Below are 1153433 nucleotides of genomic sequence, written 5' to 3' on the forward strand. Positions count from 1 at the left end.
GCTACATGAACTATTGACTGCTCTATGGCATCATTAAGAAGTGTGGGCAACAATACCAAACCCTTGACAGGTCAGAGAATTAGGAGTTGTAAGGCAAGAAGAGACAAATCAAACTTCACTGCTCAATTGGAATCATTAATTTGGATATTAGTGACTTGAACAATCAGTTACTTACATCGAAGTCTATGTACAATTTTATGAAAAATATATAATTTTAAATTAATTATACTTACTATATCTTAAAAAATCTAGAATTAAGCATTATTTTGTATCTGAAGTGCAATCCAAAATCATTAAAAATAAATAAGATACAAGTGAAAAACTACTATTCTAACTACAGTCCTTCAAACATGATGGTAGGAGAGCATGTTTGCTAATCTAACTCTAGTTTAACAAACAGTGGTGAAAGTGCATACATTAGAGGCATTCGATGTACTATTCTAACTCCAGTCTAACCATTGGAGAAAATTCAAACACTGGGCTGGGTCACATTTACTATTCTACCTCCAGTCCAATAAATATGGGAGACATTTTTTACATGAGGGGGGTGGTGCAGATTCACTATTCTAGCTCCAGTAAACAAACATTGGGTTGGGGAAAGTGCATACATTTGGCAAGGGTGACATTTATTTAAGTAACTGCAGTCCAACAAACACTGGGGAAAGTAAACCCAAATATATAATTATGCAATAGAAATCATTTCACATATGTAAATGAAACCTAATCCTTACTATATTAAAACTGTAACACAAGATTAAAATATTTTTTGTAAAATTAACAAATGTGTCACATTTGCACAATTGTCTGTTAAATAAATATAATATATAAATATTCCCTTTTCCAAATGCCAGGGAGCTGGCTGAAATTTGTCAGGCAGCACTTGTAGCAGAAAGCACTATCTTAACCAATAATGGATTATGGTTTTTTCCTGCAGGAATGAAAGGATTTGTCTGGATAAATGTGTCTCTCTGGATGTTAAGGAATTCATGGACCAGTACTAATGATGGAATTATAATATACTAAACCATATAAATAATTCAATAATAATGCAAATTATTTAGAACATTATACAACTGTCAATAAATAAAATACACTTTAACAGTAACAATACCTACCAAAACTCCAAAACAACCCACAATTGATGCAAATGATTGCTTAGAAAACATAGAAATTATTACAATTAGAGAACCATAATTTCCAAAAAAGCATAATGTGCATAAATCACCAATCAATTAATATAAATATATAACAATTTGAACACTAACCATCCAATCCCCCAGTTAAACCCACAACCGTAAACCAAAATATGTTAAGTAATTACAGATATAATGAAACCTGTTAACAAATAAATATTTACAAACATTAATATAATAATGAATTAATATTATTTAATGGATCATTTGAAAAAAATACACTATCCATCAAATCCCTCAATAAAAGCCACAGGACAAAATTTAAATTTAATAAAATGTACAAATTTACCAAACATGTAGAGAAATAAATGGCATATAAGAATAAAAATGAATCAATTAAAATGAATTAACATATAATAAAAAAGCACTGCACACTGAACCCCGCAATACAGTCAACAACCTAAAAAAAGAAATTAAACATTAGTATAATATTATGTAAAAATATTTTTTTAAACAATTTCACACCAACCTAAATAATAAAATAAAATATTACAGTACACTAAAAGTACATAAACAATTACAATATTTTAGTAAACTATATTTTAAAATGTGATGTTGTTGTATAAAAGTGAAAAAAGCTTTCCTTTAATATATTTGTTCACAATGTTTTTGTAGTCATAATATTTTGACCATTAGATTATGGCCCATGGTACTTTTGAGTTGATATTTAGGAGGATATCATTAAGTGGTTCGGTAGAAACAAAGACATATTTTGTCTGGGTCAGATTTCTTTTAAGAGACTACCTTGATATTAAATAAAGATATATCATTTACTCACATTCAAATCTATGTACATTTTAAGCAAATGTTTTAGGACGTATGGGAATAATTAAAGGCAAATATGTTTTCCATTAAGAACATAAGTGATAAACATCTACCTGGGCAATATGACGTTGTTTTCATGGCAATTCCTCTAGTATAAATTCATTGCTCTCCTTTGCAAATGGCATGTGCGGGGCAGGATCAGAAAAGGCATACTCTGAAATGATGAGGTCACTTGAAATTTTGAAAGCTAGTGTGAGCATCCTCTCTTTACGTATGTATCCAACTCAATTACCTTCCATGAGAAATGGTTCATTGCATGGATATTTTTTGCTTACCAAGAGGACTGCAAGGTGGGTGTTGTGAACGAGGAAGAGCAGGAACTAAGATGATCAGAATTACCATTCAGGTTTCTCTGATATCTTGACTTTACTCCTTTCCAAATTAAAGCACAACTAATTGTACAGATGAATAGTCTTGCGAATTATTGCAGCTATCATTTGAGGCTTCTCATTAGGTTGCAATGTCTGCTACGTGAATCAGAGAAAGTATTTGAAAATACAGAGATTCTTGGGATGAAAATCGATTTCTGTACTCATGCTGCTCAAGACATTAAAAAAATAACTAAACCTGGTAGCCAACACAATGGCTAACATTCCTAAAGACAGCCATTTATTGCTGGCTTACAAGTGCTTTTATCTTCACAGTGAGTCATATTTAAGATTGACAATTCAATGTGGTAAAGGAATTTTTTGTCCCCTGCCCAAGGTTTTTGAAGATATGCTTCTGTCTGCAATTCTCACCAAGAAAATTCAAACCAGCATCTCAGGATTTACCTGAGACAATATAGTGGAGCAAGATCCTCAGAAGTGGAACAAACTCGAGAAGGCTCCTCAATTTGAAATTAAATTGGAATGAAACCACATGAATTAAGACAACTCTGAAAATCAGTCTATTAACCTGAATAGAGCCAGGGCCCAATGTCACTGTAAGTACCCCACTTATATCACAAAAGTGGTAGGGAAAAGAAGCTCACTGGGTGTCAGCCACTCAAATGTGGGAAAGGAAGCAATTCCTTTTTGTTAAATAACCCTGACACACTCTAGTAGTGTCATGCTTCATCATCGGGTTCACCCTGACTCCTAAAGGTCAGGTTGGGCTCAACCATATTTCAGGGAGCACTTAGAAGAATATGGCCAGTTGGGTTTAAAGATAAAAACTTCTCCTGCGGTTCCTGGTATCCCTTTATTGGTGGAACCGTAGGGTTTAATGAAATTAGAAAAAGTATATGTGGGTCATCAGGAGGTGATGGTTCTATGACCCTAGTGCCAACATGTTTCAGTCCGTTAAAAATGGCCCATCCTGGTCCTGGACTTTCTTCAGGGCAAAAATAATAATGGTTAAATTAGTTTCAGAAATGTCCTATGTTTTAAGCTTGTAAAAAGCAAAAAGCTGCTCCTATAGGAGAAAAAGGGGAACAGATTACTTATCTCTTCTGTTGCGTGAGTGCGCAGAGAGCAACGCGGAACTGCCGGAGGGCGTTCCAGAGAGTTGCCTTCCAGTTCCGGGACACGAGCGGTGGGGGCAGCGGGGAGGAAACTGACAGACTGAGTTGCAGCAAGACGAGTGAGCAGAGCAAGGAGTTGAATATAATTCAAGCAGTGGGAATATTAAAAAGCGGGAATAAAGAGTGCAAAGAACACATCGCTTATATTAACACGCAAACTGTAATATCAGTAAAATCAGTATACCCCCGGCTAATGAATTCTGAGAAGGACACACCAATATTAATAATCGAGGGGGGAGTGCTTGTCTCTGCCTCTCAAGTCAATAGAGCTCAGGACTCTTCAGGAAACTTGGCAAAATCAGCGAAATCAGCAAAAAATAACAACATAAAAAGTATACCCAACACTGGGGGGGATAGATTGAAGAAAGCAGAGCCAGACGTGGTTGTAAGCTGCTTTAATAAAGAAGGCACTGGAAAGTGCGCGAGAGAGAATCATACCCCTGTACTGCTTAAAACGAAGGTGCATAATACGCGCTCTAGGAAAATAGAGAGAGACTCTGTTTTAAGTGATATAACAGAACTAGAGAAAGACAAAGACCTAGAAGGAGGAGGTAAATCCTCCTACTGCCTAAGGAATCACAAACTAGCATTGCAGTTTACACCTATAAAGAAAGGTGTGTCTCCACGAGCAACTAGACGTAAACGGAGAGTGTTACCCGAACTAGCAGAACTGGCAGAAAACGTTAAATTAAGACCTGCAAGTCTAAAGCCTCCCATAAACCAGAAAATTAGAGTTACTCCTTCCCTGCGCTCTTATTTTAAGGTTCAACAATCATTGCAAGCAAGAAGTAGTAATTCTTCTGTACAGAGAGAGCTCGCTGAACCTCTAATTAGCTCCGGAGAACTTTTAGAAAGAACACTTATTCATAAGAAGGCCTCAGGTAATGGTAATGTGAATGGTGGTAAGGAAGAGAGCTCAGAAAATATCAGAGGGGAAGGACTAACTACTCTGGTTAACGCAATTCCAGCAACCACACATTTAATGGAGGCAATGTCAGCACAACTCAAATCCACAGAGAGACCTACAGAACAAGATTCGCCAGTAACGGCAACGGCAACGGTGATAGAGCAAGAAGTAACGACAACTGAGAAAATTATGGAAGTATTTGCTGGGAAAATAATGGCTGCAATGAATGAAAAATTTTTGGTCTCTGAAGAAAATCAAAACAAGATACGTGAAGTATGCGAAGGATTAGACCAAAAATTAAATGTCTTGGGAGAGAGAGTTACTGCAGTAGAAGCAGCAGTGGAATCCCTTAGCAAAAAGGTCAGCATGGATCAAAAAGAAATTCTGAAAATAAAAGATAGCGAGAAAACAATTAAAGAGAAGCTGGAATCATTGGAAAACCAAGGGAGAAGAAACAATCTTAGGATTCTAAACATCCCGGAGAATATGGAAGGAGCGGATATAAAATCTTTTATTGTTTCACTTCTTGAGGAATTTTTCCCGTGGGCCAAAAGTTGTAACTTGACGGAAAATATTCAGAGGGTACATCGGGATCCGTTTAGGAAAAATAAAGAAAAGAAAAAACCAAGAAAAATTTTGGTCAACTTTATGTCATACACTCTCAAAGAAAAGATATTGAGTGAGGGCTTAAAAAACGGAACACTAAACAAAGATAATTGGTCATTCAAAATTCGCTCAGATATATGCAAAGCCACACAAGATAGACAGTGGGAGTTGGGACAATATATGCAGGAATTGAAAACATTGGGGGCAAATGTCCAGATGAAATTCCCAGCAGCATTAAGAATAATGTGGCAAAACAAAATGCATAATATCAGAGAGCCTCAAGACGTAGAAAATTTTATAAAACAGATAAAAGATAAAACTAACTGAATCTTAAGAGATATCCCTTAAAAAGAATTCGATTAAAGAAGGAAAGAAAATTTTTCAATATATATAAGTAAGAAAACTGGTGAGTTGGAGCTCGAATCGGATGGATAATTCCACCCAAAAGAAGAAGGGGGGCTTCCTCAGGGGGGGGGAAACGAATCTCACAGAAACACTATAATGTAAATAGAAAACACACGGGTGGGGAGCAAATTAGGGAAAAATTCAGAAAAAATAACCTCATAAATCAAATGGAGTCAAAAGGATGGCAAATAAAATATTACAAGAATGCCTTAACACAGCCCTCGCAGGAAAAAATCTTTAAGAAGAAATGAAGAAAGAAAAAATAATAAATATTTTATCATGGAACGTTAATGGCTTAAGAACCCCAAATAGAAGGAGGAAAATTATGGAATACATAAAAGAGACAGAAAGCGAGATTATTATACTTCAGGAAACCCACCTTGTTAGTATTGAATGGGAACAGATAATAAAAAGATTAAACTGGGCAGAAACGTGTATATATACTACCCAAGACTGTAATGTGAAGGGGGTAGCAATTATCCTAAAAAATCTTTGAAGGCAAAACTGATAAGTAAGAAAGTAGACAACAAAGGAAGATGGGCCATAGCAAAAATAAGAATAGGAGGATCCACATTAAATATAGCAGGATACTACGGCCCAAACACTGATGACCCTATACCCCTCCAAAACTTATACTCGGAGTTGTTACCAACATCTGATCCCATTATAATAGGAGGAGACTATAACATAATAATGAATCCAAAAAAGGATAGATCACCTCCAAATAAACATTTTAATCTACCTAAGATGAGGGAATGGCTAAGCATATATAGAAAAGATCTAGATCTGGAAGATATGTGGCCACAAAAAGGAGATAAGATATATCCTTTTACCTTTCACAATAAGAAATTAGGACACAAATCAAGGATAGATCTCTATCTTTTAAGCAGATCTTTACAGAGTAGGGTCATTAGTATAGAACACATCCCTGCTCACATATCTGACCACTCAGCGGTAAAATTAACCTTGCTTGTACCCAAAGATGCAACCCCCTCTAGATGGACAGTAGACCGTTCTTTACTACACAAACAACAGTATATCAACCAGCTAGAAACATCTACATTTCAATACTTTGAAGAAAACGCAACGGATATCTCAAAACAAGTAACCTGGGATGCTTATAAAGCGGTGATAAGGGGAAAATTGCTTAGTTTGGGAGCACATAAATTAAAAGTGAAGAAACTGGAAATTAATAAAATGGAACTGGATATCAGAAACTTGGAGTCACAATTAGAGAACGAAATTTCCCCGGAAAAAAAAGAAGAGTTGGAGATGAGACACCAAAGATTAAAAGAAAAGCTAGAAATTTTCTTAGAGAACATAGTGAGAGAAAAATGGGAAAACAGTAAACTAGCAGATTATGAATACGGGGAAGGGTGCGGAAAACTATTGGCATGGAAAACAAAATGTGAACAATCTAGGAATAATATACCATGCATCCAGATGTTAGAACAACCGCTAGAAACTTTTGAAGACGATATAATAAGACAAGAGTTTTCAAAATATTACTCCAGTATATATAAAGAAGATACAAATCCAACTAAAGAACAAATTGGAAAATACTTAGAAGATATCCTCCTTCCAAAACTAACAGAGGAAGAAAAGACAGAGCTAAATCAAAGAATTAAACCGGAGGAAGTTGAAGAAGTAATAAATAATTTAAAAAGAGGGAAAGCCGCTGGACCAGACGCCCTTCCAAATGAATTTTATATAATATTAAAAGATTATCTAGTTAACAAATTAACAGATCTAATGAACAGCATATATATAGATCATGAAAAGATTCCAGACTCTTGGAACGACGCGATAATCAGCATCATTTTAAAACCTGGGAAAAATCCAAAGATCTGTGAGTCATATAGACCAATATCATTACTTAACTGTGACTATAAAATTTTTACTTTAGTTATAGCAAAACGACTCGCCAAGGTCATGCCTGGATTGATTAATTCAGACCAGAAAGGTTTTATAAAAGGGCGGCAAATTCACGAAATTACCCATGAGCTGTTCGCGGCAATTGATATCGCCACTTCCAAAAAACTTCCTCTAACTATAATCACTTACGACGCGGCTAAGGCGTTTGATAGGGTAAATTGGGCCTTCCTAAATGAAGCAATAAGAAAATATGATCTAGGGGAGAACGTTGCAAATGCCATAAAAGAGGTATACAAGAACCCAAGAGCTAAAATAATAGTCAATGGCAACCTTACCAATAACATTAAAATACAACGTGGCACAAGGCAAGGGTGCCCACTGTCGCCGTTACTTTTTAACCTCTATATCGAACCATTGGCCGCCTTGATTAGAGATCACCCGCAGATTCTTCCTTTTAAATATCAAAATTGGTCCAAGAAAATAGCATTATATGCTGATGACTTAATGGTTTTCACAACCGATTATGAAAATACCTACCAAGCACTGGACAAGATGATGAGCGACTTTGGAAAAATTTCTGGCTACTTAACAAACAAAGAAAAAACTGAAACAATGAGTTGGAATTGCAATCCAATTTCGCCATATAGTAGGGATAAATTAAAATATCTAGGAGTCATTTTAGTTAAAGAATTGGACAAAGTCCCGCAGCTAAATTTAATGATAATCGCTAAAGAAATGAGAAGAATATTAAAAACATGGTCAAGCTTACCATTAACATTCCTGGGAAGATCCAACGTAATAAAAATGTCGATTATTCCAAAGTTTACATACCTTTTTAACACCATACCATTGGATTTTAAAAAAGAACCCATGAAGAAAATACAAGGCGAAATTACAAGTTTCATTTGGGCCTCCAAAGGAACGAGAATAGCCTGGAACAGACTAAGGAGGAAGAGAGAGCAAGGAGGGATAGCAAGTCCTGACTTATTTGAATATTACAGGTCCTTCCAATTTAAGAATTTTAGATCTTTACTAAGGAAGTATCAATATTACCCAAGTTTCCTGCAAAGTATGACGGAGAACACCGATTATTTCCTGTATAAATTTGGACACCCAAAATTTTTCAAAAAAATAAAACTAAAGATTTTACACAATGCCACTAGACTTTGGTTTCAAATAAGAAGTTTAGCAAATATACCGTATTATAGTATAAAAGCACCAATATGGGATTCTCCAGGTTTACCGGAATGCTTAAAAGATTCCCTAGCAGTACCACTCAAAACAGCAGGAATAATACTATGGGGACAGCTACTAAAAGGTAAAGAGATAATCCCTTGGAACTTACTATATGAACAAACGGATGGTAAGATATCGAAATTTAAATATTATCAGTTATCAAATTGGGCAAAGTCCCTAAAAGAAGAAAACATCGGAAATGAGACTACTGAAAATGAAATGATAAGAATTACACCAATCAGAAAAGAAATATCAAAGTGGTATTGGACATTAATTGAATCAGGGGAAGAAGATTTCTTAATACCGGAAAAAACTTGGAGAAAAGTTATACCAGATCAAGAGATAGATTTACAAAGGATATGGCAAGAATCTATGGGGAAATGCTGGTCCTGTATAAAATCAGCGCCACTAAGAAGAAATCACCTATTTACAGTACATCGAGCGTATTGGTCTCCAAAGAAGCTGTCTAAATTTAAAGGTTCCAGTATTAAGCTCTGTCCCAAGTGTGGAGAAGCAAGAGCGGATGACATCCATATGTTTCAAAAATGCCCCGTAATAACCAACTACTGGGAGGAGATTGGTAAGACCGTGAATAAGATTCTAAGAACCAACATAACTGTAAGTACTTCTCTTATCTTTTTTGGGATTCTTAGTGGTATAGATGCGGATAGCAACAAATTAAATAAAAAACAGGAAGATTTACTCTTTGTTTTAATGCTATTAGCCCGGAGAGAAATCTGTATTAATTGGGTTAAACCGATCACTCCAAATTACACAAATTGGTTAAACTACATCATTAAAATCAATAACCTTGATAGAAACAGGGGCCGTACGAAGAGAACAGATTTTTGGGAAATCTGGGAAAATCACTTCCAAAGTATTTAAATGTTTTTCTGGGTCATAAATAATAAATCCAATGATTAATGCGTAAAACCATAATACCAGGCAGAAATGATTTCTGCCGAGTAGTCTTTTTGGCTAGCTCCTCTCCATTAACCAATGGTAATATGGGAAACGATAAAGGGTAATTGGAGTAAAACTGATGGATCAAACAACAAAAGGGTATTCCTCCAACGTTTCTTTCAGAAAGTGACGGGACTGTGAAGGCAAACATTAACGAAAGAAAAGATCATCAGACTCCAGAAACCTCCTTATCAATTCAATCGCAAAATGAGGATAAAAACAACAAAAAAAAAAAAACAAAAAAAAAAAAAGCTTGTAAAAAGCAAAAAGCTGCTCCTATAGGAGAAAAAGGGGAACAGATTACTTATCTCTTCTGTTGCGTACTGTTTCACTCCGTCTGTAAGAGAAACATGTTAAGGAATTTGTATCTGCGCTTCATTTTCCCAACTGCTCTGCGCTTTTCTCACCCATGCTTGCCATTCGGGATGGGTGTGTAAGTGCAATTGGATTCCGAAGTTGTCGTGCATGTAAACGTGACTCATGGCACTTATTCAATAAAACATACACTCGTATGTGGTGGCGATGTCAATCGCATACTGCAGCTCAGCCCAAAAATGTGGTGTGATTACACACATCACTGTCTCAAAACCACCACAGGCCTCACCCACCACACCAAACCACTACTTCCATACTGCCCAATATTCTCACTTTCATTCATGCCACAATGATCATCTTACCCCGATTTGGAGGTTTAAACTCATCTCAAGAGACTACGGTGTTCTGGGGGGTAGCCTTGTAGTCAGACTCTAGAAGTCGAGTCCAAACTAGAGGGGGAGAGATAAAGGAAAAGGAAATCACACTCACAGCATTAGAAGTGGTGCATCGGTGGCCACGCGGCACAGCAAAATGGCCACCTAATTCAACAGCTCCATCAGCAGTGACTCCCGCACGTCTATCCGGCTTATTAATCCGACACCCAGGAGGAAGGAAACGTGTCGGAAGGTGGGTGAACAGTACCCAGCAACTACCGGACCCGAAGAACTCCTACAGCCAGAGTTACGAGTCCCGTTCACTTTGGGCCTGTGGCGGTGCCCGATCCGGGGTCTGGCATGCGGGAGGCAGCCGCGGGAGGGGCGGGGAGGTGCGGCAAATGCAGCTACGTACCATAGGGCCTGGCAGAGGTGCCTGGAGTGGACTTCCTTGGGACAGGTGGCATCTGTGATATCCACGACACGCCAGGAGGGCTGTCGAAGTGGAGGTTCCTGGGGAATCTGTGATATCCACGCCACGCCACGAGGGCCGTCGGAGTGGAGGTTCCTGCGCCACAAGTGGAGCCCAGCTGGTGCCGGGCCTGAAGCGGGGAGAGAGGAATCCGGCAAATGTGAGACGGTATGCAGGCCTGCAGGGTGTACTGGGAACAGCGGTAAGGAGAGGTAGGACGCTGGTGGTGGGGTTGGTGAGTTAGACAGGCCCCCCGCCTTCCTCTCTCGACTGGCCTTTGCCGCCATTGTCCATCCCACGGCTCCAGTGGAAAAAGCGACGGACTAACCCCCCAAGGTGCAGGCACCGAACTGCGAGTAAGAGAGCTCGGAACTGCTGAGAGGCCCGGAGGAGTGCTTTGGGGGGACGAGAACGCCATCGAGTGTCACAGATTCAATACCTTTTAGGGTTTGAGTCCTCAAATTTTGACTGCACAACCTTGGCTACACGTGTCCGCTCACGGAGGGAGGCGGCTTGTGGTAAATATTCTTTTTACCTTGACTGAATTTCATACGGAATCTAAAATAAAGTAAAATAGCTCAGAATAACAAGAGGCAGAATCCGTGGTATAAGAGATTTTCTGAATGGGCTTTATTCCAAAATGGCCGACTCGAGTGGCGGCCTTCAGGTTCCGTCACCACGAGGGTTCAGGAAGTGAAGTACAATACTTTATTGACAAGAAGTAACTTTTATAGGTCATACATTACAATGAAACGAATGCAAAAGGCGTAACAATTGATAAGATGAATGACATAGTGGTATGTAATCGAAACTAGGCGTAATAAGGAGCAGAAAGAAACATGATTGGCTCTGATTATCATGCATAGGTGGATCTATAAGATAATACTTAACATAGATGCGCGCGCAGCAGCATGACGTGTGATTGACGTGCAACTAGGGGGTGAAGGGGACTTGACATTTAGCTCTACATGTGGAGACGAGAAGTCTGGGGGGTCAAGTCAACCTAATCCCAAATCATATCTAACATCCTATGTTTAGAGAACTATGTTATCCACAAGAAAAGACTCTCGGACAGAATCTATTCTATACTGACTGTGTGTGCGTGTACAAGCGTCTAAGTGTCTATATGAGATGCGAGGGGCAGAAAACTTTCCATGGCAACAGGGCTATGAATTACTTGCAGGAGGACGGAAAGGCCGAGTCCTTTGCTTGTGAGTTAAAGGAAATGTTTACCTAAATCACTAGACAGGAATGCATCGGCTGAAGAGCAAAGTAGATAATTCGAAGGTGAAATACAGCTTCTTGGCAGGCAGGCAAAACTGGCCGAGGCAGGCACCGTTAGCTGCACAGGGAGTAGGACAAAGTTCATGGATACAGATGCGAGCTCAAGCTGAAGCTGTCAGAGACAGAGAGCAGGGAAGGCTTTGAGGACAGAATCGGGCCTACTTGCCTGAACTGTAAAAATGGAGTAACTTAGCCATATAAAGTCGGTGGCCTTTCATACTTAGGAATCGAATATCCAGCCCATTGATGGCGGATCTGACAGAGAACATGTTGACGGTGGACGCACATATGTTTGCGTTTTGGAAACTGGAACTGGAGGGAACATACATGTACTTGTGACATGCACATAGAACCGTTGGGGTCCAAGATAGGGGACATAACGAATCAGGAAAATCCACATTTCCACATTCCCTCCTTGTCCCCTACTTGCCCTTCAAGAGATATCAATCTTCATCATTCCATCGATTTGCTCATGGAGCATCATTTCTTCTTCCTTCTTCTTCCGGCATTCTGAACGAGAACTTTGATATGGAATGCATGATGTGGCACACAGACCACAAATCGCTGGTCCACATTGCAGGCATAAACAACAACTGAAGAGCATAAGAAGGCCAATACCTAGGAACGATAGAACTCTCCATCCCCAGGCTGATATTACACTCCAAAACCACCCGGACCACGTCCAAGTGCCTGGATTCTCGTGTATCTGGCTCACAATCTTATGAAGGCGCGTTATAGCTTTATATACAGATGGCGAATTTTCTGGTATGAATATGCAGCAGCTGGATCCGATGACCCTGCAAGCTCCGCCCCTATCGGCCAGGATGACGTCAAGGACAAGACGATTCTGGAGAACAACAATTCTCATCACTGATTGTTCCTCTGTCAGATTGCCTAGGGCGGCTATAGTCTCGTTTACTACAGCTTCAAGAGTCTTGGTTAGTCTGCGTATCAGCTTACTATTTGATATTGTACCTATATAGGGAAAGATGCCTTTATTGAAATCTACATACTTGTCCCATGCCGTCTCAGTATAATCGACAACTGGGAGATCTCTTCGCTCTCTATTGTGTACTAAATGAACATTCCGATAATAATCAGGTGGAGCTAGGAAAACAGGTGGCAGAAGGAATGCTATGTAACAGGTACCATCCCAATCTAGAGGCAGACGCATATATGCCGTCTGACCACATATAAAGTAAGAATGGCGAGAAGCTCTAAATGAAGATTTACCTTGATCACTATATTCTACTGTAGTAACGCATTGGCTATGGCCCATATGTATGGAACCAACTTTTCTTACACATAATTCACCCTTAACTGGAAATACTGACATAGTGGGCAGAATTAGTTCAACTTCGGATTTGACATTCAGAATCATAAGATTAGGTGTAAAATTACCTAATTTATACACTTCATTTTCTAGATCAGTTCCTGTTCTACTGGGGTGACCCTCCTTATTAGGATGACAGACTTTGAATAAAACTAGATTCAGATTTCCCCATATCCAATGTTGTTGATAAACTGCTGTGTCTGGGTCTATGGAATTTAGTAAACTAAACCATGCTCCACAGGAGCCATTGTGTGTGAACGGATGTGGAAAGAAAGGCAGAACTCCTTTGTTATTCTGATAGGGAGGGAGTCGGCCACACACCCAACAATTGGTGGCATTACTAGTCTGATGGGAATGATGTAACATACTAATGAAGGTGTTATTGCGCAGCGCAAGTCTATAAGATAATTCATGTGGCGGTAGGTCACTAAAAGAATGTTCAGCAGCAACATTATAAACATGTCTAGAAATAGGATGATATATGTGCAAAATCACACTCGTAATAATTATTAAAACACTCAATAAAAACAAAATTAATAATGTCCTCATACAGTAGCTACGCAGTGATTTACAATACGCCTGTCGTTTCAACATTTCTCGGGTATTTTCTCTACTCAGGTCCAAGGGATACATGTCGGAGACAATTCAACCGCTTCACCTTGGAGAGGACTTAAACAATCAAATTGCTCGACTGTTTGGGCCTAAGCTTTAATTTATAGCACTGAGAGTCATTCTGTTCAACAAAAGGAAGTTTTGAATCAGTCTGTGAGGGAGTGCAGGGCACAGTGTCTATATCCGAGGATAGTCCATGAAATTTCTTAATGTGGCTGGAATGTATCCAGCCCTTGCGGCCCTCAACTTTCACGGCTGTTCTTGTGGTCAGCAAGACTAGCTTCGGTGCTTTCCACCTGGGCTCCAACTGGGTCTTCCGATCAAAATTTCTTACAAACACCAGATCCCCCGGAGCAACGTCATGGGGTTTCACCTCAGTGTTGTCAGGAAAAGCTGCAGCTACCTGTGAACGACAAGATTGTAGTGCAGACATCAAGGAAGCCAAGTAATCTGTCAGCATATTACAATTAACATCAGTTATTTTACGTGGTATAGGCGTCCCCCACATATTTGGTGGCCTTCCGAAGATCACCTCATACGGGGATAGCCCTGTTCGAGAGTGTGCTACCATTCTTATGTAAAATAGTGCAACTGGTAATGCTACTATCCAGTCAACACCTTTCTCCTTACATATTTTAGACAATCTGATTTTCAAAATTTGATTATGTCGTTCCACGAGACCTGCTGCCTCGGGGTGTCGGACACAGTGGAATTTCCACTGATATCCCAACAAAAGTGAGACATGTTTCATTAATTCGGATGAGAAAGGCTGGCCGTTATCTGAATATACAACACGTGGTAAACCGTACCGCGGGAAGAATTCTCGAACTAACTGTTTGGCAGTAGTAGGGGCCGTGTAATCTGATACTGGGTACGCCTCAGTCCATCGGGAGAGAGCGCAGACAACTACCAGAACATATTTGAATCCTCGACATCGTTCCATCTGGATATAATCCATTTGGAGCACTTCAAAAGGATGATCAGGAGTCTGGAATCCACCCTGTTCTACGGGAACACTTTTTCCTGGGTTGAACTGACAACATATCATACAGGTACGGACTTTTTGTTTAGCTGCTGCTCGTAAATGTTTGTTGAACCAAATGTGTTGAATGCTATCTAGCATAGCTTTCTCTCCTAAATGCGCTGGGCTGTGAATTGTAGCTATAATGGCTTGGACCATAGAGTCAGGAAGAAACCATACAGATTTCTCCTTCGTCATCCATCCCTGATCTGTCTGGATCCCTCCTAGTTCAGTCCATTTCTTTAATTCTTCTGCAGTAGCATGTGTCTGTATGTCAATTACGTCAAGTGCGGGATCCTTAATTGTCATACACTGTGTTGGTGTCTGAACTATTGGCTTTGTCATGTCTAATGTGCGATTCTGAGCAGTCTGTTTAGCTGTTCTGTCAGCTAAATCATTGCCTTGAGAAATGATATCAGTAACCTTCGTGTGTGCTTTACATTTCATAATCGATATGGCAGTTGGTAGATGTATTGCGTCTAACAAGGCATGAATGAGGGTTCCGTGCTGAATGTGGGCACCATGGGAGGTTAAATAACCTCTCTCTCGCCACAGCACGCCGAAGTCGTGTACAACTCCGAATGCATAACGTGAGTCAGTGTATACATTAACTTTCTTATTTGTGGCTTGAATACAGGCTTGTGTTAGAGCAATAAGTTCTGCTGCTTGGGCTGACAAAGTATCTATACAATTTGTCTCAATAACTTCAGTGTCTGTTGTGACTGCATACGCGGCCACTAAGTCTCCTGTACTTGCTCTCATGCACGATCCATCTACATACAACGTCAGGTCTGGATCTAACAAGGGAACGTCTGTCAAGTCTTGTCTAGGTTTCGTCTTTATTTCAATAATTTCAACACAATCATGAGCTAGTGGGTCTGTTCCAATTACAGGTAATAGTGTAGCAGGATTCAATGTATTACACCGTCGGATCTCTATGTGTGGCTGAAACAATGTCAGTTCATAACCGGTAAGTCTTGCTATGGTCAAGTGTTGTGTTTGTGTTCGGTTCACAAGAACTTCTACTGCATGTGGTACTTGTACTGTCAATGGATGTCCTAACACTATGGCATCGCTTTGTCTGATTGCTAAAGCTGTTGCTGCCACTGATTTCAGGCACGCGGGCAAAGCCTGAGCTACGGGATCTAATGTACTGGAAAAATAAGCACATGGCTTGCGTGATCCTGCTTGATCCTGAGTGAGTACTGACAAAGCAGTACCTTCGCGTTCTGTAACAAAGAGTGTAAAATGTTTGCTATAACATGGTGTTGCTAAAACAGGTGCTTGGCATAAAGCTTCCTTTAGGCTTTCAAAAGCTTGTGTATGTTCCTGAGTCCAAGGGAGAACAGTCGATGTGGCTGCCTCCTGTGTGGTTAACTGAATGAGTGGTTTTGCTAGAAATGCGTACTGAGGGATCCACTGCCTACAATATGAAGTGAGGCCTATGAAAGCCCGCACCTCCTTTTGTGTCTGGGGTATTGACATGTTAGCAATTAACTGGATGCGATCTGGTGTAAGCTGCCTTCCCTCCTTGGACAGCGAGTGACCAAGATAAATAACTCGCTGGACACAGAATTGCAGCTTAGAAGGAGACACCTTGTGCCCCTTGTCGGCTAGAAAATGTAAAACTGTTAGAGAAGCCTTTTCACATTCAGGTTCGCTTCTCGCGGTGATCAGCAGATCATCGACATATTGAAGCAGTGCAGTGTTGACTGGCATGTGGATACTGTCAAGTTCTCGTTTCAGTGCTTGGCTGTAGATGCTGGGGCTTTCTGTGAATCCTTGGGGAGCGCGTGAGAATTTAAAGCTGCGCCCATTTAAACTGAATCCGAACAAATATTGGCTTTCCGGATCTATTGGGACGCTAAAAAAGGCATTCTTGAGATCAATTACAGTAAAGAATGTTGCTTCGGAATCAATTGCTGTCAATAATGATGATATATCGGGGACCACAGGAAATTGTGGCACAATGCACTTGTTTAGTTCACGCAAATCAATAACCAATCGGTATACTGGCGGAGCAGTAGGGTCAGTTCGTTTAAGAATCGGAATTATCGGCGAATTACATACATTGGAGTCTGTTTCTACAACTACTCCTTGGGCAATTAACTCATCAATGATTTTCAGCAAAGCCACTACAGCATCTTGCGGTAACTTGTATTGTCGCAATCGTGGTAATACCACTCCTGCCTTGAGTGTAACTCGGTATGGTGTAATGTTCATGCAACCAACATCAGTAGGGCCTTGTGCCCATAGATGTGCTGGTAAAGTCTGTAGTCGGGGATCCATGTCTCTAGACACATAGTGACCTTTAAAATCACGTAAAAACAACCTTATTCCTCCCGGAGAACAACATATTATGGCTCCTAGGGCTTTCAGAGTTTTAATTCCTAACAGATTTTCGGGGCATGATTTAGTAAGCAATAAATCTGTAGTTCGTGTCAAAGGTCCTATCGTAAGTGGAAGAGGCTGTGATACTTCATTAACAATAGGTTTTCCTGAAAAACCAAGGGAAACATTTTGAGAGCCTGAGAGGGGTGCCCCTGGAACTTCACTACGTTTTATAGTTGTTCGACTTGCCCCTGTATCGAGTAAGAATTTTCTATCTTGACCTAATAATTCACTATGTACATAAGGTCCTTCTTGATCTACAGGAATCTCGATAAGCGGTAAGTCAACTTCCCTCTCTAGGCTGGTTCATGCGTAACGCTGATACTCAGGATATTCATACTGTGCAGTCTGATACATTTGTCGTGTTGTGGTTTGTGTGGCAGTAACAGGCAACGGTGGTGCAGCTGGCACAAACTGTATTGGCTGTTGTGCGGCTGGCATGGCCTGGGAATGCGGCATAGTTCCTTGTTCATTCTGATCTTGTCTGAGTGGCCGTGATCTTTCTTGTGTTTTACCTATGGCGATATTATGTTTTAAAACTGGACAATCGTGTACGTAATGACCTGGCTTTTTGCAATAATTGCATGTCCCTTTTACCGGTCCTGCTGAATCGGAATGTGTCATACCCTTTTTATGTCCTTCAGCCGGTACTGTCTGAGACACTAGCATTTTCATTTTTGTATCTTTCATACGTCTTTGTTCGTGTTCTTGTTCATCTCTAATTCTATTGTGATGATACTGTAGCATTTGTAGCATTTGTGACGGAGTGTTACTTTGCCAGGTACTCTCGAATTTCAATATTCTATTCTTTACTGGAGGTAAAGCATTTTCTACTAATTTTGTCACAAATAAATGTGGATACGATTCACTACTTGTTTTTATACCACTATTTATTCCAAAACATTTTTCAAATCGGGCATAATAGTCACTTGTGTCTTCATCATGCTTTTGTTTACAGGCCGTGATTGCACCCCAATCTTCCTTCTTCGTAGTTAATAAACGTGGCAGTACTTGTACTAGTAAACCTGGTAATGCTTTGACTTTATCCCCGAGCCCTGAACCTGCAGCTCGGGCCTTTTCTTCCGTCTCTAATGCTGTCCAATCTATCTTTTGGTCTCCCACTTCCCACTCTTTTTCTTTCAGTTTTTCATAAATGCCAGCAGGTAAGAGCACCTTTAATATCGTCATAATATCAGGATAGGTATACTCTCCCATCAGCAACATGTCCTTAATTTCTCGATGGAAACCCGCTGGGTCTTTGTCATGACTTGGTACTACTTTCTTCATCTCTAACAATTCAATTTTTGATATGGGTGTGTATACAAATACACGGTGAAACTCATTGTCTTCGCCTTTTATTGGGTGCACTTCTCGTAAGGGATTTTGTCTATCCATATAATACGGCGTTCTTTCTCTGCGGGGCAGCGAGAAAGAATCCGGACTTACAAAAAGGACATACTGTTTACGTGACACTAATATTTCTTTAATTAACTTGTTACTAGAACCTTTCCATCTGTTCGTGAGTAGTTCCGTTAATATATCAGGTAAAGGACCAGGGTCAGCATGTTGGCTCTTATATAGTATAAGGAGTTGCTGAATCATATAGATTCCAGCTAAACGTTGTTCATCTGCACTAAGGTTAAAAAACGTGTGTGCTACGGTCTTATCACCGTATTTTCCAGGACTGTCAATCCAGTGAACGGCTGATCTGGCCAATTCTTGCTCATCCATGGAATCGAGGAGGTGGTAACCCCTTCGTTCTCGTAGTAGTTTATCTGCGGCTTGGAACAAATGTTCAGGAGACTTTAAATTTATTACAGGCGTCGGATACGTTCTGCTATTATTTGGACATTCTGAGTGTATGGGATCAGAAAAGCATCTAGTATTATCACAGGATCTTCCTCTGCCTACGTATGCTATGGTTTCTGACTGTCTTGTGGAATTCCCTGATTCGGATACTTCATCTTGCTCGAACTCGTCTGTTTCCAATCTTTCTTCGTGAATACGTTCTATTTCTCTACGGATTTTTCGGCACATGGCTATTATACAGTTTTTCTTATCGTGTCTCCCTTCTGATATATTCTGGCTCCATCTTGTAAGAATAAGCATTGTATTCGGGTCTACCCCCGGACGGTCTTGATTTCTGATCACACAGTTTATGAGGAAACGTAACAGTTCCCCCTGTATCTCTACTTTCTGGAATTCCATAGCTCTGTTAATACATTCTGGGTCTCGCCCTGTTTGGACAAAATGATATATGTTATCTAGATGCGTAGTCATTCCTGGTAACCTCGCTAAATACTCTGCGGCTCGTCTGATACGTAATGATGCCAGGACCATTTCGTCCTCTTTACCGACCACCGGGTCATATCTACAATCTATAAGGAGTTCCTTAAGCGTACGTTCACTTACGAATTTGGGTGTACGTGAATGCGCTGATTCTTGAAAAACAAGTTTATTTATTCTAGGTGGCGTAAAAGTATTGCTTGCACCTCCCGTGGCCCCTTCAGGGGCGTCGGGTGTGAATGGATTCGTCGAACGTGACACAGCAACTATAGGTGTCGATACCACTGTAGAATCGATTGCGGGGACAGATGCGGAAACAGATGTGCTTGCCGGAGCTCGTGTCGGGACTTGCTGTTGCACGGGGACAGATACCTGATCCTGACGTTGAACCCCTCCGCCAGACGGTCTATGTGGTGTGGGGTTAGCATACTCGGGAGCTGCGTCATCTAGATATGAGGAAAGAAAAACATCTTCTGCGGTTCTGGGATGCCCTTTTGGATGTACCTTAATTGGAAATAATGGGGGTGGCAAGTCTTTTGGCATCTCTGGAACAGCCTTAGGTAGTCCTTCGGCTAGGAGAGGATACATACCACTCATAAGAGCGTTTCTTTGTCTATCTACTTGTTCTGATTTCACTCGGATACCTTCCTCAATTAATATATTTTCTTGAACTTCCTTTGAACTCTCTTTACTCCTCTCTTCTTGTCTACGTGCTTTTTCTGTACGTCTATGAGATTCTTTACGCCATAACTCAACAGCGTCTTTCTGTGACTGTCTGACTTTTCTTTTCCATAACTCTTCCTCCACTTTCATGATGCACTCTGCATCCCAGGTTCCCGCTGCGGGCCACCTTTGACTTTCCGGCAATCCCTTGGTATAATCTACCCATAGATCAAGAAACAATATGGCATCTAAGCCATGCTTGTGATACATAAAATGCCCTGGAGTGTCCCTAGGAGGAATAGGAACTGCTTCTTCAAGCACCCCTTTTCTAGTAGTAATCTGTCTTAACTTCGAAAAGAGCGGCATATTGACAACTGATCTGATACTTAATCTTGAACACACTTAATACAAAAAAAAGCACAACAATGAACAATCATTCATACCACAATATGTAGGACATTTTTAACACATTAAACATTAAACATTAAACATTTTAACCTTTAAAAATGACCAACAATGATGACAGTCTGCATAACTAATCACCAAGCAGAATTCTTGACACTAACTAGATACTTCGGAATACTTGATATACTGCTAAACAGTACATATACACTGCTAAACAGTGCAGACCGGATTTGTGTACCCAAATCCGTCTTGACTGGCACAACCTATGTGCGCGTCAACACGCCTCCCCGGCGATGGTACTCACCGGGTAGCTCCTTGAAACGGAAGGCCTCAGAGAATGGACGGGACTCGATGACTGCGGATAGCGGACCCTCTGGACATCGGGATTTCGAAAACCTGGTGGGCCTCTGTATACCTCGGATCTTGCTCTCTCAGCTAGGCTCTGGTCGGGATACTTCGCACTTCTCACCGCCTCGTCTGGGTTGATCGCAGCCTCAGTCGCCCCCGCTTGACCGGAGGGAGCTTACAGGAAATCCTGCTGGTACGCGTTTATGGTCCGTCCAGCTGTGGCAGGAGACCGGGCCTGCAACGCACCGCCGGCGCGTGAGATGAGAAAGTGTCCCTGTTCGGGCACCATTATGTGGTAAATATTCTTTTTACCTTGACTGAATTTCATACGGAATCTAAAATAAAGTAAAATAGCTCAGAATAACAAGAGGCAGAATCCGTGGTATAAGAGATTTTCTGAATGGGCTTTATTCCAAAATGGCCGACTCGAGTGGCGGCCTTCAGGTTCCGTCACCACGAGGGTTCAGGAAGTGAAGTACAATACTTTATTGACAAGAAGTAACTTTTATAGGTCATACATTACAATGAAACGAATGCAAAAGGCGTAACAATTGATAAGATGAATGACATAGTGGTATGTAATCGAAACTAGGCGTAATAAGGAGCAGAAAGAAACATGATTGGCTCTGATTATCATGCATAGGTGGATCTATAAGATAATACTTAACATAGATGCGCGCGCAGCAGCATGACGTGTGATTGACGTGCAACTAGGGGGTGAAGGGGACTTGACATTTAGCTCTACATGTGGAGACGAGAAGTCTGGGGGGTCAAGTCAACCTAATCCCAAATCATATCTAACATCCTATGTTTAGAGAACTATGTTATCCACAAGAAAAGACTCTCGGACAGAATCTATTCTATACTGACTGTGTGTGCGTGTACAAGCGTCTAAGTGTCTATATGAGATGCGAGGGGCAGAAAACTTTCCATGGCAACAGGGCTATGAATTACTTGCAGGAGGACGGAAAGGCCGAGTCCTTTGCTTGTGAGTTAAAGGAAATGTTTACCTAAATCACTAGACAGGAATGCATCGGCTGAAGAGCAAAGTAGATAATTCGAAGGTGAAATACAGCTTCTTGGCAGGCAGGCAAAACTGGCCGAGGCAGGCACCGTTAGCTGCACAGGGAGTAGGACAAAGTTCATGGATACAGATGCGAGCTCAAGCTGAAGCTGTCAGAGACAGAGAGCAGGGAAGGCTTTGAGGACAGAATCGGGCCTACTTGCCTGAACTGTAAAAATGGAGTAACTTAGCCATATAAAGTCGGTGGCCTTTCATACTTAGGAATCGAATATCCAGCCCATTGATGGCGGATCTGACAGAGAACATGTTGACGGTGGACGCACATATGTTTGCGTTTTGGAAACTGGAACTGGAGGGAACATACATGTACTTGTGACATGCACATAGAACCGTTGGGGTCCAAGATAGGGGACATAACGAATCAGGAAAATCCACATTTCCACAGGCTCCATCCTCCCACAACCATCCACCAACTCAGAGGGTGCACATTTTGGGGCCTGAGTATCTCACCCTCTCCTTCCACTGATCCTCCGCCCCATGGTCCTAAAAGCTCGTAGTGGCCAGGGGCACGGAGAGGGCTCCACGTCAGGTGGCATATGGATGGAGTTAGTGAGAGCGAATGATCGATCCGCAGTGACCCGGGCAGAATGGGGAGCAAAATGGAGAAGCCCAAGACAGCGGGTGCAAAGGGCTCCAAGTCTGTGCAGTCAAACAAGCTCGACCGCTACACTTTCCTTAAGGACGCGATGCAGGAGCACCATGCCAGAGGCAAATCCATAGGTGATTCGGGAGGGGACAGCCAGGACCTGACATTGAAAGACGTCATAGAAGCCATAACTGGGGTCAAGACCTCCTTGGAGCATAAGATGGACTCTATATCGATAGAAGTAAATCTCATCTGAGCAGACCTCACCAAAATAAATGAGGAGGTCAAGCAAGTAGAAATCACTACAGCAAGCCTAGTCAACGATGTCGCACAGCTTCAAGGGGAGGTCCGTGACTTACAAACTTTTCGGAAATTTACTGAACACAAGCTGGACGATTATGAGGGGCGCCTTCGGCGTAACAACATACGCATACTTGGGGTGCCAGAAAAGGCAGAGGGACAAGCCTCAGACCTCTTTGTGGAAGACCTTATCATGCGCCATCTGCAACTCAAAGGTCTCAGCAAATTCTTTGTCATTGAAAGAGCGCACAGGGTCCAGGGACGGTGTCCAAAGCCGGGAGCCCCCCCACATCCGATGTTAGCGAGAGTGTTGAATTACCGAGACAGGGATGTGATCCTTTACAACGCCCGAACAGCGTCACCTCTTCAATACGATAACGCCGAAATCACCTTTTTTCCGGACTTCACGCAGCTGGTACAGAGACAGAGAAGAACCTTCCTGATGGTGAAAAAGAAACTCTGAGAGAGGGTTTAAATATGCAATGCTGTTCCCGGCGCGACTTCATGTTGAGGCTGAGGGACAAGCCTGGGTCTTCGAACAGCCGTAAGCGGCTTCCGAATGGCTTGAGAGCAGGACAGACCGAAACTATGACACTCGTGACAATATAGAAAAGTGGTGCATCATTGTTTTTTGCTCACGTACCGTGTCAGTATTATTACTCAATTCCAAGCCTACTCAAGCCTCATACTCACTACATCAAAGGTTCTGCCCCACTGCCACACCTACTTGGTCCGTGCCTCCAGGCATTTGCAAAGTCGAATCCCTTAGAACGGCTTTTATCATGCCAGTCAGTCAAAAGATACTTTATTCGGTTCATAACAAAAACCATAAAAGTATAGTACATAGTACATCGAAGTCAAGACCGCTATTAAAATATAAAAGAACAATTGTACGAATTTTTACAAACCATACAATACAATTACATATATATATAAAAGACAAACATTATAAATATCATTAAAAAGAACGATACAAACACATTAAACAAGAAGCAAAGCACTCGGTCATAATTCATAAATTTCCCACTATGTACACTATAGCCAATTAATCTTTTTCCTCAGTCTCATTGCTATTGCCAAAACATTTGCTATATTAACGATCTCCCAGGTATTACACAACTGCTGTAGGTACAAAAGAGCAGGTTTAACTTGTCTAAAGCCCTTATCTTTAATAAAAGGAAATATGAACTTTGTACGAATGGGGCACAAATGTTTACAAAAGAAAATAAAGTGCACAGTGTCTTTAATAGAGAATCTATCACAAGAACAAATCTCCGAATCCATCTCCTTCGTCCACCCTGGGCGTTCAGTAAGCAGAAGGTGGAATTTGTTCAATCTAAACTTAGTCAATGAGTAACGATGATTCATGTTGTTGACGATTCCCAAGTAGGGTTCTATGCCACTGGAGGTAATTAACAACTGGTGAGCCCTTACTGTTGGTTTACATAATTTCTTTTCTTCTCTTGCTAGATATACCAACTGCTTGCATGTATCTTTCACCCATTTCACATCCCCCTTTAGTAAATTATTTGGGTGATCAAACAATTCTGGACGACCCATTTCTATTGTTAGTTTTTTAACATAGTTCAACCAGGGGATGGTATTACCGTACTCAAGGGCTAAACAATCCCTGAGAATCTCATGATTCAGCTCTAATTCTGGGTTTAACCATATTGAGATCCATTTCAATTGCGGGGCTAAGGCTATGCGGTCTGCTAGATATTCTAACCCGCACTCTTGGTGAACAATGTATCCAGGTGTTGACTGGGGAACGGATAAGATAGATTTCAAGAACTTATCCTCTGCCACCTGCAACGTCTTTACATTTTTGAACCCCCACAGATCAGCTCCGTACATAGCTATTGAAGTGCATTTGGCATCATACGTTTTCAACACAGCCTGTAAAGGCTTCACCCCTAATTTACGGGCGAAGTCCAGGACAGCCAAGATAGACCTAGACCTAGCAAAGGCATTACGTTTGGCAACTAGTTGGGGCAACCAGGTGGACTTCTCGTCAAAAATAACCCCCAGATATGGAAATCTTGTAACCCTAGATAAAACATTCCCTTCACAGTGCATAGTCTTAAATCTTTTGGGCATGCTGCCCACGATCATTAGATGAGATTTGGAAAAAAAAAACACTTAAATCCAGCGCATTCGTAAAATTGACAAATAGGTTTAAGAGACATTGCAGCCCCACTGCTGTGCGTGCTATTAAAGCGGCATCGTCCGCATATAGTAATGCCGGAATGGAATACTTGCCAGCCCTTGGAATATCTTTGCACGCCTCCGTTAAAACAGCACCCAGGTCATTAGTACAGAGGGTAAAAAGTAGGGGGGCTAAAATACACCCCTGCCGAACCCCGTTAGTGATCCCAATCTTGCCCGTACAGTTACCTAAGCGGTCATATCTAACTGTGGCTGTAAGGTCCCTGTGTAAATCAGCGAGAAAATACACAATGTTTTTATCAATGCCAAGCTTAAGGAGCAATCCCCAAAGTTTGGACCTATTGACTCGGTCGAAGGCCGAGGAAAGGTCCATAAAGGCTAAATATAGCGTACCCCTTTTGGCAATGGTGTATTTTCCAATTAATAGCTGAAGGTTGAGGCTTTGATCTATAGTGCCTCGTCCCTTCCTAAACCCATATTGCAGGCATGAAAGGGTATCTGTATCCTCCAACCAAGCTGTTATTTTGCCTAGGACCACTCGACCTTGCACCTTCACCGCAGAATCAATAAGAGAGATAGGGCGATAACAACTGGGATTCTCTCTGTTGCCTTGCTTAAAAATGGGTACGATAACAGATTCAGACCAGGTTTTCAGAATACCTGCAGTACATACCCTGTTAAAAACATTTGTTAAAACTGTGGACCAGGTCTTGACATCTGTTATGTTATGTTATGTTATTTATTCTTTTGTATAGCGCAACGGTTACTCAAAAAGAGTGTCCCGGCGCTTTTTAGGTAAGGGAAACAGATTTCAAAATAACACAACACAGCTAAAAACAGGTTAAAAGATAAACAAAAAGAAAACAAACAACTGGGAGACCTATTGAGAAAACAGCCAGGTTTTGAGACCTCTTCTAAAATCAAGGAGAGTAAACGCCCCCCTCAAAGAGAGCGGTAGTGCGTTCCACATCTGTGGGGCCAACAGAATGAAAGAGCGGCCCCCCAGGCGAGCCCTCTTCACACGCGGAACAGCCGCCAAAAGTAGAGATTCTGACCGCAACGAGCGAGTCGGATGGTAGAAGGTCAGTCTCTTTTGAAGATGTTTAGCTCCCACCGCATGGAGCGCCTTGTAGGCCAGGGTCAAAGCCTTAAAGGCGATCCGTTTGCGGATGGGTAGCCAGTGCAACGCCACCAACAACCCAGAGGCGCTGACCCGTCTACTTAGGCCAAAAATGGCCCTGGCCGCCGCGTTCTGTACAACTTGAAGCCTTTGTAGCAGATACTCAGGCAGGCCCAGGTAAAGAATGTTGGCATAATCCAACCTGGAGCCTATCAGAGCCTGCACCGTCCGCCTCCTGTGCTCCTCGGATAAGAGAGGCAGAAACCTCCGCAGCATTTTTAACAGGCCAAAGCAAGTGCCGGTTACCCCCAAGATCTGGGCTTTCATCGTCAGCCCCTTGTCCATCTTAACCCCCAAGTTTTTAGCCATGGGAGAAGAGCCGGACGGAGGGAACATGTCGATGGGCCACCAGGCCTGCCAGCTAGGCTCCGTCTCGCACCCAAAGAAGAGTACCTCCGATTTGTCGGAATTGCACTTGAGGCTGTTCCGTTGGAACCATGCGAACACAGCCCCTAGGCAATTCTGGATACTCTCCCCGTCAAAGTCGGCCCCTCTCTCGCAAGAGAAGAGGAGCTGGGTGTCGTCGGCATACGACACGATCCGGGCACCAAATGACTCCGCCACCGCCGCCAAAGGGGTCATAAAGATGTTAAAAAGGGTCGGGCTCAAAATAGAGCCCTGAGGGACCCCGACTCCCAGAGGCGGCATTACGGCGGTGTCAGACGATGTCCAGATCGTTTGCCGGCGGCCGGCCAAAAAGGAAGAAAACCATTTGAGCACCGTCCCCCGCAGACCAATCTCAAAGAGTCTTGCGAGCAGGCCCTCGTGGGGGACGGTGTCAAAAGCCGCCGACAAGTCCAACAACACCAGCATGACTTTGCCCCCGGAATCCAACACCCCTTTAATGGTTTCAGAAACCTCAAGGAGCGCGGTCTCGGTGCTACGATGAGAACGGAAGCCCGACTGGGAGTCATGTAATAACTCATGAGACTCCAGAAAATTGGAGAGCACCGACTGAACGTGCTTCTCCAAAATTTTTACAAGGGCCGGCAGCAACGAGATTGGCCTATAATTGGCTGGGGCTTTCGGGTCAAGTCCCGGCTTTTTAAGCAGCGGGATGACCATTGCCTGCTTCCATACTGGCGGAACCTCTCCCAGACTCAACGACAGGTTGAGAAGAGGGTGCGCTAGCGGATTAACCACCTCCGCCAGTTTACCCAGGAGCTTAGCAGGGCAGGGGTCAAGCGGAGACCCAGATTTTAAGTTGCCCATAAGCGCTAAAGAAGCTGAGGCTGGCAGAGAAGGAAACTCAGCCAATAAGGCACCCTGCGCAACTGAAGGAGGCGAGGCCGCCTCGGGTAGCGGCAATATAACCAGTTCACTCGATAGAAAGGAGTCCTGGATAAGTTTGATCTTGCCAGTAAAAAAACATGCAAGATCCGCCGCCCAAGATTCTGCGGGCCCCTCTTCCGAAGCAGTAGTCCGAGGGGAGATGAATTCTCGAACAATGGTAAAGATCTCCTTACTGGAGTTCGAAGCTGCTTCGATTCTCCCCGCAAGATAGTCTTTCTTTTCGAGGCGGATGTCTCGGTGGTAAGCTTTCACCACCGCCATGTAGGCAGCCCTGTCCTTGCTGTCATAATGTGCCCGCCAGGCCCTTTCGGCTACCTTGCACTGCTGCCGCGTAGCCTTCAGAGCAGGGGTAAACCAAGGGGCCGAGACCCGCTTAGATGTCAAGCGGGGGGGCGGGACTGGGGCCAGGTCATTCAGCCTCTCCGTCAGCCATTCTTGCAGGGACTCCAAATCTCTCTCTAACTCCCCAGACAGAGAACAAGGGTGCTTCACAGCAGCCAGAGCCAGCATCTCAGGGGTCACCCTGCTGAATGCGCTAAAGGCTCGTCCCCGCTGCTGTGCGACAGGGTAAGGCGCCCTGGCGTTGCCGCTGATTACAAATTTGGCCAGCCAGTGATCCGACCACAAGACCGGGAGAATCTCTTTCACCACTAGAGGCGAGGTCGAGAAGACCTGGTCTAGAGTGTGCCCCTTGTCATGGGTCGGGCCCTGCAAATGCGGGGTAAGACCCAGCGGAGTCATAGCCTCCAAAAGCTTAATAGCGGCGGGGTCCGACGGATCATCCATCCGGATATTAAAGTCCCCCGCCACTAAGCAGTGTTCTGCTCTCAGTGCTAGGCCCACCAGCACTGAATCAAGATCAGCAAAAAACGTCCCAAGCGGACCAGGGGGGCGGTAGACTAACAGTCCCTTTACTGATTGATGCGGCGCTAGCACAATTGAAAAAGCCAGCGATTCCGAGCCGCGGATGTCCTCAGTGGGCAGGATAGTGCAAGGCGTGCCCTTCTTAACCATCAGTGCAACCCCGCCACCCCTGCCCTTAGATCTATCCTTCCTGAAGACATCAAAATCCGGCGGAATGGCCATAGCCACATCAGGATTAGAGGCTTCACCCCACCAGGTCTCCGTCAGCATTAGGCAAAGTGGCTTCTCTGTCTCGAGGAGCTCAAAGATGTGTTGCGCATGGCTGCGTGCAGATCTGGTGTTTAACAGCATGCAGGCATACTCTGCACCAGCACTGACAGTAGGAGGGGCTGATGACAGAAGCCGTGTCGGATGCCAGCCACAACCCGGACATCGCGACTTACCTCTGTAGCGGCCCGGGAAGACAGTACAACAGCAGCTCTCCCTATGGTTCAAGGAGCGCAGCTCCCTAGAAGAGTACCGCACCAAATGAGGGCCCGGATTACTCATCCTTGTTGAGCAGAGCCCCGCCCGCCGCATCTGATTTAAAGAGGTCTGCTGGAACGCCATCGGGACCCGGAGCCTTATTGCTCGTCATCTTCCTGATAGCGTCTGCCACCTCAATCTTAGTGACCGTCAAAGTATAGGGATCAAAAATAGGGGTGGCCATATTCACCTCCCCACAGTTTTCCCCTTCATAGACTGACTTAAAATGGGAGCACCACAACTGTTCCTGAATACCACAATCTAATTGGTCATTACAAGGGTCATGGAAAAAGGGTTTGTTTACGACAGCCCAGAATTTGGCGCTGTTCCTGAGCACATCCACGGAGGTTAATTCTTCCCAGGCATCCTCCCGAATCTCCCGCCTTCTGGTTTCCAGAGCTTTATTATAACTTTTCCTTAATAAGGCCACAGTAGCCCTATTCACTGGCTTACAATTCAGGGCGGCCTTCAGCTTTTTATTGGCTGACGAACAATTTCGGTCAAACCACCCCATCTCAGCAGGATCCTTAGCTTTCCCTGTACGTCTAAGGTCTGCTGAGACCTGGGTACAAATTATTGAATAAGCCTCTAAAACTTCCTCATTCCCTGCTTCCAAATTCAAACATGTGTCCAGCTCAGATCCTACCTTCCTTATTAAGTTGGTATGAAAGTCTCCCGGTATGACTCTACTCCATCTAATCCTACAGGCCTGATCTATTGGACGAATATCAGATTTGTCTGTTCTAATTTGAGCTATCACAGGCTTTATGATCAGGTCCGAAACACTGAGGGCCACTGGGTCATAGTCGGTGAAATGTGACCAAACCGGCAAATATCCATGAATCCTATCCCCCAGTGCTAAGCTAATAAAGATATAATCAATAACCGAGTGACTACCATTCCCTTTAAAGGTAGGTATCTCCTCATCCAGCGTGGATGGAAGCATCAGACCATTATCTGCCAAAATTATTTCAAGGAGATCTCCCTGTACAGAATGTTCAAAATGAGTCTCCCCTTGCTCTGCTGGACCTAATAGATCTAATGACAAACATTTATCCAGACAGCCATGGTTATTGAAGTCTCCCATAACTATAATAAAACATTGATTTTTATTGACCTCCTTGTAATCTGTCAAAAAAAGATTTAACATGGCCAGGTGATCCGTCGTGGTGACTCTGTCGTATGAATTATAAAAATTAATAATAAGGACATCTCCCACCCACTCAGAGAAATTTGTACTGCTAGGCAGTTTCGTGATCCCGTATCTAGTTGAATATGGGTACCGGGAATGGTAGCTGAAATTAGAGTAACCAGGCCACCCTTCGCCCTCCCCATATTAGATGGAACGGCCGTAATAGAATAACTCGAGTAACCATCCAAACTCAGGATATTCCCTGTATCCCAGGTTTCTTGTAGTCCTATAATATCACCCACACCAATAAATTCTCTCCATACTGGGTCATCTATTTTATTTTTGAGACCAGCAACATTCCAAGTTACCAGCTTTATGGATGTACCCCTAGACCCTTGATCACGCCCATCTACAAGGGGGGCGTTTCTTACCAGTGTAGCTGCACTGGGAACTCTAACCGGGGTGACAGGGATAATAGTATCTTCTTGGATCCCTAGTCACTCGTTTTCTCCCAGATTAGAAAAGGTATCAAATCTATTGAAGACTGGAACAGTGAATTCATAAGGACCTCTCCCTTTAAATAGATCACTACACACTGGCCTGATGTTATGTGGGGTATAAAAGAACCCCAAAGGGAGTATGTTTACATACTCTTTTTGAATTCTGACTGACCCAGCCTGCCTCAATATGTCATCAACCAGCCTGGGGGATCTAAAGCTTATGACGACACAGTCGCCTTCTAAGCTTTTCTTGATCTTGCCCACCCACGGCACCCTTCTAATCATCATGAAATTGTTATCCAAATGTTGTCCCAAAACTGTTTTGTTGGACAGGTAGTGGAGGGCCTTATTTTTTAGTGAGGTCCAATGTTCATTTTGGCCGCCCTCAATTTTGGGAACATTAGCAAGGATTATTGTATAAGGACATGCCTCTACTGGTAGATGTAATGACAATTCTCTCTTGGGGGGCTGTGTCGGGGGACTTAGTCTCCCCACTGGGCCCCGAGGAACCTGTTTCTCTCCCTGAGTGGCTCCAGTGACTTTTGGCACTAAAGATGGAATACTTAGTCCTAGGCCCTGGGAAGTCGCTAGGGGTACCGGTTGTTGGAGTGGGGTGATTATAGAATCCAACAAGTTATTAGCTGAGGCTGTAACTACACTTAGTGAGTGAGCTGCCGATGTACTTGGCCCCGTCTTTGAACCCTTAGTGTTAAGATGCTTTTCAATTACATTAAGTCGGTCCCCTATTCGTTCCAACTTAGCCATTAAGGGCAAAGTAAATGACCTAAGACGTGCATCCAAAATCTTAACAAAATCTGACATAATAATTCCCCCACTGCTGTTCTCAGTATCTAAATCAATACAATCATTTCTTCCCTCCCCCCTATCCTCATTGTCGAGGTTGGGGACATTAACTCCATTTCGATCCGACCCAGATGCGGAGTTGCTCTTTCTCGGCTGTTTTGCCTGTTGCCGACTACCATATGGGGTATTCTTAGCCTTCCTTTTCCCTGGGACGGTTTTACTACGATTGGTTATCATGTCTGGTCTAGCCCTCAACTGCCTGGTGCATATAGCCACGGGGAAAGGGGCTACACTAGTTACAGGTAGGGGGGCGGGAGAAATCGTAAGACTATCTGCTGCTACTGACCCCTTTGAAATCATGTAGGGGTGCGAGCAGTCCAATGGAGCATCAATGGGGGCAGGTTCCACTACAGTTAAGGACGGAGAAACTGTTTGCCTAATTGGATCCAAGGACAATCTCCGCTCAACTAATTCGATTTCCTTTGCAACTGCCATTTCTACCTGTTTCAGATAACCATCAAGAGTCCCCATACCCAATGCCCTCATACCTGTTTTGGTGTTCACTTTAGCCATACTAATGGGTTGATTGTTACTAGTTACACCTTCCCCCTCAGGGACAAAATCAGGTTCTGAATCACAAAATAAAATGTCCCGCACCACACTTACAGTTCGAATGACCGATATGTATCCACAAGTTGGAAAGGGATTGTCCCAGCCCAGCCTCTGAGGGCCTAAGAGGGCCCGCCCTTTGCCCAGGCTTAGACCGGCGCCGCCCGCGCGCGTCCCGCGACGCGGAGGGAGCCTGATTGTATTTAGCGCCTCCGGGCGCGTAAGAGGCTGTGTGTGGGGGCGGGAAACAAGCCGGGGATTCTGGGTGTTGTAGTCCTGCTCCCCCCACTCGGCGACCGCTAGATGTTCTGACAGCGGTGGCGGGGGGGAGCAGCAGCCCAGGCAACAAGCGCTCGCAGCGCGGGTCCAAGCGGCAGCCTGACGGTCCCAAAACGAGTCCCAGGTAAGGGCAAAGGCAGCTTCGAATTGACAGAAGCATCTTGAAAGCGTTTTTTGGGCGGTCAGTGAGCCTGACTCTGCCCCCCCCCGCACGTACCGTGATGTCGTCATTCAAGATTGTAACAAGGGGGACTACACACAGCCGCCTGCATCATGGGGATTGTGGATTCTTCCTCATCTGTGACTGTGTGTCCGCCCCATTGGCGGGGATGGTCGCACTCCAATTTGTGCATATCAAAGTGTTTTAAAATTACAAAATTAGGTTAGAACATATCATTGCAAGAATATTTTTGTAAAGCCCACACTGCTGGTACGTAAGGAGCCAATACCCCACTCAAAGAAAAGTTTGGGGATGTGCGGGCAGAGATCACCTATGTTGCATCATGGGGATTATAGTCTCACGCCCCAAGGTGTCTCACTACACATCCCACAGTTTTAGAAATGTTATTTGGGAAAGCAATTTTCTCTTACGTTCCATTAAGGGTCAGCAGAGCGTGTCCTATAGATGGAGCCCTTTCATGGTCACCAGTGTGCCCCTGTAACGGTCAAAAGGATGCCTGTAGCGTCTTAACTCTCTCCATATTACCCTAGTGCACCACCATTGGTGTCCTTGGGTATTTGCGGGCTCAGAATGTGTACTGATCATTTATCTGCAGGAACTGGTGTGCATGCACGTAGGAGGGCACATGTTGTGCCCCCTGTGTGCATCCACATGTGGAAGAGGCACAGAGTAAGAACCTCTATGAACCGCCAGTGGAGAGGAAACTCGTAATATGCCTGGTGGGACCACACCGGTTCCCCCAAACATATTGCAGCCTCCTGACTGCCGCAACATGCTGCAGCGGGGCTGTGGCAGTCCAACTGCCCGAATCGTAATGGGGTGGTCACGAGACCTCCACTGCCAGGCCACCATGAGTCTGGCGGTCCGTGGACCGTCAGACTCTTAATCGGGCCATAGGTCAGAATCCTCCTTGGAACCATGCCCTCTGATACACTTAAAAGAGGAGTCTCTGTAATCAAATCTGTCCTTTGTGATATACTTAACACTTCCATAAATACTGCAGTGATCCCAGATGCCTGGAAGCACACCTACGTCCATGAAGATCCTGGGTAGCATATTATCCAACAACTGTCAAAATATCTAGCGACTAATAACATCCTTCACCCTTCTCAGTTTGGTTTGGGGAAAGTGAATCTAAATTCATGGAACCATTGAAAATTGTGGAGGTAAAGCAGAATACGGTCACTCTTGAAAATGGACAAAGCTGGAGCATGAATAGGCTGTCAAGATCCTCTGAACCTGTTCAGAGTCCCTTTAAGTTCCTCGTGCTAATTCACCCTGTAACTTTGTTTTTCAGGAAAGATACTATGAGACTTATTGGTTTGTGGTTACTTCATTCTTCCATAATTCTAACCCCTGTTAAGTTGACTGTAAGATTACTTATCTTTCCCTTCTTCTTTTAGGGGGAAGATGTGTTATAATTACGTTCTTTTACTGTGTGTTCATTTCCCTCCTTTTTTCTATTACTCTTTCCTCCTCTTGGAACCTTCCTACCTTCTTTCCCTTCTCTTCCCCCCTTCTCCTTTCTGCTGTTGGTATTTCCCTACTGTTTGCCGGGAGGCTGCTTTAGAATGTTGGTGAGAGAACCCTTTCTAGGAGAGCAGCTACTGGATGTGTACTGTGGAGGTGGAATAAAGAAGATCTCACCTGTACTGGAGTCTTCATCTTTATTGTAACAGTTTCCATACCAGTCACAGTACAGAATCCATACTTTACAGTATCTGATTGCCTAAACGCTATCCTTGGCACTGGAAGCACAGCGGACCTTGTCCTCCTTGACTTGTCTGCAGCATTCGATGCCTACTCGTGCTCGAGACTGATCAATAGACATGAAGATATCAGAGTCACAGGTAAAGTCATGTCATGGATTGCCAGTTTTCTTTCTAGTAGAAACCAGGCCATTCGGCTCTCACCATTTTCTTCTAAACCATTGGCACTCCCTTACGGAGTTACACAGGGATCATATTTGAGCCATACACTCTTTAATATTTATATGATTTTTCTGGAAGGTCTAAGCAGCAGCTTCGGCTCACGAAGCCCTGTCATATGCAGATGATACCCCTAAGAAGCTCCGCAATTTTTTGTAAGGATGTAGCATCGTCTACTATCGGCCCATAGTAATTTATAACATTTAGATTTATCCCATTTAATCTAGCCTCGACCCACAACCAACGTCCCTCCGAATTTGGCCGAATTCCCACGGAAGACTGCGGAAAAAATATATAGCGACCCTCCTTTTGGCCAACCCGGCTGAAGCAAAAAAAACATGCGAAAAAAACCTAGGAACATACAGCTTGGGGTAGTTGGTTTTTAAGAGTGTCTCCTGAAAAAATACAACCTGAGGGGAGGAGGACACCAGCCACCTTATTAAGGCTCCATATTTAGATTTATTCAGTATCCCATTGACATTGATGGAAACAGTATCACAAATACTCTTCATAGCAACTCATATAAAATTACAGACTGCATACAACAACTATGAACATTTCCCATCCTGAGTTTCTTAAAAGGAAAAAATTATACACTAGTGTCCCTGCTTCTGCTCTTTTATCTGTTTTAATTTCCACCTCAATCCCCACCCCCACCCCACCCTCCGGGGAGGTGCCCCACCACGCTATCCACCTCCACCTCACCCCTGCTAACTTAGAGGGTGCCATGGAACTGCACCCATCATGACCCACCACCCCACCTCTCGGCAATGGATTACTACATGATATAGCTCAAGTTTTTTTGGAACATTATGCTCAGCTGGATTCTACAAATTTTGTGGTAGGCTCAGATCTTATCCGTAAATACTTTGATGAAGTTAATGTTCCGATTTTGTCTGACCCAATGGTAGATCAACTGGAACGTGAAATTATGGTGGTAGAAATTGTGGACACAATCAAATCAGTAGCGGGGGCGAAGGCCTGTGGAACGGATGGGTTTCCAATTGAATTTTGTAAAGTTTTTGTGAACGAGTTTACTCCCTTCTTGGCAAAACTATTTAATGCTGTTAGAATGGGTGGCAATGTTCCTCCGAGTTTTAAGGAGTCCATCATTGTTAGTTTTGTCAAGAAGGGAAAGAATCATAAGGATGTTAACTCTTACAGGCCGATTAGCTTGCTTAACACTGATTTTAAAATTCTTATGAAAATATGGGCCCAACGTTTTACTCCAATTGCGGTTACTAATACACCCGGACCAGGCTGGTTTTGTGGCAGGAAGGACAATGGCCTCAAATACTGGATTTTTAATTCAGGCTCTTGATTATGTCACTAGTAATAAAATTCCAACTTTAGTTACAATGGTCGATGCCGAGAAGGCATTTGACCTGGTCAACTGGAAGGCTCTCTTTTTTGGAATGCAAAGATTTGGCTTCCCGGCCCGGGTGATTGAAATGTTGAAAAATATTTACCAAGGTGCCCAAGCTCGAGTGGTGATTAACGCTAATACGGTAGGGGTAATTGATATAAATCGAGGCACCAGGCAAGGTTGTCCATTGTCCCCTATTTTGTTTACTTTTTTTATTGAGCCGCTCGCACTAAGAATTCGTGGCAATCCCGAAATTAAACCACCAATAGAAGGAATGGCGAAAATAAAATTATTCGCTGATGATATAATTTTGTATCTGCAACCAGATAAATTGAATCTTGATATAGCCCTGTCCGAATTTAGTAAATATGAAATGATAGGCGGATATAAAATTAATCAAAATAAAACCGAGGTTCTTGCCTTGAACGTGGACCATAATTTTCTACCATCTAATTTAAAATCACAAGCTCTAAAAATAGAACCTATTAGATATTTAGGTATTTATGTCTCTAGTCAATTTGAGCAACTATTTAATCTAAATTATTTAGCAATGCGAGATAAAATTAAGGGCTTGCTGGAGAGATGGATTTTTTTACCATTGACCTTGATTGGTCGTGTAGCACTTATTAAAATGTCGATTCTTCCTTTATTGGTTTTTCTTTTTATTAATGTACCGCTAAAAATCAATTCCCATTTTTTTTAAAGATATTGAGTCCATGATCAGAGTATTTGTATGGAATCGAAAAGCACCTAGGGTCAGGCTACCTATATTGCAGTTAGAAACAACCCAAGGGGGGCTGGCGTTACCAGATATTCGCACTTATTATTTGGCGGCGGTCCTCGATCTTTCAGCACGATCCTAATGGGTGGCCGGATAGTTTTTTTTATGACAGAATGATTCAGGAGTCGGGCTCGCAAGTTTCCATTTTTTTAAAAACAGCTAAACTACCCAAAAAGACCCGTTATAAGACTATTCGGGATTTTTCGGATAGACTGCAGTCCTTCTTTAAACAAGCTGGGTTTGGTGGATTTTATTATCTCAGTTTGGAGGAATCTAAGGCTCTAGGGCTCCAAATCCATTCCACTAAATGTAAAAGATGGAATGACTGTGGTCTAGGTGAACTGGGCTCCTTTTTTGCCGCAGGGAAACTTATTACTTGGCAGGAGGTCTTAGAGAGATCCGATAATCGTTTAGCAACCGTTTTTTTGGAATATCTACAGATATTGAACTTTATAAATAAATATAATATGTCAACATGTGGGACATTATCTGCACTGATTAACGCCGTATATAAAACTAAATTAAAAGGTGTGGGTAACTGGTATACTCTACTAAGAAAGGGCAAAGAGTCTCCTCTGGTCGAAGAAATTCTCAGTAAAATAACTCGTGAAACTAATTGCTCCTTCACGAGACAGGAGTGGGAACAAATCGCTCAGTTAGGAAGTAAGGCTCTTAGAGCAACCAATTTGAAAAGGGTGTCTTTTTTATCTCGCTGGCTGGCTTATTACACTCCGAAGGTTCTTAATAGACGCTTTTCGGAAGTGGATAATAAATGTTTTCGTTGCAAGCTTCAAAATGGGGGAGATTGGCTTCATATATTTTATACATGCCCGAAGCTTGAACTTTTTGGTGTGAGATTTTTGCAGCAATGAGCTTAGCAATTAGAAAAGAGCTCGAACCTGAAACTGAGGTGGCACTTTTTGGCTTGATGAGAAAAAGAATGCACTTGTCCAACGCCGAAGAGTCTTACGTGGCGATTTGCTTGTCAGTAGCCCGCTCCTTAATTCTCCAAAATTGGAGATCTGAGGATATACCATCATACTCGAAATGGGTGAATAAAATGCAAAGGATAAAAAGCTATGAAAAGGCCTATGCCAAAAGAGTTGGGGCAATAAAAAGGTTTACCAAAACTTGGAAATTATGGGAAAAAGATTTATCTATCTATGTCACATAGCACTTTAGTATTTGGGTTTTTATTATTGTTTTTAATTAGATACATTTTTAACATAGATATTTTTAGCACTTTAAAAATCTGTTAGCACTTTATTGAATTAGTGATTGTAGTAAGCACTAAGCACTTTTATTCTTTTGTCAGGCCTGAGGCCATGTGAAGTTGAGACTGCAGCGTTCTAGGTGGATTTCTTATAAAGCATATTGATTATGTATATAGGAATTAATGTTCTTGCTTATTTTGCACATTTTGCACTATTTGCACAACTGAAATTATATGTATAGATAATTAATGCCCTATGTATTGGGAGGCCAGGTTGAATAAGGTAATTATCATAGGATTCTGGTTAGCCTGCTTATTTTTTGCACATTTTGCACTATCTGCATTAATGAAATTATGGATATGTATATCTTTGTCTAAAGTTTGTTGTTTTACAATTATTTTGATCTACTGTTCATGGACTTTGTTTATTCTGTATACTGTGTACTGGCTTTGTTGTTTTCCTGCTCTGCTCAATAAAAAAAACATGTTTTTAAAGGAAAAAAAAGAGCCTTCAGAAAGGAATCCCCTGCTCTCCATCTAGACCGCTCAGCCCTACCATGCCTGGACTCCCATGGCTGCCATGATGCTGTCTCAGCTGTAGAGGTGGCAGCTCTTTTGTAGCTCTTGGATACACATTATGGAACGGGCTTCATTTTAGACTCCGCATCATTTCAAATCGTCTTCTCTTTCTGAAAAAAATGAAAACTCGCCTTTTTACTGCATGATAATCTTCCTGCCTGAGTATTTCATCTTTGAGGTCGGGTCTCCAGCGCCTAGAAGCCCTATTTCACGGGTATTAGTAGCACTTTATATGCATTTACTGTAGTATGTAAAGGGGCCACTCTTTAGCTTTATTCAAGTCTTGATCAGCAGTAGAAGTAGTTTGAAAGGCGGCGTTGTGGTCCCTCAATGGGAGCCTGCTGCCCCCAGGGCTTTCCTTTCAGCTTTCCACATAGTGCACACACTACTTATAGCCCCAAGTGGAGGGTATTCCTGTGCTCCATTACAGCACTCATAAAGCGCTGTCCCTTTGAGGAATATGGGGTCGTATTTTGTTCACTTGCATAGCTATTCCCCAGAAATGCCAGTTTCCATTTCTGCTTAAGATTTCAGGATTGTTCAGAGTTTGCCAAGATGGCACGGGCCTTAATTTGATGTTTGGATCAATAATGTCTCGCCACTGCTTGGCTTTATTTGTGCCAGTGCCCTGGGAGCTGATATCACAATTAGGAGTAAATAAAATCACTGGATGCATTACTCACATCATAAATGCGAACCATTTGCAAACTCACCTCTAAAAAAACACACTGTGCGGAACCGTCTGAGGGCGAAGGGTTGGGTCTGAGAAGGCAGCCTGTTTCCACCACATTTATTTTGGTTCCTCGTCTCTTTTCAAGGACCACACCTTGAATCTGAATCCCGCACTTCAGCCCTTTGGTCCAAGCAGTAGCTCTCATGGGCCAGCTCACGGCAAGCTTTCCGCACCGGCCTTTAATTCACCTGGAACAAACTGCGAAGAGATATTTTGGTAAACATACAGGGGCATATTCTCAAGCCCCTATCGCCACGGGAACGTCACTTTTTTACTGACGCTCCCGTGGCGATAGTGGCAGCGCCTAATTCTCAAGGCAGCGTTAACCCACTTAACGTGGCTTTAAGCCAGGTCAAGTCTTGAGAATAAGGCCCCTTTCACGCTAAATTTAGCGTGAAAGGGGCGTGCAGTGGGTGTTGCAGTGCGCACTCCACTGCAACACCCATTGTGATCGACGCTACCACCTATTATCAAGAGCAGCGATAATAGCTGTCAGCGCCAAACTTAAGACCAGAAAAATCCATGCCTTGAGCTGTACATGAACAAACCTTTTAAAAAATGCCATTTTGTAACTTTGATGTGTATTTTAGGATTGTTTATGTGCAGGAAGGGGCACCTTCCTGTACGTAAACAACCCTCCCCTGCTCACACACACCCTTGCACTCTGGTGCAAGGATGTCTGCGTTAGTGCTAAGTCAGGAATCATAGCACCATCGCAGGGGGAAACGCCAGGCTGCACCACATTCTTGAGAATAGGGTGCAGCCTTGCGTTTCCGAAGTGGCAGTGAGAGGCGTAAGGAAGCGTTTTGGGTTTGGGGGCAATGACCAGTGGGGGTTCAGTTGTCTTCTGCAGCAGCTATCGTTCTAATTCCAAAATGAAAACAAGACTGAAACATGGAATAGCTTACATGGGTCACATGCCCCTCCTAATGTTCGAGAAGGCCGACACTACGGTTCCCTTCTTGGGTGTTGCTTCCACTTTAGATACAGAATGTAATTATGAAGAATGCATAACTTTGAAAGCATGCTTTTCAAGTGTGTGTGCATGGTCGGTGTACTTGTGTGTGCGCAAGATCACCCATATATTAGGATTACGCAAACAGTGATCTCATGACATCCTTTTGAGTCTAGAACCACACGGTCGGCTCGGTTTTGTGCAGCACCAAATGTATTAAAGATGTGGGGGCATATTTACCATGTCTGGCGCATCTCTGCAAATCAGCATGGATGCGCCAGAACACTTGCGACAGGCAAAACCACCCGTGCGCCACCACTGATGCGCTACATTTACAATGCGGCGTGCCGTGGCGCATGGATGGGCAGATGCGTGTCGCATCCCCCGTCGTAAAGGCTGCGCATTGCTGGAGTCTCGTCGCAAGCGCGACGCAGCTCCAGCAAGGCTCGGGGGCGCCCTATGCCTAACATGCTGCGTCACTCCTTGCACCTGCTTTAAACAGGCGCAGGGTTTTGACACAGCATGGCCGTAAAAGTGACTCAGTGAAATCTTGTAGATTTCACTGCGTCACGTTTACGAGGCGTACCTGCGAGGGAACGCCCACATGAAACCTGACGCAGGTTTCATGTGGCGCAGGACTTTACAAAGTGACACATCTCCCTAGATGCGTCACGTTGTAAATAGGGCGCAACGTGGCACAAGGTTTATGCCGCCGGTGCGTCACAGAAGTGACGAAACGGCAGCGCAAATGAGACGCAAGGGGCTTCTAAATCTGCCCCGTGGTGCATCCATAGACAAGCGCTTCTCTGACTTCTTTTTGTAGGAATTCGAACAAACATTACTTGAACATGCGCTAATTAGAGGCAGTAAGCGGATATGATGGATAAATTGTTGTCCATTAAAGGTACACCATGAATGAGGGACGCACATTTTATTGGAATCCAGGGAATAAAGTAAATGGTCTAGAAGGAGGTGCGTTTCTGGTTGGCCCTGGAGGAAGCTGAAAAAGACACCTTCCCAGAGAGGGGGAATGGGGCAAACCCAGTTAAAGAATTCAACACAGCATTGGAACACAGCATGCTCCGCAGTAGAATCTGACATACAATTTAAGACATTGTTAGAGTTTGCAATGGACAGAAAAAACGGAGAGATCGAGTGGACGCAGCTTCTTCTTATATCTCTCAATGTAAACATTTTCAATTAGATTTAAAGGTGTTCCGAAGGCCCTGTGCATCTATACAGCAATGCACTATAATCTTATTGTAAGAAAGCCAGCTCTGTGGAAAGTGAGTCCTTTGTGGGTTAAATCAACTTATGTTCTTGCCGCAGAAGTGACGGAGAAGCAACTTGAACCATAGGCCTCAGATTGGTCACAAACACCATCATTTATTGTTGAGCTTTTCAAGTCTCCTGCACTGATTGTACAAACATAAGAGAGATCTGTGCTCCAGAATACTGCTGACCTTTTGTAAACTACCAATGACAAACACAAAACTCTAAGAAATATGTAAAACCTACCTTGGCTTTCTGCTCGAATCCTCGTTTCATTTCCATATAAAACGGATTTATTCCAAATGAAAGGCAAGAGAGGTGTTAGATTGTGGCAATTTTAATAGCATTCAAACAAAGTAAACTAATTTGCCCAGTGGAATAGGCTAAAGCTTTATTAGAGAATCCGATTGAAATGTGCTGCATGTGCCGGCCCCGGATTACAGAAGCTAAAATATTTCAATGTATTCCATATCCCCTGGTCTGGTTCCAGTAACGCAATTTCCGCAAGCATTAACTTTAAACTCACTGGTTTATGGAGGTGGGAACCTTTGCATTTTCATGACTCTGTGTTATTATCTGGCCTTTTTTCAAGGGGCATGCGTTGTCAAAGTTCATCGCTGCAGAGGCAATGATGGCCGGCTCACACCTGCGGAGCTCCATAAACCTATAAGCATGAAGTCTCAAAGCACGCAACGCTCAGTCTGAAGACCTGGGGCCTGATTAAGATCTCGGTGGACGGGTTACTCCCTCACAACGGTGATGGAAGCAACGCTCAGTCTGAAGACCTGGGGCCTGATTAAGATCTCGGTGGACGGGTTACTCCCTCACAACGGTGATGTAATGGGATTTATATTTGGGCGGATGGGACGGAGTAACCCATTGGCCGAGACGTAAATCAGGCCCAAGGAAGGGCTTGATATGCTTTAAGTGGTCATGGTCATAGGGAAGGGCTAAACCAGATGTTTGCTGCAGGTCTTGAGTCGTAGTCAAATGCTGTTCTGCAACCACTCGCCCCGAAAGTGCATTATGTTAGCCTCATTTCTCTTGCCCGACCATTCTTCGTGAAGTTCCTTGGTTGGACCTAGAGTTCAGTTTAGCCAATTATGGCACAGTATTTTCGATAACTTTCTCTTACCTTATTCGGTTTGAGGAGAACCGAGAGAGAATAGCCTTTGTTTCAATATCACAACGGACAATTACGTAGTGGTGCAAGCATTCTTACCTTCATGAAGCGGGCCGACTACATCGGGCAGTTTCGAGGCGAATACACATTTTAGCAACTTATAAAAGTGGGCGATAATTCATAGCGGGAACACATTCCTATAACGTGTCTGACACATAAATGTAAATTCATTCTTGGACCAGTCATCCTCAGGTAAAACGACCTTCATGATTTCGTCTTTTATGACTGCAACAAACATGTACAATGTAAGTGTCTCATGTGGTATAAGGAAGATGTGGTGAAACTTGATCTTTGTAGGAGAGTGAATATTATTGTTATATGTTATGTTAAAAGAACTTAATATAGAGCGAACGACTCACTCCTGAAGGAGTACCTCATCTCTTTCCCTGAATGAAGACAGGACAACTAATTAAAATAGCCATATCTTCAAAAGTTTTTTACATCTGCCAAAGTCAGTACAAGATCGAATGTAGAAAGGAAGTTTATTCCAATGATGGGGACTAGGTACATGAAAGGCCGGCTGCCATATCTTGAGGTACGGATACAGCTTTGCATTGTGGATACGCACATATCATAGATTTCCCCTTCGCATCTGATGCTTTAGTGAGGAGAACAATGCTAAGATGATTGTTCTGTGTGTTTGCCTTTGAAAGGACTTGTCTCTTCTTCTGCCTCACATATGTATGAGGCACCAGAGGGTTGGTGCTTGGTTCTTCTGTTTAGTCTTTATAAAGGGCCTTTAACTTCTGTTGACTCTTTATTTTGATTTCATGCACATTTTAACCCGGGAGATGCCTACATTTATGTTTCTGGCATCCACAGTTTATTGTGTTGCCCGTCTTTCCTCCTATCTCTCTGTCATTTCATTTCACTACTTAAATGTCTCCGCCTGCGCCCCTTTAAAACTGAAATACACACTTTCCCGAATCTGAATTATTTCTTCCTCATTCTTCTGTTTTACACTTTTTCTCATTATTCCTCTACTTCATCCAATCGCTTTTAACTCTGCCTTTTCATTTAAAAAACAAATGCATTTAAAGTTTTGCACGTGTTGATCTAGGTTGTATAATACTAGGGCAATGTGGCCCTTTCTCCCTTTTTGATGATAAACTTCTTATTCACTCGTTAGAGTTAGCTGCTCTTCCTGGTTTGTAGGTCTTGTCCGATACTGTACTTCTTCTCTGTATTTTTTCTTTCTTGGTTTTATTTACTCAGTGCGCATTATGCCATTCCTTTCACGTCTGCTCTGACCACCAGTTTCCAATTCATTTCAATGTCATTACTTCCTTATTAGTTTGAAGTACGCAACGCCTCTTGCATCGAAGTGTCTGCCTGGTTTAATTAGTCTGTATCAACTGGCTTGTTTGTAGGTTCTCTTCTGGCTTTAATAGTCTCCTTGAGCTGAGTTCTTTTGCACCCTCTAGGTTTAGGCCCTTTTAATGGCTTGGTTCAAGGGTTTTAACCTCCCATGCCTATGTTAAAAGTCTCAAAGGTCGTCTGCTTCTGCTGGCTTTTCCACCTTTAACAAATGTTTTTTTTTTCCTTTCTGCTTCTCTTCTCTCTTTTGTTCCTTAGTTTCGTGTCATAACATTAAATTGTTTTTTGGGTCGAGTCTAGGCAGCGCATGCGCTGCTCTGCGAGGCATGCTGTATTGGACTATGGACTTGAAGCCCCGCCTACTCTCCGACCATATTTGTCATTGCCATGTGTCCTTATAGTCCTTCATAGATGCTGGCTTCAGATTAGTTAATAGGCTTGTTAGTCCCTCCTCACTACCGTCTTGTCTTCATTTGTAACCTCCCATGAGGACTGGCCCTTTTACTTCTGCCGTTACATGGAACGTCTTATTTGGTCTGTAAGCACTATTTTCTTTAATTAGTTTCCCCTACTGCAGGCACGGCATGCTTTACTGGAACATTCAGCGCGCTGTGCGCTCATTCACAGGGCACTTTTACAAAAAAAAACATTTGTTTGTCAACTTGACAAACAAGGGTAAGTTACTTACCTGTAATCCTAGTTCTCTTCCAGGGGTATCCTCATCAAAGTCATAAGCACTGAATATTCCCGCCCATGTGCGGGGACCCCGGAAATAATAAAATTATATATGTAAAAAACATACATATATACAGCTCTGTATATGTATAAACATATATCATTTTTTCCAAGCAAATGCAGCTCCCATAAAAGGCTAGGCAATGTAAATATACACATCCAATAACACACATATATATATATATATAAAGGTATAACAATACACCTAAATCTCTTTTTTTTTTTTTTTTTTAATGAGGTAAACACTCATGAGAAAGCAAAAAATAAAGAGAACAAACTGTGGAAAAACACAGATGTACAACACATTGCCAGCCTGCAGGCTGCATTGCAATACAATACCATAGAGACTAAAAAGCCCTGTACAGGTAAAAACTGGCACCGTGCCTTTAAGGCAGCCCTGACTTCCATATCCCATCATGCCTCAGGGGTGACAGTTAGGTCAGTTGTTCTTTGCGGGACCGTAGTCCTAAACACAAAGATATATCCTTTCCATAATGAATAATACACCTCTTCTCATTTGCCTGGGGAGGTGGGTGGGTTGCTTATGACTTTGATGAGGATACCCCTGGAAGAGAACTAGGATTACAGGTAAGTAACTTACCCTTCTCTTCCAGGGGATCCTCATCAATAGTCATAAGCACTGAATAGAGTAGCAAGCTCCCCTTCCACCAGCAGGCAAATGAAACTAAGGTTGTATCACCCATGGAGAAAAAGAATCATGAAAATGATTATGTTTGGAACAGATTCCTCAAGGAGGCTTGTCCTACTTGAGTGTCTGCTCTGGTGTCCGAATCCAGACAATAATGCCTGGTAAAAGTGTGGACAGATCTCCAAGTGGCTGCCTTGCAGATCTCGGAGAGTGGGACATTATTGAGAAAAGCCGCGGTAGCCGCTTTTCCTCTTGTCGAATGCGCTTTAGGGCGCGCCCCCAATGGTTTCTGAGCCAGTTGGTAGGCCAAAGTAATACTAGAAACAATCCACCTAGCAATGGAACGTTTGGATGCAGCAAAGCCCATACGGACAATCCCATAGTTCACAAACAATTGGTCAGATTTCCTGATATTCTTAGTCCTATCTAGGTAGAATTTTAGGACCCTTCTGACATCTAGAGAATGCAACGCCCTCTCTGCCGGAGAGGAGGGGTTGGGAAAAAAGGTTGGTAAGGAGATGGCTTGGTTTACATGAAACTCCGATACCACCTTGGGTAGGAACGAAGGGTGAGTTCTCATCACCACCCTATTTAGATGAAAAACAGTGTAGGGTTCTTTAGAACAGAGGGCCTGTATCTCACTGACCCTCCGTGCTGAAGTGATGGCTATTAAAAATGCTGTCTTCCATGTGAGGTGCTGTAGGGTAGCCTTATGAATAGGCTCAAAAGGCGAACCCATGAGCTTCGACAGAACCAAGTTTAGCTCCCAGGAAGGAGAGGGAGGTCTAACAGGGGGATAGACTTTCTTGAGCCCTTGCAAGAAATCCTTCACTACCTGCACTTTAAAAAATGACTGCTGTGAAGGCGAACGCCTGTATGCTGTTATGGCTGCTAGGTGAACCTTTATGGATGAAAATTTCAACCCTGCCCTTGCTAAATGTAGAAGATAGGGCAAAATTACATCCTCCTGGCATTTAGTGGGATCATAATGATGCTGAGCACACCATATATAAAATCTTTTCCACTTACAGAAGTAGGAGTGTCTTGTCGAAGGCCTCCTGGCTTCCTTCAGTATGGACATACACTCTTGAGGGAGGTTCAGATGGCCATACTGGAGGACTTCAGGAGCCATGCTGTTAAGCTCAGCGAGGGAAGGCTGGGATGGTAAATCTTCCCCTGCATCTTGGATAACAAGTCCGGCCTGCACGGCAGCCGCTTGTGGGGGCGGATCGACATGTGTAGGAGATCCGTGTACCACCACTGCCTCGGCCAGTCCGGTGCTATGAGTATCATCTTGGCAGATGAATTCTGTAGCTTGGTCACCACCATGGGAATTAGTGGGAGAGGCGGAAAAGCGTACACAAATGTCATTGACCAATTGATCAAAAGGGCATTCCCTAGGGATCCTGGTCGATGGTATCTTGAGGCGAAGCCTCGGCATTTTGTGTTTTGCTCGTCCGCGAAGAGGTCCACTTGCGGGCGCCCCCATTCCCCGAAGATGTCTTCTAACACTTCGTCGTTGATTACCCAGTCCTCTGGCTCTTGAAAATGCCGACTGAGCAAGTCTGCTTGCACGTTGAGTTCTCCTGGTAGGTGCACCGCTTTCAATGAGATGTTCCTTGCTAGGATCCAGTGCCACAGGGACTGAGCTTCCAGCGAGAGCGTTCTGGATCGAGTACCCCCCTGCTTGTTCAGGTAGTACATTGTGGTGGTATTGTCCGTCTGTACTAGAATGGTACTCGTCGTTATCGCAAGTAGGAACGCTTTGAGGGCTAGGTGGACCGCCCTGAGCTCCAGCATGTTGATGTGGTACAACTGCTCGCTGCTGGACCACCGTCCTTGAGTTTGCAGAGTCCCAAAATGCGCACCCCATCCCTGAAGGGATGCGTCGGTGATTAAGGTCTGAGTTGGGGGCTCTTGATGGAAGGGAATCCCCACTTGCAGATTCCTTGGCTTCAGCCACCACTTGATTGACTGTTTGGCTGCAGAGGAGAGGCAAACCTTTTCTTCCCACAGGGAGTTCCTTTGATCCCATTTGTCCTCGAGATCTTGCTGGAGAGGACGCATCCTTAGCCTGGCATTGGGCACTAGGAAGATGCAGGATGCCATGGCCCCTAGCAGAGATGAGATTTGCCTTGCCGACGACAGATTGCTGGTCATAATCTGTCTGCCTTTTAGCATAATGGATGACTGTCTTTCCTCCGAAGGAAACACTTTTCCTACTACGGAGTCTATAGTTGCACCCAGGTAGTGGATCCTCTGCGTTGGTGAAAAATTGGACTTTTTGACATTCACTCTGAGACCCAACCTGCGACATAAGTTCAGGCATAGCGACAGCTGTGTCCGCACATTCTGTGGTGATGAGCCCTTTATTAGCCAGTCGTCTAGGTAGGGATAGACGAAGACTCCTGCGCGCCTCAGAGCAGCCGCTACTACTGCCACGCATTTTGTGAATACTCGAGGAGCTGACTTCAGGCCAAATGGGAGGACTTTGAACTGATAGTGAGCGTTGCCTACCACAAACCTGAGAAATTTTCGATGATTCCTTAGGATGGGAATATGGAAATATGCATCCTGAAGGTCCAGTGAACACATCCAATCGCCCATCCGGAGAAGAGGATATATTTGGTGGAGCGCCAGCATGCGAAATTTTTCCTTTCTTATGTGCTTGTTCAGTATCCGTAGGTCTAAAATGGGTCTGAACTCCGCCTTCACACTCCTCTTTTGGATGAGAAAATATCTGGAGTAAACTCCCTTTCCTCTCTGGTTTATGGGCACTTTCTCTATTGCAGATTTGAGTAGTAGCGTCGCTACCTCTTCTCTGAGCTGCTTTAGATGCTGGGATGACTTGACAGGAGGAATCGATGGGGGGTGACTTCTGAAACGAAGCGAGTACCCATGACGCAGTATATTGAGTACCCACTTGTCCTTTGTGATTGTCTGCCACTCTGGAAGATGATGCGCAACACTTCCTCCCACCGGAGCGGTGGACAGCATCGGAGGAAGCGGTTTCTCATTGCTTCCCCGGTGCTTTGTTTCCAGCATTAGACTGCCTGTTGTTACCTCGTCCCCTGGATGGCTTGCGGGACTGGTATTGCTGTTTCTTTTGACCTTGCTGGTCCTGGTTCTTTTGCCAATGAGGGGTTTGAACCCTCTGTTGGTAATTGCGCCTGTCATTTCCCTTGCGGCGTCGAAACTCTTTCCTCTTTTCAAGCCCGACTGCTTTCATGGTCTCCAGCTCTGCTTTCATACGGGCCATTTCCTCGTCTGCATGGGACCCAAAAAGAGAACTACCGGAGAAAGGCAGATTTAAAATTCTTGCCTGCGCTTCCGGTTTCAAGGCCGTCAATCTAAGCCAGGATGTTCTTCTGGCTGTGACTCCATGTGCATATTCATGCGCTGCCAGTGTTGCCCCATCCGCCGCTGCACTTATGATCTGGTTAGAAACCAGACTCCCCTCATGCAAAATCTCTTCAAAGTCCCGTCTGTCCTCTGATGGAACTTTTTCAATGAACCTCTGAAGAGAGTCCCATAGTGACCTATCATAGCGCCCCAGAAGCGCCGAGGCACTTGCCACCTTCAAGCTTGAGGATGCTGAGCCGCAAACTTTCCTCCCCCAGGAGTCTTGCGTTTTACTGTCCTTATCTGGTGGCACCGTTGAAGATCCAGCTACTGCATGCGTCTTTCTGGCAGCGGCGGTGATGACAGAGTCCGGTGGAGGATCTGTTTTAAGGAATAGCGGATCCTCCGGAGCTGGACGGTACTTTTTTAGAATTCTCGCCGGCGCCGTTTTGGTGGTTGCTGGCGTGAGAAAGATATCCATTACCGGTTGTAGCAAACCGGGGACTAATGGCAATAACGGGCGTGTCACTGTGCGTTCATGAAGAGTTTCAAAAATTATGGATGCGGTGGTCTCCTGAACCGGCATAGGGATATTTAATTTTGTAGCTCCTCTACACAACACTTCTTGAAATGTAGAAATATCATCTACCGGAGATACCCGAGAGGGTGGCGTCTCCGAGAGTGTCGGTGAATAATCCCTTTTGGATGATCTGGAAGAAGGGGAGGTAGAAGGGGTCCTACGGCGCCTTCTCTCTGATCTGGTCGACTCTCTTCTGAGGGAGGCAGACCTGGATCGCCTTCTTGGTGCTCGAGAGTGACTTCGGGATTCTCTTTCTCGAGATCTTGGTCTGATCGGTGTCGCTGGGAATACCACGCCCCTTATTCTTGTTAGCGATGCCTTTATTGCGTCTGGCACAGCAGGGTTCTGAGGCATCTCCCTTACGGGACTCTGAGGTACAGCATTGTCCTCCTCCTGCGAACTTTCTCTTGCAGGTACTGGAGATTGATGCACAAGCTCTGGTGATTCTGATCTTGAACCTGAGCCCTCTGATCCTGAAGGCGAGATAGATATGAGACGCGGTGACTCAGGAGTCGTATATATCAGTCTATGAGGAGATTTTCGCCTTGAGACTGGTCGAATCGTGAGGCGAATATGCGACACCTCCTGCGTACCCTCAACAGAGGGCTGCCTCGACGGTGATAGGCCTATCACCGGAGATCTTTGACTCGAATCTTCGAGGCTCCGAGCTTCTTGTCTCGACGTCGAGATTATCTTCGACGGAGGCTTCATGTACCTCACCAAAGCTTTGGAGACCTGTGAGGACGGAGGCACCTGCCTCGACGTCGACTCCGACGGAGGCACCTGCCTCGACGTCGACTCCGACGGAGGCACCTGCCTCGACGTCGACTCCGACGGAGGCCTCTGCCTCGACGTCGACTCCGACGGAGGCCTCTGCCTCGACGTCGACTCCGACGGAGGCTCCTGCCTCGACGTCGGCCCTGACGGAGGCGTCTGCCCCGACGTCACTCCTGACGGAGACTTTTGTCTCGACGTCGAATGCTCCGACGACGTCGAAAGCCTCTTCGCCGTCGAACGATGTTTCCTCGACGGCGATCTTGATCTTGACGGCGATCTTGGTCTCGACGTCGACTGTGGAGATCGCCTACGTACTTCTCGCGACGTCGAATGATGTCTCGCCGACCTCGACGTCGAACGATGTCTTTCTTTCGACGACGAACGATATCTCTGTGCAGACGTCGATCGATCTTCTCTTGACGTCGACAGATGCTTTTTCGACGTTGAACTGTGGCGCCGAGACCTCGACGCCGAGCTTTTAGATGCCGTCGACGTCGAACGCATCCGCTTCGACGCTGAATCTAAAGTCGACGACGATTTTCTCTTTGCAGCATGACTTCCCCTTGACTCCTCACCTCTCCGCGACGATCCCGCCGCTGGAGTCTTCGACGCCGAGCCCGACGTCGATGGGGAGCAAACAGGGACCAACTGCCTCGACGTCGACCGTTCTGCTAGGCCATACAGCCTAATCCTCTCCCTCTCCTTTAAAGTCCTTTTGGAAAGGTCTTCACAATGACGACATGTTGCTGGAGAGTGAGAGTCCGGCAGACAGATGATACACACCTCATGTGTGTCTGACGCAGCCTTCTTTTTTCCACAAGATGGGCATGGAACAAATAAAGAAGGCATTTTTCTGACAAAACGGCTGAAAAATCAGTCAGAAAAACACAGGATACTGACTTCCTCACAGAAGTTGTAAGAAGAAGTCCAAAAAAATCTTAAAGTTGTAATAATTCTTGACTAAAGAGTCAAAAAAGAAGAGAGCTGAATTCCAGGGTCCTGACTGAAGGAGCCGGAAAGAACAACTGACCTAACTGTCACCCCTGAGGCATGATGGGATATGGAAGTCAGGGCTGCCTTAAAGGCACGGTGCCAGTTTTTACCTGTACAGGGCTTTTTAGTCTCTATGGTATTGTATTGCAATGCAGCCTGCAGGCTGGCAATGTGTTGTACATCTGTGTTTTTCCACAGTTTGTTCTCTTTATTTTTTGCTTTCTCATGAGTGTTTACCTCATTAAAAAAAAAAAAAAAAAAAGAGATTTAGGTGTATTGTTATACCTTTATATATATATATATATGTGTGTTATTGGATGTGTATATTTACATTGCCTAGCCTTTTATGGGAGCTGCATTTGCTTGGAAAAAATGATATATGTTTATACATATACAGAGCTGTATATATGTATGTTTTTTACATATATAATTTTATTATTTCCGGGGTCCCCGCACATGGGCGGGAATATTCAGTGCTTATGACTATTGATGAGGATCCCCTGGAAGAGAAATGCCTTTTCTGGTAAAAGCGCCCCATACCCCGCTTCACTTTAATAGCGGCCGCAACCTTTCTTTAGACACTGCTCGTCTAAAGAAAGGGGCGTGGCCACTATTAACGAGAAAGAGTAGCATGGGGCGTTTGCAGACAACAAGCATTTGGAATGCAATAGGTCTCGCACTTTAGAAACTTTGACCTATTGCATTGTAAATGACAAAGCCTTATATTATTGCAGGTTCTTTAAACACACACATAAAAGTCATTGTCATTTACAATGCCAATAGCGCAGACCTATGCATTGCAAATGTTTGTTCTAATACTTGCACAGTTACATTTTTGTACTAGTGATTTGGATAAACACACTTCTTAAATATAAATTAATAGATATATTTAAAAAGTAATGAATCAATGGTGCAGGTTCCTAGCATAGGTAGTGGACAAAAAAAGTGGCTAGCACAAAAGACCATGGGTAGTCATAGAGAAACGAAAGTGCGGCAAACACAATGGTACATCTGAAGACTACACAAGGCTCTCACTTGTGCCAAGGATAGATTGGATGAGCAGCCCTTACTGAGGGGCAGGCTACATTAACAATATAAGCATCCTATTAACAGCAATGGTACCTGGAGCAATGGTTCTCGATGTCTCTACGCGGCTCCTCAGCATCACGGGCAGTTGTACCCATGGCGCCAATTGCATCCTTTGGGAACCAACAAACATTTGTAATATAACAAAATGTGCCAATATAGCACACTTGATGACACTTGACAACTACCATGGCAAACGTTTCAATTACATGGATACTCTTAGGTACACAAAGACCACTGGAGGATGAAGGGAACACTAAGCATATGCCCAATACCGGTTTCAATATATTTCTTATTGTTGAGATATTTTCTTTTCCTCTGGAAATAAGTCTTATTTCATAGCTGCTTCACAGTGTCAAAGTACTGCTACTTCATATTATACCCTGGCTCACTGCACCTCAGAGTAGACTAAATTTATCTGTATGTTTGGAGGAAAACATAACATATACATTAATAAAAACAGGGCGATACTATATAGGTTCAGTATGTATAGCGGGTGTTGAAAGAAGAGCGACTATTAAACGACAGATGTAAATAAATATATAAACAACGGAGCAGTGAAACATAATCCTTGCTAAAAGATCAGGTAAACTAACGACTTTTTCTATTGAAAAGATGCTTCAACAAAAAGTTTACCTTTTTGCAAATCCTCTTGCAATCATTTCCTTTCTGGTACTCTGGAAATCTCTGCTTATATAAAATGTCATTTTTAAGCATACGTTTCATCACAGTATGCAATACGGCTGTAGAAGACTCGAGCATCCATATGCTACCATATATTTTGTAGGCCTTGGCAGTAAATTCCGTTCCGCTCGCGGAATTTGGGTAATTTCGCTTTCAGCAGAGAACGCGGAATTATCAAAAATTCTGCAATCCGCAGTTTCGAGGAATTTTTTTGCTTGTTCGCGCTTTTAAAATGCGTGTTCGCAAACAGCGTTCGCGAACAGGAAAAAAGCATCGTGAATGGGCGGAACAAGCAATTCCGCGTGTTCGCTGAACTTTTGGGTGCTCGTGGAGATTTTTTACCGTTTTGCGGAGCTTTGCGTAGCACGACTACACAAATTTCACCCACCCCTAATATTTTGACTACCGGGCAGTGTTCACTACAATGATATTGTGTTTGGCGTGTGAGGCTGGTTAGTTGAAGTAGAACGTGTCAGGTTGATTTATTGGCAATGTAACTTATTTTAGAAGAGGTTTTCAGATTGTGTACTTCTCTCAGATATTGATTATCTTAGTTTTCCTTTGCCATGCCTCTATAAATCAAGGTTAATATATGATAGTCAAAGAAAAGAAATACAGAAATTGCTCGGCAAAATGTATCTTTCATTTGAATTTACCCCAGAGTTCGAGTCCAATTTCTCCAAAATCCAATTTACTTCTAAACTCTATGCATTTGATATAAAACAAAATACACCTTTGCTTCTTCGCATATGTTTAGTACTTGAAAAAGTCCCTATCCACTATGCACGTGACTGTCGCCTCTCTGGTGTACTGAACACTTTCCACGTCTCCAATGACTGCAATGAGGATGATGTACCTGGTGTGGCTCTCTAAGGTTTGTTATGGAGCCCTTTCAGTCTGCACTCTAGGCTGGTGTTGTAATACCTCAGTGGGATCTAGGGTTATTTTATAGCAAATATTCTTTGGACAGAGAAGGGGCAACAACATGTGCGTGTCCTGCTTGCCTAACACAAAATAGAGACATTCAATATGGGTGGGCATTATAGGCTTCAAAGGCAAAGACTGTGATGATTAAATCAAGAAAGGAAATCTCTGACTAGGAAGCAGATAGTCTGCAAAATAACTCTATAACCAAGATCAGTATTCGCATCATGTCCTATGTAGTCACCGTATGAGGACAAATGAAAACATTTCAGTCTATGTATGTAGTTTACCACTATCATTTCCAGTTTTCAGCAGGTACCTGTTTTGATAATCCCAGGGCAGAGGTGAAAATAAATACAGAAAATTAAAATCTTTCAGTCAAAAGTGTACAGTAATCATCAATAAAGCCAGGTCTCCCACTGACAACTACTCGGAGACGACTCGGAGAGCAGGTTAAGAGCTAACAAGTCAGGGATGCCAGTCGCTGCCAAATTACTAAAACCTACCAATTGTAATGCTTTCACACTGTTTATTTTTAATCCAATAGAAAAATAAATCTCATACATTTGAAATGGTACACAAAAAAACTGGGATCAAATTGTTCAGATTTCTGATAGCACCATTTTTACACATTATTCAATTCAACATTTGAAGGACTTTCTTAGAAAGCGACATCAGTATAAAAATACAGGTTTTCGGTCCTCTGTTAGCTGTCTGGATGCGATGAAGAGTCTACGTCTACAGTGCGGGTAAGGTTGTGCATGGTGGTGTGGAATCATTTTTAAGTGTGTTACAGATGTGATGGCAAGCTGAAAGGGTCGAGGAAGCAGGAGAGAGATCTCGCAGAAGCCCTGCTGTGAGCAATGAATCGCAATGAGCCCTTAAACGCTTAGAATTCGCCCTGTGCTGCTTTGATCATTGAACGACAAAATGGCATCCACAGAAAGAAGTACTTTGGACTGTTCGGAAAAGGAAGGAGCAGAAAAGAAAGGAGGACGAGTTGGGTAAAAGAAGTAATCATAAATAAAAGAGGAGTCGGCTGAAAGGTCTACAGGTCGGAGAGCAGAGAGTGGTCTTCAGTGCAGAAAGGCAGCCTTTTACAGTGCAGTGCTTGAAAAGGATGCTGCAGGGGACAAAGGCAGAGGGAAGGAGGAGGCAGCCAGGCGACCTGAAGCGGTATTGGATTGTGGTGCTGTTGCTGCAGTGCTGAAGGGACAGCTCCCAAGCGCAGAGATCTTGGCTCTAAACTAGTGTCCAATCTGTATGATAAACAGCAGGCAGTGTCTCAGAGCTCCCATTCAATCTCTGTGAGTAAATGAAGTATTGATTGAAAGTGACCCTGGAACAGAATGCATTAAAAAGACGTAGGAAAAGCTGCAAGAACCCAGGCAATTCGTATTCGCCAGCCTCCCCACAGCAAACAGCAGCTCTATAAATAGCTGTGTCTCAGCCTCGGCCCCTGCATCCTCGATTCACCCCCTCCCCATCCTAAACACTCGTCTCATTTGGGGCTGCCTAAGCTGAAGAAGGCCAGGGCCGCAGTGCACGCTCCCTGAGCTGACTTAGAGTTGCACATTACTATTCAATCCTGCACGGATTCTACTTTTCAGGTTGTTTATTTGCTTTGGAGAGAAGGAAATGATCAAATCCAGTGCCACCCATTTTTAAAGATCAACAGCAAGACTTTGGAGAGTGATAACTTGCATTGGTGTATTATGCCACTTTAAATTTAGATGCACAGATACGAAGCATACACGTCTAAGAGGAAACCTTGAGAGTCGCGAGCTCGCGAGCCTTTCCACCGGCCAGATCTGTATTTGAAGAGTTTCCACCGAGAAAGTCCTGAATACATCATACATGGTTCCAAAGGCCTGGGAACAGTTTTTATGGTAGAAGAAACGGGCTCGACGCCACGCTGGGACGTGGGGTCAGAAGAGGCAGCATGTGTTTGTTCTTAAGTAACAAGAGGCAAGTGCAGGGGATGAGCTCAGTTGCTGTAAGCAACATACAGAACAAGTGGGCATGCAACCTCAGCATCAAACTAGACAGCGAACTCTCCATGGAATACCAGGTGAATACTGTTGCCTCAGCGTGCTTCCACATGATCCGCATGCACCGAAAGATCTTCAGGTGGCTCCCCAACAGCACCAGAACAACTGTGATGCAGGCCCTCATCACCAGCTGACTCGACTACGACAATGCTCTCTATGTCGGCACAACCTCCAAACTCATGCAACGACTACAGACAATCAAGAACACAGGAGCTAGACTGATCCTCAGCATGCCCAAGAGGACACATCACCCAACACCTGGAAGACATCCACTGGTTCCCTGTCCAGAAAAGATGCCAGTTCAAGCTCTTGATCCATGCCTAGAAAGCCCACCACTACCTAGGGCGATAATACAAGAACAACCGCCTGACCTTCCACCAGCAACCTTCGCTCCGCACACCTTGCTCTCGCTGAGACTCCATGCATTCCCCACACCAGAGGATGCTCATTTTTTCACCTCACCGCCAAAGCCTAGAACACCCCCTCTTTCCACCTCCGCACCTCGCCCTCCCTGAATCTCTTCAGGAAGGAACTCCAGACCTGGCTCTTTGACTGAGACCGGCAGCACGGCGCCTGAATACCCCCTGGGGTGATAAATCATGCTCTACAAGTACTATTTGTTTGATTGATTGCGCTGGGAAATTTCAAGCAGGCAGGGATACTTGTATTGAAAGGAGTTGAATGTTAGAACTAGACCTCTAGAATCTTCAAGGTTAAATAATGTAACTCCTTTGAAATCCAGGCCCCACTGTGCTGTGAAGTCCTGTTTAGGGGCAAGAGATGAAAGCCTGATTGCAGTTTTGGATACAAAGGTGATTCAGTGCCATACAGATGGGCAGGGATACCCAAGCGGCTGAACATGTTTCTCAGTGGCCACATCCGCAGGTCAGCGGGCATGGACAACTGGCTCAGACCCTGAAGAACGGGCATGCACTTGAACATGGATTTGGGGTCACCAGCTTTGACTAGCTGGGAGCAGGGTCACAGAAGTGAAAATGGCAATGTGCGGACACATACAAGGAGATGCAGAAGTTGTGAGACTGCTCCTGTGACACCTATCAGACAGAAACTTGGAAGAGGTTTTTTGCCACGTATAATTATTCTCAATCAAAAAAGCAACTATTCTTCGGTGAAAAATGATAAATTGTTCAGGTTACTGAGGAAGCTTTTTAGTGGCAGTGTCAATCAGCATATGTTTGCGCTATGGCCAGCGCCTCCTTGGGATAAAAAAGTTGACCATGTTTACTCAGAGCGGTTGATGACATCAAATATAGATTGGATACAGCGTGTTGGGCACGAGCCTAAGCACTCGTTGTTAGTCAAACAGATGGCCTCGTTCTATACAATACATTCACAAGAATAGGGTGAAATCAGCCATGGGCTGTTGTCTCTTGTTAGGGGTGGAGGACTGAAGGGGATCTTTCCTCAGACTGCAACCAAAGGAAGACCCCTAGAATCACATTCGAAAGGGAATTTCTATTACCAAATGCGTGATAACTGACGACCTTCCCAACAGTGATGCAGCAAGAAGGCTAATTCACTTTCAGACAAAAGGACTTTTTGTAAGTCTCCCAAAACATTTGCAGAGTTCACCTGATGCTGAAAGTGAGTAAACTGTAGGAGTGGAAAGTATAGGACCACTCGAGCAGTGAACGTAATGGCGGATAATCAGAAACATAGCTCATCTGAAAGAACAAAATCATCCTTCACTGTGCAACAAGCTGGTATTTGCTACACAGACAGAGTATACAACCTGAGTATGCATGCTGTTACACAAAATCATCCTTCACTGTGCAACAAGCTGGTATTTGCTACACAGACAGAGTATACAACCTGAGTATGCATGCTGTTACACAAAATCATCCTTCACTGTGCAACAAGCTGGTATTTGCTACACAGACAGAGTATACAACCTGAGTATGCATGCTGTTACACAAAATCATCCTTCACGGTGCAACAAGCTGGTATTTGCTACAGAGACAGAGTATACAACCTGAGTATGCATGCTGTTACACAAAATCTCATGGGATGCCACTGAACATCTGTAAACCAGTTTGCAGAAAGTTCTCACCCTCAGACTCAGACTTTCAAACACTGCCCATTTCAACCTACTGAACTCAATGAAAAATAACACTGATGAGGCTGTGCTCCCACAGAAAGCACTGAGAGAGACACGACTCTTAATTTAAGAAAGTGGTGAAGGTAGCCTCACTGAAGCCAACTCCACTGAAGGCAGAACAACAATTCACACTCAGAAAAGAAATAGAGTTTCTAAACTACACCAGGTACTATATTAAAACCGTCAGTGTCACTCCCCATTTCACTGAAGAGATGGTAAAGACAAAAGCAGATTGAAGTTGGCCTTCAATACAATTTTAAGACACACCACAGAGGCCTTCATCATTTCATTATGTGGTCAGCTGCTAGGGAGAGGGTTGAGTTGGCCGGGGTGGTTTCTTCAGAGAGTCTAATCCAGGACACGGCAGAGGGACTCAAAGATAGCTTTAGAATGTTGCTACTTTAGTCCATTCTAATGGCACGAAAGTTCTCTGGCTAGGTAGAAATTGTAGATAATCGAACACATTTAATTCAAAGTTGTGATGTGAGTGCAAATTTATAAACATTTTCCGAGCTATTGCGCAACATTAGTCTATTTGTTAGGGGCACAAACAAATATTGAAGAGATGATTTTCCACGTCTTTGTGCCAAGCCATACCTGCAGTACGTCATAATACTGTCCTGTTAATGTGGGAGAAGCAAACAATGAGCTGCAACAGAACAAGAAGACGTATTTGGCTTTGCAAGAGAAAAATATATAGCTAAAGTGACAAGTTCAAAAGCAGTATCCGTGTCATCTTAGCTTCCGTCCAAATTATAGAAGTAAATTCACAAAAGTGTTGCGGTTGATCTTTAATACCGACACATATGTCCCCATGGCCTATTCCATTTAGTCCCTTCGATAAACCATTCGTTTGTAAACTAATGTGCCTGTAGTCAAGTTTTGCTTTGGTGAGATACAATAGCAGGACAACCATCTCATCTGAAGTTGAGACCTGAGATAACACTTTATTCTCCTGCATATCTAACGTTGCCTGGAGCACATTTTGGCATGGCTTTGTCTCAAAGCAGTCCCTGAGGGCCAACTGAACGCCTTAAAGTCTACACTCTTTGTCATGTTTCCCAAAAAGGCCACAGATCACATATTTCCCAGTCTAAATCCAGTGTACTTTCTGTTCCGTGCTCCCCGAAAGTGAGCTCATGACAACTTAAATGGTTGTGAATTGATTGAGTGCTAAACTCCAGATGAAATGTATGGGCTCCATGGCAGACATTTTGAATTTGGGAATTAAAAAAAGCAGGGGATCTCTTGAATCAGAAAAATTATATATTTGCAAGACTTGATATCTGACTTGGTCCTAATACACACCCTATGCCTTCTCTTCTTCTCCCCTTCCTTTTTTTGGCCCCAAAAACCTAACAATGGGGTGAGGGGTCCCAATATTTTCTTTTGTTCACTGCTGGCTGGGAGACAGCATGGTGAAGGAAATTTACATACATAGCAGTCATTGTTAATGTTTTATAAATGAACTGAGACTTGTGACATGCAAGGAAAAAATGAGACGGGAGACACGGGATGGTACATGATGAACTAAGCACATTTATAATGATAAAATGGGTAAATATAATAGCGGCAAATGCTAACCACTGGTTTTCACGAATTACACTATTTGTCAGAAACTTACACAGCTACACAGTATCGACGATAAATAGTCATTACCAGTAACACAGTTTTACTACAGCGTTGTTCTTTTCAGGTAAAACAAGCATATCATTCCCTTTTTAAAAAAATCATTCTGTAAATAACTAGAGCCCCGAAAACTGTAAATAAAAACAAATCCAATGTTTAAAAAAATAGAAAAAATGAAATCTACTCTCAAAAGTTTGGCAGGAATGGGTTATTAAAAATGAAAGGAGACTGGATTGGCAGGGTGGAGGGGGAGGAAAAGGCGAGTATTACGAAATACTTTCAAATCCTCAACGTCCCAAAAAGGAAATTGCACATTAAAAATCAATATGAAATGAGGAGTCCATATAGTTCAATGAACAAAGGGGAAAGTTCATGAAGACAGAGATCACAGTTCAGAAAGGACGAGAGTCAGACGTGGAGCATCACACGCAGTGTTCGTTAACTGGTTGCACAGCGAGGAGCAGAAGGGATGCCATTTTAGCCAGGTAAGATGAACGAACGGAATCAATGAGTTGAAGTTGAGATGGAAGTAAAATTCAGCTTTTGAAACTCAATTGCTCAGCCACATGTTCCAGAGGTAGGCAGATGTTTGAGTTCTGTCCATTGAGTTTAAGAGTGCATGCTCGGGATGGAGAGGTGCTTGGCTATGGATGTTCCTCTGAGCGGCCTGCCATGGGTAGCTCAGAGGGCGAACAGATGATGGGTCAATGGTTTGGAAGGGGCGACTGGCACTCAGGAGAGGTACGGATAGGGTGTCTCTTGCTGGGCACACGACCTGGGCTCAAACAGCCTGCATGAAAGTAGCCCGCCCCTACCTCTCAACACTGACCTGCCTCCTTTTGATTAGCATGCAGGAAATACTGATCAGTCTGGTGACACAGAACATGCAAACTACCGAGTATTAGAAACTGCACTTGGGCTGCTGGCGCCATGCTGCGGAGACTCCATCACAGAAAGATTCACAGTAAAAATCAACTACATTCACAATACGAATTGATTCTAATGTTGAACAAATTATACACAAACAAAAGCTCTCAAAAGGCAACATACTTATCAAGCAGTTGCAGAGAATGAAACATCAGCTATCAGTTAGTTGGCACTTCCACATGTTTTTGCTTACAAAATGTTTTTTTTTCCTTGACACATTGTAGACAGCGAGGATGCTAAATGGAGTAATGGCTGTACTACTGGCCAGTCGAGGGGATCAGTAGTGACTTTCAGTGCTTCAAAAATAAACGTACAACCCCGAGCCAGAGATGAGTATTCTGGGGTGAAAACTTTCAACTGGTGACAAATGGCTGGTGCTGGCCAGCATGCAGCATTAGATCCACTGGGTTCAGTCCAGATGGCAAACACGCTTTTTGTTGATGTGTAAACTTACCAATAGAATTTGTTTCCACAGTTCTAACCTTTTTAAAAATATTTTACAGTGCTCTTTGCAACTATATTGCTGTTTGACAGATGTATGTCTATAAATATGAATTTCAAGGGGAACCATACCTTTAAACTAAGCTGTCATCAAAGGTCACCCTGACTCAGTCGTGGTGATTTCAGGAGTAGAAGTGACGGTGCAGGTTATTTTCTGCCTCTTTTGTGTGTTCCTAAAGCTTTACTAGGTGCCTCTGTGACATAGGAGACGCACCAGATACACGCTCTTCTGTTCTAAGGCATGTGCTTTGTAAACATTAGCAGTGAAAGAATCAGCACACAGTATCAAGGCGAAAGCACTAGCCAGCATTTTGACAAGGAGCCACAGACAAAAATAAGACACTGAACATGGGCTGTGAGTTATACAGTACCATTCGAAGTGCCCACATGCCGCTGCAACGGTACGCAGTACCTGGTAATGCTCGGATATCACAGACACCATCTTTACATGGAAAACCACATTTCTTCTTGAAATATATTTCAGTGTACTCCTTCTAAGACCGTTGAGGACTCTGATACACATCCCAACCTAAACGTTCAGCCGCCACTGTTCTCTCAAAGACACCCAAGTCAAGAAGGAGAACAATGGCAACTGACTGACTGCATTACAGGGATCTGTGAGTTGTCTTGCTCTATTGTTTACAATAAAAAAGAAAACAAAACCTACAATTGTACAAAAAGGGACAACATGTATATGATAATTGGCAAGAGGTAGTAGCTCATTTTGCAAATCAAAAAGTGTAAACATATCCCAGAGGCCACCGAAGTTTACAGTACTTGGAGACAAGCATTAACATACAATGAATTAACAAAAATATTGATTATTGTCTACTGTACTATGATCACCGTTGGCCACTGTAAGATCCTGCATACATCATGATGGCTTAGTGACTCCAGTCAATGTTTTCAGCTTCGACTGACATATGTGGGAACATGGTGCAAAATCCTCATTGTCTGGAGAAAGATCCCGTAGGAATTTCAGGATAGATTCTTTATCTACCTCTGTTTATAAACATGTAAATAAGACTGCACCACAAAGTACTCCTGAAATCAGAAGGCTGATTGTGATACAGTAAAGAAAGTGCAGTCAATGATGGAATTGATGGGACACATTTTAGAGCTCGGTTTTGTTGCCACAATTTGGTCAAATAAACCCACTTTTGAGACCAATAGTGTAGTTTTACCTCTATTTCATGCAATTAATCTTGAATACTCCCAGGATGTACGGTATTAACGTGGGAAGATTCAAGACACTGAAACAAACACTTTAGGTGGTTTTAAACAAAGACCCTGTTATTCTCTGTCCTGTTAGTCTACATATATAAATATTCCCAGGCCTCACACCCTCGGGTACTTCTAAGACCGAAATATGACATCTTGTTCTGGCCTTTTTCCGCTCAGGAATGGGTGTTTTGATTGATATTATAATTGTTTAACTCAAACAGTTATCTACAATTAATACAATTTGACAACTACAATTTTATATTTTCACTATTTGTAAATGGAAAGCCGTAATGTCTGATCTCAGGTCCAAAGGACCCACACATTTTAAACAACTTTTGTAAGGTCTCAGCCCTTCTTAAGGCAGTATGGACTTCATACTGAAGAATTAGAAATAAAGAGACTAATTATTATTTTTAGGCATAAGTGGAGGTAAGTATTGCAAAGCCGGGAACTTTGTTTCTACGCAATAGATGCATTTTGGAAAACACTTAGCAAAATGTCATGGAAATTATTTTCAAAATAGTTGTAGGAGGAAAAAAATGCAAATTAACATTTGCAGGAGAATATTCTTCTAGGAAATATTTTTCTAAGGACCTTCGTCAGAGACGTGTATTAAGTGGAAAATGATGACTTTTGCCCACTTGCTCCTCAAGAATTTAAATTTGGTACACCCTACTGAAAACTTGCTAAAACTAGATCGGATTCAGGTTCTATATGAAAACAAGATGAAATATATTTCAGGAAGAAAGTAGTTGAAATCTCAAAGAAGGCTTTTGAAATTGATCTTCTGCCGCTTCTCTTGAACACAGAAATAGACTAAATCAATCTTGGTACCAAATTCCACCGTGGCAGCTGAAAGTCGCCAGACTAGGGCAGGTACTGACACTGGATGCGCACTTAATCTAGGGTGCAGGTCCACTTTAGTGTTATTGTTTCGTGTTATTTCCTACTTCGCTGTGCCCTATGCAGGAAGTAAGACTGAATAGACAGTGCTTTGGCCTCACTCCATTTTAGGTCACTGACCAGAACATACCCAAGGTAACAGCAGTTAGTGTCATCTCTAGAACTCATTCTGAGAATGACGCTCATCTTCTTCTCTACATTCAGTCAGTTTCAACTACAACAATGCTGGTAAAACGGCAGGCTTAAAATTCACACTAAAACACCTCTCAACAAGTATACAAGCAAAGTATAAGAGAATAAAACAGGTCAAGGGGAAAAAACCTTCCTATGGAACATCTTTTAAACCACATATTATTTACATATACACATTTTCAACGTTGTCACATTCGTTTGCATAATTATATATTAATAACAGAAAAAATAAAACCTTCACTTCTGCAAAGTACAGTACATCCTTCAAAAATGAGGGTAAGGAGGGAGAGGTGCTGGAAAGGATTTGGGACCTTGTAAATGGTGGGTGTTCAACCCACTTTCTGAGGATTGGCAGCGCGGACTCCTTGCTCATAGGTGATCCGTTGTGTGATTAAATACTGTGCGGCTTGCGTGGCAGCAGGGGAACCAGTGATGGTGACCTTCCGATTCCTCGTGCCTGGAACAAACTCCCCTTTCTTGGAGATTTGTATCCTTGCACCAGTCAACTCCTGGTACTCCACCAATGTCTTCCCACCTTTTCCAAGTATTGCCCCAACTAGATTCTCAGGCACTGCTATTTCAACGACATCCTTGGACCCGTCTGTCGATTTCTCACTCCCCAGAATGGCACTGGCTGTCAAGGGAGAAGCAGCTCCAAAATATCCATTTGTGGCAGCAGTAGCAGCAGCCAGGCTACCTAACGCAAATGTCCCCGCCGCACCCCCAGGGGTGCTGCCACCGGCTGAGGCTTCACTCGCATAGGTGGCTAACAGGTTGGCTGCTGCTGCTGCTGCTGGGTTGGCACTGGCAGCTGCTGCAGCCAAGGCCCCCGTTGCCGCTGCCTGACTGATTCCTAAACCTAGCGTGTTGAGGTTATAACCATAGCTGGCCAACGTGTTTAGTGCAGAGGTGATTGCCACCAGGTCATTGCCAGTGAAGCCGGAGAGAACTGCAGGGAAGGCTGCCACTCCTGCCAGGTTGGCATGTCCTAAGAGACCTGCGGCAGCAGCAGCAGAGGGTAGCACTTCAGCCGTGTTGGCATAGGGAGAGCCGGTTGGATTGGAGTTGGCCACGGGGCCTGTGACATTGGCGTAGCTTATGTTCAGACAGCTGCCACTCTGCGGGTCCTCCTGGATCTTCTGAATGATGAGTTCCACAGCTTTCCTGTTCTGCTCGGGCTCCCCACTCACAGTCACAACCCTTTCTTGCAAGTTGATCCCATCAGGTTTTTGCGAAAGCTGCACCCAGGCCCCGGACTGTTCCATTACAGCCTTCACTGTAGCACCTCCTTTCCCTATTATCAGACCTGCCGTGCTGTTGGGGACTATAATCTTTACCTGCAATGCAAAAAAAAACAAAAAACATACACAACATTAGTACTCATCCCTAGCGTATGCAACCGCAATACTAACAGCAGTATTAGTAAAGTGCAGGCATCGAGTTTGGACAACAGCTGTGACTGGCGGATGAGAGAGAAGAAGTCTTATGCAAACCATCCTGACAAAAGAGTAAATACAGCTGACCTCAAAATGCTCCTGGCATTCGCACATATTCAAAGATGCTGCTGCCCCTGCTGGCGGCTACCAGGAATGACATGGCTGGACTAGTGCATAGAGCTGCCATGGTAGTGGCATTATCAGCATGGCAGTGCATCCTACAAGATGCGACATTGGTTCTAAACATAACAACAGATGAGATCAGCATAGTCTTGTCGTATAAGAATGAATACCATACATAATATTGAATGTACGAGATACTTGTTATTGTTATTGATCCTTCTACATCATCAACAGTAACATCAAAGCACACCAGTAGTACCAGTGGCCCTAAGAAGAGTGTGAATATGCAACAGCAGTTGTGAAGTAACGAGTAAAGCGACACACGGGGGATCATTTCAGTGGTAGTCAGTGTATAACCAACAACATCCTTAGGATGCCTTGCAATTCTCTGAAGACAGAAAGAGCTCATATCAGAACAGACTTTTAGGCTCAGCAGTAGAGAAAGTCTACCATACTTTGGTACTAAAATTGTTAAAGTTTCAGTTCATTTATCGAATTCATCATTTCTTATTTCTTGGATTCAGGTGAATTTCAATCTCCCTGAACTTCCAAATAGTACATTAATGAGTTCCATATATTCTTTGATGTAGCTGTTGGATGAATGTTACAGAGTAAGATTACACTATACCAAGCCATGAAGGAATTCACGCTCTTCTTTGGGAGCCGATGGTTTGACCTCATAGCCAGCGCATTGCCACTCTTCACGTTGTAAATCCCAGTAAAACAGTCCCTGGGTCAAAGGTGACATCAGCTATATCTAGGACGTTTTCCAATTTATCCCAGAAGTCTCCCAACGCAACCTCATTGTGCGTCAAATAACAGTGGCTTTCCAAGGTGGTTAACTCCACTTCTATTGAGCCCAGTAATCTACAATGGACTGTAAAGACCCTAGCTTGTTTGGAAATGCATAGCTTCCCAATGTACACTTTCAAGTTGTACTGCACCACGCTTGCAGTGGGAACCAATCTGGCCCGGATAGCTTTACAAATGTCAGCCTTTCCACACACAATCAGCAAATACCTCAGAGTGAAGTTCCAAATGTGCGACCTTCGTTATTGAACCCTGCAGTGAGAGCCCCATCAGGGAGTGATCAGAGTCTCAGGTGACAGATCAGTACATATCCCTACACATAACGAGATGTAACCACCAACGTACCCATCAGTTTCCCTATCCAACAGGTAAAGTGTTAGTATGCTATTAAAATCCCCACCCTAGATACTATTGGAAAGTCAGAATTCTTCACATTTCCGAAGAATGTGATCATAAAAGCCAGAAGGATGCAGGTTTGGTATACACAACCTTTGTCACTATCCAACCTTCCCAGAATTGCAGCATTGGGATCAGTATAGGACATTAGTATCGTAATCCTCAAATATATATGTACCCATATCCCCACCCCAGAGAATGGAGTATATGGGGTGAACAACCGCAGGGTGCCCGCATTCAATTGTGAAGCTGTTCTGTGAGGGTGTATGGAAATGTGTCTATTCTATCAGCCTTACATTGGCCATAAGCAAGCACCTGTCTGAACATGCCACCATTATCAAGGCCTTCGGCATTTCAATAGGTGGGTTTCATGCGTGCGCTAGTTGTGCCAGCCATATGGGTGGCTGGCTTACTATCACTTTACTGAAACAAAACAACTCATTGCATGCCAGCTCAGCACCAACATATAAAACAAGATTCTCCAGCGCCCACTGAACAATGTAACTGCATAACCATTGTCCCCAACTACAACCTTACCGCCCAAAGGAACCCCTGTTATCAATGATTCTGCTCCTAATCAAACTAGGGCTATCACTTGCGTAATGAAAAGAAGTGATTTCCACACTGCGGAACCAGTATTGCCCAGTTTACCAGCGGCATTTACAGAATGTATCAAAAGCCAGTGGGATTCAACTCACTAAGAGCAAGCTCACATTGCCACTCAGAGAACAGAGGCATTAAGGTTTTAATAGTGTGTTCATTTCTGCACAACAGCAGGAAATATCAATTACAGACAAAAAAATCCCAACAATCTGTACGTTACATTTTGGCGCCACACTGGGGGAGCCGTGGCTGTGAGCAAGACCCTTCCAGGTACTCATTATCCCTCAATGTGGAGGTAGTGTTCCCGTCTCCAATATCTGTCCGGCCGGGGCTCTTCGTCTCGAATTGTCATGTATTTCTATGAAGCAAGTATTTAAAAAGGCTTTCTTAGCTTCCTGAGGAAGAAAAATAGTGCATTCCCGTTGTATTGAATTTTGACCTTAGAGAGGTGCTCAGGAATGGCCATCCAGCCTCCTGCACTGTTACTGTAAAGTCTGGACATAGTAGTAGATTTGGACCATTGTATTCCAAGCTTTCTCTTTCTCTAACAAGTCACAAGCCACACCCCGGTCCCAGTAGTTCAGTAACGTGGCAATAATACTTGTTGGACTTTGTCAGGAAGATGTTTCCCTTGTGGGCACTCAATACAGCGAATACTGCTGAGAATGTACCCTGTCCAAATACTTCTGTCAGAAACCTTCTACAAACATTTTGGTCTTCTCAGTCTGCAGCGTTTCAAAAACGTCAATAATCCTAATTATATTGTGGCAGGGTCATCAATTTTAGCCTCAATAATAGCCAATTCTCATTCCATTCTGATTAGCTTTTTGGCCTTTATTCCATCGTTCTCAACGTCAGAGATACTTCTTTTAGCCAGGTCCAGTCAATTAGCGTAGTTATCAACATGTTTTTTATTTAATCCAATTTCCTAGACACGCTATCAATTTTCTCATCATAAGTGACAAGGCTTAATTTCATCACCTTAAGCAGTAATGTGAGCTCCAAGTCCCCAGCCTATGCCATATTTGAGGTTGTCTCTGTTCTATCTCCAAGTGCAATTTTCTTATCAAAGCAGAGTTTACTCTGAGGGCCCTGTCACTGAGAGACCCAGCAGATATTGGCATGGCTCTCACCATTAATCACTACACTTCTGTCATCGCTACTTCTTGTGGAGCTCTGGTGGAACACAGTAAGTTTAGATAGGGGTGAAAACTATTAGGAAGAATTAAAATCAATGTTTCACTCCAGAGCGCCACAGGCAGGGCAGCAACAGTCCAACCAGTAACCACCATCTGTAAATGTTTACATGTGGACAGTGATATTGGAAGGCAAATTGCTCACAGACTCAAAAGCAGTACCTATTGCCGGGCGTCAGAAAAGCAGGTCCCCCGTCAAGGAGTGGGTCATTTAGAAGACAGGGCAGGCAGGGGGTACGACGATGCAGTGGCGGCTTCTCCACTAAGGCGGGGGAGCGTCGCCCACTGCTTTTTTGCAGTGGCACATAGGGAAATTAAATGATAATAACTCGTATTATCATTTTATTTTCGCCTACTTCAGGCCACTTTGCTTTAGGGTCGACAGCAGGGGAGGAGTGATAGCACCCTCCTAAAAAGTGCAGTGAATGCTTGGCCGGCCTTCTCGGAGCGCCCAAAACAGTCTTGCACACTTCGGCTGTTCTCCATGTAGGCTTACATGAAGAACATGCCCAGGCCTCCAGTCAGCGTCTGAGTGCCGAAACACGGCGCTCAGACCAATTAAATTGGTGCTAAGGAAGTGTTGTGATTAGCTGACCGGTCACCTGGGTGTGCTTCCGGTTAGGCCGCGTGAGGGAGGACTACGGAGGCGAGGAAGAGGCGAGAAGGTAAGTTTTTTTATTTTTTATTTCTGCTTCCCCCCCGTGTCCTCCCCCGCCCCTGTCCCCCTACTTCCCATGTATTGCCTGCCCCCGCCCCCCACCTCCGATCAGTGCCGGCCACCTCTGAGGAGGAGCCTGGGATAGCACAATGGCACAGCAAGGTTTCAGCAAGGAAGTTTTTTGTTTAACAGCGATGCAGGCTCTCATTGAGTGGTTGGATCTGCAGATCTTTGCCTGGGTGTCAGAACGTGTGGTAAGGAGTCAACTTGCTGCACAACTCTATGGCGCACCCACAATGCATGAGATACTTATAATGCAGATTGTCTTCACAGCACAGATGTGTTGTGTCCCCACAAAACTAAATTGGAGACTGGGAGTTCATGTTCCTGTTTTTCAGGCTGTGCATGAAGTTGAACATCCAGGAGCAGATTTATGAAAGGATTGCGCTGCCATTGTGCCACCAAGGCGACGCAAGGGGAATGAAAGCCTTAAGTTAGATTTACCATGCCACGCAGAGCCACCTGGCATGGTTCTGCGTGGCATAATAAATCTGGAGTAAATCAACACAGTGCAAGTCGCTGCCTTGCGTTAATCTGCCCTGGAAAGGCGTTCCCTGGGTGGAGGGTGGGTGTTTCCATGCATCCACCCATGGATTTTGGCACATCCCCAGATTTACTATCAGTAGAAAACCTGGGAATGTATCAAAAAGGTACGCCATCCCAGGAGAGGTGCAAAGAAGAGAAATCATTTTGGGGCATATTATCAAGGACGGCGTTAAAAATTATCGCCGGTTTAGCAGCAGAAAACTGCCGCTAAAGCGGCGATAATGGGCTTGATAATATGCCCTTGTGAATTCCCATAGAAGCCCATGTTCTGAACATGGGCTTCTATGGGAATTCTCCTGACCTGCTTCTGTGGTTGGTATTTAAAATCATAAAGAAAACAATTATCTTTCTTTGTCTCCATAGGTATGAGAAACCTCTTTGTTGCTCTCTCCACAAGGAGATGAAAGCCTCCGATATCCACAGGAGGAGAGTCCACGGGAGCTGGAGCTGACGGTGATGGGGTTTGAATTTGAAATTCGTCCCACTCCAAAAGAACAGACTGATCATCCACCTCTCCCTCTTCCCTGTCATCATCAGTTGTATTGGCATCATGGGACTGTCGAGATGGCACTGGAGAAGGTGGTCTAGGAGATCGTAAAGGAGTTACAGGAACCCTTGGCATGGGCGTGGATGGAAGAGACTCCGCTGATTCAGATGGAGGAAAACTGCGGTAATAGTCCTGCAACATATATTGCAAATTATTAATCAAGTCCACAGGCATTTGTGTTGTGGGAACTGTGACAGGAGCTGGAGCTTGAGGCTCCGTACAAGGTTCCTCCTCCTGGTCGTCATCTTGGTATTTTATAAACAATTCCGACGGACTCCTAGCAGTGCGGAATCTATCATCCTCTCCTGATTCCTCTTCTTCCTCCTCAGAATCTAATAATTGCTCAGGTAACTTCAATGGGGAAAGGGCTTCCAATGAGGAGCCACGACGTTGTAGTAAAGAAGCCGCCGTTGTAGGAAGGGCGGAGGAAGCAGTAGCCGATGTTGCAGACCAAACTTGTAAGTCCGTGCAGGAAGACAAAAGAGGCGTCGACGAGTGTGCTGTCGACGAGATCGTCGTCGATGGAGATGGCATCAGAAAAGTGAGTGTCGACGAAAACTGCCTCATCGACGAGAGGTTCGCCGTCGACGACGCAATCTTCGTCGACAAGGCAATTTTTGTCGACGATGAGTCAGTCTTCGTCGACGAGGCAGTCATCGACGACGAGGTAGGCTTCGACGACGAGGTGGCCGTCGACGCAGCAATCGTCAACGAGATCTTCTTAACCCTTACTGTCGATGGAGCGCTGACGAGAGATGAAATCTCCTTCGTCGACGAGATGGGTCGAACAGCAACGGAGGCCAGCGTCGACGGAGATGAAGCCGATGACATGATCATCTTGGGTCTCGGCGACGAGAAGGTAACCGTCGACGTAGAAGTAGCGTCGACACGACGCTGTCGACGACGGAGCTTTCTGCTGAGGTAAATGTTTGTCAGGAAGTCTTTTTGATGCCAGAGACTTTCCAGACTTTCTCGGGGGCGTAGCAGGCTTAGATTGTGAAGGTGGAGAAGCCTTTTTTGAAGAGGAAGTAGAAGGCAAGCTACAGCACTTAGCAGGCTGGACTTTTCTCAACACCTTAGCCCCAGGAGATGATAAGTCTTCCTCCGCCATCCTCTTTCTAGAGGACATAGATTAACCAGAGGCTACACTTTACACCTCAGATAAAGGGTTATCCTTGTCCTTGATCTTCTGTAGACACAGAAGTAGTCGCCCTTCTCTATCTCTGAGGGTATTCTGAGGAAAGGTCCTGCAGATCTTACAATCCCTCACCTCATGATCCGGATAGAGGCAGTAAATGCACTTCTTGTGGGGGTCTTCTGAAAATAGCCAGAGTCTCCCACAAGATTCAGAAGGCCTACAGAGAGACCTTTTAGAAGATGACATCTTGAAGATAATCAAGAAACCAGAAAAAACTGTGAAGTACTGAGCATAGCTCAGGGAGACTCCCTTCACACGACGTGCGGTAGAAAATCTGAGAGCCTGAGCCTCTGAGGAGAACATTCTGGTGGGTGCTGTTGCCTGATTGGCTGCAGTTTGGACTGTACATAATGACTTTGATAGTTATAAGTGTGGAAGGTTTTTCTTGTAGCTTAGGGCTACTTTACTTCCTGGTTTTATGTTACCAAGGTTTTTTGGTTACTTTATGCATAATTATTGCTTTTTTATGTACCGTGGGACTCCCACTCCGACGACGGGGAATGATTCAGGCATGTGAATCTATGAAAGACACCCTCAATACTGGAGAAGCATGCACTCGTTTCTACTCCCAGCTGATCACAGAAGCAGACTAAGGCCACAATCTGTGCTGCTTATGTTGCTTGCCTATGTGAGCATATTTATTTGTGGGAAACCCCAATCTTGGGAACAGATGTGTAAAACTTCCCTGTTTAGGACCATTCTATATTTTCCTCAAACATTTTGTCCAAAGCTCCAGCATCAACAGTTTGTACACCTGGAAGTGCTGAGATTGCCAGGTTCCGTGGCAGCGGCAGATGTTAAACGATCAAGTTTAGCTAACAAGAGCACCTATGTACAGGTGCCGTTGATTTGATAGGTGCTCTTGTGTGTCCTAGTCTCTCAAGCATGCATTTGTCACTACAGCTTTTTTTTTTTTTTTTTTTTTTTTACTGGGTTAATGACCTTCTTTTTTTTTTTTTTTTTTTTTTTTTTGTTTAACAAAGTTTTATTGAGATTAGAAAAATCAAATAAGACAAAGGTTGCGGCTGTGCGTACAACAGAAAGCAAGTAAGGAGCAACATTGTGACATTTCCGGTTCTTAGATAAACAATACCACATCATCAAAGCATCAGACAACAAGACCCCATCTACCAATCCATCATCAACATCTGTCCGACCTGAAACAGGGGGATCTCTGACCAAGGATCTATCCCTAGGGTACCAAAGCCACCTCCCTTCCCTGCTCATATCTCGGTCATGGGAAAACGTCGTGTAGTAAACATCACCTGACCCCAGGAGCCAAATATCCCTGTGTCCGCACCATCACATGACCACTCCATCTGCGTAACATTGGCGCAGCACGGCCTACCCTACTCCAGTGGGAGCTATTCCGGGATTCGCGGATGGCGGGGTTGAGCCAGGTAAGCCTGCAATATATGTTTTATAAGGGCCCCAGATGTCCCTAGGACGCGCCACCGTGGGGAGGAGACTAGAGTAGATCTCGCTATTCGTGCTACAGAAAGCCATGGCCGTAAGCCACGTCTTGGACGTGGGAGCCGTTTTACCCCCCCCAGTGTCTTGCAATCTCCCTCTTGGCAAGTAGAAGCCCCAGAGAGGCCAGTTTACGGACATTCTTAGGGAAATTAACGGTATAACCCAACAATGCGACCTCAGGAGTGGGAACCAGTGTAAGCCCTAGCATCTCTTCTAGGATCTTGTAAACCTGTGTCCAGAATGTCTGCAGTCTCGGACACGTCCAGGACATGTGTGCAAAATCGGCATGTGGTGCAGCGCATTTCCAGCATGTGTGCGGTCGCGCGGGATCAATGGAATGGAGTCTATCAGTGGTCATATACCAGCGGCGCAGGAATTTATAGTGTAGGAGTTTGTGACGACTGTTCAGTGATACCGTGTCGGTGACTTTGCAGCATGCCGTCCATTGTTCGTCCGTGATAGGCCTACCCAGGTCCGTCCCCCACTCCTCCCGCGCCCGATCGTCCGCACATGGGACCCGAGCTGCACACGCCTTATACAGCTTGGAAACAATATGTGCCCCCGTATCGTTGTCAATCAGGGTGGTGAGGCGTTCCAAGGAAGCCGGCTCCAGGGGAAATCCCTTAATTTCCGCTCGCGCGGCGCAATATAGCCGGCGAAGAACGAACCGGTCCATGAACGTAGCATCACTGAATCGCGCGTCCTCCGATACCGAGAAAATGTGCCCACCCGGGAATAAGTCCCCAATCCTGGTGAGGTTAAATTTCGTTAACGTTCGTTGCACCAGTGCCTCATCCGTGCCTGGTAATAACCCAGGGTTGGGTATCGGGAGGGAAGAGGAATACAGCAGAGGATGAGCTAAGTAGCGCAAGAGTCTGTTCCAAGCCCAACTGGTAGTAGATACCGTTTGAATGTCCATTGGGTCCCTGGGGACACCTTTGGGCAACACCGCCGACAAGCGACCTGGGAGGACAAAGTCCGCCTCTGGGCGAAGGAATGGGATCCGAGCGTCAGGGTGATACCAGGCATAGGCATGTGCACACTGAGCGACCAGGTAGTATAAATATAAATCAGGCACTCCAAGGCCTCCTCGATCCTGTGGGAGTGTGAGAGTCGTCCAGCGGATCCGGGGGTGCTTCCCGCCCCATACCAGTCTAATCAGGAGGGACCGCAGGGTGGAAAAGAAGGCCCGGGTAAGAGGAACAGGGATGTTATTGAAAAGATACAAAAATTTGGGGAGCACTATCATTTTGAGAATGGCTATCCTAGCTGACATAGAGAGCGGGAGCCGTAGCCACCCATCCACCTGAGTCTCCAGCCGCGCAATCGCGCGGCCATAGTTGAGGCGGATAATTTCGTCCGTGCTCAAATGTATTTGTATGCCCAAGTACCGTACCAAATCCGAGCACCATTCCAGAGGGAACTCACACGGCCATGGGGAGGTGCCGCTAGTCAACGGGAAGATGATGGACTTATGCCAGTTTATGCCCAGACCCGAGTGGCTACTGAAACGAAGGATCTCATGTATCAAGGGGGTGAGGTTGGCCTGCGGTTCCCTGACGTACAGGATTGTGTCATCGGCATAGAGAGAGGCAAGCAAGGGGCCCGTCCGAAACTGGAGACCCCTGTGAAGATGCCGCTCCTGGAAATGCCGGATCAGGGGGTCCATAGCCAAAATGAACAAGAGCGGTGAAAGCGGACAACCCTGCCATGTACCGCGCATGAGCGAGAATGGGCGAGATAGCGTGCCGTTGATACGCAAACGGGCCGTAGGGCGACTATAGAGGAGTCTAACAGTAGCTAGGAAGTTTGCAGGCATGCCCATGCGCTCCATGACGGAAAGAAAGAAAGGCCATTCTAAGGAGTCGAACGCTTTTTCGGTGTCTAGGAGGATCGCTGCAGCAGGTGTGGTCGGGTTAATTCTGTGCAGAACCGTGAAGAGCGTACGCAAATTCAGCGACGTCGAGCGACGGGGGACAAAGCCAGATTGTGCGGGCGATATAATGAATTCCATCAGTTGGGAAAGCCTGTTGGCAACTATTTTGGCCAAGATCTTATAGTCGGTGTTTAAGAGGGAGAGGGGCCTGTACGACCCACAGAACGACGGGTCCTTATTTGGTTTCGGGAGCAGCACGATGACTGCCTCACCAAGAGTAGATGGGAGGGAGCCGCGCTCCAAGGCCTCCGCATACACCTCTATTAGCTAAGGCGCCAGCAGATCAGAAAAGGCCTTGTAAAAGTCAGCGGAGAAGCCATCGAGGCCCGGGGCTGAAGAGCCCCGAAGCACTTTGATCGCCCCTCGCACTTCCGCCACCGTTATGGGTTCCGCCATGAACTCCTGCATGCCCCTATCCAGGAACACAAGAGCGATTTACGATAGATAGGCCGCATGAGCGGCCGCGGAGTCCCCCAACTTGGTGGTATATAGATCAGTGTAGTAGGCCAGGAATTCGTCCCGGATCTCAGCGGGCGTTGTGCGGAGCGCACCATCCGTGCCTCGCACCTCGGCGATCAGGGACTTGCTGTATGGTGGTCTCAGAGCTTGCGCTAGCGTGCGCCCTGGCCGATCCCCCTCTCCGTACCTACGCGCAACATGGTATTTCCCCAGATAGAGGATCTCCCTGTCCGCGGCTTCCCGGAAGTCGGACAACAGGCGTAAGCGCCTGGTAAACACCTCGTCAGATGGCGCCCGCTGTGCCTCAGTGTCTATCGCATCTAGCTGTGTCTCCAGTAGTGTTATTGTTGCGCGCAATACCTTCAGGACCCCCGCATGCTTAGCTATGCAAACCCCTCTAATATATGCCTTGAACCCTTCCCAGAGTACTGCCCACGAGTCCACCGAGCCAGTATTAATGGTGAAGTAGTCCTCTATCGCCTCGGAAACCTCATGCACAAAGAGGTCATCTAATAGCGCCCTCCCGGGGAAACGCCACTGCCGCTCAAAACCCTCAGGCCGAGGAACGTCTAAGCCCAGTAAGACCGGGGAATGGTCCGAGTACGTTCTCGAAAACGTCCTCAACGCGCGGAACCAACGGGACAGGCCCAGGGAGAGGAGCCAGTAGTCAATTCTGGTCCAAGTGTTGTGTTGCCCTGAAAAGTGTGTGTATTCAGTAGTGCTCGGATTGCGCCTGCGCCATATATCAGTCAGCGAGAACCGACGGCAAAGGTCCAGGAACGCGCGCCTTGCTCTAGGCTTAGAATCTGTGGCCCCAGAAGTGCTATCCAGCCCCACATCCAGCAACATATTTAAGTCGCCGCCAAGCAGGATGCCCGCCGGCGCCAGGGTTACCAGTTGGGCCGTAAGCGCATGGAAAAAGTCCGGGGAATCAGTGTTGGGAGCATACACACAGACAAGAGTGACCACATGACCCATCAAAACCCCCTTTACAATGCAGTAGCGTCCCTCCCTGTCTCCCAGAAACGTCTGGCACTGAAACGGGACTCTCCTATGAATCAGCACCGCGGTGCCTCTAGCGTAATTACTGAAATTGGCAAAATATCGGTGAGCGCCCCAGGAAGCTGCAAAGCGGGCGGGCACCGGAGCGTGCAGGTGAGTCTCTTGAAGAAAAGCAATGTCCACCTGGTGCCGATTTAAGTAGTGCAGTATCTGTTTGCATTTACTCCGGTTGTTGAGGCCCCGGACATTCCAAGTCATTAACGATAGATTGAGAGGAGCTTCATTCAGACCTATATGGGCCATTGATGCCAGTCAGCAGGTGATGGGAGCAAAAAAGCCGGGATGTCTCTGTGTATCAATAAAGTTCGTTCACACACAGCCATATCAGAAGGATCAAAATTGCTTACCCCTACCCCCCTCCCCCCACCCAGCCAAACCACGCAAACGTGAGGCAGTCCCAAACCTAGAAAAAAAGAACATAGCTCTAGACAGTAATACCAAGTGTAACCAAACAGTAAAAAGCAGAGCATCGCAACCAAAAAAGATCCCAATGGTTTCAACTAAAGGGGGGGTGACAACGATCCGCAATCAACCCAGCGCAACAGCACAAATATACTCCAAATGTTAATACGTCCCCAGATAGCCAAAGTCAAATAGTACAAAGGTAGGTTACGGGCACCGTCTCAGCCGACACCGGAGGTCAAAAACAGGTCCTGGCTGCCCGCAGACCCACTACCAGGGGGAGACCGTCCGCCCTCATCCCCCCCCCGGCGGGCCTCTGCGCGGTTTGTAGTTATGGCAGAAGTCCTGCACCTCAGTGGGATTGTTAAAGAGCCGAGCTCGGCCATCTATCTCGACCCGAAGCCGGGCCGGGTAGAGCATGCCATATTTGAGGCCCAGGTTCCGGAGCGCCGCCTTCACCCCCGCATACTTACGCCTGGCCTCCTGGACCATGGCGGTGAAGTCTGGGTAGAGTGAGAGTCTCGAGCCCTGACAGGTAATCTCACCCTTCTCTCTGGCAAGCCGCAAGGCAGTGTCGCGGTCTCGGAAGTTCATAATACGGGCAATAAGCGGGCGAGGCGGAAGCCCCGGGTTAGGTCTCGGCCTCAGGGAGCGGTGGGCACGCTCCACCACGAAGCCAGGAGTGAAGGATTCTCTCCCAAAGATGTCAGCCAACAGTTGTTCCACAAAAACATCAAGCCTGCCCGTGGCCGTGGATTCCGGAACCCCAATAATTCGCACGTTGTTGCGCCGACTGCGCGATTCCAAGTCCTCGTTTTTGCTGGCCACTTCCTTCAATATGCGCTCCAACCTTTCCACCCTTTTGGTCTCCTGCACCGATCTATCCTCCACTGCAGAGATCCGGGCCTCTGCCTCTCCTAAACGCTTGTCGTGGGCCTGGATTTTGGCCCCCATCGTCTCCAGAGTCTTATCTAGGGCATCAAAGCGACCATCCAGGGCCCTGAAGCCGGCACGCATGTCCTGTAGCCAGTCCAGGGATGGGGCACGGGCCGTCGAGCCGCCGGTCGCTCCACCAGCAGGGTCCGGCATGTCAAGGCGGCTCTCCGCGGGCTGCTCAGATAGTTTCTCGAACTGCAGCGTTTTCTGCTTCGGGTCTTTGCGACCCATGCCCCCAACCGCCAGACGGCCACCAGCCAGTCGTGTGTAGAGCAGGGGTGGCACAGGGACGATGGAGCGTCAGTCCAACGGCGCAGGCCAATCCTCAGCCAAGCTGCTCTGGACCACGGGCGTTGCTGTGCCCACCAGGTACCGGACAGATCTCGACCTCTCTGTGCAGCAGGCAAGGGCCAAAACTATGTGTAGCCAGCAGGGTCCCGATGGAACATCAAGTGCACCAGTGCGATGTATTCAGCAGCCGCGACTCGACGCTGCCGGAAGGGGCAAGGGAGGATCGCGCAAACCGGCCGCAGAGCACATGGCCAACCCAGAGAGGGCCCAAGGAACGAGGCAGAGACAACCCGGGTGCCAGGCCCAGCGCCGAGCCCCAACCACCCCCCCCACCGCTAGCAGGCCGTCACGCCACCCCTCCCAGGCTCCCTGACCGAATTAGCCCGGGGCCCCAGGGAGGAGACAACGAGCGAGGCTGCGCCCGGAGCGCAGGGCAAGAGCCGAGCGCCCGGTCGCCCTCCGGCCCGCAACGGCACAGGGAGAGAAGCAGGCCCCCGCCAGACAGCACCACAGTGCTCAATGCCCCCCCCTCTGAACCCCCCGGGTACCTGTCTCTCGGCCGGCCGCCTTCCACGCACTCGCGTCCCCAATCCCCGGATCAGCCCGCCATCTTAGGCCTCAGGGTGAGGTGGTCGTCGCCGGACGTCACAGTGGCTCGGGAGGTCCGTTCTGCATCCTGGCGCGCTCCGGGGCCGTAGAAGGATCAGCGGCGGTGTCGGGCGTCCCGCGCCCGCATCAGGAGGGCGAGGAAAGCAGGGTTTGCGCCGGGTCGATGGCGGAGCTTCAACGCCGTGCGGCCATCTTAGCTCGCGGCTTGGCCACGCCCCCTTTGTCACTACAGCTTGAGATGTACAGCTTGAGATGTTATGTTCTTCTGGACCAGAAAACTCACAAGCACATTCTTTGAGGAACACCACAATCGGAGTAATGAAGTCGACTGTGGCATCAGTTCCAGTTTGTCGTCTTCATTTCCAGTTATTTGAGGCCATGATTCTCCAGTCCTTGTCACAAGGGTTAGATATGTAGCCTCACTTTTGGAACTATGAAAATGGACGAAGCCACAGCACCCAGTGGAAAGGATCTGACATGCTTGAGATGATGACCAGACTGAGGAATTTGACACTTCTGATATATAGATAAAATCCTCTCCTCCGGAGAATACACTTTTTCTTTTTTTGCAAATGAGTGTGGTTCTTTGGTACCAGGGACTGTATGGATTAAATGTTTATCTGGAGCTACCGAACTCCTAGGAGAGAGGCTGCTCCTTGAAAAATCGTTCTGACCTTTCTGCTGAGGCAAGGGGAAAAAAGTGGGTAATTTGTGCAAGTGTTTGCTGGTGCTCGACACTGCCACCTCTTTCTAAACACCTGCACCTACTTATTCATCACATGGTGGCACTGTGTGTCAGTTTTTAGCAGAATTCCTCAGTTATTATTATTATTATTATTTATTTTTGTAGAGCGCATAGTCACCAAGCAGTATCCCAGCGCTAGGAACCCCAATTCAACAGTTCGGCGGACCCGGGGCAGAGCAAAGGAGGGGAGGGGAGAGGGGGGGGGGGAGGGAAGCAAAGGCTCCGAATAAAGGGAGGACTTAAGACCTTAGGGAAAGAGATGGGTCTTTAGCTGCTTCCTGAAGAGCAGATATTGTGATTCGAGTCTCAGGTAGCGGGGGAGCGAATTCCAGAGGCGTGCAGCTTGGACCGAGAAACGTCTTCCTCCTGATCGGGCTTTCTTGAATTTGGGAGTGTTGATGAGGTTTTCTGAGTCTGAACGGAGGGGTCTTGTAGTTTTATAGCGGGTGATGAATTTGCTAAGAATCGGGGGGCCTTGATTTTGTAGTGATTTATGGACTAGGCATAGGGCCTTGAATTTGACTCGCTCCCTTATGGGAAGCCAATGAAGAAGTTTGAGAGCAGGTTTAGCAGAGGTTCTGGCAGGGGTATTTGTGATAATCCGGGCAGCGGTGTTCTGGATTCTCTGAAGCTTGTTGAGGGTCGCTTCCGGAGCGCCCAGATAGATCACGTTACTGTAATCAAGCCTCGATACTATTAGGCCTTGGATTAACAGTTTTTGGGAGTTGAAGGGTAGGAGGGGCAGGACTTTCCTCAGAGATTTCAGGAGACCAAAGCAGGTCCCGGCAACCTTCTTTGCCTGTATAATAAATGAGAGGTCAGTATCAATCCACACGCCCAAACTTTTTACCTCTGTTTTTGGGTCAGGGGGGGGACCCAGACAAGCTGGCCAGATGTTCGGGGAGAGTGAGATTCCTTTTGGGCCAAGAAGAAGAACCTCAGTTTTCGTCCCATTTAGCTTTAGGGCTGACCTATTCATCCAGTGGTGGACCTGCGTGAGGCAGTTGTATAGGTCAGCTGAGTGTTGTCTAGGGTGGGACAGAGACACCACTAGTTGCGTGTCGTCAGCATAGCTGATAACGCGCACTCCGAATGGGGTGATAACCTCCTCCAATGTGGACATATAGATATTAAATAATGTAGGACTCAGAGAGGAGCCCTGAGGCACACCACATTGGAGGGGCATTTCGGAGGAGCGGGCGTTCTTCTCCCAGATCTGGTAGGTCCGTTGGGCCAAGAAGGATGAAAGCCAGGACAGGGCTGTGCCTTCCACACCAACTCTTTTGAGTCTATTGATGAGGAGTAGGTGGTTCACGGTGTCGAACGCCGCACTTAGGTCGAGGAGGATCACTGCCACTGATCCTCCTCCATCCAATAGCGCTCTGGCCTCCTCCACCGCTGCCAGGAGGGCGATGTCCGTGCCCTGCCCTGGTCGGAAGCCCGTCTGGGAACTTTTTAGCTTGTTGTTGGCCTCCAGAAACTGCGAGAGTTTCCTATTGATCAGTTTTTCAGCGATTTTGCTGACTCCTGGGAGTAAGGAAATGGGCCTGTAATTAGCCAGATTTTCAGGGTCGAGGGATGGTTTCTTCAATAGGGCTTTTACGACGGCCATCTTCCAACTCGGGGGTACAACTCCTTGTTGGAGTGAGGTGTTGATCAGATGAGTAAGAGGGGGGATGATTGTGGGGGCTACCTCCTTGAGGATTCGGAGTGGAGCAGGGTCCCTAGGGGATCCGCTCTTCATAGATTTAAGCGTGTTTCTTACTTCTTCTGTTGTGACTTGGCCCCACGAGGTGAGACAGGTAGGTAGTGTAGGGCAGGGGAGAACGTTATCTTCACACGGACTCGCAGGGGGAATTGAATCCAGAATTGTTTGGATTTTCTCGTGAAAGAAATTAGCCAGCAGTTGGCATTTCTCCTGATCGGCTTTAGGATCGGACGGGTATCCTGGTCTCTGTTCTGGGGTTTTTATAAGCTCTCTAAGGATGACATATGATTCCTTGCTAGAGCATCCCGCTTTCTCTATTCTCTCCTGGAAGAACGTGCTTTTAGTTTTCCGGATAGCGATTTTATAGGATAGAAGAGAAGAAGAGTAGATGTTTTTATTAATTACCGATTTGTCTCTTCTCCAGGAGCGTTCTGTTCTCTTGCACTCCTGGCGCAGAGCTTTAAGCTCTGGGGTGTACCATAGAGCAGAAGATAGTCTTTTAGGATGTTTGAGGGTCGCAGTTTTTGGGAGCAGAGTATCTAGGGATGAGGTGATCCACTCATTAAACTGCTTGTCCACCATGGTAGGGTCGGAGGAGAACTCGGGGATGGAGTCTGTAAGGGTGGCGGCCCATTCTTCAGGTGACAGTTTGCGCCATCGACGGTCAGTTACCTGAATTTTAGAGGTTCGGGGGTGCGAAGTGGGAGTTTCCCAGGCGAAAGGGACCAAAAAATGGTCCGTCCATGGGAGGGTCACGGGTGATTTGGTGGTGATGGTTGCTATATTAGTGAGGATGGGGTCCAGTAGGTGTCCCTTCTCATGGGTGGGCTCGTTGTTCACCAGCCGGATATTTAGTGATGTTAGGTCTTGCCGGAGGTCAGAGGCTAACCGATCCGAAGGATCCATGAAGTGGAAGTTTATATCGCCTAGCATCAGGAAATTGGAGGTGGACGAAGCTAGTTGTGATACCGATTCGATGACGGCATTAATAAAATTCCCAGGAGCACCTGGGGGGCGGTAGATCAACAACCCTGCCAAGGAATGAGCTGGGGAGGTTTGGATGGTGAATTCACAGCTCTCACAATCCTCAATGTAGGCGTTGGAGATTCTACAGGTAAATTGTTCCCTGAGAATTATGGCTACCCCCCCTCCTCTCCCTTTGGGTCTGTGTAAAGCTTGGGAGAGATAGCCTGTGGGAAGGGCCGTAACGATGTCCGAGTCGGTGCTATCTGATAGCCATGTTTCCGTTAAAAACAGTATGTCGAGATCCTGATCTTGAATTAATAAATTTAATTCGATTGCATGTTTAGGGAGGGAGCGGCAGTTAAGAAGTCCCATCTTCAATGCGGATTTTGTCGAGTTCAGGGGAGTCGAATTACAGCGCGAACAATTCGTGAATGTATTACCTTCAATATGCGTGTGGTAGCAGGCAAGGTTTTCTTTAGGTTGTAGGGCGCGTAGTGCATCTCCCGTATACATCACACGATCCTGAGGGCCACCAGGCAGAGTCACTGGGCCTGGGACCGTCTGGGCCCGGATGGGCCCAGACGGGCTTGCCTTTGGCGCGCCTTCGGCGCGCTGACGGCGCGCCCGCTGCGCCCGTCCGCTGCGCTCCCTGAACTGACACATAATTTATGGACGGAAGGCGAGTTGGTCGGAGGTGGGCGTGGCCACCCGGAGGGGGCGTGTCCTGGTCTCCTCGCTGCCGGTAATGGCGGCTTGCGCGTGGGTCCTGGGTGTACACAGCGATCAGATCAGCTGCTTGCCAGTGCCACGGGTGAGTGCAGGGGGAGGGGTGCAAAGTGATTTTTAAAAAGTACACAGATACAATAAATTTTAAAAATGTCAATCAGGTTGCATTAAGCGTCGCTCCCGGCTTCCGCCTCAGGAGAATTTAGGTTCAAGTGCAGCTCTCGCGATCAGAGCGCGCTTTTTAACTGTTTTGGTCGGAGGTGGGCGTGGCCACCCGGAGGGGGCGTGTCCTGGTCTCCTCGCTGCCGGTAATGGCGGCTTGCGCGTGGGTCCTGGGTGTACACAGCGATCAGATCAGCTGCTTGCCAGTGTCACGGGTGAGTGCAGGGGGAGGGGTGCAAAGTGATTTTTAAAAAGTACACAGATACAATAAATTTTAAAAATGTCAATCAGGTTGCATTAAGCGTCGCTCCCGGCTTCCGCCTCAGGAGAATTTAGGTTCCTCAGTGGCGATTTCTTATACTTTAAACACGCACATAGCTGTCACTGGCATTTGGCAGCGGTGGCAGGAGCTGGACCAGTGCCAGCTGCAGTGGACTTCCGTGAAAAACTTTGGGCCCTGGCACTTAATTTTTTACAGATGTAAGTACTGGGAGAATGATAATCTTTGGTCTCCTTAGATGCACTGCCACCATTGCCCCACACTCTCAGAAGGTTCGTGGTGTGCCCTGATTTGAGATCCAACAGTGGGACTAGTTTGCACTTCTTTGAAGCGCATGCCAGCAGAGGGCCCTGTGGAACACAGAAGGCGCTGCTTCCCTTGCTGTGAAAAGGTTACGTTTCCAGCTGCTTCAAGTCCCTTCACTTCTATTCTAATTATATTTTTGCGTTTTTAAAAGCCTTACTATTTGGAGGGAACAATAACGTGATTTATTCATAATTGATGTTCGATTGTAATTGGTTTCTTTTTAAATGAAAATAAAAAAAGGATTCGGTATGTGGCCCGTAGATAAACATATTCAAAAACGTAGTCTAAATGTTTTTTTCCAGAAGAGATTTTCTCTTTTTAAAAAGGATTCCATGACCCCAAACATAAGTAAAGCAATCACAGTGGATTCCGCGATGGATATCTCTACCCCAAGCACAGCCAGACACCTGCAGCATCTTCCTTCATACTGGAGACATGCTGAAGAATTGCAGCTTAAGGCAATGAAACAAGATGCTAAGTCGAGATGCAACTGTCAGGGGCCTATATCGGTTAAAAAAAAGAAATTATTTGATGTTAATATGGTCTGCTTCGTAGCCCTTTAATATCCCAACTTCACTGGCGCCTAACTACCTGGCTGTTTCATGGTAATTGCACAGCACGAAGGAGCTGACTGTTGTTTAGCAGTGGACTGCAGGCCAATTCAAAAGCTGTGATTATATCGTGCAGGAGCGGAACCCAAACAAGAGGTAAAATAACAGAAACACTTAATAGACTCTATAAATTATGAGGAGGGTACCTTTTCAAGGCACACGAGGTCTGTAGAGACATGTAGGTGTCTGTTCAGATTGCTGCTTCCCAGACTGCGCACTATCACTGAATGTGTAGGGACTCAGCTTTTACACCTCCATAGGGGTCAGGATACACGAGCGTGTGTACAACGTTCAGCTTTGCAGACATGTGCAAGGCCTTGAGTGAACTAAGTGATTAGGGGGCATATTTACTAGGGGATATCGCCATCAGAAAGCCACTTTTAGCGATGTTCTGGTGGCGATATTCCCTTATTTACAAAGCAGCCAGCGTTAAGCCGCTTAATGAGGCTTAGTCCTGCCTTGTAAATAAGACCCTTTTTCTCGATTCTCTTAGCATGAATGAGGCGTGCAATGGGTGTTGCAGTGGGCGTTCCACAGCAACACCCATTGCTTTTTGACGCTGCTCCATATTTACAAGGCTGGGACAGCACCAAAAACTAAGACCAGGGAATACCTGGTCTTAGACGGGTGACACAAGGAGAATCGCAGCGCAGGCACCCTCATGGCACAAGGGTGTCACGCTGGCCCTAGGCAGCTTGATTAGCTCCAGCGCTAGGGCAAAAACAGGGGTGCGCCGTATTTTTGTAAATATGGCACATCCCTGCGTTTTAAAAATGTTAGATCGCAGCGTTACCAATTTTGGCATAACACCAGCGTCCGGCATTTTGTTGTTACTATCCCCCAGGACATTTCCACAAATTTGTACAAGGACCTTAAGGGTAAAATAATCAACGCATCTTTGTAGACAAATTACTGCATCCACCACATTGCTACGACACCAAAAGAGAAGCCCAGGGGCATAGCAGTCATTGTTGCAGCAGGTGCAATGACACAGGGTTCAAGAGACCTAAGAGGACCATTGATCTCAGATAATTGTTGTTTTCCAGTGCCCAACAGCTGTCAAAGTGGACATTTTCCTTGCCTGCACCAGGGCCGATGGCATCCTTGCTATGTTACTGATGAAGCCCCACAAAAGACGAAGAATGCATTTTACCGGATCATTTAGAAACGTTTTTGTCGTCTTTACCAGCTGTATTCTATATTACACACTAAACTCGTAGAATTTCAATGTGTGACACAATAATCCTAATCTGACCCTCTTTGGAGTTAAAAACATCATAAAGAGATGATCTCCGCCAAAGATCTAGAAACTGACCTGGTGAAGTTGACTGCGCTGCTTGCGATGGTAAACACACTCATGACTCGGCTCTTATGCACGCGAGGACCAAGCAGTCCGAAGTGAACACTGATCATATTTTTGGTAGCACGATACAGAATGTTATGTGCAAGCACACACACGTTGTGCCAACAGAGAAAATGAGTTATGAAGAAATGAATTCTTTGGTCGCTGGTTCCCACCGAAATCATGCAGCAGAGATGGGTCGCCTTGTCTGTTGCCTAGCAACACCCACACTGCGGCAGATCTTTCAATCTATGTAATGGCCCTAGAAAAACACGGCTTTCAAGGTTTTATATAAGGACGTGAGCTGCCGAGCTGAGAAGGCCCTCTCGCATTCTTCAGCATGCAAATCTGGACAAATACATGTTCAGTGCCAGGCACGGCCCTGAAAAATCAGAATGCATTTCGGATGAACCGTGCACACAAAATTCATTTCTGAATTCCATGATCCTAACCTCAACACAAACTGTGTGAACCACTCTCAGGAACTTTCAGTTTGGTTGTCTAGACACTCACTTCCAATTGAAAGCATTCGGTGAACATATTTGTCTGCAGCCAAAGCTGCCTCCTACCTCCAAAACGATTCAACCCAAACTATAAATGTTCCACATACTTTCCATAAAGGAAACCACAGAACTAATCAAGGTTATCTCCATTCCAGGATCACCTGTGTCCTCCCAAAGATGTTTAAACCCATCCTCGGAGCATTGCCTGCAGCCATCCTGACCAGTGAGTTAAAACCATCTTAGCGAAGGCAATAAAGGCATTGTCAGCTGCAAAATGGCTAGGGCGACCATCCACTCGAATAAGCTAAAACATCCTACATGAAGCCAATCCTAAAGAAGCAACCAGATGATCAATATCAACCAACCATTCCTGCGGAAGGTCTCTGAAAAGGCAGCTTTCATGCAAATCTCTGATTTCCTCGAACACATAACCCCCTCTCAGACAGACAGACATTTTTCCTTCAATCAATCAATCATAGCATTTGTATAGCGCGCTACTCACCCGGAGGGTCTCAAGGCGCTGGGGGGAGGGGTCTGCTACTGCTCGAAGAGCCAGGTCTTGAGTTGCTTCCTGAAGGAAAGATGGTCCTGGGTCAGCCGAAGGTGGATGGGGAGGGAGTTCCACCTCTTGGCTGCTAGGTAGGAGAAGGATCTTCCTCCGGCGGTGGCTCTGCGGATGCGTGGTACGGCGGCGAGGGCGAGGCTGGTTGATCGTAGCTGGCGGGTGGGAGTGTAGAAGGTCAGGCGGTTGTTGAGGTATATGGGACCCAGGTCGTGGAGAGCTTTGTGTGCGTGGGTGAGGAGCCTGAACGTGATCCTCTTGCTGACGGGGAGCCAGTGCAGGTCTCTGAGGTGGCTGGGGATGTGGCTGTGTCGGGGGATGTCTAGGATGAGTCGTGCGGAGGCGTTCTGGATGCGTTGGAGTCGTTTCTGAAGTTTGGCTGTGGTTCTGGCGTAGAGGGTGTTCCCGTAGTCCAGTCGGCTGGTGACGAGTGCCTGGGTGACCGTCCTCCTGGTTTCGGTGGGGATCCATCGGAAGATCTTGCGGAGCATGCGCAGGGTGTTGAAGCACGATGATGAGACGGCGTTGACTTGTCTGGTCATCGAGAGGGAGGAGTCCAGGATGAAGCCTAGGTTGCGTGCGTGGTCCGTTGGTTCGGAAGTGGTGCCCAGGGCGGGGGGCCACCAGGAGTTGTCCCAGGCGGAGGGTGATGATCCCAGGATGAGGAATTCCGTCTTGTCTGAGTTCAGTTTCAGGCGGCTGTTCTTCATCCATTCGGCGACGTCTTTCATTCCTTCATGGGGGCTGGTTCTGGCGGTGGCGGGGTCGTTGGTGAGGGAGAGGATTAGTTGGGTGTCGTCAGCGTAGGAGATGATGTTGAGGTTGTGTTGGCGTGCGATGGCTGCGAGGGGGCTCATGTAGATGTTGAAGAGGGTGGGGCTGAGCGATGATCCTTGTGGTACGCCGCAGATGACTTCGGTGGCGTCGGATGTGAACGGGGGGAGGCGGACTCTCTGAGTTCTTCCGGCGAGGAACGAGATGATCCACTTCAGTGCCTTCTCTTGGATCCCGATGTTGCTGAGGCGCTGAACTAGGGTGCGGTGGCAGACAGTGTCGAACGCCGCTGAGAGGTCCAGGAGGATGAGGGCCACTGTTTCGCCGTTGTCAGTCAGGGATCTGATGTCATCGGTGGCTGCGATCAGTGCGGTCTCGGTGCTGTGGTTTGCTCGGAAACTGGACTGCGAGGGGTCGAGGGAACCGTTCTTCTCGAGGAAGGCGGCGAGCTGCCTGTTGATGGTCTTCTCGATGACTTTGGCAGGAAAGGGGAGGAGCGAGATGGGGCGGAAGTTCTTGAGGTCGGTGGGGTCGGCTGTTGGTTTCTTCAGGAGGGCGCTGAGCTTGGCGTGCTTTCAGCTCTCCGGGAAGGTGGCGGTGTTGAAGGAGGCGTTGATGATGTCCCGGAGTTGGGGTGCGATGATGGAGTCGGCCTTGTTGAAGACGTGGTGGGGGCAGGGGTCGGTTGGAGAACCGGAGTGGATGGTGTTCATCGTGCGGGTGGTGTCTTCGGTGCTGACCGGGGTCCAGGCGCAGAGGGTGGTGGTGGGGGGCGTTGGTTCGGTGGTTGGGTGCGTGGTTGGGGCGCCGAAGCTGTTGTGTATGTCGGCGATCTTGCGGTGGAAGAACGAGGCGAGAGAGTCGCAGAGGTCTTGTGACGGCGTGATGTCGTTTCCGGCGCCGGGGTTGGAGAGCTCTTTGACGATGCTGAAGAGTTCCTTGCTGTTGTGGGCGTTGTTGTTCAATCTTTCTTTGAATGCTGTCTTCTTGGTGGTGCGGATCAGCTGGTGGTGCTTGCGGGTGGCGTGTTTGAGGGCGGTCAAGTTGTCTGTGGTCTGGTCGTGTCGCCAGGCTTTCTCGAGGGTGCGGCAGTTCTTCTTGGAGTCCTTGAGTTCGTCGGTGAACCAGGGGACTTTCCTGCTGCCGGGTCTGCTGGGAGGATTCTTCAGTGGTGCGAGGTCGTCGGCGCAGGCGGTCAACCACTGTGTGAGGTTGCTGGCTGCTTCGTTGGGGTACGTTGTTCTGGCGGGAGGGTTCTGGCTGAGGGAGGAGGTGAGCTGCTCGGTGGTGATCTTGCTCCAGCTTCGACGAGGAACCTGTTGCGGGTGGTGGTGGGTCGTGGTTCTTCTGAAGCTGAAGTGGATGCAGCTGTGGTCTGTCCAATGGAGTTCGGTGGAGTGGCTGAAGGAGACGTGCTTGCTGGAGGAGAAGACGGGGTCAAGCGTGTGGCTGGCGTAGTGGGTGGGGGTGTCCACCAGTTGCTTGAGTCCGAGGTTGGCGAGGTTGTCCAGCAGAGTGGTGGTGTTGCGGTCCTTGTTGTTCTCCAGGTGGAAGTTGAGGTCCCCTAGGAGGATGTAGTCAGCGGAGGGGAGGGAGTGCGGGCTGATGAAGTCTGCGATGTCTTCGCTGTTTAGACGGAGGCGAGATGTGCTCACAGCTCCATAACTGACACACAGTTTGAACTTCCTAATCTCTTTGACCACTTTGAGACAGTAAAAAAGTGCTCTTTTCACATTTAAAGTGGAAAGAGAGGACATGGAGGAGATCAGAATCCAAGACGGCGTGGTCTATGATCTCTTGAGTTGGCCCCCATTGTTCACCGCTTATGAAGTTCATTCGACTCTGTGAGTCCCCCAGTGGACGCATGGACACACCTGCTGGAGCTGCAGTGTCTTTCCAGGCCAGTTCCCATGAACTCCAGGTGGCATAGCGAGGCTTCCACCAGGGCACAGCTGAGGCACAATTCAGTACAGACCCAGAAAACAATGATGTGCTCCTGCTGCGGTAGCGCCCCTGAGGAAGGGCGGCCGGAGAAGCCCTCAGACACAATACAGTTGATATTATTGTGGTGGGTTCTACTACTGCATATCTGCCCCAAGAATATTGTGGTACCACAATACTTAGGGCAGGACATTGAAGGACAAAATATCGAAAGGGAACTGCCAATGTTCCCTTTAATTAATGTTCTCTTTGTGCTGCTATAGAATGCTTGCGAGCGCGCATCGTCAAGTCTATTTCTACAATAGAGGCGAGTTATTATGGGGTTGATCATTGTGAGCAGGTCACATAGGATGGGGTGGGGGCGCGTGAGGGAATATAGAGGGATCAATCAATATTTGTTTTTTCAGTATGTCATCTGTAGCCTTAAATTCAGTAAACTCATCCCTCCTTGAATGAGTTTACAGCTGATAAGTAAGCTCACTGCAGTACGCTTATGCAGATATCCTGAAATCTATCACCTGTTACTTAGTTCTCTTCAGTCTGTTTTGAGAATGTGTCACATGACATAGAAATAAGCATGAAGAGCAAAGGAAGAGTGCCCAAAGGTCCTTGGCAGAAGCCAATGGCAATAACAGAAAGAGCCAGAGTGCACATTTTGAGGGCTCAAACTCCTGCCTCGTCAGATGTGCAGGACAGATTGTGGCCTGATTGCACCTCAGCCCCTACAGATGCCGAGAGGAATTCAGCCTAAAGCACACTTAGATACATAGATAAAGAGTGAGACAGAGAGCAACACTGAGCGGCGCTGCTCTCCGGTCCAACATCACCACCACCACTGCCATCCGTAGGCAATGTGAGCTTGCAACCTCATTGCATGGGAAAAGGGTTGGAGTGATAGTACAGGCTGAATGTGAGTGAGCCGTGGGAAAAGTGAATCCCACTGATTGACAACCTAGGATGGGCAATCCCTTAAGGGCGTTGGGTGTTCCTACTGGCATTCCAGCTGAAGCCCTAAAGAATAGCCTATCAGCAGAAAGGGCAGTTCTGAGCGATAGAGGAGTTGGTACATAAATATGTTTACTTATTTCGGAGGGGTGGCGCTCGAGAGATGGAGTGGGTGGCATAGTACTGCTAGTAGTGAGCATAATGGACTGGAAAGATAGGCTACTGCGACCTGCCATCGAGCAGAAGGAGCCAATAATGGACTCTCAAACACGCCAACTTTTCTAGACTTGCACCCGACACATTGGCGAGGCCGACGATGCTGCTTTGACTCAGGATGGAGATGGAGGCAGGGAGTGGGGGGTTCAGTGAGATTAAGGGTGAGTCATAAAAGGAAGAAGTTCATATTCACACAAGTCGACTCTGCAAGGGCCTTTTTTGGAGTCAGTGACGTCTGTCAAGGATCATTTGGTGAGAAAGATTTGCGGTCCTGGAAGAGACCCAAAGGAGGTGGGGCAATAAGGTTTTCTTGGGAGTACCAGGGGCAGGTACAATGTTTCTTACAGGTGTTCACTGTGTTGCAAAGTGCCCCTTTGGGTCTCTGCTTTCCTCCTGTCCGGTTAAACTATGAGCCTCAGAGTGTAGCACCTTAAGGTAGCTATTTAGGGACTGGCCTAATTTGAAAATGGTTTGTGTCTCTGCCTTGAAGGTGAAATGTCACTGCCGTCCCGTTCTGATGTAGAGGCTATTTTTGATTTTCTTAATAAAAAAACAGAGCTTATGAAAAAGGCAGAAGACATCTCTCCTTACGGGTGGAAGGATTAACAGAATGGGCAATGTGTGATCCAAAATCACCTGTGGAAGGAAGGAAGGATGGTTTGGGAAGTTAACCCTCTTAAAGGGTGTATAATGTTCATAATAAACAAAGGGTGTATTTATCTCACCCTCTTACCTGGCGTGTTTGGTACTAAATAGATAAGCGATGCTCTGAGACGGCTGGCGGAAGTCAGATTTATTGATAGGAGAGCACTCCAGGTCCTCTAAAAAGCCTTCATTTCTGAAACGGTCAAGAAGGGTGTTTGACAAGGGCATTTATTTTCTATAACATGTAGTAGCTACTTTGGTCTCCCCAGTAAACTTTCAAGCCAAATGTACACCGTTATGAAGGTATGGAAATATTTTATTTTCTTGGTATGTTTTCAGATAAACCTGCTTCTCCAGGCCCTAAATAGAGAGCGATCATTATCCATTGAACAGCGCAGGAAGTTCTGGCCATGGAACACTTTGCCTCTTTTGGAAAGTTTTATGACAGGAGCGTAGACGTCTGTACCGCAGGTGCTCAGGAGGAAAGCTGCAAGTGTTTAGATGTTACCAGTGGTGAAAGGTGATGAAGGCCTGTGTGGTAAACTCCCGCATGGCTTCCCTGGGAAAAGTACGCTTGAAAACTACCCCTGATGACCATAATCACTCCAGAGTTATCAGAATCAGCCTGATCCTAGATTGTCTGAGTTTGAAGATGGCTTTAGTAGGACAGAACCGAGGAAACACAGAGAAGGCACCCGTATAGTTCATGAAAATGGCATCCCCCGTGGGTGGGTGTTCTGCGCACCTGGAGGCCGCATCTCAGCAGTTCACATTTGCTGCTGTGACTGAAATGCCTACTTGTAGTGACCTGCCAATAGTCTTCTCATGGTGAGATTTGGGAAGAGGTAACGTTTCTGATGCTAGTCCACCAGTCCTCAACTCTGTGAAGCCAGAGCCCCGGACAACTGCAAGGAATCCTGTAAAGGATGTCATTTTTCCAGGCGGAAATGGGGTAAGAAAGAGAAAGACAGCAAGGTAGTCTGGTCTTCGGGAATGTACTAGCCCCAGTGCAGAGGGCTTCAAACTATGTGCTGGGATCCCCGCAGGAAGGGCTGGATTGCTCTACGGGGGCACCAAGCTCTGTCCAAGAAAAACATTTAGTATTCCCTGAAGGCACAGAGACAAACATCAATCTTAAAACAAGGCTGAGTTTTCGTGAAGAAAAACAGAGTGGGTGCGAGCTACTCGGTAAAGGGATATCAGCCATGGGCTTTTACATTCATCTCCATCTTAATAAAAGGTCTCATATTCGGGGATAGGGAGGGACTGGAGGGCTCCAAATACCCTCACCCCAACCTCTTATGAAGGATCGTAGTGTAGATCATTTTACCCTTTTAGTTCAAGTTGCCACCCCTATGTGGGCAATCATGTTTCTGATTGCATTTTAAAAGCGTTAATATAAAATAAGTCAATGTATAAATTCCTAAACAAGTTTGGAGTTGCCTATTTTAAAGAATAATTATGATAAAATATGTTTGTCGTTCTGGAAGACCTGAACAGGAGGGGGCAGCATTTAAAACGTTTGAAGACTATTGCTCTGGGAGTTAGCATAGGTACACAAGAAATACAGATTGGCACAGGATGCATTGCATAGGCTACAACCGAGCCTTGAATTATAAGACTAACATAGGAAAACATTCAATAATTGCTTTAAGTGATGAAATAGCATACATATCACTTAAGTAAATAGGAGCATTAATGACTCACTCAAGGAGTAGCGTTTGTCTTACCTCAGTGTTCAAACAAGCTGTGACTGGAACCGAGAAGTACCTGCATAAGCAACCGGATTCAGAGGAACATACACTAAACAAACATAAGCTTCTCAAGGGGCATTTAAAAGGATAAACTGATAAAAAGAAAATACAAAACCAGAAGAGGTAAAAAAAGAAAGGTGCAAGGGCGCGTGCAGTTTGCAATACTATGCAATTGAAGATGTTGAGAAGCATCAGTTCCTTCTTGGAGCCGCTACTTGTCTGGCCCAGGAAGGAAGTTCCCCTAGAAACTGGAGGGCTACAAGGTGGGGAGCCTGTGATTGGCTTGTGTGAACCCAGAAGTCCTTGATTCTCAGCCCCATTCTACACAGTCTTCAACCAAGGCATTGCCTTCTTGTCAATGATGTGTCTGTTCTTGAAGGTACAAGACCACTTCTTTGTGTGTCTTCACTGGTGACGTGTTTCCTCCATTCCTTAATTTTCACATATCCATTCCCCCACAGATGATGCTCCATTCATACTCGGAGGCAGTCCAGTTACATCTGTTTCACATTACCTAGAAAGGATCAGTCTACCACTTTGATATCCAGGCCCAGAGCAAGTATCCAGACTGCGTGTGCTTCCCTTGAAAGGTCCTAGATCTCGACCCCTCCTTGGTTGCTGTACGCAGACATCATGTTGTCAGTTGACACCGAGACTGTCCTTGCCTGCGTTTGAAGAAGGAGGCCCTTGAGGTCTAGATGTGTTGCATGGCAGTTGACCCTCAGCTCTAGCATGGCATTGACAGAGAGAGGCTCCTTCTCACTGCACTCTACTTCAACCGTGAGATACTTCATTTACCCTCACATCCTAGTACAGCCTGGTCTATTGTAGCCACCTGTCTAAGGAGCGCTTCTGGGGACAAATCCAATTCAGAATACTCTACTTTGGGCGCCACCAGGCAGGAGACTGAAGAGTCAATGTATTCACTGTTATCTTGTCTTCCCATTCCCCTCACATGTCAAAGCATTCTTGCAATGATCTCGTAAGGTGGAGAAGAGAACAAAGGAATGCAGGACACTAGGATCCAGGAAGGGCTCAGCATGAGGATGGGCCGGATTGCAAGGCAGTTACTGTCACTCACCTAGCAGTAATATGTTTCTTGCTCCAGGCTGTCTTAGCTTGGAGCGAATGTGCAACTCCCATCCCTATGATCAGCACTCGCATGTGCGTAGGAATGAAAGGCAGCTGCATTCCACTCAGTATGCGGTACTTTCAGAATAATATGGTTGCTGTGTGCACATCTTTCCAAAAGACCTGCTTTGATAGATCTATGTTTTATCTAGTAGAGCAATCTTGAAGCAGCTACATTTGAGATTTTGAGAAACAAGAATGCTCAATTATCCACAGGAAGGCAGCAGCTCATGTATGGAAGACCTGAGTGGGTCAGCCGCCTTTGAAACATCAAAACGCCGCTACTACTATTACCACAACGCTGATGATACTACTACTGCTACTACTTCTGCCACTATTACTACCACTGCTGATGCTGATATTACTACCGCTACCACTGCTGCTGCTGCTACTACTACTAGTAGTACCACTGCTGATGCTCTCACTACTTGCACCACTGATGCTGCTGCTACTACAGCTACCACTTTTACTACAACTGTTGATGCTAATAATACTATTATTACCACTAGTGCTACCTCTAATACTACCACTGCTGATGCTGATATTGCTATTATCACTAATGCTGCTGCTACTACTGCTAACCCTATTACAACCAGTGTTGATGTTGCTACTACCAGTACTACCACTGCTTCTACTTGTGCACTACTAATGCTACCACTGCTGATGCGGATATTACTACTATTACCACTACTGCTGCTGCTACCCCTATTACCACCAATGCTGCTATTTCTACTATTACCACTGCTGCTGCTACCACTTCTGATGCTTTTATACCACTGCTACTGCTCCCACTGCCGCTGCTACTACTAATACTACTGCAACCACTTCTGATGCTGCTACTACTAGTAACGCCACTGCTGATGCTGATATTACTACTATTACCACTGCTGATGCTGTTACTACTGCTACCACTATTACTACCACTGCTGATACTAATATTGCTACTAATACCACTGCTGATACCAGTATTACCACTGCTGATGCTGATATTTCTGCTATTACCACTGCTGATGCTGTTACTACTGCTACCACTATTACTACCACTGCTGATACTAATATTGCTACTAATACCACTGCTGCTACCAGTATTACCACTGCTGATGCTGATATTGCTGCTATTACCACTGCTGATGCTGTTACTACTGCTACCACTATTACTACCACTGCTGATACTAATATTGCTACTAATACCACTGCTGCTACCAGTATTACCACTGCTGATGCTGATATTTCTGCTATTACCACTACTGCTACTACTGCTACCCCTATTAATACCACCTTTGATGTTGTTACTACTACCACTGCTGATGCTGCTACTACTACCACTGTTGCTGCTACTATATTACCACTGCTACCATTGCAGCTGCTACTATTACTACTAGTACAACCACTGCTGATGCTGCTAATACCACTACTACCACTGCTGATGCTGATATTACTATTACCACTACTGCTTGCATTACTGCTACCACTATTATTACCACTGCTGGTATTACTGCTAATACAACTTCTGGTGCTACTACTGCTTCCACTATTACTACCACTGTTGAAGTTACTACTACAAGTACTACCACTGCTAATGCTGCTACTACTACCACTGTTGCCGCTGCTGCTACTACTACTATTACCACTACTACTACAACTGATGCTGCTACTACCAACACTACTACTACTACTGCTACCACCAATGCTGCTACTAGTACTACTACCACTGCTGATGCTGGTACTATTACTGCCACTGCCGCTACTACTACTACTACAATTGCAGCTGCTACCACTATTACTACCACTGCTGCTACTATCACTGCTGCTACTACCACTGCTACTACTATTGGGATCAGCCAGTGTTGAATAATCGGAGTATTCCATTTCTAAGAGGTCATGTTTCACCACATTCCTAGAGCTCTATAGTAAAAGAGCGCCTCGAACCCCAGCGAGATACCTCCAGGCACTTCAGAAACCTACACTGTACTCATCGCATTCCTAAAACAAAAGGCCTTGAGCAGACCATTTACTCTACTGTGGCTCAGCAGAAGAGGGCAGAAGGAAATGTGATTCCAACTAAGGATCCCAGGTATCACTGACTCTTCCCACTCCGTGTTCAACGCTGGATAACTGAACAACAGATACACAGGACGCTTCAAGCGAGCGAACAAACTGCATTATTAGCCCAACGCACCCTGCCGCTAATGAGCCTCACAGGAAGCAGCCAGTGCTCTGTCAGAGCCGCACATGACAGATGAATGGAAGGAGGCGGGGTCTTTCAAGGCTTTTTATTTGCTCACACTGGAAAATTGGGTTATTGTTACAACAGAGAGAGAGCAGTGTGCAGAGATCACAAATTCCAACCACCTTCTCTACACAAGAGGCAGGTCATATCACTGACCAGGCGCGCAAGGCCCATTGGGCTCAAAGGGCTTCAGATACCCCCCCCCCCTGTCGTGTGTGGCAGCCCGGGATGAGACAGCTTCCCGGGCACACACACCGCCGCACCCGAGTACTTCACAGGTCTTTAAAAGACCACTTGCTTGTTAATGAGGCTTTGTTGTTTTTTCACCCCTTCTTACAGCCCCTGCAGCTCCACTCTGCCTATTGCTTGAAGAAAACCCCCCCCCCCGAAATTTTTTCGTGGGCCTTTGTGCCATGTCACGACTGCTCACCTTAAGAAATCTGCTGCTCATGTTGAGGAGCTGTCGCTCAGGTAGAATGTCTACTCACGCGGCAGAAAGCAGCAGCGCCCTCTGGCACGGCACATAGTGCTGTTCGTGCTGATTTTACAGCATTGGACAAACTCACGGCGCTAAAAATAGTGCAAGCAGTGTGACTTAACAGACTCCACTGCTGGCAGAAGTCTGCGGGGAGCAGCTGAGTTTTTCAGGCACTTTGCAGAGTTCCGCTGAGTAAAACTCTGCGAACTCTGCCTAGGCCTAATCAGGATGGGATCAGAGGTACGGATAATTAAAATAACCTGGCAGGATGAGTCAGGGGCCTTGTGTTACTGTAATACAAATGAATGCCTTGTCTTTAATAGATAGGGTAATGTTAGAAATGGGGCTTCTGGTTGGCTAGGAAATGCATATAAGCGAGGCAGAACCCACCACTCTAGTAAGGGTAAGGGAGTTACGCACCCAAGATAACCTCTGGTAGCTTGGCAGAGCAGTCACGCTGATCCCAGAGGAAATGTGTAAAGCATTTGCACAACATACACACAAACTCCAGTGACACACTAGGCACAACACAAAAGAGACTCTACAAAAGGTTATATAAAAATATCATATATATTGTATATAAAACACATAGACCACAATCACATAAATTCCTTTTACAAACTAGGCAATTGTCATGACATCACATAGATCAAACAGCACTTTGCTGACCGGGCAATTGTCATATCACAAGTAGTGCGTAAAGTAAATGCACACGGCATGAAAATACCATCACTGTACATAATATGCAGATCCCAAAATGATATTAGTTATCCTGCCATTACAAGGCAAAAACGCCATATATTACAACAAATCAGGGCCTAGAATGCAGGTTAGGTCATACATAAGTCATGGCTGCTGGGCATACTTTGCCAGTCTTGGAAATGTGAGGAAACAACATACATCAACATCAGGGCATGGATATGAAGACCGAAATGAATGAAACCCCTCATCACCAACTGTGGTCAGCAAACACATGCAGTCTGTGGTGGGAAAAACACACAATCACCACCACACATAGGATGCAGCACACCTGCACTCCTACTACTGACACAAGGTAATTGGGGCTTCCATCGCAGGGTCTAGTAGCGCCTGCATGACTATTACCTCGGATTACAGTACTTCTGGGGATTCCTTCGAACCCAGGAATCGGGGCCTCCACTACTCTAAATGCAGACCAGTTCTCTTCAGCCTGGCTATGAGTGTGGAGGAGTGTGGCTCAATGGTTAGAGCGGCAGACCCTGAAGCAGAGTTCTGGCCAGGGACCAGGGTTCGATTCCCGCCTCGGCGGGGCTCAGGCTCAATTTCCTCGGACCTGTCTATTCTCGCCTCGGTGCCTATTCTGATCATGGGCCCCACGCTGCAACTCTTGGCAATAGCTTGCTTAGCCTCCACACCGGCCCCAACGCTAAGGATGCCTGGCTTCACCCTGGGGGTGCCCAGGAGTGGACACTTCACAGGGAAAGCCAGGAGGGGCTCCACAGCGGAATGAGTATCAGCGCCAGGAAACCGCAAAGGCGACACCGCAAGGTGTCCGTCTGGTGACAGTGCGCTCTATAAGTACCTTGGCATTTACATTTACATATGAGTCACCCAGGGAAGGCAGTACACACCTCAACCCCACTTGTGACTGTCTAGAGCGAATGCACAAAACAGGCCGCTGTCAGTCTAAACCAGACACTGATTGGAGTCAGGATGCAAAGCACAAAAGAGTCATAAGTTCCCACTTCTAAAATTGGCATTTCTAAAATAGTAATAAAAAATCCGCTCTCACCAATAAGCAGGATTTATCACCAACATACCAAACATGGCCACGCCACCCCTTTCATAACAGAAATTAACACTGAACACACATATCAGGGAATTCACAATGCAAACCTATGAGAGGAGCAGCCTCACAGCAGTGAGAAACCAAATAGGCAGTTTGTCACTACCAGGACATGCCGCACAACAAAGGCATTTGTCCTACCTTTCACCTACAGAGCACCCTGCCCACAGGGCTACCTAGGGCTTACATTAGGGGTTACCTATATGTAGTAAAAGGGGAGTTTTAGACTTGGCAAACACTTTAAGTGCCACATCACGGTGACCGCAAACTGCGCATCCAGAGGCTACTGCAGCAGGGGACTGAGACAGGTTTGAAAGGATATTTCTGTGGGTGGCACAAGGAGCACTGCAGGTCCACAAGTAGCATTTAATTTACAGGCCCTGGGTATATAGGATACCACTGTACAAGCAACTTACAGGTAAATTAAAAACGCCAAGCATGTGTAGACCAATCTTACCAAGTTTACAGGAGTGATCACATGCACTTTAGCACTGATCAGCAGTGGTAAAGTGCCCAGAGTCATAAAACCAATAAAAACAGGTAAGAAACAATACAGAAGGAAGGTAAAAAGTTATTGGATAATCCTTCAAAAAAGGCAGGTCCAACAGGTTGCCACCTTTCCCACAGACAAAAACTGGTCATCTGTTTACATTTTAACATTCTGCAAAATCCTCTGCAGACTTCCTATGTAGAGGTTTATATGAAATCACGTATCTTCGTTTTAATATGGCCTTCCTGACCCTGTTTATTTATTTATCAGTCACGGACCATTGAGGTAGCTATAGAAGGCATTTTAAAGTGTTTTCTTCTTACAATGACTATTTAAAGTATGTACTGATAGGGGGATTTTCTGAACTTTTGCACCAACAGAGACAATAAAATACTTTCATCAGATATTAAAGTGGCCAGATGGAAACCCTATTCATAACATATTCGTTGAAAGAGGAAACAATGCTCATGGAAATAAGACAATATTTCCATGATCACAGTTTGACCAAGTTGGAAAGTTAGTGTTCTAACTCAGGGATTTTAGTTTGAAATCTGATTTAGCTGATTTGTGCTTACATTTGAATTTATCAGGCATCAGACTGGATCCAGGAGATTTTTCTTCGAGCAATAACCCTGGCATCAGTCGGATCCGCGTGAAGTCGTTCACATCATTTGCGCTGTTGTGACATCCGTTGTGACATCTGTGTCACCTATATAAGCGCCACCTCGGTGCTCTGTCAGTTCCTTTCCATGACTTTCCACACCAGAAGCACAGAGCCATGAAGTACAATGACATTAGTGTGTTTTGAACGACAAGGGCCCTGAAAGGGAACAGCCCTGACTCTAAAAAACTGTCCGTCATGCGGGGAAAATGGGTGGGTCAGTAACTTATCCATCTGATAGAGACCTCTAGCGGCAGATTCCTTATCTTTCTATAGATATCCAAGCAATCCTATCCCCGGAGGAGGGACCATGAACAAGTTTACACCAGGAAGTCCTGCAGGACATATCAACCAAAAAGGCCATTCCAGCAGGCGTGACTGTCCAGGCAGTAGTGCTTGGTAAATGTGTGCAGAGATGCCCACGTTGCTGCCTGACGAATGTCGAGGACTGGAACTCTACGTTGCAATGTTATGGTAGTAGCCATAGGTGTGGTGGAATGAGCCTTAAACATTCAATTTTGATGCAGACGACAACCCATCGTGAGATAGTGCTCTCCTGCACCGCGAAACCTTTCTTTGATCAAACATAACCCACGAAGAGCTGGTCGTCCTCCTGGAACACTTTAGTGCGGTCAAGGTAGTACGAGAACGCTCTTTTTGGATCCAGACAGTGAAGTTGCTCTTTTTCTTTAGAGGGATGCGAAGTAGCATAGAAAGAGGTCAAGGTGACAGACTGCCCCACCTGGAATGATGTTACCGCTTTTGGTAAGAAAGAGGACCTGGTACGAAGCACCAACTTATCAGGGAAGATGGTCAGGTAAGGAAGCTTGGATGACAGAGCCTTGAGACCCTCACAGGTGAGTAGTTGCGCTTTACCAACCAATGATTGATTGGTTGACAGAGCCTGCAATTTGCTCATCCTCCTGACAGATGTACTTACCACTAAAAAGCCTGTTTTGATAGAAGGCAGCCAGAGGGGGCAATTGTGCAGAGGTTCAAATGGAGTGCACATTAGGAAGGTGAGAACCAAATTGAAAGGAGTAGGTGGGAACATTTGTACAAGTCCCTCAAGAAATCTATTTACAATGGGAGATTTGAATAAAGAGGGTTGTTCTGGTAGCCTCAGGAAGGCAGACAGAGTCGAAAGTTATCCTTTGAGAGTGCCCAGTGCAGTGCCATGCTGGGCAAGGGTCAAAATAAAAAGCAAAACGTGAGAAAGGGAAGCAGAAAGAGGTTCAATAGACCTTTCTGTACAATATTTTACAAATTTGTGCCACCGGCAGCCGTACACGGTCTTGGTAGGATACGCCTGGCCGTTAAAAACAGATTTCAGGAGGAAGGTTGAATGCTATCAAGTACCGCGGCTCAATCTCCATTCAAGAAGGCGTAGAGTTTACAGGTTTGGAGCCGTAAGAATTACTTTTGACTCAGGCGCTCCTTATCTTCTTGAGCACTCTGGCCAGGAGTGGTAGGCCTGAGCACTTGAGACAAAAAGAGTCTCAGAGTGAGTGCCACCTTGAAAACTCCAGCGCCCAAAACTGCTGACATTACGCATTCTCGGTGGAGGAGACCAGATCTGATCAAGGCTCTTTCTACTATTGACAGAGGCCTTGCACCACCTCTGGATGGAGAAGCCATTCGTGATCCGCTAGGCATCGATGACTGAGTTCGTCTGCCCGGGCGTTCAGAGAGCCTGCCAGGTGTTGAACCACCAGGGATATGCCCTGCTGTTCCAATCATGTCTAGAGACACAGGGCCTCCTGACAAAGGGTCCAAGACCACACCCCAAGTTGTTTGTTGCAGTACCACATGGTTGTGGTGTTGCCTGCGAACACATGACCCAGCTTTCCCTTGATTGATGGAAAAAGGCTTTCAATGGCAAACAAATTGCTTGGAAATCCAGCAAGTTGATGTGGAGTCCAGATTTCGATAGAGACCAGTGTTCTCTTGATCCCCACCTCTCCCAGATGACCATCCCATACCAGAAGTGATGCATCTATCACTACTGTGTGGTCTTGTTGGGCAAGGGAGGGGGTTCAGCCTCTGACATAATCATGGTCGGTTAGCTACCACTGCAGGTCCTGTGCAGTCATTTTCAAGATCTGGACCAAGTCGGAAAGATTCCCCTGATCCTGAGACCCACTGGAACTTCAAGTCCCACTGCATAGCCTGCATGCGCCTCTGGCGTGTGTCACTAGCAGGATGCAGGAGACCATGAGGCCCAGCAGCCCTAGAGTCATTTCACATAAATACAGGATAGAAGCTGAAACAACGGTATCACAGCCTGAATATCCTGGACTCACCACTCGGGAGAACAGGCACAAAACTGTCCAGAACAGCTCCGATGAAATGGAGCGTCTTAGAGGGAGTCAAGTGTGACCTCGGCATGTTGATAGTGAACCCCTGCAAATTCAGGTGGTTCGCTGTAGTCTGGAGGTGGGAGCCTTCAACAGCCAGTTGTCGAGATAGGGAAGACTGGCACCCCTGATCTGCGCAGATGATCTGCAACCGCCAGCATCACCTTGGTGAACACCCATGGGGCACTGGTGAGGCCGAAAGAGAGCACAGTAAACTGAAAGTGTGTGTGGCCTACCGTAGACCACAGGTAGCGCCAATAAGCAGGCAGGATAGGAATATGAAAATAAGCGTCCTGCAAGTCCAACGCTAACATGCAGTCTCCTGGATCCAGGGCAGACAAGAACATTAGTTAGAGTGAGCATCTTGGCCTTTGCCTTCTTGATGAAGTTCTTTGAGGGCATGCAGATCTAGGATAGAGCACAGGCCCTTTTCCTTCTTTGAGACCAGAAAGTAGCGGGAATACCGACCACAGCCCACTTCTGGCACCAGAACCCTCTTTATGGCTCCTTTGGTCAAGAGAGTCATGACTGCCTCCTGAAGCAAAGTCAGGTGATTCTCCGTCAGCTGGTTGTAAGCTGGAGGCATGGAGGGAGGTGTAATCTCAAAGGGGATGGAGTAGCCCCTTCGGACTATGTTGAGCACCCACCTGTCTGAGGTGATGTTCTGCCAGTGGTGGAGGTGATGGCTGATCCTGCCACCAACTGGCCGCCAATGATCTTGAAGGGATGGACTAGGAAGGCTTGGAGGTTGAGGTTGCAGGGGAGGTGATGGACTGGTCTTGGTCAAGATGAAGGCGCGGGCACCGTTCCGGGAGTCCCAAGTCTTTGTCCTTCCACTCGAAGTCTTCGAGATGATCAGGTAAGAAGCCTAAGAAACATAAGAAGTCAAAGAGTGCTGCGGCTTCTTCCCGTCTGTCAGCTGATGTGACGGCACTAGGACCCTGTCCGCTGGGGAAATGTGCTGCCAAGATGGAGCCAGGCGAAGAAAGGGGAGGAGCCTGGGGAGGAAGTGGGCAGATAGTAATTGGTATTGATAGAGTGATGACCTAGAGTTAGAGGCTCCGAGATGGAAGTAGAAATAAAGAAGTTTACACCCTATCCAGTGATTCGGGTCTTCTTTGATGCTGCACCTGAAGTGACACATAGCATGTTTCTGAAAGTGCAGTGATCCGCCTACATTTTCAAAACGCTGGTGAATTTTACAAACCAATGCGATAAAATTTAACTTATTTGCCAAAATTCGCAAAGTGAACACAACGAGAGGGGACACAAAAATCCCAGGTAGTTGTACTGTTGTGGGCCCTGGGCCCACATGCTACTAATAATGGACACAAACGCAGTGCAGTAGGTTACTGGAACTGGTCCAGGGCACGTTCAACCAGCCCCTTTTATTTGCAGGGTCACCTGACCAGTAAAGCCTGTGATGGGTAGGTGTGGGGTGGAGTACAAACAGGCAGAACACTAGAACGTGTCCAGCAGGACACTACAGTAGACAGAGAGATATTTCAGGACTATAACCAAATAAACCATTCCTTCTTGTATGTGCCCGACACTTTCCACAGGGCAATTTCTCCCAAAGCAACCAGCTAGGACCTGCCTACTTCCAAATGTACATCATGGAGGGAGTCTGTGTTAGTCATTCCCTGCTGAGCTACACAGCACAACGCTACTGGTCAGAGAAGAAAGGTGGGATTGGGAAATTAGGGCTCATCATTAGTGTGGTCACCTTGGACTCAGAAGGGAGGTAGTTGGACTCCCCTTGCTATACCAATTACACAGCAAAATAAAACACATTTAGTAAACCCCTGCTGGCACGAAAGCATTGCCAAACTGTGCAAGGAACTCTTAAGGTGTTTCTGATTGAGGTTTTGCATCCGTTTTCAAAGGGGCAGCCATAAGAGGTCTCTCCACTGCAACTCCCAAATGACAGTGCCAGACATGGAGACAAGCTTGACCGCGAGAGACAGACATCCACACGGAAGAAGCAAGGCACGGGGTGGAGCTGCAGCTAAGCGTAGGCAGTGGGGAAGAAGATGAGGTGCAGAGCGGGAGCTGGCATGGCAGAGAGGCAGCACAGCATGTGCAATCAAGATTTAGGAATTTACAGACTAAGTGAATCCCAGTGTCCTAGATCACCGACGGCTTCATAAGATCTGAGAAGGAGAAACCTTGCACTTAAACGACATACAGACACTTTTAGTGAGATCGGTTTCTCCCAAAAAGTATTATGAGAAATAATCTTGCAAAAGTTCTTCCATCAGTCAAATATTAAGTTTACCAACATGGTCCAGTTCGAGAGAGAAGTTTGAAATTTTGCCCATGCATATCCCAATGGTCCAAACATCTGATGACCTTCCATCCTGGTGCTATCCCCCTGTTTTGATAGACTAAACATAATCCTCATGTCTGTTGGAAATTAACACTAATCTGGCCCCAGACACCTAGTCTCTTTGAGCTGAGGCATGGTGTCCTTATAAGTTAACAGAAACTGGCCGCTCATACGTTAACATCAAGTTTAGCTTCTACGGGCTATGATTACCCCATTTCCTCTCTTGGTCAATGACTTCCTTAGAAAAATGAACATACCTCCTAGCTTTTTTCATCTTGTTATCCATGACACCCCATGTTAATTCTGTATAAGTATCTACCACGGTGAATCTTATTATGCATTACTTGTGTCTAAGCTATATTAAGACAATTCCAAACCTCTGCATTAAGTGACGTATCCAGTAAGGCCTAGTTTGGATATTCTCCCATTTGATTTTCAGACACTCTGTTAACCTTAAATTTGTATAAGAGTCCCCACTTGCTCTTTATCGTTTTTTGTTTTTTTACTCAGGCGTCACTGAGAGAAAAAAAAAAAAGATGAACTGCTATTTGGGGACTAGGATAGAAGAAAAGAGCTGAGGGCCAAATGTACGAAGCTATTTAGCAGACACACAACCTGCAATTCGCTAAATCACAGGATCTGCGTCTGCTACATGGCTTCTAAAAATGTACTAAACCCACTTAGCAAATAACTTTTTGGGTACATGTTACCGAATCACTGGATGGATTTAGGAGACCATAGGGAATAGCTATTTGGAAGGGGCATGTTTATGGTGTCCCTTCCACACAGTAATTCCTTATGGTAGGAATTAACGTTTTGTGACTGAATTCCGGTCACAAAACAGTAATACTTTACTACCTTCTCAGAGGATGGGGTAAGCCATTCACAAATTAGAAGGGGTCCGTTAATAAAAAATAATCATAGACTTTGGGGTCTGCTGTCTCCAGTAGGTCACCATCCCCGCGATGGCAGGCATTCCTAAGGGGTTGCAAATTGCGATATACCTCAATAATATCATTGCGATAGGTCAATTGGCGACACACTAGGAAACGATAATTTAAAAATAAAACTTACATACATTGAAAATAGCGATTAACAAATAGTGATTTAAAAAAAAATGCTATCTGGGAATCGCTATTCTAAGCATTCGTACATCTGGCCCTGAATTCCCAGCTCCACCACCTTTTTCGGTCAACAATGTTGAGGAACTATAAAATGGTGATTGCTTTAAGTGCCAAATTTACTCAGCCTATTTTTTCAACAAATTTTCTCTCTCTTCTTTAGAGATTAAATATACCATCATATTTAGCAGTTCCACTCCCCATACAGCAGTGTATTCTTAGCAAAAATATTGTCTGACAGAAATATTGTGCCCCAAAAACAGCTTACAAAATATGACTTCTTTGGGTATATACTTTCTATTATTAACTCCACAGGAGTGCTATTTGTGTATTCAATATTTTGGACACAATGTGCTTGCCAGAAGATAGTTTGATTATAATATTCTGGTACCATAACTCATACTATTCACTAACAATCAGTCTTTACAACACACCTCACTCCCAAACTGAAGTCATATCTCACAATATTACTCACCATGTTACACATTCATCCAATCCACCAAGTGCAACATCATACAGCACCGAGCATCACGACTCAGTCATCAATATGTTTACGTCACCATTCACTTTGTGTGTCCTTTGCCTCTTGAGAGTTGGCTCTGCAGTGCAGCCATTTCTATATGAGGTTTGTGGGACATAAGCGTGGAAGGAGCAGCTCTACTCTGCAGGAACTAGTTCCGGAAACATTTGCATTACCCACAGATTGTTTTGACTTGTGAGGGCGGAGCCAATTATGCTATGATTGAAAGTTCTGCTGTCTAGGGACAATGCTTGTTCGTCGGTGTATTTTGTAGATAATCTTTTGCCCAGGGTCTCAGACTGTCAGGTCTGTGTTGCCTCATTTACAGTATTCACCTGTGGCTGCATGTGTACCATGTGCACCATATTCGCACGCACAACATATGGACACATTCACCTATAATAGCTCTGGTGGTTTTGCCAGTGCATGCTCTTACAATGTTACAGATGCTGGTGGTGTGACATACAGTGAGTCCTACTATGGTACGATAACTTTACGACGCAAGAACTGTCTCAAGGAGGCGGTCTCACTCAGACATACAGTGAGTCCGGCAACCCAGGTAGTCTTCCAAATTTGGCGACAGGCCTTGCGGCGGATGGGGTGGTGGAACAGGCTGACACGGGAAACTCCCTTATGGAATAATGGCCACCTGACACAACGAGCTACCCTGTCAGGGTTTTGTGGATGGGATAACATTGTTATCTCCACCTTGGGGGACGTCATGCGGGGGCTGATTCTGAAGTCCTTTCAAGATCTACAAAAGAATTATCAGATGCCGATAATTACATTTTATAAATACCTCCAGTTTCGACACGCCCTCTCCCCTACTCTGGAGGGCTTGGAGTCACTGGCGGAGTTCAGCACGATAGAAGCGAAGGTATTTATGGGGGACCTTCAGGATCATACAATATCTAAGATATACCAGTCCCTGGTGACTCACAGCTCCCCCACACTGCAGAAGCTTAGAGGGGCCTGGGAGGGAGATGTTGGTCTACTTGATGAAGAGGACTGGACGGAGGCCCTGTCATCCCCGCGGGGGGCGGCCTTGGCGGTACGTCTGCGACTGGTCCAGTTTAAATATCTTCATTGGGTCTACTTCAGGCGGGTCCGGCTGTGGAGGGCGAGACTGGTAGCCTCCCCTATTTGTCTTAGATGCGAGCGGGAGGAGGGGACCCTGATGCACACGATTTGGCACTGTCTCTCCTTGTCACCGTTCTGGAGGGGGGTTGTGACCTGCCTCTCTGAAGTGTTGGGCTGGAACCGGCCCCAATTGCCGAAATTGGTGCTTTTACATGTCATGGATGGGATTGGGGGCAATATTTATAAACGCTATCTTATGTTGCTACCCTGGCGAAGAGAGACATTGCTAGAGCATGGAAGGCACCGGCTCCACCCTCAGTGTAAACATGGCAGAAGGGACTGGATTTCTGTAAGGGCTTGGAACTTCCTGTATTCACTGTAAGAGGGTGCCCGCAGAAGCATTTTAAAGTTTGGAAGCGGTGGGCAGACTATCGGGCCTTGCTGCTGGAGCCGGTCGCTGCACCAGGTCCCCTCCACCCAGCTTATTATTACCCTGCGGGGCAAGCTGTCGTTTCTTGCATTTAGGTTTACTGTAGAGAGCGGTTGTAGTGCAAAATTCACAACTAAGTTGTTTCTGGGAGGCGGTTAGTGCGACAGGGGGGAGGAGAGTTGTTGGGTGGGGGTTTTCATATAGTTTATTTCATCTGTTTTGCTCTTTATTTGTCCTTGATCTCATTATGGAAAAGTCAAAGTCATGATGCTTTATATTTATTGTGCAGACGTCTCTGGGTTACAGAGCCCTGCTCTATATGTCTCATTTGATGAATAAAATGTGTTTTGTTAAAAAACTGTCTCCAAGAAGCTGGCTCACTCAGACGTACGACTACTACTACAGTGGTATGATAACTCCACGTTTCTAGAACTGTCTCTGGGAGGCTGTCTCACTCAGATGTACAGCGAGTCCTACAGTGATATAACTCTACGATGCTAGAACTGTCTCAAGAAAGCTGGCTCACTCAGACGTATGACTACTACTACAGTGGTATGATAACTCCACGTTTCGAGAACTGTCTCCAGGAAGCTGGCTCATTCAGACGTACAGTGAGTCCTACAGTGGTATGATAACTCTACAATACTAGAACTGTCTCAAGTAGGCTGTCTCACTCAGATGTACAGCGAGTCCAACAATGGTATGATAACTCTACGCCACTAGAACTGTCTCCAGGAAGCTGGCTCACTCAGACATACGCCCGCCACTACAGTGGTATGATAACTCTACAATGCTAGAACTGTCTTCAGGAAGCTGGCTCATTCGGACGTACAGCGAGTCCTACAATGGTAAGATAACTCTATGATCCTAGAACTGTCTCCAGGAAGCTGGCTCACTCAGACGTACGATCACTACTACAGTGGTATGATCACTCCATGTTTCTAGAACTGTCTCCAGGAAGCTGGCTCATTCAGACGTACAGTGAGTCCTACAGTGGTATGATAACTCTACAATACTAGAACTGTCTCAAGGAGGCTGTCTCACTCAGACGTACAGCGAGTCCTACAATGGTATGATAACTCTACGACACTAAAACTGTCTCCAGGAAGCTGGCTCACTCAGATGTACGACCACTACTACAGTGGTATGATAACCCCACATTTCTAGAACTGTCTCTGGGAGGCTGTCTCACTAAGATGTAAAGCGAGTCCTACATTGGTATGATAACTCTACGATACTATAACTGTCTCAAGGAAGCTGGCTCACTCAGATGTACAGCAAGTCCTACTGTGGTATGATAACTCTACGATGCTAGAACTGTCTCAAGGAGGCTGTCTCATTCAGACGTATAGCGAATCCTACAGTGTTCTGATAACTCTACGTTACTAAAACTGTTTCCAGGAAGCTGGCTCATTCAGACTTACAGTGAGTCCTACAGTGGTATGATAACTCTACGATCCTAGAACTGTCTCCAGTAAGCTAGCTCACTCAGATGTACGACCACTAATACAGTGGTATGATAACTACATTACTAGAACTGTCTCCAGAAAGCTGGCTCCGTCAGACGTACAGCGAGTCCTACAGTGAGTGGTATGATAACTCTACGATGCTAGAACTGTCTCAAGGAGGCTGTCTCACTCAGATGTACAGCGTGTCCTACAGTGGTATGATAACTCTACGACACTAGAACTGTCTCTAGAAAGATGGCTCACTCAGATGTACAGTGAGTCCTACAGTGAATGGTATGATAACTCTACAATTCTAGAACTGTCTCAAGGAGGCTTTCTCACTCAGACGTACAGCGAGTCCTACAGTGGTATGATAACTCTACGTTACTAGAACTGTCTCTAGGAATCTGGCTCACTCAGACGTACACCGAGTCCTACACTGGTATAATAACTCTACGTTACTAGAACTGTCTCCAGGAATCTGGTTCACTCAGATGTACAGTGAGTCCTACAGTGGTATGATAACTCTACAATACTAGAACTGTCTCAAGGAGGCTGTCTCACCCAGATGTACAGCAAGTCCTACAGTGGTATGATAACTCTACGTTACTAGAACTGTCTCCAGGAATCTAGCTCACTCAGACGTACAGCGAGTCCTACAGTGGTATGATAACACTACATTACTAGAACTGTCTCCAGAGATCTGGCTCACTCAGACGTACAGCGAGTCATACAGTGGTACGATAACTCTATGTCACGCATTAGCAGCAAGGAACACCACTTCCAAAGAGCATTTGCTATATCTCTAGAAAAATACACTTTCCAGTTTTCCAAGATACGTTTGAGCTAAAGCAATGTAAAATAACTGCTGTTTTCACTGAAGAAAGCATTGAACTTCGACCAGCCTTTCTGTTCCCCACATTCAGAGCAGAAAGCACTGAAAGAAACCGATAGTGCCTCTGCCATCCCATAATTAGTAGCAAATAACTCCTGCTATATTTTGCTAATCAAGAAAAAAAAAATTCATTGACTGTTGACTGGATTTACTAAGTTAATATAAAGATCAATGGACCGTGATACTCAGCTGTTGACGAATGGGGGCTACTTGGCGTAGCAGAAAGTGAAATATCAGCCTGGGCACTCTAGATTTCCATTACCAACCAATGCACTACAGAAGCACCTACGCGAAAAAGAGGTTTGGAAATGCAAAATTAGCTGCTCCTTAGCATATCAGTAAAAACATTTACATTCACCATTATAGACCTGTACACACCATACTGTAGGTCTCTTTGGGTAGAATCGTCTCAACACCAGTAAAAAGGGAGAATTTACAAAGCACGTGTTAGACCTGGCCCTTTTGACAGGTTTACCCCCAAAACCTTTTGCCTTTTGCCTCCTATTTTTCTGACCCTGTTTTTGTTGGCTATAGGATTTTGGGTATTTTACCACTGCTGATCAGTGCTAAAGTGCATTTGCTCTCCGTATAAATTATGACAATGATTGGTTATCCATGATTGGCATATTTGATTTACTGGTAAGTCCCTAGTAAAGTGCACGGTGTGTGCCAGGGCCTTTAAATCAAATGCTACTAGTGGGCTTGCAGCACTGGTTATGCCACCCACAGGAGTAGCCCTGAAAATGGATCCCAGACCTATCACTGTAGTGTCTGTGCACGCAGTTACATACTGCCATGTTGTCCTGGCAAAGTGCACCTACTGGCCAGGCAAAAACCTTCCCTTTTTAGGTCTCGCTAGCGTAGGCTGCGCACATGCGCAGTCTCGCTGGCGAGATTTAACGTTTATAGGTATTTTCTGTAAGGGGCTTTAAGCCCCGCCCCTCTTTTCCATTGGCCTGCATCACCGTTTATGCTAAATGACGGCCAGCCATTGGAAAAGAGCTTGTTGTGATGTTTTTGCTCGGCTTTTTCTGCCGTCCCACTTGGACGGCCTCGCCTGCTTTCTTTCTGAAGTAAAAGGTTTCTTATCTTTATGGGGCCAAACACATGGCCCCATAAAGATAAGGAACCTTTTAGCAGGCGAGGCCACGGCAGAAAAAGCCGAATGAAAACGTCATGGCGAGCGCTTGTTGCTTCTGCGTGCCACTGGGATCCGAAGTTTGCCCCTGTCCGTAGATACTGGAGGCGCCGGTCCGAGAGCGCGCCAGCCACGACCTGCTCTACACTGCCCGTATCGCATCAATGTATGCACAGCTCCTAGATGTGAAGCTGGGCTCAAGGGGGAGGGGGACATGCCTTGCTGTGCGTGAACTCGGCAGCCGAGGTTCAAATCCGTGCGGCCCACTCTCCCGGAGCCGGAGTAGGCGCGCGAGCTTCCAGGAAGCCCTCGCAGAGCTGCTGCAGCCGGGTGTCGTGCGCTGCTGCCGCCGAAGCCTCAGACGAACCCAGTCCAGAAGGAAGCTGCAAACTAACCCATTCCGTAGACCGACGGTGTGTGGCTGTTAAAGAAAATGTGTCCTTAAAGGGGCACTGGCACCAGTCCTTAGTGTGGAGTCTGCCTGAAACATTTCATTACATAGTGAGTTGTAGTACTTTCACCTTAAAAGATTTACGTGACACTTGTTTTGACACGAAGCTTTCGTTGAATATAGTTTATTTAAGGTGTATTGCACTCACGCATGCGCACTTCGTTATTCCCACGCAGCAAAATGGTTTACAGCTGGCAGAGAAAGTGAGCAAGAAATGCTACGAGCTTTCGAAACTGCTCGGCTCTAATACGGCTGACGCGACTCGCTTATCAACCCAGTGCTGTAAAAAGGGATCTCGTGAATTGATCGTCAAGGTGAGATGCAGAAAGGGAGGCGGAGCCTGACACGCAAAATATATATATACACATCTTTACATGTCTGCCCTCCCAAAAAGAAATTAGCAAATAGGGCTCGTGTGATTGTAACTTGGTGCGGGTTAATTTAATTCGCACAAACCTACTGCATTTTCAAACACCTGAAAGTGTTCATGCACCAGCTACAGTGGCATGTACGTGGTTGTCTTGCAGGTTGCATTGGATAGTAATGTAACATAATTCTGGGATCTGTGTGCAGATTAGTCATTGGTTTCACCCATTATAAAATAGTTTTAACGGACCTGCTTTAAAGCACAGTGTCTAAAAGGCAAATTACAGACTTGGGCTTTATGTAAGTAGGTTCGCGACATGCTTCTTCTGGTGCTAAAAAAAAATCTGTGTATTACCTGCTGGTTATAAATGACTATTTTTGTAATGCAGGTTAGTGATTTTATGAAGCTGCATCAAGGAGCCGTATGTGCACTGTAAGACACATTGGGCCCATCCAGGTGTTTTATCAAACGTTCTTTATTCCAAGGTTGCCAAAAAATTTCCATAGGATAGTAATAAACACATACTAGAAGTGCTATATAATTTGAAATTAATGTAAGTACTAGTGAAGGCACATACATCAACCATTTTTACAGTGCATCCATATATCTCACATATAGAGCTTGGAAAAGTCCAACTCTGCCCTATAAATTAAAAAAAATAATTCTTAAGCACATGTGGAATGAGACAGTGTTTTTTTTCTTTTTCTTTCTCTTTTTCTACTGGCAATGGCATCAGTGTAATGGGTTCTCGCTAGCTCACAGCCAGGATGACCAGTCCTCGAAAAACAATACCAGACCTGCAGTTCTTGTGACTTGAATAATAATCTTCTCGAACTAACTTTCATGCGCTTGACCCAAGACGTCACAAATTTCTGAACCTAGGCAATTATTTTATTTCACCAAGTTGCCTATTTCTTAATTTTCATACGAGAACACCTTCAAATATGTGAGTTCAGCATGTGTGCTGTACAAAAACATGTTTGATTTGATAAACTAAACTTCTGCTCGATGTATATTGAAAATCTAGTCCACGTGTAATGCACACATGACCCCAGACTTGATTGAAATAGTCACAAACGTTTCCACTGACATGCAGTCTTATCGATAAAGTTGCAAAGCTTACAAACGATAATGTGTCGGCAAGTATTTATTAATTGCACATGACCAAATAAAGCATTATGATCTGTTTTAATCCTATTAAAATCTTTGTTTTCATCTTGCTCCAGAAGTACAAAAAGGGCTTTCCTAACTACTGAAATGTTTTGAAATATTTGTACAGTTTGTTTACAAGTAGTTTAATAGTTGTTAAGCACAATTATCAGCCACTTCACGTTACAATATCCTCTAACTTTGCAGTCGGAGAAAGAAAAGTAAACACCAGGTTTCAGGATAAAATAAGCAGCAATATGTAAGAATTACGAAGGTGACAGTTGACCTCTCCCTCCGCCCTCAGATCAACAAAGTGTCCTGATCTTCCATGTACAGACTCCACTGTCTATTGAAACATACTTTATTTATCTCTCCAAATCAAGTTTGTATAAACTACACAGGAGAATGAGCTATGCAGTTAGAAAAGTAAACTCCTCTCAAAAGGTCAAATTGTGCATCTCAAGCCAAAATTCAACTCCATTAACTTATGCTTCAGCAAAGTTTTTCTTTTAAGGCTCTATGCCACGTGCAGAAAGTATATTGCAACGCAGTGAAATCATGGCCACGGTTCAGTTGTTGCTCGTTTGGTAGAAATATGTTCTCCCCTCTTCCCCTCGGTCTCCTGAGTGTACCCAGAATCAAGAGAATAAGGCATAAGGGGGTGTTCTCTTAGCAGTTTAGGCCCCTAATTGTGAAACGATCTTCCTCCTCACATAATCACTATTACCCAAGCGGCTTTCTGGAGAGCCTTGAAATTCTTTTTGTTTTGCTAACTTTATAGATCCTTAAAAAGGCCTACAGCCTCAATCCGTGGTCTGTCCTCTCTCTAAGGGATCCTTCTAACTCCTACCAACTGTTTGAAATCTGAACATATCTCTTTCGCAATCTGCCCTTCTCCTTCCAGTTCAGCTCCATAGCATACATGTTTTCCCTCTGTGTCATCAGAGAGATTCTCCATCTTATTCAATCTGAAGATAGGATTGCCCAGACCATAGCAGTAACTCTCATGTGTCGATTTACTGCAGTGCCAACTGTAGGGGGTAGGAGCTGAAGTACTTATTAAGCTGCAGAGGGTAAACATTTTTCGCCACCTACCCCATCTGTGACTTAAAATGGCCGATCACATCACTGCAGCCCTGGGATTGCTTTACTGTTTGTCTATAGAACAAGAATTGACTTCAGAATCATGTGCCTTGTAAACAAAACATGTGCCTGGTAAACAAATAGCATTGCAGGGCACAACTCTAGGTTTGTGTCCATTGTTGCCTTATCAGATGTCTAAAATCAGCCTCTCAGCAGAGGCTTGCTCTGCTCCCATTGGCAAAGAAGCAGTTTAGAGGTATAGCTCTACATCTACTAGACTAATCCCACTGGGATTTTATTCTTCTTCATTCCCCAACTTCGTAGAATTTCGAAAATATATGAAGACTGAACTTTTTCTCAAGTTTCTCTATTTAAATGACCTTTTCCTCAGTTTACCTTTCATTCTCCATCCACGTTACTGGTGCCCAGGAGCACCCTTTGGTATTATAAAAACTGTTAAACCAACAACATAAAGTAATCTCTGCAAAATGCTTATTTTATCTGTTTCAGGGTTACGCAGTTCTAAGAATTTGCTTCTGCGTTCTGATGCAGAATATAGTTGTTTTAATTGTATCCTGTTAAATAGTGCAGGGTGGAGAGTAATCGGTGTAATATCCTCTAATTTGTTGTGAAATCAAGGAATCTGTGCGAAAACCTTTTATAATCACTTCTAGATTGAAGTACTTTGAGTATTCTACAATCCACTTCAGAGTACAGTTGTCAGATCAATCTTTTGCAATTCTAGGTATCTTTTTCAGTGATCTTTTTTTATAATGCATGGTAAAGTAATACAAATCCCCTTCTGTAAGTCTGTGACTGTTATCTTGCATTCAAAGTAATTATTTTATACTCCATTGTAAATAATTAATTAGAGTAAACAAATCAAATGAATATCCTTCTGCTTTCTCATTCCATGTAATCTAACTGGCTTTCTATAATCATTTGCAGGGAAAGTAATCAGAATATTTTGCTGTAAACTATCACAGGATAAAGTAGTAAGAAAACGTCCGAAATCCTGTACACGGGAAATGACGGTCTTCTGCTATTTAATTTGGTCGTTTTATCTAATACACGGTGAAGCCTAGTATTCTAATGCAAGGTGAAATAAACTGTCTTAATCGAATTAAGGCAAAAGTAAACTAAACTGTCTGTTTCTGTTGTCCATTACATGCTAAAGTAAAGAGCAATAATTCTATAATTGAGTGCACAGTAAAGCAGTCAAAGTAGTGTTTAGTAATCCGGTAATGCAGTGTCCCAACCTTTTGACTACTGAGGACCCCCACTGAATCACTACTGGAAGTCGGGACCCCCAAGCAATTTGTACAATTTAAATTTCAAACATTAAAAAAAAATTCGCAAAAAATACACCAAGTACACACCAAACAAATACTCCATTTCTAAAGCTTTTATTATTGTATATTGAAAAATTCTGAAGCCTAAATCCTCTTGGAAGCTTCACCAACCTCCACATTTTCGTGAACCAGCTATTCCTGTCTTTGTGGATTGCACCTTCGGGTCATGGACAGTTCACTTGGTCCTCTGCACCCTACAGCTCCTTCCATATGAGGGAGGACCACAGGGTATTAAGAGGTCATGGGCAGCTGGTGTTTATCAGGTGATACTTCCTCCCAATTGGGAATAGTGCGTGCTTGCACTTAGCTACCAAAGTCTGTCATCACTATTCAGGTCTGTGCATGGGGTGATTGAATGGGGCTTTAACAACAGATGACTGCTCTGCCTGCACCAGCATCAACATAGTAGCGCTTAAAGGCAGATGACCAGGTAGCAATGAAGCATGCCCCACAACTGTTAGTATACTCATTGGCAAATGTGCTGACTGGAGGAGCAGTCCCCTCCTAAGTGCCAGGGAGCCTGGGTGTCAGTCCGTACATCAATATGTGCCTGTGCAGCATTAGCTGTGGCAGAGAGTCTTAATACTAATCCCTGTGGAACTCCAGTAACCTTCCATCCAGAAAGAAACTTGGGGGCCGGTAGGTGGGTCTATCAGCCAACCATGGGTGGCTGGATTCATTCATTTAGGCCTGGCTGGGAAATAGCTTAGATGAGGGTAGACCTGACACTTTCCCAAGCAGACAGAACTATAGAAAGAGTTCTAGGACCCAATTGGCTACCATTGATGCGTGACCCTGCTGAGACTCCACCCCATGACAGTGGGTGCTCTCCATTTTGAGCCTTGTATCCATTTTTCAACCGATTGCTTATTATTCCTGAAAGTCTGTCTGTTGGATTGGAGTTTATATAGAGTCCTCTCACAGATGCTGTAGAAGTTTTTAACAGATCTTTCAGGGTGAAACACGGTCCCAGCCCCTCCTACTGTGGGCCAATGGCCTACCCTTGTGCAACAGCTAAAAGCTTAGAGTGCCTAGGGAGAAAAGGGGTTGGGACTGCTGTGGTTTTTAGGTCTCGCCTACGAAGCGCTCATGCGTTGCATAGGAGGGCCTTTAGCCATCACTCTGCTCTTTTTGAAGCACACACTCGTGCTTGTGGCGGCATCCACCTTGCGGGAGCGAGCAGCGGCGCGCATGTTAATTGGCTGTTGCTCGCTCCCGCAAGGTGGATGGTGCCACAAGCAAGAGTATGCTTCAAAACAGTCATTAAGCAGCGCGAGGCGCGCGCACTTGTGTGTTACTTTCCTATGGCCCGTTCTGCCATTTCCTGTTTGCTTTTGTCATTTTCTTTGTACCCTACTGCATTTTCTACAACCCCTCCCTTTCTCCACCCTGCCCATCCCTTTCTCCACCCCTCGCACCCGTTCTCTCTCCCACTCTCCCACTCTCTCGGTTTCTTTGCTCTGCCCCCTCTCTGCTCACCAGTCCTCCTTCCCTGGTTGATTTGGCCCTTTTCCTCTTAGGCTCTAAATTCCTCGCCACCTTTCTATACCCATCTGGCCGTACCGTCACCAAGTTCTGTTTTGCTTGTTTTGTTTTGTTTAGGCACTCTGAGAGAGTGCTTGTGTTTTCCAGCTCTCTCCTGAGTACTTTGCTGCCGAGCTCACTCGTGTTGCTCAATCGCTGTGTGCCACCCCAGGCCTCCTCTATTTTGCCCGTGTGCTTCTCCCCTGCCCCATGTTGCTTTATCTCTCTCATCCTTATTGCCCCTCTCTGTGTTGTTAACCCCCACCCACGCCTGGATTTTGCTTGCATCTCCTGACTTCCTGTTGCCTCCCCAGCCCTATGCCTTCCTCTCCATGTTGCTATCCCACAACTATGCTACCTTGTTTTTCTTTCCTTTACGCTCCAACTTGGATCGGCAAACAAAAAGAAAACAAGCATTTGCAATGCAATAGGTATCGCATTTACGCCAGGTTGAGCTATTGGCATTGTAAATGACAATGTCTTTAATCTTGCTTTGGTTTTTGAAAACATAAATAAAACGCAGTGTCATTTACAATGCCGATAGCTTAAACTTGTGTAAATGCGAGACCTGTTGCATTGCAAATGCTTGTTTTACATATAAGGCACCCCTATGGTAGGCCCAAGGTATCCCCCTGGGCAGGGTGCAGTGTATGTGAAAGGTAGGACATGTACTGGTGTGTGTAACATGTCCTGATAGTGAAAATACTGCCAATTTCGTTTTTCACTATTGAAAGGCTAGCTTGTCCCCATAGGACAGAATGGGGAATGCTTTGTAACATTTTCCAAGCATATATTCCCATAGGGATATGATGGAGAAATGGAGTTTGGTATCCCTGAACTCAGGATTTAATAACGCATCTTTTAGTAAAGATGGTTTTTAAATTGTGTGTTTGAAAATACCACTTTTAGAAAGTGGCTATTTTCTTATTCAACCATCCTGTGTGCCTCTGCCTGTTTGTGGATTGACTGTCTGGTTTCAGTGTGACAGAGGATTTGCATTCCCTGTAGACAGCCTCTGGGTGGTTGAGGTGTGCCTGGCCCTTTCTCGATGGCCCAACCCTGAGCTGAATAGACCTTGGCTGCATATAGAGTGGTGGGAGGAGATTGACTTTGCACCTGAATGGAGCCTGTCTCCCTTGCACAATGCTGTCTCACTTCCTGTGGTCATGCTGCACCAGTGAAGGCAGAACTTGTTTGAACTGGGCTTAGAGCCCCTTGCATAAAGAGAACAAATACATTTTGGGGTATAAGTATGTGACCTAAACACCCAGTAAATTAGACTACTTCTGGAATCAAGAGAAACCTTTGCCAAGGAGAAGAGCTGGAGAAACTGGAGAAGGAGTACTGCTCCTTTGCTGTGTGCTGTCTGGGGTTGGCGTGCAGTAGCTGTTTCTGCCAAGGAAAGGACAATGATTTTGCTGTGTGCTGTGTCCCCCCCTGCTTGAAGAAGGACTCTCCAATGGCCTGTGTGTGTGCTGGACTCCTGTTGTTGGAAGACTCAGGGACATCAAAGTCTTCCTTCTGGTGCGCCACTTCAATTTTGGAAATTCCTGGTGCTTCACATGTGGAAAGTTCCCTTGTGATCTTTACTTTTACAGAGCTTTGTGTGCTGTGCTCTTCCAGCACTCTGCGTGCTTTGCTTCTGCCCAAGCACCGTGTGTTCTGCCCCTCTTCTTTCTGTTTAGCATTGAGGAGCTTGTAGTCCCAGCCTGTGGAGAATACTGGTGAAGGGGCGCTGTTTGCATTGCAGTGAGTACGCGGCTACCCTTGCCGTGGGCTGAAAGGAGGAGGGACCTAAGGTGCAAGGAAGTGCTCTCCCCCTCCCTGGTAGCCAGTGTATGGTCTTTCGTTCACTTGCAGCCAGGGCGCTGCTTACATGGCCCTGGGCTGTGCAAGAATAAGGCGCAGGCATCGCAGGTCAAAGCGGCTTGCTTCAAGGCAGCAGGGCACTGAAGGCCGTGATCGGAGCTGTCGAGGGAGCCACCCATGCAGGAAGGAATGCTGATCTGGAGTCCCCCGCGTTACTGGGCAACACCGAAGTCCAGGTGGGTCAAACTGGCTGTAGCAGGAGACCCGTAAGACCGTGGTGAGCAACTGGGAGGCGGGGCCGAAGATAAAGTCCACACCTGCCCTTCCCAGCCGGAAAGATGAAGTCACAAGCAGGGACATCAGGGCTCAGACTGCAGGAAGGAGCTCCCGATGCAATCACTACTCCGTGAGGTAACTGGCAGCTGGTTCTCTGGCTAAGGGAGGTCTCTCCACCACGTGGGCAGTGTGGGAGCCTCCTCGCCCAGGGAGTGCTACCGTGGGGCATTTTCATAATTAGATCAGCACGGGGAGGGGAAGCGAGGTGCTGCCCTCTCCCCGGTCAACCATACGAGAGGTCTCCAACGAGTTTGGCTTATTAGTAGCTGAGCCGCGTGATCGCGGGAATTGTGGATCAGTGCATTATTGGGGGCACTGTCTGGCTGCACCAATGCGGGGAGGACCAGGTGAGGTCTCCCCGCCGACTTGGCTATACCTATGGGGCTGTGGTGATGCAAAGCCCAGTGTGTACCCTGTAATGAACATAGGGTGGCCTAAGGTGTTTTGGCCCATATGGATACAGCGATATTCCATGAGTAGGGTGCTGATGATGACCCATGGTTATTTATATGTTTTCATGTAATGGTGTACTGTATTTCATGCCCTAACGTTGTGCTTTACCTAGGGTCCCAAAGTGGTACTGGTCACCTGCATGTTACCTATGACACAAAAGGAAGCTATGGTCTATGCTATGTTTAGGCTCTTATAGCTGGAGCCCTCTATGAGAAGGTGTTTTTATGGCTTTCCCGGTGATGTGGAGCATAATGTTTTTACGAGGGTTCATGGCATGTGCAATGTACTAGTATTTACTATTGCACCAAATGTACGATGACAAATTTACTTATGACAGAGTGATTATGGTTTTATGATTGATGCATTCTTATGACCAATGCCTAGTGGCACAGTAATCAATGTAATTGTAGTCTTATGTGGCGTATGTACATCTTCATGACAAGCGCCTAGTGGCGCAGAGATTTATTATATGTGGTCTAAATGTGTTTTACATGCTACTCAGTGATTTAGGGTCTAATGTGGTTTTATGTGCAATACAAAGCATATTTTTTACCTTGTGTGGAGTTTCTTTTGTAGTGTGCCTAGTGTGTCACTGCTGTGTGAGTGTGTTGCGCAAACGCTTTACACATTGCCTCTGGGATAAGCCTGACTACTCTGCCAAGCTACCAAGGGGGAGAGCAGGAGTTGCCTTCAGCGTGTAACTCCCTTGCCCTGATGAGAGTGGTGGTTTCTGCCTGGCTGAGGCGCATGCCCTAGCCATCCAGACATCCCATTTCTAACAGCACGCCTCTCTAAACAAATCAGTACCATATAGAAAAAAGTGCCACCGGCAGGTAAACTTTAAAGCTGTGCTGCCTCAGAGCTCTGTGCTTGTAAAAAACACTTTACCAGTGGCACATTATTCCATGCACGTCACTACTTACAATAAGTACCCTGAGGAAACAGTCACACTAGAGCGAGAGTTGGAAGCAGAGGTTATGAATACTGGCAGACAGTTTCTAATATTATTCAGAGTTTTAGGATGCAAGACACAAACGCTGAATATATTGAGCAGTGCTGAAAGCAGCTATTGGATACACTCAAATATATGATTTGAATTAAACAAACAAGACTCGATTCAAAAGCTGAGCGGAAAAGTAAGTGTATGTAGTGACCTGAATAAGCAGAGCCTGGGAGAGCTGCTTGGCCATGCTGTCAGTCATTGTTACTGTAAATGTATTTAATGGGCCATCCACTTGCATTATCGGACAGGTAGCAGTTACACCACGAGGGAGTGGGTGATTGGCAAGGTCTTGTGTTTGCAGTGAGGACTATGTGGGAAGAGTTTCGGTATTGTGTGTGAGTGATGAGAGAGCTGCTCTTACCCTGCACTGAACAGTGTGATGGAGGAAGAAGAGAAATACATACAGGGCTTTAAGTGGGATGAAAAAAACGGGAGGGGGTGTGCCCATTGTAATTAAGGACGTGGCGTAAATCACGTAAGCTAAAAATCTGCGCTTAGCATGGTGTGCTGCCCGACTTGTATTTTGCTATTTCTGTCATTGCATCCAGATATATGATACAACAAGTAACATCATACTTACAAGTCAGGACCATTGGCTTTGTCAATGGTTGTTAGTTGCATAAGATAAATTAGCAGCAACTATGGCTTGTCTATAATATTGAAAAAGCTTCCATTTACAGCCCCAGTGACACAAATTGACAATGTTGCTGCTCCTTGATTTCAAAAAGAGAAGGGAAATCCAGAGGGGAAATGGACTCTCTTTAAAGGATTTCCCTTCCCCTAGAACCTCACCTGGCATGACGTCATGCCGTAACTTCTCCACTAGTGAGAAGTGAGCAGTGTGAACAGTGCACATCGATGTGCCTTCTGTCACTTCAGTCCGGAAAAAAATGAACCGCCTGAGTGGGGGTACAAAACAGACCCGTTTCGACGCCTCCTTTAAAAAACTGCCTGTGTGCAGCATCGTTGACACCCGGCCCACTTAAAGCCCTGCATATAGGGATGGTAGGAAACCTGTCATTGGTTGCTATGGGTTACTCTGAGGGTCCCTTGTGGGATTTCTAGGTCAGTCAGACCATCAACCCGCATCTAGTGCTGGATTCAGCCGTTAAGACAATGCTGTAGTGATGTAGGAATAAGGGACATACATAGATGGTACGCAGCCTGTCATTGGTTGCTGTGGGTTACTCTGAAGGTCCCGCGTGGGATTTCTGGGAGGTCATTCAAACCAGCAACCGGCATCTTGTGCTGGATTCAGCAGTTAAGCTAAATGCTGTTTATAAGGCTTTAAACAGACCATGGGCTGCCGAGATATTAGTGATACAGATCTGAAGAGAAACAACCCCGGTAGCCCTGGTTGCAGGCAGCCAGTGTAGATGTTTACTGGGACTCCAGGAAGGACACAGCCACGGCCTCACCTGCAGTCTGATACTTCAGAGATGAACCCACACTGCATGCACAACCTTATTTCGTTCATTACCTCTCACAGACACTATGAGGATTTCTGTGTGTTCTGCTGAGCTGCAGGGGGATTGGCGAGGAGGGCTCGCAGTAGCTACGTTTATCCCCTCCTTTCCCTTGAAGTTAGAGTATTTGGTACATTAGTGCCAAGGTGGGTCCCTCGTGTCCCTGCCCTTGCTAGGCTGTGGTTTCTGTACTAGAACCTGTTCCCATAAAAAAGCCGCAGTGCAGATACTCGTCGATGGACTCGAGCAGAATCTTAATCGCTGGCAGCCTCTGCAAAGCACTGCTATAGGCGCATGACTGCCTCCCCTGGGCCTGCTGAAACAACCACAGGCCGAGGAAAGAGAAAGAGACGGCTCCTCAAGGGTCCACAACAAAGTCCTAGAGCACATTTTGGTCCGCCTAGGTTTTCTGAAAAATGTCAAACCGCACCATTTAAGACAGCTCCTTACCTCCTCTGAAAACTGCGGCTGCCCTGGCGCCCGCAGGGTGCCCTAGAAGGGCGGGCCTCTTGTGCCAGCAAGGCACCAGCCCACCCCCCTTCTTCTAGGGGACCCCTCGGGGAGGAGTCCCCCCACTCTATCAGCCTGTCAGTTTGGATTGTGTACTCACCGCCAGCCACGCCGGGTCGTCAACATAGTGCCAATATCGGCAACAGTTGCCCCAAAACACATAAGTACATAAATAAAACACACGACACTGTATTGTAAGTGGTGAAATGTTGCTGCAGGTTTATTAGCATAACCAATATGCAAACATGGTGGGTTATCTTACGGGCGATCCCAGGGCAGGCCAGCCCCTATGCCGCCTGCCCGTCTGATAAGCCTAGAGTCACCATGGCAACGCCAAATGGTGGATACCAAATATTGGGAGGGGCCACCCCTCCCATCCGTGGACCACCAGTCCACTTGCTTTACACGCCCCCCGTGATGGGTGGGCGGAGCATACATGGCAGCCCCCGGTTGCTCAGACCCACAACCGCCTGTCGGCTAACGGGGCGCCGTCGTTCTTCCAGGGGACACGCTAAAACATCCCTGGGTATCCTGGCTTAGCACCCCGCGGTGCTGCTGCATGATGTACCCCTTGGTATGTGCAGACCCTGGATCGCCCTGTAACTCCTCCTGCAACACAAAGTAACATTTGTTAAAAGACCTAGCCCCCCCCTTTGTCCCTCCGGACGCCGGGTAAGCGGAGGGGCGGGCAAGGCGAACGAGCGGACAAGAGGGCGAGGAGGGGTCGGAGACAGAATATGTACCCCTGTCTCCTCCCCGCCCCTGCCGGAAGCAGCCATCTGCTGGGGTCTCCCCTGGAGTAGCCCAGGGACTCGACCTCCCACCCCTGTGCCTTCCTGTGGCACTAAGGCGGCCGCCCTCTAAGGGGGCGGGCCGCTACGCAACCCCCCCCCGGGCAGCCTTACATAGTGCCAATATCGGCAACAGTTGCCCCAAAACACATAAGTACATAAATAAAACACACAACACTGTATTGTAAGTGGAGAAATATTGCTGCAGGTTTATTAGCATAACCAATATGCAAACATGGTGGGTTATCTTACGGGCGATCCCAGGGCAGGCCAGCCCCTATGCCGCCTGCCCGTCTGATAAGCCTAGAGTCACCATGGCAACGCCAAATGGTGGATACCAAATATTGGGAGGGGCCACCCCTCCCATCCGTGGACCACCAGTCCACTTGCTTTACACGCCCCCCGTGATGGGTGGGCGGAGCATACATGGCAGCCCCCGGTTGCTCAGACCCACAACCGCCTGTCGGCTAACGCGGCGCCGTCGTTCTTCCAGGGGACACGCTAAAACATCCCTGGGTATCCTGGCTTAGCACCCCGCGGTGCTGCTGCATGATGTACCCCTTGGTATGTGCAGACCCTGGATCGCCCTGTAACTCCTCCACAGCCTTGGGAGTGGCCACCGTCACTACCAGGGCCCCCCACCAAGGTAGACCTATTTACTTACAACCTGCTGCAGCCAAAGCTTCCTCTAGGACCAATAGGCCCAGTCTATTCGCAACCCGCAGCTGCCAAGGCTTCGCCAAGGTCAAGTAAAATCCATGCCTAGAGTGGAGAGGTGCACCCCATCACCCTCCAGACACCCTGTTGATTTGGCGTGTAAAAGGCCATGCCTGATGAAGCCAAAGCCTCTTTGCTCAGTGAACTTGCGCATGGCGCTGTTGACACCTCAATGGCTTCCCCTGAGCGGGCTCCTTGCCAAGGTAGCCTATCACTTACAACCTGCTGCAGCCAAAGCTTCCCCTAAGTCCCATAGGAAAAGATCCACGCTCCAACTAGAGAGGTGTACCCCATCTCCCTCCCGGCACCCTGTGGATTTGGCGTGAATAAGGCCTTTCCTGATGAAGCCAAAACCAAATTTGCCTTTTAACATAAACATGCTGATAACCGGGCTTCCCCAGTTCCAGCCAAACCAGTCTTAGCCCATGCAGGACCGTAGGCCCGCATGCCCCCTCAGGACAGGTGCCCCCATCCATTCTAAACTCCAAATGGATTTATGACTGAATTAACCTGCCTAAGAGTAGGCGATGGTCCAAAGATACCTTTGCCTGGCTGAAGAACAAAACCTATTCAAGCCACTCCTGTCAGGAGGTGCCAGTGCGAGTGTAGTTAATAGATGACAAGCCCGCTCTACTTCCTCTTTCCCTGTCTGAGTCTAGCCCTAGTTGGAGTGAGCCCATCGCATTCCGTCAGTCACCACCAACTGTGAAGCCTTGCCCTCCTAAATTCTGCTAATATACCAGGGAGAGACAGGACAGAGTTACCTCAGAGGAGAGCCAACGTGTAAAATTCTTCTCTATTTTGAATACTGGGAAAGCCAAATGTTCTCCTGCTATTTAGAAGCGCAAAAGTGTTACCCCGGGGCTTCCCTTAACCATATGGACCATATCGCCCCTATTGGATGACCACTTCCACAACCTGGTACTAAGTGGTCCTACCCGGATCTGCACCTGAACCAGAGGTCGGACCCAAGCCCCTCTAAGTTCTGCTGCTCGACCTGCCTGTTAACATGAATCCCAGGGCAAACCACAGGCATCTAACCCATGTTTACCATGCCTGAGCTAAAACACCTCTGGGAGGCAAAACCCCAGCTAACCCCTATATGTATTCCGAATGTTCGCTGACAACTGCCAAGGGAAACGCGCATAACTGAAGCAACTGGCGCCATGCTCATCAAATCTCAATCCCCCCTATTCTGACTGCAAAATGTGCTCATGTGGTTGACCGGATGAGTGCTCCCTCCCATCCCTATGATTATGAAGCTGCAGCAGTAGATGCTAATGATGGGATAACGAGCACCGCTAAACAGACATGGAGTGATCCTGAGAAAGAAACGGTTGGACCACAACCACCACCATATCCCGCCTATAGTCAGTGAGGTTTACGTTGCCATCTGCAGTAGTGCAGCGACAATTTGCCGCCATCGAACCAGTGCAGTATCCTGTTCTGGGCATCCCCCACATTCTTCCACTGGGCATCTCTGCCTGATGTCAGTGACCTAGGTAAAATATCTCCCTGCCAGGCAGCCTGGCATTGAAAATTACATCACCTACACCGTGATAACCCTACCTGCCAAGCGATTTCGCTCAAATCTTGCCTGGCCTTCCTACCTTCCCAGATGATCCAGCAAGCTTTCCTGTACTCGGTCGATTGACCTGACCAAACCTCAAACCCACCAGTTTGGGCCACATAACCTGCCCCCAAGACTCTGCTGCACAACCAATGAGCAGGAATGACAGAAGGGAAGGGGCCCCCGGTAGTACTTAAAAGTTTCCTACTGCCTAACCAGCTGTGCCCCTTGGAAGGCTACCACAATCGCTTAGGATATGAGCTTCACTCAGCACAACCCTTTCATCCTGGACCTACCTCCAACTGATGTGTAGTAAAGCGCGCCGAACCTTAGGGGTCCGCACCCCATCTGACCAACATTGGTGGGACCACACCTGTCAATTCTTGTACTCGTCGTCCCAGTTAACCTGGCACGCCTGACGTGTGCCTAGGTACATGGTCCCCTTGCATGGCGGCCTGCCAGCGAGACAAATATCCAATACACGACGAGTACCACTCCCTGCCTTCGCTAGAATTCTGCCTAGCTGGATACGCGTAGGTGAGCAGGCATAAGAATCAGAACCCAACTATGCCTGAGCATAGGACCTAGAATTCAAACAGAGAGAAAAGTGTGGTGCACTGCCGCACAGCTTGGCCCCTCAACCACTTCCCAAACCTTGGAAGCAAGACTTTGCTGGATGCCCTCAGATCCTAGCCGTGCGCGCCTCACCCAGGGGGTTCCCTTACTAACGAAGCTTTCGTCCTACTGCTAGCCGGCTTAACGCTCAGTGTCCCAGGACATGAAATGCTACAGCCAACACATAATCTACGTTCTCCGACCGCCAACGAAGGATAATGTGTTCACCAAAAACCCTGAAAAGAACGTCACTGGCCCAGAGACAAGGCAAACAATGCTAGGGCCAATCATCCGCCTCCCTCCAAAACTTTCTGCTGGTTAATTGACCAAAACTGGCCGGTACCTTAAGTAGTAATTATCTTGTGCCGTTATCCAAAGTACCCGCACTTGCTGGTACTGCACGAGCACTCTGGTCAAGTGCGAATTGTGTTTCCTCAATATTCTGGGATAGTGTTTACAACATACAAAGACAGCCGCGGCTCACTGATATTACTGCAAATAATATTCTGTCACCTCCTTGGTGCATCACCTTGGCCTTCCATGACAGCACCGTCCCGTGAACTTCCCAAGCCCCATATAGGCCCCTCCTGCCTACTCACTGCTCCCTACAGCAGGACAGTTGTGTAACTCTAACCAGGACTCACCAAAGCGGCCCCCTCAGTTAGGTCCACACTTAGCTCCTGCTGTGCTGTAAACATAGAACATCACAACTACCCAGCTTTGCTCAGGCAATGCGTAAGGGGTCAGACCGGCCACTAGCACGCCACGCAGCTACTAGGTGTTCAGCTCACTGAGAAGCCTAGCTGATCGACAAACCTAGCGTTAATCGAACGCGCATTGAGAAATACATCTCAAGTTATACAAATGTAAATGTATGTGAACGTAAAGGAGTTGAAACGTAAAACATGAGCTCCAGTTACATGACATACAGGCACGTGTCATTGAATCCCTATATTTACTACAAAAGGCACTACCTATAACAAGCCCATCTATTGCTAATCAGTGCTTCTAATTGCATAAGGTGAGAAGCCACATTATAGCTCAGTTGCAGGCAACCGAGAGCTAGCCGCCCCCACTCCTTGCTCCTGCGCTCCACCCAGAGCCCCAGACCCCCAAATAAGAACAAGCCAAGGCCACCCAGCCTCAGTTACCAATGAACAAAACACTGCGGTCTCGGTTCCACTGCCTAACCCATAAATACTGAGCACATGTCATGCATCCCTATATTAAATACGGCCTTTCTGGACAAAATCACTTATAACAGCATCGCACCATCTCTGGAAGTAACAAGGTCCTCATAGTGAGGAGATCTTGCCCTCCCTGCTTGGCCTTGAACCCTGATTTGGAGGGACTAGTCGCACCAAATGCTGAGAACCTTGCCTCTGAGGCACGGTTGCTGGTTACTCTCAACCGGCCCCAACTGCTGAGCCACGTAAAAGACCTGCACTCTGTATAATATTAAAAGGTAATGAGCGGTGCATGGCAAAGCATTTCATAGAAACCCGCTTACTGCCACTGTTCCAGCGTAGCTGGAAGATTCACTTCCCTTGCACCATTACAATAAGTTAATAGTTGTTGTCTGTCTTCCCCCGGCTCAAGGTCCTTCGCTAGCAAAAATATATTGGTGAACGTGACCTGGCCTACGCACCTGCCGGACTGCTGGCGGAATCGCAGCGGCACTGGTGACCCGACCACAACTGCGCACATGAATTACATAACAATAACCTTGGCATCACTGAGCGTGCTGTGTGGCCCAAGGACCGACTATCTGGGTATCATCGGTTACGTTCATGTCCAAGTGAGTGCAGCACCGTGAAAGCCTAGCCCAGAAATGCGCCACTGGAGAGGCCCGGGGGTAAGAGATGACTCTGCTGATGGAACAAGCTATCAATGAAAATTATAAGCTGGGTGATCTATGGGAAGTGCATATCCTAGCAGGATAATCATGTTGTTCCAAATGTCTTAATTGTGCCCGTACAGTGGACAAGGCTTGTAAGTGAAGCACATGATGCACATCTAAAGTGTAACAAGACTGAAAGCACCCAAGATTAAGAAATAAGATAATAGGCCTGAAGGTATAGGAGCGCAGGCAAAGCACCTTAATTACATCACAAAAATCAGGTGCGAGGCGGTTCAGTTACTTGCCCACATAATCTCAGGATGCGGACTCGCCCGCGAGGCTCGAACCCTGGTTTCCCGCACGATAGTGGGCAAACAAACTGTCGCGCAGGCAACCCGAAGGTAATGGAGCGCATGGCAGGGCACCATAAAGAATAGCGCAACCAGGCACAGCAGAATAAAATAATGAACCAAATGAGTGTGCCATTGGATTATGTTGCGTGATATATATGACGCGAACACAACACGAAGGATTGGAGCGCTTTACAAGGAACCTAGTAGACATAATCCGTTCAGGTGCGAGAAGGAATTGCCCGCTGGAGTCGCAGGATGTGGACGCGACCTCGGGGCTTGAAATAAGCAGCTCTGGCCGCCGGACCATATCCTCTCCCACATGGATCTAATAAGGGCGTGACCCCGAGGCGCCTGCCGCAGAGCGCCAGAGCCCTCCCAAAGAAAATACCCGTGTCGCCCATGCTGTCTCGTGGGGCCCGACCCCCAGCAAGGATAGAAAGGAGGGACCCGTGAGGGCACCGTCAACTTGTCTGGCCCGGAGGGGGGAAGGCTGTTCCCTCTAGAAAGTGTTTGTGCTATGAAATTTGCACCTACATTAGGGCTTCCGGTGAGCAATGGAGTCGGGCGTGTAGCCCTGGAGCTCTGGCGGTGGCTCCCTTCCCTGGCCGGATAACCTGCCTACATGTGAGTTGAAGGGACTGCTCCCTGCCGCGATTCCCTCAGCGGAGGCTCGGACGCTCTACTACCTGCCTAAGTGATCGTGAGCGGCCCTGAGGTATCAGGCAGGCAGAACCACGCGTGGCCGGGGGTTGGCCCCGCCCCCCCAAGGCCCTGGTACCCGCTGAGGCTCTGACCCACCTCCTGCGCCAGCCGTCCCCGGGACGTTCTCGGTGATCCCTGAGTGCCGCCGACGGGGACGCATCAACGATCCTGGCCAACCCGATTTAAACCACACCGCCTGCTGAGCTGACGCGCGCAAAGTGCTGCAATTTGGCGCCGACATGCAACGCGGGGCCCAGGTCTGGCTCTGCCCCCTGTGCCTGCTTCGGCACTATGTATCCGGGCCGACGCAGAGACTGGGGTTGAGGCGAGAAATCAGCGCTCGCAGGTGAGGCGCTGCTCGGGGGGCTTCACGATGGGGGAGCTACTATACACATGAAACGTGCTGGGAGTGCCATCTGTAAACCTGGTGTCCCTACACAGCAGCACACAGGGTTCGCGCCGGGCCCCCACCGCTGAAAGTTTTAAAATTACTGAACAACGAGACAGGAGTGGCCCTCCGCTAGGCCGCATCTCGCCCCGGGAAAGACACAGCCATGGGGGCCCCAAGATATCAGTCACTGGCGATGGAACCTATAATCTTGAGTGTGTGAGTCTCAGACCTTAACCATTAGGCCACCGTGTCTCTCTTGCATGGGAGGCAACAGACACTCCCGTCCAAAGGCTCGTGACTTAGAAGGTCTGGATCTTAACCTGGAAACAATATATCAATTATTTCATCTTTTATATAGCGCGCACTCGACCCGGCGGTAATGGAGCCAGTCCACTCACGCTGAGCCTGAGCACCGTATATGGACGTAGACAGGGACCGGGAGATGAAGTGGTTAGCCCCGAATCACAAGCAGTGGGCGGGGCATCGAGGCTCGAACCCCGGATTCCAGCACCAAAGTCGGCGGTCTAGCCGACCGACCACATCCACTCCGTGGTGGCAGGACAGCGCGCGAAGGTAAGAGCCGGGCGCGCCCGGGGGGTGCGCCGCCCTGCATGTAGCCCCCAGCGCTGCCCATCCGGGAATCTCCCCTCGCACACACAGTGTGTCCCGCACTTTATATAACGCGACTCGACCCGAAAGCACCGGAGCGCTGCACGCGCACTGTATTTGCATACAAATACAGGTCCGAGATGAAGTGATTTGCCCAGAATCACAGACTGGGACGCGACCTCGAACCCTGGTTTCCTCACCAAAATCGGCAGCGCAGCCGACGGGCCACATCTCCTCCCGGAGCAGGCACACCAGTCGAGATCTGCCTGAACAGTATCAATAAAACACCCGCCCAGGAAAAACTTTGGCAGTGGAGGGATCGAACCCACACTTAAGTTATAAATTGCACGAAACAAAAGGATGCCTCTTTTGAAAACAGCAACCTGCAGACCTATTTACATCATACGCACTCCGAAATCTACTTGGCACACGTTCTTTGCAGCAGGCGCATTGACCCTCTGCACTAACTTCACCGAAGTCAAAAACCTCAACTATACAAAATGCTGATCTCTCCAAGGAAGAAAATTAATCACACGAGTTATCTTGAATTTATGTGAGGCCTGGTAATTGCCGCGGAGCATAACGCAGCATCAGGTGCTTCAAAAGCATAATAAACTACACTACATTACACCATCAGGTACAGGGAGACAGAGCGATATGGCAAAGGATCCCAGAATGTGGACGCGACCTCGAGGCTCGAACCCTGGTTGCCTGCACCAGGTCAGCAGCGCAGCCGAACGGACCCCCTCTCCTCCCCAGGTGGCGAGGTGGACGCCTGCTACTTGGCCACCGAGCCACAACCCAAAGCTGCCACCCAGGGCTGGGAAGGTGATGGGGGGGGGAACGCGCCCAGGGGTCCCGGAGCAGGAAATAGCAGACGGGATCGGCAGAGACAGAAACAGATTAATTGAACATGTATCCTTGTCCGTGAGCGCCCCCCAGTTTCAGGCCACAGTGACTCGTTGAAAGCGCGAACTCGACCCGAAGGTAATGGGCGCTTTCCATAGCACCGCGTTTACATTACACATTCCGGCACGGGGAGATATTTGGATGGCCTGCCGATGTCCGACCGATACTAACACACACACGCGCCCCTCCCCCGCAGCACCCGCAACCTCTCTGGCCAGCGACTTGGGCCTGGCTTTGTGCCCGCAACCCCACCCCGCCCATGGTATTCCGACCACAGGGCCCCGTCACCTGGTGCTGCCCAGGGACAGGGCCGAGGCGGGGAGGGGAGGCAGGCAAACTCACCGCGAGCGAGGGGCTCCGAGGCTGCTGAGCACACGACGACCGAGCTGCAAGGCGAACGAGCGGACAAGAGGGCGAGGAGGGGTCGGAGACAGAATATGTACCCCTGTCTCCTCCCCACCCCCGCCGGAAGCAGCCATCTGCTGGGGTCTCCCCTGGAGTAGCCCAGGGACTCGACCTCCCACCCCTGTGCCTTCCTGTGGCACTAAGGCGGCCGCCCTCTAAGGGGGCGGGCCGCTACGCAAACCCCCCCCGGGCAGCCTTACATTGCGGGCATTGAAGCAGCCATTGAGTCGAGGCCAGGGCTGCCCACGGGTCGGAGTGAGGCTCAATTGTCAGAGCGGTCGCGTTTGGCCCGGAGACCCGGGTTCGAGTTTCGGTTTAGGCGGGAGCATAGATCCGGGGTTATTTAGGGGTTCCCTCGCCCAGTTGAGTGCGGTGGCTGCGGCCTCCGTAAGGCGCCTGAGACGTTGTTTTTTTCTGACGCCACTTCCTCCCCAGGTCTCCTGCGCCGGTTTTTTGTAGTCCTGACATGGCGGGGAGTGAGGAGGCTGTACGGCGGGTGAAGCGGACACACTTGGAAGAAAGGGTGGTAAACGAACGTTCAGTTGGTGCCCCTGGAGGGGCAGAGGCATGCGGCTAATGGGAGGAGGATTGTACCAGTGGTGTCCACAGTGCTTTGTAAGGCCTCTCCGCACCGCATTGCACCCTTGCGGCTGTTGGCAGCGCTGGTGTGCAGGCGGCGAGTCCGGGGCCCTTTAGGATAACCTCTTTAGCCTTCCATGGGATGTCGTCCGTCCCCCCCCCCCTCCGTGGCCGCCACCCCCCAGATTTCACCGTGCGATCTCTTGCGTTGTTGGTCCTTCCTCCCCGTCTGATCGTGGCTCCAATCTCCCGGTTGGCCCGGCCCGGGAGTTGCGAGCCGGGCTGAGTATGTGCATTGGAGGCGGTGTCGGTTTTGCTCTCCGCTGCCCCCCCCCCTTTACTTGAATGGTGGGGCGTAGGGTGTAGCTCACTTGGCTGCAGCCCTAGAGACACTATGGGGGCCTTTGCCTGGGCCGACCAGCTTCATTAGGGTTGGCGGTCTGAGGGTTTTGAGGCAGTTGAGGTTCCCGGGCCTGTTGTGTGTGGATGTTGAGGCCGGCGGCTGAGGCCATCTGAGTGCTGCCTGTTTTTTATGGCCTGTTAGGGGCAAGTGGGCTGCAAGTTGCAGGAGGCAGCGGGCAGCTTCGCATTGCCCGATGGGCCAGGTAATGGACAGGCGCTGCAGGGGTGCATGCGCGAGCGCCTGCAGCACTTTGGCTGGTGCTAGATAGCCCATGTCGCTGGGCCACTCCCAGTGATTCCGTCGGACCAACAGGGAGTGCCTGCCTGAGCAAGGCTTTCTCCGACAATGCCAAGTGTGGTGTAGGAGGAGTGGCGGTCAGTGCTGCCGTGGGTGGGGGTACCTGCATCAGGGGGCCTCGACTTGACGACCGGGGTGGGCAGAGCGCGCATAGCCGTAGTTCTCATAGTGACCACACCGTCATCCGCTCCACTCAACACGCATGCACAGACGTCACCCATAGATTACACTGACACTTTAATTGTGGGTGAAGAACTGCTGCAGGTTTATTTCATACAACATAAGTATGACGATAAGTGGGTTATCTTACGGGCGATCCAGGGCAAGCAGCCCCTCGCTGCTCTGCGCGCCTGGCGAGTCAGCACGCACGGTGGGTCGATGCCCTGCAGTGCGGCACATATTTTCAGATCATCCTTTGGATCACGTGATCTGTCGCATACTCCCGCCCCTTTTGATGGGGGCGGAGCGTGTTGTGGCACACCCCCGGTTGGTCAGGCCCCCCAACCGCCCGAAGGACTAACGGGGCGCCGTCGCGGTCTTCGCAGAACCTCCTTTGGCTCCCGGACCTTGGCTCGGGCACCCTTACTGTGCCGGACAGGGGTACCCTTACTGTACCGCCTGTTGCAGAGGTACTCTTACTGTACCCTTCTGACTCCAGATTGCCCTGTAAATCCGCCTGCAACGCAAGAAAAAACGTTAAAACATTCCAATAGCGCGCTACCTCCGCTGCACAGGGTAAGCGGAAAGGGTGGGAACACGCGTGGCCAGGAGGAGCGGCGCAGGAAGCAGAGGAAGATCAGAGGGGGTGAGGCGCCTAAAAAGGTGGGTCTAGCCTCACCCACCCTAGTGGCACGCCTCCCCCGGACAATCCCATTGGGGGCCTCCCCTCCCCGAGGTGCGGCCTCACGCGAGGCGGAGCAAGGAGGGGGGGGGGGGAGGGGGGAGGCTCCGACGGGCAGCCACTAGAAGGCTGCCCTGCTGATGTCCCCCTGCGTGGGACGCGGGCAGCGGCATAGTGACCACACCGTCATCCGCTCCACTCAACACGCATGCACAGACGTCACCCATAGATTACACTGACACTTTCATTGTGGGTGAAGAACTGCTGCAGGTTTATTTCATACAACATAAGTATGACGATAAGTGGGTTATCTTACGGGCGATCCAGGGCAAGCAGCCCCTCGCTGCTCCGCCCGCCTGGCGAGCCAGCACGCACGGTGGGTCGATGCCCTGCAGTGCAGCACATATTTTCAGATCATCCTTTGAATCACGTGATCTGTCGCATACTCCCGCCCCTTTTGACGGGGGCAGAGCGTGTTGTGGCACACCCCCGGTTGGTCAGGCCCCCCAACCGCCCGAAGGACTAACGGGGCGCCGTCGCGGTCTTCGCAGAACCTCCTTTGGCTCCCGGACCTTGGCTCGGGCGCCCTTACTGTGCCGGACAGGGGTACCCTTACTGTACCGCCTGTCGCAGAGGTACCCTTACTGTACCCTTCTGCCTCCAGATCGCCCTGTAACTCCGCCACAGCTCTGGGGAGGCTTCCGTCACTGCCAGAGCCCCCCCTTTCCCTACCATGCTGCTACTGATGCCCAGCCCTGGCGAGCGCCTCTTGCACGTCCAGCAAGAACATGTCCATCCCTACCCTGGACAGGTGTACCCCATCTGGCTCATAGAACCCCTCCACCTTCTCTTGGATCAATGCATGTCTGATGAAGCCCATGCCCCTGCGCACCATGAATTTTTGCATGGACCTATTGACCCTTATGCGTGACCGATCTACTGCTGCCGGAGACCTGGCCCCCCTCCAAGTCTTGCGGGGGACGATCTCCGACCACCACAGTTCGCATGAACCCAGTGCCTGGCTGATGGCTGCCAGGTCCGCTTGCATGGACAGAAGCAGGGCCCTCCTTCCCCTGCAAACAAGGTCATTTCCCCCAAGGTGCAAGATGATGACCGACGGCTGTACCCCCCCAGCAGCCAAACGCTGTTCTATTGAGCCCCGTGCTTCACTCCATTTCATGCCCGGGGAGCCCAACCACACGAACTGTGTGTTAACGAAACTCTGCGGCCAATTCCTGTGCGCCGCCCAGTGTTCCAACCTTGTGATGTATGAGTGTCCCATCAACCATACCTGGTGGCCTGCCAATGAAACAATGAAGCAGCTTTTAGACAGGTGTATATTTATTTGCAACAACAAATTTTACTCGGGGTATACCCGCTGTAGAATACTCTTTACGGAACACTCGGATCTGTACATACGCTATTGAACTCTCCGCATGGGTAACTCAGAAATGTACATGCGGCATCAAGGACGTACATACCTCTTGAAACAATCGGAGTCCCAGCGCCCTACACCCTTCATGCCCTCTGGGCCCATACCGGCTTTGGCAGCAGAGGTGGCGGCGCCAATGCGGAAAGAGTGGAAGGAGAATCTGCGCCCACTCCCCGATAAACCCCCCTTGTCAAGGGCGGCACCCAGGATGCGATCAAACTGAAACCTGGTGAGGGGAGACCCATCCGCATGAACCAGGAAGGGGCCCGGGGCCGCTGGGCGTAAGGCCAGGTATTCTCTAACAGTGTGGACCGGGCAATACCTGTTGTCCCCCAGTGCTTGTAGGACTACTGTCTTTCCCTTCCCCGCCTGGTCTGTCTTGGATTTGCGAATGCGGAGTTCCAGTGATGCATTGAGACACACGTCTGCGATACCCAGCGCTGTGGCAGACAGGTCAACCTTGGATTTCGCCACCAGCTCGCTAACCCTAAAGACCCCGAAAAAGGCCAGGCAGAATGCCGTTGTAAAGAGCCTTGCTTCAAACAGGGAGTGGGTAACCAGCGGAACTGCGTCTACGAGGCGCTGCAGGTCAAGGAATTCAATGGGCGCCCTGGTGTCCGGTTGCCTAATCTCCTCCCTGGCCCAGCCCTTCAGGGCCGCCCTGATCTTGAAAGACCCCGTTGGGTCGGCCCCCCCATCCAGCTTGGCATCGTGGCGCACGGCTGCCAGGTGGCCACATGTCCATGAGTGGCTTTTGCCGTTCTCCTTGGCCCAGACCACGAATGTCTCTACCTGATCCTTGCTCCCCATGGCTAGACCACCCTGCGCCTCCACTACTGCTCTACATGTTGCTAACTGGGAGCCATACTTCTTCTGTGTCGCCGGCGCCAGGGACCTCTCCCCCATCTTCCTCAGTCGTGGCCAGGAGGAGCGGCGCAGGAAGCAGAGGAAGATCAGAGGGGGTGAGGGTCCTAAAAAGGGGGGTCTAGCCTCGCCCACCCTAGTGGCACGCCTCCCCCGGACAATCCCATTGGGGGCCTCCCCTCTCCGAGGTGCGGCCTCACGCGAGGCGCAGCAAGGGGGGGGGAGGCTCTGACGGGCGGCCACTAGAAGGCTGCCCTGCTGATGTCCCCCTGCGTGGGACGCGGGCAGCGGCATTCTCGATTGTCTAACCTATAGGCTAATCCTATGTAGCTGCTGCCACACTTGATTGCACTAGGATGCCGTGGAGGGCTGGGCCGCGGGCGACCTCTTCTGCAGCGCGCAAATTCTTTTTAACCGGCGGCGGTGTGCTGGTCACTTCCCCGGTCTCGTGGTCCGCTTCTTCGGTTGCGTTGAAGTCGTGCCCCGATCCCCCCCGGGGGGGCGGCCTCCGGTGCATTTGTGAAAGGGGTTGGGAAAAGGATGTGACGTAAGGGCGTAGAGCTGCAGATTTTGGCAATCACATTCTCAGGAAGTCATAGAGGGTGTGAGGTCTCACACTGTTGTGTGTCTGAAAGTGAATCAGCCCCCGGCCATCTCTGGGTTTTAATTTCTGTCCTATCTTTATGTTGGGATTTCAGATATGCTTTCATATTAGGGTTATGTCTTCACACAGTACAGGGTGGTTTACGTCTGCAGTGCATTGTAAGAGCTTCACGCCAGGAAGCACCTTGGGCGATGTTACATCTCTTTTAGCACTATGAACATCTGTGGGATGTGTTGCGCCATCTTGAGTAGTTACCAGGCGAGCTGCAGGCTTGGTCTTGGGCACCTTGAATGATAACAAGGTTAACATGAATGTAACAAGGAGTCGATCATTTTACCTGTTCTTTTCCCTAGCAATGATTAAATGCCCTGTTAAGCGAACATAATCCAGCCCTTCTGTGTGCTTACATTTTCTTTCAAAAGCATGATGCATATATTAAAGTATAACAGACTGTCTGAGTGGAAACACATCCTGTTGCATCTTGTCAAAGTTTACACGTTTGCTGCTGCAGAGAAACAAACTGCGTGGTATGTTGATGTTGTGTTCCATCTGGTACCGGTACATGGTTAGCATCAGAGTAAGACTCACCGACTTCAGTCTGATCTCCAGCCTTTTTTGTGTCTTTGAACTCTCCTGTTATTCAGGCAGGCGCCGGTGTGCGAATACAGAAATCGGGTGCTGACATTAGGTCTGTAGCCCTTTACAGTCTCGTGTAAACAGCTACGCGGCTGGTCCATGAGTCTCAGTTTCACTCATGTGTGAATAGGCACGCTTGTTCACTCCACTCTATCTCGTGTATGTGAGTTTGTGTACGCGCTCGTTTGCTGTATTGCATAGTTATGAGTCGAATATTATGTGGGGTTGGGACCAGGTTGGAAACCCTTTGATTCCTTGAAACAGAGGTCTTGATCGTTAAAACACAATTTGGTATTCACTCAACAGGTTTATCGAGGAGGTAAAGTGTTCCCAAATCTGTTTAGGAATTACAACTGTCTAGCTGCACTGTCCACCCGTGCACCTGCCCCAGATATGTCCTGCACATAGAGTCCTTTGCTGCATTGTTCTGTTGAGATTGATGTTCAGGGCAGTGCAGCAACTTTGTTATGGTGTCAGCGGCGTTAAGTGTAAGCTTTTCAATATTATACACACGCCACAGTGCTGCTTAGTTACCTTAGGCAACCAACAACCTGTGACAGAGCCAAGAACCCTGTCATGCTGCAGGCAGGACGTTCTGGCTTTATTGATGTCATGCTTTAGCATATACCTGGAATGCAAGGGCAGAAACAGCAACATACTAGTCAGGCGACACAGTTGCTATGCAAAGAATTTTGCTTGCACGGCTAGCCATACCCCTTTACCCTCGTAATGGAGGAGAGAAGGTTTTGTGGTTACTGCCTCCGAGGGTCTTTTGGATGTTAAGTTATCGTATCACAGCAAATGTTGATGGACGGCTGGGGAAACACAGACGTGCCTGATGTTGCCGGGGGGCACATTGATTGATTAACACCGTCTCTCTGTGGGCAATGCACTGCCTTCTTCAGGATGCGTGGGGGGCGCTGGCACGTTTAACATGACATTTTGAAGGTTTGAGGTCAGGAGTGCCCACCCGTGCACAACGAAACAATGAACAGGAGTACACCCGTTATCCCAGCAGAGACCGGGCAATAGTTATATCAAAACAACAACGTCTCAACTGGGTATCATTTAAAAGAACAAGTTTTTTAGTGATAAAAATCACAGAGGGAGGGGGGAAGGAAAAAAGGGGAGACCACAAGAAAATTAGAAAGGAAGTATATATTGTAGGTAGTTTTTACAGCACTACAGTACAATAAAAGTACAAATGACCAAAAACACACAAAGGTGAGCACTGGGCGTGCTAGTGATAGTGAACGGCGCAGTGACACAATGGGTGAAAAAACAGCGTGAACGGCGCAAATTAATATAATAACAAAGTGGTCAAAGAAGGAATAATTATATACAATTTGCTATGTACAAAAGAATCTTTTTCAATGACCACAGACAAGCAAAAGTTCTTTGCTGGGATCTGTCGACGGCGTTTCAACCTGGTTAATTTCAGGCCATCATCAGGACAATGGTCATAATTATAACGTGTGCTGGGCGTAGTGCAACTAAAGTCCAGGGAATCCTTAGGAAATGAAGGAAAAACTGATATAGATCGACATGTGATCAGGCATTAGGGCACAACATCCGGAGTATTGGTATTGGCCAGGCGTAATAAGGGTCCAGGGCTCGGAGATAGAGATTGAATCTTGTCAGTTGTTCACGCAAAGGATCCAAGAAATGACGGTCCAGAATACGGGGAATAAATCCAGGGAGGAGAGACGGAGGGACGAGTGAAGCGTCCGTGCCGGTGCACAACAGCACATACGGTAGTATTAGCAGCTGCCCTTGGTAGAAACTTATTTGGGGGCCCCTGTTTGGAACAGCGTTGAATGTGTTACAGTCCAGCTCTTCTATGCTTGGGAAAGCTACTGACAGTGCATGGACACACTCTTCCAATTTCTAAATAAGCTTGCATGAAATATACTGGGATGGTGGTGTGTTTTCAACACGGTAACACAGCAGCAGCTCACTATTATTACGGAAAATAATAGGTGACTCTACCACTTAGCATTTAGGAGGTTCTGTTTTGATCAAAAAGAAACCTTTTAGTGCTGTTGTAAGTGTGGAACACATGGCCAAGCAGCGAATAGTGAAGCTCTGCAGGTAGGCATACCGGGGTCGGTAATCGGAGCGCTGTGGGTCGGTAGTGCGACCGTTGATGTTAGTTTTGCTCCCACAGGTTGAGAGGAATAAAAAGAACCTAGTTCTTGGCGCCAATTTGATAAGGGACTATGTTCTTTGCAAGCACAGTTGGCTAACCGGTGGATGGCTAACAGATAATCAAGGGACCACTCATAAATGTGGGCAATTCCAAAGGTGGTCTAAGCATCCTTATGCAGCATAGGTTTAAAGAATTAAAGAAGGCTATTAAGGGATCATTTTCAACATGCTCTGTTACACCTAAAGGTTTCGATTGTCCAATGACTTCAGCTTTGCGAGTATAAACTCCTGTGGAGTTGCCTCGGTTCACTGGTCTTCATTTCATTAGCTTTCATGGCTTTTAAGTCACTTGGCATTCTGTTCATGATTATCGAGTTTCAGATAGAAGGGACAGGTGGTCTAGTATCGATTTCGTTTCTACAATGCCCCAGATAAACTGCCTATGGTTTCGTCTGGCCTTGGCTGGGTTTCACACACACTTCACCTGTTTTACAGGGGGGGTATGGTTGATTTCTGTTGTTGGGTGGTGTTGCTTAGTGTAATGGTCCCATTTGCGGTTGAGCGTGCTAATCTTTGAAGACGTTGTTCAGGGGTGGATCCTTCAGCGGTGCCTTGGTGAGTGACTTGCGCATGGAGCTGGGTTTGCGGTGCCTTTCCTTTGGAGTCGGGATGTTCGGTGTAAACCTCGGTGTCCTGTTTGGCGCCTGGGTGGCGTGCGCCGTGAGAAGTCTGTTTCGTATTATTGCATTGAGCGAAGATTTCGCTTCTTGGCCAACAAGGTCTTTTGGCCACCAGGAGTTATGCATGTGGTCCGTATCAATTTCTCATTGATGTATGTGCTACTGATGACAAAGGGTAAAATGGTTGTCGGTTTTGGCCGGGGCCTGGCAAGTATGGTTTCATCTTTTCTCCTAAAACTTGTGCATTATCGGCCTAGAACCCAAGTATACTTCACGGGGCTCTGCTCACACCAAAGTGGGCCAAGATCACACAAAGCACAGACGGAGAGTGCGGTGTCAGCCAGATATGGCGAATTATGAGAAATATGCCAGAGGTAGCATATGACATCACAGACTTGGGCAGTGATATGATCATGGTTCATCCTTTGTCCCAATATAGACAAAAGTTACGGACAGGCCCTGTTTTGCAAAGAATAGTTATTTTGTCTCCGCATGTGCCTCTTTCGCAGTACAATGAGGCCAATTTGTCTCCAACGCGGGGATTGTGCGCCACTATTCCGTTTCCAAAGGCCTCCCGCTTGCCGCTTTCAGCACCTAGATTATGTGCAGGTGACCTGTCTGGCTGTTGCGGAAGTTGATTAGTGTAATGGTCCCATTTGCGGTTGAGCTTGCTATTCATCGAATGGAGACATTTAATGAATGTTCAAGACGTAAGGTGACAGTCCCACTAGTTCAGAATGAAAGCATTGTCAATATGCTACGCAGGGAAGCCAGAATTGTGGCTTCGGTTATCTTATACAACTAACAAGCATTGTTAAAGCCAAGGGTACTGGCGTGTAGTAAGGTACTGGGGTTTGTAGTATATATCCGGAGGCAAGGTCAGAAGCCGCAAAATAACAGTCTGCCTTTGCCACCGGTTAAAAGCCCAATGGAGGGAAAGTATAATTTTACACTTACTCAATTAATTTCAACGCAAAGAGAGGCACTGCGAAATACTGGGACTGCATTGCGCATTTGGCTACAAGGGCCTTCATGAGGAACACCTGCGGGCACCATATAGAATCAGGTACCATGTACACTGGGTGGGCAGCCCCCTGCGGCTAAGGGCCGGTATCAGGTAACTTCAGTAAGACATATTCACCCGCGCGTTAACCAGGGCAGCAGGCGAGTGGTGGTAGTTGTCAGCTAACAAGTGTGCTGTGGCGCGGAAAAGTTTGGTAAACTCTGCGTAGTGCCAATCGGCAACAGGGTATTTTCGACCTTTTGGCGTCCCAAAATTCAGGAAAGGGCAGGTATTTGCACAGTACTTTCCCCCCTGGTTCCGCAGACTTGTCTGCCCCCCCGGGTTATCCTTCTGCGGACTAGAACCAGACAATAGATGGGGCATCTTTTGGGATTGGGGTCCCTAACTCATTGATAGTCGAGCACTGGGGTAGATGTACCATGTAAGGCAGGGTCACTACTGGGGTTGTCCCCAAGTTCTGGGGTCAAAGTGGGTTGGAGCATTAAGTCTTCCGTCCTGGGGTAGCATCCAGCAACCCCTCAATGCAAGTAAAGGCAGTTAGGATAGATAAGTATCAGCGAGGGGGTAACATACACTGGCTAGCAGCGTCATCGTGCCCCGGGGGCATGCGTGCTTTACAAATACACAAAGCTGCAACCAGAAGGGTGCCAAGTGGCATAACGAGTAAGATGTTTAAGAGGTGTGTCTCTGGTGTTACAGCTGGGTGGAGCCACTTAGAGGTACGCCCGGGGGATATTGGTGTGCTCCTTTAGATCCCCATGACCTAGGCGGTGTGTGGCATCTCCCACATCTAAGGTTAGGCACTAGATTACAGACAGTGCGCCCTGTATCGAATCAGCAGATTCTCTAAGCGGGTATGCCTAGGAGACGTCCCAGAGGGAGCTGAGCGGTCGAAATTCCTATAAAGAATAGGGGATGCAGGGCAAGCGCTGGGGTGCAGCCGTGCTCAATGTTCATATGCAGTTAGGGACATCCATGCGCGCTTGATTTAGCAAGTAAAGGGATGGTGCCAAGGTTAAGTATATCCTTCCTGCCCTAATAGCCTAGTTGACTAGCGGGGGTAGGAACGGTCCCCTAACAGGTGAGTGCTGTCCCAGAGATCAGAGACATATGTGTCCAGTCACACACGGTGCCAGAAGGGCGGCATCCAGTGTGATCAGCAAATAGGTGGGGCATCGTGAGCCAGGGTGTCTGAAACTGTCCCGCCCTGTGTGGGACGGGGCTGAGTCATGTGACGCAGTGGAACTTTGCGGCGTGAGGTGATTAGTGCTTGGCACAACTTCACAGGCATAGGGCGTTTGTTTCATCAGACACTAGCTGATCCAAGCTAACGTCTAGGGCTATTAGGATATAGATGGGGCATCGATAACCAGTAGAGATGTTCTTTCATCTAGATTTGCAGGAGGCTCTAGACAGTAGATCTAGCGGGCAAGACTATATCTATTTTGGTGGGGGGCTCTGGAGGCGACGGTGGCCACCTCCAGAGCTGTGGCGGAGTTACAGGGCGATCTGGAAGCAAATGGGTACCGAAGGGTACCTCTGTGCGGCACCATAGGGGGTGCCAGAGCCCAGGAGCCTCATGGGAGGTTCCCGTTAGTCCTTCGGGCGGTTATGGGCCTGAACAACCGGGGGCTTGCCTTGCTACGCTCCGCCCTGATAAGGGCGTGAGTAATAAGAGACCGTGATCCGGGAAGAGGATCTCCGAAGGGGCAGCACAGACGGGGTTCGCCCCAGAGCTGCTTGGCTCATCAGGCGGGTAGGCGGCCCAGTAGGATGCCTGCCCTTGGATCGCCCGTAAGATAACCCACCATATTGCATAACGGTGTATTTAATAAACCTGCAGCAGTTTCTTACCCAAACAAAAATGTGTGTGGTGTGTTTTATTTATGCGTAGAACATGCATGCTATTGTGGGGGTGGGGAGTGAAAAGAATATTGAGTTTCTATAGCGCAAACTCGACCTGAAGGTATCAGTGCGCTTTACATGAGCACCAGTTGCGTTATTCATTGTATGTTAGGCACGGGGGGGCATTAAGTGATTTGTCCAGAATCACAGGATGTTGAGCGTCCCTGCCCAGCTTCGAGGTCGACCGCACTCGCCATTAGGCTACTTCCTTTCTTCCTACTGTGAACCGCTGGTGGAATTAAGTTATAAACATTTGATTTACAGTCTGAATCTAGTCACCGACCACGGAATTCACAAAGAGTTTGGCACAAAGAAGAAGGACAAATGAGAGGGTGTCAACCTGCAGCATGGGATGAAGAAGCAAGTCCATGCCTCATCGGTGTTCCGAGTATACACCTGACACTGTCTGTGTAAATCTAAAAATTCCAGCATGTTCCGTCGGAGTTGACATTTAGTAGAGGGATAGGTAACACAGGGCCTGATCAACAGGTGCTTTAATTATAAGGTTTGCTGCTGTCAATATGCATGTAGGCAAACATGCCCCCTCTCGGGGGTCGTGGGGGGGGGGATTGGCCCAAGAATGAAAAACAAGGGAGAAGCTGTCTGACCACGATGCCTGCAGCACCAGTGAGGGCCAGCTGTTTATGAGGTTTCTTTGAGTCTCTCCCTCTGGATTTTATGTCAAATTTCAGTAGAACTGTGATCACTTTATTCTCTTTGTTACCCTCTTACTTAGCCACTCAAGCTGAACTCCCCCCTCTCTCTCCTTTACTCGTCAGTGTGGCACCTGGTGGACCCCTTAATCTCTCTCTCTTCTTTACTTATCAGTGTGGCTCCTGGTGCTCTGTCATGGACCCCTTGTTCTCTCGCTCTCTCCTTTACTCTTCAGTGTGGCTCCTGGTGCACTGTCATGGACCCTTTGTTCTCTCTCTCTCTCCGTTACTCATCAGTGTGGCTACTGGTGCTCTGTCATGAACCCCGTGCTCTCACGCTCTCTCCTTTGCTCATCAGTGTGGCTTCTGGTGGCCCTGTCATGGACCCACTGATCTCTCTCTCTCTCCTTTACTCACCATTGTGGCACCTGATGGCTCTGTCATGGACCCCTAGTTCTCTCGCTCTCTCCTTTACTCATCAGTGTGGCTCCTGTTGGCTCTGTCACAGACCCCTTGGTCTCTCGCTCTCTCTCTCCTTTACTCATCAGCGTGGCTCCTGGTGGTTCTGTCATGGACCCCATGCTCTCTCTCCTTTACTCATCAGTGTGGCTCCTGGTGCTCTGTCATGGACCCCTTGCTCTCTTGCTCTTTCTCCTTTACTCATCATTGTGGCTCCTGGTGGCTATGTCATGGACCCCCTGCTCTCTCACCTTTACACATCAGTGTGGCTCTTGGTGGTTCTGTCATGGTGGACCCCCTAATCGTTTTCTCTTCTATACTCACCAGTGTGGCTTCTGCTAACTCTGTCACGGACCCCTTGCTCTTTTGCTTTCTCTCATTTACTCATCAGTGTGGTTCCTGGTGGCTCTGTCATGGACCCCCTGATCTCTCTCTCTTTACTAAGCAGTGTGACTCCTGGTGCTCTGTTGTGGACCCCTTGTTCTGTCACACTCTCCTTTACTCACCAGTGTGTCTCTTGGTGGCTCTTTCACAGACCCCGTGCTCTCAAGCTCTCTCTCTCCTTTACTCAACAGTGTGGCTCCTGGTGGTTCTGTCATGGACCCCCTGCTCTCTCCTTTACACATCAGTGTGGCTCCTGGTGGCTCTGTCATGGACCCCCTGATCTCTCTCTCTTCTTTACTCATCAGTGTGGCTCCTGGTGTTCTGTCATGGATCCCTTGCTCTCTCGCTCTCTCTCCTTTACTCATCAGTGTGGCTCCTGGTGGTTCTGTCATGGACTCCCTGCAATCTCACCTTTACACATCAGTGTGGCTCCTGGTGGTTCTGTCATGGTGGACCCCCTAATCTCTTTCTCTTCTATGCTCATTAGTGTGGCTTCTGCTGGTTCTGACATGGACCCTTGCTCTCTCGCTCTCTCTCCTTTACTCATCAGTGTGGCTCCTGGTAACTCTGTCATGGACCCCCTGATCTCTCTCTCTCCTTTACTCATCGGAGCCGCGGCGAGGCAGTGTCCTGGTGAGGAGGTAACCTTGATATTTGTGTGACTATAGGTACCCCTTCCCTCCCGTTTTGAAGGCTCATGGGGCATTATCTGGGCGATATAAGAAACCCATTCAGCAATATACCTACTGGGGTATAGTATACTGTGCATGTAGATTAGGATTATACCTAAATACACAGTTATTTTGATTTGAGTGTAGAAGTAATCTCTTCTAAGTCCTGATGAGAAGCCTGGGAAGGGCTTCCAAACATGTTGACTCAGGAGACACTGCTCATTAAAGCATTGTATCTCCATCTCACTCCCAACTTTTAACGATACCAGCTCAAAGGAACATTAATATATATTTTTTCCATGGAGCCAGGTATTTTTAAATTTTTTCACCATTCACTCACTTCTGACCCTTCCACTCACACTCCTACACCACACATAGTATTGTTTTTCATAACCAGTGCTCCCACATAGTAGTAGGTGGCAGCACGCATCGTCCCGCAGCGGGGCGGGAAGACCCTGATGATGAAGCATGCCACCAAGGGTCCTTTGGGTGGGTGAGGGGTATTTAGACAAAGCTGTATGCTTTCCACCATTGTGGGAGACGCACGTAGTCTGGAGGAACACTTCTATACTTTCCCATAAGGGTGGATCTCTTTGTTTTTTTGACAATATAACTGAAGGAGGATGTATCCACCTCTTATGCTCTTTTGAGCATTACCTCTTCACTCCCTTCTTGTGTTACTTTGCTCTATCATGGACCCCTTGCTCTCTTGTTCTCTCTCCTTTAATCATCAGTGTGGCTCCTGGTGGCTCTGTTATGGGCCCCCTACACTCTCACCTTTACACATCTGTGTGGCTCCTGGTGGTTCTGTCATGGTGGACCCCCTAATCTCTTTCTCTTCTATGCTCAGTCCTCCTGGGTCCTGGGTGCATTTAAAAATACTGGCTGGAAGGCCCTGGAGGCCTGGAGCTCCGTCATATTTCATTGCTTTTATGCATTTACAGACCTGGGCCTGCGTGGCTAGAGGTTGAGTTTCCCCAAGCGTATTGTCTGCAGTCTCCCAGCCAGGAATGGCTCTAGGAACTAGAGACAGACTGTTGTATAGTGCTGTAACGTGTTGCAACCAGGATTCTTCTGGAACCGCATTCCTCCTGGTGCAGTTGGGAGATGTAGGTTTATTGATGTAGTTCTTGAAGGGGCCCAGGCTTTTTTCCTGCAACATTTGGTGTATTTTTAGCCATTCTTTTTGCTCAGAGTTTTTCTTTGTTTCCCAACTTAAGTTTTTGTATGTTTTGCATATATAAACAATGTTCATTGAGGAGTTTGCAGTGGAGTTTAGTTTGTGAGTGTGTGTTGTCAAACTCTGCCCTTCCACAATTTCCAGCCCCACAGTGATAAGAAGGGGTGCGAACTTCTTGTATAATTATGCTCGGCCAGTAGGAGAATGTAACTTTTGGCCCTCTGGCTCTTGCCATAGGAAGGCTGTAAGAAAGACAAGGGAATTTTATTTAAAATATATTGTACTGACCAGATGCACAGATGGTACAAAACCAGGCAGTGCGTCTGATTACTTACCAGCCTCGGCATACACACATCACCCCCCTCTTGAAGCAACTTCATTGACTGCCGGTTGCTCAGCGGTGTGCCTTTAAGATTGGATGTCTTATTTTTAAGTCACTCAACGGTAACAGCCCGAAATTCGTCAACAACATGATTAATAAATATGCTCCCACACGTAACCTTCGCTCAGCGCACAAAAATCTTCTTCTTATCCCCCCTTTTAGACTAAAGCGCACCGGAGGTGCCAGGTTTTCCACCTTGGCCCCCTACTTTTGGAATTCCCTCCCATCTGAAATCCATTTCTCCACCAATCTCCTCGGCTTCAGAAATCTCTTAAAAACCTGGCTCTTTCAACACGCTTTCTAAATTCTTTCTCAGGGACCTGGATTTCTACCTAACCAGTGCCATGAAACCTCCCCGTGCGCTCTACAAATTCCTATTGACATGACATGACTGTGAGGCCACCCAGCCCTAAATTTGGTAGACATCTGAAAGAGGAGAACGGGGTGCTTGACAGATGACCACACAAAGACAGGCCATTGGTGTGCCTACTTTCTTAAAACAGTACTATTTTAATAATACAAATATTATAATATTTATTTTTGTAAACTTCTCATCCCTGCACCTGATTTGCTTAATTTTTGTGTCACTGTAATTATTAAAGAGTTTTCTTTTTGACTCAATTGGTTTAGGAATTTTAGCATCTTTATATCTAATGTTATTTTGGTACTGCTGTTCATATAACACTTTGAGAGAAGTAGGTCCATATGTGCCAAGCTGCCAAGGATAAGTCAATGATTCCTCAAAGAAACATGCATTGGCTTTTAGGCAACAGAATGTTTAACTTTGTTGGCGCTCAGCCATCACTTACATCATTTCTCCTCTAATTGTCAATCACGTTTTCTACATTGAGTGAGTGAGGGGGTGGGGGATCATCTTATTCATTCCATTTTCATGTCCTTATATTTGAACCGGGAGCACTAATTATGGTATAGATATATGCTCCCAGTAGGACAAAGGCACTGAGAGCCTCTGTAGATGTGTGCAGATCTGTATCTGTGGCCATCTGTCACATCCTATGCAAGAAAAGATCATGGAAGGGGTTGTGGAGCAACACAGGTGGGCTCTGGGAGACATGAACTTGGTTACGAGTCCAACAGGAAAATAAACTGCTAAGTGGAGGGACGCAGCCACTAAATTACACCCAGAAGCAATCAATGCAGACAACACAATGGTTTAGGGGACCGAAGGACAGTGAGGCCAATCAAGGTGCACAGGATTATATGATACATTGTGCAATAAATCTCTTTTAGCAATAGCAGATCTTCATTCAGAAAATATGAGCGAAACACCACAAACAATGAAAGGATGGTGGATTGAGAAGAGAAGGTTGCAGGTAGGCAAGCAGAGAAGAAACGACTACAACTCCTTGAGGTGCGCAAGGTGTCATGTCCCGTGTTTAATTTGAGCAGATGGTTTCCTATGCCGGGCACCGGCACTTAATCGTCAACACCGGAACTCAACGTAAAGGAATCGGAGCTCATGTCACAAGCACCAGGTAAGGGCACATTCATTTTTGGTAGGTGCAAGGAGTTATTTGTCCAGAATCACAGGATGTTGAGCTGACGCCGAGACTCCAACCTGGTTCCCCAGCTCCAAAGTCGGCAGCTGCGGCCTAACGTCACATCCTCTCCCCACTTGTAGGGTTTCATGGTTAGTAGTCAGTTCTGTTATGGACTTCGCTAATTGGAGCAATGGGCTGGTGCAGGCTGCCTCCTGACGAGACAAACCTCCGCCACTCATGTTTTCACAAATTAACCACTGCATGTGCCGCTATAAAAAACCTCCATGAATAAATAAGTAATCAGAAGAAGTAGAACAACGGGCGAGGGTTTCCCTGCTTGATAGGTTCAGTAGAAATAAGTGAATGCCTACCAGGGCACGCAGGAACAAAGTGAGCCGTGAAGTGCTGGCTGATAGAGGGTGGGGTAAAAGGAAAAAAAGGATTTGTGACTCATCGGCTTGAGTGTGCGTGTCAAACCTAAAAGCGAGGATAATGTTGGCAAGTAGAATAATAAAAGGACCAAGGCCGAGGCCCATAAGTGCAGAACATGAAATGCGGCGAGGGGGCGACGTTTTAATATTACGAATGAACGGTTGTGCGTGGGATAACAGCACGGAGATGAGGCAGTCAGACGTGTCTTTTAATGATTCTTCTTCACATGCAGCACAAAATCAAACCTGTTCATCTTTCTCTGTATTTTGTGTATGACGGCACAATGCATGTTTCATCTGTGCAGACATCCCTGTGTCAAACACAATGCTACAGTATGTCACACAATATCAGCTTCCATCACACAGTCACCCAGTGAACAGCTGATACCCAATGGAGGCAGGGAAGGTGAGCTGGAAACCCCTTCACTGAGTGGATTTCCAGCTGGTCGTTGGAGACTATACGCATCCAATGTCCATTAGTGGTGTGAAAACACCCCAAGACTTTAGTTGCAGCCTCTGCATGCTTTTTTTTTTTTTTTAAGGGGTTTGGAGGTTGGTTGGGGCAGGCAGGCTGTTCTGGTCATGAAGCCCTGTCCCCTCCAAGAGTTTGCCCCTCTTCACATGTGAAATTCTTTTTTAAGTTAAAAGAAGAATCCAAACAAAATAAATAACAAATTTCCCGACATCCTTCTGCACAGTAAGTGACATCACTGGATTTCGTGTCATTCATCCGCACAGTAACTGTGTTTTCCATCATCCATCTGCACAGGAAGTGACATCGCTTGTTTCCCCCACAACTATCTTCACTTAGTAGAGGCTGCAGCACAGATGCACACAGTGGATGCATGCAGCGAATGCGCCACTGCCACACCAAAGGCAAGTCCGTCTACACCCCACCCATGCCCAACACAAGGACTATTGGTCCTCTTCCTGCCCACCTTCTCCCGTTACTACCCCACCATAACCCTCCGCTCCCTGGACCTCAGTTGCATCTCCCAGCACTGCAGCCGTGCCTCACGGCTCAACACTGAAGGTGCATTCTCCTGTGTTACCTGCCATTTCACATGCATTCTCCTGCACTCACCGCACTCCCCCACGCACCTCACTCACCCAACACCCTCAACACACATGACCACACACACCCGAACCCCACTACACCACACCCCTTCCTGTCCTGCAACCTCAATACTCACTCCCTCCCTAACCACATCATCGAATTTTGCGATCTGCTACCCATCCGCTTTCCAGACCTAGTCTTTATGACCAAAACCTGGGTGGCTCTTTTGTCTGCCCCTGCCATCACCACGACAATTCCTCCACCTGGATACAAGCTCGCAAGACAGAAGTAAGCAAACAACTTGGTGTGGAATGGCAATTGTATTTAAAGAATTCATCCAATGTTCCACTACCTCAGAAAACACCACTAGCAACATGCAACACTTGATCTTCAAACTCCTCATCACCAACAACACCCTGAGTGGCATCCTAGTCTGCCACCCTCCCGGACCACGTGCCAACTTTGGCAGTATCATTGTGGACTTCGTCGCTCCTCCTGATCCTTAACTCCAGCACCTTCATCCTCCGCAACGTCAACTGTCACCTGGTGTACCTCACCGATCACAACACTACCAACCCCCTCGAGGAGCTGTCCAACCACAGACCCACTCAGTGAAAAGAAGGCTCCACACATGCTGCCGGACACCTACTAAACCTCATCTTCACCAGCTTCAGCAACATCAGAGTAGTCAAACCCACACTAGACAAACAACTTGTTGTGGAATTGCCCTTATATTTAAAGAATTCATCCAATGTTCCACTACCTCAGAAAACACCACTAGCAACATGGAACACTTGACCTTCAAACTCCTCATCACCAACAACACCCTGAGTGGCATCCTAGTCTACCACCCTCCTGGACCACGTGCCAACTTTGGCAGCATCATTGTGGACTTCGTCGCTCCTCCTGATCCTTAACTCCAGCACCTTCATCCTCAGCAACGTCAACTGTCACCTGGTGTACCTCACCGATCACAACACTACCAACCCCCTCGAGGAGCTGTCCAACCACAGACCCACCCAGTGAAAAGAAGGTTTCACACATGCTGCCGGACACCTACTAAACCTCATCTTCACCAGCTTCAGCAACATCACAGTAGTCAAACCCACACTAGACAAACAACTTGTTGTGGAATTGCCCTTATATTTGAAGAATTCATCCAATGTTCCACTACCTCAGAAAACACCACTAGCAACATGGAACACTTGACCTTCAAACTCCTCATCACCTACGACAACACCCTGAGTGGCATCCTAGTCTACCACCCTCCCGGACGACTTGCCAACTTCGGCAGCATCATTGTGTACTTCGTCGCTCCTCCTGATCCTCAACTCCAACACCTTCATCCTCTCCTCAGCAACGTCAACTGTCACCTGGTGGACCTCACCGAACACATCAAAACCAACCTCCTCGACGAGCTGTCCAGCCACAGACTCACCCATCGAAAAGAAGGTCCCACACATGTCGCCGGACACCTACTAAACCTCATCTTCACCAGCTTCAGCAACATCATAGTAGTCAAGCCCACACTAATCACCCCATCCAACTACACCCTTTCATCTTAAGCATACCCATTCTACAACACCACAGAAGCACCATCACGATACTTCACAACAGGTTTGGAACAAGATCACAGAAGCATCCTGGTATTCCAAACTCCTGCACCACGGTCCTTAATACAATGACAACTTCCTTGCAGTCATCTCCAGCCTCAAAAGCCTGGATCGCCGCCTGTACAGATAACCTGGCTCCTCTCAAAGCCACAAGAACCAGACCGCAAGAGCAAGCTGGTACCCCAAAGAACTCATGTTCTTCCAACACCACTGCAAGCAACTAGAATGCAGATATAGACAAAATCAGAACAACACCGACAAGAGTACCTCCAAATTCACCCTCCATCTTTACAATCAGCAAATCAGAGCTACTAAAAGCTGCACGCTCACCAATCCAATCGCATCAAAAGTAGCACCAACAGCACCAAGGAAATCTTTGCCACAGTGAAAGGCTACACCTCTCTGGCAGCAAGCTCCACTGATGTAACCCTTTCTCAGGACCCCTGAACCCAGCTGTCCCTATTCTTCAACAATAAAATCAACAGCATCTACGAAAACGTCAAACCCTTCAGCCCTTGCAGCTCTCCTGTCCATCTCTACCAACAGCCAGAGGACAACCTTGATCACCTGGCCCTCATCATCACTCAAGAAACTTCAAAAACCATGCAGTCCATACACTCTGAAGTATCCTCTTCATCAAAGGGCAGGAACCCATCAGCACATCCCTAGCCCCAATCCTGAATGGCTCAATCATCATAGCCACCTACCAGGACACATTGGAAACATGTTCCAGTACACCTACTCCTCAAGAAACCCTCAGCAGATCCAAAGAAGCTACCCAGTTACCAGCTGATCTCCCAGGTTCCATACCTGGCAAAGCAATGGAAAACATGATAAACAAACGCCTAGCCACCAACCTCACTAACAACCACGTCCTCGACACAACACAATCATGGATTCAGGCCCAACCCCAGTACAGAGACAGCCCCATCATTGCCACTGACGACATACAGATGATCATGGACAGAGGTGATACCACATCCCACATCCTACTGGATAATTCGGCAGCCTTAATTACCATCTCCCACCCAATCCTTATTCAAAGACTGCACAAAGCCAGCATCCCAGGTTTTGCACTTTGCTGGATTTTTTTCTTTATTGACAGGCCACACCTAGTAGGTCAGCCTGACCCCCTTCATTTTGTGTGCTGGCAACCTCATCCGCAGAGTTCCACAAGGATCCTCACGCAATGCCAACATGACCCCACTTGCCAGAATAATCCGCACCCACAGAATCAGCATCATATCCTATGTTGACAGCGCCCAGCTCCTATTTTCCCTCTCCGACAAGACATCAAACACCCATACAACTTTCTACTCATGCATGGCCAAAGTCACCAGATGGATGAAAAGCAACTGTCTCAAGCTCAGCTCAGACAAGACTGAAGTAGTAATCTTAGACGAAGAAACCTGGTTCTGGGACTCCATCTGGTGGCTTGTTGAATTCAGACCCACGCCCTTACTACCAACCCACATAATGAACTTCGGAATAGTAATTGAGAACTAACTCACCATGACTGGCCAAGTGAACGCTGACTACGTCTCCTGCTTCCACACAGTTAAGATGTCCAAAAAGATCTTCAAATGGCTCCCACTAAACACTTTCAGAACCATCACCCAGGCCCTCATCACCAGCAAGCTGGACTATGGCAACACACTCTATGCTGAAATATACACTGAACTGAACAAAAGATTCCAGATTATAGAAAACCATGCGGCCAGGCCCTCCCTCAACCTCCCACACTGCACTCACATCACCCTGTACCTCAAAGAGCTCCCTGGCTCCCAATCCACAAACAAGCACTCTTCAGACTCCTCATGCACACATACAAAGCCTTACACAGCATTGGCCCCATGTACCTCAACAACCACATACTCTTTCACAAACCTACCAGACAGCTCCGCTGAGCCGGACTCGTACTCACACATAACCCTCAAGTATGCAGAGCCAGATCTGATGGTTGTGCCGTCTTCTACCTTGCTACTAAAGCCTTGAATGACCTACCGTTGCACATTAGAGCCTCCTCCTCAGTTCTTGAATTGCACAAGAAACTGAAGACCTGGCTCTTCACCCAGCCCTGACCCTGTTTCGGCCCGTACAGCTCCTGCTTTAGCACCAAAATACCTTCCCGGGTGAGTTGTGCACTAAACAAGTACACATAACATAACAAGATGTCACGTCTGTGACTGACTACTAGCATGTGCCGAGAAGCACCAGCGATGGCTTTACACAGATTCCAATCCTTTGATCTGGAACCATGAGAAACACAGACATAATAGGAAGCTATGGTAATTGGAAGGCCCTTCCTCTTTCTTTAGATCAAAATGTCTGCAGCCCTCCTAAAATTCAGAAAGAAGCCGAAGACATCTCTTTCCCAAAAAAAAATGACTCCATCTCCTCCTCACTGTACCTGCCTCACTATAAATGATCAGCATCATATACTTGGCCTCTTGGAGTTTGCAATTGCCTCCGAGCTAGGTTCACATTGTACCACTACCCACATACACTTAAAAACATTCAGGCTTTTTCAGATCACTACATATTGGCGTTCAGGGGAAAGTAACTCAATAAACCTTAACAAGCACTGGTAAAGATTTCCTCGCTCTGCTGTTGGAATCAACTTAGAAATGCCTCTTGGAAGTTTACTTGATTGCCTCTGTGGTGATTCCGCAGTTCTTTAGCACAGAGAGGTATCTGAACACCACAATAACTGGCAGAGGTCGTTGAGAGGGTGGTAAAGTGAATGCCACAAAGAATCAGCACTTTGAGGAGCTTGGTCCTAGCCAGAGGCAAATTGTGGGTTGCCAGCACCCGGGGCAAGGCAAGTGTCCTTACACTCTTATTTTAAAATGTTGCACCCCTATTAAAATATTGCACCTCTAAAAAAATGCCCCTAAGAATTTTGCGCTTTGGGCTTCCACCCCTGTGGCCCCCCCCCCCCATGCTACGATGCTGGTCCTAGAATCGTACCATTCGACGTCTCAAATCTGAAGTACCACAAAAACAACAGAAGAAATAGATCCGCAGAACAATAATATGAGACACTAACTGGTCATAATGAGTACTTATATTTCATTACTTTGAATTCTTTTGATATTAATGGTTCCAGGCTCAGTGCAAGATTGCTTGTGCTTTTTAGATATAGCTAGAGACAGGTTTAGAGGCTTGCTAGAGCTCATGTAATAACAAAAATAATTGAATTAAAAACACACTTTTGAGAGAGGCTTTGGCTTGGACCTTTCTTGATCATCTTCGTTATGATCCTTTAATTGGCATCAGTTGTGGTAACCCATTTGAAGTCGTTTCTTTGCTCATTACTGATGCAGACATTCTTAACACAGACCGATGGTCAAATACAGAAGGAAAGGGGTTTGCACGTGTAACCCGATGACAGATGTAGGTGAAAGGGGATTTATGTTGTGAAATCTCATATAAATACAAAAGGAGGGAGTTTTTATATTGTGATTTCCGTGACAAATACTGTTGGAGGATGTGTTACATTTTGTGGCACCAAGTGACTTTCTTAAACAGATTTCTACTTTAGGAGGTCTGGTTAAATTCAATATTAAACATTTGTAATGAAATGTTTTATGTGTTGTGTTCTGGCTGGAGAGTAACTCGTTACATGTGATTTTGTGCTGTGTGGAGTTGTGGTGGTGTGAATCTCTGCCACTAGCGGCTCGCACAGGTAAGAGCGAAGAGGCGGGGGGAGGGGCGGGGGCGTGGAAGTCAGCGATGCGGCGAGCCGAGCACAAGGTAAGTGGCTTTACTTATTTATTTAATATTACTTAACCCATCTGTCGGCTTCACCACCCCCACCCTGCCCAACCACTCTTACCTGTGCGAGTCGCCACTGATCTCTACCCTACACCATCTCCCTGAATAAAGTGGCCCCTGCTTGTTTGCTCTGCCCTTTTGTTGAGCAACTTCTTTATAGGCATTTGATTGGCCAGCCGTTGTTTTAGCCTACCAATGAAGTAGTTCCTCTGCTCTTAACTGTTAGACACATTATGAATGCAGGCATTGAACCAAATACAGTTGGCATGAGCTGTGCATGAAATAACTCTGTGTCAGAGTAGAACAATGTTTTATATTGTAAGCCGTTTGACAAATACAATTCAAAGAGGTTTTTCTTGTTGACCTCTCTGACAGATGCATAGGAATGGGGTTAAAACTATTTAACATTTAGAGACCTTCTTACACAGATTTCTAGTTTAGGAGGGTCTAGGCATGCATTTTTTAAATTTACATTTTTATGTTTAACATGCAGTTGTATAGGAATTAAAATAATTTTTAAGTAAAAGTACAGCCTGGGCATTTATTAAGTGTTATAATGAATGTTTGGAAGGTTCTGAGTTTTTAGCCACACCACATCTGCGAGCAAGCACTAGACTGCTGTATGGTGTGTCCCTGAGGATCTAGAACTGAAAGGATGTACTTGATGCTCTAATTGGGCCTAAAAAAACGAAACGGTGATCCCAGGACAAACAATCAATCAGTCAGGATTCATATAGAGCGCATCTAATCACACGTTAGGGTCTCAAGGTGCAAGGGAATGGGTTTTGCAGTTCAGTCAAAGAGCCAGTTCAGTTGATGAGCCAGGTCTTGAGGTCATTCCTGAATTGAGGCAGTGAGGGTGATTGCCTGAGATGTAGAGGAAGAGAGTTCCAGGTCTTTGTAGCGAGGTGGTAGAATGATCTTTCTCCGGCCGTGGTCTTGCGGATCTGTGGAATAGTAGCCAGGGCAAGGTTGGCGGAGTGGAGGTGTCCGCTGGGAGTGTAGAAGGAGAGGCAGTGGTTGAGTTATGCAGGTCTGATGCTGTGAAGGGCCTTGAAGGCATGCATGAGGAGCTTGAAGGTGATTCTTTCCTTGATAGGGAGCCAGTGGAGGTTTCTATGGTGATTGGTGATGTGCCTGCGGCGGGGGGTGTCCAGGATAAGTCTTGCAGCGGTGTTACGGATTCTCTGCAATTTTGTGATGGAGCTTCTGGGTGGTGCCGGCATAGAGTGCGTTGCCATAGTTGAGTTTGCCTCTGACAAGCTCCTGGGGGACCATTCTATTGGACACGGTGGGGATCCACTTAAAAATATTTCGAAGCAGGCGAAGCGTGTGGAAGCAGGAGGATAAGACAGAGTTGATTTGGCAGTTCATTGAGAGCGAGGATTCAAGGATGATGCTGAGGTTACATGCGTGGTTGGTGGATGTGGGGTGGGGGCTCGAAGCGCTGCCGGTCACCAGAAGTTTTCCATGGGGGAGTGGGTGGTTCCCAGGATGAGAACTTCGGTTTTGTCAGAATTGAGTTTGAGGCAGCTGTTCTTCACTAGAGGTAAAAGATTCTCCGGGGAACTACCCATCAAAACAATTTCTTACATTCCCACATTAACTGCAATTTTATTTGCCACTGCACCAGAAGAAACTAACCCTGTTTTTTCTGTCCCTCCCGACCATGGCACAGCAAGCACCAAAAGCTACAGTGCCAGTCACAGCTGAATAATCCGCAATAGCATGTCATGCTGCATGTGCCAGCAGAAGCAGGGTTAGTATAAAGCAGTATTACACGCTGCGGATTCCCGACTCCTAAAATGGTGACTGATTCTGAACACAATTTGTACTTTCGTTAGTGGAAGGTGGGAGACATGTTATTTCAAACTCCCAATATTTACCCACTATTCTTTACACAATGCATGTGCTAAGCATTATCATATATTGAAATATTAAAACAGTGAATGTTGACGTAACCATCCAAAGATACATCACAAGCCATATTAAGGTACAAATTGTCAAATACAGTCACTTGATCACTTATCCTAATTAAAAATTGAGAAAGAAAGAAGAAAAGCACTCCTTTATGAAAATTAAAGAGTCTGACCTTAGTTAAAAAGATGGCATAGCACAGCCTGTCCAACCGCTGCATCCTCGTGTTGTGCTGATTGCGGGCAGTAGTGTCTTGTAAACGTGTGGACATTCTTCCATGTCGCAGCACGGCATATCTTGTCTAATGTCACTCCCGAAAACAAGGCTGCAGATGCAGAGACTGTTCTAGAGGAGTGTGCTTTGGCCCTCATTTTCAGAGGTTTGTTAGCTTTTGCGTGGCAGAACTGTATCGCAGATGCGACCCATCTGGCGATCGTGGCTTGCGTTACTGCTGTTCCTTGCTTTCCTTGTCCGTAGGCTATTAGGAGTTGATCTGTTTTTCTTATTTCCTTTGTTTTGTGAAGATAAAACTTCAAGCATCTTTTGAAATCCAACATATGCGAAGTCCGTTCTGCTGGACTGGATGGGTTTGGGAAGAAAGATTGCAATATAACTGGTTCATTTAGGTGAAATTGTGCTGGTACCTTCGGAATGAACTTTGGATTTGTCCGAAGGGATACGTAATTCAGTGTGAGGTGTAGGAAAGGTTTTTTATTGCAAAGGCCTGTATTTCACTCTTCTTGCAGAAGTAAAAGTCTGCAAGAGGGATACCTTCCATGTGAGAAATTTAAGTTCGGCTTCATAAATCGGTTCAAACGGTTGTCTCATCAACTGCGCTAGGACCACATTGATTTTCCACTCTGGAGGAGGCCCCTGCACTGGAGGAAATGCATGGAAAAGTCCTCTCATGAATTGTTTTATGAGATTGGATGAGCAGAGAGGAGGAATCTGAAGAGATTTCCTATACCGGGAAATTGCAGCCAGGTGAACTTTTACTGAAGAAAAGATGAGACCTGATTTAGCTAATGAGAGGAGGTAAGGTAAAATCTGCTCAGCAGGGGCTTGCAGTGGATGAACGTTGTTTTCTCCGCACCAGCAACAGAATATTTATCATTTCAGACGATATGTTTTGATAGTGCTATCATCACGGGATTTAGCAAGTATTTCTCTACAGTTTTGCGGAATATTGAGCTCTTTAAATTCTAGGAATTCAGGAGCCATGCATGCAGGTGAAGAGAGCATGGATCCGGGTGAATCACTTGCCCCTGTTCCTCGATTACATTGTTGCTGATCGTTGTAGACTAATGGGTCTTGCTTGTGACAATAGGAGCAGCTCCGGGACCCAATATTGTCTGGGCCAACGTGGTGCTATCAAGATTAGGCGGCAACCTTCCGATTTCATTTTGATTAGTACCCTGGGAATTAATGGGATGGGGGGAAAGCATAGGCATATATCCCTGACCGCATTAAAAGGGCATTCCCCCTTGACCATGGTAGTGGGAACCTGCTGGCATAATACTGGCATTTGGCGTTCTCCTTCGTTGGAAAGAGGTCCAAAGCTGGTTTCCCCCATCTTTGTAAGACCTTGTCCAACTGTGATTGTTCTAGCGCCCACTCGTGGCAGCTGGACTGAGACCTGCTTAGCACGTCTGCTAGGGTATTGTGTAGACCCCTTACATGTTCGGCCTTCAGCGAGATTCCATGGAACGTTGTCTATTCCCATAATTCCTGCGCTTCCTGAGATAGCGTCACAGATTTTGTTCCTCCTTGTTTATTTATACAGTTCTTGCTGGTCGTATTGTCCGTACGACCAATACTGAGGAACCTGCTATTCTTGGAAGGAAAGCTTGGAGATATAGGAATATGGCTTTGAGATCCAATCTGTTGATCTGTTGTCTTTTCTGTACCGAAGACCATTTGCCCTGGATTTACAAATCCTGCAGATGACCTACCCATCCCTCCATGAAGACGTCTGTTGTAGAATGAAATCTGGGGTACTTCGCAGAAAGGTTAGACCTTGAACAAGATTTGTCGCTTGAGACCACCACTGTAGTGTTTCCACCATCCTTGTTGCCGCTGTTTCTGCAGTTCTTCCTGAAGAGGCCTCATCTTTAGTCTGGCTAGAGGTACTAGGTTTATTGCTGAAGAGCACGTTCCTAGGAGCGATTTGAACATTCGTACAGAAACTGACTTTCTTCTTGAAATGGCCTTTGCCAACTTTTGGAGACGCATCTGTCTCTCTTGAGACAAGAATGCTTTGCATTGAACGGTGTCCAAGGATGCTCCCAGAAACGATATTACTTGAGTTGGACGTAAATTAATTTTTCCCTGTTTAGAGTGAGTCCCAAAGCATTGAATAGACGGAGAAAAGCTGTCATCGTTTGATCGGCTTCCTGCGCTGTTGCCAATCGTCAAGGTATGGAAAGACTTCAAACCCCTGAGATCGCAAGGCCGCCGCTACTGGCGCCAGGCACTTCATGAAAATCTGTGGTGTTGATTTCAGACCAAATGGGAGCAATTTGAATTGATAGTGGGTACCAGCCACTGTGAACCGTAGATATTTCCGGTGTTTTGGGTGGATTGGGATATGAAAATATGCATCTTCCATGTCGAGCGAAGTCATGAAATCTCCTTTGTTTAAGCATCCCAGGATATCGGAGAGTGTTAGCATCCCGAATGTCTGTTTTTTGAGAAACTTGTTGAGTTTCCCGAGGTCCAGAATCGGTATCCATTCTCCTGACTTCTTTCTTATTAGGAAGAAACGAGAATAGAAACCTCTTCCTCTCGGAGCGAATCGTTCTTTTTATATTGCTTCCTTGAGGATCATGAGCAAGACTTATTTTCGCAATAAGTAAAGACGAGGGGGAGGGAGACCCCTGGCGGAGTAATAGGTGGCCTTTGAATAAATTCTAGAGTGTGACCCTTGGCGACTAGGTCCAACACCCAGCGGTCTGATGATATTTTGTGCAACCTCTGTGCATAAGCAGAGATTTTCGCACCCACAGGCAGGGAGGGAACTTGGGCTGGACCCTGACATACTCATTGTTTTCTGCCAGAGTCACAGCCCTGTTGGGGTGCTCGCTTGTGGCCTCCCTGGCGAGAGAAACCAGCTGTCGATGACTGGTGATACAATGGTGGGTTGTAAGATTGGCGATACTGAGATTGGTATTGTTGATATTGCTGAGCTCTCGGATATCCTCCCTTGTAGGTGGCTAATCCACGCCCTCTGGCACCCCTGAAAGGTAATCCGCAAACTAGGAGGTAGAGAAACGGTCAATTAAATGTTTAGCATTTGCTTAGCTGATTGAGGGAAGCACACATGCTCTGTAAAGACTGCCCTCACCCACAACAAGTTGTGGCATGCTTCATCATCGGGCTGCTACTAACGCCTCTGCGCAGACCAACGCTAGAGGCGGAGCAATAGGGAGGGGTAAACAATACAACAATGATACGAACAAACAAAAAGGCAGGATCCTTAAGTGCAGAAATAATAAATGTTAAAACTGACCCAGGGATATCACTATAATAATTTTATTCCTGGATTCCCTAGTCAGACTAAAAAGGTATATATAAAGAGACATATATACACCCAATGGATAGTGGTGGAATGAGTGTATTAAGGTGCTCACCACCCCTCCATCTGCATAGCGGTCAACATGTTTCTGCCGGTTCTAGATCAATTTTCCGGCATTCCTCAGGACAAGTCAGAACCCTATGCCTTTTTACAACCCCTCTTACTACCCACAGTTATGGGTTAATACTCCACCTGTGAGTTTGGAGTCTGTGATGTCTCTTACTCTTTCTCAATGGGAACTGAAAAGGCAAAAGACACAACAGTGACTCTTGTCGTCACAACAAAATACAGACAAACAATTTTTTATGATGTGTGCTCCCAGACCAACAAAATCAAATGCCAAACCCCCATTTGGTGTGACCCTACATTACTACATATGAGGTGCAAAATTCACCTTCATCAATCAGCGGGCAAGCACTGGCCCTCGTAATGGTATATCCTCGAGCACATAATTTGTGCTTCATATCCATTCATACAAATTCTCCACATATAAACAAAAAAGAGACGAACGCGCTACAACAAGTGAGAAGCCACTCCTCAAAGTGTCATGGTGCTGTTAAAAACATACTGGGTACTATTCCCCATTGCTTAATCAAGGACTTCCATTTTTAAATCACAAAGGGCCCAAGATGTTTCCTTCAGCCCAATTCTTACCAGAGTTTATTATGTAAGACACTGGAACTGGCATCGGAGTAGAGGGCGACCCTCTGTAGTCAAACACTGTGAGGGGAAACACATAAATGTACACCATCTTTACATTCACGTTCCACTATCACAAGCGCCCACAGAGATCTTAACCCTTAGTATACGAAGAGTTCCCAAGTGTAACCACTCAACAAAAGTTTTTAAAAACACCCGTAGCTACCAGTGTGGTCAAACGAGTGTATCTGCCCCCTTAGTGGAGAGAGAGGCGCATATATTTCCACCATGTAGGACTAGCAGGACTACTCCTTATGCTACGAGTTATCTTGTAAAATTACACTTTCGAGTATTAGGGTTACGTCCTCGGAAGAAGTGTAATATAAAAGAGCTCCCGTTAGTCCCTAGCTGCATCCCCCTTACTTCGTCAAGAGTGGTGCGCCACCAACATAATCCGTCTCTCCTGGTGCCGTGTAGTTTCCTCTCGTCACCATCCCCTTCGCCTTTTCTCTTTTGCTGTCATGTCACGTGATGCGTGCGTGCATGTGTCATAGCTCGCATCACGTATCCAGATTGAAGGGAGCCCAAAAAAGACTAGACCGCTAACCTTAATGTCCCGTAATGCGTGCGTGCATGTGTCATAGCTCGCATCACGTATCCAGAACAAAGGGAGCCCATAACACTAGACCGCTAACCTTCCTTATCTACCTTGGGACAGCGTCTATAGTCCACGATAGGAAATATACCATAAATGTAAATATCTCACATGGCGCGTGCATCAGACATTCCAGACTATGGTAGCTGGAAATTGCTTGCATCATACTATGTTTATAATGTATATATATATATATATATATATATATATATATATATATATATATATATATATATATATATACCAGGTCCGACGTGCACACCCTGTTAGTTATTCAATCTCCTTGTAAAAGACGTATAGATGAATCACTATTACTGGCCAAGTTCGTATTTAAACAAGGGAACGAAGGTTTTTTAACCCACTCCTGGACATTGTTGTTAGAATCTAGATTAATAGACTATTCTGACCCCATAGATCCCTTCATCATGTGGATAGAATCCCCAATGTCGGGTCATCTCCTGCCTAGGGCCGACCACGGTATATCGTCGTTGAGTCCTGATACATGACTCTTAGTACGATATATCCATTTCTGTTCACGTACAGAAAGGAAGTGTGAGGGGTCCCTCATTGATGGTTTCACAGTGGGTTTATCCAACACAGTCCAATGTATGTCCTGTATTGTATGTCCTTTTTCCAGAAAATGCAGCGTGAGGCGTGTATTCGTTTTGGAGCACCTTATGTTACTTCTATGCTCCATGATCCTCACCTTGACCTTCCTACACGTCATTCCTATGTAAATAAGATTACATGGACATTTGATCATGTAGATTACGTTTGACGAGCATAGAAGTAACATAAGGTGCTCCAAAACGAATACACGCCTCATGCTGCATTTTTTGGAAAAAGGACATACAATACAGGACATACATTGGACTGTGTTGGATAAACCCACTGTGAAACCATCAATGAGGGACCCCTCACACTTCCTTTTTGTACGTGAACAGAAATGGATATATCGTACTAAGAGTCATGTATCAGGACTCAACGACGATATACCGTGGTCGGCCCTAGGCAGGAGATGACCCGACATTGGGGATTCTATCCACATGATGAAGGGATCTATGGGGTCAGAATAGTCTATTAATCTAGATTCTAACAACAATGACCAGGAGTGGGTTAAAAAACCTTCGTTCCCTTGTTTAAATACGAACTTGGCCAGTAATAGTGATTCATCTATACGTCTTTTACAAGGAGATTGAATAACTAACAGGGTGTGCACGTCGGACCTGGTATATATATATATATATATATATATATATATATATATACATTATAAACATAGTATGATGCAAGCAATTTCCATCTACCATAGTCTGGAATGTCTGATGCACGCGCCATGTGAGATATTTACATTTATGGTATATTTCCTATCGTGGACTATAGACGCTGTCCCAAGGTAGATAAGGAAGGTTAGCGGTCTAGTGTTATGGGCTCCCTTTGTTCTGGATACGTGATGCGAGCTATGACACATGCACGCATGCATTACGGGACATGAAGGTTAGCGGTCTAGTCTTTTTTGGGCTCCCTTCAATCTGGATACGTGATGCGAGCTATGACACATGCACGCACGCATCACGTGACATGACAGCAAAAGAGAAAAGGCGAAGGGGATGGTGACGAGAGGAAACTACACGGCACCAGGAGAGACGGATTACGTTGGTGGCGCACCACTCTTGACGAAGTAAGGGGGATGCAGCTAGGGACTAACGGGAGCTCTTTTATATTACACTTCTTCCGAGGACGTAACCCTAATACTCGAAAGTGTAATTTTACAAGATAACTCGTAGCATAAGGAGTAGTCCTGCTAGTCCTACATGGTGGAAATATATGCGCCTCTCTCTCCACTAAGGGGGCAGATACACTCGTTTGACCACACTGGTAACTACGGGTGTTTTTAAAAACTTTTGTTGAGTGGTTACACTTGGGAACTCTTCGTATACTAAGGGTTAAGATCTCTGTGGGCGCTTGTGATAGTGGAACGTGAATGTAAAGATGGTGTACATTTATGTGTTTCCCCTCACAGTGTTTGACTACAGAGGGTCGCCCTCTACTCCGATGCCAGTTCCAGTGTCTTACATAATAAACTCTGGTAAGAATTGGGCTGAAGGAAACATCTTGGGCCCTTTGTGATTTAAAAATGGAAGTCCTTGATTAAGCAATGGGGAATAGTACCCAGTATGTTTTTAACAGCACCATGACACTTTGAGGAGTGGCTTCTCACTTGTTGTAGCGCGTTCGTCTCTTTTTTGTTTATATGTGGAGAATTTGTATGAATGGATATGAAGCACAAATTATGTGCTCGAGGATATACCATTACGAGGGCCAGTGCTTGCCCGCTGATTGATGAAGGTGAATTTTGCACCTCATATGTAGTAATGTAGGGTCACACCAAATGGGGGTTTGGCATTTGATTTTGTTGGTCTGGGAGCACACATCATAAAAAATTGTTTGTCTGTATTTTGTTGTGACGACAAGAGTCACTGTAGTGTCTTTTGCCTTTTCAGTTCCCATTGAGAAAGAGTAAGAGACATCACAGACTCCAAACTCACAGGTGGAGTATTAACCCACAACTGTGGGTAGTAAGAGGGGTTGTAAAAAGGCATAGGGTTCTGACTTGTCCTGAGGAATGCCGGAAAATTGATCTAGAACCGGCAGAAACATGTTGACCGCTATGCAGATGGAGGGGTGGTGAGCACCTTAATACACTCATTCCACCACTATCCATTGGGTGTATATATGTCTCTTTATATATACCTTTTTAGTCTGACTAGGGAATCCAGGAATAAAATTATTATAGTGATATCCCTGGGTCAGTTTTAACATTTATTATTTCTGCACTTAAGGATCCTGCCTTTTTGTTTGTTCGTATCATTGTTGTATTGTTTACCCCTCCCTATTGCTCCGCCTCTAGCGTTGGTCTGCGCAGAGGCGTTAGTAGCAGCCCGATGATGAAGCATGCCACAACTTGTTGTGGGTGAGGGCAGTCTTTACAGAGCATGTGTGCTTCCCTCAATCAGCTAAGCAAATGCTAAACATTTAATTGACCGTTTCTCTACCTCCTAGTTTGTGGATTACTGTAATTTAGAGGAGGATGAGGTAGGGATTTTTTCCTTCTCCCCCTTCTTTTTGTTGTGAATATTACCCCTGAAAGGTACTCTTCTATATTGCCGAGCTGCCAAAGATTTTGTGGTGTCTGTGTCATTCTTAATCGCCAAAAGAGCTTCGTCAATATGTTTTCAGAAAAGCGACTCTCCATCAAAAGACACATCAAGAACCTTTGTTTGTACTTCAGGTCTGAAGGTAGTAGTGTTCAGCCACCCCTGTCATCAAAGTACAACCGCTCCAACCGCTCCAGCCAACTGTCTAAAACTTCTATTCGCTATATCTAGGGCACAATCGATTGTCTCCGAAGCAGCACACACACCCTCCCAATAGGATTTTTCGGGCTTCCTGTCTGTTTCCCTCCGGGATCCTGCCATATCAGACGACATCTGACGGTCACAGCGGCCAATAATGGCTAAAGCATTTGCTGCTCGGATTGTTGCAGCTGCCATAGATGAAAACTTCTTTCCCATGAAGTCCATTTGACGTCCCGCTTTCTCTGGGGGGGTAGTAATCGGAGTGGCCAGGTTCTTTGAGCGTCTGGGAAATGACAGAATCTGGCTTCGGATGTCCAATAAGACAAGAAGGAGGGTCCTCCGGAGCCCTTTATTTCTTTTCTACACGTGGCAGTACCGGTGGTATGGATGCCGGTGTCTTCATAATCTTTTCACCCTCCTGCCATATATGGTCGATAATAGGAATTTAACGTACCACCTTCCTTGTGACCTCTTTAAAATCGTACAGAAAACATTCTGTTTATTTTACAGTAATGGGTAATTGGAACTTGTTGGCTGCCCTCTGCATGAAATTGTGAAATCCCCCAATATCTTCTGGAGGAGAGGCTGAAGCCCTTTGCATTCGCCGGTGTACTAGCTACTTGAGAATCTGGTGCGCCCGGTGGCTCTTCCACATGACGAACCTGATCTTCTGGCGGATGTTATTGAGGAGGGAATCTTTGTCTATAATCCACTAACATGGCTTGCAGATCTTGTATCAATGATGGCGGTATATGAGCCATTACTCTGTGGCGTAGTTCCTGTCGGAGGTTAAATTGATAGGTATGACGTCGAGCCATATATTGTTCTTGAAAATAATGAGCCTCATAATAGTCTAGGTGTGTCCCGTTTGAGCCCACAGCCTTCCTACTGAGAACTATTGAGATTTGCTCCCACGTTTGCAAGCCATTCATGCTGCATCCCTAGGACATGAGTAAGGAGCTTCATCCAGCCCACATCTTGCTAACACACACGGCGGAGGTTTCCAGTCGCTCTTAACATAGTGCTCTCCCCAGTCCTGAAGAAGACCCTACCGCACGGACAACACCCCAGTCCTGCCATTTGGGGTCGAAACGTCGACTACACATACCACACAAACTCCGGCGACATTATTTAGGAATAATTAAGTGTCCTATTGAGTTATGTGTAACATCTGGAACATGTGACCTCATTGAGGCTGGAAAAGAACCACACCATGAATTGTTGATGCACTTTTGTCACTACCACCTTTTCCCTGTCCCTTACCTTCACGATACCACTGAACCCCTACCTCTCTCGTTTTTCCTCTACCTCACACAGAGCACTGGAGAATACTGTATCGAAATTATATTGAGCAACAGTGTTGCCTCTAATTGTTAATGCTTTGATTACAATCGCATTTGGGATTCCTTCCCTCTTTTCAAAAATAAAATTTGGGGGATTTATACCAGAACGAATTAGGTTTTGTGTTTTGCTACTATCAATTAACTCTGCTTTAAACAAGTACGCTACCACGACCTTATGTTATATACCGCTCATAATAGTCTTCATCATCATCATCATCCTGGCATTTTACATGGAGCTCAGATGGACTGTGAGCTACCCCATATATGCCGCCATCATCATCATCTTCCTCTTTCCAATATAACCTTCCAAAAGATACAATGGGAGTAAAGGTGATACTTTACTATAGTCTTGCAAAGACGGATGTAGAAATGTCTTTGCAACTGTAGTGGCCCGAGTCATCCTCGTCGACGGGGGCATCGATGGTGCAAAAAATTATAATCGAGGGAATTTCCTTCGTCGACGGTGTAGTCATCGACGGTGCCGCTGTCAACTGTAATGCCATCTTGGGTGTTGTCGTCAACGGTGTTGTCGTTGATGGTGTCATCGTGGTCGACGGTGTCATCTTCGTCAACGGTGCCTTCGTTGACGGTGCCTTCGTTGGCGGTGTCTTCGTCGACTGTGTCGTCGTTGACGGTGCCTTCGTTGGCGGTGTCTTCGTCGACTGTGTCGTCGTCGATGGTGACTTCATCGACGGTGTCTCTGCCGTGGACGATGGGATATCGATAGATTTCAACGACGAAGGTCTCGTCAATATAGAAATCTTAGTAGACAGAATAGGGGACTGGATAACCGCCATTGTGATGATTGCCATTGACGATGGTGTCAATGATATTACACATATCGTCGTTGACGAGAAATAAATTGTCGTCGATGCTGGCTTTTTTATCTGTTTTCTACTCACAGTATCAGAAGAGGAAAATCTCAAACGGTCTTTTTATTCTTGACAGGCGTCGAGGGCACAAACAGCGTTGGTTCAGAGGAATGCGTGGACATCCTCTCCTTGCTTACAGGCTTTTCTTGGGAACATTTAAAATGTTTTCTTCCCTCACCCGAGAATCTTTCCTGGGATGTAGCCCTCTTGTGAGATGTTGAAGCCAACTCTTCTTCCTCATCTGAAAAACAAGATTGTTGTTTTGTGGTTTGAAGCCACAAAAGTAGTCTTCCCCTCTCTGTCTTTGAGGGTTTTGTTAGAGAAGGCGCGACAGATTTTCCAGTCCTTCACCTCATGCCTGGGATAAAGGCAATAAATACATTCTTTATGTGGGTCATCCACATGGACCCTCTTCTTCCCACAGGTCTTGCAAGGGCGGAAGATGTCAAAGTTAGCTGAATAGAAGGAAAAACTAAGTAGCACTCAGGGAGACTCCCTTCCACACGACGTGCGGTGAAAATCTGAAGAGAACTTGCCTCTGCTGGGAGTGTTGTAGAGGGTGCTAGCAGCTGATTGGTTGAAGCCAACATTTGGTCCTTTTTAGGTCTCGCCTGTGCCAGCGCATGCGCTGCTCTGGCGAGACATTTAGTAGCTGCTTTTAAAAGTGCTACCTTGCCAGCCACCAGCTTGCTATTACGCGCACAAGCTGCAATCTGTCTTTCAGCGTGCGCGTGAATCCCCTCCTCTACCCCCTCCCTTCTCCCACTCCCTCCTCGTCAGCTTCATTCTAATCGCGACACCCGCGCTTTACTTTTAACATTAAAAGTAAAGCGCGGGTGCCGCGATTATAGCAAAAGTAAAGAAATAGAAGTTTTTTTCTATTTCTTTACTGTTGCTATAATTGCGGCACCCGCGCTTTACTTTTAACATTAAAAGTGAAGCACTCTTGTTTTGTTTGATACTTTTTCCTCGAATTTGGTAATCCATTTAACTTGGCACACTAGTCAACCGCCTAGTTAGCTAAATGGGCTATATGGCATTTGACACAGTACAGACATGGCTCTACCAAATACAGAAGTGATATGTGTGCAATTACGCTAGGTTTGATCCGCGTGACTCCACAGAGAAAAAGGGGCACTGGGCAAACACGAGTAAAATTAAAAAGGCAATAAACTTTTGTACAATACCCTCTTTTTGTGAAAGGAAACCCCTTCTAGAAGCTGGAAAGTAGTTAAGGGGGGAAAAGATCATGTCAGCACAATACTGCTGGTCACATACAACGGGTGTTTTAGAACCTGCCTAATTTACAGGTTTTTCTGAGTCAGCGACAGTGGTTTCTTTGACTGGCTCTGAAGGAACAAGCTGTAACCAGCCCTTTATAGCAGCTTCAGTAATACAGATTTCAAAGCCAAAAAGGCCTAACCTTGTGACTGTTTACATAGCTAGAATTCAGCGGAGAAAGTAAGTGTCAACGGGTTCCCCTTCCAGCAAACTCAAACCTCGCAAGACTTCTTTTCTGATCTACTGAGTAAGTGGAAAGGGGGGCAATGTTGTCTTTTCAATTAAATAACCAATGAAAGTAAGGGATCTATGAAAGGCTAAAGTTTTTGAAAAAATGCAATCGAGACATTTTCCCCATATAATCCACCTGAATGGAATGCCAGCACTTCTCACTAGATACTTTAATGGTGGGCACATTTTCTGCAATATATGCAGGAAGTCTGTCAGAAAATCCAGGAAAGCTCGTTTAACACAAATGCAACGAGAAATTATCAGCTTTTCGCAGTCTCGCTACAGACACCATAGCAGTCTGTCGCTGGCAGCGTCTTACAGGGTTGCTTTGGATGGACTGCTTGCTCATGATTAGATAACTTTAATGGCCAATGGAAGCATCTGTGCGGGTGCATTTGGGAAGGCCAAACAAATTTTGTGTAAATTGGTTTCCCATATTTGGTTCGACTTGAAACCTGCTTTCCACAAATTAAACAAGAATTGGCATAGCCAATAGGTCTCGCTATTGGGACCTTATAAGTATTTAGTTGTGCAACAACATCAACTGTTGCATGGCTAATCACTTATAAGGTCCCAAAGGCGAGACCTATTGGCAATGCCAATGCTTGTTTAAAAAGGGACATAGATAGGCTACTAATAGATGGCCTTGGGCCCTTTTCTAGCCTATTTATTATTTACGGCACTGCTTGTGTATTTTACCGTGGGACTCCCATCTTGACGACGGGGAATGATTCAGGCATGTGAATCTATGAAAGATACCCCAATACTGGATAGTCAAGCTCTCTTTTGGTAGTCATGGGACTGTGATTGAGAGACGCTCCTCTTCCACCAGGAAGATCTGCCACACCCTTGTCTTTGGTTCTTGCTAGATGTATATTCCTGGTCATATCATATCTGGACCATCATGGGCAATATTATGGTCTGTCTTGTCCTCCATACTAATTGAAATCTCCTCTGTATGAATTAATTCTTCATGAGGCAAGAAAAAAAGAACTAAGCCAGGACATTGATGCTACAGAAATCCAAGGGATTTTGCAGTGTCTGTGTCAATTTCAATGTTTTTTGGGCATAGTTTATGTGTTTTCCAGACAGGGTGAGTCCATAAAATGACATGTCCAAGATCCTTGCTTGAAAGTCTAGATGGAAAGTTGTAGACCTCAGCAATCCCTTCCTTCTTAAACTAGCTGCTCCTTCATGCTGGCAGAAGCCTCCTTTGGATACGCCCAGTGCTGCATCAATGATGGCTGCAGATGTACTTCCTACTCAACGATTACCTCTTGTCTTCAGGGATGGTGAGATGCTATGTGATATCTATAGGTCATAACAGCCTACGATCGTTAAGGCATTTGATTTATGTTCCAAAAATCAAACTAATTGTACAGGCTAAATTATCTATTTTCCAGCTATCAGTCAGGAGGTGCTGACAATGATGTGTTTCGGTTCATAGATCTGCATTGGGCCACTGACATAATAATAGCATCACACTTCAGATGGCCCGTAAGGGAGTCAGGGTCCAAATTTAGGCGCCTGTGTGTGTTTTTCCAAAAAGAGTACAAAAACTGGAATCATAGCTGCTATCATCCTCAATTTTAGGCCTTCTGACCAAACAAAGTATCACAGGAGTATTGACCTTATGGTTTTGTGCAGCTGTTCTTTAAAGTTGTAAAGGATGCATTGCTGCTTCACCACAGCCTTAAGAAGACTGAATTTCTAAGCCAGCATCTCCACCAGACCATGGAAATGGGCTAAGGCAATACTGGTTGAACAGGTGATTTATCACCATTCTTCAGTAAGTTATAGTTGTCCAATTCATTACTGCCTGTGTCACCTCCTTGTGGGAGTTCACATTCTTCTTCCAAATCTGAACACTGGGAATCCGATGAGTCTTCATCCTCCATCTTTTGAGGTGTTGGCAGGGCCAGTGGGTGTGTGACAGCTCTGTCAGATTTCTACGGTAGCACAGGAGGTGGAGGCTGTTGAGGAGCTGTAGGTGGTGGAGGTGAAGGAAGAGGCAGAGTAGCTACAGTTGGTAATGAAGACGGGACAGGCTCCTGAGGAAGTAATCTTTAAAAGGAATGCATCTGAAGCAAAATTGTCAAAAACAGAACAGACAACTGCATGATCTATGGTCTCTTATAGTAATGACAAGGTCCAAAGGACTGAGAAGGGTTGTCAGCTACTAGGATTTGTGGTTGAAGACCACCTCCTCATCTAAGACCTCTTCCTCAAAACCAGCGACATAAAGCACATGCAGCTGCTTAGGATTGTATGCTACCTCTGAGGCAATGTCTTGGGTGATGAGAATTGCCTCAGATCAGATTCTAGGTGGCTAGACTTGCCATCACCTTTATAGGTGAAAAGGCAATTGGCCCTGAAAATTCAGTCATCAATAAGGGCAGTAGGCATTTTCAGGGATTTTGTTGAAAACATAGTAGGCATCATTTCTGCCGTCAATGATTGGTCATCATTGACAGGGTTGCCGTCGACAATAGAAGGAAAAACATCCTTGGGGTGGTCGTCAACTGTAACGTCTTTCTCTTCAGTAATTATTTAGTTATTTATTTATTTCGCTCTCTGTTAAATATAGTGCCAGGCTCCTTCCCCTATGCTTTATTGTCTTGGAAAATAACATTCTACAAATGTCGCAAAATGAAGCCTTTGCACTGAATAAAGGCAATAAGGATAAGTTACTTACCTTTAAGCCTAGTTCTCTTCCAGGGGTATCCTCATCAAAGTCATAAGCACTGAATATTCCCGCCCATGTGCGGGGACCCCGGAAATAATAAAATTATATATGAAAAACACATATATATATACAGCTCTGTATATGTATAAACATATATTATTTTTTCCAAGCAAATGCAGCCCCCATAGTAGGCTAGACAATGTAGATATAAATATCCAATAACACACCATAGGTATAATAATACACCTAAATCTCTTTTTTTGTTTTTTTTTAATGAGGTAAGAACTCATGAGAAAGAAAAGAAAACACTGTGTAAAACACAGATCCACAAAACATTGTTAGCCTGCAGGCTGCATTGCAATACAGTACCATAGAGACTGAAAAGCCTTGTACAGGTAAAAACTGGCACCGTGCCTTTAAGGCAGCCCTGATTCCAATATCCCATCATGCCTCAGGGGTGACAGTTGGGTCAGTTGTTCTTCGCGGGACCGTAGTCCTAAACACAAAGATATACTTCTTCCATATTTAATAATACAGTCCTCTCATTTGCCTGGGGAGGCGGGTGGGTTGCTTATGACTTTGATGAGGATACCCCTGGAAGAGAACTAGGATTACAGGTAAGTAACTTATCCTTCTCTTCCAGGGGATCCTCATCAATAGTCTTAAGCACTGAATAGAATAGCAAGCCCATCTTCCACCACAGGCAAATGAGAACTGCACTATACATTGAAGATAACAACTGAAATAATCAGTTGTTGAACAGATTCCTCAAGGAGGCTTGCCCTACTTGAGTGTCTGCTCTGGTGTCCCAGTCCAGACAATAATGTCTCGTGAATATATGGACAGATCTCCTAGTAGCTGCTTTTCAGATCTCGGAGAGTGGGACATTATTGAGAAACGCAGCAGTAGCCGCTTTCCCTCGTGTGGAATGTGCCTTAGGTAGAGGCCATAACGGTTACTGAGCTAGTTGGTTAGCTAATTTAATGCTTGCCACAATCCATCTGGTAATAGAACGTTTAGATGCTGCAAAACCTGTACGGACAGCACCATAGTTTACAAACAATTGGTCAGACTTCCTGACAGCCTTAGTTCTATCTAGGTAAAATTTGAGAACTCGTTTAACATCCAAAGAATGCAACACCCTCTCAGCTGGCGAGGAGGGGTTGGGAAAGAAAGTTGGTAGTGAGATAGACTGATTCACATGAAAGTCGGACACCACCTTAGGTAAGAATGAAGGATGAGTTCTCATCACCACCCTATTAAGGTGAAAAACCGTGTAGGGTTCTTTTGAGCAGAGGGCCTGTATTTCACTCACCCTACGTGCTGAGGTGATAGCTACCAAGAAGGCTGCTTTCCACGTAACGTGCTGTAATGTAGCCTTATGTATGGGTTCGAAAGGTGGACTCACAAGCTTTGAAAGAACCAGGTTCAGCTCCCAAGGAGGCGAGAGAGGCCTCACTGGGGGGTAAACCTTTTTGAGTCCCTGCAAAAAATCTTTTACCCCTTGAATCTTAAAGAATGAATGCTGAGATGGAGAGTGCATATAGGCCGTAATGGCCGCCAGGTGCACTTTGATGGAGGAGAATTTTAACCCCACCCTGGCTAAGTGAGGCAGATAGTGTAATATCACTTCCTCTTGACATTTCGTAGGATTATGTTGATTTTGAATACACCATAAATAAAATCTCTTCCACCTACAGAAGTATGAGTGTCTCGTAGAAGGCCTCCTAGCTTCCTTCAATATGGTCATACATTCCTGGGGAAGGTTTAAATGGCCATACTGGAGGACTTCAGAAGCCATGCTGTTAAGCTCAGCGAGGGAAGGTTGGGATGGTAAATCCTCCCCTGCATCTTGGTTGGCAAGTCCGGCCTGCACGGCAGACGCTTGTGCGGCCGGATCGATAGTTGAAGGAGATCTGGGTACCACCACTGCCTCGGCCAGTCCTGTGCTATTAGGATCATCTTGGTGGTCGAGTGTTGCAGCTTGGTCACCACTTTCGGGATTAGCGGGAGAGGAGGAAAGGCGTACACAAATGTCATTGACCAGTCGATCAAAAGGGCATTCCCCAGAGACCATGGTCGATAGTACCTTGAGGCGAAGCCTCGGCATTTTGTGTTGTTTTCGTCCGCGAAGAGGTCTACTTGCAGACGGCCCCACTCCTCGAAAATGTTCTCTAGCACCTCGTTGTTGAGGACCCAGTCCTCTGGGTCTTGAAAATGTCGACTGAGTGAGTCCGCTTGAATGTTGAGCTCGCCTGGAAGGTGCACCGCCGTTATGGAAATGTTCCTTGCCAGGATCCAGTGCCACAGGGATTGAGCCTCCAGCGAGAGTGCCCTGGAACGAGTACCCCCCTGCTTGTTCAGGTAGTACATTGTGGTGGTGTTGTCCGTTTGTACTAAAATGGAACTCGTGCTGATTGAGGGCAGGAACGCCTTGAGGGCGAGATGTACTGCCCTGAGCTCTAGCATGTTGATGTGATATAGCTGCTCGCTGCTGGACCACAGCCCCTGAGTCTGTAGAGACCCCAGATGCGCGCCCCAACCTTGTAGCGATGCGTCGGTGATCAGCATTTGCGATGGAGGTTCCTGATGGAAAGGAATCCCCACCTGCAGATTGCTCGACTTCAACCACCACTTGATCGACTGCCTGGCCGTTGTCGAATGGCACACTTTGTCCTCCCACAGAGAAGACTTTTGGTCCCATTTGTCCTCTAGATCCTGTTGGAGAGGACGCATCCGCAACCTGGCGTTGGGCACTAAGAATATGCAAGATGCCATGGCCCCTAGCAGGGATGATATCTGTTGCGCTGTAGACAGCCTGTTGGTTATCGCATGCCTGCCTTTTTGAGCGAGGGATAACTGTCTCTCCTCCGAAGGAAACACTTTTCCTAGTTCGGAATCTACAATCGCTCCCAGGTAGTGTATCCTTTGCGTTGGTGTGAAGGTGGATTTCTTGTGATTCACCTGGAGCCCCAATCGGTGACACAGATCCAGGCAGCGTGTCAGTTGTGAACGTACAGCCTGAGGCGATGGACCTTTTAGTAACCAGTCGTCTAGATAGGGATAGCCGAAGACTCCTGCGCGTCTCAGGGCAGTAGCTACCACCGCCATGCACTTTGTGAACACTCGAGGTGCTGATTTCAGGCCAAATGGTAGAACCTTGAACTGGTAGTGGGAGGTTCCTACCACGAATCTTAGGAATTTCCGATGACGCTGGCAGATGGGTATATGAAAATACGCGTCTTGCAGGTCCAGCGAGCACATCCAATCGCCTCGACGGAGATGTGGATATATTTGGTGAAGTGCAAGCATGCAAAACTTCTCCCTTTTGATATGTTTATTGAGTGTTCATAAATCCAAGATGGGTCTGAACTCTGTTTTTGTACTTCTCTTCTGAATTAGAAAATATCTGGAGTAGACTCCTCTCCCTCTCTGCGCTCTCGGAACCCTTTCTATGGCCGATTTGAGTAGGAGGGTTGCCACCTCTTCTCTTAGCATCTTGAGTTGATGAGACGAATGTACCGGGTGGACAGATGGAGGAGGACTCCGGAAACGAAGAGAGTATCCATGTTGCAGTATAGTCAGAACCCACTTGTCTCTGGTGATGTTTTGCCACTCTGGAAGATGTCGCGAAATACTTCCTCCCACCGGAGCGGTGGACGATTTCGGAGGAAGCGATAGCTCATTGCTTGCCTTGAGCCTTGTTTCCACTGTTGGACTGGTGGTTGTTTCCTCGTCCTCTAGTTGATCCGCGGGACTGAAATTGTTGTTTTTTCTGTCCTTGTTGGTCTTGATTCTTCTGCCAGTGAGGGGTTTGAACCCTCTGCTTGAAGGCACGCCTGTCAGTTCCCCTACGACAACGGAACTCTTTCCTTTTCTCTAGCCCCACGGCTTTTATGGTCTCGAGTTCAGACTTCATCCGAGCCATCTCGTCGTCGGTATGCGAACCAAAAAGCGAACTCCCAGAAAAAGGCAGATTGACAATTCTGGCTTGTGACTCAGGTTTCAAAGCCGTTAATCGTAGCCAGGAAGATCGTCTGGTTGAAATACCATGGGCGTAGGAGTGAGCTGCCAGCGTTGCTCCATCTGCTGCCGCACTAATGACTTGATTAGAGGCTAGACTGCCCTCCTGCAAGATCTCCTCAAAGTCCTTCCTATCCTCCTGCGGAAGTTTCTCTACGAATCTTTGGAGAGAATCCCACAGCGATCTGTCGTAGCGCCCTAAGAGCGCCGAGGCACTGGCCACTTTCAAACTGGAGGCAGCTGATCCGCACACTCTTCTTCCCCAAGAGTCTTGCGTCTTGCTTTCATTGTCCGGCGGCACTGTGGATGACAAAGCCACCGAATGGGTCTTCCTGGCGGCCGCAGTGATTACAGAGTCAGGTGGAGGGTCCGCCTTGAGGAACAGAGGATCCTCCGGAGCAGGACGATATTTCTTAAGTATTCGCGCCGGAGCTGACTTGATGGTAGCCGGCATGAGGAAGACGTCCATCACTGGTTTAAGCAACCCAGGGAACAGGGGCAACAGTGGACGAGGTGCCGTTCTTTCGTGAAGGGTCTCAAAGATGACTGAAGAAGTCGTCTCTTGAACAGGCATTGGGATGTTCAACTTTGCTGCTCCCCTGCACAAAACATCCTGGAAAGTGCTGATGTCATCCACTGGTGAAACTCGAGATGGAGGAGTATCTGAAAGTGTGGGAGAGTAATCTCTCTTGGAAGAACGGCTTGAAGAAGATATAGGAGACCTACGCCATCTTCTCTCAGATCGCCCCGACTCTCTTCTGCGAGAGCTGGACCTCGATCTTCTCCTGGGCGAACGTGAGCGCCGATCATACTCTCTTTCCCGAGAGCGAGGGCTTGTTGGTCTCCTAGGCTGGGTAAGATTCCTCAATCTAGTTAAGGAGATGCTTACTGCATGCGCCATGGAAGGCATACGTGGTGGTATGGACTGAGGCAGCACTCTGGTGGGGCTTTGTCCCGGAAGATGATCCTCTTCCTGCCTTCTTGGTGTCGGTGTCAATCGAGGACTTGTCGGCCCAGGATGGTCTATAGGTGAAACAGGAGCTGGAGAGGAAATTATCACTTCAGGTGATCTAGATCTTGAAGGAGGAGATCCTGAGGCTGAAGGCGAAATAGAAATCGGCGGTGAGCCAGAAGCTGAATCATGCTCCGATGCCACATCCGGGGTATACTTTACTCTATGCGGAGACTTGCGTCTCGACGCTGACCTGGATGTCATTTGGCGCTCCTGATACCCCACAGCGGAGGACTGTCTCCACGGTGATAGGCCTATCGCCGGAGATCTGGACCTCGACACTGAGTGGATAACCGGCGACGAGTCATGCCTCGACGTCGAGAGCCTTGTCGTCGACTGAGGGCTTCTCCTGGACGGAGGCCTAGATCCCAACGGGGAACTTCGCCTCGACGTCTGTTTCATCGCCGACGTCATGGACATCTCTAACGACTGAGGCGCCTGCCTCGACGTCGATCCAGATGGAGGCGTCTGCCTCGACGTTGATCCAGACGGAGGCGACCGCCTCGACGTTGATCCAGACGGAGGCGAGCGCCTCAACGTCGATTCATGCTCCAACGACGATCTTCGTCTCGACGTCGGCAAGGTCTTCGACGACGATCGCTTCTCCGTCGACGGCGAACCAAGTCTCGACGTCAATGATCGCCCATGGTCTTTTGACGACGATCTTTGCCTCAAAATAGACTTCGACGTTGACCTTCTTTCCTTCGACGTCGACTTCCTCCTAGATGGTGACTTCGACGTCGAACGATGATGTTTCTCCTTCGACGCCGAACGATACCTCCTCGACGGCGAAGTCTTCGACAACGAACGAATGCGTTTCGCCGCCGGATCCTGCATCGACGTTGATTTTCTCTTGGAAGCATGAGCATCCTGGTCTCCTCACCTCTCAACGACGATCCCGCCGCTGGAGTCTTCGACGCCGAGCCCGACGCCGATGGAAAACACACAGGGATCAACTGCTTCGACGTCGACCGCATTTCAGAAAGGCCATAAAGCCTAATTCTCTCACTGTCTTTCAAAGTCCTCTTAGAAAGGTCCTTACAATGTCGACAGGAAGCAGGAGAATGAGTGTCCGGTAGACAGATGATACACACATCGTGAGTATCTGAAGCAGCCTTCTTTTTGCCACAGGATGGACAGGGCATGAACAAAGAAGGCATTTTCTGACAGAAAAAAGTTTTGAAATCTGTCAGCAAAACAGGAAAAATGGTTCACCAAAAAGAAATAATAAAGATGAAGCAAAAATTTCACTGGAAAAGTAGCAAATCTTGACTAGAAAGTCAAAACTGAAGAGAGCTGAATTCCAGGGTCCTAACTGAAGGAGCCGGAAAGAACAACTGACCCAACTGTCACCCCTGAGGCATGATGGGATATTGGAATCAGGGCTCCTTAAAGGCACGGTGCCAGTTTTTACCTGTACAAGGCTTTTCAGTCTCTATGGTATTGTATTGCAATGCAGCCTGCAGGCTAACAATGTTTTGTGGATCTGTGTTTTACACAGTGTTTTCTTTTCTTTCTCACAAGTTTTTACCTCATTAAAAAAAAAAAGAGATTTAGGTGTATTATTATACCTATGGTGTGTTATTGGATATTTATATCTACATTGTCTAACCTACTATGGGGGCAGCATTTGCTTTGAAAAAATAATATATGTTTATACATATACAGAGCTGTATATATATGTGTTTTTCATATATAATTTTATTATTTCCGGGGTCCCCGCACATGAGCGGGAATATTCAGTGCTTATGACTATTGATGAGGATCCCATGGAAGAGAAATAAATTGCTTACGTTGGTCATCAATATAGATCTTTTTCTGTCCATATGTTAAGCAGGATTTGAAAAGAGTGGTTTTTTTCTCTCTGTCAGTGATGTTGACAGTTGCAGAGGAGAGGTCTCACAGGTACAGAAAATGGAGCTTTGATCTATGGTGGCTTCTATTGGGAGTAGGAACGTTTAGCACCTTATTGGCTGAAGTTTGGTTGTTTCAAATTAGGTGGATGTGCTTCTAAAGAAATACCATTATTGAGACTCATGGTCATCTTACCATTGTTTACTATTATTTAAAGCTACTGGGGGTATTCCAGCCTGCAGACAGGCAATGATTCAAGAATTTGAATATATAAAAAATCCAATGCTGGATAATTTATTGGGAGTTAACATGTAACTTTTTTGTTTCTTCACCAGTCAATTTAATCCCGAGATTTTGAGTTCTGCAAGTTGGACGAGTGGGTTTACTGCCTAGTAATGCCGTACTTTTACCCTCCTTCGTATCAGCCTTGTAAATTGCCAGTAATGCAAGTTAATACTGGGAGGAATCGGCTCAGGAGAAACCCTCGGTCAGTGCAAAATGTGCTCATTACTCGAAATCAGAAATCTGGAACAAACCAGATGGCTTTCTAATTTCCAAGCAGCAGAGCAGTAGTTAGTATTACTTTCCTTCACAAGGCTAGTATACTAAGTAAAGCTAGACAAAGGGTAAACTTGTAGAGAAAATAATCAGCATGCATGTGCTAACATGGAATTGTGATGTTGTGTGTTGTATGGCTGGTTCTATTAGTGTGAACATTAAAAGAGGAGAAACATCGTGTGCAGCAAAGAACACCTGGGACATTTCCACTCTTTTTTGCAAAGGGTTGAATTCTGGAGCTTTGTAAATCTTTGGTGCAAAAACACTTTTCCTTTGAATCACTCTTTGAGATTTGCTTCCATGTAGGGTTTGTAGCCTTACAACGGAGTTGAAGACGTTGTGATGAAAGGTCAACATACAGACGCTAAAGAGCAAAAGTCTCCCATCTTCCACGCAATGTTCATTGTGGTCTTTACTTGGCAGATAACCACTAGAGGGCAGCAAACTGCTAGTCACAGTTGCTTACAGTGTTTTCCAAAAACACACACGTGTCCTGCTTACAAGTTCAAGTCTATATTTCAGTCCATGTGCAATACAGAACTAGGAGTTGAATGATAAGTAACACTCTCACAATTTTCCGGTGGATCAAACCTGTCGAAAATCATTCAGTCTCTGGTGTGTTAAACAATAATACTACATGTTATTCTAAAAACTTGGAATAGGAGGTAGTTACCACAACCAGCAAATACTTCCCTCCAGGATAATGTTATTTACTGGGTGTGGAAAGTCTATCACATTCAACTTGGAATCAGTGCCATAGTGTTTGATACAAAGTGGGAGGCAGACATGAAGTACTAGGCCTCAAGTACGGGTACGGGGGATGGGAAAAAGGTGTTCATTGCACGTGCTAAAAAAAGTCAGGGTGGTCGGAGGTATTTATCGGGTAAATACTAGACATTCTGTGTTTTGATTTGGAAAATAGGGAATTACAAGCCAAATTTGGTGTTTACCATACTTAATTCCACACTTAGGCCTAGATTTACTAAGGGCTTGTGTCGCAGTTGTGTCACACAAGGCAACGCAACCCCTTGAATTGCTCTACATGGATTAGTAAATTTGGAGTAACGCAAGTCAGTGCAAGTTGCTGCCTTGCGCCACTCTGCTCTGGGAAGCCGTTCCATGGGTGGAGCGTGGGTGTTCCTATTGATTTTGGCGCGTTCCCAGATTTATTAAGACTAGTTAACCTGGGAAGGCATCAAAATGGTACACCATCCCAACAGAGGTGTAACGGGGAGGAATATCTTTATTTCTCCTCATAATTTCCTCTTTCTAGGTGTGCTGCGTTCTGCTGTTGTGGGTGATCGGATGGCACAATGAGAATGCAGAAATGGGATTTCTCAGAGGCATGCAGCGCGTTTGCATGTAATTTCATGAAACGCATCTCATTTGAAGTCTCAGGCACCAGTTTTTATCCGGTCAGGCACTGCTTCTTGATGCAAATTATTATTATTTTTTTTAAATTACAATCAGCAAAAAACACTCCTTGCTTCATTGAGGCATTCTTCCGAGTCTCGTTTGAAATAACATCAGATATTTTTTTATATGATTTGCACATTTCTAAACACATTTTATGTTTATTCAAACTACTGCCCAGGAGTAACCTCTGTGCTGCTAAAATAAAGCTCTACGATACGAAATACAAGTTGAGGGATACCGCCCACTTCGATTATTCAGTACCAGTGTCTCCCCTGTGTTTCCTCATAGAAATGTCCTTATTGCAGTAGGAATGTTTGTGCGTAAACAGGCCAAGAACAGGGCCTATTAAGCATGGTTGTCCCTATTCTGGGTCTGAAAAATTGAAATTGCACAATGCAGGGGATGGAGCTACCAACAGAAATTGGTAATTTTGTCCTCAGTAATTCTGGGACCCATTCATCATTTAACTTGTAAATTGGGTCCTAAGATTATAAGATTAACAAAGTCACGCACAAAATAATAAAAGATGCAAAACTCACAAGTGCAAATTAGGTGAGTTTATTCATTTATTATGAACATTATGAGTGACATTGTAGCCTATCCGCCAAACTCAAAGTTTGCCCGTCCGATTTAGAGGTGGTTCAACCTTAAGTATATCAGCGATGGAGCCTACGGAGTATGGGCCACCTGGCTGGCTGCCTGCCCATTTCAGAGTGGGTGTTAGGATGGCTTTGGCCTCATGGTGCGTGGGGTTATTGGCTTTTCATTTTTCAAAGACAAGCTCCTGCTTTGGGAGTTTGTTATTGAAAAATTTAAAACTTTGTAAAAGTTTGACAGGCAGCCATCATGTTTGACAATGCAGTCCATCAGGTGTTTGCAACATTGACAGGAACTTGCGTGACAGCGGCTCCTGCCAAAGTTAAGAGTTGTCTGAGGGGCTGCAGGACAAGTCTAGATTTGGCGAGCGGAGGTCCCTCGGGAGGGGGTGGGATGTCTTCGGCCTTTCAAAATGAGTACCTTCCACCCCACCAAAGTCTAAATCAGGCCTTAAGTTCTTTCTTGAATAGTGGAAAGTTGAGAAGAGTTTTAATTGATGGGGAATGGAGTTCCAAATCCTGGGCGTCATTCCAGAGCAGGATTGTTTTCTTGTCTTTTCTTTCTTGAAAGCAGAAATTTCCAGCAACAGGGTGTGAGTTCCTAAATATCAGGTGTGTTTTTATGCAAAAATATGACTTTGGTAGTAGTTAATAGGAAATAATGTGCAAAAATGATTTACTACAGCCTTGATTGCATCAAACAGGTTTAAATACACTCCACAAAATACTGATGAGGGTGGACCGGGAGCTTTTAGGAAAGGATAGGCCCAGTACCTGTGCTCCCAAGGTTAACATAGTAATCACTAGAGGGTAACTGTTCCTAATAGAAAAAGAAGAAAAAGAAGCAAACCTATTTGGTAGCTTACAGAGACTCGTGAGTGAAAAAAACTCACAGAAAAGGTTGGATTACGATGAAGGTGGGGGATTCCTCCTTTAGGAAAAAGTGCCCGCACACACCGACGCGGGTGTCATGCTTCATCATTGGGCGTTTTGCTCCTCGTGGGGGTGGCACTGCTGTCCCCCACTGGCCCAGCGAGAGGGCGTTTTGTCAGAGATCTTTTTAGGAGTGATGCCGCAGTTGTGAGTGCGGCTGTTTGGGTAGGAAAACTGTGTGAGTAAATTAAAATTACCCCCTCTGTACCCAGAAACAGTACTTTATTCAGGGGTCCGAGTGGTAAGATTAAAACCAGTAGACAAGGAGGGCCTCTTTGGAAATATTACAGAGGAGTGAGTATTTTCTTGCTGTTCTCTTGTCAGTGAGTGTGAGTAATGGTGATAGTGAGTAAATTAGGTCAACATGTTTTGCTCTTCGGATGGGTCCCTAGTGGATCCCGTTGCGCTTTATCAGGACCGTGGTAGAGGTGTAAAAGAATAAAAATAGGAATTAGAGACGGCGACACTCTATATTCCTATGGTACCTAGATTCAGGTTCTTAGGCATCAATGTGCCTATATGAACGTCCATTGGGCGTTCCTGGTTCCAACCTAGTGAGAGAAAAAATATTAAAAAGATACAGTAATGGGATGACAGTGCTCACTCACTCGTAGTTGATTGGAGAATGAGTATACTGGTGTTTACAATCGTAAATGCCACATGCAGGCATGCTGAATCAAACATACCCCTGTCACCAATAATCATAAATGCAGTGCGTGTAATCATTGCCGCACGTGTGACACGCTCAAAACTGCTGTCACAGAAGGAATGGTACCTCAACATCAAGCCAAAGCGTCGAGGGAACCCGGTGTATGCATGCACCACAATCTTATCAAGAATCCACTGTCAAAGAGGACACGCCTCTATGGTGTGTCAAATCAAGGCGTGGGAGCCATAGTGGGTGAAGCAGTCCATTATGAATAACCTATAGCGCTCTGAGAAATGCGACGTACTGACCGTGCGTGCACCATAAAATCGTGGAGATCAACGCAATAAACATGGAGACATACAATGAACATGAAATACCAAACTTTCTCCTACCCCTCAAATAATCAAGAGTGGTCTCATCAGCAAAACAGCGCAGTGATGAAGAGGAAAACCCGTGGGTAATATATCCATAGTGCGTTCGAGAAAGTAGTGGGGCAGGTAATAGGCTGCAACTAAGGGGAGGCATTGGGAGTATTTTCTGGCTGACTCTGATACAAACGCCGGTATTTTGAAGCGACACTCACTTTCTCAAGCTCACTATGGGCACTTTTTCCTAAAGGAGGAATCCCCCATCTTCATCGTAATCCAACCTTTTCTGCAAGTGTTTTTCACTCACGAGTCTCTGTAAGCTATCAAATAGGTTTGCTTATTTTTCTTCTTTTTCTATTAGGAACAGCTACCCTCTAGTGATTACTTCTTAAATACACTCCAGCCAGTCTTGCAGAAGGTCAGGCACAACACATGGGCAACCACTGGTACTGCAACACACTCTTGTTGAAAACAATAGAGACAGGGAACTAAACTCACACCCCATATGGACTGATGTTAAAACAAATGCATTGATTTGAAATTTAAGTTATGAATTATATCTATATTTATTTTTCAGTTAGTGAAAAAAATGTCAATAATTATTGATTACTTTATTGCATTTAATAAAACAATTAAAAAAAATAATGAAACTTTTTAACTTATTCTTAAACAATATATGAAAAGTACTTGAATTAATTAAATACATAACTTGTTACCATGTTTACTACAAATTAAACAAAAATGTTAAATGTTAGTGTAATGTAATGTGGATGCTTGTAAACCGTGGGTGTCCAGGTATTGAGTTGGTTAGTGCAGGCGTGTGGTGAGGTTGGGCCTGAGTACAGGCAGTCTCAATGGTCCCGCAAGAAGACTAATTGGAAATCCAGGACCTCAGCTTCTTGCAGAATACAGGAAGTGAGGCGGAGGCTCTGATGTGTTGGGGAAATCTATCCAGGATTTAGCGGCTTGGTGCGAGAATGATCGAACTCCCATTCTGATTCTGTGGTTATGAGTTTGTGCAAGTGAGAGTGATGCTGAACAAAGTTGCCTGGTGGGTTGAAGGAAGCCGGTGATGGAGGTATGCAGGTCCCATGGTGTGTAGTGACTTCAATGCATGTCTGAAAAGCTTTAACTGGCAGCTCTTCTGGATGGGGAGCCAGTGGTGTGGCTCTGGTGCAGGAGGTCGAGGACGAGTCTGGCCGCAACGATTGGATGGTAAGAAGTCTGTTAAGAAGATGGGTTGGGATTCTGGCATTGAGTGCATTGCTGTAGTCCAAACCGCTTGTGATTAGGGCCTGTGTGGTGGTATGTATGACGGTGTTTAACTAGGACTTCATGGTGAGGTTGGTGTCCGAGATGAAGCCTAAGCTCTTAGTTCAGCAGGTTACCAGGTGGAATTCCATGGTGAGCTCTTATTACCGAAGATCAGAACTTCAGTTTTGTTGGTGTTGAGTTTGAGGCAGTTTTCTTTCATCCAATTGGCCATGCTGGTCATGCATTGTTTTAAATTTGTCTTAGCAGTGACAATGTCATCTGAGAGGGAAAAAATTATGGGTGGGCAGAAGTGGCGGAATTTTATTCTGCGGAATTCCATGGAATTACAATAAAATTCCGGGAGATATTTTAGAATTCTGCGACGGAGCAGAATGAGCATTTGAAACTATATTCTTAGCACAAAATTAACCCATGCATCCAAAAATGGAGGCAAGGATTCATTTTGCGCTAAGAAATCAAACGGCGCTGCCAAATACCAAATGCACTGCAGTGCATACTCCATGGCACTCTTACATACTCTGCAGTGGTTACTACACAGTATGTAAGGGTGCTCAGGAGTATGCACTGTAAGTAAATTTGGTATTTGACACCATAATGCATACCCCTAGTTGCCCTTACATACTTTACAGTGATTATGCAAAGGCGCCGAGGGGAATGCCCTAAAGGACATACAGCTCGGCACCATTACATACTCTGCAGTACTCACTACAGAGTATGTAATGGCGCAAAGGGGATATGCCCTACAGAGCATACCCCTTGCTGCCCTTACATATTCAGTATATATATAGAGAAGGGTACCAAGGGGTCTGCACAACAGTGCAGTCAATGGTTTTAAAAAAGGGCCAGAAGAGGGAGCAGTTCCTCTATATTTAAAAATCACTGCAGATTAAAGTTTAATCCACAGTGTTTTTTTAAACATAGAGGGTTTGCTTCCTCTTCTAGCCCCATTTAAAAAGCAAACACTGCAGATTAATTCCGCCAGCGGAGCCGAGGAATTTATAGTAATTCAGCGCTACAAGAGTAACGCGGAAATACCAAATTTCTCCAATTCCACAAGCAGAATTAAAGATTCCGCCCACCACTTGAAAAAATGAGTTGGGTGTTGTTAGTGTAGGAGATGATGTTGATTTTGTGGGATCTGATGATGATAGTCAGAGGAGTCATGTAGATGTTGAAGAGTGTGAGGCTGAGTTATGATCCCTGTGATATTTGGCACATGAAGTCCTTGGGTTCTAATGTGAACGTCGTGAGCCTGACTCGTTGAGTTCTTCCAGAAAAAAGGGAGGCTATCTATTTGAGAACTGGTCATTGTATTCCATTTGTGTGGAGTCCGGCAACGAGTGTGTGATGGGAGACAGTGCCAAAGGCGGCAGAGAGATCAAGGAGGATGAAGGTGGCAGACTGTCCATGGTTGAAGATGGTGCATATGTCATCTGTGGCAGCGATGAGGGCTGTTCCGGTGCGGAGGTTGTTTTGGAATCCTGATGGTGAGTCATCCAGGAGTATGTGGCAGTTTTGGTGGTCAGTGAGGTTTCTGTTGTTGGTCTCCTCAATGACTGTGCCTGGGAAGGGGAGCAGCGAGATGGATTGATAGTTGCGGATTACTTCGGGGTCGGCTGAGGGTTTTTGAGGACGGTGACTTCGGTGTGCGTCCAGCTATCAGGGAAGGAGGCTGTCTTGAGTGAGGTGTTGATGATGGAAGTGAGTGCAGTGCTGATCATGGCTCTCCCCAGGTTGTAGATATGGTGGGGACTGGGGTCTGTGGGTGCCCCTGAGTGGACTGTCTTCATTATTGCTGCAGTGTCCTCCATGGATAGGGGGTTCCATGATGTCAGTTGGTAGTCTTTGGTTCATGGGGTTAGCATGCTGGGAAGGTTGATGAGTGGTGGTTGAGGTTCGAAGTTGCTGTAGATCTTGGTGATTTTTTCATGGAAGAAGTCTGAGAGGTTTTTAAAGAGTTCTTGTGAAGGGGTGATGGTGTTGGTTGCAGCTGTCTGGTTGGCGAATTAATTGAGAATGCCAAACAATTCCTTGTAGTTATTCGAGTTAGATTTGATTCTCAGTGTCAAGATCTTTTTCTTGGGCTCTTTCACTTGATGGTGATAGTTTCTAACTGTGGTATTGTAGAGGTTTCTTTCAGTGGTTCCTTGAGTGGTTTTCCATTACTTTTGAGTTGTTTACAAACTCTCTTGGTCAGTGCTGTACCAGCTAGCTTGTTTGTTGGGTCTTTTGGGTTTGGTGTTTTTCAAGGGCACCAAGCTATTGGCGCAGGTTGGAGGGAGTTGAGCCATTCTATTTATGTAACTGCGAGAGGCTGGCCTGCTATATGATGTCCACTAATGTAAGTGGGGACCTTGCACCAATCCAGACAACCCTTATGGTGGTTTATGAGGTCTCAGACAACCTTAGAAAGCTATACAAGTGGTAGGTGTGGAGAGTAGCCTTCAGGCTTAGTCTTGAAGGAGTGTAAAGCATCTTGTTTTACCAGAATGCAATGTTATAGTATAGATTAAATGAAAAGAGAACCACACAGCAGTTATAAAAATATGTATTTATTATATAACACTATCTAGTACGTTACAGTATCTCCTACATTGAGATAGAAACAAAGCACATCATACTTTAGCAAAGAAATCACAGTAAATAGCATTAATACACAGCGGGCCCGGGTTGGGGGGGCAAACCATATACTAAGAAAGTGGTAGAAGAACCAAGACTCGAGTCAGGACAATGTCGAGAGGAAGTAGAATTGCTGGGACCCCAAGTAACCACCCAAGGTGAGTAGATAGGGACCCCATGGAGTGCGTGTGCAGTGGGTGAACACAACCGTGTGCTCCATACAAGTCTATGTGCAAGTCGTGGTTTGGATTTAAAGTGATTAATGGCCCTTGCCAGTGGACCCTGAAGAAATGCAGGACTACAGCAATGATCACAAAAACAGAGACAGACAAGTCAGATGGTGGCAATTACACCAGTTTACCGCCACACCAAAAAGACGCAAGGGTCAAGCCTATTAATAGGATCTTGCTTGAACTAAGGGGCAGAAGGATGTGTGAATTCAACCAGAAGCAAGCAGATTTTTACACTTCAGATGGGTTCCCAGAGAAATATTGGATTCACGCCACACTGACCAACCTAGATCCCCTCCATCCATCACAAAGTCTTCAAAGACAGCATAGGGGCACGTAGAGACCACCTACTACCTCACGTACACCGTTTGCCCCCAATTGTTCGATATTGTAAATAGGTGTCATTTTCTTTGCAAAGAAAACAGAAAAGTGTAAATTGCAATATAACCATGTTCACAGTTGGACATTCTGTACTTTACATACCTTCTCTAACATGTACTTGCTCTGCCTCAGCTGTCAGCTATTAGCATTGACCCACATTTCATGTTGTTACCCAAGGTGGATACTACTTCCTTCTTACACAGTTGGCAAATACCGCTGACCATCTTCCCATTAACAGGATGTATCTGCTTAGTCTGTACAGAGACTACTTAAGAATTCGACCAAGGGGGGGGGCATGGTTTGTGCCCAAGGAAGATAGCGGCGCTTCCCTGACTCGGCAGAGGACGGCGGAATGACAACGGGAATTTTCTGAAGTAACACGAGGCGTGCGCTCACTATTTTCAGCGAGCGGGTGTCATCATTTTTTAACATTGCAAACCTCACATGAGCCTTACTTATTTTTGCTACATAACGTTTCATCTTACTTCACACACTCTTCAACTACATCCTATTTTTAGTCAATTCTCTACTTTTGTATGCTCTAACCGTTTGAATACGTTTCATACAATGTTTTGCCTCTCTGCTGGTTTACATTTATTCAATTAAATAAAAGAGAGTAATGCACTTAACTTTACTATTTAGATGCTCGTGCGCTCCTCATATACCTGCATTTTAATGTTATGTGTACTCCATGAATTCTTTAATACTCAGCTTGTGCCTTTTCTTTCAAGTGGCCTCAGTATATAATTAATGGATGTGCTATTGATTTCTAACATTTGTGGGTGCTTTAAGTAAAACTCTTCTTCTGCAAGCACCTTTTAAAGCACTTATCTCTGGTCCACTCCAGCTCGACGCTCAATTCTTCCAAATGGAAGTGCCTCTGACTTCAACACATAAAACGGCGTCTTCATCCCTCGCTAATGTCTCTTCGGCAGCTACTTAAGCAACAACTAAAAGACTAAATAAGGATCCCCCTTCACGCCGAAGCAGACTTCATCGGTTTCCATGGATCTTCTTTTGGAAGAGATCCAATTTTAAGGCCATTTGTTGAAGAGACAAATACCACAATACAATTTCTAACAGACGGTTGGGAGAAACTAGAAGAAAGAGTTATCAAAGTCAAACATAGTGTTGAGACGCTACACTCATCATATGCTGAAACCGAGGCTCTTCACTCTCAAGTCATAGCTCTACAAAAACAGGTTGAAAACCTCTAACATAGAAATAGGAGGAACAACCTTCGTATCTATGGCATTGCAGAGGGTTCAGAAGAGCCAGACCCCATCTCTTTTTTCCAAAAGATCTTGCCAACAATGCTTAATCTACCTGAGGGTACTACACTCAATATTCAGCACGCCCATTGACTTGGTCCGACGCACTCAGGATCTTCCAGCAGAAGAAAACCATGAGGTTTTATATTGTACTTTTTGGAATACACAGACCTCCTCAAAGTTTTAACAGGGGCAAGGCTTATGAAACGGATCTCCTTTTCAGGACATCAACTCTTCTTCTCTCAAGATTACGCAAAATCCACAGCAGATCGACGCAGAGAGTTCCTTGCAATGAGACCAGCACTTCGCTCCATTGGAGCTCGATTTGGTTTGTTTCATCCGTGCATTTTCAAAGTTACTTTCAATATTAATACCACAGTTTACGGAGATCCGACCAAGTTAAGAAGTTTTCTCAATATTCATTCTTCAGACCGAATGGACACCACAAGCACGCACTTCAGATAAACCTTGTTATGTGGCTTAATCATATATAGCTTTAATTACTAATGTACTATTACATATATAGATACATAGCTTATGCTACATAGAAATGTTTCGGTTTGCATGCTTTAATTCATCTTTAGATCTCAAGTTGTAATTTTGCAACATGTTCCTTTATACTGCGATAACTTGTAGTATAATTTGATAATGTTAATTATTTCTTCTTTTTACAGGCTCGTCTCAGTTTGTCCGATTTGTACGTCTTACATGTTACTCCATCCTGAAGTCTTCCCCGACTCACCTCATGGAGTCTGGACGTCCCATCGTTCCATGTGGCCTCACCCCCACCCCCCCACCACACTCATTGTCTTGAATTTTGTGTAGGTATGGTCTCTTTGTTTTTATATCTTTTCAGTGTAATCACATCATTTCTATCTCTATCTTTCTTCCCCTCAGACCCTATTTTACACAGTGTTCACTTCCTTTCTTATATTCTTCCGTATTTCACTTCTATGTTTACTATTCTTTGATTCACCTCTCTCATGCACATCAATCTTTCCTGTATCTCGTTTTGTGTCCCTCTTTCTTTATATACTCTATCCTTTCTTTTTCTTTCAATTGGTTTTCACATTCAATACCTTCGTACTCAATATAAGCTTTTTTCCAATACTTTATATTCTTATTGTTGCTGAATTTTTTGAAAAACATATTGTTCACACTGTACAAAGTTTTATTGGTTCACTTATGTTTTTATTACTTCTAATTCACACATGTTTTTAAATATTGTCTCATGGAATGTCAGAGGCTTGAACTCCCCCCGTTAAATGACAGAGAGTCTTGATGCTAACATTGTATTACTACAAGAAACTCATCTCACTGAAAGCGAATTACTAAATCTCAAAAGAAATTGGGTTGGTGATGTTATTTTCTCGTCAGGAGACGGTAAAAGGAACGGGGTCATAACTCTCTGTCACAAAGCACTGAAAGCTCAGCTTGTCTCTCAAGAATCCGACACAGAAGGTAGATGGGTTTTCACAAACCGCTTGTTAGGAAAGACCTCCTTGTCCTTGCTCAACATTTATGCCCCCCTACCAATGACGCCAGTTTCTGGTCATGCATTTCTCAATTGCTACTCAAGTATCCGTCAGATAACTTCATCCTTGCAGGCGACTGTAACCAAGTGATGGATCTGTTTATTGACAGAAATTCTGAATCCCACTTTAACTCAAATGCATCGCACAAAGCTTTTATACAAACTATTAAACAAAGGAATTTATTAGAATCCTGGCGCCTTTGTAACCCACCCACAAGAGAATATTCTTTTTTCTCCCATTCACACCAAACACAATCCCAAATCGACCCCATTTTTATTTCACAAAACGTTTCCTAATCCCTACGCTCTGCTGATATAGGCCCTATACTTATTTCAAATCACACCCCTGTTTTGATTCAATTGGACCTTTTGAGCCACTCCACATCACCAAAAAAATGGTGCTTCAACAACACCTTACTTCTCGACCCTAATTTTATCTCGTCTTTTGTCTTCTTCTCTCAAGATTTTTTCTCTATTAATTTAAGGAAATATGTCTCCTTTCACACAGTGTGGGATGCTTTCAAAGCTACTACTCAGGATTTCATTATTAAATTTATGTCAAACAAACGCAAAGCTTTCCGCATAACACATAACACACTTCTTGATAAGATTAAAAAGCTTGAACATTCCTTGTATACCTCCAAATCAAAGGAATCTCTTAAAGATCTTATTAGTGCAAAGATCCCCTTTAATGAATCTACTACTAAACAGGCCTCCTTATATTTACTAAAATACTCAGCGAAGTACTAGGGTGGCCAAAATAAATCAGGCAAACTTCTAGCCAATTATCTGAAAATTAAACAACAAAAACTTCATATTGATTCTATTATAGATGATGACCAAATACCAACATTCAAAGACCCTGATATTCTCCAAGAATTTGTACACTTCTATAAGTCTCTTTACACACCAGAATATGCACCTTCAGATATGGACCTTTCCCACTACTTTTCCACAATGCAAAAACACACTAACCCCCAAATAGATTTAACAACACTGGAATCGGATCTTACACAAACAGAATTACTGAATGCTTTAAAAACCCTTAAAAAAGATAAAGCCCCTGGCCCTGACGGCTTTACAGTGTAATTTTACTTACACTTTGCTCATATACTACTCCCACACTTACACACTCTCATTTCTTCCTTTATCACCTCTGTAAGTCCATTGTTTTTTTTTCTGAAGCCCTGATCTGTATAATACCGAAGGCTGATAAGGACCTACGCTTTTGTAAAAACTATAGACCCATTTCCTTAGTCAACGTGGATTATAAAAAAAAATCCAAAGCTTTAGCCCCAAGATTTGAACCACATCTTCCCCTGTTGCTTGGCAAGAAACAATCCGGTTTTGTCAAAGGTCGCAACATCACGGACAACACATGTTTATTCTTTGACATTTTATCCAAATTATCACACTATTCGGATTCTTTGGCAGCAATCATGTTAGACGCGGAATAAGCCTTTGATCAAGTTTATTGGCCGTTCATGTTCCATGCTCTCAAATGGTTCGGGGTTTGGACCAAAAATCACTTCCTTAATTGCCCTACTTTACTCGGAACCCAAAGCTGCAATATCAACTAATGGTCTCATTTCTCCTAACTTCAATCTCAAACGAGGTGTTCGTCAAGGCTGCCCCTTATCCCCTTTTCTTTTTAATTTGGCCATAAAACCCTTCCTGTCAAAAATCCGCCAAAATCACTCCATCACAGGCTTTGTCTCGGACCCTCAACAAATTAAATTAGCAGCATACGCTGACAATATTTTTGTTTTTCTCTCTCAACCACAATCCTCACTCACTGCCTTCTTAGGAGAAGTGGAAGATTACTGTCTGGTGTCAGGCTATAAATTAAACAAAGGAAAATGTGAGATATTACCCTTAACCAACTACACCTTCAAAGACGATTTTAAGATTTTCAATTTCACCTGGAATTCTAAACATATAAAATATTTTGGCATCTGGTTCTCTCCCTCTATAAAAACATCAATCACTATAAACGTAGATAAATGTTCTGCCAAACTTAAAACACTAACTGCAAGATGGCATCCCCTCCATCTTTCCTGGTGTGGTCACTTGGACACTAATAAAATGATGCTGACATCTATAGTTTTGTATATCCTTTCTAACATACCAATATCCATTCCATTTAACGCCTTTCAAAAAATCAACTCCATTCTAACTTCCTTTTTATGGAATGCTAAAAAGTCAAGAATGGCGTTACAGAAATGAACAAGTCCAAAATCCGAAGGAGGGATCAACTTTCCTCATTTCTCCAATTATCATAAAGCCTTCCAACTAAGACAATTATCAAATTGGATCACTAATCAACCTGAAAATAGGCCTCTTTGGGTGGATCTCGAGCTCTCATTTTTAACCCCATTCTCATTTCAGGAATATCTCTCCTTTACCCGCAAGCCACAACAACTCTCTACTCCCATAATTAAGCAATCATGTAAACTATTATCCAATGCACCTCATTTAGCTACACAGAACTCAGAAACTCTTCTTAACTCCACAATCTGGCATAACAAACAGATCCTTCTTAACAGAACACCTATATACTGGTAGGTTTGGAGGAATAAAGGTCTACTTTGAATGAATGAATGAATGAAAGACGATTTATACCGCGCAAACTAAGCCCAAAGGCATCAAGGTGCCTAACAATACGATCAAAACAACAGAAACCCAGTTCACGGATATGCCCTAACAAAAGCCAGGTCTTTAATGCTTTTCTGAACAGAGAGACAGAAGGTAGAGCTTTGATTTCCATGGGGAGAGCATTCCAAAGCTGAGGAGCCAAATGAGAAAAAGACCTTCCTCCCCACCTGACTCTCCTAAATCGGGGCACAGATAACAGATTCTTACCTAAGGAGCGAAGATTTCTAGAGGGGACATAGGGTACAAGGAGGTCCTTGACCCCTCCAGCTCCCTGCCCGGAGATTGCCCTATGCGTAAGGCTAAGAATCTTAAAAGTAATCCTGGCGGAGATAGGAAGCCAATGAAGGCTCTTCCTAACAGTAGCCGAGGAAAGCCTCGGATCATCCGTCACAAATTTGGCAGCTGCATTCTGGACAATTTGTAGCCAACTTTTTGACCAAGGCTCACCCATTCAATTTACACAACTACCAACTCTTTATCATTTGCCTCCTTCATTTAAACCTAAATTTCTGATTTTGAAGAACGTAATAACTGAAGCATATGCTAAACTTACAACTTCACCCCCCTCACAATCCCAACTCCTCTTCCCATGGCACAATCTCTTGCTCATAAACCCCAAGGCCTCCAATATCTATTCTCGTCTAATGGCACCGCCTGAAAATCGACACAAAACCAAAGTAGAACTCTCATGGGAATCTGATTTGGAAACGAACTGGCCTATTACTCTGTGGAATAGAATTTGGACGAAACTCAGGAAATCCTCTAGAGCGGCCAGCACAACACAAACACTTTTCCTTATTTATAACCGGTTATTTTTTACCCCAGTTTACCTAAATAAGATACACAACACAAATCCTAACACATGTTGGACATGCTCCCAAGGGGACGCTGACTTCAAACACATGCTATTCACATGCACACCTGTTTTTAAATTTTGGGAACAAGTTTGGCACCAAATTAACATTATTTTTCATACCACAACACCCCTAAGCCTTACCAACATTTTCTTGGGTAGCTTAGTGCCGGAATGGGGGAAAAGTCAATCCCAGCTAAAACTCATTGATCTGCTATTGGCTGTAGTGTTCCAACAGATATCAAAAAAATGGAAAGACTCGTAAATTGTCCTATTTAGCATGGTGGTATGCTGTATGCCATGATCATCGCTTAGATACAGCCCTCGCTCACCCTATCTCTTTAGCTACGAAGAGATTACACCTTTGGTCCCCCCTCACACAATTTCTAAATACAACAGCAAAGAACACTTCTTCCCTTGCTCCCTCAATGCAAGAAGTTTACCAAGCCTCCCTGACTTCCTACTGTTTGTTTATATATAATCCTGCTTAACTTGTCATTCCCTATTATACCCTTTCAACTGTGTATTTTTGACATGTACTGTTATTTGCAATTCCTGTGAACCTTTGAATGTATTCATATCATCTTCTAAGTTATTCTTTTATTACCGTGAAGATTTTTGTATAGCACTAGCATTCTTAAGTATTCTTTCCTGTCTTTACGCATTGGTAAATGATTGTATGTACAAAGTATTGTTTTCTCAATCACTTTAATTTTTCAATAAACCTTTACTTGAACTTTAAAAAAAAAGAATTCGACCAAAACATGCGTTACTCTGAGCAATGCATCATCCTCTCAAATAGCTAGTTTTTAAACGACCAGCTGCAACTGTTTTGGGGTGATTTAGCTGTTGAGTGCATGGCAAGCAGCAGTTAAGAAGTGCTGTGAGGATGGGTGCAGGTATGTAAATGGAAAACACACAATGCTTTCACCTCGCCATGCTGCCCGAGAAACGAAGGGTAGAGATGAAATGATACTGTACCTGATTAGCTCTGGAGGTGGTCATGGGATCAGATGGAGAGGGTTTTGGGCTACTTGGTGAAGATGGCAATGTCTGGGAATAAAGCAGGGCATGAGCAAATCAACAATTTTTAAAATAAACACTTTGAAAATAACAAAAATGAACAGCATGAAAAGCAAGTACAAATGTCACTAAAAATAATGCAAAATATTCACTGTCATATCTAATCAACTTGACAAATAGCATTGTGAAGGATTTAAATGCTATACAAAGATTTAGACGATAGATGTTTACTTTATGCCAATAAAAGTGATCAAGCGTGTAAAACAATTGTTCCTTCTAAAAAATAAGTCTCAGAAAATGTGACTTGAAAGAGGTTCTATAAGGCTATCAAGAATGACGTTTTTAAGGAAATTAAAGAACGATGGAGCTTATCAATAAGCATGTTCAAAACTCCTCTTTAACAAATCACGTTCCATAAACACTGTGCAATTTGAATTTCCAGATTTACAGCTGGAATCAGGACACCAGGTGCTACTACAACACCCTACTAGGGAGTTAAAGGGCAGACACTAGCATACATACAAGCAAATGGTCCAACTACGGAATGTTAGACATAAAGATGAACTGAAATGCATATCCTGATATTAGGATTCGAGTCTTAAGTTTCAATACCCACGTAGTTGAGGCAATAATTATGTCCTAGCCTGATGGCTTCCTCGGATACCTTTCTTCTCAGTTGTTTCCCTCCTGCCTATACTAAGCTGCATCGTTTCAATGTATGTGCACTCAAAAGCTTGCTATTATTAACATCAATATCTTTAAATCTCAGCAGTGAGTTCAGGGAGTAGCTAGTAATGGTGCAGCATGTGTAGTGGCTCATTTGACCCTAATCAGTGGTAGTTTTTACTAACGCACCAGGGATGGAGGCCCACATTCCATGCTTGCATTAGGGCCCACAGTGTCCTTGCTACCCCGCCAAGCGAGTTTAACACCAGTTTTTAAATATTATTACTCTAGATGTCATTTTGCCTAAGAATCATCAGCCTTACCCGCTCCCCAGGCTTCCCACTTGCTCCATCTCTCATGAAGCAAGGACCTTCCACTGGAGAATTCAGACCTATCTCCGACAGGAAAACCTCTTGAAGGCTTCGCGCAGCCATCAGAAGCCTTCATTTTGATGGAAAATGCACACCCTGCCTTCAGTCTCTGCATCTCAGATGCCATCAGTTCCCCAACAGTACAGAATGCCAGTAAAATCATTCTACTAACCAGGGTCTCAGACGGTTTACTAAACAGTTTCATACACTATACTTAAAAACACTCTTCCTGGAACACAAATGAAAGAACACACACACACATACTATTATACACTGACAACTCAAGTCTATATGGAACATCAATCAAAAATGCTGACATTTTACCTTTTCTCTTGCCGACTCAGGTTGTCTCTCGAAAGAACTTTAAGGAACTTGTCTGAATATAAAAAGTCTGGAAAATCATCTGATCACAAGACTACTGCAACGCGTTGGCTGACCACGCAAAGACAGATACTGATTTCCAATGCACTGACAAACTTTGACACAGTTAGCCTCACTCCCAGACTCTGACACAGTCCCTCCCTTTGCGTATTACCATTCTTTATCCAGCTATACAACACCAACTTCCTGACAATTGTTGCTTCCAGCTGCAATTCAGGATCCCAAGCAAGCAGACCCTTGCTCGCCAACCTTCCCTAGGAGGTTTGTCACTACTTCCCTCTGTATCGCTGACATTTCCATGGTTAAGAGGATCTACCCAAGTGCCCTTGAGGAGCACCTACATGAGGTCTCTCCTGAAGAAATCCATGCTTAGCCAAACAATCCAAACAACTACAGACCAATGGCTGATGGACCACCACTGAGTAATCAGATCACTAATGCTGTATTCACCAAGCTCAGTGACTATATTGATGGCCAGCAGTTCCTCTGTGAAGTCTAGATGAGCTTTCACACATTACATGACACAGAATCTTCTACTGTTTTACTCAGCACTCTAAAACTAAAGTGGTCAAGAATGGAGTTGCCATCCTGCTACCTCTAGTGTATGTTTTCATACAGCTGATCACCCCTCACTATTTAGATGCATCAGGGATATTGAAATTCAGCATTAGGCTTTTGACTGGATTTTCTCTATCCTCTCTACTACTGTGTCCAGCGGGTTCTATGTTTTCTCCAATCCTTTTAAACAGCTACCGCAGGTCTCTGCTTGTTGCATCTAGACCTTTTTCCTAACCTGTTACAAGTCCGAGGATGACACTCACTTTCTGTTGAAACTGGCTCAAACCCAGATCTTGCCTCTCCACTGTCGGAGGCAAAGTTGGTGACATATGAAACACAGCACCCTGTTCATCAACATGCAGAGTGGGAATCCCTGTTGTGTACTGGGAGTTGCCTTCAAAGCCATCTCAAGCTGCTTGTCAAGACCTCCTTCCATTAATGAAGAACCTTCAGCAAAATGTCTCCTTTCCTTGGTTTCCCTCATAAGGTCCATTCAACCAGTGTCCATGTGATTGCTGGTCCTCTTGGATGCTTAGGACCACTTTATACAATAAGTCCACAAAAAATCTCCACAATTACATATTCCAGCAATCACCCGTGAAACATTTCCTACAACCTGCACGGTCTTTGGAACTGTACTTGTAAGAAAGATTTCTTTTAAGGGAATTTACATTTTGATTGAATGTATTGTTGAGAGAGGATATCCCAAGAGAATACTCAAGAATGCTTGTGAACAGGCTTGCCCTATAGAGACTCCTTTGTCCCCTAAAGACAAAGATGATCACATGAATAGATTTATTTTTGTAACCAAGTTCAGCCAGGCAGTAACAACATTAAAAAAAATTAAAATACTAGCCGCTACTAGGGCATTTAACAAACTTTGGACATTACATTAATGAGATCTTTATTTACCTTCAAGAGTGGTCAAAATATTAGGGAAGATCCTAAATGAACCATACCTCTTCGTCATCAGCATTTTGGGATCTTCCATCTATTGCTGGATACTATAAATGGGAACAATGTGGAGCCTGCACATGTTTTGTGATCGCTAAGATCTTTGGAGATGGTTATTTTGAATTTACCTTTAGGGATCACACCAATTGAAACTCCTCAGGTTTATGCAATTTGGTGCCCGTGTTTTAAGATGTGATTTGGGCAAACAACACAGAAGGTTAAGGCACTCATCCTTGAACACAAGAGAATATTCAGATGCCATATGGCCAATGCTCCTCTAGTGCAGCATTTGAAGGAGCATAATCAAAGAGTGGACGACTTTGTGTTGCGAATCACTAAACTGGTAAACATTGACCCACAAGGTGCCATCCTTATCATGGGAATGACATTGAGAGAATGTAGATGGACAGATCATCTGGAACGTGCGAAATATGCTTGAATAAATCAGTGGAACTGATGTTCCAGATGCACATGACATAATCTGTTATTTTTATTATCATTTTATGATGCTGTTTTGATCTTGTTTTCTTCTTTTAAATGCCATGTTATTGTAAAAATGTGTCCACTTGATAGCGAGATATCCTTGTTTGCCTCATATGCCATATATCTGAATGTGTGGCCTTCAGTCTTCATAATCAGCATGGGCTTAAGGTACATATACATTTTTCGATGTCAATGCCCCTCTTTCTTTTTACACTGCGTTTCACTAACTCCCTCCTCCCCTCCAGAGTGACGGGGAAACAATTCCGTGTGTTTTTATTTGACATTCACTTTTCAGTTCTTTTTTTTTTTTTAACGTTTGGTCATTTATGTTTTGGCACGCATGGCTTATGGGTGCTGTCATTTCACATTATGCCATTCTTGTTATCAAAGTCCCCACTGTCTGAGCTACTGATAATGTCGGATGCGATGTTGCATTTACAATCTTGCTGCTCAGTTACTGTTTGTGGCTATGGTTTTTCTGCCCTTATTTTTTGTTTCCCATTTATAACAGTTAATTTCCACTGTCTCAAGTTTTGACTGCTATGAGGCTCTTCCAGTTTTGTATGGAGTTAATCTTTGTTTACCCAAGTGATAAACAAAGTAGGCCCGGATGCCACATGTGACCCTTCTGCCCTGGCCAACAGCAGAGCTTTGTCCTTGTTTACTCAACTCGGCACTAACATTAAATAGATGTTAGTAAAACAGGCAATCATTTATTCAAAGGTTAGTTCCAGTTACAGAAAGGAAGTAACAAGGGTGCCATGCACCGCTTAACTGCAGGAACACCTACATTTTGAAATAAATCTTTCAGCAAACTTGTAAAAATATGATGTCTCTTCGAAATTCAAAAAGTATATTTCATTTACATGAAAAACCGTTTCACCTTACATCAGATTATATCAGTGCATTAAAAGCATTTTTTTTTAAACAGTGATAGTTTTGAAACATGAATTTTGAAACATTTATGCTTCCCTCTTACCCCCATGACAACAATGTCAGTAATGCACTAAGAGGCAAGTCAGTTGCTATCTGCATCCTTGGGTGGCTGGGGTTGAAAACAAGTTACTTACCTGTAACTTTGGTTCTCCAGTATTGGTAACTTTCATCCTTCTGCCTCCTGTCCCCTGCACATGCTCAGGAAAATCTTCAAAGGGGCGCCATCAGCACCAGACACACTCTCACCAAGGTCCTTATCACCAGCCACCTGGACTACGGCAACTCCCTCTACATGGGAATCACCTCACAACTACTAAACAGATTCCAGACCCTCCCTAACACAGCAGCCAGGCTCATCCTCAACCTCCCGAGACAGACCCACATCACATCCCACCTCAAATCTCTGCACTGGCTCCCCATCAGCAAACAATGCCAGTTCAAACTTCTCACCCACGTTTACAAAGCCCTACACAACAAGAGACTGGCATACCTCAATAACAGGGTGAACTTCCACTAACCTACCAGTATACCACTCCTCATCCCTCTTCTTGGCCCACACACCATACATTAGCAGGAGCGGTGGCCGTCCCTTTCACACCTGGCAGCCAAATCCTGGAATGGCCTCCCTCTCCATCTCCACATAGCCCCCACCCTGCAGTTCAGGAAGGACATAAAGACCTGGCTCTTCCACTAATCCATCTCAGCAGCAGCAACCTCCCCATCCCCAGCATCTGGATACCATCAAGAGTGATAAGCAGCGCTTTACAAATCCCATTTGATTGATTGATATTTTCTTAGCATATTAGCCGTGAGGGAGCGACCCTTGACCTTGTTAGGTAGGTCGCTCCCCCTCCGCACAGCACCGCCTGTGCATCCTGTCCTTGCCCCAGCTGCCGCTGCTGAGGAAAGATGAGGCCCTCCTCAACCCGCAGGCTACCACCTGCGCCTCATCCCTGGTGGCCAGTGGTAGGCCTTAGGTCTGTCCTATTGTCGGTGTCATTCATTGTACTGCCCTTATCGTTTTCTTTTTTGCTGTCTGTGACTGCTGTCTGTCTTCCCCCCTGTGCCTATATTTTCTTCTGTACCCTTCTTTCCTTCTGTTCCCATCGTCACCCCCGTGATTCTGTGCCCGTTTTCCTTCTGTGACCCCCGTGATTCTGTGCCTGGTTTTCCTTCTGTGACCCCCGTGATTCTGTGCCCGTTTTCCTTCTGTGACCCCCGTGATTCTGTGCTCGTTTTCCTTCTGTGACCCCGGTGATTCTGTGCCCGGTTTTTCCTTCTGTGACCCCTGTGATTCTGTGCCCGTTTTCCTTCTGTGACCCCTGTGATTCTGTGCCCATTTTCCTTCTGTGACCCCCGTGATTCTGTGCCCGTTTTCCTTCTTTGTCCCCCGTGATTCGGTGCCCGTTTTCCTTCTGTGACCCCCGTGATCTGTGCCCGGTTTTCCATCTGTGACGCCCGTGATTTTGTGCCTGTTTTCCTTCTGTGACCCCCGTGACACTGTGCCCGTTTTCCTTCTGTGATCCCCGTGATTCGGTGCCCTGTTTTCCATCTGTGACCCCCGTGATTCTGTGCCCTTGCCTTCCGTGATGTTCACCGCTCCCGTTCCTGCCGCTGCGTCCCCGCCCCCCTGACTGCCCATTCGCTGCCCCTACCTCCCGCCTCCCAGCTGCTCCTCCCTCCCTCTTCCCCATATATGGCGGCCGCTGCGCCCATCCGTGCCTGGACCGCGCCCAGTGCCAGGACCCCTAGCCCCCGCGAACGCCACGACGCCCGCCTCTGTTACGACTCCAGCACCCTCCAGGCACCCAACACCGGACGATCACGCACCTGCTGCCTGGCTGCCCCGAAGCGCACCCAAGGGCCCTTCTCCTGCCGGAACTGCAGCTTCACCAGCATCCGGCCTGCCAGCCCACCTACCAAAGAACCCAACCACCTCAGATGCATCCTTCTCAACACCCGCTCCGTGCGCAAACACGCCGTGGAACTCTGGGACCTACTGGACTCCAACACCCCAGACGTCGCCTTCCAGACGGAGACCTGGCTGAACCCCTCCTCGGCACCCGACATCGCCATAGGCATCCCGGAAGGCTATAAGATCACCCGCAGGGACCGCACCAATGGAGTAGGAGGAGGAATGCCATCGTCCACAGGAACACTCTCAAAGTCTCAACCAACACCGACGACACCCTCAGCACCACCGAACACCTGCACTTCCAGATCCACACCGATCCCAACACCACCCTTAGCGGAACCCTCATCCACAGACCCCCCGACCACGAGCACAGGTCAGAAACTCCATCACTGACCTCGTCAGCACACACGCCCTCGCCTCCACGGACTACATCCTCCTCGGGGACCTGAACTTCCACCTCGAGAACAACAATGACACCAACTCCTCCACTCTGATCGACAACCTCGCCAACCTCGGACTCAGACAACTCGTCACTACACCCACCCACTCCGCCGGCCACACACTTGACCCCATCTTCTCCGCAAGCTCCCACGTCTCCTTCAACCTCACCACCGAGCTCCACTGGACCGATCACCGCTGCATCCACTTCACCTTCTGGAAACCCACCACGCACCACCGCACCCAACAGATGCCGTGCCGCTGCTGGAGCAAAGTCACGGAAGACCTGCTTTCCACCACCCTCGCCCGGAGCCCACCCGCAGATCCGACCAACCCCTACACCACCGCTCGCAACCTCAGACAGTGGATCAACGACTGCGCCAACACCCTCGCCTCGCTCAAGAAGCCCTCCAACACCCACACCAGTAGGAAATCCAGCTGGTTCACCGTAGACCTCCAGGCCTCCAAGCGAACCTGCCGAAAACTCGAAAAAAACTGGATCCGTGAACGAACACCGGAAAGCTACACAGCCCACAAGAACGCCACCCGCAGACACCACCACCTCATCAGATCCGCCAAAAGGACCTCCTTCAAAGACCGCCAAGACAACAATGCACACAACAGCAAAGAGCTCTTCAACATCGTGAAGGAACTCTCCAACCCCAGGTCCAACACCAACGACATCCCACCTTCACAAGACCTGTGCGACTCGCTGGCCACCTTCTTCCATCGTAAGATCGCAGACATCCACGACAGCTTCAACGCCGTCACCACCCCGGCAACCACTGAGACCCCCGCTCCCACGACCTCCACCCGCACCAACCGCCTGATCGCCTGGACCAACATCAACGATGACTACACCATCAAGATCATGAACACCGTCCACTCCGGATCCCCGGAAGACCCCTGCCCACACCACATCTTCAACAAATCCAGCAGCACTATCGCACCCCATCTCTGGAAAGCCATCAACATCTCCTTCGAGACAGCGACCTTACCGGAGAGCTGGAAGCATGCAGAGATCAACGCCTTACTCAAGAAACCCAAGGCAGACCCCATGGACCTCAAGAACTTCCGATCCATCTCCCTGCTCCCGTTCCCGGCAAAGATCATCGAAAAGGCCGTCAACAAACAACTGACCAGCTTCCTCGAGGAGAACAGCATCCTGGACCGGTCCCAGTCCCGGTTCCGCAGCAACCACAGCACCGAAACTGCCCTCATCGCCGCCACCAATGACATCAGGACCCTGCTAGACAACGGAGAAACCGCGGCCCTCAACCTCCTGGACCTGTCAGCCGCCTTCGACACGGTCTGCCACCGCACACTACGAACACCCCTCTACGACGCCGGAATCCAAGAGAAGGCCCAGGACTGGACCTCCTCCTTCCTCTCCGGCAGAACACAGAGCATCTGCCTACCCCCCTTCCGCTCCGAAGCCACCGGGATAATCTACGGGGTACCCAAAGGCTGATCCCTCAGCCCAACGTTGTTCAACATCTACATGGCACCACTCGTCCACATCGCCCGACGGCACGACCTCAACATCATCTCCTACGCCGACGACACCCAGCTGATCCTCTCCCTCACCAAGGACCCCCACACCGCCAAAACCAACCTCCACGAAGGAATTAAGGCCGTTGCCGACTGGATGAGGAACAGCCGACTGAAGCTGAACTCGGACAGGAGGTCCTCATCCTCGGATCCACCCCCTCGGCCTGGGACGACTCCTGGTGGCCGACTGCACTAAGAACACCCCCAAAACCCACCGACCAGGCACGCAACCTAGGGGTCATCCTCGACTCTACCCTCTCCATGACGAAGCAGGTCAACGCCGTCTCCTCCTCTCCTTCAACATCCTCCGAATGCTTCGCAGGATCTTCAAGTGGACCCCCACCGAAACAAGAAGGACGGTCACTCAGGCCCTCGTCAGCAGTAGACTGGGCTACAGAAACGCACTCTATGCAGGAGCTCCGGCCAAACTCCTGAAACGGCTTCAACGCATCCAGAACACCTCCGCACGCCTAATCCTCGACATCCCTCGCCGCAGCCACATCACACCCCACCTGAGAGACCTGCACTGACTCCCTGTCAACAAGAGGATAACCTTCAAACTCCTCACCAACGCACACAAGGCACTCCACAACACCGAACCAACGTACCTCAACAGCCGACTCAGCCTCTACACCCCCACTCGCCAGCTCCGCTCCGCAGACCACGCCCTCGCCACCATTCCCCGCATCCGAAGAGTGACCGCCAGCGGCAGATCATTCTCCCACCTCGCCGCCAAGACATGGAACACCCTCCCCATCCGCCTATGGCAGACCGAAGACCTTCTGACCTTCATAAGACTTCTCAAGACCTGGCTCTTCGAACAGTAGCAGCTCCCCCCCCCCTAGCGCCTTGAGACCCTCACTGGTATGTAGTGCGCTTTACAAATGCTATGATTGATTGATTGATTGATTAAGCCAATAGCACTAAATGCTGGATTACGCTTCTCATGTAATTACGCATAATTATGAGTACTTTTGCCGTAATCACCCAAGAGAGAATTACACCAGTTATGCCCACCCCTAGTTTTAATCTGTACTTTGGGTTTCCACATATGACAAGGCCTGGATGGAGCTTGGAAGTTTCACTCCACGGAATTCTAAGGAGTTACTGAAAAACTCCGCCAAATTCCATTGAGTTCCGCTAGTGGGCTGAGGCAGAGTGTTCCAAGACTCCTTTTTGTATAAATTGGTAAAGCCTTAAAGAAGGAACGCCTTGAAGGGCAAAGATAAAAACTCTGGAATATAACACGCAAACCCGTGGCTCATGTTTTTCTGGCCAACTACATGCTGTTGTTGTCAGCTCCCGCCTCAGCACTGTTTTCCATCCCAGTTTCCAGGAACAACTAATCTTAAAAAGCAAAGCGCGGTCGTCTTCCTCCCAAAATCACCTACCTGAAAGCCCTGATGCCCCTTGAGAAGCTCTACTCAGGTGGCAATAACAAGATTTGGGTAGGATGGGTCAGAGAACAGGGGAGAAACCTTCTTGATCTTTTGGGTCTAAAATAAAATGCAGGGCCTTCTAAATCAGTGAAGCGATTTGAGGCACCAGACACCAGAACCTATTGAAGTGTGTGTCATGGGACAGAGTACGGGAAACATGATAGGGGAGAGCAGCGGTCACCGTGATTCAAAAGGAACCAGGAGTGAAGCTGAGACAAGAGGAACAGAGGGACCCTTCGAGAGCCTAAGACATGCCCCTACACCAGCAGGCACCAACAGAGTGTAATGCTACCCCAATAACTACCACTTCTGTGCCTCCTGCTCACCCCCAGAGTTAGAAGTTGCCCGCCATACATGCAATACCACACCAGCAGGCTCCTGAAAGAGTGCCATGTCTCCTTTACCAACTAGCACTGCTCAAGCAGTCACCCCTACCAAGAGTACCAAGTCACCTTCACAACCAGCACTGTTACAGCAGGTGACCATCGCAAAGAGGCAATTCACCGCGACACCCATTTCTCTCACACACACGACACACAAAATCAGCACTACTACACCAGCTGGTACCACAGAATGTGTGAATTCAGGGCAGAGCACCCTGCATCACTCTGTAATGTACAATTATGTGACCCAAACTGGGGAACATTGGTGGGCTTTGGCCATAACAAAGAACAGAGAAATGTAAACACGGACGGAAGCACAACAGTGCGAAACCGGCAATGAATACCATTGGAAAGTTGCCAAACAAAATGATACTGTCCATGGCATGCACAGGAAAACCAAGCCTTTGGCTCTTCACTTTTATTCGCTGCAGCGCAGTTGATTGAACAGTCGTGAAGTGATTTCTCATAGGGGTACTGTTTACTTTCGAAAGAGCAGTCGTTCCTCTCCGCCTTGAAAGTGCTGTTGTTCCTCTTCGCCTTGAAATAGCTGTAGGCATAATGCAGCGAGCAGTTAAACTCTTGGGAGGCAGAACTACTGTAAGAGGAAGTATGCTCCTCTGCTGTGGATGGCAAGGATGGCCAGTCACAAAGTGCTCCAGCGGGAAAGGGTTTAGGTAAATCATAACATCCGTTCTCCGCCTTCCCGAATCCCTCCAATACACCTGAACCACCTGAGCTGTGCCTACCACGCTGCTGCAGCTGCAACCCAAGTAGTGAGCAAGAGGACGAGGTGGCCTGTAAGCGATGTCATCATGCCAGAGTGTCCCTATTCCTGCACACAGTTCTGACCGACACAAGGTCTAGTGGTTGCAGTTTGCCATGCACGCCTCGCACCAGGACCCGGATTTCCTGTGAGGTGGCGGTCATAGAAGAAGCACTGAAAGGGAGGGAGTGGGAAAAGGGAGAAACCAGCTGAAGCAAGTCCGGCCTCCACTGGCCTCTTGCACACATGCAGTGGCGCTCTACTGGTGTAGTGTAGTGGCATTTATTGAATGTCTGACAGAATATCGACGGACAGAAAATCGACCTACAAAAATATCGATGTCAAAAATATCGAAGTCCTATCTACATAATGGTAAGTACAAAAATATCGGGGAGGAAATATTGTTGTCAATATCGATGTTAAAAATATCGTTTTTTTAAATGTTTGAATAATAATGTAAAATGATGTCAATAATACATATAAATAAAAGAAACATAGTTAAAAATATTAAAACATGTTTAAAAAATAATATCTAATACACATATTGTTAATATAAATTAAACATATAAATATAAATTAATATATATACTTACTGCACATAGTGCAACAGTAGGGAAAGTGTTGGATAGCGTAGGGGTACAAATTACTATTCCCACTCTAGTGAGTGCAACAGTAGGGAAAGCATTGGATAGCGTAGGGGGAAAAATTACTATTCCCACTCTAGTGAGTGCAACAGTAGGGCAAGCATTGGATAGCATAGGGGTAAAAATTACTATTCCCATTTCAGTGACTGCAACAGTAGGGAAAGCGTTGGATAGCGTAGGGGTTAAAATTACTATTCCCACTCTAGTGAGTGCAACAGTAGGAAAAGCATTGGATAGCGTAGGGGTAAAAAGAACAATAGTTACTTACCTGTAATCTGTGGTTCTCCAGTATTGGTGTCTTTCATAGATTCACATGCCTGAATCATTCCCCGTCGTCGGAGTGGGAGTCCCACGGTACATAAAAAAGCAATAATTATGCATATACCAAACAAAAAACCCTGGTAACCTGAACCAGGAAGTAAAGTAGCCTAAGCTACAAGGGAAAAAACTTCCACAGCTATGACTATCACTGTCATTATATACAGTCCAAACTGCAGCCAATCAGGCGACAGCACCCACCAGAATGTTCTCCTCAGAGGCTCAGGCTGTCAGATTTTCTCGCACAGGAGTGAAGTAATATACCATAACCTAAAAAGCCTCTAAGGGGAGGTGGGCGGGTTGCATGGGAATCTATGAAAGACACCAATACTGGAGAACCACAGATTACAGGTAAGTAACTATTGTTCTTCTCCAGTATTTGGGGTGTCTTTCATAGATTCACATGCCTGAATCAGAGTAGATAGCAGTACATAACCTTATGCTCATAAGACGCAACTTTTTATATATATATATATATATATAGACCATATACATTATGAAACAGTATAACCATACAGAAATACACATGTGTTTCAATTTATGCAAAACAATTTCACATTACAAAAAGCGTCTTATAAAAGCATAGCGGAGGAGGGAGAACAGAGGCTCACCTTATTTGAAAAGATTACGTAGAACAGCTTGTCCCACTGAACCATCCGCATCACTTGCAGCTTCCAAACAGTAGTGTCTGGTAAACGTATGGCAGCTGGACCATGTTGCCGCTTTACAGATCTGGTGAAGAGGCACACCGGCGAAAAGAGCTGTAGATGACGAGATTGCTCTCGTAGAGTGTGCTCTTGGGGTCGCTTGTAATGGTCTTCCAGCTTGATCATGGCATAAACAAATTGCAGCTGAGATCCAACGAGCTATGGTTGGCTTTGATACTGAATGGCCTTGACGTGATCTGCCATAAGCTACCAAGAGCTGGTCCGATTTGCGCAGTGGTGCTGTACGTTGTAAGTAAAACTTCAGACATCTCTTGATGTCTAGGGAATGCAAGGCCCTTTCTGCAGCTGTTTGCGGATTTGGGAAGAAAGTTTTCAAAACTATGGGTTCATTAAGATGGAAATCCGTCGGGACCTTTGGCATAAATTTTGGATTAGTGCGCAGCACCACAGAATCAGATGTGAATTGCAGAAAGGGTGGATGAATAGTGAACGCTTGCAGGTCACTAACCCTTCTTGTAGAAGTTAGAGCCAATAATAAAGAAACCTTCCAAGAAAGGAACTTTAGATCCGCCTTGTGGATGGGCTCGAAAGGATGCCTCATTAGTTGTGAAAGCACTATATTAAGGTGCCAAGAAGGAGGCGGATGCCGAATAGGCGGAAACATCCTAAATAGCCCCTTAAAAAATTGTTGGATGACTCTGTTGGAATAGAGAGAGTTAGTACCATCCTGTCGGAATCTTGAAATTGCAGCCAAGAACACCTTCAAAGTAGAGTGGGAAAGACCAGACCTCGCCAATTGTAGAAAGAAAGGCAGAAGTTGTTCCGGCTTTGCGTGGATCGGATGGAGATTAACGGATTGACACCACATGCAAAACCTCTTCCACTTTAGTTTGTAGGTTTTAACAGTTGCTGGTGCTCGAGCATTGGCCAAAACCTCTTGGCAGTCTGGAGGGATATCTAGGTGTGCAAATTCAAGCTGTTGAGGAGCCATGCCGCTAATCTCAGCAATGCTGGGTCCGGATGAAAAATTTGACCGTTCTGAAGGGTCAGAAGACGTGGAATTGGTCGAAGTTTTATGGGCTCGGCCTCTGAGAGGAGGAGAAGCTCTGTAAACCAGTACTGGCGGGGCCACCTGGGAGCAATTAAGATCATGCGGCAAGGCTGTTGTTTGATCTTGCGCAGAACTAGTGGAACCAACGGGATCGGTGGAAAGGCGTAAGCATATATTTGCGACCAATTCATCGAAAAGGCATTCCCCAGCGAGTCCTTGTGGGGAGCCCAACTTGCGAAGAATGGGCATTTGCGGTTCTGGCTGGTCGCAAAGAGGTCTGTATCGGGATGCCCCCATTCGTGAAACACTTCGTCTAGGAATGGTTGGTGTAACTCCCATTCGTGATTCGACGTTGTGGTCCTGCTGAGGGAATCCGCCAGAACATTCGTGATTCCCGGGACGTGAATGGCTTTGAGGTTGATCTTGTGGCGGATCGCCCAATCCCAAATCTCTAGTGCTTGCTGGGATAGGAGGGCTGACCTCGTCCCACCTTGTTTGTTCAAGTAATGCATACTTGTTGTGTTGTCTGTTCTTACAAGTATGCATGCTCCTCGGATGATGGTCTGGAAGGATTTTAGAGCCAGGAATATGGCTCGCAGTTCTAGCAGGTTGATATGCCACTTTCTTTGTTCTAGAGTCCACCTGACGTTGACTGTCATTCCTTGAAGGTTCGCTCCCCAACCCTCGAGGGATGCGTCTGTGGTGACTATGAAATCCGGCATTTCGACCAGAAATGGGCAACCCTCTTTCAAGTGGTCCATCTGACTCCACCATTGAAAGGCCTCTCGCATTCGTGGGGTGATGTGAATGAGATCCTCGAATGACCCTGTGATCTGAAGCCATTGCAGATTGAGTTCCTCCTGCAACAGTCTCATTCTGTACCGACAGTTGGGAATGAGATGAATGCAAGACAAAATCATCCCTAGGAAGGATTTGTATACACGGACTGAAACGCACTCTTTCGAACTTAGAGAGCGTGCAAGATTGCATATCTTGGTTTGCCTTTCTTTTGATACGAAGGCTTTGGCCAGATCCGTGTTCAACGTCGCTCCTAGAAACGTTCTTCTTTGCGAAGGAATTACATGTGATTTCTCCAGATTTGTTGATAGACCCAGGGATTGGAAGAGTAAGAGGCATTTCTGAACATGCTCGGATGCTACCTTGGCGGAACTCGCCTTGATAAGGCAGTCGTCCAGGTACGGGAATATCTGAACTCCCTGCAGACGGAGATGCGCAGTCACTGGCGCTATGACCTTTGTGAAGACTCTGGGTGCAGAACGGAGTCCAAATGGGAGGACTCTGAATTGGAAATCCCTGCCATCCACTCTGAACCGTAGATATTTTCTGTGCCTTGGTAGGATTGGTACATGAAAATAGGCGTCCTGCAGGTCGAGGGTGGCCATGTAATCTCCCATCGAAAGCAACTGCAGAATTTCTTGGAGCGTCAACATCCGGAAAGACATTTTCTTTAGAAATTGGTTGAGGGCGCGAAGGTCGAGAATTGGACGCCACTCTCCTGATTTTTTCCGGATGAGGAAAAATCTTGAGTAAAAGCCCGTTCCCTTTTGTAAGAGAGGGACTTTTTCGATTGCTCCTTTTTGAATCATCAAATTTATTTGGGAAAAAAGCTTCTTGAGATGAGCAGGGGGTGGACCTTTGGGAGGAGAATTTGGCGGAATTTGTGTGAATTCCAGAGCATGGCCTCTGGATATTATATCTAATACCCACTTGTCTGAGGTAATCTTGGACCAATTTGAATAAAAGTGGGATATTTGACCTCCAATTCTTGTACGTGGGAACGGTAGAGATGGTGGCAGGTGGCTGAACTCATTGCTTCTTACCGGACTCTCGTCCGCGAAAGGACTGCTTCTTACGCGACTGCGAATATTGTTGATTTCGCTGTCCGTAATACTGCTGGCGATAATTCTGAGATCTTTGGTTATACTGAGAGGTTTGAAAGGAACGCTGTTGGTTATTACCTCCCCTGCTAGAGAAGGATCCACGTCCTCTGGCTCCCCGGAAGGCAGATTTTCGGAATTGCAAACTACCCAGGGACCTTGCCGTCTCTGTATCCTTCTTTATTGCCTGTAGCGCTTCATCTACATGTGCACCGAACAAGGATTCACCATCAAATGGCATGTCTATAATTTTAGACTGCACCTCCTGGCGAAACGATGTTGATTTCAGCCAGCCCTGCCTTCTCAGCACTGCGGCTCCTGCCAGCTGCGTGAAACCAGTTGATGCCACATCCACTGCTGCGTCGATGATTTCCGCAGACGCATACTCTCCTTCCTGCCGGATCTTTATAGCCTCGGATTTTGAAGGCTCCGGTAACATGTCGAGGAAAGGAGAGATGTCGGACCACATCTGGCGGTCGTATCGCCCTAAAATCGCCAGGGAGTTCGCAGCCCGAACTGTGGTGGCTGCCATCGTAGACACTTTCTTTCCTATTGCGTCCAACCTTCTACCATCTCTATCAGGTGGAGCTGATATGGGCGTTGAAGGATTTCTAGCCCGTCTCTGAGCCGCTTGTGCTATAACCGAGTCTGCCTTAGGTTGACCAATCAGGCATGCTGGTGAATTACTTGGGGCTCTATATTTCTTGTCCAGCCTTGGTAACACTGCTGGAAGAGAATTAGGGGTAGCCATCAGTCTCAATCCCTCCTTCCAAATAAAGTCAATGATTGGGATTGCCCGAACCTCCTTCCTTGGTTGGTCCTTGAAGTCATACAGGAAGCAGTCCTCTTCCTTTGTTTCCATGGGAATCAGGAATCTCTTGGTCGCTCTTTCCATAAGTGAATGGAAATTCCCAATGTCCACCGGGGGAGAGTCCACCGGAGCTGGAGCACTTGGAGAAGGAGTTTGTACTTGGTAATTATCCCACTCCGACATGACAGATTGATCATCTACCTCTCCTTCCTCCCTTTCATCGTCTGAAACCTTCAATTGCCGAGATGGCAACGGAGAAGGTGGTCTTGGTGACTGGAGCGACGACAACTGTACTCGTGGTCTGGGTGTTGCCGGAAGAGATTCCGCCGTTTCCGAAGGAGGAAAACGTCTATAGTAATCTTGCAACATATACTGCAGATTATCAAGTAGTTCCAATGGCATTTGACCAGACGGCACTGGTGCAGGTGGTGTTGGCTGTGGTTCCATATTAGGATGTTCGTACTGTTCATCCTCATCATCCTCATCATCCTCATCTTGATATTTGATGAGAAGCTCCGATGGACTCCTTGCAGTCCGAAATCTCTCATCTTCTTCGGAGTCGTTATCCTCCGATTGTAAAAGTTGCGCCGGTAATTTTAGAGGCGATATAGCCTCTAAAGACGATCCTCTACGCTGAAGAAGCGTAGATGCTGGTGACTTTTGATCAGACACGACAGACGACGGAGTCGCAGTCCATACCTGCATATCCATGCAGGTAGATAGAGAAGGTGGTAACACTCGTGTCGACGGAACCAATCCTGACGTTAAAGCCATTTTCGATGACGAGGCTGTTTTCGTCGATGAGATGGCATCCGTCCACGATGGGACAATCTTCGCCGACGACTATGCCGACAACGAGGCAATCTTCGTTGACGAGGGTGCCGTCGACGGGGCAAGCTTCGTCGACGAGGTCGTCTTCGTCGACGAGGGCGTCGACGCGTCCATCTTCGTCGACGGGGTTTTCTTCGTCGACGAGGTATTCTTCGTCGGCGAAGCAACTGTCGACGGTGCCACAATCTTCGTCGACGGAGTAGACGTCGACGAAGTAGTCGGCGGAGCCAGCTTCTTGATTCTTACCGTCGACGGAACGGAGACGAGAGATGACACTTCCCTCGTCGACGAGATGGGTTTTACACTCACCGAAACCAGCGTCGACGGCGATGAAGCTGATGACATTATCATTGTAGGTCTCGGCGACGAGAATGTAATCGTCGACGTTGAAATCGCGTCGACGATAGTAACTGTCGACGCCACTGCCGTCGACGGCGCCGTCGACGACGGCAATTTCACCTGTGGTGATTTCTTGTCAGGAAAACTCTTAGCTGGCTGGGTTTTTCCTGCTTTCCTAGGGGGCGTAGAGGGCTTGGATCCTGAAGGTGGAGATGTCTTCTTACATGAAGACGAAGGCTGCCCCAAGCCCTTAACAGACTGGGCTCTCCTCAACACCTTTGCCCCAGTAGAAGAAGATTCTTCCTCAGCCACCCTTTTTCTGGATGAGATAGAGGATCCAGAGGCAGTTTCTATCTCTGATAAAGGAGCATCTTTATCCTTAAGCTTCTGTAGCCACAGAAGAAGGCGTCCTTCCCTCTCCCTTAAGGTCTTCTGAGAGAAGGTGCGGCAAATCTTGCACTCCTTCACCTCATGATCAGGATAGAGGCAATAGATGCATTTTTTGTGAGGGTCTTCAGAAAAAAGCTTAAGCTTTCCGCAGGACTCACAAGATCTGAAGAGTGATTTCTTTGTAGTTGACATCCTAGAAGTTGTAGAAACAGCAGAAACTTGAAGAACTGAGCAGAGCTCAGGGAGACTCCCTTCACACGACGTGCGGTAGAAAATCTGACAGCCTGAGCCTCTGAGGAGAACATTCTGGTGGGTGCTGTCGCCTGATTGGCTGCAGTTTGGACTGTATATAATGACAGTGATAGTCATAGCTGTGGAAGTTTTTTCCCTTGTAGCTTAGGCTACTTTACTTCCTGGTTCAGGTTACCAGGGTTTTTTGTTTGGTATATGCATAATTATTGCTTTTTTATGTACCGTGGGACTCCCACTCCGACGACGGGGAATGATTCAGGCATGTGAATCTATGAAAGACACCCCAAATACTGGAGAATTACTATTCCCACTCCAGAGAGTGCAACAGTAGGGAAAGCATTGGATAGCGTAGGGGTAAACATTACTATTCCCACTCCAGGGAGTGTAACAGTAGGGAAAGCATTGGAAAGCGTAGGGGTTAAAATTACTATTCCCACTCTAGAGAGTGCAACAGTAGGAAAAGCATTGGATAGCGTAGGGGTAAAAATTACTATTCCCACTCCAGAGAGTGCAACAGTAGGAAAAGCATTGGATAGCGTAGGGGTAAAAATTACTATTCCCACTCCAGAGAGTGCAACAGTAGGGAAAGCATTGGATAGCGTAGGGGTAAAAATTACTATTCCCACTCCAGGGAGTGTAACAGTAGGGAAAGCATTGGATAGCGTAGGGGGTTAAAATTACTATTCCCACTCCAGGGAGTGTAACAGTAGGGAAAGCATTGGATAGCGTAGGGGTTAAAATTACTATTCCCACTTCAGTGAGTGCAACAGTAGGGAAAGCGTTGGATAGCGGAGGGGTTAAATTAACATAGTTATTAATTAAATGAATTTTGTAAAATAAATAACATATTAAAATTAATTAACAAAAGCATTATAATAAATACCAATAAAATTAAATTAATATTTACTTAAATAACATTAAATTACTTCCCACCCTATTGCCCCATAAACACACAACCCACTACACATAAAGAGTAACACAATTAATATATTAATACAAATGTATTAAAAATTAATGGAAAATTAACAATTAATGAATTAATAACAATTAATAATATATATATATATATATATTAATATTAAACTAATTATAAATTAATCAATTAATACAAATTAATTGCCAATTAATACTTAACAATAAATTAATAATAAATAAGAACATATTAATTAATTATTTATAATTAAATTACTTCCCACCCTATTCCCCTATAAACCCCCAACCCGCTACACATAACAATTTACATAATTATTTTAATTATCAATTAACCAATTAATTAAAATTAATTATCAATTAATAATTAACAATAACAATAAATAAAAAATAATACTAAATTAATTATAATTAAAATCATGATACATTACTCAATTAATACAAATGAATTGCCAATTAATAGTTAATTAACAATAAATTAATAATCACTAACAATAAATAAAAACATATTAATTAATTTTAATTAAATTACTTTCCACGCTATTCCCCTATAAACCCACAACCCGCTCTGATACTAAAACACAAAATGTACTTACTTTTTTTTATAAATTTCTAAACATTTAACACATATATTTAAAAATAATAAAAATACATTACAAAAAATGTTAAGCATACATATAAAATACATACTAAAATACATAACACTTGGCCGATATTCTGGTCACCGATATTCTTGACATCGATATTCTGTCCCTACGATATTAAAAACTCGATATTAGTGTAGGTCGATATAAAAAAATCGATATTTTGACTGCACACCGCATTTAATCTCTGGGTCCTGGGGTACATTGTGTACCATATACTAGGACTTATAAGTAAGTTAAATATACCAAATAGAAATATGGCAATTCAAACATCTTTACAGGGAGAGCACTCACTTTACTACTGGTTAGTAGGGGTACAGTGCACAGAATTCTAAAGCCATCAAACATATATAGTGTCAGGCTAAAGGTGATAAATCTGGACTATCCATGCAGAAAGGGCAGATTTCCTACCAGCATGATAGTACAATCTCCTTTTTCCACAGCTAGCACCTGCTTGATAGCAGCCCTGGCCAGTAGAAGGTCTATCTCTTGCAGAAAGATTGCGTAATGGTCCACTGAGCGTCGCTCTGAATTGAGGAAAAACGGTAGGAAAGAAATAATAGGCAGGACGTAGCCCCTTTGAATGATTTACAAGACTCACTTGTCTAACCGCAAGAAAATACTGAATCTTGTTTCTTACTAGCTAAATATGTGTTTGTGTGAGAAAGTTTAAGTTGCTAGACAGCAGCTACAGCGAAGAAGGGGGAGTTAGAGGATAGAGCCACAACCTCTGCTCAGAAAAGACTGGGCTGGTGCTGCTGCTGCACAAATTGGGAGCAATGGTGCTGTTTGTAGGTTAGCCCCCTTGAATAACCCCTAAACCTCCTGTACTGTTGATGGGACTGTCTGGTATGCCTTCTAAGCACTACATTTATTGCCAATAGCTCTGTCCACACAGTCCATGGTGCCTAAACGCAAAACATGCTTCACCATGTCTGGCCATCATGTAGTATTGCTTATGGCCCTGGAGTCTTCAAGTACAGCCAGCAATATCTTCTAGCCATCTCCCGTATAGTATGGGCATACCTGCCCAGAAGGCATACTTCATTCTGGAATAATAAAGCTCAACTTGCCAAAGAGAAGATTCCCTTTCCAAAAGCATCAATACGTTTCAACTCTCTATCCAGAGGATTATTTGGAAAGGCATTCAGGGTGATTTTACCTGTCAACACCGGTACCTCTAGGCTTTAAGGCATAGGTTGCCCTGTTAGAAAATTGGAATCACCAGAGACCAGGCTATGTTGCCTGGCATCAGACTGAGTAACTGAAGGGCCCAAGCACAGCTTGGGCTAAATGACCATAAACTTGGCTTTAATTAAGAGTCTTGCTGAATGGTAAAAGTTGCTCAGAAGAAGTTGAACAAGGTTGAAGAATCTCAATTAACAAGTTTGCCTTCGTTTCAACAGTAGGCAACTATAGATCAATTTCTCCTGCTGCTCTTCACACAAGTACTGCAAAAGAGGTACTTTCTTTCATTGGTGGCCCAAGTGCTGAGTGTACTTCAGACTCTGGGGATGCATCCAGCCCAATGGCATTTTGTAAATTGAGGTCTCGCCCATCATCAGTACAGAGAGGGTGTAGCAGGTCGTCAACCTTCTCGTCATTGTCAGTGTCATGTTGAACATTTTGCATATGCTAAACACTGCTGGAGTCACAGCCAAGAAAGGTCTCTCTATTAGTACTGGCATTGAGGCAGAGGCAAAGGCTGTAGATTAGATTTTGGTTGCAAACTGACTTGTACCTTTATGATCTCATAATGCACATAGTCCTGGAACCATCCCACAATGATTCAAGGTCAAAGACTGCTACCAGAACTAGTTCATGGGCCAGAACCAGCAGAATCAGTGCTGGTCTCAGGACTGGCATAGACCCTTGGGCCAGAGCGGAAGTATGACCAAGCACTGGAATTGGCCCAGAAATTGATTCCTCAGGATCAGTTGGCAACAGGGGAGTGCCCACTGCCAGATGAGTCTAACTGAAGCTCCTACGGCCTCTATAGTGCCAAAGAACGTGCCATAATGTTTCAGAAGCAACTGAAAGACCTGCTGCATGGCCTCCTTGAAGACTGTGATTTGTTAGAGGGTCAAAAAGATCCCAGGTAATTTAGGGCATGACATGACCAACAGTGAAACTGGATCAGAGACAGAAGACAGTTATGGGGTATGAACTTTCCATTGATGCCGTTGTGCCTTCTTATCTGATTTCGAGCGGTGGGATGAGGTCAAAACCTGTTTGGGCTTCTGAAGGGATGGAGTGTAGTCCTGCTTACCTTTCTTGCGATAATGAAGTCTCTTTGACTTTGACTTTCCAGAAGATTTTGAGAGACTCCTTTAATGGTATCTTGAATAGCCCCTCGACTTGGGAGTGGGGTAAGATTTGTGTTTCGACCATTACCTATTCATATATTAGGTGGCATAGAGTTTGCTTTCTGTACCCTGATTGCCTTCAGGTGACTGAGGGTGCACTTATCGCAAAACTTTTTGTTGGTACCAGGGCGCAAACAACAGAGGCACATGCCGTGAGGGTCCATGACCAATATCGGCTTTCTGCAGTCACAACACAGCTTGAATCCTGTCATTTTCAGAGGAGACATCCTCTCTGGCACATTGCCTGCGATAATTTAGAAGTTGTTCAAAAACTGAGAAAGTTGGAAGTGGACCTCAGGATCCGTGCTGAAGGGGAGTGGACCTCAGGATCCGTGTTGAAGAGTGGAGATAGAAAGGAGCTCACATCCGTGTGCAGGGGTGGAGCTTACATGCCGTCTGGTCCGTCACTTCTGGACAGTACAGTATTAATGTGGAGCCACGTGGTGCCACCTATTGGTGTACAGGAGCATTGCTAAGAAAAATCAATCAGAAGAGGCCAAAAGCCCTCTGCCATGAGACTGGCCTACATGGAAAACAACTCATTAAGGGGACGTCTAGTCCTGGATATTATGTGTCACCAGTTTCTGTTCCATTGTTATTTTTGCATCATTTGGGATGTGTGAAATGTCGAGCACTGAACCTTTCACATTGTAGCATATTTTCATAATCTGTATCTATATAGTTAAAGCTGTTTCATAGTTTGGCCTTCCTTGCTGCTCCTTGGTCAGGTATGGTTACCAACAGCATTCATGATCCCCATGAAGCCGCATGTGAGACACCACTTAAGTCCCACAGAAATTAAATACTGCTAACAAATAGCTATTTTGAGCTCCCATCAGGACCCACCCTTTTTGACACATTGATTATTTTGCAGGTTCCTAGGGTTTCAAGGTTTGTCTGATTTTTGACCACTCGCTTTTAACGTGAGCTCAGCTGCCTACAAACAGCTGATGAAAAGGCTTCGTGTAGGTGTGCACATAATGTGTAAACACATGTACACATGTAGGCTGAGCAAGGAAGATTGTTATGTGACTCAGCCTAACCCATTCACAGAGGTAGCCCTGTGGCAGATGAGACCCAGTGTAAATTGCACGTGGCCTGATGGATAAGGATGCTGAGGCTTTAGAATCCTTTATGCATACAGCAGACTGCACCTTTCCTTTTGGTTAAAGTGAATAATCAGCAGTATTTCACATTGTGAACTTTAATCATAAAATGTGTTAATGTACAGTGTTCAATGGCACATGGCACAGGACCGGAAGTGGAATTCAGAACAAGGGCTGAGTTCCCCTAGCTGAATTGTTTTAAACTGTTGTGTATGATGGGCTGCCTAGCTGCGAGGAGATAGTTTCGGTATTCTCCAGCTGGCAGAGCAAAAGGCCCTTGGAATCATAGACCCATTCCAGCAGAGATAAGCTTTTCCGGTTAGGAAAGAGGGAGGCGTTGTGAATTTCAGTTAAAGTTATCAGCAATACTTTTTGATTTGAGCAGGGGATGGTTGAGATTGAACCGTAGGGTGAGGGCAGACCTCTATCTCCCATGTTCATTAGGAGGCGCCTTTGAAATATGAGGAGGAAGGACAAGTCCTGCATGGTTAAAGGCAAACACATATTGAAGTGGCCTCATTTTCGATGGGTTGTTCCTCTTGAATCTTTTTCAGCATGCTGTGGATAGATGGGCACTCAGCGGACTTGGTCCTGTTAGCGTCAGTTATAGATGGAAGGATGGTATGACAATTCTAGATTGGATAGGGGTTCCAACAATAACATAATTCTGCACCTCTCCCTTTAACTCCCCGTGAAGCCAGGTGAAGTTGAACGTTGAGAAGAAGGAATAAGGATACACCAATCTGTTGACCACTGTCAGAAAGAAGACGCGAGGGTGTAACCACTCTTGATTTGTGTTTACAGACAGTACTGCAGGTTGGTGGTACTACCTCCCCTATTCTCCACATGGACAAATGTGTACTGTACTGTTGTGCCCTGGGCTATTCTGGCAGGATTAATCCCTGAAAGGAGCGGCTACCCAGGGCTCTTGTCGCTGCACTCTATCTCCCAAGAGGAGGCTCTGGGCCTGAGTAGCTTTAGAATGTGGTCTGCTATTGATGGCCTGTGAGACGCTGCTGCAGAGCTTACGCTTCCATAGGTGCAGGGGCCACTAAAGGCTGGGCAGGCCAAAACCCCATACAGAGAAGTTGACAGGAGGAAGAAGCAGTGATGCTGAAGGTGTGATTTAGTGCCTTATACACATCAATGGTACATTTAGAAGGCATATTGTGGAAAAATGGTTGATTTTGAAATCTGACAATAAAGGTGCAAAATTAGATCTTCTGTTGGAACTGTCTAATTTTACCTTATCCCACAATTACTTTTAATGTTTTGGTGATTTTTACCTAAAAGCCTCAGAGGCGACTATGAGTCCAATAGCTGCCCCAATCAATATCTTCATGACTAAATTTGAACATACTGGCTGCATTCCCATAACCTTTGGGATATGTTCCCAGGGCGCTGATCTAGGATCCTCAGTCGAGGTTAATGACAATAAGTGAGATAGGTCAAATGAATAAACTCATTCAAACGTGGATGTGGTTTTGACTTATATTGTTACTTCACAACATAATTTTCCTTTGGTAGTGCAAAGGAAAGAAATCCAGTCCGTGAATAAAAGGTACCAATTTAGAGTCCAAAATTTGCGATAAACGGATACAGCGTTAATACGTGCTTAACATGTTAGGACGCTCGTACGTTAGATACTATGATACAATAGTATAACAGCAAAAGGTAATAGTGCAATTAATCAGAGAGATAAATGTGAGTTAGGAACTTACTGGTGCCTGAAGGATAGTTTCTCACTGCAGAGTTTGTTATCCAAGTGCGTGATCTCGCGATGAGTCTACGAGGTAGTGTATTTAAATCCAACGTGGCGTGTGGTCGGTGAAGTTAAAGTGATGCTAACATAAACGACGACTCATCCAAAAGTCGTTCGTTGTTTAAACAATTCGGGTGTGAGAAAATATTAATACGTTATCGGGAACCTTTGGTCAAACCCCAAAAGGAGGGCATAAACTAAATGAAATTTAGAAAATAATATATCTGTGCAATGGTGAAAAACTACAAATGCAACAAACTAAGTATAGCGACAGTAAAAAACAAATACTTTGAAATAATAAAAAACAGTTATTGGCAGAATGTTCAAGACCAGCTATAATATCACTGCATACATCAATAATATAGACTCAGTTATAGGTAACATTGAAATTCCATCCGATCGTTCATTCCATCAGGTTTTAAAGAGTTCAATAGACGAATCCAGTGGTTTTCTCGCTGCCTGATATAGTTGTGGTTAATCCTTCCCTCACATCTCTCGATGATTTCAAGGACACAAAATATCAGCTGGCTGATGTTATGCCCAGCCTCAATGAAATGAGTCGCAACTGTAGACTTTGTTTGTTTGGTTCTGATGTTGCTTTTGTGTTCGTTTAATCTAACTTTCAATGTACTTTCTGTTTGGCCCACATAAGCTTTACCACAGGGGCATTTAAGAAGATAAACGACATTTGAAGTGTCACATGTGGCAGTTACTTTTAATTTGATGTTATATCCCTTCATGGGGTGTGTTATGCTTGCTCCTGATAGAACATTATTGCAGTTATTACAATTCCAACAGGGAATGGTCCCTTTATGATTCATTGAGGTGTTATCAATCCTAGGTTGTTTAATGATTTCACCCAAATTGCGGCCACGAGTATAGGCATAAATAGGTTAATGGTCAAATATGTGATTGAAATCTTGTTCTAATTTTAATATTGACCAATGGCGTTTAATGACCTTTTTGTACGCTTCACTAATGGTTGAATATTTAGAGACCACTGTTATACGATTTTGGCTTGGTTTAACCGTTGGTATTAGTGATTATTGTCTATTAATCAATTGGCAGCGCTGTTGAGCTTGTATGAGTACTTCATCTGGATAGTTGCGAGCCTTGAAACACTGCATCATGTATTCCAGTTGTTCCTCTCTCCTTTGAGAGTCTGATACAATCCTTTTAACTCTTAATAGTTGTGTGTAGGGTAAATGACGTTTCAACGATGGATGATGAAAGCTTCCAAAATGTAAAGTGTTGTTTCTGTCAGTAGATTTTCTAAATATATCTCTTTGAAAGCCAGAGGAACATTTAGTGATTCTCACATCCAGAAATGTTATAGTTTGTTCATGAACCTCATGGGTAAATTGTATTCTCCAATCAATATGATTAAGTTTGGTGAGTTCATTTTGTAGTTCAGTGGCTGTTCCATTCCATAGTAGGAAAATATCATCAATGAATCTTAAAAAAAGTTTAGTGTGCTTTTTCCAAGGCAATGATGATAGTATGTGGGTTTCTTCAAAGTCACTCATGAAAATATTTGCATACGAAGGGGTGGCACAATTGCCCATAGATATGCCGGTCTTTTGTAAAAACCATTCGTCATTCCATTTGAAATAGCGGTGCGTCAAAGTGTATTGCAATAGTTCCATCAAAAAGATTTTCATTTCCTCATCATAGTTAGTGTGTAGCAACGCATGTTCAATTGCCTCAATTCCAAGTTGGTGTGAGATAGAGGTGTACAAAGATTGCACATCAATAGTGCATAGTAGTATTGTTTCATTGTCGGTTATGGTTACTTGATTTATTTTATGCAGGAAGTCAGAAGTATCTTTGATGAAGGTACTCATTTTCATTACTGTTGGTTACAAGTGGCGCTCCAAGTAACTCTCTGTTCACAATTACGTCTAGCAGTTCACATGTTTCGTTCACTTTGAGATTCTCCATTTGCTAAGGGTTGAGTAGGCTCCAAACACCTTAACCCTTATCCTTCTGTTAGCTGGGAAAGTATGAAACAAGTCATCTGAAAACGTACAATTAGCTGAGGTGATGGGGAGCAGGAGAGCAATGCAGCCTAAACTTGAGCATCCCAGGATCCCGGCAGTGACACAGCCAAAAGTACACAATAGCACTCCAGGCTCCAGCAAAGAGCCCAACATTGAATAAATACAAGAGTATTTCAAATTCCATTAGAAAGTGCTGCAGTGAAGGTCTCACATGGGATCATGTAGTGTTAGCTGAGATGCTCCTGGCACATTAAATCCAGATGAAGCTTTTGGCTCTACAGAGCACCTTTTTGCCAGCTAATGCCCAGAAATGCTTCATTAATGCAGTTTTTGCAGTCTTGGAATGCCAGGCCCTGACTGTCATGGATGCCACATCCTTGGGGGATGGTAGTAACTTTGAGGTCTGATAGCTGCTAAATTCAGAACTGCAGTTCCCAGAATGCACAACAAATGTTAAAGCATGTACAATGTTACAACTTGTGTGAGCTTGAGACCTGTATCAACTTTGAAAGTTATGCCTACTACCATGCTTGAAAAATACAAATGCAGCCCTTTCCATTATGCCATGAAAGTATACATCATTTGAGCAATGAATCGTCATTTCCATGTTTGAGCGGCTTGAGAGCAAAGAGAGTTTAGTAATAGTTGGAGCTTTGAAAAAACAGCTGTTGAAATTGGAGAGAGTGGGTAATCGGCTGTGGAATAGATGGCCAGAGTGAATTCAGCACACCACCAACACTAACCACCAGAGAGAGAGATCAATATAACTAGCACAAAGAACACATCAGGCAGAGCATCACGTTCACTTCCAATACAAGTCAAGAATGGTGCACACCCAGCAATACCACACCCAGGACACCAATTTGTCTCCTGTTGACTGGATACCACCTGGAGTGGTCACTCAAGTCACTCGGGAAATTGTATCTGGTAATAATCTGGATTAGAGAGGGCAGTCTGTCCAAGGGAAAGGTCTTGTTGTGCCTACACTGTCTGTTCAAAGGAAAGGTCTGGAAACCCTTACATATGAACCCGAGTTACTAGGCAGCCCAGGGTTATCATCTCCCTCAGTATCCCACAGTCTTCTGATGAAACCCAGGGTTGAAGAGCTGGATTCGTCTAGCCACCAGGGGGCTGGAAGCATGACTGTCTTGTCCGGGGAAAGCGCCATTATGAGCCAGCCTCCACTGGTCTCGACGCACCAAATGCAACAGCATTTCAAGACTATTTTGGAAGAAATACGCAACTGTAAAACCTCTCAGGCCCAAGAGCGCTCTCTATCACACCAGAGATTAGATCAAATTTAGACTATGGTACAGCAAATTCCAGAGCGATCTAAAGAATTGGAGCAACGTGCATTTGACATTGAGGACCACTCCCTGTCATGTGCCTCTGATATTGCCTCTCTCCACAAAAAGCTACTGGCCTCACAGTTAAAAATGGATGACATGGAAAATTACGCTAGACGAACAAATTTGAGCTTCACAGGGATTCTGGAGGATAGTGAACGCCTCAATTGTCAGCATAATCCTGTGGTTTACATAGAGTTGTTGATCAGAGAACATATATCCTTGAGAAAGCACCAGAGGATCTTACTATAATGAGGGCCCATAGAGTCCCCTTCCAGAAACTTCCGGGAGCTAAGTATCCCAGGACGATGATTGTGAATCTCTCAGATTACTGCATTAGACAGGCTATTTTAACTAAGGGGATTCAAAAGAGGGTTATTGTTCTACCCAACGGAGCCAAAGTGAGCGTATTCTCTGACATGTCTGCATCAGCACCACGTAGATGGAGGGACTTTGTGGGCATGATGGGTCAATTCAAGTGTGCAGGAGCACAGGTTTCTATCGTCCAGAAGTCCAAAATGAAAGATTTATGGAGAGGACCGTTCCATCTTTGCTCCATTCTTGATGAAGCTCAAAAACTGCTACAAAAGATTTCCTAAGCAAGTTGAAAATAGTGAAATGAGTGCTAACTGAGCAGAACGCGATCTGCAGGTTTTTGGGAATGTATATAGCTATGGGAATCTGAAATATATTCAAGCTTGGTTTTTTGTTTGACCATTTGCGAGTGGTATAGGCCCAGTCACTTGCACTTGATATTCTATGTACTTTGCACTTTATGCACTGTGTCCACTTTAACTGTGTGCACTTTTACTACTGCACTTTGTTCTCCTTTATGGGGATTATGTATTGGGTAAAGCGGCTATTATTCTCTCTTGTTGAAGGTATTTAGTAGACAGCACTTTACGCATGATGCTCACTTTCAGTACTGCACTTTATTTGTCTTTCTTCTATGAGGGAGGAATGGTATTTACCATGCTGGATTGGGAAAAGTCTGTAGCAACCTCTTCCTGAGTAAGTAATGGATACCGTAAAGACGATTTGTACTTTACATATTAACCATTTTCTGATATTAGAATTAGTTGGAATATCAGGGTTTTTTCCCCCCTTTATGTCTTTTTTTATTTTTATTTTTTATAAGAGATGAGCTGTCTTTTCCTATATTAAGCGGTTTTAGGCTTTGTCCAATAAAACCAGTTCCAGCTGGTCTGGGTGGACACTTAAAGCACAAGCACTTTTTTTTGTTGGTAGCACTTGATGCAGGAGATACTCCAGGGGTTAAAAGTCATATGATCTACAGCACGGAGGGGAAGAGGAGATAGAGGTGCAACCAGGTGTCAGGACAAGGTGCCTTTGTTTGCTGGGTGGGCTGAGAAAGCGAGTTAAGGGCTACCCCCTTCCTCAGGTAGCTTTGGGAGGGAAGGGGTGGTGGTATTTGGGGGTGAAGCATTGCAAAAAAAATGGGCGGGTGAATAGAAGGCCAGTAATGGACAAGAAACAGGATTGTAACATAATTAAGTTCCGGGATCAAGGGGTATGCTGTGGTTTTTAAGTCACTAAGGGGCTACAGGCAACTTCAACAAAGGAGACGGTACAAATTGAAGTAGGGCGAAGGAGAGAGCATAATGTGTATTCGTTGGTTGTGTTAAGGTGCTATGTGTTATTCTAAAGAATGTCACAACCACTAAAGGTAATCTCATGTAATGTAAATGGCTTTTCAAATGTACAAAAAAGAGGAGCAATGTTAAAATGGTTGGGCTCATTTTTCCCACAGGTAATCTTTCTACAAGAGACAACCTTAAGTCCAACTCTCCTAACTTATCACTCCCCAGGAAGTATGCTCAGGCGTACTTTGCTTCGGCACATACTGCCGTACGGGGAGTGAGTATCTTACCTTCATCTGTGTTGGACTGGGAGGTGGGAAAGGTGATTCTGCACAAAGGAGCAAGATGGATTTGGATTGAGGTCTCCGTTAATGGGGTAGGCCTTATGTTGTTGAACTACTATGGGCCAATTTTCGACCATATTAGGGCCTTTAAACAAATATTCGATTTGTTGATAAATGCCCATGGCTCTATACTTATGGGAGGTGATTTTAATTTCATACAAGATCTAGGCCTAGATACATCCAATAAGGGTAAACAGCAATTAAAACCTAAAACCGCTAGGTTATTAAGAATCATGAAAGAAGATTTCGCCCAGGCTTTACTCAGTTTACATGCTACTCAGCTAGATTTAAAACAGCTTCACGTTTGGACTTTTTCTTGAGAAATAAACAACTTGTAAGAGGGGAATCTGTCATTTTTTCCAATTCGTTTTCAGACCATTCATTAGTCTCCCTGGTAATACATATACCCACCTCTATAAAAAATAATATCAGGTAGTACTTTGATAAAGGATTGCTATCGGATCCAATATGGATCTCCGAAACACGCAAGTTTATGCAATGGTTTTATAAGGAGAATATTAATACAGCATCAGGTTTTATGGTCTGGGAAGCTTTTTGGGGACGGGTGATTGCATATAGGTCTAATCTCTATAAACTTCGAAGTCTAAAGTCGAAGCACTCCAGAATGCTGTAAAACGAGCTAGCGGAGATCTTACATCCAGGCCCCCAGGAGATCCCGAGGAGGAGGTTATTCAGCAGGAATTACTAAAGGCAAAAGAGCAATTAAAAAACATTTTTATTCTTGAAGAGATCTCTGGGAGCAAAGCATTTCAACAGAATGTAGATGAGGAAAGCCTGCAGATAGGAACATTTTTAGCCTGGCCAACAAAAACACAACAGAATAGGCAACTAACTCCACAAATAAGAGACCCCAGCACAGCGAGTCTGGTTAGTGATAAAGATAGAATTGCCAAAATGTTTGTGTCTCACTTTAAGAACATTTATGCAGACACCCAGCTAGTTAGCACTCAGGCCCTTGAGGATTATTTAACTACAGTTCAGTTATCCATGATTACTAAGGATGGTTGTAAGGCTCTGAATGGAGCGATTACATCTGCAGAACTAAGGGAAATTGTAAAAGGAATGGCTAGTGCTAAGGCAAGTGGCAATGATGGAATACCGATTGAAGTCTATAAGCTGTTCTTGAAAGAACTTTCTCCTTTTTTTTGTATTTGTTGGACTTGGCCCTTTTTCCCTGAATATTTTCGTTTTTGTAGTGTTAAGGTGCAGGTGCTCCCTCCACCCAAGATGGCTGCCACAGGCCCCTGCTACTGCAGAGTGGCCTGTTCTAGTAGCACCCTAGCTGCCAGGAGCTGGCTGGAACCCCACAACAATGTTGCGACTCCAGCCCGCCTTTTTGTCCCATAGGTAGAGTGGGGAAGCTCCTGGAATGTGCTGGAACCTTCTAGAAGGGAGGTGTGGTTTTTCTTTTGCCGCCTTGGCTAGAGGTCACCTGACCTAGGGCTACTTAAGAGAGGGAGGGAAACTTTTGTGGTGAGTTGGCCATTGGGGTGAAGCAGAGCTGGAAGAATCCACCAGGAGTGTAGGCGGTAGGGCCTAGCCAGGGACTTATGCCTCTGAGAGTGACAGGATTTAGGTGCTGCCTCTTCAGTGAGTGAGGGACCCTGTGAAACCCACTGATCTTGCCCAGCAGTAGGAGGACCCAGAGACTCTCTGCCCAGCCTGACTAGGAAGGATCTAGTCGCCCTCTCCATCCCTACCCCCCTGTAACAGAACCCCTTTAAAGGCGCCAGATACATCTGCGCCAACAAGACTTCATCTAACATCTGAGAACAGAGACTTATATGCCAAGCACTGAGACTGCGTGTCCAGATTGAACTCTCAAACTTATATGCCAAGCACTGAGACTGCGTGTCCAGATTGAACTCTCAAACTTATATGCCAAGCACTGAGACTGCGTGTCCAGATTGAACTCTCAAACTTATATGCCAAGCACTGAGACTGCGTGTCCAGACTGACCCCTGAAGCCGTATGCAAAGCAGATTGAAGAGCCACCGGGGATCGACCAGGTATTAGCGCTGTGACCCCTGCGCTCCCTGACCTGGCCTGGGACCCCCGGCAGCGTGCTCCGCTGAGCGCGGAACCCCCATCCTTAACTTGAGCCCCCCCTGTGACGTGGAAGCCAGCGCGCTCACCGCCGCGGGCCGGAGGCTGGAAGAAGTGCCCTGCAGAGTCGCGAGGCCCGTGAGAAGTCCGGGGCCCCGCCGCTGCCGTCGCAGCTGTGTGAGAAGGTGCGTGAGGCCGGGGGCCGAGTTTCCCCATCGTCGCTGGAGCGGACGCCGTCTGACGCCGAGAACGAGGTAAGCCCGGAGGCTGGGATTGCCCCTGGTGCGCCCCCTACTGGTCGGGAACCGCACCGCACCCTCAGCCCGGGTCCCCTCTCCGTGGGAGTTCCCCCCCTGCCATCGCGACGGAGAGACCCCGCCGAGGGATCCTCTCCTTGTGCCCCCATGACTGCTCTGAAGCGAGGTGCCCTACGAACTGCACCGGAGCCGAGAGACTCGCTACTCCCGTCCCGGGCGCTCCGCGCTAAAAGCTTCGTGAGGCGCATTGACTGTCCTACCCCGTATTGAAGTACTCAGCGCCAATAATTATGAGTAGCGCTCTGTTATTCCTGTGCCGGATTGAAGTGCTCAATGTCAGTAATTACGAGTAGCGCCCTGTTATTCATGTGCCATATTGAAGTGCTACGTGCTAGTGATTACGAGTAGCGCTCTGTTATTCATGTGCCATATTGAAGTGCTACATGCTAGTGATTACGAGTGGCGCTCTGTTGTTCATGTGCCATATTGAAGTGCTACATGTTAGTGATTACGAGTAGCGCTCTGTTATTCATGTGCCATATTGAAGTGCTACGTGTTAGTGATTACGAGTAGCGCTCTGTTATTCATGTTCCATATTGAAGTACCACGTGCTATTGATTACGAGTAGCGCGCTGTTATTTACGCCCATGTTGAAGTGCTACGTGCTATTGATTACGAGTAGCGCGCTGTTATTCATGTTCCATAATGAAATGCTAAATGACATCTATTACGAGTAGCTCTCTGTGCTAGATGCCCCGTTCTGAGGTCGTCACCAGTTAGCGCGCCTAGCGCCATAATCACCCCCCTAAGGCGCTACAGGAAAGTGAAGCGTGCGTGTACCTCTAGGTGAAGGGTAGTTGTACCTCAGGCAGTACTGATATGTTATGAATGTCATTTGTGGTATTACCAGCTTATGAAATGTACTGCTACCTCATGAACTGCATCTAACGTGATCGGCTTGGATAAACTTGAGTATTTACTTAACTCCTACCGTGTGGCGTCACTTATTGTGTGTGTTTCTTGTCCCATGTGAGGTGCGTGTTGTATGGTTGCTTTACACACAGACCTTTGGTGGCCCGACTGCTCGTGTCACGTTACCGCCCCATAGGGCCTGGTGACTCCAGGTCTTACAGTATTCCTGCACAATCAGATTATCGATGGCTTGCCTGTCTCTGACAGATTTAAGGAATCAGTTGTGATTACTATCCTGAAGAAGAATAAAGACCCTTGGGACCCGAGCACCTATCGCCCAATAAGGAATTCGATCTGGTGGATTGGCAGGCCCTGTTTTATTTTAGGGAAGTTTGGTTTTCCACTCCACCTGATAGAGATGTTAAGAGGAATTTATATGGGGCACTTGCAAGAATAATAATAAATGCGGCTCAAGCGGGTGAAGTGGTGATAAGGTAGGGTACTAGGCAGGGTTGCCCCCTCTACCCCCTTCTATTTTCTCTTTTTATTGAGCCACTGGCGATAAGAAGCCTCTCTAACACAAAAATTCTGGTTCCCCTAACAAGAATGGCAAAAATTAAGCTATTTGCCGATGACATGATTTTATCTCTGAACCCAGATACGGCAAACATCCAATCCGCGCTTGGGGAAATAAAGGCGTTTACAGAGCTGGGGGGTATAAGGTCAACCAGTCCAAAACGGAGCTTCTTTTATTTAACTTGCTGGAGGCTGATCTTGCTGAAGGGCTAAATTCTCTGCCATTACGACCTATTAGATATTTTGACCTATACGTTACAGACGATTTTTCTCAATTGGTTCATCTAAATTATGTAAATACGCTTAATAAAATAAAAAACCTCTCAGAAAGATGGTTGCTTCTACTTCTGTCTATAGTAGGTCGAGTTTCGCTAGTAAAAATGTCTATACTTCCCTTGCTGATATTTCTGTTTCTAAATCTTCCTTTAAACATACCAATCTTATATTTTAATGAAGTGGATAAAGTTATCTGTGAGTTTTTATGGGCAAAAAAAAACCTCCGATCAAGCTATCTATTTTACAATTAGATGTAGAGCAGGTGGGGCTTGCAATACCTCACTTATCTACTTATTATTAAGCTATGTTAGTTTACTAACTCAGCTAGTGGCCACATAATTTTTTTGTATTAAGTCTTATGCTAACAGCATTTTTGCACACTACGAAATTACCTAAAAATACAAGATATGAGGTTGTGAATATAATTGTAAATCGTATGCAGCAGTTCGATAAAACTTACAATGTTCCAACATTCCAAGCATACACCTCTCTCCAAGACAGTGAGCTATGGGGTCCCCAGCTTCCACAAAAGGGACTGCAGTCCTATAATAATCTAGGCTTTCGTAAGCTAGGTGATTTCTATAACGGTACCAATCTTATATCTTGGGAATCTTTTTTATTGCAATTCGAAAACCAAAATCAGAGTCCTGGTTAAGTTTTAGGCAGATAAGGGGGGCGTGGCTTAGCCGGCTGCAAGATGGCCGCACTTTAAGTGGGCTCTGCCGGCCAAGCCAAATATCCGCAATCATCCTCCAGATAACCACCCTTAACTTGCCTGATTCCCTGCTATCCTGTCGCCTCTTCTCCTGGGGCAGCGCGAGGGAGCTGAGATCTGCCACCCGGCCTTGAGACACTGAGCCTGGGCCCTGCCGCCGGTGAGACCCGGTCCTCCTACCCGCTGCTGATCTGGCCTCCTGGGCCCGGGGTTCGACTGAAGGACTGCGGAGGACCTCACGCTGCTGTGCCGGGTGAGTGCCGCTGTCTCCGGGTCCCTCGCGGCGGGATTGGGAGCCCGTGCGCTGTACCGCCCGACTCAGGCATTTCGCGTCGTGGGCACCATCTCCCCCTGCCTCTGGCGCTGCCGCGGCAGCCCCGTGTGCCCGGGGTGGGTGACGGGGACAGCTACACCCGGCGGTGTTTGTGTCCCGGCTGGTGCATCCTTTCGGCTCCCCCTGTAGGGCTCCTTAATATATGTGGCGCCCTCAATCCTCCTTGTGGCCTCTCCTGCTGCTCTCCGACGCACTGCTGCACCGCCTCGGCCCCCTCGTGGCCGCATCAGCCACCGCTCCATTGGTGATTCCGGCCCTGGGCCCAGCTTGCCTCCACTATCTGCCTGAGGTTCCCTCGCCCTGGGGCGCGACTCACAGCCTCACTACTAGCCCATCACCGGCCTGGGCTGCCTGCTGCACAGGATCCTCGGCCCCCGGACTGCTGGCCTCAACACTTGCACATTTATGCAAACTACCCAGCCGCGGCGCTCCCTGGCATCTTCAATCTTCTGGCTCTGTCGCTCCACGGCGCCTATCATCCCTGCAGGGGTGTCAGCAGCGGAGCTGGGGTGTGCACGCTACACAAGGGTGCCCTCTGCCTCATACTCCAGACGTGCCATCCTTTGCTGTTCCTCCTTCCTGCTGGCCTACGACACAGAACCCATGCAGGGCCCGTCTGTCCCCCTTGGCATCCTGTGACATCGCCACCAAATCTGTGTCATTGGAACTCGTAAACTGCACTTGGTGGACCACACCTACGGCCCCACTACTCCTTGCGCTGTCTCAATCTCATACCCCTAACGTGCCCTAGCAGAATTCCCGCTGGCATCGTGCCACCCCATCTGTTGCCTACCGCTGGGCCCCTTGAATTCTATGGGCATTTGCCACACCTCATAGCCCGAAGTGGCGCGACCTCCTCTGGACTTCATTGTGTTTGCGAGGTCTGTCTTTGCTTTTTCGCCGGCCTGCCATCCCGGTGTGCGCACCCTGTGGCAAGTCCTGCCACCACCTTGCTGCCTCTGCGGTCTTCAGTGACTGTTTGCCCCTGGTCGCCTACACTGGAAACGCCTCTTGAAACCCTGCCATCCCCTTATTGTTGGCTCAGCTGATGTTGGTCCGTGGCTTACCTTCTGCCGTCTCTGTCGTCCTCCTCTATGGCGGTTAACTCCCCCTCGCTTTCTGGCTGTGCCTCCTACCTGCTTCCACCGGACATGGGGAGAACTGATCCTAAGCAGCCCAAAATCGCCTTTGACTAGAGCCGCCCAACGCGTCATGATGGCGCAAGTTCTGATAATGGCGATCCCGCTGCCAATATGGAGGCACCCCCCGCACGTGAAGATGATTTGAAGGCAATTATGCTCGACGTCAAATCCACAGTCACAGGTATTGCGACCCAGCTAGATCAGCTGTCCGCCCGTCTGGACTCTGTCAAGGCCCAAGTTGATTCTCGCGATGCTCGTCTTCTGCATGTCAAATCCAGGGTCTCTGATGCCGAAAACGTCGCCACTCAAGATCATCAAAAATTACTACAGATGGACAAAATACTCGACCTCATCCGGAATAAAAATGAAGATTTGGAGGCGTGCTCCCGAAGGAGCAACCTCCGCATCACGGGAGTACCCGAATCCGCCAATAGCTTCGCATGGAGGACTTTGTGGAACTGCTCGTCAGGGAACTCTTTGGCGACGTCCTCTCGCCCGTCTTCATTGTTGAGCATGCACACCACTCCCCATCCTGGCCCTGGATTGCCGGCTCGCCCCATCAATGCCAAAATCCAGAATTTCAGAGACCGCGATGTCATCCTTCGGGCAGCCAGAGAGAAGGGTGATATCAGCCACCAAGGCAACTCTCTTTTGATCTACCAGGACTATACCATCGCTGTCCAGGCGGCTCTTCGTGAATTCCTCCCGGCAAAGCGGATCCTCCAAAAGCACGAAGTCTCCTATTCACTGGTCTATCCCGGCGAAGCTGCGGGTCCGGCAGGGTTCTAAAACGCTTGTCGTCCCGGACCCTAAAGGCGCCCTCGCCTTTGCCAAAAAACTGGACAGGTCGCATCGCTCTTCAACTGCTGACTCTCAGGCCACTGCAGCTGACCGCCTTAGTGACAATGATTGACTGGCTGTGTCTTAACTCTTGATTATTGCTTACAATTTTTGTGGCTCCTAGGCTTGCTCTACGTTGGTTCTCTATGTTGCTCTAGCTTCCTGGGTCATGCCTTTCCCGGCCCATACATAGGGGGTTCCGTTCTTCTGCCATTTGGTGTATTTGTGATGGTTGTCCGACATGCTTAGGGCTTGGCCACCTTGCCTTATCGGCAAGGGTGTATGCTGAGCGACGCCATGCCCCATGGGATAATTCCCTCGCATGAAATTGTCTCTCCCCTTCCTAGTTGTGGGTCCGTGGGGTGGGAATGGGTTGAATCTTAGCCTGATTGGGGGGTTTGGAGTCGAGGTGGGAATGGTGGTCTCCTGGGGTTGTTTCTTGGGTTGGGTGGGATGGGAGGCTGGGCTAGTGGTATCTGGGGACTGTTGCCTCTCATTGGGGCTTTGCTGTTTGTTCTCGCATTGCCCTATGCTATTTGCTCCTTCACGACACACCTTTATCATTTCGCATTTCTGTTTTATACACCTGATGTATTCATCGCCATGCCATTTTATGCACCTGATGTATTCATCGCCATGCCATTTTTATGCACTTTCACTGCTTGTTCCTCAGCCGAGTGCACTCTGAAGATCTCACTTGCGCCCTCATGCGGCACCCTTTTTTGCATTATGGTTATGAAACCTTTTTGCGCCTTCATGCTTCTTGCACTGACCGTACTCTTGCACCATTTGCAGCAGCACCGCTTGCACCGCTACGCACCATCTTTCCCACTCACTAACTTGTTTCCTATCCTTCTCCTTGATAAGGCATTATGACGGACACTGTCCTTTGGACCTGGAACATCCGGGGGCTTAACGACCACGTAAGGTGCGTTCATACCCACCTTATTCGTCAGAGGGTGGACGTATGTTTCTTACTGGAAACCCATCTCATGCCCCCCACGTCCTCTAGGCGCCTCTCCCAACACTGGGGCGTGATTCACTCCTCTTATTATTCTAATTATTCCCGGGGGGTGTCCATCCTGTTATGTAAGGGGCTTCCCTGGCAGACCTCACAGGTGGTTGCTGACCCTGGGGGTCGCTTTGTGATTCTTCACGTCAATCTTCATGCCCAGCCTCTGACACTTGCCGCCCTGTATGCTCCTAACTGTGATGACCCTGATTTTTTCGCACAAGTTTGGCACCACATTTCTGCTCTTGGCCCTGCTGCGCTCCTCTAGGGTGGGGACTTTAATATAACGCTCTCCCTTGGTCGATCCGGCCCCGTACCCTTCACCTCCACAGCCCTCCTCAATTCCATTCTCGCTGACAATTCCTTGTATGACGCATGGCATCACACTCGCCCCGACACGCGTGAGTGTACCTGTGTCACTGGCTCCCGTGGCTGCTGGTCCCGCTTGGAGCTCTGGATTACTACCCCGGACGCTTTGGCTTGGCTCACCTCTGTCAATCACATGGCACCCTCTGTGATCATGCTCCTGTTCGCTTACGCTTGCGCCTTCCCCACTCTCCCTGCCGCGCCTTCTCTTGGCGGCTCCCCCCTAATGCTCTCCGCTTCTGCGATGAAATCCAGACTGCAATCACGAACTACTTCGAACTTAACGAGGGTTCAGTAGATTCACCGTCCACGCTATGGGAGAGTTTCAAAGTCATAATTCGTGGCGAGTGAATTTCTAAACAGATCCATTTGTGGCACTCTTAGCAAACTGGAAAGGAAGATTAAGGATCTTGACTCTTCTCATGCTCGGGACCCCAACCCTGATAAGCTCGCTCAGATCCGGGGGAAATTGACAGACTTCGCCGACGAGGCCAACAGAGGACTTTCCCTTCTCGGCAGAGAGGCTCGGGCGCACCCTTTCGGCGAGGGTGATCGCCCCGGCAAAACCCTGGCCAACCTTCTTCACCCGCCTCGGGCTGAATCTCATATTAACGCCCTCCGCGACGGCGGTCCTGATTGTACGACCTCACCCGACGAAATCAAAGCGTGTTTTGTTTCATTTTACATGCAACTTTATACGCCCGGCTCATTCCCTTAGCATGAGCTCCTTGATCAATACTTCAACACACTCCAACTGTTATGGCTGGGAAATCCCCACCAGGAGTTTCTAGATGAGCCTTTCTCCAAAGAAGAGAGATTAGCTGCAATAAATGGAATGCCCGGCAATAAGGCTCCTGGCCTGGACGGCCTGCCGGCCTCTTTCTACAAGGCCTTCGCCCCCAATCTGGTCCCTCACCTAGCCGCCATGTATAATGAGTCCTTCAAGCCAGGACAGCTCCCCCCATCGCTTCACGAGGCTTTGCTCACCTTGCTCTTAAAGCCGGACAAATCACCCGAGTCAGGGGACTCTTACCGCCCCCTGTCACTGATAAACACGGACAACTACATTTTTGCCAAATTGCTCGCTTCTCGCCTTCTCCCCCTCATGCCGGTTATCGCTCGCCCGGATCTGTCCGGTTTGATCCCTGGCTGTGCCACCTCCCATAACCTCCGGACCATTTTTTCCGTTCTTCATCAAATAAACCCAGCGCTCCCGGCAGTGGTGGCCCTGCTAGACGCCACTAAAGCCTTTGACACCCTAGAGTGACCCTTCCTATTTTATCTTCTCCCCTGCTTGGGCTTCAGTCCGATTTTTATACGTAAAGTGCTGCTCCTCTATACCCTTCCCACCGCCCGCCTTCGACTCAACGGCCAAATCTCCGATCCCATCCCCATCGAGCGTGGCACACGGCAGGGCTGCCCGTTGTCACCAATGCTTTTCGCAATCGCAATGGAGCCTCTTGCAGCTCGACTGCACCAACATCACACCCAGAGGGGCATCGGCTTTGCGTCTCGCGCTTTGCTTGTTTCTATGTATGCAGATGATGTTACCTTATACGTCCATCACCCTCTGGAGAACCTCAGTCCTCTAGTTCGTGAGGTGATACGCTTTGACGGATACTCCGGCATCCAGGTGAACTGGAACAAGTCTGTGCTGTTTCCTCTCACCGACGCTACGATGCCCTTTGATCCAGATTATCCTTTTGTATGGGCAACTGAGCCCACTTGGTACCTCGGGATCTGGTTGAGTAGGGTCGTTGCCGAACTCTGGAGAGCCACCTTCGGCTGTGCGGTGGACTGGTTGGAATCCAAAATCCCCCTCTGGAGTCGTTTGCCATTCTCTTAAGCCGGTCGCATAGCCATTGCCAAGATGGTGGTGCTCCTGAAGTTTTTATATTTATTCCTCAATATCCCCATCCCCCTCACCGCTCACTTTTTTCGTAAACTCTGCTCCCAAGTGATCACTCTGATTTGGGCTGGCCGTCAACCCAGGATTGCATATAATATCTTAACCCTTCCTATGTCGTGCGGTGGTCTCGGTGCGCCTGACCTCAAACTCTATGCCCTCAGCGCCCAGTCCAGCTTTCTCCACTTCTGGCTTCACCCCACTCCATTCCAGTCCCAGGTCACGGTCGAGACTGACCTGGCTGCCCTGTGGCCACTCACCACCGCCCTGTTTGCACCGGCGAGGCCTCCGCGCGCTGAGATTGATACGGTCGAGACCCTGCGCTGGGCTTGGGAGGGGCTCTGGAAATTTTCAGGTTCAGACATGCTCTCTGCAGCTGCGATGCCCATTGATCACCACCCGGCCTTTCCTCCTCTTCAATCTTCGGGAATGGCGAAACACGCCACTCGTCTCGGGCTCTCCACTGTGTCTGATCTCTACCCTGAGAACACATTTTATACACTTGCTTCTGATTCTGGCCCTTTGGACACTTTGCTTTATTATCAGCTCCGGGTGGTCTGTAAGAAGCTTCATCCCTCTTTCCCCCTGCCTACCCCCTCGATGGCCACTCTAAATTTCTTTTACACGTCCCCCTCCCCAAAGAAACTGGTCACCAAAATGTACGCCTTCACACTGGCAGCTCCTTCCATCTCTACTGACAGGGCGCATGTGGCGTGGGAGGAGGACCTAGGCATCGAAATTTCCCAGGCCGACTGGCTGTACTGCTGCACTCAGATCAAACGCCTTTCCCCCAACTATCGTCTGCGCCTTATCCACTTTAAGTATTTACACAGGCTCTATCGGACCCCTGTACAATTACACAAGATGGGACTCATTGCCAGTGACAGATGCCTGCACTCCTCTGCGTCCACGGCCGATTTTTCCCACCTCGCCTGACTATGCCCCAAGGTCTCCTCCTACTGGCGTGAGGTATGCGCTGTCATTTCTGAGATCAACTCCTCTTCCAACCTGACCCTCTGCTTTGTCTTTTAGGCTTCGTCAATGTTAGAGTCGGGGATCTCTGGTTGGCGCAAGGTTGCCCTTGTGTCAAGCAGGAACCCTCTCCTCCACGTCAGGGCGCAGGATAACCCCTCGCGAATGACCCTTGCTCACCCTCTAGGTGCGTGGCGTGAGCAGCCAAGGCGATTCCTCAGGCGTTGTTGGTTAAGCACTTACAATCATACACACAGTAAATACATCAATCCCCCCAGAAACGGACACCAGACTTGGATATATATAAAAATAAGATTCTTTATGTAAAAATAAGGTATATGTATCTCAGCAGACTTATCACAAGACCAATAACGTTTTCGCTATGCCACCAGGTTATACAGCAGGCAAATGTTCTGGGTTCGTAGTTCCAAATGGATACTTTGTAGTCCCTTTACATGTAGTTCCAGTACTCACAGAGATCGACTCCTGCGAACGGGGAAATAAGGCGTTGCGGGCCCCGAGCCCGATACTGGAACTTCTTTCGTGATGTGGAGAGTCGGCACAGGTCGGTGCGACTCTCAGCTTGGGAAGTGTTCTTGGGTCCTCAATCAGCAGGTGTGGGCAAGTAGGCAGGCGCGGCCCGCGACCCTTTAGCACGGCGGTGCAGGAGGGTCTCCACAGCGGGGGCGGCACGGCCTGAGATGTCCGAGGATAGCGAAGCGGGGCCACAGGGCACAGTCAGTGCAGCTGGGTGACCCGGCGTAGATCACAGTCGTCGGACGGCTTCCGGCCGGAGGGGTGATAGCGCGTTCAGCGCGCTCCAGTAGCAGGCGGTGACAGGGATGCAGGCGGCCTGGCCCGGGGACAGAGAGCGACTCGGGACGGAGCGGGGCTCTCACGGGTTTGAGGCAGGCGAGCTTCTGGGTGTCACGGCCCTAGGAGGGGCGATGAGGGGCGCAGTCTCTTTTCCGGCGGGATGCACACACGGCTCGAATTGGAGGACGAGCAAGAAGCACAGAGAACCCACTGTTCCTGGGGTTCAGTTCAGGGGGCAAGCTCAGATCAAGCCCTTGGAGAATGTTCAAGCACAAAGTAGCAAAGTCTTTTCAGTAAGTCTCTTCCTCTCCTTTCTCAGCAAGGCAAGCAGCAGGCCAGCTCCTCCAGCGTCTTCTTCTCCTTCTAGTCGGGCAGAGGTTCTTTGTGGTAAACAGGATTCTGATTTCTTAGGAGCCAGGCTCCTACTTTTATACCATGATTCTTTTGTTCTTTAGCGCCAGGGGGCCTAGGCCTGGCTCAGTCCAGTTCTGGAGCACTTTGTTATGGTGACTCTGCTCTTTCCTTTCAGCAGCAGGGCAGAGACATCAGCCGCCCCACAGGGGGTGGCGCCGGCTTTGTGGTGGCAGAGCACAGGTCTATTCAAGAGTCAAGGTGTACTCCTCCCACCCATCCAGGTGTAATCTCTCTACCCACCACCTGGCAGCCAACCTGTCTCTGGGGATTCCCCAACCCTGCTCCTTACTGTTGCCAGGCAGAACACATACACACAGCAGAGGCGGACTGAGATGGTCAGGTCAGTAAATACTAACTTTCTAAAAGTAGTATTTACAAACCCAGGATACTAAAATAGACTTGACTACAAGAAGTATTTTATCATCCTGAGTTCAGGCATACTAAACTTGACACTTCTACCATGCTCTCTGAGTCCACTGGGGTCACAGCGTCGGCGTGATCCCGGCAGCCCATTCTGGCCTATGGAGAGCAGGTAGCCTTCAATAGTGAAGAACGAAAATGGCTGTAATTCACTACTAAGACATGCCACACACATCAGGGCATGTCCTACCTTATGCCTACAATGCACCCTGCCCTCGGGCCTACCAGAGGGGTGGCTAATATGTAGGTAAGGGAAGGTTTAGGGACTGGCAAGTGGGGGCACTTGCGCAGTCAGCGCGACGGTCCCGGACCGCGCACAGGGTCTGCGGTGGCAGACCCTAGACACACTTTACAAGGCCGCTTCCGTGGGTGGCGCAACCAGCGCTGCAGGCCCACCAGCAGCATTCGCATTTACAAGCCCTGGCACTCCTGGTGCACTTTACTAGGGGCTGATAGTAAACCGAATAAGCCAAACATGGACACCAATCAATGTATACATTTTACCATAGGGAGAGCATATGCACCTTAGCACTGATCAGCAGTGGTAAGGTGCCCAGAGTCATAAAACAGCCAACAACAGGTCAGAAAAAATACAGGAGGAAGGCAAAAAGTTTAGGGATGACCCTGCAAAAAGGGCCAAGTCCAACACAACCCCCTTCCAGCCAAAACGCAGGGTAGACCAATCACCACCGTGATGGTCTTCCCTGCTTGGGGCGATAGAACAAGGACCTGGCCCGCAACTGCAGGGGCAGACTCCATTTCTACGCCAATCTGAACCTATCGGACTCCCTCTGTCCATACTCTCAGGGCCCACCAAGCCAACCCATGGGGAACCCTTCTCCTCACCTGTGGACACCACCTGTGCAGCACCTAACCTTAACTGGCCCACAGGTGTGTCCCAACAGACAGACAGCAAAATGCTACAGTGGCCACTGACAGTAGTCAGGGATGAGACCCAGGCCGTAGGCCTCTCAGGGCTCTCAATCCTCTGTGGCACCAGGGAGCGGGGGGCAGTAGCCCCAGGTGCTTGGCACCCTTTGTCCATTCTCCCCCTTGTCAGGTCAGGTATGACATCCTGGCACGGACCCACCAGTTCATGTGTTCTATCCTGCAACTGGGCCTCCAGGTCCGGGGGGACACCCTGAACCTGGCCCTCCAACCTGGGGTCTAAACCCTTCAGTTGAGCCGGGGTCAGAGGCGAGGACTCCCTCCCTCTGCACCCCCTTCCAGAGTACTGCCCACTCCCAACTGGCGTGGTACCCCCAGAAGCAACATGGGTCAGGACACTGATTACAGTAGTCCCACCCTCCAGGTCAGACAACACCTGAACCTGGCTTCCCCACCCTGGGACCAACCCAGGCGGTTGAACGCTCGCCTGGCGCACCAGGACTTCCCGGGGAGCACGCATGCCCCCCCTGAGGGTGACACATAACTCATGTGTAGTGTGACAATCTGCCTGGCGCTGATCTCCCGACCCCTGTCCATCTGACAGTGCCTGAAGATCCCCCAGGACAGAAGTGGTGTCACCATGGTCACTCACGGGAGACGCAGCCCTTCTGGCTGGCCCCTGACCCACTGGTTCTTCCACTGGGGACTCTTTCCCCCTCTCACCCCTCAATCTGGACCTCTGCACCCTCCCAACTGGAGCGGTACTGCCAGACACCAGAACTGATGGAGGCCTGCTTACAGACACTCCCAGCTCACCAGACACTAGGGGATCCCCCTCAACGGGCGGCCCATCAGGACAGCCTAGGCTCCCCGCCTGGTGTTCCCTTAAAGAACCATCCAGGCTCTGAGACTGGGTTTCGGGCACCTGGGGGCACGCAGCCCCACACTCACTCCTTCTCCACTGAGACAGGACGTGAGCCCCTACACCCCTCCCACTACCATGGGACCTAGCTGGGCTACTCTGCACCACTTCCACCACTCTGGGTTGGAAGATACATGAGCCCCTCCCCACAGGGTCACTCCTCAATGCCTCCCCAGACCCTCTGGAATCCACCAAAAGGTCTGCCTCCAATGTGGTCTCTCTGCGGTCAGAGAACTCACCCTCACACAGGTGTTGGCATAGCTCTGGAAAACAGGGACTTACAATATGCTCTCCCCCAATTGGATCACACAGCCCCCTAGCAGGGTTAACCAAACTATCCTTCACCTTACCATTCAGTGCCTCACACACGTACTCCACACCACTCTCCTGAGACTGGCAAGACAGTATCTGACTGTCTCTGTCCCACAACCCACACTCTTCTGGGCGGTCTTCACACTCACCCACCAGGACTTCAATTTTGGGGGAACCCCTCTCCCTGTACCTCTCAGCTAGAGTCAGTAGAGTGTCCCTCCCTCCACTAGGACTATGAACCCCTGCGCCAGTTACCCTATTCCCTTCAGGGATACTGCGCACTACTGGAGCTACCTCATGCCCTTGAACCTCCTGGTGTATGTTAACCCCCTCCTTCAAGTCAGGCGCCACATCTCTGGGTGTGCGTACTACTCTCTCAGCACTGTAAAACTCAATATTGCTGCCACCAGAGGGAGAGCGGTCTAAACTCTTGATCTTGCGATCCAACTCCCTCATTTTTAGATCATGATCCATTTGGCGTTGTTGTGCCTCCAAGGCCAACTTCTGCTTCTCCACTTCCATCTGTCCTGCCAACTTTGCCATCTCCATTGCATGCGCCCTGTCTGCTGCCCTGTCTGCCAGCTCCTCTGGCGACCGGACTCTGCTGGGCTCCTCAAGGTTGTCGGGTGGAACGATGTCCCCCGCATTCCGTGGGTCTCGTGACTCCTTCCAGGCTCTCAGCGCCTTGGCGTACTGGGTTCTCCTCTTGAATCCAGCATGGGGGACTCGGAATTTTACACTGTAGCCTTTCAATTGCTCTATCGTGTAGCCTTCCAGTCTCTCCCAATCCACCTCATCGATTCCAGAAATCACAGAGAGTGCTCTCCCAGCGGAGTGTGAGCCAGGCATGGTTGCAGTAATGGCAGATGTCTCAACAAAGTTCAACAATTACAAACCTGTGGCTGCGTTATTTGGTCTGCTCTCACTATCTGGTGATTAATAATTCACTGTATGCAAATTACAAGTGCAAATCCGAAATCCCAACCGCTGCCAACAATGTTAGAGTCGGGGATCTCTGGTTGGCGCAAGGTTGCCCTTGTGTCAAGCAGGAACCCTCTCCTCCACGTCAGGGCGCAGGATAACCCCTTGCGAATGACCCTTGCTCACCCTCTAGGTGCGTGGCGTGAGCAGCCAAGGCGATTCCTCAGGCGTTGTTGGTTAAGCACTTACAATCATACACACAGTAAATACATCAATCCCCCCAGAAACGGACACCAGACTTGGATATATATAAAAATAAGATTCTTTATGTAAAAATAAGGTATATGTATCTCAGCAGACTTATCACAAGACCAATAACGTTTTCGCTATGCCACCAGGTTATACAGCAGGCAAATGTTCTGGGTTCGTAATTCCAAATGGATACTTTGTAGTCCCTTTACTTGTAGTTCCAGTACTCACAGAGATCGACTCCTGCGAACGGGGAAATAAGGCGTTGCGGGCCCCGAGCCCGATACTGGAACTTCTTTCGTGATGTGGAGAGTCGGCACAGGTCGGTGCGACTCTCAGCTTGGGAAGTGTTCTTGGGTCCTCAATCAGCAGGTGTGGGCAAGTAGGCAGGCGCGGCCCGCGACCCTTTAGCACGGCGGTGCAGGAGGGTCTCCACAGCGGGGGCGGCGCGGCCTGAGATGTCCGAGGATAGCGAAGCGGGGCCACAGGGCACAGTCAGTGCAGCTGGGTGACCCGGCGTAGATCACAGTCGTCGGACGGCTTCCGGCCGGAGGGGTGATAGCGCGTTCAGCGCGCTCCAGTAGCAGGCGGTGACAGGGATGCAGGCGGCCTGGCCCGGGGACAGAGAGCGACTCAGGACGGAGCGGGGCTCTCACGGGTTTGAGGCAGGCGAGCTTCTGGGTGTCACGGCCCTAGGAGGGGCGATGAGGGGCGCAGTCTCTTTTCCGGCGGGATGCACACACGGCTCGAATTGGAGGACGAGCAAGAAGCACAGAGAACCCACTGTTCCTGGGGTTCAGTTCAGGGGGCAAGCTCAGATCAAGCCCTTGGAGAATGTTCAAGCACAAAGTAGCAAAGTCTTTTCAGTAAGTCTCTTCCTCTCCTTTCTCAGCAAGGCAAGCAGCAGGCCAGCTCCTCCAGCGTCTTCTTCTCCTTCTAGTCGGGCAGAGGTTCTTTGTGGTAAACAGGATTCTGATTTCTTAGGAGCCAGGCTCCTACTTTTATACCATGATTCTTTTGTTCTTTAGCGCCAGGGGGCCTAGGCCTGGCTCAGTCCAGTTCTGGAGCACTTTGTTATGGTGACTCTGCTCTTTCCTTTCAGCAGCAGGGCAGAGACATCAGCCGCCCCACAGGGGGTGGCGCCGGCTTTGTGGTGGCAGAGCACAGGTCTATTCAAGAGTCAAGGTGTACTCCTCCCACCCATCCAGGTGTAATCTCTCTACCCACCACCTGGCAGCCAACCTGTCTCTGGGGATTCCCCAACCCTGCTCCTTACTGTTGCCAGGCAGAACACATACACACAGCAGAGGCGGACTGAGATGGTCAGGTCAGTAAATACTAACTTTCTAAAAGTAGTATTTACAAACCCAGGATACTAAAATAGACTTGACTACAAGAAGTATTTTATCATCCTGAGTTCAGGCATACTAAACTTGACACTTCTACCATGCTCTCTGAGTCCACTGGGGTCACAGCGTCGGCGTGATCCCGGCAGCCCATTCTGGCCTATGGAGAGCAGGTAGCCTTCAATAGTGAAGAACGAAAATGGCTGTAATTCACTACTAAGACATGCCACACACATCAGGGCATGTCCTACCTTATGCCTACAATGCACCCTGCCCTCGGGCCTACCAGAGGGGTGGCTAATATGTAGGTAAGGGAAGGTTTAGGGACTGGCAAGTGGGGGCACTTGCGCAGTCAGCGCGACGGTCCCGGACCGCGCACAGGGTCTGCGGTGGCAGACCCTAGACACACTTTACAAGGCCGCTTCCGTGGGTGGCGCAACCAGCGCTGCAGGCCCACCAGCAGCATTCGCATTTACAAGCCCTGGCACTCCTGGTGCACTTTACTAGGGGCTGATAGTAAACCGAATAAGCCAAACATGGACACCAATCAATGTATACATTTTACCATAGGGAGAGCATATGCACCTTAGCACTGATCAGCAGTGGTAAGGTGCCCAGAGTCATAAAACAGCCAACAACAGGTCAGAAAAAATACAGGAGGAAGGCAAAAAGTTTAGGGATGACCCTGCAAAAAGGGCCAAGTCCAACAGTCAAGTTCTGTCCAAATGCCTCCCGCAAACTGATTGCTATGTTATTAGTTCTTGCGCGGCGCAGGGTTTCCATGTGCTGGGGTCGTCGGCCCGCGCAGAAGGTGGCCCTTTGGCTAGAAGATGCTTCCCGTTGCCAGACCCTCCTGACCAAATTCTGGGACCTTATGCCTGCCAGATCCCGCCCATTGGATATTTGGGGACCGCTTATCTCCTACCTCCTAAGTCACACTTCCCAGCAACCGGCGACCTCTCCCGCGCTCCCCGCCGGCACCCCGCCCCCGGCGGCCGCCGGTGAAGGTCAATGAGTCTCCTCCTCTCTGCTCCCTTTCCTTCCCCGAATCTCAGTGTCCCCCCCCCCCTTTTCACACATGGTGCCGTGCAAGCATTTTCTCTTCATTGGTTTTGGTGTCTCCCCGATTTATTTCATTAACATTGTTTTTTTTGTTGTATATGTATGTGGTAACCTTTTATCTTTTCTGTTGTATCGCAGTGCATATTATTGTGTTATGGTGCAACACTGTAATTTTGTTGTGTCTCATCCTCAATGAAGGTTTTTGAAAATCAAAAAAAAAAAAAAAAGGTTTTAGGCAGATAACATGCTTTCTTACAAATAAGTACAAAATAGTTAATGAGAGGGAAAGAATAATCTTAAAAGCAGCCTTTGAGTTGAATCTAAGTGGGGTTGGAAATTAGTATTGGTTACTGCGCCAGGGTATGAATAAGAGTCACATTGAGGCAATGCTTCCTAAAATTGCTCAGGAAACTAATTGTTGGTTTAACATTCAGGAATGGCAACAAGGCTGCGAGTTTGGGAATAAAGCTCTGACGGTGGCCAACATCAAAAGAATGTCCTTTCTTTCAAGGTGGTTGGTGTATTATACTCCCCTCAGATTACATAAATTGTTTCCATCAATCCCAAATCAATGTTTTAGATGCAATTTGGTGGGGGCAGGTGACTGGACACATATATTATTTACATGTCCTAGATTGCAACACTTTTGGAGGAGGTGTTTAGGTTTATTAGTGGTTGTATGTCTATGGTTATCCTACCATGAACATCGCTGGCCTTATTTGGTTTTTCTTGAGCAGCTGCCAAAACATAGGCAATACTTGGGTTTTACAGCTATAGCTGTAGCCAGATCCTTGGTGTTGCAAAACTGGAGATCACTGAGAGTACCTACAATGGGACAGTGGCTTTCTAAGTTGGACTGGACTGACCAATTTGAAGAGGCTTACCCAAAAAGGGTAGGGGCGCTTTGCAGATTTAGGGTGACTTGGGAGGCTATGTCCTGGTCACACATGCAAACGAGACTGTGTACAGGTTATGCTTTGTGTAATATGAAATGAGGGGTTAATTCATAACGTTTTTGTTTTTACTGTTAAATCAATGCCAGTCTGCAGCAATATTTTTGTACTTTTTTATCTGTATTTTAGGTAATCCATGTTTCATTATATAGAATGCTGGTTATATATTATGTAAAACGGAAGATAAATTTATGCTATTTATTGTCTAATGAAATGTGAGATTGGGTATTATGAAAGGCTGACTTTTTTAAGTACCATGAGTATTATGGCTGCTATTCACACTCAATAAAATACATTTAAAAAAAAAAAGAATGGTGCACAGCCAGCAATACCACATTCAGGACCTGATTACGAGTGGGTTGGTTAATTCCAACCCCTGCGTAAACCCCTGTTTATGCACAGGTCGGAATTATGAGTTTTGTCTTATTTAACGCTTCCTATTTTCATCAGATGCGTTGAATAACTCAACCTTCGTTACATTTTGGCAGGTCAAACAGTGGAAAATGTAGAGTATTTACTGTACCATGCAGATTTTGGTGCGCTAAACACCAAACTCTGAATGTTATTACCTACAAACTTGTAATAGGTGTTATTTACCACACACAATAAATTACGTAACCCGTGGTATTGTTATTTATCAAGTGCGATAAATAGCGCATTCACTCCTAATCAGGCCGTCAGATTATCTCTAAGTACTGGCCAAGTTAGCAACATAAGTGATGAGTAAGCAATCGATAATCATCTCCCAACACACTTCTCAGACAACAAAATAAAAAACACAAAGCTCAGTGAAAAAGACATATCCACCTAACTTGGAGAGAGTGCAGGGCACAATACCAAAACATCACCACAGGATACTGCTTTAGCCTACGATAGACGCCTCTGAAACACAATGTATGGAAGGTAAGACAATGACAGCCAGCAACACAGTGCACAGCTAATGGCAGACTATGAGCTGTAATTATGCCAATAACAGTGTAGCACAAGGCATCTGGAGGAAATGACAATGAAAGCGCACACATGCCCCTATCTATGAGCGACCTTGCATCAGAGAGCCTGTGATCTACATTACTGGTTGGATTTAGTTTTACAAATTTCATAAATGATTTTGAGCCGGCACGAAATCTTACAATTTCAGTAAAGTCGGCATTAGGATGTACCAACGCCATCAAAAATGCTGTAATTAGAGGCGACTGAATGTGGTTGTTGTGACTTAGATAACAGGAACTGCCATTCCAGCTCCATGACAATGGACTGAATTGTGGCAGTTGGATTAAAGGAGAAACACGCAATTAAAGAGAGAACATAAAATAGAAAGTTCGAGGACCTTGGAAAACAGCAGATTGGGTCAGAACCTGTGTTCGTTTACAGGCAGGGGGCACATGCACTTAATGATTCTGAGTGCATTTGAATAGACCAACCAAGCTACAGTTCATTGCTGACAGCGAACACTACTTCTCCCGCATCTGGCACGACTCTAGGATCATACGCTAAAAATGACTTCTATCACCATATGTAACTGTTTGACTAAAAGGGAAGATGCGTCCATGTGAGTCTGAGTGGTTTAATCTAAGGTCACTTCCCCGAATGTTTTTCCAATTTTAGAATCGCACCTTGGTGAAACTACAAACCAACACCCACTTACACTCTTACTTTTAGTTTGGTCAGAGTGGCTGGAACTTTACCACCACTAGGTTTAAAGTATCGCTTTTAATTACATCTGACTACAGAGTAACATTGTGAGAACATAGGTAGAAGGACCTTTACAGAAATTGATGAAGGAGGTGATTGGTGATGAATGGGAATCCACTTTCAGCACATTTGACTCAGCGCCTGATTTAGATCTCGGCCAACAGTCTACTCCATCACAACGGTGACAGATATCTCATCCGCCAAAATTTAAGTGCCATAGAATATAGTAGGATTTATATTTCAGCGGATGGGATTCACTGAAACATGAATCACATAGGATATAATGAGATTTATATTTCAGCAGACGGGATATCAGTCATCATTGTGACGGAGTAACCTGTCTGCCAAGATCTAAATCCAGCCCTTAGTCACTTTTCAGCTTTTTTACCTACTATCGCACATACTGATGGTTTCCCATACAGGGAAGAACACAAAGACTGACCAAGAGTCAAACCCAAAAGCAGCAATTCCACTACTGCAGCCCATTTCTGAAGGCCCAGAAGTGATAAGACCAGGAAATTGTTTTTCTTGCATCCTCATGCCCAAGATGTCTCACTCGAGCCATTACCCACTGAGCTACTCAACAATGTTAGTGTAAAAAAAAGAACAAAGATGTAGCTATTGCTTACGTTATCCGTTTCCATTCCTCGCCAGCCTTTCTTGTGAGGCTTACCATCCTCAGTATGGTTGTACTGCACATTTCATCCTTTGCACCCCATTGTCCGTATAACACTTCTCACTGTGTACACAGAGTGGCTTGTTGACACAGCTGGCAGCAGTTAATGTACACATCTGGCAGCAAACGATGCTGGCATTTACTTTATCTCTCATGTTCGATGTTGCATCTCGAGGGAACTGACCTGGGCCTTTAGCGGCTGACTTTTTACCAGTGGGCAACTACCAAGTGAAAAGCAGGCACCTGTAAAGTTAGTGGCATTAAGAGTAGGGGTTATTATCATACTGCTATTGGATTAATCACTGAGGGAGGCACATATTGTCTTGTAAAAAGTTAGGACCGAGCTGAAAAGGTGCAGAGGAAAGGCACCCGACAGTAAAATGCCACAAAACGACTTATGCAACAAAAGACAGGCTATTCCACCGCCACCTGCGATGGCTTTCAAGACACAGAATGGCGGTGTTTCTGACTCTCACTTTCTTATCAGTCCTAAACTTACTTGCTTGATGCGGTCGGGATTCACGGTGGTCTGTGGTTGGAGGATACTGACAGGTTCAGCCTTGGCCATATTTTGAGGCATTTCACGAATTTTCTCTGCGATGAAGCCATGAACAGCATTTAGTGCTTCAACTGTTCCCTGGATCAAACATACCCGCTCTGTAGTCCCTAAAAAATAAATGGAGTAATTTTTTTTTAGAAAAGGTCATCATGATTTTTAGGGAGAAGTGCGCTCTACAAGAACCATACATTAAGACATTCATGCATCTTCGTTCCAGGCTGGGATAACAACTTTTTTTATTTAAAAATCAAGATGGGAGACGTAGGCAATCAATTTTACATAAGCAGTAGGCTTTTGGAACAGAAGTTAAACTTGGATTTAAAAGAAAACTAGAGCGATATTTTCATCCTCTGAAGATTTGGAGTGATGGTTTCTTCATCCAGAGAACTAAAAGTCTTAAGTATATGCACTTAAAATTCCTCTGCATTTTTTGTTCTTTCCCTGTATCAATATGTACTAAGGTGCTTTTGTAGTTTCTAGATGTTTCTACTGTGGTTTTCCAATCTAGAAGTGAACCACTTTTCCCTCCCTCCATATTCAAAATTATCCAATCTATTTGCCTGCCAGCAAGTTTTATTTTACCTTTCTAACATTGCTGTAAAAGCATTCCGTGCATTCTCTATATCATGTTTTAATGTGTGTACGGCTATTTGTGTGTTTTGTGTTTGCAATTGTCTTTCAATTAAGCGAATTTTCTTTTCCAGCTCCATCACTTCCTCTCGAACATCTTAATTACGTGATATTTTGCTAATGATCCCTCTACAAACAACGTATATGCATCCTATCCATATGTTTAGGAAAGAAGTGTGCATATTCAAATCAAAATATTCTTTATTTTTGTTGACTAATTCTTGTATAATCTCTTGATATAATAGGAGCGTACAATTCAATGTGCACCTGCGCTGTGATTTAACTTCTGGAAACACTATGTTTAATTACAAGGCAGAATGATCTGAAACACGTGCAGGTTCTTTCACTTTATTTACTATTGTGTAATCGAGAAAAAACTAGTCCAATCTGGAAAAATTGTCATATCTTTTGTAATAGACTGTGATTCCCATCCTTCTTAGGCCATATATCGTATAGTCCAAAATTCAGCATCATGCTTTTGTAAACTGCTGCAGACGTTTGGCATATTGATAAAAAGGTGTTTGGTATATCTATCTAAATAATCATTTGGGAAAATATTAAAATCCCGTCCAACCAATACAGGAGGTAGATAGCCCATTATATATATTTTTTTAAATAGAACTCAGGGGCTCTGGGTCATCACAGTTTGGCCATAGAAACCTTCACATATAATTGTTGCCAGAGCACAGCTAAGCTTTCCGAATTCCCATCGGCCTGAGATATCAGCTTTATATTTCTGTAGGACTATACCAGGTTTTTTCTTATACTTAAAACACCCACTTTGTAATACCTATCTCATCTGTGCATACTCCTTGATGTACTCATATTTGTTTCTTAAGTAGAGTTTTGCATTCCAGTCTTGGTTCTTACAGTATAAATTCTTGGGCCTGAGAGTCCTTTAAATACTCTGAGATGACTCTGTGCTTTTTCTTAATGTAAGGCCCAAGCAAATTTCAAGGCGCTATTTAGCCATATCATTTCTCATTACGTTCTCTCATTAATGTGCTGCTGTGCAACCCTGAAGAAAAAATTATGTGCGCTCTGTAGGTTTATCAGACATGAGGAAATATATGTATTTTTTTCCTCCAGTGCTCCCCATACAGCATTTTCCCTTTGTTTTCAGGCATAATAAATATGCCCTTTAGAGCCCTTACCCTCGGGTGTGGGAGGGGGGACCACAACTTTCTAATACTTGTGTTCCACTCTTTCCTATTTTGATCAATATTTACATCTCATTGGAATTGATAAACTCATCGACTTCCTCTACGTTCCTCATATTATACATTTGGTTTCACCCATATTATCTTGAGCATTTCCAAGAATCTCAGCTGTACCTGGTCAAAACCTTCTGTAAATCCGTCATTTTCCTACCTGGCTCCAACTGACAATGCTCTGTCTAGCTACAAATGTTTGATTATAATCATGTCTTATATCAGGGTTTATATTTGTAATGCTATCCCTCATATTTGTTCGTTTAATGTTTAGGAAAGAGAATTGACCAATCGTTTCCAATTTAGGACACGGTTTAATGGATCCCCTCAATTTTGTTCTTGAAGACTCCTCCCTAAAAAGCCCTGCTCCCAGCACCATCTACCTGGCGCCCTTTGTCTCTGCTAATTATAGCATCATTGCTTCAGTGGAAGGGCCCATAAACGTAGGCAGCCAATGAGCGTCATTCTTGAACTGCATGTGCACTTGCACGGCTCGGCCAGTGTGCCTCAATCCCGCGCGCTGTCAGCCCCTAATGTCCCAGCCCAGCATCCATCTTCACAGATGGAGATGCTGCGGCTCCCTGAGACTCATCTGTAAACACGGGAGAAGCATGCTCCTGCATAAACGTGTTTCATCAATGATGCTCGGGTGGTCTCTGGGCTGCTTAACAGTCAAAGCATGTCCCTGTTGGCTGCGGTTCTTGAGAGGCAGCCAACTGCAGCTCATAGAAAAGAGGCGTCCTACGTCATCTCCATCAGCCTCAATCAGCGCAGAGATCATCCGAGCCGTGCAGTCATCATCTCCGTGCAAGAGATGGGGGAAACGGCCGTTCCTGCTCCGGTCTAAAGCATATTCAGAACACTCCAAGGTGAAGCGGGTGCAACACTGAATAAATGAACTGCGATAGGCATCATCGCCACTTACCGGATGCCAGGAAGATTAGGAAATGACTGATGGAGGCTGATGGACGACACAAAAATGAGCACTTGGTTATTCAATGGCATGTTCAAGCCTTCAGGTTTGTTCCAGAAATAACTATTTAACTCACAAGATTATAAAAAAAAGTTCACCAATTACACCGAGGCCATTTAAAAAAAAGAAAATCACAGACGGGACACCGGAAACTGAAAAAGGTAACCGCAAACCTGCCAATATAGTGAACATCTCGATGTAAGGTAATATTCCGATAAATTGCTGGAATTTTGGATTCGACTTAGACAGCTTACTTGAGACTGGTGGCCAAGGACCGAAAGACAACCTGCCTCGCATGGTACTAAATGGATTCCAGTTAATTCTTACCCCATCCCTACTTGTTTCGCAATTTCAAAGGTACCCTAAACACATGCGGTGGTCTCTGTTAGAGACTGAAGGAGCCCCTCCCTCAGGCATAGTAATCAATTGTCCTCGATCGATTGCTACATCTCACCTCATACCAGGAACATCTTAAGGAAATGGGGGCCCTGGTCCAAACGTATTTTGGGGCCCCCTGTTCGGAACAGCTTTGGTATTTATGATCCAATTTGAGCTCTTCAATACACTGTTTGGCCAGGCCACTGACAGTGCACAGGAATACAGGTCCAAATGTTCAATATGTGTACATCTCATATTCAGGGATAGTGACGTGTGTCTTCAATATTGTATCACAGCAGCGGTCCACTAACATTACTGCAAATAATTTCTAGGACACCCTACCATTTCTCATATATGATGTCCTGTTGCAATCTAAAAAACTTTTTTATGCATGTTGCATGAAACATAAACATTTTCCTGCAAAATGTCTGTAATATATTCCCACACATCCCCCACATTAAAAAATAAATTAAAGGAAAACGGTCTATTTAAAAATTATTGAAAGTCACCAGGGCAAGACAATTTGCAGAACAGGCTCTTTCAAGGTGCCCCCTGAAAGGCAGGGGGCCCCCTGAGAAGCTGAGGCCCTGGGCCAGAGCCCACTTTGCCAATGCGTTAGAACGTCTCCGCCTCTTACAAATATTTCCCATATGGAGATATGTTATCATGTTGTATGGTTTTGTTGCACTCGTCTTTTTATGTAAAAATGGTAATAAAGACAATTAAAAAAATATATATTTTCCACAATAACTGCAGTGTAAGAGCCAGCATCATCGGTGAAGAAGAGACAAGCAGCTTCTTTGGAGAAGAGGCCGTGGGGCAAAGAATCATTTTTGCGAGGTTCAAATTCCGAGCGCTAACAGTATGACCCAAATAAGGGCAAAGGCACCCTAGGCTTGTTGAGCGGATGATGATCATGTCGATAAGTCTCTTAATGACTGCCAGTTGAGATACCATTCGCCCTTATGAGGGCAAATACTCTGAGGTCTGAGGCTGCAGTGCGGCTGCTGTGACTGAAGCCACTCCCTTCCCCTACAGTGGATAGCAATTTTATCTGTGGAGGGTCGAGGTCTAGTTTTTCTGCTGAACATGTAATTATCGGTATGCATGTAAGTGTGCATTTTTTTTGTATGGGGAAAGCTACTTGTAAGGCAGCAGAGCGCTGTATATGGTTGAAGGAGGGAAAACAACCAGAGACTGAGTCTACATTGTTCTCTGTCACAATGCACTGTTCTTTAAACAGCTAGATAGCCAGATGCTGCAAGTAGGTCTTCTCCAGTGTAAAATGTTGGCAGTGTAATATGTCTAAGAAGTGCAAAGTTTTTATTAGCAAGTATGGTCTAATGAAGATTTTGATTGCTTGCCATAGTTTGTGATGTCTTTCGCTGTTTCTACAGCTCCAAACTTTGATAGTGTGACTATGCAAATTACCAATATTTCCTTGCAAAGTCCAATATTTTCTGGAAGTGCATATGTCTTTTTCTTGTGAGTTAACTTTATCACCATTTTTTGCTCATCCTTGACCACTAGGAAACTTACACTTATTTTGATGTGAAGCTGATACTTCTTACTGTGAAATTTATGCTCCATCCTTTGTGTGGGTATTTTGGTCATACTGATTCCTGGGTGAACTGTCCTCCGGTTGCAATGGTGAAGATGAGGGTGCTTTAGATTTAGTTATGTCTACAATAAAAATATAAGAGATGTCTGCTGCTAAATGTAGAGGTGAAAAGTTTTTAAGGGGCAGTGTGTAATTTGTAAAAGCATAGGTGCAGATCTCCAAATGTTACATTAGGGTGCCATTGCTGAATGCCAGGATTGACATTACCTCAATCTTACACTACCCTTCACATGCTTTGACTTTATCTGATTTTTGCAAGTTATATTTTCATCCTCTTTTCTACCTTCATCATTGTTTTCCTATCTTTCTTTCTCTTTCTTTCCTTTTTTGTCTTTCTCTCTTGCACTGGGTCATGGTCTGTTGGTGAAAAATGAGTCCTAGTCCCATAAATTGAGTGCAGGTGCCCACTGCAAACACACTAGGTGGTGTGTATGGCTGGGTAAGCACACTTCCTGTAGGAGGGTGGGCTCTCATCAGCCAGGCTTGCTTGAATCCAGTGGCAATGTGAGCAAGGAACTCACATCTGGGCATACCCTACCAACTTAGGTCGAAAAAAGCAAATATAAGGAAACAATAGACAGAGCGGTGAAACTTTTTAGACACTCACCCCCAGTCCCTATTAGATCTAAGTTTAATCCTGGGACCAGTTTGGGGGTAACACCCCTAATCAGCCAGGCTAGCATGCATTAGCTGGAAAAGTGAGCAATTGACCCCCGTCTGGCCATACCCTGCCAACTTAGGGCGAACAAAGCAAACACAAAGAGGTGATGGACGGAGCGCTGAAACTTTTCAGACACTCACCCCCAGTCACAGATCTGGGTTGAATCCATCATCGTTCTTTAGCTCATTTCACCACCCCAGTTCAGACCCAGCCATATGCAAATCAGTCTTGACCCTGTTACTCATGGGAACTGTCTAGCTCGAACAGCGAAGCCAGGTCGTCGCTGGACCGGAAACAAGCATCGAGCAACAAGCCGGTGGTTGAGGTATGTGGGTCCAATGTTGTATAATGACTTGAATGCATATGTGAGAAGTTTGGACTACAAGGTTTCTAGAGTGCTGCCATGCCATCAAAAGAGGACAGCCATAGCAGGTTAAACATGGGGAAGAATACAGTGAGCACTGTTTTCATTTACTTGTCATAACATTGAAAACCTTTAGCATCACAAATACGTTACACAGTGTGCTGGACAATGTGCTGGACTCAATACAACAATATGGCCATAAAATTCCCTACTTGAACCACTCTCATAAAGTCATCCTTGAACTGGCGGATGTAAGGTCTGCATTTCAGAACATTCTTTGATTTTTATAAAAAATGTTTTGCAGTTTTATGTAGCTTGAACTGGACTCCAAGGAATCAAAGCACTTCACATGAGCACCACTTCCATTATACAAGGACACATTCATTATTTGTTGATTACAGGGAGATTAAGTGGTTTGCCCAGAATCACAGGTTGTTGAGCCGACGTAGGATGACCAGATTCTCAAAACAAAAAACGGGGACAGGTCATAGACATAGAAGTAGGACTATGGTTTGCAGTATCCCTCGACATAAAAGTAGGACTATTTGACAGCTGTCATAGACATAGAAAAGGGACTACAATGACAGCTTCCTCCACAGACCGAGATGAAGCATTACAGACAACAAATCCACGGTCTTTTATTGGCACCCCTCTCCTTTACACAGCAGCATTAGTACTTTTTATTACATTTACACTTTTAAGGACTATAGCATATATTTGCCAAAAATCAATAAAACATCGCAGGCTAGCAAACGCCAGATTTACTAGCTTTATCAATGCTCGTTTCGATAGCTGAGCGTCAGCACCACGTAAAGTACAACTCACCAATGTTGCTTAGTTGCTCATGACAGAAAAGCATGGGAGGTAAACTGCGGAATGCTAGATTGCCAAGTGGCAGCCATGGACCAATGTAAAAAAAAAAACCACTTATCTCCAGGTATTACTGCCTTAGGGTCTTAAGGGTCGCAAAGGCTGGTCGACCACACAGTCCTCCCACATTTGCGTGGTCACTGCTGGGATGTCATGTTACCTTACTGGGGTATGTATAGTGCACTCTAGCCATTGGTATCATCTCATAGTGCAATAGTGTGAAGACCTGAGCAAAAAGCTCGAGCAGCGCTGCTCGCCTCTTCCACAGGCGTTAACCCTGCTCCTTTAAGTCCTTTCCAGCTAAACAGTTTGCCGTGATCTGAAAGGTCAGTCAAAAGGTCAAGTCATAGCTTTGATATGGAGAACACAGAGCATGCATCAATTGGTTAGGAATAAAACATGCAATGAGCAATGCATTAATCCTTGCACGGTATGCATAAGGGCTACTGAAAAGTTTGTATGGCTATGAATACAAACTACAGGACGAAGAAATATTGTTTTATCTAAAGTAGGAACTTTGGCTGGCACGATGACGTAGGTGGTGCTGCGTGTAAAATGTCTCTCTTCAAAGGATTTCCCTTCTTGCTACAGTGACAACACATGCTGTAAACAGTGCAAAGAGAGCATGCGCGCGCATGCTCAACCGGAACAATGAAAAACAGGGACATTTCTGTGTTTAACTGGGACACTGTTTGAAAACAGGGACATTTGAGTCACTTGGAGAAAAGTGTCGGGACACGGGGACACTTCCCCAAAAACGGGGACCGTCCTGGGAAAACGGGGACGTCTGGTCACCCTAAGCCGACGACGAGACGAACCTGGGCCCCCAGTTCAAAGTTTCTGCAGGTGCGGCCGTTACGCCACAGCCTTCGAAGAGCTCTGGTGTTTCTTCCTTTCATTTTCCTGCACACTGTCTGCACCACGTGTCCGACTCGGTAAATGTATCTGGCTAACATCGCACAGGAGAATCTTTTTACGGCAGCATTAACTGTTTCCTAAAACAAACCAATTAGCCCACCGTAGCACGGACTCAAGTCTCCTCGCCGCCACACATTCACACCAAAACAGATCGAATTACTGCTGCAGCTCCCAGAGAGGCAAGCGAGAGCACTTTACAGGGATGACTCCTGTCAAAACATGGCCCGGCAAGGAAAACCTCTGCAGACTGCTAGAGGAGAGAGTCAGACACGGCACCATCAGCCCGCTGGAAGGGCCCTGTCAGACCGCCAAAAGCACGTGAGGGGCGGAGGCTAGTGACTGCGTGTCTGTGGTGTAACTGCGATCAGGGGCGTAGGAGACACTAAAATTCTGGGGGGGACAGGGACAACCTTGTGCACTTTCCAGTGACCCTATACAAATCACCGCCCGTTAAACAAATACAATTGCATACTTTCGAAGTGAAATATTGAGAAAAGCAGGCATGTAGTCACAGTTTGCATGTATGCTTTATTGTTATTTACATTCATATAGTAATGAGACCAAATGTTTAAAAAAAACATATATATGAATCTTGCATCTTAATGCACAAAGCAAACAAAGGCCGCTGACTTAGGGTGGGGGCGTCGTGTTTGCAAGTGCAATATGGTTTGAAAAGTACCTGCTGCTGCATTCCTGGTCTCCAGCAATTTTCAGGCAACAATACAAATGTGAAGATAACTTTGGTGATTAATGTTCTTTTTTTGAGAGAGATCGAAGGCTTGTCTAGTGAAAGTTTTAATTCAAAAGGTCAGTGAGTTACTGTTTTTGTCTGAGATATTCTTTTGGTATTTGAAGTTTATAAGTTAAAATCCTAACATTGAACAGTGAGCTATTAACCGTCATCAAAGAGCTGCATAAAAACTTCAATGTATAGATTAGAACGTTATGATTTATCCCCAGTCTTTCCCTATCCTAATGTTGGAAAATGGGTTAATTAGGATAGAAATCAATTCTGATTATTGAAGAGAACCCCCCAACCATGGTGTTATGTTTTACATTCTGAGTTTGTGTTTCTCTAGTGTTGCAAAGCCGCCCTGGGCACTCCCCAACTTTTTGCTGACTGGTACTGGTGGTACCTGACTGACTGACCCTGGCCTCTGCCTAAACCGCCAGTGCTATTCTGAAAGAGGCACTTAAAAATACAGTGAAAACACCTACATACACTAGGGTGCACTATGGGTTAGGGTACCCCTATGATTGGCATGACCTCTCCTATAAGGCCCTAGTACATAATAGGGCAGGGGGATTAGAACTACTTTTAAGTCCCTAGAATATAATAAGGCATGGCAGTTTAGAGGCCAGTAGCCCTTTCTGCGCTTGCATGTGTGCACTGCTGAAGCCTGAGGTCAGTTTAAAAGTAGCCCTGTGTTATAGGGCTGCTTTTAAAATGCAAATTGTGCCCAAACTCGACTTTTGGGTTTGGGGAACTTACAAATTGATCAACTACAATGTTGGGGCAAAATTAAGTGGAAAAATCTTTTCCACTTAACTATGGCTGTATCATATTTGCTAACATTATGTATAACTGTAAGGGCTTTCATTTGGCCCTTTTAATCCACTGATCTGTTGTTGGTATTCACATTTTTCTTTTGCCCATTACAGTAAGCGCTATATAAATACAGTTACAGTTCACAACCTGATGGACTGGCTCATCCCACTTCAGCCATAGACTAATTTAATTGTAAGGGACGGCATTCTACTATTTTGCAAGGAGCACACCGACCCACCCATCTGTCCTTCCCTCGCCAAGGACTAGTTATTGGTAATGTGTGCTCTTTGAGAGCAAGAAAATATTTTTTAGCCAGTGTTATTTTTTTGTATTGATCAGGACAGCTCCTCAACAATAAGGTTTTAGAAAAAATACCTCAAAATAAGCATTCACAAAGCCGAAAGGATGGCAGGCTAATACCAGATCTACTGGCTTTGCTAGTGCTTATAGGATATTGGTAAGTAGCTTGCTTTGGCTGATGTATCTGTTAGGTGATGTTCACTTTGTTTGTTTGTGATGGTAACACACTTCCATGACGAGCAGCATTGTCTGTACCAGGGGTGAGGGCACAAGACAGACCATATAAAATCTTTTACTTAGTCACAAGATCCTTGTTTTGGGTAAAATCATGAGTAAGATGTTGAGGATTCTATTGTAATTACTGGTTCTTGGCATTTAAGAGTCGGGATCCGGAGCACTTAAAGTTTTCAGAGACCCCCTCATAATAGTAAATCTGCCTTCCTAGTTAGCTGCAATAGGCACTTTAGACAATGAGAACCTCCTTTACATGGTGCTGAAATGTTATAGTGCTGTTGACTTGCATCAAGGCACTTGTCTTTCTGTCTGTGCATTGAAAAGCTGTGGAATGTACCCATAAATGTTTCCTGAGGCAAGCATGCATTCCTAAATCAGGCTGCATAACCCAGTCTGTAGTAATTATATAGCTCTTCAATCCCTGGTGGCACAGCACTCAGGATAATGTGCTGCATGGCTAAACACTTATAAGGTCCCAAAAGTGAGACCTATTGGCTATGCCAATGCTTGTTAGAAAATTTCGCCTAAGCAGTGTTTTTCGGAAAGGCAATGTGCAAATGTGGGGAACTTTTTTTAGCGTGCCCGGGCTGATTTTTAATCCCAATCCAACCCTGCACGCTAGCCTCGTCTTGCGGAGCCGCCAGCTTCACAATGTTATGAGTATATGGAACTCCCCTCTGGACACGGGCATCTTTCCTGACAAATGGAAACATGCGACACTTCTTCCTCTGAGAAAGAAACCAAATGGGGATCCGGACGATCTCAGTAACCTTAGACCCATTTCTTTACTCTCCGCCCCAGGTAAAATGCTGGAGAAATTGGTGCAGCAACAACTGAGCACTTTCATTGAGCAGAGCGGTGCCTTGCATGACACACAATCGGGTTTTCAGGCCGGCTTCAGCACGGAGACCGCTCTCCTTGAAGAGTCGGTAAGATGGTTGCTGGACTCAGGAGCATCGGCTTTGCTGGTGCTCCTGGATCTGTCTGCAGCTTTTGATACCGTGGACCATTCCATACTGGTCCAGAGACTACAAGGTGTGGGCTTTGGGGGGAAAGATCTGACCTGGTTGACATCCTATCTGAGTGGGTGCACTCAGAGGGTCGCCCTTAAGCCATATGAGTCCAATCCAAAACAGCTCTGGTGCAGCGTCCCTCAGGGCTCAGCCCTGAGCCCCCTACTCTTTAACATCTACCTAGCCCCGCTATTTTCTCTGATTGCCAACTGGGGAGTGAAAGCGATTTCCTACGCCGACGACACCCAGTTGCTCTTCTCATTTAAGGAGCAGACGGTAGAGGCTTTTATGAATTTTAAAGGCTGCTTGCGCGACATAGCTTTATGGATGAATTCGAATAAATTAAAGCTCAATGCGGGGAAGACCGAAGTTCTGTTTTTCGGGCAGGGCTGAGTCCCTGATGCAGATTTGTGGTGGCCGCCAGAAATAGGCCCACCTCCTTCCCCCGCTAAATGTATTCAAAATTTGGGGGTGAGATGGGAGTCTGAACTTTCTTTCCTAGCCCAAATACAGCAGGTCTCTGCAACTTGTTTTGGTAAATTAAAAAACCTACGGAAAATTTTGCACCTTTTACCAGTAGACTGCCGTAAAATAGTAGTTCATGCCACAGTCACATCTAGGCTGGACTACGCCAATGGCCTGCATCTTGGCCATCTCAAATATGCCATTCATCGCCTCCAGATGATACAGAATGCGGCTGTGAGACTGGTTTGTCGTTTACCATTTCGACACCATGTCTCTCCACACCTTTAGAAGCACCACTGGCTTCCAGTGGAGAAAAGAATCATATTCAAGTCCTTGACTCTGGCATATAGGGCTCTGAACGGAAAATGCCCGAGATATCTGAAAGATAGACTGTGTCCCTATAAGCAAAACCGGGCGCTACGATCTAATTCCCATAAACTGATGCACTCTTCCCGCTTTAGGTAATCACGCATGGGCGGCAGAACTTTCACGGTCAGAACGGCCTTACTGTGGAATTCCCTGCCAGGTCATCTGTAGGAAGGTGGATATCTGACTATGGTTACCCCCAACTTTTTGCCTAGTGTCTAGCTGGTTTTTCGACTTAGTTGGCCTGAGATCCTGCCATCCAGGGTCTCAGGCTGTCTGCTCTCTCTTTAAAATGGACTCCATGTACCCTAGGTACATACCCAATTGGTAAGGATCACCTTATTGGACCCTGTACAGTGTACCCTAGGTACCCAGGGCATAGGTGTACCCTAGGCCTCCCAGGGGCTGCAGCATGTATTATGCCACCCCTGGCCTTCCAATCAGACACAACTGGCTGATCACTCAGCTGGGGCAAGGTCGTGTAATCACCCCTTGCTTAGATATAGTATACCTATATCTACCCTTAAAATAGACACATGTGTACCTGTGAGCCACTCCTATGGCAGGCCTTAACAATCCTGGAGGCAGAGGGCTTGGTAACATGTGAGATGGTGCTCTAGCATGAGCTGAGCCTGTCTGCAGCTTTCGGAACCATGTCCTTATAGCTGTTCTATGATATTGCCTACCATATACTCTTAAAGTGCCTTATAATCTTAAACGGTTATAGTAACTATGGTTTGGCTTTATCAAAACATGTCGTGTAAGGTGTCTAACACTTTGGAATAATACCCCCATACCATTTCTGGTGATGAGGATATTATTCCTCCCTTCTAGAGGGAGAGACATGTTAAAATCGTACTTTGCTGTTTAATTCTGACCAAAGCCTCAGCATCACAAAATGGATGCTGCTGCCACAGACACGAGTCTGACCTCCTGCAGCTGGGAGCCCTCCCAGCCAGGGAGGCCTGGACAATAGGTTTCCTGCTTGGGGAGGTGCTAGCACCTCCCCAGACAGACTTTAGTGTATTGGGGCAGGGAGGGCTGAAACGAATGAGACATGCCTGGGGCACACAAGGTGCTCCATGCATAGTCCAGTTCAAACCGGCGCTGGGGCACTCCAGCCCCAGCTCTGGCGCGAAACTGGACAAAGGAAAGGGGGTGTAGCCACTCCCCTTCCTGGTCCCACTCATAGGAGGGAAGAAGACTGAAGAATCTCCCTTGTGGCCAAGGAGTGACCACCCTGGGCAACCAGGCACCATCCAGTGACCGCTGCTTGCTTTGCGACTGATCCTACGCGGGACAACTGCAGAGACTGACCTGCGCCGTGACTTCCAGACACCTCTGAACCAGATCCACATCTACAGCGAAGCTGAGACCCGTGGAGGCAACGAGGGACGTGGGACCGGCGACTTGGGAAAAGTGGCTAGAACTGACTAGCGCGACTTCTGAGGCTTCCTCGAGGCTGTGCTTGGGGAATTGAGAAGCCCAATCCCGAGCACCATCTGCAAAGAAGATCAGCTCCCCGCACTTCACGTGTTCTGCGTGGGGCCCTGTGGAAATTTAGCTTGCAAACTGAACATTATCTGCGCCATCTTGCCTCTCCCCAGCGCCACGCACAGCGAATGCACGGCCGCCATTTTAGGCACCCCACTCTCTCCCCGCTCATTCTCGATCGCTTTCCCCTGGCGCTGCGAGCATCCCCCGTGCGCCGGCCGCCCCCGCTCTCTCATACACGGGCCATAAACCCTCTCCTTCTGCGCGACCCTGCTACGGAACCACATCCGACCGACATCCCATACATGGTCATGCCTCTCCTTTGATAACCCCCTTCCTCTGCGCCCCATTGTCCGAACTGGTCCCAGGCCATCACCTAGCCCTGCGGATGCAGTTTATTGCCCCTACTGTAATGGAAACACCCCACATCAAAGGGATTACAGTAGATCAAAGCCCCTACCCCCTGAGACCCGACCGGTCACACACACCCCCGGGAATTGGCGGAATACCCTGCTGCGCGATAGCCATCTCCTACTGCGGGTAAGGTGGGAACTTCTACTGTAGCTATGTGTGGGATCGGATCTGAGCCGGGGCTTCAGGGGATGTTCTCTCATGCATCAAGGGAATCTCAAGAATGTACTATGTGTAATAAAGCAATAAACCTGTGTATAAGAGACCAGGTCTCAGAGATGCAGTTAGAGCACCTCGTGACGATACCTTGCTGTCTGATCTGATGTGTTCTGCTCCGACGGAATAAAACTTTGTTTCCTGCCTTCCAGTCTCCGGCGCCTGCCTCTTTCATTGGTAAATTATCGAGTGGTATGAGAGGCGATTACCGCCGGGCAAATACTTGAAAGGTTATCGATTGAAACTGCCGCTACCATTTAACAATTGGCGTCCCAAACGTGGGGCCCATCAGCGACACGTGGATCCAGTGGGAGAGATCCCGACGACAGAGTGAACGACTGCAACGATCGGGAGAGCTCCTGCCCAATAGACCCTCGTCTGGCAGCCGATCATCCGAACTTCACTGGTTCCGAGCAGACCTCTCTCGAGTGATCTACGGTCCTGACTGGGAACCATCAGGAGTGCCGCGGCAAATACGGAGAGTAGAGGACGATCGGGCGCTGGAGGCGGAAGACGAGAAACTGTCCACGCGGTCCGGGTAAGGTCGTGATACACGACAAATTGCGAAATAATTGATTGATTGTTTGAAGCTTTGGAATACTAGTATTGCTCATTGATTGTGCTCATTGATTGTTCTCTTTGAGATATTCGCTGTCTACAAACAGGGAGGAGTAGAAATACTCTCTCTCTCTCCCTTTGCAGATAGTGAAGGGTAGGTAACGCAGACTTTTGTCCCCGTTGAAACCCGTCGTGCCTATCTTTATCTCCCCACTGATTGATTGTCCGAACATTGATTGTTTTGAAGAATAGTGCTCTTTGAGATATTCTCTGTTTGCAAATAACGTAGAATAGGAATATTCTGTCTAGTCTTTGCAAATAGTGAAGGGTAGGTAATGCTGACTTTTGTCCCCGTTGAAACCCGTCATGCCTATCTTTATCTCCCCATTGATTGATTGATTGATTGTCCGAACACTAGTTGTTCGATATTGGTTCTTTGGAGGTATTCTCTGCTTACAAATAACGAGGAATAGAGATATTCTGTCTAGTCTTTGCAAGCAGTGAAAAGATAGGTAGTGCTGACTTTTGTCCCCGTTGAAACCCGTCATGCCTATCTTCTCCCCACTGATTGGTAGTTGGTTCTGCCCGGACCGCTTATTAGAGGTGAACCATCCGGCTCCACTGGAGGGCACCCCTAATAAGGACATGTTCACTAAATATGGACTAGTCGCCATAACTTATACCAAGCTATGGCATAAATATACAAAGAAGGACCCCGAGAGTCAGTGGCCACTGATGGGATCCTTCGACGACCATAAGATAGAAGTGCTAGAAATAGCTCTGCGTAGCAATAAGACGACGCCTACTAAGCTTGACAGTATCGGCATGTGGCGCAAAGAAGCAACACAACGGAAAAAGAGGGAAGAAGTAAAAGCAGAAAAGGAATTACGAAAAGCAGCTCACCTTGCCGCTAGAAAGTTAGAAGAAGAAATAAAGGAGAGAAGGGAAACTAAACTAAGACAGGAGCCCGAAACATCAGGCCAGTACGCTGTTAGGACCCCTTCTTTGCTCTACCCTGAGTTATCCTCTAAACAGCGAACGAATGATGAATTACTATTAAGTCCCCCGATCATTTACATGCCCCCTCCATACGCACCCTCCCAATCAATAGTGCAACACCCACAACCCCCAAACACGAACGCAAGCAGTACAGGGGCCTCGGTCCTCACGGCCTCCGCGCCGGCCGAGCCTCCCGTACTGGACACAACGTCGGCAATAACGTTGGATGACCCTGAGGTGAGAAAGAAAGATTCCACCAGAATGAATCGACTAACAAAGGATGAACGAACAGGAATCGACAAAATAGTAAAGGCACTGGTGGGATCCTTTTTGACCTTACAAAAACTAAAGTAACGCTAGGAGTTAGCCCTTTGTGGGACATATGAAACCAAGGGAAGGAGCCAAGCTCACGGTCGAGACGGCCACGAGGTAGCCCGACTCCATTACTCTCGCTGCCTAAACATGTCTGCCCTACTGCCCACCCCGCCCAATAAGCATGACAAAATCCTGCACAAACGGAAGCCTGCTGACACCCACCATCGACGTCACCAAACTAGGGCTAGATCGCGCACAATTGGGCTATGTTATTTTTCCGATTGCACAGTAACCTCCTTGTGCTCGTCATCAGATTGCAAATATGTACAAACACTCCAACGAAGTAGTACGGTTATAACATTTTAATAACTTATAAGATATAACAAACACACCAACAGGGTAAACAGGTTAAAACACGTTTTAAAACAACTATTTACATGACAGTCTGCTGCAACCTCCATCCCAAAGCCTTAACGTCCACGTGACACCGTCCTCGCCTCTCCTTCCTCGAAATTGCAACATTGGCCTGTTTTGGGCGGTTCTTTTAGTTGACTTTGGGCTATAAAAGCCATGCAAAAATCCATTGACATCAGTGGCGGACGACTGTGCGAATAGGCCGGAGGCTATACGAAGCGCCGAAGTTCTGGCAACACCAAGGCGGAGTCCGCCACGCTGTGCGGGCCTTCCCGTTTTCTTTCTTCTTTCTTCAATAACGGCTGATGCCCTGACGGGTGGAGGCGACGCGGACGGGCCTCCCCCACCTCCCCAGGTGGAGGCTCACCAGCAGATGAGGGCGCCCCAGACATCTTTTTCATCGGTCTGCTGAATTGCACCCTGGCACGCTGTGCGGATCTTCCTATTCTCTTCTTCTTCCTTCAATAACGGCTAGGGTGCCCTGGCAGGGGGGAGGCGACGCGGACGGGCCTCCCCCGCCTCCCCAGGTGGAGGCTCGCCAGCAGATGAGGGCACCCCAACCGTCTTTGACTCGCCGGCCAGCTAAGCTGCACCCCAACCGTCTTTGACTCACCGGCCAGCTAAGCTGCACCCTGCCGCTGCACGCGACCACCGGACGACCGCCCAAGCACGGGTTCACCAGGATCGCCACTAGCACCCGACGCGAGGAGTGGGCCCCCGCAGCCAAGTAATCGGGGACCCACCCCGGTGGCGATACCATCCAAACTGCTGTCGTCGCTGCTACTGGAATCACCCCGGTGGCAGTACCATCCGAACTGCCGTTGTTACTGCTGTTGGCTCCTCTCCGGTGGCTGTACCGAAGAGCTGCTGCTACTGCTGCCCTTGAACTCCGGCGGTCGGCTCCTCCGGATCCAGGCCTAAAGCCCACCGTGAGACAATTCTGGACTCGAAAGCTTGTCTGCTTGGGCGTGGGCCCCACCCTTGACAAAATGCTCCCCTCAGCCTTGCAGAATCGGCTGGAGTCATTTGACACTCGACTCCCGCGGACTTCCGGTAAGGACAAAACCGCCGCCATTGCTCTTTGCCCCGGGCGGCAGCCACCTTGCCTCCGCTTGGTGCAGTGAGAAAGACTGGTTCGAAGCGTCGGCGGAAGAACCCGCCTGCTGCCCCGCCCCAAGAACGAACCATGGCATTTCTACGGGGTCACAGTGACGCCATGCTGACGCAAAGTTGACGCTAACAAAAGTTCTCGAACTACTGAAAGGAATTCTGGTCCAACAGCTAATTCATGGAAAGACTTAGACTGTACTCTGGCCCGACCTCGCCCCAAGATGGCGCCGATGTAGGAGAGGCCTACAAACCCTTGTGGCGTCCCAGTCACGTGACATTTGTGTTAAAAAGAGATATATATATATATATATGCGATGCTTCCACACATGATGGTCGGGGAGGGGCGGGAAGGGAACCGATTTCATGCCGTAGTAGCGTTGCTCATGACACTCGACGCCACCCACCCCGTGGCCGGCCTGAACGGTTGTAGGCCCGTATCTTGTATACTGACATTGTTTTAAATAAAGGGCCTCTTGAAAGAATTACGGAATCAGTGTCATGACTAATCACATAGGTTGATAAAGATTTCTTCTTTTGAATAAATGATTGTTACTCCCAAGCAATAGAAAACAGATAATGCAGTCCCCATTCGCCTGAATCTTTTTGATTAACGGAATTTGTACCCATCACATCTATCTTTTTCCAAGAGTTGTTAAACAATGGTCAACCATAGCTCGGGGTATAGGCCGAACGCAAGGTATGGTATCTTGCACCTTAATACACGACCGATTGAGAAATGCATGTATGACAAGGGAACCCGAATTTAGGAAATGAAATAAATTAGAGCATCTTTATCTCGGACAAAAAGAATAATAGGTCTATGGTATCACCCATTCCCGCGACTAGCCTGGTACGTGGTAAGTAGAACTTTTTCGTGTCTACGCGCGCTAGGGTACTTTAAATACTGCACATCCCCTCCCCTCTTTTTCCCCTCTATAGGTCACGACGAAGCTCCGACTGAAGAATGAAGTGGACATGGACCGCACCGAGTTCAATATCAGGGAAAATTTAGACAAACGTTGTGAGATAGTGCGTGAAGTGCAGACCACCATTGAGAACATGAGAAACTGTATGGCATGATTGTGCGTGTGTGCTATGATTACACGGTATGAATGTGTGTGCATCTCATGCTTAGGTCACTTGAAGGGAGCGTCACTGTATGATTGAAGTGCTCGCCCATCGATCAAAGGGAGGAGAATAAAGGGTCCGACACCCCCTAGGATAAACTACAAAATACTGAAAGTACGCAGCATGCATAGGAAAGGAGGACAGGAAAGGAGAGGTCCCGATACTCAACGTAGCCCTGAGTCTCCGTCTTAAGTCTCCGTCTTGATGCATGTACTGTCACACCCTATCCGGCATTTGTGTGTACGTGATCACCGAATTTATGTCTTTCCCCCGCTTGTGTTTTCTTACATGGAACAGACCCATGCTACTCCATGTTGTGTGTGCACCAAGTGGCCTATTATCCTACCCATGTCTCTCTCGTTTTGTGTCGTATGTATGCCAAATAGCCTACTTGATGCACACCTCTCTCTCTCTCTCTCTCTCTCTCTCTCTCTCTCTCTCTCTCTCTCTCTCTCTCTCTCTCTCTCTCTCCCCCTCCCTCACAAAAGGCTCTTTCTTGCCCTCTTTCTTCTTGAATAAATTAACGACACATACCTCTTCGGTAAGTGCATAATTGGCCTGGAGCACGGTGGTGTTCGAACAAATTGACTAAAACAAAACGACCGTACTCTGCCACGTTACTACCTCTCCTTTCTACAAACATTGAGCTTAATTGGCTGAGAAAAGAAAGGACAGGTAAGACGACTGATGTCTCCCAATTTGGCCCTCATCACGGGGACTATATGTCAGTGGTTTCCGTTTTTCAGAGCTTTAACAACACCATCTCCACCGCCCAGAATTACCCCCGCCCAATTACCCCGAAATAGAATGTCTAAAGCACCCCGTTCTCCCAAGATAACCCCAGCCCTATACTAGCCGCCTCAGAGTATTTCGAACGAAACAACTGATGACCTTATTCACTAATAATACATCGCCTAAACTGATAAAGGGTTACCTATTGTCGCCAGCAAAAATAATGCTTAGCTTATGTTCCTCCCCGAAATGGATACTCATGAACCCGTGACAGTAGCACATCGCACTTTCTTTTCATAAACTTAGCAGTCCTCGGAAGGAAATATGTATTAACAAAACTTGTGTAGAGACGAACGAGCCTCTGCCGGAGAAGCCGGTTCGAATTTTTAATAGACTAGAAGGTTGACAGATGTCAGGCTTCCTGCAACCAGTATCGGGCGCAGGAATCGGCACCTAGAGGGCCAGACGATGGGCAGGGACGCCCACAGAAACTTGCACCACAGCAATGATTAATAGATTAGTAACGCACACACTAACATCAGAGTTGATAGACACCAATCATACAGCAACCGATAAAAACATGTCCGCAACCACTCGGTGGTTGGGAGAGAGGATGAAGTATGTAAATGTCTTCCCTGCCAACTCTCTAAGATTTTTGTTTCTTGTACCCATTTAAAGATAACGTGCTGCCATCGGAAGGGAGGGGTCGGACGTGACGCACAGCCTGGCTGCAGACCTTGGAACATCTATGACATCGACCAAGGGGGAAGCTACGAAGGAAAAAGGGCGTGAGACGAGACACCATTTTCAGGATGATAAGCGCGAAGGGCTACATCGAGGCCCCCCTGCTCACTGACCAGCGTGCCTGAAGTCTCAACCCGTCGGGCCCGATTGATGGGCCCAGTGCTGGAAGATTCTGCTCCCCTTGGTCCACATTTTTGATCCGATCCCACTCCACCCCCTCTTCCCTCGGCATCCCGAAGCACGTCACACCCTTCTCTCTCTCACCCTCTTTTATATGGATTATGAATCTGACTTACCTACAGAAGAACAAAAAGCAGGTACCCTGTCTCAAAGTACCTATGGTGAACTATGTTAAGGAACAGGGCTGTGATCGGAGAACAGTGAATGGTCACATCCTGCAATGTGAGAAATTGGATTTGAGCTGGACCTTAGCTCCACCGCCGGTGCTCAACAGTGCCAACGAAAGAAGAACAACAATAAGAGCTTACCAGTGATGGCTCTTTATAAAAAAGGACACTGGAAAGAAGAACCCATGTAAAAGTTGAAAATCCTCTCCCAACCACCTTTTTATATTAACTATCTTTCCTATCAAGTTTTCATGATGTTGCATCAATCACTTCCGACTGTACACTGAGAAGTTAAGAAAATGTAACTTTGTATAGTGACATTCATACAACACCAGCCATGTACACGACTATACTGACTATTTTCGATCCACACAAAGTCTAGGCCTTAAGTAATGTATGAAATATCCCTTGTTTTGCCAGAGACATCCTGTTTGCTTTACAGTATCCTATTTGTGCTCAAACAAACTCCCCTCCTCCTGTCCCTGGGCCTGACATGCGGCACAGCTGATGTAACTCTGTATGTACTACCTCCTCGCCTACTTTATCACCTGTATGTAACTATAAGCAAATGTGTCAGATTACTCCTGCCTGCCCTAAAAACTCTGTATCTTTAAGGAATGTACGAAAGACATTAACGATATTATAGGTGAAGGTTAACGAAGATAAATGACGGCCAGGCAAGCTGGCGAGATATGTTAAAAGGGAGGACTGTGGAAATTTAGCTTGCAAACTGAACATTATCTGCGCCATCTTGCCTCTCCCCAGTGCCACGCACAGCGAATGCACGGCCGCCATTTTAGGCACCCCACTCTCTCCCCGCTCATTCTCGATCGCCAGCGCTTTCCCCTGGCGCTGCGAGCATCCCCCGCGCGCCGGCCGCCCCCGCTCTCTCATACACGGGCCATAAACCCTCTCCTTCTGCGCGACCCTGCTACGGAACCACATCCGACCGACATCCCATACATGGTCATGCCTCTCCTTTGATAACCCCCTTCCTCTGCGCCCCATTGTCCGAACTGGTCCCAGGCCATCACCTAGCCCTGCGGATGCAGTTTATTGCCCCTACTGTAAGGGAAACACCCCACATCAAAGGGATTACAGTAGATCAAAGCCCCTACCCCCTGAGACCCGACCGGTCACACACACCCCCGGGAATTGGCGGAATACCCTGCTGCGCGATAGCCATCTCCTACTGCGGGTAAGGTGGGAACTTCTACTGTAGCTATGTGTGGGATCGGATCTGAGCCGGGGCTTCAGGGGATGTTCTCTCATGCATCAAGGGAATCTCAAGAATGTACTATGTGTAATAAAGCAATAAACCTGTGTATAAGAGACCAGGTCTCAGAGATGCAGTTAGAGCACCTCGTGACGATACCTTGCTGTCTGATCTGATGTGTTCTGCTCCGACGGAATAAAACTTTGTTTCCTGCCTTCCAGTCTCCGGCGCCTGCCTCTTTCATTGGTAAATTATCGAGTGGTATGAGAGGCGATTACCGCCGGGCAAATACTTGAAAGGTTATCGATTGAAACTGCCGCTACCATTTAACAGCCCTTCTGCACCTGAGTTGCTCGACGTGTTGTCCGGTTGCTGGCCCGTTGGCTAGTGACCTCTGTGACGACGAACCTTCAATTTTGCCTTGCTGGTCCGGCTCCTCCAGACTGGCACCCGCTCCCCTGTGAAAGGGAAGCACCCCAGACCTTCCAGGTCTGCGACAGAAGCATATCCTCCATCCTGTGTGGGTTACGCTTGCCAAGGCTTGCTGGGTCCTAACTCGACATCGCCGACGCCGACAGCAAGAGCCTTCGTGGGACAGCTTGCCTCCTGGTTTTGGTCATCCTCGACGCCTCCTGGTACCCGTGGCTGCTGCGACAAGCTTCACCTCTTCACCTGCATCTTCACGACATCGCCTGGTTCCTTCCCGGCTCCTGGCTGGTGACCTAGACTCTGTCCCCTCTGCTTGCAGGTACCCTCCTTCCCGATTCCATCCTTGGAATCCACCGGACACTCTTCACTGACTGCCTGTCAGCAACTTTCTTCAGGCATCCATAGGAGTCGACGACGAAACCCAACGCAAGTTCACACCTATGCACCCGCAGCCCGTGGGCTAGGTAACTTGAGTACTCCGGTGCTCACAAGGGTATTGACTATCCAAGTGTCTAGTTTCCAAGTCTCTAACTCCTAGTTCCTTCCAAAGTGTCCTAAAACTCTTAATTACTAAATACTACTATTTATATCGACTTTAACGCATTACGCGTGAGTGTTTCCACTCTGCACCCGAATCCCGTGGGCCTCCCACTGCCTAGCAACTGATAGGATAGTGTAGCCCCAGCGATTCCCTAGGCCTAGGCCTAACCTGTGTTCGTGACAGTGGTTCTTATACCACTTACTTAGTATATGGTTTGCGTGGCCCCTAGGGCCTAACTGTATTACTTACCTGTGTGACTTATGTATGCTTAAATAAGACTGTGTTGTACTTACCTCGAATCTCATAAAGAGTGCTGAGGGTGTTTTGACTAGAATAAATACATTCTATTTTTATAATATATCTGTTGTGATGTCCTTTCATTTGGTATTCAAGGGGTTGCAAATGGTATAACAGCTGGCTTCACACGCCATACAGAGATTAGCCTAAGACTGCTCTTGTCCATGCTACCACTAGGATAGCTGGTCTATAAGGTTGACTTTACAACCAATCACCATAAGGGTTGTTTGGACTGATACAAGGTGTACTTTAGAACTAGTGACATCATATATCAGGCCAACTTCTCACATCATCTACGGCAGGCGAACTCAGAATCCTGTTTTCGCAAGTCCCTGAAGACGTGGCTTTTTAGGACAGATTAATAATTGGAGGCGGCTCTCTACCCTTTATGACGCTATGGTTACCTGCTGTTCTAGCGCCGGGACACCCCTGCTTGGGGTAGCTGTCGCGCTTTATAAGCTTCGGTATTATTATTATTATTATTATTATGAGTGGGGCCACAAGACACCAGGAAAGGAATTAGGTGGCTGAAGTTAGGGAAGCCTAAATGTACGAAAAAGAAAAATATAGGGGAGCGCCAAGCCAGGTACAAAATACCTTATTTACACAGCAAATCTATTGAGGATGTGATTATCACGCTCTTAAAAAGGTTGTCAAATTGTCAGTGGGGAACACAACGTGACATGAAGCAATAGGGAACAGAACAGTGTGGAAATTCCTGTATGATCCCTGATGGCGATTTAATAGGCACACGTTACATTTCCAGCTGGTAGATAAAAGAAAAGATTAAAAAGTGGATGAGGGGCGCCAACGGCAGGGATTAAAAAGCGGAAGGGTTTTGAGGGGGTGGCTAGGGTAAGGGATGTAAGCAAAGGGTGCACAGAAAGTTATTGTGCATTTGCCACATGAGTTCCCTTGGGAGTGACAAACTACTGAAGAATGATCTTGTCGGTCGGCAAGAGATTGGATAGATAATAAAGGCTTTGGGGTGGAGAGTAGAAGGAAACACAGCCAGAAGGACGTGGGCATCAGGGACGACGGAAGGGTTGTGCCTGTTGGTGACAAGAAACCGGATGACTAGGGTCACAGTGGGAAAAGGGGACAATTATCAGTGTTCACGAACAGTCAAGATAAGGGCTCTCAATGAAGCCACCACACCGGAAGTGTTGGTTAGATTGGAGGCAAATGTGTTGCGAAGATTGAAATGGCAGTATTGCCGATAAAAGCGTTGAAGGAGGCACAAGGGTAGGGTCATGGAGCTATGCAGGGTATGAGGTAACGTCATTTCAAGGGTGGCAGCAGATCGACCATAGTGGACACATTCTCGCTGGGAGAATCAGAGAGGATAGAACAGACAAAACCAAGGTAGCAGGTGGGGTACTAGGAAAAGGTAGGGAGAAAAGGTAAGAGGCAGCCCATACACAGGCAGGAACAATTAGAAGGGGAAGAAAAGTGAGAGGAAAAAGGAGGGCTAAAAGAGAACAAAGCGAAACTGAACAAGGGCAGAAAAGTAAATATGTGAGGAACCTGCACCAAAGAAAGTAGTATAGAGTGGCAGGGCAGAAACCAGAGGACAAACACATAGGCAGGAAATGAAATCTCAGGACACTCCCATACCTGGCGGGGGACAAGTGACATGAGGCCCATGGTGAAGCAAGGTACTTCTTTGTCTGACTTTATTTGGCAGAATTAATGAGAAAGGAAGAGGAGGAAATGAACAGGATGGAGAATAGAAAGTGGGAGGGTAGGAGAAAGGGGAAGGGTACCGAGCAAAACCAGTGGGAAGTTGGGCATTTCCAAGTCTGCGGTTGGGGAAAAGCAGTGACGCAAAGGTAGAGCTATTCTTTAGAGTGACACAGATTGTTTTGCTGGGTTGTATTGGATTGAAACATCTATGTAGAGCTTACTGTCACTATGTTGGGCACTGATGCACTTGCCTACATGGGCATTAATGTACTACATAGTGTAGGATAAATGGTTGGAAGGGTGTTGTTTTTTTTTGACACTATGTGGGAAGTCTGTTAATGTCCTGTATGAGGACAACCGAGGTGTGGTTATTGTGTTACGCAGCCCTTAGTAAGGTGATGGGTGAAAAAGTGTGAGACAAATGTGCACAGTTTATGTTTTTTCTGTAATATAGCAGCCTTGAACAGCTCTGCAGGTCCCTTTGTGGTATTTCTTAAAAGTCATACTTCACCTAGCCAGTAACTGTGGGGGGTTATCCATTCTGGGATATTTTGCTTAAAGTTGGTGGTACTGAGCAGCCATAGGTCTGAGGAAGATCTGCTGAGATGGGCTTTGGTACTATCATCCCATATGTGATTGCCATTGATCGATGTCAAGGAGTGATCATGTAGCTAGTTGGGACCAGCAGTGGTGAACTAAATTAAAGTCCTCTGTTGGCTAGTGGTATGCAGCAGATCTCTTCAGTTATTCCATGCCTGTTCAGTTGATGATGGCTGGTAAATAGCAGTGGACTAGTACAGTATGGAGTGATGAGGGTGAGCTTTAGCAGATCAGTCTTATGTGAGTGCAAAAGGGTCAATTAGTATGAGGGACACAGTGTACTTCTACCACATTACAAATGGAGCAACTGTGCTGCATATACCACCTTGATGAGTCACAAAGACTGAACTGAGCAGACAATTGTTATGTTAGTAGAAGTGGAACACTTATTTTAGAGTGTTTAAGTTTCACACATCACCCTCGACCAATAAAATTAACTTGACTTATTGTCCACCCCTTCCCCAAGTCTTAAAAGCGAACTACAGCATAAGATCAACAAGTGTCAGGAGTTCACACAATAAAAAACAGATACCGCATCAACAGTGAGACTAGCAGAAGGCAACCAAATTTGTTGAGGAATACTGATTAATATGAGGGGGGATAATTCAAATACTCCTTACGTAGCAATATTGTTCTAACCAGACTCTAAAAAATACCCAAAAGGATAACGAACCATATAGATGTGATGGAAAAGTAACTCTGTCATATTAAACATTTGAGTGTGTGTGAGTTATGCACTGCATCACCTTCCTCAGTCAACTGGTGTGGAGGAAAATTTAAAATTGGGGAAGCGAGAAAACAATATTGTCACTCCTCTTTTAGTGCTGCAACACCATACCAAGGTCCGCTGCACCATACAGACTGAAAAAGTCCAGCTACCACCCACGTGTTCTCGTGCACCAAAAAATCATGGGTTTTTGACACATAAAGACAAAGGGTCCTGCATATTCTTCTGTGCCATACAAAATATGTAATTCCTTTTTTGAAACTGGCAGGCTACTGAGTGAAACGAAACAGTAGGTACGTGGATTGAAAGCGTCTGAAGCCCAGTGGTGGTCCCACAACACAACAGCAAAGGATTGGTCTCAATGAATGTCAACAGTGTATTTAACCAAATTATGAAACCGCCCAAGGGCAATATCAAGAAATCAACCTTTGCTTCAATGTGCACCAGCATGAATGTGCATTAAACTACAATATAATTTGAGTTTTTACACAGCATGAGAATTTGATTCCAAGAGGTGCAAGTGTTCTGAAAGAGATACAATAGGTGATGGAAAGTAAGGAGGGGGAGTAGCTCGATGAATGTACCTTGAGAACAAGGGGAGGGATAGGCAAAAAGCAGTAGTAGGTGCTGATCTGGAGCAGAGGCACATGCATGTCGGGTGCTAGAGATAATGATCAAATTAAGAGGCTGGGAGAGGGAAGAAGGAAGGGGTGGAAATAAGATAGGGGATAGGTCACAAGGTCAGATGAGGAACGAGCAAGGGAGTGACTTTACTCCACAAGAGGGTCAATGATCAGGGTTGCAGCAGGAGCAGGGTGATGCTAAGGTGTGGGAGTGGAAGGGAGCAAGGGGAAAGGTAAAAACAAGGCAAGGGATCGAGGTAGGTATGAAGTGCTCACCCAAAGGCCGGCATGCCCTATGAGTTTGTCCGCACTCACAAACTTACACGTGTAAGAACATTCACCAACTCCTCTCTAACCACTTCCTACCCTGAAAAAGGTTGGAAATTTACTTCAGACAAGGGCAGAAATAAAACCTTTTCTAGATTGGCAAGGTATTACCCCCCGAAAAAAGAAGGTGGCGTGTAGGAAAATGAGTCTATCAATGGGGGGTTTGTATGAACAAATGTATGTGTGTACATTTGCTCGTGTCAAAATGAAATTTACAAATGTTTGATAGGAGGATGGTTTACAGGCCTTGTTCTGTAAAACTTGTGAATTCCTGTAAGTAATAAATCTGCATCAATACAAGTTAAAAGAACTATAGGTGCATTTTTTGTGATTTGAAGAATTGAACTCCTATATTTTTCATGTTGGCTATAATTTTGCCTTTAATGAGTTGACGCTTTTTTTGTGCTATTTATGTTTTTAAAATGCTAAAATGAATTAAAAGTGATTGTATTGTTGGAGTCTTTAGAGAAATGATATTTAAAGTTTTCTGTTAATACTGTACAATAGTTTAGAAAAACTGCCTGTGACTTCGCTTTAAAAAAAAAGAAATTGCACATTTTATTTTGGTATATGTCATATTGAAAATGATCACCATTCTTATGTTAATTCTTTTGCATGTATTTGTATATACTCAATGAGCATTCTGAGAGTATTATAAATGCCTTAAATGTTTAGATTTTGCAAACATGTATGCATGTTTATTAATTGGAATCATTCTCAGTAATGCAATCTGACTTGCAGATCACTGTTTTGCCCTTACAGTGCTCACCCTAATTGTAAAGGCTTTGCATTAGTGAATCATAAATACAATTGTATCTTGAGTTAGGACCTGTGAGCCTGCAACAGTGAGTCAAGATTGCTTGTCCAGTGTTTAGATTAAACATGAAAACTTGTTCTCCTTGTCTCCAAACAATATGTTCTGGTTCCAGGTTTTGGGGATGCTTAAGCTCCATGGTGCATAATGTTTGGCTTCAGAGAGAAATCATTGTGTTCAAATTCATACCATTACTGTTGAATCACAATAACAATTTTCAAGTGAAAGCGTGTGTTTTTGTGACTGTCACCACAAACTGATTTCTATTTTATCAGGGGATATGGGGACACACCATCGTCCAGGTCCGCCACTATGTCTCCCATCACACTGTACTATTACATTTAGACGAGAAATGAAGACACAACACGCGTTTTGGATATATAAAGGCTGGCATGCAGTGTCTGTCTTTAATGGCAGTAGAACAGAACAGTAAAGTAAGGGGGGCCATGTGAACACATCTGTTCTGATGAGGTACACCTCCTGTGTGCAACCCCCAGGATGTGCACGAACCCATGGTGCTAGTCTGCAGCAGGCTACTTTGGGCTGACCAGTGTCACTGCTATCACTGATGAAGCTGGTGCTTCTGGATAATTATTGGAACTGTCCTAATTGAGAAGCCTGATTTTAAAGACCCCTGTATATGCGGTGCCAATAGCTATCACACCAGCCGAGATACCCGGGCTTAATTCTGTCTCTTCCTTAAGCTACTGTTATCTATGAGAGTGAATCAGATTCTACATGAATCATATGATCTCTACTCCATCTGCTCATCACCATGGTCAAAACTGCATGAAGGAAAAAAGGAAGAGGCTAAATTCTCCTGGGGCTACCTAATGGCGACCAGCATTGCCTGAGGCAGTGCATGAGGAGAACCTAGGCTTCTTTGCAGTATCCAAGTGAGTTTTACCACGTATTGCTAATAAAAGTGACATTTTCTATCTTCATTATCTCCTCCTTGGAAAGGCACTTGGCTGTCTGATGCTGCTATGCTTCAGAAAAAAATGCGTGCGCTAAAGTCTGTGTCCCCAAGCAGAATAGCGGCAGTGCCTTCTTCATCTGCTCCCACAACTGGTAGATCTCAAACGCAATGTTACTTTCGCGTATCAAGACGGCACCATCCTCTTGTACGCGCCCCTCAGAAACAATCTGATATCGTTTACGGGTTAAAACCTCCCCTCCCTCTTTCTGGGTCTGGCTGCTAAAGTCACCAAAGAACCCGGACGTTTTTTTTCAGAAGCCTCTTGTTGAATGTTAAAGTTACTGAATACCAAGACCGTCGAGTCCTTGTATCTCTTTCATTAACAGGCATTCACTCCCTGCCCTTTTATTTAAATCTTGCACGTTCTTTTTATCCTTGTTTTCCCACTTTGTCACTGTTTTTCCATCTTTTTCCTTTTACCCCTTTTTCTTCATTTCTCTCTCATTTTCTATGTCAAAGCCTGATGATGGAAAGATTAGTCCCAGTCCCCAAAAATGAGTGGTGGTGGGCCCCGCCTGCAACCACCGGCTCAAATTAAGTACTGGTCACCACTTGCTCAAGCATTCTTATCGCCCTGAAATAGATGAGCAGGTAGGCGCACTGAAGCATCTCTCATTCGTGTCCGCCTGTGAATGCCTTAGCCAGTTTATGCATAATTTCATTCAAAACCAGCATCGTAAACACACACTTGCTGTCAAGTTCTGGTCCCACTTCCTGGCCCCAACCATTCATCGTCCTTTTTGTCATGAAACGCACTGGTGTTTTCCCTGTTTTCTCATGCCTTGGCAATCAATGTTGGCACACGACCTACATCCGTGTCCAGGACTTAGGGCCTGATTTAGAGCTTACTCTGCGAGTTACTATCTGACACTGTGATCGATATGCCATCCGGCTTATTACAAGTGACATGGGATATAATTCACTTGTATTTAAAGATATCGTTCAGATGTTGATTGAGTAACCCATCCTCCAAAATGTAAATCAAGCCCATGAGCCCTTGCCTCTTCCAGAAAGTCTCCTGTTCCATTCTTTGATAGCCAATCCTTCTAACTTGAAGACATTTTGCATGTCTCTCTGAAATTCCTCTTGGTCTCTCATACTTACACACTGTTTGACAAGTGAGTGATTCAGTGGCAAAGGCCAATACCCACATCAATTCTGGTTCCGGGGCCATCCTTTGAAACTTCTTTGCCTTAACATGAGAAAGTAAATCAGTCACCTTTTTCTTGACCCCTTGCACAAAGTTGCCCACTAGTAAATGATCTTCTTCAGATATTGAAACTTCAATTCCACCAGAAGCCTCAGTATTCATAGGCACCATGATGAATGCTTGCTCAAAACCTGCACAATCAACCAACTGTCTGACAAGACTGTAGTGGATTTGGTTGCCATTTCAGTTCGCCATTTCATCATTGCAACCACTACTAGGGACAATTTCGGAAAGCTGATGTTGGTAATGAGCATGCTTCTAACCCACCAATCTGGTTATTTCTTTGCACACCACTTAGTTGCCAAAATTGTACCAAAGGCCAAACATCCTGCTGCATCCTGGTGGCCAGTGGTATTTGGTAAAAATTTCTTACACTTCTTGGTTTCCTCCTTCATCCCTTTTGGGAGCTTGGTGTAATGGCCGTTATGCTACTCAAGCAGCAGCAAAGAAGCAGCACCCTCTGGTGTGCCGTTCACACTGATTTAGCAGTGCGTACCAAGCTCACAGTGCTAGAAATCTTCTGGCGTTTTCAGGTATCTTCGCAGAATGAAAGTCTGCAGAATTTCCACAGAGTGAAAACACGCAAGTTCCGCCCACCACTAGGGCAGAGGGCCAGTTTGGGGAAAACAAACCATAAGAAAATGCTGAATGTGAAATATAAGAGAAAATGTTGACCTATCGTTCAACCATGGTATATGGGCAGAATCAATGGCAAAATTCTGAAACTAGCATATTATATGTAATTCTTTTCATAAGGTGGTACCCATAACAAAATTACGGCATTGGAAACTATAACTTCTGCACTTCACTGGTTTTGTATGAGTGAAATCTGAGCCTAACTATAATGTCCTTGTATCCTTTGGTTGTGGACTCCCTGAGTAATCATCCACACCTCTTGTTTTCTCTTCCCACATACAAATTGTTTAGATCTGCAAACTTTCACCTTCTCCACCTGTAGAAAATCAAATAATTCTCACCAGCTCAACCAAAAAACACCACACATGCACTAACCATGTCTTGTCTGCACTAGGCAATGATAAATTGATGGCCATCCCGAAATTCTCTTTGACCCACATCAAGGAAGTCATTCACTCAACTGCTTGTCTTTTGTCCTCCACTCGAATATTAGGCCATACCATATTGATCTTCCAGGTGCTCCATGGCCTTCCCATCAAGACAAGGATAACATTCAAAATTGGCTATATCAATTTGAAGGCTGCCCACCTCCATTATTGGCCCTATCTTGACAGTCTTCTCAACATTTTAGGGAGGTCAAAAATCTTTAAATAATCTAATTATGCTATACCGAGAAACACCCAAAGTAAAACCTCTCAGGGTTTCATCCAACCTTTTTTTTTGTGCTGTCTCATCTCTTTCACAGTTGAGAGCCAGACAACGTCACCCACTTGGCATTAAGAAAATTACTAAAAACACATCTCTTTTGGAGCCAGAATTCCTTTGATATAAATCTCAACTACCCTTCGAGAACTAAACTCAAGAATGCTCCTAATGTTTCCTTTTGTTGTCCCCCACTTGTACATTTTTTGCTCATGTCTTTCTTTGTTACTTGTGAAGGACACTAGTACCTGTTTGTGTTGTTGTGCTATATAAAACTTGAAAGTAATTTTGGATGAAGTCGTTTGAGAGGCTATTTTCGACTACGTTACAGTAATTGACCTGGGGTTTGGTCAATGCATACGTAAGCACTCGTCGGTGGTTCGTTTGAAGGAGGGGAAGGATTTTCCTTAGGAAAGAGTTGGGAACTTGATACATTGAAAACCGTTCTCTGTATTTTTACCTTCAATGGCAGTCTACAAAGTAAAATAATGGCCTGAGAAACTGAGCTCTCCTACATTATCCCTGAAGTCCTTTGCTGGCTTAAATTACACAACCTGTAAATCATGGATTTATTACAGCAGGTATTCAACATCGACCAAAGCTGTTTTTTCAATGAAGTGGACATCTAAAGTGTGCATGAGTACATGTGAAAATCATGGCTCCCAGTGCCCGCGGCGTAAAAAGGAACGCCCACCACTGCATGAGTTTATGTAATGGAATTGCCCTCTACTCCAAGAAGAAAAGAAAAGCTGGTGTTTGATGTTGCAATAATTTAGCAATTGGAAACAATCCTGGAGGCAAAAGTAATCCTGAATGAATATTTTGCTTCACTGTATAATGGTGTGAATGAAGACAAAAAAAAAAATACCTCGTCGCGATTAGTCCATGTTTTAAGCCATCTAGAAATTCTGGTGATGTTGAAATGAACAATGTGTTGAAGGCCCATTGGCTGAAATCATCCATTTACAGGAATATCATTAATTATGTAAATTACATAAATATTTCCTGAGTATAACATAATTCCTGTGAGTTAGTGGATTTGAAAAACTTCTGTATTGATTTTTCAGAAATCACTTGAGTGGAAACTACCAGAGACTGGGGGAAGGAAGGCACGTGGGACCTGCATTTAATAAAGGTTTAACAAGTCACTTTGATAATTACAGTGCCAAACCACAAATTCAATATCAAAGCCAATAAGAGCTAAATCTGTTGGTCCACCCATAAAATGCATTCATTGAACACCAGCAGTCCGGGTTACTTACACGCTACTTACAAACAATGCATGTCAAACTAAACCCAATGCCTTTATTCAGAAACCTAAAAGTGCAACAGCCAAGCAGAATGCAGTAGACTTCACTTGAGCTGAGTTCAGACGAGTAAATGCCCTAAGCAGTTAAAACTGAGGGTAGAGTTAGCTCTGCTACATCACTAACAGTAATTAACACATCTAAAAGAGACATTAGAGAAAACAGTCCAACTATATGCTGGAGTGGATCATCATATCAAGGGAAATCACTGCGCTAAAAGACATGACAATCCTCAAATTGGAAGTCTTTGGAACAAAAAATACCTTTCCAGGCGCCACCCACAAATTAGAAAAGTGCAGCGTTCAAAATACCTGTGCATGGTAATTCACCACTACAAGCACTGTAATCCAAGATTAACAGCCAACGCTGCAGCCAACAATGCATCAGAAACAGAACCCTAGGTGCAAGAGGGCCAGAAGCAGGATAAAAGAGACCGCACCAACATTTCTAAAGTTTGTATTCTCATCTGAAGAATACCCTTTTCGTCAGACCTATCTGGTCCAGTAAACAAGAAACAGAGAACCAACTAGGACCCACACTTCTGAGAGGTACTTTGCTCCTTTGCAAATTCGAAGGGACTGAAAAAAACCACAAGATTCACTTTTCCTGGGTTCTAGGTCATAGCCTTATCTTAGAAACTGTTCTGAAGGTTTCCTGACTGCCACAGACTAGCACAAGAGAGGACATGTATTAAGGTGCATGACAGTTCAGCCCGCAATACATTCTTCGGAAGCACTTGCCCGTGCCTTATGCTGCATTCAACTGGACACATATTGGCTGCAGTACGTATTGTGTGTAGCTGCACGGCCCCATGAGGAGATGCTTTTTATGCTGGAGACACTGTTGGCTTTAAATAGCATTTTCAATTTGCCAAAGAGAACTGCATTTACAGTATGTCTATGCTGGTAAATGTACGCATTTAAAGCCTTTTCTCCAAATGCTTCCTGCTGTTATAATCGACCAAATACTTGAGTAATCCATGCAGCAGAATTGAAGGAGATGTGCTTTAGGGACTTAGCTAGAATTACCCAAGACATAAGCTCCGATGAGCCACGGAAAGCCAAAGACAGGGCTTAAAATAACATGGCTGTGATTAACAGACACACATTTTTAACTTCTCCACATTTCTGCAGATAATGGTAACTGGCCGCTCTGGTTGTCCTGGTCATTTGAATAGACAGATAAGCAGCTCTTCAATAAAACACGAATGCTTCTTTTAAAAATACCATGACCTAGATTTGCCGACCCTGCAAGTTTGCTCCTGAAAGGCTAGCTTCACGTGCTTCAGCGCTGGCTCGCTGGGATAACTTTTATGCCAAGCATTAAAGGAAGCAGGTCATTTTACATGCTAAGGGACAGAATCAGATGTCATTGAGGTGGGGGTTGGGAATGTATCATAACTCCCATTACAGCAGACAAAGGACAGTGGCTAGATTACCTCCCTAATTTGTTTATGAAAACTTTACCATTCTTAATCTGTTTTAGTGTGGGTCTCGCCTTTTCCTTTTTTTATGTCTCTGCCATATTTATATGCAAAGGTTATAAACGGGCAACATGCAAATAGCTTTGAAATTGGAAGATGTATTTACTCACTGAGGTGTTTTGTGGAGTGCTACGTGTTTCATATCAGTTACTTCAAAGCACTTAAAGATGGGCCCGCACACACAATGAGAGATAGGTGAAGATATTAGAATCAAGACGGGTTGGTACTTGTAGCAGCCGCTAGTTTTCTGTGTAGAGCTCAGTTGAATCACATTTGACTAGTTCAATTCTCAACACTTTTCTGGCCTCCGAAAGATTTAGGTTGAGGTCAAAGTTCAGGCTAAAGGCATTCCAGAGTGTAGGTCATTGAACGCCAAGAGCTTTTCTCCTGAGTCTTCCTCTTGAAATATCATTGATTAATCCAATTAGGTAACATTGCACAAAGGACTCTGATTGATCGTAGTGCTCTTCCTGATTCTGCAGGCATAAGAGGCCTTTGCACCAGCATAATTTATGGACAGGGCACAAAGCCTTAAACTTAATATTGACATCAACAGGGAAGCTGAGGAGCACTTTAAAGGTGGGTTAGGTGGTTTGAATAGGTTAGTGGTGGGTTGGTGTTTTGCATAGGTAAGAGGTGGGTTGGTGGTTTGCATAGGTTAGTGGTGTGTTAGGTGGTTTGCACAGGTTTGAGGTGGATTGGTGGTTTGCACAGGTTAGAGCTGGGTTGGTGGTTTGCATAGGTTATAGGTGGGTTGGTGGTTTGCATAGGTTAGAGGTGGGTTGCACAGTTTAGAGGTGGGTTGGTGGTTTGCATAGGTTCGAGGTGGGTTGGTGGTTTGCATAGGTTAGTGGTGGGTTAGGTGGTTTAGACCGGTTAGAGGTGGGTTGGTGGTTAGCCCATTTGTATATGTCAGAAATCTCCCACTCTTTTGTGTACACTATGACGCTGTGAACACTATGCTGGGCGAGTGCTGGGTGAGCAGAGTTGCTGCACCCCGAGCATTGCCTCTGGAGCAAGGGCAGCAAGTATGGTGGCTAGTTTTCAGACAGACACGTACGAAGATTACATGCAAGGCTAGCAGAATACCATTGCACTGTGCTCTAGTGCCAGATTTTAACAACCTAATGTATTATGGGAGTTACAGTCCTGATTTACTTATGCAGAAATAATACCTCAAAACAATGCTCTGTAAAAGAAAAGTATATCAAACAACAGTGTCTAAATGTGGAATTCATTGTAAGGACAAGTTATGCAAAAGCAAACCGTAAAATAGAGAACTTATTAGAGGAATAAATCCACATAGGGAAGACACAGGGAAACGGAAGGTGTAGAGATACATATATTTAAGAATGCTCAACACATGATGGACATATTACGTCATATGTACATATCATATGGACAAGAAGCACTGTGTGACATTTACTGGCAATGTAACCAACAAAATACTGTGCACAAGTGCTCGTGAAAATTGTGACGGCGCAAGTGACACATGAAGTGGTATATACAGCAGTGAAAAAGGGGCGCAACAGAAAGAACAATGGTACATTAAATCTGGCGAATTTAGGGCATTCAGACAATTAATGTTGGAGGTTTTCAAGGAACAGTAGAGCAAATGCCCATGGCCAAAAGGGCGCCAAAAGTAACGCTGTTGAAGTCGACGGCGTTTCGGCCTGTAACGATCTAGGCCATCATCAGGACTGGTTACACATACTTGGGGCAGTGCTAAGGGTAACAGAGAAACATATCTCAGGAAGGAACTCAATTAAAATGGACCAGTAAAAGGAAGAAAGGAAAATCGTGCAACAGAGTGGTTGCTAGTGACTACGGGCGGTGGTAGGCGACCGGGGGTGAAAGAATCCGAGGCAGCCAATGAGGTGCAGGAAAATGCGCGTAAGTGAAAACGGCTGGGGTGAAGGGAGGGGGAAAAAGGGTGGGAGGGGAGGGGAAGGGGAAGGGGGGAAAAAGGATGGAGGTGTATCATGTAGGGAGGAGGAAGGAAAGTGAGGGATAACCAACGGATGAGGGGGCAACAAGGGAGAGAGCAAAGACAAGCAATGAGCAAATCAGGAAGACAGAAGAAGTAAACGAAGGTAAGGGCATCCGTGCACGGGCAAAAGAACGAAGCCGAGTGATTCAAGCAGGCAACCGAGGACTGACGCTCGAGAGCGATTGAAGTAAGTGGCGCAGAGGAGAAACGAGTAAATCGAGTGGATCGAGCAGGTGACCGCAGACTGATACGTGAGGTCGACTGGAAGACAGGGGCGCAGTGGAGAAACGGGTCATGTCAAAGAGTGGGATAGAAAGAATACGAGGGTGCGGGTGAAGTGAGAAAAGTGCCGTGACCAGGCGAGGGAAGGATCGAACTTACTTGAAGCCAACCGGAAGACAGACTCAACCAGCGGGACACGGCCTCGGGGAAGTAAAGGTGGTCCGTGAATGGTTAAACTAAGTGGGAAAGCCAAGGGGAGTTTAGTCAAAAACTAGTGGAGGACAGGAAGAAAAGAGGACAAGGAGCGAGACTTACTTGGTAGGGGGCGAGGAACCCAATCAATTGGTAATCTGAGGGAACAGGGGAGAAAGGTCACGATCCTGGATAAGTGGAAACGGGTGGTGGAGAAGGGCCGGAGGTGGCAAGGGTACTCACGCATGGAAGGCGAATAAATCAACCCCAGGGAATCCGTGGCGTGTCAGAGGCCGGCGTGAGTCAGGCAAGGATTGAGATGAGAGAGGCCCGGAGGGGAGGCAAAGAGCAGCACGTACAGGTCACGTGATGGGTAGTGAGCGAATCACGGAAGAGGGTAGGTATGGCAACTAGAACGCGTTCTTGGTGAAGCCGGAAGTGAATACGGTGACGAATTACACGGGAGTGTAGTCATGGCAACTAAACCACATACAGAGGGCCGAAAATGAAAGCGGCGGTATCTAAGGGAAAGAACGATCAAGTCCGGAGGGGGCGAGGTGGTGAATCTCAGCACGGGGTGGGTCAGGACAGTAAGAACGCGTCCTGTGCACAAGCAGGAGAGTGATGTGAAGGAGAAAGGAAAAAAGACATGGTCCTGCTAGTGATAAACCACAGGCAAGGGTACAGTCATGAGTGCTGCAATTATAGGAGACAAAAACGTCCTAGTCATACAACAGATTGGAACATAAGTCATCAAATGGTACACTTTGATAGTGCAGCCTATTGGCAAAATAAATGCAGCAAGACAGGGAATGGAAAGAGAAGGGGGATATGGGAGAAGGAAGGGAAAGGAAAGGGGGGTGAGAAAAGGGGGAGGAAGGGGGGGAAAAAGATTTGGAAAGGGAATAGACAATTATGGGTGGCAACCCAAGAGATGGCAAAAACTGGATAGAGGTATCAGACAGACAGAGTCAGCTGTGGGCAGCAAAAATACAGTTATGCAAGTGTGGAATTCCATTTGTCAAGAGAATTCAGGCCCTGCTCAATGGTGTTAAAGCGAGCAATCCAACGGCATTCGCATCTGTTCAGAAGTCTTTGGATGTCTCCACCTCTTATTGGTATGGACGGCTTGTCAATTACCAGCCAGGTGAAGTCGGATTCATTGTGATTTTTGTCTTTAAAGTGGGAGACCAAGGGTGCTGTTAGGATCCCACATCTGATGCGGCTACGATGCTGTAGAATGCGGTCCTTGACCATCTGGGTAGTTTGTCCGATGTAGAGTTTGTTACAGGGGCACTTTATTAGGTAGATAACGTTTTGGGACCTACAATTGGTAAAGGAGTTTAGGTCAAATTTCATACCGTTGTGTTCGAAAGTTTTGGTGTTGGTAGTGGAGGAGCATGCTGCGCATCTTTGGCATCTGTAGTGGCCCAACACCGGTGGTAGCTTCCACGAACTTCGAATTTACCCTGATATAGCCGGTGTTTGTGGCCAGGTGATAGCATGTACCAGATGGTCAGCTATGTTTTTTCCTCTGCGGTAAGAAAATAGAGGGGGTTCATTGAAGATGGTGAGCGGAGTTAGAATGTTCCAGTTTGATTTGATAATCCTGGATAGTTTATTGCTGGAGGGTGAGAAAGTGGAGACAAATGGGATCCGGCTGTTCGATCTTTTTTCTTTGGGGGTAAGCAAAGTATCCCGATGGTTATACCATGCTCGTTTCCATGCCCTGGTGACCAGTTTTTTGGGGTAGCCACGGGCCACAAGTTTGGAGGTTAACACTTCGGCCTCCCTGAAGAAATCTCTGCGCCATTTGCAATTACGTCGAATCCGCAAGAATTGGCCAAATGGAAGCCCATTGCAGAGACCCCGTGGATGGTGGCTGGAGTAGAGAAGTAAGGTATTGCGCTCCGTAGGTTTCCTTTATAATGAGGTTCCAATTTTACCGTCTTCAACCCGTAGAGTGAGGTCTAGGAATGGGAGATTATCTTCTTTTGGATCAACTGTAAACTTCAGATGTTGTTGGCAATTGTGTAGCCAGTCAACGAATTGTGAAAGAGAGGCCTTGCCACCTGTCCAGATGAGCAAGATGTCGTCTATATAGCGATGCCAAAATGTGATGTTATTTCTGAAGGGGTTAAGGTCGTTAAGGATCAGTGTGCTCTCCAGGTGATGTACGTAAAGGATGGCAAAATTCGGAGTGAAACATGCGCCCATGGAGACTCCCTTGATCTGTAAATAATAGGTGTCTTTATACAAGAAGTAGTTATTCTCTAGAGCAATTTCCAAAAGGACCATCACGAAGTCAGTAGGTATCCTTGTGGGGGAAGGTCGAGTGTTAAGGATAGTTCTTATAACTTCGAGACCTTCTCTGTGGGGTATATTGGTGTAGAGGGATTCAATGTCCATACCCACCATCAAGTTAATACCCAGTATGAAAGGGGTATCTTCGATAAGGTTAATCAAATCCATGCTGTCTCGCACAAAAGTGTCAGTCATAGGCACAAATTCTTTGAGGATTCTGTCAATATATTTGCCAATGGGCTCCAGAATGGAGCCGCATCCAGATACTATAGGCCTGCCAGGAGGATTTTGTTGGTTTTTATGTATCTTTGGCAAGACATAGAGTACTGGAGTGCGTGGATTACTGTTGTTAAGAAACAAGGCCTCCTTATCGGAGATGATATTATCCAATTTGGCCTGGTCAGTAAGGGTAAGTATTTTAGATCTTATACCCGGTAGAGTGTCAGAAGGAAGAGCGCGGTAATGTTCCATGTTGTTAAGTTGACGAAGTATTTCCATGTCATATTTGGTTTGATCTTGTATGACAATACCTCCCCCTTTGTCAGCGGGCTTGATGATTAAATCCTTGTTCTTACTAAGGTGTTGAAGGGCCTGTTTTTCTGACAAGGATAGGTTATAAGGGACAAATTCATGTTGTAGTTGAATGTTCTTCATCTCAATTAAAATCCTCCTCTCAAAGGTGAGAACTTCGGGGGGCATTAATACTGATGGAGGATTGAAGGTAGATGGTAAATGAAACAGGGGGCGTGTGTTTTGTTCACGTGAAGGTCTCTCCGAGAAGAATTGTTTCAGTCTGATTCTTCTGAAGAATTGTAATAAATTCTCCTGGATCTCAAAGAAATTACTTCTGTCTGTGGGTACGAACGATAATCCTTTGCTGAGGAGGTTGATCTCGTATGGGGTAAGGTTATGTTGAGAGAGGTTGAAAATGGGGAGTGTCCCTGAAGAGTCGGTTGGATTTAGTTCAGTCCCCATTGGTAGAACTTTCTTCTGGTCTGGCGTTCTCCGGAGTATTGATACTGGTGGTTGCCTCTCGAACGTCCCCTGCCCCTCCCTCGGTTTGACTCTAAAAAACCGGCTGGAAGTAAGGGTAGTGGTCTGGGTGGTTGAATTCTTTGGGGTCGTGAGGTACTGGGACCTTCTCCTGGGCTGGAATCCTCAGCTGATGTATTGGAAGAGTCAGAAAATGACACTTGTTGGTGATTACGGTAGCGGCCCCAGTTCTTTTGTTGTTTGGCCAGGCCAGGACTGAATCACTAGTTGTTTGGTGACAGAGTTGTCTGAGAACCCTGCAGTCAAGAGGGTTCTGTTTATTTTATAGCAAAAGAAGACAACAAAAAACAAGCATTGACAAATCCAATAGGTATCTGTGCACAGACATGCTGTAGAACATGGCTAACAGACATTGGCAAAGCCAACAGTTATCATATAGGTGAGACCTACTGGCTTTGCCAGCGCTTTTCATAGATTGTAAAGATCATTGCCAACCTCCATGAGTCATGTACCGAGCTGCTGTAAATGAATGACAGCATCAAATACTCTTGCTAGGAGTGGCTCCCAAAGTGTAGAGTTTGCATTTGTATAAGTTAGACGGCACCATGTCGAGACCCTGTGTCTTGCGGGATTTTTGGCTCGCAATTGCCACACATATCTCCCCAGTGGTAATTGGCAAAAATGAGTGTGCTTGACCAGCGTCAGTTATTCCCGCAGGACTGTCTCCTAGATGCTGCATGTTCTCCTCACTAACCTCACCTAAATTGGTGATCTGAAATGAAACTGACATGAGCTAGCCATACCTCTGCTCTGACACTCATTCATAAGATGGTTGTCCTCCCTTGAAATGCCCAGGTTACTATTTCCCAGAACCTTTTAGTGTTCCTGTCTTGGGCCGTTTATCTCGACATTACTCGTACAAATTGCTGCATCTGCTCTATTTTTAACTACTAGTAATACTTGTAATTCCTTTCATAGAGATCGTAGAAGCAAATATTCACCAGGTTGCAGGTGTTTCGTGAATGCTTTGTTCATTTATTTATTTTTTAGAGTAGCATGGGAAGAGGCAATTTATGGTAAAATATTGGGCGATCACTCACTCAGAAGCCTCTATCACTCTTTTGCTGCTGTCGTTTCGATAGTCATTATTGCCATTATTTGGGGTGGGACCACGCGCTGTAATTACCTCTCTAAAATCCTGCTCATTATATTTAACGGTCCCTCCTGATGGCCCTTTGATTGTTGACCATCTATATTCATAACTGAAGACTAGAAGTATTCCAGGTTGTACTGAGCTGCAAGTCAGCTCAGATGAGATAGCAGTAGCTTGTGGGTTACGTTCTACTCTGGGCGCCACTGTCATTTCCAAGGCGAGGGACCAGGCTTCTGGGTTAATAAGTATATATTTTAATTCACTATGTTTTTTGCCAGATGTGTACGTGCTCCTTGCTGGAGTATTGGACATTGTACATCTATTCAAAAATCGGAGTCTGCAAGTGGCCATCAGATGGGACAACTGGTTCCCTTTGTGAGTGCTTTCCCCCAACACACATCAATCTCTGAAATTCCCCATACAGATTCTGTCTCAATCACTAAAAACTAAAGGACCTGCTTGTTTTTGATCCACAGTTCCAAACGTTGCTACGAGATTTCATTCTCTAGTGTTGTTATTACTGTATTGTCTTGATTGGATTTGAAGGGGATTGTACACTTTTTTGTATTTCTACTATGGCCCATTCTGGGTCCAGTCCCTTCAGTCTGACGAGCTGGATGTTACTACTTGTGATTTGTAGGTGTTTACAGTTGGCATGAAGGGCAGTAGAAACCAATGTCGCCGGTCCATCCATAGGCACTTCCTTGTATTACAGTTTGTGTCCTGCTTCAACATATGCAATGAGTTCATCACATTGAGTTTCTTGCTGATGTTCAAGTTTCTTTAAAACAGTATCATATGTCATAACCCTCAACAAATTACAGACAGCCATCGTCCTCCATTTTTGTTTAATACCTGCTATACTCCAGGGTAGAATCTTGAATTGGAGGGAAGGGTAGTTATGGGTTTATTGTCATCTCCTATGTTCCCTATTTGCAGTCGCAGGATTCCTACGGCAAGGGGACAGAAGAATTAGGGCTGCTGCCATCCATATGTCCCCAGTCCTTACTGTCACTGTAGTGTATTGCTTTTAACCTTTGAGTGACGGAATTTCTCTGCAGTACCTGCAAGGATGATGGTTATTTGTACGTTATCATTTCTAGGTCCAAGTCAGAGCTAGGCATTATACGTTTCCTATAAGAAAAAATTGTTGATCGATGGTCCGCCTGCTTGTGGAGTTTGATGTTCTTGGTCAGGGTAGCCCGATGATTTTGTTCACATGGAAAATACATTTTAATTCCCCGATTAAGGAAGACATTTGTGTGTGCAGTGACTACATTTGCGGTTACTGGTGAGGCCCAAGTAATTCTGGACGTTTCTCACTGCTCCTACTTGGCCTTCTCTAGGATTTGTACTGAAACTACAGATTGAAAGATCCGGTGAGGCCTGCAGCAGCTTCAGGATGTTCCCTATATTAATGAAGTCATGGGCTCCACTTGAGAGATGCAGAAGCACAAGGGCCACTACCTGATTCTAACTGGGCAGTTTACCTTTCTGTAGTTTGTTGTAATTTTCTGTACCTCCAGTGGTTTCCCTCCTATGAGTTGTTCCCCACAGGTGTAATAATGGACGGGCTTGTTTCTCTGGTCCTTTTTTTTTAGGTCGTTTCCATTGTGGCAGGGTTCCTTGTTGGAGAAAAGGTGCTGGGTTCCCTTGTTGGTAAATGACCTGATAATCTCTGCAATGAGATGTTTTGAATAGTCACTGCCTTACCACATTCCAAGTTCTTATTGAGTTTTGGGAACAGGGAAATTTCTGCTTCCAACATTAGTGGACCACACGAGGGTAGAGAGTACTTATCACCTATTAAGGTTTGGCATTTTGGGTTTTTGCTCTTCCCCACTACATCCAGGTAATTCTTTCTTTCTTTTTGTTATTGGCTTCCCATCGGTCTGTGTTGCTGAATCCACAGTAGAACCTATGTTTTTGTTACTTAGTATTAGCTCCTAATTTTGAGGTTTAGGGTCCTTTTGATTCGTTGCCCTTCATGCAATCTTGGTGCAGAGGCACAGGACATAGGCACAGCTCGAAAAATGCCAAATGATGCCGTATAGATAGGTCACATCTACATTTGGCCAGGCTATCCATGACCTTGTCGTCCTCAAAACAACCTCAATTGAGACCTCTTGCAGCATTCTTTCTACTGGCTGGCAATCCTCAGGTGGAGGTGGGATTGGTAATATGTTAGAATGTTCCTCAGTGGCCCCAAAATAATTGCGGATAAAGAAGGTTCAGAAGTAGCAATACTCTCAGGCCTGCACTCGACACAATTGATCACCAGATTCTCCTTAACCATGTCAAACAATAGCATATGAAAGAGAAGGTCTTTTCGTGGCTATAATCTCTCATTTCCAGTAGGACTAAGCAAGTCCAACAGGGATCTTTTTCATCCTCGTCCACTCCCGACACCAGGGAGTTCCCTGTGGTCCGTACTGTCACCTCTGCTGTTTGATCTTTCCGTTCAACCACTACCTCTCCTACTCAGCCAACTCAATGTGACTACACAGTCTTACGCTGAGGATACTCGGATTGTCATCAGCCTAAATGATAAGCCTCCCAATTTCACTATAGGGCTGCCTGCAACACTGAATGTGAATTTCCACTGGTTAAACAAAATTACCTCAAACACAGAAATCGGAGATTCAATACATCTTCAATAAGCTAAACCTTTGGGACGCTTCACTATGACCTTCCCGACTTGCAGACTGTCCCCGGATGGTGTCGTCAGTACAAGACCTCGGAGTCACTCTGAATTACAAACTGACTCTGAAGAATCAAATTCCAAATTTCACCAAATCTTGTTTTATTTAGATCTGAGTCTTGTGGTGCATTCCCCCATCCCTTTCTTTTATCTACAAGATTATGGCTGGCAATGCCTTTTACCAGTAGCATATGTACTATGGCAACTCGCCCTACCTGGAACTCCTCAAAAAGTCCATCAGTTGTTTACAGAAAATACAAAAAGCTCTAGTTAGATCCATCTTTAGCCTTAAAAATCTAGAGTTCTAGTCAACTCCTCCAATGACATTTGCTATCTGTATAGAAACATATTATTTTCTAATCGTCTTCTTTGATGTATAACATTTTCTATGGGGCTGTGCATATGCTTCTTGTGGACAGGTTCAAGAAATGCAGACCAAGCAACAAAGCTAATTTTGTGGTTCTGCCGACCAAATATGCCAAATGGGATGACAGATCTTTTAGGGTAAAAAGATTTTGCTTTTTGGAATACAATTCCCCTGGCTGTCTATACCATACTTAAGCTACCAAAGTTTAGGAAGATCTTAAAAACATGTCTATTCTCTAAACAGCCTTCAGTTCCTCCTCAACATCTTGACTCATATATCATTCAGCATCTAGATACTCCTCTGGAGCGATATTTGGGTGTTAAAAACCCCATAAATACATTTATTTCTACTATAATATGGCAGATCGGTTTGTGGCAATCAACTGACTTTTGGGCACAGTCCTTTGTTTCACTTTTGGCTAAGTGTTCTATTTTTGAAGCTAGCATTTAAGGCTGTTGGGTATCTTGTTTATATATCTGATACGGAAAATTAAAAGCCCCTCAGTTTGTGAGGCTTTATTCCAGAGGTTTGGGTTGTTAGGTTCTTTAGTTTACTTTTTGCACTGACTATTGAACATCTGAAATGTCTAGTGTTCGACTAAACCTTCTTGCTTCTGACCTTTTGTTAGACCTGTTATTGGCATTCTTGGCGTGGTTTCCCCTGTCTTTTTGCCTCTGCCTCCTGTATTGTTGCTGTGTGCTGGATTCTGTTTTTGCTGGTCTAGATGCCTTCGGCACTTTGCCACTGCTGATCAGTGCCAAAGTGCAAGTGCTCCCTATTTAAATTGTGTTTAAGGATTGGTGTATCCATGATTGGCTTATTTGATTTACTAGTCATTCCCCAGTACAGTGCACTGCGTGTGACCAGGGCCTGAAAGTCAAATGCTGCTAGTGGGCCTGTAGCTCTGGTTGTGCCACCCACACAAGCAGCCCTTCAAAATGTTCTCGGACCTACCACTGCAGTGTCTATGCGCCATTGTGACTGCCATGTCAACCTGGACAGCGCACCCACCTGCCAGGTCCCCAAACCTTCCCTTTTCTTACATGTAAGGCACCCCGCAGGTAGACCCAAGGTATCCCCATGGACATGGTGCAGTGTATGTGAAAGGTAGGACATGTACTGGTGTGTGTGGCATGTCCTGATAGTGAAATACAGTGTATTCCTTTTTTTAATATTGAAAGGCTATCTGTCCTCTAGGGTTGAATGGGAGATACTTTGTAACATCTTACAAGTATAACTTTTCATTGGAATAAGACAGAAATGGAGTTTAGGCTCTCTGAACTCAGAATTCAATAACACATCTTTCAGTAACGATGGTTTTTAAATTGTGTGTTTGAAAATGCTACTTTTAGAAAGTGGGCATTTTCTTGCTAAGCCATCCTATGTGCCGCTGCTGGGATGTGTACTGAATGTCTGGTTTTCGAGTGAAAGGAGCTGGAGATGTGCATTTACTGTACACATCACTGGGGTGGTTGAGTTGTGTCCTACCTTCCCTGGATGACTCAGAGCTGAGTTAAACAGACCTGGGCTGCATTTAGAGTAGTGGGAGGAGGTTTCTTTGCAACTGAATAGGCCCTGTCTCCTCTGCACAATGCTGACTCCACCTCCTGCCAGGAAGCTGGACCAGACAGGACGTAACTAGTTTGGACTGAGTTAAGAGACTCTCTGCCACAAGAGAACAAAGAAAAATGTGGTATAAATATTGGGCCCCACCCCCTGGAACTTTAGATGACTTCTGTGCTCAAGTGGAACCTTTGAGATAAGTCTGTCAAGCTACCAAGAGGGTGTACAGAAGTTGTCTAAGGGTGTATCTCCCTTACCCTGACTAGAAGCAAGGGTCCCTACTTGGACAAAGGTGCAAACTATTGCCAACTAGAGACCCCAACTTCTAAAATCTTTGAATAGCATGACTATCTCTGGTTTCACATCTGTTCAAACTTCGGGGGACCTTTCTGTCCTCCCTTTTTTTTAGTACCTTGAGTGTCTTTGATCTGGTCCTTCTCATACCACTGAAGAAGAGATTCAGGAATTAAACCAATTTGGAATACTCAGTTTATTCAGAAAGCTTTTTATTAGAATGAGTTTAATTTGGTCCTTCAGGCTAAAACCTTGGCCTGGCTTTCCAAAACTTTCTAGGAGTTATGATAGTCAAAGATACCCATGAACCTCTATGCTGTATGTATTAAGAATGGGGTATGGATAAAAGCCTCTCTTAAGGGATTCCCTTGTACAGAGCCACTCTGTGTTATCAATATTGCTCTAGATGCTCTTGACGCTGTATATGATTTCACAGATCCATGACTTGGTGACTCAATTGGGTCTCGATTGTTAGTTGGCGTGCAGGGGGCGGTGATACGCAGGGTGCTTGTAAGTGATACAGCTCTTTTCAGCAGGCAGCCTTCAGTCACTCGCTCCATCCTTTAGCAGAGCCTTGGAAAATGTGCCAGCCGCTTAACCCCATAGTCACCACCTTCTCTCCCACTGCCTTTATGTTCTCTATTTCCCCTGCCTGCCCAAAGGGAAGTCTGGGGGGACTCCAGTCCAGGTGCACTCTGGTCGTTGGGTGTTGGCCAGATACACTCCAGCTCTTCTCTAGATTCTGCTCTAGACAGCCAGAATTGGGGATCAGGTCGTGATCTGAAATGAAATGAAAATCTGACAGGATTGTCGGTTTTTCAATGGCATTTAGGGTGCCCTGGACTAAGAAGCCTATAGTGGCTTAGTAACACAGAATCATATGATCTGCTCCTGCCCTTTGCCAGCTTCTCTCTTCTCACAGTGGAGTGGTAGTCATGGAGAAGATGAAGGAGCAGGATGAGATAGTGCAAAAGGGTGGAAGCATGGTGACGCAGTGGTGTCTGCAGACCCCTGTCACACAGCAGCCATATTCAGCAACACAGAGGTCAACAGAGTAGCACTGGAGCAAAAAACAGGCCAGGCCCCAAAATAAAAGTGCCCCCTCGCCCCATTAGCGAATCAGATGGCTAAAAAGAAATGGCCCATATTTGCTCTTCAGTTTTGAAGTTGTAAAGAAAAGCTGAACAAGTGTTTTGCAAGCTGTGGAGGATAGCATGCCTTAGTCGTCTTGCAGGCAATGTTTGTTGTAATAGAATTCAACAGTAAACAAGCATTGGCATAGCCAATAGGTCTCGCCTTTGGGACCCTATAAGTATTTAGTTATGCAGCACAATATCCTTGGTGCAACAACATCAATTGTTGCATGGCTAAACACTTATAAGGTCCCAAAGGCGAGACCTATTGGCTATGCCAATGCTTGTTTACTGTTGAATTCTATTACAACAAACATTGCCTGCAAGACGACTAAGGCATGCTATCCTCCACAGCTTGCAAAACACTTGTTCAGCTTTTCTTTACAACTTCAAAACTGAAGATACTAGAAGGATTCTGGACCAAGGAGGATCAGTGGCAGTGATCCTCCTTGATCTAAGCGCCGCATTCGATACGGTCAGCTACTCCACCTTGCTGGACCGTCTCCATAACATCGGAGTTTCAGGTGACGCTTTAAGGTGGCTGGAATCCTTTCTGTCTGGGAGGTCGTTTCAGATCTTCGACGGTGTAACAGTATCCTCAAGCAAACCCCTGAGCTGCGGAGTACCACAGGGCTCTTCCCTGAGCCCTGTGCTGTTCAACGTCTACATGAGGCCGCTGGCAAGTGTCGTCGAACCACATGGCATCAAAATCGTGTCATACGCCGACGACACCCAGCTGGTGGTCTCGCTGGCCACCGAGAACAGTAAGTGCTCCCCTGCCGATCTGCTACACTGCCTAGAGGACATAAAGGGTTGGATGACCAACTCCTCCCTTAAATTAAATGGAGATAAGACGGAACTCATGCTCCTAGGCCCACCTTCTCCAGTTCCATTCACCTCCCTGTGGCCTAATGCACTGGGTCCCCCCCCCACCCCAAAGGAAAGCGTGAAGAGCCTGGGAGTATGGTTGGACAGCAAACTCTCCTTCTCCACCCAGGCCACTAAACTATCTGCCACATGCTTTGGCCTTCTAAGAACCTTGAGGAAGGTTCTTCCACTGCTGCCACTAGAAGCCAAAAAGGTTGCGGTCCAAGGGCTAATCCAGTCTCGCCTTGACTCGAACAATGCCCTATACATGGGGGCACCTGAGTTTACACTTCGAAAACTGCAGGTTGTCCAGAACTGTGCAGCTCGTTCCTTGCTAGAAATCCCGCGCACTCAGTCTGCTAAACCTGCCCTAAAAATTCTCCACTGGCTGCCAGTGAGGCAGAGGATAGCCTTCAAAGCACTGTGCCTGGCGCACCGCACTTTCTGGAACACAAGCCCAGCGATCAACAGAAATCTTGTTAACCCCTACCATCCCAACCGGAACCTACGATCAAAGGAGGCCTTCCTTGCCGTCATTCCCAGAGTAAAGCGAGCCAGAGCAGGGGGAAAATGTTCTCGCTGAATACCGCCAGGCTCTGGAACGACCTTCCCCTCCCACTCCGGTCCAACTCAAATCTTCTATCATTCCGCAAAAACTTAAAAACATGGCTGTTTGACAAACCCACTGTACCATAGCACCTCCTCCGTCACTTCTGGTCAGCTTAGCGCTTGGACGCCCATGGGCAGCAATCGCGCTCTACAAATACCATTACAATTACAATTACAATTACAAAGGCGAGACGTATTGGCTATGCCAATGCTTGTTTTTATTTACAAGAGATTTCGCAAGCACAGTGCAAGCGAAACCTAAAAATGGCAACAATAGGCATATGCAACAGTTGTACTGTCATGCCAGACCTAACAAAGATTAACTTCAACATGCCGGTCTATGTTCTCCTGAGGCTAGTACACCGAAGCGCTATTGTGAGACACAAGGCTTACTGAAAAGCCATACTCCCCAAAATACACACATATGGTCACATTGAGAGCTCACAATGCCTTTCACAAACGCGCTTGAAAACAAAATTAAATAAAACACCACTCTGTAAGAAAAACGGGGTGGCAAATTTGAAGACTGTACAATTTCAGTTTGAATGATTAAGGCATTTATTTTATTCCAGACACAAACATATATGCGCCCATGTGCTTGTATAACAGTACCACCGTTTTATTTTTGCACCACTTCAAGTCTTCTCTATTGTATTTCGTTGGCATCTCCTGCGGGAAGATACGTTGAGACTGGAATAAACTAATTTATCAATGACTTGTTTCTAAAAGCACAGGATTAAAATACGTCCACAATGTTTTTAAATAAATTGTTCATTCTGATTACATTATTTTTAAAAAACGACCAGTTTACAGATTACAATGCAAAGAAGAGCGTCCAGTCCAAGCTCTTAATGGTATTTGAGGGCTAAAAAGAAAAAATAAACATTTAAGAATGCTTCTTTGCGAAAGGATTTTTTTTTTTTAAATGTTGACCATTGACGAAAATGCGTGATTAATTGCTTCAGTGGCAGCAATAGTATGGGATGCACTGGGGTGGACCATACGCTGTCCATGAAAAAGACAGAAATTGCCGTCCAACATGGTGAAATCGGATACAGCGAGTTGCATTTTGTCATGCTAAACGGTTCACCTGGCCTGACAACTTAATTCACATATTAACATTCCTAACATGGCAGCCCGCTGTTTCGGTGACAGGCACATTCTGTGGAACAGGAGACATGAAATAAACAGCCATAGGGGATGATTCCGGAGGACACAAAAGAAGAAACAAAAATAATTTACTAATTCCCGTAGGATGACAAAATATTCCACTAGGAGGCTCCACTGACAAAGAAACTTGACCAAATAAAACTGTACATATTTCAGGTAGTGTCTTTTAAAAAGAAACTCTTTGCAGTAAAATAATACAAGGTGGAATGACTTTCAAGTCAGAACAAAAAAAACAAGCACGGCCACGTGGCCGCGAAAGGGAAAGCGACCATGATACAGAACAGATGGCATCCTGCGCGCCCCTGCTCGCTCCCGCAAGCTGCAGGCCCACACACGCACAAGTGAAGGTCTGTAGTGATTGCAATAGGCCGTCTCCTAAAGTAACACATGCGCGCTGCGCTAGACAAGATCTAAAAACTGCCCACCAGACTAGGCGAGCATGTCAAAAACAGTTTTAAAAAAACACACACTGACATATCACACCACCCCATTGGGCATTGCCAAATGGCCCCATAGGCCAGGTCGACCCTGGTGGCAAACGGGGTGAACAGGGCAGCCCCTCATCAGCTCCTCACTTGCACTGGGTCCTGGGTTCTGTTTCTAGCTATGAGGTATAACGATCTATGGTAGGTGCCTCTGCTTCTCTCACTTGCCACCACAAGGGCTTAGGACCCGTGGGGTATAACCTCCTGCTGAAAGTCCTTTCAGAGGAGCTCGGCTTAGTGCTCAACAGGCAACAGTTGACAATCCAAGGGGGTTCTTTGCGAGAACATCTTTCTCAGCTCGTGACCCCCTTAGGCAGCTTAGGTATCTGCCTGGTCCAGGAGGCATTGCCTGAGGTGTAAAGTTTTAATGATTAAGCGATGATTGAGGGTCATAGCCCAAAGAGGAGCTAACGGTGGAGGGCAGAGCAAGAGGTGCTTGAGCATGAATGACTGTGTAGCGAGGCTTGTTAGTTCCTTTGATGTACCTCATGCATACAGTTCACCCCCATAATGCATCCCCCATCTGGAGCAAAAAAGCTAACACTTTATATTCAACTACTAATAAAACTGACGGGTGATGGAGGTCTGGAATACCGACCATTGGTTGGGCTTATATTTTGGATACATGTTTGCTCCCCTTTCCGCACATTTCTTGGAATTCCATATGACACACCGTTACTTTGACTTCATTCAAAAGGAAATCCCAGACCCGCACGAGAGCGTCCAAATTCCCAAAAAAGCCACAAGATCACAGAAGTGATGAAAATGCCCTTAGCATAGCATAGCATACAATAATGACGATCCTCTTTCTTTGTGACCTCCACCATATAGTTTAAATATAGAATGTTTTTCCAAGTACGATTTGCTTTGTTAGTAACTTACCAATCTATGATTTTAAAGGATGTTAAATCAGCCTTAAATAACACAGCGGTGCAATCAAATTGCTTACTACTCGCTACTATCGCTTGTATATGTTGACCATAGTCTCTACTTTGAGATACCGTCACCGTATTAACATTTCCCGGACCTCTGTACGATAGCACTGAAAAGTTGATGAAAGAAAGGCTGAAAGCACCTTCCTCCTGACTACCCTGGGATATTTTCTGAGGGCCAAGCTTCCGTTTTGTCCCAAGACTTTGTCATTACTCTAGTATGTCAAGCCAGACTCCACCAGTGAGATAGTGCCCGTAGAGTCGCAAGGATAAATAGGTCTATCCTACTCCTGGAATCTTCTATCCTACAATTAAGACTTATCTCTATTCCGTGCAAGAATCAGATGAAAGGTAGTTTGCCCAATTGGTAAAATATTGACTGCCACGGAAGAAGAAGTGCAAGAGGTCCCGTTCTTCCTGGTCCCCTGCATCACCCCACAGTTTTCTGGTATGCAGGAGGGGAAGGAAGTGCTGGTGCAGGTCTAACTGTAATTATGACCACATTCTTGGATTCTGCAGCAGTCACCTCACCCTCTTCTCTCCATCATATGTAGGAGGGTAAGGATGATACTGCGGAGTCATCTCCTCATTCCCACTTAGTTCATCATTAGCCTCCACTGACTTCATAGGTGCAGAAGTTCTCCTTCGCTGTTGCACTTTTAGGGAAGCATAACTCTATGGGAAATGTCTCCGATTACTCTGAACACGCTATGCACCATCCAAAGCAATAGACTGATCTATTTGACCCTATTGGTGGCTTTGCCATCTTGCTGAGTTATCACCTGGTGTTGGTTACTTTCTTCGACACACTGAGCATAAACCTATGGGCAAGAGATTTGGTGCCAGTTTATTCTGGCTTAGATCATCAGCCTAATGAGGTCATTGTGCCAATCTCTGCGCCAATTGATGCACTACCAGTCCAGCCACTGCCAAAGGCTGTGCTGCTATGAACTCCAGTGCCAGCCCTAGAAGTGATGTTCACTGATGCACTGTAGAATGATGGCATTCAAGGGCTATGGCTGCCTCAAACGCCTCTACCAAACACATACTCTAGAGGATCACAAGAGGTAAGAGTAGATACATCTACTAAATAGTGGTTTGAATGATACTAATATGAATGGTCTCTCCATTTCCCAACATCATCATACCTATCACTCTGTGATGGGTAAGAATCACCTCACTGATAGACTACACTCACTGTGGAATGCAGAGGAACAAGGGCGCATATATAATGTGATAATTGTGCAGTACCAGCAGCACAAAAAACAGTGGACTGATAGAGTGAGAAGAAATGTATAGCTTCACCACCATTTTTTTAGGGTACCCGGAGGTCGGGACAGGAGAACCCCACAGACTAGAACTGCCAAAGCCGCCATACAGCATAATTGATGGGTCGTGTGTCCTGCAGTAATAGGTTGCTGCTTCCTCCATTAATAGTCTTTGCACCACTGCTCGACTGTATGCTTTGGTTGACAGGTCTCTCCACAATACCGCTGTCTTCATTTGCGCCATCCCACAGGCGTGGGCTGCTCCCTGGGATTACAGGTGGTTGTGATATGAAGTGGGGAAACTTGAGACTCACTGGGTTGCTCGATCCCAGATGCTTGCTGCTTCTAAGTCTGATCCTTCTGAGGTAATGATGATTTAGTGCTTCTTGAGACCGAAATTAAACTAGTGAATTCTGAACCACACAAGAATGCAAAATGTACACACAGAGCTCTGCATCTTGATAGTGGAATTATAGACAGCGTGGAAAGGAAGCCAACACAAACCAACATTTTCAGACGTTGTGTGATGCATTTAATTAACACGTGGCCATGGAACAGGCACATTCCATAGCACCAACTATAGTTACTTATGACTGGCAGAAGGGTTACGAATAATCTTTTAAGCAGCTCCGCAGTCCAATGCAAGGTATAGTAAGATATCTGTAAACAAGGTCGTGTTTCTCTCTCGACACCTCACAGGATGTGCTAATGCTAATTAATCACAGCCATTAACCCAGACACAAAATGAATTGCAATTGATAATAAAAAATACCCATAAAATAGATAAGAACTACATTTGTAGTTCAGAAGCATTGCCTGTTTTTGTATTGCCTGGGGCCAAGGTTCTTCGGTTCTACTCCCTGAAGGAAGTCAGTGGCCTGTGCATCGATGAAGGAGTTGGAAAACCGTAATGGCCGTCTCTCTCGTGGGTATTTCCAGAAACAAGCATGCTGGTCTCAGCATCAATAGCTCTTTTGGAGGACACATATCTAGGTCAGTCACATCATACTGCTTTAAAGTAGCTAGAAAATACATCAGGACGCCTGCAGTTAGGGAAATAAAAGAAAAGTGTAGCTCAGGCAATCAAGATGAGGAGCAATCAAAAGGAAAATTAATTTGTGATAAATGTGAAAACTAATTACGTTCCAACTGGGTCGCCATTTTGATGGCAATGCTGCATTACACAGGCATGAAAGCAAGCAGTTGGCAACACATTCTCCCACATAACAAATTAAGATAGAAATGTTTCTGCTAGTAGTGGTAGCATGTGTGAACTCATTATGTTGATCAAAAGTGCGGAAAGAAGTGTTTGTCCAAAGCACACCTTCACTATACCACAAAGTTATTTGGAATGCAAGGTGTGCACCCCTGGTTTTCTCTAGCACTCCGGGACTGGCACTCCAGGACCGAATCTCCATCCATGCGAACAACAGCAAGGATTTTGGCATCATCAAAGAGCTCGCCCAACCCAACAGTGAGACCACTGACATCCCACCCTCCCAGGACCTCTGCGACAGACTCAGCACCTTCTTCCATCACAAAATCAAGACCATCAATGACAACTTCAATGTCAACAACATTCATGAGGAGCCCACACCCCACCGCTCCCTGCTCCACGCTACTGACACTGGAGAGCTGGACCGCCCTCAGCATTGAAGACACACTAAAGATGATGAAGATCACCCACGCCGGGCCCCACACGGACCCCTGCCTCCACCACATATACCACAAAGCCTCAGACATCATCGCCCCAAGATCAACCATCTCCTGAAAAAACCCTCAGCAGACCCCACAGTCCTCACAAACTTCAGACTGATCTCATTATTCCGTACCCAGCAAAAGTAATGGAAAAAGCAGTCAACAGCAAAATCGCCTAATTCGTAGAAGGAAACAACATCCTCAACTCCTCCTAATCAGGCTTCAGGAAGAACCACAGCACCAAAACTGCCCTTCTCGCTGCGACAGACTCACTCCCTCCTCGATAGAAAGAGACTGTGGCCCTTATCCTCCTGGACCTCTCCGCCGCCTTCGACACAGTGTCACATCGTACCCTTGCCCACAGACTCAATGAAGCAGGAATCCAGAACAAGGCCCTCGACTGGATCCGCTCATTCCTCTCTGGCAGAACTCCTCAGGTCAGACGCACTCCTTTCACCTCAAAACCCCCACTGACCATCTGCGGAGTCCCCTAAGGATCCTCCCTCAGCCCCACCATGTTCATCGTCCACATGGCCCCGCTCGCATCCATCGTCAGATCACACGGACTCAACATCGTATCGTAGGTAGACGACACCCAACTCATCCTCTCCCTATCAAATGAACCCAACATCTCCAAACACAACTTTCAAGAAGTTATGGAAGCAGTCGCCAGGTGGATAAAAAACAGCTGTCTTCAACAAATCCTGGACCCTTTCCAGTCAGGGTTCCGCAGCAACCACAGTACCGAGACTGCCCTCATCGCCGCCACCGACGACATCAGGACCCTGCTTGACAACGGCGAGACCGCAGCACTCATCCTGATAGACCTCTCCGCCGCCTTCAACACCGTCTGCCACCGCACACTACGCGCACGCCTCCACGACGCAGGGATCCGAGACAAGGCTCTGAAATGGACCACCTCCTTCCTCTCCGGCAGAACCCAGTGCGTCCGCCTCCCCCCATTCCGGTCCAAAGCCTCCGAGATCATCTGCGGCGTATCCCAAGGGTCCTCCCTCAGTCCGACACTGTTCAACATTTACATGGCCCCGCTCGCACACGTCGCCCAACAGCACGACCTCAACATAATCTCCTACGCCGACAACACTCAACTGATCCTCTCCCTCACCATGGACCCCATCACCGCCAAAGCCAACCTCCATGAAGGAATGAAGTCCGTCGCTGACTGGATGAAGACCAGCCATCTGAAGCTGAACTCGGACAAGACGGAGGTCCTCATCCTCGGGACCAACCCTTCAGCCTGGGACGAATCTTGGTGGCCGACGGCACTGGGAGCAGCCCCGACACCCACCGACCATGCACGCAGCCTGGGAATCATCCTCGACTCAACGCTCTCAATGACCAAGCAAGTCAACGCCGTCTCCTTCTCCTGCTCCAACACCCTCCGCATGCTCCGCAAGATCTACAGATGGATCTCGACAGACACAAGGCCCTCGTCAGCAGCAGACTCGACTACGGAAACGCTCTCTACGCGGGAGCCCCGACCAAGCTCATCAAACGACTACAATGCATCCAAAACACCTCGGCACGACTGATCCTCGACGTACCACGCCACGGCCACATCACCCCCCACCTGAGGGACCTGCACTGGCTCCCCGTCAGCAAAAGGATATCCTTCAAGCTCCTCATCCACGCACACAAGGCACTCCACAAGACGGGCCCAGCCTACCTCAACAAACGGCTCTCCTTCTACTTCCCCGACCGCAAGCTACGCTCCGCCGACCTCTCACTAGCCACCATCCCGCGCATCCAAAGAACAACCACCGGCGGGAGATCCTTCTCCCACCTCACCGCCAAGACATGGAACACCCTCCCACGGAGCCTACGACAGACCCAAGACCTGCTGACCTTCAGGAGGATGCTCAAGACCTGGCTGTTCGATCAGTAGCGCCCCCCACCCCCCCCCACCCCAGCGCCTGGAGACCCTCCCGGGTATGTAGTGCGCTTTACAAATGACTGATTGATTGATTGAACTCAACACACAAAATCGAGATGCTCATCACGGGCCCACACCCTGATGCCTGGAACGACACATGGTGGCCGCCCTCACCACGGGAACACCCCTTCCCCACGGACCATGCATGCAACCTCGGAATCATCGTAGGATCCGAACTCAAAATGGACCGCCAGATCAACTCCATCACCTCCACACCCTCTGCCTACTCAGATAAACCTTCAACTGGATTCCATTTGAACACAAGAAAACAATCACCCACACCCTCATCAGCAGCAGACTGGATTACAGCAATGCACTCTAAGCCAGGATCAACAAGAACCTCACCCTCAAACTCCAGATCGTCCAGAACGCTGCTGCCAGACTAGTTGTCAACCTACTGCGCCACTGCCACATCGGCCAACACCAACGAACACTAAACTGGCTCCCTGTTGAGAAGAGAATCACCTTCAAGCTTCTTGCCCATGCCCACAAGGCCTTTCACAACATTGGACCCGCCTACATGAACCACCGCCTCTCGTTCCACACCACACAAAGATCCCTCCACTAAGCCCAGCACTCCCTTGCGACAGTACCATGCATCAAGAAGACCAGAACAGGAGGAGTCTCCTTCTCTCTCTTCGCGGCCAAGGCATGGAACTCCCTCCCTCTCCACCCCGACAGACACCTACACTCTCCAAGTTCCTGAAGGATCTCAAGACCTGGCTCTTTGAATCACCGGGAACTTCTGGGAGCCTTGAGACCCTTTTGTGTGAGTAGCTGCGCTTTACAAACCCCTGATTGATTGATTCTGTCTGAGATCTCCTGAGTTCAGATAGCAGACATTCCTTCTCTCGTGCCAGGAGGGGCTGTGGCGTGCAACAACTACCAAGTTTTTCTTACTTCTTGTATCTTAATAATAATAATTCCTATTCGTAAAGCAAGAACTTATCACCACTTAAGGGTTTGAAGGCACTGGGGGCCGTTGGGTAGATTAAGTGAGCTATTGCCCAGAGTCACATAGGGCTGAGCTGCCGCCTGCACCAGGGTTCTAACAGTGAGCCCATGCTCCGGAGTCATCCGCTCTGGCTGCAACACCCCACATCTTCCAGGAAGTAGAACAGTTCCAGGCATCCAGAAAACCCCTACTCCTGATGAATGGGATTATCCAAGGGAATATTCCTAAAAGGGATAAACATGCACGAGGATTGCCTTTCTTCCCTCTCTCTCTTTCATTCTTTATCAGGTAATATATGGATACCTAGACAACCTTCAGGTGTCATACTGCTGGTATTTTCACTTTCGAATTAGGCCGGCCCCTCGCATGGGCTCCAAAAATGTATGTCAGACAGAAAGAGCTATTCTACAAAGGGTTACGCCCACATTACCTTCCTGGGCTCCTGTTATCTCTGTCCTGAGAATGATATACAATGTTTTGTGGCAAAGCGCTGTGCTCTCGATTATTGTACGGTTTTGATCTTATGTCGATCATTTGGAGGTGCAAAAAAATTTTTTATAAGTGGGGTGACTACGCTCTCCAGGGAGCATATCAACAACGATTGGAGATAAACATCGCTAAGCGCGATTAGCGATGTTTATCCTATCGCTGGATTTCATCGCCGTGATAGCGCTGTATCAACAACGCTTTTCACGGCGATAAGAAATCCAGCGATAGCGAGGAAATAGCCGTTTTTCAGGGCACATTGCTGGTTTTCCAGCGATGTTCCCTGCAAAACGGCGATAACCTTGCTGATACGACCCTGTGGTCGTATCAGCATAATCCACCCCCTATGTTGGGCATAGGTAAGTCAGGATTTTAGCAGACGTTAGTTTTTGGCGAAAACTGCAGTTTTCACCAAAATCTAACATGTGCTAAAATCCTGTGGGCTGCCTTGTAAATATCGCAATGTGAACATCAGCGATATATTACAAGGTAGTCCATCCGGGTACGCCCAGTGACGCACACTTTGCATCTCATTAGAGATGCAAAGGGAGGCGTAGGGGAAAAAGGGTGCTAACATGCGATTATGCATGTTAGCACCCTCTTGTAAATAAGGCGATAGTTTTATCTCCGCTTTTACGGCTTTTTGAGCCAAAAAACGGAGATAAAGCCCTTGTTAATATTCCCCCAGGTTGCAAATCGAGAAGAAGTGAGTTTGATGTCAGTGATGTAGCTGAGTATAGTCTTTGTGAAAAGGTTTTTTCTTTGAGTGTTTCTGCTGGTTGGTGAATGAGAATTCAGGAAGTCGGGTCTGTATTTTTGCTTCATAAATTGAGTTGACTGGACAGACTCAGTAGGTGTAAGATAGTAGTTGGCGTCGTCAGCTTTCCTGTTTTGTTCTTGTTTTCTTATCAGTGGCTGGGTTGAGAGGGATGTTAACTGACAGGCAAGTGTTTATATTTATAGTGGAACTTAATAATACTTTCATGTTAAATGGTATCAAAGAATCTGAGTTAAACTAAATCAATAGGCAATGGGTTTTGATAAATGCAAACAGACTGGGCGAAAAACAAAACAATTATAACAAGATGGTCACAAATACGTAAATGGGCGGTCAAGTGGTAAGCAAATTAAAAAGAGTAGGAAATCATGCAAAAAATTGAAAAGGAAAATAAGAAAACTATTTCAATTAGAGGGCATCTCTTTTCTCCTTGTGTCTCTTTTTGATGTGTTATTTGTGTGATTTATTGCATGTGTGGGACCATCACTGGATACGTTTTTGAAAATCGAGGGGGAGTTGTTATTGGAGTCAGTAGGTGACATTAATATTAAAATAGAAGGTGTGATGATGGGATTCGACCATGAAGCATTTGTGAGTTTTCTAAATTTAGTTCTTAAGTGTGATATTTTGCAAGATTACAACACAACAGTTTCAGGATGCAGTGCACTTGAAAAAGTTGCAAAATTATGCTTCAAATTCAATGCTAAAAACATCAACTAAAATTTAACTCCAACAAGGATCATTTTGAATGTCTATGGCAGGCCAGACAGGGAGGAACTGATCAAAGTACAAAATAAGATGCGACCTTTGTGAGAACTGAACTGAGAACACTTCTGCATAGACTTGCTCTTTTCCAGGCTGCCATAGCTGGTAGCACACGCGTAGATTTGAAGTTGGATTTGTGGTGTAAGAAATCAGGACACGTGCAAAAAATATTAATTAGATATCCAGAAAGAAATACAGTCGAATTGCTGAATTTAACCTCTTCTGATTCTAAAGTCCACTTACTGTCCGGCAAATCCCAATGATCTGAAAAAGAAAACCCGAAGCAACAGGCCACCAATCATCCTTTAAATTGACTCTCTATCTAGGTCCATAATAAAGGGCAGAGGGTGTTATGTTTTAATGCCAACATTGTGAAATCTTTGTACATCTCTAGGACACAATCATGGAGGTTTTAGAAGAGCATCAAAACCCACAGGGCTAATGTGCTTTAAGAAATTCTTACACAGTAGCTCTGAGGCTTTACTAGTAGCATGTGGAATGTTGTGTAAATTGTCCAACCACCGTCACAATTTGCTCTAATTGGAACATTTTTCTAAAACACTCTGACTTCACCAGTAAACTGGGCTTGTAATAAATATTTCAAAAAATCCAAAAAATGAAATGTGTAGCAGTTTTCTACTCAAATAAATAATTTATTAAACATTATATTGTATCCCAATGCATTCCTGGGGAATAGCCAACCCTGCTGCAGTCAAAGCAGCTTTTAGGGCTTTTTCACTGTGTCTATTACATCTCCTACTTTCAAATACAAAGTGCCCTACCTTATGAGAAGTAAGGCCTAGGGGTGACTTGTTAATATTTAAAAGTAGGAATGAGATCTGTCAAAAAAGGGTTATTTTGACAAGTATAATCTGCCCTTTAAACCTGCACAGTTGTTCTTCAGTGGCAGGTGTGCAGTCATATTTGCCTTGCCACTGCAGTGGGTGACACAAGGTTGCTGCAGCCCATTGGTGAAATGTAACTTACAGACCTTGAATACACACTGTACTGTATATACACACTGTACTATATGCCAGAGATGCGTAGGTAAGTTAAAGATGCCAACTAGAGGTATACCAATTTCACAATGTTAATAGGAGGAACTCAAGCATTTTACCTTTGGTTAGCAGGGACAAAGTGCACAGTCAGCAAAATTAGGGTTCAGCAAAATGGGAAAAAATCAGGGGTTACACTACAGAAAAGGCAAATATCGAACAAGGGTCAAAAACAAGCATTAACTCAACGAGTGAGCGGAAAAGAAGCATGGTTGACATGCATTGTGGTGTAGTGTTCTTTAAAGAGGAGAGTCTTCAACTCCTTCCTAAATTGAAGCAGGTTTGTTGGATAAGGGGATGTTGCTCCAGATCATTGGTGCATAGATGGATAGATGATAAAGGCATTCTCTCTTCATTTAGCTTTTTCACATTTATTATTCTGCAATCTGATGGTGTCCTGGCTGTAGGTGTACTGAGTGAGAACCACCAAAGATGATGAGCTTGCCTGCATGATAAGCAGGGTGCTGGTTGTATAGGCTTTGTAAATGATGCAGCTAGATTTAAAGGTAGTGCTGGCTGTGAAAGGGAGTTAAGGGAATTCCATCAGGATAAGGGTAATGTGATCATAACTCCTCAGGCCCTAGATGAGATGTGCTGCGGAGTGCAGAATGCACTTAAGGGGTGCCAGTGTGGCATCTGGGAGGCCATGGAGTAAGGCATTACCACCATCCAGATGCAAGAGTACAAGGGCTTGAACATTAGTTCTGAAGCAGCTTTCTGGAAGAAACAGTTTCTTTTTGTTTTTTTTAGAAGAGACAGCTAGTACCAGGACCTTTTTTAGCTGTGTGTTCCTTGAGGGTAAGGCTGGTGTCTAGGGTGAACCCAAGTGACTTGCATCTGGTGACGGTAGGGGCTCGAAGCAATCAAGGTTCATGTCATTGAGCCAGGTTTTTACTGTTTCTTGTTTTCTGTTCCTGGCAAATTACAAGAATTCTGTTGTGATTGAGTTGAGCTGTAGGTAGGTGCTCTGCATTCAAGTTTGGATGATGTGCAGGGTGTTTTAAACGTTGGGTGTCTGAAGCAGAGGAGACTTTCAAGTAGAGATGTGCATCTTTGACATACTGGTGAATCTTGGTGCTGTTATCTCTGAGCAGATTACTAAGTGTTTCCATGTGATGTTGAAGATGTCAGGAGACAGTATGGAAACCTGGTGGACTCTGCAGGTGATAAGGAATTTTGGGAGCTGGAGGTGCCCATGTGAACCAGCTGATGTTGGTTGAACATATACATGGAGTGTGTTAATTTCTTTAGTTTCCAATGATCTCAATATAGCAGCTGTTACAAGAACTAAATTAATTATGCGATCACAAAAAACATTTTAAAAGCCATACATGGTCTGTTCAAATGGAAAATGTTGGTGTGCATGGCTTGGTATTGTATTGTAATTGTATTTATATAGCGCTTACTACCCCTGACGAGGCGTCGAAGCGCTTTTTCGGTGAGTAGCACGCTGCTCCGAGACTCATAGAGGATTAGTGTTGGATTAGTATAGTGAAACATGCAAGTAAATTTTAAGTAGTGGATAGGTTAGTCAGTTATTTGGATTCGGAACGATAGCAGAAGGAAAGAAGAGGGGAAAAAAAGGTTTGTATTTATATAGCGCTTGTTACCCCTGATGGGGTGTTGAAGCACGCTACACCGGAAACCCATAAAGGATTGGTGCTGAATTAGTATGGTGAAATATGAAAGTAATTTGAGTGGTGGATATTAGTCAGTTATTTGGAGTGAGAAGGGTAGCGTAGGGATAAAAGGGGAGAAAGGTTTGCATTCATGTAGCACCTGTTACCCCTGATGGGTGTTGAAGCGCTTTTCTGGCGAGTAGGACGCTACTCCGGTACCCATAAAGGATTAGTGTTGAAAATGAGTATAGTGAAGTATGAAGTAATTTGAGTGGTGGATATGATATTTAGTTATTTGGATAGAGAAGGGTAGAGCCTGCAACCTTGCCTAAGTTCATTTCACAACACGTCTGTATGCTTTTGATTTTCAACCTCAGCACACTCAACAATCACATGAGTTTGATGAGACACTTTAATGTTATGTTATGTTATGTTATTGACATTTGTAGAGCGCAAACTGCTACCCGAAGGTGTCCTGGCGCTATTTGAAATCTTTCCTGAGTCCCATATAAGAGAGAGGGGGTGCCAGCTGGGGTTCAGCCTAGTTGGTAAAGAGCCACGTCTTCAGGGCTTTTCGAAAAGCCAGGATGTTTGGCGATGCTCTGAGATTCATGGGAAGTCTATGAATGAAATGGTTTGAGACTCAGAGCAGGCTCTGTTGTCTGGAGGGATATACTGTCATCTCACCATCTGAGAACTAGCAGTGATGGTAGCAAATACATATAGCAGATGCAGCAGGGCTTTTTACCTCTGGTTTTCAGCTTGAGAGTTTAACAGTTCTGCCAGTTCCTTTCAACTATGTCCTTTGCTCCATATGTGTGAAACCTTTCTGGAGGAGAGTGAGTGTGGAGTATGTATGTTGAGCTTTACTGAATGATGTTAGGAATCATTTTTTTCATTCTCATGAATGGGTGGTTAACAAGATGGAGGCTGTGGAAGAGCCAAGGGTATGATTTCGAAGTAAGTCTGCGAATATTCCAAGGCCCCTTTGAAGTAAGCCAGGCTCCTATGAATGTAGAGTTGGGGAAAGATGCTTCTTTTGAAGTGCGGAAACAGCACCAGCACCTTTCCTGCTTTTTTCTAGGGGTGCACCCAGTGTTCACTTCCGAAAGTCCAATAGTAAGGTGGCACTGAACATATGGGAGGCTACAGACCTCACGGAAATAGAGCAACAGATGGTGACGCTGGGCTTCACCCTGGTCAAGCGGGAAATAGCGCGCCATTGGGGGGCTGTAGCGGTGCCATCAATACGCACATGGATACAGGAATTAGACAAATGTATGGTAGCGGAAAAGGAAGTCTTCATAATTCGGGGGTGCCCTAGGAAGTGGGAACAGAAGTGGAAAGCATGGAATAGGTACAGAGGGTCCCTTTGTACGTCCCCACTTGTGGATTTGGCAATGAGACGGAAGGAACTTAAGGAAATGTTGAACCAAGTCATGTAATTTATTATATGCTATTCAGTAAAGTGTTGTATGTTGCTGCTGCTAAAAATATAACCCTGTATGTGCAACGAATAAAATCAATAAAATGTTATCGCACAATAGTAAGGTGGCCACAGGACATGCCTTACAGTGTGCATTTCTAAAGCACATATTCACTACTTGGGGTACCATGGCACTGATCACATGTTTATTGTTACCTATATCAGTGGCACTCATTTTATCTACCTTGGAAGGACGAAAGACGGAGCAGAACTTCCAGGACTTGAACCTACGATGAGACCCCTAAACTGAAATTAACGACCACACATTCTCTTTCATAAGATTCATCATGACTCACATTAACAGCAGGCACAATTTTGAACTGTTATTTCACAAGACCAAAAATATAAAGAATGCACACTAATAATCACATTTTCTATGCATTTTAGAATAAATCTGTGAACAGCCAATGTTATCGCGTAATGAAATATTGAGACGATCCTCTCAATACACATTAGAGAAGCGCCTTTAATCATCTCTTTTCTGCATGCATGTGTACACTGAAAGTCAATTTATTGATCAATCAATAAACATTCCTTTATTTGGCTATTAAAAAGCCATAAAAGAGTAAAACCGCAAACTACAAATAATATAAAATAGATAAAACAGGTAAAAACAACAAGACCATTAGTTTATAAAATTGAGATGTACGTTTGAAAATAAATCTTTCAATAACAATTCTATGTCAGGACCGGAGGCAAGGATTATGCTCTACTTTCTTCACTTTATTAGTAGCAGCCTTTCAAAGTCACAAACTAACATTCCCATGAACCATAGGGAATAGAATAAGCACAAAAAATCATAGAGTGTCCACACTGTAGAGTGTCCCCATCTGTGCACCAATCAGGAGTCTCCAGCCCAACTATAGTCCTCTGTTTGTGGCAACTCTTCCTCTTTCTTCGCTGCTTGCAGCCGAGTTAAGTCACCTTCCCTTGATTTTTCTTCTTATGTTTACAGTTATTGCTGCCCTTATACGTAAAAAGTATTTTATGACTGTTAACGTTTTCTCAACGATTTATTGCCTGTTTCCTGAGCTGTTATGTCTTATTGCGGTATCGGCGCTCAGCGTTACGGCGCGTGGCGGGTGATTTCCGTTTCCTCACGGAGCGGTTGCAGCACCCGCGCGCGCCATTTCCGGCAAGTACCTTTCGTTTTCTTTATTCTGTACCGGCATTGTGCGCGTTGGTTTTATCTGACGAAACACCGCTACTCGGCGATTCGCCTCAGCCGCGGGAGTTCCTGAGGGTTCCCTAGCGGCGGTGCTTTTGGTGCTGGCTTGCGGTGGCGGGAGAACGCCACCAGGGGGCGCTAGAGACGTCCTGTGACGCGGCGGGCGTGCTGGGGATTCCGGGCATTCCAAAGCATCGGAACCCAGCGCTGCATCGCCGCATCAACGAGCCTTGTTCCTTGTCTGCCTTTACGCCCTTCCAAGGGTCTGTACTTTGCCAATAGGCATTTTTCAGCATTTCCTGACGCCCCGCGAACACCCGCTTACGTGGGTCAGTCTCTGCCTTGAGGCAGCTTGCAGGAAGCAGTCCTGTTTGGGGTCAGTGTCTTGTAGGCCAAAAACGCTTTGGGGGTACCAAAGTCTGTACAGCAGTTTTTATTACTGCAGGACCCTTGTTAGGCAGACTGCCCATTGTATATTCTTGGCACCAGGGCTGTGTGGGGTCCAGGGTTTATACCTGCTAATTGCGAGCTTTGCTCGCCCATACTTTGGCTGCTTCCCAGCCACCCATATTAAGGCTATCTCCCCTACCTAGAGTGGACGTTCACCTGTTCCCGGTAAATAATGGAAACCTCCCATGACGAGTCAGTTTATGAGGAGCACTTGAGGAAGATCCCTTAGGAGCTCTTCCCTGGGGGGACGATTTTTATGAGGAAGTCGACGAGTCTATTTTTAAGGCGGTGGAAATGGCCATGACTCCCTTGGAGGAGCGCTTATCCCGAAAAATAGATCAGGCATGTGAAAGGTTGGCCAAAGCTGCGCAGTCATCCGCCTCTGGTTTGTCCACCACCGAGCCTACCTTGGATGATCATTCCCCTCCGTCTAAACGGGCCAGGGATTCGGGGGCGGGCCCTGATCCTTTTGCTCGTCTTAAGCAAGCTTTTCTATCTAGCTGTATCACGCCAGCGAACCCCGATACTACTCTTTCCCCCGTGCCTTCCACTTCTTTGGGGGGCGACCAAGATGACCAAAGAGATGCGGATGCTTCCCCCGAACACTCCCGCCCGTGGCTCCCTGCCAAACCTCCTGTTACTAACACCAATTTGTGTGCGGACATGCTAGACCCAGATGACGTGTTACACCCACGCTCCTCTGATTGGGCGCCCTCGGAGAAAGTCATGCAGTATGTCACCAGCAGGATTAGGAAACCGCTGGAGCCGGCCACTCGCAATTGCCTTAGGGCGGAGTGTCCACGCCCTACCTTAGATGGGAAAGTGGCGGCGACTCCTGAGATAGACCCCAGAATGGCGACTTTTCTCCAAAAGTTTGTAAGAGACGCGAAAAAGGGTATAGATCGATCATGGCGGGCCTGCCAGGATAAGTTACCGGACATTTTGGGGATCATCACCAAAATCTTGGACATGGCCGAAGAGGCCAAGGTTTCTGGCTCGTTAATCTCCCCTGATCACCTTTCCTCATGGGCCCAGCGTGTTGTGGTGTTCCTCGGCAACGCCAACTGCGCGCTTTTCACTGAACGCCGCAGGTCGCTTCTCATTAAGGTGGATCCTAAGCTAGGAGACCTGGGGGACACGGAGGCTGGCCCTGTAGCCCAAGGGGGCCTCTTTGGGGAACCCTTCATCAAGGAACTGGGGAGGTTTGTTAACACCTTCACTTCCCTAGACCGGGCCCAATTTTCCATCAGAAAGGTCTTCAGACCTCGGGTTTTCAGAGGGGCCGGACGAGGTAGGGGTCGCTCGTCCGGCCGTCCAAATCAGGGCAGAGGACAATGCTCCAACCAGCAGTATCAAGATCAAGCCCGCTTTGGAAACTTCTATCCCACCAGGAGTAGGCGCGGCAAGAACAGAGGTGGCAGAGGAGGCGGTGGCTCCACTTCTTCCGGTGAGTGTACTCCCTTCTTCCCTTCTAAAAGTGGGGGGCCGGCTGGCGCATTTTTTCCAAATGTGGGTTTCTATCACGGGGGACACCTGGGTTCTGAAGACGGTACGGGGGGGTTCACATCGAGTTCCAGGGAACATCACTGCAGGAAAGGCCCCCCAGGCCGCTTCGTTTTTCCGAGGTAGAGGCGGCATTGGTCGACCAGGAGGTTCAGGCACTTTTGTCCAAAGGCGCGATAGAGGAGACTGCCGTACACCCAAGAGGTTTTCTCAGCAACCTCTTTTTGGTAGACAAAGTGGGCGGAGGTCAGCTCCCGGTCATCAACTTTCGAGAGTTCCACGAGTGGCTGGTTTACCGCTACTTCAAAATGGAGGGCATACACCTCCTTCGGGACATCCTGCGGCCGGGAGACTGGCTAGCGCGCCTCGACCTCAAAGATGCTTACTTAGCAGTGCCTGTCTTTCCTCCTCACCGCAGGTTCCTCCAATTTCAATGGCGGTGAAAAACCTACGAGTTCACCACTCTTACTTTCGGTCTGTCTTCCGCTCCTTGGTACTTTACCAAGGTTTTGAAGCCGGCAGTGGAACGCCTTCGACTCATAGTCTATTTAGACGACATTCTGCTAATGGCGCAAGATCCGAGCACCCTGTCGCGGCATTTACAAACCGCGGTAGACCTTCTCCAGAATTTGGGATTTGTGGTGAACGAGCGCAAATCTGCTCTAGTACCCTCTCAGAACGTAATCTTTCTCGGATTCCTGATTGATTCAGTGGAAACTACACTGAGTCTTCCTGCGAGGAAACTGACGAAAATCCGTCACGAATTGCGGAGGGCCTTGACGCTTACTCGAATCTCCCTTCGACAGCTAGCTCGGATTGTTGGGCTTCTTTCCGCCTCCATTCAGGCTATCTTTCCCGGGCCGCTCCACTACAGAGCCCTACAGCACCTCAAGGCGGAGCACCTCCGCAGAGGTCGTCCTTATTCTTTCAAGGTGGCCCTGACGGCAGAGACCAGGGAGGGTGGCTGTCCCAAATGGAGGCTTGGAATGGACGAGCCATCTTTGGTTCCGCGCCCGATATCGTTATAGAGTCAAACGCGAGCAGATCAGGATGGGGCGCGAGGTGTGGAGAATTCACCGCGGGAGGCGTCTGGTCCCCATCGGAACAACGATTACACATCAACTGCCTGGAGCTTTTGGCGGGATCCTTCGCCATCAAGTGCTGGACCAGGGAGTCGGTTCGATCCTGTGTCCTTCTCCGGATGGACAATGTGTCGGCGGTTCGGTACATCAACCATCTCGGGGACACGCGCTCGAGAGCGCTTTCGGACCTGGCGACAAATCTTTGGCACTATTGCCTGTAGCAACAGATCTCGGTCACGGCGGAGTATCTGCCTGGTCAGGAGAACCAAGTGGCAGATTTCCATTCTTGTCACTTCCACGACTTAAGTCTCTGGCAGCTCCACCTTCGAGTGTTTGCAGATCTCCAGAGCATTTGGGGTCCTTTCTCGATCGACCTCTTTGCATCCCGCCTAGATTGCACGGTTTTACAGTTGGAGACCGGATCCTCCAGCGGAGCACACAGATGCGTTCCCTTCAGGAATGGAAGGGAGAGACAGGCTATGCTTTTCCCCCGTTCGCAATGATAACCCGGGTTTCAGCTCAGGTTCGCCGGCAGCGGGCGACCATTGTCCTGATCACGCCGATTTGGAGATCTCAAGTCTGGTTTCCAGTTCTTCTGGAACTTTCCTGGGATTCTCCGATCCGACTCCCCCTGTTTCCGACTCTTCTTCTGAGTCCGGAGGGCCGTCCTCATCCGTTGATCGAACAGGGCTCCCTGACGCTAATGGCGTGGCGGATTACAGGGGACGATGGTCAATCCCGGGCCTTTCGGGAGCAGCTGAGTCCTTCTTGGCCAAGGCCTGGGCAGATAGCACTATCAAACGTTACCGATCCAGATGGAGACAATGGTGTCGGTGTCTGCGACGGGGTTTCAATCCCGTGGCAACAGATGTCTCAGCTGTCTTAAATTTCCTGGCCTCCTTAGCAGAGGAGGGTCTAGCCTATAGAACCAACAACACCTTCAGATCTGCCATCTCGGCGGGCCATTCCTTGCTGGATGGTACTCCGTTTGGGGAACATCCCTTGGTTTGCAGACTCCTCAGGGGTATGCGCCTGTCGTTGCCCCCTGAGCCGCGTTATTCCCAGTTATGGGATGTCAATAGAGTGTTGAACCTCTTACAATCTTGGCAACCGAATAGATTTCTATCTAGGAAAGAGCTTTCTGCAAAATTGGCCATGCTTCTGTGTTTAATTTCCTGCAGGAGGGTCTCTGATGTCAGAGCTTTAGATGTCTCTGGTCGGATTTTTTCCCCCACCGGGGTCACTTTCACCATTCGTAGATGCACCAAGTGTGGAACTACCAAGGTCGCCTATCCTGCTTTCCCTGATTCTCCTAAGCTCTATGTTGTAGCATGCCTAAAGGCCTATGAGGAGATGACGGAGGAGTTGAGGCCCCCGGGGGAGCGGCAGCTGCTTATTGCTCTCAAGAAGCCCCACAAAGCAGTATCGTCGCCCACGATTGCACATTGGGTTCGATGGATCATGCAGGAAGCAGGTATAGACCTGAGAGCCTTTGGTGCTCATTCCACAAGAGGAGCGATGGCCTCCAAGGCTTTTACCCTGCGAGCTCATCTGGAGGACATCCTTAATGCAGCGGATTGGTCCTCAGACTCAACCTTTAAGCGGTTTTACTTTAAACCGGTAATTGAAATGGCTCATCTGGTAGTGAGCAAGCTTTAAACGAGCATAATCCTCGCCTCCGGTCCTGACATAGAATGAAAAATGTCCTAGCTAGCGTAACGGAAAGTTTCAATTCTATTAAGGACTCGGAGGCGAGGATTATCCCACCCAGGGTACATCTGCGTTGTCTTCTCTCCCTCATACTGGAGTAAGTAATGAATTTACGTGACATTTTGTGTCTTTGTAGCATACTGGAGTACATGACATTCTGTGGCTTGTTGCATATGCTCTGTCGGACTTTCTCCGCAGGATTTCATTCCTTAGCCATTTCTATCACTTACGCCTTCTTTTATAATTCCAGGAGACTCGAACAAACAAGATTCATGAGGTGAATGCGGAGGCTGACCGAGCGACGAAAGAGGAAGAGTTGCCACAAACAGAGGACTATAGTTGGGCTGGAGACTCCGATTGGTGCACAGATGGGGACACTCTACAGTGTGGACAATCTATGATTTTTTGTGTTTAATCCCTATGGTTCATGGGAATGTTAGTTTGTGACTTTGAAAGGCTGCTACTAATAAAGTGAAGAAAGTAGAGCATAATCCTCGCCTCCGAGTCCTTAATAGAATTGAAACTTTCTGTTACGCTAGCTAGGAAATTTTTCATTATTGCGAACAGTTTGGTGCTCCATGTGTATCCTACCAATTATGGCACCATTATTCTTAATTAATACCTTAATGGCAGGCAGGGTTGTGGGGTTTGTGCGGACCTATCTGCTAAAAGCCTGTCATGTCAGTATAGTGCTATTTGTTTTATTTAGCGGCTCACAGTGTCAATGATAGGAAAAGACTTCTAGAGTGCAAAAAGGCATCCACTGAGAGCAGTGCTGTGTGCCCAAGGGTATCGACCTAACGGCTTATGACAAACAGCTTTCAAAAAGGTCATTTACCAGATTTACAAATAAATAATACACACAAAATAGAACCTAATAAAACCCACTGAAAGTCAACTGCAACCGAGCAGGGCCTTGGGGGACTCCACAGGAGAGAGTCTGTGGCTCCAGTGATCCAGTGATGTATATTGCTTGATAGGAAGGACTCAGTCCACAGAAAGCCTTGAACCCATACAGCAATCTGGTGAAGCCGGCCCGGTAGAACCCTCAAGTCCTACACATGACTCTCTGCAGAAATAGACATGGATTCAAGCCATGTCCTCTGGAGCTTTGAGAAACATGTCAGCTGATATAATTACTGCCCCGTGACCTGCCCTGAAAACAACAACCCTTCTGCAGCTTGAAATGATGCCGGTGTACATATAATTGGGAAATATGAATATGATATATAATATAGGCAATATTTATTTTGAGTTATTAACTGAGTGGAAACAGTTTAAGGAATACAGGAAATGCAAACCTGAAGACACTACGTCGGTAAAATCCACACAAAAACATTATATTGTGTTTTCTCCAGGGTCATCAACGACAATATAGTGCAATGTGTTTGTAAGGAGACTGTTGGGCAATAAGGGATGAGATTTCCTCTGCTCGGCGCATAGCCACGCCCCTCGGGCTTGAAATGTACATTTAAATCCTGCTTTGGCAGCCCTGCCATAGACTCGATGCAGCACAAACAACAGTCTGAAAACAGCGCCATTAATGATACGAACGGAGGTTGGCATGATGCCTGCTGGGTCAGGAGGAGAAGAAAATCAATTTTCCAATTAATAATAAAACAGAAAGTGGCTGCGTTGCACTTATAATTAAATACTGTGCTCCCAATTGGTACAATCCATCATCTCCAAAAGGGAATAGCCGCGCGCACTGCTGGTGCCTTCAGCCTCCTTCCCTACATGGCGAGGAGAATGGATGGCTTGCTATGTGACACAAAGTTATATTTCACTCGAGAGGTGCTGCTGCCAAGACCCCGGAGACCCACAAGCATTAATGCTTCATGAGTCAGCACAACCCGGACAATGAAGGATGGCTCGGCATTTGTTGTAAAATGCTATGCAGGGAGTGTGTCAAGAGGCACACTCCACCCCTAATGTAGTCATCCACTGACTCAAGAAACATTTGAAGGTCGTTTTACGCTACCAAGTATTTTTTTCTCATCCAAGCAATGTGTCCCAATTCCAAGACCAACTTCTAGCCACCAATACAGACCAGTGGTGAGACAACCGGCAGGCCGGGGTTTAAAACCTGGAACAGCTGACTCAGCTTTCCATCCTTCCAAACTCGAGAACACGGCTGTCGCTGAATTGGGAAATAAATGACCTGGCATTAAAGAGCCAAGAAACACTTGAGTTTGTTGCACACTACCTATAACGGTCACTGTTATTATATCAAAAAGGTTAGACTTAGACTGTAGGCCCAAGTTACAAAACCCAGCTTTTAAAAAGTAGATATTTAATCCTATAAGATTACTCGGAACTTGTCGTAGATTTGCATACTCCTGCTAATGTACGACAGCATAGATTTCCAGAAGGTTTACTTGCACACAATTCAGAGATGCAGAAGCCATGCTGTTGCCCATTTCTTTTGGTGATTTTTGCTTTTGGCAGGAGCAAAATAACGTGTGTGTCCATGGTGGCTACTTACCTTCAAAGAGTATCGGAATACTCACAAATGTATGGGTTAATGGGTTTACACCTCTTCTGCAGGATGACTCACCCACTAACACCGACATTTCTGCTGCTTTTTCAGCATTTACAAATGAAGAAAACCACTACAAAGGACAAGTTCTGTGAATCAGTACACGTGGCTGCTGCTGCTCTTACACTCCTTGGTAGAACTAATGTCCACACAATCTCTTGTGATACGGGTCGATATGGTGATCAGTGGTCCTGAAATCATTTTTAGAATGTGCTGCTGCAATTAATGTTACATCACTGAAGTCACTGAAGTCATAAGGATTGTGAAAATTCAACGTGTTACACAAAAAAACAAGAGTAACCCATGCATTCAGCAGGAGAGTGGTATGGATTTAGCATGTAGATGGTGGTACATTTCAGATCACACAGCCACAAATCTATTACCAAAGAATGGTGTGGATCACACTGCCATTACAGACAATACATTTTCCACTGAAATGACCATTACATTTGGACAAACATATAGCTTTATGGCTAAAACTATACAGCACACAAACGATAATGTGTGGAAATCGGCATCTCATTGTATATTGATTTGTTTTGATCATATTAACATCCTACATTTTCACCACACTTTAAAATTAAAAAAAATGTGCTTCATTTGCGCTTTTCTAATTGTGATATATTTTGAATAATTTGTAGAGTTCATTTACAGGCATTTCAATTTTGTTGTGTGCTAGAAAAAAGAAAATCCAACTGCATTTTCACTCTGCCAGTACCCAGCAAGAGTGCCACATAAATCCTCTCACTTTACAGTCAGTGAGAGAATAAAAATACCAAACTATATTTATACAAGCATTGGCATAGCCAATAGGTCTCGCTTTGGGACCTTATAAGTATTTAGTTATGCAGCACAATATCCTTAGTGCAACAACAACTGTTGCATGGCTAAACACTTATAAGGTCCCAAAGGCGAGACCTATTGGCTATGCCAATGCTTGTTACATGATTGTATTTGATACCCAGATATAGGAGGGTGAGTTGGGTATACCCCTTAGGTATATATCTGTTTTATGCCCTGGCACAGGCGGTCAATGATAGCAGGCACATCTATGTGCACCTGCTCACTAGTGGAGAAGCTACGGCATGACATCATGCCAGGTGACCGTTGTAGAGGAAGGAAAATCCTTTAAAGAGAGGCATTTTCTCTCTGGATTGCCCTCCTTTTTTTGAAACTCAGGAGCAGCAACATTGTCGTGGTGTCACCAGGGCTTTTTGTGGAAGCTTCTTCAATATTATATACAAACCATCGTTGCTGCTTATTTCTTATGCAACTAACAACCATTGACAAAGTCAATAGTCCTGACTTGTAGGTATGATGTTACTTGTTGTGTCGTATATCTGAATGCAATGACAGAAACAGCCTAATAAAAGTCGGGCGGCACACTATGCTAAGCACAGATTTTTAGCTTACATGTTTTAAGCCACATTCTTAATTACATTTGCCATGCCCCTTTGAGAGACCCCCCAGTTTTTTCATCCCACTTAAAGCCCTGCCTACATGTGTAATAAAATCTCGAGATACTGGGATTACAGATAAATGCCCTTTTAGACACCACTGTTATAACGTTGGTTGCAATAATGGATTTGTTTTGATAACATACATCTTGAGTATACATGATCGGGCAATGGCAGTGGTGGAGAGTGTAGCTGTGACATTGAATCAGATAGGAATATACAGCGATAAGGGAGCATGGCATGGCATGAGGGTTGATGTTATTTTACATTATTTTGTCATTTATTTGTAGAGAACTCATACATAGATGCCTCTTGACACTTTAGGAAGACACAACCTTAAAACCTAACTGTGACCAGGGAAAAAGGCCAGAAGATGCTTAATTATTTAAAAGAAACAGGTTTTCATCTGGCATTTGAAGCAGTAGATTTATTTTTGTCTGCCAACTCAAATTGAGCAAGTGCCATAATTTGGGCACTGCTGTATGACTGCTCTGGACCTAGTGGTGGTAAATAAAAATTGGTTTTCCAATCTGAGCGAGTGTGACAGTTAGTAGTAAGAAAAAGCGTTGGCCAGAAAGGATGGTGACGTGAGGTGTAGGGTTTTATGGGCAATTGTTGGATCCTTAACGGCTACCTGAGATCGAATTGGTAGCCAGTGTAAAGGGAGAGTTTGAATGGCCTCGTATACTCATAGAATGTTACAGAAACAAGGAGGAACTCAGAAGCATGTCACAATTCACAGGTCGCGGGCAGTCATGGGAGGACCGCAATCCAGAAATGCTCAGCAAACCACATGAGTACTTAGAGAATCGTAATCTATTGTGTGAAGCGCTGCTGATGATGAACAAAAATACACAGAGCCACACCATGTCCATTAATACACCTGAGCAGCTCATTAGAATAAGCAGAATGACTCTGTGAGCTGTTGCCTGCTATGAACCATAGCCGATTCACCTTCCGACTTCTGATCCAGATTTTGTTTGTTGCTTCAGGGCTGCACAACATTTAATCTCCCCAAAGAAAAAAAGGTTTCTGGGCGTGATGCCAATATGAAGAGTGGTAGTGTGGTAGCGGGTCACTGTGATCTAAAAGCCAGTCACATCCCTGACACAGCTGCTAGCTAAGCAGTGAGTGTAATGAAATGGTTAAAGTCTGTGGCACATGTTTCTCCAAAGCAAGCAGGATGTAGTATGCAGTTATCTCATACAACAAGCACCATACTCGAGAGATGATGGGCTCAATCTAGCGCAGTCCACGGCTGCAACAATTTGCTATCAGTAAGAGGTGGCATTTTGGGCCTCAGCAAAGCTAAGGCATGTATCTAACCCGAGTGTCACACACAGAGCAGAAAACGAGCGTCCCCCGTAGGGTCAATCAGTAGTCTTTCCAGGGCACGCAATACGGTCTATACAGCCACGACACGCTGGCAGTAAGGACAGAGGCGGCCTCGGTCACATTACAAGGGGCGCTTCAAAATATATCCCTGCGCTCTTTATAAAAGAACTTAACATCTTCACATTGTATGAAAAGTAATGCCAAATAGGTTATTTTAGCTAATAAATAACATTGGCTAATAATGTACATTCGTTTCTGTCAAAATGTTTTCGAGGATACCCTCTGCTAACTCACAAGCTCGTAACATTTTGACTCATTGGAATATCCGTTTATTGAGAAAAAGCAGCAAATAATATTCTTAGTCGAATTTGAAAGCATTGTCTCAATCCTTTAAAATCTTGGGTCATTCACATTATTTTAGATGGAATATGTTTATTGTCAAAAATCCGTTTTAGTCTACAATTCTTGCACGAAAAAAATACCAAACTATAATATTTTTTTGTTTACTGGCAGCATTCAACAGTTTGCATATTAACTGCGAGAAATATTACCCGTTACTTCGTTTGTGAGAGTAGGAACAAATTGTCTTTTGCAGGATGAAAGGCGGGGAGCTCATTGAGGCAAGCAAGGCTTAATGAGCCTTGACAGAAACCACATGGCGGCTGCGCGCGTGCACGCTCACGTGAACGCAAGCGCTAGGCCACCAAACGCCTGTACAGCACTTTGGAAACCCACACACTAAATTTCTCGCAGAGCAGCGCATGCGCTGACTCAGCTAGACCTAAAACAGCAATTTGTAAGAAAACAGAGTCTGACTTTTGACCTCTGTCTTTTACTGAACAGCAAATGAGACAAGAATAAACAACATGTAAAGGATTCTTTATTAATCATTCGGATTCTGAACTCCAGCATGTTTTATTGGGGGTGCTTGACTACCCACCACTGATATACTCTCAGCACCTACGACATGAGCCTGAAAATGAGGACGAGGATTGTTTGTTATGCTTTTGGTAAACAGCACTGGCCAAAATAAACAATCTTGTAGACAGAACATTGTTCCTAACAGGCATGCAAGATTGATGAACTGGGACAGGCACAGATAGAATCAGTCAAGCAGAAAGATAGGAGGCAGCAATCATTTTCAAAGAAATAACGCAAGTTTACTGCTTAGAACTAGCATATAAGGGAGACAACTGAAAACACAGCGCCTCGTGAAAAAGAAAAAAAGAACTCCCAGAAAGCAAAGACTCTTGGAACAATACAAGAAGCCAGAGAGGTGGCAAACAGGCTATGCTCCACGGGAACAAAGACATGCTGGACAGCCTAAAACAAATAAAAAGCAGGCAAATGTGAGTTATAAAACACAAAGTCAATGATATGCAATGGGCGGAAGGCACTCATAGGGAAGCTCTCAGCATGTCCCCATTATGTCTCTGGAACCAGACAGCTGCGGTGTTTGGTAGGCTTCGACCTAAAAACAGACACTGGCCTCTCAGTCTGAATAGAGTGATGTTGAATTCCAAAGAGTATTTGGTTTTTTCAAGGATGTGTTTCTTTCGCTTTTTTCACGCAACACATTCTTCATGTACTACGTACTGTGAAAAGAGTCTCCTCTATATGTTTGTATAAGTTCTGTTTGGGGGCGAGTGTTTATAAAGGCAACAATTGAGGGCTGTGAGTTCAGACATAAGCCAGTGTAAATTTCTCACACTGCCAGTTAGTAGGAGAGAAGTGGTTTCAGAATAAAGGACCTTCCAATCCTTGGCCTCTCTGCAGCGTGCATACAGCAATGGTCAGATGTGTCAATTATTAAAGAGATTCCATGAGAAAGTTTTTGAAGGATGTACACAGCTGTCAAACTATTGGCATGGTTAGAGCTAAAGAAAAGGCAGTGCTTACAAGTGAGTGGGTTCACTGTGGGGTGGGGAGGAGAAGGAGAAAGTATGTGCAGGAGAGAACAAAAGCAGGGTGCTGAAGAGGAGAGAGGAGTGAGATCTGCAGATGGATGGTTTCAGGAAGATATTGGGGGGAAAAAGTAAGTGTCTAACTATGAGACTGCATGAGAAATTGTGTGAAGAGAACTGTTCGCTTCATACACTATTGATTCAGTGTCCACTATCCTTCGCCTTGCACTAGTGTTGGGTTCAGAAATATAGGGTATGTTTCCTGCACCAGAAGTCTTTGTTTATTGTACCCTGTTGGATGTATGCTTCTTTACTCAATTTAAGAGAAACTGGGAACTGAGCGCCGTGTCAGCCTCACCGAAGGGTGTCTGTGTGACACCTTCATCCACAAGATGCAGTTGGTGAAACAACAAAAGATTTGTGTTTGAGTTTATAGGATTCGAATAGAATGTAGATACCAGATGACTCAAGCGGGCAAGTAGAAAGATAATGTGCTTACAGGGTGCAAAACGAAGGCTAAACACGGATCATGTGTGTAGCTGCACCACTAGACTGACAGTCGCTTGACCTAACACATGTTTACAGAACAATCTTCCAGTAACAATCTTGTTTATATTTTAGCCTGTAAATTCATGAAATAACCAGACTGTCAATCCTCTTATACCTTTATTTTCTTGGACTTGTCGAGCCTACATTTGTGAAAGTCATGGGTAAAAGTCCCACCCAGCATCCTGTGAGGTTAAATCCTGGAGTCTAGGTTTCCAAAATGTCATTAATTATTTCAGAAGGGACACGGACAAGCAGTCCTGTAGTCGCCGAAGTTGCACCTCCCACCATCTAAGATTCCCCATTTTAATTAAGGACATTTGCCTGGTGCTTCCCCAAGCCTGACTCACTCCATTGGTAGGACCTGTCATGGGCATTTATACTCACTCCCAAATGGAGAGAGGGAGCCAACAAAGCATCATAATGTGTTTACGTCACTATTCTGGCATTGCACGGTCATCAGTCAGCTCACTCACATGTTTCTCAACCTCAGTCACCCATATAGCGATGAACCGAAGACTGAACTGAGATGCTGTGCAAGGGAAGTGCTCTTTCTGGAGGTACTCCATACACTTAGGGGTATCTAGATATTCGGGGTCATGCATCACTATGCGCCTTTAACCAGTTGTGAATCTGTGCATGTCTAAGGCGTGAACACTCCTCTGCCTCCAGCAGCGTCATTGCGTGCTGTAGTTTAGAGCTATTGCCAACTTCCCTCGAGTGTTCATACAGGATGAGCTCACAAAACACCACATGGCTACGCTTAACGTCTGCCTCCCACCAAGGAGACTGGTCTCCGTTTTTGGAAGCTTATGTAGCACAAACATAGCCCAGAGGTAGAGCTCTTACAAGAGAAGCAGGATATGAAGTGACCATCTGAATCACAGCACGTCAAGGTTCAAACGTAGATCCCCAGGTCCAAAGGCAGCAGCTCTCGCCACTTGGCCACCCATTCCTCAAGATATCAGCAAAGCTCTAACCTCCAGGAGTAGGAATGTTAGCAACAGAGCCGGCATATTTGTATGTCACAATGTCAAGGTCAAAAGTAGATATTGGCACTATTATCGACTCTACAATATTAACTACAACTATATGGCTAAGGTAAGAATATATAGGGTAGTGTATCATCAGCTGACACCACCAAGCCACTGCCTTGACAACAGTGAAGAAGAAGCACTTTCACTGCAATGAAAAGAGGAAAGCATTGACTTCTGAGCAGCAGGGGACGGATCCCATAGACACACTGCATGTGCTGAAATATACCTTTTCCGTGGCACTCAGGTAGGTTTGATTTAGGAAAGAAATATGTGTGCTATAGCTTCTGGAGAGGAAGGGACTGAGGACTAAAATGGTGACAGTGAAGGATCAGCGAAATAGGACCCCGAAGCAGAGTCACTTGCTGGAGGCCACTCCAACATTCGTTTGCTTCAAAACTGATGTTGGTGTTAACAGCTTCCACATGGAAGTCCATTTGGAAGACACTACTTATCTTTGAAAGTGGGGCCATCTTCACAGTGAACATGCTAGGTGAGAGGACCCATGCATGATGTTGGTGAGTTCTGTGGCATGTTCACAGCTTTCCTTTGTAGGTGTGATGTGCTAGGAACGATGAAAACCACTTTAGTGTTGTGCCACAGAAGTATTTAGTGCAGAAGAAGCAGTTGAGAAATTCCTGTTGGTATTGAAGGCTGCCGAGAGTTCTAGAAGAAGGAGTGTGTTAATCATGTTCTTAAATTTAGTGCTAAGAAGCTCCTCTCTGACATCTGAAGTTAAATTCTGTACCTCAGCAATGGTAGAAACTTGACCATTTTGCTACAGATAGGACACACATTAAATTGCGCAATGTTTTCTTAAATGGGGGTGCTGAGTTTCACCACGATCCCACAGACAGCACTGGATGTCAGCAACAGAGGATGATGATAACATGTTTGAGTTCATCAAGTATGTAGACCTGTTAGTGGGATGGATTTACCACTGTGTGACGATAGGGTTAGGATAATCAGTCTGCCTTTGCTGATCTTGGGTCTGCTGATGTTAGAGGGTGGGGAGGATTGTTTTATGAGACTTGATGCTCTCAGTAGATTCCTTGCACACGGGGGTGAACCTATCAAAGGCTACTTGGTCGGTACCCCTGCTGGTTTTTCATAGTGAGTTAGCTAATACAATCTAAAAAAACAATGCAATCATCTAATTTTGAAAAAAGAGCATTAGGTTAAGGGACTGCTATGTGAGGAGATCACATCTCTTAGATTTATCGACTAAGTCACAATAAACAAGAAAACTTAACTTGGAGAAATTGTCAGCATTCCAGATGCTAGATTCTGTGTAAAGATTTTAAGCCAGACTAAGGGCCTGATGGCGTGTTCAGCAGTCCATGGTACTGCCGAACCCATGGTGGAGGTGCAGTGATGGTCGTGGGCTGCCGTACCAGTGGTTCGACCTTGTCATTCGAGTGCGGCGGTCAGACCGTGAGGAGACAACCGCAACAGCTGGGGATCTGTGATCCCCAAAAGTGGAACGGCGCTCCCGAGGCTCCAATATGCGGGTGGGCCTGCTGCGGCGCCACCAATCATATTAAGAGTTCCCTCTCCACCTTGATTTTCACGACAGTAAGCCACCATGAAAAGTGAGCCAGGGAGGAAACATAGGGGGCCCTACAGAGCCCCCTTGTGCCGCTGGGCCCAGGGATAAATGCAGAGGACATTTTTTGTGCCCCCCCCCCTGTGTGCATGCACCCCCTACTCATGCCTGGCATGGACTTCACACTTCATGCCGTGCAGAAACAGCCTTTGACGTTCCTATTGCAGTGCCTTTTTGAAAGGCACCACCCTGGCAACACCAAAGGACTGCCCACCGGATTACAAAAATACTTGTAATCTGGCAGGCGTCCTACTGTGAGCAATGGGGGTGGGGCAGCGGGTCGGCAGCGAGGCGGCGGCATGGCGGCCACTTACCGCACCGCCGAAGTTGTAATCAGGCCCTAAGACATATTTGTAGTCATGGTTGTGAATGAGGCACACAGTTCTGTTGTCAGGTTGTTTAAACTTTTTCCATGCAATGTTTTTCTTTTCTCTTCTACAGCTCTACCAGACTTAGTAAGGTATGTTTTGTTCATAAGGTGAGAAGTTTTGTTTGTAAATGCTAAGCCAGCTTCAGGATCCACCTCCCCCATACAGATGCCTGTAGAAGGAGGAACCTTAAGCAAGAACCCTAGGACTAGCAAATTTTAATTTACCGAATAAAATGCTCAAGTAGTAGTTTTCGGTGAAGAAACACCAAAGGACTGCCCACCGGATTACAAAAATACTTGTAATCTGGCAGGCGGCCTACGGTGAGCAATGGGGGTGGGGGAGCGGGTCGGCAGCGAGGCGGCGGCATGGCGGCCACTTACCGCACCGCCGAAGTTGTAATCAGGCCCTAAGACATATTTGTAGTCATGGTTGTGAATGAGGCACACAGTTCTGTTGTCAGGTTGTTTAAACTTTTTCCATGCAATGTTTTTCTTTTCTCTTCTACAGCTCTACCAGACTTAGTAAGGTATGTTTTGTTCATAAGGTGAGAAGTTTTGTTTGTAAATGCTAAGCCAGCTTCAGGATCCACCTCCCCCATACAGATGCCTGTAGAAGGAGGAACCTTAAGCAAGAACCCTAGGACTAGCAAATTTTAATTTACCGAATAAAATGCTCAAGTAGTAGTTTTCGGTGAAGTATTAGCTAGTACAGTATTTTCTGTATGTCCTTACAGGAGCAGCCCTTTTAGCACTCTTCCCTATGTCAATTCAGACATAGACTCTCCCAGATATTATCGCTACACATCTCTCATCTCGTGCCATTCATTGTATGTCAGTGTTTATTCGTCCGCAACCCATGTGCGCCACCCTAAATAAGTCAACATCAAACCTCAACCGCCCACATGAGTCCAACTGTGGTACAGAGGCAGCCATCGGCCGCCATTCCAGACTGCAGGCTCCCTGACCAGCCTTCCCCCCAACAACTGGAAACACATTACACCTACCGCTCTAGCTGAAGTGCTGTAGCCGCTCATGAGGATATGAGCGGCAATGCTGTGACCCAACATTTGTAAATGTGCATATTTATAGATCCCTCAATAGAAACACATTCCCAGTGCCCAAGGCCTAGAATAGTGTCAGAGGTTACCATTCTTAACAAAAGAGCATCAGCATCTCTAAGAAGAAAGCAATGCGGTTACCATATCATTATCTTAAAAACAAAGGAGGTTGGGTTTTCAGAAACGAAGCTAAGATTGACAGATTCATCACTTTGCAGAATCTTAAAACCTGAACAAGTGCCCGTTTTTAGGTCTCGCCTGAGCCAGCGCTTTAGCGCTGCTCTCGCTCCTACCTTGCTAATCTGCCACCTTCTCTGCCGGTATCTAGCAGAGGAGCTGACCCAAGCCCCACACTCTTCTCACTCAAGGGACACGCTGGCTACAGACCCAGAGCGGTAAATGCCCAATTTTAAAGAAATGGCAGGATCCCCAGGGATTGAACAGCTGATCCAGTCCGCATTCAATCCCAGACCACGATGCAGCACAATCTAAAATGATTCCCAACTCATCCGAGGTCACTATACTTTCCCTACTACTAGAATGAATTTTCTTTTCCTCCAATTACATTTGTAACTGGTTACCACACCTTTGCAGTTATTGCCCTAAAATCGGTAAAAAGCATATATGTGTGATGAACAATGATGAACAACTATCACTTTAGTGGGTGCAATGTCCCCGCCCCCACAGGTACTTTTAATTCCTGGGACACCCTTCTTCTTCTTACCTTTACAATACTCCCCTTCTAAGATGGCCCCCAGGTTCGCGTTTCTGTCTAGACCCCCCTTATTTGTGTTTCAGCTAGACCCCCAGCGGTAACACTTTATGCAGAACACGTACGATCATGGTGGTGATATTTCGATGCCGTCCTCTGCCCAGTTTTTAAGCCCTGTTTTCTCTATTTTTCCTTGCCTTTGTGAATGATGATAGATTTGTAGGTACACTGTAGCTTTCATCCCCGGGTCTGAGTCACTATCACACCGGTCTGGTTTTACAGAGCTTTCAATCTCCTGGAGCTACTTATCTCACTGCCATCTAAATACTTGAGCTTTTCCCGAGTAGAGCGCGATGCTTAGAAGCTCAAAAACAGTGTGTTAAAGAGATCTCGATCGCAGAGCCAAGGCATGCTCTCCGTGAGGCTTTCAATATTTATTTTTGAGTACCTTCTTATTGTTTCAGTTAAATAGTAAGTTAGAATGTAGTTTCGAGGCGGATTGTGGTGTCCTGTTTCACAGCTATGTGCAGATTTTCATATTTTTGTGTAGTTTAGGTGTGTCTTTAGCTTTATGGAGATACATTGACTAGTTACATCATGAGGTTTATTGCTTTCAATAGTGACAATTGATGTGTGCCATCAATTTTTCCATTATCCAGTTATATATTCCAGTTACATCCAAAACAGAACATAGACACCATTTTGTGCTATAAATTAGGTCTAGTTGACTGTATTTCAATTGGGGAGCTTTTATTAGCTAACCCCTGTCAAGAGTAAAAGTAAACGTCAGGAAACAAATTCACTTTGACAATGAATCCCAGACCTGTTTTTTTGTTTGGAATTATTCTTTGTTTTGTAGTGGGTCAGTGCTCCAATACAGTATAATGCATTCCTGGGCTATGCACACCCCTATCTATGATAAGCAAGCTTTGGCAAAGCTAATAGGTCTCACCTATGTGCAAACGATTTGCTTTGGCAATCAGTGGGGTGGAGAATGGGAGATAATGCACGGTTAAATAAACAAGCATTGGCATAGCCAATAGGTCTCGCCTTTTGGGACCTTTAAATGTATTTAGTTATGCAACACAATATCCTTGGTGCAACAACATCAACCGGTGCATGGCTAAACACTTATAAGGTCCCAAAGGCGAGACCTATTGGCTATGCCAATGCTTGTTTTCTTTATGGATAGTTGGCAACCCTGAGACAATCCTCTGTAGGTTTGGGTTTATATGCTGTTTTTAAAAAGTCGTTCCATATCTCTTGAGTGCACACAATAGTGCGGGAAGTACCTTCCTTTTACATGTACATTCACAGAAACTGCTGTGGTATAGCATTAAATAGCTATTTGGCAAAGCAGCGGGAACAAGAACGGTTTGAACTATCAATCATTTACAAAGACCAAATAGTGTTTGTTTGTGGTTAGAGAAAGAAGCAGTGTATTCACGAGTTGCTCTGCGGGCACGAGTCACAAATGCCTGCTGCCATGTCTGGAGTATTTCTATGGCTTATGGGAAGTCAGGAAGAATCCCCAAAGTACTCCTAGAAATTTACAACAGCAGTACTAGTCTTCAAGGTTGACTTCTACTTGATAGTACATGCACGTGGACTGTCCACCCTCATAAGTTTCAAGTTAGAATCTGGAAAGGACTACTGCAAGGAACGAAGGGAAGGGTCTGCACATGATGGCTGACACCAAAAACTCACGAGAGCAAGTGTGTGCGTGTGCGCGAGTGTGCAGCGAAAGCTACTGAGGTGAAAAGATAATGATATGTCTTTTCAGGATAGCAAAGAGGAGTATTCCATAGTTCCTGCAGATACAGGGCCTTCTCTACAATAAAACATAGATTCCGATTGGTGAAAAAAGGGAAAAGGAAGGGAGGATGCCAGGAAGTTGTCTTGTATGATAAAGGGGAGGATCTCCGAGAGACTGGCTAAGTAGAATCCTTGTTTTGAGATATCTGTTGAGCAGATAAAACATTACGTGTTATTCTCCAGATTTTTTCAGCACAAGATAGAATCAGGAGTAAAATCTTTGACACCGCTGTGCTTAGTTACTGCTTTTAGCACGTTCTACTACAGCAATTTGAGGATTTTGTCCATCAAGTCTCGTAGATTCTTGTATATTTTTGGCAATGGGAAATTCTGTAATGCTCTTTCAAAGCAGACAGTGAAATGTGCCTATATCTTACCTAAGAGAGCCCTAAAGAGAAGAGTCTGGGCTGTCATCATCCAGTGCAATGATCGGGAACGTTCAGTATTATTAGAGGCAGGATGGTCGTGCTTGCCAAGAGGGCCCAGAGTTTCATCACCTGAATATGCACCGATTGATGTCCTTACTGTTATCAGACTGCCCCCTTCATTCTCTTCTGAGTGCTGTTAAGGTAGTTGTGGAGGATGTGCAGCGCAGGTGGTGGACCAGGCTAAGACTCCGGTAGAGAAGTTAACTGTAAAAGTGGCTAAAGCAACAATATTGGAAAGTGGGTATTAGTAGTGGCAAATATGCATCCACCACTGGCAATAATGCCCCTAACACAGTCTAGGGCTTAGTACAGATCTCAATAATTATTTCCATGCTCAACCCTTGGTAGCTTAGCTATGAGCAGGCAGGCTTAACTTAAGAGGCAGGCATGTAAGGCATTTGAAACACAAATTTAATAAATAATATAAACACAACACACAATAAAAATGTCACACAAATTTATAAAAATAGGAAATATTTCTATCTTTAAAATGACACCAAAAACGTACTAGAGAGAACCGGAGATATGATTTTTAAAAATATTTAGCCCTATATATGGGACTTCTGGTTGCTCTTGAGCGGTACAAAGTCAAAGTTTCAGGCGGACTGCAATGGAGCCCTGCTTACAACCCCCTCGCGGTAAGCCTCAGAGCTTTTTCTGCCGGGGTCCCTCGATGGTCTTCACCAGTCCAGATTCGGTCAGGGTTCGCCGGCTTGCTTTCCAGAGAGCTCCTGCTCAAACTCTGGAAGTCGGACCGCTAGAGCTTTTCAGCAAACCGAACCAGCGGGGCAGGTCGGCTCGCCGTTGAAGGTTGCCTGCTTAGCTCTTGCGGTTGAGTCGGTCCCTTTATGAAGTTTTTTTTCCAAAGTTGCTCCAAACTTCTGGAACTTCTTCCTGAAGTTCCTCTTGGGTGTCTAAAGTGTCCACAATACAATCCAATGGTCTGGAATCTCCAAGATGGTCCTTAAAAGTTTGGGACTTCAGTTTCCAAATTCCACTTGGACAAAACCCTTACAAATCAATTGGACGGACTCTAGGCTGCAGATTATTGGTGGTGATGGTCCAGGTGAGCTCTGTTAACCTGTAGCTTGCAGGGAGTCCACTCTTTATTCCTATTGAAGCAAGGTACATCCAAAGGTCTGAATGAAATGGCATTTATAGAAGTGCGTGCATACTCCAAAGTTTGTAGTCCCAATAATGCAGCAAGCGCAGTAAATCAGAATGCAGAACCTGATGGTGCAAATCACGTTTCCAGCTTGGGAAGCCTTCAACTTCTCTAAGTTTCAAGAAGCAGATCTGAGACATTTTGCACCATCACATATTTATTCAGTGGTCGCTGGGGTCAAGCAGGGGAGAACTCCTACTTTGAGATGCAGGGATTCACCCAAGAGCATGACCACTGCCTCCAAATTGGGGCATAATCTTTTCCCAGAAAGCACTATTCTTCCAAAATTCAGTATGGCTGAACTTGCAGCAAAAGAGCAAGAACTAGTTAAACCAACCTCCAATATGGCTCACTTTCATCGCTCTCCCCACTACATCTGCAAATTCATGCCTTAAGCCTGCCTTCTGCCTGGGTCAGGTGAGCTGGTGGGTAGATGGGCCTGTGTCCTATCACCCTTTGAGGCTCCATGGTTTCTGACCCCTCCCCTCTGCTCTGGCATTTCTGCATAGCAGAGCTTTCTCCAAGAGATAGCTTCTCCCTGGGTCTTCCACTTATCACTTCATCAAAGCAGTCTGGCTAATCCTCTTAAGTCTGACGAATCAGGGGAGACCACAGGAAGGCTGTATTTTTTCTTACAGACAAGAAAGTCAATAGCATATTGTTGGATTTATCCTCCTAAGTCCTTGAATGATATTTTTGTTAGTCTCTAGCGATAGTTATGCATTAATAATCTATTGCCATATTATCCTAAGTGGCTGGGGATCTACAATGGTGAAAATGAAATGTGGAATTTCTCCAATACCAGGACATACAAACGTCTTTGATAAATACCCTGCTTATAATTACATGACTCCCAACCCCTGGGACACCTAGGGGAGACCCTTGTGGTACCTAATATTCCAAATTATTGTAGTTTATCACTTTTTAAGTGCCCTTCCCACTAAAGTCGAGTTTGGGTACAATTTACATTTAAACGCAGTGCTGAAACCCAGGGCTGGTTTTAAAATGACCTCAGGATCTCAGAGGTGGACACATGCAAGTGCAGAAAGGGATGCTGGCCTCCAAACTGCCATGCCCTATTATAAACTAGGGACTTAAAGGTAGTTTTAATTCCCCTGCCCTATTATATACCAGCGATTTACAGAGTAGGTCATACCAATTATAAGTGTACCCTAAAATGTAGTGTACCCTCATGTATGCATGTGTTTTTAATGTAACAGTGGGTATTTTCAACATAGCACTGGCCGTGGGTCTGCCCAGCAGAGCCCAGGGCACTCTCAGAGTCAGAAAACCCAGCATCAAGGGGTCTCAAATGGGGCAAAGCATGGGGGAATACTGCAAATAGGTCCTGATTTCTAACAGCCAGAGGCTGTGCTGCTATAATAGGTACAATCTGACCCACTGGAGAAGGCACTAGGGTGGAATTCTGTTATAAATATCTTCCATCATTGTCTGAAGATCTAGTGACACCTGTAACAAAGACATCAATGAGTTATCATAGTGCCTCTCATCCCTGTGGTGAGACAAAAGTGGTGGTTCCGAATGAGATTTTTTGTGTCTACCACAACGTGGGTGCATAGCCTCATCGCCTCATTCAACATTTACATATTGTATACAAAACTCTCCATCCAATACCAGTAGCCCACTGTCCATCCTCTTCCTGGCTGTCATCCTCTGCCTCATTGAACAACACCTCAATATCTTTAAATCCTATGTCTGAGCACCCAGTTCTTGATCGTCTTCCTCCACTTGTTGTCCAGAAGAGAAGTACTGAAACAACTTTACAGGTGGGTTCAGTGGTATTTTTATGGAAGAGTCTTCAATGGAATAGCGGAAAAATAGTCACAGCAGGCAACAGAAAAGATACTACACACATAAATGGACCTGTTTCCTAGATGAGGAAGTTGGTCCAAGGGAACGAGAGAAATGCGGGCTGCCTGCGTTTGGTCCAACAAACACACAAAGCAAATGTGGCCTACTGAAGGGCTCTCTCATAGGTAACTGCCCATTGTCCAGGAGCTCTTCATTCGCCAAGTTGTGTCTCACTAAAAATCCCTATTCCTTAAATCCAGGAGTTTCTATTTATTATGGGTGAGCAGGGCCGGCTTTAGTGCTGGTGGCGCCCTGTGCGACAATGTTTGTTGGCGCCCCCACGGGAGCTCCCCACAGACTTCCTCACTACTACCCTTTAACAGTGCCCCCTCAAGTCTCCATAAGTACTCTCTCTCAGATGTATTTAATAGCGACACCTATACCAGTTTAGGGTGTCGGAGCACTTTGCATCACAAACACTACACATGGACAATCCTTCATATGTGTGTAAATCAGTGAATAGGAAATGTTACATCAGACAGAGGTTTTGAAGGTGTAGGAGTTGCACGTCATCCATACTGGTAGGCAGTATAGTTTAAGAGCGCTTGGTCTGGAGAAGCACAAACTTGGAATGTAAAATTTAACACAATGGTTGAGGGTTACATTTAATAATAAAGGTTTTTTTTTTACCCAAATTAACTCTTTTTGAAACATTAGAATAATGAAAGAAGGAGGAAAACATCATGATGCTCTAATCTATACCTTGCAGTTTGCTGCAGCTCTTTGATGACAGTTATTAGCTGGCTGTTCCATGTTAGGATTTTAACATCTACACTGCAAGTAACAAAAGGATCTCTCTGACTACAGCACTGACCTATTTAAACTATATGCACTTTGTTATCTGCATGGTACACATTCTTTGCAGCAGGCAGATTAACCCTCTGTGCTACCATAAAACGAGGTAAAACTTCCTCTTGACAAAACTCCTTCTCTCTCCACAAAGATCATTAATCACCAAGTTATCTTGACATTTTTATTTTTGTGTGAAAATTACAGAGGCTAGCAATGCAGCAGCAGGTGGTTTTAAAACCATAAATACTTCCTGACAGGATGCCCCTTCGAAGGGTCAGGACCCAGTGTGGTGGCACCGGTCGCACCGCCCTAGAGCCGGCCCTGGGTGAGCCGAAGGTATAGTTAAAAACGATGTTGATAAATGAGACTAACCGTTATCTCCTACATCGTAATGGGTTGACATATTACAGCCTTCCAAGCTGCCCACTGGGGGTCCCGGCTGTTTTTAGGGCCACCAAAGATATAACAAGGTCACTGTTAAGAGGGAGGAGGACATGAAGTGGAACTGATGGACCTTGAAAACAGCTGACAAGAGCCCTACTGTCAATTGTCTGTGACATAACAGTCGCTGTAGTAGGCACAATATCCAGGTTCCATTTTTTGGACAGTTAAAGAAGAGACAGTACATTTTTCTCAGAAGAGCCTCCTCAATCTCTCAGTCTTCAAAAACAGATTTCTTCTCAGCTGTATTTCACATCATGGAAATGTCATTTCAGTTAGGAACTCACTAACAAAAGGTGAACAAATGCTCAGTGCACTTGTTTATGCCGAAGGTCTAAGTCAGAGAATGTCTTTTTGAGGATACATAGTCAAATAAGTAAGAAGGCGGGAGCTGAGCTAGAGAACTTTCCCTTTCATTGGAAGTGAAGTAGAAAAGCTGGCAGTTGAAGGGTCTGCAGGGAATCGAGCTCTGTCTATCTCCACTTTATTAACCAGAGAATACATGTAATCTACAGTACTTCAATGTTAATTGAGGGTATATGTACACTGCAGCTTGCATATTGACTACCAAGGATTTCCAGTTTGATGACAGTAAAGGGTCAGTTCAAGCACTGAATTATGAAAGATGCTGTGATTGATAAGCTCTAATTTGTTTATTTGCCACCCATTCCTGGTTCTCCCAATACCCCAACATTTCTGAAGCAACTCACTTTGTATCTTATAAAACATATTGGCGTAACAAACTGTAATGGTAATGTCCATCTCGTAACGACTTCAATGGAACAAACTATGTGCTATCCGTCCCCATGGGATGTCTACATTTCATTATTTACAACATTCACAGAAGAACTCTAGCTCCAGCATCCGAAGGCCCCCCAGAGATTGACATTTTTGTGTCACTGCTCCTCTTCCTCATCACATTGCCCCGCAAACACATGCTGATAATTCACAGACATTTTATGGCATTCTGGCACAGTACGATATTTTAATCTTGAAAAGTGCATTACCAGTAAGGCTAATGTTTATTATAATGGAGCCGACGGGAATTTTCATGGCACAAACAAAAACGGTTGGCTTGTTCAATGTAGGACACATGCATTATGAACCAGAGCATCAGCTTTTCTTTCACAGATTATAAATAATACTTTTAAATTTATCATGCAAAAGTAATGTGTCTGAGCACACAGCAACCTCGAATCAAAAAATGCTCAATTCAAAACTATGCTACCATGAAAGATAAAGATATATTTTCAGGCTTGATGTTTCGTGATTGTGAACGGAATTTTGAAACATGGCGTTAAATTGAAAACACTACTTTTTCACTGAATTGCTGTAAGAATTCTCTTTTCACAATTATAACTGTTTTATTTGGACAAAATACACTGTATTGTAAGAAGACAAAAAGCTGCATCAACTGTTATTACATTGATGGCAGTGCAAGATGCTGTCACCTGATGAAACTATGCATTGAAAGCAGCAGGCACCAGATTTCCCAACTATGACTGGGTTAGTGAGACACAGAGTGAAATTTGCTAAAGCTCGCAGTGACAGAGCCAAGATATGAAACACTGATCATTTAGTGTGCTTGTAATATATTTTCTCGACTTGAATTCTGCAATTATGACATCTTATATTCCCAAATAAAGTATAGCTGTCAATGTTTTTTTGCTCATGACAGAATATGACCACAAACTTCAATATCATTTTTCAAATCTTTTTCTTCAGTACCAAATAAGTCATGGGAAATTTCCTGACTGAAAACTGACCATCTTGAACAATACAACTTATACCAAAGAAATTATCATATGAAACTTGCATTATTTGTCTGCAAAGTCTTCACACATTTAGTCTATTTTTTTTGCAACTGGGATTTAAAAAGATAACATTTTTGGTCGAGGACGCTTGTGTGCACTTATAGTGTGCCCTAGAAAGAAGCCACAACTGTAAGGCTAAACAATGTCATCTTTTCTAAAAGCATCAGTGGTCGAAGTGAGCAGGATCGGCAGAGCACGGCGGGCCCCTACTTTTTTTAATTTAATAGAATTGGTTCCTCTACTTTTTTATTTTACAAATGCGTCCCAGGATGGCAGAAATAGCCACGGCCTACAGATAAGGCTCGGCCATTCGTGGCCATTCAGGGACGGTTGGGATGCAGAGAACAAAAAGACACTTGACTCGGTCTTTTCCTTCTTGCCCAGAGAAGACAAGGACAGTGTCCACTTTTCTTGCTCTGAGGCTGGCAGCTACCCCCTCTTTCAGTCAGAAATGGCTCTGACCCTCTCTTTCCTCCATTCGTTCCCTTTTGAAATGGATCCAAAAAGAAAGAAACACTTTTGATAGAAATGTCTCTTTCTGACATATTTCTATTGCAAAGTGCAGCCTTGGGATGAGGTGAAAACAAGCATTTGCAATGCGATAGGTCTCACTTTAAAGAGAGTTTAAGTTATTGTCAATGCAATACCTTAAACTCTTGAAAATGCAAGACCTATTGCATTGCAAATATTTGTTTTACTAGCGCTTTCATATTTATGGAGGCCGTGCCCCTTTCTTTAGACAAGCCACGTCTAAAGAAAGGGGCGCGTCAAACATTAAAGTGAAACCGTGGCATGGGGCATTTGATAAAAAAAAGCATCTGTTTTGTCAAGTTGACAACCAGATGGTTTTTTGGGGGGTAAAAGTGCCTATGCTGCGCTTTCACTTTAATGTCTGCTGTGTACCTTTCTTTAGACGAGGTTTGTGTAAAGAAAGGGGCGCGGCCTTCATAAATGTGAAAGCGCTGCATGGGCGCTAGTTAACAAAATAAATAAATAAGCGTGGCCGCTAAATGTGGACCACGCTAAAAAAAAAAAAAAAAAAATGCAGCCGCTATAGTTAAAGCGGACCACCATTAGTAAAAATTCAAATAAAAGCGCACAGCTGCTGTGAGGTAGGGGGTGGAATAAGGGAAGAACATTAAATAAAATTGTGATCACCGACTTTTAAAGCAGCGCCTTTACAGAATTTGTCAGTGAAGCACTACTTTCGTTTTATCGTCTTTCTTTGAACAACATTGTTTTCCCATAGTGGGGAAGTGCAACATTCCTGGAGGCACTGCGATACCTGGTTGATGTATAGAGTGGAAAATGTTTAATGTGATTCTTATCAGTTTTCCTTATTCTAGTTTATGAAATGTGTACTCTTTGTTCAGGGATGTGGTCTTTTTTAACAATACTACTTATGTTTTGTAAGGATATACGTAATGGCTTTTGAAACTGGTCCCTTCCAGGCCCTTAGTCATCTCCTTTCAGGCAAAAACACTCATTTATTTCTGAATAATGAGTGTAAAAGTATTAAGGTAACTATGTTGTTCCTGCTTACATTTCACATGCTTTATTTAATCTTGCATTCCCCATTAGTGTTTGCTTTTTCCAGGATGTTGTTACTTTTTTTTCAGACAGCATATTAGTCTTGTCTAGTGCATCATTTGGATTGTGTTACATCCAGGTGTTTATAGCGAGGCACAATTGGGTTGTAGCTGAAGGCAATGCGAGTTTCTCTCTGTGTGGCAGTATGGGGATCAGTGGGAGAAAGGATGTGGCGCTATGGCCAGAGCTGACAAATTCTGAACTGGGGAACCAGGTATTAGCCTTCATGACTAGTCCACCAGATCACTCTCCTGAGGGTGCACATTTTCATGCAAGACTTTAGAAGGCCCTGCTAAACCTTAGAAGCTCTGGTGTCTTAGCATCATCAGGTCGAGCCTAGCGGTGTGGGTAAACCTTGAAGGCCTATCCACCACAATCACACTGGAGTTCACCTCCAGTCTTGAGGGCAGGCCCACGACGCAGCACACCTTAGAGCGACAGTCATTCTGTCACTGTGGTCACAGGACCCTTGAGGTCTGGCCGATTCACCCATTGGCACCGCCATTGGCCTTGTTTCTGCAGTAGTAGTTCAACTCACCAGGGATCAGCAATGCTGGGTTTGTATGCACACCAAACTAAGTTTGCACACTTCACAGTCTCTCTGCTTCATGCACAAGCACTTTTAACATGTGCTGCCTGCTTTGTACCACTGGAATTATGCAGCAATGGAGGACAAAAGTATGTCACAGTGTTGACTAAATGATGCAGGAAAAAATGGGCTGCAACATAATACGGTACATTTTCTGATAATTATTTTGACATTTTTGCACATAATAACCATCTCTGCAGAGAGTTTGGCCCATTAATACCAGTGTAACATACAAATGCAGCAGTGAGAAAGGTGACCAGTCAACCTTTAAAAAGGGCATTTCACTTACTAGTAGCACAAGTCACATTTTTTAGTATCTTTTGATCTGTTTGAGCTACAAACACGTTTTTAGTTAAAATCTTCATAGTATTCAGCAGATATTGTATTATGTGGCAAATATGGCAGAGCCATAATTATGTGGAAAATATTTTCAAACTAGGATATTTTGTCATTCATGTTTGAACTGCTCTTGTGGAAAAAGGGAGAAGTGCTGATGACAGAAACTGCATGGCTCTAAGACAAAAGGCTTAGGATTCCAATTAAATAATGTAATAAGCTGTAACTGGTCAGTGAAATGCCAAACAATTACTACAAATTGTGATGTTTTGCTCTTTCTAGCCATATCTCTGACTCTGCCCACTGACCCATGCCTTGAGTTATTCCCACCCTCTGATTCTTCGCCCCAGTTCCCCTACTTTTTTCTCCCACTTCGACCACTGAATAGCATCATTTAAAATGTGCCATATTCCTAGAAGCTATTGCTAGTGGTGATGAATTAATGAGGGAGATGGACAAATTACTACCCACACAGCAATAAGATACTCTGCGGGATCAGGGCTGGGAAATCTAATTTCAAATCACATTTTACTCAGAAACATTACTGTCTGAGTTTAGGACTTGGAGTTCTTTGAGTTGAGATTCAATGCTTGAAACTGAACACGAGATTTGTAATGGGCCATACAGTCTTCAAAAAATATTCAAAAAGTATTTTTAAATAGGCTTACGTTACATTTTTATGTTTTGTTGGGAAACTTCTAAGACATTGTAAAAAGCAAAGCTTGAGAATGAAAAAACAGCAAACATTCACCACATCCATTAATTCATCCACTGTTTCATGTGTGACAAAACTACCTTTAGATAAAAATATACAATTTCAAAGGTGCATCCAGTGTGTGGTGGAAAAAAACCCAATCCCAAATAAAATGAAGAGGATACACATGAAGGAACCAGTACCGCAAATAAGCAAGAAATAGACACCCATATGTGATTATGCCTTCCTGAAGGACAATTTTTTAGAATGAATAGAATAAGAAAAACTTTGAATTCATTAGGCCATTGAAGTGTTTAGCTCTGATGAATCTAGTTCATAATATTTACCCTTCTTTCCTATTTATGATACTTGTTTCTTTTATTTAGGTTCCATGTAAATCAATTAAATATTATTAGGTTGCAGTCTACCTGGTATTGAAAAGACTTTTTGTGGGCATTCTGAAAGCTTCCCTGGTAATTCCACCGACTGCTTACCATTGGCTTTGTGGTTTGTAACTCACATTCTCTGGCTTTCTGTTTGCTGGCATTATTTGTTTTAAGCTACCCAGCATGTCTTCATCCCTCCCAAGGAGCAAAGCTTGTCATTATTGCTCCTTTTATTCTTCGATGAGTCTTCACTTTCTGTATACAGGCCTTTACATTTTATTAATATCTTATCAGATTTGTTGTGTATTTGAAGACAGAGGTCAAATGCCAAGCTCTGTCTTCGAGGGAGCTTGGTGTTTACTTTTCTTTCACTGACTTCAAAGTAAGAAGATTATATGACAATCTTGCTGGTACTGGGAAAAACATTTTTTTTTCCTACCACACAACAAAATTAGGAAAGCACAAATGAAGATTTTTTTAAAAATTTGGGATGTGGTGGAAACAAATATTTTAATACCATTTCAACACATTATCATTTGTGTAAGTATAGTTTACATGTATATGAGTAGCTTTATCAATAAAAATGTACGTGCAAATGTAAAGGTTGTTTCAGTTGAAACTGTGTTGTTTGTAATGGTAGTGTACTACCACACCATGCATAATTCACTCTGTGCCACTCTTCTCTATGCCACTCCACTCTGCTCCACGCTACAACAAGAAAGTCCCCTCTACCACACTCCAACCCAACACACTCCACTCCATTATACGCCAGTCTATGACACTCCACTCTACGACACTCCACTCCACTCTAGAACACTCCTGTCTACACAACTCACTTTATGACACTCCACTCTACGACACTCTATGACACTCTATGCCACTCCATGCCACTTTGCTCCACTCTAAGCCACTCCACGCTATGCTACTCCACTCCACTTTATTATGCTTTACTCCACTGTACACTATGCCACTCCACTCCACTCTACGCCACTCCACTCTACTCCACACTCTAACTCTTTATTCGACTCTACACCGCTTAACTCTATGCCCCTCCTCTCTATGACACTCTACTTTACTCCACTCTACTCTTTGAAACTCTACGTCACTCTGCTCCACTCCACTCTGACACTCTACTCCACTCTGTTCCACTATACCCATTCCACTCTACACCACTCCTCTCTATGCCACTCCACTGTAAGACTCTACTCCACTCTACGCCACACCATGACACACCACTCAACTCTACTACACTCCAGTGTACGACACTACAAGTCTCAACTCTACAATACTCCTCTATGACACTTGATTCCACTCTACGCCCCTCCACTCGACGCCTCTCCACTCCTTGACACTCCAATCCATGACACTCCACAACACTCCTCTCTGCTCTTAGCCACTCTAATCCACTCTACTCCAATCTATGCCACTATATGCCACTCCAGTCTACACCACTTCACTCTAGGTCACTCTAATCCACTCTACCCACTCTACACCACTCCACTCCACTCTACGACTCTTCTCCACTCTATGCCACTCCACTCTATGACTCTAGTCCACTCTATGACTCTACTACACTCAATGCCACTCGTCAACACCCCAGACTTAACACTCCTCTATACAACACTTTATTCCACTCTATGCCCCTTCTCTCTACACCCCTCCGCTGTACTCCCCTAAACTCTGTACCTCTCCACTCTGCTCAACTCCTCGCCACTCCATGACACTTCACGACACTCCACTCCGCTGTTCTCCACTCTAATCCATTCTTTGCCACTCCACTCTATGCCACTTCACTCTACTCCACACTCCGACTCTTTACTCCAAACTACACCTCTTAACTCTATGCCCCTCCTCTCTATAACATTCTACTTTACTTTACTCCACTCTACGAAACTCTACGTCACTCTGCTCTATTCCACTCCACTCTGTTCCACTATAGCCATTCCACTCAACGGCACTCCTCTCTACGCCACTCCAGTCTATGACTCTACTCCACTCTCCGCCACACCATGACACTCTACTCTATGCCACCCAACTGTACTACACTCCAGTGTGCGACACTGCAAGACACTCAACTCTACAACACTCCTCCATGACTCTTAATTCCACTCTACGCCCCTCCACTCTATGCCTCTCCACTTTACTCCACTCCTTGACACTCCAATCCATGACATTCCAAAACACTCCTCTCCGCTCTTAGCCACTCTAATCCATCCTACTCCAATCTATGCCACTATATGCCACTCCAGTCTACACCACTTCACACTAGGCCACTCTAATCCATCCTATCCACTCTACACCACTCCACTCTATGACTCTTCTCCACTCTACTCCACTCCAGTCTATGACTCTACTCCACTCTATGACTCTACTACTCAATGCCACTCCTCAACACTCCCGTCTTAACACTCCACTATACAACACTTTATTCCACTCTATGCCCCTCCTCTCTACACCCCTCCACTCTACTCCCCTAAACTTTGTACCTCTCCACTCTGCTCAACTCCTCGCCACTCCATGACACTTCACAACACTCCACTCCGATGTTCTCCACTCTACTCCACTCCTCACCACTCTAATCCATTGTTCGCCATTCCACTCTATGACACTCTCCTCTGCATTGCTAACTTTTAGCCATGCTGAACAGCAGTCAGGCTGGTGCATACCATGGCAAAATACATTAGCAAAGCCAATAGCTCCTGCATAGGCGAGACCTATTAGCTTTACCAATGCTGGTTTTAATCTGTAAATTCCATGTAATAGTTGCACGAAAAGATTGTTCGGAAATGAGGAACCAAAAGCTTTCGGCAGAGCTATGTATCAAATTAAAACCACGTAAGGCCACGTAACCAGTTCCACACAAAGTCCCTCAGGCAACATGGAAGCTGCGCAAAAAATCAGAAAAGAAATGACCTCACTCCACGCCCAGACCATCTGTTGTGTTGGCGCAGAAGCGCGGCCGCTGCAGCTCTCAGCTCTACTCTCTGGTACAAAAACATGCCAAGGTACCGTCGTGGTCAGCAGAAGGGCCGTAGAGCCGGGGAGGCGAGTGAAAACGCCCTTCACACGCACGCCCAGGCAGATGAAATGCCTGGTCCCACACCAGTGGTAGTAACGCGCTATACAAAGGGAGAATGAGTGAGTCAGCTTTAGGACAACCTCCCCCGTTCCAGCTCCTCATTTTATGCTACAACGTCAGCTAGTGTACACAGCTTCCAACATCGAGGCACGTGCAAGAAAATACTGCTGCTCAGTGCTCTCTCTGTTCTTGGCAACAAATAAACTTTGCAGGAACTCTTGTGCGAAGCACACTGGACACAGCTCGAGAAAAACAAACCAGTCTATAACACACCAGCCACTCACACGTCCTGGAATTTAGCATCTCCGAGCAGGTAAAGCTGCACGTCGGTACATTCACTGGCCATACATAAATTAAAGAAATGTCCGCGTGATATTCAGCTGTCGCGTGGTTTTCAAAACGTGCGCTTACATCCGTGACAATAGCAGAGCAAAGGCCCACACTTATGGGACCCTCTCCCTCGTGAGTTAAAAGCAATTTCTTAAGACAAGAAAGTTGCTTAAAATATTGCTTTTCCAACTTGCCTTTACTGTGCAGGCTGCAAAAAGCCATCTTTCAACAACCATACCCATACAATCTTTAGTGCACGTTTGAACAGGTCATAAACAGAATTCTTTATTTTGATATATACACACAAAGCCCTAGAGGAATACCTTACTTTTGGTCATGGGATAAAAGGGGACCATAAGCAGTACCATATACCTACTGCTAGGAAACACTGGCAGCACAATTGTTTTGTAGTCATTCTGTGCGTCAGCGTGGCTGCTGTGCAGTACTGCTGAAAATAAAAACAAAATAGGTGCTTTCATGGGTCAAAGCCTTTTTTTTTTTTTACTGCAGGCGGGAAGGGAGTGTGGGTGGAGGAGGTGGCGTGTGGGTGGGCCAACATTGCAACTGGTGAAAAAAGAGGTACAACTCTTTCAGCCCTGGCTATGTCCTAGAGATTCTTTGTGTGTTGCAGGGCAGGAGGCAACAGGGAGGGAGGGGAAGAGAGAGGAAGGAAGCAACACAGCTAGAGGGAGGGGGAAGGGTGGCAGGAAGGAAAGAAGGAGGGAGAGGTACACAACGGCAATAGCTGAAACAAGCATTGGCATAGCCAATAGGTCTCGCATTTGGGACCTTATAAGTGTTTAACCATGCAACAGTTAATTTTTGTTGCGCCAAGGATATTGCGCTGCATAACTAAATACTTATAAGGTCCCAAAAGCGAGACCTATTGGTTATGCTTTGTACCATCATTTAAAGCAAATACAGGCTAGGCTTTGTACCATTATTTAAAGCAAACACATTTATGTAGCCTCATCACACTGGGCACCTCAGCACTTGAATCTTTATGCATCAATCACCCAGGATCACGTGAACGCTGATGCAAGCGGCCGCGAGTCAATAGTTATATTATTTTCAAATTAACCACTATTTTGGATATTGTGAGAATGAAATGAGGGGGGGGGCGGACACGGCCCTGGTCTTCCCTCTGCTTGGTCATTAAGTATTCGATATCCCAGAAGTCGCTGTCGTTCCTTCCAGTCTCTTGAGAGAACAGTCTGAAGGGAAGAGCAGTGGCTGCTGGGATACTGAATACTTAATGATCGGGCCTAGAAAGAAGAAGAGAAGGTAGCTCGCGCTCATTTAATATTCAAGAAACCACCCCATCCTTGCGCAGCCGTGGCTCTAGTGTTGCCCATTAGTGAGTGAGACAAAAGTTTCATGCTGGTTTCTATCCACATAGGGCGGGTATTTAAATATTAGCTGAGCCTTGTGACGCACCACTGCCGTACCTGTGTCCACTTGCATTGCATTGTGTGTTCTTAGCCTCCTTTTCCCCCACTCACTGATCTTTAGTTTTCCTTTCTCTTTCTTTGCCGCTCTTGCTCTCCCCTATTATCACTAAAGTAGGGTCACCCTGAAGCTGTTGGGACAGTTTCAAATTTGAGCTGGTTTCCGGTGCTCACTGGCACTTAAGGAACACTGCCCTTTTCATAAGCACCAGTTAAGGACACATTCATTTACAGGCAGATTAAGTGATTTGCCCAGAATTACAAGCTGTTTAACCGATGCCGAGACGCCAAACTGGTTCCCCAGCTCCAAAGTCTCTACCTCCAGCCATTATGCCACATCCTCTACTCACTTTATGGTACTCCTACAGGATGTACCAACAGGAGGAATGGGCTGATGCAAGCACCCTCTTGACGTGAGTGCCGATACTTTTGTTATATACAAATTAACCACTGTTTTGGATATTGTGAGAATGAAATGGGGGGGGGGGGGGTAAGGGGGCAAGGCCCTGGTCTTCCCTCTGCTTGGTCATTAAGTATGCGATATCCCAGAAGTCGGTGTCATTCCTTATAGTCTCTTGAGAGAACAGACTGAACGGAAGAGCAGTGGCTGCTGGGATACTGAATACTTAATGATCAGGCCTGGAGAGAAGAAGAGGATGTAGCTCGCGCTCATTTAATATTCAAGAAACCACACCATCCACGCGGCCCTGGTCTTCCCTATGCTTGGTCATTAAATATTCGATATCCCAGAAGTCGCTGTCGGTCCTTCCAGTCTCTTGAGAGAACAGTCTGAAGGGAAGAGCAGTGGCTGCTGGGATACTGAATACTTAATGATCGGGCCTGGGCTGAAGAAGAGAAGGTAGATCGCGCTCATTTAATATTCATAAACGTCACTTTCAAGTAACTATGTACAGCGCACTGTTGCCTGCCAGCTGGGAATGCAATACACATATATCCTGAAAGAACGTGCCTCTCTTGTCAACAAATCATGCCATATATGCACAACAGCCCAAGTGGGTAAATAAAACAAGCTCGAGCGGCAGCAGGGGGAGGAGGGGGGCCTGTGTGATTCACTTGCGGGAGCGATAATTGCTACCATATGGTGGCGCTCACTCCCGCAAGTGAATCTCCGCACGTGCACGCGTTGCCATTGAAGGCAATGGAACGCATGCACGGTTGTGGGTGAAAAAGGGGACCGATGGCTACAGGTCTCCTCCTATGCAGCGCATGCATGCTGCGTAGGCGAGACCTAAAAAACGTGCACTCTCATGGAGTGCTTAACACTAAGAAAAATGCAGCACCTAAATGGGCAGTGGAAGGGCACAAGTAATACATCCATGCTCCAGGGCAGGGACAAGCACACAAAAAGGAAGGAAGTCTACAGCAGCTGACCAATAAGAAGCAAGAAAATAGGAATGACTATAAAGCCAACCAACGGTAAGCAACGGGTGGCCTTTAAGCTCACAGTTAGAAGGAAAAAAAAGGTCTCAAAGAGACCTAAAACCTACTTCCAATGGCTTCAGCCTCAAGAAAATGTCTGATTGATACATGACCCCTCCAGCCCTATTTATCCTAGAGTACAACAGTGGGATGTTGGTTACTCAATGCGTCTCAGGGTCCCTAAACGGAAGATATGCTGTGATATTTGTATGGTGAATTACTTGTTGATATAATCCTTTCTGTACCAATTATCTCACATTCAGTCCTGAAGCCATCAATCCCCTGTCTCTTTCTCCTAGAATTCTGTCATGGCTCACCTCTTAAGTTCTGCCAAGCTGCCGACATGGGGAGCCAACAGTATGTAATCTTGTACTAAATAATTTTGAACAGACATCTGTATCTACAAAATCTAGTAGCAAATAACATACAGCCACTTCTTAGATGAGGATGTATTGTTTTCCATTATAAATACGTTAGACAGACTTTACAGTGCTCTTCATTGCCCGTGTCCGGTGCAAAAATGTGACCTGAGGAGTTGAGCTAGGGAATGAGGGCGCCTATCTTGCTAAATCACTTGAAGGCACAGGCAAGTGGCAACAGCAGAGGTGCGATATTAAACTGGTGAGCTAGAAAGGGAGGAAGGAACCAAAACTAGAAGAAAACCCTGTTAGAAAGCCAAAATAAGATACAGGGCCACATTCCATTCCCTTATGTTTAGCGTGTCTGTGCAATGAACGACAGCGACCAACAACAGAAATATTGCTACACGACATGTCCCAGTAGTTTCAGGAACACTTCCATGATTTCAGTGCTTCCCAACAGAGAGTAAGAATGAGACCGAGCTGCTCCTTAACGTAAATCAAGTTTGTCTTCTTAGCAGACAGCGCTGATGATCCACTTGCTCTGTCATCGTCCGCAAAACCTTGCAATTTTGCAATCTGAGTCATGGCAATATCACAAGAATACACTTTATGGCTATAATACTTAACTCACACTAAATTTCTAATGCATAATTATAGGCATATTTTTAAATATGGTAACAGTTTATTTGATTGATTTGGAAGTGCTTGTGGTGAAGTTGGTGTGACGGGTAAATAGAAAGTGTAAAAATCCATACAGAGGGGAAACGGAAGAGGTATAGAGGAGTATATCATCTTCCGCTAAAAGTGCAACCTAATGTCTCCAAAAGGTCTCTTACCCACATATACTGTGTGGCATAATTTATCATGGAGTCCTTCACCAAGAATGACTGTGCAACGGGTTGGGCTCAACCTTGAGACTGCTCTAGATAATACCAGTTTGACGGATCTTATAGGTAAATCACTGTTAAAATTACCTAATGGTCAACCCTATTGAATCTGTTAGTTATGCTCCTTGGTAAGGTTGAAAACATAAGTGGTGACAAAAGGAGGTGAATATTACTCTGGTGTCTGTGGGTCTATATGTTAAGGCTGTTTTACTTGCTCTTGCAGAGTGAGACGGCCTTCTTCAGGACCAACAGTCCCTCACATTTCCATTGTTATTGGGAACCCAATTGTAGTTCAAATGGCCATACTGTATGGGTTCAGGAGTTTTGCCAAACACAATGATGGAAGGCTGTGATGCAGGATCGGCCCTGAACGTGTGCAGGAGGTCCAGTCTGCATGGTAATGTCTAGTGTGGTAGTTCTGATAGGTAAAAGAGGTCCATGAACCTTCTCCGCCAGAGCCCCTTTGGTGCAAGGAGAATCAATTTGGCTCTCAAGTACATCAGTTTAATTAGAAGAATTGATGAAAATGTACAGAGAAATTTGGTGTACTAATCGATCCATAGGTGATCCCCTTTATTCCTGGGGCGAAGTCTGGGCACTTTTTGTTCTCTGTGTTTGCAAACAGTTCTATTCGAGGGATATCCCAGTGGCAAAAGATGTTGAGCAGGATGAAGTTGTTTATCATCTGCTCGTGGTTATCATGAATGGATCTGTTCAGAGAGTCTGCCTGAGCTTTCTGAATCCCTTGAAGTTGGACTGCAGTTATACTCAGATTTTTGGCTATTAACCACTTCCAGATGGTTTGTGCTCCCAAGAACAAGGGTCTGGATTGCGTTCCTCACTGATTGTTACTGTAATGCATAGTTGCTGTGCTGTCCATCTGGATAAGCAAGGAGTCTTCCTGGATGATAGAAGGAAGGTCTTCAGGGCCAGCTGAACTGCTCTCAATTCTAGTTAAGAGTCAAAAAGCAACTTTTCATATGTGCCTGACAAAGCAATAGTAGTGGCAACAATGCCACATATTTTTCTTTTAACAGAACCAAACTTTTTTCTTTATTTATCTGGTGGAACTGTGGGTAACTGAGCAGTGGAGTGGGATTTCCGAGCTGCCAGCAGGGTCAAAGGAGGCATAACTGGCATAATTCTCTCTAGCATAATTACTTGCAATTACAGCAAAATTACTTGTCATTATGTGTAACTGTGTGCTAAGCATAATCCAGCATTTGGCTTCATTTTCTCAGTGCAAAATGTACCCTTCCTTTCAAAATGGGCCAAAGGATGCATTTTGTGCTAAGAAAATAGTACAAAATGCCACAGGACAAGAACCGCAGTAGTCAGCAGCCACTATCTCTTAGTTCTCCTAATTTGCTGTTCATGTGCTCCTGTGTTAGCATTTTTGCCTCAAACTTACTGATGCTGGCATCTTTTTGGTAATGTCATATCACAAGAGTAAAGCATAGTTACTAAAATTACTACGAATACTCCTGTGTAACAAAAATTTCTCTCAGGCCTAGTCTTGATTGCCTACAACTTGATCGATGAGACCAACACTGAGACTGTGACCTTGTTCAATACCAATGATGACGAGATCTGGAAGGATGTGATGGCGACTTGGAATGGCTTGAAGATACCACTGCAGGACTAGACTGCGGCTGTGATTCTAAAGAAACTGTAGCTAGAGCTCCATGTGACGATGGCTTCACAAGAATTATTGGAGGTGGTGGAGGCGGAGCAAGAGTAGGAGGCAGAGGTGGTGGAGGGCAAGAGGCGAATGTGGCGGAGATGGTGAGTCTGGAATTACCATTGAAGAGGGAGGTCAAATTGGTGATTAGTATCTGGAATATTCTGAATCTGATTCAGAAGGAAAGAAGTCTCCACACCTTCATTTGTATAAGCCACTTTGCTGTTTCTGAACAGAAGAAGTAGATTCTATGAATCTTGACGTTGAAGTTACCCTTCGAGATTGAATGTCACCTCCTCTTCGACGCTATGTTTTCAAAGTCAAGCCAGCCCTCAATAACGGACATGTAGGAGCAGTACCTCTTCTTGACATCGAAGCCTTCAACATTAACCATCGCCTCTCCTTCGCCTATCTCCTCTTGGAAATCTCTCTGTGGAAGTCCTCAAAGATTAGATGAGGAGGAAACACCCTCTCCTCACTCCTGAGACTTTCAAAAGTTCAAGGGAGGGAAATCCAATGTCTTTGTCTTTCTTCCTGCATATGAAAGACAATCTGCTAATGGTCCTTCGAAGTTTGCCTGGAGAAGGTCTTGCAGTGCTTGCATCTGTCTGGGATATGGAAATTCAGAAGACAGAGAATGTCCAAGCCATAGGAGTTTGTCTTAGCCATCTTCCTGCCTAAGGCAGGACAGTTTACAAAAGAGTTTCCAGCTGAAGGGTGGTTTATTAACAGGGTAGTGGCGCTCCTAGGGGAAATACACTCTATCCTAGTACTACGCATCAAAGGCGCGGTGCATTCAAGGTACAGAGTACCACCCCTCTCCCTGTAATGTGGCCTAGGCCACCCAATCTAGACAAAACAATACCCAGCACAATTTTTTTTTATAACATAAATTGTATCCACAGTCGTGTCCGTTGCTGTCTTATTCTTTTTATTGCAGATCCACCAATCTCAGCCGCCAACACGTATTTCGTCGCTTGTCGGGTATCAGATCCTCCGACTTCTTCAAGGCTTAATGTACAGTAAGTTGTGTTTTACTTCCTGTATTCAATCTAATCCAAAGGCTACCATATCTTTTGCTTCTCTATCATGTTATCTCCCGTTACGTCAATATTCCCCAATATCTATCATGCGTGTCCGCCAAGGTTCTCTATGGCCACAAAGATCCAAAGTGTTATCAGCCAGTGTGCTCCCACACTTCAAAATCCATCTGTCCATTGAATGATCCTCATCGCAGTCATGTCCAAACTGCTCACAGAAGCGAGTACGCGCAGTTTGCAAAAAAGGATGGCATTTTCTCACAAAGGAAAATTAATTTCTGCCGGAAAAGCCAGAAAATACTGAGGGAACGAATGGACTTTAAGTACAGTCAGTTTAAATAAGGTTTGGAAGGTTTTTCATGGGAAAAAAGTCTAAAAAGGTAGAGTTCAGAGCTCCAGAATCCTGTCTCCAGCAGTCACACAAAAAGAAAAAAACTGAGGCAACTACCACTTACAAGGCATGATGGGATGATGGAGAGCTTGAACCCCTAAAGGCACAGTGTTGCTTTTCAGTTTAACATTACTGCAGCATATTTGGTTATATTTCCCTTATTTTATCCTTCATTTACTTTGAAAAAGGTTTTGTGAAAAAGGTTGTTAAATGATGTATTCTGTTCAAGGGACATTTCTGTTTCTAAATATATATTTTAAAGCAAATTAATGGAATTAGCCAACATAGCCTGCTAAATTAACTTTTAGTTTAGCATAACGTTTCTGGCCTTCCCAAAGAAAGGCAAAGATGTAACACAAAACAATATACTTTGTTAAAAGTGCTCCGTAATCTGGCACGTGGACAGGACTATTCAGTGGTTATGATTATTAATGGAGATCCCCTGAAGGAGGACAACCCTTTTCCTGTTCACCAACTTCCCTGTCTTACGACTTCTTGCGGTTACTGAGAATCAATGCACAGGCAGGTCTCTTTGAAGGGTTCAATACAGCCTTGCTTACAATAAGAACAACAGGGAGGCCAAGTAAGATAATCAGCTTCATTGATGGACCACTGTTCTATTTGACGATATTCCGGCATGCAGAAGTAGGAGACTGCTGCTGAAGGGAGTGTAGAAGAGACTCAACAAAACTCATGCAGGTTGTGGCAGAACATTAATCAAACTAGGGCAGTTGCAACTTGAATCTGTATTTGCTTTGGCGGTGTCGCTCTTCTCTTCAATACCATCATGACTAATGAAGTAAAGTAGTTTTGGTTCAGCTGTAGCAGGCATTTTGTAGCCAGAAATCCATTACAGCATTACTTCTCCTGTTGGGTAAGTTCCTTCAATTATCCGCATCTGCTCAAGTCAGTTCAGAACAGAACTTGGTGCCTTTCCAGAAGTTTGTCACCTAAGACAGATGGCATAGAATGTGTGTGTCAGATGGGAAGCAGTGTATGTTTCATGATAGGTAGTTGAACCTATCGTGAAGGTATGGGGCTATCCATGAATGAAGCAAACACAAGGAGATGATGGGCGGAGCGTTGAAACTTTTCAGACACTCACCCACAGTCACAGATCTGGGTTGAATCCATAATCCTTCTTTAGCTCGCCTCGCCACCCCATTTCAGACCCAGCTATATGCAAATCAGTCTTGACCCTGTGCCTCATGGGAACAGTCCAGCCCAAACTGCCAAGCCAGGTCTTCTCTGGACTGGAAACAAGCTATGCATGAATGATCGTTTTTCTTTTTTTAACAGCTATGAATACAGAAGCAGCAGCGCCAAGCTGGGAAGGGAATAATGGAGGAAACCTTGTACTGATCCTCCTTTTCCAAAGTTTAGCAAACAAGGAATGAAGGAGGCCTTGGTGACCTCAACATCTAATTAAATCAATATTTACTGTTCCAAAACATCAAAAAGCTTTTTCTATGCGTTTATTATTCCGAGTTAAAGGAGTGAAATAATATAGGGAAATGAGCCAGATAATATCTTTGGCAAAACCACGCAATTATTCTGCTGTGTAGTCCGGGAGAAGGAAGAGTACATTTGCAACAGTTAAAAGAAGAAACTCGTGTTTTAGATGTTGTTCTCAGACGAAACAAAAAATTCAAGTTAAAGATTAGCAAACAGTAATGGAGTCAACCTCAAAGCGGCTTACTTCAAGAGATCAGCGTTGAGTGATGAAAGCGAGCAAAAAAATGTATCAAACATTGATGGCATTCTGCTGCTTGAAAGCGATTGTGATATACCAGATCAAACAAGCACACTTAAAGAAAATTTAACTTCCGTTAATAAATTCAGATATTAGGTTGTGTCAAAACCAAGAATTGTCTTTTCATAACTTTTTTTGTTGCAGCTTTTATGCTGTATGTATATTATATGTACATGAGCACCAGATTACATAACCCTAGGTCTTTTTTTTAAATGCACGGGGAGTTTAAGTGATCTGCCGAGAATCACAGGGTGCTGAGCGGGAGCCGACACTGTGACTTGAACTTACTTCCCCAGTTCCACAGTCGGCAGCTCTGGAGGTTAAGGACTAGTTTACACGAATTATTTAAGTGTTAATATATTAGATAGAGCTTTCGGAACGTTTAGGCCTCTGAAAGTTGGTCACTGGTATACCTTATAGCAAAACGATTTCGAGCAGGTGTATGCAAAAGGACAGTGTAGCGCAGGAGATTAAACAAGCATTGAAAATGCAACAGGTCTCGCCTTTGATTAAGTTAAAGCCATTGGCATTGTTAATGGTATTGTATTGTAGCTTTGCATTATTTAGTGTACATTTGTGATATGTTGTAGTTGTATGTAGATAGAATTGTGTTGTTAGCTGTGTAGTAGTTCAAAGCATAGCGTTAGTAGGAAAAGAGCAGTGCTTTAGATTTGGGAGGTGAATGAATTGAAGAATAGTATGTGTGTTTATTTCGTATAGTGAGGATTACAATAGCATGAGGGGGAGGAGAGGGGCGAGGGGAGAGCGAATATATGCACATATAACAAATATACACAAAATAAAGCAAAGTTAGAATACAATACCATTAGCAAAGCAAATGGCTTTTATTTAATGAAAGGCAAGGCTAATTACATTTTTAATTGTGGGGGAGGGGGGAGCGTTCTCCACAAAGAGAGTACAGTCCCTTTTGGTCAGGATACACCAAGAACAGACGGGGTAACGGTCTGTCTCTTCCATGTAAACAGGCCATTCCCTTCACTCCTCACTTTTTGAAGCCACGTAGAGAGGGCACTGATCGAGTGGAAAATGCCTATAGCCCCAAGAATGAATGCGCCTAGCCCTAATAGGGGTAAGTATTAATAAGCTCATTTATGGCAACGAAAGACCTCAGGGTGTTTCTCACTCCTCTCGTTTTGTTATCCAAGGGAACTGAGAGACAGGGAGATAAAGTCCATAACAGACAAGGATCACACAATGCGTTCACACAGGTGAGCAGAGATCTCACGTTGCCCCATGTCAGGCCTAATTAGCTTGTTTAGCTCCTTGTGAGTGCGTTCTAAGACTGGTTGCTCTGCACTTACAACGAAGCAGAACTGCAAGTACTACAATGCTAAGGGGAAGAACAGGACAGACATTGCGATCCAACAAGAGGAATAAGCGGGGGTCTGGGGTAAATGAAAAAATCTACAAAACAAATAAAAATCCCTATGCGACTAGAAAAAACTAAAACACAGCAAAAGATACAGTCTCATAATATTGCACCTCTCAGAATACACGCGCAAAGTTTACAAAAGTGCCACAGCATTTAACCTTGTAATAACCCCCCCACCCCCCATCAGTCTACCCTTGCCACGTGCAAGACCCGTGTGGAGGCAAACGCATATGTAAACATGCAGCCGTGCTGCAAGTGAACCCCATAAACAAAGGGGAGAGGGCCCCACACCTGCTCCTCGGATGTTACTCACCAGGGCTGGAAGTCGTCAGCAGGCATGAAGACGGGGGGGGCTCGCTGCTGCTGCCCGCCCTACCACAAAATGTGCAGCATATATTTTGCTTTTCTTGCTGCATAATTCTGCCTTCCCCTACCATATCATTTCAGTGATTCTGTGCATTATCTACGACCAACTGCACCAGTTACAACTAGCTCTACAAAGTAACTCTGGACTCCACAGAGTTGCATGTAGTTCGTTAGCATAGCACTTCAATGCCTTGTCCGAGCCCGAGGTAGTGTTATGTGTAAATCTACAACCGAATACCATAACGAAAAGGATCAAGGTGAACCATGAACGGGCAGCGAATGCGAGGCTGTACATTTATGAGGTATAGGTCAGACATGTGGAAACCTGGCGCGACACAGTGCACAGAGAAACTGGACACTGAACGCAAAAATGCCAACCCTGAGTGGAAAGAGGAGAATGTTCACATTCCGTGGATGGCATTTCCAACTTCATACATTCGTCATGCTTGCACACGTGTTAGCCTCAGTCTTATATGAGTGTTCCCAAGGTAGAAAGGCGTGTGAAGGTTGTGGATCAGATGTTCACAAACGTGCAACTCTTCAGCTCTTTACTTGGACTTAATCCCTTGTCACTTTAAGTGTCACACCTTTGGTAGTAGAATGTCACCCCCAAGTACACTGAAACAATGAAGATATAAGCAATCTGGCACCTTGGCAGCTATGCGGTTGTCAGTGCATTAAAACCGCAGCCCCCCTTGGCAGCTGATCCCGGGGAGCCTGTCAGCGAGTCAAGGGGTTTCGTTTAACCCACGCAGACATGTACATGGGCACTTGTTCTGTGGGAGACTAAAAGTTCCAGCATGCACGGTTCTGGTCGGTAGAGAGAGCTCCACCGTCACAAGATGTGCCCCAGGCCAGCTGAGAGCTGGTTTATTGTATTCTGGAACTGCGCCATTTCATGGTTTCCAGATTGCTGCACTCCAATTTCACTAGTGGCACTGAAAGTGAAAGTGTGTGCCTGAGGGGAGTGGGCTCTGTCTGACATGCTCACCCGTGGACAAAGCAGCACCACTCTGCCCCTGCGGCAGATCCCACTGCATGAGCGGTGGTGGCACTGTGGGCCAGAACCACCATCCTTTACACGAGACACAACTCCATGGGCGCAGAGGCCGAGCAAGGTGACTTCATCCAGGTGCATGACGACCACCTCGAACTGAAGGCAGGTGCGTGTGGGCCCCGCCTCATCCTCTCGGTGGAGCAAAGGGGGAGAAGCCTCCGAGCGCTCACGATTCCTGCTTCCATACCTCAGTAGTTTACCCAAGCCAGGTGTTTTCCCTTTGCATCCTGGTACTTGTAGTCTTTTTTAGGTCGAGGACCGTCCGGTCTGCCGAAGGCAGAACCGGAAGTCGGAGATTTAATGTTTTGGAGAAGAGGGGCTTGAACCCGCCCCTCTTCTCCCCTCTTCTCCATTGGCTGGCCTCTTAAATGCTGGCCAGCCATTGAAGAAGAGCTCCGTCACTCCGAACAGGCCCCGTCCTTTTCGGATTCGGGGGCGTGTTTTTTTAAACTTTTCTAATTATCTCCTCCAGCCAATGGCAAGAGGAGAGAAAAGAAAAACACGCCCGCCAATCCGAAAATGACGCGCTGTTTCTCCGAGCTACCTTTGCACCACGGGTCACCCACTCTTGCCCTCACTCACCGTCAGGGTGTCCTCGATGAACAGCGGGAACTTCTCCTCGCTGTCCCTGCAGACTGCGACCAGGCGCGCCATCCCTCCTGCTTATTTCTGCTGCTCATCCGTTGGCAAGGATGGGGCGGGGCGCACTCTGGGGGAGGGTTGTATCGCACACACGTCCTCTCCGTCTCCTTTTTGCTCGCGCTCGATGTAATTCCCAACAAACAAACAACATCGTGCGGAAGCGGGAGGAGAGGCGGCCTCGCTGGGTCTCAGAAACACACCGGCTCCGCTGCACAGAGGGAGGCTGTCCAGGGGGTTTCTGCCTCCTCGCAGGGGTCGCGATCTCTGCCTCATATCACTGCAAGCTCCACGACTGAGTCATCTTCCGTCGAGCCTGGTTTTTTTATGTCAGTACTTAATCTTGCCTTTCAGTTTCTCTTACTATTTTCCTCCCTTAAACTTTATTTCTGCTTTTCATTTTCAGGTCTTTTTTGTGCATTCTGTACTTCTTTCTCACCTTTTCCTTTGTCTCTTCCAAGTACGCTTTTAATTCTCTCTCAGGGTTTCACAGCCTCGTTTCTGTAAACAATGAAATCTGCTGTGTTCCCTGAAATTAACACATTACGTCAGACCTCGGTGAAACGGATACCCATGCCGAAGATTAACTTGGAGGCACGGACGCGCAGATACTGACCTCGTCGAAGGCCCGTCATACTATGATTTTTCAAATGTACCTAGCTTTTCTATCAAATGAAACCACACTTGGTCTCCGGCTTTGCTGTAGCTCTCCCTAGTGCTCCCAAATGCAAGTCAGCATTTCCTGGCTGTTTGCGTCTTCTGGGTGGTGCCCTGCAAATGTGAGGGGGGTGCTAGAGCTGTGGTGCCCACCCTAGGTCCAGGGGAGCTGGCTTCCATGCCTATGAGAAGGGGCTCCAGTTAGATTCATTGTGTGTAGGCCTGTTTTATCTACTTACCTGTCATTCTGGCAAGGGCCTATGTTTGACAGCCCTGGACTAAAAACTAAAAACTGGCCAACCAAGTCTGCAGGTAAGTAATGCCTGACACTAGACTCCCCCTTACCAATGTTGGGTCACCTCCATAGTAACGACCCAGGTCCAGAATCTATGCAGTAATACCATCCCTTTAGCAAATAAGACCGCGACCCCCTCGTTGTGCTCACCAAGCTCTACCTCCTGTAGGACATGGGCGGCTTTGGCATCCCAAACTTTATGGCGGATTAGGAGCATTGCAAATCTCAACCCTTCTGGTGCTTCAAGTGAGGCTAATCTGACCATGATCCCCATTTGAGGCAATTAGCCTCGGGTGGGGGTGGGCGGACGGGGTGCCAGGAGGGGGAAGTGAAGCTGGGCTCCAGAAGGCTTTACTGTCTGGTGCCTCCACATGCTGCCCGCAGCCTGGGGGTGCACGTCAGTCACCGGAGTTCAGCATGGCCTAGCTCTTCCCTGATCTTGAATCAGTCCCAGAGCAGGAGAGGGCCCCACTGCTGCATATCCGTGTGCATGCATCCATCTCCCTCATGCCTTTAAATCATAAACGTTTGGATTGTCTTTGCACAGAGATTGGTCCTCCTTAAACTAAGACCTGCTGCACAAGTCCTTCCATTGGATGCTTGTGTTTCAGTCCTACCAGGGTGGCTTTGGCATCCCAAACTTTGTAGATGCGAAGGCAGATAGTAGTGTTCAGTGGGTGGCTAGATGGTTATTAGGCTGTTAGCTGCACGACATAGCAACTGCTCCCCCTACCCCCGCCCCCCCGGACATAACCCGCCTTCTACACATCTTCACTAAAACATTACCACCCTGTTCCCGTCTTTTACAGGTGGCACATCGTTGTTACCGGAGGAGCCATTACATCTCCCGCTCGGTGCCCTGCCGCTCCCATTACTTGGTACATCCCGCGAAGGGTTGATAACTTCCCTACCGGAGGTAGCCCCTTAGCACGCAGCAGAAACCCGTAGTCCAGGGGACCTTCATTGGGAAGGGGTTCTCCTCCCATTGGAGGACCTCGTCACTGATGCTGGACAACTCCCGGTCCAATTTCTAGTTCACAACTCCTTTATCTGGATAATCGGGGAGCACTGGGGCGCCATTCAGTAGGGACCCACAATACAGCTAATGATTCAATATCTCCATGTCATGGGGACAGGATGTCATTTAATAAAGTGGTCCCCTAGTTCATGCGTAGACACACCGGTGTACCCCTCACTCCGTTGCGACGCCATTGGACCCGTGAGCTGGGCCCCTCCTGTTCGGACAAGGAGTGGCTTTCCATTCTGGCATACTATTGGTGTTTCGCAATGCACTTTTCAAGTTATTTCAATACTACATAATACACAGGGCCTCCCTCACTCCACACAATCAACTGCTACTTTCACCGTACAGATGCAGTCTGCCCCCGCTGATTTCCGGCACATGTTCTGGTCATACCTCACACTCTCCTCGTAGTGGCTGGGTATGCATATGTCATGGCCTGCTGTACAGGGAACCCGTTGCTACATACATGGGAGGTGTGCCTAATCGGTAGGTTTCACCATACCAAAAGGAATAGAGTGACTGCGCGGTTCCTAGACCTGGCTGTTTTGCTAGCTAAACGGTTGATCACCCGCAGATGAGTCAGCCCCACCCCCAACCTTACTTCCGGGCGCACTACATGGAGGCCTGGGCTCAAGCTGAGAGCACCGCCTTGCTCCGGGAGGAGAAACTCTGCTCAATGTGCTGCAATCTTCCTTGAAAGATGATTATCTCCCCCCCCCCCTCCCCCTAAAGCCACGGCATCTTATATTCATATGCGATTCTAGGGATCACCAAATGTCACGTTGACCCCTGAAACTGGCTGCCGCCTATCAAGGCTAGGTAACATACATCTTCATGCCATAATACAGTGTCGGATCTCCCAATGCATTAAGTGTATGTGTGCGCTAGTTCTACTGTTTGTAATTGAGACATGTTCTATCTTTTTACTCCAAAGGCAATCTTGTTTTTCTGTTTCACTATTTAATCGCTGTACTGCATGCCTATTTACTCATTGATATGTGGACACTTGCCATGCACTCAATGAGGATATGGTAGACGGTCAGTTATGTGAGCAGATTGGACACGACCCTGCATGTATACAAATATAAAACTGCCTAATAAAAAGATCAAAAAGACCACAACACCTTCTTCCTTCCACGAAATATTAGTTTAGATGATAGCAAGCCAGGGGTACCACTCCCCAGCATCAAAGTGCAGTCCAAGCTGAGAGATGCTGCACAGTGGTATTGATGCAGGGGTCTGAATTACACAAAACCTTAAAGTACTTGCAGATTGTATCTTTTATTAAAATATGCCTCGAAAGTGGAGATAGGTGTACCAATAAGGTCATATGAATTTTGTGTGTAGACATTTTCCCGGTACAGAATTGTACACAGTACGATTTTGCCTTGGAGAGAGGCAGTACTGATGTAAAGTTGCACATCCGCAGGGAAAATATTTTTCCTGTGGATAGACCTCTTTGCTTCCATCCACACGAAGTTTGGGCACAGTCATGGGATACAAAATATGTAGAAGCAAATAGATTTATGAGAAAGTATCCTTTCTTTAGGTGACCCTGAACCTGGCTTTTCAATTAACCACTTTATCATAGGCAGGGCTAGGCACACACACCTGCTCAGCGTCAGGATACCCTCGCAGGTGATGGTGCACTTTACAAATACACATAACATTTCATGAATAATATAAGAGTCATAAATCCAGCCATTTTTATTCATAAAAGTAGGTTTACAACCAAGAAGCGTTTTTTGCATCGGACCCATGGTGACCAGGCCATCTGTTAAAATAAGTTTCATCTTCCGTGCGGTTTCTTTTTTCTTTACTTTCCCTCCTGCTTGTTTTGTTTTGTTGCTCTCTCGATTTTTTTCTTTGTTGTGTTTGCTGTTTCCTCTGGTGCCTGTAAGGACCTCTCCTTTCAGGAGTGAAAGCACGTCTGATGTTCACATGCATTGTGTATACTTCACTGGGCCCTTCCAGCGACACCTCTAGGCCCTCCAGTGGTAGTAACAATCTGCCAGGAGTAGGGAAGACAAGCTACTCTCCCTAGAAACAAATGTGTTGAACGTCAGTTTGGGGTGTATGAAGGGCAGTCCGCAGGCTGGGTGTTGCCTGGTTAGTTGGATGTGATGGCGGCTTGAAATGATTATCCAAGAGTTCGAATAGTTGGTAGTTCAGAGCTAGAGATGTGGACCTCCGTGGAGGTGTGGCCACCGAGGAGTAGTGGGATAAAGCCCTAGCTTAGCTTCCCTAGGCAGAAGCTAAGTCTATGTTGGGGTGGTCCAGTCACCCGTCATCCCTAATGATCGAAGCACACAATCCTCTGATTGATCCAACGGAGATTGTAGAGAATGCGGTTTTAAGACTCTCTGAGATTAAAGGGGGCGGGAACTCATCAAAGAGTAGTAGGAACTTTTCCACTTACTGGGCTGATGGGAGTAAGCTACTGTTTTCTCCTCCTACATGATTACAGGGACTGAGCTTAAGCCACCAGTGCTTAGTATCTGTCTCCGGATCCGGTGGAATCAGGCCTTCTCTCTAGATCCTGTTGGTCATGGGGCTCCTGAGTAGGTGATACTGCACATTTCCCTTGGTGGCCTAGAAATCTGAGAAGTCTCAATCAACATACAGTGGTTCAGCTCCTAAATTTACATAGATCGAATAACTTAATATTTAGGTATGAGTTCAGCAAAACACATCAAGTAAACTTTGTAACAAGCATTTACAATGCAATGGTCTCGGCATTGGTAAAGTTAGAGCTATTGGCATTGCTCATGACATTATTTTTGTTTATGTTTTTGTTTTTAAAACATTTAACCCCTTCAGTGCCCGCCCCTTTCCCCACCCTGTGCCGGCCGTTTCATTAGCGGGCGGGGTTTATGACGAGCTGGTCTCGTCATGGGCACAGCGCAACCGCGGCCCATGACGAGACCAGCTCGTCATGGGCATTGAAGAGGTTAAAGAAACGGCATTGTCATGAGCAATGCCAATAGCTCTAACTTTAACAATGCCGAGACCGTTGCATTGTAAATGCTTGTTTAATCACTTTATCAATATACCTCTCATGTCTGTAATGGAGAAACCCCCCGATCTCGGGTGGTGGAGGGGAAGTGTGGACGTCACTTTCAGCCTTTTTATTGCGCTTTTGTATATTTTTGGGAACAACAGTACATTGTGTATTTTACTGGTATTTGAGGAGGGGTTAGGCAGGACTTCTTGAACCATGTTAGCTTTCGTAGAAAAGTAAAGCTAGCACCTTCCATCGATCCTGCCATGCAGCTTGAACATTTTTCGAGGCATATTACGGAATTAAAAAAAAATCCTTCTTACATTGATATGTAATTTACTTTTCTGACTCTTTAAGAAAAGCCCCGGGGTATCTATAGAATATACCAGCAGGTGGTACCTCATCCAACGGTACTTCTTTTCTCAACTCCGGTCCCCGGAAGGATACACGTTGTATCGACACTGCTGGGTTCAAGCGTGCGCTACAGGTTGAATGCACGTGCACCTCACCTCACCAGGCAAACTCGCCTCCGGAGCGTCCAGCAGGGTTTGCAACCCAAGGTCTCATTGTAGTGGTTAGATTGGGTGAACCGCGTGTTACAGAGAATACTTAAGAGATCGGTGTTACCTGCACATGTTGGGGGCCTTTCATTCAGAGGAGGAAGCACTCCTGGTGTTTTGGGGTGCCGGACCACTTCCCAACAGCGCTCTATATATATGTTAAATCAAGAGGGGCGGAAGCGCGCTGTATGAATCCAGCTGCCGCTGATCGCTACACAAGATGCTCGCATAAATTGTAACGACCAGGCGTTTCCTTGGGTAGCATCACAGATACCCCACACAGCTCCCACAGCTGAAGCCAGGCGCTGTGCAGTCAGGCTAGCAAGCTGCGCACTTTTACAATTCACATTTTTTGACTTAGGAAAACACACCACGATATGCGCTCAAAAGCAGGTCTTGAAGCCCGCCCTCGCGGCGCTTATGAGTCTGAGTGAGAAAAAAAAAGTGCGTGGGGACAAATAAAGGAGAGAGTGTCACGCCGCCGGTAAAAGATCAAATCCCGGTGGGCGTGGCCAAAAGGAGACAAGGCGGCAACAAGGAGAAACTAAGAAGCCTCCTTTACAATCAAAAGCCAGCGTTTTGCATGGAAGCTGACGCTAGCCAATTCAAAAGATGGGCGGGGCTTCAACTCCGCCTCTGAGAGCTTCGGAATCTGTATCGATTCCAAGAAGCTCTCGGATGCCGAGAGCAGCGCATGCGCGCTGCTATCTCCAGCCGAGATCTAAAAAAGATGATGTAGACATTACTTGAGAAAAGAGAAGAAACAGCCTGTAGGCAGTCACAGGGAACAACCTGGGAATTTACAAAATATAATTCTGACTTTATCAAAGGTTTTTCAATGTAGTGACAGGAACATAGAGAGGGTGTGCCCTTACGGCTAGGGCGGTCGACCTCGACGTTGAGTAAGGGGGTTCGAGTCTCGGCAGGAACAAACAACATCATGTGATTCCGAGCAAATCAGTTAATCTCCCAATGCTAAACCAAAAAAAAAAAAAATTGTCCCTCTGTAACGCAACTGGTGTTTGTGTAAAGCGCTCTTATTCCTTCGGGTCAAGTTTGCACTATATAAAACTCCGGAAAATAAATACTAACATATCCGATGTTAACATTTCCACTTGACAGTACTTATGAGAACATTTTCATAATTGAATCCCATTCAAAATACCTTTTTCAGAAGGGTCAATGTGAGAAATGTGAGAAATGTTATGTTCACATCGATTGAAATAGTGCAAAGCATGTGGCATTTTTGTGGCCTCGAAAGTGCATTTTAAGTGACAAAATATCATTGCATGCAAGCAAAGGACATTACCTGTGGCCCATACATTCAGGTTCTCATAGAGGTCAACGGAATAAATATGACTAAGGTCATTATTATATTTGGTTTCTACCTTCTTGTAACAAGGGTGATCGAACTAACTCATGTCGAAGAGGTAGGTAAAGATGAAAGCAGGGGTGCTTTGTCAGGAGGTCCGCAACTGCCACATATCTACTAGCCAATATTTTTAAGTGCTACACACAATAGCCACATTTAATTTAAAAGACTGGCCGCCACAACTCACACCATCTTTGTTAGGTGTAACCCTCCTTTCTTCAGGCACTGTGAGGATTTTATAATCCCACACTCCACGCAGGGCACCACCACATAGCTTAGGCGATGAATACAGGAAGATGATATAATCAAATCAAATCAAATCAGGTGTTTGGTAAGCGTGACTACTCACCCATAAGGGTCTCAAGGCGCTGTGGGGTGTGGGGGGGTTTCACAGGTTCCAGTCCATCAAGGAGGGGGTCTGTCAAAGTGCCAGGTTTTGAGGTTTCTTGCGAAGATGGGGAGCTATGTTATCTGTCTGAGGTGGAGCGGAAGGTCGTTCCAGGCACTGGCCACGTGGAAGGAGAAGGAGCGGCCTCCCGATCTGGTCTTTCTGGTGCGGGGGACCACAGAGTAGAAGAGCTGGGCTGATCGTAGGGTCCTTTGGGGTGTGTGGAATTTGAGTCGGCTATTTAGGTATGCTGGTCCGGTGTCGTGGAGGGCCTTGTGAGCGTGGTTAGCATCTTGAAGGTGACTCTAGCTTCGATGGGGAGCCAGTGGAGTGTGCGCAGGTGCTGGGAGATGTGGCAGTGTCGTGGCAGGTTGAGGACCAGTCTTGAGGCGGCGTTTTGGATGCTCTGTAGCTTGCGGGTGAGGTTTTTGTTTATTCCGGCATAGAGTGCATTGCCATAGTCGAGCCTGCTGGTGACCAGGGCGTGGGTGACGGTCTTTCTGTGTTCGAGGGGGATCCAATTGAAGGTCTTAAGTAGGAGGCGGAGGGTGTGGAAGCAAGAGGACGAGACAGAGTTGATCTGGCGGTCCATTTTGAGCTCTGAGTCCAAGATGATTCCCAGGTTATGTGCGTGGTCCGTGGGGGTGGGCAGGCTTCCGAGGGCGGGGGGCCACCAGGTGTCGTTCCAGGCGCCTGGGTTTGGGCCCTTGATGAGTACTTCCGTTTTGTTGGTGTTTAGTTATAGGCAGCTGTTTTTCATCCATTTGGCGACGGCTTCCATGCCTTCTCGAAAGTTGTGTTCTGGCAGTGTTGGGTTCGTTGGATAGGGAGAGGATGAGTTGGGTGTCGTCTGCGTATGACACAATGTTGAGTCCGTAGGTTCTGATGATGGGGGTGAGCGGAGCCATGTAGACATTGAAGAGCGTAGGGCTGAGGGATGGTAGGGGTAGGGTCTGAGAGGAAAGGGGGGAGTCTGACCTGCTGCGTTCTGCCGGAGAGGAAGGAGCGGATCCAGTCGAGGGCCTTGTCTTGGATCCCTGCATCATGGAGTCTGCGTATTAGGCTGCGGTGAGAGACTGTGTCGAACGCCGCTGAGAGGTCGAGGAGGATGAGGGCTGCTGTTTCTCCTTTGTCCAGTAAGGTACGGATGTTGTCTGTTGCGTCGAGGAGGGCGGTTTCCGTACTGTGGTTTTTTCTGAAGCCGGATTGGGAGGAGTCGAGGATGTTGTGCTCTTCGATGAATGTGGCGAGTTGACTGTTGATGGCTTTCTTGATGACTTTCGCTGGGAACGGGAGCAGGGAGATGGGTCTGTAGCTTTTGAGGTCGGTGGCGTCCGCCGAGGGTTTCTTCAGGAGGGGGTTGATCTCAGCGTGTTTCCAGTCGTCAGGGAACGAGGCGGTTGCCAGGAAGCGGTTGATGGTGAGGCAGAGCATGGGTGCAATGGTGTCGGCGGCTCTGTTGAAAATGTGGTGGGGGCTGGGGTCCGTGAGGGCCCTGGAGTGGATTGACTTCATCGTCTTCAGTGTGTCTTTGGTGGTGAGGGCTGTCCAGTTGTTGATCGCTGGCTTCAGGGTGTCGGGGTGGTTAGTGAGGGTTCAGTGTGTTGGTTGTCTTCGTCGAAGTTGTCATAGATGCTCTTGATTTTGTGATGGAAAAATGTGCTGAGTTTGTCGCAGAGGTCTTGTGAGGGAGGGATGTCGGTGCACTCACTAGTGGGTTGGGCGAACTCTTTGATGATGTTGAAGAGTTCTTTGCTGTTGTGTGCATGAGTGGAGATTCTGTCTTCAATCGCTTTTTTCCTTGTTTTTCTGATGAGTTGGTGGTGGGCGTTGGTGGCGGCTCTGAAGTTGTTGTGGGCTTCTGTGGATTTGGTGTTCCTCTGGGCCTTTTCGAGGCGGCGGCAAGTGTGTCTGGACTCTCGAAGTTTGGTGGTGAACCAGCTAGCTTTCTTGGCGTGGGTTTTGTTGTTTTTCTTGAGGGGGGCTATGGTGTTGGAGCTGTCGGAGATCCATCTGCGCATGGTTCGGGCTGCGGTGTTAGCGTCATCGTTTTCCGCGATGGTTGGAGTGGAATTGCTGAGTGATGAGGTTAGCTGGTCGTCAGTGATTCTGGTCTAGTTTCTTCGTGGGATCAGGTGCTGGTGTCTGTGGATGGTGGGTGTTCTGAAGGTGAAGTGAACGCATCGATGGTCAGTCCATGGGAGTTCGGTGGTGTGGCTGAACGTGATGGAGCTTCTTCTTGTGAAGAGCGGTCGAGGGTGTGTCCTGCTGAGTGCGTGGGTTCGGTCACAATCTGGCAGAATCCAATGTTGTGGAGGTTGTCCAGGAGGGATGTCGTGCTGGGGTCCAGTTGGTTGTCGAGGTGGAAGTTGAGGTCTCCCAGTAGGGTGTAGTTGGTGGACGCGATGACATGCAGGGAGATGATGTCCGTGATGGAGTTGACAAAAAGTCCGCAGGGTCCAGTGGGTCGGTAGATGAGGGTTCTTCAGAAGGTGGAGGTAGGGCTGGCCAGTATCTTGAAGTGAAGGTGTTCCATCAGGTCTGTGGGTTCGTCGGGGAGTATGCTCAGGCGGAGGGTGGATTTGTGGTCGATGGCGATTCCTCCTCCCGGGTGGGTGGGGCGGTCCTTCCTGGAGATCTTGTATCCTTGGGGAATGGCAATGGTGATGTCCAGTCCCGAGGTGGTGTTGGTCCAGGTTTCGGTAAAGAATGCTACGTCCGGGGTAGTGCTGTCAAGGAGGTCCCAGATTTCAGTGGCGTGTTTGTGGAGGGATCGGACGTTGAGGAGGATGCATTGCAGGGTCTTCGGTTCAGTTGTGTTGTTGCGGGCGGATTACGCTGGGTCAGTGGTCTTGGCGGTGCTGCAGGTGTGCCGGCAGCGGTGACAGGTGAAGGGACCGTGGATGTCGGCTGATGATACTAGCTTGCAGTTGTTGTTGCGGCCTGGGTTGAGAGTGTGGAGTGCCGCTGGGTCGTAGCATTGGCGGTGCAGAGATCCAGGATTCCTGGCGCTGGTCGCAGTCGGGTCGCTGACGGGCGCAGACGATCTTGCCTTTGGTGCCCCAGCAGCGGCCACCATTAAGTAGGGGTCGGGGAGGGCTGGACAGCTGGGAGGGGAGCTGTATTGGGCCGGTCGCACTGGTCGTGCTGGGGGGGAGGGGCCTCGGGGGCAGCAGCGGTGGGGAAAAATGGGCTGGAAAAGGCAAAAGGCAAAAAGAGAGAGAAAAGTGCAAATGAGGCAGCCAAAGTGCAAGAAAGAGTGGAGGAAAGACACAGAGGACACAGGAGAGTGAAAGGGGGAGATTGAGATGAGGATAAAAAACGAGTGAAAAACAGAGGAAAGACACAGATGGAGAGTAAAGGGGGGAGCTTGAAATGAGGGGAAAACGACAGAAAAAGGAGGAAAGACCCAGAAGGAGAATGAAGGGGGAGATAGAAGTGAGGGAAAAAACGAGTGAAAAAGGAGAGAAAAAGCGGAGCAAGAGAATGGAGACGGAGGTCCACTGGACCACCAGGGATGAGGCGCAGGTGAAACCTGAGGGTGGAGGAGGGCCTCAAACACCAACACTCGAGAGTGCAGGAGCTTGGGGGAAGGCCTCACTTAATGGTGGAGCTGCGAGGGAGGGAGAGCCTATCTGATTCTATTGTCAATGTAGGGAGTGTGAAAGGTGGGCCGCCCTGGCCAGCCCTAATGGGGGGAGTCTGCCATTATACACATTATAAGCCATAGTGTTGCGTCAGCTGGCTGCACAAACATATCTACCTGTTTGTAACACAGCAACAAGGTAGCTGTTTACCCTAAGCACATTTGGAAGCCAAATCTCTTAGAAAGCTGAATCACTTCTTCCTAGCCTGTTGCCCAAAGGCAGTTAGTACCGAAGCCTGACTGAGGAGTTGGCTTCTTCCACGCTTTGTACCGGAGCCCAAAACAAGAGTTACGTATCTGTCAACATCTCAGCTGCTGATGGCATGCCAATCACCTCACAGATCAAACATTAGTGACCAATGCTTACAAGTACCTATAAGAAAACAAACATTTGAGATTCTTAGCTTAGGGTGTTTTGAATAGTGCACAACCACCCTAGAGTGTTTCTTTGTGATCCAAAATGAATTAGAAGCACTTCTTAATTTACTTTCATAAAACTGACTAAAACTTAAAAGAAAAGTAAGCTAGTGCGCATAATAAAAATGTGTCTTTGAACCTGACTACTTCATAAGCATTGACTCAGTTTTTCCATTGGGAGCAAGAATAGCTTACCCACTTTAGGAGTATATGTTTAGGCTATACATGGACTCAAAGGTGTTTACCACCTATTCCTATATAAAAAAAAATAAAAAAAATGACCAAAAGATATGAAATGTTGGATTCCTAAAATTTTGTATAAATATTCATCCCTATGTCTGACCAGAAATCCAAAATTTCAAGCAAATTTGGTATTTTGTACAACAGTGGTGCCTCGTGCACTTTGAGAGTTGTGAAGCGCAAGAATACATTCTAACTTTGCCTATGTGAGCAAACTTGGGGTTCCTAATTGGGGGGCGGGGGGGGGGTCAAGGTGAGGGGGTGGGTCTTGCCCTAAGAATTTGTTTTTTTCAAAATAGAGTTTAATGATGCATTTTCCAGCTCAAGTTCTGTAATTAATTCATCAAAAAGCAATAGTTTTACAAGCATTTTGGTAGATTTACTGTGAGTCTGTCTGTTTGTGTTAGTTAGTGTATGTGTGTGCATTTGTGTATCTTTTGTGTATATGTGTTTGTCTGGGCTATGTATGCATGTATTGGTTCTTTGCATAACTGTGTTTTTGTGACTGTACATCTGTTTGCATCTGTTTCTGCACATGTGGGTGTTTCGGCGTCTCCACATGTCGGTGTCTTTGTATGTGTTTGCGGATATACCTCAGTTTTTATTTTTTAAGGCACATGTTGGTCTTTGGTACACGGAGCTAATAATCATGCTGAGCACTGTCAGGATGACTATGTATGTGTCTTTAAAAGCCTCTTCCAAGCTGGAAAGAATTCACAGATTACAAATTAGCATTTTTATTTAGTGGATCTACTGAGTTGATTACTTCCAGTTACAAACAATATTCAAAAGGCAGTGCTTAGGAAGTTCAATGTTTTTACTGAAAGTTCACTTAATCACGTATTAATCCAAATTATTCAAACATGAATACTTCTTATATATTGTTTTTCACTTAGATTTAGCGTTTCAGAGCAGCGGGACTATTAGAAGGTTGAGTGCTATTGCATGCATGTTAACAATACACAAAGCCTGTGCGGTCAGGTAGAGCCAATACTGCTCTTTTTAAAAAAGTTACTTTCAGTTACAACCCTGTCTGTCCTCATATACTCACAAGCATCCCTTCTATTTTTTCAAAATCATTTTATGTTGTTTATACGAACGATAGCTCAGTGGACAATGAGGCAGTACAATAACAGCCATGGTGTGCAAAAAAATAGCATGAGCCATATGGTGACGCCCAGTAGGATACATATATCCCATAACACATTGAGACTGATATGCTTGCATAACATCAAAGTAAGAAAACATCTAAGAACAGGAAAGGGGGAGAAATAGAGAAAATCCAAATTCACAAATAATAATAAAAAAAGAATAATATTCAAGCCAACAAGTGTCATCCGCATCCGTCATCTTCCGCCGTACCCTCCCACCCATGTACACGGAGTGTGATACAGTTTTATGAAAGGAGATCAAGGGATTCCCAAGTCTGTACTGCCAATCCCAGAGCCTCAGTCACCAGCAGACAACAATATATTCAAATTGGCGATATAATCTACCCTTTGTTCCATAATGTTACACTTCCCATCCATCTCGCGAGTATCAGATCTAATGGAGAGTTCTGCTGACGCCCAGCGGACTACATCAGTCGTCCATGTTAAAATGACTGGGGCGGATGTCGTCTTCCAGGATATGGCAAATTCACGAGCATCCCTTCAAGAAGCACCTTATGGCTGCGCATGTGAGCAGACCCAGGAGGTGGAACTGCAGGGAGATTAGACACATATTATAAGCCCACTCAAGGGGTTGAGGTTTTTTTGCAGATGTCAGAGAGTAGACTGCAGTTAAGTACACCTGAGATAATCACTACCCACATGTAATGCATACTTGAAGTAAATGTTGCAGAGTGTATTTCATATTGTAAAATGTTAGTCAGACTGACTTTCTTTGCGTAGCTTGCATAATATTCTAGCACAAATTACTTACAGAGTCTGGTGCTTGATGGGAAATCGTATTCATGGTGTGTGTGTACAGGAAATCAGAATGTAGAAAGTGCCAGGGCAGACACTGTTACCAGCTAGTTTTATACTATTTAGTTAATTCAACAGTGATGGACCCAGCCCAGAAGAAAAGGCATGACCAGTGTGATGCTGCTGGGTGGGGTCAGTGATTCAATGCCACACGTAATGGGAGAGGGTGAGGTGTGACTTCCCTAATTGACATACAGCCTCGGAAGTTCAGGAATGCAGTCTCAAATGCCTGGGCCTTCACCAGGGAAAGTCAGGGCTTTGCAGGGCTGATGACCTCAGAGCTGTGGGACTATCATCCCAGCAAATTGTGACTCAATGGCCTGGCAGAAGTGCACCAGCACATGGAATTTGCCTGCTTGACACTGACCTGCGACTGCTGCCTGACTCACACTCAGGGGACCATCGGTTTAACAAACGCACAGCCATTACTACAGTACCTACAAGCAAAATAGGTGCAGAAAACACAGAGTGCGCAGCCCCTGTGCCCCAAGGAAAGAACCGCCTCTACTGTACAAACTACATTTCGAGAAGCTGTAGGTGAGTGCATACTGCAACTGACATTTTATTACTAACTCAAGAGGCAGCATTTGTGGGACGGATAACTAAAATCAGTTGATTTATTGCAGTGTCAACATTAAAGACATGGGGTGAAATAAACAATAACACTGTAGATGTTAATAAATAATGGACTACAAAGGAGGGGGGAAGAGTCTCCTAGGATAATCTGAACTGAAAGGCGTAATAAAAAAGATAATGCGGACTAACACCTTGCGTTAATGGTTTTTGTTTCCTATCACTTCACAATTCTGACATCTCAATTCACACTATTTGGTAATTTCCAGAGGCTTACAAAGCTAACATCTGGAGTCCACACCTGGATGCTACGTGGAATAAGATGGGTTTGTGACAGGCAGAGGAAAAATAAATGTGAAATCTAAAGAGAAATTTAGGCTTTATTTAATTTCAAAATCAGATCTATGTGATTTTTCTAGTGGATCGTAACTGAGTAACAATAAGCAAAATTCGTCGACATTTTTGCTTGCTGATACCCAACTTGTGCAAATACAATTTCTCCTCGGGGCAACCATCAGGGAGTCATCGAATAAGCACATCATTAATTGCATATTCTTGATAATTTGAATTAGAACACTTCACATTGGGATTGGATACACACAAACTCTTTCTCCACTTTACCCAAAAATGTTTTTTCCACTTCAGATCAATGTGTTTGTAATATATAGTGCATTTAGCAATAATGTATGCCGGCTGTAAACTCACATGTCAGTGCTCACAAAATGTGTGGAATAAGAAAACATTAAAGCTTCTCTTTTAGGCAGACACATCAACTCTGGCAGGAATAGTTCAAGATGAAAAGAAAATCCTCAGTCTGTCCGAACCAGAGCCCACATTGAATAAAACACTGGTACCACTAACATTATTATAATTATCTTTCTGCAAGCCTATTTGTGCTATTGGGGTGGGTGCAGTCAATGGGGGTGGACTTGGCTTCTTATATCAATAAACAATATCATAAAGAGAGTTGCAGAGAAACGAAAGTGGTAATTATGGAACACACTTCACAATGGCTACTAGGATAACATCTGCGGGAAACCATATGCTCACTTGCGTTTCCATCGAAATGAAAAAAATGACTAAATTATTAATATATATTTTTAAGAGAGTCTCACCAATCTTTTTCAGGGAGACACTATTGCAATTACAATTTGGGTTTTGTTGCCTGTCGTTTGTTTAAGAGTAGCTTCTAGGCTTTCACGAGATTTAGGTAATAATTTAGTAGCCTCGATACACTGAGCTTGGGAGTGTCATTCAAATCTGACAATACTTTGAGCAAAAAATAAAGGCCGTGTTTTGAGGAATACATTTCCCTCGTGAAAGATGAACTGAATGTCTTGAACATATACTAGAGGATTTAAAATAGGATAGAGTGTCTCTAAATGGGTCGAAATAAATAAAGTGTCTATTTAAGTGTCGGGTCACATCCAAATGCTCTCAAAATCTCTACAATTGCTGCTGCTATTCATGGCTCAGACACCATGTCGGTTGGCAAGTTGTAACACAATATAATCGAAGTAGATTGATAAGAGATTAACTCCTTTCCACATGGTCCTGTGGCACAATTGGAGGTAAAGGAATAAGAACTCTCGCAAATTCATGGAAGTCTAAGATCCAGAACCGACTGATGAAGGAAGGAGGATTTGTGGGTATTCACAAACTCCCTCTGAGGCAAATATGCTTTCTGCGTGGGAAGAGGAATGAAACATCCTCCAATAACATGAGTTGTAAGGGAAATAGGATGCTCAATGGGAAAATTCTCTCACCTATGAAGAAATAAAAAGAGCAACCTGTCCTTCCTCAATATAGATTTGTGTTGCGTGTACTGTTCCTAATTGCAAATACTGCGAACATTTTCTGAGTTTCTATCACCCCACTGTGGAATTGTAAACAAAATACTTCACGTAAAAAAAACAAAAAAAAATTAAATCACTACCCATACATGTGCTTCTACTCACCGGTGTGGATTTGTTCACATACATTTCCCATTAATAGGCCTGAAAAGCTGCACCAGTCACAGATTTACAGGCTTGTTACTTGCAATGTCATGTAACATTTTTGCAAGTTGCTAAATCCCCAGTGTGAAACTGTACACACAGTACAACTTTGAACTTGGAGGACACCAGCATGCACTTCAAATGCCCATTTATTTAGTTTTGGTTTATTTTATTTTCCACAGGGAAAACGCTGTTCCATGTCAGCAAATCCTCCCCTACAGCCCACCACGTTTGGGGATTTCACGTTCCCCTTCCCACTCTGGAACAGGACTTAGGGCAGATGTAAGACCATTATGTTTTGTGAGTTGCAAATTGTGATGTTTTGCAACTCACAATTTTTGATTCGCAAAATGGAATGTACAATAATGTCTCAGACACTGTTTGCGATTCCCAATGGGGTCGCAAACGACTTGCCTCATCAATTCTGATGAGGCAGGTAGCAATTTATGACCCCAGTGGGAATGGCCAGCACTCCCAGTGATGGTGACCTGCTGGGATCAGCAAACCACCATGTCTGTGACTGCTTTTGAAATAATAAACAAACATCACATCACCCATGTCATGAATTGGAGAAATACAAATTTGAAGGTTCACTTAACCCGTTCCCTGCTCATGACGGAACCACTCCGTCATGAGCCACGGGCACCGTGTGCTCATGACGGAGTGGTTCCGTCATGCTGCGGCTGTTGGCGGCCGCTCCGCCCACGCGGCACTGATTCCCCGCCTGTGCGGGCGATCAATGCGAGTGGGCGGAGTCGTGACGGAACCACTCCGTCATGAGCACAGCGCGCCCGTGGCTCATGACGGAGTGGTTCCGTCACGAGCATGGCGGCGCCGCGCTGACCCCAAACCCCACCAGCGCCGCGGCGGAATTCGTGCCGTGACGAAGGGGTTAAAGTGAACCTTAATTGTATTTCTCCAATTCATGACATGGGTGATGTGATGTTTGTTTATTAGGCTCTCCACTGTGACCGCCAGTTTTTCTGTACTGATATCGACTCCGGTCCGGTGGTTGATTTTGGGTTTTCCCTAGTGAAGTGTAACGTACTTTTTAAATAAAGCTGTTTTCCTTAATGGAAAACGGGCTGCATTTAAAAAAGAAAATGAAACCTTTCAGTTTCAGTTTCATTTTTTAGGAGTAGGAAGTGGGACCACTGCCTGCTCTTGAAAAATATTTTCCCTGAGAATCAGGGGAAGGGGTCCGCTGTGGACCGCTTTCCGTTTGCGAGTGGCTTACCACCTCCTAGAAGGTGGTGGTAAACTGCAAGTGTTTTGCGACCACAAATGAGGTCGCAAAACAATCGTACAGAGAAGTGCGATTCGCTATTAGGAAGAAACACCCTTGGCACGCCCCTTCCTAATAGCGAGTCGCAAACCCTAATTTGCGAGCCGGTAATAGTTTACAAACTCGCAAAATAGCATATGTGCATTGCACAGACCTATTCAACGGTCGCAAACGGGACGATTTCCCATTTGCGAACGCTAAAAACGGTTGTACATCTGGCCCTTACTCCAGCCCATTGCTGAATCAAATCTCTGGCCATTTTGAGGGCGGGAAAGGGTGGGAGAGGGCTTTTTGAATACCTGCAATCTCCCAAATTCTAATCTAGACTTTCACAATTTCTCAGGTCAAACCACTGTTGTATTTCACAATTCCCTATCCCTTTTGTGTTTACTACTGAGTACACATCATTCCAAGTATTTATGCCTACTATTTATACTTTTGTGGATAATAGATAGGTTCATTTGGAGCCTTTTTGGCCAAAAGCTGCTTTGTTAATTGCGTTCTCTGGCGTTCACACCTATTATGGGCCTCATGTACAAAGCGAAAGAACAGAGTTTACAACCACAAAAGGAACGTTTGCGATCCTTTCCAGATCGCAAGTAGGAGAGAGCCTGAGAAGGTGGATCCCCTCCTATCTCTGAATCAAAAAGGAATGTGTCAAAGGATAACAATGGCAATTGCAGGCACAAGCCATTAATTGAGTCAGTTGGGGTTGGAAACTGATCTGCAAAGGGGAAGTGGTCCCTTTGTGAAAGGTGTTGAAAGTCTCAGGGGAGAAGGCACCAGACCCCTGCCTGCTCCTCTGAAGTTTTTCAAAAGGAAAACCTTTAAAAAAAATATATATATATATTGTGCATGTTTCTTTAAGTTACACAGGCTGCTATAAAAAGAAATTCAGCTTTGGAATCCAGTCAGAAGAACTGTGATCTGCTGTCCCTTGCAGACCACCATCCCTGTGACTGCAGTTAATTACAGAGGGTCCTAAATTGCAACCATACTAATGAATATTAATGATGCAGGTCCTTCCCCGATCCCTGAAATTTGGCATTAATACATACGTGTGGTCACAAAATACTAATACATTAGCAAAACGTCTGTGCACAATGTGCAACCACTTTTTGCAAAGAGAATAAAGGTACATCAGGCCCATAGCTCGGATTTGGGGACTGGATAGCAATCATTTGCCATAACATCTAATATTAACATGCCTTCCTATAGATATATATACTCAAACAACAAAACATGGACGGTAAAATCATTACTGAAATGCAATCAAATTAGCTCGCATTAAAAAATGAAGAGAAAGAAGAGAAATGTCGTTAAAATGTATCAATGAAACATTCTTTTCTTTTTTTTACAAGTTGAGAAAAAAATACGATCTGGGAAGCCAACTCCTTGGAAACTGAGTTAAAAAACATATTACCATAGAAACACTTGCCACAGCCTACTATAAATCCAGAAGAAACTGCCATTGAGTTTCACAGATAAGGAACGTAAAATAATGTTTTTGAAAACTCCTCATAGCACAGAACGCACGGTCTTGCATTTTTTAAGATACTTTTAAAATCAGTGTTATCTGCAGGTCTAGCTCCATCTTTGAACACCCTTTTGCTTTCTAGACGGGTTTACTTCCCTATTTATTACTTCCCTATCTATTTTTCTATGTCAAGATCACAAACAAGGTGTAGTGTGGGCTGGGGATCTTTAGTAATGTAGCGATGAATTGGCAGAAATATGGAGGGAAAAAATGATGGCTGAAGATCACTAAAAACACATAGCCAAAGCGTGATATGAAATAAGTGTACAAGCACACAAAGCTAGTTAGGTTGTCTGGGCTACTTGAAGAGATATGCTGGGATGCAGGTACCCGAACATTCATGGAATAGCTAAGTACAAGTCAACGTGGGAGCTGAGATTCCCTTTCTGAGCATGTGCTCGATATGACTAGTGGCGATGGGGCGTTTGAAATGTTGTGGGGCAGAATCTGAAGGAATGAACAAGCAGATAGTTGCACAAGGGCAAGCAAGGCGATTACATGAAGAAGCTCTACGCTTTCAAACGTGCAAATCAAATATACATTGATTTAGTCCTATCAGCCTACGAATGAGGTATGTTTTGTCAGCATTTGCTCCCCTCTTATATCTAGTCTTAATCAAGTTATGCTAAAAAATTTATTTTTCTGAAAAACCTTGCAGGCAACTTTAACCTGAACAATAAGTTATTAGATCAAACGACTCTAAATTTCAAATAGCACAAATCCTCTTAACAGTAAGCATCACATTCCAGCTACTTCTGTACACAGCGTTTTATTCAAATGTGTCACTTTATCTTACTGTTAGGTCACGTGTCATATTGTTTAAGGTTTCTTACCACTTTTTTGGAAGGAGAAACAATATAGCTGGCATTGTCTCTTGAGCCCTACCACAAATGAAAGACAATTAAGTACCAGACACAGTCCCAAGGGTCAGAAACTCATTGTTTTTCCAAATTTAAGTGAGCCTTGCAAACTATCTACCTGTTTTAGACAGGCTGGATGAGTTTACTTTTTTCAGTTGGTAGATTTGTCCTTTGCCAGTATTAGCATACAGCAAAGTTTGTAGATTTCTCCACAGAAATACAATGCAAATACCATTAAATGTGTTGCTTATTTGCGATGACATTCCTACAAGTACTTGTATGTCTAAACATACCTAGGGAAGCCAGCTGCAAACGTTAATGAAGGAAAATGCTACTTACCAGTATGCATCTGTTCTTGGCATGTAGAGCTGCAGAGTTGTACACTGTGCATAGATCACCATCTGGTGTTGGGCTCGGATGCTCGCACTTTGTTGTTGACTTGGAAGAGTCTTTTGTAGTCACGAGATAGGTGACTCCCCCCTTGGATGACAGTGCGCAGGGCATTGACTCCATCCTCAGATTGTTTTTCGCCATGGGAAATGATGGAGTTAGTAAGAAATAAAGAGATGTCCATGTGAATGTATCTAATTAAGACTATACTGGAACAGATACAGGGTCCGGGGAGGTGGGTGGGCGTGTACAACCTTGCAGCTCTACATGCCAAGAACAGATGCATACTGGTAAGTATCATTTTCCGTTGGAGGCATATGAGCTGCAGATTGTACACTGTGCATAGACTGTACAGCAGTGTCTCCTCTAGCGGTGGTCACCTGTATCTGTTGCAGTAGTTTGAAAAAGTATTTTAAGAACAGCTTGGCCTACAGAAGCCTGTTGCTTAGCCTGCACGTCAACACAATAGTGTTTGGTGAAGGTGTGTGGTGTAGACCATGTTGTTGCTTTACAGATGTCATATAAGGGAATGTTCCCTAAGAATGCCATGGAAGCCCCTAGTTTGCGTGTTGAGTGCGCTCTAGGGGGAGTTGTTAATGTGCGTTTAGCCTTTTGGTAGCATATTTGAATGCATTTGACTATCCACCTAGCGATCCCAGCTTTGGAGATGGGGTTACCTTTATGAGGTGGTGAGAAGGCTACAAACAGTTGTTTTGTCTTTCTAAAGGGCTTAGTCCTGTCAATGAAATAAAGTAGGGCTCTTTTGACATCTAGTGTGTGAAGAGCTCTCTCTGCTACGGAGTCTGGGTTTTGGAAAAACACCGGTAACTCAACTGATTGGTTAAGATGAAAAGCAGAGATTACTTTGGGAAGGAATTTTGGATTTTTTCTGAGAACCACTTTGTTATGATGTATTTGTAAGAATGGTTCTTGTATGGTTAAAGCCTGGATCTCGCTTACCCTTCTGAGAGAGGTAATTGCGACAAGGAAAGCAACTTTCCATGTGAGGAACTGAAGTTCACATTTATGTAGAGGTTCAAATGGGGGACCCATGAGCCTGGTAAGAACAATGTTTAAATTCCACAACGGAGAGGGTGGCAGTGTGGGAGTAATTATTCTTTTAAGTCCCTCCATAAAGGTTTTAATTGAAGGTACTCTGAATAATGACAAATGTTTTCTGTTTTGTAAATAAGCAGCAAGAGCTGCTAGATGTAATCGTATGGATGAAGATGCTAGATTACATCTTTGTAAGTGTAGCAAATAGCAAATGATGTCCTGGATGGAAGCATCCAGTGGATCAATTTTATTATTTTTGTAGTAGATGACAAATCGTTTCCATTTTGCTGCATAGCAAGCTCTAGTAGTAGGGCGTCTGGCTTCTTTAATGATGTTCATACAGTCCGGCGAAAGGTTAAGCTAACGGAACTCTAGGACTTCAGAAGCCAAATCGCTAGATTCAGTTGTCCTGGATCGGGGTGCCTTATCTCTCCATGGTTCTGCGTTAGCAATGTTGGGGAGAGGCATAGTTTTTGGTGTGGAACTACTGAGAGTTCCAGTAGTGTTGTGAACCATGGTTGGCTTGCCCATGTGGGAGCCACCAGGATCATTTTGAGAGACTATTGTCTGAGCTTGCGTACTACTAGGGGAATCAGTGGGAGTGACAGAATAGCGTACGCAAATCTGCCTGACCAGTTAATCAAAAACGCATTGCCTTTGGACAATGGGTGTGGGAACCTTGCGGCAAAGGTTGGGCATTTTGCGTTTGCGTGTGTGGCAAACAGATTTATGTCTGGTTGACCCCACATCTGGAAAAAAGGTTGGAGAACTTGGGGATGAAGTTCCCATTCGTGTATCTGCTGTGTCTGTCGACTTAGCAAATCCGCAATCTAATTGTGAATTCCTGGAAGATGTTCTGCTAGCAGGTATATATTTTGTGGAATGGCCCATCTCCAAATGTATTGTGCAAGCTGGGACAGCTGAAGAGAATGTGTGCCTCCTTGTTTCTGTATGTAGTACATGACTGTCATGTTGTCCGTCCGGATTAGGACAGTCTTGTGTTGTAGATGTACTTGGAATGATTTTAAAGCTAAAATATTGCCAGTAATTCTAGGTGATTGATATGTAGCACTTTCTGTTGAGTGGCCCATTTGCCTTGGATTGTATGGTTTAGAAGATGGGCTCCCCAACCGATAAGTGATGCGTCTGCTGTCAGCACTATCTGTCGAACCGGCTCGAGGAACGGCCGCCCTTTGGACAGGTTTCGTGTGTTCCACCACTGCAGAGAGCGATGTGTGCGGCTGTCCACCAACACCAGATCTGTAAGTTGACCTTGAGCCTGGTTCCACTGACGTGCTAGGCATTCCTGTAAGGGGCGCATCTGAAGTCTTGCATGAGGTACGATAAAGATGCAAGAGGCCATCATCCCTATGAGTTGCATGAATACCCTTGCTGGGACGGAGTGGTGCGGTTGAAATTTGATGCTTAGGGCTTGCATACTGGCTATCCTGGTTGGACTGGGATATGCTAGGGCTATGGAGGTATCTATTGTGGCACCCAGATACTGATGTATGTGGGAGGGCTGGAGACAAGTCGTGTAGCAGTTGGATAGTTTGATGAGTGTGATGAACGTACTGGTTGAATAATTGGATCTAGAATGATGTCTACAGTCGGTCCAAAAAGTTGTTCCTGATTGAACGGCTGGTTGAGGATAGTTGATTGAACCTCCTGTTTAAACCCTGAAATGCGTAACCAGGAATGTCGTCTGAGTAGCACACTAGTGTTAACAGTTCTAGAGGCTGTGTCAGCTGCATCAAGGGCACACTTAATTGATGCGTTGGTTATTAACTTACCCTCCTGGATTAAATCATTTGCATGGGTTTTCTATTGATCAGGCAAATGTTGTAATATGGTCTCTAGTCAGTCATAGTGAGCCCTATCATACCTAGCAAGTAATGCTTGAGCGTTGGCTATGCGCCAGTGATTAGCTGCTTGAGCAGCAACTCTCTTGCCATAGGCATCTAGCAACTTAGATTCTTTAGCCGGAGGTGGTGCGTCACCGGAGGTTTGAAAGTTGGCGCGTTTCCTAGCGTTAGATACCACTAGTGAGTCTAAGGGTAGCTGCCCCTTGATGTAGGTGGATTGTCGGGGGCGGGTTTATACTTCTTGTCAATCCTGGGATTGAGAATTCTAGCCCTCACTGGGTCTTTGAATATGTCTGGGGCATGTTTAATGACCCCTTTTTGCATAGGCAGGGTTTGGATAGTCTTCTAGGACTGTTCAAACGTATCTAGAAGGACGTCCTCGTCTGCAGGGTCTGAATGCATGTCGACACCATGGTAGACAGCAGCTCTATTTACGAGTTGTCCAAAACCAATATTGTCATCTGGGGGAGATGGTTTTGTTGGATATGGCTGGGGATCAGGGAGGTCTGGGGAACCTACTGGGTTATCATAATCATCCCAATCGTCCTGTGGTACGTCTGTATCATCATCAGGATCAGTGAACGGGTCACTGTTGCCTCCCCCACCCCCTAAATCATCATCATCATCATCTTGGTGTGGTGGTGGTGAATGTGGTGGAAGATTTGGAGGTTGCGGAAGGAGAGACAGGCTTAGGAGGAAGAACTGGCTCTGGAGGAAGGACAGGAGTAGGAGGAAGAACAGGCTGAGAAGGAGAAACAGGAGAAGAGGTTCTTATAGGTGAAGTGGCACAGTCCTTTTTCTTTACAGGCACTGCAGGAGTGTCTGATGTGTCCAGCGTCCTCTTCTTGCGTGGAACAGCAGCCACATATCCTGTTTTAGGGTCTATATGCAGTTTTTTTTGCTTGGGATCGACAGGATCCGGTCGAAAAAGTTCTTCCTCTTGGGTAACCGCTTGGGACTCCGACTTTTTCGGGTCCGAGCGAGGTTTGGATTTTTGCTCCGAGGCCTTAGGAGTTGGTTTAGGGTCCTTTGGCTTGGCTACGAAGCCAGAAATCTATTTCGGTTCCGAAGGTTTTGGCTTTGGAACTGATAGTTTTTCTTTCGGCGTCGAGGTGGTCGGTGCCGACTTCTTTTTGAGAGTAGGTTGGTCTCCCGTCTTCGGTGCCGAAGGCGCCTGCAGGACACTGATATGCGGTTTGCTCGGTCCTGAGCTACCGGAAGGCTTATCCTTTATCTTCGGAGCCGAGCCCGAGGGCGGGCTTTTGAAGCTTGTTTTTGGTCTTGAACAGGGCCTTCTTTTTTTCGGGTGGAGTTGGGGTAGGGGCAGTTGTACTCACTCGTTTACCAGGAGTGATGTGGTCGTCTGAGTCTGAGTCGCCTGCTTCGGACACGATTTGCAGGTCCTCAGAATCTCCGGAACATCGGGGCCTTCATCGAAGATGTCCACTGGTGCCGGAGCTGCTTGCTGCGCCATGATGTGTCGTCAGGCCCGGCGATTACGGATGGTTTTTTCGAATGAAAAGAGGCACAGGCCTGGCAATTGTTCTCGTCGTGCTCGGGCGAGAGTGATGGTCACTGTGTGGGAATTTCGCTCCACACTGGGGGCATTTGTTAAATGGAGTCCTTTCAATTAGCTGTAGGACCGATCGGCGCCGATAGGCCCAACGGCCCGCATCGACGACTGGAATCGAGTAGTTGAGATGCACGGCGAAGATCACGCGATCGAAAACAATACAGTCGAATTGTAGATGGTTTGCGCGTCGAAAAGGTTTGGAAAATAAAGTACCAAACCGGAGCGCAAAAGTTACGTCCGAACCCGATGGCGGAAAAAAACTATCTGAGGATGGAGTTGATGCCCACGCGTACTGTCGTCCAAGGGAGGAGTCACCTATCTCGTGACTACAAAAGACTCTTCCAAGGAAACAACAAAGTGCAAGCATCCAAGCCCAACACCAGATGGCGATCTATGCACCGTGTACAATCTGCAGCTCATATGCCTCGAACAGATTTTTATATGTCGTGAACAGTAGGGAAGATTTCAGCAGAAGATTTTTTACATGGCAAGGAAAAAGCAAATGTAATATTGTTAGAAATGGGGGTCTCTCGCTGTCAGAGGTAGGTACCTTTGTCCAAATAGGGACCCTTGCTTCAAGTTAGGGTAAGGGGGATACACACTCTAGATAACCCCTGCTCACGAGGAGACAGGCTTATCCCAAAGGCAATGTGTAAAGTGTTTGTACCAACACTCACAGTAACACAGTGATAACACCACAAATGGACACCGAACAGGTTTAGAAAATTAAAATATCTTTATCTAAACTTAACATGACCAAAACGACAAAAATCCAACATACACGTATTAAGAAAAATGACTTTCAAAAGATTTTAGCAACTGAGTCCATCGAAAACTGTGGATGCGTGATTTCTTGCAAAGTACCTGTCGTTGCGACAAAATTCACCAAGCCAAACAGCCGGAGCAAATGAAAGCGTCGAAAAACAAAGAGAGGCGTCTGTTCCTGAGACCTTCGTGGATGCTATGCGACAGTTCCGCTGGACACAGTGGAGCGGTGCGTCGGGTCTGGTCTGTAGGGGGAAGCGATGCGTTGATTCTGAGACGACTTCGATCCACGGGTGATGCGTCGGGGAAAACTTGCCGCACAAGGATGATGCATGGAAATCCGAGATGCGCCGGGGAACGATGCGGCAGCATTGAGCGGCGCTGCGTCAATTTCTTCAGCGATGATCCCTCGATGCCTAGATTCTTGCAACGACGACAGGCGCTGTGTTGGTTTCAGCAGCAGGGCAGCGGTCCGAGGAGATTCTTCTCGCACCACGGCGTTGCATTGGAAAAACTATTGCAAGAAGAGCGATGCATCGATTTTCATTGTTGTTGCGTTGCTTTCCAGCTCCCAGTAGTAGAAACAACCTCCAGAGGGCACACACAGTCACAGGACTAACCCTGGGCGTAGTAGGCGTAGTGGGGCTACGTGGAGCATCTCGTAGTGTGGCCTAATCTACGCAAACTCGCGTGCTCCGCGTAGCCCTACTACGTGCCACCCGCCTCCCGCCTGCCCTCATTTTAAAATAAGTTATAGTATTTTAAAAGTAAATAAAATGACTTACCTGCAGTGCGGCGTCCCGGGGCTCCCTCTTCCTGCTTGACGGCAACTTCTTCACACAAATGAGCATGTGCGGACGCCCGCGCATGCGCATTTCTCGCACGTGGCGGGTGGCGGGCAGCTCTGCTTCGCCGTGGCGTGTGCGTAGCGCTGCCTGCTACGCCTACTTCGTAAACCGCGAAGCAGGCAGCGCTACGTGCACTCCGTGGGCGGAGCGGAGCACTACGCCCGGGCTTACACAGGACCTCCTGGCAGGTCAGAACTCCCAGCAAGGAAGTTCAGGGAAGCTGGAGGTGAAGTCTTTGTGTTCCTGAGACTTCAAAACAGGAGGCAAGCTCTACTCAAGCCCTTGGAGACTTTCCTCAAGCAAGGGACACAGCACACAGCAAAGCCCTTCTCCTTTCCTTGGCAGAACACAGCACCTGCAGGCAGGCCAACCCCAGACACACAGCAAGGGCAGTACTTCTCAGTTTCTCCAGCTCTCCTCCTTGGCAAAGGTTCCTCTTGATTCCAGAAGTAGTCTTAAGTTCAGGGGTTTTAGGTCTAATACTTATACCCCACAATGTATTTGTTCTCTTTGTGCAAGGGTCTCTGAGCCCAGTCCAAACCAGTTATGTCCTCTTTGGTGCAGCTGTCCGGCAGGAGGTGGAGACAGCATTGCGTAAGGCAGACAGGCCCTATTCAGGTGCAGCCCATGTCTATTCAGCCCAGCCCTGACTCAGGAAAGGCAGGACACACATCTACCCCCCCTCCCCAGTGGCTGAGAGAATGCACCTCCCCAGCTGCTGTCACTCCAAAAGCAGACAGTCAATACACAAACAGGCTGAGGCACACAGAATGGTTAAACATAGAAAATGCCTAATTCCTAAAATGGCATTTTTAAACACACAATTTAAAAACCATCTTTAGTAAAAGATGTGTTATAAAATTCTGAGTTCAGAGAGCTTTATTTTTCCATCTTATCCCTATGGGAAGATATGCTTGTAAAATGTTACAAAGCATTCCCCATTCTGTCCTATGGGGCAAGATAGCTTTTCAATAGTGAAAAGAGAAATTGGCTGTATTTCACTATCAGACACACACATATGTCCTACCTTTCACGTACACTGCACCCTGCCCACAGGGGTACCTTGGGCCTACCTTAGGAGTGACTTGCATGTAAGAAAAGGGAAGGTTAGGGCCTGGCAAGTACACTTGCCAAGTCGACATGGCAGTTAAGAACTGCGCACAGACACTGCAATGGCAGGTCTGAGTTACCGTTTCAGAACTACTCATGTGGATGGCACAATCGGTGCTGCAGACCCACTAGTAGTATTTGGTTTACTAGCCACGGCACACTCAGTGCACTTTACTAGGGACTGGCCAGTAAATCAAATATGCTAATCAGGGAGAACCAATCATGATAACAATTTACACAGAAAGCATATGCACTTGCCCAGTGCCCAGAGTCCTAAAACCAACAACTGATCAGGAGAAAATAGGAGGAAGAAGCAAAAAGTTTGGGGATAACCCTGCAAAAAGGGCCAAATCCAATATATATGTACACATACATATATACATATAAATATATATATATATATATATATATATATATATATATATATATATATATATATATATAGAGAGAGAGAGAGAGAGAGGGAGAGAGATATATATATAGATATATATAAATAAATAAAAATCAACTGACGACTTCAAATACCAGAGGGCCACAGGAGAGGCCATGCCCACTTGGGAGGTGTTTGTATATAATAAGTTGTTTGTGGCCAGTCTGCGAGTGTGCTTTCAACTGCCATTGATGAAGGGTCGTGAAGACTTGAAACGCGTTTGCCAATACTAAGGATGCTGCCTTGTTTTGCTGTCTGCAACCGTTTGTGAATAAATACGGGACTATGACTTACCTTGTTGTGGCTCCTTCCATATGAGGGTAACTTTGTTTTTTTGGAATAATAGCGGTCGATCTCGGCCGCGGAAGGAGCCCCGCTGCAGAAGCGGCATTCCTGTGGTGAGGCCATGCTGGCCCATTTTACCGGGAAGGTAAACCATCACAAGAGGGCAATAATTGCAGCATGCTTTTAATGAGGACTGCCATCACTCCACTGGGATTTTATGTTTGAGTAAATGAGGCGCTGCAGTCAGACTCACTTGAGTAAAAAATCAACTGACGACTTCAAATACCAGAGGGCCACAGGAAAGGCCACGCCACTTGGGAGGTGTTTGTATGTAATAAGTCGTTCGTGGCCAGTCTGCGAGTGTGCTTTCAACTTTCAACAAAGGGTCGTGAAGAGTTGAAACATGTATGGCGATACTAAGGATGCTGCCTTGTTTTGCTGTCTGCAAACCTTTGTGAATAAACACGGGACTATGACTTACCTTGTTGTGGCTCCTTCCATATGAGGGTAACTTTGTTTTTTTGGAATATATATATATATATATATATATATATATATATATATATATATATATATATATATATATATATATATATATATATATATATATATATATATATATATATATATATATATATATATATATATATATATATATATATATAAAAACTGATCCAGCCCCGCCACTTGCAAGCACAGGCGGGTAGAGTCTGGCAAGGACCTCTTCAATGCGCTCAAACAATCAGGAACAAACAGGAATCAGGATTCAGTGCAAATGCAGGTTTATTCGGCATAAAATAAATCCAGCATGTTCATCGGACACAGTGTCCGCCATGACGCGTTTCTCCCGCGTCCGCGAGCTTGATCACATGACGTGCTTAGGGACGACCTTAGTTAAATTGTAGCACATGCACTAGTTCCTTTAAAAAGTGACTACTACGTGCATAAAACTAAAGAACAGACTTCTAAACAAGTGGTAAGATTGCCATGAAACTACCGACAGTACTTGGAACTTGAAAAAAAATATATATAAATATATAAATCAAATCAAGTATGAACTCTGCTTTAAAATCAAATAAAGTCAGATATTTTTTCGCTGCAAACACATTAGAGCATTTAAATACAATAGCCATACTAAAAACCTCATCGTAGAAATACAAAAACGACATGCTATATAACCATATTTGTAAATGAACTAATTGTCATAGATACGAATTTGTCATGGTATGAGTTCCCTTCTCGTTGTAAATAAACCACAGATGGTGGCAGAAAACAGCAATGCCGATTTTGTACATATGCAAATGGTTATGCTGCAAATCTAGCAATCAACATATAGATGGCTAGCAATATATCTAGGTGCACCAACCATAATAGGAATGCTCATAATCGAATAGAAACCAATGGGGAGAAGATCTCAGGGCGAGTGCCATTGGTAGAGATCAACAGTGGAACAGCAGCAATAGACATTACATACAGTGCAAGTGCAAAGTAAAGTGCGAGTGCAAAATGGGATGGTAACATATCCACTGCTGAATCATTTACATATGTAAATAGTCCCTAAAACATTGGTCTTATCTCAATGAGCAATGGCAAGTAGCAGCTAAAGCAGAATGTGTGACACAAGTGCGTAAATAGAATAATGATGACATCAAGGAAAATTCCTACTATAATATCAAAATTCTAACACAATGTGCAAATAGGCAATACAAGACATCAGCTCAATCACATGTGCACAAATAACGCAATAGCAGCAAAAAGGGAATACTTATCATAATCAAGATCTGTATAACAATATATAAATTAATATGCTATGTACAATAGTGCAAAATAGCGCAAGGTTCAAATGATGGTAAATTACAATCTCAATCTAATGTGCAAAAATGGCCATGGTAGCAGCAAAAAAGAGAGCGGACTGAGAAAAGGACTGTCAGGTCTATCAATAAGCATAAAATACCAAGAAGTCAAAAAAGTGATATAGTGCATTGTGCAAAAACAAATTAAAAACATATTAAAGTAATGATTGTGGGAGGCAGCTGGCAAAATCTTTTCAAGCCTGAACAGATATGCCCAGAGAAACACTTAATAAGTCAGGTCATGAATAGAATGTATAATAAATTATACAGACTTGAATAGAATTGATTCAAAGATAAAAACGTCAGAAAGACACCGATTTGATACTACATCATATCATAAAAGACTGGAATGTTAAAGACATTTTTTTCATCTATTCCACAGCAAAAGACAACAAAGCAAAAATCCAATGGAGAAACTCAGACAGCATGTTTAAAGAAAATTATGTAAATCTTTGCTGTTGTTAAGGCCATTAGGCATCTTAGTATCTAGGGACAGAAGGAAGTGAGTTTCCAATTGACTGAGAGTTTTTTCACGATTACCTCCTCTCACGAAAATGGGGACAGCCCCTAAAACAGTATATTCAAGATCCTTAAGTTTGTTGCTATGGACCATTGTAAAATGCCTCGCCACCGGATAGTTGGGATCCGAATTGACGATTGCCCTGACATGCTGTAAGATGCGCTTGTGTACAGGGAGCTTAGTGCTTCCGATGTACTCAAGACCACAATTACAGCATAATTTATAGATCGCAAATTCTGTACAGCAAGTTAGATAGTCATGAATAGGAACTCTTTTGTTGTCAAATGCCGTAGTATAATCAGTGCTATTAGTTGCGAAAGTACACGCCCGACAAGAATTGCACTTGAAGAAGCCTTTTTTGGTCAACCAAGTTGTTTTAGAAATGACTTCTGGGCTTGATTTAACAAGGGCATCCCTCATAGAGGGTGCCCTTCTAAAGGTGATTGCTGGAAGTTCTGGCAAAATAGATTTGAGTGTCAGGTCGGTTAGTACAATAGGCCACTGAGTATAAATCATATTGCGTATCTGTTTCTCTTGCTGACTATAAGTGGTAACAAATCTCACATTGGATACATCTGTATATTACCTACTGGTGGTCGCCAGTAGGTAGTTGTAGTCAGGACCAAGTTTCCATAGGAAGAACATTTTTTGTTTTGCTTATAACTTTGGCGTCATTTGATGAATCTTCATGAAATTTGCCAAACTAATTCTTTGTGCATATCAGCTCCTATACTGAAAGTTTGGGGGTGATTCTTCAAGGGGGGGGGAGAGAAAAAAGGGGGGTCCCAAAAGGTGTTTTCTCCATGTTCATTTCCGTAGGAAACTTTAGACAAGGCTACAGGTCGGACGGATGAACGGAATTACCCCAAATTGGGTAGGGAGAAGGGTCTTGGTCTAGAAAGCACGCTTTTGTTTATTTGGAGTAAATCCGTTCAGTAGTTTTTGAGAAATATCGAAATTTACAGATATCGATATTTGGGAATTCTGCCATCTGTTTGGCTGAGGCGGTATGAGCACGAACTTGCTGCTTATTGGTTGGGAGCGCTGCGAGCGGTTGCAACTAGGAAGTGTTAGCCGCCATTTTGTGATTCTGTTGAAGCGAGTAAGGGGAAAAAGGGCTGAAAAAAGTAGGAAAGAGGAGGGTAGGAGTACTGTAAACTCTGTGTGGTGTTTAGGGTGTGCTATAGAGGGGGTGCAAAGTGAACTACTCATACCTACCGGTCTGAAAGTGCTGGGTACGAAAATTAAGTGAGGTATTACGTAGAGTCTGATGCTGCTAAGGTGAGCTGCTGCGGGAGTCGGGGATGAAAGCATGAGCCTAAACTGTGTGTCTTATGGTGTGAAGTCATGTGCCCTGGCCGCTGCAGCACACCTGTGGAAGTAGTGTCAGCATGTGTTTATACCTACTAGGATGAACTACTGACTCCTACTGGTCTGAAAGTCCTGGGGTACGGAAAATATGTGAGGTATTGTCTAGAGTCTCATGGTGCTAAGCTGAGGTGCTGCCGGACTCGGGGATGAAAGCGTGAGTCCAAGCTGTGTGTCATATGCTGTGAAGTCATATGATCTGGCCACTGTGCCACATCTGTCAAGTAGTGTCAGCATGTAGTTATACCTACTCGGAGGAACTTTTGCTTTGAACATTGTAACTTGTGTATGGTGCTTAGGGGGTGTTATACAGGAAGTGGAAAGGTAAATGTGCGCGTATCAAATCAATACGGTATTAGTAAAGCACAAACTACTCACCCCTATGGGTCTGAAGGCCCTCGAGGCCGGCGTGGAAATTATGTGAGCTATTGTGGGAGCTATTGCCCAGAGTCACATGGTGCTGAGCTGAGCAGAGGTGTCCAAAGGTGTCCTCCATAAGGATTTCCAAACCTACCCTAGTCAATGTGCCTAGGTCATTTACACCACAATGCACAATCATGAGGTCAGGGTGTGGAAGATGCAAAGAGGCTTTAACCAAAAGTAGCAATTGGTGCCACATCAATCCTCACTGTGCAAACCATTTAATGTCCACATTTTGTAAACCTAGGTCTAAGTTAATACGTCTGTGTTCTGCATACCTCTTGCACCAGAAAATATAGCTATGTCGTACGACCCACACTAGAATTTGAAGGTATGGCTGGAAGGTATGAAAAGATGTCTGTAGCTCATGCAGTTCCTTGGTAGAATAAGAGATATATTTAAAGATGGGGAACTACTTTTTTTGCCATACAAAACGATACGTGATTGGGATATGAAAAGCATTCTTTTTTAAAAGTAGGGTGCACATTCGTTTTGTGGAAAAGCATCTTTGTGATTGGTTAAGAAAAAGCAGTTTCAACGTGGAGTACATATCATAGGATAAAATTTGCTCAACTCAACCACACCTGCTACTTGCATTTGGAAGGCCCTGTTCGAACTTAAAACAATTGTGAACTTTTAACCTGCAATATTCGAGAAAATGTTGTAAAAAAATATCGTTAAGTTAAAAAAAATTGATGAACTTTTAACCTGCACGTGTTGTAGAATGTTTTAGAAAGTGTGTTGATAGAATACGTTGCACTTCTGACTTCTATGTGTTGCTGAATATTAAAAAAACTGTTTATATGGAAAATTCAAAAGAAACCAATAGAGAGAAGTTTTGAAACCTAAAAGAATCAAGGAACTATTCTAATTTGTTCTTTACATGTATTTATGTGTGGAGCAACAACATCATAGACACAACAGCACCAGGAAGAGGAAGAAGCAGGGAGTGGGGGGGACAGGGGGAGATGGGCAGAATGGCACACATGCACAATTAAGTACAGCACAAGTATAGACAAACAATGGCCAAAATGAAACACACCAACAAGGAGCACAAGTCACACAACCCGACAACATCACACCACTGAACGAGCATAGAAGTGAAAACCAAGCTGCATTCATACAGGATGTGTACAAAGGCCGGTCGTTGGTGTTGTGGGATGTCTGCAACCGTGGTCATCATGGATGAGATGCCCAGTTCATGGCAAATGGGCGTGTTCACTGTCTGTTACGTTGCCAAACAACTGCTCCTCCCTCCCACGAGCCCCCACACTTTTGTACGGTGCACTGTTGTATCTCGTGCACTCGTACGGCACACCATTGTAATGCCCATTCGCGCATGTCCTGCTGCATTCCAACTACATCATCACAGTGCCGTTCGGAGGTGGTGCATGCCACTTTACAACATCGACTGCTGCGGCCCTTGTGGCAGGCCACACCAGAACACAGAGACACACTTACCGCACTTCCTGTACACGGACAAGTCAGAGACATCCCGTTCCCCTTGCCGGATAGGCACACCCCTGCGCTAACCTGTGTACCCCGGACCAGCACACGCCGGTTGTGCATGCAGGAGGATGCGTGCGTAGCAACATGTCTAGGCTCACTGCCAACGCTGAGGTGACAGCATACTGTGATGTTGCAGGGCTTGTGCCTATCAAGCTAACACAATGACCACAGGGAAACACTTGCTCTGATGCGGGTTTGGGGGGCGTTGGCGGTCCTGGAGTTGTTGCGATGAGTCTTGTGGCCTTCATGGGTATCCCTGTATCATGCTCATTGACTCTATGGCACCTGTGGATGTTCTGGTGTGGCTCTTGGCTTTGTTCTCTTTCATGGTGCAGGTAGTCGTCCTGCTTAACACCAGCAGAATGCAGGTGTAAAATCCCTGGTGCGAACGTGGCTTATCGCCGACATTTGTTTCGCATTGCAGTTGGTGTGAAAGTTGTGATGTGATTTTTTTTGTGTGCAGAACTATATACGAACTGGGCAGTGTATCTCGTCAAGATCCAGCACCTGATGCACTATTCCCAATCAATATAAATACAATGAGATTTCTTAATTGATTTTGTGTGTACACTGTGAGTGCAGCCACTACCTCACTGCAATTCAATACAGGATTTTAGTATTTACAATAAATCGCAAAGGTGCACCTCGTGTCTTTTTGCACGGGAACAGCTAGTCTGCATTTCATTATCAGCACTTTAATGGAAGTAAAGTTGAGATAAATCTAACACACTATTCAGAAGTTGGTGCAAACTGCAGACATCACCAGTATTCCCGCGATAAGTGCCCCAAAATTTAACACCATGGTGGACTCCATCAAATAACAGTAATAAGAACAAGAAAGAGTCACACAGCAGTTAAGAAAACAACCAAAAACGTTATTAATTTATTTTTTCAAACTTTATTTTTTTATAAATATATATATATGTAAACGATAAACTATTTTTAAACTTATTTTTTTATTAACATATATATATATGAACGATAAACTAATAAACAAAATTTATCAAAAATAATACAAAACAACAAGGCGGAACACTTCTGTGGGGACCAAGGATGTCGACGACAGAGCCTGGAAAATAAAGCAGAAAATAAGGATGTGTGTAATGCGCATATCAAAGGAGAGAGACACAGAGAAACAGAGAAGGAAAACAAAGCCAGACAGAAAAAGAGAGGGAAGTAAAGAAAGGGAGTGAGAAAGGGAGAAGGAAGAGAGAGAGTTAGAGAGATAGAAGGAAGACAGAGAGAGAGAGAGAGAAAGAAATAGAGAGAGAGAGAGACACTGCCGCCCCTGCGCATCCATGAGCAAATAATTACCTGGTGCCACCGGAGTGTGCAGCAGTGGGCACTCCACGTGCCCATCAAAGCTCCGCGCATCTCAGATATGTTGCTGAGTCCTGAGTCATGAATGGCGGAAACCACATCAGCTTCTCCGCGGATCTCACAGATGTCGCTGAGTCCTGAGTCATGAATGGCGGAGACCACATCATCTTCTCCACGGCCCGGCAGATCTCACCCATGTCGCTGAGTTTGAGTCATCAATGGTGGAGACCACATCAGCTTCTCGGCGGCCCGGCAGATCTCACACATGTCGCTGAGTCCTGAGTCATCAATGGCGGAGACCACATCAGCTTTTGGCGCCGCTAAGCCTGTGGAACTCAAGTCCGTGCCACATGGTGGTAGGCCCCTGATGGCCATATGAGCTTAGTGTGGCACGGTTGTATGACATAATTTCGACAGACAGAATATCGACCTACAAATATATCGCAACAAAAATATCGATGTCAAGAATATCGACATCCTATCTACAACATGGTAAGTACAAAAATATCGAAAATTAAATATCGATGTCAAAAATATCGTTATTAAAAAAATCGTTTTTCTTTTACTTTAAAAATATATGTAAAATAAACCAAATTATACTTAGAAATTAAATAAACATAATTAAATATATTGTATAATATTTAAAATGTATAATTAATATATATAATTTAATAAAACTTTAATTAAACATGTACATATAATATATAATATATATACTTACTGAATAATTAATTTTACTCATAATTTCTGTAACGTATAAATTATTAAATGTTTTTAAAAATTACCAATACATCTATACACATAAAATAATAACATTAATAAATATTTAATAATTACATATAGCAAATAATAATCAATATTTTTAATGTGATTAATTTTTATTATTAATGATATATTACAATAGCAAAAAAAATACAAAACATATGAAATATCAGACACAATAAAACTACTACTCCAACTCCAACAAAAACAACAATAAGGAAAATGTTGGATACCGTAGGGGTAAAAATTACTATTCCAACTCCAGAGAGTGCAACAGTAGGGAAAACGTTGGATAGCGTAGGGGTAAAAATGACTATTCCAACTCCAAAGAGTGCAACAGTAGGGAAAGCGCTGGATAGCGTAGGGGTAAGAATTACTATTCCAACTCCAGAGAGTGCAACAGTAGGGAAAGCGTTGGATAGCGTAGGGGTACAAATTACTATTCCCACTCCAGTAAGTGAAACAGTAGGGAAAGCGCTGGATAGCATAGGGGTAAAAATTACTATTCCAACTCCAAAGAGTGCAACAGTAGGGAAAGCGTTGGATAGCGTAGGGTTAAAATTACTATTCCAACTCCAGAGAGTGCAATAGTAGGGAAAGCGTTGGATAGCGTAAAGGTAAAAATTACTATTCCCACTCCAGAGAGTGCAACAGTAGGGAAAACGTTGGATAGCGTAGGGGTAAAAATGACTACTCCAACTCCAAAGAGTGCAACAGTAGGGAAAGCGCTGGATAGCGTAGGGGTAAAAATTACTATTCCAACTCCAGAGAGTGCAACAGTAGGGAAAGCGTTGGATAGCGTAGGGGTACAAATTACTATTCCCACTCCAGTAAGTGAAACAGTAGGGAAAGCGCTGGATAGCGTAGGGGTAAAAATTACTATTCCAACTCCAAAGAGTGGAACAGTAGGGAAAGCGTTGGATAGCGTAGGGGTAAAAATTACTATTCCAACTCCAGAGAGTGCAATAGTAGGGAAAGCGTTGGATAGCGTAAGGGTAAAAATTACTATTCCCACTCCAGAGAGTGCAACAGTAGGGAAAGTGTTGGATAGCGTAGGGAAAAGAATTACTATTCCAACTCCAGAGAGTGCAATAGTAGAGAAAACGTTGGATAGCGTAGGAGTAAAAATTACTATTACCACTCCAGTGAATCCAACAGTAGGGAAAGCGTTGGATAGCGTAGGGGTAAAATTTACTATTCCCACTCCAGAGAGTGCAACAGTAGTGAAAACGCTGGATAGCGTAGGGGTACAAATTACCATTCCCACTCCAGTAAGTGAAACAGTAGGAAAAGCGCAGGATAGCGTAGGGGTAAAAATTACTATTCCCACTCCAGTAAGTGAAACAGTAGGGAAAGCGCTGGATAGCGTAGAGGTAAAAATTACTATTCCAACTCCAGAGAGTGTAACAGTAGGAAAAGCGCTGGATAGCGTAGGGGTCAAAATTACTATTCCAACTCCAGAGAGTGCAACAGTAGGGAAAGCGTTGGATAGCATAGGGGTACAAATTACTATTCCCACTCCAGTAAGTGAAACAGTACGGAAAGCGTTGGATAGCGTAGGGGTAAAAATTACTATTCCAACTCCAGAGAGTGCAATAGTAGGGAAAGCGTTGGATAGCGTAAGGGTAAAAATTACTATTCCCACTCCAGTGAGTCCAACAGAAGGGAAAGCGTTGGATAGCGTAGGAGTAAAAATTACTATTCCCTCTCCAGAGAGTGCAACAGTAGTGAAAACGCTGGATAGCGTAGGGGTACAAATTACTATTCCCACTCCAGTAAGTGAAACACTAGGGAAAGCGCTGGATAGCGTAGGGTTCAAAATTACTATTCCAACTCCAGATAGTAAAACAGTTGGGAAAGCACTGGATAGCATAGGGATTCGATAAACATAATAACCAATTAAATAATTAGTTATAAAAAAAGAGCATATTATTAATTAATTTACAAAATATGTATTATTAAATACCAATTATTTAAAATAAATATGTATATAAATAACTTTAAATTACATCCCACACTATTCCCCCTTTAACACACAACACACTACACATACAAAATACACAATACATTTAAATATCAGTTTATCTATTATTTACAATTAATAATACATTCTTTATAATTCATATACTTATTATTTACAAATTTATACATATTAACTACCAAATTACAATTATTCACAAATTAATTATTATGTAATACATTAATTAGCAATAACAACAAAGAACATGAAATAATAAATTATTTATATTTACTATATTTAACGTACTAATAACAATTAATTACCAATTAATAATTAATTAACAAATAATTATTATTAATTACATATAATTAAAAATTATCAGAAATTATTTGAATTTAATTACATCCCACCCTATTCCCCTATAAACCCACAACCCACTACACATAAAAATTCACATAATTAATTTAAGCATCAATTAATCACTTAATAAAATTAAATCACCAATTAATTAGTAATTAACAATTAATTAATTAACAATACCAATAAAGAAATATTAATATTAAACTAATTATAACTTATATAATTAACCAATTAATACAATTAATTTACAATTAATAATTAACAATTAATTAATCAATTAATATATTTAATTAATAATTAGTATTTAATTAACAATTAATTAATCATAAATACCAATTAAACAATACATATTAATTAATTAATTATAATTAAATTACTTCCCACCCTATTCCCCTATAAACCCACAACCCGCTCTGATACTAAAACGCTAAATTATATTTTAAATAATTATTAATCTCTAAACATTTATTTTTAAATGTATTAAAATACATTACAATAATCTTTCACATACAAATAAAATACATATTAAAATAAATTACACTAATAAAATATCGATATTCTTGACATCGAAATTTTTGATTACGATATTACTTACATCTATATTAATGACTTCGATATTATTCACTTCGATAATACTTACCTTGGGGTCGATATTCTGTCCATCGATATTCTTGACTTCGATATTCTTTACCTACGATATTTACAACTCGATATACTTGTAGGTCGACATTTAAAACTCGATATTTAGACTGCTCACCGTGTGGCACTAACCCTGTGCATCTGAAGTCCACGCCAAGGGGGTTGTAGGCCCCTGACGGCTATACAGATCAGGGTGCGACTAACCTTCTGCGCAACTTTTCAAAGACTCTTTATGGTTGAGACACATGGAGCATCCGCCATCTAGTCAGCACCGGCAATAAAGGATGTGATGTTGTTGATCTATTATATTTGAGAGGTCACATGGCCTGTGACGCATGTGCCGGATGGTTGTGGTGTGTGTGCAAACCTGCCCTCAGGGAGTGGCCGTGAGATGTTGAGAACTAGACCACTGACCTGCACACCAACAGCGAGTACGTCTGCGACAGGTAGCTATGTGGGGCCAATGTCAGAACGTAATCGGAGTGGAATGTCGTGGCGTACGTCAGAACAGGGCAGGGATAGCTACAATGACGCGGACGGCTCGTAGTACTGCGTCTGTGAGTCGAGCAGACGGGCCGCAGCTGTCCCTCTGCGAGCCTGGGTGTGAACTGTTCATAACTCACACTACATAAGTATTGAAAAATCATTTTGTGATTCAGTCATTCAGCGTGCATTTGTCCGAGGCATTTGTTAAAAAAATATCGGAGATCTTTCTGTGGTAGATACCCCTTTGACGCTGCCTCTCCCCACATCAGCAGGTAACGCACCCTCTTCCCACATTACCATCATACCCCCAACAACCTTATTGGGCCCGGAAGTGTCCCTGTGCGGTTGGACAAAGAAGAATCTTAGTCATGTATAGATTTACATATAAAAAATGTATTTAAAGAAAAGAACAACAAATAAGACTGAAGGGAGTCTGGTGCTGTGGTCGCTGCCACGAAGTTGGGGTGACTGCCATTCAGGACTCAGGACACAGTTACACATGTGGGATCGGCTTGTGTTAAAGAGGGTTAGTGGGACTACGTGTCGCCGGCCTTGCATATCGAAATATGCCTCACTGATCGAAGGGAGTGTCGTGCTGTGGTCTGTGCCATGGACTTGGGGTCACAGTCATTCAGGACTCAGGACACAGTTACACATGTGGGATCGGCTTGTGTTAAAGAGGGTTAGTGGCACGAGAAGGATTGAGACTATATGAGCCTGTGATGATGTTTGGTGTGGACGGGTGGCACTGGGAGCAATGTGTCTTGGCTATTGGACTGTGTCATGTGGAATCAGGACTCTATCTGAATTGTGAGGCCTGCTGACCGTAGTGTAGGCCAGAGGTAGCGGTGAGCAATGGCCCACAGCCACGTGCATACGTTGGGGTCCCCACCAGCCTGCATAGTGCAGGGTCAGTGGCACCACGTGTCGCCGGCCTTCCATATGCAAATATCCCTCACTAATTGAAGGGAGTGTGGTGCTGTCACAAATTTCGGGTCACTGACGTTCAGGACTCAGGACACAGTTACACATGTGGGATCGGCTTGTGTTGAACAGGGTTTGTGGCAACACGTGCTGCTGGCCTTGCATATGGAAATATGCCTAACTGATCAAAGGGAGTATGCTGCTGTGGTCGCTGTCACGGACTTGGGGTGGCTGCTATTCAGGAATCAGGACACAGTTACACATGTGGAATCGGCTTGTGTTAAAGAGGGTTAGTGTAACCACGTGTCGCCGGCCTTGCATATGGAAATATGCCTAACTGATCAAAGGGAGTATGCTGCTGTGGTCGCTGTCACGGACTTGGGGTCACTGCCATTCAGGACTCCGGACACAGTTACACATGTGGGATCGGCTTGTGTTGAACAGGGTTAGTGGCACCACGTGTCGCCGCCCTTGCATATGGAAATATGCCTAACTGATCAAAGGGAGTATGCTGCTGTGGTCGCTGCCATGGACTTGGGGTCACTGCCATTCAGGACTCAGGACACAGTTACACATGTGGGATCGGCTTGTGTTAAAGAGGGTTAGTGGGACTACGTGTCGCCGGCCTTGCATATCGAAAAATGCCTCACTGATCGAAAGGAGTCTGGTGCTGTGGTCGCTTCCATGGACATGGGGTCACTGCCATTCAGGACTCAGGATACAGTTACACATGTGGGATCGGCTTGTGTTGGACAGTGTTAGTTGGCACCACGTGTCCAACATTCAAATTGCGAGGTCTGCTGCCCGCAGTGTAGACTGCTGAGTGTTCGTTTGTACGTGAAAATGAATTTGGTGATTGTACTAAAGGGGGCGTGAGTTATAGTTATAGTTAGCTCAACTAACAGGGGAATGGTTTTCTATGAGTGAAATGTCCTATAACATCCCTGAAACTTATGTTTTTTTCAGTGAATATATATATATATATATATATATATATATATATATATATATATATATATATATATATATATATATATATATATATATATATATATATATATATAGGTAGATTATTAGTAGGGATAAGTCTGCACCTGCCACTATCAATAAGGCCACCAATGCAATAAAGGGTCCAAATGAGGGCTCAATAAATTATTCACTTGATCAACCCTTGGTAGCTGGCAATCAGCAGGCAGACTTAACTTAGGAGACAGGTTAGTAAAGCATTTAAAAACATCAATACATTAAATAAGTAAGACACGCACACAATAATCCAGCACCAATTTATTAAATTAGGAAATATTTTACTCTTTAACATGATGCCAAAACAAAATAAATCTAATCTAGGAAACCGGAGATATGAATTTTTAAATCGTCAACACTTTCTAGTGCCTAAAAACCAAATAGCGCCAAATTGGGACATCTGGTTGCGGTGGACGGGACAAAGTCAAAGTTTGAGGCTGACAGTGATGCAGCTTTGGTCGGATATACTAAGCAGGAGGCCTTGGTCAAAACTTTACCTTTGCACTTAGAAACTTTTCTGGAAGCTTTTTCTCTTGACTGCGAGCTAGGCTCTTCATCAGGCTGGATTTACTGCAGGTGCGCTGGTTTGGTTCAGCAGGAGCCCCCGGTCAACTCCTGGAACTCTTAAGCACCGGAGCTTTCAGTGGGACAAACCTGAAATCCAGTCCTGATCACGGTTAGACATAGTCAGCATGCATCTCGATGTCGGGCCCGTCACCTTACGGAGCCTTTTCCCAAAGTTGCTCCAAACTTCTGCAAACTTTTGGACCTGTATCCTAAAGTTCCTCTTGTGGGTTCAATGTATCCAAAACACAAATCCTAGTTCCAGAGTCTCTGAGTTGCTCCACAGAAGTTGGGACTACAGTTCCCCCAATGCAACTGGCCAAATGCTTTAAAGTCCAGCTAAAAGCAGTCAGCTAGGTTCTTCTTGCTGGGGATGTTACAGGGGTAGCTCTTTTAACCTGCTGCTTTCAGTGAGTCCACTCCTCTTTTTGAAGTTAAGGCAAAGTCCTTAAGGCTGCAGTTCTTTAGTGTGCAACAGGTGCAGCCATTCAGAGGGCAGTCCTCTTGGTGAATGACAAGATTCCACCATGCCAGTCATTTTCTTCATCTAGTTTTAGCTAACAGATCTCAGTTGCTCTGCAGCTCTCACATATTTATCCAATGGGCTGGGGTTTCAAGTATGGGGCACCCCTGACCAATGGGGTGCAGGGCTCCATTCAAAAGCATGACAGCTTCCTCCAAAGTGTGGCGGATTCTTGTACCACAAAGCACTGCACTTTAAAATTCAAAATGGAGAACATTTTTCCGTGGAGCGAAGACCTGGATAAGCCAACCCACTGGTGTGGCACATTTCCCTTAACATTCCCCCTTCCAGACCCTCTGCAAATTCCATTCCTGGGGGTCTCATCTGACTGGGGGGTACAGGATATGGGGTAGGCCTTGCTTGCATTCTTACTGTATTGCCCTCTAGGCTAGTTTGATTACCCAGTCCCCTTCCTGACTTGTTCTCTGCAATTGCAGATCTCCCACATAAGATAACCTCTGTCTCTGTGCAGGCCACTTATCTCCTCATCAAAGCTATTTAGCTAAGGCTGGCCAATCAGTAGAGGCTGCTAGAAAGCTGGATTTTGGCTCACTGAAAGCAAAGTTCTATAACTTCTTTTGTATTAGTTAGGATAAATTCAATAGTGCCAATTTGTTGGACTTATCATTAACAATCTTTTACGTCCTTGAAATATTATTTTAGCTCACTCCTTTCAATAGATACACTGTATTGCAGTATTCCCATATTTTTTAACAATTTCGGGAGAGCCACGTATCTGGCTGAATTAGTTTTTTTTAAATGAAGTGTGGGTTCCTGTGCTTGCTTTATTATCAGCCTCCGGGTAGGCCAGGTCCCCGGTGCATTGTTTTCATAAGCGAGGAGGGCACATGGGCCCCCCCCCCTCCCGGGGCTCATTATGCCCTGGGGATCACCACCGACCCGAGGATTCACAAGGTACTAATGCAAGAGGGGTCCATATGGTCTCCCCCGCTGCCCCGTGGACAACACCTTCTAGGGGCTTTAACAAAAATAAGTGCTGCGGGCCATGGAGATATGCTGCAGCACCAGGAGCCGCCACCTCCCTGGGGCGTCATCCTTAATTAATGCGAGGGGGCCATGCAGCAACCACCGCAGCCCGGGGGGCTGCCACCTCCCTAAGGTTTATTTCTAAATGTGGGGGGCCGCGGCGGCGCCAAAGAATGTCCTTATGGGCCAACTAACCCTCTTGTTACCTTCAGTAAGTCGAACAGTGCGGGATTGCTGAGAGGTCTTCATGGCCTGCCTCCTTTCTCTACCACTCTGCAAACATGCCTCCTGGTGCACTACTAGTTGGGGGATGAAGTCTCCTTGGCTGCTGAGGGTCCTTGGGGCAAGCATACCCTCCTGATACCTCCACTAAGTACCACATAACGGGATTGCTAAGAGGTCTTCAGATGCCATGCCCTCCTTTCTCCACCACTCTGTAAACGTGTCTCCTAGCGCACTACTGGTTGGGGAATGAAGTCCTCTTGGATGCTGATGGACCTTGGGGGCCAAGAAACCCTCCTGGTTCTTTCTGTAAGTCCTACACAGCTGGATTCCTGAAAGCTGGTCAGAAGCCCTGCCGCCGTCACCACTCTGTAAAAGCCATTACTACTTAAAAAACATAGAAATTCACTGAAAAAACATAGGTTATAGGGACTTTATAGTTAGGCTCAGGTTTCACTCATACAAAACCAGTGAAATTCAGCAGTTATAGTTAGCTAAGCTAACTAACTCACCCCCCGCAATGTCATGCTTATGACCACACTCATTACATCACTCATGACATGGTCAGGGACATCATTGTTGACATCTCAAACTATATCACTGATGATATCCCACCTACCTTGTTTAGAATCAGCACAGGTAGAGGTAGGGTAAAACAAAGGCTGCGAGACAGTTATGAAATTAACACATAGATGAAAGCTAATTTTTTTTCAGGTGTTGGAGCCAAAATGTCAAAGAGCTTTACAGGTACAATTCAAACCATGCAGTCTTCTGTGCTGGGATATCTATATGTTACAGCAAACAAATGATGGACGGAATGCTGACAATGCAAACATTCTCTCCCAGTCAAAAGATCTGGGTTAAATCCATTGTTCTTTTGCCCACTACGCCACCCCAGTTTGGACCCAGCGATATGCAAATCAGTCTTGACCCTGTGCCCCATGGGAACAGTCCAGACCGAACTGCCAGGCCAGGTCCTCCCTGGACCGGAAACATGCATCCTGGGACCGGTTTCAGGGTATGTCACCCTTCTTCAGCCAGATTAGCTTGAATCCAGTGGCGCAGTGAGCAAGGGACCCACCTCTGGGCATACCCATCCCACTTAGAGCGAAAAGTGTTACTGCAAACAAATGATGGACGGAATGCTGACAATGCAAACATTCTCCTCCAGTCAAAAGATCTGGGTTAAATCCATTGTTCTTTTTCCCACTACGGGACCCCAGTTTGGACCTAGCCATATGCAAATCAGTCTTGACCCTGTGCCCCATGGGAACAGTTCAGACCGAACTGCCAGGCCAGGTCCTCCCTGGACCGGAAACAAGCATCCTGGGACCGGTTTCAGGGTATGTCACCCTTCTTCAGCCAGACTAGCTTGAATCCAGTAGCACAGTGAGCAAGGGACCCACGTCTGGCCATACCCATCCCGCTTAGGGCGAAAAGTGTTAGAGCAAACAAATGATGGACAGAATGCTGACTATGCAAACATTCTCCCCAGTCAAAAGATCTGGGTTAAAATCCATCGTTCTTTTGCCCACTACGCCACCCCAGTTTGGAACCAGCCATATGCAAATCAGTCTTGACCCTGTGCCCCATGGGAACAGTCCAGACCGAACTGCCAGGTCAGGTCCTCCCTGGACCAGAAACAAGCATCCTGGGACCGATTTGAGGGTATGTCACCCTTCTTCAGCCAGGCTAGCTTGAATCCAGTGGCGCAGTAAGCAAGGGACCCACGTCTGGGCATACCCATCCCACTTAGGGCGAAAAGTGTTACAGCAAACAAATGATGGACGGAAGGCTGACAATGCAAACATTCTCCCAGTCAAAAGATCTGGGTTAAATCCATCGTTCTTTTGCCCACAACGCCACTCCAGTTTGGACCCAGCCATATGCAATTCAGTCTTGACTCTGTGCCCCATGGGAACAGTCCAGACTGAACTGCCAGATCAGGTCCTCCCTGGACCGGAAACAAGCATGGAATGGCATGGTGAGCAAAAAAACGATGGATTTAGGCCCAGATCTCTGTACTGGGGTGAATGTATGACATTGTTCTAAATTCTGTCCATCAATTGTTCTTTTTGCTTTTGTCACCCCGAGTGGGACGGGTATGCCTAGACATGGGTCCCATGCTCTCAATGCCACTGGAGTCAAGCTATCCTGGCTGATGAGGGTTGAAAGCCCATAACCGGTCCTAGGATGCTTGTTTCCAGTCCAGGGAGGACCTGGCCTGGCAGTTCGAGCTGGACTGTTCCCATTGGATGCAGGGTGAAGACTGATTTGCATATGGCTGGGTCCAAACTAGAATGGCATGTTGAGCAAAAAAATGATGGATTTAGGCTCAGATCTCTGTACTGGGGTGAATGTATGACATCGTTATGCATTCTGTCCATCAATTGTTCTTTTTGCTTTTGTCACCCCGAGTGGGACGGGTATGCCCAGACATGGGTCCCATGCTCTCCATGCCACTGGAGTCAAGCTATCCTGGCTAATGAGGGCTGAAAGCCCGAAACTGGTCCTAGGATGCTTGTTTCCAGTCCAGGGAGGACCTGGTCTGGCAGTTCGGGCTGGACTATTCCCATTGGGTGCAGGGTGAAGACTGGTTTGCATATGGCTGGGTCCAAACTAGAATGGCATGTTGAGCAAAAAATTGATGGATTTAGGCTCAGATCTCTGTACTGGGGTGAATGTATGACATCGTTATGCATTCTGTCCATCAATTGTTCTTTTTGCTTTTGTCACCCCGAGTGGGACGGGTATGCCCAGACATGGGTCCCATGCTCTCCATGCCACTGGAGTCAAGCTATCCTGGCTAATGAGGGCTGAAAGCCCGAAACTGGTCCTAGGATGCTTGTTTCCAGTCCAGGGAGGACCTGGTCTGGCAGTTCGGGCTGGACTATTCCCATTGGGTGCAGGGTGAAGACTGGTTTGCATATGGCTGGGTTAAAACTGGAATGGCATGGTGAGCAAAAAAACGATGGATTTAGGCCCAGATCTCTTTACTGGGGTGAATATATGACATTGTTCTGCATGCTGCCCATCAATTGTTCTTTTTGAGATATCTATATGGCCACTATGATGAATTCATTATCTTTCTGGAGCTTTCCTGGCTGACTATATACATATGTCATAAACCACTGCATATCTCCAAACATCAATGCACTTTTCAAAGCGTTTTCGCATCAAACACATTAAAGTGCCAAGGCAGGCGATGAACTGGAAAGCAGGTAGCAATTTTGATGTCCTTCCAAGATGCCTGCTATTATAATTCAGCTTATACCCTTGATATATCAAGAAATTCATAAAATGCTTATCATATTTGTCAACGATTATTGATGTTCAGTAAAAATGGAGACATAACACTTCCGCATTTCTTTAAACAAAAATGTTTTTTGTACTTAGGTGACGCGACACCATGATGACTCCACTTTACACGTCAAATAGAACAGAAGAGATAAAAATGATTTTCATACTTATTTTTAATATTATATAAAAACTAGAAAGAAGCAAGAAAGTAAGCCTTGACAAAGCCAAAAACAGACGAAATGTATTACGAAAATGCGGGTTTATGTACCTTGAAACAATGCTGAACAAAAGTGTGAATTAAGTTGCAGTTTCAATATATGAATTATTATCAAAGATACCTGAAATGAACCAAAGCAAACGTCTGCTAAGAACAAGAGTACAAACAAGCAGCATGCCACACAATTAGAAACAAAATATATGAGGCACGGGACCCTATTTACTGTTTTAAGAGTTCGATGCTTTGTAGTAAAAAGAGAGTATTATGTTGGATCTGGACTCCCGCTCTCTCACCCGGAATCATCTGTCTAACATAACATGTTCACTCGATGGGCATGCACTTCGCAGGGCAGGGGACGTCTGTCACTAAGGTGCTTTGCCGGCACAGTTGTTCTTACGTCTCGCATTACAGCAGCGATCTGTGTATGTGGTAGTCTGCAGAAAACGCGGGGCAGCTGAGGGACAGCCGACGGGGCCTTCCCCCGCCCTTCTTTCATATCAGCACCGTGCATTTTTAATAACCTACGCGGAAACGATTTGGAGCGGCATTTCAAGTCCGCCGGGTTCATTAACAATTCATGGAACCACATATTTGTAACAAATTAAAAACTGTACTAAACTGCAATACTTAGCAGTCAGGTGTAAATAGTGCATTAGGGTGTCACGTCGCCACTGCATTTGTAATATGAAACACAGCTCTCATTAATAAAAGATGCTTGATTTGTAAAAGCTGTATCTCCAAATAAGTAATTCCCTGGCAGAAAAGCCAAGGTTTTCTTTTAATTCTGTGTCAGTCGTCAAAGCCATTTTAATGGGTGGTGTGAGGATGTTCTTTTCTTCATGTTTTCTGTATGGTGCAAGGGTGCCTACATTGCATGCAGGGTTGTTTTTGTGCAGGAATATGCACCTTCCTGCAAAAAACAATCCTAAGAGCCGTGTTCCTCTTTCTATGTGTACTGCAGAATACAGCACACATGGTAAGAGGAAAAAATGAGGAGAAAAAAAGCATGTTTCTGCTCATTACGCCTCACCTCTGGTGCTTCCCCAGGTTGACATGTTTTTGTAAATCTGGGGCAGCATCAAATTCCATGGGTGGTGCGTGGAAAAACTCACAGCAACGCACATGGAACACCTTGCGCAGAGTAAGGCGATGCAGCGATTTGCGCTGTGTCCCTCACTCAAGATTTATAAGGCCACTCAACGCTACACAGCGTTGCTTTGCGTGGCTTCATAAATCAGAATGAAATCCCTGCATCACGCATATACTACTTTATGTTATGGAAAAGTGACGCAAGGCCTCTCTTAAATAAGCCCCTAAATGTATTGCACCATTATGTAAATACTACACATATTAAAATGTGTTTCCATATTGTGTTCAGAAGTTTCCTATTCTTCTCTGATTATGATTATCGATTCTTCTGAATGTTAAAGCTTGCTTCAGCACAAAGGGCATTAGGTACAAAGGACTTTTGCAATTGCATAACCAGTGATTTGCTAAATCGCATGGTTTCCAATGTCAGGGAGTTAGCAACCGTAAAGGGTTTTTGCTTATGTATAAAAGCCCTTTAATAAGCAGGACATTTATTTTGGATTTGTAAAAGGACTCTTGAGATCCCTTCTGAATCGCAAATATGAGTGGGCCTGAAAGAGATGCCCGCTCCTACCTCTGACTTGGAAAAGAATATTGCCCGCCCCACTGCTTTCTCGCAGTGCGAAAAGCAGAAACATAAAATGGTATTCTCAATACCAGTTTATGTTTCTGCTTCTCGCACTGCGAGAAAGCAGAAGGGTTTGGTTGGGGGCGGGCGGCTGGCCGGGTCTGCTCGAGGACATGGGAGGAGTGGCTAGCCCAATGCTGCGGGCCCTGACTGCTTGGTCGGCCCTCTGGGGCCAACCCAACCAGTCATGCGCACTCTCCCTTTTCTCCATGTAGGCTGCATGCAGCATAAATGGATAAAAAGGCCTTCCCATACACGCCTGTGTGGTCGGCGTCCCAACCAATCACAATGCTGCAAGGAGCTGAGACAGCATTAGACCAGGGAAGATACGTTTATTTTATTTTTTTAATTAACCTCCGCCCGGGCAAACCCCAGCGCGACCTCCCCCACCTGCCCTCCCACCCGCTAGTCATGCCGGCCGTGACTCCTGTCTTCCTCTGACATTTTCCAAAATGTTTCCGTTTTGCAAAGCAGATAGAGCGATGGTGGTCTGCTGCGATTTGCAGGCCATCATCACTGGGACTGCAGCCAATTCTATGTGGTCACATATTGCGACCTACCTAATTAATGCGGATTAGGCCGGTCATTCTATAACCCCCTACAGATCGTTATGTTGTGCACCGATTTATTAGTCCTTAAACTTCAAAAGACTGGTCCACGTAGCTGTTCTATGCACCGTAATTCAACTAGTTTCATGCTGACACAAGACTGGTTCATCCATGCATAGCACTCCTGCCTCCCCGTCATTGCCATTATAAATAGCTCGGAAGCCTGGACAGCCTCTGTGCAATTTAATAGCTAGGGCTGGTATCCGAACTGCAGAGTAGTCTGCTTAAAACAGGCAGCAGCGACAAACACTAGCAGGGGTGAGCCAACCTTGAACCAGCTTCAGTAGGGAGAGTACATTAAAAGGATGCCATCAGCTCTACCCAACTTCCGCCTTCCACAGAGAGTAACGGAACTCCCCAGCCGCTAACACAGGGCTCCCTGCCTGAAGCCACTCCCCTTCCGAAGTAAACTCAATCTCAACATTTTCACATCAGATGTTTGTCCGAATGCTTTCCACATGATATCATGGTACTTACTGACAACACATGGAGAAGCAATACATCAGAAAATCCTTCCTTGTTTTTCTCACATTCCTTTCCCCATATTCACAAAATATATTGTCAGGCCGTTGGCCGAGCTGAAAAGAAGCAGAGGGAACAATGTGAAAATGTCCTAAACCCAATTATTCGAGTGTGGTACGCGGCACAGATACTGGAGCATTTACACATGCCAGAGGTGTAAACAGAGGACCTGGTTTCCAGATGAGAATCAATTCTGAAAAGGCCACATAAAGTTTAACACATATTTGGACAGACATCACATTCAAATTTACAACTATGAAGGGGAAGCTTTATGCAAATAATGGCCGCTAAATTGCAGGCGCAGAATGTTGCAGAGTCAGGATCATGTCGCAGATCAGGTTAAAAACGAGAAAATCAGTAGTTATTGACTAAACAGGATGCGTGTGCTCTGGGAGAACCTTGCAGCAAGATGGATAATGTTATAAAAGGACTATGGAGCTACAGAATACAGATTTGAGGCAAGTTTCAGGTCACACAATCAAAGAATTTACAGTGCTCAGTAACAAAGCAGAACAAAAGTGGAAGACCAAGAACACCTCATTTACAAATTCGGTCATAGATTATGAATATTTATAGATGACAGCATCAGAGGAGGGAAAAGATAAAGATGCCATTGAGATGACTCTCGTATTCCTGCTCTGCGGGCTCTGTTCCCAGCGTGTGCATACTCTGCCAGTGAAAGACAGGACAGTAAAGCTCTTCTCAAAGCTGTTAAAGCAAAGCTAATGTAGACATGTGCACGGAATAGTGGCCAAGCCATTCCCATGGCACTGGTGTCAGCTTCACCACTTCCCTAGCGATAAAGAAGCTATCCTGGTCATAATTTACAATGACAGGACCAGGATAGAGAGCAAGGGCTTGGAGCATGAGTCACCATAAACATAAGAATGTCCCTTTGGTTGTCTACTATTTCCAAACTGTGAGTAAATTATGCAACCAGAGAAACAGATTGAAAAGGAATAGGATGCAATGATTTAAGGCAAACAGGCTTCTTAAGGCATTTTTCCGATCCACTCCACAGGAGCATCTCTGGAAAAATGCAGCTGAGGCTCTTGGAATTTGGTAGAATGTGCACAACATGTTTTCTGCAGTAATGGCTTTGGAGTCCGTTTCCTCTGTGAAAACACTGCCATATCTGACAAAAAGGTGTTCTAAAATAGAGACTACCATGGTCAATCCTAAAAAAAAGAAAGTGAACGTATGACATTTACAATGTAAGGGAACAGAGGTTCCTCGGCTCAGCAGCCACTAGGAGAGCGTGCACTGAGGGGGCCAGAGAGAGGACCTTTGATGGAGATGGAACATATCTGAATTTCAGCTCTGGTTAGTAAACACAGGAGCCCCCACTGGCTGTGTACACACCATGAGCAACCAACAAAATACTGGAGAGAGCCTCCTTGGCCATGAGACTGTCCCTTAAAGCTTCGGCAGTTCCAGCCAGCCTGAAAGTATAGTTCATGCACTTTGTGTTAGGGGAATTGTGAAGGTGTTTTTGTATGGCCCACCCCAGACTCGTAGAAGTGATTGAGGGCGATCTAACTGAGTTCCCACATTCAAGATGTGTGTTCGTTTGATTATATGTCAACTGTTTTCTAACACACATGTAAATAAAACATTTGCTATGTAAACTAAAGTTTAACACGGATTTTACGAGCACTGGTAGCACTAACGAGGCAAACTGACCAATGAGGATAAATGGGACCAATACATTTAGTATAAGAGTGTTAAATTAAACAAACAGATACATAAACACACACACAAACGCATCCATATGTCGCAAAATTAACAGATGTCCAAGATTGAGATGTCGTTTAAGTCCTCTCATTCGACCTTCTAACACACACCCTATGAATCATGACAGATTTATTAAAGATAGCTCTAGAAGTTATGGTTTTTGGTTACACAGTGACTAAGCACACAATACAAAGTGAGCAATGACACAAAAAAACACTAATGGCTGCTTTGGAGTACTAGCGATGTTCGGCATTTAAATTAAGAACAAGCACTTTTCTGACAACACCAGATGCAGGTATAAACGTTGACCTAAAGTTCGACTGCTGCCCCTGTAGATGGGTTGGTTCTGTCATCAAAGCAGGCAATGAACTACATACACCAGAGAAACTAATGTCCTAGAGCTTCAAAGAAAACAGGCTCAAGATCATGAAGCACCAGAGCAAGCACTAATACCCTCCTTCCACGCTGCAGAAACAGAGAACTCAGCTTTTACTGTCCCTAAACACTACATATGGCTTATTGCCAAACACAACGCAATGTAGAGCAAGTCTTAATGTCAGCTGATATGCCCACAAATCAAGTTAAATGAGACCTCGAAAAACATATCAGCCCATCAATTTCAAAGGGTAGGAACTTGCTCTGCTGTGAAACATGGCTTCCTCAAAAAACCAGAGGGAAATTTTTATTGCTAAAAAAGGAAGGCTATGCCTGAATGTGCGATCCGGAAAAGCTACGAAAAATTATGCGTAAAATTGTTTAGAGAACATCCGTGTGAATGCCTGTTCTGCATCTATTAACTAAAACAAAGCAGCTTCTAAAGGTGTAGATTCCTTCGTCTTGCAGAAAGTCAAATAAAAATGTAGAAATCCACCTTTTTTGCACCAGATTTTTCACCTTTTGCAGGACCTTATATTTTGCTGGCTCTGAAATTCTATGAACTTTACCGCTTCTAACCAGAAGTAAGGTGACTGTACTCTCTCTTTAAACATGGTGGGATTGGCATACTCCAAATTGGTATATTTACCTTGCCTATAAACTCCTACTATATGGCATAAAATGTACCCAAAGGCCCGAAAGTTAACACAAGTGGACTGCAGTACCTATTGCACAATCCAGGGGCAGGGCAAACATGACTTCAGGCCCACCATAGTAGCCTGACTGTAACAGTGCAAAACATGCACTGTAACCTGTCAAACTAAACTCTTTTTGATAGGCAAAGTCCTCCCTTTTAAATATTACTAAGTAACTCCTATGGAAGCTTTGTAGCCCACAAAGTTGGTGCATGGTATGTCAAAGTGTTATATCTAGAACGTTAATGTTACCATGCCCCTACAGTGATAAGGTCCAAAAAATTGTTTCAGTTTGGCAGATAAACCTTCGGAATGGATCCAGATAGAAAAAAAATTGTAACTTCAATTTTTAATAGTCATTAAAAATCCAATTCAGTGGTGAAATCGTATTTTTAATAGATATCAAAGAAAAATAACTTTTCTAAAGTTAGACTTCACCTGCCGGAAGAAAACAAGTTACTTACCTGTAACTACAGTTATCCAGTATTGGTATCTTTCATAGATTCACATGCCTGAATCATTCCCCGTCGTTGTGCTAAGGAAAATCTGAGGGAGAACTGGCTCTGCTGAGAGTGTTCTAGAGGGTGCTGATGGCTGATTGGTTTTTACCAATTAGTGGTTCTTTTTGCATAATGATGTAGATAGGCTGCTAAGATCTAGGCCTTAGGCCTTTTTCTTTGGGGCCTACTACTACTCCTATTATTTTTGGTACCGCTTTTTTATTTACCGTGGGACTCCCGCCTCGGCGACGGGGAATGATTCAGGCATGTGAATCTATGAAAGATACCCCAATACTGAATAAGTGTCAGAGCGCTAACTAGCATACATCTCTGCCAGCTCTCAGCCTTTTCTCAGCATTGAATAAGTGTGAAAAAGTTGTGAAATTCCTCCCAGCAACAAACAATAGGCTGACCTGAATAGGCAGAGATGACTACTTTGAACTTCACAGAATATGCAGGGTGATGACCGTGGACATCCTTTTTTACACTACAGTGTCAGATCCTGCTTGACTGGTCTGTTGAGCCACATGTAATATTTGGGGCACGCTTGAAAGGGGGAGAACAGGTTGTTAGGTTTCTTGTGCATCCATGTCTGCTTGCTGGACCACCCTGCTTTGTCCTATCAGACTCTGTTTGCAGGTGGGTATAGTGCTTGCCTCAAACTGGATTTTGGTGTTAGGTGTGTGAGCCATAGCACACTCTCCACACTTACTCCCAGCCCTCCGGGCCTATGTTTAGTGTGACCGAAGACTTTTGCATTCTTGAAAGGGGCCTGTTTGCAGTAAGGCAAACAGGAACTGGTGCAAAGGTGCATAGGATTATCCATGGGAACTTTTATCTCATTGGTTAGGGTGTGTCCAGGAGACATTCCCGTCCACTATACAGTGTCAGGCATAAGTGTGGCAACTCCAAGCACACACTTCAAGACACTTTTCTGGGTCCGCAGACAATCAGAAGAGGACTGGACCTGAGAGGAAAAATAAGGTACTGGACCTGCTCTATCTTGTAAACCGGACAAAGTGTTGACTCCAACGGTCAGTTGGCTGACCTCTGGTGTAGCTACACAGAGATAAGAAGTGGCAAGAGGCCTTTTCTTGGAAGAATCCAGGTGGCCAGTGATAACTGGACCTGGACTGGACCCTGTTGTTGGTCTTGCTTTACAGCCTGTAAGTCTCCAAGTGCCCACCTGAGGTCCTGGGGGACTTTAGAAGTGTATTAATGTGATGAATTGGGACTTAATAGACTGAGTCACAGTGAAACAAAAAGAATTGTAACTGTGACGTGACAGTAAAAAGCAAAACAGACATGACAAGAAAATAACAGCACACACAATTCTAGCTGGAACATGGCACTAAATCCAAAACGCTATAGAATAAATTAGCCACTGGAGGAGAGCTTTGAGAGAAACTTCACCGACAGTCGAAAAGCCAAGCTAAGTTGTCAGAATTTAGTTATGTGCCTAAAAATCCTTCTCATGGTTTGTGTTAATAAAATATTTGACTGCAAACTACTCTCTAAAGCGTGCCTCGATTTGATTTCATAATACTGTGAATATTCCTCTCCACGAAGCCGCCACAATATTTTTCTCACAATACTATGCGCCAAGTCTGCCAACATTCATCTGTCCGGATGTAGTAACAGAAATAAATCAAAAGTGACATAAGTCACCCAAAAGTAATAAACAATTCTTAGAGTTGATGCACACTGAGAACTCCATTGTGTTAGGGGAGGTGAGGGTGACCAATCGGACATCAGCATTAGTTGGACTTAGTTTCCACTTGCACCTGTAGCAAATGATGTATCCATTAACTATCACAGGACAAAGGACTTGTACTCTGGTTGTAGAAAATGTTCTTTGTAATAGAGAACTGGGCAGGCTTGTGTTGAAATGTGTCAAAAGGTGGATTGCTTAGGTTTCATATAAAGCAAAGCACACTAACATATGTAAAGGAAATGTAGTACTTCCGTTAGCTTGGGGAATGTCCCATAAAATGTTTAGCTACAAAATGGTTATTCCCTCAATAAAGGAGAGGATGTGGTGTAACAACCAGATCTACTGACTTTGGAACTGGAGAACCGATTTTGAGTCTCGGTGTCGACTCAACATCCTGTGATTCTGGGCAAATCACTTAATCTCGCTGTGCCTACAAAAATTATTCTGCCGTTGTGTAATGTAACTGGTGCTCAAGTTAAGCTCTTCAGTACCTTCAGGTTGAGTTTGTGCTATATAAAACTGTGGAAGAAAAAAAAGGGCATTTAATTAGACAGCTAATCCTATCCCTTCTTATAATGCTCTACACTGGGCTATTCCGCAGCACAGAACCACCTGGTTATCTGACAACAAGATTCGACCTTCTGGCTTTGGGGGTTGGCATGGAACACTATTCCTTTTTTTAATGTTTTTTTTTTTTACAGTTTTGTTGTTTTTTGGAAAACATATAAATAATACAACAATGCAGCAAGTGGAGATATCAAAGACTTCCATAGGACTAAGAGTAACCTACAATTAAAGTGTGTTACTGAACTTTTCCTGAGGTAGGTTCCTGCTGCAGATAGTCTAGACAAAAGGCTCATGACTGTGGCTACCACGTTAGGGTCAGGCATGGTAATGGTAATCAGACTTTTACAACCTTGAAGTGGGAGGTAAGAATCATGATAGAAAGCTCCTGCATACATTAGGAGGGTCTGCCTCTACAGAAGGTCTTCTCTGTTCTCCTGCCTTGAAACAGAGTAGCACTAGTGGTGACAACAGCAACCTATTGTATTCCAACATGGCAGTGCATGCCATGCCGTACATCAAGTCTTGCAATGATATGACTGACGCACTCTTTTACAGAAAGACTTAAAGTGGGAGATGAGTTGTATCAGATTGCTATTTCTGTAAATTCTGAGTCATCGTCTTCAAACACCTGCTCCAGGCAGGCATTTCATGGAAACAAGGAATATTCCATTATTTTTCATTAGATGCCTAAACCCACATGTCCTTATTTAACATGTGCCTTTAATGCACACTTCTTATGCTAACATGTGTCTCTGCCATAGTTACATTGTTTCCCATGTGCTATACAAATGTCAAAATGTATTTTTAATCAACACACATTTGAATCCCATGTGCAGTCCCATTCCCATGGGCAGCCATGTTCCGAAGGAGTGGGCCACCTGGGTGCTCATATGTTCATGACAGCCGTGTTCTGAAAGAGTGGACCACCTGGGTGCTCATGCGTTCATGGCAGCCATGTTTTAAAGGAGTGGGCCATCTGGCTGCTCGTACGTTCATGACAGCCGTGTTCTGAAGGAGTGGACCACCTGGGTGCTCATGCGCTCATGGCAGCCATGTATTGAAGGAGTGGGCCACCTGGGTGCTCGTATGGTCATGGCAGCCATGTTTTAAAGGAGTGGCCACCTGGGTGCTCGTACGTTCATGTTTCGAAGGAGTGGGCCACCTGGGTGCTCGTACGTTCATTACAGCTATGTTTTAAAGGAGTGGGCCACCTGGGTGCTCATGAGTTCATGGCAGCCATGTTTTGAAGGAGTGGGCAACCTGGGTGCTCGTGCGTTCATGGCTGCCATGGTTTGAAGGAGTGGGCCACTTGAGTGTTTGTGAGTTCATAGCAGCCATGTTCTGAAAGAGTGGGCCAGCTAGGTGTTCATACGTTCATGGCAGCCTTGTTTTGAAGGAGTGGGCCACCTGAGTGCTAGTGAGTTCATGGCAGCCATGTTCTGAAGGAGTGGGCCACCTGGGTGCTCGTGCATTCAAGGCAGCCATGTTCTGAAGGAGAGGGCAACCTGAGCGATTTTGCGTTCATGGCAGACAAGTTTTGAAGGTGTTGCTATTGGGCTAATGGCCCATAACTGTTTGAAACATGCTAACCTAGAGTCCGTCATCTGCACTGAAAAAGAAAACACGCTAAATCTTCACTGGAAACAGGAATGGGGAAACCTCAGACATTTTGGATGTGCGCCAAGGCAAGCAAATAAATCAGCTCTGGGTCAAACCGCACTCCCGAGCATTAATTTAAAGCATAAACTTAGACTGCGCTGAACCCGGTGTGCTTTGTACAAACTGGGTAGTTCTTTAGGGAAACGCGCCACACCACCACAATAACAAATTGTGAATCCACATGAGCTTGTGGCGGCGGATAAGGTAAACCACCAAGATGACGGGTGCCCAAGGAGGTGACATTCCACCCGTAGGAAGGCCACTTTCTGCACGGAAAAGAGGTGCGTTTCTAACATTATTTCATTTTCCCTTTGACTTCATGGTTCTGGCAGCGGGGAAGGTTACTGCTCATGGAAAGTATGAACTGCAGCTATGTTGTCTTTCATGTCTTAACGATTGTCCTTGGTCAAATGAAAATAATGCAAAAACAGAGCAATGATTTGGCGTACCCTGAAGGTGCACGTGTCTCACTCATCTCAGACGCGCAGATGCAAACTGTGCGTCCAAAGCCGCCCCCGTGTCCCAGGGCTCAGAGGATTCCTCCGCCTGGGTAGTAGTTACACGTGCGTAAACCCCTAAACGAGGGATTAGAGAGTGGTACTGGGAAAATGAAATAGGAAGCTACAGCAGTGTTGTATCAAAAAAGTTTGAGGCCCTTTTATTTGCAATTTTTATGCTAATTGAGCCCGCGTGCTGCCAAACTCTAAGAACCGGTGCTCACACAAAAATCGTTAACTATCTCTTTGCAGAGCCCCTATAAATAATATGTCACTGGGCAAAGAGAGGGATACTCAGAAGTAGAGGGGGACAGAGAGGAAACAGGCTGAGAAATGGAAATAGACAGAGGTAAACTAGACAACGAGAAAGTTTACTTTCCCAGGCACCGCCTTGGGAGTGCCTGGACAATTGCCCACTTTGCCAATGCTTTTAAAACGTCTCTGGGTAACAGTATCCCAAACTCACACTGCTGTGTCACGCTGAGGACAGGTCATACAGGTCGAGCTAGAATAAGATCTCCACTCTACCTTGGGGGGGGGGGGGATTCCTTGCCCCATTGACAGCTGAGCGTGGCCACCTTCAAGGACTCTGCATCTCTTGACATCCAAGCAAGAAGCATCCGAATCCCAGGCTCCCCAATCACAATGCTGCGATGCAGCGTTGTGATTAGTCTGAGTGCCGTAATTCGGCACTCAACCAGGAAATGAAGCCTGGGTATGTTCTCCACCCAGGCTGTAATGAAGCCTGGGTGGAGAACATGCAAAGTACGCATGACTGTTTGGGCAGGCCAATCAGTCATTGCACGCTCACAGAGATGTCGCAGCAGGATCAAATAAAATGATAACACCAAGTTATCATTTTATTTTTCCTTTTTTTACACTGTCAAAAGCAGTGGGGCACCGCTCCTCCGCCTAACTGACAGTTACTGCCCTGCGAGTAGAAATTATGTTTATATGAAAGGCAGACAGCAACAAATGTTGTCTGACATCGCTACTAATGTCAAATTGCACAACAGGAAAGAGGTGGGGTGTAAATAGTCATCACAATTGCACCAAGTAACCAAAGTAAGCAATACAGACATTCCCAGTGTATTTTAAAGAGGAGTGTGCAAAATTAGCATAATTTGCTTTGCTGTAATTACGTGAAATTGTGGGGAAATTATGTCAAACGACGTGTAATTATGCAAAATCTCAAACCATCATTTAGCAGAATATTATAGTACAAAATGCGTGCTCATATCAATTTTTGAGTGAAGAAGCAGTTTTCCCTAAACAAAGAAAATGGCACAAAAACACAATTGCTGCAGTCACTCGAAATCTTGTTCTTCCTGTTTTTTCTGCAATCCCCCTGCTATTATTTTGTAGTGAATAGCAGTGTAAAAATGCAACATGGCATAATGAAATAGTTTCATGAATTATGCGTAACAAGAGTAACATTAAATACGTGAAATTACACAAATTATGCCACTGTGATTTGAAGTTCACCCAACCCTGGTTTACAGGGGTACTCCCACCAAAACAATTTTGAGAAAAAAAAGTATAACACAAAAGGTACCTACTATTTAAATTAATTTGTTTAGCAAGACCACTGACCAGGTCAGTGCGACTGCTCTCCCCGTGCAGCTCCACCACTAAGTGTTGAACCCTGAGCCCCCTGAGCTCCGCTGCAGGGTGTTCAAAGCCCTACTCCACCTGCAGGCTCCTGCCTGCGCCTCATCGCTGGTGGTCCAGTAGGAGAACACTCTGCTCTTCTGCCTCTCTTTCTCTTTTTGCTTCTCTTTCTCTTTCCTTTCTCTTTCCTCTCATTCCTCTGTTCTCTTTTTCCTGAGGCGTTTTTCTCCCTACGCTGCTGCCCCCACACCCTCTCCCCTCCCCCCTCCAGTGTGCCCATCCCATCTCCAAGCTGAAAGATCCCTACTTAATGGTGGCTGCTGTGCTGGTGCGCCAAAGGCACACCAAAGGCAAGCACGTCTGTGCACGTCCACGACCAGACCGCCACCAGCGGCAAGGACCCTGGTCCTCTGACCCGCCTCCGCTATGACTCCAGCACCCTCCATACTCTCAGCCCTGGATGTAGCAACAACTGCCAGCTTTCGATGCCGAGCAACACCCAAGGTCCAGCCTCCTGTCGGCACTGCCACTGCACCTTCACCCACCTCCGGACACCAGCAGCAGTTCCCAGCCTTCCCGACCTCACCGCTCACAAACCTCTCAACTGCATCCTCTTCAAATTGTGCTCCCTACACAAGCATGCGATAGAAATCTGGGACCTGCTCAACACCCACACACCCGACGTCACCTTCCTCACACAAACCTGGACCAACGCCAACCACGTGTCCGACATCGCTACCAACATTACTGACAGATACAAGATCCTGAGGAAGGAGTGCCCCATCTGCCCAGGAGGAGGGATCGCTGTCGCCCACAAAATCACCCTCTGCATGGTGACCACCGGCACGGATGACACTACGACCCTCATGGAGCACCTCCACTTCCAGATCCAGACCAACCCTCAAACGACACTCCACAGGACCCTCATCTACAGGCCACCCAGCCGCTGCACTCCTTTTACAGACACCATTACCGACCTCATCGCACCCCACGCCCTCGTCTCCACAGACTACATCCTACTCGGAGACCTAAACTTCCACCTGGACAACCACGAAGACTTCAACACCAGCACCCTCCTAGAGAACCTCGCCAACATAAGACTGAAGCAACAAGTCACCGCCCCCACACACACAGCAGGACACACACTTGACCCCATCTTCTCAGACGCAAACAGCATCTCCTACAGCCACACCATGGAACTCCTCTGGACAGAGCACCACTGCATCCAAACCACCGTACACAAGCACGCCCACCGCCTCCTCCGTAGAAGCTGGACAAAGTCACCGGAGACCAGCTCACCTTTACCCTAATCAGCACCCCACCACCGACTACGCCAGACGCTAATAGCGTGGCACACAACCTCCACTGCTGGATCACAAACTGCGCCGACACACCTCCTCAAGACAGCAACAGGACAACATATCAAGAAAGCTAGCTGGTTCACCCCTGCACTCCAAGAATCCAAAAGCTTCTGCCGATGACTCGAAAAGACATGGAGGAAACTCAAAACCTCAGAAACACGCACCGCCTACAGAGCAGCCACCACAGTACACTACCAACTCATCAAATTCACAAAGAAGAAATCCCTCCAAGACAGAATCCTCCCCACTGCTCATAACACCAAAGAACTCTTCTCCATCATCTAGGAATTTGCTAAACCCTGTAGCGAAACAACAGATGTCCCACGCTCCCAAGACCTATGCAACAGACTCAGTACCTTTTTTCACCTCAAGAATAAGATGATCTACAACAATTTTGATAACCAAGACCTCAGCACTGCTCCAGCTTGCACCCCAGAGACGCAACCCAACTGCTCACTTGGGCCCCACTCAACAAAGAAGACAACTTAAAGACCATGAAGAGCATCCACTCCGGAGCACCGTCAGACCCCTCCCTGCCCACCCCATATTTTCCACAAGGCCTCCACAGCCATTGCACCCAATTTATGCTGGACGATCAACTGCTCCCTTGAAACTGCCACATTCCTGATGACTGTAAACGCACCAAAGTCAACCCCCTCCTGAAGAAACCCCCCACAGACCCGTCAGAGCTCAAAAACTTCAGGCCCATCTCTCTGCTTCCATGCACAGCCAAGGTCATTGAAAAGGCCATCCACACCCAGCTAGCAAACTTAATCTAAGCCAACAACGTTCTGGTCATCTCCCAATCTGGATTCCTCAGCAACCACCGCACCGAGACCAACCTACTCACTGCCACCGACAGCATAAGCTTCCTCCTCGACCAGGGTCAAACGACAGCACTCATTCGCCTGGACCTCTTGGCTGCCTTTGACACCGTCTCCCACTGCACACTAGCCAACAGATTCCACGATGCCAGCATCCGCGGAAAGGCCCTCGACTGGATATGCTCATTTCTCACCTGCAGAACTCAGCGCCCTACATCTCAGAACCAACAGAGACCAACTGTGGAGTGCCAAAGGGATCCTCCCTCAGCCCCACCCTCTTCAACATCTACATGGCCTCCCTCGCAACCATCGTTAGAAACCAAGGGCTCAACAACGTCTCCTATGCCGACGACATCCAGCTTATCCTCTCCCTCACCAACGAACCCAACATCACCAGACACAAATTCCAAGAAGGGATGAAAGCTGTCGCCACCTGAATGAAGAAGAGCTGCCTGAAACTTAACTCCAAGAAAACAGAAGTCCTCATCCTTGGCTCCACCCCCTCCGCATGAGATGACTCCTGGTTGCCCCCTGCCCCCGGAAACACCCCCACAGAACAAACCACGCACGAAACCTCTGCATCATACTAGACTCATCGCTCACAATGAACCGCCAGATCAACGCTGTATCCTCAGCCTGCTTCAACAACCCCCACATACTCAAACCAAAAACGTTCAGATGGATCCCATCCAAATCCAGAAAAAGTGTCACTCACGCTCTCATCAGTAGCAGACTGGACTACGGCAACGCTCTCAAAGCCGAAATCAACAAGAAATTACTTTTCAAACTCCAGACCGTCCAGAACACCGTAGCCAGACTTAACCTAGACATCCCAAGTTGCAGCCACATCGCCCAACACCTCTGCGATCTCCACTAGCTCCCTATCGAAAGAAGAATAACCTTCAAACTCCTCACTCATGCATACAAGGCCCTCCACAACACCGGGTCAACATACCTGAACAATCGCGTCTCCTTTCACGCACCCAGAAGACACCTACGAGCAGCTGACCTCTCTCTGGCCACCATTCCACGCATCTACAAGACCAGAAATGGAGGAAAGTCCCTCTCCTACATCGCAGCCAAGATCTGGAATGACCTCCCCCTCCACCTCCGTGAAGCACCAACACTGCTCCAGTTCAGGAAGGACCTCAAGACCTGGATCTTCAGATGACCCCAGAGCTAAATAGAGCCACCCCTACGTCACCGGTGCCTTGAGACCCTCGTGGGTGTAGTAGCTGAACTTTACCAACCCTGATTGATTGATTGTTTTGTAAAGCTTCTGTTAGAGGCAGATCTGAGGTGACTCACGTGAAACAGTTCATAACTTTCATTTTGACAAGGAAAACAAGAACCTTAATAGCAGTAATGTGGATTCACATCCAACTTTCACCCCAGAAAACATTGAATACATGGTGGTAAAACTGTGCAGTTTTCAGCTCAATTTCCCCAAAATGGTTAAAAATCAATAGGCGCTATAGGCAGTTCGTATAATATGTATTTGTAATTTCTTACTTCTTTTAAGATGTGCACAGCACCTTCCCTCACTTCTACCTTTTGTGTCCTTTTATATTCGATCCTGCCTCTTTCTGGTAGATTCTCTGTCAACACAGTATGGGTGAAAATCTACGTGAAAGGGCAAGTGTTACGAAATGAAAAGTAAATGTAAATGTAAATGTATGTGTCTTGTAAAGCGCACTGCTGCCCTGAGGCGTCCTGGCGCTGTAGACCGCTGGGGAACCCGTCCTGGCTATCCCTGTGAGATGGTCCCTCCAGGGTATCTCCAAGGTGAAACCAGGCATCCCCGGCGAATGTGGGGGGCCGTTGTGGAGATGAGGCAAGCTAATGCCCAGAGTTGCCGAGTGTGTTCCTGGTTAGAGTAGGTACCGAGGCGAGAATTATCGAGTCCGTTTTGACCCTGGTCAGAAAGTTAGATAGAGCTCACAATCTCAAGCCAAGGTAATCAGAACTTTACCTCAGATTAAACAAATTGCGCATGGGCAGACGCTAAAGACACCAATGAATTTGCAGTAACTTTACAGGCTCTGACAGACGTATACCCCTCAAGATCTACCAACATTAACACGGTCAGACCTCAGATAAGAGTAGTAAAGATAATATCAAGAAAATCTATTTTATTACATATGAAGTCCTTTCTTCCACATGAGTCATGAAATAACAACCACAGCAGCAAGTGCCCTGTGCCAGACAGACCAGCATACATAAGCAACTGGTATAGTCAACTCAGCATGAATATTGCTAAAAAATTTATTAACTTTAAATATAGTTGTCAAATGTAGTAATTTTACCTCCAAACACCAGCTTGCCCTTTTTAGGTATCACCCACACAGTGCTTGTGAAATCTCTTGAATTTAATGCATCTTAAAAGGGAGCTCTTATCAGTTCCCATACCCACATTTTTGTGTTCATTCGCTTTTGAGTGGAACTTTTTTTTTGTTAACTTCCCCTGGCTGCACGCATTTACAATACTTCTACTAAAGCTTTTCACACTGTTTAAGTCCCATTCGCTGTCAAGATATGATCTCTTCACCTGGAAAAGGCAGACAGCTTCTAACAGTATGCTGGAAGGGTTGCTTTTTATTACTTAGTTGGGTAAAACAGATGTTTAAGCCTTAGAACATTTGTGGCATTTCCTTCTCATGCCTCACTACCTTTCTTTGCACTTTGTAGGCATTTTTCAACTTTATTTAGTCATTATGATCACACTTTAAATGTTGTAATAAACAAGAGCTGCACTATATTTTACTACTAAACAGGTAGCCGCAAGGGCAGTTACCATGCAGACAACAGGGTCATGATTTGAATGGTGCAGCATGTGCGGGAGCACCATGCCGAAAAGTTGTCAGAACTCCTGTAAACACATAATATTGCTATATTTGAGTACTATACAGGCAGTAACAATTGCAGTTACCTTGCAGTTAAAAGGGACTTGATTTGAATGGTTCAGAAGGTGCAATGGCACGGGCCAAAACTCTAGGGACCCCAAATAAATACAGATTATTGGTAAGATTGTAAACTAAACGGTCAATCAATCAACAATAAGATGACAGTGGGCTCTTGAAAAGGTCCAACATACGTGCCCTGATATATTACAAGAAGTGAGTACAAAGTTCCTCAGTGGGTCAAAGAATACAGTAAGAAAGTGTATGTGATGTCATGTGGATTGGTTGTCCTCCAAGAAGGAGGGGAAATCCTCCTTTCGGAGCTAGGGCCCTCACACACCCAGCAAGCTAGGTGTCATGCTTCATCATATGGGCCTGCACCTCGTCGGGTCGGCGCAACGATACCCGACGGGCACCCAGAAAGGGGCTCTTTACCGGAGATCTTTAGTCCCTTGCCATTTATGTGCCGTGGGTGAAAGGGGCCTAGTACGTGTAAATGTAATGGTGGATGTGCAAGATAAAACAGGGGAGGGAATCCTCTAAATAAGTTTTATTCTGTAAGGATCCCAGCCTGGTTAAAATAATGATAAGGAGAGGCGATTATCTGGCTGTTTTGGTCAAAAAAGCGCTCTACTCCTAAATAGTCGACATGTTTCTCGCCTAGTAGCCAAGAATGCCCAAATAGGCCCTGTGGGTTGTGAATTGGAAAGATCCAGTGAGTAGCCATGGGTGGTTCGACTCACACTGCACCAAAGCTTACACAAAATTAAAACGTGCTTTGCATAAATGAGACAGGAATATCGATGAGATAAGGTTATGCAGAAGGAAATATAATCAGGCTCAAAAAGTCCGGAAAAAGGAGCTAAAAGATGAGGGAGGGGAATGCTGCATGAAGGATCACGAAAGAGGGACAGCGCAGCATTTTGGCGAGCAGTAAATGCCCACATTCTTAAAATCAAAGACATGCCAACTGTAGAGATTACCATCAGCGAACACAAATGGGTGGATTTTTTCTCCAAAGTATATGAAATGGAAAAAGAGAATAGTATCCCTGACAACATACACAGCTCACAGGAGCTAACAACCACAGTTAACTATCCCATTGATCTCTCTTTTTTCCTCAAAGAGTTAACACGTGCAATAACTGAAAGTATGGGAGGCTAGGCACCGGGCCCGGTGGTGTTCCGGTTGACCTTTTTAAATCCAATTTACTTCTATGGGGCCCACTCTTAACGCAGGTTTTGGCGGCCTGCTGCTCCACTGGATTTATTGAGACGTGGTCAGAATCGATCCTGGTACCTATTTTCAAAAAAGGGGATCAACAGAATCCAGCATGCTACCGACCCATATCTCTGCTGGATTCATTAGTAAAGATTGCGGGACGTATTGTCCTCAAACGGCTCCAAGACTGGGCAGAAGATAATCACGTGTTGTCGGATATACAATTTGGGTTTCTCCAGGGTTTGAGTATGCTTGAGCAAGGACTGAACCTTAATATTTTGATAGGGAAGTACACGCGGTCAAAAAAAGGTAGATTATATACCTTGCCTTTGTATATCTCTCGGCAGTTTTCAACTGCATGATAAACAACAAATTGTGGGAGATTTTAGCCAGTTTAGGGGTTGTCATCACTGATCCAATTTCTAAGACAATCGTATTGTAACGCCAAAGCAAGGGTCCGTTATGGACTTAAGGGAGAATGCACTGCACCGTTCGGCGTAGAGAGGGGGGTTGGACAGGGATGTGTCCTGGCACCGTTTTTATTTACACTCTATACTAACGGCCTGGAGCAAATTCTGATAGAGGAGTGCCAGGACTTACCACAAATGAATAAATGTCCTATACCCGCCCTCCTGTACGCGGACGACGCAGTGCTGATGGCCTGCACTCAATTATGCCTCCAAAGGGTACTTACTAGTTACACCAGGTACATGGAGAAGCTGGGTCTTCGCGTTTAAATTACTAAAACGTTTGTAATGAGGTGCGGCAAAAATAGTTCTAGGTGCAGGGGCATTTTTATTGGTAATACAAAGGTGGAACCTACTATAAAATTTCCTTATTTAGGTATTTTATTTGACAACAGGGGACACGGAGTCAGGGAGTAAAAAATAGGAGCCTGCTTTTTATGAAAGCCACTGCGGCCTTGGCCAATTTCACAAGAAAGCTGGGTAGAAAACCAACAGTGGAACTTCTACAAATTTATAGGGCAAAATGTACAACCATAGCAATGTATGATGCAAGTGTGTGGGGTTACCGGGATATTAAATCTATTCAACAAGTGGAGAATGCCTTTTTAAAATATCTTGTCGGTTCAGGATAGCACTTCCACCTATGCATGCCACTCAGAACTAGGATTGCCCTATATTTCAGATTTAACAAAAATCCAACCAGTTCTGTTGTGGCATAGGATCTGAACTTCCCCAAACACCATTTTTAATCGTGATATATTGAAAGATAGTGTTACCTTAGATCGGGCTCTGGAGATCCCATGGCTGAATTATATAAAATATTTAATGAATGATCTGGGCCACTCTGGATATTTTAATAATCCTGGAACTTTACATTCTGTTACCAGAAAGCACCTTACAAAATGTTGTTTGACACACATGGAGGCAAATAGATTTGCCACGAGGCAGTTAAGCCATCGGTACAATCTAATCAACTTATACTTACTACTTATGATACACAGATGTATCTAAATTTAACATTAAGTGGGTTCGACCGATTTGTTTTTACCCGTTTCAGATCCGGTATTTATCATTGGCTGATAAGTTTAACTGAACCAAACAAGTCGTCTAGAATATTAAGTAGTTGCCCATGTGGTAAACAATCTCAACAAACAACTATGCATGCGGTTTTATTCTGTAAATTGTATGTAACGCAAAGGAAAAGATAGATTTTACCTGTTTTACGATTGTTAGGAATCAGAAAATGTAGACCAGCGTTTTTAGCATTGCATTTTTTAGATAACGACACAAAGTCGATAGCATCTTATTTGAAAAGAATTGTCAACAACAGGAAAATAATTATTATATGAAATTCACTGGAGAGGACAAAATGAATTTGTAAATTACTAGTGGAATTAATCATTGTATCCCTGAGTAACTCATTTTTAAGGCACCTGGTGAACCTTTTACTACATAATGCTGCAGTTTTAAATTGTTTGCTTTTATGATTTTAGCCACAAAAATCAAAATCGAATAAAGCTGGCATTGATTGATTGATTGATACTAAAAAGGCAGTCACAAGTGCAGTTATCTAGCAGGCACTAGGGTCATGATTTCATTGGTGCAGCAGGTGCAGTGGCACCGGGGCCAAATGTTGTCACAAGTTGGCTAAGCACCAACTATTGCTATATCCAACTACTAAATAAGCAGTCACAATTGTAGTTACCTTGCAGGCCCTAGGGTCATCATGATTTCAATGGTGCAGCAGGTACAGTGACCCAGGGGCCCACATCACTAGGAAACCCTCTAAACACCAAATATTGCAATATTTTACTACTAAACAGGCAGTCAGAAGTGCAGTTACCTTACAAGAAATAGGGTTATACTTTGAAGGGTGTAGCAGGTTCAGTGGCACCGGGGACAAAAGTTGTCATAACTCCTCTAAACTCCAAATATTGCGGTATTTTACTGCTAAACAGGAAGTCACAAATGCATTTATCTTGCAGGCAAAATGGGCATGATTTCAATGGTGCAGCAGGTGCAGTGGCACCAGGCCCAAAAGTTGTCAGAACTCCTCTAAACACATAATATTGCTATTACATCAATTAATTCTATTATTTCCCTCTCTCATTTTGTTTTTCAAAATGTTGCTATTACTTACCCACACTATATATTGCCTTTTTGCACATAAACAAGTCATAACACTTTAACTGACTTTCTGTAACTTACATTGTACAACTACACAACAAGCTACAACTTATAACAAAAAACAGCTCATTATTAATCACATGGGCAAAACCTAATGCATTTACCAATGCGTGTTTAAACTCCAGACACCCTCCTTGAAAATACCAGCTTTTAATTAAATGTTCTAGTTAAATTTAGAAAAAAGTTCTTCCCACATATTAACTTTCATGTTTTGTAAATTAATTAAGTCCCAAAACATCATTTTGACATTACATGGACAGATCCTAGGGATACAATGGACATATTATGCCAAAAATATCCCTCTGCTATGCCTGAGAAATATAGCATTATGCAAAACTCGTCTACAATATGTCAAGAATGGCCACCTTGTGATAGGCACACCATTACAACAGGTTAACTAACACTATAGCTGGAGAAATGTCTCACTTCCCTTTAGAAATGTCTCACTTCCTATTTATCACAAAATACTTTTAAAATTAAACAAGGTCTTCTACTAGTGCACATCTTATCCTTCTCACTCGCTGTTATTTGACAACGAAATGCATTACTTTTTTTTACCATTAAATGAAAAAAGAGCTTGCATGTTGGCGCTTTATTGGATGTTTTTTTTTTCCAGACTTTTCTTTCAGACCCCTTTTCCATCAGACCTCTTTCCTCTGGAAGTACAACAGTTAATTCAGATGGTTGCAAATAGCATTCCTGATCAATTAAGAACCTCTCACCACCTAAAAGCCACCCACTCCTGAACCCTAACTACCCCTCACCACCCTACAGCCCATCAATCCTTAACCACTTACACACCCCACCAACCTTAAACTCCACCATCCTTAAACCCTTAACTCTAAAAACCCCTAACCACCCTTAAACATCATCCATCCCTGACCTCTAAAACCTTAGTCACCTCTAAGTTCCTCCCATCTCTGACCCCTGAAAAGACCTCACCACTCGTACACTCCACCATGCCCGAATCCTAAAAACCTCTCACGACCCTAAACCCCACACATCCCCCAGCCCTTAATAACCACTCTCTACCCTGTGAGAGCCTATAGGGGATATGTGCAATATATTGTCTTATGATTCAGCTAAGATAGCTAAAAAATATGCTGAAACACCGGTTACGGCCGTGATATGAACAAAGAATAAAAGTTAAATAGATGATCAAATGAATAGCATGCCCACTGGGGCTGGATGTTTTGAAATCGCTAGTGATGGGAACTAGATCTCACGGAGATGTGATAGAAACCAGGAGTGGTCATCCAACATGACGTTATGTTTTATGGTATTTTGTTATTTTATTTTCGATTGGTAATTAGATTTTTTATTAGAGCAAGTGTAATGAGTTGCACAGGAGTCAAGATGAATTTTATGAAACATCTTCTCTCAAGGTTTAACTGAGTGGAGTTAATAATGAGGAGGAATATTGCTGCAGACTATGTCTAGTACAGAGGACACATATACAGGTCACATGAATGACTTCAAGAATAATAGGAACGTTTAACTCCTTTAAGATGGCCGCCGAGAAAGAAAGACAGAAGTACAGTAATTAAGCGGTTTCATGATATCGAATGGGGTGTGTCAGTCACTTGTTTAACAAAGCCTTTGAGTTGGGAGTTGGGAAGAGCGGAAGTGGTAACATTGGCTGGCTCCCAGGCTGCTAATGTTGGCACCATCAAGAGGGTTGGTGAGGAAGCGTGCGCTGGAGATGCTTCTGGAGTATGGACTGCCAGGTTTTCTCCTCTTTGTGTCGCTTGATTGGATGACTGGTCATTCAGGCTCCTCTATGCTGTCTCCAGACAGTCTATTCCTTTCTATCTCCCTGGGATCATCTTCCTTAGCAGTTGATACTGGGGGCACATGTAATTTCTAGAACCATGGTATGTTCCCGGTGGCCACTTCTCTCACTTTTGTGCTATGATCATGGTTCCTTGTTGTTTTGGATGGCCCAAGTCCCTTTTTCATAGGCTGTTTTGAACTTAGAGCCTAGTCCGCCGGTCTTTTAAAATTCTTTGTCATACGGCCAGATGTTGAAGTCTTCTTGTCGGCAAGAATGGCACAGTGGCTGTTTTGGGCTCTTCGCTTCCGGCTTCATGTTCATTCAGTTGTGCAAGTCACCATGTAAAAACCTACCTTCTTGCTCCTTCCTCGCCGCGTCTTAGCAGCCTTAGCAACGGTTTGATTGGTCTGAGCGCCGTGTTTTGGACGTTGACTGGAGGCCTGGGCGTGTTCTCCACATAGCCTGCATGGAGAACATGTAAAGTGTGCAAGACTGTTTTAGGCCGCCCGAGAGGGCCGGCCAAGCAGTCATTGCGTACTCAGGAGGGTGCTGCCTACCACTCCTCCCCTGCCCCCTTCCCCTCATGCAAAGCTGCATAAGTAGGTAAAAATAAAATGACAATAACGGGAGTTATTATCATTTTATTCTCCCTTTGTTTAACTGCAATAAAACAGTGGGGCGACGATCCTCTGCTTTAGCGGAGGTGCCGCCACTGATACTCAGAGCTCATCAGTATTCTCTAGAAGATCTAACTATTCAGCTCTTAACAAAAGGGTTCCCCTTGAGTATCCACAAGCAATAAAAAGTACAACAACAGAAAAAAATGGAGTCCCAAAGAATATCAAAACTAGTAATGGCAAGATAATCTACTCCTCACACAACATACCTAATGGAGACATGTTAGGCACTGCCCTATGAGAGCAGTCCCTCAACTGTTTAGTCATTAGATAACTCATTCACCAATACAAGAAATGATCAAGTGCATGTATGAGGGAACCACATGGTACAAATAGGCAGAGTCTTAAAATGTAAGGATCTGTGCCCTATTGCAACAACGCAAAGCGACAGACAGGCAAACATCTATACTGGGCAAAACGCAAGTATGGCTATCCACTATTCAGCATGACATTAGTGGATTTAACTTGCAATTCAACTGCTCCACAATCACAGACAAATTATTGATCATGCCCACGATTCTTCAGTCAGTAGTAGATGACTTTAGGAACTTTTCAAATAGTAAACAGCTGCAAAACAGAGACCGGGAAAAACAAACAACACCTTAGATGAAGTCAGACTAAATGAACACAACTCTGTGTGTGCAGAAATTCATCATCTCTCTGAATCTTCTGCACAACCAGCCACATATTTGAAAGATACGTAAAATACCTACAATAGTTATATCTCGGCCAAACAAAAAAAAAGGAATCAAATCCTTACTTTAAAAAGACAAGTGGATCCCTCCATACAACGTCAATAACCTACTGAAGGAAGACCCTGTTATGGTCATCAACTTGGCTTAAATTGACAAGGCTCAAGCAGAGTCACTCAATTACCCAGATTAAATACCCCAGTTTGTCACATATACCTAAAAAGCAGGTAAACGCTTGAATAAACAAGTTAGGCCATTGTCAAGAAGTGGCAAAATGCAGGCAACAAATACTTCAACATCCTTTTTCCCAGTCCTTAAGCCACAAGAAGCAACCCTCAAAAGCATGCTAATCAAAGTTAAACCCGGTCCTCAACCTATTGAAAGCATGCCAAAGAACGGAACCACCAATGGAGCCAACCCAAAATTCGACTCAATAAAGGACATACAGATTATTCAGCAAAAGGCCATGCAGGCTACAGAAATTCTGATTCAGATCAGCAGACTTGCTGTGAACAAACCAACAAATATTATAGGTATTCATAAAAAACAAACAATTATGGAAGAAGACATTAATTTGCCATCCACATCTAAGCATAAGACAATGCCAACTTGGAGGTACACAGACCAACAACAAAATCAGTAAATAAAGAACTGGCCATTAGAAAAACAGCCAAAGAGTCACAGAATACACAAACGTATGCTGCAATAGAAGCTAGCAATTACAAAATAAATACCAACACTATAACCAGTAAAAAAATCAAATCACAAAATTCTAGCACCTCACCACTTCACAAGTCAGCTTGTGGTTTTGTTGTTTCTATTTTTGGACACCCAGACCATAACCACACTAATTTTAAACAACTTTCAATGAATCAAAACCAACTGTTGCTCATTGAACAAACCGACTGATTGCCTCTCAACCACAAAAGTCTGACAACCATCAATAATCTAGTCAGTGCTAAATTTGTAAAATATTAAGTGCCAGGGCTCTGACCAGGAGGCCACTGCTGCTTGCATCACCCATTGCCCGTGCCAACGCTGCCAAAACAACTACTAACCATCTCTCTCACATGTAAATGTGACAGTTCCAGTTATTCCAGGTCCCCAGAGCTAAAGAAATGGCTGGGGAGGAAGGTATGACTAATTTTAATGTACATTGTATTCCTAAACAACCCTTGTTCTGCTCATCACTAAATAAGATAAGCAACGCCACCATGTGGTAGACTGTTCTAAGTATGGTGTTGACAATTAGGTGCCGGTGCCGAGCACTGGAATCCAATTAAGTGCTGGTGCTGAGCACAGCACAGCATCGGCTCTAATTAAGCATTGAATCTAGTTCACTTAAAGGGGCACCCAGCAACCGATCCACACCACTGTGAAAAAGATCTGCAACCAATAGTCAGGCATGTAACCATCATGAAAACAAAAGGTCAAGTCCTGCACCCTCAGCATCTCTATTATGTTCCTAAGCCAGTCCACAACAAGTTTAAGAAAGAGCCTCAGATCCACCCCAAGAGAAATATACAGGAAGGAAGTCAACTGCACAAAATGAAATGACACTCTGAAATCAAATCAAACTATACAACAGAGACAGTGTAGGGCAATATATCAAAGCCCTTCCATTTGACATACATCTATCTTCCTCATAGCACAAAGAGCAATTTGATATACTAAATAATAAGAACATTCTGAAACACATAAGACGTCTTCCACAACTCAATTCATAGTCACCAACACCCCCTTCATCAGTGTATTGGTCGAAGACCCCGTTGCCTGGTGAAAATCAAGAACGTATCAAGAACGTACTAAGTTAACCTTAGGCCACCAAAAAGGAGGTGGTCGTATTACTGGCACTTAAACATATAATTTCCGAATGGATTATAATAATCTCTAATCACCAACTGTAACACTACCAAGTATTTTAACAAACCAATAACCCTGGCACCCTAATCCACCAGATAAAGTGTTACACCTGTTGCGAACGGCAGTGGTACTGGAAACCTCATCTACATACACGACAGAAGAAATTAGGGTTTGTAGAAATTGGGCCTGTGTCAACGCAAGAAAACAAACAGAACACAGGCTAAGCAGACAACAGATTTGTGATGGCTACCAGGAGTGCTGTACAACAACAGAGTTACAGGGACAAATAGGCAAACTAACTTGATTTTGCTAATGCTAAAACAAAACAAACACATAGACAACATAAAGTGTGAGAAGGTTTGCTCTATAATAATTTGCTCTTGGAACATAGCTGACTGGGAATATTTACAGGGAAAACATTTTATTTTTTTTGAAAATATTTTTATTGAGCACCACATATAAGTTACAGATACATACGTCAAGTAGTAAGCGTGTTGGAAACATTAGCATAAAGCCATTCGGAAGGCATTGTGTTCACATGTTGTAACCCAACAAGCGGAGAGTACCAGCAGCTCACAGGAAATACTACATTTCTTATATTACAGGGACAACATGATGTAATATCATGCAGTTTTTGGTTTGAAATCATATACCTAGAAGTGACTTGGAGCCAAGTAAAACGTTTTATTTACTGGGCAACAAAAGAATCTGTAGGCAAGCCACCAAGTTATCACTTATCCGCAGACCACCCAGTGGGCTAACATTTGTTTCAACAACAATGTATATGAATGTCGAAAAGGAGGACACTGATGTCCTATGGACACTGCTTCATTTCTCACCAGTAATAATAATAATAATAATAATAATAATCATTTTAAATATTTATTTGTATCCCAGATCCAAGCTGGAAAATCAATGAGATAATCCATTACGTAACACTCATGCAAATGAAGTTAAATAAATGCACAATCACAGTCATAAATGATTTCAATTTGAATTTGATGCACAGCAATTTGGAGATCAATTGGCCACTGGATGAGTAAAAACTGTGGAACATACCAGTCCCTGATTCAGTGAGCAATGCAAAGACTTCTTGACCAGGTGCCGACTTGACTAACTTCACAGCATGAGATCACAGGCATTAAACTGTCAAGTTTCAACCGATAACTCATCAGATTACATTCACTTGTCAAAATCAAGACAAACCATCTTGAATTACACATTCGTATCAATCAAGCTGATAAAACAATAAAAAAAAATGAAATTAGTCTTCATTTAGATAGCGATAATTAGCCCCAAAACCATGTCTACACTTGATGAGTATAAGACACCAAGAATTGCAGATGTTGGAAAATCAAAAGGTAGCCATAAATTAAACATATCGAAATGGAACAATACAATTACACACACACAGCTCCCACTCTATTAACGTTTCATTGTATATTTACCACTGAATATCTCTCCAAACAAAAACACCTTGAGTAAATGAGTTAACCCAATATTAATAACCCTGTTCTTCAAAATACCAAAACCACCTCATGCCCCCTGAAGAATTCAAAACTTTAATTTGCTAAAGAGCTGCTAAAAAGGAAAAGGGATCTGGCCATAACTATTAGACAAGCTAAAAAGAAGACTCAAGATGAACTAGTCCGGGAAGTCAAAATCTAACGAAAATATTATGAGAAACTGATCTGTTATAGAAACACGAAGCAAGAGAGAGTCAATGAAAAGATATGCATGATGAACGTGTTAAAAAAAGCACAAAGAAATTCTAGGAATACAAGAACTCACACTATGTTGCATGGATAGTAAAACTGTGAACCCGTTGAACTGGACAATGTAGATAAAATCGCTCTAAGCATAGTAGCCCAACCACCATGTTAGACATCTTGGCCCCAACAATTACACTTCATGTAATATTGAAAATCCAAGCCTGATAAAATGGGAACAGAAGACCTGAGCGTCAATGCTAACAAACTACCAAAAGTAAATAACCCTGGCATCATCGACCGGCCTCTAGCCAATAAGGTGACATCAGTTACAACAGCAAGTAAAAAGGGTGGTGCCCAAATGGCCTGCCAACTACAATTTCCTAATTCAATCCAAGTTATTAGCGAGACCCCCTGAGTTCTTAATTCACTGCTATATCAACCGCATTGTTCCAGAATCAATCTTACAGCCACACACTAGAAAGGCCCGAAGTTTGACCATGAAAATTATAGATCGAAAGCACTTATAAAAGTAATTTCTAATTACTATGCCCCCCTATTGACAAAAAGAGTTGTGTCTCTGGATAATAGGACCTTCCTATTCAGACAGGAGATCCTACCCAGCCTGAGTCTGCCGGTAGTGGGGAGGTGTAGTCTAATTACACTAGCTGGACTTCAACACTACCATTCTGCTGTTACATATAATGAGGCGCCCAAAAGGAGGAGCGTTTGTGCCTCATTCTCAAAAACAAGCTCTAACAAGCATTGCATAGCCAATAGGTCTCGCCTTTGGGACCTTATAAGTGTATAGCCATGCAACAGTTGCATAACTAAATACTTATCAGGTCCCAAAAGCGAGACCTATTGGCTATGCAAAGCGGCCGTGAAAGTGAAAGTGATTGAGATCGCGATCACGATCAAACATCAAAGCGGCCGCGAAAGTGAAAGTAATCGCGGTAAAACGCGGCGCGCGCGCCCGCGCACATGCACTGTAGCTCTAGGCTGGCCTGGTAGCACTTTTTGGAGCCCTCACAATAAGTCTCGCCAGACCAGCGCATGCGCTGGGTCAGGCGAGACCTAAAAATGAGTCCGCATGTCCATCATAAACTTTGTAATGTGTACTCCCTCAGCACATGTTCAAAAACAAATTTCATGCCCGGACCATAGTGTAATGAGCGGCTTACTCCTGGTGTACACTTTTTACCAGCCGACACCGTAGGAAGGCTCTTTCCTGTTCCCAGCGCTGTACCAAGTGGGATGCATACTTTTATGTCCACTGTGAGAAAAGGGCTTTAACCATAGGGTTTGGATGTTTCTTGCCGTTCCTTCGCCTTCTCTGTTTATGCCATTGAAATTCCTATATTCTATGATATTTTGAGATTTTTGCTTATGAATGTCTTGGACAGTCGCTGCCCGAGCAGGTAAGAGCTGTGGAGCTGTGGGCCGGGTTGGGGGGTGTTCGACAGACAACCACGAGGGAAAATTAAATAAATAAATAATTTTCCCTCATCGTCGTCTCTCAAAATCAACCCCTCTTACCTGCACGGGCCGCAGCTGGTCCTGGATTCTATATAGTACTGATGGGCATATTGATGTGTTACTCGCAGGCTGAATATATTCATGTCAAATAGTTCTACGAGCTTGAATTTGTGATATTCCACTTTCAAAATGTTCTAGTTAGTGATGGGACAGATCAGACGAGTTTTTTTTCCTCTCCATGCTTGTATTCCATTCTGCATTACTAGGGGTGTATGTACACCGTGTTTCGATTCAGTCCGGTGTAAAACACCAAGGGACAAAAAAGGCTATATAAAATAGGAATGCGACCTACAGGAGCAACGACCAGGAACCTGTTGGATAGTGCTACAGACTGACTCAGTTTATCATTAGTCAGACAGGAGAACCTTCCCGGCCCAAGTCTGCCTGTGGAATTGCCTCTAAGTATAGTGGGATGAGCCCTTAAACTTTCAAAGTTTCTGAGGAGCCTTATAACAAGATTACTGTTTTTTATGTGGTGTCGGAGAATTGGGTAGTATGGGTTTGGATTCATTGGTGATTGGAGAGCACACCATTTTCCCTTCCTTATCTCTTCAGTACCCCTTTTTAGGTCTCGCCTGACCCAGCGCTGGTCTGGCGAGACTTATTGAGAGGGCTCCAAAAAGTGCTACCAGGCCAGCCTAGAGCTACAGTGCAAGTGCGCGGGCCCGCGCACCGCGCTTGACCGCATTACTTTCACTTTCGCGGCCGCTTTGATGTTTTATCGCGATCGCGATCACTTTCGCCACTTGTTCTGATAGCCTCGTCTTCATGCTTGGTAGCGATGACCTTGTTTCTCTTCTCTTCCACCCGCTTTCTCGTCCTTGTTTTTTCTATCCCCGGCGTCCCTGTTTCTTCTCCATATTGTTTCTGTTACTCCCTCCCGTCTCTGTTTCTCCCTCCCTGCCTGTATTTCTCTCTCCTTGCCCTCGTTCGTCACTCCCAGACATTAACACGTCCAATGCTCTAGGCGCGTCTCAAAAGGTGTTATTGCTAAAGAGCTTCATGTGTCCCTTAAACAGTTCTTAAAAGTGCTGTCTCTTCTAAGTTGTGCATCTCGTATTTTTTGCAGTCTAATTTAGTCTGCACTATCCATTATTACCTTTCACCCTCCGTACTAACCCTGACGTCAACTAAATTGCAATACTGACGATAAATTGACTCATGGCTGTTCCTGTATGCTTGCAATAGATGGTTTAAGTAAGACAAATGCCCACAAAGCACTCACCCCTTTTATTGTGATGGTGAGTAGTTGAAGTAGTTGAGATCAGAAATACTTGTATAGCCAGTTGTATTTCTTAGAAGGCCAGACTCCAGCCGTAATATTCAGATGTGACTGGTGTTTGTGTAAGAGTGCAGCACGCACGTAAATAACGCATTGCACAGTGTATCTTCATCACGTGCCGTATTTAGTTGCTTCTTGAGGTGAGAGTTAACCCGTGTTTTGTTGAATCCGCCTGTGCTTACAGCATGGAAGACTTGTCATACACACGTTTCAATAAAATTTAAAAAATATGTAATGTCCACATTAACTGTATGAGAAATAACTCTTTTGAAAAAGAAAACAGGTTCCATAGCGGTTTTGTCCTACTGTGCTTTGACCCTAAGCAACCACAGGCTTATCAAACCTAGCCTTGTTCAAAATACAATGGGCCATATTCACAAGGATCTATCGCCGAGTCAATGGCACTTTATCGCAGCCAAAGTTGTGATAAACTTATCGCCCCAATCACAAGCTGGTATTAACAGCCCACAGCACCAGTTTACCCACGATAGCGCCCGCATAAAACATCACCGTGGATGACCACCGCAACTATCGCTAATGAGATGAAGAGTAGACGTTCCTGTGCTAAAAGCCGTGACAACACCACTCCACAACATTCACAACAAACAGCCAGAACTGAGATAAGAACACGAAACAGGCGATAAGGCGCGTTAGCACCAGGAAAATAACACCTGCTCCGACCTGGTGCTAAGTCAGACCACAGCCTGGACCACAAAAGGGAGACCAGCCCAGAGCCACACCTGAAGAACAACAGATGCACCCGGGCAACTGAACATGCAGCCCGGAGGGCCGAAAGGGAAACAACACCCGCCACAACCACCTCCAGGACCCCCCCTCCCCGGCGCCCCCCCCGACCAAAGACATGCCACATCAGCTACACCCAAACACGTACAAAATTATCCGCATGATGTCGCAGAATCACAACTGGTGACATGCATGTGTCGTCACAAAAATGAGCATCACACATTAATTTCCGAAGCAACAAGTCAAACTTTATTCAAATGAACACTGAAATGAAATGAAGACACATTGCGGCTCCCCTCGGGCCAATACATAGGTCACAGCCTGCAAGACAAAAATAATGATGAAAAGGTGTGTCCTGTGCACATCAAAGGACAGAGAGAGAGCGAAGGGGAGAGAGAGGATGAGAGGGAGAGAGAGAGAGAGAGAGAAGAAGAGAGGGGGAGAGAGAGAGAGAGAGAGAAGAACAGAGGGGGGAGAGAGAGAGAGAAGAAGAGGGGAGAGAGAGAGAAGAAGAGGGGGTAGAGAGAGAAGAGGGGGAGAGAGAGAGAAGAAGAGAGGGGGAGAGAGAGAGAGAGAGAGAGAGAAGACGAGAGGGGGAGAGAGAGAAAGAGCGCCGCCTCTGCGCACCCAGGCCACACTGCTCACCTGCTGCCACCGGTGTGTCTCCAACCACTTGCCGGCATGTAGTGCAGTTCATTAGGTCACACATCTGAGACAGACATGTCATCTGAAACAGAGTCCAGATACATGACTAGCACAGTACACACAATTGCACAAGACAACATCGCCTGCCCCCCATGCACACCCAGATAGAGGCACCCTAGCCCCTCCCGTCGCCCATCGGAGAATGCCCGCCCATGCACACCCAGGCCGCACAGCTCACCTTCCGCCACCAGCGTGCAGACAGGAGGTCCCATCACGTGCCGCTGTAAGCCACAAGCCTGGGCCCGCAGACATGGCACACTCCACACCATGCTGCCCCGCTGTGCAGGCAACCAGGTCCCACGTTTGGTGCTGGGTCTTGATTACTCCATGGCAGAGGACATACCAGTGCACCCGGCCTCATCGCAGGCTGCACACCCACTCAGCCCAATAGGTGCCACCAACTCTGTGATCCCAGAAGCGATGCCACGTGGCAGTAGGCCCGCACTGCCCTCTGGCTCCGGCCTACACTGCGTTCCAGAAGGGCACGCAAAACCTGAGCTGTCCGGACCACAGGGACAGGGCATCATCGCAGGCTGCACACCCGCTCAGCAGCTCAAGGTGCCCCTAACTCAGTGTACCCAAAGTCATCATCCCGTGGCGGGGTGCCTGTGCCGGCCGCAACGCTATAGGTGCCACTAACCCTATGCAACCCATCAGTGCCACGTGGTGGTAGGCCCGTGACGGCTGCAGGGCCTCGGGTGCCACTAACCCTGTGCAACCCCAGTCAGCGCCACGTGATTGTAGGCTTGTGACGGCCGCAAGACCTCGGATGCCACTAACCCTTTGCGCAGCAACTCATGGGCCCTTTATGATTGAGAATCGTGGAGCATCCATCATCCAGTCACAACCGGCAGAGGGGAATGTGACGTCGTCGGCCCCTTATGTTGGCAGAGTCACATGGCCTGTGACGCCTGTGCCGGATGGGTGTGGTGTGCATGCAAACCTGCCCTCAGGGAGTGGCTGTGACATGCTGACAACTAGACCAGTGACCAGCAAACCACCAGCGAGTACGCCTGCGACGGGTAGCAATGAGGGCCCACCCTCGGGCGTAAGAGGAGTGGTCTGGCCGGCCGTACGCTGGACCAGGGCAGGGCTTGCAATAATGACTCGTAGGATCTGGGCGAAGTTCAGTCCATGTCCGGACATGGAAGTGACTGATGCGTGTGTCCCTGTTGTAGTGTTCACGGGACCCAGTCCACAATATGCAGTGTAGCACCCTCTGACTGGCATTCCACAGGATGAGCATCATTGACGCAAGGGACATCACTGTCCCTACATTCACCCATGCATTCGTACATGAATGATGAAAGACATAACACAGCAGTGCGTCACTGGATGTTTATTGTACATCCAGTGCAGTCCTGCAGCTGGAGCGGTACAGGGCAATGCCGAGCACACTACACAATATGGGCCCGTGAAAGGCCAGCCAGAGTCTATCCAGGGATGACAAGTACTGGGGAAGAGGAAGGGTACAGTCCGCAGTCTGGTCGCCGTGTCATTGGTCATCAAACAGGATATGGCAGTCCATGTCGCTGTCCAAGGTGAGTGCATTGGAGTGTATCGGGGGTCAGTGGAAGGTCATGGGGCCATGTGTGGCACCAAGCAGGAACAGGCCAGGTGGCAGAAATGAAAGCTAGTGCCTCCTGATCACAAACCCATCCACATCCTCGTCCCCGGATGTGTGCTCTGCCCCACCTGTGGGTGTTGCAGTACCGGCTGGGGCACTGTGTGCCACTGAAACATCAGGGGCCGGAGGAGGGTTGTCGGCCACACTGTGTGGCAGTGACACATCAGGTGCCAGATTGGATACGCCTGCCGCACTGTGGGGCACTGCCACACCAGGGGGCAGAGATGTGGATGGTGTGGGGTCAGCAGCATTCATCTGCACCACGCCTTGTGGCAGCAATGCTATGATGATGATCTGCAAGGCATGGTAGATCCCAGCTACACTTTGCTGGTGTGCAGCGGTGGCTGCCATCCTTTCCACCTCCATACGCACCATGTCCTCCATGAGCCTTCACATGTGTGCCAGCTCACGGCTGCTATCACTGGTGCCCCTCTGTGTGCACAGGTGTTCTTCTCTCCACGTCAGGACTCCAGCGATGTCTGTCAGGGCTCGTTGGAGGCTATGGAGCGGGTCTAGACACCCATGGATGGCGTCCAGTTTGGTAGCCATGAGGTCGAACCCCACCCACACCTGCTCAGCCACCTCCCTCTGGGTCTGCAGCACATGGCGTTGGAAGGCCATGTGTTGTTCCTGGAGGTCTTTGGAGACTGGCGGGCCGTGAGTGCCTCCTGATGGGTGGTTTGGGTGGTGGGTGGGGTCTCCTTGATGCAGGTGGTCAGCCCTGATCCTGGAGGTGAGTCGCGGATGATGTCAATGATGTCTAGGAGAGCTTGGGTGTCGATGTTGGGGTTGTCCTCCTCGTCATCAGTGAAGAGTGGCTGGGACTGCTCTGCAGGGGGTGTTGACGCTGGTCCTGCAATGTGAAGGGGAGATGGTGTATTGCAATGTGTCCACATGTATGTAGCCGCATGGGACATGTTGACATTCAGACAGCATTGCATTGTACATTGTGACAGTCTATGGATCTGGGCGATGACCCAGAGTCATTGAGGTTGTGCACTGTGCTTTGCTTGATTGTGCATGTGTGCCATCGTGGCCATCTCCACCCGTCCCCCCAGTACCTGGTGGTCACTCACCCTGTTGCGGTTGTGTTGTGTCCTGTCGAGCAGTGTCCGGTCCCCTGATGACTGTCGACACCAGCTCCTCCATGTCATCCAGCTCGAGCTGTGGCGCTGGGCCCCCACCTCCAGTCTGCATTGCTGCCTTCTGGTTGGCAGGAATTTTCTCCTTGGTCTTCCGCTTGATGTCATTCCATCGCCTCTTGACCTCGTCCATTGTCCTCTTGTGCTCTCCGACGGCATTCATCTTGTCCACGATGTCCCGCCATATTCCAGTTTTAGTGCCCAATGACACCTTGGAGGTGACAAACAGTTGTTGATGGTGTCCCATCACCTCCGTGACTATGATCCTGTTCGCCTGCAGACTGAACTTCATCTTTCTCTTCTTCTTGTCCTTGCCCTTCTCTGTCCCAGAGCTGGTCGTCCGGGGTGCTTGTGGTGTTGCGCTTGTCCTCTGTGCCTGCTTCATCTGCCTCCATGGTGCTTGGGTGTTGGTCAGTTTGTGTTTGGGTGTTTTTTCTACTTTTATGGTGATTTTTCACACCGGCCAGGTGTGTGTTGCAGGCCTGGCGCTGCTTATCGCTGATTTCCTCATCATGCTTTGGCCCATCGCAGGTTTTTTGGTGTTGTGGTTTGTATTTTTATCTCCATCGAGGTGGTTGTATCGCGGACAATTGTCCGTGGTTTTGGCAGACTATCGCATGGTACCGCCTTGTTGTGAATTCCACGTTGACACAGGATTCTTTTCCCGCGATAGGCTGCGTGGTGTAAAGTTGGGTTAACATTTATTGGTGATGTTTAGCACACGTTCTTGTGAATATACACCAATGTCTTCGTCTTTGCTTCAGTGTGTTTGATCACAACATTACAAGTGCAAGACTTTAAGTGCAGCTTTTGCAGCTAGAGACTAGAAAGCCTTACCCACTCCATCTGCTGTCGCCCAACTTTCACTAATGTGAGCAAAAAAATTCTGATTCCATCCTTTGGGTATACAATGGTATAATGTCTATATGCTTCAAGAAAGGGACGGCTCTATCACGAAAGAAAAACTTGGACTTTCCAGGGGGTCCTAGTATGTTAGAGAGGGATAGATAGTTCTTGCCTGACAGCGGTGCTTCACACACAATGATCCAGGCAGCTAGAGTACATAAGAAAGGGATGATCGATGTAAGTAAATTACATTTATACCATTATATATTGCCATAGTAAAACCAAAGTGAATTCCTAAGAAACGAATAACTGCCACGGTGTAATAATGATTATTCACTTATTCCGCTATTTACATAGGTATTTGGTAACGATTTCTGAAAAGTTTGCATTAGTTACATACTATCACTAGCCGCATCAAAAACAAAGTTATACATTAGTTTAGCTAATTTGTAATGCTTACACAAGCCATCAGATTTACCTCAAAATTAATTGTCCTAATGGCTCCGAGAATGCTCAGCTGATAGTGCAGATGAATATGAGAAGTCGTGCTTAGGCCATTAGGGGACATATATTTACATTGAAATTCTCTTTGCTTGATGTGCATGTGAATGGAATTTCAACATATTTTTGTTGTTTATTTTTATAAGTGTTGGTGAGTTTTTGATTATTTCAAATTGTCACAGTTAAACTATCTGAAGCACAGGAAAACAGTAATTTTTCCCAGATCACACTATCTGTCATGTTAGATGAGACAGCACGGTTGTCTTGCTCCCAGGGCCCACATTTACGCTTCAAATGTTCCACAAGCTAGTACCACATACAGTAATTTAAAATTCACACCGAACAGAGAGAATCAAAGTATTTATTAAACATGTGAAAAACTAAGATGCTGTTCGGGCCAATGATTAAAAACAGTAAGGACAACGCTTTCTTCTTTAAAATCAGTGCCTTAAGCTGGTGGGGTCCAAGTGATAATGTGCATATATAGAACTAGAAAGAGTATCACATCTGGACAGAAAGGGCACATTTTCTGTTCTACTCCGGTTACAACACTGTAAATTCCTGATGAATACCTATATTTTGCAGGACGGTCTGCACAGACCAGCCTCTCGGACGACGGACTCTTCTTGGTCAACATTTAGTTTCCACATTTCTGAAATTGCCCCTCTAGCCAAAAGCCACGAAGACGGAAAGCGGACAGTCAATGTTTGCACTCTTGGCCCCCTTGCCCGATGGCGGGAAGAACAGTGCCTGCAGTCAACACAGCTTGGTAGCAAGGCGAGAAAATCTGGGGAATGGCGATGCAGAGTTCGTCATATGCAGCCTAGCTGCAAAGCATGAATCAGAGCTTCGAGCATACCGGAGAATGTATTCCAATGGTAAATAAAGCAAAGAGCCGAGAAGAGGCCAGGAAAAATACAGATTGAAAAGAAAGGAACATTTTCAAAACGAAGCAAAATGAAAGCACAACCATTTCACACTTGTTTACTCGTGACAATTAATGTTCAATAAATACAATAAATATTGCAGGTGGGCACGAAATCAGGGATTCCCCTCAGCAATACCATGACTTGGCGCAGTAATTAATCACTAAATCGTCAATCAATGTATCTAGTGACATGTTTGAATCAATTGATTTAATTACATGGTATTTCAGTGGTATTAGAGACAACGTCAGCATCACGAACTTGGGCCACCCTGTAAACCTAGTGGGGGATCCATGCGCATATGAAAGACATGGTGAAACAGAAACAAAAAGAGAAACAAAAGGAGAATATGTACTGCATAGCTGTCTTCTTTATCTGGTCTTATGCAATATACTTTTTCAATTAACTCAAGGGAAACTGGTGTACATGCTGAGTTAATAGTCCAGTGAGGACAAATTCAGGGACTCCTGCCATGGCAGGCTTGGGTGGAGGATGGAAGCAAGTTCTACATATGGTACATCTGGCTGCCTGTTGATAAGGAACACATACTTGGTAGCGGGTGTGTCACCAGCTTGAGACAGAAGCTAAAACCACATTGTTAAATAAATATTTAATTTAAATATATTACATTAATGTACAGGTTTTCTTTTTTATTTCTAAAAAAACTCCCACCTAAAGTAAAAAGTTTATATTTATTAAATATACCTTGGAATGTCCAATGTTTTTGCATAGAATTAATTTACATTTATTTGGTTATTTTATTAAAAATAAAATTCATTAACGTTTTAATTTAATAAGGTTATTAAAATATTTTAAAATAGAAGAATCTTTATTTTTAGTTGTTTTACCTTTACATTTCATCATGTATTAAAAAGTAGAAATATATTTATTTATATTAATATTATTTCCTATTGCGTTCTATTTTAAGTCCCTGTCTCCATTTCCTTCTATGAAAGGGTGTTGCAGCACCAGTGGTTGACTATGTGTGATGCTGGACTTACTCCAGGTCAGGGTTGGAGTACATTTACAACTGTTTTGGGTCATTTCTGGCTGTGGTAACTTCATAAGTGCAGCTACTGAATAGGAATAGGCTTACTCTTTTGGGTGGGTGCATGTCCTTCCCTGAACCCCTGTCTAGTGCTCACTTAACCCTTCCTCAGTCCTCCCCAGTCCTCTATTGTTTAATCATAATATTCCCAATTTTCCAGCCACTCCCTATTGGGCCTCCCACATTTATTATTAAATCATATACCTACATGCAATGGAGCCTCTGCTGTCAGGGAGGGGCTCTTCATACATAAAAGATAAGAAAGACAGAGACCTCAGCATGCAGTATTGTGAATAGCTTTTTTTAGTAAGTGAGTAGTACTATTTTAGTGCTACTAAACATACAGCAAAATCTAGTTTGTGAATAGCCCTTTATATGTCCAGGCAAACCTTCCATTTTCAGGTGGAGCACAATAATTATATGCCCATGCATCCCTTCAAATGCCCATATAAAACCTCAGGAGCACACAAATGACAAAAAACGGCCATCATACACCATAGAGCACCCATCACATACCTAGACACATACATTACATTCCCAGACTCAGCCACATTCAAACACATCATTAGGTGCACACATCCCGTCAATTACTACCTCAAATGCACAATTGCACAAAAAGAGCCCAAGTAAAGCCTCACCTGTTCAAATCGTCTACTCAGCAGAGGAACAGTTTACTCTGCATAGAAAAAGACTTATGTGCTTCCTCCACAACACTCTTCCTTTAAGGAGCCATTCTGTCCTGATCTTAAGTGTAAGCAGGTTTGGGCTTCTGAGAGTTCCACAAACATTCAAGCAGTGTTGTGCCAGCCCTTCTGCCCCAGCCTGGGGACGATGGAGGGTGGGTGAGCATGAGCAGAGAAGGGTTGTAACAACGCATACCATTACCCAGCAAGTCGTAGCAACGACTTGCTCTGGGGAGGGGGGGGGGGGGGGTGCTGGATGTTGGAATAGTATAATTTACTACTCCAACTCCAGTATGTGCAACAGTAGGGAAGGTGTTGGATTTTAAATCCAACACCTTCTGCCCCCTCAGCAAGTTGTTGTTCCTACTTGTGGAGTTATGGTATGCGTTGTTACAACACAGTCGTTGTAACGACCACGTTGTAATTGCTTGCGCAGAAAAGGATTCTTGGTAAACGATGTTTACCATTTCAACTATTGGCTTCTTTGTGGCTAGCCTCTTTCAGACATTTGCTTGCAATTTTCTGTTACTTCTTGGTTTAGCCCAAATGCGCATGTCTCACTCACCTGATAATATTGGCAGTTTCAGTGAATCTTTTTTGCTTTTATGAAATGTAGTATTTGCATCAAACTGCATGAGGAACTATTTTGCTACCATAGGCCTCAATGTCGACACCTTGATGCTTATTCGTCCCCTTCCAATTTACCTTCATGTGTCTACTACTCCCTTCTGCGGTCCCAATTTCCTATGTGCCTCACTCTTACAGTATTTAGTTAGTAAGAGCATGAGTGCCGGTATCCAAAACTCTGCTCAGAAGCCTGAGGCAGTGCTATTAAATGTCAGTGCTCCGAACACCGAGCCTGCCTGGTCTTCAATCCACCTTGAGCCTCTTTAATCCACCACCAGACGCTCCTTGCCCTTTTATCTCACTCTTGCAGGTTCCTGCCTTCTCCTCTAAGTCGGATTTTCTATTTTCTCTTCCACTGTCTTGGCGCTTTTAGTGTTTTTTATCTCTTGCTCTTGATAAATGTCTAATGCAGAAACATAAATGCTGGTTCCAAAAATGAGTTCCGGGGCCCCACCGATAACCACAGGTTCAGATTAAGTGCTGCACACTTCCATGTCTTCTGCCCTACACACATTATTTTTTTTTTACTTTCACTCCTGCCTCTTTACTTTGTGTTCCTCATCCTACATGCATAAACCCCTCTTTTCTTCACTCTCACTGCTCCCTCTTTCTTATGAGCTCTTTTCAACCACCCACCACTTTCTAGTCCTCCACCACCCTTTGATACTTTTACCTGGGCGCTATGCTTGTTCCTCACGCCAATCCTTCCCGTCCAGCAGCTTCTCAGTAGTGTTGCAAGGGCTTGCCTAGAAACAAAAGTCTGTATATATTGGGTGCTTCTCTGCCATCACTACAGTCTTCTTTTTATTTCTATGTCAAATTATGATCATGTGGTTAGACAACCTTCATGATAGAAAAAATCCAATTGGCCGCACTCTGCTCGTCCTACCAGCATGTTACCCCAAGGAACTGTGGTCCATGTAGTGGCGACGGCGATTACGCCTGTGCCAAAAGTATTCGAAGAAAGTAAGTGTCGCATTAGCCATCCCTGGACACGTGTTTCAAGGTAGTTGCCTCTCGTCAGCAGGGAGTAGGTGAGTGTGTGGGGTTGCCGCGTAGACTGCCCAAAAAGTATTATCAGGTAAAGTACCACTCATGGCGCGCAGGTGCTGATCCGGGGCTCGTCAGCCCAATGGCTCAAGGGAGCCTTAATACAAAAAATCCAATTGGCCGCACTCTGCTCGTCCTACCAGCATGTTACCCCAAGGAACTGTGGTCCATGTAGTGGCGACGGCGATTACGCCTTCATGATAGCCCTTCCCTTCTGAAGGGCTATAACAGAAGGGTATCTTGCAAGCCAATCTTTATTTGACATAGAAACAGAAAGAGGACTGTGTGGAAGACAACAGAGCCTTCAATATAGACAGCGTGAGAGTATGGTGTATGTGATCAGTTAGGAGGAGTGAATAATTTGTACTGTGGCCTGTGTTTGGAGGAGCGCCAACCTGCTTAGTTAGTGCTGGTTCGATGAGTGGAACCTTCATCTTGGCAGGTTTTAAAGTGTCTAAGCAGCAAAATGAATAAATTATTAAACTGATAAAAATAATATTGCGGGAATCGTACCAGCAGGCAACTACAGCTGTCTAGTGTACTGAAGTGCAATGCGTTGATCATCCATATGCTACTGTTATATAAATGCCATGTGCATGTTTTTTAGACACCTGTCAAACATATAGTGAGTGTTCAAGAGCATCATTACATCAATTCCTGCTAAGTGCCTTTCTTCCAATGGAGTCTATTCCAGACCGACCCGCTTGGTACCTTGTAGGGACATGTTGCCCGTCTAGGTATCCACTGTGGCCTACTTCTGTCACTACGGATGGTTGCTTCCAAGCACACCCACACTGCACCTGCTTCAGCAAAGCAAAATAATGAAGTCGGCTCCATCATCCCAAAATAACTTTCAGTGTCAGACACCAAGGAAGACAGCTGGAACAGAGAGCCTGCTTTAATATTCAGAGAGCTGGATTATGCTGATGAGTAAGCAGCCAAAGGGAATTCACGAGGTGTCCTACCATGAATGTACTCTTGCCTTGTGCCCAACGCGCGGGGCTTGGGTATTTTGAGGGCGGGATGCAGGAGCAGGACAGAGCCCACTCTGTGGCTGTGTTCACAGCGGCACAGTGCTGAGTGCCAGCACGACTGGGGCAGTCGGGGGACGGTACTGGCAAAATGTGTTACAGGAGCTCCTACTTCTCATATCTGCACAAGGGAGCGCAATCGGACAGCCATATCTATCCTCATGGGTTAATGCAGTGGTCTATTGTTTCGGGTAGGAGGAAAGAGGACTAGGTACAGAAATACTGTGCAAGAAAGAGAGAGAGAGACGGTAAAAAGGAATAGTAAAAGAGACGAAGAAAGAGAAAGTGGGATAGAGAACAAAATAGAAAATTAAAAAAGATTTTGAGGGGATAACAAGGGTGGACGGAAAACAGAGAACTAAAGAGAGATGTACTGGCTTAAATACAATAACAAAGCACAAAGATGTCTCATGTTTGAAGGGCACAATTTGTATCTCTGCATCGCAAGGCATTGCCTAGCATCCAATATAAGGTTCATAGACAGGTTAATTTTCATTCAGCTTTAATGGCAGTAATGCCAACCTTGTTCTTCTGCTTCGAGATCTGGTCTAAAGAGTGAGGAGGACAAACACAGAAGCCCTCAGCTCAGGGAGGGTTTCCTCTACACAGCCACGCCAGGTGGCCACTGTGTGTGATCCAACAACATGGGAGAACTCCATGTAGGCGGTTATTATGTAGGCAGTAGCAGTTTGCTCCTGCAACCTCAAAATCAGTCCCTGAACCGAGCCTATAAAACCCAATGCGCACTAGAGTTGTGTTTTCCTGCAAAGCCTACAATCTTTTCCAATATGGTGTGGTGAACATGGCAAAATAAACACAATAAGATTACAAACCAAGAAGAAGTTGAAAGACAGCGTTCAAGTAGAGCATAACACAAGCTTCTGCCCCAGGAAGGCGTTCCATAGGTGGAGAGTGTCCACCCATGGATTTTGGTGCATTCACATATTCACATATTTACCTACACTGATACACCTGAGAATATATCAAAGTACTATGTCTTCCTAGGGGAGGCGCAACTAGGAGAAATATTTTCAGTTCTCTGAAGCAGACTAAGAAAGAGGATAACACCTTTAAGGATTGTTTTTTTGCAGGAAGGTGTCCCTCTAACCATCAAACCCTTCTCAGTCCTCCCATCCTGCACATAAACAATCCTGCCTGTGACGCAGGTACTTTAGCATTATGGCGCAAGGGTGTCTGCACTAGCGCTAGGCATTAGATTGTGCGCTAGCACATGAAGAGAGAAGGAATCTGCCATATATTGGCCAATATGGCACCTTCCTGCCCTCTCCCATTCACACATTCAAGTTGTCTTGCTGTATTACATTGTGCGAAAGTATAATGAATCTGGCCCGCAGTGTTTCAGCTAAGCATTGGCATAAGAAGTCAAATAACAGCATCTTCACTCTTCAAGATACAGTCGTCCCCTATTTTAAGGTAGATGATAGCATCTAACAACAGAGACACTAAGACAACTCACAGTCCAAGATAGTTTCCGCCAATTAAATAGACCAATTAGATGGAGCAAAACAGCTAACTTGAGTCTCACAGGTGATAGCTATACCCACCCAAAAAACTCCTTTCATCAGGTCAAGAGAAACATGGAAGGGGAAGGAGGCATATATAAATATATATATACATATATATATATATAACCTCACAAACCTATCCACACTGGAAATCACTGCACAACCGCTAGACCCATGTGGGTTGAAATGCGTTGGTGGTGGTTGATGGTGAATAATTGCATGTTTGCAAGAAACCTTTAAAAATATCGATTCTCTTGGAGTGCGGTGTTTTCCAGTGTTGATAAGTTTGTGAGGTCACAAGTAAACGAGGGATAGTCCACCCTTGACACCGGCACCTACTGTGCGACTGGCACCCACTGTGCAAAGAGCGCACTCCTCCAGACTGTTTGTTGGAAAACAAAACAAAAAAATAATATATATATATATATACATACACATAGTAACTGTAAAAAGAGTAAACGGTGTACAGTGGGATATTTAAACAAAATAGCAACAGGTAGCCGAGCTACACTTTGCAAAAACAAAGATACATAGCAACATTATAAAAAGAAGAATCTGATAGACAGTAGGACATGTGAACGTGACAGGTCTGAGATAGTTGAGGTAGGGAGATGTGAGGGAGGGGATAGTTTTCCACCGAGGTAGAGGGCAAATATGGCATCTTAGCGCTTATGTTGATGACAACTTAGTGCTTTACATAGTAAGCACCACAGCAATAGCATGCAGTACATAGAGAGTAGGCAAAATGAAATAATAATGGTAAAAACAAGCATTGTATAGCCAATAGGTCGCGCCTTTTGGACCTCATGCATATTTAGCCATGCAACACATTATCCTGGGTGCTGAAACATCTACTGTTCTCATTCAGCCTTACACAATGCTCTGTATATGAAACACCATTTGGAGCGCATAAGCAATGCACTGAAGCAACACATTTTTCAAGTGCTTCAAGGCCTTATAAGGGTAGTGTAAAAATACAATAATAAAATACCACGTCAGGCGGCACAGGCCATTCATTAAGTGAACATTTAGAGAACAGAGACCTAAACCAAGGGCAAGATGTGGTCTAGTGCCTAGATTGAACTCCAAGAACAAATACTATGCAGAGAAATTATAATATTCTGCATCAAAAAGGCTAGATATCATTCGGCACATGGTGTTAAGGGACGCTAATATTTCCAATAATATTCACAGGCATACAAATAAAGTTGTTAACAAGTAGTATCACTACAGAAGTACCATCTGTGTTTTCTAATATTCCATTCAGTTACATGAATGTGGAAAGTGTTCTGAAGCAACTATTATGTGCCGCTATATTATTGACAAAATCTGGGCACATAGAAAACAATAACGCATCTATGGTTCTCTAATTTCTAAAAGAACATCAGGTCCAACATCAGTGAAATAAGTATTTTTCAAGTTCTATGCCTCAAAGTAATTTAAAAAAAAATTAAGTACGAATATAGATTGTTTATTTATGCGTGTTGGTCACACTCTTCTCGAAGGGTATTATGCCATCTCCTGGAAATCCTCCGCAAAGCAGAAAAGTGACATGCTATGACATGATGTTCCTCTGTATAGCGCACTATTCACCCGCTTGGGTATGCAGGCGCTTGCTGGACATACACAGGCAAGCAAAGTAATATGTAAAATTGATATTTGATCTCAGTCTCTGCCATTCCTTTCAGTGTGTATGAATGCATGTGTGGATGTGCTGTTTACACGCTTAAACCTTCAGTGTGTGGGAATGCATGTGTGGATGTGCTGTTTACACGCTTGAACCTTCAGTGTGTGGGAATGCATGTGTGGACGTGCTGTTTACACGCTTGAACCTTTTAGTGTGTTGGAATGCATGCGTGGACGTGCTGTTTACACGCTTGAACCTTCAGTGTGTGGGAATGCATGCGTGGACATGCTGTTTACACACTTGAACCTTCAGTGTGTGGGAATGCATGTGTGCACGTGCTGTTTACACGCTTGAACCTTCAGTGTGTGGGAATGCATGTGTGCATGTGCTGTTTACACGCTTGAACCTTCAGTGTGTGGGAATGCATGCGCGGACGTGCTGTTTACACGCTTGAACCTTTTAGTGTGTTGGAATGCATGCGTGGACGTGTTGTTTACACGCTTGAACCTTCAGTGTGTGGGAATGCATGCGTGGACATGCTGTTTACACGCTTGAACCTTCAGTGTGTGGGAATGCATGTGTGGAAGTGCTGTTTACACGCTTGTACCTTCAGTGTGTGTGAATGCATGTGTGGACATGCTGTTTACACGCTTGAACCTTCAGTGTGTGGGAATGCATGCGTGGACATGCTGTTTACACGCCTGAACCTTCAGTGTGTGAATGCATGCTTGGACGTGCTGTTTACACGCTTGAACCTTCAGTGTGTGGGAATGCATGTGTGGATGTGCTGTTTACACGCTTGAACCTTCAGTGTGTGGGAATGCATGTGTGCACGTGCTGTTTACATGCTTGAACCTTCAGTGTGTGGGAATGCATGCGTGGACGTGCTGTTTACACGCTTGAACCTTTTAGTGTGTGGGAATGCATGTGCGGATGTGCTGTTTACGCGCTTGCACCTTCAGTGTGTGGGAATGCATGCGTGGACGTGCTGTTTACACGCTTGAACCTTCAGTGTGTGGGAATGCATGTGTGGAAGGGCTGTTTACACGCTTGTACCTTCAGTGTGTGTGAATGCATGTGTGGACGTGCTGTTTACACGCTTGAACCTTCAGTGTGTGGGAATGCATGCGTGGACGTGCTGTTTACATGCTTGAACCTTCAGTGTGTGAATGCATGCTTGGACGTGCTGTTTACACGCTTGAACCTTCAGTGTGTGGGAATGCATGCGTGGACGTGCTGTTTACACGCTTGAACCTTCAGTGTGTGTGAATGCATGCGTGTACATGCTGTTTACACGCTTGAACCTTCAGTGTGTGGGAATGCATGCGTGGACGTGCTGTTTACACGCTTGAACCTTCAGTGTGTGGGAATGCAAGCATGGACGTGCTGTTTACACGCTTGAACCTTCAGTGTGTGGGAATGCATGTGTGGACGTGCTGTTCACACGCTTGAACCTTCAGTGTGTGTGAATGCATGCATACATGGATGTGTTGTTAACAGGTGCGAACCTGGCCGAAAGGCAAACACAAAGGTAGGGGACCATGGGCGCAAAGGCAAAGACACCCTCAACATGGGATTAGAAAAGATAGCTGGTTTGTGGACTCTTACTACTTACTACAACACCATCTTGTGTTTTTTAAAGAAATGAGTCACTGCTGACGGCAGCAAATAACCCTTAAAGCTACCTATTCCGCTGATGATGATCACATTGATTGTATGTCATTGTCAAAGAGCTGTGCTGGGCGTTGCTGGCCTGTGGGCCTGAAAAGCACTGTGATGCCTCGCAGTGTTCACCGGTGCGCATCCGACCTGTCTAGAAGGTGGGAGAATTTCACACTATCCTCTTCAATCATTGGCTTTCTGCTCAGACAGGAAAAACGGGTTGGGCAGCACTGTTAAAAACGATCAGAATGAAGTTAATCACAAATGAGGGGAAGGTCGGGCGAGGGGAAGAACACACTAGCCTCTCCCCACTCACTGTACTTGCTTGCTGCACAGCATCAGTCAGGCCCAAGTTACACACACACCTTCGTAGAGGCATCTGACCTTGGCACACAAGGAGGAGAGGAACCGAGGCCTTTCTCCCCGCTGCCAGCACCTACCTCCCGCAGCACTAATACAGCGTTAAACAAGAAATACAAATTTCACAAAACCGCTCCTTCAAATGGGGGTCCCACACCAATAGCCACAAGACCTATCTTTCTTAAAACGCCCTTATAACTAACTACAGCATTATGCATGTTTTTTTTACCTCTGCAATAAATCGGAGGAAAAATGCTGAAAGAAACCAGAGTTCCAAAAGGCCAAATGATATCTAAACAGTCTGATTCAACCAATACCGCACAGGAAGAGCCACCGCCCGCCTTATTTGTCTATTTACAGCAATATATTTTTAAACACACAGCCCTGGCCGAGGTATATAACATTGGCTTTTAAATAAACCGATGCTTCGCCTGTGAATACGGTGCACCTCGAGGAACATGTGTATTTAGCGAGTATTTGTCTACTTCTAGGCGCTGCACCAGCAGAGCACGAGAGAACTCATTTACCTGTCGTTTTGTCAACTGGCTGTCTCAGAGGGGCGCAACTAGGTCTTAAAGTCGATGACGGGGCTGACATGGCAAACAAAGGGGCGTGGTTAGCATGTTAATCAATGGGGCGGGGCTAAAGTGGCAGACAATCAGGATTGGGTAATGCTCAGGCCAAGCTGAGAAAAATAAGAGGCAAATTCTGCATTCGAAACTGGACAACAATCAGTTTTATGAGAATTAAATTGGAGAACAGAGGGTAATGTGAACCATTTATATAATAACAGACAAGGGATTTGTTCATATTGCAATAAAGTGTCACTCAAATACATTATATTGTCTCACAACGCTATTATGTAGACGGTTAAAATTACACCCTTTTTTCTAATGGAATGCACATGAAACTGGGTCAAAAGAGCCCAGAACAACATGCTACTCTCTGAAAAACCTAGACTGTTCACACATATAATTCACTCAAAAAAGGGGACTCTGTCCACCCCCTAAAGGCACAGAAGGAATTTCTGATTTTGCAATGTGTCCATTTGCAGTGTTGTTACAAACTATAGCACCAACAAGCAATAATTTATTGGCAGTACAGACATTAAAGCATGGTGCTTTAATGTATAGGCAGTGGAAGTAGGGGTGGGTGGGGTGCTGTACAGCAGCACCCCCTAAAATAACCATGATGGAATTTTGAGGGTGCATGAGAAATAATAAAGCATTTACATTTTGATAATATCATGTTACGTTTGCTGTTCTTCAAAAGACAGGTCAAATGCCAGGCTGTTGATACTGCGAAAAACACAGAACTTGGTAATTATATCCCTCTCACAAAGTTCCAATTCTCATCTCTTCGGCTGGTGCAGCTCCTATTGTAATTGCATTTAAATAGCGCTTACTAACCCTGACGAGCTGATTAAGTGCTTTTTCGGCGAGTAGCACGCTACTCTGGAACCCATAGAGTATCCGTGGTGAATTAGTATAGTGAAATATGAAAGTAATTTGAGTGGTGGATATGTTAGTTTATTATTTGGATTGAGAAGGATAGTGGAGGGATAGAAGAGGTAAAAGGTTTGCATTTATATAGCACTTACTACCCCATATGAGGTGTTGAAGAGCTTTTTGGTGGGCAGCACACTACTCTGGAACCCAAACAGGATTAGTGGGGAACTGGTATAGGGAAATATAAAATTAATCTGAGTGGTGGAGATGTTAGTCTGCTATTTGTATTGAAAGGGAATAGTGGGGGGGCGTGGCTACGCGGCGTAGCGTAATGGCCGCTGCTTGACAGAGCTCCGGTGAACCCTACCCTCACCCGTACATCCGCCTAATTAATACTGAACTTCTGTGACGGAAACCAGTGATCGGAAGACACCCGGACCCCGTCGCCACAAAAACGAAACTCGTAGCTCCCCCCGGAGTCGAGTTATCTTCATTCGTAGAGCGAGGCCTGTACGGCTGGGAAAGCCGGGAGCCCGAGTGAATGACAATGAGGTGTGCAGGACGGGACACTGACCCTGGTTCCGGTCCAACGGTCTTTTCTCGGCCGTCTCGACAGCACATCTCCGCTGTGTTCCTGACCGGGCGGTGTACAAGTGAGAAATCAGGACTACGGGGCCAGGGGGGCCGGACTGGGCGCCTGCTTGGAAGACGCTGGGAATCCCTTAGCGGCGATCACGGCCTTGGGAAGAATTGCACAGCTGACGCAGTGAGGTCCTCGCTTCCCTCGCCAGTGTCTCTCTGCGTGCGGCGCTGCCATCTGGGTGTGGGCCGATAACGGATGGCCCTCTGACTGAAACTGGACGCCGGGGGGCGGTGGGCTCGCCGTCTCGGCACCCCGTGGTGGCGGGTGAGTGTGGTGACACGGCTGAAAGGTCAGCACGACCCCGCACAATACACTACAGAGGGGTGATACTGCACCATATTGCACCGGCCTCATTGCCTACCAGCTCCTGTCCAGGACTCCGAGGCGGAGCCCATCAGTGAGCGGGCGGACTGGCGATCCCCCTTGGTCTTACTGATTTGTGGCACCCCCAGGCCCGGATACTCTTGGAGGGTTTTCATTTGAGACTTCGTGAAGCGAGATACTCTTCTCTGCTAGCCTAGCGGGATCACCCATCGCGGGGTGTGGTGGGGATCTCCCCCCTGAACATTATACCATGGCGTCTTCACTGAGCCTTAAGTCAGCTCAAACCAATAAGCTGAAAAAATACGCCTTCACCAAGAAGAGTGCGCCAGAGCTGTCCCCCAAACACAAAAATGCCGGGGTCCAAGGGAATCCAGATAAAGACCCCACTCTGAAGGATGTTATGGCGACATTCGCAGAGATTAAAACCTCCCTCGAGCACAAAATGGAAACCATCTCTCTCGAGGTGAACCAGATCTCACCAAGAATAACGAAAGATTTAAGCAAGTAGAGCTCAAGACCAATAGCTTGGTGGAGGATACTTCTCAGATACAAACCGATATTTGCGAGCTACAATCCTTTCGAAAGTTTGCAGAGGCCAAAATGGATGATCACGAAGGACGTCTTAGATGCAACAATGTTCGTATATTAGGAGTTCTGGAGAAAGCGGAAGGGGAGGCAGTGGATCTGTTTGTGGAGAACCGCATCCTTTGCCACCTCAAACCCAAGGGACTAGGCAAGTTCTTTGTAATAGAACGGGCCCACAGAGTCCCGGGAGGGCGTCCCAAGCCGGGGGCCCCCCCACGCCCTATCCTGGCCAGGATCCTCAACTACTGGGACCGTGACGCTATACTCCAGCGGGCCAGAACAGGGCCTCCGCTCTGATTTGAAAAAGCCGAGGTCTCCTTCTTCCCTGACTTTACCCAGATGGTTCAGAAACAACAAAGATCCTTTTTGGGTTTCAAGAAACTTCTCAGAGACATGGGCCTCAAGTACTCAATGCTTTTCCCGGCTAAACTTCGAGTGGAAGCAGATGGGAGAGCCTGGTTCTTTGATCTTCCAGAGGTGGTGGCGAACTGGTTGGAGTCCCGCAAAGCGTAAGTTCCGAACGACAGAGCCGAGGTAATAGATTTAGTACTTTGGGGACATGTCATGCAATCCAGATCACCGAGGGTTCCATTGGAGGAATGGGTGCCCAGAGTGGATTCTCTGACGAACGTTGTGGTATATAGCAGCTATGGTGACAAATGTGGGGCCGCCTGACCGTTGGACCACAAATAACAGTTTGTTTCCTCTCAGAGACATATGTTGTGCCTGCGGGTGGGGAGGGGGGACACCGGGGGCATCTCACACCCCAACGTTCTTCATTTAGTATTACTGTTGGGCGACAGGCACTCTGCCAGTTCAGAATAGGCAGTTTCAAGTCCAGAGGGCAGGGAAGCAGGGTGGGGGGTTGTTGGGGGGGAAGCATGTTTCTGTTTCGTAAATCTAAGATGCAGGGATGCAGGGAGGGAGGTTGTTGGGAAGGGGATTTGTGTTCGATTTTGGTTATTGTTGTCACATCTACAAGCAATGCAATAAGCATGACTGAGGCCCTAGATTTTTCGACAAGATTCCATACATACACAGTGGGATAAGAGTGCCAGGATTTTGAGCTGGAATGTCAATGGGCTAGGGGACAAGGTTAAACGCAGTATAGTCCTCCAATCTATTAGGAAACAGACCCCCGACGTTATTCTTCTTCAGGAAACGCACTTGATAGGCAGCTCGTGCAAAGCACTGTGCAGGATGGGATATAAACTTGTAGCGCATGCTGGGTTCACAACAAGTTCGAGATGAGTGGGTATTATGCTGAAAAACACATTTCGCCTCAGCGTGGATTCCACTTGGATTGATGACAGGGGCCGTTATGTAGGCATCACTGGGTCCTGGGAGGGCCGTATCATTACACTAGTGTCTGTCTATGTCCCTACTGGCCTCCAAGCCACTACCTTTCGGGACTTACGCACCACTCTCCTTTCCCTACCGGAGGGGCTGTTATTACTGGGAGGTGATTTTAATTCTGTGGGCTCAGGTACACCAGATCGTCACCCCCCACGAGAGTTGGGGCCTTCTACTAGATGGTTGCCGGACTTCCTTGAGGCCATGGGGTTGGTGGACAGCTGGTGTGCCTACAACCCTGAGGGGATTCAACACACTTTCCACTCCGGGGCCCAAGGCAGCCTGTCCAGATTGGACTATATCTTGGTTCCCAGCCCCCAAATCACTTCTATTCATAAAATCAGACACCTGGCTAGGGGCATATCTAACCACTCGCCAGTATGGGTGCATTTACTTCTTGATCAAGTTAGAGTGGGTAGGACTGTCCCAATTAATCCTTGGTATCTTCGTAACCCCAAAATTCGTAAAGACCTCGCCAAGACGATGGACACTTATTTCGATGAAAACACGGGTACGGTAGACTCCTCCCAAACACTCTGGGAAGCCTTCAAAGCGGTAATTAGAGGGGAAGCTCTCTCACTGATATCTGGACAGAAAAGGGAACAGCAGAAGGATGTGTCTAATATAGAGGACGAGATCTACCGACTGGAACGAGACATTGCAACACAGACAACACCAGACTCACTCCACCTGTTACGTCTTAAACAGGAGGAATGCAGGGCATTAGTGACCGAAAAAACTAAAACGTTGGGGAGGGAGAAACTCAGTAGGATCTATGACCTGGGGAATAAGGCCGGAAAACTGATAGCTTGGCTTGATAAACGGGAATGGGCGAATAGATTAGTCCCGGTTCTACAGGACGCTAATAATCTTCATATTACTGACCCCCAAGAAATAGCGAACCACTTTGCCAGAAATTTTAAAGAGGTATATACCTCAGCAGCACCCTACACCGAGGAAGACTCGGCTGAATTACTAATTATTGCACTCCCCTCTCTCTCCTCGGCAGATCAGCAACTATTAGATAGCCCTTTATCGGCAGACGAAATTGCACTAGCAATCAGATCGCTAAACTCAGGAAAAGCCCTTGGCCCCAATGGCATACCAATTGAACTATACAAACTTGACCCTGATAAATTATCCCCTTACCTTAAGGGCATGTTTGAGGAGAGCAGAGACGTGGGCGAACTACCAATAGACCAATGCATTGCCACTGTAGTCACCATCCATAAGGAAGGTAAGCCCAAAATAGATTGTGCTTCGTATAGGCCGATCTCCCTCCTTAATGCCGAGCCTAAAATCCTCACCAAAGTAGTAGCCAACCGTCTGATTAAGATAATTACAGATTTGGTACACCCAGATCAATCCGGCTTTATTCCACGCCGGAACACGGCATTACATTTACGCCGAGTGAACGGAGTCTTCGGTAGAGTGGACACAATTCTAGAACCGGCTATCCTTGTCTCTTTGGACGCCACCATGGCATTCAACACTATCGAATGGCCCTACCTTATAGCTGTTCTTCGGAAAATGGGGTTCGGCCAGGAATTTATTCGGTGGGTTCAACTCCTATACTCAAAACCACTGGCGCAAGTCGTGGTTAATAATAAAAAGTCAGACACGTTTGTCTTGAGCCGGGGTACCCATCAGGGATGGCCGCTCTCCCCCCTTCTATTTGCCCTAGCACTGGAACCTCTGGCGGCTTGGATCCACCGCGATCCAGTTATCCGAGGTATGCGTTGGCCACATGAATGGGAGGACCGTATATCGCTCTATGCAGACGATATATTGCTCTATTTAACCTCTCCTAAAATGTCCCTAACCGCAGTATTGGACATATTGGCAATATTCTGCAGATATTCTGGATTTACTATTAATTGGACTAAATCTCACCTGTATGTCCTACACGGAGGCCTACCCGCCTTGCCCCGCAGTTGTCCAATCCAGGTCAGCACCAATGGATTCAAATACTTGGGAATATTCATCTCCTTAGACCCCACACTTCGATACGAAAAAAACCTCCTTCCCCCTATGCTCTGCCTAAAAAGTGACATAGCCAGCTGGAAGTCTCTTCCTCTCTCCCTTCTGGGCAAGGCAGCTCTTTTTAAAATGATGTCACTCCCCCGTTTTCTTTATGCCCTGCAGAACTCACTTGACCCTGTCCCCCTGAAATACTTTCAAGAAATTGAACACCTCCAGAGGGACTTGCTATGGAATGGTGCGGCTCGCATAGCCTTGGGTAAACTCACTCTAAAATGGTATGATGGTGGCATCAGTCTTCCAGACATTAGAAAATACTATTGGGCGGCACACCTAGCAGTTATTAATCACTGCACGTACGGTGGCCCTGATGATCCAGGCTATCGTATGGATAGGTGGCTTCTCCCGGGAGGGAATTATAATAGATCACGCTACTCAAAGCCTGGCCGGCCTCAACTAACAGGCCCCACGGGTCACTCAGTAGGTATATGGCACGCCGCAACTAAATCCCTTGGATGGGAACATAAGTTGACATTAGCTACCCCCCTATGGGATTCTGCACAACTAGGCAATCTTTGGACGTCAAAAGGTTTTGATAAGTGGGACATGATTTGCATCTCACAAATAAAAGAAATGTGGGCCAATGGGGAAGTGAAGCCCTTCGCCACTCTCAAGATTCAACACAAACTGGCTGACACTGAGATTTTCCGCTACAGGCAGGTTAGCCATGCACTATATTCACTCCTCCCAAAGGGCTCTTTCCTCCCAGAATCATCCCCATTGGAGGATAGAATACTAGATGGCCACGTACCGGACAAGAATATCTCTTTAATCTATAACAAGCTGATATATAATATGGAAGATCTCCTCTCAGCATTACAACAGAAATGGGTCGCTGATGGCATAGAATTAGATGATGAGGATTGGCAGGAGGCAATATCTTCTCCATGGGTAGTGGCCATTCCGGCTCGGCTAAGGTTAGTACAGCTGAAAATCCTACATAGGATATATATGACTGGCCCTCAACTTGTGTGGATGGGAAGAGCGGAGACAGGGGACTGTCGCAGAAGATGTGGGCAAGTTGGCACCTTCCTTCACATTATATGGGAATGCACGCTCATTCAATTGTACTGGGGAGAGGTACACGCGGTGATGAGAACAGTCCTAAATGTTACAATTCACCCTGAGCCTCGTAGATGCCTGCTGAACATATGGGAACCAACTGATTTAGACACCTATCAAACACAGTGGGCCACTTTGGGCTTTATGGTTGCCAAAAGAAATATTGCTCAGGCTTGGGAAGCAGCAACACCCCCCACACTAGAAGCATGGGAGACAAGCATGGACTGGTGTATGTTCAGGGAAAAGACAGTGTACACTGCCCGTGGCTGCCCCAGAAAATGGTCCCGTATATGGTCATTGTGGAACTCATATCGAGGTGACGGAAGGAGGGGTAGAGGAGGGAAGAGTATCGGGTTTAGGATGACTGAAAAAGTGGAGGTAGAGAATATATTGATAGAGGTATAGGGTTGGAAATAGGGCAGTGCATTGGTGAGAGTAGTAGAGTGAGGTTTGAGATGAGTCAGAGTGGAGGTAGAGAATATATTGCGAGAGATATATGGTGAGATTTAGGGTAGTGTAAAGTAATAAATATAAAGATACATAAGTACATGAAAGGTATCTAAATGCATAAGGAAGGTGATATATGTAGAATAAAGTTGCATTTAATAAACTAAGACTTTCAAGTGTTTTTGTACTAGTGTGTTTGTGTTATGTGTTAGATCATTACGTACCACTATCCCACCTGAAATAAAGGAAAAAGCTAAAAACTTGTATTTCCACACTATAATTCCTTCCACCAAGCTGTATTTGTTGTCAGTTTCATATCTATAGCACCAAGAGGCTCCTAGCGTACATGTTTAACAAATGGCCAAATAATACTAAAGAATGACGAAAATAACAAAATGAGACCACACTCAAGCCAATTTGCCTAGTAAACGAAATATGAAATGAAACTAAGAAAAAGTAACTATCCTAGGCTAGACCCATGGCGCGCATGAGGCAAGCCCGTCTGCGCCCGTCCGCGACGGGCCGGGACTAGGGGCTATAACCCCTGGTTGTATACTCCCTGGTCCACGTTATATCTATCCTAAGGAGGCCCTCCTTAGCTTCAGGCCATCACAGTGTCCTCTTTGTACTACTATGGATCCTCTTTGTGTTCCTTTAACCTGCCCGGTCTGCTTTATTTCCCTGTCATCTTTTCCCTCCCTAACCAACATAGCCTCATCTGATTTCCCGCCATCACGTTTACAACCTACATCTGTTGTCCTGCCTCAGACTCGCACGCTGATCAGCTTAAACTGTAGATCATTAGTCAAACATAGGAGAGAGATCTTTGATCTACTCGCCTCGGTGGAACCTGCAGCTCTATTCCTCACTGAGACATGGCTAAGAGACTACTCTGGCCCGGATATTGCTGCAGCTCTCCCTGATAATTACACTTATGTTGGTAAAAATAGATTAATGAAGGATGGTGGAGGTATAGCCATAATTTACAATAGATTGTATTCCTGTAAATGGGATGACTTTGAACTTCCTAATAGCGAAGCCGGCCTTTTTAAACTTTCGTTATCTCCCAACTTTACTCTCTCTGGAATGCTCATTTATCGTCCCCCTGGTCCAGCGAGCTCCTGGGCCGCCACTTTTCCTGAGTATGTAGCACCTATAGTTCAGCAGTCGACAAACTTCTCAATTATTGGTGATCTGAATTTGCACCTTAATGATCCTTCCTGCTACACCAGCACCAACCTTTTACAGGATCTGGCTGCTTTAAACATTACTCTACACAACTCCGGTCCTACTCACAAAGCAGGGAACCTGTTGGACCCTATTCTTTCTAACTTAGAAACCATTATATGTGAGGTTCCGTCACCTATTGTATGGTCTGACCACTATATGGTGACCTTCTCTGTTATTATTAGCTGTCCAGCGAATATTTTCCCTAATTCTACAGTATCTAGACCATCTAGAAATTGGAATAATTTGGACTCTAAGAAACTTAATTCATGTCTTGAGAATTCCAGACCTTTTACGGAAGTCACTAGCATTAACGCAGCTGATGCTATTAACACCTGGTTGACACATGCTGCAGACGCTTGCAAACCGCAGCGCTTGCAAAAACACAACTTCCACCATCCGCCTGCGCCCTGGTTTACAGCTGCTCTTAAAAAAGAAAAAACCATCTGCAAAAACCTCGAGCGTAAGTGGCGTATAAAATATGATCCGTGTTCCAAGCAAATTTACAAAGCTGCCTTAACTAAATGCCATTCCTTATGCAAGGCTGCAAAAGCTGAACATGTCAATTTAACTATCCTTGAGGCACAAAATCGTCCTAAAGCACTTTTCAAGGTAGCACAAAAACTCTCGGGTGCCTTATGTCAGCCTAAACCACCTTGTCTCGATACTGCTCAGTGCAACTCTTTGGCTGAATTTTTTATCGATAAAATTGATACCATATATTCTGAGTTTGATAAATCTGTCCCTCCTCTTCTTCCGTCTCACCTACCAGCCTTAACTACATCTTCTGACCGAGTGACTCCAAAGGATATGTCCTATTTCCCTGCTCAGCTGACCCCCCCCAAAATTCCCAATCTTACGACCTCCTGGGACTCAGGGGTCCTGCAAGATATCTGTTCTTCTGCTCCACAGTTGATCGATACTTGGGAACTTTTTAACATCAACACTCTCTCTGATATTATCAGAAAAATTAAATCTGGCTCCCCACTGGATCCTTTCCCCCCTCAAATACTAAAAATGCTGGACAATTCGTCCCTTGAACTCATCATGGATCTTCTTAACTCTTCTCTGAGAGAAGCCACAGTACCCCCTGCATGGAAACATGCGATGATAGTGCCTTTGTTAAAAAAGGCCAATGCCGACCCTAGCATTCCATCCAACTTTCGTCCTATCTCACTTCTCCCAGTTTTCTCCAAAATTATGGAAAAACACATCAATTCTCAACTTTCCTCCCATGTCGAATCAAGGGGAATTCTTCACCCATCTCAATCCGGTTTTAGGTCAGGTTTCTCGACGGAATCCACTTTATTGGGAGTTTCTGAAAACATACGTTGCCGAGTGGATGGGGGGGAAACCGTGGCACTCATTTTGCTTGATCTGAGTGCCGCATTTGATACGGTCTCCCACCCCATTCTTATTAATGCCCTCAGATCATCTGGAATTACCGGCTCTGCCCTAAACTGGTTTATTAGTTTTTTATCAAACCGTACTTTCCAAGTCTTCTCTTCTTTATCTGCATCTCAAGTCCATAAATCAACGTACGGTGTTCCGCAAGGTTCCATCTTGAGCCCCTTGCTCTTTAATTTGTATGTCAGACCTTTGGCTACTATTGCGGAGCAAGCCGGGCTCACTATTTACTCGTACGCTGATGATACCCAGGTCATTTATTCTCTTTCCACGGGTTCATATTCCTCCCCCTCTTCCCTCTGTTCAGGACTCAGTAACATCGCAGCTTGGATGTTTGATAACAAACTGAAACTGAATGGGGGGAAAACAGAGCTTCTTCTGTTCGGTCACAACACCACCTTATGGGGACCCCAACATTGGCCCTCTCAAATGGGCACTTGACCTACTCCATCTAAAACAGCACGTAATCTCGGCGTCATCTTTGACGACCAACTATCCATGAAAAATCATGTGGTTAAGACCTCTTCCACTTGCATCACTATCATTAAGTGGTTGCGTAAGATCATTTGGATGCTCCCTCAGGATACTCAGAAAACCGTGGTCCAGGCCTTAATCACCTCCAGACTGGACTACGGGAACATTCTTCTCCTGGGAGCTTGTAAAGAGGTGACTCGTAAACTTCAAACTGTCCAGAACATGGCAGCGCGTCTGCTCTGTAAACTACCCAATACATCCTCTACTTCCACCTCTCTACGCACTCTGCACTGGCTCCGCATCGAAAGCCGGACTAAATTCAAGGCCCTTTGCTTCATGCACAGAATAAATGCTGGTTTGGCCCCGTCCTATCCTAACTCCTTGGTACAGCACTACTGTCCCCCCCGTACTCTGCGATCATCTAATCAGCATTTGTTTTCGGTCCCTAGAATCAAAAGATCCAGAGTGGGTGGCCGCTCCTTCGCTTGGTTGGCCCCTTCACTCTGGAACTCTCTTCCTCTCCGGTTGCGAACTGAACCCTGCTACCTTAAGTTTCGTAGACAAGTAAAAAACTGGCTATTCAATATGTAACAGCTTCCTCCTGACTTTTCCCTTCTCAGTTGGTCTCTAGCGCCGGGAAACCTATGGGTAGCTGAGCGCTTTACAAACTTAAACATAATAATAATAATAATAGGAACAAGCCTGGTGTTATACACCAGCATAACAAATTGGGCCTGGCTTCAGATGGAGGAAATTCTTACAAAGAACTTCTGGTTACTTGCAAGAGGCATCTTAAAATGTGTATTATGACGGTGTAACAATTGAATTGCAGCACAGTGAATGTTTAAGATTGGCAGGCTTTATAGGTCTTTACTGAGATAGAGGGTGAATCGAAGAAAAACGTGAAAATAAACGAAAAATCCACAAATAAACTTACGAACCTGTCTGCAACACACATACTACCAATCCAAACTTAGGACATGGTAGACATATTCGGCCATCATCTGTTGTTACAGTCCTGCAGACTACTTTAGAAAGGCCAACCTACCCCTTGACTGGATGTATTAGAAATGGGCCCCATATGCTTCAAACATCACAGACAAGGACCCCCCCACCGGTTACACCCCTGGCCGGGGCCACTCAGCAGATAAGGGGGCTTGTTCTGCTTCACATCAGCATCTAATCTCTTGCAAGGACATGCCAGAGGCACTACTGCCTCAAGGCCACTTGCTGAAAATGAGGGCACGATCTGCTTCGCAACAGCATCACTTGCAAGTACCACCCGTCCATAGTACCACTGTCCAGCCCACTCAGCAGACACGGGGGCAGGTATCTGTGGCATCACTACCCCAAGCCCACACAGCTGAACTGAGGCCTAGCACGCGCCCCTGACCACTACCTCCATCACACTTGTGGTGTAAGGTGAGGACACACCAGGTGTCGCACAACTTCACTGCCATCATTCTCAACGCAGGATCTCTGCTCTCACTTCACCATGTTACCCTATAACCGACCCAGGAGTGTAGAATCCGAATCCAAACACCTACATCCATCGATGCACAAGCATTGTGGGGAACCAGGGCCTAATATGTTATTTCCAACAAGGTAACGACCTTCAGTGGCAAGATTTCTTAAAAATGATAAAAACTGATTGATCATAGAACGGACGAGTCAAGCATTAAATTAAAGAGATGCTTTCTGCACGGCTGCTGGCGCCTTCCTATTAGAAGTTGGTTCACCGTTGACAGCTTCCGGCAACAGCGCCGACCCAGGCACCAACTGTAGGTGCTTCCATGCTCCCTACCTCAATGTGCCGCTTTCATAGCCAGCACGAGCACTGTCACCAGTGCCAAATCCCACTAGGCGCTATATCCGTGCTTACGTACATTCGCAGCTCATCTCCACCTCAACAACCACTTCCAACCAATGAAGGGGCCATAGGATGCAATGAGCAGCACTATCGTGCGCCCCTATTCACTGTGTTCAGTCAGGAAACTGATAATGCGTGTAAACCTGGGATGTACTGTGCACACAGCGGCGGGTCACACGAAGAATGCCCGTACAGTACCCACGGGATGCGCGTGTCGTGCTCGTGACACAGTCCTCTAACAATTACCATTGCAATGTGTCTCCTCCCCTCGTGCAGGTCTGCGGATTGAACGCGTGCTGCATCGATCTCATGTGTAGCCTACGCATCACAAGCTTGATTCCTGGCACAGCCACTCAACTTTTTGTCCTCCCAACAACAAAATGAAGAGCACCGAATCTAACAACGTTCCAAGTACAGATTGGATACAAGTAAGGACAGCTCCTGAGAAAAAGTCAGTTGAGGTGTTCCTCGAAAAGCTGTGTCCAAAATGCCCAGGGCAGGCGGGGCCTCACTTGGGAGGTCAGTCATAAACCTCAATCTCACAAAACAGGACTCTTGGGGCAGGGAGTGGGAAGATGTGCACAGCAGGGGTAAAGGGATGGCCAGTGCAGGTGACGCTTTTCCTTTGTAAAGAAAATTCCTGCTGGTGTCACACCCCCTGCTGTGCACATCTTCACGCGCCATGCTGCACAGCACATCAAACGTGCTTAGGTGAAATCCCTACCACAGGCAAGGATATCACTTCCGTGGAACCCCTCTCTAAGAAAACAAAAGCTGGGGGGCAGGGAGGGTTGTTGAAACCTTCAGAGGCTGGCTGCCTCCGGTTCTGGGCCTCTCAGAAGGGGTCATTAAAATCACATTCTCGGATTCTAAAGCATCCGAGAATAAAAGTGGAGCCCTAATACAAATGAAACTGGGGAAACGGTTTTCATACTTTCATTATTTTAGATCATTGTAAATCAGGAAAGTGTGTCCTGCTTTCATCTGAACCTTGGCAGCCCGGCTGAAGATGACGACAGGGGAGTGGGGGGGTTGAAGCCCGTTCAGCCCAATGGGTGTTGCGCGCCTGCTGTCTCATGAGAGTGTTGGCACATCTAGGCTATAAGCAGTCAAATGGGCAACACATACCTCCAGGGGAGGTTTTTCAGCTATGGGAATTAATGTACCTTTACTGTGACACCAAATAAAGTATGACAGACTTTATGGACAGCAAAAACAAAACCTGCTCCATACGTGAACCAATTGTACTCGTGATGAGCGGGAGGTGTAATTTTGAGGTGTTTACAAGATCTCTGAGTTTTACTAATGACCAACTGGCAACCCTGGTGTTATTGACCTATGATGTGAAAAATGCACAACAAAACAGACTATGCAAGAGCGCGCCCTTTCAATTTTGGAGGAGGTATTACAAAAAGAATATCTTTCTCAGGATTGACACAGGCAAACAAAAACACCTATGCTAATGGCAGGTATTGGGCCTTATTAATATTATCGGGAAAGACAGAAAAAAAACACACAGATGTATACAAGACAGGATGGTTATAGAATTGTAAGGTTACGCCTGTGACCATACTGCAGTTTCGGGTGATTTACGGTTCTTAGGGATGGTAACACTTTAAGGGACACATGCATCAAGCATTATCGCCTTTGCAAACGGGCCAATTCGAATCGGCCCGTTTGCGAATGCAAAAATACTTTGTAGATACAACAAACCCTAATTTGCGATTCGGTAACCGTATACCTAATCGCAAAATGGGTTTGCGAATCGGTATTTCGAAGGGGCATGTTTAGGGCGTCCCTTCCGAATACCAAACCCTAACGGTATGCATGAATGTTTTGTGACCATTAATGCGGACACAAAACATTTGCATATTACCGTCTACTTCAAGTAGGTGGTAACCCATTCGCAAATGGGAAGGGATCCAAAAGGGACCCCTTACCCTTTGTGAATGATTGTAAAAGCATTTTTAAGAGCAGGCAGTGGTCGCACTGCCTTGCCTTAAAAAAATTAAACGAAAACTTTTCATTTTACCTTCTGTAATGCAACTCGTTTTTCTTTAGGGAAAACGGGCTGCTGTGCAAAAAAAAAGATTGCTTTATTTAAGAGCAATCATGGACATGGTGGTCTGCTGACCTCAGCAGGCCACCATCCCCGCAATTTTTGCGATTCCTAGGGGATAATATTAATGAGGTAGAGCGGTTTGCGACCACCTACGAATCAGTATATGAAACTCCTGGAATTTCATGCATTGGCAATTCCGATTACCTAATTGTGAATCTCAGAAATTCGCAATTAGGTAATCGCAATTTACAATTAAGATACATGTGGCCCTATAAGTATTATTTTAGCGAAATAATAGGAGTAACAAAAATAACGTGAGCTGCTGTTAATCACAGCATGCCCTACAATAATAACGTCCTGCCCACGGTGAGGGACCAGCGTGAAAGAGATCACAGAAGAAGGCTTCCCTAGAGAAGCGAGGCCTCTTTCTACCAGTGATTTCTCACTCCAACAGGAAGGCCTCGCTGTTGCCATTCAAGGCCGAGATTCTCCCTGTTTCAATCGCCTTTCCCTCTGCCCCCGAACCACCGACCCCGGCTCCCAGCAACCTGGACACACTGCTGGCAACTGACCTGCTTATGGAAGTCTTGCATGTAAGTGTGCTAGGCCACACTGACTCCAAGAACTGCTGCATGGATTTCACATGGGTGCAAGAAAAAAAAAGATCTATCCCTTTGTTTAAACAACAGCCAAGCATCAAGTGACCCTCCCCAAAGATGATGTATTGAGGTCAAGCTGGCTTGGGGAGGAGGAAGAGAAGGAGGTGTGCAGTGCAGGCCTCCATACTCCACACACTGGGGAGGAGAGTGTGCCAGGGAGTAGGAGTGCAGGTGGGCGCCATCTAGGGGAGAGGGATCTGTGTAATTAGACCAAAGCAAATGTACAGGAAGATAAATATTAACAGAATGAAACGATTTCCTGTTAATTCTCAATGCAAACGAACAGACCAACAATGCAATACAAAATCAGAAAATAGAAACAAACTGTGAATGTGAACTGTTGTATGTTTATTCTAAGCGGGTGGGGGGTGCACACTCCTGGATCCGGCTAAGAGGGCTCACACATGAAGGACCAGGAGAAAAACAATCTGTGAATGGGGCTGTAATGCCCTTTAAGGAGGAAGGAGTAGGGGCCATCACACTCTGTACTGTGTGATGGCCAAACAGAATGTGCTAGGAGTGAAATCCCCAGAAACAGAACTAAACACAGAAAGAAGGGACTGTTACAGAACTGCACCAATAAGAAGCCAGTATTTCTGAATGCCACAGAAAGTAACCAATGGCAAATGGTGAGTTTGCCAAAGCCCTCAGAAGAGTTATAACAGGTCGATCGAAGCTCGACCTAAAAAGAGTAAATAATAGACCTCTCTATTTCGCCCCGTGTCAAATTCAGTACCATTGATTTAAATCCATTTTACCTGGAAGTCTGATGAGATCTGGAGTAAAAAATACAGGAGGGGGAGTGTGACTGAAGATGTGGCTGTGAATAGAAGAATGGAAGTCTATCCCAGGACATCCGGAAATGGCTCTGAAAGTAAATGTATGTAAAGAAGACGAAAATAAGAGGCACACAAGAGGAATCGAAGTTAAAATGTAAAAAGTGAGAGGATGGAGCAGGGAAATTGCTGTAAAGAGAAGAGCAAATTTTTGATTCTCAGAGCTATGAACAGGAGTAAAAATGAGGAGCTAGAGAGGAAGGACATGAAGTACTGAAGTGAATAGTTACATAAAAACATATATACATATGGCAGCATATCTCTTCTGTGATTATGCTTCAGTTGACTTTTTAACGGGAAAAGGCCTTTTTAGCTTTATTGTTTTGAAAACAACTTTTGAACCATGGAAAAAAGTAGGCACCCTCTCGACCCATGTAATTGCAGCCCTTCCTTCAGAATTCAAATGTTACTCTGCTTAAACCCCTCTGTGAGTTTATATGCAAAATACTCAAGTTATTTTTTTGCTCTCATTCATAGCCCAACCCACCAGACGGATGCTAATTCAATATGGCATGTAAATATATAAAACTCGCCAGAACAGACGCTTTTTGACGTTTTTTTTTTTTCTTAGTCGTATTTTGCAGAATGGTTGCTCTAAAAATATCAACACTCTGCACTGCAAAGGTTTCAAACAAGCGTATCTTTAGTGCAGCTCTATCTTTAGGTTTGGTAGATCTAACCTTGAATCCATAGTTGTCCTATATTTCAGCATCCTGAGTGGTTGGCATCAATCTGTTAGCGTCAAATCCCAAAAACAGATTTGAGGATCTCCTTGGTCCTGGATGACTTACAAGGTCTGAATTTGTTCGCTGTCTGTATCATATTTAATCTCTGGTTTAATCCATGTTGACGAAAAAATCCTGGGTCTCTATGCATGAATTAGGTGAAATGCAAACGCACTCCAGAGACGTAGAAAATTGCATAATTGCCTAGAAAATGTATATTTAGTGTTGATAATACAGGGATAAATTGTTCTGAATCTGTGGAACTTCAGCATTGAAAGGGTGATGGGAATCGCAAGTGAGCTGCCAAATCCATTCCACCTTGGCAGATACAATCCAGAGACAGCATGACATCCACACTTCACTTTCACTGGTGCAGCGATTTTGGTAACTATTACTTAATAGAATTAAAACCTCAACTATTAAATCTTAAATTTGAGACATTCTGGTTAAGTTCGAAATAAAGTGCATGGACGACTGAAGTTGACTAGTCATGGTGAACTGTACCCCTGGTGCATGAAAGCACCCGGTGCTACATTCAGTTACGAGGCCCATACATTAGGGATGCATTGGGATGGCGGTGATGTTACGGGCTGCCTTTCCTTGTATCGTTGCCATCCTCCTCCATCTGTCCTTACTTTTCCTATGGTTAGCATTATTCTTTACACCCACTAATGGACGTGTAGCCATCGTTTTCTGTTATTATTTGTGTCATTCTATTGCGGACATTGATCAATTGTTTGCACTGTAAACACTTCACAAAAGTGATTGTGAAGTTATGTTGCTTCTACATGATTGTTTTCAATCAGCTTTTCTCTTTCTTTTTCTCTTGCAAATCCACCTTTTACTTCTGCTGACTCTATTCTGCTCAGTCCATTGAGTGTCTTGACTTCCTGTTTGAATGTTATTGTCTTTTCAACTATTTGGCGCTTAGCTACAGTAACCACATTCCGTTTATTCAATGTGCCTTTGTAAATATTGTGATGTTTGATGTGATCCTTGTTCATGAGTAATACACACAGGGATGACCGGAATTCATACTCAGTGACTAGCAGTGATGTTCAATGGGCACTTTTATCTATAATCAGTGTTGGACAGGGTTGTCAGTCGATCATTTTCACTTCTACAATGCGCCTTTAATTTGGCGGGTCTGGGTGTGGAAAACATATACATGGCAAAAACAGCACACTAAGGGGCTTACTTATGAGAGCCCTGCATCACTTTTGCACCATGTAAGGTGGTACATGCATGACGTACGGCTCTCATTTTGATTTATGAAGCCACGCAAAGCCATTCTGCGTGGATTATAGTGGCCTCATAAATCAAGACAACACAACGCAAATCACTGCCTCCTCTTACTCTGCGCCCAGAAGGTGTTACATGGGCGTTGTGGTGGGTTTTCCCACACAACACGGACGGAATTTGATGCTCCCACAGATTTACAAAGTGCTGTAAACCTGGTGAAGAGTCAAATACAAATGCCTTCCGAGGTGAGGCATAACGAGGAGAAATAGGTTTCCTCTTTCTAGGTGCGCTGCAGAATGAATGCAGCATACAAAGAAAGAGGAAAACGCTTCTTAAGATTATTTTTGTGCAGGAAGATGGCCCCTCCCGCACAAAGACAATCCTGCCTGCAATGGAGGCACCCTCTCCCCATGATGCAAGAGTGCCTACGTTGGCGCTAGGCTGCCGAAACGGCACTAGCGCAGGGAGAAAGGACAGGAATGTACGGTGTTGCTTAAATTTGGTGCATTCCTGCCCTTTCACTTTGGCATAGGATAGTGCTCTGCCCTATGACAAAATCCCATAAATATGCCTCAAAGTTTTGAACTGTGAAAGGCAGAAGCTCTGTTATAAAATGTGCCCCCTCTTTCCGTAGGCAAGTGACACCATGCAGCATAGTTCAGGACATTAAAATGTATACAAGGAAGGCATAGTGAGCAGCGCTTAATTTGAGCCAGGGGTTTCCAGTGCTCTTATTGGTCAACACCAGTTATTTTAGCATGAATTCAGCCCAAAGGCATTGGAGCACTTGTCATGAGCACCAGTCAAGGTCACATTCATATTTTGTAGGCACAAGGTTAATAAGTGAATTGCTCAGAATCACAGGATGTTGATCCTATGCCGCGAATTGAACCTGGTTCCCCAGCTCCAAAGTCAGCAGCTCTGCCACATCCTCTCCCAACTTGTAGGGTTTCATGGTTAGTAGTTAGTTTTGTTATAGATGGCGCTAATTGGAGCAACTGTCTGGTGCAAGCTGCCTCCTGACGAGAGTCCGACACTTATTTTTTCACAAATTAACCACTGGTGGTGACTAGCTTGCAGCTGTTTCTCTGCAGTTTCACCATAGGCCTGAGATAAATGTTTAAAGGTCCCTGGAAGGGTTGGGAGAAGACACCAGATTTGACCGTGTTCATAAGCGCAAAGTGCCACCATTAATGTCTCATATGATAGACCCAATGTGGAAATATTGCCAACACGAGTGAATGGCCATTCACGTGTAACGCAATATAAAGTGGCAGCAGCCCACAGATAATGGGCCGAGAAGTGAGCTGAAATTAGAAAGAGCAGGTCCCCCAATACAATTTCCAAACGCAGCAGGCCATGCTCTCCAAGCGAAAATCGAGTAACTCTTTTGCAATAAAACATTAACAAATAGAGTATATTTTGCACTTTTCAAAGCCCGTGTCTTTCGGGTGGCTCCTTTAGCTGAAACAATAAAATTGATGTAGCCACCTCTAAAAGGGGGAACACGTGGGTTTGCTAATCCTCCCGTTCCTTCGGCTTCTCGTTAGCAATCACTTCCACTCAATTTAATGTGAGCTCAGGTGTAAAGCCAACGCTTGTTTACAGCGTTGAGCTGTTGACTACCACAGGTTCAATGAGGAATTCATTGTCTATAACTCTTTTGGACTTTTCGACATTAAGTACAGATCTGTGTAAACCGTGTGTACTAATTAGGTTTATTATCTAATGGTAGACAACTCGCCTAAGGACCGGAAGTAGACAAAATGAAACCATATGGTAATAATGAAGCTGTCAGAAACAGAACAGCTGTGATCCCACAATGCATTACTGGGCGGACTAACAGTTGGACTAGTAACTTCCAAAGCGCAGTGCTGCAAGCCTACGCTCATCACAGTTCAGTTGCGTTGTAGGGTGCAATGTTTCTTTCATCACCAATGAGAACGAGCCTGCGGGGCAGGACCTTGCTGAGGCCGTCAGCCAACAGTGGGTGGAGATTTAGAAAAGATGTCAATGACTCTATTTGAATGAATAGCTTCCCATTTATTAAAGGGACATGCAGTGACACTATTTACCATATTGCTGGAGTGTTCAACACAGACGCAAGTCACAAACAACTTATTGTGATAAGTCCTTACTGTAAATGATAACACTTTAAAAATCCGTATGTAAATTTGAAAATCTGGAATTGATCCGGCACTTCTGTTTCTCTTCTGTATCTCAGAATGAAAGTTCCAGAACTGTAACAGCTTCTGTAGTCTTTCCACATCAGCCGCTTTGATGATCCATAAATGCTGCAGCACTGTGGTGGGTCTTGCTTTTGCATTTGTGCTGTGGCAAAAGTTTGCTTCCATAGATTGTTGAGATCCCTTCCAGTACAACTCAAGGTCCAGAGAGATGCTGAATTTGTAAGTTCTTTATGGAGCAAGGGTGTTGATTGTGCTGCTGACGTAGGTACTTAAAAGGAAGCTTGAGTTCTTGTCACAAGCTAGCCTTATGAAATGTTAGGAGGCTCCTTGCAAACAGTTCAACCACTGATGTTGCTCTGATGATATACTCAGGTGTATGAAAACACGTAATCAGAAACTGATGACAAACTTCCCTATGGAATTGGATGGTGTTCAGCCGCGGTCCATGCAGGTAACAGCGGTGGGGCTGGGTTGGGGGTGGGGGGGTTTCAAGGGACGATGCAGAGGGGAAATTAAATAAATAATACATTTTCCCTCTGCATCATCCCTCAAAATCCCCACGCGGCCCCACCATCCCACCGCTGTTACCTGCACAGACCGCGGCTAAGGGTGTTGGACTTGGCCCTTTTTGCAGGGTCATCCCAGAACGTTTTGCCTTCCTCCTGTATTTTTTCTGACCTGTTGGTGGTTTTATGACTCTGAGCACTTTGTCACTGCTGATCAGTTGTAAAGTGCATGTGCTCTGTCTTTTAAACTTGGCATGGGTGGTTTAACCTGTTTGGCATATTTAATTTACCTGTAAGTCCCTTGTATAGTGGTATACCATATACCCAGGGCCTGTAAATTAAATGCTACTGGTGGGCTTGCAGCGCTGCTTGCGCCACCCACCTCAGTAGCCTTTCAAACCTGTCTCAGGCCTCTGCCACTGCAGGGCCTGTGCGCGCAGTTCACTGCCGCGGTAACAAGGCATATAAAGTGGCTGGCACGTGCAAGACACCCCCTTTTACTACATATCAGTCACCCCTAAGGTAGGCCTTAGTAGCCCTATGGGCAGGGTGTGGTGGACATGTGCCTTAACTGTGTATGATGTCCTGGTAGTGACAAACAGCCTATTTGGTTTCTCACTGCTGTGAGGCTGCCTTCTCATAGGAAGGCATTGGGGATTCTCTGAGATGTGCTTCAGTCATAGTTACTGATCTGAGAGGGGTAGCGTGACCATGTTTTGCATGTTTGGAATAGCAGTGATAAATCCTGCTTATTGGTGAAAGCAGACTTATTATTACTACTTTAGAAATGTTTCTGTGTGCTTATGTGTCTTTGTGCTCTGCCTGGATGTGTATTGACCGTCTGGTTCTGACTGACAGGGGAGAGGGGATGTGCATTCACTCCAGCCAGTCACAGGGCGGGTTGAGGTGTGTCCTGCCTTCCCTGGGTGACTCAGCGCTAGGCTGAAAAGACCTTGGCTGAATTTAGAGTAGCAGGAAGAGTTGTCCCTTGCACCTGAATAGGCCTGGTCTGCATTTGAATTGGTGGGAGAAGTTGCACCTGCACCTAAATAGGGCTGTGCCTGCCTTCTACAATGCTGGCTCCGCACCCCTGTGGTGTGTCTGGGGCCAGGGCTTACAATGTGAATGGGGTGTTGTGCACTTCTAAATGTGTTAAAGTGCCCCCAGAACAAAGACATTGGTACTATAAGTACAGGGCCTGAAACCCCCATGATAGGAGAGAAGACACTGCGTTGACTGGGATCCAGACACTGCTGGTTCTGGATGCTATCCTGAGGATTGCTGGGCAACTAGGGAACTGCCATCTGGACTTTGTTGTTGTGGGCTGGCCTGAGCCTGCTCCCTGCTTGGGGCCCGAGTGATCTCCCAGGGCTCTGTAGCCTTGCCCTGGGTGCTGGCCTGTTCCCCCTTTTGCTTACGTGGAAAGCGTGTGTGGGAGTGCATTATGGCCTGAGAATTCTTAAGTTTTACAAAAAATCGCTGTCTGCTTTATCCCTGGAGAGCCCTTGCATTTGCTTGAGCGTTGATAATACCAGAGCATCTCGTGGGCCCAAGCTCTGAGCCGAGCCCCTCCCATTTTTCAGGAGCCAGACAGGGCATTGGATTCAAGGGTGGTCGCTCATGAGCAGAGCGAGCGCCGCAGGCATGCCAGGCATTGCCTAGCACTCAGCTGAAGCCGCCGACCTGGGAGGAGCGGCCATTAGAAAGACTGCAGCCCATCACAGCCCCGCCCCCAAGCGAGACGCTGCACCAAGTGCCCCAGCGGCCCTTCACTGAGAGCTATCGGCCAAAAAGAGCAAGGACGCTCTCGAGGGCGTGAAGAGAGTTGCCGCCGCACACCCGCCCCAGATCGGTGTGTGGCCAACAAATGGAGGAGACTCCATGAGAGAATGGCGAGCCAGAGACTTCGCTCCGGGATAGCGACGAGCTGCCTTGGCTGTGGATTACATGTGGGACGGGGTGTGAAATCTATTCACAGCACTGGTGCCCCCCCTCCCCTTTTATCTCACGCCTGCATACCAGTGGGCACACAGTACCTTGAAGAGAAGAGGAAGGCGACGTCGACGGAGGCCCCCACTTCGTGGAAAAGGAAGTGGCCATATTACCTGTTGTAGGCAGGCCGGTGGCCCGAAGCCTACAGTTTGGAACTGCACTACCCACGAGAGGCGTGCCGGTGCTGCTGTGCCCGCTACCCTAGTGGGTATTACCAGTTAATTTGCACAAGGAGCACAGAAGCGTTTGTCCTAGGTTGTCGCTGCACGTTACATGCCCTGATAATGTGATATAGGTAATTTTACCTTACAGTACCCAAATCCTGATTAATAATTCAGAAGTCGCCTGATGTGATAGTGCTGCTCATAACTTGCAATTGGCAGGAAAAGGCACCTATTTGTTCAGTAATGGTGGCATGCCTGATGTGGGCATGACATTTCCATAATATGTGCAACTGGTCAGTGTTTTCTATGGTGCACTGCTGATGATGGTTATGCATAATGTGTTGTGCTAAGTGCAACCCTACCAGTAAGTACTGCTAAGCCTAACTGTGATGTTTATGACAACTGCCCAATTGGCAAGGTGATTTGTGTGTTATCCCTGTGACGTCATGACAAGTGCCTCATGGCACAGTAATCTATGTGATCTAATGTGTTTTTATGAATAATACAAAGGATATTTTTATATAACCTTGTGTGGAGTACCTTTTGTGGTGTGTCTAGTATGTCACTGTTGTGTGAGTGTGTTGCGCAAATGCTTTACTCAAGGGGGTGAGGAGGGGTTATCTTCAGTGTGTAGCTCCCTTGCCCTGACTACAGTTGTGGGTTCTGCCTGGCTTTGGTGCATACCCTAGCCAACCAGAAACCCAATTTCTAACAGATGGGTTAAGTGCAAACTCTGCATTCCATGTAATTTCAAATAGCTTAGGATATGACAACAACTCTTCCGTCATGCAAGCCCTCTACCATATGCCTACGAACACATGCATATCATTGGTGCATTGCAATTTAAGCAACCCTTCGACTTTCATTCGCTACATCCAAAGCATCCCACAGGGAGACACTACAAACCCACACCCTCTTGAACACCAGCATCTTGATAGTTTCTTACCCACTGGTTCAAAGATGTAAACATATATGTAAATGTACTCTATCTCTTTCAAATCTCGCTGACTGACTTCAAGCTTAAAGCAGCCACAAGTCTATCGCAACACATATGGAGACACTTTCTGCATTCATGCATGACACACAAAGTCTTGTCACATAGGCCACTTTATAAACCCACAATCAACTAGCCATGCACACAAAAGGATTGGCCTGCTAGTCGACCACACTAAAGCATTTCGGACCTCAGCAGGGGTTTGACGGGCTATTCAGATGCTACAATATAGTTCCCTTATATCATCCTTTGCATAGACAATAAGGGGACGGAGCAAAGACCTCCATGAGGAGCTGCACCATTCACGGCCCAGGTATGAAAAGGGACATTTCTTTAGGAATGCTCGAATGCAGTTTTAGTCTGTAAAACAAAACTGTAAAAAAATATCCATAAAAAAAAGCAAAGTGCAGAAGCCCGAAGTCTTTTTTTTATAAACCCTCCACTGGTGCTGTCGAATACCAGGGTGGCCAAACACCAAGGTGGCATAGTCTTGATTCCACCTCACGGCTCATACTTCTATCATTTTACATTTCCTGTCTCTTTCTCTTGCATACTTACTCCTTTTGACACTGTTTTCCTATTTTTCTCCTCTTCAGTCTCCAATTTCTGTTTATTTCTCTCTTGCTCTGGGTCAGTAGCTAATGATGAAAATTAAATCTTGATCCCAACAATGAGTGCTAGTGCCCACTACCTGTAACCACCAGCACAAATTCCATACTGCTCTGAGGGATGGAGGGATGCCGTGTTATTCCATTCTCAGAAGTCACCGTCTGTAATCTTTTCCTTCTGTAGGCCCCTTAATTCCGCATTTGATCTTACTGTTGCATTTTACTGCATTTATTTAGTCCCTTTTTATTTTCTATATCTTCATTAGCATTTCAACGAGCATGACTGTATGCATAGTTTTTCATGATAAAATTGTTGCTCTTTTCATGATAAAATGGTTGCTCTTTGTTCATTATAAGACCGCACGGTCTACTTTCTGCTGCGGATTCCTGTCCTTTCCTAGCGCTGGTGCACTTTTGGCAGCCTAGAGCCAATGCAGGCACCCTTTTGTCATGGAGAAAGGGTGCCTGTGTTATAGGCAGGGTTGTTTTTGTGCAGGAAGGGGCACTTCCTGCACAAAAGCAATCCTGAGAGGCGTTTTCCTCTTTCTACATGTGCTGCCGAATGCAGCACAATTAGAAACTCAGTTCGTTCTTTCCGAGCTGACGCTGAGTAAATTAAACTATGCTCCTTTCACAGGGCCTAAGGCTTCCGTTCGATCGTTCTGAGCTATTGTTCTTTTTCTTATGTCACTGCATATTGAACACAATAATTGAAGGTGTTAGAGACCTTCTTTTTGGCCGCATATGCAATATAATCTCTTGACAAAGTCCTCTTCGTCATCACACTACCTACAACTAAATTCCAACTCCTGGCCAATGCAAAACTCTCTAATCTCCTGAATTTCTCAGATTTATCACATATAATTGTGCCTTTGTGACTGGTAAAATAAAACCACAAGCTCTGAAGCACAGTGGTTTTGCAGTGATAACTGGTTGTGATGACCTTAAAATCTCTTTTTTAGTTGTGTTAGCGTTTAATATACAGTAGAAGGGTTGATGTTTTCACCAAAAACTGTCCTTTCATAATAGAATTTCCTTACTTTGGCCTTCAATAAAGTGGACATTTGGGTGGGATATGCAACTGTGCAAGTTCTTTCTGTGCATATCATTTACATGATTTGGGGTGAAACATCATCTTAAATGGGCAACCGCCGAGACAACCACATAGAGATCGCTGGCCTTGCAGAGGGGAGTGGAGACCTCACTGGAGGCTTGGGATGCCTACATCGACAAATTGTCGGCCAAGACAGACGAGAGGCACCCTGGGAGTTGGGTGCTCATGTTCAGATAGCAGCCCGTACGTATTTCCACTCTCCCCGGATCAAAAATCTTTCACCTTTACTTCCGTTCACGGCAGTGCAAGGGTTGGTTGCCTTTTGTGTACCCCATACCCCCACCCCTCAAAGAGATGGAAGTTGACTACTTGTTTTGCCCCCCTTCAGTCATTTTGGAGCTGTTGTTTACGTTTGGCAGTGTTGGCTGTGTTGGAATAACACAGCTCCTTCCTGCGGGGGCCTCTCTCCCACTGCTTGCCATGCCAGGCCTGGTAAATGGGAGAGAGGTTCCTTGGTATTTCAGCTGTCGAACTGAGTGCAATCTGGACATGTCAGACATTTATTGTGTTTCTGCATTATTCCATTCCGAGGACTTTGAATAGGATGCCTTACATTGTAACAACGTGTACTTTGTACTGATAATGTGAACATGTTGTCTAAAGGCACTTTTGTGTTGACCACGATGTTTGTGCATGTGCCTAAAATGTAATAAAAAGCTACTTGGATTAAAAGAAAACATAATATAGTGTATAGTTTAACCATTTCACAACATGTCTTATGGGGACCCTCTTTCATTAGGTAAGAATGCAGGTGTTACCAACACCGAGGTCCTGGTGGGAGAGAACATGAGCAGCTGGTGGAGCTTTTTCCAAAATGTCCTTTCATGAGGGCGCATCATTTCTGTGCTTCTGTTCAGGGCCCAGGTTTCGGCTCCATACCCATTCTGGCATCCTGGACGATGTTATCAAACTGGATGAAGTATGCAGTCAGTCATAAAGCTTTATTCGATACATTACAAAAATGACCATAAAAGCACATTTAAACTACATAACATCACCATATAGAATAATTACAGGGTACAATACTACAACTGGGCCATCCGGATAATTAAAACATCATGCTTTTCCTTACTTGGATACATTTAAGAAGGTAGGTAGCAGTAAAAAAATAAATATCTACTTCATACATATTAAAAAGCAGTTTCATTGAATCGTGCACGGTACGTACACCATATTTTACAAAAATAGGTTTTAAAAAATGTGTTCGTAAATGATGGTACAATTTACATATCAAAAGTAGATGTAAAGTGCTTTGTGCTGAGATGCTATCACAGGAGCAGGGACCAACAGGATGTAATTTAGAGGAGGGGAAGACTACCAGATTATGTACAATACTCAGCCTTAATCTGGTTAGTACAAACCAGTGAGATGCTCTAGTTACATTACTGAGATAGATTTGATAGCCATCTCCATCCACTAATTTGTTATAAAATATACGAGTAACTAGTTGACCAGTGCTTTCCTTCCGTTTCTCCCCCTGGTAGGTCATAAATATATTCTTCATCTCAGGTTTTGACAAAACTGAAGCAGCATAGTAATCCACAGTAATATCTATACCATAGATATCTCGGAAACTGGAGACAACATATTTTAGCCACGGGATGTTGAGATAGTTATCAAGGGAGAGACAATCAGTTACAACTGCTCGATTTAAAGAGGTCTATTCCTTCAACCATACAGATCGCCACAGCATGAGTGGCCTTAAGGAGATCAAATCGGACAAATGGTGGATCCCTAGCTCTCTATGGATGAATTCATTAGGGGCTGACTTAGGCAAGCACAGGAGCCTTTTGAGGAAAAGATTTTCCTCCACTTGCAAAGTACTGTTCGATGTATATCCCCAAACCCCTGCTCCATAAAGGGCAGTGGACACGCTACGTGCTTGATAAATTTGTATCATGTCCCATATACGTCTTTCCCCTAATTTAGCCGCAAATTTGAAAACTCCATGGGCACCTTTTACCATTTTTGTCCGCACATTGGTGGTTTCATGGGACCATCTACTGTCCTTTGCAAATATGATTCCCAAATAGCAGAATTTATCTACTTGTTGGACATTGTGCCCGTCTAAAAAATAGGATTGAGGTCTCCTAGACCCTGCCCCACAAGTCATGATAAAAGTTTTAGTTTTGTTGATGAGTAGTTTCCTATTCTCAATGAAAATAGAGAAACTATCCGTCAAACGTTGAAGCCCTAATGGGGTCCTTGCCCGTAACACGGCATCGTCTGCATATAACAGTACCGGTACGTCAAGGCCATTAATCTTAGGAACATCAGCGCTCACCCCCTTTAAAACAACATCTACCTCATTAATGAAAAGTGTAAAAAGAAGTGGGGCAAGAACACATCCTTGTCTAATCCCATGTCGAAGCCTAAACTTCGTCGTACACTCCCCATTAGTACCATGTCATATGCTAGTTCGGAGATTGGTATATAATTGGGCAAGAAAAAAAAACGATTCCTTCTGGCGCGCCCATTTCTAACAATTTGGCCCAAAGAATCGAATGATCAACCAAATCGAAGGCACTACTTAAGTCTGCAAAGCAGAGATAAAGGGAACCCGTTTTGACCTGCTTGTACTTCCCTATAAGGAGATTTAAATTTAAAAACTGGTCCACAGTTCCACGCCCCTTCCTAAAACCATATTGGGTACTAGCCAAAATCCCATTGTCTTCTGCCCATTGTTCCAGCCTTACCAATAGAACCCTACTCATAATTTTGAATGAGAAATCTAGTAGAGAGATAGGGCGGTAGTTCTTAACATCCCCTCTATCACCTTTTTTGTAAATTGGAATTATAATAGATTCCTCCCAGGTTGGTGGCACCCCATCGCTTACAGCAGCATTAAATACTGGATGAAGTATGCATTTCCTTGCCTTCATCCAAAGCAAAGGATTGTGGTATGCGACGCTTCAGATTTGCACAAGTCTCTGAATTTCATGACCTTTCATTTCAATGCATGCAGACCTTTTGGTCTGCACAAGAGGAGAATACAGTCAACATTTGATAACACTGGCACTTGGAGCACCTCAAGTAGTGTTACCTCCTGAGAAGTCATCAGCACCTCTCTGTACAGATCGTTTGTGTCCAATAATAAAAGCAATGGAGCAAGCATTCTTCCACTATTGAGATTCCTCTTGGGGCAGTGTCTTTTCTAGCAATTAGCAGCTTTTTCTCTATTCCCATACTTGAGTTCACCGCAGGTTTTTTTATTTTTTATTTAATACAGAGCACGGTGCCTGCTTCTGGGACACCATGCTCGGTTTGTTTGATATTTTTTCAACTTTAAAACTGAGCGCAGTGCCCACTTCAGGAATACCGTACTCGGTTTCTTTATTTTTTTTTAACTTTAAAACGGAGCGTGGTACCCGCTTCAGGGTCACCACGCTCTATTTCTTTTTCTTTTTTTTAACTTTAACACTGAGTGCGACGCCCACTTCAAGGACACTGCGCTCTATCACTTTTCTTTTTACTTTTCTTTTTACTTCAATAGTGAGTGCGGCGCTCGCTTAATGGACACCGCGCTCTGCAATAGGTATCACTTTTGCAAAAGATTAAACTATTGGTATTGTAAACGACAATGCCTTTTAACATTATAAAAGGCATTGCCATTTACAATACCAATAGCTTAAAATCAAGCAATTGAGAGACCTATTGCATTGTAAATGCTTGTTTTCTTAGCAATCAGGGATTTTTTAGGCTTTTTGAGCACTCGTGATATCCTCAACACTATTACCCCTCCTTACCTGATGCCTAAGGACTACTCTTCTCTGTTTAAACTCCTGGTCAAACCAGCCACATGGCCTAGTTTGGAAAAGTATTTCTTCTTGTTCCTGTTTGATTCCCTATTAACTATGGAGACCGGGGAGGAGCGGAGAGGAGGATATTAAGAATGCCTAACTCTGGAGACAAAGTCCAAGCCCCCTTTGAATTTACATCCAGTGGGAAGGATTTCTTGTACTGCTTAAAACATTACGATCTCTTCCTCTTCACCTGCCGAACCATCGCTCCAACGAGTGGGCTGTTAAGGACATCCCCACGTTTTACAGACTTTGCAATTTAAAGGGACTATTGTCTGCATTTCATCAAGTTCACAGCTTTCCATTTCACCAAAAATGCCACAACATTATATCCTTTCAAAACATATTATTAGGCAATTAACAATGTTAAATTGGAATAGCCTTCTATAGTAATTCGGGCAGATACTGATGCATGGGCGTTCGACGAATGAGCACAGCGAACATTCCTGCCACACACTGTAAATGGAATCACACTGGCGCCCACATGTTCAGCTGTTTACTGACGCCCTGTCTAATTGTGCGTCGTCTTAAGTGCACAAACGTTACTGATGGCAGGAATTAGCTGAAAGCACAGCTCTTAAAGGTGATACTATTTTGCCTTGCAACAGCCTTAATTATCCACACATGACACATTAACATCTGACGATTTACATGTGTTTTGCATTTGTCTGCATAGCGATTAGCTGTATATTTTGTCTCAGTCACAGAACGGATGTTTTAATGCTGAATTATTTAGATCTGATGTTTTTCCGCTTAAATTTCAGAATGTAGAGTTAAAAATTGATCGTTATAGTTGAAGGAGAGTGTTGTAAAATCATCGAGTATTAAAAGGATAACGGATTCAGGTGCTACAAACTGATTTAAAAGTAGGTTCAGCAAAAATTCCAAACAATCGATGAAAAAAAAAAATGCGGTCGTCTAAAAAAGTCAATCAAAAAATGTCTCTCTGCAAAAGTCATGAGAAATATTTCTAGCACTTTCTAATCAACACATTCTTATTTTAGGGAACATAGGCAAGTGATAGGACACGCCTCAAAGGCCCAGGACTGGGCCCAATTCCAGCAGCTCCAGGCTTTGCAGCACTTGATCACCAGTTGGCCTGCTGAGCCTGCTTCCTCACTGAGCCATCTACCTTTGGAAACTACTAAAAAGACAGATCCATAGACAATGGGCAATTGATAAAAGTAGAAAGATCTGAAAGTGCCAATTCACATGCTTACAAAGCCCTCCACGACCAAGGACCAGTATAAATTAAAACACCGTCTGAACTTCCACCAACCATCCAGAAACCTGCACTCCACCTCCCTCGCAGTGGCTCAGACACTGCGCATCTGCCATAGCTACAGCGAAAGGCGCTCCTTCTCTCATCTCACCACCAAGTCCTGGAATGCCCTCCCCCTTCAACTCCGAGCATCACCTTCGCTGACGGACTTCAGGGAGAAACTCAAGACCTGGCTCTTCGAATAGGCCCTGCACCCCAGCACCTGGATACCCTCAGGATAATAGGACACACTCTACATGTACCTATTGATTGATTGAAGGATTGCACCTGCACTGCCACATTGTCACACTGCTCTAAAAGTGGTGGGTACAGCAGTCTGCCTTGGCTTCCGCTCTGCACTCAAGCAGCAATACAGTATAGGCCGGTCACCTAATCTCCTCTGCCCTACAGACCAAGGCACGGACTAGAGGATGACCCTGGCGAGGGTTCAGCTAGTCAGTATCCAATTAAGTTCATTTTCAGAGCAAGCACTCTGGCCAAGAGTGCTCCATGATCCCTAGCACATATATTACCTCGAGTTGTTTTCAAAAGACAATTTTACAATAATCAGATAGGATGAAGATTTTGCCACTTAACAATACTTAAAAATATGGCACTTGGAAGATTTGATCTTGGATATGTTAAGATATTTTCATACTGTACTGTTTAAAGTCTACTTAGAAGACCGCAAATTGATTAATTTTTGAGTGAAGGAAAACGGAACATGTCTCGCAGCAAGTCTATTTACTGGCTTCCTCTAAGTGCTATACTGAGGTATAACATCTTGATATTGGTGTTTAAGTATTGCATGGTCTGTTGCTGTCCCATCCACGCTCCCCTTATGTATCCACACTTGAGCTTGACCCAGCAGAGTGAGCCATTGCTAGCCAGCTATGTTTACCTTTTAGGTATACCAAAACATACATATATGCATAACAGAAACACTCTGTTGCTGTTGACGAGTCGACTTTTGTGGTTAGTGGACACATCAACTTCCAACACTTGGGCCTTATTATAGCTGAATCCTGGAATTACCAATAGTACAGGTAAAGCTGGCACATCAACAATTCTGAGGTGCAAAAATCGAGATCTTTTGAGTTACAAACTAGTTGTCGACAGAGAAATTGGATTTTATTTCTATTTAAAATTTTTATAGCAGGAGGCATAAGTGTGTTTTTAAAATCTAGAGATATACAATGCAAGAACAAGCCTTTTATGAAAGGGAGAAACAATAAAAAAAGAGATCACCAAAGGCAGGAGCGCACTATGATGAAGCATGACACCATACCAGATGTGTGAGGGCATCCCAATCTGACCACTTGGATCCCCCTGATCAACGAGGTCGGACAAGGCTGATTCTACCCTGAATAGGGTCTAGTCTGTCGTTTTGAGGAGAGCTTCAGGCACCAGCACTCATTCTATCGCAAATTAAGCACTGTGCACAGCCTTCCGTTTTATGACAGATCATGTGGTATTGGCGTGCACAATGCTGGACAATGTTTACATCAGCAAAAGACTTGGAAAATGCACTTCTGAGCTCCAAATTAAAAAAGACAACTGTTTTCTATGGGATGGAATTAATAATTTCAAGACAGATTTTTAAGTATATCAACAGTACTCTCTGATACGGTCAGTAGTCACAAGGATCTGTAAATGTCTTGAATAATATAAAAGTAAAAATATCTGGAAAGGGGGAAGGCGAAGGCTAGCTAGCCTGCAATGTCTTATGTGGCCCCAGAGAGAAGGGGGGTCTATCCCTCTCAGACACTTGCATCTACTACATGGCTATAACAGCAAAGATTCCTGGTGGACTAGAGCATGAGACAGTCAGAGATTTTATAGAATTCTTTGGTCCATATGGACAGAGCTTTTGCTGGCCCATCCATATGGGATTTAATGAGGAAGCCCACAGGAGATAGACAACCCAATATCTACCTAAGCACCCCAACAAACCCTAACTTGAAAGTATAGGATGACTGTAACAAGAAGTTAGGCTCAAAGTCCCATCCCTCTACGCACACTACCATACATTTTACCCCTGCTTTTACATCCACCCTCACTCTGGGCCCTTTCAACACTTGGCGTAGTGGTGGCTCCCTAGTGGTAAAAGATATGCATGAGGGAGCATCGTTAAATCCATTATTGACTGTAAAAGGGAATTTTACTTAGAGGAGTCAGACAGGCTGCAATATACACAGTTGCAACATTGTGTCACTGTTATAGGAGACTTCCCTATGCAATCTGACTCCAATAGAACCATTTCGACATGCACAAGAGTAATCATATCCTCATGTCAATTGTTATTTCACAAGACACTATCAAACACTCACTCCGATGCTTCATTCCGATGCTGGATATGAATGTGGAGACATTTATGCAATAATTCTAAGAGCATTCTAGGTAAAGAAGCTCACTATAAACTACTGTATGATTGGCACATATATCCAGATAAACTAAATAAATACTACATGTTAGACCTGACCCTCTTTGCAGTTTTATCCCCAAACTGTTTGCCTTGTGCCTCCTATTTTTCTGACCCTGTTTTTGTTGGCGATAGGACTCTGGACATTTTACCACTGCTGATCAGTGCTAAAGTGCATATGCTCACTGTGTAAATTGTGATTATGATTGGTTATCAGTGATTGGCATATTTGATTTACTGGTAAGTCCCTAGTAAAGTGAACTGAGTGTTGCAGGGCATTTCAATCAAATGCTACCAGTGGGCCTGCAGCACTGGTGGTGCCACCCACATGAGTAGTCTTGTAAATGCGTCTCAGACCTGCCACTGCAGTGTCTGCACGCACATTGGTAAACTGCCAAGTGGCCCTAATCTTCCCTTTTCTGACATGTAAAACACCCCTAAGCTAGGTTCAAGGTAACCTCATGGGCAGGATGTAGTTTATGCGAAAGGTAGCACAGGTTCTGGTGTGTCTTACATGTCCTGATAGTAAAATACTGTGCATTTAATTTTTCACCATTGAAAGGATGTCTGTACCATAGGTTAACATGTGAGCTGCCTTATAACATTTTACAAGTGTAACTTTCCATTGGGATGAAATGGAGTCTAGGCTCCCTGATCTTAGAATTTAATAACACACCTTTTAGTAAAGGTGGTTTGTTGAATTGTGTTTACAAAATGCCACTTTTAGAAAGTGGTTATGAAGTACATAGAAAGAGATGCACTCCTGGTCATCCTTAGTTTAATCCTTCTTTTTCCTTTGTAATTTTGACGGCGTGCAAAAACCTGCTTCGCGCTTCGTCCCATTGCGCTGCAATGTTACATCTCCACAAAGGGAACCTCATTTAAAGATTCCACCAGGCTGCACTGCCACACCTTTATTTTGAATCAAATGAATCAATTAATTCTACATTACTCTAATTTTTCATCATATTTAACCGTTTTTTTAAACCGTTGCTTTTTCTTCATGTTCAATTCATTTTACTCAAGTCTATTTGCATAGATCTCTCGCAAAAGCTCAGGAGTCAGAAGTGGGTTCCACGTGCCAAGATTGTTTAATAAAACAACCCAATGCATTTTGTGAAGTAAATTCCCTTCTTCAAGGGCATCTACAATATACAAAAATAGGACATAATCACCTTTATGAAGCACTTCATTGCATTTAAAAAGCAACATTTATATCGATGAAGAACCAAAAGCGTATTTTTAAACCATTTACACAATAATTCCACCCTCATTCGAGAACTACTGGCAAACTGCGTCCATTTCACCTTCGTACCCTAAATTCAACATGTTGTTTACCCAATCAATTCACCCCCACTGTGTACTGCGCCATATAATAATTATCACAGATATGTAAAAATGCATTACCCTACGCTTACCATGGCTTACTGGTCACTGCATTTGTTTAAAAATAAATCATTTCTTCCTTCCTTCTCAGCGTATAGAAACGCTTCTGGTGCGAATTAAACCTAATACCTGAGAAAACATTCTGTTTTATGCACACACCCGTATACTGCGAAACCCAATGATTCATTGCACCTGTGTGCATCGAAACTTCACGCTGACATAAACAAAGGACTAACCAAGCTTCAAACCCACAGTTGCTTAAACCCGATGTCACTATCTTTAAATGAGGTTTCCTTTGTGGAGATGTAACTTTTAGAAAGTGGGCATTTTCTTGCTTGACTATTCTGTGTGCCACTGCCTGCTTGTGTATTCATGGTCTTGTTTTGGAGTGACAGGAGTTGGGGATGTGCATTCACTCTAGACAGTCACAAGGGGGTTGAGGTGTGTCCTGCCTTTTCTGGGTGACTCTTAACCAGGCTGAATAGACCTTCCTGCATTTAGAGTGGTGGGAGAAGTTTTCACTAGCACCTGAATAGGCTGTGTCTCCTTTGCACAAAGCTGTCTCCATCACCTGTGGTCAAGATGGACCAGGGAGGACAGAACAGGTTTTTACTGAGCTGAGGGACTCAGAAATAAATACTATATAAAAAATTGGGGTATAAGTATTAGACCTAAAACCCCAGAACTTTAGGCCTCTTCTGGAAACAAGAGGACCCTGCCAAGAAGAAGAGCTGAAGAACTGTGTGAGGAGAGCTACCCTTTCTGTTGTATGAGGGGTGGGTTGGCCTGCAGTTGCTGCTTCTATCTGTGGGAAGAGGAAAAGGACTGACTGTTTTTGCCCTGCTGTGGTATCTTGCTTGAGAAGATCTCTGGAGCAGGAGAAGGACTGGACTGTTCTTTCCCGTTGACCAAGTATGCACGAGTTGAACGCTTCCTTCATGGCGCAAATGTGTGGAGAGTGCGTCCCCTTTCAAGAAGGAGCACTCTAAACTAGCGTGTGGTGAGTGCGGTTCATTTTTTCGCACCCCCTTTGCTCTGCAGCCACGTGTGGAGGTTCCATGCTTGGGACCATCAGCTGGCACTGAGCAACAAGTACCTTTCTGGCCACAGCCGTCCTGTTTCAGCGCTGCTTCACAAAGCCTTCCTTCAGCACAGCTCCCTCCCCGTTGCCGTGGCAACCAGGGTTCCTGAGAGAAGGGCTGCACAACGTGCTGGGTATGCATGCATCAGCCGCTATGGGGCCGACCCTGCCTTTCCAGAGAGGGAGAGCCAGCGGCAGCAAGGGAAGACCCCATCCAAAGGAGGAAGAATCGGGAGAGTCCAGAGGATAGTGTGCAGCGGCTCACTCCAGAATCAGGAGAAGCAGTGAGGGACCAGCGCGTCCCTGCAGTGAGTCGTGGGGGCTGGGCAAGACAGCTTGAGACCGGTCGAGGTCTCCTATATACTCCCTGAGGAGGAGGGCAAAAGCAGCTGCAATGCACATTCGCAGGAAACTGCTGCCAGGCCGCTCAATGAGCCGGAGACCCAGAGAGGTCTCCCCACCACTCTAAGTGGAGTGTGTGTCCCCTGTGGGTTCTCACGTTGGGGGCATACCTCTGGCGGATTGAGCCCCAGGAATTACTCGCACCTGCACTGCACAATCATGGGTAGCTGCTTTATCACGTACATTTGGAGGAATTGTTGGCCCCACTAGTCGGGCGGGAAGTACTCCTACATGGAGGTACCGCTCGGCTCTTTCCCCATGCAGGAATTACTGTTTGCCTTTTAAAGGCACGCAGGAGTTCCGGTGCCCTAGGTGTTCATTGAGAATTACCATATTACTTGTAGTAGGTGTGCAGGTGTTCATGCGGCCTACATTCTATATCTGCCTCAACTGCAGGGAGAAATTACTGCAAAGAGCCTAATAAAGGGAAAAGTACTTCTGTTATCTGTGTACTGGGAATAATAGTGATTCATTTATTGACATCCTGAATTTTATGCCCTGATGTGAAGAGGTATGCTCTTTTATGCCTTGAGATAACAGGATAACGAGCATCATTTCAGGGGTTGCATTTACATGTATGGTAATGGTGTTTTCCATGATGTTTTGGTGACGTGTGCAACATATAAGCGCTCACTTTATTGCACATATAAGCGCTCACTTTATTGCACTAACTGTGATGTTATGAAAATTGTCTAGTTGGCAAAGTGATTTATGATTTATGTGATGGTGGTCTACATGTTTATATGCAATATATGAGATATCATTATATACTATTGTATGGAGTCTCTTTTGTGGATTATTTATTATGTCACTGGTATGTGCGTGTGTATTGCACAAACGCTTTACACTTTACCTCTGGGATAAACCTAACTGCTCTGCGAAGCCATCAACGGGGTGAGCAGGGGTTATGTTATGTTATGTTATTCGGATTTCTATAGTGCACAGCTGCCCCAGCAAATGGGCGTCCCGGCGCTGCAGCATCAGACAGCGGAACCAAACACTAAAGCAGAGGAACATCAAAAAATAGAAGGATGATCAAGAAGACTAAATTGGGGGAAAAAGAAAAGTTTTAATCGCTTTCCTGAAGGCAAACAAGCAGTTCATCCTACGAATCTGGACAGGCAGGGAGTTCCATAACTTGGCTGCCAGGCAGCGAAAAGACCGGCCCCCAGCGCGAAGGCGTTTTACGCGGGAGACAATAACCAGATGCTGCCCCAAGGAGCGCAGCTGACACAGGGGAACATATGGAATAAGCAGGTTACCAAGCAAGCTTGGTGTAGCCAGCTTCAGAATCTTAAAAGAAAGACACAGTGTCTTAAATTGAATGCGCTCCGCCATGGGAAGCCAATGAAGTCTTCGAATGGCACCGGCAGAGGGGCATAGCCACGGGAGCCCTAACAAGGCTCTAGCTGTGGCATTTTGAACATGCTGCAACCGAGTTATTTCAGCTTGATTTGCCCCTAATAGAAGAGAACTAGCATCGTCCAGTCGAGATAAAATAGCTGACTGGACAATCAACTGGCGTGTTGGTGGATCGAAAAACTTCAGAAGAGGCTTAAGACCTCGTAGGAGTCCAAAGCATGTGCCGGCAACTTTTTTGGTATGGTCTTGAAAATTGAGGGAGGAATCCATCCAGACCCCCAGGTTCTTAACCACTGCCTTGGGATTAGGAGTACTACCCAGGACACTCGGCCACCATCGCTCACTCCACAGGCTTGAGTTCTTCCCTACTACAAAACTTCAGTTTTGCTAGCGTTCAGCTGTAAGCGATTAGTGGTCATCCATGAGGAAAACGGTCGCAGTAGCCCTCATCACCTCCCGCATCGACTACTGTAATAGTCTATATGCAGGGACCAACAGAGAAGTCTGTCACAAATTACAAATGGTACAGCATGCTGCAGCCAGACTAGTGCTAGGATGGAAAAAGAGAACCTCAGCTACAGCAGCAATGAACTTCCTACACTGGCTGCCCATCTACAAAAGGGTGCTCTTTAAAATTCTACTGATCACTTTCAGGGCTTTCAATGGAAAGGGACCCAACTACATACTGAAAATGTTCAAGCACTACAGCCCCACGTGATGCCTCAGGTCTCAAGAGGCCAATCTTCTCACCTTTCCCAAATTCAGACTCAAGACTAAAGGAGGAAAATCCCTGGCGGTACTAGGCTCCAAGGCCTGGAACCTTCTTCCCTCTCATCTCCGTCAAATCCCTACAGAAGCAATTTTCAGAAAGGCCCTCAAAACTTGGTTTTTCACTCTCTCTGAACAGCAATGTAAAAACCTAGTCTAGATACCTCCCCCTTCCTTCCAGATCTACTAGGATTCTTAAATCTCTTCTACAGCGCAAAGATGCTCCTTGGAGTGCAACCTGCGCTTTATAAAAACCCCATCACATCACATTACATCACATCCAATCTGCAACGGCCGCCAGGCTGCCTCTAAACATAGAGGCATTCAGTGTGCAACCTTCTGCCAGGGCCACCAGCTGCGTATCATCCGCATAGGAGACCATGGTGAGGTCCCACTGCCTGGCGACCGCTGCAAGAGGCTGGACATACAGATTGAACAATGACGGACTAAGCGCCGAGCCCTGGGGCACCCCCTGATCGATGGAATGAGCCTGAGAAAGGAAAGGGGGGGCTGACATTCGGAAAGATCTATCGGTTAGAAAAGATCTAAACCATTCCAAAGCCAGGCCAGCCACACCGCCTCCTCCAGCCGCTGTAGCAGAATGCCATGCGAGACCGTATCAAAGGCGGCACTAAGATCCAGCAGGATCAATGCCGCCATCTGACCGGAATCAAGAGTGGTCCGCAGGTGTTCAGTCATGGCCAAAAGAGCAGTTTCCATACTATGGCCCGGGCGGAAGCCATTCTGAGAAGGATCCAAGATGTTATTGGTACTCAAAATGTTTGTTAGTATGTTGTTAACATGCGCCTCTGCAATCTTAGCCACCCAAGGGAGGAGAGATATAGGTCGAAAATGTTCGAGCTTAGCTGGGTTAAGTAATGTTTTTTTGAGAATGGGGGATACCCATGCCTGCTTCCACAACATGGGAACAGTAGCTGAAGAAAAGGAAAAATTACCAATCTGGCATAACGGGGTCAAAAAAGAGAGAATGACTCCCTAAACTGAACCGGCTTTAAAGGGTCCGCCGGAGAGCCAGATTTAACTTTCCGGCTCAACCAAATGAACTCATCCTGTGAGATACTAGGGATGGCTGTTAAAGAAGGTCATGGCAGGGATCTAGGAAGAGCGGTAGGAGAAGGAGAGACCACTTGTGGGAAGAACCGGTAGATGGTACGAACTTTCTCAACAAAGAAAGTGGCCAGGTCATCACACTGCTGTTCAGATGAAATAGCGGATGCAGAGTAATTCTAGCCCTAAGGTCTTTAAGGATCTTAAAAATACAGTTAGCTGGGTTAGGGCTGAGCTTGATTTCATTGGCATAGTAGGCCGCTCAAACCTTGCAGATAGTTCTGTGATATTGTTTAATCTGAGCCAGATAACATACTTTTTTCCTGGGGTCATAGTCCTCTCTCCACTCACGCTCTGATCTCTTACAGGCCTTCCTTAAGGTGGTCAATGAATCATTATACTAGGGACTAGCGTCAGAGGTACGGCCCCTAGACCACTTAGCCGGAAAAAGAGAGTCAAGCCCATGGGTGATCCAATCGCAAAACAAACTATAGCCCATTTCAGCATTATTAAGAGGTCCCAGAGAATTCATGCCGAGAAATGCATGAAAATCCTCCAACCTCAATTTACGCCCCGGGAGTTTGAAAACGGGCAATTGAGTAGCTTTGTTAAGGGGTTCTAAGGTCAGAAGAAACATTGTTACCAGCAAATGGTCAGTCCAGCCCATGGGTTTAGGGGTCTCCATAGTTGCAGACATAATATTAGAGAAAATAGGGTCCAGCAAATGGCCAGCAGAATGGGTGGGGCCGGGGACCAGTTGGTTAAGTTGGTACGCAACCAGGTCCGCAAGCAATCTACAGATCTCGTTATCTTGCAATAAATCAAAGTGCAGATTGAAATCACCCAAAATACTAAAATTGGAAGTGCCCATAGCGAGCGTGCAGACTGCCTCCAGCAGGGCAGTTTTAAACTTAGAGGCAGGCCCTGGTGGACGATAGACCAGCAGGCCAGATAGGGTCAGATGTGTACTCACGGTGATGCTAAAACGAGCACACTTGCAGCCCTCAATAACTTCTTTCATAAAAAGACATGAGTAACATGATTTAAAAATCACCGCAATGCCACCACCCCTAGATTCTCTATTAACCATGCAGATAGAATACCCAGCGGGTAATGCTAGATTCGGTTCAGCCACCATATCCTCATTAAGCCAGGTCTCAGTCAGGAAGAATACATCTGGAGATTCTTCCATGACTAAGTCATGGATTTCTAAGTGGTGTTTAACACACCACACATTTAGCTGGAGAATTTTCAGCTGTCACTGGGGCTGAACAATAGGAGGAGTTAAAAAGGGTTGGAAAGTAAGAGAGACATATCCACAACATACACAGACAAATGGTCCTTCCAAATAATTTAGTGGAGATGTGCTACACAACTTAACTGTGGGATTAACCGCCAATAATTCTTCCCTGTAATAGCTGCAAAGCCCTGGTGAGCCCCGACCAGCGTTCCTGGCGAGAGGCGACGTACTGGTACAGACGGGCGCAGACGGGCTTGCCTTTGGCGCGCCTGGCGGAGCGCCCACTGCGCGTCCGCCCTTCGCGCATGTTATGTAGCCAGAGCCCCTGACAACTAGAACGCGCCGTACACAAGATGGCGATCTAGAATGTCCCCCCCCAGAGGTCCGTATGTGCGTGCTGGAGACGTGCGGGTAAGTGAGCGACAAAATTCCCTGTTTAAATAGGCAATCTGTAAGGACAATAGCATCAGTCTAATAATAGCAGCAGTTAATCTAAAACATAAGAACAGCAATTTTAAAAGAATATAGGTGCTTGGAGCAGCCTGGGAGCAGCAAACAACACCACCACTCACTTATCTTGCTTGTGTATCTCCCTTGCCCTGACTAGAGTAGTGGGTTCTGCTAGGCTTAGGTGCATATCCTAGCCAACCAGAAACCCCATTTCTAACACTACAACACAGCCACCCCATTATGCTGAAGAGAATGCGGCAGGGTGGAACACCTACCTTCCCCATACCTGGTGGTCTTGTCCCAAGACACAACCATACTGGCAGGAGACACTGGCCGGAATGCGTGCGATTCTGAGTTCCTCCCCTCCCAGTGACCTTTATATACATTTTCTTTAAGGTACGGTTGCAAGAGTGGCACTATCAATCGAAAGTTTTTATAATTTAAAAAACAAATGTATTGAGCGTAGGAAACAAACATAGTACAGACAAATGTGCAGGCTATCCAATCACATATAATAAATAGACAACAAGTTTAACAAATTTCATAATCCATTAGTACATGATAAATATGATACACAAAATATACTAAGAGGCAAAGAAGATAAAACCTACTGCATATTAAGTCTCACATTTAAAATACACGGTAAAAGAAGACGTAAATTCATGCTCCATTTTACATGATGTACAAAACCAGCATTCTAACCATCAAATCTGTGATAACATATGACCCCTAGCTTAATAACCTATATGATTACACTCTTCGCCAGAAAATTCCCCATTAATAAGTCACATAGTAACATTTATGTGTGTGATTGCAACATAGCCCTTCCATGTCATCCCAAATCTCCGCACCGCCCCTATCCTCTTAGCATAGGCCTCCTCCAATGTGTAAGTCCTCTCCATCTTTTATAGCCAAAGGGGGAATGTAGGTAATTTCTGAGATCTCCAATTATGTAAAATTAAAGATCCGGCTACTGCTATGGCTAGGGAAACGAAAAATTGCTCGTATAATGAGAGCTGATCAATTACATAGGAGAAGCCAAATAGCGCCAGCGATGCACATGGAACGATATCTAATGAAACACATTTACTGATAAACCTAAAAACCTCTGCCCAAAAGTGTTGTAGTCTCAGACAAGTGAAAAATGTATGTGTCCAGTCCCCTGCCTCTGGCAGATTGCATCTGAAACAATCATTCAGTAGCGTGGGGAACCATTTATGGAGCCTGGAGGGAATGTAATAGGCCACCCATCTAGAGAGAAAGGACATTCTATGAAAAGTTGCCGCTCTCAATGCCCTGTGGCCAAGCTCACAGACTCGTAGCCATTCCTGTCTACTAAACCTGCAGTTAGTTTCCTGAGCGATGTTTGGGAGCATTAATTCAATGAGGTTCTTGTTCTTCTCCTGGCGTAATACCTTATACCAGCTGCCAATGCCCGATACGTTTGACTCAAAGGCAGCTTTTAAAATCACTCTTGTACTCTCACTGATTCCTCTGAAGTTAGTCCAAAGGAAGCATGAAATCTGCCTAAAACGTAGCCAGAGGTCACGGCTCTGTGTTTTAAATTGTGACACAAAAGCCTCCCACGTCATCTGATTACTACCATTATAAAAATCGTCCAATTTACAAAAACCCCAACAGAATATAAGGCTGTACCCCCTTTTGTGGGAGTTTGAGGCCCCATACCTCACAGTCGTAAAGTGAGGAATATGCTGGGCATAATGGATTATTATACTTTTTGTGTAATAGCTGAATGTGGCTTAATAATATATTCACCACCTTATATCTTGGTTTTTTTGGTAACTTTGCAGTGTGCAAGAATACTGGTAACTTAATGGCACTCTCCCTTAGCATAAGAATAAATAAAAAATTATCAAACTTCGAAAAAGGGGACAGAAGCTGAGTTGTTAAGCTAAGTAATGCAGCTTGGTAGTAAGTAGCTAAATGAGGTGCCTCCCTGATCCACATCCAATTGTAAAATAGATGAATTAATTTGAGATTTTTTCTTAGCCCAAATAAACTCCCAAAACACCTTATCGACTTCATTGAAGTACGAGATAGGAATCTTTAAAGGAAGATTTAAGAATAAAAATAACAACAAAGGAAGAATCGACATTTTTATCAGAGAGACTCGACCTAATATTGACAAGGGCAATAATGCCCATCTTTCCAACAGACTTTTTATTTTGTCAAGTGTTTTACCAAAGTTTAGGTGAAAAAGTTGAAGAAAGTCCACTGTTACATACAGTCCCAGATATCTAATGGGTTTAAGAGGTAAAAAAGTCAGCCCTTCTGGCAACTCTATTCCTGGTGCATTAAATAAAAGGAGCTCCATTTTAGATTGGCTGACCCTGTAACCCCCCAATTCTGTAAAGGCCTGGATTTCTCCCAATGCTCTCTGAATGTTTGATTTTTCTGGATTCAGGTACAGAATCAGCTCATCAGCGAACAGCTTTATTTTGGCCATTTCTAATAGGGGGGCTTGGATTAATATGTTAGAATGGATTTTTATTGCTAATGGCTCATTAAAGAGTGAGAACAGAAGGGCGGAGAAGGGGCATCCCTGCCTAGTACCCTGCCTTATTACTACCTCTCCCGCCTCCTCTGAATTTATAATAATTTTTGCGATGGCTCCCCTATAGATTCTCTCCAGCATCTCGTTGAGATGGCGTGGATAGCCAAACTCTCCCAAAATAAAGAAAAGGGCCTGCCAATCCACCAGGTCGAATGCTTTTTCTGCGTCCATCATTAAGATGGCCGCAGCTTCCTTTGTAGCAGAAAAATAAATAATAGCTTGAATCAGATAGCAGGAATTCGCAGCCATAGATCTCCCCGGCAAAAACCCTCTTTGATCTGCGTGTACCAAATGATGCGCGCAGCCCGCAATTCTATATGCCCAGATTTTCATGAGAAGCTTATAGTCTATATTTAGTAGACTTATTGGGCGTTAGGAACTAGGATCTTTAGGGTCCTTATCCTTCTTTAGAATTGAGATCATCACTGATTCCTTGAATCTGTCTGAAACTCCCGTTCCAGCCGAAGCTTGGTTGTACAGTGATACTAAGAAAGGGGTGAGTTAATTTAAAAACAGTTTATATACTTCAATAGGGATCCCATCATTGCCACTCGCTTTCCCATTTGCCATTTTTTTAACGATTTCACCTAATTCTGTGATTGTAATCGGTTCACCCAAAAGCATACAGTCCTCCTCAGTAACTTTAGGCAGGAGGACTGTCTTAAAATATTCAGCAAGAGCTTGAGGGTCAACTATCTGGACTTCCACATATATCTTGCTGAAATGTTATATAAAAATGTCGGCAATTCCGGCTTTATCGTTCACCAGGCACCTAGTACTCGGATTTCTAATGTGTGGAATGGACTTATTGCTCTGTTGCGTTTTTGTGGACCAAGGTAAAAATTTCCCAATATGCTAGCTTTCCCCGTAAGCCTTTTGATGAGCAACTTTACTTCCAGCAATTTCCTCAAGCAGAAAAAAACTTTTCAGCTCCTCCTTAGCTCTTATTAGTTGCTGCTGAAGTGCCTCTTCCTCCTCCACAGTTGACCTCCCTGAAAGTTCTCTTCTAACCCGCTCCACCGCTTCCTGGAGTCCGACAATCTTAAGTTTCCTTAACTTATAAAGATTAGCACTGTATGCCACCACCCTAAACGTGGCCTTAAAAGCCTCCCATACCATAAAACCTGGCGCCGTATTCACGTTCTCCTTGAAGAACCACACTATAAAATCACGGGTTTCATCAATCCATTTTTGATCTGATAACAGTGCTTTGTCAAAATGCCACCTATTACTCTTTCTCCTGGGGGCGGGCAAGTGTAATATTAAGGATACTAAAGAGTGATCTGAAAATGGATTAGAGAGAATCAAGGATTCCCCCTTGTGAATAGATTACTAATAAAAACAAAATCCTAACGGGATGCTGTTTTAAATCTCGCTGAGTAACACATGAACTTAGTGGCACCTGGATGGTCTACCCTCCATGGGTCCAATAAAGCGAGATACTCTTTAATAATTTTTAAGAGCCTGTCTGTTTTAGGTTTTGTTTGCTTTTTTCCCTTATTGGAGGTATCAAAACGTAAATCTTGTATTAAGTTAAAATCTCCCCCCATAATTATATACCCCTGCGCACCCACCAGCAGATCATATACCTGTTCCAGGGCCACACAGTCGTCACCAATTAGACAATAATAATTGAGCAGGACGACAGCTATTCCATTAACTAAGACTTCTATCCACAACCACCTAGCTCCCTCGTCCCGAATCACAATACCCACGTCCCAATCCAAATCCGAAGATAAAAGAATACCCACTCCTCGCACTGCCGCCTGGGCTGAGGCAAAGTATGCTTGGGCATATTTCTTAGGGAGAGTAAAGTTGGGGGAATTAGATTTAAGATGTGTCTCCGGGAGGAAAATCACCTGAGGGGAGAAAGATTCTAACCACTTTAACATTGATCTTCTTTTTTGTGCATTCAAGAAGCCATTCACATTACATGAAATTACCTTCAACAATTGTGTCATCCCTTATATCAAACATAGATCTTTACAACAAGCGCTAACATATTGTCTCTTCCAACTCTCTTCCATTTGTACCAGATCTCTCAACAGAATCAAGTCGAGCCCCTTGGTGACAAAAGACCCTGCCAATTTCAACTTGGCCTCCAGGTTTAAACATATTGCCCAACGGCCCAACATTCCTAGTCTGCCTGCTATCCATCCACTCATTTTTTTTTAATGCTACACCCCTCTTTCCCCTCCCCTCTGCCCACCACAAACTGTCTGTGGAGTGAGGTTGCCCTTCCCTCACTGCCACAGCCTCCCTCCAACAACAGGGTGTCTTGACTTGGCACCCGGTGGTACGTCCTCCCCCCTTCACCTCTGAAAAAAGAAATATCAATTAGATTTACCCCGGGATATTTAAAATATATAACTTGCCTCGGGAAACCCTTAGCTTGCTTTCAAAGTAACTAATATCAGCTTAGGAGGGACGCAGTACAGAAGTATTACAGAGGTATTACAATATTTCAATATTAAATAAGTATAATATTCAATTATTCAATAAGTAGAAACATATACAGTACAGTACAATATGTAAGATTCATCAAAGCAACAAAAAAAAAAACGCAGTACCTGAGAAGGTAAAGTGCAATGTGCTAAGTGCCATACAGAAACATCAGCTATAAACCTATTGTAGCTTACTGCAGCGAATGCAACGGTCATTAGTGCAAAAATTGCAGTTTACTACCTCGATACACATTATGAAAACAGGGTAGACCATATAAAGTGCCAATACCAAAAAAAGGTAAAGTGTGATGTGCAAAGTACCATACAAAAAAACGTCAGCTATCAGCTTACTATACCAAATGCAAATGCAGTTCTCGTTAGTGAACAAAACCGCAAAGAACTACATTTCACTACCTCCACACACATTGTGACAAAGGGGAAAAGCATATAAAGTACCATGAGAAGTATAAAGGAGTAGACCCTATAAAGTGCCAATGCAAAAAAAAAGACAAAGGGTAAAAGTGCAATGTGCAAAGTGTCAGCTTACTGCTTACTGCAACATATGCAGTGATCATTAGTGCAACAACTGCAATTTGACTACCTCAACACACACCCTGAAAAAAGGGGTAGACCCTATAAAGTGCATTACAACTCATCTCCCCCCTCCCTAAAAGGAGAGTACAGTACAACATGGCAATAGGTCCTGCAGACAAAGTTACCTTCAGAATAGTTAAAGATGCCTAAAGTGCCAAAGTGCCAAGATACAGAAGCAGGAAGGGAAAACAATATCGAACAATTCTCTCAGTAAACTGATTGTTATATTAAAAAAGAAAAAGAAACTCTACTTGAGTATACTTGAGTTTAATTGATTCTACTTAAGTCTCTTATTTTTCATTAACTTGAACAATCTTCAGTAGTAGATCTTGGGCTTCTTCAAGAGAAACACATAGATGGAACCTCCCTTTCCATAGAACTCTCAATTTGGACTGCTGTGCAATAGAGGCCTGGGCTCCTGCACTTTTGAATTGGCTCAGCATTCCAACAAAGTCCTTCCGTCTCCGTGGTGCTGCTGCCGACATATCGGAGAATACTCGTACTCGGCCCCCGCTAGGTAGAACAATCTCTCTCTTCTGAATTGCCTTTGTTAGTACTGCCTCTCTAATACGATAATCCGAAAAGTTCACAATTAATGTCCTGGGATACTTGCCATCTCCAGCGTTACCCCTTGTGCAGACCCTGGCCACTGCCCTGATTGGGCTTGATCCTCTGAACTTTTTACGAGAAAGATCTCTTCTTCTTTCCCTAGAGGATCCCTAGTTCCCATGGTGGCATCAGCACCTTTCTCCTGAATTACAGGGGCAGCTTCTTCAGGAAGTGTCTTGTTCACTGCGATAGCCATTTTAGCCACATTAGCCATCTGATTAAATTTTTGATTTATAGAAAATACCGGGTACTCCTTAGGAGGGTTAGGAGGATTAACCACTTCTGAGTTCCTATAACCTGGTGCAGCAGATCCTGGCGAAGACGTCTCCACTACCGCTGCCCCTGCGACTCTGCCTTTGCCGTCAGATCTCAATTGTGGTGAGAGCTCCAGTGAGGCCGAAGATGATCCAAGGGAGTCAGATAGCATAGAAGAGAACTTCTGAGACAGGAGAGCCACTTGCGAGCTCGTGAAAGGTTAAATCTCCCCTAGTTTTCTGAACAGTTCTTCCTCTCCTGACTGCCAAAATACAGGCCTGCGCTGTTTGACATCTAGCTTTCTGTGCTGACGAAGGAGAAGCGGGAGGCTGCGGTTGGAGCTCCAGCTCGTGCTGTTGTCCCTCTCAAAATCATCTGACGCATAGCTCTCTGTTCAATATCTCTCTGTCCAATCCCTTAATTATCTTCACTAGCGTAAGTTATTTCTTCACTGACCATGTAGAACATGTAGGACACCTTACTGAGTCGCCTCAATAGCCCCCACGCAGTCACTTATTTGCGGCCAAACTGCCAGGAACCACACAAGAAGCAGCTTAAGAGGAGTTTATGCAACCACTGACAATCTGTCAGGAAAGTTTCCAGCCAGCACGTACTGTAAATAAGCCAAGCACTGATACTCTTGAGAGATTGTGAAGGATTTGTAAAAGAAAGCAGCTCACAGAAAAGGCCCTAGCGTGCCTCTACAGACTTGTTGGCAGTAATGCAGTGCTAGTAATCCGCTGCTGCCCCTAGTCCACACTCCACACTCGCAGACCTGGCTCCCAGTCCTCTAGCTCCTTTTAACTCCTCAAACTCCTCAAGTTCTATAAGAGCTGATCACTCTCCAGTGCGTTTTAGAGACCACCAGCTCCATTGGTCTCCCGCCTTGCGAGACCTCTGACGGCTTCAGACGGCTCCGCGGCCCCTCGCGTGTCCCGCAACCCTTGTTGCTGATACCTCGTGTCTGTACTGCAGGAGGGGGGGGGGGGGCAGCGGGCGACCAACGCTCTCTCCACTGCCTCAAAGCCTCGAAGCCACTCCACACACCGTTAATTGCGAAGAACGCCAATATCGGAGCGTACGCCTTACTGCAGCCTTGCTACAAGCTGCTACGGGTGTATCATCCCGGAAGCCGTGGAAGGAGAAAGGGGGAGGGGCAACGTGCTCAGCTCCAACAGGACATCGGCCTCTCCGCCCGAGCCGGCACTGGCCACCTGAACTCACTATCAATCGAAAGTTGTCAAATTAATCATATAGAATTGCCTGGGAGCTGTGAAGACCACTGTGTCAGCATCTTGGAAAAAGAGAGACTATCCAGATATCAACCAGTGGCACTCTCTGCTTTGGAATAACTTGGTGATGGAAAGATTGATCGACATTCAGTATGGCAGGTTACACTAAAGACTGAGCAACCCTCTGAGAGATTGAACTATCTCCAGGCGGGTACTCCTGCGCTGATGTATCCACCACGCCTCAAGGCACTGAACTTATTTCAGTGATTCTCTTGAGGCAGGCAGGAAGGAGAGAAGAAACGAGTCTTTAACGAGCCTGCTTGTGTGGCACTGCTCTACCTACAACTTCAACCTAGAGGCATTGTCTTGGGCACTTTTTTAGAACACTACAGCTCACTTGGAGGTATCAAGCCCTATACTAGGGAGAGGTTTGGGAGAGGCGGTGGTGGCATTTTTTTTTGCTCTTACATACTCTGTTAAAAAACGTTTCCTTCAATAGCAACCCGGTGTAACAGGCCCTATCAATGTAAAGAAAGCAATTCACAACTGAATCAGTGATTTGATGTATGACTGTCATATTCACGATTCTGGCATCTCAATACGATTGTTTAGTTAAAAACTAAAAGAAAATACTTTTATTAACTCAGTAACTTGGAATCCCTGGCTTCCAAAAAGACTGTGGTAGTAAATAAAACATTCTATAACAAATGTTTTTTGAGCTGGACAGGAGTTTACGTTTGCTAGCATGTTTATTTTCATTCCAGTGATGGGATAACAATGAATCCCATAAGGAGGGTGGGTGCAGCAGAAGTTGATTCATATTTCATAACGTACTAGCAACAATCTGGCGCCAAGAATTATTCAATCACACCTCGTAAGAATGTGAACCTTTCCTCTAGCCTCGCCCATGGTGACTTCAGCCTTCGCCTCATAAGGGTTTACAAGCATGCCCAAGACATGCTCAAGACATCTGCATATTGTTATCGGGAACATATTTATTTCTGATTTATCTCCTCAAAAACACAAGACCATTCCACGTGATGATTCCAGTCTTTCAGCATGTGTACGCATATTAACAACAGATTTACAAGTCTTGTATATTTCCAAAGAAGAGGCATTTGATTGCCATGGTTACAAGTTAGTAACGCCAGTGAAAGGATGGATCCTGAAATGTGTCATAACCTGCAGGGGGAACGAGGCATAAGTTGGGAGATGGTGCATACTAATAATTGCAAATGCACATATTTGAAATACTTTAAGGATGCACTCACAGAATGCAAACTTGTGGCAATGTCACTGCATGCAAATGGACAGGTACAATTAAATTAAAGTATCTGCTACTAACCTGATTCAAACTATGGGCCCGATTATATGTTTGGCAGTGTGGGAGATACCGCCATGCCACCACCCAGCTCCCACACTGCCAGACAAGACCACCGCCTGCCAGATTACAAGAATTTTCGTGGTCTGGTGGGCAGACAGCGTGGCGGTCCCACAGTGGTGAAGTATAAATGCTCATATGTGAATCTTAGAACTTCACTTCCGCTGGACCCCCAATGCACATTTCTGCACGGCATGGACTGTGCAGTCCATGCCATGCAAGCACAGGGGTGCATGCACACAGGGGGGCCACAACATGTGCCCCCCTGTATACACTTGCATGCACAGGGGCAAGAGGGTACCCTGTGGTGCCCACTTTGTTTCCTCATAACCAGCAGATATATGGCATGATAAGTGCCATGAGACCGCTGGTTGTGAGGAAACACATACCATGCTTGGCGGTACCGTACCAACACAAACAAGCGTATTGCGCTCTCAAGACCGTTGCGCCAACGCAAGGGTCACAGATCCCTAGCGGTTGCAGTGGTTCTCTGGAGGTCTGCCCGCGTTACTTGTAATACGGCGGTTAGACTGCTGGTGCAGCTGTCCCTGACTGCTACCGCACTTCCACCGTGAGTTCAGCAGTCCCATGGACCGCCAAACTCTTAATTAGGCCCTAAATAATGTCTGTGAGATCAACATACTGCTAATTGTCTTGACTGTTACTTCATGTTTTTTTATGCTCTTAAACATCTAACAGATAAGTAACCGAATATACAGTTTTTAAAAAACACACTGAGTATGATAAAACCTGCTTATTATCATTCCTTTTCAAATATCCAGTTTCCGGAAGGACTTCATTTAAATTTACCTCACCTACAACGTTCAGCATCAAAGCCAATATGCTAAATTGCCTCAAAACACCTGACGTTGAGAAATGTAGAATCATACACCCAAAAAAAAGAAAATGGATTGTTGTTCAACACAAACAGAAATATAAAAATGATGGGTGAAATGCTTGCAAATGAGTCAGGCATTGGAAATCACTCATGTTGAATTTCAGTCTATAGCGTTTTGCCCATTAGGTCACGCCAGACAGGAACTACCAACATGTAAATCAGACTTAGCTCTGCCATGCTTCAGCCTAAAACTCAAGGCAGACTTTTTTTTACACTTCACATACGGACGTAGAGACGACTACTTCCGGCCACCCTGCCTTTCATTGTTAACCTTTGCATAATTATCGTCATATCAAGATGATTGTAAAGACACTATATTTATTTGTGTCTTAGGACTTTCTCTGTTACTAGAATACGAACATATGTCGTGTTTATCATTTTGAGCCCCGAAGAAGTCTCTATTGAGACGAAATTCTTTGGCTAAATGAATTGAGATCAGTGGATTTAAACAACTTTAGATGTTCATCAATAAAGGATTTTTTTTTTAAACTGTTTTTATTGATAACAAAAAAATGCATCAGTGCAAGGCATAATACAATCATCTTTGGCTTGGCAATACAAAACATCTACATTGATTCACCACATCCACTGTATCAGCAGTATATATACCCGCTGCCAGCAAGGATACCCCTTCATCTATAGCTGCAGTAGTACCACAGAATAATAAAGTCTGATCGGGCAGACCACTGGTCTGCTCGGAATAACCTCTTATTAGTGTCTGCCCAGGAGGGAGGTATCACGAGTCTCACCCAATCTGGCCATCAAGGTTTGTCTCTCCCTTTTCAATTCCACCGTAGGAGAGATGCATATGATCCCACTTTTGGGGGCATCCCCTTCCCTTGAACACTGTTTTTCCGGCAATCATGGCACAGTTCATGTCTTTCGCCCATTCCCTGAGTCGTGAAGTCATGTCCGTCCCCCATTTTTGGGCGATATTGTGTTTGGCGATAGTCCACCCCATCGAGGCCCATAACTGCTCCGCCTGTGAAAGGTCCATAGCCTCCCAGATATTGCGGAGGCAGAGTTTGGGGGAGGGTTGAATGGGTTTGTCACATGTCCTAGCGAGTTGGCGGGTGACTTCTTCCCAATACTGTTGTATGTGAGGGCAGTCTCAAAGGATATGTATAAATGTGCCGGTCTAGTTACATCATCGGAGACAGAGTGGATCAGGTCTCTTACCCAACCTAAACAGTAATTTGGCATCTAAGTAGACCCGGTGAAGAACTTTGAGTTGGACAAGCTGAAGTCACATAGGGATCGTCACCTCATGGGGAGACGCAAGTGACTCTATTCCTTATCATCTATATCCCCCAAATCAGTCTCCCAGCGCGACCACTGTTTCAGCATTGGGTCAGTTCGATTATTTACTCGTTTTTTATATGTGAGGGAAATGGCTTTGTGGTCCATTGGGTCCAGCAATAGTCGGTCTTCCAAGGGGGAGGAATCTGGAAGGGGGGTATCACTTGGGAGGGCCGAATCAATGACATGCCTAATTTGGAGGTAGCGAAAAGTCTCTGAAGAGGCAAGGTGATACTTAGTTTGAAGATCCTTGAATGTGGCCTTCTTCCCCTTCACCCACATGTCACCCACCGAGTAGATCCCAATCATGTCCCATTTGTCGAGCCCCGGACAGGTGCTGAGGCGACCCAATATATCGGGTTCCCAGAGAGGAGTTGCTTTCGTCAAATAAAGGAATTTTTGAGATAAGAAGAACATTTGGACCTGGCACATTCTTCAGATTATCATGGACAACTAATGTTTAATGAACTCTAAATATACATACAATTGATGGGTGCTGATTCCATGTTTCTGTGATTGTTTTTGGGGATTTCCCCAATAGGAAGTGGAGAGGGGTGCACTTCCTGGTTTCCTTGCACCATCATTATATTGCCGAATTACTTCAAGTGACAGGTGCGGCATTATTGCCTCAACCCTCTTAGTTGTTTTTGAAACTCAAGGCAGTTCCCCTCTAAGGGGCCGATTACGATGTCATTAGGACACTGTTCGGAACGAATCAGTCTCGGAATCGTTTCCGAACGAACCAGGAATGACCAATCACGATGCTTCCCTACATCGTTCGGTCTAACTCACATTGACTTCAATGGGATCTTGTGTTCCAAATGAGAACACAGGCTCCCATTGAAAAAAGGGGTGGTTGGGGAAAACCTTGCAATTTGTGGCAGGGACCCAATGGTGCCTGCCACATTGTGCATGGTTGGGAAGAGTGGTCCCTGGGGCTACAATCGGATGCTTATATGTGAAGGAGGGCCCACAACAGGCCCCCAAAGACAGATTCTGACAGCCGTTTCGTGTTGGGCAGACTTAATCGGAAGGGCTGTCTGAATCGGTCATCGTACTCACTCGTTCGGAAAATATGTCCATAAATTTGTACGATTTGACTCCGAAGGGCTTGGGCTGTCCGAAGCCTTTCGAAATCAATTCGGACTGCCTGAACGGTTTCAGGGCATTGTAATCCGTCGTTGGCAAATGTGTACGATTTGTTCGTAAACAAGTGTTCCGAATCAGATTCTGCAATACCGAATCTCATTTGGAGCCTTTCCAAATGACATCGCAATCGACCCCTAAATGGGAACACGAGTAACCACTCACCAGTTGCAGCACAAACAGCCATGCTCATAATGCACCAAACACACCCATAGTAGAATTTGATCATCTACTATTCCCTTACTGGGCAATACACTATTCCAGTCTCAAGCCGACTATCGAATATAGCTGACCTCTAAATGGTGTGGTATCAAAACATAATTGTCAAAGTATTGCCTGACATAAATATCATGTCCTATTGTTTGCAAAAATATTGTTCCACTGGAAATAGAAAAGATAAACCCAATGGCAACATTTTTTTCTAAATTATATTTAGGACTCAATATTTTGGTCAGACGATATTTACGTATATGATATTCAAATATGTAGGCCTAAAAAAAAAAACCAAGTACAATATCTAGAGACCACCTTGATTCCAGGCAACAAGTACCCCAGAGTTGTAAGGAACATCCAATTCCAAATGTCCTGTGGGACCCTATAAATGATAATAAAGCACATACAGTCTTGTGGTGTGTCGTCATACCCAGTATCAGGAAGTGTCAACACGACTTGCCTTGGCATTTGTGAAGGAAAGCGATGTTAAGTACACTTCTGAGCTTGGATGCCACATGCTGCAGACACATTTCAAGGTCTAAGTAGCCATCAAGTTCAGGCGGCTTTTATCCAGATGGACTTGTTACCTACTCCAGGAGCATTCTGCCGCATAGAGAGAGGAACGGCTAGCTCTGATGAAAATGACAGAGGACATGAATGTGATCTGTTCATTTGTTAGTACTATGAGGCACTAAAACAACTGTACGTTAAACTGAAGGATGTCGATTGTGATTGTATGCAGCTCATAGGGACTGCAGCATACAGGTAAGACCCAAGACAAAATCTTAGGTGTGTTATTAGTAACGTCCTGGCAATATATGGAGTGCAAGACACAGGTAGGTTTAACCTTTGCCAGTCAGCCATATGATCACCACATGGTCAGAAAGATAAGGGCTTGATTTAGATCACGGCAGACGGGTTACTAGTCACAATGGTGTAGGATATCCCGTCCGTCTAAATATAAAATCACATGATATCCTATTGGATTTATATTTCGGCAGACGGGATGTCCCTCACTGTTGAGAAGTAGTAACCCGTCCGGCGAGATCTTAATCAGGCCCTAAGTTCATTAGCCTTCATTGGCATCTCACTTAGGCAGATATGCTTCAGCCTTCAGGGGGTAGGTTACTCTTTCTTGGTTTGATGTACATTCCTAAGGATGGCACAAATGTCCTGCCATTACAGCTCAGTCAATTACTGAAATGAAAGAAATGTCATATTCACGTGGATGAGCACTGCAGATGCCCGGTCGACCGGGAGCAGTGCTGAAACCACCATGAAACGACATTTCAATGTGAGCAACGCTCCCACGCTCAAGGTAATGAAATCTCCGTTCTCTGATGCAATGAACAGAACATTTTATGCCTCCATCCGAATAAAGCAATATTAAATCAGTCTGCCGTGACAAGGTCACCTTGTGAAAGGGAGGCTTTGGCTGCCTGTTCCATGACTCTCAGACACCATTTGCTGGGATTATTACCTAGGCTCTGTGTTTTATGTTGTCAGAGGGACATTAGTGTTGCCGAAGGGGGGGCACACTGACAACTTTGAGACGTGTGGGTGCCAGATCTTCCAGGTTCATGAGAGGGGCATGGAATGCCTTTCTCCACATTCCCAGCAATGACAGCTAACCTCGAGCAGGAACACGTAGGTTCTAGACTTACTTTTTTAAGGACTTACCCCAGGAAGAATATGGACATCCAGTAATGACAGATTAATCAAGGTGACGCCTGGTGGTCTTTTTGGGGTATTTACCTTTCTTTTAGGAAACCTCCACTTTCTAAGGTTGTTTATTTTCCCTTTTTTGTTGTGAAAAGAATAAAGTAGAACAAGTCTGTGCAGCAATGCTGTGTTATGTTGCCATTAGGCAGGCACCATAGCACTACCTCTTATCAAGGAGGGCTCAGAAAGCGATGTTGGTGTTTCCATCACAGCAGAAGCCTGAGCCTTACAGTGATTATATGTTCTGAGTATTGTGTTTCATCTACCTCTGGTTGGTAGGCAGTGCTGTATTCAATGAGATGAGCTGTGTGCGTGTGTTTTTTCTGTCTGAGTAGGCAGCTTTTATAAATTACGTAATAAATGATTTACTGATGACATGGGTCCCCTTATTAAGGTCAGGCTTGTCAGGGGGATTCTGGCTTGTAGCATCTTGAAGCTGTGTTGGTGTGTGAGAGAGGGGCTGTCTGATGGGCTTTGCTGGATGACATGGTGTAGCTTGGTGGCAAGTGCTGTTGGGACGGGGATAAATGTTGTAACCTACTATTGGGTACATCAGGGCTGTGTTGGCTGTCAGTGTAATGTTCCATCTAGCATGTACTGTAGGATGCGTTTTTGTTTCATGGCAGACACATTTTTTGTGATTTTTCACTTGATTTATCTTCATAGTGTAAACCGAGGCAGAAGGTCAATGTAGTGCTGTGCATGTTTAAACTAAAAAAGCGTAATACCAGGAGGCCAGGCCTAGTAACACTGATAGAGCCTAGACTTAGGGCCTGGTTATGAGTTTGGCGGTCTTGGAGCGGCCTGCCACACCAGCGTCCTGCTCCAAGACTGCCAAACATGTAGTCGGGTGCCTGCCGGATTACGAGTTGTAATTCTGGTGGGTGGTCCTACAGCGGCAGTCCCACAGCAGTCCCTTTCAACAGCTCATAGGTGCCTTAGAAAGGCACTGCTGTAGGAGCACCGCAGCCCGTTCCTGCATTGACAGAAATACACAATGTTGTTCATTTCTGTCCATTCAAGAACAAGGGGTGCAAAACACAGGAGATCACAAGATGTGCCACCCTGCATGCACCCCCGTGCACAGAGGCAACATGGGGCCCTGTAGGGCCTCCTTAGTTTTCTCACCGCCACCCTTTTCATGGCGAGTTCACCACCATGGAAAGGGTTACAATAAGGAAACTCGTAAAATGCTTGGCATTGCCGAAGCGGCACCACCAGCATATTACAGGCTCACACCGCTGCGCCACAGCCGGGGATGAGGGATCCCCAGCGGTTGCGGCGGTCATGTGGCTGTCCCACCAGCATAGTTGTAATACAGCAGGTGGACCACCACTATGGATTTGGCAGTCCCAGGGACCACCAAACACATAATTAGGCCCTTAGTAATGATATCCTTCTTCTCCCTCAACAATGGCAATTCCATATTACACCATGCACATTTGAATTTACAACCTATCACTTTTCAGACAAATGAGGGTGAGAGCTAACTTCATTCTTGGCGTTCCAGAACTGTCAGACAGAGAATGACTGAGACAAAAGTAATTCAATACAAAGAGCAATTTACAGTGTATCCACAGGATGCAAAACTTCCTAGTAATTAGTTGTGACACAGAACAAAATCAGCATCTAATGTACCAGCTTCAGCTTTTTCTCCTAGACCAGTGCAGAATGTAATTGGTCACACTTATAGATTTAGTCGGAAAAGTGTATACTGAACTAAAGTAATTGGCACAGGTTTTTGGCCCTGATAAAAATGACAGTGTCAGCTGCTTGAAGAAGAGCTCATTAACAGAAATACTCACACATTGTAAATGGTGAGTTAATTACTGACCAAACTCCATACATATTATTAAACCCGCAACAGGAATAGCAATTGGGTTCACAAACAAAGCTCATTAGGGAGTCATTATAACATGGTGGCACCACTGAGAATCTGTCTCGCAGAGGCCATAGCATGTGACCTGGTGGGTGAAGTCCCCTTCATCCATGTGAATCTGAATCTTTCTTTTCTCTTGGCACACACTAGCAAAGTAATGTGCTCTAAAATGGACCAGTGGTTAATTTATGCCAGTGTTTGCTATTGTGCCACACTGGCACCAATTTGTGGGGGCTGGAACTCTTACTGCCTTCCCACAAGCGGCAGTCCTGAAAATTATCTTGCCACTGGATGTTATGCTGCTCTTTTGAGTCTGACACACGCGCACCGCGAAGCGGGCTTTCCAGGAGCCCATGGCGGCCCACCGGAGCATCGAGCTGGAGCACTTCGAGGAGCAGGACCAGCGGCAGTCACGGAGCAGAGCGGCGGGCTCGAGCACGGGGTCGGGCCAAAGCCAGAACGGGCTGGTCCCGAGCCTGGCGTACAGCGCCCACTGCAGCTTCTACCGCACGCGCACCCTGCAGGCGCTCAGCTCTGAGAAGAAGCCCAAGAAGGTGCGCTTCTACCGCAATGGGGACCGCTACTTCAAGGGCCTGGTCTACGCCATCTCCGCCGCCCTGCTCATGGAGCTCACCCGCTCCCTCTCCGACAACGTCAACCTTCCCCAGGGAGTGCGGAGCATCTACACCATTGACCGCGTTAGGAAGGTCACCAGCCTGGACGAGCTGCTGGAAGGTGAGGACGGACAGCTGTGTCCACTGGGCAGGGAGGAGAGGCAGATCAACAGTATTGTTCATACTTGTCTGCATTGTGATATTTGTACTCAAAGGGGGGACTCTACAGGTCAATGCACTGGTAAAGGCCAGCCCAATGTCTTGTGTAGGGTCGTCTCTACCCAGGCCTGGTGTTTAGTCAACGACACTGTTCACTGGGATCTGCAGGCCCATTCGTGTGCTGAGAAATGCCAAAAACAAGCCCCATAATACAATATGTCTTTGGTATAAAATGAGGCCTAGTTAAAGGTACCACACGTAACCTGTAAGTTAGAAGCGGTCACTGCATGAGCATATTATTTTTTTAGGAATGATTAATCCTATTTCTTGTAAAATGCAACATCCAGTCATTTTCATTTATACAATTTTATAAATGCTTTTACTTTACCTATCTGTTTTGTGTTCCTTTTAAAATGTGTGTTGTAGTTCTGTACAGTTAACTGAGTTTTTATACAGCACACATTCACAGATTACCTAGCTTCTAAATTCTTCATATGTCAACTGAACACTACGGGTTAGTAATCTCCAAGTTGTGCTAGAGTTGCGCGCTGTTTGCATAATGTTCAGCATTAATTTCTTGAGTTTGCTGTGTCTTGCATTGTTCGAAAGACAGATTCTCTGTGCAGCTCATATATTGCTACATCTCTTGCAGCCTCTGTTCTGTAAAAGCTTTCATGTATTGCACCTGCAGTGACTGGACTATTTGTTTCTCCGTTCCACGTTTTATTATCCTACGAGTGCATCTCTAGATAGTCCATCAGCCTGTGCTTTTTGTGCATTAGACACAGTAATCTCTAAGAACTGAAACCTCTCTAACCATAGACTTTATGTTATCCTTGGTGCAACAACACCAACTGTTGCATGGCTAAACACTTATAAGGTCCCAAATGGGAGACCTATTTGCTATGCCAATGCTTGTTTTATATTACATGTGTCGCAAAATGTTCAGCTCTGATCCTGGGTCTCAGGTTTCCAAATGGTTGTCATTATCAATTCTGCCACTCAGGTTCAGCAGATACACCAAAGCACTGCAGGGAATCACTTTGTGTGCTTTACAGCTCCCTTCCCCTAGCCTTTTGAACTTTTTTAGTCTAGTGTGTTGCCATTTCTTAACTTTAGGTTTGCTTTCTTCGCGCCTCGATTGCCAGAGCTGGCCATGTGCCTTGCAAACACTCGTGGACACTGCCACAAGTCTTGTATTTTACCATTTTGCAGTCATCTGCCCTTAAACGTGAGGAAATCAGGGATTTTTTCAGTATGAGTTTCCATTAAACTTTTCAAGGCATCGAGAAAGTAGAGTGGTAACACACTGTGAACACTGGGTAGCGACCTCTGTACCCTAATACAGCCTGGGAAAATGTGTGTTTTATTTTTCACTAGATCACGAACTTCAGCTGTATTTAACCAGTGCTTTAAATAGGGAAAAATTAGTGCAAGTACTCATCAAATTGAGCTAGGGGCGGGGCAAGGGGTGGAGCTGAGGGCGGGGCATGATTATATAAAGACGCTACTGCCATCTGTAAAGTAATCATTTTGCCCTCAAAATACACTTATCAATAGTCTCAAATTACCTCTGCACATGTGGGCATGGCATACGTAGACAATTAATAACCTGTCTCCTACTATGCCCCTTTCAATTGTGTAAGCCAGCCATTGCGTTTAAAGGGACATGTTAGTTACAGCAGTTTCAGCACACACCAAAACACATGATAAATGTATGAACATAAAGTGGTTAACTCCTCACAGAAAATGAAATAAAGGCCAACAATGTGTTATGCTTTAGTTTCTGCATTTTTTTTATATTTGCAGCTTCAGTTCAGCATTCATACATTCTCTTGCCCATGAACACGCTCTCGCACACAGGCACAAGAACAAGCAGACATGCACACACAAAACATTCCTCACATTTTCTTTAAAATACCTTCACATAATGTCCGGATGCTCTCTCTGTCGCTTCCGCACTCACACACAAAAGCAGACATTCACTGGCACAAAAGGCTCACAAAAGAATTAAAAACATAGTTTGCAATTCCTACCTCCCATGGCTTTCTTCTTTCAGACTCTCAGCCAGTTGTCTGGACTTTCAGTGTCTGCGCAATTTAACACCTGTGATTTACAGTGCAGGGTCCGATCGGACCCTGTCACTCACAGCGTGATACTGAGTTTGCTCCCCTGCCACACTAACAAAATGTAATGAGCCGCCGCTGAATGATTCCGCAGCGTCTCGCCCCAGGGCTACGGTGGCACTTTGTCTGAGAGTGGCGTTCAGACAGCCTCATCCTCAGCAGCACAATTACCACTGATTCTATCAGTCATGAGTACCGGTATGCTCCGTGGCAATGAAAAAGTGCCGGTACTCAGGAGGTTAAAAATAAAAAGTGCCGGTACTCCGTACCGGTGAGTACCGACCCATTTAAAACACTGTATTTAACCGAACCGCTATTCATTTTGCAAGAGCAACTTGGCGTCTCCGCTTGAAACAGGTTGCTGGACACTTGTGCTGTTCAGACTAAACGACAAAAATTATGTTTACATCAACAAAAACCAGATGCTGCACTTCATCCCGAACGAAGGATCGGATGCTGCACTCCATCCCCATTGGAGAACCAGATGCTGCACTCCATCCGGAATGGAAGTCCGGATGCTCTACTCCATCCCGAACGGAGGACCGGATGCTGCACACCACCCAGAACGGAGGACCGTAAGCTGCACTCCATCCCGAACGGAAGACCGGATGCTGCACTCCATCCCCAATGGAGGACCAGGTGCTTCAATCCATCCCGAACGGAGAACCGGATGCTACACTCAATTCCGAACGGAGGACCGGATGCTGCACTCCATCCCGAACAGAGGACTGGATGCTGCACTCCATCCCGAACGGAGGACCGGATGCTGCACTCCATCCCTAACGGAGGCCCGGATGCTGCACTCCATCCCCAACAAAGGACCGGATGCTGCACTCCCTCCCTTCCGCTCAGAGGCCTCTGAGATCATCTGCGGCGTACCCCAAGGCTCCTCGCTCAGCCCTACCCTCTTCAACATCTACATGAGCCCCCTCGCCGCCATCGCACGCAAACACAACATCAACATCATCTCCTACGCCGACGATACCCAGCTGATACTCTCCCTCACCAAAGACCCAGCCGCAGCCAAAACCAACCTCCAAGAAGGAATGAAAGACGTCGCAGAATGGATGAAGCTCAGCCGCCTGAAGCTGAACTCAGACAAAACGGAGGTCCTCATCCTCGGACAATCCCCATCCGCCTGGGACGACTCCTGGTGGCCCTCAGCACTGGGCCCCGCGCCAACACCATCGGACCACGCACGCAACCTGGGATTCATCCTGGACTCCTCCCTCGCGATGACCAAGCAAGTCAACGCCGTCTCGTCCTCGTGCTTCAACACCCTGCGCATGCTCCGGAAAATCTTCAGGTGGATCCCCACCGAAACCAGGAAGTTGGTCACTCAGGCCCTCGTCACCAGCCGACTGGACTACGGAAACGCCCTCTACGCGGGAACCACTGCCAAACTTCAAAAACGACTACAACGCATACAGAACGCCTCCGCACGACTCATCCTCGACATCCCTCGCCACAGCCACATATCCGCCCACCTGAGAAGCCTGCACTGGCTCCCCGTCAGCAAGAGGATCACGGTCAGGCTCCTCACCCACGCACACAAAGCGCTCCACGACATGGGCCCCGAATACCTCAACAGCCGCCTCTCGCTCTACACTCCCACCCGCCAGCCTCGCCCTCGCCACCGTGCCACGGATTCACAGAACCACCGCCGGAGGAAGATCGTTCTCCTACCTGGCAGCCAAGATATGGAACTCCCTCCCCGCACACCTACGAATGACCCAGGACCATCTCACCTTCAGGAAACACCTCAAGACCTGGCTATTTACGCAGTAGCGGCTCCCCCTCCCCCACCCCCACCCCCTCAGCGCCTTGAGACCCGCACGGGTGAGTAGCGCGCTCTACAAATGCTCTGATTGATTGATTGATTGGCTCCATCCCCAATGGAGGCCCGGATGCTGCACTGTATTGTATTGTATTGTATTAGTATTTATAAAGCGCGGCTGCGACCCTACGGGTATCCCGTAGCCCGGATGCTGCACTCCATCCCGAACGATGCTGCACTCCATCCCGAACGGAGAACCGGATGCTGCACTCCATCCTCAATGGAGAACCGGATGCTGCACTCCATCCCGAATGGAGGACTGGATGCTGCACTCCGTCCTGAATGGAGGGCCGGATACTGCACTCCATCCCGAACAGAGGACCAGTTGCTGCACTCCATCCCGAACAGAGGACCGGATGCTGCACTTCATCACGAACGTAGGACCGGATACTGCACTCCATCCCAGACAGAGGATCGTATGCTGCACTCCTTCCCGAACAAAGGAGCAGATGCTGCACTCCATCCCCAACGGAGGACCAGATGCTGCACTCCATCCCGAACGGAGGACCGGATGCTGCACTCCATCCGTAATGGAGGACCAGATGCTGCAATCCATCCTGAACGGAGAACCGGATGCTACACTCAATTCCGAACGGAGGACCAGATGTTGCAATCCATCCCGAATGGAGGACCGGATGCTGCACTCCATCCTGAACGGAGGACCAGATGCTGCAGTCCATCAAGAACGGAGGACCGGATGCTGCACTCCATCTCCAATAGAGGACCAGATGCGGCACTCCATCCCCAACGGAGGACCGGATGCTGCACTCCTGCACTCCATCCTGAACGGAGGACCGGATGCTGCACTCTATCCTGAATGGGAGGTCCGGATGCTGCACTCCATCCTGAACGGAGGACCAGATGCTGCACTCCATCTTCAACGGAGGACCAGATGCTGCACTCCATCCCGAACGGAGGACCGAATGCTGCACTTCATCCCGAACAGAGGACGGGATGCTGCACTCCATCTTCAATGGAGGACCAGATGCTGCACTCCATCCCCAACGGAGGACCGGATGCTGCACTCCATCCCCAACGGAGGACCAGATGCTGCACTCCATCCTGAACGGAGGACCGGATGCTGCACTCTATCCTGAATGGGAGGTCCGGATGCTGCACTCCATCCCGAACGGCGGACCGGATGCTGCACTCCATCCCGAACAGAGGCCCGGATGCTGCACTCCATCCCGAACGGCGGACCGGATGCTGCACACCATTCTGAATGGAGAACCGGATGCTGCACTCCATCTCCAAAGGGGGACCGGATGCTGCACCCCATCCCGAACGGAGGACCGAATGCTGCACTTCATCCTGAACAGAGGATGGGATGCTGCACTCCATCCCGAACAAAGGACCGAATGCTGCACACCATGCTGAACGGAGGACCGGATGCTGCACTCCATCTCCAACGCGGGACCGGATGCTGCACCCCATCCGAACGGAGGACCGAATGCTGCACTTCATCCCAAACAGAGGACGGGATGCTGCACTCCATCCCCAATGGAGGACCGGATGCTGCACTCCATCCCCAACAGAGGACCGGATGCTGCACTCCATCCCCAACGGAGGACCGGATGCTGCACTCCTGCACTCCATCCTGAACGGAGGACCGGATGCTGCACTCTATCCCGAACGGAGGACTGGATGCTGCACTCCATCCCGAACGGAGGACTGTATGCTGCACTCCATCTCTAACGGAGGACCAGATGCTGCATTCTATCCCGAACAGAGGACCGGATGCTGCACTCCACCCCGAACGGAGGACCGGATGCTGCACTCCGTCCGAACTGAGGACCAGATGCTGCACTCCGTCCTGAATGGAGGGCCGGAGTCTGCACTCAATACCAAATAGAGGACCAGATGCTGCACTCTATCCCAAACAGAGGACCGGATGCTGCACTCCATCCCAAACGGAGGACCAGATGCTGCACTCCATCCCAAACGGAGGACTGGATGCTGCACTCCATCTCTAACGGAGGACCAGATGCTGCATTCTATCCCGAACAGAGGACCGGATGCTGCACTCCATCCCGAATGGAGGGCCGGATACTGCACTCCATCTCGAACAAAGGACCAGTTGCTGCACTCCATCCCGAACAGAGGACCGGATGCTGCACTTCATCACAAACGTGGGACCGGATACTGCACTCTATCCCACACAGAGGATCGTATGCTGTACTCCTTCCTGAACAAAGGAGCAGATGCTGCACTCCATCCCCAACGGAGGACCGGATGCTGCACTCCATCCGCAATGGAGGACCAGATGCTGCAATCCATCCCGAACGGAGAACCGGATGCTACACTCAATTCCGAACGGAGGACCAGATGTTGCAATCCATCCCGAATGGAGGACCGGATGCTGCACTCCATCCTGAACGGAGGACCAGATGCTGCACTCCATCTTCAACGGAGGACCAGATGCTGCACTCCATCCCGAACGGAGGACCGAATGCTGCACTTCATCCCGAACAGAGGACGGGATGCTGCACTCCATCTCCAATGGAGGACCAGATGCTGCACTCCATCCCCAACGGAGGACCGGATGCTGCACTCCATCCCCAACTGAGGACCAGATGCTGCACTCCATCCTGAACGGAGGACCGGATGCTGCACTCTATCCTGAATGGGAGGTCCGGATGCTGCACTCCATCCCGAGCGGCGGACCGGATGCTGCACTCCATCCCGAACAGAGGCCCGGATGCTGCACTCCATCCCGAACGGCGGACCGGATGCTGCACACCATTCTGAATGGAGAACCGGATGCTGCACTCCATCTCCAACGGGGGACCGGATGCTGCACCCCATCCCGAACGGAGGACCGAATGCTGCACTTCATCCTGAACAGAGGATGGGATGCTGCACTCCATCCCGAACAAAGGACCGAATGCTGCACACCATGCTGAACGGAGGACCGGATGCTGCACTCCATCTCCAACGTGGGACCGGATGCTGCACCCCATCCCGAACGGAGGACCGAATGCTGCACTTCATCCCAAACAGAGGACAGGATGCTGCACTCCATCCTCAATGGAGGACCGGATGCTGCACTCCATCCCCAACGGAGGACTGGATGCTGCACTCCTGCACTCCATCCCGAACGGAGGACCGGATGCTGCACTCTATCCCGAACGGAGGACCGGATGCTGCACTCCATCCCGAACGGAGGACTGGATGCTGCACTCCATCTCTAACGGAGGACCAGATGCTGCATTCTATCCCGAACAGAGGACCGGATGCTGCACTCCATCCTGAACGGAGGACCGGATGCTGCACTCCATCCGAACTGAGGACCAGATGCTGCACTCCGTCCTGAATGGAGGGCCGGAGTCTGCACTCCATACCAAACAGAGGACCAGATGCTGCACTCTATCCCGAACAGAGGACCGGATGCTGCACTCCATCTCGAAAGGAGGACCAGATGCTGCACTCCATCCCGAACGGAGGACTAGATGCTGCACTCCATCTCTAACGGAGGACCAGATGCTGCATTCTATCCCGAACAGAGGACCGGATGCTGCACTCCATCCCGAATGGAGGACCGGATGCTGCACTCCGTCTGAACGGAGGACCAGATGCTGCACTCCATCCTGAATGGAGGACCGGATGCTGCACTCCATACCAAACAGAGGACCAGATGCTGCACTCTATCCCGAACAGAAGACCGGATGCTGCACTCCATCCCAAACGGAGGACCAGATGCTGCACTCCATCCCAAACGGAGGACTGGATGCTGCACTCCATCTCCATCTCCACTAACGGATTAGTTCACACTGGTGAAACACACCTGAAAACTAGTGAGGTCACATCTGCTCAGGCCCCCTTCCCCGCACAATATACATACATTAATGGGCCAGCCCCTAGAGAAAGGGAGTGACACCTCAGCCCGTTGATAAAAGGGAGGTAATGGGCATCCATCTGCCCCCAGAAAAGCCACTCAGGCACCCACTGGGCCGCTGGCAGCATCCAAACAACACAGACACCTTCCAAATCCCAGGCTTCCCAAAAAAGCAGCCCACAGCTGAAACTCAGATACCAGCACCTCGGCCATTGCCCGAGTGCCCGCCTTATAGATCCGACCCTGAGAGTAGGTGAAGGTTGCATGCAAGGAAATACATTATTTTGATTATATAAATGATTATAAGCCATGTATAAATCAAGCAGATGTACTAGCAGTACATCATTTCACTGAAAAAGAACAAGACCAATTTAAAATATGTTTATAATTTGGAAACAATAGCCATTTTTACGGATTATCTATGTTGCAATAACACCCCGATCTTGGTGTCATTTTTCACATGTCCCTAGGCATCAGCAGTATGTAATATATTTTGCATTTGTAATCTCACCAAAGCAAACAATATATGAGGCTAATTTGCCAACGCTATTAAAAAAAATTAAGAAGTAGATGAATACAAATCACTTATGACAAACACTCCAATCAAGGCAAAGGTTCTAGATAGCAAAATGTAAACTGAGAAAAGAGCAATTGTGTTCCTTATGTGACATGAAGTGGAGTCCTCGTCTATAATACCTTGATCAATTTGCAGTTACAATAGCTAACAATTATAGCTGAAGCTTGGCGAGATACTAGAAACAACTGCCCCAAACCACTGGATTAACATCAGTATGATTACTGTTCAAGATTGGCTAGATAAAACGAATAACTGCACACAACCACTGGATTAACAGCAATATGATTACTGTTGAAAATTGGCTAGATAAAACGAATAACTGCACACAACCACTGGATTAACAGCAATATGGTTACTGTTGAAGATTGGCTAGATAAAACGAATAACTGCACACAACCACTGGATTAACAGCAATATGGTAACTGCTGAAGATTGGCTAGATAAAACGAATAACTGCACACAACCACTGGATTAACAGCAATATGGTTACTGCTGAAGATTGGCTAGATAAAACGAATAACTGCACACAACCACTGGATTAACAGCAATATGGTTACTGCTGAAGATTGGCTAGATAAAACGAATAACTACACACAACCACTGGATTAACAGCAATATGGTTACTGTTGGAGATTGGCTATATAAAACGAATAATTACAATATGGTTACTCCTGAACATTCACGAGATACAAGAAACAGCAACACCTAACCACTGGACTAACAGCAATAAGATAATGGCAGAGGACTGGAGAGTTACCATAAACAATAACACAAACCCTACAATTAGCAATATTATTATTGAAAACAACAAATCATTTTTCATAGAGCAAACTTTCCACACCCGCTAAAACTAGATCCAGCCACAGGTGCACAGAAATAGATTCACAATGAAAATTTAGCTACACCGGCAACACCGTGGCAACCAATTAAGTATTAATAGGTAATAATCGGTACTAGGGGTAGAATAAAGTCATCATAGACCATTAAAAAATTCCTTCTATCGGTTTAGTCTACACGGCTTGACGTATCTTAACACTAGATGTAAAATTGTAGATGGTAATATTCTTAACATATGTGTTTTGCTATTACATCTTTTGGGCTAAACAAAAAAAGCCATTTTAATGGTTTATAAATGAAGCCAGGATGGTAATAAAAGGTGTTGGATATTTAACCCAAAGAGAGGATGCACAAAAACTCGCCTTTAGCTTAATGGATGCTGAGATCCCACGAAACATCTAAAAAAATTACAACTGCATTCAAAGGATTCTAAGATAGAATTTGACTTCAATACGGACACAAAAATAATTTTCACCAAAGTGTTGAAAACACCACTAGGTTGAAGACTGAAATATAAAAGAACTGGACAAATAGGTGCTATCTTAATTTTTGGAATCACACAAGTGAGTAGAAAAAGTCGAAACAAGTTGACAAGATAAGAAGCAGAAAATAGTATAGAAAACTATAAGTAGCAGAACAGAGTTTCTTAAGAGCATGCAAGAAAGTAAAGCTTTTGGCCAACGTGCTGTTCCAGTGCAATACTGCAGTTCTTGAAAAACCCTCCTTTTTATGTGTTGACCCGATGTCTTTAAGTGGCAGTGGCCTCCCTACTGCGGACAGCCACAAATACTCTGTTCAAACAGACAACACATTCTTATTTCCAAATAGCCATAAAGTAGTTATTTGTGCGCCATTGCACCAAGTACAGACATTGGGGCAAGAGTGGAGGAAATATTGCTCCCACCAGTTCCTAACACATGATGATTTTAGATTGCATTTCACATTACACCAGATTGGGAATACAAAAAACATTGGGCTCGAGCTCTAATCAAGTGTCTCTCACAATTAGTACATTTCAGGCTGAAATCACACCTCATTTGCACCTTTCATTGACCTTTGCTTGCCAGGTGCTACTTGATAGGCTGACTGAACAGTAACCAGCATGGCAGAAAGGAAATCCATGGGTGCTGCCAAGTGGGTAATTTCTGCTTTGAAGGCATCTATAACACAACTCACTCATAGAGGTAATTACTGAAGTCCAAAGGCTTTATTACGAGTCTGGAGGTTAATGGACCGCCAGACTCCTGGGGGCATGTTGGAGGCGGTCCAGCCACAATCGTACCGCAGGTCCGACTGCTGTTTTATAAGTTTGGCAGTCTTACCGCCATTTGGTTCTCCACGACCGCCATGGAACCAGGTTCCCTGGTGGTGGAGCAGTGGTCAGGGGCTCAGAATATGCTGGTGGTGCTTCAGAAGCACCGGCATGCATATTTTGAGTTTCCACACCGCCAGACTTACATGGTGGTCAGCACCGCCATGTAAAGGCTGGCGGTTGGGAAACAAACCATACAGGGCCCCCCTTGCCCCATGCAGGTAGGTATATGCAAGGGGGCACATGTTGTGACCCCTTGTGTGCAGGCACCCCACCAAGCCTTTCTACTGCACTGCCGCGGGACCGCCACGCTGCCCCCTGACAACGATTTGTATCGTTATCTAGTGGGCGGGCGGTCAGCGTTCAGGTTTAGAGGGGCAGGAGTGGGGCGGTGGTGAACCACCCTGCTCCCGTAGCGCCAAACTCGTAATAAGGCCCCTAGAGTAATCTGGCACTACTTGAGGCCTGAACTAAGTGGTGGATCATTTGAGGAGATTTTCTTTCAAGTGTGTTGGTCTTAACTGAGAATTAAAGGTGTGAACTCCGTTTAGTAACAGAGGAATTGTCATTTTGGCTTTTGGGTTCATGGAACTATCATATGGATTTTTTGCCACAACTAATGCCTGCCAAATAAAGATATGCATCACTGTGCTGACAAACTGGAAATGGTTAGCTAGGCATTTTACGCAAAATTGCTAGGCCTGTTCAACAATAGTTGGTTGGCTTAAGCTGTAAAATATGGTGTTTGGAGAAAATATTGATTTACAAATATCGGGAGGCAGAAATATCAGACAATACATTTTGTGATACACAAGTATTCGTAATGCAAAAGTATCGCTGGCTAGAATATTGTTTTAGATAATATCAATGTTTTTAATACAGTTTTCAATAATATAGTCCTTAAAATGTTCGTTTTGTATTTAGTTTAATGTGTTTTAGCTGATATATTACTTTTGTGTGTCACTATTGTTTATATAAAGGTTTTATTAATATAGTTTGTAATTTTAAATGATTTAGAATGTTTTATTTCATTTTTCATAGTAATTTATTCTGTCATAGCGGGTTGCTATGTTTATAGAGGGACAGGGTGAAAGTTAAATAGTTAATAATAATTGCGACTTATTTAATCAACTTTATTTAATTATATGATTGATATGTATTATGTAAAATATGTAATATTGATTTATTTTCATTATATATTATTTGAAGGCTGTCAATTTTGGAGGTGTATAGGGTGGGAAGTTAATTAAGTAATGATTAACAATTGATTATTAATTGTCAAATCATTATTTAATTGATTTTAGTTATGCAATTTATACAACAATTATGTTACTTATATTTATTTGTGGCTGGTAGGGTTGGAGGGGTTTAGGGTTAGAAATTAAGTTATAATGAATTAATAATGTATTAATATGTTTTTTAATTATTTATGTAATTACTTTTTAATTATATAAAATATGAAATACTGATTTATTGTACTGATATTTTAGTTGTGGGGTGCTAAGTTTGCAAAGGTATAGGGTGTGAAGTCATTTAAATATTAATTAATCATCAATTTATTATTCATTTGTAAATTAATTATTTACTTGAATTTTCAATATTACATTATGGAATATTTAATTATATTTTAGTTTTAGGCATCGAGAGTTGTAGGGGTCTGTGCTGGAAAGTTTATTAAGTAATAATGAACATTTAATTACTGCTGGGTTTGTAGGGGTGTAGGGGTGTAGGGTGGGAAGCTAATTAATAATTGAATAATAACTATTTATGAATTGGTAATTAATTATTTTAATTAATATGAATTATGTAAATTGAGTATATATATATATATATATATATATATATATATATATATATATATATATATCATGCTCCGTGGGGTGTCCAACAGTAGAGCAGCACTCGAAACCACTCTGGATGAGCAACACGTTGCAGTCTGGGATATGCAGTCCTCAATATATCCTCTGATGGATGCCCTCTATATTAAATGCTCTGATCAAGCCCTCAGTGAGCCCTGGGATGTGCGACTGCTCTAAAAGAGCGGACCAATCAGGTCCCACGATCTAGCATAACAGGAAGTTGCAGTCCTCCATGCCTTCTTTCGACCGCTACTGCCTCTGAGGAAGAGTTGATCTCGAAACGCGTCAGGCAGCGGTCGGCTGCTTTTTAATGGACTGGATTGTGTGTACTGCCCATACCAATAAATGCTTTATGGGGAAAAAGCGGTCTGTGGTTTCGAGTGCTGCTCTACTGTTGGACACCCCACGGAGCATGATATATATATATATATATATATATATATATATATATATATATATATATATATATATATATATATATATATATGAAGAACTCAAACCGCAAATGAAGCGGCACACTATCCATTACCGTGGAAATTTTATTGCTCACTTTTCAGCCGTAAAGGCCTTTATATATATATATATATATATATATATATATATATATATATATATATATATATATATATATATATATATATATATATATATATATATATATATTATAAATATATATATATATACATATCTATATATATGTATATATATATTAGGTAATCATTTTTATATTAAGAGTTTTTTATCTTTCCTACATTCACAGTTTTACTTATATATGTAATGTGTTTGAAGTGAAGTACTTTACTTCTGAAAACTGCAGTAGGAACAGTAAAATTAACCTCTTTGCAATTTGACGCTTTCCCTACTGTATGGAGTGGTAATAGTAAATCTCACCCCTCCAAAATCCAAAGGTTTCCTACAGACGAACATACTGGAGTTGGCATAGTAAATTTTACCCCTCCAAATTCCAACACTTGTCCTATTGTTGGGCTGACTGTAGTGGGGATAGTAAATTTAATATTCTGAGACTCCAGTAGTTTTAATAATGTTGGTTAAATACAGGTTATGGCATTAATTGTTTTATTTCTTTATATTTATCATTATTTGTTTTTATTTTTACATTCATTTTAATGTTTATAGTATTTTGTTAATGCATTTTTTAATGTTTTAATATATTATTTATTGTCTACATTAATTAATATAGTTTATCTTTTAGATTTGTTTTTAGTGACTTACTTGTTATGTATGATATATATGTATGTATATATAGTCTATCATAATTAATAAAATATTTATTTTACATTACATTCATTTTAATAATATATTGCTATGAATATATACAACTATATAAAGATATATTTTTTCATATAAGCACATTAAAATATATATATATATATAATGCATAATATATATACACTTTTGGTCAATATTAATGCCAACGATATTTCTTTTCCGCTATTTTTGTACCTACCAATATAAGTATAGGATCACTCTATTATGGTAAAAAATATTTTTGACACAAATGTTTTATCAACAATATTGTTTACCGCGATATTGTGTCAGTGATCCTTAAAATACCAAACTTAACCTGCTTGTAGGAGAAAATCTGCCTAAAAGTGAAAGAGAAAGAAGAATCAGTAGTGGAGTGTGGTGTCTCCAGCTTTGCTTCAATGTCTTCTCCAGCCTTTTGTTCTAAGGCTCATTGTGCCAACATCTGTCTGACCCAAAGGCTAAAGGAGTCAAATTCAAACAATGAACGTCGTTTGCCATATATAGTTGAAACAGAAGGACAAAGTAAGTACTCGAAAGGAGGAAGTTGCTGCCTGACAGAAACAATTCCAAGGAACCAGATGGCAGTAGACATTTGATTGCAAGACCACAGCCGGAAGAAGATCTTTTTCTTACTTCGCAGCAAAGACCTGGAACACCCTGCCTCTCAACCTCAGGCAATCACCGTCACTGCCTCAATTCAGGAAGGACCTCAAGATCTGGCTCTTCAACTGAACCACAGCATCTTCGACAGACCAGCAATCATCCCCCCCCAGCACCATGAGACCCTGACAGGTGAGCAGCCGTGCTTCACAAGCCACCTGATTGATTGCCTGATTGATTGATTGATTGCTGTTTCAATCCTTCTTTACATGAGAAGCAAGGACTGATATCTGAAAAACCCTAACTGAGGATTTAAGGACTTTTCATCATGATAGGAGAATTACCAGAACTGTTCCATAAAAATTGGGACTTAGAGCATTTTCACTCGTGGAGGACTGGAACAAGCTGTCAAGCCTAACTGACCAGGACATAACCACTGTGGCTTCATGTTATAGGTTTTTCCTCCTCTGAGCTTCTATATGGGTGGTTCAGCATGTGCCCCCATGCATCCACTCCATGGCACAGAGGCACAAAGGAGGCCTTTAGAGCCCCCTTTGTTTCTTCACCTCTACACTTTTCATGGTGGTCGCACTGCCATAAAAAGCGTGGCAGTGAGGAAACTCGAATTATGCTTGGCTGGCTGCAGAGGCCCGCCAAGGATATTGCAGCTTTAAGAATGTTGCGGTTGCTGTGGTCCCATGGCGGCGCGACCGCCTTGGTTGTAATAGGGCAGGCAGAAGACCGCCACGCTCCTCGAATCTGGTGGTCCATGGTCCACCAGACTCATAATAAGCCCCTAAGTGGTGAGAAAAGCATGCCCCTACAGTAACTAGCAGCATATAGCTGTATATTGTCTTATGGAGAAGGTCTACTTGAGCCACTTTTCACAAACCAGACTAGGAAAATACTTCCAAAAATCATTCAAAGTTTATTTTTTTATCAATTTTCAGAAACCCAGTTTAATGAGAGTGGTAGGTTTTTATTGAGTATAAAATGAAGGTGCATTTATAAAACATGATTTATGCTATATATAGGTGTGGCAGTAGTCAACCAGTTCTGCATGTTTTCCCTTCTCTTCAGCAACAATCATTAGCACCATCATGAGGAGATAAAAGATATTCCCTGCCAGAGCACAATAGTCCCCTTTTCTAGCAGGAATGCTGGGAGGAGCAATTATTGGCCACTTAACTTGGGATGTTTAATTTGAGGATGTGAGAGAGTACAAGATATAGTGGTTTCACAAAGGGCAATGCTGCAACCTGTCCTTTTCACATGTTTACACAAACCAGATGCCTAAATTAAGAGAGACCATTAAATCACGCTCCGTCCTAATCCTCTCATACCTGTTCCCATCTGAGGGGACATGGTTCCAGAATGGTCAGTGAAAGTTTGGCAGGAAAGGATTCTCATTTTCATAAGGTAGACATGTTTGGAGTTTGGAAGCTCTGGACCCTGAAGTTCTGCCATCTTGAACAAAGACTTGTGTGATAGACTTCAGTAAGATAAACAGGAATTCCTGGCATGTATTGATATGCAGAGCCAGGAGCCGACTGCCTGTGCAGGTTAAAAGATAGAGGAGCCTGTGGGCCAGGAAGTGTACTCCTCCTTAGAATACATTGAAACAACAGAACGATAATCAGTTTTGAAAGATTTCGCGATGAGAGGAAAAAAGGATGCAAACAAGTCTTTCGAACGCTACAAGGGCCCTGCTATTATACTTTTAATTAGTGAGCACTTCTGTGATATCAGTTATATCAAATGCCCAGGTGGTAGACACCGAAGATGTAAATGGGGTTCAGATGGAGGTCCCCCAGTGGTTGGGACACCAGTGGACAGTGTGCTGCTGTACGGGCTGAAGGATATTACTGAAGTGCAATCCCCCAAGCGCACCTATAGGCCCAGCTATCTGGTACTTCAGAGCTTTTAGGTTTTTTAGGTCTGCACATAAGTAGATCATCTATGCAGGTTTGTTTCTCCTTTTTTCTTTGTATTCTGTGACTTGTAGCCATGAACAGGAAACTCAGTACTACAATTGCCAAAATGTAAAACAGAAACCGATTAAATGAGTGATTTAAAAAATGTATCCACTGCCACTTAACCCCTTGAGCCAGGTACAATCACAGATGTTCTGGTGCGCCATCTGCCTTCCGAGTGCATTGCAAGCAGAGACTACTGCTTCCAGACTAGGGTGAACGGTGCATATGCAGCAAATGCTGAGCCTCCCTCCTTCAAGTCTGCAAAAGTAAACAGGGACTGGCGCATATGATGCTTTTGCAGCGCACCTTTCATCTCGCTTTCCAGAGTCAGGGCACAAGTCCGAGGGTCACTCAGGTACACAGCGCCCACCCGCTATTTTCAGGGGGTGGACGCCGTCCATTCCGCCAAGAAGTTGAGCCCCACAGAAGTATGTTGAACTTGTCCCGTTGTAATTTTCATATACCAGGACACGTTCAGCAGCGCCTGTACGTTGTGTGCTTCCCAATGTGCAGGCGGTGACGGGGCATTTTTTTCATTTCCAGCTGGGCCAAAGATAAAGGCCGAAGTTAAGGGGCCATCAGGCCTCCTTTTGTTTGAATATGCTGACTGGAGGAGGCCTAGCGCCTCACACTTACAAGTAAATGCAATGGAGGGAAAACAAAGGCACTCAGCTTGTTATCTATTCTCAGGTATTTAAGGTAGGCATGCTTTTGACTTTCTTTAGTCCCTGTAGATAGGAGATGCATGCAATGTAAGAATGTAAAATGTTGGTCTGTCCCAGTATTTAAACAAATAACTTCATTAGCACTGCTTTATTTCTTTTATAGCACTACGCATCCCAATGCAGGGTGTCAGAGCTCTTTGCAAAACATACACATTATACATTGACAATAAATCATGTAAGTGTGTAAATCAACATACAGGATGAATGACATGAGACAAGGTTACAACGTGTAGGAGTCACAAGTCCATGTCTCACTGTGCTATATTAGAAGGATTACAATTTATGGAATGCAGGTAACAAAAGGATCTCTGTTAAAACCAATAACCCACTTACCTATCTACATAAAATAAATATCTGTCATCTGGATATTACATGATGTGCTTAGCGGGAGACACATTAAACTTCTATACTCCTTTGCTTCAAATCTGGGACTTCACAAAACACAGATCTCTCCCACAAATGCGTTAACCTCCAGAGTTATCTCGCCATTACTACTATTCCCTGAGATTTACTGGGCACCTGTGCAGCAGATTCTGTAACCCAATCAAATATTTTAAAATTCAGACGTTGCAACCAATTAAGCAGAACATATCTACTGCCATGCTTCTCAGTATTACCAATATCTTTGCGACAGGTTTTAGTAAAAAATATATAAGTTGAGGCCCAGATTTCGCATCAGAATTGCGCCTCTTTCTTTGGCACAACTCCAATGCAAAATCTAATTTGTTAAATATCATATTGTGCTTAAATGTACTAAATGATATACCTGATAAACATATGTGTGAGGTCTTAATAGCTGATGTCACTTCTTGTTATGTCATTTCCAGTGAGGTCACTTACTGTGATATCATGTGCAATGTCACACGTCATGACATCATGCACTGTGATGGCACGCGTCATGCTTTCACTTGCATACTACCTAACTTGGTTTGTCCGACCCACTTTGTTTTTTAGGACTTGTGCCCTGTCCAGAGTCGATGCCTGCAATGCAGAGGCCTTGAACAGTTTACTTTTTTTGTAGCTTGCAAAGTGTCACTCAAAGTGTCACACGTGCGGCAGGTCAATGTCACAAAAAGGCACACTGCAAACACAGAAATGTCACAGATATACCCTAAAAGCTTGGCAGCTGTGCTAACCGAGTTTAAAAAACATACAACTATTAGAGTCCGTGGGCCTGATTTAGATCTCGCACGAACCTGTCAACCGAAATGTAAATCCCAAAGGCTATAATGTTATGTTAAATATTTTTGTAAAGCGCGCAGCTGCCTCAGCAAAGAGGCGTCCCGGCGCTGGTAGCAGTGTCAATAGAAAGGCTAGGGACTAAACCGAGGGAAACAGATAGGTTTTGATGGCCTTGCGGAAGGACGACAGGCAGTCCAGGCGACGGATCTGGGTAGGAAGAGAATTCCATAGTTTAGCTGCTAGACACCGAAAGGACCGTCCCCCAGCTCGGAGGCGCTTCACTCGAGGAACCGTAGCCAAATATTGCTCAGCCGAGCATAACTGGCGGGTGGGTACATACGGTACCAACAGATTGGACAGAATCTCAGGGGATGAGAGTTTTAGCATTTAAAAAGTCAGGCATAGGGTTTTAAATGTAATCCTTTTGGACATGGGTAACCAGTGTAGACGGCGAATAGCCCCCGTCGCGGAGCAGTTTCTAGGGAGCCTCAAAAGGACTCGGGCAGCTGCATTCTGGACTCGCTGTAAAATAATCACTTCTGCCTTGTTAACGCCTAACAGGAGCGAATTAGCATAGTCCAGTCTGGAAAAAATAGCCACCTGGACTATTAACTGGCGGGTGGATGGATCAAAAAAACTCAGCATGGGCCTCAATCCCCGGAGAAGACCAAAGCAGGTGCCTGCAACCTTCTTAGTGTGCTCTTGAAACCCAAGAGTGGAATCAAGCCAAACCCCAAGAATTTTTATAACCAACTTAGGGGAGGGGGCGTTGCCCAAGGTCGCAGGCCACCATTGCTCACTCCAGAGCCCCTTATCTCTCCCCATCAACAACACCTCTGACTTATTGGCGTTGAGCTGAAGGCAGTTGGTGGTCATCCACCGCGCGACTGCCGCCAGGCCTCCTTCGAAATTTGGCGGCACCCCACGTAGGGTCATCGGAGAGGGCCACCACCAACTGCGTATCGTCAGCATACAAGACCATGGTAAGGCCATTGTCCCTCGCCACCGCAGCTACGGGTTTGACGTACAGATGGAAAAGTACGGGACTCAAGGCCGAGCCCTGGGGAACCCCCTGCCCGATGAACTGGGCGTGGGAGAGAAAGGGGGGGGCAGTTACTTGGACTGTTCTTTCAGACAGAAAGGATCGAAACCAGTCCAAGGCTAAACCAACCACCCCGGCCTCCTCTAGACATGTAAGATGTAAAAGGATCCGGTGAGAGACCATATCAAACGCGGCACTTAGATCAAGCAATATCAGAGCCGCAGTATGTCCCTCATCCAGAATGGTCCGCAGATGTTCGGTCACAGCTAAGAGCGCAATCGCAGTACTGTGACCAGGGCGGGAGCCATTCTGGGACCGATCCAAGACGCCAGTGTTATTCAGAGAACCCGAGAGGATGTTATTGGTGTGAGTCTCAGCAACTTTAGCGACCCATGGCAATAGAGATATAGGGCGGAAGTTTTCCAATTTAGTTGGGTCCAGTGAGGGTTTTTTCAGCAGGGGGACCACCCTTGCTTGCTTCCATAGCAAAGGAACAACTGCTATGGTGAAAGAGGAATTAATTATCTGACACAATGGCATAAGGAGTACAGGAAGGGAGTCCCTAAATTGAGCAGGCCTCAGTGGATCCACAGGGGAGCCAGATTTAACTTTCTTGCTCAGCATGAGAAACTCATCCTGGGAAATGGGGTGGATAGCTGCCAAGGTGAGAGTGGGGAAAGGACCATGCGAAGTGACAGGATTGATAGGGGACATAGGGAAGGACTTATATATGGCTTCCACCTTCTTAACAGGGAAGGTGGCCAGGTCCTCACATTGCTGCCCAGACGTGATCACAGGGGTAGAGGAGTCTTTCCTGTTTTTAAGATTGTTAAGTATTTTAAAAATACATTTGGCAGGGCTCTTACTAGACTTGATCTCATTAGTAAAGTAGACCGCTTGTGCCGAATGTAGGGCCTTGTGATAGCACTTGATCGCATCCTGGTAGGACTTCTTAGCCCCCAGGTCATAGTCCCGTCTCCAGCCCATTCCAGTTTTTTGCAAGTTCTGCGCATGGCGGCCAGAGAATCATTGAACCATGAATTAGAATTCGAGCAGCTGCACTTAGACCATTTAGCTGGAATGAGAGCATCTAGGGCATGTAGGACCCAGTCGCAGAGTGATTTATATGCCAGAATAGGGGGACAAAGTGCCAAGATGGCATGCAGTTCCTCCAGTTTAAGTTTATGCCAGCGTCGTCTAAAGGAGGCCTTAGGATCATCTCTATACACAGGCTCCGACAACGGAAAGGAGTTGGAAACCATAAAATGGTCGGACCAACACACAGGGCTGGGTGTCTTGACCAAAAGGGAGGGGATGTTTGAAAAGACAGGGACAAGCAGGTGGCCGGCAATATGGGTAGGGCCCATCACGAGCTGGCTTAATTGGCAGGTGGCAAAATCCGCAAGCAAGCTGCTGATTTCAGGATCAGAGGGACGGTCAAAGTGTAGATTTAAATCACCTATAATACTAAAGTTAGTGGCCGTCAGCGCCAGGGAGCCAGCGGCCTCGATGATGGCAGATTTAAATTCCAAGGCCGGCCCCAGGGGGCGGTAAACTAATAATCCTGTCATAGTGGAGTGAGCGCTAAAGGATATACCAAAACGAGCGCATTCGCAACCAACCACATCCTCCTTGACAAATGAGCAACAGTAGCAGGACTTAAAGATGACCGCTATGCCCCCACCTCTAGACTCCCTATTTACAGTCAGGATACTGAATCCTGGGGGGAGCGCTAAGCCCGATTCAGCCACCATGACATCAGTCAACCAGGATTCGGTTAGGAAGAACAAATCAGGTGATTTGTCCTCTATTAGATCGTGGATCTCCATGTAGTGCTTAGCCAGAGAGCAGACGTTGAGGTATAGAATTTTCATAGAGGGCCTGGGTAGAGATAAGGGGCGACATGGGGGGGCAGCACGGGATGGGAATCATAGCCACAACTAAAACAGCAGAAAGGCCCTTCCACAACATCCACCAAGAACTGGCTGCATGGGCTAAACAGCCAGCTGATGGACAACAAGTCCTCTCTGGTGTATAATGGCACACCAGCATATCTGGCGTCGTCCAGGCGTGGACGGGCGCAGACGGGCTTGTCTTTGGTGCGCCCGCTGCACGCGTCCGCTGCGCTCCCGCGCCATGTGCAGCTTAAATAGTGTGTCCAAGAGAAAAGGAGGTTGAAGACTAGACCACCTCCCCTAACAAGATGGCAGCAGAGAAACGGCAACCGGAAGTAGATTTCCGCCAGCTGGGGCTATGCAGTACTCCCTCCACAACAAACAGCCCGCTAATGGCTGCGGTGGACTGGGGAGGTGCACAACCGAGCAACACACCGTCTCCTCAAACTAATTGCATCCAAGTACAATTAGTTTTAAAATGTGCATCCAAACACAATTGATTTCAGAAAGTACAGTAAGGGTTAAAACACAATGCGAGCAGCGCGCGAAGCAAATGTTTAGCCGTCCGCTTCTACCGACAACTGCTACCTCATCAAATGCGCTCCCATGCCATGGGCAGCTTAAAAAGTGTGTCTGAGAGAAAAGGAGGTGGAAGACTAGACCGCCTCCCCTAACAATATGGTGGCAGAGAAACGGCAACCAGAAGTAGGTTTCCACCGGCTGGGGCTATGCAGTACTCCCTCCACAACAAACAGCCCGCTAATGGCTGCGGTGGACCGGGGAGGTGCACAACTGAGCAACACACCATCTCCTTAACCTAAGTGTATCCAAGTACAATTAGTTTTAAAATGTGCATCCGAATACAATTGATTTTAAAAAGAACAGTAAGGGTTAAAACACAATGCGAGCAGCGTGCGAAGCATAAGTTTAGCCGTCCGCTTCTACCGACAACTGCTAGCTCATCAAATGCGCTCCCGCGCTATGGGCAGCTTAAATAGTGTGTCCGAGAGAAAAGGAGGTGGAAGACTAGACCGACTCCCCTAACAAGATGGAGGCAGAGAAACGGCAACCGGAAGTAGATTTCCGCCGGCTGGGGCTATGCAGTACTCCCTCCACAACAAACAGCCCGCTAATGGCTGCGGTGGACCGGGGAGGTGCACAACCTAGCAACACACCGTCTAGGATTTATATTTCGGTGGACAGGATATCCGTCACCATTGTGACGGAGTAACCCGTCTGCCAAGATCTAAATCAGGGACTATATATAATTTGAAAGTGCTTTAGAGAAAAATTATCAAGTCCACCTTCAGAAAAAGAGCAGACGCCCTTGAAGCATCATTTATCCATGTGCGTCCAAGCCCATGCACGTGATATAAAGCTGACAGCCTGAAAGTCCCCGAGGGCTCTTTAAATCAATACATTCGTTTTGTGCAGCAATGCCTACAATTCATTTACTTGAATGCATAGTCAATTCATATTGGAAAAAAGTAAAAGCTTTTAAATGGTTGCTTATTTTGAAGATCAATATAATACATACAGTGGAAATTAAGTTTTATTTTATTGAAGCCTCAAAACCATAAATGGAGCGAGTGAGAGAAGTAATGAGAGCAGGAAGGAGACAGAGTGAAAGAGAGAGAAGACATTTTCTGGATAGAGAATTGTGGGTATGAAGTTAGATTTCCAAAGATGAATGTCTCAGGAACATGATAAATGAGGATTTAGGCGTCGGGGTGACCCGATGATGAAGCATGACACCACTAGGGTGTGTGAGGGTAAATAAACAAAAAGGAAGACTTTCCTTGCTCACCTTTCGGTGAAGATATAAGTATTTACCTTATCTAAATCCTTCACATCTCTCCCCACTGAAGTGCACCCATATCAACCATGGTTGATTTGTTAGAGTAATTTAAGTGAGTAATTGACTATAAATAGGAGGAGTTACTCTAACTCTGTAACCTCTCTACCCTTCCAGGTATTGAAAAAAAAGTTTTTTTCATCTAACCTTTAATGTGTACATATGATTAGCAAGAATCAACTCATCTCAGAGGCTATATAGCACATGAGCAAAGATATACATTTGTTTTTAATAACCTCAAAATCCCTTAATCACTAAACACACAATTACAAATAAATATTTGCAGGCAGGAAACATTTAATTGGCTTCTTCACAGTCAACATTTTTAGAATCTGTTTATTGAAGGAGAGCACAGTAAATACAAATGCAAGAAGGAACAGCATTTCCCTTTCCATAATAGCATACACCTCGGAACTTTGTACAGAAATAACACGAATACTCTTCATCCTCGGTACAAGACAGCAACTTTGAGGAAGAGTGTGAGAGTGGTAGAAGGACCTCTCAATGCACAAATTAGGGATCAACAATAGGGAGGTGAGGACCCCAGTCTCTTGGGCCATATGCAAGAGATTCAATCACACTTACCATTAAGTTAAGTAGATGAAACTCAGACATCCCCTATATCCTGATCTGAGTGTTGCTGTTTGTCAGTGTCCAGAAGTCCTACAGCTTGGGGTTGGGTAAACACATGGGTTCTCCATCAGTAATACAGATAGTAGCCAAGAGGGACTGACGCTGGGTGTAACTAACTTCTAGTCTCGCCTCCTTGTCTAGGTAGCATGCTTTAAAACAGAAAATGTCAAAGTTTTTAACCCTAACGAAAAGATCGTTTTTCTTATCAGCTGCTATAGTCACTGTTTCTCTTTCAGATGGGGATCCCAAATTCAGCCAAAAGTGTTGCCACACAGGAAACCTTTGCACCTGGGCCCCTTGTCCTTAGCCTAAAATGACATCCACCCTACTCCCTCTCAATGACAACTAAGCTAAACTCCCTCTCGACAACAATTCAGCTAACCGCCATATGACCAACCAAGAATACATCAGCACTCTACCCAGCTCCCATAACTACCCATTTGAATTCACCATACCATGCTCCCCTAGCTATCTACCCTACTACACCAGACCACACAACTCCTTTATCTTACTTAGCCTGAACAACTCACACATTCCCTCAATTCACTTCCCCAACTTCACTATGGCTTTCCTTACCCCACCTCACCATAATACAGGTTCAGCAACGTACTCCCCCATTGACTACCCCCTTCTCTATTCTCCACACAGCCCTTTAACCCCGCATAACTACAACACTAGACCCCCACTCTCCATGCACACCCCATTCTACTCCTGTCCCGCTTCACTATAATACTGCTAACCTTTCGCTCCCACACCTCACTACACCAGAAGACAATTGCAACATACTCGCCCCAAACAACAGTGGCAACATACTCCTTACGACCACCCCACCCTCCAACACCCCACATGTCTCTATGACTCACATCATAACTTATACAACTTTCCCACCCATCCCACTCACCAACACCAAAATACTTTTGTTTCACACATTCTCAACATAGAACTCAAACTTGCATCTCTGATTTATGAAATACACGAGGTCTCCACTCTGTCATCAACCGAAAGACATGCAAGCATCAGACAAAAAGAAGACACTAAACACATAACTCTCAATGGCACTTTCAATGGGCCCCATCAATGGGGAAAATAAGACCAACGCTGAATTAAAGTTAACACCTGTGAATGGCAAAGAGAAAGCTGAGGGAAGGGACAGGACAGTTGAGAAAAAAACACTGGAAGCAAGCATGGAGATAAAAGCTTAGCATTAAAATAACCACAGGAGAAAGAACCTAAACTAAAAAAAAAGAAGAAAGCAAAGGAACCAAGCTGTACCAAAGAAATGAAAGAAGCTTCAGAACCTAACCAGCTGAGAGGACTGAGAAAACCAATGAAATCAAACCAAGCAAACCCACAAAAGACAAAAAGAATACTAAGTTGGCTAATGTATAAAGAAAGCACTTGTAAACATGCTCTAGAGCTGCCATAATGGTCTCTCACTGAGTAAAGTAAACTAGAAAATAAATATTTGGCAAGTAAATACAGATGACTTTATGCAAAGTTCTCTTTAAGTATCAAGTCCAGGTAGACTCTTTACTTAAAACATGAAGAAATGGCTGGTATTTTACCTGAGTTGTCCAGCTCTCCCACACGGCAGCCAGCAGAGTAGATCAATGGAGACGGGCGGGATAGGGATGCAGCCACTGTTCAATTCACAAAGTCACTGGGCAGCTGTAAATGGTTGGCCATTTCTCAAGAGCAGCACTTGAACCCTGCAGCTCTTAGGAAAGGATGACGCCAAGAGCAAAACATCCACTATTAAGTTAAAGCTACACCTGGAGAACAACTTGAAGTGCTCTGTTCACTTCTCCCATTACATCTGCCAAATACACTGTGGGCTCATCCCGCAGCCTGTTCTCTTCCAAACAAACCATACCAGTATTGGGCTGGGGATGGCTCAAATTTTTGTTGACACCTGGTCACTCCTGTCTATCATGACCATGGCACTGTTTGGACTCCGCTTCTGGCCACAGAACTCAGAACCCAATACAAAATTTGCAATCAAATATGTTGCTCCAACCAACCTGATGTCACAACACTGCCTTGTACCTCCACAGTAAGGAAACTCTTACCTAGTGTGCAAAGTCATCTGGTGCTCTGGGCACCTCCATTGTTTTTCTTTTGCTAACTGGCACAGGTGGTAACTGACTCTGACTGTCCCAGGGCTCTGCCTAATCAGGCCCCGGGCCAGTGCTATGGTGAAAACACAGTGAAACTAGACACACACACACTTTCGAGTACATTATGTGTTAGGGTACCCCTATGATTGACATGACATACCCTAAAAGTCCTTAGTACATAATAGGGCAGGGGGGTTAAAACTATCTTTAAGTCCCGAGTATATATTAGGGCATGGCAGTTTAGAGACCAGCAGCTTTTCTGCACTTGTATGTGGGCACTGCTGAGAGCCTGCAGTCATTTTGAAAGCACCCACGTTTTGCAGGACTGCTTGTACATGTAAATTGTGACCACACTCGCCTTTGGTGGTAGGGGCACTTACAAATTGATCAACTACAATATTTTAGCATAATAAGTACCACGTGGGTCTACCCTAGGTGTTGAAGGGGGGGGGGGTGAGGTACTTATAAGGAGGGTCCTTATAAAATATGCTTTATAAGTAGGGCTCCCGGTTTTCCGTTTAAACGGATTTTTACATATAAATACAGACGGAAAACAATTTTTCCTTTGTCTGTATTTATATGTAAAAACGGCAAAATACTACCAAATTGCGGCGCTGCATTGCTCGAATCCAGAGCTTTCTCGCCACGCCCCCTTCCTGCTGCTGAAAATTTCTTCTAATCCTTCCAGCCAGGGTCTTTTAGTGACCTACTGCTGTGCCCTTGAACCAATCCTGGTCAGATTGAAGCGTCACTGAGTGGGCTCTGAGCGGCACTGGGTCGCTGTCCGAGGCTTGGAGCCCCATATTAAACAACTCTACATGGCTGAACGAGCCCCCCACCCCCTCGTGTGTGGCAGCTGAGGCACACACACAGCCGCACCTGAGCACTTCACAGGTCTTTAAACGACCATTTGCATGTTAATGAGGCTTTGTTGTTTCACTCCTTCTAAGAGCCCCTGCAGCTCCTCTCTGAGTATTTCTTTAAAGATTCAGCCCCCACCCTGAATTCTTTTCTTACCCCCCACCCCCGAGATTTGCCTCTAGTTGCGCCTCTGGGCTGAACATTTTAGTACAAGGATTTGTGACATGTTCTTCATACAAACTCCTTATCAACAGAAGGTCCCGGATAAAATCATTTCATTTAATAAAAAAAGGAAACGCGTCACTCTGACCGGGTTTTTACATAACTTTCTAGTCTTGGATTTAGAGTGTGAAAGGCAACAGAAATCACCAGCTTTTCAGGACAAGCGCAGACTGGTGGCGACACACACAGACGCACACATACTCACACACACCTCTACTAAAGATCTGATTAAGGGCAACAATAGTGCAAATAATAAATCATTACATAGCGCATGGATTCCACCCATATGCCCTATAGCGCTACTCGGGAACCAAACCGATTTTCAGCTAACTCGTTTGACCTGGACATTGGAACTATAAAAGGAAGTTAAAACAGCAAACTACAGTTTTTTGTGTAGTTCTTGCTGCCAGATTCTTACGGATTCATAGCACTGCAAATGGGATAATGTGCCGAGCTTTGGAAGGGTTAAAACCGAGACCGCACAGAGATTGAACGTGGGACCTGTATCTTGCACAATGGTTAATACCATGCGCGCAAAGCCCATTGGGCTCAAAGGGCTTCAGCTGCTCAGAAGCCAGTACTGTCTTGTTCTATTCTCTATATGAAGAGAACAATATTTGGGCTCTGGAACGCATAGAAATAAATACAGCGATTCTTCACAACATTTAAATGTACACTCCCATATTTCAATGCACACTACAGAATCTTTACATACACACCGCATGGCTAATTCCAGTCTTTGCCAACTGATGGCACAAGGCTGGTGGCAGAGAAGCAGAGGAGAATGCTAACATGAGGAATCAAATAAATGAGCAGAAACATTGTTACCGTATATAACTCCCCATGTTAACTGCCGCAAAGTCATGTTCATATCTTTGGCACGCCTGCATGAAGTACCCATATCATACTGTACATATATACACATAGGGCCTTCTCATACAATCTTAGCTAACGCTCCTGTTGTTTAAACCTGAAGAATTGCCTAACGTGTACACATTGATTGGAAAATAAAGGCATCCCATTCCATTTAGGAGAACCATATTTCCAGTCAGTATGACGTTATTGAACAAAGACAGCTTCAGTTCCCCACATATTCTGAAACACATTTGGAATCTGTGTACAGTTAGGAGCATTTGTTGCTCTTCGGAGAATTCACCATCTCCAAGGCTCTGCCTCTAAGTGACCTCTGCGCCAGCCCTCCGCCATTTCAACTCAAAAGGTACGTGTATTTCCCTTATGTAAAAAGTAAATATCTGAGACTCCAAAAGAACCAGGGCACACCACCACCTACTCATCGGGGCCGGCAGATCGGTACTTCCTCTCCAGTACTACCCTATTACGGTAATTAGTCCCCAAAATTCACACTCCCACATCGGTGCTGTCCGGGCTCTCACCTGCCCCTTATCCACCTTGGTGTGCCAACATAATGCCGTAGCCTCCCCCAACGGCCCTGACTCCTCCTGTCCCAGGCCCCATACAGTTGCCCAGCCCTGCCCACTGATGCCTTTAACCCACCCACCCCCCCGGCAGATGTGTTGTGTCTGCCTCGAGTGTCCATCACGATCGCCCACTCCCACCTGGCGCCCTTGGTTGCTCACCCCCCCCCCCTTTCTGTGTTGCCACTCCGCATGTTCATGACATAATGACGTGTAATCCCACAGCCTGCAGATCCCGGCAGCTTGAGCTCACGGCAGGCGCCCTGGATTCCACGCATCTCAACCAACCTCCACCCCAGGGCTATAGATGGAAATACAGAAGCACTGGCACATGTTTGCTCCTGATAAGTGCTTGTACTCTATTCTAAAGTGTTTTATAGCAGAACTGAGAAGCACAGGTCCTCTCCTTTTCAAATTACTCAGTAACAGACCATTTAAAGCACTGCTAAGGCCACAGCAAATCGCTAGTTTAAGTGAGCGCATGTGTGCATTGTCAATTTAAATAAATGTGGAAAAATACTAGCTGTAGCTTCGTCTTTTGCATATAGCAAAAATAAATGTGGATAAATACAGAAAAAATGTCCCAAAAATAAATATGGATAAATACAGACGGAAATGGCAAAAAAATAAATACCATAAAACCGGGAGCCCTATTTATAAGCCCTGGGGTAGAAGAATTGCACATTTCACTTTCCCCATTGTAGTGAAGTGCTTACCAAAATCGAGTTTTCTGCCAGGAGCACTATGGAGTGAGGATCTACATTATTTTTCCATATTCAGGACCCCTAAAGTCTCCCCTCGGTCTCCCAGCGGTGAGGGTCATGTTGCTATAATCAGGGCCCTTATAAAATATGTTTTATATGCCCTGGTGTTGGAGAAATTGAACGTTTCATTTTCCCCATTGTAGATCCCCAGCCACATAGGTAAACATGGCAATAGTTTATTAATGAATAACTATCAATAGGAATTCATGGAAAATATAATTCAAGGACTCCCTTGATTAGTCATTTAAGAGGATTAGCCAGGCTGCTTTGATGAAGTGATAAGTGGCACCCGAGGAGAGAAGCTAACAGGTAGGAGAAGGCTCTGCTGCACAGGTATGCCAGAGCAAGACGGAGGGGTCGTAAAGCACAAGCTTCAAGGAAGAATGGGTCAGGCAGAGAAAGCCAAGTCCATCTACCCCCAAACCCCTCTAAAGCCAGCCACACGGCAGGTTTCAACAAGCATTGGAAATGCAATAGGTCTCGCCTTTGATTAAGTTTAAACCATTTGCTTTGCTAATGGTATTGTATAGCAAAGCAAATGGCTTTAACTTAATGAAAGGCGAGACCTATTGCATTTTTAATGCTTGTTAAAGACTGTTATCAGGTACCGGAACACATTGTGAAGCTTTTGTTAAAATTAGCTTCTTGCAGCCCTCTGTGTATATGGATTGCCTTTATGGTTCTTGTAGCACGCAATTTAATTACGAAAATAAGAACTGTCCTCCTTATTTCCCTGTATTATGTAATATTACTGTAATAAGTATTTTATCTGTTTTTAACACTGGTGCTTTTATGATTTTTTTTTATTGTCAAAAATCGAATAAAGCTGATTTGATTTGATTTGATTTGCAGTGCCTTAAGATGATTACAGCTGCAACGTAGCCCTTTTTTGCTTACATACAAATTATGTAAGCACAGTAAAGAAATATTAAAAAATTGGATATATTTGTATTTTACTCCATCATATTTTGTGTCGCACGGACGTGTGTGAAAACTTAACACACATAAAAAGATTAAACAAATGTACCGTTCTGTGCCCTAACTTTATATCCACTTATGACGCATGTGTTAAGTAGCTCTACTATGTTGCATTGCTTTTGTTTGCAATATAGTTCATAGACCTTTGCAGTCACTCCAACATATGTCTGAGAGCCCTGTATAGATACATTTGGTGTGCCGGTTCTATGGCCATCTATATAATACTTATGTATACTACAGGATTTATCTCACAGTACTTATATTCCACTTTAGAAAATGAAGGCAGCCTTTCATTTTCTTCTTTGCTGCTCTGAGCTGAGCATTCAGAGCCATTGTCGAGAGGGTGAGCAAGCATGGCTGCTGCTATGCTGTGTCTGAAGGAAGCTGGGGGATTTTTTAGCAAAGGTGAGCTTACATTTTGATGCATCCATGGTGTTTCCGCTGGTGCTCAGAGGGAAGGACTTTCCTACGGAGATATAATTTGAGATGCTCATATGGAGACTGACTAATGCTGCATCTAGGTTTTCTCATTTAAATAACATAAACAGTTTACTTACACACTTGACATAAATTGCTTTCTTGTTCTTCTGACGTGCATGTCACTATCAAATCAACGCACCCTATTGTACAAATTGCACACGGAAGGAACATACAAAATCATAGAATCTTCTTGTAAACAAGTGGTTCACTACATGACCCACAGAGAACCCTTTCTAGATCCTGAAAGGGATCAGGGAGAACATGAAAGGTAGAACTGACCTGATGGAGACTGGCCTATCTAAGTTGAATTTACAAGCAGCAGTAATGCTAAAATCGCACATATTTAAGGAGGAAAAAAGGAACGATAAAAATGCACATATGGAAATATTTGTAAAGAACTGAAGGTCATAATGTAGCTAAACTTACACTGACGTAAGGATTATGTTAACCTCATGCAAAACATCCATTGACTCCTCAATTGGTTTCAGTCCTCTCTCCAGCACCTGTTCAACTACTGTCACACTGCCAGGTTCTTGTCCCTGCATACTTTGACTGCGGTCTACCTGCCACTGGTTGTGACTGCGGTCTACCTGCCACGGGTTTTGACTGCGGTCTACCTGCCATGGGTTCTGACAGCGGTCTTCTTGCCACGGATTTTGACTGCGGTCTACCTGCCATGGGTTTTGACTGCGGTCTACCTGCCATGGGTTCTGAGAGCGGTCTACCTGACATAGGTTTTGACTGCGGTCTATCTGTCACAGGTTTTGACTGAAGTCTACCTGCCACGGGTTTTGATTGCGGTCTACCTGCCATGGGTTTGACTGCAGTCTACCTGCCATGGGTTTTGACTGTGGTCTACTTTCCATGGGTTTTGCCTGCGGTCTACCTGCCACGGGTTTTGGCTGCGGTCTACCTGCCACGGGTTTTGGCTGCGGTCTACCTGCCACGGGTTTTGACTGCAGTCTACCAGCCACGGGTTTTGACTGCAGTCTACCTGTCATGAATGTTGACTGAAGTGTACCTGCCACAGATTTTGACTGCAGTCTACCTGCCACGGGTTTTGACTGCAGTCTACCTGTCATGAATTTTGACTGAAGTGTACCTGCCACAGGTTTTGACTGCAGTCTACCTGGCACGGGTTTTGACTGCTGTCTACCTGTCATGAATTTTGACTGAAGTGTACCTGCCACGGGTTTTGACTGCAATCTACCTGTCATTAATTTTGACTGCAGTCTACCTGTCATGAATTTTGACTGCAGTCTACCTGCCATGGGTTTTAACTGCAGACTACCTGTTTTTCAGAGGTTACCAGATTTAGCAGCTGACCCTTGGTGCTGACTTTTCGACTCCTGGCCTCAAAGGTGACAACAGCAGTGCCAAGACCAGAATGCACATTGAGTCCTAATGGGCACTGTTTACATTCTGCAGCTTCCACTGGGACCCGGGACATTACCCTTACAGTTCTCTAAAATGCATCAATTGAGTAGTGCAATGCCCACTCTTATGATCAAATACAAAGTGATAAAAGTGTGAACCGAAAACATTTTTTCAAAACATGGCAACATGTTGCACTGTTGTGAATGAGTGACCTTCTCCTCTGTACTTCGCATCAGTGATAGCCCCATACACGCTATAATAAACTAAATTATGTCCACAATAAGACAAATATAGTCCAATAACACAGTTCACATTTCATATATACGATCCATATTAATTAATTAATTCAGGTGAACCTAATCACTATTGTTTTTCAAATCTCTCTTTTCATCTTTTCTGAGAGTTACCAATGCATTTATTTTTCAGGTAGTCACTGGGGTAGCATCAAATCATAACAGCTTGTAATATAAATTATTTGTTCTTGTTTATTTTTAATGCATGATATCCTATCTCAAGGAACGCACATTGTGCTCTTGTAATAAAGCGAAAAATTAGTAATGTTGCCTCCCTGACATCTCATGCCATCACCCCAGTTAAACTATAGGTGGTATCTAGAAGCGACATTTATCTGTGTTAATAACTGCGTTATATTAATCACATACTTTTTTATAGAGTGCTTGAACGATTCCTATTATTGTGATGTCATTAGGGTCAAGGTCGTGTGACATCACTTCTTCGGACGATGGCACTTCCTGTGATTCCATTGAAGTAACAGAGTTTGTGATGTCACTTCCGATACCCTTGATGTTTTGGTAAATCCACGCTCATGCCCACCTGTTCTTCATACTGTTGACATTACATCTAAGTATCCCACCGCACTGATATCTGACCTGCTGCCACTGTGTCCGTCTCGCACTATTACTAAGATACCCCAGTGCTAAGGAGCGGACTGCCAACACGTTTAAAGCTGGGAATGTGTTCCTTTGGCGTTATTAAACAAGTGCAATATGACAAATGCAGAATGCACCTACTCTCCACAAAAGTGCATGCTTCATCTGCGGCACTGTCGGAAGTGCGCCGAAAAACGTGTGCATTGTGTTCAAATATCTTTAAGCTTAAATACATATGGAATGGGCAACATGTGTGTCTACATTCCACTTAATATAGGCAGCCCAATAGTGCAAAATGTGATTTACCTACTTTAAAATCAGTGTGAAGGTTCTGTAATATGGCTGCTTCGCCTTTTACAGAAACTTTGCTCTGGCGCAAAAAAAAAAGAAACACATTGCATTGCAGCATTTTTGCTACGTAAGAATATTAAACGTAATAAAATACAGCAAATCATATTACAGAAAGAGCTGTGTACAGAAAATGGAGAAATTGTATGTACAATCATATGTAAGGCACGTATTACACAAGCATCAAATTGTGCAAATGGATTTGCACTGGTGCAAAGTTTCTGTGCAATATACAAATGTTTCTGTGATCTGCCCTTCATTTAAGCATTTTCTTTATTACTCCTCGCACGAGGGCGAGGAAGTCAGGTACACATACTCGATGCTGCGTTTTAAGATTTTTTTACCCGAACAGAAACAGAACCACATGTCATGCTGTTGGTTTAATGAGTCACGAACAAACACCCAGCATTGCTGGGCAGAACTGGCAACAGAGGAGTGTAGCTATGCTTTGATTGGCAGCAAGGCCTAAACAAAGAGGCCCCTCGTGCTTGTACATCAGCTCTGCTCCTCTGATAGGTATGCGGAGTGAAACTGGTTCGCCCAGCACCTCCCACTCGACATGAAGCTTTGAGAAAAGTCGAGACTGCCGTATTTGAGGGTCCGCGCTCCACAGCGCGTGCATCCACGCAGAGAGGCCGCCATGCTCTCCGACCCCAAGCTCCCCGGCTGTGAGGCTTCGCACGTGTGATATATTTGTTTCTCATGAGGAGCCCCAGTGATTGGAGGAATTGCACACTGCCGGGCGTATACTTCGTGTTGTGCTTCACCGAGCTGTGTCTTCAATGTGAGTACAAACGATCTGGGGAGAGGATGTGGCGTAACGGCCAGCACTATCTACCCTGGAGCTGGAGAACCAGGTTTGAGTTTGACGTCGGCTCCACATCCTGTGATTCTGGGCACATCACTTAATTCCCCCGTGCCTAACAAAACATGTATGGGTCCTTGTAACTGGTGCTCATGTAAAGCGCTCCAATACCTTCGGGTCGAGTTCGCGCTATATGAAACTGCAAAAAAAAAAGTTGCCAGGCGCAGGCAAACACCGGTACCCTACACTGCACATTGACAGTGAGAAATGTATTTTGATTTGTTTTGTATATAGTATGAGTGTGTGTGTATGTATGGGGTGGGGGGACCACACATGGTTGTACCAGATTGGAGAGCTTAAAGTACCACAATATATTATTATACATACAGGGACCCCAGGGCAAGCATGAACCAGTGAGCATTTGATTATTGCAACTTTAGTTAAAGTGTAGTTGTAATGTTCACATTACGTTGGTGTGCATTACGCGTCACGTGGCTCTGTGGTTATTACACAGTGGTGCGCAGGTAGTACAGGTGACAGGTTGTAGGGAAGAAAGACCTGCTCTGTACAAACAAGGGGTTGGAAGCAAGCGGGCAGCCAAGAGAATGTACAATTATTTCTAGAAACAATGAAAACAAGCTTTGGCAACGCGGCCGCGAAAGTGAAAGTGATCGCAATCGCGATCGCGTGCTACGGAGGGCGCGCGTGCACGTTCACGTGCACTGTAGCTTTAGGCCAGGCAGCACTTTGAAAAAGCCTGTTTACAAAATGTCTCGGCCAGATCAGCGCAAGCGCTGAATCAGGCGAGACCTAAAAAGGAATTGGCAGATGCCTGGGGGAGGAGAGCTATGGAAATGAGCCATACTGGATGTTGGTTTAACTAGTTCTTTCTCCTCTTCTGAGACTTCAGCCACATTGAATTTTGGAGGAACTGTGCTTTCTGGGAGACCACTATGCCACATTGTAGAGGAAGTGGGCATGCTCTGGGGTGTTGCCCTGCACCTCATTGGACAGGAGTGCCATTCTGTTTGACCCCAGAGAACACTGAATAAGTATCTGAAAGAGGCAGAGCCTCTCAGGTCTGCAACTTGCAACTAGGAGAAAAAGAAGGGTCCATACTCGAAGTTTGATTTGCACCTACCAGGTCCTCCACTCTGACTGACTGCACCTGCAGCATAATCTGGAACTAGGGCCCTATGGACCTAACTTTCTTCAAGAAGTATAAAGAGTGAACTCCCTGCAAGCTACAGATTAACAGAGCTCACCTGGAGCATCACTACCAAGAATCACCAGCCTGGAGTGTGTCTAGTGGATTTATAAGGGTTTTGCCCAAGTGGATTGTGGGAACTGACGTCCAAAACTTTAAAGGACCATCTTGGAGATTCCAGACCCTCGGATTGTGTTTTGGACACTTTGAGACCCCCAGAGGAACTTCAGAAAGATGTTCTAAAAGATTGGAGAACTTCGGAGCAACTTTGAAAAAAGGTCCAGAGGAGGACCGACTCAACCGCAAGAGCTCAACTGGTGACCTTCAACCGTGAGCTGGCCTGCCCTGCTGGTTCATCCCGCTGAAAATCTTTGGAGGTCCGACTTCTAGAGTTTGGCCGGGAGCTCCCTGGAAAGTAAGCTGGCGAACCCTCACCGAACCCAGACTGGTGAAGAGCATCAAGGGTCCCTGGTAGAAAAAGCTCCAGAAAAATATATACGTCTGAAGGTAAAACTTTGACTGAGGCCTACCGCAAGGGGTAGCCGCACAGGGTTCCATTGTGGCCAGCCTGAAATTTTGACTTTGTCCCGGTCTAGCACGACCATATGTCCCAATAGGTGCTATTGGTTTCTATGTGCTATATAGTGCAACATCTTTAGAAATTCATATCTCCGGTTCCCTACATTTGATTTTTTTTCCGTTTTGGTGTCATTTTAAAAATTAAAAAATCTAAATTCCTATTGTTATACATTGGTGTTGGATTTTTATTATGTATTTTGTCATAATTAGTCACTGAATTTGTGTATTTAAATGCTTTACATACCTGTCTCTTAAGTTAAGCCTGCCTGCGCGCTGTCAAGCTACCAGGGGTTGAGTATGGGAATAATTTTCTGAGACCTATTCTGAGGCCTAGACTATGTTACTGGCCTTATTGCCAGTGGTAGATGCTTATATACCACTACTAATAACCCACGTTCCAACAACCGGCCAGGCACATGCACAGTTGCATCCACTTTTCCACTTTAAAAAACAAGTTTCAGGTTACTGCCTGACATTTAGCACCACTGATCCTTGTGCTAAAGTAGCTTAGTGGGTTTTTCTTTATATCCATTGTTGGTGGGGCAATGCCCACTTTGCCCTTCATTACCAGCTGCCCCTGCTAATTACAGCCAAATATTTGGTTATGCAAATGTCCTAAAGGAGCCCCCTGAGTCGTTACCGGTGACAGGATGAAAGCTGCTTCATATCCACTTAAAAAATGGTAAGCTAAGGTTTGAAAATAAAACTTCTAGGACTAAACAATGCCACCTGCCGCAGTCTGCGACCACACACCCTCTTCAGAGGAACATTGGAACGAAAGCAGAGTTGGAGCAGCACAGGAGGAACAGTGCATGCCTTCTAGCATTTGCATGAGTACAGAGGTAGCAGTTCAGAGAAGCAGTTTTAACTTAAGTCATGTACAAATAGGAAGAAGAGTGGCTAAGTGGTCAGCTGCTGACCTTGAAGCCTGTTGACTTAGTTCTAAGCATAGAGTTGAAATTTGACCATCAAACATGTGACTATAGGCAAATAACTTTATCTTGCTGTGCCTCATATTGTAAATGAGTGTTGTTGTATCAAGTAATTTTGTGTATTGTCAAAATTAATTTCAAGGGGCTGTGTAGTACTTTCCGATGACACATTACCCACATAACATCTTAGGTTCTGTAGTCTGGTTTCAACGGTCCACCCCTGCCCCCTGCCTCACTCTACATACAGTACTGCTTCATGTACACTTCATCAGGTTAGAAATGCTACTCACAGAGAATGCTTTCTCTAAAGAGTAATGTTGTTTTCTGTAGTACAAAGATTACCGAATCTCAAATGTCTAAAAAAAATTGTGTTATACTCTAGTGAGAACTGCCTGACTATAATAACATAAAAAGTAGCATTGATAGCTAAAACCTGACCGTTCTAAAATTTAAAATGAGATAATGATCAATTGTTACTCTTGGACACACATTTTGTAGCAAATAAAGAAATTAGTGAACCATACAAGGCTTAAACATAGCAATGATGTACAATATCTGTCGTGCATGCAGCCCAAATAAAAGCATGAAGACTGCAGATGAAGATGGAGCTTGAACTGACACAATGGGTTGCCCTGGGGGAAACTTCCAGATCACAGAAGTGTGCTATCAAAATTGCCTGAAGTAGTCTGGAAAATGGAACATGTTGCTCAACAGGTCCGCCCGAAGGCTTCTGAAAAGCAAACCCTCTCAAGAGACACCTGGATGTAGTGCATGGGTCATTGAGATGCACATAAACCAAAGCACATCTCAATTCTGAAAAAACATGAAGGCTTAGACCAGGAAGCAGTTTTCCACCCATGCCTGTAAGGTCTACTATCAGCTCATTGAAGGCATGCGTGGGAGGGAGTGTGTAACAAAGATTTCTGTCAAATATCGTCTGCCCCTTATGTGCAATGCAAACAAAAGAAATGCATTAAAAAAGAAACCTACACGCCAAAAATGTGTCCAGTTGTATAAATTAATTTAGTCAAGAGGGAAAAGCAAATAATTACTCCAGTAGCATAATCATGTTTCTTTACCGTTGTGAAAAAATGACAGATGTTCAGCTGAATTTCCACTAAAAACTGAAAGAAGAAGCAGTGACAACAGACAGAAGACTAGGTAGAAATACCCGACTGCCCTCACGAAAGGAAACTGTGCCACACATTTAAAGCTGTCAACAGAGGTACATTAGACCTGCCATTAAATCCCATTCTCTTTCATGATGGAGCAGGGTGGCATTTGGGTTTGGAGACAGCCAAACATCATTCCTGCCTCTAGGTCTTCATGCAAGCAATTGGACGCCATTGGAAAAGGTCAATGTAAAAATCAGAAACAATGAGTGAGGGGACTAGACATTTGTGTTATTGTGACTATAGTACATAATTTAATATCCATTGAAAGTAACTGTTGGTTGTATCTGATAATCACCTTAAGTCCTCAAAATCTAAATATTGCCTCACTGCTAACACTATTTCTTATCGGCAGATGAACTAGTGATTTTCTGCAGCAGCCACAACAGTGAATAAGCTCTATGCAATAAAATAGCACAGAGCTTTTGAGCTGAACCCTATTCAAGAATTATTTCACTTCTGGTACAATTAGTATACCAAGTACCCAACATGTGCGACTCAAGGCTCAAGCCAATAAAACCTGCTTAACGTTGTACCCCCTACTCACTGTTGAAAGAAGAACAGAATTAAACAAGCATTTGCATAGCCAACAGGTCTCGCTTTTGTGACCTTATAAGTATTTAGTTATGCAGCAGAATATCCTTGGTGCAACAACACCAACTGTTGCATGGCTAAACACTTATAAGGTCCCAAATGCGAGACCTATTGGCTATGCCAATGCTTGTTATATATGGTTTTGTTGTCAAATTTCAGGGCACAGAGACAATTTTTAGGAAAAATAAAAGTAATCATTAACACATTTGTTTTCTGATGAAGTGCACATTTACAGGCGGCCACTGGCTTTCTCTTTAGTCAAGTCAGCATGACAAGCTGAAACACATCATTCCTCTTCTACCAGTTTCTGAAAGATTAGCACTAACATATCTTTTGCCTGCGGGAAAGTTATTATCTGAAGGGGACTCCCAGCAGTGGAAGGATGACCTAAAACAACCACGAAGAAAGGTTTGTGCGCGCTCATAAAACGCCCATCAGAGAAGCCTTTGATTATGTTCTTGGTAACCCGGGCATCCCGGAGGTGAATTACGGTAAATCAGAGTAGCCTCTGATTATGTGCTGGGTACACGGACATCCCAGCGGTGAATTACCGTAAATCAGAAAAGCCTCTGATTTGGTATACAGAGAGCCCAGCAGTGATTTACGGTGACCCCTCGCCGTACTTCTAGGTGAAAGGGTGTGGGCCTTCGGGCCTTTACTAGAGCATGGGACTGTATAATGCACACTTCCAGGACTGAAACGCATTCCAAAGAAACCGACATTGCCTCTGGAACAATGCTGTACATTCACACGTCTAACAAGAATTTTCAACAAGCATTGGTTGCGCGGCCGTGAAAGTGACACGGCTGCGCGGCCCGTGAAATTGAAAGTGATCACGATCAAAGACAGATGGCGGCTGCGCGCGTGCACGCTCGTGTGAACGCAAGAGCTAGGTCACCAAAAGTCTGTGGCAGCACTTTGAAAACCCACACACTAAATTTCTCGTGCTCTCTAGGACTTGTAGTTTTGTTGTTATAGCTTGTAGGAGGTTAAAGAAGCAGAACAAGTTGAAAGTGGCACATATGGAAGTAGTCTAGCTAAATAATTCTGCATTTTAAGGCTAGACAGGGTGTGGGGAACTACAGTATCTTTTCTGCTGCTGTAAAAAGTCAAATAAGTGGCACCTGCTGGGCGCTTGTTGAGTCAGTAAACACCTGTTGGCATTATGGGGACATTTACCAAGGCCAAAACAACAACACTCCCATATTTTTAATCCAGCACTCTGCTAGGTTACTACTGCTGCTTACAGTGCTGGCATTTATAAATGAGTTATTAACTGAAAAATAAACTGAATGTCATTTCCACTCAGATTTCTGTTCGCTTAGTGCCATATACATATTGAAAAGATACTTCCAGCAGTGCAAAATTATCTCTATCTAAAATAACTGCAAAACAGAATGTTTCAACATAAGAAATAATAATATTTCAAACTGCAAACTTTGAGCAGATTGAAGAAATTACCCATTAAAGCAATATATGCGTTTTGTGTGCAATGGACAAGAAAAAAACACAGAAAGGAACACACAACTACCTCAGGACTTAAATGTAGGAGTGGAAGCAGGAAGATTTCAAACAGCGAGATGCTGCCTGCATCTCTCCTCAACCATAGACAGCAGAACTCTCGCTGACAGATGCAATACTGTGCTGAAAGCTGAGGAAACGTGGCGGCGGACAGGCACTACTAAATTGGCGTGACGTTGCATTTCAGTGCGATAATGCGGGGATCTGCACTGAGATGAGTCAATGTAACCGGCGATGCGTGGCACTTGGCGGGGCTGAGAAACCTCGAAGAGGCATATCTCGCAGTTGGCACCTTCCGAGCGTTTAGAATACTTTTCCTTTAAATAGTGCGAGTCGATGAAGTTTTTCGGTTTCAGGTTGCCAGAAGCATCGGGCGTTACCATATATTAATGCAGAGCATCCCCGGGAAGGGGGGTGGGAGCCTTTAAGCAGCAGGTTGCAGAGACATGCGCAGTAGGTGCATTGGTCCACGAGGCAAAAGGGGAGAGGAACGAGAAATCCTGAATCGGGCCGGGCCAGGCCAGGTGATGTGCTAACTAAGGTGAAAGTTCACTTTCTCATGTGAAAAAGCTTAGGGAAAAAAACCCGGACTGCAAAAACATTCGACCAAAAACCTTGTGCGGGGTAAATGTCAGTGTAAGGGCTGGTGCAAGATTAACGTTAGGATTAAGTACAGAGTTGAGGAGAGGGAGGAGGTGGGGTATGAGGTAAGGGTCAGGGTGAGTGCTGGTGTTAAGGTCGGGTTGGTGTAACCCAAGGTATGGGTCTGACTAAGGTTTCGAGTTGGGGTGAGGACGTGGTTGGGGGACCAGAAACTGCTAGGGGTGGGTCTTGGTTTAAGGTTAAATTGGAAGTCGGTTAGGGGTGCAGCAGTGGCCCCCTCTTTTTAATGAAATGAAAATCGAAATTAAACTTCCTGAAAACTAGATCTGAGAATCGCGAAATAATACGGAAAAAAGCGATCCTCATATAGTAGTCCCAAAATTAACCTCAACGTGTCATGTGGAGTTAGTATGGCAACCTCGCTCCAGCTCCGTACGGATACCTACCAGTACGTAACTTCTGTGTGATAGATGAAGGCATTCTGGGAGTTGTAGTCTTGTTGTGCGCTTCTGGAACTAATCAGAGTAACACAAATGCAATCAATGATTTGTAGGTCAGGACTAGGAAGAGTCCTTGATGACCTGGAGTGGTGGGGGATCACCCTATATGGGGTACGGTTTCCACTCTTGCAGATAGAGTAACCATTAAGACGTGAGGACTCTTGAGTTGTGTCACACCCCTCTACAGAGGACTAAATCCGAGTACAATGTAAAGTGAGTTATGTCGGATTAATACATTCACTTTCACCCTTGAAAGCATGTAAAATGCTGCTGACTAAAAAGGCAGGACTGGTCTGCAGAAGTCTTGGAACCATATGGTAACTAGTTGTGCTTATTAGGTGATATAATTAATTTGCAACAATTAAAGCACACAGAAACAATAACCCCCAGATTGCATAGACGTTTTTAAAGAAACAACATAGGAAACGAGGATAAATGACAATGTAAGCATTAGCATGAAACCTATGCCTCCCTCCCTCTGGTAAACGAGCACTCCCCTGTTCCCGGCCTCAAGCAATTTGCTACATATTTAAACTCCAAAATAATTGGATTATACCTCGGCGGAGACGCCAAAGAATAACAGGTGGTACAGTCGAGTAATATAACAAGAAAAGATTGGCGTTTCCTATGAAGGACTGTTACGATCTGCTCCATTTAAAATTCCATCATAGCCAAAAATGATTTACATTCTCCAATTAATTTCTCCACGTTGATGAAATAGAGAAGCTAAATTAACACACTCAAGAAACCTGCAAGACAGAAAGGTTAACACTGTTCCTCAAGTGCAATGTGATAAACTCTATTAAATCACACAGTGCTTCAGACTGGAAAGAGTCCAATTCTCAGCAACAGATCGGCCATCTTGAAACGATTCCCAATACAGTGCCTTTATGGAGTGCAAAGTAAGCCAATGAAATGGCGTGTATCAGCATATTAATGAGATGCCATTAATATGTACAGGACACTGTATTTGGAGGAGGGATCTTTGATAAACTCTTTGATGCCTGGAGCCCAGACATTCCAACCATAGTCCCAGTTTGGGCATGCTTTGAAAGTAAGGACCCGCAAACCATCAAAGATGCCTCCAAGGTGCTAATCTCTTCATTTAGCTTGAGAAATGATTGGGGTTAGTACGTGTGAACATGCCAAATGAATTCACATTAATGAAGATGACTGCATAAGCGGATCACATACCCATCGTAAGCACCGTCATGTCGGGAGGAGGTGAGAATGTCCACTTCAATTAGGTCTCTAGGAATGTCTGCTTTGCTATGTTTCTACATATAGATGGAAACATGAATGAAGGCCGTGAGTCATGCATCTATGAAGTGCCATTTTCGAAAACATGGTCTTGAATGCTGAAGTGCATTTATGACGTTAAAGTGATTTAGGTGATCCGCTTTATATGAAGCCACACGGCCGCCATTATTAAAGTTAAAATGGGGCAAGGGAGATAAAAGAAATAAAAGTAACGCGGCCGCACCGCAAGAAGTAAACAAGGAGAAGGGGTAGGGGGAATGCATGCGCGCTCGCTAAGCAAGATAAGAGAAGTTAAAGTAATGCGGCTGCGTGGCAAGAACTAAACACGTGGGAGGGGTGGGGGAGTGCCAAAAGTAAAAGTAATCCCGCTCCAGATGGCGCCTCGGGCGCTGAAAGCTGGCAGCTGTGGACGTTCACGCTCGCGTGAACGCAACCTTTAGGCCAGCAAAAGCTGGTGGGTAGCACTTTGAAAACCCACTTACTAAATATCTCGCAGAGCAGCGCATGCGCTAGCTCAGGTGAGACCTAAAAATAGTGAATGCGAAGTTCCTGATAAAGTATCCTTGAGAGAACAAACAACTGAAACAGAGGTGGTACTGGTGTTCATACAAGCCCCAGTAAAAGCTCCTCCCCTGACCTGTCTTCTTGTAAGCAATGACCTGTTCAAAATCTCCTCTGTCTACAAGGCTCTGCACAAATAAGTACATCTTTCAAAGACCCCCAAAGCCCTCTACCCCGTCAATTCCTGTGGCTCCATCTCGCTCACAGATTGTACTGTAATGAAATGAATTGGTATACTTTGAGGGATGTGCCTACTGGTATATAATTACTTCAATATGTGACTGCAATGAGCACTTTAAGATCAAGATAGTTTTCAATTTCTCAGACACCAGCTCAACTCATTGCGATAAATACAGGGACCCAGACAACTCTTTAAGGTAGCACCACTGTAAAGAATACACTGTAAACGATCCACTCTGCACTTTGAAGGAGAACCAAATGTCCGATGATGTAATCAAAAGACTATGTTGACATATAATTTGTAGCCCAGCCAGTCGAGTTTCTGACTAACAGCCACTGTGTCACTACAATTAAATATTATGATTCTTTAATAGCCTTTGATACATACCGATGGAAGATTAAACTGACTACGAACTTACAACATACTCACTTAAACAAACAAATAAATAAAAACAATATACATGAAAAATCATCAGCAACAAAGCTCTTTTCCAAGAGCTGTGGTGTAAGCGCAACTCAAAAATCTGAAAAATAACTGCACTGTTTCCATGCATTCTTATTTCTTGTGGCACCAGGCCATTAATGACCATTAATGACTATAGCAAATATGGCGTTTGCTATAATGTGCTAGACCTACTTTAGCAAACGGCATGGATGTATCCAAGTTTACCCAAGTGAAGCAGTATAGAGGGGATTGATGGCTGATCCGAGTCTGCATGTTGGGTTCCGACCTCACCAAATTTGCCTTCACCATCCCAAAGATTAATTTACTGAAACAGTTTCCTCCACCTTACGAACAAAATACCTCTGTTGGTCTCACAACTTTTCAGAGGAAATCCATCAAAACATTAGTCTCAGCTCTGGTGTTTTGTCGAAATATATGCATTTTTCAAAATACTGGACAGGAAAATGATAGCGCTAAAACATCCAAAATTGTATCTATCAATGATGAAGAAGGCGAAGGCAGATAGGGGCGAACAAAGAATTTCTGAGGCACACCAACTATATGCAATTTATTGTTTGTTATATCCCTTTTTGGAAAACAGAGTGTAAAACCGAAGACATAGGAATTAATGTGACATACAAACATCTCTTTACAGATTGCAATCACATGTCTTGTAAACTGCATGTAGTCTCCATATCCAGTACTCTTGTATGAACTACTTTGAGTAGACAACACCCACACATGTATAATCTGAAAGATACAGCTCCCAATGTGCCTATCCTTCCTGTTTCACTGACTTTTGATTTGAAATGGTTTCTAAAATCGTATGAAGATAAAGGTTAAGCTTCCTCCTCCTCCCAAAACAATACTGCAACTCCCCCCCTTCTGGGACCGTGACATAAACTAAATAGTTCACAGTGAACCTCAGACATTTTCTATCACAACAGTGTCCAGACGGTTTATTGGGAAGACTTCTCCTAAGTGTGGCTAGACTTGATGTAAGACCAGGGGGCATATTTTCAAGCGGCAGCGATAATTATCGCTGGCCGCTCTTAGCGTGAGGATTTTTATCGCCGGCTATCGCTGTAAATTGTCGCCATGCCAGCGCTGTATTAACAACGCATAGCGCAAAGGCGATAACTATTCCAGCAATAGCGGTGTTTTCCATGGAACATCGCTGGTTTTCCAGCGATGTTCCATGGAAAACGGCGATATTCTTGATGATAGGGCCTGTGGTCTTAGCCACACAATCCACCCCCCATGTTAGGTATGCCTTAGCCAGGAATTTAACAGACGTTAAATTCCTGCATTAACAAGGCATACTTAACGCGATTTCAAATATCGCTACCCCTCGTTGATAATATCATGAAGCTGCCTTCGCGATATTATCCCATGTTGTTTTCACAGCCACGCCTCCTTTGCATCTCATTATCGATGCGAGGTGAGGCGTGTGAAAAATGGGCGCTAAGTCAAGGAATCACGCACTAGTGTGTCCTTGATGATAATGCGATAAATTTATCGCCGCGTTTCGCCCGAAAACAGACGCTAAAGCGGCGATAATTTTAATGGCGGGCCCTTGATAATATGCCCCCAAACTCCTTAACTTCTCCTTCTTCACTCATTTGTTCGATCTTGTGAGGTCAGGGTCCTCTTTGAGTCCTTTTAATTTTTAGGTCTCGCCTAGCGTTACAGCGTGCATGCGCACCTTGCTCTGCGAGGGCTATTGTGATCAGGAGATTTCAGAAGGGGACTTGAAGCCCCGCCCATCATTTTCATTGGGTCGCGTCAGCGTTTATGCTAAATGCTGGCTTCCCATTGAAAAGGATGCTTCTTGGTTACCGCCCTGTCTCCCTGCTTCACGGCTGTCGTGAAGCAATTTCTTATCTTTAGGGGGCGTGTACTGCCCGATCATGTTTCCGACAGCTTGTTTACATTCGTGCAATGGCGACGGAAATGCGTTTCCCACCACCCTGGAATTTTGTATGTTTAACAGTGTGCTCGGTTAATGATTATATTGTCTAAATTAAAGCATGGGTTTCTATTATCACTTAAATATTTTTCAACATATTATACTAAACATTATTTTGAAATAAATGTACTCATTTTTACCTGAACAGTTCACGCTTTCACTTTTCAAGCAGTCGTGATAAAGGCTCTAACCTGGCTCCCCAGCTTCAAAGTCGGCAGCTCTGGCCGTAAGGCCACAACCTCTCCCGTGCTTCATGCCGCACTTTGGCTCTTTTTTTTTAAGTGCAGTAAATATCCAGTGTTACTATCACCCAATTCAATCAATTTATTTTATTTATTTTAGAGGGCTTGAACGACTTTGGGTAATATCCGCGCTATACAAAAATGACAATGAATAAATGTTGACGCACGTTACATTTTTCTTTAATAGGGTTATAAATGGGTGGCTGAATTCCTTTTAGTAAACGCCTAAGATAGGTGGTGGCGAATGCGATAATTAGGCCAGGCGCCACATCACATGTTCAATAATGGTAATAATGGTGTTCGGTGTTTTAGCCCACATCCACTGGTTACTGGCCCTTGCTGGCCTGCCTCGTGTGCATGTGTACACAGCTCACAAATCAGACAAAGCGTGAGGAAGTGTCCTGCCCTCCGTGAAGCCTTCTGTGTCCCATTAGTTGAAAGTACACTGGGTGGGAGGGGCACAGCTCTGAAAAGCAAACCCCCTCCACTAAGTGGGCAGTCAGAGAAGACACCTTGCCAAGGGGTTTTGGGCTGCCACCGGCTATAGGAGGTGAGTACAGTTGGTATATTTTTTGCTTGCATAAAGATAATGTTCCATAAATTCTTACAACGGTTTAACCGGCAGCCCCAACAAGCTGTTGATTTCCTGTGGGTGGGAGGGAAGGGGGCAATTGGGGGAGTGTTGGGGGGCCTGACGCTGCTCAATGCCCTACCGGTGAAGGGAAATAGGTGGTGCGCCTAATGTGTATCACTGGTGTTATCGGAGAATTCCATGTCACTGGGACACCTTGTTTCCTCTTCGGGCCACCAATTTGGCAGATCAATGATTTGCACAGGGAAGGGGCTGGGCTCGAAAAGCAATGCCCCAGTAGCACAGATTCATCCAGTAACCCTAAAAGCCACAAATGCTTCCTGTGTTTTAATGAAAAAGGCCTCTTTCATCACTGCGCACATAGTTATTCATCTGTCTGATCTGCCTACATATGGAGCCATTCTTCTCTTCACCTGTTTGATGGGTGTAATACACAGCTAGGCCCCTCTTTATTCTGCACATGTATTGTAGGGTCTGTCCTGGATTATCGCACTAGGGTCGGTTCCGAGTTGTGTAATATCAATACTCAGAAGTAATCACTTACCACACCAAGGTATTGTGTTATCTGTGTCACGTGCAGTCATTTTGATCACTTCGGGGGTATTTAAGAGTGTGTATAAAACACAAGCATGTCCCGGTTCATCCCTGCACATGTATGTTCAGTATGATCTGTATAATATACAGCCATGCTCTTGTTTATCATACTTTCAGCTCTCACTGCCAGACAACGAGACAGCGGGGTTTGGTGACATTTTATACAGCATACACTTTGCTTTCGCTGAAGTTCGTGCCCCAATTAAATAATTTAAGGAATGTTTTAAATTATACACGCACTTAAGAGGCAGAACCTCTAGAAGGAACCCGTATATATATTGTGTGGCAGGGAACTAAAAACGTGCTAAATCTGTTTGTGTTTGGGCCAAACACGCAACAAAGCAGCTTGGCACTGTAATGTCTTCAGTATGGCATGGGGTTGAAGGGGGCTTCTCTGAATGTTTTATGCATACTTTACTTTGGACGGCCCGGAATGCCAATGGGAGTGGCCCTATGTCGTTTTGCCAACATGAAGTGGCCTGCCTGTTTACAGTCCGATCTGGCGCCTTGTCATTGAAACAGGAAGAATGCGTTCTTCCAAACACGGGGCACCCTCAGTGGGCATGTGGAAAAACACGGGAACGTGAATCTGTCACAAATCATAAACCGGTAATAGTAAAATAAATTGGCTTTAAAATGTTCCATTTTGAGGCAGAGATGACCACGGTATCCAGTATTACACCTCTGGAAGATGCGTTGCATGCGTCCTGCGCACAGATCGAAAGTTATGTTCAGCTGGAAAGAGGGATTGCTGCTCCCCGGGTTGGTGAAAGAGAATGGTTTACGGGCTTTCCTAAAGTTTAAGTCTCAAATCTTCCCTATATTAATCTGTGAAATTGATGGCTTGGGTTACATAAGTACTGTAGGTCTGTTCTGTTACAGACGAATGTAAACCAACTGTTGAAGATTGGGGCCAGTTATTAGCATTTGTTATTGACTGTCTTTGCCTAGGAATTGTTTGGTTGGCAACTCATTGCCTCCTTGAATAGCAGAGTTTTACTGCAGTGGATCCAGGATGGCTCAAGTGATTTCAACAATGTCCACTAGCAAATTCCACAAGGTCATACGAATGGCAATAGCGCTATGCAAATTTTGTCACTCAGCTGCATAAAAAAAAGTAAAAAACATTTTCATTTTCAACACCAACAGTAACTTTTACAAAGGCAAGACCTATTGCATTGCAAATGCTTGTTTATACATCCGCTCCAAAGCAAAACACATTGGTAAAAGACATTGTCAATTACAACACCAATAGCCCTACCTCTCTCAATGGTGAGAATTACATTGCAAATACTTGTTATATTGAGCATCACAGACAGCACAAGCTGTCTGGTTGCAAAAGCCCAACTGTGGGCTTACCAAGAACTTACAGGAACTTACAATCTGCGCATTGTTTACCATTGGCTGCCTTGTTGAAATTTTCCTTTGCTTGCTTCTCTCTCAATAGCTTTCCTTGTCCCAGCTTATCCAACTTGTGTTTGTCCCTCTCCTCGAGCACAGCCTCCTTGCCATGTCTTTAATTAACTGGCTTTTATCCTTCTACTGTTCACTTTTCGGTAACTACTTTTCTCTATTTTGCTTAAGCACTCAATGAGAGTGTGTGTTTTTTCTAGTTCTCTACCTCGGATGTTTCTGCCCAGCACACTCTTCATGTTGTGGTTTCTTTCACGTTGCAAGCAGTATCTCTCTAGTGTTTCTACCTCTGACAAACTACCTGTCTCCACAACACTTTCTGTTGCTATCTCACTTGTGTGTTTCTACCCTGCCCCAATGTTGCTCTCCCCCGAACAAGCCCTATCATTCCCCCCCCCCACCTGTTCCTCCATTTAAAAAAAATTATTTTTTTATTTTGGGGGAAGGCCAGGCCCAAAATTGCTGCCAGTGCTGCCTTAAAAAAGTGCTTTTGTGGTACTGTTTTTCATTTTTATTTACTGATCCATTTTGGATCAGTAGATTTTAAAAAATGGCACCTGGGCCATTTTGTACTGGTACATGTATAATAACGCATGTGGCGCACAGGTCAACAAATATGCTCACAGCGCACATTTGCAACATGAATCAATCACACCACACTTTTGTTTTTTTAACTCTTTTTTTGTTTGGCCATGCTGCACAGCATCTTCCTGATGCTTTACAGCACACAAAAAATGCATTGGCAAAACCAATAGACACCAAAGACGAGACATATTGTTTATGTCAATTCTTGCCTAACTAGAAAATAGCCTGAACTTCTTTGTTCATTTAGTAATTGAGAATGCTTTCCACTGGTTGCATGTATAGAACATTGTGACTTTTGTGAAACAGCCGGCACAAAAATAGGGCCAGAGTTTATATCCTTGCAGGAAGCACAAATATTAGGGGGAGCTCTTTTAAAGCTCAGAGTGTATCCTTTCTATACATTTCTATACATTGTTAAGTATCCATTTATCCTTTGGTTTAGTCAGCCATTCATAAAATGGCTGTCGGGGCACAGAGAGAGTTGCTGCTTAGTATCTGCAAGCAGATTGCTGCTCCTTTTTTGGTGGTAACACATTTGCTGTTGTGATACTGTATCTAACACTGTAGTTAGTCTCTTGTTTAACACTGGTACTGTGACTATGTGAATTTTCAAGACATAAAATCTTAGCTTCAGCCCTCACTCTGAGGATCTGGACTTCTACATGCTGATGGAGCAAGGACTCGTAGACAAGAGACTTGCTCGGAAGCAATCCGCTCCTTTAACTCATTAACAAGTTACTAAGAGTGTTTTGTGTAAAACTAATGCGCACCACATGAACACGCAGGTTAGTGAAGCTTGCTTATGTGTTTAAATGATGTGGATAACATGAACGAAGGACTAAAACCGCTTTAAACGGGGAATCTTTACTGCGCATGCGTCAACTACATCTAAGTAGTATGACGAGCTTACGCTTCGAAGGAAATTCTTGTGCATGAGCAGAAGGCACTAAAATGGAGTCTTGAAGAATCGCGTGCATGGCATCTGCTTTGCTGAAAAGAAAACTAGCTATTATACTAACTCTAATGTGGGAAAAGTATTAATAAGTAAAAGGAAATAGAGTAGAGGTGGGTGGTATACAGTGCGACCACTTTATTTGTGAAATTAATATTGATCTTTCTGACTTTATCACTAATGCGCATTTGGGCCTCTCATGTATAACTGAAGTAAGCTGAGTAATAGAATGACTGCGCATGTCCACTGAAAGTTAACTCGGAATGATGACATAGAGGTTGAATGGAAGCCAAGGTCGCAACGTGTTTTACCCTGGGAACAAATGGTGAAAAGTTCAACGATGTGGACTTGCCTACAGATTGTTATAAAAATGTTTCAAATAAACGTGAATATGTGTGTGAACTAAAACTTATGAATAAAAATTAAGGGGATGGGTTTGCGAACAATGGTTAAATAGAATTTAATGTCATGTAAGCATGGTGTGATGGAGCTTCCTCCTTGCCTGAACAATCATAGTACGTATTTTTACGAAACTGAATCTTTAGTGGGTGGAACATGCAGAACGAAAGGTATAATTAAGATAGCTTTAGTTAATTAGTTAGCAGAGCACAGATGCTGATGAGACGGAGATGCTGTGAGTCGTGCTGCAGGAGATGCTGATGCTGGGGAAAAATCGAATGCTGATGCTGATGAAGAATCGAGTGCAGAGCCTGAAGCAGAACTTTCTATCCTAATTTAATAGGGTTAGATCAGAAGATCGTGGAGGAATCTCGAGGAGGAAGAGAGTGTCAGGGAGGGGTGCGGTGCAATCGTCGGTGTTTTAGAGAGATCAACTATCCTATCCTGACTCCTGTCCTGAAGTCTTTGTCGCCTGACCTATCCCGGGGGACCCTTACCAGCTGCTTGGCCAGGGGGTTGTTGGTCTTTCACACCATTTTTGGTAACTATAAGTTATTTGCAGATGTTCTGTTCTCTCTGTCCTCTCCCTTGCTGAGTATTGATAATTGTACGAGTCCGAAGTATAAGTTTGGTGTTTAATCAATGAATTTTCTCTCCTAATGAATGATGGAGACAGTACTGTATTTTTGAAGTGGTTTACATGCATTTAATTTAGATAAAGATTTAAAACTTACCTGAGTCTGTGGTTATTTACTTCGAAGTATAGAAAAGTTAGAATTTTGTTAATTATCACCATAAATTAGTTCAACTAATGGTCCATCAACCAGAGGAAAGAACTTTTTGATCTGTGAAGGGTTAGTAAAGGAATTTTAGACTAATCCTAAACCTTGTGAAGAAATGTATATGAACCAGTCCAGCGGTTAACTTAAACTGTGTGTGTATATGGACCTAGGTGGGTATATAGTAGTAGAGTATCTATTGTTGGTACGTCGCTGGATTAATGCAACCTAAAGAGCAGCAGACCCGAAAACAGAAGGCCCAAATCATATAGACAGACCAACTACAGTTAAGTAAGACAAAGGAATATTTCCTGGAAAGCAAAAGACGATGACCCTGGGTGAGAAAGTCATTAATATCCTAGGATACACATACAATTTTTTTCAAAACCAAAGCATGGTTTGCTAGCCACATGCAATCTCCTCTATTCCGAAACTGTTCTACAATGGGCCCGATTTCGATGCTGTCGGAAACGGCTCCTACCGTCGGTCGTAACCGTTCCGACCTCATCGAAATGACCCATCTGGATTCATTTCCGACCGACGAATTAGGATGTGGTCGGTCGGAAAGGAATCCAAACAAGCTTTCCGAATGGCTTCCGACCGGCTCGAAGAGCCCCTCTGCCATTCGGAAGCCTCCATTAATCCCTGGGGTGGCTCTTCCCGCCTGAGGGATTACGATTTCAGATTCCCACAGCCCTTCTGTGCTGGCCTTACCAACACAGAAAGGCTGTGGGAATCCCACTTTGGAGGCCCCCAGCAGGGCCCCCATGGGTGCAAGGCCGCCAGATGGCAGCCTAAGGTGCACCTAAGGTGCCCCCCTGTTGATCCCTGCACCACGTGGCTAGCACCTTGTGGTGCCATGGGGTGCAGGAATGAACTGCACCTGAGCTCTGTACAATGGGAGCATGCATTCCAGTTGGAATGCATGCTCCCATTGTTAAGAATAGGAAAGTGACCAAACAGTGTTCGGTCGCATCCTAATTGCTGGGCTGGGACTGACGACAGGAGGTCATTTGGTACCAGTTCTCAAACGATGCCAGACGGATTTAGGTCTGTCCGACATTGTAATCGGGGCCTAAGTGTTGAAATAATGGACAAAAGCCCTCAGAGGGCTGATGAATTGTTAGCAATTTGCGATTCTCTTGAATATAGTCTCTGCGCCTGTTCTCCTGTCTGGTGAGTGGAAGATGATAAGAACTTCCGCTAACCAAAAGAAGCAACCAAAGATTCTGGTGGAGGTCCGTACCTTAAGAATAATTAGTCTAGCTTAGAGCCTAACATTTCTTTAAAAATATATATTACTGTTATATGAAACGGAAATTCAAGGCCATGCAGTAAGGAAGGAGCTAGAGGGTATGTTCACTGAAATTTTACCAAATCAGTTGAAAGAAATAATTTGAAATTGTTTTACAAAAATGATTGTCTCTTTCCCAAAATGTGCCTTTGGCATTGTCACTCTAACGACATAATTGTCTGTCTTTTTAATAACTCCAGTTAGAACTACAGTCAGTGTCAGCAAGCAGCTGGGCTAAAATATCCCCGAATTGTTTGAAAAAAGGAGAATGGGGTTAAATAGTGAAAATAAACAATAGCGTTACTGCTTCAGAGGCGTCAGGTGCCAGAAAAGGTGAGTTACCCATCAGTTACCTCTCTGTGAGTCCATAATCATCAAGCACTTGGCTTTCCTCTTTTACATTTTCTTCTTTGAAAAATGAGATATAAAAGGTTTTTTTCTTGTCACTCTAAATCTTCAGAAATTTCTTGTCAACCTTTTTTGGAGAAGCGCGGTCAGGAGTGTAACACCGGAAGCAGAGGGCGATCTACGGGGGCGGGAGGCTTACATAGGGCCTGACCCCGCCCAGCCCAGCAGCCCGCCTCCCCCGGCAATGCCCATAGGGGCCTCCCCTCCCCAAGGCGTGGCCTCGAGAGAGGTGGAACGGGGGGGGGGAAGAGGCTCCGACGGGTGGCCACTAGAGGGCTGTTCAAATGTGAATTGTGCTCCTAACCTTTATCAACAATGATGCTGATGTTGCATCAATGGTGAGTTTGCATTGTCTCTCTGTTCAGAGTGTTACCACATGCCTGTGCAATGCAATGTCCCATATTGCATCTGCTTCTCAAGATCAGGACCCTACTGTTTTTCATGTGATATTATAGCCACCATACCTAAAACAAAAAGAGCCTCCTATTAGATTCAACTCCAGGATGCATTTACCAACATCTCAGAGATTGTGTAATATCCTTGGCCTATGAAAAACTATCTCTAAATTCTGCAATCAGTGACAGATCAGTAACAGATATGATTATCTCAGGCTAGGTTCCAAGAAAGCTGATAAATCCTTTTTGTATGCTAGGCATGTTCAATCCTGGACGATGCATTATGCTTTTGTCTCCTTAGTCCCAGAAAACAGAAAAATCCCTTAAACGGCAAAAAGTTCTGTCTCAAGTTACCATAAATCGAAAGGCAAGCTAACTATCACACTTTATGAAAATGTAAATATCCAATCCTTGGATGTCAAATTCCATATTTTCACCACATTATTTGATAACCTGAATGCTCTAAAAGCTTCTAGCAACAGTAGATGTGTTCAAACTGATAACATAGCTATTCTTTCTACTGAAAGAGACACGCTAGCTCACCCTCCTCATCCTCCTCAGAAATGAAAACAGAAATCATAATGCCAGCGTACATTAAGGTTGTATGGACCATAACCTGCAATAAAGTTTCTACTACACTGACACAGCCCTCGAGGTAGCCACTAATGCTCCTCAATACAGCGCCCCTCTATCAACAGACCTCTTGGTTCAATCCAGCGACACAACAGCAGATTTCTGGGTTACTAGCAATCCTATAAAAGGGTCAGGGATGTAGTGGTAATTCAAACCCAATTGTGTTCTTTAGAATAACACACACAAGTACTTTGCTAAGAAATTACACTGTGTTTAATAGTGTGTATTTAAAAAGTCTCATGCGGTTGCTTAGTAAATGAGTAATAACCACACCAAATATAAATAAAACAGCCCTAATGCATGCTGCTAGCAGCAAGAACAATATAGATAGTTCTAATGTCATTAGAATGTTCCTATCAGCCTAATACCCCAAAGACTTCTTCTTTGTGCTACACTATGAGAGCACGGATTAGCTAACTTGCGTCTTGAGTTTCATGGCACTGCACACCTTTTCAAAGCAGATCAGCTGTGGTGACTTCAGCCCAGAGAGAAAGTGGCCTCGTAAGGAAAGCATAGGATCAGCTGAGTCGCTTTTCTCCTCTCTGGATCAACTCTCGGCATAAGAGTGAATGCTAGGGCAGGCTGGTAGCAACACTTTCAAAAGTTCTGTGAAGAACAATGATATGTTGAATGTGGACCAAAGGCATACAGCCTAATTTAACATGCTCGAAATTGAGTCTGGCTTTGGGAGTTTTCGACAGAACAAAGCATTTTGAGGCCACACCAAGCGGGCCATCGCTAGTGATCCTATCACTTATCTGAACCAAGGATTCCACTTTCCCAGCACACTCGCCTGCATGTAGTTATGGGGAACGTTTGCTAGCAGCATCTCAGGGATCCAGAGAGTTCAAAGTGGGCAGAAGCGCTCCAGAGCAGGGGATTGTAAAACCTACTGGTGGACTTCTCTATTTCCATAGAGGTCAGTTGACAAGACAGAGTCAGTATCTCTGTGGCCTCAAAGCCGAGGGTCAAAGTGGATAGCATCTACAGAACTCTTTGTAAAAAAGACTTCCATCATGAGAGCTTCATTAATATTCATAAACATTGGACTATCTCTGCCTGTGAACAGGATCCCAGAGCTCTTTTCCTAAAATGATTATATAAAAGAGGCATCTAGAGATAATTTTTTGGGTTTGTGGGCCTAGAGTCAGCTTTTGACACTATTAACAAACACGGGCTATGGTCAAAACTAGAGTGCTCTAGAGCTAATAGGTTCTTTCCAACCCCAGCTTAGATGGCCATCTCAACATTAATTTTTTAAGATGAAACAGTCCTCCTTCTGTGTACACTAATTGGTTTTTAGCTTTTTTTAACATCATTGCCCTATACTGAAGTTAGAATTCTTTAAGACTAAATCATAGTAAATCAAAGATGATCGTATTTGGAACCCATAGATTTTAAAGAAATTGATATGAAATGTACTAATAGAGGTAGTCTCCAAACATTGCTATTGAGGTCTGTTATTCAATCCATGGGGAGTCATTTTTTCCTGCTAAAAAGCCCTGCCCAGAGCCACTGCAAATGGCCTATTGAATTTAACTGAGAAAATGTGAAGCTTCTCTTTCGTAGCGTTTGTGTACGCATACAGATGCCTGAATATGTTACAGATCTGTTTTGGTGTCTCCCTGTGGTGTGCCTCAAGCGAAATGGATTTTGATGTAAAGGAGTTCCCAGTGCTAAGGAGAGATCAGGTATACCCAGGTAGGCCTTTAGGACTGTGCTCTTTTAAGCATCAGTTGATGTGATGGCGCTTTCCTGACCTGCAGAGATAAATCCATCTGCTGAGGATGTATGGTCAGAACTCATTGTGGACCACTTACCCAAGAGCTATTAAAGAAATTTAGGACATCTATGCTACGGAGCCGATCTGTTAATGCAAGGTACCGACGTACAACTGGGTGTCTGATTAAAGCACAGCCACCGTTTTCTTTGCACCTATTTGTAGACATCAATAATGCCTGGCAGATTCATAGAGAGGAATGAGAAGTGAGCGAGCTGCGGCAGCAAAGCTGAGAGACACAGGTGCCATTCATACAGGCTTATATTTCATTTACTTGAGTTGAGAGACAGTTGTGGGCATGGCAGGAGAAGCCATAAAAGTATTTTTATGTGGAAAGGATGGAAAGAAAGTCTTTAAGATTGCTTTAGGATGGCACTAACAATGTTAGGCTTAAAGGGCAAGTATTTTATGAACAAATTCAAAAGGGTCTAGCTGAGAAGCGAGCCACAAAATCTCAAGAATCCAATATGACAAAGGAATGAAACATATGATGCTTTTATTTACGTACTGAATCAGTAACTTTGATTTTTAAAAATGGTTGTGGTATGCTGCTTTAACAATGACACATATATGGAAAAGATTAAGCACGTGAGTCAAAGGTGGACGGGATTGCAGTTGGTAAAACTGCCTGGAGGAAGTAATGTCACTACCTTGAAGTGTTTCCACAGGGTGGCTTTAGCGGTCCTTTTTTAGGTCTCACCTGAGCCAGTGCACGCGCTACTCTGTGAGCTATTTAGTATACGGGTTTTCAAAGTGCTACCAGACCTCGCTGGCCTAACACATGCGTTCACGCGAGCGTGCACACGCGCAGCCGCCATCTGCCTCCCTTCCAGCGCGATCACTGCTGCGTGCGCACCACTCGCGTGCTTACCACAGAGCACGTCCTTGCGATCGCGCTCACTTTCGCTTTGATCACGATCACTTTCGCTTTCATGGCCGCGCGGCCGTTACTTATACGGCCGCGCGGCCAATGCTTGCTTTTTTAACTTTGAGCGCGAGGCGCGCGCGTGGCCAAAGCTTGTTGTGGTAGGCACGGGGAGAGCCCACGCCGAGATTCGAGCCCGATTCCCCATTTCAAAGTCGGCAGCTCATTATGTTTTCCCACATCTTCTTTCTAAAGCAATCTAGTGTCTACTGGAGCATAAATACTCACTATGGACTGCAGTAATTTTAAAAAGAACATTCACATGTGTCTCAATGGTAATTCCAGGCCAGGTGAAAATAGAGTATTCCGTTCCTTGTTTTGGGCTGGTCTCACTTCCCCCCTGCTGTGGTTTCCTTAGTGACGCAGCGATTACCAATGGAACTGCTGCGCCCCCTCAACCCCCTCTCCTATACTGTACCTGGCAATGAATGGGAGTAACTAGAGGTAAGCCCACTGCGATAGGAAAAGTAAACGCTTTTTAAAGAAGTGATATGGGGTTAAGCGGCAGAAGCAGCATTTCACAGATAACGTTGCTGAAATCTATTTAATTCTTTCCTTGTAGTTACCAATGCCTGTCCTGCCAGAAATGGGGATTTGACAATAAAGCAGAGGTTTCATTCTTACCGTGAACTACGCAAATATGGTTGCATTAACCGAAGCACGCTTTGGCATGGGGCATGAAGCATAAATAAACTGTGACCCTCCCCCCCCCATAGAACCAGAGCTGGAGGATTCCAATCCACCCACCCAAAAAAAAAAAAATAACAACCACAGCTGGAGGATACCTCTGCCCGCGTGAAATACATAACGTAATGCGCAAGGCGCTTCTGTGTTGGGGGAGGCTGGGGTGGTGCCGTGCTTGTGATCGTTGCTCATGTGTATTGCCATTATTATTGTTTAATTCTCCTGCTATGTTGTATCGTAATTGTAAAGCACTCTGATGCTTGTGGAAGCGCTATATAACAACTCTCAATAAAACAAAAAAGTGGGGATTATGACCATCCCTCCACCCTTTGCCTCCGATAACATGGTCACCAAAGCCTTCTGACGTCACTCCAATTAGGGGCTCCAGAGTGTAGTGGGGTGGACCGTATATGGCTGTGCAGCCAGGCACTGCTGCTTCCTTCATCTGCCCTTTTGTGCACTTATGGAAACTGTTAGCAGCCTTGTCACCTCATGCCCTCCCCTCCACCTGCACCGCGAGTAAATGGTAGCGCATGTGCCCCTGTCACCACGGCCTCCCTCCGACTTCTTGTATCCCATCTGCAGTGTTTCAACAGTGAACTGTCTTCATGGTGCAGCTGGCTCCTCCCAGGTAATTGCTTTATCCACAAACAACTAGTTCGTGTAGTTGGTCATTATAATTTAGTCAAAAGCAAAATATATTTTTAAAATACGGAAAACTTCGTACCTGCACGACTACGGCTTCTAAACATATGTCTCATCAAATAGTAAACTATTTCCATAAATTTGTTCAAATCTTCAGCTTAAAATACTTAACTCCAATTGGAATAATGTTCAGAATGAGGTCAGTGAGCCAGACACTCATTTGGCTGCAGTGGTAAAAAAAACCTCTGGGACAATTTCTGCAAACAATTTACAACCACAAAGCTCTGTACCCTCTTGTTGCAGGGATTTGTCCTTAATTAGGGCCATTTTGGGGTCAATTTACAGTCACTCGTGCCCATGTTTCTAGTGCTTGATGCCAGTGCTTAGACTGTTTCAAAGTGCTGACAGTTTTGGCTGAGCAGTGAGATGCAGTGATTGTTCAAGGATCACAAAGTGTTGTCAAGACATGAAGCTGGGATTAGAACTTCAACCAGCAGTCTGTTCAATGGATTACATCCCTTTCTTCGGGTTGTTTCAGCTGCCGGATATAAACCAATGTAGATGTGGAGCTGCAATGGATGTTCGACCTCTAGAGGTGGGCCATGAGGGATCCAGTCAGGGACGTGCAATGAGTGGAGAAGGCCTGTGACAAGAGTTCTTGGATACTGGTAAACTACCCAGGGCGTGTTGCCGTACAGACTAGCATTAACATAGCCATTCTCCTGCTCCTGCATGTCCCTGCACTGCTCACGCCTCTCCCCACTTCATTCACAGGCCAGTGTAGCGAGGCTGTCTCTCCTGCCTCTTGCCTTGCTCACTCTTTCTCCTGCACAGATGCAGCCAGGCTGTCTCTCCTGCCCCTGCCATGCTCACACCTCCACCCGTCAAAAGCCCTGTACTTTTATTATGGTCAGCTAGCATGGTCATGGCTTTAAAATTGTAAATTGCAAATACAGAGGTCTAAATTGCTTCGTCTAAGGACAACAGCGAGTGAGAAGCATCAGGGAAGGCTATTTGTGCATATGAAATTTTACCCTAATTACCATACATTGAAATCTTATGCTGATGCCTTGGGAGAAATTATGAGTCTGGGGGGCTGGGCCAAAATAAAGTGGCTTAGAGATACCAAAAAGCTCTTGGAGAATGTCGGTCTAGGAGGCTGCTGGTCATCACGTTCAGCCCCTACAAAAGAAGTTGTCAAGGCGCATTATTGGAATTGGTGTGCGGAGCGGCTAAATACAACCTCCAACCACTGCAAGTCGACTGTCGCCTTTTTGCAAATTAAAGACACTGTGGCTTTTGAACCCTACCTGGACTTGATAACTCTCCCTTATGACCGAGCCCTTTATTTCAAATTCAGAGTTGGATGCCTCCCCCTAGGTGCATTGGTATCGAGTTGGTCACCTGTGCCCCGCATTTCTCCCAATTGTGCATGTTGCCCTAGCAAGGTTGAGACTATTGTACACGTTTTATTTGCTTGCCCGGATTATGCAAGGCCCAGGGGTGTCTGGTTGAAACCCCTCTGTCGCAATATGGGCACACGTAGTCACCTTGAGGCCCTGCGCATTTTAACGACGGACACTTCCCCCCTTTTTGTGTGTGGAATTGCGAAATTTTTAAAGTGGTCCTGGCTCATTCGCTGCAAGAGATTGTCAGTAGCTGTTTAATTCTTTTTTAGATAATTTATTATGGGAAATTTATGCCCTTTTTTATATTCTTATGTTTTTCATACTGGCTTCTTGTAACTGTGATTTTTATGTGTCTATTGTATTTTTTATGTGCTTACAAGATATCTTGCATATCGAATAAAAGCTTATGACTGCCTAATTACCATTCCGTTTTATGAACAGGGCATGCTGTAGCACTGCAATGCATGCTGGGTACGAGTTCATATATATCACTGCTATGTCCTTACTGCTAAGCCACTCTGTGATCATTACACAGATCAGGGTAATGTGCTGCATGGCTAAACACTTAAACGGTCCCAAAGGCGAGACCTATTGGCTATGCCAATGCTTGTTGAGTTTGCAAGTCGAAATAGGGGATATGAGCTTTCGGTTTTATTGACTGGTAAACCCCCCTGTTTTTATCAATATAATTCCCCTCCCCCCCCCCCCCCCCCCCAAGAAATATAAGCAAAATGTGGAATTGTGAGAAGCGTGGGTGGATGGCCAATTAGCCTGAAACAAACACAATTTCGGATTCACCAGTGTACTGAGAATGAGGTTCTTACAATTCTAACAGGTCTCGAATTTGCAAACTTTCCATAAGAAAAATCATTTGATATCCAGGACTTTGAATTGTAAACCAAATGATTCCAAAGTGTGATCTTTTTTAGCAGCATTTAATTCAGTAATGTCTACAAAACGTCTCACAGGCCCTGAAGCGGGCCAGTTTATCCACGGTTCTGTAAAATGTACAGATGTCCTCTGTGAAGTTATAACGATAAAGTGATGGGACTGAACCCGAAATGTAAGGGAAGTCTCAGAACAGAAAATGAAGCGTTTCTAGTCTAGTATTTGGGCTATGTCCCTTGGGCATCCTGAAACAAGGTCAGCCATTCCCACACATTGCTCTCCTTTCCCTCTCTGGGCTGCAAAATTCCTCCCTCGACTGTTTCAATAATGTGAACCTTGCAACACAGGCACGAACGAGAACGCAATTCCCAATGCACGCATGGAAGTGCTTATCTTTGGAAGCTGCAAACTCCGTCCTTTTTCAGTGTCTACAGGCAATCTTAAGAGCAGCAGAAAAAAAGGTCACTAGAAATCCCTTTTTCTGCAAGTGCGGTAGAAAAGAAGAGGCAAGGTTAGCGAAGATAATATTCGTAATAGGCCCCTCTACCTCCAATCAGAAAGGAAACAGAGCTTATTGGTTACCAGTAAACTATTTAGTGGTCAATAAATGCCAAAATAACTTGAAGAAAAGGAGAGTGGAAGAAGTGGCACACACACTGCAAGCTTGCCTATATTTTGGCTAACCTCTCAGCTGTTCCAGTGTACAACAGTTTGTTCGAGGTGAACAGCAATGTCTAACACTGGGTCACGATGTTTGTGAGTCAGTGATGTCGTTGTTCACAGATGACACATTTCATGAGGCTCCAATCCACAAAGTTAAAGGTCTCCACTAAACCTTTTTTGGGGTACCTCAGCATTTAGGGCCTGATTTAGAATTTGGCGGATGGGTTACTCTGCCACAAATGTGATGGATATCACGTCTGCCCTATTACAAGTGCCATGGGATTTAATGGTCTCGCAATATGGCGGACGGGATATCCATCACATTTGTGAAGGAGTACCCTGGTCCGCTAAATTCTGAATCAGGCCCCAAGTCGAAGGAATTAATAGAAATACTTCTCCATTCATGGTTAACAGATCAATGTTATCTTGGTCCGGAGTCTAGGCCACATCCTGTGCTTATTTTGTAGATAATACAAGCTACTCACAGTATTGACTTGCATCCTGGTGCTTTTTTGCCCCCTGTTCTCAAGAAACGTAGAATGTCTGGTATGTTAGAGAACTGCAGCGCATTTTCTCCCAGACTAAATCGAGTAGGCTTTCAAACCTGATGCAAACATGGCCCTGCCTGTGCCATGGTCTTGCTCCACAGTGCACCACCACTGATCTTCATAGTCAATCACTTAACTCTTTGTTCGGTCCAATATACACAAGATGGATGGGTTGTCTGTTGGTCACCTGAAGAAAAGAGTAACTTTGAATTACCAGTAAAAGACCCTGAAAGTTGTGTGGCATTGAGTTACTCAAAAGTGTGGTGCAAGCATAAGTGTTGTGAATAGATTCTCATGGTTTCTGATATTCCTTAACAACGCATTTTCTTACCAAAAAAGCTTCTATGTAAAGTCACTTGGCTAGTTTTCAGCCATCTACCCCTGCTGTACTGACTCCAAACTCAGTGAGTCACCCACTCATCACCATTTTATTCAGAGTCTGAGAACATTCTAGTCCTCTCCGTAGGATATTGGTAAATGTATTATAAAGATGGAGACCGAATATTTACTCGCAGTGCTCATAGTGTTTGCTTGTTAGACACTGACATCCATGGTGTGGTCTTCCCTCAAACCTTTGCCTTCACTCCTCCTGCTTTGCTGAATTAGTTTTGTTGGCATCAGGACTCTTTGCACTTTATCACTGCAGACCAGTGCTAAAGGGCTTGAGCTCTCGTCTTCAAACATGGAAACATTGAACTACACCTAATGGACACATTTAATGTGTTTGTAGATTCCCAGGGAATTGTATTACCTATACCAAAGACCTGTAAATAAAATGCTACTAGTCGGCCTGCAGCACTCATAGTGCCATCTACTAAAGTAGCCTTTTAAAACACGTCTCAAACCTGCCTGCTACTGCAGCCTATAGTGCAGTTTTGATCTGCCTTTCAGACTTGGAAAAATATTCCTTTTGTCAGACCTAAACCTTCCTTTTTAATACTTATAGGTCACCCCTAAGGTAGGCCATAAAGGCTCATATGGTAGGGTGCATTCTATTTAAAATTGTATGACATGTGTACTTACGTTTTACATTTTCTAGCACTGAAAAACCCCTAGAGTCATTTTTCACTGGGGTAAGGCCTATCTCACCCATTGACTGTATTACCTCTCTACATTTAATAAGTTCTAACTTTGGATTGGGAGCAGACAGAGATATGCTGTTTGCACTCAAATGAATTGTAATTTAAATTCCACTTTAATGGTAAAGTCGGATTTTAAGTAACAATTTTTTAAATGCCACTTTTTGGAAGTTGGCATTTTTTTTTCCAACCATTTGTGCCTTCTGCCAGTGTCATGTCCTGGATCACATGACTGTGAATGGCTCTGCTGTGGGGACATTTCTTCCAGACAGTGACACAAAGAGGATTTAGGTCTGGATATGCTAGGCCATCCTCACAGGATGACTAGGGAGAGGCTGTACCCAGCCCCACTTACACTTCAAAGGCCTTTTCCTCCTACACACAAGTGCAATCTGACACCAGGCCTGTCCTGCTTTTTGTCATCCCCAGACAGTTTGGAGCCATGATGAGAAAGGGGGGAAGAATTTATTCAGAACCAGATGTGGGGATAGACAGGGAGTCCCCCAAAAAGGCTGGCACCAGGTATACATATTGGACCTCCAGAGCCATTTATGAGAACACTCCTTGACATATGGAAGTTACAGAAGAAGTTCTTCCTTGCTGCAAGAGTACTGCCCTGCTTTTTGAAGTCCTGCCTTGATGTCTGTTAAGGAAGGCTGGACCTTCATCCCAGGCTAACAAAAGTATGAATCTAAGAGTCAGTTGGCCAACTTCCGGTGTGAGTTACTGGGACACAACAGGTTTCAGATGCCTACCTGCAACTGCCCACATGACCTGCTGCAACTGGACCTGGCTAGACCTACAACTTGACCTGCCTGAGCCCTTCTGACCTCTGCTGGAGAGAGTCCCTGATCCCCAAGAGGTGCCTCCCTGGGTCCTGAACCCTTGGCTGGCATCAATGTACTCTTCCTAAAGAAAAGGTGATAATCCATATTTTTGGGCTCCTCGCAACCACAAAGGGGCCTGTTTGTGCAAAAACTCTGCCGTCCACGATGATGGCCAATGCGAAGCTTCAGTAACACCTGCTCTTTACTTCAGCTGCGACTGCCACTGTCGACCGGCAATGTGAAACCCATACTTTGCGCTACAGCAACAACAGCCTGGAACAACCGCCTTCACAAAGCTAGAGCAATGACCGACTGCAACTCTTGACTGGCTCTTCGTGCTACAAAGACGACCATCCGCAATGCCTGACCTCCTCCTCGCGGTCTCCTCAACCATGAACTGAACTATTTGCACCAAACTATGAAGGTAACTTTTCAGCGGGACTAACCTGGTCCCTGCATCTGACCCACACTCCATTGGGGTCACCTGAACTTGTGACTTTCCCCCTGTCTAGCGCGACCAAAACACTGCGAGAGGCTCTTTTCGTTTTAGGTGCTACTTTCCCCCAAAACATTTAACTTGAATATCTCATGTTCCACTGATTGGATTTTTGTCTTTCTTGTATCATTTTATTTAATAAAATATACTCTATTTTTCTAAACTGTGGTGGGGATTTTTCTTGTGTTGTGCTTTCACTGTATTACTATTTGTATGCTGCATAAATACTTTACACATTTCCTCTATGTTAAGCCTGGTTGCTTTCATGCCAAGCTACCCGACAATTACGCATAGGTTTATTTAGTCACTTTGTGGTTCACCCTGACAAGTATGGTCTTCCACCCCTCTCAACTATGAACCCATTTTTATACAGCCACCAAACATGTCTCATAAAGATAACAGCATGCAAATATTAAATTCTAGTAAATTATAAAGTTGAAATAGTTTCTTGTAGCTTCTCTCACTAATTTGAACATAAAATTCTCCAAAGTAATGACAAAAGGCAATTGAATTTAAAGATGAACAAGCATTGACAAAGTCAATAGTTCTTTCATTTGCCACTAATGTGCATGTCTTTTAAATGATTTACCTATTTTTGTATTTACCAATCCAAGATACCAGATGCCACTTGGAGCTGTAAATACAAAAATGAATTTTCATTTTCACAAAAGCACATTTGTGAAAGTGGAGCAGAGAGGACTAGCAACAAATGGAAACTATCAGCACCCCTCGCCCCAATAACATTTAAAGATATTTCATTTAAGGACCGATATTACTGGAGAAGCAACATATGAGTCTGTGGATGGAAGCAATAGGGAGTGAGTACGGTTAATAATGGATATGGGGGTAGAGAGGTACATAAGAAACAGAAAGATGGGTTTGATGGGGAAGGGAGCAACACAGAGTGTCTGAGGCAGCCGGTGGGATATAACAGGAAAAAGCACATACAGGAGAAAAAAAGTTGAGGTTGAGGGAGCAACACAGAGCACAGGGGGTGAGCATTTGGGAGGTAAGCATGACACAAGGAAGAGAGCTTGAAAACACATGCACTATCCTAAAGTGCTTTAAGAAAAAGAAAAAAAGTAATTCCCTAAATGTGAGCAGTGAAAGGATACAAGTGTGCCAATCCAAGCGATGGTACAGTTGATATGTGGTGGACTTGGCCCTTTTTGGCTAAAGTTCCTTAAACTTTTTGCTTTTCCCCAAGACCTTTTTTCTGACATGGTGTTGCAAACTTGTCACTTTGCTACTGCTGATCAGTGTCAAAGTGCAAGTGCTCCCTGTGTAAAGTGTGATGGTAATTGGTTGTCCATGATTGGTATGTTTGCCTTACAAGTAAAGTCCCCAGTAAAGTGCACGTGTGCCAGGGCTAGTAATGCAAATGCTACTAGTGGGCCTGCAGCACTAATTGTATCACCCACACAAGTAGCCCTAAAGAGAGAACTTTGTTAAACTGCCATGTTGTCCTGACAAGTGCACCCACTTGCCAGGCCTTACTCTTTCTATGCACATTACACACCCCTATGGTAGGTCCAGAATCCCCCCCTGGGCAGGGTGCAGTGTATGTGAAAGGTAGGACATGTACTAAGGCGTGTACCATGTCCTAACAGTAAAATACTCTCCATTTCGTTTTCCACTGTTGAAAGGCAATCTTGCCCATAGGACAGAATGGGGAAGGTTGTGTAATATGCTTCCAGCCTATCTTCCCAAAGGCTTAAGATGGAGAGGTGAAGTTTAGTGTGCCTGAACTCACAATTTAATAACACATCTTTTTGTGAAGGTGGTTTTTGCATTGTGTGTTTAGAAACCACTCTTTTAGAAGCGGCTGGGTTGTTGTGCTCTAACATTTCTGTGTGTTTTTGCCTAGTTGTGGATTGACTGTCTGGATTTGAATGTGAGAGGCCCTGGGAATGTCTTGACCCAGGGGAGGAGGTGAGACAGCAACAGGCTGACCTGCATCTGGAGTGTATGGGGGAGGAGTAGCCCCTGGAGGTGTAGAGGCCTGGGTTGCTGCCATAAAAAATGGCTCCATCTCCTGCTGAGTGATTAAGGATCCAGACCCCCCACTATCAAAGGAAGAAGGTGTCACTTGCAGGTCGACACCCAGAACTAGTTTGGACAGGGTTCGGTGCCCCCCTGAACACAAAGACTTCAAAGACATTGAAGGGTATAACTATGAGTGCTGAAACCCCTGGACTTGGGAATGGAACAGTTCAAGACTGTAAAGGATTGAAACTACTTTGTGGTCAAGAGGAACCTCTGCCAAGGAAGAAACAGCTGAATAGACTGAAGGAAAGGACTGACCCTTGCTGTGTGTTCTGGGGCTGTCCTGCAGTTTGCTGCTTTAACCAAGGAGAGGCTAAAGGGACTTTGCTGTGTGCTGTGTACCCCTGCTTGAAACGACTTTGCTGTGCTGTGTCCTGAAGTAACTTAACGCCAAGGGCCCGAGGAGAGCTGGCTCTCTGTTGTGGATACTCAGGAACACAAAAGTTTCCAGAAGTGTCTCAGCGACGCTGTGTGTGTGTGCTTTTTGCAGCCTCAGCCCTTCGTGAGGATTGCCCTGTGATTGTGTGCACCTGGAGTCCAAGTGAGACACAGCGATGCTGTGTGCGTGTGCTTTGTGCAGCCTGAGACCCTCGTATGAATTGCCCTGTGATCATGGGCACCAGGAGTACAAGTGAGTCTCAGCGACGCTGTGTGCGTGTGTTTCGTGCAGCCTGAGACCTTCGTGAGGATTGCCCTGTGATCGGGCACACCCAGAGTCCAAGTGAGTCTCAGCGACTCTGTGTGCGTGTGCTTTGTGCTGCCTCAGACCTTCAGGAGGACTGCCCTGTGAGCGTGTTCACCCGGAACTCAAGTGAATCTCAGCAACGATGTGTGCCTGTGCTTCGTGCAGCCTGAGACCTTTGTGAGGATTGCCCTGTGACCGTGCACACCCAAAGCTCAAGGGAGTCTCAACGACGCTGTGTGCGTGTGCCCTGTTGCAGCCTGAGATCTTCGTTATCGCCTTCGGCCCCGACCAGCATCCCCAGTAGAGCTGTGCCGCCAGCCCGAGTCCGCGGTTGCCAGAAGCAGGACCTCGAACCAACCCCGTCGGGGGAGGGCCCGAGTTCCAGTGCCCGGAATCAACCAAGTTGCATCGGAGGCCCAAGTCACGAGGAGAGGAGAGCGAGGTCGCACTCCCCAGGTAACGTGTGTCACCGCCTGGGGCGGGGTGCGGGCTCAGAGAGAGATGCTCTCAGCCTCTTCCATTCTTGCAGCGCGAGCCTCTGCTTAAGCTCGTATCGCAGCCCATACTTGCCAAGGTGTGGCAGTACCGGGCCGGAGTGTGGAGCTGCACTTTGGTTTACACAATACCTGTGTTGGGGGCATATGTCGGCGGCGAGTACAAGTGGCAGAGAAATCGTCTAAAGCCCCGTGATCGGTGCCGAAGTGCCTTGCGCATTGCATTGTTTCTGCATTACGAACTGCCTGATTGTTGCATTATGCATTGCATTACGCATTGCATTCGTTTGCATAACGAACTGCCTGATTGTTGCATTACACATTGAGTTATTTTTCCATAACAAACTACCTGATAGTTGCATTACGTATTGCAATATTTTGGCATTACGAACTGCTGGATTGTTGCATAACCAACTTCATTATTTTTACATTGCAAAGTGCCTGATTCTTGCATTACGAACTGCATAGCATTGCATTACGACTGCATTGGATCATCTAGAATTGCTCATTAATACCGCCAGAACCTACAAGGGCTGGCTGGCCTAATAACCGGCCAGGAGGAATATTACAAATATGCATATGTTGGATTTTTATCATGTGGTCTCATCGTATATCTTTTTATATAAACATATACTTGTTCTTCTATGAAACTCGTGTGGAGTCCTTTTGTGGTGTCATCATTGGGTCACTGAGAGCGTGGTTGCAAACTAGGCCTGGGCGGTGAATTCCATTCCGCTTGCGGAATTTGAGTAATTTTGCTTCTGCGGAGAACTCGGAATTGTCAAAAATTCCACGCTTTGCGGAATTTGTTGCTTGTTCGCACTTTCAAAAAAGCATCGCGAACGGGCGGAACAAGCAATTACGCGTGTTCGCGGAATTTCTGCGTGCTCGTGGAGATTTTGTACCGTTTCGCGGAGCTTTGCGTAGGGCGACTACGCAAATTCCGCCCACCCCTACAAATACTTTACACCTTTGCCTTGAAGATAAGCCTGGCTGCTCGTGCCAAGCTACCAAGGGGGTGAGCAGGGGCTATCTGAGAAGGTGCCCTTCCTTTTCCTGACGTAGAAGCGAGGGTCCCTACTTGGCCTAAGGTACCTACCTCAGCCAACCAGTGATTCCCGGTTCTGACAATATGCTTCAAGGGTGGGACAAACTCAACCAGAGGAAGTCATGCCACTGAATAAAAAAGCAAGCAAATGAGAGTGACAATAAAGCCAACCAATGATAAGCAATGGGCGACTTGACGCCCACTGTAACTTTTTTGTATGGTCTACAAGAGGGTTTCGCCTACAGACAGTTAAAAGCTATCACGGTGGGCGAGATCAAAAATTGGCTGCTTCCTATTCCGAAGTGAATCTCTGAAAGAGTTCAGACGAGCAGCACAAGTTACTACTTGTGTAACAATATATCTGTAAGAGACATTAGTTAGTGATAGATTCCTTACCTTAGAATATACCCAGGCGTCATACTGGATCCGGAAAGTTTTTCTAGCAGTACCCCTGCGCGTCAGTAGGTGGTGTCCTGCGGCTCCGCGTCAGTCACTGGCGTCGTAAGCGCCGAGATGACATCACAGAGACTACTTAGGCGCCACCCATGCGCGCTGACGTCAGTTCTGTACACGACTTTCCGCGCCAGGAACGCAGAGCCATGCAAGAAACTGACCACTGGTGCCATGAAACCAGGGCCCTGAAAGGGGGATGACCTTAACCCTAGAATTAGTTTGCAGAACGGGGAGGATGGGTGGGGCGGTAAGGAATCTATCACTAACTAATGTCTCTTACAGATATATCGTTACACAAGTGGTAACTTATGCATCTGAAAGAGACACGTTAGTGATAGATTCCTTACCTTAGAATAGATACCCCAGCAATACCAACTCCGGTGAAGGGTCTGTGAACAGATCACACCAGAAGGTCACGGAGAACAGAACGGCCACAGAAGCCGTCTTTCGGGACCTGACTGTCAAGGCAGTAATGCTTGGTAAATGTGTGCAGCGAGGCCCACGTAGTTGCCTGACAAATATCCTGCAAGGGAACGCCGCGTCCCAAGGCAGTAGTGGCTGCAGTTGCCCTGGTCGAATGGGCACGCAGCCCCACAGGAGGCTCCTTCTTAGCCAAGGAGTAACATGCTTTGATGCACAGAACGACCAACCGCGAGATGGTCCGTTTGTGCACAGCCCGACCTCTTTTGGCGCCCACGTAGCCAACAAAGAGCTGGTCATCCACCCAGAACTGCTGTGTACGCTGCAGATAGAATGCGAGCACACGTTTTGGGTCCAGACGGTGGAGCCTCTCCTCTTCCCTTGAAGGATGCGGAGGCGGAAAGAAGGTGGGCAAAGTGATGGTATGCCCGATGTGGAAGGGCGTGATAACCTTTGGCGAGAAAGAAGGACGGGTCCTTAAAAACACCTTGTCCGGATGAACAGAAAGGAAAGGAGGCTTGGAAGAAAGAGCCTGGAGCTCACTCACTCTTCTGGCAGAGGTGATATCTACCAGGAAAGCCGTCTTGAGAGTGAGATGACGCAAAGGACAGTTATGAAGGGGCTCGACGGGAGCGCACATCAGAAATGTCAAGACAAGGTTTAAGTCCCACTGAGGCATTATGAACGGCACCGGAGGAAATGTGTGCGTAATGCCTTTCAAGAAACGGTTAACAACTGGGGACTTAAAAAGAGAAGGCTGAACTGGAAGCCGTAAAAAGGCAGAGATGGCCGAAAGATAACCTTTGATAGTGCCCAGAGCAGAGCCCTGCTGGGCCAGGGACAAGAGGAACAGAAGGACTTCAGAAAGAGGGGCAGAAAGGGGATCCACAGCTTTAGCCATGCACCATGCCGCAAATTTGTTCCACCCGCAGGTGTATACCGTTTTAGTGGAGGGACGCCTGGCTGCCAGAATGACATCACAGACTTCGGGAGGAAGATCGAAAGCTGTCAACTGTCGCCGCTCAATCTCCACGCACGGAGGTGGAGGCTGGACAGGTTCGGGTGGAGGACCGTCCCCGGCTGCTACGACAGAAGATCCTCCTGAAGAGGCAGTCGGATCGGGGGATCGATCGCCATGCTGAGTAGCTCGGGATGCCAGTATCTTCGTGCCCAATCCGGAGCCACAAGGATGACTTGGGCCCGGTCGCACCAAAACTTCTTCAGCACTCAGGGCAGAAGTGGTATTGGTGGAAAGGCGTACAACAGACCGCAACTCCACTCGTGACGGAAAGCGTCACCGAGCGAGTGCCACCTTGGAAATTCGAACGCGCAGCACTGATGACATTGCGCGTTCTCTTCAGTGGCGAATAGATCTAACCAAAGCTCTCTGCACTGCTGAAAGAGACCTTGCGCCATGTCCGAGTTCAGACTCCACTTGTGATCCATCGAGCACCGGCAGCTGAGTTCGTCTGCCCTGGCATTCAGAGAACCTGCGAGGTGTTGAACCACCAAGGTAATGCCTTGATGTTCCGGCCATGTCCAGAGGCGCAGAGCCTCCTGACATAGGGTCCAGGACCCCACCCCGCCCTGTTTGTTGCAATACCACACGGCGGTGGTGTTGTCCGTGAATACCTGCACCACACTTCCCCGAACAGAGGGAAGGAATACTTTCAGTGCAAGTCGGATCACCTGAAGCTCCAAAAGGTTGATATGGAGCCGGGACTCTGCCGGAGACCAGAGTCCTCGGATCTCCGCCTCTCCCAAATGGCCTCCCCATCCCAGGAGGGACGCATCCGTCACCACTGTGTGCTCCGGTTGGGGAAGGGAGAGGGATCTGCCACTGACCCAATCACGAATCATGAGCCACCACCGCAATTGTTGTGCAGTGCCCTCCGAGATCTGGACCTGATCAGACAGGTTGCCCTGATGCTGCGCCCACTGGAACTTCAGGTTCCACTGCAGAGCCCGCATATGCCATCTGGCATGTGTCACCAGCAGGATGCAGGAGGCCATCAGGCCCAGAAGCCGGAGGGTCATCCTGAGTGAAACCCGGGACCGAAGCTGAAAGATCAGAATCATAGCATGAATATCCCGGACTCACTGCTCGGGAGGATAAACCCGAAACAGCGTCGAATCCAGAACCGCTCCAATGAAGGGGAGCTTCTGAGAGGGACTCAGGTGCGACTTCGGCACATTGATGGAGAACCTCAACAAATGCAGGAGGTCGGCCGTAGTCTGAAGGTGGTTGACGACTGCCTGGGGCGAACCCGCCTTCAACAACCAGTCATCGAGGTAGGGGAAGACAGACACCCCCGACCTGCGCAGATGAGCTGCGACCACCGCCATTACCTTCGTGAACACCCGAGGGGCGCTGGTAAGGCCAAAGGGGAGCACGGCAAACTGAAAATGCGCCTGGCCTACCGTGAACCGCAGGTAATGCCGGTGGGCTGGCAGGACGGGGATGTGAAAATATGCGTCCTGCAAGTCCAACGCTACCATCCAGTCTCCAGGGTCCACGGAAGACAAAACCTGAGCCAGAGTCAGCATTTTGAACGTCTCCTACCGGAGGAAGCGGTTAACGTCCCGGAGGGCCAAGATGGGACGCAGACCCCCTTTGTCCTTCTTGGGGACCAGAAAGTAGTGGGAATAACAACCACTCCCTACTTCTGGCCCAGGGACGCACTCGATGGCCCCCTTGGCCAAGAGGGCCGCAACTTCCAGCTGGAGAGTTGCCAAGTGATCCCCGACATGCGGTGGTACCGAGGTGGCATGGCTGGAGGGGTGCACAGAAAGGGAAGGGAGTAACCCTTGCGGATGATCTGCAACACCCACTTCTCTGATGTGATAGTGTGCCAGTGGGGGAGGTGAAGGCGAATCCTGCAACCCACTGGTGTGGGGTGCTCCACAAAGAACAGACTAGGAAGGTTTGGAGGTAGAAGCAGCGGGGGCGGAAGTAGACTGTCCCCCACGCTGAGTCCCAGAGCGGCCCCTGCGAAAGCCGCGTCCGTGTCCGCGCTGAGACTGGTTCTGCACAAGCTTGTTGAAGGAACGGGCCTGGGCGTCTCTGCCTTGGCCACGAAAGGAACGAAAGCCAGGAGTAGCCGGGCTCTTTGTGGAAAGACCCCAGGACTTGGCCACGGCCCGCGAGTCCTTAAAATGCTCCAATGCACTGTTGGACTTATTGCCAAATAGGCGAGTGCCATCGAAGGGTATGTCCATGAGCGAGCTCTGGATATCGGGTGAGAACCCAGTAGATCGCAACCAGGCGTGGCGACGCAGTGCCACAGTTGTAAAAATCGCCCTGCCCAAAGAGTCACCGGTGTCCAAACCACACCGAATGGTGAACTTAGCCGCATCCTTACCCTCAGCAACTGCTTGGGAAAGCACAGCATGGACCTCCTCAGGACACTGAGGTAACACCTGTGCAGCTGTATCCTACACCGCATGGGAATAGCGGCCCAATAAGCAGGCGGTTACCGAACTGTTCCAGCTTCTTAGAGTCCTTATCCGGCGGAGCCGTGGGAAAGGCGCTCTGCGACGTCGAGGCTTGGATGGCCAGACTCGCAGGCGTGGGATGAGTGGTCAGAAACGTGGGGTCACCAGGGGCCGGGCGTTTACGCCTGGCAACATTCTTATCCACAGGGGCCCCAGTGGCCGGCCGCGACCAAGTGCCCAACAAGACGTCGGTGAGGGCGTCGTTGAAGGGAAGCAGCGGCTCTGACGAAGTAGACGCCGTCTGAAGCACCTCAGTGAGGAGATTAGTTTTGAGGGCAACTGTAGGTAGATCGAGGTTTAGGACCTCAGTAGCCCGACGGAGCACCATCGTATAGGAAGCACCCTCCTTCATGGTAGGTGGGGGAGAGACAGACCCCAGGTCAGAAGAGACATCGAGGTCGCCGGCGTCCTCCAGATCGTCCACCCAGTACTGCTCGGAGTCACATTGAGGTTCCTCGGACTCCTCCCAGTCCTCCTCCCCCTCCGTTGCAGGAGGAACCGGCCGTGGACATACGGCATTGGAAACGGCACCGTGAACGCCACCGGCCGGGGTCGGACCGGTGACGTCTCCCAATGCGGATCCCAGGCAGGAATGAAATGGTCCTGGAACCGGGGCAAGGGCAGAACGAACGGCCCCCACTGCGGCGCCGGAGGCGGAACCGAGGGCGGCGCTGGGGCTGGAGCCAGCAAAGCCGGACCTCGTGGCGCTGGGGCCGGAGCAAACAGTGTAGGGTTCTGTGGCGCCGAAGCTGGACCCGCCAGCGGTGCCGACGGCCCAACAGAATCTGGACATGGGACCGCGGGGCCCAAAAGCACGCTGGCAGGAGCCCGAGGCCTAAACAGGCAGTCTATGGTGGCAAGAAATTCTTGCACCTGTTTGGGACTCGCCGACGGACCCGGGGTAGGCAGGTAGGCCGCGGGACTCGCAGGCGCAGAACCCCTGTCCCCCTCGTCCGCATCCGAGGACCGACGAGGGGACGTTGGAGAGCGAACACGCTTCTTCAACTTCTTTTTATGTCGTCGCTTACCAGAATCCGAGGGCGAAGACTTGGAGCACGAGGAGCGACGACTGCAGCCCCAGGAACGGTCCCTGGACCTGGAACGGCACTGGGACGAGTACCGGACCTCCAGTAGTTTCCGGCACCGCTCCCTCAAGGCCTTCGGGCCGTGGCCCGACAGTCCCGGCAGGACCGGGAGTCATGGTCGGTCACCAGGCAGTAGAGGCAAACATCGTGGGGGTACGCCACTTACATATTGCGACGGCAGGCCCCACAAGACTGAAATCCAGGCATCCCTACGTGCACCAGGAGAAAAAAGGGGGAGACAACAGTCTCAAAAGAATAGTCAAAAAGTGACTAAGGTACGTGCTCTTTCCGGATCTGCGCTTGCTGGCGCGGAAAAAGAAAGAACTGACGTCAGTGCGCATGGGTGACGCCTAAGTAGTCTCCGTGATGTCATCTCGGCGCTTACGATGCCAGCGAGGGATGCGGAGCCGCAGGACGCCACCTACTGATGCGCAGGGGTACTGCTAGCAAAACTTTCCGGATCCAGTCTGATGCCTGGGGATATTCTAAGGTAAGGAGGAATCTATCACTAACGTGTCTCTTTCAGATACAAGATTATATCTTATTCAAGTGAGACAGAGTGTCACGTGGGTGGACACCAGTAGCTTCTCTCATAAAACAAAACAGAGTAATGCCCAGCAGAGGAAATACTATTAAATATGCCTACTTATGCCCACTATCCCTCCTGGGGCATAGGCCATCAACCATGACTCTCCCGCCATCTCTATCCCGGACTTGTCTTTCAATCTGTCTCCATGTGTAACCCATTTCCTTGCAGTCAGCCTCAAGGTCCCAGTGCCAGGTGTTCCTCATCCTTCCTCTTTTCCTTTTTCCTTGAGGCTCCAGGTCAGGGTTTGGTTAGTGGTGCTTGATGTGGGCCTTCAGATGGTGTGACCTATCTCGCCCCAGCATCTTTTCATGATTGCTGCATGAGCGGGGAGTTGGAAAGTCTGCTGCCACAGGTCATCATTAAATACATCCTCTTGCTATTGTTACTGTCACATTTCTCTAACATGCACTGCAAAGGGACCATAGCTTTGGAAGGAAGATTGTGCGCTAGATAGATACAATTATTTATGATTAATTTGTTTTATGGTCAATTAAGTGATTCACCCTGACAAGATCGTGGTTGTTGCCTGAGAGGTGCTTCCATCCCCCTCAACTAATAGCTTTATTTCTTACATTGCTGAAACGTTAGAGCACAGCCAGTGAAGAGCATCCCTTGAGACGCTATAGCTCCTCTGGTCATTATCAGATCCCTAATGACAAGAATCTGGTATCAAGTTTGTACACTGATCGGCAAGCCTGTCCCAGTCTTGCCCAATTCAACGTGGTAAATGTAGTAAAAAGCAGTGAGGAATACTGAGGGGGTCGGGGAGGTTACAGAGCGAGAACATGGAAAAAGCCAGATGGACATGAGAACAAGTGACCTACCACATTGGTTGAAAGATATGACTGTTTAGTCTTTCACATGTCCTCTTCCAAGCAAAAAAATAAAGTACACCATGCACATATCTGGTTTAAATGCATGAGATATGATTGTATCTAACTGTAGGGTTAATGTTACTGAGCTATGCAAGACAGTGAAGTGAGTCACAGGAGCAACTGTCCACTTCAGACCCACAGGTGCTGCAAAATAAAAAAAATATTCTTCAGTTCTTAGGTTCATTGGGAGGAAGTTCTAAAGTGACGACCATTAATGACTGGTTTTCAGGTCTTGTTGCTGAAGACCTATTGTCTTTAATACATTAAAATTTACATTTAGTGGACTTAACGTCAGCCTCTTATCCTTGATTAGATGTTTTTGTCTATCTCCTTTTCCTGCATCTTATACAATGGTTTTTCTCTCTTTTGTTGGTCTGTTCTGTCTCTGGATAATTTATTTTTTATTGTTCTCACTGGATGACGTCCATCCACTTTTTGCATTCAGATAACTTTTTTCTTTTTCTTTCAGTTCTCCATGGAAGTGCATGTGTTTTTATCCCTTCCTTGCATGCTGCTTCCCCTGCCAAATCCATCCTGCTCTTCGTGTGCATCACCTGACCCCACAGCTATTCCTTTGCTCCGTCAATCCCTTCCTGTCGTTATTAAAATGTTTAAATCTCCCAACCCCTCCCGTTCCTCTGCAACCTCCTCCCATGCCACTGCGCCTACTGCCGGGTGACATGAAATTCTTCCTCCCCACCAGCTCATCAGTTGCTCTACCACATGAATCATTTGCTACTAAGCTGCTTCTTTATTTTTCACACACGTTTGTACACATTTTTTTAATTTAGCATGCCAGAATCAGTGTCTGCCCGCTCGGATCTGTAACTAAATTTTAAAAAAAGACTACCATATCATGACACATGCACGCATTATCTATCATCACACGCCGACCACAATAGCTTGAAGATGCATACGTGCTTATTCATGATGACACTTTCCCGTATGTATTCATGCCACTTTTTACACTCCGTGTCAATGCTGAACACCATCAGCAAAAACCCTTGGCAAAGCCAATAGGTCTTCTCAGGAAAAGCCAAAAGGCAAATCCGAGTGGATTTGTCAATGCTTGTTTTATGTGTGTGCAGCTGTATTCTTTAGGACATTCTCAAAATAGCATTGATATGCCTCGGTCATAACTTCTCCCCATGGGAGCTACATTTATGAGCTTTATGCAACTATATAAAGTTTTAACTTGTTCTGAGAATCGGTTTACTGAACTGAGCAATTTCTTCTGCTGACCTTTTTGTAGATGACTCGATTCTGCATATTTATTTAACACATACACATCCCGTTATTATGACCATCAAATGAACTCCTACTCAGCTTTGAAGTGTGAGGTCACTGGGTCATTCAAACAATCTCAAAGAAGTGACTAAGGGCCTAATTAAGAGTTGGGTGGTTAATTCCAACCCATGCATAAACCTCTTTTTACATACAGGTTGGAATCATGAGTTGTTAGGTATTTAACATATTTGATAATTATTGGATGTGTTAAATAACTCAACCTTCTTTAAATTTCGGCAGGTCAAACCTGTTGAAATTTAACAGGGAAAAACCATACAGCATTTACCGAATTATGCAGCTTTTGTCACATTAAACGCCAAAATCCAAATGTTATTTCCCAACAATTCATAACAGGTGGTATTGATCACTCTTGATAACCTATCACTATATATCATGTGCGATATGTATCACCTATACCCGTAATCAGGGCCTTGGTGTTTAGTTGTTTTCAGCATTTGGGGCCAGATGTACTAACATTAGGAATAGTGATTTCCTAATCACAATTAGGAAATATCTTTTATTTTGGAAACACCTATTTCTAGTGGGTCACACATTGAGCTGCCTCATAAATATCAATGAAATAGGTTGCAATTTGCGACCCATTAGGAATGCTCACCATCACAGGGATGGTGACCTGAAGAGGTGAGCAGATCACCATGTCTGTGATTGCTTTTAAATAAAGAAATCTTTTGTTCTTCAAAACACAGCCCATTTTCCTTAAGGTAAAATGGAAACTTTTAAGTATCATTTTTTAAGATTAAGAGGTGGTCCACGAGACCACTGGTTGCTTCTAAAAAAAAATATTTTAACATTCTCAAAGTGGAAAAGGTCCCCTTTCCATTTACAAATGGTTCTCACTACCTTTCAGTAGTTTGTAAAAAAACTTAACTTGGTTGTAAAACATTATTACTTTCTACTGCGAACCATTTTGGAAGGCTCGCCCCTTCCAACTATCGATTCGCAAATCCAAACTTAGATTCTGCAGAATCACACTTTGGTGTTTGTACATTTTTGCGGGCGCAAGTGGCCCGATTCTGTGAATCGGGCTGTTAGTGACAACAAAAATGCTTCATGCATCTTACTGGTCCTTGGCTCCTTCGGTACAAGGGATTCTTTAATGTATGCGAAATCACCAAATAAATAAAAAACAATCACATGTATTTGCGCATTGTCTCATTATTGTGCTGGACCTTCTTTTGAGAAATGTATGTTTGAAAGTTCCAAAGGAAAGGGTTTGATCAGGACAGCACAGAACTAAAGCTCATACTTTTTCCGGGCGTACACTCATTGTTAAACCTATGCTATAGTTTGCTGCATGCTGAGTAGAGTCAACAGCTAAACGAGGTGAAAAAAGGTTGATGTAAAATTTACAATTTATAAACCAAGATACACGACACGCAGACGTGTAATAATACAATGAACCCAGAGTTTTGGAAGAAACGCTTTTCTTTGGTCTGTGTGGGGCTGAAGAAGAGCCGGGTTATAACTGGAAATCCTCTGATTTGCGGAAGGGGTGGTAAAGCTAGAGGATAACCTGTGGCACAATTTCCTCCACGACAGGGACAGCAGGGTAGTGAAGATTCAGCGCCTCTGTATTGAGCACTATTAAAGCAGGTGCTCCTATTTCAAATGATTGAAAAGCTGCAAAGTTTAGCATTTTCTCTCCCTTGTTGAGCAGTTACTAAAGGTTACACACGGGAAACCTTTACAAAGCCACAGCAAGCACTCGCCTATGGAAATTAAGCAAAACAAATCAGAAACTGTCCGCGCTGCCAGCGTTCTGCGTGGACAATTGCTGCTGTGTTTAAGATTACCTTAAAATTCTTTGCACAGAGAATTCAGTCTAAGCCCTCCTTCCATGCCTGTTTGAAAATGCTGCAATGGCTGAGTATTTTTCGGCTACATGCACCCTGCGAACAGATATGTGTGTTTGTCAAGTTAAGAAAGGCTGGACATGATGCACTTTGCTGCAGATTGGAACCGTATGACCCATGCATACTTTGGCATTCGCTGGCATCGCTTGGATACAGTCCGAACAGGGAGCCCACTACTGAAGCAGGTGAAATGGCACAGGCATGGTAACAGTACACTATTTGCCGTGACCCGCACACGTAGTACATGTAATGGACGAAAAGTATTCTGCACAATCCGCCTGTTTGAGCTTAGGAGCCTCTAAAATATCAGTAACATCTGCTTGAAAGCCACAACATCTGGAAAAAACCCTCTGTGTGAGAACTGGATGCACAATTCTGGACTTCATTTACACAGCACGTTTCTATAAGAGAAACAATGACGTAGTTTTCTCTCGAAATAGGCCCCACTTGTGCGTTGGGGAAAACAGTCCATTGTTGTGTTTTTTGATTTACAGTTTAACCCCTGGAAAAGCTTTTACCCCAACACGTCCACAAAGCTGACCTTGGCGAAGAGGTTCCCTTCTCATTCCCCCTCTGGATAAGGATTTATTCAAGCCCTTTACTTCGACAACTTCCAGGGTGTCAAAGGTTGAAAACGAGTTCGTCCATGTCATCCGTTCACAATTTTTCAAGGGCAATCACGTCCAGATCTGCCACTCTCAAAATGTTGTGTGGCCTGTGGACATCTTTCAGCACAACCAAGTGTAGTGTTGGGGAGGCTGTTGAGTGCGTTGCCACTATTTTGGTGAGAAACTACTTTTAATTTTAATTCTTCCTGGATCCCATAAAGCACAGCAGATCAGAAAGGAGGGTGGGGCAGAAGAGGTATGTCTCTGCTCAATGGCTTCCCTACAATAATTAGTATTTTTATGAGACAAGTGACTAGCTACATAAGCCTAGAGCCAACGAGAGACACACCCTCTCGCTCCAGTAGAGGTGTAATACCAGGTCTAGCAAAGGCACTACTTGTACTTGGTAGAAATTCACTTTATAATGCTGAGCCTTCTGGACAGGCGAACTCCAGGATTCCTTAAAGAAGAACCATCAAAATGAACCTATGTGAAGGGATATACCCATTTGCATAATTTGTTGTAGCGTTTACTTTTGGTGTGAGAGTTAAATTCGTTTTGCAGCCTGTGCTATTTTATTGAGTTCGAAATTAATTTTTGTTTAACTCTACGTAAAAAAGAAAAAACAAGCTGTCTCTCAAAGAATATTAATTATTTTTTAATTTTATTTATTTGCATTCTTTATTTAATTTTTCTTTATGACAACCTTTTTAATGTTTAGAAATATCTCATAATGGGGAATAAGAGGTGAGGCACAATGTATGTCAGGGTGTTGGAGGGTGGTTGGGGGGGCAGCAAGAGAAATAAATTGGTGGTCCTTGGAGATCCTTTTAAAGTTAAACACAGGAAGCCTACATGATGCAAACGAGCGAACCACAAATTTGCAAATAATCTACTTTTATTTCTGTCTTGTGGTCACTTCTGCAGTGAAAACCCCTTCAACAAGAATTTGACATAAAACGGATCGAGGTATTAAATTGTGCACACAGAAAAGATCCAAGGAGCAGGCAAGGTTCTGCTGCACTTCACGGCTAGGAAATAACAGAGGCGTTCGGGTGCCATGTCACTGTGAAAGGCATGCTCTTGTGAGCTCTGTCCTCTGTATTTATTTTTAGTACTTTTGTCAAAGACATGTCCCTAGAGACCAGAAGATTCAACAGTGCAGAGAGGCAGCTATGTCTGATTCAAGCTCGCTCACACTTTATATTCAAATCACACCTTTCAGCTCACCACTTTTAAAATGCACCATCCGCCACTTTTAAAATGCACCATCCGCCACTGGAGACAAGGAAAATATATCTTGGAAGAGTAAAGAAAGAAGCAATATACGCGAAAAGAGAATTACATTGATTTGTAAATCACATTCCAAACCTGTTAGCACAAATTCATAATACCTTTTAAAACAATTTTGCACAAATCTGCATAACATGCTGGAAACCCACACAACATACTGGCGGAAGAAGAGCTTTAGATTCACTGGTAGCAGGGACTGAAGGCCATAAGAAGATGCCCTTTCAAGCAGGCTTCATATGAGAGATTGAGTTCTCCAACGCCTCATCCATATTCTCCGCACACACCAAATGTCAGCCGTTTTATTGCTAATATCCATCTTGAGGAAGTGGTGATTACTAATTAATAGTTCGCACTAGCGTTCCACGAAGTCTGAATTATTAAATCACATTCCTCTCTAGAAATGACACACATTTAATTATGCATAATCCCGGAGAACTCATGAAGAAAGAAAATACCAAGACTCGGAACATCATCATATCAAGACAAAAACTCATTTGCACACAGGGACAGAAAATGTTCGAACTGTAACATGCTCTTAATCAATCAAAAAATCCCAGCCTAGTGGAATATAATGGCAAGGCAGTGAACATGTTTAGTTTGAATCCAGAAGAAATCCAAATATAGTGGTAAACATTATCTAAACTCGGCGGGCATGTTGTAAATTAAAATAGATGCTGGTGTAGTCTGTGGTTCATTTTCAATGCTTGATCGTTTAAATAAATCTTGGCTCATATAAGAGAGTACCCACTGAAGATGGGTTTATATAGTGCAAGCTGCAGCCTTCGGCCTTGCTCCATTAAAAGTGACCCTACATGCTGCTTGCTACCACACTGGATAACATGCAAAACAATCCCCACACCAAATCGGCCACTGTGCTCTACCAGGGCTAACTACAGGAGGAATGTCACGTCCATAAGGGCAGCAAGGAAGGAAGCGCTCGCTGTCTTGCTTGCTAATACGTTTGGAGATGCAGGAGCTGCATGTCAAAGTCAGCCAAGAAAGACTCAGCCCTCTTTATCTGCATTAAAGACTGACTTGCCTTGCAGCCCAAAGAACCGGCAGTCAGCTGGGCATTAACAAACCCCGCCTATCCTATGTTTCACCACAGAAACCCAACACTGCAGATCTGTTTCTTTCATGCATTAGTGACTACATATCTCCAAACTTCATCCTGTGCAGGCCCTAATGCTCCAACTAAGAATGAAAGAATGTCTCCAGCTTCAATCCCCACACTCTTTACTCTTATAGTAGGGTTCAGCCCACAGTTCAAAAGAATAGCATTTTAGAAGAGTTATTCAGGAACAGCCGTGATCTAGAAGCCCTGGGACTCATTCTCCCCTCCTTCTCTGGAACTATTGTGTCAACTTCATTTGAGGTACAGCTTCTGGCTCTTCAGTCAATCAATCAGGAGTTTGTAAAGCGCGGCTACTCACCTGTGAGTGTCTCAAGGCACTTGGGGGGAGCTGCTGATCCATCTGGACGTAGAGGTTTAGTCAAAGAGCCAGGTCTTGAGATCCTGTCTGAATTGGGTCAGCGACAGGGATTGCCTGAGGTGGAGGGGTATGGTGTTCCAGGTCTTCTTGTGAATCCGTGAGATGGTGGCCAGGGCAAGCAGACGAGTGAAATTGTCTGGTAGTTACGTGGAATGAGAGGCTGTAGTTCAGATATGCTGGTCCTGCATTGTGGAGAGGTTTGTAGATATGTGTGAGGAGATCGAAGGTGATTTCCTTGTTGACTGGGAGCTTGTGGCGTTGTCAGAGGTGTTCTGTAATGTGGCTGAGGCGGGGGATGTCGATGACCAGTCTGGCTGTGGCGTTTTGCACGTTCTGAAGTTTCCTGAGCTGTTTCTGGGTGATGCTGGCTTAGAGTGCATTGCCATAGTCGAGTCTACTGTTGATGAGTGCGTGGGTGACTGTCTTTCTGTGGGGATCCATCTGAAAGTCTTTCGAAACTGGCGGAGCTTGTGGAAACAGGGTGAGGAAACGGCATTGATTTGGCGGTTCATTGTGAGCGAGGAGTCCAGTATAATGTTGAGGTTACGTGTGTGGTCTGTGGGGGTGGGTAAGGTTCCCAGTGCGGTGGGCCACCAGGAGTCGTCCAAGGCAGAGGGGGTGGGTCCCAGGATGAGTACTTCACACTTGCCCGAGTTGAGCTTGAGGCATCTGTTTTTTATCCAGGTACCAACGGGTTCATACCGCTGTGAAAGTAGATTCTGGCGGTTGCGGGTTCATTGGTGCGGGAGAGAATCAGCTGGGTGTCGTCAGTACAGGAGACTATGTTGAGTCAGCGGTTTCACAAACCACAACACAAACATGGATGTCCCTAGCTTTTTTATAACACCACTGCAGCTGAAAAGTGGTAAAATGCTTTTACCAACTTTTGTGAGTGGAATGTCTCCATATCACTATTCAGCCTCCTCCAAAGCTTGCCTTGTGATCACAATTTCTGGAGCAGCATGTCTACTGTTTTGGCCCCGGAGAAATTTGAGGTTGCACCACACTGTATCCTTTGTTTTTCTTCGACAATATCAACATTGCATTCCTACTTATCCGATAGATGTCAAATTATCCTTTAGCTATAGTTCACAGATAGGTTGAGGGATTTTGTCTGCAGACTCAATCCTGCATTACACAGCCATTTTCCCGTGTATATGAAGGGGAGAAAAGAGGCAGGGGGAGGGTTGTATACAAACAACGTAATGGACGCAGAGTATTTTGACAACTTTTTTTTTTCACTAGCAACTATCAGGGCTGCTTAAAAATTGCGCTTACGTTCCTTTCGGCTTAGAAATTTTCCATAATTTAATAATGCACTTAAATGGCAAAGAAACGGATAAAAATGACCTCCCCGCACTAAGCCACCCCACAAACTTCACACACACCCTTCCGGCTATAATAATTTTACATTTCAAAACGGTAGTCTATTTGATGAAGACATTTAGTCAATAAATCAAACAGCAATTGTGAGGCGCAACACTGTCACCCCAGGGGTATCTGGACACAAGACGTTATGGGTGCCAGGAAGGGTACAAAGAAACCTGAAGTCCCAATTTTAGTCATTTAGAAATGAGGTGTAGACAGAGATGGCAACCGTCATGGTCTTCCTCTGCCTAACAGATGTACTAGGTGTTTATATTTTATATTCAGAATAGCGTGTAACCCGTGGAATGACCTAACATATACCCATGGCACTTGCTCTGATACACTGTGCTATGCAAACAGATACAAGGAACATGTATGTGATTATTAAGTTCGACGGACATTGACACAGAAATGAGTACTCATTTCTGATGGAAAAAAACAAGAATTACTGGATATGCAGAAAATTACCTCTTCCCCGATTTTCAAACAGTTCTTGGTGAATAAAGTGGCTGCCACGAAACAAGTTAAGGTTTAGCCCAACTAACAGAAAATGTCTCTGTTAAAAACAATTATGTTTGTCAAAGCAATAAAAACGCATTTATCGATGCCATGTGTTTAAAGGTCCTTTACAAAGAAACACGACCATTTCCATTTAAAAACACTGAGTGCTGGGTGAACCAGTGTGATCAGAAACGGTTGTGAGATGGTGGTTTAATGGACCCAAAAGACCCAGTTGTTGTATAAGATGTTAAGCAATTCTGAATAAGAGGAGATTATATGCACATCTCGTGTGCCAATATCGTGTGCGGTGGAGTAAAATTAGTATTTCAATGTTCTTCGAGTCATAATTCCTGCGAGACAATCTGAAAATGAGAAAAGGGCACACTTAATTATGTTTCAAAGCAAGGACACCATTTTGGGCGTAATCACGTGCTTACAAAACCCCATAGTCATCATTTATAGCTGTTCTTGAACTAGGAATATAGTTTTCTTTACACCCATGAGGTTCTAGACAAGTTCACGCTGACTCACCAAGACTCGAGGTAGACTGAGCAAGGCTGCTTGAGTGTCATGCTAGTGTTGATGATTCCTGCAGTCGTGATTGGCTCCCAGTCCAGGCATTATCCTTATCTACCAACAATGGATTCCAAAGGCGTATGATTACTGTAATCTGGGATGGGGTGGGGGGGAGATAATGTTGGGTGAGGGGGGGATTGTTAATACATATTTTTCCGGTTGAGGTTATTATATAAATGTACACATGATTAATCTGTGTCAAAAAGCGTCCGATAAAAAGATTTTTTTTATGTGTGTGATTAAAATGGCAGTAGCTGGTATACAGTTGTCACTGTCACTTACTTTGATACCAATCAGAGGTGATGCTGATGTTTTGGTACTGGTGAACTGTTAGCAGCGTTCAACAACAGGGATGATTTGGGGACAATCTTGATCAAGGGGAGTAAATAAGGGGAGACAGATAAAGCCTCTGATTAGTTCAGAGAAATAAATCTTACATAAAATCAAGAAGGAGCCTCTTTACCTCACGCCACACAATATTCTGCTGGATACATTCTCAGCCTTGTCACAATCTTCATATGGGACCACGGTGCAATGTGCTGATATGTCCAAGGAGCAGAGCAGCACGTTGAGGCCAAGAGGCAATAACACTGGCAGAATGGTACACTGAACCTCCTTCACATATGCCACAATGGATAGAAAGGCAGGCCAAGCATACACTAAGCTGCATTCACCTCCTTTTGTTCATTGGAACAAAATCTTGGCAATCGTCTAGACACCTGTCTGTCCGTGAATCTCAGCATCTACCAAGTGGTTAGAATTGCATTGTTTTGACTATGCAATAATTAGGACCTCTGTACGAGTGATGTTTTTGACAGGAGTTGCCCACAATATAACTGTAGGTCATAGTGTCGGATGCAGAGATTGCAACATTCTCAAATTTCCATTTTATCATAATTTAAACCATGCTTTGCTACAACTAGCACCAAAAAACGGACGAAGCAAGGAAACAATAAAATGCATGAGAATAGCCTTCTCTGAAACAACTGAGGGTTTGATTCATGATGCATCTGTCTACAACACGATGCCTTGGATTGGGCTGCCAGCAGCCTATCATTTGCAAAGCAAAACGTCCAGTAACTGTGCGCTCTGCAGGGGGACTCTGGACATTGCGGTGCAAATCGCTGCCCTCATTAAAATAAATTGGAAGCAGTCGTCTATTTAAATTCACAATAGGCTAAATCCTTGACACTCGCCCTCTCAAAGGTACCTGGGTCACAATGCAACCGAAACTTGCACGTGTGGGACTGCTGTCTCCTCCTCCCAATGCATGCAGCTTCGACAAAAGCGTAAGTTGTCAGAAAGTGACAGCTTACACTTTGCAAAAGGTTAACCTGTGGCCTTGGCATCTGGTGACACTATGCTTTGTGACTGCAGGAGCAGACAAAAGGCATTTGTGCATACCCCTTAGAGTATCAAAGGTTGTCCTGTCCCTTCCCCAGGTGGTTTGTGAGGGTGTGCAGTGTATTGCCAGGCAGTGCAGTTCTGTGACCTGCAGATCGGTGCGATTAGACAGGTAGCTACGTCGCCTTTGCCAGTGGGAAGTACCTTGGTGCCTCAGGGTCTGTATCCAGGGACGTAAGACAAGCTTCAAGAGGCTCCCATTCAGCCTAAGGCTATGAATGTCTAGGGGATTTGGGAAACTCAGGGGCTCCTCATCTCATTCTGTGGGGGAATGGGAGTCCAGGATTTTAAGATAACCCCACTGCTTGTTACGTCTATGGTGTGCAATTAAATAATTGTCATATCAATTTTTTTATTTTAAAACAATAATACGATAAACTATCTACCAAGGACAAGACAACTGCAAGGCTGGACTAGGTGTGTTCACTAAAATATGCTGCGTGCAGTTTTGTAACAGGAAATAGATGTGGTCTCTTGGGCTGAGAGCATTCACCAGTGGCAAATAAATGTCACAGGGAATGAAAGCCAGACAAAGAAGTGAGTAACCACGAATTGCTATGTTTGAGAAATGGCAACAAATATCTTCACTACTTCCACACCATTGAACCAGTCCATAGTCGTGGATAAAGAAAAGCAGCCAAACGACAAGACTCTGCTGGCATCACACCAACCTTTTTTAAATGGACCAGAGGAGGGTCGCAGCTTTTAGATCCAATCCAAACAACAGCACAAAAAAACAAAATCTTGCCACCGAACCATGAACTCGGGTTTGAGAAGCTCCAGCGATACACAACTTCTAATGATTGAAGATAAACAAAGATCGAACCAAGAGCTCGGTTGTGAAAAGCTCCAGCGATGCACAACTTCTGATGATTGAAGATAAACAAAGATCGAACCAAGAACTCGGGATTGAAAAGCTCCAGCGATGCCCAACTTCTGATGATTGAAGGTAAACAAAGATCGAACCAAGAACTCGGGTTTGAGCAGCTCCAGCAATGCCCAACTTCTGATGATTGAAGATAAACAAAGATCGAACCAAGAACTCGGGATTGAAAAGCTCCAGCGATGCCCAACTTCTGATGATTGAAGGTAAACAAAGATCGAACCAAGAACTCGGGTTTGAGCAGCTCCAGCAATGCCCAACTTCTGATGATTGAAGGTAAACAAAGATCGAACCAAGAACTCGGGTTTGAGCAGCTCCAGCAATGCCCAACTTCTGATGAATGAAGATAAACAAAGATCGAACCAAGAACTCGGGATTGAAAAGCTCCAGCGATGCCCAACTTCTGATGATTGAAGATAAACAAAGATGACTGATCCTTTCTGCCTTTCAGACTCTTGCATGACAGGCATCTTTTTGTCAAAGACCCGTAGGGAAGGGAAAAGGGGATGGCACTCAAAGAGGGACGTAGGCATTCAGTGTTTTACTGAAACGTTCCTTTCAGGTGTTCATAGCGCACTATATCACACCACGGCTAGGACTGCTGGGTAGAAGTAGTTGTGATCCTAGTGATATTATACATCGCAGATCGCCAAAAATGGGCCTGTATTTTCAACTTCCATTTTGTAATCTCGTTGAGCACTTCATTCTTCTCTGGCCCTCTTCTTGGTTCTACTGTACTGGCCTTGATTCGTTTGTTCCTTCCTTACTGAACAGTCAACAGGATGTCTCAGGTCGGCCACTAATGATGCACTGACGTGCCACACGAAGGCCTAGTGTGGGCGTTTGGGGAAGCTCTTTGTAATCACAAGGCTCCTTTCCCTGCTCTTCTCCCGCGGTTCCTCATTTTCTCAGTTCCTTCTGGCACTTTGAGCAGGCTCAAGGGCTGCTTTAAGCACTTTGCAAATTACCAATATAACAGAACATTAAAGGAAAACAACAGGAAAGCCAAATGGTGTTCTTATTGAAGAGAAATGTTTCAGCCTCTAGCAACGGTATGATATTTCATGAAGAGATCTTTCTAATAAAGCACAAGTTAGTTTGGTAAGGAAAACGATGGTTGGTAGTAGCATCAGATTGCGCATTGAAAGGCGCATTTTCTGTTTAGGAAGAGCAGCATGCAAATGCCAGTGTGCACGCTTCACAGAGACTTCAAACTCAAGGGTTCTCACAATTCGCCTGAAAGCTAGCTACTGGAATTTACTTTACAACATGGAGACTTCAGCTCACACCAGGGAAACCTCCAACCACAAAAAAATGAAAAGCAAGGAGAATGGCTTGTCTCGGTGTTGTCATTTTCCAGCTGGAAGTCTGCATTAAACAGGCTATTTGTGCTAACAGCCAACTCTAAACTTGCCCATATGGCATCCCCAGCTCATTACCAGTTTGTGTTTTCATATTCAGGGCTGCTCTACTTTTAAACAAATGTGTCAAAATGCTCATTCCAGGGAGAAATGTAATAGGCCTTTCAAACAGACACGACGCTGTTCAGGCACCGACTGTCACCCTCCACAACACATCCAAGCAGCATATTTTTAGACGGCCTAAAAAAAATATTTAAGCAGACATTATGCACAGTAATCAAAAATGTAAATACTGCCACTAAATAAATACCAGATTTATTTGTGGCAAAGTAGGGAACGGATTGCCATCACCTGTGCTATTTTTCATGTTCATTCATTCTGACATTAAACCTGCAAAGCAGAAGCAAAACGATCATAAATCATACGTCCTTAAGAAAACTTTCCCTCCTTCCCCCCCACTCTGACCTGCTCACTTAAAAATGAAAAATAAAAGAGCAATGGCTCTGAACCTCAAATACTCGACATTACAGCGAGTTTCATTCACTGACAAGTGAGGAATCACAAATACTCAACATCACTGCGAAATGCAATCACCGACACCAACCGAACCTCAACGACTCCCGATTACTGAGAACTGCATTCACTGACTCGTACCAAATCTCAACTACTCGACATTACTGTGTACTGCATTCACTGAAGCGTACAAAATCACAACTACTCGACATTACTGTGTACTGCATTGACTGACACGTACCAAATCTCAACTACTGGACATTACTGTGTACTGCATTGACTGACACGTACCGAATCTCAGCTACTCGATATTACTTGTGCACTGCATTCACTGACACGTACCAAATCTCAACTACTCGCCATTGTTGTGTACTGCATTCACTGACGCGTACCAAATCTCCACTACTCGACATTACTGTGTTCTGCATTCACTAACACGTACCATATCTCAACTACTCGACATTATTGTGTATTGCATTCACTGACACGACCAAATCTCAACTACTCAACATTACGTGTACTCAGCAGCGGTCCGTGGAGGGAGTTCCATGGGGCGGAAAGGCGGGGCGGGGCGGGGGTACTAAACACCGGAACATGGATAATTGGAGGTAAGTAAACAATTACATCAATAAAACGAATTTTGTAGCGCGCCCTGCATCACAAAATGCGGTGCAGCACGCGCTCCGAAATTTGTTTTATTTATTTAATTGTTTAATTACCTCCAATTATCCATATTCCGGTGTTTAGTACCCCCCACATTATTGTGTACTGCATTCACTGACAAGTACCGAAACTACTGCAAACTACATTCACTTACACATAGCGAATTTCAAATACTCAACAATACTGTGAACTGCATTCATTGATATGTCCTGAATCTCAAATACTCGATTTTACTGTAAACCGCATTTATCGACATCTACTGAATCTCAAATACTCTGCATTACTGCGAGCTGCATTCGCTGACGCATACTAAATGTCAAATACTCCCATCCAAGTACTAACCAGACCCGTACCTGTTTAACTTCTGAGATTTGGCACATTCATGGTGGTATTCCCATAAGCACCAATCTCAGTTACTCAACATTACCGACAACAGCATTCACTGACACGTACCAAATCGCAAATACTTGACTTTGCTACAAACTCCATTGAACTACTTGACATTCCTTCTAACTGTATTCACAGACACCTATTAAATCTCAAATACTCAACATCACTGCAAACTGCATGCACAACACATACCAAATCTCCTCGAGCTGACATTGCTGTAAACTGAATTCACTGACAATTACCAAATCTCAAATACTCAACCTTAATGAGAGCTGAATTCACCAATACGTACCAAATGTGAAATACTCAACCTTAATGCCAGCTACATTCACTAATATGTTCCAGATCTCAAATACTCAACTTTACTGCATTCACTTAAATGTACCAAATCTCATATATTTGACATTACTGCAAAGTTTATTCACTGACATATACTGAATCTCAAATATTCAATGTTCCTGCGAATTGCAGTTACTGACACGTACCAAAAAGGAAATACTCAACATTACTGGGGACTACATTCACTGATATATACTGACCTATTTTAGCATGACCAGCAAATAGGGACAGTCCTTTATGTCAAGTGAAACCTCTAGTTTCCTTAACGCAGGGATCCCTGGAATTACACATCTGGGTTAGAGTCAATACACACAAACCACATGTAACATTTGTGTAAGGGGAGTAGAAACCCTTTGCAAAACTGCCTTTGAAATCATAAGCTGTATTCATCGCATAGGAAAACACAAATCCACGCTTTCCATGTGATGGCTGAACATAGCAAGAAGTCTAGAGGTTTATGAATATACATTTTGAACTGACTGGGGTCTTAAAAGCACCCAATGGATGTCACTGGAAAAATTTCAGCTACTTATAAAAACAAGGTACAACTTCCCTAATAAGTGGAACTTTATGGCTAAATAGACTGAAGATCTGCATAAGTTCAAGTTTCAAGTTTATTTGTTTTTGCTCAGCTAATTAAAGCAAATACAAATTGAAAAAAAACCATAAAAAGAATACAGATTGAGTGCAAATACAAAACATATTATACAATTATAATTCGGAGCAATTTAAAAACTGTTGCTGTAAATTCAGGACACATATAAAAAACATGTTTGCATACGATAAAAAGGAATGACAGTAAATGGCTTGGAATCAGTTATAAAATCCATTACAAAGCTGTCAATATCTTATAAATGAATTAGTAATAATACATGTTTGGTTAAACATTATGTGTAAGAAGACTTTGATAATTGTATAGTCATTGGGTGAGTGTGCTTATATAATTACCCATGGTTCAGTGATTTATGTATTTATGGAAGAAATAAAAGAATGAATCATAGGTAATAAAGTGCATGCAATATAACTTTTAAATACCAAAACATATATGGGGAAAAGGATGGGGGATACAAATTAAAACCCCCCAGTGTCCGGCAGGGTAGCAGCTCATAACAATATATCTGTTTTATGTAGGAATTTAATCAAACTACAAACAGCTTGTGGATGAGCATCATTGAGCAGGAAATCTACTGCTGCTTGAATTGTATAAGAACCTTGCGGGATGCATATTTGGCAAAAAGATTTCTTGCCATCGTTGATTACAGCTGGACAAGTACAGAGAAGGTGAGATAGATTTCCCAAGGATTGACCACATAGCCGGCACTCAGTTGATGCTGGGGCGATCGACCATGGGGGTAGAAGATCGAGTGATGTGAAGTTGCCCATCCTTATAAGACAGTACTTAGTTTTATAGTGCACAGCAAAAGTGTCTATTAGATAGTTTTTATTATTTCTTTTGTTCTAGCTTCTTTGCATGAGATAAACATGCTTTCGAGCCATAAAGGTCCGACGATCTTGTACAAATTATGCTTTTTTAATTAATCGATTTAACACCTTTTTGAAAGTTTAGTGTGGAAGATTTTGATTCCATAAAGTTGCAGCTGTTTTAATTTTCAGTGCTTCATGAAGAAAGATGGACCAAGAATTTTGAACGATTGTATTGTTGTTAACGATACTTCCTTCCAGATTAAATTTCAATGTTTCTACTTTGGCAGTATGGGTAGCATGTAGATATTTAAGAGTGCAGGCCTTTTGAGCTAATACTTGGTCACAAAGTGTGAATTCTAATCTAAGTTGACCAGCTTCAGAATGATTTGGGAGTTTAAATAAGGCTCTAAAAACTTGGCTCTGAGATTTATTTAAAAAGGAGCACAGTTTCCTGGGAAAGGCTTCCGAACCGTATGCTAATGTAGGGATTAGCTTTGCTTTCACTATTTTCAGCGGGGGTTCTAAGGTGGGTTGTTTGATATGCTTGAAAATGGATTGAAATGCAAAGAGTAGTGATTTATGCTTTGGTTTGAGGGAGTTCTCATGAGGTAAATGCCCACCCTTGTCATCTAACCAGCAACCAAGGTACTTGTATCTAGTAGCAGTAGACAGATGTGGGGGCGGACTATCATTTTGTGCAGCAAAGCTATAGAATCAAATGCCTTCTAGCATGCGACTTCAACCAAATTGGTTGCTGTTTAGGAAAATGCTGACAGCGCCACGACGCCGCGGCATTTGAGCGCTCTATAAATATCTATCCTATCCTATCCTTTGTTCAAGTACCATGTACCAGACTTCTTCTTTTTCTGCCCAAAAATCACAACACTGGTCTTCTCAAAATTTACTGTCATACCGTTTACGCTACTAAGTGTAAATAAAACATCAAGCAGTCTTTGTAGTCCCCTGGCTGTTTGACTCAGAAGAAGTACGTTGTCCGCATAGAGAAGGGAGGAAATGTGAGATTGTCCCAGTTTAGGCGCATCACTGACAACAGCAAACAAGGCAGGAACCACGTCCCTTATCAATAAATTGAAAAGGGTTGGAGCCAGAACGCACCCTTGTTTCACTCCTTGCTCTATTCTAATCTTATTGGAGACCGTTGATTTATTATCCAGTTTGACTCTGGCCCAAGTTTTGAAATAGAGTAATTGAACGCCTTGAGTAAGCGAATCAGGGATGTCCCAGTTTTTGAGTTTTGACCAGAGAAGATCCTGTTGGACATAGTCAAAGGCCTGCTGTAATCAATAAAACAGCCATAAAGGAGTGATTTTTCTGTATCTGTTTTGGTATTAACATCCTAATTGCAATAAGATTATTCGTGGTTCCCAACATGTGTCTGGAACCAGTTTGATTAAATGGGATCAACTTTTTTGATCTGGCCCATGTCTCTAAGTCTTCCAATAATAAAGAAGCAAAATATTTGGCTTCAAAGTCTTGGAGAGCAATAAGATGGTAGCTCTCAGGAATCGCCTCTGATCTTTTTTATAAATTGGGTGAAGAATTGATTCCTGCCACAAGGACTCCAGAAGACTTTTGGTTCGTTCAGGTGCTATTTTACAAACCTAAGCCTGGCCCCCTTCCACAAACACTGAACGTGTTGAGTATTTTCCTAATGGTATAATCATAAACACTAACATTCACCATGTAGACAGAGGCCTGGACATACCTGGATTTAGCTGTGGTGCTCTTTGACATTTGCAGGAGTATCACATGGTCTGATCTGGAGTGATTTTGCTGGGAATCATACTCCTACATATTCCTGGATAGCTTGGCAACTGCCTTGATGTTCTCTATTTGCGAATATTCTTTCACATTGCAGAATGAAAGACTTCATAATGTTTGGCAATGGCTTTATAACTCTATGTGGAATGTTGACAAGCAACAATTATTTCTGTGAGATGGTTACAGAAATCCTTTGACAGAGCTATGTTATGTTACCACAAAGTAGGATGCTCTGGACCAAACTGAGAACTTTCCTGATTGTATGCATAGGTCACTGCAGTTTCTGATGTTCAACTAATCAAGTGCACTTAACAGTATTCGATTCTAATCACCTTCTTAACTAATTTAAAATAGCTGTAAGGGTACACTTTTTCACACAAGACTTCTGAAGATTGGTTTATTTCTTTTTTAATGGAATAGTGAATATTCTTTGTACCTTTGTCACATGAGGAGAGATTTATATACCGTTGGGATTTGGTGAGTACTAGATGAACATCATAAATATATTTTAATATGTACATCTATAAATCTTAAAAAGGTTTACTTTATATTTCTCGTCACTGTAATTCCTCTGATATATACATCGCTTCTCACTTCAATCTCTTTAAAAATGTGGATGATTAAATAACTTTTCCACCCAATTTACATAATTAAATCTAATCTTTTTGGGGAGCTGGCGTAACTGTCTAAATACAATAGACATTCGAACAGAAATATTTGTAAACGTCCACAGAGGTATGATTTTATAGATATTTACAGCATTTTCAATGTTTTCATCCCTAGTGCATCATGAAATAAACCTATATTCCCACCCTTAATCCTGACATTGCAGTGGTGCTAAATAGGTTTTCTTGAATGAATATAGAGTTTTCAAGAGAAACAGCACAGTGACATAACGATTTAATTTACTAACAACCTCTAGAAGAGCTTTCAAAAATGATTAAGTGCCTCATATACACGGTGAAAAGAAAAATAAATCTTAATAGCTTCGATTCCACAAACAACGTGCTAATACTTTGCACGTGCGCGGTACTTCGCTTTGTACAGAGACAAAACAACGTTCTTTTGTGGGTTTAGGAAAAGGCACCATGAGCTGATAACTTGATCAGCTGCAGTTCTAGCTGCTTATAAGCGACTGTCCCTTTTCGAACAGGGCTGCGTCGGTATGGGGTAAGGGTAATGGATGCTTGCGCGTTCACACGTTGTTTTTGCCCCAGTGTAGGTTTGTGTGCCATGTCGCATGTGTGAATACAGCTTAAATAGTCGTGTCTCGCTTTTGTCACTCGGGGAAAACCGGAGCACGAACAGGTGTACCTTCCTCACCGACTTTGCAGTGCATTACACTTTACAATAATCACACTTTCACACGCAGTTCCAACGTGTTCACACATCTAAAGATTTACAGCAAGCGGCTAGACTCTAGTGAACATAAGTCCCCACACCGTGCAGCGTCTACAGTCCCTAAGTGATGAAAGCTAGAGGCCCAAAACTGCGGCGTCAATGCCTGCTCCCGGAGAGACGAAATATTCTACGCAGCTGGAGGGGGGGGGGGGGGGTTCTGGGTAAAGACAAGACGTGAATCTACAACCTTAGCACGCAAGTGCCAACTGCATACAAGCACAGAGGCATTCGCCTGACCAAAAAGTCCCATGTTGACACACCACCTAGAAGAAAGGCTTTTCCATTTTTGCAGTTTTGTATGGGCGAACTTGGCCCAAGGGCATTTGATCACCATCTTAAATTACACAGGGGTAGGTTCATTTTTAAGGGGCGAGGAGATTAAGAGATTTACACAGTCTCAGGTTGAGACGACTCCGGGACTCGCAACTGATTCTCCATTTCCAAAGTCGGCAGCTGCGGCCTCTAGACCACATCCCCTCCCACGTTTTGAAGTCTCTGCTGAGAAGTGGTCGGTATAAAAGAATGGATAGTGCTAGCGTGTAGCCTTCAAGCAGACGGCCGCGAATACAACCAAAACATGGCGTTGCTTCTCCTGCTTGGCCCGAGTTGCGTTTTGTTCCGCAGGCACAGCAGCTTCAGAGGGTCAGATTAATTAAGCCCAACGGCAGCTGCAGTGCAACGTGAGACGCTGCCTGCCACGGTTCCCACAACTCCAGGCCAATTACCTGCAGCATTTCTGGCACCGCGCAAGCAGCCGCAGCCACCCACATGAAGGCGCACCGCCCCCCGCCACTGGTCCAAGGATGAATGTTAAAAGGAGGCGCGGCTGCGAGAGCGCGCACCTGCTACCTCTGCCTCTGATGAGCCCCGCAGAGACGCCTGTCAGTCACTCACATCTCTGCAGATGCCTACCTGCATCCGAAGAAGGAGGCGAGGGGGCCGTCGCTGGCACATCTCTAAACCCGCAACCCTCCTGTGCCCTGACAGCAGCACCTCCTCGATCACAGGCATCGAAGGAACCAATGAGTTACATTTCTCATACTGACCGGGTGTCCCCGCCTCTCCATCGCACGGCAATAAAGCAAAATGCACCTGAAGTCAGATGTCCGTGAACGGGCCTGGATTGCGTCAGTACACCAAGCAGGGCTTTAAGCGGGTGGGTCCCTCCGGGGCCCAGACCCGGTACAAACTGAGAAGGGGCAGTAAAACAATTTAGAAATTTAGTGCATGTTTACGTTTAACACATTTAACCTAATTTTGCATTCTTTAAGGGTGCTATTTCCACGATGTGTTTCTGTATTTTGTTGTGTGTAACATTTTAGTCTTGAATAGTGCCTACTTTGAACTGGATTGCCTCAAGGTGTTTTCAGTGACCACAATTGAGAGCCTTGGGTTCGAGGCAGGAGGGCGTTTCTCACAGTGCCTGTCCTTGGTTCAAAAAGATATTCAGATTACATGCTCATCCAGTCCTTGGCCTCTCTGTAGAGTGCAGACTGCAAGGTCAAGTATTACAGTTGTAAATGTGATTCTGTGCAAATGTGCGTAAAGAAGGAAGAACACAGCTGTCAAAAATATTGACTAGGTGAAACTAAACAAAACGAAAAGGTAGTGCTTACACCTGAGTGAGTGTGTTGTGTGTTTCGGGTGGTGAGGAGATGCGAGGAAGTGCACACCGTTTGGCTGAGACACTATTGGAATCCAAAGAGTTGAGTTTCGATGTTGAATCAATGCCTTTAAGCAGGGTTTAAGTGGGATGAAAAAACGGGGGGGTGTCTCAAAGGGGCGTGGCCAATGTAATTAAGGGCGTGGCTTAAAAACAAGTAAGCTAAAAATCTGTACTTCGCATAGTTGTATTTTGCTGTTTGTTATTGCATCCACATATGATACAACAAGTAACATCATAACTACAACAGGTCAGGACTATTGGCTGCGTCAATGGTTGTTAATTGCATAAGATAAATAAGCAGCAACTAGGGCTTGTTTATAATATTGAAAAAGCTTCCACTTGTATGTATTAAAGCCTTGGTGACACCACGACAATGTTGCTGCTCTTGAGTTTCAAAAAGAGAAGGGAAATCCAGAGAGATAATGACTCTCTTTAAAGGATTTCCTTTCCCCTACAACGCTCACCACGCACACGGCGATGCGCCTGTTGTCACTACAGTCCGGAAAAGAAAACGGACCTCTGATTCAGGGCACAAAACAGAGCCCGATAGAGACCTATTTCGAGGCCCCCTTTAAAAAAATTGCCGGTGCTCAGACCCAGTTCAGACCCAGTGAGACCCGGCCCACTTAAAGCCTTGCCTTTAAGTACACAATCCTTTTAGAGATCCCCGCTTTATTCATCCCACCTAAAGCTCTGACACCGAGTGTAGATGCCTACTGTAATACCGAAGATTGCAAAACTAAGACCTTTCAATCCATGTGTTTTTAATTGTAAATATATACACTGCATGGCTCCCACGCAGACCTCAGTTTTACTCGTTTAAAGGTGAGGGGCCACATATCAAAAAACTGGAAAGATTCCTCTAAATTGTCCTATTTAGCTTGGTGGTATGCTGTATGTCACAATCATCGCCTTGATACAGCACTCGTTCATCCTATCTCTCTTGCTACTAAACATTCTCACCTTTGGGGCCCACTCACACAATTTCTAGACGATATCGTGAAGAAAACTCCTTTACCTGCTCCCTCACAATAAGAAGTGACCAAGCCTCTGTGACCTCCTATTGTTTATTTATAATTATGTTTAATTTATCATTTTCTATTATATATATCTATATATATATATTTTTTTTTTAATTTTAATTGTGTATTTTTGACATGTACTGTTATTTACGATTTCTGTGAACCTTTGCTTGTATTCATATCATCTTCTATATTATCCTTTTACTATTTTAATGGATATTATATATCGTTATTCTTTATTACACCTTCATGTATTTATATATTAACAAATAACTGCATATATGAAGTATTGTTTTTATGATCATAATAATCTTTCCAATAAACCTTTTCTTGAACTTAAAAAAAAGGTGAGGGGCCACATCTGCAGCTTTCCCCTTCGCTCCCCTTCACACTACCTATCAGCCCTTGGCTCAAAGCCTTTGTAAAATCATCGGTCACGGCATGGTAAGGATTTCAGCTAGATTATTTTCAGACCACTTTGAGTCAATCCGCTACCTTTTGAGAGAAATGAATGAGTGAGATTTCTAATGTTTTGGAGGATGCCCAGGCTCTTCTCAGATGGCAGCATATTCTAGACACACCACTGAGATGTGACACAGGCACTGAGGAGAGGATGTAAAACTACAACTATGGGTCACCCTCGGCATCTGAGAGCTGAGAAAGCAAACAGTCAAAAGCCCACATCTCCTATCAATGGGCTCAAGTCCCAACAGTTATCACTGCGAGCCCATTACCAAGGAGGGACACTGCCCAGACCAGACAACCAAAGGACAGAGGTCAGTTATCACCACGAAACGTGTTCAGTGGAGGACGATATACCAATAAAGTTGTCATTCCTTCTTTATGAGACATTGGCGGTTCACCAACCTACTTTCTCGGCTTCAACGCTACCCCAAGCAGAGAGCTGCTGCTCAACTTGGAGCAAGCAGTTGGCTAGAACTGACGTTCCTTGCATACAAATACATCAAACACCGAACCAAGCTTTAACCGCAGCCGCAATAAGGCTGTGAACACTATACCATCCTCACCCAGACTAGTCACTTCTCTTTTACTTTTCACAGACCCTTTTGTTTCCGTAGGATTTTGGCTGAATTTTGTTTAAAAATGAATGGCTTGCTAATATGCGATTATCTATAATTGTGCAGACTAGACGTTGATCCCGCCTACTGTATTTTATTATATGTTGTTTCAGGTTGCATATTGCTTTGTTAGCTGTCAAGGTCTGTGCTATATTAAATACAAAGTAATATTCACTCTGCCCTTAGCTAAACAACCATAACTTCTATAAATACACCAACAGCCCATAACAAAGATGAAGTCATCCATGACTTTCAATAACATCACCAGCAGGGTCATCGGAAACATCCCAAACCACATAACTCACGGCGCTTAACTAAATATTGGGCTGACATCATTGCAACAAAAAGTGGGACAATAATTAGCTAGGTGGGTACAAGAAAAGAGTACACTTTACTCTCGCTGCCATTACATGTCCACAATTCCAAAAGAACTGCTGACCTTCTCGCTCGGTTCTAGTGCACACTTATCTGAAAAATAGTCCAGCCTGGGCATCGATCAACTTGTGGTTCGTCCATGTGAGGTCAGTTTTTAGAAGGTGACACTTGAAGGCGCCTGAATTTATTCCTAGTTGATTTGAGTTAAAAATGACAGGTAAAGGAATGGATCAGCACACATCAAATTACAATATCTTCTAAAACTCAAACAACCTTACATGTTTTTATAAATCCTTTTACTACTCGATTTTCGGATACAACACATCGTTATTACCTAGAGCCCTGAAGAAGTCTCTTCGGAGACGAAACGCATTGGCTAAATGGCACAATGGATTTTGTGAATATTGAATTTTAATGATTTCATTGATTTCTCAATAAAGAAAATAATTCTAATCACAAAGAATAATCTGGGCCAGACATTCTTCTTCAAGTTGATATGGACTGTTTGATTTCATTTGAATTAAGAAAGATAGTGTAATTTGAAGTGTGCTGACTCCATTCCCTTTCATTTGTTTTTGGGATTTTTCCCAATAGGATGTGTAGAGTGGTGCACTTTCTGGATTTCAGGCACCTTCACCGAACTATTTAGCCACTTATAGTGTTAGGTGCCGACCGTATTGCCTCAACCCTCTTTGTGTGTTTTTCTCCTAAAAATGACAAGTAGGAGAAATTTAGAGAGCAAATAAAGAAATGTAACTCTGTCAGTATGGTTCAGATACCCATTGCATCAAAATAGTTTGCTGCTGTTTGTAAGAATACGATTCACTGGAGTGAGCACGGACCAAGAGCGCTGACAATAATTACATGCACAATTCTGACAGCACTTATGCAGTGAGATTACATTTATCATGAAAATATATCTGGCCATAACCTACCGCATTTCCATTACAGTTCAAAATCTTAGCAAGGTTATCGGTTCCCAATGGCCAAACACAACTAAGGCTGTAACTGCAGTGTGTTAATAACGCAGCGGGTGTTATTACTAGTAGCAATATTGGCAATTCCAAGATGCTGCATTACAAAGGGTTGACAGGTTATCCCTCGTAATGGGCAACCACACTGATTTCATAGGACACATTCCTCCAGATTTCACTTAGAGGATTTGTCCCCAGAACCCAAGTGGAATACCACCTGTGTGAGTACTCTGGGTCTTGTATTACCGATTTGGATATAAACTCCTGTTTCCACTCTAACAGGTATCAAGAGGCCCCTCATAATGAGGCCCATAACGAAGGGCAATGTGCCTTATTACCGCAGCAGACAGTATGGCTTGATCAATTTGTTTGCTTTATAATCCTTTCTGAAAATTGGTTTCTTTAAAATGCTCAATATCATCTTGTATTACTGAAATCTCACAAAGAAAATGGAAAAATGTGCTTTGTTTGACTGTATTATCTTGTACAGTCCCCAAACCAAGATGGCTATTTTGTGCAGCCGTAGTACCCAGCATAATAGAATCCAAACATTTACTAAGCGCTGAGAATATTTCAAAACAGACCATTTATTTGTAGGCAAATATAAAGCAGAATAATTGAATTTCCTGCAGAGCTCTGCTTAGTTGTTGTCCAAGTACATGGCAGTAAGTTGCATGTCTGCATGTAGCAGCATGGAACATAATGAGTCAGAAAAAGAAAGAGCTGGGAGAGTTTTGCCTGTCTCCAGCAGTTATTTGCTTGGTTTCAATTCTTCTGCCTGTGCACATGGTCATGACATCTTGCAGAGCAATTGATCAGTAAAGTAGGTTTTCTGTGATGGATGGATGCAGTGCCAGGCGCAGGCGTGGATCGTGCACAGATAGCCTGGGTACACGCAGACCTGGGTGACAACCATGCTCTGCCATAGTAACTCAAGCAGCACCTGAACAATGAGGCCCAGCGATGCCCAAAATGAGCTGCTTGAGTAGAGATGGGCGAGCCAACAAATGAACAGGGAGCGCCAAGTCAGTGCTGAGCCCAGGGTCTGGACTCGTGCATGAGCCGAGTCATGGAAATGTTGCCACACAATCTGTTCGACAAATATCATATAATATGCTAAAGTAGCTTTACTATTCAAAAAAGGGTATTTATTTAACATGCAAAGCTTTTCACTTAAGTTCATCAGACTATATCACTGCATCGAAAGGCATTTTTTAAAGTGACCATTTTTAAAAATGAACTGAGAAGCATCCATATCCCCACTTGATGCATTATAACAATGCTATTAGTGAAGTAGGAGGAGTCAGTTGTCATCTGCACGCAGTATGTAGCCTAGATTCTAATGGAGAAATCAATATTCTATTTATTCAAACATATGACAGATATTTGCATACGATCACACAATTTGGTGAAGCACTGATGGAACTGATCCCAGGTTTTTTAGTTTCACATTGTGCAAGTCAGCCACTAGATGGATATTTCTTTCTGCCTCCTGCTTTAAATGTAAATGTAAAATGTAAATCCAGTATTTGTAAAGCGCAAACAATTACCCGAAGGCGTCAAGGCGCTGAGGGCCGTCAGGAAGATGAAGCGAGCTATTGCCCAGAATCACATTGTGCTCGGCTGACCTGCTGCCAGCGCAGTGGATCGAACCGCGAGCCCCATGTTCTGGCGTCAGGCGTCCTGGCCTCTGCGCCACACCTCTTCCCAAATGCTAATACTTTGTCATAAATTCTTGGTGCTTGAAGTTAGAGAGTGAATGGCAGGCAGAAGCCACATAAAACCCGGGCAATTGTTTGGCTCCGGGGTCCAAGACGGCCCTCCGCCAGAGCCAGGCATCTGGCTTGAGCTTTCAGTGGCTCACCTACCTCTCTGCTTATGTGCCCATGTAGAAGATTCATGGTGCAGCACTTTGGGATGACTTACCTAGTTGTGGAGGCGCCAAAACTTATGCATATGGTTGATTGTTGTATGTAATTTTACAGAAGAGCTAAAAATCAGAAAGGAATCTGACTTAGGTAATTACAAATAATTCTTGTCGATTCAACCATTTCCATCTATTACTTTTGTGCCGCCCTTCAACCTTGACACCTAGGCTTCAATTTAGAGATTGATGGAGCTTCTACCAAAGTACCACCCCCAGCTCAATCAGCGTCAACTGCAAAGTAGTGAGAGAGGTGAAGAACAGCATTAAGCACATGGTAATATCCCCACCTCAGCTATTGTAAGAAGTGGAAGGCAGTATTCACAACTGATTTTTACTAGGTCTAGGTGACATTTAAACTATGCCAGCATAAGTTGCATAATTTCAGGAAATTCATATTATACTTGTTACGCAAGATTCCTGATATTACACCATTATGCCACTTTGCGTGATTATGTACCATTCACAGTAAAAATTTACCATGAATGGTGTAATTTGCAGGAAAAAATGCATCACAAACTCACAGGAACAACAGAAACCAAGCAGCTGTTGCTTGCTGTGCTTTTGCTTAATGCATCCTAGCGCCAACATTTGATGCCAAACCTGGCCTGAGCTCCAGAAACGTGAAGACTGCTCCTGTCATCCTTATGCTGCAAGGTGTTATGGTTATTGCCTTGTATCACCACACGTGTACAGCAGGATAGGTGGAAATTTAGATAGGTTCCAGTGCTTAGAGATCTCCAGCATGCCATGCAGTGGCTTGGCGGATTGGGGGTAGCAGAATGACAATGCTTGGGATTACATGCTGCTGTCTGCCACCACCCGGCCATTCTTCTGCCATACCCACATCTGTAATGGAGGGCCGTTCCACAGGGGGCAATGGACGAGGATTGTCTGGCAATGGCAACGTTTAGGCCAGAGCATAGGGATCTTCAGGTCCTAATGAACAGAAGAGGACACTTTCCTAGAGATTTCCAGGATCCTCTGCTGGAAGCTCACTTGGCAACAAAGTGAACATATTTAATTATAAGAGCAGATGTAAATGAGACACAGCCAGCGTTTGCTTATGTGGTAGTTGTTAATCAGAATTGAACATAGTGCACATCAATGTTGCATTTGAAAAAGTTACGTAGAAATGTTTCTCCGACTGCAGTGTTGATGGCACCAGTCAAATGGAGTTGCTAGTGAGTAGCTAGATCAGTAGCTGCTGTCATTTCACGGTTTGTGCTCAAATCCCAGCAGAATATGATCTGAGAAGGAATTGGAAAATATTTACTGGGTTGTCTGTGAAGGAAAAGATGCTCCCAAATATTCCGAGTTGTCCATCTTGGCAATCTTCACTTAAGACCTAATCATTGCACAGTGCCACCCATGTGCTGGATGCTTGCTTAGAAGATTGTTAATCTTCCCCGTACCAAGAAGATACAGTTTTGTTTTACTTAATTTGGCTAAGTCAGGCCTTCAATTTTCACATATAAAGGCATTCCTTGGCGCAATTAGAGGTCACAAAAAGAGCTCTTCACAGGTTTCCATTTTAACACTTGAAATGTTTAGAACTTCTAAGACCGCATTAAAAGTGTTCCCTTGAATTAGGTAATCGACTCATAGGAACGTCATGTAGCTCTAGTAAAATAGATGGGGCACTTTATTGGTATTGGAAATTACCAATTGTATAGAGCGTTGTCAGGAGGCTCAGCATGTATCCTATTCATAAGATATCTACCGTTTTTCGGGAAGGAATCACTTCTGCATTTAGAAGTAGTGAGACGTAGTTCCCATGTTCCCAGCAACCACACATAGTTTGCCATTCATTTAAGTATTGCTAGCCATGAGGATCCACCAGGCGTTTCTGAAAGAGGCACTTTCACATTAGTCAAAGTATCTCTTTGATCACTTTCTTCCACTACCCTAGGTGTCTAGCAGAAAGATCATTGTGCTTGGTGTAAGAAGGCTTCAGCATTTAAATTGAGAATCAACTAATACATTGAAAAAATTTAACTACTTTGGTGAATTATGGTCCATGTGAATAACAATAATTTCTGCTAAGTCAGCAGATAGATACGTTGCTGCAAAATGTATGTTATCTAAAGGTTAATAATAACCTCTTTCAGCACAGTCCAAAAGCTGCCACTGCGGCTTTACTGATAAATGCCCCTGTCTCTGGCATTTAAAGGGCAGCGGCCTGAAAATCCGGACACACAGCTACCAGACTATTATCTACACTCAAACTCCATAAAAGTGGCTAATGTCCTAGTACTTACTTCATTACTCCTGGTCCCGTTGTCCTCATCCCATTCCTAAACATAGTGGAGATCACTATCTCCGCGACAGAAAAAAAGAACAGGAGCATGCTGGGATACCAAACCCACTCCCTCCCGCTGGGAGTACATAAGCGGTACCAGCCCAGCATGCAGCCTGAAAATACCAAGCCAACAACCGGAAGGGCGGCCGCCTGGTTGGGAGGCGTGTTAGGGTTGGGACAAGGACAACGGGACCAGGAGTAATGAAGATTACCGGTAAGTAATAGGACATTACCCCCAGGTCCCTCCTGTCCTTGTCCCATTCCTAAACATAATGGAGAATACCAAAGCAAACAACCCGGCCTTCCGGACACCCACCAACGCCAGGGGCACCAGACCGAGAAACAAAACGGCACCCAACCGAAGCAGAAGGGAGCCCACAAGAAAACGCAGGCAGGAGCAGACAACTAGCCACGCCCCCAACAAAGCCGACAGAGCCGAGACCCCAAAACAAGCGGGGGACGACCAAGAAAGGACCGCAAACGATCACAAGAACCCCCAAGGCAAGCCCGAAGGAGGCCCCGCACCCAGAGCCAAGCCCCAAGGGAACACCCAGAGGGGCAGAAAGAAAGACCCCCTCCCTCCGCGAACTACCAGGGGAAGGGAGCTCCAGAGAAGCGGAAGCGACCCAACGGAGCAACCCAGCCAGGAAGGGCAAACGACCAGGGAGAAAAACCACCAAGGGAGAAGCCCACAGCCCCAGGCACCACTAAGCAGCCACCCCACCAGGGACAAACAGACTAACCCGGCCCAATGCCCGAGAGCGTACGAGAGCAGGCCACACAGGGCGACACGGCGGAAGGCCCAGGAAGGAACCCAGCAGGGGCAAGACAGAGAGCGAACCCCCCCACAGCAGAGAAGAAGGCGACCCACAGCCAGATCAATCCACAACGACCACACCAAAAAGGCCAGGGGAAGGAAGACGAGACCGAAGAGGCACGCCAAAGCAAGAGAACAATGAACGCGACCAACCACAGGACCAACCCCAACACACCAGGGGAAGCCATCAGCAGAGCCGCAAAGACCGAAGAGGGAGGAACCAGACAAGAAAACAGGCACCGACCCAGAGCAACAACCAGGAAGAAAGGGACCAAGGAACCCGGGCAAGCCCCCTCCCCTACCAACTGCCGACAACCGCAGCAATAGGAAACCGGAGGCACAGAAATCCCACAGAAGGCCCAGGCCAAAAGGCAGAAAAGATAAGCCGCCAACCCCAGCAGAGACACCGGACGGCCGCAGCCAAGACCATCACACCGGGAGAAGAAAACCCGGGGCACAGGAACCAGCCAGAGGCCAGGACCGAGGCAATCAAAAGCAGGAGACACAGGGACATGAACCCAGGAACCTGCCCAATCAAGGCCAGGGAGAGCAACAAGTGCCACCAGCAGCAGACTCCACAAACGGCCAGGGCACAGCCAAGAGAGTACAACCAAGGGCCGAACACGAAACCGGGGAAACAAACCCCAGAACCGGGAAGGAGAAACCGCCACCAACCAAGAGCCGACCCACAGGCCAGGAGGACACCAAGGAACCACCCAAGGTGAACCCCAAGAAGGGCAAAACAGGAAGCACCAACAAGGAGGCCAACAGCCCAACAATGCAGGCAGCCCAGAAAGACCCAAGAAGCCAACCGGACAACCGACAGGCCAGCTAGCCAGGACCCCGGGGGGGAGTGGGAACAGACCCAAAAGGGAAGAACAAACCCCGTAAAGCCAGCAAGAGCAACAGCCAGAGACACCACAGGCCGAAAGCAGTCCGCACAGGAGCGGGAAACGCACAATCCCAAGGACAGGCCCATAAGGGGAACGCCACAGCACCAGGGCCCAAGCAAAGCCAACCGCCAGCACAAGGCTGAAAAAGGGGAGCGGGGATGCAGCAACGTGACCCACACACCAGGGGAGGCCGACATCAGACCACAACCGGCAGCCCCACCAACAAATCCACCGGCCAAGAACAAGAGAAGGCACGGCGAAGAGGACACTGGGAACGGCACCCACAAAGCGGGAAAGAAGGGCACAGGGCAGCCCGAACCCACAGACAGGGAGGGGCACAGAAGCAGCGCACCCAAGAAATCAAAGAGCCACCCAGGCAGAAGCCAAGGAAGACCCACAACACCCAGTCACCACAGGCGGCAAATGGAGCGGCAGCGAGAGGCAAAGGACCCCAAGTGCACCAAGCCACAAATAAGAGACACAAGAGGGGAAAAGGAAACCACAACAGGAAACCAAACCCCACCAGCCAACCAAGTGCAACACAACACAGAACCAGGCAAGAGGCAAGCAGCAACCCCAGCCAGAAAGCCTACCAGGGGCCCCACCAGGACAGCCCCGGACCCAACAGCCAACCAAGGCCAAGGCCTGCCAGGACAGAGGGAGTGCAGAACAGCCCCCCCACAGGAAAAACAATGGAACCCAAGAAACAGGGAGTCCGGAAAGCACCAAGGACCCCGATGCAAGACGCAAGAAGAGACCCAGCCAAACCCAAGCAGGGGCCAAGCGCAAGAGCAGATGAGCTGCAGCCGCAGACGGGGGGATCGGGGGGTCGCAGGCCCACCTCCCCGACCCGCAACCAGCACGAACCTCACCCACAGGGAACCCGCCGGGGAAGGAACCCACCAGCCCGGGCAGGAGGGCATGCCGGAGGGGAGGAGAGGAGCGAGCGCAAGGGCACCGGCGAGCCCAGCCGTAACACCCAGGCACGACCAGGCGCCAGCAGGGAGGAAAGGCCACAGGCCAGGAAACCCCACACAGCGAAGCCCAGAGCACCGACCAGGCACAGGGGGGCAGGAAGAAACAAGGCACCCCGAGCACGGGCCAAGCCAACACCCCCGGAAGGACGCAAGAAGCGCTCAGCACCAGGAGCCGCAGGCAGGCACCCAGACAGGCACGCACCAGGCCTGAATTCACAAAAACAGGCAGGAACCAACAGGGCAGAAAAAGCCGGGCAACAGGCAACCAAGGCGGACACCCAACCAGGCACCAACCAGCGGGAACAGAAGTACGCAGGGCAGGAAGGCTGGAAGCCCAGAGGCCAGAGGAAGGAACCCCACAAGAGCAGATGTGTGCACAGAGGAACGGATGGACGTCCACAGCACCCGCCAGCCGCGGCACACCCCCAGCAGTAGAAAACAGGGAGCCAAGGCCGCAGGCCAGCACAGCAGAAGAGCACAGCACAGGGAAGAAAGAAACCCGCTATGTGGCACCCACCAGGTGGACAGGCCAACACCACCAAACAGAGACCGTCCCCCAACCCCCCGCCCAGACGCCATCCAGCAACAAGCGCCGAGCAAGCAGAAAGCCAGGAGGCCTGGGAACCCACAACCTGAGGAGGAAGCCCCCTCCCCCTCAGCACCGGGAAGCAAGACAGATACACAGCGCAGAAAGCCACGCAAAGCCCCAACTCAGCACGCAGGGACAGGGAGCGCCACAAGCCAGCGCGGAAAGTCCCCAACAGGAATTAACCAGCAGATGGAGAGACCAGAGAACGCCGGGTCCCAGAGCACCTGAGAGCAACAGCAGCAATCAAGGCGAGACTACCACCGAAGCGGCTGACCAGGTCCCCCAGCGAAGACCGCCGAAGCAGCCTACCGTGCACAGCCAGACCCAGCCAGGGAAAGCACAAACCACAAAGCCAGAGGAACATGCAAGTTCAAGGCAATTGCGAAGAAAAGCGGAACCGCTATGCGGTACTCACCACAGGGGCAGGAAGAGCACACCAAAAGTGGCCTGCCCCCAAGAGCCAGCCCAGGCGCCCTCCAGGACACCAGCGCCGGGCGGGAAAGAGGACTGCAGCAACCGGCCTGACACCGACCCCCATCAAGGCCTGCCCCTGCACTGACTTCACGAACAGCAGGGGCGTCAGGGAGGAAAGAAGGCCAGCAGTACTCCAACCAGCCAGGTAGGGAGACCAGGAGCACCGCCCAGCGCAGCCCCTGGACCCCCAAAACAGCCTCATCAGCGCGTCTCCCAGTCCGGCCAAGCCTTAAGCCTTGTAACCCAAAAGAAATCCTGAGAGCCGGCGCACCAGCCGCAAAGGGCCGGGCGCCTATCAACGGGACTCCCAGCAAGCGCAGCAGGCCAGGAGATGCGGAACAGGACGTCGAGGACAGCCCAGCAGCCCGACGAGACATCCATGGAAGAAATACACAGGTAAGTGAGCAAACACGTCCCATTCTGTCGGAAGACAGAAAAAAAGAACAGGCTGCCTGCTGGGCTGGTACCGCTTATGTCCTCCCAGCGGGAGGGAGTGGGTTAGGTATCCCAGCATGCTCCTTTTCTTTTTTTCGGTCGCGGAGATAGTGATCTCCAGTATGTTTGGGAATGGGACGAGGACAGGAGGGACCTGGGGGTAATGTAGTTCCAATTTCCCTGTGAAATCAGATTACTTGGTTTGTTTGTGCATGTTGAATTTTCCATTCAAGTTTCTTCTTCATCTGCTGCTGGTTGGAGATAGGCCTGCTACTCTTTTCAATGTGTCGGTCTCTCAATACTCCCGTGATGAAAAAGAGAAGATTACTTGTAATCCTAGTACACTGAGTGAGAATCTTCATGCAAGCGTTAAAGAATACACCCCTCTGGATAGAGGTGGTGCAAGATATTAATACATATGCAGCTTGAATCCTAGAGTTGTCAAAATAAACTGAATTATATTTCACTACAGGGCATGGAGAGCCACTGGAGCTGCTGGCCACCTTAAAGGTGCAGTGTGAAATGCCTATTCTTAAAAACGGATGCTTATCTAGCTCCACTTAATGTTTTTCTTTACTTTTTTCCATTAAAACTGGATCAGAAACTTTAAACTCAGATGCATAATTTCACACTAGTGACATTAATCTGAGTCGTTTAGAAAGGGGAACATAATTCTGTCAACATAGTCTGAAGGTAAAAAATGTCACAAAAATGATGGTGTGGATTCTAAAGTGTGTCCTGGGACACCTCCGTTGGTCAGAACTATTAAATATTTAAAACTATGGGCAAAGAGAACCGCAGCTGTCCCACTGCCTCGTGTTCAACCAGCCAATGGGGCAGGTTAAAATCCTGGTTCAAGGATTAGCTCACAATGCAAAACGTTTAAATGATGGACGTCTCACTTGTTCTACTTATTGAGAACTACCTGGGCAGTGATACTAAAATTTGGCTCAACAACATACGACTGGAGAGTGGAGACCCCCACACACCACCCATTGTCCAGCCCAGAATCCCCTTAATTTTTTTTTCTGAACGTCCTGGGCTATGCTCAAACTTGCTGAACTGCTCACTTATTTTTCTACCCCATTCTGTGAGGTTACTTCTGTTTATCCCCCTAAAACCAGGCAGACTCGCGGGCAACAAAGGTATAGTGATAGAGTGAATAGGTTACTCAATGACTGAAACAGACAGAAATCTTAAAATAAGGCAGATTGGCACCCTGGTCCACCCGATAACTCCGTGACCAACTACCTCTAGCAGCCTAAGCTTGTCGCTTACTGCAGCTCTTTGCTTCTTTTTTTCCAAAACCAGTTGCTGCCTCAGGCGTTCTTAGTCGAGGGAATTCACCAGTGGAGAGTTCCAGGAGAGAATGGTCAGAGGGGAAAAGGGCAGTGAGTAAAATGCCACGAATAAAGGTGAAATCACCATACACATATGAAGATCTTACACACAACATCTACTTCTGGACAATTAAATCAACAAGTGAAGGTAGTATTGCTACTAATGAAAGGGGTTCACAGTCTTCCACTAATACCTTTTGTAAAACTTACATGTCAATGGACAATGATCAAGCTATTTTGAAAATGGGAATTTAGTAACAGCACAAACCACAAGAAAGAAAAGATGGGAGAGTCTGGATATCTTCCAGATTCAGTTGCTACATGAGGAGTTCTCTCTGAGACAGAAGAGTAAATTAACATGAGGCGTGTTCTTTGAGAATCACTGTTCAAAGCACTCTCGCTGACTTGTTTCCGATCCGAGGAAAGAAGAGTTTTTCCAGTTTTTGAGGTACAAAAACACAGCTCTTGGAGCGAAAACAGAACGTGTTTTCAGTAGTGGGTTTAAAAGAGACCAACTTCTCTTAGAAACTACTAGGTTTGTAATTCTCTCTTCAATCTCCAACTCGTGAAGCTACATCAGTTTAAGGAATATTCTTTTATCATGGAATTCAATTAAAATATTAAGCACTGCGAATGTTTAACTTTGTCTGCAGTCAAGTGAATCTTCATCTCGTGTTAGAATATGTTTTTGTGGAAGAACAATGTTTATAAACTAGTGACAATGTAGTAAAACAACTTTCTCGTACTGGGCTACACTGCATTTTACATCCACACACCTCAGTTATTTGGGAAACATTTTCGGGAGCCAAAGTTAACCGAAAGCATTCACCAGATTCGGATTTGAGCACCATGAAACGTTTTGCTTATCAGAAATAAGCAAAATAATACTTGGGGTTTCACACTAACAGCCTCATTAGGATGTCGGGTGGACTACAACTGACAGGCCGTCAGGGGCGGTCCGTCAGTTGTAGTGTTCGGTCTGACTGCCGGATTAAGATGACGGCGGTCAAAGCGATTTGGGCTGGAGGAAAGACCACCGCTTCCGACAGGCTCAAGGAGCCCAGCAGGGCAGCAGTCGTAGCCTAATCCCTACAATTGAGGAGGTGCCTGCAGAAGAACCGTGATAGGGATTAAATGTCCCTTTCCCTCAGCCTTTCCATGGCGATCCTCTGCAATGTAAAGGCAGATGGAAAGGGACTTTGGGGACTCCTAGCAGGGCCCCCATGTAACCTGGGCCTCAGCTATGGGGGCCAAGGAGGCATATGTGGTGCCCCCAAAACATCCATGCACCGTGTGCCAGGTACCAGATGGTGCCTGGCTCACGGTGCATGGATGTTTGCAGACCTGTATTTTACTATTGCAGCTTATGCTGCAGCCTTTTTCCGGGCCGCAGCACAAGCCGCAATAGTAAACTGCATGTTTCCAAATGCCTTCACAGTGGTTGATCGTAATATAGTGGGTGGAACCGCCGACTATATGTCGGGTGGTCTCCATCCTGCAGCGATGGTGGTTGGACGCCCGTCTGACCGCCATCGTAATGAGGGCCTAAGAGCTATTGTAAACCAGATAAATAACAATTTTATTTTGCAAGATAATGTGGAGATTGGACTGTTCTATGTGTCGTAGATGAAAGCTGACAATTCTGTTAACAAGAGAACTAATTGTTGGCTTAGGGTCTGTGGCATTACATAACACAATTTTTGTGGACTAGATTATAAGGTCTCCATACCATACAGTGAACGTCTCTTCATCCTTTATAGTCTGATTTCCCTGAAAGACAACTGTGAAGGTTAACTTTGTGGTTCACATACATCGAATATCTCAGCCATGTTCTCCCTCAGGCTGAGCGGACTTGGGGTGACAATTGCTGAATTTCACCAACCATTCCCCGAGCCCAGCACACACAGGAATACAATGCTCCACCAAAACACGAATGTTCCATCACACGATCTCAAAAAAAAAATAGCTGTAAGTGAATTTCTATAGGGTCTATAGCCGCACACTTGCGCTATACCTTTGTGTCTTTATTCTACATTTGCTAATGCTTCCAGGCCCCAGGCCTCAGCTCTGCTCTCCTGACATTCTACGGCCAGCATCTACGGCCAGCATCTAACAGTGCTTTGTATCCAGCTCTGCTCTCCTGAAATTCTACGGTCAGCATCTACGGCCAGAATCTAACGGCCAGCATCTAACAATGCTTTGTATCCAGCTCTGCTCTCCTGACATTCTACGGTCAGCATCTACGGTCAGCATCTAACGGCCAGCATCTAACAGTGCTTTGTATCCAGCTCTGCTCTCCTGACATTCTACGGTCAGCATCTACGGCCAGCATCTAACGGCCAGTATCTAACAGTGCTTTCTATCCAGCTCTGCTCTCTTGACATTCTACGACCAGCATTTACGGCCAGAATCTAACGGCCAGCATCTAACTGTGCTTTGTATCCAGCTCTGCTCTCTTGACATTCTACGGCCAGCATCTAATGGCCAGCATCTAACAGTGCTTTGTATCGAGCTCTGCTCTCCTGACACTCTACGGTCAGCATCTACAGCCAGCATCTACGGCCAGCATCTATGGCCAGCATCTAACGGCCAGCATCTAACAGTGCTTTGTATCCAGCTCTGCTCTCTTGACATCCTACGGCCAGCATCTAACGGCCAGCATCTAACAGTGCTTTGTATCCAGCTCTGCTCTCCTGACAACCTACGGTCAGCATCTACGGTCAGCATCTACGGCCAGCATCTAACAGTGCTTTGTATACAGCTAAGCTCTCCTGACATTCTACAGTCAGCATCTACGGCCAGCATCTAACAGTGCTTTGTATCCAGCTCTGCTCTCCTGACATTCTACAGTCAGCATCTAAGGCCAGCATCTAACAGTGCTTTGTATCCAGCTCTGCTCTCTTGACATTCAACGGCCAGCATCTACAGCCAGCATCTACGGCCAGCATCTAACAGTGGTTTGTATCCAGCTCTGCCCTCCTGACATTCTACCGTCAGCATCTACGGCCAGCATCTAACGGCCAGCATCTAACAGTGCTTTGTATCCAGCTCTGCTCTCCTGACATTCCACGGTCAGCATCTATGGCCAGCATCTAACGGCCAGCATCTAACAGTGCTTTATATCCATCTCTGCTCTCCTGACATTCTACGGTCAGCATCTATGGCCAGCATCTAACAGTGCTTTGTAGCCAGCTCTGCTCTCTTGACATTCTACGGCCAGCATCTACGGCCAGCATCTACGACCAGCATCTAACGGCCAGCATCTAACAGTGCTTTGTATCCAGCTCTGCTCTCCTGAAATTCTACAGCCAGCATCTAACAGTGCTTTGTATCCAGCTCTGCTCTCCTGACATTCTACGGTCAGCATCTACGGCCAGCATCTAACGGTCAGCTTCTAACAGTGCTTTGTATCCAGCTCCGCTCTCCTGACATTCTACGGTCACCATCTACGTCCAGCATCTAACGGCCAGCATCTAACAGTGCTTTGTATCCAGCTCTGCTTTCCTGACATTCTACGGTCAGCATCTACAGCCAGCATCTAACGACCAGCATCTAACAGTGCTTTGTATCCAGCTCTGCTCTCCTGACATTCTACGGTCAGCATCGACGGCCAGCATCTAACGACCAGCATCTAACAGTGCTTTGTATCCATCTCTGCTCTCCTGACATTCTACGATCACCATCTACGGCCAGCATCTAACGGCCAGCATCTAACAGTGTTTTGTATCCAGCAGATTGGCTTGAGGTGTGTTCCCAGCACAGTTATAGTCCACATTCTATAGACCACCTTCAGGAGCTGTGAGGGAAAAGTACTCTTTCCAACTGATCTCCTGAACTAATTAAATCACAAGGTTCTGCAACTCAAAGCAAGCTGTGTTTTTGTTAGTTATTGTTATTAAACCACTACACACATAGTCAATCCCATATTACTGGCACGTGCAACATGATGAAAAATTGGAATAAACTGGGTGGTGGCTCTCCACAAACACATCAATAATTTCACACTACACTTTGCAGATACTGAAAGTTTCATCATGGCAAATGTTCAATCAAGCACAACCACTGACTGCTGAACAGAAAGTAAAAATAAAGTGCCTACTCGATCGGTTTTTAAAAGGACATAAAATTGCTTTGTTCCACTGACTTGGACCTCTCAGGAAGGGCCAACTACATCAGCTCCTTTCCCGTCCTCCTCCGGTATCTGGATCCCCTAGGATCACCTCTTGAAGAAATTACCTTCAGTGTATGGGGCATGAATCTATAACACTCCTGAACCCGCTACCCAACCTCAGGAGGCACCTAAATACACAGGGCAAGTTCAAATGTAGAAGGAAACACATCAACAGCCCTGAAAGAGAAGTACTGCCGCAAATACAAGCTGAAATGTGCAGACATTGTAAACTCGAATTCTGCGTCTCCACAAGGGCGTTTAACTGTTTCCCATTCTTCTCGGTGGGAAGCCAGCCATTGCTAAAGGTCTCCGTCTTTATTACGTCATGAGGTCTTGTGCCTTACAGCTGTTCCAGTGGGGATGAGGAGTTAGCAGCTGGTGAGCCACGGCGCCTGGTTCTCTGCCTCCCACTTCAGAGGAGCCACTGGCAAGGCCGAAGCAGATCTCTACAGGCCGGAGTATTTTAGTAGGCTAAATTCTAGCATGTTCTTTCTGCCAGCGGGTAAACAAGGGAAACTTAAACGAAATTACATAGAGCCATACTAAGCACATTTCATGAAGTCCCCTCCCACCTCACCGTTTTGTCTAAGCCCTCTCTTTTATTAGGAGGGGGGAGAGAGAGAGACGCTAAAGTCTTTTCAGTGAACAATGGTAAGTGTTTCTTTGTAGTCTGGGCCTGATCGCTGCCTGACTAGGTGGGAGAGAGCCACCCACACGTGCAGAAACGTAGTGGCTGTATTATGGTTAGGTCCTATGCCTTGTCTCTTTGAAATGGACAGGGCATATGAAGTGCCATCTGGGGTGCTGCACTGCCTCCCTGTGCTGTCTCCATATTTCTGCTGCCTGACTAGCACGATATTTAAAGCCAACCTTAATTCCAAGCCACAGCATCCCTGTACTGACAGCGCCCGCCCAATCTATATCATCCCCATTTGAGCTATCTTTTACACTGGGATATAACATCCCCTGTCTGCCCAGGACTACTTACCCTGGAAGGTGGCAGAGAGAGCGCAGAGGCAGCGAGGTAAAGCTTACAACCAGACCCACAGCCAGCAGGCAAGTATAAGACGCCTAGAACCACAGGTCAGCACTGCGCAAGGCTGCGTACAACAACCCAGGATCAGGGCCCAGGTATAAGACGCCTAGTACCACAGGTCAGCACTGTGCAAGGCTGCGTACAACAACCCAGGATCAGGGCCCAGGTATAAGACGCCTAGAACCACAGGTCAGCACTGTGCAAGGCTGCGTACAACAACCCAGGATCAGGGCCCAGGTATAAGACGCCTAGTACCACAGGTTAGCACTGTGCAAGGCTGCGTACAACAACCCAGGATCAGGGTCCAAGTATAAGACGCCTAGAACCACAGGTCAGCACTGCGCAAGGCTGCGTACAACAACCCAGGATCAGGGCCCAAGAATAAGACGCCTAGAACCACAGGTCAGCACTGTGCAAGGCTGCGTACAACAACCCAGGATCAGGGCCCAAGAATAAGACGCCTAGAACTACAGGTCAGCACTGTGCAAGGCTGCGTACAACAACCCAGGATCAGGGCCCAGGTATAAGACACCTAGTACCACAGGTCAGCACTGTGCAAGGCTGCGTACAACAACCCAGGATCAGGGTCCAAGTATAAGACGCCTAGAACCACAGGTCAGCACTGCGCAAGGCTGCAGCGCCACCCCCACGAGGAGCACCGCCCGATGATGATGCTTTGCACCCGCAAGGGTGTGTGAGGGCACTTCTAGTACCACCCAGGAGTATCGGGCCTTCACTACACCTTTATCCTCGAACCTTATCCACAGCCCACCCCTTACTCTGTCCATCTCTCGCCTCACAGTAGACCATAGTGGCACTGTTTTCTTAGGAACTGTTACCTCATTTGTACATAAGACGCCTAGTACCACAGGTCAGCACTGTGCAAGGCTGCGTACAACAACCCAGGATCAGGGCCCAAGAATAAGACGCCTAGAACCACAGGTCAGTACTGTGCAAGGCTGCGTACAACAACCCAGGATCAGGGCCCAGGTATAAGACACCTAGTACCACAGGTCAGCACTGTGCAAGGCTGCGTACAACAACCCAGGATCAGGGTCCAAGTATAAGACGCCTAGAACCACAGGTCAGCACTGCGCAAGGCTGCGTACAACAATCCAGGATCAGGGCCCCGTGCTCTCCATGCCACTGGAGTCAAGCTATCCTGGTTGATGAGGGCTGAAAGCCCGAAACCGGTCCTAGGATGCTTGTTTCCAGTCCAGGGAGTACCTGGCCTGGCAGTTCGGGCTGGACTGTTCCCATTGGGCGCAGGGTCAAGATTGATTTGCATGTGGCTGGGTCCAAACTGGAATGGCATGATGAGCAAAAAAAACGATGCATTTAGGCCCAGATCTCTGTACTGGGTGAATGTATGACATTGTTCTGCATTCTGTCCATGAATTGTTCTTTTTGCATTTGTCACCCTGAGTGGGACGGGTATGCCCAGATGTAGGTCCCATGCTCTCCATGCCACTGGAGTCAAGCTATCCTGGCTGATGAGGGCTGTAAGCCCGAAATCGGTCCTAGGATGCTTGTTTCCAGTCCCGGGAGGACCTGGCCTGGCAGTTCGGGCTGGACTGTTCCCATTGGGCACAGGGACAAGACTGATATGCATATGGCTAGGTCCAAACTGGAATGGCATGGTGAGCAAAAAAACAATGGATTTAAGCCCAGATCTCTGTACTGGGGTGAATTTATGACATTGTTCTGCATTCTGTCCATCAATTGTTCGTTTTGCATTAGAATCACAGGTCAGCACTGTGCAGGGCAACATACAACAACCCAGGATCAGGGCCCAAGTATAAGACGCCTAGAACCACAGGTCAGCACTGTGCAGGGCTGCGTACAACAACCCAGGATCAGGGCCCAAGTATAAGACGCCTAGAACCACAGGTCAGCACTGCGCAAGGCTGCGTACAACAACCCAGGATCACGGCCCAAGTATAAGACGCCTAGAACCACAGGTCAGCACTGCGCAAGGCTGCGTACAACAACCCAGGATCAGGGCCCAAGTATAAGACACCTAGAACCACAGGTCAGCACTTTGCAAGGTGATCAGGGCCCCTGGTGAAATCTGAGGGGAAATGAGTGGCTGCTGAGGAAGCAGCAGCCACACAGGAGTGGGGCAAAGTGAAAATGGGGCAGTTCCGTTATCCTCATCGTGTTGCACACAGCCTGAAAGAAAGCAGCACAGCACCACGCACCAGCTATCTCCTAGACACCCTTAAAGACTCAAGCGCAGTAATAAGATCACAGCGGAAGAAAAAAAGCCAGGTGTCTCAGTCACCAGCTGCTAATCTTAATGTTCGGGAGAACGGGTGCATATTTCATTCGTGACCAGGGCTTAAACAGTGCAGTGAACAGCTACATATGCGTGGACCAGGATACAGTTCCCTTCTTTTCCAATTCCAGTCTCCCCATGGCATATGTAGTCGCATGTATGTATTACATGCTACCAGAAAATGTCTGCTTTAATGACCTTCGCTTTCTCATTCATCCATCTGCCCATTCATCAATTTGTTCTTACGCTCATTCACCCATTAGCAAAGTCTCAATATTTCCTGCATTCATTCAGCACTCCATCACAAATTTTTAGTGCATTCATCATGGATACATTGATTAATTTTCCATCCATACACACACGCACACTCTCATTGTTCCCACACTGGCTCATTTCTCTGTCCATCTCTATACTCTCACTCATCGGCTCACACTCTTCATTCACCGTTCTGTCCATATTCACACTCATCCTCCCTCTCACTCATTCACACATCCATTTTCATTCACTCAACGATATTCACATTCATCTTTACTATCACACATTCCTCCACCAATTGTCATGCATCCAGCTTATCCATCATTGTATTCTTTTATTCGTCTTCATCTTCACATTCCCACCCATTCAGACACACTCACACACACACACACTCGTTAACCAATACATCGACAAAGTACTGGCTTTGACAATGGGAGTTCTTTCAATTGAGGTTTTTAATTCCTCCATGTAAAATGTCAGATAGATGTGAAATTATGAAATGGCCCTAAGAATCAAAGATGGATGGACAATACATAATCCTCTGAAAAATAGGCCTATGGCTCTGGGGAAAGAAAGGAAAATAGGGATTAGGGAGGCTGCACTGTGTCTTGTGGGAAGGTAAGGACACTGCAGCAGGAAATAAAGTAGAAGCAGCAATGCCAGCAGGGAGATTTATACAAGATGGAAGAAAGAAGGCCATGGTAAGCGCAGAGAGGAATAAAGCAAAACTGCTTAGACTGGAGATGAGATCCACATAAGAGGGAATGAACTAATCTCTGTTGGGTGTGGCTGAGAGTTTGCATTTGAAAAAATGAGGTTCGCAGGGGAGATTATTTTACAACGGGACCAGCATTGACAATGCCAATAGATCAGGCTAATGAATGCACAGTCAAGTGAGACCTAAAATTCCAAGTACATTAATGAATGCCTCACCCTATCTGTGCTGCTGCTAGTCAAAAATCGCCATTAAATTATCTAGCTATCTAAGACACTTTAATAGTATTAGAATGGTATGTGTGTGCCCTAGAAAGCAGTGACCTAAAAAAACTTGAGGGCCCCCCATGCTCCGCACCAGGAGTTCTCAGGCCTGAGCCCGCTGCCCGTGCACAGTACCAGAGGGGCCCCCCTGGGCTCCGGCCCACTGCATCACCGGGGCTGCAGGAGCTATTGTTATGCCACTGCCAGGTAGTTCAAGCTCAGGCAGCTGGATAAATAAACTGATCAAAGCCATGTGTAGGGCAGGCAATTTTCTTGTTGAAGACGCAACTTCTGTCCAATCAAAACATGTACTCCTAGCTCCCAACAAGTGGGAGGAGAAAAGCCCCTCCCCTGGTGGTTCTCACATGTTTTGGCGACAGCTGTGCTGTCAAGTCACGCCTTAACAAGCATTGGCAATGTTGTATGGTAACATGTATGGTAATTGGTAATGTGAAACATTGTGTGATAATGGGAAGCATTACAAGTAGATAACATGGGAATGGTTGTGTATTTGAATGGGAAAAATCAATGTAAGTTAATGGATGCCCTCCTCCCATATGTTTTGCTGCCAGAGATAAACACTATAAATTATGCAGTTATCTAAGACACTTTAATAGTAGCACAAAGTCATGTGTGTGCCCCTGAAAGTTCAAGCTCAGGCAGCTGTATAAATACACAAAATGATCTCAGCTGTGTGCAGGGCAAGCACATTTTTGGGGAAGTACACAACTTCTTCCCAATCAAAACATGTATATGTGTCTACCAAGAAGTGGACGGAGCCAAAGCCCCTCTCTTGGTGCTTCTCACATAATTATCTCACGACAGCGGTGATGGAGACTGTGGGGAATAAGGCAGAATAAAGCAGGAGGGTGTGGATGGGAGGTATGATCTACAGAGGAAGGAATGTAGGAAGTGCTGTGGTATCAAGCAGTGAACTGAACTGTATTAATCAAGACAAAGGGTTTGAAGGACAAGCTTGAGTAAAAATGAATTAAAGGATGCTGAGGGAAGAGTGTTTGAGATCTGTACCTGAAGGAATAAACAAGACTGCAGGAAAATAAGGCTGAGAAGTGAGATCATCACAAGAGGGAATCCAGCAGTTACGGGGAGGGAGGCTGTGAGCTAGATCTGTACATGAAGGAGGGTGTTGGAAAGAAGCTTAGTGTGTAAGGTATAAAAATTAGTTTGTATGGGATGAGCACAGACTCTTCTCAGAGGTAAGAACAATGTACCACGGAATGCAGAATGTAGATGAGGCGAGGCTGGAAGGTAAGGTCTATAACATAGAAAATAGTAGATCATTTGAGGAGAGGTCAGAAGGTAAGATCTGTAGATTAGTAGAATTCAGAGAATGTGTGGATCTAGGTGTTATAAGGATACTATGTTGACCATGCCCTCTCTGCAGGGTCACCCATAAAGTTTTACCTTCACCCCTCCTATTTTTGCTGAATTTGTTTATGTTGGCAATAGCACTGTGCACTTTACCACTGCTAGCCAGTATAAAGGTTCTTGAGCTCACATGGTAAAATTAGCTGACACCGGAATGGCATATTCAATTCACTTATAAGTTCCTATTAAAGTGGTAAACCATATACCCATAGCCTTTAAATTAAATGCTACTAATCGGTGTATACCAGTTATTGTGTCACCCACTTAAGTAGCACCTTAAAACTTGCCCTTGTCTGTCATTGCAGTCTAAATGCAGTTTTAAACTGCCAATTCGATTTGGCAAAATAAACCCCCTTAGCAAGCCTTAAATTCCCCATTTATTACATATAAGTCACCCATAAGGAAGGCACTGGGTAGCAAATAGGGCAGGGCAGATTGTAATTAAAAGGTTGGGCATGTACATTCAAGTTTCACATGTATGGTATATTCGTTTTTCACTACTGAGAAGCCTACCTCTTCATTAGGATCTCATTGGGTTGCCTTATTACATTTATTAAGTGCTTACTTTTGATTGAGAACAGGCGAATATTTCATGTTTGGTATCTGAGGAACTGTAATTAAAAATCCTCATTAATAATAAAGTCAGATCTTAAGTTACAGTTTAAAAAATACATCTTTTAGAAAGTTGCCATTTTCCTGTCCTAGATTTTTGGGGCCTGCATCCTGTTCTTAGATCACATGACTGGGTGTAGTTGGCAGTAGGACTTTGCCTATTCCTCACAGACAGCCACACAAAAGAAGAACAAGGTGTGCCTGGCTGGATCTCAGTGGCAGGATGAGGGGGGCGGACTGGACACAGCCCCACTTGCTGCAAATCAATATGCTGTGCCCCTGCCCTTCACACAAAGGACTTGCCACCATTGCCTTGTTCATACTGGCAGCGTGGAGCAAGAACAGGTGAGGCAGGAAGCTTCAAGAACTACCAAGGGAATTCTCTAGAAATTTCTCCTACTTCAAAAAAGGCAGCAGGTATAACAATAGGACCCTCTGACCCACTCTTCAGTTCACTTTCTGGACCTGCGGAAGGAATCTCAGAGGACCGCCTGCTGCTGTGGCCTTCTGTGTATTTCAGAAGACTGCTTTACTGTACCTGGAGGGACAGCTTTGCTGCCTGAGCCCTGTTCCACTGCTTGAACCCCGATCTACCAGAGTGACTCCAAGGGCTTGTTGGCTGGGCTCCTGATCAGAGCCTCAGGGACAGAGTGAGTCCTAACCCCCCAACTGGTGCCCCTCCAGTCCTTTACCCTTGGTGATGGTGTTAAAGGTGCCCTGATAGCAAAGATCCAAAATTTGCGACTCAGAACTCTTTGGGCAAGAAATTGCTTTGAGATCCGAGAGGAGGCCGGGACCAACATACTCGTCTATCCGCCCAAGGGGAATCGCCTATCGTCCTGACTTAATCGCAGCTCCAGGTACATTCTTCTGTGCAGCTGCAAATCCAGTTCAGTGGTCCTTCGCTAAAAGGGTATGCGGCCTCATGGAACTCTTGTCGACTATAGCCTCTAACTTTATTCAGCTGGAGATTTTCAACTTCCAAAAAAGAGACTAAGCCCAAACATAGAAATCTTAACCAGAACTTTGTCCAGTGGTTACCTGATGACGATGGCTCCTCCTTGGACACTCTAGGCAGCCTTGCCCAGCTGAACTTCTACCTTCTCAGAGACTTTTCTTCAAGTTTCTTTCAAGTCTGAAGGTAAGTGTCGACTGGGCCAATGCACTTTTTGTTTCCTATTCGCGCTCCATCGCGGCCGGCCATATTCTTCGAATTTGACACGATCTTGAACGACTAAATGTCCATGGTTGTCGCTTTGATCTTTTAGGCACTAGTTTTTAACATACATTTTACAGATTCATAACTCTGGTTCTACTGACTGCATTTATACTGTTTTGGTGTCAAATAATTTGTTGAAAGGTATTCAATTTTTCTAAATTTGTGAGGGGTTTTTCTTGTGTTGTTCTTTTACTTTATTACTGTTTGTGTGCTGCATAAATACTTTACACACTGCCTCTTAGTTAAGCCTGAATGCTTCTGTGCCAAGTTACCAGAAAATTAAGCACAGGTTAGTTTAGTGACTTTTGTGGTTCACGCTGATAGGGACTGTGGCTGTTGCTTGAGCAAGGTTAACGCCCTATTTATCCAACAACCCAATTTCTCACAATGGTGCAGGAGAAAATAACAATAAGGAAGAGGGTGAGTGGGGCTATTGGGTAAAAATCAACGTAGGGATGAAAACAATACCAGGCTTCTATCCCTAGAAGTGTAGCATGCTTCGGCTGATGTGAGAGACTCGTATATTACATTTCTAGGTGTAATGCATTTGTTGAATGTAACATTTTTCATGAGGAGAGGAAAACACCATTGGTAAATATGATAATAATGGTCACCTTACAAAGTCCAATGTGGCTAATAAACATGTAAAACTGGCCTAATTACTGGATGTAGGAGGCAGGCCCCCAGCAGACACTGAGATTACCAGGCAGAACAAGATTGCTACCACTTCATTCATCAGTGAGAGCTCCCTGGTCTTCTGACCTGTCATTTTGACAGAACTTTGACTTTTCAATAAATGCTGCTTTGCATGGTGAAGGCATGGGATTAACAGAGACTCTCTGGTACAGCGTTTTCTTTGTGTGTGAGATATATGTTGAGAAGGTACACAATAAGAGGAAAAGTGCAGTGAAAATCTGGATTGAGCTTCCCCGGTTACCATCAGTAAATCAGAGCCACCAAACCTGGCCCCCTTCACCTTGGATGCTCTCAACCTCAATTGCGGAGTTGCACAAGGATCCTCACTCAGCCCCACTCTGTTTAATGCCTGCATAACAACACTCATCAGTATCATCCGCTCACACAGAATCAACATCATGTCTTATGCTGATGACATTCAGGTCATAATCTCCCTCTTCAACAAGATGCCAAACATTGTACCAATTTCTCCACCTGCATTACTGAAGTCACTAGATAGTTGAAAAACAACTGCTCAAGCTCAACACAGACAAGACGTAAGTAGTAACATTCGACAAAGATACCTCGCTCTGGGACCCCACTTGGCGGCCTGCCAAACTCAGACACACACGCCTCCCGGCAATCCAAACACAATGGCCATCTCCTGCTCCCACATACTCATGATGCTCATGAAGATCTTCTAATGGCTCCCCATCAACACTCTCAAATCCATCACCCATCAAAAGGTTTGCATTTATATAGCGTTTGCTACCCCTGATGAGGTGTTTAAGTGCTTTTTGGCAAGTAGCACGCTACTCCGGAACCCATAAAGGATTAGTGGTGAATTAGTATGGTGAAATATGAAAATAATTTGAGAGGTGGACATGTTGCTATACAAATACACATAACATAACAGGTCAGAATCCAGCTACCTGGCCTTCAGAATTAAAATTAAAACATAGGTTTTAATTAATATCTTATTCACTAGGTCCTGATTCATAGCACCAGAATCCCTTATTCTGGGGTAATGAACATGTTTATAAATCTCAATACAATTCAAAAGTAGTGTGTAGAATTGTAAATGCTGCCCTGCACCATCCCCACCCTTGTAACACGAAAAAACATGAAAAGCGTCAGTTGCACTTGACACCATGAACCTGAAAAGTGAACAAAGTAAAGAAATGATTCAGTCATGAAGGTAGGCCTCACTCCTTCAGAAAACAGCGGAAAACGCAACTCCTCAAGCTGCAAACGATGCGATGTTCTGTAATGTAGAGGGGGTTTGCACCAAAGCAGCATCGAGTATATTGACTATGCCAGAGCACAAGCCTTGCAGAAGGAAAACAAATGAGTTGGTGGGCTATTGCTGTTGCTCTTTGATGAGAATTGGTCCATTTATGAAGCTCTGCTTAATAGTTTGCTTCTAATTTCCTTTTCCTCCTCTGGAATGGTAATGATCAATTGTACTTCTCTATGAGCTCCTATCCACACAAGGCCACCTTCACTTCACCTTTGTACCCAATCAACTGCCCCTTTTTAGACATGGCCTTTACTTTCCTGTTGAGTTCTTTAATGCTCTTTACCCCAGCTTTAAAATAACTTCTCGGGTTGTGACAGTATAAACCCCACAGCAACGGTAAAGGAGATCATATTGTCATATTTACATGAGTGTCCCCATGGATCACTGACACAATATCAACAACGATAATATCGTGCAACAAAAATATTGTGTCAAAAATATAGTTTATAAAAAAAGGTCTCCCTATACTTATAAAAGTAGGTACAAAAATATCAGGGAAAAGAATATTGCCCAAAAATATACACAAATATCGATCTTTTAAATATGAATAGAGTTTAAAGCAGTAAATGTTCAACATTTTAATATATAAAGTTAATATAATGTAAGTTAAATATATTCCGCTAAATTTCGGGGTGAGCAAATTCAGAGGGTCACTGCTGTTGTAGGGTGCCCCATACAGGAGCCGCTTTCCACCAAAACTTGGGTACTAACCAGAGTTCCCTGCTTTTTTTTGTGTGTGTGTCTATATATATATATATATATATATATATATACACACACACAGACAAAATACCCATAAAAAATATAAACAATTTGATAACCAAAATATATTACTTGATTTAGATAATAATTTAAATACTACAAATGTAACACCCCAAAAAAACACATTTACTAAAAATGCTATAAACAGTAGGGAAAGTGTTGGACTTTGGAGGGGTAAATATTACTATTACCAGTCCACTCTGTACAACAGTAGCGAAAGCATTGGATTCCGAAGGGGTAAGATTTACTATTCCCCTCTAGTCTGCTGTTTTACAATATGAAAAGAGTTGGAGTTCAGAGGAGTTATATTCACTATTCCCACTCCAGTCGGTGCAACAGTAGAGAAAGTGTTGGACTTCGGAGGGGTAAAGTTTTACTACTCCCACTCTCGTCCGTGCAACAGTAGGGAAAGCATTGGATTCAGAGGGATTAAGTTTACTATTCCCACTCCAGTCTGCACAACAGTAGGAAAAGCGCTGGACTTCAGAGGGGTAGGATTTTGTATTCCCACTCCAGTATGTGCTACTGTATGGAAAGTGTTGGACTTCAGAGGGGTTAAATGTATTATTCCCACTCCCGTCTGTGTAAAAGTGGGGAAAATGTTGGACTTCAGAGAGGTTAAATTTACTATTCCGATTTTAGTCTATGCACCATTAGGAATAGTGTTGGAACTGGAGGGGTAAGATTCACTATTCCCACTCCAGCCTGTGCAGCAAGAGGAACATCGTTGAACGTCGGAGGGTAGAAGATTTACTATTCACACTCCAATCTGTGCAGCAGTAGGGAAAGCGTAGGTCTTCGGAAAGGTAAGATTTACTATTCCCACTCCAGTCTGTGCTACAGTAGGGAAAATGTTGCACTTCAGAGGGTTTAAATCTACGAAACCCACTCTAGTCCGTGGAACATTAGGGAAAGCATTGGATTTCAGAGGGGTAAGATTTAATATTCCCACTCCAGGCTGTGCAAGAGTAGGGAAATGATGGGCTTCAGAGGGATTACATTTACTATTTCCACTCTAGTCTGTACAGCAGATGGAAATCAGTTGGTCTTCGTAAAAGAAACTACTTAACTTCAAATATTTTCTTTTTTCTTTGTAAAATCCGTGGCCATACTAGAGACAAAGTCGAATAAATTACAAGAAGTAAAATGGATGCTTTACATTTCTGTTGTATCTCTATTGTGTCGGAGTTTCGGTTCAGGTCAGCACTTGCCAGCGATCGTTTTTGAAGTCAAGTACTGCAAGTAAGCTCTGTCTCAGAACACTCACGGCTCTCCGTGTGATGAGAGTAAAAAGAATCTACATGAATAAAACATGCTATGAATACAAAAAACTAAAAACATACATCATTGTTCGTACAGTAATATAACATGAAAACCCATTTGAGGAGGGTGTGAAACACTGAAATAATAAAAATGTTCAATGGTTTACCGGAGAAAAAAAGTCCAAATGAGAGAAAGCTTTAAAATAAGCCAAAGGTGTGATTGTAAAATGCATTTACACTTACAATAGTATTCATTCGTTGCTCGTGAGCTGTGAGGAAAAGACTTCACACAAGAGTAAATGTCCAACCTTCTCAAAGAAGGCAGCACAGGATTCAAGGAATAATGAGATTCAGTGTCTGGCACGTGCTGAACTGTGGCAATTCCAAGTCTTGCAATCAACACGTACATGTACCTATACTAAACATTGCATATACTATACGAGCATGAAACTATACTATACGTTACTATACTATCCATGCATGTAACAATGCTATACGTTAGTGTATACTATCCGTGCATGTAACTGTACTATACGTTACTCTATACTAGCCATGCATGTAACTATATTATACTTTACTGTATACTATCCATGCATGTAACTATACTATACGTTACATATACTATACATGCATGTAACTATACTGTACGTTACTATCCTATCCATGCATGCAACTATACTATACATTACTGTATACTATTGGTGCATGTAACTATGCTATATGTTATATAAACTATACGTGCATGTAACTATACTACACGTTACTATACATGCATGCAACTACAGTGTACTATCCTTGCATGTAACTATACTATATGCTACTTTATACTATCCCTGCATCTAATTATACTATATGCTACTTATACTATATGTTTCTCAAACAACAGTAGGTTACGAAATAAGATGTATTCCATAGCCGAAGCCTCGGTTGCTCTCTTCATGCTTTTGAAGCAAGAGACAGATATACAAAGAATTGATTTTCAGGTTTTGTGAGATGAAACCCCCCAACTCCGGTGGGTGCCAGTGAACGTGTGCTAGCGGGTAGAGATGTCAAACATGCCTGTTTTTCTCTACCAGGCCATGTGAGTCCAAGGGCTTCTTAACTTTAAAATATGGCGGTCTCTGTGTAATGCAGTGCCCATGAGCTAAGGCCGATGTTGGCACTACATGTGTAGAATGCCAATTCATGGGTCATCGCAATGCTATTCTTGCTTCAAGGCATTGCCAATAACACTGTTTGCCCCTTCTTAACAGGATCCTGAGCTGTGTGCCTCTGCTCTTGGTAACATAGCACAAATTCAATGTGTTGTCTATTTGCACCATGACTGGCTAGGCATGACCGATGGACGGAAGGACTTGCAGGCTAAATGGACATTTGTCAGGTCCAAGGCAGCTGTAGAAATTAACCGTGCTGGCCAGAACAGTGATAATGCGTTTTATAGTAACTCCATAACAGGCGCAAACAAAAAAAATATGAAATTAGGAGGGACATGTAAAATAATCAAAACAGCAAAACAGCCACACAAGGAGTCTATGGCTACATTAATAATATATATCGCAGATGTTATATACATTTGTTTCACGAGTATGTGCACTTTTTCCACTTGTACATAACCACACCATGTAGTGTGAAAGAAAACTATAGGATAAGTTAATGGATTGATGTTTGCTTTATGATTCAATGACACCCGTATTGTGTTTGTCTACTCAAGTGTCTGGCTTTGGCCACCACAGGACGTCTAGACTCTAGGCATAACTGACAAGGCTTCATGCGCAAGCACAAACGAGCAACAATGAAGATCCAAGATGCCATAAATCCCACAGCAGATGAAGTCTGTCTGTCCTTCAGAGGATGCTTTTTCTTGACCTTTGCCACACTCTTCTATTCTTCAAGACGATGTGCACAGTTTCCATTCACTAAGTTGCTTAATATTGAGGCAGAAGGATGTAATTACTGCTTGTCATTTACAGGAGCCTCCACAAATACTGCCAAAGGGTAGTTCATCGCTTTGTGTTTTTATTTGGTATGCTTGCCAGCGACAATATGGGTTTTGTTATTATTTATGCATGGAGTTGCGTCGGAGGTCATATTTTGAAGCTTATTAAAACCCATCTTCATTTCCAGGCTGACCGACTTCATGATGTCCATGTAAGGCTTTATCTAATCAGCAAAGTAATATAGATCCAGGATCTTTGGTTAGATGTTGAGCTTCGTGTCCATCAGATAACGCCATGAGGAAGACTTCTCATGGCGATTTCATGACAATATACACAAGCGGAAAGGTCAGCCACATTCTTTCATGAGCATATCACCGATTGGAGACCCTAAAACTTTTGTTCACTGCCCTCTTAAAGCCCTGGCTATTGTGCCCGGGCAAAAGCTGAGTAAATTGTTCCAAAATTCACTTGGTTACTTGTCAAACGATCCAGCAAGGATGTTTAGTTTTCCAATCTCAATATGTCGACAAGCTTGTAAAAGGCCTTTTTACCCACTGTATCAATGCATATGGGCTTTTTCTCTGGTGGATTTTAGCCTGTTGTTCACAATGGGAACTATGAACAGCTATCAGAAGAATAACTACCCTAGAGATGTTAAGGGCACTGCTTTCAGTCATGCACTTTTCTCAGAGGGTTTTGGTCTGCAGTCATGGATTTTTCTCCTGGTTCCAGAGAAATGTTTCTCAAATCCTTCATAGCTGGCTATAAAATTGAAGTCCTTTACAGGAGGTTTTGAGGGTGAGCTATAAACTAAGGATAACGTTTCATATGGGGGTTGCTCTGTTCTTTAGTCCATGAGGCCTCTCTCATCGTGTGACTCTGGAGCAGCCTGCAGTTTAAAACTCACAAAATTATATTTATCTTCAATCAGGTTTCAAATGGCCAGCTTCACTTTAATAATTTTGTATTTTTAAGGGACACATTTATATGGGCTGATTGGGTTGGGGGAGGTTATTTTTGTTTTAAAAAAAACTTTAATCATAACTCACACATTACAAAACAGAAAATCCTACAAGATGGAAAATGATTTTAAAATGGCTTTGGGAAAGATAAATGTCTTATGATATTACACATACAAACACGCACAAATACAATGATATTCTATGTTTACGAATATTAATGGAGATCCCTCGATGGAGAACGTGTGTGAGAGCCCAGAGATGGCTACATGGCACCATATTACACATTAATAGTTATGTAGTTTTATATAACATCTTTGTGTTGGGTAGTTAATTTGAAATCCCTGTTAAAATGTTTAGGTTTTATAAACTTGCATGAATAAATTGTTGATATAACAATGGGCAATGGTGAGGGACTGCGGATTTAAGTGATACAATGGCTGCAGGGTTTACCACATAATTATACATTTACCACAGTTGCCATATCATTTAAGGGGAACATCCATTACAACGCAGTCATTACAATGACCTACCTTCACAATGCGACTGTTACAACCCAACTGCCTTTACGTCGCATGACATTACAATGCATGCCATTACAACGCATGTCACTACAACGCATGCCATTACAACGCATTCCATTACAATGCATGTAATTACAAGCACTATATGGTAAGTAATGGAGATTCTTTTAGTATTAGGGTGGGTATGGGTTTTGGGGTACATGTGAATAATAATTTTTACCCCTACACTATACAACGCTTTCCCTACTGTTGCACTCACTGGAGTGGGAATAGTAATTTTTGCTCCTACACTATCCAACACTTAGTAATTTTTACCCCTACACTATCCAAAACTTACCCTACTGTTGCACTCACTGGAGTGGAACTATAGTAATTTTTAACCCTACACTATCCAACCATTTACCCTACTGTTGCCCTAAAAGTATTATGTGGTGTATTGGTATGCGTTGTAATGAATGTGTTGTAATGGTAGTTTTTAAAAATGTGTTGTAATGGCATGCGTTGTAAAATTATGCAATGTAATGGTAGTTGCGATGTAAAAACTGCATTGTAAAAGCATGCGTTGTAATTGCATGCGTTGTAACATCATATATTCATCATTGTACTACCTATTCTTTAGAATTAACAAAGAACGTTTTTCTACTAAATATATAATGTGCCACCTAAATTGCAATTGTTTAGACATAAATTAGATTACCTTGCTGCATATGTGGTCCTCCAAGCCACATACTCTCAGAATCCTTCACAATGTAAAGATTCACAGACTGGTTTGGGAGATATCATTATGATAATGACATCTATATTCCATGGCAATCCCTGTGAAATATGGGGTAGTATACTACTACATCCTGTGTAATAAAAGAACCTAAATATGTAGTATATTAGTACTGAGGGACACATAAGCTGTGAATTCTTTGTGAACTCCATCTATCCCCAGACATTTATAATCCTAATTGGAACCAAGGAGAGAGCCACCCTCCTTGCAACTTCCCCAAACAGAAAATTTTGTGCAGAAGACAGAGACAGTATCTAAGGCCAAAATTTGACGCAGATCATGCCTCTAGGTAAGCAAGGACTTGTAATTAAGAGTTGCTGCCACCAACAAGCAAAGGTGAGACACGTGATGCACTAACACCCTTCTGTCATGAAATGGTGGGGGCTGTTATTAACTTGAGACTGTATTAATATAACTGCATCTACAATGGCCTTACAGCTTCATGGCTCAATCGGTTGCAGATAGTCCAGAATGTCTCACTCAAACTGGTCTCAGTGTTTGGTAGAAGCGATCATGGTACAGCAGTAGCTCTAAATCCCTCACTTGTTACCAGTTATAAGATGGAATCCTATTCAAACTTGACTGCTGGATGTATACACGTATACACTGCTGTTGGATGTATACATATACTTGGCCCATCTCTATCTATCCAGCAGAATCTCCCTCTACTGTGACATAAAAAGTCTCAGAACTCAGGATAAATTGTTTTTGAAAGTCCCACAAGTCAACCTTAAAATTAAGGGTTCAGTGCTTTTTCTGCTCCAGGCCCATCTAACTGATTGATTGATTGAGGCCATATATAAAGCGCTCACAGCTACGTCAGTAAGAAGTGTTGTGGCGCTCTTAGGAGAGTGACGGTGACAATCAAGTCAGTCAGTATGATCTGGAATTGCTAAGATATTCGCCCAACTTGACTTGCTTTAAGAAAACACTAAAAACACATATTTTGGTGTTACAGTCCCACATAAGACCCGCACAAGGAGTCCCCTTTGTAGAAGTGCATGTGTGAGAAGTGGCCTGATAGGTAGGCAGGATTCAAGCAGGGAGAGATACCACATTCAATTACAATATGGAATGACTGGACCCCTTACGAGAAAGGAGAAAATGATATCATGAAATCCTTGTTTGGTTCATTTTAAAGCTCTTCTGTTTTGTGTATTTGTTTAGTAAGGCATTGGAGTGCTGTAGATAGTTGTAGCAATAGGGAGAAGAAGCGGTGCAATGTATGAGCCCCGCTAACTTGTCAATTTCTCCTACACGGTAAGGCAGCCAAGGATAGATCTCTTTCAATGTCAAAGTCCTTATATTATGTTCAGGTGGCAAACGAGGCGCCTTCTACTGTCACGGGGCCTTGTGAATGCTTCACACAGAGCAGTCAGCGAGCTAGGCCGAGCTCATCAGGGCGCACTACAAAACCTTTAACAGATCAGAACGTCGCTTCTCTCAGCCAATGTTTTCGTAAGTATTTGTATTATACAAATGAGAATGGCTGAGATGGGACTAAATATGCAGTGTGTGATACAGAAGAGAATTCCCTCCTTTTGTCAGAGAGGTAACTGTTTGAGCACTGTGTGGAAGACTCAGAATTTTGTTACTATTCCACATGCTACCGGGTCCACTCCTCGTGAACTTGGATGTACACGACTGAGGTACAGGACATGGACCCCCATCATCTCAGTGAATAATGTCTCACTGCTGCAGACACTCCTCAGATATGGTGTGTCACTTCTGTCTGGCGACGCTGATGGGAATTCACCCGTTCCTGCCTGTGACGTTCTGTACCCAGACATCTAATAGCGGCCTTGATGTTACCGTTTTTTTTCGAACACTTAACTGCCTGGACACAACAACGGAAAAAAACAGGCCCCCAAGGCAAAATGATGTCATCTAGTGTAAATGGTAGTAGAGCTCTGATGCCTAACAGGGCCTGGTTCATGCTTCAGTAAATTGAAAAATAAATACAGAAATGCATTCCATAATTCCCACGTGGCAGCACTCTGACAGCAAACAAGAGCTATTCTTACTTCTAATATTATGTCACGGTTAACACTTCAAACACTTCACATATAATATGGATGTAAAGGCTTTGTCTCATCTAGTACAGCCACTAAGACTGCAAGTTTTACATTCCTGCGCTCATGTGATCTTTTGTCAGGCACAGCACAGATTATACTGTAATTTATTTACACCTTATCTCCCGCTTCTTTCAATTAAAATGCCCCAAAGAAAAAACAGTTACCGAAGGAAACTGTCAGCCCTTCTACTATAGTGAAACCAAAGAGCCATAAAATATTTACCAAGATGTGCTGGCATAATAAAATAGGAAATCTTAATTGTGCATTTAGCTCACCAAATGAACAAGTCCACTTTTATTTCACAGCGTGCCTAACCCACGTCATTTCCTAACTGTAAGAGAGTTGCAATATGTAAGCAGGTCTGCGTCGGGGTTTCTTTCTGGTCTCCTGCCTGAGTGGTATCCCTTTCAATCATTAGTACAGAAATGGGTCTAGATAGGAACATTCTTCAGGCAAACAATCTTTGGGGCGGTTCGCAGACCCCAAATATCCTCAAGGGTTTATTTTCTGGCCGGATAGGGTATGTGGTGAAAGGATTCTGTTTTCCATGAACTGGAGACCACAGCTGGCTGCAATGATACATCTTAATTGGGGCGTGTCGGCTTTCGGTGATGTCATAGCGCATTCTGCATGTTTAAATAGACCATACAGAGAGTCAAAGCTCATCCAAGTGCAGTACAAATGGTTTATCGCTTCCTTCGGACAATATATTTTTAAAAATTAGTATTCTATAACTGAGAATAGCCTAGTTGTGACTTAATATGCAGTATGTGCAACAGAAGAATTTACTCTATCTGTTTGAGCACTGCTTGAAATACTCGGAAATGTTCCTTTTGCACGTGCTGTCGTGTCCGCTGCACGTGCCCTTGGTCTTGGATGTTTGAGTGTAGTTAGAAAGGCACGCACACCCCCCAGGAACTCGGTGTGGGATCTATAAGGTGCCTGTGCATGTTCAGCAGCGGAATAGGGCTTAGATAGGAAGCCCTTTTATTAGAGTTTACCAGAAGGCGACATACAAATGTTAACAATCGAAAACCGCCGAATATACAATAGCGGGAGAATTCCTGCACACCAAATTGCAAACATCTTGCAATGCACGGACGGCAGTAAATGTCGGGGGGCTGCCGGACAAAAGGGGGGTTTTAAGGGTGCTACCAGATACAGACAGCAGGGCCAAAATTGCCTTTTGCTTCATGTTCTGCAAATCGGTGCGGCATCGGAATACTGCGAGATATTATTATGTCTCACTTTGGGGTACAAAGCATGTTCTGTGCCCTATGTGACTGCAAGTAGAAGTCGTCGCTCGACGCTCAGCTTTTCGAAACTAGCCACAAACACTTCTGAAGGCATTACTGCAAGGACTTTTTTAGGTCCATCCCAGAGACAGCTGTAACTACCTCATCAGATTCATCTAATTGAAAAAATCTAAAAAGAAAAAAAAATCCAAAAAAGAAAACATTCAATTATACATTCATAGGATATGATACCAGAACGTTATTATAGGAATATAATCTCACATAAATATTGAGTCCTAAGAACGTTTGCAAATGTATCGCCTCATCGGAGTTAATGATAGAAAATCTGCACCCAATGACACAACATGTTTGTGCACAATAGTTAGAACATGCTATTTATGGCAGATGAGATGTCTTGCAACAGCATTCTGAGATACTACCATACATAGGAGTGCTTCTAGCCAGCCCTCTTCATCCATTGGTTCGTTCAACTGTCATTCACCATTTGCATTCATTCACCATATATTATTGCATGTGGCAACGGGTCAGTCCACTTTAGCGGATGACTCTGTCGCACCGTGGAGGCCCTTTGCTTGATCACTTGCACACGTCTGTCTAAGAAGAGGTGCACTTCAGTATGGATGGAGGTGTGATAGTGGAGGAATTTATGTGGCTGTGTTTTGTTTGTTACCTAATTCCTCCTTTTTTATTTTTAGTCATCCTTGTTTAATTAAACTATGTCTTCAGTTTGCATTAATTCCAAGCCAAAAGCACATTTTCTTTCTGCCAATAAGAACCATATTTTCCTGTGATGTGCTTTAAAACTACAATGGATTTCTTTACTTGTTCCAAGTATACTTGTCTGTTAGGAATCACCCGTACTATTCAATGAAAATCATATATTGCGGGTAATTTGTTATTTACATTTTATTGCAAGCTTATGTCTGCCTCAATTAGGCGCAAGAAGTTTTCTTTTTTTTTCTTTTTATTGTATATTCAGGCAAAACTTATTTAAAAAAAAAAGAAAAATAACACAAGCTTGCCAACTAAGACCCTCTGGTTGTGTCAATACTTGTTTTAATTTGCAGCACTGAATCCCAAGTATTTAGCCATTTTCTACATAGACTACTTACATAATATTTCTTCTTAATTTATATATTTTGCTACGTAGAACAAGGGCTGGCATTACCATGAAAATAATTCACAATACATTGATCAATACACTTGTGACAGTCGACATACTATTTTTCTATTCCATTATGACAGAGGTGGCGGTATCTGGTCTAGGGGCTTAATTGTCATAAGTGTAGTTTTGCTTATATTCTGGCTTTTCCAACTGAAAGTATTGTGCGATCCTGGAAACATCACTTTCTCCGTGTGCTTCATTTTCCTCATCTACAACAAAATCACTTAGGAAGTAAACAAATGATCAAGCATTTCCTTGAAAGGGGTACTGTAAGCAAAGAATTTCCCTTAATTTGGAATACAGTTTGACCTGGTCTGCTGAGATAAGTCAATATTTTCCATGGCCCTGCAACCAACAGAATCAATCCAAATTACAACACTTCATTTGTCAATCCATATTTTTCAGTGAAACACAAAGAAGTCTCTATTTTAGTTGCCTATAAAACTTCACAAATTAATGCACCAACAGGCAATAATGTTTCTGAACCATCAATACACTTAAATCAAGAAAGTCTTTGAAGATCATTAATATTTCATGTCAATCCTCATTTAATTTTTGGTTAACAATGTGCAGCACTTACTTTAAAATCAATAAAAATAGGCCTTCGTCTTATGATTGTTACTTTCTCCTTCCCAGTACTATGATCTTGGCCTTATGTGAATGACAAACTTGCTTTAAACCCCCTTTGCAGCACACACATTTATATTCAAATCCAATGCCAAAGGACAGTCCCATTTTCAAAAGCGAAAGAGATGCAAGCAAAACCCACAGACTAAAATTACAATATTAATGTATTTTCTCTCTCACTTACAAAGTGACCAAACCTGACAGTATGTCATCAGTGCAAATCGTGTTTATCTTAAAAAGAGAATACTTTTGCTTGGACCTTAAGTGAAGTAGCCCATGGTCCTCACTAAGACAAAAAGACAGGGGGGGGGGTTAAAATTGAGCCTAGTTAGATACTTGACAATATGATTGCCCAGTTCCAAACATAATTCAAATAATTAACTCTGGATATAAAACTATGAGCCGTTCTCCCAAGCATCTTGTAGACAGCACAACCTTTACTGCAGTAACAAGCATATCGTCCTGACTAAAAGTGGGTAGGATGAAGAGAAATCAGACAGCATGCTTTTCTGCCAAAAGAAAAGCCACAGAAAATGAAATCACAGCCTTGAACAGCAACCTGTATAAGCACAAAGAAGCCACAAAATTAAATAGATTTGGTCAGGTGGGTGTCTGCTAGCCGTAAATGCTGAAACGTTTTGGAAACAGACAACTGAGCCATGTGCAGAATGTCAAATCTAGCAGCTTCCCAACAAGCAATGAAACCCTCCTGTTCAGAAACGAATTCCTCTCTCTGAAAGCATCGTTAGTGAGGCATAGGATCTGGTAGGTTTAAGCACTTTACAAATGTCCAAAGAGTAGAAATTTCATCAATGAATTCAGGGGTTAATAAACACTAATACAGGCCGTGCACTTACACTACACACACCATTCTCTAAGTTTGACGTGTTGTGCACATAATCTATTTCACTAGACCTTTAAATGTTGAGCTTTCTTTTTCAAAACTTAAAGAGATCTGAACAATTGGCTAAATTATTGGCTGTGTATCTAGTGAACCTTATTTTTATCACCAGCTCCCACACTTGAACCAGTCGCTAGAGTGTTAGCTAACAGTCCCCTGGACAAGTTTGTTTCATGACTGAAACGTATAAATGTGTGAGCCCTATTGGAACGATATCAACATAGTGGGAACAGAAAGAAAGAACTGCAAGAACAATAGCATCGAAGCTTAAGCCACTGTTGAGTGCAACTTCCTCCAGAAATGTGGCAATAGATATTTTGCTTTGAAACCTCTATCACCCAAAAAAGGCTTTCAAATAATGAGATTGACAAATGTTGCTGATCTCCAAGTCTGTTGAGCTCAGCATTTCGCCATTGTCTCAAAACTTATCAAGTTTTTCTACTTCATGGTGACCTGCTCTCCCTCCCAAAGACCACCCACTAACCAGGCATTTCGTACTCAGACTTGCCCCACTTCCAACACGTTCACTGTTAGCTCTAGAATTGAATATCACAGTAATGGAGACAAACATGTAATGTAATGTGCAGTGCAACAGATACTCACCATACAAATCACTGTAATGGAGATATTTAATTTATTGTGCGGTGCAAAAGACACTCGCCATAAAAAAAACACGTTAGGCACTGGTATCGTCCCAGAACCAAAGCATGCTCAATAGATGTGGGTAAGGAAATTCTCAAGGGGAAACAAAACATCTCTGCATCGCTATGATAACTGGAAATGGCAACCCTCCAGAATGTGGCTTTATGTCTCAAAGGCAAACATCTCTCAAAATGATCTACCAACAACGGGTGGGTTTGTTCTGCTTGGGACTCCCGCTGCGATGTAGTTGAATTTGGGTGCTTAGACACTGTGCTTATTTGGTGCAATGAAAGAAGTCAAATCAAGGCATCCCTTCGGAGAAGTACTGCTATTAGGGAGAAGACAATCCTTTTTGTATGGGATGTAAAGGTACAGCAGATAAGAAACAGCCTCATCAGATTTTACACACACTTATGGTGCCAGGTATAAAATCACCCCTGCTTTGATACATTGTTGAATCCCAGGGGGGAACGTATGGGGAACTGTCTGGTATAATGATCAAGATTTGGATTTTGCACGTCCGGCTCGATATTACCCTCGTATTTTCTGTGTCTTCCATGAGTGCTGTTGTTCTTTTGTCTGTCTGCTATCAAAATGGTCTGATGATTGGTCCGCATGCCCCCCCATGCTGCACTGTACACTAAACTACACCAATGAAGGTACTTCACTGTACACATACGTGACACTTGCTACAAGAAAAGAACCAGCGACCGGGTATCATGGATCCGGAATTACAGTGTCAGGATCCGCAAAAAGCCCTTACAACAGCATAAAATCTACAAGCTTGCAAGATTATCTGCAGTCCTAAGTGTAAGGTGACTCTAGGGGAAAAGGTGTTCAGCTTCAAGTTCTATGGGAAAGACATTGAAAATGTAAATACTCAAAGTCCTATTTTTTCGAATATTATTAAACATTTGCAATGCTTTCCCCACTGGCTCTACAACTCTTAACTTACACCTATTTCAAGCGTGCTTGAAAGTGCAATGAGTTTGGAAAGTACATCAAACACACCAGTGTATTTGAGGTGTGGGAGGAATGGACTTCTTTACATAGGAATTGCTTTCATTTGAAAAAAAGAAAAAACATAAAAGGTAATTGTACATTTAGCCTGACAAGAGGCCTGAAAACATCCTGCTCCACAATCAATCAACAGGCAGTAAGTTACAACTGGCAGGCATACACTAGTGAAATAAGGATGGTAGTAGTTTTCTAAGGAACCAAACTGGGGGCTATAATAATGTCAAACATGTGGAAAACAGTGCAAATTATAGGTGTAGTCCAGCACTATCTTCCACATTCTTATGAACTGGCCCTAAAACCTAGGGGTGGTATTAGGCTCACACAGAGAACATGCGGGGACACTTCACAAGCATCCCGCTATAGGTCTTGATGACATTAGCTGTCAATTGTATCCCAGGTGCATTGGGACAAAGCACATTTTCAGACCCAGATACCACATGTGTATGTCCCCATGCAAAACAAGTCGGTCTTCTAAAGAGGTGCACTTCAGAATTCATTCCACTTCTGGTCCAATCTCCTTTAGCTCAGAAACCAAAATCTCCATACTTGGACCTTTGATTGCCTTTGATTGGTATAACTGAAAACAATGTGCCAGCATAGTACAAGGAATCAACTTTCCAAGTGCCTGCGATACCACAGAAAACTGTTCAAAGCCAGATTGTTTTACATTTTTGACTAGAGCGCACCGGGTGTGGGTCAGAGGCAAGCACAAACAGATGATCTGCGTTGGTGTTCACTCTATAAGAATTGTCAGTCTAATTTCACCTAGTCAGTCGCATGTCTTCAGTTGTTAGCTGCCTCTCACACATCGCTCTCACACCTGGCACAGAATGTATCATTGTTCAATGCTCTGAATGCGACCATGGGGAGGCTGCCATCTCATTACCCATAAGGGAGACCACCTGGGAACAAACTGACTGTGAATCCAGGAGTTTTAGGTTCTAATGTAGACTTCTCCACTTCAAAGCACGGTGTATTCCTAGGCCCAACCAGGTTATCTCCCTGTGCGTCACTTAACATCTGCCCAAACTAGGAACGTTTACAAAGGAGCAAAGGCATTAGGTAATGAAATTGCACAAGTAACGTAAAAGAGACACTAAAATGTAAGAAGGAGCTGCAGTTTTTATCTTACTTCAATGTACTCAAGAATAAACTGAAAAAGATACAAATGTCAAGAAATATACCACACTGAAAAACGGGATTTTGAAAAGCAGCCCCAGATACGCACACTCTGAAGCTACTCTATTTACCCCACATAAAAGTGAACGAGACATTTAATTAGCAATCTGGATTACCCTTCACAAACATCAATTTTCCAGCACATCCCCACACATCTGACATTAGCTCCTGTGTAATGCAAAAAAAAAATACGTTTTGTTTTAATCTAAGGAGCAGTGAATTCAATTTGCTTCGCAACTCCATTCCCAGAACTGCCCACTTATTGATTCAGGAATTGTTCAATGTTTTTCTTTCCACTATCAGTTTCTTCTAGCCATAGCTTGCAATTATTTCAGTAGTCATCGCATAACCGTATTGTAGTATGTGATTTGACAAAATATAGAAACGCAGCATTTTTTTCTTTTTTGGGGTGTGTGAGAGGGGTGCCAACAAATGGGATGATAGAAGATTTACAGGCATGTTATATTAGCACTGAGTCACAGAATCTTCACTTCCGGGTATTGAGAAACTACATATACATTAAAAACAGCAAAGGGCTGTCCAGGAGTCATAACGTGGCCACTCTTGAGGAAGGGTTTGGGCGCTGCTGCTCCCCCTAGACATGCGACTATGGATCTGTCACTGCGATGTTGGTTGCGCCTGCAGTGTTTTAAGGAATTCATTCATCTCTGGAAGTGAGCTCCCTGGAATCCAGCAGCTGTGCTTTGTACACACTCACCCTCCCCGCCCCCACGCCGAAAGCAAGGGTGGGTCACCGTGAACGTGATAGAGACCCTGCTACGGTCTGACGTCTGCAACTAAATACAAACGCCCGCAGCTCCTCGATGATGGGTATCACAGCGCTAGCTTGCAAGAAAACGGTGCATCCGTTGGGAGTACGCTCGCCGCAAAGGTGTCACAGTCTCATGAACCCGGTAGTTGCCTTTAAGGCAGCGGCCTGGCTCCCTTCGCACCCCTTGCTGGCCAGAAAATGACTATCACAAAGAAGAAAATAAAACCTTGGCTTTTTTCAAGAGGGGGCTGTGTGCACAAAGTCCACACTGTAACTGAGCAGTGGTACAAACAAGGTTGGCGCTTTCCGAAATGCCTAAACATTTCTCAAGAAAACTCCTGAACTCTCAGTGGTCCATTTTTATATATTAGAAAAAAACGAGAGGCAATCTTTCAAACACCCAGGTGAAAGAGGCGTCGGAGGAGGAAGCCCTGATGCTTTTCTCTCCTCCGACGACTGTGCAGTGAGGCAGCAAGAGGCTCCGAACGGCGCACTTACAGTTATTTGGGAAACGCCGCACAACCGTTTATTTACTCAGCTCTGTTTCCAAAACACAATGAGGCGTACAGCACGAGGGGTCACAGATTTGCTTTTTTGGCAATCTCTGGGTCTTGCGTAACCAAACTCTGCATTCAAGTTTCTGTCGCTTTGTTTTGGGAGTGACATGAGCCTGCTGGCTCCACTCTGCAGACTGAAAAGGAGCAGTCAAACTGCCCTTCTGCGCGCAGCCTAGCGCCGCCGGTTTTAAGAGCGCACATGGCGCTTTACGCAGAGGACAGGCAGGCTTAGGGGATGTCGGAGAGCCGGGCTGGCACCTACCTGGGTAGAAGTCTTTGGACTTGGACAGCTTGATGGTGGCCCCCGTCTCCTTCTGCAGCTGCACTATAGTCTGTCCTCCTTTCCCAATGATGGACCCAGCAGCATAACTCGGGATGAGCACCTTGAGGAAATACTGTCCATCTTCTAAATAAAACAAACAACAGGTACAGAGGGTTAGCGGCATCCGGCAAGAGTGGCTTCACCCCCAGTCAACCCCAGACGCGCACCCTGGAGTTCCACCAAACATACAGAAATGCACAGGAATAAACACAATTGCACCCGATGTGTGTTATCATCACATGCCTATACCCTCTAAAATGACTGTAAGCATAAAGAAAATAAGCGCAAAATCGTGAGGTTGCAGTAGTAAAAGGACCGTAATATAAGCTATTACATATAACTGCTGTACAAACGCGCTGCAACCGCAGTGATAGTCCATACAAAAAGCTGCTTTCCTAACACAAAACCCCCAAAAAGCATGCATGTGAAGCAACAGCACCCCCGCTAAAATGCCAGATTGGCCAGTGACCGGGTGAAAAATGCCCCCAGCTTGTATTGCTATATGACAGTCTGAGGCATTTTGCAGTTTGTAAAATCAAAAATAAAGCCAGAGAGTTGCAGAGGCTTTCCTCGAGCGTACAACATATCCGCGTCTGGAAAAATCCCAAAACCGGGTCCTTAAAATGTTCTATTCTAGGCGTCAAGCGATTGCCAAAAAAAGATTTCGGTACAATGCGGAATCAGTTGCAGGAGTAATCCGGGTGTGCAGTCGTGAAATCTTCTCAAACGGCAGCGATCTCCTCTAAGCTCGTCAAAGACACGATCTAACTCTCCCTTTTTCATTATCAAACGCCTTAATTGCAATACACTTTAAAAAATGACAAGCTGCACATTCCTATTTCCACCCACCTTGGTTCACCATAGCCCCCACCCGGCTCAAGAACTACTAGGACTGGGAAAAAGAAAATGCAAATAGTGACCTGAAAATGGTCCAAAACTTACCCCTCCCCTTGCGAAGGGGTGGAGGTGGTGGGGGAGAGAAAAAAACGTTAGTGTGGGGGAGGGGAAAAAAGAAACATTCACATCTTATAATAAAACGGCAGCAAGATTATATCACGTGCTTCCGAAATGAAAAGCAAAATAAATCAATGTAACTAACTTTGTATAATCTCAACATGTTCCAGAAAATAAATATCCCTGTACAGTTTATGATAAAAGTGCAGGTCCATCTGAGGTGCTGGAGAAGGTGGTTACAACACATCCAAACCAGCTGTGGCCAGCAACCCAGTGAGAGAGCTTGCAAATCCCGAGCAAGTAAATTCACCTCTGCATCGGTGCATTGTTAGGGCTCCAATACGGGGGACGGGAGATGTGGGACTGTTATAACTCATCTCCGGGAAGCCAGCCCCCACCCCCTCCCCACCCCCAGCCTCCCCCCTGAAAATAGAAATAAAATGTTTTAATTCGACTTCTCTCTTTCCGGGCAAAGGAGTAGGGTAAGTAAGGAGCAGGTTTTGTTAATAAGACAGCAGGAGGATGCAATGTTTGGGGCGAGAAGTGATGCAAAGAGCAGGGTTTGCACATTGGCTCCTGCCGTATCTGACAACTCCAGCCCTGTGCTCCCCCCACCTCTTCCGACATGCAGCGCATTCATCTTCCACCACTGGACCTGCACCAGTCCGTCAGCACGTGCTCTCTGGGGTAGGGGGCGAAGATTTGGACCCTGCACCCCCACAGAGAACGGCGAAGCCCAGAAGCTCGTATCCAGGGTGAGCTCCTGGCCAGGGGTTATTTTGCCTTTTATTAGACGAGAAGGGGTGTGAGGGAGGCCATTTTTCTGGGGCTGTCAGTGTGTTGGGTGGGGGGCAGCCCCCTGGGGTGACTGGCTGGGGCAGGGGTGCTGATCTTGCCGGCTCACTCTCCCTGCTCCCCAGTAGGTACGCACCGCCCGTGTTGGTCCTCTTAGTGCTGCCCGCCTCGGAGGGCGCCTCCAGTGGCCTCTTCCTGGAGTCGGGAGGGTCCAGGTCGATGGGCACCCCCCCGCCGCTGTGGGTGCCGTTCTGCTGGATGGGAGCCGCCGCCATCATGTTTGCTTTGAGCAGAGACTGACAGAGGGAGAGACTGGAGGAACCAGAGGAGGAGGATAATTCTCATGTACAACCCCCACCCCTCCCTGCTCTACAGTGACGCGGGGCAGAGGAAGAGAAGGTAAATAGAGGACCCGACCCCCCAGCACCCACCGGCACCCCGAGCTCCAGGAGACGGGAGCCCTGGCACCCCTGATCGCGTACAGAAAGCTGCCTTACCCCCCTCCGCCCCTCCCCTCTCGGATGTACAGTGAAGCCGGGCAGAGAGAAGAAATGCTGTGCAGAACACCAGCCCAAGCGCCCACCCGCACCACCGACACCCTCAGCTGCATACATGGAGCCCTGGCATCTACACGGGTGAAGAGAGGGGCCTCGGTCCGACCGCCCCTCCCCCCTCTGCTCTCCAGTGAAGCTGGGCAGAGGGAGAGAAGGAAAACCCCCTAGGAGAACGCACGCAGCACCGCACACCGATCCACCTACAGACCCTATCAACTCTACAGATGAGCCAGAACGAGCACGAGGAACGGGGTCACTGTACGAAGCAGCCAGCAGCTCCAGACCCAGAAGACTTGAAACTTCACCCCACTAAGCTACTAAGGCAAGCAGAGCAACAGAGGAGACGGGGCCGAGTACAGAGACCCACCCACCCCACACTCTTACCCTACTTTCCATTTACTTCCCCCCACTCACCCTATCTGACCCGTGCTGATGTTCTTGCAAACTATACCCCATTCCTGACCCTATTTGTCCCTTCACCACACAAAGAATCCTATCTACACCTTATTGACCCTTCACTCACCCTATCCACACGTCACCGACCTTTATTAAGCTATGTATTCTCCAGCCCTAAGCCAAGATGGCCATACTAGTCTAATGCACCCTCTGTCAAGCCATTACCACATCTGCCTTAACTGGTTCCACTCACTAAAGATTACTGACCCCAACCCCCGCTATTGCATAGAAGACCTATAATGCCCGTGAGACCCATAAAGCCCGTGTGTAGTCCGGGTGGGGCAGGCCCAGAGCAATCAGAAGCTAAGACTCCTCACTTTTATCTCACGGTCTGCTTACTTCTCGTGTCCTGTGGCCTCTGTTCTGCAGACCTTTCAGAATCTAAATCTCATAACGGCGGCGCCGACCAGTTGTAGGCTGAATCCAGGAGGTGCTGTGGACTCGAACCTCAGAACCCAGTCACCTACAATAAGATTCAATAATTCAACGTCCAGCCGCTACATCTACATTAAAGTGTAAGGCGCCCACAACTAAATACTACAAACGGCATTGAAAGTATGTACTCAATTACAGGGGGTAAATAAATCTGGATCTCCCCGAAAGGGCTTCACAAGAATTACCAGGGTTCCATCAGTTGCCAGAAGGGTGACTAACCTCATTACCCTGTCTGTTTCAGTAATCTGCACGTTTCCGTGACACAAAATACCTGCATACATGCCCTATCTTGTCAAAAACAAGCACCTTAAAAACCATATAGCTTTTAACATAAAATGTTCATAATCAAAAATATAGGCTTACAGCCACTGACAGATACCCTCTTCACACCAAAGAAATTAGGCCTAGCATGTTTGAAATAACCTTTGTAAAACAAACCATCAAGTGGTATTGCTCTGCATTAAACTATTAACATAAGCTATCTACTACAAGGCAACCCCGATTTCAGACAGACCTAACAGGTAATGATGACCTCTCATTATAAAGACGGCCAGAGCCATAGGGAAATATAATCCATCAAAAATGGTCACTCATTAAAAACAAACAAAACTACTGGCCAGATTACATTTTTCAATGGAGAGTTTATCACCTCGAGCTGTGATCTTACTATTGTTTATGCTGGTTGCTAAACAATCAGCAGGGAAATGCTATGCTTCATTTTGTTTTTAGGTCTCGCCTGAGCTAGCGCATGCGCTACCTTAAGCGAGACCTTTAGTAAGGGCTCCAGAAAATGCTACCGCTGTGGCCTACAGCTTGCGTGCATATACACGGGCGCGCCCTTCTGTCATAGCTCATTAAGTGCATCGCGCGCGGGCACCCTTACAGCCCGCTATCGCGATCACTTTCACTTTGACTGCCGTAACATTAATATCCAGGGTAAAGCCTGTTACACAGCAACGTGACTATGAGCCAGGAAGTAATGGAGATTTTCACGAAGGGTGCAAGACTTTGCATTTGTTCACCCAACCCAATCCGCCAAGTGGTAGATGGCAAACAACATGCAAATATTGCAAGAACTGGGATGATGGAAAAATCGATGTCAAGATCCTTCCCGAACTTGAACTCTCCGCTCTCAGCAGTCATTTGTTGAAAGACGCCCAAAAATACAATACTTTGATTCTTGTCCTGCTTGTCGCCAATGTAAGGTAAGTGAGGGTTCCTCAATAATAGCACGGGAACAATTGTAGGAGTGATGACAATATTTTAATGCGTACAGAAGATAACATCTATAAGAGTATGTCTATGTCCCTATCAATCCAAGGAACTGGTCCTGACTGAACATTCCTGGCTTCCTTCATACTCTCCGTACATATCCTCCCCATACATTCCAGCTCACGCTCACACCATACTAACGTATACATTTCCAATGACAATGCATCATTTAACAATATCATGTGTAACATAATCTACCTCAACCAGAGCTACGCAATCCTGTGTCCTGGCTGGTCATCACACCTACAAGGCAACACTTGGATGTGAAAAAGGGAGATTTTGAAAACAAATTGGGGATATTTTCCCGTTGACTTACATTGAAATAGAACCAATTTATACCTAGAGCCTACGTAGATAGGTAGGGTGGCAACTCTGCCCACCTACATTTTCAATAATTTAGATTTATGGTCACATTAAACAAAGCCTGGCACAGGTACATATAACTTGAGGCAGGTACATATAGAAATCTTAATTCACATTTGACTGAGTATACAGAGTAGGTAGCCAGGTAAATGGGTTAGATCATCCCCTGACAGATTTGACAGGGACTTGATCGGACTCAATGATTGTTGTGAGCGTTGCGTGTCCTGTTGTGGAGAGTAGGGTTCATAGCCCTTTAGTTTGAATGCTTAAAGAAGCAAGATGTCTTGCATGTTGTGTCTCTCTGATGGCCACTGGTGTACCTCCCTCGCTGTCGTGCTGTGCCTTGTTATAGTGCTGCTAGTGATGTCATAGAGTTCACCCTCCCCATTCAGAGTGTATCAGTTGGGACTTCGCTAAATCTGTCAGGGGATGATCTAACCCATTAGGACTCCTAAACTGAGAAAAATCCTAACTTTAAGATTTTCTATATTCACAGAAGACATTAAGGAGTCCTAAAGTTAGGAGTCCTAACTTTACTACTCCTAAACTGAGAAAAATCCTAACTTTAAGACTTTCGGTATTTACAGAAGGCATTTAGGAGTCCTAAAGTTAGGAGTCCTAACTTTACTACTCCTAACCTGAGAAAAAAATCCTAACTTTAAGACTTTCGGTATTCACAGAAGGAATTTAGGAGTCCTAAAGCAAATCTGCCTGACCAATTCATCCATATCGCATTGCCTTTGGACTATGGGTGTGGATATCTGGCGGCGAATCTTGGGCATTTGGCGTTTTCGTGGGTGGCGAAGAGGTCTATCTGTGGTTGCCCCCACATTTTAAAGAATGGCTGAAGAACTTGAGGATGAAGCTCCCACTCGTGGATCTGTTGTGTTTGACGACTTAACAGATTGGCTATGGTGTTTTGGACTACTGGGACATGTTGGGCTAGGAGAAATATATTCTGTGGTATAGCCCATCTCCATATGCTCTGTGCTAGCTGAGAGAGCTGCAGAGAGTGTGTCCTGCCTTGTTTCTGTATGTAGTACATGGCTGTCATGTTGTCTGTGCGGACTAAGGCAGCTTTGCCTGATATTTGCTTTTGGAATTGTTTTAAGGCTAAGAATGTGGCTAGTAACTCCAGGTGGTTGATGTGGAGTAACTTTTGTTGAGGTTTCCATCTGCCCTGCATGGTGTGATGTAATAGGTGAGCTCCCCATCCGGAGAGCGATGCGTCCGCTGTCTTGACAATTTGTGGAACTGGCTCTAGGAACGGTTTGGAAAGGTTTTTGGTGTTCCACCACTGCAGAGAGCGATGAGTGCGACCGTCTACCAACACCAGATCTGTTAGCTGACCTTGAGCCTGGTTCCATTGGCGTGCTAAGCACTCTTGTAGCGGACGCATCTGGAGTCTTGCGTGAGGCACTATAAATATGCAAGAGGCCATCATTCCTGTGAGTTGCATGAACACTCGAGCTGGAAGGGAGTGTTGAGGTTGAAATTTGGGGAGGAGAGCCTTCATGCTTGCTATCCTGGCTGGAGTGGGATAGGCTAGTGCTCTTGAGGTGTCTATGGTGGCACCGAGGTATTGTTGTGTGTGGGATGGTTGCAGATGAGACTTGGTGTGGTTTACTGTGAACCCCAGGTCGTGGAGTAGTTAGATAGTCGCCTGAGTGTGGTGTACACACTGGTTGTATGAGCTGGCTTTTATGAGCCAGTCAACTTGAATTTGCGGTGTTCTTAAGTGGGCTGCTACTACCGCTAGGCACTTGGTAAAGACCCTTGGTGCTGTTGTGACTCCGAAAGGGAGCACTTTGAATTGATAGTGCTGCCCGTCCACTACAAACCTGAGATACTTCCTGTGAGCTGCGTGAATGGGAATATGGAAGTAGGCGTCCTTGAGATCTATGGTAGCAAGGAAGTCGCCTTGTGAAAGAAGAGGAACGACCTGCTGAAGTGTGACCATGTGGAAATGGTCTGAGTGTATGTATAGGTTTAGCGGTCTGAGGTCTAAAATAGGTCTCAGAGAGCCATCCTTCTTTTGAATGAGAAAATACAGGGAGTAGACTCCCGTGTTTTGTTGGCGCAGGGGAACCAGTTCTATTGCATTGTTTTGTAGGAGAGATTACCTCCTGCTTTAGCAGTGATAGATGTTCTTGTGACATTGGACGCTGTTTGGGTGGTATGTTTGGGGGGTAGAGGTAAGTTCGAGACAGTAACGTGATTGAACTATCTGTCGCACCCACCTGTCTGTGGTGATGTTGGTCCAGACAGGAAGGAACAGTTGTAGTCTTCCCCCGACAGGAGTGGAATGGTCCGGGGGAAGCGGAGGGAAGTCATTGGGTAGGGGTGGAGGCAGAGCGGGTGTTGTTAGTCTTGCCTCTGCCCTTGTTATTGTTGCCTCTGTAACCTCCTCTCTGGTAACCTCTGGTGAAGGTTGACTGGGTGGAAGCCTTGTAAGAGGTGAAAGGGTTGTCCGATGAGTAGCTTCTGGAGTTGCCTCTGTAGGAGGAGCGACGAAAAGAACGTCTGACTGGGAGCTTGCGATTGCAAGGCTCCCATTGACTTGGCTGTGTCTGTGTCCTTTTTCATTTTCTCCAGGGAGGAGTCTACATCAGGGCCAAAGAGGTGCTCTTGGTCGAATGGTTGGTTCAGGATCGAACTTTGTACCTCAGGCCTAAAGCCTGAAATGCGTAGCCAAGCGTGCCTACGCAAAAGGACACTAGTATTTACAGCTCTGGAGGAGGTATCTGCCACATCAAGAGCGCAACAAATGGAGGTATTGGTTATCAGTTTACCCTCCTGTATGTGGTCGTTGGCTTTGTTTTTATATTTGTCCGGGAGGTGTTGCAATAGGGACTCTAACTCGTCATAATGTGCCCTATAGTATCTGGCTAGTAGGGCCTGAGTGTTGGCGATGCGCCATATGTTAGTCGCTTGTGAGGCTGTCCTCTTGCCGGAGGCGTCCAAGAGTTTAGACTGTTTATCGGGTGGGGCTGCGTCACCTGATGTCTGAGAGTTAGCTCTCTTCCTGGCATTGGATACCACCATTGAGTCTAATGGAACAGGGCCCTTAATGTAAGCTGGTTCTGTAGGGGCAGCTTTATATTTCTTTTCTATGCGAGGGTTGATGACTCGAGCCCTAACAGGATCTTTGAATACATCAGGAGCATGCTTAATAACTCCTTTGAGCATGGGTAAAGTGGAAGTTGACCTTTGTGTGGTGTTGAAAGTGTCCAACAAGAAATCCTCCTCGACGGGGTCTGTGTGTAGGTCGACCCCGTGGTACTGGGCTGCTCGGTGTACAAGCTGATTAAAGAACAATGGTGTCCTCTGGTGGGGAAGGCCTAGAGGGGTAGATGTCGTCTTGCGGGAGATTAGGGACATCAGGTGTATTATAGTCATCCCAAGGGTCAGGGGAGCCAGGTGGGCTGGGATCCCCTAGTGGCACATCGTCCACACCCCCCTTGTCATCATCGTCTACTGGTGTAGGAGATGGTGTAGGAGAATGAGGTGGTGGGAGAGGGGGAGGAGGGGGTGGAGAAGGTGGTGGAGGAGGAGGTGGAGAAGGGACTCTAAGAGGGGATGTAGCAATGTCCCTCTTCTTAGGTGGTGGAGCAGGTGTAGGCTTGTCCAGTGGTCTTTTCCTGGAGCTTAGTGTCAATTGACCAGTTTTAGGGTCTTAAACCAGAGTTTTTTGTGCAGGGTCTGGTCGAAAAGCTCTTCTGATGAAGGTTGGTTTTTCGGCGCCGAGTGTTTCGGTTCCGAGGGCTTTTTCGGCACCGGCTCCGGAGTGTCCTTGGGTTTGGACCTGTGTTCTTTTGCAGTCTCTGTATGTTTTTTCGGTCCCGATGATTTTTTCGGCTCCGAAGAGTGTGAGTCCGAACTCTTGGGGAGTGGCTTCTTGGGTGGCTCCGAGTGTTTTTTCGGTGCCGGCAAGTCGGTGCTTGTTGTTTTCGGTGTTGAGGGCTTTGAGGTGGAAGCCGCAGTCGACATGGAGGAGGAGGGTGGTTTCTTTTTCGGTGCCGAAGATTGAGTTTCGGCACCGGACACCGGCTGACTCGAGCCCGAGTCTCCTGAAGGCTTGGTAGGCTTCTTTACCAGGCCCGAGGGCGGGGTGTAGGAAGCGGTGTGTCAGTCCGCACCTGGGCCCGAAGACGAAGGTGTGACAGAAGTCTTTTTTGTATGGAGGGGGTCGGGTTGACGTCTTTACTTACGACCCTCTGCGCCGGAGTGATTTCTTGGACGTCGGAGTCATCGGCTTCGGAAGCGCTAACAAGGCCTTCTTCCATCCGCTCTGGCTCCGGTGCATCGACGCCCTCTTGGAAGATGTCGTCGTGGATTGCTGTCGACGAGTGAGCCATGGTCCTCCGAGCTCGCTGATCCTGAATGGTCTTCTTGGAGCTGAAAGAGGCACAAGCTGGACAGTCTCTGGCCTCGTGCTCCGGTGACAAGCAGAGGTTACACACCTCATGCAGATCTGTGTGGGGAAACTTCGACCCACATAGAGGACACTTTTTGAATGGCGTCCTTTTCATGAGCCAGATGCTAAGGCCCAGGTAGGCCAGAAGGCCTTCGTCGACGACCGGAATCGAAGTCTTCGACTTGGAGAGATGCGCGACGAGTAGGGTTCGCGATCGAGACAATACCGTAGAAAGGGTGAAGGATTGTGCGTCGAAATGGAATCGGTAACGGTTCCGAAGTGGAGCGCGAGAAACACATCCGAGCCCGATGGCGGAAAAAAACAATCTGAGGATGGAGCCGATGCCCATGCGCACTATAATCCAAAGGAGGAGTCACCTATCTCGTGACTTCCAAAGACTTTCCAGGACAAAAACAAGTGCAAACATCCAGGCCCAACACCAGATGGCGATCTATGCTAAGTGTGTGATCTGCAGCTCATATGCCTCGAACATCACGTTCCCAGTTTTTAGAAACCAACAACATTCTGGACATTGTGCAATTTGGCTACCACCCGTGCCATGGAACGGAGACCGCCCTGGTGACCGTTATGGACGATCTACGTATGTGAGCAGACAGGGGACAGTCAGCTATACTGATTCTTCTTGACCTGCCTGCCGCATTCGATACGGTAAACCATGAGGTTCCTCTCTTCAGGCTTGAAGAGGTGGGGGTTGTGGGCACTGCCCTGAAGTGGTTTCAATCATATTTATCCAACAGACAACAGGCAGTAGCCTTCCCCCTTTTCACTCCAAGTTTTCCAACATTCTACATGGTGTCCCACAAGGATCTGCAATTAGTCCTATATTATTCAACATCTACATGAGCCCTTTACTCGCTGTTATAAGGGCTCATAACATTAATCTTGAGAACTACGCAGATGACACTCAGCTTATTCTGTCTCTAGAGGGTGAGCAATCTGTATCCCTAGAAGACTTCCATGCCTGCTTGTGGGACACAGCGTTTTGGCTTATAGAGAATTCTCTTCCATTCAATGCAGACAAGACAGAGATCCTGCGTTGCGCAGTAGGCAGAATTCCCCCTACACTCCTGTTTGACTTCCGGCCTACTCCCACTGCTACCCCATTGGTTCCCAGAAACATGGTACGCAACCTGGGAGTCATGTTTGATAATAAACTGACACTTGAAAACTATGTTAACAAAACAGCTGGGAGCTGTTTCACTTTGATTAGAGCATTTCGGAAGATTCTTCCGATGTTCTCAAAACAGGCTAGAATACTGATAGTTAGAAGAACTATCCTCAGTAGGTTGGACTACTGTAATGCCCTGCTGTTGGAATCGCAAAGATATTTGATTGAGCGATTACAGAGAATACAGACCATGGCGGCCAAGTTGGCACTGATGAGACCACGCCGCTCCTCCGCCTCTCAGGCACTCTCACAGTTGCACTGGCTCCCAATATCGCAAAGAATACATTTTAAGGCACTATGTATAGTGTTCAAAGCTTTGCCTGGCATTGGACCTAAATCACTGCAGGATAAATTCACATGGTATGTCCCTCCTCGAACTCTTCGGCTAACCTGGTGAAGGTGCCCAGAGTTAAAAAAAACTAAATCGGGAGGCAGGGCTTTTAGCACCGCATCCTCACACCTCTGGAATAAACTTCCATTTGAGATTAGACAGGTGGATGATCTTCTGCAGTTCAGGAAAAGGATAAAGACATGGCTTTATCCTCGAGTATGTCCTCTGCCATCCTGTTAATTTTTTCCTCTGGCAACTGTATCCCATCTGTATCTACGCTTAGCTAGACATTCATATCACACCGCCAGGGTACCCGTAAGGTGTTAGTTTGCGCTTTGCAAGTGTTGATAATAATAATAATAATAATTTTGGATTACATTAATCAAATCTTCACTTCATCCAAAACACCTGTAAGCTCTAGTCCAATAACATGTTCCTCTCCTGTTATCAGTAGCAGTTGCCGGGCAAGTCATCCAATTGTGGGGTTATTAGTAAAAACAGTTTTGGAAACATATGCTGCTAGCCCCACATGAAAAATATTCATGCAATCCCTCAGAGATTAAGTCATTTTTGGTGAAGTGTCAATTATATTATTTATTAAGGCTACAGTATTTCTCCACTGACAAGGGTAAAATTACCTTCATGTTGTCCTACCCTACAAAGGGAGCCAGGGCCTTTTTAAAAGAGTCACTGCCTTGCTAATTCTATACAATTCATGACTCACCTTAAGGTGATATTTGAGAAGGGACAGGTATTGCAGATGCCTCATAAGGGGGTTCTTTACTCTAAGGCAAGGCAATCAAGATCTTGTCTACTATACAAGTCAGTGTCAACAGTAAATGGCTGAAGTCACCTGGACAAACGAGACACCAGCTGCTGCATTTTATCAAGCCCTTAAGAAAGAGTTAAAAGATGCCCTCTCTTTGGTGGTAAATCGAATCACTACAATTTCAGCTGTCATTGATTTAACTCTATGATTCGATGCAGAACAACAAGAAGAAAGAAGGAGAAGAAGAAGAGTTTCTTTGCCGAATCTCATACTCTTCCAGGTTAGAAAGTCTTGACGAACAAGTTACTTACCTTCGGTAACGCTTTTTCTGGTGGATACAGTATCTGCCTGTGGATTCCTCACCTTATGAATACCCCCGCGCCAGCATTCCGCGGGATATTCTTTCCTAGCTCTCCCACGTCGACGAGGACGTCACAATAGCACGGCTCCGCTCGCGACACTGTATGACGTCATCGGAGCCATAAGTGGACCTCATCGGCGTGCTGAGGTCAGTTCCACCCATTTTTTCTGTGCCACCGAGGCAAACGGGCGGCCTGACACATTTCCAAATGCAAACCTAGCACAAATGCATAATCAATAAAGACATAGAGAAATAGCAATTGAATAAGCATTTCTCATTATTAAAATATCAACATGATTAAGACATATTAAAATAAAAAAATTTTTGGTAGGAGCAGGTGGACAACGGGGCGGCGGGCGGGACAGTGAGGAATCCACAGGCAGATACTGTATCCACCAGAAAAAGCGTTACCGAAGGTAAGTAACTTGTTCTTCTGATGGATACTTCTGCCTGTGGATTCCTCACCTTATGAATAGATTCCCAAAGCCGTACCTCTCCTGGAGGAGGGTGTCCACCTGACTAGACCAAAAAATCTTGTAAATCAGAACGAGCAAAATGGCCAGCCCTCCTAACCTCAGAGTCCAAGCAGTAATGCTTCGCAAAGGTGTGGAGGGAGGCCCAAGTTGCTGCCTTACAAATGTCATCAACAGGAACACCTCTAGCCAAAGCAGAAGAATTAGCTCTGGTGGAATGAGCTCTGATACCTTCAGGAGGGTCCTTCTTGGCCAAGGCGTAGCAAATCTTGATGCACAAGATGATCCATCTGGAGAGAGTCCTCTTGTGCACAGCCTTGCCTTTCATCTTCCCAACATAGCCCACAAAGAGCTGATTGTCCAGTCTCAGATCTCTTGTCCGATCCACGTAAAAGCTGACAGCTCTCTTAGGGTCCAAACGATGCAGTCTCTCCTCCTCCTTGGAAGGGTGAGGGGAAGAATTGAATTTAGGTAAAGTAATGGATTGTCCCAAATGAAAAGGGGTAACCACCTTGGGAAGGAAACCAGCCCTGGTCCTTAAGACCAACTTTTCCGCATGAATGGTCAAGAAAGGAGGTTTCGAACTAAGAGCCTGAAGCTCACTTACCCTCCTAGCCGAGGTAATGGCAATCAAGAAAACCGTTTTCAAAGAAAGAAGCCTCAACGGGCAAGTATGAACAGGCATATTGAAAGGTGTAGGAGGGAACTTATTTGTAAGGCCCTTAACCCCTTGCATGCCCGCCCCTTTCCCCGCCCAGTGCCGCGCCTTGCATTAGCGGGCGGAGTTCATGACGAGCTGGACTCGTCATGGGCACAGCGCCACCGCAGCCCATGACGAGTCCAGCTCGTCATGGGCACTGAAGGGGTTAATGAACCTCATGACAATGGGGGACTTAAATAAAGACGGCTGGTCCGGCAAACATAAAAAAGCCGACAAATAGCCCTTAACAGTGGCTACGGTACAACCTTGCTGTGCCAAAGAAAGTGAAAACTCCAGAATATTAGACAAACGGGCCTTCAAAGGGTCAATGTCTTTCTCTCCGCACCAGCTAATAAATCTGGACCATCTGGAAGAGTAAACTGACTTAGTGGAGTGTCGCCTGGACAATAAAATAACATCCACTATATTCGGCGGGAGAGAGAAGGAACTCAGGTTGCCCCGTTCAATCTCCAGGCATGAAGGTGCAGACTCTGGAGGTGGGTGTGTAGAACCTACACCTGCGACTGCGAGAGGATGTCTGCCCTGAGAGGGAGTCGGAGCGGAGGGTGCGATGAGAGGTAATGTAGATCTGTGTACCACACCCTTCTTGGCCAACCCGGGGCGATCAATATGACTTGGGCCCGGTCTTGGCTAATCTTCCTCAGAACATGAGGAATCAAGGGTATGGGAGGAAATGCGTAAAGGAGCTGTGCGCTCCAATCCAACTGAAACGCGTCCCCCAGCGCTCCCCGCATCGGATACTGAAGACTGCAGAACGACGGGCAGTGAGCGTTCTCGTGAGTGGCAAACAGGTCCAACCGAGGAGACCCCCATATCTGAAAGATGCGATGGACCACCTTCGGATGAAGCTGCCACTCATGATTGGCCGAGTAACGCCGACTGAGACTGTCCGCACGAACATTCAGCACACCGGCCAGATGATTTGCAAACACACAAATCCGATGGTTCTGAGTCCAGGACCAGAGCCGCAGACCCTCTCGACAGAGACGAAACGACTCTACACCTCTCTGTTTGTTGATATACCACATCGCAGTAGTGTTGTCCGTCAGGACCTGAACCGACCTACCGCAAAGGGAAGGGAGGAAGGCCTTTAGTGCCAAATGAATCGCCCGCAATTCCAACAGGTTGATATGAAGCAACCTTTCCTCTGGAGACCAAAGACCTTTGACCTCCAGATCCCCCAGATGAGCACCCCACCCTAGAGTGGAGGCATCCATGATCACTGTGGCCACCGGTGGAGGAGACTGAAAGGGCTTTCCTTGAGACAGGTTGCCCTGCACACACCACCAAATCAGCTCCGCTGCAGCTTCTCTGGAGATCTTGACCTTCTCCCCGAGATCTCCGTTGTGCTGATACCACTGCCTGCGGAGGCACCACTGGAGTGCCCTCATGTGCCAGCGTGCATGGTTGACCAACAGAATGCAGGAAGCGAGCAGGCGAAGAACCTTCAGGACTGGAACAACCGCTCCATCGTGGAATAAAGGAATTCCTGAATGTCGAGACTTCTCTACGGAGGAGGGAATGCTCGACACACAGAAGTGTCCAGTATTGCCCCTATGAACAGGCTGCGCTGAGAAGGCACCTGGTGAGATTTGGGTACATTTATCGAGAAACCCAATTTGAACAACAGATGAGCTGTTACCTGTAAGTGGCGCAAAACCAACTCTGGAGACTCTGCTTTCAACAGCCAGTCGTCCGGGTAGGTGAACCCCCGACCTTCTGAGATGAGCCGCTATCACCGCCATCACCTTTGTAAAGACTCGAGGTGCGGAAGTAAGACCGAACTGATAATGTTGCTACCCTACCGTGAACTGGAGATACTTCCGATGTGACCTCACAATGGGAAGATGAAAATATGCATCCTGTAGATCGATGGACACCATCCAGTCTTCCTGTTGCAGCGCAAGAAGAACCTGAGCCAAGGTCAACATTTTGAACTTCTCCTGTCTGAGGTCAAGGTTCAAAATCCTGAGATCCAGGATTGGCTGTAAGCGACCATCTTTTTTGGGGATCAGGAAATACCGGGAGTAGCAACCCTGACCCCTTTCCTGCTCCTGAACCACCTCTATCACACCTTTCTGTAGCAAGGTAAGAACCTCCTGCTGGAAAAGCAGTAAGTGGTCCTCTTTGCACCAACCTTGGCGAGGAGGGTAAGGAGGAGGAAACTCCAAAAAGGGAAGGGCGTACCCATTCTCTACAAGATTCAAGACTCAACGATCTGATGTGATCAGTTTCCACTCTTGTAGAAAATGGGATACCCGACCTCCAACTGGACCAACATGTTCTAAGATGGGGGATCTAGAACTGATTTCCTGATGTACCAACGGTGGGGGGAGGGGAAGTAGAGGAAGAGGAGGAGGATTATTGTCGAGCTGCACCCCTGAGGCCTCTTTTATTCCTCCCTCTGTATGACTTATATAAGGGATTCTGCTGTTGCTGGCCCTGTTGAGATTGCTGACGGCCAAGAAAGGAAGCCGATCTCCCAAATCCACGATCCTCTGGACTGCACCTGGAGGCCTAGAGACCTTGCAGTAGCCCTGCTGTCCTTACAACGCTCTAAGGCTGAGTCCGCCTTTGAACCAAAGAGTTTTGACCCATCAAAGGGCAAATCCAGCAAAGTCGCCTGAACATCAGGTGAGAAACCAGACGAACGAAGCCAAGCCTGCCTCCTTGCAGCCACAGAAGATACCATCACACGAGCTACAGAGTCAGCAGTGTGCAGACCTGATTGAATCACCTGACGTGCTGCAGCCTGCGAATCAGAAAGGACTTTCATGAAATTAGCCCGATCCTCCTCAGGCAACTTAGGAGCTAGCTGCATGACTGAGTCCATTAAAGCATGGATATACCTTTCAAGAAGACAGGTAGCATTAGTGGATTTAAGGGCCATACTTGAAGAAGAGAAAACCTTCTTTGCCGCCTGCTCCATCTTTTTAGAATCCCTATCACTAGGAATGGTAGGGAAAGAACCAGAAGATTGCTTCGAACAAAAAGCCAGGACAACTAGACTTTCCGGCGTAGGATGAGAGGATAAAAAAGCCGGATCACCAGGAGCAGGCCTGTACCTTCTAGCGATGGAGCGAGAAACCACAGGAGTAGACAAAGGCTTCTGCCACACCTCCATTATTGGTTCAGTCAAAGCATCCATAAAGGGAAGCAACGATTCAGTAGTGGAAGAACTATTAAGAACTTCCGTAAGAATGTACAAGTTATTTACCTTCGGTAACGATGTATCTAGTAGAGACGATTCTTGCCACAGATTCCTTAACATAGAATTATCCCCAGGCGTGAGACTGGACCCGGAAAACTTTCAGCCCAGCATCTCTGCGCGCCGGGGGGGCGGCACCACGCGACTCCGCCTGACGTCTTCCGCGGGCGTGCCGCAGGAAGGTCACATGAGCCCCACCCCGGTGCGCTGACGTCAGTTTGCTTCGGAGAACGTTTTCCGCGCCACAACGCGGAGCCATCACAACAAAACTGAAGAGAGCATGGGAACAGTGTGCGAAAAAACCAGAGAAACAAAATAGAGAGAAACAAAAGGTAAGAAACATCACCAGGTGGCACCAAGGCACCAGAAGGCGACAACAGCAGGTCAGAGAAGGAAAGGAGCAGAGCACCACTCTGAGGAACAACTGTGCAAACCAAGGCGAAAGCACCAGGTGGCAGTAAAGCACCCGAAGGCCAGAGCAGCAAAGCCATAGCAAGAAAAGCGCAAAGCACCACTCCGTGGAACCACCTTGCAAGCCAAGGCGAGAGCCATTCTGGAGGCACAAGCATGTGAACAGCACCGTGACAGAAAGAGAGAGGGTCTGCAACCACAACCACAAAGGGAAGGGCCACAAGCCCGGAACAGAGGAACAACAGCAATCCATCCCCAGATTACACTGCCAAGGGTGGCCATACCTCCTGAAAGGAGTAGGAGGTCAAAGGACAGGTAAATCATCCGCAGACTACACTGCCAAGGAGGGCCATAACCCCTGAAAGGAGTAGGGAGGTCAAAGGACAGGTAAAAGAATCCCCAACGAAGAAGACCGGGTGGGGATCAGAAACTATAACAACAGAGGGAAAGAGCAAAAGTAGGCCCTCACACTGGAGAGAAACCAGCTGGAGGGATGCCTGACCGGAAGAAAACGAAGAGGACACCCACAGAAGACAAACCACCCAGAGGGAGGCGACTGCAGAAACCCAAGCAGAGGGTCCTCGCAGAACGGAGAGGAAGGGCGGGTCGTGAAGGAATCTGCGGCCAGAATCGTCTCTACCAGATACATCGTTACCCAATGTAAGTAACTTGTACATCTGATAGAGACTACTAGATTCCTTAATGTAGAATAGATACCCTAGCTATACCCAGAACGGAGGAGGGCCTGCGAGAGAGCCTCCCCACCAGGAGAGACACAGGGCCCCAGCAGGGCACATGTCACAGGGACAAGAAGGGAAAGGCCAGGATAACCTAAGCTCAACCAAGGGAGAACTGGCCAACACCCCACTGGGGCAGACAGCGCCTGAAAGCCCCAAGGAACACAAAGACCACCTCAAACCCTAGGGAGAAGAGGAAGAACCGGAGGCAGGGCCCACCGTAAGAAACACAGACACAGTGACAGAAAAAGCTGAACACCCTTAGTCGCAAGCAGCGGACAAGGTAGGAATGGCTCCACCGCCAAGCGCAGACGGAAAGAAAGGCCTAGTTGCACAAAGCCCCAGCGTAACCAGATGCAGGGGCACAAGGGAATAAATCAAGGGCCACAATGGTGGATTAGAACAAACAGGCCTGCACGGCGGTGCGCAGCCAGCAGCAGGCAACACCACGGAACGGCGCACCCAGGACAAGCCAGACGCCAGCCGAAGGCAGAGGCCAGGGAGGGCCAGGACACACCCCAAAGGAGGGGCCGGTCCAGAAACACACACACACACACTGACCCACGAAGAAGTGGAACCAGGCAGAAAAGAAGGAGAGAGAGAGAGAGATGGAGGATGGACCAAGCCGTCCAATCGAACACAGAAGCCAAGGAAAGCCAGTCCCTCCGGAACAGCAGACAGAGGACGAAGCCAAACCACCAGACAAAAGTGCAGAACCGCCACAACATGATGCCGCAGACAGCAGGCAAGACTGGCCTAGCGACGTAGCGAACAAGGAGAAGGACGGATTTGGCGCAACGCAAGCTGCTGCAAGACAACCGTCAAGAAGATCGCACCTGCGACATACCGTGAAGCCACGGAGAGCAAGGAGCCCGAAAAGGGCGACCACACCTCCCCAGCACATGAGAGAGCTATGTAATAGCTACAATTACCCCGCATAGGGTATGTTACATCCCAAGAAACATGGGAACACCTGTTAGGAAAAAACTTCAGCAGCAGAGGACAAACAGAAAGACCTGCGGAGAAAACCGCAGGCGGCTTGCCAATCAGCCAATAAAGAAGACACAGAAGGCCTAATCTCAGGACCTACACGGGCTTACCAACAGCCAAAATCACAAGTCAAAAAAGGGCCGGACCAGCAGCCAACAGCACCAAAGGGCCAACGAAAGGACCCTAAAAGCACAACAACCACACAGAACACACAACCGGGGCTACTCGTTACTAGGCCCCAGAAAACAACGGGAGAACACCTCCCAGAACACAGACCGACATCCAGGTCACTGAGGAGGAGGGGGAGGAGGAGGAGGACGAAGCCCCACAAGGAACCTCTGAATGGCAGAAAACGCAGGGGCGTGGAACAAAAGAGTGCCATTGAAGGGAAGGTCAACCAGCCGTTCTCTAACTTTCTCAGGGAAAACACTATCCCTCAGCCAAGCATGGTGACGAAGGGCCACTGAAGAAGCCATGGTGCGACCAAGCACCTCAGAAACGTTCAGAGACGAGCGAAGAATAAACGCCGACAGCTCCCGGCCATCCAACACATGGTGCCGCAGATCAGCGCAGGCACCCGCCTGAGAAGAGGAAGACAGAAGGGACTCCGCCGAATCCCACAAGCAAGAAGTGGCTCTGGCCAACACACAAAGTGTGTTAAGCGCCCGCAAGGCAGCACTAGAGGAGGCGAAGATGGTGCGCCCCCAGGAATCTAACCACCGGGCCTCCCGTGACGGGGGAGACAACACCGATGGCAAGGAGGGAAAGGCAGTCTGTAAAAGTGGGCCCCTGGTAGAAGGGTGGAAGGAAAGGCAGACAGAATCATGCGGAGCAGGACGGTGGCAGTGCAGAAGCGGCTGGGGCACCGGGTCCCCCGTGGCAGGACGCCCCCAGGCCCCCAAGAGAGAATTATGGAGCGAAGCCTCGAAGGGAAGAAGCAGCTGCCATCCACCAGAGCCCTGATGAAACCTCCAGCAAATGATCCGTGGGGAATTGGGCAGCCGGGTCGCCCATGCGTAAAATCCCCGCAGCCGTGGTGACAGGCCGGGCGAAGGCAGCACTCGCCTCCGTAGGGCAACGCGGTGGGGAGAGCAATTCCTCGGTGGGCGACAGCTGTAAGCTTAGCCTGGCGTCCCCCAGCCCAACCAGAGGAAGGAAAGGCCAAGCCTGGAATGGGGGAAGGTTGACCGATGAGTGGGGAACCTGAGGCGCCTCCGGGGAAGACTGCGGGCGCGGTGACGGCGAAGAGCCGTCCTTGGAAGACGCCGGTGAAAAGGCCACGACGCGGCGTCCCGTCTCCAGAGAAGAAGACACAAACAGTTGCCAAACCTCTGGGGAAGAGGGGGCGTCCGAAGACGAATCAACGACCCGGAGCCGTGGAGTTTGCCACCGGCGTCAGCTCAATGTCGACCGGCGCCGAAGGGGACGCGGAGACGACCTCTGCCACGACTCGCGCCGCAGGAGAACAGTCCAGGGTCGGAGCCGGGGCGGCCAAAGAACGGCGCCGAAAAGGCATCGACTCGACGCAGCCGCCTGCGTGGAGAGACGAGGGGGGCCCAGGGACATGCTCCAGCCCATAGCCGGCCTCTGCGGCGCTGCCTCGGACAAGCCCGCCGCCTGCCCAGAGGACCGAGGGGGACTCGAGGACGAGCCCCGGAAACCTCCCGCGACACCACAGGGACTCCCGTGGGGGTTTGCGGCAAGGCAGAAGCGCCGTGGTCCAAAGGATGGAACCCCATCGGGCCACACCCCAACGACACCACATCCCCAGAACCTGGAGCCAAACCTGTCGGCGCCGGAGCCGCTGCCGACGCCGCAGAAGGCCCTGCACATGGCAAGGGATCCGCAGAAGTCTCAGGAAGATGAGGAGAAGAAGGAAGAGCTAAAGAGGCCTGCAAGGCCGCCACATAGGCCTCCATTTGGGCTCTGGTCGCCCCCGCGCCGGGGAACGGCGGGTATGGTGGCGACGCATAGGGCCGCACACACCGCAGAGACAGGGCCCCAGGGACAAACTGGGACACTTACCAACAGGTGAGCGACGCCCTTGCAGCCTTGGAGAGGGACGATGTCGGAGACGGAAGCGGCGGTTCTTGAACCCTTCCGCGGTGGACGGACGTGGTGACGACGCCGACCTGGACATGCGGGCCGAGAGGTACTTAATCCGGCGCTCCTGCCGGGACTTCGACTTCGTCTGCTGACAAGCTTCGCAGTCCGTGGAGTCGTGGTGCTCCTCCATCTCCACATACAAATGGGGTGAGAGTCCGTCGCCGACATCTGGCACGCGCAAGACGAGCACGTCTTGAAACCCGAAGGCATGCGCACACTGTTCTCAAAAACGCAAAGCGTAAAAAGAAGGCCTGAAAACAGACCAGGAACATGATCTGGATCCGCGTTGCACGCGGAAAAGAAGAAAACTGACGTCAGCGCGCCGAGGTGGGGCTTATGTGACCTCGCTGATGTCACGCCCGCGGAAGACGTCGGGTGGAGTCGCGTGGTGCCGCCCCCTGGCGCACAGAGATGCTGCGCATGAAAGATTTCCAGGTCCAGTCTCACGCCTGGGGATAATTCTACGTTAAGGAATCTGCGGCTAGTAGTCTCTATCAGATATTAGATTTCACCTCAGCTGAGGGAAGCTGTAAACCAAGCAAATCAGCCGCCTTCCTTATGACCACATGATAAGGAGCAATGCCTTGCACAACACCAGCATTCGCAGATGGGAAATTATACTCAGGAGAAGTATCCAAGCCACAATCCTCGCGGAGGCCCTCAAACTCATCCATAGAATCAACGATCTCCCCTTCCTCCTGATTCTGTGCATATTACTCCTCTTCAAGGATCCTCTTTGCCTCTCTTCTAGAGCGTTGTTTAGGAATCGGCGTCGGCGGCGCCACATGCGACGTCAGTGAAGCCATCAATGACGTTGATAGAGGAGCAACGGCTTATAACCTCGACGCCGATCGAACTCGAGGCGGAGCCGAGGCAACAGCTGAAGGAGTGCGTGGAGGATCCGGGAAATGCCAAGCCGGAGTCGATGGCAAGAAAGGCATAAAGGGTGCCTGAGGATATAATTGAGGAACATCCAAGTTAAAGGCCAAAGGACCCACAGGGCCCAAAGGCGCACGGGATGGAGCAGAGGTCCTGGCAAACATGCCAAACATCGCATTAAGAAAATGCAAAGAGTCTGACCCAGGAGCAGGAAAAGCAGGGTATGGGTCCGTACCTTCCTGAGGTCGAGCTGGAGGCTGCGGAGCCGGGGACGGCGCCCGCACAGGAGAAGTCACCCGGCCTGGAGACGAATCCCTAGGCACTGGCGTCATCGCTGGAGTCGGTAAGTCTTCATGCTGCGAAGAGCCTTTCGAAGCCGAAGATACCGGATCCGGAGATGGAACCGGCATCACCTGAGGAGAAGGAGATGGAGAAACTTTGGGCCATATGTAGGTAAAAGTGAAATACCGAATTCTTAATACCGAATTTTACCGAATCGGTATTAAGAATTCGGTATTTCAGATGTAGGTAAAAAAATTGGTATTTTTTACAGATTCTGGAAAATTCTGAAAAAACAATACCAAATCCTTAATACTGATCGGTATTACCGAATCTGTATTACCGAATCGGTAAATACCAAATCGGTATTTCAAAATAGCAGCAATTGAGGAATCAGCCAATCCTGTGCATCCACCCCACCTCCCAACCAGGAAGTGGCCACACCCATGGAGGTGCATTGCATCTGAACCTTCCGGAGAGGCAGGGAGTGCAGAGGAGAACACAGGAGCAACAGTGAGAACTTTCCCTTAAAAATACTGCATAATGGGCAACAAGGAGACTGAAAATGAAGCTGCAGAAAGGAAAAGAAAGCTAAAATCTAGCGAAAGGGAGCTTCAGATCCTGATTGAGGAGGTGGTTAAACATCACACAAAGCTGTTTGGGAAACAGTCCTTGCAAGTGCCAGAATCAGAGAAGCGGAAAATATGGCTTGGAATCCATGCACCGGTGAATGCGGTAGGAGTGAACCCCCATGAAATTGAAGAACTAAAAAAAAAGGTGGTACGATGTCAGGAGACAAACAAAGAAGAAGATGGCTGCGATCAAAACACAAGCCAGCCTGACAGGAGGAGGAAGAAACAGGGCACCTGCACTGACTGCACTGGAGCAGCTGGTGGAGTCCACCATAGAGCCTGACAGCGTCAGCGGAATCGGGGATGCAGACAGCTCAGCCAGATCTGCCAACAAACAAAGTAAGAAGCATGCACACCACGCTGCACCCCCCACTCCCTAACCCCATTCCCCAATGAGGCAGTGTGAATCCCGCTCCAGTACAGGTTTCACTAAACACCAGCAATGCATGATGGGAGATGTAGTCAGTGTAACACCTATCATGACAGTCAGCCCACTGGACACAAAGGCATGTGATACACATCAGTGATAAGCAAGCAGAGGACAGAAAGATAGATTGTCAGAAATGTAAATTTATTATTGGTACGTAGTCCTGCCAGACTAGTGAGTTAATGTACTATTTGTGTCCACAGGCGAGACATCGCGCAGGTCTGCGCATGACAAGGCAGGAAGGGCACCCCGGAGGGAGAGATCGGAGGAGGCCAGTGCAACTGCAGGGCACACCACACCACCACCACCGGCATCACTACCACTGTCAGCATCACCACCATTGCCAGCATCACCACTACTGCCAGCAACAACACCACTGCCATCAGCACCACCACTGCCATCAGAAGCAGCAGCGTCACCACCGGCAGTAACAAGACCCAGGAGGCATGCAGTTGCCAGACTCCAAAAGATGGAGTTGTCCTTGGAAGACAGCAGAGGTGGCGAACAGCCAACAGTGCCAGTGGATGCAGGATCGCAGTCCCCCACAGTGCGATCACACACAGGTGCCAGACGCCGCAGGGTAAGGGAACCCAGGCCCCATTTGCAGGGTGAGGAGGATGGTGTGTTCGCAGGGCTGGAGGCGAGCATGGTAAAGGTTCAGCGCCTGCAAGGAAAAGCAATACTATCAGTACAGCGGCAGGTGAGACAAGTGAATGCAAACATGCAGAACATTGAGAAGGGCATCTGCTCAATGAACAAAACGCTCACTGAGGGCATGAAGGAAATGTCAGAGGGCATGAGGGACATGCCCCGCTCAGTGATGCTGCTGTGCAGCAAACTTGATGAGGACAGGATGGCACGGCGCAGGGAGAGGCAGAAGATGGAGAATCATACAAAGGCGGTGAACCGCCTCTCCACAGCCACCTCTCTGCTCTGCAGGCGCTCCGTGGCCATGCAGGAAGGGCTGGCACACTGCAGCCGTGATGTTTCAAGTGGGCTTGTTGAAGTTACAAGTGCACTTGAAGTGCTCCTCACTACTCAGGCTGCAAATACTGGTGCAGGTGATGTGGGGGACAGTGCGGAGACGACGAGTCGCAGCAGTATAACGCCTCCTGCAACTGAGACCAGGAGGAGCAGCAGGCGTCATGGGGCTGGCACTGGATCGATTCGCAGTGACGACAGTCTGCTCGGGGAATCCAGCAGTGTTGTGCGTGGCCGCAGGCGTTAAAGAAGGCCACACTTTGACTACTTAACTGGGTGACTTAACCCATGACATCCTCGTAGGGTGGTTACAAATAGGACTGGCATGTTGAGCCCTTTGTGTAGTGGCGTAGTGCCAATATATTAAACTACATCATTCAAATGCAACAACTGGCTGTGTCTCCTTACTTACTCAGAAATAGTTGCGTGTGATCTCAGCCCGTCTTTGTCTCCCATCTGGTGCTGGCGCCACTCCTGCTGCGTTGGGCTCTGGCTGTGCAAAATCATCATCATCGTCCTCAGAGTCAGTTAATTCAACTTCTTTACCTTTCTTAGTGGCGAGGTTATGCAGCATAGCACAAGTTGCGATGATCTTGTAGTAGATGATGGGTGTGTACTGATGTGCACCTCCGCTTTTGTGGAGGCAGTGGGACCTGCTTTTCAATAGTCCAAATGTGTGCTCCACAATGTTGTGTGTTGATTTGTGCGCCACATTGTATCGTCTCTCACTTGGGGTCGATGGGTTTAGGTAAGGTGTGAGCATGAATGACCGCACAGCATAAGTGCTATAAGCTACATCAGGGTGTGTCACAGTGATTTACCTAGCAGGTATCCTTCTCCAAATTCTCCTGCAGCCAGGCGTGTGTATATCCCACTGTTCTGGAAAATGTATGAGTCGTGGGTGCCCCCAGGAAATTGGCCACTATGTCGGTGATTAAGTTGGCTGCATCGCAGATAACCTGCACATTAATGGAGTGGGTTGATTTTCTGTTTCGGTAGATGTACTCAGTGGCTGCAGGTGGGCAGATTGGAATGTGTGTCCCATCAATGCACCCTATCACATGCAGGAACTGTGCCTTTTGGTAAAAGTCTGTCTGGGTTTTCAGCAGTTCCGGCTGTGTGGTTGGGAAGCTTATGTAGTGATGCATTCTCTGCATCATGGCATCCAGGAATTTGTTAACGAAACGGTACAGGCAACTCTGTGACACCCCACCTACCGCAGCTATCACCCCCTGGTAACTGCCAGATGCAAGTAGGTGTAGGCTACAGAGCACCTGCACATGTGGTGGTATAGCGTGCACCCTTGTTGGATGCTCCAGGAGTGGGTGCAGGTCCCTTATCAGGTCCAGGATGGTTTGGGGGTATAGCATGTACCTTTCATGGATCTCTGCCTCAGTCAGTTGAAGAGTGTAATGCGCTGTCTGTAAACGCGCTCCTCCTGTCTCCAGATACTCACTCCTGCTGCCTGTAGCCGTAGCCGCCTTGCTATCACAAGGAGGGCCTCCATAGTGATCACACTGTTACATTTTGGGACTGTTTAAATACACTGGAGCTGATAATTACCGACTCTTAAATACCGAATTTTAGGAAATTCGGTATTACCGAACTTCTCAACATCTCTTTTATAGTTTTTACCGTTTCTTATTTACCGAGTCGGTATTTGGGTGTTCGGTAAATCCGAATCTATAAATAAGAAATCGGTAATTAGAAATCGGTATTTACTGATTCCTTATTACCGATTCCTTCCCTACATTGTGAATTGCTATATACCGGTCGGTAATGCTGAAATCTACCGATTTTCGGTATTACCGACCGGTATTTGGGCCACCTACATCGGGCCCACAGTCCTTTCTTCGAGGCTGTTCAGCCGGAGTCTGCGACCTCGACCTCGAGGCTCTGGTCTTCGAAGAACGGTGTCGAGAGCCATGCCTCCTCTTGGACTTCTTATGTTTCTTCGACTTCGATGTATGGGAAGATAAATACTTCACCCTCTTACGACCTCTCTTCTCCTTTTTGGCCATAAACAACTTAGCTTCACGCTCCTTAATGGCCTTCGGACTCATCTTCCTGCAGCTTCGACACTCCTCGACGTCATGATCCGTAGATAAACACCAGAGGCAATCTTCATGTGGGTCCGTGATTGACATATGCCCGCCACACTCTCTGCAGGGTTTAAACCCAGTCTTCCTGGAAGTAGCAATCAGGAACCAACAAGAGATACAAAGTTTTCCCCAAAGAAAATGGAGAGCTCTAAGAAAAACCGTGGAGCGTCGACGGCGCGGAAAAAAAGGAACTGACATCAGCACGCTAACGAGGTCCTCTTATGGCTCCGATGACGTCATACCGTGTCGCGAGCGGAGCCGTGCTATTGTGACGTCCTCGTCGACGTGGGAGAGCTAGGAAAGAATTTCCTGCGGAATGCTGGCGCAGGGGGTATTCATAAAGTGAGGAATCCATAGGCAGAAGTATCCATCAGAAAAGAAATTGCTGGTTGAGGAACAAATGCAGGTGGGAGGGTGTAAGATTTTTCCCCCATCATTAAGCTCATTGTAGAACTGACCAAGAAAGGAAACCCGATTTCCTGGGTTGAAGACCAAGAAACTGCCTTTCTACATTGAATAGAGGTTTTTGACGTCCGGATGTTCAGCTTCTTTTCATAGTTGGGATTGACACTACTTCCTTTACATAGGAGCTGTTTCATCCCAGAAACTGAAGCTCTACATCCTGTATTTTATTATGTCTGGATTTAGACTAGTAGAGAATAAAACTACACAATAGATGACCATGAGTTAATGGAAATCAAGAGCCTTTTCACACTGGCACCATCATCTACAGGAAGGTAACCACAACATCACTGTTTGACTGATCACAGAAATCTCCAATATTTGAAAGCAATGAAATGCACAAATGCCCACTATATTAGGGAGTCTTCTCCAGATTTGATTATTATATTACAAATTACCTGGTCACCGATGGCAAGGCAGATGCCATGTCTTGATAAACGGGAGAAGAAGAGGAGGGGGGAATTTACAAGCATTTTACCTTTCACCCTAGTGCCAAAGTAGGATTGAAATTTTGTGAGTTACATTAGAAGCCAATTAGAGAAACTGGAAGAGTGCAAATAAACTGTTCTGAACTCTGGAGAGGGTAGCATGATAGGAATTCAGAGAGGTAATGTTGTAGTGTCTGGTTCTCCTAGCCCCGTAGCATAGGTTTTCATGAGGAAGAACCTCAAGCATTATTTCCAAATATTCTCTCCAGTGTTTCCCAAGGCAATCAGGACCACATATTTCGAAGATATCATTGTCACTGAATCCAGGAATTATTCCTTTGGTTGGATTTACTCTAATTGATACCTTGAACTTGCAATCGGATCTCCAGAAAGCTATGGCTGAGGAAGAGGAGAAAGCCAAGGAGCTTGAAAGGTAGAGGCTGAGATTAGCTCACCAGGAAGAAGAGGAAACAGGAAAAATTGACCCACAAGGGGTGAAAAAAGGAGTGTAAGGAACAGGGAAAGCAATGGGAAAGGCAGAAAAAGGAGAGAGAACTAGAGAAAAAGGATAGTTTTAGGAAAAGTGAAGCTCAGAAAGCAACAGAGTCAGCTACATCTGGGAAAAGTGATTCCTCTTCTAATCCTACCATACCCGTTGCAAAGGTTTCAAAATGACACACACACACAAACACACACATGCACGCGCACACACACACACACACAGATGGATGTCACTTGCCCATGGAAGGTATGGCAGTCAGTGGAAGGACACAATAGTTGCTTAGGTCATATAAAGAGAGGATCCACCTATGGTATCATCTTACACCATGCAGATATCCAAAAATATTTAGAGAAATCAACTCAGCCACTTTGTATTGTGCCATGCATCATCACTGGTGAATTCCCGACATCAAGGTAGGTACATACCACATTGTAGAACTCCACCAGTCCTGAGAGTTTCTGATACGTTTCAACTGGACAGAAGCAGGGATCCAGATTTATTGGAAAAATATCTTGGGGTATACCCAAAGGAAATTTCTTTTATTTTGTAGGTACGCTAGATATGATTTAAATGTGTCATATGGAGAATAATTGAATATCAATGATTCATATATTCACAATGTTTTGCCAACATGATTCGGTCCGATTAAATTACAAACTAGGGGCCCGATTCACAGAACTAACTTAAGACAAAGTCCTAACCTTACTACTCTTAAACTGAGAAAAATCCTAATTTTAAGACTTTCGGTATTCACAGAAGGCATTTAGGAGTCCTAAAGTTAGGACTCCTAACTTTTGTGAATACCGAAATGAGTAAGTGCCTTCTGTGAATACCAAAATGAGTAAGTGCGTTCTGTGAATACCAAAATGGTAGTAAGTTTAGGATTTTGTCTTAAGTTAGTTCTGTGAATCGGGCCCTAGGTCAATGACTTTCTTCAGGGCACCTAAAATCCCTGCATAGTATGTATTCATAACATGTCCTTTCATGACGCGTAGGGGTCTCATACTTGTTCTAACTTACAGTGGTTTATGATTACAAAACGAAGAAAAGAAAGAAAAAGCCACATATATAATTATGACGTAGGATCTTGTTGCTTAAAACATCAAAATTGTGCCCTAATCAAAGTGGAAAGTACAAATCAAATACAGTCAAAAGTGTACTGAATGGTGGGTAGAATATGTTTCACTGTAACACAGCAAACATCCTATTTACCCCCACATTATGGTAGATTCTGTAACCTAGTTATGACTACGAGGCACTTCCCTTGTCCTAAAATTCCAAAGCAGACTCACACGTCAAATTATCCTGTATGCCTTTGGTCCACATTCAACACATCATAATCTTTCTCAGAACTTCTGAAAGTGTCAATTTATCTAAACAATGACTTTGCTATCACATAAAGTGACAGAAATCTGCTACAAGCTAGGCAATACCTACATTTTAAGGTTTGACAGCAGACGTGTAATAAACATGTAATAAACATATACTCCGATTCAATGTATTTTTTTCATGCTGGTCTAGATCAGTTATGTTTTGGACTAATGGGAAGTCTCCCAATGTAGGTTAAAAGTCAGTGGTCAGCCGTATATACACTTCATGGATTAACTACTGAATTAAAGAGGCTTTTGCCTCAGTTTATTACAAGACGTATGTATACGGTTCCACTAGAAAAGGTAGGATTGAATATTAGGACGCAGTACTGCAGAATGCAAGGGCTAGTTTCATCTACACCATCAGAGACTGTTGGGCCAATTCCTAGCTAGCTCACAGTGCCCTACCCAAATCCCTAACATTTCTGGGGTGGCAGGTGATTTTGGCAACCTCAAACATGACACTCTAATCTCCATGGGAATTGTGGAAACAGATCTTCCCTGTTCATTATTTACTTTTGCATGCCCATGGTAAACACAAGGAAAGATACAAATAAAGTTTTCAATACATTTATGGAAACAATCATAACACCGCATAGAAAGAATGACTGGCGAATATTAGGAATATAAAACAAAGCGAAGTAACCAGCATGATGAACATGGTAAAAAGAATAAACAGTCCAACCATGGCAGTCTGATTTCTCTATGTATGTATTTCTAACTATCACTACCTCGACTCAGAGAGCATATTGGATGTACCCTCTGCCTGATCTCTCAGGTTAGCCTGCGCCCCATACCTGGATACCTGGATCAAGGAATCAGCCCGATGTGGATTTGGCAATCCCTCTCCGCAGGATGGAAGATCAGCGTAAGCAGAGCTGCATGTCAAACATAGCAGTCGTTCCAGGACAGTCATAGCTGGAATGCCCATCTGGCCCATAAAGGGGCAGTGCACTGTTTCTATAATAAAACCACTGTGTTAGATTTACAGCTCTGATGCAGTGATGTTAGAAGCTGTCTCCGAATGGGCAACGCAAACACAAAGATATCTTGTTCTGTTCTTAGCCTTTAATCAAGTGTACAGACAATGTAGCAGGAAAGGCTTTCTAAAAACAAGCAGCATGTGCAGCGTCTTCTCAGAAATAATATTGTGCAAGCCGAAACTAATAAAATAACATTGCTAAAATGAAGTCTGCTAAAACGTGTAAAATATCAAATTAAAAAGAGAAACACAGTGGATCTAAGAAGGCCTTATCACACCCTCACCTTGGCCATGAAAAGACCCAGCTTCTATATAAAACTATACTAAAAAGCAAACCATATAATAAAAAAATGGTCAGATTCACATACCAAGCAAACAGAAGCCATCTGAAAATATGCCAATTAAAATGTCCTAAAAAAGAATAAACATCAATAGCCATTTAAAAACAAGGGCCAAATTTAAATTCAACGGAGTCTTCCAAGATGTCATCCATGTTCTCAGTGTTAAAGGAAACCAAGATAGATTCAGCATCTGCAGATGATAATTCCATAATAGCCTTGTTGATTAGTTCCAAAGAACAGACATGATCATCACCCTCATACAATACCAAAGGTTGTCATTCTGCAGTGCACCCGAGCCAGGATCCAATAACTGAGGAGCCGTAGCATCCACATCCAAGGAATAGAATGGCTTGTAGAAAGCATACTGGAGCAATGGCAGTCTCATGGGACAACTCCGAAAATGGGTCCTCATCAGATGCATCAGCAAATCTATGTACATAGATGGTACCAATTGCATTACAAGGGAGATGTCAAGTTCACACTCGAAAGAGCACAAGAGACAGAGGAACACAGGCTGCATGCAGGTAAACCACAATGGTCTAAGGGACAGGAACCAGTCATCGTTCAGCCCCTGAAGCAAGGACACTCCAAAAACGTGTACCATGCGTTCATGACACAGTTGGATGTGCCATAGATCCATTACCACCTGGCCTCGAAATGGAATATCCATTGCGGAGCTGCAAAAATCGGACAAAAATACCTCAAATGAGAAATAACCCAAGTGGCATTCCTCCCAAAACTCTAGAAAACATTGAATGTATGAAGGACAGTAGCACTCCAAAAATGGTCTGAAAAGTGCCACCAAAGCCAGACCAAAAATGTTTTTTAATTGCACTACATCAGCAGTGTGAAAAGTGTTAAATATGCCTTGCTCAAGTTCACAAAAATGCTGAGGCAAGTTAGTGCATAATAGCGATTGAATTTTGGAGGACAAGCTAGCTACTTGTAGTTCAAAGGTTTCACGGGCAGATGTAATTGCTTCGTCCTTTTGAAAGAATATGGCTTTTAGTCTGCTCAGCTTGTCAGTGCTAACCTTCGAGGTTGGAATGGAAGGCCATAAGCTAACTTCTGTAGGCATGCGCTTTGGAGGAAATAGCACAGAATTGCAATATGTGACTATCTGAGAGACCAAATCCTCATACAGAACATCTGCTCTCATCCCACAGCAACTTTGAAAGTCCAACATCAAATAACTTCCATTTGAAAGTAATCTAATGATTGGACGAATCAAAGAAGATGGTACTCCCTTCAAGTAATACACCAGATTATCCATCTAAGCAGTTGTATGATGGAAGTACACATTGCTAAACCACGCGTCTCTACCACGCAGCCCGAACCAGAAATACATCTTAACGAAGCATTCCTTTACCACGCATGCCTTCACCAAGAAATTTGGTTGTAAAGGCATGAATGGTAAGGGGGTATGCGTGGTTAATTTTGCCACTACTCCGACCACCGTCCCCCTGCCCTAAGCCCTAAATTATGCCCCCCCTGCCCCGAGGCCCAAAATCTGACCTGAAAACTACCTTTATGCCTCCCCTGCTCTGACTATAACAAGAAAACAATGGTTCCTGAGGAATAGTAATCTGTATACAATTCTATTGAATGCGCAATCGCGATACGAGGGTTATAATGGTGTCAAAGAGAGAGGACCAGAAACACCAATGGTTTTTTTTTAACACATAAATATGTAATATTCACACAGTATAGAAAGTTTTGTACAGAAAAATTCAATTGTGCAAGGTGTCCCAAGTGTAATATGAACCTAACAGTTGAGTGACATAATGTGACCTTATTAACAATGTTTCACAATTTTTGTCTAATTTAAAGCGACCACATCTGAAATGTTTGCAAAATGTACAGCAGCTGTATATAATAATAAGTGCTGTGTGACTGGTTCACTTTCATCAATAGTGTGGACGACGTTTCGACCCTCTCAGAATGTGGGGTCTCATCAGGACCTGTGATAGTAGGGATATCTGAATTGCAGATTGCTTGGCTCTGGTGATTAGTGCCAACTGTGAGTGAAGTGAAAAGAAGAAAGATACTCACATGGAGACCCAGCCGGGTTCCCTGTTGAGGGTGTGAGCCAACGATCACGATGTAGTAGGAAGAAGAAATGGTAGGTCAGGATGAACTGCCGGAACTCAGGGTGAGATCACTTGGTAGTGATACATGAAGATTAGGCGGGCCAGGATGTGGCCGGGTGTCCACTTTGCAAGGAAGATTCCTCAGTTTAGAGTTCAACGGAGCACGAAGGATGCGAGCTCCTTCGTGCTCCCCACATTCTGAGAGGGTCGAAACGCCATCAACACTATTGATGAAAGTGAACCAGTCACATAGCACGTATTCCATCGTAAAATGGATCTTTCAGAAGCTGGAAAGCCTGTTCTAACAGAGCTGTAGTTTACAAACAATTGATCAGCTTTTCAAATGGACTTTGTTCCCTCCAAATAGAATTTGAGAACCCTCTTGAGGTCTAGCGAATGAAGAGACCTTTCCGCTGGTGTAGCAGGATTGGGAAAGTAAGAGGGGAGAGAAATTGTCTGATTTACATGGAAATCAGACACTACTTTGGGTAGGAAGGAAGGGTGAGTTCACATAACAACCCTATTGTGATGGAAAACATGTATACGGTTCCTTAGAACAGAGAGCATGGATTTCACTCACTCTGCGTGCTGATGTAATAGCCACCAGAAAAGCTACTTTCCATGTAAGGTGTTGTAATGTGGCCTTATGAATGGGTTCGAAGGGAGGACCCATCAATTTGGACAAGACTAGATTCAACTCCCAAGGCGGGGAAGGAGGTCGGACAGGAGGATAAACCTTCTCCAACCCCTGTAGGAAGTCCTTGACCACCTGAAGTTGAAAGAAAGAAGGCTGGCTAGGTGATTTTCTATATGCAGTAATGGCCGCCAAATGTACTTTTATGGACGTATACTTCAAACCAGATTTGGCCAAATAGAGCAGATACGACAAGATTACCTCTTCTTGCCCATTAATTGGACTCCAACCATTACGGATAAACCACAAGTAGAACCTTTTCCATTTAAGAGAGTACAAGGCTCTTGTGGATGGTCTCTTTGACTCCCTCAAAATGTCCATGCAATCCTTTGGGAGGTTCAAATGTCCGTACTGCAGAACTTCAGGAGCCATGCTGCCAAGCTGAGCGAGGGAAGGCTGGGGTGCAGAATCTTCCCTCCCATTTTGGTCAGGAGGTCCGGCCTGCACGGGATTCTCCGATGCGGGCGAACCAAGAGGTGCAACAGGTCCGGATACCACCATTGGCGAGGCCAGTCTGGTGATATGAGGATCATCGTCCTCCTGGATCGGGTCAGTTTGGCCACAACCTTCAGAATGAGAGGGAGGGGCGGAAAGGCGTATGCAAACGTATTCCCCCTGGTTCCTAGTCGGTAAAACCTGGATGCGAAGGCGTGGCATTTTTTGTTTTGATCGTCTGCAAAGAGGTCGATGAAGGGATGACCCCATTGATGAAAAATGTCCTCCACCACCTCGTCGATGAGCACCCAGTCTTCTTGTTCCTCGAAGAGAAGACTGAGGGCATCTGCTAACACGGTCTGGTCTCCCGGCAGATGCACTGCCATGATCGATAGGTTCCTGGCTAGCAGCCCGTGCCAGATCGCCTGGGATTTTAGAGACAGAGGACGAGAGCGTGTTCCACCTTGTTTGTTCAAGTAATACATGGTGGTTGTGTTGTCCGTTTGTATTAGGATTGATTCAGACTGAATCGACGGTTGAAAAGCCTTGAGGGCTAAATGAACCGCCCGCAGTTCTAGCATGTTGATATGATAGGTCTGCTCTCTGCTGGTCCATCTGCCCTGAGTTTGCAGTTGACTCAGATGCACTACCCATCCCTGAAGGGACGCATCCGTGATCAGAGATTGTTTTGGCAGAGGTTGATGGAATGGGACTCCCACCAGAAGATTCTTTGGCTGCAACCACCAGAGAATGGACGTCTTCGCTGATGGAGAGAGGAGAATCCGGTCGTTCCACTGACCCGAGGATTGGTCCCATTTGTCCTCCAGATCTTGTTGCAACGGTCTCATTCTCAATTTGGCGTTGGTTATGAGAAAAATGCAAGAGGCCATCGACCCCAGCAGAGAAGCCACTTGTCTTACTGATGGCTGATGAGCTTTGACGATGATGTTGCTTTTGTCTCTCATTGATGACAATCTCTCCTCCGAAGGAAACACTTTTCCGAGGTCGGAGTTTAGGGTGGCCCCCAGATAATGGAGCGATCGGGTCGTTTGAAGAACCAATTTGTCCACGTTGACATGCAGGCCTAAGCATTGAAGGAGATCCAGGCAGATGTGAAGGTGTTCCTGCACCATGTGGGGAGATGATCCCTTCAACAGTCAGTCGTCCAGGTATGGATACACGAACAGACCTTGGCGATATAATGCTGCCGCTACTACTGCCATGCATTTCGTGAATACCACCGGGGCAGATTTTAGGCCGAAGGGTAAGATCTTGAACTGGTAATGTTTCGTGCCCACCATGAACCGCAGGAACTTGTGATGTCATGGTGTGATTGGAATGTGAAAGCACGCATCTTGGAGATCCACTGAACACATCCAATCGCCTTTCCTCAGATGTGGAAATATTTGATGGAGCGCCAACATTCTAAACTTTTCCTTTTTGATGAACTTGTTCAGAGAACGTAGATCTAGAATTGGTCTGAACTTGTTCGGCTGGTCTTTTTTCTGAACAAGGAAGTATCTTGAGTAAACTCCCTTTCCTCTCTGTGCACGAGGGACCTCTTCTATGGCGTTTCCTGAGAAGGGTCGACACTTCCTGACGCAGGAGATCTAGATGTAGCTGATGGGATTTTACCGGAGGAATGTGTCTTGAGGACGCGCAAAAACGTGGTGCGCAACCATTGTCTAGTATATTCAGCACCCACTGGTCTTTGGTGATGGTGTGCCACTCTTGAATGTATAGTGAGATACTTCCTCCCACTGAAGTGTGCAATGGTGCTAGAGGAAGCAGAAAATCATGGCTTCCCTTGAGTTTTTGCTGCGGAAGAGGACTGCTGTTGGTGTCCTCTTGTTCCACTTGAGGAACGACGACCTTGGAGATGGGACTTGTTCTGCTTGTTTTGCGACCATTGAGGGGTATGAACCCTCTGTTGGCAATTTTTACGATTGTAGGGCCTGTAACGTTGTTTAAACTCCTTTTTCTTCTCTAGGACCATAGCCCTTAAGGTGTCAAACTCAGCCTACATTCTGGTCATTTCCTCATCTGTGTGTGATCCGAACAGTGAGGTGCCATAAAACTGTAGATTCAAGATGTGTTGCTGCGCCTCCGGTTTCAACGCTGTCAGACGCAACCAGGAAGATCTTTGTGCACATATGCTATGTGCATAAGAGTGAGCCGCCAAAGATGCCCCACCCGCTGCAGTGCTGATTACCTGTTTGGCCACCAGCGCACCCTCCTGGAAAATTTCTGAGAAATCCTGCTGATCCTCCTTCGGGAGTCTGTCTTTGAAACGCTCCAGTGAATTCCATAACCACCTGTCATAACGGCCCAGCGGTGCCGCAGCGTTAGACACATGAAGAGAAGACGCTGCAGAGCCGCAAGTCTTCCTACCCCAAGAATTCTGTGCGCTACTTTCTTTATCTGAAGGAGCTGAGGAGAAAGAAGCAACTGCGTGTGTCTTCTTTGCTGCTGCAACAATGACAGAGTCCGGTGGAGGTTCCGACTTGAGAAAAAGAGGATCTGATGCAGCAGGTTTATATTTTTTCAGGATCCGAGCCAGAGCTGCTTTAGCCGATGATGGAGTAAGGAAGATGTCCATTACCGGCTCAATGATACCAGGGACCAAAGGAAGTAATGGTCTAGTTGCAGATCTTTGATGGAGGGTCTCGAAAATGATGGACGTGGTGGTCTGAGGAGCTGACATGGTTATGCCCAGCTTTTGTGCTCCTCTGGTGAGAACATCATGAAAGTTGTTCACATCATCGATGGGTGACACCCTAGAAGGAGGACTATCCGTAAGGGTAGTTGAGTAGTCCCTTTTGGATGAGTGTGTCAAAGAAGAAGACCACGATGGTTTTCGATGCCTCTTGCGATGACCCTAAGTCGACCTGTGCTCAGGAGGCTGCATTGTGTTTTGATATATAAATATGGATATATATATATAGAGCTACATATATGGTTCCACATATATGTTATCTGTTTCCAGGGTCCCGCGCATGGGCGGGAATATTCATGTGCTTATGACTTTGATGAGGATCCCCTGGAAGAGAACATAGTCTACATCAGTGGCCATTAGGGAAGTGGCCCATTGTATCCATCTAGGATGCCAGGCTTTTGTGTTAGGAAGGCTGGCCTTTGTAACAGCCTCAAAGTCTGGGACGGGAGTAACGACAATTATGTGTTTCCTTTGAGCCAAAGGTCTTTCCTTAATGACAGCCATCTGTACTGCAGTCAGTATTTTTTCAGTGGATGCAAAACACATTTCGGCATTAGACTATAAATATTATTTATATGCAATTGGCACAGTGTCACCTTCATTGAATGTGACATATGTAAAGCAAATGGCACCTAAAAACATATGGATGACCCAAATTGTTTTGCTGACATTTGTGTGTGTCTTGAAGCATGCATGTCAGTCTATTTGTATGTTCTGATGTCCAATGTGTACTAGAAAAATCAGGATGAATTAAATCATATAAGAGTTTTATGAGTTGTGCATAATTGGGTATGTATTTTCTGCTAAAACTGAAGACTCCTAATAAGGATTGCAATTTTTTAATGGTGCTTGGTGGTTGTAAAAGAGCACATTTCCCTAGGAAATGTGGCGCCAGGCTCTTACCCTCATTTGATATTTCATATCCTAAAAATAGTGCGCTGGGAAAACAAATTTTTGTTTTCTTGAAATTAAACTTGTAGCCTAGTTCAGTAAATCTCAATACAATGTGATGTACTCTGGCTATGTAAGTGTTTAAGTCATCACCTGCTAGATATATATATTATCAACAAAGCAATGCTTCTCGGTCAATATCATTTAGAATGAATGTACCTTGGGCAGCAAACAGTCTTGGACTGTTGTTATACCCAGGAGCGGCCGGTGCAGGTAAGCGCGGTGGGGTGAGGAGGGACTCGACAGACGACAACGAGGGCAAATAACATTAAAAAAAAGACAGCCTCTTGCCTTGGGCTCGCCGCATTGCCGAGACGGTGATGCAGCGAGTGCAAGATAAGTTTTTTTTTCTTTTTTTTAAATGTTATTTTCCCTCCTCATCGTCTGTCGACCCCTCCCCACCCCATCCCCCACCCTGCTTATATGGCATGGCCGCGCCTACTTATACTCCAGATGGAGTCGACAAACGTGGTGTTGTGAGCCGAGCACAGAAAACTTTGACAGATCTCTGCTTTCACCTGCTTTGACAGGAAAAAGCAATGGACATATCCAAGGTTGTTTTGGATTTCTTACCGTCAATATTGTTCATTAAAGCTGTACTGTGTGAATTTTAAAATGCAGATGTGTGGGTAAGACTGTTTAAATGCCTGTAGTCTAAGACTGTGCAGTAGGAATGATCTGGTTTAGCTACCGGAAATAAGGGATTATTGATTGGAGATAGGCAGAGTTCAATAATTCCCTGATACTCAAGTTGTGAGAAATTTTCTCTCACAGGAGCTTTTGCTTCATATTAAATTGGATATTGTGGTTGCGCTTACAGGCTGGACCATATGGACATTGTATTATAAGGCAAGTCCTTATCCCAGCCTACATGGTTGCAGTATAATGCAATGCAAGAGCCCATTCTGCAACATACACTTGTAGAACCTCTTCAGAAACAAGCGCTGAGAGAGTATAAAATCACATCCTCTACTTGTGGGGCTGTTCTTACAAACTCTGGATGTCAATCGACCTTCACTAAGAGAATATCATAAGTAAATGTAAATTTTCCGAGCATATTACCCTAATGATCCACATTATGTCACTCTCAATCTGTATGTTTAGTTTTGGAAAGTCTGTTTGGAGGGCTGAGGCGTTGGTCTGGGGTTTCAACTTCTAAGAATTAATTAGTTGCTTTTGCACCCAGAAACTTCTGAAGATTCTGGAGAACTATCGTGACCTGCAAACTTGCAAAGAATGAGCTGCAATTATTAGGCAGTTAAAACAAAGCAAAGTAACCAGCATGATGAACAAAAGAATAAACAGTCCAATCATGGAAGTCTGATTTAAATATATTTATATATTTCTACCTATCACTACCCCCTACTCTGACAGCATAGTGAATGTACCCTCTGCTCGATCCCCTGGGTTAGCCTGCGCCCTATACCAATCTGGAGGAGGGAAGATAAGCCTAAGCAGAGCTGCATGTCGAACACAGCTGTTGTTCCAGGATAGTCATAGCCAGAAAGGCCCCTCTGACTCATAGTGGGACAGTTCACTGTTCATATAAGAAAAACACTGTTTTAGAAGAACAGTTCTAATGCAGTGATGTGTCTAGATGTTAGAAGCTGTCTCCGAATGGACAATGTAAACACTAGTATATCTTGTTCTGTTCTTATCATTGAACAAAGTGTACAGACAATGTAGCAGGAAAGGCTTTCTGAAAGCAATCAGCATGTGCAGCATCTTCTAAAAAAAAATTGTGAAAGCTTAAACTAATACAATAACATTGCTAAAACAAAGTCTGCTAAAACGTGTAAAATGTAAAACTAAAAAGAGAATGTGTGTATAAGTGAATCTTTTTGTTATGTATTTGCAAAGATTTTAATTAATCAAGCATAAATAAATATTATCTTACCATTGCCTTATCCGTGGGTAGGAAAGCCAAACATTGTAGACCTGGACTAGTGTTCATGTTATGCAACATGCTGAAGTCACACACTTTCAGGCACAATAAAATAGCATGGTAGTTTATAAGAAATGTTTCTCAATCTTCATTTGAATTTTGTGATCTCCTTCATAGCGGACGACACAAACACATTGGCATGCAAATTGACTCACAAAACTTATAGGCTTATTCAGCCATTCCAAATAAACAGTCACACTCATATTAGCTCCATATCTATTGCATATCATGAAGGTAACATTTTGTTTTCAAACAAGTGCCGTATATGTATATGTATATATAAGTTTCATATTAATATCCCATAATCCGGTGCAGCCTAGACACAAATACGTATACTGTGTGAGTCTAAGCTTTCTTGTGCAGTGTATATGTACGATTGTGGTGAAGCAAGTGGGGGTGCACCAGGTAATGAAGTCCAAACACTTTTGTAGTTTCCAAGTCTTTATTTTAATAGATTATTTTCTTTTTTTCAATAGCACATACAGCTCATCAAAATATTACTGATGTGACAGTGGTTTTAAAAGGCTAGACCAACATGCGCCAAGTAGGAGATATATCCGTGAGGAAAACTGGGCAGTCTCCTTGAGATGCATGACGAATATACTGTGGTGTCAATATTGTGATGTTTCTCATATTGTCTCTGTCGTTGCGTGGTTTGGTTATACTATTTTAATGACTGTTTGCTTGTTTGTTTGTATTGGAAAGGTCCTTTTCAATGTGTTACAATTTTTGGTCTGCGCCATTTGTTTCTTAATTGGAGTCATTTTTGTGTGTTTTGATTTTGGTTTTTTTAATGTTTCAATTATCAGCCCTGATGAAGTTCCTACTGTAGGAACGAAACTCGTTGGCTGAGCTATATGTGCTTTTGAAAAAAAAAAAAAGAATATATTGAAATAAAGAATTTGAAACTACCAAAGTGTTTGGACTTCATCATTTAAGGATCTGGAACACAGAAGCACCACACAACGTCTGGTGCTGGAGACCTAGTGTGCAGGTCTTTATACTTACGAAACAAGCGTGAGGTGCAGACCTACAAGTCCGCCATTGGGTAACTCTTTTAGATATGTACGATTGTAATATTTGTATAGCGTGGGCGAGCAAACTACGCTCAGCCCACAGAGCTCTCAGAGTTTTGCCTACTCCATGCTCCGGCGGAGCACAGAGTTTGGCAGAAAACACCACCGCCCGCATAGTGGCGGAGTTCACCACCCAACATTTAACACTGACAGCCAAGAGCCCTTTGTGCTTTATTTCCCTCCTGCCCCTCCTGCATTTCCGACACTGTACATTAGATGGTTTAATGAAGATTGACCGAGAAACAGACTAGCCCCTGTGTGATCCTTCGCTGGCTCAGTATGAACAACACCACTGTCTTCCCTGCGACTGACAACCACAGAAAGAGAAAGACTATTTTAAAAAGCGGCTGGACATTTACTTCTGGGTAGGGATTAGGGGTGGGCGGAATTTGCGTAATTGCGTTACGCAAATCTCCGCGAAACGGCAAAAAATCTCCGCGAACACGCAGAAATTCCGCGAACACGCGGAATTGCTTGTTCGCGATGCTTTTTTCCTGTTCACAATTGCTGTTTGCGTGCTCGGGAAGAAATATCTCGCGAACATGCATTTTGAGAACGCGAACAAGCAAAAATTTCGCGAAATCGCGGAAAGCAGACTTTTGAGCAATTTCGCGTTCTCCGCGGAACGCGAAATTACGCAAATTCCGCGAGCGGAACGGAATTTGCTGCCCAGGCCTAGTAGGGATGGGTGGTGGTGAACTCCGCTCTGCTGGCGGAGTTTGTGGAGTTTCGCCACTCCACACTCTGCTTGGAACGCAGAGTTCAGCAAAACTTTGTTAACGGGTCTCCTGAGGGTTATGAAGGCTCTGAATCTCCGAGGACTTTGAGATGCTATTCATTGGAGGCACATCGGACTGATTCCATTGTATCCAGACGTGCTGCCTTTGAGGGCGCTCTCACAGTTTGTGCTTAATGAAGCAGAGACGCACTGGTTTTCGAGGGTGACCTCTGCAGGTTAATGTGTAACGCAAACCTCCCGCATGGACGTTTCCAAAAATAGTGGTCATTTTTAGGGGTAGGTGTAACTTCCACAATTCTGAGATGCGTAATCACTTGAAAATGACCCAGAATTAAGTGAGATGTGTCTTGTGCCTGTCCCATCAGAAAAAGGACACCAGTGATGCTATTCGCGCAAACACACCATCCAAACGATGTATGCCCATTTATCTAAGGCCTGCTCCTTCCTAGACACCCTCTCATGTTTCGTGCTCCCTAGGCCCCATCCAACCTAACCCCCCACCCATTCTGCTCCACCCGTCACCCTTTTTTAAATACATGTTCACTTTTTTATTAGTTACCTCCTCTCCAGTGTGTTTATTTTAATTTTTTTTGCTGATTAGTATTTTTTTTTGTACCTATAAAGCCCAACCTAGCCCTACCTGTGGCAGAGAAAGCAGTACTGGCGAGTCACATGCCACCTGTGGCTGACAGCCCCACAAGGGGGTGATGCCCACAACAAAATTAGCGCAGCAGAGGTGGCAGTGCTATTTTTTTATGTGCAGCACCGATTCCCCCTCATGCTGTTAGTAGGAGGCAGGCCTGTTCAGGGTGCCGCCTAATCAGTGTCTCTCACACCGAGAGGCAAGTGACATGATCGACAGGGAGCAGTACCTGCTTGACAAGCTAGGAGATTTTTTTTTTCCTTGATAACTTTATTTTCCAATGTTTCCACATATCCAAAGGTACAGTAATGATGGTTCACTGTTATTTACAACTTTATGAAAACAGCAATCTAAATCGCATACTTGAACATGGTAAGACTAACAGATCAGTAGGTATCGAAGTATCATACTCTGCAAATCATTAAAATCACAATCCCCGTTGCTTTCCCATTCCCTTCATTGACCCTCATCCGGCAATTGCTTCCGTCTCGGCTCCCTAAAGGTATCATACATGAAAAGCCAAGCAATCAATAGGGTTGTCCCCACCTGGAAGAGCCCTGGAGGTATGCATCGTCATATCTAAAGGATGAGATTCTTCACCCCACACCCTCCGGGACTATGCCTCGCTCCAGTTGAGAGTTCAAGGTCTTCCGTAATGCTTCCACATATGACCTATAGGGGCCCTATATGTCTTTAGGACGGGATGAGCTAGGCATAATGCTGGCATAAATCTCGCAATTAGTGTTACTGTATGTCAGACTGCGCAGCCAGTCTTGTAGAGTAGGAGCTGACCTACGGCCCCACAGTATAGCGATTTCTCTCTTGGCCAGCAGTAGTCCCAGGGACGCCAATCTTCTAACTTTTTTAGGGAAGTTAACTGTGTAGCTCAGCAACGCCACTTCCGGTGTAGGGATAAGGGACAGGTTAGTCATGACTCCTAGTGTGCTGTGTACTTGTTCCCAGTAAGTCTGCAATTTGGGACATGTCCACGTGAGGTGCGTATGGGGCGGCTCATTTCTGGCAATTATGTGGTCTGGACGGATCCAGTCTGTGTGCTTTTGCGGGAGTAAGGTAAATTCGGCGTAGGAATTTAAAATGGAGAAGTTTATGCCTACTGTTAAGAGAGACTTCCCTCATTAGTTCGCAGCACTTCGCCCACTGCTCATCTGTAATGGAGCGGCCTAAGTAGTTTTCCCATGCAGTACGGAACTTGTCATCGTTCACCGGCCTTATGCTAGCACATGCCTTGTATAGTTTAGATATTACATGAGCACCAGTCTTGCTCTCAATGATCAATGTAAGTGGTGCAAACGAGTCGGGTTCAACGGGAAAATTGGGCAGTGTGGCGCGAACGTAGTCGCCCCAGAACGAAACTGTCCATGAAGCAGACGGCTTGCAAACGTGAGTCATCTGACACAGAGAAGATATGCACCTCTGGGTATAAATCTCCCATTTTGGTGATATCGAATTTGGTTAAGGTGCGCTGCACCACTTTTTCTCCTGTTATTGACAGCCAGGGGTGGTTGGGGAGGGGCAGGGCAGAGGAGTATACTGCGGTGGCGCCGGCGAGCCGTCTTAGCTTGTCCCATGCCCAACTAGTGGTGGAGACTGTGTGTCAGTCTGGTCTCTGGGAACACCCTTTGGCAGAACAGTGGACAGCCGTTCCGGCAGACAAAATCCACCTCCGGGCGCAGAAATGGGATACTTGCGTCTGGATGGAACCATGCATAGGCGTAGCAACATTGGGCCACCAAAGAATACAAGTGTAGATCCGGGACTCCATATCCCCGTCACATGGGAGGGTAAGCACCTGCCAGCGAACGCGCGCCATGCTGCCTCCAATTTGATGAGGTGTGTGCGCAATGTTAAAAAAAATACGTTCATAAGAGGTATGGGAATATTGTTAAAGACATATAAAAATGTAGGGAGCACTACCATCTTAAGTATCGCGACTCTGCCGGCAACTGACAGTGGTAAACGCAGCCACCGTTCTGCTTGAGCCGCTAGGGCACTAACTGCTCGCCCATAATTCAAGTAGAGGATCTGGTCAGTGTCTGGGTGGACATGAATGCCCAGATATTTTACCTAGTCCATGCACCACTCGAGAGGAAATTTGCATTCCCATGGAACTGTACTGGTTGTTAAAGGAAAGATTACCGACTTGTGCCAACTGATGCCTTGGCCAGAGAAGCGGCCAAATCTGAGTATTTCTCTAATGAGCGGCTCTAAGGTTACCTGTGGATTTCTGACATAGAGAATAGTGTCATCTGCATAGAGCAAGACTAGTAAAGGGCCAGTGTTGAAGTCTCGCCGTGGCCCGGCTGTATAGTAATGCGGTGGTGGCTATAAAGCCCATGGGCATAGCCATGCGGTGCATTACCGAGATGAAAAAGGGCCTTTCCAATAAATCAAAAGCTTTTTTACGTATCTAAAAGGGGAACAACCTTTACAACGCAACTTTTACAACGCACTACCTTTACAACGCATTTTTTACAACGCATAATCCATTACAACGCATGACATTACAACGCATACCATTACAACGCATTTTTAAAAACTACCTTTACAACGCATTCCATTACAACGCATACTACCATTACAACGCATACCATTACAACGCATAATATTACACTATACTATCCAACACTTACCCTACTGATGCACCCCCTGGAGTTAGAATAGTAATTTTTACCCCTATACTATCCAACACTTACCCTACTGATGCACCCCCTGGAGTTAGAATAGTAATTTTTACCCCTATACTATCCAACACTTACCCTACTGATGCACCCCCTGGAGTTAGAATAGTAATTTTTACCCCTATACTATCCAACACTTACCCTACTGTTGCACCCCCTGGAGTTAGAATAGTAATTTTTACCCCTATACTATCCAACACTTACCCTACTGATGCACCCCCTGGAGTTAGAATAGTAATTTTTACCCCTATACTATCCAACACTTACCCTACTGATGCACCCCCTGGAGTTAGAATAGTAATTTTTACCCCTATACTATCCAACACTTACCCTACTGATGCACCCCCTGGAGTTAGAATAGTAATTTTTACCCCTATACTATCCAACACTTACCCTACTGATGCACCCCCTGGAGTTAGAATAGTAATTTTTACCCCTACACTATCCAACACTTACCCTACTGTTGCACCCCCTGGAGTTAGAATAGTAATTTTTACCCCTATACTATCCAACAATTACCCTACTGATGCACCCCCTGGAGTTAGAATAGTAATTTTTACCCCTATACTATCCAACACTTACCCTACTGTTGCACCCCCTGGAGTTAGAATAGTAATTTTTACCCCTATACTATCTAATACTTACCTTAAATGTAATTTAATATAATGCGTTGTAATGGTATGCGTTGTAAAGGTAGTATGCGTTGTAATGGCAATGCGTTGTAAAGGTATTTTTTAAAAATGCGTTGTAGTGTCATGCGTTGTAATGTCATGCGTTGTAATGGATTATGCGTTGTAAAAAATGCGTTGTAAGTGCATGCGTTGTAAAAGTGTGCGTTGTAACGTCATACATCCATCTAAAAGGATTGCGGCAGCGGGGACTTCCGGATTAATTCTGTGAATAACAGATAAGAGTGTTCTAATAATAAATGAGGTGGAATGGTGGGGGACGAAGCCCGATTGGGCCGGTGATATGATAAATTCCATCAACTGGGATAGGCGGTTGGCGATAACCTTAGCTAAGATTTTATAATCTAAATTTAATAAAGAAAGAGGTCTGTAGTAGCTGCATAGGGATGGGTCTTTGCCGGCTTTTGAAAGGAGTATAATGACCGCCTCTCAGGGCGTGGGGGGCAGTATCTGATTCTCAAGTGCTTCGCCATACACTTCTATCAACTGCGGTACTAGTATGTCCTTGTATGCCTTGTAAAAGTCCGCGGTAAAACTGTCTGACCCAGGGGCTAAGGAGCAGCGGAGGGCGTCAATGGCTCCGAGGACATCGGCCTCGGATATAGGCTCTGCTAAGAAGTCCTGCATATTTTTCTCGAGCTATACCAGTGCAATCTCGGACAAATAGGCTTCCTGGGCCAAGGGATCGCTCCCTACTTTAGTAGTGTATAGGGCCGTGACATAATCCAAGAATTCATTACGAATCTCTGAGGTGGAGGTGAGTGTCTCATTGGTAGAAGAGTGCAGTTCGGTGATGTATGCTCTGCTGTATGAGGGCCGTAGCATCTGCGCAAGTACCCTACTGGGTTGCTCATCCTCTCCATACCACCTGGCAGTCTGATACTTGCCCAATAATAGTTCGCGGTCCGCAGCCTCCCGAAATTCAATTCGAAGGACCAAACGGCGATCCCCCGGACCCGGGTCTGAAGAGTGAAGCGGTGTGGTGTCTAATTCTGCGAGGTTGCTTTCTATGCGCGCAGGTGTGTTTCGAAGATCTTTAAGCACTCTTGCATGTTTGGCAATGCAGACGCCCTGGATGTATGCTTTGAAGCCCTCCCATAGAACCGCCCACGTGTCTACTGAACCAGTATTTAAGGAGAAGTAGTCTTCAATGGTTTCGCACACTTCTGAATTAAAAAGATCATCGTGGATGGTGCGGCTTGGGAATCGCCATTGTCTCTTAAATCCCTCTGGACGAGGGACATTCAGGTGTAGCTGTTTCGGGGCGTGGTCAGAATAAGTCCTCTCTAGTGTCCCTTGAGACCAGGGGAAACCCAGGCCAAAAATCGATTCTGGTCCAAGTGTTGTATTGGCCGGAATAATGAATATAATCCGTAAGAGCAGGATTGCGCAGGTGCCAAATGTCTACCAATGATAATTGCTCACATAGTTCTAGCAGAGCACAGCGTGCTCGCGGTTTGGTGTCCGGAGATGTGGTGGTGCTGTCTAAGCTGAGGTTAAGGAGTAAGTTAGTAAGTAAGTCTCCCCCTACCAAGAGAAAGCTAGGTTCTAACCTCATTAACCGGGCATGCAATATATGAAAGAAGTCGGGGGAATCAGTGTTTGGGCCATATACACACACCAGTGCCGTGTAATGTCCCATGAGTGTCCCCGTGACAATGATGAATCTGCCCTCGCTATCCCCCATCACGGAGTTGAAGCTGAAAGGGAACCTTTTATGGATAAGGATGGCCGTGCCCCTGGCGTAACTACTGTAATTAGCGGAATACCTGTGCGGTCCCCAACTAGCAGCAAAGTGGGGCGAGTCTGTTTTGGGTAGATGTGTTTCCTGCAAATAAGCAATGTCCACACTGTGTCTCAGTAGATAGTGAACAGCCTGCCTTCTCTTGCGATTGTCATTAAGGCCCCTGACATTCCAGGACATCAAGGACAAGCCAGAGGGACCTTCAATGTTACCCAACTGAGCCATCAAGTGTACGTATCAAGCATAGCATATTCAAGTAGCAGTAAATAAAGAAAAACTGTGACAATATCTGCAAATAACAAGAGGTAATTAAACAATGAGAAGTGACTCCACCACCCCCTACCCAACCTCAATGCAACCAAAGCGAGGCAGATCCATAACAAAAGCAATACGTGGAGTACCAATTGGCTTTACATTGAAGTGAAAAACCCCAAGAACGGTACATCGGCGAGAACAAGTACAAACCCAAGGTGTACACCTTGAAGGGTGGCAACGCCACGTCAGTCGACCAGCTATATGAAACAGTGCAGAAGTATGAAGTACATTATCCCTGATCAATTGCACAATACTGAAGAAGGGCCAATTGCAGCAGAGTTGACCAGTACCAGAACGAGAAAATAGTTCAACACTTGCATCCGAGCCGCTGTGTGGTGCGGAAGGCCCCCCCGTCTGATTGTTATTTTGTTTGTACCTCGGTTGGAGTGTCAAAAATGCGAGCCCGGCCGCCCACATCGACCCTCAACCTGGCGGGGTACAACATACCATATTTTAAACCCAGGTTTCTGAGGGTGACCCTGACCCCATTATATTTACGGCGGGCATCCCGCACCATAACAGTGAATTCTGGGTAAAAGGATAGTCTAGAGTCCTGCCTTATGGTGTCTCCATGCTCCAAGGTGCGAGGCGCAGTGCAGTGTCGCGGATCCGGAAGTTCATAATACGTGCAATATTGGGTCTGGGGGTGGGGGCAACCTGGATTAGGCCGGGACCCTCGGGACCAATGCACACTCTCTACCACAAACCCAGGATTGAAGGACTCCCTCCCAAACAGGCAGACAACAGAGTCTCGACAAATAGGTACATGCGGGCGGTGGTCTCTGGTACTCCCAAAATGCAAATGTTATTGCGCCTGCTGCGCGCTTCAAGGTCTTCATTCCTTATAGCCATTTCTTTAAGGATGCGCTCGACGCGCTACAGACGTTTTAGGGACTGAGCAGTGCAGTCTTCGATATCTGAAATGCGAGCCTCCGCCACATCCAAGGGTCTGTCATGCACTTGGATTCTGGCTCCCATGTCTGCCAGACTCTTGTCAAGCGTGTCAAACCGCCCGCTCAGGGCTTTAAAGCCAGCACTCATCTCCTGTAGCATTGATGCAGTGCAGGGAGGTCACCCGCTTGCTCCGCACCCTGTGCGCTCTCTGTCATGTTGGTGCCTTCCTCAGGAGCTCTGTCTGTGAGCTTTTCAAAGGGTAGGGTCTTCTGTTTGGGGTCTTTGCGGCCCATGCCACGGTGCCGCAGCGCAGGTGTGATCATGGAAAAGCAGAGTACTGTCAAGTACTATGTGAGTTCAGGACTAATCCCAAGGAGGCAATCCAGCAGCGTGGGGTGTAGCGCAAGGGTTTGGGGTGCAAGTGATGTGATATGTGGCTGGCCTCGTGTAGGGAGGATTTAATGGTTCTGGGATCCAGTAGATGTGTAGGACAAACCAAGTGCCCTGATCAGGCGCCACAGCCAGGCCCCAGCGACTCCACCGGGCCGCTGTGTCTCGCCGTAGGCCCTGACAGAGACGATTATCAATAGGGCCTGGAGCTCAAGGACCCGTCACCGCTAGGCAAATGAGTAGGCCCTGCGTCTGGGTGTCTGGAAGCGACCCGGTCCAGTCTTAACGCAGTAGAAAAATAGGCCCTCGCGGGAGGCGTGCAGCAAGCAAGCAACAGAAGGCAGGCCAGGAGAGGCTGTTAAGGCAGGGGACCCTGAGGCAGGATGGGGCGAGGGCCTTCGTTGTGATGTATCACAGCACAGCAGTAGGCGAGTGCAGGCCTCACACAACCTTTGGAGCCAGAGGGAGGACAGGAGGCGCACCGTCTGCTGAATGGCTGACAGCAGGTAGAAGGGACCGCGTCACTGTGCAGCCGGTCGTGGCATGTGGAGGGCCGACACCGGGTACCCCCGTCCTCTACACTCACCCGCGTCCGGACGGGCGCCTCTCAGGCACACAGCGGGCCTGTCCCCGTGTGGCCTCGGGGAAATGGCAGGCACGTGCACTGAGGATTGGGCGCGGCCCGTCGTAGCTGAGCCCCCGCCGAGCATGTACCATATTAAGGGGGGGGGGTTCACAGCTGCCGCCTCGCGACCAGTGTACTCGTCGCAGCAACGGGCCATCGCTCATCTCCGACACCCTCCGCATTCGTCTTCATCCTCCGGTCTATTCGGGCATGGAAAGCCCCAGGCACTGCGCGTATATTCTCCGCTCCTCCGTTCGCTAATTGCTGTATCTCGGAGACGGAGGCACCTCTTCGCAGCTGAGCCAGCATGCCGTGCTCAGGACCTGTTCAGCTCTCCAGCGCTGTTCGGTACGGGGCGATTACTGTAGTAATCACCGGGGATAATGTTAAAAAGCTGGGCTGGCCGACGGAGCTTCAGCACCAATCGTCCATCTTAGTCGCTGGCGTAGCCACGCCCTCGACAAGACAGGAGTTGAAGTGGCGGGGCTAGGTAAGTGATGTTTTGTAAAAATGTGTTGATTACTTTTGAGGTAAGGGTAAACATCAAAGGTAAGTTTATGTGTCTGTGTATGTGTGTGTTTGTGTACATACATATAGTGTATGTATAAACTTATTTTTTATTTTTTAGAAATATATTTTAAATATAATGAATGTGCATGTTATCTGAAATGTATATGAAATATATTTTATATAAATTATATATATTAATGAGTTATTTACAATATATATTATGTATATAATTAACTGTGTGCATATGAATAATTGTGTTTTTGTACGCTATGCATGTTACACGCATACATAATTACCTACTGGCAGTCGCCAGTAGGTAGTTATAGTTAGGACCTATTTTCTATAGGAAATCCGCAATATTCTATTTGGAATAACGTTGGTGCCGATTGACGAATCTTCGCGAAATTTTCCAAACTTTTGGCCAGCTCCGGTCCACTCCTATCCTGAAAATTTCACGGTGATTCGTCAAGCGGGGCCGAGAAAAAAGGGGGGTCCCAAACGCATTTTCCCCATGCATTTTCCCATAGGACCTGTTGACGCAGCTACAGCCCGAACTGCTGAACGGAATTACACCAAATTTGGCAAAGAGATAGTCCTCAGTTCAGACTCGTGCCTTTTGCTTAAATGGTGTAAATCCGTTCAGTAGTTCCTGAGAAAATTAGAGTTAAAAAGATAGATATATCTGGGCAGAGCCTAACCACACATTTCATCGTGAGATCTGATTGGCTGTCAGTACTTCATCCAAGAAGTGTTGGCAGCCATCTTGGGACCAATATACATGATAGCACCTCATTAAAAAGCATTGCAGTTAATAGAAGGTTTTAAGACTTTAGTTACATTATAAATCATTTGTTGATGGTACCATATTCATTTTAGAAATTGTGGTGTGTTTTAAGGTGATTTTACCATGTGAAAAAGCCTTCTGCTGTGATATCATGAATCATGTTTGAGAGAAAACTATTTTCTCATGCTTTTCCCACAGAGGTTTGGAAGGTGATCTATAAGCTAAACTGAGAGCATATTTTCTGCAAATTCACATTATCTTTCTCAGTCATGTGAGAATGAAGTCTGACATTCTCAGTAAAACATGTACATCCAACAAGGGCAGAGACTGTCAGTTGATTCCTTTGTGTTCTACTGCAGCTTCCCAGAGTGTTCTAAAGAACAACTAGAGCGCTAACAGTCCTACTTATGACAAACATATTGCACACCTGAAGCCATCTTGATTGGAATAAAGTGGTAACTCTTAAAACATTTAATTTAAAAAGGAACAAAATGAGGGGGTTCATTTTGCCATAGAAAGTATGATTAGTGCTGCAGAAAGAAAAATTAGGGCACGTTTTGACTTCTTAAATCCTCTTCTATTTCATAAAAAAATTCTGACAAGCAGACTGAAACATGCACTTTGAATACCAGCAGCAGACTTCCCTGGTGAGCAGTAGCTTTACTACAGTGATCTAATGAGCAACTAGAGTGCTAACATTCTGAATGTATGGCAAATGTGTGACACATCTGAATGCCTTCTTGATGGAATCAAAGTAAAAAAGTGAAAGTATTTCCTACTGAGGGGACTGTAGTAAATGAGGAAATTAGGAAACTTCATAACAAATAAGTCTCCCAAAATGGCCACCAGAGACAAAAGAGCCCAAATGTAGCACAAATATCACCCAGATGTAGCCCAAGTATACCCAATGACAGAATGTCCCAGAGTGTTCTAACGAACAACTAGAGCGCTAACAGTCTTACTTATGACAAAAGTATGGCACACCTGAAGCCATCTTGATTGGAATAAAGTGGTAACACTTAAAACATTTAATTTACAAAGGAACACAATGAGAGGGTTCATTTTGCCATAGAAATTATGATTAGTGCTGAAGAGAGAAAAATTAAGGCACATTTTGAGTGACTTCTCAAATCCTCTTCTATTTAATAAAACAATTCTGATATGCAGACTGAAACATGCACTTTTGATACCAGCAGCAGACTTCCGTGATGAGCAGTAGCTTTACTACAGTGATCTAATGAGCAACTAGAGTGCTAACATTCAGAATTTATGGCAAATGTGTGACATATCTGAATACCTTCTTGATGGATTCAAAGTAAAAAACTGAAAGCATTTCCTACTGAGGAGACTGCAGTAAATGAGGAAATTAGGAAACTTGATAACAAAGAAATCTCCCAAGATGGCCACCAGAGACAAATGTAGCCCACATGTAGCCCAATGACAGAAGTGTGCAAAACACTTATTTTTTGTGTATTTGCAGTTTTATATAGTGCAGACTTGTCAGGTATTGGAGTGCTTTACATGAGCATTGGTTACATCACACAAGATCAAATTCATTTTGGTTGTAGACATGGGGAGATTAAGTGATTTGACCAAAATCACAGAATGTTGAGCTGAAGCAGAAACTCCAACCTGGTTCCCCAGTTGCAAAGTCTGCAGCTCTAGAAGTAACACCACATCCTCTCCCCTAAGTGCAACATTTAATCAAGTGGTCAAATGGATAAAAAAACATAAAGATTACAAATAATTTAAAAGTTCTTTGTCGCTATTTGAAAACTTAGAAAATATGTCCTCATTTTAGTTTTTTAGAGCACTAACCATAATTTTGATGCAAATAAGACCCTCTCATATATGTAATTTCTAAAGGAAATGCTCTAGGTATTACAGTTTTGATTACATCAAGATGACGTCAGGCGTTCCACACTTTTGTAATAAATATAGAATGTTAGCAATCTAGTTGTTCATTGGGATACTGTTGAGAGGCAGAGGCCAGGGGCACGGACTCTGAAAATTGAAAGCAGGTAGGAGAGTGCAGAGGCAACAATTTGACCACACTGGGCAGGCATGAAGGGCAGTGGCAGCACAACAGACTATGGAGGGCAGTGGAAAGGGGGGCAGGGGCAACAAACCAACAATACAGGACTGGCAAGAGAGGCTGTGGCAATATAATAGACCATTGTGGGCAGAAGGAAGAGGCAGTGGTAGTACAACCATACATGCCAACAGACCCGTTTCAGCCAGGAAATGTCCAATGTTTTTAAGCTCAAATGGGCTTTATTTGATCTGTCTACTGTCTACAATCTCCTCTTTTTCAATGTAACTCAAACGGGAAAATCAATACCCCAGTTTTTTTTCAAAATCTCCCTCTTACCAAGTTCAAAATCTTCGCAAGTATGGTACATTGGATCATGGTAGGCAGGAGGAATTGGGGTAGGGACATGGACTCGGATAACAGAGGACAGAAGGGACATGGAGAGGTGCACCAAACTGACCCTACAGGGCAGGTATCAGGGTTTGCAGCAGCACAATACACCACAAAGGGCATGCGGGACGGGACTGCAGCACAACAATCCATAGAAAGCAATAGGGAGGGGACAGGACCATGCACATGGACAACAGAGAACAGAGGGGAAAGAGGCAATGGTAGCTAGCTGACCATAATGGACAGACAGGAGAGAAAGCTGCAGCATAACAGACCATAAAGGGCAGGAGTGACGGATCAGGGGCATTACAATGGAACAGACAAGCCAGGAGGGAGGGAATAGGGGTCTGCACATGGAAACAGAGGGCTGGGGGTAAGGGGGCAGGGCAGGAGCAGCAAGATGACCATGGAGGTCAGGCAGGATGGGCACTAGAAAAAAGACACACCATGGAGAGCAACAGTGAGACTATGATGGCATACACACAGACCATGGAGGGAAGGTGGGAGGGGGTCAGAGGCAGCTAGCTGACCACACAGGGAAGGTGGGAGGGGCCAAGGCAGCACATTAGACCAAGCATGGCAAGCGGCAGGGTTAGTGGCAGCACAATGGCTATAATGGGCAAGAAGGAGGGTGCAGGGGCATGCACAAAGGACCATGGAGGATAGAAGGGAGGGTCAGGCCCTGGGCACAGACAAGAGAGTTCAGGGGAAGGGGCCTCACAACAGACCGCGCGGAGCAGGCAGGAGGAGCAGTTGCAGCACAACAGACCAGGGAGGGCAGAAGGGTGTGGCAGTAAAATGGACCATGGAGGACAGGAGGAAGGGGATAGGGGCATGGCATGTGGACAGGCAGGGTGATGGTGGCAGGGACAGGTTACAGTCATCTGACAATGCTAGGCAGGTGGGAGTGGAGTGGCAGCTCAACAGAACACTCAGAGTAGATAGGAGTGGCAGGTCCATGGAACATGGTGGGCAAAAAGGATGGAGCAGGGGCATGCACAAAAACATCAGAGGGCAGGGGGGAGGAGAATAGGGGCAGCAAGCTAAGCACAGAGGCTAAGCAGGAGGTCAATGATGGGCCATAGAAGTGGGCAATGGAGGGCAGGAGGAGTGGACTGGTAAATCATGCTAAATGGAGGGCAGTGGCAGCACATCAGACCATGCATGGCAGGAGGGAGGAGGCTAGTCCATGGATTCAGACAACAGAGGATAGGGAGGAGGTGGATGGGGCAGCAAGCTAACTGTTCAGAGAAGGTGGGTATTAGGAACTTTATTGTTTTTAAAATGTGTGTCTGTGCGAACTACTTAAAATATGAACAAGTATGCAACATAATCTCACTTTTATTCAGGAAGAAGAGGACGTTTGTGACTGTGACTCCGGGCTCACTTGGCAGAAACACTCCGTGACCCTCCACCCCCATCGCAAAATGTAATGCCTGTGAAAAGGGTAGGTGGACGCAGTGTTATATAGCACATAGTCCTGAGAGCACGATTGAAAATGAAAACTAGATATAGTATATGGTATAAACTATGCTCCAAAAAGTGTGATATAAGATGAACTGGGGCGGGAAATATAATATGCAATACATTGTGCGCAATGACAGATTCATTGGAGAGCGCAAGATAGCACAGGCACTAGCATGTGCTATGCGATATGCGCCTTGGAGTGTAATATGCACAGGGCAGTGTTGTGTAACCTAACTAGTCTCTAAAGTTGTAATATAAAATATGTGCTGGGAGTGTAATGTTGCATATGCACTGTGACAAAGATATGGATCCCAGATTGTAATATGTATGGCATAGCGCTGTACGTTATAACATAGGCATTGAGGAAGGCACGTTAGATGGGGCAATATAACCCGTGCGAAGGCAAGTGTGGCATGACATATTCACGGGGTGGTGTTACAGTGCACATGGGCTAGAGAGTGTCATAGCATACGCATTAGCTGGTGGAATACAACACAGAGGTGTGTGGCACTCGGCGGGCACTGGTGGGTGTAACACAGCATTGGGCTCAGCCAGGAGCACGCTGTGACTCTCAAGTGAGGTTTGTCCCCTTTCCAGAGAGTAAAATAAAAACAATTACACACTCAGCGTGTGTGTGTTTTATTAACCGTGAGGGGGGTTTCTTGCATAGTTTGGTCGAATTTTTGTCGAATCCCCTTTGAATGGCTTGGTGTGCGTGTGTATTAAATGTGCCCGTCAATAGCTACCCATGTTTGTATAAATAAACGACAAGGGTGTCTACTTGGAGAGTACCCACTGGCGGGGGCGCCGGGATTAGGCACGGTAGGGCGTCAGACACGTGAGAGCTTCACTAGCGGTGTAAATACATTCCACGTGGATTCATTGTATGCATAGTCGCCTTTTAATTTATATCACGCAAATCGTCATGGTGATAGGTACATACGGTTTGTCCAGCATGTCCTAGCTGTTTCTATAAATATATATTTTTTTAAAATATTAAAAAACAAAGGCGGTCCCCGGGGGATGGGGTCCCCGGGGCCATAAGTGGCCTGAGGAGGGGGGCAACGCAGCCCCCCTCCTAAAGACTTAAAAAGAAAAAAGGCCATGACCCGGGGCTTGGGGTCCCCGGGGCCGATTAAGGCCTTGGGAGGGGGGCACTCGGCCCCCTTCCAAATTTTTTTCAACAAAAAAAATTAGGGTGCAGGCCCTGGGGGATGGGGTCCCCAGGGCCAATAAATTGGAAAAAGAAGGGGGGCCACACAGCCCTCCTTCTTAAAAAAATAAAATAAATAATAGACCGGCATCGCGCCGGAGGCCACGCCCCCTCCTTGCACTACTCTGCAAACGCGCCCCCTGGCTAGTTGTAAGTTGGGGAATTAATTCCCCTTCAATACTGATGGTCCCTGAGGGCCAACTAGCCCAACTGGTATCTCCAGTATGCGCCAGGGAGCTGCGTTGCAGACAGGTGTTCTGAGGCCACGCCCCTTTTTACACCTCTATGCAACACAGCTCTGTGGCGCTTACTGGAGGTACCTAGTGGGCTAGTTTGACCCTAGGGACCCTTAGGATTCAAGGGGACTTAATCTCTCAACTTAGAACGGCCACAGGGCGCGTTTACACAGTGGTAAAGGGAGGGGACGGGGTCTGAGGTGACGTGTGCAAACACGCCCTGTGGCTCATTTTAAGTTGGGGAAATAATTCCCTTTCAATCCTGAGGGACCCTGGGGGCCAACTAGCCCACCAGGTGCTTCCAGTAAGCGCCACTGCTCTGCGTTGCAGAGAGGTGGTGCAGGCCGTGCCCCTTTTTACACCTCTCTGCAAAGGCGCTTACTGGACGTACCTAGTGGGTTATTTTGCCCCTAGGGACCCTCAGGATTCAAGGGGACTTAATCTCCCAACTTAAAACGGCCACAGGGCGTGTTTACACAGTGGGGAAGGGAGGAGACGGGGCCTGAGGTGACGTGTGCAAACACGCCCTATGGCGCGTTTTAAGTTGGGGAAATAATTCCCCTTCAATCCTGAGGGCCCCTGGGGGCTATCTAGCCCACCAGGTGCTTCCAGTAAGCGCCACTGAGCTGCATTGCAGAGAGGTGGTCCAGGCCGTGCCACTTTTTACACCTCTCTGCAACGCAGCTCTGTGGCGCTTACTGGAGGTACCTAGTGGGCTAGTTGGACCCTAGGGACCCTCAGGATTCAAGGGGACTTAATCTCCCAACTTAAAATGGCCACAGGGCGTGTTTACACAGTGGGGAAGGGAGGGGACGGGGTCAGAGGTGACGTGTGCAAACTCGCCCTGTGGCGCGTTTTAAGAAGTAGTTCTAATCCCCTGCCCTATTATATACTAGGGGCTTACAGAGGAGGTCATGCTAATCACAGGGGGACCCCAACGCAAAGTGTTCCCTAGTGTATGTAGGTGTTTTCACTGAATTCTGAGTGTCTTTTAACATAGCACTGGCTCAAGGACTGGTTAGTCAGACTCAGTTACCACCAGTATCCGTCTGAAAAAGTTGAGGGTACAGGATGATTTTGCAAGAAGGCTTCTTTCTGCTCCTCTGTTTGTTCTTTCTGCACGTTATCCTTCTTCCTGCACTTTTCTTCATCTTTGAGGACTTCTGTTGCTTCTTTCTGCATCTCTTTTTTTCTTTCTGTGCGTTTTTTCTTTTTTCTTCACATGTCCTATCTCTGTAGGCATAGTTAGAAAATTAGCATTTAAAAAACCTTTGAAATTCACTCAAAAAACCATAGGTTTCAGGCACGTTATAGTTAGGAATTAGCATTTAAAAAACCTTAGAAATTCACTGAAGAAACCATAGGTTTCAGGGGCGTTATAGTTAGCTGGACTTTTCACTCGTACAAAACCATTGAAATTCCCCCGTTATAGTTAGTTCAGCTAACTATAACTCGCGCGCCCGCAATGCACTGCTGATGACGTCACATATTACATCACTCATGATATGGTCAGTGACATCACTCATGACATCACTCATGACATCTCAAATGACATCACTAATGACATCACTGATGACATCATCCTTGTGATAGAGTGGCAGACCTCCTCTCCCCCTAATATAACCTTTGATACACACATTCAAAAATAGAAACTAAAATTTTCAAATCAATGGACATACCAATACCAGTTACAACAACCTATTCAGTAATTCTAAGATCCACATACACATCCACTCATTCACCAACAGTCCTATGCAGTCACTCATACATGTACTCGCTCATCATATGTACTCATACACCTATACATCCTGTTACACAACGCCACTCATCCATAGAGTTACTCACACACATAGTCACTCATGCTAATAAACATCCATTTACTTGCATATACAGTTATACACACACCACCACACTTACTTCTACAGAAAATTGCACATACTTAGTCTTTTAAACAATCACTTTTAGAAACACATACTTATTCATACAGGAACCCTTCCAATTTCTCACTCTCACATATACTCACTTATATACACCAATAGTCACATATACTAGTTTAAAACATATGTAGTTACTCATAAAGACACTATTGAGACAGTCATTCACTCACTAACACACTCATCCCCCCATACAGTCCTACACACATGCTGTCTTCAACACATACAGTGAGTCACTCATTCATGCACCTATGCACTACGTAATACCCCCACCGAACCATACAGACACTCATACTGATACTCAAAAAACCAACTAATAACCTATATAGACACTCATGTAGCTACTCACCAACCCATGAGGCCACTTATACACAAAGTGAGAGACTGATACAGATATTTACATATTTAAACATTACTCACTAAGCCATGTATTCACTAAGATACACTTAATCAGTCAGTTATACAATACATTTTTCAAAAACAAATCATCCATTTAGACACTTATATACCCATTTATTCTTCCATCGACCTTGAGATATACATATATAAAACATATGTAATTTTCAGAAAAACACACATTCACTGGATGATGTCATGAGTGATGTCATTTGAGATGTCATCAGTGATGTTACTGACCATGTCATGAGTGATGTAATATGTGATGTCACCAGCAGTGCATTGCGGGCGCGCGAGTTATAGTTAGCTGAACTAACTATAACGGGGGAATTTCTATGGTTTTGTACGAGGGATAAGTCCAGCTAACTATAACGCCCCTGAAACCTCTGGTTTCTTCAGTGATAATATATATTCACACAGATAAAAACAATTGAATATATATTCAAAAATATGAATGTATGTATATATTGATGTGTGCATATATGTGTGTGTATGTGTGTGTGTGTGTGTGTGTGTGTGTGTGTATATATATATATTATTCACCAAGATGCCCCAGCATTGAAAGGTGCACTCGACAGCACCCCTTGCCATCCGGCTCTTCCAGCCTCACTGCAGCCTGCCTTTCATTCATCATAGGGTGTCCTCATGCCGACGCGTTTCGAGGCTTAAACGCCTCTTCTTCATGGGCTTGGAAAGAACAGGCATTCAAACAATCCACTTCCATATGAATGAGCTTTTATTGAAAGAAACGCCCTCAGTGGGCTTAGCTTAGTGTAGACTCTATTAGCAAAGAATTATGGGATATGTTGTCCCTGGAAGTGCATATCATTAAATCCTTCGTAGGTAGAATGTCCCGTTTCCAATTTTAAATGCATTTCTATAACCTATAGTAGGTAGATGAGTTCAAAGCAGGCATCCGTTTGCAGATGGGGCGCTGTGCTTCAAAGAGAGAGCATATTTCTCTCCACGGCCTTCCATTCAACAAGGAATGGTGCTCCTTTCCACGGCGGGCCGCCGTTTCGAAATATTATTCACCAAGATGCCCCAACATTGAAAGGTGCACCCGACAGCACCCCTTGCCATCCGGCTTTTCCAGCCTCACTGCAGCCTGCCTTTCATTCATCATAGGGTGTCCTCATGCTGACGCGTTTCGAGGCTTAAACGCCTCTTCTTCATGGGCTTGGAAAGAACAGGCATTGAAACAATCCACTTCCATATGAATGCGCTTTTATTGAAAGAAACGCCCTCGGTGGGCTTAGCTTAGTGCAGACTCTATTAGCAAAGCATTATGGGATATGTTGTCCCTGGAAGTGCATATCATTAAATCCTTCATAGGTAGAATGTCCCGTTTCCAATTTTAAATGCATTTCTATAACCTATAGTAGGTAGATGAGTTCAAAGCAGGCATCCGTTTGCAGATGGGGCGCTGTGCTTCAAAGAGAGAGCGTATTTCTCTCCACGGCCTTCCATTCAACAAGGAATGGTGCTCCTTTCCACGGCGGGCCGCCGTGTCGAAATATTATTCACCAAGATGCCCCAGCATTGAAAGGTGCACTCGACAGCACCCCTTGCCATCCGGCTCTTCCAGCCTCACTGCAGCCTGCCTTTCATTCATCATAGGGTGTCCTCATGCCGACGCGTTTCGAGGCTTAAACGCCTCTTCTTCATGGGCTTGGAAAGAACAGGCATTCAAACAATCCACTTCCATATGAATGCGCTTTTATTGAAAGAAACGCCCTCGGTGGGCTTAGCTTAGTGCAGACTCTATTAGCAAAGCATTATGGCATATGTTGTCCCTGGAAGTGCATATCATTAAATCCTTCGTAGGTAGAATGTCCCGTTTCCAATTTTAAATGCATTTCTATAACCTATAGTAGGTAGATGAGTTCAAAGCAGGCATCCGTTTGCAGATGGGGCGCTGTGCTTCAAAGAGAGAGCATATTTCTCTCCACGGCCTTCCATTCAACAAGGAATGGTGCTCCTTTCCACGGCGGGCCGCTGTGTCGAAATATTATTCACCAAGATGCCCCAGCATTGAAAGGTGCACTCGACAGCACCCCTTGCCATCCGGCTCTTCTAGCCTCACTGCAGCCTGCCTTTCATTCATCATAGGGTGTCCTCATGCCGACGCGTTTCGAGGCTCAAACGCCTCTTCTTCATGGGCTTGGAAAGAACAGGCATTCAAACAATCCACTTCCATATGAATGCGCTTTTATTGAACGAAACGCCCTCAGTGGGCTTAGCTTAGTTCAGACTCTATTAGCAAAGCATTATGGGATATGTTGTCCCTGGAAGTGCATATCATTAAATCCTTCGTAGGTAGAATGTCCCGTTTCCAATTTTAAATGCATTTCTATAACCTATAGTAGGTAGATGAGTTCAAAGCAGGCATCCGTTTGCAGATGGGGCGCTGTGCTTCAAAGAGAGAGCATATTTCTCTCCACGGCCTTCCATTCAACAAGGAATGGTGCTCCTTTCCACGGCGGGCCGCCGTGTCGAAATATTATTCACCAAGATGCCCCAGCATTGAAAGGTGCACTCGACAGCACCCCTTGCCATCCGGCTCTTCTAGCCTCACTGCAGCCTGCCTTTCATTCATCATAGGGTGTCCTCATGCCGACGCGTTTCGAGGCTCAAACGCCTCTTCTTCATGGGCTTGGAAAGAACAGGCATTCAAACAATCCACTTCCATATGAATGCGCTTTTATTGAACGAAACGCCCTCAGTGGGCTTAGCTTAGTTCAGACTCTATTAGCAAAGCATTATGGGATATGTTGTCCCTGGAAGTGCATATCATTAAATCCTTCGTAGGTAGAATGTCCCGTTTCCAATTTTAAATGCATTTCTATAACCTATAGTAGGTAGATGAGTTCAAAGCAGGCATCTGTTTGCAGATGGGGCGCTGTGCTTCAAAGAGAGAGCATATTTCTCTCCACAGCCTTCCATTCAACAAGGAATGGTGCTCCAATATCACGCGGTACGCCTGACGCGTTTCAAGGATCATCCCAGTATAGTATTTTTTTTTCTCAAACTTTATTTATTGCAATTTTCAAAAGAGAAACATAAGCCACAGCGCGCATAAGGCGTAGCATGTTAACAAAAATTATGGACATGTAAAGTGATGTGTAGAATGACGGTGGCTAAAAGAAAAGAAAACAACATTGCAGGTACATACAATAATGAATCTTGATAAATCAATTTGTTACAAATGGCTAGCTGTCACAGCAGTTATTTTAACAATGGGAGACATATCAGTCAGTGAGCTCAGGGTGGAGCAGCAAGTAAGAGCGGAGTGGCTTCCAAATATTTTTAGGACGGGAGGCGAGGGGCAGCAGAGACACATAAATGTCGCTGGTGGTGTCGCAATACATCAAGTCTCTCAACCAGGCTTTCACAAACGGTGGTGCAGTTTCACCCCAATGCAGGGAGACCTGTCTCTTGGCCAGCAACATCACAATTGCAGTAAAGCGTCCAATCCCAGCACTCAAAGGGAGAACATTCTCCAGCAGTGCCAGTACCGGCGAGGGCGTAAGTTCGGTCTCGACCATTAGTTCCAAATGTTTAAACACCGCCTCCCAAAATGCCAGAACAGCTGGGCAGTTCCACGCCAGATCTATCAAATCAGCGTGCGCCATTGCGCATCTCTGGCAAATGTCTGGTTTAGTTCAGGCCATCTTTGCAAGCAGCATGGGGGTGACATAAGCTCTATGTATATATTTAAAATGTAAAAGTTTATGTTTGTAATTATTAGATACGTAACATGTTTGCTCACAGCAATAGGTCCACATCTTGTCTGTCAAAGGGTGTGCCAGATCCCCCTCCCAGGCTGCCCGCACCCCTCCACCCACCACCGGTCGAAGTGTCTGCGCAAGATGATACAATCTAGAAGCTAAATGTGTGCTGTCCGGAGATGTAATTATTGTGGTGAGGGGTGGGAACTCCAGGGACTCCATAGCCAAGGGGCGAAGTGCAGCAGCCAGTGAAACTCACGTTCTGTGTACTGTGTACAAGGAAATGATCTAGCGCAGATATGTTGCGACCCTCTGTCAGGTCTGTTACAGAGCGCATTTGTCTGTCCCTGAACATGTCGCCTACGGTTCTAAGCAGACAGCGGGTGAATGCGTGTTGTGTTAAAGCTTCAGTGGTAGGAGACAGCCCCGGATTATCCAGGATTGGTAGATGTTGAGAGTACAAGTGGTTAGTCTTTAAATATTTGCGGAGACGTCCCCAAGCCCAGCATATAGTTTGTAATGTATGAATATCAGACGGAGTTCTCGTGAGCCCAAGCAGGAGAATAGTGGAAAGAGGATCAGGGCGGGCCTGAGTGTATTTGGGTTTCAGAAATTGTAATCGTGCGTCTGGGTGATATCAAAAATAAGCATAATGTGTTTGTGCCACAAAATAATATAGATAAAAGTCGGATACTCGGAAGCCACCCGTACAAATGGCTGGGTGAGCATCTGCCATCCCACTCGTGCCTGTCCACCCGCCCAGACCAGCCGCGTTAGTATGCCACAAAGGGTGTTAAAAAAGGTGACCGCGAGTGGAATTGGAATGTTTAAGAACAAGTATAAAAACCTGGGTAAAGCCACCATCTTAATGATCGCAATTCGGCCAGCCATTGATAGTGGGAGCGCTATCCAGCGATCGATCTGTCCCGCAAGGCGATCTATGGCCGGACCATAATTAAGACGAATGACTTCTGAAGCCGTACGGTGCAGAACCACACCAAGATATCTGAGGGGGTCATCACACCAGCGCAAGGGGAAGTCCAATGTAAATGGAAGAGTGGTGTCTGTTAAGGGAAAAATCTCAGACTTGGTCCAGTTGATGACTAGTCCAGAAAATACGCACCACGTATGATCGGAGAGAGAGTGTGGCAGGTTCTCCGACAAATAAGAGAATATCGTCCACGTATAAGGAGGCCAGGTGAGGGCCCCCATGGAACCCAATCCCTCACTGAAGATGCCGCTCCTGGAGATGACGCACCAGTGGGTCCACTACTATGATGAATAGTAGGGGGGAGAGCGTACATCCCTGCCTGGTGCTGCATTATAATGAGAATTTATCCGAGAGTACTCCATTTATTCTAAGCTGTACGACGGGGTTAGTGTATAGCGGACTAGGGAACAAAAGATTTGCTGGAAGCCTAGTTTACTGAGCGCTGCCTGAAGGAAGTCCCACTACAAGGAGTCAAACGCTTTTTTAGCATCAAGCAGGATCGCCGCAGCAGGAAGAGCGGGATCTATTTGATTAATAATGGCGAATAGCGTGCGTAAATCAACCAAGGTCGAGCGGTTCGGAGCAAAGCCCGACTGAAGGGAGGAAATGATATGGCCGATTAAAAGTGATATACGTGTCGCACGAACCTTTGCTAATATTTTGTAGTCTTTATTTAAAAGTCATAGAGGTCTATATGAGGCACAACTATCAGGCGGTTTGCCTGCTTTGAGAAGTAGTGTTACAATTGCCTCACGCATCATAGGAGGTAGCTCACCCGAATCCAACACCTCTGCATAGACCTCCAAAAGATGTGGGACCAGCAGTGTTTCATACGTTTTGTAGAACATGTCGGTAAGGCCGTCCGTGCCGGGGGCATGGGAGCCATCCAGGCTGTCGATGGCTTTTACAATCTCGTCGGCCCCAATAGGCAAAGCCAAAAATTGTTGCTGTCCCCTCTCAATCCATACCATCGATATTTCCTTCAAATAATCAGATAGGGCTGCGCCAGTCAGTGGGGTACATGTAGTGTATAGCACGAGTGTAGTAGGACAGGAAGGTCAAGAGGATATGAGCGCCACGCGTGACACAGGCACCGTCTGCTGTTTGGAGTTGAGTACACAAAACTATTGAACTAAGTGGTATACTGTATCCTTTGCCCAGGTAACCTTTGTTATGTGGGGGAGACTAATAGAGAGATAAGAACTCGCATCAGAGAACACAAGTCGAATATTCGCACTAAAAAAGTTACAGCTCCCCTGGTCCAGCATTGGCTTGACTTAGGACATACCGACAAAAAACTCAGATGGATGATCATGGACAAATTCACAACAACCAGAGGATGCGATGATACCAAACTTCGTAAAAAAAAGGGAGTTATTCTGGATTTTTCTTTTCAACTCGCAAACACTAGGATTGAACGAAACCACTACAGGGGAACACGCTATCTAATACCCCACGTGGGGACTTTGGGTTCCCTCCCTACCATCTGGCTTGAACCTTGGATTGTCTCTTACCTATATTTTTTCCTAACTGCCAATCTCTGGTCCACTCTATCTATGCTGAGTTCTTTGCCCTTGTATAGGGTTTTCTATTTTTCTTATTTTTTTCCCATATCATTTTTCTGTCTCCTTGGATCTTGGTCCGGTCCTCTGACTCTCCTTCATTCCGCCGCAGCTCTTATTCTCACCCATTAGTATATTTTTCATCTTTCTTACTCTTTAACTTGGCCAGTTTGTTTCCTCTGTGGGCAACTGATAGTTGCCCTTTCTTTTCATGGTGCAGGTTTTCCCCTTCATACTCATCAACTTGAGAGTTTGTTCCCTTCCTTTGACATGATCTTGATAAGAAGCATCTTGGCTCATATCGCTATTCTACATCTTCCCGTTCATGGGCTTAAAACTATGACAGTGATATTCTTTATTTTTTTTAGGTGGCCGGTTGGATTTGACCGTGTTCAATTTTCTTTATATCCGTATTTTTTTATTTTATACATTCATTTTGGATATTCCCCTTTTTCTGTATTCTATTGCATTTTTTCTCGTTTAATAGATACTCTTCTCTCGTTTGTCTGGCACTTCTAATATGGCAACCAAATCCATCCACTGGTTTTCTAAGGGACCGGCTGTACCAGGCCACTTCCGGCTGCATGCTACGTCTATGGGCGGGAGCTTTAAAGGCCTTTGCACCTTCGGTTTCTTGCCCTTGACTCTCTGGAAGTAGAGTGTTACACGCCGGTCATCCATGCGGCTCCAGAGAGGTGATCCTCTCCTCGTGGCCCGATCTCCCGGGACGCTGGAAGCCTTAGGACACATGTTTTACTGAGGGGGGCATTGCTGTCGGCGCTTGCTGTCCTTGCTGTAGTTGACGTCTTCATCGTCAGCGACACAGTCGTCGACGATACCAGTGTCGACATCATACTCGACGATTACAAAATCTTCGACGACGGAGCACCCAACGCAGCCGTTGACGCTGATGCTTTCTTTGACGACAGGCGAACTTCAACCTTCATCTACCACAGAAAAGGTTTCTTCATCGACGGTACCATCGACAATGGAGCTTTTGTCGACGACTTTCCTTCAGAAGGCACTGAAGAATGCTTTTTGAAGGAGTGACTTGAGGTGGTGTATTAGGCAGCTCAGAACTCCTCTTTTTTGGTTGTTTGTCCCCCAAAGAATGTCCCTTCCTCTCCTTTTCATGTTTGTGAGGACATTTTGAGGGACTGCGCCCATGAGACCCATGAGCAGTGTTCCCACGAAGCTGCGCGCCTGGGCGCCGGCGCACCTCAGTGCACCCGAGCGCGCACTGTTGTGTGCGTGGCGCGCACACACATTCCGAGACCATTCGCGCCGCCGAAGCAGCGCGAAAAACGGCCGTTTCTCACATGCTGAGGGAGAGGCATTTTGCTAAATTCCTTTTGTTTTGAGTGCGGCGGTGGGGCTCATTGTTTGCCTCTGTTTAAGTATTCGTGTTAATTGCAGAGCGTGACGAGCTGCAATTAACATGAATGCTTTAAACAAAGCACACGATATGCCCTGCAGCCACACACTGGACAACAAAAGAAATGCAGCACCAAACACAGCGTGTGCTTTTTAGAATCACTTAAAAGCAAACGCTGTGTTTGTAGACTTGCTACATTTCTTCTCTTAATAGTGCTGGGCTGTGGGGTGTGATTCTGTGCCTTTTTTTTTTTAAAGTTTTCATGTTAATTGCAGCTACAGTCTGAAATGTGAGAAGGCGCTCTATCGTTTCCTCAGACCGTGAGTGGGATCACGTTCAGAGTGGGCTCTTTGGACTGTTCTCTGCCTGCTGGGGCACATGATTTCCAGGCCGGACTTTCATTTTCCAAGCGATTTCAATCTGGTCCGATTGGTTAATGGAAGCGAATAAAGACTACCACTCCCAGAATGCATTGGCTGTAAGAACGGGACTGAAGCAATGCTCTCGATGAAGGAAGGAAGGATGGATATGCTTGTTTTTTTTCTTCATATTTGCAGGCCAAATAAAATTACCGACAAGTACCGGTCCCCAGACACCTAAAGGCTATTTTTTGGGCACTGCCACTGTGTGACACCCTAGTACAACTGCCTTACCTCGGAAACTCCAGACCTGATTTGGTGAGGGTTTAGAAGCGTCTCCTTCACCACTCACCGCAGTCTAATCTTCAGGGTGACTTGTTCTAGTTTCCCGTAGCGCTTTCCGCGCGGCGCTACAGACCTCACAAACACTTGAGTTCAGCTGTGGTCTGGTGGCTACGGCGGTGGCTCTCCGATTCCCTTCGTTAGCCACATCTCTGATCCTGGGAATAAAAGTTAATCTCGCGTTGTTTCAGGGGGCCATATCTACAGCAGCGGGAGTGCTTAGAAATCGGTTAAGACCTGCTATTAAGTGCTGTTGGAGTGACAGAAAGTTTACTCAAGTAGACATTGCCCTCCACAACTAAATGCGAACTGTACAAAAGACGCCACTTCACCCGAAGAGGGCATTTTTGTGCAAAAATACACCTGACATCTTTACCTTTTACGATAGCTTTGAATATGCTTCTTGAAATGCCCGGACTTCCAAATCCTTTCTAGAGAGTTCCAGGGGGTGCGAAGGAGCAAACCTCGAGCATTACAAAGTGAGTGAAGAATTAGAAAGGGGGAGGGGGGGGGGAGAATGTATCTGTAGCTAAATCGGAGTTTTTGTGGAGTTCTAGTTGCAGGAGCTGTCACTAGGCAGGACAGGGTGAACAGACCTACAAGCGTGATTAGCCATAAAAGGTTCTGGAGTGTGGCTCATCTCAGAGTAGACACAACTTCCTTATACAAGACAACGTGCCTCTGGGTTAGTCGGTGAGGTAGCTAAGGGCGCCAAATGTCAGGTGTGGGCATGTTTGTTAACCTGAAGGTTACAGATCCGATTACTAGTGGGGTTCACCCAGTCTGATCTCAATGAACGAGTTATATGTTATGTTAATTTGTAAAGCGCACTAATCACCGAGAGGGTATCCAGGTGTGTAGGTGTGAGGTGCTTGAGGTGCTCGTACGAAGAGCCAAGACTTCAGCTTCTTGTGGAACTCAATAAGTGAAGGGGAGGCTCTGATGTATTGAGGGAGGGCATTCCATGTCTTGGGTGTGATGTAGGAGAAAGAGTGAACTCCAGTTTTGCTTTTGCGGATGCAGGGATGGAGTGCGAGTCAAAGTGAGGCAGAGTGTAGGTGTCTGGTGGGCAGTGTTCCCACGAAGCTGCGCGCCTGGGCGCCCGCGCACCTCAGTGCCCCCGAGCGCGCACTGTTGTGTGTGTGGCGCGCACACACATTCCGAGACCATTCGCGCCGCCGAAGCAGCGCGAAAAACGGCCGTTTCTCACATGCTGAGGGAGAGGCATTTTGCTAAATTCCTTTTGTTTTGAGTGCGGCGGTGGGGCTCATTATTTGCCTCTGTTTAAGTATTCGTGTTAATTGCAGAGCGTGACGAGCTGCAATGAACATGAATGCTTTAAACAAAGCACACGATATGCCCTGCAGCCACACACTGGACAACAAAAGAAATGCAGCACCAAACACAGCGTGTGCTTTTTAGAATCACTTAAAAGCAAACGCTGTGTACCGCCGGATTTACCACTGCCCTAAATCGACCTCTTGAGTCACCTTTCCCCCCTTTCTTCTTGTTGATCACTGTTAGGCACCTTTTTCGCCCCCTCCCTCGGACCCGTTCCATCTCTAATTGCGACCCGACGCAGTGAGGAATTCCGGCTCTGGATGTGATTTATCACGAATAAGGCCAATGGAGGGACCAATGGGTGAGACGGCCTTGCCTCAAGGGCAAGGCTGGCATGAGGGCTGGTAGAGCCCTGTGCAACAATGTTTGTTGGTGCCCTCTCAATGACTCCCCCACCACCGATTCCCTCACTACCACCCTTTAACAGTGCCCCTCAAGTCTCCATAACCATACTCTCGCTCAGATGAATTTAACTTGATTTACAGCGCTGCTCATACCAGTGTAGGGTGGTAGAGCACTTTACATCACACTCCTTATAGGAAATGTAACATAAGACAAAGGACTACAAGGTGTAGGAGTGACATGACATCCATACTAGTACGCAGTATAGTTTAATAGTGATTGATTTGGAGAAACACACTGAAATTAGAATGTAATACCATGATTGGTGGTTCTCTTTAATAACCAGAATTGATTTCTATTCAAATGAACCCTTTTTGCAACAATAGGGTAATCAGACTGGGGAAACCATGCAGCTCTTGGATTGAAGTTAATAGCTCACTGTTCTATTTTAGGAATTTGACTTATAAACTACAAGTACCAAAAGGATCTCACTGACAAAAGCAGTAACCCGCTGACCCATTAACATTATGTGCACTTTGTGATCTGGACGGTACATGTTATTGCAGCAGGCAAATTAGCCCTCTGCGCTACCTTTCCATGAGTCAAAACTTCCACTTGACAAAATTCCATCTCTCTCTAGGAAGAACATTAATCACCGGAGTTGTCTTGACATTTTTATTGTTGCCTAAAATTGCTAGCAGCCAGGCCTGCTCAGCTCAGTTCATGAGTATTCTATCTCTGACGCATAGCATTTTAAATGTAAAGGCGCAGTTGCATGCTCATATATGTTAGACAATTGTAGCGTGCTGGTGCTGCCTCATTGGCAGTGTACCTCAATTGCAGTATTGTCAGAGGGGCGCTAGAATACAGGACTAATGCATTTGAATGCTGTGATTTGGACACTAGCATTAAAATGCGTTAGTTGAAAGCCTGATGCAGCCCTACCCTTACCCAGCCCTGAAACTGCAAAAAGTAAAATTATAATAACAAGGTTATTATAAGTTTATTTTTCCTGCTCAAAGAGAGCATTTGTTAAAGTTTTCATGTTAATCGCAGCGCCCATCATGAGCTGAAATTAACATGAAAACTTCAACAAATGCATACAATCAACCCACAGCTCAGCTCTATTAAGAAAAGAAATGCAGCAACATAGCTGCCAAGGTTTCAAATTGACATGTGGGACGGTTTCAAACCTGCCTTAACAACATTCACTTGGATCTGTTCATGAAAAAATGCACCGTCTTTTCACTTTTTTAAGCAAGTTTGGAGTGATATTTGGCGCTGCACACACACACGTTTGGTTACTGGCGCACATAGCCTTGGTTGCAGCGCACATAGACCTTACACTGCCGCACACAGAGGAAAAATATTAGAGGGAACATTGCCCATGAGAGGTGTTTTAAGGGCTTTTCCTGGATGCTTACCATGATGAATGGGCGAGAGGTGATCTTCTCCTCTTATGGGACCTCCTGAATGAAGAAGAGGATGCCTCATCACTGTCCTCACTTGAAATCACCTCTTTTCTGGCTTTGAGTTTTTGAAGCCAAATAAGAAGGGACCCCTCACGATCTCTCAAGGTTTTATTAGAAAAGGTATAACATACCTTGCATTCCTTTGCCTTATGGTTCGGATATAGGCAATAAATACAGTCTTCATGAGGGTCATCTGTATGAAGCCTTTTATTCAAGCAGGTAGCACAGGCTCTAATAAGACCCTTTTTTTCCTTTTCTGACATAATTATGCTAGAATGTTGACAAACCAGCACTGAAGATGGATCATGTAGATGTAGAATGTTGAAAAGAAGCCAGGAACTCTTCCTAAATTCACCAAGAATAAGAGAAAACTGAGCAAAGCTCAGAGGAGACTCCCTAGCACAACGTGCAGTAGAAAATGTGAAGGTCTAAGGTTCTCTCAGGAGTGTTCTAGAGGGTGAAGGGTACTGATTGGTTCAATAAGGGTAAGTTACTTACCTGTAATCCTAGTTCTCTTCCAGGGGTATCCTCATCAAAGTCATAAGCACTGAATATTCCCGCCCATGTGCGGGGACCCCGGAAATAATAAAATTATATATGTAAAAAACATACATATATACAGCTCTGTATATGTATAAACATATATCATTTTTTCCAAGCAAATGCAGCTCCCATAAAAGGCTAGGCAATGTAAATATACACATCCAATAACACACATATATATATATATATAAAGGTATAACAATACACCTAAATCTCTTTTTTTTTTTTTTTTTTTTTTAATGAGGTAAACACTCATGAGAAAGCAAAAAAATAAAGAGAACAAACTGTGGAAAAACACAGATGTATAACACATTGCCAGCCTGCAGGCTGCATTGCAATACAATACCATAGAGACTAAAAAGCCCTGTACAGGTAAAAACTGGCACCGTGCCTTTAAGGCAGCCCTGACTTCCATATCCCATCATGCCTCAGGGGTGACAGTTAGGTCAGTTGTTCTTTGCGGGACCGTAGTCCTAAACACAAAGATATACCCTTTCCATAATGAATAATACACCTCTTCCCATTTGCCTGGGGAGGTGGGTGGGTTGCTTATGACTTTGATGAGGATACCCCTGGAAGAGAACTAGGATTACAGGTAAGTAACTTACCCTTCTCTTCCAGGGGATCCTCATCAATAGTCATAAGCACTGAATAGAGTAGCAAGCTCCCCTTCCACCAGCAGGCAAATGAAACTAAGGTTGTATCACCCATGGAGAAAAAGAATCATGAAAATGATTATGTTTGGAACAGATTCCTCAAGGAGGCTTGTCCTACTTGAGTGTCTGCCCTGGTGTCCGAATCCAGACAATAATGCCTGGTAAAAGTGTGGACAGATCTCCAAGTGGCTGCCTTGCAGATCTCGGAGAGTGGGACATTATTGAGAAAAGCCGCGGTAGCCGCTTTTCCTCTTGTCGAATGCGCTTTAGGGCGCGCCCCCAATGGTTTCTGAGCCAGTTGGTAGGCCAAAGTAATACTAGAAACAATCCACCTAGCAATGGAACGTTTGGATGCAGCAAAGCCCATACGGACAATCCCATAGTTCACAAACAATTGGTCAGATTTCCTGATATTCTTAGTCCTATCTAGGTAGAACTTCAGGACCCTTCTGACATCTAGAGAATGCAACGCCCTCTCTGCCGGAGAGGAGGGGTTGGGAAAAAAGGTTGGTAAGGAGATGGCTTGGTTTACATGAAACTCCGATACCACCTTGGGTAGGAACGAAGGGTGAGTTCTCATCACCACCCTATTTAGATGAAAAACAGTGTAGGGTTCTTTAGAACAGAGGGCCTGTATCTCACTGACCCTCCGTGCTGAAGTGATGGCTATTAAAAATGCTGTCTTCCATGTGAGGTGCTGTAGGGTAGCCTTATGAATAGGCTCAAAAGGCGAACCCATGAGCTTTGACAGAACCAAGTTTAGCTCCCAGGAAGGAGAGGGAGGTCTAACAGGGGGATAGACTTTCTTGAGCCCTTGCAAGAAATCCTTCACTACCTGCACTTTAAAAAATGACTGCTGTGAAGGCGAACGCCTGTATGCTGTTATGGCTGCTAGGTGAACCTTTATGGATGAAAATTTCAACCCTGCCCTTGCTAAATATAGAAGATAGGGCAAAATTACATCCTCCTGGCATTTAGTGGGATCATAATGATGCTGAGCACACCATATATAAAATCTTTTCCACTTACAGAAGTAGGAGTGTCTTGTCGAAGGCCTCCTGGCTTCCTTCAGTATGGACATACACTCTTGAGGGAGGTTCAGATGGCCATACTGGAGGACTTCAGGAGCCATGCTGTTAAGCTCAGCGAGGGAAGGCTGGGATGGTAAATCTTCCCCTGCATCTTGGATAACAAGTCCGGCCTGCACGGCAGCCGCTTGTGGGGGCGGATCGACATGTGTAGGAGATCCGTGTACCACCACTGCCTCGGCCAGTCCGGTGCTATGAGTATCATCTTGGCAGATGAATTCTGTAGCTTGGTCACCACCTTGGGAATTAGTGGGAGAGGCGGAAAAGCGTACACAAATGTCATTGACCAATTGATCAAAAGGGCATTCCCTAGGGATCCTGGTCGATGGTATCTTGAGGCGAAGCCTCGGCATTTTGTGTTTTGCTCGTCCGCGAAGAGGTCCACTTGCGGGCGCCCCCATTCCCCGAAGATGTCTTCTAACACTTCGTCGTTGATTACCCAGTCCTCTGGCTCTTGAAAATGCCGACTGAGCAAGTCTGCTTGCACGTTGAGTTCTCCTGGTAGGTGCACCGCTTTCAATGAGATGTTCCTTGCTAGGATCCAGTGCCACAGGGACTGAGCCTCCAGCGAGAGCGTTCTGGATCGAGTACCCCCCTGCTTGTTCAGGTAGTACATTGTGGTGGTATTGTCCGTCTGTACTAGAATGGTACTCGTCGTTATCGCAGGTAGGAACGCTTTGAGGGCTAGGTGGACCGCCCTGAGCTCCAGCATGTTGATGTGGTACAACTGTTCGCTGCTGGACCACCGTCCTTGAGTTTGCAGAGTCCCAAAATGCGCACCCCATCCCTGAAGGGATGCGTCGGTGATTAAGGTCTGAGTTGGGGGCTCTTGATGGAAAAGAATCCCCACTTGCAGATTCCTTGGCTTCAGCCACCACTTGATTGACTGTTTGGCTGCAGAGGAGAGGCAAACCTTTTCTTCCCACAGAGAGTTCCTTTGATCCCATTTGTCCTCGAGATCTTGCTGGAGAGGACGCATCCTTAGCCTGGCATTGGGCACTAGGAAGATGCAGGATGCCATGGCCCCTAGCAGAGATGAGATTTGCCTTGCCGATGACAGATTGCTGGTCATAATCTGTCTGCCTTTTAGCATAATGGATGACTGTCTTTCCTCCGAAGGAAACACTTTTCCTACTACGGAGTCTATAGTTGCACCCAGGTAGTGGATCCTCTGCGTTGGTGAAAAATTGGACTTTTTGACATTCACTCTGAGACCCAACCTGCGACATAAGTTCAGGCATAGCGACAGCTGTGTCCGCACATTCTGTGGCGATGAGCCCTTTATTAGCCAGTCGTCTAGGTAGGGATAGACGAAGACTCCTGCGCGCCTCAGAGCAGCCGCTACTACTGCCACGCATTTTGTGAATACTCGAGGAGCTGACTTCAGGCCAAATGGGAGGACTTTGAACTGATAGTGAGCGTTGCCTACCACAAACCTGAGAAATTTTCGATGATTCCTTAGGATGGGAATATGGAAATATGCATCCTGAAGGTCCAGTGAACACATCCAATCGCCCATCCGGAGAAGAGGATATATTTGGTGGAGCGCCAGCATGCGAAATTTTTCCTTTCTTATGTGCTTGTTCAGTATCCGTAGGTCTAAAATGGGTCTGAACTCCGCCTTCACAGTCCTCTTTTGGATGAGAAAATATCTGGAGTAAACTCCCTTTCCTCTCTGGTTTATGGGCACTTTCTCTATTGCAGATTTGAGTAGTAGCGTCGCTACCTCTTCTCTGAGCTGCTTTAGATGCTGGGATGACTTGACAGGAGGAATCGATGGGGGGTGACTTCTGAAACGAAGCGAGTACCCATGACGTAGTATATTGAGTACCCACTTGTCCTTTGTGATTGTCTGCCACTCTGGAAGATGATGCGCAACACTTCCTCCCACCGGAGCGGTGGACAGCATCGGAGGAAGCGGTTTCTCATTGCTTCCCCGGTGCTTTGTTTCCAGCATTAGACTGCCTGTTGTTACCTCGTCCCCTGGATGGCTTGCGGGACTGGTATTGCTGTTTCTTTTGACCTTGCTGGTCCTGGTTCTTTTGCCAATGAGGGGTTTGAACCCTCTGTTGGTAATTGCGCCTGTCATTTCCCTTGCGGCGTCGAAACTCTTTCCTCTTTTCAAGCCCGACTGCTTTCATGGTCTCCAGCTCTGCTTTCATACGGGCCATTTCCTCGTCTGCATGGGACCCAAAAAGAGAACTACCGGAGAAAGGCAGATTTAAAATTCTTGCCTGCGCTTCCGGTTTCAGGGCCGTCAATCTAAGCCAGGATGATCTTCTGGCTGTGACTCCATGTGCATATTCATGCGCTGCCAGTGTTGCCCCATCCGCCGCTGCACTTATGATCTGGTTAGAAACCAGACTCCCCTCATGCAAAATCTCTTCAAAGTCCCGTCTGTCCTCTGATGGAACTTTTTCAACGAACCTCTGAAGAGAGTCCCATAGTGACCTATCATAGCGCCCCAGAAGCGCCGAGGCACTTGCCACCTTCAAGCTTGAGGATGCTGAGCCGCAAACTTTCCTCCCCCAGGAGTCTTGCGTTTTACTGTCCTTATCTGGTGGCACCGTTGAAGATCCAGCTACTGCATGCGTCTTTCTGGCAGCGGCGGTGATGACAGAGTCCGGTGGAGGATCTGTTTTAAGGAATAGCGGATCCTCCGGAGCTGGACGGTACTTTTTTAGAATTCTCGCCGGCGCCGTTTTGGTGGTTGCTGGCGTGAGAAAGATATCCATTACCGGTTGTAGCAAACCGGGGACTAATGGCAACAACGGGCGTGTCACTGTGCGCTCATGAAGAGTTTCAAAAATTATGGATGTGGTGGTCTCCTGAACCGGCATAGGGATACTTAATTTTGTAGCTCCTCTACACAACACTTCTTGAAATGTAGAAATGTCATCTACCGGAGATACCCGAGAGGGTGGCGTCTCCGAGAGTGTCGGTGAATAATCCCTTTTGGATGATCTGGAAGAAGGGGAGGTAGAAGGGGTCCTACGGCGCCTTCTCTCTGATCTGGTCGACTCTCTTCTGAGGGAGGCAGACCTGGATCGCCTTCTTGGTGCTCGAGAGTGACTTCGGGATTCTCTTTCTCGAGATCTTGGTCTGATCGGTGTCGCTGGGAATACCACGCCCCTTATTCTTGTTAGCGATGCCTTTATTGTGTCTGTCATAGCAGGGTCCTGAGGCATCTCCCTTACGGGACTTTGAGGCACAGCATTGTCCTCCTCCTGCGAACTTTCTCTTGCAGGAACTGGAGATTGATGTACAGGCTCTGGTGATCCTGACCTTGAACCTGAGCCCTCTGACCCTGAAGGCGAGATAGAAATGATACGCGGTGACTCCGGAGCTGTATATATCAGTCTATGAGGAGATTTTCGCCTTGAGACTGGTCGAATCGTGAGGCGAATATGTGAAACCTCCTGCGTACCCTCAACAGAGGGCTGCCTCGACGGTGATAGGCCTATCACCGGAGATCTTTGACTCGAATCTTCGAGGCTCCGAGCTTCCTGTCTCGACGTCGAGATTATCTTCGACGGAGGCTTCATGTACCTCACCAAAGCTTTGGAGACCTGTGAGGACGGAGGCACCTGCCTCGACGTCAACTCCGACGGAGGCACCTGCCTCGACGTCGACTCCGACGGAGGCCTCTGCCTCGACGTCGACTCCGACGGAGGCTCCTGCCTCGACGTCGGCCCTGACGGAGGCCACTCCTGACGGAGACTTTTGTCTCGACGTCGAATGCTCCGACGACGACGAAAGCCTCTTCGCCGTCGAACGATGTTTCCTCGACGGCGATCTTGATCTTGACGGCGATCTTGGTCTCGACGTCGACTGTGGAGATCGCCTACGTACTTCTCGCGACGTCGAATGATGTCTCGCCGACCTCGTCGTCGAACGATGTCTTTCTTTCGACGACGAACGATATCTCTGTGCAGACGTCGATCGATCTTCTCTTGACGTCGACAGATGCTTTTTCGACGTTGAACTGTGGCGCCGAGACCTCGACGCCGAGCTTTTAGACGCCGTCGACGTCGAACGCCTCCGTTTCGACGCTGAATCTAAAGTCGACGACGATTTTCTCTTTGCAGCATGACTTCCCCTTGACTCCTCACCTCTCCGCGACGATCCCGCCGCTGGAGTCTTCGACGCCGAGCCCGACGTCGATGGGGAGCAAACAGGGACCAACTGCTTCGACGTCGACCGTTCTGCTAGGCCATACAGCCTAATCCTCTCCCTCTCCTTTAAAGTCCTTTTGGAAAGGTCTTCACAATGACGACATGTTGCTGGAGAGTGAGAGTCCGGCAGACAGATGATACACACCTCATGTGTGTCTGACGCAGCCTTCTTTTTTCCACAAGATGGGCATGGAACAAATAAAGAAGGCATTTTTCTGACAAAATGGTTGAAAAATCAGTCAGAAAAACACAGGATACTGACTTCCTCACAGAAATTGTAAGAAGAAGTCCAAAAAAATCTTAAAGTTGTTATAATTCTTGACTAAAGAGTCAAAAAAGAAGAGAGCTGAATTCCAGGGTCCTGACTGAAGGAGCCGGAAAGAACAACTGACCTAACTGTCACCCCTGAGGCATGATGGGATATGGAAGTCAGGGCTGCCTTAAAGGCACGGTGCCAGTTTTTACCTGTACAGGGCTTTTTAGTCTCTATGGTATTGTATTGCAATGCAGCCTGCAGGCTGGCAATGTGTTATACATCTGTGTTTTTCCACAGTTTGTTCTCTTTATTTTTTTGCTTTCTCATGAGTGTTTACCTCATTAAAAAAAAAAAAAAAAAAAAAAGAGATTTAGGTGTATTGTTATACCTTTATATATATATATATATGTGTGTTATTGGATGTGTATATTTACATTGCCTAGCCTTTTATGGGAGCTGCATTTGCTTGGAAAAAATGATATATGTTTATACATATACAGAGCTGTATATATGTATGTTTTTTACATATATAATTTTATTATTTCCGGGGTCCCCGCACATGGGCGGGAATATTCAGTGCTTATGACTATTGATGAGGATCCCCTGGAAGAGAATTACTTTTGGTTTCTTTTACAAAACAAGAGATATAGGTTACAAAACTGAAATGGGCTAGGCCTAGTTTGTGCTTTGTATTGGTTTAGCATTGCTTTTTTGATGTACCAGGGACTCCCATCTCGACGACGGTGAATGATTCAAGCATGTGAATCTATGAAAGTTCCAATACTGGAGTACAGGAGAGTGCAGAGCACTCGCCCCTAGAATCAGATCCGCATAAGCGAAGAACCATACCCTCCCATGAGGCAAGCAGCAATCGAAATGAATGTTATGATAAATAACAAGCAGTCTGCAACAACAGGATTGTTATTGCAAGGGGCCATAGGGCTGTAACAACATGCCTGACATGTCAACGGACCACATTTCTGAAACAGAAAACATGCAACCGCATGATCACTTGGCTGCCGCCTAGTCAAGTAGACCTCAACTCATGGAGAAAGGTGGCAGGGAGGGAGGGGGGTGAGGGGAGATGGGAAAAAAACAACACCAAACTCCACCCTGGAAAGGGCCAGGAGTGTGGATAGGTAAGGGAGTCCACCACCCCATGACAAGAATGGTAGGAGAAGCCACAGGTAATACAGAATAGGACATCCGGACCTGGGACGGATGTGAAGAATGTTAACACATGGGAAGACAGAGACCAATAGCAGACAACCCAGTAGGTACGAACCCAACCTGAAAGGTCCTCGCAGAGCGGGAGGATGGATGGGCGTTAAGGAATCTGCAGCTAGACTGTGTATCTACGAGATACATCGTTACCGACGGTAAGTAACTCGGTCATCTGAAAGAGACATTTAGCAGCAGATTCATTAATTTAAAATAGATACCAAAGCCATACCCCAATGGAGGAGGGTCTGCGACTGAACCCACAACGTTCCAGAGGAACTGGTCTGTCCATAACAACTGACTACAACAGGTGGGGAACAGCAGTGCCAGCAAGGCTGACACCAGATCCAGCAACACCGAAAAAAGGGGGCAGGAGGGGTGAGCAATGAAAGGCAATGGCACAACAGTCCATATAGGACACAATGAAACTTTCACCTTCCAGGAAGGGATGAAGGGAAGCCACAGGAACCAGGAGGCCAGTGCCCGATGGCAAGTAATCCATAAGGTTCAGCAATCAAAAGAGAAGCAAAAACTGTGCGCAGGATCCCAGGGATCTGCAAAAAATCAAGTCCTGGAGAAAGGACAATAAGCATGCCAAGTTAGAGCACACAAAAGGAGCATGCACAACAGTGAATGACCAGAATGACATGCATAAGACAGAATGTCATCCATGTACAGAGACAACCCTTGACCACAAGGAATTAGATGTATGAGGAGAAAGGGGCACATACCAGACACTGTGGACTGTAGAAGCCACACTATGCATAAGCGAAAGCCCATGAAATGCAGCTGTGACAGAACGTATCAAGAGGAAAGCATACTGATTAAACATACCCAGAAGCACGCAGGAGAAAGGAGATTGGCAGAAGTCAGATCCCCACCCAAGACTCGCGCCCCAGCCAAGTCTCGCTCTCATAAGAAAGAGAGGGAGGGAGAGAGAGAGAGAGAGAGAAAGAAGATGCCCCATCTAGGGCAAGAAAACCTGGGATACGCCACAAGGAAAAAACCATAGATGTGTACCCTCTAGCAGTTATACATGAAGACATATGTACATATATATGTACATGGATGCATATATATATATCATTCACTGAAAAAAACATAGGTTTCAGGCACGTTATAGTTAGGAATTAGCATTTAAAAAACCTTAGAAATTCACTGAAGAAACCAAAGGTTTCAGGGGCGTTGTAGTTAGCTGGACTTTTCACTCGTACAAAACCATTGAAATGCCCCCGTTATAGTTAGTTCAGCTAACTATAACTTGCGTGCCCACAATGCTCTGCTGATGACGTCACTTTTTACATCACTCATGACATGGTCAGTGATATCACTGATGATATCACTGATGACATCGCAAATGACATCACTGATGACATCATCCAGTGAATGTGTGTTTTTCTGAAAATTACATATGTTTTATATATGTATATCTCAAGGTCGATGGAAGAATAAATGGGTATATAGGTGTCTAAATGGATGATTTATTTTTGAAAAATTGATTGTATAACTGACTAAGTGTATCCTAGTGAATACATGGCTTAGTGAGTAATGTTTAAATATGTAAATATCTGTATCAGTCTCTCACTTTGTGTATAAGTGGCTGCATGGGTTGGTGAATAGCTACATGAGTGTTTATATAGGTTATTAGTTGGTTTTTTGAGTATCAGTATGAGTGTCTGAGTGTATGTATGGTTCGGTGGGGGGTATTCCGTAGTGCATAGGTGCATGAATGAGTGACTCACTATTTGTATGTGTTGAAGACAGCATGTGTGCAGGACTGTATGGGTGGATGAGTGTGTGCATGGGTGTGTTAGTGAGTGAATGACTGTCTCAATAGTGTCTTTATGAGTAACTACATATGTTTTAAACTAGTATATGTGACTATTGGTGTATATAAGTGAGTATATGTGAGAGTGAGAGATTGGAAGAGTTCCTGTATGAATAAGTATGTGTTTCTACAAGTGATTGTTTAAAAGATTAAGTATGTGTAAGTTTCTGTAGAAGTAAGTGTGGTGGTGTGTGTATAACTGTATATGCAAGTAAATGGATGTTTGATTCTTTATTAGCATGAGTGACTATGTGTGTAAGTAACTCTATGGATGAGTGGCGTTGTGTAACAGGATGTATAGGTGTACGAGCACATATGATGAGTGAGTACATGTATGAGTGACTGTATAGGACTGTTGGTGAATGAGTGGATGTGTATGTGGATCTTAGAATTACTGAATAGGTTGTTGTAACTGGTATTGGTATGTCCATTGTTTTGAAAATTCAAGTTTCTATTTTTGAATGTGTGTATTAAAAGGTTATATTAGGGGGAGAGGAGTTCTGCCACTCTATCACAAGGATGATGTCATCAGTGATGTCATCAGTGATGCCATTTGAGATGTCATCAGTGATGTCATGAGGGATGTCACTGACCATGTCATGAGTGATGTAATATGTGACGTCATCAGCAGTGCATTGCGGGCGCGCAAGTTATAGTTAGCTGAACTAACTATAACAGGGGAATTTCAATGGTTTTGTACGAGTGAAAAGTCCAGCTAACTATAACGCCCCTGAAACCTATGGTTTCTTCAGTGAATTTCTAAGGTTTTTTTAAATTCTAATTCCTAACTATAATGTGCCTGAAACCTATGGTTTTTTCAGTGAATTTCAAAGGTTTTTTAAATGCTAATTTTTAACTATGCCTACAGAGATAGGACATGTGAAGAAAGAAGAAAAAACGCACAGAAAAAAAAAAAATCCAGAAAGAAGCAACAGAAGTCATCAAAGACGAAGAAAAGTGCAGGAAGAAGGATACTGTGCAGAAAGAACAAACAGAAGAGCAGAAAGAAGCCTTGTTGCAAAATCATCCTGTACCCTCAACTTTTTCAGACAGATACTGGTGGTAACTGACTAATCAGTCCTAGAGCCAGTGCTATGTTAAAAGACACTCAGAATACAGTGAAAACACCTACATACACTAGGGAACACTATGCGTTGGGATCCCCCTGTGATTAGCATGACCTCCTCTGTAAGCCCCTAGTATATAATAGGGCAGGGGATTAAAACTACCTCTTAAAACGCGCCACAGGGCGTGTTTGCACACGTCACCTCAGGCCCCGTCCTATCTCCCCACTGTGTAAACACGCCCTGTGGCCATTTTAAATTGGGAGATTAAGTCCCCTTGAATCCTGAGGGTCCCAAGGGTCCAACTAGCCCACTAGGTACCTCCAGTAAGCGCCACAGAGCTGCGTTGCAGAGAGGTGTAAAAAGTGGCACAGCCTGGACCACCTCTCTGCAACGCAGCTCAGTGGCGCTTATTGGAAGCACCTGGTGGGCTAGTTAGCCCCCAGGGGCCCTCAGGATTGAAGGGGAATTATTTCCCCAACTTAAAACGCGCCATAGGGCGTGTTTGCACACGTCACCTAAGGCCCCGTCCCCTCCCTTCCCCACTGTGTAAACACGCCCTGTGGCCGTTTTAAGTTGGGAGATTAAGTCCCCTGAATCCTGAGGGTCCCTAGGGGCAAAATAGCCCACTAGGTACGTCCAGTAAGCGCCATTGCAGAGAGGTGTAAAAAGGGGCACGGCCTGCACCACCTCTCTGCAACGCAGAGCAGTGGCGCTTACTGGAAGCACCTGGTGGGCTAGTTGGCCCCCAGGGTCCCTCAGGATTGAAAGGGAATTATTTCCCCAACTTAAAACGCACCACATGGCGTGTTTGCACACGTCACCTCAGGCCCCGTCCCCTCCCTTCACCACTGTGTAAACGCACCCTGTGGCCGTTCTAAGTTGACAGATTAAGTCCCCTTGAATCCTAAGGGTCCCTAGGGTCAAACTAGCCCACTAGGTACCTCCAGTAAGCGCCACAGAGCTGCGTTGCATAGAGGTGTAAAAAGGGGCGTGGCCTCAGAACACCTGTCTGCAACGCAGCTCCCTGGCGCATACTGGAGATACCTGTTGGGCTAGTTGGCCCTCAGGGACCCTCAGAATTGAAGGGGAATTAATTCCCCAACTTACAACTGGCCAGGGGGCGCGTTCGCAGAGTGCTGCAAGGAGGGGGCGTGGCCTCCGGCGCGATGCCGGTCTTTTATTTTTTTTAAGAAGGATGGCTATGTGGCCCCCCTTCTTTTTCTAATTTATTGGCCCTGGGGACCTAATCCCCCAGGGCCTGCACCCTAATTTTTTTTGTTGAAAAAAATTAAATTGGAAGGGGGCTGCGTGGCCACCCTCCCAAGGCCTTAATCGGCCCCAGGGACCCCAAGCCCCGGGTCATGGCTTTTTTTTTTTCATTCATTAGGAGGGGGGCTGCGTTGCCCCCCTCCTCAGGCCACTTATGGCCCCGGGGACCCCATTCCCCGGGGCAGGCCTATTTTTAAAATTATTTAAAAAATATATATATTTATAGAAACACCTAGGACATGCTGGACAAACCGTATGTACCTATCACCATGACGACTTGCGTGATATTCATTAAAAGGCGACTATGCATACAATGAATCCACGTGGAATGTATTTACACCGCTAGTGAAGCTCTCACGTGTCTGACGCCCTACCGTGCCTAATCCCGGCACCCCTGCCGGTGGGTACTCTCTAAGTAAGACACCCTTGTCGTTTATTTATACAAACATGGGTAGCTATTGACGGGCACATTTAATACACACGCACACCATTCAAAGGGGATTCGACAAAAATTCGACCAAACTATGCAAGAAACCCCCCTCACGGTTAATAAAACACACATCCACTGCCGGATGTGTAATACTTTTTATTTTACTCTCTGGAAAGGAGACGAACATCACTTGAGAGCTCCAGGTTGAGCCCAATGCTGTGTTACGTCCACCAGTGCCCGCCAAGTTCCACACACCTGTGTTGTATTCCACCAGCTAGTGCGTATGCTATGACACTCTCTAGCCCATGTGCACTGTAATACCACCCTGTGAATATGTCATGCCACACTTGCCTTCGCATGGGTTATTGCCCCATCTAACCTGCCTTCCTCGATGCCTATGTTATAACGCACAGTGCTATGCCATACATATTACAATCTGGGATCCATATCTTTGTCACAGTGCATATGCAATGTTACACTCCCCAGCACATATTTTATATTACAATTTTAGAGACTAGTTAGGTTACACAACACTGCCCTGTGCATATTACACTCCATGGCGCATATCGCATAGCACGCGCTAGTGCCTGTGCTATCTCGCACTCTCCAATGAATCTGTCATTGCGCACAATGTATTGCATATTATATTTCACGCCCCGGTTCATCTTATATCACACTTTTTGGTGCATAGTTTATACCATATACTATATCTAGTTTTCATTTTCAATCGTGCTCTCAGGACTATGTTCTATATAACACTGCGTCCACCTACCCTTTTCACAGGCATTACATTTTGCGATGGGGGGTGGAGGGTCAGGGAGTGTTTCTGCCAAGTGAGCCCAGAGTCACAGTCACAAACGTCCTCTTCTTTCTGAATAAAAGTGAGATTATGCTGCATACTTGTTCATATTTTAAGTAGTTCGCACAGACACACATTTTAAAAACAATAAAGTTCCTAATACCCACCTTTTCTGAACAGTTAGCTTGCTGCCCCATCCACCTCCTCCCTATCCTCTGTTGTCTGAATCCATGGACTAGCCTCCTCCCTCCTGCCATGCATGGTCTGATGTGCTGCCACTGCCCTCCATTTAGCATGATGTACCAGTCCACTCCACCTGCCCGCCATTGCCCAATTCTATGGCCCATCATTGACCTCCTGCTTAGCCTCTGTGCTTAGCTTGCTGCCCCTATTCTCCTTCCCCATGCCCTCTGATGTCTTTGTGCATGCCCCTGAAAGCTGCACCATCCGACTATAACTACCTACTGGCGAGTGCCAGTAGGTAATATATATATATATATATATATATATATATATCTTCAAGCTAAAAAAGGCCACCGCACAGTCGTGTTATTATGAAGGCTTTTTAATAAAGCGTAAATTCCACCACCATTACCACCACCCACCGACGTTTCGACCAAGAGATGGTTTTTGTCACGGTTAGGTGAGTCCTTTCTTAGTTTCACCCTTTTCTAGTGTTCTTTTGTGTAGCCAGTTCTGATGCATTCTGGTCTTTCAAGTTTTTAAGAGTCATTTCCATTTTGTATATTCAACGTGTTTTACTTTCAAAGTTTTGCACTTATCATCAGTTCTTTTCTGTTGATATTTGATTGTAAGAGTAGTACTCTACTGATTTGCATGATTTTGCTTTTCGTTGTTGTTGTTTATGAACCTCAGTTTCCATTCCAAGGTTAAGTACCTTTTTCTGGCCACTTAAGTTTTCAAGGGACTTCTTTATATTGATTCATATGTTGGCTCAGTGTCTGTGTGTGTACAACCTCACATTTGTCGATTTTGTGCAATTATAGGGTTTAGTACCCTTTCATTGATAAGTGTCGCTTCTTACAATTACAGATGTTTCTCTACGGATGTACATGTAATTCTTCATCTCCGTTTAGACCAAACGGAGTCTGGGTTTTGAATTTGATAATGAGGCACGATCCCAGTCTTCTTAATTTCAAAGTACGATTGCCGCCTCTTTCATGAGGCGGAACAGTGGCAATTCCAAAGTATCGGATGTTCTCCCAATTTGTTTTGTGTTGTGTGTGAAGATGTTTAGATATCGCATAGTTCATGTCTTTGTTGTGGATAGCTCTTAGATGTTATAGTATTCGCTTTCGAAGAGGACAAATGGTGCTTTGTATGTAGCGTGATCCACACACACATTCAATCATATAAACAACATATGTTGTTTCACATGTAATTTTCTCGTTTATGATTAATGTTTTTCCTTTAATGTCTTTGATGTTCGTTATTTACTTGCCTATTTTGCACGCTTTGCATTTGTTGCAATGCACAAATCCTTTTTGTTTTCCTGCCAGCCATGTGGTCGGTTTTTGTGGTGCAAAATGGCTGTTCACAAGTTTATCTTTTAAGGATGGAACTTTGCGAAATGTAATGTTAGGTCTAGAGCCAATTGATTTGCCTCAATCAGGTTCTTTTTCTAGAACATTTCAATATTTTTGGAGGATTTTCTTAATTATGAAACTCTCTTTACTGTATGTCAGTATTAGTCTCGTTGTATCTTCAGTTTCTTTTTTGGTTTTATTGATTAACGTTTCTTTTTGTGGGATCATTTTGCCTGATTCAGAACTTCTTGTACATCTCTCTGTTTGTATCCTCGCATCATGAATCGCTTTACACTTTCTTCCAGACTTTTTTTAGCTACATCGTCTTCCGAGCAATTCCTCCTCATTCTTATAAATTCCACATAGGGGATGCTTTTTATTAAGTTGGCTGGATGGAAACTTTTGCCATGGAGTATGCTGTTAGTAGCAGTGGGTTTGCGGTAGATCTTGTTTTGTATTTGATTGTTCTCTATATACACTTGGACATCAAGGTATTGTATTGAATTTGAGCTGATGTTATAGGTGAATTTTAGATCGACATCATTGGTGTTTAAGATGTCAAACTATTCTTTAAATTCGTTGGGACTGGCATTCCAGATAAAAAAAAAGATTGTCAATGTATCTTAGCCACAGTTGTATTTTGGCTGTATGTTCTTCATTTTCATCTTTCCATGCCACAAATTTCTCCCACCATCCCATGGTGAGATTGGCATAACTGGGTGAGAAAGAAATTCCCATGGCAGTACTCCGTTGTTGGTTATAGATTTTAAGATTAAAAAGAAAGATGTTATTTTTTAGACATAGTTCTACCATTTCCATTAACATTTTTGTGTGTTTTGTTTCTTGGATGCTCCGTTGGCGTAAGAAATATCCTACCGTTTGAAGTCCAATTTCATCATCAATTGAAGTATATAAGGATACCACATCGATCGTTATCAGCTGGAACCCCTTCTGCCATCCCATGTTCGACAGTATTAAGAAGTCTCCCGTGTCTTTGATATAAGAACTTAAGTTTGTTACAATGGGGGCAAGATGTTTGTCCACATAAATTGAGATATTTTCGTATAGGGATTGGCAGCTGGAAACTATAGGTCTTCCCGGCGGGTTAATAAGAGTTTTATGGACTTTAGGAAGGAAATATATGGTGGGCGTCACTGGACTTTCATTTAGTAGAAATTGGGTTTCATCTTCATTTATGCCATGATTTTTCTGAGTCCTGATCTTTGCTTCTATTTCCAATGTTAATTTGTTGATTGGATTCGAGGACAGTCGGATGTAGTTAGTTCATCACCCAGTTGTCTCATTGCTTCCTCTATGAAGTCCGTGGTGTTTAAAATCACCACATTTCCAACTTTGTTCGCAGGTTTAATAGTTATTTTTTCATTTGTCTTCAGGTTTTCTAGTGCCAGGCGTTCTAGTTTAGTCAGATTGTAAACATTTTTTGTTGTGATTGTGATGTTTTCCATTTTTTCCAGTTCATCTACTACCAATTCAAGAAATTGGTCAATCCGATTTCCTGGGCTTAAGGAAGGACACAATTTCGATTTGGATTTCAAGCTGGATCCAGTATGTTTTCCGATTTCTATTTCCAAATCTTCCAGGATTTGTGTCTCAGTCATTTCCTCATCCAGTAGATTGAGCGCTAAGTCATAGACAGTTTTCAAATTTGTTACATCTTGTATACTCAGGGTATTTTCTCCTTGTTGGCCTCTATGTTGGTCATGTTCTTTTGTACGATTTTGTTTTGTGAAAAACCTTTTTAGTTTTAGTTTCCCCGTGTATTTGTATAGGTCAATTCTCATTTCCACATGGTCATGATGTTACTCTTGTATTGTATTGTATTGTATTGACGCTTGTATAGCGCGCTGTCACCCTACGGGTATCCTGGCGCTCTGGCAAAACAATTATTGCTTATGCTGAAGGAGTAGGCAACACGGCGGTAATCAGGCTGCTGGGAAAAGCCAGGTCTTAAGGCTCTTTCTAAATTCCATTAAAGAATCCAGCTGTCTGATCCTCAAAGGGAGCTCATTCCACATCCCAGCACCTACCACACTAAAAGCCCTCCCACCCATCCTGGCACGTTTGAATCTAGGTTGTGCCAGCAAATTAGCGTTGGAGGAGCGCAGCTGTCTCGGAGGAAGATAGCGTATAAATCTTTCCTGCAGAGGAATCGGGCCCACCCCATGTGTTGCTTTATGGATCAGACAAAGGGATTTAAACAGGACCCTTTCTCTGACTGGCAGCCAGTGGAGCTCTCGCAGCGCCTGAGTGGAAGAGGAATCGCGCCTACGGTTTAGCGCCAACTTCGCTGCGGCCGACTAAACTCTCTGTAGTCCCTGCAAGATGTATTGGGGGGCCCCTAAATACAGGGAGTTACAGTAATCCATTCTGTTAAGTACTGTACTCCTTACAATCAAGGCACGCATATCACCTGGCAAAAACGGGAGAATCCGGCGGAGTACTCGTAGTAGCCCGAAACACACGCCTGCGAGTCCAGTTGGAGATTACTATCGAATAGGAAGCCGAGGTTGCGTACAGTATTTGCTGGAGCCAGTGGAGCCTCATCCGGAGCAAGCCTAAACTCCACCGGCAGATGATGAATCTGCCTTAACGGCGAGTAAAACAGCACCTCAGTTTTTTCTCCATTAAACTGCAGGGAATTACTCCGCAGCCAGTCTGTGGTCAGACTCATGCAATTTTGAAATTGCTCTAAAGAGACCGCCTGTTTTCCTTCCAAGGAGAATACCAATTGTGTGTCATCTGCATAGTTTACCAGCTCAACCCCAAACGCCTTGATGATCGCGAATAGCGGTTGTAAATATATATTAAAAAGAATAGGGCTGATACTGGAGCCCTGTGGTACCCCATAAGCTACGGGAGATTTTCCAGAGGAAAACGGCCCCAGCGTTACCACCTGCTGTCTCCCCGCCAGGTAAGAGCGGAGCCACTGCAGTGCTCGGCCCTTTACCCCTATTTCCTCCAATCGCTCTAGCAGAATAGGATGACTTACTGTGTCGAATGCGGCTGACATATCCAGGAGCACCAAAACAGCGGTGCTCCCGGTGTCAGCCCGCATTCGCATGTTGTCCATCATAGTGACCAGAGCCGACTCCGTCCCGTGACCGGGACGGAAGCCGAACTGGTCCATATCTAGCAAGTGATGCTCTTCCAAAAATTCCAAGAGGGATCTACTCACAACCTTTTCCAGGATCTTAGTAGGAAAAGGAAGGAGGGAGATGGGCCGGAAGTTAGCCGGGTTAGTTGGATCCAGGGAAGGCTTTTTAATAAGAGGGGATACCACAGCCTGCTTCCATCCCTCCGGAACCAATCCTACTTCCAGAGATTGGTTGCAGATCTGGCGCAGCCAGGGGAAAGTCAGATGACCATATGACTTCCACACTTTCTGGGGCAGGGGGTCAAGGGGTGAGCCGGAGGAGATACTGCAGGCCATAGTATCGAAAGTAAGGGCCGAAAGGGTGGGGAAGGTGACCAGAGAATATTGCTGGTCCGGGGTCCCCTTGATTGTCTCTTTACCAGGGTTCTGGGCAATCGCTTCGTTGTACTTAAAAAGGTCAACAATCTAAGCCACTTTGTCTTTAAAATGAGTAGCGATCTCGTCGCACAGCTTTTGTGAGGCTTCTACTTTATTCTCCAGGCAAGATGGAGCTAAAATAGTTCTTGCGATTCTAAAAAGCTCCGTAATCCCGTTTGGGGCTTGCAAAATAGATTGAGCATAGAAGTTAGCCTTACTTTCCAAAATAAGCAACTTGTACCTGGTCAGTGCTATCTTCAGAGTAGCCTTATCCCTCTCCAAATACCCCTTCCTCCATGTTCTTTCCGCCTTCTTGCATTGTAATCTTAATTGTCTCAGGTCTTCAGTGTACCAGGGCGCTGAAATTTTATTTCTAATTTTCATTTTTTTCATCGGGATCAAATTATCTAAAGCAGCTGTAATATACTCCTGGTAGGTGTTATAATTATCCTCCACTGTACTGGAGATCTGGAAAAGGCTCACCGTAGGCGGTATTAAGAGGGCACCCGTCCTCGCTAATTTGGTCCAGTTTCTTCCTTTCCGATACAGCACGGAGGTATTAGCTTGGACAGAAAAGTCAACTAACTGTATTATAAAATGTAACAGGTAGTGATCTGTCCAAATTTGGGGAGAAATGTTTAAGAGTTCCACCTCTGACTCGTTTGCGAATAGGAGATCAAGTATATGTCCTCCCTGGTGAGTCGGGGAGGTGACTAGTTGTTGGAGACCGAGATTTTTACATGTGTACTTCAGATCTCTCAGTTGGTTTTTCATACTAGCATTCTCCCACCAATTAAAGTCTCCCAGGATGACCATATTGGAGTGTGATAAGGATAGATTAATAATAGTATTCAAAAGGGGTTGCTGTGAGATATTACTCCCCGGGGGGACTCTTGGCAAAAAGTGAGGCCCTTGTTCAGGACACTTGTTTCTTCTTTAGTAAGAGTATGTGCAGAGAGGTTAATTATTAGATTTTCTTTTTGTTCTTTCATACCAGTTATTTCCTTGCCATCCTGTTGCGCAGAGGACAGCCCCTTGTCTTTTCCTTTCCCTCTTCATGTTTTTCTCCTTCGTTTTGTGCCATTGTTTGGCTGTTCTCTCTTCCTCTCCCACGACCCCGTCCTCTTCCTCTTTCTCTCGGGGTCTTTTGATCCATGTAGATTAGCTTCATTTTGTCTAAAATTAGTCGTTCGGCCGCCAACTCTTGATATTTGTTCTTCTTCACTAAGGTCTGATTCAGATTCACTGATCGGTGTTTTTCCAGGCCCTGTGAGTATCAGTTTCCCTGCATGTAGTTGTTTTTTTAAACCTTCAAAGCGCTTAGCAAATGTTAGGATGAATCCTGTCGCATAATCTTGTTCATCGTGCTTGAATTTTCCCTGTTTTCGCAATTCAATTTCTTCCTCATATTTATCCAGGTTTTTTTCTATCTCCTTTCGTAGCTTGTTACTTTCTTCCTCCTGTTTAAAGGCTAAAATTTGTTCTTCCAGTATTCTGATTTCTTTATGCTACTCTTCTACATCTTCTTTTGCATATTTGATAATGATAAGAACCATGTTTATTGAACATTGCATACTATTGCTGGCCCATTCCTCGAGCATTTCTGGCCGCGTATCTGGATGGTTAGGCAACGTAAATATTCTAAGGCCTCTGGGAATACGTTCACATTCAATGTATTTTTCTAAATTTCCCAGCTTTTTGATATCTCCTTTTTAAGCACTTTTTCCATTTGGAAGAATAGTTGTTTAATAGTTTTACGTGTTTGGTCTTGTGCGCGATTGTCTCTTTCACGGGCATGTTCCCCGGGGCCACTTTTAAATAATGTCTCTGCTTTGAGTGTTCTTTTGACTGCTCGCGCTTCCATTTTCAAATGTTAAACGATTGAGACTCTTAATCTTATTTCTCTCACTGAGTGGAATTTACGCTTTATTAAAAAGCCTTCATAATAACACGACTTCTGCAGTGCTGTGGACTTTTTTAGCTTGAAGAAATATTGCGAGCAATGGTCTGAGCTTGACACCGGCACCCGCATTTTGAGCGCACCGATCACAGACTGTTGAAAAAAAAGACATTTAATTATTAAATCGGTGGCGCCCGGCGTTCTTTACAACAGAAACGCGTGGACCCAGCTGAAACGAGAAAGCAGAGAGGAAATATTTGAAAGCCAGAGACAACTGATTAAAGTGAAACTGACAAAGTCGACTCCTCAAACTCGAGAAAAGTGTGGCTACATTCGTTATCTGGGAAACAACGGAAGAACTGAAAAAGCGCCCGCACAGCGGAAACTCCAAACCCAGAGTGGGAGCACCTGGAAAGCGGAGCCGGAGGACACCGCTTGGTCGGCAGACTCGCCAGGTAAGGAGAGAGCTGGGGGCACCAATATTCAAAGAGACAGTGTGATTTAGCACGAACGCCGAAGTGAGACATTTTTTGGCATAAAAAAATAAAACTATACAGAAAACTCAGAAGTCATTAAAAACAATCGTACGCCACAAGAAACATTTACCACTCAGTGAGAGAAATAAGATTAAGAGTCACAATCGTTTAACATTTGAAAATGGAAGCGCGAGCAGCCAAAAGAACACTCAAAGCAGAGACATTATTTAAAAGTGTCCCCGGGGAACATGGCCGTGAAAGAGACAATGGAGCACAAAGTCCAACCACATCAAACTATTAAACAACTATTCTTCCAACTGGAAAAAGGGCTTAAATAGGAGATATCAAAAAGCTGGGAATTAATAACATTAGAAAAATACATTGAATGTGAACGTATTCCCAGAGGCCTTAGAATATTTACGTTGCCTAACCATCCAGATACGCGGCCAGAAATGCTCGAAGAGTGGGCAAGCAATAGTATGCAATGTTCGAGAAACATGGTTCTTTTCATTATCAAATATGCAAAAGAAGATGTAGAAGAGTTGCATAAAGAAATTAGAATACTGGAAGAATACATTTTAACCTTAAAACAGGAGGAAGAAAGTAACAAGCTACGAAAGGAGATGGAAAAATCCTGGATAAATATGAGGAAGAAATTGAATTGCGAAACAAAGGAAATTCAAGCGCGATTAACAAGATTATGCCACAGGATCCATCCTAACATTTGCTAAGCGCTTTGAAGGTTTAAAAAAACAACTACATGCAGGGAAACTGATACTCACAGGGCCTGGAAAAACACTGATCAGTGAATCTGAATCAGACCTTAGTGAAGAAGAACAAACATCAAGTGTTGGCGGCCGAACAACTTTTTTAGACAAAATGAAGCTAATCTAGATGAATCAAAAGACCCCGAGAGAAAGAGGAAGAGGACGGGGTCGTGGGAGAGGAAGAGAGAACAGCCAAACAATGGCACAAAACGAAGGAGAAAATCACGAAGAGGGAAAGAAAAAGGCAAGGGGCTAGCCTCTGCGCAACAGGATGGCAAGGAAATAACTGGTATGAAAAAACGAAAAGAAAATCTAATAATTAACCTCTCTGCACATATTCTTACTAAAGAAGAAACAAGTGTACTGAATAAGGGTCTCACTTTTTTCCCAGAGCAACATCATGACCATGTGGAAACGAGAATTGACCTATACAAATACACGAGGAAACTAAAACTAAAAAAGTTTTTCACAAAACAAAATTGTACAAAAGAACATGACCAACATAGAGGCCAACAAGGAGAAAATACCCTAAGTATAGAAGACGTAACAAATTTGAAAACTGTCTAAGACTTAGCGCTAAATCTACAGGAAGAGGAAATGACTGAGACACAAATCCTGGAAGCCTTGGAAATAGAAATCGGAAAACATACTGGATCCGGCTTGAAATCCAAATCGAAATTTTGTCCTTCCTTAAGCCCAGGAAATCGGATTGAACAATTTCATGAATTGATAGTAGATGAACTGGAAAAATTAGAAAACATCACAACAAAAAAATGTGAAAATCTGACTAAACTAGAACGCCTGGCACTAGAAAATATGAAGACAAATGAAAAAATAACTATTAAACCTGCGGACAAAGGTGGAAATGTGGTGATTTTAAACACCACTGACTACATAGAGGAAGCAATGAGACAACTGGGTGATAAACAAAACTACATCCGACTGTCCTCAAATCCAATCAACAAATTAACATTGGAAATAGAAGCAAAGATCAGGACTCGGAAAAATCATGGCCTCATAAATGAAGATGAAGCCCAATTTCTAACAAATGAAAGTCCAGTCACGCCCACCATATATTTCCTTCCTTAAGTCCATAAAACTCTTTTCAACCCACCAGGAACACCCATAGTTTCCAGCTGCCAATCCCTATACGAAAATATCTCAATTTATGTGGACAAATATATCGCTCCCATTGTAACACACTTAAGTTCTTATATCAAAGACACGGGGGACTTCTTAAGAATACTGTCGAACATTGGATGGCAGAAGGGGTTCCAGCTGATAACCATCGATGTGGTATCCTTATATACTTCAATTGATCACAAAATTGGACTTCAAACGGTAGGATATTTCTTACGCCAACAGAGCATCCAAGAAACAAAACACACAAAAATGTTAATGGAAAGGGTGGAACTATGTCTAAAAAATAACATCTTTCTTTTTAGTCATAAAATCTATAACCAACAACGGGGTACTGCCATGGGAATTTCTTTTTCACCCAGTTATGTCAATCTCACCATGGGATGGTGGGAGAAATTTGTGGCATGGAAAGATGAAAATGAAGAACATACAGCCAAAATACAACTGTGGCTAAGATACATTGACGATCTTTTTTTGATCTGGAATGGCAGTCCCAACGAATTTAAGGAATATTTTGACATCTTAAACACCAATGATGTCGATCTAAAATTCACCTATAACATCAGCTCAAAATAAATACAATACCTGGATGTCCAAGTGTATATAGAGAACAATCAAATACAAACCAAGATCTACTGCAGACCCACTGCTACTAACAGCATACTCCATGGCAAAAGTTTCCATCCGTCAACTTAATAAAAAGCATCCCCTATGGGAAATTTATAAGAATGAGGAGGAATTGCTCGGAAGACGATGTAGCTAAAAAAAGTCTGGAAGAAAGTGAAAAACTAATCATGGTGCGAGGATACAAACCCTGAGACGTACAAGAATGTCTGAATCGGGCAAACATTATCCCACAAAAAGAAACTCTAATCAATAAAACCAAAAAAGAAACTGAAGATACAACGAGACTAAAACTGACATACAGTAAAGAGAGTTTCAAAATCAAGAAAATCCTCAAAAATATTGGAATGTTCTAGAAAAAGATCCTGATATAGGCAAATCAATTGGCTCTAGACCTAACATTACATATCGCAAAGTTCCATGCTTAAAAGATAAACTTGTGAACAACCATTTTGCACCACAAAAACCGACCACATGGCTGGCAGGAAAACAAAAAGGATTTGTGCATTGCAACAAATGCAAAGCGTGCAAAATAGACAAGTCAATAACGAACATCAAAGACTTTAAAGGAAAAATATTCATCATAAATGAGAAAATTACATGTGAAACGACGTATGTTGTTTATATGATTGAATGTGTGTGTGGAGATTACACTACATAGGAAGCACCATCTGTCCTCTTCGAAAGCGAATACTAGAACATCTCAGAGCTATCCACAACAAAGACATGAACTATGCGATATCTAAACATCTTCACACACAACTCAAAACAAATTTGGAGAACATCAGATGCTTTGGAATTGCCACTGTTCCGAAAGAGGCGGCAATCGTATTTTGAAATTAAGAAGACTGGAATCGCGCCTCATTATCAAATTCAAAACCAAGACTCCGTTTGGTCTCAACGGAGATGAAGAATTACATGTACATCTGTAGAGAAACATCTGTAATTGTAACAAGCGACACTTATCAATGAAAGGGTGGTAAACCCTATAATTGCACAAAATCGACAAATGTGAGGTTGTACACACACAGGCACCGAGCCAACATATGAATCAATATAAAGAAGTCCCTTGAAAACTTAAGTGGCCAGAAAAAGGTACTTAACATTGGAATGGAAACTGAGGTTCATAAACAACAACAACGAAAAGCAAAATCATGCAAATCAGTAGAGTACAACTCTTACAATCAAATATCAACAGAAAAGAACTGATGATAAGTGCAAAACTTTGAAAGTAAAACACGTTGAATATAGAAAATGAAGACGGCTCTTAAAAACTAGAAAGACCAGAATGCATCAGAACTGGCTACAAAAAAGAACACTAGAAAAGGGTGAAACTAAGAAAGGACTCACCTAACCGTGACAAAAACCATCTCTTGTTCGAAACGTTGGTGGGTGGTGGTAATGGTGGTGGAATTTACGCTTTATTAAAAAGCCTTCAAAATAACACGACTTCCGGAGTGCGGTGGCCTTTTTTAGCTTGAAGATATATATACATATATATATATGCATCCATGTACATATATATGTCTTCATGTATAACTGCTAGAGGGTACACATCTATGTTTTTTTCCTTGTGGCGTATCCCAGGTTTTCTTGCCCTAGATAGGGCATCTACAAAATTAAAATGACTCTTACAAACTCGAAAGACCAGAATGCATCAGAACTGCCTACACAAAAGAACACTATAAAAGGGTGAAACTAAGAAAGGACTCACGAAACCGTGACAAAGACCATCTCTTGTTCGAAACGTTGGTGGGTGGTGGAATTTACGCTTTATTAAAAAGCCTTCATAGTAACACGACTTCTGGAGTGCGGTGGCCTTTTTTTGCTTGAAGAAATATTGCGAGGCACGGTCTGACCTCGACACCGGCACCCGCATTTTGAGCGCACCGATCACAGACTGATTGTTGGGGAAAATATATATATAAACGGACCTGCTGAGCCGGGCAGGACCTGGCTCTGGGCCACAGGAAAGGAAACAGCACAAGGTGACTCACTGCTTGTGCCCACATGGGAAGACGGTGAATACCGGGCTCACAGCAATACCCACATGGGGATACAACGGTTTGAGACTGCAAATACCAGATGTCCTAGAGGCAGGAGAACACGCCCACTGGGGCGGAACTATAATTTAATGCAGGTGATTTCACCGAGTTGCTGTTGCTGTCCTTGCTTTTGGCTCGTGAGAAAGGGAGTGATCCTGAAACGCGTTGAGCCTTATCAATAAAAGCGGAGCTTTTCACATGCTGCTCTCATCATCTTTGAGGCTGATGTTTCCAAGTTGGTACACCTCACAGGGGCAACTCTTTTTGGTGGATGTTTAGCGGCTAGCCTACGCCGCGAGGTGAGACCCGCCGTATCATACGGACCTGCTGAGCCGGGCAGGACCTGGCTCTGGGCCACAGGAAAGGAAACATCACGAGGTGACGAATAAATATTAGCAGACTGGACTCACTGCTTGTGCCCACATGGGAAGACGGCGAATACCGGGCTCACAGCAATACCCACATGGGGATACAACGGTTTGAGACTGCAAATACCAGATGCCCTAGAGGCAGGAGAACACGCCCACTGGGGCGGAACTATAATTTAATGCAGGTGATCTCACCGAGTTGCTGTTGCTGTCCTTGCTTTTGGCTCGTGAGAAAGGGAGTGATCCTGAAACGCGTTGAGCCTTATCAATAAAAGCGGAGCTTTTCACATGCTGCTTTCGTCATCTTTGAGGCTGATGTTTCCAAGTTGATACACCTCACAGGGGCAACTCTTTTTGGTGGATGTTTAGCGGCTAGCCTACGCCGCGAGGTGAGACCCGCCGTATCATACGGACCTGCTGAGCCGGGCAGGACCTGGCTCTGGGCCACAGGAAAGGAAACAGCACGAGGTGACAAATAAATATTAGCAGACTGGACTCACTGCTTGTGCCCACATGGGAAGACGGCGAATACCGGGCTCACAGCAATACCCACATGGGGATACAACGGTTTGAGACTGCAAATACCAGATGCCCTAGAGGCAGGAGAACACGCCCACTGGGGCGGAACTATAATTTAATGCAGGTGATCTCACCGAGTTGCTGTTGCTGTCCTTGCTTTTGGCTCGTAAGAAAGGGAGTGATCCTGAAACGCGTTGAGCCTTATCAATAAAAGCGGAGCTTTTCACATGCTGCTCTCGTCATCTTTGAGGCTGATGTTTCCAAGTTGGTACACCTCACAGGGGCAACTCTTTTTGGTGGATGTTTAGCGGCTACCCTACGCCGCGAGGTGAGACCCGCCGTATCATACGGACCTGCTGAGCCGGGCAGGACCTGGCTCTGGGCCACAGGAAAGGAAACAGCACGAGGTGACGAATAAATATTAGCACACTGGACTCACTGCTTGTGCCCACATGGGAAGACGGCGAATACCGGGCTCACAGCAATACCCACATGGGGATACAACGGTTTGAGACTGCAAATACCAGATGTCCTAGAGGCAGGAGAACACGCCCACTGGGGCGGAACTATAATTTAATGCAGGTGATTTCACCGAGTTGCTGTTGCTGTCCTTGCTTTTGGCTCGTGAGAAAGGGAGTGATCCTGAAACGCGTTGAGCCTTATCAATAAAAGCGGAGCTTTTCACATGCTGCTCTCGTCATCTTTGAGGCTGATGTTTCCAAGTTGGTACACCTCACAGGGGCAACTCTTTTTGGTGGATATATATATATGACCCGATGGAAAGATGCCAATCCAATGATGCAAGGGCTTCAACAACAGCAGCAATGGATTCAGCAATGGATTCAGACTCACTGACCAGCGATACCGGTTCGGAAAGTGGAAGTCTTTATAATTCCAATGTTATAACAGAAGCAACTAGACTCAACTTGGGGGAAGAGGTCGATTTTTTAGCCCTAGAACGACGCAACACGCTGAGACCACGAAAACAGCAAACACACGACGAAATGTCAGACGGAGGGAAAGACGCAAAAAAACCAAATCAAAAGTCTACAAAAAAATATTGGCGCAAGTAGATGATATGGAAGATAATACTATCATTAATTTGTCCAATGTAAAATTCACAAAAGCAGAGAAACAAATACTAATGCTTGGTCTTTCATTCTGTCCATCTGAAGATTTTAATTATGCGCAAACGAGAATTGACTTGTTCTGTTTTATTAGGAAATTAAAACTCCAAAAATTCTTTGCCATTAAGAATGGTTTGGCAACAAACAAAAATGAACAATTAAAATTGAAAACTACGAGCAATCTACAGACATCAGACATTTCGTCCCTATTAACAATACAGCAACTTTATGATGACAATGACAATCCATCATCTAATGTCTCAACACAGCAAAATTTACTGGATATGGGCATCTTACAACAAGGAGCAGGCAGTAGTCCTTTTAAGAATAAATCAACATTCATCCCCATGATGCCCAAGGATGCGATAGACATTTTTCATGAAAGGGTCACAGAAGATATAAAACAACTTTATCAAAAAGTAAAGCGGAAAAAACGAGACAAGAAATACAAAGAAATTGAATATGCAAGATTAATTAAGAAGATCCAAAGTAATCAAGAAATCGTGGTAATGCAATCAGACAAAGGTGGCAACATTGTGATCTGGCCTATTAATGATTACACAAGAGAAGCAATAAGACAACTTTCTGATTCAAGTTGCTATGAAAAATCGACCATACAGCAATACAACAAAGCAAAAGAAAACCTGTCAAAAAAACTACACCAATATAAAAGAGAAGGACTAATATCAATGGACGAGTTTAAGTACTTATGGGTGGAATATCCTAGAATGCCATCAATATATTTCATCCCCAAGACCCATAAAAATACAAATCCTATTCCAGGACGTCCAATAATCTCTGCCATAAACAGCATGGGAGAACATGTATCCCAGTATGTAGACTTTTTTTTGCAACCGATGGTTAAAGCACTACCGACATATGTTAAGGACACGGGAGATTTCTTAAATAAACTGAGCACTATCATATGGACCGACGATATGCTATTAATGACCCTGGACATAGAGTCCTTATATACATGTATCGAACATTGTTCAGGAATAGAAGCTATTTGTGAATTTTTGAAGACCAGACCAATAGAATACCACAATCACAACAAAATTCTGATTGACTTGATCCAATGGTGTTTGAACAATAATTTCTTCATGTATGACAATCAAGTGTACAGGCAACTGAGAGGGGTGGCGATGGGAGCTTGCTTCTCCCCCAGCTATGCCTGTTTGATGATTGGTTGGTGGGAGGAGCTGGCTCTTGGGGCCACCCACTCAGGCCTTCTGGATAAACGTGTCAAACATTTTTTCAGATACATAGACGATGTGTTCATTGTGTGGCAGGGTGATGTGGAGAGTGCAAACATTTTTGTTAATTCCATGAATATTAACGATGCCAATTTGAAATTTACATCCCACATTGACAAAGAAAGTGTAGATTTCTTAGATGTAAAAGTATACATAAAAAATGGGAGTATTGCAACTACATTGCACAGGAAAAAATTGGCAGGGAATTCTACACTCCATGCAAATAGCGCACACCCACACCACCTGATTAAGAGTATCCCCTATGGGGAATTTCTTCGCCTCAAACGAATATGCAGCACCAAGGAAGATCTGGATATGTGCATAAAAGACTCAGCAATGCGATTCAGGAGTAGAGGCTACAGTGAGAACATTATCACAGAAGCGATAACTAAAATATCTAGCAGGCCCAGAGATTCACTGCTGAATCCTGACACTTCCAAGAATCAGGAAAAAGTATCTGAAAATAGTACACCCAGATTAATCACTACCTTTAATCGACAAGAAAGAAAAATACGATCTATTGTCAAACAGAATTGGCCAATCATACACACTGATGCAGTATTGGCACCTACATTAACTAAGGATCCCACCATAACTTTTAGGAAGGGTGTATCTATGAGAAATCAAATAGTCAGGAGCACTCCAGAGTCCAATTTGAAAAAGAAAAAAACTTGGCTACAAGCTAGACAGGGATTTTTCAAATGCTCTAGCTGCAGGGCGTGCAAATTTGGGCAAAACAAATCCAAATATAGTACTCCCTTCCAGGATGATGAGATAATTATCAAAGGCAACTACAATTGTAAGACTGAGTATGCTGTCTATGTTCTGACATGCACCTGTGGTTTACAATATGTGGGCAGCACTAAGCTGCAGGTGCATGTCAGAATTCTACAACATCTTAGAGCTATTGTCAACAATGACACAGCATACCCAGTTGCCAGACATTTTAAGGCATGCCATGATAACAACTTAAACTGCCTTAGGTACTATGTAATCGCAGCAGTACCACCTTTGCCGAAGGGAGGTAATAGGGAAAAACTCCTGCGCCAACTAGAATCACGTATGATTCTGGAACTTGACTGTAAAGCTCCAAGAGGTCTCAATAATACGGAGGATCTCCATAATTTCTTGTAATTAATCTCTATTTCTACCTCGAATACATTTTTACTTGCAGCTACAATATTTGTGCAGAATACATTTTATGCAGAAGGGATATACACTTATTTAGATGATATCTACAAGTGTATTTACATTCTTTTCCCTACACACATTGCAGAACCAACTTCAGGCAGTTATATTAACACATATATTTTTTATCTATACTTTCACTTCTATTTTTTGGATAATTTCATTATTCGAGGAAAAAGAAAAAATCCATAGACATATGCACTTTAAGGTTTAGGCACCAGCACTTTACACAAAATAATTTAGGAACGGCTGTTCCTTTATTTGTTCTTGATCAGTAGCAATCATGCAGCTTTTTGCACATAGCCTTTGCACTTTATCATTCTGTGTACATTTATATTTTCTTGGAGTGAAACAACAATTTTTGTATACATTTAATCTCATGTCATAACATAAAAAAGTTTCATCTTGTAGCATTTGGCCCAACTCAGGATAATTTTTGACTATGTCCAACAGCATTAACGCAGCTATAAAACAGGACATATGCGAAATGAGTAATATATATCCCGAAGTTGAATACTTTCCCAATAGGCCATGTCTCTCTTTTTTGTATATAATAATTTTATTGGATTTTAGCACATCTGATTCTATTATACAAAGCAATGCATTTATGCAGATATAATATGTCTCACTAGAATTGTGGGTCTATTTTGTATATAAGTCTTTGTCATATGTTTAGAAAAATATTTATATTTATATATCTATTTATTTATTTATATATTTATAGCATTGTACATGTTTACATGATGAATTTTATTTACATGATATACTCGGATTGTTGTGGAAACAGTAATACCAATAGTACACAGAGTTACGAATGTTTTTTATGTCTATGTTTTTTGAATGGCATCACATGATGCATCACATGATTGGGGAGGTGGCATTTGAAAATACAAAAGTGAAAGGGGACTAAAGTTCTTCCATATGTGATCAAGGGCACGGAGGTGCTCGAAACGCGTCATATAACGGCTTGAAAGAATAAAAACAACCTATTTTGCCACGCAAGTACACTTTATATATATATATATATATATATATATATATATATATATATATATATATGTGAAACAACCAAACACGTCTTGGGCGTGTCAAACGGAGAGCACTCCAAAGAAGATCCAAAAAAGTATTTAAAGCATAAATGCTTTATTTAGCGAGTTCCCCCCCCGGTCCCAAAACGCTGACAGACGCGTTTCGCCGACTGGCTTTTTCAATGTCAGCTTTTTTTGTGCTCCGTGGGAACATTTAAACTATAATCACGTGTCACAAGGTTATTAATAAACATAGAAGACGGACTTTGGCAACATTGTTCATAAGTGCATGGCGGCCATCTTACAGTGACTAATTTGCAAAATAGTGTTCCTTTCACTGAGAATCAAGTGCAATAGTGCAAAATTCAAAGTTAAAAACCAAACAACAGTACCACATATTCGTTAGGTACCATTTCTAGGAGATTAAAAAAGGAAGAAGTTAATGATAAACAATTTCTAATATCATCATGTACAAGTGTATGTGTAATATTTACATCCTATATCAACAGAGTCACAATGTGTCTTTATCAATACTTAGATAATGCGGGAAAATCTCATAGGTAAACGGTGTGGATAAATATCCAGATCACTTGTACCCGTATCATTTAATGTGTCATCTCCTAGCTAAGTTTATTATGCCCTAATTGGGCATTAGAACAGCTTATGAGAGAGAGTTCATTGAAGTTTTGGCTGAAAAAGAGGATGAAAGGTAGAAAGATAAGGCAAAAAAGTGTATCAGGTATAAATTGATGATATCCTTTTTAGTGCCAAAACAGTCTCCATATCCTCATAGGTGGACCCATAATTCCTCATCATTGTTTAACCCTACTGGGGTCTTTGTCTGGAGATCAATTATGTAAGTTGATTCCAGAATGCGGAGTTGGCGTACCCTATCCTATCCTCTTTCTGATTTAGCCACTTGGTCTATGCAGTGGAATTTCAATAAATCACGGTTACTTTGATGGAATTTCTCGAAATGACGAGCAACCGGATATGCGGGATCCTTGTTTGTTATTGCCCGCATTTGTTCAAGGATACGTTTTTTGGTGGAGTGTATAGTACTCCCTATGTATCGTTTGGAACATGGGCAGGTAAGGCAATAAACGGTAAAGTCTGAATTACAGTTGAGGAGCAACTTGATCTTACGTGTTGGTCTGGGATCGTTGGGTCTGCCTTGGTAGGTGGTAACCTTTTCACTGAATTTGCAGGCTTTGCAATGTTTACAAGGATAGAATCCCGCAATGCCTATCCAGTTCTTAACCCTGGGGACTGAGTCAAAATGGCTGTGAATAAGATAGTCCCCTACCGACAGGCTGCATTTGTATGTGATTTGTGGGCGAGATGGTAACTTCATTTTGAGGATGTTGTCAGTTTGTAAAATGTGCCAGTTTGTTTTGAAAATCTGCACAATTTGGCTAGACTTTTCATTGAAACTGGTGATCATCCTAACCGGGCCATTTTCTGATTTTACAGATTTTTTGGTTATTAATAAATCTTTCCTGTTAATCTTTTTGATTTTGATTTCGGCTGAGGTGAGGTCTGAGTTGTTATATCCCCTCTCCCTAAATCTTTTAGTGGCTTCGGATTTGACCTGTTCATAATCAAGATCTTTGGAACAATTCCTTTTTAGGCGTAGGAGTTCCCCAAATGGTATATTTTTTATGACACTTCGTGGGTGATGGCTATCAGCTTGTAAAACAGTGTTACCTGCTGTTGGCTTCCTAAACCATCTCGTAGAAAGTATGCTATTGTCCACATATACCTCAAGGTCCAAGTAGGTGACTGAGATGTTACTGATTTCACCTGTGAACTTAAGATTGAGTTCGTTCATATTAAGGGAAGCCACAAATTCCTCAGCCGAGGTGCGGCTGCCACGCCAGATTATGAAAAGGTCGTCTATGTATCTAGCCCACAAAACAGTTTTCTCAATCCAGTGGTCATTAGATTCACCCCAGGCCACGTGCTCCTCCCACCAGCCTACGAAAAGATTTGCGTAGCTGGGGGCGAAGCACGTGCCCATGGCGGTCCCACGCAATTGGCGATACAATTGGCCTGCAAAAGTGAATATGTTGTTAGTAAGACAGAAAGTGATCATTTGTAAGAGCATTTCGTTATGTTTTAAGTATTTGATAGGTCTTTTGTTTAGGAATCATTTGATGGCTGTAATACCATCATGGTGGTCTATACAAGTGTACAGACTGGTGATGTCCAGGGTGATAAGTAACATATCCTCTTCCCAAGTTGTCCCTTCAATAAGTCTTAAAAAGTCTTGTGTGTCCTTAATATAGGAAGCCAAGTCGTTTACTAGTGGAGCCAGGAAAGAGTCTATGTAGATCGACGTATTTTCCAAGAGGCTACCGATGGATGACACTATTGGTCTGCCTGGAGGATTTATCACATTCTTATGTACCTTGGGAAGATGGTAAAATGTTGGTATCATAGGTGTTTTACAGTTCAAAAATAGAAATTCATCTTGGCTTAATAGGCCATCATTTTTCCAAAGTTGCAATAAGTTGTGATATGCATCGATACTTTCTAAGTAGATCTTTTTAGGTGTTGGCATATAGCAGTCTTTGTCATTAAGTTGCCGCATAGCTTCTTTATGGTATTGATCATTGTTAAATATTACCATATTGCCCCCTTTATCCGATGGCTTGATTTCAATAGTTTGATCTTTTTCTAGAGATTTGAGGGCCTCCCAGTGTTTCCTAGGGATGTTATACTGGCGTTTGTTGAAGTCCTTGCAATTAGCCAAAGTTTTTAGGTCCAGGATCACTGCCTCACTGAAGACATCTATGGCGTCGAATCGTGTTTTGGGGACTGCTCGAGATTTCATTTTGAAGTTGCTGAGCCCCGCTGTTTGGTTGATTCCAGCTTCCACCAGGCAGTCATCTAGGTTGTATTCCCCAATCTGGGTAGATGACGGTGTAGAACTAAGTGTGTGCATAGTCATAAGAGTTTCCAGATCATCACCTATAAGAGCATCTGGTTCACTATCCATCCTGTTCTGTGTTGCTGTTGAGCTTCCCATAAAAAAAAAAAAATATATATATATATATATATATATATATATATATATATATATATATATATGTATATATATATATATTCCCAAACACTTCCGGCACACAAAATCATCAAGCCAAACTCCAACACCGCCATTCCAGTAATCAAGTAAGCTTTATTTTTCCGTTATCAGGGCTGTAAAGCATTTTGGCAGGATCCCCTGCCTTGTTCACAAAGCAAGCTGACATACTGCGATAGCTTTTAAGTTAATGCAAAAACGGCCAGTCACATGATGTCATAGACATAGACAAAATACTTTTTAAATACACATGCTATGTTTTTCGTTAAACAGGTTTCATTATTTCTTTCATCATAATGCTTTCATTATTTACACATATTCTGAATTATCATTCATATATTTATATATATATATATATATATATATATATATATATATATATATATATATATATATATATATATATATATTATACGTCATTTCAATTTTTTTATTTTTCAATAATATATTATTTTTTACATATTTTCATTTTTATTGAATTTTGGGTATCCTTATACCATAGTCTAAATTTGTACCTTATGTGTAAATTAAGTGCCTATGTATGTCAAACAAAACCTCATGTGTAAGAGCAAATTCTTTATGTACCTCATGTTAGGGCCCATTCCTGTATCTACATCAATTTCTTTTATGAGTATAAAGTGCATTTGCCTCGTGTCCAGCATTTAAAGTGCAAATGCTCAGATTGTCAATGGGGTTGCCAAGACTGTAATTGCCTCAAAGTGTGCAAATATGCAATTGAAATACAAAAAGTGCTGAGTGCAAGAGCTATTCCTTCCAGCTGGAAATCTAGATTGTCAATAATACTGAGACAGTGTCTATTTCATATGAAGTACTCATTTTTAATTTTCCTAATTCCCAATGTGCACGAGCTTCCATGCAAATTGGATTTTTGAATAAAGTGCAAGTGCATTTACCTTAGAATCAATGAAAAATACACGAACCAACCTATTGCTGCATAGTGCCTATTTGAAAATGGTGGTCTCGTGTATAATAAAGCGCAAGTGCTTCCGTGCAATATCGCTAACTAAGGTGCATTTATAGGACAGAAAAAGTACTTCTAGGATTTGGTAAAGTACCAATTTTACATGTTGTATGTCAGTATGATGTAGTTTTCATATATATATTTCATATACAATTAGCATTAGCATCCTCACATATATGTTCAATTTGCTCAACTTTCATAGGGCTTAAGAAGATGAAGAACGAGGGGGCCTAAGCCTAAAATTAAATTACTTACATAAAAGATTTTCTCCACCATTGTGATAAATTACATAAAACATTAAAATAGTATACAGGCATACTTGGCATAAATCATACAAATGTTACATATCCTAGATTTCATTTCTCTAATATTGGGTTGATTATCATCATATTAATCTCACTGGAGGTGGACATATATATCCTCATCAGAATTTAGGCCTCTAGGTGGTTTGCAAACAAACATGAGTATATATCGAGATTCTAGCTGCCTATGCTAAGCTTGCCCTCACAGTTACCACCTCGTCTGCTTTTGGGGACTGAGTCTACTACAAAATACGTTAGTTCTTCTATTTTTCCTGCATGAACATCATTGATATGTCGGGCTACAGGATATGACATGTCTCCGTTATCATCCTCACTTGCTGCGCTGTGTCTCCTTTCGCTTTTCTCACTTTTTTAAACACGATGTATTCTCTAGGTATCCCATCCACTTTCACTAATGCTTGATTTAGCACTCTCTGACTGTAGCCTCTCTCTTTAAATCTTACTGTTGAGTCAGTTTGAGCTTGTTCTAGAGAGATAACCTCGCTACAGTTTCTCTTCATGCGGAGTCATTCTGCATATGGGATACTCTGTTTTAATTTTTAGGGATGGAAACTGCTTGAGTGGAGGATGGAGCTTCGCGCAGTTGTTTTTCTAAAAGTGCATGTGTGCAATTTCCCTTCTTTGATAAGAACTACCAGATCTAAAAAATATACTTGGTATTCACTAAGAAAACAAGTTATTTACCTGTAACTGTAGTTCTCCAGTATTGGAATCTTTCATAGATTCACATGCTTGAATCATTTCCCGTCGCCGAGATGGGAGTCCCTGATATATAAAAAAGCAATGCTTAGATAAGTTCAAAGCAGAAAAAAGGCCTAGGCCCATTTCTGTTTTGTAACCCATAACACTCGTTATGTAAAAGAGACTACAATTGTCCCTGAGCCAATTAGGACCTCTCACCCTCTAGACCACTCCTGAGAGAACCTTAGCCCTTCAGATTTTCGAGCACTTGTGCCCAAGATAACTTTTGTGCAAAAAATCCAAAGGTGAGCCTCTCAGGGGAGGAGGGTGGGTCACATGTGAATCTATGAACGTTTCCAATACTGGAGAACTACAGTTAAGTAACTTGTTTTCTTACTCCAGTATTGGAACTTTCATAGATTCACATGCTTGAATCAGAGTAGATAGCAGTAAGTAGCACATTTTATTGTGCATGAACCTGACATAAGCCAGAATGTGTTTTGAAACTGCACCTTACATATTACCAATCTTAAAACTTGCAGGTATCGCATAGCATAGACAGATTCTTTGACAACAACAACAAAGTATATCCATCTTAACCTATGAAAAGAAAAAACATTTACAATAAAATGTGAACATGCAATGTATAAAGAAAGGAGGGATTAGAAAGAGGGCTCACCGTCACTGGAAAAGGTTTCTCAGCACCGCTTGTTCCAACTGCCACATCCTTATCAGCTCTGCGTCCAGGCAGTAATGCATGGTGAAGGTGTGCGTTCTCTTCCAGGTAGCCGCCCTACAAATATCCTGGACAGGTACTCCAGCAAACAACACAGTGGAAGTAGACACTGCTCTCGTAGAATGAGCACGAACCTGTGCATTCAAAGGCTGCCCTGCCGCCTGATGGCAATATTGTATTGCACTTGAAATCCATTGGGCAATTCCTCTTTTGGATAGAGGAAAACCCTTCCTGGGTGCATTGAAGAATACAAAGAGCTGTGATGACTTGCGAAAAGGTTTTGTTCTTTGTAAATAAAATTTGAGACAGCGCTGGACATCCAGCGAATGGAGAGTCCTTTCCGCCGCAGAAGTCGGTTGAGGAAAAAACCTCTTAAGAATAAGAGGTTCATTCAAGTGAAAGTCTGATAGTACCTTGGGTATAAACTTTGGATTAGTTCTGAGGACTATCCGATCCTCCTTGAACTGTAAGAAAGGTTCCTGTACAGTGAGAGCTTGTATCTCCCCAACTCTCCTGGCCGAAATGAGCGCTAGGAGAAGAGCCACCTTCTAAGACAAGAATTTATGATCCACGCTGTGAATGGGATTGAAGGGACGTTTCATTAGTTGTGATAACACTATGTTTAGCTGCCAGAAAGGTGGCGGAGGCTTTATTGGAGGAAAGGTTCGAAATAACCCTTTCATGAATTGCTTGATGACTCTCTCCGACCAAACGATGGTCCCGAAGAAGTTCTTCTGTAACGTGATATAGCGGCTAGATGCACTTTTATAGATGCATGAGCTAACCCAGATTTTGCCTAGAGCAGAATATATGGAATAATCTCATGAGCGGCAGATCTCCAAGGATACATATTAAACTCCTGGCACCATAAACAGAATCTTCTGCATTTCATCCTGTATATCTTATTTGTACTTTATGCTCTGGCATTTGATAGAATATCCCTGCATTCAGATGATAGATTCAGGTGCTGGAATTCACAGTGTTCAGGAGCCATGCCGCTAAACGTAGTGATTTCGGATCTGGATGAAGTACTTGTCCCTGGGACATCGTCAAGAGAGATGGGATTGGTTGCAGGAGAATCGGCTGAGCCTCCGACAGCAGGAGAAGCTCCGTGAACCAGTGTTGTCTGGGCCACCATGGAGCTATCAGAATCATTCTACACAGCCGATTCCCTTTCTACCACGTCTTCTTACAAAGATCAAGAATCTTTGTAAGAAGACGTGGTAGAAAGGGAATCGGCGGAAAGGCGTAGGCAAAGACGCCTGACCATGCCATCAAAAACACATTCCCCCATGAAGCCACCTTGCAAAGAACTGGCATTTCTTGTTCTGAACTGTCGCAAAGAGGTCCACTGTTGGTTCTCCCCACTTTAGAAAAATACTCTCTAGAATTTCCTGATTGATCTCCCACTCATGGCAGGTTGACTTGAGTCTGCTCAGAGTGTCTGCCTTGACATTCTGATCTCCCGGAAGGTGTTTAGCTTTTAGGGATATCCCATTTTGGACTGCCATTTCCAGATTTTCTTGGTTTCCTGAGACAGGGGAAGCGATCTCGTACCGCCCTGTTTGTTGAGATAATGCATTGCTGTTGTGTTGTCTGTCCTGATTAGCACCGCCGAGTCCCCTATCCTCGGCAGAAAAGCCAGCAATGCTAACCTCACTGCCCTGAGTTCCAGCAGATTGATGTGAAGTTGTTGGTCCTGAAACTTCCAACGACCGCTGACCTGGAGGTCTTGAAGAAAAGCCCCCCAACCTTCTAGGGATGCATTAGTGGTAATAACCAGTGGAGCTGGTGCAGTGAGGAAGGAAAGGCCAACTGAGATATTTTGTCGCTGGGGCCACCAGGCTACTGCCTGAACCATGGCTGGTGTGATTGTGATAATGTCTTCGAAGGATCCTGACGCCATTGTCGATCCTGTCGCTCCTGCAACGGACGCATCCTTAATCGGCAGAAAGGAACGAGAGGGGTGCAAGAGGACATCGTCCTTAGGAGTGACTTGTAACGGCGTACTGAAAGAGACTTTCTTTTTGCGAATGTCCGGGATAGGGAGATTAGCCTCTGTTGTCTCTCTATGGAAGGAAACGCTTTGTTTACTGTGGTGTCCAGAATCGCCCCCAAGAACGTGATGTTCTTCGCAGGATGGAGAGATGATTTCTCTGTGTTCAGAGTCAGGCCCAGCTTGGAAAATAATTTTACACATGTCCCTGTTGATGACTGAGCAGCTGCTTGTGAAGGCGCCTTGATTAACCAGTCGTCCAGGTAAGGAAACACCTGATGTCTTTGTTTCCTTAGAACATCTGCCACAGGAGCCAGACATTTTGTGAAAATCCTTGGGGCTGATTTGAGGCCGAACTGCAGCACCTTGAACTGGTAATGGCTTCCGGCTACAACAAACCGAAGGTACAGCCTGTGGGAAGGATGGATGGGGATGTGAAAATACACATCCTGCAAGTCTAAGGTGGTCATATGATCCCCTGGGTTTATAAGTATCAGAATGTCTTGAAGGGAAACCATCCGGAAGGACTGCTTTTTGAGATAAGTATTTAGAGATCTCAGATCCAGGATAGGACACCATTGCCGAATTAATTTTTTTAAATAGAAAAAAAACCAGGAATAAAATCCCATTCCCCTCTGGGAGATTGGCACCTGTTCTATTGCTCCTTTTCGGAGCATTATCTAAATCTCCAAGCGCATAAGATGCAGATGTTTGAACTCCTGACGTGTCGGAAAGGTACAAGGGGGAATTTGAAAGAACTCCAAAGTATGTCCAAATTGTATTAGATTGAGGACCCATCGGTCCGTGGGTATCTTCTGCCATTGGTAAAGATGAAAATAAATTTGTCCACCCAGGGGAACTTCTGGAGAAGGAGGGATAAATGTAACTGGAGCCTGAAGGTTGTCATTGCCGTCGTGAGGTGTCCTTTCCCTGATGACCCCTGATGACCGCCTCTTCCTCTAGGGGCAGACTTTAGGGAATCCCCCTATTTGCTGCTGTCGTTGAACATACTGTTGTCGGTATGGTTGGGAAGATGTAGAGCAAGACGGGTATCTGTACTGCTGGTATCCCCCTCTGTAGGATGCTTGGCCTCTTCCTCTAGCTCCTCGAAAGGGCACCATCCGGTATTGCAATGTCCCTAGAGCCTTCGCTGTATCTGTATCCTTTTTGATATCCTGCAGCACATCGTCAATATGCTTTCCAAATAAAGCTTCCCCATCAAAGGGAAGATCCAAGATTTTATTCTGGACCTCATGTCTGAAAGATGTTGCTCTCAGCCATTCCTGAAGGCATAAAACCGCCGCCCCTCCTAGCGATCTGAAAGCCGTGGTAGGGACGCACAATCAATAACTTCAGCCAAAGCCCTTTCTCCCTCCTGAAGGATCTTTTTAACCTCCGGTCTACTCTCTGCTGGAATCTGATCTATATACGGAGCCAGGTCACACCACATCTGTCTATCATATCTGCCCAAAATGGCAAGGGCATTTGCTGCTTTGACCAGGAGAGCAGCCATTGAAGAAAATCTTTTACCTGCGTTATCTAGGCGTCTGCCCTCTCTGTCAAGAGGTGTTGTAATGGTAGCTGACGGGTTTTTGGACTTCCGTTGAGCTGCCTGGGAAATGACAGAGTCCGGTTTGGGATGGCCCACTAGACAGGCTGAAGTGTCCTCTGGAACTTTATACTTCTTCGCCAGTCTGGAGAGTACTGGTGTAATCATCGGCAGTGTCTTCATGACCTTAAGACCTTCCTCCCAAACATGACTAATTATAGGGATGGCCCTAACTGATTTCCTGTACGGTTCCTTGAAATCGTATAAGGAACACTCCCTCTGGGTAGTAGGCATAGGAAGGTCAAACATCTTTGCTGCTCTTTCCAGCAAGTTATGGAATCTGCCAATGTCCTCTGGTGGTGAATCAATCGGCACTGGAGAGGGAGAAGCACGCGTAGGAATTAGGTAGTCATCCCATTCCTTGTTAGGATCTGTTATTTCTCCCTCCTCTTGGCCATCATCCGTAGTGACTGGATCCTGTTGAGGCATTGGCTGTGGTGATCTCTGCAAGGGCTCTAGCAGCCCCGCCTGCCTTCTAATTGGAGTAGTTGGAATGGAGCATGGGCGCGGAGGAGACAATGGCACATTTTGGGATGCAGGAGTTGGTGGAAACCTCTTTCTGTAGTCCTCCAACATAAACAGCAGGTCCATCAATAAAGAGGACAGCAGGCCAACCACCTCTTCTTGGTAACTCTGGTGGTATTATTGTTGGGGAGGGTATTGATACTCCCCATATTCCTCCTCAATGTCATCCTCCATACACTTACGTGCAGTCGCACCCTAATAACCCGCCTCTTCAACACTGGAATCCAAGGAAAGGTCCTGGACTGGATCACCTCGTTCCTCTGCGATAGAACCCAGAGAGTCCGCCTCCCTCCCTTCCGCTCAGAGGCCACCAAGATCATCTGCGGCGCACCCCAAGGCTCCTCGCTCAGCCCAACCCTCTTCAATATCTACATGAGCCCCCTTGCCGCCATCGCACGCAGACACAACATCAACATCATCGCCTACGCCGACGACACCCAGCTGATACTCTCCCTCACCAAAGACCCAGCCACCGCCAAAACCAACCTCCAGGAAGGGATGAAAGACGTCGCAGAATGGATGAAGCTCAGTTGCCTGAAGCTGAACTCAGACAAAACGGAAGTCCTCATCCTCGGACAATCCCCATCCGCCTGGGACGACTCCTGGTGGCCCACAGCGCTGGGCACCACACCGGCACCCATGAACCACGCACGCAACCTGGGATTCATCCTGGACTCCTCCCTCACAATGACCAAGCAAGTCAACGCCGTCTCATCCTCTAGCTTCAACACCCTGCGCATGCTCCGAAAAATCTTCAGGTGGCTTCCCACCAAAACCAGAAAGACCGTCACCCAGGCCCTCGTCACCAGCCGACTGGACTACGGAAACGCGCTGTACGCAGGAACCACTGCCAAACTTCAGAAACGACTCCAACGCATACAGAACGCCTCCGCACGACTCATCCTCGGCATCCCTCGCCACAGCCACATATCCGCCCACCTGAGAAACCTGCACTGGCTCCCCGTCAGCAAGAAGATCACGTTCAGGCTCCTCACCCACGCACACAAAGCGATCCACGACATGGGCCCCGAATACCTCAACAGCCACCTCTCGTTCTACACCCCCACCCGCCAGCTCCGCTCCGCCAACCTCGCCCTCGCCACCGTCCCACGGATACGCAGAACCACCACGGGAGGAAGATCATTCTCCTACCTGGCAGCCAAAATATGGAACACCCTCCCCGCACACCTACGACTGACACAGGACCATCTCACCTTCAGGAAACACCTCAAGACCTGGCTATTTAAGCAGTAGCAGCACCCCCCACCCCAGCGCCTTGAGACCCTCGCGGGTGAGTAGCGCACTATATAAATGTACTGATTGATTGATTGGTAGTTGCGAAGGGCTACTAGCATAACAGAATGGGCCTTCATCCTCCTCTCTGAATCCTGCTCCTCCAGCAGATGAGATGGCAAAAGATGCCTAACCTTGCTAGGGGAGGTGATTTCCGGCGTAATCCTCCTCTTCCTGTTGACTTCTGATCCCTTCGGTGTTTTTTCCCTCGTCAATGAGCCCATCGACGAGATCGCTGACGACACCGTTGTCGTAGATACAGCCGGCGGTAATGTGGACACCGTCAGCGGTGGCTTACCCACCATCGACGACGTAGTGACCGTCGTCGTCGTAGTCGTCGACGGCCCTGTCGTGGGTGCTGCCATCGTCATCGATGCTGTAGCCGTCGTCGACGCCCTCGCCGACGATACCGGCATCGAAATTATCATCGACGGTGACTTCGTCGGTGGTGACGTCATCGACAGAGTTCCATTCGTCGTGGACGCTGAGGCTTTCTTGGGGATTAATCGAATCTCAATCTTCGTCGTCGACGATGAAGAAGTTCTCTTCGTCGACAGTCCCGTCGACGATGTAGACTTCGCTGATGATTTTACCGTAGGAGGCAGTGACTAAGGCTTCTTGAAGGACTGCCTGACCTGAGGGGGTGACTTAGACAGCTCAGAACCCGCCTTTTTAGTAGCTTTATCCCCCGAAGCATGTCTCTTAGTCTCCTTTTCTTGAGTCTGAGGAGATTTTGAGGGACTGAGCCCATAAGACCCTTGAGTGGTCTTTTTAAGGGCTTTCGCAGGACGTTCCTCTGAAGAATGTGAATGAGGTGATTTTCTTATTTTCTGGGACATGGGATGCCTCATCACTATCACTGGAAATAACCTCCTTTCTGGCATTGAGCTTTTGAAGCCATATTAAAAGGCGTCCCTCACTGTCCCTCAGGGTTTTACTGGAAAAGGTACGACATACCTTGCAGTCTTTAGCTTGATGGTCCAGATAAAGACAATAAATACAGTCAGCATGAGGGTCATCAGTATAGAGCCTCTTCTTGGAACAGGTAGCACAGGCTCTAAACAAACCCTTTTTCTCCTTTCCTGACATCTTCAGGCAGGATGAATCAGTAACCAGCAATAAAGATGATAAATGCAGATGAAATTCACAGCAAAAAGTTCCAAATCTTAAGTAACAGAGCTCAAAGGAGACTCCCTAGCACAACGTGCAGTAGAAAATCTGAAGGGCTAAGGTTCTCTCAGGAGTGTTTTAGAGGGTGTGAGGCCCTGATTGGATCAGGGACAATTTTAGTCTCTTTTACATAACGAGTGTTATGGGTTACAAAACACAAATGGGCCTAGGCCTTTTTTCTGCTTTGTACTTATCGACGACGAGGGATGATTCAAGCATGTGAATCTATGAAAGTTCCAATACAGGAGTAATAGTACTAGTAAAAGTTAGATTTAACTCATTGTTATTCAGAGCTGTTATGAAGTCTCTTAGCTTCTCAGATGCCCCTCTCCATACAATAAATAAATAATCGATAAAACAACACCAAATCTTGATGTTTTCTTGCCATTCTGTTTCATTCCCAAAAAGGAAGAAGTTGTTCTCTAGACATAATTCGGCCATTATATTCAGCATTTCTGAATGTTGGTAAACCTTTATTGGTCTGGTTCCCAAAAAATGTCTAAGAGCACTTAGACAATCTTGATGTTCAATACTCGTATACAACGAGGCTACATTTAAAGATATCAAGAGATCTGACTCTTCCCAGTGGACCGCATGCAATGTTCTTTAAAAATCCCCTGTGTCCTGTATATAGGACGGTATTGACTTTACAAGATCCAGCAGGAAATAGTCTATGTATCTAGATGAGTTTTCAGAGAGACTCCCAATGGCCGAAATTATCGGTCTGCCTGGGGGGGATACCATATTCTTGTGAACCTTCGGTATGAGGTACAATACTGGTGTAACACGATTATTTACTCTTAAATAATGATATTTTCCTTCCGTTACAAGTCCCATAACCCTCCATCTAGATAATTCCTTCTGGTACTTGTTTTTTACTTCCACAATATATATATATATATATCATCGTGATTTTTAACACAGGCCCGCGACCACCTACAATTTTGAACACTCAGCGAATATCCGGCATTGATAAATACAACCGAAACGCGTCTGCCTGTAGCTGATGGTGTAGACATCGCGTTGATTTTAAAGTGCATTCTGGAGGTATTAAACTGGTGTTGGGCAACCCAAGCATGTGTCAGACCCGTTTTTTAGATAAAGCGGGATTGGTGGTGTATATATATATATTCACTTAAAAAACCATAGGTTTCACACATGTTATAGTTAGCTGCACATTTCACTGCTCATGAAGTCACATATTACATCACTCATGACATGGTCAGTGGCATCACTCATGACATCACTGATGACATCATCCTTGTGATAGAGTGGCGGTCGCGCGAGTTATAGTTATCTGAACTGACTATAACGGGGGAATTTCAATGGTTTTTTACGAGTGAAATGTGCAGCTAACTATAACATGTGTGAAACCTATGGTTTTTTAAGTGAATTTGCAAGGTTTTTTAAATGCTAATTTCTTACTATAACGTGTGTGAAACCTATGGTTTTTTCAGTGAACTTGTACGGTTTTTTAAATGCTAAGTCATGTATGTATTATTATTTTTTTTTATATTTATTTTTCAATAAACTAGATATTAAATTTTTTTTTTATTTTTTATGGTTTTTCACCGTGCGCGCACGGTGCGCGCACCCCCGCGATTTAAAAAAAAAATTTAAATTTTTTTGTTATGCCTTCGGGGTCCTTCAGGGACCCCCTGACAAAGGCTAGGGGGTCAGGAACTCTCTACCCTGCCCCCTTTTCTCGTTCGCCACCTTCCTTTTCCACTCTCGCACTGAAAACAAACAAAATGGCGGCCGACACTTCCTGAATTCGACCGTTTCGAACGTTGACTGACATGTAAAAACCAATCAGAATTACGCTCGCGCATGTTCGGGTGCGCGCACGGTGCGCGGCTATAGATATGTATGTTATTTTAACTGCAATTTTCTCAGGAACTACTGAACAGATTGACTCCATATATGCAAAAGGCACATCCCTGACCTGAGGACTACCTCTCTGCCAAATTTCAAGTAATTCTGTTCAGCCGTTCGGGCTGTACCCTCGACTAAAGGTCCTATGGGAAAATGAATGGGGAAAACGCGTTTTGGGACCCCCCTTTTTTCTCGGCCCCCGCTTGACGAATTCCCCCGAGACTTTCAGGGAAGGAGCTGAGCGGAGCGCCCCATTAGTTTTGAAAATTTCGCGACGATTCGTCAACCGGCGCCAAAGTTATTCAAAATAGAATTTTGAGACTTCCTATGGAAACACGGTCCTAACTATAACTATCTACTGGCGACTGCCAGTAGATAATATAGATATATATATATATATATATATATATGTATACATACTCGAAGAGCATACCTAGATAAAGACAGCAGCCCACACTATAGGTACCAACAGGACCGAGGTGAACAGGGCACGATCCATGACATCCAGAACCCAGAAACTCCTGAGGCGGAAGCCGGGAGACAGAGACTTTTGTTTTAACTTGATGCACGTGTGATATTGTGTGTCACTTTATTTTCTTGTGTTTTTAAAAAATAATCATCTCCTACCTGGCTGCACAGGACTCGACCCTGTAAATCTACCGCTCAGCTGCCCTGCGCTGACAGCGGCTCTCCCCTGACAAACACGGCGCCATTGCCGGCGTGCGACTAGGCCACGCCCCCTTGGAGGCCACGCCCCCTTTTTCATCTGGTACTTAAGCTGACCCACGAGCGCTGCTTGCCAGAACCCAGAAACTCCTGAGGCGGAAGCCGGGAGACAGAGACTTTTGTTTTAACTTGATGCACGTGTGATATTGTGTGTCACTTTATTTTCTTGTGTTTTAAAAAAATAATCATCTCCTACCTGGCTGCACAGGTCTCGACCCTGTAAATCTACCGCTCAGCTGCCCTGCGCTGACAGCGGCTCTCCCCTGACAATCACGGCGCCATTGCCGGCGTGCGACTAGGCCACGCCCCCTTGGAGGCCACGCCCCTCACCTGTATAAAAGTATGTGTCACTTCCGTACGCGCAGCGGACGGGCGCATCGGGCGCGCCGTCAGCGCGCCAAAGGCAAGCCCGTCCGGGCCCGACCGGACCCAGGCCCAGGGACGCTGTCGGATCCACCTCTTGACCGCTTGGTGTATTCAGGAGACATGCTCCGTGCTCTCCAACCGGAAAAAACTCTGCTCTGTCACCACACGCACACCGAAGGTAAACCTTTCTCCATCTGTAGGCGTTGTAATCCTACCACCCTAAACTCAGCCAAACTCGGACTTAAGATAGGTCTTCTTAACTGCCGCTCCCTTCCTAAGCATGCACACGAGACCAACCTGTTAATACAAGATCAGGAGTTAGACGTGCTGTTTCTTACCGAAACGTGGCTATCTGACAGCTCGGACTCGGACATCGTCATTGTTCTCCCCCCAGGCTATCTTTGTCAAGCTCTACATAGACCCAGAGGGAGAGGAGGGGGCTTAGCCTTAATCTACAGAGAGCAGCTTATGTGTAGAACCTCCAACGCTCACATCGAAGACTGTGAAAGTTGCCAATTTTCCATCCAAACCTCCCCGGCCCACACCCTGTCGGGACTACTGATCTATCGCCCTCCAGGTGCTCCTGGGAAATTCCTTAATGCCGTTACCGAATCGGTTTCACAATTAGCCTCCTCTGCTCCTAACTTCCTTATCGTAGGTGATCTGAATCTGCACTTTATGGACCCCACTGATCGGATAGCCTCAGATCTACTTCAGGACCTGTCATCATTTAATATCCGACTGGTCAACAATGAGCCTACCCATGATAAGGGACACCTACTAGATCCCGTCCTCACCAATGTCGCTAACATCACCACCAGTCCACCCCCGACTTTGCCATGGACTGATCATTTCCTAATCCCCATCTCTTGGGACGCCCCCATTATAACCCCTCAAACTACGAAAATCCAGGTCACCGATAGACGGTGGCACAAACTTGTACCCACGGATTGGGCCACCACTCTCTCAAACACCATCCCTGAGCTCTCCATCGAGCCTGGTACGGCCGATATACAGTTTAATTCCTGGATCACATCTTCGCTAGACAAACTAATACCTAAAACAGACACTCTTAAGCATACCAAAAGAGTGTCCTCTGTGCCGTGGTATACCCCAGAGCTCAAAGCTCTACGCCAGGAATGTAAGAGAATGGAACGCTCCTGGAGGAAAGATAAGTCCAAAGCTAACAAAGACGCTTACTCTACCTCCCTTTCAACTTACAAAACATCCATTCGTAAGATCAAAAGCGCATTCTTCCAGGAGAGAATAGAAAAAGCAGTATGCTCGAGTAAAGAATCCTTCGTCATTCTAAAAGAACTTCTGAAGACCCCAGATCCTGGACAGAGAAACCCCCCGGATCCTAAGGCCGATCAGGAAAAATGCCATCAGTTGGCCAACTTCTTTCAAGAAAAGATACTAAAAATCCTTGATTCAATCCCCCCTGTTAGTTCGTGCGAGGAAAACGACCCCCCGAACACTCGGACATCCATCTGCCTCCCCTCTTGGGGTCAAGTAACTATCGAAGAAGTGGGAAATACTCTAAACTCCATTAAAAGCGGATCTCCCAGGGACCCCGCCCCGCTTAGGACCCTTAAGGAAGTAGCTTCCATCATTGTTCCCCCCCTTACCCACCTGATCAACGCCTCATTCCAACAGGGAGTCGTGCCCCGAGCTGGAAGGCGGCAGTAGTTAAAGCACTACTGAAAAAACCTTCCCTTGATCCCGAAAACCTGGCCAATTTTAGGCCAATCTCTCTTCTCCCATGGATCAGCAAGGTTGCTGAAAAACTGGCCAACAAGAAACTTTCACAGTTCCTGGAGGACAACAACAGACTAAAAAGCTCACAGACAGGTTTTCGTCCGGGGCAGGGCACGTACATCGCCCTCCTTGCAGCGGTAGAGGAGGCCAGAGCACTCTTAGACGAAGGAGGATCAGTGGCAGTGATCCTCCTCGACCTGAGTGCGGCCTTCGATACCGTCAACCACCAACTTCTCATTAAGCGGCTCAAGAGAGTCGGTGTGGAAGGCTCAGCCCTATCCTGGCTGTCATCCTTTCTGGCCCAGCGCACCTTCCAGGTCTGGGAAAACAACACCTGCTCCTCCGAAACTCCCCTCCAATGTGGCGTGCCTCAGGGCTCCTCCCTGAGCCCCACATTATTCAATATCTACATGGCCCCATTGGAGGAGGTTATCACCCCGTTCGGAGTGAGCGTCGTCAGCTATGCTGACGACACACAATTAGTTGTGTCATTATCCCATCCCAGCCAACAACCAGCAGATTTATCTAACTGCCTTACGCAGGTTCAACGCTGGATGAACAGTTCAGCCTTAAAACTGAACGGAGCAAAGACTGACGTTCTCCTCCTTGGCCAGAAAGGACCCACTCTCTCCCCGAACATCTGGCCAGGATGTCTGGGTCCCCCACCTGACCCTAAACAAGAAGTAAAAAGCTTAGGCGTGTGGCTCGATACAGACCTTTCGTTCACCACGCAAGCAAAAAAAGTAGCCGGGACGTGCTTCGGGCTCTTGAAATCACTGAGGAAGATCCTGCCCCTCTTGCCCACCAACTCGCAAAAATTGCTAATTCAAGGCCTGATTCTCTCTAGGCTTGATTATAGCAATGTGATCTACTTGGGCGCCCCTGAAGCAACAATGAACAAGCTTCAGAGAATTCAGAATGTCGCCGCAAGGATTCTCACTAATACTCCTGCCAGAGCCTCGGCCAAACCAGCACTAAAACTCCTTCACTGGCTCCCAATTAGGGAGCGGGTCAAATTTAAGGCCCTGTGCCTAGCCCACAAACTGCTACAAAATCAAGGCCCCCCTATTCTCAGAAAATTTATCAAACCCTATAAATCCTCTAGATCCCTCCGCTCTGACAAGGAGAATCTCATCATCACTCCCAGATTTAAGAAGGCACGTTCAGGTGGAAGACGTTTCTCAGTCCACACCGCCCGCCTCTGGAATGCACTCCCCCGCGACCTGAGAATTGAACCACATTACCTACGCTTCAGGAAGCGGTTGAAAACCCACCTTTTTCCCTAAAAGCAACTTGCTCTTCCGGAACCCCGATCTCCTACCTCCCCCCCCCTCCCCTCCCTTACCTCCCTCCTTTCCCGGCCCTCTGACCTGTAGAGGTAGGGATACCTCCGGGTGACTACGCGCTTTATAATTTTTTTAAATAATAATAATAATAATAATAATAAGACAGTAATTACATACAGACATAGTCAAATATATGTAGGAACAACCCTGTACAGACATAGTATAAATGACCAGGAGCCACCTGAAACAAGAGACTAGTAAGGGTAAGGTGGCAGAGGCCATCAGCAGAGGATCATGACCCTTTGCCTGTCAGGAAAGGGGAAGAGGGCTGCCTGAGATGTGCGCCAGAAAAGAGGGGCGCAAGCAATGGCCAACCATGCGGCTGCCATAGAATCCACTTCCAAAAAGGAAGCCCCTGACGGGGTCTGAGCCAAGAGGGAAGAACACATAAGTACTTCCGAACTCCGGCGGATAAAGGACACTCGATGCCCGTGACCGAACCCAGTGCGAATGCACAGACAGTGCCAAAACAGAATCAGAACAGAAAATGTTCGGGCAGTAGTACCAAAAGGCACTGGCTGCCGGATTAGACCGCCAACTCAGACAAAAAAGGGGGTGGAAATACAGCGAAATTCTTGAAAGACCGTCAAGGCAAAAAAAGGAAGATGAGAAAAATGCCAGATGAACCAGTCGTGGTGTAAACTCCTCAAGATTCTGGAGAAGTCCACAGTCACGGAAGCAGGAGAAAACTATGGACCACTGTGAAATACAAACACCCAGGCCCCTAGAAGGAGACACGCTACACCTGTGGATTCTGTACCAGGAAAGAATTATGAATACAGGAGGCAGAGCGTGAAGAAGAAAAACAATATCGCTATAGCACATAGCATGGATAACACAACAATTCCCCAAAGGGGAAGCCCACACCATGCACTATAAAAAATTACCCCAAAGGGGAAGAAGAGAACCATCCAAGGAGGACCTCACAGGGATCCACAGAAAGGATGGATAAGTTACTTACCTGTAATTCTACTTCTCTTCCAGGGGTATCCTCATCAATAGTCATAAGCACTGAATATTCCCGTCCACGTGCGGGGACCCCGGAAAAAATATAAAAATTATATATGGAAATCATATATATACAGCTCTACATATATATATATTCACTGAAAAAACCATATGTTTCAGGGGCGTTATAGTTAGCTGGACTTTTCCCTCGTACAAAACTATTGAAATTCCCCCGTTATAGTTAGTTCAGCTAACTATAACTCGCGTGCCCGCAATGCACTGCTGATGACGTCACATATTACATCACTCATGACATGGTCAGTGACATCACTCATGACATCACTGATGACATCATCCAGTGAATGTGTGTTTTTTCCTGAAAAATACATATGTTTTATATATGTATATCTCAAGGTCGATGGAAGAATAAATGGGTATATAAGTGTCTAAATGGATGATTTGTTTTTGAAAAACTGACTGTATAACTGACTGATTAAGTGTATCTTAGTGAATACATGGCTTAGTGAGTAATTTTTAAATATGTATATATCTGTATCAGTCTCTCACTTTGTGTATAAGTGGCTGCATGGGTTGGTGAGTAGCTACATGAGTGTCTATATAGGTTATTAGTTGGTTTTTTGAGTATCAGTATGAGTGTCTGAGTGTCTGTATGGTTCGGTGGGGGGTATTACTTAGTGCATAGGTGCATGAATGAATGACTCACTGTTTGTATGTGTTGAAGACAGCATGTGTGCAGGACTGTATGGGTGGATGAGTGTGTTAGTGAGTGAATGACTGTCTCAATAGTGTCTTTATGAGTAACTACATATGTTTTAAACTAGTATATGTGACTATTGGTGTATATAAGTGAGTATATGTGAGAGATTGGAAGAGTTCCTGTATGAATAAGTATGTGTTTCTATAAGTGATTGTTTAAAAGACTAAGTATGTGTAAGTTTCTGTAGAAGTAAGTGTGGTGGTGTGTGTATAATTGTTTATGCAAGTAAATGGATGTTTGATTCTTTATTAGCATGAGTGACCTTCTGTGAGTAACTCTATGGATGAGTGGCGTTGTGTAACAGGATGTATAGGTGCATGAGTACATATGATGAGTGAGTACATGTATGAGTGACTGTATAGGACTGTTGGTGAATGAGTGGATCTGTATGTGGATCTTAGAATTACTGAATAGGTTGTTGTAACTGGTATTGGTATGTCCATTGTTTTGAAAATTTTAGTTTCTATTTTTGAATGTGTGTATCAAAGGGTATATTAGGGGGAGAGGAGGTCTGCCACTCTATCACAAGGATGATGTCATGAGTGATGTCATGAGTGATGTCATTTGAGATGTCATCAGTGATGTCATGAGTGATGTAATATGTGACGTCATCAGCAGTGTATTGCGGGCACGCGAGTTATAGTTAGCTGAACTAACTATAACGGGGGAATTTCAATAGTTTTGTACGAGTGAAAAGTCCAGTTAACTATAACGCCCCTGAGTGAATTTCTAAGGATTTTTAAATGCTAATTCCTAACTATAATGTGCCTGAAACCTATGGCTTTTTCAGTGAATTTCAAAGGTTTTTTAAATGCTAATTTCTAACTATGCCTACAGAGGTATGACATGTGAAGAAAGAAGAAAAAACGCACAGAAAGAAAAAAAAGATATGCAGAAAGAAGCAACAGAAGTCCTCAAAGACGAAGAAAAGTGCAGGAAGAAGGATAACGTGCAGAAAGAACAAACAGAAGAGCAGAAAGAAGCCTTGTTGCAAAATCATCCTGTACCCTCAACTTTTTCAGACGGATACTGGTGGTAACTGAGTCTGACTAACCAGTCCTAGAGCCAGTGCTATGTTAAAAGACACTCAGAATACAGTGAAAACACCTACATACACTAGGGAACACTATGCGTTGGGGTCCCCCTGTGATTAGCATGACCTCCTCTGTAAGCCCCTAGTATATAATAGGGCAAGGGATTAAAACTACCTCTTAAAACACGCCACAGGGCGTGTTTGCACACGTCACCTCAGGCCCCGTCCCCTCCCTTCCCCACTTTGTAAACACGCCCTGTGGCCATTTTAAGTTGGGAGATTAAGTCCCCTTGAATCCTAAGGGTCCCTAGGGTCCAACTAGACCACTAGGTACCTCCAGTAAGCGCCACAGAACTGCGTTGCAGAGAGATGTAAAAAGGGGCACGGCCTAGACCACCTCTCTGCAACGCAGCGCAGTGGTGCTTACTGGAAGCACCTGGTGGGCTAGTTGGCCCCCAGGGTCCCTCAGGATTGAAGGGGAATTATTTCCCCAACTTAAAACGCGCCACAGGGCGTGATTGCACACGTTAACTCAGGCCCCGTACCCTCCCTTCACCACTGTGTAAACACGCCTTGTGGCCGTTTTTAGTTGGGAGATTAAGTCCTCTTGAATCCTGAGGGTCCCTAGGGGCAAAATAGCCCACTAGGTACTTCCAGTAAGCGCCATTGCAGAGAGGTGTAAAAAGGGGCACGGCCTGCACCACCTCTCTGCAATGCAGAGCAGTGGCGCTTACTGGAAGCACCTGGCGGGCTAGTTGGCCCCCAGGGTCCTTCAGGATTGAAAGGGAATTATTTCCCCATCTTAAAACGCGCCACAGGGCGTGTTTGCACACGTCACCTCAGGCCCCGTCCCCTCCCTTCACCACTGTGTAAACGCGCCCTGTGGCCGTTCTAAATTGAGAGATTAAGTCCCCTTGAATCCTAAGGGTCCCTAGGGTCAAACTAGTGCACTAGGTACCTCCAGTAAGCGCCACAAAGCTGCGTTGCATAGAGGTGTAAAAAGGGGCGTGGCCTCAGAACACCTGTCTGCAACGCAGCTCCCTGGCGCATACTGGAGATACCTGTTGGGCTAGTTGGCCCTCAGGGACCCTCAGTATTGAAAGGGAATTAATTCCCCAATTTACAACTGGCCAGGGGGTGCGTTTGCAGAGTGCAGCAAGGAAGGGGCATGGCCTCTGGCGCGATGCCGGTCTTTTATTTATTTTATTTTTTTAAGGAGGGCTGTGTGGCCCCCCGTCTTTTGCTAATGTATTGGACCTGGGGACCCCATTGGGGACCCCATCTCCCAGGGCCTGCACCCAAATTGTTTTGGGTGAAAAAAAATAATTTGGAAGGGAGCCGCGTGGCCCCCCTCCCAAGGCCTTAATCGGCCGCAGGGACCCCAACCCCCGGGTCATGGCCTTTATTTTTTGTTATTCTTTAGGAGGAGGGCTGCGTTGCCCCCCTCCTGAGGCCACTTATGGCCCCGGGGACCCCATCCCCCGGGGCCGGCCTTTGTTTTTTATTATTTTTTAAAAATATATATTTATATAAACACCTAGGACATGCTGGAAAAACTGTATGTACCTATCACCATGACGATTTGCGTGATATTCATTAAAAGGCGACTATGCATACAATGAATCCACGTGGAATGTATTTACACCGCTAGTGAAGCTCTGACGTGTCTGACGCCCTACCGTGCCTAATCCCGGTGCCCCCGCCGGTGGGTACTCTCCAAGTAGACACCCTTGTTGTTTATTTATACAAACATTGGTAGCTATTGACGGGCACATTTAATACACACGCACACTAAGCCATTCGACAAAAATTCAACCAAACTATGCAAGGAACCCCACTCACGGTTAATAAAACACACATCCACCGCCGGATGTGTAATACTTTTTATTTTACTCTCTGGAAAGGAGACAAACCTCACTTGAGAGTCGCAGCGTGCTCCTGGCTGAGGCCAATGCTGTGTTACACCCACCAGTGACCACCGAGTGCCACACACCTCTGTGTTGTATTCCACCAGCTAGTGCGTATGCTATGACACTCTCTAGCCCATGTGCACTGTAACACCACCCCGTGAATATGTCATGCCACACTTGCCTTCGCACGGGTTATATTACCCCATCTAACGTGCCTTCCTCGATGCCTATGTTATAACGCACAGCGCTATGCCATACATATTACAATCTGGGATCCATATCTTTGTCACAGTGCATATGCAACGTTACACTCCCCAGCACATATTTTATATTGCAACTTTAGAGACTAGTTAGGTTACACAACACTGCCCTGTGCATATTACACTCCAAGGCGCATATCGCATAGCACATGCTAATGCCTGTGCTATCTTGCGCTCTCCAATGAATCTGTCATTGCGCACAATGTATTGCATATTATATTTCCCGCCCCGGTTCATCTTATATCACACTTTTTGGAGCATAGTTTATACCATATACTATATCTAGTTTTCATTTTCAATCGTGCTCTCAGGACTATGTGCTATATAACACTGCGTCCACCTACCCTTTTCACAGGCATTACATTTTGCGATGGGGGTGGAGGGTCACGGAGTGTTTCTGCCAAGTGAGCCCGGAGTCACAGTCACAAACGTCCTCTTCTTCCTGAATAAAAGTGAGATTATGCTGCATACTTGTTCATATTTTAACTAGTTCGCACAGACACACATTTTAAAAACAATAAAGTTCCTAATACCCACCTTCTCTGAACAGTTAACTTGCTGCCCCATCCACCTCCTCCCTATCCTCTGTTGTCTGAATCCATGGACTAGCCTCCTCCCTCCTGCCATGCATGGTCTGATGTGCTGTCACTGCCCTCCATTTAGCATGATGTACCAGTCCACTCCTCCTGCCCTCCATTGCCCAATTCTATGGCCCATCATTGACCTCCTGCTTAGCCTCTGTGCTTAGCTTGCTGCCCCTATTCTCCTTCCCCCTGCCCTTCGATGTCTTTGTGCATGCCCCTGTTCCATCCTTTTTGCCCACCATGTTCCATGGACCTGCCACTCCTATCCACTCTGAGTGTTCTGTTGAGCTGCCACTCCCCTCCCACCTGCATAGCATTGTCAGATGACTGTAACCTGTCCCTGCCACCTCCACCCTGCCTGTCCACATGCCATGCCCTATCCCCTTCCTCCTGTCCTCCATGGTTCATTTTACTGCCACACCCTTCTGCCCTCCCTGGTCTGTTGTGCTGCAACTGCTCCTCCTGCTTACCCCACGCGGTCTGTTGTGTGGCCCCTTCCCCTGAACTCTCTTGTCTGTGTCTAGGTCCTGACCCTCCCTTCTATCCTCCATGGTCCTTTGTGCATGCCCCTGCAGTCTCCTTCTTGTCCATCATAGCCATTGTGCTGCCACTAACCCTCCCGCTTGCCATGCATGGTCTTCTGTGCTGCCGTGGCCCCTCCCACCTTCCCTGTGTGGTCAGCCGGCTGCCCCTGACCCCCTCCCACCTTCCCTCCATGGTCTATGTGTATGCCATCCTAGTCTCACTGTTGCTCTCCATGGTGTGTCTTGTTTCTAGTGCCCATCCTGCCTGACCTCCATGGTCATCTTGCTACTCCTGCCCTGCCCCCTTGCCCCCAGCCCTCTGTTTCCATGTGCAGACTCCTATTCCCTCCCTCCTGGCTTGTCTGTTCCATTGTAATGCCCCTGATCCATCCCTCCTGCCCTTTATGGTCTGTTATGCTGCAGCTTTCTCTCCTGTCTGTCCATTATGGTCAGCTAGCTACCATTGCCTCTTTCCCCTCTGTTCTCTGTTGTCCATGTGCATGGTCCTGTCCCCTCCCTATTGCTTTCTATGGATTGTTGTGCTGCACTCCCGTCCCGCATGCCCTGTGTGGTGTATTGTGCTGCTGCAAACCTTGATGCCTGCCCTGTAGGGTCAGTTTGGTGCACCTCTCCATGTCCCTCCTGTCTTCTGTTATCCGAGTCCAAGTCCCTACCCCAATTCCTCCTGCCTACCATGATCCAATGTACCATACTTGCGAACATTTTGAACTTGGTAAGAGGGAGATTTTGGAAAACAAACTGGGGCATTGATTTTCCCCTTTGAGTTACATTGAAAAAGAGGAGATTGTAGACAGGAGACAGAGCAAATAAAGCCCATTTGAGCTTAAAAACATTGGACGTTTCCTGGCTGAAACGGGTCTGTTGGCATGTATGGTTGTACTACCACTGCCTCTTCCTTCTGCCCACAATGGTCTATTATATTGCCACAGCCCCTCTTGCCAGTCCTGTATTGTTGGTTTGTTGCCCCTGCCCCCCTTTCCACTGCCCTCCATAGTCTGTTGTGCTGCCACTGCCCTTCCTGCCTGCCCAGTGTGGTCAAATTGTTGCCACTGCACTCTCCTACCTGCCTTCAATTTTCAGAGTCCGTGCCCCTGGCCTCTGCCTCTCAACAGTATCCCAATGAACAACTAGATTGCTAACATTCTATATTTATTACAAAAGTGTGGAACGCCTGACGTCATCTTGATGCAATCAAAACTGTAATACCTTGTTATTGGGTGGCGACTTTAATGCTGTAATGAACGATCTCACTGACCGGTCTCCGCCTAGGGGGAAGAGTGGGGGAGTGTCCCGCCTTGCGGGCTTCGCGACGGCGATCGGATTAACGGACATATGGCGGCTTCATCATCCGACGGCACAGCACTACACGTATCACTCCGGGGTGCATGACAGTCTCACCCGCATTGATTACTTTCTAGGTTCCCCCGGTTGCCTCCAGAATGTTGACAGTATAGACATTCGACCCAGAGGCATCTCTGATCATTCCCCGATCCTCTTGCAATACACTAGTTACCACCTGATGCGCCGTCGCGTTTATCCGCTACGCCCTAGCTACATTCGCCTACCAAAGATTAGTAAATCCATAGTGCAAGCGACGAAATTCTACTTCCAGGAAAATGCCGCCTCGGTCGACTCCCCTGCGGTTCTCTGGGAGGCGTACAAAACGGTGGTGCGGGGCCGGGCGATGGCCGCCGTTTCGGAACACAAGCGCGAACAGGTAGCTGAACTACAGTCGCTTGAGCTCGAGCTCCGGGCGGCGGAGGCCCGCCAGACCGCGGCTCCCTCCCGTGCAACCTCGCATGACCTGCATGTGGCTCAGACGAAATATAAAGAGCACCTCGCAGAGCGCGTCAGGCAGCGCCTAGAGGCATCGAGGCACACAGTTTATGATGTGGGGGACAAAACCGGTAGGTTGCTGGCGTGGCTTGACAGGCGCGATAAGGACGCCAGGGGGATTGCGCAGCTGAGCACTGATGAGGGGTTGGCAGCAACAGACCCACGAGAAATAGTGCGCACTCTGGCGGAGCACTTTCGCGAAGTATACTCCTCCAACTCGTCCATGACAGTGGAGATGGCACTGACTTACATCAGAGACCTGCAGATGCCCAAGCTTTCCCCTGAGGCTCGAGAGACGCTTGAGGCTGAGCTCACGGTGGAGGAGCTCCAGGCGGCTATCGGCGCGTTGCAGCCTGGTAAGGCGCTCGGACCGAACGGCATCCCAATCGAGCTTTACCAGCGACTCTCCGAGACGTTAACGCCGCACCTACTGAATATGTTCACACATAGCCTCGAGGTGGGAGAACTCCCTGAGGACCAGCGAACGGCCACCATTGTGGTAATTACGAAGCCGGGTAAGCCGGCGGACCGATGTACCTCCTACCGTCCCATTTCGCTGATCAACGCGGAGGCCAAGATTCTCGCGAAGGTGTCGGCCGCCCGGCTCACACCTCACTTATCTGACATTGTACACCCGGATCAATCCGGTTTTATGCCTGGCAGAAGTACGTCTCACAATCTGAGGCGACTGCATGGTGTGCTGGCCCGGGTGGAGCGGTTGCAGGAGCCGGCTGTTATTCTCTCCCTTGACGCACGAATGGCGTTCGACATGGTGGAGTGGCCCTTTCTCTTCGCGGTACTCCAGCATCTGGGGTTTGGACCGAGATTTTGTGCCTGGGTCCAGCTCCTCTATACTAAACCTCTAGCCCATGTCACGGCCAACGGGCACATGTCGGAGGACTTCCCATTGACACGTGGCACGAGACAGGGCTGCCCTCTGTCGCCTCTGCTTTTCGCCCTAGTGCTTGAACCGCTTGCGGCTTGGATCCGCTGGGAGCCCATGATGCGGGGCCTCCGGTGGTCTGCCGACTGGGAGGACCGCGTCTCACTCTACGCGGATGACATACTACTCTATTTGTCATCCCCGAGGCGTTCCATCTTGACACTACTTAACATCTGCGAGATTTTCGGCCAGGCGTCTGGCTACACGATCAACTGGTCGAAATCGGTCCTCCTGGTGCTACGGGGCCCACCCCCGCGGCTACCGATGAGTTGCCCGCTCCGGGTGGCGGAGGGGTCGTTCAAATACCTGGGGATACACATCGCGCTGGATCAGACGGAATTCTTCAAGCGCAATCTAAGCCCTCAGATGGACCGCCTTAAGCGGGACGTGCAGTATTGGGGAGCGCTGCCCCTGACCCTGGTTGGGAGAGCGGCGCTCTTCAAGATGATGGCTCTGCCGCGGTTTCTATACGTACTAGAGAATACCCCATACCAGGTGCCTCCGGCCTACTTCTGTGCGATAGCGGCGCAGGTGTCCAGCCTGCTCTGGGGCAACAGGCCGGCGCGCATAGCGCAGTCTAAGCTGGTTTGCGGGTGGTATGATGGGGGAATTGCACTCCCGGATATCCAGCTTTATTACTGGGCGGCGCAGCTGAAGGTGATTAACCAGTGGCTCCACGCGCCTCAATCTGACCCGGCATTTAAGGCGGACAGAGACGTGCTGGGTGAGAGGGGTATGTTGTCCCCACTGTATGATACCCGACTGGCCTCGAGGATGATCTGCCCTTTGCGGCAGACTATATCCATCTGGCATGCTGCTCAGGCCAGGTTGGGATGGCGAGGGGTCTTGACTCAGCTGACGCCTCTGTGGGATGCCAAGAAGCTGGGACGTTTGAGGGACAGCAAGGGCTTCGACGCTTGGGATAACATTGGAATATCGGCAATAGGCGATGTGTGGCAAAAGAGGGAGGTCGTCCGGTTCGCGCGCCTGCAGCAGCAGTACGAGCTGGCCCCCTCGGAATGGTTCAGATACCTCCAGATGAGGCATGCCCTAATGACACAGCTGGCTCCTGGAGCGAAGGTTCCGGAGGCGTCCCCGTTGGAGGACAGGTTGCTGACGGAATATATGCCAAAGAAGGCTACTTCCCTCACGTACCGCAAGCTGGTCAACAATCTACCGGACCCTATGGGGATCCTGCGGGAGCGGTGGGCTGACGAGATCGGCGATTTTGATGACCCAGAGTGGCGTGAGGCACTGGCCTCGCCGCGCGAGGCGGTTATACCCTCGAGGCTGCGACTGGTGCAGCTTCGTATTTTACATCGCTCCTACTACACCAGGTGCTTACTACACAAGATGGGCAGAGCGCCACATCCCTTCTGCTTGCGGGGTTGTGGGGAGGAGGGAACTTTTTACCACACTATCTGGGACTGCCCAATCATTCAAGACTTTTGGAAACGAGTGCTGCGTACAATGTCACAGGCGTGTGGAATATCGCTGTTGCCGGAACCCAGACGCTGTTTGGTAAATGTGTGGGAGCCCAATGACCTCGATCGTCAGACGCAGGGCTGGGTGACGCTGGGCATCATGACGGCCAAAAGGAATATAGCCCAAAAATGGGGTGCAGAGGAGGTGCCATTGCTGTCCACGTGGCGCAGGGAGATGGACGCAGCCATGTTTGCAGAGCGTTCTGTATTCATTAGACGGGGATGCCCTCGCAAGTGGGCCAAGGTCTGGGGGGCATGGAACAAGTACAGGGGAGGAATATGCGATCCGCCGCCTCTTTCAGATGAGGACTCCTCTGACTCGGATGGTTAAGGGGACCTGCGGGATGGTGGGACGGTGGGGAGCCAGAGTCTTTCGAACTGCAATAGAACTAGGGTTGGTTGAGGGATTGTGCAATGGGGTGGTGCTCTATCTAGGGATATGTATGCAAGGTTCGTTTCAATGTCCTACTGTTTTCACTGCTTTACAAAACAATAAAATTCTTTTAAAAAAAAAAAACTGTAATACCTAGAGCATTTCCTTTAGAAATTACATATATGAGGGTCTTATTTGCATCAAAATTATGGTTAGTGCTCTAACAAACTAAAATGAGGACATATTTTCTGAGTTTTCAAATAGCGACAAAGAAATTTTAAATTATTTGTAAACTTTATGTTGTTTTATCCAGTTGACCACTTGATTTAATGTTGCACTTAGGGGAGAGGATGTGGTGTTACTTCCAGAGCTGCAGACTTTGCAACTGGGGAACCAGGTTGGAGTTTCTGCTTCAGCTCAACATTCTGTGATTCTGGCCAAATCACTTAATCTCCCCATGTCTACAACCAAAATGAATTTGATCTTGTGTGATGTAACCAATGCTCATGTAAAGCACTCCAATATCTGACAAGTCTGCACTATATAAAACTGCAAATACACAAAAAATAAGTTTTGCACACTTCTGTCATTGGGCTACATGTGGGCTACATCTGGGTGATATTTGTGCTGCATTTGGGCTCTTTTGTCTCTGGTGGCCATCTTGGGAGATTTATTTGTTATGAAGTTTCCTAATTTCCTCATTTACTGCAGTCTCCTCAGTAGGAAATGCTTTCAGTTTTTTACTTTGATTCCATCAAGAAGGTATTCAGATATGTCACACATTTGCCATAAATTCGGAATGTTAGCACTCTAGTTGCTCATCAGATCACTGTAGTAAAGCTACTGCTGACCACGGAAGTCTGCTGCTGGTATTAAAAGTGCATGTTTCAGTCTGCATATCAGAATTTTTTAATGAAATAGAAGAGGATTTGAGAAGTCACTCAAAATGTGCCCTAATTTTTCTTTCTTCAGCACTAATCATAATTTCTATGGCAAAATGAACCCCCTCATTGTGTTCCTTTTTAAATTAAATGTTTTAAGTGTTACCAGTCTATTCCAATCAAGATGGCTTCAGGTGTGCCATACATTTGTCATAAGTAATACAGTAAGCGCTCCAGTTGTTCTTAAGAACACTCTGGGACATTCTGTCATTGGGCTATACTTGGGCTACATCTGGGTGATATTTGGGCTACATTTGGGCTCTTTTGTCTCTGGTGGCCATCTTGGGAGATTTATTTGTTATGAAGTTTACTAATTTCCACATTTACTGCAGTCTCCTCAGTAGGAAATTCTTTCTGTTTTTTACTTTGGTTCCATCAAGAAGGCATTCAGATGTGTCACACATTTGCCATAAATTCTGAATGTTAGCACTCTAGTTGCTCATTAGATCATTGTAGTAAAGCTACTGCTCACCAGGGAAGTCTGCTGCTGGTATTCAAAGTGCATGTTTCAGTCTGCTTGTCAGAATTTTTTTAGGAAATAGAAGAGGATTTAAGAAGTCAAAACGTGCCCTAATTTTTCTTTCTGCAGCACTAATCATACTTTCTATGGCAAGATGAACCCCCTCATTTTGTTCCTTTTTAAATTAAATGTTTTAAGAGTTACCACTTAATTCCAATCAAGATGGCTTCAGGTGTGCAATACGTTTGTCATAAGTAGGACTGTTAGCGCTCTAGTTGTTCTTTAGAACACTCTGGGAAGCTGCAGTAGAACACAAAGGAATCAACTGACAGTCTCTGCCCTTGTTGGATGTACATATTTTACTGAGAATGTCAGACTTCATTTTCACATGACTGAGAAAGATAATGTGAATTTACAGAAAATATGCTCTCAGTTTAGCTTATAGATCACCTTCCAAACCTCTGTGGGAAAAGCATGAGAAAATAGTTTTCTCTCAAACATGATTCATGATAAAATAGCAGAAGGCTTTTTCAAATGGTAAAATCACCTTAGAACACACCACAATTCCCAAAATGAGTATGGTACCATCAACAAATGATTTATAATGTAACTAAAGTCTTAAAACCTTCTATTAACTGCAATGCTTTTTAATGAGGTGCTATCATGTATATTGGTTCCAATATGGCTGCCAACACTTCTTGGATGAAGTACTGACAGCCAATCAGATCTCACGATGAGATGTGTGGTTAGGCTCCGCCCAGATATCACTAACTTTTTTTCCCTAATTTTCTCAGGAACTACTGAACGGATTTACACCATTTAAGCAAAAGGCAGGAGTCTGAACGGAGGACTACCTCTTTGCCAAATTTGGTGTAATTCCGTTCAGCAGTTTGGGCTGTAGCTGCGTCAACAGGTCCTATGGGAAAATGCATGGGGAAAACGCGTTTTGGGACCCCCCTTTTTTCTCGGCCTCCCCTTAACGAATCACCGTGAAATTTTCAGGATAGGAGCGGACCGGAGCTGGCCAAAAGTTTGGAAAACTTCGCAAAGATTCGTCATTCGGCGCCAGCGTTATTCCAAATAGAATGTTGCGGATTTCCTATGGAAAATAGGTCCTAACTATAACTACCTACTGGCGACCGCCAGTAGGTTATATTGGTGTAAGACAAGGAGTTGGTAGCGAAAAAAAAATATATATATATAAAAAAGGTTGTTGCGAAATCACCGCTCTCCTCCCTTTCGACGCCAGTGCCAGCAGCAGTCGCAACTCCGCTAGAAATGTCTTTAAACAGGATAAGATCTGAGAATTCCCAGGAAATAATCCAGCGGCACACCAAAGGACAACACAATAAGTTTTTATTGTGCTAAACGAACAGAACTACGCGTTTCGGCGAAGCCTTTGTCAAGTTAGTGACCTGTGCCCGAATTCCCCTAGAAATCCAGGTCATGGTTAATAGACAAAGAAGAATTATTTTTTCGCATGATTAGGTTTGAACAAAAATCATCATAATATCAACGATAGTATTGCTTACATAACGAAAAATAAATGCTGTTAGTCATGAAATTAATTCATTGAAACACAATTCCGCCTGAAAGTAAGACAGATTAATCACTGATTTATCGGTCTGTTTATCCGTGGCGGATAATAGTGATATCGATTTGATCCTACCACCACGTCTATTCTTTAATCGGAGTCTTTTCTTGTTCCTGCTCCTCTCCCTCTTTTTAAGCCTCTTCCTTTTCCTCTTCCTTTCTTGGATTGTGGTCTCTCTTCCTGATCCCTCCTCTGTTTTAGAATTTGGAACTCGTGCAAGAAGGTCAGGGGACGTGCTCCTAAAGGGATACTTTGGACCTCTGTGTCCGAACTTAATTCGGAACTGGAACCGGTTGATACTAGTTCTTGTTGTCTTTGTCGTTGGATAATGTGTAAGTTTCTCTGTGCCCAATCAACTTGGTGTATTCATTAGTATTAATTTGTATTATGTTTATTATTGGGTCACTTTCACTTTCACTTTTTACGAACAGTTTTTGACCCATTGCCCCAGAGTAACCCCTCTTGTAATTGTGTACATTGTCATGTAGATATTGTGGCAGGAGACTAATCGCTGTGATAAATTGCTGAACTGCGCTTGTCGAACTTGAAATTGACATATATTGCTTATTAATTATATGTCCTTATGATTAGATTATGCATAGGCACTTGCCTTGAATAAGACATCTATATTTGGAAAATGTTTTCATGATCACAATACGATTGGGCAATTGCCTGTAACATGAATTTATTTGGGGTACATTACCCTTATACGAGTAGAATTGTCTCTATTGGAAGATAGAAAATGTGATTAGGCACTTGCCTGTGACATGAATATATTCTGGGTACATTACCCGTACATAGACAGGACTATCCCAATTGGAATAAGGATGCAGAAAATGCCTTGGTATTGTATCCATGAGAAATATCTTTACTCGTATTTATTTACTTACTTTCAGGCGGAATTGTGTTTCAATGAATTAATTTCATGACTAACAGCATTTATTTTTCGTTATGTAAGCAATACTATCGTTGATATTATGATGATTTTTGTTCAAACCTAATCATGCGAAAAAATGTTTCTTCTTTGTCTATTAACCATGACCTGCATTTCTAGGGGAATTCGGGCACAGGTCACTAACTTGACAAAGGCTTCGCCGAAACGCGTAGTTCTGTTCGTTTAGCACAATAAAAACTTATTGTGTTGTCCTTTGGTGTGCCGCTGGATTATTTCCTGGGAAGTCTCAGATCTTATCCTCTTTAAAGACATATATATATATATATATATATATATATATATATATATATATATCCAAAACAAAACAGTTGCCTGCTGTAAGCAGGCCCACACAGGTAAGTCGGTTTACGCCTCTTTATTCAGTTGAAAGGAACACAATCTCCAAACATCAGCTGTGCCTCGCAGTGATAATTCGACTCGCCCTACGCGTTTCGTGAATACACTTCGTCAGGGGCTGGGCATCACAGGAAACAAAGTCACAGCGAATTTCATTGCACCAATTTGAATTAAAATGTCTCTGCCTCAGTGGGCGTGGCTACTGGCATAGCCTGCTGGATCTTGTAGTGCAACATGTATTCCTACAGTGAGGCGCTGCACATTTGCTCACAAATGTTCATGAAATTTCTTCCCAAGTGGGTTGCGATAACAAACAGCGATGCAGGGAATGTCGATCCATCCTCCCAACGGCATACCTGTCTTCATTTAGCAGCGTCGGTTGGCGCTGCAATCAGTCTGCACCGAGGCACAGCAGGGCCTTCTCGCGGCTCAGGCTGGGCCGCTAGTATCCAAAACAAAACAGTTGCCTGCTGTAAGAAGGCCCACACAGGTAAGTCGGTTTACGCCTCTTTATTCAGTTGAAAGGAACACAATATCCAAACATCAGCTGTGCCTCGCAGTGATAATTGGACTCGCCCTACGCGTTTCGTGAATACACTTCGTCAGGGGCTGGGCATGACAGGAAACAAAGTCACAGCGAATTTCATTGCACCAATTTGAATTAAAATGTCTCCGCCTCAGTGGGCATGGCTACTGGCATAGCCTGCTGGATCTTGTAGTGCAACATGTATTCCTAAAGTGAGGCGCTGCACATTTGCTCACAAATGTTCATGAAATTTCTTCCCAAGTGGGTTGCGATAACAAACAGCGATGCAGGGAATGCCGATCCATCCTCCCACTGGCATACCTGTCTTCATTTAGCAGCGTCGGTTGGCGCTGCAGTCAGTCTGCACCAAAGCACAGCAGGGCCTTCTCGCGGCTCAGGCTGGGCCGCTAGTATCCAAAACAAAACAGTTGCCTGCTGTAAGAAGGCCCACACAGGTAAGTCGGTTTACGCCTCTTCATTCAGTTGAAAGGAACACAATCTCCAAACATCAGCTGTGCCTCGCAGTGATAATTCGACTCGCCCTACGCGTTTCGTGAATACACTTCGTCAGGGGCTGGGCATCACAGGAAACAAAGTCACAGCGAATTTCATTGCACCAATTTGAATTAAAATGTCTCCGCCTCAGTGGGTGTGGCTACTGGCATAGCCTGCTGGATCTTGTAGTGCAACATGTATTCCTACAGTGAGGCGCTGCACATTTGCTCACAAATGTTCATGACATTTCTTCCCAAGTGGGTTGCGATAACAAACAGCGATGCAGGGAATGCCGATCCATCCTCCCAACGGCATACCTGTCTTCATATATATATATATATATATATATATATATATATATATATATATATATATATATATATATATAAACAGATCCTGATTCTCTGCACCTCCAAGCAATGGCGAACAGAGACGCGAACCCAGCGAAGTGAGGTCAAAGGGTATGTATTACAGAACCTCGAACCTGACGCGTTTCGGGCCACAAGAGCCCTTGCTCACAAGTCAATATATATATATCATTTTTTCTCATACCAATGCAGCTCCCAATAGGAGGCTAAACAATGTAATTACCCATATAAAGACTGTATTTGCCAATATATATAAAAACACAAGAGGGCAGTAGTACTTGAACTCTGTTTTTTAATGAGCAAAGTACTCATAAATAGTAAACTGCAAATAAAGTAGACATTGTTAGCCTACAGGCTGCATTGTAAACCAATAGCATAGAAAATGAAAGCATTTTCCACAAAAACTGGCACTGTGCCTTTAAGGCAGCCATGAACCCTAGCTTCCCATCATGCCTCAGGGGTGACAGTTAGGTCAGTTGTTCTTTCCTTCTCCTTCAGTCAGGACCCTGGATTTTCAGCTCTTCCTTTTTTTGACTTTCTGTCAAAAATATTGTATAGAAATCTAGTTTTTCTGCTTTCACTCGATGTCTTTTGGTCTTAGAGTGCAAGTAGCACCTTTTTTGTATTCCAGAAAAGGCTTATTTTCTTTAAAAATGCCTTCTTTATTCGATCCTTGCCCTTCCTGTTTCAAAAAGAAGGCCAGAACAGATACACACCCTGTGTGTATTCTCTGCCTCCCTGAGTCTCACTCTTCTAACAACTGCCATCATTGTAAGAAGTTGTCGAGAAGGACCATCAAGGACAGGGAGAGGATTCGACTTTATGACCTCTCTGAAAGAGGTAGGTCTCCTGTGAGGCAGCAGAAGAAGAGAACTCGATCAACGTCGAGAGGAAAAGTCCCGACCTGTTCTCCGTCAGCGTCGGGATCGATGTCGAAGCTGCAGACGACGAAGAAATCAGCGTTGAAGAATTCGGTGATGCGGGCGCATCATCAATCGACAACGAAATCATTGTCGATGAAGGTAACAGGTCCTCCATTGACGTCAACCAGGCGATGCTCAATGTCGAGAGACAAGTCTCCGTCTGCGCCGTCTGGGCGTTCGACGTTAAGGCACATCACTCCGTCGGCGATCGATGTCGAGGCTCATCGCTCCGTCGTCGCCTCATCATCGGCGATCGTCATCGAGGCACATCACTCCGTCGTCGCCTCATCATCATCGGCGATCGACGTCGAGGCACAGGTCTCCGTCGAGATCAGTCCAACGATCTTCGACGTCGAGGAATGCGCATGCGCGGGTTCCCGCGCATGCGCTGTTCTCAGAACATGCGCTGGAAGAGGTTTGAAGCCCGGGGACGCCGCCGATCAGGTAAGGTTATTTAAACTTGTATTTTTTAATGTATTTAATAGGGCGGGCGGGAGGCGGGATATGCGTAAGGGAACTATGCGGAGAGTGCAGAGATTGGTTCCATCTCCGTGCCTCTCCGCGTAGGTCCCTTACGCATACGCCCACCCTTACTTTAAGGGTTGCACAATAGGTGACACAGCCCTTAGAGGACTTTCCTGGTCACAGTGCACTTGGTACCCATGGTACCTTCCACAAGTGGCCTAAATAAGGCCAGAAATATGCCAATTGTGGGTACAAACGTACAGTTTTGGGAAAGAACACAGTCCCTGGGAACCCTGGGTTTTCGCCTTTCATCTGTATTAGCCATCTGAGAGGTCTGTGGTCAGTTTGAACTAGGAAGTGAGTACCAAACAGGTATGGTCTCAGCTTCTTCAGGGCAGGGACCAAACCACCTTTCAATGGCACTCCAATACTGTTTCCTGGGGATTAGCCTGCTGCTTATCATTTGTCTGGGAAAGGGTCACTCCTATTCCTAGCCCAGAGGCATCAGTCTGCACAACAAACTGACTGGACTAATCTGGAGCCTTGAGAATAGGTGCTGAACACATTGCCTCTTTTAGGGTGTCAAAAGCCTTTTGGCAGCCAACTGTCCAGTTCACGTTCTTGGGCGTCTTGTTGGAGGTAAGTTCTGTGAGGGGAGTCACAATGCACCCAAATCCCTTCACACACCTCCTATAGTATACAGTCAAGCCAAGGAATGCCCTGATTTGGGTCTGGGTTGAGCTTCCCAATCCAGAAATGTCTAGATTTGGGGTTGTAGTGGTTGGACTTGGGCTGCAGCTACCAGGTAGCCCATGTACACAACACTTCCCTGCCCTATCTGGCACTTGGATGCCTTGATAGTTAGGCCTGCAGCTTGCAGGGCCTGTAAAACCTTTCACAGGTGGACCATGCGATCCTGCCAGGAAGTGCTAAACACAGCAATATCATCAAGACAAGCTGGACTAAAACCTTCCAACCCAGCAAGGACTTGATTCACTAACCTTTGGAAGGTGGCAGGGGTATTTTTTAGACCATAGGGCATCACAGTGAACTGGAAGTGCCCATTAGGTGTGGAGAATGCTGTCTTTTCTTTTGCTCCATAGGCCATGACAATCTGCCAGTACGTTGTAGTTAAGTCAAAGGTACTTAAGTATTTGGCAGCCCCGAACCTATCTATCAATTGATCAGCCCTGGGGATGGGGTAAGCATCTGTCTTGGTGACAGCTTTGAGGCCCCTGTAGTCGACACAAAACCTAACTTCTCTCTTTCCACCCTATGGCTGAGGTTTGGGAACTAGGACCTTTGGGCTGGCTCAGAGGCACTCAGAAGGCTCGATGACCCCCAACTCCAGCATCTTGATGACTTTAGTTTTGATGCTTTCGTGGACTTGGTCAGAGAGGCAATAGAATTTTGTTTTGACAGGCAAGCTGTCTCTAGTGTCTACATCATGGGTACAACAGGGTGTCTGACCAGGGGTCAAGAAAAAGAGCAGTGCATACTGTTGCAGTACCTATCTGCAATCAGCTTGCTGTTGGGTGGAGAGGATATCTGAGTAGACAACTCCATCCACTGACCCATCTTGGGGGTTGTAAGCGAGAAGGTCAGAGAGAGATTTACTCTCTGTCTACTGATCCTCATCAGTAACCATCACCATGGTTACATCAGCCCCGTCACAATAGAGTTTGAGGCGGTTCACATGCATCACCCTTTTGGGGGACCTGCAAGTGCCCAGGTCTACCAAGTAGGTGACCTCAATCTTTTTTTCTAGGACAGGGTAAGGGCTACTCCATTTGTCCTGGGGGGCCTTGGTGCCACTGGCTCTAAATCCCACACCTGTTGCCCTGGTTGGAATTCTACCAGTGCAGCTTTGTGGTCATTCCAGGGCTTCTGGAGCTCCTGGCTGGCTTCTAGGTGTTTGGATGCTTTCTGCATATACTCTGCCATCCTGGAACAAAGGCCTAGTACATAGGCGACCACATCTTGCTTTGGTACATGATGGGGTCGCTCCCATCCTTCCCTCACAAGTGAGAGTGGTCCCCTTATAGGGACGGCAAACAGAAGTTCAAAGGGTGAAACCCTACTCCCTTCTGAAGCACCTCTCTGTAGGCAAAAAGCAGGCAGGGCAACAGAACATCCCATCTCCTTCTGAGTTTTTCAGAGAGTCCCATTATCATGCCTTTCAATGTCTTGTTAAATCTTTCAACAAGGCCATTGGCTTGTGGGTGGTAAGATGTTGTGAACTTGTAGATCAATCCACACTCATCCCACATGTGTTTTATGTATGCAGACATGAAGTTGGTACCTTGGTCTGATACTACCTCCTTAGGAAACCAGAACCTGGTGAAGACACCAATGAGGGCCTTGCCTACCACAGGGGCTTTAGTAGTCCTAAGGGGAATGGCTTCAAGATACCTAGTAGCATGCTCCACTCCTACTAGTATGAATTTATTTCCTGAGGCTGTGGAAGATTCAAGTGGACCCACTATATCAACTCCTACTGTTGTGTAGTTCCTATATCACCTATACAGGATCTGCACGTTTGGATAACATAAACTGTGGGATTGGTGGCAGACTGATTACGTGCACCCCCACTGGGTATGTTAGCCTTTCTGTATCAGCTAGCTCACAGAGCCACAATAATCTCCTCTTATCAAGGAGAGAATAGATTCTGGCAATCTCAGAACATGACAACCCTGACCCCTCAGAATCGTGGAAACAATATACTACCTTTCTCTCAGTCACTCGTAAAAGGATGGTACAGTTGGATAAGTTACTTACCTGTAATCTTAGTTCTCTTCCAGGGGTATACTCATCAAAGTCATAAGCACTGAATTATCTCCGCCCACGTGCGGGAACCCAGAGCATATAAAAAAATATATATATATATGTGTATGTTTTAGAAAAGAAGTACATAGTACTAAACAAACACACACATATACCTGTATAACATAAAAATATGCAGTCCCATACAAATCCAATAGGCAAAGAAGCCAAGGTTACATGTATTTCTCTAGTATGAAAATAATACATATACATATAATGTAAGAGAAGGACATGCACAGTAATAGTATTCCGCAGTAACCTTTTATTTTCGTAACAGAAAACAGGTAATAGCAAGCAATTAGCCTAAAAAAGGCTGCGTAGATAAATAACATCCTTGTACAGAAAAGAAAACTGGCACCTCGCCTTTAAGGCCTCAGAGACCCTGAGCACCTTGCCTTTAAGGCCTCCAGGAGCCCCCGCTCCCATCATGCACCACAGGTGACAGTTAGGTCAGTTCTTTTGTACGGTATATGAAACTTGTAGGAACCTGCATGTAAGATGCAACAAAACCGCATAAACTGTTAATGCTCATCCGGGGAGGCGGGAAGGTTGCTTATGACTTTGTTGAGTATACCCCTGGAAGAGAACTAGGATTACAGGTAAGTAACTTATCCTTCTCTTCCAGGGGATACTCATCAATAGTCATAAGCACTGAATAGAGTAACAAGCGCATACCCACTTCCTCGCGGACGAGCAAAAAATAGCAAACAAAATTGACGTACACATGTTAAAAGGTATTAGCAAACAAGTTTCTCAGCGAGGCATGCCCAACCTGAGCATCTGTTATCTCTTTTGCAACTGCTCCCTCCTCACCTACTACAGGGACGTGGAATATATTATTGTATACTCGCTTCTCTTCCCTCCCTCCTCTACGTGCATGTCTCTTTGCCTTCTCGGACCTCGTGCGTTTCTCTGCCTTAGCTTGCATTTATCGGATCTTTATTTTTCTGCACTGTGTTTCATGTCTAGCAGAAAACGAATACCGCAAATAAAATGAATCCAGGCCCCATCAGGTATCAACACTGCATTCAGTTCTGTAGCTGTCTCCTTTCTCCTTTCCTTGCCCTTCAATGGAATTGAGAACATGAATCATGTTTTAAAAATACATGCAAAAGTGAATTGTTTTCGAACATGATTGCACGTTTTTATTTGAGTGAAGGCAGCCTCCTTCTAGAGGTCTGATTTTTAAGACTGTGTAAAGTAAAGTGTTTTAAAGTGTAGCCAATATACCTGACGGCACATCCCAGAATTACCCTCTGCCCTTGCATAGATTGAATCTTGCTCTTTAAAACTCTGCGCTGGTGTATGGATGCATTTATGTCTAAAGTTTGAGTCCCTGGGCTAATGAAACAGTTTGACTTTCCTACCTCTAAAGGTTCTAAGACCCAATTAGTAGAAATCTTGAGTGGGATAACATGACCGTGGCAAACACAGCTTCCCTTCCCTGAGCTGCATGACTGATATCGATGCTATTCAAATCAGAGGGGGAGGGAAAGGGAAGTTAAAGTCCATTCGGCTTCCATGGAGCTATATTGATATCAAGAGGGAGAATGGACCACTTGTACCTGTGTAACCAGGGTCAATTGGTTTGCGAGTGTTCCTTAAAAAAGCCTCCTATACGTACACAAGTTGTGGGCGGCATATCTTGGTTCTCTGCCTGCAGTGACGTGGCAGCATCATCATTGGGTTTTTAGCATAGGTATGCTGACCTCCACCTGGAGGAAGACCAACAGTAGTGTCCAGGAATGAAAAAAGTGGGTGCGTGGTGCTCATGTGAGGTGAGTTAAAATTCTCTACGTCACTATTTAAGAGGATTATTTAATGGTATGGTGGTGTGAAAAACGTAAAAACAGTGTTGGTGCGTACATAGATCAAGTTACCAATCTTACACACTCTTAGGTTTATCGATGGTCGACATGTTTCAGCCTCAGGTTTCAGGTACAAGTGGTCCATTCTCCCTCTTGATATCGATGATATTAATACTAACCATCATGTATCCAACATGTAACCATTCAGTATGTAAGTAGAGAAGCAAGGCCTTATTATATGGAATACATTTCAGCCTATAAGAGTTATACACTTTTCCAAAACATGTGATGGCTATTTCTAAAGACAATTTGTATACTTTCCTGGATATTATTTACATTCCAGCCTTGTCTTGGCAGTGCCTACATTTTGTTTTTTAATTTCAAAATATATAGTGACCTCCTTCCTTTTGATTGTGAACGCAAATGCTTAAGCATTTAGCCACGTACGTTTTAGGGCTTGTAAGAAATGTAAGCACAATTTAGATCTTAATCTGTGGCAGCATTTAGGCAAGAAGGCTATTGACATGTACAGTTCCATTTCACAAGCCAAATGATGACAGACAAGCACACGTTCTCCATCTGCTTTGTGTCCCTGGGTCACACTGTCACTGATTAACTCTTTGAGTCTGTCTTACATCACATGTTCTCAATTCCAAACTAGTAAATTGTAGCTGTTCCACCCTTTCCATGGCAGCTTATTCAGTAGTCGAAAAGAGTACGGACACATATTTTCAAAGGGAAATTCCTTCTAAGGATGATCAAGGGCCTTCCCAAATGTTGCACTCAAGGAATGCAAAATACCTTATTTATTTATTCATCTAAATAGATGGATGATCATTTTAATTTTCTGCAGTTCTCTGAAGTGCAACAAACGAATTGAAAGGTGGCTATCAGACAAGATGCTCTTTTCCAGGCTCTTTCTAACATAACATATCCTATAATTGTATCTCCTTTGAAAGCCTTTAGAATAATTTAGAATAACTACAAACCACTTCACAACACAGAATACCATTACACATAATGACAATCCATACCACACAATCCTACTCCACATAATTCTAGTACACTCAATATCACATCATTACTATCCACATAATTCCACAACACACCAAACCACATAATTCCAACACATATATCCACTCCACACCACACAATTCCATGCCACACAATTCCATAACTATTCCAATACAACCCACATAATTCCACTACACACCACTTACATACACTCTGTAACTCATGTATAAAAAAGACATTCCAATTTACAATGCCAATAGCTCTAACTCAAACAAATGCGAGACCGATTGCATTTCCAATGCTTGTTTGACTCTGGCAATAACACTAAATGCTCCGGCACCCTGTTCCCTCTCCTGCATCCTAATCCTAGCCATGTGCGATGTTCACTGGTATGAGCTGTTCCTGAGAGATTGTGAGGAGCACACCAAACAAGTATCAGTGATTAATAGTATCAATAAAAATGCAGATAAGCAGTCAACAATGGCAAAGTAGACCAGAAGGTCCTATTTATTACAATTATTCATTAACATATACTTCAGATCCTTATCATAAGAGACTAGCAGTACAAGATCACAACCGAATGTGATTTGGGTATCGAAAACAGCTGTGATATGTACTGAGACAGCCATTTGTTATATTATATATACGTTTTATGATTTCCTCACTGCCGCTTACGGAATAATATTGTACTGCATCCCTATGTGAATGTAACACAGGACCAAGCTCTGACTATAATTGTAATAAATAGGACCTTCTAGTGACTTTGAAATGTTGTGGCCACTTATCTGCAAACTCATTGATACTAATGATCACTGATACTTTTTTGGTGTTTTCCGCACAATCTCTCAGCATTCCGAGAGAGGTCATTTCCATCCCTCAAGCTGCACCTTCTCGGTTGCAAGGTGCTGCCTGATAAAGCACCCACTTACATTTACACTTGCCTTACTTACATGCCTTTTAGACTTTCTTATAACCGCACCTTATTTGAGGATTTGCGATTAATCGTATCCACTGATACCTCTCCAAAGTCGTTATGCGCTGCTCCTCTTCTGGTTGTCTGAAATCTGTCATTATCTATCACTATCAGCCACATGGTTACAATGTTTTGTCTGTCTCAACAAACTGTCAAGACGAAATCAAACGGGAGACTTGGGAAAAAGCTGGCACACTGGGATGCTTTCGATGGGAGAAACAGTATTCTGCAGTTTCCTCAGTCTAGACAGACACATCAATGAGCAGTAATTTCTATCGACATTAAAACAACACACATCAAAATGAGAGTAACCTAAACACACCATACCAGTATTTGACATTTAGATAAACTGAGTTGAATTTAGATTAGCATTTTTTCTTTCTATATTAATTACTGATTGATATCCTGTTTGCCTCTTAGAGAGCGGCCCATCCTATCCTGCCCCATAGCTTACCTAAAGCCACCAGTAATATGCTCACCCCTGTTGTGCACCACCCAGTAACACTGTATGAATCCAGACCGCCATCTCTTCCTTCCATTACAATAGTAGCATAGTTCAGCCCTACCACTACACAGTCAGTACAGGAATGTGGGGCAGAAGGCAGAAAGCAGTAGAGACAACAGTGGGGCAGGCAGCCTCAGTGCAAGCGTTTCTAGGTCTCACTTATGTTATGTTATGTTATTAATACTTTTAGAGCGCACGATTACCCTAAGGTGTCCTGTCGCTAGACACTGATTACTTGAGATGGCAAAAGATCTAAAACTGGGAAAAGAACCATGTCTAAAAATAAAATAATAAAATCAGAAGCATTTTTCAAAATAAGGGGGAGTTCATTCCAGGCATTGGAGGCACAATACACAAAGCTTCTACCTCCCCAGTTTACTTTCTTAAAAGAGGGAGTTTTCACTAGCTTGGCACCTGTAGACCTAAGAGTTCTGTTGGGGATATACCATGAAAAACGTATTTTTAGGGACTCAGGACCTGTTCCATTCAAGGCCCTGAAAACAATACACAGTGCCTTAAAATGAGATCTCAAATGAGTTGGGAGCCAGTGCAGTTTCTTTAGTTCTCTGTCTGAAGCAAACCTAGATGTCCCGGTCAACAGTCTAGCTGCTGCATTCTGAACGACCTGCAACCTATTCTGATGTTGTTTTTGCATATTGAGATATAAACCATTGCAATAATCAAGACGTGACATTATTAATGCAGTCACCACCGTCCTCAGACTCCCTTCCGACAGGAAGAACCTAATTTTCCTAATCAGTCTGAGAACCATTGAGCATGCAGACATCACCTTGCTCGCCTGGTCCCCCATGGTGAGTTTATCATCTATCACCATGCCCAGGTTTTTGGCTTTCCTGGAAGGTATAGGACAGAGACCAAGATTCTCAGGTCACCATTCTGGTGTCCACATCCGAGGATTGTTACCAAATCTCAGCACCTCTGTTTTAGCTGAGTTGAGTTTTAGACATTGGCAGATATCCAAGTAGAAATGGACCCCATACAGTCGTGAAAGCGTGCACCCGTTTCCATTTCAGCTCCCTCCGTCACCGATGACACAATTTGTGTGTCGTCAGTGTAGGAGGTGAGCTGGAACCCAAAAGATCTAATAATGCCCGCCATTTACAGACGGCTGTAGCTGGTAGAGACCTCAAGTTACCAATACAGTACAACAAATGAGTTTCCACTGGTTGGATAGGGTGTCTTCAAGCCAGGGATTTACGTACAAGGTTACTTGGGTTTACATAATCCTGTGTAGTCTCTCTATTGCTCTGCTCCTCCCCATCGCTGTCTCTGTGCCGGCCCGTCCTCCCTCTCACAGTTCCAAGTGAGGGATGTGGCCCCGCTGCCGCCTGGTACTACCCACTGAGACGACCCATGGGGTTGGCTTTGCCAATACTTGCTGAACTGCAAAAAAATACATTGCAATAGGTGGGGGCCTGTGGCAAAAGTAAGACCTATTGGCTTTGCCAACGCTGGGTAAAAAAGGGTATTGTGGAACAAAGGGAGAAGAGACCAAGCAAAGAGGAATAATGGTTGATGGCCTGTCACAAAAAATGTGGCCTAATGAAATGATCAAGGAAATATGTATTCTGAGAATGATGCGAGGGTGTTAGGGTGGCACCAGGCCTCCGCCTTCTTGGGGGGAAAAAACTGAACACATTTTTAAAAGAGAGAACCACCAAGATGACTATGTGTACACGCACTGGCATAGGATGGGCTGTGATGCAAACCAAAGAAGGCACTGTTAAGGTGTTTTTAACCCTTGTGGTGAATCAAGATAGCAGAGGCTTTATTAAAATTTAAAATGTAGGATCAAGAAGGCCATAGAAGTACACAAGTGCAATGTACATACTGCAAGGTTGAAGCAAAGCTCCACATCCAACTCTCCATTTCCACCCGTTACTGACCCCTATATTATATTTAAAACATCTATTTAAAAAATCTATTTATCTATGGGTGTGGAATGTAATTCGAATAAATCATCTTCAATAGGGACAGGGGCAGTTTGGACGCTAACGCGGTTCTTTGTATTTTCAAGTATGTGCTCGGCATTTGTTCTTATTCTGAAATAAAATGTTTTTTCTGAACTATGGGGATATCACGCACCTCTGAAGCGGGAGGCCTTGACCGCAAGGCTCGTTTCTGGGGCGACAGTAGCGTTGCGCTAGGATGCCCGGCCCTCCCTCCTGCTTCCGCTGCCCGGCTGCCCGAGCAGCCCCCTGCGGCTGTCACTTTGCTCTGCGTGCCTGAGGGGCCCTTCTCGCCCGCCTCTCAGTGCCGCGGCCTTTCTCGAACCTGCCGCCGCTGGGTGCTTCCTCCCCATGCTACGCGCACCCTGTCACAGACTGCTCGTGACGTAGTTTACACCTGCGCCCGGCTCGCGAGGCGCGCCCGCGGTTTTCGCGCTCGGGTGATCTCGAACGGTCTCTGCGCGCTCTGCCCAACAGTCATAATGTTAACGGCTAACGAGGGAGCACGTGCTCTGACAGGCACTGCGCATGCGCGCTCCTCGGCAAGGCGTCCGAGCTCAAGCGTCAGACAGTGGTGTGACACGGGCCCCTCCCCCCTGCTTTGTGGAGGGGGACAAGCTTCAACCCTCCCATCCCCAGCACAGTAGAACTCCTAATTGAGTCCGGAGGGGGCCCTCCACGGGCTTTGCAGGGGGCCCCTTCAAGTTCCATTAAGCCAGTGGTGTGTGATGGTGCAGTGGGGAAAGGGCTTTGAAGGCGGATGCTTCTGCCAGAGTTGACAAGTTTTGCTAACTCTCAACAAGAGAACGATAAGTATATTTGATAATAACAAAGGAAGTTCCTTCACTCTTTGACAACAATAACACGGGAAAACCAGTGAAATAATATGAATACATGTAAAATGAGTGAAACAATAGCAAAATGTCCCTGGGGTAGACTCATAGTGTTGTAAATATTGCTCAACAAACTCATAGAAATAGAATACACAATAGACTCTAGAACGCTGAACATGCATAAATTCCCAGAACAGGCAGCCATCTTCCTCTTTTAGCTGCTGCGAAATAAACAAAGTTCCAAAATTCAACTCCTTCTGTTGATTCTGCAATCCAATCTTTCCCGATCTCGTAGTCCAGATCTTCTCCTTTAACCTATGTAAACAAAATAAAATATTAATAAAATTGAGCTGGAAACAGTGAAGGGATAATATTAGCCTCCGTGCCTTTAATAAAATCATGATTTTCTACCCATTAAAACTGTGGAAAACCGCTGGCGCCTGATCCGTCACCGGCCCTGTCTCCATAGCCTGCTTGTCTTCCTGGTTCTGGGCTTGAGTCCACTTTGTCTCCGTCCCGACCTATCCCCCCCCCTTGATATTCCCGTGGACCGGTAAGGTCCCCCCCAGGGGAGCACAAGCTATTGTTTCCGAATGTGGGTTGCCTTGTGGACTTGTTTTTCTTCGTTATTTATATAAAAATGAAACCGTTGTGTGGGGTCCGGATGGTGTGGCTGCCAACGCTTCTTTCAACTCCTGTGATCTCTCTTCTGCCGCAGCGTGTGTTCTACTGTTTGTATTATATGCTCTTTCTGCCTGCTAGCGGCCGGCCTGAAGGTTGTAGGCCCATCTTTGTATATCTTTTGGATTCTGTAATAAACGGTTTAAAAAAAAAAACAAAAAAAAAAAACTGTGGAAAATCTGCATTTTATGGCAAGGCCCGGAGGCCAATATTATGCATGTTCAAAGTTCAACTAAGACACTTTCCAACACATTTTCCACAGGTTTAAAATAGAATTTCTTAAAAATTGAATCATTAGACCAAACAGCCGCCTTCATAATCCCACTCAAACTAAAACCTCTCATAAAAACTTTACTAGCCATGACACCTCTAACAGAATGTGCACCAAACACACTCACATCCAAACCAGCCTTACACATCACCCCTTTTACCCACCTAGCTAAAGTAGGTGAAGAAACTCAATTAAAGTCTTCTTAAACGAAATTAACAACTGAGTGTAACCACTAGGCCTCAACTCTAAATTCCTCTTCTCATATTCCCTAAAACAACTAACAACACACAAATTACTATTAATGACAGAAAATTTAAATTTGTATTAAAAAACAGAGACGCCTTAGGCAAATTATATGTGTCTGTCACTGGTCCATCGGTTTTGGCCTGGAAGGATCAAGGACATTAGGGATTAGCCTAGATCCCAACAGCCCGGAACCAATATTAATCACAAAGACAGAGGATAATCCAGGCATGCTCATGTCAAAGAAATTTCCAGAGATTTTTAACAGTAAAATCGAGAAACTCAAACGGTTTAAGCATTAAATACAACTCAAGGCAGATTCTAAACCATGCATACACAAAGTAAGGAACATACCGGTTACATTGAGAGATTAAGTTAGAACACAACTTGAGGAGTTGCTCAAAGCTGGGATTATAGAAACCACTGAATCCTCTGAGTGGGTTTCGCCATTGGTCGCAGTAAGAAAGGCCAATGGCAACTTGAGACTTTGCATTGATTTGCGCAACCTCAATCAGACCATCTAAGTGGATCAGCATCCCCTGCCCAAGATCAATGAAATGTTGGCTCATACTAAACACATGGGGGCAGATTTATGAGCCCCTTGCGCCACTTTTGCGTCACTTTTCCCATGTTAAAAGTGACGCAAAAGTGACGCAAAAGTGCCCCATGCAGTGGTTCTCCACCATCGACCTCACTTCAGCCTATCACCAGGTGTCCTTACACCCTAAGAGCAGAGCACTCACGACATTCATAACACCTTTCCGGTGTTACAGATTTAAGAGAGTTCCCTTCGGGATAGCGTCAGCAGCCGCTATGTTTCAGAGGCTTATGCATGTGCTATTCAAGGGTTTTTTTTTTTTTGTTTTTTTTGGAACCGTTTATTGCAGTTTATAGAAGTTACAGGTATGGGCCTACAACCACACGGCCGGCCGCTAGAGCATCAAAAGCATATTACATACATACAGCAAAAAATTTTCTCAGCGGTGCACAGTAGGAAAACAGGAGCGATCAATGGTGCAGGCCTCAAAGCTCCATGCCCACAGTACGGTTCCATTTTCTTAATACAAAACAACGTAAACAAACCACAACCGCAAGGCAACCCTCGATCCAAAGTAACAACACGTGCTCCATAAGTGGGGGATCCAAACCAGCAGCAAAATTCTGAAGAGGGGGACGGGAGTAGATCAGGGACTGGGGGACCGCGCGCCCGCGGCCAAGGGAGGGGCGCCATCTAGGGAGACGGAGCCGGCGAGGCCGCCGGTAGCAGCGGCGGCTCACAAATACCCCCGCGGTAGGCGTTCCAGGGGCCCCAGAGTTTCATCCACGCCCCAGGCTTACCCCTCGCCACATACACCACCTTTTCACGGAACATACACCAATCCATATGCTCTTTCCAGGCCGACACCGCAGGGGGCCTCTGGGATCCCCACAATTGGGCAATATCACGCTTGGCTATCATGTATCCCAGAGTCACCCACCGCGCCTGCGGGACCGAGTAGTCATTTGGTTCCCAGACATTCAGCAAGCATCTCCTCGCTTCAGGCAGCAGCGCGACACGCGTAACCATTCGTAGAACCTCATGCACACCACGCCAGAATCGCTCCACCTTCGGGCACTCCCACAGTATATGCATGAAAGTCGCCAACGCACCACAGCCACGCTTACACATTCCATCACCGGCAAAACCCATACGTAAAAGCCTTGGCCCCGTCACGTAGACCCGGTGAAGGATCTTGAGCTGGACGAAACGAAGGCGAGCCGGGATGGCCACCTCTTTCGGAGAGGCCACCGCGGAAATCCAATCCTCGTCGTCCAGCTCCAGCCCGTCGGCAACCCAAGCCTCGCGGAGACTAGTCAGCAGACACGATCTATCGTTAATCAATTTTTTGTATATGAGGGAGATCGTGCTGTCCGGGACATGGCCATCTAGCACTCTGTCCTCCAGGGGGGAAGACTCCGGAATGGATGCAACATCCGGGAAGACGGAGCCCAGCGCATGGCGGACCTGTAGGTACCGAAAGTACTCACTGCCCTGCAGCTGAAACTCCGCCTGCAGCGTCTCAAAAGTTTTGAATCCCCCCCTCGTCCAGAGATCTCCCACCGTGCTGATTCCGATCGTGTCCCACTTCTCGAAGCCCTTCGACGTCCACAGGAAGCCCAACCTCTCAGATGCATACAGCGGAGACGCTCGGGTCAAACGGTCCTTCCACCCCATGGCTGCATTAGCCGCGTGCCAGACACGCACCATGACACGCGTCGGTCCCGTCAAACGGGAGTCGGGCGCGCCAGAGTAGAGCGCTCGATTATAATCGCCACCGGGCAGAAGCGACCTGTCCATCTCAAATGCCGGGTTTAAGGCGGGCCCGTAAAGGCCATGATTAATTGCAGCTAGTTGGGAGGCCCAATAATACCGTTTGATGTCCGGGAGGGCGACCCCTCCATCGTACCACGGGAGCGTCAATTTAGCCAGAGCAATACGCGGCCTCCCGTCCCAGAACAGGCGCCGCTGGAGGCCCTCCACCTCGCGAAAGTAGCGTGCCGGGACCAAGTCCATGGTATTCTGGAGGGCGTAGAGGAAGCGCGGCAGGGACATTATTTTAAATAAGGCCGCTCGGCCGAGCGGCGAGAGCGGCAGACGCCGCCAGCGCACCACGTCCTCCCTCAGACGCTGGAGGGGGGGCAGCAAGTTCCGCTCATAGCGGGCCTCCGGGTCAAGAGTGATATATATACCCAGGTACCGGAAACCCTGGGAGGCAATCTGGATCGGACAGTCCCGTGGCAGGACCGGGGCCTCCCCGGAGAGCACATAGACACAGGATTTCGCCCAGTTGATGACCAGGCCTGAGTTGCGACCGAAGGAACGCAAAACATCAACCAGGACGATCAATGACTTGCGCGGGGAGGCGAGATACAAAAGGATATCGTCAGCATAGAGGGACACGCGGTCCTCATGCTCGGGGGTCCAGCGGAGACCACGGATAGAAGGGTGCCACCGCAGCCACTCCGCCAGGGGCTCCATGGCCAGGGCGAACAGGAGAGGCGACAGGGGACAGCCCTGTCGCGTGCCCCGCCCCAGCGCGAACGGGGCAGATACTCGCCCATTCACCACCACCTGCGCCAACGGGCCCGAATATAGCAATTTGACCCAGCTGACGAAACCCGGGCCAAACCCAAACTTCGCCAGCATCGCCCAGATATATGGCCATTCGAGCGTATCAAACGCCATGGTGGCGTCCAAGGACGCCAAGATGGCCGGCTCCCGCACAAACGGGACACGCGCGAGCACCCCGTGTAAGCGCCGCAGATTAAGCGCCGTGTTGCGGTGTGGTATAAAGCCCGATTGGTCTTGGTGGACCAAATCGCCCACCACGCCAACCAACCGGTTGGCCAACACCTTGGCGAGGATTTTGGGCTCCGCGTTCAGAAGCGAAATTGGCCTATAGGATGTGACCCGCTCACGGGGCTTCCCCTCCTTATGGATCACTACAATTGTAGCCAGACGCTGGTCCGGCGGGAGGGAGCCCTGCGAGTGGGCCGCAAGGAACATCGCGCGCAGGTGGGGCGCCAACACATCCGGGCGTAGTTTGTATAGCTCAATGGGAATACCATTGGGGCCCATGGCCTTGCCGGATGCAACCGAGCGAATAGCCGAGGCAATTTCGTCCGAGGTGGGCGGGGCATCCAGCGAGTCCCTGTCCTCCACCGTAAGGGAGGGCAGTGCGATGTCCCGAAGCAAGGCATGGGAATCTTCCTCCGAGCAGGGAGAAACCGGGGAGTAGACTTCGCGGAAATAATCAGCGAAGCAGGAGACAATGGCTTCCGGCTCAGTGACGCACACACCATCCATGCTCTCAATCAAAGGCACCACGCGGCTCGCTCTTTCCCTCTTGTCCAACCACGCAATCAATTTGCCCGCCTTGTCACCCACATCATACAATCGCCCCTGCTGCTCTCTACTGAGGCCCCTGGCCGCCTCCGTGACGAGGGCCCGATAGGCCGCCTTCTTTAGGTGCAAAACATGTAACTTGGCGTCTGTTACCCCGTTCCCCAGGTCACCCTCCAGTTCTGCAATCTCGGCCTCAACCCGGGTCACCTCCTCCCGCTCGCGCCGCCGGGCATTGGAAATAAAGGAGAGGGCCTCCCCTCTAAGAACCACCTTGAAAGCCTCCCACAGGGAGATGGCAGACGGGACCGACCCCACATTCTCATCGAAATAGCGCTGTAAGGATTTGATCAAGTCGGCACGAATGGTGGGGTCGCGCAAATACCATGCATTGATCGGGGCCACTCTGCCATCCCCCCCCGGGAAGACGTCGAAATGCAACAACAATGGGGAGTGGTCTGAGATACCCCGTGCCAAATGGCGCACCTCCCCCACCCTCCCTGCTTGGGCCGCCGGGACAAGGATGTAGTCAAGCCGCGAGAGGCTACCATGGGCCCCCGAGTGGAAGGTGTACTGTTGCAATACGGGATGCTTCAAGCGCCAGCAATCCACCAGGCCCAGCGTGTCTAAAAGGCCGGGCAGCCACGCCTGTGCCCGGGGGAGGTCCCTAGGGGGATGGCGATCCATAGACCCAGAGGCAACCGCGTTAAAGTCCCCTCCAACCACCAACAGGCCACCCGGAAGGTTCAGAAGGAGGCGACCCAGGTCCGCAAATGTAGTGGCTTGTAACCCAGGCGGGACGTACACTGATATAAAGATAAACACTCTACCCTCCATTCGTCCCACCAGAACAGCGTAACGTCCCCTCTCATCATGGCGCACCTCGTCAATCTCCAACGGGAGCGAGTTCTTGACCATAATACCCACCCCCCGCGAGCCCGAAGTGAAGCCGGAGTGGGCCGCCAAACGATATCCCCGCCGATTCATTGCATAAAAGGTGTTACCTATAAGGTGTGTCTCCTGCAGAAAGACAACATCTGGTGAAATACGTTTTAAATACTGCAGGACCACACCACGCTTAATCCTATCCCCCAGGCCGTTAACATTCCATGACAACACAAGCAAATCCCTACCCCCCATCATACGTCAAAACAATCGGTCGCCCCCCACCGAGCATCTTAAAAACAACAAAACAGTTGCGGGTTTGCCTTGCGGTGTTAACAAACAACACACCCCCCCCACCCCCCGGTCCCAACAGAACTCCCCCCTCCCTGCACCCCTGCATGAGCCCAGACAGCCCCCCCAAAGTGCAGTGTGCCTGTCGCCCCATAGCTAGTACTAACTAGTCCCCCAGAGGAGGAGGGAAGCCCCCAGCAGACCCCACCCGACCTCCATGGGAGGGGAACATACGAAAGCAATATATGGTAAAGGAATAATATCCAGAGCAAGGCCTATACAGTCACCCCTCAATTCTGATCCGGCGGGCCCTCCCCGCCAGCCGCGCCCCCCCCACCCCGATCTCCAGGCAAAGTATCTAACCAGTCCCCAGCCGCCTCGGGCCGGTCGAAGAAGTGCGTACGGCCATCCACCTCCACCCTCAGCTTAGCCGGAAAGAGCATTGAGTACTTGAGGTTTAGGTCCCTTAGGCGACGTTTAATACCGAGAAAGCTCTGTCGCTGCTTCTGGACCGCCGGAGTAAAGTCTGGGTAGAAGTGTACATCCATGTTGTCCAGCCTGACCGGTCCCTGTTGCCTGGAGGTCTGGAGGATGGCGTCTCTGTCCCGGAAATTAAAAATCCGGGCAATAATAGGCCGCGGCGGGGCACCGGTCTTAGGGCGGCCCCCAGGGACCCGGTGGGCACGCTCCACCGCAAAAAGCTTACTCAGCCCCCGGGGCTGGAGATGGGTCAGGATCAATTCTTCCACGAAGAGATCTGCCGCCTCCGCCTCTCGGCCCTCCGGCACACCAATAATGCGAACATTGTTCCTCCGGGCCCGACCCTCGGAATCCTCCAGTCGCCGGTCCATCAGGGCGCTCGCCTGGCCAAGCCGGCGCACCTCCTTCTGGAGGGCCACCACATCCGTCGTGAGGCTCGTTGTGGTGTGGGCCAGGGAGTCAACTCGGTCGTTCGTTTTTGACAAGTCTGCCCTCACAAGGCCCACATCCACCAGGACCGAGTCAATTTTTTGCGCCAAGGTATCGAAACGCTGGTCCACCGAGGCCTTCATCTCTGCGATGGCGCCCATGACGTCCCGGAGGGTCAGATCCACCGGTTGGGCAGGCGCCTCCGTCGGGCCCACCAGGGATGACCGCGCTGTCTCCGGAGAACCCTTCTGGAGCGTATAGCGATCCATACTATTGGCCTGGTGCGCCGTGCCACGGCGGGTTGTCTTCATCTTCGCCCGGTTGCCATCTTGTTTGGTGGACATGCTGGCCCTTACACCGTCGTGCCAAGATCTCCAAACGGGCCGCCACACCAAATCACGGGTGTCAGGGGGGGGGACGGGGGCGACCACCGGGCCGCGGGTCAACCCACCGCCGGCGGGTCAGCCGGGCACCTGGACAAGGCAACACCACCGCACCCCGCTCCGCAGCCCGACCCCGCCTGAGGCAAGGAGGGCGCAAAAGCGAAAGTGAAAGTGCGGGGTACGCGAGTCGCCCAGCCCCGCTCGCCGCTGTTATTCACTTCGTCCCCGGATCGCCCCACTACTCCAATCCGGGGGGCCGGCGAGGAGAAGGCCGCAACCTTCAATCGATGCTCCCACCGGTGTTCGGGGTCCGATTCGAGCCCAAAAAACGGGCGGCGCCTCAGCTCGGGTTCACCGACACAGTCCCCTCAACTAGGACAGGATATCGCCAGGATTAATTCAGGAGGTCGCGGAGGTCCTCGGGAGCCTCGCACCTACGCGGCCATCTTGGTTGCGCGCTAGGCTCCTCCTCGCTATTCAAGGGTTTTGATAGTTTGCTGATCTTTCAAGATGACATTTTGGTGATGCATAGGAGCAACGAGGAGCATGACCTTAATTTATGTAATGTGTTGCACAAATTGCAGGAAAAGGTTTGACAGCGGATTATAACAAGTGTAAATTTGCACATAAACAGGTTACATACTTAGGTCACGAGATCACTCAAGATGGTATCAGACCCAAAACAGAATTGTTGTGTGCTATAAGAGAGGCTCCTGTGCCTAGAAACAAAGAAAAGGTATGTGCTTTCGTGGGGTTGGTGGAATTTTATTCCAAAAATTGTTAGATGTTTTTCAACTAAAACGTGTGAAATCAGGCAATTGTTTAAAAGTAAGAACACATTTGAGTGGACCCTGGAGTGTCTGAGAAGCCTTGTTTCTCTCAAAGAGGATGTTTGCAATGCTCCTGCCTTACAGGGTTTCGATTCCAACCTACCAAGCATAGTCGCCACAGACGCCAGCGGGAGGGGGATTAGGCCGGTACTCACCTAGAAGAACAGGGATGGAAAGGAGGACACAATTGCATTTGCTTCACGCTCGTTGACTCCTACAGAGGAGAAATACTCTGTTATCGAGCGTGAAGCTCTGGCATGTGTATGGGGTCTAGAACACTTTCGCCAATTTGTCTGGGGCAAAAAAGTGTTGTCGAAAAGCGACCACAAGCCCCTTACCAAAGTGTTAACCACCAAAGGATTGAACAAAGCATCACCCAGATTAGCCCGCATGTTGGTGAGATTGTTGGATTTTGATTACGATGTGCAGTATTTACCAGGTACTAAGAATGTGGTAGCGGACTTCTTGAGCCGCATGCCCTTCCCCATGGATAAATGTGTTGAGGACGTGGGTGAGGAGTTTTGTGTGGCTGTTGGACTTGGCCCTTCTGGCAGGTTCACCCCTGAACTTTTTTGCTTTTTATTGGTGACTTGGTGATAGTACTTTTTGGTTTCTGCGCACTTTCCCTGTGTCCCAGGGTAAAGTGCGTGTGCACTCTGAGTGCATGTGGTGAGATAGGCCAGCCCTCCCATAGGAATGCATGGGGAATGTATGTGTCCCTGGTAGTTCCTGATGCGTGGGGTGTGCAGGCCTGAGTTTGGTATGTGCGGACTCGTGTGATTGAATGCTGCGCGATGATGTGTGCGGCGTGCATGTACCTAGTGTGGAAGTTTCACTTCTAGAAGTGGGCACTTCGGTGTGCAGTGTAAAATGTGTGGCTTGTCTGGCGATTGGCTGGTGGAGGTCATGTGACGGACTAGGGAAATCCCCAGGGTCAGGAGGAGTCACCCAGTGGTGAATGGGGAGTTTAGCATACTGATGGCTGGGGAGGAGTACACCTGGGTCCTGAATAGGACAGGGCTTTCCCCACACAATGCTGGCTCCGGCCCCTGTGGTGCGTCTGATGACCCTGGCCTGCCCAGTGAATAGGGAGAGGGGCTGAGCAAAACAAAGTGCTCAGGAACCTGTCTTAACTGGTTCGCCCCTTCCCTGCACCTTCAGACAAAGACTTTTACTGTATAAAAAGGGGCTGTGTCCCCTTACAATTTGTTCTCTGCCAGGATCTTACCTGAGGGGGGCTGCTACTGCTGCTGGACCAGAGGACCGCCACTTGGACTACCTCCCTGCCTGGAGGCCCAGTGAGCTGGCTCTGGGTCCAGCCTTGCCCCCCACCCCTGCCCTGCTGCATGCAGGGAAGAACTTTGCTGGACTTTGGGGTTCTTTGTCCCTAAAGCACTGGGAGCGCTTGATTTGTGGGACCTAGCGCCTGGGAGCGCGTTTTGGCAACCTTTGAGGGGTAGCGCTTCTGTTTCCCTGCAGCCTGGGGCTGCGCGCATTTTGAAAAAGGGGATTCCCCCGCTTTTGGTGCTTTAATTTATAGCGGGTGCCCACCCCGCTTATCTCCTCATCTTGGACGTTAATACGAAGGCGGGAGCCCACCCCGCGCTTCGGTGTAAGGAGAAGATCACCGCCGCGGCCGGGCTCGAGGGAAGTCAGGCAGGCCGGGACTCCGGGACAACCGGAGTCGGAACTAGGAGGGCGGGAGCCTACCCCGCCTCCTTCCAGAGAATCGCGGCTGGTCTGAGCCCCGGAGCAGGCAGGAGCCTACCCTGCGCCCCGGGGACCTCGTCTGGAAGACAGGAAGCGGACAAGAAAGGAAGCGGACGGTAGCAAGGGAGAAGCGGGGCTCCCGTGGCCGGTGAGAGCCCCGCTGCATCTGACTCGTGAGTGACGTCCCGGGTCCCGGAGACGAGAGCCCCGCGTGTCGTCTGCGCCGACGGAGTCCCGGTGAGTGGGGGCATCCTCGTGTTGTGTGCGGAGCGAGTGCGCTCCACCTGGGGCATCCCTGTTCGTGAGTCCAGTGAAGGCTCCAACAACCGGGGGCATTTTGTTTCAGAGCCGGGAAGGCTCCAACGACCGGGGGCATTTTGATATAGCCTGTGAGGCTCCAACACGTGGGCACATTGTTTGCCAGAGCCTGCGAGGCTCACGAGTCCCCCGCGTGGGACTCCAACGGTTGGGGGCAGTATTTCCGAGTCCAGAGGGACTCCAACGATGGCGCATTGGTTGCCTAGAGCCCACGAGGCTCCCACCACGTTTTAGGGGCACATTTGTTTATTGAGCCTGTGAGGCTCTAACGGGGGCATTTCTTTATCGTTCAGAGCCCAGAGGGGCTCAGGGGACAGTCCGTGGACAGAGCCTGCCAGGCTCCAGCGTTGGCCCCATAATTGTTGCAGTGGGCAGCTGCAACGTTTAGGTTGTGGCCTCTGTGTTTTGGCTTGCGCAGCTTGCGCAGCCGTGCCCTGACTTATCTGGACACAGGGCGTCCTTGCCCCTTCAAGGCCAGTTGGCCTAGGGACTGCCACAGGTGGTGGCTCATGTGAGTTCTTGTGCTATTGTTCCTTTCCTGCACCTCTGAATGTGTATTTATGCGTCATGTGCCGTGTTCTACACCGCTGAATGTAGTTTATGCATCATGTGTTTATGTGCTTAGACCCCTACAGGTATTGTGATACTTAGGTGGTTGTTTTCTCCCTAGTACAGGTGGTGCTAGTGAGGTCCTGATTCCCTGCGCAATATTTTCCTAAGGTGGTTAGGGTTGCGTAGGTGGTACTTACCTGATGCTAGTGTGATGACGCTGGGGTCATTATTGCACCAGTAGATACTGGTTGTGTTCTACATGTACACTTGGTAATTTGTGTTATGTTCTAAGAGTGCTAATTCCTGACAGTGGTCCATGTGGCCCTGTCCCCTGTACATATAATCCCTTGTAAATTCTGCCCGTGCCTGTTGGCACATTGTAAAGTGTGTGTTTTTATCTAATGTGTTTGGTATAATACAAAGGTTATTTTTATATAATACCTTGTGTGGAGTTTCCTTTGTGGTGGGCCTTGGGTGTTGTTGCTGGGTGCGCGCGCAAACGCTTTACACATTGCCTCAGAGATAAGCCTGACTGCTCATGCCAAGCTACCAAGGGGGTGAGCAGGGGTTATCTTTGGCGTGTACCTTCCTTGCCCTGACTAGAGTGGTGGTTTCTGCCTGGCTTTGGCGCAAGCCTCAGCCAACCAGAAATCCCATTTCTAACAGTGGCCAATATCATTGAGGAATTCCCTGGGATTTCCAAGGATGAGTGGACGAGAGCACAAGGTGAAGATGACACGCTGCAAGAATTAAGTAAAAAAATACTGGGGGGTTGGCCAGAAAAGAGAAAAATATGAAGGAGTTAAGACCCTCCTGGGAACTCAGAGACGAATTGTCATTGGAAGGGGGACTAGTTTTGAGACAAGGCAAGGTAGTACCCCCAGAAATCTTAAGACAAAGGATCTTAGAGATTTGCCATGAAGGGCATTTAGGAATAAGCAAAACCAAGAGTAGGGTCAAACTGTGGTACTGGTGACCTGGATGTGACATTGCCATTGAAAGACAAGTGAAAGTCTGTATCAAATGTGAGAACTCAGATAAGTCACAGGTCCCTTTTAGACCCATGTTACACCCCATATCTAGCCCTGAAATGCCCTGGGAGAGAATTGGTATTGAGTTAGTTGGACCCATAAGGGAGCAGGATGATCAGGTGCACATTATGGTGTTGGTAGATCTTTTCTCAATATGGCCTGAGGTGGGCATACTCCATAAAACTGACTCTTGCAGCGTCACAAAATTCCTCGATAAAATTGTCATAAGGGAAGGGTTACTCAAGACCATCATATGTGACAATGGGCACCAATTTGTGTCTGACAATTTCAAAAGATATTTGGAGAGGAATTGCATAACGCATAAAACCACTTTGGTGTACCACCCTGCTGGTAATGGTGCAGTGGGACGGTTCAACCGTGTTATCAAGAGAATAGTGCAGCTGGCAAACAATAATGGATTGGCCTGGAAAAACGAATTGTTCAAAATGGTGTGGGCATACAGAGTGACTCCGAATGATTGCACAGGCTCAAGTCCCTTTGCCTTAATGAGAGGTAGAACACCCATGTGTGAAGACAATGTTGGTTGGCTAGAAGCAGCCAAGAGAGCTGAATGGTCTCCGGAGATGGTGAAAGAGAACTTGTTACGTTCACAAGAGAGTAGCAAGGAACATCACGACTCTAAACACAAATGCAAACCAGTGTCCCTGGAGGTAGGTGATATAGTTAGAGTAAGACGCATGGGGTTCATAGAAAAAGGGCAGATTCGCTACACCCAACCCTTAGAGGTAAAGAAAATTTGGTGCAATTCAGCCTTGCTGAGCGACGGTAAGGTCTGACACTTTTCGGCACTCTTTAGGAGTAAGGGTAAGCGTGTGCGGGTGGACCAAAGCGATGTTTATGTTGACCCAGAAAATGAGGAGGTTGGAATGCATGGAAGAATGAGTGGGAGAATTGGGTATGATGATGAATAGGATGTAGACTCCCACGGTGTCATTGACCAAACCCAGGGTCTGGATGGGACACCCGTGGAAGCAACCCCAGAAGAGAGTGTAGCTAACAGTGCTGCAGGTTTTGAGGGAGGCTCAGAGTCTTGCCACAGAGAGTCCACCCGAAACCTGCGTTCCGTCTGGGGCAAACAAAACCAGTAGTGCAATCAGCACAACCAGGACTAGATGTGCAATAACCAAACCATGTTGGTTTAAGGACTTTGAGTGTTCTTAGCAAATGGCCCCTTGGCTCTTATACCTTCCTGGTTATGTAAAACAAATTGTATAGAAAATTGTTCTCTGCACAACTGTGTTGTCTGGTTTAATTGCTCTGCTGCTGCATGTTTCCCCCCTCTTCTTTTCCCTTAGGAAGGAGATGTGTTGTAATGCAGGTCCTGCTTCCCCCGCCCCTCCTCTCCTTCTCCTCTCCCACCTCTTGGGCACCCGTACCATTGCACGTGCCACTGTTGTTATGACGTATCAGCCGGCGTTCTAGAACGCCAGCTGAGACCTGTTAGTTGAGATTGGAGTGAGGCGTTGACACGCTGTGGTGACTACGTCGTCCGCCTCATGTTGATGTGCTGTTACTTATTGAAGAATAAACTTACTTGAAACCACCACTTCTACCAGCATTCTTCATTATATATAGCTTCCAAAAATAGAGATTAGCACTCAAATTTAGCCTTGTACCCCCTCTCAATAACCGAAGGGGTTTGTAGAAATTCTTCGATTGGGATGGAATTCCTTTCTGAACCAAATACATCCACAAGGAGCTACTCTGCACGCAATAGAGCTTTGAAAAAGTAGCATTTTGTGAGAGGTGCAGTGTCCGCTTCTACTAAGACCCCTCTCCCCCAATGTTAGCGCTTGCAATGAAAAGGAAGTGCAGGTATTCATTATTCCAGAGCGACTGCTTGCTACTGAAGAGTGCCAGTACTCTTCCAGTAAAAGTATTGCACCTCTACTCAGAAGTGCTGCGAGATCCCAAAGAAGGCCCCTCAGCTGAAGTTTAATGGCAGAAAAGGCAACACAGTTCCTCAGTCACCTCTATTTGATTACTCAGTTGAAAAGTCACCCATGTTCTACAAGACATTGCATTCTATTCTGTTTTTAGAACAAACCACATGTGCAAAGTAAAAGGCACCATGAACATTTGCAAGGTGGGTGAATGCAGAAGTGTAGGGTGAATCTGGAAAAATTCAAAGCAAAGTCTGTGAGGAGTGTGATGGCTCTCAAGGCGTTTCAGTTGGATAGAAAGATAGAAGATATCCTCAAGGCAGCGAATTGCTCTAGTTCAGGGGTGTGTGAAAGGCATTACTTGAGGCCAGTTAATAATGCATCGACAACAGTGTTAAGACACTTTGATCAACCGTAATTGTATCTCATGGTTTTCCCAATAAAATTATTATTTATGAAGGTTTACTGACTAGAGAATCTAGATTGTTTAACACTCCCGATGAGTTATTGAGACTAGAGTGATTTAGTGAGCTGGAGAGAGGAGAAGAGAAATTTATTTAAAGAAAAAATATAGGGGCATATTCTCAAGAACGTGTGTTAACCATCACAAAAGTTACTTAACGCAACCTACAACATCGCAGTCCATTGCGAGAATTTTACGCCGTGTTAATCAGGTATTCACAACACGGTGGTACCATGCGATAGTCACCAGATAACGCGTCCACTGACCGCGTTAAAATCAACTCCACGCCGCAAAAATGCTAAACGCGAACACAATAAATCCTGCGATGAGGCCAATCGCGGTACAAAAAGCACCGAAAACCAGCGACCGGCCTGCAAATCCCACGTGTCTTGCCAGAAAATGCTACATAAAAGCAGAGTAAACAAACCATGAGAAGACAACCTGCAAGCACAACCCCACAGCTGTGACGCAGAACAAATGAACATTGTCCAAATCAGATAGGCATTTCCCCACAAACAGCCATAATGCACATAGACATGCATTCAGTATGTAACCTGCGCCAATCCGGAAACAAACATGGTACACACTGTGAAACCACATCTCCCCCTCACATTGCAGAGGGACAAACAAAACCCCCTGCACGTGCCATGTACATGACCAGACAAGAATAAAAGCACAGACCAATGCAGGGCCCCTTACACACATGTTGCCCATGTTGTGGGCCTTGAGTCACAGGGTGAATCCCTGCATCATGGCGGCACATATCAGAGCACAGACGAATCCCTATTGTCACCTGTGGGCCACAAATGACAGCCAAAATGGAATGATATGGGACACATGTGAAACTCCGAAAAGTGGGATACCCTAACAACTTTGACACACAGAACTAGCAGTTAGAGTACGTGACACCATAAACAGCCTCACTACACAGAGCCCACCATCCATCAACAATCCCTCAATTGACAGCACAACATGTTGCACCCACACCTGTCTGAGTGAAGTGCCTGTACAGATGAGTGACATGCACGCAGGGAATGTGTATCTGAATGCTTTCATTAGCACATGCAGTGCCTGTGGCAGTCAATGTACTGTGCCATTACTGCGAAGGACCCACACAATGTGACATCAACCAGAGAAGAAACTGTCAATGATGTAGTCCCAATGGGCTATTCCTGCTGCGGCTGCAGTGGAGTGTGGTCCACCTGCCTCATCATCATCGTCCGTTGCATCTGGCACTTGTATCCATGGGGCTTTGCTGCATACACATATGTTGTGCAACACACAACATGCAATGGTCATCTTGCACACGAGGTCTGGGCTGTGCAGGAACCTACCACCTGTGACGTCCTGGCACCTGAAACGTGACTTCAACATGCCAAATGTGTGTTCCACGATGCCCCTGGTGCGTTTGTGGGCCAAATTGTACTGCCTCTGGCCCAGTGTGTTCGGGGCTCGGAGGGGTGTCATCATTCAAGCGCAAAGTGCATATCCTCGGTCACCTGTGACAGTGCAGAGAGACATGAGTCACAACTACATACTGCACGATGTGTTGGCAGGCTCACTGGTTCATTGGTGTGTGATATGTGTGGCTTAGTGTTTCCTATTTGACATGTACTGTGTGTTGCAAATGAGCTGCATCACTTTGTACTACGTAGCCTCACCGCTGCACCTTGCCCCGAGCACATTCACTTGTGTGCACAGGGAGATTACATCACATGCACCCCTACGGCACACCATTGACATGCCTGTCTGCGCATGTCAACAGACCAGAGTACGACACAGTGATGATGCTGCGCAGAATGTGGCGGGCCACGTGTGCGTAGGCCCATTGCAAGGACAGGGCTGACACAGATGTAGAGAACCTGCCTGGTTGAACTCGACATGCAGTTGAGGGTACATCTTTGGCTCATGCTGCGCTAATAGCGACACACACAAAAGTTGGCATGTGTGATCCCTGACCCCGAGCGGGCATGCCCTCCCCCATGTAACCCTTCGGCCGACCACACACACCGGGGACATGCCACATGGCAACATTGTGGATTGCGTGACGGGTGGCGCATACACTACAACAGAGACACACGCATCAGCCACAACCTTGGCAAGGCCCACACTGAACCACACACAGATCCACATGTGTAGGAGCCACATCCTTACGCAGTACTGTCTTACGCCGGGCCAGCCCACTCCGCTCACGCTTACAGGGGGAACGTAACAAGCTACATTTCCGGAATCTTCCCCACTGGCTGGGGTGAAATGGTTGCGTCCACTGTCCACTACACTCCATACACCAGCGGTGTGTGTCTACATGGATATTTGTGTTCTGCATACTGAAATCAGGCCAGCACATCCACGCCACACTTGGCATTGTGTACATACTTATTAATGTGTCACTTGCCTCCTTCGCACATGCCTTGTTCTCTCCTCTCCCCACAATCTGCTATTGTGTGGCTGATGTGCCATGCCGTTGGTGGCTTATGTACATGGCTAGCCCAGGTTACCACAGTAAGTTGTGCTGTCGTGTCTGGTAGGTGGGCGTGTTGTTTGGCATGTTGCATGTGAGTTTGTAACATGTGCGTTCCCAGAGTTGTGAGTTGCACGATGGTGGAGTTGACGTGTGTGGTGTGTTCATTTAGTACTTACCAAGGAACAGGGCATTTCTGTAGGTGCCATCCTGGAAGCACCGGTTGATGATGGACTGGCGGAAGATGTAGGAATCATGCACAGTGCCTGGGTAGTTGGCGACGACATTGGTGAAGAGGTCCCGGTGGTCCACTATTGCCTGCACATTGATGGAATGCGTGTGCTTTCTGTTGCGGTAAGTGTGTGCAGTCAATTGCCCCCAATACGTGTGGGAATGCAGCTATGGCGTAGAAGCCTTGCTTGGTCTCCAGCTGTTCCTGCGCAGTGTGGGGGAAGTATAGATACTGGGGTACCAAGCTGATGATGGCATCCAGAACAGGTTTGAGGAACTTTGATAGGGCTGGCTGTGAGACCCCTCCGACTCTGGCGGTTGTTGGTTGGAAGGTACCAGAGACCAACAGGTGCAGCACAGCCAGCAGTTTTGTCTGAGATGGGATGTTGGTTATCCTCTGTGTTGGTACAGTCAGCCTGTGGGCAATGATGTTCAGGATGCGGAGGATGGTTGTCCTTTTGAGCCTGTAGTGGGCAATGACATACTCTGGTGTCATGTCTGTGAGGCTGTCGCGTGTTCGGAAGGTCCGCGGTCTGTGTCTGAACTGCCTCTATGTTGGTCCAGGGGGTGGTGGCAGACCTGGGGTGGTGGCGGTGGGTGTTGTGGGCCTGTTGGGGCTCTGAGCTGCATGATGAGTAGCTCCATGGCATCTGTTGTTGTTCAGGTGTGGCTGTGGGCTGGGCTCCCTTTTGTGGTGCCGGCTGCCGTCCGACTTTACACCAGGTCAGAGCAGGTGTTAATATCCTGCTGCTAACATGCCTTATCGCATGTTTTGTGGTCGTATCGCCAATGTGGCTGGTAGTTGAGAATGTTGTGGAGTGGTGTTGTCGCAGCTTTTTGCACGAGTATGCCTACTCTGCATCTCATTAGCGATAGTTGCGGGGGTCATCTGTGGCGATGTTTTTTGCGGCTGCTATCGCTGGTAAACTGGTGCTATGGGCTGTTGGCACCAGCTTGTGAATGGAGTGATAAATATATCGTGACTTTGGCTGCGCTAAAGTGACGTTGACTCGGAGATAGCTCCTTGAGAATATAGCCCATAGTCTTTTTTTTTAAAAGAGAAAGTATTCATTTATCATTTGTTTTTCAGGTACCCATTAAGAAGAATGAAGCAGTATTATGAGCAAAGCAAGGCACCCCTAAAAGTTGACTCTGGCAGGGAGAAGAGGAAAAATCACCATTTCAAAAAAAAGGAAAACGGAAATAAGAGAAAGTCGAGAGGGAAAAGACTGGATTTTGAAGGTCTCAGAGTAGATAAAGAGGGAATGTTGGTTTGACAGAGTTATTATTGTGGAAGAGTCGTATTCTGTTGTTTCTATGGTGACATGAAAGATTCTTTTTAGAGTTGTTAAGTAGAGTGACTGTGAAAGAGATGCATTAGCAAAGGCGAACAATAGCCTAGATGTCCTTTAAAATTTGTTGCTCATTCCAGTTTGGGGAGAGGGCATCTACTTGAAAAAATACACATTTGCTGCTGGTTTGGCAGGGCTGTATCCTACATGTATTCCCAAAATAGATGTTAGAATAGAACATGCAGTTTTTTTTCATTCTTTTCTGTTCATTTACTTCTGACCCATTACCCATCCCAGCATTGATGATTAATATAATGAACTCCGTAATCTGAATTACCTCTAAGTGCTTTAACTCAGCCCACCCACCGAACCCTCCAACACTGACGACGCTGCCCACAGTCTCAGACGTTGGATCGAGGACTGCGCCAACACCCTCGCCTTCCTGAAGAAACCCCCCCCACAGAGACACCAGCAAGAGGGCCAGTTCGTTCACCCCAGAACTCCTTGCCTCCAAGCAAGCCTGCCAGAAACTAGAGAAGGAATGGAACAGTGAACAAACTCCGGACAGCCACGCAGCACACAAGGACGCCATCCGCAACCACCACCACCTCATCAGGGCGGCCAAGAGGACCTCCTTCAAAGAGGCTCAAAGACCGCCTCAACAACAACGCACACAATCGCAAGGAGCTCTTCAACATAGTGAAGGAACTCTCCAACCCCAGCTCCAACACCAATGACATCCCGCCGTCGCAAGCCCTGTGCGACTCCCTTGCCACCTTCTTCCACTGCAAGATAGCAGACATCCACGACAGCTTCAACACCCAGACAGCCCCAACAGATAGCAACGCAACAGACCCTCCGCACACCATCGACCATGACCCCCTGCTAGCCTGGGCCAGCGTGAGCGTCGATGACACCATCAAGACCATGAGCACAATCCACTCCGGCTCTCCGTCAGACCCATTCCCGCACCACGTCTTCAACAAAGCAAGCAGCTCCATCGCACCCCACCTGCGCAACGTCATCAATCTCTCCCTTGAGACCGCGACCTTCCCAGAGAGCTGGAAACACGCCGAGATAAAAAAGCCCTACTCAAAAAACCTAAGGCAGACCCAAGACACCTCAAGAACTTCCGGCCCATCTCTCTGCTCCCCTTCCCGGCCAAGGTCATCGAGAAAATCGTCAACAGACAGCTAACCCGATATCGCGAAGAAAACAGAATCCTGGACCCTTCCCAGTCAGGGTTCTGCAGCAACCACAGCACCGAGACTGCCCTCATCGCCGCCACCGACGACATCAGGACCCTGCTGGATAACGATAAGACCGCAGCACGCATCCTCCTAGACCTCTCTGCCGCCTTCGACACCGTCTGCCACTGCACACTACGCGCACGCCTCCACGCCGCAGGGATCCAAGACAAGGCTCTGGAATGGACCACCTCCTTCCTCTCCGGTAGAATCCAGAGCGTCCGCCTCCCCCCATTCCGTTCCAAAGCCTCTGAGATCATCTGCAGCGTACCCCAGGGATCCTCCCTCAGACCGACACTGTTCAATATTTACAGGGCCCCGCTTGCACACGTCGCCCGGCAGCACGACCCCAACATAATCTCCTAAACCGACAACACTCAACTGATCCTCTCCCTCACCAAGGACCCCACCACCGCCAAAGCCAACCTCCACGAAGGAATGAAGGCCGTCGTCGACTGGATGAAGATCAGCCGTCTGAAGCTGAAATCGGACAAGACAGATGTCCTCATCCTCGGCTCCAACCCTTCAGCCTGGGACGACTCCTGGTGGCTGACAGCACTGGGGGCAGCCCCGACACCCACCGACCACGCACGCAACCTGGGAATCATCCTCGACTCAACGCTCTTAATGACCAAGCAAGTCAACGCCATCTCCTCCTCCTGCTTCAACACCCTCCGCATGCTCCGCAAGATCTACAGATGGATCCCGACAGATACAAGAATGACAGTCACCCAGGCCCTCGTCAGCAGCAGACTCGACTACGGAAACGCCCTCTACGCGGGAGCCCCAACCAAGCTCATCAAACGACTACAGCGCATCCAAAACGCCTCGGCACGACTGATCCTCGACGTACCACGACACGGCCACATCACCCCCCACTTGAGAAACCTACACTGGCTCCCCGTCAACAAGAGGATATCCTTCAAGCTCCTCATCCACGCACACAAAGCACTCCACAAGACTGGCCCAGCCTACCTCAACAGACGGCTCTCCTTCTACATCCCCAATCGTCAGCTATGCTCCGCCGACCTCTCACTCGCCACCGTCCCGCGCATCCGAAGAACAACCACCGGCGGGAGATCCTTCTCCCACCTTGCTGCCAAGACATGGAACACCCTCCCACTGAGCCTACGACAGACCCAAGACCTGCTGACCTTCAGGAGGATACTCAAGACCTGGCTGTTCGATCAGTAGCGCCCCCCCAGCGCCTTGAGACCCTTGCGGGTATGTAGTGCACTTTACAAATGATTGATGGATTGATTGATTGAACCCCTTCGCTGCTAGGCCTTTCCCCCCCGTGCTAAGCCTTTTTTTGGCTATTTGGAGTAGTACGAGCTTAGGCCCCTGTAACTTTTTGACCACATAAGGTATCCACGCCAAATGTGCATCCTTTTCTTCGAACATCATGGGGATTCTAAAGGTACCCAGGGTTTGTGGATTCCCCAGGAGGGGTCCCAGAAATTAGCCAAAATACAGCAAAATGTTGTGTTTTTTTGGAAAAATGGGAAAAACTTGCTTCAAATGAAAGCGTCTGGGTTTTTCTCTGCAAATGTTATGAAAAAAGGGTTTATGGAGCTGAAATCACCATTTTCCCAGCTTTTAGGGAATGACAGACTTTTGTCAGAAAACCAACATTTTTTACACAGTTTTTGCATTTTTCTGGGGCATAGAATATTTTTACTATATTTTGTGCTTTCAACCGCCTTCCGGTTAATGGTAGAAATGGGTGTGAAAGCAATAATGGATCCTAAAAAGCTATACATTTTAGAAAAGTAGACAAAATTCTGATTTCAGCAAGGAGTCATTTGTGTAGATCCAGCAAAGTTTCGGATACGGATATATAGCAATAATTGTGGGAAAATGCATACATGGAAAAATCGGTATGAAAGACACCTATGTATTTCTGAAATGGGAACAAATTATAGAGTTTAGAAACAGTACATATTTGCACATTTTCGAAATTGGGAATACTCATACTAGCATGAGAATTATCGGTCATTTTTCAAAATGACTTCTTTTTTACACAGTGTCTTTCATTTGGAAGGCAGAAATGCATCACAAATCAATAGGTAAAAACAGTTGCTTTACAATTCTGAATTACCCTAAGTCTCCTGATAAAAATGGTACCTCACTTGTGTGGGTAGGCATAGTGCCTACGTGAACACACCACATTTTCAGAAGGAAAATGTACTCTTTTTTTGCAAAGTGTCTAGCTGTAGTTTTTGAACACTAGCTCTGCCAACACCTAGGGAAACCTAGGAAACCGATACATTTTTGAAAACTAGACACCCAGGGAATCCAGGATGGGGTGACTTGACTGCCTCCCACCGGGTTCTGTTACCCAGAATCCCTTGCAAACCTAAAACAATGTCAAAAAAAACAAATTTCCACCACATTTCTGTGGTGAAAAGTTCTGGAATCTGCGTGTATCCACAAATTTCCACCCACCCCGCGTTTCCCAAAGTCTTACAAGAAAAATGGTACCTCACTTGTGTGGGTCGGCCTAGTGCCCGTGACAGGAAACAGCACAAAACGCAACGTGAGCACACCTCTTTTTCGCAGTGAAAAATGACCCTTTTTTGGCAAAGTACCCAGCTGTCGTTTTTGAACCATAGGTCTGCCGGCACCTAGAGAAACCTAGCAAACCTATACATTTTTTAAAACTAGACACCCAGGGGAATCCAGGATGAGGTGACTTGACTGCCTCTCACCAAGTTCTGTTACCCAGAATCCCTTGCAAACCTAAATAATTGGCAAAAAACCCACATTTTCCCCACATTTCTTTTGTGGAAATTTCTGGAATCTGCGTGGATCCACAAATTTCCACCCACCCCGCGTCCCCCAAAATCTTCACAGAAAAATGGTACCTCACTTGTGTGGTTCGGCTTAGTGTCGGTGACAGGAAGCGGCGCAAAACGCAACGTGGTCACACCTCAATTTCGCTGTGAAAAATGACCCTTTTTTGGCAAAGTGCCTAGCTGTAGTTTTTGAACCCTAGCTCTGCCGGCACCTAGGGAAACCTAGCAAACCTATTCATTTTTGAAAATTAGACACCCAGGGGAATCCAGGATGGGGTGACTTGACTGCCTTCCACCAGGTTCTGTTACCCAGAATCCCTTGCAAACCTAAATAATTGTCAAAAAACCCACATTTTCCCCACATTTCTGTGGTGGAAAGTTCTGGAATCTGCATGGATCCACAAATTTCCACCCACTCCGCGTTCCCCAAAATCTTCGCAGAAAAATGGTACCTCACTTGTGTGGGTCGGCCAAGTACCCGCGACAGGCAAGTGCCCAAAACGTTTTGAGGCAACATCAATATTGCCTATCAAAAAATGTTTTGGGCCCTTCCCTGTCGTGGGTACTTGGGCCTCCCACACAAGTGAGGCTCCATTTTTATCGGGAGACCTGGGGGAATGCTGGGTGGTAGGAAATTTGTGTGGGCCCAGTGATGCCACACTTCCCACACACAAATGTGTGAAAAAAGTGATTTTTTCAGCTAAAATTGAGGTTTGCAAGGGATTCTGGGTAAGGAGAGGTTAGGGGATCCATGCAAGCCATACCTCCCTGGAAGCACCCAGGTGTCTAGTTTTCAGAAATGTGTGGATTTGGTAGGTTTCCCTAGATGGCCGCCGAGCACGGGACCAAAAACCCAGGTGACCCCCCTTGCAAAACCAAATCGTTTTGACATAATTAGTTGTTTATTTCTGAAGCGTGAGAATTTTGGCACAATATTGCAAGGAAAATGTGACAGACATATTGAGGTTTGCAGGACATTGTGGGTTAAATAACTTGGAATTCACAAGAGAGACATCACCATGTACTCCCATGGGTTTACAACAATATCTACAGTTGGTAGGTTAATCTTAGATGGAATGTGCACCTTGGCAGAGAAACTAAAAAGAAAAAGATTCCTGCACAGCCATCTACTCCTTAAACACACATACATACTGGTTGGATTTGGCACGAGGGCGAGTGATGGTTCAGTATATAAAATTTTATTAACAAGAGATTTCACAAAAATGAAATGCACTGTCAATAAGTAAATGGACAAAAAAATGAACCAGTGACTCGCAGCTCGTGAGCTGTAAAGCCACGGCAAGGCACCAACCGCTTTACAGGCCATTCACACACCTTTCATACGTGATACACACAAGACCATTCACACCACCAGGCACGAAACCAACACATTACAACACTCACAAAAAGGGACAAGGCACACCCTGCTTCAGAAAGACAAAACATTACTGCACAGCCATCTAATCCTCAAGCACACACACATACTGGTTGGATCTGGCACGAGGGTGAGTGATGGTTCAGTATGTACAATTGTATTAGCAAGTGATTTCACAAAAATGAAATGCACTGTTAATAATTGAAAGGACGAGAAACTGAACCATTGACTCACAGCTCATGAGCTGTAAAGCCACGACGAGGCACCAACCTATTTACAGGCCATTCATACACCTTTCATACGTGTGAAACATACAAAACTATTCACTCTGCCAGCTGCGGGCCCATCACATTATAACACTCACACCAGCAGACAGCGCCATTCAAGGGCCAATCACTTTCACACGCCCACATTCCTGACACAGCAACCACACAAGCTAATGGATTGCGTGGAGTGGTGCTCAGCTAGCAGTGTGTGTAGTGACCAGCAGCAAGTCACTACTCACACACCGCCAGCCAAGCGCCTGTCCACGCACACCTCCAGCCAAGCGCCAGTCCACGCACACCGCCAGCCAAGCTTCAGCCCACGCACACCGCCAGCCAAGCTTCAGTCCACGCACAACGCCAGCCAAGCACCAATCCACGCACACCGCCAGCCAAGCATCAGTCCACGCACACCGCCAGCCAAGCACCAGTCAACGCACACCGCCAGCCAAGCGCCAGTCAACGCACACCGCCAGCCAAGCACCAATCCACGCACACCACCAGCCAAGCACCAGTCAACACACACCGCCAGCCAAGCGCCAGTCAACACACAACACCAGCCAAGCGCCAGTCCACGCACACCACCAGCCAAGCGCCAGTCCACGCATACCGCCAGCCAAGCATCAGTCCACGCACATCGCAAGCCAAGCGCCAGTCCACGCACAACGCCAGCCAAGCCCCAGTCCACACACACCACCAGCCAAGCACCAGTCCACGCACAACGCCAGCCAAACGCCAGCTTACACACACCACCATCACATTTAGGATTTTTTTTATACAAAAAAAAACCACAAACAAATTGCAAATAGATACAAATCTACTAACACAAAATCTGAAACTAAATACATTGCACTAATGCCAACCTTGAAACAGAATTTTTTTTTTTTAAACAATACAGACCAGGCAGTTCACTTTACCACTCATGGATGCTCCCAACAATTCGTTTGCGTGTGGTACGCTCTAAAGCAAGCAGGCACACACAGCCCAGGGTTAGAAGGACACTAGGGGCAGAAAAGACGAGTCTCCTTCCGCACACCTCTTCGCCAACAGACTCTACATCTCCTAGTGGGAGATTCTTTTGAGGATGTGGGAGGAATGTAATCAGGAAAGTGGCGATCTTTCAATCGGGCCACATCCTCCACCACTCCAACTCTGGGAACCCTTGCCTGTTCCACAACAACAAGGCTGCCTATCACAGAGTGCTGAAACTGAACAAATGTCAACTTTGACCCAGGAGAACACTCCTTGAACACAACTAAAGCATTGAAAGTTGCTAAGTTGAAGAGATGAATGGCCAACTTCTTATACCAAACATAAGCCTTACGAATAGCAGTGTAAGGTTCCAACCTCTGATCTACTCTGTCAACACCACCCATGTGCTTATTGTAGTCTAGAATGCACACAGGTTTGCGCACTTCAGCAACCTGACCCCAAACAGGCACAGGTGAAGTACTCTCATCATGGATGGTAGTCAGCATGTACACATCCCTCCTGTCCACAAATTTCACAGCTAGTAGTTCATCACTACGCAAGGAACTACACTGTCCCCTCTGAAGTTTTTGCAAACAAGCTCTTTTGGATAACCTTTACGGTAAGAGCGGATTGTGCCACATGCAAAAGTGTCCACTTTAAACAATTCCTTAAACAATTGCACAGCAGTGTAGGAGTTATCAAGGTGCAAATGGTGGCCTCTGTTAAACAGTCTTCTAGCAAGATCCCACACAATTTTCTCTGAAACTCCAAAAGTGGACGGACAGCCGGGGGATCTATAGTGGAATCTCTACCAGTGTACACACGGAAATTAAAAACATATCCTGTCCTACTCTCAGACAACATATACAGCTTAATTCCATAGCATGCCCTCTTGCTGGGGATGTACTGCCTAAAAACCAAACGGCCCTTGAACAAGACCAAAGACTCATCAATAGATATTTCTTTCCCTGGAGTATAGATCTCTGAAAATCGATCTACAAAGTGATCAAGAACAGGCCGAATCTTAAAAAGATGGTCACAGTCACGGTGAATACGTGGCAATGCCAAAGAATTATCAACACAATGCAGCATACATAGCAAAAGTAGATACCGATCACGAGTCATAACTGCAGGAAATGTGGCTGTTGCCATCAAGGGACTGGTAGATCAATATGAAGCCAGGGACGGCTTCCTTATCAAACCCATCAATAAAGTCAAACCCAAAAACTTCTTTATCTCTTCCAGATATGTGGGAGTCCACCGGGTAGCTCTAGAGTGGGGCCTACGTTTATCACTATTGTCCCTCAAAAACTGTTCAGCATACAAATTAATCTTCTCAACAATCTCACCCAAAAATCCATCATTCATAAACAACTGAAAAAACTGTATAGGCAAAAAATGTTCACAATCCACTCTACACTAAGCCTGGGCGTCGTGCTCCGCTTCGCCCACGGAGTGCACGTAGCGCTGCCTGCTTCGCCGTTTACGAAGTAGGCGTAGTAGGCAGCGCTACGCACACGCCGCGGCGAAGCAGAGCTGCCCGCCCTCATTTTAAAATACTTTAAAGAATGTTAAAAGTAAATAAAATAACTTACCTGCAGTGCGGCGTCCCGGGGCTCCCTCTTCCTGCTTGACGGCAACTTCTTCACACAAATGCGCATGCGCGGAAGGCGCGCATGCGCATTTCTCGCGAGTATGCGTAGATTTTTCCACACTACGTGCTGCTCCACGTAGCCCCACTACGCCCAGGGTTACTCTACACCCGGCATCACCGCTAAAGGCAGGCAACACCGGATGCACCATGTTTGGATCAACCCAGAGTCCAGCACTTCCAGGAGGAAGCCTAGCAGCCTCAGGCTGCAATCCAAATGCCTCTTGCACCATCGGCACAGCAGTATCCTCCTCTAAAACAGGCACTTCATCCGCACTGAGAGTTGCTTCATCCACACCAAGAGTACCTTCTTCTGCACTGAGAGAACCTTCATCATCCAATGATTCAATTTGGAGAGAAAACTCACTGCCAGAATCTTCCCCTCCCTCCTCTCCCTCAGGCGCACAGTCAGTCTCATAATCCTGCTCAGAGGAAGATTCAAGAAGCAAGGGGCCACTCCCCACTACATTTATATTATTGGCCCAGTGGGCCGATTTTATATAATAAAAATTAAATCTACACCCCCCCAGGGGCCAGAAAAAGCCAAAATGTATGCACCCAAAAGGGGAGTGACCCTTGCCCAAGGGGCCACTCCCCAATACATTTATTCTATAGGCCCAGTGGGCCGTTTCATTTAAAAAAAATGTAAATCTGCCCCCCACATGGGGGCAGACAAAGTCAAAATGTATGCCCCCAAAAGGGGAGCGACCCTTGCCTAAGGGGCCGCTCCCCCAAACAAAACATACCTACATAGGCTTTCTAAAATGGCCGCCAAAGGGGAGTGACCCTGGCCCAAGGGGCCACTCCCCACTACATTTATTACATTGGCCCAGTGGGCCGATTTTATTTTTTTTAAATTAAATCTGCTCCCCCAAGGTGGGCAGACAAAGCCAAAATGTATGCCCCCAAACGGGGAGCGACCCTCCAAACAACGAAACTCACTCGTAGCTAAAAAAATAAATAATCCCTGGGTCTAGTGGGCATTCCTGCTGCACGATCGCACGATCGTACAGCAGGAATGCCCAAAAGAGGCATTGGGGGAAAGGAGAACCCTTTCCTTTCCCCCAATGCCTCTTTCATTTAAGTCCCCCACTCCCCAGCCCCAAAACATACCTGTTTGTTCTCCGACGCGCAGGAGGCAAATGGCTTCCTGCGCGTCGGAGAACAAAGAGAAACCTCCTATGACGTCAGCGTGGCTCGCTGATGCGGGGGGGTGGGGGGAGGCAGGGGAAGGTCTTTCCCTGCCTTCCCCGGTAAAAACTCCTGCGTCGACCACCCACGGGGGAGCGCCAGCGCTTCCCCCGTGGGTGGGTGTCATGACGAGCTGGACTCGTCATGAGCACACGACGACTGTGTGCCATGACGAGTCCAGCTCGTCATAAGCATGCAAGGGGTTAATGATTACTAATAATCCAACTCTTTTTATTGCCCTTGGAAGCAGGGCTGGCCTTTGGTCCAACAGTATCTCAGGCAACAAAGATCAGTATATTTTATATGCCTGAACTCTGCCCCTCCTAACTGTTATCTCTCACATGCCCCTTGCGTTTGGCATAATGCTGTTGTGTTTTATCACGCCATGATTCTGCTTTTACAAAATGGGGTGGTGATGGACGAAGCATCAGAACGAATCAAACACTCACACCCAGTCAACAGATCTGGGTTTGATCCATCACCGTTCTTTAGCCCACTCCGCCACCCCAGTTCAGACATGGCCATATGCAAATCAGTCTGACCCTGTGCCTCATGGGAACAGTCTAGCCCGAACTGCCAAGCCATGCCTTCCCTGGACCGGAAACAAGCTTCCTAGGACCGGTTTCTGGCATTTCAGCCGTCCTCAGCCAGGCTTGCTTGAATCCAGTGGCAAAGTGAGCAAGGGACTCACGTCTGAGCATACCCTGCCAACTTATGGCGAACAAAGCGGTACAAAAGGGGGTGTCATGGAACAGGTTGGACACTGATAGCTGGGTCTGAAGTGAGGTGGCGAAGTGAGCTAAAGAATGATGATGGATTCAACCCAGATCTGTGACTGGGTGTGAGTGTCTGAAAAGTTTCAGCGCTCCATCCATTATCTCCTTGTGTTTGCTTTGTTTGCCCTAAGTTGGCAGGGTATGCCCAGATGTGGGTCCTGCCCCTGGATTCAACCTAGCCTGGCTGATGAAGGGTGTTACCCTGAAACCGGTCCCAAGATGCTTGTTTCTGGTTCAGGGAAGACTTGGCTTGGCAGTTCGGGCTGGACTGTTCCCATGAGGCACAGGGTCAAGACTGATTTGCATATAGCTGTGTCTGAACTGAGGTACCAAAGTGAGCTAAAGAATGATTATGGATTCAACCCAGATCTGTGACGAGGTGAGTGTCTGTAAAGTTTTAGTGTTCCGTCCATTATCTCCTTGTGTTTGCTTTGTTTGCCCTAAATTGTCAGGGTATGCCCAGACGTGGGTCCCTTGCTCACTTTGCCCCTGGATTCAAGCTATCCTGGCTGATGAAGGGTGTTACCCTGAAACCAGGCCCAAGATGCTTGTTTCTGGTTCAGGGAAGACCTGGCTTGTCACTTCGGGCTGGACTGTTCCCATGAGGCACAGGGTCAAGACTGATTTGCATATAGCTGTGTCTGAACTGAGGTGACGAAGTGAGCTAAAGAATGATTATGGATTCAATCCAGATCTATGACGGGGTGAGTGTCTGAAAAGTTTCAGCATTCCGTCCATTATCTCCTTGTGTTTGCTTTGTTTGCCCTAAATTGGCAGGGTATGCCCAGACGTGGGTCCCTTGCTCACTTTGTCCCTGGATTCAAGCTATCCTGGCTGATGAAGGGTGTTACCCTGAAACCAGTCCCAAGATGCTTGTTTCTGGTTCAGGGAAGACCTGGCTTGTCACTTCGGGCTGGACTGTTCCCATGAGGCACAGGGTCAAGACTGATTTGCATATAGCTGTGTCTGAACTGAGGTGACAAAGTGAGCTAAAGAATGATTATGGATTCAACCCAGATCTGTGACGAGGTGAGTGTCTGTAAAGTTTTAGTGTTCCGTCCATTATCTCCTTGTGTTTGCTTTGTTTGCCCTAAATTGGCAGGGTATGCCCAGACGTGGGTCCCTTGCTCACTTTGTCCCTGGATTCAAGCTATCCTGGCTGATGAAGGGTGTTACCCTGAAACCAGTCCCAAGATGCTTGTTTCTGGTTCAGGGAAGACCTGGCTTGTCACTTCGGGCTGGACTGTTCCCATGAGGCACAGGGTCAAGACTGATTTGCATATAGCTGTGTCTGAACTGAGGTGACAAAGTGAGCTAAAGAATGATTATGGATTCAATCCAGATCTATGACGGGGTGAGTGTCTGAAAAGTTTCAGCATTCCGTCCATTATCTCCTTGTGTTTGCTTTGTTTGCCCTAAGTTGGCAGGGTATGCCCAGGCGTGGATCCCTTGCTCACTTTGCCACTGGATTCAAGCCAGCCTGACTGATGAAGAGTGTTACCCAGAAACCAGTCCCAGGATGCTTGTTTCTGGTTCAGGGAAAACCTGGCTTGGCATATAGCTGGGTCTGAACTGAGGTGGTGAAGTGTGCTAAAGAATGCTGATGGATTCAACCCAGATCTGTGACTGAGGGTGAGTGTTTGAAAAGTTTCAGCGCTCCATCCATTATCTCCTTGTGTTTGCGTTGGACACTTCCAAGCAGGACTATCATATTATAAATCGAGAATAACTGGCGCTTCTCAGCAAAGCATTAGTTGTTTGATGGTGCCCCATTTGCACTTCTTAGCATGGCTGTTCTACTTTGACTGGGGCACTTCTGGGATGGGCCGGGGTGCATTTTATAGCAGTTTTGGTGATGCTCTGCAGTTTGCTCACATCTTAGTGCTAACACAAACGGTAGCTTGAATGACTCGTAAATGCCTTGGCTCCAGCTTTCTAGCGAGAGGATGTGGTGCAGCGGCCAGAGCTGTTGACTCAAGTGCTATGGATCCAGGTTCGAGTCTCGACGTCGGTGCAACATCCTGTGATTCTGAGCAAATCGCTGAGTCTTGTTGTCAGCGCAACATCCTGTGATTCTGAGCAAACCGTTTAATCTCACCGTGCCCGTGGACCGTGCCTGGATACCTCAGCGGGTGTTAAGCCACACTGTATAAACCTACGAATTTTACTTAACTAGTACCAGTACCAGTCACTGCTCACCACATGTCCTGCCCAAAGCAAAAATAACTGGCAGGAAATTCTTGCATTTGCCTAAAGGTAAATCGGCCCAAGACCTTAACTGCTAACAAAAAGACACATATTCTCTCTTCTTTTTTCCTCTCTTCGGTTCCCTGCTGGCTTAGGGATGCATTTGAGTATACTCCTCCCTCCTTCAACAAGCAGATCAGGTAATCCCTTCACAAGAGATATAACACACCGTAGATTTATCAGCTTGACACGGAAACAAGCAATGCCGATATGAGGTGTGGACGACTCACAAACGGCTACTGTGCCTGCCCTCTTCCTGAGTCACCCACAACAGCAGCTTCTGGCTCTTGCCAGGTGCCTTTGCACAGCTCCCTTCATAGGACTGGTAAAATTAGGATATGCCTGCTGTTTTAGGGCTTCAGATGGACAGTGTGGGCAGTGCACCTAGTTGGTGGTGTTCAAGAACGTGCAAAGGTACAGGCATGCAGAGGTTATTGGGTGGCCCAGGTCAATTAATCAGAGGTCTTCCATAGGATGAGCAACTCTTACTAAGTTTAACAGAAGGTGTGTTGCAGGGAAAGAGATGGCGGCAGGTACAGCACGTGGCACCACCTGGCGGCATCTAGTGGTATTAGCTGCCTTGTCATTAATCTGTAGAACAGGTTTTGCACTGCAGGGCCAACATGGGGCCCTGAAAACAGGGTTGGTTCCGGGGAATAATGCCCCCTCTCCACTCCTTTCACCAGGCTCTGCAAAGGTATACGGTTAAACACTTGAACGGAAATATCCTTGATGCATAGACCTATAACTGCAAATAAAAACCAGATTGATTACACAGAGACACTGGCCTCACTACACTTCCTTATACCAGTATCACAACTAGAAAGGGATGTAGTACCTGTTTTGAAAACATGCCTTCATTCATATTCAGCCCCGAATTGCTAGGGACATCTTAGGCCACCTCTTTCCATCGTATTTACTGTATAAACTTGTTTCCTCAAAGTTTTGCACAACATAAATTGATAAAGTAAAATTATACAGAATCACATCAAACGAGGCAACATCACGAATGGTAAATGGAAAATAAAAGATGTTCCTTAAGAAGAAAGCAAAACATTGCAGGACAGACAGTAAAGGCATTTCTTTGCATTTTCCCTTGGCTAAATTTGTGCATAATGATATGATACTAACATTGATTTTATATATCAATCTACGTATGCTAGTTTCTCTTCTGCCTTAAGTAATTACTACCTCTAGATCACAATCTAGCTAAATATTAAAACAACAAGGTGATAGATGAAATGCTTAAATTAATCTCAGTCTCTGGCAATAGCTCAGGCCACATCCCAATCCATTATTTTTTGCCCATCATGCCACCTCTATTTGAACCCTGCTATTTGCGAGCACAATTTATTGGTTTTTGCCCACCATGTCACCTCTGTTTATCTTGAGGTCCTATATGGTGAAATAATGCCACAAGCTGATTTGTGTAATCCAGAACAGAATCTCCTCCCATCTGGTGGGAACCTTTGCCATCAATGGATTAATTGCTGGCATTGCCAAATTTGTAGTTGCGCAGCTAGAGTAGTTCTTACTGGATTCGTTGGTATTGTTCACATAACGAACTCTGTCATACTTTTTTTTATAATCTAACTAGACCAGTGTGAAGTGTATGCAGCTCAGCTGCTGTCAGTGCTGTTATTTGTGGATATGGTGTGTAGCCGGCTAAGACTGGCCATGTTGCTCCGCAATTGCTGAGGGGACCCAGTTTAACATTTGCTAACGAATGTGGCAGGGCACCTTGGAACCTATTTGTTTGTTCCTGAAATGTCAATGGAATTTTCAAATCTTCATAAGCTCCCCAATTGGTATGGCTGCTTAAGTGTATGTGTGAAAGTTTCTTGTATTGGCGTCTGCTGCTGGAAATGTTATCCATGAATGGAATACTTTTGTTTTATACGCTTTGTGGGCCTGTACCACAAAGGTAACTTCTTCACCAGTAAGAGGAAGCCCTTCTGGTTGTATAATTTATGTTACTGCATATCTGCAATTTAGTGGTATAACCACTACTACTGGATTAGCCACTTTAATGAATGGAGTCCAGAGAAGGTAAACTACAGTGGTGTGATCCTTTTAAAGGTTCAAGCTTGAGCAACCTAGAGACAGAAATAGGGGTTCCCTATTTTGCTGAGAAGGAGGTTTCCCTAACTCCACGGATATCTCCGTTAGGATGGTGACTAGGGACCTTGATCACATGTTAGAAAACTACTCTTAAATAAATGCCTGGCCTAGAAAGTTGGTAGTACCATGTCATACGCTTCCTACTAATTCAGTAAAACTGTGCTTTTGGTGAACATAAGCATCAAAATTATGAGGGACTGAGTAGACTCATACCATCAGAATATGTTGACCTTGCTGGCTAGCTCACAGTGCACCCGCTGGACCTCTTTTTTGTTGTTGTTTTTTATTTTTTTAGTTTTTTATAGCACAAACCTGTCCGGAATCAGGTATCAGAGCGCTTTACATAGCATCAGTTGCATCACATGAGGACACATTCATTCATTTGTTTTAGGCACGGGGAGATTAAGTGATTTGCCCAGAATCACAGGATGTTCAGCGTCATTGCCGAGACTAGAACCCAGTTCCCCAGATTCAAGGTCGACTGCCCTAGCCGTTAGGCCAACTCCTCTCCCCAACCTCTAAACCTTACGATGTACAGAATGGTGTCTGCAACCTCAGAACATAATGACCATAATTGCCCCAAGGAAATCGAGTGAGCAGACTTACCCTTTCGCAGTTAACTCAGGCATTCCCAAAGGGAGACACAAGGAATGCATATATTAGCATTTCAAGCATTTATTGAAGCAATTGGATTCTTGTGTAAAATACCTGTCCTGCAACTATGAGTAGAATAAAGCATATAATTGAGTATAGCGACCAGCATAACGAGAGTGGCTAAAAAGATGAATAATTCAACCAATATGCATTTGCATTGATTATATGAATACATATAATTATACTCCTATCACTGCCAAGCCTACAGGGTACAGGGTGGATACTATTCTGCCAGATAACTTAGAGAGGTCAAACTCCCCATTGACTTGCGTGCATGGGTCATCTGGTAGCCAGTTTTGGTGTAGAGCAGACAGCCGTCCCGCTTGGGATAGTGATGGAAATTAGGTGGGCTAGAATTCAGGCACTGGGCGACCAAGACAATCCATTGCAATGTTCCTCTTTCAAACAGAGGCTTGGTGCAGTTTTTATATGTAAATTGGCCCCCATCTATCTGTGCCTGAACTCTGGTCCGGCTATCATTGTTGAATCTACCTACCCAGAGCTGTCACCGAACAGACAGCACAGAAGGCCAATTTGTGCAGTGCACTCAGTCCTTGGATAGAATGTTCTAAGGTATGATAATGTGCCTACTAAGAAATATATTTGTAAGCAAACCTTTTCTGATTGCACTGAATCATATGGGTGCAAAAGCAAATGTGTGCTAAAGTCATTGTTAAAAGATATGTAAACTTTAAAACGTGAATATGTCAAATGGAAGTGTTTGTGCACATGGCCTGCTAACCGCACGACAAACTACCGTAGAGCTTGAGCATATTCTCCACATCCAAAGTTTTGTGACAGCCGAATAATCTTGCTTTCAAATACCCAACACCGCAAGGGCACAAACGTGGGCAAAAATTATCATTGCCAAATTAAGTTCTCCTTTGAGCACAGGAAAAAGAATAATGCCACTGAGCATGGCAGGGGAAAACTCTAGAATGCAACAGACCCAAAGAAGAGATGAAAATACCTGACATCAAGTCGCTGCTCCTCAAAAGGAAAAAAAAGCCTGAACACTATAAAGGGGAAATAAATTGTGCAAGTGGATCAACTAACAGAAAGGCTGGATAAAGAGGCCAAAAGAATTGACATAGCGGAGCACCGAATCTCTGATGTAAAAGGCTTTCTGGCATTACATGACACTCTGATTTCCAAATCAAATAAATAACTGTCAGAAATGAAAGCCAGAAATGAGAACTCAGAATCCCGTTTGAGGAGAAATAAACTCTTCTTTATAGGATCCCTGTAACTACAAACACCGACAAAATGGAGACTTTAGTGACAACTATGACGACAGACCTGTTTGGCTGATAGTTTTCTTCAAAATATTTGTTATTTATTAATTATTTATTAATATTTGTCATGGAACAAGGACACCGATCACTGCCAGGCACCAGCCAAATCAATATTTGCAAGAATATTGAATTATTGTAACAGGGACAATGAGCCAGATGTACGACCATTTTTGCATGCGCAAACTGTCTCGGGGTCTATCGGTTTCCCTTTCCCTTGACCCTGCTCATTCTGATTCCCTCCTTGGTTGTTTCCCTGTCTTCTCCCTAACGTCCCTCCATTCGACTGCGTCTGAAGCTCTCTATCAGCGGTCTGCATTTGGACTAGCATCAACTTATCCTTAAGTTTCTTGTGTTTCGAATCCACTTCAACACTGCAATACCAAGCATACAGCAGTATTTCGTCCACTGACTTGTTTTGCCAACAGATCAAATATTGCTGAATCATGAAGCTAACCTCTGGTCTGAGACCCAACATGAACGTGGAGACAAACTGTCCCATGTCTTTGAGGTCTAAGGTGTCTAACCCACTGTACTGCTTGAAGGCTTGTAAGAGTCTTTGATAATATTCATGGACAGACTCTTTTGGTTCCTGAACTGTTTGATCTATCTTAACCCAATCAATATCTTGTGGAGAGATTTTGGATTTCAGCCGTGTAATTACCTGCTCAAACGTTTTCATGACAATTGGTGAAGGACCATTTGTAACAGAATCCCTGTCTGATTCAGAAGTTGGCCAATCAACTGCAACTTTACACGCTGCCCACAGATCACTTGGTACAACAATGTCAAACAATGTATTCAGATTGATCCACAACACCTTCGAGATTTTGGCAAAACGATCAACCTGTTTATGCCATTCGACGGGCTTCTCCCTCAGCCGAGGGAAATCATTAGTGAATGCTGCCAAGTCACCTCTACTCCAGGGCACATGCACATACCCTCCATTCTGTACCTCTCTTAAAGGGTAATTCTCCACTCCTATCATTAGTGAATGCTGCCAAGTCACCTCTACTCCAGGGCACATGCACATACCCTCCATTCTGTACCTCTCTTAAAGGGTAATTCTCCACTCCTATCATTCCTCCTCTCGGAGGCGGCGTCTCTCCTATGCTTCTCTTAGTGCTTTTCTTTTTGGACCATCTTTCCTCCCACTTATCAAGCATGCTCCATGCGCGTATTGCTATAATCAATTCTCGAATATGAGCCTTCAACTCTATGACTCTCTTCTCTTCCAATTCCTGATCACTGTACTGCAACCTGTGACTTCCCTGTAACATCTTCATTTTGGACAGATCCACCTCATACCTTTTTGCTAGTTCGGTCAATTTATCATGTGCTGACTTTGCCTTTCGGATGACATCCTTTGCTACAAACAGCAGCTCATCTTGCTCATAAAGTTCTATCCTTTCCAAAGGCAGGTTCCCACTAACTATCTCATCCACTTCGGCCTTCAATCTTACCTCATCCAACATTTTTGCTCTTATAGCAACCTTCAGGGTCCTTCGACTAGATGCGCTACTCGACCCTTCGTACTCACTGCTCTGGTCTCTGCATCGGTTGTTTTCTCCTACACTCCTAAGGACTGGTCGACCTCTTGAGTCCTACCGATCCCAATCTCCTGGCATTCTGTCACACTGATTTCTCACTGGTGTTGCCCACATTCTTAGATCTGATCTCGACTCGGCCAGGGACTTTGGTCTTTCTGGTCTCACATCCACCCATCCTCTAGAGGAGTCTGCTGTAGCTGGCAATGGCGTACTCGATTCTATGGGTCTCGGAAGGTGAGCTACTCCGCTCACCGTGCCATTCCCTCCAGAGCTAATCCCTTCTCCTACTACTGACTGCACCAAACTCCCATTCCTCGCTTGATCCGGATCATAAACTGACACAATGGGTCCAATGGTAAACAGCACTGTAAGAGCATCCATAACCTTGCAGTTCCGTTAGCCTCAATACTTGCTGGTGTCTGTGCCCTCATCCCTTCTGTGCCTGCTGAGATTTTCCCAACTACTCTTGCATTAGATTGAGTCTGTGAGTCCCCAATCCCCTCTATCGGTACTGACTTTCCTTCTTCTGAGTCTGGGTTATATGGGGGTGGTCCCTCTGACTATAGCCTCTCTAGTAAGCCATCATCTGTGTCGCTATCGTCTTCTTCTGTACTCTTCTTCTGTGTGTCACCCACCTTCACCATCAATGAGAATAGCCTATCACCCTCAATGGTTTCCACCCTCCCTCTTTTCTCCAATGCATCCCATCGCGCATCTTGAAATGCTCTGATCTACTTTTTCACTCTTTCTTGACTTCGATCTTGTTTCCTGTCATGTGCTGCTCTAATCCATGCATGTAGCACTTCGAACTGTGTTGGTCTGGGTAGAGGTCGCAATGAAGACATCACTGATTTCAACTGATACAACGCTTCCAATCTGAAAGCACCATATCTCGAAAAAGTCAATTCTCCCCCTTCTTCAGTAATTTTATGCCAATTCTCAAGTCAAATTATAGTATGCAATCCCACATTCGTTGCCATGTAATGAGCCGGGGTATCTTCGAGCGGAGCCTCTTCTCCCTGAGTAACCGCCGCTCTATCTCCTCTACACATGTCTTGTAAAACTTTAAAACATTTCATGGTGAAATCAACTTAAATCAACCCTTTTACACACAGCGTTTTGTTCTACTTCCTGATGTCAATCCACCAATACCAGCGCGGCTTCACACTAACCAACCTATCACAGCGCCGCCCCCTCTGACATCACTCTTCCTCCACATGCAGCAGTCTCATCCTTTACAATTCGTCTCTCGCACTCACACGCGTCTCTTTCATACAATGAGATAACTGTTTGTCCACCAAACGACCGAACAGTCACTTCTCTGGCTGCCTGTCCACCAACGACCGGACAGTCTCACACAATTGTCGACCTCAACTCCGGCAATCGTCTGTCCGCGAAACGATGTAATCGATAGGATCCAAACACTCGATGTTCCACATACAGCAACCCATGACCTGCGTCGGTTACTCACGCACTCACACACACGTTTCCCTATCACCGGTGGGTCAGTCAATGATGTCTCATGACTCCCACAATCACTGGTCAGACAGTTTCAACTCTGGTTGTCTTCTACACCACAATCTCTTATCCCGGGATATCAAAATCAAATCTCATGGACCAGGCGCGCTCACAGTCCGAAACCACAATCACTCGACTCTCACACCAACTCCGCAAGACATCACACAATCAACACAACACCGCAATCTAACAAACACACAACCCTGTTCATACTCACTCTCCCACACAGAGATAACCATCCTCTGCTACCAACTGATAACGCCGGATTCTTATCTTATCTTACCACTCTTAAGAATCCTCGGCCAACTGGACCTTTTTACCTGCTGTGGAGAGTAAAGGGGAGAGATCCAACTCATTCAGATAAAACCCATAGCCAATCAATTCCGACACTGAAGGATCACTAACTCTGAGTTATGTTTTAGGGGTTTATTACAAAGCCAAAAATAACTGAACATACAAGCACCTCATGACGAGGTTAAGAAAGTATATGGGCACTAATACAAAGTTTAACCTACGCAACAACCTAATTCGATGAAGCATAAAAAGGATAATGAACTCTAAAAATATCAAACAATAGATAACTGCTCCAATATCTAAGTCAGTCTTCATGGATACCTACAAAGAAATTGATTAGTCTGACCCTACTCTACCACTAAAGTGACACCCCTACTTAGCATCTTACAAGGCAAGATCAGAAAAAGGTGTCAGCTTGTGAAGACTTCCTAAGACGTACACTCACATTGAAAGGGTTAGTAGCAAAAGCCACCAAACTTGTTCTAAGTCTTCTTCCTCAATATCGATCTCTTTCTTCTACCCTCATCTGCTCTTCTCTGACTCTCCTCCCTCGGGGCACTGTCCCTAATACAAAATCCACAACATGGAAGACACGCCTTCGTTACATCTCTTCTGGCTGGACACCTCCTGGAGGTAAATTTCCATTGAAACCTGTACTTCGTCCAATAACGGTTGAAACGTCCTTGAGTCCCAGGCTCCTCCAGCACCGAAAGTATCGGCTTCTCATTATCTGCATTCCTGGAGACACTTGTAGCAAACGCTCCTCCATACCTAATTCCTAAACAAAAGGTTAGTCTTAGCTAACGAGGATGGTGTCCTTGCACCTGCAACAGAAGCCTGAGAACAAAAATCCTTCCCTGCACATGAAATTCGCTGACTACCTCCAAATGAGAGCCTTCCCATGGAAAATATACTTCGGCGGCACAATTTAGCTAACATCAGAAATGCGAGTAGGCCTCTCATAGCAAAACATAGACATCCTGTTAGGCCTCTATACATCAAGAACTACACACATTAATAAACGTTGCATCTGTAAGCACTATATTTCATGACATTCAGTATATAAGTAATCAGTCCTGCACGTGCAGACTGTAATAATGTGCATGTTTAAGTCTAATACATTTCATTACACATGAGCAATTCATTAAGCACTTGCCATAGGCAGTTACATATAAAAGTCATTTTACTCTTTCGACTAACATGAATACCATTTCTAACGTTACATTCACATTATTTATTATTACATTTACTCCTCTAATGATCATCTGTTAATACAACATAAAGCATATGTGTGGGTGCGGATTAGGCGTGATTATAATGCACCCCTACAATTTTCAAAACCTCATGGCACTCTATCACTATCTGGCCCTCAGCTCTGGATAGGGATCACAGATGAATTGTTGTTGTGTCTCTGATGAGGAATAGCTTTTGGCTCTTTCGTCTTTTAATTCTTGACAAAAGGTTTATGTAGGTTTATGTAGTCTGTTTTCTGTTTTTAGCTTCTGTTTCATTGATATCTCCTTCCCAAATTATATTGTTTCCTATTGGCAAGCTGGTCGTGCATATGTTCTGCTGCATTATGACTACCTTTCACACTATTATCTGCATTTCAATTTCTTGATGTAATGACTGTGACCCTCATAACTAGTGCCTCTGTATTGACGACATGGCTGATAACTGGAGCAACTGGCTGGGTCAGAATTAAAAGTGAAGTCTTTCCTGGGTGCAGGAATCCTGCCTTTTTAATAAGGGACACATCTTCCAGGTCATACTGTGAGACCTTTGTCCTTGGTGAAAGACTAGACTTACAGGTTCACGTGCAGGAATTGGTGCAGAAACACAGATTCCCACATCTAGATTTACGAATGTTATTCTCCAAAGAAAATGAACAGCAAAAGATATTGTCACATAAAAAGCAAATGGAGGACATTTTAACTGGTCTTTTGTTGGTGTCTGCCATATTGGTGTTTCATTGCATTGTAGATTTTTATTTTGTTTTGAACGTGTTTTGCTGATGTATTTTATGTGCTTTTTAAAGATTCTTTAAATCCGGAACAAACTTTTCGATTGATTGATTGACATTGTAGAGGCAAAGGCCATCATTACGAGCGACATGGATAATTGTGATATGTTCAGTAATTGATGCTACAACACATATCACAAAGGAGTTTGTAGTAAATATCGACTGTCAAACCTGCCCAATTTTAAGGGAGGAAAAATTGCAGGAATTTATTAAAACGTGCAGGTTTGGGTGCAGAAAGCATTTTATTTAAGTATTAAAAATTGTGTTTGAGCATAACCAAAAAGAAGATAATATGTGTTTTCCACCATTTCTCCCCATTTTCACTTTTTCAAGCCATGTACAGAATAACCTCTGCGCCCCTCCTGGTGCGCACAAGTATGCGTCCTACCTGGTAAAAATGTGACCTATTAGCCACACATCTTGATTGCTCAAATCCAGATTTCTGCATTCTAGCTCCCCTTTGTATGTTAGTTTAATTGTTCAATTAATTAAATACTCTGATCTTAAGAAAACAATCAGTCTTAGGTCAGAGCTAGCCGGACGCCAAAGACGAAGCCATCCATGAGAGCTCTGGTGCAGCTCTATCTGGGCACGATAGATGCCAGTGACACGGGCGAGACCGCTGCGATCTTACGGCAGAAGCAGTGTCTCATCTTTGGATTTGCATTTGCGGTGTGGAGATATTCACTGGCCTGAGACTTCCTGAAGAGTGAAGCGTCTGACCAAGCAAGCGATTCAACATGATGCTTGGAAGGGGCTGAAACCTAGGTCAATTGGCTCACATTCCGTGACACAGAGCTGGCCTTCAGCACACATTTTGAGAAGGAGGTGATTGAGGAATAAGCCCGTATCAGTAGGTTGGACAAAAACTGGTGGTATGGGCTCCATGTTCCTGTGCAGTGGCGACAGCGGACATTAAAGGGGGAAGGTCTGCTTGGAATGGCGCGGGGAGCTTAGCATGTGTGGAGTTTGTGCCCCTGTTTGCCTAAGAATGGAAGCAGAGCACAATCCTGAAGACAATCTGGGTTGGGGGATGGAGTTGAGGCCAAGAGAATATGGAGTTGATGCAAATGAAGTTCCAGTTTGGATCTCTGCTTGAAAATTGACTCAGAAAGAGAACACACAATAATAATCACTGAAGCACAAGCAAGAATTCTTAAAGCTGAGATTCCTGTCGTGGAAGAAACTCTGAAGGACATTAGAGGATGCACATAGACACACAAAATGGAAGTTGCATTACAAGAACTAGGATCAAAGTCACAGAGATGGGGCCATCTAGGCGACTGTGTGGGTGCTGGAGTGGGTAGTTCAAAATTTTGTATACCCCCCCCCATTTCTGCATGTTTATATTAATCCGAATAATATATTAATTGTAAAATTATTAATCTGTTTGAAGTGATAACTCACCAATTATATTAACAAAAGAATTACACGTGGGATTTGAATTTGCATGGCTAAACTAACTGTATACTAATATATGTATGCATACTAATGGTAGAAAATTAGAATATTGCATGATATATGTTGCTTTTGTGACGTAATTGTAAATTGCACCAGATGACATCGTTGGGTGAATATAAACGCTTTAAATGTTGCTATCATGCTAGATAATTACTCATAGGAGAATTAGTGAGGGTTCAACATTTTATTAGCCATTTCAATGTTTTAATTACGTTTTGTGTTTGTTTTGCTTAAGTTTACTATTTGGGCCTAAGAAAAGATGGCTGACTGAGACACACGACGTGACTACTACCGTTTCACGAGATTTCGGGTGAAGTGCGCCTGCGCCACCGTCAGCAACAGTGGCCTCGTCCTGACCCCATGCAAGATGTACCCATCAAGGACACACTGGGAGAATCGCCAAATTCACGAAACAAAGGACTGTCTTTAAAACTGGAACCAGCAAGTGTGATGACTTAACCTAACGGACTATGTGAGAATTTTACCGAATGACCCCAAACCAGCCAATCAGGACTGCCTAAAACTGATTTTTGTTACATTTTGACGTTAGTTTCATTATAAAAGAAGGTAGACTAGGGAGTTTTTTTTAGGAGTTTTTTCCTTTTCCTTTTTCCCGACGTTATGCTGACGGAGAGGACGGTGACACTGCTTGACAGCTGTTATCCTGAATCTTTGAAAGACTGAATTGCTGCCTGACTTTGATGATTTAAAGACTTTCCCACGACTTGATTGACTTAGAGGACGACAAATAGCCAGATTAGGTAAATATGATGTTCGGGGATTTGGTTTATGACTTATTGAAATTGACATTGATTAGATAAAAGAAATTATTATTCTAACGAACAAATGTGTCGGGTGATTTATTTAGAGAAATTAGTATAAGATTAAATGTAGATTAAAGAATTGTGTCAACAAATATCCAAAATCAACTAACTGATTCATCGATTAAATGGAGGGAATATCTTGAGGTTCTGAGTTCAATAAAGGTACTTAATGTCAGGTAAATTGCATTCCTTAGTTGAAAAGGTATTCCTTTCATGTCAGCGTTTGGACAATTTATCTCTCCCGTGAGAACGGATCAATGAAGTGTGAGTGTTGGTGTTATGGGCCCCACCAAAAATGTATTGAGTGAATGTGCTAGTGTGATATTTGATCTGTGACGAAGGGAGGATTTAAAATTCCACGCTGCATCAGTTTTTTCTGGTAGCAGGATGATGGTTGTTATTGTTTTGGTTTGGTGATTATAGCTTGTAAATTGCTTATTGATTATTGGTTATTGATTGATATTGGTTTATGTATTAACACTCTATGTTGAGTCGCGTCGAGTTCTATGTTGTTTGCACGGCTTCTGGGATGTAGGAAGTCGGAAGTTTGTAACGGTTCCGTAGTAGAGCAGAGGTAAGTGCTGCTCTCGGGAAAGACGGAATTATTGTTGCCCTGTAGGTAAACAGGGAAAAACGTGTAACGATTGAAGTTGCACGACGCATTGTCTGGGTTCGATCAGGTGACATCGTCGCGTGTTACCATTAGAAATATCTCCTGTAGGAAAGAAGTGTATGGTAGCGAAGGTCACCTGTGAAGTTATGGTCTTACGTAGCAGGAGTCCAAATGGCACTCCGATAACGCTTATCACTAGAAAGGTAATAGGTGCTCCCTAAGCTTGTAAGAGGGGTAAAGTAGAGGGAAGTGCTACTTTATCAACGTATGTCATAATTCTGTAGTAGGACAGACTGTTCGCTGTTCTTGGGAAAGACAGGATTCTGTGTGAATGTACTACATTTTCTTGTGTGAAAGTGTGTGAATGAGAAGGCATTCGGGTTAGTTGTGAAATTCTAGTTTTATTTCTCAGGAGCATTGGGTCTCCAACCAAGTGTCTTAAATCTGGAGAAACGGTTAGCTAATGCTTGTTCGAAGGGTAAGGTAGAGGGATGTGCTACTTTATCAACGGAAGTAACGATTCCGTAGTAGGGCAGAGGAAAGCGCTGCTCTCGGGAAAGACGGAATTCTCGTGAGAAAGGTCTATTGCTATTCCTTGGTTAACGAAGCGGACAATGGTGGTGTTTTTGTGTTATTACTAACAGAATTATAAATTTGAAACAAAACTTACAGAGTGAATTTTGTAAAGGAGAGGTAGACAGGAGCAGGAGCTGCGGCAGCGGCTGCTGATGTCAGAACGACCGCGCTGGGATTGGCCAGTCAGTCGGAAACGTAGAACGCTCCCGATTGGTGCGTTAGTGTATGCCGCGCTAGGAGTGGAGAATCACAGAGTGATGTAGACGCTCCGGATTGGTGCGTTAGTGTGAGTCGCGCTGGGATTGGAGAATTACAGCGTGACATAGACGTTCCGGATTGGTGCGTTAGTGTGAGTCGCGCTTCAATTGGACAGGAAAGCGGTACGGTTACGAGGAGAAACTAGAGATACACAAAAATGCGGAAAAGATGTATTACGACCCGCCAGAAAAGGAGAAGAAGTCCTGGTTCGGTAGAATTAAAAAGTGGTTTAAGAAGTAAAAACCGATTGTAACTAGGGAAGGACAATTACTTCCTCCACTGAAAACCCCTGCATCCTTTATGGCTGCGAAATATGGATATCACACCTGTATTTGGTTAGACAATTGGGTCAAGTATACTGAGAATGACGGAGTTTTGGCTTTTCCAGAACATGGTTCATTTAATTTGGCAGTTTTGAGAAATTTAAGAGAGAAAATGATGAATTTAGAACCAAGACCGACACAATTTGAAGCATTGACAGAATGGGAAGATGAGATGCATGACCGAGAAAGACAGACAAGTGGCGGAAGGTATAGATACATGTTTGGTAGGTCGTACGGACATGAGAATCATGATGATCGAATGAGAAGGTGGCGGAATGCGAGATGACTGAGGGTTTGTTTCCCGTAAGAACTGCAGGAGAAAATGAAGGAAGAAAATGCACAGAAAAGAGACACAATGTGGAAACGAGAGGGTATGGAGTGAATGAATCAGAGGACGATGTTCTTGATAACATGTTCTATAAAAATCCACCCCCATATCGGCCAGAACCAGAAATATTAACACCAAGTGCCCCAATGAAACGAATCATAAAATCGGAACCAGAGTTCCAGGATTTGGGAAAAAACTATTCCATTAGAGAGGTAGAAAAGAAGTACGGAAGTAGAATAAATGGTGAAAATTCAGCAGAACTAGCAAAGACAACCTTAGAATTAACAGAGAAAATAAGAAAATTAACCACAAATCTGGAAGCTGTAACAGTTCCAATACGATAGGTCCAGTAATGCCTATTTTCGATAAACAAAAAGATGGCGAAAATTGTTTAACGGTCCCTTATAAAAGCAATAAACAGGTTGAACAGCCAAAACCGAGTCAAAATGACAATCCATGGAGACAGACAATAAGTATGATTGAACCGAATGTTTCAAATAATCCGTTTGTAGGCCTGAATTGTGCAGAAAGATGTATAACAACAGTGGAGTCAATATTAGAAACACAAAAGGATTCTGGACAAGGTAATGTAGAGAAGTCAGTAAGACCATCTACAGAGGAATTAAGTGAATGGTTGAGAAGCTTGCAAAAGAAAGACAAAGAATCTCAGTCAATAGATGTGGCCAAACTACGAATGGTACTGGAAGAGTTAATTGTAGGAACTATCCCTACGGAGAAGTTAAAAACCTACCAGGATGAGGAGTTGTTATTCCTGTGTAAAAGCATAACGTGGAGAGAAAAAGTCTCCATGAAAGATTAGAAGAAGTGGCAAATGAAATGGGTATAGATATTGAAAAGGTAAAAGCCCTACAGAAACCATATCGAATAGATTTCACTGAAAAGGACATTGAAAATATGAATACCACAGGACGAATGAGTCAGATTAAGGAAATAATCATTCTGTTGAGAAAATGGGGAGATGTGGACAAATGGAAAAGTAGATGGTATCGAAAACGAGATGATGCTTCAGATAAAACCATTTCAGCTTTCCCTGTTAGAGAAAAAGAGAAGGTAGTAAGAGAATCCCCTATGAGAGAAATTCAAGGAGGAGGATATGTACATGTCCCTTGGACTAGGCACAATATTTTGTCATTTACAAATGACTTCCCTCGACTACGTGAAAAACCTGTCGAGTGGTATAGACAGGTAGACAGATTTGTGAAATTGTCCAAAGTATTATGGATTGATTTAAGCAGCCTGTTTGACATAATAGTACCAGCAGATCTATGGACCGAGTGCAAAATCACGATAGATTGGCCAACACAAGAATACCCAAGAGATACAAAAACAGGGGCTCCAGACCCCGAGGTAATGAAGAAATACGAACAGGTTATTGCCTTTCTGAAAAATATGGTTCCACCTAAAGAGACAGATTGGGTAAAAATTGACAGAACAGCAAAGAGTCAGTACATGCATATTATGAGAGGCTGATTTTGGCCTTTAAACAGATTAGTGGAGATGAAAATCTGAGTGAAAAGGTTCTAAGTCATTTTGTATACAGGTTCGTATATGGTCTTCGTCCAGAAATTAGTGAGATGATAAAACAGCATACTGTAGACTGGCAAAATAAGAAGTACTAAATATTTCAGTGATGAAATTGAAGCTAAACAGCGAAAATTGAAAGAAAAGGCTATGTGGGCACAAGTGAAGGTAGCAGAGAGACAGGAAGCTCAATTAGCAGAACAAGCGAATAATACAGGATCAAGACAAAAATTCAGTCCTGGGAAAGGTTAAGGAAATATAGAGGAAGCTAAGAAGAAATTCCCGTGTCATAATTGCGGCAGAATAGGGCATTGGAAATTCGAGTGTAAATTTCCCCCAAGTACTAACGATGAAAATGCATCATTGAATCCACAGATGCAGAATGAGGTGAGTGGTCAACCGCAGCGACAGCAGCAGGTTGTTACCCAACAGAATCAGGTGCCAAAACCGCCTTTTCCACAGAGCAAATATTCCCAAAGGTATAGTAATGAAACGGGATTCTACAACGGAGAACAGGTAAATAAACCGCCGCGTGCTAGCGCTGTTTCGCAGTATTGGCTGCAAAGCGATGAGAGTGATTCAGAGGAAAGTTATTGACGGTGCCGAAGGGAGGAAGAAGAGTGCGTACTTGACGCAACTCTAGAAGTAGACCAGTCAGGCCCATTTGTAGTTGGAAAGATTAATGATGAAAGTATTACTTTCCTAGTTGATACTGGTGCTACTCGATCAACTGTCAGATCAGCTGATGTTAAGAATCTTCCTCTCTCGGATGAAACGATCCAAGTAGTTGGTGTATCCAACAGGCAGATTAAAACTTACCTTACAGACCCAGTGAAAGTTAGCATAGGGACATTTTCTGAAATTGACCGCTTTGTCGTGTGCGCCACCAGTCCTGTGAATCTGTTAGGTGGAGATTTGTTGTGCAAAATGAACTGCACTATATTTTGTACCCCGGCTGGGATAGCATTTGAAACCCCGGATGAAGATGTGCTGTATAAAATTACAATGACAAACAGAGAAAATAAGGTTCTTGAAACCTATGCTGTATTTAACCCTGATGAATTACCTAAAGAATTAAAACAATCTGTTAAGGCAGAAGTTTGGGATTTCACAGGAGAAGACGTGGGATTAATGAGAAATGTAGATCCAGTAAAAATAATGGTAAAAGAAGGAGTAAGTTATCCAAATGTTCCTCAATATAATTTGACACCTGAAATAATTGAAGGAGTGACTCCTGTGATTGAAAAAATGATAAAACAAGGTCTTTTGAGAGAAATAATGAGTAGTCCAAGTAATTCACCCATAATGGGACTGTAAAAGCCTAGTGGGAAGTTCAGGATAGTATAAGATCTGAGAAAGATAAACAAAATTGTTGTGTCATGTTGCCCCATTGTACCAAATCCATCAGTGATTCTATATCAGATTCCTCATGACGCAGAATGGTATACAGTAATTGATCTATGCCATGCTTTCTTTTCCAACCCATTGCACCATGACAGTCAGCAAATTATTGCATTTCGTTTCGGCAAGCGTATTTTGGCTTGGTGACGAATTCCACAGGGGTATACAGAACGCCCTCGATATTTAATCAGCTATTGAAGAAGTCTTTGGAAAGTCTAGAAATGCCCGAACATTCAGTATTAGTCCAGTACATTGACGACCTTCTTGTGGCGTCGAAAACCCGGGAGGCTTGTGAACTTGACACGATACCCTTGCTGAATCATTTGGCAGATGGAGGACTTAAAGTGTCACCATCAAAATTAAAATTTTGCAAGAAAGAAGTACAATATTTAGGACATCACATTGAAAAGGGACTGAGAAAAATAACGATAGATAGAATAAAGATCATAAAAAGAATGAGTGCACCCATGACCCAAAGAGAAGTGAGAATGTTTCTGGAATGGTTGGATATTGTCGTCAATGGTTTAGCAATTTTTTGTTGATTTCAAAACCTTTGGTGAGACTGACAAGAAGCGATGTGAAAGATCCCATTGATTTGAACAAAGAGGAATTGGCAGCATTCAAAAGATTGAGAGATGGGTTGTGTGAAGCATCTGCATTAGGTATGCCTGACTATGAACAGGAGTTCGAGTTGTATTGCAGTGAGAGAAATGGATGTGCGCTCTCTGTGCTAATACAAAAGCATGGAAAACTGAGGAGACCAATTGCATATTTTTCATCAATGTCGGACCCAGTAGCTGTAGCCTTACCTGGGTATTTGAAAGCAGTAGCTGCTACATGCCGAAGTTTGGAACAGAGTGAGGGAATTGCGATGGGATATCCTGTGAAAGTGTTTTGTACCTCATGATGTGGCAATCCTTTTAACAAGGAGTCGCATTCAGTATATGACACATAGTCGGCTGACTAAGTATGAGAAAGTTATACTAGGTGCCACAAATGTAAGTCTTGTGAGATGTTTGAATGTGAATCCTTCAACATTATTGCCTGATGCTGAGAATGTGGAAGTCAGAGATGAAGCAGATCATGACTGTCTGGATGTACTTGATTTCTGTACAAAACCTCGACCTGACATAAAAGATGTACCCTTACCAGAAAGTGATTTTGTTCTGTTTGTGGATGGGTCTTGTTTGAGAACAGATGATGGAGTGTTAAGTGCAGCCTATGAGGTATGTACAGTTGCAGCAGTGATTGAAGTATCATATCTGAAAGGAGTAAAATCGGCACAACTAGTTGAACTTGTCGCTTTGACTAGAGCATGTAAGATTGGAAAGAGTGTGAGAGTGACTGTGATGACTGACAGCCAGTATGGATTCGGAGTCGTACATGACTTCGGTCAAATATGGCTGCAGAGAGGCTTTTAGACATCGAGTGGAACTCCCATTAAGAATGCTGAAGTGGTTGGAAAATTGCTTGAGGCGATACAGTTGCCTAGGCATTTGGCTGTTGTAAAGTGTGCTGTCCATAGTCAAAGTGGTGATTATATCGCCACTGGTAACAAATATGCAAATGACATGGCACAATACTGTGCACGAAATCAGAATTCCATTAATCGGGCTAAGGAAAGAGAGGTGATTTCTTGCTCTTTGATGTTTACTAACACTGTGGGAACATGGGAAGAAATAAGATAATTGCAGGAAGAGGCAGGAGAAGAGGAAATGAAGCAGTGGGTAAAAGCAGGATGTACACCCAGAGAGAAAGATCATGTGTGGGTCTATCGAGATGGAAGACCAGTCATGCCTGAGAGCATGGCACGGATGTATCATGGACAGGGACACATAGGGAGAGATGCTATGGTAAGGTCATTTAAACAAACCTGGTATAATGCAAAATTCAGACTTGTAGCAGAAAGTCTTTGTCAGAGATGCCTAATATGTCAGCAAAACAATCCAGGAAGAAAGACAGTAGTGAGTTTAGGAATAATATGTCGAGAAGGAGGGCCTTTTACCAGAATGCAAGTGGATTTCATTGAGATGCCTCCCTGTAACAGACTGAGGTATGTTTTGGTTATGGTCTGTCTGTTTTCTAGATGGGTAGAAGCATTCCCAACAAGAAGAAATGATGGGATGACAGTGGCAAAATTATTTTTGAAGGAATTCATCCCTAGATTTGGGTTCCCAGTGACAATTGAATTAGACCGAGGAGGACATTTTCATAATGAGATCATAAAACTGATTTGTGAAGCATTGAATGTACAACAAAAACAACATTGTGCCTACCGACCAGAGGCTTCTGGTGTGGTGGAACAAAGGAATGGTACTATCAAAAACAGGATAGGGAAAATGTGTTTAGCCACAGGTATGAAATGGCCTGATGTCTTGCCTCTAGTACTCATGACTATTAGATCAATTCCAGATAGAACTACAGGGTTAAGCCCCCAGGAAATCATCATGGGACGAGCCATGCGGCACGTGTTTTATACCAGTCAACAAGCTGATGACTATAACTGATGACATGGTGTTGGAATACTGAAAAAGGCCTGGCTGACGCAGTTCATTCTGTGTTTCATCAGGTTGGAGTGGATGCCACCACCCTTGAAAAGTAGTTAGCCCATGATCTAAGCCCAGGGGACTGGGTGAGAATAAAAGTTCACAGAAGAAGAAACTGTTTGGTCCCGAGGTGGGGAAAACCAAGACAAGTCATCTTGACCACAACAACAGCTGTAAAGTGTGCTGGATTGAAAAACTGGATCCATGCAAGCCATACGTTGAGAATTCCAAATCCAGTGGACAGCACAGAAAAGGAGTATTTTGATGAATCAGAACCCAGTACTGAGTCAGATGACGAAGAGCCAAAAACAAAAGAAAACCCTGAAATGGGGGAAGCAGAACAAAGTCTAACACATGTTCCAAGAAGTATCTCCCTGAGAAGAAGGTTACAGATTTCTGATACCACTTCAGACTCAGAGACTGGACAAGGAACGAAGTGTTCAAAGGAAAAACGAGGGAAACCAAAGAAAAAGACAGTGAAGAGACAATAAAAGAGATTCATGAGAAGGAAGTGCCAGATGAAAGATTGAGAGAAATTCCACCTGAAACAACACGTGTAGATGGACAGGTGCCAGATACAGAGAGAGAGGGAAAGATTTTTTCGGAAGTTCCCCGAGGAGGTGTAGGGAACTCCAACATCCAGTTAGAAACAGGGACAAGTAGTCAGCAGGAAGATTGCGTGACGGAGATTCGAGGAGGGACAGATGTAGGGAAAACTAAACCTAACCAGAAGTATAAATCACTAGAATGGACGTATGTGGCCCTGCCTGAAGTAAAAGAAGAGGTGGATAGCCAAGGAAATCCAGAGGTGGTTGTACCAGAAGTGGTTGAGGAAGACGAAGAATCGGAAATCCTGAGAGTTATCTTGTCCGATATTGGAGAAGAAGCGGATGTTCAGGACATTCTGTATACCGATCACGAAGAAAAAGTGGAAAATGAGGAAATGCCAAACTGAATGAGACAAGAAAACAACTGATAGAAAGACAATAGGCAAGGCCGGCGCATTTAAACCAGCCATTCACACGCGCAGCGGTGACGCGCAGTGGTGGGCGCCCTCCCTGCGCCGGAGTCGTGCCAGAGTCCTGCCCGTCTGCGCTCGTCCTCGGCAGGGCTCGGCAGGCTGCGCAGGGGGATGACCATGTTTACGGCTGATAATCTGCGCAGCTTCAGAAACAGGGTGAGTGATTGTATGCATGGACCACTGGACCCCCTTTCGGGCCCTTACCAATGCCCTGGGGGCAGTTTTGAACTTCCTTTGCCCATGCCCGTTAGGGCATTAGAGCCCCTTTCCAATGTTAGTAACTCTGCTACCCTCCCTCTCGTCCCCCCTCGCTCGTCCACCTTCAAAATACTTCACCTAAACGTAAGATCCCTAGTCTGTCATCATCTAGATGTTTTTACCGTGCTCACGGATGAAAAGCCGGATATAATGTTTTTAACAGAGACCTGGCTGCACGATAATGCCACGGCGGCTATTAACCTTGCCTTGCCTGCAGACTACACCATGCACACCTTACACCGTAACTCGAGAGGTGGTGGGATCGCAGCGGTCTTAAGAACGTGCTATCCTTGTCTATGGAACGCTGTGAGCATTGCGGGCTGTGAAAGTGCCCACTTCGCTATCTCGCTGACTCCCCAGTTTACTTTTTCGGGCTTGGTTATTTACAGACCCCCTGGTCCCGACGACGCCTTTCGGTCAGCCCTTCCAGAGGTAGTCTCTGCCTTAGCCCTTAGATCAGCTAATTTCAGTGTAATTGGAGATCTTAATATTCATATGGATGCTCCTCTATCCTCGGTGGTGGGTAGTTTCCTCACAGATCTGGAGGCACTTAGACTACATCAGCTAATCCATGGGCCCACTCATGTTGGGGGTCACACCTTGGACCCCTTCTGACGAATTTGGATTGTGTGGAAGCACTGCCACCGAAACCAATTATCTGGACAGACCATTATCTTATTGACATTCGGATTACTTTGGCTGCTTCTCCTCCTAGAAATACTACATCTGTCATTTTTAAACGTCCTTGGAGGAAGTTGAACCTGGAGGCTTTTCAGCTGCTGCTGTCACAACACATACCGGAACCTCCCATTGATGTCACCTCTGGATATGACCATTTTTGCAATTGGGTTATCCGGGCCCTTGACACCTTAATTCCAGCGGGCTGGAGTAAGACTAGACCTGGCCACTCTAGCCCTTGGTATGACGAATCTCTCAGGCTCCTTAAGGTTGCCTGTAAAAGGGCAGAAAGAGCCTGGCGTAAGGCATATGACGTTACTCTTAAGCAGGTTTATCGAGCCAGTATTCAGGCATACCATCGAGCCATCTGCAAAGCACGTGCCTCCTTCTATTCCTTAGAATTCAGGAACAGTGCAAATCCAACTAAGTTAATCTTTAAGGTTCTTAAAGAGTTAACTAGCAGAAAAGCCGTTACGTTGGGGAATGGCTCTCAGGCTCATTGTGATGAACTAGCGTCATTTTTTGTTGAAAAAGTGGATGCGATTTATAGATCTTTCCCCCCCCCCTGTTTCTTCTCCTAACCTTGTAACGTCTATGAATGACTTTTCTAGTCCATTACTGGTGCTTCCTGCGCCTTCTCAGGAAGAATTTGACTCCCTGGTGGTGAGGGTCAAGTCGGGCTCTCCAATGGACCCTCTGAGACCCGCACAATTCAGGGACTTGTCAGAGCTGTGTCTTCCGTCTCTTCTCAGTCTCATTAAGCTTTCTCTCAGTACTGGGTCGGTACCTGTAAAATGGAAGCAAGCTATGGTTATGCCGGTATTGAAAAAGGCTACATTAGACCCTGCGAAGCCAGAGCACTACCGGCCCATCTCTTTGCTTCCATGGGTCTCCAAGATCGCTGAGGCTCATGTCAATAACATCCTATCTGGCCACCTTTTAAATAGAGGTATCCTTCATCCCTCCCAGAATGGCTTTAGAGCAGGCCATAGTACTGAGATAGCCCTGGTGGCTATGGTTGAGCATCTTCGTACTATGTTAGACTCTGGTCAGACGGCGGCACTGATCCTGCTGGATCTCAGTGCCGCCTTTGACACGGTTTTCCACCCGATCCTGCACCAGAGGCTGAGAGAAGCGGGAGTAAACAGCACTGCTTTGGGTTGGTTTCGCTCTTTTCTGGCCGAGCGTACCTTCAAGGTTTGTACTCCCCCTTACGAGTCTTCTCCCCGCCCTATTTCCCAAGGAGTTCCGCAGGGTTCGGCACTTAGTCCGACCCTGTTCAATTTGTACGTGAGACCGTTGACGGAAGTTGCCAATAAATGGGGTCTCACTATGGTATCTTACGCCGATGATACCCAATTAGCTGTGGCTCTTAATGGTTCTACCACGCTGAATTCCTCTAATTTTCAACAAGCTCTTAGAGAGGTGGCAAGCTGGATGACCGACAATCGTCTCCAACTTAATGCCACAAAAACAGAAGTCTTAGTGCTGGACAAGGAAATCCATCTTTGGGGAGACGACTGGTGGCCTTTAGAGCTCGGCCCTACTCCCACACCAGTCACCCAGGTGAAGAATCTTGGGATTCTGCTTGACGCCAATCTATCATTCACCCCCCACACAAAGAAAGTTGCGGGCACCTGCTTTGGCGTTCTTCAGAGTCTCAGGCCTATTCTTAAATTTTTCGACGCCTCTACCAGGCAACTTATAGTGCAGGCCATGATTCTTTCCAGATTGGATTATGCCAGTGCACTCTTATTGGGCACCAATCAAGCAGAGCTCACACGCCTTCAGCGCGTACAAAACGCGGCTGCTTGTATGCTGATAGGTCTGCCTAAATTTTGCTCAGTTAGGAGCGCCATTTCTGATCTTCACTGGCTGCCCGTTAGGCAGAGGATAAAATTTAAAGTACTGTGCCTGGTTTTTAAAATTCTGAAACTGGCTTCCCCTCCTATTTTGTCTCAGACTATCTCCTACTACACACCGGCTAGAACACTTCGTTCAACCGGTCAATTTTTGGCCATAGTCCCTCGCTTTAAAAAAGCCAGAATGGGCGGACGCTCATTTGGTGTCTTGGCTGCCAGCCTTTGGAACACATTGCCGTTCAGTGTTCGATCCATTCCGGACTTGCTTCCTTTTAGGAAAGCGGTGAAAACATTCTTGTTTCCTTTGGTCTAACGATCTTGGTTAGCATGTTACATATGTTGGTTGTGTTGCTCGTCCTTTGTAGCGCCAGGACGCCGCTTGGCTGTGGCATCTGTGCGCCTTATAAATGAAAAATAACATAACATAACATAACAATAAAATACAGAAAAAGACAAAAACTGGTAGAACCAAGTAGGTGCTTAGAGCCTTGGGTTAGAAAACTAGTTGTGAAGTAGAAGAGGCTAAGTCAAAAGACACAGTCCATTTTAGCAAAGATGGCAAACATAGATAGTAGAAAAGATAGATGTAAATTTTTGGAAAGATGGTGTAAAATGTGTTGTTGTTGTACAGGATTATTAATGCTTCTATGGAATGTACTTGCTCTCCTGATCTCATTTAGAGTTACTATAGATACATTAGAAGGACATAGTGAAAACATAACGGGCCCGATTCACAGAACTAACTTAAGACAAAATCCTAAACTTACTACTTTTGGTCTTCACAGAAGTTAGGATTTTGTCTTAAGTTTGTGTTAAGACAAACTTAAGACAGACTTAAGACAGTCTTAGGGCAGACTTAAGACAGTCTTAAGACAGACTTAAGACAAACTTAAGAGAAAATCCTAACTTCTGTGAATACCAAAAGTAGTAAGTTTAGGATTTTGTCTTAAGTTAGTTCTGTGAATCGGCCCCAACTAATATAGGGAAGATTCAAAAAGTAGTTCCGACTAGAATAGATGTAAGGGACTGCTACGTCTGTATGCAGTTACCTGCTTCTGTATCGGAGGGAGTGACTTATCATCACCTTCCAGTGACTTATGGAATAACATGTAGTGTAATAGCTAGTTTATTTTATCAGACAGGAACATTAGAATATTATTTTTCAGATGTAGATACTATATTTTCACAAGTACCGTCAATTAACAAGTTAAATAAGGAAAAACCTGCAAAGGTGTTAGGTGAATTTTTCCTAGAAACTAAAGAACTAACATTAGAATACATATTTAAAAATAATTGGACTTGCAGTTTAAAGAAAGAGGAAAAGACATTTTTATATATGGTTGAAGAAAGGAGACTGAAAATGCAAAGAAAGGCTTCAGAAGGAGAAGTGGAGAAAACAGTATGGAATGTGGAGATGGAAAAACACTTGAAAGGGGAAACAAGTCCAACTATGGCTTTAGATTGGCCTCAGAAAGGGAAATTGTGTATTAGAAGGAATCAAACTGCATATGATAAATATTTTGTAGGGAATAGCGAGTGCCATGATACATATCGAATCATGGGTGGATGGGGATTTAAAGGTGGAAAAGATCCAGTTTTTCCTGGTCCATATTTTATTTGTGGGAACAGGGCATATTATCGTTTGCCAAACCATTGGTATGACACATGTTATGTAGGCCTGGTTTTTCCAAAGATTTTTCACATGGATAGAGGAGAAGATGGTGTACATAACTTAGGTAGTAATTTAGTACGTAGTAAGAGAGAATCTTGGGCAGAAATTGTAGGTGATATTTTTGCAGCATTGATACCGGCAGTGGGAATATCTCTGAATGCAAACAAAATTAGAAGAATTTCAACAGTAGTAGATCGCTTGTCAACAAGCACTGCTGGAGGATTTTTATTGGTAAACACTGAAATGGTTGCCATGCGTGCTATGGTATTGCAAAATCGACTTGCCCTTGATATCTTATTGGCAAAAGAGGGGGGAGTCTGTGGAATGCTGAAAGTTCAACATTGTTGTACTTACATTCCTGACGAAAGTAAAGATTTGAACATTTATATTAAAAATATTACAGAATTGCATGACAAAATTGTACCACTGGAGGTTGAAGTGTGGTACTGAAAATTCTGGACCCGTGTTATAAACATCGTTCTATCATGACGATTTTGGTATCAGCAGATCAAGAATGATTAGAATACCATGCACAAGCATTTTCGTCATATTCGGGTGACGAAATCACCCTGAAATCAGAGTTTCCGTCCTGAACCCTCGGGTTCCATTTGAACGGCAGCCATTTTGTGATTGCCCTCCCATAGGCCAATGACTAAGGCCAAAAACGAGTCTGAAGGACACGTACACCTTTGCTGACTCCTCTGTGACCTGGGCAAGCTGACTCCACTGCCTGAAACCAAACCTGTTCGGCCAGTTCCTTTCCCAGTGGCCGAATGAGATTAGTATCAAAGCACAACATATCATAAAACCTTTTCATCACACACAAACCATGCCTAATCTTACACACACCTGTCCCTGTTTCTTTCTTTACGACTTGCTTTACGAGGAGGAGGTGCCCATTTTTATTGGGGGTCCGTCGATATCTGACTGAGCCTTGCCGGGTAATTGATTGAGGGCTGGACAAACTGAAATATGGGCTTGTCATCATGACTCTGCTTTTTCTCTGTAGTGAAAATATGTGAATGGTCAACTGTAAAATAAGGAATGTTTGCCTAACGCATAATATTTTGTATAAAAAGAGAAGGCTGGCTTTGTAAGGGAGCAGTCTCCTGAGAATATACACCGTGTTGTACTTGTAGGATACCTGTTACTGGCTGCAGCCAATAAATACAATCTTTGACTTCACTAAGAAGACTCTGTGTTTCTGTAGTCTGAAACAGGAAGGACTCGAAGTCTTAGGGTGTGTTCCCTGGCAACGCTGGGTTCTGAAAAACCCAGTACTTCAGTTGGCGCCCAACGTGGGGCGATTTCAGCGGTACCGGTCCAAGCCAGAGGTTCGTGAGGAGCTTCGTGTGAACATTGTGGAGGAAGGCCGCCACTTCATCGACCCCTGTATGTCGACGTGGTCCGAAAGTCTTTGCTGCGAGGTTCCCCGCTTCCCGACGGCTACGAAGGACTGCTGCCCTGACTATCGCCTTGTTTTGGACCCTTGATGATTGGTAGAGCGAAACGATAGACAAGTCTTCTGGTGACGACATCGATACCTCAGTTAAGTACAAGTGGAGCTTCTCCCAGTCCTTAGTTTGGTTCTTAGTTTGGTATCCCCTTGGGATCTTTGATTTGGAACTTGCAAGTACCAAAGCCGAGGGACTCGTGTATTCACGAGACTATCGTATTCGATAATCCTTTGAAGTTTGAAGCTAGACTAGAGAGCGAAGATGCCTGGTCTTAGCAGACTTGGAAATTTGTTTTGTCTTGGTTGTAAGAGGGATTTCCGATTGGAGGACTCGTGTCCGGTTCCTCCGATTGGAACTCCAACCTATGAACTATATGTGAAACATGGCATAGGCCCCCTCACATATAATGATGTATGGATCCGATACACCAGGGAAGATGGTGTTTTAAAATGGCGCCAATATGGTAGTTATGACACAGAGATTATGGATAATCTGGAGGTTAAACTTTTTAAGAAGAAAGCCCGGCCGGCGATGTTTGACTCTTTTCGCCTATGGCGTAAGGATGCCAAACAGAAGGAAATTAAATTAGCAAAGAGAAATAAGAGAGAAAAGGGTATCTCGATAATGCAAGCTGCTATGCAGTTTAAAGATAATGAAGAAGAACAGATGAGTGAGCAGTTGCACAGGCAACGTAAAATGGTGATCGATAAATGCTATCCAGTTTTGCCGCTTCTTCAGCAAGATGCAGCAAAAGAACTTGAGAAAGATCCTTTGATGTCACACTTGTTGAGTTCGCCACCCCCTTATGCGCAGAGTGCTACAGCACCTCCGCAACCTTTAGTTGTGCAACCTCCGGTTATTGTGCCTCAGGTTCTTCCACAGCCGCCAGCTCCTCTTCAGTTGGCTCCTACTCCTATGGCGCAGCCCCCTCAAGGGCCGCCGACTTTGCTACCTGCTCCATCTGTACTTCCTACGACTTTGTCTACTACATCGACTGCCTCTTCTGGTGTTCTTCCTGATACTGCCTCTGCGTCTGCATCTGCGTCTGCCTTGCCTCCCTCTGGTTTTCCTCCTGTTCTTTCGTCAACTTCTCCTTCTGTCCGACAGAGAATGACTGATACTGTTGCTAGCCTTATATTTCCTCTCTTTGGGTCATCTGGTGTGACACCTGATTCGGAGCGTAAGCAGTCGCATAGTCAACTGCCTGATTCTCGAGAGAGAGAAACGTTTGACCATATGGCGCGTAAATGGGTTACTTACCCTTTAAGATATGATGTGGAGTCTGTTATGGATGTCTTCCGTCAATGGGAAGCACCGAAACAAAGATACGTTTTTGAGAAAATGTGTGCTTTCCTTTGTGAGGAATTGGAGGATAATGATTTGGAAACAAATCCGCCTGATTTGTGCCGTGTACGGTTTGAGTTTTCAAAGGGCACGATTGTGGGTTTTGATGCTGAGAAAGCAGTTGCGACGTTGTTGTCCTTTAGGAATAAGGATCCTTCTCAGTCACTGTTTGAACATGACTCCTCTGTTAGAAAAAAGGTGCAACAGTACCCATTGAGAGAAGTCCCTCCGGTATGGAAGGACGCCGTTGCGGCTGATGCCGCTAATCAAATTGATGCTGTTCCAGCTCATTTTCAGCGTGTTTGGGTACATGTTCCTTGGAAGCGAGCTGAAGTTTTAGCCCTTAAGCAGACTTTGCCTGACCCCCGTAAAAACCCTGCAAGGTATTATAAGGAATTATCACAGACTGCAGACTCATGCATTATGAATTTAGCCGACATAGACATGTTATTTGGGAATGTTGTTCCACAGCCTTTGTGGGGATTGATTCGCCATACAGATCATGCGCAAGAGTTAGGTGACTCATGGGCTAATATTAGTGCTGCAAATGATAGACAAGTTGGTGTTGCCAAGCCTGAGCCTTTGGTAGCAGAACTTCTTGCTAGGATCATTACTCACATAAAGACTTTAATGCCTGCGATGCGTGTGAATTGGGATAAATTGTCTGCGTGTAAGCAGAAGAAAGATGAAACAGTATCTGATTTCTTCACCAGGTTTGAGGAAACGTTTATCGACCACAGTGGTCAAGATATGAGTACAGAAGATGGTCAACGGTTGTTCGTTGACAAGTTTGTGCACAATTTGCTTCCCGAGCTGTGTAAGAAATTGAAAGATTCAGAGAGTTCTTGGGCCGTTTCCTCTTCAGCACAAATATTGGCTACTGCACAGTACTACGAAAATAGGGATAAAGATGAGAAGGATAGAGCAGACAAGAAAACTAAAGAATTAAAGACGAAGGTTCTTTTACAACAGGCGTATCCGCCACGTGGTCGTCAGAGTAACTATCAGCAACCTCAACAGTTTCAGAGAAACTCTCAAAGGTTCGAGTTTTCTCAACCACGTGTTCCTGTAGGTCCCAATCAGTGTTCATATTGTAAAGAAGAGGGTCATTTCAAGTATAGTTGTCCTATTTTGTTACAGCGTACGAATTGTGCTTCTGGCGCAAGAGGTCGAGGTGTTCAACAAGCTCCTAGAGGTAGCGGACGTGGAAGTCTCCCCCAGAACGCGCGTTCCCTTCCGTCTCAGAATTCAATGAATAGTTTTGACCAGCAAAATAACGCGTCTGGTAGGACGGCTCAGTACTATGCTGACGACTACTATGCAGAAGATGAGAATATGGAAGGTAATGATTGCTAGGACAGCCATAGACAAAGAGAGGGAGTTGTTTCAGTTCCAGTAGATCAGAGTGGACCTTATGTTGAGGTGATTACATCAGGTGTGTCAGAACCTTTTCTGTTGGATACTAGTGCTACAAAGAGTTCTATTATGCACTCAAAACTCCCTGGCGCACCTTTGTCTGGCAAGATGAATGTTTCAGTAGGTTTTTCTGGCGCCCCGGTTAGGAACCCGATTTCTAGTCCTATGTCCCTTTCTGTTGGATGTTGTGAATTGGAAGCACCCCTTATTCTGACGACAGGTTGTTGTGAAAACTTGTTAGGATTGGATTTGTTGAAAAGATTGTATGCAACATTATATTGTTCTCCTTCAGGAGTACAACTTACACTGGGTGGGAAAGTGATCTCTCCAATGTATTTGTCGAAGGATAAACTTCCGACCGAATTGTCGTTTCTTCCTGATATTCTTTGGGCTACTGGTCCTAATGATGTGGGTCTTTTGGAAATACCGCCATATGTTGTGACATTGAAAGCCAATGTTAAATTGCCACACATTCCCCAATACAAGATCTCTAGTGAAGGTGAAAAGGCGTTGCTAGCGATCATTTATGATTTGATTGAAAAAGATGTAATTGAAGAGACAAGAGGCAACGTTTGTAATAGTCCTGTTTTGCCTGTTTTGAAACGTACTGACACTTCTCAGCCACCTGTTTACAGGTTCGTGATTGATCTTAGAGAGGTCAATAAAATAGTTGTGCCACAGTTTCCAGTTGTTCCTGATATCACTGCCCTATTGACTATGATTCCAGCTTCCGCCACCTGGTTCTCGGTGATTGACTTGAAGAATGCTTTCTTCAGCATCCCGATTGCCGAGGAGAGCAGTGATATTTTTGGCTTCAGTTTAGGAGGCCGAAGCTTCCGCTTCAAACGCGCTCCTCAAGGCTACTGTGAAAGTCCATCAATATATAGTCAGGCTTTAAAAACACAGCTTGATGCAATTATTTTACCTGATGGCGCTACCCTTATTCAGTACGTCGATGATTTGCTAATCGCTGCAGATACTGAGGAGATTTGTAAAGAAGCCACCTTGTCGTTGTTGCGTCATTTGTCTGATTTACATCACAAAGTGTCTCTTTCAAAACTGCAATATTGTCGACAAGAAGTGACCTACTTAGGTCATCTCTTATCGAAGGAGGGAAGGAAACTGACCCCAGAAAGAATTCAGGCAAATGCAAAATTGAGTGTGCCAAGGACACAGAGAGAAGTACGTGCTTTCTTGGGCATTACATCATACTGCAGACAATGGATACCGAATTTTTCTTTGCTGGCCAAACCTTTGGTAGCATTGACCTGTAAAGATACACCGAATCCCGTTCCATGGTCTGAAGATTGTCAGAAAAGTTTTTCCGAATTGCGTAATGCATTGTGTTCGGCTCCTGTGTTGGGTACCCCCGACTACAGTAAGCCCTTTACACTGTATGTCCATGAGAAAGAGGGTTGTGCATTGTCAGTGCTGACACAGTCTTTTGGAGACAAGCAGCGTCCATGCGCGTATTTTTCGTCGACTTTGGATCCAGTAGCTAAAGCATTGCCGAGTTGCTTGAGAGCCACAGCGGCAGCAGCTGTTTCTATTCGACAGTCTGCTGGGTTAGTGATGAATAATATGTTGATTGTGATGGTTCCACATGCAGTGGACACGTTGTTAAACAGGACCAAGACACAGCACTTAACTAGTGCTCGATTGTTAGGTTACGAGTTGACACTGTTAGCGAGTCATGTGCACATAAAGAGGTGCAATACGTTGAATCCAGCCACGTTATTGCCGATTTCGGTAGAGACAGATGATGTTGAACAGCATGATTGTTTTCTCAGGACAGAAGAAGAAACGAAAGGGAGAGTAGATCTTAAAGATACTCCTCTTGTAAAGTGTGATGGTACTTTATGGGTGGATGGTTCATGCTTCAAGCTTCCGAATGGTGATACAACTGCAGCATATGCTGTCACGACTTTGCATGCGATTGTTGAAGCTGCACGTATACCACATAATTCAGCTCAAGCAGCAGAGTTGATTGCACTTACGAGAGCGTGTGTGTTATCGAAAGGAATGAAAGTGACCATATATACCGACAGCCAGTATGCGTTTGGTGTGGCTCATAGTTTTGGACGATTGTGGAAAGAACGTGGGTTCCTGACTTCGCATGGAGCTAAGATTCAGCATGGTCAGTTGGTGAATGAGCTTCTTGAGTCACTGACCTTGCCGTTACAAGTTGCGATTGTGAAATGCAGTGCACACAAGAAGGTTACTGATGATGTTGGTCGTGGCAATGCATTTGCTGACGAAATCGCAAAAGAAACAGCAAAAGATGTGATGAATCGAATGTATGTTGCAGGCCCTGCAAGATGGGTTGGTGACGTTGGAATGTGTGAAGATACGATAGAGAGTGTGAAGTCTCTTCAAGCTGAAGCTTCAGAGAAAGAGTTGAGTGTGTGGAGAGAAAGTACGGGTAAATTGGATGAAAATGGTTGTTGGGTTGACTTGTCAGAACATCAGCGATGGTTGTTACCCGATGCGTATGTGCTTGCAGTGGTGACAATGGCTCATGGAATGGCCCATATCAGTGTGAAAGGGATTTGTAAGTTGTTGGCTCCAGTGTGGCAAAATGCTGGAATTCCTAAATGTGCAGAGAATGTGGTCAAGAATTGCATGGTGTGTCTGAAATACAATCCTGGTCGGGGAACCCCAACCCCAGCTGGTCATTTTGCGCCTCCAACGTATCCGTTCGAGGTTTTGCAGCTAGATTTCATCCACATGGAAAGGTGCAACAATTTGAAATACGTACTCGTTGTTGTTTGTGCCTTTTCAAGATGGGTAGAAGCATATCCCTTAAAAGACAACACTGCCTTATCCACAGCTAAAGCCCTTGCCAAAGAATTCTTCCCTAGGTTTGAAATGCCGAGAATGGTCTGAAGTGATAATGGGAGTGAATTTGTGGGTCGAGTGATGAAAAAAGAATGTGAGGGGCTCGGTATCCAGCAAAAATTCCACGCTGCAAATCACCCCCAATCAGCTGGACTAGTAGAGTGCTATAATAGCACGCTAAAACTGAAATTGGCAAAGATACAGGCGAGCTCTGGTTTTAAATGGCCTGACGCTCTGCCTTTAGCACTCCTATCAACAAGAATGACTGTGCATTTGCGAGTGGGACTTAGTCCCTATGAAATTGTGTTCGGCCGCCGGGCCAACATATGGGGAGTGCCAAGGCCGACAAAATTCAGTGAGATCGAACACCCTGTACTGCTTGATTATTTGTATGAATTGACGGCTAAATTGCGTGGTTTACACCAACAGGTTCACGATACTCTGCCTCAGGTCTCTGAAGCTCCAGGACATCTTATCGATCCTGGATCATGGGTGCTGGTCAAGAACTTCCAGTGGACAAAGAATGACCAGCCCCGTTGGACCGGCCCCCACCTCGTCCTTCACTCAACAAGATCAGCTGTTCGAGTGGAAAGGAAAAAGAACTGGATCCACGGCGTACACTGCAAGAGGGTCCTCTTGCCTCTACCGTACGACCGGTGGGTCCAGGAGGGGATCGCTGACTCTGAGACTGAGACTGTGCTTCGTTTTCTGCCTTTTAGCGATGCACGTGTAAAAGGAACAATTTCTGAACAAAAGTGACAATATTTTACAAGAAGCTGTGCCACCGTCAATTCAATTGAACACTACAGAGCCTGAACTCTTGTTCCAGAACCAGACAGTACCTGGAAAAAGCCGTTATAATTTGAGGCCGAGAACTATGGACAAAGAAAAAATTCTTTTTCTGTGCTATTTTTGAAAGTGCAGCTCTCTCATCTGAGAAACTTTCTTGTTTTTGTTTTTCGAACCGCCATCCGGGTTCAGCTGTAGGGTCGTGGTTGCCCAAGTCTTTGGAGTGCAGCTGAAGACGTTAGGTCGACAGTTCTGGTCGGTCTAAGGGAGTTGCCCCGGACTGACAGAAGCATTCCTTAGCATAGAACACCCTACCACCGCGAGCAGCAATTAGAGAGGATGGAGTTTTTCGAGAATGAGAGACCTGCCAAACAGATGGACTTTAAAGCCAGAATGTGTATAATGATGACAAAGAAACAATTTTTGATATTATGTATTTTCATGTTGCTTAGTGTAATGACGTTTTTAATAGGATATGTTTTATTCTCTTTTCAAGTGACATTTGCACCCACTACAAAGCCCATACCTCCTTCTACTGTTTCCTCACATTCTTTTCACCCTCTGCCTGAACACGAGTCCGCTAGAAGATTAGAATTTATCAATAATTAATTCGTTCAGCTTCTACACCAACACCAATTAGTAGTGAACACAACTAACTGTTGGGTGTGTGGTCTTATGCCTCATACTACTGATAAAGGTATCCCTTATCTGGTCCTGCCTTTCAGCCATAATGGTTCTGTGTGGGCATATAGAACGATGTTCATATACGCTCATGAAGCCAACCCCCTACGTTCTGTGAAAGATAATCCTAAGAATATTGCTCTAGTTAAGGGTATAGTAGATATGATTAGGGAAGATATTTCCTATGAGACTATCCCGAGAGATGAGACACTAGCATATATTGGATGGAACATAACAGGATATTGAGTTACTCTGAGTGAGAACCAGCAAGCAAAGAGATCCTCCCCGATTTGGATTGTACCCCATCAGGGTCACCTATGTCTGCAAGGTAATGGCAAGAATCCCAGAGCTCAGTTAGGGAAAAGTATCTGCACTAAAACATATGTTTTTGCGTCTCAGACTTCCCCTTCGTTCCTAGCAGCTAAGGGTACCTATTTCATCTGCCATAATAGAGCCTATACATGATTGCTCCCTGACTTCTCAGGCACATGTTTTGTTTCGTTCCTGTTGCCTCCCACCTACACGGCCGCGGCAGATTACCATAAGACAAGGATAGTTAGAGGTGTCATCAGTAAAGAAGACACTACAGGATAAGAATTTGGAGATTCCGTAAAGGGTTTTCTGCCGTTTTGGGGGCCTATGGTTAACAGCAGGAACATAAGGCAATTGACAAGGGTGGTTGAATCCACGGCAGTTGAAACCGCCGGTGCCCTTAGTAATTTGACTGCTGAGCTCCAGTCGGATCGCCTTATGACTCTTCAGAACAGGGTCGCATTAGACGTCATACCGAGGTGGGGTATGTAAAGTGATCCAATCAAGTTGCTGTGTTTTCATTCCAGATAACGCTCCGACAGTTTACCAGGCCATTTCCAAACTGCATAAGATCTCAGAATCTATTCACGTGGATGAAGGAGATTGGTCATTGATGGGGTGGTTCTGGGAACTGATATCCGCCTGGGGATGGAAGATTCTGATAGTCATTGGGATGATCTTAGCCATTCTTTTCCTGTCCTGTCTGTGTGTACAGTGTGCTCCTGCAATATGTGGCCTCTGTGCTACATCGTGTGTAAGGAAACCTGTATCAAAAGACGAGCTAAGTAATAGGATGATGCTACAGCAAAATCTCAACAACTTTATGAATATAGACCTGGACTCAGATTAGCGTGAGTATAGGTTATTGCCTATGTAAGAGCAAAAGGAGGGTCTGTGGTACTGAAAATTCTGGACCCGTGTTATAAACATCGTTCTATCATGACGATTTTGGTATCAGCAGACCGAGAATGATTAGAATACCATGCACAAGCATTTTCGTCATATTCGGGTGACGAAATCACCCTGAAATCAGAGTTTCCGTCCTGAACCCTCGGGTTCCATTTGAACGGCAGCCATTTTGTGATTGCCCTCACATAGGCCAATGACTAAGGCCAAAAACGAGTCTGAAGGACACGTACACCTTTGCTGACTCCTCTGTGACCTGGGCAAGCTGACTCCACTACATGAAGCCAAACCTGTTCGGCCAGTTCCTTTCCCAGTGGCCGAATGAGATTAGTATCAAAGCACAACATATCATAAAACCTTTTCATCACACACAAACCATGCCTAATCTTACACACACCTGTCCCTGTTTCTTTCTTTATGACTTGCTTTACGAGGAGGAGGTGCCCGTTTTTATTGGGGGTCCGTCGATATCTGACTGAGCCTTGCCGGGTAATTGATTGAGGGCTGGACAAACTGAAATATGGGCTTGTCATCATGACTCTGCTTTTTCTCTGTAGTGAAAATATGTGAATGGTCAAATGTAAAATAAGGAATGTTTGCCTAAAGCATAATATTTTGTATAAAAAGAGAAGGCTGGCTTTGTAAGGGAGCAGTCTCCTGAGAATATACACCGTGTTGTACTTGTAGGATACCTGTTACTGGCTGCAGCCAATAAATACGATCTTTGACTTCACCAAGAAGACTCTGTGTTTCTGTAGTCTGAAACAGGAAGGACTCGAAGTCTTAGGGTGTGTTCCCTGGCACCGCAGGGTTCTGAAAAACCCAGTACTTCAGAAGGTGTATGGGAAAAGATTGTAAGGAAGATATCAGCTATTAAACATTTCTTAGTAAATTTAGGTAGTACCTTTTTAGGTAAGATATTATTTCCATTAACATATGTGATTTTTATAGTATTAATGATAAGATTAGGGTGTATAAAAAGAATAAAAACCTGAAAAAGTCAAAAAGAGAAAATTTAAGGAGAAAAGACGTAAAACAAGAGAGATAATTATATGAGATAGAATTGGAGGAAATTAAGGAGAGTATGTATAAATCAGCAGAAAGAGAAGAGACAGGGGAAACTGAATTATGAATAAAAACAAGAAATCACTTTGAAATTCCGTAAAAGGGATACAAAATTTTGATGGTGTGGTGAAATAATCACCAAAGGGGGGATTGCTGGAGCGGGTAGTAAAAAATGTTGTATACCCCCCATTTCTGCATGTTTATATTAATCCGAAGAATCTATTAATTGTAATATTATTAATCTGTTTGAAGTGATAACTCACCAATTATATTAACAAAAGAATTACACATGGGATTTGCATTTGCATGGCTAAACTAACTGTATACTAATATATGTATGCATACTAACGTTAGAAAATTAGAATGTTGCATGATATATGTTGCTTTTGTGACGTAATTGTAAGTTGCACCAGATGACATCACTGGGTGAATATAAACGCTTTGAATGTTGCTATCATGCTAGGTAGTTACTCACACTTAGGGGAATTAGTGAGGGTTTAACATTTTATTAGCCTAGCTCTAGGACACCCCCGCGCCGCACGGCCACCAGCTGCTGCGTGTGCTCTCCCTCCCTGCCTGACTGCCTCGTTACCGGCGCGTGACCACGCCCCCGGCCCCCGAGCGGCGTGGTCCCTGCTCTCCTAACCTGCCCCTGCTGGTTTGCCTTGTCTTTCTGCTTTTGTTTAAGTGAATTGCCTGTTTTTTTCCTGTATTGTATTTTTCCTTCCTGTTCGCCGCTGTTCACCCTCCCTCCCCGCTTCCCGCCACCGCCGCGAAACCCCGCCCCTTTTGCCTTCTGTACCCTCCCTGCTCCCGCCTCCCAGCTGCTCCGCCCCCCCGCGCACTTGGCCATATATGGCGACCGTGCGACGCAGGTGAGTGTGACCTAGCTCTAGGACACCCCCGTGCCGCACGGCCACCAGCTGCTGCGTGTGCTCTCCCTCCCTGCCTGACTGCCTCGCTACCGGCGCGTGACCACGCCCCCGGCCCCCGAGCGGCGTGGTCCCTGCTCTCCTAACCTGCCCCTGCTGGTTTGCCTTGTCTTTCTGCTTTTGTTTAAGTGAATTGCCTGTTTTTTTCCTGTATTGTATTTTTCCTTCCTGTTCGCCGCTGTTCACCCTCCCTCCCCGCTTCCCGCCACCGCCGCGAAACCCCGCCCCTTTTGCCTTCTGTACCCTCCCCGCTCCCGCCTCCCAGCTGCTCCGCCCCCCCGCGCACTTGGCCATATATGGCGACCGTGCGACGCAGGTGAGTGTGACCTAGCTCTAGGACACCCCCGCGCCGCACGGCCACCAGCTGCTGCGTGTGCTCTCCCTCCCTGCCTGACTGCCTCGCTACCGGCACGTGACCACGCCCCCGGCCCCCGAGCGGCGTGGTCCCTGCTCTCCTAACCTGCCCCTGCTGGTTTGCCTTGTCTTTCTGCTTTTGTTTAAGTGAATTGCCTGTTTTTTTCCTGTATTGTATATTTCCTTCCTGTTCGCCGCTGTTTACCCTCCCTCCCCGCTTCCCGCCACCGCCGCGAAACCCCGCCCCTTTTGCCTTCTGTACCCTCCCCGCTCCCGCCTCCCAGCTGCTCCGCCCCCCCGCGCACTTGGCCATATATGGCGACCGTGCGACGCAGGTGAGTGTGACCTAGCTCTAGGACACCCCCGCGCCGCACGGCCACCAGCTGCTGCGTGTGCTCTCCCTCCCTGCCTGACTGCCTCGCTACCGGCGCGTGACCATGCCCCCGGCCCCCGAGCGGCGTGGTCCCTGCTCTCCTAACCTGCCCCTGCTGGTTTGCCTTGTCTTTTTGCTTTTGTTTAAGTGAATTGCCTGTTTTTTTCCTGTATTGTATTTTTCCTTCCTGTTCGCCGCTGTTCACCCTCCCTCTCCGCTTCCCGCCACCGCCGCGAAACCCCGCCCCTTTTGCCTTCTGTACCCTCCCCGCTCCCGCCTCCCAGCTGCTCCGCCCCCCCGCGCACTTCGCCATATATGGCGACCGTGCGAACGCGCAGCGTGCACGTGCAGCGGGCGCACCGATTGAGCGCCGAAGGTGCGCCAAAGGTAAGACCGTCTGCGCCCGTCCGTGCCTGGCCCGCGCCCAGCGCCCGAACCCCTGGCCCCCGAAGACCCCAGCCCACCCGCCAGACGTACGATGCCGCCACCCTCAACGCACTCAACACCGGCCGAACCCCGGGATGCCACCAAGCCACCCCGAGACACACCCACGGACCCTTCAGCTGCCACGCCTGCAAGTTCACCTGCATCCGGACCTGCCTCGCACCAGCACCCGCCAACTCGAACACCAGCAGCACCCTCCTCAAGTGCATCCTGCTTAACACCCGCTCCGTCCACAGACACGCCATCGAACTCTGGAACCTCCTCGACACCACAGCTCCAGACGTTGCCTTCCTCACGGAGACCTGGATGAACGCCTCTTCAGCTCCAGACATCGCCATCGCCATCCCAGAGGGCTACAAGATCACCCGGAGGGATCGCACCGCCAACCAGATGGGAGGAGGCATCGCCATCATCCACAGGAACACCATCCGTCTCACGACCAGCACCGACAACACCCTGACCACCGCCGAACACCTGCATTTCCAGATCCACACCGACCCGAAGACCACCCTCAGAGGCACCCTGATCTACCGACCTCCGGGACCACGCACCCAATTCAGCGAGGACATCGCCGACTTCGTCAGCCCGCATGCCCTCCCCTCCGCTGACTACATCCTCCTGGGGGACCTCAACTTCCACCTGGAGAACAACAACGACCGCAACACCAGCACCCTGCTCGACAACCTCGCCAATCTTGGACTCAAGCAGCTGGTGTCCACCCCCACCCACCTCGCCGGACACACACTCGACGCAGTCTTCTCATCCAGCACAGACATCGACTTCAGCCACGCCACAGAGCTTCAAAGGACGGACCACAGCTGCGTCCACTTCACCTTCAAAAGAACGACGACCCACCACCACCAGCAACAGGCTGCCCGCAGAAGCTGGAACAAGATCACAGCCGACCAGCTAGCCACCTCCCTGAGCCAGCACCCTCCTGCCAGCTCAGCGAACCCCAGCCAGGCCGCCGACAACCTCACGAAGTGGATCAGCATCTGCGCGGACGAGCTCGCCCCGCTGAGGACCCCGCCCAGCAGACCCGGCAGCAAAAAAGCCCCATGGTTCACCGACGAACTCAAGAGCTCCAAGAAGAACTGCCGAGCCCTCGAGAAAGTCTGGAGAAGGGAACCAACACCGGACAACAGGACCACCTTCAAGCTTGCCACCCGGAAGCACCATCAGATGATCCGCGCCGCCAAGAAAACTGCATTCAAGGACCGGCTGGACAACAACGCACACAACTGCAAGGAACTCTTCAACATCGTGAAAGAGCTTTCCAACCCCAGCGCAGGAAGCAATGACATCACCCCATCGCAAGACCTCTGCAACTCCCTCGCCTCATACTTCCACAACAAGATCGCGGACATACACAACAGCTTCAACAACCAACCAACGCACACCACGACCGAACAACCACCCCCACCACCACCCTCCACGCCTGGACTCCGATCAGCACCGAAGACACCATCCGCACGATGACCTCCATCCACTCCGGATCGCCGACCGACCCCTGCCCTCACCACGTCTTCAACAAGGCCGACGCTGTCATCGCACCCCACCTGCGAGACATCATCAACACATCCTTCGACACCGCCACCTTCCCTGAGAGCTGGAAGCACGCCGAACTCAGCGCTCTACTCAAGAAACCCACAGCGGACCCCACCAAACTCAAGAATTACCGCCCCATCTCGCTCCTCCCGTTTCCAGCCAAAGTCATCGAGAAGACCGTCAACAAGCAGCTGGCCGCCTTCCTTGAGACGAATGGATCCCTCGACCCCTCACAGTCTGGCTTCCGAGCCAACCACAGCACCGAGACCGCCCTCATCGCCGCCACCGATGACATCCGAGCCCTGATGGACAACGGAGAAACAGCGGCCCTCATCCTCCTAGACCTCTCCGCGGCATTCGACACTGTCTGCCACCGCACCCTAGTAGAGCGCCTCAGCAACGTCGGAATCCAGGAGAAGGCTCTGGAATGGATCATCTCCTTCCTCGACGGAAGAACACAGAGAGTCCGCCTACCACCGTACAAGTCAGAGGCCTCCGAAGTCATCTGCGGCGTCCCGCAAGGATCCTCGCTGAGCCCCACCCTCTTCAACGTCTACATGAGCCCCCTCGCGGCCATCGCACGCCAACGCAACCTCAGCATAATCTCCTACGCCGACGACACCCAGCTGATCCCTGATCCTCTCCCTGACCAACGACCCCGCCGCCGCCAGAGCCAACCTGCACGAAGGGATGAAAGAGGTAGCAGAGTGGATGACGACCAGCCGCCTGAAACTGAACTCAGACAAGACGGAGGTCCTCATCCTGGGCTCTTCACCCTCCGCCTGGGACGACTCCTGGTGGCCTCCCGCCCTGGGCACCGCACCCAAACCGACAGACCACGCACGCAACCTAGGCTTCATCCTAGACTCCTCCCTCTCCATGACCAGGCAAGTCAACAACGTCTCCTCGGCGTGCTTCAACATCCTACGCATGCTACGGAAGATCTTCTGGTGGATCCCCACCGAGACCAGGAAGACCGTCGCCCAGGCCCTCGTCACTAGTCGACTGGACTACGGCAACGCCCTCTACGCCGGTACCACCGCCAAGCTCCAGAAGAGACTCCAGCGGATCCAGAACGCCTCAGCCAGACTCATCCTCGACATCCCACGAACCAGCCACATCTCCGGACATCTGAGAGACCTACACTGGCTCCCCGTCAACAAAAGAATCACCTTCCGCCTCCTCACCCACGCACACAAAGCCCTACACGACCAAGGCCCGAGCTACCTCAACAACCGAATCAACTTCTACGCTCCCAAACGCCACCTCCGATCAGCCAACCACGCCCTCGCCGCCGTCCCCCGCATACGAAGAGCGACTACAGGAGGAAGGTCCTTCTCCTACCTGGCCGCCAAGACCTGGAACTCCCTCCCGACCAACCTGCGCCTGACCCAAGACCACCTCTCCTTCAGGAAGAAGCTGAAGACCTGGCTGTTCGAGCAGTAGCGGCACCCCCCTCCCCCCAGCGCCTTGAGACCCTACGGGTAAGTAGTGCGCTCTATAAATGTCTTTGATTGATTGATTGATTGATTTCAATGTTTTAATTACGTTTTGTGTTTGTTTTGCTTAAGTTGACCATTTGGGCCTAAGAAACGATGGCTGACTGAGACACACGACGTGACTACTACCGTTTCACAAGGTTTCGGGTGAAGTGCGCCTGCGCCACCGCCAGCAAAAGTGGCCTCGTCCTGACCCCAGGCAAGATGTACCCATTAAGGACACACTGGGAGAATCGACAAATTCACGAAACAAAGGACTGTCTTTAAAACCGGAACCAGCAAGTGTGATGACTTAACCTAACGTACTATGGGCCTCATGTAGGTAGCATACCAGTTACCACTTCTAAAATACCGAACGTTACCGAATCGGTATTTTAGAAGTGGTAACTCGTATGTAGGTAATGAGTCGGTATTTTTTACCGATTCGTTACAATTCGGTAATTACCGAATCGGTATTTACCGATTCGGTAATGAGGCATACCTTCCCATTGATGGGAAGGTATGCCTCATTACCGAATCGGTAAATACCGATTCGGTAATGGGGGGAACACATGCAAGGGTGGCAGGGTGTCACATTGACACCCTGTTGCACCCCTGATCCGGCCATGTGTGCACATGTGGCACACATACATGCCCTAAGGGCATGTATGTATGCCACATTGCACACTGCTACGCGCTTCAAAATGCCCATACACATCCATTCATTATTTACCACCAACTATTAGCTGGTGGTAAATACCGACTCTTAAACACACCCACACACTCCCCCTACATCTCGATTTTGGTTTCGGAATTTACCGAATCGGTAAAATTACCGATTCGGAAAAGTTACCGATTCGGTAACATTACCGATTCGGTATTATTACCGAATCGGTAATTTTACCGATTCGGTAAATTCCGAAACCAAAAATTGTCCCCCTACATACCAATAGCCAAAATACCGGTCGGTAACGGTATAATTACCGAAAATCGGCCGTTACCGACCGGTATTTGGCTACCTACATGAGGCCCTATGTGAGAACTTTACGGAATGACCCCAAACCAGCCAATCAGGACTGCCTAAAACTGATTTTTGTTACATTTTGACGTTAGTTTCATTATAAAAGAAGGTAGACTAGGGAGTTTTTTTTAGGAGTTTTTTCCTTTTCCTTTTTCCTGACGTTATGCTGGTGGAGAGGACGGTGACACTGCTTGACAGCTGTTATCCTGAATCTTCGAAAGACTAAGTTGCTGCCTGACTTTGATGATTTAAAGACTTTTCCACGACTTGATTGACTTAGAGGACGACAAATAGCCAGATTAGGTAAATATGATGTTCGGAGATTTGGTTTATGACTTATTGAAATTGACATTGATTAGATAAACGAAATTATTATTCTAACGAACAAATGTGTCGGGTGATTTATTTAGAGAAATTAGAATAAGATTAAAGAATTGTGTCACCAAATATCCAAAATCAACTAACTGATTCATCGATTAAATCGAGGGAATATTTTGAGGTTCTGAGTTCAATAAAGGTACTTAATGTAGGTTCAGGTAAATTGGGTCCCTTAGTTGAAAAGGTATTCCTTTCATGTCAGCGTTTGAACAATTTATCTCTCCAGTGAGAACGGATCAATGAAGTGTGAGTGTTGGTGTTATGGGCCCCACCAAAAATTTATTGAGTGAATGTGCTAGTGTGATATTTGATCTGTGACGAAGGGAGGATTTAAAATTCCACGCTGCATCATGGGTTCCTCATTTTTCATCTGGACGATAAAGGAGCTTTTCTATACAAAGTGCCTCCAGTGTGAGCATCCTGGGGCCTCGGAACACCATGAATATTATGCTGTTGGATGGACTTTTGCAGGGTATGGTGTCAGTTATTAAGGTGAGAAGAACAGCTATGAGTGAGAAAAGAATCTAAGATGGCTATTGCCCTAGTGGTACTGGCCAACCCGCAAGAACTGGCGATAGTGTTCAGAGCGGCCAAGAGGGTGAAAGAACCTGGGCAAGCATGGAACAACCATACATGTTTACACGGATCATAGTCAAAACAATACAGCTAAATGGGCAAGAGTTAGGGGACATCACAAATGATACGAATGCCTGCATTTGCTGAGCTTTGCTTTAATTTTGAGTCAGACTTGGTCAGGTGTGGATTGGAAGATGTGTATTTTTACTGGACCAGCTATTGTTCATGCATATCTCAACTGACAACCGGTGCGGGACATTGCTGCTGAGAAATAGACGCCAAGTAATCACCACCAAAGACTGGAATTTTTCATAGTTTTTCTACATTATTTTCTTGAAATTGGATCCTATTAAAACATGGAGAGCAGTTTACAGCAGGATTTTATGCCATAGCTAAATGTGCTTTCACTGAGACGTTTGTAAATGTTAGGCTTCGTAGAAGTTGATTTTTCAGCCCCATGTGTTCCTCCTCTCCTTTCCCCCTCTGCCCATTACTGCCTGGAGGGATATTAAAGACACTTATGCATTTGTGAAAGGTGTCGAAAGTATTGAGTTTAGGAATAGTGGTTATTTGGTACAACTCCGAATTTTGGATTAGCCATGATTGAGACAGCATTTTAGAAACTTGAAAAATGTGTTCTTATTTTGCATAAAGGCTTATGCGTGGAAGCCAAGAGGTTGTCTTATCCAAAATGCCTTGCAAATCTGAAACGTTGGCTAAAATCGCACATTTAGGTAGTCAACCCAGATACAGAAGTGGACTACCATTTTTAAAGAGAGAAATGTGGGAACGCTGGTTGATAGGAATATTGTAAATCTCTGCAGATTCAGGAACTTTCTTTCTCTGAAAGGTGAGGATAATGTATGATTTTATATTACAGAAAAAGGGGAGAGACAGAAGAAATCAGATAATCACCGCATGATCTTCCAATTTTAACACTATATCGCAATTGGTGCAGTCACCTGCCTCTACAGGGGAGCTTCATAGTCCCAAAGGATGCAGAGATCCAGGATAAGGAAATGTAACCCCCTCTTTTGTAGCATGCATCATCATAGGTAACCTTATCCTGTCCAGGCTACATACTACTGCCATGACGGACTCAACCTCCTGCTGGAGGGAGTCCTTGATACAGTGGCACTGGAGAGTTATAAGGATTCACATGTTCAACTTACCTCAAAGGTAAACCAAGTCATTTTATTAGCAGTATCCTGGGTAGATTAAGTAGAGCTATGAGGATGCACTGTCAGACCTAAGACTTTTTTGTGCCAACATGTTTCAACAGATTCTGCCTCTAAGGATTAAAGGCCTTGTTCAGGTCTAGGGTACCTCGCCTGTACATTCATTTGCATGTGGCACATGAGGATATAAATAGGTGAAGAGGCCAGCACCGACTCTTGAAGAATGTTTGACTACTGAGGGTGACCCCTCCTCCAGACTATGAATAGTTTTTAAGCCGTAGCTAAAGTTTAATCATTTTGAGTTCGCTGCCCTTAGAGGTGCGAACATATTAATATCTTTCGAATTAGGACTCTGAATGCATAAATTAGGAAGACATCGGAAACCCAGAGCTGGAATAGTGTGCTCATTCACCATGGCAAGTGAGAGGAAATTGGAAATTACCCCCTCTCTAACAGTCTATATATCAAAACAATAACCAAAAGAATCCAACCTTCACTTGCTATGGGGTTGCCATAGTCTCTAGTAGGGGCCTGGGCAGAGTTTGTGGAGTTCTGAAGTGCTGAAAAAACTCTGCTGCGCTCCGTGGAGTTCCACCAGTGGCAGAGTGAGGTCGGTCACACTGCTCGCACAAAATTATAGTGCTGGGAATTTGTCCCACACTGTAAAATCCGCGTGAACGGCACTACACGCAGCTCAAGAGGGCGCTGCTTCTTTCTGCCACTCGAGTAGATGTTCTACTCAAGAGACAACTTCTTTAATGCGAGCGGCATGTTTCTCAATGTGAGTAGTAGCAACATGCCGCAACTGCCCTTATTGAGAAATATTGTTGAGAGGTGGTCTGGCGTACAATTTTCCTCTCTTGCGCTCACCAACTTAAAGTTGGCAAGCCATGGGAGAGGAAAAAGTCTGCAAACTCTGTGAGCGGAGCAGAAGTTGACGCCCAGGCCTGGTCTCTAGGTGGACAAAAAGACTGTTGGGTCAGTAGGGGAAAGAGTTGCCTGATGATAGTTTAGGCTGCTCCACCCCAATTTTTTCTAACTATCACTGGCTTCCAGTCAGGTCCAGACTGTGAGCTCAAACCGGCCCTAGCAATTAAGTTGGATCGGCGGGTGGGGGGATTGCTGCTTCTGCTTTTAGTACAGGGGGCCGACATTGCAGCTCAGCTGCAAAAACGGCCCCTGTACCAAAAACAGCCCCCACTGGACCAAAACAAGACCCCACCCTTCCGACCCACCAGGGAAACGCCCGGTGCCCGCTATGGCCAGGCCGGGCCTGCTTCCAGTGGGGTTTCAGGACCCGCTGGGACCGACTGGGAATAAGCCTGCCATATCTGCCCCATGGGGCAGAAATACTGCTAGGTCTGTTAAGAGGAGGAACATGACCTGATGCCTTGTTGAGCCGCTCCACCCCTTATTGTTTTGTTGAAATAACAACTCGGGGGTCATGTGGGCTTTCTGCACCAACCCTGGGGGCACATTAAGGGTATATCCCCCTAATTTGCTACCCAGGGGAAGCAGAAAGATTGGAGGGGATGTACACTTGCCACCACGGCCTGGGGGGTCTTGAAGGGAGGAACAATTTTAATTTTCTATGTGGGGGTACACTTGCCACAATGTCCTGGGGGGCTGCTCCCTCTGCAAACGCCTTTCCTGGATGTTAGGGGGTCGATCCCTTCTTGGAGATTGCGGTACTGAACTTCAAAAATGATTCTACGTGTGAGAAGTAATAACTTAAACATGGCCTTTTGTCCATATACCTTGTCATACCTGTGCCTTTCATTTCAGGATCATAAAACAAGACCCCCAGCTGTACTAAAAGACGTCTTCTTGGTTCAAAGAGTGGAATTTAAACGAATGCACTGCGGTTGCTGCAAAGAAAGAGGCCCTCAAGAAGGTGTCACCTCTACTCGGATTCACTGGAGATTGTTGAGTGACCGGTTCTGTACTTTTCTACGGTGATATGTTGTGAGCTTTGGTTTATGTTTGTTGTTTGCTGCTATGGAGTTTTGAATAAAAAAGACGCACAATCTTCATCCCCATGTCCTTAACTGAATTGAAAATTCATTAATGCGAAAGCTAGAATGATATATTTTTTCCACAAAACAGCTGCTGGGAGCTGTCCAACGTCATCTTCACGCGTGGCGTTCAGCCTCTGCCCCAGCTCCAGTAAAGGCACGGCTTTTGCAGACGAAGCCATTGAATCTGGAGGTTCCTTCCCAGAAGCCGCCGTCTCGGTAAGGCTCCCGCTGGCAGCGCTCTCTGTTTACAAACCCAGCATGGCTGACAAGGAAGCCATGATCCGCAGAGAGCACGCTGCACCTGCGCGTGCCACGCGGCCCCGCGCCCGGATTGGCTGCTGCTCTGGCGCGCTAATCCCGAGCCCTGGGAGCGTGTCCAACACGCGAGCCCCTCCTGCTAAACCCGCTGCTGCGCCTATTTAAAATGGAAATGAACTGTAATCTTTCCTTGTGTGTAAAACAAAGAGATTGCAATCCCTTAACACCCGTGTTTAGCATAATGCCTTGTTTTGGAAGTTAATAAGATGCATGGCGCAGCCCAAGGAGTGGATTAATCAAAAGAATCATCGCCATCTGTAAATCAAGATGACTTTCAAATTCGGTTTTTCATCAAATTAAGTTGGGAACAGGGGCATTGCAAAAAAAAAAAATGGATAGGTTGGGTATCTGGAGGTTTAGCTGACGTACATTGACACCCATTGTAAGGAACGCCAACGGAATACGACAGTCTGTTTCATATAAGCGCCCCATCCAATAAGCTGTCCATCCCTGCAGTCTAGTGTGCTGGCATCACAATGACAACACACCTGCCCACGGCACTGGGTGGGATGGACTGGAACCATTGTGGCCTGCCTGACGCCGGCACCCTCCCCTCCGCACCCAGGATTAACGCGCATTGAACAGATTTGTTTGATGGATGAAGCGATAAATGAACAGCCATGATGGACAGGATTTCCTAGTGGTTGTGCAGTTCTCATGGCCTATGCTAATTTGTAGAATGTTTAAATTGGAGGCAGTTTATAGTCCAGTGCCGCACCTTTTTATTTCGCCTCTAGGCGCCTAGAGATGGCTAGGCGAGTTGTGTGCGCTGCATAAATGTTATCTCTTGCTCAGTGACTCAGTCACTCACTCAGTCACTCAATCACTCACTCACTCACTCAGTCACACACTCACAAAATGGCATGAACATATTAGTGCCAGTGCACCAAGCGAGTCTTCTCCGTGGAGGCCACAGGAACATTCCTGGAAGCCTTGTAGTGTAGTGGCTGAACAGTGCCCCCGTGACACTGAATGGCTCCTTTAAGGGTCTACGTGATATAAACGACCTGCTTAACATACTCAGGTGATTTATCACACATTAGATGATATTAGGACCTGAATTAGCTATATGTGGATATGGGCTGGAATTGGAAAACAATCTACTGCAGGAGCCCGAAAACAACAGTTGGAATTTGACTGTCAACTTATGTATTTATTCTTTAAAAACTCTACCACAAAGAACTTGGCTACAAGAACAAATATCATGCCAACTCTGCTCTGGCATACTTAATTGTTGCAAACAGGCTGCATTTATGAATAGCACATGGGGTTAGACTCAGGGCAGCGGATATGTATGTGCACTCAGCAAGTTATGTGGTATAAGAAGGGTAAAATAACTCTGGGGTGCGATGCAGTTGGGGGAGAGGTCTGTGTGACTCGTCATTGCATCAAATAGAGGGTTAATGTGCCTGCTGCAAAAGGTACAGTACGTAGCAGGCACGTCACAGATTTATATTCAATCAGAAAGCTCAGTGGGGCTACTGCCTCTGGTGCAAAAATGCTGATCTGTCACAAGTTACACTTTTTTTAAATATAGCTCACAGAGTTATGTACCTGCATCAAGGAGCTAAATGCAAACACAAGACCATACGTTTGCAGCCTTACTTTTTTTTCTCTTAATGTTCTGTTATTCCAAAGTTGCTAAAAAGGGTCCCTTTGGGTAGTTCTAAAATATGTTAGTGAGTGTTATATAAATTGATTTTCTTATATTCTTACAATACCTGCATAACTTTCATACAAAGCTTAGAAAACTCAAAACCTGACCCAAACCATAGCTTATCTCTTGAGTACCTGTGAAGTGACAAGCTGGTTGTCTTTGTTTTCTGGCATCAAGGTGTTAAATCTCCAGCTAGCCTCAGCCAGGACATAAATTGGAACAAAAGGAGTGCTGATGACCCTTTAATTGAAGCATTTATGTTGTGCTCAGCTGGAACTGGAATTAGGAGCCTCTTTCACCCCTTCTAGGTTGATACGCTGACTCCAAAAGCCACAAACATGCTGTGCTGCTGAACGTGTCCTGGTGTCGGCACCACAAAGTCCACGCATTTCATTGGGGATGGCTAAATCTCAGATCTGGCTCAATAATAGCTGCCAGATCCTGGACCCAGGATCTGGGTGGATCCCCAGCATTTCCAGCACTGATGTGAAATTATTTCTACTGTATAATTCCACAACCCAGGGGCTCATTTACAAGCCCCTTGTGGCGCCGGAATGTAACTTTTAATAATGCTTTGGCAACGCACACTTTAGAGCCATATCTACGAGGCCATGTAAAGCCATCCCGCGTGGCTTTTCATGGCCTTGGAGATATGCTGTGAGGCAACGCAGCGCGAGTCACTGCATTGAGTCACACTGAGATAGGGAGGCGGTCCATGGGCGTTGCAGCGGGTGTTCCCACGTAACAACCATGACATTTGAAACATTACCCGATTTACAACAGGCTGTAAATCTGCGTCAAAAGCCTACGCCTCCCATGGGAGGCGCAAAAGTTGTTTTTGTGAAGGAAGGTGTCCCTTCCTGCACAAAACAACCTGATTTCAATGCAGGCACCCTTGGTGCAAGGGTGCCGGCATTGGCGCTCGTTAGCCTTTTGTGCACCAGTGCAGTAACCGAGCACAGGAATGCCTTCGCATCTCATAGATACGGTGCATTCCTGCCCTTTTCTTTTGACGTAGGGCAGCGCAGCAGGAAGGCTTGCGGCACTACTTTGTGCCAAACTTAAGTAAATGAGGCCCACAGTTTCCAAGACTGCGTAAGTTTTGGAGGCCTGAAAAAACAGACAGCACAACTTTGGATTCATTTCATGTGGAAGCCAAGTACACTTATTCGAAGGTGAAGATCCCAATGGAGTCATTCAGAGCATCGTTGACAAACGTGCATAACTGTGTAGATGCATCAGTACGCATGTAGTAATCAGATTAAATACAGTGGCGGCTCCTCCGCTAAGGTGGAGGAACGTCACCCCACTACTCAAAAGGAAAAATAAACTGATAATAACTGTTGTTATTATCATTTTTTCCCCTATTGCAGTTAGAGGTGGGGCAGGGTGGAGCGAGGCTGGTCAGAGCAGGGAAAGAGTGGTTTGCACTCCCTATGGGTGCTTTAACTGTTTGACTGCCCCTCCTGGGCCGACCAAACAGTCATGCGCACTTTGCATTACCTACCAGGCTGCATTCCAGCCTGGTGAGGAACGTGCACAGGCTCCCTGCTCCAGTCTGAGCGCCGAACCACGGCACTCAGACCAATCACAACGCTGCATTGCAGCATTGTGATTGGCTCAGGGGAGACTCTGTGCCCGGCAGCTTCCTGCTCTCAGCCCGGACAGGAAGATGAAGAGGATGAGGACGGAGGATGGAGGAGAGGCGGCTGCCGGCCATTAAAGGTAAATCCTTTTTTTAAATTACATTCCTCTAACCCCCCTGCCTCACCACCCCGTCCGATAGCTGCCGCTACTGATGAAATAAAACAATACAATTCAATAGCCCAATTGTTTTTACTTCGAGACAATCAGCGGTGCAATTATGCTTCCTTGCACCAATATTCGCAGTCAGATCATCTCTCTATTTTGGTACATCACCGTCAATGGCGTCAATGACTGGACTGGTCGTCATCTGGACAACACACAGAGAAGCTAATGCATTGTTGCCTTCTTGACATCTGGACAGACTTTCCAGGTCAGATTTTTTTTTTTATGAAAAGGTTTTTTATATGTGCAAAGAATTTACAATAGAACGTTTGCAGTTCTTCTGCATGTAAGCCCCATACAATACATTTTGGAGCTGAATAGTTAGAAAACACATCTATAGTGCATTCTAGTGCAAACACAGGCACATGTGCCGCTATTCAAATATCAATATGGAAACATCCCTTTTTAAACTACCTTTGCTTTTATAGAAGAACAATACAAAATCATAGCCATTCGCTCTGAGTTTTCAGACCAAAATATCAGACTTTTTAAAACTCTTTAGGATTGGCAAAAGTTCCAGATAAATGACTTACATTTTGTGCTGAAAATCCAGTTGCATGAACGTAGGTCCTGATTGACAAAGGTAAACGTACATGTTTGTTTGGGAATGAACAAAACGGCATTTTAATAGTCCGTTTACGAGTGCAGAACCTGCGCAGTCAGGCCTGAGGACTCACACATAAAAAGATAGGACAGGCTTCTCTTGTCATGTGAGGAGTTCTCCGCCTTAACTGCGAAGTCTCCGTACTCCTAAACTTACTACTAAAATGCAGTTTTGTGGATTGCAAAACAAACGTAAACTTACACAAATGTGTAAATTTACCTTAGTGAATCTGGCCCTTAGACTTCAGGTCTAAAGTTAGAATTCAGGTCTAAAGTTAGACTTCAGGTCTATGTTTACCTATGTGAATTTGGGCCCCAAGATATTTATAAGTATGTGTTAAAGACTGCTTTAACAGGTATGTATGCCAAGTATGCCCAGCAATGTTGAGTCTCTTACCTGGCACCACATTAGTGTTGTTGGAAAGAGGCAGCCAATATAGCAAGTGGTGGTGCAGTGTGGAGAGGGCAGCATTTCCAGGAGGGTTCAGACAGAGAAAGGGTCCAGGTGTCCCTTGAGGAAGCATGTGCCAGCAGAACCTTGGAGAATCCTGGAAAATGTCTCCTTTACTCACCCACCTCCTGTCCTCTCGCCACTTCATTTTAATATCTCCCACTGCACATGCCTCCTCCCCCAATGCATTCACAGAGTCTGTCACCTCCTGCCATAAGGCTGCCTTCTCTGTTGGACTGCAGGTCAATGGAGGTAGCTTATGTAGCTGTTTGTGATGTTTTATCATAAATTGAAGTAAAAGTGCTCTCTCCTCCTCAGTGAAATTTCTCTTTCTCTTCAGAAGCGGGGTGTGCCTTCTTTAGGCAGAATGTGGTGGCTGGCGGACCTGAAAGACAAAAAGGGGGAAAAAGCAGAGCCCATGGTGTGGGCATTATTTATGTTTTGGGAAGGGAATAGGTGTCGGGTCGCATGATTTAGTTCAGGTGTATGTAAGTCTCCTACTTCCTACCATGCAGAGATCTCCCTCCAGTATTTAGAGGTTTGTGTCCTGGTTGCAGAGGTCTCCGCCAAGTGTTTAAGAAAATATTATCATAAAGTTACTAAAAGTAACTTTACGGCTGTAAACTACATTTATGTAGACCTCATTCTCTACACTGGGTGGGGGAGGGGAGGGGGAGAAACATGTAAGTCTACAGTCTGAAGAAGCTTTACACTTGGAATAGCCAAAAGTAATAAAAGTAACTTTTAAGTGTTAGAGTAAATTTACATTTGAGGAAATATACACGAGTAAATTTACCTGTGTGAATAGGACCCACAGTGTCTTTTCTTAGTCCTTAAACAAACAACTAAAATGAAATTGATGAGTTTGGAAAGAGACCACAATGAATTTATGCCTCCTTCTCATTAAAAATTTCCTAACTCGGGGCAGTCCAGCCACCTAAAGTCTCCCAGTGGGAAAAAGATATGGACTGGTGTTGCGCGGCCGAAAAAACAATTTACGAGAGCCGGGATGCCCGAAGAAATGGGAGAAAATGTGGCAACGGTGGGAAGATTATAGGGGGTTCGGTGAGGGGGTATAGACTAGTTAGGCCGGAAGAGGCAGGGAAGGGGTAGATCTGCAAGCTGGAATTAAGAGGAACTACTAGTGTCATGACATGTTTTGTACAGCGGACTTTGTAAACCATTGAAATTGTAAATAAACCCAATTTATGAACAAAATCGTAACTATGCTAGCTGATTATTGTTTAATAAAAAAGATTTTATAAAAAAAATCCTAACTCTTGGCAGTATGGGGACCACATTTGATGTATAGCTATATGATTTCAGCACATCTGCAACTGTTGAGTTCATAGAAATATATTGGGATCATCTGACAAACTCGGACAATTTTACTCCAGTTAAGCCAAATTAGGGAAATAGTTTTAGGCCCCCTATAATGTTTTTTATCTTTATTTATTTATTTTTATTTTTATTTATTTCAGTTTGGTCAGCTAATCAGAATCCACGGTAAGCCATGAGGTGTATTCTGAATATGAGGTGGAGAAGTCAATATTTAATTACAGGTCACAGATTAGTTCTAGCATCCTTGGGTCTCTTTGAGCCTACTGTAAGCATCTTGTGTCTAATTTTGTACCTTTGTGATGAGGTCCCTTTGTGATTACTTAGAAAACGACTTTCTCTCCAAGACAGAGTTCAGGCGAAATGTCACTCCGATGAACAGAATTCAGACAACAGCTTCTTGAGCGCTGGCCATTGACACATCCATCACCATGGAAACATCCCCTTCACTCGCACACCGGAGAGGGCGATGACGTCTTTGTTGTACAGAGAGCGCTCGATACCTGATCTTTCCCTGTGGCTTGCATCCTGAGAGTCATTCAAAGAACATGCTTAACTTGCGACCCCTACATCACACCTCTATCCAGGACTAAAAGAGGAGGACTCTGCCAAGTGTCCTCAAACATGCCTCATTCAATCATCTCTGGAAATAAGTCAAGGTCTGGCAATTGCCCAATCTCTGGGAAGAGATCTGCATGCAAAGCATGGTTCTATTTGACATCAGAAAATTGGCAAGTCACTTTGCGGAGATTTGCTTAAAAGCGTGCTTCGATTCCAAATCATAACAGTTAGCCAATTAGTCTGCTGAGATTTGCAATAAAAAAATCATTTAATGTGACTGCAAGAGTGAAAGATCATGATTCAGTCATCAGACATGGCAGATTTGATCTTAAATTTAAAATCCTCCTTTGCGCCTAGAATGACCCTGCTACCAATACACACGCTCTCTCACCAACATAGATCCCCCCCATCCCTTTGGCTGTACTCAAGTCTCCTACCCCACCAAGCGTCCTTCCATAAGTACCACGGAAACACTCTTTCTCCCCTCGAAGGAGCCATCCTCTTTGGATGTTGCTGGTAGAGCTGGTGGTCCATGGCTAAGTCCTCTTCTCTTATCATTCACTTACGCTTACAAAGACACCAAGCATCTGAGTCAGCGCATTGCTCTCCCCAGACTGGAACCAGATACACAAGTGCTTTTATTTTCACAGATCTCATAATCAATCCAAGAAAAATGACAAAACAATTGGACACGTCCCTGCTTTCACCATCACCTTAAACCAGGCCCACTCTAAACCGAGGGTAGACTGCACACTCAACAAAACACAGTCTCATTTCCTTGGAATTAAATCTAAGACAACCGCCTTTAAACACATCAGCAACTGGCTAAAAGTTCCAGGGACCTATGTAGAATTCTAGCACTCCCTCTCCCTCTCAGAAGTGACACAGATACATATTCTTCCGGGGAGCAGTACCCAACCCCGTCCTAACACTTCTCTGCAAAGGCTATGGGATGGTGAAATCCAAGATTAGATTGTAGCCCACCACAACCTAAGCTCCTGAGCCTAGCAAACCCCCCTTCCCCCCCCCACCCCCCCCACCCCCCAGAGATCTCTATCATCCGGAACTCCCAAAGACTTGTGGCAAGGCCCAAAAATGGCAACCCTAATCTTCAAAATCTCATTCAGGTTATACTTCAATTGGTCCCCAACTGAGAATTCCACCCTCCAATGGGGACTCAACAACTGCTAATCAGCAGCCAAAAAGTGTCTAGAAATGGAAGTCTTGATCCAAAACAATGCCCTAGACCTATTATTCTCTTTTAAAGTCTGGTTAACGCACACCACCCAATCTTCACCCAATCTACTATTACCTTTGAGTGAACCTATTCTGTACTTCTACTGTATGTATGTATATGGGGATTGAATAGTGCAAACCTAGTCAAAAAGGCCGATTAGTGTGGTAAAGAGTCAAAGGCAAGCATACAGTCAACAAGTGATAGGTTAGGAAGTTGGTTATTTAACTGTGAAGGAACAGTAAATGTCTATGTAGTGATTATCTGAAAATCATCCATAAAATGTGAAAAACTGAAATTAGATCAATTGAGTTCTTCCAGGGGGCTTGGCCAATAGCCGAACATGGCGGATGCACTCTGAAAGGGCTCCTGAGCCCATGTCACCTTCACCGGATATAATCTGCCATCATCTGATGTAATCGGTGGTGGAACCTGTCCCCACACTCCATGCCCCTTCCTGCAACAGACTGAACCCGCGTGACTTGCCAAACCGGGCTTGGGCCACGCCAGGCCAGGGACCCATTACGCGGCCTACCTCGACTGAGCGGCCCTGCTAGAGCGGCCTGGGCTGTGGCGGTGCTGGAGAACGGCGGATAGTCCCGGCTGGAGCCCGATCCTGTTGAGGCACTAACCACAGCATGGAGCCTGCCCACCTTTCCAGCCCATCTGGCGAGGAGAGAGGCATGCTGCCGGCCACAGGGGTGCACCATGAGGTGGATGCCATGAGGAAGAGAGTGGACCCGCTGAGGGGCAGGTGCACCCACAGTTTTAGTCTGCCTGTCCTCCTGGCCCTGCTGAGGAGCAGCATGTTCAGGCGACCGGTAGTAGCCTGAAGTGGAGACGAGCTGCAGGCCTCGCAGGCGTGTCGTGGGACGGATGCCTGCAAGCTCAAGGCTGACTGAGGTGAGAGGTAAGGGGCCATGAATCAGTGCGGGTGTCGATCGGCGTGGCAGGTGAGAATGACGATTCTCCAATTATCATACAGAGAGAATCTTGATTTCATTAAAGACAACGGAGGCTGACATTATGCAATAACTTTTATTGCTGCCCAAGATATGCAGCCCTTCAAAGTGTAACCATTACATCATGAATAAAACATTCCAAAACAGCATAACAAAGCACCATAGCAACCAAGTGTCTTCCTCTTAGAGCTGCAAAACGTTAAGACAACTTCATCCACGTTGAACGATGATCTGGATTTACAAGGAAGTTGAGTCTAGAAAAAAGAACATAAAATTGAAAAGCAACAAGGTCAAAGATAAACAACCACCAGGGAGTGGTGGGAGGGATAATGTCAGCCTCCGTTGTCTTTAATGAAATCAAGATTCTCTCTGTATGATAATTGGAGAATCGTCATTTCATTACAAGACCGGAGGCTACATTATGCAAGTTTAAAGCTTTGCAATGCTATGTTGCTTACATGCTCTACAGGCTTAAGATAAAATTTAACAAAGGTTGAAGCATTTGACCAATCAGCTGCTTTGAGGATGTCTGAAAGTGAACCTCCACCCCAGAAAACCTTGCTAGCCATAGCTCCTCGAGAGGAGTGAGCACCACATTTTGATAGGTCAATACCGGCATCCATCATCACTGTTCTAACCCATCTAGAGATAGTAGCAGAAGAAACAGCCTTGTAGGGTTTTACAAAGGAAATCAGTAACTGATTCTCATTAATAGGTCTCAAAACACTCATTTTCTCTTCGTAAACTTTCATACAACTTACCACACAGAGTTTGGGACAGTCAAAAAAGGAAGGATAGAAAATACTTTCCGACATAGTCTTAGTTCTCTTCCAAACTTCAAACAACACGCCATCAGGAGAATAAAACCTATTAGAAATCTCTAATGCTTTAACGTCTGACACGCGCCTGAAGGATATAAGGCATAATAAGGTAGCTAACTTAATGGAGAGTTGCTTTCTTGTTAGTGAAATATTATCAGGCCAAGAAGAAAAAAGTTCAAAAACGTGATTTACATTCCATAAGGAATCATACCTAGCTTTAGGAGGACGTTTGAGTTTAATTCCCTTCATCACCCTGCGAATTAGGGGGTCAGTACCTATTGAAAAATCATTTAATAAAGAATGTCCTGCGGAAATTGCTGATCTATAACAATTAACCGTTCTATAGCAGAGGCCTGACTTAAATAATTCTGCTAAGAAATTTGCAACCTCAATTACAGGTGCATTGACATTCACGGGATCCAAATCCCGTTCCAGGCACCAAGTATGCCATTTTTTCCAAGAACTGGTGTATCTTCTCCTTGTTCCTGGAGCCCAAGATTCATCCAGAAGAACTTTAGCTTCTCCCGAAAGGCCAGAATATCTTCTTGAACCCCTGGAATCTTCCAAGCAAGAAGGTTCATTTTTTCTTCTAAGAGAAGAGGGTGTACTTCCCCATCTGGGCCCTGAAGGAGATCCAAACTCCCTTGGATGAATCGTGGAAAATCTATTGCCAACTCCATCACGGATGGGAACCAAACTTGAGAACTCCAAAAAGGAGTGATTAGAACAATGCGGCAACGCTCCGTTCGAACTTTCAAGAGTACTCTCTGAATTAGTGCGAAAGGATGGAATGCATAACAGCTGGGTGTGTCCCATGGTTGAAGGAGAGCGTCCACTGCAAGAGCTAGAGGGTCCGGTCTCCAACTGAAAAACTGATCTATCTGAAAGGTTAGCCTGCTCGCAAAGAGATCCAGCTTGAAAGGACCCCAAAGGTTCTGCAGTTTTTGAAAAATCAAAGGACTGAGTTTCCAATCGCTTGAATCCTTCAGAAACCTTGAGTTCCAGTCTGCTCTTGTGTTCAAATGGCCTGGGATGAATTCTGCTCTTAGAATTATTTTCTGATTCCAACAGAAGTACCAAATCCTTTGTGCCAGGTCCGCAAGAATCTTGGATTTGGCTCCACCCAAGCGGTTGATGTAAGAAACAGCTGTAAAGTTGTCTAGCTTGATAAGAACTACGCTGTTTTTCAATATATCCTTGAAACTCATTAGAGCGTTCAAGCTGGCCATCATTTCCAGACTGTTTATGTGTAAGGGAAGTTCCTTCTGGGACCACCTCCCTCCAGTTTCCATACTTTGTGGACACATTGCAGACTTGGGCTGGGCCCTGATATGTACTACCTGGGGTTTACTTGGTGTATCCACTGCAGTGCCATCTACAACTCATGCCCGTGTGGGGCTAAATAATTAAAAGTGAAGCCTCGGGGTCTACTCACTAAGCATAGGCTGGGATATGGGGTCCCCATCCTCCTTCGCTCCATGGGTCCCCAGCCAGCAGGCGGCGATACGTGGCATTGCGGAGTGGTTACGGGCCTTTGAAGACAGTCAAGTGGCCTCAAGGGCACATATCTCCACCATGGCAGGAGGCAAGGAGGGAAAGAAAACACAGCAAAGCAAGATAGAACGATATGCCCTTCCTGTGCCCATACATGCTGACAGCGGGGCCAAGTCCAGTGAACAATGGCCGGACAAGGAGGCCCAGGAACCATCACTTAGAGAGATCATGGTGGCCATTGAGAGCATAAAGGGCACTTTAGAACCTAAACTGGATCCGTAGTGGCAGAGATTTTGCTAATGAGAGGAGAGCTCAATAAGGAAAAAGACCAACTCCGCGACACAAGACAGACAGTCGCAGATATCGGTGAGGCCACTGAACAGCTTCAGAAACAGGTCACTCCCCTACTTAAAGATAATGCCACCATGCAGGAACATCTGGAGCACATGGAAGGAAGGTCCAGATGGAATAATATCCACCTAGTGGGGATTCTGGAAAGAGCAGAGGAACACTGCACTGACCTCTTCATTGAAAATGTTATCACCACTGTGCTTCAATCCAGGGGCCCATCAACATTTTTCCTAGTTGAGAGAGCACACAGAATGCCAGCTATCCCCCCTGGGCTGGGCATACCCCCTCGTACCATTATAGCGTGCATCTTCAATCACAGAGACAGAGATGCAATTTTGCAAGCAGCAAATGCACTCCAGACCTCAAATTTGAAGGAGCAACGATCAGTCTCTACCGTGACTTCACCCTCTGGGTTCAACAGTTGCGGAGGATCTTTACGGAGTACAATAGAGAACTGCAGAAACGCAACTTCAAATATATGATGCTCTTCCCGGCCAAACTTAGAGTAATAGCAGAAGGGAAAACGTGTTTTTTTGACTCCCCAGAGGCAGCATTGGCGTGGCTGGAGGGCTGACGCACTGCGGGTGGTGGTAAAAGATAAAGGAATCAACTACCAAAGTGCAGCGACGGAGGAGGAAAGCCCACAAAGCCTAAAATGTTTCTTAGGTCCTTTGTAGTGGAATAGAGTCTAGGATGTGGACGGCAAAAGACAGAGGGACCTTTTGAAGTGTAGGGTTAGCTACCGATCATTTATGTGCCATTGTTCTCTGGAAGTGTTACCTCAAACAGATTTAATGATGTTAAGTACAGAGGCCTTTCCTTTTTTATGCCTTTGTTTTGCCCCTCTCCCTCCACACCCGCTCTCTCCCAGACCAGGAGTCTCCCAACTCTGAGTCAACTTCCTGCTGACATTATAACCCAAAGACTATGGGCCTGATTACTAGTACGATGGTCCCAATACCGCTGTACCTGTGGTGGCGGTCGGCTGCTGCCTCCTCGACAGTCCAACAGCCCGATTATGAGGTTGACAGTTGGACCGCCACAAGCCTGACACAAGGCCACCCCCAAGATCCAGAATCCCAACAAGGTGGTGTGAAAAGCTGCCTTCTCTGGCAAGGATGCCGATGCCTGCACCGCCATGCAGATTACGACCTGCCTCACCGCCAACCTTTTTATGCCGGGGACCCCACCCTGAAAAAGTCAGTGGAAAGGTAGGTTAGGGGGCTCCCAGCAGGGCACCAGGGCATTGTAGACCATGGGGGGGTGCATTGGGGCACATGTTGTGCTCCCCTCTTCTTGCATGTTGTGCGTGCAGTGCCATGCACAACATGTTGCATGGTACACAGTGCACTGGCGTGCAAGAGGTGCTGCCATGGTGGTGGCATGTTCTGCAGGCTCTCTATGAGCCGAAGCATGCTTCTTCCATGGCACCGCTGCCTCAGCACCGCCACCCCAGCGGTTAACTCGTCATGCAGCAGTCAGGTTGCTGCCAGCTTGGCGGCATACTCCCAGGAGCTGCAATGGTAGTCTGGTAGTCGGAACGCCAAAGTCATAAACGGGTCCTATGTTTTCACAACTAACCCCGATAATATGTCCGGCTGTTACAAAAGCTTTGAACTCCTCTCTAAATTCCGCCGAATTCCCCAAAACCTGGAAGAATGCCATAGTGACCCCTCTACTAAAAAAAGTGGGCACTGATGTTAACAACCCTGCAAACTACCGGCCCATATCTCAACTACCCTACTTATCTAAAGTACTGGAAAAACTAGTTAACAGACAGCTGTCCAACTTCCTGGAAACCAATGATTTATTGGATATATCCCAAACAGGGTTCCGAACGAACAACAGTACGGAGACAACCCTCCTAGCGGTAATGGACAACATCAGAACCAAGGTAGATCATGGGAAAACAGTCGCCCTGATACTTTTGGACCTCTCGGCGGCATTCGATACCGTACCCCACAATCGTCTACTAGAAATCCTTGCAGCAAAGGGAATTCGGGAAAAAGCCCTAGGGTGGCTACAGTCCTTCATCCAAGATAGGACACAATCAGTACAGATGGGTGATTTCCTATCTCCTCCCCGGAACATCAAGTATGGGGTCCCACAGGGGGCTTCATTGAGCCCGACTCTGTTCAACATATTTGTGTCCTCACTGGCCAAAATAGGACGAAAATGGGGCGTCGGGATCTGCTCTTATGCAGACGACACCCAACTGATGATTTCACTGGACGAGGAGAATGACCCCAAAGACAGATTACTCAACTGCCTTACAGAATTAGCCACTTGGATGCATAGTCACTGTCTCAAACTTAATGCAGACAAATCTGAAATAATGCTATTCGGCAGACATTCCCAGCTATGGGACAACAGCTGGTGGCCCACAACATTAGGCACCCCCCCGGACCCGACTACAACTGCCAAGAATCTAGGGGTGTCATTGGACACCTCCTTAAGCATGAAAACCCACGTATCCACAATATGTGGTAAAGGCTTCGCATTACTGAAAATGCTGAGAAGAGTCTTTTCATGGATACCATTGGAATGCAGAAAGATCTTGGTCCAATCTCTACTAATGAGCAGGCTGGACTACGGAAACTCTCTGTTTGTTGGAATGAGTGACTATCTCTTCTCTAAACTACAAACCGTACAAAATGCCGCAGCCAAGGCAATATGCAACAAAAGAAAATACGACTCAGCCAAGAGCTGCATGAGAGATCTGCACTGGCTGCCGATTAGACAAAGAGCTATTTTTAAGCTACTATGCATAACATATAAAATACTGCATAATACAGGCCCGTGCATCCTAAAAAACAAAGTTACACTCTATACCCCATCCAGAAATCTACGCTCCCAAACCACTGCTAGAGCCAGAACCACACGCGTGAAAACCGCAAAGATGGGGGGGCGAGCCTTCTCCCACCTGGCGGCAAACAGTTGGAACAATCTGCCAGTGAACCTTAGATTAATAACTAATTACCTGTCCTTCAGGAAGCAGCTAAAAACGTTTCTCTTTCCTAAACCCGACTAAAACTTAATCATCTTGCACTCTCCCCTCACTACCTACTCACTTTATTACTGCAACTATAGCGCCGTGATATCCTATCTGGGATGATTGTTTGCGCTCTACAAGTACCCCCTAACATTAACATTAACATTAACATAACATTAACATGTAAGGATCTGCCTATGAGCTAGATCCAGATCAAATTCTGTGGAATACACAAACTCTTTCTGCAAACATGTTATGAGTATGGGGCAGAAACGACCAGTCATTTCTCTATCAGAATCCAGGTTTCACATATTGGAGATCTTTAAACTCTTCTGTGCTCCACCTTTGGGGCCACTGACTGCCACCTCCTCTTCTTCAGGTTTGTGAACATGAACCTATAAGTTCTGCCACCTGCATAGAAGAGCTACCTGGGTCCTGGCTTGGGGGCAGGAGCCAGTTACCCCTAAGAAGGACTGCTACAGGCCCCCTTTAATGAAGCAGACTCTAAAAGGAGGCCTGCTAAGGGCTGAGGCGAGAGGATGTGAATCCAATACACTGAACAGCCAGGTAATGAAAAGCACTGACAGGCAGGTTAGCGAGGTCTTAATACTCTGAGGCCTCTGCGACGTGCCCAGAAACGGATGCGCCTGTGACGGCATCGATCACTATTGCATCCTGTGGTTACCCCATCGCATCATGTGAATGAGTGGTGCATAAAGAGTCCATGTTCAAATTAATCCGCTGCCAAAAACCCAGCCACCATTAACTTTGAGGGGGGGTAGGCAAAAACCCAGAGGGCATCAAGGTTTGTACCCACTGAATCCACCAGAGGGGCAACATGTCCTAAATTTGGCTGAATGTATTTTTGTATATCAGATTATCAAGTACAGTATACCATGCTAGAAGTATATTGTAGCAACAATATCAACAGCCAAATATTTTGGAGATATGTATAAGTATATAATTTACTTTTCTTAACTCCACATCTACGTTGCTTAAATATATATATATTTTACAAGGTATTGATAAAGACACTAATGAAAGTGTATTAACAAAAACAAAAATAGATCTATGAGTTGCAGTTTCAGTTGTACCGAGGATCCCTCTGAAAAATAATGAACAAAATCTTGAAGCAAAGACAAATAGGCTTTCAATGAAGCCCAGGTAGCCTTGTTGTACAAAAGGAGTACTGCAAAGCGCAGGTGTCTGAAATCATGAGACAATGAGCACTATAACAAGAACATAACCTTCTGGCTGAGCAGTGGTAGTAGTTGTATTCTAACTATGACCTAAGAGAAGGAGGAGATATTCACAGTATATGAGACAGGACATGGTGAAATGAACATGGGGAGGAATGGCCATGGTTTCTGTTTTGGTGGATCAGGGAATGGCATCTCACAAGTCCACACAAACAAAGCATGAGTTTTTATATTTTCACTTTGCAGGATCACCTCGGGATATTTGGACAGTGAAAGTATAAGAGGAAGCATTTCCTTTCGATCTGTGCTTATTAACATTTTGTGTTTGCATCTTGCTTCTTGCTCCTATTGTTGTTTGCACCTGGATCTCTGTTCTTCTCACTTTTCACCGCCTCTGGTCACCTTTGGGACTTCTCTTATAATTACCAGGTTTTCCTGGTCCCTTGTGCTCCTTGTGCTTTATTTTAGACTCTCCTTCTCCTGGCTGGTTCCTGGTCTTTGTTGGGCTCATCACGACATGTAATAGAGAGGACGGGTTGAGATCAACCCATGTCTATATCACTGAAGCTCTTGTATTATGGATCGCTGATTTCACCTTTATCTTTAGAGGTACTGTCTATACCTGTGATGAATTTATGAACCAAAGACTCCTGGACTTGTAGACCTATACATTCATCTTCTTCTGGGCCAGTTTTTCTGTCTTGCCCCAAAGCCACTCCTATGTAACTAGTACTGGTGGCTCAGGGCCCAATTCACAAAAAAATCTGAGACAAAATCCTAACTTTACTAATCCCTTTTGTGAATACCAAAAGTAGTAAAGTTAGGATTTTGTCTCAGATTACTTTTGTGAATCGGGCCCTCAGAGTGTAGGGGAAGGTCAGTTTAACATTGGAACAACTGGCACTTCAGTTAAAGTCCTGAAATACTTAAGATTTTTCTTTTATTGTTTGAAGAAACACAAACCTAGCCTGTGCTAACAATTCGACTCCGAACAATAAGGGTGATTAAACTTTCATTTCATTGACCGCCATCAATTCAAGTGAGTGATTTGTCTCTTCTCCAGTGCATGATATTTTTTAAGCCTACTTCATAGCCTAAAGCTACATCACTTCGCTGCTACATATGTGAGTTAAAACGATTACCCTGAGTGAGTGCAGTCATGATTTACTTGGCCAATGAACTTATTTTTCAATTACCACTTGAAAACAACAGATTAAGATATTTAGCAAAAACATAAATTTAGCTTTTATCTATGTTGATTCTTAGAGAATGCAACTGTGTAAAAACTTCTAATGTACTAAGCTGTCTCTCAGACATGATCAGTCATAACTTACATGATTAGATCATCCGCATCCATAAGGGTGTGCATATCCTATGCTTCCCCATTGCTGGAGAAAATATTATAGCCTTATAGCCCACCGTAGCGGGCTATACCGGCTATTAAAGGCCCACTGCAGCGTTAAAGGCCCAAGCCAAAGGCGAGGGACTTTAACAAAGCAGCGGGACTTTAATTGCCGGTATAGCCCTGCTATGAAGGGCTATAAGGCTATTAGAACATTCTGCCACTAGAGGGCAGAATGTTCTAACAAATAAAGCCTTCAGGGAGCGCGAGGCGATTGAAATCCCCTTCGGCTCCCTGAAGCAGTGGCGTAGCTAGAGCTTGTGGCGCCCGGGGCTACCCCTCAGATTGCCGCCCCTGGAGAGGGGGGGTGCTGGGGGAAAAGGGCGGCGAGCACTTGAAAGATGTCCGAGAGACACGTAGTATCGCCGCTAATAGTTACCTTGATCATGCAAATTACATGCATATACATGACGCGGTCCAAGGCTACACAGTTGAATAGAACGGCGACTGGCAGTACAAAAGAGAACACACAGACTGCATGATCCATCTGGGGACTCAGAAAAACCACATGTGCCATCCATCTGAGAGCTACATGAACAATTACCTGGTAATCCCCTCAGCACAATGCAAACATGCACATACATGACACTGTTCAGGGATCCATCATCTACAGCTGACATTAAATGACCATACATCATGGTCCCCCCATTAAAGCAGTGGGGACCTGCACAAACAATATGTGCTCTAGGGATCCAAAACCAACTTAACAGTGGCGAAGCCTGTAATTCTTTACCTTTCAAAAACAGCAAATTAATTATTCACAGGAAATGACTCACTGTGTGCCCTTAGAACTAAACGCAGCACAAAGGGGTCAATCAGCTCCACCTTGCCAACACAGACCGGATACAAAGCCCACTCTGGTGGCCCAAAGGCAACAACCAGGGGTCGCGCCCTGTCATTACTTCTAAGCAGCAGCAACCACCTCCCTGGGAATGAAAAGACGTGTGCTCCTGGGACCAAAAACCAGCTTGTAATAGTGCATCTCTCCTTCATAGCAGCCTCAGAACACACATGGTGCACAGCCTGCCCGGGGGTCCAAAGCTAAAAAACAGGGAGGGGGTGAGACATTATCATCACAATCCTTAAACACAGCTGTAGGGGCCATGGGATCATGTTCAACTCTATCCGAGGCCCAGGACAAACTGCTCCGGCGCTGCGGCACTCCATGAATATTCAGAAGAAACAAGGAACATTACATTTTTCTGCGATTTTGTTTTCACATTACTTTCATGGTAACCAACAGTGTTAAAAGTCTACAAGAACAGTAAAATGATAATAATGTGTCAAGTACGGAACGCCAAGGCTTGCACACATCCCAACTTGTCATTCTTTCATACACCTTGACTTCTATGACCAAAAGAAATTGTCAGAGCCACCAGTCGACTAACCCCTCCCCTTGGATAAAAATACACTCCAAAGTCCAAAAGGTTGTGTGAATTAACTTTGCATTAACTACTGCTCAGGATGATGTATAGATAGCCATTCGGTTCCTACTCAGGGTTTTAGCCTGTCTGTTACATTAGTAGATGTGCCAGTAAAAGTCTAGGTACGTTTCTATTTGTGAATCGCCAGGACTCGGACTGAAACAACCATGCAGCCACTGAAAGACACCAACCAGGGTACAATTCCGGGGTGCACAGCGTCCACCCGCTATTTTCACAGGGTGAACGCCGTCCACCCTGCCAAGAAATTGGCCCCACAGAAATATGCTGAACTTGTCCAGGTATCATTATCAGAGTCCTAGACACGTTCAGCAGCACCTGCACAGTGACTGCTTTTCATTCCCAGCAGCAACGTGCAGGCAGCGAGGTTTTTTTTTCTTCATATTTATCTCCAGCTGAACCAAAGATAAAGGGCAAGTTGAGGGGCCATTAGGCCTCCTTTTGATAGAGTGGCCTGGAACTTCACACTTAAATGTAAATACAATGGAGGAACAAAAAAAGCACACATCTGATTATTTCTTCACAGGTACTTGAGGCTTTTGACTTTGTTAGGCCCCTTTATGTAAGTGCATGAACTGGAAGTATCTCAGATGTGTTGGTCGGTGCCAGTATTTACACACAATTTTAATAGCACTATTTTACTTTCTTTTATAAAGCTACACATACCAATGCAGTGTCAGAGCGATTTACATAACATACAGATTGAAAATAAATCATGCAAGCGTGTAAATCAGTGTACAAGATGTGTTGCATGAGTCAGTGAGGGATAAAATTTGTAGCAGTCACATATCCTAAATAGCTTACTGTGCTTTATTAAAAGGCTTACTATTTATGAACTGCAAGTAACAAAAGGATCTGTGTTCAAAGCAGTAACCTTAACTAGCTACATTAAAAAAAAAAATCTGTCATCTGCATATTACATGATGTGCTTTGCAGGCACATTAACCTTCTATACTACTATTCTAGCCTACAACAAATCAGGACTATTGGCTTTGTCAATGGTTATTAGTTGCATAAGATAAATAAGCTGCAACTATGGCTTGTTACATATAATATTGAAAAAGCTTCCACTTAAAGCCCTGGTGACAATACCACAATGCTGCTGCTCTTGTATTTCAAAAAGAGAGCAGCAGGGCGCAATGGGGCTTCAAGCCACTGTGAGACATTAGGATGATCATGAAAAACGCTAATTTTCCAGTTCACAATGGCCTAGGGTGGGCCTGGCCCACCCTCTAGAACCGAGCCTGGTTGTAGGTATGATGTTACTTGTTGTATCACATAGCTGGATGCAGTGATAGAAACAGCAAAATATAAGGCAGGCGGCACACTATACTAAACACAGATTTTTAGGGTAAGTGTTTTAAAGCCACGCCCTTAATTAAATCGGCCACCCCCTTTGAGAGACCCCCCCAGTTTTTTCATCCCACTTAAAGCCCTGTTGGCAGCTATGCTGCCACTCTGCCACTCACTAAGTATCCCCAAAACTATTCTCTTACCTCACTCATGACTCGCTCCAGAGTCTCTATAGCAGGCAGAGGGGGCGTGGGGGGGGGGTGTTGGGGGAGTTGGTTCGAACGAACTTCAGCAGCCAGACCAGTCTACAGAGCCAACAAATTGCCCAGAGATCAGCACTGCCACAGACTGCCCCAGGCCCCCAGCCCCCGGCCAGAATGAGCGCGAGAGCGCGTAGCGCGTCACTGCTACGTCGTTCGTTCTCATCGCGAGGGCAGGGCTGGCCATAATAAAATCATTTTTTTAATGTCACCAGGGCCGTCATTGGTAGCGCTCGCGCGCTACAAGATTGATTGACGGCCCTGGAGGCTAGGACGGACCAATAGTAACGACTAGAGGTCTATAGCTGAGCTAATAGAAACGCGGGACGTCGTAGCCGCGATTTTGGAAAGCACTTTTGACTGCCAGTGCCGCTGGCGCACTAGCAGTTTAACAGCAGGTCAGTGCGCACTTTCAAACTGGGCCGCGCGCGCTGGAACCCGTTGCGGCCGCGGTGGCCTTTATAATTTATTTGGGGACACAGTGTCCCCAAATAAATGATAAAGGCCGCCGCGGCCGCAATGGCCCACCAGTGCCGCGCGGCCGCCCTCAAAATTGTGCCGCCTGGGGCGGACCGCCCCCACCGCCCCCCCCTAGCTACGCCAGTGCCCTGAAGCCTTTGTTCACAGCCAGAGCCGTGGAATGTTGGAGCTCCGGGCTTATACCAGCCAATATAAGCCCGGCGCTACTCCATTGTTTTCAATGGAGCTTCCAACGTTCCAATGTTCTAATATAGCCTTATAGCCCGCTATTAAAGGCCCGCTGCAGCGTTAAAGGCCCAAGCCGAAGGCGAGGGACTTTAACAAAAGCAGCGGGACTTTAATAGCGGTATAGCCCTGCTACGAAGGGCTATAAGGCTATTAGAACATTCTGCCACTAGAGGGCAGAATGTTCTAATAAATTAAACAAAGGCTTCTCAAAGCTCAAGGGGATTTAAATCCCCTCGAGCTTCGAGAGGCTTTTGTAAAACATTGGAATGTTGCTCTGCGGGCCTTTACCGCCCGTAGAAGCATGGAGCACTCCATTGTCTACAATGGAGTGCTCCACATTCCAATGTTCTAATATGACTTCTTGAAAGATCATAGAAAAATAATACAATACAGAGAAGAAAGTAATGCAGAAGAAGATAACCATGCTTAAGACCATTGTGTGTCTCAACAGGAGCAGTTAGGCCCCTATCAGATCCTGTTAAGATCCTACTTCAAGTATTTTATTGCTATCAGCAGTGTTAGGAAACCAACTGAAATTTCTAAAGCATCTAATTTCAATTCAAAGTGTGACTCTGTCAGCACAATCAGATGCTGCAGTAAAATAGAAGCAGCACAAATGGGCTGTGACTTAATAAAGATGCCCTTATCCAAGGGTAGATTTAAGACAATTATATGATCCAGAACCAAACATGCCCAGAAGACAGACTGTTAAATAGGAAGTAATGCTCCTTCTACACACACAGCGTGTAGAGGATCTAACAGGAAATTGCAGAATAATTTTGCACTTACATCCACAAGGGCTATCTACCTATAATTTTAAAGCCATCTTGTTGAACTGTTTTTGTGCTCCCTTTCCAAAATTGGACATCTGGCGTATAAGATATCATTCTTTAAAATTTAGGAGCCAAGTAGGCATCCCCACTCTATGGATCACTTTCTATCTAACTGTAGATATACAAACAAATTAAACGTTCAATGCATTCCAAATTCTTCTATATATGCTCTGTTCTGGGACCTGTATGATAGCAATTAAACTCCAATAGGCTCTAGTACTAATGTTCTTGAAGGCTTCTTGAAGTAGGTGCCAAGATTGGGAAGTACATTGTTGATGAGTTTTTTTTAGTGTTTTCCTGATTTCTTTTTAATTCCTGTGATTCGGAGAACCTGGCCTGCCAACCTGGCAGTCTCATGAGTCTTAGCCCATTTGGCGGTGAAGGAGGCAAGCGGTAGTGTACTGTAACGAAATTAGAGATAAAACTTCCTGGCTGTTGGGGGTTCAATCTCATCAAGAAACTGTTCTAGCTTAAATTTATCCTTCATCAAAAGAAAGGAATCGGTCAGGGTGCTAAATGATGGATGAGCCTGTGATTGAGACAATTTATACTGCCCATAATTTCTCTTTAAAAATTATTTGTTAGTTGAGGCAGCTACCTGCTGGTCATCTCACAGGTTCCCACATCCCATGCATACATGCATAAATAAATAGATACAAGGGGCCTGACTCACAAAGATAGCATACATTTGAGTAAATGTACACTTTTGAGTATGACTACTTTTCGGTATTCCCAAATTGCACTTTTGTAGTAATTTAGCACCTAATTTTCATGTTGGGTGGATCGCTACCTGGTGGATAGTGGCAGTCGATTCAATATCTGAGGCTGAGGTCCAACCACCGGATTAGGATACCGGTGGTCAGAGCGCATTGGGTGGGGTAAAACAGACTCCTCCAACATGCTCAAGAGGCCATTGGGTCAGCGGGAGGAACCTAATCCCTACAATCGGGGCGGGGCCTGCGTAGGCACCGCTGTAGGGATTAAGAGGTTCCTTTTCCCTCTGACTTTATGTGGTAGTCCGACCGCCATGTAAAGGCAGACAGAAAGGGACTTTGGGGGCCCCTAGCTGGGTCCCTGTCCTCTGTGGGCCTCTGCTATGAGGTCGGAGGCACATGTGGTGCCCCCCCAAACATGCATACACCCTGTGCCAGGCACCACTTGGTGCCTGGCACAGAGTGCATGGATGTTTTAAACATGCCTCTTTCTACTCTGGCTAGTGCTGTGGCCCTTTTCCTCGGCCACATCACAAGCCGCAATAGAAACAGGCATGTTTACGACCGCCTGCACGGTGGTCGTATGCTAATTGGGCTGTTAGGACTGCCGGCTCCTTGTCGGACGGTCCTGTGCCCGAAACAATGGTGGTCGGATGCTTATCCCACCGCCATGATAATGAGACCCTTAGAATTTTGTAGTAACTTACATTTTTGTAGTAAAGCCAGTACTAAACATGGCTAACCACTGGTACCATCCCACCATCCCATCCCATCACACCATCCCATCACACCACCCCATCACACCATCCCATCACACCATCCCACATAAAATATTAGAGGTAATGACTTGCTGTAAAAGTGTAAGTTACTACAACAGTTTAGTTTGTTAATATGGGAAAGTAGTAAACTTACACAAAAATATAAATTACTACAAAAATGGAGTTTGTTAAAAGCACTTTATAGTATGTTTTGGGTACTACTGTAGTACTGCAAAACTTATTAAAAAAGAGCAGTTTATGAAAGGGGCCCATAATGTATTAACTTCTGAAAGTTATCCTCATCATGTGGAGCCCAGTAAAGATGCAGAATTAGCTTCCAGTATGAAAGCTTTTCTCTCTATCAAATTCTATTTTGGGGCAGAGTGATTTCGAAGACTATCTGGCAAGTTATTGTATTAGGGTCATTATAATGATGAGTTATTCTCACTTTATCAAAGTAAACAAACCGAAAGGAACTGTTGGCCACAAAACTCTACTATAGTTGCATGCCCTAGGATAACTCCAACCACAAACCCATAATAAAACACATAATTCACTTCATTAGATGCCTGTAATACTAAGAGGTCACTTTTATCTGTTTTTATTTTTAAGTTAAAAGCAGATTCTGAGATATTTCATACATTTTTTCTTATATCATTTGTTAAACAACTCACTGTGACATTTTTGCATTTAGATAAGAACATCATAATTGCATCCTGTTTCGGCGATTAATGCAACCTTTGAAAAACGTTGAGTTAATAGGTATCTTGTTTACCCTGTGTCGAGGGATACAGGCATTGTATTCAAAGCGTTACTCATTACTTAGTTCCTAAGATCGTACTTTGGAATATTGTGAACCCATACTTTGCATGACTGTATATATTGCAATTAGCGCGACTGTTCACTACCTAAAATTTGTTTTTACTTAAGTCTTCACGGATCTATGTTTCCCGTACACAAATGATGGCCAACCCTGACGAGGTCAGAAAAATATTTTTCCTATTCTCATTGGTTCTTCAGACAATATTCTAAGAAGCCACACTTAACTCTCTAGAAATAAAAGCCAACCATTCAGCTTCGTGGGAGTTTAAAGACGCTAGTATCCATGCATATTGTAGAGATCCTGGCTTCTCATCACAATCCAAATCCCCCCTTTGATGACCTACCACTGATCTTCCAAATGGTTCTACCTTCTCATCGAATGATTTGGCTTCTACAAAGCTCTCTTTAAGATCATCACCTCTAAAGGGGATACTACAGTTTTACTATTTATAGCAACATTTTGCTGACTTTTTGCAGATTCAGTCTAAGTAGGAATCACATTGATCCTTAGACGATAAGCATCGGTATTCCCAGAATTAATGACTCTTCGAATTTGTTCCATCAACACATGAAACCCCTGCTCCAGCACTCTATTTATTACTCTATATTTGTAACCCTTTGGGACATATGCATCAACACATTTTCCCATAGACACAGAATAGGCAAAACCCTTTGATGCATCTGGCCCTTTGTCTCTTAGAACAAAGTACAAGGGTATTGGCCCACCACTGTCGGGATTAGCATGGTGTATTCTGGGTGCTATCTTTTGCAATATTGAACAGCAATTACTAATATGCTATAAAAAATAGGATAAGAAAAGCTCCTCAGGAGGGAGGGAGTCCTTATGACAAGGGAGCATGGACCACTTACATGTATTATTTATTCAATGGTTCCAGCAGCAGCTAAAAAATAGGATGCATCAGGTGCCTGCTTGCTCCTCTTAAACACACTGCCAGGATCTCTCGCCTTATCATAATGTGTGGAACTAACCACTAAAAGAGACATTGACACAGCTTTTTTAATGAATGCTGGAACTGGAACTGCATTCTATGGATAGATGAAAGCCTGTATTTCCTTCACTTTTCATTCTCACTGACTGGTGATGGCACTACGTACTTTAGGTAGCTTATTAAATATATTGCTTTATGAAATATGTTATATTTGTCATTTGTTATATATATCTATTGAGGTGCATGCCATCAGAAGTACTCAGCGTAATTGAATTTTGGAATAACATGATGATCATTTGCTTTGGGGTTTGGTCTTTTGCGTATTGATTATTCAGTGATATGGATTGGCACAAGAGGTCCCCTTCTTTTGTTTTATGTATAAACTAGGAGATACCTCACACATGCAACAAATATGGCAGCACTGGATATTCATTTCAGGGGCACAGAATTCTCATTTTCAGTGTGCTCTTATACATGCAAGGGAGAGATTCTGTCCATCAATGCATGCAGGGGAGAGGGTCTGTTGTTCATCTATGCGTGCAGGGGACAAGGGATGTCTATCTATGTGTGCAGGGGGGTATGTACATCTATGCTTGCAGGGGAGTGGGGGTGTCTATCTATGCATGCAGGGGAGCAGGACTGTCCATCTATGTGTGCAGGGAGACAAGGACTGTCTATCTATGCATGCAGGGGGAAGGGTATGTTCATCTATGCTTGCAGGAGAGAGGGGATTTCCATCTACTGGGTGTCCATTTATGAGCGCAGGAGAGAGGGGCTGTCCATCTATGCGTGCAGGGGACAGGGGCTGTCCATCTATGAGTGCAGGGGAGAGGGGCTGTTCCTCTATGCTTGCAGGGGAGAGGGGGTGTCCATCTATGAGTGCAGGGAAGCTGGACTGTTCATCTATGCGTGCAGGGAGAGAAGGACTGCACCGCCAACAGATTAGGGTACCTTTGGGTGTTGATTTCTTTCTTTTTCTCTTATTCTTTTTAATTTGGATTTAAGGTTCTTGGGTAATCTTACCAATCACAATCACATCTCATTTCTCTTCAATTCTTGAATTATATCTGAGTAACGGTTGTGCTGTGAAAGGAAACACTATGGGTGTTTCTATTTCTATTTTTTATTTTCATGTAAGACTGAACAGGCAACAACATATCCACTAATATCATTAGTTTTGAGGACATGACTTTGTCAAATGAAAAAAAAAAATCTTAATAGGTGTTGTATTTTGACATTCCCCTAGGTTAATTTTGTTTTTGTACATTGAATTTTACAAATAACCACACTGCCCTCACGTCTCTTTGACTGGGACCGAATATACATTTTGGTCCTGATGAAGGTGGCTTTAACTCGTTTTCCACCGAAACGTACGTAGACCTCTTCACACACAAGGGAATCCTATCAGAGACACAAAACGACAAAACAATTTGATGGAACACGATTAAAGAAAGGAACCAATTCTACTGTCTGTCAGAAGGAAATAGGATCTCATATATGTTCTAAAATTTCTTTTTTCTTTCTGTGGGATATTGTTCATGTTGTGTGAATGGCAGTGTGACTGTAGTATTTATGAGAAGTGTGAATGCAGTTTGATGGGTGTTTTTGTGGGGTCACAAACAACTGTTTACATTGTCTTTTAAGTCAATGTTTACACTTAAATTGTTAATATATGTATGTTTATTTAAAATTGTGATAACAAAAAAATAAATGTGAAAAAAGTCTTATGTATATAAGTCAAGTCAAGAGAAGCTTTATTTCGACCATACAGGCTATAATAGCACATAAAAAGAGAAAACAATGCATACATTATAGTACATAAAAAGAAAAACAAAGAAAAATAAGAAGAATACAATTTATCATTATAAAAACTATGTACATGATATCTGCATTTTAAAATTGGAATACTCCAAGTTATGGAAGCCTTTAGTACATTCTTAAATTGACACCCTACTCGGGGTTCTATAGCTTGATAAAGTGCAATGTACAAAGGATTTGTAATTTCTGCATTGTGTACTGGATTAAATAAAATAGCACATATTATGGCTAAAAGATAATTCATTGATAGATAAAATGCCTATCGATTGCTAAAAACATTTTGACTTTGTCTAAAAGATATTTATAGCAGGTGTTAAAAAGGGTCCAAGTTAAAACAGATAAAATTATGGGGAGTCGTGCGAGCGTACGAATTCAAGATGGCCGCCGCTGTGTGAGCTCCGATACGAGCCAGCTCGTTTTTATCGACGAACTTCATCATTACAGTCAGAAATGACTGGAAATTATGCTTAAAATACACAGAGGACTTACTTGATGATGTGGTGTCCTTTTTGGATGAATTAGACGTCGCTGAAGGTACTTTTCTTCCTCCTCGTTCTTCTCCTATCTCTGCCTCGGAGTACTGCCCAGAGTTCCTGTCAGGGGGGCAGAGCAAGTGTTCAAGAAAGGGCCTGGCTTTGGCCTTACCACACCCACAGCCTAATTAAGCTGCTACACCTGCTTTACTCTTGCAGTATTTTTTCTGCTTTCACAGTACTTATTATTCTTTACATTTATTTGCTCCACACTCTTTATTATATGAAAATGGAGAATAAAAGTGCGCAAAATCCTAATAATGAAAGGAAACAGCAAATTTCTCCGCCTCCTGTAAAATCTAAAGTGGTGGAATCTAGTGAACCCTCATTGGCCTTAATTCTTGATGAGATTCAGGCATTGCGTACCAACACTGATACTATTGCGTCAGAGATTAAAAGCCTACGTAAGGATATGGCTAGTATGTCAATGAAAGTTTCAGATAACTCTATTAAAATACAAGATAATAGAATTAAAATTGATGCTTTCACACCACGTGTGTCAAAAATTTCGCCTATGTCTACTCTTCTCGTGGACATGGAAAATCATAATAGGCATTACAATTTACGTCTTCTTAATCTACCTGAGGATGTTGAAGGTGCTAATTGTAGACTATATCTGGAAAATTTGATACCTGGTCTGTTAAACATTAAATTTACGGAGGCCTTTGAAATTGATAAAGTACATAGAATTCCATCTCATCGCAATCCTCGTCACACTAAGCCTAGACAAATGATTTTTAAGGATTTGCGCCACCATCATTTGGTTATGATATGAAAAGCAGCACAAGAAATACCATCCTTAATGGTTAATGGCAATAAGATCTTCATTCACCAAGACTTTGCTAAAGAGACTGTTAAGATTCGCAAGGATTTTTCGGATATTCGTCCTCAATTTAGAAGTCTTGGTTTTAAATATGGCCTATTTGATCCTTCAACAATGCTAATTTGGAAAGATAACCTTTCAAAGTCCTTTCAGCGTCCAGAAGATCTAAAGTTATTTTTGGAACAACACTCACAGCATTCTATGGATATGCATGATTCTGCTACTTGAATATTCTGAAAATATGTGTTTCTGACTAATTTTAATATTCCCTTCAAGTTGGGCTCTAACGGTTGGTCATGCTTGTTAAGCGGTGTGCGTTTCAATTCTGTTATTCATGTTTATTTGTGCTCGTCTTTTTTATGTCTGTTTATCATTTTTCTTTACCCTCCTTTTCCTTACACAATATTGTAGAACTACTAACTTTTTATATTTTTCTTTAACTTTTTCTCCTCTTCTCAGTTCTTTCTTTTTTCTCTCTATTTTATCATGGTAAATGTTCATAATGTTAAAATAACCTCTTTAAATGTCGAAGGTTTAAGACATTCGGTAAAACGTACAAAGATTTTAGATTATTTAGGACGTTGTAAAGCAGATATTTGTTTTATTCAGGAAACACATATTGAAGATAAGATATTGGAATGCATGAAAAAAAAGTGGGTTGATACTATTGTCTCCTCTGCGGCCAAGGGTAGGAAAAATGGTGCAGCTATTATTTTTGCTAAAAAGATTACACTGTCAAATTTTAAGTAAATTAGCAGCTTCAGAAGGTAGATATGTCATAGTTAAAATTAAAATGTATGATTCTATTATGTTTTTAATTAATGTTTATGGTCCAACTGCTGATGATCCTCTTTTTTGGTCTAATTTAAATACTGAAATACTCAAGTTAGGTAATGTTCCTTTTATAGTTGGAGGTGATTTCAACCTTATTTCTGATCCTCTATTGGATAGAATGTCTCTCACTAAATTTCGTCCTCCAAAAGCTTTTTTTACTTTCAAGACTCTCCTTAAAACTGCAAAATTGGTTGATATTTGGCGACTACATTTTTCCACGGAATAAATGTTCACCTTTTTCTCTAATCCTACCATTGGTAATATTGATATCTCGGATTATGCTTTAATATCTTTTGATTTCCCGGCTAACTCTAATTTTAAATCACAATCCAGATGGAGAATGAATACTGATATTGTTCTTAATGAACAAAATAAATTGAAAGTATTAGATGATATTCATGATTATTTTCATCATAATCCAGAAGGTTCTACATCCATGGTGAATAGATGGGATGCTTTTAAAGCTTATATTAGAGGTACTTCTATCTCTCTAATGGCACATGAAAATAAAAATGTTAATTTACGAATTAAAGAATTGGACAAACAAATTGCAAAATTTGAAAGGCTGTTTATTACCGCTAATGATCCACAGTATAGGTTGAAATTACAAAAACTTAGATATGAATTTTAATTCCATTCTTAGCAAAAGAGCTGATATTCAACTCTCCAAATCCAAAGCCAATTTTTGTTTTAATACTAATAGACGGCTTTTAACTAATTATTTATATATTAAAAAAGATAAATCTCAAATAAATTCGATTCATGGTCCCAATGGGAAAATTGCTATTTCACAACACGATATTGTTAATGAATTTCTAAACTTTTTACACTAATCTATATAATAAACCTAATTTTGATGATTCTTCTTTAATTGATACCTTCTTGTCTACATGTGGTTTACCCAAAATTTCCCCTTTAACTAAAAGTAAATTGGATCTGCCTATCACTGAAGATGAAATTCAATTAGCTATTAAATCTCTTAAACTAAAAAAATCCCCAGGACTAGATGGCATTCCAGCAGAATTTTACAAGGAATTTCAATCACAACTTATTTCTCATTTATTTCAATTATTTACCCGTTTTGGTTCCACAGGCACTGTTACTGGTTCTTTTATGGAAACGTTAATTGTTGTATTACCTAAACCTAATAAGGATCCTTCACTTGGTTCAAATTACCGTCCTATTTCTTTATTAAATCAAGATTGTAAGCGCTATGCAAAAATTCTTGCTACTAGATTGACTTCTGTTTTAGATGGTATCATTCATCCAGATCAATCTGGGTTTATGAGAAATAGACATTCTGCTAACAATACAAGAACATTATTACATGTTATAGAACAAGGGTCCAATTTACATACACCTGTAGGAGTATTAGCATTAGATGCTGAAAAAGTCTTCGATAAAGTTCATTGGCAATTTTTGTTTCGTACTTTATTTGCATTTAATTTTGGAGACGTATTTATTCGTATGATATCTGCTCTTTATTCTAACCCTACAGCTCATTTGTTTATTAATGGCCAAACTTCAAACCAGTTCTCCCTTTTTAGAGGTACCAGACAAGGATGTCCCCTTTCCCCGCTCCTTTTTCTTCTCGTAATTAAACCCTTAATTGTTTCAATTAGGAATTGTAAAGACATTAATGGTCTTAATATTAAAGGAGCTATTGTTAAAACGTTAGCTCATGCCGACGATGTACTTTTATTTATTAGTAATCCTATTTCCTCATTTCCTCCTTTATTTGAGATTGTTTCATCTTATTCCATACTTTCCGGTTACAAGTTAAATACTAATAAAACAGATTTCTTTCCTATTAATATTCATTGCAACCCAGATATGTTACCTATGAAAGATATAATTTGGCAAAGAGAAAAGCTTAAATACCTAGGCATTTTATTTTCTTCTTCTATAAAAACTACAATATCTTTAAATTGTGAGTCTATTTTAAGTTATATCAAGGATAAAATATCTAAATGGTCTCCACTTCATCTCTCGTGGTGGGGACAAATGGAATCCATAAAAATGACCATAGCATCAAAAATGTTCTACCCCTCGCCATGATCCCTACTCAATTTCCTATGAAGTTTTATAAAGATATAGACCGGCTTCTAACTAAGTTTCTTTGGAGTAATAAGGCACCTCGTATTAGTTATAAAAAATTAAAATTACCTATAGGTAATGGAGGCTTTGGTGTACCAGACTTTCTTTGTTACCATAAAGCTTTTACAGTACAACAAAGTTCTCTTTGGTTTAATCATTCTCATTTGATTAATCCCCCTATATGGCTTTCTATAGAAAAGAGTTTAATAAATCTGTTTCCCCTAACTTCTTTGTTAACAATGTCCAATAAATCAATATTTTTTAATGAATCTGTTATTTTGAAATCCACTAAGTTAATTTTAAACTATGTCGATTTAATCTTTCAATCAATCAATCAATCAATCAATCAATCAATCAATCAATCAATCAATCAATCATAGTATTTGTAAAGTGCACTACATACCTGTGAGGGTCTTAAGGCGCTGAGGGGAGGGTGGTGCTGCTACTGCTCGAAGAGTCAGGTCTTGAGAAGTCTTCTGAAGGTGAGCAGGTCCTGGGTCTGCCGCAGGTGGGTAGGGAGGGTGTTCCAGGTCTTGGCGACGAGGAAGGAGAAGGATCTTCTGCCGGCGGTCGTTCGTTGGATGCGGGGGACAGCGGCGAGGGCGAGTCTGGCTGAGCGGAGCTGGTGGGTGGGGGTGTAGAAGCTGAGTCGGTCGTTGAGGTATGCTGGTCCGGTGTTGTGGAGGGCCTTGTGGGCATGGGTGAGTAGCTTGAAGGTGATCCTCTTTTCGACGGGGAGCCAATGTAGGTCTCTCAGGTGGGGGGTGATGTGGCTGCGGCGAGGGACGTTGAGGATCATTTCCTAATTTTATTCCTTCTAGTGTTAAATCAGATTTAGCAATTTATATTCAATCTCTTTCTACCTTGCCTCATGTTGTTTCACTATTGTATAAAAATATGAGGGACTAACCACCTGTGTGTGCAGGGTGGAGGGGCTGTCCATCTATAAGTGCATGGGGGAGGGGCTGACCATCTATGCAAGCAGGGGAGAGGGGCTGTCCATCTATAAGTGCATGGGGGAGGGGCTGACCATCTATGCAAGCAGGGGAGAGGGGCTGTCCATCTATACGTGCAGGGTAGAGGGGCTGTCCTTCTACACGTGCAGGGGGGAGGGGCCGTCCATCTATGTGTGCAGGAGCTGTTCATCTATACATGCAGGTGGGAGGGGCTGTCCACCTATACGTGCAGGGGAGGGGCTGTCCATCTATGCATGCAGGGGAGAGGGGCTGTCCATCTATATGTGCAGGGTAGAGGGGCTGTTCATCTACTCATGCAGGGGAGAGGGGCTGTCCAACTATTCATGCAGGGGAGAGGGGCTTTCCATCTATACGTGCAGGGGGAGGGGCCGTCTATCTATGTGTGCAGGGGCTGTCCATCTATACGTGCAGGGGGGAGGGGCTGTCCATCTATGCATGCAGGGGAGAGGGGCTGTCCATCATTACGTGCAGGGTAGAGGGGCTGTCCTTCTACACATGCAGGGGGAGGGGATGTTCATCTATGTGTGCAGGGGCTGTTCATCTATACATGCAGGGGAGAGGGGCTGTCCATCTATACGTGCAGGGGAGGGGGGCTGTCCTTCTACACGTGCAGGGGGGCTGTCCATCTATACATGAAGGTGGGAGGGGCCGTTCATCTATGTGTGCAGGGGCTGTTCATCTATACATGCAGGGGAGAATGGCTGTCGATCTATACATGCAGGTGGGAGAGGCTGTCCATCTATGCATGCACGGGAGAGGGCCTGTCCATCTATACGTGCAGGGTAGAGGGGCTGTCCTTCTACACGTGCAGGGGGGAGGGGCCATTCATCTATGTGTGCAGGGGCTGTTCATCTATGCATGCAGGGTAGAGGGGCTGTCCATCTATATGTGAGGGGGGGCTGTCCTTCTACACGTGCAGGGGGGGCTGTCCATCTGTACATGCAGGTGGGAGGGGCCGTCCATCTATACGTGCAGGTGGGAGGGGCCGTCCATCTATGTGTGCAGGGGTTGTTCATCTATTCATGCAGGGGAGAGGGGCTGTCCATCTATACCTGTGGTAGAGGGGGCTGTCCTTCCACACGTGCAGGTGGGAGGGGCTGTCCATCTATACGTGCAGGTGGGAGGGGCCGTCCATCTATGTGTGCAGGGGTTGTTCATCTATTCATGCAGGGGAGAGGGGCTGTCCATCTATACCTGTGGTGGAGGGGGCTGTCCTTCCACACGTGCAGGTGGGAGGGGCCGTCCATCTATGTGTGCAGGGGTTGTTCATCTATTCATGCAGGGGAGAGGGGCTGTCCATCTATACCTATGGTGGAGGGGGCTGTCCTTCCTCACGTGCAGGTGGGAGGGGCTGTCCATCTATACGTGCAGGTGGGAGGGGCCGTCCATCTATGTGTGCAGGGGTTGTTCATCTATTCATGCAGGGGAGAGGGGCTGTCCATCCATACCTCTGGTGGAGGGGGCTGTCCTTCCACACGTGCAGGTGGGAGGGGCTGTCGATCTATACGTGCAGGTGGGAGGGGCCGTTTGTGGTACTGTAAATTTCAGAACCATGTTGGTAGCATGGTCCCACCATGCCGATTTTGGTATCAGTGAACCGCAAATGACTAATGCGGTATGTATGAGTGTTTTCGTCATGTTTCCTCGATGAATTCACCGTGTATACGATACTACATATTAGACCCTCGGGTTCCATTTTAGAATGGTAACCATTTTGTGGTTGCCCTCACATAGGCTGCGCGCTAAGGCCATGCCTAGGCCTAATGGACACGCAATCCTCCTGTGACTTCTTCGTGACCTGTGAAAACTGACTCTACTGCCCGAGGTCAGTCCTGTTCGGCCGGTTCCTTTTATTGCGGCCAAATGGGATTAGCACCAGGGCTTGACACACCATAAAGTCGTCTTTCCCACACGAACCCTGACCAATCTCTTTCACACCTGACTCTGTTTCCTACTTTATGGCTTGTTTTACGAGAAGCCCTACTTTATGGCTTGTTTTACGAGAATGAGGTGTCTGTTTAATTGGGGTCTGCTGATATCTGATGAGGGTTCTGAGCCCTGCTGGGTAAATAATTATGGGTTGACTGAGCTGAAATGTGGGATTATCATCATGACTTTGCTCTTTCTTTGAAGCGAAAATATGTGAACGACCACTTGTAAAATAGGGGCGGTGTTGCCCAGAGCGTAATATTGTGTATATAAGAAAAGACTGGTTTTTGGTTTGGGGCAGTCTCCTGAGAACATACATCGTGTTGTACTTCTCGGATACCTGTGATTGGTCTGCAGCCAATAAATACGATCTTTGACTTCACCTAGAAGACTCTGTGTTTCTGTGGTCTAAGACAGGAAGAACTTGAAGTCTTCGGGTGTGTTCCCTGGCACCGCTGGGTTGGTTCCGAAAACCCCAGTACTTCATTTGGCGCCCAACGCAGGGCGATTTCAGCGGTACCGGTCCAAGCCAGAGGTTCGTGAGGAGCTTCGTGTGCAAATTCTGGAGAAAGGCCGCCACTTCATCGACCCCTGCATGTCGACGTGGTCCGAAAGTCTTTACTGCGAGTTTCTCCGCGTCCCGACGGCTACGAAGGACTGCTGCCCTGACTATCGCCCTGTTTTGGACCCTTGATGATTTGGTAGAGCGAAACGATTTAACGAGTCTTCTGGTGATGTCATCGATACCTCAGTTAAGTATAAGTGGAGCGTCTCCCAGTTCTTAGTTTGGTTCTTAGTTTGGTATCCCTTCGGGATCGCTTTGATTTGGAACTTGCAAGTGCCAAAGCCGAAGGACTCGTGTATTCACGAGACTATCGTATTCGATAATCCTTTGAAGTTTGAAACTAGACTAGTGTGTGACGATGCCTGGTTCTAGTATATTTGGAAATTTGTTTTGTTTGGGTTGTAATAGGGACTCCCGATTAGAGGATTCGTGTCCGGTTCCTCCAATTGGAACTCCAACGTATGAGCTTTATGTGAAACATGGCGTGGGCCCCATTGCGTATAATGAAGTATGGATCCGATACACCAGGAAAGATGGTGTTTTAAAATGGCCCCAAAATGGTAGTTTCGACACAGAAATCCTAGATAACTTAGAAGTTAAATTATTTAAAAAGAAAGCCCGGCCGGCGATGTTTGATTCTTTCCGCCTATGGCGAAAGGAAGCCAAACAGAAAGAAATTAAATTAGCGAAGAAAAATAAAAGAGAGAAAGGTATGTCGATAATGCAAGCAGCCTTACAGTTTAAAGATAATGAAGAAGAACAAATGAATGAGCAGCTGCACAGGCAATGTAAACTAGTGATTGATAAATGCTACCCAGCTTTGCTGCCCCTTCAGCAAGATGCGTCAAAAGAAAAGGCGAAAGATCTCCTAATGTCACATTTGCTGAGTTCGCCACCCCCGTATGCACAGAGTGCTACAGCACCTCCGCAACCCTTAAATTTACAGCCTCTAGTAAATTTGCCGCAAGCCTTCCCGCAGCCGCCAGCTCCCCCTCAGCTGGCTCCTATGCCTACGGCGCAGCCCTCTCAAGGGCCGCCGGTTTCGCTGCCTATCTCTTCTGCGCACCCTGCAACCTTATCTAGTACATCAGCTGCCTCCCTCGGCGCTCTTCCTGAAACGACCCCTGTACCTGTATCTGCACCCGTTTTCCTTCCCTCTGTCTTTCCCCCTGTTCTTGCCTCAATTCCTCCTTCCACATGACAACGAATAGCTAGTGCGGTCACTAGTTTTATGTCACCTCTCTTCGGGTCATCTAGTACGACCCCTGGTTCACAACGTACTCAGTTGCGTAGTCAGCTGCCAGGTTCTGAAGAGAAAGAAGTATTAGACCGCATGGCACATAAATGGGTTGTTTTTCCTTCAAGATATGATGTGGAATCTGTTGTAAATGTTTTTCATCAATGGGAAGCACCAAAACAGAGATACGTTTTCGAGAAAATGTGTGAATTCCTCTGTGAGGAATTGGAAGATCATGGTCTAGATTCAAGCCCGCAGGAGTTGTGTCATGTACGTTTCAATTTTGAGAAAGGCACGATTGTGGGACGCGATATTGATAGAGCAGTTACGACATTGTTGTCCTTCAGGAATGGGGATTGTCATCAGTCGTTGTTCGAACAGGAGTTCCCTGTAGGGAAAAAGGTAAAAGCGCGCCAATATCCGATGCGTGAGGTTCCTCCAGTTTGGAGACCTGGTGATGCAAACGCTAATCCACCTGTTCTGCCACATTTCAAACGTGTTTGGGTACATGTTCCTTGGAAGCGATCAGAAGTTTTAGCCCTTAAGCAGACATTGCCTGACCCCCGTAAAAACCCTGCAGGATATTATAAGGAGTTATCACAAACCGTAGAATCGTGTGTCATGAATTTAGCTGACATTGATATGTTGTTCGGGAATGTTGTTCCGCAGCCTTTGTGGGGATTGATTCGTAATACAGATCATGCTGCAGAACTAGGTGGCACATGGGCTAATATCATTGCTGCAGACACTAGACAAGTTGGTGGTGCGAAACCTGAGCCCTTAGTAGCAGAACTCCCTGGTAGAATTATTACCTACATGAAGACTTTAATGCCGGCAATGCGTGTGAATTGGGATAAATTATCCGCATGCAAACAAAAGAAAGACGAAACAGTGTCTGATTTCTTCACCAGGTTTGAAGAAACATTTATCGACCACAGTGGTCAAGACATGAGTACGGAAGGTGGTCAACGATTGTTTGTTGATAAATTTGTGCATAATTTGCTTCCCGAGTTGTGTAAGAAATTAAAAGATTCAGAGAGTTCTTAGGCTGTTTCCTCTTCAGCACAAATACTGGCTACTGCATAGTATTACAAAAATAGGGATTAGGATGAGAAGGATAGAGCAGACAAGAAAACAAAAGAATTAAAGACGAAGGTTCTTTTACAGCAGGCTTACCCGCCACGTGGAGATCAGAATAACTATAAGCAAGGTCAGAGTAACTATCAACAACCCCAACAGTTTCAGAGTAATTCACAAAGGTTCGGGTATTTCCAACCGCGTGTTCCTGTAGGTCCCAATCAATGTTCATATTGCAAAGAAGAAGGTCATTTCAAGTATAGTTGTCCTATACTGTTGCAGCGTACGAATAATGCTTATGGCACGAGAGGTAGAGGTGGTCAGCAAGCTCCTAGAGGTAGAGGGCGTGGGAATGTTCCCCAGAACGCGCGTCCTCTTCCGCCTCAAAATACGATGAATTGTTTTGATCAGCAGGCCAATACAACTGGTAGGACAGCTCAGTCCTATAATAACGACTATTATGCAGAAGATGGAAATGCGGAAGGTAATGATTACTAGGACAGCCGTAGACAAAGAGAGGGAGTTGTTTCAGTGCCAGTGGATCAGAGTGGACCGTATGTCAAGGTGACTACAGCGGATGTGTCAGAGCCTTTTCTGTTGGATACTGGTGCTGCAAAGAGTTCAATTATGCACTCAAAACTCCCTGGCGCGCCTTTGTCTGGCGAAATGAACGTTTCAGTAGGTTTTTTTGGCGTCCCGGTTAGAAACCCGATCTCTAGTCCTATGCCACTTTCTGTTGGACCTCGTGAGCTGAAAGCACCCCTTATTCTAACGACAGGTTGTGGTGAAAACCTGTTAGGATTAGATTTGTTAAAGAGATTACATGCAACATTATATTGTTCCCCCTCGGGAGTACAACTTACACTGGGTAGGGAAGTGACTTCTCCAATGTATTTGTCGAAGAATAAACTGCCAGCTGAATTGGCGTCTCTTCCAGATGTCCTTTGGGCTACTGGTCCTAATGATGTGGGCCTCTTGGAAATACCGCCATATGTGGTCACTTTAAAAGCCAATGTTAAATTGCCACGCATTCCCCAGTATAAGATCTCTAATGAAGGTGAGAAAGCGTTGTTAGCGATCATCTATGATTTGATTGAAAAGGATGTAATTGAAGAGACAAGAGGCAACGTTTGCAATAGTCCTGTTTTGCCTGTTTTAAAACGTACTGACCCTTCTCAGCCACCTGTGTACAGGTTTGTGATCGATCTTAGAGAGGTCAATAAGATAGTTGTGCCACAGTTTCCAGTTGTCCCTGATATAACTGCCTTGTTAACTATGATTCCAGCTTCCGCTGCTTGGTTCTCAGTGATCGATTTAAAGAATGCTTTCTTTAGCATCCCGATTGCAGAGGAGAGCAGGGATATTTTTGGTTTTAGTCTAGGAGGTCGAAGCTTCTGTTTTAAACGCGCTCCACAGGGCTACTGTGAAAGTCCATCAATATACAGTCAGGCTTTAAAAGCACAGCTTGATGCAATTGTTTTACCTAGTGGTGCTACCCTTATTCAGTATGTCGACGATTTACTAATCGCCGCTGATACTTAGGAGATTTGTAAAGAAGCTACATTGTCATTGTTGCGTCATTTGTCTACCTTTCATCACAAAGTATCTCTCTCAAAACTGCAATATTGTCGACAAGAAGTGTCCTACTTAGGTCATCTCTTATCGAAAGAGGGAAGAAAACTGACCCCAGAAAGAATTCAGGCCATTACACAATTGAGCGTGCCTAGAACACAGAGAGAAGTGCGTGCTTTCTTGGGTATTACTTCATACTGTAGGCAGTGGATCCCGAGTTTTTCTTTGCTGGCAAAACCTTTGATAGTATTAACATGCAATGATACACCGAATCCCGTCCCATGGTCTGAAGAGTGTCAGAAAAGTTTTTCGGAATTACGTAAGGCATTATGTTCGGCTCCTGTGTTGGGTACCCCCAACTACAGTAAACCTTTTACATTGTATTTCCACAAGAAAGAAGGTTGTGCGTTGTCGGTGCTGACAGTCTTTTGGAGACAGACAGCGTCCATGCGCGTATTTTTCGTCAACTATGGATCCAATAGCTAAGGCATTGCCAAGTTGCTTGAGAGCCACAGCGGCAGCAGCTGTGTCTATTCGACAGTCTGCTGGGTTAGTAATGAATAACACGTTAATTGTGATGGTTCCACACGCAGTGGACACGTTATTAAACAGGACCAAGACACAGCACTTAACTAGTGCTCGATTGTCAGGGTACGAGTTGACACTATTAGCAAGTCATGTGCACATAAAGAGGTGCAATACGTTGAATCCAGCTACATTATTGCCGATTTCAGCAGACACAGATGAGATTGAACAGCATGATTGTCTGTTCAGAACAGAAGAAGAAACAAAAGGGAGAGTGGATCTTAAAGATACTCCCCTGGTTGAGTGCGATGGTACCTTATGGGTAGATGGCTCGTGCTTCAAGCTTCCGAATGGTGATTCGACTGGTGCGTATGCTGTCACGACTTTGCACACGATTGTGGAAACTGCACGTATACCACATAATTCAGCTCAAGCAGCAGAATTAATTGCACTTACAAGAGCTTGCGTGTTGTCGAAAGGAATGAAAGTGAACATATATACTGACAGCCAGAATGCCTTTGGCGTGGCCCATAGTTTTGGGCGCTTGTGGAAAGAACGTGGGTTCCTGACTTCGCATGGAACTAAGATTCAGAATGGTCAGTTGGTGAATGATCTTCTTGAATCACTGACCTTACCGTTACAAGTCGCGATTGTAAAATGCAGTGCACACAAGAAGAATATTGATGATGTTGGTCGTGGTAATGCGTTTGCTGACGAAATCGCGAAAGAAACAGCAAAAGATGTGACGAATCGAAAGTATGTTGCAGGCCCTGCAAGATGGGTTGGTGATGTTGGAATGTATGAAGACACGATAGAGAGTGTGAAGTCCCTTCAAGCTGAAGCCACAGAGAAAGAATTGAGCATGTGGAAAGAAAGTAAGGGAAAATTGGATGAAAATGGTTGTTGGATTGATTTGTCAGAGCACCGGCGATGGTTGTTACCTGATGCATATGTGCTTCCAGTGGTCACGATGGAACATGGAATGGCACATATCAGTGTGAAAGGGATTTGTAAGTTGTTAGCTCCAGTATGGCAGAATGCTTGAATTTCCAAGTGTGCAGAGAATGTGGTCAAAAATTGCATGGTATGTTTGAAATACAATCCTGGTAGGGGAACCCCAACTCCAGCTGGTCATTTTGCGCCTCCAACGTATCCGTTCGAGGTTTTGCAGCTAGATTTCATCCACATGGAAAGATGCAACAATTTGAAATATGTACTTGTTGTTGTCTGCGCTTTTTCAAGGTGGATAGAAGCATATCCCCTAAAAGACAATACTGCCTTATCCACAGCTAAAGCCTTTGTCAAGGAGTTTTTCCCTAGGTTTGGAATGCCAAGAATGGTATGGAGTGATAATGGGAGTGAATTTGTGGGACGAGTGATGAAGAACGTATGTGAGGGACTAGGTATAAAGCAGAAATTCCACGCTGCAAATCACCACCAATCAGCTGGACTAGTAGAGTGCTATAATGGCACATTGAAGCTCAAATTAGCCAAGATCCAAGCGAGTTCTGGTCTTAAATGGCCTGACGCTCTGCCCTTAGCACTCCTATCAACGAGAATGACTGTGCATTCACAAGTGGGACTTAGTCCCTACGAAATCGTGTTTGGCCGCTCGGCCAATATATGGGGAGTGCCAAGGCCTACAAAATTCAGCGAGATCGAACACCCAATACTGCTTGATTATTTGTATGAATTGACGGCTAAACTGCGTGTTTTACACCAACAGGTGCATGATACTCTGCCTCAGGTCTCTGAAGCTCCAGGCCATCCTATCAATCCTGGATCATGGGTGCTGGTCAAAAACTTCAAAAGGACAAAGAATGATGAGCCCCGTTGGACCGGCCCCCATCTCGTCCTTCTTTCCACTAGATCGGCTGTTCGAGTAAAAGGGAAAAAGAACTGGATACATGGCGTTCACTGCAAAAGGGTCCCTTTGCCTTTGCCTTACGACCAGTGGGTCCAGAAAGGAATCGCTGACTCAGAAACTGAGACTGTGCCTCGTTTCCTGCCGTTTAGCGATGCACGAGTAAAAGGAACGCTTTCTGAGAAGGAAAGCGATGACATCTTGCAAGAAACTGTGCCACCGTCAATACAATTGGACACTACAGAGCCTGAACTCTTGTTTCAAGACGAAACAGTACCTACAAGAAGTCGGTACAATTTGAGGCCGAGAACTATGGACAAATAAAAATTCTTTTTCTTTGATATTTTTTTTAGAAGTGCAGCTCTCTCTTCCATCTGAGAAACTTTCTCATTTTTGCTTTTTCGAACCACCATCCGGGTTCAGCTGTAGGGTTGCGGTGCCAAGACTTTGGGGTACAAGCCGGAGACGTTAGGTCAACGGTCTGGTTGGTCTAGGGCGTTCCCTGGACTGACAGGTGTACTCCTTAGCACAAGACACTCATCCGCCGCGGACAGCACGATTAGAGGATGGAGTTTTTCCAGATGAAGAGACCCGCTGAGGAAATAAATTTTAAGAGCAGAATATGTAAAGTAATGAATAGCAAACGTTTTGTAATATTATGTCTGTTTGTCCTATTTAACATGATGATGTTTTCTGTAGGTTATGTATTATTGTCTTTTCAAGTACCGTTTACACCCACTACAGAGCCCATACCTCCTCCTTCTGTTTCCTCACACTCTTTCCACCCTCTGCCTGAACACGAACAAGCTAGACGTGCTGAGTTCGTAAACAATTTGTTTATTCAACTCCTGCACCAGCACCAACTAGTTATGAATATGACAAATTGCTGGGTGTGTGGTTTGATGCCACATACCATTAATAAGGGTATCCCATATCTAGTGCTGCCGTTTAGCTATAATGGGTCATCATGGGCATTCCAGACTATGTTTCTTTTTGCGCTTGAAAGCTACTCCCCGCGACCACCGCGTTCCACTAGACCTAGCACGAACAATAAGGCCTTGATGAAAGGAGTTGCTGATATGAGCAGAGATATCGATGCATATTCATCTATTCCCAAGGATGAGTTGCGAGCTTATGTGGGTTGGAACGCGACGGGGTATAGCATTAGTCTGGGCGAGAAACAGCGTAAAAGTTCATCCCCGATTTGGGTCGTACCCCACATAGGTCGGTTCTGTTTACAAGGTAATGGTCAGAAGCCAAGAGCTCAATTAGGGAAGAGTGACTGTGCTGAAACGTACACTTTCCCATCACAGTTTTCCCCTGCGTTTTTGGCTGCCAAGGGTACATACTTTGTTTGTAATGATCGAGCATATACATGGTTGCCCCCGGATTTTTCAGGCACGTGTTATGTTGCAAATTTGCTACCGCCGACATTTACTGCCGCCTCTGATTATCACAAGACCAGAGTTGTGAGAGGCGTTGTTAGTAAGGAGGATACTGCCGGTCAGGAAGCGGGAGACTTTTTCCTGGGTTTCCTGCCGTTTTGGGGACCAATGGTCAATAGTAGGAACCTCAGACAACTGACTCGTGTAGTTGAATCCACTGTTAATGTAACGGCTGGTGCCCTTGGTAACTTGACAGCTGAGCTCCAAGCGGATCGCCTCATGACGTTGCAGAACCGTATGGTTCTAGATGTCATACTTGCAGACCGTGGAGGGGTATGTAAGGTAATCCAATCAAGCTGCTGTATTTTCATACCAGATAACGCTCCGACAGTCTATCAGGCCATTTCCAAACTGCATAAGATCTCCGAATCCATTCATGTGGATAAAGGAGACTGGTCGATGATGGGGTGGTTCTGGGAACTGATATCAGCTTGGGGATGGAAGATCCTAATAGTCACTGGGACGATCTTAGCCATTCTCTTCCTGTTCTGTCTATGTATACAGTGTGCTCCTATAATGTGTAGCCTCTGTGTTACATCATGTGTAAGGAAACCTGTATCAAGGGACGAGCTAAGCTATAGGATGATGCTACAGCAACATCTCCATGACTTTATGAATATAGACCTGGACTCAGATTAGTATGAGTATAGTTATTGCCTATGTAAGGGCAAAAGGAGGGTCTGTGGTACTGTAAATTTCGGAACCATGTTGGTAGCATGGTCCCACCATGCCGATTTTGGTATCAGTGAACCGCAAATGACTAATGCGGTATGTATGAGTGTTTTCGTCATGTTTCCTCGATGAATTCACCGTGTATACGATACTACATATTAGACCCTCGGGTTCCATTTTAGAATGGTAACCATTTTGTGGTTGCCCTCACATAGGCTGCGCGCTAAGGCCATGCCTAGGCCTAATGGACACGCAATCCTCCTGTGACTTCTTCGTGACCTGTGAAAACTGACTCTACTGCCCGAGGTCAGTCCTGTTCGGCCGGTTCCTTTTACTGCGGCCAAATGGGATTAGCACCAGAGCTTGACACACCATAAAGTCGTCTTTCCCACACAAACCCTGACCAATCTCTTTCACACCTGACTCTGTTTCCTACTCTATGGCTTGTTTTACGAGAAGCCCTACTTTATGGCTAGTTTTACGAGAAGGAGGTGTCTGTTTAATTGGGGTCTGCTGATATCTGATGAGGGTTCTTCTGAGCCTTGCTGGGTAAATAATTATGGGTTGACTGAGCTGAAATGTGGGATTATCATCATGACTTTGCTCTTTCTTTGAAGCGAAAATATGTGAACGACCACTTGTAAAATAGGGGCGGTGTTGCCCAGAGCGTAATATTGTGTATATAAGAAAAGACTGGTTTTTGGTTTGGGGCAGTCTCCTGAGAACATACATCGTGTTGTACTTCTCGGATACCTGTGATTGGTCTGCAGCCAATAAATACGATCTTTGACTTCACCTAAAAGACTCTGTGTTTCTGTGGTCTAAGACAGGAAGAACTCGAAGTCTTCGGGTGTGTTCCCTGGCACCGCTGGGTTGGTTCCGAAAAACCCAGTACTTCACGTTCATCTATGTGTGCAGGCAGGGGCTGGTCATCTATACATGCAGGGGAGAATGGCTGTCGATCTATACATGCAGGTGGGAGGGGCTGTCCATCTATGCATGCACGGGAGAGGGCCTGTCCATCTATACGTGCAGGGGAGAGGGGCTGTCCATCTATACGTGCGGTGGAGGGGGCTGTCGTTCCACACATGCAGGTGGGAGGGGCTCTCCATCTATACGTGCAGGTGAGAGGGGCTGTCCATCTATACGTGCAGGGGAGGGGGGCTGTCCTTCTACACGTGCAGGGGGGCTGTCCATCTATACATGAAGGTGGGAGGGGCCGTTCATCTATGTGTGCAGGGGCTGTTCATCTATACATGCAGGGGAGAATGGCTGTCGATCTATACATGCAGGTGGGAGGGGCTGTCCATCTATGCATACACGGGAGAGGGCCTGTCCATCTATACGTGCAGGGTAGAGGGGCTGTCCATCTATATGTGAGGGGGGCTGTCCTTCTACACGTGCAGGGGGGGCTGTCCATCTGTACATGCAGGTGGGAGGGGCTGTCCATCTATACGTGCGGTGGAGGGGGCTGTCCTTCCACACGTGCAGGTGGGAGGGGCTCTCCATCTATACGTGCAGGTGGGAGGGGCCGTTCATCTATGTGTGCAGGGGCTGTTCATCTATTCATGCAGGGGAGAGGGGCTGTCCATCTATACGTGCGGTGGAGGGGGCTGTCCTTCCACACGTGCAGGTGGGAGGGGCTGTCCATCTATGCGTGCAGTGGAAAGGGGCCGTCCATCTATGCGTGCAGGGGGGAGGGGCCGTCCTTCCACACGTGCAGTGGAGAGGGACCGTCCATCTATGCATGCAGGGGGAGTGGGGGGCTGTCTATCTGATCTTCGGCCCAGTACAACAGCAGCTCATCAATAAAAGCCGTAATTCCATTGCTGCTTCTCTTTGGCGCGTCATATCCCTTCTCAGTTGTTGGCCCTCTGTCTGTTTATGAAGACAGTCAAACAGTCTCTGTCTTACAATGATTTAAAAATATGCCCCAGGAGCCATCCATGCTCGAATACATGTGATAACTGGGCGGATGGTTAACACTGGTATGCCTTATGCTTGCTCGGTCCTTGTGCAAATGATCTATTTTTAAGTCTCTAGAATCCAGGAAATGCCGGCTCGAGAGTAGATGCAACACATAAACAGTCTAGAGACGGTCTATTCAGCGAAGCCACGAAACAAGTGTAAAGCCCACTGCGCACGGCCCGCCTTCTCCTAAAAGAGGGGCCTTTAGATGGAACGGAGCCCCGCCGGTAGCAGCCTGCCCTTCTAATGCATGTTACAGGCGTTTGTTTTGCTAAAGGCTTCGAAGCAGTAATGTATTCCAATCCTTCCGTATTTTCTAAACTGCTAATTGATTTAACCGTCTCAGCGACTCATTTAGTGTATGAGCCGATGAGACAATATTTTGAGGCAATCTCTTCTTATGAATGCGACGAAGCTTTTCCCTCCGCATTTTAACACGACACTTCGATCTCTCTTTTTTCTCTTGTTTCCTGGTGTCCCTACTTGCTTTCTCATTAAAAATCAGCACAACTGGGCATAAATCTACAGCAGCTGGAATAACTTTCCTGTTCCTTCTGGAGCTAAACTTTCCCTCCTGTTTTAGTAAATATTTTTCTCCGTGCATACACAATATCTCTTCTGTTTTTTCGGAATGTTCTTGTGCGCGTTCCCGTCAGGCTGCTCTCCGCCAGTGATGTCTTTATAGAGGTATTTGCAGCCTTATTAACATACCTGCCTCACTCACATTTATTCCTTCATCGGTGATTCCTCCCAAGAGGGAATGTTTGCGTGGCTTAGATCCAGAATATACTGATGCACACAATAACCTCAACAGAGTTTTCACATACTGTAAGGAGTTAAAAACACAAACCAGGTTTTTCCTGTCATTGCAAGTCTGAATTTGCAAAATATTTGTTACACGCTGTCCCGTAGGAAGTCGCTGATGGTCTTGTTCCATTGAACCTGAAATTACAGAACAACAATAATTATTTCCAACGGTTTTGTAAAGACTTGCATGGAGAGGTAAATAAAAATATGAAACACTGGTGCAATGTGTCTGGCATTAAAGGTCTTAGTGGAAACATCTAGAACATACAAGAAACAAATGCAAAAAGTCCAAAACCCTATTTTAAGACTTTGGGACTGATTTACATTTCCGTGGACATGTCACTCGTCACAACGGTGACGGACATCCCGTCCGCCGTAATCTAAATGACATTATTTCCTGTGGGATATAGATTTCGGCGGACGGGATATCCCTCATTGTTGTGACGGAGTAACCAGTCAACTGAAATCTAAATCAGTCCCTTATTCTTCCTTCTGCTCATTGGGGCATGTCTAACAGCCACGCAAGCCACGCATTGGGACATCTCTAACAGCCACGCAAGCCACGCATTGGGGCTTCTCTAACAGCCACGCATTGGGGCTTCTCTAACAGCCACGCAAGCCACGCATTGGGACATCTCTAACAGCCAAGCAAGCCACGCATTGGGGCATCTCTAACAGCCACGCAAGCCACGCATTGGGGCATCTCTAACAGCCACGCATTGGGGTTTCTTTAACAGCCACGCATTGGAGCTTCTCTAACAGCCACGCATTGTGGCATCTCTAACAGCCACGCAAGCCACGCATTGGGGCATCCCTAACAGCCACGCAAGCCACGCATTGGGGCATCCCTAACAGCCAATCATTGGGGCATCTCTAACAGCCACGCATTGTGGCATCTCTAACAGCCACGCATTGGGGCATCTCTAACAGCCATGCAAGCCATGCATTGGGGCATCTCTAACAGCCACGCATTGGGGCATCTCTAACAGCCATGCAAGCCATGCATTGGGGCATCTCTAACAGCTACGCATTGGGGCTTCTCTTACAGCCACGCATTGGGGCTTCTCTAACAGCCACGCAAGCCACGCATTAGGGCATTTCTAACAGCCACGCATTGGGGCATCTCTAACAGCCACACAAGCCACGCATTGGGGCATCCCTTACAGCCAACCATTGGGGCATCTCTAACAGCCACGCATTGGGGCATCTCTAACAGCCATGCATTGGGGCATCTCTAACAGCCACGCAAGCAACGCATTGGGGCATCTCTAACTGCCCTGCATTAGGGCATCTCTAACAGCCACGCATTGGGGCATCTCTAACAGCCACGAGAGCTCTGGGAGTTTTCCAGTTTCTTTGACAATGAAATAACAAGTATTTGCAATGCAATAGGTCTCTCATTTTCAAAACTTACCTATTGGTATTGTAAATGACAATGCCTTTTATTATTGCAGGCTTTTTAAACCCATAAATAAAAAGCTTTGTCATTTAGAGTGCCAATATCTCAAAATCTCAGAAATGAAAGACTTATTGCATAGCAAATGCTTGTTTTATATTTCGCACCAAAATGGGCAATTACCCCATGAACGGTAATGTTGGCGCAAGTTACCATTACCACCACCCAGCAGAGGGCGGGCATGTGCACAAACACTTTTTACAGCAGCACTAAATTAAGTGTGTCACCCGGGAACAAGAACTAATAATAAAAAACGTTGGCAAAATAAATGTTCATCATGTACGTAAACCTTTCACCATCAAAGATTGCTGATAGAAATCCAGTCAGTGCAACTAAACATGCAGGGGCTTATTTACAAGCCCCTTGCGCCACTTTTGCGTCACTTTTCCCATGTTAAAAATGACCCAAAAGTGGCGCAAGGGGCTTGTAAATAAGCCCCGCAGGATTTTAGTACCTCGCCGTCACGCAGTGTACTAGTTTAAAGTATTGGAGGGGTTTTCCTTTCTGCGCCACAAAGTACGACACCTGCAATGACGTATTACAAGCTACAGTTCAGTCTGTGAGGCTGAAGTCATGTCTGTGCACCAAACACTATTCAATTACACTGATGGCTTGCTAAGACACGTTCAAAGCACCCGCCCTGGAATGTCACATAAATCCGGCGCTGCGCTGAGTATGTTAAAAAAAATACACGTAATATCGCACGGTGTATGAAAGTTTAATTAAATAAAAATAACATCCCACGAAGCGTGTGTTCTGACCATTCCCTACATGTTTTAAAAATAAAAGTAACAGCGTGATGTATGTGAAGCGGGTACCATAGTATTTATATTTAAAAAGCTTCACAGCTGGCGCCTTACTGAAACACAGAGCAGCACCCATGTATATAAAACTTGTGCTTGTGATGGCCTGTAAAGCGCTTGGTGCACTGAATGTTGCAGGAAAGCATGCTGAGCCTGCAGAAGGAGAAAAGCATTCAAGAAAGTAGCAGTGCTTAATTTGAGCTGGTGGTTTCCGGTGCTCAGCACCGGCACTTAATTGGTATCCGGTGCTTGGCACCGGCACCTGATTGTCAACACTGTGCTTAGAACAGTCCACCACATGGTGGCACTGCTCGTCTAATTTAGAGATGATCAGAACAACGGTAATATACGACTACAATAGACATTAAAATTGCTAATACCTGCCTCTCCAGCCATTCCTTTAGCTCTGGGGACCTGGAATAATCTGAACTGTCGCATTTACATGCAAGAGACATGGCTAGTAGTTGTTTTGGCCGCAATGACGGGGTGATGGGTGATGCAAGCTGCAGTGGCCTCCTGGTGAGAGCCCTGGCACTTAATATTTTACAAATGCTTACAAACTAAGTAAAACGTACTGTGTAACAAACAAAGTGAAAGGGCCAGTCCTCATGGGAGGTTACAAATGAAGACAAGGCGGTACTAAGGTGGGACTAACAAGCCTATTAACCAGTCAGAAGCCAGGATTTACGAAGGACAATGATACAAGCCAATGACAAATACGGACGGAGAGTGGGTGGAGCTTCAAGTACATACTCAAATACAGCATGGCTTGCAGAGCAGCGCTTGTGCTCCCCAGGCATGTCCTAATAAAGGATAGAACTTCTCCCACAAATACACAAAATAATAGAGACCAGGACATCAGTCAATGAGATTTCTCAATTAGACTTGATTACTACAGTCACGGAGCTCAGACCATTGTCTCAATTCACAGACCCTAGTCCAGCCATGTTGTTTAAAGACATAGGTTCGGCTTCGGCTTCTTGTTTGACCAACATGACCTACTCCTCCCTAACAGAAGGTATAGTCCCGGACCGCCTGAAAATTGAGCAGGTCACAACATTAATTCTTAAAAACTGAGGCTGACCCAGAAAACCTGAAAACTGCCCGACCAGAACCTCCAATTCCGGGAGAGCTGCATTGTTCAACGGCTAAAAAACTTCATCGAAGAAAAAAAAGATCCGAGACGAAGGCCCAATCTGGCTTTGGGTCGGGATGCAGCACTGAGACTGCAAGGCTACAAATGCTGGATGAAATACGTAATCTTCGTCAAAATGGCCAGTTATCACTCCATATGCAACATTCAGAAAGATCATATGGAATATGCAGGATAATCCTGAACTGTTCTGAATAACAACTCCAAGCAAACAAAGCTGTCAAACTCTCTCTAACCCATTCCTCCTCCAATAAGGAGTTCCTCAAAGATCCATTCCCTTCCCCCTACTCTTTAGTCGGTTTATGGAACCTCTCACTTCTGTTCTCAGACGATAACATATCTCTTTACTTTTACGACAATAGCATTGAGGTGTACTTGAAATTCTCATCACCGGAACGTATTGATGCTCTTGTGACTTGACTAAGGGTACTCCAGGACTGGATGGCACTGCCACATCTCAAGCTAAACACATTCATAATTGAGTTTTTCGTTCTCTTCTCCACACACTACCCCATCCCAGTGCAGTCTTGGCTGAATGCCACTAATCCACTCAACAGCAAGCCTTCTGTTGTTGTCAGTGCTTAATATATGAGTTTCATCCTCAACAAACACCTGAATCTCCGCACCCACAACATCTCTCTTGCTAAAGGAGCCCAATTCCAAGTTTGGACACCAGTGAGGTCTCAACTCGCTTGTTCCAGCTTAAGAGATGCAACTTATTGTCCTTGTCCTAATAATGGTGACTCCTTGCTGAATGGCATCCCCGAAATCCCCCTTGTCCCACCGGAAGCAAGCCTCAATGCTGCAGCCTGGCCGGTGCCAGGGAGAATAACAATAGGTTGCATAGCTCCAGTCCTGATCGCCTTTAAATGTCTTCCCAGGAAGGGGCAAAACGAATTTTCAAACTGGCAGCATGCATAATTCACAGGATGGTGCAAGGTGGATCTACAAGGTACCTGGCTCTTCAAGTGACCATCTCGGGAGGCTGTCACTCACTCTGAAGCAAGACTCCCTCTCTCTGGAAACACCATCCTTCATAAAAGAGTGTAAAATACATTTTCTCAGGTGGTGCACTCACTCTCTGGACCTCCAGCCCTTCTCTGGCCCCTCCCAAACTATCAGAATACATCATTTCTTTCTGCTTCTCATTCAACCACATCTATATATACATGAGGATGACTTCCATCAGAGATCTCAAAAGCCACTTGAAATGAAGGGAATGCACCTAGAGTGTACAGATGATCAGCAAGTCCCTTATAGTGAGTCCATTTGAATGGCTATATCTAGTTTTAGAACCACTATCTTACATTTTCAGCCACTATACACCTTACTGTATGTTCTTAAGTGTATATCAGTCTATATATATATATATATCAATATCTTGCCCTTTCTCCCATGTAAAGTGTTCAGCTGCTCTAGTAGATCTTGTTACTATTATGTAAAACCACAAAATAAATAAACAGTAAACAATGTAACCCGAACATAAACGGTGATGCAGCAGGCTTGCCACATTGCACTCACAATGAATCATATTTTATGTACCAATAAAACAACAGACCACATTCTATGTGTTGAAAGCTCACCTGCTCCCAACTCCACTGACGAATGACTGAGAAGCCAGAGAAGTCAGCCTACTGGAGGGCCCAGAAACAGGCTATAGCAGCCCGCTCACTTAACCACTCAATACCAACCGGCAGGCTGTAAGAACCAGAGGGATCTGCCACACATTGCGGATCACCAGAGATCTCTTACGTAATCCATCCTGCAGGTCGCCAATAGTCATATACTTTGAGCGCCGACATCCTGTAATAACAAAAGGATGGTTAGAGCACAGTGCATCTTGGCACATCTCCTTACCTTATGTCTCACAGAGGAGGGGCGGCTACTCAGTCTATCTGGTCAGAGTTCTGATTCGGCCTCACTTTTTCTCTACACCACTTGCCTTCTCAATGCCAGAGAGGACGACCTTCTGCCACAGCCAGTACTGGAAACCAGTCTGAAAACTTAGAAGGAAAAATGCCAACCAATAAATGGACTTAAACATTCAATCTGAGCTGCTACCATACCACAAACTATAAACAATCTCATGTCTGTCTCTCACACTGCATTGCGCTGCTTCCCGTAACACGATAACTGCATCCATCACGCACGACATAGGAATAAATCCTACATAGGTTCAAAGCAAAGACAGCACGCTTCCAGCCATACACCTGCACAACGTAGAGTGTTATCTGTGTGGGTAACTGCTTCAGTGCCTCACAAAGGAGTAATAAGTGCTATACAAATGCTACAATACACAACAATACAATTGAAAGATTACAAGGAGGAGGATTAGATCGAAGGCAGAGATGATCTGTTGGAAGAGAGAGGTTCTCGGCAGCCCTTGAGTCACAATATCAGCCAAGTGGGAAAAGGATACACAGTAAGTGTTGGAAATTGGTAGAGGCAAATGTAGGTCTGCCACTGGCAATAAGGCCACTAACACATGATAGCACTCAGCATAGGTCTTGGAAATGTATTCCTATGCTCAACCCTTGGTAACGTGGCTGCGAGCAGACAGGCTTAACTTCAAGGACAGGTATGTAAAGCATTTAAAAACACCATTTCAGTAAATAATTAAGACACAACACATAATAAAAATCCAACACCAATTTATAAAAATAGGAGAATTTTTATCTTTAAAATGACACCAAAACGACAAAAATCCAATGTAGGGAACCGGAGATATGAATTTTCAAAGATTTAATAAAATATAGCACTTAGAAGATTATAGCACCATATTGTGATACCGGCTCACGATAGACCGGGCCAAAGTCAAAGTTTCAGGCCGGGCATGATGGAACCCTGAACGACTACAGCTCCCGGCAGGTCCAGGTCTCAGTTTTTTACCTTCACACTTAGAAACTTTTCTGGAGCTTTTCTTTCCGAGGGACCTCAAAGCTCAAAGATGGAAGACAGGCGGCTTGACTCTCGCGGTTGCTCCCGGTCACCTTTTCTACGAGCGGACTTAGAAACTTTTCTGGAGCTTTTTCTCGCGGGGTCTCTTGATGCTCCTCATGTAGCCGGATCTGATGAGGGTTCGCCGGTCTCAGATTTCTCCTAGTCCTGGTCAATCTATGGAAGTTGGCGCGATGGAGCTTTTAGCGGGCGAACCTGTTTGGCTTGGCCGGCTCGCGTTGAAGTCGGTCTCTTTATGGATCTTTTTTTTTAAAGTTGCTCCAAAGTTCTCCAAACTTCTTGAACTTCTTCCTGGAGTTCCTCAAGGGGTCCCAAAGTGTCTCAAACTGACTCCAATGGTCTGGAAGCTCCAAGATGGTCCTTGAAAGTTGAGGACGTCAGTTCCCACAATCCACTGGTACAAACCCCTTACAAATCCACTGATGGTTCTCAAAGGTGTAGATCTAGTTGGTGATGTTCCAGATGAGCTCTTTTAACCTGTAGCTTTCAGGGAGTCCACTCTTTAGTTCTCTTTAGTTCTTTTTCAGCAAGATAATCCACAGGGCTGTAGTCTTCAGAGGTCAGGCCTTAGAAATCTTTGCACAGCAACACTTCTCAACAGGGCACTTCTTGCTTCAGTAAGTTTCAAGCAGCAGATCTGAGAGGCTCTGCTCCTTTCAGATACTTATTCCAAGTTCTCTGGGTCATGCAGGAGGTCACTTCTGACCAATGGGAGCAGGGTAACTCCTCAAAGTTATGACCACATCCTGTAGAGTGTGGCATTATTTTGTCCCAGAGTGCATCAAATCTTCCAGATCCATAATGGCTGATTTTTCAGCAAGGAGGTAAGAGCTGGCTAAACACACCCCTAGTATGGCTAATTTACTTAGACTCGTCCCCCTGCATCAGCTCATACCTTCCTTAATCCTACCATCTGCCTGAGGTGGTAAGTTCAGAGCTGTAAATTACACTGGTCTCTGCTCTTCTCTTTGAAGACCATGGTTTACGACTCCTCCCCCTGGCCTGGCATTCCTATGGAACAGCACACTGCCCTGCCAGCAGAGCCGGTTAACCCCAGGGGCTCTTTATCACCTCTACAAGGCAGCCTGGCTAATCCACTTAACTCTGACCAATCAGGGCAGACTACTGGAAGGCTGAATTTGGACGTACAAACAATAAAGTCTTATAACTTCTTGTATGTACACTTTATTAGAAATTCAACTATATGATATTGTTGGATTTATTTATACCATTCTGGGAAGTCTTTGAATGGCATTTCTAGCGCTCTCCTATCAAGAGTTATTAATCAATAACTTCATACCATGTTAACCTATGTAACAGGGGATTTGCAATGGGAAACATGACTTGGGCCATTTTTCCAGCACCAGGACTTGCAAAAACATATTTTATAAGTACTTGTCTTATTTCTACAGGACCCCCACCCCATGTGCAACTAGGGGAGACTTTAGGGGTTCTAAATCTGTAGAAATATTGCAGATCCTCCATCCACAGTTCTCCTAGCATCAAAGTCGAATTTGAGCAGCACTTTACCACAATGTGGGGACTGAAATGTGAAATTTCACTTTACTCAGGCATATACAAACTCATTTTATAAGGGTGTACCTTCTAAATACCTGCCCCCCTGTGGAAACTAGCTGCAATGGCTGTTAGCATTGACTGAAGCCATTTTGTTTTGTGGCAGCCATTTTAGTTAGCCATGTGCTCACCATGTGCTTTCTCCCTGTTCATTGTTGACTGCCCTTGTATTCTGCTTGTGTCATGTGATATAGTTAACTCTTTCAGCAATGAGCCAGAGCCTTGCACATGCTCAGAAAGACCTGTAGCTGCCAATACCCCTGTCCTAATATGTAACTGTCAGGCTATTCTTACTGATGACAGCAATATTGTCTCCCCTCCCACTTTGTTGAGCAAGCCATTTTTGTATACCCTTATTAGTCAACAACTATTCTTGTATGTGCCTGTACCTCCCCTTGGTCTCATGCTGACTATGCAACAAATGCATATATAATGCCCCTGTTCTCTGTACTCCTTAGACTATCTCCTACAGTGGCCTGAGCGTACTGTGTGACGCAGTCTCCCTCATGTGAGGTTAATAAATACTTATTTTTGATATTACGGCTTCCTTGCCAATCTCTCTCTTTATTGGTCTGAGGACTAGTGCGCAAAGAAGGGTGAACCCCTAGCACCGGTAGGCCCTGGTGAGGTCTACTTCTACACCCCCACCCCTGGGATATCTAGGGGTGACCCTGGGGGTCCCTAATATGCTGAAACATTGTAGGTTATCCATTTTTAAGTGCCCCAAACACCAAAGTCGAGTTTGGTCACAATTTACTTTTTAAAAGCAGTCCTGGCACCCAGGGCTGTTTTTAAACCGACCTCAGGCTTCAGCAGTGCACACATCTAAGTGCAGAAAAAGGCTGCTGGCCTTTAAACTGCCATGCCCCAGGGTACTGGCGACTTCTTGGTAGTTTCAATCCCCCTGCCCTAATATATGCTAGGGGCCTATAGGGGAGGTCTTGCCCATCACAGGGGTACCCCACCATACCATTGTGCACCCTAGTGTATGTAGGTGTTTTAACAGTATTCTAATGTGTCTCTTTCAGCATAGCACTGGCCCTGGGCCTGGTTAGGCAGAGCCCAGAGTCAGTCAAAATCAGTTACCACCAGTACCATTCAGCAAAAAGTTTGGGGGTGCCCAGGGCACAGGATGACTTTGCAACAATAAGCATAATGTCAATGGGCAAGGAATGGGTTGACCACATTGGCCTACAACCCTAGGGTTTATGAACATTGATAACCCTTCCCGACACAGGAGTTATTATAAGACCATATTTTTGGTACACATCTAGCCCTCTTCATCAGCCTCTCTATCCTCACCTGATTCTCAAAGACCTTTTAGTCAAGCAACTACAACCCCCCCAATCATAAACAGAACACGCTTGTCCATTGTTGTGTATTCTAGGACTATGGCCCAGATCTACAAGCTTTCGCTTCCCTACCCACAGGTACCTGGACTGAGGTCAGTGCACCATCACTTGAGCAGAGGAGTCTCGCTTGTTGTAGCCCCACACAACCCACTGAGCAGACCTGGTGGTGTGGTTTCCTTGCTGATTTGGGTTAATACCAGTCATGGTCTCAGCTGGTTAAGATTGCATGTTTATTGTACACATCTATTGTCAGACCCTGAAATGTAGGCATTGCTTTATCTTGTAGCAGACGTGTGTCATCTTATGGGATTGCAAAGTCATTATTTAGATGAAATGACACTTTCAGAAGTTCTGTGAAAGTTAATGACAGGCTGAATGTGGCCCAAAGGCAGACAGACCAACTTAACGTGCTCAACATAGGGTCTGGCTTTGGAATTTTATGACATCATCAGGCTCGTTAAATCGCGATTGCACTAAATAGAACCAGGATTCTGTCAAGCATGATGGATAGAGGCAGATTTACCTAAAGAAGAACCTCCATATGTGTAAATGCTTCTTATATTGATGTGTGATGTGACTGGAGCCCACACGTCTCAGAATGTCCTGCCTCTCTCAGGGGTGATGAACTGCCGAAAGAGCAATGAGCGCAGGTGCCAAAGAAGACGACATCAAGGGCCAGATTTACAAGCCCCTCGCGCCACTTTTGCGTCACTTTTAACATGGGAAAAGTGACGCGAAAGTGGCACAAGGGGCTTGTAAATCTGCCCCCAAGTTCGGAAAACAAAGGCAGTTTCACAGCAAGACCAGTCCTAATTTAATTTACGAAGCACGCTCTGAACAGTGTAAAATTAGCTTGTAAGGACCTGTAAGTTGTTTAGGACAGTTCTCTGCAGTTTGCAGATCTGAGTGACTTCTGCCGAGTCCTTCTCGGGAGCATTTACTTTGTCAGAAGCCTCAAGGCGTTCAATCTCCTCTGATCTTTGGAGAAGTAACTCTTGAGTGCCCTCTGAAATTCAAGGGGTCCTTTCTGAAAAATCGAACAAAAATACAGCTTGTTCAATACCTTTCTAGCTCCATTCCCTCTCTCTCTTGAGGGTACTTTCAGCCCAGCCGGTATCCTTTATTGATCCAGTTTCTTTTTCACCCTCACATAACCTTTAATAAAAAGTGCACCGTACTTCTGCATTACTACTCAGATCACACACAGATTTACTTTGAACTGATGAAACAAGGTCAGGTTCAATGTTCATATCATGTTTAAACATGGGTGGCAGATTCTTTTCTAAAACTGAAGGGACAAAGACAGGCCTCTTGGTGTTGGGACCAACAGAGCCAGTGAAGGAGCCTCCATTTGTTGTGTGCAGCACACCTTACACACTCATTGCTCAATTACATCCAGGAAGGAATTCTGATGCATACCTTCCACCAAGCGACAGTAACCCCCCTTTGCTGCAAATGGCACTATCTCTTGTAGGCGCTATGATCTGCCAGTTTGTAGCAGTTCAAGGAGCTGTGCCAAGCAGTTTAATGCTCTATGTCTAACTGGAGTGGCCCATGTGTCCTCCCCTATTGTACAGGTTTATGGCCCGAGTGCTTAGAAGGTTTGTGCCCCACTTGCATTTATTCATTCATTCGTGGAGTTTTATGTAGTGCGACAACTCACTGTTCATCTAACCTGCAGCTATTGGGTATTTCCTGTATTTATGCTTCTTACCCTACAAAATGTGAATGTCTGACAGAATATCGACGGACAGAAAATCGACCTACAAAAATATCAACTCAAAAATATCGATGACAAGAATATCGAGATCCTATCTACAACATGGTAAGTACAAAAATATCGAAAATAAAATATAGAATGTCAAAAATATCGTTATTAAAAATATAAAGTATTTTTTAGTTAAAAAAAATATGTAAAATAAACCAAATAATACTTATAAATAAAATAAACATAATTAAATATATTGTATAATGTTTAAAATTAATAATTAATATATATAATGTAATAAAGCATTAATTAAACATATACATATAATATATAATATATACTTACTTAATAATACATTTTAATAATTGTTTTAATAACTTATAACTTGTTAAAAATTATTATAAATTACAAATACATCATACACATAAAACAATAACATGAATAAAAATTAAATAATTATATATAACACATTTAAAAAATTACATTTAATTTGAATATTGTTAAAATTAATTATATATTACATTAGCTAAAATAATACAAAAAATATTAAATAGCACCGACAATAAAACTACTACTCCAGCTCCAAAAAAAACAGTAAAGAAAATGTTGGATAGCGTAGAGCTAAAAATTACTATTTCCACTCCAGGGAGTGTAACAATAGGGAAAGTGTTGGATAACGTGCAGGTATAGATTACTATACCCACTGCAGGGAGTGCAACAGTAAGGAAAGTGTTGGATAGCGTAGGGGTAAAAATGACTATTCCCACTCAAGAGAGTGCAACAGTAGGGAAAGTGTTGGATAGCGTAGGGGTAAAAATTACTATTCCCACTCCAGAGAGTGCAACAGTAGGGAAAGTGTTGGATAGCGTAGGGGTAAAAATTACTATTCCAACTCCACAGAGTGCAACAGTAGGGAAAGTGTTGGATAGCGTAGGGGTAAAAATTACTATTCCCACTCCAGAGAGTGCAACAGTAGGGAAAGTGTTGGATAGCGTAGGGGTAAAAATTACTATTCCCACTCCAGAGAGTGCAACAGTAGGGAAAGTGTTGGATAGCGTAGGGGTAAAAATTACTATTCCAACTCCACAGAGTGCAACAGTAGGGAAAGTGTTGGATAGCGTAGGGGTAAAAATTACTATTCCCACTCCAGAGAGTGCAACAGTAGGGAAAGTGTTGGATAGTGTAGGGGTAAAAATTACTATTCCAACTCCAGAGAGTGCAACAGTAGGGAAAATGTTGGATAGCGAAGGGGAAAAAATTACTATTCCCACTCCAGAGAGTGCAACAGTAGGGAAAGTGTTGGATAGCGTAGGGGTACAAATTACTATTCCAACTCCAGAGAGTGCAACAGTAGGGAAAGTGTTGGATAGCGTAACCTATTCCCCTATAAACCCACAACCCGCTACGGTACTAAAACACAAAATTGACTTAAAAAACCATTGTTAACATATAACAATTGTATACATATATGTTAAAACCAGTAGAACACTTAACTAAAAACATATAACACATACATATTAAATACATAATAAAATACATAACAATAATATAAATATCGATATTAGTAACATCAATATTAGTAAAATCGATATATTTGATGTCGATATTACTAACTTCAATATTACTAACATCGATATTAAAATACTTACCTTAGGATCGATATTCTGTCCATAGATATTATTGACATCGATATTCTGTCCCTTCGATATTTAAAACTCGATATTAGTGTAGGTAGATATTTTAGTTTCGATATTTTGGCTGCTCACCACAAAATGTAGTGTGTGTATTGGGTGTTTTGATAGTGCCCTAATATTCTATACATTCATATTAAACCCAGCGCTGTCATATACGACAGATTGACTCATCTGGGTAATATGGCAGAATAATTCCCATGCCTTTGCTCCCATGATATCTCCCTCTTAACAGGAACAGTTTCCCGTGACTTCAATGAGAATCACTAGAAACACTTTATTGCAACGCAGCAAGACACCTTGGTGATCTGCATGAAAGGGAGAGGGCCGGTATGCGCCATATTTAAAATTATATGGTGCATTCCTGACTGCTTCTTACGCTGGCACACAATGTGCTGCCTTGTGCCAATGCAAGCACCCATGTGCCATGGTGCAAGGGTGAATGTGTTGAAGGCAGGATTGTTTTTGTGCAAGAAGGGGCACCTCTGAGGCTTTTTCTTCTTTCTATGTGTGCTGAAGAATGCAGCACACATAGACAGTGGGAATAATTAAGAGAAATTAATATATTTCTCCTCTTTACGCCTCCTCTGTGAAGGGGCAGCATTTTGATGCTTTGCCAGGTCTACTACTCATGGCAAATCTGGGAATACGCAAACATCCATGGGTGGAGTACGAAGCTCCACCCATGGAATGACTTCCCAATTCAGAGTAGTATGAGGCAGTGACATTGCACTGCCTTGTGTTACTCCAGATTTACCAAGCACCAAACAGCCACACAAGCAGGGCCGAACTGGGAACCGAAAACGGCCCTGGCAAACGGCTCAGCCGGCCCCCCAGGGGTGAGAAGGGGGGTGAAGACAAGCTGTTTGAAACAGACGATTTGGGCTGATTTTGTTACAGGGGTCCGATATTACTGGCCCTGGGAACAAAAACAGCCCCCCACCCTGGCAGCCTACTGGGGAAACGACCGGTGCTTGCTACGGCCAGTCCGGCCCTGAACACAAGATTGCTGTGCGTTGCTTGGTAAATCTGACTTTAGTGTTGTGTTGTTTTTGCGTTGCCTTGTGTGACACCGTCCAATGCAACACTACGATAAATCTGGCCCGGTGTACTTTCGTTCTCTTGAGGAGTAATATGGTTTCCAGGAAACACGTTGGTGCCAATTACGATCCGGTAAAAAGTGCCGTACAAACTGCCAATCACGATTCGCATGGGAAAAAGACCATACGAATTGCATTGGGAATAATCCCCCACACGACCTCGTGTCGGAAAATGTGTCCGACACGTCCTCGGACGAATCACCGTACAAATGTGAAAAGTGAAGTCCGATCCATCCCGTGCATCAGAAGTTACAACTGTATGGAAAAAACACCGTCCGCACCGAACACCCATAGCAACCATGGAGACATGTCCCCGCATACGCGCCCAACACCCCCCCCAGCCCCCGTATGTTCGAGTCGTACCCCCCGTGTATGTACACCCCCCGTGTATGTACACCCCCCCCTGTATGTACACCCGTGTACGTGTCGTACCCCCCGTGTATGTACACCCGTGTTGTGGTAAATATTTAAATTACCTGTACTATTTTTTATGCGGTAAAGTCTAGTAAGAATAACTCAGTCAAAATAAGAGGCAGAATCCGTGGTATTAGAGGTTCTGAAAAGGACTTTATTCCTTACAAAGGAATTATGGTTCGAACCAGGCAATCATATTCCATCACCACGAAGGTTCAGGAAGGGATCAGCAATACATTATTGACAAGTAACAATATATATATGAAAAGCATTGCATTAAGACAGATGCAGGAGGCGTAACAGCTGATAATACAGATAAGAATACACATACGTAATGAAAATAGGCGTAATAATAGGCGTATACTAGAAACGTCATTTAAAATGATGTCACAAGTGGGTGGATCCATAAGAGAATCCTGCAGTGTCAGCAGAAATATTTGGCAGAGATGCGCGCGCAGCCGCATGACGTGTGATTGACGTGCAACTAGAGGGTGAAGGGGAATTGACATTTAGCTCTACATGTGGAGACAGAAGTCTGGGGTTCAGGTCAACCTAATCCCAAATCGTATCTAATATCTTTGTTTAAGGAACTGTTTTATCCAAAAGGAAAGGTCTCTCGGACGGAATCTATTCTATACTGACTGTTAGTGCATGTACAAGCGTCTATGTGTCTACATGAGATGCGAGGGGGCAGGAATCTTCCATGGTGACAGGGGCTATGAATTTACTTGCATAAAGACAGCGAGGCCGGGCCCTTTGCTCGGTAGCTAGAGGGATGTTTACCTAAAACTTCTAGACAGGAATGCATTGAATGAGGAGCGGAGCAGATAACTTGAAGGCTGAATACAGTTTTTGGCAGGCAACAGGCCGCGTCAGGCACCGTTAGCCGCGCAGGGAGTAGGACAAAGTTCATGGATACAGATGCAGGTCCAGGCTGGAGCATTCAGAGGCAGAAGCAGGAAAAGGCTCGATGGCAGAATTCAGGGCCTACTCGCCTGAACTGTAAAACGTGAAAAGTGTACCATATAAAGTCGGTGGCCAATCATACTTAGGAACGGAATATCTGGCCCATTCATGGCAGATATGAAAGAGTACATATTAACGTTGGACACAATTGTATTTGCGTCTTCATAGCTTGAAGTGGAGGGAACATACATGTACTTGTAGCATGTACATGGAGCCGTTGGGGTCTAAGATAGGGGACACAATTGACCATAAAAATTCATATTTCCTCATTCCCTCCTTGTCCCCTACGGACCCTCATGAAATATCCATCTTCATCAATCCATCAATCTGTTCATATAGCATCATTTGTTCTTCTTTCTTCTTCCGGGATCTTGAATGAAAATTTGAAGGCGGGATACACGATGTGGCACACAGACCACAAATCGCTGGCCCACATTGTAGACACAAGCAGCAACTGAATAGTATGAGAAAACCAATACCTAGGAAGGATAGGATCCTCCATCCCCAGGCTGACAACATGCTCCAGAACCAACCGGACCAAGTCCAGGTGCCTGGATTCTGATGTATCTGGCTTACGATTTTATGAAGTCGAGTTATGGCTTTATATACTGACGGCGCGTTTTCTGGTATGAAAACACAGCAACTTGATCCGATGACCCTACAAGCTCCGCCCCTATCGGCCAGAATGACGTCAAGGACAAGACGATTTTGAAGAACAACAATCCGCATCGCAGACTGCTCCTCTGTTAAGTTGCCTAAGGCGGAAGTAGTTTCATTCACTACTGCTTCAAGGGTTCTAGTTAATCTACGTATCAGCTTACTATTAGTGACTGTACCTATGTAGGGAAAGAAACCTTTATTGAAATCTGTGTATTTCTCCCATGCTGTTTCAGTGTAGTCGACAATCGGGAGATCTCTCTGTTGTCTACTGTGTACTAAATGGGTATTCCTATGATAATCAGGCGGGGCTAGGAAAACAGGTGGCAGAAGGAATGCAATGTAACAGGTACCATCCCAATCTAGGGGTAGGCGTATGTATGCGGTGTGACCACAGATGAAGTAAGAGTGACGGGAAACTCTAAATGTAGACTTGCCTTTATCACTGAATTCTATTACAGTGGTACATTTACTACGGCCCATGTGTATTGAACCATTCTTTCTTACACATAATTCGCCTCTAACTGGAAATACTGACATAGCGGGCAAGATTGGTGTAGCTTCGGATTCAACATTCAGGATCATGAGGTTAAGTGTAAAGTTACCTAATCCATATACTTCATTTTCTAGATCAGTCCCTGTTCTTTTGGGAAGTCCCTCCTTGTTAGGGTAGCAGACTTTAAGTAAAACTAGGTTCAGGTTTCCCCATACCCAGTTGTCTTGATAAACTACTGAATTTGAATCTAGGGAATTAATCAAACTAAACCATGCTCCACAGGAGCCATTGTGTGTGAATGGATACGGAAAGAGGGGTAGAACTCCCCTGTATTTCTGATAAGGAGGGAGTCGGCCACATATCCAACAATTTGTAGCATTGCTGGTCTGATGAGAATGATGTAACATACTAATGAATGTGTTGTTGCGCAGCGCAAATCTATAGGACAACTCATGCGGAGGTAATTCGCTAAAAGAATGTTCGGCAGTAGCATTGAAAGCACGCTTGGAAATAGGGTAATACATGTGTAAAAATATACTGACAGTAATAATCAGAAGACTTAGAAAAAACATAATTAATAATGTCACTATGCAGTGACTACGAAGTGATTTACAGTACGCATGTTTCTTGAGCTGTTTCTGTCTATTTCTCTCTCTATTTCGGTCTAGAGGATACATGTCAGAGACAAATTCAACCGATTCACCTTGAAGAGGACTTAAACAATCAAATTGTCTGACTTGCTAGACCTTAGTTTCAGTTTATAGTTCTCTTTTTCTGGCCCATCAACCAGGGGGAGTTTTGAGTCAGTCTGTGAGGGAATGCAGGGCTGAAAGTTCGATTCAGATGGTAGTCCATGAAATTTTTTGATATGGCTCGAGTGCAACCACCCTTTACGTCCCTCAATCTTCACAGCTGTCCTTGTGGTCAATAAGACGAGCTTAGGCGACTGCCAGCGAGGCTCCAGCGGGTTCCTTCTGTCGAAGTTCCTTACAAGCACAAGGTCTCCCGGAACCACGTCATGGGGCTTCACCTCAGTGTTATCGGGAAAAGCTGCAGCTACCTGTGAACGACAAGATTGTAGTGCAGACATCAAGGAAGCCAGGTAATCTGTCAACATATTACAATCAACATCAGTGATTTTACGAGGTATAGGCGTCCCCCACATATTTGGTGGTCTACCGAAGATCACCTCATACGGGGATAGCCCTGTTCGAGAGTGTGCTACCATTCTCATGTAAAAGAGCGCAACTGGTAAAGCTACTATCCAGTCGACACCTTTTTCTCTACATACTTTGGACAGTCTAATTTTCAGAGTTTGAATTTGTCGCTCCACGAGACCTGCTGCCTCGGGATGTCGGACACAGTGGAATTTCCATTGGTAGCCTAACAGAAGTGAAACATGTTTCATTAGCTCGGATGAGAACGGCTGGCCATTATCTGAGTACACGACTCGGGGCAAACCATACCGTGGGAAGAATTCACGAACTAATTGTTTGGCAGTAGTCGGGGCAGTGTAATCTGAGACGGGATACACCTCTGTCCACCGGGAAAGAGCGCATACAACTACAAGGACATATTTGAATCCTCGACATCGTTCCATCTGGATATAATCCATCTGGAGGACTTCAAAAGGGTGATCGGGGGGTTGGAATCCACCCTGTTCTACAGGTACTCCTTTACCTGGATTGAACTGACAACAAATCATACAGGTTCGGACTTTCTGTTTGGCTGCAGCTCGTAAGTGTTTGTTGAACCAAATGTGTTGAATACTGTCTAACATGGCTTTTTCTCCTAGATGTGCTGGACTATGTATTGTGTTAATGATAACTTGAACCATTGAGTCGGGGAGAAACCATATAGATTTTCCCTTCGTCATCCATCCCTGATCTGTCTGGATCCCTCCTAATTCAGTCCATTTCTTTATTTCTTCTGGTGTGGCATGTGTCTGTATATCAATTACATCAAGGGCGGGATCCTTAACTGTCATGCAGTGTGTTGGTGTCGGAACTATTGTTTTTGTCGTGTCAGTTGTATGAGTCTGATTCTGAGCAGTTTGTTTAGCTGTTCTGTCAGCTAGGTCGTTACCCTGAGAAATAATGTCAGTCACTTTCGTATGGGCTTTGCACTTCATGATAGATATTGAAGTAGGTAGATGTATTGCATCTAATAGAGCTTGTATGAGGGGACCGTGTTGAATGTTGGCACCGTGAGAAGTTAAATAACCTCTCTCTCGCCAAAGGACTCCGAAGTCATGGACGACTCCGAATGCATAACGTGAATCTGTGTATATGTTGACTTTCTTATTTTTGGCTTGAATACAGGCGTGTGTCAGAGCGATGAGCTCTGCTGCTTGAGCTGACAAGGTATCGATACAATTTGTTTCAATAACTTCAGTGTCTGTTGTGACTGCATAAGCGGCCACTAACTCTCCTGTATTTGTTCTCATGCATGAACCATCTACATACAATGTCAGGTCTGGATCTGATAATGGAATATCTGTCAAGTCTTGTCTGGGTTTCGTCGTAATAGTAATGACTTCAATACAATCATGTGCCAATGGGTCTGCTCCATTTAATGGCAAAAGTGTGGCAGGATTTAATGTACTACAACGTCTGATTTCTATGTGTGGCTGGAACAATGTCAATTCATAACCCGTCAGTCTTGCTATAGTCAAGTGTTGTGTTTGGGTCCGGTTCAAGAGAACCTCTACTGCGTGTGGTACTTGTACTGTCAATTGATGTCCTAACACTATGGCATCGCTTTGTCTGATAGCTAAAGCTGTTGCTGCGACTGATTTCAGGCACGCAGGAAGAGCCTGAGCTACGGGATCTAATGTACTAGAAAAATAAGCACATGGCTTGTGTGATCCTGCTTGTTCCTGCGTGAGTACTGACAAAGCAGTACCTTCACGTTCTGTGACAAAGAGTGTAAAACGTTTGCTGTAACATGGTGTTGCTAAAACAGGTGCTTGGCATAAAGCTTTCTTTAAGCTTTCAAAAGCTTGTGTATGTTCCTGAGTCCAAGGGAGGACAGTTGATGTCGCTGCCTCCTGTGTTGTCAACTGAATGAGTGGTTTAGCTAAAAATGCATATTGGGGGATCCACTGCCTGCAGTACGAAGTGAGGCCTATGAAGGCCCGTACCTCCTTTTGTGTCTTGGGTGGTGGCATGTTTACAATTAACTGGATACGATCAGGTGTGAGCTGTCTCCCTCATTTGGACAGCAAGTGCCCTAGGTACACAACTTGCTGGGCACAAAATTGCAGTTTTGAAGGGGACACCTTGTGCCCCTTGTCGGCTAAGAAATGTAAAACCGTCAGTGATGCTTTTTCACATTCGGATTCGCTTCGGGCGGTGATCAGTAGATCATCGACATACTGAAGCAGTGCAGTGTTAGCTGGCATGTGGATACTGTCAAGTTCTCTTTTCAGTGCTTGGCTATAGATGCTGGGACTTTCTGTAAATCCTTGAGGTGCGCGTGCGAATTTAAAGCTTCGTCCATTTAAACTGAATCCGAACAAATATTGACTTTCCGGATCTATCTGTCGCACCTCCTGTCGCACCTTCTGAGGTGCTAGGCACGAAAGGATTTGTGGGATGTAAGGTAGAAACTGTGGATGCAGGAAAAGCGGTGGAAACAGATGGACCTGTTGGATTGTGCGGAGGAGTTTGTTGTTGCGGAGGTGGGGGCAGATGATCTCGGGGTTGAGCACCATCGACAGGTGGCGTGTGTGGTGGATCATTAACATATTCGGGAGCTACATCGTCTAAATAAGAGGAAAGGAAAATATCTTTTGCGGTCTTGGGATGTGCTTTAGTCGGGAGTAATGGGGGTGGCAAATCTTTCGGTATTTCCGGGGTGGCCTTAGGTAAACCTTCGGCCAAAAGAGGATACATACCATTCATAAGAGTGTTCCGTTGTCTGTCTACTTGTTCTGTTTTTACTCGAATACCTTCCTCAACTAATACGTTTTCTCGGGCTTTATTTGAGTTCTCCCTACTTTTCTCTTCCTGTCTGAGCGCTTTCTCTGTGCGCCTATGCGACTCTTTACGCCATAGTTCAATGGCATCTTTCTGTGACTGTCTGGCTTTCTTTTTCCATAATTCTTCTTCTACTCTCATGATGCAATCTGCATCCCATGTCCCAGCTGCGGGCCACCTCTGACTTTCTGCTAGATCCTTGGTGTAGTCCACCCATAAGTCAAGATATAATACGGCATCTAGGCCATGTTTATGATACATAAAGTACCCTGGAGTGTCCCTAGGTGGAATGGGAACAGCTTCTTCGAGTACTCCTTTTCTAGTTTTGATCTGTCTTAATTTTGAAAAGAACGGCATCTTTAAACCTTGCTACTTGATTCTTACTCAAACTGGACTTGAACACAATTAATACGATAAACACAATAATGAACACTCATTCATACCACAATTTTAAAACCTATTAAAACATTTAACATTTAACATTTAAAGAACAATGATAATTAGAAGAAAACTAGTCACTGACATAATACTAATACTAGATAATACTGAATTATATACATGAGCATACTAGATATACTGCTAAACAGTACAGATACACTGCTAAAACAGTGCAGACCGGATCTGTGTACCCAAACCCGTCATGACCGGCACAAATTAATGTGCACGTCTAAATGCCTCCCCGGCAACGGTACTCACCGGGTAGCACGGAACGGAAGGCCTCGGAACTGAACTGAACTGGACCGGACTGGACTCGACTGGACTCGACTCGACTCGGAACTTCGGAACCTGGTGGACCTCTGTATACCTCGGATCTTGCTCTCTCAGCTAGGCTCTGGTCGGGATACTTCGCACTTCTCACCGCCTCGTCTGGGTGTTGATCGCAGCCTCAGTCACCCCCGCTTGGCCGGAGGGAGATACAGGAAATCCTGCGGGTACGCGTTTTTGTCCGTTCAGCTGTGGCAGGGGACCGGGCCTGCAACGCACCTCCGGCGCGTGAGATGAGAAAGTGTCCCTGTTCGGGCGCCAATTTATGTGGTAAATATTTAAATTACCTGTACTATTTTTTATGCGGTAAAGTCTAGTAAGAATAACTCAGTCAAAATAAGAGGCAGAATCCGTGGTATTAGAGGTTCTGAAAAGGACTTTATTCCTTACAAAGGAATTATGGTTCGAACCAGGCAATCATATTCCATCACCACGAAGGTTCGGGAAGGGATCAGCAATACATTATTGACAAGTAACAATATATATATGAAAAGCATTGCATTAAGACAGATGCAGGAGGCGTAACAGCTGATAATACAGATAAGAATACACATACGTAATGAAAATAGGCGTAATAATAGGCGTATACTAGAAACGTCATTTAAAATGATGTCACAAGTGGGTGGATCCATAAGAGAATCCTGCAGTGTCAGCAGAAATATTTGGCAGAGATGCGCGCGCAGCCGCATGACGTGTGATTGACGTGCAACTAGAGGGTGAAGGGGAATTGACATTTAGCTCTACATGTGGAGACAGAAGTCTGGGGTTCAGGTCAACCTAATCCCAAATCGTATCTAATATCTTTGTTTAAGGAACTGTTTTATCCAAAAGGAAAGGTCTCTCGGACGGAATCTATTCTATACTGACTGTTAGTGCATGTACAAGCGTCTATGTGTCTACATGAGATGCGAGGGGGCAGGAATCTTCCATGGTGACAGGGGCTATGAATTTACTTGCATAAAGACAGCGAGGCCGGGCCCTTTGCTCGGTAGCTAGAGGGATGTTTACCTAAAACTTCTAGACAGGAATGCATTGAATGAGGAGCGGAGCAGATAACTTGAAGGCTGAATACAGTTTTTGGCAGGCAACAGGCCGCGTCAGGCACCGTTAGCCGCGCAGGGAGTAGGACAAAGTTCATGGATACAGATGCAGGTCCAGGCTGGAGCATTCAGAGGCAGAAGCAGGAAAAGGCTCGATGGCAGAATTCAGGGCCTACTCGCCTGAACTGTAAAACGTGAAAAGTGTACCATATAAAGTCGGTGGCCAATCATACTTAGGAACGGAATATCTGGCCCATTCATGGCAGATATGAAAGAGTACATATTAACGTTGGACACAATTGTATTTGCGTCTTCATAGCTTGAAGTGGAGGGAACATACATGTACTTGTAGCATGTACATGGAGCCGTTGGGGTCTAAGATAGGGGACACAATTGACCATAAAAATTCATATTTCCTCAGTGTACGTGTCGTACCCCCCGTGTATGTACACCCGTGTACGTGTCGTACCCCCCCCTGTATGTACACCCCTGTGCGTGTCGTACCCCCGTGTATGTACACCCGTGTACGTGTCGTACCCCCGTGTATGTACACCCGTGTACGTGTCGTACCCCCCGTGTATGTACACCCGTGTCGTACCCCCCTGTATATACACCCCTGTACGTGTCGTACCCCCCGTGTATGTACACCCGTGTACGTGTCGTACCCCCGTGTATGTACACCCGTGTACGTGTCGTACCCCCCCCCCTGTATGTACACCCCTGTACGTGTCGTAACCCCCCGTGTATGTACACCCGTGTACGTGTCCTACCCCCCCTGTATGTACACCTGTGTACGTGTCGTACCCCCGTGTATGTACACCTGTGTCGTACCCCCGTGTATGTACACCCGTGTATGTGTCGTACCCCCGTGTATGTACACCCGTGTACGTGTCGTACCCCCCCTGTATGTACGCCCCTGTACGTGTCGTACCCCCCCTGTATGTACACCCATGTACGTGTCCTCCCCCCTGTATGTACACCCGTGTACGTGTCGTACCCCCCGTGTATGTACACCCGTGTACGTGTCGTACCCCCGTGTATGTACACCCGTGTACGTGTCGTACCCCCCCTGTATGTACGCCCCTGTACGTGTCGTACCCCCCCTGTATGTACACCCATGTACGTGTCCTCCCCCCTGTATGTACACCCGTGTACGTGTCGTACCCCCGTGTATGTACACCCGTGTACGTGTCGTACCCCCGTGTATGTACACCCGTGTACGTGTCGTACCCCCCCTGTATGTACACCCGTGTACGTTTCGTACCCCCCGTGTATGTACACCCGTGTACGTGTCGTACCCCCCGTGTATGTACACCCGTGTACGTGTCGTACCCCCGTGTATGTACACCCCTGTACGTGTCGTACCCCCCCCTGTATGCACACCCGTGTACGTGTCGTACCCCCCGTGTATGTACACCCGTGTACGTGTCGTACCCCCGTGTATGTACACCCGTGTACGTGTCATACCCCCCCCTGTATGTACACCCGTGTACATGTCGTACCCCCCGTGTATGTACACCCGTGTACGTGTCATACCCCCCGTGTATGTACACCCGTGTACGTGTCATACCCCCCCTGTATGTACACCCGTGTACGTGTCGTACCCCCGGTGTATGTACACCCGTGTACGTGTCGTACCCCCGTGTATGTACACCCGTGTACGTGTCGTACCCCCCGTGTATGTACACCCCTGTACGTGTCGTACCCCCCCCTCTACGTTCGTGTCGTACCCCCGTGTATCAACACCCGTGTACGTTAGAGTCGTACCCCCACCCGCGTATGCATGGAGCGTACCCCCACCACAACATTCTAAGTACGGAGCGCACCCCAGGCCCCAACATCACAACCGCATGTACGAGTCGTACCAAGCCACACACAAGGACAGCACTGTACAACAAAATGGCCCATGTACACACCGTACACACGCTAAAAATGCACGTACACAACCAGGACAAACCAAAACGACACAAGAATACACCATTCGAATGGCACAAAGCCACTAAACATGTCCAACAACCACTAAAACAACACATTCACTGACCTGCAACTGCCAAAAACAAACAGAGGCCCAAAACACCACCACTCCTTATAACACACCCACCCAAAGTTCAAACACAGCCACACCCACCAATGGAGCAATAGAAAGGGCCCACACACACAAACCATGAGCTTTTGCAACAGACTCACTGCTGCCAGACCCCACAGACAACCTACAGCACCATACTAGAAGCTTTACCACACCTTACACTTGCACACCTTCACACACACACCTTCACAAACACCCCCTCATCACATTCACACACACACCTGCACAACCACACCCACACACCCACAACCATCCACACACACCCCCCCACCATCCACACCCACACCCCTCACCATGCCCACTAACAAGAATCCAAAGTTCACTAGCAGAGAGTTGGAGGTCCTTGTCGATGAAATCCTCAGAGTCGAGCCACACCTCTTTGGAACATTGGTCAGACAGACCAGCATTTCAGCAAAAACAGCCATGTGGCAGACCATCGTCAATGCTGTTGCGGACACCAGAAGGAACAAGCAGGAATGCCAAGCCAGGTGGTACGATCTGCGGAGGAGGGTCCGAGCCAAGATGACGGATGAACACAACCAGGCCAACGTCACTGGAGGAGGGCCGTCCCGCAGACCCGTACACTACCATCCCTGGGAGGAGAGGGTGATGGCCATACTTCCGGTGGAGGCAGTCGAAGGATTAGGAGGACTCCGAGACCCGGGTGAGTACACAAACAACGCACCTCACATGGGGGTACGTCATCCACAACCAAACTCACAAACAGGCACGCAACCACCCCAAGCTATCGCATGACTCAACCACACTCCATGAACACGCACATGCCACTGGCGCCACCATGCCCCATGCACCCAGCTGGACAATGTCAAGTCACAGGCCACAGAAGACACCAACACATGACACGGTAACCCGGATGGCGGGAGGGTGGGCCCCAAAAATCACATAGTGCAACTCAGAAGCAGACAACAATGCCCTCTGCCCATATGGCCTAGGTCACAGCCAGACAAACAGTGTGTCCCCACACTGGAAAGACTTGCCAGAAAATGGCAGACGCCTTGCATTAACACATGGGGGTGAAGGCACGTTTTTGCACAGGACAGCAGCTAATGAACAGCCAACACTGTGAAAGAGTGGCAGCACACACCACCACAGCAGCAGTGCAGACACAGACACTACACCCAATGGGTGCCTGGAGATCAGAAACAAACTCACAGCAACAATCCAAGGGCCATTCAAAGAACTGCTAACAGTGTGTGCCCAGGAAGCTGGGCTGAGGTGACAGAGGGTGACACACAGAGGGAGGGAGAGGGGGACAGAGAGGGAGGGAGACACAGGGAGACGGACAGAGGGAGGAGGCCGACACACAGAGGGAGGGAGAGGGGGACAGAGAGGGAGGGAGACACAGGGAGAGCAAATCAGCCTTGTGGTGTGTGGGAATGTCTGCTCGTCAGCAGGTGGACTGCGTGCATGTAGACAAGGGTGGCCAGTGCCAGCACCCCCCCTCTCCTCCATGGCAAAACACAGGGCCATGTCACAACCTGTGCACGAGCACAACGACAGCTACCTGCATCATTGAAGTGTGTGGAACAACTTCATGTGCCCACGTACAGTGCAACACGGAAGGCGCCAATGCACGGCTCGCCACACCTGCCCACTCCACTGCTGACTGCAGTCACACTTGACGCAGCAAGTAAGACTGTGCCACACATAGTTAAAGTCGCCAAAGCTGTGCCCAAGGGACATACCCATGCACAAGTGCACTGTGAGTGGAATGCAAGACAGATCCAAATTCCCAGAGGAAATGTTCCAACTTTGAAACTAATGAAACATGGATGTTGCATGGAACAAAATTAACATTGTCTCTCTCACACACAGGTCAACGTCGTGGTGGGGGGGAAGACTCACAGGACCCGGCTCTGCGGGAGGCCGATCCCACCGGCAGCGACGACTCTCACCACTCTGTGGACGACCCTGACCAACCTGGCCCCTCTGGTGCCCAACGACCTGCAGCACCTGCGTCAGGTACAACGGGGCCAACCACCACCCCCACTCCTGCCACATCCCAGGAGACACCCAGGATCCCTGCCCCACCACCACAAAGCAGCCAGTCTGTCCAGGAGGGACAAGGTTCTCCGGGCACCCAGGAGGAGGCAGGCAACACCGCAAATGCCATCCCTCAGGGGTCCCGGAGACCCGATGTGCCCACAACGGCAGGCCAGGCGCAAGTGGGCAGGGGTGGTGGGAGTGGAGGATGGCGGAGGCGCCAGCCTGACCAGTTGCCTGGGGAACCGGTATATTCCCATGTCCGAAACATCCTGGACACATACCGGCAGGACACCACGGGCATGGCCCAGGTTGTGTCCGTCCTCGAGGGGATCAAAACCCAGCAGGCCCAGCAACATGCGGAGCAACATGCCTGTCTACTGCAACACCAACGGAGGATGGAGGACAGACAGGCTGAGCTCGTGGCGGTGTTCACGGGAATTCACAGTACACTCCGTCGGATGGCCGACAACATGGGCAACCCTCCCTGTGCCAGAAGGCGTAGAACATCACCACCCACAGGGAGGGATCAGGAGGAGGAGGAGGAAACATCCGATGGAGCATCCCAAACATCGTCACGGCCTGCTTCTGAGGGTCCCCGCAGGAGGGCGGGTCGTCCACGGAAAAGACCGTGAGGGTCGGCGCTACAGCACCATCTCCCAGGACACCTGGCCTGGCACCTGGCCCACTGGAGCAACAGCAGCACAGCATCAAAAGACATTCTCTGCCAAATGGACTTGCTGGTCACTGTCTGACCAATGTTGACAAAGACTGTGGCATGGACTCTGAGGATTTCAAATGGCAAGGACACCAACTCCCCTAGTGAACTTTGGATTCCACACACCCGGAAAGCCCCTCATGTCAACCCCCATCACCCCCCCCCTAAAATAAAAAGTCACACCATGAAGAGAAGATGCCTGCTGGTTGCATTATTACCTTACATGTGTCTTGTAAAGTCTAAACATGCCTGAGTTCTCTTTTGACTTCAACCATCCACACCCTGGGGCCTGAGTCTGGCACAGGACACACATGGGTCACAGTGTATTAGGCAAGACAGACATGGAGCACCATACACACCCGTGATGGGCCCAACCAGCTGAGGGGGTGGCCGCACAACCGTGCCGACAAATATATTGAGGACAGCAACAGTCATGCGCAGAGGTCAGGGATCATGTCGAGTGTCCTGGGGGGCATCCAGGTATGTGTAGACAGGTGGCAGAACCATGTCCTGCAAACTTGAGTCCGGTGGATGCAGATAATGGTGGCCTGGCCAACGTTGGATGCATGGGGATGGCACATGTCACAATACCCACACAGTCATGGACATCATGCACAATACACAGTCTAATCCCACACAAACAACTTGCATCTTGCTACTCGACACATAGACACAGAGCCACTATCACGGAAAACCATGCCAGACATGCCGGATGCACCGTGGCAACACACCAGCATTGACTGAGAAGAGGCACCTTGGAGGCATAGGGACACCTTTATTAGTCATGTATTCGGGATTGCAGAGGCAACTCGAAGTACACATGAACAGTTCATGTGGAGTAACATGTGGGTCCAACACTGGCACCCCCCTTCTGCAGCACAAATGCGTGATAGCCATGGAACTGGCACACAAGTGTCGGCTAACAGCTAAACACCCCCAGCTGCTCACGGAGAGCCTGCCATACACCATTGATCCGCTGATGTGGAAGTCCCACAGCATGTCAAGCCAATGCAAACCGTATGTGTCCGAGGGCAGTGTTACACACATTGATGCCATCATCACATTCCACAATCCCATCACTGATGATTGTCAACAAGTCTGACCATCTATTCAGGTGTACCCAGCTGCATGTAATGTGTACCATGGTGATGCAACATGTCTGCAGAGGAACCAAACATCGACAGGGGCAGTGTGCATACATCGTGAACAACTGCCACACCCAATACACCCCTGATGCATCCCTTACCCTAAGGAGACTTCCAAACGTGTCCGTGCCTGTAACGCTGAGTCAGCACACGATGACGTGTCCATGAGGAATAGCAGTGCTACAACAATGCAACCAGCAGACGGCATGCGCAAGTACCTGGGGAAGAGACACACACAAGAAGTCAGCCACAAAAAGCACAGCCACTTGCATGTGCATGTACTCGACACATGTATGGATGACAACATGGTAGGTCACAATTATGACTGGGGAAATACAACCATCACTGGCACCATCACTCCAGTGACACACCCACACACACCTCTGACTCACGTGCCATACATGCAGGTGGAGACACACATCGCAACACATGCCACACGGGGACCAATGCGTGCACACTCAGACACTGGTACTCACCACTAAGCAAAGAAGTCGCGTATGAGCCGAGTCCGGATGTCCTCTTGCGGCTCCACATCCTCCACATCACTAGCCCCATTGCCAAGCCCTTCGTCCTCCACGGGTGGATGGTCCTGGTCATCTTGATCCAGGATGAGTGGCACAGCTTTCTCAACTGCCATGTTGTGCAGCATGCAGCAGACCATGAAGATTTTGCAGACCTTCGCCGGGGCATATGGGAGGGCGCCGCCGGTCTTGTGGAGGCATCTGAATCGGCTCTTCAGGAGGCCAAACGTCCTCTCTATCACTCGCCTTGTCCGGCCATGGGCGGTGTTGTAGCGGAGCTGGGCCGGCATGATGGGGTTGCGGAGAGGTGTGATCAGCCATGGCATGTTGGGATAGCCAGCGTCCCCTACTTGGAAAGCACATGGACATAAGCAGGACAGGAGAAGCGGTCGTGCTGGAAGTCTACGCAAAATACAGGACAGACAGACTGTACCCACCAACAACACATGCTCGTTCGTTGCGCAGCTGCGTCATCATTTCAGGCACCCTGCTACGCCTCATGATGTAGGTATCGTGTGCTGATCCTGGAAAACGAGCACAGACATGTGAAATCACCATGTTGGACAGACACACCACAAGGGCATTGATGGAGTGGTAGTGCTTGCGATTCCGGTACGCTACCTCCTGTGCCTGTGGTGGTACCAAAGCCACATGTGTCCCATCTATGGACCCAATGACATGGGGCATCCCTCCCAGGGCATAGAATTCACGCTTGACCCCAGTCAACATTTCAGGGGTAGGAAAATGGATGAAGTCATCCAGGTGAATCAACATGGCCTCTAAGAAATCATGCAGCACACGGCAGAACATGCTCTGGGACATGCCACCAACATGAGCTATGGTATTTTGAAAGGTACCCGTGGCTAGAAAATGTAGGGCTGCCATTACCTTCAGCTTGGGTGTCAGTGCCGTAGGATACCTGTGCAGCGGTTGCAGGTGTGTTGCCAGTCTCGCCGTCAAATCCAGAATCAACCGTTGGGGGAAGCGGTAGCACCGGATACAGTCATTCTCCCGCATGGCAGCCAAGTCCGGAATTGGTCGGGGAAGAGGCGGCGCTCTGCAGTAATTTGGAAGTGACAAGGAAGAGTGAGTGCACCACAACAACAATTAATTTGTACTGAGCACATGTTAATCTGTCTATACACATATGCTACATACGGAGTCAGGTATGTGCCACATGCCCTGGACACGTATGGCTGCCAGGTGACACTCCTACCAAGACCCAGCTACACACGGAGATTGTGAACCTCCACATGCCGTGGCATGGGATTAGCTGTGTCCCAGTGCAAGTGAACAGCCAGACGCAAGACAGGAGTGACATACATCCACACATCAGCAGAAGTAGGATGTCGATTGCAGAGACTGGTAGCGGAACACTAGAGCCACAGGTCACATGACATTACACTAGGACAGCCCACACACCTTGCCATGAAGGTGTACATGTCATGACTCACCACACATTCATAGAGAGGATGCAGACATGTCCTTGTTACGCTACTCCGTGTCCCATGCATACATACGCACCTCACATCCGATACCACATGTGGCATGGTGTGCGGAACAGTGTGCAATGTCAATCTACACACAGACACATGTTGGTTGCTGCAACAGCTGCAGCTTTTGAGGGAGCTCCAACATCAACCTAATGGGAACCCCCCACACATACATGACATAGTCACATCGTGCACCGTGGGTAGTGACATGTCAGGTGGGGTAACCCCTGTACCGGACCTCAGGGGACACTTCCGTGTGTTGGTGTCCGTGCCATGCCAGTGACGCTCATCACAAGTGTGCAGTACGACATGCACACATGTCAAAGGTGTCAAGGGCATGCCTGGCACACATTGCACCGTCACACATTACATGTGTACACATCTCATCATACATCTGGTGCCTTCTCGACTCAGGAGTCATGTGCCACATCACAGCCTTTCACACCTGTGCCCCACACATGTAGTACTGCCCAGACAATGCCTTGATGTCCATCCATGGACAAGTATGTCAGCCCTATTCCTTCCTGTGTGCTGCCTGTCACCACTGTGATGTGTGAAAACAACCGTACTGCTGCTAAGAGGGCCTGTGTACGTTCCCATATCACTATGGGAGTGCTGCCGTATGTGTACCCATAGTGATGGTGAGCGTACAGGCATGTGTACGGTCAGTAAGTACGCATACGCAAGAACACCCATAGTGGTACGGCCCGTACACGCGTGCGTACGTTCACTATCACTATGGGTGTCCTCGCGTATGCGTACTCGCAGTGGTACGGCCCGTACACACGCCTGTACGTTCACTATCACCATGGGTGTCCTCGCGTATGCGTACTCATGGTGGTACGGCCCGTACACACGCCTGTACGCTCACTACCACTATGAGTACGCATACGCGAGGACACCCATGGTGATAGTGAGCGTACAGGCGTGTGTACGGGCAGTACCACTATGGGTGTTCTCGCGTATGCGTACTCATGGTGGTACGGACCGTACACACGCCTGTACGCTCACTATCACCATGGGTGTCCTCGCGTATGCGTACTCGTAGTGATAGTGAGCGTACAGGCGTGTGTACGGTCCGTCTCACTATGGGTGTTCTCGCGTATGCGTACTCATAGTGATAGTGAGCGTACAGGCGTGTGTACGGGCCGTACCACTACGAGTACGCATATGCGAGGACACCCATGGTGATAGTGAACGTACAGGCGTGTGTACGGGCCGTACCACTGTGAGTACGCATACGCGAGGACACCCATGGTGATAGTGAACGTACAGGCGTGTGTACGGGCCGTACCACTGCGAGTACGCATACGCGAGGACACCCATGGTGATAGTGAACGTACAGGCGTGTGTACGGGCCGTACCACTGCGAGTACGCATACGCGAGGACACCCATAGTGATAGTGAACGTACGCTCGCGTGTACGGGCCGTACCACTATGGGTGTTCTTGCGTATGCGTACTCATAGTGGTACGGCCCGTACACACGCCTGTACGGGCCATTGCTATGCATTTGGGGTGCCCTAGGGCCCCGGAACGCACCATACCTGTGTGTGAAGCTCAAATTTACATAGGGGACACATGAGGGACAAGTATTAAGGCCTACATGCATGCTGGTTGTCATGGAGACCAAGTTTTAAGTTTGAATTTGTTCTGGAAGGTGCAAAGCAGAAGTCAGTTGGAATGAATCTACTTTGTTGCAATGTGTTTGTGGGGTTGACATCATGCTGAAGAAAAAAACACAATAAGAACCCACTGACTGTGCTAGGTTTGAAGGGATTGGAGGAAACATAGGATGCAAATGTGAGTGACCAATCACTCTGTACTCCTGTGCATGAAACAGGACAGCAAGGCAGATATAAGGCAGCCAGGTCCCATGAGGGATCACTTGCCTGCACATATTTCGATTCTACCACACTGCTGCTGCTCCTGATTCCCTGGAACCATGTCAAGGTCTGTGGAGAGGTCACAGCCATTCACCCTGGAGGAGAACCTGGCATTGCTGGATGTGATCCTCCCACAGTACCCCCTGCTGTATGGGCGACCAGGGTATCAGGTGAGTGCAGAGGCTACTAGCACAGACTGTGTCCCTTTTTTGTGACTGTGACTTCTGCCATTGTGTCCAGGTGTGACACACATGCTATGTACTGTAGGGGGGGTCCCAGGGGGGGGAATGCCTGATGTCTCCCAGCCAGTGCCCAGAGACAGGAGGGGTGGGTGCAGAGTCCTCCCAGCAGTGCCCAGAGTCAGGAGGGGTGGGTGCAGAGTCCTCCCAGCAGTGCCCAGAGTCAGGAGGGGTGGGTGCAGAGTCCTCCCAGCAGTGCCCAGACGCAGGAGGGGTGGGTGCAGAGTCCTCCCAGCAGTGCCCAGAGTCAGGAGGGGTGGGTGCAGAGTCCTCCCAGCAGTGCCCAGAGTCAGGAGGGGTGGGTGCAGAGTCCTCCCAGCAGTGCCCAGAGTCAGGAGGGGTGGGTGCAGAGTCCTCCCAGCAGTGCCCAGACGCAGGAGGGGTGGGTGTGATGCACAGTGTGAGCCTTGATAATTGATTGTGTCTTTGCCCTCATTCCACCTGTGTACTTTCACTGGCACGTACTGCTTTTGCCCTTCCCCAGAGGAGTATGTCCCTATGGCAAAGGTGCAATGCGTTGGCTGCATGACATGCCTTGTTGTAACCAGCTAATTTGTTCTCATATGTGTCTCTGTGACATGTTGCAGGTGTATTGATGTAGTGTCACTTGTTCATCCTCACAGGCAGGCGCCTCTGCCAAGGAGCAGATCTGGCTGACCGCCGTCAGTGCCGTGAGGAGTGTGGATGGTCGCAAGCGGTGCCTGTCCCAGGTGAGGAAACGCTGGCAGGATATCCGGTGCTGGACGCGGAGGATCGCACGGGTCCTGCTGGGGGACTCACCTGAGAGCCATAAGAACCGCGGGCGCCGCCGTCTCTCCCACATCCACAAGCGTGTGCTGGCGGTGGTATTTCCAGACTTGGACAGGCGCTTACAGGAGATGCAGCAGCAGGAAGGGGGTAGGTACATGTGTGTTTGTTGTGTTTCACCAGCATTTGTAAGTGCACTGTTCCATGGATACACTGCCAGGGTTTAATGGTGCTGTGCAGATCCTGTTACCCACAGTATTGCAGTGCTCTCCTGCCTCCCTTCCCCTCCTTGCAATGTGTTCCCTGGTCTGTGTGAAGTCACTCCGTCACAAGGTTATGTAGCCTGGCACCTTCTCCACGTGTACAATGCCTGCAGCATCATGTGTGGGGGTGGTGTGTAACAGGTTTTGGGACCTTGCCTGTGCCCTGTCCAGTTCTGGTCTTGTGGGTTCCATGTCAGTTGACACTAATGCTGAGTCCAGACATGGGAGTTAGTCTCTCAAGTGTGAGGCCTTACAGCACGCATGTCCTATGTGGTGGCCTGTGACATGATGTGCATGAGTGTGCGGTACGCATAGTGCGGGGATGGTAGCGTGTGTTGCAGTCATTCCCATTCAGGAGCATGGAGTTGTGTGGCCACTACTGTCCCCAGGGGCATATTTTCCTAGGTATCATGTGTGTAATCCGAATATGTCGACAATCTCTGTGTCTACAGCATAGGTTGTGCTCTGTGCCATTGTCCCCTGGCCAAATGTATATTGACGTGAAATGTAGTACAAGTGTCCACTCTACAGCCTGACCTGATTTTCCTTGTTCATACTCACGGTGGACATTGCCTGTGTGTCTTGTTACAATCATCTGATGATGCCCACATGTACATGATTATTTGGACACGCGCACCTTGGGTATTTTGTGTGCAATCTTGAATTGTTGCATCCCATGTGTATTTCACCCAGACTAAGGGATGTAAGTGCTTCCTGTGTCTCCAAATAATTGTCTCATGTAGGGGGTGGGTGGTGCGGGCATGGCCTTCATGTCACAACCTGATATCTCCTTGCTAGGACTGGCCAGTGTGTGATGTTTGTCTGGACATGCACTCAAGGTGCAGTGAGCCAGTCATGGTGGGCATGTTTTCAGTATAACCTATGCTGCATGTGCCTCTTGTTCCTGGATATGGTCCCTGCTCATCCCTATGTCCTGCCACGCTGTGTGGTGCAGATGCAGTGCTGGATTGTCCCCAGGGCCTTGCTCCTCAGTCAAAATTCCATTCCATCTCATTTGCTATTGTGTCATGCTCTCCATAGTTTTTCCATGGCATGGTGGGTCAAACAACTGTGTCTTGCATGCCCTACATATGTACCTTGTTTTGTAGATGTAACTCTTCTTTTGTTTCAGGCTATGCACTGTAACCTATGTAGATTGGACTCATGTGACATATGTATACAGGTGTATGATTAATTTCTGTCTCTTCACCCTGCCCACAGCATCGTCGGAGGACACAGAGGGAGACATGGGCACAGACGGAGCAGAGGGACCGAGCACCAGTGCCAGCGGTGACATCGGGGCTGGCACATCAAGTGGGACTGAGGCGGAGGAGAGTGAAGCCGGGGACCTGTCGACTGGCACAACAGAGTATGAAGCTGACGGGTCCGAGGATGATCTCTCCGAGTGGGCGGAGGCTGCACCACCAGCTGACAGCGGCACAACATCGCACCCCACCCCCTCCATTGCCATCAGCCGCCTCCCACTTGCTCGTGTCCCTTCCCAACGTGCCCGGTCACCACATGTCTCCTTCCTGCCAGGCACCGCACCCCCTGCCCCTGTCTCCACTGCTGCCACCAATGCCGAGTCTGTGGACATCCAGCGGCAGTTGCAGATTGGTCAGGCTGCGATCCTTAATGTCCTCCATGGCCACAGCCAGGTCCTCAACAACATGGAGGCATACTTGGAGGGCATTCATTCATCGCAGGCTGACCAACGCAGCTTGCTGAGGTCGATAGACTCGACACTGACTGCAGCAGTGGGTCTCCTGCAGCGCTACGTCCCACCCCCTACCCCTGCCCCATCCACACTTCCCACTCCCATGCCTGTCCCACGTACACCCAGACGTCAGCATGTACCCACCACAACACACACAGGCACCACAGCAGCAGGGAAGGTCCACCGCACACCTCCTGACACGCACACACAGGGTGAAGTAGGCACACCCACTGGGTCGGGGGGCAAACGTGTGACACGCAGCCAGAGTGGGAGTCCGCATTCCACCAAATCCACTCCCTCCAAATCCCCTCCCCTCAGCTCTCCTGGCCACATCTCCCCCAAAGACTCCTTCATGGCCGCTCTGTCCCTGAGCCCCACAGTGACACCACCACGCAAGCGGTCAAGGAAGTCCCCGGTCAGGGTGGTTGATTCCCCCCCCTCCACACCCTCCCCCAGTGGCGCTGCGACCCATCCCTCTGACCCCTCCCCCTCCTTGGGGCCTGTGGTTCCTTCGGGTGCAGGGGATTCCCTGGAGGACCTTGCTAAGGTGTGCAGCGAGATCCTGTCCTCCGCCTTTGGCCCTGCCCCACCCCCTGTGGTGGAGTCCTCCATCCCTGCACCCACGACGCCTACCCTTCACCCTCCTGTCCCTGCGGTGCCTGGTTCTTCCCCCCCCACATGATGCCCTCACCCCTGTGGAAGACGACGGAATGTAACTGTGCAGGCAAGCTACGGGGACATGCATCCCACTGTGTCCCCCATCCAGCTGTGACTTCTGGACTGCCCTATGGGCTTTGTAAATATTGAACTTCCTACAAACAAGATTTTTTGGTTCATGCTGAATAAAGCAATTTCTTTTTTTCCCCTTGGAACACTACTGCTTTGCTAGTATTGCTGTTGGTGGGGCTGCTACATGGTTTTGGGTGGTGTTCATGTGTTGGGTGTGTGGGAAATGTAGTAGTGTGCTGGTCATAGGGGGGACCCTGGGATCTGTGTGCCATCACACGGTGTTAGCTAGGTTTCTGTGTTCATGTAAGCAGTTGCTGCATGGTGAAATTGTCCAAAGGTGTATTCCTTCCTCTGTGTACCCTGACATCTTCCCTGCAGGGTGTTCCCAATATTTAGCGCTGAGCTGTGTGTACATTAGCTGGGTGTGTGACGGACTCCTTCAACTTTGCACATGCATGCTGAGCGATGTCTCCACCTGCATCATTCGTGGCATCCTTGGTAGTCATTGTACTTGTGTATGTGGACTATTGACATGACTTCATGTGGACATGTTTTCTTTTCTGCGCTATGCATGCGTATACTCCCAGCCTCGCACACATGTGTTACATGTACTGCAGGGTCTTTGTGCACCTGACTCAAATTTGTGGGCATGGTATCTGTGGCTACTCCACCCTTTGCGTTCCATGGGCACTGCTGGGAGTGATAGGCACCCACCCCTCCTGTGTCTGGGCACTGCTGGGAGGACTCTGCACACACCCCTCCTGTGTCTGGGCACTGCTGGGAGTGATAGGCACACACCCCTCCTGTGTCTGGGCACTGCTGGGAGGACTCTGCACACACCCCTCCTGTGTCTGGGCACTGCTGGGAGGACTCTGCACACACCCTTCCTGTGTCTGGGCACTGCTGGGAGGACTCTGCACACACCCCTCCTGTGTCTGGGCACTGCTGGGAGTGATAGGCACCCACCCCTCCTGCGTCTGGGCACTGCTGGGGGGACTCTACACCCACCCCTCCTGTGCCTGGGCACTGCTGGGAGGACTCTGCACCCACCCCTCCTGTGTCTGGGCACTGCTGGGAGTGATAGGCACCCACCCCTCCTGAGTCTGGGCACTGCTGGGAGTGATAGGCACACACCCCTCCTATTTAACAATATGTACGCTTAGAACATACACGTGTGTGGGTTCGCTCCATGGGGGTACGGTTCGTACTTACACTGTTGGGGTGAGAGTAGGCTCCATACGTACGCGGGTGGGGTACGGGTCATACTTACACTGTTGGGGAGGGAGTAGGCTCCATATGTACGCGGGTGGGGTACGGGTCGTACTTACACTGTTGGGGTGGGAGTACGCTCCATACGTACACGGGTGGGGTACGGGTCGTACTTACACTGTTGGGGTGGTGGTACGGTACGTACATACACTGTTGGGGTTGGGGTACGCTCCATGCATACGAGGGGGGGGTACGGGTCGTACTTACACTGTTGGGGTACGCACCATGCATACGTGGGTGAGGGTACGGGTCGTACTCACACTGTTGGGGTGGGACGTATATGTACGCGGGTGAGGGTACGGGTCGTACTTACACTGTTGGGGTGGGGGGTATGCTCCATACGTACGGGGGTGAGGGTACGGGTCATACATACACTGTTGCGGTGGGGGTACGCTCCATACATACGGGGGTGAGGGTACGGGTCGTACTTACACTGTTGGGGTGGGGGGTACGCTCCATGCAGACGCGGGTGAGGGTACGGGTCGTACTTACACTGTTGGGGTGGGGGGTACGCTCCATACGTACGCGGGTGGGGGTACGGGTCGTACTTACACTGTTGGGGTGGGGGGTATGCTTCATGCATATGCGGGTGAGGGTACGGGTCGTACTTACACTGTTGGGGTGGGGGGTACGCTCTATACGTACACGGGTGGGGGTACGGGTCGTACTTACACTGTTGGGGTGGGGGTACGCTCCATGCATACGCGGGTGAGGGTACGGGTCGTACTTACACTGTTGGGGTGGGGGTACGCTCCATACGTACGCGGGTGGGGGTACGGGTCGTACTTACACTGTTGGGGTTGGGGGTACGCTCCATGCATACAGGGGTGGGGGTACGGTCCGTACATATCCGTCCCCACGCTATGTGATGCTTGTGCGGGCCGTACCCAGGCCTTTGCCACGTGGGTACAGCCGTCCCGCCATTGTTGGGGTGACATAGGTGTGGGCGTGGTACGACTCGTACCCACGCTCTTAAGGCGTGGGTACGGGACGTACCTGTATAGTTGTGTTGCCGGTTTGCGTCGTCAGGCACTTCCGTTGTGGCGGACGCTGGCTTTGCTGGACACGCCCCCACCCCCTCGTAGTGACCAGGGCATGGGGGTCAGGTATGTCCACGGCATGTGTGCTGTGTGACTTTGGTGGTGGTTTTGTGGCCTGCCCCTGGTCCTGCCCCCCCCCTTTCCCCCCCTCCCTTAGTTGTTCTGACCTTCTGCGGCGTCTGCGTCGGAACCTGTAGAGGAGGTCGACTGCTATGAGGGCCGGGATGACACGTAGGTTCTGGTCCATGTCTGTCCGTCGCGTACAGGTCCTCCTTGTTCGCGTCGTCCTGATTTCCCGGCAGTTTTTGGCAGCCGGAAAATATTGTCCGTGCGGGATGACGTCTGTGCGAATCGTAATTCCTGGTTCGTGAATGGCAGGCTGCGTGCGTCCCGACGTCACGTCGGCGCTTTCCCGGATCGCATTTGTATGTTTATTTTCGTCGGTCGGGGTTTTGTACGATTCGTACTGAAATTGAGTTTCCGTGCGAATCGTAATTCCATGTTTGTATATTTTGACGACCGGGTACGCGTCGGACGGAGAATATGCTCCGTCCGACGGTTCGTACCCGGTTTTTGCAGGATCGTGATCGGCACCGTTGTCTCTTCACTGAGGTTGCTGACTGAGAACACACCGGCTTTTCATAAACAGACATTATCTTTGTGCTCGCCTACTGCCTGCTCTCTGCTTCCAGGTATCCGATGAATGTTATGCGCCCATCATGGTGACAAACCTTTCAGTGATAATGATTATTATCCAGGTATCAGTACGATGGGAGTTCCTATAATATAATATACTGTCTGCTTATATACTGTTTACTTTGTGTTCATTTATAATCACCAGACTTTTAATATCTGTTGTAATATTTTTACATAAATATTTTGTTCTTCAATTGATTTTAATAAAACCATATTTAAAGCTAGTTCAGATTTATTCTTTGTGCTCTCTTGGCAAAGAAGGCGAAGGGAACCCACTTAAATATGCATTTCTCTGACAGTAATGTGACATTCCTCACAATAATTCCCTTTAGGTAAATTCGTTGAAGTTTCATGGGACACAATCTGTTTTCCCTGCTCTGGTTTGTAAGCTGGTATACCTGTAGTTTCTTAGAGCCAAGCGAAACCTACCAGGTATGGCAGGATAAACTGTCTCACATAAAATGTCACCCAACTTTGCCCTCAAACACTGAGTACCCTTAGGGGCCACACCGAAGAGTGAGTACCAATAACGAGACGTCTCCGTAATATTAGTAGTAGGCTCATCCCCTAGGATGCACAGGTCTTGGGGGCATATTAACAAGACAGGCGATAAAATTATCGCCGCTTTAGCGGCAGAAAACTGCCGCTAAAACGGCAATAATGGGCGTGATAATATGCTCTATGGAATTCCAATTGAAGTTCAGGTTAGATGTCCTTCACATCTAACATGGGCTTCAATTGGAATTCCATAGAGCATATTATCAAGCCCATTATCGCTGTTTTAGCGGCAGTTTTCTGCCGCTAAAGCTGCGATAATTTTATCGCCTGTCTTGATAATATGCCCCCTGGTATCTTCCAAATGCTTTTGTTAAGCTTAATTATTAAACTGAAATCCTGTTGATTACTGTCTGATCACAATTTCAATATATGTCATATGGAGAATTGGACTTACAAATAAGGGTGAGTGTAGGGTTCAGTGGCTAATATTGTGACGTCAAAATGGTTCCTTGCTCTGGAGATCAAACTGGTTGTTAAATTCAATCCAGCTTATAAATGTGGAATATTTTATTTAAAGGTAGAATTTGCACCAGTTGAGACAGATGATGGGCATATTGCAAAATACAAGCCTTTCAGACCACCTGCAAATTATGTATCTTAGGAAAGTCCGGAGATCACGTATGTTACCAAGAACAAAGGCAGTGGTTTAATGGGGAATTACCCCATACAGCTGAGTCAGGTAGGATATGTTTTTTGTATTGTTTTATCATTTATACAACAATACCAACAAGTGGTTCCACCATGTGATATATATCAGAGCATGATCATACACAGTATAAAGAATGAATCCGCAGTTGATAGTAGCACTAGAGGCACATAAACGGAGCAAAGACATCGACAGTAAGTCCCATCCAACCAGCCTCCCCCATCCCACATGGAGGCATGTTGAAAATTGCAAACAACATGCATCGACACAACACAGCGATACCCAGGGTACATGTTTCCCAATAAACCATAGAGTGCAGTCACATTAGGGAGGCTGCGAACGTGAGTCCCCAATGGGTGTAATTGGATGTTCTATGAGGTACATGGTAAGGGGGTCCCAGATGTCCCGTGGCCGGGACGGGAGGGGAAGGAGTTCGGAGTAGGTATGTATTTGTTCCTGCCAAAGGATCATATCACCGAGCCATTCCTTACATTTTTGCGCTCTGCCCCTGCCCCACCTGCAAGCCACCCTCCGCCTGGCCATTAGTATACTAAATGTGACAAATTTACGCTGTGCCGCAGGTATCGCCTCAGCATATCCAAGAAGCGCCAATAATGGGGAACGTGGAAGTTCTAGGATGGTCATGAGCTCCAGTGCCGCGAGAACCTTCTGCCAATATGCATGCACTGCGTTACATTCCCATGCAAGATGGAGAAAGTCAGCATTTTCTGCCCTACATTTGTCACATCGAGTATTGTCACGGAGACCATACCGATGTAACCGGGCCGGGGTGTAATGGAGATGATGTAAGAATTTGTAGTGAGTGATGCGCAGTCTACTATTGGAGGAGGGGGAACAGCCATTACAACGCGGTTATTACCACGCTGTGCAGTTACATCGCATGCGTTACAACGCATGCGATGTTACAACGCTATGCCATTAGAACGCAAGTCTGTACATCGACTTGCGCTAGATGGCGTGCTAACATTACAAATAGTGTAGTTTACTATCCCAACACCTTCCCTACTGTTAAGTGGACTGGAGTTGGAATAGTAAATTACACTTTTTTAATGTCAGCACGCCATCTAGCGCAAGTCGATGTAAAGACTTGCGTTCTAATGGCAAGCGTTGTAACATCGCATGCGTTGTAACGCATGCGATGTAACTGCACGCGTGGTAAAAACCCGCGTTGTAATATCATACATCCTTGGAGGAGGCAAGCTCAGTCTGTTTACAGCAATAGTCCCATTGCTGATCGGTAATATCATGTCCCAGTTCAGCGCTCCATTTGGCGCGTGCAGAGCAAGGGGGTATTCTATTTCCGTGTAAAAGCTATGGTACAGAGTAGATACTAGATGTGAAGCATCAGTAGTTCACAACATGTGGTGCAATGGGGCGACTGTTGGAGGCTCCCTGGGGTACGATGGCACATATTCCCGTATTCCCTGTCTGGAGCGTACATACAGGAAAACGTCCATAGGGAACGGCGGAGCGCCTTGATACAATTGCGACATGTCACGAAATTTACCATTTAAATAGGGGTCTCCCCAACAAGTGATTTTGAACTTGGTTTTGGTCTTAGCAAATATTCCCTCCTGAAGAGCCGGCATTTTTGGATGATACGTAAGTGGAAGCAGCAGACAGTAAAGCACTGGTGACTTGAGTATGCGAGTAAGGTGTTGCCATGCTTTAACTGTACAATCCACTGAGGTCGGACCCACCGGTCGAGTCTCAGGAACAGCCAAAATTACCCTGTCCAGAGGGATAGGATTTGCCAGCCAGTGTTCTGTTGTGACTTGGGGTATATATCTGGGGGCATGGATCCAGTAGTGGGCAAAATGTGCCCTGGGCACACAGCTAGTACAATTCAAAATTAGGTACCTCAAACCGTCCCTGGGAATAGGGACGAATGAGAGTGTCCCATTGTGTAATCGGGGTTGCTTACCGCCCCAAACCAGTCGTATGTGCTCCTATCGTAGCATATTGAAAAAGTGTCTGCCAGGATAAAGTGGTATGTTTAAGAACAAATATAAAATCTTAGGGAGGACAACCATTTTTATAAGTGAAATGGGCCCCGCAATGGTGAGGGCTATCCACCGACTGATACTGCTCGTTATATGTTCAAGCATGCAGCCATAGTTACGACGCAATAGTTCCTCGCGATCGTTAGTGACATGTACCCCCAGGTATTTCACCTCCTCAGTTCACCACTCAATGGGGAAGTCCGTAAGGAATGGCGTTGCCGCCGGAGTGAGCGGGAAGAGTTGAGATTTTGTCCAGTTATATGGATGCCCGATAGTCCGCCAAATCTCACAAATTCTCGAAGGAGCGGATTGAGATTTTGGATCGGGTTCTTCACATATGAAGTGCCGTAGTCCGCATAAAAAGAAATCAATATGGGACGGAGAAAGCATCGAAGGGCTTTTTCTTGATGATGCTGCCGAAGTTTCGCCGCAAGGGGTTCTATTGCAAGGGCGAATAGAAGAGGGGAGAGGGGGCAGCCTTGGCTGGTGCCCCGTGTGAGCAGGATAGAAGAGGAAGAGTGACCATTAACTCTCACCCGCGTTGTCGGAGAGGCATAGAGAAGACGGATCCATGAGAGAAACCCGACAGGGAGACCCATACATTGAAGTATGGTGAAAAGATAATCCCACTCTACCAAGTCAAAGGCCTTCGTGGTGTCTAAAAAGACTGCCACGAATGCCAGTTGGGGATCAACATTGTGCATAATGGAGAATAGTGTGCACAGGTAATGGGAAAAGGCTGAGACGGTTCGCCAAAAGTTTTTATAGGATCTTTGTATCTGTATTAATAAGAGATAGAGGCCTGTACGAATCGCACTGATCCGCAGGCTTGCCGGGCTTCAGGAGGGAAATGATAAGCGCTTCCCTCATAGAATCTGGAAGAATTTGAGGCTCCTGAGCTTCCAGATATAACTCCCGTAACACTGACATCAACTGATCTATATAGGACTTAAAGAAGTCAACAGGACGGCCATCAGAGCCCGGGGCTTTCCCCGATTTAATTTTCATAATCGCCTCACGAAACTCGTCTTCCTCGAAGGGTGCAGCTAGGAACTCTCGCTGGTGGTCTCCCAGCCATACCAGAGCAATATCTTTAAGAAAGGGAGTGAAATCCGCGGGTACAGCTCGTCGGAGATTGTAGAGTTCTCCGTAAAAGGATGTAAAGGTGTGTAGGGTGTCTCGACTGTCTCTATGACGCTCTCCCGAAGTGTCTAATATGTCAATAATATACTTAGAGAATCAGGGCTGACGAACATCCATCGCAAGTGCTCTGCCCGGCCTCTCTCCCTCACCATATCTACGCACATTAAAATATTTACCACGGAAGCGAACCTCCCGCTCGGCAGTGTTAGTATATTTAGTAAGTTTTTCACGTATTGCGGCCCTCGGAGTGCCCGAATTCTCGCGCCACATGTCTGCTTCCAATTGCTTAAGCTCGCCCTCTAACCGACGCAAGCTGCGCCTGATGTCTCGAAGTACCCCAAAACGTTTTGCCATACAGAACCCCCGCACCGTAACTTTTAAAGCGTCCCATAGAGTACTCTTATGGGTGACCGAACCCTTGTTGCAGCTAAAGAAACTTATGATCTCTTCCCCCAGCTCCGCCTGGAAGACAGTATCTAGTAGTGCTTCGGGCACTAGCCTCCAGCAGAACGGGGCTGCGATTGAATTAGGGGGCGCTATTTGCATGCGCACGGGCACATGATCTGAGAGAGTTCTGGCCATATGGTCTATGGTGATTATCCACGGTGCGACCCCACGAGAGACGATCCAATAATCAAGGCGAGACCAAGTGGAGCGGGCTGTGGTATGGTATGTGCCCTCCCTACATCCTGGGTGTACATGTCGCCATGCATCAATGAGCCCGTGTTCAGGGAGCAGATGGGAGAGTGTCTCTTGAGTTTTGGTGTAGTGATGAGGCTGAGGGTGTGAGCGGTCGAGCAACGGGCATAGTGTAGTATTAAAATCCCCTCCCCAAATTACATTAGTAGATCCCACGTTAAGAATTTGCCCCCATAAGGAAGTGAAATAGTCCGGGTCGTCAGTGTTTGGTCCGTAGCAGCAAACCAAAGTTACCGATTGCGTGCCAAGCGTGCCTCAAAGCATGCAATGTCTGCCAGACAGATATGTAAGGAAACCTCCCGGAAAAAAAGGGGTGCCTCTCTTAACCAGAATCAATGTGCCCTGTGAATATGATGAGCATGAGGAGAAGACTCTATACAAGTGCTGACACAGAACGTTGCTAAAGTGTTCAGAGGCCCGGAACAGGGACGGGGGACTGGCATCCAGAGGCACGTTCTCTCCTACATAGTCATCCAACAGAAACTAGACCCGAGAGACTTATCCATTGAAGAGAGAACTCTTCGGCTATGCTGGCAAAGGAGCATGAAGAGAGCGAAAGCGGCGCGACCTTATGCACCGGAGATCCCGTTGGGGATGCTGACGGCGTTGCCGCATGGAGGCGACTGGTCCCCGCTGGCGGAGTGGGAAGAGCTGGGGTTGCAGATGGTGGGGGACCTCTACGTAGACGGGGCGCTGGCCCCCTTCGGGGTTTTGCAGGAGCAGTTTGGCCTCCCGGATGGGAGTTATCTCCTGCATGCGGCGGTGAGTGCGGCGCTACAAAAACATTGGAGGGAAGGGTTGGCGGAACCCACCGCGACCCTGACCTGCCAGTATGTGGTGATGGCGGCGGGAACGATTAAGGCGGTGACCTGCCTCCAGGCTAGACTGCTGCAGGAGGGGCTGGAGCCGCTCGCGGCATTGAAGGAGCGGTGGGAGGAAAGCATAGGCAAACCCATCCCGGACACGATCTGGAGCCACATCCAGCGGAGGACCTGGAAGGGTAGCGGGAATGCCCGCTTTCAGCAGGTGCAGTTCTTCATCCTCCATAGGGCATATTTGACCCCAGGAAAGATTAGTCGATACTTTAAGGTGCGGGATGCCGTTTGCCCGAGATGCTTAGCACTGGGAGCCGAACTCGACCACATGCTGTGGGGGTGCCCGAAGCTTGGGACGTACTGGGCTGAGGTGGGGGAGATCTTGAATGCAATAACTGACCGGGAGGTGGAGTTTGACATGGCGTCGTGTTTACTGCTTTGGTTCCCTCACACGGCAAAGACGAAGGTGACGAGCAAATTCATAGACTTAGGGCTCATGTTGGCCCAGAGAGAAATTACATGGCACTGGAAATCCCGGGAGGGCCCATCAGTCGGGCGATGGATATCCGAGCTGTTGAAATGGTCTAGATGCGAGAGTGATATTAGAAGGCGGCAGGCAACTAAGGCGGATAACGAGAAGGGGTTGGAGTGGGTGAGGGCTTGGGAGATGATCGTACAAGCTCTGCAGGATCTCCGGCTGGAGCGTGCAGAGCGCGAGCGTTAGGAGAGCGGAGTTCCTTGAGGGTGGGGAGACTAGATGCAAACCCCGATGATTGGCACGCATTAGTGTTAGGAACCACTGGTAGGGCCCACATCAGCAGCAGTTGGGGGTGGGGTGGGCGGGGTGGGAGTTAATAGGGTAGGGTTGTAGTGTTTATGACGAGCTGGATTTGGGGAGAGAATCTGATAGGAATGAAAGCAGAGGCTCTCATGGGACATGGCCCGGGCATCGCTATGAGAAGATCGTTGTGATAATTTGATTCACTGTCTAACTACGCCGCCCGGCCCCCGGGATGTGGGCTAAACGGCTGTGTGCATTGCTACAACGAGGGGTGTGATCTGAGATTGTACGCGGATGCCGGTTGCCCCGATGGACGTTTTGTTTAAAATGCTGCAATAAAAACATGTTTAAAAAAAAAAATGAGGAGAAGACTCTGTCCGACGCCCATCTGCCCCCGAAGCAGAGCAACCAGCGGGGGTCTGTATGTGTCTCCTGGAGCACCGCTATTTGTATATGATGTGTGTCGAGATAAGTGAGTGTTTGTCGACACTAGCGGGGGTCTACCAGGCCTCTGATATCCCACGTGAGCAAATTTATGCATAGAGAGTCAGTGTTCAACGTCATTACTGCGGAGACAATATTTGCCTAAAAATGACTTATAAAGATGTCTGTGTGGAAATTTCGTAAAGTGTGCTGCCAATACATTACATAGGAACCACTGAAAAACAACAACAATCCCCATCCCATCCCACCCCCACCCACAACAGCACCCCAAATGTGCTGGAATCGTACCACCCACCCAAAACCCAATAAGTCCATAACATTGCATTCCAAGAATAAGTAGAGCTGTACGTCATCACAACGAACAAAAACGAAAAGCAAGGGAAATGCCCTTATGGGGGTGTCGCCAGGGCAACACGAGAACCTCCCTTCCCTCAGTCCTGACTTCCCTCAATGTCCCTCAGGAGAACGAGCAGGGGGTGAAGGGCGCTTGGCATAGTACAGTTACCAAACTATCTGCTTCATATGTGCGTACCTATCCACTCCAACAGGAAAAGAAAAATACACAAAGCCTGCATTACAGGAGTTCACTTATCTGTGCTCGTCGGGTGGAGGACAGCGTGACCCCCCAGGGAGTAACATCACCATTCATATGAAGTACCCAGTCTCCAGATGCTCGTACCATGTGCCAAGCAGAAAGCCTTCAAACTATTGAGGGATCGCCTCCGACCCACCACGGCCTATGTTGAAGATGTACATTTCGGAGTCTCTGATTAGGTGTGAGGGGAAGACGATCTAGAAGCGTGGTCGTCTTAGGCGCCCTGAGGAGCGCGGCGTTGAACTGATTTAAGGAACTCCTCCGCCTGGTGCGGATTAGTGAAGATTGTGTGTTTGCCATGGTAGGAAACTCTCAGGTGCGCCGGGTAAAGAAGGGCATACTCGATCTGCGCCTTGCGGAGTATTTGCTTGACTCCCATTAATTTACGGCGTGCCTCCTGCACCGCAACGGTGAAGTCTGGGAAAACGGTGAATTCCACTCTGTCGTATCGTAGCCTCTTATGCTCACGTGCCAGCTTCAGAGCAGCGTCTCGGTCACGGTAATTGAGGAGTAGAGCCACAATAGGCCAGAGGGGGCCCGCCAGGAGGGGGATGTGGTCTCCGGGAGCGGTGCACTCTCTCCGCGATAAGCTGCGTCGAGAACGGGTCTTCCTCGCTGGCTCCTCGCAATAGCCGTTCAACATACTCCTCCATGCAGCCTGTATTGGTGCTTTCCGGTATACCAATTATTCGGATGTTATTCTGGCGACTGCCAGCCTCAGGATCTTCATTCTTGACAGCTATAATCTTGAGAAGCTTATCCATTTGCAACACCTGGAGCTGCAGCGGTGATGTGGTATCCTCATTATCCGATATGCGCGGCTCAGCTTCTTTGATCTGACCATCGTGCTTGTCCACCCTCTGGACCAGGAAGTCCAGTCAGTTGTTCATGGTGTCCATCTTCCCTGACAGGTCAGACAGGCTATGTTGCAGGGCGAGGAGTAGCAACTTAACTTCATCCCCAGGAGGCGGAGTCTGTGCTTGCACAGCTCCACTGTGACACATGACGAGCTGAGCTCGTCATGAGCACGCAAGAGGTTAAAAGAAGAAGGCAGACAATGAGACCTTATTCGTCAGCATTCATCCCTACAGAAAGTGACATCACTGCAGTTCCAGCATCCAGCACTAGAGGAAGTGAAGTGACATCACTGTGTCCCACATAAAACCTCTTGTTTCCTCCCCTACTTTAGTTGAGTCCTCAGGGAGTCCCACCACCAAGGTGTGTCCAGCTAAGGGCTGCCTCAGGCATGGGCACTCCATGGTAGAGCCAGGACCAGCCTTGGGCCAGAACTCCAGTTCTGCAGCACCTCCGAAAACATGTGTCTAGTACAACACCCCTCACTATCCAACCCCACAACCACACCCAGACATGTTCACACAATCACACACGCTATATCCTCACACCAGTGAGACCCAACCTCATACACATCCTGCTAACCACCACATAAGCTCATACTGCACATACACTCCAACTCGTTCTTATTCATGCATACTCTCCTGTACTTCATGCTCATGACATTGCTGCCCTCATCACTTATCACAAGCTTGGCACACTCTATATCACAGAGACATGGTTCACCTCCACAGTCTCACAAACCCTAGGTTTTCAAGTTCCCACAGGCTACTGAAAAGAGACACACTTTTACCCTTAAGTCCTCCAGATCTTGCAGGCTAGACAAGCAAGCAGCACTCTACCCCATGTACCACCTGACATGCCTGTTTCCATTCTCTGCAACTGAGTCAGGCATCCTCTCACTCATTTACAGGTCTCCCGGAGAGAACAAGGACTTCATAGTCACAGTCTCTCACCACCTCATCCACTTGGCACAGTCACAACACACTCCTCTGTGACATCAACCACCCAGAGAATTCAAGCATGGAACAAGTCACTCTCCTCAACCTCATCAGCACACTTAGGACCTCATTTACAATGATTTGGCATAGGGCAACGCTGCAAATACTTTTGCTGCGCTGCCCTATGCCAAATCGAAAGGGCAGGAATGCACCGTATTCATGAGATAGAGTACATTCCTGTCCTTTCAGTCAGTGCCGGCGCAGAATATGGTGCCTAGTGCCAACGCAGGCACTCTTGCACCATGGTGCAAGTGGGTCTGCATTGTTGGCAGGATTGTTTTTGTGCAGAAAGGGACACCTTCCTGTACAAAAGCAATCCATGGAGGAGTTTTACTCATTCTATGTGTGCTGCAGAATACAGCACACACAGTAAGAGGAAAAAACGAGGAGAAATAAAGATATTTCTTCATGTTATGCCTGCCTTGGGGAGGCATACAGTTTCGACGCATTCCCAGGTTTACAGATTCTTGTAAATCTGTGACTGTGTCAAAATCCATGGGTGTTGCATGGGTACACCCACCGCAACACACATGGAAGGCCTCTTTAATGGAGAGTAAGGCAACAGATCGACTTGTGCTGCTTTGCCGTACTCCATATCTATGAGGCCATGGAAAGCCACGCAGAGTGGCTTTGCGTGGTCTGGTGGATATGTGCCTGCACTCTGCACTGCCAGAGCATCATATAAAAATGGTGCACTGGTGGCGCAATGGGCTTGTAAATAAGCCCCTTAATGTGTCACAGTATGTCACCCAAGCAACACACCCAATAGTTAAATCCCCTACATCGTCTTCTTGACATCACCAATCATCCCATGCAAACCTCCTAAACACCAGGACTGGACCACCATCTCACAATCCCTGTCACACTGCTCAGCCTCACACTAGCACCAAGGTCAATTCAAAAGCAACTGTCCACTTCCAGACCCTTCGAAGGCTTCTCCGCTGACAATCCAAAGCTTAAACTCATCTCTCTCCCATCGTGAACCCCATTTTAACTTCAACTTTCTTTTTATTACGTTTTTGTAAATGCTTACATCTATCATCATCTACAGCTAACCGTATTCTGTGTCATGCATTAACAACATAATGTACAGCACAATGAACATAGAAAGAACAGGTAAAACCCAAGACATTCCCCCTGCCCCAATTCAGTGCCTCCATGATGGGCCAGGCAGTGTGATAGTGCTGAAGGTGTCTCTAGGCAGTTTTTTTTTTAGAGTTTTATATAGCGCAAACAAGACCCAAAGATTTCGGGTATCAGAGCGCTTCACCTGTTTCGTTACACAACAACACATTCGTTTTTGCTAGGCACGGGGGGATTAAGTGATTTGTCCAGAATCACAGGATGTTGAGCGTCGATGCCGAGATTTGAACCCAGTTCCCCATCTTCGACGTCGACAGCTTTAGCCCTAAGGCTACATCCTCTCCCCAATTCATCATGGCTATCCTACCCTCCTATGAGGGGGAGCATGGAGCACTCCCCTAGCATTAAACACAACGCTCCTTGGAAACAGGGACCTGTCAATTCCTGGGGCGCCATTTTTAAAATACTCACAAAGTGAGACCAATCTGATTCAAATGTCATAAACCTATGGTCTAGCAAGTATGTGATGATGTTTCCATTTTTCCATACCTGGAGCTTCCCAGAGACATAGCCAATCAGGTAGTGTTGGGCAGTTTTTTTTATACCACCAGTTGGACGGCAGTCAACAGATCTAGAGCCATCTGTTAGCCTGGCCTTGTTTCGGTGAGCGCTCCAGAGGGAATGGCAGTCCTACCAAGATCTCTCCTAGGTTGTGTAGAATGTGAAGACAAAATATTATATTGACCTTCTTAATAATCTTTAACCAATATCTATTTCATTCTGGGAAATGCCAAAGTGAGTGTGTCAGAGTCCCTGTGGTTCCACCAGCCCTCCCACACACCTCCAATCTCTTCTGGTCCAAGGTTTGTAACTTTTCTTCAGTGTGGTACTAGTAGATTTGTAGTTTATGCATTAAATCGATACCTTTTTTAATGTTTCTGGAACATCACATGACAACCTACACTACAACTAAAACACACAAGTGCAAATCAAAACATTCTGTAGTCTGGGAGTTAAAAGAATTAAAGCTCCATTCTCGGACAGGAAAGAAAACAGAAGAAAACCAGTCCCCTGATGACCTCATGCCACTGAACCTCCTCTGTCCGATGCACAAGCCACTCATTCCATCAGCCACAGCCAGGTCCTGGGAAATGACCTCGCTGCAGATGCCAGCACCCGTCTGTACTGCAAGCGACAATACTGCACTTCCCAGCTCTACAGGAAGTGAGGTGACATCATCAAGTCCACCTAAGACCTCTTGTTCCCTCCCCTACTTTAGTTGACTCCTCAGGGTGCCCCACTCCCCAGGAGTGTGCAGCTGGGGGCTGTCTCAGACAAGGGCACTGCATGTTAGGTCCAGGACCAGCCTTGGGCCAGCACCCCTGTTCTTCAACACCTTCAGCAAACACCTACCAGGGAAGAAAGCATCTTGAGCCTAGCCCATCACCCCTCACTGCCCATCCTCACAATCACACCCAGCTTGAGACCACACACACCACATCCTTAGAATTGTAAAACCCAACCTCATACACATCCTGCTAAGCACCACATGCCCTCAAACCGAACACACTACACGCCATGCTCATGAATGCATGCTCTCCAGTGCTTCCTGCTCGTGACACTGCATCTCTCATCACTTAGCACATTGACACTCTCTATGACACGGAAACAAGGCTTATCCCCCACATCCTCACAAATCCTAGGATTTCTAGTTCCCACTAAAACTACCAAACACAAGACGCGATACAGCCTGTGGAAATTTAGCTTACAAACTGAACATTATCTGCGCCATCTTGCCTCTCCTCAGCGCCACGCACAGCGAATGCACGGCCGCCATTTTAGGCACCCCACTCTCTCCCCACTCATTGTCAATCGCCAGCGCGGTCCCCTTGGCGCTGCGAGCATCCCCCGCGCGCTGGCCACCCCCGCTCTCTCATACAGGCCATAAACCCTCTCTTTCTGCGCGACCCTGCTACGGAACCACTTCCGACCGACAACCCATACATGGTCATGCCTCTCCTTTGATAACCCCCTTCCTCTGCGCCCCATTGTCTGAACTGGTCCCAGGCCATCACCTAGCCCTGCGGATGCAGTTTATTGCCCCTACTGTAAGGGAAACACCCCACATCAAAGGGATTACAGTAGATCAAAGCCCCTACTCCCTGAGACCCGACCGGTCACACACCCCCCAGGAATTGGCGGAATACCCTGCTGCGCAACAGCCATCTCCTACTGTGGGTGGGGTGGGAACTTCTACTGTATCTATGTGTGGGATCGGATCTGAACCGGGGCTTCAGGGGATATTCCCCCCGTACATCAAGGGAATCTCAAGAATGTACTATGTGTAATAAAGCAATAAACCAGTGTATAAGAGACCAGGTCTCAGAGATGCAGTTAGAGCACCTCGTGACGATACCTTGCTGTCTGATCTGATGTGTTCTGCTCCGACGGAATAAAACTTTGTTTCCTGCCTTCCAGTCTCCAGCGCCTGCCTCTTTTATTGGTAAATTATCGAGTGGTATGAGAGGCGATTACCGCCGGGCAAATACTTGAAAGGTTATCGACTGAAACTGCCGCTACCATTTAACAATTGGCGTCCCAAACGTGGGGCCCATCAGCGACACGTGGATCCAGTGGGAGAGGTCCCGACGACAGAGTGAACGCCTGCAACGATCGGGAGAGCTCCTGCCCAATAGACCCTCGTCTGGCAGCCGATCATCCGAACTTCACTGGTTCCGAGCAGACCTCTCTCGAGTGATCTACGGTCCTGACTGGGAACCATCAGGAGTGCCGCGGCAAATACGGAGAGTAGAGGACGATCGGGCGCTGGAGGCGGAAGACGAGAAACTGTCCACGCGGTCCGGGTAAGGTCGTGATACACGACAAATTGAGAAATAATTGATTGATTGTTTGATGCTTTGGAAATACTAGTATTGCTCATTGATTGTTCTTTTTGAGATATTCGCTGTCTACAAACGGGGAGGAGTAGAAATACTCTCTCTCTCTCTCCCTTTGCAGATAGTGAAGGGTAGGTAACGCAGACTTTTGTCCCCGTTGAAACCCGTCGTGCCTATCTTTATCTCCCCATTGATTGATTGTCCGAACATTGATTGTTTTGAAGAATAGTGCTTTTTGAGATATTCTCTGTTTGCAAATAACGTAGAATAGGAATATTCTGTCTAGTCTTTGCAAATAGTGAAGGGTAGGTAACGCAGACTTTTGTCCCCGTTGAAACCCGTCGTGCCTATCTTTATCTCCCCATTGATTGATTGTCCGAACACTAGTTGTTCGATATTGGTTCTTTGGAGGTATTCTCTGCTTACAAATAACGAAGAATAGAGATATTCTGTCTAGTCTTTGCAAGCAGTGAAAAGATAGGTAGTGCTGACTTTTGTCCCCGTTGAAACCCGTCATGCCTATCTTCTCCCCACTGATTGGTAGTTGGTTCTGCCCGGACCGCTTATTAGAGGTGAACCACCCGGCTCCACTGGAAGGCACCCCTAATAAGGACATGTTCACTAAATATGGACTAGTCGCCGTAGCTTATAGCAAGCTGTGGCATAAATATACCAAGAAGGACCCCGAAAGTCAGTGGCCACTGATGGGATCCTTCGACGACCATAAGATAGAAGCGCTAGAAATAGCTCTGCGTAGCAACAAGACGACGCCTACTATGCTTGACAGTATCGGCATGTGGCGCAAAGAAGCGACGCAACGGAAAAAGAGGGAAGAAGTAAAAGCAGAAAAGGAATTACGAAAGGCAGCTCACCTTGCCGCTAGAAAGTTAGAAGAAGACATAAAGGAGAGAAGGGAAACTAAACTAAGACAGGAGCCCGAAACCTCAGGCCAGTACGCTGTTAGGACCCCTTCTTTGCTCTACCCTGAGTTGTCCTCCAAGCAGCGAACGAATGACGAGTTACTGTTAGGTCCCCCGATCATTTACATGCCCCCTCCGTATGCACCCTCCCAATCAATAGTGCAACACCCACAACCCCCGAACACGAGCGAAAGCAGTACAGGGGCCTCGGCCCTCACGGCCTCCGCGCCGGCTGAGCCTCTTGTGCCGAACCCAACGTCGACTACAACGCTAGACGACCATGAGATAGGAAAGAAAGAGTCCACCAGAATGAATCGATTAACTAAGGATGAACGAGCAGGAATTGACAAGATAGTAGGGACGCTGGTGGAAGGAAAAGAAAGTGAGGAGTATATAACAGACGTGTATAACTCGTACGCTGACAGCCGCAGACGACACTTCGTCGTACGGCTCTGTTATCACGCCCTGAATGCATATGAGGATAGGTACCACGATAAAGGTCCCGAAGGCTTAGCGGCCCTATATAGGAAGGTAGACATTGGGGAAGAAAGAGAGGGCGATGTAGCGAACCTCTTCACCCGTACACTCGAGGTCTACCGACACCTTAAAGAACATGGACAGACCACCAAAACAGAAACCCCCATAGCAACTAAGCCCCAGGGAGGAAGGTCCGATGCCATGATGCCCATTAAAGAAGCTGCCCCCTACTGGGTCCCCCCACGGGGTCAGGGAACACACGACGACATCAACCACCAAGATGCGAAGGGAAGGGTTGTATATAACTGGGTCTACCAGCCGTGGGACCGGCAAGATATTTTGACCTTTAGAAAGACTCTACCCGACTTGAGAAAGAACCCGACTGCCTTCTACACTGAATTGGGTACAGCCTTAGGCTCAACGATAATGACGTTAGCAGATATCGACTTGTTCTTTGGGCTATGCCTGCCGGCTGATGTGTGGAAACAAATCCGGAAAGTTGACCACGCTGAGCCGTTCGGATATACCTGGGTACAACTCGATACCATAGATAAACAGCGAGAACCAGGACAGAAACCCCCGAAGGCCATCTTAGAGCTCCCAGACAAGATTGTACAAAAGCTGAAGACTCTAATCCCAGAAAGAAAGGTAGACTGGTCGATAGTGACGGCTTGCCGCCAGAAACCCCAGGAGGATGTGTCTGAATACTTCTCCCGATTCGAGACTGTGTTCTCCGATTACAGTGGCCAAGACATGACCACCGCAACCGGACATCACCTCTTTGTCCAGAATTATGTAAAGGGTCTGTCGCCAGAAGTTTCCCAGAAACTACAGACCAGCGAGAGTAGTTGGGCAGCCTCCAAACCCGCAGCAATTCTCCAGATGGCCCAGTACTACGAAAACCAGAAGAACGAGAACGATAGGGCGTCAGAGAAGAAGAAAAAGGAATTAAAGGAGAGGGTGATGATAGCACAGTTGCAAGGGGTGACCATAGGAAGGGAACCCCCAAAAGAGAATTACCAACCAACCGCCCCTAAAAAGCTACCCCCTAGAGACCATACACCTACACCCTACAACGGACGGAGAGACTTAGATGGGAATCAATGTGCGTTCTGTAGAGGGTTCGGACACTGGAAATCCCAGTGCCCGGTCCTTCTGGAAATGAACAAGAATAGGGACCCCAGAGACACAGCATATGACCCCAGAAATAGAGGACAGGGACGAGGGCACACGAACAACACCATCAACGACAGGCCAGGCAGACCGAACACCTTTGATCGCCCCCGACAAAACCAGTGTCAGCAGTCCGACTACGAGAGCACCCATGACTTCGCATAGGACCGCCAGGGACAAGGGAGGGATCCAGTCGAACTCCGTGTTGACCAGCAAGGTCCTTACGTCACCGCTAAGGTCTTGGGCACAAAATCTCCATTCCTGGTAGATACTGGGGCGACACGTAGTGCGTTATCTAAACGACTGATTCCTAGGGCACCCTTGTCTGGCTCACACGTAACCTCAATAGACTTTGACGGAACGCCCTCCACTAACCCCTTATCAGCACCAATCTCCTTTGACTTAGAAGATAACACCACTGACACGACCTTTCTGCTCTCCTCCAACACCCCCGATGCTATTATGGGGCTCGATTTGCTAAAACATTTTCGAGCCACCATCAGATGCTCCCCAGACGGAGTTCGAGTCATCCTACACGATAACCCAGATCTGTCCAGACCCTGTCACACACGGCGTATGCTCTCTATAACCGATGCTGATACGTCCCTACTCGACACATTACCTTCACATCTATGGGCTAAAACCGACTCAGATGTAGGGCGCATGGTGATCGACCCGGTACACATAACCGTCCGACCGGACGCAGTGCTCCCAAAGCTTCCACAGTATCGGATATCACCCGAAGGCGAGAAGGCATTGGTGGAAATCATCGAGTCCCTGGTCGAGGCAGGAGTGGTAGAAGAAGTAGTCAGTAATGTTTGCAACAGCCCTATCCTACCCATTGTAAAGAAGCAAGGCGAGGGGGATGAGATAGCCTACCGTTTCATTGTTGACTTGCGAGAGGTTAACAAAGTAGTCATACCCCAGTACCCCGTAGTCTCAGACATCACCACCATCCTCACCCTGATTCCATCCACTGCCACCATCTTTACTGTTATTGACCTCAAGAACGCATTCTTTTCCATCCCCATCCACCCAGACAGCCGCTACCTGTTCGGCTTCACTTTAAAAGCCCGTTCGTACAGATTCTGCAGGGCACCCCAAGGCTACACTGAGAGTCCCAGTATTTACAGCCAAGCCCTCAAGAGGCAACTGGATGCAGTCCAACTACCCGATGGAGTGGTGTTGATACAGTACGTCGATGACATTCTTTTGGCGGCCGACACCACTCCTCTTGCCGTCACAGCCACCATTCACCTCCTCCGCTTCCTTGCGGAGAACGGTCACAAGGTCTCCAGAAAGAAATTGCAATTCTGCCAGCCCCAGGTAACGTATCTAGGCCACCTACTATCCAAAGACGGGAGGAAACTTACCCCTGACCGAATTCAAACCATCCTAGAAACCCCTGTTCCCAAAACTCAGAAGCAAGTACGATCCCTAGTGGGCCTCACCTCCTTTTGTCGACAGTGGTCGCCAAACTTCAGTCTTACCATAAAGCCTCTGCTTTCCCTGCTGGCTAAGGATGTCCCCTTCCCCCTCCCCTGGACACCTGAATGTCAATCCTCCTTCAAAGAATTACGAGACGCCCTCTGCTCGGCCCCAGTCCTAGGAACCCCAGACTACACTAAACCTTTCTCCCTCTACACCCACGAAAGGGAGGGATGTGCGTTGTCTGTCCTAACCCAGTCCATAGGCCCTAAGCAACGCCCTTGTGCCTACTTCTCTGCCACTCTCGACCCCGTAGCCAGAGCTTTGCCCGCCTGTCTTCGAGCAGTAGCCGCCGCTGCTGTCTCTATCCGACAAAGTGAGGGGATCGTGCTCTCGAACCCCCTCACGGTATTGGTACCCCATGCTGTTGACACCCTCCTGAACCAAACCAAGACTCAACACCTGACTAGCGCACGACTGACCGGTTATGAACTGACTCTGCTTGCACCCCACATCACATTGAAACGATGCACCACTCTGAATCCAGCTACACTACTGCCTCTCCCTGACGCTGACCCCAATGCATCCCCTATACATGATTGCGTGACCCTCACCGACGAACAAACCAAGAGTAGGGTTGACCTCCGGGATACTGCCTTCCCGGACCCTGACGGAGAACTGTGGGTGGATGGCTCATGCATCAAGCTCCCCGATGGCACCACCTCAGCTGCCTATGCAGTCACCACAGCCCGAACAGTTGTTGAGACAGCCCGCATCACACAGCGATCCGCACAGGCGGCGGAACTAATTGCTCTTACACGAGCTTGCATCCTGGCAGCAGGGACAACCGCAAACATTTACACAGACAGTCAGTACGCCTTCGGGGTAGTTCACCACTTTGGGCTCTTATGGAAAGAGAGGGGATTCTTGACTTCTCATGGCACACCCATCCTGCATGGAGATCTAGTCTCTGCCCTGACCGAAGCAGTCCTCCTCCCCACACGGTTAGCTGTGATCAAATGCCAGGCACACAAGAAGGTGACAGACATTATAGGACAGGGAAATGCACTAGCTGACATTACTGCCCGAACCACAGCCGAGAATAGGTCCACGACCCGTATGTACGTGACCAGGTCACAAACTGAGAAATGGAAGGATGCTAGGGAAACAATTAGGGATATCCAACTAGCCAGCACACCACACGAGTTAACTGAATGGGCCCGGGTGGGATTGAAGGACGATGACGGTTGCTGGCGAACCAAAGACTTGAACAAATGGTTGTTACCAGATTCATACTTGATCCCCATGCTGACCATGGCTCACTCCCCCGCACACATAGGGTCTGCCCCCATGATCGAACTCATCTCTAAAGTCTGGCACAACGACAAAATACCAGACTCAGCCAAACGTCTAGTCCAACAATGCCTAGTATGCCTCCAACACAACCCTGGGAAAGGAACTGCTGTACCCCGGGGAGGGTTTGGGGTCCCCAATCACCCCTTTGAAGTCCTACAAATGGACTATGTCCAGCTAGAAAGGTGCCAAGGTTTGAAGTATGTACTCGTCATTGTGTGTGCCTTCAGCAAGTGGGTGGAAGCCTACCCAACCCATGACAACACCGCTATGACTACCGCAAAGGTACTACTGAAGGAATTCTTCCCCCGATACGGCCTTTGTCGAATTTTGTGGAGCGACAATGGCCCCCACTTCGTAGCCGAAGTTATCCAACTCATCTTAAAAGGGTTGGGTGTAAAACAGAAGTTCCATGCGGTTTTCCATCCCCAATCTGCAGGCCTGGTTGAACGACACAATGCCACATTGAAGCTTAAGATAGCAAAAATAGTCGCCACCACAGGGCTAAGATGGCCAGACGCTCTCCCACTAGCATTGCTATCAATGCGTTCCACCCCCACCAAACACCACTTAACCCCCTACGAGGTCGTCTTCGGGCGGCCCATGAACCTTTGGACTGCACCAAAACCGACATCCATCCACGACGTCCCGGACGTCCTCATGTCTGATTATCTGTACAATCTAACTAAAACGTTGTCTATCATCCATCAGCAGGTGCTGCACGCCATTCCCGATGTTTCCAGGGGCCCCGGGCACGACATCCAACCAGGTGACTTCGTCTTAGTGCGTAACTTCCAGCGCACCAAGAGTCTGGAGCCCCGGTGGACGGGCCCCCTGCAAGTCCTGATCACCACCCGAACAGCTCTTCGAGTGGAGGGGAAACGCAATTGGCTGCATGCACACCACTGCAAGAAGGTATCACCGACCCTGACAACCACGGACAACGTCACCGCCCAAGAGGAACTTCTGCACAAAGACCGACCATCCCTGAGCCGCTGCCCGGATACAGAGACACTTGAATTGATTGAATATCCCGATCCCACTGTGCCATCCAAAGAAGGGTATAACTTGCGACGAAAGGAGAGAACTTCGGCTAAGCAGACCACAGGCTAAGTGGAAATCTCAGAGCGGTAGCCTAGTCACTTCAAATGCCACCAGGAGAGAAACTAAGCAAAGTCTGTGGTTCTGCCCGCTACCGAGTCTCTCGAAGGTGATGGAAGCGCCCGACATGAAGGTGATGGAAGCAACCGGACGTCCGAAGATCCCCTACAAAAACCCAAAGACCGACCGAATGCACAGCTTTAAGACTATAACACTTTTTATTACCCTTCTCTTTTGCCTTCTCCTCATGGTCACCTTCTGGATCATGGAGGAGAACACACCCGCTCATAAGACATTGCTGACCACCGTTCAACCTACCACCACGAAGGAGCACCATCTGATCTCACTTTCACCCCAACTCCGAGAAAGGCGTAAGGAGTTCTGGAATAACTCTTTTGTGCAGTTGCTCCACCAACACAATCTTGCCACCAACGCCACTAACTGCTGGATCTGTGGATTGCTACCACATGCCACTGGGCACTCAATCCCTTTCATCCCTTCACCTTTTTCTGTCCATGGTTCCTGCCTCGCCTGGCTGATCCTTCTGCAGGAGAGCTACAAGGACAATGCCACTTCCGGCAGAACCATGTCACACTTCTACCATGGGTTCTGGATGAACAAAACTGGTAGAACTGCCGCCCTCTTCTGCCCTCTGAGATCGAACACTTCCTTTCACATGGACATCCCTGCCAAAGAATGAGTTGAAATGCAAGTGTTCAACAATCCAGCCAGACCCACCTTCTCTTACCTCCGAAAACGGACGGCCGCCACCCTAACAGTGGCCCTGTCCGTCATCAACATCACTGGATCTGTATGCCTCGAAGGCCTGGGGGCACAGCTGGTGGGCCACAGCTCCTGCCTCATCACCCGAACATTGGATTCAGTTGACCCACCCTCCTTTGTTGCCTCCCCGAATATGTACTTCGTCTGTGGTACTAAGGCCTACACCTGGTTCCCGAGAGGTTGGGGAGGCACTTGCTACATCGCCTTTGTCCTTCCTCCGACGTATGTGGCCCCAGCAAACCATCACCGACAGAAACGGGCCAAAGACATTGTGCAGGCCGACTCCACCGGAGCACAGTTCATGGACGCAGTCAAAGGCCTTGTTCCACTCTGGGGCCCAATGGCAAACAGCCGTGCCATCCGCCACTTAACCCAGGCAGTCGAAACGGCAATGAACATTACGGCTGGCGCCCTCGCCAACAACACCGCCGAGCTCCAGGCCGTCCGCTTAGTGGCCCTTCAGAACCGCCTCGTTCTAGATGTGGTTCTGGCTGATCGTGGAGGAGCATGCCGCATCATTGGGTCCAGCTGTTGTACCTACGTACCAGACAACTCACCCTCAGTCTAAAAAGCAATTGAACACCTCCACAGACTGTCCACAGAGGTCCATCAAGAGCAAGAAGAATGGTCGCTGGGGAGTTGGTTTTGGGACGCTATTAAAAGTTGGGGATGGAGGCTGTTTTCATTTACCCTAATACCGATTGTGATACTATGTGGATGTTGCTTGGGGATTCAGTGTCTGCCACCTTTATGTTCGCTTTTTATGAACTGCATCTGCCCTAAGACTTTGAACTTTGAAACAGAGCGGATGAAAGCCCTTTATGAGGTGGAGGTCCGTAGTATTATGGGGATAAATCCGAACTAGACAAGCTGGCGAGATATGTTAAAAGGGAGGACTGTGGAAATTTAGCTTACAAACTGAACATTATCTGCGCCATCTTGCCTCTCCTCAGCGCCACGCACAGCGAAATGCACGGCCGCCATTTTAGGCACCCCACTCTCTCCCCACTCATTGTCAATCGCCAGCGCGGTCCCCTTGGCGCTGCGAGCATCCCCCGCGCGCTGGCCACCCCCGCTCTCTCATACAGGCCATAAACCCTCTCTTTCTGCGCGACCCTGCTACGGAACCACTTCCGACCGACAACCCATACATGGTCATGCCTCTCCTTTGATAACCCCCTTCCTCTGCGCCCCATTGTCTGAACTGGTCCCAGGCCATCACCTAGCCCTGCGGATGCAGTTTATTGCCCCTACTGTAAGGGAAACACCCCACATCAAAGGGATTACAGTAGATCAAAGCCCCTACTCCCTGAGACCCGACCGGTCACACACCCCCCAGGAATTGGCGGAATACCCTGCTGCGCAACAGCCATCTCCTACTGTGGGTGGGGTGGAAACTTCTACTGTATCTATGTGTGGGATCGGATCTGAACCGGGGCTTCAGGGGATATTCCCCCCGTACATCAAGGGAATCTCAAGAATGTACTATGTGTAATAAAGCAATAAACCAGTGTATAAGAGACCAGGTCTCAGAGATGCAGTTAGAGCACCTCGTGACGATACCTTGCTGTCTGATCTGATGTGTTCTGCTCCGACGGAATAAAACTTTGTTTCCTGCCTTCCAGTCTCCAGCGCCTGCCTCTTTTATTGGTAAATTATCGAGTGGTATGAGAGGCGATTACCGCCGGGCAAATACTTGAAAGGTTATTGACTGAAACTGCCGCTACCATTTAACAAGCCAACACCAAGTATTACACCCATGCCATTCCTGAAGCCGATGCTCTGCAGGAGAAGTGTGCACTTCATCAACCCCTAGCTTCACCCTCCAATCTCACACTCCACAGTCAAGGGAAATGCTGTTAACATCTTCATCAATGAAGAATGGCAGAGGATTGGCCAGGACAGCTAGAACATCGAGCCTGCTTCTCCTCTGATGCAGGCCCCTTCTTGCTGCATCCTACAGTGTCCATCCTTCAAACCCCTCTCTTGCCTGCTTCTCCTCTGACGCAGGCCCCTTCTTGCTGCATCCACCAGCGGCCATCCTTCAAACCCCTCTCTTGCCTGCTTCTCTTGTGACGCAGGCCCCTTCTTGCTGCATCCTACAGCGGCTACAGCGGTCATCCTTCAAATCCCTCTCTTGTCTGCTTCTCCTCTGACACACGCCCCTTCTTACTGCATCCACCAGCGGCCATCCTTCAAACCCCTCTCTTGCCTGCTTCTCCTCTGACGCAGGCCCCTCCTTACTGCATCCTACAGCGGCCATCATTCAAACCCCTCTCTTGCCTGCTTCTCCTCTGACACACGCCCCTTCTTACTGCATCCACCAGCGGCCATCCTTCAAACCCCTCTCTTGCCTGCTTCTCCTCTGATGCAGGCCCCTTCATACTGCATCCTACAGTGTCCATCCTTGAAACCCCTCTCTTGCCTGCTTCTCCTCTGACACAGGCCCCTTCTTACTGCATCCACCAGCGGCCATCCTTCAAACCCCTCTCTTGCCTGCTTCTCCTCTGACGCAGGCCCCTTCTTACTGCATCCTACAGCGGTCATCCTTCAAACCCCTCTCTTGCCTGCTTCTCCTCTGACACAAGCCCCTTCTTACTGCATCCTACAGTGTCCATCCTTCAAACCCCTCTCTTGCCCGCTTCTCCTCTGACACAGGCCCTTTCTTACTGCATCCTACAGTGTCCATCCTTCAAACCCCTCTCTTGCCTGCTTCTCCTCTGACACAAGCCCCTTCTTACTGCATCCTACAGTGTCCATCCTTCAAACCCCTCTCTTGCCTGCTTCTCCTCTGACACAAGCCCCTTCTTACTGCATCCTACAGTGTCCATCCTTCAAACCCCTCTCTTGCCCGCTTCTCCTCTGACACAGGCCCTTTCTTACTGCATCCTACAGTGGCCATCATTCAAACCCCTCTCTTGCCTGCTTCTCCTCTGACACAGGCCCCTTCTTGCTGCATCCTACAGCGGCCATCATTCAAACCCCTCTCTTGCCCGCTTCTCCTCTGACACACGCCCCTTCTTACTGCATCCACCAGCGGCCATCCTTCAAACCCCTCTCTTGCCTGCTTCTCCTCTGACACACGCCCCTTCTTACTGCATCCACCAGCGGCCATCCTTCAAACCCCTCTCTTGCCTGCTTCTCCTCTGACACACGCCCCTTCTTACTGCATCCTACAGCGGTCATCCTTCAAACCCCTCTCTTGCCTGCTTCTCCTCTGACACAAGCCCCTTCTTACTGCATCCTACAGTGTCCATCCTTCAAACCCCTCTCTTGCCCGCTTCTCCTCTGACACAGGCCCTTTCTTACTGCATCCTACAGCGGCCATCCTTCAAACCCCTCTCTTGCCTGCTTCTCCTCTGACCCAGGCCCCTTCTTACTGCATACTACAGCAGCCATCCTTCAAACCCCTCTCTTGCCTGCTTCTCCTCTGACCCAGGCCCCTTCTTACTGCATCCTACAGCGGCCATCCTTTAAACCCCTCTCTTGCCTGCTTCTCGTCTGACACAGGCCCCTTCTTACTGCATCCTACAGTGTCCATCCTTTAAACCTCTCTCTTGCCTGCTTCTCCTCTGACACACGCCCCTTCTTACTGCATCCTACAGTGTCCATCCTTCAAACCCCTCTCTTGCCTGCTTCTCCTCTGACGCAGGCCCCTTCTTACTGCATCCTACAGTGGCCATCCTTCAAACCCCTCTCTTGCCTGCTTCTCGTCTGACACAGGCCCCTTCTTACTGCATCCTACAGTGGCCATCCTTCAAACCCCTCTCTTGTCTGCTTCTCCTCTGACACACGCCCCTTCTTGCTGCATCCACCAGCGGCCATCCTTCAAACCCCTCTCTTGCAGACCTTGCTGACAGCCTTAACTCCCTCAAAGCCACCGCCCTCATGATATTGTCTTGTGCTCGCTCGCGAGAACGTGCGTATTTCAGGATCTAAGTGAGCTGATTGTGGAGGTAGAATACACAATCAACGAATATCAGCTGGCATCGGCACAACAGAGAGTGTGTTTTTTTTTATTCTTACCACTTTTGTCAGTGTTAGGCTAATCTACACTTGCCATTCGTCCATCCTTTACTACAAATGAACCCAGGAACGTATGGACGTCTCCTGCCAAGGGGCCTTCCCTCCACCCACAATGGCTGCAACAGCATGTCTGCACGGGCACCTGAGGCAGGAATGCACAGCCGTGCCCCGGAGCGGTGGTGGAATTGTGAACCGACCTTAGCACTGACCGTCCATGGAAACAGGGTATTTGAAATGACTGGTCCGTGCAACGACGCCTGCATCAACCAATCGGTGCAAATACAGCTGCAATGGCCAACCAGTGAAAACCCACATTTGCCTCGAAAAATGGTGCAAAAACAGTATTTGCACTGACCAGCCAGTACAAAAACAACGTTGCCAGAGAAAACGAGGGTAGAAATTCAATTTCTTGACGTCTAGGTGTTCAGACATCATGCCTGAACCAGCCAATTTGAAATCCACATTTACAATAACCTACCTGGGCTATAACGACATTTGCATCGCACAGCTGTTGCTAAACAAACCCTTGCACGAGCACATTTGCACCAGTCATCCATGATAAACACAGCTCCTGCACCGACGGCCCACGGTGACATAGATTTTGCAATGGTGTTGGTCAGCGCAGACATAGAGCTGCACCGGTCCAGTGCAGTACTCCGGCTGTTAGAGTGGCGCCCCCTGGTGGCCGCGTTGTGCAGCTGCCTCTGTGTCTCTTCACAGATGCCCTTACCTAAATCACGAGAAACGCGCTGATTGGCTGAGTCCTAAGGAAGTGCATTCCGCCGCAGCAAGCGAGAACAAAGGTTATTTTTTTGTTGGAGAACATAAAATAAAAATATAACAAGACATTCGAGGAGCGTCTCGAGGCGGTTGTGTGCACAGGCAGGATGGTGCACAACTCTTTATTGGCGTCCCCACTCTCTCTCACCTCCCCCCTATCTGAAGCGAGTCACATCTTTTATGCCTCTTTCCAACTTCATTATCTTTTTGATGACCTGGTAATTTTCTGTTCTCTTTTTTATCTCCTTTTTCTGCTGACGAGCTCACTTTACCCGGTCGATAGAAAAACACAAGCAGACGCGCGCCCACGGTGCTCGTCCACGTGAATCGAACTGTCCAACGTCACTAGACTGTGCCAGGTCTTCCAGTCCTCGCGCCCTCCTCGAGCAGCGATCACATCGTGTTCCAAGACATGGACAGCCCTCTTGAGGTTAGGAATGTAGACAAGCATTGGCAAAGCCAATCGGTCTGGACTGCATTTTGAGTCCTCACTAAAAAATTAAACAAGAAAGTCTTCAACTGTGAGAAAACAAATAAGCTTTGGCAAAGCCAATAGGTCTACCTTGCATTTTTGAGTCGTCACTAAAACATTAAACAAAATGCTGTGAGAAAACAAATAAGCATTGAGAAAGCCAACAGGTCTGCCATTGACTGCCTTACAGACAGTCTTTCAGTTTGTCAATGCTTGTTTTTCTTTTGTCATGGATTTTGTAAACTTTATTGTTGAGGGAGATGCTGAATTTGGCTTAAAGCAAAAACTGTATTTGTTTCTCAAAAAGCACACGTTGCCGTGGCAGACCCTCGGTCTAAAGAGCCCAAATTTCAAGGGGCGCAGGGTGCTCCTTGTGAAAGAGCAGAATTATGTCACTCACAGTGAAGTTTGCCACCCACTGCCATATGATGTATTGGGGTGGACAAAAATGCGAATGACACAGCTGACCAATGAATGAAGAGAACTGACTGTAAGCCCGCATACAGTGGCATTATGCAAGCCAATGGGACCCCCTCTGTAGCATGTGATAAGGGGCCCGTGAGTCTCTCATGTGTCACAGATATTCATTGGCCGTACACAGAATCCAGCCTCTCTTGAACAGGGTTGGGGCCCAGCAGCATATTATATATACTATATGCCCATTTAAGCATACTATATTTTAAATGTAACTACAATTAAAAGGTCTTGGCTAATCCCAAACCTAAAAACAATTGCTTTCTGCATACAATGCTTCTATGAGATATTTGGTGCACTTTTTAGTTGTACGATCGTCCCACATTCATGGAAATGCAAGCAGTAGATAGGAGGTGGAATTATACATCTAACAGCCAATAGCATGTGGTGAGATAGTAACACTCCCCTGAGTGTAGCCAAAGCCCACTCTATGTATATTTTTAAGAATTGTTACCAACAGGTTACGCAGAGAGCCGCACTTTCAAGCCTGACTTAAAAACAGACCTTGATGGGAGGTAGAGCCACAGGGCCCATCCAGGCCGTTCATTTCCTGCCAATAGTAGAGGAGATTGCTTACATCTCTGGGTGACCGGAAGGTCTGGTGATAGAAAGAATCTTTGTTTGAAGGGATTGCACTCTGCTCTCTTGGTTGGGCTAGAAATCCTGAGTCGCACTAATAAGTGGAGGTGAGTGTCTGAAAAGTTTCAGCGCTCCGTCCATCATCTCCTTGTGTTTGCTTTGTTCGCCCTAAGTTGGCAGGGTATGCCCAGACGTGGGTCCCTTGCTCACTTTGCCACTGGATTCAAGCTAGCCTGGCTGATGAAGGGTGTTACCCAGAAACTGGTCCTAGGATGCTTGTTTCCGGTTCAGGGAAGACCTGACTTGCCAGTTCGGGCTGGACTCTTCCCATGAGGCACAGGGTCAAGACTGATTTGCATATAGCTAGGTCTGAACTGAGGTGGCAAAGTGAGCTGAAGAATGAAGATGGATTCAACCCAGATCTGTGACTGGGGGTGAGTGTTTGAAAAGTTTCAGCACTCTGTTCATCATCTCCTTGTGTTTGCTTTGTTCGCCCTAAGTTGGCAGAGTATGTCCAGACGTGGGTCCCTTTCTCACGTTGCAACTGGATTCAAGCTAGCCTGGCTGATGAAGGGTGTTACCCAGAAACTGGTCACAGGATGCTTGTTTCTGGTTCAGGGAAGACCTGGCTTGGCAGTTCGGGCTGGACTGTCCCCATGAGACACAGGGTCAAGACTGATTTGCATATAGCTGGGTCTGAACTGAGGTGGCAAAGTGAGCTAAAGAATGATGATGGATTCAACCCAGATCTGTGACTGGGGGTGTGTCTGAAAAGTTTCAGCGCTCCGTCCATCATATCTTTGTGTTTGCTATGTATGTGTACCTCCCATAGCAAGTAAGGCATTAATAGTCTCTGCTCATCAGGAGGCCACTGCAGCTTGCTCCACCCATTGCCCCTGCTAGCGCTGCCAATGACAATTCAGACTATTCCGGGCCCCAAAGCTATAATAATCGTTTGGGATGCAGCTATTAGTCTTTTTTTAATATATATTATATTTAATAATAAACTGATGTTCTGCTCATCTCTAAATTGGACTAACAGTGCCTCCATGTGGCAGCTGTCATAAGTGCCGGTGTTGACAATTAAGTGATGGTGGTGAGCACTGGAGACCACCAGCTCAAATTAAGCACTGGGTATCCCTCAACTCACTACTTCCACTGACTCCCCAATCAATCAATCAACCAATCAGGGATTTGTGAAGCGCACTACTCGCCCCTGAGGGTCTCAAGGCACAGGGGGGTGCAGCTAATAGTCAGCCAAAGAGCCAGGTCTTGAGGCTCTTAAGAAGGTGTGAAGAGTGGGGGAATGTCTGATGTTGAGTGGGAGCTCGTTCTAGGTCTTTGCCGAGATGTAGGAGAAGGCTCTTCCACACGCTCTGGCTCTGCGGATGAGAGGGGGTTGTGCGAGGTCAGTGGAGTGGAGGTCTCTCTCCCACAGTTCCACACTCAAGCAGCTCCACTCTGGCTATAACACAAATGTACAAACACACACACACATGATCATTGGGTGTGGTACAGGCTCTGTGCTGCCATACACATTGTGTATGGGTGTGTGCATGTGCCTGTGTCTACATGGAATGGAGCTATTGAATCTCACTCCTTCTGAATTACGCAGGGTACTGGGCTGATATCCATTAGTTATTTACTAGCAGCAGGCTGGCTATCTCGAGGCCGTACTGTTTTCCCCCTTCCACTGCGCACCTGTCTGCTACGAAAACCACATGCCCTTCCACTGAAATCAACACAGTGAGGTGTAAGGGATGAGTTTGGGGAGATTAGGGACACTACCAGAAACAGAACAACAATTGTGGTATTGTGGCATTTACCTCTGCTTAGTGTTTATACTTGAGCAGCACCATGGTAATAGAACCTGGTGAAGGGAATGTTGGTAGCCTTGGCCATTTGATGTTGCTGAGCCTTGCTGGATGGATGAGACCTTTCAACTTGGATTAAATCTTGCTTTCCACCCTATGCTAGACTCTTCCTTATTTAAGATTTTACTACTTTACCCTGGTGATGAGCGAAGGACACGACCCCAGCGTATTATTTTGATCCAAGGTCTCAACATAATCATCTCCTCAAAAGACGACTGCAGGAGCTCATATTGAAGGACTTTTCTTCACTTGCCTGCATTGAACATCAACCACTTCAAGGCATATGCGAGTCTTATTTCAAGCTTGTCTCTACTGTTTATTTATGCTCAAGACAAGCCATCTATTCTTAACTAATTTATTTAATGGGATTGAATTTAAAACTCACCAGGGACACAGTGGCTAGCATACCCGGGATTGGGAGTTTTCGCCGCGTAAACTCGCCCCTTTTATTTATATTATTAGGGGTTGGGAGGTTTCGGCGCGGGCTCATCCCTACATTATTTTTTTGAAAAGGAAACATTTTACCTCACAAGACTGAGTTAGCGTGTGTCTCTTCGTAAGGTATTAAGAACGCCTGCCTCATTGTTCCTGGCTTCACCAGCGCAAGTCCTCTCACAACGCTTTCGCAACTGCATCGTCTTTCTCACGTCATTCCAGTTAACCTTTGATGCCCACATGCCTCACTGCACTCTGTACGCAACGTACGCTTCCTGGCGGCCATATTTGTTCAGTATGAAGGCATTTTCGTTGTGTTTCTCGCCTACAGTGACACACACATCTTGCGTGCTTGGCTCAAAATATACTTGGAACACTTGCAAGCTGTTTTTTCAGGTGGACATTTTCCATTACAACTTCATGGCCATATTGGTACAAGTTGTGTGGAAATATGGATTTTTCTGGTCAGTTATGTCCCCTATCTTGGACCCCAACGGTTCCATGTGCATGTCACAAGTACATGTATGTTCCCTCCAGTTCCAGTTATGAAGACGCAAATACATGTGCGTCCACCGTCAACATGTCCTTTGACAGATCCGCCATGAATAGGCCGGATATCCCATTCCTAAATATGAAAGGCCATCGGCTTTATATGGTTCACTTATGCCACTTTACAGTCCAGGCAAGTAGGCCCTGATTCTGTCATCAAAACTCCTCTTGCCTTCTGCCTCTGAAAGCTCCAGTCCGAGCCTGCATCTGTGACCATGAACTTTGTCTCATTCTCTGCGCGGCTCACGAAGCCTGACATCAGCCTACTCTCTGCCAAGAACTGTATTTCACCTTCGAATTATCTGCCTCCCCCTCAGCCGATGCATTCCTGCCTAGTAGTTTAAGTAAACATTCTTCCAGTTACCAAGCAAAAAGGCCCATCTTCTCTGTCCTCATGCAAGTAATTCATAGCCCTGTTACCATGGAATATTCCTACCCCCTCGCATTCAGTGTAGACACTTAGACGCTTGTACACGCACGCACAGTCAGTATAGAATAGATTCTGTCCGAGAGTCCCTCTTTTATGGATAACATAGTTCTTTAAACATAGGATGTTAGATATGATTTGGGATTAGGTTGACTTGACCCCCCAGACTTCTCGTCTCCACATATAGAGCTAAATGTCAAGTCCCCGTCACCCCCTAGTTACACGTCAATTACACGTCATACTGCTGCGCGCGCATCTATGCCAAGTATTATCTTATAGATCCACCTATGTATTACATCATAACCAATCATGTTCCTTTTTACTCATTATTACACCCATTTTCGGTTACGCAGACCAAACGTCAATGTCCTTATCAATTGTTACGCCTACTGTATTCACTTCATTATAATGTATGTACTATAAAAGTTACTTCTTGTCAATAAAGTATGTACTTCACTTCCTGAACCCCCGTGGTGATGGAACTTGAAGCATCCGATTATAATCGATTATTGGAATAAAGCCCATTCCGAAACTCTAATATCACGGATTCTGCCTCTCATTTTACTGAGCTATTTTATAATGTTTCTGTATCAAATTCAGTCCCGGTAAAGGAATTTTTATTTACCACATGATGGCGCCCGAACAGGGACACTTTCTCATCTCACGCGCCGGCGGTGAGTAGCAGGCCCGGTCTCCTGCCACAGCTGGACGGACAATAACGCGTACCAGCAGGATTTCCTGTATCTCCCTCCGGTCAAGCGGGGGCGACTGAGACTGCGATCAACACCCAGACGAGGCGGTGAGAAGTGCGAAGTATCCCGACCAGAGCCTAGCTGAGAGAGCAAGATCCGAGGTACACAGAGACCCACCAGTTCGAAGTCAAGCCCAGTTTCCGACGAGGCGAGTCGAGTCCAGTCCGGTTCAAGTTCAAGTTACCGAGGCCTTCCGTTTCCGAAGCTACCCGGTGAGTACCATTACTGGGGAGGCATTTCTGACGTGCACATAGGTTGTGCCGGTCAAGACGGGTTTGGGTACACAAATCCGGTCTGCACTGTTTTAGCAGTGTATCTGTACTGTTTAGCAGTATATCAAGTATTCCGAAGTATCTAGTAAGTGTCAAGAATTAAGCATGGTGATTAGTTATGCAGACGATCATCATTGTTGTTTCAGTTAAAGGTTTAATGTTTTAATGTTTAATGTGTTAAACGTCCTGCATATTGTGGTATGAATGGTTGTCCATTATTGTGCTTTTGTATTTAGTGTGTTCAAGATTAAGTATCAGATCAGATTGTCAATATGCCGCTCTTCTCGAAATTAAGACAGATCACTACTAGAAAAGGGGTACTTGAAGAAGCCGTCCCTATTCCTCCTAGGGATACTCCAGGGCACTTCATGTATCACAAACATGGCTTAGACGCTATATTATTTCTTGATTTATGGGTAGACTACACCAAGGGATTACCAGAAAGTCAGAGATGGCCCGCAGCGGGAACCTGGGATGCAGAGTGCATCATGAAGGTCGAGGAAGAGTTATGGAAAAGGAAAGTCAGACAGTCACAGAAAGACGCCGTTGAGTTATGGCGTAAAGAATCTCATAGACGTACGGAAAAAGCACGTAGACAGGAAGAGAAGAGTAAAGAGAGTTCAAACAAAATTCAAGAAAATCTATTAATTGAGGAAGGTATCCGAGTGAAATCAGAACAAGTAGACAGACAAAGAAATGCCCTTATGAATGGTATGTATCCCCTTCTGGCCGAAGGATTACCTAAGGCTACTCCAGAGATACCGAAAGACTTGCCACCCCCATTATTCCCAATCAAGGTACATCCTAAGGGGCATCCTAGAACCGCAGAAGATGTTTTTCTTTCCTCATATTTAGATGACGCAGCTCCTGAGTATGCTAATTCCGCCCCACGTAGACCGCATACCAGGGAGGTCCAACGCCAAGATCCAGCACCCGTATCCCTGCAGCAACAAATCGAGTCACAAGTTCCGGCAAGCACATCTGTTTCTGCATCTGTTCCTACAGGTACTTCTATAGCTGAGTCCACACCTATAGTTGCTGTGTCACGTTCGACGAATCCTTTCACACCCGACGCCCCAGACGGGGCCACGGGAGGTGCTACCAATATTTTTTCTACGCCACCTAGAATAAATAAACTTATTTTCCAAGAGTCAGCGCATTCACGTACACCCAAATTCGTAAGTGATCGTACGCTTAAGGAACTTCTTATAGATTGTAGATATGACCCGGTGCTCGGTAAAGAGGACGAAATGATCCTGGCATCATTACGTATCAGACGAGCCGCAGGGTATTTAGCGAAGCTACCAGGAATGACTGCGTATCTAGATAAAATATATCATTTTGTTCAAACAGGGCGAGATCCAGAATGTATTAACAGAGCTATGGAATACCAGAAAGTAGAGATACAGGGGGAACTGTTGCGTTTCCTCATAAACTGTGTGATCAGAAATCAAGACCGACCGGGGGTAGATCCGGAAGCAATGAAAATTCTTACAAAATGGAGCCAGAATATATCAGAAGGGAGACACGATAAGCAAAATTGTATAAAAGCCATGTGCCGAAAGATCCGTAAAGAAATAGAACGCCTACACGAAGAGAGATTAGAGACAGACGAGTTCGAGCAAAGCGAGGAAGAAGGGTCAGGACTGCCCGCCGGACAGTCAGACACCATAGCCTATGTAGGTAGAGGAAGATCTTGTAATAGGAATCAGACTAGATGTCATACTGACCCAATACGTCCAATATGTCCAGATAATGACAGGAATTTCCAAATACCTATAATTAACATAAGGTCTAACGAGCATTCGTTCCAAACCGCCGACAAACTACTCCGAGAACGAAGGGGTTATCATTTTCTCGATTCTATGGATGAACAAGATTTAGCGAGGGCAGCTGTTCATTGGGTGGACAGTCCCGGAAAATATAGTGATGAGACAGTAGTACGCACATTTTTGAATCTCACCCCAGATGAGCAGAGGTTAGCTGGGATTTATATGATTCAACAACTCATTATACTATATCAGAGTCAGCATTCGGACCCTGGTCCCTTACCTGACATATTGACTGAATTGCTTATGAATAAATGGAGAGGTCCAGGTACCAAATTAATTAAAGAAATTCTAGTATCTAGAAAGCAGTATATTCTTTTTGTATGCTCAGAGCATGTCTCATTGCCTGTCAAGGAAAGAACGACGTATCACCTGGATAGACAGAATCCCTTACGAGAAGTACACCCAATAAAAGGCGAGGACAATCAGTTTAAACGTGTATTTGTATATACGCCTATATCGAAAATAGAATTGTTAGAAATGAAGAAAGTAGTACCCAGTCATGACAAGGACCCAGCGGGTTTTCACCGAGAAATTAAAGACATGTTACTCATGGGAGAGTATACCTACCCCGACATTATGACAATATTAAAGGTGTTGATGCCTGCTGGCATTTATGAGAAACTCAAGGAAAAAGAGTGGGAGGTAGGTGATCAAAAGATAGAATGGTCAGCATTAGAAGCAGAAGAAAGGGCCCGAGGTCCAGGTTCGGGGCTTGGGGACAAAACTAAAGCACTACCAGGTCTACTAGTACAGGTACTGCCACGTTTATTAACTACGAAAAAGGAAGATTGGGGTACAATTTCAGCCTGTAAACAGAAGCAAGATGAAGACACTAGCGATTACTATGCCCGATTCGAGAAATGTTTTGGTATAAATAGTGGCATAAAAGCAAGTAGCGAATCATACCCGCATCTGTTTGTAACAAAATTAGTGGAAAATGCCCTGCCCCCAGTAAAGAATAGAGTATTAAAATTCGAGAGTACCTGGCAAGGTAACACTCCAACACAAATGTTACAAATGTTACAGTACCACCACAATAGAATTAAAGAGGAACAAGAACATGAACACAGACGCATGAAAGACACGAAAATGAAAATGCTAGTTTCCCAGACAGTTCCAGCTGAAGGACATAAAAAGGGTATGACACATTCCGATTCAGCAGGACCTGTAAAAGGGACATGCAATTATTGTAAAAAGTCAGGTCATTACGTACACGATTGTCCAGTGCTAAAACATAATATCGCCATAGGTAAAACACAAGAAAGATCACGGCCACTAAGACAAGATCAGAATGAACAAGGAGCTACGCAGCATGCCCAGGCCATGCCAGCCGCACAACAGCCAATACAGTTTGTGCCAGCTGCACCACCGTTGCCTGTTGCTGCCACACAGACAACAACACGACAAATGTATCAGACTGCACAGTATGAATATCCGGAGTATCAACGTTACGCATGAACTAGCCTAGAGAGGGAAGTTGACTTACCCCTTATCGAGATTCCTGTAGATCAAGAAGGACCTTATGTACATAGTGAATTATTAGGTCAAGATAGAAAATTTTTACTCGATACAGGGGCAAGTCGAACAACTATAAAACGAAGTGAAGTCCCAGGGGCACCCCTCTCAGGCTCACAGAATATTTCCCTTGGTTTTTCAGGAAAACCTATTGTTAATGAAGTGTCACAGCCTCTTCCACTTACGATAGGACCTCTGACCCGAACTACAGATTTATTGCTTACTAAATCATGTCCAGAAAACTTGTTAGGAATAAAAACGTTGAAAGCCCTAGGAGCCATAATATGTTGTTCTCCGGAAGGAGTAAGGTTGTTTTTACGTGATTTTAAAGGTCACTATGTATCTAGAGACATGGATCCCCGACTGCAGACTTTACCTACACATCTATGGGCACAAGGCCCTACTGATGTTGGTTGCATGAATATTACACCATATCGAGTCACACTAAAGGCAGGAGTGGTGCTACCACGAATGCGACAATACAAGTTACCACCAGATGCTGTAACGGCTTTACTACAAATCATTGACGAGCTTATTGCCCAAGGAGTAGTTGTAGAAACAGACTCCAATGTATGTAATTCACCGATAATTCCGATTCTTAAACGAACAGATCCTACAGCTCCGCCAGTATATCGATTGGTTATTGATCTGCGCGAATGTATTGTGCCACAATTTCCTGTGGTCCCAGATATCTCGTCATTATTGACAGCTATTGATTCCGAAGCAACATTCTTTACTGTAATTGATCTCAAAAATGCCTTTTTCAGCGTCCCAATAGATCCGGAAAGCCAATATTTGTTCGGATTTAGTTTAAATGGGCGTAGCTTTAAATTCACCCGCGCACCTCAAGGATTTACAGAAAGCCCCAGCATCTATAGCCAAGCACTGAAACGAGAACTTGACAGTATCCACATGCCGGTTAACACTGCCCTGCTTCAATATGTCGATGATCTGCTGATCACCGCTAGAAGCGAACCCGAATGTGAGAAAGCATCACTGACAGTTTTACAATTTCTAGCCGAAAAGGGGCACAAGGTGTCCCCTTCTAAGCTGCAATTCTGTGTCCAGCGAGTTGTTTATCTTGGTCACTCGCTGTCCAAGGAGGGAAGGCAGCTTACACCCGACCGCATTCAGTTAATTGCTAACATGTCAATACCCAAGACACAAAAGGAGGTGCGGGCTTTCATAGGCCTCACTTCATATTGTAGACAGTGGATCCCTCAGTATGCATTTCTAGCAAAACCACTCATTCAATTGACAACACCGGAGGCAGCCACACCGACTGTTCTCCCTTGGACTCAGGAACACACACAAGCTTTTGAAAGCTTAAAGAAAGCTTTATGTCAAGCACCCGTTTTAGCAACGCCATGTTACAGAAAACAGTTTACACTCTTTGTTACAGAACGCGAAGGTACGGCCTTGTCAGTACTCACACAGGAACAAGCAGGAGCACACAAACCATGTGCTTATTTTTCTAGTACATTAGATCCCGTAGCTCAGGCTTTGCCTGCATGCCTAAAATCAGTAGCAGCAACAGCTTTAGCAATCAGACAAAGCGATGCCATAGTGTTAGGACATCCATTGACAGTTCAAGTACCACATGCAGTAGAGGTTCTTGTAAATAGAACGCAAACACAACACTTGACTGTAGCGCGACTTACAGGATACGAGCTTACATTGTTTCAGAGGGAGGGATCCAAACGGACCAAGGATGGATGATGAAGGAAAGGTCTGTATGGTTCCTTCCTGATTCAATGGTCCAAGTCATAATTAACACTATACATAGTCCAGCACATTTAGGAGAAAAAGCTATGCTAGACAGCATTCAACACATTTGGTTCAATAAACATTTACGAGCAGCAGCAAAACAAAAGGTCCGTACCTGTATGATCTGTTGTCAGTTCAACCCAGGAAAAAGCGTTCCCGTAGAACAGGGTGGATTTCATACCCCTAATCATCCTTTTGAAGTACTCCAGATGGATTATATCCAGATGGAACGATGCAGAGGATTCAAATATGTTCTCGTAGTTGTTTGCGCTCTGTCCCGTTGGACGGAGGCATACCCGGTTTCAGATTACACTGCCCCGACTACTGCCAAACAGTTGGTTCGAGAATTCTTCCCACGATACGGTTTACCACGTGCTGTTTACTCAGATAACGGCCAGCCGTTCTCATCCGAATTAATAAAACACGTTTCACTTCTGTTAGGATATCAGTGGAAATTCCACTGTGTCCGACATCCCGAGGCAGCAGGTCTCGTAGAAAGACATAACCAGATACTGAAAATTAGAATGTCCAAAATATGCAGAGAGAAAGGTGTCGACTGGGTAGTAGCGTTACCAGTTGCACTCTTTTACATGAGAATGGTAGCACACTCTCGAACAGGGCTATCCCCGTATGAGGTGATCTTCGGTAGACCACCGAATATGTGGGGGACGCCTATACCACGCAAAATAACTGATATTGACTGTAATATGCTGACAGATTACTTGGCTTCCTTGATGTCTGCACTACAATCTTCTCGTTCACAGGTAGCTGCAGCCTTTCCCGACAACACTGAGGTGAAACCCCATGACGTTGTTCCGGGTAATCTTGTCTTTGTGAGGAATTTCGACCGAAAGACTCAGCTGGAGCCCAGGTGGAAAGCACCCAAGTTGGTCCTGTTGACCACAAGAACAGCCGTGAAGATCGAGGGCCGCAAGGGCTGGATTCATTCAAGCCACATCAAGAAATTTCATGGACTATCTTCGGATATAGACATTGTGCCCTGCACTCCCTCACAGACTGATACAAAACTCCCTTTTGTTGAACCTAACAAATCTGAAAATTACAAACTAAAGCTTAGGCCCAACCGGTCGAGCAATTTGATTGTTTAAGTCCTCTCCAAGGTGAAGCGGTTGAATTGTCTCTGACATGTATCCCTTGGACCTGAGTAGAGAAAATACCCGAAAAATGTTGAAACGACAGGCGTATTGTAAATCACTGCGTAGCCACTGCATAGTGACATTATTAATTTTGTTTTTATTGAGTCTTTTAATAATTATTACAAGTATGTTGTTGCACATATATTACCCTATTTCTAGACATGTTTATAATGTTGCTGCTGAACATTCTTTTAGTGACTTACCTCCGCATGAATTGTCTTATAGACTTGCGCTGCGCAATAACACTTTCATTAGTATGTTACATCATTCCCATCAGACTAGTAATGCCACCAATTGTTGGGTGTGTGGCCGACTCCCTCCCTATCAGAATTATGAAGGAGTCCTGCCTTTCTTTCCACATCCATTTACACATAATGGCTCCTGTGGAGCATGGTTTAGCGTAATTAATTCCATAGACTCAGACACAGCAGTTTACCAAGATCATTGGGTATGGGGAAATCTGAACCTAGCTTTACTCAAGGTCTGTTACCCTGACAAGGAGGGTCGCCCCAAAAGAACAGGAACTGATCTAGAAAATGAAGTATATGGATTAGGTAATTTTACTCCTAATCTCATGATTCTAAATGTCGTATCTGAAATTGAACTAGTCTTACCCACCATGTCAGTATTCCCAGCGAGGGGTGAATTATGTGTAAGAAAGGTTGGTTCCATACATATGGGCCATAGTAAATGCACTACTATAGTAGAATTCAGTGATCAAGGAAAATCTTCATTTAGAGCTTCTCGCCACTCCTACTTTATATGTGGTCAGACTGCATATATGCGTCTACCTCTAGATTGGGATGGTACCTGCTACATTGCATTCCTTTTGCCACCTGTTTTCCTAGCTCCTCCTGATTATTACAGAAATATTCATTTAGTACACAACAGAGAACGGAGAGATCTCCCCATTGTCGATTACACTGAGACGGCATGGGACAAGTATGTAGATTTTAATAAAGGCATCTTTCCCTATATAGGTACTGTTACTAATAGTAAGCTGATACGTAGATTAACTAGAACCCTTGAAGCAGTAGTGAATGAGACTATTTCCGCCTTAGGCAATTTAACGGAAGAGCAGTCTGCTATGCGGATTGTTGTGCTTCAAAATCGTCTTGTCCTTGACGTCATCCTGGCTGATAGGGGCGGAGCTTGTAGGGTCATCGGATCAAGCTGCTGCGTATTCATACCAGAAAATTCGCCATCTGTATATAAAGCCATCACTCGCCTTCATAAGATTGTAAGCCAGATACACCAGAACCCAGGCACTTGGACTTGGTCCAGTTGGTTTTGGAATGCGGTATCAGCCTGGGGATGGAGAGTTTTATCCTTCCTAGGTATTGGCCTTCTCATACTATTCAGTTGCTGTCTATGTCTACAATGTGGACCAGCAATTTGTGGTCTGTGTGCCACATCGTGCATTCCACATCAAGATTTTCATTCAAGATCCCGGAAGAAGAAAGAAGAACAAATGATGCTATATGAACAGATCAATGGATTGATGAAGATTGATATCTCTTGAAGGGCAAGTAGGGGACAAGGAGGGAATGTGGAAATATGGATTTTTCTGGTCAGTTATGTCCCCTATCTTGGACCCCAACGGTTCCATGTGCATGTCACAAGTACATGTATGTTCCCTCCAGTTCCAGTTATGAAGACGCAAATACATGTGCGTCCACCGTCAACATGTCCTTTGACAGATCCGCCATGAATAGGCCGGATATCCCATTCCTAAATATGAAAGGCCATCGGCTTTATATGGTTCACTTATGCCACTTTACAGTCCAGGCAAGTAGGCCCTGATTCTGTCATCAAAACTCCTCTTGCCTTCTGCCTCTGAAAGCTCCAGTCCGAGCCTGCATCTGTGACCATGAACTTTGTCTCATTCTCTGCGCGGCTCACGAAGCCTGACATCAGCCTACTCTCTGCCAAGAACTGTATTTCACCTTCGAATTATCTGCCTCCCCCTCAGCCGATGCATTCCTGCCTAGTAGTTTAAGTAAACATTCTTCCAGTTACCAAGCAAAAAGGCCCATCTTCTCTGTCCTCATGCAAGTAATTCATAGCCCTGTTACCATGGAATATTCCTACCCCCTCGCATTCAGTGTAGACACTTAGACGCTTGTACACGCACGCACAGTCAGTATAGAATAGATTCTGTCCGAGAGTCCCTCTTTTATGGATAACATAGTTCTTTAAACATAGGATGTTAGATATGATTTGGGATTAGGTTGACTTGACCCCCCAGACTTCTCGTCTCCACATATAGAGCTAAATGTCAAGTCCCCGTCACCCCCTAGTTACACGTCAATTACACGTCATACTGCTGCGCGCGCATCTATGCCAAGTATTATCTTATAGATCCACCTATGTATTACATCATAACCAATCATGTTCCTTTTTACTCATTATTACACCCATTTTCGGTTACGCAGACCAAACGTCAATGTCCTTATCAATTGTTACGCCTACTGTATTCACTTCATTATAATGTATGTACTATAAAAGTTACTTCTTGTCAATAATGTATGTACTTCACTTCCTGAACCCCCGTGGTGATGGAACTTGAAGCATCCGATTATAATCGATTATTGGAATAAAGCCCATTCCGAAACTCTAATATCACGGATTCTGCCTCTCATTTTACTGAGCTATTTTATAATGTTTCTGTATCAAATTCAGTCCCGGTAAAGGAATTTTTATTTACCACAGTTGAAGCAATTAGTTGCCTGGGGTGACACGCACACCGTGCGTGTTTAGCACATAATACGTCTGGAAAACATTCAAGTCAATTTGTTGTTCTTATCTTAACTTATTGAATCAGTGATGCACACACTTACTGTTTCATTGCGCACAGTTATTAATATATGTTAATACAGTGATGTGCACACTTATTGTTCCATTGCGCACTCTTCTTCAATATATAGTGATACAGTGATGCCCACACTTCAGATTACATTGCGCACCTACTTGGTATTTTAGTGTTGCGCACACTGTAGCACCGTAACGAAAGTTGAGGGGGGCCCCTGCCAGGTACACAGAGGGTCCCCTGCTCCGGATTTAATCCGGAGCTCTCAGGCCTGAGTTCTGTGTTGAGGGGGCCCCCTGTAGCTTGGGCCCTCCCTGCACCAGGGGGGCTGCAGGGGCCTGTCCTACGCCTCTGGCACACTTATAATTACATTGAATGTTTTACATATATAATTTCTCTATTGTGCACTTGCTTTTTAATAACAAAAGTTTGTTCTATTTAAGATCATTTGACCAACTATTCATTGATCTTGACATATTGAACATTTGACTGTCTTTTGTTCTGACACATTTATATTGTGTATTTGTTTCATTGTTACTTACTTATATATATATATATATTTTTAGCTGTAGTTACTTAAGTTATTTTAACATGCAAAATGTTACAACACCTCCATTTTTCCTAATATCTCCTGGGGATCCGCCTATCAAATGGCAGAAATGGAAGAAAGTATTTGTGCGATATGCAAAGGTTTGTGGTACTTCTCTCAGTACTGAGAGAAAGACTGCTCTTCTCTTACACTGTTTAGGTTCGGAAGGGCAGAAAGTTGTTGATCACTTACCAGAGATAGTGGGGGAGAATTTAAATGAAATTGAAATATGTATGTTGAAGCTTGATAGATGCTACTTACCCAAAGTAAGCACCATTTTGGAGCGCTACCATTTTGGTTGCAGGACTCAAAAGGAATAGAAAATGATGTTACTGCCTTAAGAATGTTAGGTTTTTCCTGCAATTTTGGTGCATTAATAGAGGAGAGAATAAGAGACCAATTTATGCTGGGCTGCAACGTGGAAAAGGTGAGAGATGATTTATGGAAAAATGATGATCCCTCATTAGATGAAGTTCTTATGATGGCGAAACAAATTGAACACTCACTGAAATGTGTAGAAGTCATTACAAAACATGAATTGAAGGGAGATGTAGTTCAGTTGGTAAAGAATTTCTCTTGGGAAAAGAATCCGAAGAAAACAGACTATGTTAAGATTGAAAAGAAGAATACTTTTCTTCCCAAATGTTATAGATATGGAAAAATGTGTAATCGTGCCAATGACAAGAAGTGCCCTGCACTAAAATCTATGTGTTCAAATTGTAAAAAAATGGGACACTATACTGCGGTTTGTAAAGCCAAGGTTTACAAAGGGAAAGTTAATGCAATCTCTCAAGAAAATTATAGTGACAGTGAAGAAAGTTCTGATTTGGATTGTGGGAAAATCATTTTGCAAGTAACCTCTAATAATAAGAGAGGTCCCTTAGATGAGGTTAGTGTTGAAGGGAATAAGACCAAAGTGTTATTCGATTCGGAGGCAAAGATTACTAATGTTTCCAAAAAAAATTAATTATGCTCTCTCAAAGACAAGTTATCAAACCCTGTGCTTATGGTGGAGAATCTATAAAACTTCTAGGTTATTTTTGGGGGTTTATTGGAATACAAAGAAAGATATCTTTCTGTAAAGCTTTATGATTCTCAAACAGGCGACAGCATCTTGAGCTGGTTTCACCAGAGAGATCTTGGTGTGATACTCGATCCTAACAATGATCCCCCCATAATTTTGAAAGAGAATTTTCAAATAAAAGAGGTGAAAGTAGAAGAAGGCATTGATGAGTGTTACACTTTAACATTAAAAAAAGATTTTCCTAGAGTATTCAGAAATGAACTAGCATGTCTTTAGGGTTATGTTCACAGTATACGTCTGATAAGTGGGGCCAATCCAGTCTCACAAAAGGTACGTGGAGTGCCTTTTGCTGTGAGAGAAGAGATGTAGTTGGAGTTAGAGAAACTTAAAGCTGAGGGTATCATTGAAGAAGGTTAGCTCCAGTAGTAGCTGCTAGGAAGGCAAATGGAAGTCTCCGCCTTTGTGTTGACTTAAGAGAGTTAAATAAACAACTTGTAGTCAATAAATATCCCCATCCAAAGATTTCTGACATGCTCATGCTATTAAAGGGGGCAAAGGTTTTTTTTACTGTAGACCTCAAGTCTGTATACCACCAGATAATGCTTGATGAGAGGTCTAGAGACCTTACTTCATTCATAACACCCTCCGGCACATACAGATGCATCAGGTTGCCATTTGGGTTGGTGTCTGCAGCCTCAGTTTTTCAAAGAGCTCTAGAAAAAGTCTTGAAGGGTCAGGAAGGTGTGAAGATTTATCAAAACGATGTTTTAATTTTTGGGAAAGATGAACTAGAACATGATATGAAAATAAGGCACGTTTTGCAAAGCTTTGATCAATTTAACCTCACTGTCAGATTAGACAAGTGCAAATTTAAAAAATCTTCGATTGATTACCTAGGCCACACTATTTCTGTTGAAGGTGTAGCACCCAAAAAGGATTTGGTGGATGCCATACAAAAATTAGCTTCTCCTACCAATAAAGAAAAACTGAAAAGTGTGAAACTGAATTTAAGGAAATAAAAGAAATGTTAAAGAAAACGTCCAAGCTACGAAGTTTTGACCCCTCTGGCAATTCAGTTCTCATCACTGACGCAAGCATGAAAGGCTTACGGGCAGTGTTACAGCAAGAGACTGGAGGTTCAGAGAATGTAATACTGTTTATCTCACGCAGTATCTGAGGAGCAGAACTTCGTTATTCTGTTATTGAGAGAGAGGCTCTGGCTGTACACTGGGCTATTAAAAAACTTATGAATCTACTATGGGGCTCAAAGTTTGAGGTACGCACAGATCATAAGCCTCTTTGTGAGATCTTTAAAAGAAAGGGAAGTGATGCTGTTTCAGGCAGAATATCTAAATGGGTGGCTGCATTGCAGGAATATGATTTTTAAGTAAAATACTTACTTTGTGTCAAGAATAAAATAGCCGATACACTATCCAGATTAGTGGAAAGTTCTGAAGGAGGGGAAGAAAATGACAAAGATGAGCAGGATGAATAGGTATGTAACATTGAGTGTGATGGTATCAAGGAAAGCAGATGGCGTGAGGAGCGTGCCATGGATAAGGAGTTGCAAGAACTCTTCAGGTTACTAAGAGAAGGTTGGCATACCAAAGTTAAGGGCGATGGTGAAAAGTATTGGAATGTTAGAAATAAACTTTCTGAAGGTAATGGACTTTTATTTAGAGGTACTAGACTTATTCCCCCTGTTTCACTTTGACAAGAGTTATTGAATTTAGCTCATACAGGACACCAAGGAATGTCCAAGACTAAAGACAGACTCAGATTGACTTATTGATGGCCTGGTATGGATTTACAAGTTGAACGATTGGTGAGAGAATGTGTTCCGTGCGTTTTGAGTGAGAAGAGTGTGAAACCCAAAGTAATGTAATGTAATGTAAGTGGTGTTTGTATAGCGCGGGTTACACTCCACGGAGCATCTTAGCGCTTCTGAGTGTAAAAGAACCAGGTGACTTTGTTCTTGTGGTGTATCATGGTTGGAATGTTATATCATGTTTTTGCATTGTATATCGGATAGGGTGTAGATCCAGGTTTTAAGGGTCCTTCTAAAAATGGTTTCTGTAGGAATATATCGGAGTGGGGGCGGCAGTGAATTCCAGGCTTTGGACCCCAAAACTGCCAAGGCTTTGCCTCCTCTGGTTTTGAGTCTAAACTTGGGGATGGTAAGGAGATTCTCACTTTGGGACCTCAGACATCAGGAGCGGACGTAGCGTTGGAACATGTTTCGATGTATTTGGGTCCTGTTTTGTTAAATGCCCTAAAGGTGATTAGCAGGATTTTAAACAGCACCCTTTTATAAATTGGCAGACAATGCAGGGTGCTCATAGCTGTTGAGGCTGAGGTCCTTCTTTTCCATCCCAACACTAGTCTAGCCGCTGCATGCTGCACCATTTGTAGTTTATGGCAGACTGTCCTATTTGTTCCTGCGTATATGCTGTTGCAGTAGTCGATGCGGGAGGTAATGAGGGCTACAGCCACCATCTTCCTCGCTGCAAGAGGGATTAGGTCGAAAAATTACCTGAGCCCTTTTATTATGCCGAAGCATGTGCCTGCCACGGCTATTGCTTGTTGTTGGAAGCTCAGGGAAGGGTCAAATTTTATCCCCAAGTTTCGTACTGCGTTGGCTGTGTTTGGGGGGACGGTAGCGTCTTCTGGCCACCATAGTCTTAGGTTGAATGAGTTATCTTTTCCAAAAGGTAGGATCTCAGTCTTCCCCGAATTGCATTTAAGGTGATTCGTGCTCATCCAATGGAAAATGGCCTTTAGGCAGTTTTTGAGACTGACTTCTGCTTCGCTGGTTTCATCCTCCATCACTAGGATGAGTTGTGTGTCATCCGCATATTAGATGGTAGCTATGCCGAAGGATGATATGAGGGTAATCAGGGGGGCCATATATACATTGAAGAGTGTCGGGCTCAGGCATGAGCCCTGAGGTACACCTGAGTTTAGTGGGATCTCTTCTGATCTGAACTGGCCCAAGGTGACCACTTGTCGTCTGTTTGTTAGAAAACTTTTCAGCCAGCTCAGTACCTTTGCAGTTATCCCTGCAGCGGCTAGTCGATCTATCAAGATGGTGTGGGACACCGTGTCGAAAGCCGCGGACAGGTCTAAGAGTATAAGGACTGCTTTTTTGCCCTGGTCTAGCGCTGCTCTGAGTGTTTCCGAGGAGAATATTAGAGCTGATTCCGTAGAGTGTTTTGCTCTGAAGCCAGCTTGGTTTGGGTGCCAGATATTATTTACCTCTAAAAAGGTGGTGAGCTGTTGGTTTACTTCCTTTTCTGTGAGTTTACAAAAGGTAGGGAGCAGGGAGATTGGTCGTAGATTTGTGAGGGTGGTGGGGTCTGGTGATGTTTTTTTTGTAGGGGTCTTACCGCTGCCAGTTTCCATTCCTCAGGGACTACTCCTAGGGAAAGTGAAGAGTTAATAATATTGTTGATGATGGGGTTTACGATCTCCACCATGGTGTGGAGAACATAGGGGGGGCAAGGGTCAAAGGGGGAGCCAGAACTGATTTTTAAGATTTTTCTCTGTGATTCTTCCAGGCTGACTGCCTTAAAGGAGGCAAACTGGTTTGTCGCGCTATTCCTATTTGTTTGAGACTCTTCCGGGGGGGGGGGGAGTGTGGGAAATCTTTAGTGAGCGTCTGTATTTTCTCATGGAAAAAGTCCGCGATGTTGTTACGCAGGGTTTGGGAGGGGGGAATGTCTCTCTGCACGTTCTTTGGGTTGATGTAGGAGTTAACGATATTGAAGATGTCTTTTTGTTTGTTGTTTCTATTAGTTATGGCATCGGTGAAAAAATCCTTTTTGGCTGTTTTTATCATCCCATGGTAGTGTCGGCGAGCCACTTTATACCTGGACTGGTCAGTTGTATTATATTTTCTGCGCCAGGTCCACTCTAATGCTCTAACCTTCCTTTGTTCTTCCTTTAGGGTTTGGGAAAACCAGGGGGCAGAGGTTCTATGTTTCTTGTTGCACCTTAATCTTAGTCTAGAAGTACAGTCTATGGTTGTCAGGGATCGTCCAAAAAAAACGTGGGAAGAAGTAGCATTTGAAAAACTATGTCCTTTACAAGGGAATGGAATTGAGGCCTATGTCTTGGTCCTCATTGATATGTATTTAAGGTTGCCGGAGGCATTGAAACTAGACACGTGATATCATTTTTGAAGGAGGTGTTTGGAAGAGAGGGTTTATCTGGCGTTTTACTTACGGATAATGGGGTTCAATTAGTCTCTAAAGAGATAGAGGTTTTTTTTGGAAAAATGTACTATCAAACATAAGAAATGTTCTCTATATCATCTATATCATCCCGAGACAAACGGTATGATAGAATGCTTTAACCATGTGTTAAAAGAAACTATTGCCAAGCCAAACAGAATAGTCTAGATTGTAAAGAGGAGATAAATAAGAAAGTTGAATTTTATAGATACTCTCTCCATTCAATCACAGGAAGGACACTGTTCAAGTTGTTTAGGGGAAGGTATCTCAACACTTTAGTTGTGCCAATTTGGGTGAATGATGCAGAATCTAAGAGAGGTTTGCTGTTGGCTGATGGAGGATGGAGAGTCAAAGAAGCAGAGAAGATTAATGCTCGAAAGATTAATTTTGATTGTAGGAAATCTGTAAAAGTTACTTCTGTGAAAGTTGGTGATTGGGTCATGATTAGAGCTCCCTTTGGGAGAAAAGATTCTTGTATTATTCAGAAACCACATAAAGTGATTAAAGTCTTGACAAATGCTGTTAAAACTGAGGATTCACGCATTTGAAATCTTAACAGAGTTCTTGTGTTAAAGGAGCATTTGTTGGGACACATTGAACGTAATTCTATTTCTACGGGCTCTTCTTCACAGAGACAAAATAGAGATGTGGGGCTGTCATTGTGTGGAAATATGGATTTTTCTGGTCAGTTATGTCCCCTATCTTGGACCCCAACGGTTCTATGTGCATGTCACAAGTACATGTATGTTCCCTCCAGTTCCAGTTATGAAGACGCAAATACATGTGCGTCCACCGTCAACATGTCCTCTGTCAGATCCGCCATGAATAGGCCGGATATTCCATTCCTAAGTACAAAAGGCCACCGGCTTTATATGGCTCACTTATGCCATTTTACAGTCCAGGCAAGTAGGCCCTGATTCTGTCATCAAAACTCTCCTTGCCTTCTGCCTCTGAAAGTTCCAGTCTGAGCCTGCATCTGTGACCATGAACTCTGTCTCATTCTCTGCGCGGCTCACGAAGCCTGACATCAGCCTATTCTCTGCCAAGAACTGTATTTCACCTTCGAGTTATCTGCTTCCCCCTCAGCCGATGCATTCCTGCCTAGTAGTTTAAGTAAACATTCTTCCAGTTACCAAGCAAAGGGCCCGGCTTCTCTGCCCTCATGCAAGTAATTCATAGTCCTGTTACTATGGAAGATTCCTGCCCTCGCATTTAGTGTAGACACTTAGACGCTTGTACACGCACGCACAGTCAGTATAGAATAGATTCTGTTCGAGAGTCCTTCTTTATGGATAACATAGTTCTTTAAACATAGGATGTTAGATATGATTTGGGATTAGGTTGACTTGACCCCTCAGACTTCTTGTCTCCACATGTAGAGCTAAATGTCAAGTCCCCTTCACCCCCTAGTTACACGTCAATTACACGTCATGCTGCTGCGCGCGCATCTATGCCAAGTATCATCTTATGGATCCACCTATAGGTGACATCATAACCAATTATGTTCCTTTTTTACTCCTTGTTCCACCCATTTTCGGTTACGCAGACAACTCGTCATTTTTCCTTATCAATTGTTACGCCTATTGCATTCGCTTCATTGTAATGTATGTATTATAAAAGTCATTTCATATCAATAATGTATGTACTTCACTTCCTGAACCTCCGTGGTGATGGAACTTGGAGCATCCGATTATAATCGAGTATTGGAATAAAGCCCATTCCGAACCTCTAATACCACGGATTCTGCCTCTCATTTTACTGAGCTATTTTATTATGTTTCTGTATCAAATTCAGTCCCGGTAAAGGAAAATTATTTACCACATGAATGGCGCCCGAACAGGGACACTTTCTCATCTCACGCGCCGGCGGTGCGTTGCAGGCCCGGTCTCCTGCCACAGCTGGACGGACAATAACGCGTACCAGCAGGATTTCCTGTATCTCCCTCCGGTCAAGCGGGGGCGACTGAGACTGCGATCAACACCCAGACGAGGCGGTGAGAAGTGCGAAGTATCCCGACCAGAGCCTAGCTGAGAGAGCAAGATCCGAGGTATACAGAGACCCACCAGTCCGAAGTCAAGCCCAGTGTCCGACGAGTCGAGTCGAGTCCAGTCCGGTTCAAGCTCAAGTTACTGAGGCCTTCCGTTTCCGAAGCTACCCGGTGAGTACCATTGCTGGGGAGGCATTTCTGACGTGCACATAGGTTGTGCCGGTCAAGACGGGTTTGGGTACACAAATCCGGTCTGCACTGTTTTAGCAGTGTATCTGTACTGTTTAGCAGTATATCAAGTATTCCGAAGTGTCTAGTTATTGTCGAGAATTAAGCTTGGTGTTTAGTTATGCAGACGATCATCATTGTTGTTTCAGTTAAAGGTTTAATGTTTAATGTTTAATATGTTTAAGTATGTTCTGTATATTGTGGTATGAATGACTGTTCATTATCGTGTTTATTGTATTAAGTCTGTTCAAAATCAAGTATCAGGTCAGTTGGTCAAAATCAAGTATAAAGTCAGTTCTCAATATGCCGCTCTTTTCGAAATTAAGACAGATCACTACCAGAAAAGGGGTTCTCGAAGAAGCCGTTCCTATTCCTCCTAGGGACACTCCAGGGTACTTCATGTATCATAAACATGGCTTAGACGCTATATTATTTCTTGATTTATGGGTAGACTACACCAAGGAATTACCAGAAAGTCAGAGGTGGCCCACAGCGGGAACCTGGGATGCAGAGTGCATCATGAAAGTAGAAGAAGAGTTATGGAAAAGGAAAGTCAGACAGTCACAGAAAGATGCCATTGAGTTATGGCGTAAAGAATCTCATAGACGAACAGAAAAAGCACGTAGACAGGAAGAGAAGAGTAAAGAGAATTCCAATAAAGTTCGAGAAAATCTATTAATTGAGGAAGGTATCCGAGTGAAATCAGAACAAGTAGACAGACAAAGAAATGCCCTTATGAATGGTATGTATCCCCTTCTGGCCGAAGGATTACCTAAGGCTACCCCAGAAATACCGAAAGACTTGCCACCCCCATTGTTCCCAATAAAGGTACATCCTAAGGGGCATCCTAGAACAGCAGAAGACGTTTTTCTTTCCTCATATTTAGATGACGCAGCTCCCGAATATGCTAATTCCGCCCCGCATAGACCGCATACCAGGGAGGTCCAACGCCCAGATCCAGCACCCGTATCCCTACAGCAACAAATCGAGTCACAAGTTCTGGCAAGCACATCTGTTTCTGCATCCGCTCCTACAGCTGCTTCTATAGCTGTGTCCACACCTATAGTTGCTGTATCACGTTCAACGAATCCTTTCACACCCGACACCCCAGACGGGGCCACGGGAGGTGCTACCAATATCTTTTCTACGCCACCCAGAATAAATAAACTTACTTTTCAAGAGTCAGCACATTCACGTACACCCAAACTCATTAGTGCCCGTGCGCTTAAGGAACTTCTTATAGATTGTAGATATGACCCTGTGCCTGGAAAAGAGGACGAAATGACCCTAGCATAATTACGTATCAGACGAGCCGCAGAGTATTTAGGGAAGTTACCAGGAATGACTGCGCATCTAGATAATATATACCATTTTGTCCAAACAGGGCGAGATCCAGAATGTATTAACAGAGCTATGGAATACCAGAAAGTAGAGATACAGGGGGAACTGTTACGTTTCCTCATAAACTGTGTGATCAGAAATCAAGACCGACCGGGGGTAGACCCGGAAGCAATGCAAATTCTTATAAGATGGAGCCAGAATATATCAGAAGGGAGACATGATAAACAAAATTGTATAATAGCCATGTGCCGAAAGATCCGTAAAGAAATAGAACGCCTACACGAAGAGAGATTAGAGGTAGACCAGTTCGAACAAAGCGAGGAAGAAGGGTCAGGACCGCCCACAGGACAGTCAGAAACTATAGCCTATGTAGGTAAAAGAAGATCTTATAATAGTACGAGATGTCTTATTGACCCAATACGCCCGATATGTCCAGACAATAACAGGGGTTTCCCAACACCCATAGTCCATATAAGGTCTAACGAGCATTCGTTCCAAACAGCTGACAAGTTACTCCGAGAACGAAGGGGTTATCATTTCCTCGATTCTATGGATGAACAAGATTTAGCCAGGGCAGCTGTCCATTGGGTGGACAGTCCCGGAAAATATAGTGATGATACAGTAGTACGCACATTCTTGAATCTTACCCCAGATGAACAGAGGTTAGCTGGGATTTATATGATTCAACAACTCATTATACTATATCGAAGTCAGCATTCGGACCCTGGTCCCTTACCTGACATACTGACTGAATTACTTATGAATAAATGGAGGGGTGCAGGTACTAAATTAATTAAAGAAATTCTAGAATCAAGAAAGCAGTATATTCTTTTTGTATGTTCAGAACATGTTCCATTGCCCGTCAAGGAAAGAACCACGTATCACATGGATAGACAGAATCCCTTACGAGAAGTGCACCCAATAAAGGGCGAGGACAATCAGTTCAAACGCGTATTTGTATATACGCCCATATCAAAAATAGAATTGTTACAAATGAAGAAAGTGGTACCCAGTCATGACAAAGACCCAGCGGGTTTTCACCGAGAAATTAAAGACATGTTACTCATGGGAGAGTATACCTACCCCGACATTATGACAATATTAAAGGTATTGATGCCTGCTGGCATTTATGAGAAACTCAAGGAAAAAGAGTGGGAGGTAGGAGACCAAAAGATAGAATGGTCAGTATTAGAAGCAGAAGAAAAGGCCCGAACTGCAGGAGCAGGGCTTGGGGACAAAACTAAGGCATTACCAGGATTACTAGTACAGGTACTGCCACGCTTATTAACTACGAAAAAGGAAGATTGGGGTACAATTTCAGCCTGTAAACAGAAGCAAGATGAAGACACTAGTGATTACTATGCCCGATTTGAAAAATGTTTTGGTATAAATAGTGGCATAAAAGCAAGTAGCGAATCATACCCACATCTGTTTGTAACAAAATTAGTAGAAAATGCCCTGCCCCCAGTAAAGAATAGAGTATTAAAATTCGAGAGTACCTGGCAAGGTAACACTCCATCACAAATGTTACAAATGTTACAGTACCATCACAATAGAATTAGAGAGGAACAAGAACATGAACACAGACGCATGAAAGACACGAAAATGAAAATGTTAGTTTCCCAGACAGTTCCAGCTGAAGGACATAAAAGGGGTATGACACATTCCGATTCAGCAGGACCTGTAAAAGGGACATGCAATTACTGTAAAAAGCCAGGTCATTACGTACACGATTGTCCAGTTATAAAACATAATATCAGCATAGGTAAAACACAAGAAAGATCACGGCCACTCAGACAAGATCAGAATGAACAAGGAGCTTTGCAGCATGCCCAGGCCATGCCAGCCGCACAACAGCCAATACAGTTTGTGCCAGCTGCACCACCATTGCCTGTTGCTGCCACACAGACAACAACACGACAAATGTATCAGACCGCACAGTATGAATACCCTGAGTATCAGCGTTACGCATGAACTAGCCTAGAGAGGGAGGTTGACTTACCCCTTATCGAGATACCTGTAGATCAAGAAGGACCTTATGTACACAGTGAATTATTAGGTCAAGATAGAAAATTTTTACTCGATACAGGGGCAAGTCGAACAACTATAAAACGTAGTGAAGTTCCAGGGGCACCCCTCTCAGGCTCACAAAATATTTCCCTTGGTTTTTCAGGAAAACCTATTGTTAATGAAGTGTCACAACCTCTGCCACTTACGATAGGACCTTTGACCCGAACTACAGATTTATTGCTTACTAAATCATGTCCAGAAAATCTATTAGGAATAAAAACGTTAAAAGCTCTAGGAGCTATAATATGTTGTTCTCCGGAAGGAGTAAGATTGTTTTTACGTGATTTTAAAGGTCACTATGTATCTAGAGACATGGATCCCCGATTGCAGACTTTACCTACACGTCTATGGGCACAAGGCCCTACTGATGTTGGTTGCATGAATATTACACCATATCGAGTCACATTAAAGGCAGGAGTGGTGCTACCACGAATGCGACAATACAAGTTACCCCCAGATGCTGTAGTGGCTTTACTACAAATCATTGACGAACTCATTGCCCAAGGAGTGGTTGTGGAAACAGACTCCAATATATGTAATTCACCAATAATTCCGATTCTTAAACGAACAGATCCAAAGGCCCCGCCAGTATACCGATTGGTTATTGATCTGCGCGAGTTAAACAAATGCATTGTGCCACAATTCCCTGTGGTCCCAGATATCTCGTCATTACTGACAGCTATTGATTCCGAAGCGACATTCTTTACTGTAATCGATCTCAAGAATGCCTTTTTCAGCGTCCCAATAGATCCGGAAAGCCAATATTTATTCGGATTTAGTTTAAATGGACGTAGCTTTAAATTCTCACGCGCACCTCAAGGATTTACAGAAAGCCCCAGCATCTATAGCCAAGCACTGAAACGAGAACTTGACAGTATACACATGCCAGTTAACACTGCTCTGCTTCAATATGTCGATGATCTGCTGATCACCGCCCGAAGCGAACCTGAATGTGAAAAAGCATCACTGACAGTTTTACAATTTCTAGCCGAAAAGGGGCACAAGGTGTCCCCTTCTAAGCTGCAATTCTGTGTCCAGCGAGTTATTTATCTTGGACACTCGCTGTCCAAGGAGGGAAGGCAGCTTACACCAGACCGCATTCAGTTAATAGCTAACATGCCAATACCCAAGACACAAAAGGAGGTGCGGGCTTTCATAGGCCTCACTTCATACTGTAGACAGTGGATCCCGCAGTATGCATTTCTAGCAAAATCGCTCATTCAGTTGACAACACAGGAGGCAGCCACATCGACTGTTCTCCCTTGGACCCAGGAACATACACAAGCTTTTGAAAGCCTAAAGAAAGCTTTATGTCAAGCACCTGTTTTAGCAACGCCATGTTACAGAAAACAGTTTACACTCTTTGTTACAGAACGCGAAGGTACTGCTTTGTCAGTACTCACACAGGAACAAGCAGGAGCACACAAACCATGTGCTTATTTTTCTAGTACATTAGATCCCGTAGCTCAGGCTTTGCCTGCATGCCTGAAATCAGTAGCAGCGACAGCTTTAGCAATCAGACAAAGCGATGCCATAGTGTTAGGACATCCATTGACAGTTCAAGTACCACACACAGTAGAAGTCCTTGTGAATAGAACGCAAACACAACACTTGACTATAGCACGACTTACAGGGTATGAACTTACATTGTTTCAGCCACATATAGAAATCAGACGCTGTAACACATTGAATCCTGCCACACTTTTGCCAGTAACCGGAACAGACCCACTAGCTCATGACTGTATTGAAGTTATTACTATAACGACAAAACCCAGACAAGACTTGACAGATGTCCCATTGTCAGATCCAGACCTGACGTTGTATGTAGATGGTTCATGTATGAGAACAAGTACAGGAGAGTTAGTGGCTGCTTACGCAGTCACAACAGATACAGAAGTCATTGAAACTAATCGTATTAATACTTTGTCAGCTCAAGCCGCAGAGCTCATCGCTCTGACACAAGCCTGTATTCAAGCCACAAGTAAAAAAGTCAACATATACACTGATTCACGTTATGCATTCGGAGTCGTACATGACTTCGGCGTGCTGTGGCGAGAGAGAGGTTATTTAACTTCCCACGGTGCCCACATTCAGCACGGACCCCTCATTCATGCCTTATTAGATGCAATACATCTACCTACTGCAATATCAATTATGAAATGTAAAGCTCATACGAAAGTTACTGATATCATTTCTCAAGGCAATGATTTAGCCGACAGAACAGCTAAACAGACTGCTCAAACTCAAACATCCGACATGACAAAGACAATAGTCCCGATGCCGACACATTGTATGACAGTTAAAGATCCTACACTTGACGTAATTGACATACAGACACATGCTACACCAGACGAAATAAAGAAATGGACTGAATTAGGAGGGATCCAAACGGACCAAGGATGGATGATGAAAGAAAAGTCTGTATGGTTCCTTCCTGATTCAATGGTCCAAGTCATAGTTAACACTATACATAGTCCAGCACATCTAGGAGAAAAAGCTATGCTAGACAGCATTCAACACATTTGGTTCAATAAACATTTACGAGCAGCAGCCAAACAAAAAATCCGTACCTGTATGATCTGTTGCCAGTTCAACCCAGGAAAAAGTGTTCCCGTAGAACAGGGTGGATTTCATCCTCCTGATCACCCTTTTGAAGTGCTCCAGATGGATTATATCCAGATGGAACGATGTCGAGGATTCAAATATGTTCTCGTAGTTGTCTGCGCTCTGTCCCGTTGGACGGAGGCATACCCGGTTTCAGATTACACTGCCCCGACTACTGCCAAACAGTTAGTTCGAGAATTCTTCCCACAATACGGTTTACCACGTGTTGTCTACTCAGATAACGGCCAGCCGTTCTCATCCGAATTAATGAAACATGTTTCACTTCTGCTAGGATATCAGTGGAAATTCCACTGTGTTCGACACCCCGAGGCAGCAGGTCTCGTAGAAAGACATAATCAGATACTGAAAATCAGACTGTCCAAAATATGCAGAGAGAAAGGGGTCGACTGGATAGTAGCATTACCAGTTGCACTTTTTTACATGAGAATGGTAGCACACTCTAGAACAGGGCTATCCCCATATGAGGTGATCTTCGGCAGACCACCAAATATGTGGGGGACGCCTATACCACGCAAAATAACTGATATTGACTGTAATATGCTGACAGATTACTTGGCTTCCTTGATGTCTGCACTACAATCTTGTCGTTCACAGGTAGCTGCAGCATTTCCCGACAACACTGAGGTGAAACCCCATGACGTAGTTCCGGGTGATATTGTATTTGTGAAAAATTTCGACCGAAAGACTCAGCTGGAGCCCAGGTGGAAGACACCCAAGTTGGTTCTGCTGACCACAAGAACAGCCGTGAAGATTGAGGGCCGCAAGGGCTGGATTCATTCAAGTCATATCAAGAAATTTCATGGACTATCCTCGGATATAGACATTGTGCCCTGCACTCCCTCACAGACTGATTCAAAACTTCCTTTGGTGGAAAAAACTGAAAGCGAACTCTACAAAGTTAAGTTGAGGCCTAGAACGTCAGACGGTTTGATTGTTTAAGTCCTCTCCTAGGTGAAGCGGTTGAATCTGTCTCTGACATGTATCCTCTAGACCTGAATCATGGACAGTCGCGAAAAATGATGAAACGACAGGCGTATTGTAAATCACTGCGTAGCCATTGTATGGTGACATTATTAATTTTGTTTTCCTTAAGTCTTTTAATAATTATTACAAGTATGTTGTTGCACATATATTACCCTATTGCCAGAAATGTTCACAATGTTATTGCAGAACATTCTTTTAGTGACTTACCCCCGCATGAATTGTCCTATAGACTTGCGCTGCGCAATAACACTTTCATTAGTATGTTACATCATTCCCATCAGACTAGTAATGCAACTAATTGTTGGGTGTGTGGCCGACTCCCTCCCTATCAGAATTATGAAGGAGTCTTGCCTTTCTTTCCACATCCATTTACACATAATGGCTCCTGTGGAGCATGGTTTAGTTTAATCAATTCCATAGACTCAGACACAGCAGTTTACCAAGATCAGTGGGTATGGGGAAACCTGAACCTAGTTTTACTCAAGGTCTGTTATCCTGACAAGGAGGGTCGCCCCAAAAGAACAGGAACTGATCTAGAAAATGAAGTATATGGATTAGGTAATTTTACACCTAATCTCATGATTCTAAATGTCGTATCCGAAGTTGAACTAGTCTTACCCACCATGTCAGTATTCCCAGCAAAAGGTGAATTGTGTGTAAGAAAGGTTGGTTCCATACATATGGGCCATAGTCAATGCACTACTACAGTAGAATTCAGTGATCAAGGCAAATCTTCATTCAGAGCTTATCGCCACTCCTACTTTATATGTGGTCAGACTGCATATATGCGTCTACCTCTAGATTGGGATGGTACCTGCTACATTGCATTCCTTTTGCCACCTGTTTTCCTAGCTCCTCCTGATTATTATAGAAATATTCATTTAGTACACAATAGAGAGCGGAGAGATCTCCCAATTGTCGATTATACTGAGACGGCATGGGACAAGTATGTAGATTTCAATAAAGGCATCTTTCCCTATATAGGTACAGTTACCAATAGTAAGCTGATACGTAGATTAACTAGAACCCTTGAAGCAGTAGTGAATGAAACTATTTCCGCCTTAGGCAATTTAACAGAAGAGCAGTCTGCTATGCGGATTGTTGTGCTTCAAAATCGTCTTGTCCTTGACGTCATCCTGGCTGATAGGGGCGGAGCTTGTAGGGTCATCGGATCAAGCTGCTGCGTATTCATACCAGAGAATTCGCCATCTGTATATAAAGCTATAACTCGCCTTCACAAGATTGTAAGCCAGATACACCAGAATCCAGGCACCTGGACTTGGTCCAGTTGGTTTTGGAGTGTGATATCAGCCTGGGGATGGAGAGTTCTATCCTTCCTAGGTATTGGCCTTCTCATACTATTCAGTTGCTGTCTATGTCTACAATGTGGACCAGCGATTTGTGGTCTGTGTGCCACATCGTGTATTCCACCACCAAGATTTCATTCAAGATCCCGGAAGAAGAAAGAAGAACAAATGATGCTATATGAACAGATCAATGGATTAATGAAGATTGATATCTCTTAACGGGCAAGTAGGGGACAAGGAGGGAATGTGGAAATATGGATTTTTCTGGTCAGTTATGTCCCCTATCTTGGACCCCAACGGTTCTATGTGCATGTCACAAGTACATGTATGTTCCCTCCAGTTCCAGTTATGAAGACGCAAATACATGTGCGTCCACCGTCAACATGTCCTCTGTCAGATCCGCCATGAATAGGCCGGATATTCCATTCCTAAGTACAAAAGGCCACCGGCTTTATATGGCTCACTTATGCCATTTTACAGTCCAGGCAAGTAGGCCCTGATTCTGTCATCAAAACTCTCCTTGCCTTCTGCCTCTGAAAGTTCCAGTCTGAGCCTGCATCTGTGACCATGAACTCTGTCTCATTCTCTGCGCGGCTCACGAAGCCTGACATCAGCCTATTCTCTGCCAAGAACTGTATTTCACCTTCGAGTTATCTGCTTCCCCCTCAGCCGATGCATTCCTGCCTAGTAGTTTAAGTAAACATTCTTCCAGTTACCAAGCAAAGGGCCCGGCTTCTCTGCCCTCATGCAAGTAATTCATAGTCCTGTTACTATGGAAGATTCCTGCCCTCGCATTTAGTGTAGACACTTAGACGCTTGTACACGCACGCACAGTCAGTATAGAATAGATTCTGTTCGAGAGTCCTTCTTTATGGATAACATAGTTCTTTAAACATAGGATGTTAGATATGATTTGGGATTAGGTTGACTTGACCCCTCAGACTTCTTGTCTCCACATGTAGAGCTAAATGTCAAGTCCCCTTCACCCCCTAGTTACACGTCAATTACACGTCATGCTGCTGCGCGCGCATCTATGCCAAGTATCATCTTATGGATCCACCTATAGGTGACATCATAACCAATTATGTTCCTTTTTTACTCCTTGTTCCACCCATTTTCGGTTACGCAGACAACTCGTCATTTTTCCTTATCAATTGTTACGCCTATTGCATTCGCTTCATTGTAATGTATGTATTATAAAAGTCATTTCATATCAATAATGTATGTACTTCACTTCCTGAACCTCCGTGGTGATGGAACTTGGAGCATCCGATTATAATCGAGTATTGGAATAAAGCCCATTCCGAACCTCTAATACCACGGATTCTGCCTCTCATTTTACTGAGCTATTTTATTATGTTTCTGTATCAAATTCAGTCCCGGTAAAGGAAAATTATTTACCACAATTGGACTCTTTTCCTACAGGCTCTTCTCCACAGAGACAAAAAAGGAATGTGAGACAGCTGTCACATTTGAAGAACTTCATCCTGGGGCAGAGGAGAAAATAAGAAGATTTTAATTTTTGTTTTTTAAGTCATATGTTTGCATTCTCAAGATTTTGCTCATACTGAATTGTTTTTTTTTAATATTATTGTTTTCCTCATTTCTAATTGTATTTTACTTGTGTTTATAACGGGAGAAGGTGTGTGGTATTGTGGCATTTACCTCTGCTTGGTGTTTATACTTGAGCAGCACCATGGTAATAGAACCTGGTGAAGGGAATGTTGGTAGCCTTGGTCAGTTGATGTTGCTGAGCCTTGCTGGATGGATGAGACCTTTCAACTTGGATTAAAACTTGCTTTCCACCCTACGCTGGACTCTTCCTTATTTAAGATTATATTATTTTACAACAATAGTCACCAAAACGTCCGCTGTTGAGAAATCTGAGGCTGACACTGCCCGAAGAGACAAGGGTGACTGAGCAATAAGTGAGAGCGCTAGCGCATTGACGTGACCTCTTTCGACATCAGCGGCCACGCAACTCATTGAAAGTGCTATCAATCAATCAATGATTTGTAGAGTGCGGCAAATCACCCGTGAGGCTCTCAGGGCGCTAGAGTTGCTAACTGCCACGAGATGATGATCTTGTTCATTCGAAGAGTCAGGTCTTGAGTTCTTTCCTGCATTGCTAGTGCGATGAGGTGGCCCTGTAGAGCAGGGGAAGGTCGTCCAAAGCTTTAGCTGCCAGGTGTGAGAAGGAGCTCCCTCTGCTGTTGCCTCAGCGGATCCGGAGTGTCTGCTAGGAAGAGGGAGGGGGGTCATGGGTGTCTGATCGGTTGGTGGAAAGTCACGTGTTTCTTGATGTACGCTGGTCCCTTGTTGTGCAGAGCTTTGTATGCGTGAGTCAACATCTTGAACTGGCATCTCTTCTGCTATCACCTCCTAGTCCAGCTGAACCCCATAGGGGGGCTGCTACCTATGATTCTCGCCAATCCTAGTCCCACAAACTCATCACACGCATGTACAACTCTGTGACACAAGCTGCAAATAAATCATTTTTGAAGATGAAGTTGACATAGGGGTGTGATTTGGAGTTTGACATCACGGAAGCTCAATGGTTGTGCTGTTGTCGACACATTAAAGATGTCTCTCCCGATGGTAAATACATTTAGGCTCATTCTGCGGCAGTACATATTCTGCGTCTACGCCTCCCGGTCACTATGTGGTGGTGCTAGGCACATCAGAGGGCTCTACCTGTTGGAGGTGCGGAACCTCTATACCTCCTTGACCTGCCCTCCTGTATATTCCCACTGGCAGAAACTCACCAGTGCACTGCAGCAGATCTCTGAGGCGCTGCAGATTACTCCACTTGGGCCCTGCAGGGAAATGTAAAAGTATTCACTGAACCCTGCAGGAGACCTGCCGCGACTGCGTTACTACTGGTCACACGGAGGGTTGCCATACATTGGAAGCAGGAGGCCTTGACTGAATGTACTCACTGACTCTCTGATCTCACCAAATGTTCTGTACTGTATACAGTCAGAAACCTATAGCACTCTCTTACCAGGAACATCCCGCCTAGGGACCACTGGGCACCACTGCGCGTCTACTTAGCCCGAAAGGAGGAATCATGCCGATGGCAATGACTGCATGTGCGCTGTGTGCTGTTCCCACCATTCATACACATTGGCTGTATCGCTGAACCCATGAGCAATCCGCAAGCAAGCTTTATTTCCGCCATGTACATGCAATTATTAAAGCTGATGAAGGACTATTGTTGTATTATATGTTCTATACATACTGGCTTGATTGTTTCTGTAGGAAGGTGGATATCTGACTATGGTTACCCCCAAATTTTTGCCTAGTGTCTAGCTGGTTTTTCGACTTAGTTGGCCTGAGATCCTGCCATTCAGGATCTCAGCCTGGCTGTTCTCTCTACTAAATTTACACTATGCACCCTAGGTGCATAACCAATTGGAAGTGGATCACCCTGTCAGCCCCTGTACCAGTGTACACTAGATACCCAGGGCATTGGTGTATCTAAGGCCTGCCCGGGGCTGAAGCATGTATTATGCCACCCCAGGCTTGGCCTAACAAATTTGACACAACTGGCTGATCACTCAGCTGGGGTAAGTTGGTGTAACCACCTCTTACTTAGGTGTAGTATACCTATACCTAACCTTAAATGGGACACATGTTAACCTATAAGTCACTCCTATGGCAGGCCTTAACAATCCTGAAGGCAGAGTGCTTGGTTCCATGTGAGATGGTGCTCTGGCATGAGCTGAGCCTGTCTGCAGGGGTCGGAACAACTTCCTTCTACTGTTTCCAGATATCGTCATACCATATACTCTTAAGTGCATTATGAACCTCGCGGTTAAATGCTATCTTTGGTTTGACTTTATCAAAACATGTCGAGTAAGGTGTCATACGAATTGGAATACTAACCCCTCGCCAATTCTGGTGACGGGGTTAGCATTCCACCCTTCTAGAGGGACACGACATGTACAGTACCTGAAACCCGGGTAAAATCAGACATAGCTTCAGCTCCACAAAATGGATGCTGCCACCACAGACACAAGTCTGCCCTCCTGCTGCTGGGAGTCCTTCCAGCTTGGGAGGTGTGGACAAAGGGGTTCCTGCCAGGGGAGGTGCGTGCACCACCCCAGACAGGATTTTGTGTATTGGTCAGGTAGGGCTTGAAAGAAACCAGACATGCCTGAGGCTCACAAGGAGCCTCGGTGCATATGCCAGTTCAATCCGGTCCTGGGGCACACCAGTCCCGGGCCTGGGGCGAGCTGGACAAAGGATTGGGGGTGTAACCACCCCCCTTCCTGGTCCCACCCTTAGGGAGGGACCTAGCAGGTAGTCCGGCCCCTAGAATCCGCTTAAAGGTAGGAGCTGTGTCCTAAGACTTCAGACATCCTGGAATCAACTTAACTACAAGAAGAAGACGGGAACTTCGACGCTCTGCCGCACAGAGGACTGAAGAGAATCTCCCCTGTGGTCAGGGAGTGACGCAAGCACCATCCAGCGAATCAACGTCTGCTTTGCCGCCGCCTCCCGCCGGAGCCCGAGCCCAGAGACTGACAAGACCTGGACCTCCAGACCTCTCACCGCCCGATCCACAGTCCCTGAAAAGAGGAGACCCGTGGAGGCACCGAGACACGTGGAGCCAGCCATCTTGAAAAGACCACGACAAGCTGCAAGCGCAACAACCGAGGCTCCCTCCAAGTTGTGCTTTGGGATCTGAGAAGCCCAACCCTCGAGCAGCATCTGCACCAAAGGTGAGCCCTCCAGCATCTCCACGATCTGCGTGGGGCCCTTCTGCATTTTGCCACTTGACGCGCCTAACCGGTTGCTGGCCCGCTGGCTAGTGGCCATCTTGGCGACGAACTTCAAGAACAACACCACTGGTCTGGTTGCTCCAGACTGGCCCTTGCTCCCCTCCAAAGGAGCAATCCCTCTGACCTTGCTGGTCAGAACCATCAGCTTATTTCATCTCCCACAACACTTGCTTTTGCCAAGGCTTGTTTGCTTCGATCAAGTCGCCGACACCGCCGACAGCGAGAGCCTGCGTGGGACAGCTCGTGAACCGACTCCTGGACGTCGTCAACCTTCAGGGACCACGTGGCTGCAGAGACAAGCTACACCTTTCTTCCTGTTTGCACCCGACATCGCCTGGTACCCACCTGGTGCCACGCTGGTCACTGGCTAGTGACTGTGAACACTGTCCCCTCTGCTTACAGGTCTTCTACAACTCCGATCCACTCTTGGATCCACTGCATCTCTTCCGGACCGATCGCCTGCAGCATTCTTGACTACAGGCTCCATTGAACAGATAGAAGAAACCCGACACACTTCGAGACCTATGCACCCGCTTCCTGTGGGTGAGGTAAAGCTGGCACTCCGGTGCCCAAGTGTAGAGTCTCATCTCTAGTGTCTGTGTTTCCAATCTTGAGTTCATAGTCCATCCGGATGATCCTTTTTGCAGTAACTTTGTAACTTTTACGCACCCATTGAAAACCTATGGGAGCTCGCGTGTGACTATTTGCTCTGCACACGCAACCCGTGGACCTCCTGGTCACTAACTGAAGTTAGCTCCGTGTAGGCCCAGCGATTCTAGAGGCCCTAGGCCTTTTCCCTTTTCTGTTCGTGGTACTTATACCACTATTTTAGTATATGGTTTGAGCAGCCACCAGGGCCTATCCATATAAAGTGCAACTTCTGTGTATTCTAACGTATTCTTGTTTAACGATTTGTGCTCCTGTACTCATAAAGAGTCTAGGGGTTACTTTGAGAAATAAATACATATATATTTTGAATACATATCTGTGTGGTGTCCTTTCATTGGTATAAAAGGGGGTTACATTTGGTAAAACAGCCTACTTAACACGCTTCACGAATTTAGCCTCAAAGACTGCTTAGCCTACGCTACCACTAGGGCAGCTAGTCCGAAAAGGTTGACTTACAACCACACCATAAGGGTTGCTTGGCATGGTACAAGGTGGTCACTTTAACTAGTGAACATCATATACCAGGCCAACTTCTCACAGTTTCTTAGCTGTACGTTTTGGAAAATGCAAATAAAAGTTTACAAATAAATAATGTACTCGAGGGGTCCCCTGAACTAGTGACTCGGGGATCTTTGTAAAAGTCTTTAAAGGCCTTACCTAGAGTAGTTTATGCAGTACATTAAGGGGGATGAAAAAGGTGGGAGGTCTGTAAAAGGGGGGTGCCCAAGGTAGCCCAAGTAAATTATTTTCAAAAGGCGTGGCCTGTATAATTAAGGGCGTGGTTTAAAACATGTAAATAAAACCCGTGCTTTTCAGGGTGCCACTCGACCAGTATGTTGGTGCCTCTGTGAATTTTCGGCTACTGCATCTAAACATGTCACCCAACCCATATACCTAAAACAAGCTAGAACTACCGGCTTTGTCAATGCATAAATGAATAACAACAAGGATTTCGCTGTGAATAGTTTGAATCGAAAATGTTTCCTTTCTGAACATATGAGACTGTGAGTTAAACGTCACTAAAGTCTGTGGAAGGCGTAGTGGTCTCCGAGTGTCTCGGTGACCCCTGCTCTCCCCTTCACACCCCTCTGCTCTGTGCTCTCTCACTCTATTAGAAAATTAGGTCATTTTTATCCCCACATATTTTTGAATTTCTCCTTCAGCATAGCTCACACGTAGTGTCTTTCCTCTTTAGTACAGTCTTTCCACTCCCCCCATCTACATGCAATTGTGGGCTTCTCCTTCCTCTACTCCCACTGCCCACACTCTACCCTCTTCATATTTGTACACATTTACACACTTTCCCACAAATGCAATCAGCAGCTATGGAACCATAGCTCTGTGTGCCCTGCAGAGAGGCCAAGGATAGGATGTGATATAGTTTGCACACCTTTATGGCCCACAGGCAGGCACAGTGATGAACTCGTGCTGCTGTCAGCCTCGACTTCAGAGCTCTCAATCGTGTGCCGTCATAAACACTGACTCCCTCAGACACCTGGAGGAGAGTCGGTTTAAAGTGTGGCACTGACTCCCTCGGACACCTGGAGGAGAGTCAGTTTAAAGTGTGACACTGACTCCCTCAGACACCTGGAGGAGAGTCAGTTTAAAGTGTGACTCCCTCAGACACCTGCAGGAGAGTCAGTTTAAAGTGTGACTCCATCAGACACCTAGAGGAGAGTCAGTTTAAAGTGTGACACTGACTCCCTCAGACACCTAGAGAAGAGTCCGTTTAAAGTGTGACACTGACTCCCTCAGACACCTGGAGGAGAGTCAGTTTAAAGTGTGACACTGACTCCCTCAGACACATGGAGGAGAGTCAGTTTAAAGTGTGACTCCCTCAGACACCTGGAGGAGAGTCAGTTTAAAGTGTGACACTGACTCCCTCAGACACATGGAGGAGAGTCAGTTTAAAGTGTGACACTGACTCCCTCAGACACCTGGAGGAGAGTCAGTTTAAAGTGTGACACTGACTCCCTCAGACACCTGGAGGAGAGTCAGTTTAAAGTGTGACACTGACTCCCTCAGACACCTGGAGGAGAGTCAGTTTAAAGTGTGACTCCCTCAGACACCTGGAGGAGAGTCAGTTTAAAGTGTGACTCCCTCAGACACCTGGAGGAGAGTCAGTTTAAAGTGTGACTCCCTCGGACACCTAGAGAAGAGTCATAAAGTGTGACACTGACTCCCTCAGACACATGGAGGAGAGTCAGTTTAAAGTGTGACACTGACTCCCTCAGACACCTGGAGGAGAGTCAGTTTAAAGTGTGACTCCCTCAGACACCTGGAGGAGAGTCAGTTTAAAGTGTGACACTGACTCCCTCGGACACCTAGAGGAGAGTCAATTTAAAGTGTGACACTGACTCCCTCTCTCAGACACCTGGAGGAGAGTCAGTTTAAAGTGTGACACTGACTCCCTCAGACACCTGGAGAGAGTCAGTTTAAAGTGTGACACTGACTCCATCAGACACCTGGAGGAGAGTCAGTTTAAAGTGTGACTCCCTCAGACACCTGGAGGAGAGTCAGTTTAAAGTGTGACACTGACTCCCTCAGACACCTGGAGGAGAGTCAGTTTAAAGTGTGACTCCCTCAGACATCTGGAGGAGAGTCAGTTTAAAGTGTGACACTGACTCCCTCAGACACCTGGAGGAGAGTCAGTTTAAAGTGTGATTCCCTCAGACACCTGGAGGAGAGTCAGTTTAAAGTGTGACTCCCTCAGACACCTGGAGGAGAGTCAGTTTAAAGTGTGACTCCCTCAGACACCTGGAGGAGAGTCAGTTTAAAGTGTGACACTGACTCCCTCAGACACCTGGAGGAGAGTCAGTTTAAAGTGTGACTCCCTCAGACATCTGGAGGAGAGTCAGTTTAAAGTGTGCACTATGCACGAGCCATATACTGCATGAACAAAACTACAGAAACATAACATCTTGAAAAAAAGCAAGCACTTTTAGGAAAATAATTTGAAGTAAACATATGGAATATACATAAGCAGTGCATCAGACCTGGAATACCTTAAGGGCTTTTACAGTCGTTGAGAAATTGAAAAGTGTTTTGCCTGTAAATTTAAGGACATAAAAAGAGAGCTCTATTGGGACCTGTTTCAAACTTGTCTTTTATTTACTACTAGCTAGCGCCATGAAACCTCCCGGTGAACGTGCGCTCTACCAGAAATTAATAACATAACATAATATAGCTAGGTCTTAAGACCCGAGCAGACCCGCCCCTCTTAAAACCCGGACTCTGCGCTCTGATGGCTACCAACTTTGGCCATGGAGAAGGCAACTGTTTCAAGCCTTGCCCAAGGGCGGGTCCGGGGGAGGGGCCAATGTTCTCTGCGTCACTGATCAGCACAATGGGTTTGGTGAGCCACGCCTCCACCTCCTCTTTGGTTCTGGGCATAACGAGTGGCCCCAGAAGCCAGCCACGAAGCAATGCACCTACCGGCGCACTGGGCGTGATGGAGGATCTCAGCCATAGCTCGGCTTGGGCTCTGGTCACCTTCCCAGGGAAGGGAACCAAGCGGGTCGCCAGGTGAGCAACCATGATGGCTCAACCGCCACACCTTGGCTCTTAATTGACTGCTACCTACTCCAGGGTAGGCCCCATCTTTTCACATGGAATTATGTGGCAGGAGAGGGGCAAATTACGGGGCAGCATTGAGTAAATTATGTAGCAAGAAAAGGCAAATTATGCGGCATAATGTGGCACATTTTGTAATAGCATTACTTCACTATTTCATCATTTTTAAACATGATAACACTATCTGGGGATTGGCTGTTTTTCATAAGTACCAGTTTAACACCCAAATATAGCAATAAGCAACAGAAAGGTGATCAGTCCAGCTTTGCAAAGGACCTTCCATCACATGGCAACACATGCCGATGCATTTTTAGTAACTTTTGAATCATTTGAGCTAGAAACAAACCTTTTTTTTGTTAAAATCTGTAGATCATGCAGCAGGTGATGGATTATGTAGCAAATGCTGCAAATTTATAATTATGTTAAAATCGCTGCAGCCGCACAATCGCATAATTCCAGTGGCCCTGCACATATGAAAGGTAGCAGAAACAGGGTAAAGCTGTCTTGATTGGTTCATTTTGTCATGTGGCTTACCTATCATCAAGCAGAGAATTCACCCAGGAGGTGTGCTCAGTAACTATTGGTCTGAGCTGCCTTTCTTACCCAGTGATTGGTTGTTTTCCCTGATATTTAAATCTGAGGTAGAAGGATCTAGAACAGCCTTGTGACCAGGGCATGATGATCAGTTCAAAGGGACTTTCAGTGGAAAGGATTTGTTGCTCTGCTCATCTGTGGCTCTTGGGCCTATCGGCAACCTATTGCTTAATCCATGAAAAGCACCTGAGAAGACATGGACAGCTCTGCCCCTGCACTCCCGTCACTATGGAGTCTGAAGTATTCCATCGCCCAAGGAGAGGCCATAAATCAAATGGGCACTCCACTCTTTAAGCCAACGTGGCGTCTACTTCCGCTGCAGAAGGGCTGTTTCTGCTCGGTAAAGGAAGACTGTCCAGTGCGCGGGCTGCTGGCACTTTTTTCTTGCATTATGAATATTTCTAGACACACTTAGAGGTGCACTGGCTCCTTTTGTACCCGTGAAATGTCTTTGGTGTCGACGACAGCCTTTTACTGCCGTGTTCAATCGTTGCTTTTCACAAAACCTCAGGACATGTTTAAAATATTGCAAAAATGACTGTCGCTTATGTTCATACTGCAACTGCGATTTCCACGCCATTTTGCAAGTTACACATCTGGGTGTAAGCGTGCCTGCAGCCTGTATCCATCCGTTTATCCTCCTGTCCTTCTGTCTGCCCATCCTTTGACAAGCAGGCTTGTTTGTTCTCTGAATGCATGTATGTTGAGGGACTCTGAGGGGCATATTTATTTACAATTCCCCAGCGACACTTTTATGCTGCCGGAGCGTCAGACTCCGGAGGCGCAGTGTGCCGGCCCATATTCACAAGGCCATTCAAATCCATGTAGCTTTTCATGGCCTTGTAAATATGGAATAAGGCAATTCCTTACTCTGCATGGAAGGAGCGTTCCATGGGTGTTGCTGTGGGTGTTCACATGCAACATCCATGGTTTTTAGGTCTCGCTGTGCCCAGCACATGCGCTGGCTCGGAGAGACATTTTGTGTGTGGCTTTTTTAAGTGCTGCTGGCTGGCCTAGCGCTTGCGTGCACGTGAGCATGCACGCGCGCTGCGCCATGTGCTAGGCCAGCCAGCAGCACTCAGGAACGCCATTAGCGTGTCATCGCGATCACTTTCGCTTTCACAGCGATCGTGATCGCGACGACTTTCGTAGCATTGGCCGCGCGCGCACAGAACTCCCGCTTCTCCCCCTCCCCCACCACATAATGGCTCTCGCGGCCCCGCGCGTGGTCAATGCTTGTTTGCAGTAGAGTGGAGGCTTCACATCACTCTGCACACTGTTGGACTTGGCCCTTTTCCCTGAATTTTTTCGTTTTTTATTTTTCCCAAGATGGCTGCCACAGGCCCCTGCTACTGCAGGGTGGCCTTTCTAGTAGCACCCTAGCTGCCAGGAGCTGGCTGGAACCCCACAACAATGTTGCGACACCAGCCCGCCTTTTTTGTCCCATAGGTAGAATGGGGAAGCTCCTGGAATGTGCTGGAACCTTCTAGAAGGGAGGTGTGGTTTTTACTTTTGCCGCCTTGGATAGAGGTCACCTGACCTAGGGCTACTTAACAGAGGGAGGGAACATTTTCTAGTCAGTTGGCCAGTGGGAGTAAAGCAGACCTGGGGAAAATCCACGCAGGAGTTTAGGCGGTAGGGCCTAGCCAGGGACTTATGCCTCTGAAAGTGACAGGACTTAGGTACTGCCTTTTAAGTGAGTGAGGGATCCTGTACAGCCCACTGATCTAGCCCAGTGATAGGAGAACCCAGGGGCCATCTGCTAAGCTTGACTAGGAAGGAACTAGTCACCAACTCAGTCCCTAACCCCAAGGAACAGAACCCCCCAAGGGCGCCAGTGACATCTGCGCCGCAAGAACTGAATGCTGAAACTTCACGCAAGAACCGAATGCTGAAACTTTATGCCAGAACTGAATGCTGAGACTTCATGCCAGAACTAAATGCTGAAACCGATTGCTGGGACTGCATGACAAAACTGAATGCTGAACCTTCACGTTACGATTGAATGCTGGACTGCTGGGGATCAACCAGGTACTAGCGCTGTGACCCCTGCGCTCCCTGACCTGGCCTGAGATCCCCTGCATACGATGTAAATAATGCCATTGACATCTAATGAACTGCATTTGCCTCTAATGAACTGCTTTTACATCTGACTGCTTATATAAATTTGAGTCTTTTGCATAAATCCTTCTGTGTGGCGTCCCTTATTGTGTGCATCTCCTGCTTCCAAGGATGTGTGTGTTGTATGGTCGCTTTACACAAAAGCCTTTGGGTGCCCAGCCGTTCGAGTCACGTTACCCCCTTAGGGCTTGGTGACCCCAGGTCTTACACACACCAAATTACCAGCCCTGTAGGAAGCAAATTTCCCCAGAAGCAGCGGCCCTTTGGCTATTTTATGCAGACATTTTTCCGTATGCTTGGAGGAACAGCTTGGCAGAAGAAAAGTTCTCCCTAGGAGGAGCATTTTCTGTTAGATGCTCCGCGACACAGTGCAAAATGCATCACTCACACGGCCTAACACTCCACAGACGAATGCGAGTCCTGCGGGCTGCTCTAGAAGGTGAAAGACAGCATCAGAAGCAGAAGTCAATCAATCAATCAATCAAAGGCATTTATAACGCGCACTACTCACCCGGAGGCTCTCTCAAGGCGCTTGGGGGGGGGGGGTCCGCTACTGCTCGAACAGCCAGGTCTTGAGCTTCTTCCTGAAGGAGAGGTGGTCTTGGGTCAGGCGTAGGTCGGGAGGGAGGGAGTTCCAGGTCTTGGCGGCCAGGTGGGAGAAGGACTTTCCTCCTGTTGTCGCTCTTCGGATGCGGGGGACGGCGTCGAGGGCGTGACTGGTTGATCGGAGATGGCATTTGGGAGCGTAGAAGTTGAGGCGGCTGTTGAGGTAACTCGGGCCTTGGTTGTGTAGGGCTTTGTGTGCGTGGGTGAGGAGCCGGAAGGTAATTCTCTTGTTGACCGGGAGCCAGTGCAGGTCTCTCAGGTGTCTGGAGATGTGGCTGTGTCTGGGGATGTCGAGGATGAGTCTCGCTGAGGCGTTTTGGATCCGCTGGAGTCTCCTCTGGAGCTTGGCGGTGGTTCCGGCGTAGAGGGCGTTGCCGTAGTCCAGACGGCTGGTGACGAGGGCCTGGGTGACCGTCTTCCTGGTCTCGGTGGGGATCCACCGGAAGATCTTACGTAGCATGCGCAGGATGTTGAAACAAGATGAGGAGACGGCGTTGACTTGTCTGGTCATGGAGAGGGAGGAGTCCAGGATGAAGCCCAGGTTGCGTGCGTGGTCTGTCGGTTTGGGTGCGGTGCCCAGGGCGGGGGGCCACCAGGAGTCGTCCCAGGCGGAGAACGAGGAGCCCAGGATGAGGACTTCCGTCTTGTCTGAGTTCAGTTTCAAGCGGCTGGTCGTCATCCATTCGGCTACGTCTTTCATCCCTTGGTGTAGGTTGGCTCTGGCAGTGGTGGGGTCGTTGGTGAGGGAGAGGATCAGCTGTGTGTCGTCGGCGTAGGAGATGATGTTGAGGTTGTGTTGGCGTGCGATGGCCGCAAGGGGGCTCATGTAGACATTGAAGAGGGTGTGGCTGAGCGAGGAGCCTTGGGGAACGCCGCAGATAACTTCTGTTGCTGCAGATCTGAACGGGGGTAGGCGAACTCTCTGTGTCCTTCCAACGAGGAAGGAGATGATCCAATCCAGTGCCTTCTCCTGGATTCCGACGTTGTTGAGGCGCTGCACTAGGGTGCGGTGGCAGACAGTGTCGAATGCCGCGGAGAGGTCTAGGAGGATGAGGGCCGCTGTTTCTCCGTTGTCCAGCAGGGCTCGGATGTCATCGGTGGCAGCGATGAGGGCGGTTTCGGTGCTGTGGTTGGCCCGGAAGCCAGACTGTGAGGGGTCGAGGGATCCGTTCGTCTCGAGGAAGGCGGCCAGCTGCTTGTTGACTGTCTTCTCGATGACTTTGGCTGGAAACGGGAGGAGCGAGATGGGGCGGTAGTTCTTGAGTTCGGTGGGGTCCGCTGTTGGTTTCTTTAGTAGAGCGCTGAGTGGAAATAGGGCTGACCCTGTGCCCACTCTATGTATGCTGACCATGAACTGAACCACAGTGTAACTGACACTATTCCAAAGCAATTGCTGGGGAGGTCTGGCCAGATTTCCCTTTCTGTAAGTAAGCATTCATATATGTGTACAGATTACAAGATATTTTACACGACGGGCTCGCTTTCATGTCGGACCTAAAAATTGTCCCGTCAAGTATTCAGTGGAAGGATATAACTCACAGTCAGAACACAGCGAGTCCAAAATGCTCCAAACAACTGAGATAGACAGGAAAGCCATCTAATCATGAGTAATGTGCTAACCAGAAAGACACCCTATGTACATGTAATTACAGCAAAAATGAGTCTACCTACAGACTACATACAGACAGATAAAGCTTTCTGTAGGAGAGACCTAAAAACGGTCAACTAGATTTCGAGATGCCTACAGACTGCATGTCAGATGGGAAGAATGTTTTCCATTCAGCCAGTTTCTGAGGCTCTCCCAAAAAAGTTCTTTGATGCCAGCATCTCTTCCCTTTTTTTCTGAAAGAACAAAAGCTTGGGCAGGCACTTGGATGGAAAGAGGGGTGGGTTGAACTGGTAATCGGTGATAAATCTCTATTTGATGCAGAAATAGCCATGATACAAAAGAAGGGCCAATGCTTAAGAAGGAGAGAATCAAACAGACATTCGTTATTTATTCTTGGGGAGTTTCCGGGTATCCAGTGGTTAATTTGTAAAATAAAAAGTGCCGGGGCTCTCTTCAGGAGGCAGCGCTAACAGGAGAAATGTGGTGGTGCATACTGCCTCTTGACTAGAGCCCCAGCACTTATTAACCTGGAAAGCACTTGCTCGAATGGGTAAAGCTGCTGATTTCAGAGCTGGAGAACCCGGTTCGAGTCTTGGGTTGGCTCAACATCCTGTGAGTCTGGGGAAAATCATGTGGACTCTAAATAAGTGTATCCTTAACTGGTGCTGTAAGCACCAGTACAGAGGATTAGGTGCCGGTGCTGAGTACCGGAAAGCACTGGCTCAAATTAAGCACTGCGGGTATCTAGCAACAGAATAAGCGAGATCAGCCCAGGCCAGCGTCGCCTTGGTTCCAGTTGCATCTTCCTGCTACATTTGGCAAAACTGGACCGCAAGTCATTTTCCTTCCATTTATATTTGGCCTCTCAGACTACAAGAATGGCTAATCCCATTTTGTAAATTGGTTAATTACGTCTATTAACCGCCCTGGAATTGTGGTCTCCCAAATTTGTGCTGGGAAGCAGTTCCTGGTATTAGGTACATAGGGGCAGATTTATGTTCCCTGGTGCATCCCTGCAAATCAGCATGCATGCGCCAGGGAAGATGCATCACGCAGGTTTGCCCTTGCGCCACCGCAGATGCGCCGCATTTACATTGCGGTGCATCGTGGCGCAAGGACAAGCAGATACGTGACGCATCTGCCGGCGTAAGGTTGGCGCAGTGCTGAAGTTGCGTCACAAGCGTGACGCAACTCCAGCACTGTTCCAACCTACCCTATCCCTAACATGATGCGTCACGCCTTACGCCTGCTTCAAGCAGGCGCAGGGTTTTGACGCATCAGCGTTGGGAAAGTGACTCAGTGAAATCTTATAGATTTGACTGAGTCACTTTTCAGGGGCGTTCCTGCTACGGAACGCCCCCCCTGAGTAGAAACGCCCACATGAAACCTGACGCAGGTTGCATGTGGCGCAAGGCTTTACATCGTGGCGCATCTCCATAGATGCGTCACGATGTAAATGGGACGCAAGATGGCGCAGGGTTTACGCCGCCGCTGCGTCACAAAAGTGACGCAACGGCGACGTAAAAGGGGCGCAAGTCCCTCATAACTCTGCCCCATATTCTGCAAGTCAATCCTTAAACAGAACGCCCCATGTGACATCTCATTGTAGGAGCACATGTCTAGTTCTATTTGCTGCATTTTCTATTGAGTTGATGTTACTTAAGAGTTTCAATATGCATCACAAAACATTCCTTTTCTCTAGTGCTTACATATTCATATAATATGGCCTTTATGCAGAGATGTATGCTTTAAATCCTTTAATTGGTTCCTTCTGTTTTGCATGTCCACAGAGTAAGCCACTAGATGCAAAATCAGATGCAAAATCATTTTGTTATGAATAATTAATAGGTAACCGGATGTCATATGCTGGGCAAGGTCCCACTTCCATATTGATTGGCGACACGTGCACTTGTACAACTCGATGCATAAAAAAACAAGCATTTGCAATGCAAAAGGTCTCGCATTTACGAAACTTATAAATGTGACACAAATGGCATTGCAAATGCTTCCTTGTAAAAGCGGCCATGCGGCACTTTCACTTTAATGTCCTTAGATGAGCCGTGTCTAAATAAAGGGGTGCGGCCGCAATTAAAGTAATAGCGCTGCATGGGGCGCTTTTGCAAAAAGAAGCATTTGTCTGTCAACTTGACAAACAAATGCTTTTTTAGGTCTCGCCTGACCCAGCGCATGCGCTGGTCTGGCGAGACTTTTTGTGAGGGCTCAAAAAATGTGCTAACATTAACCCTGGGCGTGACACTACGCTTCGCCCACGTAGTGTACGTAGCGCTGCCTGCTTCGCAGTTTTCGAAGAAGGCGAAGCAGGCAGCACTACGCACACGCCAGGGCGAAACGTAGCTGCCTGCCACCCACCACCCACCTCCCGCCCGCCCTCCTTTTAAAATATACCCTAATTGTAAATTAAATGAAAATAAAGACACTTACCCTGAAGCGTGGCGTCTCTGGGGCTCCCTCTTCCTGGTTTCCAACTTCTTCTGACAAATGCGCATGCGCGGACGCCCGCGCATGCGCATTTCTCACAAGAAAGAAGAAGAAGTTGGAAACCAGGAAGAGGGAGCCCCGGAGACGCCGCGCTTCAGGTAAGTGTCTTTACTTTTATTTAATTAACAATTAGGGTATATTTTAAAAGGAGGGCGGGCGGGAGGCAGGTGGCGCGTAGTGGGGCTACGCGGAGCACGTAGTGTGCGTAGATTTTGGCACACTACGCGCTGTTTCACGTAGCCCCACTACGCCCACTACGCCCACCCTTAGCTAACATGGCCAGTCTAGAGCTACAGTTCATGTGCGCAGGTGCGCACGTCTCACTTTCGCGGCCGCTTTGATGTTCTCCGTGAGCCAGTTCTTTTTTTTTCTGTTTATTACTTCTATGTAGTAATGGTGGCACCCGTGCTTTAGCTTAAACATCTTAGGCTAAAGTCGGGTGCTGAGATTGCTTCAAAAGCAAAGAAATAGACAATTCTTTACTTTTGAAGCAATCTCGGCACCCGACTTTAGCTTAAGATATTTAAGCTAAAGCACGGGTGCCGCCATTACTACAGAGCAGTAATAAACAGAAACAAGCATTGGTCTCGCTTTTGGGACCTTATAAGTATTTAGTTATGCAACTGTTGCATGGCTAAACACTTATAAGGTCCCAAAAGCAAGACCTATGGGCTATGCCAATGCTGGTTTACACTGCCCCAGAAATTAAGCAGGCTTAACGAGGAGAAATGTTTACATAATGCAGCACACATACAAAGAGGAAAACGCATCCTGTGATTGTTTTTGTGCAGGAAGGTGTCCCTTGATGCACAAAAACAATCATGCCAACAACACAGATACTCTTGCACCATGGTACAATGGTGCCTGCGTTGGCGCTCAGCTACAGTTTGAGCGCCGGCGCTGGCTGAAAGGGCAGTAATGCGTCGTATCTTGTAGATAAGGCTCATTCCTGCCCTTTTCTTTTGATGTACGGCAGCGCAGCAGGAAGGCTTGTAGCGCTGCCCTACGCCAAAATATTGTAAATATGCCCCTGTGTGTGCGTTGCTCTGTGTGCATGGAGACATACAGCGTGATGGTTTGTATGTTTCGGTGCTAGTGGTCTGTAAACATAGAAACCAGTATTTCTGCCGGTTGTGTGCGTCAGTGTCTGTGAGCGTGCTGGACTGAGTGTGCATGGATTTTTGTAGGTGAGTCAGTCTGTGTAATGTGTGCTCTGTGTGGACCATTTATGTTGTTCTGTTCACTCTGGTACCTCTAATTCTGGCTGTCTGTGTATGTGGGATCTGTAGGACTACGTGCATGGATACTTGTGTGTCTAGGGGTGTGTATGCAGTGATTCTGGAACAATTTTCCAAGTCTGGTGCTGGCATCAATGCTCAATCCCTGAAGTGACAGGGATTTTGAAAAGTCCAAGCTTCTCACAAAGAACAAGTGTGGCAAATGAGCCCCGCCCATTCAGCAGAGTGGTAAGGTATGGCAGGGCTGGTTTTAGCGCTGGTGGTGCCTAGTGCAGCCATCTCTGTTGGTGCACCCTCCCACCCAAAAATCCTCCTTCTCCACAAATTCCCTTTTTAGACAAGTGTTATTTCTTAAAACAGCGCACCCCCAGGTCAGGACCAAGGGGCATATTTACAAGCTGGCGATAAAAAATTATCGCCGCTTTTGCAGCTGTTTTCGGACGAAAAGCGGCGATAATTTTATCGCCTAATTAGCAAGGCCACGCTAACGCGTGAAACCTTGCTTTAGCATGGGGATTCCTAACGTCCAGCTTTGCATCTCTAATGAGATGCAAAGTGGGCGTTCCTGACCTGACATGACAGGAGAAATGTTGCTAAGCGACATTTCTCCTATCATCAAGCCCCACGCTCTGAAGCATAGCGGCAGGAAAAGTAGCGATAACCCCTGTTATTGCTACTTTCCTTACGCCTGCTTCAGGACTGACTTAGCCATGATATCCTATGGAAGGTGGATATCATGGCTAAGTTTGTGAGTCCCTATCAGCAAGCTAACGCCACATTGCGTGAGATTATCGCTGGGTTTCCAGCGATAATCTCACGTTAGGCAGTTAGCGTGAGGATTTTTATCGCTGAGGAGATAAGCGTTGCTAATAGCACGCTATCTCAGCGATAAAAATCCACGTTACCCGGCGAAAATTATCCTCACACTAAGAGCGCTGAGCGATAATTATCGCCGGTTGTTGCTGATATGCCCCCAAGTGCGGCTGCACCGGTCGCACCGCCCTAGAGCCAGCCCTGAGGTATGGTATGTAGCGGGCGTGCACACTGTACAAGTATATTAAGCGCAGCACCATTCACAGACAACACATTTTCCATTGGAATGGCCTCAAAATTCGCCTGCAATGTAATTTTACTCACAAAGCCATATAGCGCACAAACGGTAATGTGTGGAAATCGGTTTTCAGCAACTATTTCCAATATGTACATCGCCAAATAAAGTGTCTTACTTTCTTTCGATCGTTGCTTGCATTGCACGTCAGCATTAGAACAAGCGCGCTTTATTTGTGTTTCCATGGAGGTTCATATATGTTGAGTAAAGTTATTTTACAGCCATTTAAATGTTGTGTGTTCGAAAGAACTGACATTCTGTAGCCTTTCCTTTAACACTGCCTGTACCTCAGTAAGATTGTCTCATTGTTCACTTTACAAGACCCCATAAGCTTGCAGGCAGAGAAAGTAAACACCAATCTCCATGGTAAAAGGAGGAGCGGCAGTTTGTTGAAGACCCAGCCTGACACTTTGGCGTCTGTCTTTCAAGGTAAAGAAAATGAGACAAGATAAAAATAAAATGTAAAGGCATCTTTACTGCTCATTCGCCTTCTGAATTTCAGTATTGTTATTTTGAGGGTGCTACAGCACCCCCACCACCCTCACCTATGTCTGTACGCTTTGGTGCCTTTAGCACTGGTGCATGGTACCTCTGTACCTGATGGACTGTGTGCCAGTGCCTGTGAGTGTGCACGGGTGTCTAGATATATTGCCCCGTGTGTGCATGAATAAGTGTCTATTTGCAAATGTTTATTTATTTTTTATTTTTGCAGATTTATATACCTCGAACTCGACCCTAAGGTATCAGAGCGCTTTACATGAGCACCAGTTACATTACACAAGGACACGTTCATTTTTGGTAGGCAGGGGAAAATTAAGCTGTTTGGCCAGAATCACAAGATGTTGAGAAGACGGCGAGGATCCAACCTGGTTCCTCAACTTCAAAGTCGGAAGGTCTGGCCGTTAGGCCACATCCCACCCTTTTGTTTGTTAGATCTAAGTTAACGCGTGTCCCTGTGTGCATACCCTATTCAGAAGCCAACCCTATTGGTTTTGTCAGTATTCGTTTCCTTTTGTGCTTTAGCTTCATGAACGCCAGAACGCACCATGGCAACAGATGCTGGCATCCATAGCAACCATTTCTAGTGCATTTATCAACATGATTGATTAGATACAAAGGTCTTTTAGTTCCAAAACACAAACCAAATGTTGTGAAAGAAACACAACTATTCACGCCACATAAAGGCTGGCGTGAATGAACTCACACTCAAGGTGGGCGGGGGATGCAGAGGGTGGCAGCCTGGCAGGAGATGTGGGGTGCCCTGCCCTTGTACCACCTCTTACAGCCCAGTTAGACCCTCCAGGCCTGGACCCCTTCCCCCACAGTCACCGGCTCGTGGCCAATCACACTGGCGCGTTATTGTAAGTAGTACTACGCGTGGAACAAGAGAAACAAAAACAGCACAGTTAGTCCCCATTCCTACTTCCGGTTCGGCAGATAGCGCCAGTTGGCAATTGAACCCACCTCGTGGCGCTGAAATAGGATTTGCACAATTTGAATAAATGCATGGTGCTCTGAGGCTGTGTTAAAAAAAATCCGGGTTGGCGCAACAACGTCTGCAGATTCGTCCGCCAGAGCCAGTGTTACTTCTGTTCTGCACAAACATAAATACGTAGCAGAACACACACTCACCCACACCCAAGGTGCAGAGTTTATTGACAACGCAACTGGGGCGCAATGAGGGGCTGGGGTGCCAGTGGAGCCCGCACCACCCTGTTTCAGAAGCGTGGGGTGGTTACAGCTGTGAGGTTTATGGTGCCACGTCCACAGTGCCTGGCAGGGCCCAGAAAGGTGCAGTCCATAATCCAGGGCTTCATCTGTGAAAAACATGGCCCTCCTCAGCAGGCCACAGCAGCTTGTTGTACTCACTGCCTCAGTAACACAACTACTAACATCACACTCCTGCAAGTATGACAAAGCAGACAATTGCAGCCACCCAGGTCATGCACCTCTTCTACAACAAGAAGACCTCCCCCCAAACTCCTCATCATGTGCAATGAACAACCTTCCGCTTGTTCCCGCTGTGTGCAGCACACTTCAAAAGAGGAAGCAATGAGGAGAAATAAAGTGCCTTCTGGGAAGTGGTTACATTTAGACGCATTCCCATGTTTACCGTCTCGGCAAATCTGGGAAGACACCAAAATCCATGAGTGGGTCAGTTACTCGAGATTTACCAAGCAACGCAGGGCCAGCTGGTGGCCTGTGCTGTTTGCGAAAGCTGACTTTAGTATTGCGTTGCCCTAGCGACACCATGCGTGATGCAAACGCGGTGCAATACTATGATAAACCCGGTTCTCTGTGTATTTCTGTAAACCTCTGGATGCGTCAGGCCCGGCTCTCTGGCAGCTGGCCATGGGCACCGCACCCGGCATGCTCCCCTGTTCTCCACTGCACTGCCTGCAACAGCACACTGTGTCTCCTCTCTTCCATGGGAGCTCCCATTACACCTCCACCTGTAGAAGGTGAGCGTGCACGCGGCTCATGGCCCACATGTTGCTGTGCGGCTCGGCCGGGGTGGGGTGTCAGAGCAGGCCAAAACGGTCAGTGCAACTCCCTTCACTGAATGTATCCGTTGGCCCCCCCTCATACCTGCCAAATTGAAGAACAATCTCACCCTGTGAGGAGGGGGTGGGGCCTTGAAGGGAGTGGGGGGGGGGGGGCTCATGCCAAGAAGTATATAGTAAGGATTGAACATAAACAGGGTTTAGGCTGCAATCAGTAAGGCCATGCCTCATATCAAAAGTAACAACAAAAGTACCAATACTGATACACTTTTACTCCACTTTTTTATGTGGGGACATTTTGAAAGGAAACCAAAATGAACAAGGACCTTTTGTTTAGTCGATTTAATCAATCTATTTTAAACGTTTTGTTTTCAATTTACCATATACTTATGGTGTATTTCCACGATTTACATAAAACAAATAACAAAAATTAGTAACTGTACATATATAGACTTATTTACACATTGCACCACAATCATATCCACATTCACTCCCATACCACACTGGACAGTCCAGAAACAAACATACTCTCTAATAATACAATCAAAATTCACTCTAAAGACACAAATTCGAATAGGGCCATAGGGAAGTGTTATACTCGGTAGAAAACAACACAGAAATTACAAGTGGTTCTTTGAGTCCTTTAGGCCAAAAGTTTAGGGTCGACGCGTTTCAAGCCCCTTCTACTACTGGGGCTCTCATCAGGACCTGGGAGCTGTAAGGAGAACACAAGGGGAGTCTTACTAAACTGTCACCTCCTCTTAGATGCAACAGCATATTTCATAGTAAAAGATATACCTGTGATTGAAGTTCACTAGTGTGTCCACCAGACCTCTTGTTGTCTGAGATCTAAATGACAAATTAAACCAAAATTCAATACGACTATGTCATTTTCAAAACTACAAATTAGAAGACCACCATACATACAAGTGACATTTTTACTGTTATGCTTACGTGCAGAAGTGTTGGGGCGGAATTAGTCTGGAAAACCAAATGAGAAATGTGTAAGCTGCAACGTATGATAAAAACGATATCAGTTCACCACATCTTAGGGTTGATAGTTATGTTGGAACGGGTTACTTGATTAACAAATGTCAGAGGTGCTCTGGGAGTGTCAATTACTCAAGAGCGCCTTGCGCACAGCTGGCAGACAAGTCGCCTACCTTAGATCGGGGAGCTTTGGAAGGAAACAAATCTTCTCGTATGTTCCGTTTTATTTGTTCCGTCGTGATTAGATCACTGAAAATGATGAAAAAGAATTCATCAAAGGGGTTCAAACCGCCGGGAAAGCGGGTGCGCTTTGATATTTTTGTTCGATCTTTCTCATACCTGTGTTCGTTGCTTCTCACTCGTCAAACTCGGAGAAAATGAACTTCCGTGTTTGTTCTCCAATTCTCGTGAGAATATAATCTTGTCTAACACGCCCAGTGAGTTCTGGGTAGTGTAGTGCTTGGCGGTTTTTGCCGCGGAACAACTTCAGTCTAGGAATTGCGGAGTGTTGGTTGTTTCTAAATTTCCTTCGCAAAATTAAATACACTTTTCTTGGCTGCGAGGGTGTACATTTATGTTTAAATCAACTTTGATAAGTGTAAGGGTTGTAATCTGTCTTTCTTTTGAATAGATGAACTTTATTGTTCAGTCAAAGATGAGCCAAGCAGGCAGTTAAGTACACTGTTATGTTCACTTGTATTGCTCCACGCGAAAGGTGAAATGGTACAGTGGGCTTGACTTGTGATTTAATATTTACATATATCACTCATCCAAAGATGAGAATTTTGTTCAATGAGTGTCAGGCTCTTGAAGGGACAGTGTGGAGGGGAAGGGGTCCCACTATCATCCACGGTGTTTTATCAAAGATTATAGATTTCCGATAATTCATTTAGACCATTCATGGCTGTATTGAATTTCACTATGAGCATTGCTTCGCGCCGCGAAAGTTGTCGTTCAAGGTCGCCTCCTCTTGAGTCAGGATCCACCTTGGAAATGACAGTCCATTTTAAATCTGTTATTTGATGGTTGTGGGTTTTCCAATGTTGAACCAAAGGAGCATTTTGTACATTTTTATTGATCCGCGATTTGTGTTGTGATATTCGGACTCTGATTTCCTGGCTGGTTTTACCTATATACAATAGTCCACAAGGGCAACGGATCGCATAAATCACATTTTTGCTCTTGCAATTTGTGAAGCATTCATGTTTCCAGTACATTGAATTATGTGCAAATAAATCACCTTCTTCTGTTAACGAACAACAGGCACATGTTCCGCATTTATGATGGCCAGTTATTGGAGGTAGGCCCACATATTCTCTTAGTGATTTTTTGGTTGTTGTTGGCATGGATGCTCGCACTATTTGATTTGCAATACTGCGATCTTTTTTGAAAGCAAAAAGGGGATAGTCACTTAAAGAGGGGTCTAAGTTCTTGACTAGGTGCCAATTTTGGCAAATGATCCTCTTTAATGGATTTGAGTTTGGACAGAATGTTGAAACACATACAATCTTCGTGAGAGGGGATTTTTCTTTCTGTGTTAAGAGCTCCTCTCGTGGTGTCCACCATGCTCTTTTCATGGCTTTTTTCAATAATTTCTTCGGATAACCCCTCATTTTTAAGTTTTCCAGCAGATTGGTTGCATGGAGAAAATATTCGTCCTTGAAAGAACAATTTCTTCTAATCCTGAGAAATTGCCCGTTGGGCAAGTTCTCTCTTAGATTCCTTGGATGACTGCTGGTGAAGTGAAGTGCTTTATTGCGGTCTGTTGGTTTTTTGAACAGAGTTGTCACTAGTCCGTTGTTTGCTGGATATACCTCTACATCTAAAAAAGGTATCTTGGTCTTGGAATGATTCAGACTGAATTTGATGTCTTCCGTTCGGTTGTTAAGCCAGTCGTGGAACAGGTCCAGGTTCTGTTCAGTGCTTGTCCAGATCATAAAAACATCGTCTATATAGCGTACCCATTTTCCAATGTGTTGGGAGAATGGGTTGCCATTATAGACGAATTTTTCTTCATACATTGCCATGAAGAGGACTGCCAGTTCAGGAGCAAATGGACAACCCATTGCTACTCCTCTTATTTGGTAGTAAAAGTCTCCTTTAAAATTGAAATAGTTCTTCTTCAGGGCGAAGCCAGCTAGGTCCATAATAAATTCCGTGGGAACTCTTGTTGGTTTTGGTCTACTCTCCAAATACAATTTAATCACTGCCAAGCCTTCGTCTTGGGGTATTTGGGTGTACAATGAGACAACATCTAGTGTGACTAGATGATGTTCGTTTTGCTCAAAGGCTGATTCTTCTAAATGATTAATGAAATCGGTCGTGTCACGTATGTATGAGGGTACTTCTTGAATGAATGGTTTGAGGAAAAAGTCAACAAATTTTGATATCGGTTCTAAAAGAGATTCGCAGCCGGAGACTATCGGTCTTCCAGGTGGTTTTGAGGCATTTTTATGTACTTTGGGAAGTACGTAGAAAAGAGGAATCCTTGGATTCTTATTCTTTAAAAACTCGAATTCTTTTTTGTTCAGAAATCCTTGTTGGAAGCCTTCTTCAAGTATCGGAAAAAGTAGATTTTGGAGCTCAGTTGTCGGGTCATTCTTAATTTTCCTGTAACAATTAGTATCTTGTAGTTGTCTAAGCACTTTGTCTGTGTAGTCTATGGTGTCCCAAACTACAATTGAGCCGCCTTTATCAGCCTGCTTTATTATAATGGAAGAATCTTTCTGGAGATTTGAAAGCGCTTGTGTCTGGGGTTTCGAAGTGTTGAATTTCACCCATCTTTTTTTCTTTTCCATTTCTGTGATTGCTGATAAGATTGTTTTTTCAAAAGTCACCACTTCTTTTGGAATCTTGCTTGTGGGAGGACAAAAGGAGGATTTTTTCTTTAGACTGGTGTTGTCCGTCAGTTCGATGTATGGGTTCTGGGCAAAGAAGGTTTTCAAGTTCAACCTGATTTTTCTACAAAATTCAATGACTTCCATTTTTAGTCGTACAAAATTTGTATTCTTGGCGGGTACGAATGTTAGCCCTTTTTCTTTTTTTATTTCCAACGCAGGGCCAGCTGGTGGCCTGTGCTGTTTGCGAAAGCTGACTTTAGTATTACGTTGCCCTTGCGACACCATGCGTGATGCAAACGCGGTGCAATACTATGATAAACCCGGTCCTCTGTGTATTTCTGTAAACCTCTGGATGCGTCAGGCCCGGCTCTCTGGCAGCTGGCCATGGGCACCGCACCCGGCATGCTCCCCTGTTCTCCACTGCACTGCCTGCAACAGCACACTGTGTCTCCTCTCTTCCATGGGAGCTCCCATTACACCTCCACCTGTAGAAGGTGAGCGTGCACGCGGCTCATGGCCCACATGTTGCTGCGCGGCTCGGCCGGGGTGGGGTGTCAGAGCAGGCCAAAACGGTCAGTGCAACTCCCTTCACTGAATGTATCCGTTGGCCCCCCCTCATACCTGCCAAATTGAAGAACAATCTCACCCTGTGAGGAGGGGGTGGGGCCTTGAAGGGAGTGGGGGGGGGGGCTCATGCCAAGAAGTATATAGTAGGCACTTATGAACCCCACATAACACCAAGTCCCCCCTCCCCTCCAAAAAAAAGGTTGCTGAGGCTGGTGCCGATGTCTTGGGGTATTTTCACACCCCTTTCAGCTTGTTTTACCTGCCACTGTGTGATATGGGCTCCTCAATGGGAGACCGTGTCATGGGAGCCGATATTGTGTGTCACACGGTGGCACCATGTGAGTTGGCAGGTATGTGCTTGATATAGGGCCCTTGGTTTCAATAGGTCCTCCGGCCCAGCCTCTGTAAGCATCATAGAGCCTTCATCACTGCATTTGCCTTTTCTCCCGCCATCCTCAGCCTATCCACAGCTCACAGGTGACCACTGATCAACAGGCCTGAAAACACAGACCACTCCTTCCACTGCTGGCACCGCCATTCTACTTACCCACAAAAGAGAGCCTTGGAGGCACTTTGGAAGATGGTACCTCTCCCTGAACCCCTACAGCTCCACCAATCCCTAAGTGCGTCAAGCCTAGCACGCACCCCAAAAATCCAGAGGGGGAGCACCTTGGGTCAACTTCTCCCCAAGCCCACATTGTTATGTATGTATGTATGTGTGAATGTATGTATGTATGTATGAATGTATGAATGAATGTATGTATGTATGAATTTATGTATGTATGTATGTATGAATGAATGTATGTATGTATGAATGTATGTATGTTTGTATGAATGTATGAATGTATGAATGTATGTTTGTATGTATGGATGGATGTATGTATGTATGTATGAATGTATGTATGAATGTATGTATGTATGTATGAATGTATGTATGAATGTATGTATGTATGTATGTATGTATGAATGTATGTATGTATGAATGTATATATGTATATATGAATGTATGCATGTATGTATGAATGAATGTATGTATGTATGAATGTATGTATGTATATATGTATGTATGTATGTATGTATGTATGTATGTATGTATGTATACCAGTCCAAAGGCAAAGGAGGGTGTGGCACTGGACTTGGGCTTTGCACCTTTATTTCTTCACATGGTCGTGATGACATATCCCCTCCCCCATCATACTGCACGCAGACAAGCAATGCGCCCAGCTTCGGCCCTCAGTGCTATGTTTAATGTTTATTTCTCTCATACATCCAGCTTTATATTTATCTCCAAGGTTTATAGTTGATCCAATAACAAACACATGAGTCGAAAATACAAGTAAGTCACTGAAAGAACCTCATGAACACGAGTGATATTATCAGACACACACATTGTCTCCCACAAGTAGGAGCATCTCCTTGTTTCCCAATCCTTAACAAAGGCCATAAAACTTGTAATGAATGCATATTATGCAAAAGAGGGAAGGGCGACGCCTGGCGATAGGTCCACATTAATGTGCTACCAACAAAGGCACATTAAACTAGCACATCACGGTACTGAGGGCAAACACAGCTCAATTACAGACACACTGAATCGTTGAAATAGGATTTATATTAGAATAGCAGAAATAAAACAAGCCTTTCCTGTGCAGGGCAACAGATGTAATTAATTCTCAACATCAACCCTATTATTTATCACTCCTTATGAAAAATCGTTTCACAGACATTCCATAATAAAGAACATGCTTCCACATTTTAAAAGCTGATCTGGAGTCATATATTTAAATAATTCCTATCAAGACTCCATTGAACAGCGGTGAAAGAAAGCAGCCGAGAAGAATGTGACCAACGGGAAAAGAAACAGACATTATTAATACTTGTATAAATGGGGCTTTCATTGCACAAAATGCAGTGATGCAATGTTGATATTTCACAGGGAACCGTAAAATAAGGGAAATATTTCAAGGTTACACGTGAGATACAATTGTCATCCTAATGATCGGCGCCAAACCTCTATGCCGAGCTCTAACTTTGTCAACACAATAACATTTATGTGGCATGGAAGATGAATGCTGAAAGGTTATCTTATGCTGAAAGGTTATCTAAAATATGAAGCAAAAATTGCAAATTATGTGGCGCATTCCATGTCAAAAATATTTTTATCAATTTACATGGAATCAACATTTTTGGTGAAATCTGAAGATTTTACAAATTATGTGGAAAATGTTGTGACAAATACAGTAAATCCATAATTGTGCAGCAAACGCTGAGGCCACAGACTCACATAATTCCACTACACCTCACCATAGCCCATTGGCTTATTAAAAATAAAGGTACACAAAGCCTAAATATTCCATTTCCAGTCACTGCCCAATATTAGCTGCACTTTGAAGTATATATTGTACGATGGTTACGCGCTATGTAGTCTCTATCTCTCTCTCTCAATCATGGACGTCAATTCACCAGACTGCCTGTGGCAGCGGAAGTGTCTTCGCATACCCTTTGACCCGAGGTGCTTCACAGGAAGTGACATCATATGACATTTGACCCTGAATCTTCCCAGTGAGTGATGTCAGATGAGCCTAACTATGATGATGCTTCCAAAGTGATAGCAAGTGAAGCAATTGTGTCGAACCTCTCGGTTCAAGGAGAGAGGAATTCTCCCCCAAAAATATTGAAAACAATTTGACCAAATAGTGAATTTTAAGCTCAATTGTCACAAAAATTTACTTAAAAAAACAACAGACCCTCAAAGTGCACTCATTAAATATTCAGATAGTTCATGGTGAACTGGGCCAATGAAAACAGAGGCTTTCCAGGAGTTTACTATATTTTTTTCAACATGTGCTGAATGTGCCCTACATGTCAAAATTACCTTCATTATGCCAAGTCCAGTATATTGCCCTGGGTGCCCCTTATGGCCAAAAATGACATAAGAAATGCCAGTGCCAGAATGCTGTCATTCGTGCCTCTAGCATGGATGGGCCGTATGTCAAAAATGATCTCTAATATGTCAGGGCCAGCATGTTGTCCTTTGCTCCCCTTCCCTTATGGCACGGATCCACCATTGTCCTCTCATGCAATGCGCTAGTATTGTGTCATGGGTCCCCCGTGCCAAAACATTTCTCCAATATATCAGGCCTGCATTTTTCCAATCATGCCTCCATGCCAAAATGACCCTTATGACAGCAGCAGGTGGAAGATGGTTGTTCCTGTCAGTATTACCGTAATATGTCAGTGCCTGTATTTTGTCACATGTGTCTGTCATGCTAAGGACTGCCTCCAGTATGCCGGCACCAGTATTTTTCCATGGATGCTTTCATAAGCCAAGAGTTACCTTCAGTTTGCCAGGGCCAACGACAGATTCTTAGGATTAACAACACATTCTCACTCAAACTGACTTTTGAATTGTCGAGTCAGGTCTGTTGTACCTGTAACTCAAAGTTCCCTAATGTGGGCTTCCTCGGGGTACCGGTGAGCTCACAAGACCTGCTTCAGTCCATGTTTTTTCGCAGCTTGTGCTGGCTCTGTATGTGGTGCCGGGGGCTTTGAGTTACAGGTACGACAGACCTGACTCGACAATTTAAAAGTGGTAAGTTAACCACTCAGTAGCCGCCTCAACGTGCTGCTACACATTATTCGGTCCTGAAGAAAGCCTCAAGATTCCAAGAGGCTGAAACATGTCGACCACCGACAGTGCAGTAGATTAGTAACTGGATATACGCACGCACCACCTAGTTTTTAATTTTCCACACCTCCATTTTTTAATAAATGTTCCTCATATGGCGGTGTAGGGAATTTTAACTCACTTCACTTAGAGCACTATCACTCACCTTTGATCTCTGGACCCTACCGTAACACCAGTTGGTTTAACCTCCAGGTGGAGGTCAGCAGAACAAACTAAACCCGATGATGATGCTGTCACTGTACTGAAAGGCGGAGAATCAAGATAAACCGCCTGACGCCTGTGTACATGTATGAGGGTTTTTTAAAGAAGGATCCATAACCGAACAGACCCTGGTTTGGTTACACAGGACAAGTGGCCCATTCTGCCCCCATTGATTTTTGAATTTAACTTTTGGAAGCCGAATGGACCATTGCTTCTTTTTCCCCCAATCTCGATTGGATTGTGGTTATAGGTAGGACCATGTTTCCATGTCTCCATAGGAAATGCATTTTTTGTTTTCATAATAACTTTGGCACCATTTAACAAATATTCACAACAGTTTTCTAAAAAGAATTCTTCCACCTCAACTCCTCACTAGAGAGTTTTTGGGGGATCCATCAAGCAGGGACCGCGAAAAGAAGGGGTCCCTAAACAAATATTCCCCATTCATTTTTCCATAGGAACTTTAGACGCAGCTACAGCCCAAACTGTGGAAAAAACTGGTAATTGCGGTAAAACAGTGGTTCCCAACCTTTTAACTTCTTGGGAACCTCCACTTAATCATTACTGGAATCAATACCCCTCATGAGTCATTAATGGAAGCCTGGGACCCCGCCCTAAGCATTGTCGATGATTTAACTGCAAAACTATACACACAAAAATACAGGAAAAAGCAGTCATCTAAGAAATTACACAAATGATGACACATTTTATTTAATTCACAAACACGTATAAATAAAAAATATCTCAATTTAATTTTAATAGAAAGGTTGGAGCTTTTCTGAATTCACTTGAGGCTCCTCACTGTCCATGCTATATTCTGTTTATTGAACCACCACTGCTCTCACAAACCAATCTGATGATATTAATTACATCTTGGCCTCCAGTTTCAAATTCCTTCATATTTACAGTACGTTACAAAATTTTCAGTGGTACACATTCAGCTTCTTTATTTATATACACTTTATTAATCTGTTAATACCATTTAATTTTAATTTTCTAAGTAGTTGCGGACCGCAGGAGGAGGCTTTGCGGATCCCCAGAGGAGGCTTCGAGGAGCCCCAGAGGAGGCTTCGCGGCCCCCTGAGGAGGCTTTGGGGGCCCTTACGGGTCGCCGGACCGCAGGCTGAGAACCACTGCAGTGAAATGCGGGCCAGGTGGCAACCGCGGCTACTAGCGTTGGATCACATGCTGCCAGGGGTATGTGTGCATTTTGAATGCATGCACTGCACATCAGCCCTCCAATGAAATATGTCCCTTTAGTGTTTGCGGGTGACCTCTTGAGGCAGGTCCACACAGGAGTTCACAAATTTGTCCCTCAACATTTAAACCAAACCTTCTTTCAGAGCACGCGGTGGTCTGGCGGGTACCGCCTCACCTACTGCGGGTTATACCACGATTTGCAAGAATGCATGTGGTATGTCACTTTTAATATGGGAAAAAGTGACGTGCCAGTGGCACAAGGGGCTTGTAAATAAGCCTCATAGTATATAAATGGGTCGAAAGCAGGGACATCACTCCATTAGTCATTAGTTCTGCAGAGCGCCTTGAAACACCTCCCCCATTGTGCTGGGAGCACAGAATCAATCCCGCCAGCTATAACGCGTTAATGTCACGGTTAATGCGTTATTCCCGTCATTAATGGAGCTTATCTCCGCTGGCAAAGCAAATGTCAGCAGGTCCAACAGCTGATACCAGCCAGCCTTCTTCTGAGGGGTGATTGAGAGGCGTTTAACCACCCTCAAGAGGCCTTCTGATCTGAAATTAAACAGAATGAGCCCCCCCTTGCCTTCACTGCCAGCCGCTGCTGCACTCCTTCCTGTGCACTGCGTGACATGTATGCACACATCATAAGAGCACGAGAGTGCACCACAGTGGGGCAGGTCAGTCACACAGGGCGGATTTCAGAAGGTCCTCTCGCTAGTAACCACCCTCTTCCACTTGTTAATTCATGAACTCGATTTAAGAACAAACATTCTGGAACATTCTGGCTCCCCACCAATCACTGTCCTCGTAACATTTATCTCAGCTGCCACTGACATGGAACGCACACTCCATCTCCAGGTTTAGGCTCGGATTTGCTGTTTTTCAGCACGGGCACTTCAGTGAAGCGAAGCCGCGGGGAAACGTCTTTTACACTGAAAGGCTGGCGGCGAGCTTGGTGGAGAGCGATGCCCTATTAATATCTATGGAAGGGGTGTAAGGGGGCGGAGCGGCAGGGACACTGATGGGTTTTCACTTAAACCAGTGCAACGAAAATAGAGTGGCCTGGGTGTCGCATGTTCCATGCTCTTTTTAGGTCTCGCCTACGCAGCGTGCATGCGTTGCGTAGGAGGGCCTTTAGCCGTCGCTCTGCTCATTTTCAAGCACGCACTCGTGCTTGTGGCGGCATCCACCTTGAGGGAGCGAGCAGCGGCGCGCATGCTAATTGGCTGTTGCTCGCTCCCGCAAGGCGGATGCCGCCACAAGCGCGAGTGTGCTTCAAAACAGCTGCTGCAGGCGTCGTTGGCGGGTAATTAGCGCAATCGGTTTCACTTTCACAGCCACGTCAATTTATGCCGGTTGTTTAATGTCAGTGAATTCCTTAACTACCACCTCAAAACTTGTAAGTAATGTGTCTCCTCCTAGTCTTCCCTTGAGTCCTTGTTCTTTTTGGTTAAGCAATCGACAATCCGTGGGAGTTCATGTGTTTTCTGCATTTCTCCCTAGTATAACTCTCCCTTCCCCCGCTTGCTCCGTGTTACTCCTTATCACCCAGGTGCTTCTCCTAGGCCCCTTTTTTTTGGACCCCTCTCGTGTGCCTCTTTCTCCAGCTTCATGTTGCTCACTTTCACCCATGTGCTCCAGCGGCGCTCTACTTTGCTCTTTCACCGTGTCATTTGTTTAAAGCCTCCATGTTGCTTTCCCCACCTGTGCCTCTCTCGTGTGCCTCTTTCTCCAGCTTCATGTTGCTCGCTCCCGCCCATGTGCTCCGGCGACGCTCTACTTTGCTCTTTCACTGTGTCATTTGTTTAAAGCCTCCATGTTGCTTTCCCCACCTGTGGCTCTTGTGATGCTTCCCTGCTGGCCCGCACCCACCATTTCGCTTCTCCCATCCACCCGCTCCCTCCCTGCAGCTTCCCCATCTCTCGTTCTACTTCTTGCAGGAGGCAGCCCTCGGTCTCAACTTGTCTCACTCTCTGCCATCCCGGGTCCATAAATGTTTCACACTGTGTCTCCTCTGTCTCTCAAGTTATGTATCTCCGTACTACCCTGTCTCTCATGACAGTTTGTTGTCTCTGTGTCTTTCAGTTGTCTCACCACCTCCAAGACTGTCACGCTCTTTGTCTCCCTCCATCTGTTCTCAGGATATCTCGCACTCTGTCCCCTCCTGTCTCCCACTGAATCTTACTGTGGGTCTCCTCCTGTCCTCTCATGCTGTCACCGCCTGTCTCTAAGGATGTTTTGTTGTGTATCGCCCTCCTTCCTCAGAATGTTTCGCTCTGTGTCACCCTTTCACTCGTTGCGTGTTGCTAAGTGACACCTGGGGTCTCTCAGAATATCCAGTTCTGCCACCCCCTCAGGGTTTCTCGCTCGATATCACCATCTATCTCTAAGAATGTTTCACACTGTGTCCGACATTCGGGAAGTCCCTCTCGGTCTTTAGCTGTTACTCTGCCTCTCCGAATGTCTTGCAGAGTGTGTGTCTCCTGTCTCTTAAACTGTTTGTCTATCTCCTCTCACAAAATGTCACTCTTTGTCTCCATTCATTTCTCAGGATGTCTACCTCTGTTTCCAGCTGTCTCTCTGGTGTCTTACCCTGTCTCTCCAAATGCCTTGTCTCTTCATTCTTTCTGTTTCTCAGGATGTCTTACTATGTCACTCTCTGTATCGGAGAATGTTTCACTCTGTCTCACACTCAGTATTTCAGGATGTCTTGCTCTATGTTTCCATCTGTTTCTCTCAGGATATCTTTGTCATCATGTGTTGTTCAAGTGTCTCACTCTGTTTCTCAGGATCTCGCTCTCTGTATCTTCCTGTCTCTCACACACTCTCGCTGTGTAGAACACACTGCCCCTCGTGGTGTAGTGTTCTTTGTCTCCATCTGCATACCAAGATACATGACTCTTCCATGATTTACTCCCCCGTGTCACCTTAAGTCTGCCTCAGGAGCCTCGCTCTGTGCCGCGTTCCTTTTCTCAGGATGCCATATCCGATGTCTCTCTGGACGTCTCCATCTGGCCCAGACCATGGATTCAGTGAAGCAGTGTCCAGAAGTTTGTCAGTCCTGGGATGCAGGCCACAGCTGGAGCTCATTTATTACTGTAGGGTCATGGTCAGTGCACCTAGGGACCTGGGAGAAAGCAAGTCTTCATTAGAGGCTATTTATTTGTGTCCTTTTTAGGTCGAGCCTGGGCTGCGCATACGCTGCTCTGCGAGGCATGCTGTATTCGAGTATGGACTTGATGTACGGCCCACTCTCCGCCCATATTTGTAATTGGCTTGCGTCATTGCCCTGCGTAAATGCTGGCTTCTGATCCATACATATGCTTGTTAGTCCCTCCTTAGTACCACCTCGTCTTCCTTTGTAACCTCCCATGAGGACTGGCCCTTTTACTTCTGTTGTTACACGTTATGTGTTATTTAGTCTGTAAGCACTATTTTCTTTAATGAGTTTCTCCTACTGTTGGCGCGACATGCTTTCCTGCAAAATTCAGCGCCCCCATGCATGCTTTCACTTTCCAAGCAGCTTGGGACAATAGCAGCCGCTTCTTTGAAATGAAATAGGTCTTGTGTGGACAAAAGTGTGAGCTGTTGGCAATGTAAATGGCGATGCCTTATATTTATGTGTTAATTACCAGATCAGATAAATAAAAGGCATTGTCATTTACAATGCCAATAACTTAAACTCTCACAAATGCGAGACCTATTGCATTGCAAATGCTTGTTTTATTATGCTTTTTGTAACGTGCTATTCTAGTGTCCAATGTCTTTTACTGCGCCTTTAAGGTTTGTGTACAAGGTAGCTGGGAGTTCTAGAGCTTAGAAGCAATCTGCTAGTAGTCAGTTACTGCCAGTGGTCAAAAAAGTATGGGAACTCTGATGCTGCGCGCAGTGGTGGAGGGGTGAGTGAATGTGGGGGCGTGGTCAAAGGCGTGGCTCTAAAAAAAACAAAATATCTGTAACTTGTTTCACTCTTTGACGTTTAGGTATCTACATACAAAATAACTCACAGCTTAAATGAAAATGAAATGCAATTTATGTTAATCAGTGGGAAATGGACTATCCTACATTATGAAACCTCCATTAGCTAATGTGCTGCACCAGAGGGTCACATCATTGAATACTGGTTGGTGCAGTGGAGAATAGTGACTTGTGTGTGCTTGGTGCTACGAGGTCCCAGGCTGTGTAAGAAAGCCCTGTGAACACGTAAGTCATTATGTGAAACTTGCATGACACACAGCATAAGCTAGCCTGCTACAAAATGCACAGAAGTGTCTGAGATAAAAAAAAATGCTTCCAAAGTTCAGGTTTTAGCAATACCCAGACTGTGCAAGGTGAAATTAAAAAAATGTCATAACTGTCTTTTAAAAGCACAAACTCCACAGCTTAGCTGGTAGTTCACTTATAACACCTCTCAAAAAGAGTAAATGTGTGTCATCAGGAAGCATTTTTTTATAATAGTCTTTTTAAAAGCACACACTTAACAGTTTAGTTGGAAGCTCCCTCACAATACCTCTCAAAAAGAATATACGTTTTTTTGTCAGGAAGCTTCAAGTAAGTTCATTAATTAAAGCCAATACTGGCTTCCAAGCACCCTTTACATTTACAGATTGACCAGCTGCACACATTACATTTCTTTCAGAGAAGTAGACACCCTGGCAAGGGGGCTTGTTTAGCTCTCTGCCCCTGCCTCAGTTTCTCAGCACAGGAGACTCCCCGCCTTACACTTCAGCTGAAGCATTCCAGCTGTTGGAATTAACCGTCCCGGGACGGTTGTATTTTCATATAAAGTAGGGGAACTGTTTTTCTAAAATCAAAAAAGTATGTGCCCCTCAGATCCCCCCTCCCCCCGTCCATTTCGGCCACTGGTTCCTGCATATTCCCAAACTCTCCGATTCATTCTTCTGTCGTGAGTGATTAACTTGGAGAAATAAAGTTCTCATTTGGGTTAATTTGGGGGCATATCAACAACAACCGGCGATAATTATCTCTAAGCGCACTTAGCGCTAGGATAATTATAGCCGGCTAGCGTGAATTTTTATCGCTGAGATAGCGTGCTATTAGCAACGCTTATCTCAATAGCGATAAAAATCCTCACGCTAACAGGCTAACGTGAGATTATCGCTGGAAACCCAGCGATAATCTCACGTTACCTTGTTGATAGGGACAGGCAAACTTAGCCATGATATCCTTCTTCCATAGGATATCATGGCTAAGTCAGAAAAATACCAGACTTAAAAAAGCAGCGTTAACCGCGGTTAGCGCTGCTTTTTTTGTCTCTAACAGGGTTAGCGACATTCTTGATAATAGGAGAAATGTCGCTTAGCGACATTTCTCCTATTATTTTACTCTGAAACGCCCCGTTTGCATCTCATTAGAGATGCAAGGGGAAGAGTAGAGTAAAAGGGTGCTACCATGCAAATTTGCATATTAGCACCCTGTTGCTGATAGGGCGCTAGTTTTATCTCTCCTTTTTTGGCTTTTAAAGCCAAAAAAGCAGAGATAAAGCCCTTGTTGATATGCCCCATAGTTTCCTCTATTGTGTGCTGTCCTGGCATTATTATCTACCATATATTTGGCGACGTGTTACAACAGGAAAACCTCAAAGACCCACTGACCGACAAAACTATATTGATTACGCGTGCGGTATTATTTTGGTAACTTAGAACGAAACCGGCAAATTTATGGCTGAACCCTGCTTTGTATCACTCACAAGCTTAAGCCAATTATAATTTTTTGTGGGTGCAAATATCGCTGTTACCTCAAAGGGGTTCTTCAAATTTTGCGATGCAGTGATAGTCCAGGCAGGTCTTCGGCGCCAAGGACTATGCAAGTTCTTCGACACCATCTGAGCGCGAGTTGTCCACACTTTCAGTCTGTGTGTGGGGTACCAGCAATGTTAATATTCAGGACTGTGTGCATAAAATCAGTAGTGTGTTTCTCATCATTGATACAGGGATTCATGTTATTGATAGCAAAAATCAAGGGTCCAGGTGTGAAGTTAGGATTAATGGTCTACTCCCAATTATGATGGCTGATTCAGGACCAGCGGTGTAGCGTGGGTTGCCAGGGCCCGGGGCAAGGCAGGTATCCTTCCACTTTTCTTTTAGAATTTTAGGCCCCTATTAAAATATAGCACACCTAAAAATGCCCCTCAGAATTGAGCACTAGAGGCAACCTCCCCTTTGCCCTCTACCCACACGCTACACTACTGTTCAGGACCACCCATCACCAGTGTTGGACTGGGACAGAAAATAGGGACAGGCAACAAAATAAAAGTGTCCCCCATTAGTGAATTAGATAGCTAAAAAAGTAGTTCTCATCTTGTAAAAAATATGCTGTATATGTGTTTTGGAAGATGTGGAAGACATCATGGATTTGAGCTTGCTTCAGGCAATGTTTCTCCGAATAACTTGGAAATTAACAGTAAAAACTGGCCCAGCAGACCATAAAACAGGCCCACAAATATCCCAAAAACCAGCAAACACACTGACCTGTCTGACCAGCCCACTGGGCACTGCCTTATTGCCCTATAGGCCTGTCCGCCCTGCCCATCACAACTACGGCTGACACAACCTTTTGCAAGCATTAGCCAAAGCGGTCTTCTTTAAGAGATACAGACATAAATCCCAAAGTATTTGGGGAACATGAGGGTGGGTTATTTCATTGTACAATTAAAGTGTTTAGAAAGACATATTGAAACTAAAGTCTATGTTGTCGTAAAATGACGTCATATTGTGAGGTGGGTAGATGTGGCAAAATTGGGCATTTGTTTGAGACCAGGTTCTGAAATCCTATTGAGCTTGGAGATGGGCCAATCTTGGTGTTAGAAGCTAACAATAATATTATTCAAGAAGTAGTTCCAACATTTCCTGAATTTTTCAAGAATGATATTGGTACAGTGAAGGGATCTGAGCGCTATAAGAAGCGGAAGCTGAAAGCTACTCCCATGGTTCAAAAGGTAAGACCACACCGCTTGGTATAGAAAAGATCTGAAAATTCTGCTTGCGTTGAAGGTTTAATATAGACCACTGATTCTTCGTAGTGGGGTTCTCCAGTTGTTTTAACAGCAAAACAGTCTGGAGATTTGCTCTTCTGGGATGACCCTCATACATGAAATAAAATCTTTTTCTTTGAATATCATTCCTCACCCTACATAAAGGAGATGATTGCCAACATAGGTAAAGCAAAACATTTTTCGAACATAGATCTACAATCTGCTTAGCATCAGATTCCATTGACCAAAAATTCTTAGGACCCTACCCATTTTGACACTCCTCATGGGGCATACAAAAATGTATGGCTGCCATTTGGTCTAGCATCGGTAGCTAGCGTATTCCAAGAAGCCACAGACATTTTGTTTGGGGGGGGGGGGGTTCGGACAATGTACATGCATCACAGGATGATATGTTGATTTTCACAAAAGATCAAGAATAGCATATATTGGAACCTTAACAAGTTCTAAACATGTTTAAAGAAAGAGACATGACCATAGCGCTGGCTGCAAGACATTCTGCCTCCGAGAAACTGTCGTCTCAATTAGTGTTGGAACGCGCACACCGTGTACCAGCCCAGAGACCCTCTCCAGGGGCTCGGCTGCGTCCGTTCCTTTTCATGCTCCTGAACTATAGAGACAGAGATGCGGTTTTAAGGGAAACTCGCAAACTTTCCTATCCTAAAGTCAGTGGCAGTCCCATCATGGTGTTCCCGGATTACACACCACAAGTGCAGAGGCGGCGTAACATCTTCACTGCCGTGAAGCGCCAGTTATGCGAGCTGGAACTCCCCTACTCCTTACTGTTCCCTGCCAGATTGAGAGTAATAGCCAAGGGTACTACCTGCTTCTTCGATTCACCTGATGAGGTATGGGACTGGCTGGAGGAAACAGGCTTGTGGGCGGGGACTCGCCCCTCAAATGATGAAGCAATCAGGACAGTCAATAAGAGGTCCAGCTGCCGTGGGAAGCGAAGAAGACTAGGAGACATGCCCTCGAAGGCAGCGGCACTGCGACCGGAACAGAGTGAAGTAGAGCGCCGCAATGCTCTGAAAGCAGTTGCAACACTGGGGGGCAGATTTACAAGTCCCTTGCAAGACATTTACGCTGCCGTTGCGTCACTTCTGTGATGCAGCGGCGGCGTAAACCATGCGCCATGTTGCGCCTTATTTACAACGTGACGCATCTAGGGAGATGCGTCACGTTGTAAAGCCCTGCGCTACATTAAACCTGCGTCAGGTTTAATGTATGCAGGGTGGGCGTTCCGTTGGAAAAAGCCTCGGAAAAGTGACGCAGTGAAATCTACAAGAGTCACTTTTCCGACGCTGCTGCGTCAAAACCCTGCACCTGCTTGGAGCAGGTGTAAGGCATGACGCAGCATGTTCGGTATGGGCAGCCCCTGAGCATTGCTGGAGTTGCGTCGTGCTTGCGACACGACTCTAGCAATGCGCCGCCCTTATGCCATCAGATGCGTCACGCATCTGTTTATCCTTGCGCCATGATGCGCTGCATTGTAAATGCGGCGCATCTGTGGTGGCGCAAGGGTAAATTTGCGTGACGCATCTTTCCTGGCGCATCCCTGCTGATTTGCAGGGATGCGCCAGGAAACATAAATCTGCCCCTGGGAATTCAAGCGTATCGGGTGGCTCCAGAACTCAGTTCTTCTGAATTGCAACTGCCAGTGGTTCGTCTACCGCTAGGCCTGAGGACTTTGATGGGGGGAGACCGCCTGATGTTACCCTGCAGACTGCTGATGGCATCGTGTGAGAGTCTTCCATCGCTAGGTGCACTGAAGGGAGCTCCACACGCAAGTATAGACTAATGTTGCAATCCTAGGTTCTGATGTTACAGTAGTGCCTCTCCTGCGTACATTGTCTGTATCATAGTCTGCCTTTTGCAATTATGCCACTATTGATATTGTCGCATTGTCTTGCATTTACACCTACTGTTGTTTGAGTATGGCTGTCGACACATGCATCTAACACTTACATAAGCCAGCGCGCGGACAGAGGGTGTGGATGACAACTCTGCGTAATAGAGGGGGGAAAATCAACACACCTAGCTAGGCACTCGCTGCCCGCCCCCATACCAATTCCTTCATTGGTGTAGTTATTTCCACTGTTGGGCACTATACTAGCTTGGACAAGCCTCACCATGGCACTTGCCCAGAGTGTTACACTGGTTCGAGTTCATGTTCTCAGTTTTAGTTTCTTAAGATTGACCCGTAATCCCCACGCATACTATGCCTGCATAGCTACATGTTTCACCCTGCACTGCTTGGTCCTACTTAGTATCCAGACATGACACAGTCTCTATAAAGTGGGAATAGCCCTCCTTCAGGAAACACATATGTCCAAAATAGAGTTGGAGCGCTTGCGTAAAAGGTGGAGGGGCCAGATTTTTCGGCACCACGTATTCGGTGCATGCAAGAGGCACACTGATATGGATCAGAGCGGGAACCCCGTTTGTTTGTGAGGAAGACATCAACGACACGGACAGCAGATACACTTTTCTGAAAGGGCACTTGAATGGCCAAGAGATATTGTTAGGCTCCCTTTATGCCCCAAATACAGATCAGACCTCTTTCCTCGCATGCGTATCCAAGGCGGTCGCCCGCTCGAGTGAGACCCCCTGGCTTCTTGGGGGAGACTTCAATTCTGTTTTAAATGTGGACCTAGACAGGTCATTCCTTCCCCTCCACAGGACCCTCTCTGCATATAATGCACAGGCCCTCTCTGACTGGGTGACACACTGGGCCCTACATGATGTGTGGCGCATTTTCAATCCCACCGCCCGCATTTACTCGAATTATTCGGCTGTACACGGGTTGCATGTACCCTTGGACAGGCTGGTGGCCTCGAAAGCCTTACTCCCACTAGTCCGAGGTGCGGACTACCTAGGGCAGACGCACTCTGATCATAACCCTCTATTACTGCACCTCAGATGGGAGCCATATCGACCTCTGGTCCCCGTGTGGTGTCTCCAGCCCAGTGCCCTTGAAGACCTGGCATTCCGGTTGTCACTGGTGACTGCGATCTTAGCGTATTTCGAACTAAATGAAGGCACGACCAGTGACGCGCTCATTGAATGGGAAGCCTTCAACGTATCTATCAGAGGCCACTGTATGGGCTCCACATGGAATGTTCGCAAACAACTCTCTAATTCCCTAACACTGATTGAGGCTCAACTTCTGCGATTTGAGCGCAAAGGGGAGGGGACAGGCAGAGACTCGGGGCGCCTGGCGTCACTGCGTTCCAAACACATGGAATACATAGAGCGACTTCACTGCCACAATTATGCTGCACACACAGCACGCACACACTCTGCGGCAGACAGAGCTGGCAGATTACTAGCTTGGCTGATCCGCCAAGACTGCACCCGTGCTCCGATTGGAGCATTGCACTTACACACGGGACACCTTTTGGTTACACAACGTGATATGCATGCTGCTCTGACACACCTCTACACACTTCTATACCGTTCCCAGTGTAGCTGTGATGATTAAGATCTAGGAAGGTTCTTGGATAGTCTGCAACTGCCCAAAGTGTCCAGGGAACACAAAGAGAAACTTAATGAACAGATATCACCGGAGGATATTGGCGAAAGCCTTACAATTCCTGGCATCCAGGAAAACCCCTGTGCCGGACGGGCTACCAGCGGAGTACTACAAGGCATATCCTGTCTCCTTGGTGCAACGTCTTGGCACTGTTCTCACCACCGCGTTGGACTCTGGGCGACTCCCGCCCTCCATGCGTGAGGCTCATCAGATATCATTACTGAAGTCAGGTAAAGACCCAGTGGAGATGGGCTCCTATAGACCTCTAGCCTTGTTGAACACTGACTATAAAATACTGGCGAAGGTCTTAGCGGAGTGACTAGTGCAGGCGGTCCCGGGATTGGTCCACGCAGACCAAAATGGCTTCGTACCCGCCCGTATTACCTCCCTTAATCTGCGACGTTTTTACAGGGTGGCCACGTATGCGATTGGAGAGTGGCCGAGAGCGGGATGTATAGTGCTGGACTTAGAGAAGGCCCTCGATTCTTTAGAGTGGCCTTACCTATTCACAGTACTGGAGAAGTTTGATCTTGGCCCAACCTTTATACGATTGACATGTCTTCTCTACACTGACCCAACTATCAGAGTCAAAGTAGGCCCCTACATCTCCGATTCCTTCCCTATACAGAGAGGCACGCGCCAGGGATGCCCGCTGTCCCCACTCCTGTTTGCGCTCGCCTTGGAGCCGTTGGCGGAATTGCTGCACACCCAGTTGGGGATTGGAATACCTTTGGGCGATGCTACCCACCATACGCAGATGATCTCCTCATCTATGTCAGGGATATTACCAGTATCCCTGTCCGGCTGTCCCAGCTGTTGGATGAGTTCGCCGAGCTCTCTTGTTTGAGAGTGAATGTGGATAAATCCTGCCTTTACCCATTCAAAGATAGGCTTGGTGACCTGGTATACACCATGAGTGGCAACCAAGTACAGTGGAAGCCTGACACGTTCCGCTATCTCGGAATTCAGATCTACCGCCAATCGGACGAATTTTTGAGGGGAACCTAGGGAGGGTGGTGACATCCATTAAGTCGCAAATGCGATTCTGGAGCACGCTGACACTGGCTGTTGCGGGTAGAATAGCACTCACTAAAATGGTTATAATCACGCGGCTCCTATACCACTTTATGAATCTGCCGCTCCATGTGCCGGCTTCCTTCTTCATCGCCTTCAAGAAACCGCTCAGAGACTTGATTTGGGGCAATGCCAGACATAGGTTGGCGCTTAGCAAACTGTATCTGCCGGTGGACCAAGGCGGGCTAGCGGCTCCCTGTCTTGAACATTACTACCTAGCCTCTCAACTACAATGGATTGCGCGGTGGTTTTTGAGCCGTCACTGTGCAGACACTACAACTACGCAACCGCCCTACCTCCAAGAGCGCATTTTTGCGCTGTTCCATCTGGGAGCGCGCGTACGTCGTCCAGAACCTTCACTAAATGCTTCCACAGGAGTCTATACATAACGCGCAGTGTGATCCCCTATGCACCGGCGATACCACTAGAGGGAACTCCCACTAGGCTAGCGGTGCTGACAACACTTGCACTCCGGGAATGGCAGGGAAAGGACATTCGCACTCTTGGAGTTCTGTATCATGAAGGGGCACTCATTCCCTACACAACACTTGTAGACGAGGGGGGTTTACCACCTGGGCAGTTTCTCACTCACCATGCACTGGTGGCCTCTCTTACGGCAAAATGGAGAGACATCACTACAGAGCCGCAGACACATCTTATCATGCAATACTTACACGTTATGGGGCAGGGTAGGCATCTGACACACTGGTTTGCAGCCTCGCTCTGGGCCCATGCAGCGATCAGTCTTGATTCGCTTCGCCGTAAGTGGGAACAAGACCTGAGTCACCCGTTCACTGACAAGGAATGGGTCCAAGTACTCGAGAGCCCGACACGCATCCCCAGGAACATGCGCTTCCACCAGATACAGTTATACATCATACAAAGGGCATATCTCCCGCCTGCGAAAATTAACCAATTCTTCAATCGTGTAGATGCCATATGCTCGAGATGCGAGGAACCTGGAGCTGACCTAATCCATATGTTCTGGACCAGCCATATGGTGGGCGCATATTGGAGGGAATTAGACGCATCATTACATGATTGCACTGGTCAGGAGTTGCCGTTCGAAAGGCCTGTGTATCTATTGCATAAGTTCCGCAGGACACCCGCCACTGAAGTTACATCCAGATTTCTAGATCTGGGATTGGTAGTGGCCAAGAGACTGATCAGTATAAAATGGAAAGCCTCTGACCTCCCTCACAGACACGCATGGCGTAATTCCATGCTTGCATGGGCCACAGCGGAAGGCTTCGCTATTAAGGGCGAGGAAACCCTGGGACTACGTAAGATCCTTATTGCCACGTCCTGGGAAGCCATATGCACTGAACTGCGATGTAGCATAGACGCACCGCCTGCGGATTTGCCCGCCACCCAAGCCATAGACCACTAGCGCGCCCACTAATCGTGGCAGCATACACACCACGCCACTCTCTTTGAGGCAAGCATATGCTGGTTGACACAACACGTACATACACATCTTGGAATTGGGGAGGCAGCGAGTAGCTGCGGTATGTGTGGACCACATGTAATACTGTCTATGTAAGTGTGAGGGGTTGTGGGTTATGTGGTTTGTTAGCCACGGTTTTCTTCTTATTTCACATTTACCTTTCTTCCCCCCTCTCCCCTCCTACAATCAGTATATGCAATGTTTCCCTCCCCCCCCCTCCGCTTTTCCCCCCTTTTTGTTTACTGGTGAGTCCCTTCAATGATGTCTACCTGTACATGAGCGCCAGTACAACGAACGACTCTGCATGTCTGCGTGTGTATATGCACGCCGTGATAACCGGGTGCCAATGCTCACACTCAATGGACATTTAAGATTGTGAGGTATGGACGGAATATCATGCCATTGTGTTCCCACCTCCCTTCCCTTCTCCTTCCCTTATCTGAGTATTGGAGGAGCATTGGTAATGCACATATGGGTACCATCCTCCCATGCACTTTTTGTTTCTTTACATTGCATTGTGAAATGTACTGATCTTGAACAAGCATTTACACGTGGCGAGAACTGCAACAACTGTAAGCCCGACAGTGCCTATATATGTAATTTTCATATTGCGATTGTACGAAAAACTCAATAAAAACAGATTCACAAAAAAGAAGAAAAAAAGAAAGAGACATGACCATTAGGCGTGAAAAGTACAAACTGCTTGTTCAAGAGGAGGACTATCTGGGTCACACTATTTCTTGCAGTGGCATTAGATCAACATTCTGTGACCTTGAAGCCATACAATCAGCATTTTCACCTGCTGACAAAGACTTGCTACACTCTTTTCTTGGGCATTGTGAATATATGGCCAGTTAAGATCCTAGGCATACTTTAATAGTGCAAACCTTAAATCCTTTACTCAATGAAAGGGGGAAGTTTGATTGGTTATCCCAAGTTAGCAATGCTTTTGAGGAAGCTAAGATGCTTGCGGCGAATGCGCCTGCATTAAGTCTGTTTATTGCGGAAGGGAAAAGTGTCATTAGTGTTGATGCCATCTTGAGAGGCATAGGAGCAACGTTTGGGCAATTAGTTCATGGGAAATAAATTACATATGCATTTACATCAAGAACACTTACAGATGCAGAGACAAATTGTAGTACAATTGAGAGAGAAGAGCTGACTTGTGAGTGGGCTGTGAAGAAACCGAAGACGTGTATTTGTGGCAACAGCTTCAACATTTCCATTTGATTTAACGCGAGCCATTCGTGTACCTGTTGAGTGGTAATGGACTGGAGCAGTCATCAGCTCGCTTGGGTAGGCTTCTGTCTAAATTGCTAAAGCATGATCTGCGGGTAAAATATGTAAGAGGTGGAAATAACTTCCAAGCTTATCGTCTTTCACTGTTACCTCTGATGAGTAGCAATGAGGCGGCTGATGATGAGCGGGACCCTGAGTGTGTCCTGGGAGCTAGGGATGCCATTTCTGAATGTACAATCACATTTTAAGCAATGATTGGCTGATAGCAAGTTTCAGTGATATTGTATTGCAACAATTCTTTGTATACTGGTGATGCTGTAATGGCGTAAAGACACCACTAAAACTGTCTGTTAGCCCTATTACCTGATATGTGTACTGCACAACTAGGCACTAACAGCTATAGATTGGGAGTGGGAGCTGTATCCCTAAAGATTGGGAGTGGGAGCTGTACCCTGCAGATTGGGAATGGGGGTTGTATCCCTAGAGATTGGGAGTGGGAGCTGTATCCCTAGAGATTAGGAGTGGGAGCTGTATCCCTAAAGATTGGGAGTGGGAGCTGTATCCCTAGAGATTTGGAGTGGGAGCTGTATCCCTACAGATTGGGAGTAGGAGCTGTATCTCTATAGAGTGGGGGTGGGAGCTGTATCCCTAGAGATTGGGAGTGGGAGCTGTATCCCTACTGATTGGGAGTGGGAGCTGTGTTCCTAGAGATTGGGAGTGGGAGCTGTATCCCTACAGATTGGGAGTGGGAGCTGTATCCCTACAGATTGGGAGTAGGAGCTGTATCCCTATAGAGTGGACGTGGGAGCTGTATCCCTATAGATTGGGAGTGGAAGCTGTATCCCTATAGATTGAGAGTGGGAGCTGCATCCCTAGAGATTGGGAGTGGGGTCTGTATCCCTACAGAATGGGAGTGGGAGCTGTGTCCCTATGGATTGGGAGTAGGAGCTATATCCCTAAAGATTGGGAATGGTAGCTGTATCCCTAGAGATTGATAGTGGCCAGGCTTCTTCATAGGGCCACATTGTGGGTCAGGGAAAAGGCGACACGGCTCAGTCTGATCAGAGGCTTCATAAGATGTTGGCATGCACACAGTAAAGTCTGGTGAAAACAAATGTGTTTCTTTGCAGGTTTTCGTTTGCCTAATTATGCATGGAAACAGGCTCAGAAATGTGGAATTTGACCCAGTAGCTGACTCTGGGACCCGCATGATTGCCTCGATTGCTTCCAAGTACCCTGTCATGCCTGGTAACTTAGGGGGAAATGAGGCTGGAGCTGTTAACTCTGGTATCTCCCTATGTCACTGCCCGCATTTGGTAATGAGGGCCATTGTGTGGCTGTGCCTTCTGCCGCAGTGCTGGGTTGGGAACTAAAGGCAGTCCGTAATGGCCGGTTACTTCCTGGTAATCTTCATCACTCCGAGTCAATGACCGCTTTGTTCTTTCTGGTAGGAGAAGTGTTCGCTCAAAGAGTATTGACTGTGATGGGGAAGTAGGATTATAAGGTAATGTGCTTGCCTCTGTCCTTGCTCTCAGTGACCTTGCCCAACCTCATGAGCAGCTTAGGGGTATTCTCTCTCAAGATGTTCTATTTAAGCAACAGGGACTGTGGAGCCATTTGAAAACATAGTTTAAAAATATATAATGACTCAAATCCATAAATTTTACAGGCTGATGGAACATAACATTCTGGTGCTTCAGACTCTTGCACAGTATTCAGTGCTGCAGCTTCAGATCTACAATGATCCCGGGGGGAGATGCGGCTGAATTTCCCCAACAAGGAACCCAACATGCTAATGTGCCCCAGGACCCAATCATACCGGTCTTCTGCAGCTCCAGTGCTGCTGCACTCTGCTCACTCTGGCCAGCCTATCAAAGAACTGTCCCATCAGTGCATGGGTAGCCACCCCCTCCCTGTATGGGTAGCTATTCCATCACTGCATGGGGAGATGTCCCATCCCTGCATGGGTAGTGGTTCCATACCTGCATGCGTAGCTATTCCATAGCTGCATGGGTAGATGTCCCATCCCTGCATGGGTAGTGGTTCCATACCTGCATGGGTAGCTGTTCCATCCCTGCATGGGTTGCTGTTATATCCCAGCATGGGTAGCTGTTCCACCCCTACATAGGTAGCTTTAACCTCCCTGCATGGGTAGCTGTTCCATCCCTGCATAGGTAGATGTTCCATCCCGGCATGGGTTTCTGTTCCAGACCTGCATGGGTAGCTGTTCCATGCCTGCATGGGTAGATGTTCCATCCCTGCATGGGTTGCTGTTCCATCCCTACATAGGTAGCTTTAACCTCCCTGCATGGGTAGCTGTTCCATCCCTGCATGGGTAGATGTGCCATCCCGGCATGGGTAGCTGTTCCATCCCTGCATGGGTTGCTGTTCCATCCCTGCATGGGTAGATGTTCCATCCCGGCATGGGTAGCTGTTCCATCCCTGCATGGGTTGCTGTTCCATCCCTGCATGGGTTTCTGTTCCATACCTGCATGGGTAGCTGTTCCATCCCTGCATGGGTAGCTGTTCCATCCGTGCCTGGTTAGCTGTGAAGCCAAGGACAATCAAAGGACTGAAGAAGAAGCTGCCAGGACCCGTCTTCAAAGCTTGCCCAACTCACCCAGCACAAAATACCCGGTGCTTCAAGAACACCCCACCAAGGAGGCAACAGGTGTTGCTGCAGTCACATGATCTCCCACACCGGGCTGCATTCCAAGCCTGAGCACCTGACCAGCGCCCAAGGGGGGGGGGGCTGAAGGAGGGTGACCACACCTTGAAATGCAAAAACCCACACATTCCACAGACATAGAAGTAAGACTACGACTTTGCATCACTCAACGGGCACAGGTTGGTTATTTCGACAGCCCTCATCAACATAGAAAACACAGATCGCCCACGCAGGTTCATCTGTGCTAATTGCATTGCTTTCTGCTATGGGCTGATGACCAATTCTGCACTGGAACATATGAAAACCTTCATTCAATGACACACCTCAGTTCTGCAAGCATCCTTGGCAGTACAAGGCAACAGCTGCCCATCAACACCCAATCTGCTCACCCCATTGGTGTCCTGGTTCAGCCTTCAGCACTCTGTGGCCATGATGTACCTTGGGAATCTTGGCAGTAGCTCCTTGGTGGTCTTGCAGTTGCTCACATGTGGTGTGCATGCCATTTCAACAAAGCCAACACATACATACATACATACACTGTGCCTCTTCTTCCAAAAAAATGGCTCACTGCTGCTCCACTGAAGGATACCAGATTTCGGGGTGCTATGAGGAGGATGCCAGAGACATATCTGCAAAAATACATGTTCAAGCCCCTCAAAGGCAGTCTTCAGATGGGCAAGAAACATAGCCAATGGAAAGCAAGCATTGTCATAAACTTCACATGACTCCAGAAATGCCCCTTCCCTGATACACTGTTTGAACTTTTTGTAAAATAGCCACTACCTTTCAAAGGCATCCGCAAGATGGACCGACACCAGACTCTACAAGCATCATCCTGCCATTATCATGTCAAAGATCCTGACATGCTTAGAGATGCTTTCATCAGCTCATCTTGATGGGTGTCTGACAGGGAGTCTGCCCTCCCTCCTGGAGCCTGCCCCAGACATCACTGGGTACTTCTGAGCATGCACGAGGAAGTGCAGCAGCCGAGCTCTTAAAAGTGGACAGGATTGGACCTTTTGATAAACCTGCGAGGGTGGGCAGAGAGACCATGCAGAGTGAAGTCCTGTGTGCCCCTACTTTTTTTAAACGTGAGAGGGACGGGAAGGCCATGAAAGTGCTTTTAAAAACTTTTTTGGTAAACCTGCACTGGAGGGCAGGGCACCTAAGTGCTGTCTGCCCACTTTAAGGACCCGCATAGAGAAGGCTTAGTGTGTCAGAGCTCCGTTGATAAAGAAAAACAATACCCAAAGGAGGGCTTCAGCCATTGGATGTTGTGCATCCCCCTGCTTCAGTCATTGATTGATTTGAATTAACTCCATGCCACCAATATTTGATGAAAGTCTTATTCATATTTTGGATAAGACCACAGTAGTATTTTTTTTTTACCACAATGAAATTAGCTATCACCCGTATTAGTCCACCTAAAGCGTGCTTCCCTTGTAATGAGTGTGAGTGGACGTTACAGTATCCATGCACTGCAACGGAGGTACACCTCTTTGTTTATTCCCACCCTACAACTACAACTACCCCTATTCCCTTTCCCACACCTTTGAGTAGCCTTACTCCTACGCCCGCTCCCACACGACTGCGACAACTTTTAATCCGACCAATATTATTTTCCCTCCTCCTACTCTTTCTCACTTACCTTCTGAGGAGCTCCACTTGCTTGGCACTTCCTTATTCTTGTCCAATTTCTACTTGCAGTTTTTGCCTCATCTTCTCTCTTGCTACTCCTGCCGTTGCTCTCCTACATTTTGCCACAAACCTTCCTCCTGTACTCCTCTCTCCTATAGTCTGCTCCTCACGGCAACTGACCGACTCAGCCACTTGTTCCTCGCTGCAACAAATCGTCTCATCGCTCTGTAGTTAAGCTATGGACCTTGATGCAAAATTATCTTTGGTGACTTCTTCAATAATGTGCTACTGCCTTATGTACAGTGTCATGTAGTTCCTACAAATCTATATAGGATCTGCACGTTTAGACAACATAAACCAAGGGATTGGTGTCCAGACTGATTCCGAACATCCCCCAAAGGATGTTAGTCTGTAGATCAGCTAGCTCACAGTGCTACTATAAGCCCCCAACCTTACCAATGAGCGAATAATTTTGGGCAACTATCGAACATGACAACCCTGAACCCCCAGGGTTCGTGGAAACAATACAGTACTTTTCCCTCTGTCACTCGTGCTCACTTTGTCTCAGAGAGATACACAGAACAAATGGTGGGGACATTTTCAATAACTATTTATTGAACCAGAGTCATTCTAGTATAAAATACGCGTGCTGCAACAACCATGAGTAAGAAACAGATATATAAAGTTATAACCACCGGCAGAGTAAAGAAAAGGTAGAATTCTACCAAAGTGCTAAAACAATGAATATATGCAGCCATGTAGATACATGACTGTAATACTGCATACTCCTATGATGCAAACTCTAACTAGATGTACCTAAGTGCACCTAGCATGTATGTAGGTGTGTAGCCATGAATCAAAGTAAACACAATGAGATGATAGACTGAGTACTGAAACTTTACAGACACTCACCACCAGACCCAGATCTGGGTTGAATCCATCATCGTTCTTTAGCTCACTTCGCCACCGCAGTTCAGACCCAGCTATATGCAAATCAGTCTTGACCCTGTGCCTCATGGGAACAGTCCAGCCCGAACTGCCAAGGCAGGGCTTTTCTGAACCAGAAACAAGCATCCTGGGACCAGTTTCTGGGTAACACCCCTCATCAGCCAGGCTAGCTTGAATCCAGTGGCAAAGTGAGCAAGGGACCCTCATCTGGGCATGCCCTGCCAACTTACGGCAAACAAAGCAAACGCAAGGAGATGATGGAAGGAGCGCTGAAACTTTTCAGACACTCACCCCTAACCAAGAATCCCCTTAGGCTAGAGCCAACCCCATTACCTGATGCGGGAGAGCAAGGGACCCCGTGTTGGTCTCGAGCTGGATGCCCCGCAAGGGATGTCAGAACACTACGTGCTGGAGTGTCTGAGTGCAGGGACCTCAGCATCTTGCGTCAGCATGGAAGTCTTTCTCCTCTCGTTTGCCCAGTGAAGATGTAGTGCTTATATACCCGAAAGGTACCCTCAGGGGTTCTACCTAGAAGTACTGTGGGCATGTCAGGCAAGAATGACGATAGAGGTGACCCTTAGACAGAGTTATTATGCAGAAGATGGTAATCCTGCTGTGATACTGAGAATCCTCATGCATAATACATGAGGCTAGTATTCGGTGAAAACCACACAACATTTATGTAGCACTTAACTAGGTAAAATGTCAGCGCCAAACCCATTATGTAGAACAATGGTAGGACAGATGTAGGTAAAAGGATGTGTAACTACCTAGGCCTATATTGGGGTTCACAATAATGCAACTAATGTACATGTCCTACCTTTTACCTACACAGCACCCTTGTCAAAGGGCTACCTAACATAACTTAACATGTGTATTTGTAAAGCACACGTTCACCCACAAGCATCTTGGCGCTGAATAACAGATATTTATTGTTACCCAACTCAATGGTACTCATTTTATCGACCTCAGATGGATGAAAGGCTGAGTGGACCCACCAGGATTTGAACCTGTGACCATGAGGTTAAACACAGGCCCCTGCAGTGGATGCATTCGTCCACTGAGCCACCAGACCTGGCTTACCTTAGTTGTGACTTTTATGTAGTAAAAGGGGAGTTCCAGAATTGGTAAACACTTTAAATGGCAAGTAACTGTGACAGTAAACTTATCACTCAAGCTCTGCAGTGGCAGAGGCCTGAGACAGGTTTGAAAGGCTACTTCTGTGGGTGGCACAAGCAGCGCTGCAGGCCCACTAGTAGCATTTAATTTACAGGCCCTAGGTATGTAGGATACCACTGTACAAGGGAGTTACAGGTAAATTAAACACGCCAAACAGGTGTAGACCAATCTTACCAAGTTTACAGAGGAGAGCGCATGCACTTTAACACTGATCAGCAGTGGTAAAGTGCCCAGAGACATAAAACCAACAAAAACAAAGTAGGAAGAAATTCAGGAGGAAGGAAAAAAGTTTTGGGATAACCCTGCAACAGTGGGTGGCAGCCCAGAAGTTTGTTTGTAACAGTGGACGACTTTAAGCTCCAACGTAACATTCACAAAATGCTGTGACTTTAAGGACAGCCCTCCCAACCAATGACTAGCTTTAAAAGAAACACCAACAGCCAATGGCTGAAGTTGGTGCTAATGCCTACTCTTTTTTAGTAAGTGTGCATGTATGTATGTATGTGGTAACATGAGGTCTCCCTGCCTTTAGGTGAGACGTACAAAGTCTCATATAAAGAGCCACCCTAACCAAATGTAGGACATTATCTCAGGTGAGAGTTAAAGACGTTAAAAAACTACAGTAAAGAGAGAGCTCATGAAATGTGAAAGTGAAAGCACTGAAATACAATGTTATTAAAGATGTACTTCAAGAACCAGAATACACCGGGTTCACAATATAGGACAGGTAGTCACACAAGTGAGAGAGTGATGCTGCCAGTGCTTAATTTGACCTGGTGGTTTCTGGTGCTCAGCACTGGCACTTAATTGTCACCACCAGCGCTTGTGACAGTCTGCCACAAGGTGGTGCTGTCTGGCATAACAGTTCATTATTAATTCACTATACATAAAAAGTGAGTATTACCTGCTACTAATCCATCCCTATGGCTTTGGGGGCCCGGAATAGTTAGAATTTTCACACTTGTAGGAGAGGGATGGTTAATGGTTGTGTTGTTAGTATCATTGGCAGCAAAGCAGGGGCAAAGTGTGGTGCAAGCGGCAGTGGCCTCCTAAGGAGAGCCCTGGCACTTATTTATTTATTTTTTTAATATAAATTGAGCACAGTGCCACCCCCTGTGATTGAGTCAACATCAATGGCTTTTGTGCTGGGATTGAATAACTCTGGGTCAGAAGAAAGCTCTTTGCTGGCAGAGTTTTGATGTGGTCAGTAAATACACTTAGCATTTCCAAACTCCTGCCTCAAGTGTCCCTGCAGGCCTCTGTACCGATGATCAGGTTACTGAGACGTGTGATCCTGGTTCTGTGCGCTGTCTGTGCTGCTCAAGTCTGCTTGCGATCACGTGTTACTGAATGAGCCTAACTGAACTGACGAGGTGCTGGGAGCAATGAGTCAGTTTGCACAACACCTCGACGACAATAGGAAAGGCAGGAAGGCGGCTGCAGAGCGTGCCTTTCACGTGAGCCGAGAGACACCGTCAGACCGGAACCCACAGTGGGCTCAGGAGAGTCTGAACGTCATCATGCAGGTGTGTTTACAATGGTGCCGGGAGCCCTTCCCAGCCGGAGGTCACAGCAATCAGCGCACACAGCACGACACTGCAAAGCGCGGAACCACAACACAAGCCCTCACGGCAGGCAGGAGACTTCTGGGCTCAGTGAAGCCTTTATAACCAGGGCTCGAGTCGGGGTACCACGCGGGTGGACGGCGTCCCCCCACTTATTTTACCAGGTTTTTCCGGGTGGACGCCGTCCCCCCTGCCCAAAAGCTGGACAGCATTGTGTACCAAAGATATGCTAATATTTGTAATTGGAGACTTTAAGAGGTGTGTGCAGGCTGGAGTGATTGGGAGGGGGAGCGAGCAGGCGTTAGCGGTTAACGCTTGGAATGTGTGTCCTTCTGTATCTTGTGCACTTTTGAGCACTTCGTTGTGCAACTGGGGCACCCCCTCGGGGGAGTGGGGGGGGAGGGGGGGGTTGCAAAGGACATCGAGGAACAGACCAGGGGTAGCAGTGCTGTGAAATGCCCCGTCATCTAAAGGCATATGAATACTCATGAGATTCCTGTTGTGACGTCACTTCCGGTGACAGCGTCCCCCCACTTTTTTTTTTAGGACTTGTGCCCTGTTTATAACCTCAAAGAGACAACTTCCTGCAGGAGATATGAACAGCATGCACTCCACCAGGAACAGGGGTGCACTGTTCGCACACCCCAGCTCCATCAGCTGTCCCAGCTGGGCGCCATGGCAACAGAGCATCCCTCCTTTCACCAGCCTCACACACCATGGATGAAGAGGCTACTCTCAGCAGACACACAGCACACAAGATTACACATGACCTCACATCTCCTTCTATACATTCGCATCACATCTTGTTCACTAGTAGCAGCCTCAACTCCCACCCCCCGCCCAAATCCGAGACCCCTCTAACAAAACATACACCCATCCCCCCAAGACCCACTTCTCGCTGCATGCACACAAAGCCTGCACCCAGGGTCCCTGGCCGAGAGCCAGCCTCGATGCAAGGGCTCCTCACACAGCCTTTCCTGCACGGGCTGGTCCTGGCCAGACATCTATCCTGAGGCGCATGCCCTCCTGGCGTCCACACAGTTGTGTAGGAAGCTGTCTCCAATACAGCCTACCCCAAGACACAGGCACCCCTGGCACCCACACAGTTATTCACAGAGGCTTTCCCCCAGATTAACAGCCAGGCACTGTAGGCGCTCACACCGTTGCTCCCCAGGACCATCTCCGGGTCACTGGTGTTCCTCGACAATGCACACTTGGCACCCACGCAGTTGTTCAAGGGGCTGTCCCAGGACAGATGTTCTTCTTCAACGATGCACTCTTGGTACACAAACAGCTGTTCACACACCACAGACAAGAGTTTGTCCTGTTCAAAGCCCAACACTATCAGACCACAACCACTCTTGCCAGCTCAGTCAATAATGTTATAGTTCAAAAGCGCGTAGACACCACGGGCACTGTTAGACCTGTCATCCTTAGGGTGGTCTTTCCTTTAGCTTCCTCATTTTGCAGATTCTTTTTGTTGGTGTTAGGACTCTGAGCACTTTACCACTGTTGACCAGTGCTAAAGTGCATGTGCTTCTTCCCTAAACATGAGGGCATTGGTGTATACCTGATTGGCATCTGATGCACTGGTAAGTCCCTCGTAAAGTGGTATACCATATACCAGGGCCTGTACTTCAAATGCTGTTAGTGGGCCTGCAGCTCTAGTTGTGACATCCACATAAGCAGCATTTCAAACCTGTCTTAGGTCTGCCGTTGCAGTGCGTGTATGAGCAGTTTACTGCCACCTTGAAGTGGCACTTAAAACTACTTGCCAAGCCTCAAACCTCCCTTGTATTACATATAAGCAAACCTAAGGGTAGGGTGCTTTGTAAGTAAAAGGTAGGACATGCACCTTTGTGTTTAACATGTCTTGGTAGTAACAAACAGCCTATATCATGTTTCACTACTGTGAGGCCCATTCCTCTCATAGGCTAGCATTGAGAATTCCTTCATATACTTTTAAGCTATAAATCCTGATCACAGAGGAGTAGCTTTTACATGTTTCATATGTTTGGAATGGTAATGATAAATCCTACCTACTGGGGAAGTTGGATTAAACATTACTGTTTTAGAAGTGCCACTTTTAGAAAGTGGATACTTCTCTGCACTTGCTGCTCTGTGTGCCTGACAGCCTGTCCCCAATAAACGTCTGGGGTGGGTCACAGCTACACTTTGTGCAGTCTTTCTAGACAGCCGCAACATAAGAAGGATAGGTGTGTCTGAGTACCCATCTACATGCACATGCATTCTATGGCCTTGCCTTGGCAGGAAGTAAGGGAGGGGCTAACACTTTGCTTGAATAGACTGTGTCCTGTCCCCACACAAATGACTGATTACTCCCCACAGTTAACCTGACAGACAGGACTGGGTTAAAAGGGATACGTGTGCACGTCAGAGAGGTGCTTTTAAGTCACCCCCATATCAAAGGTACTTTTGCGTACAAGTAATGGGTCTCTGACCTCCTCATATGAGACACTTCTGGATCTTAAACTTAACCTCTGTCAGAAGGACTGCTGTGCGGCTTAAAGGACTCATCTTTGGACTGCAGACTTGTAAGGCCTGCTTTTCTTTTGTGTTGCCCTGCTGCCTACTACTCTCTGACCCAGCTGAAGGAGAGCTAGACTGTGGAAGTGGTCTCCAAGGGCTTGTTGGCTTGCCTCCTGTTGCTTGAGACTCAGGGATATCAAAATCTATACCCGTGCTCCTGTGCCTAGCTCTTTGGAAGTGGACCATAATCTTGCAACATGAATTTCAATGCATCTCCTGTCTCTGTGTAACAAAACTGGCGCATGAACTCAATTGCTGGAGTAAAATTGGCACACTGCATCGCAACCAGTGCTTTGCCTCTAGAGCTCCATGCATCGGACAGCTTGTCTCCACCACTGCAGCTTGGTGAGATCGACGCATACTCTCGACTGCATGGCAGAAACCGGTGCATCGCTTGATGTCTCTCGACTACGGCACCCATTTTTGGAACATCGCCTTCACTGTGTGGAGAAGATCGACTTATCTCATTGCTTGTGACTAGGAAAGGTACGTTGTTCCTTGGGACCTGCGTGGGTCCTATAGCTGAATGGTGCTCCATCTCAGTCGGCCCAACTTTGACTTTGACCCCGTCCAGCGCAATCTAAAACAACCTTTTTAGTGCTACTTGCTTCTAAGCACTTTACTGCATTTATTCCTTTATAATTCTATATTTGAACTTCTATACATTTGATTTTTGTCAAGTTGGTTTTGTTTTGTTCAGAATATAATAATCTATTTTTCTAAACCTGCGTGGAGTCTTTTTGTGGTGTATTAATTGTGTTACAGTGTGTGTGTTGCACAAATACTTTGCAAATTGCCTCTTTAGATGAGCCTGACTGCTCTGAGCACAGGTTATCTCTTTTACTGGGTATCTAGCTTACCCTGACTAGAGTGGTGGTTCCTGCCTGGCCTGAGTGTATACCTCAGCCGACCAGGATTCTCCTTTTTAACAGACTCTTTTAACCCAAGGGCTCCCAGCAGCAGATATTTTCTTAGCAGGGCCTCTCCTCACTCCATAGACAAACAACCTCTCCTCACTACCAGTCACCAGCCTCAAGCTGAACCTCAAAACGCTTGATCTGCAGTAAGTAGCACACATAGAGAAGAGCTGAAAGCTCCTACCAGCAACGAATCTTCGGTTGAAATAGATCTCGCTTTATTGGTAATGACCTCTGGTCCACTTCCCTCAAAGAAAAGTTCTCCGAACTCCAACACCATAAGCTTTGCATTGGCCTTCCTCACCTCCTCCTCAATCCAAATTAAAGGATCACCACCAGCTTCTTCTCTATGTCTCACTATAAATACATAACAATGCAAGGCATTATGCCTATTTTCCTGCTTGTCAAAAGGCAGGGACACCCAGGCTTTTTCTATTCCAAATGAGACGTTCAATCTAGCATCACCCATGATAGTCTACTTAGGACGCTGACTTTTTATCCTACCCAATAGCTTAGTCCCCCCCACTGTCAGTGTTACATTTCAAAACAAATTTCTTTTCTGAAGGTTTTTTTAACTATAGTTTTTACAGTCCAGAGAAAATCCACAATTTGAGCCTGTGTCAATTTAGCTCATAATCTAACAGGCTAATGAATTTGTTACGTTTTCAAGTGTACACTTCAAGGCAGTCAAGAAATTCCACAGCAAAACCTTACCAGACAGTCCACTCTGCATTTGTAGGCCATGAAAGAAAAGCCCTTCGAGGTCTCCCGAGGACCGGTAAAGAAGCCGGAGTAAAGAGCCCACACTCCGTGGCTGAGCACCTGGGTGAGGGGCTACGCCACAGCTCCTCAGGTTAAGATCAGTTGTGAGAGACTCAACCAATGTAGTCCCTGGCTCAAGGCTAGCTTGGGGCATCATGGCCAGAATGGGTGCTTGGCTGACACCCCTCTCCTCCCACACCCTCAATGTAGAGCCAGGCTACTGCACTCTATTGCTCCAAGTGCTGTACCTGTTCTGCACGTATAGGAAATTTGCCTGGCTTTTCATTGCGCCTCTTCTCTGTTTGAAGGAAGCTTGTCCTGCTACTTCTGGCCTCTACCTCTTCTGTATATGAGGGAAGCTTGGCTTGTTGCTTCTGACTTCTACCTCTTCTATGCCTGAAGCTTGCTGTGTTGCTCATGAGCTGCACCTGCTCTGCATGCGAAGGAAGATTGCTCTCTTGCATTTGAGCTGTACCTGCTCTTCATGGGAAGAGAGCTTGTTTTCCTTCTCTTGGGCTCTCCATTTCTAGATGTGAAGGAAGCATACTTACCTGCTTCTGGGCTGTACTGGCTCTTTGTGGGAAGGAAGCTTGCTCTCCTGCTTCTGGGCTCTGCATTTCTGGATGTGAAGGACTCTTACTCCCTGCTTCTGGGCTGCACCTGCTCTGCATGTGAAGGAAGCTTGCTATCCTGCTTCTGAGCTGTACTGGTTATTTGTGGAAAGGAATCTTGCTCTCCTTTTCCTGGGCTCTGCATTTATGGATGTGAATGAATCTTATCTTCCTGTTTCTGGGCTGTACCTGCTCTGCATGGAAATGAAGCTTGCTCTCCTGCTTCTGGGCTGCACCTGCTCATCGTGGGAAGGAAGCTTGCTCTCCTGCTCATGAACTGCACCTGCTCTACATGGGAAGGAAGCTTGCTCTCCTGCTCATGAGCTGCACCTGCTCTGCATGGAAGGAAGCTTGCTCACCTGCTTCTGGACTGTACCTGCTCTGCATGTGAAGGAAGTTTGCTCTCCGGCTTTTGAGCTGTATCTGCTCTTTATGGGAAGGAAGCTTGCTCTCCTGCTTCGGAGATGTATCTGCTCTGCATGTGAAAGATGCTTGCTCGCCTGCTTCGGGTGGTAACTGATCTCCATGTGAAGAAAGCTTGCTCTCCTGCTTCTGGGCTGTACCTCCTCTGAATGTGAAGGAAGTTTGCTCTTCTGCTCATGAGCTGCACCTGTTCTGCATGGGAAGGACGATTGTTCTCCTGCATCTGGGCTGTACCTACTCTGCACGTGAAGGAAACTTGCTCTCTAAATCATGAGCAGCACCTGCTCTGCATTGGAAATAAGCTTGCTTTCCTGCTTCTGGGTTCTCCATTTCTGGATGTGAAGGAATCGTACGTTCATGCTTCTGGGCTGCACCTGCTCTGCATGTGAAGGAAGCTTGCTCTCCTGCTCACGAGCTGCACCTGCTCTGCATGGGAAAGAATCTTGCTCTCCTGCTTCTGGGCTCTCCATTTCTGGATGTGAAGAATACAATGTCTCCACTGCAGGGACAGAATAGTTGTATTCTTACTGGGTCCTTGGATGTAATTTGGGTCTGAGAGCAGTGTCACTGTCTAACTCAATCATCCCATGGACTCTTCTTACATTGGGTTGCTGCTGGTATTAATTTCACCGTCCAGCACGTACTAACTAATCCATGCCCATGAGAGGATCAAGACCATAACCCTGTGCTTCAGGAGGCAGAGGGTGAAGACCTGTAGGCGAGTACAAGTGCATCTCATGAGGGTCCTGTGTGATGTGCCTCAGGAGAGCACTGGATGGTCCTTAGACTAGCGCAGGGAGCTGTGTCTCATAAGGGCATTGGTTCATGTCATGTGCCCTCAGGAATTCTGCTTCATTGCCTTCCTTTTGCGTGAGCTCACCTGCCTTGAGGGTCTCCCGCCATTGCAGGGGTCTCGCAAACCCAAAGGGCTGAGAATATGGGAGGTGACGTGGATGCAGTGGTACCAAAAGGAACATCCAAGGGGCGGGGAAAAGGGTCTTGGGAAAGGACTCCAGGAAGAAGCAATCCCAAGGCACGAGGTAACACAAGAACTCGTCCTGATCTAAGCACACAGTTGTGATGACGACCCTGTCTTTGTATATAGAATACAAGGAAAGAGATTGTCGCAATGCTGCGAAAAGGAGGAACCCCATGACAAGATGGAACTTGTGGATAAGTAAAGTTTATCATGACACCCCAAAACAGAGAAGGCCCCAACATCATTAAAACTATCTGGGCATAAGGTCGGATTTAATGTCCCACTTAATTTGTTACCTTAATTGACCCTGCGAAGTGGTCCTATTCAGGAGTTTGGGGTGCTAACCTTTTAACCCTATGTTAGCCAATGGGGCTCCTAATCTTTCCACAGCATGTCAAGGACTGGGAGGTATTGCTGCTAAGACATATAGAAAATCATATGTCTTACTTAGTAATATATAGCTCCCTGCCATAGAACTCTATTGGCCTTCCCTAGGGGAGACTTGCAAAGTCGAACTGTCAGTGTCACACACTGTCCTGTCAGTTTGCAGTGTCAGGCTGGGGTCCATTGTGTCTCTGTCATATGCACGGTGGCACAACCAGTGCTGCAGCCCCGGATGAACATTGTTTTACATGCCCTGGGTACCATACAAAAGAGACTTATAAGTACATCAGTACTTGCCAATTGGGTATATCCAATTCAACATAACTTTGTGTAGGGTTAGAACACTGGCACTGAGGTTGGATAGAAGGACTCAAAGCACTCTCAGAGTTGAAAAAAGAAGCATCACTCCAAAAATGTTGGAGTGAACATGCAAAAAGGGAATTTCCTTACAGTTTACATGAGAGTGGGAACAGTAAATCTGACCTAATGTCCAACACCTTCCCCAATCTGATTTTGATTGGAATGGGAATAATAAATGTGACCCCTTTAATGCGCAACCCTTTCTCTAGTGTAGTGTAGTTTGGAGTGGGAAAAGTATATATAACTGTGTTATGTCCAACACCTTTTAAACATATTTTTTGTAGGGGATGCAGTATATGTTAAAGTGTAATGTGAAATTTGCTAGATAATGTATTTTAGAGAGGGATGGGATAAATACATAGTTTTTAATGATTTATGGCAAGTTTTGTAGTGTTGGTTGGTTTTTAGCAGTTGTGTGTTTTGATATATTAACAATAGACTTGTATAGTTTATTATATATTATATTTATACATTTAAAAATTATTTACCACACATATATACAAATGCAAATTATTTTGCAAGTATGATTTATTTTACAAACATTTGGAAAATACATTGTTTCACATACCTTTGATGTACAATACAATTTACATATTTATTTTTTACATATAATTTTCTTTACAAATAATAGTAAAGTTTCTTTATTCGATTATAGAAAGTAATCATAAAAGCATAATGCAAATAACAGTACAATTAAAATACAACAACATTAGCACTATAAAAACAGACAAAACCATTCAAATCAGAACAACAAATATTTTCAATAGGCCACTGCTGATTTCAGAAAGCCACCCACTGTATTATATGCCTGCAGATTACAAAGAGACCTGAAAAATATGATGTGGGTCTACAGTTTTAAAATTTGAATTCCTTAAAAACAGGCTTTCAAAAATGACACATTAAACAATTTAAAAATTTACAAAAACTCAAGGTGCAAAAGGGTTTTTGGGGATAGTTTGTCGCAGAGGCATAGCAGGGCAGACGCAGTGTCAAATTGCTGTAACGGAAAATTAAGAATACTGCAGACAGATGAAAATTGAAATCTCATCAAAAGAGATATTTCCACGGATTTAAAACCAAGTGCAGAAATGGTTTGGTTTCCTCCGTAGTAGTTTGCGTTATCAGGTAGTATTTAAAAGTCGTTTAAAGGATTTCCTCCCTTCTTTTATCAAAGTTGTAACTTCCCTGAACTTTTCTTGACCCGGGGCACTCATATTTTTGGAATAAAAAAATACATGGTTTCATATATCTTTGTTGTACAATACATTTTATATCAAATTCGAAAAGCTTTATTTGGTTATAGTAAAAACCATAAAAGTATCGCATTTTCTATATTTATTTTTTGATGTTTATCAATATTGTCATTTTTCATTGACATACATATGTGGTTTTCATTGTTTCATGTTTTTTCACACATGTTATATTATTTTAACATACATTTTTATTAAAAAGAACATAATTCATAAACATTTTTATAAAAACATTATTTATTTGACAGTTTTATTAGTACTATTAGTCAATTATATTAATTTGTATGCCATCTCCTACATCACTCCTAAATCCTGCAACAACCCAGCCCTTCAATTCTTGAATTGTGCAAGAAGCTGAGAATGGCTTTTCGGCTTCAAACTAGTCTAGCCCTGACTAGGCTCAGAATGCTCTTGCTTCAGTGCCAGGACATCCTCCTGGGTGACAGAGCACTTTACAAAAATACATATCATAAAACAGAACTAATTACTATATATTTTGCAAGTCATTTTTTTAATATGTTCATTAAATTTGTTCATGTTTTTAAACATACACAGTTTATATTTTTAATAATTCTTTTAAAGTATTGATTGATTTCCATCCCAAAATAGTCTGTTTTATTTTAATTTAGTAGCCATTTTTTTACCACTACCTATATTTTTTACTCTATTAACATTATTGATAAACAATTTCCATTCTTGTCTGCTGTGGTTCTCTGCTGCTGGTCTACAGTTAAGGTACGACCACTTTTAAGTTATTATTTGGGGTTTGGGGGATTTGTTGTTGAGGAATGTGGCTACTTGTTAGTGTAGCATAGTGTATTGGTTTGCTGTGGTAGTGTAGTTTTGTGTTAGGTTGTGAATCCTTGTTACGTAGTACATTGGGTAAGCATTAGTGGACTATGTGAAGTATAATTACCTTTATTCGTTATTTTTGCTATGCAAGTACTGTTTCTGAATGTATTTTGTATTTTCAGTGCATATTGTGTGAGAGTGTGTATGTTGTGTAGTTTTACGTTTTTCTTTTTGGTAGAAGTGGAAGCCTTTCCTTGTTTTTGGATGTGTTTTTCTTTAAAGGAAGCCATTTTAATTGTATTTTAACCAACATTACTTTTTAATTTCCTTTTACTTGTTGGTTGCCAAGCAGTGGTTTTTAAATTTATTTTTTTGTTTTTTAAAGGTTTTCTAGAACTATGGAACAATCTTGTGGATTCACTTTCTGGTTACATAATTTTTTTATTATTATTCGGTTCATTTTTCTCTATTTTTCTCTATTTGTTTTTGGTGAATTGGAGAAGTATTATGGACATCTGCTGCAAAACTGTAAGTTGATTTAAATTTTTTATTTTGGGTGGGGATTGTTTGATATGTTTATGCTTTTTATTGCTCTGTCATTTATTATTATGTGTTGTATATTGTATGTATTTTTCAGAAAATATTTGCTGGTTTGGATTTTTTGAATTTTTTGTAATTGTGTTTCATTCTATGTATTACTATATTTATTAATCTAAGTTACATTATTTTTATATATCAGTTTTATTGTATATTGTTTAATGTAAATGTTTAAGTTAAACTAATCAATAAAGATAATTTATGTACTATTTATAAATAAATATATTATACTGCTTTTGTCTATTTATGATGGATGTTATTTTAAGCTGAATTGTTAGGTAGTTGATAGTATTGTTTGTGCTATGCGTTCTACGTAGTGGAGGTTTTTGTTATTTATAAAGAGGTATGGGAGGCCTTTGTTATTTATAAAGGGTTTTACTTAGCTTTGTAGTATTTCATACATTTTTTTAGTCTGTTTGAATATTTTAGGTTTACTTTTGGTTGAAGTTTGCTTTAATCTAAGTCTATTTTTTTTTAATGATTTCTCAGAATTGCCACAGGGTATGATGAGATCAGCCTAGCATGGCTTGGAACGCATTGTACCATCTTGCCACTAGGTTGTTGGTTTTGGCTTGTTGGGCCATGGTGCTGTCATATGGTATTTGAAATTTGCTTTGGTGACTGTTGCCTGAGTGAAGTCTGCGAACCCAAGTGTCTTGAAAATAGTACATTGGGGGATTAACGGCCTGATTAAAATCCCCCCATCGAAGTGGCGTTGAATTCCCTGCCCACCTACTTGGCAGTCCACCCACTGTATTACGATGATGGTGGGTTACTGAACAATAGACCGCCGGTGTTCTGCCGACTCTGCCATCCATTTGCTGACTGTCTCGATGGCGGCATGGAGAAAAGTAGCTGTCAGAGGGCAGGACAGACAAGGTTCCTACCATCCAGATTACAAAGTGCCTTTCTGTCGAGCCGACTGCCTGCTTCGAGTCGGTGGAATTGAAGGAAATGTGGTGCTAAGTCACCCGTTTGCTTCTTTTCCCTTCAGTCTCCGATGTGGACACCTTTGTCCAGGACCCTTCCTAAACACCAGCAACTTGACCCTGAAGAAAGCGACACAGTCGAAGCGGGGAATAAAGTAAGTCTGTTTCTCACTTTTTTCCTATTGACTGGAATGGGCACATATGGTCTGGACTTTAGCAGTGGAAAAGTACTTGTGCAAGTATTTTTTCATATGTGTAAATTTTACGCGTATTTAGTAAAATGTACTCACCTGCATCGAAACATGTTAAAAAATATTTTCAAATTGCTGACCATGTCCCACTCCGGTCCACCTCCGTCAGAAACACCGCCCCTGGGTCAGAGGTGACATCTAAATATGGCGGGTGAGAAATCAGGCCTTTAGTTTTTGTTCGGGTTCTTGGTAGTAGCGGGATTCTATGAGGAGGTTGCAGTGGTTACCAACTTCTGTGACTGGGACATATGCAAGGGCTATTAGTGTTTTTTTATTCTATAATTGAATCGACTGTTTGTTGCATAGTCTACACTTAAGGTCCTATTACAAGTCTGGTGATCTGAGGACGGACAGACTGGTGCGGTGGTGGTGGATCAAGCCACCACCACACCAATGGTCTGACCACCCAGTTATGACTTTGGCAGTCGAACCGGCCTGGGTCCACCGGCTCCACCAGGGTACCGCTGTTCCCTGGCGTAGGAGTGGCATTCAGAGGCTAGAATATTCTTGGTGGGACCGCCAGGGTCCTGCCAAGCTTATTACGAGTTTCCTCTCAGCCAGGCTTTTCATGGCCGTTCCACCACCATGAAAACCGTGGCAGAGAGGAAACAAAGGGGGCCCTGTGCCTTAAACATATGTGCATGTACACAGGGAGGCATAACATGTGCCCCCCCTGTGTGCATGCACATAGGTTCCTGCAAAGCATGGACTTTCAAGTCCATGCCATGCAGGAACCTTGTAGTGCGATCCCATTGCGGTGCCTTTTTTAATGGCACCGCCACCTTTTAAAGAGGCACTGCCATGTGACCGACACTCCGCCCGCCTGTCAGACTACGAAAAGTCACAATCTGGCAGGCGGGGCGAGCTTTGGTGGAGCGGTGATGCGGCGGTTGGCACCGCCGCACCACCGCTTCACCAAAAACCTGTAATCAGGGCCTTAGTGCAGATTTTTGGAATTGTCTCCCAATGCTTTGGTTGGAGAGAGGATGTGGTCTAACGGCTAGGTGCGGTCGACCTCAAATCTGGGGAACCGGGTTCGAGTCTCGGCAATGATGTTCTACATTCTGGGATTCTGGGCAAATCACTTAATCTCCCTGTGAAAATGAATACATGAATGTGTCCTTGTGTTACTCAACTGGTGCTAATGTAAAGTGCTCTGATACCTGATACCTTTGGGTCAAGTTTGCGCTATATAAAACTCCGGGGAAAAAATGCTAATAGCAGCCTTGTATAGTTGTTTCGGGGTAATTTTTCAAAATTGTTTATATCATTGCTTGCTCAAGGTCTACTATGATTTTGGGGGTAATCATTTTTAGTTCTTGTTTCATTTTGGCTTAATAGCTCATAGTATATAGCAATTTGCTTGTTGGGGTGCAGAGGGTAAATTATGGGAATGTTACAGCAAAGAAATTCACCATTTACGGTGTATATCTGTGTGAATGGTGGAGGGCACAGGTTAAAAATTATTTTTGTGTTAGATAAAATCACTGTATATTTATTTTAGTTGTTTATTGAGTAGGTATGGTTTTGAGTATTGTTTATAATATTTTAACTTGTGTTTAAATGGTAAATGTATTATTTTAAAATGTTCTGTTTGAGTTTTTGTCGATGGGTGGGATTTTAACAGTAATTATTAGTTAAAAATTATTTGTTTTGATATTTTTTAAATGTATTTAAACATTATTTTTGCAGTCAACATTGTTGCTTTTGTTATTTTTGTCATTTTAGATATAATGTGCTAATGATTACTATATTTTTTGTATTTGATATTATGGTAGTTTTAATATTAATATTTTTACGGGTACTATTTTTGTTTGTGATATTTTTGTATTTCTTGTTTGTGTACAAGGTGACCATTTTTTGGTAAACAATATTAAATGGTTGACATTGTGATAAGTCCATATTATGATGGTTGATATGTGCTGTACAATTATTTTACCCGAAGCCCTTTAAATTTGAATATCTTTATTATTTTGGAATGGTATTGGGAGTATTTCTGTTGACGAGAGCAGGATAAAAGGCAGAGTAGAACCTGTTAGGATCTGAGCCCAGAACATGAGAATCACACTCGAAAATGCCTCCTTTTCATGCATGCCGTCACCCCGCATGCAATTACAAAGCGGTCGTTACAACGACCGCATTGTAACAACGTGTACCATCACCCCGCAAGTCGGAACAACGACTTGTGGAGCGGGGCGCTGGATTTGGAATAGAATAATTTACTATTCTAACTCCAGTCTGTGTGGACAGTAGGGAAGGTGTTGGATTTGAAATCCAACGCCTTCTCCCTCCTCCGCAAGTCGTTGTTTCGACCTGCGGGGTAATGGTATGCGTTGTTACAACGCAGTCCTTGTAACAACCGCGTTGTAATTGCATCACAAGCAGATCCCTTGTGAACTTGCAGGTGGCGTTGGTGATTTGTAGCTGGGGTGTTTTGAGGGACCACCTGCAGATGACAGATACTCTAAAGGGTCTCAACACCGCCAGAGCTGCTACAAGGATAGCTGTGTCACCGGTGGAGAGTGTGGAGGGATGCAGCAGGGGTGAATTTCTGAGACGAACATGAACACGTTTTCTGTAGAACACAGATGGCTGTTTTCAATGCATTCTTAAACAGGTTTCTTTTCTTATTTTCCAGCAGACGAAAGCAGAAAGAACAACACAGGAGAAAACAATAATTATTCACTAATGGATGCATCACATCAACAATGCGGGATTAATTCTGGGGTGTCAGTAATCACATCTGTATCATTCAAACAACCCACAGACATGACATCACTTCCGACTCAGCACAGCACATGCCAGCCCCTCAGACTGCTCCAACACAGCCCTGTTACAAGCTCCCACCCCTCCCTCTTCCTCTACGGTGAATGAATGTTCTGCCAGCATCACCCATGCGCATCATATTTCTGCCCTTGACATCTGCATGCGGCACTATATGTCGCAATAGTGATAATCCTCTCAAGTGCTTCCAAATTTCATGAACAGAGCACTAGCGTGTCATGGAGGTTATCACCCCTGTGTGTAGTGAGTTCTAGCCATGTCTAGAACTCGTGCGCAGGTACTGAGGGCCCTAAGAGGGGCACTCTTGGATGTAGATCCAAGAGAACCATCCAATCCAAAACTCCCTATGCTTAATTTGTAAAATATTAAGTGCCAGGGCTCTGACCAGGATGCCACTGCAGCTTGTACCACCCATCACCCTTGTCATCGCTACCAAAACAACTACTAACCATCTCTCTCTCATGTAAATGTGAGAGTTCAGATTATTTCAGGTCCCCAAAGCTAAAGGAATGGCTGGGGAGGCAGGTATTAGCAAATTTTTTATGTATATTGTATTCCTAAACAACCATTGTTCTGATCATCTCTAGAGTAGATGGGCAGCGCCACCATGTGGTAGACTGTTCCAAGTATCGTGTTGACAATTAGGTGCTGGTGCCGAGCACCGGAAACCAATTAAGTGCCCGTGCTGAGCACAGGAAAGCACTGGCTCAAATTAAGCACACTTGGCAATCCTGCTCTTTTTTAACAAAGTCGACCAGCCTCTATTCCAGACTGATTGAATATAGCCAGCAGGCATGCTCCACGGCAGGGCGCATGAGGTAAACATAAAAGGGCTGAAGCCCCACGCACTGCCCTCCACCACAAGGGCTGAACACTGGGGCACCCCCACACTGGGTCTTCAGAGTCCCATCTACGACTACGTCCTGGAGGTAATGGAATTGTATTAACTTAAACCTGGCTTTGCGGAACACAGCTGCAAAGCTAGGCATTATTTTAACCCTTTCCTCAACAGAAGATTCCACTTCTACATCCTTGGACCATGCATCACAGACGTTGAGCAGAGTACCTGTTTTCATCCTCACCACACCCTTCGCAGCACTGTTCACTGCACTCTGCCTTAGTCCGCTTTTAGTGTTGATTTGTCCACGTCGATCGTGTTAAATGGGCGATGAACCTGGACATCAGAGAATGTTCTCTTTAAAGCCACCTATTGTGTGTAGAGTTTCAGAGTCACACAGATCACCAACAAAGGGAACAGACGGTTTGGACCAGGGCACAAGTCCTAAAAAAAGAAGCGGAGAGACTAACCTAGTTAGGCAGGCAGTATGCAAGTGACATCACGGCGCGTGACATCACGATGTGTGACATCACGATGTGTGACATAATGACGCGTGACATCAAGGCACATGATATCACAGCGCATGACATTACATGTGGCATCACAGGAATTGACTTCATAGGAAGTGGCATCACAAGCCACGACTTTAATATGTATGTGTGATGTAAAGTGCTCTGACACTCTGCTTTGGGAGGAGTAGCGCGAGACAAGAAAAATAGTGGTACTTATATTATTTCAATGCCTCCTCAGGGGTAGTAAGCGCTATATAAATTACATTTATTTTGTGTAAATACTGAGAGAGACCAACACATCTGACATTCTTACAGTGCATGCATACCTAGTTAACAGAGCCTGAACAAGGTGAAAAGCTGCCTCTCTTAAGTATGTGTGAAGTGCTAACCTTTGTTTGCCCTCTGCTGCATTCGCTTCTAGGTGTGAGGCTCCTGACTGCTCCTAGCCAGGAGACTCCAACTGAAGGAAGCCTGATGACCCCCACTGTTGGAAAGTGGGTTATTGGTAGGGGCAAATGTAGGGCTGCCACTGGCAATAAGGCCACTAACACGATAGGACTCAGCATAGGTCTTAGAAAATTATTCCAATGATCAACCCTTGGTAAGGTGGCTGCGAGCAGACAGGCTTAACTTCAAAGGCAGGTATGTAAAGCATTTAAAAACACCATTTCAGTAAATAATTAAAACACAACACATGATAAAAATCCCATACCACTTTATAAAAATAGGAAATATTTTTATCTTTAAAATGACACCAAAATGACAAGAATCCAATGTAGGGAACCGGAGACATGAATTTTCAAAGATTTAATAAAATATAGCACTTGGAAGATTATAGCACCATATTGTGATACCTGCTCGCGATAGACCGGGGCAAAGTCAAAGTTTCAGGCCGGGCGCGATGAAGCCCTGAGCGGCTGCAGCTCCCGGCAGTTCCCGGTCTCAGTTTCTACCTTCACACTTAGAAACTATTCTGGAGCGTTTCTTACCGAGGGTGCTCAAAGCTCCCAGCCAGTCCAGATCCAGTGAGGGTTCGCCGGCTTGACTTGTGACGAGGTCCCGGTCAACTTCCCTGGAGAGGACTTAGAAAATTTCTCAAGATCGCTTCAGCGGGGCAACCCAGGAATCCAGGCCGATACACGATGGAAGGCAGGCGGCTTGGCTCTCGCGGTTGCTCCCGGTCACCTTTTCTACGAGCGGACTTAGAGGTCTCTCGATGCTCCTCATGTAGCCGGATCCGGTGAGGGTTCGCCGGCTTCAGATTTTCTCTAGTCCCGGTCAATCTCTGGAAGTTGGACCCATGGAGCTTTTAGCGGGATGAACCTGGATGGCTTGGCCGGCTCGCGGTTGAAGGCAGGCGGCCGGGCTGGCCAGGATGATTTGGTCCCTCTATGGAGCTTTTTTTTCAAAGTTGCTCCAAAGTTCTCCAAACTTCTTGAACTTCCTCCCGAAGTTCCTCAAGGGGTCCCAAAGTGTCTCAAACTCACTCCAAGGGTCTGGAAGCTCCAAGATGGTCCTTGAAAGTTGAGGACATCAGTTCCCACAATCCACTGGTACAAAACCCTTACAAATCCACTGATGGTTCTCCAAGTGTAGATTTAGCTGGTGATGTTCCAGTTGAGCTCTTTTAACCTGTAGCTTTCAGGGAGTCCACCCTTTAGTTCTTTTTCAGCAAAATAATCCACAGGGCTGTAGTTTCAGATGGTGCAATTTTCAGAGTTCAGGCCTTAGAAATCTTTGCACAGCAAAACTTCTCAGCAGGGCACTTCTTGCTTCAGTAAGTTTCAAGCAGCAGATCTGGAGGGCTCTGCCCCTCTCAGATACTTATTCCAAGTTATCTAGGTCATGCAGGAGGTCACTTCTGACCAATGGGAGCAGGGTAACTCCTCAAAAGTTATGACCACATCCTGTAGAGTGTGGCATTATTTTGTCCCAGAGTACATCAAATCTTCCAAATCCATAATGGCTGATTTTTTTGCAAGGAGGTAAGAGCTGGCTCAACACACCCCTAGGATGGCTAATTTACTTAGACTCACCCCCCTGCATCTGCTCATACCTTCCTTAATCCTACCATCTGCCTGAGGTGGCAAGTTCAGAGCTGTAAATTACACTGGTCTCTGCTCTCTTTGAAGACCATGGTTTACGACTCCTCCCCCTGGCCTGGCATTCCTATGGAACAGCACACTGCCCTGCCAGCAGAGCTGGTTAACCCCAGGGGCTCTTTATCACCTCTTCAAGGCAGCCTGGCTAATCCATTTAACTCTGACCAATCAGGGCAGATCACTGGAAGGCTGAATTTGGACTTACAAACAAGAAAGTCGTATAACTTCTTGTATGTACACTTTAGGAGAAATTCAACAATATGATATTGTTGGATTTATTAATACCATTCTGTGAAGTCTTTGAATGGCATTTCTATCCCTCTCTGTTAGACCTGGCACCATTGGTGTGGGTCTCCATTCCATTTTTTGCTATTGCCTCACATGTTTATGCTGGTTATAGATGCTCTGGGCGCTGTGCCACTGCTATTCATTGCCACAGTGCAAGTGCTCCCTATGGTAAATTGATGTATGGAGTAGTGAATCCATGATTGGGTTATTTGATTTACTTGTCAGACCCTAGTACCATGCACCATGGGTGCCCAGGGCTTGAAAATCAAATGCTGCTGGTGGGCTTGCAGCACCGGTTGTGCCACTCACAGAAGCAGCCTGTAAAGTGTGTCTCAGGCCTGCCAATGCAGAGCCTATGTGCAGTCTGGTACTGCCATGTTGACTGGCCAAGTGCACCCACTTGCCAGTCCCTAAACCCTCCCTTTTCTTCATATCGGACACCCCTAGGGTAGGTCTATGGGCGGGGTGCATTGTAAGTATAAGGTAGGACATGCCTTGGTGTGTGTGGCATATTGTAATAGTGAATTACAGCAATTTTCATTTTTCACTATTGCAAGGCTACCAGTCTCCGTAGGCCAGAATGGGTAGTTTGATTATAGCATATTATAATCCTAACTGACCCAGGGAACATGGTAGAAATTCGAGTTTAGTGTACCTGAACTCAGAATGATAAAATACATATTTTAGTGAATTAGTTTTAACATTCTGTGTTTGAAAATACCACTTTTAGAAAGTAGGGGGCAGATTTACAAGAAAGGGACGCATCTGTAAAGATGCGTCACTTTACCTGTGCCACCATTAGAAACCCTTGCGCCACTATGGATGCGCCGTATTTACAATACGGCGCACCATGGCACAAGGATTGACAGATGCGTCAGAAATTCTGACGTATCTGTTGACGCAAAAGTCACGCATTGCTGGAGTCGTGTCGCAAGCACGACGCAACTCCAGCAATGCAGGAGGAGGCCTATCCTCATTGTGCTGCATAACTCCTTACAGCTGCTTCAAGCAGGCGTAGGAATTTGACGCAGTGGCGTCCTAGAAGTGCCGCAGTGAAATCTCGTAGATTTCCCTGCGTCACTTCTACGAGGCTTTTTTGCGTTGGAACGCCCACCCTGCATACATTATACCTGACGCAGGTATAATGTGACGCAGGGCTTTACAACGTGATGCATCTCCCTAGATGCGTCACGTTGTAAATGGGCCGCATTTTTACGCTGCTGCTGCTGCGTTACAAAAAGTGATGCAACAGCAGCGCAATAATGACGCAAGGGGCTTGTAAATCTGCCCCTTGGTATTTTCTTGCCTAACTACATGGAGAGTGGTGGGAGGAGTTGCACCTGGGACCTGAATAGGAATTTGCCTGCCTTCCACAATGCTGGCTCCACCTCCTGTGGTGCGTCTGATGTCCCTGGCCCACACTGTCAAAGGAAAGAAGGAGTCATGTAAACAAAGTGCTCCAAGACTGACCAGAACTGGTTTGGACTAGGCTAAGGCCACTCTGCCTTCAGAGAACAGAGAGAATATGAGTATAAAAGGGGGGACCCAGAACTTTAGATCACTTTTGGGAAACAAGAAGAACCTTTGCGGAGGAGAAGAACCAGAGAAACTGAGGAAGAGACTATCCCTAAGCTGAGTGCTGTTTGTGGGATTGGCCTGCAGTGATTGCCTGACTGCCAAAGAAAGGAGAAAGGAACTTTGTGCTTTTCATCAACTTATAAAGGATCTCCAAGGGCTTAAAGATAGAGCTTGCCTCCTGCTGAAGTCACAGGGACAACAGACTTCACCAACCAGCTCCCCTGCATTCTTTTGCTAGGAATTTGAAGAGCCTACTGCTGTGCTGGGCCTTTTGAGAGACTGCGTGTCACTGGGAGCTGGAAGCGCGACTCAAGATGAAGAAGCATGTCGCCGCCGCAGCAGTTGTCGTCGCATCGCCGAGAATCCGTGCCGCTGCTGTCGCTATCGCATTGCCGAAGCGCCTCGCATCACCGGAGAAGAGTATCCCCGTCGCAGCAGACACAGTTGCATCACCGGAGAAGCATGTCGCTGCCGCACGCAGCTGTCTTCGCATTGCTGAGGAAGCGTGCCACCGCTGCCGCTGTGCTGCAGATCGGCACATATAAAATCTCCCTACTTCCACGGACAGAGTAAATCCACAGTCATACGCACATACACTCATCATACGCTGGGGCCCATCACACTGAAATTCACACTATTACTCTATCCACACTGAATATAGGAGAGAAAAACCTAAACCAATCTGCATCTAAAACGAGGTCATAAAGTTATTGTCCTGAGTCATGATTTAAACCATAGGGAAAACATTTGAAACTCAATAAATGACAAAGAAATAACCACCCGACACTGGAATTCAAACAAATGCTTGTTTATCTAAATTAGTTCAAATGAAAGTCAATCGATAGCAAAATCATTATTCTCATAGTTACCTATTCTAGCTAAATGGGTCAGGACAGGTCTCTCGGTAAAGTCTCTCGAGCTGTCGTCCTCAGCACAGGTTCAGGAAGAAGTGGCCTCAATAATCCAAAACGCAATGACCGCAATGAACACGGACCCTCTCTAGTCTAGTATATTTATGACAAAAATAACGAAATAAAAGTTACAAACAAATTCTGAATATCCGTTGAGCCGCTGAGCAGAGCGAGCAGGAACGGATGTCACTTGCACAATAGGTCCCTACCTAACAAGTTCACTGGACCAGTGTCACAGACTACAAACCTGTGCATGTCTGAAAATATCCCTATTCTTACCCTTACTGGTTCGGTAAGACGAGTTTTAATCTGTGTATTGGCTACACCAACCACTTGGATTGCTTCGTCCGAGAGAGGAAGATTTCTAATATCTGCTGACCTGACAGTTGATCTCGTCGCTCCTGTGTCTACCAAAAAAGTAACACTCTCCCCATTTATTTTCCCATCTACAAATGGTCCTGCCTGGTCTATTTCTAGAGTTGCACCAAGTATGCACTCTTCCTCCTCTCTTCGGCACCATCAATAGTCCCCTTCAGACTCACTCCCCTCATTCTTTAACCAGTACTGCTGTACCAGGTTAGAACGTCTCGGTTTGTTTACCTGCTCATCATTGTAGAATCCTGAGTCCTGGTTATACTTTTGGGACCCTCTTTTCTGCGGCAAGGGCGGTTTTGGCTCTTGACTCTGTTGTCTGACAAACTTCTGCTGTTGCTGCTGATGATTACACCCCTCGTTCTGCACCTGTTGATTTAAGGGTTTATTTTCATTACTCACTAATGGTGCATTGGTACACTCGGATCTCCAATGCCCCAATTGTCCACAGTTGTGACAAGGGAACTTCTTTTTGGCCTCCTCTAAATTCCCCTTTCCTTTTCCCGCATATCTGGGCCTATTTCCTGGATTATTTGCCTGTTCCACCAACTGTGCTTCTTGTCTCTCAGCAACTTTCACCTGTGCCCACATTGCTTTCTCTTTCAGCTTTCTCTGTTTTGCTTCAATCTCATCACTGAAGTACTTTGCATGTCTCAAGATTTCATCAATCTTTTTACTCTGCCAATCAACTGTATGCTCACGTATTCTTTCACTGATTTCAGGTCTCAGGCCATATACAAACCTGTATACAAAATGACTCAAATCCTTGTCACCCAGGTGTTCATCTCCACTGAACTGTTTAAAAGCCAGTATCAGCCTTTCGTAAAAAGCATGAACTGATTCTTTTGCCTCCTGATGTGTTCGATCTATCTTAACCCAGTCTGTCTCTTTCGGGGGTACTTTATTTTTCAGGAACACAATTACCTGTTCGTACTTCTTCATTACCTCTGGATCTGGTGCTCCTGTTTTCGGATCTCTTGGATACTCCTTTGCAGGCCAATCTACAACTATTTTACACTCTGCCCACAAGTCTGCTGGAACAATTATATCAAACAGACTATTCAGGTCAATCCACAGCACTTTTGACAATTTCACAAACCTGTCTACCTGCCTATACCACTCGATGGGCTTTTCTCTCAATCGAGGGAAATCATTCGTAAATGATAAAATATCCTGTCTAGTCCATGGGACATGTACATATCCTCATAGCATCCACTGTTTTCTCTTTTTCTCTCATGGAAAAAGCTGAGTAAGTCCTATCCACTGAATCTTCCCTTTTCTTGTACCATCTATCCTTCCATTTTTCCACATCACCCCATTTTCGCAATAAGGCAATCATTTCCTTAATCTGCTCTGTTCTGCCAGCACCATTTAGATTTTCAATATCCTTGTCAGAGAAATACACCCTGTAAGGCTTCTGCAAAGCTTTCACCTTATCCATGTCAACTCCTTGTTCACTCGCTATTGCCCTTAACCTGTCATGTGTACTTTTAGCCCTCCAGGTGATACTCTTGCACATAAATAACAACTCTCCATCATGATGGTTTTTTAATATTTCTGTAGGAATTGTTCCTGCAATAAGCTCCTCCAATTCTATGCGCAACCTGGCTACATCAATTGCCTGTGAATCTTTATCCTTCTTTTGAAGAACTTTCAACCAATCATTCAAATCTTCAGCTGTTATTTCAGTAGACTTTTTCACTGCACCCACTTGTTCTGCCATCCTCTGTGGTTCCAAAATCGTTCCTCCCAAACAACCAGTATTCAATCCTGAATTAGGATGTACATCTAATCCTCCACTACATGTGTCATGTCTCGACTGCCTCAAATTTTTTTCACCCGTCCTCATTCTTGATTCCTCCAAAGTGCAAGTACCAACCAAACCATTACCTACATAGGGAACTGTCAAACCATTTTCACCCATTCTTTGCTTATCAAAAATAGGCACAACCGGACCTATGGTTACAGGCACTGTACCAGCTTCTAGATTTTTCGTCAGCTCTCTAATTTTCTCAGTCAGCTCAGATGTGGTTCTAGCTAATTCTCTTGTTTTCTCGTCACTGACTCAATTCTCTCTCTCTCGCTCTCTCTCTCTCTCTCTCCCTTTCCGTGAAAGAGCTACTACTTTTCAGATCAGGTGTCACAACCTCAGTTTTAACAATTCGCAAAGTATCTCTTATCGGAGTAGCAACTGGCGTGCTCTCTTCTGGTTCTGGTCTATACGGAGGTGGTCTCTTGTAAATCATGTCATCCAAGACCTCATCCTCGTAATCATTAGGCCCATACCTTCTCACTTCTGTATCAGGCACCTTTTCTGCACCTTTCCTCCCTTCCGCTTCTTCAACAGTTCTCATAGGATATAATCCCTCTGACATACTGTGGTAAATATTCTTTTACCTAGACTGAATTTCATACGGAATCTAAAATAAAGTAAAATAGCTCAGAATAATAAGAGGCAGAATCCGTGGTATAAGAGGTTTTCTGAATGGGCTTTATTCCAAAATGGCCGACTCGAGTGGCGGCCTTCAGGTTCCGTCACCACGAGGGTTCAGGAAGTGAAGTACAATACTTTATTGACAAGAAGTAACTTTTATAGGTCATACATTACAATGAAACGAATGTAGAGGGTGTAACAATTGATAAGAGAAATGACATAGTAACTACGTAATCGAAACTAGGCGTAATAATGAGCAAGAAGAAACATGATTGGCTCTGATTATCACACATAGGTGGATCTATAAGATAATACTTAACATAGATGCGCGCGCAGCAGCATGACGTGTAATTGACGTGCAACTAGGGGGTGAAGGGGACTTGACATTTAGCTCTACATGTGGAGACGAAAAGTCTGGGGGGTCAAGTCAACCTAATCCCAAATCATATCTAACATCCTATGTTTAGAGAACTATGTTATCCACAAGGAAGGACTCTCGGACAGAATCTATTCTATACTGACTGTGCGTGTGTGTACAAGCGTCTAAATGTCTACACTGAATGCGAGAGGATGGGAATATTCCATGGTGACAGGGCTATGAATTACTTGCATGAGGATGGAAAGGCCGAGTCCTTTGCTTGGAGCTAAAGGAAATGTTTGCCTAAATCACTAGACAGGAATGCATCGGCTGAAAAGCAAAGTAGATAATTCGAAGGTGAAATACAGCTTCTTGGCAGGCAGGCGAAACTGGCCGAGGCAGGCACCGTTAGCTGCACAGGGAGTAGGACAAAGTTCATGGATACAGATGCGAGCTCAAGCTGAAGCTGTCAGAGACAGAGAGCAGGGAAAGGCTTTGAGGACAGAATCGGGCCTATTCTGCCTGAACTGTAAAAATAGAGTAACTTAGCCATATAAAGTCGGTGGCCTTTCATACTTCATACTCGAATATCCAGCCCATTGATGGCGGATCTGACAGAGAACATGTTGATGGTGGACGCACATATGTTTGCGTCTTGGAAACTGGAACTGGAGGGAACATACATGTACTTGTAACATGCATATAGAATCGTTGGGGTCCAAGATAGGGGACATAACCGATCAGGAAAATCCACATTTCCACATTCCCTCCTTGTCCCCTACTTGCCCTTCAAGAGATATCAATCTTCATTATTCCATCGATTTGCTCATGGAGCACCATTTCTTCTTCCTTCTTCTTCCGGCATTTTGAACGAGAACCTTGATATGGAATGCACGATGTGGCACACAGACCACAAATCGCTGGTCCACATTGCAGGCATAAACAGCAACTGAAGAGCATAAGAAGGCCAATTCCTAGGAAGGATAGAACTCTCCATCCCCAGGCTGATATCACACTCCAAAACCACCCGGACCACGTCCAAGTGCCTGGATTCTCGTGTATCTGGCTCACAATCTTATGAAGGCGTGTTATAGCTTTATATACAGATGGCGAATTTTCTGGTATGAATATGCAGCAGCTGGATCCGATGACCCTGCAAGCTCCGCCCCTATCGGCCAGGATGACGTCAAGAACAAGACGATTCTGAAGAACAACAATTCTCATCGCTGATTGTTCCTCTGTCAGATTGCCTAGGGCGGCTATAGTCTCGTTTACTACAGCTTCAAGAGTCTTGGTTAGTCTACGTATCAGCTTACTATTTGATATTGTACCTATATAGGGAAAGATACCTTTATTGAAATCTACATACTTGTCCCATGCCGTCTCAGTATAATCGACAACTGGGAGATCTCTTCGCTTTCTATTGTGTACTAAATGAACATTTCGATAATAATCAGGAGGAGCTAGGAAAACAGGTGGCAAAAGGAATGCTATGTAACAGGTAGCATCCCAATCTGGAGGCAGACGCATATATGCCGTCTGACCACATATAAAGTAAGAATGGCGAGAAGCTCTAAATGAAGATTTACCTCGATCACTATATTCTACTGTAGTAACGCATTGGCTATGGCCCATATATATGGAACCAACTTTTCTTACACATAATTCACCCTTAACTGGAAATACTGACATAGTGGGCAGAATTATTTCAACTTCGGATTTGACATTCAGAATCATAAGATTAGGTGTAAAATTACCTAATTTATACACTTCATTTTCTAGATCAGTTCCTGTTCTACTGGGGTGACCCTCCTTATTAGGGTGACAGACGTTGAATAAAACTAGATTCAGATTTCCCCATATCCAATGTTGTTGATAAACTGCTGTGTCTGGGTCTATGGAATTTAGTAAGCTAAACCATGCTCCACAGGAGCCATTATGTGTGAACGGATGTGGAAAGAAAGGCAGAACTCCTTTGTTATTCTGATAGGGAGGGAGTCGGCCACACACCCAACAATTGGTGGCATTACTAGTCTGATGGGAATGATGCAACATACTAATGAAAGTGTTATTGCGCAGCGCAAGTCTATAAGATAATTCATGTGGTGGTAGGTCACTAAAAGAATGTTCAGCAGCAACATTATAAACATGTCTAGAAATAGGATGATATATGTGCAAAATCACACTCGTAATAATTATTAAAAGACTCAATAAAAACAGAATTAATAATGTCCTCATACAGTAGCTACGCAGTGATTTACAATACGCCTGTCGTTTCAGCATTTCTCGGGTATTTTCTCTACTCAGGTCCAAGGGATACATGTCAGAGACAATTCAACCGCTTCACCTTGGAGAGGACTTAAACAATCAAATTGCTCGACTGTTTGGGCCTAAGCTTTAATTTATAGTTCTGAGAGTCATTCTGTTCAACAAAGGGAAGTTTTGAATCAGTCTGTGAGGGAGTGCAGGGCACAGTGTCTATATCCGAGGATAGTCCATGAAATTTCTTGATGTGGCTGGAATGTATCCAGCCCTTGCGGCCCTCAACTTTCACGGCTGTTCTTGTGGTCAACAGGACTAGCTTGGGTGCCTTCCACCTGGGCTCCAACTGGGTCTTGCGGTCGAAATTCCTCACAAACACCAGATCACCCGGAACAACGTCATGGGGTTTCACCTCAGTGTTGTCAGGAAAGGCTGCAGCCACCTGTGAACGACAAGATTGTAGTGCAGACATCAAGGAAGCCAAGTAATCTGTTAGCATATCACAATTAACATCAGTTATTTTACGTGGTATAGGCGTCCCCCACATATTTGGTGGTCTTCCGAAGATCACCTCATACGGGGATAGCCCTGTTCGAGAGTGTGCTACCATTCTTATGTAAAACAGTGCAACTGGTAAGGCTACTATCCAGTCAACACCTTTCTCCTTACATATTTTAGACAATCTGATTTTCAAAATTTGATTATGTCGTTCCACGAGACCTGCTGCCTCGGGGTGTCGGACACAGTGGAATTTCCACTGATATCCCAACAAAAGTGAGACATGTTTCATTAATTCGGATGAGAAAGGCTGGCCGTTATCTGAATATATAACACGTGGTAAACCGTACCGTGGGAAGAATTCTCGAACTAACTGTTTGGCAGTAGTCGGGGCCGTGTAATCTGATACTGGGTACGCCTCAGTCCATCGGGAGAGAGCGCAGACAACTACAAGAACATATTTAAATCCTCGACATCGTTCCATCTGGATATAATCCATTTGGAGTACTTCAAAAGGATGATCAGGAGTCTGAAATCCACCCTGTTCTACGGGAACACTTTTTCCTGGGTTGAACTGACAACATATCATACAGGTACGGACTTTTTGTTTAGCTGCTGCTCGTAAATGTTTATTGAACCAAATGTGTTGAATGCTATCTAGCATAGCTTTCTCCCCTAAATGCGCCGGACTGTGAATTGTAGCTATAATGGCTTGGACCATAGAGTCAGGAAGAAACCATACAGATTTCTCCTTCGTCATCCATCCTTGATCTGTCTGGATCCCTCCTAGTTCAGTCCATTTCTTTAATTCTTCTGCAGTAGCATGTGTCTGTATGTCAATTACGTCAAGTGCGGGATCCTTAATTGTCATACACTGTGTTGGTGTCTGAACTATTGGCTTTGTCATGTCGAATGTGCGAGTCTGAGCAGTCTGTTTAGCTGTTCTGTCAGCTAAATCATTGCCTTGAGAAATGATATCAGTAACCTTCGTGTGTGCTTTACATTTCATAATCGATATAGCAGTGGGTAGATGTATTGCGTCTAACAAGGCATGAATGAGGGGACCGTGCTGAATGTGGGCACCATGGGAAGTTAAATAACCTCTCTCTCGCCACAGCACGCCGAAGTCGTGTACAACTCCGAATGCATAACGTGAGTCAGTGTATACATTAACTTTCTTATTTGTGGCTTGAATACAGGCTTGTGTTAGAGCAATAAGTTCTGCTGCTTGGGCTGACAAAGTATCTATACAGTTTGTCTCAATAACTTCAGTGTCTGTTGTGACTGCATACGCGGCCACTAAATCTCCTGTACTTGTTCTCATGCACGATCCGTCTACATACAACGTCAGGTCTGGATCTAACAATGGAACGTCTGTCAAGTCTTGTCTAGGTTTCGTCTTTATTTCAATAATCTCAACACAATCATGAGCTAGTGGGTCTGTTCCAATTACAGGTAACAGTGTAGCAGGATTCAATGTATTACAACGTCGGATCTCTATGTGTGGCTGAAACAATGTCAGTTCATAACCGGTAAGTCTTGCTATGGTCAAGTGTTGTGTTTGCGTTCGGTTCACAAGAACCTCTACTGCATGTGGTACTTGTACTGTCAATGGATGTCCTAACACTATGGCATCGCTCTGTCTGATTGCTAAAGCTGTTGCTGCCACTGATTTCAGGCACGCAGGCAAAGCCTGAGCTACGGGATCTAATGTACTGGAAAAATAAGCGCATGGCTTGCGTGATCCTGCTTGTTCCTGAGTGAGTACTGACAAGGCAGTACCTTCGCGTTCTGTAACAAAGAGTGTAAAATGTTTGCTATAACATGGTGTTGCTAAAACAGGTGCTTGACATAAAGCTTTCTTTAAGCTTTCAAAAGCTTGTGTATGTTCCTGAGTCCAAGGGAGAACAGTCGATGTGGCTGCCTCCTGTGTGGTTAACTGAATGAGTGGTTTTGCTAGGAATGCATATTGAGGGATCCACTGCCTACAATATGAAGTGAGGCCTATGAAAGCCCGCACCTCCTTTTGTGTCTGGGGTATTGACATGTTAGCAATTAACTGGATGCGATCTGGTGTAAGCTGCCTTCCCTCCTTGGACAGCGAGTGACCAAGATAAATAACTCGCTGGACACAGAATTGCAGCTTAGAAGGAGACACCTTGTGCCCCTTGTCGGCTAGAAAATGTAAAACTGTCAGAGAAGCCTTTTCACATTCGGATTCGCTTCTCGCGGTGATCAGTAGATCATCGACATATTGAAGTAGTGCAGTATTGACTGGCATGTGGATACTGTCAAGTTCTCGTTTCAGTGCTTGGCTGTAGATGCTGGGACTTTCTGTGAATCCTTGGGGAGCGCGTGAGAATTAAAAACTGCGCCCATTTAAACTGAATCCGAACAAATATTGGCTTTCCGGATCTATGGGGACGCTGAAAAAGGCATTCTTGAGATCAATTACAGTAAAGAATGTTGCTTCGGAATCAATTGCTGTCAATAATGATGATATATCGGGGACCACAGGAAATTGTGGCACAATGCACTTGTTTAGTTCACGCAAATCAATAACCAATCGGTATACTGGCGGAGCAGTAGGATCAGTTCGTTTAAGAATCGGAATTATCGGTGAATTACATACATTGGAGTCTGTTTCTACAACTACTCCTTGGGCAATTAGCTCATCAATGATTTTCAGCAAAGCCACTACAGCATCTTGCGGTAACTTGTATTGTCGCATTCGTGGTAGTACCACTCCTACCTTGAGTGTGACTCGATATGGTGTAATATTCATGCAACCAACATCAGTAGGGCCTTGTGCCCATAGATGTGTAGGTAAAGTCTGTAGTCGGGGATCCATGTCTCTAGACACATAGTGACCTTTAAAATCGCGTAAAAACAACCTTACTCCTTCCGGAGAACAACATATTATGGCTCCTAGGGCTTTCAGAGTTTTAATTCCTAACAGATTTTCTGGGCATGATTTAGTAAGCAATAAATCTGTAGTTCGTGTCAAAGGTCCTATCGTAAGTGGAAGAGGCTGTGATACTTCATTAACAATAGGTTTTCCTGAAAAACCAAGGGAGATATTCTGAGAGCCTGAGAGGGGTGCCCCTGGAACTTCACTACGTTTTATAGTTGTTCGACTTGCCCCTGTATCGAGTAAGAATTTTCTATCTTGACCTAACAATTCACTATGTACATAAGGTCCTTCTTGATCTACAGGAATCTCGATAAGGGGTAAGTCAACTTCCCTCTCTAGGCTGGCTCATGCGTAACGCTGATACTCAGGGTATTCATACTGTGCGGTCTGATACATTTGTCGTGTTGTGGTTTGTGTGGCAGTAGCAGGCAACGGTGGTGCAGCTGGCACAAACTGTATTGGCTGTTGTGCGGCTGGCATGGCCTGGGCGTGCTGCATAGCTCCTTGTTCATTCTGATCCTGTCTGAGTGGCCGTTGTCTTTCTTGTGTTTTACCTATGGCGATATTATGTTTTAAAACTGGACAATCGTGTACGTAATGACCTGGCTTTTTGCAATAATTGCATGTCCCTTTTACCGGTCCTGCTGAATCGGAATGTATCATACCCTTTTTATGTCCTTCCGCTGGTACTGTCTGAGACACTAGCATTTTCATTTTTGTATCTTTCATACGTCTTTGTTCGTGCTCTTGTTCATCTCTAATTCTATTGTGATGATACTGTAACATTTGTAGCATTTGTGACGGAGTGTTACTTTGCCAGGTACTCTCGAATTTCAATATTCTATTCTTTACTGGAGGGAATGCATTTTCTACTAATTTTGTCACAAATAAATGTGGATACGACTCGCTACTTGTTTTTATACCACTATTTATTCCAAAACATTTTTCAAATCGGGCATAATAATCACTTGTGTCTTCATCATGCTTTTGTTTACAGGCTGAGATTGCACCCCAATCTTCCTTTTTCGTAGTTAATAAACGTGGCAGTACTTGTACTAGTAAACCTGGTAATGCTTTAACTTTATCCCCGAGCCCTGAACCTGCAGTTCGGGCCTTTTCTTCCGTTTCTAATGCTGTCCAATCTATCTTTTGGTCGCCCACTTCCCACTCTTTTTCTTTCAGTTTTTCATAAATGCCAGCAGGCAAGAGCACCTTTAATATCGTCATAATATCAGGATAGGTATACTCTCCCATCAGTAACATGTCCTTAATTTCTCGGTGGAAACCCGCTGGGTCTTTGTCATGACTGGGTACTACTTTCTTCATTTCTAACAATTCAATTTTTGTTATGGGTGTGTATACAAATACACGGTGAAACTGATTGTCTTCGCCTTTTATTGGGTGCACTTCTCGTAAGGGATTTTGTCTATCCATATAATACGGCATTCTTTCTTTGCGGGACAGCGAGAATGAATCCGGACTTACAAAAAGGACATACTGTTTACGTGACACTAGTATTTCTTTAATTAACTTGTTACTAGAACCTCTCCATCTGTTCGCGAGTAGTTCCGTTAATATATTAGGTAAAGGACCAGGGTCAGCATGTTGGCTCTTATATAATATAAGGAGTTGCTGAATCATATAGATTCCAGCTAAACGTTGTTCATCTGCACTGAGGTTAAAAAACGTGTGTGCTACGGTCTCATCACCGTATTTTTCAGGACTGTCAATCCAGTGAACGGCTGATCTGGCTAATTCTTTCTCATCCATGGAATCGAGGAGGTGGTAACCCCTTCGTTCTCGTAGTATTTTATCTGCGGCTTGAAACAAATGTTCAGGAGACTTCAGATTTATTACAGGCGTCGGATACGTTCTGCTATTATTTGGACATACAGAGTGTATGGGATCAGAAAAGCATCTAGTATTATTACAGGATCTTCCTCTGCCTACGTAGGCTATGGTCTCTGACTGTCTTGCGGAATTCCCTGATTCGGACACTTCATCTTGCTCCAACTCGTCTGTTTCCAATCTTTCTTCATGAATACGTTCTATTTCTTTACGGATTTTTCGGCACATGGCTATTATACAGTTTTGCTTATCGTGTCTCCCTTCTGATATATTCTGGCTCCATCTTGTAAGAATAAGCATTACATTCGGGTCTACCCCTGGTCGGTCTTGATTTCTGATCATACAGTTTATGAGGAAACGTAACAGTTCCCCCTGTATCTCTACTTTCTGGAATTCCATAGCTCTGTTAATACATTCTGGATCTCGCCCTGTTTGAACAAAATGATATATTTTATATAGATGCGCAGTCATTCCTGGTAACCTCGCTAAATACTCTGCGGCTCGTCTGATACGTAATGATGCCAGGACCATTTCGTCCTCTTTACCGACCACCGGGTCATATCTACAATCTATAAGGAGTTCCTTAAGCGTACGTTCACTTACGAATTTGGGTGTACGTGAATGCGCTGACTCTTGAAAAACAAGTTTATTTATTCTAGGTGGCGTAAAAGTATTGCTAGCACCTCCCGTGGCCCCATCTGGGGCGTCGGGTGTGAATGGATTCGTCGAACGTGACACAGCAACTATAGGTGTCGATACCACTGTAGAATCTATTGCGGAAACAGATGCGGAAACAGATGTGCTTGCCGGAGCTTGTGTCGGGACTTGCACAGGAACAGATACCTGATCCTGACGTTGAACCCCTCCGCCAGACGGTCTATGTGGTGCGGGGTTGGCATACTCGGGAGCTGCGTCGTCTAGATATGAGGAAAGAAAAACATCTTCTGCGGTTCTGGGATGCCCTTTAGGATGTACCTTAATTGGAAATAATGGGGGTGGCAAGTCTTTTGGCATTTCTGGAACAGCCTTAGGTAGTCCTTCGGCTAGAAGGGGATACATACCATTCATAAGAGCATTTCTTTGTCTATCTACTTGTTCTGATTTCATTCGGATACCCTCCTCAATTAATAGATTTTCTTGAACTTCCTTTGAACTTTCTTTACTCCTCTCTTCTTGTCTACGTGCTTTTTCTGTACGTCTATGAGATTCTTTACGCCATAACTCAACAGCGTCTTTCTGTGACTGTCTGACCTTTCTTTTCCATAACTCTTCCTCCACTTTCATGATGCACTCTGCATCCCAGGTTCCCGCTGCGGGCCACCTTTGACTTTCTGGCAATCCCTTGGTATAATCTACCCATAAATCAAGAAATAATATGGCATCTAAGCCATGCTTGTGATACATAAAATGCCCTGGAGTGTCCCTAGGAGGAATAGGAACTGCTTCTTCGAGCACCCCTTTTCTAGTAGTAATCTGTCTTAACTTCGAGAAGAGCGGCATATTGACAACTGATCTGATACTTACTCTTGAACCCACTTAATACGAAAAAACACAATAATGAACAGTGAACAATGAACAATCATTCATACCACAATATGCAAGACATTTAAACACTTTAAACATTAAACATTAAACATTTTAACCTTTAAAAATGACCAACAATGATGACAGTCTGCATAACTAATCACCAAGCAGAATTCTTGACAATAACTAGATACTTCGGAATACTTGATATACTGCTAAACAGTACATATACACTGCTAAACAGTGCAGACCGGATTTGTGTACCCAAATCCGTCTTGACCGGCACAACCTATGTGCGCGTCAACACGCCTCCCCGGCGATGGTACTCACCGAGTAGCTCCTTGAAACGGAAGGCCTCAGAGAATGGACGGGACTCGATGACTGCGGACAGCGGACCCTCTGGACATCGGGACTTCGAAAACCTGGTGGGCCTCTGTATACCTCGGATCTTGCTCTCTCAGCTAGGCTCTGGTCGGGATACTTCGCACTTCTCACCGCCTCGTCTGGGTTGATCGCAGCCTCAGTCGCCCCCGCTTGACCGGAGGGAGCTACAGGAAATCCTGTTGGTACGCGTTATGGTCCGTCCAGCTGTGGCAGGAGACCGGGCCTGCAACGCACCGCCGGCGCGTGAGATGAGAAAGTGTCCCTATTCGGGCGCCATTATGTGGTAAATATTCTTTTACCTAGACTGAATTTCATACGGAATCTAAAATAAAGTAAAATAGCTCAGAATAATAAGAGGCAGAATCCGTGGTATAAGAGGTTTTCTGAATGGGCTTTATTCCAAAATGGCCGACTCGAGTGGCGGCCTTCAGGTTCCGTCACCACGAGGGTTCAGGAAGTGAAGTACAATACTTTATTGACAAGAAGTAACTTTTATAGGTCATACATTACAATGAAACGAATGTAGAGGGTGTAACAATTGATAAGAGAAATGACATAGTAACTACGTAATCGAAACTAGGCGTAATAATGAGCAAGAAGAAACATGATTGGCTCTGATTATCACACATAGGTGGATCTATAAGATAATACTTAACATAGATGCGCGCGCAGCAGCATGACGTGTAATTGACGTGCAACTAGGGGGTGAAGGGGACTTGACATTTAGCTCTACATGTGGAGACGAAAAGTCTGGGGGGTCAAGTCAACCTAATCCCAAATCATATCTAACATCCTATGTTTAGAGAACTATGTTATCCACAAGGAAGGACTCTCGGACAGAATCTATTCTATACTGACTGTGCGTGTGTGTACAAGCGTCTAAATGTCTACACTGAATGCGAGAGGATGGGAATATTCCATGGTGACAGGGCTATGAATTACTTGCATGAGGATGGAAAGGCCGAGTCCTTTGCTTGGAGCTAAAGGAAATGTTTGCCTAAATCACTAGACAGGAATGCATCGGCTGAAAAGCAAAGTAGATAATTCGAAGGTGAAATACAGCTTCTTGGCAGGCAGGCGAAACTGGCCGAGGCAGGCACCGTTAGCTGCACAGGGAGTAGGACAAAGTTCATGGATACAGATGCGAGCTCAAGCTGAAGCTGTCAGAGACAGAGAGCAGGGAAAGGCTTTGAGGACAGAATCGGGCCTATTCTGCCTGAACTGTAAAAATAGAGTAACTTAGCCATATAAAGTCGGTGGCCTTTCATACTTCATACTCGAATATCCAGCCCATTGATGGCGGATCTGACAGAGAACATGTTGATGGTGGACGCACATATGTTTGCGTCTTGGAAACTGGAACTGGAGGGAACATACATGTACTTGTAACATGCATATAGAATCGTTGGGGTCCAAGATAGGGGACATAACCGATCAGGAAAATCCACATCCACATACTAGCATCTCGCCATCTCCTCATTCGATCATGATGAGTCTCACGATCATATTTCCTCCCGAACATATACCTATAGTTGCCTCCACTCCTCTGCTTTTCTCGCTCATGCACCTCATCTTCCCATTCCACCAACGCCTCGAACTGTGTCGGCCTTGGTCTAGGCTCTAGACACATCATTTTTTCCCGTAAATTTCTCAACACGGCCAGATTAAATGAACCATGTTCCGGGAACGCTAAGACACCATCTTCCTTAGTATACTTAGCCCAGTTATCTAACCATATACAGGTATGATACCCATATTTCGCAACCATGAAGGATGCAGGAGTTCTTGTCAGAGGTAACAATTCACCCTCTCTAGTTATTATGTTTTTATCCTTGTCGAACCACCTTTTAATTTTACCGAACAAGGATTTTTTCTTCTTTTCCTCAGGTTGGTAATACATTTTAACGTTTACCAATATTCTTTAGTCCCTTCCGCAGCTGTACGATCTTTTGTCCAATAACAGCGCGACTTACACTAACGCACCAATCCTGGAGCGTATACGTCACCCTGTACTCCTTCCAATCCCTGCGCGGCTCACACCAACGCACCAATCCCAGCGCGAGCACTGTTCTGATCCATTACCCAATCACAGCGCGGTCTGTCTCTGACGTCAGTGGTCGCTGCAGTCGCTTCTGCTCCTGTCTCCTGTCACTCGTCTACCCCTCCTTTACAAAGCCTTCTCAGTAGACTTCGTTTCAGATTCCACAAAATCTGTTAGTTACAACATATAAACATCTCCATTGTCTGCTTCGCTAACCACAGAATAGTAAAGAAATTCTTTCTCACAAGAATCCTGCTTCTCTCTAGAACAGCGCTTACCTCTGCTCTACCACGGAATTATTACTTTCGTTGACACAGTAGCACATCCCTCTACTCTGCCCTTCTAACATGCATCCATTAACAGTTTCCTCTAGGACTGCTCCAAAGAGTCTTACAATCAACTAATTGCTCATACATTCACGCACTTTCACACCAGAAAATGTAGCACATGCACACAGAATCCTGCCTTTCCCGAGAACAGCGAACAGTCTGTCCCACTACAGAATTATAACACACGTTAACCAATCAGCGCTTACCTCTGCCCAGTCCTTCAGACAAGCTCAGAGAATACCTATTACTTCTCCCGCGATAAGCTTTAACGGCGAACCTTACGGATCTCTGGGACTTAAGACCAGAGTTTCACAAATAACCTTCGCTACCATACGCACTCCTTTTATACTGAAAATATGTCTCTAGTAGTAACACACGACGATGTCACTGATTCCGAACCCAGACAATGTGACTCGCAACTTCAATTGTCACACGTTTTTCCCCGCATACGTACAGGGCCAACAATCCCGTTTTTCCCGAGAGCAGCACTCACTTCCCTCTGCCCTACTACGGAACCGTCACCAGCTCCCAAGTTCCAGAAGCCGTACACACTACATAGTACTCAATACGACTACCTCAACATATAGTATTAGTACATATACCAACATCAACCAATAAATCAATGAATCAAAAAGCCTATGTACAAGCAATCTATCAGATCAAGACAATAATCTAAAACCATCATACTGCTACCAGGAAACTGCTGCAGATCGGCACATATAAAATCTCCCTACTTCCACGGACAGAGTAAATCCACAGTCATACGCTCATACACTCATCATACGCTAGGGCCCATCACACTGAAATTCACACTATTACTCTATCCACACTGAATATAGGAGAGAAAAACCTAAACCAATCTGCATCTAAAACGAGGTCAATGCGACCATAAAGTTATTGTCCTGAGTCATGATTTAAACCATAGGGAAAACATTTGAAACTCAATAAATGACAAAGAAATAACCACCCGACACTGGAATTCAAACAAATGCTTGTTTATCTAAATTAGTTCAAATGAAAGTCAATCGATAGCAAAATCATTATTCTCATAGTTACCTATTCTAGCTAAATGGGTCAGGACAGGTCTCTCGGTAAAGTCTCTCGAGCTGCCGTCCTCAGCATAGGTTCAGGAAGAAGTGGCCTCAAAAATCCAAAACGCAATGACCGCAATGAACACGGACCCTCTCTAGTCTAGTATATTTATAACAAAAATAACGAAATAAAAGTTACAAACAAATTCTGAATATCCGTTGAGCCGCTGAGCAGAGCGAGCAGGAAAGGATGTCACTTGGTAACATTTAGAAAAACCTCCGCTCAGGAAAAATCACAAAAATAAAAACACGGAAGAAGGAAACTCGAGTTTGCAAGCGATACATTTATGAATGCTCTTCCTCGGTACCATAGCAGAGCCACCGCAGATTTATCAATGTTCATTGTGGCTTTATTCTTTTTCAAGGGCAATTGGAAGCATGCCCGGAGCTGCTGTCCTCACGGAAACTTTTAAATCAGACAGAGGCTGTGGTCAGGTGACTTTCAACCATGTTCAGCAAGGCCTCTCGTCACATCTCAATCACTCGAGTGCAGGCTGTAAATGGCAGCCATCTTTGTTTAGGCCAAAACGGACCATCTTAATTAAAAGAAACACAAAACAACGTTACCACATCATAATGATTATACAGTGTTAATCCCCACTAATACCCTTATGTGTATGTAATTACCTAGCCGTCTGCAACACAAAGAAGCATTAGCACGCGTTATTTTAAAAGCGTTTGCGCTTTAAACAAATAACAAAATAGCACATTAATCAATTAATTCGCCCACCAATTTAGTTCACGTATTAATAAAGCAACATAAATGCATTCCCACGTGTAATTCTCTCTCATTAGTAATGTTGGTTAATTTAGACACCAACAAAGTTAGTATTTTATAATTATAAATCAGTAATTTTAATCACGACATATAACGCAAACTGGAGTTTAAAACTCGATAAATTTTCAACAGAAAACTCTGCTCCAGCACTGTCGCATCGTATCAACGAGGCGCTCCGCATCACTGGAGAAGAGTGTCGCCGTCGCATCACCGGAGAAGCATGTCGCAGGGCCTGTCGCGGCTCAGAAGATTCGTTGAGTCGACGCATGGCCGTCGGGCGTGCACGCATCGTTGTCGCAACATCAAGAAGACGCCATTTTGTTTCATTGCACCAGATCCTCATCGCATCACGGCATTGCTGGTTGCATCGCCACGGAAGCGCAGTCAGAAACCGACGCATTATGTCCCCACGCTGAGAAGAATCGATGCATCATCGTCCCCTATGCAGCAGTAGGGAACCGACGCATCACCATTCTTGCGTGTAAGGAACCGACCCATCACCTTCCCTGCAACACTTTCGTTGTATAGCGTTACGCATCCAAAGGTACATTGAACATAAGTGTTGCATTTACCGTCTTAAGAGAACTAAGCTATTTCTACCATTTTAAAGTACAGTATTGTGGATTTTTGTCGTTTGTGGTCTTGTGATAAGTCTATATAAAGAATACTTATTTTTGATAAAAAAAACCTGTGTGGTGTTCATCTGTAGTGTCGTCACTGGATTACTGCATGTGCTCACAAATGCTTTACACACTGCCTCTGAGATAAGCCTGCCTGCTTGTGCCAAGCTTCCAAGGGGGTGAGCAGGGGTTATTTTAGGAGTGTACCCCCTTACCCTGACTAGAAGCAAGGGTCCCTATTTGGTCAAAGGTACCTACCTCTGCCAACTAGAGACCCCCAGTTCTAACACTTTCCTATCAATTGTTATTCAATTACTTTCTACCATGTTACCCTATGTAACAGGGGATTTGCAATGGTAAAAATGACTTGGGCCATTTTTCCAGCACTTGCCTTATATCTACAGGAACCCCACCCCAGGTGCAACTAGGGGAGACTTTAGGGGTTCTGAATCTGTAGAAATATTGCAGATTCTCCCTCCTCTGTGCTCCTACCATCAAAGTCGAATTTGAGCAGCACTTTACCACAATGTGGGGAGTGAAATGTGAAATTTCACTATACCCAGGCATATAAAAACTCATTTTATAAGGGTGTACCCTATAAATATCTGACCCCCACCCATGGGATACCCAGGGGAGACCCTGAGGGTCCCTAATATGCCAAGACATTGTAGGTTATCCATTTTTAAGTGCCCCAAACACCAAAGTCCAGTTTGGGCACAATTTACTTTTTAAAAGCAGTCTTGGCACCCAAGGCTGTTTTTAAACTGACCTCAGGCGTCAGCAGTGCACACATGCAAGTGCAGAAAAAGGCGGCTGGCCTCTAAACTGCCATGCCCCAGGGTACTGGGGACTTCTAGGTAGTTTCAATCCCCCTGCCCTATTATATACAAGGGGCTTATAGGGAAGGTAATGCCATTCACAGGGGTACCGCACCATACCGTTGTGTACCCTAGTGTATGTAGGTTTTTTTAACTGTATTCTAATGTGTCTCTTTCAGCCTAGCACTGGCCCTGGGCCTGGTTAGGCAGAGCCCAGGGTCAGTCAAAATCAGTTACCACCAGTATCAGTCAGCAAAAAGTTGGGGGTTGCCCAGGGCACAGGATGACTTTGCAACACCCACAAATTTGCCTTTTGTTATGGGCCCAGCAGGAGTCTTAAATAAGAAAGCTCCGTCCCCGCCTGCACGTTGTTGCTTGTTGAAGATGCAAAGCAGACCACGTGCAGACGCTGCTGAAAGTGTCCCGGTGTTTGGAAATTACAACGGGACGCTCTCACCCCGTGAAAATAGTGGGTGGACGCCGGCCACCTGCATGTACCCCCCGACTTGTGCTCTGGTTTAGACTAAATTGTTCTATTAATGTAGAGTCCACAACTTTAACCCTAGGTAGGCACCATATGGGAGTGATTGTGTTGCCAGGGCCACTGGAGTTATGAGATTGTGCGGGCGTGTTTTACTCATAGTTTGTTTTGCCGAATTTGCCACATAACCCATCATCTGATGCATACTCTGCATATTTTAACAACAAAAAATTGTTTCTATTACAAATGATTCAAAAGTTGTAGAAATTCAGTGACAAGTGTTGCTGCACAGAGGAAGGTCCTTTGCAAAGTTTGACTTGTCAGTTTTCTGTTACTAATTAGCTATATTTGTGTATTAAGGAGCAGAAAAGAAGAAACCTACTCATTGTGCAACAAGTAGACTTCTTTGGGTGTGTATATGGTTAACGATGGGTATACGAGGTGTTAGTGGAGCCTGCTGAATGTCCCTATAGAGCCAGGACCAAAGAAAAGGCAACAGACTGAAGCTGCAAAAATACTTCTCAGAGGCAGTGGAAGAGGGCACCAGGGTCAAAAGGAAGTGTGCCCCAACTAGAGGCTGAGCTTTGCAGATGGAAGTAACCTGTCTGCCCAGAAGCAAGATAGTGACCAAATATCCTGGAGATAACCACACTTATGGTACAACTAGGATTCAGACCCAAAGAGGTAAGACATAACAGGATGACACCCTTGGATTCTCTGCCCTTTATCTGAACATATTTGATGGACACTGGTGATTAAGTAGAGGAATGAGTGGTCGAGAAACCAATTCTACTAGGTTCAAGTCAAAATAGCGCCACTAGTGGTTCTGCTGGCAATTGCGGCTGCAAAGAGAGGCCAATGTGATCTTCGTGCAACCGGAGACTTGTGTGTGAAGTGCCCAGTGATCGTGCACCCGGAGTCCAGAAAGATTCAGCAATGCTCTGTGCGTGTGCTTTGTGGCAGCCTGAGATCTTTGTAAGTGAAGCGGCCCGGACCGGCAGTCCCGCGGGAGCTGAGTTGCCGGCCCGAGCCGCCGGTGCCATTTTACAAAGCTGCGTTGGAGTCCCAGCAGCTGACCGAGGAGAGGAGAGTGAGTTCACGCCCCCCAGGTAACATGTGTCGACTCCTGGGGCGGGGGGCGGGCTCAGAGGGAGACGCTCTCGGCCTCTCTCTTGTGTTGGCAGCGCAAGCCTCTGCTTCGGCTCGTGTTGCGGCCCGTATCGCCAAAGGAGTGGTGGTACAGGGGCCGGAGTGCGAAGCTGCACTTTGGGATTACATCGTACTGTGTGAGGGGCAACTGTGAGAGGCAGAGAGACCGCCTAAGGCCTGGTGATCGTGGCCTGAGTGTATTATGCATTATTCCATTTCTGAAGAATGGAGTACCTGACTGTCGTATTACACATTGCATCATTTCTGTATAACGAACTACCTGATTGTCATATGATGCATTGCATTGTTTCTGAACAACGATCTACCTGATTAGAGTATTGCGCATTGTATCTCTCCTGCATAATGAAGTATCTGATTAGTGTATATGCATTGCCTAATTTTTGCAAAACGACATATCTGGTAGTGGTATCACGCATTGCATTATTTGATCTTGCAAAGTGCCTGAGTGTTACGTTACGCATGACAGTATTATTACATTGCACAAGTATCTGATTCTAGCATTACGACTCTATGATATGATTTTAGGAGTGCAGGAGAATGTTTAGAAGTGCTCATTGATATCGCCAGAACTTACAAGGGCTGGCTGGCCTAACAACCGGCCAGGAGAAATATTACACAACCTCATATGTTGGCTTTATATCGTGTGGTCTTATTGTATATCTTTTTACACAAAGTTTATACTCGTTTTTACACAACTCATGCGTAGTCTATTTGTGGTGTTATCATTGGATTATTGTGAGCGTGGTTGCGAATACTTTACACATTTGCCTTGAAGATAAGCCTGGCTGCTCATGTCAAGCTACCGAGGGGGTGAGTGGGGCTATCTAAAAAGGTGATCTTCCTTTCCCTGACGTTGGAACGCAGGTCCCTACTTGGCCAAAGGTACCTACCTCCGCCAACCAGGGATCCCGGGTCTAACAGAGTGTTCCCCCAACACAACTTCAATCATTACCCCTTACTATCTTTGAGAATGAAGGACTTCTAAAGTGTGATAGCTACCCCTCAAGCACCTAGAAGCCTAGAAATCTTCACTTCGTGTCCGATAGGTGGGTACTTTCTCTTGTAGCATAAGGGCAGGGGATGGGGGTATCACCTGTAGGACAGCATTCCACGTGATCATGTCCTTAGGTCCGTTAATGTTCCAGGATAATGTGCAATCTCTCGGGTACTTGTCGACAGTGTCCCTCGTCAGCATGAGTTATTTAATGATGATATGGGATATGTCTAGACCTTCCCAGCTGCTGTCTCGCCAAAAACAGATTAAAACACCCTACAAATCCACCCCAGAAGTATCTGTCACCCAGATGGCTTTCCATTTTAATCAACCTGAAACACAACTAAAGTAGGGCCCTCACTCTAGCCCCAGCTAAGGTGTGGTCTTAGCAAACACATCTATCCATCGTTATTGAGAAGATGGGGAGAGGATGTGGTCTGACGGCTAGAGCTGCCGACTTTGGAGCTGGGAAACCAAGTTTCGAGCCTCGGGGTCGCATCCACATCCTGTGATTCTGGGCAAATCACTTAATCTCCCCGTGCCTACCAAAAAAAAAAAAAGAATGTGTCCTTGTGTAACGTAACTGGTGCTCATGTGAAGCGCTCCAATACCTTCAGGTCGAATTTGCGAATATTCGTGGTCCACTGCTTCTCTTACATTGGACTTTAGATGAACATTTATTGGGTTGTTAGTGTTTCGCATCATTTTCTTTATGGGTTACGTTTTATTCATATTAGTATATCTCACAATGCTAATTTTCTAAAGTAGTTAAACTAGGGTGAGCTTCAGATCTTTACTTCTTTGAGTGTCACTGTTACACACCTCTTACAAGACTCCATTTATAAATAAGGTGAGCAAGGGTTGCACTCATCTAAAAGGAAGAATAGTCTGCTGGGAGGTAGAGGAGGTCACTTACATCATATCTCCGGACTGTGACTTCTAACAAAAATACCCACTGCATTCCATACTCTAATATGCACAGCTAGTTCATTTTTAGGTGCCACCTACTAGCCTCTGTTACAAAACTAATGGGGAGCTTACCAAGAACATACAGGGGCTTGTAGCCCTTCCATTGCTCACCAATGTTTGCCTTTACTGTCACTCTAATTTTCCAGCTTGTCAATCATTTGTTTGTCCCGCCCACGGAGCACAGCCTCTTTACCATCTCTTTTGACTAGCTGGTTTCTATGCTACTACTGCTTGTTTTTCAAGCACCACATTTTCCTATTGGGTTAATCACTCCATGGGAGCACCTGTGTTTCCCAGATGTTTCCCTCATGTTCTTCACTCTCCCTGCACCCATGTGCTTTTCCCCACTACCCCTTCATGTTGTACTTGCCCTTGTGCACTCACCACCATTTGTGGTACTCCACACCTGTTCCTTGCTGTTCTCTTAACAGTCCCTTCTCCTCCCCACCCCCATCATTCATGTTGCTTCCCCCTACCCACACCCACCTCTCTGTCACCCGTTGCTTCGCCTCTCCACCCCCTCCATGCTGCTTGCATAACCCTGCTCTCTGTATTACTTCCCCCACACATGCCCTTTTTCTCTGCAGTCATTTGTTGCTTCTCTTCCCCACCCATCCCCACCGTGTTGCTCCCCCGCACCCATGTTTAAAAAAAAAAACACTTTCATGCATTTGTTCTTTTTATTTCCTGATCTAACTTGGTGAGCAAATAAAAAGAAAAAATGCTCTCTTCATTGCGTAGGAGCGTGTGCGTGGTGGCAGGTGTACAAAATGACATTATCATAGGCATTTCTTTTTTTATTTAGCCTGATGCGGATGACGTACAGCATGACTAAAAAACATTGACAAAGCCAATAGGTCTCAAAGGTGTTAGCTATCGGCTTTGCCAATGCTTGCTCATGATTTCATTTCAAAACCTGTGATTGTGTGTGCTTGTCGGTGCTGGCTGGTAGTGTGGGCTGGATCTTTACTGAGATCCTGAGACACTCTGTGCCCTACTATGAGTTTAGTGTATCCCAGGGCTTTAAGTGGGCTGGGTCTTGCCGGTGCTCAACACCGGCAGTTCTAAAAAGCAGGTACTGAGACGGGTCCCTATCCAGCTCTCCCTGTTTGCCCTCACCATCAGGGTGAAAAAAAATCTTAACTCTGCATCAGTACCACCCTACACAGCCTGTGATGTAACTCAGAAGAGACTCGTTAGGGTTCTTGCAGTCTCATGATTTCATAACTGAAGCATTTTCAATATAATATACAGCAAAGCCATAGTTGTTGCTTATTTATCTTATGCAACTAACAACCATTGACAAAGCCAATAGTCCCAGCTTGTTGTAGGTGTAATGTTACCTGTTGTGTTACATATGTGGATGCAATGACAGAAGCAGTAAAATACCAGTCAGACGGCACACTATGCTAAGCACAGGTTTTAGCTTAAGTGTTTTTAAGCCACACCCTTAATTATATCGGCCACGCCCTTTGAGAGACCCCCCAGTTTTCTATACCACTGAAACCCCTGGTGTTTCCTACCCCAACAGGCAGGCCCTCCCCTCTGCGCCCTCTTCTCAGGCACTATTCACTAGCCGCCTCACTGCTCTGCAGTCCCTGCGCATGCTCCCCTGTGCTGTGCGCTGCGGCAGTGCTACAGATTGATGCCACATCTAGAAGCGCATGAAAGCACGGTCTGCTTTTTGAGTGGGCGTGTGGGGGATGGTGTTTCTCCCAACAACTGAGTAATCATCTTGTTTGTGCAGAAAATATGAAAAGAGTGAAGTGAAATTGTCATTTCTCAGGTTCTCAAAAGTTTCCGAAAAGCTCCTTCTTTGGTAATGGAGAGGCGGAGGAGGAGGTTGAGATCAGGCCTGTTTTTTGGCTGTTTGTGGGCCTGTTTTATGGTCTGCTGGGCTGCTTTTTACAGTTGTTTTTTCTGATATTACCACAAACATTGCCTGCAATAAGCACCAATGCAAGCATTCTACCATTCCTTGCAAATGACCGATGCAGCATGTCTTTGCAGGTTGAAAACTCACCTGATTTGCAAACATGGGCCGCTGCTTGGGCAATTGAACTCACTCCCGGAAAGGCACTTTTCATCTGGTGAGGGGTTTAGAGGCGTACTATCAAGGACGGCGTTAACATTATCGCCGGTTTGGCGGCAGAAAACTGCCGCTAAAGCGGTGATAATGGGCTTGATAATATGCCCTGGAGAATTCCCATAGAAGACCATGTTCTGGTGTGAACATGGGCTTCTATTGGAATTCTCTGCGGCATATCATCAAGCCCATTATCGCCGCTTTAGTGGCAATTTTCTGCCGCTAAACCGGCGATTATTTTAACGCCGTCCTTGATAATATGCCCCTTAGTTTCTATCCCCGTCCGTCCCTGGGTGTGGGTGACCCATCATCTAGAGGGTTTGCACCTAGACCAGGACTGGTATTTCCATATGTGTTAAGTTTTTTTTTATTTATGTCATGCAGCAAAGTTAATGCTTTCCTGACAGATCACTCCCTCGCACTTAAGGCAGTCAAGGGCTGAAGAGGGCTGACCCAGTGCTCCATTCCACAGCTTATCCTGGACAGAAGTGAAAATGCGACGAACACTTGCACAGAGCAGTGAATGAAGAGGGCCGGCCGAAAGACGGCGTTTACAGCGCCTTGAAGCCAAGTGCACCATCGTGACAGCAAAGACTCACAGTTACATCAAACCATGAACACCATACAGCTCTCTCTCTCTCTGGATTTCAGTGCTTAATTTGTAATACAATGTGTGCCAGGGCCCTTGTCAGGAGGCCACTGTGGATTTAACCATTCACTGTCCCTGCCAGCGCTGCCAACAACAATCCCTACGCAGCTACTACCCATGGCACTCCTAAAAGTGTGATACATCAAACTATACGAGTAGCTACCCGGAGGCATCCCAGCGAGCGTGCAAACTGAAGGGACAGTGGATGGCTTGAGTTAATGGGGGCATGCACATAAAATGAAAATAAAACCCATGATGAGCATATTACAAAAACTGGCCATGAATTGTATACAAAGCATTTGCAAAAGCTAACACCTAAGGTCTGTAGCAGTGAGCTCTCTGGGAGTGCCAAGACAGATCCTCCAGGATGGATTGTGTTACCCTGAGTCCAAGCACAAGTGGACCTAGGACTACACTTGACAACTCAGAAGAACTTAGAGTGCCTGCAACTAGCAAGGCCTGCTACTCTCTGGATGTTCAAAAATCCATCATAACCAATTTCTACTGAAGATTGTGTGAAACCAATGCCGATGACCTGGGGGTGGGGGGACAGGTGGTCTGATGTACTCTGCCATGCCAACGTCTCTCTCAACAAGATTAGAGCTTGTAGGCAGGAACAGGGCATTGAGAGGCCACTCGCGTCTCATTCATTAACACGACTCCACCTCTGAAGAAGAATTCCACAGAGATAGGATCCTAAAATACGGACAACTGTCCCCTCAAATATAAGGCTGCCCCCTCCCCATTCACCATCTTCACAACAAACCTAAAGTGACACACTCTAGGCACTTAAGGGGTCATTTAAACTGTGGCGGACTGGCTACCAAACCCTCCCCATTAGAAGAAGGCTCATCGTTGCCAGCCTCCTCGCGGCTTTGGCGGGATATTTTCAGAGAAAGTGCTCCAGCTTGACGCATTGGAGCGACTTATGGTGAAATTGGTACGCTGGGTGGGGCGCCAAGTCATGATGGCCCACTGGGCATTTATTTATTTATCGGAAACATCACCCCAAAGGAACACCCCAAAAAAGCTCCTCATCTGGAGGCAGCTTTTTTGCTGTAAGCGGGAACATTTTACACGGCAAACCCAATAAATCAATGCTGGAAGGCCACCATCAACTCGATGTTCACCTTCTTGGGGACGCACCACTGGGGGGTTGTTTCTGATGGGGAATAAGCTGTGTTCATACTGACAGAAGCAATGAGGTCTGCCATCTTCTCACGGGGTGGGGGATAACTAACCATGGTGGGTGCAGGACATACATTGGTTTACAGCCAAAGTCCCACATCTGCCACACTCAAAACGGCTCCGGGCCGGCTTTAGGACAGTGCGACTGGTGCACCCGCACTGGGTGCTGACATGGAGGGGGGCACTGACCTTACTGACCCCTCCATGTGAGTACTAGGGTATCCACGGGTGGGTGCTCTCCAACCTTCTGTCTTCCACGGGGTTTCTTCAGGACCCACTGGGAAGGGTCCCTAATTTTTTTTAATCCAACCACGTCGTACACATAGAGTTGTATGGAGCATGCTTTTGTGTTCCCACATTGCACACGCTCTCTGTGGGGTCCCTATCTACTCACCTCGGGTGGTTCCTTGGGGTCCCAGCACTTCTACGTCCTCTTGACACTGTCTTGACCTGAGTTGTGGTTCTTATACGACTTTCTTAGTATATGGTTTGGTACCCCCCCCCCCCCCCCCGGGCCACTGTGTAGGAAATATCTCTATGTGTTAGAGAGTATTATATAATTAATACATAGTTTATAAATAATTTGTGTGGTTCTTTTTCACTTAATCTATACTATAAGATTTCATTCTGGTAAAACAAGCTGCTGTTCACTCCTTCTGGACTAAGCCTGAAGGCTTCTCTCCACCGCTACCACTTAGAGAGCTTTCCAAGGTTGTCAAAGACCTCTTAAATCACCATAAGGGTTATCTGGACTGGTGCAGGGTGCCCACTTACAGAAGTGAACATCATATACCAGGCCAGATCCTCACAATATCTATATGTCTCCTACGGCCCTGCTCCTTTGGTATTAAAATAGTCTCTTATGCAGATGATACACAGCTTCTCCTCTCATGTGAGAACGGTTCTTCGGCAGCCCAGGAGTCCTTTAAGTCCCGCCTGGGAGCAGTGATGAACTGGATGTGGAACAACAACCTGCAATGTAACTCTGGTAAGATGGAAATCCTTCTGTTTGGGTCCGATCCTACCCTGTGGTGGTATCGCCGCCTGCCTGCCCTGGTGGCCAGTAATCTGGGAGTCAAGTTCGACCAACAACTCTCCTTCCAGCCGCAGGTTTCGGCAGTGTTGGGCTCATGTTTTGGTCTGATAAGTTCCATCAAGAAATTGCTAATTTTGCTACCGATTGAGTCTTAGAAAACGCTGATCCATGCTTTGATGAGTTCACGGCCGGACAACGCTAATGTCGTTTATTTGGGCTGCTGGGTTGTGTTACCAAGAGTTATCAAGTGGTACAGAATGCGGCTGCTCGTCTTGTGCTTAAACTGCCCCACCCGGCATGCATCTCTCCCACCTCACGTCATTGCATTGATCACCAATCAACAAGAGGATAATATTTAAACCTTCGGTGCTGGTACATGCAGTGCTTAATTTGAGTTGCTGGTATCTGGTGGGGGGCACCAGCACTCATGTTTGGGGACTGGAATTGTTTTTTCTGCTTTAGATGTTTTCCAAATGCAAGAGAGAAAAAACACATGGATCAGAAGGACGGAGGAAAAGAAAGACAAAATAAGCGACACACCGGGACGGAGCCGGAACCTGCAAGAGTCAGATCGACAGGCAGGGAGTGTCCGACAGTGGATTACAGAGGCACGAGGTGGATTTAAAACTACTCAGCTCTGGTGTTCGGCATGTGGACATTTGATTGCCCCTGCCGGGGGCTTTCGAGCAGGGCTTTGGGCACCAGCGCTCTTTCTTTACAACTTAAGCACTGGGTACATCAAGCCTTTTATGGGCCAGGCCCCCAGTATCCTCCTTTACGTCCATCCAGAGGGCTTTGCTCGGCTGAAGAGCTCTTCCCATTGGTCCCTAGAATTAGACGCTTGACGAGTGGCGGCTCGCCCTTCTCTTTTCTCGCCAATGAAGTCTGGCGCCAGATTCCCCGTAAATGTTGAGGCATCCACAACAATGCACAGTTCCGGAAAGCATTGGAAAGGTTATTTGTCACTGTGCCGTAATGTTTTATTTGTGGCTGTTGGTCCTTAGCGCGGGACACGCCCAGGGGTAGCTGTGCACTCTTTAAATTGTCTTTTCACTTTCACTTCTTCTGACTTTAGAGGTATGTTGATTATTGTGTTATATGTCTGGGTACAATAATATAACATTCACACAGACATACAAATACTAGTCGTTGATTTGATTTACTTACGAGGAAGTGTCACTCGCAGTGTCACGCATTTGGCAGCAGAACGACACTCATTCACACGCTGACACCACTTAAATGTCACGCATGAATAATCTGAAAAATTGGTAGCATTACACTAGAAATTCTCTCATATGAAGGGCAGCAGTAACTCCTTTTTCCCAGCCCTAAAACTGGTAGGGGAGAAGGCAAAGGGAAACCTTTACGGGATAAAAATGTTCTTATTGGAGTAAAAGTATCTGAAAGTATAGATATGCGACGCACTTTCACAAACCCAGCTCTGCCCTATATGGGATTGCGCAGTCTGCCTCCGCGCGCCCCCGGTGCAGACTCACATATGCTTCCTGGGTCCCCGTGAACGCGCGCGCCTCTTCCCTTCCCCGTTCCCTCAATCCTCGTGCTCGTCCGCGTGCTACGTCTCCTGTCGCCTTCGGGATGAAACCAACAACTGCCCGCTGCCCCCTGCCCCCTGCCCCCTGGCAGGAGGAATTTCGCGGCTTCCCTCGCGGCCCGGATGCTATTTTTCGCTTTTGTTATGATTGCATTAATCTGTTTTCGTTCGTCCCTGGGCCGGGAATAGATACAACATGATAAAGTGGGCTAAGTCGTCCCAGGGGCACGTGCCATCCCGGCACCAGCTGCGCGCTCTGCCTCGCCTGCCCCAGACTCATTTCCCGTTTTGAGATGGTTACACTGTATTTGTTTGCCGTTATTATTCACAGCTTTAGGATGACACTCGTAATGAAACTGTTTTATTTTTAAAACATTCTTATGCAGTTTTTTATAGCGCGAAATCCAGCCGAAGGTATCAGAGCGCTTTACATTAGCATCAGTTGCATTACAGACGGACACAATCATTTTATTTTAGGGGAGATTAAGGGGCATATTATCAAGCTAGGCGATAAAATTATCGCTGCTTTAGCAGCAGAAAACTGGCGCTAAAACGGCGATAATGGGCTTGATAATATGCTCTATGGAGTTCCAATTGAAGCCCATGTTAGACGTCCTTCACATTCAACATGGGCTTCTATTGGAATTGCATAGAGCATATTATTAAGCCCATTATCGCCATTTTAGCGGCAGTTTTCTGTCGCTAAAGCGGCGATAATTTTATTGCCTGGCTTGATAGTATGCCCCTTGGGGCATATCAGCAACACCCGGCGATAATTATCGCTCAGCGCTCTTAGCGTGAGGATAATTATCACCGGGTAACGTGGATTTTTATCGCTGAGATAGCGTGCTATTAGCAGCGCTTATCTCCTCAGCGATAAAAATCCTCACGCTAACTGCCTAACATGAGATTATCGCTGGAAACCCAGCGATAATCTCACGTAGTGTGGCGTTAGCTTGCTGATAGGGACTCACATACTTAGCCATGATATCCACCTTCCATAGGATATCATGGCTAAGTCAATCCTGAAGCAGGCGTAAGGAAAGTAGTGATAACAGGGGTTATCGCTACTTTTCCTGACGCTATGCTTCATAGCGTGGGGCTTGATGATAGAGAAATGTCGCTTAGCGACATTTCTCCTGTCATGATAGGTCAGGAACGCCCACTTTGCATCTCATTAGAGATGCAAAGCTGGGCGTTAGGAATCCCCACGCTAAAGCAAGGTTTCACGCGTTAGCGTGGCCTTGCTAATTAGGCGATAAAATTATCGCCACTTTTCGGCCGAAAACGGCCGCAAAAGCGGCGATAATTTTTTATCGCCTGCTTGTAAATATGCCCCTAAGTGATTTGTCCAGAATCGCAGGATGCTTGAGCCTGGCAGTGTGGCCCGTAGTCAGGGAGACCTTGATGGAGGCCAACGTTGGGAAGTGAAGGCCTCTGGGAGTGCAGCGAGGCCATGAGGTAAGTTCCGCCTTTTCCAGGGAAAAATGCTGGCCACCCGTAGAACTTTATATGAAGTCGTCTGTATCCATTGAAACGTGGCCCCTCTGTCACTGTTTACTGGGATTATCAGCCGGATATTAGGGCCGTGTAAGACCACATTTTAAAGGGTTTTCTTCTTACGTTCAGAAGCTTATTCACAAGCCATGTGTGCCACTAGAGTGTCACTTTTATTTTGACGTTCCGGCAGTGCACAGTGCAGACCCATATTTACAAGGCCACGTGAATCCACCCTGCGTGGCTTTTTATGGCCTCGTAGATATGGTGTAAGGCAATGAAGCGCAAGTCACTGCGTTGCCTCACACTGCGTCAGGGAGGCGTGCCATGAGCGTTGTGGTGGGTGTTCCATGGATTTTGATACATTTGACACATTCCAGATTTACAACATGACATTAATCTGGGAGTGCGGCGGTGGTGTAACGAGGAGAAACAACTTTATTTCTCCTTGTTGTTTCCTCTGTATGCATGTTGCATTCTGCAGCACACCTAGAAAGTGGAAAATGCCTCCAATGATTGTTTTTGTGCAGGAACGTGTCCCTTCCTGCACAAAAACAATAATTCCTACAACACGGACACCCTTGCACCATGGACAATAATTCCTACAACACGGACACCCTTGCACGCGCTGAAACTTTTCAGACACTCACCCCAGTCACAGATTTGGGTTGAATCCATCATCGTTTTTTAGCTCACTTTGCCACCCCAGTTCAGACTCAGCCGTATGCAAATCAGTCTTGACCCTGTGCCTCATGGGAACAGTCCAGACCGAACTGCCAAGCCAGGTCCTCCCTGGACTGGAAACAAGCATCCTAGGACCGGTTTCGGGGTTTCACCCCTCTTCAGCCAGGATAGCTTGATTCCAGTGGCATGGAGAGCACGGGACCCACGTCTGGGCATACCCGACCCACGCTGGGTGACAAATGCAAAAACAACAGTTGATGGACAGAATGCAGAACAATGTCATACATTCACCCCAGTACAGAGATCTGGGCCTAAATCCATCGTTCGTTCAGTTTGAACCCAGCCATATGCAAATCGGTCTGACCCTGTGCCTCATGGGAACAGTCCAGCCCGAACTGCCAAGCCATGTCTTCCCTGGACCGGAAACAAGCATCCTGGGACCAGAGTCTCAGAGATACAGCGCATTCCTCCCCTTTTCTTTTCACGCAGGGCAGCGCAGCAAGAAGCCTTGATCCACTGCCCTGCTTTAAATGAGGCCCTCACTGTTTAAAGCATGTACTGATAAAGGGAAAAAATACAGGTCATGGTGGTGTGAAACCAGCCAGGTGGCAACCCGGTCATCAGGCCACTGGAACTGTGGTGCTCATGTCTTGAAGCCATGGCATGGTGCATAATTAATATACAGTGTGCTCCATTACCCATGGTGTGACAAAGCCTGCCAGGTAAATGCAACCGTGGCAGCGGGTGCATTTTGGAAGTGATGGGCGCAATGCTGGTGGTTTTCTTTCATTGGCGGCCCCATTTCTAACATGAACATTCATGTACTGCGCGGTTCATTAACGTTCGTGTACACTCTGAATGTATGTTTGTGTTTGTTTGTATGGATTTAAGGGCGGTGTGTGGCTGTTGGTCCTTAGCGCCAGATGTTTCTATAGCGCAAACCTAGCCTGGGGACACTGGAGCACTGCACACTCATGCACACTACCTCCCACACCTACGCACACAGACAGACATTCTCTCAACCTATTCCTCCTCCACATTGTTTACCTCTCTGGAGTTGGCAGCTCATGTCTGCAGGGTGTCCTGTCCAGTGGTTGATGGAAGGAGGGAGCTCTGGGCCAAGGCACCTGCCTACGCACATTGCGCTTGGCTCCCTGGTTCTGGGTGGCGACCGGGGTTGAGACATGGACTGAGGTTAGGATGGAGGCCGAGAGAGGACGAAGGAAGGCAGGAGGTAGATGAGGTGCACTGGAAGGATAAGGCAGAGTTAGGGGATGAGGGGGATGGCAAAGACCTGAGGGTAGATCACAGGGGTGAAAGGTGAGATCACAGAGTTGAGGTGGAGAGATCACAGGGCTCAAGGGATATCATGTTTGTCCAAGAAGAGAAAGTGTCATACAGGCCCCTGAGGCAGATTTTCATAGGAGGCAAAAGGTGGAGGTGACACTGGAACATCGACAATCTGTCCCACCGGAATCCAGTTGCCTCCTTTCATTGGCTGACAGTCTGCATTGCTGGCCAATAAGAGGAGGAGGAGGGGTCCCGAAAGGCTCGGATGAGCTAGCGTCAGAAGCAGAGTGAGCCCAGGATTAGCTGCTGCTTTTAGCCCTGCCCTCAACCTTGCCTCACAGACACGCACTGTAGATGCAAGATCTGGTTGACATTAAAGATGCCCACCCTTGCATACCCAGTATGAATGTGTAAACTGCTTTACTACACAGCTAATGCAAAATCTGGAAGTAGGTTTGCAGGAGACCAGCCTGTCAGTCTCCATTGCTGGCAGGGCACAACCTCCAACACCATCATGGAAATACAGCCCATGAAATGCAGCCCATGACATGCAGCCCATGACATGCAGCCCATTACATGCAGCTCATGACAAGCAGCCCATGACATGCAGCCCATGACATGCAGCTCATGACAAGCAGCCCATGACATGCAGCCTATGAAATGCAGCCCATGGAATGCAGCCCATGACATGCAACCCATGACATGCATCCCATGAAATGCAGCCCATGACATGCAGCCCATGAAATGCAGCCCATGACATGCAGCCCATGACATGCAGCCCATGACATGCAGCCCAAGACACACAGCTATCCTACTTATCGTTCTTCCCACCAGAACACTGTTGTGCACTTTGAGACGAAGGCCGCAAGTTTCTCTGTAATCCCAACGGGACCAGTAATGGGATCCAGTATATTGACCCAGTTTCTGGCTATTGAAAGAAGGATACATGTCTTGGTGAAATACAGGCCTCCAAAGACCTCCCTACTCCTGGGATTTCAATGTATCCATCCAGCCCTACCGTAGGATTAAGGATGGTGGAGCACCTGCATGTGGGTAGAGCTTTACTTCAATGGCTATCAGGCGTCCACCGCGGCCTGCCTTTTGTAATGTCTTACCCAGGGTGCAGGCATTCCTGACCGCGGTAATAGTAGGTACCGTTATGTCATGAATATATTGGTTGGCAGTCAATGGTACTCTCGACTTAAACAAAAGTAGCTGCAGCTCTAATTACAGATTCAGAGTGGGTTTTAGTATTCTTGAACTGGCTTGGCTTCAAATGTCTCACCACAGGAAGACTGCTAGAAACTATGTTGATTTATATCAATGTAATATCTGCCTTCTCTTTCTAACCTGCTTGCACTAGTCAGACAGTGATATGTCGGTCGCCACCTACAGAAGCAAAATAAATAAATAAATAAAGCTGGGTGGGGGCTTTCTGAGGTAGCCCCACACCAGGACCAAAATCAAAAATAGTTTTTTTACGGTACGAAAGTACAGCGTTTGTACTGCTATATTGCAGTAAAAAATGGTTTTCATATGTGACTAGCCCACCCTTTTCAATTATAATCATTCTGGGGTAAGTCGGGGACCAGGAGGTTGGCACATGAAATATATATGGGGAGGACTGCATGTGGCCCCCCTTTCCCTGATCAATTTAATGGCCCCAGGGAGTCCATCACTTAATGGCCCGGGAACCCCATCCTCCTGGACCTTGGCTGCAAAACAGTGCCCCTGGTACTCCATCCCCTGGAACACTATGTTGTTCTCTGCCAGCGAGAACACGAACTGGTACCACTTAATTGCTCCCACCCGGTGGGAACAGAAAGAGAAGCTGTGCCACTGGGCGTGTGCACAAAACTTATGCAGGCTCCCATCTGCACCCAGGATGGGTGCTGGGAGGTTAGCGATCAGTGCTGAAGGGGCCCTGGGCCTCCCCCTGGAGGCCCCCAATGGCATTGAGTGTGGGTGGATGCCCCAGTTGGACTGGTGCACCAATGGAAAAAAAACATTGTCTCATTTCACAGCCCACAGTAATGTTCACACTTTTTGGGGAACTCCAGGTGGGACCTGGGCTCCCAATCAAAAAACTAAAAAGTGTGGCTGGAAAAACTAAAAAGTATGGCTGGCTCTTCAATGGTCGCAGAGATTAGAGGCCCTGTGTAGGGAGCTGACCGGGCCGCAGGGTTGTGGGACTTTCCCCACGGCTCCCAGCGAAAAGGGAAGCTGTGGGTGTTCTGGGTGGGACTAGGAGACCCAAAAATAAAAAAAGTCAAGTATGTGGAGCCAGGCTGCAAAATTGCAAAATTAATAATAACTTTACTTCACTAAATACCTTTCAGTGTCAGAAGAGTATAGCAAACTGTAACACTCACTCCATGATGTCAACAGTAATGCCATTATGATGCAATTTGAGATGTCATCAGTGATGTTATTAATGATGATATTTAACATGTCACAAGTGATGTAATGAGTGTTAGCTCAGTAAACTATAGCAGGCGAATTTCAGTGTTTTATAATCATTCGTTTTTATCTTATTTTAACACCTGTCTATAACATAACTTTAACCTTAACTGTTTTAGAGAAGGTTAAATCAATGTTATAGTATGGAGTTGTAACCATAGAAATTTACTGAAAAAAACAAAGGTTGAAGGGAAGTTGCAGTTAGGTGAAAATGTCAGTTTAAATATAGTCTTTTAAATGAACGAAACTTTGACTGAATCACTGAAATTCACCAGTTTTAGTTATCGCAAACAACTATAATTCATGCCCTAAAGTAACTATGTCTTGCGCCCACATCATACATAGTCTTGTCATAAAGGAAGTCATTTCAGATGTTAAAGTGATGTCATAATGATGTCATAGAACATGTAATGAGTAATGTAATATGTGAGATAGTTAGCAGTGCATGGCGAGGGTGCAAGTAATAGTTACTCTAGGGCCCACCCGAGGCACCCCACAACATTTTGTTACTTAGAGGACTGTGGGAGGATCCACAGGGCCCTCACAGCCCCTCTGGCTCTCTGCAAGCAGCCAATTCCATGGGGCCACGCAGGAGTTGGACACCAATTTATTTTAAAGTGGAGTACCCCGATGCCCAATCCTTCATCTTCTGATATCCACCCTCCACGCTGGTTGCTCATCAGATCGAGGCAGTCGATCCATGGAACAACGTAATTAAGGGAAAATAACCGCTTTTACATACATCCGCCATCCATGCGGCATGTCACTTTGGGTCTATACCTGTGAAATTTATATATCATAAACTAGATCCATATTAGGACACAAAGCGCTACCCTATATATCTAAGAAACCCCATCTGGTCTCTAGACGTGATCGGTGTTACCGCATCCTGGTTGGACCTTCTAATAAGACAAAAGGTTCTCAGCCACATCGGAATATTTTAAAATTACAATTTCCTGGCACTCTTCACTCTTGGCCATAAGATACAAAGATTTGTGGCTTTTCCTGATGAAGGCGTACTTTACGCCGAAACGCGCGTCGAAGATTAAGTATTTTGCCACAGGACTGTCCCCTTTTTAAAAGTGTTTTTCAAATGAGATTTTTGTAATAAATGATAAAATTACTGTATGTTTGTACAGAACAATATGGTTTTTATACTTCGTGAAATTTGACAAGTAAAGAATACATTTTTTAATTTTTTAATTACTTTGTTGTTACATTCAGTTACTTTAACTTGAGACATAAAACTAAGAAATGTTCTATATATAATGATTGCCTAGGAATTTATTTTTTCACTGTAGAACATAACTTTAACCTTTACTGTTTTAGAGAAGGTTAAAGCAATGTTATAGTAAGGAGTTGTAACCATAGAAATTTTATGAAAAAAAACAAAGGTTGGAGGGAAGTTGCAGTTAGGTGAAAATGTCAGTTTAAATATACTCTTTTAAATGAACGAAACTTTGACTGAATCACTGAAATTCACCAGTTTTAGTTATCGCAAACAACTATAATTTATGCCCTAAAGTAACTATATCTTGCGCCCACATCATACACAGTCTTGTCATAAAGGAAGTCATTTCAGATGTTAAAGTGATGTCATCAATGATGTCATAGAACATGCAATGAGTAATGTAATATGTGAGATAGTTATCAGTGCATGGCGAGGGTGCAAGTAATAGTTACTCTAGGGTCCACCCGAGGCAACACACAACATTTTGTTACTTAGAGGACTGTGGGAGGATCCGCAGGGCCCCCACAGCCCCTCTGGCTCTCTGCAAGCAGTCAATTCCATGGGGACACGCAGGAGTTGGACACCAATTTATTTTACAGTGGAGTACCCCGATGCCCACTCTGTGCAACCCACAGCACTACAAACACTGGAGACTGCGGGGGGAGCCCCAAGGCCCCTGCATCTCCACCTGCTTTCCTGTCAGCAACCATCCTGGGTACAGCAGGAGCCAGCACTGCTTCCATCCAGCAGGGGCAGCTTTCTTTTGCACTCCCAGGGCAGGGGCAGTCTGTGTTTTCCTGTCCGCAGGAGCGCAGGCAGGGAAAAACGTATTTGCTCCCACCCAGCAGGAGCAGCTTTCTACTCCTGCCGCATGGGAACACATTAGACGTACCTGCCCATACCCTTGCTAAACCGTGAATGAGCCCGTCACCGGGATGGGGTTCCTGGGGCCCAGCAAAGGCTTGGGAAGGGGGGGTCATGCGCCCCCTCGCCCTTTTATCAGCCCCAGGAGATGCGGTCCAGGAGAGTGACCTGTAAGTAGTCCCTAATTTGTTGCCATATTTCTGAACAATTCATGGGGTCATCATCCCATAGAAATATATCAATGGTTTTGGACACAGGGGTATGATCTATGATAGTGATGCTGTTTTTAAATTGTTCCTGGGACCCTTTGGGCTTCACTATGACGGCCATTCCTATAAAAAGTGTTACGCACATGAGAGATGGAAAAATAGTCCTTCATCCCCGGATGATATTCGTCCATGGGGTAACTAACACTTCTTCCCCATGGTCATGTTGTTTTGCTTTGGATGCAGCATTCTTTGATAGCTTTTCATCTCTGGATGGGCCACTCTATCAATCAATCAATCAATCAGGGTTTGTAAAGCGCGAATACTCAACCTTGAGGGTCTCAAGGCGCTGTGTGTGGGTGGTGCAGCAGATCAGACTAAGTGCCAAGTCTTGAGGTCCTTCCTGAACTGCGTCAGCGAGGGTGATTTCCCGAGGTGGATGGTCAGGGTGTTCCATGTGTTGGAGGCAGGGTAAGAGAAGGACATTCCTCTGGTTCTGGTCTTGCAGAATCGTGTGATGGTAGCCAGGGAAAGCTGGGCAGAGCAAAGGTGTCTGTTGGGTACGTGGAATGTGAAGTAGTGATTCAGGTATGCGGGTCCGGCGTTGTGAAGGGCCTTGTATGCGTGGGTGAGGGGTGTGAAGGTTATTCTTCTGTCGACTGGGTGCCAGTGGAGGTCGCGCAGGAGTTGGGTGATGTAGCTGCGATGGGGGATTTTGAGGATTAGTCTTGCTGAGGCACTCTGGACATTCTGGAGTCGTCAGAGGAGTTTCTGGGTGATGCAGGCATAGAGTGCGTTGCCATAGTCAAGTCCGCTGCTGATGAGAGCATGGCTGACTGTCTTCCTTGATTCGGTGGGGATCCAGCTGAAGGTCTTTTGAAGCAGGTGGAGTGTGTTGAAGCAGGCCGAGGAGACGAGGTCTATTGTGAGCGAGGTGGTCCATTGTGAGCGAGGAGTCGAGTACGATGCCGAGGTTTCTGCATGGTTTGTGGGGGTATTGAGACTTCTTAGAGTAGATGGCCACCAGGAGTCATTCCAAGCGGAGGGTGAGGGTCCCAGGATGAGGACTTCTGTCTTGTTGGAGTTGAGCTTCGGGCAGCTCTCCTTCATCCAGGCGGCAACAGCTTTTGTTCCTTCATGGAAGTTATTCATGGCGACAATGAGTTCTTTGGTGAGGGAGAGGATCAGCTGGGTGTCGTCGGAGACGATGTTGAGCCCGTGGTTCCTGACGATGGCTACGAGGGCGACCATGTAGACGTTAAAGAGGGTGGGGCTGAGAGAGGAGCCCTGGGGTACTCTGCAACTGATCTCTGTCGGTTTCGAGAGGTACGGTGGGAGTCTAACCCGTTGTGTTCTGCTGGTGAGGAAGGAGCGGATCCAGTTGAGGGCCTTGTCTCGGATACTAGCGTTGTGGAGTCTTGTGGCTAGGGTGCGGTGAGAGATAGTGTTGAAGGTCGCCGAGAGATCCAATAGGACGAGGGCAGCGGTTTCACCCTGGTCGAGGTGGGAGCAGACATCATCGGTGGCAGTGAGGAAGGTGGTCTCGGTGCTATGATTAATTCGGAATCTGGATTGGGAGATGTCCACGACGTCGTTGGTTTAGATAAAGTCGACAAGCTGGGCGTTGATGGCTTTTTCGATGACTTTGGCTGGGAACGGGAGCAGGGAGATGGGCCTGAAGTTCTTGAGGTCCATCGGGTCTGCAAAGGGTTTCTTCAGGAGGGGGTTGATCTCAGCGTGTTTCCAGTCGTCGGTGAAAGTGGCGGTCTCGAGGGAGTTAGTTAGCAGTTGATGGTTCAATATATATCGTATGCAATGGCGGAGGAGTCTCTGTGGAAGTCCTGGCAGGGGTCAAAAGGTGCTCCGGAGTGGATACTTTTCATGGTCTTTATGGTGTTGTCTGTGGTGAGTGGCGACCAGCTGTGCAGAGTCGCCGTGTGGGGTCTGAATTGGTTGTGGTGGTCCTGGTTGTCGAAGGTGTTGTAGATAGTCTTAATCTTGTGGTAGAAGAAGGTGCTGAGTTGTGGGAGGGTGGGATGTCTGTGGCCTCGCTGTTGGGTTTGGCAAACTCCTTGATGATGCTGAAGAATTCTTTGCGACTGTGCGCGTTGTTGGTGATTCTGTCTTGGAGGGCCTTGTTCCTCGTGGTTTTGATGAGGTGGTGGTGGGGCTGCTTTGAAGGTGGCGTTGGCTTCCATGGTTTTGCTGTTCCTCAATGTCTTCTCAAGCCGTTTACATGTACGCCTGGACTCATGAAGCCCAGCTGTGAACCAGCTTGCTTTCTTGACGTGTTGTTTGCCAGTGGCTTTCTTGAAGGGGCAAGGGTGTTGGCGCAGTTTGCGATTCATTGGTGGAGGTTGCGTGATGTGGTGTTGATCTCTGAGGATGTCAGTGGTGATGTGTTGTTGAGGAAGGTGGTGAGTTGATCTTCTGTGACTCTGTTCTAGCCTCTGCGGGATAGACAGTGGGTGTGCTAGTGTACCGTGGGTTGGTTGAAAGAGAAGTGGATGCAGTGGTGGTCGGTCCAGAGGGGTTTGGTAGTGTGGTTGTTGGAGATGCTGTTTCCTGCAGCAAAGTCGGGGTCGATTGTGTGTCCTGCTGTGTCCGTAGGAGACGTGACTAGCTGTTTAAGTCCTACGTTGGCGATGTTCTCAAGGAGGGAAGAGGTGTTAGGATCGTTCAGAGGCCTTCCCCCACCCCCGGTCTACTCGCACCCTTCCTACTCTTTTATTGCTTGCCTGCCCCTGCTCTCCCCATACTGCATGCTTCCTAGTTTATTTTTAGGTTGCACACCTCACCCCTTGTCTGTTTCTCCCTAACACTTTTCTTTACGAATGTGAGTGCTTGTGCTAACCGCCCCCTCCGCACTCTAGCCACTTGTGTGTCTTAGTGCGTTGCGTTGCTTCCTGGTGGGGCTGCTCGAATGCCTCGGGAGTGACATCCAAGCTTGTCCTCCGGCCTCACATCACCATCCACAGCTGTAGGTGACCGCCACAACAATAACAGCATGGCCTGGCGATTATCCTGCTGCCAACAGCATGCTCACCCATATAGCATGTGTTGAGGTGATCAAATATGTACTTTTCCGCAGTGCAATGCACAGAAACGTGTGATGTTTGTTTGAGCTCCTACGCGACCTATACCATTTATAGCGCCAATAATTCGGAGCTCTGGCATTGCCAAGACCTAATGGCTTTTCCAATGCTTGTTTTTAATCCTGTATATGTGTAACCAATCAGCCTTGCGCTGAGTATGCTGCATTTCCACCTGAACCAATTTTGTTTCTCCTCCAGCACAGTACACAGAAAAAGCTTGATGGGAAAATGTAAAATGGCGAGCCGACATTTACCTGGAGAACTGCCTCGCTCAACTCCCACGGAGAATCTACGAGAAGGTAGGAAGTGGCTGCGAAATTTCCACTCCCAGGCGCGGGAGAGCATTGATGACAGGTGAGAAGGCAGACTGTCCTTGAGAGATCCGCGGCCCCCACCGCGCACGCTACAAAAGAACAACATCAGCATTTCAAAGCGCCGCGTAGGCTCCGCGCCCGCGGGGTCTTCACGCTCCATGGTGGAAGTGCTCAGAACTGTCACCACCAATGGCGCGAGGCGGTCTGTGGATGGTCGGTCAGGAGACCCTTTGATGAGCAGCCCTCTCCGAAGCTTCGTAGAGCGGGCCCGTCAGCAGAACGCGCCGCTGGCCGCCTCTATCGATCTGTCCTGGCGGCATGATTGAAGGATGGATACACCGCCGCGCGCATACCAAGTGCGCGCCGAGGTCGAAGGGGGACCGCATGACTAAAAGCCTGTTGGTGTTTATAACATCGTCCTCTTCAACACCAACAAAGGCCTCCCGAGAAACGCAAGCAAGGTCTTCGGCCTCCACGCAGAGAGACACCGTGGATTGGATTTTTTATTTCTTGCGTAATGTGCTTGTAGACGTCCATAAGAAATATCATTCACTGGCAATATTGCACCATATTACACAGTTCCTCGTTATGTATTGTCTCTCTCTCGCGCTATATACATACAGACGGAAGGGGGTGGAAGCAGGGGGATTCAAGAGGGTGGAAAGGGGGCATGGCGGGCGCTGCAATGGGGCTGGTGGGGCTTGAACGCGAGCAGCTCCTACAGTATGGAGCAGAGGAGAGGGTCTGTGGGATGGAGATGGAAGTGGAATGGTAAGTGATCGACTTATTGGAGGAGTGAAACAGTCATTTCAGTTCGCTCTTCGCAGGCCTTCGTTCGACTATATAGATTTCTCCCCTTTAAATCCTCTTTTTAATTCTGGCTCTTTTTTACTACGTGTCCTGGCACATTGGCTGTTCATGCAGATTTTCTTTCATTAATTATGCAGATGATATGCATCTCAATCAGTGATCCTCTGGCCCGCTGTTTCTGTTGCCCAGCGGGCATGCATGAGTCACTGTAGCTAACGAGTCCAGGGCCGCAACACGAGCAGGCCAAGGAAAGGAAAGCGCCTCTGGACAGGTGGGGGCAGAATGCAAGTGCAGCTGAGGTCACTGAGAGGAAAAGAAAACGGACCCTTGGAGAGGCGTGAGCGAAAAGGAAACTATGAGGTAGGCCAGGAAAAAGAGCGGCGGGAGACCACATGGAGCGGGAAGCAGCACAGTGCCAACTGGGTGAATGGGCAGCCCGAGGGACCCAGTGCTCTGCAAGCTATGGGCCTTTCATATTTACAAGGGGATTGCGCCACCGGAATGTCACTTTTTTTGAAGTTCTGGTGGCGTAATGTCCTGCATCGTATTTACAAAGAGGCGTTAAGCTGCGCTGTAAATATGGTACGCATTCACTCAGGTGTTTGCGTGAAGGGACATGCATTGGGTGTTGCTGTGGGTGTTCCTCCGCAACACCCATTGCTTATTGACGCTGCCCCAGATTTACACAGATCTGTAAATCTAAGGCAGCGCCAAAAACGAATGCCATGCAATAGCAGGCTTTAAAACGGCACAGCAAGGAGAAAAACGTTTATTTCGCCTCGTTTTTGCTTTTTTTATGTGTGCTGCAGCACACTTAGAAAGAGCAAAATACCATTAATGATTGTTTATGTGCAGAAAGGCATCCCTTCCTGCACACAAACAATCATTAAATAATGGCAATTTGCTAGTTCTAAATATGCTGCAGAATGCAGCACACATACAAAAAGCAAATCGCCTTCTTGGACATAAACAATAATTCCCTGCAACGCAGGCTCACTTGCACCATGGCACAAGGGTGTCTGCATTGGCGCTAGGCAGCTATTTTTACCGCGAGAGAAAACATGGGTGCGCTGTATTGCTGTAAACACATCGCATCTCTGCAGTTTGGAAAGGCAGAGCATGGCGCTGCCGAATTTGTGGTTCAGTGACTTAATATCGAGAGACAAAATATCGACTACACAAAATATCGACGCCAAAATATAGAAAGACAGAATATCGACTCCCTATCTACAAACAGGTAAGTACTAAAATATCGATTCCAAAATATAGCATGTTAAAATATAGTTAGCTAAAATATCGAATTTTTTAAAAGTATTAAAAATAATATAAAAGTAATTAAATATTAAAAACAATTAAAACATACATAATATAATATAAAAAAGCTTAAAATGTAAACATAATAAAAGTAATGTAAAAAAAGTAGAGTTTTTGTTGGATAGTGAGAGCGTAAAAATTACTATTTCCACTCCAGTGAGTGCAACAGTAGGGAAAGCATTGGATAGCGGGAGGATACAATTTAATATTCCCACTCCAGAGAGTGCAACAGTAGGGAAAGCGTTGGATAGCGTACGGGTACAAATTACTATTCCCACTCCAGTGAATGCAACAGTAGGGAAAACGCTGGATAGTGTAGGGGTAAAAATTACTATTCCCACTCCAAAGAGTGTAACAGTAGGAAAAGCGTTGGATAGCAGGAGGGTAAAAATTACTATTCCCACTCCAGTGAGTGCAACAGTAGGGAAAGCGTTGGATAGCTTAGGGGTAAAGATTACTATTCCCACTCCAGTGAGTGCAACAGTAAAGAAAACGTTGGATAGCGTAGGGGTAAAAATTACTATTCCCACTCCAAAGAGTGCAACAGTAGGGAAAGCATTGGATAGCGGGAGGAAAAAATCTACTATTCCCACTCCAGAGAGTTCAACAGTAGGGAAAGTGTTGGATAGCAAGAAGGGAAAAATTACTATTCCCACTCCAGTGAGTGCAACAGTAGGGAAAGCGTTGGATAGCGTAGGGGTACAAATTACTATTCCCATTCCAGTGAATGCAACAGTAGGGAAAACGCTGGATAGTGTAGGGGTAAAAATTACTATTCCCACTCCAAAGAGTGTAACAGTAGGGAAAGCGTTGGATAGCAGGAGGGTAAAATGTACTATTCCCACTCCAGTGAGTGCAACAGTAGAGAAAGCGTTGGATAGCGTAGGGGTAAACATTATTATTCCCACTCCAGTGAGTGCAACAGTAGGGAAAGTAAAGATTTATTTTTAAAATGAGATTACATTAATTATCAATACCAATCAAAAGTTAATTAAAAATAATTACCAATTTATAACAATTAATTGCCATTGAAAAAAATTAATTAGCAATTAATAAAAAATTCATTACCAATTAATACAAATTAATCATCATTTATCAATACACATAAATAAAAAATATTATTTACTTTGTTACAATTAATTTACTTCCCATCCAATTCCCCTATAAACCCACAACCCACTCCCAATAATAAAAAATACAATTAACATTATTATCATTTAATCAATTAATAAAAATAATTTAGCAATTAATAAAAATTAATTAGCAATTCATACAAATTATTTACCCATTATTATAAATTAATTACCAATTAATAATTAATTATCAATTAATTATCAATACACATAAATAAAAAAATAATTATTTACTTTATTACTATTAAATTACTTCCCACCCAATCCCCCTAGAATCCCACAACCCGCTCCTAATAATAAAAAATACAATTAACATAATTATCAATTAATCAATTAATATAAATTAATTACCAATAATAATAATTAATTACCAATTAATAATGAATTATCAATCAATTAATTATCAAAACATATAAATATAATTAATATTTAATTAAGCATAATTAAATTACTTCCCACCCTATTCCCCTATAAACCCACAACCCGCTACGGAATTAAATTACACAACAATTAAATTACATAACATTCATTTGTTTAAATAATTTAAACATACATTACAAAAATAACACATAATTTTAACACATATACTACCATACATAACACTAAAAAAAATCGATATTATGGTAATCTATATTTTAAAACTCGATATTATGGAATTCTATATTTTTTAATTCTATATTATGGAAATCGATATTTTGTACCCCAATTTCGATATTCTGACCTATCTATATTTTGATAATTCGATATTCTGTCCACTCTATATTTAAACTTCGATATTCTGGGCAGTCGATATTTTGGAATCGATATTTCGGGTGTTCACCCGAATGGGTCGCAGCTCCATGCTCTGTCATATCTAACCCTGGGCGAGACACTACGCTTCGCCCACGTAGTGTACGTAGCGCTGCCTGCTTCGCAGTTTTCGAAGTAGGCGAAGCAGGCTAGCGCTACGCACACCCAGGGCGAAGCGTAGCTGCCTGCCGCTGCCACCCGCCTCCCGCCCGCCCTCCTTTTAAATCAAACCCCCGCAATTTCAATAAATATTAAATTAAAGAAACTTACCTGAAACGCGGCGTCTCCGGGGCTCCCTCTTCCATTTCAAACTTCTTCTGACTAATGCGCATGCGCGGACGCCCGCGCATGCGCATTTGTCAGAAGAAGTTTGAAATGGAAGAGGGAGCCCCGGAGACGCCGCGTTTCAGGTAAGTTTCTTTAATTTAATATTTATTGAAATTGCGGGGGTTTGATTTAAAAGAAGGGCGGGCGGGAAGCGGGTGGCGCGTAGTGGGGCTACGCGAAGCACGTAGTGTGCGTAGATTTGGGCACACTACGTGCTGCTTCACGTAGCCCCACTACGCCCACTACGCCCACCCTTAGTCATATCCTTGTAAATATGCCCCTTAGTTACTTGATCAACAAAGGTAGCTTACAATTTTGAGTAAGTTTACACTTTTTAGTACGTTTACTACTTTTCGGTATTCACAAACTGCACTTCTGTAGTAACTTACACTTTCGTAGTAAGTCCAGCACTACATGTGGCCAACCACTGGTAATAATGGAGGTAGGGACTTAAGTTACTACAAAAGTGTCGTTTATGGATACGGAAAGTACTAAACATACTCAAAAGCCCAAGTTATGACAAAAGTGCAATTTGTGAGTTCTTATAGCTTGGGGGGCATGCATCACTCAATTGAATGTATTTTGTATTATAAGAACTGTTGTTCTCATCACAAAATTAGACAAACAGAGCAAAGCATGTGGCAGGGTGTCATAATGACTGGTGTTGACCCACACCCAGGATCCAATCTGTACGGGAGGACTGGGAATCCATATACAAAAAAGATGTGAAGGTCCAATGCTGATTTATCATTTTTTAGAAAGAAATTTCCACAGTAATTTGAAAAACAGATGGGGCTTGTGGCAGTTCCACCTTTCAGGCTTAAGATCGCTTGTAAGCAAACGAGGCTACAGTGTATGAACAAAGCTCTGCAGGTAAACAGCAGGGATTAGTTATTTTACATGCACAATACATTTTATTTGATTTTAAAGAACACCCTTTCCTTTTTGATAGGTTGCTCCTGTCTGTATTCTTTCATTTGTCCTGAAGAAGACCCGCGAGTGAAGCACCAGCTCGCCCCCTCCCCCCAGTGCTGTGCCAAAACCTAGACATATTTTGAATTGCCTGGATTGTCTTAATTTTGCCACAGAATATTTGAGATGTATAAAATGTTTGACAGACAGACCACCATGAAATACGTTCATAGATGTTATGGGTCTTTGCCTTCCTTTTCTTATCTCTTTCTCTTGAGCACATTGTTATGGCTTTTTGGTGCAACTAATGTATGAAAAGAATTAATACAAATTGAAATCTATGTTTTGGAATAGCATTGTGTTTTGTGTGATGATTATTGACTCATATCTTCTCTCCCTGCTTTTGCTCTTTGAAGTTTAACTCAGGATAGTTAAATTGAATTGTTCTATCCTCACTGTCCGTTAGAACCATTGTTTATTGTATTGTACTCAGGCCCTTCAGATTTTTTATGGGTTACCGCAGTACACTGTAAGGTCCAGTGAGTTCTCCTGTGACTCCAACTGGTCTTACGGGGGCCAGTGTGTTCTCCTCTGACTCCCACTGGTCGTCTGGAAAGGAGGCGTGCCTGTGTTCTCCTCTGACTCCCACTGGACTTCTGGAAAGGAGGATTGGCGTGTGTGTTCTCCTCTGACTCCCACTGGACTTCTGGAAAGGAGGATTGGCATGTGTGTTCTCCTCTTACTCCCACTGGGCTTCTGGAAAGGAGGATTGGCCTGTGTGTTCTCCTCTGACTCCCACTGGTCATCTGGAGACGAGGCGGGACCTGTGTGTTCTCCTCTGACTCCCACTGGTCGTCTAGAAAGGAGAAGGGGCCTGTGTGTTTTCCTCTGACTCCCAGTGGTGTTCTGGAAGGGAGGATTGGCTTGTGTGTTCGCCTCTGACTCTCACTGGTCTTCTGAAAAGGAGGAGGAGCCTGTGTGTTCTCCTCTGACTCCCACTGGCCTTTTAGAAAGAAGGTGGGTCTGTGTGTTCTCTTCTGACTCCCACCGGCCTTCTGGAAAGGAGGAGGGGCCTGTGTGTTCTCCTCTGACTCCCACTGGCCTTTTAGAAAGAAGGTGGGTCTGTGTGTTCTCTTCTGACTCCCACCGGCCTTCTGGAAAGGAGGAGGGGCCTATGTGTTCTCCTCTGACTCCCACTGGTCTTCTAGAAAGGAGGCGGGTCTGTGTGTTCTCTTCTGACTCCACTGGTCTTCTGGAAAGGATGAGGGGCCTGTGGGTTCTCTTCTGACTCCCACTGGTCTTCTAGAAGGGAGAATTGGCCTGTGTGTTCTCCTCTAACCTCCACTGGTCTTCTAGAAAGGAGGAGGGGTCTGTGTGTGCTCCTCTGACTCCCACCTGTCTTCTGAAAGGGGGTAGGTAGGGGCCTGTGTTTTCTTCTCTGACTCCCACTGGCCATCTAGAAATGAGGCGGGACTTGTGTGTTCTCCTCTGAATCCCACTGGTCGTCTGTAAAGAAGGAAGGGCTGTGTGTTCTCTTCTGACTCCCACTGGCCTTCTGGAAAGGAGAAGGGGCCTATGTGTTCTCCTCTGACTCCCACTGGTCTTCTAGAAAGGAGGCGGGTATGTGTGTTCTCTTCTGACTCCCACCTGTCTTATGGAAAGGAGTAGGGACCTGTGTGTCCTCCTCTGACTCTCACTGGCCGTCTAGAAATGAGGTGGGACTTGTGTGTTCTCCTCTGACTCCCACTGGTCTGGGAAGGAAGAGTATCCTGTGTGTTCTCCTCTTACTCCCACTGGTCTTCTAGAAAGGAGGAGGAGCCTGTGTGTTCTCCTCTGATTCCCAATGGTCTTCTGGAGAGGAAGATTGGCATTTGTGTTCCCCTCTGACTCCCACTGGTCTTCTGGAAAGGAGGAGGGGCTTGTGTGTTCTCCTTTGACTCCTACTGGTCTTCTGGAAAGGAAGAGGGGCCTGTGTGTTCTCCTCTGACTCCCACTGGTCTTCTGGAGAGGAGGCGGGACCTGTGTGTTCTCCTCTGACTCCCGCTGGTCGTCTGGAGAGGAGGCGGGAATTGAGTGTTCTCCTCTGACTCCCACTGGTCATCTGGAGAGGAGGCGGTACTTGTGTGTTCTCCTCTGACTTCCACTGGTCCTCTGGAGAGGAGGCGTGACCTGTGTGTTCTCCTCTGACTCCCACTGGATTCAGATGTCTGTCTTTTCCTTTGAGAGGCTGCTGCTACCCGCCAAGGCTTGCCCCATCAAGTGTAGTAGTAGCTCTGCTAGCTTGTGGCCCCAGGACAAAGAACGATTGTCTCGCGAGAACTGCACATGCGCGGGCGTCTGCGCATGCGCATTTGTGAAAAGAAGTTGCCGTTAACGAGGAAGAGGGAGCCCTGGGACGCCGCACCGCAGGTAAGGCATTTTATCTTATTTTTAACATAGTTTAACTTATTTTAAAATGAGGGCGGGCGGCGGGCAGGTCTGCTTCGCCCTGGCATGTGCGTAGCGCTGCCTGCTACGCCTACTTCGTAAACAGCGAAGCAGGCAGCGCTACGTACACTACGTGGGCGGAGCGGAGCGCTACGCCCGGGTTTAGAGTAAATCCTCATCTAGGTCATCATATGTCGGTAAAATTTGGGATTTTAGTCCCCTCGGAATTCTGTTTAGTTTCCTATATTGACGTAACGTGGCTCCGTCCCACCATTTTGAATTTTCATTTTTTCTAAATTTCTCTAATCGTATAAATTTTGCTCCGAGTCACTCCTTCTTCTGGTTGGGATTACCTGTTGCTAATGAGGTTGCTACCGTATCATCTCTTGCCAAGCTGTCAAAAAGATCTTCCGCTTCCTTATTTCTGTCCATTTTTATTTTTTAGATAAGTGATCCGCTGTAGCTGCCCCCTTAGAAAGATACTAGACTTAATTTTTAAGAGGATGATAATATTCTAAGTATTGAAGGCGCTTCTCTTGTGGCGGTCAGATTATTTTTCAAAATCTATTTGTTTGAATGGCCAACGTCCGGGGGTCTGTAGATGAGGGTTCCTCTGAGGGTGGTGTTGGGATCTGTGTGGATATGTAAGTGCAGTTGTTCGGCGGTGCTGAGGGTGTCGTACATGGGCTTTGTGGATAAGAATAAACAAGTATTTCAGCAATATAACACAAGTCTTAAAACTTACATATGGTATAAAACGTTGTATACCCACCAGATCTAGTTGTCAACATACAATGACCATGCTGTTTACCATCAGATTGCCCACACATGGGTCTCTTGCTCACTTTGCCACTGGATTCAAGCCAGCCTGGCTGATGAGGGAGGGGTGTTACCTCAAAACTGGTCCCAGGAAACTTGCTTCCAGTCCAGGGAAGACCTGGCTTGGCAGTTCGGGCTGGACTGTTCCCATGAGGAACAATGTCAAGAGTGATTTGCATTTGGCCGGGTCTGAACTGGGGTGGCAAAGTGAGCTATAGAACGATGATAGATTCAACCCAGATCTAATAGTGACTGGGGGTGAGTGTCTGAAAAGTTTCAGAGCTCCGTCCATCGTCTCTTTGTGCTTGCTTTGTTCACCCTAAGTTGTCAGGGTGAGGAGTGTTACCCCAAAACCAGTCCCAGGATGCTTGTTTACAGTCCAGGGAAGAGCTGGCTTGGTAGTTTTGGCTGGGTCAAGACTGCTTTGTATATGGCTGGGTCTGAACTGGGGTGACAAAGTGAGCTAATGAACGATGATGGATTCAACCCATATCTCAATATTGTGTTTTTTATAAATTGATGCACTATTGCTGATGTGTAGTAGGACTTTGGACATGTTTGTGTGCTAGGGCTTGGTATTAATGCTTGTTTACGTGTTGCTGGGGGGCTGCTGCATACCTGCAACCGCCACCCACATAATAATAAAAAATGTGGTGGTGCCTCTGCACCACAAACATGAACATACACTATGTTAAAATGCTCCAAGGCATTTTGGAGCGCTCCCTGCTAGGAGCAGTGAATAATAAATGAGCGGCTCCTGCCCCTCCTATTTTTAACTTTTTAAAAATATTTTGGGTGGGCTGGTGCCTACGTGGGACACCCAGATGTTTACTTTTGGGTGGGGGCCATGGTAGAGCCTCGAAGGCCCTCTATATTCAACAGCATTGCAAGATGGCTGCCTGACGGCATGTTTAAATAGTCTCTTGTTCAAAGCGTATGCCTGCCATGTTTATGTAGCAACTGGTTTCTTTTTTCTGCTTTTATTCTTTTAATTAATAGTCTGTATGTTGTTTCCGTGTTTTTATGGTGGTTTTGTGAGCAAGTTTAAAACAAGGAGGAGTCAGTGGGTGGATGAGTGGATGAATGGAAGCATGAGTGAGAGAGTGTATCTATGATGACTTATTGAGGGCCTAAACTCAGGGAGTTAAGGTAAACTTTTTTATTTTTAAGCCAGACCTATTAGCATTGGCTCTGCATATTCCCTCTTCAACTACATCTGTATTAGTCCTCCATCAGACGGGGAGGCTTTCCCTCGCAACCTTCGACCCATGGAGGCTTTCCCACTCAGCCTTCGACTCATGGAGGCTTTCCCTCTCAGCCTTCGACTCATGGAGGCTTTCCCTCTCAGCCTTCGACCCATGGAGGCTTTCCCACTCAGCCTTCGACTCATGGAGGCTTTCCCTCTCAGCCTTCGACTCATGGAGGCTTTCCCTCTCAGCCTTCATCCCATGGGGGCTTTCCCTCTCAGCCTTCGTCCCATGGGGGCTTTCCCTCTCAGCCTTCGACTCATGGAGGCTTTCTCTCTCAGCCTTCGGCCCATGGAGGCTTTACCTCTCAGCCTTCGGCCCATGGAGGCTTTACCTCTCAGCCTTCCGCCCATGGAGGCTTTCCCTCTCAGCCTTCGGCCCATGGAGGCTTTACCTCTCAGCCTTCAGCCCATGGAGCCTTTACCTCTCAGCCTTCGCCCCATGGAGGCTTTCCCTCTCAGCCTTCGGCCCATGGAGGCTTTACCTCTCAGCCTTCAGCCCATGGAGCCTTTACCTCTCAGCCTTCGCCCCATGGAGGCTTTCCCTCTCAGCCTTCGACTCATGGAGGCTTTACCTCTCAGCCTTCGACTCATGGAGGCTTTACCTCTCAGCCTTCGACTCAAGGAGGCTTTCCTCCTCAGCCTTCGCCCCATGGAGGCTTTACCTCTCAGCCTTCGCCCCATGGAGGCTTTCCCTCTCAGCCTTCAGCCCATGGACGCTTTACCTCTCAGCTTTCGACCCATGGAGGCTTTCCTCCTCAGCCTTCGGCCCAGACCCACAATAATGTTGTGCATTTTGATCTCAGCCAAGAATGTCAGATGAAGGTGGCAAACTGAAGACAAAAAAATAAGCAAATGGGGCTTTGAAGTAGTTGGCAGATGTAACACTCTGGCTATTGGCTGTCACAGCAGGCTGCACAGCATGCACCAGTTCCCTGAACAAGTGCTCTATCCTGCTCTATTTCTAGGATTTGAAATGCCTGGAAGGTACACATCATGTTTTTAAGGACCCTGAATGCATCAGCGAGGTACTTGTCAGAGAATTACCTGCAGGAAGAGAGATAGAGTGAAGGGAGGGCTGACAGCTTTGCTCTGAGATCAGGAAAGGTGAAAAGAGGGCCTTTTGTTTCTTCAAACAAATATTTCTCTCATCTTACCACTGCAGGAGCCTCTGTTATCCTGGATGATGTGCTACCACCAGTGCTTAATTTGTAGAAAAATGAGTGCTGGTGCCTGAAGCTCTGCTCAGAAGCCCACGGCTGGTGAAATTAAACATCAGCGCGCTGAATACCAAGGCTGGTAGCCTTAAATCCACCTCATGAGTATTAATCCACTACCAGACACTCCCTGTACTTTTATCTCACTCTTGCAGGTTCCTGCTTTCTCCCTTTGTTACCCCTCCAGTCATTCGCTGATTGTTTCCTTGCCTTGGACACTACACAGCACCCACTGCCTTCAGGCTAGGTTTGCACTACACAAATAGCACACGTGTTTATACAGTAGTTATCCTGAAAGACTGGCAGGCTCTCGGCTTCATGTTGGAGACCCTCTCACCGACAAGTGAAGCACTGTGCATGTTGTCTATCATTTCAGTTAAAACTCCTGGCTGGAAACATCCCTGCTGTCGGCAGTTCCCCATCTGAAATTCAATGTGTTGTTTCTGTCCATAGATACCTTCATAGAGAGGATAACTATGGTGACCTGGGTGATTTTGTCTCACAGTATGCACATGAATAGTGCACCAAACAGTAGCGGCAGCTCACATTGTGAAGTGGTGAGGCAGGAGACGGTGATCATGGAAAACAGAAATAAAAATATCTAAAATTGCACTTACTTACCTCTCCGATTGCTGCCTCCTTGTTCCTGTCCAGGAACTGCTGCACACCGTGCAGGTGCCCGGGGGCTACTCCCAGTGATGCTTATGCTAGCAATATTTTTCGTCTGAGTGCCCTGAAACATGGACTGGGTGCCTGTGTTGGATCTCTACCCGGCTGTACAATACAGCTCGGGTTGGAGAAAGGCTAAGTGCGCATGACGGTTTAGCCAGCCTTAGATGGCCGGCCAGACCACCATGCGCCCTTACCAGTGCCCACCGCACCTCCCTGGTGCTGCAGTTGCCGTGTCAAGGTGAATAGCCCCGCCCCTCTCCTCCCTCGGCATGCCTGGCAGCCTGCAGGATGAAAAATAAATTGATAATCATTTGCCTCTGCTGGCTTTCAGCAGGGGGGCAGCGCTCCTCCGCCATAACGGAGGAGCCGCCCCTGGTACCTCCGCCTTTGCCAAGGACACATTTTCTCCTGTTTTTCGACAAATGAATACATGACCAGCACAGTGGTTTAACTTAGGTTTGGCGACTACTTCTATCCTACTTTGATGTTAAAGGCCTGATTTAAATTTTGGTGGCATGTCTTTCTTATTGTAATCTACTATGGCACTTCTAAGAAGACGGATGGGATATACGTCACATTTGTGATAGAATGCCCGTCCACCAGACTCCAAATAAGAATTCTTCATCTGGTGTCATCGTGGGTTTTCTGCGGATATGATTATTCTGTTGAAGAATAATCTCTAAGTAGGGATAAACTTATGTGCTGCCCCCCTAAATACTACTTGTGCAAAAATAAAAAGCTGGTGGACAGGAAGCATATCTGAGCGAGGAGGCGGAGGCTATGTATATTCGTCATCAGCTGTGGATCTTGGAGAAGAGATCTAATGGATGTGTCTTGTTCTATTAAAGTTGGATGAGGAGTCTAAAACGGAATACATAATTAAAGCAGGCCTGCCATACTGAGGCTTCCAAGGGCTGTGTGTGCGATGAAACAACTCATAGCCCTGAGGGTCCTGCACGAACATCACTTGTTAACCCGGCCATTTACATGGAGCTAAATCACAGCACACAGAGGGCTTTTGCCCTAGATGTTTCCTTGACAGGCTGAGAGTTTCTTTACATGTACAACATGAGTCTACACTCAAAGCAGAATGTGTTAGTGCTACAGCTGTTAGACAAGCTGGTCTTACAAGCCCTGCTCAAGGCAGAACACTTGATGCAAATGTTATGATAGTCACCTGGGGGCCCCAGAGTGGAGTGTGCAATTCCTGCTTGAAAACGTGAAAAAAACATTCATTCATATAGCCACATGTCCATTGTCAATACCTCCAAACCGTCCACCACTGGGTACTAACTAAAACCTCCAGCTAACTGTGATACCTGCCTGTCAAACCTAGATCAAGAATAACCCCACCACCATGTGCCACGAGAACTGATCGCTGTTGGATTCTGAATAAATCAATCGATCAGCATTTGTATAGCACAGCACTGTCACTTCTCAGGTGAAAGAGAGAGCAGAAAGAGGCAACATAAAGGTCACAAACTAGCAGAAAGAGGCAAAATAGGGGCAGCAATAAGCAGAAAGAGGCAAAATGAATGTCAGTAATGAGTAGAAAGAGGCAAAATAAGAGTCAGCAATGAGCAGAAAGAGGCAAAATAAAGGCAAGAAACTAGCAGAAAGAGGCAAAAATAAGGGTCAGCAATGAGCAGAAAGAGGCAAAATGAAAGTCAGTAACGAGTAGAGAGAGGCAAAACAAGGGTCAGCAATGAGCAGAAAGAGGCAAAACAAGGGTCAGCAATGAGGAGAAAGAGGCAAAATAAGGATCAGCAACAAGCAGAAAGAGACAAAATAAGGGTCAGCAATGAGCAGAAAGAGGCAAAATTAATGTCAGCAATGAGCAGAAAGAGGCAAAACAAGGGTCAGCAACAAGCAACAAGAGGCAAAACAAGGGCCAGCAAGGAGCAGAAAGAGGCAAAATGAATGTCAGCAATGAGCAGAAAGAGGCAAAACAGGGGTCAGCAACGAGCAGAAAGAGGCAAAATAATGGTAAGCAACAAGCAGAAAGAGGCAAAACAAGGGTCAGCAACGAGGAGAAAGAGGCAAAATAAGGATCAGCAACAAGCAGAAAGAGACAAAATAAGGGTCAGCAATGAGCAGAAAGAGGCAAAATGAATGTCAGCAATGAGCAGAAAGAGGCAAAACAGGGGTCAGCAACGAGCAGAAAGAGGCAAAATAATGGTAAGCAACAAGTAGAAAGAGGCAAAACAAGGGTCAGCAACGAGGAGAAAGAGGCAAAATAAGAATCAGCAACGAGCAGAAAAAGGCAAAACAAGGGTCAGCAATGAGGAGAAAGAGGTAAAATAAGGGTCAGCAACAAGCAGAAATAGGCAAAACAAGGGTCAGCAATGAGGAGAAAGAGGCAAAATAAGGATCAGCAACGAGCAGAAAGAGGCAAAACAAGGATCAGCAATGAGCAGAAAGAGGCAAAACAAGGGTCAGCAACGAGCAGCAAGAGGCAAAATGAATGTCAGTAACGAGTAGAGAGAGGCAAAACAAGGGTCAGCAACAAGCAGCAAGAGGCAAAATGAATGTCAGTAACGAGTAGAAAGAGGCAAAACAAGGGTCAGCAATGAGCAGCAAGAGGCAAAACAAGGGTCAGCAACAAGCAGCAAGAGGCAAAATAAGGGTCAGCAACAAGCAGAAAGAGGCAAAATTAATGTCAGCAACAAGCAGAAAGAGGCAAAACAAGGGTCAGCAATGAGGAGAAAGAGACAAAATAAAGCTCAGAAACGAGCAGAAAAAGTCGGAATAAAGGTCATAAACAAACAGAAAGAGGCAAAATAACAGGCAGAACAAGCAGAAAGAGGCAAAATAGAGTGCAGGAACGAGCAGAGAAGAGGCAGAAAAACTAGCAGAAAATAAGCAGACGAGGCACAAAACAAAAGGCAGCAGAGGGTAGCGGACTGCGGACAAGCTGGACAGGAGGAGTGTTGAGGTAGGAGCTGGTAGGAGGACCTGAAGGGTATTGCTTTGGGTTTAGTCTTTTTTACATTGTTTACAATCCATTTTTATCACCATAAGCTGAAGATTCTAAAGGTTGTCACCGGAGGCCAATAGGTATCAGAGGAAACATTACTAGGTTGTCTGCTTACATAATTAACAACATTGAATTATCACAAATTTTAGATGGAAATGATCTTACAGTTGTTCAATGATCCGGTCGATCAGCAGTATAGGCAAAAATAAAAGGGGGGGCAGTATGCACTCCTGTTTAATCAATTGTGAACAGAAATTTTCTTTCGTAAATTCATCGTAGGAGCCAATTGATATCTTTATCCACTTGTCAGTATGGTGGACAACTAGGAAACGCAGCAAGTAAGTCAGTTTGCCCCATTCATTCATTTTTGACCAAAATAAAGTATAATTCACAAGATCAGATGCACTTGAGAAACCAATGCAAGTAGTGAAACCTTTTGGCCCCCGGTAGTGACACATTTCTTGGTGATTGCTCCTAAAAGCACTTCATTATCAGTCACAGCATCAAGTATAACTGCCCCCCTGTTATAAGGGGGATCAAATCTGAGAAGGTCGAAGTCCCCAGAAAGTAATATATAAATGTACATATATATCATGTGATCAAGGCCCGAGTGGGGGCTGAAACGCGTCATGGCGGACTGGTACAGAGTAATATGAAATAAAATCTCAGTGATTGGCACCGAAGTTTTGGGTCCGTTCTTTCGTCTAACCAAGGCAGCAGCATTAGAGACGAATTTACATTCATATATGTATGTGTGTGTATATATATATATATACATGTGTGTGTGTGTGTGTGTGTATGTGTATATATATACACGTGTGTATATATTTATAGATAGATAGATAGATAGATAGATAGATAGATAGATAGATAGATAGATAGATAGATAGATAGATAGATAGATAGATAGATAGATAGATAGATAGATAGATAGATAGATAGATAGATGACTGAACAGAGTTTAATGGAGTTAGGGCTATGGGTCAATAATCAATTACAGTTTTTGTACTTTGACAATGTCAAGCTCCGGCGCCATGATGCAGGGACGTCCAGTTCAACCAAGTAATGTTTAAAGAGAACAGAAAGCATCTTAGCTCAAGAATTAGGGTCTTGCCTAATTTATGGTTAACATTTCTTATTTAGTTCTCAACACAACTTTAATATACAACACACATGAAAACTGTTGGACAGGCCACATGAAGGGCTTGCTCCCTCCCCGCATGACAGGGCCCAAGCCCCGGCCCTCCAGGTGTTACCCACAAGAACGACCCGCACCCCGTCTCCCGACGGAACTCCTGCCCCCGGACATCCATGTATCATGGGGCCGAACCACTACCGGCTCCCCCGGCCGGACCAGCCGCCATCTTGGACACTGCACCACGAGGCCGCGTGGCCTCAGCTCGACCCTAACCCTGGGCCTGGCCAGGCCCCGACATCCCGGCACCACCATCCACCCAGGAGGTGAACGGACCACTTGGCAGGTCAATGGGAGAAAGAAGTGTCGATAGCTCTCCCCCGCCAGGTGCCGATCGCCCTCCAGCTCCCCCGGGCGCTGGCTCCACCCCCCTGCTGGGTGTCTGGACTCCCTCATCCCGGACCTTCCGACCTCCAAGTGCGAGGGTCCAAACATCAAAGGGCGCCAGACCTATAACTAGGGCAGCTCCAGAGCAGGAAGGCAGTTGTATCCTGGAGTCGAGAGACACCGAGAAGAACTCAGCCTTGACGGACTACCGGCGCTGCCGTAGCCCTGCCTTGTGAACTATCGTCCTGCCTGCTGGCGCTGCCGCGGCCTTCTGCATCCTCCATCCTCGTCGGGACCTGCTGGCGCTGTCGCGGACCGTTGTAACGACCACCTTCATCGGGACCTGCTGGCGCTGCCGCGGACCGTGTAACGACCACCTTCATCGGGACCTGCTGGCGCTGCCGCGGACCGTGTAATGACCACCTTCATCGAGACCTGCTGCCGCTGCCGCGGACCGTGTAACGACCACCTTCACCGGGACCTGCTGGCGCTGCCGCGGCCCGTCCAAAGCTAGAACATCGAGCTCGAGGATTGTGAGCTATCCATCATACCATCTCAGCTACCAGATTGGTAACCAGACTGTCCCGCTACCCCCTTTCCCAAACCAAGAGACTAGAATCGAGGGGACCCCTGAGTCCAGACCTCCTTGTACCATTCCATCGTACCTTAAGAAATCGCTTATAAAGAACGTTAAATCCTATCCTTGTGTGGTGTATATCTGTGGGGGGGAAGTTACTCATCTGTACGATCGCTGGAGACGGCTCTCCCCGGAGACCTCTCCCCTTGTCCTCGGCCGACCCTCCCGGTCCGTCTAACATTGGTGGCCAGCGGCGCGATCCGAATCAACGCGTAATCGTACAGAGAGTAGCTCACCCCACGACAAAACCACAATGTCAACCAAAGAGAGCGGATCCACCGAGAAATTCCAGATGGATAAATTGGAAGAGTACAGCCATCGTGAATTGAAACAATTCTGCATGGAACTAGGCATTGCTACCACCGGCCTGAGTACCAAAGACGATTTTAAGCACGCCATTGAGTCGTGGGCAGAAACCGGGGTCGCCAGATCCCCAGACCGAAACGGTGCAGCATCAGAGAGGAACGCCACGGCTCCCGAGGAGCGAGGAACAGGCCTCTCGCAGGAAGAGATCCAAGAAAGAGAAAAAAACAGACTACATGAGTTAGAAATAGCACGGCTCAAAATGGACGGTGAACTAAAATTAGCCAAGCAAAAACTGAACCTAGAACATCTGCGGCTCCGAGAAGAACGGGAAGAAAAACAGAGGCAGAGAGAGCTCGAAGAAAAAAGATTAGCATACGAACACGAGCGCAAACTGGCAGAAATAGAACGACGGAAGCAGAACAAAGAACCGGAGGTGCCCGAGCGACCGTGCACCCCGGGAGCGACAGAAAAGAAAGTCTACATCCCCAAGGATGTCGTCCGAGAGTATGTCCGAGAGGACGACATACAACAGTGGTTCAAGGCCTACGAGATCGCCATGACCTCCCACCGGATCGATCGAAGTGACTGGGGAGCCGGCCTATGGGGGAGGTTCGTCAACGAAGGCCGCGATGCCCTGCTACAGCTCCCAGACCATCAGATGTCATCCTATGACCACATGAAGGCTGCCCTCCTCACCCGATATGGGCTCACACCCGAAATGTACCGCCAGAGGTTTCGGGACTGCACCCGGATCCCGGGTACAACTTGGGTGGAATATGTCAACTATTTCAGCCGAGCCTTCGAGGGTTGGATCAAGGGAAGCCACGTAACGACCTACGAGCAACTTTTTAATCTCATGGTGTGGGAGCACCTCTCTAACAACTGCTTCGTCGAGCTCAGGCAGCACCTCCTCGACAGTAAATTGACTGACCCACGGCAACTCGCCGCCGAAGCTGACCGGTGGGAAAGCACCCGAGTGGGCCGGAGAGGGCCACACGAGCAGAACCGGAACAACCAAGGTCAGCACCGTCCCCGAGGAGGAGGCCAGGGGCAAGGGAGAGACACCGTCCCGGCCGCTCCCGCTGCCAGCACCCCACCCCCGGCCAGCCGGGGGAACCCCCCGATGCGCCCGGGGTTCAGAGCCAACGTCACGTGTCACCGATGCCAGCGAGTCGGCCACTACGCCAATGACCCGAACTGTCCACAGAACCAAACTCCAAAACCCCGCCAGGTAGCTGCCGCCGCCCTGGGGGGAGAACAAATCTCTGAAGAACAAGAAGAATACGAGCAGGCACAACAAGAGTGGGAACCGGCCGCCATGGTTCTAGCGTGCCTAGGGGGAAAAGACATGGTCCCGCGGGCCCCCCTACCCGCCAACACCAGAAAATATAGCCAGTGGGTGAACATTAATGGGCACCGGGCCGAAGCCCTACGTGACACAGGGGCCAGTGTGACGGCCGTCCGCTGTCACCTGGTAAAACCAGAGCAGATCCTGCCGAACATTCTCTGCCCCGTCCGCTCAGCCGACAATTCAGAGAGTCTATGTCGGATGGCCTGCGTCCCCTTCGAATGGGGAGGGGTCTCCGGCATGTTGAAGGTGACGGTCCGGGATGATGCCCCCGTGGACTGTCTCCTGGGGAATGATCTTGAGAGTTCCCCGTGGGCCGCCGTCGAAAGAAGAGAGCACCTGGGGATGCTGGGCCTCCCGGACTGGGCGTGCGTAACCACCCGGTCCATGGCCGCCCGTGCCATCCCCCGACCAGAAGAACCAGAATGGCCTGCACCTCCTCCCCCGATAGCTCCAGTAGAGGACACCGACTATACCGACCCCCCAGAGCAAACCCCCGAAGGGGTCGCCCAGCCCCAGGACCTTCCCGACCTGGCTCAGTGGCGTCAAGAAGGGGGGGCCCACCCAGGAACAGTTCCGTCAAGAGCAGAAGACCTGTCCCTCCCTCGAGGGACTCCGCCAGCAAGCCATCGCCCAGAGCGCAGGGGACACCACCGGAGCCCATTGGATCTATTGGGATAACGACCTGTTATACAGTGAACAGAGAATCGCGGAGTTAGGGGCCAGTCGAGTGCTGGTGGTGCCCCTCCGTTTCAGAGACTTCCTGTTAAATTTGGCCCACGATGTCCCTCTGGCTGGACACCTGGGCCAGGACAAAACCTACAGTCGCCTGGTGACCCACTTTTTCTGGCCGAAGATGCGAAACGACGTCCTCAACCACTGCCGGTCCTGCCCCACGTGCCAGGCCAGCGGGAAGAGCGGCCGCAAACTCAAAGCACCTCTGCAACCCTTCCCAGTTGTCACCACCCCGTTCGAGAGGGTGGGAATAGACATTGTGGGGCCCCTGGACCCCCGCACAGCACAAGGACATCGGTTCATCCTGGTACTGGTGGACCACGCCACCCGCTACCCCGAGGCTGTGCCCCTGCGAACTGTAACAGCTCCGGTGGTCGGCCGGGCCTTAATGGGGATCTTATCCCGGGTGGGCTTCCCCCGAGAAGTCGTCAGCGACCGAGGCACAAACTTTATTTCGAAATATATGAAGTCCCTCTGGCAACAGTGCGGGGTCACCTACCGATTCACGACCCCCTATCATCCTCAAGGAAACGGACTAGTTGAGCGATTCAACCGCACGCTCAAGGGAATGATTGGGGGATTGGAAGAGCCCCTCCGTCGCCAGTGGGATGTACTACTTCCGTGCCTCCTCTTCGCCTATCGAGAAGTTCCCCAGAAGTCCCTCGGTTTTAGCCCTTTCGAACTCTTGTACCGGCACCCTGTGCGAGGGCCCCTCAGCCTAGTCAAAGAAGGTTGGGAGATGGCCCCCCTAAAGACCCCTCCAGACGTCTTCAAGTACCTCCTGACACTACGCAATCAGACCCGGCGATTCAGGGAAATGGCAAAAGCGAATCTTGAGGCCAGTCAGGAGGACATGAAAAAATGGTACGATCAAAATGCCTCCTCCGTCGAATTCGAACCTGGTCAACAAGTGTGGGTGATGTCCCCCACCGAACCATGTGCCTTGCAGGACAAGTGGACGGGCCCTTCAAAGTGGTCGAACGCAAGAGCCCAGTCACCTATCTCATCGATATGGAGTCTCCCCGGAACCCCCTCCGGGTCCTCCACACCAACAGACTCAAACCCCACTTTGTGCGCTCGGAACTCAGCCTCCTGATGGCTACAGACAGTGGGGCGGAAGAAGACTCCGAGCCTCTCCCTGATCTCCTGAAGACTCAGGAGAAAGATGGTTCCGTGGACGGGGTCCGGCTCTCCGATGCCCTCACCCCAGAGCAGCGCCAAGGCTGCCGGGACCTCCTGCTGCAGTTTGCTACTTTGTTTTCCCTCACCCCAGGGGTCACCCCCTTGTGCTTGCACGACGTGGACACTGGGGACAGTCCCCCTATCAGACACCGGGCATACCGCGTACCAGATCGGGTGCGGGCCTGCATCCAAGAGGAAGTATCCAAGATGCTCACGCTCGGGGTCATCGAGCCCTCGGACAGCCCCTGGGCCAGCCCGGTCGTGCTGGTCCCCAAAGCTGCTGCCCCCGGCACCACTCCTGAACTCCGATTCTGCGTCGACTATCGGGGCTTGAATGCTGTCACCAGGACCGACGCTCATCCCATCCCCCGAGCGGATGAATTGATCGACCGCATGGGGGCTGCCCGCTACCTCAGCATCTTCGACCTGACAGCGGGCTACTGGCAGATCGGTCTCACACCCCGGGCCCAAGAACGGTCCGCCTTTTCTACCCCCGATGGCCACTACCACTTCAAGGTCATGCCCTTCGGCATGAAGAATGCCCCAGCTACTTTTCAGCGACTAGTGAACCAGGTCTTGGCGGGGCTAGAGGAGTTCAGCGCCGCCTACCTGGACGATATCGCTGTGTACAGCCGCCACTGGTCCGACCACCTCCATCACCTCCGAGAGGTCCTGCAGGCCCTCCAGCGGGCCGGCCTCACAATCAAGGCCGGCAAGTGCCAAATTGGTCAGGGATCCGTGACCTACCTCGGACACCAGGTGGGAAGCGGTCTGGTGGCCCCTCTGCAACTCAAAATCGCTGCCATCCAGTCCTGGCAGCCCCCAGTCACGCAGACCGAGGTCCGAGCCTTCTTGGGGCTCACCGGCTACTACCGGCGGTTCGTGAGGGACTATGGCAGCATTGTGGGGCCCCTCACGGGTCTCACGTCCAAAAACCACCTGAAGAAGATTAACTGGACCCCCGACTGTCAAGCGGCCTTCAAGAAGCTGAAAGCCGCCCTGTGCACTGCCCCTGTGCTCCAGGCCCCCGATTACAGTCGGGAATTCATTGTGCAAACGGATGCCTCCGACCACGGCATCGGGGCGGTTCTCTCCCAGCTGAACCCCGAGGGTCTTGACCAGCCGGTGGCCTTCATCAGCAGACGCCTCCTGGCCCGAGAACAGCGCTGGAGCACAATCGAGAGGGAGGCCTTCGCAGTGGTGTGGGCCTTCAAAAAGCTCCGGCCCTATCTCTTCGGTACCCACTTCTGGGTGCAAACAGATCATCGACCCCTGCAGTGGCTAATGCAGATGCGGGGGGAAAACCCCAAACTATTGCGCTGTTCCATCTCCCTGCAGGGGATGGACTTCACTGTGGAACATCGACCGGGCCAAGACCACGCCAACGCAGATGGCCTGTCACGCTTTTTCCGCCTCGACGAGGAGAGTCCCCAAGAGGATGGGTGACTCTCCCCGCCTTCAGCTGGGGAGGACGCATGTTGGACAGGCCACATGAAGGGCTTGCTCCCTCCCCGCATGACAGGGCCCAAGCCCCGGCCCTCCAGGTGTTACCCACAAGAACGACCCGCACCCCGTCTACCGACGGAACTCCTGCCCCCGGACATCCATGTATCATGGGGCCGAACCACTACCGGCTCCCCCGGCCGGACCAGCCGCCATCTTGTACACTGCACCACAAGGCCGCGTGGCCTCAGCTCGACCCTAACCCTGGGCCTGGCCAGGCCCCGACATCCCAGCACCACCATCCACCCAGGAGGTGAACGGACCACTTGGCAGGTCAATGGGAGAAAGAAGTGTCGATAGCTCTCCCCCGCCAGGTGCCGATCGCCCTCCAGCTCCCCCGGGCGCTGGCTCCACCCCCCTGCTGGGTGTCTGGACTCCCTCATCCCGGACCTTCCGACCTCCAAGTGCGAGGGTCCGGACATCAAAGGGCGCCAGACCTATAACTAGGGCAGCTCCAGATCAGGAAGGCAGTTGTATCCTGGAGTCGAGAGACACCGAGAAGAACTCAGCCTTGACGGACTACCGGCGCTGCCGTAGCCCTGCCTTGTGAACTATCGTCCTGCCTGCTGGCGCTGCCGCGGCCTTCTGCATCCTCCATCCTCATCGGGACCTGCTGGCGCTGCCGCGGACCATTGTAACGACCACCTTCATCGGGACCTGCTGGCGCTGCCGCGGACCGTGTAACGACCACCTTCATCGGGACCTGCTGGCGCTGCCGCGGACTGTGTAACGACCACCTTCATCGGGACCTGCTGGCGCTGCCACGGACCGTGTAACGACCACCTTCACCGGGACCTGCTGGCGCTGCCGCGGCCCGTCCAAAGCTAGAACATCGAGCTCGAGGATTGTGAGCTATCCATCATACCATCTCAGCTACCAGATTGGTAACCAGACTGTCCCGCTACCCCCTTTCCCAAACCAAGAGACTAGAATCGAGGGGACCCCTGAGTCCAGACCTCCTTGTACCATTCCATCGTACCTTAAGAAATCGCTTATAAAGAACGTTAAATCCTATCCTTGTGTGGTGTATATCTGTGGGGGGGAAGTTACTCATCTGTACGATCGCTGGAGACGGCTCTCCCCGGAGACCTCTCCCCTTGTCCTCGGCCGACCCTCCCGGTCCGTCTAACATTGGTGGGCAGCGGCGCGATCCGAATCAACGCGTAATCGTACAGAGAGTAGCTCACCCCACGACAAAACCACAATGTCAACCAAAGAGAGCGGATCCACCGAGAAATTCCAGATGGATAAATTGGAAGAGTACAGCCATCGTGAATTGAAACAATTCTGCATGGAACTAGGCATTGCTACCACCGGCCTGAGTACCAAAGACGATTTTAAGCACGCCATTGAGTCGTGGGCAGAAACCGGGGTCGCCAGATCCCCAGACCGAAACGGTGCAGCATCAGAGAGGAACGCCACGGCTCCCGAGGAGCGAGGAACGGGCCTCTCGCAGGAAGAGATCCAAGAAAGAGAAAAAAACAGACTACATGAGTTAGAAATGGCACGGCTCAAAATGGACGGTGAACTAAAATTAGCCGAGCAAAAACTGAACCTAGAACATCTGCGGCTCCGAGAAGAACGGGAAGAAAAACAGAGGCAGAGAGAGCTCGAAGAAAAAAGATTAGCATACGAACACGAGCGCAAACTGGCAGAAATAGAACTACGGAAGCAGAACAAAGAACCGGAGGTGCCCGAGCGACCGCGCACCCCGGGAGCGACAGAAAAGAAAGTCCACATCCCCAAGGATGTCGTCCGAGAGTATGTCCGAGAGGACGACATACAACAGTGGTTCAAGGCCTACGAGATCGCCATGACCTCCCACCGGATCGATCGAAGTGACTGGGGAGCCGGCCTATGGGGGAGGTTCGTCAACGAAGGCCGCGATGCCCTGCTACAGCTCCCAGACCATCAGATGTCATCCTATGACCACATGAAGGCTGCCCTCCTCACCCGATATGGGCTCACACCCGAAATGTACCGCCAGAGGTTTCGGGACTGCACCCGGATCCCGGGTACAACTTGGGTGGAATATGTCAACTATTTCAGCCGAGCCTTCGAGGGTTGGATCAAGGGAAGCCACGTAACGACCTACGAGCAACTTTTTAATCTCATGGTGTGGGAGCACCTCTCTAACAACTGCTTCGTCGAGCTCAGGCAGCACCTCCTCGACAGTAAATTGACTGACCCACGGCAACTCTCCGCCGAAGCTGACCGGTGGGAAAGCACCCGAGTGGGCCGGAAAGGGCCACACAAGCAGAACCAGAACAATCAAGGTCAGCACCGTCCCCGAGGAGGAGGAGGAGGCCAGGGGCGAGGGAGAGACACCGTCCCGGCCGCTCCCGCTGCCAGCACCCCGCCCCCAGCCAGCCGGGGGAACCCCCCGATGCGCCCGGGGTTCCGAGCCAACGTCACGTGTCACCGATGCCAGCGAGTCGGCCACTACGCCAATGACCCGAACTGTCCACAGAACCAAACTCCAAAACCCCGCCAGGTAGCTGCCGCCGCCCTGGGGGGAGAACAAATCTCCGAAGAACAAGAAGAATACGAGCAGGCACAACAAGAGTGGGAACCGGCCGCCATGGTTCTAGCGTGCCTAGGGGGAAAAGACATGGTCCCGCCGGCCCCCCTACCCGCCAACACCAGAAAATATAGCCAGTGGGTGAACATTAATGGGCGCCGGGCCGAAGCCCTACGTGACACAGGGGCCAGTGTGATGGCCGTCCGCTGTCACCTGGTAAAACCAGAGCAGATCCTGCCGAACATTCTCTGCCCCGTCCGCTCAGCCGACAATTCAGAGAGTCTATGTCGGATGGCCTGCGTCCCCTTCGAATGGGGAGGGGTCTCCGGCATGTTGAAGGTGACGGTCCGGGATGATGCCCCCGTGGACTGTCTCCTGGGGAATGATCTTGAGAGTTCCCCGTGGGCCGCCGTCGAAAGAAGAGAGCACCTGGGGATGCTGGGCCTCCCGGACTGGGCGTGCGTAACCACCCGGTCCATGGCCGCCCGTGCCATCCCCCGACCAGAAGAACCAGAATGGCCTGCACCTCCTCCCCCGATCGCTCCAGTAGAGGACACCGACTATACCGACCCCCCAGAGCAAACCCCCGAAGGGGTCGCCCAGCCCCAGGACCTTCCCGACCTGGCTCAGTGGCGTCAAGAAGGGGGGCCCACCCAGGAACAGTTCCGTCAAGAGCAGAAGACCTGTCCCTCCCTCGAGGGACTCCGCCAGCAAGCCATCGCCCAGAGCGCAGGCGACACCACCGGAGCCCTTTGGATCTATTGGGATAACGACCTGTTATACAGTGAACAGAGAATCGCGGAGTTAGGGGCCAGTCGAGTGCTGGCGGTGCCCCTCCGTTTCAGAGACTTCCTGTTAAATTTGGCCCACGATGTCCCTCTGGCTGGACACCTGGGCCAGGACAAAACCTACAGTCGCCTGGTGACCCACTTTTTCTGGCCGAAGATGCGAAACGACGTCCTCAACCACTGCCGGTCCTGCCCCACGTGCCAGGCCAGCGGGAAGAGCGGCCGCAAACTCAAAGCACCTCTGCAACCCTTCCCAGTTGTCACCACCCCGTTCGAGAGGGTGGGAATAGACATTGTGGGGCCCCTGGACCCCCGCACAGCACAAGGACATCGGTTCATCCTGGTACTGGTGGACCACGCCACCCGCTACCCCGAGGCTGTGCCCCTGCGAACTGTAACAGCTCCGGTGGTCGGCCGGGCCTTAATGGGGATCTTCTCCCGGGCGGGCTTCCCCCGAGAAGTCGTCAGCGACCGAGGCACAAACTTTATTTCGAAATATATGAAGTCCCTCTGGCAACAGTGCGGGGTCACCTACCGATTCACGACCCCCTATCATCCTCAAGGAAACGGACTAGTTGAGCGATTCAACCGCACGCTCAAGGGAATGATTGGGGGATTGGAAGAGCCCCTCCGTCGCCAGTGGGATGTACTACTTCCGTGCCTCCTCTTCGCCTATCGAGAAGTTCCCCAGAAGTCCCTCGGTTTTAGCCCTTTCGAACTCTTGTACCGGCACCCTGTGCGAGGGCCCCTCAGCCTAGTCAAAGAAGGTTGGGAGATGGCCCCCCTAAAGACCCCTCCAGACGTCTTCAAGTACCTCCTGACACTACGCAATCAGACCCGGCGATTCAGGGAAATGGCAAAAGCGAATCTTGAGGCCAGTCAGGAGGACATGAAAAAATGGTACGATCAAAATGCCTCCTCCGTCGAATTCGAACCTGGTCAACAAGTGTGGGTGATGTCCCCCACCGAACCATGTGCCTTGCAGGACAAGTGGACGGGCCCTTCAAAGTGGTCGAACGCAAGAGCCCAGTCACCTATCTCATCGATATGGAGTCTCCCCGGAACCCCCTCCGGGTCCTCCACACCAACAGACTCAAACCCCACTTTGTGCGCTCGGAACTCAGCCTCCTGATGGCTACAGACAGTGGGGCGGAAGAAGACTCCGAGCCTCTCCCTGATCTCCTGAAGACTCAGGAGAAAGATGGTTCCGTGGACGGGGTCCGGCTCTCCGATGCCCTCACCCCAGAGCAGCGCCAAGGCTGCCGGGACCTCCTGCTGCAGTTTGCTACTTTGTTTTCCCTCACCCCAGGGGTCACCCCCTTGTGCTTGCACGACGTGGACACTGGGGACAGTCCCCCTATCAGACACCGGGCATACCGCGTACCAGATCGGGTGCGGGCCTGCATCCAAGAGGAAGTATCCAAGATGCTCACGCTCGGGGTCATCGAGCCCTCGGACAGCCCCTGGGCCAGCCCGGTCGTGCTGGTCCCCAAAGCTGCTGCCCCCGGCACCACTCCTGAACTCCGATTCTGCGTCGACTATCGGGGCTTGAATGCTGTCACCAGGACCGACGCTCATCCCATCCCCCGAGCGGATGAATTGATCGACCGCATGGGGGCTGCCCGCTACCTCAGCATCTTCGACCTGACAGCGGGCTACTGGCAGATCGGTCTCACACCCCGGGCCCAAGAACGGTCCGCCTTTTCTACCCCCGATGGCCACTACCACTTCAAGGTCATGCCCTTCGGCATGAAGAATGCCCCAGCTACTTTTCAGCGACTAGTGAACCAGGTCTTGGCGGGGCTAGAGGAGTTCAGCGCCGCCTACCTGGACGATATCGCTGTGTACAGCCGCCACTGGTCCGACCACCTCCATCACCTCCGAGAGGTCCTGCAGGCCCTCCAGCGGGCCGGCCTCACAATCAAGGCCGGCAAGTGCCAAATTGGTCAGGGATCCGTGACCTACCTCGGACACCAGGTGGGAAGCGGTCTGGTGGCCCCTCTGCAACTCAAAATCGCTGCCATCCAGTCCTGGCAGCCCCCAGTCACGCAGACCGAGGTCCGAGCCTTCTTGGGGCTCACCGGCTACTACCGGCGGTTCGTGAGGGACTATGGCAGCATTGTGGGGCCCCTCACGGGTCTCACGTCCAAAAACCACCCGAAGAAGATTAACTGGACCCCCGACTGTCAAGCGGCCTTCGAGAAGCTGAAAGCCGCCCTGTGCACTGCCCCTGTGCTCCAGGCCCCCGATTACAGTCGGGAATTCATTGTGCAAACGGATGCCTCCGACCACGGCATCGGGGCGGTTCTCTCCCAGCTGAACCCCGAGGGTCTTGACCAGCCGGTGGCCTTCATCAGCAGACGCCTCCTGGCCCGAGAACAGCGCTGGAGCACAATCGAGAGGGAGGCCTTCGCAGTGGTGTGGGCCTTCAAAAAGCTCCGGCCCTATCTCTTCGGTACCCACTTCTGGGTGCAAACAGATCATCGACCCCTGCAGTGGCTAATGCAGATGCGGGGGGAAAACCCCAAACTATTGCGCTGTTCCATCTCCCTGCAGGGGATGGACTTCACTGTGGAACATCGACCGGGCCAAGACCACGCCAACGCAGATGGCCTGTCACGCTTTTTCCGCCTCGACGAGGAGAGTCCCCAAGAGGATGGGTGACTCTCCCCGCCTTCAGCTGGGGAGGACGCATGTTGGACAGGCCACATGAAGGGCTTGCTCCCTCCCCGCATGACAGGGCCCAAGCCCCGGCCCTCCAGGTGTTACCCACAAGAACGACCCGCACCCCGTCTACCGACGGAACTCCTGCCCCCGGACATCCATGTATCATGGGGCCGAACCACTACCGGCTCCCCCGGCCGGACCAGCCGCCATCTTGTACACTGCACCACAAGGCCGCGTGGCCTCAGCTCGACCCTAACCCTGGGCCTGGCCAGGCCCCGACATCCCAGCACCACCATCCACCCAGGAGGTGAACGGACCACTTGGCAGGTCAATGGGAGAAAGAAGTGTCGATAGCTCTCCCCCGCCAGGTGCCGATCGCCCTCCAGCTCCCCCGGGCGCTGGCTCCACCCCCCTGCTGGGTGTCTGGACTCCCTCATCCCGGACCTTCCGACCTCCAAGTGCGAGGGTCCGGACATCAAAGGGCGCCAGACCTATAACTAGGGCAGCTCCAGATCAGGAAGGCAGTTGTATCCTGGAGTCGAGAGACACCGAGAAGAACTCAGCCTTGACGGACTACCGGCGCTGCCGTAGCCCTGCCTTGTGAACTATCGTCCTGCCTGCTGGCGCTGCCGCGGCCTTCTGCATCCTCCATCCTCATCGGGACCTGCTGGCGCTGCCGCGGACCATTGTAACGACCACCTTCATCGGGACCTGCTGGCGCTGCCGCGGACCGTGTAACGACCACCTTCATCGGGACCTGCTGGCGCTGCCGCGGACTGTGTAACGACCACCTTCATCGGGACCTGCTGGCGCTGCCACGGACCGTGTAACGACCACCTTCACCGGGACCTGCTGGCGCTGCCGCGGCCCGTCCAAAGCTAGAACATCGAGCTCGAGGATTGTGAGCTATCCATCATACCATCTCAGCTACCAGATTGGTAACCAGACTGTCCCGCTACCCCCTTTCCCAAACCAAGAGACTAGAATCGAGGGGACCCCTGAGTCCAGACCTCCTTGTACCATTCCATCGTACCTTAAGAAATCGCTTATAAAGAACGTTAAATCCTATCCTTGTGTGGTGTATATCTGTGGGGGGGAAGTTACTCATCTGTACGATCGCTGGAGACGGCTCTCCCCGGAGACCTCTCCCCTTGTCCTCGGCCGACCCTCCCGGTCCGTCTAACAAAAACCAATGACATCGTTCGGCGCAGTGATATGGCAAGAGCAGTAATTAGATCACCATTGAGCCCTCAGGGGTTACCATAGAAGCAAGCATCACATAAGGAGAATATTAGTCCCCCATGGTGGGCCACAGTAGTAGCAAAGACATATTGCAGCATCCTA

General features: G+C 45.9%; 1 protein-coding gene across 5 annotated transcripts; it reads right to left on the reverse strand.

Moving 5' to 3' along the window:
• Positions 1-59310: 59310 nt before the first annotated feature.
• Positions 59311-649339, reverse strand: NOVA1 (NOVA alternative splicing regulator 1). Of its 5 annotated transcripts, none has more exons than XM_085627353.1 (5): positions 649076-649339; positions 647131-647274; positions 246646-246812; positions 193920-193991; positions 59311-64504 (listed from the first exon to the last, which is right to left on the reverse strand). In XM_085627353.1, the coding sequence occupies exons 1-5, from the start codon at positions 649215-649217 to the stop codon at positions 63497-63499; spliced, it is 1533 nt and encodes a 510-aa protein (XP_085483479.1). In that variant the 5' UTR covers positions 649218-649339; the 3' UTR covers positions 59311-63496. The 5 variants fall into 5 exon arrangements, with proteins under 5 accessions (XP_085483479.1, XP_085483481.1, XP_085483482.1 ...); XM_085627355.1 differs by lacking the exon at positions 649076-649339 and adding an exon at positions 648290-648487; XM_085627356.1 differs by lacking the exon at positions 649076-649339 and adding an exon at positions 648455-648484.
• Positions 649340-1153433: the final 504094 nt, after the last annotated feature.

Source organism: Triturus cristatus, chromosome 9 (genome assembly GCF_964204655.1).
Source record: "Triturus cristatus chromosome 9, aTriCri1.1, whole genome shotgun sequence".
NCBI classification, from domain to species: Eukaryota; Metazoa; Chordata; class Amphibia; order Caudata; family Salamandridae; genus Triturus; species Triturus cristatus.

Bases quoted from the DNA above. Each gene is read 5' to 3' on its own strand.
- NOVA1 (XM_085627353.1), bottom strand. From the start codon at position 649,217: ATGATGGCGGCGGCTCCCATCCAGCAGAACGGCACCCACAGCGGCGGG. The intron at 246,813-647,130 runs GTAGGTGCCAGC...TTTATTTTTTAG, and splicing joins GTCCAAAGACTTCTACCCAG to GGACTACAGAGCGGGTATGT. The intron at 64,505-193,919 runs GTACAGTATCAT...TTTGCATTGCAG, and splicing joins CCACCTCCAGAGCTAATCAG to GTAAAGATTATAGTCCCCAA.